This window comes from Lissotriton vulgaris, chromosome 3_1 (genome assembly GCF_964263255.1).
Source record: "Lissotriton vulgaris chromosome 3_1, aLisVul1.2, whole genome shotgun sequence".
NCBI classification, from domain to species: Eukaryota; Metazoa; Chordata; class Amphibia; order Caudata; family Salamandridae; genus Lissotriton; species Lissotriton vulgaris.
The window spans coordinates 954,209,556-955,362,988 of NC_141689.1; the positions used below are offsets into that span (position 1 = coordinate 954,209,556).

The 1,153,433-nt window shown below is 44.7% G+C and overlaps 3 protein-coding genes across 4 annotated transcripts in view; 2 read left to right on the forward strand and 1 right to left on the reverse strand.

Annotated features, from left to right (window-relative positions):
• Positions 1-18,322: 18,322 nt before the first annotated feature.
• On the reverse strand, positions 18,323-121,188 carry IDNK (IDNK gluconokinase). 2 transcript variants are annotated; one of them, XM_086961319.1, is made up of 5 exons: positions 121,060-121,188; positions 84,092-84,122; positions 74,515-74,601; positions 70,283-70,326; positions 18,323-21,559 (listed from the first exon to the last, which is right to left on the reverse strand). In XM_086961319.1, the coding sequence occupies exons 1-5, from the start codon at positions 121,095-121,097 to the stop codon at positions 21,205-21,207; spliced, it is 555 nt and encodes a 184-aa protein (XP_086817445.1). In that variant the 5' UTR covers positions 121,098-121,188; the 3' UTR covers positions 18,323-21,204. The 2 variants fall into 2 exon arrangements, with proteins under 2 accessions (XP_086817445.1, XP_086817444.1); XM_086961318.1 differs by having other exon boundaries at positions 20,982-21,559; positions 121,056-121,168.
• Positions 121,189-259,779: 138,591 nt separating this feature from the next.
• Positions 259,780-932,496, forward strand: FRMD3 (FERM domain containing 3). Its single transcript, XM_086961321.1, has 14 exons — positions 259,780-260,174; positions 575,611-575,715; positions 691,734-691,776; positions 715,702-715,780; positions 795,083-795,180; positions 809,538-809,661; positions 822,362-822,449; positions 847,768-847,856; positions 859,080-859,143; positions 873,323-873,411; positions 874,973-875,047; positions 884,917-884,985; positions 887,996-888,117; positions 928,285-932,496. Exons 1-14 carry the CDS (start codon positions 260,031-260,033, stop codon positions 928,875-928,877), a joined length of 1,782 nt encoding a protein of 593 aa, XP_086817447.1. The 5' UTR covers positions 259,780-260,030; the 3' UTR covers positions 928,878-932,496.
• Positions 932,497-1,130,649: 198,153 nt separating this feature from the next.
• Positions 1,130,650-1,153,433, forward strand: part of LOC147727266 (uncharacterized) — a 734,797-nt gene continuing 712,013 nt past the window's right edge. The window contains exons 1-3 of the mRNA XM_086961322.1: positions 1,130,650-1,130,769; positions 1,143,871-1,146,563; positions 1,150,043-1,150,095. Coding sequence (XP_086817448.1) covers positions 1,143,871-1,146,563; positions 1,150,043-1,150,095 — 2,746 coding nt within the window. The 5' untranslated portion in view covers positions 1,130,650-1,130,769. The remainder of the gene's footprint in view (positions 1,130,770-1,143,870; positions 1,146,564-1,150,042; positions 1,150,096-1,153,433) is intronic.

Genomic DNA, 1,153,433 nt, shown 5'->3' on the forward strand with positions numbered 1-1,153,433 from the left:
CACTTTTCAGAACTGTTGCTTTCCCCATGGGTCCCTTGGCAGATCCTGTTGCGGTTGTTACCATGCGCTGATGGCGGGGTTGGGTAGGGTTTTCTTTGGTTCGTAGTGTTTTGAGGGTGGGGTTTTTCTTTTTGGGTTTATAGGCTTGTTTGGAAAAGCAGATGACGGACAGTGGATCATCCGGACCAGCTTCGACATCCTTCTGAGCCCCCATTGAATTTCGCCGCCCGACCCCAGGGTTGTGGGCTGAATGGCTGTGTAAGAGACTTACGGCGGGGGGACGGAGGGTTGTGTCTCATTGATTTTGCTTGTGCTATAATGCTGGTCGATTATGTAACGATTTATTGATTCCTGCAATAAAAATATATTAAAAAAAAAAAAAAAAATCAAGCTGGCAGAGATCATCTCCTGTATCACTCGCTTAAAGGTTGGGAAAGCGCAGGTTCCAGATGGCTTAAACCGAGCTTTCCACAAGACTTTTTTGTTTTGTCCACAGTTGGCACCCCCTTTTCTCCCCGTTTAGTTGTATTGTAGATGTGGGCCATTTATCACCTACCATGTGGGACTCAGTGATTTCAGTGATCCATAAGCCAGGGAAGGATCTGGCAAAACTCTACCAACCGTCCTAGTTGCCTTTCTGAAAGTTGATGCCAAACTAGTTATGAGGGTCCGGGCTGGATGGCTTAACCCGTATATATGCAGGAACTGGTAGACCCTGATCAGGTGGGCCACATTCCAGAGAGCAACTGCAGCGACAACACCAAACGCATCCTACACCTTATTGATAAGGCCTCCCGCTCTGGTAGGCCTTCACTACTGGATTTTCTTGATGCTGAGAAGGCGTTTAATAGAGTACACTGGCCCTTCCTGCTATCTAAATAAGAAAAATTCGGTCTGGGTCCCTGTTTTTGCAGATGGATATGGAGCGGTTATATCTGCCCCCAATCCCAGTTTTATGGTCTTCTTTCATGACCCTTTCGGATTCTCTAGGACATGAGACAGGGATGTCTGTTATTGTACCTCCTTTTTGCTCAATATAGAGAGCCCTTAGCTGAAAAAATCTGAGTGAATCAGCAGATTGTTGGGATCACTATGGGAGGGCAGGATCACAAATGTTCCCTCCATGCTGAAGATGTTTAGGTCTCCTTATAGCATGGGTACTCACAAACTTTCTCTCGGGGGCCAACATTACAGCGTGGTTTGTGGCTGAGAGCCGTACCAGTAGAGGTGGGTTGGGGGGGGGGGGGCTAAAGTAAAAAAAAAAATCAAACCTGTTTCAAAACAGACAATGCTGTATTTAAAAAGCAGATGTAACTACAAAAAGCACATTTTGAGAACACATTTTTTATAGCAGACAATAGCAATCTTAAGAGGCATTGCATAGCTTCATACACACTTTGACCTCAATTCCATCACAGTCTGTCTCTTGCTCTCTCAGTCAGTCAGTCTCTCTCAGTCAGTCTCAGTCAGTCAGTCTCAGTCAGCCAGTCTTAGTCAGCCAGTCACAGTCTCTATCTCTCTCGGTAAGTCTCTCACTGTCAGTCTCTCTCTCTCTCTGTCAGTCTCTCTCTCAGTCCGTCTCTCTCTCTATCAGTCTCTCTCTGTCAGCCTGTTTCTCTCTCTGGCAGCCAGTCTCTCTCACAGTCAGTCAGTTCTCTCTCTCAGTCAGTCTCTCCTCGTCAGTCAGTCAGTCAGTCTCTATATTTGTCAGTCTTTCTCTCTGTCAGTCAGTGTCTCACTCTCTCTGTCAGTCAATGCCTCTCTCTGTCAGTGTCTGTCTCTCTCTTTCTGTCAGTCAGTCTCTCTCCCTCTCTGTCCGTCAGTCACTATCTCTCTCTCTCTGTCAGTGTCTCTCTCTGTTAGTCAGTCATTCTGTCAGTCTCTCTCTCTTTGTCAGTCTCTCTACCTCAGTCAGTCACTCTACTTCAGTCAGTCACTCTGTCAGTCTCTCTCTCTGTCAGATTCTCTGTCAGTATCTCTCTCTTTGTCAGTCTCTCTACCTCAGTCAGTCTCTCTACTTCAGTCAGTCACTCTGTCAGTCTCTCTCTCTGTCAGATTCTCTGTCAGTATCTCTCTCTTTGTCAGTCTCTCTACCTCAGTCAGTCTCTCTACTTCAGTCAGTCTCTCTACCTCAATCAGTCAGTTTCTCTGTCAGTCAGTCTCTCTCTGTCAGCCAGTTTCTCTCTCAGTCAGTCAGTCTCTTTCAATCTCTCTCTCTCTGTCAGTCTCTCTCAGTCAGTCTCTCTGTCTCGCTCTGTCAGTCAGTCTGTATCTCAGTTAGTCTCTCTCTCTACTCTCTCTCTCCACTCTCTCGCTCCACTCTTTCCTCTCTCACTACTCTCTCTCTCTCTCCACTCTCTTGCCCTCTCCACTTTTTCTCTCTCCACTCTCACCTCTCTCTACTCTCCACTCTCTATTAGCTCCACTTTCTCTCTCCACTCTGTTTCTCTGGGGGGCATGGGTACGGGACCTCAATCCAGTGGCGTAGCTAGGGGGTGCGGTGGGGGCGGTCCGCCCCAGGCGGCACTATTTTGAGGGCGGCGCCCGCGGCACTGGCACGTTGCTGTGGCCTTTATTATTTATTTGAGGACACTACTGTCAGTGAGTGTCCTCAAATAAATGATAAAGGCCGACCGCAACGGGCCACTGCCGCGGTCGCCTTTTGAAGTGCGAGCGCTGCACAGCAACGCGTCACGTGACTTCGTGCTGCTGCCTGATGTGTAATGTGAGTGCGAGTGAGGAGGAAGTTGTGGGAGCAATGAGCGCGCCTCACACCGCAGGAATCATTTTAAAAAATATGTTCCTGCGACCAACCCCAAGGATCGCAGCGGGCTCACGGCCCAGGACACACCGGTATTCAGCTTTGCAGCTGAACCTGAAATTAATCATGCCCGGGCAGCATGGTTTGACCCGGGAGTCAGTGGGGCTACGAGGAGGCCGGGCCTGCCAAATTGCTGCTCGCCTACAGTGAGGTTATTGTATCTCTCCCTCTGCAAGTTTTTTAAATTAAAGATGTGCTTGCCTTTTAAACTAGCAGCACCTAGTATCTTCAGCTGCCTGCTCTAGATGTAGTATTGCAGTCACTCACAGCCAGTGCCTGACTCCATTCGGACCTCATGCCAAGTTAGCTGAATATTTTTAAACACTTTTTATTTATTTTAATTGTGAGGTCAGATGTAACACTAATAATTGTGTTGATTATCGTATATGACAGTAATATACACTTTTGTCAATCACGTCCTTGCAAAGATATGAAAGAAACACATCCCTATCTTCCAGGCGGGTCAGAAATACATGATTTGAAGCATTGTCTTTAATGGAGCCTGTCTTAAACTTTAACCACTTCTTAGCGCTTATAGGTGAACAAACAAAAAAGGTGTTAGAAAACTCTATATGCTCAGCTCAGATGATTCATGGTCCCTTACTTAAACCCATAGCATGTTATCAATTTATCTTGGTTAACCCCTTTTTACCAATCTCTCCACAGCAATACACACGTCCACGTTCCTATTAAATTCTACAATTATTGGCAGTGCGCCACAATACTCCACAGTTGTATTATGCCACAATGTTAATATCAGCAAGGGATTTTTGCCTATGCCTCCAAATTTCAAATTAAACACTGAATGGTTAAGGATAAACAAAACTTTATTCGTTTACCCTGACATTGATTTATGTCTTTTGATTATCACTCGGTTGTAGAAAAATGTTTTTTCTTACACAAACAAAACAAAGATCGCCTTCAACTTCATGTCTGGCCATATACAGTTTGAAGAACAGTTTGTGCATATATACAGTGCAAAAAATCAACAGTAAACATGTAAAAAAATACATCAATAATGGATGCGTGGTTGTGACATGGACAAATAAGTCATGGACATTGTGAACAAAATAAATTATGAACAATGAAACAATCACAATCAACAATACACAACTTGGGAGAAAGAGAAGAATTTTTCAAAAATGAAATCCCAAGACCTGAGATAGAATGAATCATTACAGTTCAGGAAAAATTGCCCATTTCTGCACCAGTAACGTTAGCATAATTGTCTGAGAAGGAAAAAATGCCGACGCGTTTCGAATCCCGTTCCATGGTTTACAGGATTCTCATCAGGGCGGTTTGATTCGGGTCCATGGGAACTTGTATTGTTCTTGCCCAAGGTTGCTCTTGTTTTAAGGGTTCGTCTATGCCGTGGAATTTGAACTTTGCTTCTCTTGGTCCAGCGGCTAGTGTGCCGTTGCCCGGGAATATATCTGTATGTTGACCTGGTTACATCTTTGTGAACGATTCTGCCGGGGCGGGAAATTTTCTCCGGTGTTTTTTTTAATTTTTTTTATTTTTTTATTTTCAGTGGCAGAGGCATACAAAATACAAGGATGAAAAAAACATTTTAAATAATGACAAACATTCACATAATTGCTGATACATTATTAACAAAACCAAGTAAGAAATAGATGAAAAAGAAGAGAAAATAAACCGGTGAGACATAGAAAACATAAAATATCTCTTTTTACAGATGTGGTCGTTATTAGATTAAATCCAGTTATCAATAGGAGACCATAATTTCCTAGCAAATATCTTCTTTCTGTGTCCTTTCAATTTATACACTGCTTTATCCATTCTATAAACATTTAACAACTTTCCCAACCATTGCTCGAATGATGGTGGATCAGCATCTAACCATCTTGAGGTAATACAAAAACGGTAAATGGACATTCCAATAAAAAGAAAATGTTCTTGATCAGCAGATAAGCACTCGGATGGAACATATAAGCCAAAAATAATCACAGATGGACATAGCTTGATATTAGTATTAAGCAAATTAGTCAAAAACTTTTCTATCCTATTTATATATACAGTTAGTTTAGAACAGCTAAAAAACATATGACATGAGTCTGCTGCTAAAGTACCGCAACGACTACAATTGATACCTTTCGTAGCTTTCCATTTGGCCAGTTTTGCCGGTGTATAGTAAAGATCTAGAGATGCCATGTAATGTTGACTTTTAAGAGAGCTGTTGATTAATGTTTTATTGCTAATCTCAAACGCCCTTGCCAGATCTATCCCTTCTATACACAGTTTCCTTTCCCATTTCTGGGCTTGTTGGTCGAGATCATCATGCAGCCTGTTGACCATTAGTTGGTAAATTGTACCAATGCGACTATCCCTCCTGCCACTCTCCATAACAACATTGGTCTCCATTGCGTCACTATATAAGAGGTTTTTTTTTTCCAGAAAACTACGAATTTGTAAGTATTTAAAAAATTCGTTTCTGGAGAGACCGAATATATCTTGAAGTTCGGAAAAGGACATTAAAGCCCCATTTTGGTACAGTTGCCCAATTGAATGAATCTGTCCCAGACGGAATCGATTCGTGGGGATATCTTGAGAAATACCAGATAATGAAATATTGCAACAGATAGGTGTATAAAAATTATATTTTGAGGTTATCCGTAAAGCTTTATTAATTTGTCTCCAAACCAAAAAAGCAGAGAGAAGAACCTTAAATTTTGTTTTTTTGTAATAACTCGGCTCCATAAAGATCAATAAACATTGGCGCACAGGAGCACCCATAAGCATTTCAAAAATAGATGGTGACATAAAGGTTTCGTTGACATGATCATGAAATAATAAAACCTTAATTGTTTTAAGAGTTATAGCCCAATAGTACATTCTAAAGTTCGGAAATCCCAACCCACCACGCCCTTGCGGTAAGGTGCACCATTTTAGAGATCTTCTTGAGCGGCGATACCCCCATAAAAATCTGGACAGCATCCTATCTATTTTATTAAAAAGGGACATAGAGAAAAATAGGGGAATGGTGCGAAAAAAATAGAGAAATTTTGGAAAAATCAACATCTTAATGACATTGGTCCGTCCAAATAAAGATAAATGTAGATTATTTATCCTTTCTAAGGTTCTGTTAGTGGATATGAGTAAAGGATCCAGATTTAGTCCAACAATGTCATCTATTTTAGATGATATAGTTACACCAAGGTATGTAGCAGTATCATTTAGTAGAATATCAGTGGGTATACCAGTTTTAGAATGTACAATTTGGGGTTTTGAGATATTTAATTTGTATCCAGAAAATTTACCAAATTCACTAGCAATTTCTATTATTTTAGGTAAGGCGGAAGAAGAATCAGAGGTTACAATGGCCACATTGTCTGCGTATGCTAAGACTTTGTGGTCTATCTCATGGAGTCGGACAGGTGGAATACCAGGTTCTATAATTAATCTATTCAAATAGGGTTCTAGATAAAGTGCAAATAAAAGTGGAGAGCAGGGGCACCCTTGCCTGGTCCCCCTGGTAATTGAAAATGGACTAGAGATATCCGTGCCTAATCTTATTACACCCTTTGCATTAGAATAAAGTGACTGTATAGCTTTAATAAATTGTGGTGGAAAACCCTTCCATTTTAGTACAGACCAAAGGAACCCCCAGCCTACTCTATCAACCGCTTTTTCAGCATCGAGTAGGATAACTCAGACTGGGGATTCCTTTGCTTGAGCCCAGTCCAGCAGTGCAATAACACGTTTAACGTGATCTGTTGTGTCCCTGTATTTAATAAACCCGTGTTGAATATTAGAAACCAAACCCGGCATAACATCGTTTAGTCTATTTGCAAGAATTTTAGAATAAATCTTACTATCAGCTGTAATCAGGGAGATGGGACGATACGAGCCTAATTCCTTTGGATCCTTGTTCTTTTTGACAAAAACAACTATAGTAGCTGTGGACCAGGAATCAGGAGCTTTGTCTTGAAATGCTACATTAAAAATTTTAAGCAACTCTGGTTTCAGCAAAAGTCTAAATGTCCGATAAAATTCAAGAGGAATCTGATCGGGCCCCATAGCTTTACCAGCTGCAAGACTCGTAATAGCCCTTTCAATCTCTTCCCAGCTTATTGACCTAGCAAATAAATCTATATCATCTGTGCACAAAGAAAGTTGGTTAATGTTTTGTAAATAATCTGTGGGATTTAGAGTCTTGTCAGTTTCATTGTTAAAGTCATTATACAGCATCTTGTAGAAGCCCTGAAATGCCTCTAGTATTCCTTCCCTACTTTCGTGAAGGACCCCATTTGTATCTTTAACACATTGTATTTCGTTAAAAGAGGATTTTTGTCGTAAGCGCTGTGCTAGAATTTTTCCCGTACGTTCGCTAAATTCGTAACGTTCCGCTTTATATTGTTTAAATTTTGCAGCTACTTCTTCGGCAATATGTGTACGAAGACCTGATCGTTCAATGGTTAATCGTGTTTGTACATCCTCTATATTAGCATTGTTTTTACATGCGGTAGATAATTCCAGCTCGACCTGCCTTATCTTGTTTAACCTGTCCCTGAGATCTGTTTGGTTTTTTTTCCTCTTATAGTTTGCAAAACTGATTGTCTCGCCCCGTACAATAGATTTGAAAGAGTCCCAGACTACTTGTGGAGAGGCAGTATCGTTATTTATTAGAAAGTAATCTTTAATAATATTAACCATAAATTGAAGGTATTCTTCATCTAATAATAAATTTCTTTGAAATGACCAGGATCTAGTGGAGTTTTGGCAATCAGTAGAAAATAGCATCTCAGCAATTATAGGATTATGATCTGAAATGACTTGTGGTAATATCTCAATACGAATTTTCTCCAAAAAAACTGAGGATACAAAAAAATAGTCTAAACGGACAAATTTTTGATAAGGAGTAGAAAAGTATATCCGGGGTCATTATAATGAAATTTATTCCAGACATCAGTTAACCCATTACTTAGTACCAGGTCTCTAAGTGCTTTATAAGTTTTAACCTTTCGACCCGTATATCTCTTCTCTGATTTAATACTCCAGTCGGCTGACATATGTATATTTAAGTCTCCACAGACTATAATCGGTTGTGGCCAGGTGGATAGCTCTGTATTCATAGTGTTAAACAGTTCGGCATCATCCAGATTGGGACCGTAAACACAACATAAGGTAAATTTGCAGCTTCCAATTTTTAGCTCAGCCAGTCCCCATCTGCCCCATTTATCAGAGAGTGCTTTTAAACATTCCCCTACTCCCTTTCGCATGCAGATTGCAACGCCTCTTTTGATACCCATTTGCTTAGATGTAATCAAAACTTCCAATCCCAAATTATTCAGAAGAAAACGTTTATCCCATGAAATGTGAGTTTCCTGTATACATAGCAGATCAATATTCAGCACTTGGAGCATTGTTCGGAACATAGCAATCTTCTTTAGATCATTAAGACCATTGATATTAATAGTACATATTTTCACCTTTTTATACATATCAAAAGTGATAGAAAAAAATTATCGACCATCATCACAAGTATTTGCTCTTCAATGTTATCATTTAAATACCTTATATTCATCCCTGTGTTGAACACCTCTGCCTTACACCCCCACCACCAAGCCTTGCCCTTGCCCACCCCCACCCTTATTCCCAGAACCCCTCCCCCCACCCTCCCCACTATATGAGGCACAGGAACTTTCAGTTCCTGAAGCGTATGGATGCTGTGTCCCTAACCCGTGGCGTCCTAACTAGAGAAAAAAAATTAAATGAAAAAAAAGAAGAAGAAAAGCGAGAGAAGGAGAAAGTTCAGAAAAGAAAAAAGGAGAGTATAGAGATAGAGAAACATAATGGTCCTGCATTCAAATAATTATTAAACAGTATAATTATTATACTCAAGTTCTAGATTTATCATACTATACATCGAAGTTCTTCTTGTTTATTCAAAGAGATTCCAAGTACTCCTTAGCTTTGATTATAGAAATAAAGTATTTTGTTTGGCCCTTGTATATAGTCTTTAGTTTTGCAGGACCTTGAAGAAATACTGCTACTTCTTTCTTCTGAAAATCAGGAATTAGTTGCTTCAGTTGCCATCGTTGAGCCACAGTAGCTTGGCAGTAGTCTGGTCGCACAAAGAACTGACAACCTAGACCATCCGCTTTCTTATCTGGTCTGGCGTTTACAAATATCACTTCGCGGGCAAGGAATTTTTTTGGAGGCAAGATGGCTGCCGTGGGGAAGGCTGTGTAGGCAGCTAGCTCCCTCGCTCCTGGCGTTCTATCGTTCCATCGTCAGAGAAGGAGAAATTTAGCTATTCTATGAGCCTAAATGTGCGAAAGCCGGCTATGGGGTTCTCGTGTCGATGTTATGGACAATTACAGCTAAACGGGCTCATCTCACCTGGTGACGGTGACCGCGGAACACGTTGGCAAGTATCGGCCAGCTGCTGCTACTATCGCTGCTGTGGAAGCCGCCCGGGCTGGGCTGGTCGGAGAGACGGAAAACGGAGCAGCGCGGAACCTGAAAGGTGTTTTTTCCATTTCCTGACCGGAGGGTTGGATCCGAAGCTCCGCGCTGGCAGAGAGGGAGAGAGGCGTCGACCATTTTCGAGTAGATCCTAGCAGCGGGGAAAGCGTCCAATAACTGATTTTGATTTCCCCGGAGTTTGGCCTGGGCAGGTCAGACAGAGCCACAGAGCCACGGTGACAAAACGTATCAAAAACGGAGAAGAAATAACCACATCGCGTTATTCCAGCATATAGTAGTAACAATTTGCTACAAACTATCCTTGCGTCAGGCGGAGCTTACGAATGTTGCTAAACTTCTTTGAGTTCAATCGGCGGTCTCCGCTGTGGCGTGCTACACTTTGCTTGTGCTGGGCACAGAGCAGCGTTTTTCCCGGCAGAGGTGGCTCACGGAAGAAAAAGAGGACGCCACTTCCACTTTCATTGCCACACGCAGCAACAGAAAAACCGGCCCTGGGTCTGATTTAAACAACGTGGAGCAAGAGAACGAGGAGACCGAGATGGCAGAGGCAACACCACTGATCCCTGGTAAAACCATCACCAAACAGGGTAAGAACTCTAATAAGGGGGCTGCTGTTAAATCTAATGAAATACCCGGCATAAAAAGCTCTGCGCTACAAACTTTACCAGATTTATTTGAAAAGCATGCTGCAAAAAAGAAAATAACTGATGATGATAATCAAAGCACTGATATAACCGCAGCACAATCTGCTAATCAACCATCTGCAAGTGGTGATAATCAGAATAACTCTAATAATCCCTCTACTCAGACACCCACTCTGATACCGACCGACTCTTTGAGGAAGGGTATTATGGGATTTGCAGTTCCAGCTCCAGGTGGAGCTATCACCAATAGAGCATGCTCTCTTCCATCGCTGGTATTTTTATCAAATGAAGCGCCAAGCGAATCACGAAATGTAAAAGAAACTACAGTGCAGCAACATAATCAAGAGCTCCCTGAAAATTTTTATTCACTATCAGAACTCTCATCCGATGAAGCGAATAAAGACTGGGCAGACTTTAGTGGTGAGAGCCTATCTTCTGAGGGTGAGATTAGTATGAGTCCTGATAATACTAATGCGGCAACTATTATAAAAAAGAAGCGGAGGAAGAAGAGATCTTCTCGCACAATGAGCCAAGAGGCTGCTTCTAATTCACCAAATAACACGAATCCCCTATCTTCTAATCTAATATCCACCGCTTCTGCTGCCAATGGTATTCCGGGGTCTAGTCATAACGTTATACCTGATCCTAGTCTACAGCAAGAGAACAACGAAGAGATTACACTGAAAACAATATTTGATACCATGATGTGTCATAGAGCAGAGAGCAAGGCCGAGAATCAACGCACGCAAATGACATGTGCCAAAGTCAAAAACGCAGTACGACGTGCAATCAAATTATGCTCAGAGACTGCTGATAGGGTCACTGAAGCAGAGGCCAGGATATCTGTACTAGAAGAAGAATGTATGGCTCAAAGACAAGAAGTGGGAGATTTCAAAGTACAAAAGGATGACCTATCTGACAAACTAGCTAGTTTGGAAAATCAGGCCTGTAGAAGCAACTTGCGTTTTTTGGGGATCCCTGAAAATAAAGAAGGAGGGGACCCGAGGAAGTTTATCATTAATTTACTAAACGATGCTTTTCCTGAAATTACTGATTGGGATTGGGCTCGGGAAATACAACGAGCACATAGATTCCCTTTCACAACAAGGAAACCACGACAAGGTCAGGAAAACTATCCTAGGGCCATTCTGGTGTCATTCAACAATTTTCTCCGGTGTTTAATTGATTTTTGTACTTGGGTTCGTGGAACTCTGCGCTTAGCACCACTCGTCAGTCTCACTCCAGCACAGCACACTCTGGTTGTAGGTGTGCCGTGCTGGAGTGAGACTGACGAGTGGTGCTAAGCGCAGAGTTCCACGAACCCAAGTACAGAAATCAATGATACACCGGAGAAAATTTCCCGCCCCGGCATAATCGTTCACAAAGATGTAACCAGGTCAACATACAGATATATTCCCGGGCAACGGCACACTAGCCGCTGGACCAAGAGAAGCAAAGTTCAAATTCCACGGCATAGACGAACCCTTAAAACAAGAGCAACCTTGGGCAAGAACAATACAAGTTCCCATGGACCCGAATCAAACCGCCCTGATGAGAATCCTGTAAACCATGGAACGGGATTCGAAACGCGTCGGCATTTTTTCCTTCTCAGACAATTATGCTAACGTTACTGGTGCAGAAATGGGCAATTTTTCCTGAACTGTAATGATTCATTCTATCTCAGGTCTTGGGATTTCATTTTTGAAAAATTCTTCTCTTTCTCCCAAGTTATGTATTGTTGATTGTGATTGTTTCATTGTTCATAATTTATTTTGTTCACAATGTCCATGACTTATTTGTCCATGTCACAACCACGCATCCATTATTGATGTATTTTTTTACATGTTTACTGTTGATTTTTTGCACTGTATATATGCACAAACTGTTCTTCAAACTGTATATGGCCAGACATGAAGTTGAAGGCGATCTTTGTTTTGTTTGTGTAAGAAAAAACATTTTTCTACAACCGAGTGATAATCAAAAGACATAAATCAATGTCAGGGTAAACTAATAAAGTTTTGTTTATCCTTAACCATTCAGTGTTTAATTCGAAATTTGGAGGCATAGGCAAAAATCCCTTGCTTATACAATTGTGGCCCTGCCTACCCTCCTTCCCACTGGGCCCAGCCACCCCTGTTTTTTGAACAATGTTAATATCAGCCCTTGGCTAACAAACAGTTACTGGTATATATTCACTTCCTCTTTACCTCAAATGTCCATCGGCATGGTAAACACCTCACCTCCCGGGTAAACTTTCTGCAAAACCGTCTAGACAGATTTGAAGAGTAGACAGTAATGAACACTGTATTGCTGAGCTTGAAAATGGCATGGTTGAGCAACCCAAAACCCTGCAACAGATTGAGAAGCAAGAAGGAGCCTTAGAAGCTGATTAGGATTGCGGAATGTCAGAAGACCTTTAAAGACCTGAAAAGAGCACTATATGATGCCCCTGAATGTGGTTCGTCCTTACATGATGCCAAATAAAGGAGTTTGAACAGTCCTGGCTCAAATTGACATTAAGGGCAGAGTTTGTCCAGTGCCTTTCATTAGCCATAGGCTATTTTCTAGGAACCAGAATTAGGTGACAATTCAACAAGACTGCTTTGGATACAGAAGTCATTAACCACCACTCCTTACGCACCACCACCAGGAATCTATTTCTTTACTATCTGGTTACACTCATCTGTAGTGACTGAATTAATCAATAAAATATCATAGTGTAAACAAATGCATTTCCTACCGATTACTTTAACTTGGATTTATCTTTAAACATACAGTGTGCCTTTATTTGATATGCTGTTACCTGAAGGTGAAGACAATCGAAACTTGGGACAGAATAAACATATTTTGTTCTTCCAGCTTTGTTTTAAACTCCTTCGCCGCGGAGCGGGGGGGGGGGAGGGGGGTTGGGGCCCGCGCGGTGCCCCGGTACTCATGACGAGCTGAGCTCGTTATGACTCCGCCCACTTAATGGAACACCCCGCACAGGAGGGGAATTATCCCTGTGTGGGCGTTCCACAGCAGTTATGACGAGCTCCGCTCCACTGTGCCTCATGACGAGCTGAGTTAGTCATAAGCGCCGAAGGAGTTAACTTACTGCCCCTCAAAACCCTCTTCTCTCTCATCCGGCCTGGTACTGCCCAGACAGTAGAACTCAAGTTATTCTAGTGATCAGGTGCATTGGACTCACCTGTAGTATCCTGAAGGTGCTGCCAGGGGAATTGTGGTCAAACCCAGTGTTCTGGACCGGTCTGCAGACATTACTGAGGCCATGGACATGGCAGATAGGGGACAAGGGTCGTGCACAAGCTGTGATGTTATGAGTGAGATGTCACAAACAGGGTAGGTAGAACTGATGTAAGTTTTGGGTTTCCTTCTGCTTTTCCTTCAGCGGCGTAGCTAGGTGGGAGCAGTCCGTCCCAGGTGTCACTATTTTGGGGACGGGGCTGTCTAGACCTGGACTGTGTCATGTTTGTGCATGTAATTTGCATGATCGCTGTAACTATTAGCGGCGATATCGCCGTCCTTTTTCCCCAGCACCCCCAAGGGGGGCGGCAATCTGAAGGATAGCCCCGTGCGCCACAAACTCTAGCTACGCCTCTGCCTCAATCCCAGCCCTTCTTCATAAACTACACCTCTTTGGGAACACTTCCGTCTTTAAAATCATTGTTCAGAAATCCCAGATACTTAACTTTTCCACCCCGGCTAACAACCACCTCACTGTTTCCTATTACCTGGATTTCATGTTGTGCTCGCAGTATCTAAAAAAGCGGAACGCAACTTTAAAACTCTGATAGCAACAGCCAGCTCCGACCTACAGGCTTGGTGCAGCGGGAGGGCCACTCCTGGCTGGGTCTTCTGGCGGCCATAAAAATTACCCTCTTACTCAAATTTCTTAATGTCATGTAGACCCTCCCAGTTCAAACTCATCCCCTTCTTCTTTTCCAAATTACAATGCATTATGGGGTCTTTCCTTTCACATGAGAGGACAAGACACCTCGTAAAGGCCAGAACTGAGCCTAACTCCTGCAGGCAGGATGGCAGTCTTCCCATGTCACACCCTACCACTTATTATCTTGCCAGCCAGTTGCGCTACATGCTGCAGTGGCACAGGCCTGCCTCGGAGAAACATTGGTCCTTCATAGATTAGGCAATCACAGGGATGCACATACAGAAGGTCCCATGGTTCGCAAAATGTTATAATGCGTGTTTTTTAATGCTAATTATTTATGTCTCACTAAAGTTGCAGGATTCTGCCAGGTTTCTTTAAGGAGACTTGGAATGTGGCAGAGATGTGTGTTGCAATGAGAGCATAGGGGTTCTGGGAGCTGGCTGAGTGGGAAGTCATGCTCAACATATCTCAAGAATATGACCAGTTTTACCCTTTACCCTTGTGGTTTGGTGGTTCTTCACAACATAATTTTGGCGACGAGTTGTCTGCCAGCTCATTGTGAAGAGGTTGTACCGTGAACTTCTAAAAACAGAAGCACTAGGGAGCTAACAAAGTCGACGAAAAAGAAAGCGTAGCCTATTGGTCAGGTGACTTTGAATTCGGATGTTGGGGGCTCAGTGAAGAAAGACACCCGAGTCAGACAAGGCACTGTATATGCATTAGTCCCTGCAGGCGAATTACAGAGCTTTCACCATTATTATGCGACCTGACTAAGAGAGACGGTAAGTCCTGCATGGCGCAGCATCAGCAAGTGGCAGCAGTCAACATTTAACTATACCCAGCATCTATTTGGCATTGACAGAGTAGTGATGCAGTATATTCAGACTGCTAGTGGCAAGTTAGAACCATATTACTCAAGCATGTGAAGGCAGAAGCTCACAGCTACCCTAGATCCCTAGCTTATAGCCTCTTCGCCCTCCCCAACACTTTCACATACCCCCTCCATTCTCCTAGAGGCAAGGCTATAACTTTAGCAGGCAGGTACTCAATGACCACTGGGGTATGGACAATGTGCCAGAACATATCAACTGGCTATGTGAACTGTGAGACACTGGGCATGGAGAAGATCTCCTCCAGTGTAAACTACCAGCAGGGACAATTCGAGAAGCAATTGAGCCCGTGCTACCCTTTCTACAGATAAATACAGACAGAAAAACATTTATTTTCCTCTCGGTTTTCATTTTTAAATGAGGGTAAAAACGGAAATTGTTTTTTTTTTTAGTGATTCTAAATGCTGTCACTCATGACTGTCAGTCCAATAGCTGTGCAGATTGATAGGTAAGAGGGTTAAAAAAAATAAAAGAATTTTAGTAAAGAGCCTTAAACAGAAGTACATAATTATAACATTGATATTAAAATTTGAATGTTTTCTTACAAGTGCATGACTTATCATCTGAGTGTGTTTCCATCACTGAAACCTGTTAAGGCATAAGTGCAAATTTTTTTGGTTAAATCAATGTAGAAACATACTAGTTCCAGCTTCATCTTTTTAGAAATCCCAAAATAAATATGGATAAATACAGATAAAATTATCAAAAAATAAATATGGATAAATACAGACAAAACTATCCAAAAATAAATATGGAAAAATGCAGACAGAAATGTCAAAAAAATATATACCATAAAACCAGGAGTTCTATGTATGAGTGAGTTTCACTGGTACTACAGTGGAGATGTATATAGAATAGGTAGTCTAGCAAACAAGGTAGCACTTGCAAACACAAGTTAACACTCAGGGCCAAATTACGGTGCAGTCGTAATCTGCTGTTCAGATTCCCTTCCCACTTAGCCATTTCAATGAGCTCAGGCTAAAGGGAATCCGACTCGGATTTCCTAATGGCTTCCGATGCGCTCAGAGAGCCCTCCCCTGCTGGTGACGGAACCACTCCGTCATCAGCCGCGGTCGCTCTGTGCTGTGCGTTCCATTGAGCGGGCGGGGCCGTGACGGAACCGCAACCGTCATGAGCACAGCACGACCGCGGCTGGTGACGGAGCGGTTCCGTCACCAGCATGGGCGCGCCATGCGGCCCCCCGCCCCCTTAGCACTGCGGCAGAATAGTGAAGGGGTTAAAGCCCGTCTGCCATCTGGAAACCCTGCAGTAATCCCCCAGCCAGCTCTCTTCAGCCGAGGGAATCCAATGACAGTTTCCCCACTGCCTTTTTGTGCTGGCCTTTCCGGCACAGAAAGGCATTAGGAAAAAGCTTTGGGGAACCCAGCAGGGCCCCCATGGGTGTAAGACTGCCATCAAGGCTGCCAAATGGCGGTCTAGGTGGCACCTATGGTGCCGTCCTGTTGACCCCCTCACCCGGTGGCAGGCACCTTTGGGTGCCTGCCATGGGGTGCAGAAAGGAACTGCACCCAAGCTCTTTGCTAAGAGACAATGCATTCTTTTCGGAATGCATGCTCTCATAGCAAAGTAAAGGATTGCAACAAACCAATTCCTCGGCTGGAACCGACAACTGGAGATCGTTCGGTTCCAGAAGAATGTTAGACGGACTTGAGTCCATCCAGCATCGTAATCTCCCCCTGAGGGCCCGATTACAATGCGGTTTGAAAATCTTTCCAACCAGATTTGTTTGGGAATGGTTTCTGACCCACTTGGAACGGGAGAGTCCGACCGACTGATTACGATGCATCCAGATACGATTTGGTCAGACTCCCATTGACTTCAATAGGAGCCTATGTTCCGACCGAATGAATAAGCTTCCATTGAAGAAAGGGGTGGCTGGGTATTATTGGGCAGCCTGTGGTGGGCACCCCCTGGTGCCCGCCACACTGTGCATGGCTGGTAAGGGGGGGCCATGGGTACTTCCACAGGCCCAATTGGGAAGGCTCCGGGTGCAGGAGGGCCCGCTATGGGCCCCCAAAGTCTGATTCTGGCACCTATTTCGAGTCTGATGAATCCAGCATCATAATCAGTCGTTCAGAAATGCGTCCTGTAGAGACGTACTAGTCTGCTTCGTGCGGCTTGGTCATTTCGAATGCTGTCTGGTTCGGATTATGATATTCCTAACTCCTAACTAGCATCGTAATTGGTCAGTCGGAAACCTTTCTGATTCAGTCGGAAAGAAACGTTCTCGATCCGATTCGGATGGAGCAAAGGCTGTTAGGAGCATCGTAATGGGCCCCTAGGGGATTCATGCAGGCAAAATGAGGTAAACGTATAGCTCAAAGTTTGTGAAAGTAATGGAGAATTTATGTTAATTGTTGTATTTCATTGATTGTACATCTTCTACATGCTCCATCCATCATCTCCTTAGGTTTGCTATTTTTGCCCTATGTTGGCAGGGTATGCTCAGACGTGGGTCCCTTGCTCACTTTGCCACAGGATTCAAGCTAGCCTGGCTGATGAGGGGTGTTAAACCGAAAACATTCCCAGGATGCTTGTTTCCGGTCCAGGGCAGACCTGGCTTGGCAGTTTGGGCTGGACTGTTCTCTTGAGGCACAGGGTCAAGACTGATTTGCATACAGCTGGGTCTGAACTGGGGTGGTGAAGTGAGCTAAACAACAATGATGTATTCAACCCAGATCTGTGTCTGGGGGTGTGTGTCTGAAAAGTTTCAGTTCTCCGTCCATCATCTCCTTGTGTTTGCTATGTTTGCCCTACGTTGGCAGGGTATGCCCAGACGTGGGTTCCTTGGTCACTTTGCCACTGGATTCAAGCTAGCCTGGCTGTTGAGGGGACTTACCCCGAAACCGGTCCCAGAATGCTGGTTTCCGGTCCAGGGAAGACCTGGCTTGGCAGTTCGGGCTGGAATGTTCTCATGAGGCACAGGGTCAGAACTGATTTGCATATGGCTAGTCTGAACTGGGGTGGTGAAGTGAGCTAAAGAATGATGATGGATTTAATCCAGATCTGTGACTGGGGGTGAGTGCATGAAAAGTTTCAGTGCTCCGGCCATCATCTCCTTGTGTTTGCTATGTTTGCCCTAAGTTGGCAGGGTATGCCCAGACGTGGGTTCCTTGGTCACTTTGCCACTGGATTCAAGCTAGCCAGGCTGATGAGGGGATTTACCCCGAAACCGGTCCCATGATGCTTGTTTCCTGTCCAGGGAAGACCTGGCTTGGCAGTTCGGGCTGGAATGTTCTCATGAGGCACAGGGTCAGAACTGATTTGCATATGGCTAGTCTGAACTGGGGTGGTGAAGTGAGCTAAAGAATGATGATGGATTTAATCCAGATCTGTGACTGGGGGTGAGTGTCTGAAAAGTTTCAGTGCTCCGGCTATCATCTCCTTCTGTTTGTCATCTTCGACATATACATGAAATATATTGTTTTATATTTGTTAATTGATTAGAGGTGGCAATTTTTTGCAATCTACTATACTGATTTCAAGTTTGTGTATGCATATGTCCTTGTCTGATGTCATTCATTTTATTTGAGATTTTATAGTCAAATGGAATAAAGTGGACCTAATGTCACTCTAAGGAAGCAATTGTGTATCGCGAAACATATATTGGACAAAAATTCTTAATATTTAGATTACATATTCATTTATTTGCCTCAGTCTTGTCTTTGGACTTTGGTTGTAAAATAAAACTGTACATTCCAGAAACAGATTTCAGAACCATAATGTAGTTCATTCTATGTTAAGACTATTTATAGAGAGCTCATCTCATCCAGGTACGTACCCAGGCACTAGCTAAGAGAGAAGTCTAGGTAAAGAGTCATGTTTTCAGTTTCTTGCTGAATTCAAGGACTGAGGAGGCAGCTCCGATGTGCAGGGGAGGCTTTTCCAGGGCTTGGGTGCAAGGAACGATATGCCGGCTGCCAGCTGAGATTCTGCAGATGCGGGGGATGTGAGTGAGCAGGAGGCCAGCCGAACATACGTTTCTGGCCAGGGTGTGGAAATTGATGTGGCTGTTGAGGTAAGAGGGACTCAGATTATGCAAGGCTTTGTACGTATGGGTGAGGAGCTTGAGAAGTTTGCCTTTGTGGGCCAGGGGAGTCAGTGGAGTTCTTCCAGGTATGAGATGTATGAACGAGGAGAGAGCTTGAGTGAGAATCTGGGCACTCAAGTTTTGTATAATCTGAAGTCTTCTGGTCAGTGATACCATAGTCCAGTTTGGTGGTGATGATGGCCTGGGTGACTGGTGTCTGTGTAGATTGGGAGCCATTTTTAAGATGTTTGTGAAGATCTTTTGGGTGTAAAAACAGGATAATGTGACCATGTTGACTCGGTTGGTCATTCAGAGTTAGTTGTCCAACACCGTGTCCAGATTCTTGGCTTGATAGACAGGGCAGCGTATTGGTCCAAGATCTACTGTTCACCAGGTAGAGTTCCATAGGGAAATGTTCTTGCTGAAGAGTTCCACTTCTGTTTTGTTTAGGTTGCGTTTCAAATCGGTTTTCATCCAGCTTGTGACTTTGGACATGGAAGAGGTGAAGTTAGGCCGGGTGTTGGATGTTTCGTCAGAGGGAAAACATGCTCTAGGTGTCATTTGCATAAGTGATGATGTTTATTCCCTGGAATCGAAGGTTGTTGGTGCATGGTACCATATAGGTGTGGAACAGTGTGAAGTCGAGAGCCGATCCTTCAGGAACTCCACAGATGTGGTTGGCGGCAGTTAAGGTGTAGGATACCAGGTTGACCAAGTGGGTGCGTCCGGTGATGAAGGAGCAGATCCACTTGAGTGCAGACCCTCGTATGCTGGTATTAAATGAGGATGGGGTGGGAAACGGTGTTGAAGGCAGCAGATAGGTAGAGTAGGATGAAGGCTGCGGTGCTTCCTCTGTCCATGATCAGTCAGAAGTAGTCTGAGGTGGGTATGAGGGCAGCCTCAGTGCTGGGGTTGGGCCTGAATCTGAATTAGATGGGGTCGAGGAGGTGGTGGTTATTCAGGTGGTCAGCCACTAGTTTATTGATGACTTTATCCAGGGCTTTGGCAGGGTATGGCAGCAAGGAGATCAGTCGATAGTTAAGTCCGCATTTTGATGGTCTGCTGAAGGTTTATTCAGAAGGTGGAGTTAGGAAGAAGTTCCAAGCAGCCGAGAAGGTGGCTGTGTTGATGGTGTTGTTGAATATCAGGGTCTAGGCTGTGTAGATGGGGTCCAATCCTTCAGCAAAGATGAAATGTGGGTAGGGATCCAATGAAGCTTGTGAGTGAATGGAACACATGGTCGCTGCAGTTTCGGTTTTAGTGTTGATAGGCCAGGAGCTCATGATAGTGTCCAGGGGATTCATTTCATCAGACAGGAGTGCTGTGATGGTGGATGCGACCAGCTTGGGGTCTAAATTGTTGTAGATGTTGCTGATCTTGTGACTGAATAGTGGGATAGCTGGGCACTGAGATACTGATATAGGGTGATACTCGCAGAGCTGGGAGCGAGTGAAATCCTTAACTGTGGCAATTTTATTAGTGTTGTTCGAACTGCTCTAGATGCGTTCAGACAGTCCTGGCCTTTTCTTACTTAGATGGTGTCATTACTCTGCTTGCTGGTCTTCCAGGTTCACATCTAAACTTACTGAAGAGCCATTGTACATCACCACTAGACCCTACAAGGATCTAAATAAGTTTAATCACATCCCCATGACCCTAACCGAACTACTTTGACACCCTCAATAGGCTTCCATCATCTTTAGTCACACTATTCAATGGCAAGACAGTAACTAACAGTAAATTATTATACCTGTCTAGAAATAAAAAATTGCCATCTCAGATGGCCTGCACATCACATGTAGCCTTGATGTCCCCTGGCTATGATTTAAAAGGAGGAAACGGGAAAAGATCAGAAAACAAATCTTCTCAAGCTACACACTGAAATGTGAAATAACTTCCTGACAAGAGCAGATTTTTTCCTTCTCTGAGCATTTGGATAAAAATGTGGATAAACACCTCTCCAAGGAACATAAAATAGGAAGGTCCCAGCTCTTCGGTGGAAGTGCTCATATCCTACTAGTAGTTGATCATGAATTTCTGTCCTGAAAATCAACAAAGCTGATCTGCTTACCACATAGGTTTGCGCTATAGAAATGCAAGCACTTCTATACTTTCAAGTGACTGGTCTATTACATTTGTTCCTGTCTGCAAGCACACCCCACACACCTAACCGCAGTAAACCCATGCAGGCATATCACCAACTGATAACTTGCAAAGATGGGCCAAAGCCGAATACAAGTACAATGTTTTACTTGATGAGAAGTGCCCAACTGAGATGGTGGGCAACTAGGAATGTCACAATCCTGATGTTTTTTTTAAAATTAATTAAAAAGTATTGAAAATGACATTTAATATCAATAAAAATTCAAATATAGCGTGAAATAAAAATCAAAGCACTTATGGTAAAACAATTTGTCAAAGTACAGTTATTTGTTTGAAGACTTATTTGAATTAATCTATTGTTTTAAGTTTAATGTCCTCTCAATATGGCTAGCTATGTCTGACACATTTGTTTCTATATCAATAGTAATAAAGTATTCCGGATAGGATGGGGGCTCAAGGCTGTCCAGCTGGGATTGTAACAAGATAGTAGGCATGAAATGTCCTCTTCTCTCCTCCAGACGTTTGTGAAGAACTTCTCTGGAACCATCTAAGTGGACATAAAGTGCCTCTTCTACTGTGAGCCCTTTAGTTCTATCCGGCAGGCTACTTTCAGAGAGAGTATCGCAGTCTCCTTGTCGTAATATATTTCTATATGTTTTCTTTAGAGCTGAACAAGCCAGAATGATGTTTTGGCCAGCAGATTCCTCTCTGTTAAAGAAAAAAATTGAACACATCATTTACTATTACTGTCAATATACAATGGTGTTTTCTTTTTTCTTTTTTTCTTTGGCTTATTTGAAGTAATTAGTTCATTGTTTCATACATTGTACCTAAAATAAGTTCATAATTTAACTGAGCGCTACTTTCTTTCAAACTATTTTAATATATTTTCAGCTTACAAAAGGATATTAGACCTGTCTTATTTGATATTTTCATATAGCCTCCCTAAGGCTTCCTAGACTCTCGTGCCCTGCCATAAACCTGTAGGGCAACATAATATAACCGTGCCAATTCCTTAGGATATCTCTCATAATACAAAGGAAATAAAGTTATAAAGAAATGTAGCTCACATGGCACTTGAACCTGAGGATATGAGGGTAATAAAATGCAGTTTCCTTCATGAAACATGTATGCTCGGCTAGACATAACAATAGTAGTGCTTCTGCATCACTATACCAGATTAGGTTCTATGTGCCAGCTTCCTCTGAAACTGGTGTGTCCAAGTTGCCCACAGTCTGCTACCCTCTGCTGCTTGTCTACCTGCTGCCCTATGTTTGTGCCCTCTCTGCTCGCGTCTTGCTCTGTTTTGCCTTATCTTGTTGTTTTCTGCCCTCCGTTTTGCCTTTTTGCTGCTTGTTTTTCTGCCCTCTGTTTGGCCCTCTTCTGCTCTGTTTTACCTTTTCTGCTCGTTTTACACCCTCTGTTTTGCCTTTTCTTCACATTTTTCTGCCCTCTGTGTTGCCTCTTTCTGATTTTTTCTGGCTTTTAGACTGGGACCTGGCACCCCAACGCCCAGCGGTGACAGTGACGTGCTCTAAACTGCTGATCAAAATTGAAGCAAAGAACTCTTGAAGAAGTGCTGTCAGGTGTCTACAAACTAATGTTATTTTCTTCAAAAGTACCATCAAATGCCCTTTAGGTGGGACTGTCTTCCCAAAAATGAACTTGGCTAATACCCCAAGCTACAATCATATGTGAAGTGGTGTAATATTAAAAAGTCATTGTATTCCCGGACTGTGCCATCATATACTTGCAAGGTTCAGGCACATCCTTAGAATCATTAATTGTGTGAGAAAAAGTAAGATTTTATGACCCATCACTAATGTCATACATGAGTTCTCTAGTATTTAACATGAGGTAGTTGCTGGTGTTGGTTTTATGGTTGTGTAGCTCATCCCATAGGGCACTTGTAATAGAAGTCAGTATTGGGCAATTTTAAGAGGCTCTGGGAAGGCTGGTATGCGGTTTCCACTTAGAAAAGATAGGACTGCGTACCTGGACAACAGGACATCTGAATGCAGGGACTGAGTCTTCCACACCATCAGAGACTGTTGGCCTAATTCGTAGCTAGCTCACAGTGCCTCACCCATGCCCCTAAACTACCCAGGGTGAAAGGTGATTTTTCAACCTCGAACATGACCCTCTGAACCCCAGGAGAATCGTTGAAGCAGATCTTACCCCTTTTGTTGAATACTTACGCATGCCAAGATAAACACAAGGAAGATACTAATGAAAGTTTTCAATACATTTATTGAATCAATCATAATCGTGCACAGAAAGAATGAGCTGCAATTATTAGGCAGATGAAACAAAGCAATGTAATCAGCATTACGAACATGGTGACCAGAATTAACAATCCAACCATGGCAGAGCTATTCTACATAGATGTATTTTGGTGTATTTCTATCTAATCCATCCTCTAATCTAAGAACATAGTAGGGGTACCATCTGCCTGATCTCTTGCCTGAGACCCCATACTTGAGTTGGGAATCCCCCTCTGTAGAATCAGCATGGAAGATCAGCATTAGCAGAGTTGCATATTGAAAAACAGCATTTGTCCAAGGACTGTTGTGGCTGGAATGTTCCTCTGACCTCTAGGAGGGCAGTGCAGTGTTTATATGATAAAAAGCCTACTGTGTTAGACATGCAGCCCTGATGTAATAATGCGTCTGAGTGAACAATCGTAAGCACTAGGATCTCTTATACTGTTCCTAGCTTTGAACGAACAAGAGCACAGATAATTCAGCATGAAATACTTCCCAGAAACCGGCAACATGTGGCACATACAGTGTCTTTCGCAGAAGTATATCATGCAAGCAAATATAGCAAACAATCTAACTAAAACGAAGTCTACTAATATGTTTAAAATATTAAACTAAAGGGAGAACCAAAGTGGGCCCAAGAGGACATCATAATACTCTCCCCTTGGCCATCAAAAGCCTCAGCTTCTACACAGAAATAGTCTAAAAATAAAGCATATAAACATTTTCACAAACCAAGCATACTAAAAATGTCAAAAAAATATGCCAATTTAAAAGGTTACATAAGAAGATAAAAACAATATCAATAATTTAAAACTAATGGCCGAATTAAAATTCAGAAGACACCCAAAATGTAGTTCATGTTAAACTAATCAAAAATGGATTGTTCATCCACAGACCATATTTCCAGAATGGCCGCATTTATGAGAGCCAGTAAACAAACGAGGTCAGCACCTTCAGCCGATGTTGAAGGTGTATTATCTTGCAGTGCACCCGCATTTGGAGAGCCAGGATCCATGTTGGAAGGAGAAGGTTCAAAGAAGGCTTCCAGAAGCAATGGTAAGTCCATGGGACAACTTTAAAAATCTGTCTTTATGGTACGCATCAAAAGGTTGATGTCCATACATTGTACCAATTGCCTTTGAAAGGCAGCTATCCAGTGCACACTCGAAAGGGCACCACAGACAATGAAATACAGGCTGCACGCAGGTAAACCACATTGGTTAAAAGGTAAGGGACCAGCCACTATTTAGTTTCCGAAGCACAGAAACCCCAAAACTGTATCATGTGTTCACAACACATTTTGACGTGCGGTAGATCCATCCCAGTTCGGCCTGACATGGAACACCTATTGTGGCTTAGCAAAAATACCACAAATTAGGAATAACACAAGGGGTATGCCTGCAAACATTTTGAAAATATTGAGAGCCTTATTTATGTCAACTGTCGCATCGCTGCATGAAAACAGTGATGCAACAGTTTTCACTGTGCCCTCTTTGCTACATGATGGATGCGTCATATTTACTGTATGACGCATCATGACGCTTGGAATGACAGATACATTAGTATTACTGATTTAGGCGCAACACTGACACATTGTTGGAGTTGTGTTGGAAGCGTGACACAACTCCAGCAATGGAGGGCTATGAATATAGCACTGCGTCATATTGACCCATTGGCGTCCTAGAAGTGGCACGCTGAAATCTTATAGATTTCAATGCACCACTTCTACAAGGCTTTTTGCGGGGTAGCACCCATTCTGCATACATTATACCTGGCGCAGGTATAATGTGGCGCAAGGGTTTGCAAAGTTACACAGCTGCCTTGATGTGTCACTTTGTGAATAGGGGGCAACATTGCACACTTTTTATGTTGTCGGTATGTCACAAAAGTGACACAATGGGGACGCAAAAGTGTTGCAAGGACTCATAAATAAGGCCCTGAGTGCTGTTTAAGCGGGACCCTATTGATTCAAAGAAATGCTCCACACACCAGTGTTGTTGGAAGCATTAAATATGCATTGCACAAGTTCACCAAAATGGTGAAGAAATGTGCTTAGTAGCGATTTTATTTCTGAAGATGACATAGCTACTTTAAGTTAAAGGTCTCTTGGGAAGATATTAGTACCACGTCCTTTTGAAACATTAAAGTATTTAGTCTGCTCAGCTTGTCAAAATTAACCTTCTAGGTTGGAAGGCCATAAGTCAGTCGCCATAACACTGTGCATTGGAGAGAACAGTACAGATTTCAACATGTAAATCTTAGAGAGACTGAAACTATATATGGGACACCTGCTTGCATCCCACAGCAACTTTGATCGTTCAACATCAAAAAACTTCAGTTTGAAAGTAAACTAATGACTGGACAAATCGAAGAAGCTGGCATCCCCTTAAAGTAATACGCTACATTAGCTTTCGAAATGTTACATGCTCCAAAAAAGTGTCACATCTTAACAAATGAGTGACTGGCCGAGCAAAGAGTTGCATTCATTTCAACTTAGAAAGACTTCTCATTTCCCACTGACAAATTTGTAATCGAAAGGTAAAGACCACATTTTGTAGACAAAGCTCTCTCCTAAAGACTCATATCTACCTATTGGGAAATGTTTCATACAGTATTTAAAATTGAGAGTGAGATCACGCCATGTATTCACCACACAACTGATGAGGTTTCTGCTGCTGTGAAGGGCAGATATTCTAATTTTTCTATGTTTCACATTGTATATGTAGTGTCTTTTTTAGCCATTAATTGTTGCCTTCGTGTTAGATTAAACAGCAAAAATAGGTCTGTGGTCACCTCACCTATTCCGACCTTAAATATATAAGGAATCTGCAATGTTTCTGTAGGACTGAAAATGTCATACGGTACCTTATCCCAAACAATTCCATCATGTACTGGATAGGCAGAAATGTTCACAAGGGACAAGTCTCTCCGCACTTTGTGTGAGGATGAATGAGGTTATAGTACCCCCACTACCAGTTTTGCAGCAGAGTGTTCTGGGAGATAATGTCCACTTATTAATGGGAGTCAGAAATCTAACACAGAGAAGCAAGAAAAGTAATTAGATGGCAATCCAAAAGGAACAGCATGGTGGAATTAGATAAACGTGCTTCAACCAGATGAGGAAAGCACATACATCATGTAATGAAGTGTCAGAAGAAAAGTCATCTGCATCCACAAAATAACTGGAAGCAGTTTGTGGAAAAACAGGAGTGGCAATGGACAGAAGAGTACCGGTAGACATCTCCAAGAGTGGCTCATCATAAGGAACTATGGGGCATATTATCAAGGCAGACAAAATGAAATTATTGCTGCTTTTGCAGCGATAATTTTAGGTGATAGTGAGCGGTTTGGGGCCCGCTTTGCATGTCAGCCATATTTATCGCTAATGACATGCAAAGTGGGCGTACCCAACCAGTTAGCGACTGAAAGCAGTCGCTAACGGCGCTATCGCCTATTAGCAAGGCAGGCGTACCGATCAAAAAATTCACGCTAAGCGCAAATATCGCTCAAAACTAATGCCTGCTCAGACCAGTTCTTAACCTGTATATCCAATGGGAGGTGGATATTCAGGTTATTTATTCATTTATTTATTTATTATAAAGGTTTTATATAGCATTGGCTAAACCCAGAGGTATCAGAGCGCTTTAAATGAGCATCAGATCGTAGTTACAGGTTACATCGTTACAAAGGTTACACAGTTATTAGAATATGGCAACATAGTTACTTGTAAGGTCAAGATAAACAATTAGCACAAATACGAAAGGGGAAAAGCAAGCAAGGGGAAAGATTCAGGGGAGGGGGGAAGGAGATGGGTAAGTAGATAGGTAATGAAGGCGGGAAAGAGGAGGGGAGTGTGAAGGACAACGCAAGGAAAGAGCAGGGGAAGGGCGACGGGGACACAAACTGGTAAACGAGTCAAAGCAACGTCCAAAGTCCAGTAAGCTGTGTATCACTTCCCTATCTCTGTTGCGGGAGGCTCCCTTTACGCAGTGGACTCTCTCAGAGGGGTCTCTGAGACTCCAAGGCCTACATACTGGATCCTTCCTCAAAAAGGGGAGAGGGAGTGCTTTGGCAAGGGGTGCCAAACCATACCTCAGCTGTAAGTGGCTCCCTTGGCGCAGTGGACTCTCTCAGTGGGTACGCTGAGACTCCAGAGTATAAATATTGGATCTTTCCCCAACAAGGGGAGAAGGAGTGCTTAGTCAAAGGGCACAAAGGACAGGGGCTAGGCAGACTAGCAGGCAAGGTGAGAGATTCAGGGGAGAGAAGATAGGAGCTAGGGAGGTAGACAAAGGGAGAAAGAGTACTAAATGGGAACAAATTTAATTAATGAGTTATTATAAAGGGCTGGCTAGACCCGATGGAATCAGAGCGCTTTACATGAGGGACAGTAATGTTGCAAATTACATCAGTTAAAAGTTACATAGGTATCAACAAAAGCATTTAAAGAACATTGGGGAACAAGGTGAATGGAGCAGGAAGGGTAAGGGGATAGGGTAAAGGGGTAGGAGGAAGACAGGACGTAGAGACAAGGGGAAAATAGTTACAAAAGATACCAGAAAAAACTTTTTAGGAGCATAGAAGAAAAGGAAAATGGGGGGAGGAATGGAAAGGGGTGAGGGCAAAAGGGGTAGTGCATAGATACTACGGAGAGATGAAGGGAAAGTTTTTCCAAGGTCCGGCTGGGTAGGTGACCGCCGAGGGGGAATCCTCGGTCCATTTCCTCTTCAGCTTCAGGTAGGTCCACCGGGCATCGGTCAAATGGCTAGGTCTCAACAGAAAAACAATTAAAGGGGAATAGGGCGAGAAGAAGGGAGCGTAGAGGGGGAAGGGCTGGGGTGAAAGGGTAGGAGGGGGAAACAACAGAAACGAAGGAAAGTCTGCCCAAAATCTGCCGGGTAGGTGACGGTGGAGGGGGAATCCACAAACCATCTCCTCTTCAGCTAACAGGTAGCCCCACTGGACATCAGACAAATAGCAGGGTCTCTACGGTCGAGGGAAGGTTCAGAGTACATATCCAGGAGGGAAAGCATGATTAAGGTCAGGTGAGGGATGTGGTTAAGCTCAGGACGCTGACCAGTTCTATTGTCTGGAAGCGTTGGAGCATCATGGTGAGACTGACTGAGGCTGCCAACTTGAGGTCAGGCAGGGGGGTTGGGACCTTTGTGTTAAGTTCAGTCGGTGCCCAAAATTCCCAAAGCATAGGGGGTGTAATCTATGCCGTGAAGCGGCAGGAGGGGGCAGGGCCAGAGTCCGCATTTCCTTCAGAGGGGGTGAGTGGCAGGTCTGGCGTGGCGTCTCCAGAGTCATTCTGCAATAATCAGGGAGCCCTCCCGTTCTGCAGCCCCATCGAGCATACAAGCTCCTCGCGTACATAATTACATCAAAGAAAAGGCACAGTAGCACATAAGGCGAGAACTCTATTCTGCACCAACCTCATAAGCCTAAATCTAGTAGACCACAACTCCTAAACATTACTTGCATTAGGAAATAGACTTAAACTTAGTAACATAACCTGCAGTAGGGAATAGATCAAACCTAGACCACAGTACAAAACATAAGACAGTAGATAAAACCTAGTAAGCATAAAAGAACATCTATAAGCATAAATCAAGGTGCATAAATCACACTACAAACATTACATTTCCTAGCGCCTATAAAAAGTACACAAGGGCCTTGCACCCTAAAAACCTAATAGTCCCTTGGGCCAACTGGCTATCTATAAGGGGCTCAAATGCCCTCTGTCCAAAATGTCAGGGCACGCTGCCAATGCAGCGACGGTCACAGGGGCGCACTTGGCGCAAACCTAAACGTGGCAGCTGCCCACTACTAACTGGGCAGCTGGGAATCTTCAATGAAGGGGCTTAATGTTGCAGCTGGCACTAAGTGCTGCACAGCTGTGCAGGCCAAGGTTGGGATGGGCAAAAGAGTGCATCTCACTCCTGGAGTAAAAAGACATGCCCCCTGAAATAAAGAAGAACCTAAACGTTGCAGCTGCCCACTACTTGCTGGGCAGCTGTGAAAGTGAAAATGCAGCATGGGCTCTCACTGGCCCTCAGGACAAATGTGTCCCCCTTTATTGGAGCCACTCGGGGCTCAGTAAATCATTATTAAAACGCTGGAGCCAAATGCGCCCAGGCTCGCAAGTCTTTCTCGACCGGGTCCTGCGCCTCCCAGGTGGCCCCCGCTTCAGAAATCTCAACACCCATGTGGCAGGGAAGCGCATGGTGAAGCCCAGGGACGCTCGAACCGAGATTCGAATCAGGGGCCCGGTAGGGTCACAGGCTAAAGAGTGTCTACCACAGGGCACACTTGCAGCTCGCGGCCCCCCTCTCCCGTATCAGCTCAGCTCTCCCACCAGCCAAGGCAACATGCCCTCAGTCTATACACTCTGCCAGCAGCGGGGGCCCGGTGGGGGGTGAAGCCTCAATGGTCAGCTGGGGCTCTACCTAAAGTCAATGTCGGGCTAGCGAAGCAGCCGCTGTGAAGCTGGGACCTCTGTCTCGGGCAGGATCGTAAATGGCAGACAGACCCCCACTCACCGGTGACTCGGATGTCCAATGCGGCGCACCCCAGGATGACTGCAGCTGTGGCGGGTGACAACTCCTGCGCCGGGACAGACAGTCCACTGGTCTGGCTGCTCTCTTGTGCCCCGTGAAGTGGTGCTAGCAGGCCCAAGGCCTAGCGACCTCCAGAGCATGGGCCCGGCCAGAGCAGGGAGGGAGACAACATGGCGGGTGATCTATAGGCCTGCAGCACTCCCCAGGAGGAATGCAGCTGTGCTGGGCGCCAACTCCTGCACCTGGTCAGACAGTCCACTAGTCCGGCTGCTCTCTTGTGCCCCGTAAAGTGGTTCTAGCAGGTCTCAGGCCTAGCGACCTCCAGAGCGCGGGCCCGGCCGGAGCAGGGAAGGAGACAAAATGGCGGGTGATTCGCAAGACCCCAGCAAAGCAGTCACTGCATCCCGCACCTCTACAGAAGCTCTCCAGCTGAGGGCTGTTTCAATCCCTCTGGGCAGCACTCATACCGTGCACTGGCTCGGGGGCTCGTCCGTGCATCATGGGGAACTCCAGGGTCCGTCCAGGAGCGCTGCCACAGCCCCCACCATTACCGCTTCAGGGCCCTTGCGGTCCGGCCAGGTATCGGGTCATAGAGCGCTGAGGCGGCTGCCAGCAGCCTCCGCACCGGCGCCGGAGGAAGCGCGACTAAAGTCCGGTCCCCGTATGGCTATTTGGGGGCCAAGGATGGGGCATAAACAAGGCCATGAAGCGGCCTCAAAAGTGGCCTCTCCAGTTAGAACAGCACGTAGAAAAGGCACAAATTAAACTGATATTATCCAGAATGCGCCAGCGCACGTAACCATGCCATTCCGAGAATAGATTTACAAAAGGGGGTGGTGATGAACAGAGTGTCTGAATTAAGCAGACCACTCTTACCCAGTCCAAAGATCAGGGCTTGATCCATCACCGTTTTTTAGCTCACTGCACCATCCCAGCTCAGAACTTGGCTATATGCAAATTAGTCTGACCCTGGCCCAGTGCATCATGGGAACAGGGCAGACCAAACTACCAAGCCACTTCTTATACTGGGAAGGAAACAAGCTACCGGGGACCGGTTTCTGGCATTTCAGCCGTCTTCGGCCCGGCTTGCTTGAATCCTGATGGTGCAATGAGCAAGGGTCTCACATCTGAGAATACCCTTCCACGCTTATGGTGGACAAAAATGATTTACAAAAGGGGGTGGTGATGAACAGAGTGTCTGAATTAAGCAGACCACTCTTACCCAGTCCAAAGATTAGGGCTTGATCCATCACCGTTTTATAGCTCACTGCACCATCCCAGCTCAGAACTTGGCTATATGCAAATTAGTCTGACCGTGGCCCAGTGCATCATGGGAACAGGGCAGACCAAACTACCAAGCCACTTCTTATACTGGGAAGGAAACAAGCTACTGGGGACTGGTTTCTGGCATTTCAGCCGTCTTCGGCCCGGCTTTCTTGAATCCTGATGGTGCAATGAGCAAGGGTCTCACATCTGAGAATACCCTTCCACGCTTATGGTGGACAAAAATGATTTACAAATCGTTTTTGGCCACTATAGGTGTGGCAGGGTATACTCAGACATGAGTCCCTTTCTCACTGCTCCATCAGGATTCAAGCAAGCCGGGCCGAAGACGGCTGAAATGCCAGAAACCGGTCCCCGGTAGCTTGTCTCCTTTCTGGTGAAGAATTGGCTTGGTAGTTTAGTCTGCCCTGTTCCCATGATGCACTGGGCCAGGGACAGACTGATTTGCATATAGCCAGGTTCTGAGCTGGGATGGGGCAGTGAGATAAATAACGGTGATGGATCAAGCCCTGATCTTTAGACTGGGTAAGAGTGGTCTGCTTAATTCAGACACTCTGTTCATCACCACCCCCTTTTCTGAATCGTTTTTGGCCACTATAGGTGTGGCAGGGTATACTCAGACATGAGTCCCTTTCTCACTGCTCCATCAGGATTCAAGCAAGCCGGGCCGAAGCCGGCTGAAATGCCAGAAACCGGTCCCCGGTAGCTTGTCTCCTTTCTGGTGAAGAATTGGCTTGGTAGTTTAGTCTGCCCTGTTCCCATGATGCACTGGGCCAGGGACAGACTGATTTGCATATAGCCAGGTTCTGAGCTGGGATGGGGCAGTGAGATAAATAACGGTGATGGATCAAGCCCTGATCTTTGGACTGGGTAAGAGTGGTCTGCTTAATTCAGACACTCTGTTCATCACCACCCCCTTTTCTGAATCGTTTTTGGCCACTATAGGTGTGGCAGGGTATACTCAGACATGAGTCCCTTTCTCACTGCTCCATCAGGATTCAAGCAAGCCGGGCCGAAGACGGCTGAAATGCCAGAAACCGGTCCCCGGTAGCTTGTCTCCTTTCTGGTGAAGAATTGGCTTGGTAGTTTAGTCTGCCCTGTTCCCATGATGCACTGGGCCAGGGACAGACTGATTTGCATATAGCCAGGTTCTGAGCTGGGATGGGGCAGTGAGATAAATAACGGTGATGGATCAAGCCCTGATCTTTGGACTGGGTAAGAGTGGTCTGCTTAATTCAGACACTCTGTTCATCACCACCCCCTTTTCTGAATCGATTCCGAGAATAGAAACACTGTCTACTGCGAACAACTCCGTAGCAACGCGTCTGCTGCTGACACCCAAGCAAGCAGCCTACGGAACACCAACAGCTTATTACTAGCTCCCAGGAAAATGAAAAACTGCAGCCATGGGTTTGGTGCGCTTGACGGACCCTTCCTGGGGCTCTAGAGACTGCTCTGGTGGTGTGCCACTACTACTATCACTGGTTTTCCAGCGATATTCACGCATTTCGCCGCTATCGCCGGATATTTTATCGCATTGGAGATGAACGTTGCTAATAGCACGTTATCTCTGCGATAAAATCTGGCGATGCTTGGCGATAAAAAAAATTTCGCTAAGCTTCTTTAGTGATAAATATCGCTAGTTGTTGATAATATGCCCCCTATGTTGTTAGAAATAGCAGAAGCATGTTGTATACTCTCATCCGATGTATTATTTGTGCGTGTATTTGTAGTAGTAACTGGAATTAACAAAACGTTATTCTTCCCAGCCGAGGAGAACAACATTGGTGTTGGTGAAAACCTGTCGCGGGAGTTCCTGTAGGGTAGTGAGAGGCGTTAGGGAGCTACCAATGTATTGTTGTGGCATACTGTGTAGTAATGGCCAAATAATGTACCTTTTCTTGAACAATTGAGACAAGTTGTCTGTCTTTACAACCAGCAAGCGGTGGCAAGATCACTTTTCTTGTACCTTGAATATCGAGGTCTGAGACAGGAGAGAGATAAGAAGGACGAAACTCCTTCCTCAGCAATCTTTTCTACAGCCAGAAGACGCTGATCGATCCGTCACTCTGTCAGGGGCGGGCTTTTTGGTAGGGTCATTAGACCATTTGTCCTGGAAGTCTTCTAATTCCTGTAACACAGTGAAATGTTCATTTATATCAAAAGGTGCATCTGCTGCCACTGCGCCAGGACAGTCAAGATTTGGAACATACTTCTGTATCCCAAATTAGACCTCATACGAGGAGCCACCCAAATATCGTCTAGGCAGATTTAAGGCTCTCTGGACTACATACAAGTGAAAGACCCAACTACGACTTGAAACTAATACTCTTAAGGATTGCTTTAAGTCATTGTTTTTCCTTTCCACATTCGAATATCCCTTGAATGATACGATGAGGAGTAAAACACAGCTAAGCCCAGGGTTTCCATAGCATCCCTGTAAGCCTTAGAGGCAAAAGCAGGGCCCTGCTCTGAGTGCAATGCTGCTACTGCTTATGTGCTGATGAAGACTTGCACATTTTTAATAACAGTTTGAGCGTCAGCCAATCGTTGTGGCCACACCCTAGGAATCTGGATCAAGAACCTACTGGAAGTATAATACATTTAAACGCACCACCTGACTTCAGGGGGTGCAATGGTCAAGATAAATTCATTGGAGAGGATTGCTAGAAATCAATGTGCAATAGTACAGCTTTTTATTTGTTGGCAGATGTCACAACTAAGGAAATACAGTTTTGTGTGTTTGTACAGATCATGCCATCAATAGCGTTTTTGCAATAGTGATACTGTAGCCGCCACACTAGTGGGGACAGATGCTAAACCCTCATGTGCTGCTATACTTAATTCTAGCCGGCGGTCTTGGTTGGGAATCACACAATCACCCACCCCAGGAATGTGAGCAAAAGGAATGTTTTGGGCACTCAAATGGTAAGAATATTTTGCTAGATATTTTTTAGGTAAAGAGATGCCGTTGCACGAAGCGTTAATGGCAGCCAGTATTTCTGCATCCTGCCTTGTATAAGAATGAGTATTGCAGCAACAGTAGCAGTCTTAACTGCAGATTTGGCAGCTTCATCTGCCATAGAATTCCCTGCAAAAACACAGTTGATGGACAGAATGCAGAACAATGTCTTACATTCACCCCAGTACAAAGATCTGGGCCTAAATCCATCGTTTTTTTGCACTCCACACCACCCTAGGTCAGACACTGGCTATATGCAAATCAGCCTTGACCCTGTGCCTCATGGGAACAGTCCAGGCTGAACTACCAAGCCATGTCTTTCCTAGACCGGAATCAAGCATCCAAGGACCGGTTTCTGGCTATCAGCCTTCTTCAGCCTGGATAGCTTGACTCCAGTGATGTGGAGAGCCTGGGACTCACATCTGAGCATACCCAGCCCACTCGGGGTGAAAATTGCAAAAACACAGTTGATGGACAGAATGCAGAACAATGTCTTACATTCACCCCGGTACAAAGATCTGGGCCTAAATCCATCGTTTTTTTGCACTCCACACCACCCTAGGTCAGACACTGGCTATATGCAAATCAGCCTTGACCCTGTGCCTCATGGGAACAGTCCAGGCTGAACTACCAAGCCATGTCTTTCCTAGACCGGAATCAAGCATCCAAGGACCGGTTTCTGGCTATCAGCCTTCTTCAGCCTGGATAGCTTGACTCCAGTGATGTGGAGAGCCTGGGACTCGCGTCTGAGCATACCCAGCCCACTCGGGGTGAAAATTGCAAAAACACAGTTGATAGACAGAATGCAGAACAATGTCTTACATTCACCCCAGTACAAAGATCTGGGCCTAAATCCATCGTTTTTTTGCACTCCACACCACCCTAGGTCAGACACTGGCTATATGCAAATCAGCCTTGACCCTGTGCCTCATGGGAACAGTCCAGGCTGACCTACCAAGCCATGTCTTTCCTAGACCGGAATCAAGCATCCAAGGGCCGGTTTCTGGCTATCAGCCTTCTTCAGCCTGGATAGCTTGACTCCAGTGATGTGGAGAGCCTGGGACTCACGTCTGAGCATACCCAGCCCACTCGGGGTGAAAATTGCAAAAACACAGTTGATGGACAGAATGCAGAACAATGTCTTACATTCACCCCAGTACAAAGATCTGGGCCTAAATCCATCGTTTTTTTGCACTCCACACCACCCTAGGTCAGACACTGGCTATATGCAAATCAGCCTTGACCCTGTGCCTCATGGGAACAGTCCAGGCTGAACTACCAAGCCATGTCTTTCCTAGACCGGAATCAAGCATCCAAGGACGGGAAAGATATGGCTGTGTAGTTCGGACTGGACTGTTCCCATGGGGCACAGGGTCAGAGCTGATTTGCATAAAGCCATTATCTGACCCAGGGTGGTGTGGAGTGCAAAAAACGATGGATTTAGGCCCAGATCCTTGTACTGGGGTGAATGTAAGACATTGATCTACATTCTGTCCATCAAATTGTTTTTTGTAATTTTCTCCCTGAGTGTACTGGGGTAGCTCAGACGTGGGTCCTAGAGCCTCCACACCACTGGAGTCAAGCTAGCCGGGCTGATGAGAGGTGTTACCTCGAAACCGGTCCGGTCCTCGGATGCTTGATTCTGATCTGGGAAAGATATGGCTGTGTAGTTCGGACTGGACTGTTCCCATGGGGCACAGGGTCAGAGCTGATTTGCATAAAGCCATTATCTGACCCAGGGTGGTGTGGAGTGCAAAAAACGATGGATTTAGGCCCAGATCCTTGTACTGGGGTGAATGTAAGACATTGATCTACATTCTGTCCATCAAATTGTTTTTTGTAATTTTCTCCCTGAGTGTACTGGGGTAGCTCAGACGTGGGTCCCAGAGCCTCCACACCACTGGAGTCAAGCTAGCCGGGCTGATGAGAGGTGTTACCTCGAAACCGGTCCGGTCCTCGGATGCTTGATTCCGGTCTGGGAAAGATATGGCTGTGTAGTTCGGACTGGACTGTTCCCATGGGGCACAGGGTCAGAGCTGATTTGCATAAAGCCATTATCTGACCCAGGGTGGTGTGGAGTGCAAAAAACGATGGATTTAGGCCCAGATCCTTGTACTGGGGAGAATGTAAGACATTGATCTACATTCTGTCCATCAAATTGTTTTTTGTAATTTTCTCCCATAGAATTCCCTGCAACATAAGGATGGTGCAATATGAGCCGGAAGGCAAGGTCACCAGCGTTTTTAGCTTATGTACTTGAATTTGCTGCAGTTTTCTGAATCTTAGCTTGCTTGTTTTAACTTGCTTTTAAGAGTTTTACCTTACCCACTTGCATTTTCCTTCTCCTGCCAGTCCCCGTTCCACCGCAACTTGGTGCTGATTTGAGTGGAGGGACGTGGCTCCGCCCTCATTCTCCTCACTTCTGCTACCAGGGGCAGTTTTAAACTGCATGTGTGCCCCGCCGGGCAGCGGGCGCACTGCCGGAGTGCCAAAGGCTAGCCCGTCCATAGCCGGATCACAGCCAGCACCAGCCATGCTGCTCGTTTGCCCAATAATGAGGTAATTCAATGGTCTAAATTTGATGTCTTGGCCCTTAATGATAAAATCTGCCCCAAGTCGCATGGTTGTAACCTGGCAACAGATGCGCTTTCCATCTCGTACACTGATTGCATTTGAGTGTTGGGAAACATGGCAGATCACCCAGGTTTAATGGATGCTAAAAGGGAGCAGAGTGAGCCGGTTGAACAGATTAGGGCATGCCAAATAAACTGTAGATCCTTACCAAAGCATGCAGAGGATTTATGGTTACTACTAGAAGAAAAAGAGCATGAGGTCATGTTCTTAACAGAAACAGGGCTGAAGGATGATACCCTAGCAGCAGTGGCATTAGCTATCCCATCTGGATTTAAAATATGCTGCGCAAACAAGGAGGTAGATAAAAGAGGTGGGGCGGTAGCGATCATTTTAAAGGATTCTTGGGACAAAGCTTCCTCAGCGCTATCGAGTATGGACATGATTGAGGGCCTAAACTTTTGTATCAAGACTACCCCTACAACCTCCTTTGCAGGTCTGTTGGTATATAGACCTCCAGATTGCCTACCGAATATACACCTGGAACTTTGCAATTACATTGCCAGAAATCTCTTTTGTTCTCTAATTTCACTGCATTAGGGGGGCTCTAATTTGCATGTAAACGATCCCACCTGTGTTCAAGCAATGCAGGTGGTTTGCTCGCTCGACGGTGCTAATTTGCCCCAACATGTTAAACTTCCTACTCACAAAGCAGGGCATACCCTTGATCTGATATTTTCCAATATCCCGTCTCTTAAAACGGAAGATCCGACTCAGTTGACTTGGTCTGACCATTGTCTAATTCCTTTTCCCCTTAGTCTGACAAAATCCAATCTGCCGGAAAGTTCTCGATACTGGAAGAAGTTGATGGCTGAGTGCTAAGGCCCAGTTTTGGTAGCCAGCCAACAGCCACTATCAATGGATCCTAATGTAGATACTTTGGCCTTACATAATTGGATTGCCACTGCTGTAGAGTCTACGGCCCCAGCCAGAGTCACTAAGTCTATGAGGAAATCGCCCTCAGCCCCATGGTTCTCAGAGTCGCTTGGGACCATGAAGAGCAGGTGCAAGCGCCTGGAGCGACAGTGGAGGGCGGACTATGATACTATTGCTAAAATGATATAGAAGAAATTTTTGAAAGAAATGTATAAATTGATGAAGGAGGCTAGGAGAGATTACATAGCCAAGAGTATTGATAACACCAATAAACCAGGCAAGGTCATTTTAAAGGTGGTCAATTCATTCCTTAAACCCCGCAAACTGGTGATTGACACCCAGCCTCTGTGGCACTGTGTGAGAGAATCTCAGAATTTTTTGATAACAACATTTGTAAGGTCTACAAATCCTTTTCAGCTGTAAATGAAATGGTCGAATCAGACATGGTTAAGGAAAGCACCCATGCCTCTCTTCTCTGAATTTACTCCTATCTCTCTGAAGGAGGCACTGGCTGTGATCCAGAATCGCAAGTCAGGCTCGCCGGAGGACCCTTGTCCTCCTAAACTGTGGAAAGAGTTGGCACATTCCACCATCTATGTGTTGTCCAAAATATGTAATACTTCCCTTACCTCCGGCATCTTCCCTGACTTTTGGAAGTACTCTACTCTCCTTCCCCTTCAGAAGAAACCTAATGTTGATTCGGGGGAACTGAATAATTACAGACCTATTTCTCTGCTGCCAGCACTAGCAAAAATGCTACAAAAGGTAGTGTAATGACAGTTGGCCAATTTTATTGAGAGCCACAGTATCCTGCACGACACCCAATCCGGTTTCCATGCTGGCTTTAGCTCAGAGACAGTGCTATTAGAGGTGGCGGATTCAGTAAATATGGTATTGGATTCAGGGGCATCAGCTATGCTGGTGCTCCTGGATCTTTCAGCTGCATTTGATACGGTAGACCACTCAATATTGGTTCAACGTCTTCTGGACATTGGGGTTAAGGGTACACCCCTGGCTTGGCTGAAGTCTTTCCTCCATGAGTGTACACAAAGGGTGGCTTGACAACCGCATCAGTCCAACCCCAAGCACTTATGGTGCGGGGTGCCGCAGGGGTCAGCCCTAAGCCCGTTGATGTTCAACATATATCTGGCCCCATTATTCTCTTTAATAGCCAACTGGGACGTGAAGGCAAATTCCTACGCCGACGACACCCAGTTGGTTTTTCCTTTTAATAATCAGTCCGAAGATTCTTTTAAGAGCTTTAAGGGCTGTTTAAAAGATATTGCATGCTGGATGAACAACAAAAAAGTTAGGCTGAACGCAGATCAAACGCAAGTGATGTTTTTCTGTAAAAACCAGCCCACTGCAGCAGACCTTTTGGTGGCCGCTGGTAATGGGTTCACCACCTGCTCCAGCTAGCAGTGCCAAAATGTGGGTGTAACATGGCAGGTTCATTTATCCTTTTTGGCCCAAATTCAGCAGGTAACAGCTGCCCATTTCGGCAGCTTGAGAAATTTGCAAAAATGTATACATCTGCTGCCAGAAAACTGCTGTTGGATCGTAGTCCATGCCACAGTAACTTCCCGCCTGGACTATGCAAACTGACTCTATTTAGGCCTAGAGGCTTACCTTGTTAAGAAACCTCAAATGGTTCAAAATGCGGCTGCGAGATTAATCAGACGTGTCCCATTTAGGCAGCATATCTCTCCGCATATTAGGGAACTACATTGGCTCCCGGTAGCCAACAGAATCAAATTTAAGGCCCTAATCCTACCTTTTTGGGCAATCCATGGAACGTGCCCCAGCTATCTGAAACGGAGGCTAGGTGACTACATGCAGACTCGCTCACTCAGGCCCAATTCCCAGAAACTGCTTTGCACCCCACGAGTTAAGAAAGCCTGGTTGGGTGGTAGATCTTACATGCTCGGGCGTCCAGGTTATGGAACTCCCTTCCTAATGCCTTGCGCCAGATTGCTTTTGAAACGCACTTCAGGAAGGCAGCAAAAACATGGCTTTTTAACCTAAATTAATCTCCGGTGATCCTTGGTCGCTGCATGCCACTTGTTGCTATAGCACTGGAATACCTCTTTGGAGGTAGCTATTCGCACTCTATAAATGGCTGTATTATTATTATTATATATGTATGACATGATCCAGTGGCAAACTATCTTTAAGTGTTGCCATCTTTCCCCAAAGCAGTTTATGCCTTACAGTATTCCCTTTTGAGTCTCTAAATCCATTTAGGTGCCAATAGTGTACGTTTTCATTAACTGACTGGACACAGTAATATGAATTACACACAATTAAGTGTGGGGATTCAGGACCTGTATTCTCTAGTGCCAGAATCAATGCTTTCAGTTGGGCCAGTTCAGCCAGTTGTGCAGGGCAGTCCCCCAAGGACTGTGTCCATGTTTTTCGAAAATAGAATGTACCATACACCATTATTATTATTCTGTGGTGCATGTTGCAGAGTACTGGTGTTTCGTTCCTATAGCAGACTGGGCTGAACCATCAGCTTAGATGATGTATTTGTATTGATCAAGAGGCAAAATGTTACTATGCATGGGGTATTCATTTTCGTATTGAAGAAATTCTTGTATCTGCAATGTTGGGTCAAAAACATATTCTATATCAGTAGCCGCCAGGGAAGTGGCCCATTGTATCCATCTAAAATGTAAGGCTTTCAAGTTTGCAACACTATCTTTGTAACAGCCTCGAAGGCTGGGTTGGGATTAACAACAATTATTTGTTTCCCTTGGGCAAGTGTTTTTTCCCTTCATGACAGCCACCTGAACAACAGTAAGTATTTTTCAGTGGAAAATGCATTTCTGCGTTAGAATATAAATGCAATTTATATGCAATCGGCACTGTCTCACCTTCATTGAATGTGACATATGTGAAGCCAAAGGCACCCGCAAATATATGGATTACTAATTTTTTTTTTCATGTGTGCGTAAGTGCTTTGAAGCAAGCATGTCAGTCTGTAAGGACATGAGAATTTCTGTATTTTATGATGTCCAATGATTGTTGGAGAAATCAGGACAAATTAAATCGTACATGTGTTTTATGCGCTGTAGGTTCTGCCAAAGTTAAAGAATTCTAACAAGGATTGTAATTTTTATATATATTTGGTGGCTGTAAAAGGGCACCCTTCTCGAGAAAGTGTGGTGCCAGGCTTTTACCCTCATTTGATAACTTTTGTCTCAAAAATAGGACACTGGGAAAAGAAATCTTGGAGTTCTTAAAACCAAACTTGTAGCCATAATGAGCAAATCCCATTACTATGTGATCTACTCAGGCCAAGTGTGTGTTTAAATAATTGTCTGTCAGATATATGTCTTAGACATAGGACAATGCTTCTGTGTTAACACTATGTAGAATTGATGTTACTCTGGCAGAAAACGGTCCAGGACTGGTCCTATACCCTTGATGGAGTCAACAAAAGCGACGTTGAGAGCCAAGTGCTGAGAAGACTGTCACATCTCTGCTTTCAGGCGCTATATTAAAATATTTTATTGGAAGAGTTAATTCAATCATCAAGCGATTTATATATTAAAGCAATATTCCATGATAAAAGACGAAGTTAAAGGTTTTGAAAAAACAAACAAACCAAAATATAATAAAGCCAGCAAAAGATCTTATGTTGCATTGCATCCCCACTCTCCTATTAATTCATTGATCTAGTAAACTTTACTCAAGGAAGTGGGAGGGAGCCTCCCTCTATCCCCCCCAACTGTCCCAATGCCCCCCATAATCTCAGAAAAGTTATATGTGATCTTGACCTTAACTCATATTGATAGTTAAGTCCTGGATTTTTAACATTTATGACCGCCATTGTTGGAAAGTCAGGATTGCTTCAGAATGCCAATTTTGAAGAAGTATTGATCTTGCAAATAATACAATAATAAACTTTCATTTCTTCTGCAAGGGTTCTATTTTGACATCGAGAAAGTACTCCAAAATTGCTTTTTGCGCATCTATTAATTGTTCCATCTCTAATGTGTAAAAGCAATATTCCTGAATCCATACCCAAAATTGATTTAATTTAGAACATCCCCAGAAAATATGGGTGCCCCTCCACTGAACACCTAAAACATTGTCCTGGTATCTGGGAATTATTTTTATTGAAGAAAGATGAGGTTGTGTAAAATTGCATTTGTCAGAAATCCACCCCCTGCATTGGTGAAAAATTAAACTCATTTATCTTATTTCAGGCCTCTACTGAGATCTCGAGCCCTTCTTTAGACTGCAACTTATCTCAAGCCTTCTTAAACACCTCATTAGCCTTTTTTTGTCTGAGGATGGAAACCTAACAGCTCATGGACCTCTAGGTTCTCGTTTCTATCAAGTCTTCAACTAGATTCAGACTTGTCAAAATTCTACTAAGGCCCAGATCCCTCAGAAAATATCCTATCTTAATAAAAGACCAGTGCAGCATTATTTTGAAATGCCCAATAGAGGGCTCAACTTTAGTCCAGTCCTTCCAGATATCTTAATTAAGTAAGTCCACGATATTTTGATACCCACTGCTTTCCCATCTAGAAATGAGGTTCTTATTTAGTAGGGGTCGATCCCCACTACAAATGTCTGCCAAGTAGGTAATAATGGGGATATTGGAATGTTTAACCAGTTGTTTTAAGGACCACTGCAGAGTGTTATATCTAACCTGCATGACTTGATTAAAAGCACTTAGGGGCATATTTGCAAGGGCTTTATCTCCGCTTTTTTGGCTTACAAAGCCAAAAAAGCGGAGATAAAACCAGCACCCTATTTACAAGAGGGTGCTAACATGCATAATCGCATGTTAGCACCCTATTTCACAACGCCTCCCTTTGCATCTCTAATGAGATGCAAAGTGGGCATTACTGGGCGTACCCCAGATGGACTACCTTGTAAATATCGCTGATGTTTACATTGCGATATTTACAAGGCAGCCCACATGATTTTAGCACACATTAGATTTTGGCGAAATCTGCCATTTTTGCCAAAAGTTAACGTCTGCTAAAATCCTGACTTAGTCATCCCTAACATAGTGGGTGGATTATGCTGATACAACCCTGTGGGTCGTATCAGCAAGGTTATCGACCCTTTGCAGGGAACATCGCTGGAAAACCAGCGATGTTCCCTGCAAAAACGGAGATAACCTCGCTATCTCTGGAATTTTTATCGCCCTGGAGTGACGCGTTGCTAATTACGCGCTACCAGGGTGATAAATACCAGAGATAGCCTGCGATTATATAATTATCGCTAAGCACGGCCAGCGATGATTATCGCTGGCCGTTGTTAATATGCCCCTTAGTAGTTGTGTGTCGCATGTTTCCTGTTGCATGCTGCAATTGCGACACAACTACGTGATAAATATGACCCTAGACATCAAACTCATTAAGAGGACTAACGCCACCCAAAGTGAGGAAAAGTAAGTCTCAAAGTGATCAGACAGAATCTCTGTAGGAAACTGAGAAGTCACCCCAATCCTACAAAAACAAAGGGTTTTATATATAATTTATGCATAACAATTAGCGAACACTGCAAATTCAGCATGGTATAATCATGGTTAGATCGCATTAGTAAATCAAAAAAAGCTTTCTATTAATTAAATAACGTTAACCCTAACCCTTTCTTAAGGAAAGAGAATTATTCCACTTGCTTCCTCAGCAACTGCATCACAGAGATTTACAACATAATATGAACTCTTCTCAAACAACAGATAATGGAATTATGTTCTTCTGCATGCCGGCAGTGGGATTTCTAACGGAAACCCTTCAAAATGAGTTCAAAATCAGCTACACAATGAAAAGTTTAATTCATAATACATGCTTTCTAATACAATTATCCTTTTGTGTCATAGTACTCTGTGCTCCATATAAACTGAAGCAGAGAAGCCTTGCAGCAGGTGACTGATTGGGAGGTTGGAAATGAGTTGGAGCCAGAAGAACAGAACACCAGAAACTGCATTCATTTTAAATAAAATGTCTCACATAAAAATGAGGCATATCTACTCTACACTATTAATCACACTTCTAAGTAAAATAATCAAATTGTTTTAAGTACGTCATTAGTTTATTGGTTTTGACCATACACATCATTAAAATCACTAATTTACACAAATAATTTTTCACCCTAAATTGCACATCTTAAAAAGAAAAATGTATACAACCTCCCCCTCTGATTTATATTTTGATAATTATTATAACCCCGTACCTGCTGAGGTTTCACCTCACCCTCCTCAGAGCTGAACCCTTTTTTGGCTATTTGGGGAGTTCATTCTTAGGCCTCCATAACTATTTTCCCCACATAAGGTATCCATGCCAAATTTGTGTCCTTTTTTTAACAGCTTCCTAGTGATTCTAAAGTTACCCAGGGTTTGTGGATTTCCTTGGATGGGGCTGAGAAAAATGGGGGGGGGGGAGAATTAGGAAAAAAGTGCTCCACAAACAAGAGTCTTTCTTCCTAAAATATGGCACCAATGAAAGGTTCTTTTCTTAAAAATTAGTGTATCAAGTCCCCGCAGATCTATCATAGTTCGACAATATTAAATGGTTGTTTCAGTTCTTAAGCAAACATCTTTCTAATTCTGTTAATTTCTCTTTTCATCAGAGCTGAATATTCAAAAGGTCTCCATTTCAATTTTTCAGGGTGGCTCTTCAATTTCAGTCTCATGATCAGAGCTACTTGCAAAATGGTATTGCCACTAGCTCATTCAGAGATAATCATCCTGAATTTCACTTGCTTCGTCTTCTTCCAATACTGTGGCTAAAAACACAAATTCAGACGAGACATATTTTTGATTTGGATCTCTCTTTCTGGTTGATCTTTTAGCAACTGGTGATTCACTTCCACTAGTTTCTGAATTCAACTCTCCCTCAATGTCTCGTACTGGTTCACAATGTTTGCATTTTTAAGTCTCTTTCTTGGGATTTTTTCAACCTTTTCTTTTTTTTATAACATCCTTTCTTTCTTTATCTACTTCAAGATCTCGACTTGAGCCCAATCCTTAACTCTGACTTGAACTCAAACTTGCACTTCGATCAATTTCATCTCCATCTGCTTTTTCCACACTGACTATCTGTCTTCCATGAGGAGTTCTTTTCGCTTTATGTTCAGCTTTCAACTTGTCACCATCCTGATCAGAGACTACTACTTCTTGCTGCCACTTGTGCTTTGCTTTCTTGCACTGCAACAGCCTTTCAAACTGAACACTCTATAATTATACTTTAGATGTTTCAGGTTCTTCATCTGAACTCTCGCTCACCTGAAACTTTTGCTCCTATTTTTTACTTTATCTTCACTAGTTCCTAATATAGCTTGGGTGACACGGAAAGGTATCACTACCTATAGTGATTCATGCCCTAAAGGTATACATAACAGGGAAGGTACAGGGAGTGGAGTCCTCATCTTGGAGGACAGGCTTCAAATTGATACTGTGCTGGACAAGGCCATATCGCTAAGGTAAGGTATAGGAAGATATTGAACAACGGCCTGGACGCTCTGCGTTCCCTGAGAAATAAGCGGCTGACCTGATGGAGGATGAGGAATGGGGTGAGGCATCGTAGGGCACCAGAGTCATAGCAATAAGAGCTGTGTTTAGACTGGTCTTGCTCCGTATCTTGCACAGGTCCTACTACACTACAACACTGCTACCTAAGATAGGGAGGGTGACCGCCTATCAATGCGTGAGGGGCTATGGGCAAGAGGGCACATTTCTGCATATTCTGTGGGCATGCCCAGTTATCAGAACCATTTGGGAGAAGGTGGCGAGATTAATGTCAAGGGTTGTGGCAATTGAGTTCCCGAAGGATGCCAAGTGGCTTTTTCTAAACATACATGGGTAGAGTGACTGGCCTAAATATAAGAGGTTATGGCAAAAGTGGGGGGTTGGGTGGCTAAAGGGAATGTGGCATGGTTGTGGGGCACACTGACCCCTCCTAGGATTCATGAATGGGAGAAAGACAAGGACTGGAGCCAGCAGGCCGAAAGAGTGTTGTACCAGAGTAGGGGTGGTCCCAAAAAATGGGAAAAGGTGTGGGGCATCTGGAGTGAACACAGGGACACCTATGAGAATGCATGATGCATTGGGGTCAGGGTGCTGGGGATCCATGGTATGTTATGTACTCTGTGTTAATTTGACAACATGCTTTGTTTCTGTATACAATTCTAATGTACTCCAATGTATTCACTGCACTGCATTTTTATGGCTGTGTTCAAAATAAAAAGTTGCTTTTTAAATATCTTCACCAGTTCAAGAAATGTTTTCACTCCCTCTGGATTCATGCTACAAACTTGAGCTTTACTTTGACATTGATTTTGTGCAGAGTGTATACTTTGTACATTTGCCTCATCCACTGTTTCAACTCCTCTTACTCTCTCTATGTAGGCAGAGTGGTCCACTGAGGCAGACCAGCACACTTGACTGCATTATTTGTCATCAAAATTACTTGGAAATGCCCTTTACTTCTTTTGTCAAGACCGCCTCTACGCACATGTTTTTGAATTACCACCCAGTCGCCAGCATTCGGCCTACAGCAGGGTGTCTTTATAGTTCTCTGTTGTCACATTAACCTGGTGAGAGACAGATTTCACCATATCAGCCAGACCTTTGCAAAAATGCAGCACAATGTCACCAGTTATTGAAACTAGTGCAACTGAGAGTACATGTGCAAGTTTCATTGCCCTAACTATCACTATCTCGTGAGGAGATAAATCAGCCTCTCTGTCTGGGGTACTTCTCATTTTCATCAAAACAAGAGGACGAGCATTAGATCATCTGAGATCAGCTGAAGCACAAATATTGGCCTGTTTATTCTTGGGCATGCTATTTATACGCTCCACTGTGCCTGAGGATTGTGGTCGGTAGCTACAATGAAACCTCTGCTTGATCTCAAAAACAGTACAGATTACCTGTAGCACTTCATTTTTGAAGTGTGCACCACAATCAGTCTACAAGGAAGTTGAGAGGTCAAATCTAGGTATCAACTCCCTCAAAAACAATTTGGCAACTGTAAGGCTATCCGCTCTCCTTGTGGAAATGCTTCCCCCTATTTGGAGAATAGGCAGGTAATTACCAAGATATATTCAAGCCATTACAATGTGGCATCTCAATAAAGTCCGCCTGCAATCTCAAACAAGAATTTGCAATGCAATAGGTCTCGCATTAATTAAGTTTGAGCTATTGGCATTGCTAAATATTGCAACACCAATTGCAACAAAAGTCTATAAATTGTAGGCCCAAAAAATATGTATTTGTTTTGGTAGCATGCTGCGCTTTAGATTAATATGTTTAAAAGTAAAGTGTGCCATTCTGCGATTGCTGCAATAGTTAACTGTGGATGCGTTAACAATTGATGTGTGCGCTGGTGGTGTGTGTGCCTCTAGAAATTGTGCACTGATGCCTGGTGGTGTGTGTGCCTAGTGGAAGTGTGCATTGCTGGCTGGTGGTGTGTGTGCCTGGTAGAAGCGTGCACTGACAGCTAGTGGTGTGTGTGCCTGGTGAAAGCGTGCACTGACGGCTGGTGGTGTGTGCCTGGTGAAAGCATGCACTGACGGCTGGTGGTGTGTGTGTGCCTGGTGAAATCGTGCACTGATGGCTGGTGGTGTGTGTGTGTGCCTGGTGAAAGTGTGCATTGACATCTGGTGGTGTGTGCCTGGTGGAAGCGTGCACTGACGGCTGGTGGTGTTTGTGTCTGGTGAAAGTGTGCACTGATGACTGGTGTCTGTGTCTGGTGAAAGTGTGCACTGATAGTTGTCAGGTCCCGGTCCAATTCAGGCAAGCCAGTCACACTAAAATGGTCATACAAATGGCGCAAGATACCAAGTTCCACACTCTCTTTATGGAGTTGGCGACAGAGAGTGGCTCAGTGCCATTCTAGTTTGATGCCGTAATTCACTTCCTGCTTGTGCCGCTAGAGAAAAGGTTAGCGCTCTAGTTTATTCTTTTCAGCCGCCATTTTGTGCGCTCGCGTTTTACACGCGGCGCACTTCAACTGAAGATTTCCATGTGATACGACGTGCTCCTGCGAGCGCGTAGTTAAAACGTTCCTTGTGGTACCCGAGTTTTTGGATATTTCCCGAGTTCCCGTCAGTATATCAGCTCTGAGTTCCGTTGGTTCTTGTGAGCCCTTGTTAGCGCAAATTCCAGAGTGAGTTCTTTGAAGTCCTGGGTCCTACGTTATGCGTTTAGCGCATTTAGAGCGGAATCCAAGTTTCTGTCAGCATTTCCAGTAGGCGCTATCCAGTACCCGTTAGCTGCATTCTGAAACGGGTAAGGCAACTTCTTTCAGCTATCTGCAAACTCGGCTTAAGAACATTTGTGGCAAAGACTTGAACTGTACTCAGTATTGCGTATTTCCAGCAAACCCTCCAGCAGACTGTGGAGATATTTCTGAGTTCGTTTTGATTCCTGCAAGGACACATAGAGACACATAGAGACTGTCAGCAGCTAGTATATTGGGGTATTTTCAATATATGCATATGTTAAATACAGCTATATACCACCTTTATGAAATTCTCATCCTTGCACATTTCTTCTGAGCAGTACCAGCCAAAGACTAAACTGAATACTAGATTGTGGATATAATATACATTCATTCATGTCATTAAGAGAGAGGCAAAATTCCACACAGAAAAAGGTATGGTAAGGAATTGGGAAATTGTGATAAGGTATCATTCTAGTGTATGGGAACTGTATTAATCCTCTGCTAAATGTTCTAGGTGTCACTCTCCAGAATAGGCGAGAACAAAGACACTCGTGTGGCAGTCTCTCTTGTTTTTCTTCCACTTCCCCTTTCCCCCTCATTCCTGGATTTAGAGTATTCTGGGTCCAGGGGTGTATGGGAGTTGGGAAAATATCTTCTGAAGCTAGCCCCAACCTTCAAGCCGTCTGCTCCTACGGAATCACAAGAATTCCGGTACACTTCTTGACAAATTGAAAGCCCGAAATTACCTTCCGTCTGGGCACGATGGTTGAAGGTTTTGATGTCAAGGCGTTGGCATCCATTCTGGAAGGGTTACAGAAGCAATTAAGTGACACTCAGGAAGAAGTTAGGAAATCCAATCAGGAAGCCAGTTATTTAAGACAAAGAATAGACGAGTTGTCTGTTAGTCCAAGTCCTAATTTTGGGGGATTGAAGTCTCCAACATTTTTCCCTTCACCCTCTTCTACGGCATTGACCACGCAAGTAGTGCATGCTATGTCTCCTACAATTCCCCTAGCCCCTCCAGAAAGGTTTCAGGGAGATCCTCATAAGGCCCAGATCTTTTTGACTCAGTGTTCTTTGCACTTTCTTTGTAAACCTATTTTGTTTAAGGAGGATCAGTCTAAGGTGGCGTTCGTGTTGTCTTACCTGAGTGGTGACGCTGCTGCTTGGTCCATGCCCTTGGTCTCCTCTAATGATCCGGTGCTATATAAATTTGAGGATTTTAAGAGAGAATTTTTACGCATTTATGATCGAAGGACTATCTCACAGACTACAGACTACGAACTATTGGATTTGAGACAAGGCAATAAGGAGTTGGTTGCATATCTGGCGCAGTATAATAAGTTGATTGTGGAAACTAATTGGCCTACGGAAAAGAGAGCAGCAATTTTTTACAGAGGGCTAAAGGATGAACTTAAGGATGGCCTAGCTCAAATTCCAAAGAGGCCCACTGATGTTTCTGAGCTCATCGATCTTGTGCTTCAGATAGATCAGCGACAATCTGAAAGACGTAGTGAGAAATGCAAGGACGTCAAACCTTTCCCGCCTCGCTTTGACCGGGTTCGTTCCGAGCCTTCCAGGAACAGCGAGGGAAACTTAAGTGAAGAACCAATGCAAACTGGCACAGTGCAAGGTCCTCTTACCAAGGAGGAGAGAGAAAAGCGGCGTTTGGGCAAACTCTGTATGTACTGCGGTCAGTCTGGCCATTTTTTAAAAGAGTGCCTGAAGAGACCAAAGTCCAATCCATGGGTAAAAGATCAGCTCCAAAAGTAGACGGAGTTGCTCTGGTGGGAGCCGCTCAAGAGACAACTCCCAACTCTCAATTTTTGGCCAATACCTTACAATCTGCAGCTCCTCATTTGATTTTATCATGTAAAATTTTGTTTGGAGAGGCTAGATTAGAAGACGTTTCTGTGATGGTGGACTCTGGCGCTACAGGGAATTTTTGTGATATCCAGTTCGCCAGGTCCCTGGGAATCCAGTTTGAAAAGAAGGTCAAAGCGGAACCAGTTCGTGTGGTGGATGGCACCAATTTATCCTCTGGTCCCATCATCTTTGATACCGAAGTCATAACTGTGCTAGGTCCCGGAGAACATCGGAGTTATATAAATTTCAATTTGATTGATGCTCCGCAGTTTCAATTTATTTTGGGATTGCCTTGACTCACGGAGCATAATCCACAAATTGATTGGGCAAAACAGGCTGTGGAAATGAACTCTGAATTCTGTGCTGAACATTGCTTCAATTCTTAGTCACACGTTCCACAGTCAACTTTGTCCTCTAGTTTGGCCGATCAAATTCAGATGATTTGTATGGTGGAAGTTCTAGAAGTTCCCGAGGAATATCAAGATTTAAAAGAGGTGTTTAATGAGAAGGTAGCAAAGAAATTGCATCCTCACCGGGAATATGATTGTAAGATCGAACTTGAGCCAGGAGCCTCTTTGCCCTGTAGCAGGATCTATGCCTTATCTGAACCAGAGAACCAGCATTTGAAGGAATACATCGAGCAAAGCCTTGCGTGTGGATTTATTCGACCTTCGCAGTCTCCAGTCTCTTCCCCTCTCTTCTTTATTCCAAAGAAGGATGGATCCTTAAGAACTTGCATAGATTACCAAGCTCTAAATCTGGTCACCAAGAAGAACCTCTATCCGTTACCACTCAACTCTGAGCTCCTCGATCAAGTCAAGGATGCTAGCATCTATACCATGCTGGACTTGAGGGGGGTCTATCATTTGGTGCGCATGGTCGAAGGGGAGAAGTGGAAGACAGCCTTTCAGACGCGGCTGGGGTTATTTGAATATCAAGTGATGCCTTTTGGCTTATGCAATGCCTCCGCCGCGTTCCAACATTTTGTGAATGACGTCCTCAGGGAGTTCCTTGATTGTTTTGCAGTTGTCTATATTGACGACATTCTCATTTTTTCCAACAGCCTAGAGGAACATATGAAGCATGTTCGAGTCATTTTGGAGCGTTTGTTGGAACACCATTTGTATGTGAAATTGGAAAAATGTGTTTTTCATTCTTCTAGAGTGGAATTTTCGGGGTTCATACTCTCCCCTGAAGGAGTTTCTATGGACGACACCAAGCTGCAGGCGATCAAATCATGGCCAGCTCCTAGATCAATAAAAGAGATTCAAAGTTTCTTGGGCTTCGCCAATTTTTACAGGCGGTTCATCCAGAATTTTTCTGAAAAGGTGAGCCCAATCACCCGTTTATTGAAGAAGAATGAGCGGTTTGTTTGGGGAACAGAAACTGAAGAGGGCTTTAAATTGTTAAAAGAGACTTTTGTCTCGGCTCCAGTTCTGCAACATCCAGATTTGAGGGAACCTTTTTTCATTGAAGCAGACACGTCCAATTGGCCATTGGAGGGATTCTTTCACAGCGTCAGAAGGATACTGGGCAGCTACATCCTGTAGCCTATTACTCTCGAAAGTTGTCTCTGGCAGAAATCAATTACTCCATTGCAGATAAGGAACTTTTGGCTGTAATAGATGGCTTTCAGGTTTGGAGGCACTATTTGTTTGGAGCTAAACATGTGATCACAGTTTTTACTGACCATCGCAACTTGCAATTTTTAAGGTCTGCCAGAACACACACTCCTCGTCAATTGAGGTGGTCTCTTTTCTTTGCGGATTATGATTTTGTTTTGACCTACAAACCTGGAACTGCAAACGGAAAAACAGATGCTCTTTCTCATTTAGAACTTGGTGGTGAGGTTGAGGACAAGGTGGAAGGTCACATTATTCCACTGGAAAAGGTTGTGGCAACAGTCATAGAAGATGATTTGGGAAATCGAATCAGAGAAGAGTTCCTAACAGAAGAATTTGCAGATTGGACAAAGGAAGGTCCAGATCGAGAAGTTAAAGATGGAAAACCATTCTTTCAAGGAAAGCGGTTTGTTCCAAGTGAGGACTTAAGGAAGGAGGTGATTCGTCTGTTACATGATCATCCGTTGGCTGGTCATAAGGGAGCGGTTAAGACCTTAAATTTGGTTAAGAGGAATTTTTTCTGGCCGGGTATGGACACTCAGGTGAGGCAGCACGTCGCCACTTGTGAACAGTGTGTTAAGGGCAAAAGTTTAAGGCAGTCCCCACAAGGTCTACTTATGCCCCTTCCTGTAGCTCCATCCCCTTGGCACACCATTTCCATGGACTTTATTGTTGATTAACCATCTAGTCAGGGTTACTCTGTAATTTGGGTGGTGGTGGATCAGTTCACTAAGATGAGTCATTTCATCCCTCTGAAAACCCAACCAACTGCTGCTCAATTGGCCACATTGTTTGTTCAACACATTGTCAGACTTCATGGGATTCCTGGGGTGGGCATTTCCGATCGAGGACCACAATTTGTTTCTCGATTTTGGAAAGCTTTCCCAAGAGGTTTAGGGGTAGATTCTCGCCTGTCCACTAGCTATCATCCAGAATCTGATGGACAGACGGAAAGGGCAAATCAGGATTTGGAGCAATACCTCCGCATGTATCTCATGGATCAGGAAGGGGAATGGCCTTCTTATCTGAGTATGGCGAGTTTGCTTATAACAATTCAATCCATTCAGCCACAGGTTTTTACCCTTTCTTCTTGAACACAGGTCGTCATCCAAATATGTCAGCTGGAAGGGTGGATGTAGATGTCCCAGCTGCAGAAGAAGTGATTCAGAATTTGCAATTTCTTGCAGTTTCTTACAATCTCTCTAAAGCAAAATCAGAGCATAAAAAGCAGGCAGACAAGAAATGCAGAGTGAGTCCGATATTTGAGCCTGGGGATTTGGTTTGAATTTCTACTCGGCACATGAGATTGAGTGGAAATCGAAAGTTTCAGCCGAGATTTGTGGGCCCATATCCAGATGAGAGAATGGTAAACCCAGTTAGTGTCAAGATTGTGCTCCCAAAGTCAATGAGGATTCATCCCACTTTTCATGTCTCACTGATCAAACGAAATCCACCAAATCTCAGGAGAGAACTTCCTCCAGTACCAGTTCAAGTTCAATCAGCTGAAGAATTTGAGGTGAAAAGAATTTTGGACTCAAAATGGAGAAAGAACTGTTTGTATTATTTAGTGGACTGAAAGGTTACGGTCCAGAGGACCGATCTTGGGATCCTAGCAGAAACATACATGCCCCAAGATTGATATCAGAATTCCATAAGACCCATCCCCAGAAATCTAGGGAGGGGGTTTTGGTGGGGTGTACTGTCAGGTCCCGGTCCAATTCAGGCAAGCCAGTCACACTAAAACGGTCATACAAATGGCGCAAGATACCAAGTTCCACACTCTCTTTATGGAGTTGGCGACAGAGAGTGGCTCAGTGCCATTCTAGTTTGATGCCTTAATTCACTTCCTGCTTGTGCCGCTAGAGAAAAGGTTAGCGCTCTAGTTTATTCTTTTCAGCCGCCATTTCGTGCGCTCGCGTTTTACACGCGGCGCACTTCAACTGAAGATTTCCATGTGATACGACGTGCTCCTGCGAGCTCGTAGTTAAAACGTTCCTTGTGGTATCAGAGTTTTTGGATATTTCCCGAGTTCCAGTCAGTATTTCATCTCTGAGTTCCGTTGGTTCTCGAGAGCCCTTGTTAGTGCAAATTCCAGAGTGAGTTCTTTGTAGTCCTGGGTTCTACGATATGTGTTTAGCGCATTTAGTGCGGAATCCAAGTTTCTGTCAGCATTTCCCGTAGGCGCTATCCAGTACACGTTAGCTGCATTCTGAAACGGGTAAGGCAACTTCTTTCAGCTATCTGCAAACTCGGCTTAAGAACATTTGTGGCAAAGACTTGAACTGTACTCAGTATTGCGTATTTCCAGCAAACCCTCCGAAGACTGTGGAGATATTTCTGAGTTCATTTTGATTCCTGCAAGGACACAGAGACTGTCAGCAGCTAGTATATTGGGGTATTTTCAATATATGCATATGTTAAATACAGCTATATACCACCTTTATGAAATTCTCATCCTTGCATATTTCTTCTGAGCAGTACCAGCCAAAGACTAAACTGAATACTAGATTGTGGATATAATATACAGTCATTAAGAGAGAGGCAAAATTCCACACAGAAAAAGGTATGGTAAGGAATTGGGAAATTGTGATGAGGTATCATTCTAGTGTATGGGAACTGTATTAATCCTCTGCTAAATGTTCCAGGTGTCACTCTCCAGAATAGTCGAGAACGAAGACACTCGTGTGGCAGTCTCTCTTGTTTTTTCTTCCACTTCCCCTTTCCCCCTCATTCCTGGATTTAGAGTATTCTGGGTCCAGGGGTGTATGGGAGTTGGGAAAATATCTTCTGAAGCTAGCCCCAACCTTCAAGCTGTCTGCTCCTACGGAATCACAGGAATTCAGGTATACTTCTTGACAATGGTGTGATTGTGTGTGTGTGGTTGTGTGTGTGATTGTGTGTGTGGTTGAGGTTGTGTGTGTGTGTGGTTGTGTGTGTGGTTGTGGCTGTGTGTGTGGTTGTGGTTGTGTGTGTGCTTGCGTGTGTGTGTGGTTGTGGGTGTGGTTGTGGCTTGGTGTGTGGTTGTGGGTGTGTGGGTGTGTGCTTGTGTGTGTGCGCTTGTGTGTGTGGTTGGGTGTGTGTGTGTGGTTGTGTGTATTTATGTGTGTATGGCTGTGTGTGTGTAGTTGTATGTGTGGTTTTGAGTGTGGCTGTGCGTGTGGGTGGGTGTAGTTGTGTGTGTGTGTGTGTAGTTGTGTGTGTGTGGTTGTTATTGTGGTTGTGTGTGGTTGTGTGTGTGGTTGTGTTTGTATGTGTGTGTGGTTGTGTGTGTATAAGGTTGTGTGTGTGTGATTGTGTGTGTGGATGTATGTGTGATTGTGTTTGTGGTTGTGTGTGGTTTTGTGTGTGTGGTTGTGTGTGTGGTTGTGTGTGTGTGGTTGTGTCTATTTGTGTGTGTGTGGTTGGGTGTGTTTGTATGTGTGGTTGTGGTTGGGTGCGGTTTTGTGTGTGTGGTTGTGTGAGTGTGCGGTTATGCATGTGGTTGTGTGGTTATGCATGTGGTTGTGTGTGTGGGTGTGTGTTTAGTTGTGTGTATGGTTGTGTGTGTGGTTGTGTTTGTGGTTGTATTTGTGGTTGTGTGTGTTGTTGTGGTTTTCTGTGGTTGTGTGTGTGTGGTTGTGTGTGTGGTTATGAGTGTGGGTGTATGTGTGGTTGTGGGCGTGTGTGTGGTTGTCTGTGTGTGGTTGTGTGTTGTGTGTGTGTTTGAGAAGTTTGAAGTTGAAAGCATTTATTGAGCGCGCTAACACCAATTGGTTTCATGGCGCTATGACTAGACCTAGAAAGGAAAGGAGGGTGAAAAGTTGAGAAAGAGCTACGAACAGTTATTGCAGAGGAAAAGCTAAGGAAAAGAGATGGGTTTTATGGGCTTTACGGAAATCCATGTAACTTGGCAGTGACCGGATGGTGAAAGGAAGGGCGTTCCAGAAGCTGGGGGCAAGGATGGAGAAGCGTAGGCCACCATGTTTTTTCCTCGTAAAGTGAGGAACCACCAAGAGAACTTGGGTTGAGGAGCGGAGGCTCCTGTTGGGGAGATAGGCCCGGATTTTGGAATTGACAAACCCAGGGGCAGTGCCTGCAAGGGCCATGAAAGTAAGGCAGCCCAGCTTGAAGAGGGAACAATGGGAAATGGGGAGCCAGTGGAGGGATTTAAGAAGGGGGGTTACGCGATGATACTTAGGGAATCTATAGATGAGGCATACCGCCTGATTCTGAATGAGTTGGAGGCGACTGAGCTCATACGCTGGAATCCCTACATAAAGGCTATTGCCGTAGTTAAGGCGGGAGACAATCATGGCCATGATGATGAGTTTGAGGGCATCAACGGAAAAAAGAAACGGGAAATTTTGCGGATGATGCGGAGGGACAAAAAACAGGCCAAAACAACGGCGCTAATCTGAGGGCGCATTGTTAGGTCTTGGCTAATTAGGATACCCAAGGTTTTGTCTTTGGTGGAAGGTGAGGGAGGAAGACCAAGGGCCGGGGGCCAGAAAGCAGGGGACCAAGGGCTGGGGAGGCTATCGGTGAGTATCAGTTCTGTTTTGTCCGGATTTAATTCTGGTTGTGTGTGTAGTTGTCTGTGTGCGGTTGTGTGTGTGGTTGTTTGTGTGGTTGTGTGTGTGCTTGTGTGTGTGTTTGTGTGTGGTTTTGTGTGTGGTTTTGTGGTTGTGTGTGTGGTTATGTGTGGTTGTGTGTGTGGCTGTGTGTGGTTGTTGTATGTGTGGTTATGTGTGTGGTTGTGTGTGTGGTTATGTGTTTGTGTGGTTGTATGTCTGCTTGTGTGTGTGGTTGTGTATGGGTGTGTGCGTGTGTGGTTGTCTGTGTGTGGTTGTGTGTGTGTGGTTATGTGTGTGTGTGGTTGTGTGTGTGTGTGGTTGTGTGTGTGGGCGTGTGTGTGGTTGTGTGTGTGTGTGTGTGTGGTTGTATGTGTGGTTGTGTACTTGGACACCCTGCCAAGGTTTTCAGAGTCAGCAAGGAGTTCCTGCAGCGACAAGCCTTGGGCATCACTACTGGCTTGGTAGAAATGTTTGGAAGGACTCTTACGGTGTTGTCCAAATCGTGACATTTTGGGCAGGAAGTGAGGTTTTGAGTTCCTTCTTTGAAACACGATGAAAGATTACAGTAAGTGGTGTTGTTATTTTTCTAGCCACACAGTAGGTATGTGCTCAGATGTTGGCAGTTAGTGGGAAGCTGAAGTCAATGCCCTCATTGTTTTCTATTAAGCAGGGTTAAATGTGTGCCTGCCTGGCTGGCGCTGAACCCAGGGCATTGCGTACTGGCGCAAAGAGTGCCAAGTGATGGTGCTTACGATCGTGGGTTTGCCCAAGGGATCAGGCTTGACGTGGGAGTCACTTGGCAGAGGGTTATTCAATGCTGCACCTTGTCCGAGATGCATGTGATGCAGGGGTCTTTGGTGAGTTTGTGTGGGTATTCACTGATTGACTCCCCCCTAGGTGGAAAGTAAGCGCATACCGGGACCTGTAGTTTTCCTTGTTTCGAGTATTAACCCCCGCAGTCTCCGTGTTCAGACTGCTATCGGCTCGATACGAGATGCTTAGTTGAAGGCGAGTTTGCCTGCAAAAGACAGTACGGTGCATTCCGGGACTCAGAGTTTTCTCTTTTCCCATTTATAAGTATGAATCAGACAATACCTGTGTGCAGAACGCTGGTGGTTGTAAGACACGTATGTTTCAATGTAAACCCCTGCGTATCGCAGTTTGTGAATTCAACCACACAGGTGCATCGATGGACTGGAGATGGCGCTCCGCTGGTATGGAGCCATCAAGTATTGGTGTGAATAGGTGACCCGATGGCTCCATATCAGCAGACTCCCGTCTCCAGTGCAGTGTTCCAACAACAAACTGCACCATGGGAATTGTAGTCCTCACTCACTGCCAACTTTCCCTCTCGAAGTAAGAGCAAGGCAGGGCGGCCTAGGGTGCGTAACAAGAACACTTCGAGAGAGTTTTGTTCAGGGGGAGCCGCTTGTGACACCTTGAATGCCATTCCATCGCAACTACTCAAAAGCACCTAATGCTCTCGAGCTCTCACGCACTCCTCGGTTGTTAGAATAACTCCAAACCTGGCCAATATGGGCACCCCCACTTCTCTCTCTGCCCAACAGCCGGGAAGCCCCACCATCCCCCTCTAACCCTGAAAACCTTGGCACCGGGACGGGGAGCCCTTTGCTTTAAGGGGCCTATGCCAGTGAAGAATTGCGCCTGTGGCGAGGAGAGAGGCCTGTAGCCAGCGGAGCCGAAGTCGGTAGCTGAGGGGGTGAGGGCATTTCCACGTCCCCTCTTCTCCACTCCAGGTGAGGACAGAGGCTAGAAACACATAGGCAGCCGCGGCAACTCTTCCTTTCACCGAGGAGGCCTGGGGATTCCTTCCATGGAGGAACACCACCGTCCTGATAGCTTTCAGGGGGGCATTCCCACTGAAGCCATGGGGGGGGAATGGTGGTGGGGAAGACCCCCATAGAAATCAATGGAGCGGAACAACTGATTGGAAAGGTATTGAAGTCTGTGGAAGGGTTGAGGCTGTTGGCTTGGGGTGGAAGTAAAAAAAAACAAGTTGAGCTGCAAGTAAACTGGTGCAGGTGTCAAGAGCTCCAATGCCTTCGGGTCGATTTCGCGTTATATAAATGTGCACGCGCTGGGCTGAGACTTGCTGACTCCTGGCAAAAGTGGTCTTTGTTCATGCATGCGTGGAGACTCTTAGAGCGGAGCCTAGGCTGAAGTGGCAGAGGAAAGACAGATAAAGCTGACGGTTTGTAACATTTGTAAATCAGTAAATATGTTTAACATAAACAGAAAGCTCTTAGTGACAACAATTTGAATACTTTTAAAAGGCTATTAGGAGATACAATTGTAGAATAATTAGGCCAGGCATTGCATGCTGCATATAATTGAAGATCTGCCTCGGTCCATGAAAAACATGCAGAGCAAAAAAAAACCAAGAAGAGCTGCTGCGATCATTAATTGAAACCCATAAACCCACGAGGACCGCCAGGAGCTGCAAATTATCCAATGCTGCAATGTTTATGAAAGTTAGCAAACAGCGCGTTTAGTAGGGGGATTTAAGCGTTACTGAAGTCCATTGTTACGGAGCCACAAGACGTGCAGCTGAGTGGTGCTAATGACTCTGAAAGACAGATGGTTGCGCGTACTAATGACCCCTGAAAGACAGATGGCTGCGCGCGTGCACTCAATCTTCAGCCCCGCAAAACCCTCTGGTGGCATTTTTAAAAGCCACTTACTAAATGTCTCGAAGAGACAGCTTGCGCTGTCTCAAGCGAGACCTAACAATGGGCCTTAAGATTTGCCAGCGGGATTCATAGCTGTAACAGTTTTCTTGCCCTGATTATATAAATGGCATGTCAAACAACAGCCACACACATATTCACCAACATGTTGAAATTCCCAATATTTTTTTAAAGATCCTCACCAAAACTATCTCTCTATGAGTTTGATTATGCAAGTAATTACACATGGGCTACAATATTGAATCTGACAAGACATACTTTTTTACTGAATTTACATACAAATTCTGATCATTCTTTTTATAGCCTAATTTCTCCCACTTTCTTTTCTCTTTTTGAGGAGCATCTTCTTGAAGATGTCTTAGTTTACTCAAAGATGTCTGCATTTAATACATAAAGAAACAATTGACATTATTTATATCAGTGGTAAAATCATAACTGTCAATATTCTGAACAGTTGACTCTTCTTGTAAAATACTGTATCTTGCCATCTGATCTTTATATCTATTTCCCATTGTGCCATGTCTTTGCCAGCTTTATCGGCTATGTACCTAATAATGGCCACTCTTTTGCCTTCTGAATTGCATCCCAAACATCCAATATATTCATGCAATTATTTATAGGAGCTCCCAAGGATGTAGTAAATTTAATTTCTGCTGCCATAATTGTGAACACCAAACCATACTGGCTATCTATATAGATTGTCACTTTCAACTTTTCTGTTAAGCAGCAACCTCTTGTCAAGACAATTACTTCCGGCACTTGCGCTATTAACTTGTTTGGTAGGGAGGAAGCTTCAAGTGTTTATCGGATAGAACATACTGCATAGACAGATTTTAATCCCCCTACTCGTCATTTACAGAGGAACCATCAACAAACCATGTCAGATCAGTCAATTCCAATGGATTTTCTTTTAGGTCTGCTCTTGGTTTTGTAAATAATCCAGTCACTTATATACAATCATGCACCAACTCATGATCAGTTTCATCGTCCCTGTCTTCACAATTATTGTCTGGAATTGGAGGCAGTGTTGCTGGATTTAGGACATTGTATCTTCAAATTGAAATGTTCTCTGCTGCAAGAGTGCAAGAGAGTACCATATCAACCCACAGTTCATATTGTGCTGTGTTTTGTCCTTGTCAAAAGGATCTCAACTGAAAGAAGGACATTGGCAATTAAGGTATAGCCTATCAAAATTCCTTCGCTTTGTTGAATTGCCAAGCCAATTGGAGCACCCAATTTCAGACAACCAGGAAGACTTATAACTACTGGATCCAAGGTATGCAACAAGGTGCTTTAGTCCTCCATGTTTTTGAGTGAAGATTGAAAGTGCACATCCATCTTTTTCATGACAAAATAGAAAAAACATAATTATAATTAGACATCCTGATTGCAGGCATATGACGCAAACACTCCTTTAACTTATTAAATTCATCAAGACACTCGTCATCAAATATTAGAGGATCCTATACATCACAGCAGATAAACCTTGCTAAATGTTTTGCAATAAAGGAAACATTTGGAATCTATGGATGACAGTTCCCAACAATTCCAAGAAACATCCAAACCTCCCTCTGAGTGATTGGTGGACTCAATTTCAGAATTGCAGCTACACTCTCTGTAGAGACTTTCCTCACATCCTTTTCAATATGGTGTCCAAGAGAAAGGACTTCTCTTTTACAATACTGCATTTTAGTTGGGGAGACATTGACAATTTTTGCCAAATGGTTCAACAAAGCAATTGTATTTGGCTTACAGTCTTCATTCACCTTGGATGGAATTAGCAAATCACCAGTATATGGAGCAAGGAATGATTACCATGGCAGTTTTAAACTCCGAAAATATTTTTCGGTATTTGTGAAAAAATTGAAAGACTTTTAGAATACCATTGTGGGATTCTACACCACACAAGTAGTTTATTCAAAAATTGGAATGCAAAGTGGAACTGTGAGTCCTCCTATAATGAAATTGAAAAGAATGATTGGCATAAGTCAATTACTTGAACATTCTGCTTCAGATAAAATATGAAACAATATGACTGTTTGATTTGGAACCACTAGACAACAAGTAACAACATTTTGTTCTCTTTTGGAGATCCTGTACAATTTTTCATTTGCCCTTCGGCTTTTTAATTCCCATCGCCAGAGATTTGCAAGGACTACCAAGCATTTCTCTGAGAATTCCCTGCTCGACCATTTTCTCAATCATTGGTTTCATTACTTGTTCCACCTCTTTTATAAAGTTGGAACTATTGCAACTGGTTTAAACTTTGTCACTGTTTTTGCTCTTGTAATTAATTCAATTTCTTTACCAGTATAATCCCATACTTCTTCTGTGACAGAATGTCTTAAATATAGTGGTAGGTCTACTTTTCTCAAAGCTGGGTACAGTTCAACACACACATCTTCTGAACTGATTTTAAAAACTGAATCCTCATCATGTGTTTCAATTACAACACTTTTTAGTGTACAATAGATCACACAATTCCTTTTTACAAAGGAGATCCCTTCCAAGTAAATTTACGGGACCAAAATCACACAATATAAATGTATGTTTATTCTTAATCTGAACAATTTTAACTGGAATATCTGCTGTAACATGACTTACACTTTGTTTATTGCTGATCCCTACAACTTGGACTTCTCTTCCTGAGAGGGGTAGGCGTGGGTCTTCAACAGAACAAACTGTAGAAAGGGTAGCCCCTGTATCAATCTGGAAATGAAACAGGATAGCCACTGATTTCTCTGTCAACGTGTGGGCCACTCAGATCTACCTCTAAAAATCCTCCAAGCAAATATCTTCCAACTCCCTCAGGCACCATCATTGTGAACTACTTCCTGCCATCTCATCATCCAAAATAATATCACTTTGCGGATACCCTGGATTTCATGCATTTTATTTCTCATGTTCTGCTGTATTACCGGATGGCTGGCATAGCCATTCAAAATGACTCCTGATTCTGCATATTCTGTACTGCATTCTGTATATACAGTGTCAAAAGAGGAGGGAGACAGCAGATGTCCGTGTAGGTACACGGAGGGGAGCCGCGGGCGTTGAAAGAAACGCCGCGTGAAGTCACCCCAAGCTGTCGTTTCCGAAGGGGCACAATCTTGTCCCTTAGGAAGTTCCCTTTTTCTACACACCCCTACCAAAGTGGGTAGTGTGGTACTGACTGAATTTTTCCGTCTTTTGACACTGTATATATATTTTTCACACTTAGAGCCTCACGGGAGGGTGCGCCTTAGCGCGCGCACACCACCGGAGGACTTTTGATATAGGTCCTGAAGAAAGCTGAGCTATAGGCAATAAAAACAGCTGAAACATGTCAACCAAATTTTACCTTTGATTTAGGATTCCGGTTCCTTAATTAAGAACCTGGGGAGTCCGCTCACTCTGTTTTTAACCAATGCGGACTGGCCATTATTACATTTTTTTTCTAAAGGCACAACCTTAGCATTTTTTAATTGTTAAAACACATTTGCACTATCACAGTTAGTCACCTCCTAATTTGGGCACTGTTGCACCCACCACATCCTGCTCCGCTGTAACCAGGCGTCGTAGCACGCTGGGGAGGCATTCGGTCACCCCAGCGGGGACCCGATGATGAAGCATGTCACCAACTAGTGGTGAGTGAGGGTCCTTCTAAGAATTAAGGTTCTTTCCCTCCACCCACTAGAGGGTGACCAGCAAGCGCCCAGACTTTCTTCTAGTTGAAGATAGTCGCTCGGGCTCACTTAGGGACTGTGAGACAGCCCCGCTGTGTACACCACACGCGTGTGAGCATTGATCACGCGTGCGGCACACAGCGGAGCTTTACTTCATAAACCTTCGAACTATCACGTTTGTCACTTTTCATTTGCACCTCAGTCACTCCTTTGTTGTTTACAATACATATAACCGGGGTACAGGAGTGTCTACGCCCTACCTCTCTTGTTGATATTGAATATTATTATTCAAAGGAACATATGAAAACCAGCTGACACGTGTTTCGTCGCCAAAGGGAGTTATCCCGTGACTTCGTAAGGGCTTAAGTAAAGTGGTAACAGTCTGAGTTCGAATGCTCTGCCGGTGATAATTCCAACCCGCCTGGTGACGATGTTTCAGAAATGAGATAGACAAATGTCTGAAATCCTGTGATGTAATCTTCGTATGAACTAGTCGCCAGTGATAATTCCAACCCGGCCACTAACGTTCCGATTGAGGTAAAAAATTCCAAGAAATATAACAGGTATCGTAACACTCCAGCGGTTACGCTGAGGTCGTTCCTGAATTTATCATGGAGTGCACACGCACTGTTAGTGGAGTGCAGTGTGCCCCTAATGTCAAGGAGAGTCGTCCGTGTCTACAAGCAGGTGCACTGTCGGTATGTGCAGAGTGATTTCTGGGTCTCGGGATATATTACTTTTCGGTATCTGTTGAATTTGATACGAATTCACCTGAATCCTGACAGGATTTTGTCTACATTCCCTCTTCCTCTTACGCTGTATCCTTTTTCAACACTTCAACATTTACATTCATCCCATCTCCTTTACCTCTTTCCATTACCAAATGTATTTCATTAATTCCATCCTGCACACAATTCATATGATAGCCCATTTGATTTTGCAACCCTCTCTCAAACTGTTTTGTCTGAGGCGTTGTCTTCTCCATTAGCTTCTTTTGCTTCATCTTAAAGTAGCCACTACTATTTTTACCCAACATTAATATCTCATCAATGCCCTTACCTGCCAGGGCAACTCACTCTATTGAATATAAGTATTATTCTCTGGCCTCAATCTGTTCACGAAGGCAGAAACAAAACCACCAACTCAATCTTTCTCTGTATTTTCAACTCCGATTTGTTTCCTATAAACATGCATCAACCTTCCATAATAGAAATGCACTGATTCCTTGGGTTCCTGTGTCATTTTTAAAATCTTCTCCCAATTTATAACCCTTTCAAGAACTCGTTTTTTCAAATATTCAATGACAGCCTTATATTTGCTATATCCGTAGAGGTCGCATTATAAGTCTAAATGGTTCCTGTGTTGACCATACAGTAACAACCTTACATTCTAACCATGTCTCCAGGAACTACTCTCAAACAACATATGCAAATCAATCCATAATATTTGGGAAATAAGTGTAAATCTATTCATTTCCTCATACCACTTTGCTGGGTCTTCTCACAACTTTGAAAAATTTGGTGCAAATGCATACAAATCCACCCTTGTCTATGGAACATGCACTTCACCTAAAGGGAACTCTATCACTGAAACTCTCCCTACTTCTGAAACACTTGAAATATTTCTTGCCTTTCCATCAATCCTTTTTATTTTATTTTGACTGTTCCCTTCAATCATTTCTTTTGAATTTTCTTCAAAGCATTCCAATCTCTCATTTTGTCAATTAAATCTACAATATGAGCCCTTAAAGTAATTAAGCCCATTTATTTGATCTCATAATGTGTCAAATCTGTTTTAAATTTTGTTTCACGTTTTCCATTTTGCTAATGTCAACTTCTAGCTCATTGGCTAAATCCTCCAATTTATCATGCACTTCATTAGCACATCTAGCTGCTTCTTTTATCAAAGACCTCGCTTCACCAGCACTGTTATTTAATAGTCTGTTTAAATCCAAATTCTCTTGTAACATTTGACCAAATTCTTTTTTTATTTATTTCCAATACAAATTTGTTTAGGAGGGGGTTCTTCTACCATTGTTCTCACAGGAGTAATCTGTGTCTTACCCTCAAGAACCCCACATCCACTTGTACTAGGCATTGCTATTGTGTTTGTAACATCTGTCTGGGATCTTGGTACAACTCCAGTAGCAGCTTGTACTATGTATCTCATCCAGCACCCTTATTAACCCCTACAGCAGTATGGGTTGCCTCCATTGATCTAACATTATATGGACGAGGTCTAGAATTCAACAGCTCACTTATGAATTGATCATCTTCATTATCGGACTCCAAACCCCTTTTTTCATTTTCTTTTCATCCTGCTCTTTTCCAATAACTATTGCAGGAAAGTTCTTTAAGAATTCAAACAGGTCTACTCTTCAACCTGTCTCTTGACAATCTAATTTACTTTCTAGCCAACTCTTGAATAACTTCTTTATAGACCCATCTTTCTTTTCTCTCTCCTTTTCGGTCAACACAAGATCACATTTTATGAACGCCTCAAACTGTTTATGTATTGGGTACTCGCCTCATATCATACATGGTTTCTCTTACAAAATATAGCTTTTTAATATGGAAGGTGCCCTCTAATGGAAACTGTAAAGCCTCATCATTTGCTGTATATTTATTCCAGTCAGAGATCCAGGTGCATGTGTAATACCTGACCTCCTTCATCTTTTCATATGCTGGCGTTCCTTCACTTGGCAATTTCAGATCGTCCCTAGGTATATCATCCTTAGAATACACCACACATGATTTCCAACTAACTGAACTCAAAATAATCTCACTATTACAATAAACGCTATAAATCATTTTAGTGAAGATAAGCCAATAACGGCGCGGCTCTGTCAAAGGTCAACCTATCACAGCTTTGTGGTGATGTCTCATCAATCCCAGTGCGGCACTCTGGCTGAGCAAACAATCATAGCCCTACTTCTTCGTGAACAGCAAATACAATTACAGAACCTCATTAAACTACTTAAAATTAATAAACCCCTAGTCTGTTTACCCTTGAAAGGAAATAAAGTCATGAGACTGATTAGGAGGTGGGTGATTAATTCAACCCATACATAAACCCCTGTTTACGCATGGATTTGGAATGGTGAATTGTTAGGTATTTAATGTATCTGATAAATTTCAGATGCATTAAATAACTCAACCTTCATTAAATTTTGGCAGGTCAAACCAGCCGAAATTTAACTGGGGAACCCCAGATGGTATTTACTGTATCATGCGGATTTTGGACTGGAGAACTTAACACCAAAACCTGCATGTTTTTTCCCCAACAACTTGTAATAGGTAATAGTTATTACACTCAATAAATAACGTACCCCGTGGTATCATTATTCACCAAGTGAAATAAATACCACCTATACTCGTAATCAGGGCCAGTATTAAAGAGTAAAACAATTCAATCACAAAAAATTGAATCTCAAATAAAACAATACATAAAAAACTCTTGCCAGGCAATCACTGTTCAGCAGAAATGTACTTCTGAATCAATGTACTCTACCATGTGCACTCAGGGTAAGCACAATGACTCAAATTAAAGTTTCAAACCTGAAAAGGAAAATCGTTAATGCAGAGTCCCTACAGATGCGTATGCGGTGTCTTTCTCTACACACCATAATACATAACTTTAATAAATATCTCGGATTTACGACAAATCCGATAATCAACTTAATTCGATCTGACAATGAAATCCTTCAAATGAGATTACAAATATTAATATTACATCAACACAACAGTAATCAATCCACAAATAGAACTCATGTTCATCATTACATATCCAAACAACTCAACACAAAAATCCATCATCATAAACCCCTAGTCCAAGACACATTCACAAACTCAATTTCTGCCTATGCATACTCAAGAATTCATTCAGTAATGCACAGCCAATACAGCTATTCCCTTTTCAGGAGGATCCAATACCGGATAGTTGGTAAATTAAAAAAAAAAAATGATCTAAGCATTAAAGGGTCAGAAACTACAAAAACCTTTTTGGGACCACTTAAAAGGTGTTGCTCTTACGCTACCCATCCTCTGCTACCATAATTTGTGGGAGCCAAACGCCAATGATTTTCTGAACCCCAATATCTTGCACAACCCAATTTGAATCTTAGGCAGTTCAGCTTAAGGATCTCCTGTTGGTCTAGTGGCAAGAGACTTCCCTCCCCATTTATAATTTAATTTAGCAGAATAGAACTGAAAAGGAAACTGGGATGACTCAATAACTGAGCTTTAGATTGAAATTAAATTTTAAAGTTTTAATACAAATTTGTTTACTTCAGGAGGCCACTGCCGGAATTTTGGGAGGATTCGGATTGATGCCAGCCAGGTTTACTTTTATTAATGGAGACTACATTGCGCTGTGTATAGCCTGCAATGCCAAATTTGCAGTCCTTTGCCGGGGTGGGACACGGTCCCCCAAAATTCATCTGTGCAGCCCTCAGTTAAAAAAATGGTACATAAATCTCGGGACACTAATCATAGGGTGCCTCACGTATTCGATAATGTGATTTAACCTGACTCAAAGGACATACGACCCCACAATCCACCGCGTGTCCACCCTATATAATAGTACTGGAGAATGTTCCTGCGCTCCGGCAGGCACAGTATGAATTTCATGCATCTTTAGTAAATAAAGTTTCGCACTGGCTGAAGAGAAACTCTTAACTGGCAAAGTGACCTCTCCAGGGAAATGATTTCCACAAGAATAGTTAACTGGGTGTGTCTAACCGCAGCTTCATCCAGTTTCCTTGGCAGCAGGATTTAGCCAATGTGAAGCATAACTTCTATGGTTTGGGCCACCTACCAAATGTGGTTGGGGCAACTGATTGCACACACATTGCCTTAGTGCCACCACACGACAGAGAACAGGTGTACCGGGATCAAAAGAACTTCTATTCAATCAACGTGCAAGCTGTCTGCTTACAAAATGTGTACATCGCAAGCATCTGTGCCTGTTTCCCCGGCTCTGTCCAGGATTCCTTTGTATTATGGAACAGCCCCATACCCCTGCAAATGTCTCAACTGGGACCTGAGAGGGCCAGTACAAACGTTCATAATATTGTTTGGGGTATTGCTAGTTGCATGATCTGGAGTTGTGTTACAGAATTTTGGGCCTTTTTTGTCTTCCATGTAAGAGAATCAGCTTATCCCAACCAACTATGGTTGTTGGCACCGCTGAGGAATCCAACAATGCCAAGGGGAGGTCTGCTTCAATTAGGCCCATGGACAGATGCAGCATCCAGGGCAGCGGACTTTCGGGCTCCTAAAGGCCAGATTTTGAGGTCTGGACAAAAGTGGTTTAGCCTTCCCTTAGTCATCCACTAAGATGTACCACATCACCATGGCCTGCTGTATGCTTCACAAAATCGCCATGCGACGGAACATCCCTTACATCGCAGAGGATGGAGACCATGTGGTAGTGGAGCCAAATCATGCTAAACTCCATTCACATTGGAAAATTCCTCATTGTGTGCAAAGTGTATGCAGCTGTTGATGTATCTCAACATTGTAGGACATACTTCTTGTGGCACACCACTGAAACTTGGTTGTGACATTCCACCAGATACTAGAACAGTGGTGTATAATGATTTTGTGTCTACTTTATGTAGTGCTGCCATGGTTTTATCTCTTGGTGTTAATGATGTGTGCTTCCTTGCGTAAGGCGGAAGGTTTGACTCCAGCTGGTGACATGAATCAATGAAAATGTGCCTATTCTATCAAGTGGTTTTGGACATATCCCCATCTTCCATGTTGGCAAGGTCAGGAACTGAAAATGTGAAAACTGCCCCGACTGACCAGATGTACCAGGCTCCTCAAGACTGGCTCCTAAAGCAAATTAGAAGTACAGTTGTATGTTATGAAGAACTATCCAACGCAAATCAGGATTTGTGCTTGGCAGTCTTCCAAAGTAACACAAATTTGCACTACTCATTGCTTTACATTACTTTGCCTCAAGGCTATATTCTTTGGGTAATGCATGCAACCACACATTGGTTTTGACACAAATCCCCTTCGACAACCAACTGCAGACAGGGTTCTGCGCCAAGCTTCTATGTTTTGTTGAGGCAGGTACCACAAAGAGAAATGGCTCTCCAACATTGCAAGCATGGTGCATTGTAGAGCACACATACAAAGCAAGAAAAGTATCGTTTTTGTACAATAAGGGCCCCTTTACAGTATGAAAACAATTTCTTAGAGAACACACACACCCCTGCACTTTGACGCAAGGGTTTGTGTATTGGCGCATGGCAGCTGAAAGTGCACCAGTTCAGGGAGAGAAGACAACAGCACCACATCTTAGTACACATAGCACTGTTCTGCTCTCTGAAATCCACAAGTTTTATTTCCTGGAGTGAATTAAATGAACAAATGGTGGTCTATGAGAACTAGTCGTTGCAACCTGAAATAATTGTTACCTACCCTCCCAGTGCAACTTCTGAACCTGTGCAATTGTAAAGTCATGTCTAGTTTAGAGACTCAAGTTATGAAACAGTAACTGTAGGTTACAATGTATGCACCTTGTATTCGTAGAATACATTTCTTTTATACAACAAAAATCCATCGATTCCATTCTCAAAAGGTAAATTTGATTATAAACTTAAGTTTACAAACAAATATGACTTTTCTATGCCAGCCAGGAAACCACAAAGACATTCCTGGCAGGCAAAAGCCCATTTACACGGACAGAAACTTCTGCCACAAGTGTGGAGATCTTCGCAGACATAAAAATCCACTAAAGGGAAAAAGGGCATTTCAAGGCATGGCTTAAAGTTTATTATGAACACCCATGAACATGGACGTTGATGATTATTTTTAAATATGAGAGTAGCTAGAAAAAAAAAATACCGCCCACTTTGAATCATGTCCTAAATACCTCCAAGCGAGTGGACGAGGCAAGTGAACCCAGCAGTCTTCAGACAGATTGCTCCCCTAGATGGAATTTTAAAATGCTTACATTTCCTTCCTTCTCCGCATCCTTACTTCAGTCTTTCGTCCATCTTTCTTTGTCTTTCCATCTTGCTTTTATTCTTACTTTCCATCCTTTCTGTATTTTTCCACCCATCCATTCAACTTTGTCTTTTCCTTCAGTGCACCCATCCATCAGGGGCGGCTTTAGGCATGTGCAAGCTGTGCACCTGCACAGGGCGACCAAACCACAGGGGCCACCACACCAATATATATCCTTAATATAATAATCCTCTGAGGATGGATACATATTTGAGTGGCGGCCCCTGGCAGGGATTTGGCGGCCCCTGGCAGGGATTTGGCGGCCTCCGGCTCTGTTCCACTTTCAAACACCCTGACCCACCCTCTTCACTGGCCTCCGCGCTCCGCCCTGACCGGACCCCCTTTCCGGGGCCCCATACCTACGCTCCATGCCCAGGGCCACCATGAGCCTAGAGCCGCCCCTGCATCCATCCTTCCTTCCTTCTCTCATCTTTCTTTTTATCTAGCTCGCCTCTTCATTCTTGTCTTTTGCCTTCTTTCCTTTTCATTCACCTTCCATCCATCCTTCTCATCCCTTATCTCCCCATCGAGCCAATCTTACTTATTTTTTTCTTCTCCTATCCATCATTCATTTTTCTTTCGATTGTTTCTCCATCCGTCATTCTCTCCATCGTCCCTTTTCTCCATACCGCCCCTCATCATACTCTATATACATACTCCTCTCCATCCATCTCTGTAGTTATCCATCTACTTCATCCTTCTGGCCACCCCACCCTCCCCTCCAATACAACAGTTCGTATGTATGAGATTTTTGAAGACCAAAGTCCCCGCTGAAAATCAAAGGAAGCATAAAAAAAGTAAATGCTCCATGTTACACAAAACTGTCAAGGTGACGCTCACCCCACGCAAAGCGCTCTCTGCAATGAGGCACTCCTGCTAGGTAGAATGTAAATAAAAGTTAGGAATTACCCGTTCCTAATGGAAACCGCAGAGAACCCTACGCCAGGCACAGCTTTCCACGCTGCCTCCAATCGGAATTGATGAACTACAAAAAGTAGCCATTCTGCACCCTCACATACAAGTAAACCTGCGGTGCAGATTTCTTTCTTTTTTCATGAATAGGGCCCAATGTTATTATATTTTTATTATATCTAAAATTGCAGAAAATGTACTTAAGTTTAATTTCACCCACATTATTGTTAGTTGGTCTTGGTATCATTTTAAATTGCAATCTAACAGCACTCCCTCCATAGGTACACAATTCTCACCCCTTTATGCAATGGTTACTTACCTCATTATCAGGTCATGTAAAAAACAAAGCCATGGAATCCGATCCTATATAAAGAGAATCACAACAGATATTTCAGTAAGTCTTCAACAATATGTGGACATGTACTTCATTGCATTACATTAAAGAACAGCTGCACAGAAGTAGTTTTCTTAATTTTTCAAGGTGCTCTAATTATACATTTTTCAACAGTTTTCTCAAGGAACAAAGCAATCATATCATGAAAACCGTGGAAACTAACGACCCAGTGCAGAGACAACAAAAAATGACAAAGGAAGGAAAACACACAAGATTTAGGGGCACCCCCCCCCCCACAGAAAGGGCTTGTGCCTTTGGGCCATATGCATGAACACATTTTACCATAGACATAGAATGAGCAAAACCCTTTGATGCATCTGGCCCTTTATCTTTGGCGTATCTATCTTCTATACTACTATTATAAAGAGAGAACTTGCACCTTTGGGCAAGGTAATCTCGGGAACCACAGCGCCAATCTACACACCCAAGACATCTTAGAAAACCTCAGGGCAAGCAGAAGGACATAGGCTACATAAAAATAAAAATAAAACGTTGTTTAAAATATTAATAAATTAAAAAATGTAGTCCCTTGCAACTAGCGCCGGCCGCGACGTCTGCGTGAGTGGAGGAGCGGCGTTCACCAGAACCAGGAAGAGCAGACGACATGAGCGACGTCTGTGTGAGGGGAGGAGCGGCGTTCACCAGAACCAGGAAGAGCGGAGGACAACAGCGCCGGTAGGAGCTGTGGAGCGGCGAGAACCGGAGGAGCAGTGGCAGCGCGGGGAGGAGCGGCGGGAAGCGGAGGAGCAGTGAGAGGTACGTGGCTGGAGATGTTGCTGGAGTCCGGGCGGGAGGCGGGAGGCGGGCCGGGGGGGGGGGGGGGGGTGGGGGAGGGGGGGGGGAGGGAGGGAGTCGGCGGGTGCACCGCTCAACATGCTGCCCCAGCCACCTTCTGCCCCGGGGTAAAAATGCAGCCCCCAGCCCCCTTCTGCTCCAGGCAACGCTGGGGCGGGCTGCTAGTTCTTTAATAAGTGCAAAGTTCAAAATGCATTTAGTGGTCTTCCTCAGAGGCCACAGTTGTCCTTAAAGTAACCCTGGGCGTAGTTCGCGAAGTAGCGCTACGCGTAGCTACGCAAAGTGCACTTCACACTACGGGAGGTACGCGAACTGCGTAGTGCGCAGTTCGCGATGATTGCATAGTGCTGGATGCTTGTCCACACTGTGCAATCATTGAAAACGGCACCTTGCACAGTGCAAGCGGTCATTTTCTGCCGCTCGAGTAGATTTTTACTCGAGCTGCAGCTTTCTCAACGCGGACTGGTAGTTTCTCATCGCGAGCGGTCGCGAGTATATGCGACCACTCGCAATGAGAAACCTGACCTCCCCGCGCTGAGAATCTCGCCAGGAAGTTTATTTTCCACGCTCGCGATCGCCAACTTGATGTTGCTTATCACGAATGAGGAAAATGTCTTGCCGGGGTGTCATTTTGCTCGCTCGCGGTCGTCAACTTGACATTGAGGACCGCGAGCAAGAATAAATGACTGCTAGGCTTGTTCGCACTGTGCTACCTACAAATCGCGTAGTGCGAAGTAGCGCAAACGTCGCAAACTACGCGAGCGTAGTGTAGTTGTCCGCCCAGGGTTTGGCTGTTATCGGTACTGCTGTTAAATCCGTCAGCTAGTACTTCCGCTTCACCTGTCCAGAATTAGGGGTAGCGAAGGTTGACTTCACCAAATCAGCGAAGCTACCATTACCCACCTGGCACAATTTCATGAAAAACTGTTGAAGAAAAATCCCACAAAAAAGTAGGCTTAGTGGAAGGAAAAATACCTGCAAGACCTACTTTTTGGGAGGGAATTTTCAAACCAAAAACAAACTGCACTGGATTTTTTGGCTGGAAAAGAAAATCACCGACGTGAAGTTTTACAAAGATGGCACGAATGTGAAGATACTAAATATGTCACAATACCAAGACTTCAGTGGTGAAAAATAAAATGTCGAACATCCGGTTCATAACTAGAACCCAGACTTAGAGTATAAAGAATAACATCATGTAGTGAACAATAGAAACCCCCTGGGATTCTGGCTGAGTTCCAAACTACAGCTCAATCACCACACCCGATCACTTGCAGACAACACCATCCTCCCCTTCCAGTCAATAATTCGGAGCAACAGAGAAGCAAAGGCTCAGAACAACGAGTCAAGCCCGCGATGCATTAAGCAAACAGAGAAAGCAGACGGCATCATTACCATCATCTTCTTGAAGCTGGTGTCTTTTAAATCGGATATAACCTGAGGCAGGACAGGGATAATTCTGAAGTAAACTTAAAATACCATAAAAATAACGCCAGATTAAGTTGCAGTATAGTTTTGTTTTCTTATTAAGGTTTGTGGTGCATGGATAAAACTCCAAGTGACAGCTGGCAATTTTTTCCCTCTCAAAAATGCGTATTCATGACAACATGAGATTAAAACATTACCAGTCTACCAGCTCTATTCCCCCAGCACTCCAGATTACATATTTTTGCTTTCTTCAAATAGCACTATCATCTTGAGTTCATACAGACAAGTGCAACCTCGTACATTAATCATGTTTAACAAAAAAATAAAAAAAATGTCTTCTCTGCACCCAAGCTGTTCTTTTTATCTGCGTCACAGATGGTAACTTTGATAGCATATGTAATGTATTGCACCTATTACTCATAACTACACACCAGTCTAGTTAAGTTTATAGTCTGGGAGAACGTTTCCTTTTTTTTTAATACTGCAGTTGACGACATTTATATATTATTGTGTGGGGTGTTGCTGCTATAGTAATAGTACTATGAATTAGTGTCGTCACACAGGTGTCAAAGATAACTTTATTATGGCCAGACCTTTTGCCCGCTCTTTCTACAATATGCCATATGTACATTATGGGATGGATCACGAAGCCGTCCAGGGTTTATTTATGTATTTATATCTTTGAAAGCAATGCACAATAGTTCCATTTATTTGTTTTTCCTGAAACTGCACTGTCTACAGCGCATACATTAATTGCTAAATTCCAATCTGAGTACCTAAATACAGAGTCTCCTGGAAATTTCCGTTATGTGAGTTAGTTTATTCTTGTTGTGGCACTTTAGGAAATTATGACTCTTCTGGTAAACACTGCACCAACACAATTTTTCCCATGTAAATTGCGGAAGGTCAAAAAAGCGAGTATTTAATGAGCGATAAATGCCCGGTAAATAAAATGACATGCAGATTTCGGTGCAGAAAACATCAAAATCAGTCTATTGCGCCCCATTTTTTGGTAAAACTAGCAATAGTTTATAGTTTTCACACCAGAGAAATTCTAAACACCTCGATGTTGGACTTTATCATTATGCTAAAATGACTGCACAGGACACGAGGCATTCATCATTGAGGCCTTATGGTTTAAGTGGAGTGGAGTGGCTCACTGGTTAGAGCAGGCAGACCCTGAAGCAGAGGTCAGACCCGGGACCAGGGTTCAATTCCCGACGCGGCAGGGTCTTGAACTCAAATGTCCATGGACTCAATAATTCTCGCTTCGGTGCCTGACCTAATCATGGGTTCACACTCTGCAACTCTGGGCATTAAGCTTGCTTAATCTCCACAACGGGCCCCCGCGGCGGGATGCCTGGCTTTCACCTTGGGGATGCCCTGTAGGGGCTATCTCACAGGGAAAAGCCAGGACGGGTTCCCAAGGCAAGTGCGGAGATACCCCTTCGGGGGTCGAATCTGGCGCTATATAAGAATATAATAATAATAATAATAATAATACGCTGCAGACTGCACAACTGGGAAAGAGAGAAAGGGTTGCTATTCTACGTTTCTGAGCGGTGTTGTTCTCAGCGCGCACATTCACTTGGAGATTTTCCAACTTAATGTATGGGCTGCATGAAGATGGCGTAAATTAACATCACCCCAACTGTAATTATAGCGAGGCCACTGCGATGAGCTGAAAGTCAAACATTCCAGTTTTTAAGAAAGTACTTACTTGATTCAGCTATAATTCTAGTTCAGTCAAACATACTAAGGGGCCGGTGACCCTCAGAATCTGGGTCTATATTACATATAAAATTCCATAACGATTCTGTCGGGAATGACAATAATTCGAGCCCAGGCACTGGAATGAGGCAATAAAAACGAAAATGAAAAGTGAAACAAAAATGATCAGACACCCAATAACATTTTAAGAACGATCTGGTTACCTGGTCATCAAGTGGAATTCCTTTTGCCATTTTCGCTTTGTTCTCGTCAGGGTGATAATCGTCTGCATCATAGAATTTCCATCCCAACTTAGAAAAAAAAGCAAAACACATACAACATTGGATATTCTATTAGCTAATAAGTGATACAATACTTAAAGCGGATAAAAATGCTATTTACCACAAAGAAATATCCTCTTAGGAAGCACATTTTGAGATAGTCTCATGTTGCACACTCAAAGACAGTCTCTGGATGATGAGGTCACTTCATGGGAGTGGACTGTGGAGAGTTGTATTAACAATAAACCTCCCAGAAGATATATTTTGAAGAAACAACGCGAGAGACTGGTGATTTGCGTTGTCATCTGTATAGCTCTTTAAATTTGTATTTTATTTACAGCAACTTTTGGGAGACCATCCGAATCGGGAAGGTTTCATTGCTATACTAAATCTCACAGTTTTTTCACAAAATATATGAGGACTGTCAAATCATAAACTCAACAGTAAGTGAAGGGGTGCTTAATCACTGCTTATACATTAAATCTCCAGAGAAGTCACTCAATGCAAAAACAAATTTCAGCAACTGTCTATCACTTGCAATAAACACGGAAATAAACTTGAATGATGCATAAAATCAACTGAAATGTTTATTTAGCAGTTTGTTCAAAAGAAGGACTACTGGTGGTCTTAGGTATGTCCCTCACTTGGCTACAATGGGTACAATTAATTGGATATAACTAGTGATATTGTTCTAAAAGATTAAAAATACTGCAATGATACCTAGAAATAAAATTCAGTAAAGTGCATGTAAAAACGTTTTTGTCACTATATTGAAAAGTTTCACCAACCTCCAAGGTAATAACACCAAATAATATACTGCACAATAGGAATAGCGAATCAAGCGCAGCTTATTACTTTTCTAAATAATACTGAAGTTGAATCAGAAGCACATACATTAAAAATTACTTTAAACTGTAGCAGTGGTACCTGTAAGAACATATGCCAAGTTACAGGATAGTGCCAAAATACATGAAATACAAAGATGAAGAGAAAAGGAATACACAGAAAATATAAAAAACACAGACTAGTTTTCATATACATGCTCTCAATTCAATTGATTTGTTCGATCAACACATACAATTATAAGTGTAACATTGAAATCAAATAAACATAGAATAAAAACCCAATAGATACAATAAAATCCTAAAATCTGAGAATATTAATATACAAAGACAATTTTTGATTTTAGGTGCCGAAAAGACAGAAAGAATCTAGCAATAGCAAATGTCATTTAACTACATGTATCAGTTTTGTATATTCTAAGAGCAATTGAGTACTGCATAATCCCCATGTTCTGACATAATAGCAATCAACAAATCAGGGAATTGTGAAGTGTGCTACTCACCCGTGAGGGTCTCAAGGTGCTTGGGAGGGGGGGTACAGCACCGGCTCAGTCCAAGAGCCAGGTCTTGAGGCTCTTCCTGAAGGTGTGCAGAGTGGGGGGCACGTCTGATGTTGATAGGGAGCTCATTCCAGGTCTTTGCCGTGATGTAGTAGAATGCTCTTCCTCCCATTGTGGCTCTGCGGATGCATGAGCTTTCGGCAAGGCGGAGGTCGGCGGATCGGAGGATACGTGGTAGGAGATTCTTTCATTGAGATACTGGGGTCTGGTGTTGTGGCGGCACTTGTAGGCATGGGTGAGTATTTCGAAGATTACTCTCTTCTTGAAGGGGAGAAAGTGGAGGGCTCATGGGTGTTGGGTGATGTGTTCATGTCGAGGGATGCAGAGGACGAGTCTGGCTGCTGGGTTCTGAATGGTCTGGAGTTTGTTGTGGGGCAGTGATTTTTGACTTCGACTAGAGGGCATTTCCTTGGTCCAGTCTGCTGGTTATGAGTGCGAGGGTGACGGTCCTTCTCGATTCGGGGAGGATCCATTTGAAGGTCTTGCGAAGGATATGGACGGTGTTGAAACAGGTGGAGGCGACAGCGTTGATCTGTCGGTTCATAATGAGGGAGGAGTGGAGTATGACTCTGAGGTTGCGAGCGTGGTCCGTGGAGGGACTGCTGAGGGCGGTGAGCCACCAGGTGTTGTCCCATACAGAGAGGGAGGGTCCTGAGGACGAGGACTTCTGTCTTCTCAGAGTTAAGCTTCAGGCAGCTGCTGCTCATCCAGGATGCAACATCCTTCATTCCATCCTGGAAGCTGAGTCTGGTAGTGTGGGGGTCCTTGGTGCGGGAGAGGATGAGATAGGCGTGTGGTTGGCCTAGAATACTATTCTGAGTCCATGCTGCCTGACAATGGCGGCGAAGGGGGCCACGCTTATGTTGAAGAGCGTGGGGCTAAGCGACGATCCCTCAGTTGATCTCCCTGGGTCCGCAGTTGATCTCTGTGGGTTCGGAGAGAAAGGGCGCGAGTCTGATTCTTTGGGTTCTGGAGGTGAGGAAGGAGCGGAGCTAGTCAAGGGTGGCTCCATGTATGCCGGCGTCGTGGATTCTGGGGGAGAGAGTGGGGTGGGAGACGGTGTTGAAGGCTGTAGAGAGGTCAAGCAGGATCAGGGCCGCAGTGTGACATTGGTTGAGGAGTGTGTGGATGTCGTCTGTGGCGGCGAGTAGGGCGGTCTTGGTGCTGTCGTTGCTGCAGAATCTGGATTGGGAGGGGTCGAGGATGGAGTTCTCTTCAATGAAGTTCGTTAGTTGGGCGTTGACTATCTTCTCAGTGACTTTGGTCCTGAAAGGGAGGAGAGAGATGGGTCAGTAGTTCTTGAGGTCCAGATCTGCTGAGGGCTTCTTGAGAAGGGGCTTGACTTCTGTGCGTTTCCAGTCATTGGGGAATGTGCCTGCTTCGAAGGTGGCGTTGATGATGCGTTGTAGCTCCGGTGCTATGGTAGGCTTTGTGGAAGATGTGCGGAGTGGTAGGGGTCCATAGGGGCTCCTGAGTGAATGCTTTTCATCGTTGAAGCGGTGTCTTCAGTGGTGCCTGCAGTCCAGGAGGAGATGGTGGGCTGGCTGTCGTTTCTGGGGGGAGGAAAGGGTTTGGTGTCCGGGGTCTGGTCGTTGAAGTTGTCATAGAGTCGAGAGATCTTATCTTCAGGTGGAAGTAGGAGCCGACTTTGTTGCAGGGGTCCTGGGTGGGTGTGACGTCCGTGGCTTTTCCTGGAGGATGCTAAAGAGTTCCTTGGAGTCGCTGGCATTGGCTTGGATTTTGTTTCGGATGAAGGTCCTTTTGCAGGATCTGATGAGTTGGTGGTATTCCGTTAAGGCGTTCTTGTAGTTGGTACGGTCTTCCGAGAATTTGCTGTTTCTCCATAGCTTTTCGAGACATTCGCAGGTGTCTGGATTTTTGGAGGTCAGCGGTGAACCACATGCCTTCCTGGGGCGCTGCCTGTCGGGGTTACGGAGGGGGGTGAGCTTGGCTGCGCAGTTGGTGATGCATCTGTGAAGTTCTTTGGCTGTGTAGTTGGTATTGGTCGAGGTGGGTTGGGGATCATGGATGAGGGTGGAGTTGAGGTGCTCCTCAGGGACCTTGTTCCAGTGCCTTCGCGGAGGGGGTGGTGTAAGTTTGGGGCAATGGCTTTGTCGAAAGAGAAGTGTACGCAGTGGTGGTCTGTCCAAGGTGGTTGCGTGATGTGGCTGAAGTGGATGTTGTTACCTCCTGTGAAGGAGGAGTCGAGGGTGTGTCCTGCCTTGTGAGTGGGGGTGGTGATGAGCTTTTTCATTCCGAGGTTGGCGAGGTTGTCCAGGAGGGTAGCGGAGTTGGGATCGCTGAGATTGTTGAGGTAGAAGTTGAGGTCTCCGATGAGTATATATTCCATGGAGGCAATGGCGTGGGGTGTGATGAGGTCGGCAATGGTAGCGGTGAACATGGTTCGAAGTCTGGGGTTCTGTATGTGAGGGAGCTGTGTAAGGTCGTTATGGGGCTGGTCTGGATCCGAAAATGGAGGTGTTTGGTGGTGGATGGGGAGTCGCTCGTGCTGGAAGTGGTGAGTCGGAGGGAGCTCTTGTGTGCGATGGCGAGTTCTCCTCTTGGGCAGTTGTGGCGGTCCTTCCTCAGGATCTTATATCTATTGGGGATAGTGATGGCGATGTCGGGGCAGAGGTGGAGTTGGTCCAGATTTTTGTGAAGGAGGCTACGTCTGGCGAGATGGTGTCGAGGAGGTCCCTGATCTCTACAGCATGTCTGTGCAGGGAGTGCACGTTGATGAGGATGCACCTAAGGGCATCAGGGGTGCTGCGGTCCGGCGTGAGTGTGGCAGTCGTGGGGATGTTGAGGATGGTGAAGGATTGTCGGCAGTGTTGGCAGGACAACTGGCCCTGGGTAGCATGTGGCGTAGACAGCACAATCCATCACCTTCTTGGTTTTATATAAGAATGGCAAAAGAAGAATACATTAACCTCAGTCTCAACCAACATTACATGAGGGACACGATTTAGACCTCAATTTTGTGTTGGATCATTTATGGCTGTAATCAGCTAAAAAGAGAATCCCGAGTCTAACTTTCAAGTACAACAAATTAGCTTGTGAATTGTTAAGAATACCCAGAAACGTTTCAAATTTCAAAACATATTTGTAGTTTAAAAAGAAGTCATTTAGCCCGTATACTGGTGTATCTGAGCACCACAGTCTAATCACAAACTCCTAGTATTGTATTTTTACAGTTTTGACACTGACAGTTAATAGCATATCAGGGTTGACCCAATATTGTTTTAGCCCCAAACATTCAAATCATGTCTGAACAAATTTCAGCCATGGAATATCAGATGCTTTGTTCATCTTTGAAACATCTAGTAGGGCTTTCCAATATGGCTCTAGTGCCTCAGCCTCAGTAGACCAGATGTTAAAACGGTAAATAAGAGGTCTAAGGTTGGCAATATGGGTTATCATTTTGAGTTCTAGGTCGATATGAAACAGTATTGCGATGGCACTCTGATTTATTGAATCTATTTTTAGCATTATCCAAGCGACATAGTACAATGGCCCGTTTCTCAGAACCATAAAGGGCTCTCTAAACTCTGCCATGTATAAATGTGGAGTTGGTTTTTAATTCATGTTGAAACAGTGTTTTGATGTTTTTAAAGTTCAGGAAAAACGTTGCATGGAAATGATGCATTTACTTCAAGCAAGTTACAAGACAAAAGCAATGCATTATCTCTTTTCGCACTGTATGATGGGAAATCAGAGCAATAATATTTAGAATGTTACAGAGAAAAAGATAAAATTCACTCGGTGTTCTTAACAATAAAAACAGACAAAAATGAAAAGTGACATATATACACACACACGCCAAACACGCATGGTATTACTATTGAAAATCTTCCCTTCAAGGTGAAATGTGGATTTTAAATATTGCACAATGGTGAGTATGAAGGACCCTTGAATTTTAGGCAACTTAGATTTATATATTTCTCTCAATTGAATCTATGGTATCCCCAAAGAGTGAAATATGGGCACTTAACTGCCTGATGTTTTAATTAAAATCCAATATGTGTGTGAGATTAAGTAAAAGGGACATTTGTTCGTTAAATTGATTATGTGCATGTAAAACTTCCATATATCAACTATGCAGCACAACACCTCTCCCCAGATCATGGAAACCCTGCAGTCTGACAATGATTGACGACCTGCTTAATCCTTTCCTTCACTTAGAGGTAGGTTGTTCGACCTTGCAGTGCTTTAAATGGGAAGGTACTGCCCGGTACTGAGTGCCTGCACTTCTTTAATTTGAATGAGAGAGTATCTGCACTTCTCAGCACTGCTGCAATACATTTAATGGGAGAGTACTGACACTTCTCAGGAACAAACAGGTACTCTAAATAGTGAGTACCTGCCCTTCCATATTTCCATCTGAAGAACTGCCTCCTTAGTGAGGCACTGCCTCGATTAAAATTAAAATGGTAGCTGCCGTACTAGAATGACCTCTTGTCAAGTGCTATTTAATCATCGCTTATGGATTGATTAAGCAATTCACAGTATCTTTGCAAAATAAAACCACTTTGAGCTTTTAAATTCATAAAGTCAAATTTTTATAACTGTAACTAACTAACTCTGAATTTCACCAGATGTCCAGAAATTAAGTTACACATAAAGTCCAATTGTTACGGACAAGGAATGTCCAAGCTCTTTCTAATTTAATAAGATGAATTTAAAATGTTAACTAGTTTCTTTTTGTAAGAATATGTAATACATTTATCAAATGTAATTTAATAATACATGTCTGAACTACTGACGAAATTTGAGTTACATGTCTATGAATTCATTAATTCCTGAAAACAAATCAGTTAATAAACGACACACTTTTAAATGGTACAGTCATTCAATAATCTAAAACACAATCTTTAACCTTCTCTCATTCATGATCTGAGCTAGAGTGTCCATGCACCTTGAGTTTCTCATGTCTGCACCAAAATTAAATGTTTGTCTGCTATCTCTTGGACGGTGAAAGTCAGATAGATATCTTCTTTGTAATCATCTATTTCATGCAGAGGTGCTCCTTGTCTGAAACCACACTAATCCAATCTCTGATGAAACTTTCTAGACGGATGGGTTTTCCAGCAGCTATGGGCCATATGGTTTAAAAATTAACTCAATCAGGACCTGAATAAGAAAAGTGCCTTTATTACATATGCAAGTAGGGTGCAATAGCACTTGCAATTTGATAACAGAAGTTGGCTATACCAGCCTCTGTTAGCGTCAACTAATTCAAGCACTGCTTTTCTTTGAAAAGCCGAATTTGTACATAGATGTAAACATGTATGTCCTGACAATAGTCGTACATGAAGAATGTGCTTATGCCAGCACGTCAGACAGAACAAAACAATGTAAGCATGTAAAAGACACTTTGATACCATGTTCAAGGGAATTCACTTGAAGATGAAAGACTCTGCGAGCCTGCATGATGAGACAGTAAGTAAATCCTGGCGCCAGTGACTGCGCAAAATTCTGAACCTGTTGCTTGCAATCAATCCAGATGTTTAAGAGGAGAATCTCGCTTTGGACATGGAAATTAACAGACATACCAATGAGCAATGTAAACAACAAGGAGATTTTCAACTTCAACCAGGGAAATTGGGCGCACACCCGTGTGTCCGCACGGTAGAGAGCACTGTAAAGTGGTAGGTATAGGCAAAAGGGCGAGCGGTAATCTCACAAAACCGACATAAAGGATATCAATACATGTCACTATAGATTCACTCAACCACTCGTACACTCTATAGACTCACAAATTCACTCTGGTATTGAACATGTCACAATTACACAGAGTCACTATAAGCATGACCACTTTTTCACTTTGGCAAGTCACCAACATTTGGCATTCACAATAAGAACCTCTTGCAAATGCACCTTTTTATGTTTTCCGTCCAGCCCTGAAGATCCGCAGTAGGTTCCCTGCGATGAAACACGTGTTGGCATTAACAAAGGAACAATAAACCAATTATTTACACCAAGAACTGAACATTTCTCTTTCTTTTTCGGAACTCTTGTACCTGAACCTGGATTAACTGATCCTCATAAAGTCACTCCGAAAGTGTGGATGTATACTTACTGATCATCATTTGCTATAAAAATGTCATTACTGTAACGTTTCACATACTTGTATAGTGCAGGGGCATTGTTGTTCTATTGATACCAATGAGCAATGCTCGGTTTGTAGAACAGAGGGGGGGGGGGGGCAGTTTTGTCGGCTCTCCATATCAGGAGGTCAGTTTTATTACTATTACTGTCGAACAGAATCCCACATTTATGCTACAGGCAGAGGACAGACAGAGGAAAAGCAAAGGTCATGATGAAAGAGAAAGCCTTTAAGTATTGGAGACCTTTCAGGAATGCAATAAGTAATTCAAAGGAGGCATCTGGAGCTGGAAACACACAAATACATCTCATCTGGAGACGAACAGCTCTTCACTAAGAACTGGTTTATGAAATGAATGTATTGGCCATTGTACATGCGGCCTGAAATGAGAGGGATCCCTGATGGTCGATGTTCGAAAGCGTGACAATTGCCTTGGGGATAGGAACGTTTCAACATAGAAATGGTCTCTTGACTTGGATTCACAACCAAAGCCAAGCTCTTCAATAGTTTGCCTTTGTCCAGTTATGAGCTGCAGGTAAATTTTTAAAAAAGTCAGCACGGCTGCATGGCTTCTCTCAGCCAGCGCCAGCAAATCCTAGTTGATAGCCGAAAGGTTGCCTTCAGTCTTGTGAATTCAAAACAGCATCACTAGATACTGATAAAGAAAGGTCAGGATGGCTTTCAAGCAGAAGGACAACTAGATTTTCCATCACCATATACATTATAGTGAGTGGATAATGAGTCTATTATTTGAAAGGGCTTGAGGTCACTTTCTATTTTTAAGATGGGAGGCAACATTCCCTGTTAAAGAGAATACAGCCATCTAACATCTCCATAATCTTTAATAGCACACCACGTTTTAAGTGGTGGAACCAAGCTGCGGCAATAATGCTGTAATCTTTGCATTTGCTTCATATGTTAATTTATAGAAATTGCACCGTTAAAATTGACAGAGCGTAGTGTGTGCAACTTAGAATGTGGATATAAAGTTCATTATTTCACAGAAATTTGGAAAATGGCATCTAATCTCCCAAAAGTTACTTTAAATGTCACGCCACTCTCAGACATTGGATATTTAAGTAAACATGAAAGCATCATGTGAGTGCACGAAAGGGAGTGAGGTGGAAACATTGGTGATCTATTCAGTCGGAAATGAGGGTCAGGTGTAAACGAGGCTCACCTGCCTCCCCACATCCACACCAAGTATGATGCTGCTTGTTTCCTTCCCAGTATAAGAATTGGCTTGGTAGTTTGGTTTGCCCTGTTCCCATCATGCACTGGGACAGGAACAGACTAATTTGCATGTAGCCAGGTTCTGAGCTGGGATGGTGCAGTGAGCTAAAAAACGGTGATGGATCAAGCCCTGATCTCTTGACTGGGTAAGAGTATTCTGCTGCATTCAGAAACTCTGTCCATCACCACCCCCTTTTTTCAAAATCGATTTTGTCCACACTAAGTGTGGGAGGGTATACTCAGACGTGAGTCCCTTGCTCATTGCACCATCAGGATTCAAGCAAGCCGGGCCGACGACGGCTGAAATGCCAGAAACCGGTCCCCGGAAGCTTGTTTCCTTCCCAGTATAAGAATTGGCTTGGTCTTTTGGTTTGCCCTGTTCCCATCATGCACTGGGACAGGAACAGACTAGTTTACATGTAGCCAGGTTCTGAGCTGAGATGGTGCAGTGAGCTAAAAAACGGTGATGGATCAAGCCCTGATCTCTTGACTGGGTAAGAGTATTCTGCATCATTCAGAAACTCTGTCCATCACCACCCCCTTTTCCAAAATTGATGCTGCTGTCTGAACATTTCTGCTTCATTGCTTCCTGCGGAAAATAAGAAGACACTAAAGAATGGGGAATGTTCAACAACTCACCTCTGTTTCTAAATTACTGACAACGGTGAAGAGGTACAGAAAAAAACAGATTCCCCAAGTCTCGCATCTACCCATCTCTAAAGATACAAAATGTTTGCCAAAACTTGCAAAGAATTCTATTAAATATCGTATCACTGTACCTTACTCGCCAGAAATGTGCCCACGGTGCTTCTGTAAAGAAAAGATAGAAGCAGAATATTACATGAGAAATGCTCAGTAGGTTTCTCTTTGTTAAAATTGCCATCTTCTGCCACTACCAGTTTACAATACAAAGTCACCATATCTACAACTGCACATGTTTTGAGTGGGCTTTTGTAGACTACAAAACACACCTGACCGAGGCCTGTAGTGCATTGTGTGACATGTCTTGCACATGAATATTCTATTCCTCTTTTGTTTCACGCACAAACGAAGGGACACTGGACTTCAGCAATGGTTCAACCCAGCACTGCTCCCCCAGCCTGCTGCAGTACCCGCTCCAGCTGTATCCCCAAAAGCAACAACCCCTGTACTGCAGGCGTGCCCCCCTCCCTTCCACCAGTGGCCCCTGGGTTACAGCCATCAGTGTCCTCAGCCAGAGTGCCCCTAGGCTGCAGCAGTGACGCTCATAGGCAGTGGCCTCCAGGATGCAGCAGTTACTCTTCCCATCCAGCACAGGGATCCTAGGATGCTAGTGCCTAGATACATTTGTTCCTCAGCTGTTTGTCCAAAAGCACTAGCTCCTGTTCTGCCAGTGGCAGTGGTGCAGCAAAGCTCCCCCCCCTTTTGGGATGCAGCCGTGTCCTCGCCTTGGGTGGTCCTATTCTGCAACAGAAACCTCCCCCCCCCCATAGTCCCCTACATTGCAGTAGTCCGTGTTCCCAATCCAGCACCGATCCCCTAGGCTGCTAGTGCCTAGATCCTCTTGGTTTTCAGCTGTATCCCTGCAAGCGCTATCCCCTGTGCTGCCGGAGCCCGTGCGGCAGCTCTGCCCCACCAAAGCTTCAAAAGGCCTCTTATCAACAGTGGCCACCCCTTGGCTACAAAACCGTGCTCGCAGGGCGAGATCTCGCATGCCACAAGAACCCAGACAGTTACTGCCCGGCCAGAGTCTGCTGGCACTTATCAGAGCGTGGGCTGCACAGTCTGCATCTTCCCGGCTTAAAGTTTCTGCGATGTGCCTGTGCGCTGCTCTCGTCTCCCCAGTGCATAGGTCCAGGCGTGCCCATTAACTCTAGTGAGCACTGTGCGCTCCGTGCAGCCCGGACCGGCGCCAAGGCAGGGACCCCATGACCACCGGGCGAACCTGGGCTTCGAGGCAGGGGCGGGGGCCGAGAGGAGCGGCAGATCAAATTATTACAATCCATCTTATCCAGCAGAGGCGGCAGGGCTCGGGGGGCTGCCGGGGGTGCAAGGGCAGGACGACCATCGGCAGATGGATTTGCATACAGTGGATGTGTGAGGCTCCGCTGCTGGTGTGGGTGGGAGGGACACGCGTCCTGTGTGCTCCCACAACACACTCCCCTCGCGTGTGCCAGAGAGCAGCCAGCACGTCCCCTCTCCACTCAGCGCTGCACCTGCTCCCAGAGGGTGGCGTGGGCGCTAATGCCAAGTATTTCCAGCAGGACTGGTGTCCTTTCGAGTACGAAAACGGGAAGTGTGCGTGCACGGGCGAAGCAGAGCGGCCAGCCACACCTGTCTCTTTTTGGAAAGGACCTGGGCGCGTGTCCTCCATAAGTAGTCAGTACTCTGCAGACGGCACAGCAGTGCTCCGCTTTTGCTGCCCGTACAGAGCAGCGTGTGGCTTGACGGTACTGGCGGGTGTGAGCCGCGTCGTTTTCTGAGCAGTGCTGTCCTGCGGGGATTGTTCACATGCTGAACACTTGAGGGCAGGGGGCGGATGTTAAGTCAAGCTGTGTGGCGACACCCAAGCCTTGGAAGTGCAGGCCGGCTTTGGGCACCCGTCACCCACCCCACCTGTGCTGGCTGCTGCCTGCCGCCCTAAAGATGCGTCCAACTCCAAGGCTGTCTGCGGAGCCCAACACGAGGCGAGTTGGGGTCGTATTTGGTCTTACGAAGGGGTTCGGGACACAGAGGGCGCCGGTGCAAGCCTAGACCTGCCCGCCAGGGGGGCACCGAGCCAACCTCGCTCACAAGCCACGACATTCTCCCTTTAGAGGAGACATTCCCATTTAGCAACCAAAGCGCGATAAATGGAAAATTCGAAGAGCAGGTACTCATTATTTAGAGTGCCAGTTTGCTCCAGAGAAGTGCTGGTACTGTCTCATGAAATGCATTGCAGGAGTGCTGCGAAGTGCAAGTGCTTTACCTCTTCAGTTAAATAAGTATCTGCCCATCAAAGCATTCAGCGGCTCTCTGACGCGAAAAAACCACCGCGAACGCAAAGGTGTTCACATGTGATCTCCAAGTCAGTATCCCCTCTGAAGATAGTTAATGCCCCTCCAGGGGGCACTTGAGCGAATGCTGTTACCTTAGCCTCCATCACAGAAAAGCAAGCTACATTAGTTCATACTAACGCGACGTAAACTTAATCAAGCGGCTCAGAATATTCCAGACTCTGCGAACAGAAGTGCCACCTTCTTGGGCGAGACGATAATTCAGCGTAAGGAAAACCCGCACATCGAGCTGCATTACCAGGTAAAAGAGGATACAGGAGACAACGCGTCGACCTGCAGTTCACCCACTACCGTGCAGAGTGAAGCAATAGTTCTACGCTGTCGCTGGGCATCTACTAATTTCACAAAGGCACTCCACTCTCTCGGAAGATGGTTATTCTTCGATTACTTCGACAGGCATTGATTTGAAAGAGTTACCAGCAAAGACAAGTAACCAGGTCTGCCGCGGCCGGTCCTGCAGGAAGGGGCACGGCGCATGCGTAAACCCAAAACCTTCCATGGGGCACGGCGCATGCGCAAGCAGCGGGAGGTATAGCTAGCAGCTCAGCTTCCGAGGAGGACAGCAGCTGGCCACTGCGAGCGCGTTCTCGAGCGCGTGGCCGGCGCAAATCGCCTTGCGCGCGGCGAGTGCTGTCCTCCTCGGAAGCTGAGCCGCTAACAATAGATCTCTGGCGAGAGCGAGCTTTGCTCGCTTCTAGCCGAGACCTAAAAAATGAGATTTGAAGTGTCACAAATGCAAGGCAGGGAATATCGACAAACAAATATGGAATTGACGACCTCTAATGCATAATCAATACAAATATCACATGCAAGAGAACTTTTGTGGTTTATAGCTAAAAATGCCCGTGCAACATGAGTAGGGCTCCCGGTTTTATGGTGTTTAATTTTTTTTAATTTTCGTCTGCATCGGTCTATATTTCTTTTTGGGCCTGTTTTTTGGTATTTTTCCATTTTTATTTTGTGTTTGGAGAATACATTTAGTAGTATAATGGTATTTTTCCTCATTCGTTTAACGGAAAAATAAGCACTCATACTTTGATGCCCATTGTATTTTAACAAATTAAGTAGTCTAATATAACAAAACACTATTGCCACAGGTCAATATTAGCATTATATCTCAATATATGTTAACATATCCCTGTATTTAGGAATATCTCATCCTTTCTGTTAACTCTCCATGCGCTCTATCTGTTGGCCTGGAATTCAAGAAGGACAGCATGGACAGTCACTCACACGATGCACAATTTTCTGTACAAATCAGTAAAAACTAAACACTGGGAGCTTTAAACATGATGTATAGCTTTGGCACTACAGAAACGCATACTGGAACATTTATGTACATTGAGATACGTTATCCTATAGCACAACACTACCAATTAAGACACAGTGGAGACCTTTTATCCCCGACTTTGGCTAAATCCATGTTAATGTACAAATGCATATACATACCACAACAGTTATATATTGAGATACATACATTCTCATATATAGCACAGATTTTTGTTCCCCATAAATATGAAGATAAATACATACAGACATATATATGCTTATGTGTATGTATAATGTCTTGGTCATACTATTGCTGAATGTTGCTGTTTTTGTGAGTATTATAATCTGGTTGGGAAGAACCAACTCTTGACTTGACTTCTTGAAGCTGTGATGATTATTAATGGATCTAATTTTTTGGTGGTAACAAATTCCATAGGCTAGCTGCTTGAAAGTGAAAGATGTCCCACCCATGTTTTCTTTTTCTTATATGTTGGTGTTTTGAGATAAGGTGCCAGTATAGAGCATAGTTTTCTTTGTTGGATGCATTTTGTGATTTTGATCTTGATTAAAAGTGGATATTTGTCAAGTATTGCTTTCTGGATGATACAAAGCAGCTTGATGGAGGATCTTCTGGCAACTAGTGGTTAGCTTTGGGCCCTTAAGGGGGGGGAGATATGGGCGTGTGGCTCTACATGTACTAGTCGGTTGGTAGCAGGGCTCTGAATTATCTGCAATCTTCTCATGGTTGATAAAGGTGATATTTCCCATTAGTGTGCTGGTTTTTATAGGACAAGTGATATGCTTGCTTGGACCTTGCAAAGGAATCCTATGCGTGGGAAGATGATTTACAGTGCTTTCATGGTAAGAAAGTTTGATCTAGGTAGCTTATACACTTGGACATTCATAGTCAGCATGGAGTTCAAGAGAATTCCAAGGTTTCTTACCCTCTTGGATATTTTTTATGGTGATCCTAGATCACCAGGCTATACACACAGAGGCAAAAACAACAGTTGATGGGACAGAATGCAAATCAATGTCATACATTCACCCCAGTACAGAGATCTGGGCCTAAATCCATCGTTTTTGTACTCCACACCACCCCAGTTCAGACATGGCCATATGCAAATCAGCCTTGACCCTGTGCCTCATGGGTCTGATATGCATATGGCCATGTCTGAACTGGGGAGGTGTGGAGTGCAAAAAAAACGATGGCTTTAGACCCAGATCTCTGTACTGGGGTGAATGTATGACATTGTTCTGCATTCTGTCCATCAACTGTTGTTTTTGCATTTATACACACAGAGGGCCATACGTTTTCCCACTTGCCACAGGTTAGTATTTCAGTTTTCAATGTGTCCAATTTGAGTTGTCTACATGCCATTCACTGGTCAATGGCCCGGAGGCAACTGAAGATTTTGAAGTTGCCAATGTCCGTGGGGCTTTCCAAATTAAGAGGGACCTGCATGTTGAATGCGTATTTATAGCAGGTGAACTAAATTCTTTTGGATCAATTTAGGTAAAGATTTTATGTTGAAAAGCAGTGGTGACAAGATTGAGTATTGGAGGACACCTACCTTTATGCTGTAGGATTTTGATGTGAAAGAAGGAGTATCGATCACATTTGCTCTGTTTTGTTGGTAAGAAGAGCTCCAATTGCGAGAAGTTCTCTCTATACCCTTTTCCTTGAGTCTTTTGACTAGAGTGTCATAATCCACTGTGTTGCAGCAGCTGAAATGTCAGAGAAGTAGTCCATCTGCCCAATTCCTGACTTTTGCATCTTTGAAGTTGTCCAAGATGGCAATTAGGACTGATTCAGTGCCTCTTCCTGGACAGAATACAATTTGGAAAGTAGGGAGTTTTCTTCAATTAATTGTGACATTTGGGTGAAGGGTGCTCTTTCTAGAAGTTTGCCTGGTCTGTTTGCTATAGATCTGCCATCACAAAGGTCTAAGGGTCAATGTTTGATTTATTTCACAGCAGGTGGATGCTCTATTCTATTCTGGTGTTTTTGTTTAGCACATAGCTACCCAACCTGGCCTCCCAGCACGAACGACAACAAACCTGCCATCTTGCCAGATGAACTTCAAAATAATAACAAGTGATTAAAAAAGATGCGTCTTCAGGAGTTTTCTGAAGCTGGATTCGGAATAATTCACTCAGAGGACAGCAGGGAGTTTGCTCCAAAGTTTAGGGACAAGATAAGCTACGGAGCAACAGCTGCATCTTGTCTTGTTAATCTTAGGCACTATCAGCAGCCTTGGATTCCTGGATGGTAGAGACCTGGGAATTTAAGGATTGAGTAGTTGCTGAACAATGAGTGGACCTTTCCTGCGCATGCAATTACCTTAAAATTAATTATTTTCTGCACCGGAAGCCAGTGCAGAGCTGCTAAAGCTGGAGCAGCCGATTGGTGTTGTTTTTTTTTTCAAGAATCCGAGCTGGCCATTCTGGACTTGTAGTCATTTTATAAAATGCTTGGAACTTCCTATATAGAGGGAGTTTCCTTAATCTAGACAGGAGTTAATCAGTCCCTGCACAACCACTCTCCTATAAGAAGTTGGTAGCCAATGTAGCAGTTTTCTTAAGAGTTCTCAAAATTCCAAAACAGGTCAAGGCAAGATTCCCGCCCTGAGTTTCCATAGGAGGGTTATCATCAACCTAAAAACCTAAGCTTTTGGCTGCTTGGGAGAGCTACGGAAGCTCCTCAAGGTAGTCTAGCCATGAAAGTTCCGTCCAACTTGAAAGGTTGTTACTTCCGTCTTCTCCGTCTTTTCGACACTGAGTTTTAGGCTACTAATGGATATGGAATGGGTAACCTGATTTAGAAGGAGTTGAGTTGATTGTATGTTTGCCCTGCTTCTGGCATAAGTGCTATGATGATCTGCATGCCATCTGCATAGGACAAGTGCGAGGCTGTGTGCTCGCACAATCTCCACCAGGGGAAGAACGTATAAATAGTGTAAGGCTCAGGGAGCAGCCCTGTGTGATCCCGCATTTCAAGGGGTGGTAGGTTGAAAAAAAGGCTTCTTCACAGACCTGGAAGCTCCCATTTTCCAAGAAGGCTGCTAGACATTTTACTGCTGTCCTCAGAGGCTACTAGCAGGGCGGTCTTAGTGCTGCTGCCTCGTCAAAAGCCTGTTTGGGCGGGATGGAGAATAGTGTGAGTTTCCAAAAGCTGGAAAGGTGTTTCCTCAATTGTTTTTTTAGTACTTTGCTAGCTACAGGGAGTAAGGAGATTGGTCTATAGTTTTCTGTCAGGAGAGCATTGGGTGTGGGCTTTTTCAGTAAGGGTTTAACAATAGCATGTGTCCACGCAGGGGGGACATTGCCAATGTCCAGTGAGTGATTAACATGTCCGTAAGAACAGACAGACGTGTATTGCCACCTCTTTCAGACTATCAGGGGGTTCCAGATTAAGCGGCAATCCCGATATTATTGACTTTAGAGTTTATTCAGTGACTTCATTGGTTAAGGCAGGAAACCAGGTTAGTTTGGCTAAGGTCAATGACCCTACTTGTGGGATTAGACTGGGGTCAGGGACTTTTGGCTGTTAAGGAGTTGTTGATCAGTACTCAAGTTGTTTGAAGAATATTTTGAAGATGTGTGGGATACAAGAGTCAGAGGTGCATTCCATTGGTCTGCTCTCTTCGACAAGATCCAGAAATTCCATTCGTGATTTCCGCTGGAGGGATTTCTTGCAAAAGAGTTAGTGCTGTTGTTTTGTGTTAAGTATGAATCCAATGTGTCTGTTTTGGTTGCATAATGAGTTGCCAGTTAGTGACAATTCCCAATGAAATGGGATGGGTCCCTTCGGTGCATTTGGAACTGAAAAATTCTGTGAGTATTTAGGCAAAATCTTTATTGGGGCATTTTGTGTTGTAGATTCTGCTTGACTAGTATTTTGTTTAGCTTTTTAGATTTTAGGCTTATACATTCTGTTATGTTTTTGAAGGCATATCTTGTCTTGAGGGTTGTTTTTTTTAGCCAGGTGCTTTGAAGCTTTGTGATTTGTTGTTTTATATTTTGTCAATCTTCATTAATCTCAGAGGATTTTTATCTTTTGCTGTGTTTTGCTGTGTTTAGATGTTTTCTTTCGGATTACAATATCAAGAGCTTCACAGAACCATCCGTAGAGTTTGTCAACAGAGTTTATTGTGTCAAGATCTGTATTAGAAGTGAGCTGGGTTTATAGGTCCTCCATTTCAGCATGTCCCGAGGTCGATTTGTAGTTGCAGGCAGAGTTTAGTTAGGGCGAGTTGTGCGGTCTTGTGTTGGATGACAACCAGGTGGTGATCTGATAATGTGACTGGAGTTACCCTTTGGAACATGACTAGATTAGCAAATATGACATCTAAAGCATATTATAGAAGGTGAGTAGGTTTGGGAGTGAGCTGTTGTAGGTTGAGTGTGTCTAGGTCAGGGAGTATTGTTCTGGAGTGGGGCATACTAGATTTTGAAACCTTATGTTAATGTCACCAAGGATACATAGGTTTGAGTATTTGGTAAACAGGGTTGAAAGTTTCTACAAAGGTGTCTGAGAAGGTTACATTGCTAGGTGGGGGTCTGTAAACAAGAAGAAAGTTAAAGGAAAAGTTTAGGATAAGGTTGCATCTGACAAGGAAGGCCGCATAACTTTGTATGGTGCCACAACTTCGCCAATATGCCTTTTAGATTGATCTCCTGGAAGCAGACATAGCTCTTCTTACAGAACGGGGCACAGAGCTAATAATATAATTCGTGCCAATTGGATCTACTGAAAAACAGGCTATTTTCCCTTCTTTTCCCAGAGCTCTCTTCACAGGATGTTTTCTTTTTTTTTAACGTTTATAGGGAACATAAATAAAAATAAGCAAATATCGGACCGCTCCCTCAATCGCCCCTAAATCGAATGAGAACGCTAAATAAAAGCAATATGAAAGAACTTGAAAGAAACTATTAAACTGTTGACCCACATTCACAAATAGACCCCACCACATCCGCAGTATCTCTTTTAATGACAATAGCTTGGAGTCCTTAGAGAGTAGGAGCAGTGTACTCCTAGGTACGAGGAATGGTGGAATGTGACAATTCTCTCCACTCAGCAATTTAAACGTAGCAGTACAAACACAGGCCCCATACTGGAATGAAAACTTTAGTAAGGTCTCAAGGGACTAAAGAGAAATCAAGCTAAAAAGTTCCCAGATGCCCCCTAGATGGTTAATAAGCAACAGTACTTTAGTAGCTGAAAAGGACAAACAAGGAGACCTCCCGCCCCGATATAAATGCAAAGGAACCAATGTGTAAGACAACAAAAGCTACAGATCTACCAATTGAAGAGAAGAGGCAGAGAAAGATTTTTTGGTAAGTGAAGTGCAAAATTCAAATAATTTGCTTTCAAGGAATCACGTGAAATTTCAGCAAACGTACTCAAAATGAAAATCCGTCATTTTATGGTACATTTTAGTCCAAAATGCGTCCTTTACACAATTTTTGACACAAGCACACATTTTTCACTAAAAATAGTGCAAAAACAAAAGCAATGTGAATAGCTACTCATGTCCTATTGTTGTTTTTGTGCAGTACATTTTTTTACCGAAAATGTTTTTCTTTAAACTTTCTTTTTTGCAATTTTCTTGGCAAACTTCACATTTGGAAACAGTTGTATCACATCGACCACCCCATACAATAAGCAAGACATTCCCCGGTCCGAGGTTAATGAACTATTATGGGCGTCCACTGAGGCGCCTATCAGACCCCCAATCAGCAAAAGCATTTACCATTATGAATCACGTTATTGTTTTTTATAACTTGTAAACAAACCCCACCCACACCCCGCAAACCCCCCTCCCCCCACCGGGTCCACCCAACCAAGGTCCAGTTATCAAACATTGAATCTGGGGCTTCTTCCCGTCTCTCCCCCTGTCTAGGAGACTCAGTTTACAGATAATGGTTTGTTCAAGGTGAACTTTTACAGTAAATAGCAGGAAATTACATGAAGTGGTGTAAGTAGAGTGTAATACGAAATTATTGCAGCATAATTAAAATATTGTCCCGGCCAACTTTGTCTGAAGTGGAACCTTTTTCTTTTACTTTATCCAATCAAGGATAATCAATGAAGCAACTCTCATCCCAGATCCGTTTCAGGTCCCTCTCCCTAGCAGCTACCCAGCACATCCGTCGGTTGAACAGGAGGCTGCTCCTTCTCCCCTCTGGCGGCTAAGACCTGGAACACCCTCCTCCTACACTTCAGAGCAACTCTGTCTCTCCAACAGTTCAGGAAGGACCCCAAGAACTGAATGTTCAACCAATAGGGAAGAGCGTGGAATACCACAGCAGGACCCCACAGCACTTCAAGACCCTCACGGGTGAAGCAGCCACGCAATACAAATCCTGAACGATTGATTGATCCCACACAGCAGCATTGATGCTATTGCATGTAAAGATTTGGGTGAAAGAAAGGATGTGGCCTTGTGGCATGGGGGGGGGGGACACTATCAAAATATTATGTTTTGTTATAGATCAATCAGCACTTAAATTAACTCCACAATATGGACTGCAGCATATCCTCACAGTAAATATCTGTGAAGCAAACAATAGTAAATCTTTCCTATGCATACTTACCTTGGCGATATGTTGGTAGTCGATATTCTGGAGCAAATAAATATGCAGTTTGATGTTCGTGACCTCGATATTTTGCCATACAACCAATTTTTCATTATAATTTTTCTTTATTAGTTTAACATGTGTGGAAATAAATACAATCCAATTTGTTTCACAGAACTTTATTGCGCTTTTAAAAAAATCTGTTTATTGCAGTGTTTTCAATTAGAAACACTATACAGGTGTAAATTACACGTTAAACAGGTATATATTGCAAATAATCAACTAAATAAGAAAAAAAGTTTATAATCAATACAAACTTTCTTGGTGATGTAGAGCCACATATGGGTCGTGAACCTAGGGGATACAAGATAAAATCATGTTCCATGAGAATAGTCCCATATGGAATATTCATCAATCATTTGCTACTGGTGGCGTAACTGGCGTGGAACTATCGGGATTCTCGAACATAAACACAATCTAATTTCATAAAGCTGCAATGGGATATTTAGGATATGGTGTTCTTTGAAATGTATGCAATACCGTGCTCACACTCAGCGCCCAAAGTGTGACATCTTTGCGCCATGCGCAGAAGGGATGGGGAGTAAGTGATGCCCAGTGCATTGCAATGCACCTTAAAGCTAGGACCAAAGTCAGGTCAAGAAATGTATTGCCAGTTTTGTTTCCTGTTTAGGTCTTCAGGACACACCCAATAAACATGCTACTGGATTATGCAATTATGCAATGTCGTCCTGTTAAGTAATTCGTTAAGAGAGCCTGTGATGCACTTCCAAAGGATTTGTGCCACTGAGCACACCATGTGAAAAAATTAAGCATCCACTGCATTAGATCTAGGGCAGGGTAGGTCAGCAGTACCCGTAATAGGATTCAGTCATTTTGGTGTCATATACATGTACTGTGCAAGTAGTTAAACTAGGTGTGCATTTAAACATTATGTTGCAAGAAACCGAGCATGTATAATTCAAAACCTTGCCCCAGCCCCTATCAGTAAAGGGCTTATTTAAGCTCAACTCCCATTCACCCCCTCCCCCCCCCGCCCCTCCAAGTCTTAGTAATGGAAACTCAATCATCACCAACAATTATTTGAGTAGCCAGGTGATGGAATTTTGAATGTTTCCCATTGTGAAGCGCAGTTGAAGTAATTTATGCGTAGGATGTTCGACAAGACCCAACGTTTGTTAAAAAAACTAAAATGGGGGGGGGGGGGGGAATTCAGTAAATGCATGGCATGTAGAACCAAGTCAGAGACCAACTGAGTCAAGAGGATGACTCAGCCATTCGCAAACAAATCACCCACAAACAGGAGTCCTAACTCCATCCATCCAGAAAAAATAGAAGCAGAATGATCCCTGATCAGTCTGGCAAACCAATCAATAGTATTGTAGGAGCATACAAAGGGGTCAGTCTGGTAATACGGGTAAGTCCAGTCCAGCCTCTTCAAAGCAGCGGACAAAATAATATTGATTGCAGGTGCCTTCTGCGGAGGGTCAACAAGGCAAGCAATCAACTCCCCTGTTCAGCCAAGACTCCAGCAGCCCTAGCTTATGCAAACAATCCCTACTGAACTCAATTGGGAAGCAATTCCACTTGTTCAGCAATATAATAGAGCTCAAAGTTCAGACACCCCAAGACCCCCCATAGCAGGTGTAACTGAAGGAACTTAAGGGACACTCTGTGTCACTTGGAGGACCAAATGAAGTCTTGGATCAAGACCTTCAGTCAATGGAGCCACGCAGCTGGTATCCACAGAGGTAAGTAACTAAAGTAAAGCAACAGTCACTTTAAGCAAAGTGATTCTACCCAAGATGGATAGCTGTAAGCCCTCCTAGAATTCCATACATAACTTTAAGTGGCCAGATATGGCAAACAGTAGGGGAGAAAAACAGTATCCCTGCCCAGTGTCAAGGTAAGCACGATATGAAGAGGAAATGATGGCCTGGGAGAAGAGTAAGTGTACCCAGCGAACCGGCCTCAGGATATTCCACTAAGGGAGTCTCCTGTAAAACCCTAAGGAGACACCTGATGTTCAGATTAGTATTCTGCATGGGAATAAAGCCATTCTGATCATGGTGGATAAGAGTTGTCATATAAGGTTGAAGTTGAAAGGCAAGAACCTTACGGACGATTTTATAATCCAGCGCAGTCATGGAAAGATGCCTATAAAAATGCTTATCCATGAGGTCACCCTGTTTCTTGGGGAGGAGTATAACCAGGGATTCTACACTGTGAAGGGGAGAAAGCCTTTCTCCCAGGTCTATTTATAGATATTAAAGAGGCGAGGATCAAAAGGTTAGCATTTTCTTCAAGCAGTTTAGACCCAGCTTTTTAACCTTAATGGAGAGCATCCACTGCTTGACAGATTTCCCCTGCCATAATGGGAGCCCCAAGGGCAAATATCTTATACCTCGACAAGATTGGCAAATCCCATACACCCAAATATCCCATCACTTCCTCATTTGAGGGCATATCCGGTAATCGGTAAAGCTCCTGATAGTAATTAAGGAAAAGCAAGTTAATGGCATTTTGATCTTGGACTCCAGTCAGAGGAGCAGTTCTGAACTGGGCAATAAGTTCACTTCTAGTCTCTTCTTTGACCAACCAAGTCAAAAGACGTCTAGATCTATCAGCTTCAAAGTGAACACAACTCTTGTCCAAACAACACACACACTCACACTTAACCAAGGTCAAGTATTTTGCCGTAAGCGCCAGCAGTTCTTGTTTTCTAGTGGTGGATGTGGAAGCTGACCTTTCTAAGAGAAGTAGTCAAGAGTCCAGCTCCCACAGATCCCTACTCAACTTGCATCTTTCTCCTACCACTGCTGCAAAGAAATGGCCCCTTACCACCACTTTTAAGGCATCCCACTCACCAAGAACAGCCAAAGCTGAGCCCGCATTAAGGTGGTAATAGGTCGTGATAACAATCCCAAGGGACTTGCACAAAACTGGATCCTCAAAAGTCGAGCTCTGAAGGCTCCACTTGGGGATCATGAACATTATCAGGGTGTTCTGATCGGATACTGTCCTTTCCAGGTACTCCACTCAATGAACCTGTGAGGCGATCCCCAGGAGCACACAAATCTGCCTAGACGTGCATGAAGATCATGCACAGGTGAGTAAAAAGTCGAGTCCCAAAGGGTATTTTGCAAGTACATTCGGGTGTCAACCAGTCCCAATTTATAAGCTATTTCACAGCCCCACTGACCCCTATGCTATCCTAATCTAGAGGGAGGGAAGACCATTCCAAATCCACATCTGGAACGTAGTTAGTGTCACCTCACATCCACAACAGGATCTGTGGCCACTGCTGTAGTTGGATTGGAATACGATTGTGCAAGGCAAATTGGTCTGTGTTGGGAGCATAAAGACTGATAAGGGCTATGTCAGTACCATCTAATCTGCTATGTATTAGTAATATCTGCTGTGACTTTTATTATCTTTATAGAATGTAACACAAGAGAACCCCGGCCTGACCCAACTTAAGGAGCCATTTGAAAATAGGTGTCCCCTACAAATGTGAAAGATAATATCCACCCTATATGCTTGCGATAAGTACATATTTTGTAACGCTTAGTTGTGTTTCCCTTGCCCCCCACATTCCAAGTCAGGAAAGAAAATCTACTTAATTCAGTCTTCAGTGAAAAGCATAGAGTGTTAGTGTCATTTTAACGAGGAACTGTACTGGTTCTCCATGTGCGTTATGCAGAATTATTTGCACAAGAAGCCTGCATTCTAGTTCCAAAACAAACAATGCACTAGAGAAAATTCCTGACCTTAGACTCACCAAGAAAAACAAGAACATATGAACCTGACAGTGGAGCCTTCTAATTAACAGCACCTGACCAGTTATCCCTCCATTAATAGAATCCCCTCTATACTAGCCAGAGTCTGTGTGCACACTGAATTGCACCCACCGTCACAATGCTTGTTCCCTCAGGAACCTAACAATTTGATAACACAAGCACAAGTGCACCACACAACAAAAGTTGTCAACAAGTACAAAATATAAATTCCAAATTCAGTCACAATGTTCTTCAGTTTTTTTCTCTTTTTATTCCATTTGCAGTAAATAAAAGTGGAGTCAAACTTATGTGACACTACACACAGTACAGCCGTCGTGTTTCGTCCCGGTACAGGACTTCTTCAGGTCTGTTAAGTACGAACAAACAGATAGATATACCTATAAAATTCCATTAAAAAAGGACACATAAACTTACAACACCTATACCTATAAAACATCCTATACATAATTAAGACTGGGCTAGCTTATCCAACCCATAAAAGTTTCAAGATAGATTTACAAAGGTACACATTGTCAACAGCAAGACAGACCGACATTCTTGTGAACATTCATGAATTATCCCATTACAAATTAGGAGGCAAAACATGAGAACCCAATATTGGCCAAAATATTATCAATGCGAAACCAGCCTCGACGAGAAAGACAGATAAAAGAAAAGGATTACGAGAAAAGAAGATGTAAATCTCTAGTATCCTCTAGGACAGGACGATGGATCAAGTTCCATGAATTTCCCTGCACATTAGATCACCAAATCCTACACTCACAGCCCCAGCCCTGAGGAAGACCTTCCTAGAAATCCTCCAGTTCCCCAGCACGAAGGTCGAAACGCGTCAGCACCACTACTACTCACCTTTATATTCACGTGACTCAGAATATCAGTCCCAAGAATTTGAGATTGAACAAAGGATCTAACAAGTTTAGCAAAGAAAAGATGGTCTAAACTCCAAATGGTTCTTGAATGTCATTCACTCCGTCAGAAGCGGTCGCTCCCCTCGGCCCTTGATCTCTCCTGAGTATCGTTGTGCTGCTCTGCTGCCCTGAATTGTACTGTGCCTGCACTGCTCGCATTGCCTCACTGTATTATCCTGCACTTGTGTAAATTGCTCGCATTGCCTCACTGTATTATCCTGCATTTGGGTATATTAGCCGCTTTGCCTTGCCTAGCGCTCGCACTGCCAGATAGATTAAAATACTTCTGCCTCATTGTGATAGTGCCTCTCTGCCCACAGCGTTATTTCTAGTGTTGCCCGAACCGGTTCCGGTTTCGCTTCTGCAGCCATTTTGTTGTTTGTTGTGCCTCGGAGCGCGTCCTCTCCACCCCGCTCCCGCCTCCCAGCTGCTCCTCCCTCCCCCTCCCCCCTCCACTATCTACATATGACAGATGCTTTTGCGCGCAGCGTTCACGCGCAGCGGTCGCGCCCCATGCGCGCCGAAGGTGCGCCAAAGGTAAGCCCGTCTACGCCCGTCCGCGCCTGGCCCGCGCCCAGCGCCAGACCCCCTGGCCCCCGCAATACCCATCCCACTCGCATTACTTACGACGCCGCAACCCTCTCTGCACTCAACCCCGGCCGACTCCCAAACTGCTACCAAGCCGCCCCTAGACACACCCATGGACCCTTCACCTGCCACTCCTGCAAGTTCGACTGCGTCAAGACCCACACCAAATCCACTAACTCAAAACAGAGCTCCGACAACAAGCACCTGAAGTGCATCCTGCACAACACCCGCTCGGTCCACAGACACTCCATTGAACTGTGGAACCTACTCGACACCACATCGCCGGACATCGCCTTCCTTACAGAAACATGGATGAACGCCTCATCAGCGCCCGACATCGCCAAAGCCATCCCGGACGGCTACAAGATCATTCGAAAGGACCGCATCAACCAAACGGGAGGAGGCATAGCCATCGTCCATAAGAACACCATCTGCATCACAACCAGCTCCGACGATAACCTCACTACTGCCGAACATCTTCACTTCCAGATCCACACCAACCCCAAGACCACACTCAGAGGCACCCTCATCTACAGACCTCCAGGACCCCGCACACAATTCAGCGAAGACATCACTGACTTCATCAGCCCACATGCGCTCCCCTCCGAGAACTACATACTACTGGGAGACCTCAACTTCCATCTGGAAAAGATTAACAACTACAACACCACCACCCTTCTAGACAACCTGGCCAATCTCGGACTCAAACAACTTATTGACACCCCCACCCACCTTGCCGGACACACGCTCGACCCAATCTTCACCTCCAGCAAACACATCTCCTTCGACCACACCACAACTCTCCATTGGACGGACCACAGCTGCGTACACTTCAACTACAAAAAGACCATGACCCACAACCCCCCACAACCTATCCCCCGAAGAAATTGGAACAAAATCACCACCGCCCAGCTCTCCTCTTCGCTTCATCTAAACCCTCCTGCCAAATCATCGGACCCAAACCAAGCAGCCACCAACCTCACACAATGGATCACCCTCGGCGCCGACGAACTAGCACCCTTGAAAAACCATCAAATCAAGCAAGGCAGCAAAAAAGCCCCCTGGTTCAACGATGACCTTAAGAAATCCAAGAAGCTCTGCCGCACCCTCGAGAAATCCTGGAGGAAAAACCCAACCACTGACAACCTAGCCATCTTCAAGAACGCAATTCGCAAACACCACCAACTGATCCGATCCACCAAGAAATCAGCACTCAAAGAACGACTTGACAACAACGCCCAAAACAGCAAGGAACTATTCAACATCGTAAAAGATTTTACCAACCCCACCGCCGGCACCAATGACATCACTCCCTCCCAAGAACTCTGCGACTCATTATCCTCATTCTTCCACAACAAAATTGCCGACATACATAACAGCTTTGAAAACCAATCAGAAAACCAGTCAACTCCACCCACCCCCGAACCAAAACCGCCCTCTATTGTCCTTTGTGACTGGAACCCAATCACTACTGAAGACACCATCCGCCTGATGAACTCCATCCATTCAGGATCACCAACCGACCCATGCCCCCACCACATCTTCAACAAAGCAGACTCCATCATCGCACCCCATCTCCGCGATGTCATCAACTGTTCCTTCAACTCCGCTACCTTCCCGGAAATCTGGAAACATGCCGAACTCAGCGCCCTTCTGAAGAAACCCACAGCGGACCCCTCTGAACTTAAGAACTACCGCCCCATCTCACTCCTCCCATTCCCTGCCAAAGTCATCGAGAAAGCCGTCAACAATCAGCTCGCCGCCTTCCTTGAATGCAACAAATCCCTCGACCCCTCACAGTCCGGCTTCCGAGCCAAACACAGCACCGAAACCGCCCTCATCGCAGCTACAGACGACATCCGAACGCTTCTGGACAACGGAGAAACAGTTGCCCTCATCCTACTTGACCTCTCCGCCGCCTTCGACACTGTCTGTCATAACACCCTTATACAACGCCTCAGCAACATCGGAATACAAGGAAAAGCCTTGGACTGGATCATCTCATTCCTCGCCGGAAGAACCCAGAGAGTCCGCCTCCCCCCATTCCAATCAAAGGCCACCGAAGTCATCTGCGGCATACCACAAGGATCATCACTTAGCCCCACCCTCTTCAACGTTTACATGAGTCCCCTCGCATCCATCGCGCGACAACACAACCTCAACATCAACATCATCTCCTACGCAGACGACACCCAGCTGATCCTCTCCCTCACCAAAGTCCCAAACACCGCCAAAACCAATCTACACGAAGGAATGAAAGAAGTAGCTGAATGGATGAAAAACAGCTGTTTAAAACTGAACTCGGACAAAACGGAAGTCCTCATCTTAGGATCATCACCCTCTGCCTGGGACGACTCATGGTGGCCACCGGCCCTGGGTACAGCACCCACACCTACAGATCACGCACGTAACCTGGGCTTTATCCTCGACTCCTCCCTCTCGATGGACAGACAAGTCAACGCCGTCTCATCTTCATGCTTCAACATCCTACGCATGCTCAAAAAAATCTTCAGTTGGATCCCCACCGAAACAAGAAAGACAGTCACCCACGCACTGGTCACAAGCCGACTGGATTACGGAAATACCCTTTACGCTGGAACCACAGCCAAACTACAGAAAAAACTCCAACGCATCCAAAACGTCTCAGCCAGACTCATACTGGACATCCCCCGTCAAGCTCACATCTCCAGCCACCTGAAAGACCTCCACTGGCTCCCTGTCAACAAGAGAATAACGTTCCGTCTCCTCACCCACGCACACAAGGCCATCTACGACCTAGGACCCGAATACCTCAACACACGATTATCCTTCTACACCCCCACCTGCCAATTACGATCATCCAACCAAGCCCTCGCCGCAATTCCGCGCGTCCATACATCCACCCTGGGGGGACGATCCTTCTCCTACTTAGCAGCCAAAACCTGGAATTCTCTCCCCACTCACCTCCGCCTTACACAGAACCACCTCTCCTTCAGAAAGCAGCTAAAAACCTGGTTATTCGATAAATAAAGCAACCCCCCCCCCCCTCAAGCGCCTTGAAACCCTCTGGGTGAGTATTGCGCTATACAAATCTTTGAACTTGAACTATTCTGAGCACAGTCTTTTATCGTAGGGCCACTCAATGAAAGTCTATTGAGGATAATTTGAGCCCTATGTATCCCGATATAGATATGAGAATATCAGTAGGATTACTACAAATCAGGATTCTTTGAATGTTTATGTATAGAAAATGTACAGTGTGCTGTTTTTTTAAATATTTGTCCTTTACTTACAGTAAAAAGGTTAATTGTAAGTGTATGTATACAAATTATATGGAGAATATAGTACTAAAAGAATAAATAATTTGATTTTCTAAGAATGAAGTAAAATCTTTTTGAAAAAGTATATTGGAAAGTGATCAATTATGTTGTGTTGATTTTTGTCGGAAAGATATAAACTAGAGGTGCAGTCTATCTACCTTATATGTTTAAATAATTACAAATTACAGTTTTCATTCATTGAAAGTGACGTAGGTAAAATAAGAATACCCGCGCCTTCAGTAAAATTGAGAATTGATAGTCCCAGGGGTAGCCATTTATTGCTACTTAATGATCCCCGACGGGGCAGAGTTTTTCAAAAGTACCCACTTTTTCAAATTTCTGTTGCGTTTTTATCATATAATTTACATTTATCTACAATACATAGCAAAGCTGTAGTAAGGTCCATAATGAGAACAGCGCTACAGGAAGAAAAGATACCCTAAGGGACTAAACAGGCTGTGAGGCAGAGAAGAGTGAAGGGATAGCGAGTTCCAAAAGACCAACAACAGTAGATGACACCCAATGTGTGCAGATTTAGGCGTAGGAGAGTTAAGATGATGCCCAAGATGAGAAAGCTAGAGTTATCCTGCATAATTGGTAAATCACCCTTGCTCCAACGATCAAGGCAATAAATAAATAAGTACTCTAAATACCCACCACTGAATATTGTGTGGTCAAACACATCCAAAGGCAGACGGGTCCTAGGCTTCCTTGCCAAAGGCTGTTTCCCGTCCGATGATTATCTATGGTGAAAGATAATATCCACCCTATATGCTTGAGATAAGTACATATTTTGTAAAGCTTAGTTGTGTTTCCCTTTCCCCCCACATTCCAAGTCAGGAAAGAAAATCTACTTCATTCAGTCTTCAGTGTAAAGCATTGAGTGTTAGTGTCATTTTAACTAGGAACTGTACTGGTTTTCCATGTGCCTTATGCATAATTATTTCCACAAGAAGCCTGCATTACAGTTCCCAAACAAACAATGCACCAGAGAAAATACCGGACCTTAGACTCACCAAGCAAAACTTTGACTCCCCCACCCCAGCACCGATTCACATCGGTGAGCCTACCAAGCCATGCTATGGAATGCAAAAACTTCATTATAACCCACTGCACTAAACACATACAGAAGGGAATTAGAAGGATCTCAATCTTCATGAATCAATAGCAGTGCCCCGTCCACTACCCCTAACGAACTGTAAACTTTTCTTCTTGAAAACACTGGAGGTCCCAATTATATATTAAAGAAACATTTTGCCGGTACTTTTATTCAATTAAACTCACATGTGACCCCCTCCCCCCCCCAAGCCTCAGCAGAGGTAAACAATGACATTCAACAGAGCCCTGTGAAGCAGATAAAATAAAACAGCAACACCTGCAGAATAGGAGGCAAAAGGATGGATTGATTATTAGATAATATATTATGAAAAATAGGATACTGGTTGGGGCGCTGGGGATGGTGAGGGAGGGTAAAACACTACTGAAGCATCAACCACCATCCTTTTCAGGGTGAGGTGTGAGCAAACCCCAAATTAACCTGTGCCCAACCCTCTGGTGGACCAGTTAGGTTTAACTTAACAGCAATATGTAAAGTATTTATGCAGCACTTTAAACAGTAATAAAGTGAGAACACAACAGAAGAAAGACCATAACGACAAAAATCCAATCAGCAGAACCGGAGATATGCAGTTTTAGGGATTTAAGTGAAAATAGCACTAAAAAGCCCAAAGCGCCACTCTCAGTTATCTGGTCATGCGAGACTAACAGAAAGTCACAAGTTCAGGCCAACCTCGATGGAGCACTGGTTGGATACAGGGACAAGGTTAGTCTTGCTAAAAAGTTACCTTCTCGGTTCAGCACAAAGAGTTCTGTTCGCGGTGGAGGGGCTGCGAGGAGCAGGAAAGATTTGTGGACTGTCTTCAATGTAGTGCGAAGAACAGGCCTGGCATCACAGATGGGCATTGCAGTAGCTCGAAGATCCTGTTACTGTCACGAACAGTCATGCCGGTGCATCACAGTGGCGCTTCCCAAGAGCCGTCGATGCTGTACCGTGAGGGGTCGGGCTGACGGAGCTTAGCGTTGGTGGGCTATGCGAGTGACAAGGTTTCGGTGCAAACGGGCCAGTTCGCGAAGAGCCCAAAAATTTAAATTCAGCCTCTCTGAGGCCACACCAAGGATCCAGGACCTGTTGGCACCACTTGGTGGTCAGGGGCTTCACCAGCGGATTCTGGGTGCCGGATCAGGTACCTGGGAGCCTGTTATGTCCCTGTTGCTCTGAACAGGAGGTCAACAGACTAGCTCTTGCAGTCACTTTGGGAGTCTTGGGTTCAGGTGTAGGTTCAAACCCCTCTGACTCAGGCAGGAGGGTAGCATGGCAGCAGTCCAGCAAGGCAGCAGTCCAGCAGGGCAGCAGTCCAGTAAAGTGACAGCCCTTTCAGCAGCACAGTAGTCCTTTTTCCTGGCACAGTCTCTGTAAGGACCAGTTGTTGCCTGGAGGTCATCGATTGTTGCTGGTCATCCTGCGAGGAAGACAATGTTTTGTTCAATGAGTCTCATAAGACATTAAAGCTAGACAAATCCTTGGTACCTCACAGCAGGTCCCAGAATACCAGTCAGTAGGAGCATGTATTTAGCAATATGAGCAGACTTTGAAATCAGTAACACTGCAGAATGAGAGGAATGCCGTTATAACACAAGGCGCAGTAGGCAAACCTTTCATGCATTCCACAGGTCTCTCTGCAGCTATCAATCTAAGGCACCGAAAGAGAGGGAAGTACGGGTAGTCCCAGAACACTACACCACGAACAGCCTCTGCCCTCCTTGAGCCCTCCCAGTGTGGTTTATCAACGTTGCCTCAGTTTCCCAAGAGTGGCAATCCCTCCATGAACCATCACAGCTCCCAAATTCGACCTCCACAAGGCTATTTCAGTGTAGTCACGGAGCATTCAATGGAACAAGCACGCCAAAGCGTCCACTCCACCAGAGACACTTCATTCAATATCTCAATGAGTTCCGAGTCAAGCAAGGCAGGATGCAGACAGCCACCAAATTGTCAGGCAGATCACTTAGTGTTCCGTTAGGGAGCACTCCCAATGCTTCTTGTCACCAGTGCGTCAGGCTAGGCCAGTTGCTCCTACCAATATCCATGCCAGGGCTCCAGTTCTTCACAGCACTTTCCAACAACACAACAACTGCATCTGCAAGAAGGCCTCAGTGATTCCAGCTTAGGATTACCAGCAAGCACACACTTTGTACTCCCCTCCCCCTGCTCATTGCCGGGGGCCAGGAATTCACAATCCTGCAAAACAGTCCACCAACAGTGCTTAAGGGCCATACCCCCAAATCTGTGTGTCCACTAAAGGGATGTCGTAGCACTACCCAAAACAGACACAAATAGTGCCAAGCCTCCTGGGCCCCATCCAGCAGCAAACCATATTTAATCGAAATGTGCGCAGATGTCCAGTGGGTCCAGCAGCCCATGCAATAAAGCCTTCCTGTGGGCCGTGCCAGTTTTCTTACTTGGTTGGCAGCACCTCCGAGGCTAGCTCCTGCCCCGTACAAGAGCTGTGACCCTGCACTCATCAGCTATCCAGTGTGCCAATCACTTCCGATCTTCAGAGGCCCCCTGTACCAAACATTCTCCCTCAAGAGTCCTCGAGGGATCACCCTGCCGAGGTGCCTGCCACCATCTACTTTTTAGCGGCAACGCTCCAAATTCGGGTTTAATGCAGTGAAATTGCCCCAGGCACGTGATGGCCACACTCATCGGCACTGAAGTGCGTGCGCCTGGTTCTGTGTCCACACTGATCATGGGGGGTGCTAGGAAGGAACCTCCTGTCAAGATCCACCAAAGGTGTTGAAAGCCCAGGAGAGCTAGTACCTCTTAATCCATGAGCGGTGCTGCTCACCAACTTTGTTATACATCTCATAATAAACATGTGGTGTGTTAGAGCAGGAAAAAAACCTACACCACAGCAACTCTTTATAACTTAATTGTAAACAACACCAAACTGAATTTGTTCTGATCTGATGTCTACCAATATCATGCTATGGTGCTGTTGAGCTGATTTATAAAGCTGATTCTCACGTATATTGTATGGGTTCTCTATGTCGATCACCATTTCTTGTATTCTTCTTAGTGTCGGTTTCATAATGAACTCATTGGTGATAGGTTCTAGGTGTGGCATCTCTGTTACTTCATTTGTGCAATGTTTGCAGCGTACCGTCTGGCTGGAGGGGTGGGGGTTTCTTCCTATCCATGGAAAGCATTCATGTGTCCTGGACTCGATAGCCGCCATAATGTCCCAGTCGAAGGTAGCTACCTGTGTGCTACAAGGGCAGCAATTTCAGCTGGAGCTCATCTTTTCAGGCCCATCAACTAGATCTCAATATATGCTGCCACAATAGCCTTCCAATACATGACAATTCAACATTAGGCCAATACTAAGGCCAAGTCCACAAACCTACAAATTGTCTTCCGCGTCTTATTTGAATGTATGTGGCCTACCAGGCATGCCAACGGTGTGGCTTCCACTTGTTTGCCTGATATTTCTCTCGTATGCAACACCACACCAATTGTGCTATTACAGGACATCCAAATGCCATATGGTAAAAATGAAATAAATAAAAAGTAAAAATAGATCCGCTATAATTTTATTGCACCAGGGACAGCAATCTGATGCACCTAAGCACATTTGACTATCGATACTAAGGAGAGATACATTTGGTGTAATAAGTGGATTGTTTAAACGTAAAGAATGCATTTCTTGACAGCACTTTATTATATTCTAGGGATTTTGTCCATCCAGCTTCAGAGAGCTCTCCTACAAGTTTCAGCTCCTATTTCACCTTTATCTGAATACAATGAATGTGCATTGCATTTGTATAATATTGTCATAGCACATCTCCTTTGACAGTGTCTTAAAGTACGCAGAGTATTTCTGATTTAGTTGTTCATTGGATTCTTCAAGCCAATTCAATATAATTGCTCTCATCGCTGCTTTGTATGTCATGAACTGACTTGTTGCTAAGCCCTATGTCTCGCATTGATTCATATGTGCAAAGTCGCACTCTTGTAGGCCAGCTTCTGACCATGGGGGTTTATGCTATGTGAGTTATTTGTCGTAACTTTGAGAAGCATCACAGTGGTATTTATGGGGAGTGTGCTGCAGTCATGCACAGGAATTTTAAGAACTACTGCCAACAATATCTGGCTGTGCACATCACCGTAGAGTAGGGCTTTGCAATTTTTATATCCACCAGGAACACCTCACAGAGTGCACAGTGTGGGGCTTCAGCTATTAATTCCTCCTCTTCTGCACCTGCATCTGCACTCAGCCATCCCACTGACCATTGCAGCCGAGCAGCAAAATAGTAGACTGCAAAGTTTAGGGCCCAAGTCCCTCATTATCTAGAGGTCTTTTAAAGCCCTACCCTTTTCCTTCCCTGTCCCCTAAGTGGCCTTGAAAGAAAAGTCTTCTCGTTGACTATAATGGTGAGTGCAACATAAAGGTAGAAGAGATGGTATAATTTTTGGAATGGGAATCCTGCTTCAGGGGGTAGAGGGACAACTTGCACCAAAATAGTATTGTCTGTCTGATTGCGGACACTGCTCTGCCCAAATTGCCACCAGCAACTTACCCTCTCAACGTTATATTGGAGTCCCTAAATATTTGAATGTTTACACTGCTCATGAAAGTGGGTTGTCTGCCCGCAATAGTTGCACAGTTTCACTTCTGCGCCTAAAGGTGAAAAGGCAAGTTTTCCATAAATTAAAGCTTAACCCAAAGGCGTGTCCAAAATCAGGAAGTACGCTTGTTTTTCTATTAGGCTGTGTGTTGATTCATGCAGGTATAATAAAGCATCATCCGTGAACAGACAGAACGTGACATGAGTTTGTTACTCGAAAGCCCAATTCCTGGCTCCTCTGTCGGAGCAGAAAGCCCAATGGTTCAATAAAAATCATCAACAGAGTGGGTGACAAAGGGCATTCTTGTGCCTCTACCAATAGTTCACTGTTCCGAGATCACCCTGGCCAGGGGGCAAAGCATACAGAAGTCGTCTCCATTTCAGGAGCCCGCCCCCATACCCATCATCCTAAGAAACTCAAAAAGGTAGGGCCAGAGTCACCTATCACATGCCTTCTCCATGTCTAGAGAGGTAACTGTCAGTAATGGACCTGTTTCAGAGTCTCAGTGAGGATTGGAAAAGTCTTCTCAAATTCATAGGAGTGCTTTGCCTTGGAATAAAACTACTTTGTAGGGTATTGTCTCAGCCATCCAGTATATTCTTCCTTTGCTTGGGTAATACCACGACCATTGCCTCTCTAGTGGACTGTGATGGGAAGTCTTCGTTGTGAATTGTGAGAATACTTAGGGTTAAACTTGTTTTGTAAAACTCCGGTGGTAATCAGTCTTCCTCAGATGTTTTGCTTCTGAACAACTGTTCTATCACCACTTGACAGAACCCCTTTCAAAGGGACGCAGGGCACATAGGGGATACTCAGCCAACAGTGGGAGTGGAGGCTGTTTACTCCTGATATCCCAGGCCTGACCTTTGATGGATCCTGAGCATCTGGGCCAAGTACCCCTTCTGCACTTGACTCTCATTGGTCGCTGTGGTAGAGGAGTGAAGGCTCCTTCAGGAGGAGGTGGGGTGCAGACACAAGTCAGGGGACACCACTCATGTCAAAGGGCACACAGTTCGAACAATAATTAAAAGTCCAGCCATATACTTGCTTTTATACAAACAAAAGAAGTACACATGCACAGGTATATGACATTCAGAAGCAACAACACAATCTTCCTTGAGGTCAGCGCTCTAGTAGTGGTTAGGCAAATCCCCGAACCATCCTCCTTCGTGTACCATATTTGGAGTGATTCCCCATTCGCTGGTGGCTACATCCAGGGAATGCACACTATAAGGACAAACGCAAAAGTTCCCCTTCAGGATTTTAGTAAAAAGTGTCTATGGTGCTGCAGCCCTGTTAGTAGAGAGTTCCCCGGGGCCCAACCTGCCCAATTCATGTCTTACCTGCTCTTGCAGCACCAAGGAGTTTGGTAGAGTAGCAGGTGCCCTCGGGGCAAGCACTCATGAGTCCTGCTCAGTTTAGAGAAGTCGGGCTGCGTGCAGCACCCGGCAGTGCAGTCTATCTCTCCTGAATGGTGCTACCATTCAATTGCTCTTAGCTCGCAAAGACATAGTATGTTGGCTTTGCTTGGTAGGTAAATCCTTTCTTTGCTCCCAACTGGAGCCCAGTGAGGGCTCAATGTCATCCACAGCAGCCCTCAGGTCAGTCAGGTGCCGTTCCCTCGCAATGAGGGACCAACCCATTGAACGTAGTCTCAGTCTCTCCTTTGGTAATGACCCAAATCCTTTAGCATGTTGGTATCAGCAGTCCCTCCTGGCATATGGGGTTCCTGCGGTACTTGGAAAACAAAAGTGCAGACTTTTCCTGGGGCAAAGGTCTACTCTGACGATCACGGGTTCTAGCGATGCAGCAGTGGTAACTACCGGTGGCCCTCTTTACCATATGGGGTCACGACAGCACAGCAGTATGAGTTTGCCCAGACCCGCATGGCACGTCACTCTCATCTCAGTCTCCAGCAGTCCTCTCCTGGCATATGGGGGTCACAGTGCCAACATGGCACATGGGCAACGACCCGATCAGTGCACAGCCTCACACCTCACTCTGAATACTCTTGCAGGGCTCCCCACTGGACCTCACTCCCTCCAACACTCTTCTCTTCCTCAGAGAGCACACTGGTCTTGGCAAGCAGGCGGAAGCTGGGGCTTCAGGTTCCAGCCCGGCGATCTTGGTGCCCTTGGTGATGTCCCCTTACAGTATGAAGACTAGCAAGCCTTTGGTCCCGGTCCTGGTCACAGGCAAAAGTCTTGTAGAGCTTCCCCTTGTCACACAGCCTGTGTCTGCTTGGCAGATAACACGTTTTGGGGTCTCAACCACCCTTTCTAATATATTATTTCTAGACACCAAAATGTAATTTCGGGTCTGAATCTTTGAAGTTTTATGTTGGAGTTCTGCTTCTTTTAAAGTGGACACTTCTCCTTTACTTCTTACCTTGTGAAAGACCATTTGTCACAGCAGGCAACACTCTGAAGCAGATTGTCCCACAACAGAATTCATGGGAGTGACCAGAGATCACATCTGGGTGTCAGCCAGAGAGATATGTGTATCAAAAGGTTAATCCCAGACCCCTAACCCTACTCTTTATGGATTCCCCTTTCAGCCCCATCTCCTTTCCTGAGAAGTGTTCATGCCCCTTCCTTGTGATCTATCCCTGAATCAAAGAGCACACTTTTGACGTTAACACGAGTGTCTTCCTTTTCCCTCCAGTGTGTGTCCCACCCAGCTCTTAGGAATGCAGCAATACACAAATCTGTCTGGGGGTCGGGGGGATTCCTCTCCTCCACATGTCTTCAACAGGCAGGCGTGGGCTTCCCAAAATGGAACCCAGGGTCCTCTATGTATCGTACCATTGAAGGCACACTTACTCTGTCTACATTTACAGCATACTTACTGTACAGCATTAGTACCTCCATGCATTCAGTCGGCATGCACTGTTCAGTATTGAAGCTTTTCTATATTTAACCATTTATAAACACACACACTAACAATGTACGCGCTGCACAGCAATTTACACTTCATGTATTGTACTTCATGCAAGCACACATACACCCAGCACATGCTCTCATTGAGCAAGCACTGCAAAGCACTGAATCTCATTTCAGGTATTCCTTATAGGCAAACATACACCCGGTACACGCACTAACCACACACATACTGCACCGTACTGCTCTATAACTGTACTGTAGCATTCCCACGCACACATACAACCAGCGCTGTCACTTCTCCCACGCTGTGCATCACTTGACATCTACCTGATGTAGGCTATGGGTTGGGTTAAGCACAGAGCAGCAGAACTTTAAAAAGTGAGTGAGCCTGTAGGCCTCATTCCAGTGATACAAGGAAAAAAAGGTTCTGTTTACTACGACCGATCACTACACAATATACTGCCACGCTCATGCACTTTACTACTAGTGAAGGCAGTAGCCTTCCACCACTAAGAAGATGGCGTTTTGGGCATTCCTCCCAGTCAAACAAGACCTCATTCGGTGAGACAGGCCTATGTCATGGCGCCACCGCATGATCCGGGTTTGCCTATGGCAAAATCCGCATAAGTACGCATCTCTTATCATACAGTGGACTTTTCCCTCCCAATAACACTTATTTTATTTAGAATCAGAGGTTCTTTTACCGTGGCTCATTGTTCATGTGTGATGCGTTGCGTTGGTATGGCATGGATATATTCTGTGAGCCGCCCTGTGACCTAGATCAGGAGAAAGGTGTATTGCTCCTTGTAGTGTTGTGTATTTCCTACTGATCCAGAGGATCTGTGGGTTTGTGGACAAAATAAACTTTGGGTGAGGTGCTTAGACTGATTCCATGCACCCCTGCTGTATGTGTTGTCCTTGAGTCTAGCTAGCTCACAGTGCCCCCATAGGCACCCCCTAACCGGGAGTGTATGGTTTCTGGCAACTACTGAACTGGATACCCCTGACCCCTAGGGATCGTAGTAACAGATCTAGAACCCCTGTGCCCAATCACTTGTGTACCCTTGTTCTTAGAGAAATATACAGAGAAAACACACAGGGACGTTTTTAACCCTTGCGACGCTGTGCGGGAGGCTAGTGGGTGAGCACGGTGCTGCGGTGATCATAACAGCGTGGTTTCATCATGGCCCCACCCGTTCATTAATTCGCCCGCACAGGCGGAGAATTAATGCCTCGTGGGAGGAGCGGCAGCCGCATGACAGAACCACGCCGTCATGAGCACACGTGGCTCATGAAGGCGTGGTTCCTTCATAAGCACGGAACGGGTTAATATATTTATTGAACCAACGTTATTCTTGCGTATAAGACATGTGCTGTGATAATCAGTAGACAGAAGCATATGAAAGTGATTACGAGCATCAAAAGAGTAAATAGCAGATATAGTTCTACAATGGTGCTAAAACAGTGTATATATGCAGGCCTATAAAACAAGGTGGTAATCAGGCGTATTTCTACTTTGTACTCCCTACTTGATGTGCCTCTAAAGTGTATGTAGGTGTACAGCCAAGAATCTCTGCCCCCCCCCCCCCCCCCCCAACTGGATGATCCAACCCCATTACCGGGCAGGAAAGAATGTAGAACCCGTCTTGGTCACTAGCTGGACACCCCTTACTGAGATGTTAGGCAGCTGCTTGGCAAAGCCTCGGCATACAGGAACCCCTTGATGTCAGCTGAAGTGTCTCTTCTGCTAACCCCTGGAAATGCTTCTTTATTTATATAAAAAAAAAAGCATCCTTGCGATGTATATGCAGAATAGGGATGTTATGGGTATGCAGATAGCCCTGTCGCCCCGAGAATTAAGATAGAACGACATTTGTACAGTGTGCATAAAGGCCTTGTACTCAGTGTTCGGGGCATCATGATAATGTTGCGCAAAGCCAGATGTGTAAGCAAAGCAGTTTCAGAAAAACCAATCCAATATGGTTATGCACACAAGTATGTACTAAAGATCACAGTAAAAATGTTATTGTGCAGAAAGAGGAAAACTTACGAAAATGTGCAGCATTGCTACGTGAGCCTAACCCAGGCAAATAACAGTAGTATTTAACAAGGGTCACATTAATCGTAGTTTGAGAGTTAACGGTTTTATACAAAGTCACTGTATCTTGTACGTACAGGTATCCTAGAGGAATCTGCGCTCACAAGCCAAGCCAGTAGTCCTCCAGCCCCGCCCTCCCTGGCACACACATCAGAAGTGATATTCAGTGTCCTGTATTTGCCCTTGGCCTCAATTAGTTGGTATACTGCCCACTCGTCGGTCAGAGCTTCTTTTGATGTGTCTTGTGCTGTCTTCTGCAGCAGTGATTTCTTTCTCCAGTGTGTCAGAATCAGAATTAAGTTTATTGTGCAATTAATTAAAATCTTTACAATAACATAGCGACTGCTGCTGAAATGTAAACAAAAACATTTGACTCCTAAAAAAATGTAACCATGTCATCATCCGGTTGCAGTAACTGCAGACAAACACTGACATTTAGAAAAATAAAAAAGAATGGCCATTAACATTTAAGCGCAGTAAAATTGTCAACAAACTGGCCTTTGACAATGTTTGTGTTGAGACCCCACGGGGAAGCTATAGTTTGATAGTCAGCTATTTGGCATGGAGAGAAAATTAGTTCGAGGGCGCTTGACTATGGCTTTGCATGAAATGCCGGTTTTAAAGTGCTTCTAAAAGGTGGGGTACGCAGAGCACATGGATGTTGGCAGCTGGATTCTCCATTACACTGGAAATAACTTTGTAAACCACATCTGAGACTAAAAAAGGCAATGGCTTCCAGGCGGGCAGATGAGTGTGTGCCTGGGTGTGTTTGTTAAAGTGCTTCTAATTAAAGAGCTCCTTTAAATGCAACTTATAGTGTCTCGTACAACTTTATACAGTGCTATGGATGTCCAGCTAAAGAGGTCTAGCCAACTTGAATAAATGGCCGTGCCACTAGTAAAAATTTTGGCTTGGATATTCCAGTCATGCAAAGATCAACTTTAGCTGCTATTCATCTAGGGCTGGCATAATAAACTGCAGCTGATGCTCAAGTGAGCACCGCTACAAACGCAGCCAACTGATGCTCAGCTGAAATAAATATGTGAAAATACTTCATATTGGACTGCTGCTCACCGGTGCGCCATTAGCTGGGCAACTAGCTAGTGCTCTACAAGAAGCAGTATGCTAAAGTGCTTCCTGTAAGAGTGCTCCTTGAGGTGCAAATAGTAAAAATGCCCCAGTTTACTCTGTTGGGTGAAATAGTGCACACCTATAACCCTTGCCAATTTTGAATAGCAGTACAAAAGGGGGTGGTAATGGACGGAGCATCTGAACCAATCAAACACTCATACCCAGTCAAAAGATCTGGGTTTAATCCATCACCGTTCTTTAGCCCACTCTGCCACCCCAGTTCAGACATGGCTATATGCAAATCAGTCTGACCCTGTGCCTCATGCTCATGGGAACAGTCCAGCCCGAAGTGCCAAGCCAGGCCTTCCCTGGACCGGAAACAAGCTTCCGAGGACCGGTTTCTGGCATTTCAGCCGTCTTCAGCCCGGCTTGCTTGAATCTAGTGGCAAAGTGAGCAAGGGACTCACGTCTGAGCATACCCTGCCACACTTATGGCGGCCAAAAGCGGTACAAAAGGGGGTGGTAATGGACGGAGCATCTGAACCAATCAAACACTCACACCCAGTCAAAAGATCTGGGTTTAATCCATCACCGTTCTTTAGCCCACTCTGCCACCCCAGTTCAGACATGGCTATATGCAAATCAGTCTGACCCTGTGCCTCATGGGAACAGTCCAGCCCGAACTGCCAAGCCATGCCTTCCCTGGACCGGAAACAAGCTTCCGAGGACCGGTTTCTGGCATTCCAGCCGTCTTCAGCCCGGCTTGCTTGAATCCAGTGGCAAAGTGAGCAAGGGACTCACGTCTGAGCATACCCTGCCACACTTATGGCGGCCAAAAGCGGTACAAAAGGGGGTGGTAATGGACAGAGCATCTGAACCAATCAAAACTCACACCCAGTCAAAAGATCTGGCTGGACTGTTCCCACGAGGCACAGGGTCAGACTGATTTGCATATAGCCATGTCTGAACTGGGGTGGCAGAGTGGGCTAAAGAACGGTGATGGATTAAACCCAGATCTTTTGACTGGGTGTGAGTGTTTGATTGGTTCAGATGCTCCGTCCATCACCACCCCCTTTTATACCAATTTTGAATAGCAGGCCTAATTACCAGGTTACTGTAAAATACGATGGGAGCCAACCCATTGCCCCCCCCCCCTATTCATCAAGAAGCAAAACAGTACTGGGGTAGACAGAGCCCTTTGGTGCCCATGGGCTCTGCCGCCTCATGAAGGGCTGGGAGCAGCACTTTAAGAAACTTTCAAAATGGACTGGTAACTGGGTCAAATCCCCCTTTAACAAAATTTCTTTCATAGCTTTGTTATTGGTCTGGATATTTAGGGACCTCAAGATGGGTCGTAACCAGTAACATTGCCCCCCGTAACCAGGCCCCCGACGCATTTTCGACCAAATGTCTATCTGTTGCCACTGCCATAACCACATTTTAAACTTACTGAAAGTGGTCCTATTTTCAGTGCTCTGTAGCAAGATGGATCATACTGTCTAGATCTGTATCATAAGGCAGGGAAAATACTATTGTATTTAGAACACACATGACCAACTATACACAATAGATGAGCCATAAAAAAAAATCAATCTACTTTATTATTGACTTGACTTCGTTAAAAAAAAAATAAAGGAAGCGCATAATATACAAAATGAAAAGATACATTCACATATATATCAGATAACAATCACATCTCCATACAGTCACACATGCACAACAATATCATTACATAGTGCTTCCAATTACTTAGTCTTATGTTTCTCAAAGCAGGGTGACAATTGTCCAAGATCATAAATGAACAATAACTCTCAAAGTTAATTTGGAAATGATCATAGATCATAGATTCAATGTGGCTTGAATTGTTGATTGACCTTCATGGAATATACACGCGTTTCGGCGAAAAGGGCGCCTACATTAGGAAAGCCACATACAGGACTGCAAAAAACAAAATGCAGAAAATAGAAATTGCTCTGTGGACGCCAAAAACAGGAAATACACTGGCACAGTGACTCAAAATGATCACTTATTAATGGTTAGTCGGCAGTAGATAAATGGATATGGAAAAAAGCTTGATATCCATCATGGATTCTCCAAAGATTCAAATGGACAATTTGAATTTTTGGAGGATCTGCGACGGATGTTAAGCAATCTTCGTATCCATCTATCAACTGCTCGCTATCCATTAAAAAGTGGTCCTTTTGATGGCCAGTCTCGCATAGGTGAGGGGACACCACCTGAAGTTTCCACTTTCTGCTGAAAAGAGCTGAGGATCTAGTGAAGGAGCCTAGAAACCTGCCAGCCAAGAGCCAGAAATAGTGTTCCTCGCCCTGCAGAAGGAGAGGCTGTCCAGGGCGAGTGCCCAATGCTTCCAAAGTCTAAGCACTGGCAATCTCTCTGGGTAGCATTACAACCCCTGATTTTTTGCCCACTTTGCCACTCTAGAGGAAAGCCTACCTTATGCAATTCAGTACTGACCCTGCTCCTCGCGGATATAGTTCATCCCGAACTGCCAGGCAAGGCCCCCTCCAAATGGGAACACAAGCAACCCCAGACTGGTTGCAGATTTATTAGGCCTCTTCAGTGAGCTATTGCTTAGACCCTGTTGCACAGTGGACAAGAAAATAAACCTGGAATGATCCATGCTACAAAGATATTCCAGTTTCTCTCGCAGTTGTGGCGTGAACTGTACCACTAATGCACCACAGAGAAGATTCCTGTCTTGCCCGGCAGTCTGACAATTTGCATGCAATATTAGTATTGCCACTACCAGTGCAGAAAGCCAAAGCTGAGTTACCATCATGGCCCTGTTTAATTTTCAGATGAGCACAACAGAGTATTTAATAATTCAATATATATTAAAAGTGAATAGAACCTGCTGCCAAAGCAATTCTTCTCCCATGTGGGTGGCCACGAATAGTCTTAGGCCGCAAATGCTACAGAGACTTCATTGTTAAGAAACTTGGCTGGGAGCCTCCAACTGCTATGTTTGAATCACAGGTCTGCAGCCAAACATGAGGGCTGTCAGTGCCAAATATTGGTGTGACTGCACAGACCTGCCTAGGGAGTCTGCTCTACAAACCTTGACCGGAACAAGAGTACGGTTATGCAAGGAAATAACGTATCACCTGAACTGCAAAACAATCAAGAGTGGGGAAATGCGGGGCTTAGCCTGCATATGTGGACAGACTGACGCATGGAGGCAATTTCATCACACTGCATTTGTTGGACTCGTAACATACCAAGGCCATCGATGCTTAAGGTATCCTTAGGGATGTTTAGACATGACTTGAGAAAATTACAGTTACATTAAGCCCATTGCAATGTTGCTGTGCTTCATGAGTTTTTCAAGGGACATCAGCAAATCTGCTCTGAGAAGTGTTAGATCCAAGGGCGATTACAAAATACCATTCTTTACGACTGCCTCCTTTCTACCATTTCCTTTGGCCTATGACCCATACAAGGATTGATACCAATGGTTGAATAAACTGCATTCACATTTTAGTTGTCAGTCCAATGGAACAGATTGTCCTCTGGCTAATCTCAGCCACTCATCAGCCCCCAGGTTTAAGACTCAGGCAGCAAACACCAGAAGTCCTGTAGGAAGTATTGAAGGGTGAACTATTCCCCCTATTTTTCTTGGATGTCCTGGCAACTTCCTAATCACACATTATGGGTTCTCACAAGTAAATGGGCTACGTGGTTACGATTATAGCAGAGGTTCTGTTACACATATACTCATTTTTTGGGTGGGGAATTTTGTGTTAGACACCAAATATCGGCACCTTGAGGCTTGCAATATATCACCCTTATTTTGTTTTCATTTGTAGTTGCTCTAGCATTTCACTTTATCTCCCAATTTAAAAAGGATGGAACGTTGGATCATTCAATCAATGCCACTGGATTTATAAATATTATCTTTTTCGCCACACATTGGCTAAAGTACGGCAGGCTTTTTGATGATTCCGAAAATACATCTCATCAATTCGTCCAACACTGAAGTAGGAGACAGAAGCACTTGCAATGCATTCCTGAAACAATGTTTTCAGACAGTCCAAGCGTTTCTGCCTATCAAAAACATTGCCAATAGAAACATACTTGCCATACAACTGAACTCTGCTGGGTTTTGCTTGAGAGAACAACTGACGTTTACACATAAGACACTGTGGTGACTCCTGATAACCTAGAGACTTACATCTAGAGGTCTATTGGGAGTACCGGGCAACTAGCCTCCATAACAATAGAAACTCCTCCTCCAGTCTCATCACTGTTAAGTACACATCGAACCAGAAAATACGAAAACACTGTCCTAACAGAGGATGATGTTCTGAGAAACTGCAAATTTGCTACAGGGATTGTACAAAGACTCAACATGATGACTGATTCGCCTTTCTAAAAATTATGAGTGTTGAGTTCAGAAAGCTATATGGCGTTACTCACCAGAGCGTAATGTGTCAAATGAAACTTTTATAATTATTACACCCAACATAAGGAAATTCTTGCACAGGATTACAACAAGTTAATATATTTTCTTGAATCGCCGTAAATATGTATTTGAAATCTCTTTTACATATACGAGAGAGAGCTACCAGCCCCTACTGGTAACCAGGAAATACTAATTAGCTGCATTTTGGACTGAAAGCATTATATTGACAGAGTCCAATGCCGATTTGGACTAAAAGCACAACACTGACAGATGCCATCTGAACTTCCCACACTAAGTCTCTCAATACTTCCAAACAGAAGCTAAAAGGGGACGTCTTCCAGGAAGTATCCTAAGACTTTAAGCCAGTGCCACATTTCTCAGCAGTTGGCTCCTCCAAAAAGAAACTATACACGTAACATAAGCAGTGCGTAATTTGGGCCTGTGGTTTCTGGTGCTCAGCACTGGCACTTAATTCTCATCACTAGAACTTATGACAGTCCACCTATACATATTAAAATGAATAAAACATGCAGCCCACACCATTCTTATAGCTTTGGGTGGCCTGGAATAGTCTGACATGTCACACTTAGGAAATGTGATGAAAATTGTGTTATACTGTAATTTGCAGCATTGGGAGGGGCAATGGGTGGTGCAAGGTACAGTGGCCACCTGATAAAGAGACTGTCACTTACTTTTTTACTTTTTTTTAACAAAACAAGCACTTGATGTAAGTTAGCACTATTTCAGTCTTTCGTTCTTAGTCAAATTCACATTATCACCCTGAAATACTTCTACCAGTCACCTCAGACAGGCTACTTGAAATCTCTACAAGCCACCTAAACACAACTCGGATGTTTTGCACTGGTCACCGAAGCAATAAGCAGTTTGAAGTCTTCATATCCAATTGGATAGGACTAAGTAAATGGGATTTTTTTATACAGTGCATATAGTGAGCCGTAATAAGCAGCATTCATAGTGAGGCGTAATTCCCTAAGCTACCACCCAGAGGCTTGTCCTGGATAGCTTTGAGTCTTAGAAAGGCCAGGAATACTTTTCACTGTTCCCAGTTCATAAAATATGTTTCAGAGTTGGGAAACAATTCTGCATACTGCTCAACAGCCAAAATACAATTCGGTTAGAGGCATACATTATACTAACGGTCAATATAGAGCGAAGAAAGTCTCCCTTCAGCGCTTTAAAGCACTGCGCGGGATATATGTGCTAGATTCAGACCACTCTGTTTTATAAACCTGTGCATCAATGAATATACGTCCAAATGCTCACACAGTCCTTGGCAGCTACGTAGACCGCAAAAACAATGTTAGGTGAAAGTGGCTTTTGCGAAATAGACAACGGTCCCTAGATAAACGAAAGCAGACTGAAGTCCCCTAACTCCAGAAAGGCCACACAACAAAAAAAATAGATTGAAAAAATGTAATGGCAATTTACATGCTGGGCAATATATTTACTTCAAATATTTTGATCAACTTAAATGCATAGTCCTGTATTTTCAAATGAGTCGAACCTTTCGAAACTAATTACAACGAAAAATAACTCGGCTACATTGCAATGTAATCCCTTCTTTATCCATTTTTTTCTTGCGTGAAGAAAGAGAAAAACAACGACAATAAACTGCGGTTTAGATCTACTGTGGGGTTTGGTGTGACTGGTCATGGGAACAAAAAATGATTTACCAGCACCTAGTAGCCTGTGCCAACTGCCTAGACGAAACAGAAGGCAGAACAATGCAGCTGTGTTCAGCCTCTTTTGTACTAGTTCTAGAAACAAGTTCTGCCATTTTGCAGACTTTGACCCCAGAAGGAACATTGTATCCCCGTAAACAACAGAGCACTAAACGAAACACACAAATGCACCACCATTCGCTGACGCCAAATGCCGGTTTAAAAGAACTGTAGGCTGGGAAAGGCTTACGATACAAAATACAGCATGAGGTGTTAAAGAACACACCGCTCCATTTCGTTCGGTGCCAGCCAGCTTCACACAGACTGTGAGCATTGGTATCAATTATCAAATGGAAATGCAAAGCGCTTACACTTAATAACGTGTTACACGTATACCTACTTCCCCGAGCCGCTGACTCCCATAATAACAACAAGCATGCTGCCTGCAGCGAATGACAACACGGAAGTGCTCTTTCAGACCAGCGCTGGCGAGACATCACTTTTCGATCCCGCCCATCTTCTTCCTCCCATTGGCCGTAATTTCACGCCCCTGAAGGGCGGGGCTTGTTTATTTATTTATGCATTTTTAAATAGCGCGGACTTTACCCAAAGGCGTCAGAGCGCTTCACAATAGGAACAGAACTGATACATGAGGAAAAAATTACACTTGAACAGATTACAAAAGCAAACGTTAAGTTACATAAGGTAAAGTGACAATTGTGAGCAAACAAAATACATGAGGTAGCAAAAAGTGCACAGGAGTACAAAGTGACAAGCGTGCAGGTTACAAGAGAAAACAAATTACAATTAGAGGTATAATAGTGCGATATATGCTAGACACTCAGGCACAGGAATTTGCTGTGATGTGAATAGCAATGCAATATTCCTCCATTTGCCGTGCAAAGGTGGGTGTGCACCTGCTCCACACAGCCCTAGGCAAACAATTGCCCTGTAAGAGGGGAACAAAAAACGTTCTGTATGCCGTGAAATGGATATATTCCCTCATGTGTGGAAATGAGAGCTGATAGACTCCTTCTGTGGTCAACAGGGCCTGCCCTTCTGGAAGTGTTTTTAACAGCGAGGCTAAGATCACCCGCATTGCTGCTAAAGGCTTCTTTGATTTGAAGCCACTGTTTCTGTTTGTGGCCGAGAGCGAAACGCTATTGGTGTGTGCAGGAAGCGCATCATGACGGGTCGTGTGGGCACGATTCCGTGTATGACCATGAACACATGCTAACATGATCATATTATGCTAACAGGATCATATTGGTCTCATGAATTTGCTATAAGCCCACGTTAGGACATGCCTGCTGGGGAAAGCAAAATGGCACAATGAGGATGAGCTAAATCTTTGGTTACCAACGAAGTGAAAGGAGAGAAAGCACTTTGCGCCACATCACAGCGGCCAGCCACACTAGGGTTGTGCTAGAGTCAGAAGTGGTGTTTGCAATGGGAAGAATGTTTAAACTCGACCCAGCATGATGCGAGTGTCTTTAATTCTGTAAGTATATTTGCATTATGGGAACAGATTTCTTATGTCGTTGTGTGCTGTTTAGTTATGGTGAACATGCGATCATTCCGGTGCTTTAAAGCACTTTTAAGATCCTGCAACTTTCCTGTTGCTTATATGGGTGGGGTCTAGGACTCTTAGTTCTGGGGCTCCAACAGCGCGCACGAAACGGTGACTGGAGGGATGGATACGGTCAAGTTGTGCAACGGTGCGAGCGGCAAGCCCTGTATATTATTAGTAAGCCCACAATGCAGCTGCCACGAGCAGGATGCGGTTTAAATTTGTATTAAAGCCTCTAGCTAGCAGACCACAAAACAGATGTTCAGGGGCCTGAGGTGATTTGGGCAATACGTACAAATTAAAATTATTGTAATGGCAAGAGGTTTTCACAATTTGTGTCCAGGGCGCGGCCCTGTTCTGCCTGACCTGCAAACAATGGAAGTATCTGCATCGGAGTTAATGGAACGCACATTTCCAGGGGCGAGTTGTAACATGTAAGTTATATAGTCTGAAACTGATCGAGTGTCAGAAGCGAATGGTCAAGAATTCATGGAAAGAGCACCAAGAGGCGTTTTTAAACTACCGAAACAGCACCACATATGACTGGTGTTTTGCCAAGGAAGCTCACCACGGGGATCACGTTAAATGAGAGTGTTCGCTGCAGGTTTTATCATTATCCAGATGAACCCGGCAGGCGCAGGACAGCCTCTTACAGAGAAGGAATTGATTAGCGCACATATGTTTAAACTTTGATAGTTAGTTTAGATCCTGAACACCATGCGCTCTGGCAGGAGTCACAGCCACTGCGTACATGGTCGGCGAACTAGTCATCCTGAGGGGGGCATTCTTTCAATTGCTTATGGTCCGCTTTCATTCATTTATTTATTTAGGCGTTGTTATATAGCGCAGACTTTACCCGAAGGCGTGAGAGCGCTTCACAATAGGAACAGTAAATGACAGGAAAAAAAAAAAAAAAAAAAAAAAAACTGATAAAAGCAGATGTTAAGTTCAGGAGGTAAAAGTGACAATGGTGAACATAGGCACTTGTGCAAGTAGCAATGGTAAACAACATTTAGAAGTAGCAAACAGTGTTACAAGTGGACAGTGACGTGGGCAAGTTACAAAGAGTACCAGCACTGTAAGAGTCCAGATGTCTGTGGCTGTCCCTTGTCCTACCCAACTAACGGGCATATCCAGCGGAACAAGGAAAAGTGAACTTTCAAGTACAGAATGAGGAAGAGTTAAGTAATCAGACTTCAGGCGAGCAAAGACAACTTCTGAGAGAACCAGAAAGCGAATTTCTGAGTGTTAAATTTCAAGCTGGGGTAATCATAAATGCTTTGAACCCCTGAAGTTGACAGTACCCCTATGATTTTGGGCAGGCGAAGGGAGTGCAGGTTAAGAGCTCCCAAACACGCAATGGGGATAGGTCGATTGTTGCAATTTGTCTAACCACGGCAGTCGCTTGGGGAAGTAGTTGAAGCCATAGGCTCTTTGACCACCATGCCACTTTTGGATTGGGTGGGGCAACGGATCCAGGCAAAAGTTGATGGAAGAGAGAAGCCTGGGGGTCTCTAGACATGCACTCCTACAGGAAGAACTGGAGGGTATCATGCAGGAGGACGTGGTAGCAGTGGGCAACAGGTTAAGAGCGGGCGAGTTTGCAATGGTCACTATCCGGCTTAAGCATCTGAATAAGGGGCTTAAATTAAAGGGTTACAACGGCAATGGTGGGTTCAAGGTGAAAGGTGCCCCTGTAATAGATCCCGAATGTGATGTGCGGGGATAAGTAACGCCACTAGGTAAACAAATACATGAGGTAGCTAACAGCGCATTCAGAAGGGAAAAGTGACAAGGGGCAGGTTACAAGAGAAACAAAGTACAGTTGGAGGCGAAATACCGTGGCAAATGTTCCACAGGGACTTAAGAGAGGCTTCCCTGATGACGCCCTAATTACACGTGCCGCACCATCTGCGGGCTATAGAATTGTTGCCTTGTAAGAATGCTCTTAGGTTGGGTACACTTGTCTGGACTGGGGGTGAACATATCCCTCCTGGATGTACAAGTGGTACGAAACAGCGAGATGAAGTAGCTAGGTGGGTGGGGGGCTCTGTCATCGACGGGGGCCTCCTCCAGAGCTGTGGCGGAGTCACAGGGCGATCTGGAAGCAGATGGACAGTAGGGGTACCTCTGCGGCAGAAGGATACAGTCTAAATACCTCTGCCTGGCACAGTAAGGGTGCCTGAGCCAAGAACCTGGAGCCGAGGGGGTTCCAGGAAACAGCGTCAGCGCCCCGTTAGTCCTTTGGGCGGTCGGGGGGCCTGAACCGACCGGGGGTGTGCCTCATCGCTCCGCCCTGACAGGGGGGGCGGGAGTAGAACGAAATAAAGTGATAATTTACTGCACCGTCAGAGCATCGACTCGCCGTGCAAGATGGCTCCTTAGGCATGCGGGTCAGCGAGGGGCTGCCGCATTGGATCGCCTGTAAGATGACCCACCTTATCAGATACTTGTACGAAATAAACCTGCACCACTGCTTTCCCACAAATATGTCTCCAGAGTTTCCTTGGTATGTAAGTGTTAACGTGCGCATTGTGGAGCGAGCGCTGGCGGTGTGGGCACTATGCCGCTGGCCGCGCGACACAGAGGGGAGCATGGGCGAGACAGCGTCTTAGTACCACACGTCGCGCGAGAGGAGCCTACAGCGCACCAACCCCCCCTCCTTGCTAACAGCCAATGGGAGGGCGCTCCTAGGCGGGGGGGCATTCCCGGGGGGTTTTAAAGCAGGCCCAGCACGTTGCTCGGTCTTTCCTGCCGCGTCGGTGCCTTGGGCTGCTCTGCGCTGTTCCCACCCTAACCCTGACCCAGTGGCAGAGCGGAGGGCGAAAGTTGTGAACTTTTAATGGTCATGTTTTGTGTTGCAGGCGGAGTCACAGGGCGATCTGGAAGCAGATGGACAGTAGGGGTACCTCTGCGGCAGAAGGATACAGTCTAAATACCTCTGCCTGGCACAGTAAGGGTGCCTGAGCCAAGAACCTGGAGCCGAGGGGGTTCCAGGAAACAGCGTCGGCGCCCCGTTAGTCCTTCGGGCGGTCGGGGGGCCTGAACCGACCGGGGGTGTGCCTCATCGCTCCGCCCTGACAGGGGGGGCGGGAGTAGAACGAAATAAAGTGATAATTTACTGCACCGTCAGAGCATCGACTCGCCGTGCAAGATGGCTCCTTAGGCATGCGGGTCAGCGAGGGGCTGCCGCATTGGATCGCCTGTAAGATGACCCACCTTATCAGATACTTGTTGTACGAAATAAACCTGCACCACTGCTTTCCCACAAATATGTCTCATGAGTTTCCTTGGTATGTAAGTGTTAACGTGCGCATTGTGGAGCGAGCGCTGGCGGTGTGGGCACTAAGACCAGCGCTGGCGAGACATCACTTTTCGATCCCGCCCATCTTCTTCCTCCCATTGGCCGTAATTTCACGCCCCTGAAGGGCGGGGCTTGTTTATTTATTTATTCATTTTTAAATAGCGCTGACTTTACCCAAAGGCGTCAGAGCGCTTCACAATAGGAACAGAACTGATACATGAGGAGAAAATTACACTTGAACAGATTACAAAAGCAAACGTTAAGTTACATAAGGTAAAGTGACAATTGTGAGCAAACAAAATACATGAGGTAGCAAAAAGTGCACAGGAGTACAAAGTGACAAGTGTGCAGGTTACAAGAGAAAACAAAATACAATTAGAGGTATAATAGTGCGATATATGCTAGACACTCAGGCACAGGAATAAACGTTACGTAGGCAATGGTGGCATTTGTGCAAGTATCAAAGGCAAACAAAATGTGAGAGGTAGCAAACCGTGTGTTACAGGGGAAAAGTGGTGTGTGCATGTTACAAAAGAGTACAGACACAAGTACAAGGATAATACTGAAATAAATGACAAACACTCCAACCACAAGAACACACTGGGAAGGCACTTCCATAATCATGGAGAGTCGAATTTTCAGTAATGGGAGGTCTTCCTTCAGATAATAGAGAGGACGTGAATTACTTTTGGAGGTGTCTTTGGAGAAGGAGAACTTTGAGGTCCCTTTTGAAGGCCTGGGAGGAGGTGGTGGTCCGGAGCTGAGGTGGAAGTGAGTTCCAGATTCTCACCACGTTGCCTGAAAAGGATTGGGCCATCGTTCTTTCATTCTTGAAAGTGGGAGGTTCAAGAAGTAGATTTTCCGCATTACGTGATGGTCTAGAGCACGGGTACTCATAGTACGTCAGCGGCCCGGCAAGCCTTCCCTGGCGGCCCGCGGACCTTGCAGACATGTAGCCGTGTTTAAAAAATTTTTTTTTTACAGTGTCAGCAAACACCCCTGTGGCAGCGCGACTCAGACCGCTGCTCTGTGGGGGCCGGGCGATTCCCTTGGTAGTCAGAGTGGGGCTGCAGGGGGGCTAAGAGGTGACAAAGCCTCATTAACATACGAATGGTCTTTTGAAGACCTGTGAAGTGCTCCGGTGAGGCTGTGTTTGTGTGTGTGCCTGCCCAGAAGCTGTCTCAGCCCGGGCACACACGGGCAAGGTGGAGGGCGAGAGACAGGGAGGGAGAGGGAGGGAAGGAGAGTGAGGGAGAGTGATGGCAGGAGAGTGAGGGCAGGAGAGTGAGGGCAGGAGAGTGAGGGGGAGGGAGAGTGAGTGCGAGGAAGGGCGAGGAGAGTGAGGGTGAGGGAGAGTGAGGGAGGAAGAGTGAGGGAGGGAGAGTGAAGGAGGGAGAGTGAGGGAAGGAGAGAGTGAGGGAAGGAGAGAGTGAGAGAGTGAGGAGAGAGTGAGAGAGTGAGGGAAGGAGAGAGTAAGGAGAGAGGGAGGGAGAGTGAGGGAGGGAGAGGGAAGGAGGGAAGGAGAGAGTGAGGGAAGGAGAGAGCGAGGGAAGGAGAGTGAAGGAGGGAGAGTGAGGGAAGGAGGGAGAGTGAGGGAAGGAGGGAGAGTGAGGGAAGGAGAGAGTGAGGGAAGGAGAGAGTGAGGGAAGGAGAGAGTGAGGGAGAGTGAGGGAAGGAGGGAGAGGGAAGGAGGGAGAGGGAAGTAGGGAGAGGGAAGTAGGGAGAGGGAAGGAGGGAGTGGGAAGGAGGGAGCGAGGGAAGGAGAGCGAGGGAGGGAGAGGGAGGGAGGGAGAGTGAGGGAAGGAGAGAGTGAGGCAAGGAGAGAGTGAGGGAAGGAGAGAGTGAGGGCGAGGAGAGAGGGAGGGCGAGGGGAGAGGGAGGGCGAGGGGAGAGGGAGGGTGTAGTATTGAGTCCACTCAATATTTAGTAGAAAAGTAGGTTTATTTGAAGAAAGCACAGGAGCAAGGTAGGGTACAACCTACACAGGACTTCTTCCCAGCAACTGTAACACACAGAAGCTAGGAAAGGAATCCTGTGACATAAAGGAATACTTAAGGCAGAACAATTCTAAGTACAAATTAAAGGGGCAACACGACACATCTTCTTCCTTTAGAAAAACAAAAAAACAAAAAGAATTAACAAACAAAATCTCGTAACCATATGGGTTTGGAACAAACACGTTTCTTACCAATAACAGGATTCTCAAAACAATTGGGATCTTTAACAATAGTGTTGTTGTTGCTACGATTGGAAGAAACGCAATCATTAGCATGGTGAAGATCATTGACACTGTCAGAAGAACCAAAAAAATCCTTACTAGAAACATCTGGCACAACTTCACTATTAATACTGTCATCAGTAGAGATGCCAATAGGAACAGATGTAATTTCAGAAGGAGCAGAAATATTTTCAGAAAAGAGAAAACCACCATGATCCTCTTTTTGAACAATAGGAGGACTTAGCGAGGAGTTGGGTAAAATTGTAGGATTCACAGTGCAAGAATTTTTATTCCCTTTGTAGATAGCAATTCTCTTTAAATTCCATACTTTACCATCACTTAAAAGGACAGCATTGCGTAGAACTTTCTTAATCATTAAAGGTTTAGAAAATTGAGAATCACCTTTGCGAACCTTCCATGGTTTCTTAACTTTAACCAGCATTCCAGCTTCAACTTTTGTGGAACCTGAAGCAAATTTATTGTCAAACTCCTTCTTGTATTGGAGATGTTTCCCAACAATATTGTTTTTAACCTCATTCATGCAGATATCCAAACAGTCTTTTTTATGCAACCAATTAGGATTATATTTAGTCCTAGCGACACGGCCTCTCATAATTTCAAAAGGTGACATCTTTAAAGCATCATGAATATTGGTTCTATAGGACCAAACAGCTTTGTGAACACCAACTTCCCAATTATCTCCTTTCATAATAGCAAGTTGAATAGCATTTTTCAGGACTTTGTTGAATCTCTCGCATAATCCATTACCACTTGGGTTATATAATGAAGTGGTTTTATGGATTATACCTGTCCTGTCAAAATAAGATTTAGTAAGTTTGGACACGAACTGGACACCATTGTCACTGATAATTTGTGTAGGGAGACCTTCCTCCATAAAAACTCTATCAATAAACTCTAAGACTGTGGCTGAGTCGACTCTGTTCACAATGGTAATACAGGGCCACCTTGAAAAAATATCAATGATAGAAATCACAAATTTCTGACAAACACCGATAGGTCCCATAATATCCATAGCAACGGTATGCCAAGGACCATCAGGAACTATAGGTACACACATGTCTGGTTTCAAAGTATTGAGAACTTTATCTGAGTTGGAACAAACAACACATTCACGTACCATTCTTTCAGACATGACATCAATACCTGGCCACCAGTACCATTGTTTGATATTTTGCTTGGTTTTAACAATACCACAATGATCCTTGTGGCATAATCCTAAAATGGAGTCTCTCAACGTTACAGGGGGAACAGCCTTATCTCCCCGAAAAATAGTGTTTTCAAAAACAGTAAGTTCATTCCTGACCTCCCAGAATGGTTTAAGGTCAGAAGATAATTTACTTTTTTCTATCCACCCATTGCGAATAAAAGAAATAACAGAGACCAGGACATTGTCCTTAACATACTCTTCAGTCCAAACTTTTTTCTCAATGCAAAAAGGATTATCATCATGAATGAGGGCAATTTGAAAGGAATCCCATTCATTAACCTCACATTCTTGCAAGTCTGAGGGCATGCGTGCAAGAAAATCAGCAATAACATTGTTTTTGCCTGGAAAATATACAATTTTGATTACAAAATATTGTAAGCGCATAGTCATCCTAGCAATTCTAGCAGTGGCATTGTAAAGGCCTTCAGTGGAGAGGAGTTTGGTAAGGGGTTTATGATCAGTTCTGACTACACAGCTTTTGCCCCATACAAAACTCCGAAAATGTTCTAAGGACCAGACAACTGCAAGAGTTTCCTTTTCAATGACAGAGAATTTGCTTTCAGGAACTGAAAGAGCCCTGGACGCAAAAGCGACAATGTGTTCTTTCCCAGAATTGTCAATTTGTGACAGGACGCTCCCCAAACCTTTATTACTGGCATCGACCGTAATGACAGAATCAAGGTCTAAGTCAAAAGGGGACAACACTGGGGCATTGATGATGTCAGATTTAATACTATTAAATTCATTCTCACAAAGAGCGGACCACTCAAACTTGACCTTACTTTTCAAAAGTTGTCTGATATTGAAAACTTTACTAGAAAATCCTTTAACAAATTTAGAGTAGAATTCTACCATACCGAGGAATGATCGGACATCATCCTTTCTGGTCGGAGAGGGTGCTTCCTTAATGGCGTCAACAAGTTTGGGTTTAGTTGAGACACCATCAGAACATAGAACATGACCTAAGTAAGTTACGGATTTGACTCCAAAATGACATTTGGAAAACTCAATGGTTAACCCTTTACCATCCAGGATATTAAGAACCTCTTCAAGAATAGAGTTGTGTTCTGATTCATCCTTACCATAAACTAAAATATCGTCCTGGAAAAATTTAATTTTGGGATGTTTGCCAAATAATTGGTGCATGATACGTTGGAAAATGGCAGCAGCAGAGGCCAAACCGAATGGCATCCTCTTAAATTGAAAACAACCCATCGGGGTGATGAATGCAGTGAGATGCCTGCTGTCATGATCCAAGGAAATCTGATGGTATGCGGCAGAAAGATCCAATGTAGAAAATATGGTAGCACCTTGAACGGAAGACAACATTTCAGAGATCTTGGGTAACGGAAATTTGTCAATAACAATGTTCTCATTTAAATGGCGAAGGTCAACACATAGCCTAATATTGCCATTCGCACGTCTGGCGATAACAACTGGAGAAATCCATTCGGAGGATTCTATAGCCTCAATGATGTCCTCCTTAACCAACTTGTCTAATTCTTTTTCAACATCATTGCGAACTAAGATAGGTATGTTTCTAGCTTTAAAAATTCTAGGTTTAGCGTCACTTTTCAAAATAATACGATGGGAAAATCCTTGTAGATTACCAATTTTACCGCTAAAAACTTTTGGAAACTTTTTAAACATGGAATCTCCAATTTTTTCACCGTCATCAATTATTAAAACAGGTTCGGGACTATTGGGATTAAGAATAATGTCTAAATTAAATTGATCTCTCCATCCAAGGACAGAAGGACCACGTTTAGAAACATAGAGTTTCCCTAAGGAATTTCTATCTTTAAATCTGAATTTTAAGGGTTTGAAACCGACAATTTCAATCTTTTCTCCTAAATACCCCTCAGGAGAAATATCAGAAGCATAAAAATCATTACCTAAGTGCTGTGCAAAGTCAGAATTCCACACTTTTTCATTAACAATAGTGTACGGGGAACCAGAATCTGCATAAATGTTGATGGGAACCCCACCGATTCTCATATCACACATAGGTTTTTTAAGAACATTTCCTTTGAAGGAATCATTAATGTTGAAGATAAAAACTTTCTCAAGAGGTTTCTGAACACATTCATCTTCCATAGAGCAATGTGAAACTTTTTTAATACATTCGTCTTCTACAGAACAATGTAAAACCTTTCTAACTAAATTTTCTTCACCACTAGAATCAGAAGAATCATAAATCACCTTTACTTTCTTACTTTTAGACCTGTGGCAAGCTCTGGAATAATGACCAATTAACCCACAATTGGAACATTTTTCCTTAATGGCAGGACACATTTTAAAGTTAGCTAAATGTGAACTACTGCCACACCTGAAACATTTGAGGTTGTCCGGATTTTTATCCGTTTTATTAACCTCACCAGACTTAGGTTTATTTTGGAACTTCTGTTTGTAACCAGATTTACTTTGAACTCTAGAAACAGTATGTTCCGAAACAACGTTAGGGTCTGGGGAAACTTTTTCCTTAATCTTAATAGCTTTGGCGCTGCGACCAGAAAGTTCAGCTTTCCTAACAATAGCTAAAACATCTTTAAGGTCAGAGTCGCCATTAATCCAAAGTCTATCTTGTATTGATGGGTCTGATGCATGCATTACGACCTGATCCCTTATGAATTGTTCTTGAAGGTGATCAAACTTACAGTCATCAGCAATCTTTTTCAATTCAGAAATATAAACGTCTATAGTTTCTCCAGGTTGTTGTTTCCTGCGGAAAAATTTATATCTGGTAATACCAATGCACACTTTAGGGGAAAAATGATTATCAAAATCGATTAGAATATCATCAAAGACATTAGAATCTCCACCACCTGTACACTTTGACATTTCCTCATATACTTTTAAACCCCCAGCACCAAGAGAATGTAAAAAGAATTTTTTTTTCCTTTCAGGTTTCATCTTTGCTTCTTCATCGATGGTATCAATAAAGTTTAGAAAATATGCCTTCCATTGAAGCCACTTCATGCAGGGTTCTGAACCAGATGGCCAAAATGCTTGAGGAGATTGTATTGTAAAATTTTGAGTAGCCATGAGGAAGTCACAAGGTCAGAAATGAAGTTGAAAAAAAAATAACCTTACTTGGGAAATGAGAAAGTAATTGGATGAAATGGTACAGTGAAGATGCTGAAAAACGCTGATGGAAACCGCTTTGTTCTGCCTTTGAACGAAGAAACGCTGTGAAATAATATTAAGACGAAGGAGAGGTGTAGCGTTGAAAACGTTGCCGTGGAAACGCTGGTAAACGAAGGAGAGGTGTAGCGTTGAAGACGTTGCCGTGGAAACGCTGGTAAACGAATACTCAAAATGGCCGCCGGCGTCCTACGTCAGCGCGTAACGTGCGTCTGACGCGAGGGAATGACGAGCTTGTTACAGCCAGAGAGTCAAGTAATGGAAGCGCTCGAGAATGCAGGCGCTCGAGAAAGAAGACGCTCGAGGTTGAAAACGCTCGTTCAAGTAGGCTTCTTTTGAACTCTCCTTTTTAAAAGATGCACTCTTCTCAAAACTAATTTTTAGAGAAATTGACCCTGCGCAGCGCTTGCAGTAATTTCAAGAGTAAAAGCGCATTCAGGAAACGGGGTCAAAGTTAAAAAGAGGTTACTCACATGATGTTGTGGAGTAAAAGCAGTTGGAAGAGGCAGAAAGGAACCAGTCAAATATCAGCAGTAGAGGCAGAATTCTTGATGAAAAGGGTTTCCAAAATGCAGGAGAATTGTCAGAGGTGGTAAAAATTGAAGATAGGATAAAAATTATTTTAAAAAATTTTTTCCTTGTAAATATGAAAAAAAACGTTAAAGTTGATTAAGTCAAAATCATCAGGGTTCATGGGTTCCTGGTGCTTCCTGGACCTCGTCGCCAAAATTGTAGTATTGAGTCCACTCAATATTTAGTAGAAAAGTAGGTTTATTTGAAGAAAGCACAGGAGCAAGGTAGGGTACAACCTACACAGGACTTCTTCCCAGCAACTGTAACACACAGAAGCTAGGAAAGGAATCCTGTGACATAAAGGAATACTTAAGGCAGAACAATTCTAAGTACAAATTAAAGGGGCAACACGACAGAGGGCGAGGAGAGAGGGAGGGCGAGGGAGAGGGAGGGAAGGAGAGAGGGAGGGAAGGAGAGAGGGAGGGAAGGAGAGAGGGAGGGAAGGAAAGAGCGAGGGAAGGAGAGAGCGAGGGAAGGAGGGAGAGGGAGGGAGAGAGTGAGGGAAGGAGAGAGTGAAGGAGAGTGAGGGAAGGAGAATGAGGGAGGGAGAGGGAAGGAGAGTGAGGGAGCCTGCCAAGAGTGAGGGAGCCTGCTAAGAGTGAGGGAACCCACTAAGAGTGAGGGAACCCGCTAAGAGTGATGGAGCCCGCTAAGATTGAGGGAGCCCGCTAAGAGTGAGGGAGCCCGCTAAGAGTGAGGGAGCCCGCTAAGAGTGAGGGAGGGAGACAGAGTGAGGGAGGGAGTGAGACAGAGGGAGAGAGGGAGTGAGACACAGTCAGAGTGAGGGAGACAGATGGAGACAGAGAGACAGAGGGAGAGGGAGGGAGAGAGAGGGAGGGAGAGAGAGTGAGGGAGAGAGAGAAAGAACGAGAGAGAGAGAGAGAGAGAGATGTGTGTATGCCGGGTCTGGTGGCTCAGTGGACGAAGGCGTCCGCTGCAGGGACCTGTGATCAACCTCATGGTCACAGTTTTTTTGTTGTTGCTCTAGCCCCGCCCCTTCCCCCACTGACCCCGCCCCCACCGGTGCGGCCCTCGGACATAAACCTCACTGTAAATTTGGCCCCCGAGAAAAAGTTTGTGAGCACCCATGGTCTAGAGCCTCCAGAGAGTTTCAGTTTATTCGCCAGGTAGCGAGGAGAGGAGGAGTGCAAGGCTTTGTGGGTGATACAAGCAGTCTTGTAGATAGCTCTAGCCTCGATGGGAAGCCAGCAGAGGGTGGATAACATCGGTGTGATGTGGTCTCTTCTTTTGGCCCCATTAATGAAACGAGCTGCTGAATGGAGAATAGATTTAAGGGGTGACAAGTGGGATTTGGGGAGGCCAGTAAGAAGAGAATTGCAGTAGTCTATTCTGGAGAGGACCAGCGATTGCACCAGGGTTATAAGGTCCTGCTCTGGGAAGAAGCGACTGATTCCCCAAAGAAGGCGCAGTTGGTATCGTGCAGACCTTGCAATGGAATTGATGTGGGAGATTAGATTGAGTTTTTTGTCGATTATGACACCAAGGGATTTTGCGCTGTCGACAAAGATGGGTTTATTGTTAAGTAGATTCATCTGATCCATCCATGATTGCACCGGGGGAGGAGAGAGTGAGGAGGAGAAGAGGAGGACTTCAGTTTTGGAGGGATTCAGAATCAGTTGATGAGTTGACATCCAGTTTTGAATGAAGTCGAGAGTAGAGCTTAGGAGAGAGAGATCGTGAGTGGAGACAACCTTAAGGTAGATTTGAGTGTCGTCTGCATAGAGATAATAGTGGATCCCGGATTTACTTAGGAGATTTCCCAGTGGTTCTAAATAGAGATTTAACAATGTGGGTGCAAGTATAGAGCCTTGAGGAACACCTTGACCTACCGCCACAGGAGATGAAAGACTGTTCGCTATTTTGATCATTTGGGATCTATCAGAGAGGAAGGAAGCAAACCATTTAAGCACAGTGCCCTCCATGCCCATTCTCTGTTGAAGAATGTTGAGGAGGGTGTTGTGATTGACAGTGTCAAAGGCTGCAGAAAGGTCAAGGAGAATTTGAAGACAGGAGCCCCCCGAGTCGAGTATCCTCAGCGGGTCATCAACCACTTGCAGCAGGGCTGTTTCAGTGCTGCAGTTTGGAGTCATGCACCTGTTAGATTGCTAAGGAGAACGTACGTTGTGCGCCTCTTATTCATGAACACCGCGCAATGATGTACTGCTAGTTAGTATGCTGCCAACTCTCAATATGTTTGGAGAACATTGTTACAATTTTGCTTGCATATTTTGTTCACTTCCTTTCTTCTCTGATACACACGTATCTACTGCGCCTATTGTGGATTTGTATTCATTTATTTAATACAGTTTTATATAGCGTGAACAAACTTTACCCAAAAGTGCAGGGCGCTTTACAAAAGAACCAGGTAAGTTGCAAAAGGTACACAAAATAGACTACACATGCTAACAAGTTACATATATACAGTTACAACGCTAACAAGCTGGATGCTTCTACCAAAATCTCACTGCATTATGCAATCTTAATTCAAAGACCTAAGGGTTCATATGCAGCAAGCAAGACAGTGAGATTTGGATATTTCTAGTAATCTTATTAACGATTTCATGAAACATTTCAACATAAGAATTGTGAGTAGGGTTGCGGCCTGGCCTGTTTTCTAGTGCCATCATCGTTAATGTCCCGGCGGTACAAAAAAATCTGCCAAAAAAAACGTAAATCCAGTATTTGTAGCCCTTATCTGTACTTATTTCAAACATCACATATACATAGTAAACAACTTTCCTGAAGCTGAGTTAACGCCCTTGACTAATATTTAAAGTAGAAAAAGGTAGAAAAGGCATGTCGCAAATGAATACATTCGATTTTGTTAAAAGTCCTATTTAGTATCAAGTCCAGGCCTTTTCAAGCTCTTAAAATAACAGCAAATAGTTTGTCGGATTTTACTATGTGCCTCTGTTATATATACTTGTTAAGCTATTGACCCCCGCCTCTTTTATTTTCATTTTTTTTAGTTCCTATTATACTGCAATTTCCATTGTATAGGTACAGGTATTATTATAATAGAATATTGTACATTTCATTTTACCTCATTGGTGCTCTTTTTTGTTTGATCTATTACCTTATTATAATTTCAATAAAATTATTTGAACACAAAAAATCACAACAAATGACCAGTATTTATCTCTTGGAAAGGTGGCAAACCAATTTGTAAGCCATACACCAAATTATATACCAATTCCTTAGATCTACATTTTTAAAGTTATATATTGTTCTAAATGTCAGCCAACACTTGTTTTGCCCTATACGATGATGCCCAAGCCAAGGTATTTTTCAAGGCTAAGATACTGTTCAGTTTTCGAAAAGGAACTCAATGTGGTTATGAAGAACAAAAAGTTAAAAAAAATACCTTGACCAGGATCGTCTGTGCTTGGAGGTTTAAGAAAAAATACATTGGTCCATAGAACAATATGTACTAGTAGCGTATCTGTAATATGATCTCTTAGTCAGGCCGAGAAGCAACTTGAGGTAGATTGGAATCCGGGTCCCTGAACTGGGGACTAAGTCTCAGAGGAATTGAGTCGTGGAGGCATCCGTCCTATAATCAGGTATGGCATGCAGTGCAGGGCACCATGAAGAACCATGAAGAACACCAATGTGTAGTGTCAGTTGGGGTCACAATATTCTGACAGCGAACCCTCTGGTCTAAGACCCAGGTTCAGATCCACGAAAACTGCAACAAAAATTAGGGTCTTTTATATTAGGGGCTCTCTCTCTGCCTCTCTGCCCCTGCACACAGTCTCAGTGGAATGAGGGGATGATCTCATCTGTCCACTTAAACACCTCTTGACACTTTTTTGAGGATGTAGGCTTTGGTGCCTTCTAATATGTAATTCCTCCTGCAAAAAAACATATTTTGCTATAAGCCAATCCCTCATCCAGATTCACGGACCCTCTTGAGGTTCTGCAGAATGCACATTGGTAGAAGGGAAAATATTCCCTTGTTCAGTAGGGTTTGTTTATATTTCAAATTGGATCCCAAAATTCTCGTCCAATCAAGGTCTGTCAACTATCTGTGAAATTGTAGTCAAGATATTGTTACATCCTGTGAGTTGGGCTTATGTCTATTGTTATTTTATGTTTTTTACGTCAACAATTGTATGTACTACAATTATGTACACATCATGCAATTGACATGTGTTCTATATGTTTTTTTCTTCTCCCTCCTCATTTCCTCTGTATTGCTTCTCATTATGAAAAAAATATTAAAGCTTCTTGAACACAAAAAAAGATATTATAGTATTTATGTATTCTTACCACCTCTAGGATGGGTGCGGATGGTGTGGTGAGTGGTTGGGGGAGAGTCGTCTTAGCATTTAGCTTATGTAGGAAGTGCTTTCATGGTGTACTTGATGTCCACTAAGGTATAGTTACTGTGTTATGGGATCCAGCGCTTAGTAGTTTGAGGAGTGAAAGGAAGTGTGAGGGATAGACATGCAATTTATGGTTTGAGATATGCTGGCAGAATTACTTAGCTCTGGTGGTCTCGCTTAATTATTTGTGGTTATAAGAGAGAAGCTGGCTCTGTTGCTGCATTAAGGTCAACCACATTCCTATCTTGTGAGGATAGACAGGTATTGGGGGGAGGGAAGACTACATCAACGATCTGCCCCTGATGGACTGTGATACATTTCTGCTATGTGATCATCATGGTAGGAACATGTGTGAAGGTCAGAGTATATAGCTAATGGGTCCTTCAGTAATCGGTGAATGAGTATCCATATTGTCAACAATACAGTCTGTCCACCGAATTTAAATGTGGGCGGACCTTAGGGTTAATCATGGAGGAGACTACTCCGTTTCCGCCGTTTCCTCCTATCACCCTGCAGAATGAGGGCCGACATGTCATTCCGTTCCCCTAATTTAGATTGGCAGAATGACAGGTCAGTTTTCACTGCCCTGTCTCAGCCAGGAAAACCCTGGCTGTAAGGGACAGTGAAAACTGCTAAATGTTTCCCTCACCATGTGATGGTAGCATTGCATTTTTTATATTAAAAAAAAGAACTCCCGTTTTGGGATTTTCTTTTTGAAACAAAACAGAAACATGTTTGATACAGGGCTCCGTCCCGTTGATGGAACATTGTACCAAACAGACACATACATTGACAGGAACCGCCATGATGGCGGTTCCTGCCAATGCTTTATAAATGACCGCCATCTTGGCTGTCATTTATAAATCTGGTGGGAGTCCCTCCACCAGGGTGGCAGAGTAATTTACTTCATCAGGCCGTCTCACAGAAGGGGGCCCCTGAATCTGATAGCTGGTAGAGGGAGCTGGGGAAACACAGCAATTTGTGATATAACAGACAAAAACTCTCTGCCCAAAACTATTTCATAAGGTGCTAACAAGTCAACATAGTATAAAATATGGTCCTAACAGCCAGGGACATTTCCATGTCATCCATACTAATATAATAAAGAGAGAGCCCAAACATTTGAGGTGGGTAATCTCAGGAACCACAGCACCAATCACAACACCCAATACAGCGTTGGAAAGGGCAGTTGCAGCAGAAGGACACAGGCTATGCAGACGCCCACCATATACATTTAAAAGGTAAAAGAACCGTGCCAGCAAAGTAGTCCCTTGTGGGCGTGTCTGAGTTGTGCTGTGGGCGTGTGCTGGGGGCGTGACAAACACGGGGCGTGTGGTACGTTCTGCCCTTCATGCCATGTCTCATATCGTGTGCTATTACCACCCTGCTCCCTTTAAATACCTCTGTACCCCATAATCATAACCCACCCTTACTCCTTAAAATACCCCAACACCCTTATACACTAACCCATCTTATCCCTATAAATATACCCTGTACCCCAAAACCCAAACCTATCCCTAAACCCTAAAAATACCCCTGGGCCCCAAAACCCAAACCTAGCCCAAAACCCTATAAATACCCCTGTACCTCAAAACCCAAACCTACCCCTGAACCCTAAAAATACCCCTGTACCCCAAAACCCAAACCTAGCCCTGAACCCTAAAATACCACTGTACCCCAAAACCCAAACCTACCCCTGAACCCTAAAATACCCCTGTACCCCAAAACCCAAACCTAGCCCTGAACCCTTAAAATACCCCTGTACCCCAAAACCCATACCTACCCTGAACCCTAAAAATACCACTGTACCCCAAACCTAGCCCTGAACCCTAAAATACCCCTGTACCCCAAACCCCAAACCTAGCCCTGAACCCTACAAATACCCCTGTACCCCAAAACCCAAACCTAGCCCTGAACCCTTAAAATACCCCTGTACCCCAAAACCCAAACCTAGCCCTGAACCCTAAAAATACCCCTGTACCCCAAAACCCATACCTATCCTTAACCCTAAAACTACCCCTGTACCCCATAACCCAAAACTATATCTGAATTCTGAACCCTTAAAATACCCAAACACCCCAAAAACATATACCTCAGTACCCCAAAACAAATACCCTTATACCCATACTTACCTTATCCAAACATTAAAAAAAACATGCTTTTACCATTCATGCATTTACAACGAATTTCGTTGTAAATGTATGCGTGGTAAAAGCATATAAAATGTAATGCCATGCGTTATAATGGCATTGCGTAGTCATGGTACTTTCGTAATGAAAGTATGCGGAGTGATGGTATGCGGAAAGAAAGTTGCTGAATATTGGGTGTTTCCCTCCCCCGGTAAGTACATTGGTGGCACGGCAGCCCACATCTCCAGCAACATACTCATATTTTTTCACCACCCATTTGAAAAATGCACAGGTCTCTCTCATTGATGGCCAGCACCGAAACACTTTTAGACACACCTCCCGCCACAAGTTCTAGAATTGCGAACTTTAGAGCTGGGGAGCTACGTTTGAATCTCGGCATCAGCTTAACATCCTGTGATTCCAGGCAAATTGCTTTGTCTCCCCGTGCCTACCACAAATGAATGTGTTCTTCTGTAATGAAAAATTGTGCTCATGCCATGTTGTCAAGTTCGCGCTTTATAATATTGCAAGGAAAAATAAAGTAGGGAAACTCGAGTTCACACACTACTGAACGCGCACTCTTAAGTGATTCAGCAGTGCACTGTGAATCGGAGCTTTTCACAGGCCAGTCACAGATAAGAAATGCTATCAAAACGAAATCCTACAAAACAATATACTACTGGCCGGCAGCAATTCATACCCGGACAACGTCGGTACGGGCTGCTAGTGATACATATAATTTGGTAGAAAAATATTTAATATTTATTTTTATTTTTCAATTAGCCAGGTAAAAAAAGATAAAAAAGTGAACATTACAATAATCACTAAATATCATGTCTCACACGCACACATACTCTCAAACAGACACACAACCACATCCTCAGACAAACTCAGACAGACCATCAGATCATAGTTCAATGGATCAAAATAGGTGAATACAGGATACTAGTAGATACTAACAAAGTTCTACCCCGGTACATAAACAATACAGATTTTGACATAGCAAAAATGATACACATTCAAAGAACAGGAAATCCTAAGATGCTCATATAGTACAATGTGCAAGTTCTACTCCAGGAGGGAGATAGAAGAACGGGAGACCCGGGGGTTCCGACGCGGGTTTTGGTGTCAAACCCGAATCTGGGTCACACCTTCATCAGGACAAAAACAGGGTGGTGCGGGACTCATGAACACTGATATCTGAGAATCACGGCCAGTACAGAATGGCAAATGGCAGAAGAGGCATGGAGAGCACAGGAATAGCGAATATCCCGCTCTAGATCATGGGGATTAGTCTTGTTCAAAGATCAAAAAGTCACATTCGAGGCAGGGGTTCGGCGGAAAGGGAGTCTTGGGTTCCAAGGATGCAGCTGGCAAATATGTGATAATGATGTGTTACAAACATGCGTAATGAAATCATGGGAACAAGGCCACTGGCGGTACAGGGGTCCTAACAAACATCGCCGCAACAGATAGGAACACAACGATGCTGAATGACCTCTTAAGCGCAGCTCCAGGCGTAACCTCGCCCGCTGGTGCGAGCCTTCCGCCGACAGCCGGAAAAAGTAATTTACTTCATCACCCTTGTGGAACAACGGGCCGTCTGCCAATATATAAATTAGACTCTTAGATAGAATCAACCACTGTCCAGCAGATCATTTTATAGTATGCATACTTTGTAGTGTGTGTTGTTACTGTAAAGTGGTTAGTTGCAGTGGTCTGGACTAGACACTGGGCTGACATTAGCGCTGGTGGCACCCAGTGCGACAATAGTTTTTAGCACCCCACCCCTCCCCCCATGACCTCCTTCTCCATGAATTCCCTCACTTACACTTTCCAACAATTCACCTATATCCCTCCATACCTCTCTCTGGCAAAAATGTCATTCTTATAGTGCTACTCATAGTTCACTCACGCAGTTCTGTGATCTGCATGCACACGTTCTCTGCAGCAGGCATATTAATCTTCTTCTCTACTTTATGATTAGCCAAAACTGCTACTAGACAGAATTTTGATCTCTCACCAGTAGGAACATTAATTTTCAGTTATCTTGACATTGTTATTGCTGCCTGAAAACCGCTGAACAGACAAGGAGTTCATATGCTTAAAATCCAAGTTATTTTTAAACACAGCAGCCTCCACCAAAGTCAGCTCCAGATGCGGCTGCACCAGTTGCACAGCCCTAAAGCCGGCCCAGGTTAGACATTTGCTGATAGGGCCATCCCAACATTGTTCCATCTCATTTCTGTCTGTGCTAAAATGGGATTAATGTTCATCAGGTAGCTTGTCTTGGTTAGAATCAGCTATGAGACCCATGGGTGTTTAATAGAGCAACAGGCCATCAACCACATATGTCAGACAAAAAGCTGTGCTCATTTTATGTTTCTGGAGATGTATGCTCTCTTCTGGGAAGCCCAAGTATTGGGAGCGGGGAGTTGATAGGTTACTGAAGATAACATGGTCTGCCATTATGAAGACAAAAATCACCCTCCCTGGCCTTCCATGTCAGAGGAACTCTAGATGGGTGTGGGGGAAGGATGGATGACACCAGATTCTACGGATAGAGCCACAGACATGCATTATTCTCAACTCTTGCTAAAAACAAGAACACAGCGGAGGCCACAAATATGTTCTGTATATAAACTTGTGCCAAACATTTGTTAAAGAGATACATAGTTGAAGCAACAGACAAGCAAACCTACTGGTACATAGCTAGACTGCAAACACGCACACAACTCAGCTCAGGCCACATGTGCACAGCTCCGGCTACAGACATGCTAAGTGCTCATGCTATGCATTTATTTGATACTGTAACAAAATCATTACAAGAAATTCTCTTTACAGCCACAGAACAGGGTACATGTGCAATTATCAGTTAAGGTGGGAACGTACAGAGGGGTTACTTACTACATTTGATTGGTGGTGGATGTTCAACATTGGCATAACAGTATTGATATTTTCATATATACGGTGCCATATGTAGGGGGTAATTTAAGATTTTTGTGGGTTGTTAGCCCTGCTGTAAATTGGTGGGTAGAGCTGATGGCCTCGTCAGCACTAGTGGGCTGGTAGGTCACCTGCCATACAATAAATTACCCCTTAGAGGAGAAGTAAAGTAAGGATGTGGTTTATTATTGAGATTCTTGTAATATGAGATGTTCCTTAAGATGGTACTTAGGTCGAGCTCAACATAACCAGGCCTCCTGGATTTTCTGAACAAGCAACTGGTCACAGATATCTGTGCAGCTCAAACTGCACACTTGTGCCGGTCAGCTGCATGGTGCATGGCATAGGCATAGCTGGAGCTCAAGTGTACAGATAAGGTCAAAGATTAGTGCATAGCATAAAGTGATGAATATGAATATGCGCCTACTGTAGATCTATTTGATATGCTCAAAGCTGTGACTACTGTTGGAGGAAAAATCTGAGAAAGAAAAACCAAGACACAATTGACAAAGTAATACCAGTTTACTTAAATATTGCAGGGGATACCAGTCACCTCCGTGGAGATGCAATCTGATGTCCGAAGTACTGCCCACAGGCAGCAAAATATATAGGTAGAAACAACAAACCACATTGGAAAGTACAACGTCAATGGCATATCGACCTCCCGTGATGAAAAACAGGAACCCACCGTGTGGGTGTAGGTCCTCGGAATATAAGCATACAAAAGCGATTGTTCATGTAAACACACAACGTGTGGTCAATCTTGCTAACATGCTAGCTGGGTCAAGCTATCTTATCTTTATGCATGGTTTCTTTTGCAAAGCTACCTGACCTTTAGGATTGGAAGTGTGGATTCTACATAGTGCGCACAAGTGCATCAGTATATTCTAAGGCAGAATGAGACATCTGGTGTCTCATTCTATGTACATGTTCACAGGCAGGGGTGTAAGAAACAGCAGCGCTGATAGAGAGGAAGCAGGCACTAATGTGATTGGTGTATCTTGGCTCATTTTTCTAGCAGATGAAGATTGTGGTGACCTATTTTGTGACCTATTTGGAATGATGGTTCATCTGCACTAAACACCAAATGTTCTGTGAAGTTTCCTGAAACTGAAGGGGAATGTAACCTATTTCGTGCAGCAGCTCAGCTTAACTAACCACAAGATGTTCTGTTCGAGTTTCCTATCACTAAACCGTGATATGACCTGTCTAAATCTGCTGAACCCACTGCTTTTCACCATGCATTTTTGTCACTTATTACATAGGATTAAAACTATCTCTAACCTGAAAGGTCCGCATGGGGGTCTGGGCTCTTATATCTGTGTGGGTCTCAAAGAGATGCATCACATTCTTCCCTCTATCACTACTTACATGTATGTGCACAACTCAACTGAGGGACCTACACTACTGTAGCTAAAGTGTCAGATATGTTCACAGCTCCAGATGTAAACACTGCTGGAGTTACACACACTTCTCAGGCTACATGTAGGAAGATGGAGTATAATGTGGTGATGCTGGTTAGGCTTTACCATGCAATACTCTCACAGACCCCAAAGGTGGTCCTTGGATTCGCACTAATAAATCCTAAGCTCATTCATGGTAGTGTGGCAATCAGCAGTAAGGCTTTATGAGAGGAAGATGTGTTAAGCATTTCAGAGTACCAATATGGACGCTAAGTAATTGACACAGCTTGACAGAAATCCAAAACCAATTAATAAAAATAAAGTGTATTTTTATCTTAATTTATGCAGCAAAACAAACGTGATCAGATACATATAACCGGAATTATGGATTTTAGAAGAAAACATAAACCACAACCATTCAGTACTGCAGAACTTTTGTATTGTGGTCAATGGGAAAAAGTGGTAGTGACAATCGGTCACTTGCAGGTCAAGTTGCGTGGAACCAAAAGGAGGGTAAAGGTGATGTGGATCCCAGGACCAAACCACAACAGTCAGTTCAATTTTACCTGGCCCATGGAGCTCAGGTGCAGAGTTGTCCTGGCTGTCCCTGGTGCTGAATGGGAGCTGCAGGAGAGCTGGTTCTTACCACTGAGCAAAATGTTAAAACACAACAACAAGGCCACTGCTGATGTCGGATGAAAATCACATACAGTTCCCTCTAGCTGCAGGGTCGAGTGAATGGGTCAGTTGCTGAACTAGCGACCAACTTGGCAGCGATAAGTACAGTAGATGGTTACTTTGAGGTTCGGTTGTCCCGGGGAACACAGTAACAGACTGAAACTTTATGGAAGGCAGGACTAGAGTTCCTACAATGTACTAGATCATCTGGATTTCGGTAATCCTTCAGAGGGTCAGTTGGACCCCGATTATTTTGATCCAGAACAATGTTTTACCTGCAGTTTGCAGGGGAATAGTACCACGAGACCAGTGGAGTCTGCAAAGGCAGGGAGGAAATTAAAGGAAGCCTTAAAAATGGTCCAGAGAAACAAAGACTTAATTGGTGTTTGCCGCCATGAGTATAAAAAAGCTCTGGCTGCTTGCAAAAGTGAAATTAAAGCCAGGGTGTGGCGGGACCTGTTGGAGGCAAGTACCCTGGGGAACAGCTCTAAATTCTGGGGTATAATTAATCAACCATTGTTTGAGAACTCTCGGGGCGGCGATGTAACAACTAACTTAACGGAAGATCAATGGGTTTCCCATTTTAAGGATATTTTCAGTGTCTCACAGGACATGGACCTGTCTCAGCCCACAATTATTGGTAACGTGCCACTAATATTTGAGCTAGCCGTGGTGGAAACGGGTATCTCAGGTTTTACATGCAATAAAGCCCCCGGGCCGGATGGCATTCCCCCGGACCTGTATAAATCTAATTCCAGCCTGTGGGGCCCGGTTCTGCAAGCAGTAATTAATTCAGTGGCCAGGTCTGGGTGCCCAGAATCCTGGGGAGTTTCTACGATCGTCCCAGTTTTTAAGAAGGGAGATCGCAACTGCACTACATGCTAAAGACCGATCTCTCTTCTGGATTCTGTGGTGAAAGTGGTAGGTGGGGTAATTTTGGAAAGACTCTCAGTGTGGGCTAAAAAAAATAAGAAAGGAGGCTGTGGGAAAACCCACAGTTTGGGGAATGCACAGCTACAAGACAAAATGTCTAAATCAAAGTTATCAGGAGAAGTGAGTGCACTACTGGAGTGTAGGCGCATCCCTGTGGTGGGCACACTTATTCTGGTTCTGTTGTGTGGGTGACACAATAGATTCATGAAGGTTTCAATAAAAAAGTTCCAATGGTGAAGTTGTGAAATTTATTGAAAGTTTTTCATTTCATTTCGACTTCATAGGTTTACTTTATCATTTCAGATATAATCATAAGGTAATCGATTCATTCAACGTTAAATTGGCTCCGATGCATTTCGGACTAACCAAGTCCTTTTTCAAGGAGCACTGCAACAGAAGATATGAAATGACCCGGATAAATAAGGTGGAGTACCTTGCATAAGTAAAAAACATAAGTGAATCGATAGTACAACCGCATGCTGCCCTCTGAGATCTCTTAGTGAGAAAACGTGATAATACCGAAATTTATGTGCAGTGAGTAAATAGGTAGAAATGGGAGGTGAAAAGAGTGGAAAAAACGGGTGAAATTGAAAAACGGGTGAAATGAAAAGAATGAGGGTCGGTGCTAGAACGGGAACAACTGAACGGTGTGGGATGACAGAGGCTAGAAGTAAAAGAAGCTAAGGGGGAAAGTGACTACAGTAACGAAGGTCATGAACAAATCCTCGGGACGCGAGGCTTACTTGCAATTTTGCGCGATAAACGTGCAGGCTGAAAATGGAAAAATCAAAAGAATCGCATTAGCTCCATGCGGGGTTAACGAAACAGGCTTAAAGACCCGGTGAAAACCGGAGTGCGACTTACAGTGGCGGGTGTTAGCGCTTCTCGTGTGGTTAGCGGGTTCAGCAGTCAGGAACTACGCGGAACCAACGCGAAGTTCACGGATTCAAAGGGAAAGTGAATGAAAAGGATGAAGGACTAACGAAAGAAAGTGAAATGGCGCGGCCATATTGGAACGGGGACAAATGAGTGTTGGACATAAGGAAAAGTGAAAGGATGAAGTAAAGCAACATCAGGCATGCATTCAAATACAATCAGCAAAAGCAGAGAGTATGACATCAATACTGTGCCACAAGGGCATCATAAATAGCAGCTGAGTTCAGTCCGGTCATTAAGACCCCACGGTTTCTGTGCTTGAAGTCTATGGATCCAAGTGGTTTCCCTCTGTAGGAGAAACTTATTGTTGTCTCTTCCTTCAATTTTCGGAACAGTCTCTAGGACCATATATTTCAATTGGGCCACGTTGTGATTTGCTTCATTGAAGTGGGTAGCTACGTTGACTTGATGTTCTTAGTACGGATGTTGGATTTGTGTTAATTTAACCTGAGCTTGATTTTCCTGCTAGTTTTGCCTACATAAATTGTGCCGCAAGGGCACTTGAGAAGGTAAATGAGGTTAGAAGAGTCGCAGGTGGCATCTACGTTTAGCTTGATGTTGTGGCCTCTCATGGGATGGTTAATGCTGTTGCCTTTAATGATATTGTTGCAGTTGTTGCAATGGTGGCAAGGACGTGTGCCGGTGTGTTTAACGGAGGTGGTGCTGAGATTGGTTCCAGATAAGATTTCTTTGATGTTTCTCGGTCGAGTATACGCAAAAATGGGAGGTTCTTTAAATAAGTTCCCAAAGTCAGGTTCAGAAGCCAAAATGCGCCAATGTTTCAGTATGATGCTTTTATAGCTGTTACTTGCCGTGGAGTATTTAGATACTAGGACCATCCTCTGTTGATCTGTTTTCTGATTGCTCCGCAGAGCCTCATTTCGGGGGGTGGCAGTGGTCCTCTAAATGGCTTCCTTCAATAGTTCTTTGGGATATCCTCTTGTTTGGAATCTAGATGCCATCATTTTGATCTGGTTCAATCTGGTGTCTGGATCAGAGACGATCCGGGTGACTCTCAACATCTGGCTGTATGGTAAATGTTTTTTGAGGGAGTGCCGATGGAAGCTACTATAAAGTAGTGTGTTATTCCGATCGGTTGGTTTTCGGAATAGATCAGTCTGGATTCCCTGAGGGGTGTTTTTTACCAAAACGTCTAGAAATGCGATCTCTTGATTATCGATGTTCCACGTGAACTCTATGCGGTCGTCTTTAGAGTTGAGGTCCATTAAAGCAAGTTCCAAGCTTTCTTGTGAGTTCTTCCAGATGAAGAATAAATCATCGATATACCGTACGTATAAGATGAGGTTGTCAGTCCAAATTTGATTTCCATAGATGTAGTGGGATTCAAAGTTGCCCATATACAGATTAGCATAGGTGGGGGCCGCACAATTTCCCATGGCCATCCCGGACATTTGTAAGTACCATTTTTGCTCGTGTGCAAAATAACTATGGTATAAGGTGTAAATCATAAGTTCTAGAATGAATGCTTTCAGAGGGTCGTCAATATCTGATTGTAATAGGGCTTGTTCCACTGCAGCAATCCCACCCTCATGTGGGATGGAAGTGTAGAGACTTTTGACGTCTGCTGTGCACAATATTAAGTTGTCATTCTCATTGATTTGTAAGGAAGATAGTCTGTTGATGAACTCCGTGGTATCTTTGATGTAACTGGAAAGGTTTGAAACCATGGGTTGTAAATAACGGTCAATGAATTTGCCCGTAGGTTCATGAATTGAACCTCTGGTCGAGACGATAGGTCGAAACGGAGGATCCATAAGATTCTTATGGATCTTGGGTAACAAGGTGATGGTAGGGCTTCTGGGATGTTCCACAGTCAGGTATTTTTTCGTTTTGTCATCAATGATGTCATCAGATGTTGCTTTGTTGATGATTTTCAACAGTTCCGTTTTAAATTCACTCGTAGGGTTACCTTCGAGAGGTAGGTAGACGTTAGGATCCGAAATGTGTTCAGTGATGCGTTGGTCATATAGTTGCGTGTTTAAAATGACGAGGGCTCCCCCCTTGTCTGCTTTCACGCATTTGATAGATGGATTTCTGGCAATGTTCTTTAAAGTGTCTAGATCTTTGTTGGTAATGGTTTTGTGAATTTTCTTACGGTAGTTAATTTTAGCTATATCCTGTTTCACCAAGGTCTCGAAAGTATCGATGCTCTTATGGCTTGCTGGTGGTATGAAAGTGCTCGGTGGTCTTAAACCCAAAAGATGGGCTGGTTTGGGATCTTTGGGAGGTTCTAATACGATTTCAAAGAAATGTTTTAACCTTAGCTTCCTTGTGAGTTTGAAAGTGCTAACTTCCAGTTCCAGTAAGTTGGTGTTGCTGGTGGGTACAAATGACATTCCTTTCTGGAGAATCTTGGTTTCATGGTTGGTTAAAGTGGTATCAGAAATGTTAATTACTAACGATTCCTCTTTTTCGGTTTGGTTTTCAATGGTTGTTGCATGGCTTCGGTGTCTTTGTCCTGCCCTTTTGCCCCGTCTGGGTCGTCGGTTCTGTCTGGGCTTACCTCTAAAAAAGGCTCCGTGGTTGTTGGGTCAATCCTGATGGTTTGAGGTGTTTCATTGGATGAGGTTGGTGCTCCGGCTGGAGTTTTTTTAGGTGGGCGGTTGGAGGTGTCGCTTCCAGAAGAAGAAGTATCAGTATTTGGGTTAAATGGTTTATTCCTGCGACGTTGAGCGTAAACGTCTGCCCACGTGTACACCTCACCTAGTTTGTAATCCAAGGTGTCCCGGCGGAATTTTCGGATTTTGCGATCGTTGATGTCCTTAGTGTGTCTGTCTAGTTGCTTATTAATATCCTCCAGAGTGGCGGTGAGTTCTTCAGGTGAAATGGAGTCTTTGAGTTCATTTTCAATGATGGAAATTTCTTGGGATAATTCCACTAGAATTCCAGACAATTCCTCAACGATAAGTAGTATGAGGTCCAAACTGCATTTGTTGAGGATTGCATTCCATCTCTCAACAAACGCTTTGGAATTTTTGCATAGGGACGGTTTCAAGGCAATCCGTAAGCCACGGGGAATGCGGAGGACTTTATCAAAGTTATACCAATATCAGTATACTAGTAGTGAGAAATGCTCAAGGGCAATAGGTTCATTTTTTCCTCTACAATTTTTACTGGTGTTACATTATACAAATCAAATATGGAAAAGCATTGTTGACATATACAAAAAACATTGAAGTTCAATATAGACTGTCCCTGTCTATTTTCAAAACAATACTAAACAAACACAAGATTGTAATCATCTGCATTTAACTACAATAACATGTAATCATGTAATCCTTAGTTTCATAAGTCCCAATGCATTTCGGGTTACGAAAACCCTTCGTCAGGGGAATAGGTTTTCATAAATATGGAGATCTTCACAGTCAATGTCGCCACTGAAATCTAAAACACAACAACATGCAGTAAGATTACTGCTAAGCATGTAGGATTTGCACCCCAACTTGTGCAATGAAAGGAAAAGTGTAGGCGTGTGTCCCAAGAAATAGATGCATGCAATTACTGAGAGGTATGTAGTCTAGAAAGTAAGAAGTGCAACGGTAAAGAACCCGAACCAGTAAAGTAAGGCAGTTGTGCCTTGCCTGTACATTCCAATATGCGCTGGCCGCAACGGGGAATCAGTAGCTGTACCCAGCTGAGTAATGGGCAATATCTAAATGAAAATCGAGACGAAAGGAAAAACACTGCTAAATAGAAAGATCTTGCTAATGTGCTGGTCCCATGAGAAAATGCGGGATATCATTCTGAGGCTTACCGGAAAAGAATCCGGAAGGAGTACGAGTCGTAATTCTAGTGGACACTCCAAGAGAGGGTACTGCAGCTAACCGGAGGGAAACCGGAAAATGTTCCTGAGATAGTTTCGGAAACCGGGACTCGGGGCTGTAAGAGTGAACAAGGGCAGACGCGTGATTAATGTCCTCCGTGTGGTCATAAGTAACCAAAGACCGAAGTCTGAAGGAAAATAGTATTAACGTACCCGGAAGGTAAAAGGACAGTATCCAGAGATATTCTCACTCCGTGAACCGCGTTGTTCTTGGATATTTCCCAGATTACTATGCGCGAAGGGGGAGTGTGCTTTAGCTGTGGGTCGAAGGGGTCGGCATCTAGCGAAAATAATTTGGGTGTCTGGTTTATGAGGAATTTTCCAGTTTGTGTGTCTATTGTGCCTCTCTCTACAGCTTTTGTGACTAAAGAGGTTAATAGAGCAATCAATTCTTCTGTTGGGTCTTTATCCAGTACCAAGTAGGTGTCTGTGTCGGATAGGTGTGTTTCCACACTCATGTTGTAAAATGTCGTGTCTAGTATGACTAGGGCTCCGCCCTTGTCCGCTGGTTGAAAAGTAATCGACTTGTCTTTTTGTAGAGATCTCAGAATTTTGTGTTCTTTTTTCGTCAAATTGGAGTAAGAGGGTTTAGTGTATTGAATCATTTCCAAGTCTTTCTTTACCAAAAGTTCAAAGGTGTCAAGTGATTTATGGGTGATGGGAGCCATAAATTTGCTTTTGGGACGAAATTTCCGTGATTCATCGCTGTGCTCTTCAAGGTTGGGCAAAGTTGAAAAGAACCATCTGAGGCGTAATTTGCGCATGAATTTGAACAGTGCTGTCTCAGTTTCTAGTTCACTCGATGAGTATGTGGGAACAAAAGAGATGCCTTTCTCTAATATTCTCAATTCAACTGGATTGAGAGTTCTGTGAGAAATGTTCATCACTAGGGATTCGGTTTCTTGACAGTCCTCTGTGGTCTTCCTGTGTCGGGGACTTTTTTTGTTTTGTCCCCTTCGGGTGCGGGTTCTGTTTGCGATGTTGTTTTGTCTGGGGGTCCCTTGGTTAGTGGACCAGCCTCTAAAAAAGATTGTTGTTTGCTTGATGTAGATGCCTCTCCTTCTGTAGTCATGACCTGAGGTGTGGTGGAAGTTGGTTTAGGGCGTTGAACTGTTAGATCTTGATCCGGTACCAGACTTTCCTCAGAAGAATTGGTGTTTGGTTTTTTAAAGAAACGTTTTTGGGCGTAAGTTTCCGCCCATGAGTAGACCTCGTCTAGTTTATAGTCTATGGTGTCCCTTCGGAACTTCCTGATCTTAAGTTTGTGCACCTCTTTCGCATGTTTGTCCAAATTGGTGTTAATATTTTCCAATACTTTGTCCCAATCCTCGGTGTCCATTTTTTGTGAGAGATCATCCTTAAGTTTGTTGATATCTTGCGTCAAGTCAGCAAGTATAGTGGAAATTTCTTCTATAATAAGAAGTATCAAGTCGAGTGAACATTTGTTCAATATAGCGTACCAGCGTGACATGAAGTCTTTGTTAAATTTGAATAGCATAGGTTTTAAGGCAATTCGTAGACCTCTTGGGATTCGTTTAACTTTGTGGTACTCAATTAGAGTGGTGGCGTGGAGGCGCTGGTTTATTTCTTTCTTCAATAAGTATTCAAGTTGTTTTAGTTGTTGTGAAATGTTTCCTGTGGAGGCACCAAAATCACGTGCTTCTTTTATGAGTGAGTATATTGACTCCGCTTCATCCGTGGTATATGTTTTTGTAGTGACTTTGTTAGTGGTAATGTCTGCTATATCTTTCCAAGACATGTTTAATGTTTGTTTTGGGTGCAACCCTGCGAGTGAGAGGGTCAAGTATGAGGTCAATACTACGGGGGTGCAGGTGCACACCTATGTTGTGAACAGTTATCTGTAAGATTCTAGGTTTAAGGTAGGTTGTTTTATGAGTATGTAAGGAAGGTGCGTGCTATTCCCTGGTTGGAAAACGACCCTAGTTTCCCATGTCAAAACATCAAAGTGCTGATGGCAAATTCTCTGCCCTCTGCTGCCGTGGAACACACTGTCACCTCCAATCCCCAATCGACGATCATTATGAGATGTTATGTTTTGTATAACCGATTATGCACAGTTCAGTATTGTACAGGATTTGCACCTGTTTTGGCTGTTTAATCACCTCCTAGGGATCTCGTGCTTGGGTACCCCTCCTCTATCCCTCAATTTTTTTCTCACACACACTTCTATTATTTAGACTTCCGTAATGTTCATTTACATTCCCTTTACCCTCTGATATTCCTCTTGACCCACAACATGGGACCCTTTTCTCTTTCTTTTTCTATTTAATGATTACCTCCTTCATACTCTCCACCTACTCGAACTACATAGCACCCCAGTCCGTTTTCCACATCGTTCTCAACATTAGGGTTATTTTCGCTAGATGCCGACCCCTTCGCCCCACAGCTAAAGCACACTCCCCCTTCACGCATAGTAATCTGGGAAATATCCAAGAACAACGCGGTTCACGGAGTGAGAATATCTCTGGATACTGTCCTTTTACCTTCCGGGTACGTTAATACTATTTTCCTTCAGACTTCGGTCTTTGGTTACTTATGACCACACGGAGGACATTAATCACGCGTCTGCCCTTGTTCACTCTTACAGCCCCGAGTCCCGGTTTCCGAAACTATCTCAGGAACATTTTCCGGTTTCCCTCCGGTTAGCTGCAGTACCCTCTCTTGGAGTGTCCACTAGAATTACGACTCGCATTCCTTCCGGATTCTTTTCCGGTAAGCCTGAGAATAATATCCCGCATTTTCTCATGGGACCAGCACATTAGCAAGATCTTTCTATTTAGCAGTGTTTTTCCTTTCGTCTCGATTTTCATTTAGATATTGCCCATTACTCAGCTGGGTACAGCTACTGATTCCCCGTTGCGGCCAGCGCATATTGGAATGTACAGGCAAGGCACAACTGCCTTACTTTACTGGTTCGGGTTCTTTACCTTTGCACTTCTTACTTTCTAGACTACATACCTCTCAGTAATTGCATGCATCTATTTCTTGGGACACACGCCTACACTTTTCCTTTCATTGCACAAGTTGGGGTGCAAATCCTACATGCTTAGCAGTAATCTTACTGCATGTTGTTGTGTTTTAGTCAGTGGTGACATTGACTGTGAAGATCTCCATATTTATGAAAACCTATTCCCCTTACGAAGGGTTTTCGTAACCCGAAATGCATTGGGACTTATGAAACTAAGGATTACATGTTATTGTAGTTAAATGCAGATGATTACAATCTTGTGTTTGTTTAGTATTGTTTTGAAAATAGACAGGGACAGTCTATATTGAACTTCAATGTTTTTTGTATATGTCAACAATGCTTTTCCATATTTGATTTGTATAATGTAACACCAGTAAAAATTGTAGATGAAAAAATGAACCTATTGCCCTTGAGCATTTCTCACTACTAGTATACTGATATTGGTATAACTTTGATCTAGACATTTTGTCTTGTAGCTGTGCATTCCCCAAACTGTGGGTTTTCCCACAGCCTCCTTTGATGTTTTGACATGGGAAACTAGGGTCGTTTTCCAACCAGGGAATAGCACGCACCTTCCTTACATACTCATAAAACAACCTACCTTAAACCTAGAATCTTACAGATAACTGTTCACAACATAGGTGTGCACCTGCACCCCCGTAATATTGACCTAAAAAAAATAAGATCATGGCAGATATACAGTATGGCTTCCGCTCTGGTCACTCCACTCTAGCCCAGTGCTTAAACCTTTACCTTATTACAGGAAAGTACATGATGGTGCGCCAGGGTACAATCTACATGGCCTTCATGGACCTCTCCTCAGCCTTTGAGTGTGTTAACCGGGGGAAGATGTGGAGGGACATGAGGGCCATTGGGGTAGAGGATAACCTGGTTAACTTTTTGGAAGATCTACACTGTAATACTATGGCGAATATCAGATATGCCCAGGACCTCCAGGTATCCAGCAAATTTAACATCAAGAGAGGGGTGCGCCAGGGATGCATCCTGGCCCCCTTTCTCTTTAATCTGTACATTAATGACCTGGAGAAATATCTTTTTAACACAGAGACTGATTTCCCCGGCGTAGGGAAACGGGGTTTTCCCGTTTTGCTTTACGCCGATGACGCTGTTCTCATTGCAAGAACAGCTAGGGGTTTACAGATTCTATTAGAGGCTTTTCAGCGTTTCATGTCAGAGTGGGACCTGAACATCAACAATGCTAAATCTTTTATCATGCAGGTCGGCACCCGTCCCAAGACCCAGTACCCTTTTAGAGCTGGTAATGCAAAGGTCCCAATAACTCGATCCTTTTGTTATCTGGGGGTGTTGTTTGACGACACCCTCAAATGGGGCCCTCTCCTCCAGAGAAAAAGAGGGGAGGTTACCAGGGCGAATACTGCCGTTTTTAATTTTGCCTCTAAAATGGGCAAGCGGCCAGTGGCGGCATTGTTGAAACTGTATCAGGCCAAAAGTGTAGCGATAGCCAGCTACGGCAGCGAAATTTGGGGTTATGTCGCTTTGGGTGCACTGCAAATAGTGGAGAATGCTTTTTTAAAACGTTTATTAGGGGTGCCTAACAGTGCTTCAAATGTGGTGGTACATGAGGAACTGGGAGTGCAAGTTTTAAGTGATATATTGGCTCTACGTCCCATACTTTTTTGACTAAACTGCTGGTTAAATAATGAGTTATTTCTTACCCATCAGATTCTTTCTGAAATAATGAGTCTAGATCATAGATTACGCATCCCGTGGTTAAGGTACATAAAAAATTGTGAGGAGCTGGGGCGGCCGTATCTTTTTTACAAACCTGACCGGATCATTAAACAAGATGTTGCCTTTACAAATAATTATTTTCTTCTAGTAAGGTCTATGAGTAGAGAAGACCAAGAATTAGGCAAACAGAGTGTCCGCAGTCATTTACTGTTAAAAACTGTTACGGGCATTGAGCCCTATCTCACGTTCCCCATCTCTACTCAGGAACGTTTTCTATTGACAAGATTCCGGATAGACTTTTTACATTCGTTATTAGCAGTACCAAAAGGTAGCCACAGAGGCCAAGTGTTAGCACTCTGCGGCTGCTACAACAAGTCTCCACAGGATCTGCTTCACTTCATGTTTTTCTGTAATTTTTATGTGGGACCACGTCGATATTTTTTATTTCCTCTTTTAAAAAAATTGAAATTCTCCCAAGTCTGCCCAGCTCTCTTTTATCTACAGCTGCTTCACCCTGAATATATTTTATTTGTGATAGGATTTTTAAACGCCGTTTTTAGGATTAGAAGTAGTCTGCTCGATTGAATTGATCATGTATGACGCATTTGTTTTAAAAAAAATAATGTATCTGTTGTGTGTACCGTGTAGAATCCTGTACAGTTTATTAATTTGCATAAATTATACAGAGTCTTGTCGGGAGGATCTTCATGCTTGGTATACTCTTGTTAAACTGTTTTAATATGTTTTAACTATGTATCTTTTATGGTTTTAAAACTTAAAATCGAATAAAGTGTATTGAAATTGAAACAGTGGAGTCTACAAGTGCTTCAGGCTCTCACAGGGATCCCTCTGTCTTGGGGAACTGAATTGGGGAGCATTACCACAGGCACAAGGTATCCATCTTTTGGTTGTTGCAAGTCCTGTTGTAACAGACACAGGCTTCTTCTTTGTCCCCTTCGATGCAAGTTGATTCAGAACTGAGATTTTGGAATCAGCGATAGCCCTTTAATCCTAGCTTTAGGAGAGTTAGGGGTGTGTTTGTGTTTGAATGACCTATAGGCTATGGACTGTATATCACATATAGTGTTCTTTAATGGTAAAGGCTACTATAGGAACATATAAGCTTCCACATACAGGTCCACACCTTTAATATAATGCACTCTGCCTCCTGGGATTTGGGAGGCCTTCCTTAGGGTTGACTGGCATATATTAAAAAAAGTGCATTGCCTTTGCTGCACATGGTCAGGGAAAAGCCGAGTTCGAGCAGCATACATTATCCCTGCAGTCTGCAATTGCAGGCCAGCTGTCAGGAGTTTACTTGGATCATTCAGGGTAACACAATCAGTCCTACAAGCACTGGGGACCCATTTACCATCCATACCCTGGGTACCACTGCTACCATATACAAGGGACTTGTAACATGGGTAAAGTCCTTGTCAATTGGGGTTGCCAATTTACACGTAACAGTTTAGAGCAAGAACACTGGCACTGGGATCTGCTTAGCAGGCTCCAGTGCACATACAGAGTCATAACTATCGATATTGGAACAAAAAGTGTGTGTGTGTGGGGGGGGGGTGATTATACAGAAAGGGCAATTTTCTACACTATATACATCAAGGCTTTATGAGGTACATACAAGTTCATACATGTGCACATATCAGGCTGCAGATATACACACTGCTCAGGCTACATACACAAATGCAGTTTGGGCTACATTTATTTGTACAGCTCAGGCTAAAGACATGCTCACTGCCCAGGCAACAGAAATGAACAACTCTTAGACTATAGATGTTCACAGCATGGGTTACAGACATGAACAGTACCTGCCCAGTGACTGAGAGATGCATTCCTAAAGACATGTAATACCCCATATGAATGCAAGCCTCACTACTGAAGAAGTGCATATGTTGTCTGAAGGGTTAAGCAATCTGAAACAAGGCATGAACTTGTAAATCCATGTCAGCCACAAGACTACCCTGCACTCACTCTCAACACTCACTTAGTTAGTGTTAGTGTCATGGGATGGGAGTAAAATTCCTGAAGATGGTATCATGTCTCAGTGCTCAGTGAAGTGTATTGAATAACTCAAATAGGATCTCTGCATACAACTGAATGTTCCCTTAGTCGAGGAGCTTTGATACAAAGGCATGTATAAAACAATCCATGTTGGAGGCCACAAATGCTGGTGGACTCATGACTTGGTTTCACCTTAGATATTGAGTTGCCTTCTTTAATCTACATGGTATGGTATAGTATTTATGGAGCACTAACTAACCTTGAAGAGGCAGGGAATGTGGTGCCACGACGGTGGAGACCGTCTGGTGGTGCAGTGTGTCACCCCTTTCAACTGATACACTGACAACGAGCTGTTAGTTGTACTTGACTGTGTTATCGATCAAAAACTCTGGGATATTAATGGGGGGGTCCCAGAGAACATTGCGGGCGCAACAGAAGCACTCTTTCCCATGCTAAACCCATCAAATCCGGAGCCTCTCTTTCTCTTGCTGACTGTAGGAAGGTGATCTCCTGAAGCGAAAGAGTAAACTATCTCAAAAGAATCACTTACTTTTTGAAAGTTAACTCCCAAAGATTCCTACTCCATACATAACCCGAAAACGTCACTTTCAAAAAAGCAGAAGACCAGAAACACTAGCCCAGATGTACTAAAATTTTGCATTGCAGTTGTGCCACTTTTATGGCACAGCCCGATGCAATGCTAATTTTGGTATTACAAAGCCACACAAAGCCCAAAGTGCAAGGCCTTGCATGGCGTTTTAAAATAAATAAATAATGTGTGCATTACCTTGAGTCAAGTAGGTATTACACGAGTGGAGATTGGGCGTTTCAATGCATCCACCCATGTATTTTGTTTCATGCATTCACCCAGGTATTTTGATGCATACCCATATTTGCAAAGACTTGTAAACATGAGTTTGCACCAGAATGGTGAATACCCGAGCCTGGTGTAACAAGGAAATATATCTTTATTTCTCCTCATTACTTCTTCTTTGCATGTATACTCCATTCTACTCTGCCCAACGACAAAAACTTTGGGGCATATTATCGAGTGGGTTTATCTCCGCTTTTTTGGCTTTAAAAGCCAAGAAAGCGGAGATAAAATTATCTCCCTATTACCTAGCTGTCGCTAACACCAGTTAGCGACAGCTAGTAGGAGATAGCGACCATCTTGGGCCCCACTTTGCATGTCAGTGATATTTATCACTAATGACATGCAAAGTGGGCGTGCCAAGATGTTAGCGACTGGAAACAGTCGCTAACATCGCTATCTCCTATTACCAACTTTTGGAGATATTTGCGCTAAGCACGAAAATCTCCAAAAGCTAACACCTGCCCTGAGCAGTTCTTAGCCATGTTATCCAATGGGAGGTGGATAACATGGCTAAGAGCATTAGCTCGGTAATGCATGAATATCGCTGACTTTTCAGCGATATTCATGCATTGCGGCGATTTTTATCGCATTTGCAATAAACCTTGGTAATACCAAGGTTTATTTGCGGTAAAAATCGCCGCAGCTCAGCTGTAAATTTTTCCCGCTAACCAAGCAATAGCGATAATTATCTCTATTGCTTGGTAATATGCCCCTAAATCCTTCATTTGCCAGATGCTTTGTCACCCTCTTTTCCATCCTTAAAATCTAAACACCCAAGAACAAAAAAATGCAGATGCTGCTACCTTAGTGGAAAGTTATATTATGAATCCTATCCATGTTTTTTTTTCCATTCTTTTATGAATGGGCAACGCTCCAGTGAGTTTCATGGCATGGTTCCTATTCTTAAAAAAACTAAAATGCATACAAATAAAGAGGATCCTAGTCTGACATTAGTCCTACTATGCTATATATAATAGAGGGTTGTTTATTATCAGGGTACTGATGGTCCTATGGGAAATACACCCTAACTTGGTCCAATGTATCTGTGGCACTGTGCTTGCAAGGTAGAGAGAACCACCCCTCTCCCTGTAGTGTGGCCTGGGCCACCAAATCGAGCAAAAGGTTTTCCCAGCACACACTCAAAAACATAAAATAGTCAATGTTGACAGGTGTGTCTGCTTCCTTTATTTTTCTTGTGATCTTAGTTCCACCATTCTCAGCCAACATGTGTTTCATCACTTATCCGGCATCAAATCCAGCGACTTCTTCAGGGCTGCAAGTGCAGACTGTTGTGCTTTGCTTCCAGTGTTAATTCTGACCCGTAGGCTATCAGTATAGCTGCTTCTCTAGTGTTTAAACACTAGTTGTGTCCGTGTTCACTGCTTCTGCACAGATTACTACAAAGATCCTCTGTCTCCTTATTCCTGTGCAATCGTTCATCAGTCATTGTAGTCATGGTGTCTAGGGGAGGCAGAGGATCTAAACATGGGCCGGGGCTACTTGTGCAGACCTTGTCAGTGCACTCCCACTGACAGCTTCACTTGGTATGTAAAAGCTGTTTGTCAAGCCACAAATCCATGTTTTACTAGACTTCACTTATCTCTGAGACAGGCTGTAGCTATGTCATAAAGCATGGTGCTTTGAGCAAAAAAGGTGAGTGTTCCTCTTTGGAGTTCAATAAGTTACTCATGTACTTGCAGGCCCCTGTGCCAAGTACTACATAGAGTATGCCATCCATAAATCAACTGACATACAAAGCAGAGAGCCTCCTTCTCACTCACTCACAGAGCAGCAAAGGAACTTATACGTTCACTCACATACTCAGAAACTTCTTATGTATGCACCTGTATCGAAAGCAGTTGCACAAACACATACCTCTCTGTTTCCTAACATATGCACTGAGGTATTCATCAGGCCCTTACATACACATTTTGAGATCCATTGAGGTACCAAAACAGACAGTCACATACCAGTACATTTACTTAAACTTCTGATGGCATTGCTATAGATGGACTCCTACACTCACTGAGATACGTCGTCAAGCAGAGGTACAATCATGTCATCCATCTAGACAAATAGTCCTTTGAACATGGACAAGGCCTACTAGTGCAGACATTGTGCAGTTTCACTGCAAACCTCACTTTGCATGTAAAAGCTGTTGGGCAAGTATTAAAACCACATTTAATTACACATAACTCACCTCTGAGATACGTTGTAGGTATGCCATAAAGCATGGTGCTTGGTGCTTAAAAGATTCTGATGTGTCTTTTTGACTTTTAGTAAGTTAACCGTGCATTTGCATACCATTATGCCAAGCACTACATAGAGTATACCACCCATAATGTAATGGACATACATGTTTCCAAAGCATTGAGCCTCTCGCTCACACAGGTACAGAGCAACCAAGGGACTTATAGATTCGCTCACATACTGAGAAACTGCTTATGTATGCAGCTGTATCAAAAGTAGTTGCACAGACAACTAGATACACATGTATTCACTAATACAGACTCTGAGGTATTCGTCAGGCCACTTATATACACATTACCAGAGCCACAGAGGTACTAACAAAGAGAGTCACACACCCGCACATTTAATAAAACATCTCATGTCTCTAGTATAGGTGGACTCCTACGCTCACTGAGATATATAGGCAAGTAGTGATACAACCTCATCATCCATCCAGACAAATAGTCCTTTAAACATGGGTCAGGCCTACAAATGCAGATCCTGTCTGTGCACCTTCACAGTCAGCTTCACTTGGCATGTAAAAACCATTTAGCAAGTCTTAAATCCACATTTTGGTATACATAACTCACCTCTGACATATGCTGTTGGTATGCATGAAGCACAGTGCTTTGTGGTTAAAAGATTGAGGGATGTTCTTCCTACTTTTTGTAAGTTACTAATGCAGTTGCTGACCTCTATTGCAAGCACTGCAAAGAGTGTACCACAAATACTACAACTGACATACATGTTCAAAAAGTCATAGACACTCTTTCTCACCCAGTCAGATAGTGTAACAGAGACATACATATTCACTCACATACTGAGATACATATTAGGCATGCACCAGTATCTAAGGTAGTTGCAGACACACCTACATAGCTCTCTATTCTGTAACACAGAGATTGAGGTATTCACAGCCCCTTACACACACATTTAAAGAAACATATAGTTACTAAAAGAGACAGTCATATACCAACACAGTTACTAAAACATCTCATGGATCTGCTACAGGTGGATTCCTACACTCACTCCCATATGTAGGCAAGCGCTGACCGAACCTAGTTACCCTTCCAGACAAGTAGTTGTTTAAACATGGATAGATACTCAGGAACTGACTAATGCATATGGTAGTATGCCCTGTGACAGAGTAATGCATACTGTGCCACACAGAAAGATACAGAGACATAAACCTGAAAATTAATAGAGTAATGTTGCATATAGTATAGTATGAGAACCATTTATGTTGGTAGTAAACTGCCTAAAATATGCAATGTGATTGTTGATAATAAAAAGGTAAATGTACTTTTTTTTTTTCTTTCCGGACATCAATTCCTAGCATAAATACAGGCAGTTCCTATGCCATCTAAAAGCGAGAGTAAAAGGAAACAAGTATACCATCTAGTCAGAACTGAGAAACAAATGGAGCAAAATGCAGAATAAGTGGAGAAAAAAGTGGAGAAAGGGAAAAGAGCTGCTGGTAAGAGAACAAAGACAGTTCTTAAAATAGTATGTAGACACTTGGAGAATCAGAGAAATCAAGTAAATAAAAAGCAAAGTTTGAGGTCATCTAAGAAAGGAGAAAAAGTCCATAATATCCAAACTAAACAAACATACAAAAAAGTGCAGAATTTAAGCAGAAGCAATTTAAGGAAATTAGAGTTAGAATGTTCCGTAGTGGAGTAATTTAGAATCTAATAACAAATATGAAGACGTATAAAAGAAGGGGAGAAGCAGTCCGAAATAAGCATAGGCATAACCAATAGGTCTTGCCTTTGGGACCTTATAAGTGTTTAGCCATTAAACAGTTGATGTTGTTGCAACAAGGATATTGATCTGGATAACTAAACACTTATAAGGTCCCACAGGTGAGACCTATTGGCTATGCCAATGCATGTTGAAATTAAGCCTTGGGGACCATTTTGTTACAATGTTAATGAGATTTCTTAAGTAACCATAAAGTAAAAATATTAAATGAAAGCAAAATTAGGAATTAAAAAACAGTAGGTCTGTAAGTTAATAAAGAGACGACTTTGGTAGCTAAACAGTGTAAATCTGCTACTTGATACCACATTTAGGTAAGGGACACCGTTTTAGCCTTCTAGCCATGTATGCATAACATTACTGCCACATTCTTGCAAGCATGTGCTGTTTGGTTGTGAGGGAAGCCTTTCGAGAATCTTGAGACCGAAGTGTCCGTTATGACAAAGGTTAGGGGGAATGAGGAGAAAGCCTTCAGAAATAGGCAGCAAACCCCTTCGCTGAGTTTCACAAGCTCCGGCTTTCACTGTAGAAATGGCTGACGTCACAGCACTTCCTAGCCAATGAATGCGGTCTCACTATGATAGAATTCCGATGAAAACTACAAGGCACATCTCTGTTCTGTGCTGCACTGAATTGCAGCTAAAGTGCTTAAAAAGAACCCCTCTGTACAGTGAGAAGGCAGTATTTACATGCGAAGCCAAGCAGTATGGGAGGGGCTTGAAAGCTACAGAGGGGAGGGTTAGAAATATGTGCATGCATATCTGCATGAAAGCAAAGACTACACAAAGAGCCGGCAAGAAAGTGAAAGCAACAGTGACCGTGAGCAGGCAAATGTAAGCAGGCGTGCGTAGCCACACTAATTACAAACAGATGGCCCCTGCACGCCACTGCTCGCTGCTGCAAGGTGGATGCCGCCACACACACGAGTGTGAGGAACAGTGCAGACTGATTTCTAAAGGTCATCTCTTAAAACAGCGCATGCGCGCTGCACTAGGCTCAACCTAAAAAGGAATGTGTTAAGGTTGTAGTTGATAAGGTCATTGTTCTCAAAAGGAAGCTACTTTTTTTGATTCCAAACAGAATGAAGACACTGAAAAAATAGTGTTGAGTATGAGGAGAAAAAAAACAAAAAGAAAAGACGTGAATAGAACTAACTTTTGCAATAATAATAATAATAATAATAATAATAATAATCTTTATTCGGCAGTCTATACAGCGATAAAAAGAGACAGTTTTAAAAAGATTAAAAAACAGCAAATCAAATTCACATGTTTACTACACTATGGTCATATATACAGGTTTACATAAAATCCAACAAAACAGCTAAAACAATAAAAGTAAAGGTGAAGAGCCGCAAGCAGTAATTGACAGCCTAAAGGCAATGCATAAATGGACCGCATTAAGCAGCAAGAGTACATTACATTTGTAGCAGCAGGACAATGTGCAAACACGGAAGGGAAGGTAGCCGTTTATCACCTCTAGTGCACCTCAACATTAGGTAAAAGCTGTAAAAACAATAAGGCAACATGGACCTGTCTAAAACCCAGTTCTTTTAAAAGACCTTTGAGAAACACTCTTCTAGGATGCGAGAAATATTTACAAAAGAAGATAAAATGGAGGGTATCCTGAGGAGAACTTGAGTCACAGCCACAGGCCCCTCTATCTTCTGTATGTAAAACAAAACCAGAGGGGGAAGCCAATAGATGATGAACTTGATTAAATATAAAATGAGTAATACAAAAATCTATCGCACATCTGTTAAAACAGATAAGTAGGACTCTTTTGCAGTTTTCAGTGGTGCATCAATACAATACTTCTAGTACTGATCATTTCTTTAATGAAGAAACATACTTCCAAGAGAACACATTAGTGCATGCAGCTGACCAATCTGGATGATGCTATGAGATGAAAGATGGTTCTCCTATTCCACAAGAGGTGATGGTACCTAGAAATGCAGAGGAAGTCATAGCTAAAGAGGCACAGAGAAGACGTAGACAGACCCCGGTATATAAATGGAACTGTAGCAGTGTTTGCAGTGTTCGGCAGGAATCAATTGATATAATGAGAGCTTTCTTACATCAATTTCTCTGCAAATGTCTTAAACAAAAAATTGAAAGTTTGCATGGATTAGAACCATGCAAACTAAGAAAGTATACTAATTTACAAGGTCATTCACTAGCATGTCTATAGAAAAAAAGGGTGCAGAAGCACCTTTCATCACTTTATAATATTACCGGTTCACCAATCTGAAATGTGAATACTAGTTAGGTGGCTTTACGATGTTAAAGCTCCTGCCCTATGTTTAGGAGAAATTAATAGAGCTCTTTTGCATAGTACAGTTGCAGAGGTACAAAAAGTTTGTTGTTATGTTCAGTTTTGTTTCTTTGTTCTAGAAGAGGAGTGTAGGGAAAATGAGAATTTGGTATCTGCAGGTGTAGCAGAACAGGATACAGGTATTACTGTTGATAACTTTCAAGAAGAGATTAGAAAGTCTAACGCAGTGTGTTCAGAGAAACGAAACTGTGTTTGTATATGTTGTTGACACACTCAGTATCTGATCAGGTAGCCCCGGTGCTTACCCACATTTGCAACACGATGTTCCAGACAGGAGATTACCCTAAAGTCTGGAAGAAAGTCATCGTGAAGCCCCTTTTAAAAAAATCAACACTAAACCCAGCAGAGTTAAAAAGCTATCGACCCATTGCCTCACTTCCTTATCCCTCTAAGGTATTTGAGAAGGCAATTAATTTACAACTCTCTAGCTTTATTGATGATAACAACCTACTAGATGAGACCCAATTTGGGTTTAGAAAGGGTCATGGCACCGAGACCGCCTTGATAAAAGCAACTGAAGAAGAATGAATAATTCTAGACCAAGGCGGTACAGCAATCCTGATACTCTTAGATCTATCGGCTGCATTCGACACGGTCGATCATAACATCTTGATCGACCGTGTCGATGCCATGGGCATCCAAGGCAAAGCAAAGACTCTTCTGGCATCTTTTCTATCAGACAGAGAACAGTCTGTGAAAATGGGTAGCTATTATTTGCCCAATTTCACCTTACCTTGTGGAGTTCCTCAAGGCTCCTCGCTAAGTCCGACGCTTTTTAATATCTATGTATCGGACTTAGCGAGGGTGATCAAGTCATTCGGCATAGGAATAACATCATACGCCGATGACACTCAATTAGTCCTGGCTATTCATAGGAACGGAGCTGCAGTGGCCGCCAACTTTCAGGAAGGAATGAGAGCTATTTGCACTTGGATGGACCAGAACTGCCTAAAATTAAACTCTGACAAGACGGAGGTCATGCTCTTTGGTGATCTGACCCCGTCTTGGTCACCAGTTTGGTGGCCAGCAGAGCTGGGAGATCCTCCTCACCCTGTGCAAAAAGTTAGGAACCTTTTATACTTTGAGAATGGTAAAAAAGCTTCTTCCTTTTCTTCCTCCAAACTCAGGTAAAACCCTAATGTCTACACTAGTCCTCTCAAAGATTGATTATTGTAACGGACTATGGCTGAATGCACAGGAACAAGTCATGAATAAATTACAATTAGTGCAAAATGCTGCAGCAAGAATTTTAACTGGCACACCCAAATTCTCATCCATATCGCCCATCATTCGCCAACTTCATTGGCTACCAGTGAGAAGCCGTACAAAGTTCAAGGCCTTGTGCATCATTTATAAAACACTGAACAATACCGGACCGGACTTTTTAAAAAAATCCATCACTCCCTACAAACCCAAGCTTTCCTTACGCTCTGAGGCATCCCAGCTACTTTACATTCCACGCACTAAGAAAGCAACATGGGGCGATAAACGCTTCACAATTGCTGCTTCCAAATTGTGGAATGAGCTTCCTCTTAATATTAGATCAAGCTCTTCCCTACTTATATTTCGGAAGCACATTAAAACGTGGCTTTTCAACCAGTAAGTTATGTAGGAGCTCTCTGCAATCTTAACGAACTCTAGCGCCGAGACACCGGAAGGTATTTGTGCGCTTTAGAAATTTTATAAATAAATAAATAAATAAATAAATTACAAAACTCAAACTCGCTATGTTATTGTGTCTTTGAAAACTGAAGAAGACAACAGAAATAATTGGTGAGTATTTGCAGCTTATTTATTTGTAGAGGAAAGCTTTGATTTTTCCACATGACAAATTATATGTATTTACTGTTACAATAAGTTGGAGGACAATAAAATGCCAGCTAGAGCAGTCCTCAACACGTTATTATCAGTATCAATCCCCCGAAGAACTACAACATTTAAATGTTCATGAATCAATTCTAACAGAGTGCATATATTCATTCCAAGCTATAGTTCGTAGGGAGCCAAAGACAGGGAAGTTGCCTCCAACAGATTTACATAAAGGTCTTAACAGTAGAGTTGTGTACTTGCCATTAGATCTCAAGCAGGATATTGACACCATAGGGGTAGGGTGTGATATAGAAGAAGAAGCAATTATTATTGTAGTCAATGGTGTCTCTCCTACGAGCAACAAAATATGGCAAGAGGAAGATGACACATCAACAACAAGAGGCCAGATTGCAAAAGTGGATCAATCAAGATCAGAAGAAATTTATGAACACTATAGTAGATTATTGGTGATGATATGGATCTTTTCAAATGAAAACACAGAAGAAGCTCCCTTGAATGTGTGAGAGAAGAGTTTAGACACTTTCTGTTTTCAACATCTGTTTCCTACTGGAGTAGGTGTAAGATATGATGACCTTCCTGTTCATAAACGAGCAGCTGAGTACAGATCAACTAGGTTATATTGAGAAGATCCTAGATTTCGCCAGTGTATCCTCTATTTAATTCATCTACTATTTGAGAGCGACTTGCCAAACCTATCTTATACAGTAAACCATATTCTCAAGGCCTGGAATACAACATGGTTAATTTGTTGCCGTGCCAACGTGGTGCCAATGAATATTGATATCATTGTCATGGCGAGCGGAAATGCCTGTTGAGAAACCTAGGAGCAACCAACTTGGTTTCAAACACTCAGATGTGCTGAGTATGCATGGGATGACCTGCTTCAATTCTTGCCTGAAGCAAACGCAAACATAAAATACATCAATTTAAAGACACCAGGAGAACTTTGCTCACTGGACCCTGCAAACATTTGCATAAATGTTAACCACAGGATTCAAGTGATAATGGCTTTCATCTGATATACAACAAATCCTCCTCTAGCCCAAGTAACAGATTTCTTTTTGCACAAAGAGTACCAAGCTAGAGGTGCTCAACATATTCACATGCTGTTATGGGTAAAAGATGCCCCGAAATTTGGAAAGGACACTGATGAGTCTGTCTTGTCTTTCATACAACAGTATGTGCCATGCACCATCTCAAGGTGCAGACAAGGCCTTGAGACAACAAGTTCTACTATTTCAAACTCATCGATGTGAGAAGTACTGTTGTCAAAAATACAGATGCAAATGAAAATTTTACCTGAGATATCGTTTTGGATTTCCATGACCTGTCATCTCAGAATGAAGAGTCAACAGCTTTTTGTCTGGTCAGACATACCGCGACACGGAAATCACCCAAAAATACATATAACCTGAAAAGAACTGACTGTTCTAAGTATATTAATGACTACAACCCTGCGATTCTGAAGATGTGGAATGCAAATATGGATCTACAATTTGTTGCAGACAACTCCATCGCTGTTGCTCATATATAACAAAGTCAGAAAAGACAGAGATGAAAGAGGTGTGTGAGGAGATTTCTGCAGAAAAGATTATTTCAAAGAAATTGTACAGTTTCAGTTTGAAAATGCTTTCCCACAGAGAAATAGGATCCTATAAATGCTCGGACAGGTTGAGCTTGGCTAGTTTGTTCCCCAAGTCAAGAGCAATTGTGTGGGCAAGCCTGTACCTTGCAAGCAGTAGAAATAGAGTATTAAAAACTTTCCCAGAAATAGAGTACCGTGCAGAAATTGATCCCAAAAGTAGAGAAATTCTGAAAACTATCATGCTGGATACATAGTAACCAAGAAGGAGTCCTCATCTTCAAAACATGTGATTCCATTTAGTACTTTAACCTGATACATATAGAAGTAATCTAACGGAAAACATAGAAGAAGGAAGATGTGCAGTACTTGAATGTAATGGTTGCTTGATGAGACACAATAAAGGTAATATAATTAACCCCCGAAAGCTTAGTTGCCAAACCCCAAAGAAAAGAGAGCATTTCTAGTTGGCACTTCTGCAGTTGTTCAAGCCATGGCATGCTGAATCAGATTTACTTGGACACTATGACTGTTATGAAGACCCTTTCAACGTTGTGAAAGACAGCATTGAGTGTTCAGTCTTTCCAACCTACTTGTAAATGTTGAAAGATGAGATTGAATAGGAAGAAATAATCGCTGCTGAGATAGCCAAGAAGAGTTCACAAAGCAGCTGAGGTTCTACACCAGGAAGTCGAGATCCTCTTGGAGAACCAATTGTTCAAAATGAAGCGGCTATAGCTATGAATGAGGTGGAGACTGCAATGCAGCAAACAAGAGAAGAAACCATGGATTTCAAACACTTAGTAGAGCAACTGAACAATGATGAACAAGCATTGGCATAGCCAATAGGTCTTGCTTTTGGGACCTTATAAGTATTTAGTTATGCAGCACAATATCCTTGGTTCAACAACATCAACTGTTGCATGGCTAAACACTTATAAAGTCCTGAAGGCATTCGCGCACCCGCGGCTACACTCTCTCCTGAAGGTAGGAAAGCATCTGCATCTCCGCCTGCCTTTAAACCTTTTTCGCAATGAGTAACAACAAAGCACTGGGCTCAGGGGCGTAACTAAGGACCCCGCAGTTCCCGCAGAGTAGGTAGAGGGAAGGGGGCAGGCTTACCCATACTGGAGGGGGCTCCCTCAGCCCCTACTGATGGGCGTTTGAGGGGACTCTTCAGTTTACCTTGCCGGACGGGGGGCGGGTTGGGGGCTCACATTTTGTTACTCCACTGCTGTGCAGTTCAAAGGAAGCATTCTCTTTGAACTTCTACAGATGGCAGAGCGAAGATCTCGCCCCACATTAAGGTGACCAGATTTTCTAAATTATAAACTGGGACAGGCAAGAGACACGGAAGTAGGACTACAAAATGGCAGTATTACCATAGCGCGGGAAGTATTAGCACATCGCTACAGTAATAACACTCACCAAAGTAGGACAGATGTAACACGCAGCTCCAGAGACATCGCTGTGTTAAATTAAATCTAAAAGTCAACAGATCCACCTCAAAAGTAAAAACATTGGCATTTTCTTTGTAATCACAAAGTAAAAAAGAATGTGATCCGCAAACACAAAGTGTGGATTGTGATTTTAGGCCACAGTAGATGCTGAGACTTTGAACAGAACAATAACATATGTGTAAAGATACACTAAAAAGGCCCAGGTCACAATACTTTAACGAGCGTTGACAAAGGCAGCATCTGTGCTGGCAGAGTGATGCTAGCAGCTCAACCACAAGTTTATATTGTGGTAAACATTTTGGGGTGCCCGGAGCGGCACTGGCAGTAAACACCTGGGAGTGCCTTTGGAAATCTGGGACGTCAGGTGACCTCACCCTAGAGTCCGGGCAGAGCAGGACAGTGAGGGCGTGGCCGTCAGAATTGCGTGGCGGACAAAGGAGCCGCAGATTCCCAACATTGCATTTTCACTTATATTTGTGAAAGGTAGAAGATCGCTGTGTGCATGAGACCCAGGAATACATAAAAAAGTCATGTTTTCCAAATTGAGTAAAATAAATAGAAAGCCTGCCCACAAATGCACTAATTTACTGCAAAGTAGGAAGTGGCGTCCTGATGTAAGCCACTATAAAATGACACTAGGGCTCCTGCCCCTTTAAGAACTTTAGAAGCCTACACTGCTCGTCATGCCCAGCAGGGAGTTATTTGTTTTGAAACATAGGGTAGACCTGGAATGTGGGGGGTGTGGATTTTAGGAATTTGGAGAGAATACCCATGTTGGTGACCTAGGGTTGCAAACAAAGACCAATTCCTTCTGCCAATATTCAGCTTGATGCTTGCTGCTGAAAACAACTCTTAGTTTTCTACATTTATGTATATGTCAGGTACCCCAACATCCTCATTCATGAAAGAATGCTCAGCTTTTTGAAATATTTAATAAAACCAGTACTCACATGCATCTGGTTCCGGCAGCCACACAACTCGTTCTGGTGTTGTGGGCTGCTAATCAGCTGCTGTAGGGGAGGAGGGAAGGGGGGAAAGTTGGAGCCCGGCACAGCGGCTCATTACTATAGCTGGAAGAGGCTTTTGCCGGTGAAGACGCAGGAGTAGCATCAAATGGTCAGGCTGTTTAAGGCAGATGGCGGCTGCGTGAGTTCACATGCACATGCACGCAAGCTTTAGGCCAGTGGGTAGCACTTTGAAAAGCCCCTTTCTAAAAGTCGAGCAACAGCGCATATGCTGTTCTAGGCTCAACCTAAAAATAAATGTACAACAAAGTTAACGATAAAATAGAGCATGGATTTCTCTACAAGAGGAAGCAGTGTGATTGTACAAAACAATATTACTATACATCAGTGGTCAAGCTGGCACTGGAAAAGGCTTCCTAATTACAGTTCTCACTGGCTATCTACAGATGACTACATCATCAAATTTCTCATGTGCAGTAACAGTACCAACAGGATTAGCTGCATATTATATTAAAGGTATTACTTTAAATTGTCTACTAATGCTACCTGTTGAACATGAAAATGAACTAGAATACCAGAAATTATCTGGTGAAACTTGCCATGAGGTATCAAGAGTATTGAAGAAACTAAAACTTTTAATCATTAATAAGGTCAGCATGGTATCAAACTTAATGATTGCTGTTGTACACTTAAGAATGCAGAAGATTTTAAAAACAAACTACAATGTGCTCTTTGGAGGAAAGCATATAATTGTATTTGGTGACCTACTGCAACTCACCCCATAAAAGGATAACCTGTTTTTACAACACTTGTGCATAATTAAACAAGAAATTCTCTGGGGAGTATTGGCAATGTAAATATGTGGTTACACTTTGAATACAAGGAAATAGTGAAAAATATGCATCAAATGTCTGATTTAAATTAAATAGATATACTAAAGGACATTAGAATAGGAGTTCTGACAAGAGAGGGGAAACATGTTTTGGAAACTTGCCTTATCATGAAACTATTTTCATCTAATATTACAGCAGCTGAGCTAATGTTCAATTTCATTGAAAAACAGAAGTCTGTAGTTTGTTTAATGTCAACACTTCAAAAGTGCTCCAACTTTAATGAACAATTACTACACCTGGAGAAAGAAGATATTTCGGAAATTACAGCTATTGATGAAATTGAACATCAGGGAGTCACAATACTACTCACAGATAAACTGCAAACAAACTTTGATGCTTTGAAGAAGTCTGTATCCCAAACTGCAGGATTAGAAAAGCGATTGCGCATGAGCAAAAATGTTTGAGTAATTTTGCACAGTAATTTAAATGTTGAGGAAGGGTTAGTAAATGGTGCAATGGGTAAAGTAATTGATTTTATTAATTTTCCTAATAGAGATGAGGTTGGATACTTGGCCATAAAATTTAATCAGATTGATAGTGTGAAGCAGATTGGTTGTTCTGGTGTGCGTTTTTTGCTAGTGAAAGACTTATATGTGCAGTGCCAACAGTTTCCACTCTCTCTAGTGTATGCTGTAACTGTGCATAAATCACAAGGTTTGAGTGTAGATGCAGCTTTTGTTAATGTTGGAAGTACTGTATTTAAAGAAGGAATGTAATATGTAGTATTGTCACAGGTTAGAACATTGTCTGATTTGTGTTTGCATGGGCATTAATTTGTTAATCATCAAAATCCCTCAAACTGTGTAAGAGAGTACAATCGATTAAGAAGTGTATATGCTCCTCATTTAGGCCAATGCCCTACTTATGAGAAACTGATAATCTGTCCAAAGCAAAAGATTTCAAAAGAGTGTACAGATGCTGAAGAAAAGAAAGGACACAAGGACAATCTAGAAGCTGTTAAGAAGAGAAAACCAGAAAATGAAAGAGATATTGTAAGGTACCAGTTGGAAAACAATTCAGGTGTCAACTGCTATGCAAATATTGTTCTTAATGTACTGTTTCATTTACCACATCTAGCCAACCAAATTCAACAAATACCAGATAAGAGATTGTATTCTACATTTTATTACTTGCTCCAACGTTTACTTACTGACAGAATTGTGATTCATTTTCCTTCAGGTATTCAAGATCTTTCAGATGTATGTAGTGGATCAGTAATGTTTACTCTCAACAGGCAACAAGACGCACAAAAATTTATAATGGTTATGTTTGGAGTTTTAAAAGATTGTGATTATTTATCTACCTCTCAAATCAATTCTGAGCGCGTTCTCTATTTAAAATTACCAGATTCCAAAACTGTGACTTTTGACAAATTGTTGAAGAATGGTAACCAAAATATGACCTACCCAAACTGCAGATCAGATGCTATGTCTACATTAATTCTAACAAGAACTGGAAAATTCCTTATAGTAATGCTACAATAATGCAGAGCAGATGGTTCCCAATTGGAAACTTGAATTACAAACTTCAAAGCTGGACAAATATCAATTTCGGGAAGTACTTTTACTACTTCAGCTATCATCTTACATGAAGGAATTAATACAATCTCAGGACACTACACTACACTGTCTATTTAAAGAGTGAAACTGGATGGACGGAATGCAATGACATCAACGTAGAATTCAAACTACTAAAATCTTATGTTTTCTTTCTTCAACCAAAGTTCTAAAGAAGGATTGTGGATAAAAAAGTCGTAAACAATGTTTTTTCAATATGGTTCATCAGTTTTTTTTAGGAATTATTCAGCTTATTGGGGGATAATGTCTTTAAGAATTTCTTCAACATCAACAGTCCTTTTACCCTCCACAAAGAAGTTGATACCACATCTAAATACCACACTGTATTAATTAAAGTCTGAAACTGAATGAACATAATCCAATAACAGCATCCTTAAGTTTAAAGAAAAACTGCCTTTGTAACTAAAAAATGACCCCTTTAGTTTAATCAATCAAACTTCTAGGTACTATTTGTGCAAAAAACCGACAGTATGGGATTTTGTCTATATGGATCATCGGCATTTTAAACATAGTGTGGCCTACCAGGGGTGCTGTTTTCAAGAGGATATCCAAAATTGAAGAGTGCTTTATATTTATTTGTAATATTGTATCAGATATAATAATGTAAGAAGTATTTTTAACATAGTTTTGTTTAGATTACTGTTGTTACTCCACAAAGAGAAACTGATTAACTAATTGTGTATTTGTAGTGATATACTGTGCAGCTTAATGTTTTTCTTCTAAAATCCATCCAGTGTTTTCCCCCCACTGTTCAAGGATGATGCTTTATACAGACAACCATTGAATGGTAAAGGTATATGAAAGCTGAGAACAGTAAGAAATGGAAAACATTATTAGGGACATAAGCCCACATTCACAACCTAGTATAAACCATAAAAACAAGTGAACTACAGCTCTCAAACAACATGTAGCAGGTAAATTGGCCTATGATCTTAGAACACCCTGCAGTCCTACTTTCTATAACTAATAAGATGGTCAAAAGCAATGGAGATATCTCTCCTTAACCATCAAACGCTAAAAGACATCACACAATTGCACTCCTCGTTATTTGCATACATTCACACCCATTTCCAAAGACCCAGCAAAGCCAGAACGAGAGATACAGACCGTAAACACCATTTGTATAACACTAAGTGTAGAAGCGCCTGTGGAGCTCTTAGTGAGGCAATTAAGTCGGGAGATGTGGCCAGAGTGCGATCTGCTAGGACCACTCATAAGAAGGTTACTGTGGTTGTCAAAAAATCCTGGGACGAGGAAAGGTGGTTGGAATTGAAATGTGTATGTGGTAGTAAACATTCACAACAATTCTGGACCTTGGTAAAATGGGGTAGGGGAGGAATGGCACCACCCCCAGAAAACAATGTCGACCCTAGAAAGTAGGTGTCCACTTTTCCCCCCCAATATGTTAGTGATGATGCAGATGTAGATGATCAATGATTGCTAATGATACATCGTTTCACCAAGGACAAGGTATTTGATGAGGCAGATGTTAGATCTGCCTTTAATGTTCTGACAAGAGGGCGAGCACCTGGGCTAGATTGTGTTCCTGCTGATATTTTCCTGCAGGACAGACCCAATTTGTCCCAATACATACTCTTACTAGCAAATGCTACTGCACATGGTGCTCCTATCCCAGATACATGGAAGGGGGCAAGTCCATGCCTCCAAATTACAGGCCAATAAGCCTCATAGATTGTATACAAAAGGTGGTAACTCGGCTTGTGTTGGCCAAAGTTCATGCATGGATGGATGAACACTCCATCATTAGTCACCTTCAGGTGGGATTCCGGGCCTGTATAAGTGCAATTGATCAGGTCTTCCGTTTTGCAGACGGTAGTCCTCGGCCAGGGCAGCATGTTTGCTGCCTTTGTCGGTTTGCAATTAGCTTTTGACCTGGTCACACGGCCCAAATTATGGGAGGCATTGAAAGAATTGGGGATGCCACAGGACTTACGCTGCCTCATTGCCCGCCTCCAAGAGGGAATTTTGCACAGATACGATGGGGGGGGGGGGGGGGGGGGGTGCAGGGTAATAATACAGATCCTTTCCCGGTATGTAAGGGCGTTCGCCAGGGATGTGTGCTAGCTCCCACATTATTTTCCCTTTTTATAAAAGCTGTGGCAACATTTCACACTACTATTCAAACCAATGCTCCTATTCTAGCTGGTAGAAAGATCCCGATTTTAATGTTTGCAGATGACACTTTAATTATTTCTAAAACCCCAAGTGGTCTGCAACATGCATTGCGACGGTACGAAGAATTCTGTTGTAATCAAGGCTTAAAAATTAATGCTGACTAGACCAAGTTTATGGCTTTCAACAAACATAGATCCATGATGGGCAAAATAATAATGGATGGTCTTCCTCTTGAGCAGCTTTTAAAAAAAATTATTTTAATTAATTTTTCAACACACACACCCACCTTTACATGGCGGATGTTCAATGGAAGGCACAAACCGAAATACATTGCTTGAGTATTCAGTAAACACAGTTGAGACAACATCAATATCTGTAGTCTACGTCATCTTACATTACATCCAGTTCATCTTACTTATCAAGGTCTTCCTCAATATATGCATTTGATGTCATCCCATGTCGCAATGACTCCTCAACCTAGTGCCTCCCGCATGTAAATGTAAATGTAAATGTGTTGTATTTGTATAGCGCGGACAGTAACCCGTAAGCATCCCGGCGCTTGTACTCCTACCACAAGGGAACCCCTCCTGGCTTTTCCTTGTGAGGTGTCCACTCCTGGGCATCCCATGGTGAAACCAGGCATCCCTTGTGTATCGGGGGCCGTTGTGGAGACTAAGCAAGCTATTGCCCAGAGTTGCAGCGTGGGGCCCATGCTTAGATTTGGCACTGAGGCGAGAATATCCGGTCAGAAGAATTTAAGCCCGATCCCGTCGAGGCAGGAATCGAACCCTGGTCCCTGGCCAGCGCTCTGCATCAAGGTCTGCCGCTCTAACCATTGAGCCACACTTCTCCACTGTTCCCGCCCTGCCCTCCCCCTTCCCCTTAACACGCCCCACCGGTGTGCTCCAAACAACATAAACAAGGATAACTAAATGTCTCTCTGTGCTAGGGAATGTAGGTCCCTGATCTCACTTCAGCCATACTCCCAGTTCTGTCCCAGCTCCAACTCTACCATGGACTATTCACACCTATCTATGTGTTTTGCGGTTCAACAGCACCCTGAAAACCCTCCAGTGAGCCTGCGTCCGAATCCGCCTCTTGATACGTCAACAGCGCCTACCTGTCTGTCCATTACCCCGCACTGGACCTCCATCACGTCCTCCCAATACGTTCCGAGCTGCGGGCAACTCCACATCATATGTTGGAAACCTGCCACTCTCGTGTTGCACCTGGGACAACATGCTGTGTCTACGTGAAAATATTTAGCTATCTGCTCTGGGGTTAAGTAGGCCCGATGTACAACGTAGAAAATAATGAGCTGAAACCTGGCATTCCGCGTACCTTTCCATGCCCTTTCCATTATTTTGGTCCACGCCGTCTCAGAAATATCCTTTCCCAAGTCCGCTTCCCATTTTTTGCGCAGCTGCGTCAGTGGCTGCAGCCACTCCTCCACCATTCACCTGTAAAGACATGTCACTTCTTTCACCGTCCCCGCTGCCATTACAACATATTGACACATCAAGGACGTCTGTGGCTCCAGTAGCCCCGTTCCCCAGTATTTCTGAATCACAGCCAGCAGAGCTGCATGTAACAAAAAGCCACCCCTAGGCAGGCCATATCTAGCCTGCAGTGCCTGGAAAGGCAGGAGGACCCCCTCCTCATACAAGTCCCCAATCATCTGTAGTCATAAATCTTCAAACTCCACCAACGCAGACCAGTTCCCCTGTGTGGGAAGGCCGTGCACATGCTGAGGTGAATCTTCGGCGCATACGGGCGTGGTACGCCACACCTGCGTGTGTATCCGTTCCAGCTTGCCCTGAGCGTTTTCTCTTCACTCATCAAGGAATCAACTTGCAATCTTAGTCCAAGTACCACAAATGAGAGAACATACCTCGGCAGCCATCTGTCCTCTGGTCCATCCGGCCCCCTAAATTCCCTAGCCACTGCCTGCGTAAGCCACTGCAGCTGAGCCGCCAAATAATACCCTTCAAAGTCCGGGACCGCCCATCCTCCTGCGCCCCTAGGCCTCATCATCGTGGTCAGGGCCACCCGTTGCCTACTATTTCCCCACAAAAAAACCCCACCATGGACTGCAGTGCCCTAAACACCAAGCCCGGGATTCCGACCGGCAGAGTCCTGAAGTGATATAAAAGTCTAGGCAGTGCTACCATCTTCGGCAGCGCCACTCAACCCGCAACCAAGAGCAGCAGAGTGCTCCAAAACGCCATAATCCCCTTGATCCCTCGCACCGCTCTATTCACATTGTCCTCTAATAGGTCCGCCTGTTCATGGTAGATGTTAGTGCCCAAGTATTGTAGGCAACTAGGTTCCCATCTCGGCCTCTCCAGTCCTGCGGGAGCTACCATTGTCGTGCACGCCGAGAAAAGGCAAGTCTTCTCCCAGTTCACAATAACCCTGACACCTCCCCAAACGTCCGCAACAGCTCCATCACACCCGTGCCTACCTCATCGGGTTCGGCCAGAAACAGTAATAGGTCATCCACGTAAAGCGATATATAGTGTACTTCCCCACAGACCTCTATCCCAGCATAATACTTCCCCGTCCTGGCCTTGAGGTTCCGTGACAATCATAATGGTGTTTCCGACTCGTTCGAATATGGACGAGTTTGGTATCTATGAACCGCAAATGACGAGTTTAGTGGGTGTACGCGTTTTCGCTACGCTGGCCTGAACCGTTCGTGTTATTCGTGGGTTTCCCCATCTGAACCCACGGGTTCCATTTTAGATACGGCATCCATTTTGTCTCTTGCCCTCAAGTAGCCAGCGAACGGACACTGTCCGCTTCGTGACCCTGGGATTCCCAAGCTCTTGCGGAAGACACGTGTTCCTTTGAGGGTGCCTTTATGATGAGGGGGATGACACTGCAAAGGCAGATGGCCCCGCCCGAGGCTCATCTTGCCATGCCGGTCTATTGTTTCAGCCGTGCATGCATTAGGCACGAATCCTTTGATCCTGCAACCGTGTTTCCGATATTGCCACACCACACTCTTTTTCAATCTATTGTCTATCCTTGTCTTCCTTGCACCTGTTTCTGTCTCTTTTCTTAACTCGTTTACAGCCAGAATGGAATGTACTTAATGGTGGGATAACGTACTTTTACAGTTGGGAACCGGCGATGCTACTGTAATTATGTTTCGGGCTCCTGAATACATGAAAGCAACCCTTTTGAAGTTTACTGTGGGAACTGAGTTGTAACCTTTTGTTCGCCATGTTGTGCTATGACTAAAATATGTATAAAAGGAGCGATCCACTGTTGCAATTCGAAGCAGTCTCCCAGAACCTACACGTAGTGTACTTCTTGTGACTTCTGTATCCCTGCAGTAAATAAACGCTGATCTTTGATGCCGAAGGAAGTGTCCCGTGTCTCTGTGATTTGTACGCCGGAACAGGTAACCCACGAAGGTTTCAGGTGTTGTCCCCTGGCACCGCTGGGCCTTAGAATAGCCCAGTCCTTCAGTTGGCGCCCAACGTAGGGCGACATCAGCGGTACCGGTCCAAAGCCCGACGATCGCGAGGAACTTTGTGTGAAATCTCCGAGGGAAGGTGCACCCGCTTCATCGATCCTGTTGTCGAAATAAGTGGTCCGAAGACTTTTCCCGCAAAGATTCCTGTCTCCTGACGGCTGCGACGGACTGATGCCCTGACTGTCGACCTGTTTTGGCGCCTGGCGTAGTCCTTTGTACGGCGAGACGATAGACGGGCCTTCCTGGTGACGCCATTGCTTTTTCAGTTAAGTATTTGTGGGTCGCTCCCAGAGTCCTTGGTTGTTGTTGAAACTTGGTTGTTTGCATGGTTCCATTGCATTTGTGATTCTTAGTTGTTGGTTCTTAGTTATTGGGTTTTATTTGACGGTTGCAATTGCCAAAAACCGAGGGTCTTGCATTTTTGCGCGGACATCGTAATTCGATAGCCCTTGAAGTTTGTAAACTCGGTTAGTGTGCACGATGCCTGGCCGTAGTACTTTGTTTGGTTTCCTTAAATGTTGCGGTGCGGATTCCCGATTGGAGGACTCATGTCCGATACCTCCAGTTGGAACTCTGATCTATGAGCTCTATAGTCACCATGGAGTGGGTCCTATCGTATATAATGATTATTGGATCCGCTATACTAAGGACAATGGTGTCCTTAGTTGGCCACCTCATGGTTTTTCGAAACTGCAATTTTGGACAATCTTGAGGCAAAATTGTTTAAAAAGAAATCTAGGCCGGCCATGTTTGATTCCTTTCGGTTATGGCGAAAAGAGGCCAAGCAGAAAGAAATTAAACAGATTAAGAAAAATAAGAGAGAAGGTATCATTACGGTTATGCGAAATGCAGAGCAGTTTCAGCGAGACAAAGAAGAGAAGGAAAAGGAAGTTTTTGCTAGACTGCAACATATGGCGGTGGATAAGTGCTATCCTGTTTTACCATCGAGTTCTGATAAGAAGGGAGAAGAAGCGGTAGAGGACCCTTTGTTGTCCTATCTACTGAAATCACCACCTCCGTACGCACAGGATACTACAGCCCCTGTGGTTCCTCCTGTCCCTCAACCTGTTGTTCCGGCAGCTGCTGGTCAGCCTGCCGTTGGTCCTGTTCTTCCGAATCCTCTTGTTCCTCAAGTTGTACCTCCTCCCTTACCTGCCCTTCTTCCTACTGCTCCACTGCCTATACCTTCTCAGTCTATTGTTCCTGCTACTTCTGCTCTCTTGGCTACTCCTACTGCTCCTACGTTCAACCCTCATGTTGTTGCCCCTGTACTTCTCTCCTCTTCTCCTTCTGTCCGTAGTCGCATACCTAATGCTGTTGCTACTCTTTACTCTCCATTTGGACCGATCCTTGGGTCCGATGTTTCTGATGTCCCTCAAAGACGAAGTCAAATTCCTGGTGGTAGGGAGAGTGATACGTTAGTGAAAATGACGCGTAAATGGATTAGGCATCCTGCCAAGTACACACCGCGCATAGTTTTTGAGACGTTCTCTCAATTTAATGAGCCCACCCAAAGATTTGTGTTTGAGGAAATGTGTAAATCCTTACGAGAGGAGTGGGATAATGATGAGGTAGATAATGTACCGCCCGAAATGACTGAACTCCAGAATCAGTTTTCGAACGGTTTGATTGTGGGTAGTAATGTTCGACGTGCTTTAGAGCGTCTCCTATCCTTCCGATCTACAATAGAAACTCGAGCATTGTTTAACGACTCCACTGAGGAGTGGATGGCACAACCTGGTCAGTATCCCATGCGAGAAGTTCCCCCAGTCTGGATGCCAGGTAATGCTGCTGCCGTTCCTCCAATTTTGCCACTTTTCCAGAGAGTTTGGATACACCTCCCATGGAAGCGGTCGGAAGTTTTGCAGGTGAAGCAAACTTTGCCTGACCCCCGCAAAAATCCGGCAGGTTATTATAAGGAATTATCTCAATTAGTGGATGCTACTATCATGAACCTTGCCGATATTGATATGTTGTTCGGTAATGTAGTACCTCAACCAATTTGGGCAAAAATCCGTCAAGAGAATCCCGTAGCCGAGTTAGGCGGTGATTGGGCTGCTCTTGCGGCGGCCGACGGACGACAAATTGGCGGGGCTAAGCCTGAACAGCTCATTACTGATCTGCCCCAGAGGATTATTGCACTTATGAAGACACTTATGCCGGCAATGAGAGTTAATTGGGATAAACTGTCTGCGTGCAAGCAGAAGAAGGACGAGAGTGTCTCTGATTTCTTTACCAGATTTGAGGAGGCATTCATCGATCACAGTGGTCAGGATATGAGCACTGAGGGAGGTCAGCGATTGTTTGTAGATAAATTTGTATCAAATTTGTTGCCTGAACTCAGCAAAAAATGGAAAAATTCCGAAAGTTCGTGGGCTGTTTCTACCTCTGCTCAAATATTAGCTATAGCTCAATATTATGAAAACAGAGAAAAGGAAGAAAATGATCGTGCAGATAAGAAAACGAAGGATCTTAAGACTAAGGTTCTGTTGCAACAAGCGTATCCTCCGCGCTCGAATCAAAATGACTCACAGCAGCAGAATAGATCGCAATCACAGTCTTCTAGGACTCAGTCGCGTACTGACTCCTCTACACCGAGATCTATGCTTGGGTATAATCAATGCGCATACTGTAGAGGTGAGGGCCATTTGAAGTTTAATTGTCCAGTTTTGCGTGACCGAAACAATGGTGTTTCGGCTCGAGGAGGTCGTAGTGGTTCTCAACAGGCTTCACGTGGTAGAGGTCGCGGTGTTACTCAAAATCAGAATGAGCGTTCTACCACTTCATCAGACTCGAACAATTGCTTTGATCAGCGCAATTCATCATCGGGTAGATCTGCGCAGTATCATGTAGACGACTATTACGTCGAGCATGATATCGATGCTGACGGTAATTACTAGGACAGCCACAGACAAAGAGAGGGAGTAGTATCAGTTCCGGTTGATCAGAGAGGGCCTTACGTCGCAGTTGCCACATCGGGCGTAGTTGAGCCTTTTCTGTTGGACACTGGTGCAGCGAAAAGTTCCATCATGCATTCGAAACTCCCTGGCGCACCTTTGTCTGGCTTAACGAATGTTTCCGTTGGATTCTCTGGCGCCCCCGTTAGCAATCCGGTCTCTAGCCCTTTGCCCCTTACAATTGGGCCTCGTGAGCTAGAAGCTCCCTTGATTTTAACTACTGGTTGTGGTGAGAATCTTTTGGGTCTGGACTTGTTGAAACGGTTGTATGCGACTCTGTACTGTTCTCCTGCGGGAGTGGAGCTTACATTGGGTCAGAGAGTGATCTCTCCTATGTATTTGTCAACTGATAAGCTTCCACCGGAATTGAGTTCTCTTCCTGAGTCTTTGTGGGCAACAGGTCCCAATGACGTGGGCCTGCTGGACATATCACCTTATGTTGTCCAATTGAAATCGAATGTGCGATTACCACGTATTCCCCAGTATCGTATCTCTCTTGACGGTGAACGAGCACTGTTAGCGATCATTTATGACTTGATCAAGAAGGATGTTATCGAGGAAACTCGGGGAAATGTGTGTAATAGTCCTGTGTTACCTATTTTGAAATGAACTGATCCATCTAAGCCTCCTGTGTACCGTTTTGTCATTGATTTAAGGAGGTAAATAAAATTGTGATTCCACAATTTCCTGTGGTGCCTGACATTACGGCTTTACTGACTCTGATTCCAGCCTCTGCCTCTTGGTTCTCGGTAATCGATCTGAAGAATGCTTTCTTTAGCATTCCGATTGCTGAGGAAAGCAGAGATTTATTCGGTTTCTCATTAGGTGGTCGCAGCTTCAGGTTTAAACGCGCTCCTCAGGGCTACTGTGAGAGTCCATCGATCTACAGCCAAGCTCTGAAGAGTCAACTTGATGCGTTTGTGTTACCGGCTGGTGCGGCCTTGATTCAGTACGTTGATGACTTGTTAGTGGCTGCTGACACTAAAGAGATTTGCAAAGCTGCTACAGTATCGCTGTTACAGCATCTCTGTGACTTACATCACAAGGTAACAATCAAACTACGATGGAGGAGGACCTAGGGGAAGTTTATAGACCACGCTCTGGAAACAATCCCCAGAGAACATATAGAAAACATAAGATCCCAGAGGGTCTAAAGGGAGAATGCCCAAGAGTATAAATAAGTACCCCAAAACACACGTACCACTCAGTCAATGCAACACAGGAAATTCTCAAAGGATGAGGAAATAACCCATCAGTCACCATTCGGATCCGCCCTTCATCATTTGGGATTTTATCCGAACCACCCATCTGAGAAAAACAGTGTCACACTCAGAGGTCAACCCGGTGGTTAGAGGGTTCCTCAGAGGGTATGAACACGAACAGTGTGGTTTACCACTCGGTGGTAGTGAGTGGACAAGTACATGGGACTGGGGTGTGCAGTGCAGAGAAAAGTGAGTGAAAAAGAAAAAAACAAGAAAAAGAGTGTATTTAAAATTGGTTTAGAATAGGCACAAGATAATATTTATTCAGTAAGTGCCTTCAGCACCAAGATTAAAATAATGTGCAACCTAAAGCAGTCTGATTATGTAGACTGCCTAAGGTAGGGATGGTCAACATGTTTCTGCAATACTCGGACTGCTACGTCCTTGCATTCATCAGGACCAAAGACTGAATAGTTAAAGCTACTGCACAACGTGAAAAGAATAAAAAGTGATGTGAAAAAGTAACACAAGGAAATATAAAACAAGTGCTTACAGTCACCTGAATATTCCGAGTGCCCTTACGATCATTATCGGTCACTGTGGAAAGAGAAAGTGGATAAGGGGTATGGATATAACTGTCAATAACTCAAGGGCTTTAAAGATAAGTCCATAGTCTATGGATCTAATTCAGGGTCACACTGTAGAACATGATCCCAAAGCTCTTATTAAATGGAGCCAGTGGTTGTACTCTTGGGAAAAGATTTCATATGCCCAAAGAAACCATGTAGTCCTTACCTGATCTGTAAGGTAGAACAGCCTCACCCCACCTGGCAGCGGCTCAGGGGAAAATGAAGCACCGCTCTAAAAAACATGCACAGCCACATGTTAATTACAGTATGCATAAAACAAACAGAACACCTCTCTGCGCCAGTTGCCGGTTAACAAATGGAACTTGCATCTCTAATAATAAGTGCTCGTATTACTGGTATTTGTGCTCCTCTCATCGTCTACCAAAAAAGAACTCACTTGCATCTATAGAGATTATGCCAGAAAAGAACAACCAAGCGGTAAGTGGGGGTGCTGGGAGGTTCGAGGTAGTAGTGGGTTCGCCTTACCTTTCCGTCGGTACTCCAGGGCCGGCGTCCTGGCCGACTGGGAAGGTACCGAACGGAAGGCGCGGAGCTTGTTATAACCAGCGCTGCTATTGGTCGCGTCATCACGTGATACGCGTGGCCGCGCGATCTGATTGGTTCAGAACGACTTGTCAGAGACGCGCTCATTGGCTCAGCCGTCGTGAACCGGCCAATAGTTGCAGACAGGCCACGAGGGAGATAGCAGCGCTGGTTATAACAAGCTCCGCGCCTTCCGTTCGGTACCTCCCCAGTCGGCCAGGACGCCGGCCCCGGAGTACCGACGGAAAGGTAAGGCGAACCCACTACTACCTCGAACCTCCCAGCACCCCCACTTACCGCTTGGTTGTTCTTTTCTGGCATAATCTCTATAGATGCAAGTGAGTTCTTTTTTGGTAGACGATGAGAGGAGCACGAATACCAGTAATACGAGCACTTATTATTAGAGATGCAAGTTCCATTTGTTAACCGGCAACTGGCGCAGAGAGGTGTTCTGTTTGTTTTATGCATACTGTAATTAACATGTGGCTGTGCATGTTTTTTAGAGCGGTGCTTCATTTTCCCCTGAGCCGCTGCCAGGTGGGGTGAGGCTGGTCTACCTTACAGATCAGGTAAGGACTACATGGTTTCTTTGGGCATATGAAATCTTTTCCCAAGAGTACAACCACTGGCTCCATATAATAAGAGCTTTGGGATCATGTTCTACAGTGTGACCCTGAATTAGATCCATAGACTATGGACTTATCTTTAAAGCCCTTGAGTTATTGACAGTTATACCCATACCCCTTATCCACTTTCTCTTTCCACAGTGACCGATAATGATCGTAAGGGCACTCGGAATATTCAGGTGACTGTAAGCACTTGTTTTATATTTCCTTGTGTTACTTTTTCACGTCACTTTTTATTCTTTTCACGTTGTGCAGTAGCTTTAACTATTCAGTCTTTGGTCCTGATGAATGCAAGGACGTAGCAGTCCGAGTATTGCAGAAACATGTTGACCATCCCTACCTTAGGCAGTCTACATAATCAGACTGCTTTAGGTTGCACATTATTTTAATCTTGGTGCTGAAGGCACTCACTGAATAAATATTATCTTGTGCCTATTCTAAACCAATTTTAAATACACTCTTTTTTCTTGGTTTTTTCTTTTTCACTCACTTTTCTCTGCACTGCACACCCCAGTCCCATGTACTTGTCCACTCACTACCACCAAGTGGTAAACCACACTGTTCGTGTTCATACCCTCTGAGGAACCCTCTAACCACCAGGTTGACCTCTGAGTGTGACACTGTTTTTCTCAGACGGGTGGTTCGGATAAAATCCCAAATGATGAAGGGCGGATCCGAATGGTGACTGATGGGTTATTTCCTCATCCTTTGAGAATTTCCTGTGTTGCATTGACTGAGTGATACGGGTGTTTTGGGGTACTTCTTTATACTCTTGGGCATTCTCCCTTTAGACCCTCTGGGATCTTATGTTTTCTATATTTACATCACAAGGTGTCACCTTCTAAGCTGCAATATTGTTGTCAAGAAGTAACCTATCTAGGTCACTTATTGTCAAAGGAGGGAAGAAGGTTGACCCCAGAGAGAATTGCAGCGATCGCTCGAATGACTGTGCCAACAACTCAGAGAGATGTGCGTGCCTTTCTAGGTATCACGTCATACTGCAGGCAATGGATTCCAAATTTTTCATTGCTAGCGAAGCCATTGGTAGCCCTCACGTGCAAGGATATTCCAACTCCCTTGCCATGGACTGAAGAGTGTCAGAGAAGTTTTTCTGAATTGCGTGATGCATTGTGTTCGGCCCCTGTGTTAGGTACTCCTGACTACAGCAAGCCGTTTACACTATACGTTCACGAGAGAGAGGGTTGTGCGTTTAGTGTTTTGACGCAACAATTTGGCGGTAAGCAGCGTCCATGTGCATATTTTTCCTCGACCTTGGACCCAGTAGCTAGAGCATTGCCGAGTTGTCTAAGAGCGACAGCGGCAGCTGCGGTGTCCATCCGGCAATCTGCAGGACTGGTCATGGATAATATGCTTACGGTGATGGTTCCGCATGCAGTTGACACTCTCTTAAATCGTACAAAAACTCAACACTTGACGAGCGCAAGGTTTTCCGGTTACGAGTTGACGCTTTTGGCAAGTCATATACAAATAAAGCGTTGTAATGTACTGAACCCGGCGACGTTGTTGCCAACTAATATGGAATCAGATGATGTACCACCACATGATTGCTATTTACGAACTGAGGAAGAAACGAAGGGTCGTGTTGACCTAAAAAACACTCCATTAGCAGATCCTGATGGTACTTTGTACGTTGATGGTTCGTGTTTCAAGTTGCCGAATGGTGATGTGACGACTACGTATGCTGTGGTGATGTTGAGTACGGTAGTGGAAACTGCCAGATTGAGCCAGAATTCCGCGCAAGCAGCAGAGTTGATTGCGTTGACGAGAGCGTGTGTTTTGTCTAAGGGAAAGCGAGTGAATGTGTTTACAGATAGTCAATATGCATTTGGCGTTGCACATAGCTTTGGTCGTCTGTGGAGAGAAAGAGGATTTATGACATCGCATGGCACGAAGATCCAACACGGACAGCTCGTGAACGATCTTTTGGACGCACTTACATTGCCTAAGCAGATGGCAATCATTAAATGCAGAGCGCACCGAAAGGTTACGGATGATGTTGGTCGTGGTAACGCGTTTGCGGATGAGATTGCTAAGGAGACAGCTAAGAATCTTGCAACCCGAATGTACGTTACGAGTTCAGTGAGGTGGCCGGCGGAGACTGGTATGTGTGAGGACACTGTTGAGAGTGTGAAAGCGATTCAGAATGAGGCCACCGAAACTGAAAAGACTAAGTGGAAAGAAAGCAGGGAAAGTTAGATGCGCATGGATGTTGGATTGATTTGTCGGAATGTCAGAGGTGGATGTTACCGGATGCATATGTGCTAGCCGTAGTGACTATGGCTCACGGCTTGTCACATATTAGCGCGAAAGGTATATGTAAGTTGCTGTCCCCTGTATGGAAGAATGATGGTATCGCTAAGTGTGCTGAGGGAGTGGTTAAGAATTGTATGGTATGTATGATGTATAATCCTGGCAAGGGCACCCCTACTCCACCTGGACATTTTGCTCCTCCTACATGTCCCTTTGAGGTTACCCAATTGGACTTCATCCATATGGAGAGATGCAATAACCTGAAGTACGTTTTAGTTGTGGTTTGCGCGTTCTCCAGATGGATTGAGGCTTATCCTCTTAAAGATAATACTGCCCTGTCCACAGCGAAAGTCCTACTGAAGGAATACTTTCCTCGGTACGGAATGCCACGGATTGTATGGTCGGATAACGGAAGTGAGTTTGTGGGGAGTGTGATGAAGAGTGTGTGTAAGGGCCTTGGAATTCGACAAAAATTCCATAGTGCCAATCATCCCCAGTCAGCGGGTTTAGTTGAAGGGTACAATGGTACTCTGAAACTGAAACTTGCTAAGATTCAAGCCACAACTGGTTTGTCATGGCCTGATGCCTTGCCTCTAGCTCTCTTGTCGACCAGGGCGACTGTGCACTCTCGAGTAGGGCTTAGCCCATATGAGATTGTGTTCGGCCGTCCTGCGAACATTTGGGGAGTCCCGAGGCCTAAGGCATTTGATAGTCTCGAATACCCAATGTTGATTGATTATCTTCATGATCTGACTGCTAAACTGAGGTTAATTCATCAACAGGTTTTTGAAGCTCTACCGGCACAGACTGAGGGTCCTGGACATCAGCTCCAACCGGGTGACTGGGTTGTCACCCGCAACTTTGGAAGAAAGCGTAACTTGGAGCCGAGATTTGTGGGTCCCTTCCAAGTCCTGCTGGCTACAAGGACTGCAGTTCGGTTGGAAGGCAGAAAGAATTGGGTGCATGCCACCCACACCAAGAAAGTTCCGATCCCTTTGCCAGCAGATTCTTGTTGAAAATTTATTTTTATTGTTGCATCATACGGACCATCAGTAAAAGCATTACGTCTTCACGGGGGGGCGTCAACATTCCGCACCCCCCGTTTATGCGCAACTTTTTGAACACATCAATACACGGTAGTTATCATGGCATAATCAATTCGTGTTTTGTCTTTTCACCCCGAACCCCCCCCCCAACTTCCATGTAATTACCCCCGGGGAACTGAGAGACCTCTATTTGAGGCCCCCCTTCCCGCCCTCCGCCCCCCCCCCCTCCCCCCAAGCAGCTCGTCCCCTTTACCTCCACTCTACCACCAAATCCCCGTGTCCTCCTCACTCCTCAAGGCATGTGTCGTGAACGTACGTCGTCTCCCCACCCCAGTCCCTCCAGGTTCAACAGGTTCAGACCATTCACACATGAGACCACCCCCGTGATCAATATCGCCCCCCGTATTCCCCCCCCCCTGCGGTTCACCCCCCTACTCGAGTCCGTGATAGTGCCGCCACAGGGCCCAGATTTTGCTAAATTTTCTCGGGCACCCCCTCGCTTTATACGTAACCCTTTCAGCCACCATGTACATGTCTAGGCCTCGCCTCCAGTCATCCACATTGGGCCTTCCTGGCGCCCCCCACATTCTCGCTATATCTCTTTTGGCTACTACCAACGCCAACAACAGAAAGATGAGTGAGTGCCGCGTGATATCCACCTCAGTTGACATGCCCAGGAGTGCCAGCCTGGGGTCCCTAGGAATGTCCACCTCCATTACCGCTGACAATTCAGTGAAGACCTCATTCCAGTATTCCTGGACCACGGAACAACCCCAAATAATGTGGAAAAAATCACCCAGTGGATGTTGGCATCTTAGGCAGGAGGCATTAGTAGCCCTCCCCATCCGGAAGAGTCTTGCCCTGTCAAAGTAGGCCCGGTGTAGAACCTTGAACTGGATGAGGCGAAGCCTCGACTTTATGGCCACTTCTCGAGGGTGCATGAGGATGAGTTCCCAGTCCAGGTTTTCTAGTGTGCCTACATCACCCTCCCATCTCTCCCTCAGAGCCTGTAGGTCCCCCAACATATTGTTTGTCAGTGTTTTGTATGTCATGGACACCGCCCCTCTGTGTATCTGTTCCTGGAGCAGGCGTCCCTCAAGTGGTGCATATTGGGGAATGTCAGTAAGGGAGATGTTTTGTGCCCCCCACGCGTGCCGTAATTGCAAGTATCTGAAGTATTGGGTGTTATGAAGGCCAAAATCCTTCTGTAGCGCCTGAAAGGTCTTTAGCTCCCCCCTCGCTATGACATCCCCGATCGTAGAGATGCCAATGTCATCCCACTTTTTAAATCCCCGTAGTTTGTGCAGTTCGGGGAGCCAGCTACACGACCACAGGGGGGTTTGACGGGTGGGTCTTTTCTGCCATCCCATTTTTACCGTGGCTCTACGCCATGCTGTCAGGGTAATTCTAGTCGCCGGGAGAAGCCTACGTCCTCCCTTCCCTCCGTAGAGGAAGTGGAGCACCGTCTTAGCGCCCCATTTGGATTTTTCCAGTGCATAGGTTGGGTGATCTGCAGGGGCATGTATCCACTCGTTAATTGGGGCCAGGTGTTCAGCACAGTAGTACGCCTCCAAGTTAGGTAGCGAGATTCCCCCGCTGTACTGGTGACGCTGCAGGGTCGTGAGTGCCACTCGGGGTTGCTTCCCCAGCCACAAGAAGGAGCGGAGGTCAGCGTGGATTTTCGGTATAGTTGGAGTTGGCAGAGGGTAATATTCGTTTTGGAGAGCGTATAAGAACTTTGGCAAGACGATCATTTTATACAGGGCGGCCCTGCCCAGGATGGTGAGTGGAAGCTGTCTCCACCTATCCATCTCCGACTTCGCTGCCACCAGAACCCTGTCTATGTTATCAGTATATGATCGACGTGCATCTCGGGTGATAAAGACCCCCAGATACCGGAAGCCTTCTGTGGTGTGTAGGGGGTGTTCGGGCAGGCACTCCCCCCTAGGGGCCCCTTGCGGGTCATACATGACCGATTTGTGCCAGTTAATGGTATGTCCAGCCACTGCCCCGAAGTCCCCCAACTCCTTGAATAGCGCAGGGATAGTCCTAGCCGGGTCCGTGATATACAATAGAACGTCGTCAGCGTAAAGGGAGATCTTCTCCTGTTCCGCGGCCGACTCCCCCCAGTGAAACCCCACCACATCTCGGTTATGCCGAATGCGGATCGCCAGGATCTCAATCGTGAGGGTGAAAAGGAGCGGGGAGAGCGGGCACCCCTGCCGTGTCCCCCGCTCTATCGCAAGCTCTCTGGAGAGCCTTCCATTGACCCGCACCTTTGCCCTGGGGTTCGAATATAGCAGCTTCACCCAGCCTAAAAACTTGGGCCCTATCCCAAAGCGTTCGAGGGTGCCCATCAGGAAGGGCCAATGCACCGCGTCGAACGCTTTCTCTGCGTCCAGGGAGAGGAACCAGTGGGGTTCATCCCTGTCACAAACTTCCTGGAGCCAATTGTGAGTACGCCGTAGGTTGAGTTTGGTGGCCCTGTCCGGGAGAAACCCAGATTGGTCTGGGTGCACTAGATCTGTAATGACCTGTCGCAAGCGTCGCGCCAAAATGGTGGCCAACAGTTTGGTCTCGATATTAAGGAGAGAGATCGGACGATAGGAGGAGCACTCCTCCCTGGGTTTATCCTCCTTGTAAATCGGGACTATGGTGGCTAGGGTCAAATCTGGCGGGAGCCGCCCGGCGTCAAACGCCTCGACAAACAATCCCTTCAGGTGGCGGGAGAGGAGGTCCCCCGTCCGTTTGAAAAACTCCGCCGGGAAACCGTTTGGGCCCGGCGCCTTTCCGGGCTTCAATAGCGCTAACGCCTCCGAGATTTCGTCGAGGGATAAGTCGGCCTCCAGGGCCTCGCTATCTTCGGGGGTCAACTGTGGGACCTCCATATCTCCCAGGAACGCCTGCACTACCTCCGCGTCCCCGAGGTCTCTAGCCCTATAAAAGTCTTCGAAGTAGGCCGCGAAGGCCTCCGCTATGGAGTCATCCGTGGACGCCCGCGCGCCCCCGGGGAGTCCGATCCCGTCCACCCACCTGGCCGCCCTCTCCCGCCTACTCAGCCAGGCCATAAGTTTCCCTGATTTGTCGCCCACATCGTAGAGACGGTGGAGGGCGGCCAGTGCCTGTGTGCGTGCCTCATTCGTGGTCAATTCCTTGTAAAGTTTTTGGGCATCTAGCAGTTTCCTAAGGTCTACCTCCCTCTTTGACCTGTGGTATTCGGCCTCCAGAGTCAGTATGTTCGCCTCCTCAGTTGCTATAGCCTCATCACGTTTCCTCCTAGCCTCACCCACCCTGGATTGGAATCGATCCCTCAGGACTGTTTTCATGGCCTCCCACAGTGTAACCCTAGACTGTACCGAGCCCTCATTCTCCGCCACAAACACTCGAATATCTGCTCTGATACCCCCCAGAATCTCAGGGGTCTGTATGTCCCATGCCGACATATGCCAGTGAGGCCGTCCTCTCCCCCCACCTCGTCCTATGTGTGCGAACAGTGGGGAGTGATCCGATATGCCCCTCGCCCTATACTCGGCCAGGTCCTCCAATGATAGTTCCTGCCTCGAGGTGAAGATATAATCCAATCTTGAAAAGACTTTGTGTGCCCCGGAGAAAAAAGAATATTCGGCCTGCGCGGGGTGGAGCCACCTCCAGACATCAGTGAGGCCAAGCGTGTTCATCTGGCGTGCAAGTGCCGTGTCTGCTGTTACTGTGTGGGTGTTGCTCGACCTATCTCGTGCCGTACACATCACATCATTGAAATCCCCCCCTATGATTTGCACCGTGTCAGCCGTGTCCAGTAGTATGTTGGTGACCTCCTGCATTGTGCGTGCCTGAAGCTTGGGTGGGGCATAAACCGACAGCAGCGTGTACCCGCGTCTCCTCCAGGTCCCCTGCACCCCTGCAAATGTCCCCTGTGGATCCAACCATGTGCGCGTTACAGTGAAAGGGGTCGTTTTTCTAATGAGTATGGCCGTGCCCCGTGAGTCCATGGTGTACCCTGCATGTGCTAGAACTACGTATTGGCCCCGTGCCAGGAAAGCGCATCTGTTCCCTCTCAAATGTGTTTCCTGAAGGAAGATAATGTCTGGCGCTGCTCGTTTAATGTAGGCCGTGACCAGGCCCCTCTTAATTTTGGAGCCCAGGCCGTTCACGTTCCACGTGAGCGCCTTCACCCCGGGGCCGTCTCGGGCCGATTCAGTTAGTGTACCTGCCATTGTGCTGCTCGGTGATCATCCAAGGCCGGGCCCCGGGGCCCGGATGGTAGTAAGTGTGGCCCTCCCCGACTCCGCTGCTTGGTGTAGTGCTGTTCCCCCCCCCCCTTCAACAAACCAACACCCCAACATGAGGCAATAACAGTTCCAACAAACCCCCCCCACCCCCACCCCACCTCCCTCCCCTTCCAGCTGCGCCCCAACATGGGGCCATACTATCAATGGGAGCAGGTCAGTCGCCCTCCCGCACATCCCTCCCCAACTCAAACAACAGTCAGAGCGAACTCTGAGGAAGAAAGAGTAAAGTACTTGAGGGGTTTCGTGCCAACTTGCGTGCTCCTAATGCGCCGAGTTGCCATCTCCATCGAGTCTCACATTAGCAATGTTCATGAGTGGGAGTCCTGTGTATCCGTTGACGGGCCTTGCCCCGACAGTTCCAGTTCCATGTGTCGGATCTCCTTGACCAGCGGATGTAAAGATTCTTGCAAAAGTTCCATGTCCTCAGCTCCGGACGAAGGGCCCTCCGAATCCTCCATGTCGTCCCCTTCCGATCTAGCGCCCCTCCGGGGTGCGTTAGCTCTCGCAGCTGTTGTCGGGTCGGGGGACTCCGACCCGCCAGCCCTCCTGTTCTCCGCTCCTCTGGTTCTATACGGAGTCACCGCGGTCTTGTTTTGGGTCCTCCTGGAGCGCAGTCTCTGGGGCCTGGGTAGTTCCCACCGTGGCTTGTTGCGGGCTGTTTTGTCCATTTCCTCTCGGCTGGCCACATCCCTACTGTTCAGGATGGGGCGCTCCTCCAGCCACTGCCATGCTTCCTCCGGATGAGCGAAAAAGAGCGCCTTGTCCTTGTAAATCACTTTCAGCTTGGCGGGGAACAGGAGCATGTACCTGATTTGGAGGGATCTCAACTTTGCCTTGACCGCGTCGTATGAGCGGCGTTGCTTCGATACCTCTTGGCTATAGTCAGGGAAGATCATGATCGTAGCATTCTCCAGGCGGATCTCTCCCAGAACTCTGGCTTCTCGCAGGATCAGGTCTCTATCTGCAAAGTTCAAAAAACGGGCGATGGCTGGCCGGGGTCGGGCCCCCTCCGGAGGTTTAGCCAAGAGCGCCCTGTGCGCCCGTTCGATAATGAAGCAGGGGGAAAATGGCGCCGTCGGGAAGGTGGTCTTGAGCCAGTTCATCAGGAAGGCCGCCATGTCTTTGCCCTCGATTCCTTCTCTGAACCCCACAAAATGGAGGTTGTTGCGCCTGGACCTGTTTTCCGCATCGTCCACCTTCCATTGAAGGTTACGGTGGGAAGCCTGGAGTTCCGCCACGTCTCTCCTGAGTGCGGTGATCGCCTCGCCATCCTCCTTCAGCCTTTCCTCCGCAGTGGTCACCCTTTCAGATAGGTTTCGGAAGTCCTGGCGGAGCAGAGTCACCTCCGCACCAACCTCGCCGATCTTTGTTTCCAGCGCCGAACGCGACGCTTGTATGTCCGTCCTGGACGCCTGGATGGCCTCCAGCAGTACAGTCATGTCGGGGCGGGAGCCCGGTGGTTCGGCCATCGCCCTCGGGCTGCAAAGTTGTCCATGGGCCCCTGCTTCAGCGCCCTGGAGGCCATTTCCTTCTTCCCCATGTTCCCCACGCGGACAGGGGGGGGAACAGCGAGACCCGATCCGTGGGTCCCGAGGGGGGCAGGCGGGGAGCAGACGTTGGGTGGCCCGCCCCGCTCTCAGCACCGGTAGATGTAGATCGGGGAGGTGCTCCGGCCGGGGTGGTCTGGACGTGTCCGGATGTCTTGCCGCTCCCTCGATGTGTCTCTCCCGTCCGACCCCTAGCTCTCCACTGTGTCCCGGCGGGGCGGGATCCCGCCGCTGCACTCACCGCCCGTCACCATCTTGGCCCAACGGCTCTCCCGGCCAAATGTCCAACGCGGGTCCGGAATGTCTCCCCGGCTCAGCGTTCCAGGTGCGGATCAGTCAGAGGGTGGCACTGCACGGTCTGTCCCTCGGTCTGGCCGCCGCCAGTCGAGCGGTGAGTCAGCATTCTCGCCGTCCTCCGCACCTCGCCGCCGCCATCATGGATACCCGCTCCGCGGCGTAGCCTCTCCGCACTCAAAAATCCGAGAAAGCCCACACAACCACCCGGATCACTAGCACACTGTGAAACGGAGAGGTTTTCCTGCAGGGTGGTGTGGTTTTCAGGCTTGATGGCAAGGATTAAAGTCGGATTTTGGGGCAACTCGGCCGGAGCTCCGGCGAGGCACGTCTAGTCAGCCATGCCGTTGGCCACGCCCCCCCTTGCCAGCAGATTCTTGGGTGAGGACTGGGATTGCCGCAACGGAAACAGAGACCCCAATACGTTTTGTGCCGTTTAGTGATGCTCAACCTGTAGGAGACACTTCATTGCAGCCAGATACATTTGTTGAATCGTCAGCGTTGGAGAATTTGAGGCCTGAACTGTCACCTGATCAATTGAACACTGTTTCGCAATCTGACCAATTATTTGAAGAACAGACTCGCCCTGGAAGAAGCAGATATTTTCTTCGTTCTCGTGACAAAGACTAATAAAAAGTCCCTTTTTGTTTTTCCTTTTGAATTCACATTACCCCTTACTGTTGCCACGAACATTATGAACAATTGCATCCTCTATTAATTTTTGAGTTCCTTTTCACGTGTGTTCCTCTTTTTCCACAGTTAGGAGATTTGCATTAAAATTGAATGTTTTGATTAAAGAAAACCTTACATCCGGGTTGACCGTAGGGCCGTGCGGGTACTTCCTTCTGTTTAGCAGGTTTCTGACACTAGGTCGGTTACTTTTGTCGATTCCTGGGAACTCCTGGGAATTGATAATCGCTACACAGAACGAAGTGCGTCAAGAACGTTATGGACGGTTTTTTAGAGGATGGAATTCTCAAAGTTGTCGGAAGTAGAGAGGATGTCGGGTCAAAGATCGAAACTCCATAGGATTGTACGTACAAAATGCTTTCTGTTTCAGGTATTCCTGCTGTTTCTGACTGTTTCTATGCTATTGGTGGGTGGAGTGTATTTTGGAATACAGTCGTTATTGCCTTCTGCTTCACCTACTTCTTCTTCTGAACCGAAATCTATTCCCACTATTTCTCCACATTCCTTTCATCCTCTGCCCCAACATGAACAGGTTAGACGTGCGGAATTCATGAACAACTCCTTTGTCCAGCTCCTACATCAGCATCAGTTAGTGATGAATACTACTAACTGTTGGGTGTGTGGGTTAATGCCACATACCATGGATAGGGGTATTCCGTATTTGGTTCTTCCTTACAGCTCCCAGGGGTCAGCTCGAGCATTCCAAACTATGTTCCGTAGCGCACTAGATTCTTAGCCCCATCGAGAGCCACGCTCTGCAGACCTTGGTCCTGGCCCGTACCACAAGCCTTTGGCAAGAGCAATTGTTGATTAAGATAGAGATATTTTTGATGCATCGCTTATTCCAGAGGAAGAGGTGCGATCATACAAGGATCTGAGTGAGGCTGAGTATAGCATGTCAGTGGGTGATAGACAGCTTAAAAGCTTGTCTCCGATCTGGGTCGTACCCCATCTCGGTAATTTCTGCTTGGAAGGCCTTGGCCGAAATCCGCGAGCTCAACTTGGGAAGAGTGCTTGCACTGAAACGTATGTTTTACCAATGCTCTCTTCCCCTGTTTTCCTGACTGCCAAGGGTACATACTTCGTATGTTACGATCGCGCATATACATGGTTTCCCCGTGACTTCTCGGGCACCTGTTATATTGCGAATCTGTTGCCACCGACTTTCACAGTTGCCTCGGACTATCACAAGTCTAGAGTTGTGAGAGGCGTTATTAGCAAAGAGGACACTGCCGGTCAAGAAGCAGGAGACTTCTTTAAGGGTTTCCTGCCGTTTTGGGGACCTATGGTTAATAGTAGGAACCTGAGATAGTTGACTCGTGTAGTCGAATCGACTGCTAACATAACTGCAAGTGCTCTTGGTAATCTGACAGCAGAGCTTCAGGTGGATAGGCTTATGACGTTGCAGAACCGTATGGTTTTAGACGTTGTTCTTGCAGATAGAGGTGGTGTGTGCAAGGTGATCCATTCGAGTTGCTGTATTTTCATCCCTGATAACGCTCCAACTGTATATCAAGCCATCTAGAAGTTGCATAAAATCTCCGAGTCCATACACGTGGACGTGGGTGATTGGATGCTACTAGGATAGTTTTGGGGCCTAATGTCGACGTGGGATTGGAAGATTCTGATGATCATCGGGGTTGTTGTAGCGTTTCTGTTCACATGTTGTCTTTGTGTGCAGTGTGGTCCTGCCTTATGTGGCCTTTGTGCTACGACGTGTATAAGACGGCCATCTGTTACCAAGGAAGCATTGATGAATAGAATAATGCTGCAGCAACATCTGAATGATTTGATGAATATCGAGATCGATTCTGATATCAACTAGTGCATGAGGGCAAAAGGAGCGTCTGAGGTTCCGTGACAATCATAATGGTGTTTCCGACTCGTTCGAATATGGACGAGTTTGGTATCTATGAACCGCAAATGACGAGTTTAGTGGGTGTACGCGTTTTCGCTACGCTGGTCTGAACCGTTCGTCTTATTTGTGGGTTTCCCCATCTGAACCCACGGGTTCCATTTTAAGGAATCAACTTGCAATCTTAGTCCAAGTACCACAAATGTGAGAATATACCTCGGCAGCCATCTGTCCTCTGGTCCATCCGGCCCCCTAAATTCCCTAGCCACTGCCTGCGTAAGCCACTGCAGCTGAGCCGCCAAATAATACCCTTCAAAGTCCGGGACCGCCCATCCTCCTGCGCCCCTAGGCCTCATCATCGTGGTCAGGGCCACCCGTTGCCTACTATTTCCCCACAAAAAAACCCCACCATGGACTGCAGTGCCCTAAACACCAAGCCCGGGATTCCGACCGGCAGAGTCCTGAAGTGATATAAAAGTCTAGGCAGTGCTACCATCTTCGGCAGCGCCACTCAACCCGCAACCAAGAGCAGCAGAGTGCTCCAAAACGCCATAATCCCCTTGATCCCTCGCACCGCTCTATTCACATTGTCCTCTAATAGGTCCGCCTGTTCATGGTAGATGTTAGTGCCCAAGTATTGTAGGCAACTAGGTTCCCATCTCGGCCTCTCCAGTCCTGCGGGAGCTACCATTGTCGTGCACGCCGAGAAAAGGCAAGTCTTCTCCCAGTTCACAATAACCCTGACACCTCCCCAAACGTCCGCAACAGCTCCATCACACCCGTGCCTACCTCATCGGGTTCGGCCAGAAACAGTAATAGGTCATCCACGTAAAGCGATATATAGTGTACTTCCCCACAGACCTCTATCCCAGCATAATACTTCCCCGTCCTGGCCTTGAGGTTCCGTGACAATCATAATGGTGTTTCCGACTCGTTCGAATATGGACGAGTTTGGTATCTATGAACCGCAAATGACGAGTTTAGTGGGTGTACGCGTTTTCGCTACGCTGGCCTGAACCGTTCGTGTTATTCGTGGGTTTCCCCATCTGAACCCACGGGTTCCATTTTAGATACGGCATCCATTTTGTCTCTTGCCCTCAAGTAGCCAGCGAACGGACACTGTCCGCTTCATGACCCTGGGATTCCCAAGCTCTTGCAGAAGACACGTGTTCCTTTGAGGGTGTCTTTATGATGAGGGGATGACACTGCAAAGGCAGATGGCCCCACCCGAGGCTCATCTTGCCATGCCGGTCTATTGTTTCAGCCGTGCATGCATTAGGCACGAATCCTTTGATCCTGCAACCGTGTTTCCGATATTGCCCCCCCCCCCACACTCTTTTTCAATCTGTTGTCTATCCTTGTCTTCCTTGCACCTGTTTCTGTCTCTTTTCTTAACTCGTTTACAGCCAGAATGGAATGTACTTAATGGTGGGATAACGTACTTTTACAGTTGGGAACCGGCGATGCTACTGTAATTATGTTTCGGGCTCCTGAATACATGAAAGCAACCCTTTTGAAGTTTACTGTGGGAACTGAGTTGTAACCTTTTGTTCGCCATGTTGTGCTATGACTAAAATATGTATAAAAGGAGCGATCCACTGTTGCAATTCGAAGCAGTCTCCCAGAACCTACACGTAGTGTACTTCTTGTGACTTCTGTATCCCTGCAGTAAATAAACGCTGATCTTTGATGCCGAAGGAAGTGTCCCGTGTCTCTGTGATTTGTACGCCGGAACAGGTAACCCATGAAGGTTTCAGGTGTTGTCCCCTGGCACCGCTGGGCCTTAGAATAGCCCAGTCCTTCAGCCTGCATCGCCAGTGGCTCAATTGCCAATGCAAACAAAAGTGGAGACAGCAGGCAACCCTGTTGTGTTCGTCGTCCCACTGAACAGGGCTCTGATACCGTCCCCCCTGTCCGCACCCGGGCCGTCGCCAAATCATACAAGATGCAGGTCCATCTCACAAACGATTCACCCAGTCCCACTTTGCTCATTACCTGAAAAAGAAATGGCCATTCCAGGCTTTCCCCTTGAGCAGCTAGACACATTTGTTTACCTAGGCATTAAACTGCAGAAGAATATGAGGTGGAAATTGCACATCGATGCTATGGCGTTCAAACATCGACAGCTAGCGGTTGTCCTACGAAAGGAATTGAAGACCTCTTTGACAAAACCACTCACCCCGGTCCTTCAAATCTACAATAGAAAAGTGATGAGCTCGGCCTTCTATGGTGCTGAGCTTTCGGGGCTGGAGGACACGATACAGTTAACAATTGCTGTTAACAAGTTCCTGCATGCAATAATTACTCAATCACAAAGCACACCGTCGGTCCCTTTACGGATGGATCTGGGCAGGAATGCTATTGCAGTCTATGCCAGGCTTCTGCCCATCCTCTACTGGTGTAGGATATGGACTACTCCGGAACTGTCTGTGTATGCTGAGGGCCTAAGGGACATCATTAATATGGATCAATTCGTCAAATTTAGTTGGCTGCGCAAGCTAAGGGGCCTTATCAGCAAACTGGGCCTTGCACATCTGTGGGACAGTCCCTCCACCACCCACTTTCCCTTGAAAAACATACTAAAAGAAATGTATTGGGAGAGGAATGCATGTGAAGAGTGCAGGCACCACGATCTCTCTTCACTTACAGGGCTCCACTAAGTCAAACCAAATCCTAAGCTCGAGCCCTATTGGGACAATCTTACAAAGCCCCTAGATTGGAAATTGTATTTCCAATTTAGAACAGGAACTCTACCATTAAAGAGCTTTACAGTTAAATGGTCCACCTCAACCACTAACAAATGCATGATATGCACAGATCAAGTAGAAAACTTGGCACACGTGCTATTTGTCTGCCCTGCATATTCCGGACCACGTAAGGTCTGATTGGTGCAAATATGCAGGAATATGGGCACCAGATCGTGCAGTACAGCCCCTCGAATCCTCTGCATGGACCCATCGCCAAGGTACGCCATCCCAAAGGCAAGATTGTTAAAGTGGATGTGGTGTATCCGCTCGCAAAAAATTGTTATACGGAAAATGAAATTGTAAACGCATCCGATCACAATCGAGCTTTCGGATTAAAAGTTATGTGTGGACTTTGAAAAACCCTTAAATGATCCCCTGAAATGAATTGCGATTATTTTAAAATCTATTTTTATAAGTTAATTTAAATTGAGAATTTCATGGATTGGTATTAATTGACATCTCTGACCCCTATTTTACACTATTTTGCACAAATCGATTTTATTCTAGTTATTAAGTTTTTATCTGTTTTTTACCTTTTTATCTGTAACACTTTTGCGACAAAACGTCGAATAAAGCATTCCTTGACTGACTGACTGAAAATAATATTGTTACTATATCGTAATACAATGTTACAGTATAAGCAATGTGTATTTTCATTTTTCTGTAATTTTGAAGATTAAATACTTACATATCTTAATGTTCTTTTTCTTTTTCCATAGTGACTGCAGTTGAACGTTGTTAGCTGTCTCTAATCACTTTTTATACCACCAACATATCGGCCAAATATAGCCATAGAGAGCGTTGTTAACCCCGTCGATGCTGATGACGAGCTCAGCTCGTCATCAGCCATGGTGGACGTGTGCGGATGACGAGCTGAGCTCGTCATGTAACGCGGCTTTTGGAAAAAAGCTGCGTAGCGCAAAAATAACCCCCGCACGCATGTGGTTAAACATGAAATGCTCTTGTCATCACTTCTTATTCGTTTGTTTTGCCCAATTTTGTAAATAAAACTTTCAGTGTAATAGAGAAGCTTTACAGTCAGTCACACAACAACTCAATCAGGCATTCAGTCACTTATTCATGCAGGCATTTACACAACCAGCCAATTATCCACAAAGCCTGACATATACCTTCTATTTCACTCATAGAGTTGATCACAACCCCACTCATTTACTCAAACAGCCACTGACATACCCATTCACTTACTCATACTCCATTCACGCACCTTCTCACTCTCAGTCACATACACAGTCAGTCTCACACACACTCACTCACTCATATACCCACTGATATGCCCACTCACTCACCAATGCAGCCAGTCAGTCTAACAGCCACTTACTGACTGATTGAGTCACTCACATATCCACTGCCAGACCCAAATAGCCACTTATACAGCTACTCACTCACCCATACAGCCAGTCACACTACCACTCACTCACCTATACAACCACTCACTTAGGTACTCGCTCACCCATACAGCTACTCACACAACTATTATGTCACCCATACAACTACTCACACAGCCATTTACTCTCTTCTACAGCTGCTCAAACACCCACTCACTCATTCAGCCACTCACACACCCTCTCACATACCTGTACATCAACTCATGCGTACACTCTCTTACCCATACAGCCACTGACACACCCACTCACTTACCCACACAGTCACTCACACAGCCACTCACTCACCCATACAGTCAGCAACACACACACTTAATCACCCATACATCACCGATACACTCACTCACTCACCCCTACAGCCACTAACACAACCATTCCATGACACTTACAACCACTCACTCTACCATATGGCTGCTCACACACCCACTCACTCACTCACTCAGACAACCACTCACACATGCTCTTATACAGCCTATCCTGTATCCACTCTCTCACCCATACAGCCACTGACACAACCACTTACTCAACTGTGCAGTTACCCACACACCTATACAGTTACTCACATACCTACTCACTCACCCTTACATTCACTAGCAAACACTCACTCACCCATACAGCCACTGACAAATCAATTTCTTCACCCATACTCCACTTATGTACCCTGTCACTCATTAAAAGAGCCACTCATAAATCCACGCACTCACCCATATAGCTCCTCATATTCTCACTCATACACACAGGCACTAACACTGCCACTCACTCACACAGCCACTTACTCAGCCATACAGACACTCCCACAACTACTCACTCTCCCATACAACCACAACCACTCACATAGCCACTTACTCACCCACACAACCACTCACACTAGTACTCACTCCTACAACCACTCACACAGGCACTCACTCACCCATATAACCACTCATACAACCATTCACTCATCCATATAGCTACTCACAGACCTACTACTCACTCTCACATATGGCCATTCACACACCCACCCACTTGCTCAAACAAACAGCCACTCACACAGGTATTAACTCACTCATACAGCCACTCATGCACCCTTTCAATCACTCATACAAGCATTCACACACTCATTTACTCACTCATACAGCCAATCACACATCTACTCCCTCACCTGCATATTGTTACTCATACATCCACTCACTCACCCATATAGCTCCTTACACACCCAGGTACTCACTCACCTATACAGTTACTCACACACCCACCCACTCACAACTTTTCTGGGTTATGATGTAGTATCTGGCCATACCCCTTTCCCTGCCCAAATTATTTTTCTTGACCTCATCTACCATTTATCAATCATTCCTAATGTTCCTTTTTGAAAAAATTGCATTCCAGCCCATTGATTACACTTTATCTGGCCTGAGCTGGAAATTACAGCTTGAGGCAGAGAGTACGGCCCTAGCTGGAGGGCACGGTCCAGGTGCGGGGAGTACAGTCTTTGTGCAGAGATTCTGGCCTGACTGTGGATGTAAAGTTTAGAGTTGTAAGTGATTTCTGTGAATACCAAAACTTGTAAGTGCCTTCTGTGAATACCAGAGTAGAAAGTTTAGGATATTGTCTCAGATTAGTTCTGTAAATTGGTCCCACAGCCACTAACTCACCCATACAGCCACTCACACAGGTACTTACTCATCCACACAGCCATCATACAATCATTCACTCATCCATACAGCCCCTTAGGGAACCACTCACTATTCCATACGGCGATTCACCCAACCACTCACTCAATGAAACAGCCACTCATGCACCATCTCACTCACTCATACACTCACTCATTCAACCACTCACTCACACACTCACTCACTCATCCATACAGTTACTTACACATCCTCTCACTCACCCATACAGATAGTTTATCTTTTTTAACTATAAAAGGAGGTTCTGACAAGAACCATTTTTGCTTCTTTTTGTGGAACTTGTTGTTGTTTTTTTCCAACATCTTTTATTTTTGATCAAACATAATGTCAATGAGGGGGAGGGTGAATAATTGTAACCAGAAACTAAAAAACAGTGCAAAAACTCAGATAAATTATAGCATTAAACACAGGGGAGCAGGATTGGGACACATAAGGGCCCACTCAGCCACAATGTAAAAAAAAAAAAACGCGGTCAAGCTTCACCACAAAGGTATTGCAGTACCATGCAATCTTCCTTGGGAAGCTTGCACTGTACAGTGATGTAATGGGTGTGACTCTTCAGTGCTGGTACTGCTGGAGTTCTGCGGTAATCATGTTATGTTATGTTATGTTAGGGGTTTTTATATAGCGTTCGGATCACCTGGGGGCATCTCAGTGCTTCACCTAGCAAAAACCTTGAGGACATGAGGTGGAACCATGAAGACAGATGTGGTTTAGAACAAAAAAGTTTTTAAGAGCTTCCTGAAAGTCAGATAGGAGGTACATTTTTGCAAGGATAAGGGGAGCTGATTCCAGTATTTGGGGGCGACATAGGAAAATACTCTGCCACCGGTACGAACGAGACGAATATGTGGGATCTTCAATAGAGCTAGGGAGTTGGACCTAAGGTTGCAACCCGAGATCTGAGGGAGAAGCAACTTTTTGAAGGTATTTGGGGCCCCTGCCTTCCGAAGCTTTAAACGTCAGACAGCAGATCTTAAAGAAGGAACGTTTTTTTATTGGCAGCCAGTGCAGATTCTTCAATAGGACGTGTGATGGGGAACCCGGAGGACAATTTAGTGTCATCATGGCGGCCGTGTTCTGAATGACTTTTAATCTGGCCAGTAGAGTCTCACCCACTTCTGCCAGTAGGGCATTGCCGTAATCGTGACGGCTGACTACCAGTGCCTGGACCACGGGTCTGCGATGGCTCTCTTGAAGTCATGAAGATTTCTCTTGAAATCATGAAGATTTTTAAAAAAACAATAAAACCAAATGTGAGTTGGGTGTTCAGAGGGGAATTGGAGTGAAATTTACTAAAAAATAAAACTTTAAAATGACGTTATAGGCAGGCATGATTTTTATCATGTTCCCTTACATTAAAAGAAAATTAAATCCATAGAAAAAATTAAAGGTCAAAGTGATGTTATAGTTAGGTGCTAAAATAAGATAAAAACTAATGTTTAAAAACAAAATTGAAATTCACCATGATATGTTAAATTACATCATTGATGACATCACTGATAACACCACACTGTGTACTGTGGGGACATGGCTGAAAACAAATCATACTGATATATTACTTTACATTAAAAAAAAACTTCACTGACATAAGCATAACTTGAACCAGTGTGATGCACTGCTTATGACCACACATATTACGTCACTGATGCAACCGTGGAGGATCCACGGGCCAGAAGATCTAAAAATAAGATCTGATCGACTGCCACCACATCAATAATGATGTGGCAGCAGCCATCTAAGGCCTCAGTCTTTTGGCCTGGAAAAAAGTTAAAACCTACCCTGCCCCCACTTACCAAGCATTTTTTTTTTTTTTATATTGTAGTGCACATTTGCGGTGGATCCGCAGAGGTGTGGTAAACATTTTTTTTCAAGCAGGCTTTCAAAAAACACCGCCCGCCCAGGGTGGGCCAGGGCACTTGGGTGGTGCAATCAATTTTAGAGGGGAGGGCACATGCAGCCCCCCCTTCCTGAGCCTCCCTGAGGCCCCGGTAATCCCATCACCAGGGGCCGACAGTAAATTAAAGGAGATTGGAGTGCCCAGGCTCCCTCCTTGAGCCTCCCTGAGGCCCTGGAACTCCACCCCCAGAGCATGAATCTAAATTAAAGGGAGTGGCTTGCAGCCCCCCTCCCTGAGCATCCAAAGGCCCTGGGGACCACCACCTCTGGGGCCGAAAATACTTAAAAGGGAAGGGGGCATGCAGCCCCCCTCCCCAATCATCAAAAGATCCTGGGGAACCCATCCTCAGGACGCTCTTTTAAAAGGTGAGGGTGGTGTGCAGCTCCTTCCCCAAAACTCAAAAGGTCCAGGGGAACCCCATCCCAAGGGGACGGCTCTATTGTTATGTCCTGTGAAACCACCCCCAGAACACAGTTTCCCTGACTGCGCGAGCTGCAAAAATTGTTCCAGCTGGTGGGAGCAAACAATTTTTTCCCTGCCCCCGTTTTTGCAGGTAGGGAAACAGAGACTGCTTCTGCCTGTTGCGAGTAGAGAACAAAATCAGCATCTGCTGGGCAGGAGAGAATCCAGCTCCTGCTGCACCTTGTGGCCCCAACAAAAACTGACGTGTGGGTCTCGCTGGTAGGCACTGGAGCATATACCTTAGGACTCGGGTGATGGGGTCCTAAGGGCCACTGTTGGCTCAGGAAGGAGGGGCAAACACCCTCCTACCCTTTAAATAATGGTCAGCCTCAGGGTGTTGGCTCGAGTTTTTACCCGGGGAATGGGGTCCTAGGGCCAGCGTTGGATAAAGGAGGGGGGCCCTCGCCCCCCACCCGTTTAAATAAAGTAAGGCCACAGGGGATAGGGTTTCCTGGCTCTCGATTGGCTCAGTGAGGGGGGGGGGGGGGTTTACATGCCCCCTCTCCAATATTTGTTTTAAAAAAAGGAAAACATTTTCAGGCTTTATCGGCACCCAGGCTGGGTGCTGACAGGGGAGCTGACAGGGCTTTTGGAGCTCTCCCCACAGCCCTCAACAAAAAATAAAGATGTTTGTTCCAGGTGGGTGCCGGGACAGCCCACATATGAATTTTTAAAGAATGAATAATTGAGCGCCAGAGACTCTAATTTATTTTTCATTGCTCCTTGCAGGGAGTGCCCCATATTGCCTTGAGAGGGCTTTTAAAACATAGTTTGTTGAGCCTGGTGGTGTCCTTAGTAGGGGCTGGGGGATCACCAAGCACTTTTTTTAATGTTGTGTGGTGGTCGCAGGGAGAGCAGCAGAACCCCCGCAACATTAAGAAACTACGGGGCAGATTTATGTCGGACTTGCGCCACCGTTTTGCCACGCAACGGCGGAGTAAACGTGGCGCATCCCTGTGACCCATTTACAACGTGACGCATCTTGGCAGATGCATCATGTTGTAAAGCTCTGCACCACATGTGGGCGTTCCGGCGCAAGGTAGGCGTTCCGGGGCAGGTGCGCCTCACAAAAGTGGCTGAGTCAAATCTACAAGATTTCACTCAGTCACTTTTAGGCCAATACTGCATTAAAACCCTGCGCCTGCTTGAAGCAGGCGTAAGGCTTGACGCAGCATTGGACAGATAGGGCACCTCCGAGCCTTGCTGGTGCTGTGTCGCGCTTGCGACGCAACTCCAGCAATGCGCCACCTTTACGGCACAGATGCGTCACGCATCTGTGCCGTTTTTGCCCCATGGTGCGCCGCATTGTAAATGCGGCGCACCATGGGTGGCGGAGCAGCGGCGCACAATAACTGGCGCATCCCTGGGGATGCGCCAGTTATTGTAAATCTGCCCCAACATTTGCAATCCAATTGGTCTCGCATTTACGCGAGTTTGAGCTATTCACATTACAAATAACAATGCATTTTTTTTGTTTTTGTTTATAAAAGGCATTGTTGTTTACAATGCCAAAAGATTAAACTCGTGTAAATGCGAGACCTATTGCATTGCAAATGATTGTTTTCAATGCATCCTCGCGCCTACAATTAATGAATGGAACCATTATGTGATAACATTTAGCGTGAAATGCCGGATTTGCTTTTCGCTTAATTATGCATAATACGCTAAAGAAAATTACGCAAATTCTGCATACCCATAGTTATATTCCCTCAACTGACCCAGGAATGATACAAAAGTCTAAGAAAGCACAGATATGGAGCTGTATTTACAAGCTCCTCGTATTAAATATGATATTCACCCTCTTTATCTAGCTGCTTCCTCTTATCTCCACCCCTACCCAAGCCCCCCACTTGCACTACAATGCTTGTATGTTTATTTCTCATTGTTTTTTGTAAAGTGATTTAACGACGGTCTGCATATAAATGAGTAAATAAGTAAATACCAAACTTCTGCCTTTTCTAAGCGCTGTACATAACAGGTGTTGCAATGGAAGCAGGATACATAGATTGATGGATACAGTTTTAAAGTCATCCAAAACTGAAAGTTATTAATGTGCATCTGGTGCAAGAAACGTGTTCACTTTAGTTAGTGTTTAAAGGTTTAATTTAAAGTCTAAATACGGTAGGGATAATGCAGCCTTTTATCCTTCCAGGGCTGATACAAGAAGTACGGTTGAGCTAGTAATAACGCTTACATTTCAAGCGTCTGCGCACACTCCAGTTTCTGACGCGCCGAATTAGTCATTAATCTGCTAATCCAACAGAAAACACATGCCAAGACATGCCAAGACAGAGCGAGAAATTGTGCATGGTTCGATTTTCAGTGTGCAAATTGAAGGATTATGAAGTGCCACCCCCATTGACTCTCTTGGTAGGGTGTGCCTGCGGTGCCGTGCCGCAGCTCGTCGGCAGAGTGGTGACTGAGCCTGTTCAGGTCCTTGAGCTGCGGCCCGCTGCCGCATCTCCGCCTTACTCAAAGTCCGTTGTCTGGAGGTCAGCCTGGGCGTGCGGCTGGCTGTGGTTGAAGAGCTCAGCAAAGAGCTTGTCGTGGGCCACCTCCAGGGTGGGCAACCCCGACATTGCGTCTTTGTATGAGCTGAAGTCGATGGCAGTGGCTGCAGTCAGCTCGGCCACGGTGCCCCCGCTGCGCTCCTAGTACTCCTCTGTTTAAAATTAATAAAAACAAGCAGGGTGGGGGGCGGGAGTGAAATGCACCCAACAGAACAGGTGGCCTCCAAACGCCTATGATCATGAGCAGCAAACAAACAGACTGCACTGAAAGCAGATCGCGCTGAAAGTGAATTCAAAGAGTGCTTACCGACTTTTAAAGGACACCGTGTAACGCCGTTAGTAAAAAATCCAGTACATATGGGCCATCAGAGAAGGAGACAGGGCGGTAACAAAGAAGCCTCTTTTTCAATGGGAAGCCAGCAGTTAGCATAAACGCTGACGCCAGCCAATTGGAATGATGGTCGGGGATTCAAGTCCCCTTCTGAAATTTACCTGATCACTATAAGTCTCGCAGAGCGAAGAGTGCTTGCGCGCTCCAACGCTAGGTCTGCAAGACCTAAAAACAGTTAAGTCTCCTTGGTCATTAAATCCATGCCTGAGGAGAGATTACCTTATTTTTTTAGTGCATTCCTGGCTGGACCTCTGTGCTCTTCAGCTGTAGTGCAGAGCTGCACTTTGTAGCTTGAGAAATTCCAAAAATAACATTCAAAGACAATGTATAGCATTATTAAACATTTTAATTACAATCAGCTTTATTGAAATGTGTGAATTGATTAAATATACTTCATTATAATTATTGGACATTTTGTGACATGGATAATACATATGCTTTATAAATGTTAATATGCTGACCTCTCTATAAAAAACAATGGGCCCACTTTTTAGGTCTCTACTATGCAGCGCGCATGCGCTGAATAGCAGGTCCTTTAACTGTCGCTCTGGTCATATTCAAGCAAAACTCTTGCTTGTGACGGCATCCACCTTGTGGGAGCGAGCAGGGGCGCACCTTGAAAATGAGCGCGCACCACTCCCGGGCTCACCTCCTGCTCCCACTCTCTCTCACGCAGATGAGCAGAACAAAAGCAATTCTAAAACAGAGCTGTTTTTTCAATGCTCATCTCTGCCTCTGAAACCGACCTGGGTTTGCATTGTATAGTTTCTTAATGTTTCCACATCAGAAACATGTCAGAAAGGTTTCACTCTTGTTTCACCAAATATTTTATTTCATTACTGACAGAAGGTTCATAACTTGAACTAATTCTGTTGGGACTCTACTGTTCCCTGAAATCACCTAGATTCTGAGTTTTGTGACTGCATGCATTTAACGTTTTGTCTTGTGACCACCACCACGCCCAACACCACTACCACGTCCACCACCACATCACCATGTCCACCACCACCACCCCATCCACCACCATGTCCACCACCACCACCATGTCCACCACCACGACACCCACCACCATGTCCACCACTACGCCCACCACCACATCCACCACCACATCCACCACCATCATGTCCACATGTCCACCACCACCACCATGTCCACCACCATGTCCACCACCACATCCACCACCATGTCCACCACCATGTTCACTACATCCACCACCACCATGTCCACCACCCCCACGTTCACCACCACCACATCCACCACATCCACCACCAGTACGTCCACCACCACATCCACCACCACCACGTCCACTGCCAACACCACCACCACCACGTCCACTACCACCACATTCACCACATCCACAACCACCACGTCCACAACCACCACCACATTCACCACTACCACGTCCTCCTCCACAATGTCCACCACCACGTCCACCACCACCATGTCCACCACCACATCCACCACGTCCATCACCACCATATCCACCACATCCACCACATCCACCACCACATCCACCACCAACACCACCACCATGTCCACCACCATGCCCACCACATCTACCACCATGTCCACCACCACTACATACACCACCACCACGTCCACCACCATCAGCTCCACCACCACCACCATGTCCACCACCACATCCACCACCATGTCCACCCCCATGTCCACTACATCCACCACCACCATGTCCACCACCACCACCACGTTCACCACCACCACGTCCACCACCAGTACATCCACCACCACATCATTAGTTTTTGGGATCTGCCTTTAATGATTCTTTTTGATAGGCGCCTTGATGCCTCCGGGCAAAGTTGCGCTATATAAGTTTTTATTCATTTCATTTCATCCATCACCACCACATCCACCACGTCCACCGCCAACACCACCGCCACATCCACCACCACCACGTCCCCTACCACCACGTCCACCACCTCCACCACCACATTCACCACCACCACGTCCACCACCACCATGTCCACCACAACATCCACCACCATGTCCACCACCACCACGTCCACCACCACCACGTCCACCACCACCATGTCCACCACCACCACGTTCACCACCAACACCACCACGACGTCACCATGTCCACCACCACCACAACATCCACCACCATGTCCACCACCACCACCATGTCCACCACCATGACACCCACCACCACGTCCACCACCACCACGTCCACCACCACATCCACCACCACGTCCACAACCATCATGTCCACATGCCCACCACCACCACATCCACCACCACCATGTCCACCACATCCATCACCACCACGTCCACCAAGTCCACCACCACCATGTCCACCACCACCACTATGTCCACCACCACCACCACGTCCACCACCACCACATCCTCCACAACCACCGCCAACACCACCACCACCACCACCACTTTCACCCCCACCATGGCCACCACGTCCACCACTACCACATCCACCACATCCACCACGTCCTCCACGTCCACCACCACCATGTCCACCACCACCACATCCACCACCACCATGTCCACCACCACCACCATGTCCATAACCACCACCACGTCCACCACCACCACCACATCCACCACCACCACATCCACCATCACCACCACGTCCACCACCATGTCCACCACCACGTCCACCACCACATTCACCAGCACCACATCCACCACCACCCCGTCCTCCACCACCATGTCCACCACCACCACCACGTCCACCACCACCACGTCCACCACAACGTCCACCACCACCACCCATGACAGGTAAAGTGTCACTGGAGGGCAGGGGTAATAGGAGTGTCAACTCTGGCTGTACATGGGACATCTAAGGATGCATTGGGTGTGAGAAGATGGTAATAGTATTACAACAGACCCAAGATACATTTTGAAGAGGCGTAATGTCACAGGGGCTCCTGTAAGAGCACTCGCAGCATCATTACCTGACAGTGACATACCTGCAGGAGCCACTCACTCAAAACAAGCATTGGCATAGCCAATAAGTCTCACCTTTGGGACCTTATAAGGATATTGTGCTGGATAACTAAACACCTATAAGGTCCCAAAGGCGAGACCTATTGGCTATGCCAATGCTTGTTATAGTTTGGTGTTCTGTCCATTGACAAAGTCAGTAGCTCTGCCTTACTTAAAATGGCACTCTTATATTCAGCCATGCTTGCCCTGCGCCCAATGCCTGCTGTGCATGGTTTATCTGCAGCGGGGGTTGGGCAACAATGGGGGTTGGGTGCAAGGCTCGGCCCATGGCCAACACAACACATCACATGGCTGAAGGCCCTGTACAGTGAAGAGTTGGATGCAGGGCCTGGTTGCAGGCTAGGGCCTACAGACATCCCCACGATTGGCACTGCTATAGGTTGTGCATGTCATGCAGTTGCCTGACCATGAGGGGTTAAATGCAGGACCTGGCATTCCGCTGTGCACGGCATGGGGCTTGCTACCTGCAGGGTGTTGGATTCAGGGTCTTGCTGCATGACAGGGTTTGCGGCCTACCCAACGTTGACCACAGCTGAAGGCTGTAGGCATCGTGGGGTTGGCTGCCTTCGAGGGTTTGGACACAGGGTCTAGCCACAGGCTAAGCCCTGTGGCCAACCCCATGCTGTGCACAGTCAAAGATCATGTGCAGCGTGAGGTTGGTATTACATATGGTATGTAATAAAATATTATTTTACGTTAAAAAAAACTAGAAATTCACAAAAAAGAACGAAATGTTAAAGTGACGATATTGTTAGGTATAGTAATAATATTTTAATTTGCATTAGAAAAAATATTACAAATTCACTAGAAAAAGCAAAGGTTACAGGAATGTTATATTCAGATGAAAATGTCAGTTGAAACATACCATTTTAAATTTACAAAACCACTGAAATTCACCAGTTATATTAATCTCAAGTAACAATAACTCGTGCCCTAAAGTAACTATACCTTGTGTCCACCCCATACACTGCTACTTACCCTACCTTTTACATCACTTCTGACATGTTCTATGACTTCATTGATAACACTACCACAACACTTGAAATTACATAATTGATGTGAAAACTACATGACGAAAATTGCAACTGTTTGGTTAGGACATGATTCAAGACCACAGGGAGACTTTTGTTCCTGCCACGAGCTACATTCACTGCTTTCGTGCTTTATGGGCTCTACAGTCAGTTGAGCCTCCCAAAGAACGACTACATCGAAGGTTAATCTTTTTTTCAAAACAAGGAAAGTACTCACCTGGTAACACTATGCACGTCAATAATGACATGTTGCATCCTTGCTTATTCATTACTGATCAAGACAGCTCTGTGACCTCACCACAACCCTGACCTTTGGCACTCGTCATCAGTGCTGATCCTGGACATATATATTTTGCTATCTGATGCAATATGGACCCGAGTTTTAATATAAAAATATATCAGATCTTGGGAATGAGTGTTCATTTTTCATTGTGACTCACTGAAATGCCTTCTGCCTTAGGTTAACCATTGTCTATAATTCATGCACATTTTCTTACCATTAGACCAGCTCAGAGGCTCCTGTGAAAATGTCCTTTCCAACAAATCTAAGGAGAAAGCCATGCATTACAATGTAATAATATAACATATATGGTTCACGACCTGACTTGTCTGAAGACAGCAAAATAAATTACTCCAACCCCACTTCTCATTGAAAATTGAAATCACAAGGTCATGGGCAGGACTTCTTAAATATTCATTTTCACCTGTGCTGCTGAGCTGTTGCGAGCCAAAGAGTGGTGCCCTTGAAAGTGCAGTGCCTGGATAATTTAGCACTGGATACCCCCCACCCACACATCCCCTGGTGATGCTCTTGCTAAAGAAAATCGCCGACACCCGAACTCTGGAAAACAGGCACTTTTAGTCAACATGACAACAGCAGTACCAATCTTAATCCTGATGCGTTTCGGCTTTGAGATAAGCCTTGATCACAGATTTTATGGTGCAGTGTGATCACGTGCTCCTTGAAAGGCTGACTTCTGGGTAGTTATGTAGTGTTAGTGGCTAACATCTCCCAGAATGCACAGTGGACAGCTGGAGAAATATGTACTTTGTTTACACGTACAGTTTTCGTTCTCAGTTCTGTATAATTCAAAAAGCGCTGCTGTCACAGTTGAAATGAATACATTGCCAATGTGGTTTTGTTTATAATTTGTCCATGCTGCCACAATTATTTTCATATTTTCTGCAGCGCTGCCATCCACAAATCCGCAAGAGGAGGTGTAAATACCCCTCTCGTGTCCCTTTCACTAATCCACTTTGCACATTTACTTTGGGATAAATACCTTTCTTTCTCTCGTGGGGGAGGCAGGTCATGCCCCCACTCTGTCTTCAGAACACAAAATACCTCCGTGTAAAGGGGTGTCCCAATCCTGTCAGGGAGCCTGTTGTATAATCTATATGAAACTTTCCCCCAAAAAAGCTAAATATTTTCAGCTTCTTCCTGGAAAGTTTTGGGGTGATCCGTGGAGCTGGGGGCTGAGAAAAAAATTGGTGTCCTTAAATGCAAAATCCCCATTCATTTTCCATAAACTTTAGGCAGAGTTACAGCAAAAACAGCTGAACGGAATTATACCGAATTTGGCAGGAAGTTAGATCTTGGTCCGCAGATTGTGTTTTTTATTATTTGGTGCAAATCTGTTCAGTAGATTTTTTTAAATAAAGGTACAAAAATATTTGTATATCTGGATGGTTGAGTCTGCAAGAGTCCCTTTGGCCCAGGGAGTTTCTTTTCCCTTGGGCTAATTTGCTCCCAGGGGTATTAGACTCCAACCCGGGCGAACGCTCTGGTTGGCTGCCACCAACATGAGAAAAATGCTGCTGCAGTCATAACAGGACTTGGGGACTTAGTCTCCTGTCCTGAAGTTTACAAAAAAAATAACATAAGGTGGCAGTTAAGGTGTGCGGAAATTAAGGTGTATTATATGGTGTGGCTGTGTAATACACTTATCAACTCCTTTAGGTCCAGGAAGTTTCATCAGTAAAACCCTCAGCTCAACCCTAGGTGGCTGTGACGCTGAGCAGCAAGGCTTACACAGAGAAACAAGTGTTAAGCATTTAAACAGCACCACAACAATTGAAGAAGAAATCGACATGACACTCAGAAAATCCAACACCAATTTATAAAAATAGGCTATTTTTTTATAAGAATTTAGGGCCCGATGTAGGTAGCCCTTTACCGATCCGAATCGGCCGAAAATACCGATTTTCGGCCGTTTCCGATCGGTAAAGGGCTACCGAGATGTAGGGGCACATTTTCGGTAATTTTACCGAATCGGTATCATTACCGAATCGGTATATTTACCGATTCGGTAATATGTACCGAATCGGTAAAATAATTACCGATTCGGTAATATTTACCGATTCGTTAAAATTACCGAAAAAGCAATGTAGGTAGAAAACTTACCTTTGGCACATGGCTTACAGAATCGGTATTTTACCATGGAATACAAATCCATGGTAAAATACCGATTCCTGTGTACATGCACATCTGTGCATGTACACATGTGCCATGTGACAAACAGACATGCCCTTAGGGCATGTCTGTGTGCCACATTGCACACATGCCCGTTTTGGGGGTGCTAGAGGGTGTCAAAGTGACACCCCCTGCACCCTTGTGAATTCTTTAATTACCGATTCGGTAAATACCGAATCGGTAATGCCTAATCATTCCTATGGGTTTCAAAGCCCATAGGAATAAATGGGCATTACCGATTCGGTATTTACCGAATCGGTAATTAAAGAATTGTTAAGGATTCGGTAACGAATCCAGATGTTGGGACCTACATCCCATTTACCGATTTTGAAATACCGAATCGGTAAGATTCGGTATTTCTAAATCGGTAAATGGGATTTACCTACATCGGGCCCCTAGACACTAGAACTAAAAAGATCCACCAGAGGGAGATATAGATCTGAAAAACAATAATAAATCCATGCAATTCACACAATCCTTGGGAAAGTCAACGAATTGGACACTTGTTCAAGGAAAGCTTAGGTAAGTGTCAATGCGGTCGGTTGGGAGTACTTGGGGTTGCTGCCTCTGGCAGGGAGCTATTCAGGGGGACCAGCAAGATCAACAGTTCACTTCACAGAAGAAGCAGTCTTTCAGCAGTTACAGGTACTTTGTCCATGTTGCAATGGATTCCTATGGAGTGGTCCTGATGCAAGGGATGAAGGATGATGAAGATGTTCTAAAGGATGTCCCACAAAGTCCTCTCCAGTCAGGCCAAAGTCCAGTCACCACTGGACTACCAGTCTCAAGTTGTCATGGTAAGAGGCCAATCTTTCCTGAGTTGATAGCTTGCCTTCTGAGGGTCCCAGCAGCTTTCTGACAGCACTCCCAGGCTCAGGAACTCGGGTGCAACTCTGTGCTTTGGGTCTTGGTCCTCGGTGCTGCATGGTGGCAGTGGTAGCAGCTTTAAGACTTTGAGCTACCAATTGGCCCCAGAAGGCTTCTCCAGCTGTTATGTCCCTGTGTAGAGAACAGGAGCCCAATCAGATGGCACTTGGGGTTCTCTTGGGTCGATTGGGCTCTGGAGACAGTTTCTCCTTGAGCAGGACACATCAGTCACATTCCCTCTATACGCTAGCCACCAGGTGCAGTCCTCACCAGGGCAGCCTCTCTTCACTAGTCCCGTGGTACAACAGGGCAGTCCTTCTTCGTCCCTTCTTCTGAGTCGGTGGAGATCTAAGTTCTGTGTGCCAGGGGTGTCCTATTTATCTACAGAAAATGCCCTCAGGGTAGGATGCTGTTGGTAGCCAATAGACTACCAGGTTTCTTCCCTCCTAATGACCACTTCCTGGGAAGTGTGGTATCTGACTATCCCAGGATGCACCATTATGCCCACTCCCAAGATGGTGAGACCGCTTTCTCAATGCTCGGAGCTCCTTAGTCCACCTCCAGAGGTGCGGCTACCAAAGGGCTACATGCCCTTCGAAAAATAGATTTGACAACTGGGTTTCCCTTTTGTGACCCAGTGCCCGCCTGTCTGCCTAAACAATAGAGAGCCCCTCTCCCAAGTGTTACCAATTGCCCTTCAAAAGATGACTTCTTTGAAACTTGCCTTTTGGGCTAACACCTGCGTGGCTTCCTGCAGGAGGAAGGTAACCCCTCTCCCCCCATGTAGGCCCCTATTGAGTCTTTTCCTGAGAGTCATTAGCACGTCTCCCCATGAGAGCAGAAAGCTGTTTGTAGGACAAGCATCGTGTACATTAGTAAATGGGCACTCAGGCACTGGAAACCTTGGCCAACAAAGGTTCTAAAGTTGCAATTTGCCCACCGTTGATATTAAATTTGATTTAGCCATTAAATCAGATTTAATGCACTGATTCTTTTGATACGAAACAGTACAAACATTAGCAGTCCCATTCAGAAGTTAACAGAGCAGGGGTGCTGCTTTCAACTCTGTATTAGCCAATGGGGGTACTAGCCTTTCCTCATTAAAATGTATAACTTAGGGTTTTTACTGCTGGAACATGTAAAATACATGTTTCATTTTTTAATACACAGCACCCTGCCTTTGGGCTCATTGGCCTGCCATATGGGTAACTTACATACATTTAAAAGGGAAGTTTGGGCTTTGCCCATACTTTAAATGGCAAAGTTGGGTCAGTAGTTTTAAACTCCTCTTCCAGTCTGCAGTGGCACACTAGGATCAGGGTTTTACCTCGTCCCACTCACCAGAGCAACACAAATTCTGCAGTCCCTGGGAGACACTCTAACTTACAGGCCCAGGGTACCCCTGATACCAAATACTAGGGACTTCCAAGAAAGTTGGGCTATGTAATTTGGAGAAAAGCCATTTAAACAGACACCATTTTAAAAGTCAGAGTGCATGTGCTGAGTCCTGTTTAGCGGGGCTCAGGGCATTTTAGAGCCATTACCTTGTAGTCAAAATGGGAGGGGAAAAGTCAGGGTAAACTGCAAAAAGCCTGTTTCCTTACAGTAGCAATACCATGTCCCCCCTAGGCCCCATGGGGGTGGTGGGGGTGGGGGGGAGATCCAGAGTGTCCCCATGGGGGCATAATTTAAAAAAGCCACGATCCAGTAGAACTCCCTTAGAATCACAGCAAAAACAAAAAACAAAATGGCCACCGCCAATTTAATATTTATATATGGCATCAGTAGGGCCCCCCTCTCCAGCCCATTTAGGGCCCCAGGGACCCCATACCTGAGGCTTGGTATATTTAAGGGGAGGAGGGGTATAAGGCCCACTTCCCTGAGCCGATTTTAGCCCTGGGTGCCCTAAGTATTTTGTAAGAGCCATTTTCGGTTCCTGGGACTTCATCCCGGGGCTTAAAGTTCTTTTAAGAGGCCCTCCTCTCCCTTTTTTTTGGTTAGGCCCCGGGTGATTGGATCCTCTGGCTTAATATGGCTCAGGTATGGAGACTGTGCGTACCTCTAGCCCTATTTTATTATATTTGGCCCAAGGGATGGGGTCCCCGGGGCCTAACAAGGGTCATGGAGGGAATACATGCTCCCTCTCCTAAGAATATGGACCTGGGTGATTAGGTCCCCTGGACTTAAGACGGCTTTGGGAGGGGCACTGAATACCCCCCTCCCCTGTTTAATTGTATTTGGACCTGGGGGTAAGGTTCCTCATGTTCCTCAAGCCCTTTAATTTTTCGGGAAGGAGGCCACATGCAACCCCCCTCCACTATTTATTGGACCTGGCCCTGGGGGATGGGGTCCCCAGGGTCAAGTATGGGTCAGCAAGGGGACTGCATGCCCCTATACCCTTAATATATATGTTTTGGCACCAGGGGATAGGGTCCCCGGGTCCGAAGGCCAACCCTCTGCTGTCGATGCCAAAAGCTGTGCACAGGGTAGGGTTGGAAGCCTGCTGAAAGTTTGGCTACAGGGCCTAGCAGCAGGCCTAGCCCTGTGGCTAACCCCGCACTGCACATGGCCAAAAGCTGTGCATAGTGTGGGGTTGACTACCTGCGGGGAGTTGGAAACAGGTCCTGGCCACAAGGCATGCTCTGTGGCTAACCTTACACCACTCTTGACGATAGGCCGTTGGCTGCCTCCAGGTAGCAGTCTTCATGCAGTTGGATAAAGGGCCTTGCTGCATGCTATGCCCTGCAGCCAACCCCATGTCGCGGGTGATGAAAGGCCATGCACAGTATGGGGTTGGCTCCCTGAAGGGGGGTTGGCTGCTTGAAGGGGGTTGACTGTCTTTGGGTGGCTGTTGCCAACCCACTGCTGTACGCAGCCGTAGGCTGTGTTCAGCATGGGATCGGCAACCTGTGGGGTGTTTACTGCAGGCCCTGACCTCAACCCCCCACAGCGCATGGTGAGGGCTATGTGCGGGGATGGGTTGGATTTACGTATGGTAATTAAATATTATTTATGTTTAAAAACCTTAGAAATTAACTGAACAAAACAATGTTAAAGTAACGTTATAGCTAGGTGTGGTAAGATCTGTTTTTGTAAAAAAGAATAAAACCTTAGAAATTCACTGAAAAAAACAAAGATTAAAGTAACGTTATAGGTAAGTGATCATGCCAGTGAGAACATTATCGTTTTGAACAAAAAAAACACAGAAATTAATCAGTTATGGTAACAGAGCTAACTTTAACTAGCATCTCCGCCATTCACTGCTGATGACCACACATATTACATCACTCATTACATGTTTTATGACATCACTTTCCAGTGCACTTTGGTACTGGGAAATAATTGATGCTGAGAATGATAATGCCAGACAGCTATCTTTAACAAGGGTAGACTTACAGCCTGATTCATGAAGTGAAATTGCTCCCGCAATCGCTGCGAAATCGCAAATGCGGGCGCAATTTCCGTTATCGGCATTCAACAACAAAATAGCGAATTCGCAAACACATATTTGCGAAATCGCTAATATATATTCGCAGAATCCCAGCCGCTGAGCATTAGCGATTCCGAAATAGCGACACACCACGGATTCTGCGATAATAATAGCGAAATCGCAAAATAATCGCTATCGGAATTCAAGAAAAATCGCAATTAGCGAAAAACCCAAAAATCGCTATTTGCACCGCGCAAAATAAGGACAACTCAAAGCAGGTGGTAACCATGAAAGCCATGGAAAAAAAACTTTCAAAAAACCGTTGTCCTATCACCAACAGGTACTGGCCTGACCAATCACACATAAGGACCATCAGCAGCAGCAGCATTAGGAGTCCCACAATGCCAGGAATGTACATGGTGGTGAGGCGTCGCAGGCTACAGCGATTAGCACGGAGGAGACGCAGGATCCAGGACAGGATATTCCGCCAGCGGGTCACCTTGCTGGGCCAAACCAGAGAGCAGATATATGCTAAATACAGGCTGAATGGGGAAATGATAATGCAGCTAATACAGGACCTTGACCCCCTGATGCAGCACCCAACAAGCCGTACCAATGCTGTGCCTACACATGTGCAGGTATTGTGTAGCCTGCACCTCCTGGCCTCCGGAAGTTTCCAGGGGTAGTAGCGGCTGCTGGGGGAATATCCCAGCCCACCATGTCACGCTGCCTCCACACTTTTGTTGACGCCATGCTCACCCAGCTACACCGTCACATCAAATTCCCCGCCAGCCAACAGGAATTGGACATGACAAAGCTACAATTCTACAATGTAGCCCATTTTCCACATGTGCTCGGATGTATAGACTGTACCCACGTCGCCATCTGCCCACCAGCTGGCATGGAGTATATGTTCCGCAATAGAAAGTGCTACCACTCCCTCAACATCCAGATGGTCTGCAATGCCAAGACACACATCACTGACATCGTCGCACGGTACCCAGGGAGTACCCATGACTCCTTCATTTTCCGGCACAGCGGACTCCACACACGACTGGTCAGGGGAGAGTTTGGGGAAGGACACCTACTTGGTAAGTACACTTTGATTGAAAAGTCACATTGCAAAGATGTAACAGCGCAGCACAGGCAATCACCATCTGCTCCTCTCATTCAGGTGACAGTGGCTACGCCCTCCGTGAATACCTCCTGACCCCATACCTCAACCCTGCTACACCCCAGCAACGGCGCTACAATATTACACACATACGGACAAGGAATTGCATAGAAAGGACATTTGGCCTGCTCAAGAGCAGGTTCCGCATACTGCACAAGACAGGTGGGGCCATGTATTACAGTCCTGAAAAGTGCTGCCGCATAGTGGCTGTCTGCGCAATACTACATAACATTGCAACCAAGCGCCGGATACCTGTTGACATCTCTGGCAGTGAATCTGAGGGGGACAACCGGCCACCTGCACATGCGCGCCATGCACAAGGGGAGAACCCAGCAGAAGGGCACAGACGTCGCAACCACATCACAGTGAACAGTTTCTAGTACAACCACTTCCATCACCCCACAAATCAACAATGCATGCAAAATGTAATGATGACACAACGCTAATGTGTGTAGGAAAATAAATGTATTTGTTAAATTCACAAAATGAAATATAAGGTTCTGTCCAAATAGCAAAATAAATGTACTTGTTAAATTCACAAAATGAAATATAAGGTTCTGTCCAAATAGCAAAATAAATGTACTTGTTAAATTCACAAAATGAAATATAAGGTTCTGTCCAAATAGCAAAATAAATGTACTTGTTAAATTCACAAAATGAAATATAAGGTTCTGTCCAAATAGCAAAATAAATGTACTTTTTAAATTCACAAAATGAAATATAAGGTTCTGTCAAAATTAGTCCAACAAACAGTTTTACGCCATACTGCTGTGCATGGCAGGCTTGACCTCAGCCTGTGCCATTGGTGAAGTACAGTTCTCTAGGTGTGCCTAGTGCGTGTTCCTCCATAGCGCCTCTGAGGGGCTTCCTCCTCCGGGGCTTCAGGCAATGGGGGGGTCCTGGTGCTGCGGGTGGGTAGTGGGGCCTGTGAGGCAGATTGTGAGCTCAGGCTGGACGCCCCCTCACTCGCATCATCACCCCCCACAACAGATGGAATAGGTGGAGGGTGAGGGGCCACGACGGCCGTGGTGAGGGTCTCCAGCACCCTCGTCATGTCCTCACAGCACTGGATGATAGCGTGCTGCTGGGTCAGACTGCGCCGCCCCAAAAGAGATGTCGCATTTGCCGACACATAGCTCGCCCTGCTGTAAGTGCCAAGCTGGGTCAATAGTTGGCGGTGGTGCCGGCGTTGCCCACTGCGCACTCTCAACATGGCACGGGTGTTGGCCTCCACGGCTGCAGCAATGCGGGCCATTCCATCTCCCACACCGGCCAGGTCGGCACTCATGCCTTCAATGTGGCCAGCAACAGATGCCACGTTGCGGCCAATATTGTGTAGTTGGAGCTGAATAGCTCCCTGCTGCTGAGCCTGGCGCTGGTGAATGCGCAGCATCCGTCTCTCGATGCTGAGCCGCGCCAGTCCATCAGCATTGGCCCGCCTGGTAGCTGCTGTGGAGCGCTGGCGTGACCTGCCACGCCTGCCCTGCTGGCCTGATTGTGAGGCTGGCCGCTGAGTGGACAGTGGCGCAGCCCCGGATGTTGAGGCGACAGCTGCTGGGGGTAAGGCCGCCGGTGTTGCAGGTGAGCTAGTCGCAGGGGGTGTGCCTGCTGGTGTGGCAGTAGCAGTTGATGCAGGGGGCACTGGAGTGACTGCCCTGGCTGCGGCTCTGGGAGGAGCAGCGGTGGCAGGAGGCACAATGGGGGCTGCCATGCCAGCGGATGTGGGCGCTGCACCAGTTGCAGGGGGGACGCTGCTGGTGGCAGTTGCTGCTGGTGCAGATGCAGCGGCAGGGGCTGGTGCCTGGGTAGGTGTTGGCACCTCCGGGACGCCCTCATCGATCTCCAGCCTGTCACTGTCACTGGTATCGCCACCTGTGGGGGTAAGTGGTGGACCATTAGTTGCATGCATCTGGCAGACGTGCAGTTGCTACATGCATGCTGGGTGACATTCCCTGAATGGCAGTGGCTTTGTGTGCATTGGGACCTGACTGGCTGCATTGTGGTACTACAACATTGTGGCCAGACTACATCTCCCACAATGCTTCAGGACATTCCTTGATGTGCAACTATGGCATGCCTATGGGACATTGGGGGAGCCTATTTGGTCATGGACATCCATAGGGGGCAGGGTCGCAGTCGCATGCCACTTACCTTGGGTGTCTTGTGTGGGGCAGGATGAGTCCAGTGTAGTGAAACCCACACAGGCCTCCCTCTCCAGGGTGTTCTCAACCTGGTCCTCCATGGCGGTGTTTGGTGGTACCGTTGGTCCTCCTCCTCCTGTGCCCGAGGACTCCCCAAGGCGCGCCGCCACCTTCTCCTTGGCACGGCCTCGGAGGTCGTACCACCGCTTTTTGAGTTCTTCCAGGGACCTGGCCGCCACTCCCACCGAGTTCACTGCTGAGGCTATCCCCTGCCATATGCGCCGCTTCTCCATTTCTGGGACCCTCCGTGAATTAGCGCCAAACAGTTGGTCGTGGTTGGCCACAACCCCCTCGATTAGGTGTTCCAGCTCCTGCTCAGAGAATTTGAGTTTTCTCTTTCTCCCAGACGAGCTGCTGGTCCCAGGTGCAGCTTCCTCAGCCATGGTATGGGTTGTGGATCTGTGGATCTGTTTACTTGCCAAGATGTGCTGCAGCTCTCCAATGTGCTCCCTCTCTCTGTGCCTCAATGTGCAAAATGGTGGTGGGAACCGGCAGCTTCCTGGTTGTGATGTCATCACTGGGCTCGAAATGCGACTTCCCGTTTTCCCGATCTCGCGAGTTTGCGATCTCGCAAATAGCGATATCGCAAATAGCGATATCGCTATTTGCGAGATCGCAGTCCAGGCGCGGGTAGGCGGAAATAGCGATTAATCTGCGATTAATCGCAATTTCAATCGGATCGCTATCGGATTTTGCGATCGCGTGCGAATCGCTTTTTTTAATCGCAATTATTCATGAATTCGGATTTGCGATTTCTGAATAGCGAATCGCTATTTTTCGCTATTTCAGAATCGCAAATGCCGATTTTCATGAATATGGCGGTTGGTCCCACTCCCTCTTCTAGAAGATGTGTGGCTAAAATCTCTAAACTGGTATCTGAATTAGTTAAACCAGCTTCCCTGAAGTGTATCCGCTTTTTCACACTGCATAGACTGTATTGGTTACCAAACAAATTGGCAAAAATCACAAAACAAGCAGGAGCATGCCCAAAGTGCACCCTAGAGGGGGCAGATGTCCAGCCTCTCTTTAGTACATGCCCAAACCGTGTGGGTTCTCAAACAGCAGGTCGAGTTAAATAATACCTTAAACTCGTAATCCTCTTTGCCACTGGCCCTGTACTTAGGGGGATAGTAAATAGAACAGAGGAACAACTGCTCTTCTATTTGATTCTGCTAGCGCGCAGAGATATGTAACAAGCATTGGAAATGCAATAGGTCTCGCATTAGAAAAGTTGGAGTTATTGGTCTTGTAAATGACATATTTTATTTATTTGTTGGTTTTTAAAATTGCTAAATTGATGGCTTTGTCATTTACAATGCCAATAGTTATAACTTTCGCGAATGTGACACCTATAGCATTTGGAATGCAACATGTTTTGTATTTACGTGACTTAGATGGCAGCTCTGGTCGTTAGGCCACATCTCTAGAGAGCAGGAGAGTGCAGCAGGGGAGAGAAGCACAGCAATGCAATAGGTCTCGCATTAGGAAAGTTTGAGCTATTGGTATTGTAAAGGACACATTTTTTATTTATGTGCTTGTTTTGAAAATAGCGAATTAATAGCTTTGTTATTTACAATGCCAATAGTTTTATCTTTCGCAAATGTGACACCTATTGTAACACAATATGTGTTGTGAGGGTGAGTGAGGGTGAGGGTGAGGGGTTGAGGGTGACTGAGGGTGAGGGGTTGAGGGTGAGTGAGGGTGAGGGGTTGAGGGTGAGTGAGGGTGAGTGAGGGTGAGGGGTTGAGGGGGAGGGGTCGAGGGTGAGGGGTTGAGGGTGAGGGAGGGTGAGGGGTTGAGGGTGAGTGAGGGTGAGGGGTTGAGGGTGAGTCAGGGTGAGGGGTTGAGGGTGAGTGAGGGTGAGTAAGGGTGAGGGGTTGAGGGTGAGTGAGGGTGAGGGTGAGTGAGGGTGAGGCTGAGGGGTTGAGGGTGAGTGAGGGTGAGTGAGAGTGAGGGTGAGTGAGGGGTTGAGGGTGAGGGGTTGAAGGTGAGTGAGGGTGAGGGGTTGAGGGTGAGTGAGGGTGAGGGGTTGAGGGTGAGTGAGGGTGAGGGTGAGTGAGGGTGAGGGTGAGTGAGGGTGAGGCGTTGAGGGTGGGTGAGGGTGAGTGAGGGTGAGTGAGGGTGAGTGAGGGTGAGTGAGGGCGAGTGAGGGTGAGTGAGGGTGAGTGAGGGTGAGGGTGAGTGAGGGTGAGGGGTTGAGGGTGAGTGAGGGTGAGGGTGAGGGGTTGAGGGTGAGTGAGGGTGAGGGGTTGAGGGTGAGTGAGGGTGAGGGTGAGTGAGGGTGAGTGAGGGTGAGGGGTTGAGGGTGAGTGAGGGTGAGGGGTTGAGGGTGAGTGAGGGTGAGGGTGAGTGAGGGTGAGGGGTTGAGGGTGAGGGGTTGAGGGTGAGTGAGGGTGAGGGGTTGAGGGTGAGTGAGGGTGAGGGGTTGAGGGTGAGTGAGGGTGAGGGTGAGGGTGAGTGAGGGTGAGGGGTTGAGGGTGAGTGAGGGTGAGGGTGAGTGAGGGTGAGGGGTTGAGGGTGAGTGAGGGTGAGGGTGAGTGAGGGTGAGTGAGGGTGAGGGTGAGTGAGGGGTTGAGGGTGAGGGGTTGAGGGTGAGTGAGGGTGAGGGGTTGAGGGTGAGTGAGGGTGAGGGGTTGAGGGTGAGTGAGGGTGAGGGTGGGTGAGGGTGAGTGAGGGTGAGGGGTTGAGGGTGAGTGAGGGTGAGGGGTTGAGGGTGAGTGAGGGTGAGGGTGAGTGAGGGTGAGGGTGAGTGAGGGTGAGGGGTTGAGGGTGAGGGGTTGAGGGTGAGTGAGGGTGAGTGAGGGTGAGTGAGGGTGAGGGGTTGAGGGTGAGGGGTTGAGGGTGAGTGAGGGTGAGTGAGGGTGAGGGGTTGAGGGTGAGTGAGGGTGAGGGGTTGAGGGTGAGTGAGGGTGAGGGGTTGAGGGTGAGTGAGGGTGAGGGTGAGTGAGGGTGAGTGAGGGTGAGGGGTTGAGGGTGAGTGAGAGTGAGGGTGAGTGAGGGGTTGAGGGTGAGGGGTTGAGGGTGAGTGAGGGTGAGGGTGAGGGGTTGAGGGTGAGTGAGGGTGAGGGGTTGAGGGTGAGAGGGTGAGGGTGAGGGTGGGTGAGGGTGAGTGAGGGTGAGGGGTTGAGGGTGAGTGAGGGTGAGTGAGGTTGAGGGGTTGAGGGTGAGTGAGGGTGAGGGTGAGTGAGGGTGAGTGAGGGTGAGGGGTTGAGGGTGAGGGGTTGAGGGTGAGTGAGGGTGAGGGTGAGGGGTTGAGGGTGAGTGAGGGTGAGGGGTTGAGGGTGAGTGAGGGTGAGGGTGAGGGTACATGCTTTTCACTTTCTTCAAAGGTTGTCCGTGCATCAAGGGTAGTTGACTGAACTTTAAGTATAATAATTGTACGTACTCTTCGGTGGCATTGAGCTCACACCCTCGAATGGTCTTCGATAGTATTGTTTCCTGTAGAATTCTAATTCCTGCTTATAAAGCGCATGTCTCGGTCAGTATCAGCAAAGTGGTATGTGCATGTGAAAGTCGGAGAGTTGGAGGCGGTTAAGGAAATGCAGAACATTCTGCAAAAGTAATGGGAAACCATTTTTATCTTGAAACTGTTTTTAACCGACAGTCTTTTATTCCTAATCATAGATGAGTGGGAGTAATACAGGGACTGGAGCAGCAGCGCCTCAGTTTGGATTGGTGTGGCAGGCAGGAGAAAGGCAGGAGAAAGTCAGGAGAGGGAGGAGAGGGAGGAGGGGGAACTGCTTGCGAAATGAAATTAAAAGCGGCCGGGCGGGAAATGCTCTCGGTAGCATTCGTTTGAAGTGTGAAGCAGGGGGCGGGAGCAGCCTTTGATGTGCGGATAATTAGGGGAGGAGCAGCCAGGAGATCCAAGCTGGGGAACAGATGGCTGGCGATTTGGTGCTGTGCACGCGCATTTTAGGTCAATGCGCTTGCGCATTGACCTAAAAGCCACGGGCACAGCACCAAATCGCCACAGTTAGGTAAGCTTTGTTTAAAGCCCTATAGTCTCGCAAGCTCGATGCGCATGCCCATCGAATAGCGAGACCTAAAAAGTGGATATCTCTGGAGGCTCCATGTGGAGCACTTTGGCTTAAGGAAGTGAACCAGGTCTCGCAGCAGGAAGTTGATCAGAGAAGACCTACAACTTTCTAGGCGAAACTTTTGACTCCGGAAGGGCCCCTATCCAATGATTACACCACTGATGCACTGATGGTGGTAACATCCGTTCAGTAATACATATGTCAATCTGGCCGGGCATTTCCATTTAGATTACATTATTTAGCCACAGGTAGTATATGATTAATTGACAATCTGTGTAATGCAGTTCAGGTAATCTGTCGCCCCGGCTCTTGGAATGCACACTGCTTATGACTAAGCTTATATGTGTGTTAGTGAGGGGGCGCCTGGCTTTATTCAGTAGGACCACCCTAGTGTTAAGCTGCCCAGCTGCCCTGACTAGCGAGGAGACGTCAATGCACAAGGGGAGAGAGCTCTTCGCTAGTTAAGATGTGTATGCACCCTGGTACTGACTTCTCGCGGGAGTTACAAGATCGTGAACGTGAAGTACGGTGTGAAATCAGCTCCTTCTTCCAAAGGTAACGTTTTACTGCATTCACATTATGTCCGTTTCTCGGTGTTTGCTTGGTCGCTTTGAAGCTAAAGAGATGAATATTTGCTTACGCACTCATGCCGAGCCATGATTGATGGGGTTGCACATTGGACAATATTTTGTCTTCCCTTTTCTAGCGCCTCTTGTCATTGAGGTTGGTGGTATCAGTCACCAATGGGGCTTGACTCTTCTTTACCAATTGCAGCATATTGTTCGATACTCGAAGTGTTAAAAAGCTGCCTTTAGTTTTTTTTTATTATTCTGCACTTATGTGGGGAACGATTCAAGCTATGAAGTGTGACATAATTTACGCATCTTCGCGTTAACTACCATGCATCCCTATTCCCCCCGCATTGTCTCGCCCTCTGCAGAGGAGTCCGCTCATCTCAACGCCCTGTCAGAGTGCTGCTAGGCCATTTCCTTGCTCTTCCCCAATGAAATGACCTGTCAGTGAGGTAATCTAAATATTTAAGTTGAGTTGTCCAGGCAACTGTCAACACATGCGACCTTCTCTCTGTCAGTTCCGGGTGGTTGTCGTGGTAACAGGGAGCTCTGACAGTCCCATCACCCCACCCCAGCTCCATTGAAGAATTATTGTAACAAATACCTTTGGCCGTGTTCTGTCTGCCTTTTCATTTCCAGCTGCTGACAGACTCTTGAAAAGACAGGAGATGGTTACACTCTGTGATATATAGAAAATAAAATGGTTACTTTCTGTGATATATAGAAAATATTGTGTTATTATAACGGATTGTAGTTGAATAATCTACTGACAAGATATCGACATTGTTGGTTTGGGGCACAAGCAATACCAATCTTATTATTATATAATGTAAAATCTCCAATTCCGGGAAAATCTGTAGTTATCGCAGGCCTTCTGCACTTTGTTATTACATGTTTTGCTTAAAAAAGTATCATGGACCAATATCCCTTGTCATGTGATATGTGTACAGGCATTCACCCAGGAGATCCCTTACCATATGCAGACAGAGTTATTTTATGACTTCAGAACTTTGAGGTATCTCAAGCTATCCTTCCCATTTTTTGTTGATAACATTATATTGGTTTTAATAAAAGGGGCACAGAAAAAAACAGACACATTGAGGTCCCCCCCACAGGGGACTACCAGGAGTAATTCACAACAATCCCAATTTTCCATCCTTCCCTTCTCCCTAGCCTCAGACTTGCCACCCATTTAGTCAGTAATATTCCCACCATATTACCCAGATTCTAGAGGGTTTCTTAGGGCATCAGATTGCCATACAAATTGGTTTTTCTAATTTAGCACCTCGGTCAATACTTACCCTCCACTCCCACAGTGGAGGGGCATTGGGCGCCTTCCACTATTTGGCCACATCCATTTTCGCTGGCAGCATTCCCAATCCCACCAACATTCTATTGCCTCTCTAGCCCCCCAGCTCTTCTAGAATACCAACCAGGGGGACCTTGGGAGATGCCTCTATCTCCTGACCCAGGACCTCCAAGGGTGTCCCAAAGATGCAAACCCAATACAGTTGAATGATTGAACATCCCCATACCATGTGAAAAAAATCTCCCACTTCCTGCTTATATCTGGTACACGTGGGTTCAGAGAGTCTCTGGGCTATCCACAGGCTTTGGAGTGTGAAAATTAAGTTGAATGAAGCTCAAACGGGCTGATATGGCCAGGGTGCGAGTTGATACATGCTTCCACCACTCCGCTTCTTCGAAGGGGCCAAGCCATTCCCCCTATGTGCCCTAAGGTTCAGTAAAGTACATGGAGAGAGATTAACTATGGGCCTATATATCTGAGAGATGCCTCCCTCATTCAACAGGCCTATTAATATTCTTACCTACAGTGGATTGTATTCTGGTGGCATGATGAGTGCCTGCTGGTGCCTCACCAGTGCATGTCTAAGCTGAAGATAGTGGTAGAACTGGGATTTATGGAGAGAGAATTCAGTTTGGAGCGTAAGTAAAGATTTCATGTGGTCCTCCTCCCAAACATCTCCCAGTCTCTACACCTCTATCCGTCCTATCCCTTAATCCCTTAGTGGTGAGCTACTGGGTCCAGCCATGTCCTGTCTAAAGGGAGGTTTCCAGTGTCACACAGCAAACCCACCCTGACCATCGCAATGCTGACCTCCAGGCCTGTAATGCTTCCTTGGGAATCTCTGGAAGCGCCTAGGCGGTCGGTGTTCCATATAGTATGACAAGAATATTGTCCAGGCCATTAGGACGTTTTCTGCCAAAAAGGCAGGATCCAACATATATCCAGTTGTTCCCCTCAACATGTGTCCAGCCCAATAACAGAGACAGACGTCATCCCTGGTCAGGCCTCAGTTGAACGTGGACCAAACACATTTACCAAAGGATATTCTAGGGAGTTTGTTGGCCGATAAGAATTTACGGGCCTTAGAGGTGATAGCTACAAACCAGCCATTTGGGATGTGCACTATCCTTCTTAAGTATGGGATGGAATATCTTATTTCTCATAACCATTGTCACATTAGTATCCTTCCTTAACCTCTTGATAAGAGCCCCCTTGTGGCAGATATGCTAAAAATAAGTGGAATCTATACCTTCAAAATAATGAGCAGATTGTATTGTTTGACAATCACATTTAAGAGAGATTAAGCTGTTTAATTGAAATCAGTACCAAAGCTGTCTTTATAGAATGTGATAAAGTGCAGATGTGGTGTGGTGTGGTGTTCATTATGACCCTGAACACACAAGTCATTCAAGATCCACAGAAAGAACACTACACCACTTCTTTTTGAGGACTGGACAGGAACAACATTCACCATTAAGTAAGTACTTGGAGGGCAGGAGTAGGAACAAGTTCCCCTTTAAATTTGAGGGTCCATTCATAAACAAGCATATGGGAGACCTATTGGCAATGTATTTAAGCCATGTTGTACACCAGTGAGGCTGCTGTTCCGCATGGCCAAAAGTTAATGGGGTGGAGTGGAGTGGGGTGGAGTGAAGTGGGGTAGATTGCAGTGGGGTATTTTAGGTCCAGGTAGGTTGAAGCAGAGATGAGTGAGTTAGATTGTGGTAGACTTGAGAGGGGTAGATTGGGGTAGAGTGCAGAGGGGTAGAAAAGGGTAGACTGTGGTGGGGTAGATTGAGATAGAGTGGAGTGGCATAGAGTGGGATAGATCGGGGTAGACTGTAATGGGGTAGACTGGAGTGGAGTAGATTGGGGTTGATTGGAGTGGAGCAGGTTAGATTGGAGAGGGGTAGACTGATGTTGATTGGAGTGGAGTGAGGTAGATTGTAGTTTAATGGGGTAGATTGGGTTAGAGTGGGATAGATTGGGATATATTGGAGTGGGGTGGAGTGGAGTGAAGTGGAGTGCAATGGAGTGCAGTGGGGTAGATTGGGATAGATTGGAGTGTGATTAATTGGAATGGGGGTGTGTGTGTTAGAGTGGAGTGTGTTAGATTATAGTGGCATAGACAGGGGTGGAGTGGGGTGCTACAGGGTAGATTGGAGTTGATTGTGATAGATTTGAGTGGAGTGGGGCAGACTGAGGTATATTGGAACGGAGTGGGATAGAATGGGATAGACTGGGCAAATTGGAGTGAGTGGGGTGGAATGGAATGGAGTGGGGTGGGGTGGAGTGGAGTAGGGTAGGTTGGAAAAAGGAAGGTTGAGGAGGGTTAGATTTGAGTGGGGTAGATTAGAGTGGGGGAGCATGTTAGATTGGAGTGGGGTAGATTGGGGTGAAGTGGGTAGATTGGAGCAGACTGGAGTGGAGTTGGGTAGATTGGAATGGAGTGATGTAGATTGGGGTACATCGAAGTGGAGTGTGTTAGATTAGAGTTGGATACATTGAGGTAGATTGGAGTTGAATTAGGTAGATTGGAGTGGAATGATGTAGATTGGGGTGGAGTGGGCTGGAGTTGTGTAGAGAGGAGTGGAGTGGGGTAGACTGGAGTGGAGTAGGATAGATTGGAGATGGGTGTGTAGTTTGGGGTAGATTAGTGTGGAGTGGGGTAGATTAGGGTAGACTGGAGTAGATTTGGGTAGATTGGGGCAGACTGGTGGAATAGGGGTAGATCAGTGTGAATTGGGTAGATTAGAGGGACGTGGAGTACATTTGGGTGGAGCTGGGTAGATTGGAGTAAAATGTGGTAGATTTGAGTGGAGTGGGGTAGATTGAGATATATTGGAGTGGAGTGGGGGTAGACTGGAGTGGGATAGAGTGGGGTAGATTGGGGTAGATTGAGTGGAGTGGGGTGGAGTGGAATGGAGTGGGGTGGAGTAGAGTGGGGTGGGGTAGGTTGGAGTGGGGTTATATTGGAGAGGATTAGATTGGAGTGGAGTAGATTGGAGTGGGGGAGCATGTTAGATTAGAGTGGGTCAGATTGGTCTGGGCTAGATTGGGGTGAAGTGGGGTGGAGTAGGTAGATTGGAGTGCAGTGGTGTAGATTGGGTTAGACTGGAGTGTTGTGCGGTAGATTGGGGAAGATTAGAGTGGGATACAGTGGGGTAGATTGGAGTGGAATGAGGTGGATTGGGGTAGATTGGAGAGGATTGGGTTAGATTAGAGCGCAGGAGTAGGAACAAGTTACCATAGAAATAGAGGATCTATTTATAAACAAGCATATGCGAGACCTATTGGTAATGTGTTTTAGCCATGTTCTACACCAGAGAGGCTTGTGTTCAGCATGACTAAGGTTAATGGGGTGGGGTAGATTGGGGTAGATTAGAGTGGGGTACCTTGGGTTTTGGTAGATTGCAGCAGATTGGAGTGTGGTAGATTGGGGTACAGTGGGGTGTTTTGGGGTAGAGTGGGGTAGACTGGAGTGGAGTAGATTGAAGTAGAGTGGGGTAGAAAGGACTGGATTCGATTGGGAAGATTGTAGTGGAGTGGAGTGGGATATACTGGAGTGGGGTAGATTGGAGTGGAGTTGAGTGGGGTAGATTGGAGCAAAGTAGGTTGGGGTAAAGTGCAGTTGGGTGGATTAGGGTAGAGTGTGGTGGGGTAGATTGAGATAGAGTGGAGTGGTTTAGAGTGAGGTAAACATGGGGTAGAGTGGGGTGGATTGGGGTAGAGGGAAATGGGGTAGACTGGAGTGGAGTAGATTGTGGTAGATTGTATGGATTGGCGTAGGTTAGATTACAGAGAGGTAGATTGGGGTGGACTGGTGTGGAGTGAGGTCGATATGGGTTTAATAGGGTAGATTGGGGTGGAGTGGGGTAGATTGGGGTAAATTGGATTGGAGTGGGGTAGAGTGGAGTGCAATGGGCTGCTGTGGGGTAGATTGGAGAGGTATATATTGGAGTGGGGTAGATTGGAGAGGGATAGATAAGAGTGAGTAGTGTGTTAGAGTGGAGTCTGTTAGATTATAGTGGGGTAGACTGGGGTGGAGTGGGGTTGAGTGAGGTAGATTGGAGTAGATTGTGGTAGATTTGAGCGGAGTGGGGTAGATTGAGGTACATTGGAGTGGAACAGATTGGAGTGGAGTGGAATGGGATACAGTGGGGTAGACTAGGTAGATTGAAGTTGAACGAGGTAGAGTGAAATGGAGTGGGGTGGGTTGGATTGGAATAGAGTGATATAGATTGAGGTACATTGGAGTAGAGTGCAGTAGATTAGAGTGGGATACATTGAGGTAGGTTGGAGTGGAATGAGATAGATTGGCGTGGAGAGGTAGATTGGAGTGGCATGGATTGGTGTAGAGTGGAGTGGGCGGGGTTGATTTGAGTTGAGTGTGAAAGATTGGAGAGGAGGGGCATAGTTTGGGGTAGATTGGAGTGGAGGGGGTAAAATGGAGTTGATTAGGGTAGGGTAGATTGGGGTAAACGGAAGTGCTGAATTCCAAAACAAATTAAGGCAACAACAAACAAACCGATAGGACTGCAGTTAAAAGCCAAAGGTATAGCATGGAAGTGGAAATGAAGGACAGATTCTGTGTGCAATTATGATAAAGCAGATTAGATAATTGTGTGTGTTGTGGTTAGAAAAAGGCATTTTACCATTTGATGCAGGTTTCCAACAAATTGGTCCAACCTTTTGTCAATTTATTGTCTGATTAGTCGACTGGGAAACAAAAACAGATTCAACAACAATATACATTTCAACATCTACATGGAAGACAAAAAATATGCCTTCACTTATTTGGGCATATACATTAGTAGCCACTGGAAATAAAGAGCGTAGAGCTTTACCACAAAGGTGTGTGCCCAGCACTATAAGAAGGAGTAATGAAGCATTTGGGAAGCAGCCAGAAGAAACCAATGAGAAGTGAGCAGGGGCTCTTAATGAGAATCTCCCGGGAATAGTCCCGATAGGAATGGTCTCACCTGAAGCTACTGAACACTGGATAGGAAATTTCAAAATATAGGAGTCATGGGGGCCTTCTAGAGGGTGTACGCCATGCCAGACATATTTGAGGGCAGCTGGCACGACTGGAATGAAATCTATCTTATAAGGTAGGAAAAACCTTTCATGCGAAAAATATTGAAGAAAAGGTTTTCTTAATTCACATTTTGTTTTGAGAGATTCATCAAGAGGAATTACATTAAGAATTAATAGCATGACATATCAAACCAGTCGTAAAGTTAGCACTTATTTCAGACAGATAGAACAAAAAGAGAACATAGATCCATCAATTAAAAAGACATTAGACAAATGTGCTGAACTAATTCAACATATCAAATTAAGACAATTGGAAAAATATGTTAATCCCCAAAAGACAAAGAAAGCTAGGGAAAGTAAGTAATGGAAAGTAAGAGAGTAGAAGAACACGAGAAAGACTGTAAAGGATTTACATATCTTTACCAAATAAGGAGAGACCAGAAGGAGCTGAATGATCAGGATTATTGTGATGCATCCATAGCATGAGTAATAAGGGAACACATCTTCTGAAGAAAAGATTTTTCATAGGATTTATTCCTAGGTTGCTTGCAGAGTGCAGGATCCTCTTGTTGCTTCCAGAGTGCAGGATCCTCTTGTTGCTTCCAGAGTGCAGGGTCCTCTTGTTGCTTCCAGAATGCAGGATCCTCTTGTTGCTTCCAGAGTGCAGGATCCTCTTGTTGCTTCCAGAGTGCAGGGTCCTCTTGTTGCTTCCAGAGTGCAGGATCCTCTTGTTGCTCCCAGAGTGCAGGATCCTCTTGTTGCTTCCAGAGTGCAGGATCCTCTTGTTGTTTCCAGAGTGCAGGATCCTCTTGTTGCTTCCAGAGTGCAGGATCCTCTTGTTGTTTCCAGAGTGCAGGATCCTCTTGTTGCTTCCAGAGTGCAGGATGCTCTTGTTGTTTCCAGAGTGCAGGATCCTCTTGTTTCTTTCCAGAGTGCAGGATCCTCTTGTTGTTTCCAGAGTGCAGGATCCACTTGTTGCTTTCAGAGTGCAGGATCCTCTTGTTGTTTCCAGAGTGCAGGATCTACTTGTTGCTTCCAGAGTGCAGGATCCTCTTGTTGCTTCCAGAGTGCAGGATCCTCTTGTTGTTTCCAGAGTGCAGGATCCACTTGTTGTTTCCAGAGTGCAGGATCCACTTGTTGTTTCCAGAGCGCAGGATCCTCTTGTTGCTTCCAGAGTGCAGGGTGCTCTTTCTCTCTGACTGTGGGTGAAATCCCGACTGAAGACAGGGTTGAAAGCATGTTTTGGGTGAGATGAGCTATGAAAGATTCAACCTGGAGATATTTGTGGTTTTTAGGTATTTTGCTGTAGGTAAAGAAGAGACAGTCAGGTTTCAATGGCATCCATAGACTTGAGGCAGGTGGCTTGTTAACAAGTGATTTTTGGGTCTACTTGAATATTGTTCATGGACTGCTTGATGGATGCTTCCATGTTAACAATTATTTCCCCGGGCAACTCAATGTAACGAATGAAGAGCCAGTAAAAGGAGATAATCTTAAGCAACTTCTTATGGTGTGTGTATAACGAGGAGGAGCTGGGAACTAAAGATTGTTTGCTATCTTGTCTTCATTTGAGTGAAGGAGTTACCAAGTAAAGGAACTACTTAACAATAGTGTTGTTAAAAGCATGTTTGAAATCCCAGGGCTGTGCTAAAAAGTGGTTGTGATCTGTTTTTGAAAATGCAGAGAGTGGCTGTTTGTCACGATATCAAAGTCCACAATCATATTGCATCCACTACATTGACTTGCACTACATTATAGAGTAAGTGTATAGTTACTATTCTAAACTCCATTTATACTTACATTGTGAGGTAAGTGTAAATAAAATTAGCAGTAACTGTGTACTTCCCTTACAATGTAGAGGTAGGTCACGTAGTGGATGCATTTTACTGCCATGCAATACCCTGCATGCAACACAGTGACATACCACTGCCAAGAGTAATAACAGTAAAATATACAAAATAAAGTGATAAATGGAATGCTTGAATTAATCTCAGCTACTGGTAATTACTCAGGGCTGCCTCCCAGTCAATTGTTTTTTTGCACACCTCAGTTTGGACCCATTCCACCCCAAACTGTGAGGCCAGATCCTCCCTGAACTGGAATGCAAGCAACTCGGGATGGAGTTTGCCTTAGTTAGGGCTCATCAGCATAGGGCCCTCTCCCTAAGACACTTAAGGGCCTCAGGGGCCCAACCTGCCAAGGCTGATATTTTGGAAAAGGGTAATCCGCCCCCCTCCTTAAGGCCCTTCTGGCCATCCCCTTACAGTGAAGTAAGAGAATGGCCAGAGAGTAGAAGGTTATCTGGTGAAAAAAAGGGCTTTTTCGATGGTGGCTTCTGAGTTATCTGTTGTCAATAACATGGTGATGTGTGTCGAATTGTTCTTCCTTCTAGAGAGTCTTAGAGGGGATATCATCAAGTTTGCGCATCGTGGCCACTTAGGTATATTAAAGGCCTATCAACTTATTAAGTTGTATTATTAGTGGCCTTCCTTTGAAGCTCAGGTTAAGTTTTGGTTAGAATCATGTGCTGAATGTCTCAATCTAACAAACGGTGGAAGTAGATGGATACTCCACTTCACCCTGTCCCTTTTCCAGACAAACCTTGGTGCAAGGTTGGTTTGGATTTTTCAGGTCCTTATGATATTTTGCCCGGTAACATCAGATTTCTTATTTTATTGATTGATTATCATTCAAAATGGTCATACTATATGTTTTGTGATGCACGTAACACCAACAATGCGATTACGTTTTTGAAGAGGGTGTTTGTTTGCTACTGAAGATTCACCCTCCGTGGCAGTGACGGACAATGGCACAAACTTTGTGTCTCACAAAATCTGCACATTTTTAGTAGCTACCGATGTAAAACATTTCAAAGTTGCCTTGTATTGCTCATCTTCCAATGGGTTGGTTGAGAGGTCAAATAGATTAGTGAAGGAGGGGATACAGACAGCTCTGTATTCATGCCAGGATGTTCAAGAATTTGTTGATGCCAAAGTGTGGTCGTATATTATTTCACTGCACTGCACAACTGGTATCCGGCTGGACTATTTTTTTTATCTCTGACAAACCAGCCAAAATAGCTAAAGTGGAAAGCTTTCCAAGGGTCATCTCAGATAATAATGCTTTAGAAGTTGAATTTTTATTGATCAGTGTTACTAGGGTTCAGAGGCCTTGGACCTTTGAAAGAAAACTTTTGGGTGATCAATTATATCGTGATCATATGGCTAAGTGGATTGTAGAATTTTTTGATACTAATAGAGGCTCAGCCTCTGAAATTATAGTCTGAGATACTTTTAAAGCGGGGGTTCGAAGAGAGACCCTGAGCTTCTCCATCTCCCCACAGAAAGCTCAGCAGAAGGAAATTGGGAAATGGTTTGAGCAGTTAAGAATGGCGGAGCTTGAACTCATGGGGAAAGTAAGTAAGGAGCATAATATCGAGGAGTGTCAACAGGCAATTGCAATTATTAAATCTAAAATACATCGACATTTCGCTTCAGAGGTGGCAGCTAAATATGTACAGTATAGGACTGAATTATATGAATTTGGGGAAAATACCGGGCGGGTCCTGGCAAAACACCTACGACAACGAGAGGTGACAAATCGAATTGGTAAAATTAGAGATCACCTACACCAAATTCAAGTTTCTCCAATAGAAGTATTAAATGTATTTTAAAATTGTTATAAATAGTTGTATACTGAGGGAGTGTCTCCACCAGGGGAATCTCCAGCAGACTTCTTGAAGGATCTAGAAACGATGAAGGTCACATATGCACAAAATGAAATCCTTGCATCCCTGATTACTTGGGAAGAACTGGAGACTGCCTTAACTTCCTTGGCCCTTGGCAAGACTACCGGCCCGACAGCATTCCCCTAGAGTTTTATAGGGCATTTTCGAAGTCTTTGCAACAAGAGATGCTGCAAATCTTCCAGCTAGCCCAAAGTGGACACGCCCTCAGTTCATGGCAGAAGACAACTATAGAAAAGGGGAAGCCTGACCTGACTCCAGCATCGTATCGACCCATATCACTTATAAACTGTGATAGTCAAAACTACTCTAAAATACTTGCAACCAGGATGGGTAAGGTCATCATTCCTCTTATCACGCCGCCAACACGGGTTCATCCCCGGCAGGGACACGACAGATCATGTTCGCCAGGTTATATCCCTCCTTAACTGGGCTCAGGTCACGTAATCACTGCTGGGGGTAGTCCTGCTGGACTCTGAGAAAGCGTTCAACAGGGTCTCCTGGCGGTATCTGTGGTCTGTCATGCAGTGGAAGGGAATATGTGGAGGATTTATCCAGGTGATTAAGGCATTAAATCTTTCACCAAAAGCCATAATCCACATATCAGGGAAGGACTCAAAGGAGTTCAATATTAGTAGAGGTACGAGGCAGGGGTGCCCGTGTTCTCCTCTGCTCTTCGCACTCTAAATTGACCGCTTTTAATAAAAATTTGAGCTGGACATTAATATCAAGGCAGTGAAGGTCAATGATATTGACTATAGAGCATTGGCGTACGCAGACGACATCGCAGTGCTTACTGCAGATGTTGTCTCGGCAATGCCAGAGGTAAAGATCTTAGCTGAACAGTTTGGCACCCTATCAGGATATAAGTTAAATATGGAGAAAACACAGATTCTCTGCTCTGGAACTGCTCGATCTGAAGGTCTCTTGGTCACTCAAGAGGCAACATACCTGGGGGTTAAGATCACAGCTGCCGCAGATAAAATCCCTGATCTGAATGTTATTCCAATAATGGACAATGTGAGTAAAAAACTGTAAAGGCTAGACCATCTACATCTTTCTTTATGTTGTCGAAGTAATGTTATTAAAATGTCGGTCCTCCGAAAGTTCTTATACATTTTTAGAACGGTTCCTTTAGAATTTTCCTCGTCCTCCTTAGTAAGAATTGATAGGATATGTCAGAGAATTTTATGGGGGTACTGTAAACCAAGAAGGGTGGCCAAATAGATGACCCTTCCGAAACAGCGGAGGGCAGGGCAATTCCCAGTTTTTTTCTCTACTACTGGACATCTATTTTACAACACATGGGTATCCTATTAGTCGGGGATAAGGCTGACATTCCAGAGGAAGCCAGACTGACAATATAAGTACCCTGACCAGGAAGCTAAGGGCTGCCTGGTCGGGATACTTGAACCCAGTTATTATAAAAAGACTAAATTCAAAATATTGAAAGCGGCTTACAGAGTATGGAGACTGGTACGGCGGAAATTGAAGATTTCAAATCTGAATGCATATACTCCACTCTCCCCTCTGGGTCAACTTCCACCAATTTTTCAGGACCAAGTTACTTTTAGATGGGGAGAAAAGGAATTAGCTCCCTGGGTGACCTGTGTAGGGAAGGCCAGCTCTTTTCATTTACGAATCTGCAGGAAAAGTTTGGGGTGGATAAAAGAGGCTTTTTTAAATATCTGCAGATACGGAGCTTTCTTGGTGGAAATGAGTATAGGATAGATCTGATATCATAAAGGATACCCTTGGTGGAGATAGTGAAGAGTAAGCCCCAGATTGGGAAGATCTACAAATTTTAACTCAAGCTTCCCCAGATGATATCGATACCCAGAATGCAAAATGGGAAAATAGGCTAGGAAGGGAGCAATTTATATTGAGGACTCACTGGAATTGTCAAACCAGGTGTTAATCAATGGGAGTCTCAGGAGCCAGCATTTTATGTAGGTTTTTGATTTGTATTACACCCCAGCAAAGGTAGCTAAATGGGATGGAGGGAGAGGAAGAAAATGCAATAGATACAGCCTATATGCTGCTGACACCCTACACATGTTTTATTATTGCCCCAAAATGGATATCTTTTTGCAGGACCTTGAGACTTTCCTAACTGAGGTTTTAGGGTTCTCTGTATCAATTACCCCAGCTCTTTTTATTTTGGGGTTATTAAATAGCACAGAGTCAAATAAAAGAGCTAGGACAGAAATAGGCTTCTTGTTCATTGCACTGGCTATTGCTCGCTCATGTGTTACTTCTCAATGGATAAGCACTGACCCTCCCACTTTCTCTAACTGGCGGTCTAGAATGCTGGCTATCTATAATATAGAATCTTCAGTATGCAAGTTAAGGGGCCCGAAGAAAAAGGGAGTTAGGGCAAAGAATTTGGGCCCCAATTAGAAGCGAGGTTAATTAATAGTTGTCATCCGAACAAAGGGGGTCATTATGATGACGGGCGGACTTTGTCTGCCCGCCATCCTGCCGGTATGCGGGACCGCCCGCCATAAGGGTGGGGGTCCCGGGGGTGGTATTAGGATGTGCCTGCCACAGTGGCGGGCATATCCTGCATGTAAGGCATTGTGGTGGGTGGTGCTCTCAGCACCGCCAGCCACAATGCTTAAAAAACACTTTTACATTTGCATAATCAAAGCGGCAGGCACCGTGCGGTGCCTGCCGCTTTGATTATGCAAATGCAGTGGGGTACTACAGGTACCCCCGTGTGCACCCCCCTACTCTCCTTCACTCTGGGGGCCCGCACGGGGCCCCCAGAGTGAAGTCCGCCTGCCTTTCCGTGGCGGCATTGCCGCCACGGTAAGGCATTGCCTAAAGCACTATAGACACCGCCACCATATTATTCCTTTTCCGCCCCGGCCGCAAGGCGACCGGGGCGGAAAAGTGGCGGACGGTGTTTTACTCCGCTGCGGTCCCCCCCGCCATTGTAATATGGCGGGGAAGGGGGATTTAGGGAAGGAGGTCGGATGGATTGCCCCCGCCAGGCTGGCAGTGGCTACCGCCAGCCTGGCGGGGGCAATCTGCCCGACATCCTAATGGGCCCCTATGTGTTGGAGGGCTGGCAGTTTGGACAACCAAGCTAGGTGGCAGGAAGGTACTACGTAACTAAGTCTTGTAACCTGTGGTGACTGCCTGTTGAGATTTTTACTAATGAAGTCTGTAATTACCAACCTATTTATTGCACATGTACTTTTCCTCTATCGGTTTTAACCTATGAGGTGATCCGAGCTGTGACTTTTTGTATATTTTCAATGAATTCTGTATTTATCTCTCCTCTCTCCATATACTTGATGTGCTATGTATTATGTAGGAACAAAATATCATGACATGTATTAATTAACTTTTTTTGACTTTTGCAAATGAAAAAATCAATACAAATATATATTTTTTAAACAAAATGGTTATACCATATGTTTTGTGATGCACATAACACCAACAATGCCGTTAAGATTTTGAAGAGGGTGTTTGCTACTGAAGGTTTGCCCTATGTGATAGTGACAGACAATGGCACACACTTTGTGTCACACAAAATGTGCACATTTTTAGCAGCTAACGATGTAAAACATTTCAAAGTTGCCTTGTATTCCCAATCTTCTGAGGGGAAGGAAAGTACACATTGATTTATGTCCTGAATGGTTGCAGAACTGACATCGTGTTGAGAGCGCAAGTAGAGATGGTAAACGTGTTTCTTCCCAAGTGATGCAGAAGCAGCATGCCATGAAGGTGAGGTTGGATGCTGGCAAAAGTTTTAAGAATGTGGATCCTGAAATAAAGATTGGGGGCCTCATTTATGAGAAATGACGCATCGCTGCGTGAAAGCAGAGATGCGTCACTTCTCAGCGCACACTCCTTGCGACATTCCTGAAGCGTCATATTTAATGTATGACGCATCATGTCGCAAGGAGTTGCAGATACGTCAGTATTTCTGACGTATCTGTAAGCGCAAAAGTGACGCATTGCTGGAGTGTGTCATAAAAGTGACGCAACTCCAGAAATGCGTCCTTTCACATGGGGCAAGCCCCATGTGAAAGGGCCTGCGTCAGTCTTATGCCTGCTGTGAGGCAGGCGCAGGATTTTGACGCAACGGTGTCCTAAAAGTGACGCAGTGAAATCTCATAGATTTCACTGCGTCACTTCTACGACCCTTCCTTGCGTCAATACGCCCCCCTTGCATACATTATACCTGGCGCAGGTATAATGTGGCGCAGGGGTTTACAAAGTGACACATCTACCTAGATGCGTCACTTTGTAAATATGACGCAACAAGGCGCATTTTTTACGCCACTGGTGCGTCACAAAAAGTGACGCACCGGCGGCGTAAAAGTGACGCAAGGGCTCATAAATGAGGCCCCGGGTCCCTATCAAATGTCCTAAAAAAGTATCCAAAGGTTTGTCAGGTTTTCCTCTCCAGTACACGTGACAAATGTGAGCAAAGGGTCAGCACTTCTTGGGAACAAGGGCTGGTGGAACAAAAGGTTGCTTGTGCATCTTTCTGACATTCAGGTGAGCTCATTGAAGAAGTTGAAAAAATTGGAGGTTGAACAGCGTGATTGGTCCAGTTGGTTTCAGGATTCATCTTCAGATGCTTCAGTGTGCATAAGTGAGGATGGCTCTGTGGACATCACTTGTTCACAGCACGTCACACCGCCGATTGGTGATGACTCTGCTTCCTGCTATGAAGGGATGTGCTCAAGAGGTCCATGGATCTCACTCAGCCAATGTTGGTGTAGGTTGTCGTTAAAGAAAAATGCCTTGTAGGCTTGATGACTATGTTTTGGGATAAATTGCTAAACTACAGCTGTATATGAAGTTTTGCCTTGCAGCTTTTACCAGTTTTTGTTGTTAAGCTCGCTTGCATTTTATGTTTGCAAAAGGAGGTAGAAGTTGTAATATGAGGGCATCCCAGCGTCCTTCTATAGTGTACGGATGATCTGTGTATATGTATGCCTTGTATTTATTTGAATAGTATTCCACAATCGGAAGCTCGAACAATGAGTGTGAGGACTCGGTAAACATTTGTTTCGTTGCTGGAGTCCTTGGCATGCATCGGGAGCTCTCGTTCGTGGGTGTCTGCATTGGGGTAAATTAACTCAAGAAACCTTACTTTTGTGGAGTCCTCTTCAATTTCACAAGCCCCAAGGGATTCAGTCCACAGGGCCTTAACACTTTAGCCGCGGCTGTTTTTTGTGGCAGTGTGGTGGTTCCGCGGAGTCGGCGGGGCCGCGTCGGCCGTTGGACGTTCGCAGCACCAGCGAGGTAGTGCTCATGATGGTCGACGGCAGCAGTTAAAGGGTTAAATGATTTGGAGAGGGGAGCTGAGAGCCCCCTACCCAAAAAATTAATGTTGCCACAGGGGATGTGGTCCACAGGCCTGTAAAAGGCCTACAAGTCGAAATACGGCATACAACCGGGCCCTTGCCCACTCCAAAAGTTCTTTTTGAAAAAAGAGCAGTTTTCATTTTTAGGAAATAAAATTCAATACTCACATTTGCAAATACCGCATACAGACATGTTCTGCTTAAAATACCCTGATATTACAATCATAGGCCATTAATGCTCACCATAACACCAAGGGTACCTGTAATGTGCCAAAAAGCCCATCATTTTACCAGGGTGACCACTGTGTAAACATTGGGCCCAACATGACCAGGATGCTCAGCATGTATCAGTCATGGCCTTTATTAGCATATGAGGGTATATGAGGGTAGCCACCATAATGCAGGGCATGGCTTAAAGTAGGCCTCTCATTATCCTTATATGGCAATGTGGGTTGCCAGTATACCACAACTATACCAAGAATGCCCACAATTTGTCAGGGATGACTATTAGTATGCCATTACCAATGTTATGCCATGAATGGGAACAATGGTGCTAGAAATTAACCCCTTAAGATTGGAGGTAGCGAATACTTTCGGTGATCCTTGAAACTAGGCATAGCTTCCAGGGAGCAGCACTGTTTCATAGAGAAGGACTCAATGTTTCACATGTACAGGCACAAATGCATACACACACAGAATAATGCATATGAGGCTCTTAACCCCTTGCATGCTGATTATGGCCCCCAGCCGTCATGCACTACGGTGCTCGTGTGCTGATGACGGCTGGGGGCCGTCATAAACCCGCCCACTCGCGATTCTGCCGTACAGGCGCAGAATCGCGGCCGCATGGAAGGGGTTAATTGTCTCAGCTCTGGTTTCAAACCCTGCTCACTTCAGCTCTTGGGCTAAGCAGTGCTGCAATCTTTAATATACACAGACCCTCTAAATAAGATACTAGGCTCAGCTTCACCTACTAGAGCTACTTCAAGGGTACTTGTGAGCTACCAATAGCTAATGAGCTACTCGTTGGATGGCCCTGTAATAGATGGTAAAAAATGCAAACCTTTCCAGCTCTGTAGAGGGACCAGACAGGGATGCCCTCTTTTCCCAGTTATTTTCTGTTCATAATAAGCCTTTTGAAACCTGTCTCAAGGGTGATAAAGCCACTGAAGGCATCTTATTCAGATCGGATGCATATACAGGGCCATATTTATGGCCAAGTCATGCAGTGCAGCACAGCAAGTCACCTTGCTGCGCTGCGTCACAGGGAAAGGGCAGGAATATGATGTATATATGATAATATGATGCATCCCTGCCTTTTCATCTGTTCTGGCGCCCTTTTGACTTCCTAGCAACAACGTAGGCACTCTTCCACCATGGTGCAAAGGCACCTGGATTGTAAGCAGGATTGTTTTGTCCAGGAACGGGCACATTCCTGCACAAAAACAATTCTCAGAGTCTTTTTCCTCTTTCTATGTGTGCTGCAGAATGGCAAATGTAACCACTCTTGCCTTAACCGCATATGTCCAGTCTAGTTGCTGGCTGGCTGGCAAAATCAGAGAGAGGAAGGTTCAGGAGAGGATGAAACGCTGTGAGGTAAGTGGGGTTTTGTGGGGGTGGTGGGTAGTTTGTATGGGTTGGGGGTAGTTTTGAGGGAGGGGGCGTTGGGGCCGTTTTCAGGGCTGGGGGGTCAGGAGTTTTAGGGCTCAGGGCAGTTTTAAGGTGGAGGGGCATTTAGGGTGGGGCAGAGAGGAGGTGGGGTTGGGTTAAATGGGTGGGGGCTGGTTTTAGGGCTCTGGGAGAGGGTATGAGGTCGGAGTCATTTTTAGGGGGGTTTTAGGGCTCAGGGCAGGAGACAGGAAAGGGGTAGTTTTTTCAGGCCAAGGGGGCAGGTGTAGGGTGGAAGTGGGGGTACGTTTTATGGGTGGGGTTGGTTTTAGGGCTCAGGGAGGGGGGCTAGGGTCAGAGGGCGCCGTTTTTGTTACAGGGTCGTTTTTGCAGCATAATCGGCCGAATACTGGCCTGAGGCAAGAGCTCGCGCCACCTCCAACCCCCCCCCCCCCAGTGGGAGGGGGGGTGGTGTCCGAGCACTTTGCCAGTGCTGGTTGTAGTTCCCAGTCCGGCCCTGAAGAGAGTATAAAAGAAACAAGATTAATAAAAATATAGTCCTATGGCCATATTGCATGCATTATATTTTATGCACACTACACCATAGTGGGTAAACGTGATATATTTTTCTCGCTATCATGGTGGGCTCTTCTAGTGATATCATAGAAAATACCATAAACAAAACAAACACATAAATAATTCACAAACTACACATAAGCAACATACATGTTAAACGCCTCGTTGAGGCATCATGAGTCCAAACGGGGGAGGAGGGACACCTGTAGTCACCCTCTGTTTTTAAGAAAAATGCAAATGTAGATCGTGTCAGGGAAAAGGACCAAACAGCATGTGGTAACGGTCTAGTGTGCCGAGTGGGCGGAGACCGGAACCGGAAGGGCGGCCATGTTAGTTAGCGGCCGGCTCCTGACACCGTGAGAGCGTTCCCCGGCGCTCCGAGAAATAAACCAGAACTTGTAAAAGAAAACCTGGCTCATGTGTTGTCATTGGGAGTAAAGGAGCACTTCTATAAATGGCTACGAGGCGGGACAACAGCAACGACGAGGACCCACGAACAACGCACAGCCGAAATGGGAAAAGAAATTAAATAAAAACGAAAGTATCTCGGAGCGTGGCAGAGGGCGCGAGCCACAAGGGGGCACAGAACACAGTACAGAGGCCAAAAGGACACCGCGTAGAGCGGGGAAACACCGAGCTGGGCACAAACGGAGCTGGTGAGTGTAAAACAAACACAAAGGGAGGAACAGGCCCAATAATAGGGAGCACGCGCAAGACGCAATCGAGGCACACGCTGCAAGGAGTCACAGCACGGGGCAAACAACACACAAAGCGCCCGAGGGTGTGGAGAATACAGCCATAACGCAATCCCCACAGGAAAAGGAGGGAAGTACATAAAAACCGCGCAGAAAGGGGTGAGCACCGCGTACAGCCATAACGCAATCCCCACAGTAAGGCGGGAAAGCACAAAAATAACAAGAGGAGGGGACCCAGGCCGGAGAAAAAAAAAAAGAACGAAGTAAAGAAGAATAAGAAGCAAACCTGGAGCCCGAAGGGGCAGCAGGCGGTAACGACGACAGCCAGGACCAGGAGAGTAGTACAGGAGAGACGCAAGCACCAGGCAGCCCGCCCAACGGTAACGGTCAAGCCCAGACTGATCAGAGGGGCAACGAAAAGATGGCCACACCCTCCACATCACTCACCAGCATGGTGCCTTTCCTGCCAAAAAGAGGAGAACCAACGATGCCGTGGGAGGACTGGAAGAGGTACTTCCTAAATTACTTGGCGGCACAGAATACTCCAGCCCAAGGAGGAAGAAAATTCTCCTGCACAATTTAGGGCCGGAATGTATAAGAGTCTACGACAACATAGTGAAGATAACAAGGAATGCGACGGACACAGATGTGTTCCAACATGCGATAGAAGACCTAGATGCGCACTATAGACCAGTGGTGTGTGTCGCCATAGACCGATGCAATTTCTTCCAGAGGAAGCAGGAGAGTGGAGAGACCATAGACGAATACATCGCAGCGTTACAAAAATTGGCCTTAAGCTGCAAGTTCGGTGCCCTACATGATGAACTAGTGAGAGATCAAATCATCATGCATACGTCCAACACAGCAGTGCAAGAAAAGTTGTGGGTAAATGGCGATGCGCCCCTCAAGGAAGTATGGGCCTTGGTGAAGAAAGCGGAGTTATCCAAGAGGTGCGCGGAAGTGGCCAGGAAGGACGCAGGGAGCAAACAGACAGTATGCAGAGTGATGGTGAACAACAAAGGGGACAAATCCAAACAATCGGGACAACCCAGAAGCCAATACGTAAAGAGAAGCCAGCAGAACAGGAGCACCACAGAGGACAAGTGGAGAAAGGAGAACAAGTTGCTACAGGTGTGGTAGCACCTCAAATGTGGGCAATGACAAAGTGTGTCCAGCATTCAGAGCGAATTGTGCATTCTGTGGCATATTCGGCCATTACGAAAAAGTCTGTAGGCGGAAACCAAAAGGAGCAGCAGTCAAGTACATCGACCAGGGCAGCCCTGACGAAGAAGAGGCGCATGGAGGAGAAGAGTACCTCGAAGAAGTTCTATACATAGCGGACCAAGTGTTGGAGGTGGACTGCAAAGGTTCCAGCAAACCGGTACTCAATATGAACATAGGGGGAGTGATGATCGACATAGTAGCAGACTGAGGATCTCCCATCACGATAGTTCAAAGAAAGGTATGGGAAGAAAAATTCCTAGAAGTAATAAGGGAGGTGCTACATCCCATGGATTTGAGACCAGTCACCTACACAGGGCAAAGGATACCTATGCTGTGATATTGTCCTTTGTTGTTTGAATTCAAAGGACGCCAAGCCAACTGTAAGCTGTATGTGTCGGAAAAGGGGCCTTCGGTGCTCGGATGGAAAGACCAAGGTGCCCTAGGTATTCAACTCAATCCGGGAGGAGTGGAGAAGGTGATGCTGACGGACACGGAACGAGGATACGAGGGAGAAGAATGGAAGAGAGAGTATCCCGAAGTGTTCAGCGGGCAGATAGGAAAATTAACAAAGTTCACGCGCATGATACACTTGAAGTAAGGAGCTAAACCCGTGAGCCACAAGGCATACCGCTCCGATGCCGGGAAGCAGTACAAGAGGAACTAGAAAGGTTGGAGAAAGGAGGCATAATAAAGGCCATTGAAAGTGCGGAATGGCTATCGCCCTTGGTGGTGGCACAAAAACCCAATGGGAAGGTGAAGTTGTGCGTGGACCTCAGAGAGCTCAACAAGAACATATTGATTGACAAATTTCCCCTTCCACGCATAAACGAGATGCTTATGAAAACCAAAGGAATAAAGTGGTTTTCGACAGTGGACCTGTCCTCGGCATACAATCAAGTAGCACTACATCCCACATCCAACCACCTCACATCCTTCATAACACCGTTCGGATGTTACAAATTCGTGAGGATGCCGTTTGGACTAGCATCAGCGGCGGCAGTATTTCAAAAACTGATGTACAAACTGTACCAAAAGGTGGAAGGAGTACAGTACTTCCAGGACGATATACTCGTAATGGGGAGGTCAAAACCTGAGCACAATGACAAGCTACATGCAGTACTGATGATAATAAAGAACAACGGACTCACTGCTGAATGGGCAAAGTGTAAGTTTGGGGTATCTTCAGTGACATACCTAGGACATGAAATAAGTGAGCAAGGAATCGAACCAAAGAAAGCCAACTTGGAGGCGATAAAAGACGCACTGGCCCCCTTTATTTATTTAGTTATTTATTTCCAAAGTTTTGTATAGCGCGGACAAGATCCTTGCAGATATCAGAGCGCTTTACATACATATGAAAGGAGAGTTCAGGCAAGACAAATTAATAAGGCAAATCTACAAGGGGGAGGCAAACGGCAAACAGAAAATGCACTGTTAACGTTCAGGTGAATTTAGCCATGAGGATAGCTTTGATTTCTTTTTTGAAGGAGGCAGTGGATGAGATGAGTCTCGTTTCTGGCGGGAGGGCGTTCCAGATCCTGGGGGCCATCCCTGAGAAGGGACGTTTGTAGTTTTTTTCTTCTTAAATTTTTGTGGTTTCAAGAGGAGAGTTTCTGTGCTTCTTGTGGTTCTTGAGCCTCCTGAGATTGTCAATTTTTGAGCAATGTAGCTGGGCCAGCTGTAGTGTAAGGCTTTGTGAGTGATGCATGTGATTTTCAGGTGTATTCTGGCTTCGAGCTGTAGCCAATTCAGAGATTATAAGTCTGGAGAGATATGGGAGCGTTTTTTTGATCTGGTTATGAGCCTAGCTGCAGCATTGATGGAGGCTCTTAATGGTGCGGTTGTTGATAGTGGGAGGCCACAGAGGGCGGTATTTCCATAGTCAATCCGAGGGATTACTAGTGCTTGAACAGCAGTTCTAAAGTCGTTGGCTGGGAGGAAGGGTTTCAGCTTTCTCAGAGTATTGATTTGGAAATTAGCTCCCTTGGTTGCATTGCTAATATGTCGTTGCATATTGAGATTGGAGTCGAGGGTGATGCCTAAGGATTTGGCTGAGTCCACAATGATAGGTTGGACGTTGAAGGCAGTGAGGTGTTTTAGCCAGTCCTGGGCGAAGGGGATTTTGGCGGGGGTGCTATTAGGAGGAATTCTGTTTTTAGGGCATTAAGTTTGAGATGGTTCTCTGCCAGCCATGATTGTGTGTCTTTAAGTGTTGAGAAGTTTGAGGTCTTCAGGGGATTGTAGTTTTAGGTAGAGTTGGGCATCATCCGCATACATGTGGAATTGCGCATTAGAGTCATGAAGCAGTGCGGTGGCAGTGGCTCCATGACTAGGTTGAACAAAGTCGGTGATAGGGAGGAACCTTGAGGGACATGGAATTCTACAGCAAGTTCATCCCACACTTTGCTACAAAAACACATCACCTACGTCAACTACTGAAGGAGAGAAATGGGTTCAAGTGGGACAAGGAAGAACAAGAAGAGTTTGAGGCCTTGAAAAAGGAGATGAGCGAGGCCATACCCCTCAAAGGTTTCGACAAGTTAGCAGAATCCATACTCACCACTGACGCCAGCGACAGAGGCCTGGGGGCGGTATTGATGCAAAAATCAGGCAATGGGGATGTCTCTACAGTCTGCTTTGCGTCCAGATCCCTGGCCCCAAACGAAGAAAAGTTTAGTGTGATTGAAAAAGAGATGTTGGCCGTAGTGTGGGTGATGGAACGCTTCAAGCAATTCCTGTGGGGGGCCAAGTTCTTGATGCGCACGGACCACAAACCTTTGATAAAAGTACTAACCTCGAATGGACATGCGCATGCTACTTCGCGGATAGCGAAGATGACACTAAGACTCTTGAACTACGTATACGAGGTGGAACACATACCAGGACCCAGGAATAGAGTCACAGACTTCTTAAGCAGAGCGGCAGCTAAGGAGAGAGCGGACGAACAGGAACCCCCCGGATGGGAAGGATACATGGTGGCGACCATGCAGGACCTGGAACAGGTCATCAGTGAACAAGAATGGGCGGAAGCATACAGACAGGATGATACCCTGGAAGCAATAAAAGGGAATGTGACTCATGGGTGGCCGGAGAAGAGACATCTAGACAACCAGATGAGGAAGTACTGGGAGGTGAGAGAAGAACTGTCGATAGGGGAGAACCCCACTTTCTTGATGTGGGGAGACAAGGTCATTCCTACCCAAAAGTTGGTGGAGCACCTGTTGGCGATTTTGCATGAAGGACACCAAGGGATCAAGAAAACCAAAGCGCTGGCAAGGCAGGCATACTGGTGGCCAGCGATTGACGCCCAGGTGGAGAAATATGTGAGGATGTGTGAATCGTGTTCCAGGGCGGACAAATCTCAAACATTGATAAGGCCCCAATTGGGCAAGTTTCCTGTGCCCAGCAGCCCGTGGGAAATGGTATTTATTGACATTATAGGGCCCATCTTGAACATTGAAGGTGTACAGAAATACGCCATAGTGATGGTGGACAGATATTCAAAGTGGCCGGAGGTGGAAGTAAAAGAAACGGTAGAAACGGAAGCGATGCTGTCATTCCTTAATGCGAAATTTGTGAAGGAAGGGATCCCCAATGTGATAACCTGCGACAATGGCCCGCAGTTCGTATCAACCCAATGGGAGGCGTTCATGGCCAGGAATGGGATAGAGGTGAAGCACACTCCCATCTACCACCCGGCAGGAAATGGACTGGCCGAACGGTTCAACAGAGTTATAATGGAAACCATCCAAGCAGCGATCAGTGCAGGCCAAGATTGGGAAAAGGAACTACCCAAGATGCTGTGGGCATACCGCATCACTCCGGGAAGCACCGGATACAGCCCATTCAAAGTGTTTAGGGAAAGAGAACCGTTCACAAAGGACAACTTAGCGTGAAAACACATGGTAGTACAAAGCAAGTGGTCCCCTGTTGTGGTAAAGAGGAACCTGGAAAGAGCACAGGAAGTATACACAGAACACTACAACGAAAGGCGTAATGTGCAAGAAGTGACATTGGAGAAAGGAGACTGGGTGAGAGTGAAGGTGGCAACGTTAAAAAGGAAGGGAGAAAGTAAGTTCACGCCACCCCTCAAAGTCATTGAACCTTATGCCCAGTCAGCACTGTTAAGCGATGGCAAAGTATGGTCACAAGACAGGAAGGCTAAATGTAACAAAATCCTGAAATGAAAGACAGAAACAGAAGGAGGAATGGACCTTGAAGAGGAAGAGCAAGGTCATGGAAGTGGAAGAAGGAAGGAAGAGCAAAGAGAGGAAAGTGAGAACGGCAACATCTGGGATGGAGAGGACAAAGGAACAAGAGAAGTGACGACTCAGAAGGAAAGTGGGAAGGAACTGGACAAGGATAAACGAGAATTGGAGAAAGGAAGTAATAGCGAGAGCTATGGGCAGTACACCGCTCATAGATCCAATGGAGATGTGAGTGAGACGGAAGCAGTGAGAACGAGAGCCGGCAGAGTCGTAAGAGTTCCTAAAAAGTACGATGACTTTACCATGAGCATCAAGTAAGACTATTCCTTATAAATGTGTACATATTGTTGTGATGCTAAAGGGGGGAGATATGTGGTAACGGTCTAGTGTGTCGAGTGGGCGGACACCGGAACCGGAAGGGCGGCCATGTTAGTTAGCGGCCGGCTCCTGACACGGTGAGAGCGTTCCCCGGCGCTCCGAGAAATAAACCAGAACTTCTATATAGCACTGGGGAACCCCCGGTACTCACTTCCTCAAGGCTGTTCCCTCGCTCTAGGGAAAACACACCCGCCCGGGACTCCGAAGACGCCGGCGGACGTGACCGGCCTGGAATATCATTCCTAGGACGGGGCAGGTATCAGAGTCTTCATGTCAGCAAATGCTAGAGCGTTGACTGTGGCAAAATGGCAGCTCTCTATGGAGCAGCTTCCTTTTGTACGTGTTCACAGTCTTGGGTTCACGTCTCCAGGACAGTATCGCTGAAAAAAAAACTAATGGGCAGATAGAGGTCGAGAAATAAGTTGGGAAAAAATGTTTAAAGATGATGAAAATTGATAAACTAGAAAAACCTTAATGGTTTCTCTTACCAAGGAAAGAAAAGTAGAAAAAATGTATATATGCATACAGCAAATCCGCAACTGCAGGTTAAGGATACTAATAGGTATCAGAAAAAATATTCTGTAATTTAATCAAAAGCAGCACTACCCGTGAGCTAAAAGTGGGGGTGTCCATGTAAAAAAGAGGCATTCCTTACAACGTGGTATCTCAAACATTAGATTTCTAACAAGAAGCAGATTATTCACTAATTTTATTAAAGATTCTGTCATAGTTCTACGTTCAAAAGTCGGTACACTTTGACAGTTTAGTCATCTTTTCCTACACCATAGGAAAAATCTACTATCAGCAAAATGCCAGACATGTATTTGTTTTAGATTTCAATATGTTACTTTGCTTTGTTGACCATTATGGTCAGGGGAAACAGCTCTGCAGTCTTGATGCTGAAACTTTTTCACACCTTATTTATAAAATGATTGATAATATCCGAACAGGGAAGGATGCTCTGGAATTACATCGAGAATGCAGAACAAATGGATCTTGTGGGATGATTTTTAAATTCTTTGATGCTGGGGCTGTTTTAGATTCATGAAGTGGAGTATGTTGATGATTCTTGTGTATTAATTGTGACACTAAGTTATGTTTCTATTAATTCCTATGCTGCACTGTGACGAACAGGTTGTTTTAATTCTGTATAGAAAGCTAGAATGTACACAAGAGTTGTGGAATATCTATTTTTTTTATTTTTGTGCTTTTAATGGTTCGCAGTGGTTTTAATTAACTGAACACGTATTGTTTTACCTACTTACTTCAAATGGTGCCAAGATTTTGATGCAAAATCTAAAAAATCTCCAATGTTGACAGGTGTGGTAGCTACTCAACCTTAACTTTCTCTTAACGCCTAGGCCATAACCTCATAGACATTTGTGAAGGACAAAACTATCCCAGTGTCCAAGGTTGCAATACATTTCTATCAATTGTCTATTTTGTCCTGGTCTTTGGGTGTTTCTATTCATGTTATTGAGATATCATTACAGAGTCTAAGGCTTTCTTCTGTGACCCAAACAAAAAATATATTTTATTGACCCAGATTCTTAATTATTCTTAGTAATATGGTTAATATCTTCTTTCTTACTTTCACATAATCTTCTTATCCACAACTTCAATTATCATAGGAACCTACTAGACAGTAAATATCCTGTCTGATGCAAGACATATTGTGGCTTACCCATGAATACAGGTTGATCTTGTCAGTCTCATTTGCCTGCCTCCTATTCGTGTCCCAGCTTCTCATCCTTATGTTTGTCCTTCTCAAGAAGCATTACCTCTTTACCATGTGTGTTTTGCCTGGTGTCTGTACTTCATGTGTGGGGACAACTGTTTTTTCTTTTTGTGCAAGCTCTCACAGATAGTGCATGTGTTTTCCAGTTATCTCCCATGTGTACTTCTCTCCCTCTTATGCTACTTCCTGTCTCTGTGTGCTTCTCCCTGCCCCTTCCCATTGCACTGGCCGGTGTGCTTCTCTGTGTTGAATCCACCTTCTCGTATTCCCCTGTGTTGTGTCCATGTCCCCATGTATTCCCCATGTTGCTTTCGAGTCTTTTGCCCTCCCCGTACCCGTGTTGCTTCCATGTCCCCCACCCTCCTTCATGTTGCTTCTTTGTTCCCTGCATTCCCCATTGCTGCTTCCATGCCTCCCACCATCCCCATGTTTCTTCCGACCCCGTTTCTTCTGTTCCCATCACTCTGCTCCGCTCACCTACTATAAAAGAATTTAAAAAAAAAAACCTTTTGCTCATTTTGATTTGTTTTTAGTTACCAATCTGACTTGGATAGGTAACTAAAACAAAAAAAGAGGGCAGCGTCCTTTTGTAAGTGCATGCATAAGTGATACACCTGCCTAAAACAAGAAGTTGGCAGCTGTGTATAAGTTCTTTTATTTTTACTTTACTTTTGAGAATGGTATGACACGTGACTAAAACTCATTAGCAAAGTCAATAAGTCACAGAGGTGAGACTTGTTGGCTTTGACAATGCTTGTTTGTTCCTGCTTTCCATGCTGTGAAGAATTTTAACTTCATAAATCTAAAACCAGAAAAGGAAAATAGTAACTTACCCAGGAGTCACTTTGTATCCTGCTCCTTCATTAAGCAAACTTTAGAAATTATATATTGGTGCTTCCGATTCACTCTTGCATGTAATCACAATGTCCCCCCTTTCTGTCATCTGTTTACTTCCTTGCTTGCGATTCTCATCAGGAATTAATCACTACTTAAAAGACATGTCCTTTGTGTCATCTATTTACAGTCTCCATCTGTACATTTTCCTAAGTACAGGGAATCATTATTAAGGTTCCTTTTATCTATAGATCTCGGCCTACTCATTACTCTTGTCCTCTTTATGAGTGGTCATTCAATTCCGATCGGAATGGTAAAAGCAATTACTGTCCTCTTCAAAATTGTTAGTTCCCCAGTGTTTCCCTGAATCTGTTTATTTCACACAGTGACTTTGGCTGTTGAAATCACCAGAAATCGCTGTGTGAAAATCCTGGGGGAAAATGAGGAATTACCCAGGGAATTGTATATGGAAATATTGATTCCCTGGGTAATTCCTCATTTCTAAGAGGACTATTTTGTATTGGCCTAGTTTTTCCCACCCTCGAAATCCAGGCCATTTTACAGGCCACTCATAGCAAGGTTCAAAATGTAGTACTTTAAATGAAGCACATTATCCTCATCACATAAATGGAAGTACCATTTATGAGATGTTTAATATATTAATTGAATTTATATAAAGTGGTTATCATTGTTGTCATACATTCTTAATAAACAGTAATAAGTCTCCCACTTTAGTAAAATTACTGATTTCACCAATGTATACATGTTCACATTATACTATGTATTATAAATACCACTTCAAGTTCTTGTATTTATTTATACTCTTTGGATTTAAAAGTTTCAAGTAAATTGGTTCAATATGTCTCTCTTTGATTAAACAGACGTTTGTTATCTCCTTTATTAATTTTTGGGACTTGTCCCAAAATTTGTAATTATATTTGTGTTATGACATGCCTTTCTCCATTACATATCTAGACACTGGTGATTTCCGATTGTGTAAATGTATATTTGTTCGATGTTCATTTCACCTTACTTTGGCTTTCTGTAAAGTTTACCCTGCATAAAACAGTCCCCAATAGCTTTGATGCTATGTGTTTCAATGGTGGTATCACAAGAGTAAAATCTTTGTAATTTTTTTTTGGTACGCAGGTGCACTCCAACATCTTCTTTAACTTTGCTGTTATGGTTAATAAAATATGAATAAGTGTATGTTCGATGCTGTTGCGAGCTGAATCTCCTCTGAATATTTGACATCTTTGTTTTTTCAGCTTGTAATGACATAATTTTTAAGGTTTGCTGGGAAAACATTATTCAAATAGTTATGACTATTGATCATCTATCATTGCTGTTTAACTACCTTCTTGATCTTGTAATAAACTGTTGACTAATGTGTAAATAAAGTAACAGTACATTTCAATCTGCGCTTTTCTCTTGAATATGCCAATCCAGTCTTTCTGCATTATTTTCATTTTGTTTATTTTAAAATGTTTTGTTAGTTGAATCTGGATGATAAAAATTAATGTTGTTCTTTAAATATGTGTAGATCTGATATATTCTATTCAATCTAATTGACTGTAATTGATATTGATGTTGTAGGTAAAAACTCTTGTTAAGTCAATAATTGTTTTATCCATAGGTTTTGTACGCAGTCTTGTGGCCAGTTTGGTTCCTTGCTTAACTGCTATTATATTTAGGAATTTGATATCTGTTTCCCCAATGTTTCATATGAATTTGATTGTGTTGTTTCTTTTATTCATAAATCTGTGAAAATTCTAAGACTTCCTCTGGCACCTTCGTATGTACCAAACATAGCTTCAAGGTTTCTTTTCCATCTTTGTAAATGTGAAATTGCTGTTTCAGTGCTCATCAAATACTTGCATTCAAAGTAGTACAGAAATGTGTTGACATACGATGGGGCTACATTGGAGCCCATAGTAGTTCCAGTAATTTAGGCATAAAACTCATTAATTCTGACATTATTGTTCTAACGATAACCTTCATCATTTGCAATACAAGCTACTAGCTTTTCACCTATGTCTTCATTTTTTATATCAAACACCACTGAATTGCTTCAGAACTCTCTTCCTGTGCTATGGACGTGTACTGACTAACTACGCCGCTTGTGAATAAGATTTCCTCTTCATTATGAGTTTCAATCTGATGGGGTGCTCCACTTAACTCCAGATGATTTATGAACAGCACATTCACTGAACAATCTATCTCTCCACACACATCAACACCATCCTATCATAGGCATCCTCCACATTCAGTTCAGAACCCCATGCCATGGGAATCTCAGCTAGTGTATACAGCCAGATGTGTAGCCTGACCTGCCTACTGAGGTCTATCATTCATGTGGTTGGAGAACTCCATTAGCAGGGATTGCCACACACTTAAGAGGTTTGTTTGGTTAGTCTTTCTCTTGGCGTCTCTCAGTGTTGTACAGCGACAGTGCGCGCAGTGATAGAATGAGTACTGAAGTACAACCAGGTGTTACTTTTTCTGCAAAAGTGGAATTGCGGGTGTTTTCAGGCGTGCCAATCAATCAATCAGTCAATCAGAGTACTTGTAAAGTGCGCTACTTGCCCGTGAGGGTCTCAAGGCGCTGGGGGTTGCTGCTACTGTTCGAAAAAACAAGGTCTTGCGGAGTCTTCTGAAAGCAAGTAGGTCTTGGGTCTGCCGTATGTGGGTAGGGAGGGTGTTCCAGGTCTTGTTGGCGAGGTAGGAGAAGGATCTGCTGCCAGAGGTCGTACGTTGGATGTGGGGGAGCGTGGCTGGCAGAGCGGAGCTGGCGGGTGGGGGTGTGGAAGTTGAGTCTGCTGTTCAGGTAGGCTGGTCCGGTGTTGTGGAGTGCTTTGTGTGCGTGGGTGAGGATCTTGAAAGTGAGCCTCTTGTCGGCGGGGAGCCAGTGTAGGTTCCTCAGGTGGGGGGTGATGTGGCTGCGGCAGGGTATGTTGACGATCAGTCTGGCGGAGGCGTTTTGGATGCATTGTAGTCATTGTAGGTGTTTGGCCGTAGTCCAGTCTGCTCCTGACGAGGGTATGTGTCACCGTTCTTCTTGTTTCGGTCGGGATCCACTTGTAGATCTGCGGTGCATGCAGAGGTGTTGTAGCAGAAGGAGGAGACGGCGTTGACCTGTTTAGACATGGAGAGGGAGGAGTAGAGGATGAATCCTAGATTGCGTGCATGGTCGGTGGGTGTTGGTGCTGTTCCCATTGTGGTCGGCCACCAGGAGTTGTCCCAGGCTGAGGGGGTGGGTCCGAGGATGAGGACCTCCGTCTTGTCCGAGTTCAGCTTCAGGTGGCTGCTCCTCATCCAGTCAGCGACGGCCTTCATTTCCTTGTGGAGGTGTGTGGGTTCTTGGTGAGGGAGAGGATGAGCTGGGTGTCGTCGGCATAGGAGATGATGTTGAGGTTGTGATGGCGTGCCACTTGTGCGAGGGGGGCCATGTAGACATTGAACAGCGTCGGGCTGAGGGATAAACCCTGGGGGACGCCGCAGATTATGTTGGTGGCTTCGGATCGGAAGGGTGGGAGGCAGACTCTCTGGGTTCTGCCTGAGAGGAAGGACGTGGTACAGTCAAGGGCCTTCTCTTGGATTCCGGCTTGTAGTAAGCATGTCTTTAGAGTGCGATGGCATACTGTATCGAAGGCGGCAGATAGGTCCAGGAGGATGAGGGCTGATGTTTTGCTGTTGTCTAGTTGGTGCCTGATATTGTCTGTGGAAGTGATGAGGGCTGTCTCGTGCTGTTGTTGCATCTGAATCCGGACTGGGATGGGTCTAGGATGTTGTTGTCTTCCAGGTGGCGGGCCATTTGCATGTTGACGATTTTCTCAATGACCTTTGTCGGGAACGGGAGCAGGGAGATGGGTCGGAAGTTCTTGAGGTCCTTGGGGTCCTCTTAGGGCTTCTTGAGGAGGGCGTTGATTTCAGTGTGCTTCCAGCTTTCCGGAAATGTCGCTGTTTCGAAGGAGATGTTGATGACCTTCTGTAGTTGGGGTGCGATGGCTGCGTCTGCTTTGTTGAATACGTGGTGCGGGCACGGGTCTGACGGAGATCCTTAGTCGATGGAGTTCATGACCTTGCGTGTCTCGTCGTCGTTGACGTTGGACCAGGAGGTCATGCGGTTGGTGCTGGTGGTGTTCACAGGGGAGGTGGTGTCTGGTGTAGTCGGGCGGTCGTGGTGTTGAAGCTGTTGTGGATGTCAGTGATATTGCGGTGGAAGAAGATGGCTAGTGAGTTGCACAGTTCTTGTGAGGGCGGGATGTCGTTGGTGTTGGCGCTGGGGTTGGAGAGTTCCTTTACGATGCTCAAAAGCTCTTTGCTGTCGAGTGCGTTGTTGTCCAGGTGGTTTTTGAAGGAGGATCTCTTGGCTAGTCTGATGAGGTGGTGATGTCTGCGTGTGGCGTCCTTGTGGGCTGCGTGGTTGTCCGGTGTTCGTTCGTGGAGCCATGTTTTCATCAGTTTCCGGCATGCGCGTTCGAGGTCTGGAGCTCGTTGGTGAACCAGGTTGCTCTCTTGCTGGCGTGGTTGTTGGAGATTTTCTTGAGCGGGGCGAGGGTGTTGGTGCTGTCGTTGATCCACTGTCTGAGGTTGCAGGCTGCAGCATCTGGGTTGGTGGGATTGGTGAGAGGGTTCTTGGCGAGGGTAGTGATCAGCCGGTTGATGGTGACTGTGCTTCAGCAGCGATGAGGCAGCTGTTGGGTGTGGTGGTGTGTGGTTGGTTTCTTGAAGGTGAAATGGATGCAGCGGTAGTCGGTCCAGTGGAGTTCGATGGTGTGGTTGAAGGTGACGTGGGAGCTTGTGGAAAAGATGGGGTCCTGCGTGTGGCCGGCGGCGTGGGTGTGGTGACGAGTTGTCTGAGGCCGAAATTGGAGAGGTTGTCTATCAGGGTGGTGGAGTTGGCATTGTTGTTGTTCTCGAGGTGGAAGTTCAGGTCCCCCAGGAGGATGCAGTCCATGGAGGTGAGTGCGTGGGTGCTGGCGAGGTCGGCGATGAAGTCGCTGAACTGAGCCCGGGATCCGGGGGGCCTGTAGATGAGTGTTCCTCTGAGTGTAGTGTAGGGGTCGGTGTGGATCCGGAAGTGCAGGTGTTCGGCGGTGTTGAGGGTGTCGTCTGTGTGAGTGGCGACCTTGAGGGTGGACTTGTGGACGATGGCTATTCCTCCTCTCACTCCGTTGGTGCGATCCCTGCGGGTGATCTTGTAGCCGTCCGGGATGGCTATGGCGATTTCGGGCGCCGAGGAGTCGTTCCACCAGGTCTCGGTCAGGAAAGCGACGTCTGAGGCGGAGGTGTCAAGCAAATCCCAGAGCTCGGCGGCGTGTTTGCGTGCGAAGCGGGTGTTGAGGAGTATGCACCGGAGGTGGTTGGGTCCGGTACTTGGAGGTTTGGTGGTTCTGTCGCAGGTGAAGCTGCAGGTGTGGCATGAGAAGTGTCCGTGGATCCGTTTCAGGGCAGCCTGGAAGCAGGTGTGGTTTCGGTCGGCATTGAATGCGTGGAGGGTGCTGGTGTCGTATTGGAGTCTGGTAGCGTGGCGGTTGCCGGGTCCAGGGGTTCTGGCGCTGGGCGCGGTCCAGCCGTGGATGGGCGCAGACGGGCTTGCCTCTGGCATGCCCGCTGCGCGCGACCGCATAGCGGCCACCATTTAAGGCGGGGAGGGAGGGAGGAGCAGCTGGGAGGCGGGAGTGGGGCGGCGAGAGGGCAGGGTCGCATGGGTCAGCGGTGGGAACGGGTGCAGGAACAAGAAGGGGGGTGGGATGGGTACGAGATGGGCAAAAACTCAATAATACTGTACAACAGGCAACAACAGGCAGCAAATACAGGGGGAAAGAAGACACACCAAAAATACGATATTGTACCAAATGTCACAGCGGCGATCAGGGCAATCAGGGCACAGAAGGATCGAGCTCACACTCAGAGCAGCGGCAGGCTGACAAACCGGTGGAGCGGTTCGGCAGTAGGGGGTGACCTGCCTGCAAGCAGGGTAAGGGGTCACACCTACTGTCCAGCAGCGGCCCCCATTTAAGGCGGGGAGGGAGGGAGGAGCAGCTGGGAGGAAGGAGCGGGGCGGGGAGGAGGCAAGGCCGCAGGGGCCATCGGCGGTAACGGGTATTGTCCCAAATGGCGCAGCGGCGATCAGGGCAATCAGGGCACAGAAGGATCGAGCTCGCGCCCAGAGAGGCGGCGGGCTGAGGAACCGGTGGAGCTGTTCGGCAGTAGGGGGGTGACCTGGCCTGCAAGCATGGTCACGGGTCACTCATACTGTCCAGCAACGGCCGCCATTTAAGGCGGGGAGGGAGGGAGGAGCAGCTGGGAGGGGGGAGCGGGCGGCGAAGGGACGGGCTGCAGGGGGCAGCAGCGGGAACGGGTGCAGGAACAAGAAGGGGGTGGGGGTACGAGATGGGAAGGAACTCAACAATACTGTGTTACAGGCAACAACAGGCAGCAAATACAGGGGGAAAGAAGACACACCAAAAATACGATATTGTCCCAAATGTCACAGCGGCGATCAGGGCAATCAGGGCACAGCAGGATCGAGCTCGCACTCAGAGCAGCGGCGGGCTGACGAACCGTTGGAGCGGTTCGGCAGTAGGGGGTGACCTGGCCTGCAAGCAGGGTCAGGGGTCACTCCTACTGTCCAGCAGCGGCCGCCATTTAAGGCGGGGAATGAGGGAGGAGCAGCAGGGAGGTGGGAGCGGGACGGCGAGGGGGCGGGCCGCAGGGGGCGGTGGCAGGAACGGGTGCAGGAACAAGAAGGGGGGTGGGGGTAGTAGATAGGCAGGAACTCAACAATACTGTGTTACAGGCAACAACAGGCAGCAAATACTGGGAGAAAGAAAACACACCAAAAATACGATATTGTCCCAAATGTCACAGCGGCGATCAGGGCAATCAGGGCACAAAAGGATCGAGCTCACACTCAGAGCAGCGGCAGGCTGACGAACCGGTGGAGCGGTTCGGCAGTAGGCGGTGACCTGGCCTGCAAGCCTGAAACTGAAACTGAAACTGAAACTGAGGTGACTTTGAAGGAATTATCCACAAACATTTAGAGCACTACTTTCACACATATCTGCACTTCCAAAACACATTTATGTAAACTAGGTCTATAGTGGAGTGCATGCATGTTGAGGAAAGAAAGCCTTAATTTAAAAATGTATTTTGAACATGGATTAAAAAGAAAAACAAAAGATTTGTATGTAATATCACAAGCAGACCAGCACTGTGGACCCAAGGGGTTTTTGCAGAGTGTAGAATCAACTCTCGTAATGTTATTGGAGCAGTCTCCCTGTTAACATAATTACATAGTCACCTACGCCTGTCACTTTAGTGAATCAGTTAAAAAGGCGTACCTGTAGGCTGTTCATAGAGTCCTCTCAGGCGGGTAGGATCAAAGGTTTGCGTTTTTTTGTGAATCGCTTCCCATGTGCTTACTATGCTCGCAGCTACAGCTTCTGTCAGGAACAGTCGGAGGTGGGACCGCGGGGCGTTCCCTCTCCGTCAGACTCACCATCCTGACGCAGCCACAACAAGCAGCAGCATCCCCCCCTCTCCATCCTCCCCCCTCTGTCGCGGCTCTGCCTGTGCTTCCATCCCCATTCTCCTGGCAGTCTCCCGCCGGTGTGACTGTCAGATGGCTTCCCAGAGCACAGCCCCGCACTGAGGAGGAAAGGAGCAATGTGTCCGCATTCCGGCCGGGCTCAGCCCTGCTTTCTCCTCTGAACCGACGGCTTCTCGCTGCCTGCTCGCCGCGCCCTGGATTATTTTGTTTGTTCTTCCATTCTGAGTGGGTTGTATGTTTTCCTGTGAGTGCACCAAGGAGAAAGGGGCTACCATGAAAATGATCCGTTTTCGGAGCTCCAGCATCAAGTCCTTAAACCTGGAAATGAAATGCACCGTCCGGCTGCTGGACGACTCCGAGATCGCGTGCAACATCCAGGTAAGGAGCAGGGATGGGACCGGGCTGAAAATGCAACAATGTGGGGCCAGGAGCGAAGCACGCATGCTAAGAGCAGCATGCATGAGTATGAGATGGAAACAACAACAAAACAACCATGCCTGCTGCTGCGGAGGAGGGCTGCTGGCATGCACGCGCGCGCACAACAAGCCACCACCAGCGGGGACTGTGCCTGGCAGGAGCAGGTTGTGTTTCCGATTCGTTGACTGCGCCCCAGTGTGTTCGCTGGCCCTCGAGAGCGTGCCATACGCTCGCATCCCATGAGGAGGTTATTGCTTTGCATTTTCTGTCAAGGGGTGGGGGTTTGACTGCCGGGGGGTTTGCATTCATCATTGTTGAAAAGTTTTACATAGGTGAAGCGGCCAAGGCGCATTTAGGCAAGATACGAGCCACACAGGAGCACCTTGTGTGCTTGTAGGAGGATGGTGAATGGTTGCAAGAAGCGCAAGCATGCCTGAGGCTTGGGGGCTTGCGCTGTTTACAAAAAATGGACTGGTTGAAGTGTGATGCAGAACGCAAGGCGTGCCTACGCATGGCTTGCGTTGACACATTGACCCTCCAGTCGTCAAGCTGTTGGTTGGGAGTGGTGTCAGTTTTAAATCGTGTTTGAAGTGCCGCGTGTGCTGGTTTCCGAGGGGAATGCATTGCCATTTCCAAGTGGTGTGAAGGAAGCGGTTCTGGAGAGAGTTGCTGTCCAGCTAGGTGTTTTTTTTCTTGCGAGAGTGCCTTACTGAGGTGCCGCTGTGTGCAGATCGCAGCCCTCCCCTCAGTGCAGCCTGGCTTGATGGCTCCGGTTGTGAGCTGGACAGCGCCAGTGTTTGTTTCACCGCACCTGCCCCACTGGTGCTTGCTTATACCGAGGCACCGCCGCATGTCTCAGTTGTTTGCAGATCGCCTGTTCCTGTCAGCGCACTTTGTGATGTAGCACCCCTTGCCCTCAGCGCGCTGTTTACCAGGTCACACACTTCTCCACTGGCAGCCTTTGACAGTAAGAGCCAGTGTTTGATGGACTGTAGTGCGAGGAAGAACATGCTCCCAGGATTGCTGCTTGATTTACAAAACACAGCAACAATCAGGGTTCAGTGGCCCCCCTCAGCCTCTTCGCCCAGGGACGCTGCACCTGCTGCCCCAAAAGAAGCCACGCTCATGCTAAGAATCACCCCACCTTTAACCTCAGTCAGTACATGTCACAGCCAGTGAAAACGCGCAAACTGCTTGCACACCACGCGCACCATTGACAATGGTGCGCCCAACTCTTCAATGGGGCCTTTTGTTTCAAGGCGCAGCGAAATGTCCATCTCACCAGAGACTGATATATGCAGGTCAGAGGGAGGGGCGGTCACCCCCGGGTCCCGTCACACTCTCAACTGCCCAGTGGGAGAGTGAAGTGTGACAGAGTGCCAAGAGCATATCCTATGCACAGGGAGCTAGAACGCGTGACGCTGGCGCATTGTGCTGTGCAGGGGACAGCTTGTCTCGTGCCTTAGGGGTTGTGACCTGTTCTTTGCTGCTGTCACCAGAGATGCCGCCACTCTAGACAAGCTTCACGGCAGGAAGTGAAACTTGAGGACCGAGAAATGTTACCTGTAGGCAGCGAGCGGCTTGGCATTCACTCCGCACCTGGCCTGTCACCGGCGCCCTGGGACACCGGGACTCCTGGCAGGAGTCTCAGTTCGAGGGCCCGACCCACATTTCAAGCCTATTTTAGTCAAAGGAGGGCTGCTACACTGCTCTGGCCCCGGGACACATTTATTTTTAAAACCCTGCAATGTTCCCGTTTGTTGTCAAATAAAGATTCATGCAGCAATTTGCTTTCGCCAGTCAGGTGAAAGTAGCCTCGAAAGCACCAAAGCTCAAAAGTAAGGCATGAAAGCTTGCTTCACCAGAACAGTCAGTGCACGCCTCGAGCTCGGTGACACCTGATCTTGCCAGGTGCGTCTGCGAGTTTGAAACCTAAAGAGGCATTGTCCAGTCGGCCACTGGAATTATGCGATTCTGCGGCAGCTGCGTTTCTCGCATACTTATGGATTTGACACATTTGCTCACGACCAATCATCTGCTGCGTAATCTGCAGTTTTTAACCAAAAGAAAATACGTGTTTTGCTCAAATGGATCAAAAGTAACAAAAAGTCGAAGACTTGCTTTTGCATGCAGTGGAAGGCTTTTTGAAGAGCTTAATTGATCTTTTTTAGTTGCTCATTTCTGTATTTGGTTGTTAAACTGGTACTAATGAGGTGACATTTTTGCTTAGACGGCATTACCATATGCAAACATTAAAAAAGAATGAAGTAATAATATCAAAATATGTGCCACATTATGTCGCACAATTTGCCTTTTCGCACAGGTATAATTTAGTTAACCCTACCACATAATTTGGTGATGTTCTGCTGCATAATTCCAGTGGGCCTGGATATGACTCTTTAGTCGATGTCAGGGTGGCAAGTGGCAATTAAACCAGTGGTGCAACTAGAGTTAAAATTCGGGGGGGGGGGGGGGATAATAAAAATATCACGGGGGGGGGCTATTCTTCCAGCAATTGGCAGAGTGGAGATGCTTGGGCTCTTAGAAGGGGTGAAAAAACAACAAAGTCTCGTTAACAAGTAAATGGTCTTTTAAAGACCCGTGAAGTACTCGGGTGAGTCTGCAATAAGATGGACGCCAGACCAGCCAGCCTACAGAAGTTCAAAAACTGTCAGAGTGTGTGTGCCCCGGAAGCTGTCTCAGCCCGGGCTGACACAAAGGAAGGGGAAGCTGAAGACCTTTGAGCCCTACGGGCGTTGCATGCCTGAATAAAAGAAAACACACGTATGTATAGCTGTGCTTCTGGAAGCTCTAGTGGTATCGCCATGCACTGGAATTGCAGTGTATGCACTAGAATCATGCATACAGCGTTGCACTGTATGTGCGACCTTTGCACACTACTTGAGTGCAGCTTTGTTTTTGGTAAATAGACAAAATCACTGTCCAACTGCTGACATATCGTTGTTGAGTACAATCTCCACGCTGGCAAGCCGTGTTTGGCCAGGCCAGAGTACATATAAACATAAAAATAGAACAAACCCCTCTTTCCAACTTGTCTGACAGCAGCCAAGTCACTATGCTTTAAAATGTTCTTACGCTCTAACTCCATTAACAAACGTTGGACCAGGTAAATATTTCAGAAGGTCATGCAGAACATTTCTACTATTTATATAAAAAGAGTAAAGAGAGAAGCTGACCTTGCAGCTCCAACGGTTGGCATCATTGCAGATAGTTGGGGTAAAATGTGGAGAACAGGTCGCTTCTGGTAGAGCTCTGCGTTCAGCGCTGCCTCCCCATTTATGAATGTGTAAGACCTATGTGTAGAAGCACTATTCCACCCCAAAAGTTTATTTTTAACAGCTGTTGCCATTGCAAGACTACTAAAGGTGTTCGCTGTCAGCTTGTAAGTTTTGTCTGGAGTGTTGCGCAATCAGTGGTTTGGAAATGTCTCCTCCTCTGTGGGAACTAGGTCTGTGCACATCTGACCAGACAGGGTGTTGTTGAGCTTGATGGGGGCGGTTCAGGAGAGGTGTCCACTGTACCAGACTGCGGGACGGCCTCAGAGACTTGAGTCTGCTCTGCTTTAAGGGCTCGCCGAGCAAGGGATGCATATAATGGCTGTCCTGGGCTCAATTTTGGAAAAGGTGATGGACAGAGTTTCTGAATGATGCAGAATACTCCTACCCAGTCAAGAGATCAGGACTAAGCTGCATATAGCCAGGTTCTGAAGCTGGGATGGTGCAGTGAGCTAAAAAACGGTGATGGATCAAGCCCTGATCTCTTGACTGGGTAGGAGTATTCTGCATCATTCAGAAACTCTGTTCATCACCTTTTCCAAAATTGATTTTATCCACACTATGTGTGGGAGGGTATACTCAGACGTGAGTCCCTAGCTCATTGCACCATCAGGATTCAAGCAAGCCGGGCCGACGAGGCTGAAATGCCAGAAACCGGTCCCCGGTAGCTTGTCTCCTTCCCAGTAGAAGAATTGGCTTGGTAGTTTGGTTTGCCCTGTTCCCATCATGCACTGGGACAGGAACAGACTAATTTGCATATAGCCAGGTTCTGAAGCTGGGATGGTGCAGTGAGCTAAAAAACGGTGATGGATCAAGCCCTGATCTCTTGACTGGGTAGGAGTATTCTGCATCATTCAGAAACTCTGTTCATCACCTTTTCCAAAATTGATTTTATCCACACTATGTGTGGGAGGGTATACTCAGACGTGAGTCCCTAGCTCATTGCACCATCAGGATTCAAGCAAGCTGGGCCGACGAGGCTGAAATGCCAGAAACCGGTCCCCGGTAGCTTGTCTCCTTCCCAGTAGAAGAATTGGCTTGGTAGTTTGGTTTGCCCTGTTCCCATCATGCACTGGGACAGGAACAGACTAATTTGCATATAGCCAGGTTCTGAAGCTGGGATGGTGCAGTGAGCTAAAAAACGGTGATGGATCAAGCCCTGATCTCTTGACTGGGTAGGAGTATTCTGCATCATTCAGAAACTCTGTTCATCACCTTTTCCAAAATTGATTTTATCCACACTATGTGTGGGAGGGTATACTCAGACGTGAGTCCCTAGCTCATTGCACCATCAGGATTCAAGCAAGCCGGGCCGACGAGGCTGAAATGCCAGAAACCGGTCCCCGGTAGCTTGTCTCCTTCCCAGTAGAAGAATTGGCTTGGTAGTTTGGTTTGCCCTGTTCCCATCATGCACTGGGACAGGAACAGACTAATTTGCATATAGCCAGGTTCTGAAGCTGGGATGGTGCAGTGAGCTAAAAAACGGTGATGGATCAAGCCCTGATCTCTTGACTGGGTAGGAGTATTCTGCATCATTCAGAAACTCTGTTCATCACCTTTTCCAAAATTGATTTTATCCACACTATGTGTGGGAGGGTATACTCAGACGTGAGTCCCTAGCTCATTGCACCATCAGGATTCAAGCAAGCCGGGCCGACGAGGCTGAAATGCCAGAAACCGGTCCCCGGTAGCTTGTCTCCTTCCCAGTAGAAGAATTGGCTTGGTAGTTTGGTTTGCCCTGTTCCCATCATGCACTGGGACAGGAACAGACTAATTTGCATATAGCCAGGTTCTGAAGCTGGGATGGTGCAGTGAGCTAAAAAACGGTGATGGATCAAGCCCTGATCTCTTGACTGGGTAGGAGTATTCTGCATCATTCAGAAACTCTGTTCATCACCTTTTCCAAAATTGATTTTATCCACACTATGTGTGGGAGGGTATACTCAGACGTGAGTCCCTAGCTCATTGCACCATCAGGATTCAAGCAAGCCGGGCCGACGAGGCTGAAATGCCAGAAACCGGTCCCCGGTAGCTTGTCTCCTTCCCAGTAGAAGAATTGGCTTGGTAGTTTGGTTTGCCCTGTTCCCATCATGCACTGGGACAGGAACAGACTAATTTGCATATAGCCAGGTTCTGAAGCTGGGATGGTGCAGTGAGCTAAAAAACGGTGATGGATCAAGCCCTGATCTCTTGACTGGGTAGGAGTATTCTGCATCATTCAGAAACTCTGTTCATCACCTTTTCCAAAATTGATTTTATCCACACTATGTGTGGGAGGGTATACTCAGACGTGAGTCCCTAGCTCATTGCACCATCAGGATTCAAGCAAGCCGGGCCGACGAGGCTGAAATGCCAGAAACCGGTCCCCGGTAGCTTGTCTCCTTCCCAGTAGAAGAATTGGCTTGGTAGTTTGGTTTGCCCTGTTCCCATCATGCACTGGGACAGGAACAGACTAATTTGCATATAGCCAGGTTCTGAAGCTGGGATGGTGCAGTGAGCTAAAAAACGGTGATGGATCAAGCCCTGATCTCTTGACTGGGTAGGAGTATTCTGCATCATTCAGAAACTCTGTTCATCACCTTTTCCAAAATTGTCCTGGGCTCAATGCCAGTCCTTGACTGATTGAGAAGTGTCTTGAAATTGAATTGCATGCTGAGCATCAATATTCTCCAGACATTATGGAGCCATATTAATGTGGGAAGGCTCGAGAAAACCTGCACGGAACATTGACTGTACATTGACAATCGTTTCTTGAACACTGTGTGCTTTGAATCTTAAAAATCAAGAGGTACAGGGAAAACGTTTGAGGAGGACTCGCTTAAGTGCTGGAGTCCGCCATTGCACTTTTTCACATCCCATTGCTGCGCTAGAGTTGGCACATTGTAACTTTGGGGATTTAGTAGCTGGTAATTGTGGGGCAGTGTGGCCAATGTTGTTCCTGTGATGGTCTTTGGCCAAGGCTCCCAATGCCTGACTCTCTTAATTTTTTGTTCAGATTAAATGTAGTACCGTTCTGGTTGCGGTGATTCTGTCAGGCTTTCCACATGTGCTATTTCTGTGATAGGACAGACCACCCTTTGGCCATATTTCAGTTGGGTCTATTGCAAAGGAGTTACGGACTGTCAGCCTCCTGCGGATATTGAGGTAGATTTTAGTCCAGTTGACAATTAAATGGGCCAATGCAGATTAGGAGAGTGAAATACATCATATAGTGTGCACAGGAATTGATTCTGCTCTTTCCACTACAAATCTGGCAGAGGTAAGGCTTGGAATATGAGCCATACATGAAAATGTGCTCTGACAGGGAAAAAAAAAGTGATTGATGGAAATGATGATTCAGCCTTGACCAGTGGTAATTACGCTGGGCTGCATTCCAATCCATTTTCTTTTTAGCACATTTGTGTCATCATAAAGGAGGGGGCAACCATAAGAACCATAGAGAATCAAGGTGCACCACCCCAATGTGGCCAATTGTGTTTGGGGTTGCCTTTGTCAGTGACTTCATCTATTAGCTTGGGATGGACTGCTCCTGCACAGGGGGCGCACAGCAGAAGAGTACAATCCAGGGACTGTCTGGAAATGTAATTCAGGTAAATCTAATGAGTGTTCAGAAGTAGACAGGGCTGTTCTTTACTTTTTCATTTTGAAGCATCCTATGTGAAGGTACATGTTTGCACCATTAGCCCCATGCATACAAGCCACAGCACTAGCCCCTTGGCTGATGTTGTATGTGCGTGGAGGAATCAGACTTCCATTCTACATCAGGCGGTGTCACAGCTGCACAGTCATTTTATCTTCAGTAGGTACATGACTAAGATCCACAGAAATGCACCACCATTTTTGCTGACAAATGATCAGAGTTTGTTTTCTTAACTGGTATAGTGGCAACATAAGGTAGGGACTTAACAGTAGGGGTATATCCGAACTGACCAAAGCCATTGGCCAGATTTGACTTTATTGACTGCCTGAAATGCGTTTACAAAAATGTGATGTAGAGATGATTAGGTGATGAGTAGTCGAAACGTTTCAGCACTCTGTCCATCATCTTGTTGTGTTTGCTATGTTTACCCTAAGTGGCCAAGGGCATACCCAGACAAGGGTGTCTTGCTTTCTATGCCAATGGATTCAAGCTAGCTTGGCTGATGAAGGGTGATACCCAGAAACTGGACCCAGGAGGATTGTTTTAGGTCCAGGAAGGACCTGGCCTGGCAGTGTGGCTGGACTGTTCTCAGGAGGAGCAGGGTCAAGACTGATTAGCATATGAGTGGGTCCAAATTTGGGTGGCATAGTTAGCAAAAGAACAATGGATTAAACCCAGATCGCTGGTTGAAAAATGGCAGCACTCCGTCTAACTTCTTGTTGTGTTTGCGAGATTATTGGCTCCCCATAAAAAACACATTGTTTTGTAATCTTGCCTGAGGAATCCAGAATAATATTGAAGAATGATTCCTCTAAACAACTTTAGATCTTCCTATCTGCTCACTGCCCTACTTGAGATATCAGAGCTTCCTTTTAGAGGTTGAGCCCATCCCGAAAAGATATTACCAGCATGAGATAAGAACCTATGAAGAAGCATGCCACAAAATGCTTGTGAGGGTCCTCTTATAGAAGAAAAGGGATTCCTTTTGTATCTGAGATCCTGTAAATGGGTCTCCAGAGGGTGCGCTATACTGTTTGTGTTGTGATAAATTTGGGAGAATGTTATAGTGGACTGTTTGCTCTCTTTCCCCTCGTGGTGTAAAATAATATGGTCCATAGAAATGCACTATCAGCCTTTGGTAACAGAAGAATTGAGAAAACTTTCCTTCAGGTCCCGGGGCAGACAGTGATTTCTCTGTGTTGATCCTACTATGACTTTGCACTCTAATTGCAATTGGATAGCCAGAACTCCATTTTCATCTCTGGCCTGACAACACAGCTGTCATGCGATCTGTTGTTATCAGTTCTTTAAAATATACATTGACTCCTTTTTTGCTCTGCCCAGAGGTGTATTAGTGCCTGCTGTTGTCTGTTTGATGCATCACTCCACAGCCTATAGAGGGCTTGCATTGGGATGTATGAGGGGCTATTTTGCATTTGAAATTACCCTGAAACATCCTACAGTAAATTTGTCATTACATCGAGACTTTTTCCATAGAAAGCATTTTTGTTGAGTTTTGTTCACGAAGGAGACTATTAAATGTTATTGTCAAGACTCAAAGTTCAGGCCAGATGTACTGGCCTTGCCAGTGCTTGTTATTTCTGGATTTCCAAGGTAGCACAGTGAAGGTTTCAATACCTTTTCTACTATCTGAGTTTAGCTTTGGATCTTAGATACAGTACGACACATTAAACACACTGTTAGACTTGGTATCCTTGGCGCGGTTTCCCCTGCACTTTTGCCTCTACCTCCTGCCTTTTTGACTGTGTGCTGGATTTTGTTTTTGCTGGCTTAGATGTTTTGGGCATTTTGCCACTGCTGATCAGTTTCAAAGTGCAAGTGCTCCCTGGGTAAATTGTAATTATGATTGGTCTTCCATCATTGGCATATTTGATTTACTGGTAAGTCCTTAGTAAAGTGCACTCTGTGTGTCAAGGGCCTTTAAATCAAATAGTACTAGTGGGCTTGCAGCACTGGTTGTGCCCCCTCACCCAAGTAGCCCTGTAAAATGTGCCTGAGACCTGCCACTGCAGTGTCTGTGTGCGCAGTCTTAGGCTGGCATGTCGACCTGGCAAGTGCACCCACTTGCCAGGTACTAACCTTCCATTTTCTTACATATAAGGCACCACAAAGGTAGGCCCAAGGTACCCCCATGGGCAGGGTGCAGTGTATGTGAAAGGTAGGACATGTACTGGTGTATTTTAAATGTCGTGATAGTGAAATACTGTAAATTTAGTTTTTCACTGTTGAAAGGGTGTCTGTCCCATAAGCCATCATTGGAACTGCACTGTAACATTCTACATGTGTAACTTTCCATTCGGGCAAGATAGAGAAATGGGGCATAAGCTCTCTGAACTCAGAATTTAATAACACACCTCTTAGTGAAGGTGGTTTTTACATTGTGTGTTTGAAAATGCCAATTTGTTGAAAGTGAGCATTTTCTTGTTCAGCCATCCTGTGTGGGTTCTCCTTGCTTGGGTTTTCACCATTTGGTTTTGGAGTGACAAGAGCAGGGGCTGTGCATTCACTCTAGGCAGTCACAAGGGGGGGGGGTGAGGTGTGTCCTGCCTTTCCAGGGTGACTCATAGCCAGGCCGAATAGACCTTTCTGCATTTAGAATTGTTGGAGGAGTTTCTCCACCTCCTGTAGTGAAGCTGGATCAGGCAGGACAGAACTGGTTTTACTGAGCTCAGAGGCTCTTGCAACAAAGACTACAATGAAAACATGATTTATAAATATTAGACCTAAAACCCCAGAACCTTTGATTACTTCTGGAATCAAGAGGTACCTCTGCCAAGGAAGAAGAGCTGAAGTGCTGTGAGGAGGAGACTGCCCCTTTGCTGTGTGTTGCTTTGCTGGGTTGGCCTGCAGTTGCTGCTTCTGCCAAGGAGAGGACAAAGACTGGAACTTTACTGTGAACTTGCGCATGAAGAATGTCCAAGGGATTGTGTGTGCTTGTGTCCTGTTCTGAAGTCTCAGGGACACAAAGACTTCACCACCAGCTTCCTTGAACTCCAATGCTGGAAATTCTGACCTGTGAGGAGGTGCCTGTTCCAGTTCTCGTGCCTCTGGAGGTTGTTCCTGCTGCTGGAAGCTGAAAAAGCTTGAAGAAATAAAGAAATCAGATGAATCGCCCTTTCAGCGCTTGTTTTACTGATGCAGCACCACCAAGCTGAAAAGTCTGCCGTACGCTGAGTCATGTGTACCAATCTCCAAAGTCCGAAATCACGACACCGACTCAGATGCAGGCCCTGCTGTGTGGCTGAAAAAAAGGACGCAGCCGGGGATCGTGGCCGCAGAAACTGATGCAGCGCCTGTTTGCCCCGCGGCTTAGACCGCCGCCGCATCCCAGATTTCCAAGCATTGTACCTGTGCGACTAGTTTTCCGATGCACCACCCGCAGACCAGAACTGTGTTGAAATCGATGCTCACTTCCCCCTACAGTCCGGATTTGATGCATCACTTCTCCTGCGTGCAGCTTAACTGTCGCATTGCCTCCCCAAGGACTCAGGAACTGATGTATCGTTGTGTTTCTTGATGCTAACCCATCTCTGCTGCTGTTGAGCCCTGTGGATTTGGACGCATTTGCGGTACTTTGTGTAAATTTCACGCATCCAAAGTTTTCTATGGACAGAAGTGCTTGAAACCTTTTAAAAGTCATATTTTGAATTGTGTTTGTTGGAGTTTTGTTGCTTTGGTCTTGTTTTGTATAGATAAAGATACTTTATTTTTCAAAACTTGTATGGGGTCCATTTGTAGTATTTTCATTGTGTTACAGTGTGTTTGGGTGCAAATACTTTACACATTGCCTTTGGGATAAGCCTGTCTGCTTGTGCCAAGCTACCAAGGGGATGAGCAGGGGTTATCTAAAGTGTGTAACTCTCTTATCCTGACTAGAAGTAAGGGTCCCTACTTGGACAAGGGTGCATACCTCTGCCAACTAGAGACCACCATTTCTAACACACACACAGTAACATCAATATCAAGCAAGAACTATATCCTCATTAAAAGAACAGGTCTTTGTTTTATGTAGTAAAAGTAAGGCCCTTAAGGCATAACAAAACTAAAAAGTCATATGACTGTCTGTCAGTGGCGTAACACAGGCCCCTGCAGCCCCCGCGGTGTGGGGGGGCCCCAGCGCTCCAGGGGCCCACTCACTCAGCGGAGCCAGCAAGCAAGCCTTGCCCTCTTCAAGTCTTCATGAATATGGTGCCTACTGCCTCCCCATAAATTAAACGACCATGCGCACGCCCTGCTGGCCTCATAATTACTTAAATGGTTGGTGCGCCCGCTCGGGCCCGGCCGGGCCTCTGAGGCTCTTCAAAATTAAATGGTACGTGCGCAGTTGTCTCCAAGGCTGCGCACAAGGGCTTCAGGGTGGGGCCAGTATAAAGTGGGGCTGGTGACCAATCAATGCCATTGTCCTGCGCATTGCTAGCACAATTACAAGTGCGTGTGACTGAGGCATCATTTCCAGGACCGTGAAGTGAAACTTCAAACAAACAACGGCTATTTCATCATGAAGCACCACAAGTGGGGTGAGCGTGATTGGTTCTATAGTTATGTCAGAGATAGCCTTACCCACCTTCCCCTAAATGTTCTGCACCTGTGGGCACAGCAATATCAAGTACATTTGCATGCAGGTACTTGTAGCACATAAAAATGAAAGGACTGCAGTAAAAAAAATGCAAAGAAAATCCTGGACTGGGCGGACTGCTCGCAAATGGATTTGGGAGACCAAGGTACTCTGTCGGATAGGCTTTGCCTTGAGATGCTGTTATTCTACTCCTTTGTGAGCCTCTGGTGTCATACTGATATTTCCACAGGAGCCAAATGACTGTTGAGTTAAGGCTTCTTGCGATTCTGTTACTGACCTTTTGTTGCTTGTGGGGTTATGTCCTGTGCAAATCCGGCCAGACCTTAAACACTGTTTATAACTGTGATATAGATAAAACCTCGGATTAAACTGCATTATATCAGGGTGTGATTCATGCTTATCGAATAAAAACGGGAACAAACTATTCATCAAGTGAACAATATCTAAAATGCTATTGAAATTTACTGTGCGCTTTCATTATGAATGACAGCATACGTCATGTTTCTGCGAATGACTGAGTGCAGGCTGCCTTCAAGGGAGTCCTGGAGTCTTCTCTGTTATATGTCTCTGGCCTTTCAGGGTGACTTCTGGTAACATGCATGTTTTGTGTCTGCATTGCAAATCAAAATATTGGACAGTATGAGCTGCTTATGCGTGGAAGACTGCTGAATGAACTTCCGGGGTCATTAGTGGGAAAAGATGCTTTCCATGTAGAGCTGTTTGAACTGCTTGATGAAGAACTTTTGTTCACACTATACAGTCATCATCTTGGCCGATGGCCAAATCACTGTTTTTAAAAGAAATGTAAACCACACAGCCCTGGGCCACGCTGGCCTATCACACCTTTATAGAAAGACACAAAGATGTAGGTAGGTTTATTGCCAAACCGACTTGCTGCAGTAATTTATAATAGCAACATGGATTTCTTCAGGGCACCGTTTCATATGCAAATTTCTCAGCCGCGCTGATAGCCTGGGATGAAGCATCAGGGACACATTTATAAACAAGGTGTTGCAGATTTTCATTATTGTCAACATATGGAAAATGTGTTCAAATTAAAATTTCACCTCTGTGCTTTGAATGAGTACTAAAATATAACTGGAGAAAAGTACTATTGTTTTAAAATTGTTTTTTTTGAGTTTCTGTAATTTACCACTACTTTTTATGATTGGGTTATACACTATGAAATCAGTTAAATCAAGAAAGTTTGAAGTATAAGCAATTGGGCTCCCCAGTGTTGTTTTGTGTTTTTGTAGCATTATACACTCATAATACAAGAAACATATATGGCTGCGTTGCCTTGCACAAAATTATAACCGGCGTTGCGTGCTGCTGCAATTTGCCGCTGTTAGTTTTTACTTACTTCAACAGGGTGTGCTGTGCACAGTTTGAGCAGCACGTGTGTAGTAGATGTCGCCAATCTATGAACACTTAAGGGCACGCTGGATGACAACAGGAGTCGCTGAGATAATATGTACCTTTATAACCAGAGGCAGTAAAGTACAGGAAGTCACTTTGGGAGACTCTAGTAAGACTCCGCAATCCATTGAAGGATGGCATTTAATGTGGTGAGAACAGTGGGCCTCTACATGCAGACATTCAGGCCAGCGAGCATTCCAGAGTAAGATGGGGTAACACAGGCAAGGTGGTACCATGATAGGCGGAGCAGAGAGAGGGAGGGGGCGAGAGGGAGAGAGACGGGGGCAAGAGGGAGAGAGAGGGTGGGGGAGAGCGAATTAGGGGGAGAGATAGGAGGAAGGGGAGAGAGAGATGGGGTAGAGAGATAGAGAGAGAGATTAGACATGTTGATCTCTGGGACATATGTAGGGTAATGCCGTGGACGAACATGAAAGATACAGTATCTGTACAACCAGGGTAGCCCCAACGAGTGCAGGTAGGTGGGAAAAAGAGAGCATATTCAAGGCATGACTAGAGAACGCAAGCAGCACAAACCATGGGCCTGAGGCAGGATAACACCCAAAGCCTAGGCATGCTGTGACCAAAAAAGAGGGCACCCACTCTGCCTATTCCCAGCCGCGGTCGGTAGGGGAGTACCTGCCGGGGCGGTGACGTGGGGAGGGGGAGGGGCAGGGTGGGGGTTAGTAATGTATGGATAATGGAGGTTTGCAGGTAAGTAAACATTTAAATAAATCAAACGAATTTCGTTGAGCGCACTGCATTGCATTTGGGGATGCTGTGCGCACAACAAAATTTGTTTCATTTATTTAAATGTTTACTTACCTGCAAACCTCCATTATCCATACATTACTAACCCCCACCCTGCCCCTCCCCCTCCCCACATCACCGCCCCGGCAGGTACTCCCCTACCGACCGCGGCTGCCTATTCCTTACATTTGAAAATTACTTTTACTGCTGTAGTGTGAGAATGCAATTCATGAAAAGGAATATAAAGTAGGATTGCCAAAAGAAAAATATCAGCCATGTGTTGTTTAAAGACACTGAAAGACCTCATCTTGACACTAAATAGGGTTATGAATAAAAACCCTAATCATAAGACTGGAAGTTTGTTGCAGGATCAGCACATGATTTATTTCCTCCCCCCCAACCCTCCTTTAATTCTTCAGGCAAGCTCACTGTGCTCCCTTGCCACTTTGCTCTCCCACAGAACGTTTACAGCTCACCACTTTCAAATGTCACCAGCCACCACTGATTGTCTGTTGAGTTTTTATGGAATTGCAGGTTTGGGTTGCCTTTCAACGTTTCATGTTATTGTCCATTAATGTAAATTCTAATGTAGACCCTTCATAGTTATTCTTCCGCCATTGGTAGTTCCTGAGACAATCGGACCGCTCCTTGGCATTGTTCTGATTGCTGCCTCAGTTAAATAATCTGCTTTTAACATTGTTGTTACAAATGGCGTAGCTTATATGTTAAGAAGGTTTTCCACTTTCTCATTAGAACTTTGAGAAAGACAATAGAGAGGCATTTCATTTAAATGTTGGAGGTTTCAAATAAAAATATGCCCGATTTTTGGGCGGTGGGGCAAAGTGGTGGGCTGGGCTGCCGGGGGGGGGGGGGCTCCATGTGTTTTACAGGGGCCCCCCCTCAAGTTTTGTTATGCCACTGCTGTCTGTGGTTGAGTTATGGAGCCAAATGTGTTTATTTATGTGTTTGATTTTGTAAATCGCTAGCTTATGAGAGGATTCTACTGTGTAGCACAGTTGAATTTGAAGATGAATGTTCAGATGCTGCCAACCAGTCATAGTAGCTAAAACCCCATCAACAGCGTATTTATCTCTTGGAGTCAAGGCAGGTTTTTGCAATGCCGAAGATTGAGCAGCAATAAGCGTGTTCCTGTTCTATTTTGATCAGGGTATGGGGTGTATTTCTGGTGGTTTTCATGCGCAGGGGTGAATACCTTTGTGAGGGGCCTTGCCTTGTGCTTTTATTAAATAGTGACAGGCCCTTTTTTTGATGGGTGCGGGCTCACTTAGGCAGTCAGAACATCACCTACTGAAAGAGGGGAGTTAATGAGTTTAGCCTAATAATGGTGAGGACCGTGGTGATTTCACATTCTAATGAATTTGTAATTACACAAAGCACCGCTTAAGTAATGGATCTGAAAATATTTAAAGGTTAAGCGACAGTTTAAAGACTTCATTAAGCTGTGTAGGTGCAGCTGCTGTAGGCAAAACCATGAAGAACCAAGAGGGAGTGTCTCAGCAAAAACAAGCTTCCTAGCAGCATAGTTAATGTTTCCAAAGCCGTGTACATTGGGCCCTACATCACACTCATTAAAACCACCTGTAGTCTGTCAACAGAGGGATCTCTAGAAGTTGTATTTAGGAGGGCGTATGCAATGGGCCACAGATGAAACTGGTGCGGCCACCCACAAATGGTGCATGTACATGTGTGCTCATATTGGAATCTAGATACGGAGACTACAGAACGGGTAACCATCTAATATGGTATAATTTTGCCAATGAGGGGTTCTAGCAACACCAAACACCACAAGGCCAACAGCTGTGTGCTTTGTAAATGTCACTAGAATCCCGAGATGACAATATAGGACCATGTTATACCCCTTATGTATTTTTTTATATTACATGTTTATTATCAGGTTGTAAGGTAGAAAAAGCTGTTTTCATCAAAGTGCAGCTAACAGTGGGCACGGATTGGAATTAGAGTGTTTAGGCTTCTGTTTACCGGTCTTGAATAATTTCTTAATACAAAAATAGGCAATGGCGATAGTCAGTGGATTGGGCGATTCTGTGGATGTAGCTTTTACGATAAAATTATGAATTTACTGTATTTGCCACATAAATTGCTACATTTGCAGATTTCCCCAAAAGGTTGTTTCTACATTAGATAAATAAAAATATTGACAGAAAATGTGCTACATAATTAGAATTATTTCTGTATAACTTAGATAAACTTGCCTCATAACGTTTTGCTCCATGCCACACAACCCTAGTAACACTGACAATGTTAAAGTTCCTCAAAGTGGGTTGTCATTATGATGATGAAGTCCATATTTCACAAGCAATTGTGAAATATTTGCCATATTTACAGTTCCCTGTGAAATAGGCTTTCTATACCACTGCATTTTGCGCAGGAAAAGCACCAACATATGTAATATATCTATATATATCACAAATAAATTAATGTTTAAACATTCTAAGCACAACATGTAGGCTTGACTATTGCCTCAGCCAATCACCGCTTTGACATGTTAATATGAGCGGCAAGGTGTGGTATCTTTTTTCCCTGGGTGCCGCCTGGCAGAGGGCTATATTTAACAGCTTTGATGGTGGAGCTCAAGGGGTGCTAGGACTAATGGAGCTGGAGCACCAGCTGAACCAGGCAGAGAAGCCAGAGTCTGTAAATGGTGCAGCAGGGAGTAGACGAAAGAAAGGATGGAGAGATGAGCTAGACACAAGAATAAGAGAGCAATATTGTGAAAAATTATGAACAGGAAAGTAAGGGAACCAAGAGAGAGAGAGAGAGAATTAGAACAAGAGTGAGAAGGAGTGACAAAGAGTATGCTAGAAGGTGAGGGAGAGAACAATATAGAGGACGCAATCACACCCTTAACCTCTTCGCCGCTAATGACAAGGGTAACTCGTCATGGACTTTCCATTGATTTCAATGGAAATTGAAGCAGCAGAGTAATTGTACCTTAGCACTAAAGGGGTTAAGGCTAAAAAGACTGTCCGCCAAAGACTCTAAACAATGGCAGTACGAAAGCCTTAACATCGAAAAGCATAAATTGTGACTAGCGGACCAAAAGTGGAGAACCTCACCTTCCCTTGGATCCCCCAAGCATCTGAGATCACTGAGGAACTCATATTACAAAAGCATTAGAAACTTGAAAGCTAATTTCTTCAGAAACCAACTAGATCAAGCTAGGAACCAACCCAAAAAACTATTTGAGCTCGCTAAACTTCACTTAAATGGCCTTCCATACCCATCGCCAGCTGGATCCAGTCAGCTACCAAATGGCGAAGAATTTGACTCCTTCTTCCTTAAGATGATGGAAAATATTCGATCTGAGTTGCAGATGGCATTGGAGCACCGCCCTCTCTCACCTCACTCTAGACCTCCCATTCCCGGTTTGCCATACCATCATGTCTACTGGAGCACATCCTCAAAAATAACACCTCATGGAGCTCTTTCAAAACTGTTGAAGAAAACAACATTCTCAAAATTCTAGCAGACCGGAAACCTCCAAATCACTTCAGTGACCCTCTACCCTCCAACTTCTTCAATGAGATCAAAAAATCGTTACTCCCTCTTTGGTCCAAGATCGTTATTGCCTCTTTACTTCAAGGCACAATCCCTGATTGCCTCCCATCTGGGCAGCTCACCCCATCCTAAAAAAATAGCGGCTGATCACATGGACCTAAATAACCTTCGCCCCATCTCCAATATTCCAATCCTGTCAAAGCTCCTTGAAAAATGTGAACATGTACAACTATGTAACCATATTGATCAATTCTGTCTGCTTGACCCATTGCAATCCGACTTCCGTCTGGGGCACAGCCCCAAATCGGTACTTTCACCTATAGTGGACGATGCGCTGAAATTGTCGGATCAAAGTGAATCATGTCTCCTTATCCTCATTGACCTATCTTTAGTATTTGATACGGGTAAGCATGACTACCTACTTGACTTACTGGAACAGAAGTAGTGTTCTACTCACCGAAAAAGCACTTCATGCCTCGTCAGGGGTAGTAAGCGCTATATAAATGCAATTACAATACAATACAACACTATACAATAGGATGGGGCTCTCAGGGACCGTCCTAAGCTGGTTCACCTTGCTTCTCTAAAACAGAAATCAAAAAATCAAGGAAAGTCAGTATCTATCTAAATCCACGCCTGTCACCTTAGGGGTCCCATTGGGTTCCTCAATCTCACCCACTGTCTTTAACCTGTTCATTGAGGCGCTAACAGTAATTCTGAACACTTCCAACATTCACTATCACATGTATGCCAATGACACACAATTACACCTGAAAGTCTCCTCCGCTAAAGACATCAAAAGCCCTCAATTTAACCATACAAAATCCCAAAATTGGCTGACATGCAACCACCTCAAACTAAACCCTCTGAAAACTGAATTCCTCCTAATCGACCCAGCCAAACAATCACCTGTTGTTAATGAATGGATGAAGCAACTAACAGCCTTTAACTGCTTGCCTCAGGTCATTGACTCCGCGAGATCACTGGGAATAACTCTCAACAAGAACCTTAACATGCAGAAGCACATTAGTGTTGCCACCAAAGGAGCGAACCTCCAAATGAACATCTTAAGAAAATTAAAACCCTTCCGACCCTCCAAGGACTTTATCTTTGATGTTGAAGCCCTAATGATTCTCGGGTTGGACTATGAAAGTGCTACCCTAAGTGGTTTATAAAGGAAACAGCTGGTAGGGTTTGAGAGAGCTTCAGATATGTTGGGCGCTCTACCTAGAGTTAACGTTACACTCAGTAGAGAAACGGTATCTAAGGCGTGGTGCGTAAAGAGCGAACGGGAAAACCCTAAACCGTTCCAAGAAAATCAGAAAGACTTTCGCAAACTATAAGCAGCAATGCTCTCGCAACCACAATACAGTGTAAAGCAAAAAAACAGTAATAACAATCAGGTAGCAAACAACAGCAGATCTTTGTGTTCTTTTTCTTTTTCAAAAGACGTATTTTATTGGATCCACATTCAGCCGACACGTGTTTCGTCGTGTCCAAAAGTGGAGTCAACACGACTCTTCAGGGCTGGTAGATAGACCCAGGCATCTAAGGGTCGATGCGAAACGTGCGTGATGTTGGTAGATGGACCCTGTATATAGGTTGATGGGTGTTCAATATCTTTTACATCAAGAGAACCCTAGTTCCGGGTTTGGAGCGATAAGTGAGACTGCTCGACACGTGTTTCGTCGTGTCCAAAAGTGGAGTCAACACGACTCTTCAGGGCTGATAAAATAAAAACAACATGTGTATAGTACATTTCACTTATATCACATCTTGTACACCGTTCAGTGACAAAGAAGTGCATGGTTGTGAAAGTGAGTTTTCATCCCCGGGTTGTTATGTGACTAGTGTCCGTCTTTGTGAATAAAAACCATGCACATCTATAATTCCATTATAGTGATGGTGGTGCATAGCATTCGTGAGGAAAAATTATATTTTTGATTTTTTATTAATTAATTTAATTGAATTGAATTAATTTAATTAAAAGGAATCGCGTGAACCTGTTTACTCATGCTCACGACGACCCCACACTTAAAAAAGGGATCAGGGTGCAACAGTGTTTATTGCTCAATTTGATAAACACAACAGTGAGTGTTAGGTGATCTAGTATTTTAGTGGGTCTAAAAAAAGGATCATAAGCCTCATGCAAGTCAGATGCAACTGCTAATGTCAATTGTCGTGTACCTGGTAGATAGACCCAGGCATCTAAGGGTCGATGCGAAACGTGCGTGATGTTGGTAGATGGATCTGTATATCACAAAGGTAAAAAACGGGAGAACACTAAGAGTGGGCACGTGATTGTAATTGCAGGGTGCCATGCAACGTATCGCTAACTGTGGCTTACCCTGTATATAGGTTGACGGGTGTTCAATATCTTTTACATCAAGAGAACCCTAGTTCCGGGTTTGGAGCGATAAGTGAGACTGCTCAGCTATCGGTTGAAGCCCAATATGGCTCGTCAGTACCAAAATGAGACTGCATGGAAAAAAGATTTAAAGCTATAAGTGAAGCGGGAGTTGAAAAGAATTGGTAATGACAGTTAGTTGACTTTATATATAGTGTGATCAAACGCTGATTCGTAGTGTACATACCTAGACACGTGTGAGTGTCTGACTGTACCGGGAGGGGATCCACATTTAAGGTTTAGAACTGGTTTTGAGTTCGGTATCTCTGTAGGTATAACGAACTAAATGGACAAATGACAAAACAAAAACAGAAGAGGGAGTGAGAAGTCTCCAAGGGTATAAGGCTATGCATCTGCGAAGGCAAGTTCACAGAATACCGTGGTCTTACCTGTGGCTCGGTATCCCTCCTCTGTGTATTCCCGGTCGCCGTGTTCCAAGGACGGACACGTGACCGGAAACCGGAAATGCTTATATAGTATTATTGCACTGACAACTAGAATGTGTCATACGGTTCATTTGTTCAACCGTAATCCACCATGTTAGGTGTGGAAAAGTACATGGTTGCCAGTCATTCGTGGGGCATGATCGGGTAGAGGCGGATTCACCTTCCCGTGTCCGAATAACTGGAATTTAAGGATAAAATTAGGCAGTAGGCAGAATCGCCTGTTTGCACAGAGTGATTGTTCACGAATTGTCTAGATTATGAGAGACTACTCTCGTAATGGTAGGATTGTTACTTGATAGTAGGCTATCTGTGTTCAAATAGTTCTTAGGCAGAAAAATTGTAAACATAAATGCTCCTTGCAGCGCAAATTTAGTGCTGGAGCGTGGGCTGATTTCTCATGCAGGTGGTTACCGCTGAGTACGTTCGGGATTCCCGTTATGTGCACCCCAAAGTGATCATAAAACTGTGAGGTGTGACTGGTGACATGACATCCTTAATACAGAAAACCGCAATTATTCTTATGAAACAATGTGCAGCGTCATGTCTTGATGGTAGAAATTAAGATACAGTTTCGCACTTACTATGTTGTTACATAACGAATAAGAAAAAAATGCCGCATAGTAATCAAACACATTAAAGTCACAAGGTGCAGCAATACTCAAGCATACTGAGATGGTATTATGACTCCCACTATAGATCAATTGTATGTACATTCCCCAAACCAAGATCGTCCATACAGTTCTAATTTCAGTCTCAACGATTTCATACGTGTAAACTAAATCTGTTCAGGCAAAACATACAAGTAGTTCTTGTATATATAGACTTTTTAGATCGGTGGGTGTTTAGTTCCCCAAAAAGAATTGGAGTTCTGGGTCATAGTTCAGCCCGTGTTCCACGCATTGCAGACGCATGATCCACATAGCCTCCCTACGTTTCAGTGTAAGTTCTCTATTGCCCCCCCTAATGTTTGGAGGGATTATATCTATTCCGAAGAAGCGTACCTTCACTTCATCCTCAAGTGGTTGACATGCTGCAATGTGCAGCGCAACCGGGTATCTAGGGTCTCTTCTTTGAATAGCCCTCATGTGTTCTGCTAGTCTCTCTTTGAGGGGTCTAATGGTGCTGCCCACATACATTTTGTTGCATTGACATTCAATGATGTAGACCACGTATCTGGTTAAACATGTGATGTTATGTCTGATTTTATATGTGACACCATCATGCCCTGTGAACGTCTTCGTACCATGTTTACCCCAACCACACAAAGAGCAGAAGCCACATTTGTAGAAACCTAAGCTACGTGTGGTAAGCCAGTCTGGGGCTGTAGTGTTGTGTGGGACTGTGGGACTAAGTTTGTTTCTCAGAGTACATCCCTTTTTATATGTAATGGCTGGTCTCTCTGGTAGCCATTCTCTCAGGGCTGAATCATCTGTTAACAATTTCCAATGTCTGTTAAAACGTTTGGAGATAGTGTGGTGCAAAGCATTAAACTCAGTAATGAGTCTGACTTTTTGGGTGGAGGATTCAGTTTCGGTACGCTTCTTTAAACAATCTGGTCTTAAGGTGCGTCGAACCCTTTTCTCTGCAGATTTTAGAGTTTTAAGGGGGTAGCCCCTATTTAAAAATCTGTTTTCCATGTTGGTTAGACAGTTGTCAAATTCTTTTGGATCGCTACAATTGCGTCTGGCTCTCAGGTATTCACCATAAGGTATCGCCTGTATCTGGTGTGTAGGGTGAGAGCTGCAAGCATGGAGAATAGAGTTACAGGAAGTGGGTTTCCTGTAAAGTCTACTGTGTAGTTCATTTTCTTTCACGTAAAACTCCAAATCTAGGAATTCCATCTTTTCTTTACTGTATTGCATGGTGAATTGTATACCCCATGTGTTATCGTTCAGATGTTTAAAAAAGGTAGACAGCGAGTCTATTGTACCAGACCAAAGTAGAAAACAATCATCAATATATCGACCGCAATACAAAATCGAGTCGATATATGTTGAACCTTTGGGGCCCCAGATTAGATCGGATTCGAGAGCCCCCATGAACAATTTAGCAAAGGAAGGGGAAAATTTCGAACCCATTGCTACCCCCTTCGTCTGGCGAAACCATTTACGGTCAAAGATAAAACAGTTATTGTCCAAAATTATTTCCATCATGCGTAATAACATCTTTGTGTGAGCCCACAGCGAAGCTGGTCGATTGGAAAGTGTTTTCTCCATTGCTTGCATCCCCAATTTGGGATTGATGGTGGTGTACAGAGACACCACATCCATTGTAACTATAATAGTTCCTGGTTGCCAATCAATATCTGACATTATTCCTAGGATGTGTTTGGAGTCTTGGATGTATGAAGGTAAATTTTTGACCAAGGGGCCTATAAATAGGTCAACATAATCCGCTAGTCTCTCTGTAGGGCCCCCAATTCCCGAGACTATCGGTCTGCCTGGTGGGAATGGTAAATTTTTATGTATTTTGGGCAGTGTGTACAACCATGGAAAGGTTGGTCTAAAAACCTTTAAATATAGGTATTCGTCGTCATCCAAAAGGCCAGATTGTTTCCAGTCAAGTAGCGATTTGTTGATTAGGATTGTTAAAGGACCCATAGGGTTGTAGGAAAGTTGTTCATAACATGAATTGTCACTGAGATGTGTAAGTATCTCGTTGTTGTAATCCACGAGATTCATAACAACCACATTGCCCCCCTTATCAGCCTCCCTAATAATGATATTAGGGTTATCGCTAAGAATAGAGAGTGCAAGACGTTCCCCTTTAGTCAGATTATCCTTGTATTTAAATTTGTCATTCAAGTTCTTAATGTTCAATTTGTTTATATCTTCCAGGACATGCATATGAAAATTATCTATAGAATTACCCCCAGATAGAGTTGGGGTCCACCTAGATTTAATTTTCAGGCCACTGGCTATTCCATAATCTGTTTCAATGTCTAGTTCTTCTAGAAGCCTCTCCATATCATAGGGACTTTCTCCTCTATCTGTTAAAGAAAGAAGCAGATGAGTTGCTTGAACATCTTTAATAGTCAAAACCTCTTTGTCAAAAACAGTGGGAGAGGGTCCAGAATGATTAGTAACATTAGATTGACCAGCAAAATATTTCTTCAACTTAAGATTTCGTATAAATTTGAAAATGTCAATTTTGCTCTGACAGATAACAGTACTAAAGCCGGTCCTGGAGGGGAGAGCAGCCCCATAATGGCCATTTTGCTGGTGCTGAAGGTCAACAGGACTATCTCTGCCCAGCTGGATGTCTCAGCAGACACAGTGAGGTACAAAAGGAAAGAGAGACAAGAGAGAGAGAATACGAGAGAGAGCGAGAGAGAGAGAGAGGATGAATGAACTGAAAAAAAGATAGAGGAAGGGATCGGGCTAGTTTAAACATTGCTGCCCGGGCTGCTTTTAGCTCCCAGTTCTGCCCTGTGGGAGAGTGACAGAGAAGAAGGGTGCGGCAGGAGGATGTCTGTCAGAGAAATAGTGAGCAGGTATAAAAGATAGAAGTAAAATAGAGATAAGGTATGTATGTGAGAGAGAGGACACGAAATAGAAAGAATGAGAGACTGAGAGATAGGAGTATGAGAGCATATAGCGTGTGCGGTTGTGGCAGTGCGGCAGCAAATGAAAATATAGGGATACAGGCGGTCCGCCACACAACCAGAGCAAGAGGCCCTCATTCAGAGGTGGGGAGAAAGGGGGTGGAGCGGGAAAATGTCCAGTAAGTGGCTACCAGCCACGATTTCAGCTCACCACCAATTACACATTTGTGTGATGGCAGTACTGTCACGCCTTCAAGTAATTACCACAAACATATTCGGATGAGGATGCTGAAGTTGCTGTAGCTAACAAGCTTACTGCCTCTATTTCCTCAACATCCTGTAATCGGAGCGGTAGTGACTACCGGCGGTAATGCTATTACTGCCACAACCATTATTGTTGTATTTACCAGCGGCTTCTTAATCAGACCCAAACAACTCTACTCTTGAATACATCAAGATCCAGTGTAATTTCAAGCTCTCCACTAGTTTTTTTTAATGAATGTACAAATGTCACATCGCAAAGTCTATCATAGACATGTGTTTCTAAATGCTGCTCCTGTAATGTGCTTTAAAATCAGACAAGATGTCTCTTTCCAGTTGGAAGCCTGGTGACATTTTCTGAGACCACATTTGACATTGAGTGACATGGCGGCTGGAGTAACAGATGAAGGGACAGACCCATGCAAGCGAGGGATTGTACTAAATATTATTACCCACAATGACATTTGATTCCCAATCCAGGATTTAGCTAGTTAATCCTCTTGGGAAATGCATGTCGAATCTCCTCAAAATCTTGCCAGCGGTATTGCCGCTCCAAACTTCTTCTCTGTAGCAGGTCAAAGGTTCCTTAAGGACTGTTGATTCGGCATGCTGTTTATCTACAGAAAAGAAAGTGCTTCAGCGTAACAGGGTTGACAGGTAGCATCAGTAAACAGGAGGACTGTGCAGTTTTACGAGAGGATCGGTGCCAAAGCAGTCATTTTAATGCAACTGGCCTTTTCATTTTAATCTCACAGCAGATGTTCTGGGGATATTTTCGAGAGATTTTAGACAGAAGAGAGCAACAGATTATTTTATTTGTAGTGCGCTGAGCGGCTGGTGCTAAATTGGATGGTTTGTTAAGCAGTTTTCCCTCCACGGGCTACGCAAAAGGGCACGTGGCCTCGGGCGTGATGACGCAGAGAGAAGGAATGGCAGCGTTTCCAGCCGTACCTGCGCCATCTCCGAGTCAGTCGGTTTAAATGTTCAGAGACATTTTCATTCACTTCGTCAAAACCGTAAAACATTCATAAAGGAGCTTTATACGATACATCGTAGCGGCTTTTATACGATCGCAGCGGCTTTGATTGCTGTAGCTAGAAGTGTCAGGCAAAAAAGGGAGAGAAAATAGGATGAGTGCTGGGAAGGGTTCCTTCAAGTGCTTGCAGGGGTCTAACTTGAACTTCTCTGGAGGAGGATTCGTGCTTCCAGCCAAAGTGTGTGCTTTAATAGCTGAACCTCCATTCTGCTTTGTAATATTTGTTAATAACCCCATGGTAGGTTTGGTGTGGAATGGGATCCAAATATTGTGTGACAAATGACAGGAGGACCACGGCTGCATACATTTGTTCTTGAACGGAAGCGCCCCTTGCCAATCACAGTTTTACTGCTCTTTGCAACCGCCAGCTGAAACACTCCATCAGCAAGTGTCAGAGTCTGGCCACCCTTCAGAGACCACAACATGCAGTTGTGTGGCCACTGGAATACAGGAAGTGCTCATTACTAAACTGGCAGAAGCCTGACACCGGTATGCTATTGTTGGACATTTTTTAAAGGAAATAATTTAAATAAATGTCTGGCTGCCTATGAGGTCATTTGGATCACCACTACATTTAATGGAAAACCAAGTCAATTCACATTTTGGTATTGCATCACTATAAAAATGCTGTTATTGTAGCCTTCAGATTTTAACTATGTTCACAATGTGATATGTAGACCTGTGGATGGACCTTGGACTTTGGCTGCGACAAATCATTTAATTTATTTTGGGTTGCTGACTGCAATGAAACTTATATGACAGGAGTCAGCATAGTGTGTTTATACTGAGCAAGCTGCTTCTAACAGCTTGCCATTCGCTGCTCGGGGTAGCTTGACAAGCCAACTGATGCATTTTAGAAGCTTCGGTGTTTTGCCGATGAGTGGTTTCTGCTGAACTGTCCGCAAGTGGGTCCTGTGGCTCTGCTAATGGCAGCCATTAGTCGTGATGGTTTGAAGCATCTACCCTATAGCACAGATGTACATTAGCGGAGTCCTTCCTGTTCAATACAGGGTGACTGGAAGAGATGATAAAGGCTGCAAGCATCACCTGTTTAAATTTACATGTACCTTCCTCCTGCAGTGTGTGTAGTGCTTTTTTCGATCTACTGGAGGATGGCTTCTAGTCCAAGGGAATTTCTGGATCATCTTTAAGAGCGGTGCAAGACTTTGATGTATTACTTCATGACCTGTGCAAGTCTTTGAAGAAATCTTAGATGACACCAGCACAATGGCACCTTATTCTGAAACTATGTGGACAGACCAAGTTCCTATTCTTTTGGTCAATTCATGTACCAACTCCATTTTGGTTCTAAATGGAAACACAGGAACTTTATTTATCGGTAAGCGCAAGTCAAATTCCATAAAATTGCTGCCCTGAACAGACAGAAAAATTCGAAATTGAAGAGAACTTGTGCCCCCCCCCCCCGGTATACTCCTGTGTAACAGTTTTCTACCATATATGCCTGAGAGAAATCATCATGCAGTTCTCTTTCCTCAATGTTCCTTAAGCGCTCTAAATGCAAAATATTGTTTAGTGGCAGGTTAGGCTTCTCAGCACCTATGGATACAGAATTGACTTACATTGGTTTGCCATGTTATCTAAGATGCTCTGATTGCAAGAACGGTGATATATGTGCTTTCTTCAATGGAAGGACTCCAGAGGGGCCTTTCAGATAAACCGTTTTAGTCTGTCTCCATGTTTCTCTGCTGACCTGCATTGTTTAAAGTTACCTTATTAACAACAAGTCTCCTTGATAGCTGTAGATGTGAGTGGGCTCTTTTGTTTGCACCAGTATTCCTGCTTGACAGTAGTGGCTCGTGATAGGAGTGCCGCGTGGCAGTGGGGCGGGGTGGAGGAGGAGCTGGGTGGGGTGTAGTAAACTATGGAATATGGCCCAACGGAGGTAAGTAAACAAATAAATAAATCAAACTAATTTCGTTGCACGCACTGCATCACATTTGGCAATGCAGCTCACGCAATTAAATTTGTTTATTTATTTATTTGTTTACTTACCTCTGGTAGGCCGTATGCCGTAGTTTACTACCCCCCACCCTGCTTCTTCCCAGCCCCGCCCACAGCATTCCCTCCACGAACCGCTACTGCTGCTTGATGAGTATTATAGAGACACTGCCAAGAGAAAGTCTTGCATTCAAGAACTTGTATCCATGGAGGGTGCAGGATCAGAATGTCGTAGTCAGAATAAAATCTGACATAAATATATTTTGCTAAAATATCTCACAATTGGAGTTAGTAAGAGAAATTCTTCATTCAATAGACGGATATTTAGGACAATATACTTATGTCAGACTAAATTTTTGACTTTGATCTTATGGCATAACCTTCATGGTGGTAGATAACATGTGGAGGTGTGCACACTCTATATTTCTTCCTCTCCCTCTTGGTCACTCTCTCAACCTCGTCTTTGCTCCGTGAGGGTGTGTTCATGTCCGGTCTATCACACATCTCTTGTACGTAGTGCTTAATTTGAGCAGGTGGTTTCCGGTGTTAAGCACCGATACCTAAATGTCATCACCGGCACCTATGATAGTCTGCCACATGGTAGCATTGGTGGTCTAATTTGGAGATGAGCACAAACACAGTGGTTTATTAATCCAATATACATTAAAAATGACTACATCTGCCACCTAAGCCATTCTTCTAACACTGGGGGCTTGGAATATTCTGAATTGTCACTCTGTAGGGGTGTGATGATTACTAGTTGTGTTTGTACTGTCATTGGCAACACTCGCAAGAGGCAATGGGTGCTGCAAGCTGCAGTGGCCTCCTGGCGAGGGGCCTGGCTCTTATTGTTTAATAAATTAAGCACTGCTTGTACATGTTCTAGTCCAGTACCCCTTTGAGTAGGCTCCATGACTGGATGGCCGCTTTGCCATTCGCTTAGTCAAGTCCTGGCAGAAATCCATTTGCTTGCAAAAAGGCTTTGTGACATGCAGGCCAAATCACAACAGTGGATCGCTGATGACTTTCAGTTTCAAACAGATGCTTACCCAACACATGCAACAATGAAACTCGTAGGTAGGACAAAGGAAGCTTTTAAAGAAGAAGGATTTATTTTAGCTATTGTCTTGGACACAGAAAAAATGCTAAGATTGTGACAGCCATTGACAAGACTGTAGGTCGATGTTAAAATGTTCTTGTTTTTAAAGTAAAGAAGAAGGAGGGGCAGATGTATCTAGTGATCTTGTGAGGAAGTGCCCTTTCTGGCATTAGTGGAGAGCCCTGTGTCTCTCATGGTGAACATTTCTAAGCTGGAGCTGCAAACACTGGAGTAGTCAGTCCTCACTCATGGTCACTAAAAAGAAAGAGTGATAAGTGAGAAGGAAAATATAAGTTTTGATAACTGAATTAAATTTTTTTAAAAACACTTCTCATGCCAAGAGTTATTTGGGATTGTCCAGCATTAGAATTATACTGGAGAGATATCTGGAAGACACTATCTGTTGGAGAGGTGGGAGATGTAACAGGCTTTGCAGTTCTCTTATATGATTCTGTGCAATATCTGGTGTTTACCCACAGCTACTGCTCTAGCGGTGGCCAAAATGAAGATATTGCAGTTATGGAATATTACGTGCCTGTTGACAGTTGAGGACTAGGAGTTGGGGTGGTGGTTTGGGGGGGTGAGGAAAGTGGCGTTAGGAGGAGTGTGGCAAAAGAGAAAAGAGAAGAAGGGTGAGGAAGGAATGGTAGAGGGGAGATTGAGAAGAAAATTGAAAAGAAGAGATAGGTAGAAGGGAAGGAAGGTCTAACTAGTAATTGGTAGATTGACTAGCAGCGGTACAGAATATATGTGACAACATGGCGATGTAATGACTGTCCTTGGACTTTTAGATATTGTGATTAATAAGTTCTAGCATTCTGTTTTTTCTTAAAATAAGGTCTGTCATGAATGTACCCATTCAACTCCCACTTTTACTGTATGTTGGAAAATGGCCCTCTCTGCAGAGCCAGCCCCAAACATTTTGCCTTCCTTCTCTTATTATGCTGAATTTGTTTTTGTTGGCTCTATTACTCTGAGCACGTTACCACTGCTATCCAGTGCTAAATTGCATGTGCTCTCTCCTCTAAACATGGTAACATTGGCTCATACCCAAATGGCATATTTAATTTACCTATAAGTTCCTAGCAAAGTGCACTATATGTGCCCAGAGCCTGTTAAAAAAACGCTACTATTTGGCCTGCAGTACATGTTGTTCCACGTACTTACATAGCCCTCTAACCCTGTCTCAGGCCTGCTATTTCAGAAGCTGAGTGTGCAGTTGTCACTGCCATGTCGACCTGACAAAAGAAACCTCTTGCCAGGCCCAAACCTTCCCTTCTTCTATATATAAGTCAACCTTAAAGTTGGCCATAGACAACCAAGAGGGCAGGGTGCACAGTATTTAAAAGTCAGGACATGTACTTTAAAGTTTTAAATGTCCTGGTAGTGAAAAGCACTCAAACTCATTTTTCACTACTGCAAGGCCTATCTCTCCCATAGGATAATGTTGAGATTACCTTATTCCATTTTAAAAGTGTAATTCCAAACTGGGAAGAGATAGACTTTTCAAGTTTGGTGTCTCTGGACTCACTATTCAAAATCACAACTTATGGCGGATTTGGATTTTAAATGGCAGTTCTGAAAATGCCACCTTTATTACGAAATGAGCATTTTCCTACTTTAGCCATTTTGTGCCTGCTGTCTGTCACATGTCTGAGGTGGATGACAGCTGGGCTTTGTGCATTCCCTCTAGACAGTCACACACAACAGGAGCTTAGGTGTGAATGATGGGCCATCCACATCCTAATGAGCCATCCTGGGCAGGATGGTAGGGAGGAGCTGGACATAACCTCACACTTACAACTCAATAGGCTGTGTCATGTTCAATCACAAAGGGCTGCATACCCCCCTGTAGGGAGTCTGGATAAAGGTCAGAAAGGGAGGACCTCTCTGCACTTCAAAGACCTGTCTTAGAAGTATCCCCAATTTCAAATGCACAACTGGGTATAAGTACTGGTCCTCTGACACCACCACATCAGTCCACTTTTGGACCTGTGAAGGCTCTGCCAGGAAAAGTGACTGCTGTGCTTCTGAAAGACTGCCATTCTGCGGAACTGCTGCTTTGCTGTATTCCTGTTTTGCTGTACTGCCATCCTACCTGCTGTTCCCCTGCATCTCTTGAACCAAGAGTGACTGCAAGGGTTTGCTGGCTTGCCTCCAGATTGAAGTCTCATGGACATAAAAGACTTCCAACTTACCTGCTTCTTCACCTGGACTCCACCATTTGTGAGTCTGCCCTGCAAAGCAGTGGCACCTCAATTCTGGACCCTTAAATTGAGGCCTAAGGTGCTTCTTCAGCCACCCCATGCATCCTCATCAGATCCAGCGCATCTTTGCTGTTGCAGAGACCAGAACCGGCGCATCTTCACATTTGCGTGGATCAGCATTGTCACATCATCTGCTATAAGAGCAGAACCGACGCATCACATTCAGGTATTTCCCTCTATTGCAGGATCGGAATGAACCCATCGCCTTGGCTGCACCCCGCATCTTCCTCTACGACAATACAAAACAGGATCAAGGTACTTTTGTTCAGCGGGCCCAAGTGGTTCCCTGTATTTGTCCCGTGCCTCATCGCGGTCGGCCTTAAGTTTTGACTTTGCCCCGGTCCAGCATTACCAGATATCCCAAATAGGCGCTTATTGCTTGTAAGCTCTATTTTACATTTTATTCTTTAAAAATTCATGTCTTAAATTCTACATATTGGATTTTTTTCGTTTTGGTCTTGTTTTATTTTTTAAATTAAGTTCTATTTTTCTAACCTAGTGTGTATTATTTCTGTGTGATATTTTCACTTTTTTACTGTTGGAAATGTTGCACAAATTATTTACACATTAGCTCGTAAGTTAAGCCTGACTGCTCTGTGCCAAGCTACCAGGGTTTGAGCACAGGTTAATTTAGGGTGTGTTTGTGACTTACCCTGACTAGGATTGTGGTTCCTGCTTGGACAGTGTGCATACCTTTGGCTAAGTAGTAACCCAATTTCTAACACTGTATCTTTGTTTTTTTAAAAATTTCAATAAAACTATAATATACAAATGTAACCCCTTCACTGTGGGGGTAATTCCCCCACGGTGTGGGGGGGGGGGGGGCGCGGAGGGTGAGCACAGCACCGCGGTGCTCGTGACGAGACCAGCTTGTCATGAGTCACAGTGGAGCTGTGCTCATGACGAGCTGGTCTCGTCATGACTCCGCCCACTGATTAATTCGCCCGCACAGGCGGGGAATCAATTGCGCATGAGCGGAGCACAGCTGTGATGACGAGACTAGCTCGTCATGAGCACAGCTCCACTGTGACTCATGACAAGCTGGTCTCGTCATGAGCACTGAAGGTGATAACAGAGTAGATATCAAAAAAAGAATGCTAACAAAAGTTAAAAGTTGTTGTTCAAAGTGGATTATTAGTGGAGCATGAGTCACCATCAGCGCTTGATCAGCTACACCACAAAACAGCTCTAAGCCTGCTGTTAGTGAAATATGTAAAAAAACCTCAACTGTTTCTTTCTTAAATGAGTATGCTTCCCGGAAGTTATAGTAGCAAGATTCCAATCTATCATGGTTCTCCTTTACTTCTGATAAAAAGATAAGATTACATATTTTGGAGAAACTCAGATGTACCTCTGTAGGGTTTTTTGTAGTTTGTCTGTCTCTCTGTTCTCTAACACCTTCATATTTCTTATGGGGATACAAATAATATTAGTGTATATAGGAACGGGGAGTAAGTAGTGTAGTACCTCTCACAGCTCACATTTGTGAAATCATTTTGACTGCCAGGATATGCTTATGGTCCAGACACCCCCACTAGGTCCACACTGTATGCAGAACATGAAGCTCCACCCATTAGTACTGGCTGATCTTGTGTGCGACCATTAATGCCCGCTGAGTGCTTTCGCCAGTTCCTCCCAATCACTAGCTCTGCATTGAGGGGGTGAAAATATGTGGGCAGGTGAAGAGAAAGAATCTAGCATGAAATTAAAGGGGCAACGAAATAGTAACCATTGATGCACGGAGTTCCAGACTCAAACCCCATAAACAGTGTGCACAGCATTTCAAAATGTGCAGACTTGTGAAACGTTCTGAGCAGTGCAATGCTGCTCGAGGATTTATATTGATTATGTGACAAGGAAAACATTCTTGATGACTAAGCATGGGTGTTTCCTGAAGGTCCTACACTTTGCCTGACAGGGATATGAGCCCCTATGCCTAATATGTAAAAGAATAAGTGCTGGGGCCAAAGGTTTGCTCAGAAGCTGGCAGTCAGCACAATGGAATGTCAGGGTGCTGAATACAAAGACAGCGCAGTCTTGTTTCCACCTCATGCCTCTTTAATCAACCACCAGACACTCCCTGCCCCTTTATCTCACTCTTGCAGGTTCCTGCTTTCTACCTTTCTCACCGTGTTTCCGTCTTTCTTTTCCTCCTTTTTCCCCACTTGTCTGTTTTGTACTCTCTTGTTCTGGCTGTAAATCTGATGAGAAACCGTAAGTGCTGGCTTAAACGAAGCACTGAGCCTATTGAACGAACTGCTCCTATCTGTGCACCGAAAATTTTGGGGCAGTGTCCACAATTTAGCATGCTCCCCTCTATTTGGGAGTCAAACAGAGAGCGGGCTCAGGACAAATGGGGTAAAGGACTCCTAGCTCATGGTGAAGACATCCTGAGTCATTGTCGGGGATACACTAGTATGCCCTTGCTTCATGCCATCATTTTACAAACACAACTACTCCCTCTCTGTACGAACTCATCCAGGTCACATTGGCTTTATCACTCCTCCCCTTCCTGTTTCTTCTATTCCGTCTCACTTTTTACTTTAACAGACCTGTCCATGTCATCTGACCGTCTTTTCTCTTCTATAGTCTATGAGCCTGTTCATGCCTGTCTGTCAATCAGCTGGCCTGCTCTAAGCCCAGGCTTTTTCCATTCTTTTGCTAAAACCCTCCCCTGTGCCAACCCTCAATCCAGCTTTAACCCTGCATGCTTTCTACTTTTCCCACAGGTTTCCTGCGACAATAACAAATGCAACAACATTGATCCCCCGCCGTGCCCTGCTTGCTGTTATACGATCTGATATCAAGGCTAGGAATATCGAGATATACTATTATCATGGACAGAATCTCGAGGACAAAATAACAAAAGTAAGTGTATAAAGAGTTAGTATAAATTTACTATTCTTAACTCCATATCTATGTACTATGAAAATAGAGAGGTATCATCAAGGTACATAGATGTGGAGTTAGGTATAGAACATCTATACTTGCTTCCCCTGGCTAGAGTGATCGACCTCGAAGCTGGGGAACTGGGTTCGAGTCTCGGCAGGATGCTTAACATCCTGTGATACAGGGCAAATCACGTAATCTCCCTGCGCCTAACAAAATAAATGTCTCTGTCTGTAACGCAACTGGTGCTCATCTAAGATACCTTTGGGTCGAGTTCGCATTATATTAAAAATAAAATCTTGTTCTTCGATATTGTGTTCCTACCTCGATATTAAGGGGACACGCTCCTGCTTGCAACTGACTTGCGCCTTCTTTGACACCACCTTGCATGGGAGGGAGAAAAGCATCGCTGATGTATGAGGAAATGCCACTTGTGTGGTTCTGCACTTGCCCAGAAACTTGATAAAGTGTCACCGTCCTGGCTATCACACCCGCCTCTATCAACATTCCCCCAGGTGGAGAGTGTGGCACCCACTCTACCATTGTGGACTGCCTTGGGAGAGTTCACCTCAATTAGGGCCAGACTGGGAGCAGCAACCAGCCCTGGCAAGTTGCATTACGATCGGCACTGGGAGCGGGGGTGGGGGTAGGAACCGCAAAGCACCACTCCCGCTTTTCTTACAGAGGACTGATATTGCAGCACTGCTTCAAAACCGGCACCCTGTAAGAAAAGCGGCCTCCTGTGGCCACAAAACCGGCACTCACCCTTCCAGCCCTCCGGGGAAATGCCAGGTGCCCGCTACGCCCAGTCCTGCCCTGACCTCAATAAAGAAAATCTTATTGAATTCCCTTTTAAATTCCTCATCCCGCACACTCTACCTACGAATGCAAAGTGCTGTACTCTTTTGCATTCTTCTGTCATATGCCTCTCCATTTCCTAAAAGAGCTACGAATTGATATGACAAGATGAGCTTCTGAAAGAATAAAATGTCTTTTGATGCAAAAGATTCCTTTTAACTAGCTGCGAATTATTTCAGCCTCATAAATAATAGGTTACCTCGCAGGCACCGGAACTCAATAATTCATCCGCACCCAGGCATGACCACAGCACACAGGCGCGCGCTCAGTGGAGTCAGAGGGGGAGAGTTACTGCGCGCTGTAGTGATTAGGAAATGTAGACGCGCTCATGGTGGATATTTTAGAGCTGGCATAGCCTGACCTGTTTGGGTAGCATGCTATCCTTGCCTGTAGACTGCGGTCTGATGTTTTCTTAATCAACCCAATGTCATAGCGGTGCGAACTCACAATAGTCACTTGACTTCTCAGCAGTGTTACATAGACGGGCTGACAGCCAGAGGGTTCGTAGACGGGCTGACAGCCAGAGGGTTCGTAGACGGGCTGACAGCCAGAGGGTTTGTCTACTTTGTGTGGCCTGCAATTGTTGTTCCCTGTACCTAATTTTTTAAATAATAAATGCCAGGGCCCTGATCAGGAGGCCACTGCAGCTTGCACCCGCCATTGCCCCGTCATCGCTGCCAAGCGTTACCAAAACAATTAAGGAAGACCTTCCTTGCCTGCAAGTGCGAACGTTCAGAATATTCCAGGACCCAAAGCTAAACTAATGGCTGTGGAGGCAGATATTAAGATTTTTCATGTTTATTGTCAGGGAAATCTTAAATATTTTGGGGGCCCTGGGCCAAATACATTTTAGGAGTCCCTGTTAGGCACAGCTTTGAATTTATGATCCAATTTCAGATGCTCTCTTTGGCCAGGTCATTGACACAGAATAGTCAGACTGGTCCAAATTCTAAATGTGCTTCCATCTAATACTCAGGGATTTTTTTTTTACCTGTAACAATTTTATGGCAAGCACATTACCACCACGCTTAGGTTTTCTTTTTTGGGACATTGGTTTGCAATATTAAATTAAATAATAATCCATCAAACTAGCATGCCTAAAGAACCTCGCAAAACAATTATACCAAGTGGTATCTAAACTTGCAGGGCAGGGAACAACAACCCCTATCATCACCACTCAGAAACTCTGTAACTCTCTAGCAACATATTTCCAATAGAAAGTATGCACCATTTACAATAACTTCGCAACTACCAAGTCCTTTCCCATATCCTCAGCGGATCTTAGTGATCCTAGCACACCCACCGCTCAAATAAAATATACCACCCCATCTGCTCTCCAAACCCCGACCTTTGACGAATTCATTTCAGTCCCCTTGACACCATCTCACAATCAAAATCAGGATCCCCCGAGGATCCTTGTCCCCCCGCTATCCTGAAACTCAACTCGGACATTATTGGAGCCAATATGGCTACCATAATCAACTCAATGTTCAAAACTGGGATTTATCCTGCCATATGGAAAAAGTCAGTCATCAATCCCCTCATCAAAAAAGCCAACCTAAATCCAGCTGACACAGCTAGCTATAGACCCATTGTATCTCTGCCCCTCCCAGCAAAAATTGCTGAGAAAATGATGAACATCCAACTAGCTCAGTTCATCGAGCAACATCACTTACTTGATGACACTCAATACGGTTTCAGAAAGGGACACGGCACAGAAACCGCCCTCATCAAAGCTTCGCATGAGATCAGAAAAATAATGGATACTGGAGGAGCTGCGGTCCTCGTCTTGCTCGACCTCTCAGCAGCATTTGACACGGTCGATCATGCAACTCTGATCGACCGTGTCACTGCCTTAGGAATCGGCCACATGGCCAGGGCCCTGGTATCATCATTCCTAGCCAATCGTTCACAATCTGTTACGCTAGGCACCTTCACATCGCCCCCATTTTCCTTCCCATGCGGGGTGCCCCAAGGATCCTCGCAAAGTCCGACTCTATTCAACATCTATGTGTCGGACTTGACGAGGGTCAGCAAATCCTTTAATCTGGGCCTTACCTCCTACGCTGACGACACCCAACTTGTGTTAGCTATACACAATGATGGTGCTAGGGTTGCAGCCAACTTTCAGAAAGGAATGCTTGCCATAAGCTCTCGGATGGCTGACAACTCCCTGAGGCTGAACTCTAGTAAGACAGAAGTCATGATCTTTGGTAATCTCACTCCGGCCTGGTCAACTCTTTGGTGGCCAGCTGATCTGGGAACCCCCCTTCCCCAGTTACTAAAGTTAGAAATCTAGGAGTTATCTTCGACACCAAACTTTCCTTCACTTACCATGCAAATTCGGTAGTCTCATCCGCATTTCATACTATCAAAATCATAAAGAAGCTTCTTCCATACCTCCCAGCCTCAGCCGCCAAAACATTGATCAGTACACTCGTTATGTCCAAAGTGGACTACTACAATGGACTCTTTCTCAATGAACAAGAAAAAGTGCTCAATAAACTCCAGCTAATGCAAAATGCGGTAGCTAGACTCCTGGCAGGCACCCCCAATTTTAAACCCATCTCCAAAGCAGTGCGCCAACTCCACTGACTACCAATCAGAAGCAGAGCCAAGTTCAAGGTGCTCTGCATTGCTTACAAAGCCATGCACACTATTGGTCCAAATTTTCTCAAGCAGTCTCTCTGTCCCTCCACTCCCTCCATTCCCCCCAGACAACTCTGCTCATCCAACACTAGTCTTCTCATTGTCCCTCGTACAAAAAAAGCCTCCTGGGGTGACAGATCGTTCCTACATGCCACCACCAAACTTTGGAACAGGCTTCCCTCCAACATCAAGACCAGCCCTCCATGTTTGCTTTCAGGAAACAGATAAAGACCTGGCTCTTTCATCAATGATCCATCTTGTTCCCTCTGCTCTTGTCAGTCTGCAGCGCTGAGACACCTTTGGGTATTTGTGCGCTTTATAAAATGTATAAATAAATAAATAAATAAATAAGACCTTTTGACGTTGCCAATGTTTGATACCTAATAAAAAATGAGGAAAATCTGCAATATTCAGGAGGCGTAATGCACGTACGATTCTCCAGTTTCTCTTCATTATTCAAGTGAAAATCACTGCATGACCCATATTCAAACAACATCCCCGTGTGCAGGAAAAGGGAGTAAAATTATTTTGCTTCAAATGTTTGCATCTGAAGTATCAGAAAAGAAAATGCAAGTCTGGTTTGTCCCATTTCTTATTCTGTGATTGGCGAAACTGCAAAATCAATGTTTGGCATTGTTGCTAGTTTTAAATATCCAGTGGCGGGTGGTGACCCTCAAAACTGGCGGGCTATTGGGGGGAGGGATGGACCGAGAGACAAACCCAGTGGTGGGGGAACAGATAATTTAAAAAGATATACTTACCCTTGTTCTGCTCTCTGTGTGTTTTTCATTCTTCTGGCACCAGCACTAGCCAGGGCACCTCATGGAGCCTCAGGCAACCCCTTTCTTCAAATCGCAACGCTGCTGTCATGCTGCAGATGAGAAGCATGAGAGCAACTCCAGGATTGACTGGTGCGGGCTGCTTTGATGCTTCAGCAGGCACAGGAGCCGTGTCTGCTCTCCATCCAGCTATCTGAAACAGCTAGGTGAAGAGGTTTACACTGCACATGTCAGGCTTGCTGTCGCAAGATGGCAGGCCAAAGTGGCTTGCTCAGTGTAAACTGGTGGAGTGAGCAGCACTTCCCTGCTGCTAGTAGCAGCAATCTCCCCCCACAAACACTGATTGAGCTGAGAACAGTGAAAAATAGAACCGTAATTCTTTTTAATTTTTTTCTATTTTTTCACTTTTGCTGTACTGGCAGCAGGGGAACAACACTACTCAAACCTAACAGGTGGTGAGGGGTGCAGAAAATGACGTAAGTTTGTTCACCATACTATAAACCTTGGTGTGGGTGCAGCAAAATGTGTCCAGTGTGCCCACGGTATTAAACACGAGCTGTAAGTGTGTAGTACAGAGTGATGTTATATAATGTTACCCCTTTCCACAGCGTGTGTAATCAATCAATCAATCAATCAGGATTTTGTAAAGCGCACTACTCACTCGTTAGGATCTTATGGCACTGTTGGGGTCATTCAAAGAGCCAGGGCTTGAGGTCTTTCCTGAATTGGTCCAGTGTCCGGCTTCGCCTGAGGTGGAGGGGTAGCTATGTTCCTGTAGAAGCGTGGGACGGTGGCTAGGGAGAGGTCGGCTGATCCTAAATTTCTCTAGGGTGCGTGGAAGGAGAGGCGGTTGTTGAGGTATTGAGGTCTGATGTGGCGGGCCTTTAAGGCATGCGTGAGCAGCTTGAAAGTTATCCTTCATTCGATGGGGAGGCAGTGGAGGTCGCAGAGGTGTTGGGTGATGTGGATGTGCCTTGGGATGTCGAGGATTAGTCTGGCTGCGGAGTTCTGGATGGTCTGGAGGTTGCTGAGGAGTTTCTTGTTGATTCCGGTGTAGAGGGAATTGCCATAGTCCAATCTGCTGCTGATGACCGTTTTCCTAGAGTCGGTGGGTATTCATTTGAAAGTTTTATGTAGTTTGCGGAGGGTGCTGAAGAATGCGGAGAAGACGTTGAACTGGCAATTCATTGTGAGGAATGGGCCCAGTATGATGCCGAGGTTGCGTGCATGCTCATCACTTTGCCTGATCCCTTAGACATAGATAACAACTTTTCAGAGGGTCAATTAGGGTCGTTTTCAGTAAAATGCCTCCCTGTTCCTATGTTTAGGCTGCAAATGAACGTGTTACAAGGTGGCAGAAAAAGGGTGCACATTTTAAGAGAATAATTTGAGCAAAATGATAGCCGAATTCACCATTAAGTAGCATTATGTGAGATGCTGTAATTTATTCAATTGAGAACACATAAGATCAACATGAATACAGTGTATTGTAAATATGGTGACCATCTGTGAATGCATCTGCTGTTTCCATTGCTATTGGTAATATTTTGTTTGAAAATTGCAGTAAAGCTCTGCATCTGTCTTACATTCCCAATTTTAGGTACACTTATTCATACAAAGATTAAACATTTGTGGAAGTATGGTTCATTCAAAACGTTACTATCTCTGGTATTTTTTGCCAAATATGCAGAAGTGGTCTAAGTGTAAAATAAGTCAAATATTTCAACCTGGCATGTGTCAATTAACAAACTCTTAATTAACATTTGTTTAAAATGTAGGCTGCAGTACGTTCCCAGCATCAGTGCACCAGGTTAGGGATATTTGGTAGAGTCATTTTTGCCGCCCTTTCGGTCTTTGATCGTCAGCTTGACCTGTAAATTGATACTTGATACTTGGGTGCAATGTTTGTTAAGACTTAAAACATGTTGTGTTAGTGTCTTTGCTTTGTAGTGCATCTGTCTGATGCCTTGGTGTGTAAGGATGTTGTACATGGTTGCTCACACAGCATGCAACATTGACACAAAAAGCTGTGTGTTCAAAAGAGGTTTAATACACCTATACATTTAAAAGGTGCGGTGAAAAAAGAGGTTTGGTCATCACGCCGTTGAGGTTAGTCTAATTGTAGTTGCCAGAAAGCCTTCAGGCACTATAAGAGTAGCTGTTGACTTAAGACGGTATACAGACAAGCTTACTAATAATCAGAGGAACGATTACGTTTCTCAGGGACGCAAGGATTCTTACTGCTCTTATCTATCATTGACGTGTTACCGGAACAGACTGTTTATGCTTTCTTGGGGAGGAACTTTGTTTTTCCTGAGTGGGTGTATCTGGGTGACAATAAGCCATTTCGCCTGGTACCTCAGGCGTGGTATTTCAAAGTTGCACTATTTATTAGCTGTTACCTCAGGCATATGTTTCCGTTTCGCCTACCTCTAACATCTCGGAAACTCAAATCCCAGGACCATTGACCTAGTGACGTCATAGGAAGTGACATTAAAGTAGATTGCAATGTGGTGCAGCCCCTTCTATAACACTCCCCATTATGGAATCTGGCATCATTAAAGCACTTGTTACGACATGAAGACCCAAAAGAATATGCACAACGGAATCATATGCTGATGAGTATGGAAGTGAGCCATTTAACAGTAGGAGGGTGGGATAAAGGGGCGTTGGGAAAGGTTATTGTGTTCCAGGCCAGATTAGTTTATTACAGAGTCGTCAAACAGCTAGAGAGACGCAAAATTGATGAAAATGGCCATAATTGAATGTATATAAACTGTTCGACTATTGCAAATGTACTGGGAATAGTATATGTCACAGAATGTAAACTTATAAGAGAAACAAATAAATATGTTGACGACTCCTGTAACCTACAACAATATCAAGCTGGATTGTAACGATTACATGAATAAAACCAATAAAATTATGTAAAAAAAAACAAATTAAAGTAGATTCGAATATCGACTCCAATTGTAGAAATGATAGTACAAATATCAGTATTTGAAGGAAGATAACATGCGCATACACTCAGTTGAACAAAGGCTTTTTAACATTTAATCGCTTTAGTCCAATTGGTTTTATTGCAGCTGTAGCCTTTATCCGTGGTAAATAAGGCCTCTGTTGCTTAATGCTCGTTGATATTTATTATCAAATACATCATATTAAGATGCATAGTGGGTACTTAAGTAAACCCCTTAAAAAGTGAGTGAACAGTGGCATGCGTCCTGGGTTGGTCATTTCCATTGGACCCCACCCATCTGTGCTCGAGACTACAGGTTACAGATGTACTGACTACCTGCAATGTACCAAGTGATATTGGAGTTCATTTTGGATTCATAACATCGCCAAATCAAACAGAGGGACCAGGTACCAAGTTTAACCACCACTAAATTGGTGCTAATTACATTTTGAGTAATTATATACAATATCAAGCACATTTTGCGGCTTGTGTGCTTTTGTTTCTCTCATTATACATCACTGGTGTGACTGTACCGTGAAAAGAAATTCGAGTGCTCTGTCCTGTCCATGGTCCTCAAAGCGCGGCAGGAATCAGGTACTAATTGTATGTATAAAATCTACATCCACACCTATAATCTACCGACAATAAAATCAAGTACAGAATGGCATCTCAAAACCTTTTTTCCGGCAGTCACTGTTTCTGAGGAGAGGCCCTGCATTTTGTACATCAAAACTATGCATATTAATATCTAGTTACATGACTCAAATAGTTCAGTGCTGTATATAGATAAATGCATCACATTTTACTTTACACTATTTAATTCATAAGTAAAAGAGAGACCTTATTATTCATGATAATACATCTGAATGCATATTCACAAGCTCGTAAAAACCCTTGAGAAATGACCACACAAAAAACTAAAAGCAAATGACCTTTGCAAATTAAAAAGAAAGGTCACATCTTCCCTCTCATCTAATAATTGCTGCACGTGGTAATTTTTATTATACTGTGTTTCGCTACATTTACTTGTTAGACTTAGCTTTGACCTTCCAAAATTATGCTTTTCAGTTTCATAGAAAGAATTATTTCTATAATCCTTTTTGTTCATGGTATCACACCTCATTTTAGCTAGGGAATCACTTTCAGACCCTATAATTTACAGTGCCACAGGGTGTATCTTATATATACCCAGGCCCACTGGAATTATGAAGCAGGGAAAGACCACATTTTGTGGCAGGCTTGACTAAATTATGTGGCAAGTAAATGAAAATAACTGGGCATAAGGCGGCACAGTTTGTGATAGTATTATTACATTATTTTGTAATTTTTACTTATGGTAATACTGGTAAACAGTTCACATCATTAGTATCTGTTTAACGACCAAATGCAGCGATAAGCAACTGAAAGATGACTAGTCAACCTTTGCAAATGGCCTTCCACGGTGCAGGAGCACATGATGCTAAGTTTTAGTAACTTTTGATCCATTTGGGCTAGGAACAAATTTTGTTGTTGTTAAAATTTGAAGATTGTGCAGCAGACGATGAATTTTGTGGCCAATGCAGTAGATTCATAATTATGCAAAAAAAACACAATTCCAGTGGCCCTGTATCTACCCTATGTAATATAATATGTGTGCATATCACAAGTCACAAAATATATAATGGATATATTGTATTTTACATAGCTGTTGTGATGACTGGTTTTACAATCAACATTGGCACTTCAGTCAATCTCATGACCCTCTCCTGCCTGATTGACCAAGCAAAATTTAGCTCCTGCCCACTCTACATGGGGTTCATTGACTTTCAAGCGGCCTTCGACAATGTGAACAGATCAAAGGTATGGCAGAAGTTGTCCAGACTTAATATTCCACCTGACCTCTTAAGAGCCATACAACTTCTACATCAAGATACATGGGTCAGGTTTAAGATCGGGGACGGCTCGAGATTATCACGCCCAATTCCGACAACAAAAGGCTTAAAGCAGGGTTGTGTTCTGGCCCCGATACTTTTTAACCTATTTTTATCTGACCTTCCTGACGCCCTAAATAAGGTTAATTCTCACGCCCCTAAAGTGGCTGATCTGCTGCTGTCAAACCTTTTGTATGCTGATGACGTGGTCTCCTCAGCAAAACAAAGATTGGAATGCAAAGGCTCCTGGATGCGACCTCTGAATACGCAATCAAGAACGAGCTCCAAATCAACAATAAGAAGACGAAAATGTTGGCAGTCCGTCCGGGGAAAGCAAAAAAACTGTCTTGGAATTTGAACAAGGAAAGTGTTGTGGAATCACACAGCCATAAGTATCTGGGAGTTATTTTCAACAACAACGATAAATATAAATCCCATTTAGAAGAACAAAAAAGGAAGGGTGCTGCACTTGCCTTTGCAATTGGTTCAATTCAGAAGAAACTACAAGGCCCAACTTTCGCACCAACTATACAGGTTGCACAGGCAAAAATCATCCCTACTCTAACCTATGGTAGCGAAGTCCTAAAAGGTCTGGAAAGCGGCCAATTGGACAAAATTATTACAAAAATATATAGATCAGTATTTAAGCTACCACCCCAAACATCACCCGCACAAATAAGGTTGGAACTGGGAATTTGCCATCAACCACTTGCCAGGGCTATGACTTTTCTTGTGTGTTGTCACAAACTGAGGTCGTCAAAGGAAGGCAGCCTAGGACATTTCTTGTGGGCCACCCTTCAATCGAATTCATGGCGAGCAGGCCATGGTTACTGGTTAAAAGGGCTAACAACCCTATGCCTAAAGGATCTCTGGGGCATGTATGTAACTCAGAAGGAATTCAAAAGGCTGGCGAAAATAAGCACCAAACAGCTTTCAATAGTCGAAGATAAGGCGCGCCTAGCTAAAAGAAGTCATGGGTGTCTGACTCTGCAATCGTATTCCTTGTTGATCCCACAGCAGTATCTAACCGTATCCTTCAATGCACAAACAAAATTAAGCTTTTTAAAATTGAGACTGGGAGTTCTTAACTTGTTGGTTCATTTGCCAAAATGGAAAAGAGAGCAAGGACGAGACTCATGCCGACTTTGCTGGGAATATAAGGAAGACATAATACATATCATTTGTCTTTGCCCCAAGCTGCTGACTGAAAGACGGGCCCTCTTCAAGCACCTATGGAATACAAAAATGATTAGAACATGTAGGGCAGCAGTCCTAGCTTGCTTCGATCCGAGGAACACTAAATTAAACTGTGCCCTTGTCAGATTTATGGATCACGCAGCAAAAAAACTTTGTGAGGGGCCCACAGTCTGTGGTCACTCGTTGGCAGAATGACCTGGCAGGCTTCACCAGTCCCATATCTGACATTACTTAACCATATTGAATATTACTTATTCACTCTTTTAAATGAACTTTTAAACGTAGTTCAAATGACACTTTTTGATACCTTCTAAATCCTGTACTTGCAATGGTTTTTTAAATCACGCAATAAAGTTATTTGATACTTATTTGATACTCATAGCTGTTGTGATGAGCCATCCGTATCGCAGCCAACCAAAGGGCCCAGCTTTTAAAGCTCGGTAAGATGGAGATAAGATTATACCATGGCACGGTTTTTGAGAACCATGCGTCCCATGGGTGCATAACATGGCCACAAACCAGAAGACTAAGGTTTATTGAATTTTAAATAGATGTAGATTTACAAAATGTCATAAAAACACTTGGGCATAATTAATATATTTGGAGTGTTTGTCGACCTCAGCTGATTTGTAACTCAACACTCTGAGAATCCCACCTGTTCACCCCAACAGTAGCTTTTATAGAATTATCTTGAGACATGGTGCACCATAAAAATAACCACCATAGTGAAAACCAATTGGTCTGGCATTGACTGCCAGCCTGATGGCTTTGCCAATACTTGTTTTGTTTTTCTATGTTTTTTCACAAAACAATTTGGGGGAGCTGCGGACCCTTCCCAATATATACATTTAAAAAAAATAAACGAAACCAATTTTTGATCAAAAAAGAAAACTGACGTAGTAGACTCGGGTATGGAGGGAACTACTTTGTGTGTGTATGTGGTCCTTGTGAAAGAGCAGAATACCGTCATTCACAGTGAAGTTAGCCAATGACTGAAATGGGCTGACCTACTGTCCCATGCTGTAGTGGGTGGAAGAAATATGTCTTCAGAGAACAACTGATTGTGCTGTAGTCTTGAGGTCCTGTACAGGTTGGCTGATGTTTCAAAATAATCTAATTAGTAATCCTGGACTCGTTGCTATGCTGGTGTTATTGGATTGGAGGCTATGACTATTTTTAGTATAATGCCTAACAATTTGAGCTTTCTATTATCACAGAATTACAGCCCAGAATGTTATGTATAGCTCTCACAGAGCGCCACGACTGTGAGAACAAAATTCTTAATACTCATGTTTACCACTGTGACATAGCACCAGTGCAAAACAAAAGTCGTTTCCAACTGTTGCTACATCATAAAGGAATTACTGACTGCTTTAACTGGGCTCCCTAAGAGCCTGTCCGTGGCAAACAGGCTCTAGAACAGATTTGGGAGGGTGCAATCTTCGTTTCATCGGAGGTGCAGAGAAAATAGAGAGACGGACGTTCTCAATAAAAGGATTTATTGAACAGTCTTCTTTCTCATGCAAGTAAAGTAACTGCGATAATCGTAATACTGGCTGCAAAGTATAATGCGTACAGCAAGAAGAGTATCATAAAATAATACTGTAAAAGTATTGTATGGTTTCTAAACCATAGATAAATACATACATAAATAACAAAGGCTAAAAGTACTCAACTGGTGCTTCTAAAATACGCCTACCCCAATGTACCTAACCTAAGTCTAGTACGAGGGAAGAAGTAAGTGTTGTTTGGCATAGGTTTAGTTTCTTTGCCAAGAATCTATCCAAGATTTCTTTTTAGGGTCTAATCGGCTCCATACCTTGGTTCTAGAATGAAGGAGGTCTGGTATCTCTGTCTCGGGACTCGATCTCCCAACACCCCGTGAGGGGAGCTTGGAAACACTGGAGCTGGATTCTGGCCGAGAGAAATGCAGCCTCTCGATCAGTGCGTCAGCTGGAGGGTCGGCTTCCTTCGGCACTTACTGTAGCAAGCTGCATTGGGCAAGTAGATAGTTGAGCTGCTCCGAACTACCGTGTCTTTGCTAGAGCAAGTGTAGGCATATTTGTACCTTGATGGTGCCTAGGTTGACGTAAAGTCGGGCATATTAACATCATCAAAGAACCCCAAGGGAATGGTAGTTCTTTGAAAACTCCATGGATTCTTGGACAAATCAATATTCAAGCAAGGGGATGTCTCTGACGGCTTAAGCCGATTTTTCCAAGAAATCGTTGTGCCTTTTTGGAACGGGTGGAATTAGCCATGTCTGTATTTGGACAGCAGGGGCTATGTCTAAATATGGTTATGATTTCTATGCCTATATAAGGGCAATGTAAATTGTACCTATATAAGGGAATGAATCTGTAAATTTTGCTCGGATCCTAAAACGCCATACAAGAAGGGGAGGGGCTTTACATTTGGCACAGCTAGGAGAGGCCAGAAAACAAAGCTATAAACTTAAAATTTGATATGGTGAATGTCCAACTTGAAAAAAAGTAGAATATGTAGTAGCCTTAGTTAGTAATACAAACCTCGATCAAATGTAGCTGATGTCTCAGAGGACATGAGACCAAATTGCCGGCATCAGCACCTCAATGTATGTAGCGCTGTAGTTGAGCCAGCAAAGTATTCATTGTCAAAGAGGGGTCGACAAAAATGTTTTAGGTCAAGGTTTTGATTAAAACATAGTTAGGTATCAGCATCATGATCAAAATTATGCTTGGAACTACTGCTCTAAGACTTAACCAGTTTAGTTTTCTTTCGGGTTGACTTCTTCACCCATTCTCAGCGCCGGTACCACAGACACTATCCCATTTAAAAAAAGTCTCCTCTAAAGTGTTCACAGAGATGAAGGTCTGAGAAAGAAGAACATGTTCAGAGGGTTTACATGGGTCATACAAGCAATGAACTTCACAATGCGCAAGCCATCAAGTAAAATGTTTAGCTAAGAACATTTTTTGGTTTTAACCTGAAGGTTTGATGTTCATGCTCCAATAGAAGCAGCGTGAACATTTAGGACATTGAATTCTGGCTTATAAGCACACAATGTGTCAATGGCTACATCTTAATAACATTGTGCAGATTTCTTTGCTAGCATTTTAAGATAGTGGTGTTCCTGTTGGCTTCTGAGGATGAGAGCAGGTGTATCTTTCGCAGACAGATTGTGTTTTCACATTGTGGGGAAGGCGAGTTAGTAGAGCAATTGTCAGTCGCTCAGCACTTGCATACCTGATGGAAAGGCCCATGGTCAAATAGATTTTAAAACTAAAGGAATGTAAGGTGTGCAGGTAACTCACCACTGCAATTGGACTGCTGATCATTTCCACATTACTGCTACACTGCAGGGAGGACTTCTGACATTGTGGAAGGCGCTGTCAGGGAAATAAAAAGAGGGCAGCAGACTGAAGAGCAGGAGTACCTGGGACTCGGAACCAAAGGAGGTGTGCTTCCATGTTGCTTAACCCTTCAATGAACGCCTGCTACTGACACCCCCAAGCCCCATAAGGAGAGCAGAAAAAAATGCGACATCCGTGTTCTCTGCCACAGAGAACACAAAATAAAACACCAGGGGCTGTATCATCAGGGGCGGCTAGTGACATTTGAAAGTGGTGGGGCGTAAACTAATTTGCATATTGCACCGCAGCGAGCGAGCGCAGCAAGCGAGCCGGAACCACCTTGCATCGATCCATACATCATTCATGCATCCACCCATCCAGCCACCCACCCACCCATCCTGCATCAATACATCATTCATTCATGCATCCACCCATCCACCCATCCATCCATCCATCCATCCTGCATCCATCATTCATTCATGCATCCACCCATCCATCCACCCACCCATCCATCCTGCATCCATCCTGCATTCATCATTCATTCATGCATCCACCCACCCATCCATCCTGCATCCATCTTTCATTCATGCATCCACCCACCCATCCATCCTGCATCCATCATTCATTCATGCATTCACCCATCCATCCATCCATCCATCCATCCACCCATCCATCCATCATCCATCCTGCATCCATTCATGCATCCATCCATCCATCCATCCATCCTGCATCCATCATTCATTCATGCATCCACCCATCCATCCACCCACCCATCCATCCTGCATCCATCCTGCATTCATCATTCATTCATGCATCCACCCACCCATCCATCCTGCATCCATCTTTCATTCATGCATCCACCCACCCATCCATTCTGCATCCATAATTCATTCATGCATTCACCCATCCATCCATCCACCCATCCATCCTGCATCCATCATTCATTCATGCATCCACCCATCCATCCACCCACCCATCCATCCTGCATCCATCATTCATTCATGCATCCACCCATCCATCCTGCATCCATCATTCATTCATGCATCCACCCACCCATCCATCCTGCATCCATCCTGCATCCATCATTCATTCATGCATCCACCCATCCATCCATCCATCCACCCATCCATCAATTCTGCATCCATCCTGCATCCGTCGATTCTGGCGCTATATAAGAAATATAATATTAATAATAATAATAATAATTTATGCATCCACCCATCCATCCATCCTGCATCCATTATTCATTCATGCATCCACCCATCCATCCTTCCACCCATCCACCCATCCATCCATCCATCCTGCATCCATCATTCATTCATGCACCCATCCATCCATCCATCCACCCATCCATCCTGCATCCATCCTGCATCCATCATTCATTCATGCATCCACCCATCCATCCACTCATCCATCCTGCATCCATCATTCATAAAGGGGTGGGGATCGTGGGGAATAAACATTGCATGTAACACTGACAAACACAAATGTTGCAGAAGGGCAGCAAAACGAGTGTAAATGAGGGTAGAAGGGCAGCAAAACGAGTGTAAATGAGGGCAGAAGGGCCAGCAAAACGAGTGTAAATGAGGGCAGAAGGGCCAGCAAAACGAGTCATTAGCAGTTAGTTGGCCGACAAAGCTACACTCATTTGTAGCAGCGTGCCAAAAACCGCCATTCCAAGCGCGTGCATAACGACGTTACTTCCTATAGTGTTTTTATATTGAGTTAATCAGGTATTTACTTTTCTATCACCACATTTCATAAGCAAACCTGTGCTGCCTAACTGGCGATTGCTACTGCGGCATAATTTAATAAATAAAAATCACTCTGCATCTATATTTCTCAAGGTCGGATTTCACTTTCCGTGTACACTACACTACTACAGTGAACCTGTTTAGTAAACAATGTTCCTTCATAGCACTCTGATCATACCTGAGCTGGTGTGAACGCCGGGTCTCCCTGGCCGAGCGGTTCCTTCGGGACTTGACTGTTGCAGTGTCGCCCTCTCAAGTATTCCTTCCTGGGTCCGGTCAGGTCAGGTCTGAGGTCAAGTCTTCCATCAAACGAACCCCATAAACAAACAGAGGTCGCAGTACGAGGGAGGGAGAGAGCTCTGGCCCTCCAGACAGGGGGTTATGTACCCGGGCTAGGTATTGACCAGCCAATCCTGGCGCTGTATGGTGCCCCCCCAGCCAGGATTGGCTGGGGGGTCACCATAACTGCTCGCCCAGTCGCCCTGTACAACCCCGGGGGCTGCCACCCGCCCCCATGTCCTCTCTCTAAAGGGAAAATCAGAGGGGAAACAATCTGCGCATGCGCGGGCATGTAGGTGCCCAAAAGTCGACATGCGCAGCTTTAGCAGGCCCATCAGGCCCCCACCCCCCCTGCGCACTCCGGGAAAGTCGGGTGTCTCCCGGATTCCCGGCCGGCAGGTAGCGCGATTTTTTTAAAAATTTGTATGTGGTTTAGTGGCGACGCGGTGGGTCCATGGGGCTTAGTGGGGCTACGCCCCTACGCCCCAATGGACGCACCGCGCCTATGTATCATACATACCGCACATTTTCCTAAGGTGCTCCCCCTGCAAACAAGGAAAATGCACAGTATTAGGATGAATGCGTTTCCCCCTGGCATCCGCAAACTCGGGCTGCCATGGGGGCAGCGCATTCATGTGAAAAATGGAGCGGCTGCTTTGAAGCCGCTCTGTGTTTCATAGTGCAGGCGGAGATTCCCTTGCAGGGGGGGTGCAGTTAGTGACTGTGCCCGCCTTCAAGGTGATGGCGGGGGTCCATGGGACCCCCTTTCCCCCCCTCCAGTGGGCTGCTGTTAGGGACCACATGACACTGCGTCGCCTTTTAGGTGGCACACTATCAGTGCGCCCCCTTACAGCATCTTTGCCTCTGCGCCCCCATCTGTAATACAGCACGGGCGCAGAGGCAAAGAGATTCCCTCATTTGCATGTGGCCACACCCCCATGCAAATGAGGCAACACCCTCTCATTATAGCGGTAGTGCTTTATATGCGCCATCGGTATTACAGATTGGGATTCACAAACGTCTGCTGCCCCTTGTACCCCAGGGGCACGAATCGGGATGGCAAACACCCATTTCAACCCCGGGGCACTTCTGTAATATGGTCCCAAGTGGGGAAATCATCTCTTGAATAGTATCTTGACCCTATAAAGCGCTCTATACATCTAACCTAAGGTTTTGACTGTATCCATCTTCGGGTTGTCTCTTGGGTAGGATTTTGCATACATCTTCCTATTGCCAAGGCCACTATTTTAATAGGATCCTAATGTTCTTACACTAGTATCATCCCAGTCCGGTACAGTGACTTGATTTGAATAGTTTATGTCTGCTTGGAGTTCTTATTTGTTTTTAACGATTCATCATTTGTACATATGCATCTTTTGATTTTAGCCAGCATCTTGTCTCTAGGTTCCTTGAAGGTGTGTTGCCTGTATGTACTGCCAATATTTAGGTCTCAACAGTAGCAACAGGGGATGAGTTGTTGAAGTACTCTGTGTTGGGTATATGGATTGTGGGTCGAATTATAGTCTCTTATCTGTCTGCCAGGGGCAGTGGTGAAAGCGTGTTGCCTCGGGGAGAAAGATTTATTTGGTACCCTAGGAGTGGCTGGGTGTTCTTCAGATAGTTAGTTGGAGGTTGTTGCACAGTGTCGGAGGAAACATCTGGGTATTCAGTTCTTTTCTGGAGCTGACGATTGATGAGTAGTAACCGGTGTTCTGTAGAGATTCTTCTGATGCCAGGGTCTTGGAAAAATTATCTTCTATCACCTCTCCCAAATGTGATCATGATGGACCAGGTCAACTGGTTGTCCAGATGAGACTGTTTCTATGAGTTTTTCTATTTATATACTCAAATCTTGTAGCACGGTACTGAATACATGTTCAATAATGCTGTTGCACCAAATATTTTTGTCTAAACTGGATATCTGGTCTAAAAGGATTTTTTTCCCAATCTGTTAAAATCTGAAGTCAAATTCTTAGGAGATTCACTGAGCCTCTCCTGCTTGAGAAACCGGTATGCTCGAGGCTGGGAATCATAGGGGAACTGATTGGAATTAGCCAGGAGCGCGGGCACCATGAGCAGATGCCAGGCTGCCTCTCCAGTGGCTGGCGCTGTGCAGTGCGGCCGCACTTGGATGGAGCCGCGAAGGCAGGCGCGACGCTACCAGTGCCTTCCAGGGCCTGTCTGACAAAACAATTATTTTGCACATATGCTCTGATCCCCAGGGTACAGGGTGGTTGCGTGGATTTTACAGTTTTAAAGGCTGCGAGGTTTCAAAGTGGAACATTAATTCCCGAATGTAAAGCCAAGAGTGTTTACCAGATGCCTCCAAAGATGTTATGTACAAAAGCAGCAAGGTGTTTGGACACGTCATAGTTTGCAGGATGGAAGGGAGCACGAGCAAAGTTCTGTTGTGTTGAAATTGCTATATTTTGTAAAAAAGAAACATGCCAATGCACTTATTGAAATATATTTAGGTAAGAAAAACACTTAAATATAATCTTTCAACATGATTTATATGGATCAAAGGAAAATTATTAACTGAGTGTTTATGGTCAGACTTCATTCAAACATGCAGTGCCGTAAAGTTTGCAACAGAAAGTCCACATTAGGAGAGGGACCGCTCCTGACGTGTGTATTGCGAAAAAGGCCACTTTACTGTGCGGGGAATGAGATTTTGATATCAATTTATGATTATGATCAATTTAATAATTTATCTCATTCGTCACTTTCGGATCGAGTTTTATCTGTCATTGAGGAAAGGACCACCCCCACATTGGTTAGACAAACCCCATTAACTGACGCCACTCTGAAGAACCACTTACAACTGATGAAGTTTCAAAAGTTTATATAAAGATTAATTTGAATACGATACAATCCACTCAGGATATAATCTCAAAAGAATACAAAATACAAAATCGATTAATATATCCGTTGCTTAAGCTTCGGTGTGAAGTGGTTCCTTCTGCGTCATCTGCAGTAAGATAAAAAAATATCATCAAGTTAATCTGTCCCTACTCTATGCTATGTGACAATCCTACTTCGCAAGTTTCTTCCCTAAAAAGGTGTCAGTAGTTTGACTTCCAAAGAAGTTCAAACTCTCTTAGCCTCTAAAGGAATCTTAAGTTTCAGAAGCAGTACCCTATCTGCCTACCCATCCGCTCTCTAAGGGTCCTCGGCCTACTGCTCCCTTGCGCTATGATGTCTCAGCGCATCTGCTCAAGGCATTTACCCTTGCCTTTGCTCTGAGCAATTCGTCTCGCTGTTCCTAATCTCCCAAAATTGCTACCTCCTCCCCGGGGTGCTGTCCCTAAAATACACAATCACAGTGTGGGTGGAACGCCCCTTGACGCCCACCACGGACTTTCCCCGATGATGTCAACTTCCTGCTTCTTCCATTGGTCCACTCCTTACGTCGTCCGTTAAGTTGACCCTTCTCCTTTGGATGTCATCTTCATCATTTCATCGTCGACATTTATCGATTCTTTCAGATCATGTAACATATGAAACTTAGACAAGGCCTTAACTCTATGTCTCTTAACTTGACCCTGCTAGGTCCTGTGAATGGTCTTGTCAAAACATATTCTAGATTCAAAGTGTCTCTCCTCACGTTCGAGCAATAAGCTCCGTCCGGCATTGTCACCTTAAATCTAACAAGTGCTAGACTTCTCGGCTCTCACGTCCACATCAAGCTATTTACGACCTTCACAAGACCACTAAATTACATTTCATGTGACTATGCTCCTTCGAGCTCTTGACCAGTTAGGTTACATACACAAATGACCTAAACTCTTCTAGCATTCCTACAAAAGCCCTCTACACAGTATAACCTTTGGCATACATTTATATATATTCGTACTTTAGCCCTAGTTATACTTAAACATTCTACGTCAAATATATACTACATAGAATATGACTGTATAGAATATAACCTATACATTTCCCTTGGTTACATCTTTATGTGAGTTCTCTTATACATTTATCCACGTTTCTCCACGTTTACACCTTTCCACGTTATCTCTCGCCGCTTCTCCCAATGTAAAGTTACACATTTAAAGTTATACACGTACACGAATTCTACTGTGCACGTTCTATATTTCCTAAGCATTTCTACACATTTCTATATTTACCCATCAGTATACGGATCGTCTAAATCTAATGCATTTCATCGTATGAATACATTTACATTTCCTATACCATGTTATCACATTCATTGGCCTTTATACTATAATCGCCAACTTTACATTACGATATGCATTTCGTTCCTACGTTTATAACATATACGTCCAGATATGGTTACTATATACTTTTCGTTCAAATTGCGCTCTCTCAGTTCCCCCCTTTGATGACTTTTAGGAGTCATCACTAAAGCAATTTGAACACGTCCCTTATATAGAACTAGTTACATCAGTTCCTCTTTTTATCGATTCAAGTGTTCTCAAACTTTTATACTGTTGATCTTGTAGAACAGCTAGTCTCCTTTCTTGGTCTCTTATTGATCTTTGTAACTGGTTCGACCTATACCATTTATACAATTTTATTAATCCTAATAATGTAATTATACAAATCACTACTATTAATACAGGCTTTAAAATGTACCAAACTATACCTTTGCCTATATTAGCAAACCAACTTCCAACTTTTCCCACTCCATTTCCTACTTTTTCCCAAACATTTACTTTTGATAAATCTTCAATTTCTTGATGAATCTGTGTAATGTTCTGTATGACTTTCTCAAGTGGTTTCGAATTATCAGGAATATAAGTACAACATTCCTGAACTTTCAAAGCCTTACAAACTCCGCCTTCTTTTGCTAATATTACATCTAAAGCAAGTCTGTTCTGTAAGACCATTGCTCTAATCGACTGCATTTCACCTTCTACTAACATTAATGATCTTGCAGTGCTGGCAGACAATCTATCCACGACTGTCGCTAACCTTCTAATCTTAACATCGTTAAGAATCAAACCTAACAATGGAAACATTGCTCCAAATACATCTCCTACTACTTCTGCATCTCCTACTTCCCTTTTCGTTCTCCTCGAAGCCTTTCCTTCTATCATTGCTAAATCCCTTGCATGATATATTTTGGGGAAGACAATTGCCAAGTAACACGAACCATACCAATTGTCTGGAAGTTTTACATAGGCATTTCTCCCACATACAAAATACACATTCGGAATAGCTTGCATCCCTTTCATAAAATCCTTCGTGTAGTACTCCAGTCTAAAAGAGTGCTCGCAACTAACTTCACCTACAAATTCGCTCTCATAATACGTTTTGCTTCGAGTTAAACATAACTTTCCTTTCTGCGTTCTATCCAATGCTATTGGACCATTGCTACCTTTCTTTTTATGTGCCTTCTCTTCTTCTGTCCAGTCTATTTTCCATTGTCCTGACATTTTTAGAATCTTCTGCCGTCTGCATCGATCATCTACTTGTGCTATAAACCTTTTCTCTACTTCCGATACTTTGCAAGTCAGATTATTTCTACGTGCATATGATGTATCTAATGTATCCCAAGGAAGAAAGAATTTAGCTAGTCTGTCTTCCTTTTTGTAGTAGTCCCACTTATTCATTTGCTTATAATTCGGAACTTCAGGCAGTACCGAATCATAATTTGAAAAGTAGTACTCAACCCTTCTCTACCATAAAAAATACTAAGCAGTAAACTACATGTGATCCCATAAGTCAATGGGAGATGGTGATATCTAATGCCCTCGTCTACAGAAGCCGGCAATTGCATACAAACGTAGCAATCTTTGGCCTCCATGGCATCGATATATTCATACAATAATTTGGCATATGCATTTGACCTAAAGTTTCCTTGTGACTCGTCTATGTGTAATCTACGAGCTTCATCTGCAAGTAACGCCTTTTCACGTGTAACAGTGCTCTCCTCCTTCTTCCCCACAAGAGCAGGTTTCAATGTCGTTACAATTTTTACATTTGCTATTCTTTTATCATTCTCATGTCCTGTCATGTAAGATATCGTTACTACTATGATTATGAGAAATAGCACTATTGCTATAAGTGTACCTACTATACATCTAGCTTTTCTGTTTGGGTTGCCGTTCTCCATGTTATCAAAACAGCGTACTTCGTTCTCTAGCAAAAGTTCTCTTTCCAGTCTTTGGTTGCTTGTTTGCTTTCACAGTCTTTTAAAGTGCTTTTTATCAACAGGTATCTTTTCACCACAATGTCTTTTTCTCTTTTCAGCAGCAGACAACCCTAGCCCTTCTCCGTCCTCTAAATGTAATCCCTAATTTTATTCTTCTTTCCACTCGGCGCTAGGTTATCTTCTTCTTCATAACATATGTACAAAAGTCTTTTATGCATCAACAATTATTGTCGGACCTGCAGCTTTCACAACAATAATTAACAGTTCAAAACGAATAACTTTTTCTTCTTCTTCGGTCATTTGCTGACCAGCTGTTGGAAACTGTAATCTTTTTAATACTAAATCTTGAATTTTACTTAAACGTGGGGGTCGGGGAAGTGTGAAAGTCAGTAACCCCTCAGTCTCAAGCCCAGGCGCCAACATCCATATCTCCACTGTCACGACTGGATCGAGAGTGGTTACTTTCACACTCTTCACTCTCCCAGATTTCTGTCCCCAATACATCTGCTAGATAAGTCCACTCTGGGGTGGCGTACCTTCTGCAGGGCACACGTACCCTCCTTGATCTTCGTGGACTCTCTGTTCCTGAATCTGTCGTCTCGTCCTCCTGATCCGATTCTTCAGCGATCGGGGCAAGAGTTCTTTCCTTCTTCCTTTCCGAACTTGGCCTTTTCCTTCTCTCCGGCCAACTGGCTTCTTCACTCCTTGTCTTTCCGTTCCTTGTTCCGGGAACTGTCTCTTGGTCACTCTCAGTTTGCCCGATATCTGAGTCGGATTCCCAATTACTTTCTTCTCCTGAGGCAACTTCGGTCCCACTCGTGTCCTGACCTTCGTCACCCTGTTCCGACACAGTTTCAGCTTCTTCGATCACCTCCACAGCTTGGCTTTCCCCCTCTATGGCTTCTCCGCTTCCCGCCGGATTCTCATCCGAGAGAGGAGCTGTGTCTTCTGGAGGTGTTGGCACTCTTCGGGTGTGTGAGGCATGTATCCAGTTTGGCAGACCTCCACACTTCACTGCAGTATTCGTTACAAGTATGACTTGAAACGGTCCTCGCCAACGCACGTCTAAGCAGTTCTTCCTGACATGTTTCTTCACCAGGACCCAGTCTCCTGGACTCAGGTCATGGCACAAGTCTCGTATCGATGGAACCTCTGCAGCCTGGACCTGGAGGGACACAGAATTAACGGCATCAGATAGTCCCTTGCAGTAGTCCAAGATCAAATCGTCTGTGATGTTCACTAGCGCTGCAGTCGGAACCGATGGCAATCTCATAGCTCTCCCCATTAGCACTTCATGTGGAGAGAGGCCTGTTCTTCTATCAGGTGTGCTACGTATGCTCATAAGAACTACTGGAAGTGCGTCTGGCCAACTCAGGGATGTCGATGAACAAACTTTAGCCAGTCTGGACTTGATAGTACTGTTAATTTGCTCTACGATCCCTGAAGCTTCTGGTCGATAGCTGCAGTGTAGCTTCTGATCGATATTTAAAGCTGAACACAGCATCTTCACCACTTCGCTATTGAAATGAGTTCCTCTGTCCGATTCCAAGGAGGATGGCACCCCAAACCTCGGTATCAACTCTCTAAGTAACAATTTTGCTACTGTAAGTGTATCGCACCTACGTGTAGGGTAAGCCTCAACCCATCTAGAAAATATACAAACAATCACTAGCACGTATCTGAGTCTGTTGCATGGAGGCATTTCTATGAAGTCAATCTGCATCCTATTGAAAGGCCCCCCAGACCTTCCTATGTGACTCAAGGTAACTGGTGTTCTCTTCCCCACATTTAGTTGCTGACAGATTGTACATCGCTGACACACTGCTTCTGCCGCTACTCTAAATTTAGGGTTAAACCATGTTTGTCTGAATACTCTCACCATAGCATCTCTTCCTATATGTGCTGATCCATGCAATTTCCTTGCCATTGGACTAATTAGGTCATTTGGTAAAACTGCCCTTCCATCGGCAGACACCCAGAAATTCATTTCACTCTTTTCGCACCCAGCTGTTTCCCAGCCCTTTTTCTCATCATCTGGTGCATTTTCCTGTACTGCTCTCAGTTCATCCCATGTATCCACCGTGTCTAACAACATAGTCAATTCAGTCTTTTCCTGGATTCCCCCCACTTTTGCATCAGTGTGAGAATATCCCTGCTCTGCGCAATATCGTGCTACCTCATCGGCATATTTATTTCCTAGTGATACAAAATCCGTGTTTTTCGTGTGTGCTACACATTTGACCACAGCTATGGCCAAAGGTCTTTGCAAAGCTTCTAACAGAAGTTTCACGAATTCTCCATTCCTAATAGGAGAACCCGAGGAGGTCATGTAACCTCTTTGAGACCACAACTGCCCGTAATCATGAACTACGCCAAATCCATACTGACTATCGGTGTATATAGTGACTCGAAGTCTATCGCCTGCTAAGCAAGCACGAGTCAAAGCCACAATTTCAGCTACCTGTGCGGAGTGTACTCCTTCCAGGCAAGCGGCTTCTATAACTCTGGTAATCGTGCATACTGCATAAGCTGCTCTCAGCTGACCGACATCGTTTCTTACGCATGAACCATCAACGAAGAAAATTTCGTCTGGGTCTGTCAATGGCTCATCTACGATATCAGGTCTCGGTTTGGTACATAGTTCAGTCACATCAAGGCAATCATGTTCTGTACAATTTTCGTCTTCTACTTCATTCGGAAGTGGCATCAAGGTTGCAGGATTCAAGACAGAGCATCTCTTTAGGGTCACATTCTCGGCAGCCAGTATGACCTGCTCGTAGCGTGTGAGCCTGCTGTTCGTCAGATGCTGAGTCTTCGTCCTTGTCATTAACAGTTCTACAGAATGTGGTACATACACTTCTAACGGATGACCCATAACTACACTTTCAGATCTTTCAATGCTGACACCCGTTGCAGCTACGGATTTGAGACATCCGGGCAACGCTGCGGCTACTGGATCTAATGTAGCCGAAAAGTACGCCACTGGCCTGCGCGCGTCTCCATGGACCTGTGCTAATACCGCTAAAGCGCATCCCTCTCTTTCGCAGCAGTAAAGCAAAAAAGGTTTTTTATAATCTGGCATTCCTAAAGCCGGGGCACGACATAGGTCCTCCCTCAGCTGCAAAAACGCCATCAAACAATCTTTGTCCCATGGTACCGGATCACTTACTCCTTTGTGCGTCAGTTGTAATAGCGGTTTTGCCTTCAGTGAGAAGTTTGCTATCCACTGTCGACAATAACCGACCATGCCTAGAAACATCCTGACTTCTCTTTGTGTCGTAGGCGCATTCATTTTCATGATCGCCTCTATTCTGTCTGGAGACACCTTCCGCTTTCCCTTTTCAATCCTATGGCCCAAGTATTGCACCTCAGTCTTACAATATTGCAACTTACTTGGAGACACCTTGTGTCCGTTCTCAGCCAAGTGATTTAACAAGGTGATGGTGTCTTCCTTGCAAGCTTCCTCAGTTTCTGACGCAACTAGGAGGTCGTCTATGTACTGGACCAGAACTGAATTCTTGGGCAGTACTAGACTCTCAAGATTCCGTTTCAATAACTGGTTAAAGATCGATGGGCTCTCTGTATACCCCTGAGGGATACGACACCATGTTAGGACGCGATCTTCCAGCTTGAAAGCGAAAAGATATTGGCTCTCTTCATCTAACGGTATCGAAAAGAAAGCCTGACACAAATCTATCACTGTGAACCATTCAGCTTGGAACGGTATCTGAAACAATATGACTGATGGATTCGGTACCACTGGACAACATGAAACAACAATGTTATTAATCTTTCGAAGATCCTGCACTATTCTGTATTTTCCACTAGGTTTCTGCAAACCCATGATCGGGGAGTTACATGGACTTCCCACGATCTCCTTCAGTATTCCCTGCTTAATCATGGATTCGATCACAGGTTTGATCCCTGCAATCGTCTCTGGCGTTAGCTTATACTGTGGTGTTCTTGGATACTCAGCATGGGGTCTAACCAAGATTTTTACCGGGTCTACTCCTTTGATCAATCCAATTTCTTCCCCAGTAAAATCCCATACCTCAGCTGAGACCTTCTCTCTCAAATCTTGCGGAAGCTCCTCCACTGTTAAAGTAGGATAAAGTTCCACACATTCCCTTGAGTTTACGACTTTGAAATCTGCGTCCTCATCATTGGTCTGCACTTCTACCCCCTCCGGTGTGCAATGTATCGTGCAATTCAGTTTGCACAGCAAATCTCTCCCTAATAAGCACACAGGACTAGAATCGCAGATCACGAACTGATGTTCGTCACTGTAATTTCCTATCCTTACCGACACTGGTTCGGTCAAGGGATTTGTCATCCTTTTGTTCGCAACTCCTACCACCTGTACCGTTTCTCCTGACATTGGCAGACCTGGGACTACCGCAGATCTCAACGTAGATCGAGTGGCCCCTGTATCCACCAAAAAGGTTGTAGGACATCCCGCTATTTCAGCCTCTACGTATGGTCCTCTCTGATCTACTTCCAAGGCGGCTCCTAGAGTACAGTCTTCGTCCCTACTCGCCCGCTGCCCTGTAAGAGGATCAACGTAGTAACATTCCTCTCCTCCTACGAACAATGGCATCTGTCTGTAGGTTTTCCCTCCGTTCGTGATGCGAGGTGGTTGAGGAAACGGGGCCCGAGGAGTCTGAGTCCCCCCTTTGACAAACCTGCCCTTCGGGACTGTGGCTCCCTTAACCACGTTGTTCTGAACCTCTTCCTCCTCCCGCTCGAATTCCCCTGACTCAACATTGTAAGGACATTCGCGTCGCCAGTGTCCCACCTCATTACACTGATGGCATCTCGTCGTCTTTTTCAGTGTCGCGATATCCATTCTCGGCCTCGGTCTTTCTTCCTCGTCTCTGCTCTGATTATTCTGCTTCTTTGCCTGTGTTCCTGTTCCCTGCTGCCGCGGTTTGTCCTTTCCAGCAGCTTGCATTTGCACTAGCATTAACTTTTCTTTAAGCTTCTTCGCTTTAGAGTCTATCTCGTCACTACAATACCTTGCATACCTCAGAATCTCGTCTAAAGGTTTGTTCTGCCAACAGATCAGATGCTGTTGGATCATTAGGCATATTTCTGGTCTTAATCCGAGGACAAACTTTGAAACAAACTGTCCTATGTCCTTGGGATCCATCACATCTAACCCGCTGTATTGCTTGAATGCTTTCAGCAATCTCTCGTAAAACTCATGCACTGTCTCTTTTGGCTCTTGGGTAGTCCGATCTATCTTTACCCAATCTATGTCTTGTACCGGCACTTTCTCTTTTAGCCATGTTATTACTCTCTCGTACTTTTCCATGACTCTATCAGATGGACCATTCGTCCGGGTATCTCTTGATGGCTCACGAGTGGGCCATTCAACACTAAGCTTGCACGCCGTCCATAGGTCTCCGGGTACTACGATATCGAACAGTGTGTTCAAATCGACCCACAGTACCTTTGAAATCTTCACGAATCTCTCTACCTGCTTATACCACTCGACAGGATTATCTCTAAGCTTTGGGAAGGAATTGGTGAATGCCGCCAAATCCCCCCTAGTCCAAGGCACATGAACGTAACTTCCGTTCGCGATTTCTCGCAAAGGGAAAGCTTCCATTCGCATCAAGTCTGTGTCCTGGGAACCCTCAAGTACACTCCGTCTAACGGAGCCCTTTCTGGACCATCTTTCCTCCCATCTATCTAGATCTCTCCATATTCTGATACTTACGATCAATTCCCTTATGTGTACTTTCAACGCGATCGTTCTGCGGTCATCCAAATCCTGATCTGTGCAAGTTAGCCTGTGATTACTCTGTAAAGCCTTAGTTCGTGATAGGTCTACCATGTACCTGTTTGCTAGATTAGATAAGTTCTCATGAACTGACCTCGCTCTTCGAGTAATATCTTTGGATAGAAACAGTATCTCATCTGGTGTGTATGAGTTTAATCTCTCTAATGCCACTGTACCATCAATCAATTCATCCAGATCTGCCTTCAAACTCATCACATCCAGCCGTTTCGCTTTTATTTCGGCTTTCAGCGTTTCAGTTCTATGTTCTTCTCTCATATCCCTCTCACCTCCACTATGCGCCCTTCGCCTAAGCACAGGTGAGTTATGAGGAGTCTTCCTTCCATCTCTTCGTTCCCACCCTTCTAGATCCCAAGCCTTTCCATCGTCCCGTGGGGTGTGGTGGAATAACGCTCCGTCCCCCAACCCTACATTCCGATTTCTAAGCTCGGTTTCTCCAGATGTGAGATAGGATCCACCATTCGGTTCTAACCCACTGCTTGTTGTCTGGTGTCGCTTAATAAACGATAGGATCCGTCACGACCCTCCATGTTCCCGTGATCTCTTTCGCGATCACCGGAAGGATGGCGAGACGTTTCGCGACTCTCTACGTTTTCGTGACTCCGACCACTATCTCCGGATGTATGTCGAGACCCTTCGCGGCTCTCCATATTTCCGTGACTCCAATGTCTCGCATGCTCACCTTGGGCATGGTGTGTGCACCTGAAGGTATTCTGGTACTCCTGTGTCCTACGTTCCCCTTCGCTGAAGGTGACGCGAGGCACTCCGCCACACCCTGCTCTTCTGTCTTCACACTTTAGCCTATTGCTGTTATCAGTAGGATAAGTATCTCTTCTGCTCTCTTGGCTTCCTCCCTCCCACTCGGGGCTGCTTTCGCCAGCTCCACAATGAGAGAGAACCCTGTTATCCTGCTCTCTCCACTCAGATCCCGTTTCTAAACTTTTATTCCGAGCCTCTTCGGCCGCATCCCATTCTCTCAGGTATTCCCTTAATTCCTTATGGGTTTTTGGTTTTGGTCCCCTTAAGTCCATTGGTCCTCTTCGACCTCCTTGTTCTACCCTGGGACCTGCTGCGGAATCAAATGGGGTGCTCCGACTTATTGGTGCTCGTATCTGCCTGTGGGAATTCATCGTGGCATTCCTATTCTCCTCTTCTGCTCTTTCATTGTCCCATCGTGCCTGTTCCTCCTGCTGGACCCCTTCTGGGTTATAGATTGACACAATAGGGCCTATGGTGACCGGGACCTGCAAAGCGTCCGGCATTTGGTATGACCTAGCGCATTGCGTCTCCGGCACCTTCTGGACCACAAATCTTCCCACCACTCTCTGTTCGGGACTAGCTTGGGGTATTTCTACGGTCTTAGTAGCGTCCCACTCTGATACCGGGATCGACTTATACTCTCCCCACCTAGTTCCGTCTATTTGCGGTAATATGGGACTCGCAAGTTCACCGCTATATGGAGGTGGTCTGTCTGTTAACAACCTGTCTATTAGATCCTCCTCCGACTCACTTTCCTCATCTTCCTGTTCTAGAGGTTTCCTTTCTCCCGTAGCCTCTATCATGGTGAACAGTTTGTCCGCTTCTATCTTTTGTACCCTCCATTTCTTAGCTTCCTCGTCCCATTTAGCATCCTGCACTGCTTTTACCGATCTTCTCACTCTTTCTTGTCGCCTCTTTACGCCTCTTTCGTGTGCTGTTCTAAACCACACACCAAGAGCTTCAAATTGTGTTGGCCTCGGTAGAGGTCTCATTGAAAGCATTGTCGCCTTCAGTTGATTCAATACTTCTAATTTAAACGTTCCAAATCTTGGAAACGCTAGTTCTTTTTGCCCTTCTGTTAACCTATGCCACTCGGATATCCACAGTATTGAGTGTAAGCCTACATTTACTGCCATATGATATGCTGGTGTGCCTTCTGGTGGAGCTTCTTCTCCGGTATATAAATTTCTCCTTTTCTTTTTAAAGATTTTTCCTAAACCCTTAAAGCACTTCATTTTGATAACGTACGATATTTCTTGCTTATTTGCGTCTTGATAACAACCACCAATCCCTGTGCAACTCTCGTTAATCAGCCTATCCCAGTACGGTTCTATGCTGACGTCACTTATCTCTTCTTCAGCAGCTTCTCTCGTTTTTCAACTCGTCTCACGATTTCACATGCGTTTTCATTCATACATTGAAAAATGATTACTTCCGTCCAAGCGATCACTTTTCTCTGACTGTACGGCCACAGTCTACTGTAATTGCTACCTCAACTGGCACAGCGTCTTTCCTCTTACGGTCGGACACTTGCCTTAACTGATAGGTTACTTACACGCAGTAAACGTACGACCAGCGTCCGCTACTCATTCACTCACACATACGCTCCCCCTATCATCGGTCTGTCGGGAAATCAATGGTACCTCATGACCCCCTTTCAATGGTAGACAAATTACTCTAGGTGTTCGATACACCCGAACCACTTAAGTCCTCTGGACATAAGATTTCATCCAGTTGCGCGCGCTCACAACTTTCCCTCAATCGCACTACAGGCATTCAACTCCGCTTGATATTACAACACAGGAACAACATAAAACACCGCAATCTTACAACGCATGACCCTTATACTCACTCTCGACCGATTCTGCTACTTTTCTCTCGACGCACCATCAGCACCGTCTTCGGCTGCAATTCTTCTTCTGGTCGACGATGACTAGGGACCTTGGGGTAAACTAACCTGGCCTAGGTCGTCTTCCTCAAGAAGATAACCATCATACTCTGCTACCAACTGCGGGGAATGAGATTTTGATATCAATTTATGATTATGATCAATTTAATAATTTATCTCATTCGTCACTTTCGGATCGAGTTTTATCTGTCATTGAGGAAAGGACCACCCCCACATTGGTTAGACAAACCCCATTAACTGACGCCACTCTGAAGAACCACTTACAACTGATGAAGTTTCAAAAGTTTATATAAAGATTAATTTGAATACGATACAATCCACTCAGGATATAATCTCAAAAGAATACAAAATACAAAATCGATTAATATATCCGTTGCTTAAGCTTCGGTGTGAAGTGGTTCCTTCTGCGTCATCTGCAGTAAGATAAAAAAATATCATCAAGTTAATCTGTCCCTACTCTATGCTATGTGACAATCCTACTTCGCAAGTTTCTTCCCTAAAAAGGTGTCAGTAGTTTGACTTCCAAAGAAGTTCAAACTCTCTTAGCCTCTAAAGGAATCTTAAGTTTCAGAAGCAGTACCCTATCTGCCTACCCATCCGCTCTCTAAGGGTCCTCGGCCTACTGCTCCCTTGCGCTATGATGTCTCAGCGCATCTGCTCAAGGCATTTACCCTTGCCTTTGCTCTGAGCAATTCGTCTCGCTGTTCCTAATCTCCCAAAATTGCTACCTCCTCCCCGGGGTGCTGTCCCTAAAATACACAATCACAGTGTGGGTGGAACGCCCCTTGACGCCCACCACGGACTTTCCCCGATGATGTCAACTTCCTGCTTCTTCCATTGGTCCACTCCTTACGTCGTCCGTTAAGTTGACCCTTCTCCTTTGGATGTCATCTTCATCATTTCATCGTCGACATTTATCGATTCTTTCAGATCATGTAACATATGAAACTTAGACAAGGCCTTAACTCTATGTCTCTTAACTTGACCCTGCTAGGTCCTGTGAATGGTCTTGTCAAAACATATTCTAGATTCAAAGTGTCTCTCCTCACGTTCGAGCAATAAGCTCCGTCCGGCATTGTCACCTTAAATCTAACAAGTGCTAGACTTCTCGGCTCTCACGTCCACATCAAGCTATTTACGACCTTCACAAGACCACTAAATTACATTTCATGTGACTATGCTCCTTCGAGCTCTTGACCAGTTAGGTTACATACACAAATGACCTAAACTCTTCTAGCATTCCTACAAAAGCCCTCTACACAGTATAACCTTTGGCATACATTTATATATATTCGTACTTTAGCCCTAGTTATACTTAAACATTCTACGTCAAATATATACTACATAGAATATGACTGTATAGAATATAACCTATACATTTCCCTTGGTTACATCTTTATGTGAGTTCTCTTATACATTTATCCACGTTTCTCCACGTTTACACCTTTCCACGTTATCTCTCGCCGCTTCTCCCAATGTAAAGTTACACATTTAAAGTTATACACGTACACGAATTCTACTGTGCACGTTCTATATTTCCTAAGCATTTCTACACATTTCTATATTTACCCATCAGTATACGGATCGTCTAAATCTAATGCATTTCATCGTATGAATACATTTACATTTCCTATACCATGTTATCACATTCATTGGCCTTTATACTATAATCGCCAACTTTACATTACGATATGCATTTCGTTCCTACGTTTATAACATATACGTCCAGATATGGTTACTATATACTTTTCGTTCAAATTGCGCTCTCTCAACTGCAAGCATGCAGAGCTCACAAATGCTGGCAACCTAGCCACGGACACGGAGCCTAAATAACGCTAAGTAGTGTTCTAACAATCTGTTTCGAACCCGTCCGACACCAGATCTGCTAACTCACACTGTACCACCGTTTGACACACGATATCGGCCCCCTTCACCCGGTCACCCGGTCAAAAGCGAATATCACACGGTGACAGGGAAAAAAGAGATGAAAAACACTGTAAACAGTGTATATTCAGGTCGTTTTGGGATGCTTTGAAGTGCCGACATCCATTAAGGTGTGTAAAAACACCCAGGACATCAGCACCAGCCTCAGAAAGCTTTTATTCCCATCTTTTTTGGGAGTAGGGGGCTTGATTGAAGTCGGGTGGGGGCACAAGGCCCTGCCCCTCCATGACCCTGCCCCCTCCTCACACGTTGAGATCTTTGTTTTAGTTAGCAGGTATGCCACACCCTTAAATAATACCAATTTTTAAGGCTCTACAACTCCCCCTCCCCAAATAACGTTGCTCACTTTCACGCAATTAGGTAAAAATTCCTGTTTCTCCTTCAGTTTCTTCACCTGCCTGCACTTTTCTCAGGCAGCCTTGTCTCCCGGCTTCTAAGAGGTCTTCTCTATACTTCTCTCTTCCTAACCTTCCAATCTCTATCCTCCTTATTCTAATCTCTCTCTTTCCACCTGCTCCCAGCGACCATCCAAAACAACGCAGCTCTTCTTTTGTTACCAAAGGCAGTTCCACACTGTTGCCCACAGTGGGATTTGGGCTCAACATTGCGTTGACGTGTTATGAAATAGAAATAGTATATTATGAATGTAAAGAAGTTTAGCATGTCCAAGAATGAATTGTATGAGAACAAATAGAATATTTCCAATTATGAATACAAAAGTAACATGGGATTATAATGAAACTATCGGCAAGGTTTTTTGGTGCCTTTATATTCCTTAATGGTGCATAGAGTCTGGGCTTTAATTATAAGCTATTTGTTTATATGTATATCTTTTCAGGTCTTGCCTGAGAAAGCGTATGCACGGTCGCATGTAAGGCATTTTGTTTACCTACAAGGGGGGGGGGGGGGGGGTGTTAAAGCCATTGCTTACTATGTGTTGGTTTCATTGTCAGTCTGCTGGCTCCTGTTTGGTCACCACGTGCTGGCTTCACTTTCTGTATGTGTGTTCGTCACTGGTGCTCTGACCAAGTACTGCTTCCTGTTTTTTCGGCGTGTCCTTCCACTGCTTCTAGTTTGTGTCCCAGCCTATAGCCAGGCCCTGCGCCCAACCTCCAAACCACCACCCCCTCGGGCAGACAACCAACTGCTGCAAACGGCCAGGGTTCCCTGCCCCGATTGCGCTGTCTCCAGGTGTGGAGAAGTCCACACACATAAGAGTAGGGAGTGAGGAGTGGTAACACTCTGCAGTTTCTGAATACCTAAAGGTAGTAAACTTACACAAAAGTTTAAGTTTACTTTTGTGAATCAGACTCTTCATGTCTTGGATGCCATACCACGAAATATATTAGAATTACAGATCGGCACATTCTGTGATCAACGTTAGAAGAGAATGTACCTAGTAATGTACAATTTCAGTGCTAAATCAAGTTGGTGCAGTGTACTTTAACAATCAGTATGTGGATAAGGCCAGTGACAAAAGCGAGAAGTGTTGGGAGGGAGGGCGAGGGGTGAGAGAAAAGTAGACCAAAAATTGTTTATGTGTGTGTAAAAGGCCGCTTTATTAGGAAACAGGTGCACATTACAAAATACAACCTCGGCAAACGCCTTACAAAACTAAACCTCACTAAATAAATAAATAAATAACTAACCAAACGGGCCCCCAAACCCCCACCCCTACATATTTGGGCCCTCCCCACAATACATCAATACACATTAACATCATTATACATTACGTCATGAGAAAACATTACATCATCAATCAACATTACGTCATATATATAAAACATACGTCATCAATAAACTTTATTCATCAAACCACAACTGAATTAACATTTGTCATGTCCCCCGTAATCATCGATCCTGCCTGACCCTGCACTCCTGCAGAATACCCCTTTTAAAACTGAACGGTCAAACCATGACCAACCTGCCCCGGCCCCAGTCCAAGAAAATTCTAACGAAATTACAACCAAACAATCAACCTGAAACCGAACTGATACACCACGACCCCGCACAGCACCTGCTCCTAGCGACAAATACAAATCCAAGAAACAACCCCTGCACACCGGTAACCCATAAAACAGCCTTTCGAAAAAGAAAAATTATCACAAAAAGTGAGAAAAAACGAGGGAGCGAGGGGTAAGAAAATACTACAGAAAACAGGGAGGGAGGGTGGGACAAAAAGTTAAAGCACCTAGCCACCAGGTCACCAAACCTAAAATGGTGGCGGTTAGCGGGAACGGTGGAATTTATACTTGGGCTGGCTGGTCCTACTAGACCAGCCCAAAACTAGAACATTCTGGCAACTTCTGGAAATAACCCCTCGCAGCCCTCCCAAACCGCCCGGGGGAGGAGACCTCCCTTCGGTCGGCTCCCTCCCCCAAGCCCCCCTTGGGAGGGAGGGCGAGGGGTGAGAGAAAAGTAGACCAAAAATTGTTTATCTGTGTGTAAAAGGCCGCTTTATTAGGAAACAGGTGCACATTACAAAATACAACCTCGGCAAACGCCTTACAAAACTAAACCTCACTAAATAAATAAATAACTAACCAAACGGGCCCCCAAACCCCCACCCCTACATATTTGGGCCCTCCCCACAATACATCAATACACATTAACATCATTATACATTACGTCATGAGAAAACATTACATCATCAATCAACATTACGTCATATATATAAAACATACGTCATCAATAAACTTTATTCATCAAACCACAACTGAATTAACATTTGTCATGTCCCCCGTAATCATCGATCCTGCCTGACCCTGCACTCCTGCAGAATACCCCTTTTAAAACTGAACGGTCAAACCATGACCAACCTGCCCCGGCCCCAGTCCAAGAAAATTCTAACGAAATTACAACCAAACAATCAACCTGAAACCGAACTGATACACCACAACCCCGCCACCCAGAAAGGCAGGCAAGTGGGGGGGGGGTGAACACACGGAGCCTTCCTTTCTGCCCCCCAACCGCGTAGCGAACGGAAAGATAATGGGAATCAACGCTGCATGGCCAAAGCCCGTGCTAACACCTCACGAAGCTCTAAAAGGTAAAGGTCCATACCCACACGTGACAAATGTACTCCGTCATCTCGGAAAAACTCTACCGATTCAAATTTTATGTCCCTGTGCGATATCCTACTGAAACCGAGGCCCCTGCAGCAACGAGACACCTCCGAATTCACCTTCTTCCTCGCCCGATCCACAGCCCTGGGGTTCACAGCCCCTCTCCATGTCCTACGCGGTATCAACTCTGTCCAAAACACATGGCACCCAGACCAGAGTTCCTTAATGAGGCCTAAATCCCGTTTCATAGCCCACAGTAAGACAACCCCTTTCGTGGCACAAAGATCATTTTCACCCAAATGAATGACCAAAATATCCGGGCATAAACCGCCCACCATGTTACTGTTTAAACAAGGGATTAACTCTCTCCAGAGCATCCCACCTTTACCCTTCCATACAATATTAAACATACGATCATTAAATCCGAGTTGTTCTCCAAAGTAGCTCCGTGCCGCCTGGACTCTGGCCCATTTAACGAAGGAATGCCCCACTATCCAGACCGTGACCACTGGCGATCGAGGTCCAGCAACGGATCCTGAAAGAGAAAACACAATTAGAACACATGTCTAGGCTGAGAACGCCTGCGCGTCTTCTGCCGGGCTCCGCACATAGCGCCTGAAACAATTAGAAGACCAGCGCCCCAACCTCATAATATCCATCTCCGTCCAACCTCTGTGAAAGGCCTCCGTGGCTGCACCTATACGAAAAGAATGAGTACCATATAAACTACTATCAAGCCCAATGTGTTGCAGGGCTTTACGGAGAACCATCCGTAACTGATAAGATGTGACAGGTAAACCATTAATGTGTTGGAATACGAGAGCTTCATCCCCGCCCCCGCATAATGAACGCCAGCGCCGCGCCAGCAATAAAGGGCAAGTGAGCTTTGGGACGCGCGCTTGTAACCAAACCCCCTTACCTTTACCCGTTTGATCAGTTTTGGAGCTGGATAACCAGACATGAACACCTTCGTCATAACAAAAAACATCCCTCCAGTGTAAACCACCCTTATGCTTGGTCCCCAACAACTCTGAGACCCTAAAAGCTCCAAAAAACATAAACGCCATGAGCATGGAAAAAACACACGCCTCAAAATCATCTGAACATACCAAAGGTAAGACTGTAATTAACCTAGCCAGTATTTGCCAGGATAATGGAGCCCGAGATCGAACAACATGACCCTGTTCCCTGGCCCATCCCTCAAGCATTCTCCTGCCTATTTCCCCCGCCGACGGGGTGTAACCCCATAATAACTGTCCCATAAAAGCAATACCCGCTAGTTTCCCCGCTATGGTCACTTTAGTGAGGCCCTTATCCATGAGGTCTAGTATAAAATTAACAACATCCTCTGACCGCTGCGACAGATCCTCCCGTCTGACAGCTCCAGAAGCCAAGAATTCCCTCCAGGCCAAGGAATAGGCAGTACGTGTGGACACAGATAAAGAACCTACCACCAATTGTACGACACTACTTCTCCTACACGCCACAGATGAGTCGGCATCCGAGTCGGGGATCTGTCTGCCTCCCTCGCCAGTCCACGGAATCTCCCCCACTGTGAACGAGACAAAGCATCCGCAATGTCATTGTCCACGCCAGGAATGTGTAAAGCACGAAAATGAATGTCGTGTTTCAAACAACCCAGAACGAAAACTCTCATCAGTTTCAAAACCTGTTCGTCTCTGGCAGACTGTCGGTTCACAATCTCCACAACAGCCATGTTATCCACACGAAACAAAACCTTCTTGTGTGCCAATTCCTCCCCCCACAGTGTCAAGGCCACCAAAAGAGGGAACAATTCCAAGAAAGTGATGCTGCGACCACCATTCAACCATTCATCCGGCCAACGTTCCGCGCACCATCTGCCGTTCCAGAAAAGGCCAAAACCATCACTGCCAGCCGCGTCAGAAAACATCTGTACGTCCCACTGGAAATCCACGTCTCTGACCAAGGGAACACCATTGAAAGAGGTCAAAAAGAACTTCCACATTCTCAAATCCTCCTTTACACCGGCAGACAGGCGCACACGATGATGAGGCAAGTGGTGTCCTGCTAAAGCCCTACCTAGTCTCCTACAAAAAGTCCTACCTGCTCTCACCACCCTACAAGCGAAATTCAAATGACCCAATAGCACTTGAATCTCCTTTACCAAAACTTTCTTTTTGGCCAACATTGTCTCTAGCAGTTGCACCATGTTGCTCCTTTTATCCTCAGGCAAGCGAGCAGACATGAGTACAGAATCAATTTCGATACCCAAGAAGGAAAGGACCGTACTGGGGCTCACTGTCTTTTCCGGAGCTAAAGGAACTCCTAGATCCTCCATGAGCCCATGGAATGTGTCCAGAGCTGCCTGGCACTCCGCGGAGCCCGGGGATCCAACAAAGAAAAAGTCGTCAAGGTAATGTGTCACCAGGGAATGACCAGTCTGATTTGAAAAATACCACTGTAAGAAAGTGCTAAAACATTCAAACAGCGCACATGAGATTGAGCAGCCCATAGGTAGAGCTTTGTCCACATACCATTGACCACCGAATTGGATACCAAGAAGGCACCAATCGTCAGGGTGTACCGGCAACAGGCGGAAGGCAGATTTTATGTCACACTTGGCCATTTCAGCGGCTGCACCCGCTGACACAACTAGTGACATGGCCACATCCACAGAAGAGTATGATACCGACACATCCTCCGGGGCAATAACATCGTTAACTGAGGATCCTTCCGGCCATGAGAGATGTTGAATGAGTCTGAACTGACCTGCCTCTTTCTTAGGAACGACACCAACTGGAGAGACAATCAAATTGAGTAACGGCCAATCTGTGAACGGGCCAGCCATCCTACCCTCCTGAACCTCCTTAGTAAGTTTGTTTTGGACAACTGCGGCATGTTCCAAAGCCGATTTCAAATTGGCCGACCATCTCCGTTCCCTGGACCCTAGGTAACCCAGTCGGAAACCAAACTGAAAACCATCTAATAACTTCATTTTTGCAGACTCGTCGTCATAACCCTGTAAGGCAATCCGTAGCCTGTCCAATTTAACCGGAGTACGAGCCTTTGGCCCCAGAACCCTTAGTACCTCTGGATCCCCGACCCCTTGAGTTGGAAGTACCTGAACCTGACTGTTTCCCCTGGTGGCTGCCCGAAGGCTCGTTGTCCCAACATTTTGATAACGGGTGTTTCCTCCCGCAGCCTGAACACTCATGCCTGAATTTACAGTATTCCCTAATACAGGAACCCCTATTGAATTCCCAACAGAAACCTGACTCTGAGTGAGTGTTAGAGTTGGACCCCACCCCTCCCCGGGTGGGCTTCCCCTGAAAGGGCCGGTACACTAGAGGTAACCCACTGGCCGTGAACACAGTCTTCCCCCCAGCTGATGACCCCATTGTGTGTTGCCATAAATCATTATCAAGTTCACCCCATTTCGCCTCAGGGTCCCACGCCATCCTGGCCCTAAATTCCTCGTCGTATTGAGACCAGGCAAAACCACCCCCGGTGATCTGAGCTTTACGAATCACATCCATGTACTTAAACAGGGAAACGCTGCGCTCAGGGAACTTTTCACAGTACACACTGGCATAAATCAAAAACGCAGCTGTCCAATTTTCAATATTTAAAGGGACCTTCGGGCGTTTGGCCAACTCAAATTCTTCCTCTTTAGAGCCCTCCTTAGACCGGACTTCTCGATGGAGAAGCTTAAGGAGCTCCACATACTCACCATTCCAAATTCTTTCTTTAGTACTAAGCATCAAGTGGGCACCCAGAGGCTTCGTCACCCCCATGTATGGCAATTTTTTGATTTTCAACTCTTTACTAGCCACTGGCTCTTTAACAGTGCTGGAAGCACCAGCTATAACACCACTGTCCAATTTGTCTGAAACTTTGCTGGAAGCACCAGCCATAACACCACTGTCCACTGTCACTGTAACGTTGCTGGAAGCACCAGCCATAACTTTGTCTGTAACGTTGCTGGAAGCACCAGCTATAACACCACTGTCCCCTTGTTGAAGAACTGTGCTGGAAGCACCAGCTATAGCACCACTGTCCCCATGTTGATGAACTTTGCTGGAAGCACCAGCTATAACACCACTGTCCCCTTGTTGTGTAACTTTGCTGGAAGCACCAGCTATACCACAGTCCCCTTTATTGTGTAAAAACAGATCGTCAGTACCCACTGCAGTGTCTTTGACATAACGACCTTTAACCAAACGGCCATCCGTAATGACCACATCAAGTTCACCACCGGTACCCACTGACACCATAACAGGTTTGGCCTGTGGGACCGTTTGCTCACCTTGTAACAGAGAGACAGCTCTCGATGGCTCCGCCCGTGGCGCCGAGGACAATGCATCCGGTCTCCGAGGTGCCCTACCCGATGGGCCGCGCTCTCTTCTCCCCTGCAGTTGCCTCTGGACCACTGGAGCCTGTAAAACACTATGAGAGGAATGAGAGGGCACCCCCCCTCAAGATCCCGCAGTTCACCTTCTTCGGGACTCTCCTCGTCATAGTCCAACACCACTGAGTCCACACTAGTATGCATCATATCACCACAGGTCTTACCTAACCCGGTATCAACCACTGTACATTTCAAAGATTTCGAAACTCCAGGTGGGGGAGCAGACTGTACACGCCTGTACCTCCCTGGGCGCTGACTCTGTTGCTCCATAGCCGCCGGCAAGGCCTGCCACCTATACCTGCTACTCGTTGGGGCCAGCGGGATCACGCCAGACCCTCGTGTGCTGGCCGCGTCGGGTTCCCTCGGTGGAACAGAGAGGGCCGCGCTAGGCACTCTCCTCACTTCCCCTTGGCGAAAATGGACTGGACTGCGCCCTGCCAAGTCTGGAACGCCGCGCCTAACCTCGTCCTGAAAAGAAAAAGTTTGGACTGGTGTGCTAGGGTTCCTACCATCCACAGACCAACCATACACATTCTCCCTTCGAGTCGAATCAACAACCCTCCTCTGACCTCTCTCCAAGGAACGGCCTCGCGCGTCATGCCTCAATGGAACCACCGGAATCGGGGAACCACCTACCACCTCCTCGTCGTCACTATGATCCAAATTATCAGGTGCCGAAAAGGAAGCGCGACTAACAGCTCTAGGGGCTGAGTCCTGGCCTACGAAATCCCTCTGAAAAGTACGGTGTGCCAGGCCCGCCGCGCCAAAATGCTCCCAGCCTGGAGAACCACACATGAAAAACGGACCCCCAGAGGCCCCAGATAAGTGCGGAGCTGTACTCCTGGGTCCTTGCATAGGCCCGCCACTCACCTGACCAAAACCTCTATCGGGGCCTAACAACGTGCCCTGGAAGCTAAACCCTGCCGCATTCATGGCCCCAGGAGCCGGAAAACCACCCATACCCATTCCGGCCGTGCCAACAACCGCAGGACCCACACCAAAAACAGTCTGACGATTCTGTAACCCCGATTGAAAGGGGCCACCCCTCAAACATGGAACACCCCTACCTTCAGCTCGAAAACCTGCACCCTGATCCAAACCAGTAATCGCACCACCAAACGAAACATTGACGCCCATTTGGGCCCATTCACCCTCACCTCGAGAGCCACCGCCCCCAGAAACCACTTCGCCAGCCGCCGATCCCGGGGTAGAAAACAATAACGGACTCCCCACATTGCCTCCAAAATCAACCGCTCCCGCGTCAGCCTCTTGAGCCACAACCTGTACACCAGATGATAAAACAGTCCTGGATCCCACCAATCCCCCCTCATGGCCCTCCCCAACTCGAACATTGAGCGGAATACGACCTAAAGGAGTTAACCATCGTTGACCATCGTCAGGGGCGAACTGAGTTTCACCAACAACCAAACTGTCCTCCTGGGCCCCAAGTGCAACCTGGTCCCGGTCGGAGTCCTGCAACACAAATTGCACCGAGCTCCTACGACCTCTGCGCACGGGAACACCGTCCGCAGACTGTCCCCGCCGCTCAAAAAGCGGATCCGAGGCGGAGCGTTTTTTGCTACCTCCCCGTCCACTCTTGCCCCCTTTCTTCGACCCCTGCCCCCGTCCCGCCTTTAACGGAAAGTCTCCGGTACCAGAAGCAACGAGAAGCTGAAGCGGCGGGACTTGTGAATGAACACCCGTCCCCCCACTTAACATGCCCGGGGCCTCCGGAGCCTCCGAAGCACCGGGCTCCCCCCGAGTCGACCTTTGTGGGACCGGCTTCCTAGACCGGGAGCGGCCCCTCTCGCTTACCTGACTCGGCCGTCTCCTCTTCGGCGACGAACACGCCATTACTGCGGCCACTACACCGGCAGAGGCCTGGCGGTGAGGCCTATCCTGACCACCTCCCGCGAGCAAGTCCAAACGACCGGCATCAGCCAATAAGCGCATCGCCTCAAGAACTCGTGCGTCTTCCATTACTAAGCTCGAAGTAATATCGCTACAGGCAAAGAATGAAAAAGAAACGCACACACACAAGATACTCTCACAAAAAGTTAAAGCACCTAGCCACCAGGTCACCAAACCTAAAATGGTGGCGGTTAGCGGGAACGGTGGAATTTATACTTGGGCTGGCTGGTCCTACTAGACCAGCCCAAAACTAGAACATTCTGGCAACTTCTGGAAATAACCCCTCGCAGCCCTCCCAAACCGCCCGGGGGAGGAGACCTCCCTTCGGTCGGCTCCCTCCCCCAAGCCCCCCTTGGCTTTAGGGAAGTGCAGGGTAACGTGACAAGAAGTTTGGCCCACTGCAAAAGTTATCAGTGGCCAGATAGAATAGTGTACTGTACTTAAGTGAGTCCTGCCCTCCAAGTAGTGCCCTACCAGTCATTGACCCTTCAAGTTGTCCTAAAGGCGCCCAAACAGCCTAAAACAGAAATTTAGGACTTAGAAACATTTTCACCAAAAAGTGACCCGAGAACCAACGGAAGATCGGGACCTACCTGCGTGCTGATGCACCCAAGGTACACAGTTTGTCCTGACTCCACGTAGCTCCAGCTACATTCCTCTCCACAGCAGCAAATCCTGTTCAGCAGATCCTCTTCGGAAGGGTAACCAGCCTCGTGAAGCCCTCAGCCTGCAACTTCGTCCAATTGGAGAGTTTCAACTTCCAAATAAGTGACAAAATCTGAATATAGAAATCTTTACTGCATCCAGAGCCTCCCTGATGACTATGCCTCCTCCTCAGACACTGCTGACTGCCTTGCCCCTCTGAACTTTACCTTCTCAGACATTTAGCTTTGAACTTTCTTCTAAGTAAGCCAAATCCCGGCCTAATCCAACTTGTGTATCTGCACCGCGCTCCATTGTGGGTGGCCATAACTTTAGATTTTTCCCCGGTCTTGCGCAGATAGATGTCAGTGAACGGTGTTTAGATCTTTTAGGCACTATTTTTCACAAAAACCTTAATAATTCATAACTTGTTGTTTCGTTGTTTTCGTCTCATTTTTATTTATTAAAACGTTCTCTGTTTTTCTAAATTGGTGTGGGATTATTTTGTATTGTGTTTTCACTTAATTACTGTTTGAGTGGTGCATAAATACTTTGTACATTGCCTCTAAATTAAGCCTGACTGCTTTTGTGCCAATCTACCACAGGGATAAGCACAGGTTAATTTTGTGACTTTGACAGGGACAGCGATTGAGGTTGTTGCTTGAGAAGCGTCTTCATCCACCCACCACCCCAGTGGAGAAATCCAATTTCCAACAGTATTGTTGTGGAAAATGGTGGATGTACACGTTTATGTATGTGTTTTATTCATTGTTTTTCTGTATTCCTTCCACTTGTGTGGGGGGGGGGCTTTGTCTTGCAGCTTTGTCATTGTTTTTGGAATTCTTTACCAGCTTTGTGGATGATGCAAAGTTTTTGTGCAAAAATGAGAACCTCTTTGCACAATAAAGCTATGTTAGAGAAAACGGAAAGAACCTCCTCTCTTGACCGAGTATTCTCTCACAAAGTAAAGTTGGAAAAAGTTGGAAAAATTGGTAAACTTTGTAACCGATATGAAGTGTGAAGTACCAACGTGCCTGAAATTCCCACACACAATGCTTAACTTGTAAAAAAAGAAAAAAAAAAAAAGGAAGTTAAAGCAGGGACACAAAGTTTTGCTAGGGAGCCGGCGGCATACGCTCCCTGTGTCGAGGCTGCAGATTACCCAGGCTGCCTGATCCTCATTCGAACACATGCTTGTATCATACACCACCTTCTCTTTCCTGTCTCTTTATCTTATTCTTGCAGGTTATTTTTCATATACGCTTTCTGCTTTTATCACTATTTTCCTCATTTTCTCTTCCTCATACTCAGTCCTCTTTCTTCCTTTATCTCTCTTCTTATCCTCCTTTCTCTCATTCCTTTTCTTCATTTATCTCTCTTCTCGTCCTTCTTCTTTGCACCTTATTGCTTTTTTCTTTCTTGCTGTGTGTCCCCAAGAACGGTTGCCTTTGCTATATTGATGAAATGCAATAAGAACAATTGATGGACAGATTGCAGAACAATGTCATACATTCACCCCAGTACAGAGATCTGGGCCTAAATCGATCATTCTTTTGCTCACCATGCCATTCAAGTTTGAACAAAGCCATATGCAAATCAGTCTTGATCCTGTGCCCAATTGGAACAGTCCAGCCCGAACTGCCAGGCCAGGTCCACCCTGGACTGGAACCAAGCATCCTAGGACCGGTTTGGGGGTTTCAACCCTCTTCAGCCAGGATAGCTTGACTCTTGTGGCATGGAGAGTTTGGGACCCACGTCTAGGCATACCCGTCCCACTCGGGGTGACAAATGCAAAAAGAACAACTGATGGGCAGAATGCAGAACAATGCCATACATTCACCCCTGGAAAAGAGATCTGGGCCTAAATTGTTCGTTCGTTCTTTTGCTCACCATGCCATTCCAGTTTGAACACAGCCATATGCAAATCAGTCTTGACTCTGTACCCAATGGGAACAGCCAAGCCTGAACTGCCAGGCCAGGTCCTCCCTGGACTGGAACCAAGTTTCCTAGGAACGGTTTCAGGGTTTCACCCCTCATCAGCCAGGATAGCTTGACTCCAGTGGCAGCATTTTGTAAAATTTAAAGGCTACTTCAAGTATTGAATTGTATTGTAATTCCATTTATATAGCACTTACTACCCCTGACGAGGTGTTGAAGCATTTTTTTCGGCGAGTAGCACGCTGCTCCGGAACACAAAAGGATTAGTGGTGAATAAGTATAGTGAAATATGAAATTAATTTCAGCTGTGGATATCATTCTATTATTTGGATTGAGAAGGATAGGGGATGGCTATAAGATGGAACTGTTTGCATTTATAGAGTGCTTGCTACCCCTGATGAGGTGTTGAAGCGCTCTCTTTTCAATGAGTAGCCCGCTACTACGGAACCAAAAAATGATTAGTGGTGAATTAGTCTAGGGAAATATTAAATTAGTTTGAGTTGTGGACATGTTAGTCTGTTATTTGGATGGTAAAAGGATAGTGGAGGGATAGAAGAGGGAAGAGTTTGCATTTATATATTGCGCTTGCTACATAACCGGATTGTAGCTCTAAACTGCTGACCCAACTATTCCCCTCATGCCTAAAACACATGCATATTTTGGCCATAGGTCATTTTAACATTCATTTTGAAAATTCTGGTGATCCCACAGCTAAACACTTGGTGAAAGATATGCAGATACTGTAGCTAAAACAATGGACAAAAGTCCAACACATTTTGCTGGTCACACACTTGACTTGCTGTTCTCCAATGTAGGCCCCATTAATACCCCCGAGGTTGCACCACTGACCTGGGCAGATCAGTCCCTAATTTCCTTTTCCTTTAGGTTGCTCACGAACCTCACCTGCCCGACTGTACCCTCTTCAACAACAAAAAGGGTGTGGAAGCTCATCACCCCAGACTCATTCGCCTCTCACTTCCCCCCAAATGGTCAAAATACTCTAAAGACACCTTCCATTCGGACAGAGGCTAAAGTTCTAATGCACTGGATGTGTGTGCCCCCAAGCTAAGAAACAGACCAAATAAGGAAACACCTTCATAAAAATGGTATTCACCAAAACTTAATCTACTAAAATGGAAATGTAAAGCACTAGAACACAAGTGAAGATTGTCTAAAGAAAGTAGTAATAAGCAGCTCTATAAAGGAGAATTGAAAACCTACCACAATTCCCTCAAAAGGCTAAGAGAAACTACTACGTAAAACGCATAGAGGACAACATCAACTCATCAAAAAGGCTTTACAGAATAGTGAAAGAACTTTGCAAGCTGACTAGTATGTCCCAAACAATGACTCACGCAATAGATAACTGTGGGATAATCAGAAATGTCTTCGTCGATAACATTTATAAAATTGACTCCTCTTTTAAAAACCAATCATTCATCGATGAGTCAGATCGGGACACCACGGCCCCCCACCAAAAGCACATGCTCACTTAAGCAACCTGACTTCCTTTTCAGAGGAGCAAGCAGCAAAAGCCATGACTGAGATCAAGTTGGGATCCCCACTCCACCCATGCCCCCACTTAATTTTTTCTCGACTTACAATGGTCTGTATGCTACCCACATTTTTAACTAGTCCGTGGAATCGGCAGTCTTCCTGGACATCTGGAAAGAAACCATTGTATTTCCACTTTTATAAAAAGCCGGCATGGAAGTCCACAACCACGCAAACTACCGACCAATCTCCCAACTCCAAAGTCTTGGAGAGATTTGTCAACAACTGGTTGATTTCTTAGAAATCAGTGATCTCCTGGATCCATCTCAGACTGGCATTAGAGCCTCAAATAGCACAGAAGCCACACTTCTCGCAGTATTGGACATCATTAGATCCTTAGTAGATCAAGGCAAGGCTGCCTCCCTGATCCTTTTGGACTTGTCGGCAGCGTTCAATACCGTATCTCATGACCTTTTACTGAACATATTACATGAAAAGGGGCTTCACTTGGAATCCCTCCAATGGTTCAGCTCCTTTCTACGTAATAGAACATAGAGAGTCCATATGGGACCATTTTACTTCAGCTCAAAAAACATCAACTATGGTGTCCCGCAGGGAGCCTCTCTTAGCCCCACCCTTTTTAATGCCTACGTCTACTCTCTGGCCAAAATTGGCAGGAAATGGGGCTTTAACATTTATTTATTTATTTATTTATTGTTGGTTTTATGAAGCACGACAGCTACCCGCAAGGGTTTCCCGGTGCTATAGAGGCAAAAAGCACCTAAGCACAGGTAAAGATAGTTCATTGGTTAAAGAGCCAGGTTTTGACTGCTCGACGGAAACGAGCATGGCATTTCTCCACACGGATGTCCAAAGGGAGCGAGTTCCAGAGTCTGGGCCCTAAATTGGCAAAAGAGCTCCCACCAACTCTGGAAAGTCTGTACTTAGGAACAGAAAATACATTTTGCGTGGAAGAGCGGAGAGAGCGCAAAGGAGTATAGGTCTTAACAAGAGCCTGTAAGTACGAAGGGGCAACCCCAGCCTTGATCTTGTGCAAGTAGCTCAATGCCTTGAACTTCACGCGGCTCTCGACTCTGAGCCAGTGGAGCTCGCGAAGGCATTTAGAGATATGGTCGGTTTTCCGGCAACTGCAAGAAGAAGTGCGGCGACATTTTGGACCAATTGTAGACCCCAGGTACAGTATGTTACCGTAATCCAACCTGGAGTTCACCAAGGCGTTCACGACGGATTTCCGGGTATCAAGTGGCAGCATCCAAAAGATTTTTCTCAGCCAACGCAGGATGGTAAAACAGGTAGCTTCTACCTTATTAGCTTGACTTTTCATGGATAAGCCATTATCAATAAGCACACCTAAATTGGGCACATGCTCTGACGGGGAATGAAGTGATCCCATCCCAGCTGGCCAATGCCTGGAGCTCCAGAGATCAGGTTTATTCCCAAGGACCAAAACCTCGGTCTTGCCACCATTAAGCTTGAGTAGATTGAGGTTCATCCATTCAGATATTTCACTGAGGCCGGCCTGCAAAGGGGTGATCAAAGCTGGGTCCACTTGGGAAAGAGAGAAGACGATTTGAGAAGCATCAGCGTAGGTGTACAGTGTCGGAACGTTGCACAATGAATGCCAGAGGGGTAACATAAAGATTAAAAAGAAGGGGACTAAGGAACGAACCCTTGGGCACACCATAAGGTGAAGAATAAGTTTTAGATGTGGAAGAGATCGAGAAAATTTGAAAAGTCCGGTCCGTCAGGAAAGATGTAAGCCAATCCAGGGCCTTTCCACCGATACCAATGGTCGCAAGAGATCTAAGAAGTATATCATGGGACACAGTGTCGAATGCTGCACTGAGATCAAGTAATATCAGTGCAACTGTGTCACCACTATCTAACAGAAAGCGAAGGTTTTCTGTGAACCAAGGAGAGTTGTCTCTGTGGAAAATCCAGGACGAAAACCGGACTCCGAGGAGTGTAACAAATTATTAGTAGCCACAAACTGGGACAAGGGCTGGTGAATGTTCCGTTCTAGAATTTTGGAGAAAGCTGGCAACAGAGAAATAGGGCGGAAATTGGAAAGAACCTTAGGATCTGCAGTAGGCTTTTTCAGCAGAGGGGTAACCATGGCATGCTTTCAACAGCCAGGGACCACAGCAGTGGTGAGTGACTGGTTAAGTATAGTGCAAATCATAGAGAGGTGCGGGGTATATAATAAGCGCAAAATAGGGACAGGCAGAGGATCACTAGGAGAGCCCGATTTGACTTTACACAAAATTTCACGAAGGGTAGAGGGGTGAAGATCAGGCCAGGACGTAAGTGAGGCAGAAGAGGGTGTCAAAGAAAGGGTAGAATCCTCAAGGTTGCGGGATGCGGTGACAGTGATCTTACTCTCTCTTTGGGTGGTAATATCCTGATATATGTTATCAATTTTAGAGATGAAAAACTGAGCAAGTTCATCACACTTGCTATTCGACAAAGGCTGAAGCTTGGCTGTGGTCTCAGAGCCAGCAAGATTTTTAACTATGTTAAAAAGTACTTTAGATTTGTTAACTGCTTCAGATATTACTTGAGAGGCAAAGTTAGCTCTAGTCAAGGCGCAGGCTTTGTGATAGCGTTTCAGCTCATTTTTGTACATCAGTCCTGCCGGCATGGAGTAATCCAGATGTGTTCCAGTTTTTTACATCGAGATTTATCTCTTTTTAAGGTCTCATTATACCAGGGGGCAGGTGTTTTGTGAAGTTTCACCTTCTTAGAGACAGAGTCTGTCAGAAACAGCAACTTGGATGACAGAACACTGCCTAAAAATTGAATGCTGAGTACTTGTAGCTTGCACCTTGGTTTCTTACTCTTAGTCTGCCGGGTTATATGATCACTATCATACCAGGACACTGCTTTCCAGAGCCGTGATATCCCTCGGGATGATTGATGCGCTCAACAAATATAAATACATTGCTACCACTGATGAAGTGTTGAGGTGCTTTTTGTATAGCGGAGAAGGTGTTGGGTGTTCTAGGATTACTTTTTTCGGAAAATTAGTGAAGTAGCACAGCTAATAACAATATTTGAACTTTATCATGGTACTAGCAGCCTGCCCGACCTTGTCCGGGTGCTTTCAGGCTTCCCCCTACCCCCGCCTGCCCCGACATTGCCCAGCAGCCCGTGCCCCGGCCCGCCCCGTCCCTCGCCTGCCGCCTGGCCTGACCCTCACCTGGAGGTGTTAGTCCCCATCCCCCTCCTGCCCCGACCCCCGCCTGCCCCGACATTGCCTTTAGTAACTCCCCGTCCCCCGCCTGGGCCGACACCCGCCTGCTTACCTCATACTTCACTTCTGAGTGCAGGTCCTCATCGCTCTGCTCCTCACCGCCTGGCCGCCGCCGCTCCTCCCCCGCGCCATGTCCGCCTCTCCGCTGGTCTCTCACCGCCGCTGGCCTGTCCGCTGCAGCTCAGGAGACCGCTCCTCCCCTGCGCCATGTCCGCCGGTCCTCTGACGCCGCTCCGACACCGCTCCGACGCCGCTCCTCGACGTGAGCACGCACGCACTTTGGGGGGGGGACTACTTTTTTTTTAATGCATTTTTTTAAATAAGGTGTTTTTTTAAAGTTTATATAGCCTATAACCATCTACACACCCTGCCGATTTCTACGGTGTATCGGGTGTGTAGATTGGCGTAGTGGTTCCCGCGTTTTCTTGCCTCAAAGCCTGCAAGCTTCTCCTTTATTATAGTAGTATAGATAACTACTGATTTACACTGTGAAATGGGGGTAGCTTTCCAAAGGATTTGTTTTTAGAAATTAACTGGCACACCCAGAACTTTCACGTTTTCTTTGTCAGGCACGCATAATCACCCAATCCTGGTTTTCCCTCTTTGTGTTCTGCTGCAAGTACTTTTCTTATTTTAAGTGCAGTGTGGCTGGCAAGGCTCGTGGATGGTGGGGTGGGTGGGGGAACAGCAGGGGTGGAGGGGTGCAGGGCACAATATAAAATGTAAAATAAAATACACTTACCTTATCGCCGGTTCCCGTGTTTCCGCCCCTGCTCTCAGACTCCAGGAGGCACAGACAGGCTCCCCTGACCAATCACAATGCTGCAATACAGCGTTGTGATTGGTCTGAGCGCCGTGGTTCGGCGCTCAGCCAGGGACTGGGGGCCTGTAATGCAGCCTGCATGGAGCACAGGAAAAGTGTGTATTAATGATTTGGACGGCCCAAGATGGTCAGCCAAACAGTCATTGCACTCTTACAGGGCACAAGTCCTAAAAACATAAGTGGGGGGACTAACCTAGTTAATCAGTATGCAAGTGACATCATGGTGCGTGACATCACGGCATGTGACATCACCGTGTGTGACATCACAAGAAGTATCAAGAGATCTTAAGCCCTCACATACATGTTTACCAGGTCTGTCATGAGTACATTGGAGCACATTTTGAGCAAACATGCAAACCCTCCTGATTATGGGAGAAGACTCACACTTTTGTAAGCTACACATAAAACAACGTTGCCTTTTGTCAGCGTAAACTTCCTCTACCCATAGTGCCTTACCAGAAAAAATTGTGATATTTAGATTATTACATTGCCTCCTCAGGGGACGTAGGCTCTATATAAATGCTATTTATTTAGTGTAAATACTGGGAAAGACCAACACATCTGACATTCTTACAGTGCTTGCATATCTCCTAAACAGAGCTTGAACAAGATGAAAAGCCTCCTCTCTTAAGTATGTGTGAAGTGCTAACAAGGTGTGAGCCTTTGTTTCCCCTCTGCCGCATTTGCATCTAGGTGTGAGGCTCCTGACTGCTGCCAGCCAGGAGACTCGTAGAGAAGGAGACCTGATGACCCCTCAGATTCGGCCTTTGTCATGGTCCCAGCAGGAGTCTGCATTAAGAAAGCCCCGGTCCGCCTCCACGTTGTTGCGGATCGAAAGCAGACAACAATGTGCAGGAGCTGCTGATTGTGTCCCAGTGTTTGCAAATTACACTGGAACAAATACAGCATATTTTTCAGTGGGGCCCAACTTCTTGGCAGGTTGAACAGCGTCCACTCTGTGAAAATAGTGGGTGGATGCTTTCCACCCGCGCGTACCCCATACTCGTGCCCTGCACTCTTAGGACGGTCTTACCACTCTTCCCCTACTCTGCAACCCCACTCCGTCATGCACAGCTGCCGCAGCAGGAGGACAAAATAAAATGATAACAACATTACGCTATTATCGTTTTATTTTTCTCTTTTTTTACTGCTTCAAGGCAGTGGGGCGACGTTCCTCCACCTAAGCGGTGGAGCCGCCAGTGTATAAGTGCAAGACTACAAGTCACAGAATGTAGCTAAATACATAGAACCGGGATACCTGCTCAGGTGAGTTAAGGCCTAACTTGAGATCGACGAATATATACAATTTGGTAATACATTTGGCCAGTATCATACTTTTCAGGGGGTAGAAATAAGCTAATTATCTATAGACTGCTGCTATCATTTTCAGTTTGCAGATGTTCTAGGAACTATGTCAGGACTAAGTAGCAAACTATTGAGTTTTTGTTGAGTCGCTGATTCAGCATTGCATGCTCATTTGGAAATTGTAGGCATGACATTGGGCTGGTTTCTTACTAGATTGAAAACAGACTCTTCCCCAATTGACCTGCTTCACTACTGACAGGGAAAAAATAGCACAACGGTTTATACAGTGGATTATCTGCTATGACATAGGTCACGTGACTTGGAAGACGTTTTCATAATATTGGGTACTAAGACATACAACGGGGATCCTGGCCTGAAGCCCTCCTGTTTTTTATGAAGGCAAACATGTCTGTCGCCATGGGAAGTCAGCTCCAACTCAGACGCCATTAATGGGAAGATGTTTGGGCAAGGACGCAGTGTGAGGTGCGTAGGAGATAATTTACAGCACGTGACTTCTCCTGGAATTTGGCCTAATCCTGTTAGGGCCCAAAAAGCTGTTGGCCATCTTGCCATCCTAGAACACATTTTTGTACATTATCAATAGGGATTTTCCACCGTGGGCGTTGTTGAACTTTGGGGTGATGAGGGTGGTATAGGGTAGAAGAAAGGGAGAAAGTGGGGATGAAGTGCAGCCACATGTGGCAAGGACCGAGGTAAAGATACAAGCATGAGTGCCAGAAACATAATTCAAATGGCAATAAGACAACTCGGAGACAAACTTTGTGTTTTTGTTAAACCGTTAACAAAAAAGAGTACACACAGTATGTTAGCTAACAGGTGAATTGCAGTCTAAAGGCTTCCAAACTTTTTAAGATGATAAAATGACGGGGTTGGCCTTTTTTAAATTATAATCCTGTCCACCTCCTCTCCCTCCCCCCATGTGAAGAGCCAGGTGCTTCTCGGAACAGAGATGTAAACAACAGATCTGAGCACATTCTATTTTTTGCAAGGAGGGAGTGAAATATGATTCTCAAGAACGTCCATTTTTATAAATTTTCTATTTTTATTTTACAAAAATAGATCATCCTATTTGTATCAAAGATAAAGAATCCTCACATTTTCCCTTGTGGAATATTGCGCATGTATGTTTTTTTAGGTATCGAGCAGGCTTTAAATGAAAATTGCATCCGAGGGCTGAAATTTAAGAGGGGCATTTGATTTTGAACCTGAGAGGCGCCTGGGAATGAAACATGAATGCAAAGAGCCAGTTTGCAGCCTGCATCCGGCATCGCGGCGCCAGCGTTGCTCGGTGACTCATTAGCCTCTGCGCCAAAGTCAGCATGAGAGCAGCCATTTTAGAGATGGCCTGCTGTGTGCCAGACCAGAAGGTGCCTCTCACTGCGCGTCCGCCTTGGACTTCCATCATCCGGTGTCTATCAGTGGATAAATAATCCTCAAGGTAGGGGAATTTCCCACTGGTCTTATATAATTATAGTACAACAAGATCAACGAAAAGGAGTGCCAGTATGTTAACTTCAGGCTAAAATGTTGAAATGGAGAAAACTCTGGGATATTTCAGAAAAATATATGAATATATGCTTGGCGGTGGGTTGGAGCCTGGCGCAAAAGCAGGTAGACAAATAGGAGTTTTGCTACCCTTGGTAGGATGGACTGCCCCAGTGAGGGATGTACATGCTAATTTGTGTATAGGAATGCCAGAGAGATGATTGTGTCTCCATGGTGGTTTGCACAGTGTTCCCCACCTGGGCGGGGGATAAGTGTACCTTACCTTGTGTATCAGGTCTTCTGTGGTGGTAAGAGATTGTCCATGAACCTCACATGATAGCGGCGGTAAGAGATTAGGACACTCCCCTTGCAATGTACATTTTGTGGAAAACGGTAAAGACCATGTATGATCATGAAATGAAACCAAACTCAGCATTAGTTCGTAACTTTAATTTAATTTAATTTAATAGCGATTTCTAAAGCGCCTGGTGACCCAAGGGCATCCCCGCGCTATATGATTTGTGATCCTGTTGAGGGGGAAGAGAGGGAGGGGAGAGCGACAAGGGGACTTTATTTAGGGAACAGATGAGTCTTTAGTTTCTTGCGGAATGCCAGGTAGTTGGGTTCAAGTCTGAGGGAGTGGGGAAGAGCGTTCCATCCCTTAGCTGCTTGAACGGAAAATTGCCGTCCTCCTGTACGGGTTCTTTTAAATCTAGGGGTGCTAGCTAGGTTCTCATTCTGGGATCGTAGGGATCTGGTTGCTGTGTAGGGGGTAATCATTTTGCTGAGAATCGCCGGACCAGATCCGTTGAACAGCTTGTGTGTCGTGCACATCGCTTTGAATTGCACCCTTTGGCGCACGGGGAGCCAGTGCAGAGCTTTGAGGGCCGGCTTGGCGGACGTACTAGAAGGGGTGTTAGTAAGCATGCGTGCCGCCGCATTCTGTGTCCGCTGGAGTTTCGTTAGGGTGGCCTCAGGGGCTCCCAGATAAACCAGGTTGCTGTAGTCCAGGCGGGACAGTACTAGTCCCTGGATGAGTAGCTTCCTGGAAGTAGGTGGCAGTAAGGGCAGGATTTTACGGGTCGTGCGCATGAGCCCGAAACAGGTGCCCGAGGTTTTGGTTGCTTGTGTTTTCATAGTGAGTTCTGGTTCGAGCCACACCCCGAGTGTCTTGATTTCGCGTTTCGGGGGGGGAATTTCCCCGAACACATCGGGCCAGAGTGCTGGGGGGATGGTCGTCCATTGTTTTCCTAGTAGCATCACCTCCGTCTTTGTCCCATTAAGTTTTAATGAAGAGTTATTCATCCAGTTGTGAATTCCTGTGAGGCAGTTGGTCAGGTTTTTAGTAGGCAAAGAGAAGCTAGAATAAGCAAACAAGAAAACATTTTAATCAAGACCCATTAACATAATTCTAGAGCGTGCACTCCAAGCCGGTGCGCAGCTGAGAAGGTAATAATGACCCAGGAAGGTTGCAGAAGATTTTGGAGCTTGAATCCCTGCAGTGGCAGATGAGAACACTCAAGAGATGCATTGTGGTGTCTGCTGATGGGTCAATAGCTGAGGCCACTGCTCTGAAAGAGATGGACGCGTAAAGGGGAGGCAGAAGCGGCCGCGGCCCATGCAGGTAAGAGCGGCGGGCGGTGGGGCTGGGTGAGGCCAGGTGGGGGGAGGGATTTTGACAGACGATGACAAGGAAAAAATAATTATTTATTTAATTTTCCCTTGTGGTCGGTCTATCGAATCCCCCCCAACCCGGCCCCACCGCCTCACTGCTCTTAGCTAAACGGGCCGCTCCTTTGCACAGGGGCCGTGCAAGAGATGTCCAGGTGAGCAGACTAGTTATTGAAGGGTGGATGAGTTCAGCTAGGGCACTGAAGCAGACTAGATTCACTGATAAAGGGCAAAATAAAACAAAACAGTCTGTATTTTACGTTCAGAGTACATTGAAGTGTTTGGCAGTCTCTGGGATCTGGCAATCTTCTCGAAGGCGATGGTCCAGCCCTGTGGGTAAAAATGGAAGGGTTTTGTCTCAGAGTTCTTCTAGATATAAAAGAAGAGATAGATAGATAGATAGATGGATAGATAGAAAGATAGATAGATAGATAGATAGATAGATAGATAGATAGATAGATAGATAGATAGATAGATAGACAGACAGATAGATAGATAGATAGAAAAGTCTTACTCTCTGAAGATCTGCAGCTGGACTTGTTCTGAGTCTGCCAGACTACAATAACGCTTGCTGTAAGGGAACAACAGCATGTTCCAGCCTTGCAAGCCGAAGCAGGCTGTAACAGCAGTCCTAGTGCAGACTGGGAATACGAGGTTGGCTTTCTTGACTATAAAAGAGCAAACAGGATCACAGCTTCTTCCGTGGAAAAACAATACATCTAATCCTGGCAGTAGGACTCTCTATGCCATCCAGTAACCAGGGTGACTGCCATCCTGGACAGCGAATCCTGAAGAGCTGCTCAGACCATTGTTCACCAAGCTCATCACTGATAGAACCTTCCACTGGATAGATTTTTCTGCTGACATCACATGGCCACCTGACATCAGGAACCATTAAGAGGAATGTACACTGTCTAATTTCCTCCTTGTTGATGTCTTTTTCAGGCGATGCCTACACTGGATCTTCCTCAAACTGTAGACTCAACGCGGCCATATACACCCAGGTTACCGTACTACTGAGGCATGTCCTCCTGGATGGTGACTGAACCACACTGGAGTACTTCCAAACCCTCTCTGGTTTGTGAAACAGCCCAGGGCTCCTGCCAGTGTGTGCTGCCTGTGCCAGGGAGGGATGGAGATCTGGCTTCTTGACTAGCCCTTTGATTGGGGAGACTTTCACTATAACAGGGAACCTGTCCAGCATTAGAGAGTGAAAATGAAAGGCTCAAACCCAAGTGACTCGTAAAGTTCAGGGTTCTCAGAATTCAGAGGGGACTGCTAATGTAGCTAGGAAAAGTGCATGTGGATGGAGCTCAGATGTATGGGGGGAGACCTGTATTCACAAATGTGAACCCCCCAAAATGTACCTATTTGGTTCTCCCTCTGTTTACTAAATCGAAGACAGTTTTAAACCTCCGTTTTATGAGGCAATATGTCCCCCTGTTAAGGCCCCTCACAAACATCAGAATAAAAACAGTTCATTACATAATGGGGCCCACTTAATAATTGAGTTTGAGATCAATTAAAAATTAAAGGGTTTTATTAATAAAAAAAATTATAATTGGTACAGAGTGAATGCCGTCAATGCTCTCATATGCAAAGTTATTCAGGGCATTTAAAAAACAGAAACATATTTTAAGTCACAACGGGCAGCAAAATCATAAGAAATTGGGCGGCAGCACAGGCAGCTTAGTAAAGCTCACGAAAATCCCTGGCTCACCCCTGAAATTAAGGGGTTCTTATACACAATTATTGCGTAGAAAATTGAAAAACTGCTAAATCATTGTGGTGTGAGCAAAAGTGTCATTTTTTGAGCAAATCAGAACACAAGAATAATACATGTCATTAGCATAGCACTTAAGCACCAACCCATTTCTAAAAACGTATTCAACAACCTCAGTAATAATGTCATCCGGATATTTTTGTACAAATATGAAACTTTCAGCAAAAGAATAGACTAGTAATTGCAGAGGAAGGCTGCGGAGGAGACCTTGAGAAACAATACAAGTCATAGAAAACAGGGGAGAATTAATTAAAAGCAATACGTAATAACAGTGAAAATAAACTACTACACATCATCTTGACTTTTCTGTGGGGACCCTGTAAGGAGAAGTGCACAGAGGGGGAAACAGGAGTGAGTGACAGAGATGACATCCATTGTGTTCAAAATGGAGATTTATAATGACATGTCGCCAAACTAAAACACATTAATAGCTTTATTTCTATATATCATATACATTTTTTTAATTGGTACTATATTATTTCAGCCTATATATATATATATCTAAGTAAAATTGAATATTATACATTATTACTAATGTACAAAAATATAAGCTTAGAAATAATCTCACACAGGGAAGAAAAGAAGCTTCTCTTTCAGATGGTAAGGTGCCTTCTATACTGTTCCTGGGACCATGTCTAGAAAAAAACATAATTCGGGAAAAAAATAACACAGACCAGGAGAAGGAGCTGTAGACTTGTTCTTATCCAAGGTTGGACTCATTTGCCCAAATTTGCAGCCTGGACATGCATGTGACATTCAGTGGTCTGGAGCCATGGTCTTTACCCCCTCACTTACTTCTGAGTATATCTGCACCACCGCCATCTGATGGATGATTATACAACTCTGAAGCCTTTTTTTATTGAACCTTTGTTGCATTGCATTTTCTGTTAGTCCAATAAAAATCTGGAGGGTTTGGGTTGCCTTTTAAAACTGAGATGGACACTACGGTGGCCCACTACAGTGACCCCAGGGCAGTGGCGTAGCTACACCTTCGACAGCCCGTGTCAGCTCCTATGTTTGCCACCAACGGTGGGTCAGGGGGAGGACACTGCCCCCAAAATTCGTGCCGCCTGGGGTGGCCCGCCCCCCGGAACCCCTTGCTACGCCACTGTCCAAGGCTAAGGCAGCGGGGGTCTTTTGCTACATACATAACCCATTGCAAAGAGACTTTTGTGCTCCTGAGGTGCTATCCGTCAATGTCGCTCCCCCTACATGTGCCAACAATTAGAGCTCGGTCACCGGCTGTCCTGCCTTTGTCTTCAATTAGCAAAAAAATAGATCGTCCTCTAGTTTTTTAGTGGATTTAGCACTCATTTGGGAGTAACACACAAGCTTCCATAGCAACAGCTGTTGCCCAGCAACCTCGAATTGCCATGTTATATGCTATAGAAGCTGCAGTTATAGGTTTCTCGCACCCACCCCTTCTTTACATCTTTTATTTTTTACATAAACCGGATACCAGCTAATTTCTAGCATTTAGTGTTGATAAAAAAAATCTGAAAGTTTGGCCTTTAACATAGCAAAACTGGAAATAGTATCTTATATCCTAACCGAAACCAAATACATGGCTTGTAGCCTTTCCTTACATAAAAGAAATACTTATTTTGCCGCGTTATACTGGTATGCTTGCTTTAAGCGCCAGGTAATGCTGTCAACCTAGCAAAGACAGACTCTCCAAAGGGGACATGTACATTTTGACAGGTTGTACAAATATGCCTAGAATTCTTAAACAGATTTAGGTCTGGAAAATACATCACTCAACCTGAAAGGGATGACATTTGGGGCCACTGAAGTGCTAATTAAGGACAGAGCTAAAAATAAGGAACTGGGGCATCCTATACTCGAAATAAATAGGAAGCCTTCGGTCGAATAGAACCTTGCGGTACAATTTATTATGCTTAAAGCTCATCTTCTGCCTCACTACAGTGAAAGAAGGGAGATGGAAAATCGCTTTTCCTAGAGCGGGACTGATGCAGCTGAATCCGACGTGGGAGAATGGCTGAACATTAGAAGGCAAATGGGTATCGCTGCTTGCTGGAGACATGAAACACTTAAGTATTATTGCTGTCGGCTGGTCAGGGAGTTAACAGTGATTAATATCATCTGCCGATGGCATTAATCACTGCTAATAGCTGCCCTCAGAAATGGATGGAAGCTGAAAGCAAGGGTGTAAAATGAGTGTAAAGTCAAATAACAACTGTTAATGCCTGATAGTATGTGGGACATACAGGGAAGAACTTCATTTGTCGAGTCTTTAACTTCAATCAGTGAAGTTCATCAGTTATCAGTAAGTGCACTGTAGGTGAAGCACTATAAATGACTGAGGGCATGCTCTCCGTTTGCTTTTCTGTGGCAAGGGAAGCCGGACCTTTTCAGACACTTCAAACGTGTAGGACAGAACCTTCTTGTGAAGCAGTGTAAACACAGGAGACAGGCCAGGTGCATCACACAGTCCTAATTAAAAAGAAAAAAGAAACAGTCAGTTACAATGTTAAGAATATAGTGATATATATGAGATAAAATGCTCTTAAATGTACATGGTAAGGATAATGCAAATCACCAAGCAGTGTCATTATTACAAATTAAGGGGCATATTTATGACATTGCATTCCTGGCTTTTTCCCTGCGTTGGCGCCGTTTTGGCTGCCTTGCCCCAACGCAGGCACCCTTTCACCAACGAAGCCACCCTTGCACCATGGGACAAGCGTGCCTGTGTTGCATGCAGGATTGTGTTTGTGCAGGAAGGGGCACCTTCCTGCATAAAAGCAATCCTGAAAGGCATGTTCCTCTTTCTATGTGTGTTGCGTTCAGCAGCACACATAGAAAGAGGAAGTAACAAGAAGAAATACAGATATTTCTCCTCTTTACACCTGTCCTGGGAAGCTGTATCTTTCGGTGCTTTCCCAGGTTTACCAGGTCTGGCACATCTGAGAATGTGTCAAAAACCAGGGGAGTTGCATGGGAACACCCAAGCAACGTCAATGGAGCGCCTCCCTAATGAAGAGTAAGGCAACGCAGCGAGTTCCACTGTGTTACTTTATTCGAGATTTATGAAGCCACTCATGCCCACGCCAGGTGGCCTTGCATGGCTTCATAAATCTCATTTCTGAGTTGCGACTCTCTTGCACGATGTTGCGTGGTGCAAGAGTGACGCAACAGGGCTCATAGATATGCCCTTTAGACTTGAGATTGGACTTTTCAATATCAACACCAACAACATCATGGCTTACTATTATCTAGGATAGAATATCGTGGCACAAAGTATCAAAAGGTAAATGCATACAGGGAAATATAAAGATTTACTATTCCTGATTACTCATCTGTGTACCATGAAGATTTATGTACCGCATAGGTACATATATGTGGAATAAGGTATAGGAAAACCTAGACGTACTTACCTACCGAAAATTTATTTTTGAAAATCTGTCCTCAATATTCTGTCCCATCTATACTGTTGATTCTATATTAAGGGGGCACACCAGTCTTGGAAACCTGAGGTAACTTGCATTTTCCTCATGGGTGCACTTTATTCCTTATAACTTGGTTCATCGTATACTCTAGAGTTGAATAACATGTAAAAAAATTGTCTGATCTACAAAGCTATTTACAAGAGTAAACATAGGTTTAATCGCGGAAAATGGCTTCATTAACCGCTGTCAGGAACTCACAGAAGGATTCCTGACAGACATAAATTATTTTATTACTGCGTATTTCTCCACTACAAGTGTGGTTTGAATCTTCTGCAGTATTTATTTGCCATGAAAGTTTGTGAATGCCCACAATGTTGTATGTTATTGGTATGCACAAATTCCAATCTGAGTCTTTCCCACTTTGAAAGCAGTCTAAGTTTTGCTGCAACAACGGGCTTGTGTAACTCCCATTCCAAGAAATAAAGAGGTACTGCTCTCCTTCAAACTTGGATGAGGTGTAGAAGGAGAGCTTTTTACAAGAAAAAAGCAATTTGTCCCAGTTTACTGTTCGACAGCTCACTTGACCACAGGTGAAAGCCCTGCAGCCTTTATGTTCGGAATAGCCATGGCGACCAAGCTACCTCAATGGACAAACAGAAGATTAAGTATTGAGGAAGAAACTTGTATAAAGGAATTGGATTGTAAAAGGAAAATGAAGGCCTATGTAGACAAGCACCGACATGGAAAAGACGAGAGGAGGTCGAGTGCTTATCCACCAATCTAAAAATCGAAATTCTGATTCTCCCTTTGATGCTGAGCCATTTCCAGTTGTGAAAAGGAAAGGGCACAAGGTGGCTGCCCAACGTCCTAGGAAGTCCATTATGAGCGATTCCGACATGCATCTTATCGCTCGTCAGGCACTGATATGTTATGTTATATTTCATTTGTACAGCGCACAGCTACTAAAAGTGTCCAGGCGCTAACTCACAAAAGTCCAATTAATCACACTCCGAATCAATCTTAAAAGAGCAGCGTTTTTAGTTGTTTTTTAAAAAGCAGTGGGTCAGAGACACTCCTCAGAGCCAGCGGTAACTGATTCCAGGCCAAACCAGCGTTGCGGGCGAAAGAATTTCCGCCCAGCCTCTGGCGATTGAACCGGGGGTTCTGCATAAGCAACTGATCCGAAGACCGCAGGTGCCGCAATGGTTTATAAAAGGCACATCTCTTCTGTAAATAACTAGGAATGAGCCCATACAGCGCGCGCTGAAAAATGGATAGCATTTTAAATTTAAAACGAGACTCCACAGGCAGCCAATGCAGGGTGTGTACGTGGATATGAACACTCTGATTAGAAGGCAGTCCCAATAGCAGTCTAGCGGCCACGTTTTGGACCACTTGTAATTTCTCCTAGTCAGATAAGCAGGAGTATCCACCAGGAGAACGTTGGCGTAGTCCAGGCGGGATAAGATCAATGCCCGAACCACGGTCTCCTTAGAACTGACTGGCAGAAGAGGAAGAAATTTCTTCAAGGTTTTCAGGGTCCCGAAGCATGTCCCGGTCAGATTTTTTATCTGGAATGAGAACTTCAGATCTTCATCAAACCTCATCACCTGCCAGCCGATGAAACACCTCGGCAAGACAATGCTGCACGGCCTCAACCGAGTCCTCTCCCCTCTTCCAGGAGTACAGGAGTTGTGTGTCATCAGTGTAGGCCATCACCTTAGCCCCCAAGGACTCCGCAAGGTAAACCAGCGGAGTCATGTAGATGTTAAACAGAAGAGGGCTAAGGGATGACCCCTGCGGAACGCCAGTAGACAAATGCAATGGCGCAGACGCACAGGGAGGCAGCCACACCTGCTGAGATCTGCCCTCCAAGAAAGATTGAATCCAACTCAAAGCTGAGCCCGAGATGCCGATTGCCATTAGGCGATCCAGAAGAAGCGAATGGGGCACCGTATCAAATGCCGCCTAGAGATCGAGCATGACCAAAGCGACTCTCCCGCCGGCATCCAGGCACTCACGGATCGCCTCTGTGACATCCAACAGTAGCAGGCCAGCCACCTCAACAAAGTTGGTAAGCTGAGATGTCACGACCTTCTCGCAGACTTTGGCTAAACTTGGCAAAAGCGAGATAGGCCGAATTTCAGAATTCTGAGTGACGTAGTTAGCTCCACCGGACTGAAACCCGAAAAGATGCTACCCCGTCACTATCCTGTTGCTCAGTCGAAGCAGGCATTATTAGCTTGGGCCCATCCAAAAAAGATTGTTGTATACAGGCTTTTTTTTCCTGAAAAAAATTAGCCAATGTAGTACACCAGGCAACAGAGGATGGTATCACCGCCGCCTGTGCCTTGGGAGCCACAAAACTCTGTACAATGGCAAATAATTATTTGGAATTATTATTAGCCCTCTCAATACGAGCTGAAAAATAACAGCCCTTAGCCAAGCCAATAGATGAATAATAAAGCTTCTGTTTAGCTCTAAGTGCCTGTTTGGCTAGTGGACAATCGCCACTAGAGCGCCAGGCTCTAGTGGCGCTCAATGTCAATATATCAATGTAGAAACTGTCTGAAAGGACAATTGAAAACCCCATGACTGTTGTGGACACTTCTACTGCCTGTCCCCAGTTTCTGAAAACAAGCTTGGGACATGTGATCAGAGCACCACAAATTCTCATCAAAGAACTTTGATTGTATATATAATTGGAAAAAAAATGTTTTGCACTGGGATTGCGCTCATGAAAGTCAAGGATGCAAAGGCCTCTACCCAGCATCACAGCTGATTTTCCACAGTAGATTTGGGAAGAGGCACACCTGTCCCGCCTTGAAGACGCTCATGATTGTTTTTGGGCTAATGAATGAGTCACTGATTTTGAGCATCAACTAGTTCGAGCGACCATGCAAAGGCCGCCCTCTACCCAGCATCACAGCTGATTTTCCACTGTAGATTTGGGAAGAGGCACACCTGTCCAGCCTCGAAGACGCTCATGATTGTTTTTGGGCTAATGAATGAGTCACTGAATTTGAGCATCAACTAGTTCGAGTGACCATGTGTGTGTTGCTATGCAATCGCCCTGAAGGGCGCAGGGGTCCCTTGAGTGACCTGTGTAAGGCTGTGCCTGTAACTATTTTACAATGGCGCCAGCAAGCTGCCAGCGCCGTTGTAAAATAGTTACAAAGTTAGCTTGCACAGGAAGCACTTAGATAAAATAAAGCAGCACCTGCTTCGTTTTATCTAGTGGTTCCTGTGCAAGCTAACTTTGTAACTATTTTACAACGGCGCTGGCAGCTTGCTGGCGCCATTGTAAAATAGTTGCATGAGTGGGGGTTCAACTTTTGAACCCGTTACGCTCGCGGATTTTTTTTTGCGGATTTTGCGGGAAATCCGCAAAATTCGCGGATTGCGGATTTCCCAAAAATCCGCAAAATCCGCGAGCGTAACGGATTTCCCGCTCATGCTTAGTCCAATAGAGGAACAAAAGTGTCCTTGTTCCTCTAGTCATCTCAGAACCACAGAGTTCAAATTCTACAGCAGTGTGATCCAAGTGCTTGGTGTGATGCAAGTGAGTTTTGAAGTACACTGGAAGAGTTGGGTGGGTCTCAATCCTTCAATTGCCAAATATGCTACAGGGCAGGATTAAGGTACATCGACAGGACAGAGGTAACTGGTCCATAGTATCAGTACTGTAATATGAGATAGTATCATAGTGTAATGTTAAGTTTCTGTGGCGTAGCTGTGTGTGGGTCCAAGTATTAGTACAGGATTGCTGAGAGTCAGCATCTTGTTGCATAATCATAACTTATTGTGTGTTCTAGAACAGGGAGTGTAGGGATTTTTCTGGGCCAGTACTGATGTGCATTGTCAGGCCTGTGTGTTCCCTGGACTGGAATAACGGTGGTGCTGCATGTTTTTTTTTAACCTTACTTGCAGTGAACAGATGTAGATGAAATCAAACATGAAAAGTAGAAGTTACTCCTGGACAGAATTGGGGTGCATTGCTAGAGTCCACGTGGAGGGGGGGGGGGGCTGCTGCAGGGCAGGTTTGAGGTGCATCTCTTAAGTTATTGTGTCTGTTTCAGTGCTGGAATAGTATATTGTACTCCTGGATATGATTGGGGTGCTATGGAAGAGCTGTATGCTCTTTCCAGTAATGGAACAACTAATGTAATTTAGTATTACGCATGTGGATCCTAGTAACGAATATTAGTATGCGTTGCACAGCAGGAGTGAGGTGCAGTGGCATAGTTGCTGCTGTGTCTGAGACAAAAGGTAGTTTCAAAGTGCTTTGTATTCCAGGTCAGGTTATTTGACAGGACTGTCTGATCCCAGTACTAGGACTGTGAACCACAGATGTGAATCATGTCGCAAATCTGTAATTTGCGTGAGAGGTACATCCATCTGGTATGGACTAAATAGGGTGATCTAGTTGTGGTAGTTTTGCCGCATTCGGCGATTTGCTACAAAAGAGCTGACCACAGTTAAATAGTGGTAGTTCTAAATTAACTGCCTTCAGCCAATCAGAGTAAGTTTAACATGGCATCCTATTCTGATTGGCTGAAATGGAGATCAATCAGATTTCTGAAAGAATTGGAATTTGATTGACCACCCTTTCACCCATTTAAAATATGTCTCTGCATTAAACCTTATACTGATTGGCTGCTGGTAGTCAGAATTGATGTCGGCAGTGCATATCTTTCTGGTCCACATTTTGGAGTCCAGAGGTGCAGGTAGCTGAAACTCAGACAGACTTTGGACTGGATATCCGACTGCATTTTTTTGTTTTACTGCAGAGCAAGCATATTATTTAACCCAATTTCTCTCTGCAGACACATTTTTACAAAGCGGATTTCTCATTCCCATTTTGGTGTTTTATTTCGCCTATTCCTAATTTGGAGGTTACCACCAAATGGCATGTTCTGGGCCCGCAAAAACTTGCGACAGCCCTGTGTTTAATAGGGGGGAATTGGGGTTGCAAATAGGGATCGGATTCAACTCTTCACTGATATTGACAATTATTTTTGTACATTTGACAAAGTGCATTCATAGGAGACACAAACAAATGCAAAATACAGTGTTAATCACCACTATAGATCTCATACATGAGGTACCCTCCCTGCTACAGTGAGATATTTTATAAAAAAGAGGCACAACGTATTCTTCCTAATGCCAATACAGGAGCAATTGGGCATGTAGAATGTCTCACCATATCTCCCACTGCTATCTCACCTGCCCAAGAGACCTAAAGATGCCGGACTGTAGCCTGAGCCTAGCCTCCCGTGGGCGTCAACGGTCTTGGCACACCAAACAAGATCCAGAGATCAACGAGAGCTAACATATGATAAGGGACACTTAAAATATGTGGCAGTGTAGGATTTTGTTATTCAGTAAGGTTGGCAGAATTATGAGATAAGGTTAAAGCCAAATGTTCTGGCAGATTATAACATTAGAGGTAAATGATGCTGCCCATTTTGTGTCGCTATTATATAGCTGCTATGAAATCTTAACATGCATAGGGATTGATCCAAAGCAGGCACCTTAGAAAATACAGCCTTTCTTGAGAAAGAAAACTATGTGGTCAAATATTTCCACCCACAGTTCATGATTTTGTCCTGCATTGAAGCACGTCAACACCATTTAAGTAATACTGTCTGCTCTACCTCCCACAGGAAATTTGTTAGTTTAAAGCATAAACTAGTGTACTCAGTTGAACGTATACACACACACACACACTCATACACACACTAAAAGTTTGATTATCCAATCTATGGGCCTGATTTAGATTGCTGTCCGCCGAAATATAAATCCCATATTATCCTATGGGATTTTTATTCCAGCAGACGGGATATCCGTCACCGTTGTGATGAAATCTAAATGAGGCCCTATGTTTTAAAAACTTTCTCCTTAAGTTCATTGCCTAATGCATTCAATGATCACATCACAGAACTGTTGTGTTCCCTCAAGAAAGAACCCAGCACAACAAAATGTATACTGATTCTTCTATTATATAAAATATTCAAACAATCAGTTGCCCAAGCATCAGTTGCCCGAGCATTGAAGGCACGAGATTCGTAAGATCAGCATGCATTCCTCACAATTGGCGTCAAGGCTCTGTTCCTTTAAGAATGCATCATCTTTGGGACATAATAGTTACCGTTCTCAGTACAGCTCACTCTTTCCCTACTCACTACCTGGTTTTTCTTCAACAGTATCCGCCAAGCATCATTCTTCTACCCATATTTCCCCATTTCTAGCCATACCCTCAAGTACTCTGAGCCCACTGATGAGTGGTTAGCAGTTCTTTAAAAGATTTGTAAATGAAATAATAAATAAAAAGGGATTCAAAATGTTTTAGATTTTTCTAAATTCTTAGTGCTTCCTGGTAATGCTTTACTGACATTGTGATGTAAATAAGAAATTTAATCAATAGGAAAATACAAAGCATTAGTTCAACATTTCTTCATCCTTGTTTCACTTATATCTAAATATGTGAAGTTTTTATTTCCTGCTATAAACAAAAGCTAACATGCACTAAGAATATTAACAATGTCTGGGCAAAATACTGAACTCATTCATGCCTGAATATAATACTCAGTGGGTCACGGATAAGTAGATAATCATTGAACAGTGTACTGAGATGCAGTGCATTCCATTTGCAGCAATTGGTGTTTATTACATAGAAACCTTTTCCATTGAAATCTGCAGACTACATAATGGATTGTGGATTATACAGTACATTCTTCAAATTCTTAATTCTGTAGAAAACAATTCTCACAAAGAATTGCATAAAACACACCAAATGGGATGGGAGGCATGCATGCAGTTTGTCTAACCACTGGCAATCGCTCGGGGTAGCATTGATTTGAATATGGCTGGGTCTAATCTGAGGTGGCAGGGTAGTCAAAATCAGTGGTGTAATAATAGCTCCCACAGTGCGGCGGGGACAAGCTTCAGCGGGGGCCCTCAGCACAGTATCCTGGCCTGAGCGCTCCTGAGTGAGTCCGGAGGTGGGCCCTCCCTGTACTTTGCAGGTGGGTCCGCAAGTTTTGTTACGCCTCTGGGCAAAAAAACGAAGGGTTGAAATGCTACCCCAGAGCAATTTTCAGGGCTAGATTAAATGTAAGCATTTCTCTCATCACCTTTTGTGTGTTTGAAATAATATAGGCCAATTTACTTTCAAGATATCCTATCAAACACGGGTCCGAAAAGACTCCAAGAACCTTACGCAACAGAGCATTCCCTGGTCTAACTAGAGGTACAAACCCCTATGAAAGCGTTACTGTACAAAACAGTACCATTCAACGGCATACAGATTACCTGGAAGCATATCCGGCCTCACATCTCACAAGTGCACCCCATCTTTATTGTATGAGCAACTGTATCAGGCATTTGCTACCTTTGTTTCCTGAAACGTTTCTTCATTTTGACGTTCAGTGTCGTTCTGGAGTCCCATACTACTTCCTTCCTTGAAATCATAGCAAATCTGGCCTCACTATTTGAATCACCGCATAGACCGTGAGTATGTGGTTACATCGTATTTTACCACAGGGAGTAAATCGTAAAAATCCTGTAGGGCCGTAGGAGATAAGGTTCTGGATAACAATGTCTTGTGCTACCTCTTCTCTGAATAATCTTTCTAAAGCAACGAAGGGGCATATTATCAATGGCCAGCTATAATTATCGCTGGCCGTGCTCAGCAATACATTTTTTATCGCAGGCTATCTCTGGAATTTATCGTCCTGGTAGCGCGTTATTAACAGCACGTTTCTCCAAGGCGATAACAATTCTACAGATAGCAAGGTTATCGCCGTTTTGCAGGGAACATCGCTGGTTTTCCAGCGATGTTCCCTGCAAAACGGCGATAACTTTGCTGATACGACCCTGTGGTCGTATCCGCATAATCCACCCCCTATGTCAAATATAGGTAAGTCAGGATTTTAGCAGACGTTAGATTTTGGCGAAACATCTGTTTTCGACAAAATCTAACGTATGCTAAAATCCTGTGGGTTTCCTTGTCAATATCGCGATGTGAACATCAGCAATATTTGCAAGGTAGTCCATCCGGGATATGCCCAGTGATGCCCACTTTGCATCTCATTAGAGATGCAAAGGGAGGCGTTGGGAAAAAGGGTGCTAAAATGCGATTATGCATGTTTGCACCCTCTTGTAAACAGGGCGATAGTTTTATCTCCGCTTTTTTGGCTTTTTAAGCCAAAAAAACAGAGATCAAGCCCTTTTAAATATGCCCCCTAATCGCTTAGTTTACTCTAAAATCGACTTCGCGTGAGGACCACTACGACTAATAACTATGGCTTGTGTTACTTCTAAATTTTTATTTTGCTATTTACCATGTGATAATGTTTAAATCTTCTTAGAATGTATAGCTAACTTGCACCTTTGAGTAATCGCATGATTCCTCTTGTTTATCATTTGGTTCCCTTCATCTCACAATAAAAATATTAGGATGGAGGTACCATTATTGTTTTTGTATTAAAATGATTAAGAGTATTCCATTTTGAGGTGTCAACAAACCTGTCTTACTAAGGGGTTTGGAATGCCTAGACAGCACAAGAGGATAGGAAGCTGGCCACGAGCTGGCCACGAGCCACCAGCTTTACAAGAGGATAGGAAGCTGGCCACGAGCTGGCCACGAGCCACCAGCTTTACATCAAAACTCAATGTTTCCAAGTTGGCACCTGTCAGAAACCATATACAAGTCAACAACGATGAGGGAAATACTCGGTATGCACTGGTGAGATATTTAGTGGTAATTCAATGGAATCTTTCTTAGTTGTGACGCTCCACTTCCTAAGGTCCACCGTTAAGACCAATGACATAACAACAAGAAAAATTAAAATGGAAGGAGCTCCTTCCATTCTACCTGTCAGAGACCAGTTAGAAAACCACTTGTAAATACTTACATTATGATCAGATTACAGCCCTTTTAATTGGTTAGCACTAGTTCTAAAGACCTTTGCTGTGTCATGTTATTTCTCAGAGTTAAATTTCAACAGATTACAATTCGTGGCGTGCAGTTTATTGTTTTTTTGAGATAATAATGCACAGTTCATCCATCCTGATTTCATTGCCAAAATGAATACTAAAAGCAAAGATATTCAGTGCTATGTCTTGTAATGCCGAGTTATTGTACACCCGGAAGGCCCCCTCTTGAGTGTAGTGAGGCGGTATAACAGCTTGCACCGCCTCAGTGTTGGTGTCTGTGTCTGAAGCCATGATGTGTACAAGTTAAACCCCTTCAGCCCACCAGTGACCCTTTCCAGTAACCCGCCTTTCAGCATGAGAGCAGATGGAAGTGTGAAGTGATGCACACTGACTGCATGATGGCTGCCCTTGGCAAGTATAGCGAGTCAGCTCTACAGTTTGCCGTGGTTTCATCACACATCATGCAGTAGTCCCTGCATGTTTTGTACATGATTGCCGGATTGCCCCTCTAATAGTAATATTGAGGATATATATATATATATATATATATATATATATATATATATATATATATATATATATATATATATATATATATATATATATTTTTTTTTTTTTTATTTAAAAAAAGACCTTTCCTTTGGTACTTCGATGAAGAAAAGCAGAACGGACTCCACTTGACTGTGTGCTTCAATTCTTTTTTATTTGGTGCAAGTTACCGCCACAACGCGTTTTGGGCTACACAGAGCCCTTGGTCACATGACTTGCTCAACATTTTTTCAGTTTTTAAAGTGACACCGTGCAAAGTAAGTGATAAAGCTCGAAAACAAACTTTACATGTAATTTTCGAAATTCAACATAGCACTTATCATGGTATTTAGTACACATTTATAGTTGTTCTAATGCAATAATGTCATTCATAAATATTCATAAAAATTCCCTCTTTTATAAATATAATAAAAACTGATTAAAAAGAGAATACATAACTTGGCAACATAATTTGATCGGACTGCTCCATTTGCTACCTGCTTAAATGCACATTTAACCATATGATTGTCAATACCTATGAAACATTGTCTGATATTCAATAAGCTAAAACAATACCTGTATAAAAACATATTGTTAAACTCACACCAAATAAAGGTTATATCATATTGTAATGTTCATATTCAAACTTCAATCTCAAAATAAAGCAGTTTTGCCTGTGTGTTCCCTTTTTCTGTGGCCAATTTGGAACTATTTTTGGGCCCAAACCCTTTTTCCTGTATTTGGGTACCAAGGTACAGTACATGATATGTGCAAAATGAGTCTATACAAAGTGCACAAGGAGCAAATAAATAAATAACTTTCATTTTTTATTAACCATAAAGTGTCACTGGGCCTAGTGCACTATTCATTTTAACAGTATACCATGAGCCCATGGAATTACTGCTAACAACAGATTTATTTACTGGGGGTAAAAGAGACAGACCAAAACTTACTTTATATATTTACAAATTTCTATTTTTTGCAATAGATTGTTATCACAGCCATGTATATAGATCCTCAGTTGTATTTAATCTGTGCCGGCTCTTGCTGTCTAGCTCCAAGATATATTTTGTCTCCAGTCTCCTGAGTAGTGCGTCCCTATTTCATCCTCATCTCAAGGGGGGAAGATTATCAATTACAAAATACTTCAACTGATTAAAATTTTTATTATGTATTTCGTTGAAGTGCTGAGCTACCGGATAGGAACTATCATTGTTGGTAATCTCTCGTAAATGTTGCAGTACCCTCTTATGGACTTGGAGATGGGTGCTACCAACATATCTTAGTCCGCACGTACATTCGAGTACATAAACTGCAAATTCAGATTTGAAGGTTAGCAGTTTGTTGATAGTCCTGGGCTTGTCATTAAACGGTACCTGGAATGAAGTCTTATTCTCTCCATATTTACATGCTTTGTGGGTTGTACACCGCACAAAGCCTTTACGTTTCGTGGGCCAGTTGGTATTAACTGAAACTTCAGGACTACTTCTAACTAAGTGGTCACTAGTACTGCATGCTTTTCGGTAAGTGATGACAGGAGAAGCTGGCATTTTATTCCCTATTACTGGGTCACTCCTTACTAAATGCCAGTTCTTTTTGATTATTTTCACTAGGCTATTCCTTTGTTTGTTGTACGTCAGGATTAGCCTGGGACTGATTGACAGGTTGTCTTGTCTTGCAGAGTGTTTTATTTTACTACGTGAAGGTTTAAAAAGTAAATCCTTTCTAGACATAGCTGTAGTACGTGCAATGGCTTGATCTATGATCTTATGGCCATAGCCTCTTGCAAGAAATTCCAATTTGCATTCTTGTTGTGCAATTTTTAAATCTTCCTACTTGCTACATAACCTACGAATGCGCAACATTTCACCATACGGTATACTTTGTATTGTATGTTGCGGACGGAAACTACTAGAATGTAAAATTGTGTTCCCTGCCGTAGGTTTGCGATGTATCCGTGTTTGCAGTCTGTTCTCATGCACATATACTTCTACATCCAAAAAACATATACTTTTTGCACTTTTATCAAATGTGAGTTGCAAATTCAAATCATTGTTATTGAGTTCACAGATAAAATTCTCAGCACTTGTGTCTCCCCCCCATATTAAAAACAGGTCATCAATAAAGCGAACCCACATAATCACATTTTCTGTCCAATATTTACTGTGTTGTATTTTAACAACCTTCTCCTCCCACCATCCCATATGGAGACAGGCGTAGCTGGGCAAAAAACGTGCGCCCATCGCTACGCCTCTCTCCTGGTGGTATATCTGCTGTTGGAACATGAAGAAGTTGTTGTTTAGACAGAAGTCGGTCAGATCTATCAGTATATTATTATGTGCATGGAGTTCAATGGGCCTTGTGCCCAAGAAATAATCTATCGCTTTAAGCCCATCCCTATGATGAATTGAGGTGTATAAGTTAGACACATCCATTGGTATCAAGATATAGTCATCTTCCCATTGGAAGTCATGCACCTGTCTTAAAAAATCTGTGGTGTCCTGTACATATGACGGTAAAGTCTTCACGTGTTCTTGTAGAAACATGTCTATAAATATTGATACATTTTCCAATAAACTGTCCTTCGCAGAAATTATTGGTCTGTATATATCCAAACAAAAAGTTACTCCTTCCGGACTTCTTAGACTCATGGAGAGTGGCGCACCCGCCAGCGGAGTATACTGGCTGAGGAAATTCAACTGGAAATGTCCATAAATACGCGCGCTCTCAGGAGTTTAGTTTTTCCTGAGAGCGAGCGTATTTATGGACATTTCAAGTTGAATATATCTATCTATCTATCTATCTATCTATCTATCTATCTATCTATCTATCTATCTATCTATCTCTCTATCTATCTATCTATCTATCTATCTATCTATCTATCTATCTATATATCTATATATATATCTATATATATATATATATCCCAACGTAACTTTTGGCAAAACCATAAGCCTCTTTCTACAGTGGGCAGCACGGCCACTCCCTAGTATTCCAACAACAATCCAGTCTCTTGAGTAATAAAAACTCACCGGTGCCGTGGCCTCAATTCAAACAGATGGGTGTTTATTTACAGCAACGGTTATTTTTATATATATATATATATATATATATATATATATATATATATATATATATATATATATATATATATATATATATATACTTTTTTTTTTTTTAAAGGGAAGCTGGCATTTAGCAGACAAGTTTAAATTCCTATTAGGATATTGACCACTCCTAAATGGTAGTTAGGGGCTTTGTCTACTCTGACACTCTGTAACATCTCATGCTTGTGTACAACACTGTTTTCCACTGCAAGTTTGATTCATTGCGTTCAGCCTCACACATTTCACTCACCACCTCCCATACAGGTAGCTACATCCTTGGACTTCGAAAAGGAACCAGGAGCCAATGCAAATAGAAGCGCTTTATGGCTGAGGGGGACAAGCATGATTTTAATTGTTAGAGTACAATAAAATACTGTACAACGGTTCGCCAAAGGCCACAGACCACAATCAGAAACTTAATGAAGTGAAGTGTTTAACACCTTGCCTGCGCCGAACGTTCAGCTCCAGTGCTGAACGTTCGAAAAACGGGTGGGGCACCGTCAGCCAACCGACGTTCGCAGCACTACCAAGGTAGTGCACGTGACGGCCGTTGGCCGAAGGCAGCAGCCAAGGGGTTAAGGACCTGTTAGCCAAACTGGTCAAGAGTGAGCTTTTAAGACTGGTTAAGGTTAGCCGCAGTCTGCGCCCAGAGAAGAGAGCATTTCTGGTCTATTGGATTGTTTCTCAAGAAAAATGTCAGAAAAATGCTTGTAGCTTATTACTTCTAATAGCCAATTTTGGTGAAAGATGTGTCAAAGAAGAACTAAAATGTACGCCTTGTATATTATGTGGTGGAAAAAGATAATCCTAAATGAGAGCAGGCCAAGAGCCAATGAGCAGAAGTTCCTTTGGGTGTCTGCGGTGGTGGTGTGCAGGAATAATGCTTGCGGTAAATATGTGTGATGCTTACATTCCGTGACAGGTGGTACCCTGGGGAGATAGCAAATCAAAATGAATGAAGCAGCATGGGCTTATTTGAGCAGAGAGAGCTGTGGGTTTTCGCTGGCTGGTGTCACACAGCCTGGGTGGAGAAGCGCTCTCCTGTAGGAGATTTGAGAGCTTGGCAGCAAAGAGGTGAAGATGCACCAACAAAAACCCACTCTCCCATCACCCCAGAGAAGATGATAAGTATATCCAAAGGGTTCCTTGACAGCTTCAAAAAATGAAGAACCTTCTCTCTATCACAGTGTTTTGTTAGAAGTATAGGGGTGAAGCTGCAGAAGAACATAGGAGTAGTAGCGGGGGCTTCAGACGCTATTGTTACGCCACTGACACACGCATTCGCACACACAGAAGATTACACAAAAAACTACTTAGAACCTAAACATGTAGGCATTCTACATTTAAAGTGTAATTTTGCCTCATTGCATAGTTAATATTAGCTGCAAGTCTAAATTTTGATACTATTGAAGTGTATGGGATAAGGTTATGTGCCCGGTGGGTTCCTGGCACATTGCTGTCAAAATAACTTAGCATACAACATCAATAAATCCTATGCTCCTATAAGGTGAATTAGGCAAGTGGTCTTAGGGCGCCGGTGCCAAATTACAACAAAAGGCCTGAGAAATTGCTGTTTGTCGATGCATGAGTGGTGTGCCGACAGGCAAATACCATTGTCCCAGGAGTGCTGAAAACCACTGCACAATTTCCACACATCAAGTTCATAGTCCCAAGGATTTTTGTGCTAATTCATGGCAGTTTTATCTGGTCACCGACAGACATGCCTACAAGAAGAATGACAGGTTAATTCATGATAAACTATAAAGAGTTAATTGTGTTCCTACAGTAAATCATTTGTCTTCTCAGAAAGTCTTATTCTCTCATTTAGAAAAACTGTCTATCAGAACCTTAGTATTCATGCTAGACATCACAGGCAGTCATATTTTAATTAAAGTGGGAAGACGAAAGCTATTATAAATGTAAATCTACCCCCAAAAGAGATTTAATCATTGGGGCTTCTGTGATGTTTTATTATATCAATTTTGTTGGATTGAAAATATTTAATGAATGTGCATACATTAAATGAAAATGGTGCAAGCGCCCATTAACTCACTAAGCATATATTAAAAGAAAAGGGCAAGGAAGTGCAACGCTTTTCCTACATTCTGCCTGTAAAAGTCAAGGCAGGTAGCAAATGATCCTTGTGAGCTTAATCCACCATCTGGTACTTGGAAATGCCCAGAAATTACCTGATTTAAAAAGCATACCCACCCGATGAGTAATTGTCAATTATAGTAGGACCTTTTCTTGCAGTGCTTGCGCATTCTATGGAAAGTAATCTTAGGAATTACCGAGGTCCACCGTACCAGAGAAGTGCCTGTGATGCTCTTTTGTCCTAATTTCCTTGCTCCTCCTCCTTTTCTGTACCTTCGACTACATGGTTATGTCCATGTTCCAAAAGGCGACCCAGAAGTGACGGTGGAAGTCTGGAAAATTCTTAAATCCAGAAAGTTCCCCACCACATTGTTGTTCCCTCTCTATAGCATGGACAGGACCCTCCTTTAGCTGAAAGTGAAACCTTCAGTCGTTCATGTGGGGGCTGGCAAGGATTGGTCGGTTTAGAAGGGGAGCGGGGGAAGGTCTGGATAAAAATGGCGCCTTAACCCGCATCTAAATAGGGGCACTCTCAGCACCTATTCCCTTTCAACCTCATAACCGACCTGGTCCTTTTGCTACCCTCACTAAAGGACCTTGAGGTTGGGGAACGCGGTTCGAGTCTCGGCAGGGACGCTCATCATTCTGTGCTTCTGGGCAAATCACTTAATCTGCACCTGCCCAATAAAATAAATGTGTCCGTCTGTAATGCAACTGGTGCTCATGTAAAGTGCTCTGATACCTTTGGTTGGAGTTCGCGCTATAAAAAACAAATAAAACAAAAAACAAAAAAAACATAGCGACCTGCGCCTACCATTCTCAACAAGAGACACTCCTCATATCATGCCTGTTGCGAACACTGCTTTGTAAGCCTTTATCTCGGTGTCACACCTACCAATCGGAAGAGTATTTAGAAAGGCTACAAAGCCTGTGAAGTGGCTGCAAGACACAGACTTGGCACTCTGTCAAACACCGGAAATAGATTTCACTGGGCACCTGGATCTGTCATTAGAAACTGTGCTGTAAAACCAACAGCCGATCTGGCTTCGAGCACTGATGTGCACCCTTATAATACATCATTTTTGAAAGATGCAGACTTCTAGCGTTTCAGTCCATTACAATTATATTATTCTAGTACTCTATGTGAAGATTAAATCATTAACCACGTTTTTTTAGATGTTATCAAGATGTGCCCCACGTGAATATTTCATGATTACTATTACATCACAGTTATTCACTAGGCTGGTGCCAGTATTCACATCACTCCATTGAACATGCATTTATTGTCAGAGTAGGACAGGCTGCTGTCCACCAAATTGCAATATTGAATATTGGATCCACCTAAAAAAAATTAAAAACACACAGTCTGCCCGTAAACGTATAGTGTTCGCCAAGCAAGTTATATGTCTACTGGACTGTTATTTTTTTTTTTTTAATCTAGGTCTGGTCATGTTAAAGAAAATTAAATCATCGTGCAAGCATTGTGTAGTAAATAACTCGTAGCTGATCCAGGTAAAGTTGACAGAGTTCTTTAATAGGATATTAGGAAGTAACAAGAGCAGACTGTTCTCCACGAAGGCAACCAGTAACTGCAGTGGAACAGAACACTTAAAACACAAGCAAACACAGAACATAATGAAGAAGTACAGTCTGAATGAAGTAAGTGCATTCTGAAAACACTAGAGTGCATACTTATGTACTACACATCTTGTTCCTTTCTATTGTTACAATAAATTGATATGAAATGTTTTTGTGAATAAAAGAGAAAAAAAAACAATTAACATAAAGAACTCATTGACAAATGAAATCTTGAAGATAAGTTGGTGGTCTGCGATTCCTTGGAGTACGATCGCTGCATAAACCACCAGTAGGCAAATTAGGTATTTGTAAGGCATGATTGTCAGAAATGGGAGCATTTCTTCCACCCACAATGCGTGATTCACCCATCAGAACAAGAGGAACAGACTCAACGGGTGAATGGGCTAGAAGATAGCCACTATTACTGAGAGGAGAAGAAGCTACATCCCTGACATTCCTGTCAGGAATCCCAACACCTCTTTTATATAGCGCAACTCTCATGAAATTCCAACACTCACCGTTGTTGAGAATCACACAATGATCAAGAACTTTCTTGACCGTAAAAGGACCTTTAAACTTTGACAAACCTCTTTGTACCCTTCTACTCTTAATCTTAACAAGATCACCTACCAAAAAGGGAGATGCACCTTTCTTTGGAGAAAGTAAGATCGGGGTTTTGGTTTGCAAAGTAACAACTTGTTTCATCCAAGCTGGTACTAATTTTAAACCAGGAGCTCGTCCTCTCATAAGTTGGAAAGGAGAAAGCTGACCATCAAACGAAGGAGTAGTGCGATGCGCCCATAACATCTCATTAACCATTTTGCGCACAATGGATCCATTGGCAGAGGCCATTTGTATAATCCCTTTTACAACTTTGTTAGCTCTCTCACATATGCCATTACCTTGAGGATTGTACAGAGAAGTGCGATGATGAGAAACACCGGAACTCTTTAGAAAAGTTTGCATCTCTTTAGAAGTAAGTTGTGTGCCATTATCTGTAAAGATGACTGAAGGGATGCCTTCATATTTAAAGAGGTTGCCTAAGAATTTAAGAAATTAATGGTACTTTCAGTAGTGACATCGTTGGTGAACTCTACAAGCAACCACTTGCAAAAGATATCAACAACAACAATAGCAAACCTGTCCTTTTCATTGAATTCCCCCATAGAACCGATTAAATCAAGGCAGATCGTGTGTCATGATGAACCTTGGTTTGTTATATGTACATCTTTTGACTTAGGTCCCACTTTGAGTCTTTTCTCACCTTCCTTACAAATGGAGCAGTTCTCCACCCACTCCACAACTTGAGAATCCATTCCTGGTCACCAGAAATTGTTCTTAAGTCGACGTGTGAGAGTTTGACCCAAGTGCCCCTCATGTTCTAAGGCCAAAAGTTTACATCTGATACCAAATGGAGGTATACATTTTTCATCTTTAACTAAAATGAAATTGTTGATAAGAGCAAGATCATCAAGAACTTTGATAAAAGGTCTAACTGACAACAAGACACAACTTTCTCTCCTAGAACCAAGCCTAAGAAGTTTGATCACTTCTTGGAGGGTTTCATCAGCATTCATTTCACGTTCCCAGTCACTCGCTTCAAAAGCACCCTCACCTACAAATAGGGCATCCTCTATGGAAGCAACAGCGATATCATCAGCCTCATGAGAAACAAGTTAATCAGGAATAGTGCGCCAATCTAAAGACATCATAGATAAATAATCAGCCTGTACATTCTTCCACCCCTGGATATATTCAATTGAGTATTGAAACTCTTGTTGTTTAGAAGCAAGCTTGACCAATCTAGCTGAACGTTTGCCAGAACCTCCAGGGGAGAGAATTTTCAGAGGTGGTTTATGATCTGATCTTAGAGTGAATTTCATGTCCGAAAAATAAGTTCTGAAATACACCCCTGCCCAAGAAGCGGCTAATGCTTCTCTTTCAATAACTGAATAATTTTTTTTCAGCATCAGAGTCCGCGAGGCAAAAGCCACAGTATGTTCAGACCGATTTTTGATTTGAGAAAGCATAGCTCCAAGGCCAGTAGAACTAGCATCCACTGTCTGAACAGATTTGTTGTGTACATCAAAAAGTGTTAACACTTTTGCATTACAAATTTCTTTTTTGATGTTCTCGAAACATTCCTGATGTTGATTACTTCATGAAAAACATTCCCCCGTTTAAGTAAAGATCTCATACATGCTGTCTTATCTGATTTTTTGTTTTACAAATTTCGAGTAATACTCGATCAGACCCATAAATGAACGTAGTTGGTCTTTGTCTTTAGGTTGAGGTGCAGAATGAATAGCTTGACATAAATCCCTTTTTGTTTTCACTCCTGAAGAACTAATAGTGTAACCCAAATAATCAATCTGATGCACTAAGAATTAAAATATTTCTCTATGTAGAGTGAGTCCAGCTAAAGACAGTTTGTCCAAAACTATTTTCAAAGTGGTGTTGTGTTGTTCAACTGCCCATAAACTAAAATATCGTCCTGAAAGTAAACAGTATTACCCACACCCTCAAAAATGTTTGACACCACTCTCTGAAAAACACTGGCCCCAGAATTGAGACCAAAAGGAAGGTGCATGAATTGAAATGTACCATAATGTGTGATGAAAGCTGTTAAGTGTTTAGATTCCTGGTGTAAGTTGATTTGGTGATAGGCACTTCTAAGATCTAGCTTAGAGAATACTTTAGCACCTTTCAAAGTGGTAACTAGTTCTGAAATATTGGGCAAGGGAAACATGTCTGAAACCACACCCTGATTTAAAGACCTTGGATCAACACAGAAACTGAGTTTTCCGTCCGACTTCTTTATGACCACAATGGGAGAAACCCATGGTGAAGCCTTACAGGTTCTATGACTCCAGAAGCTAACATGTCCTGAATGAGCCCTTTAACGTCTTCTTTGATGACAATGGGAATCCGTCTAACTTTGTGTTGGACTGGGATAGAACCTTTTTTTTTAAATGATTTTGTGAGAATAGCCTTTGAGTAGGCCTAACCCTTCTCTAAATACACTTTTAGCATCAGCAAGAATAGTATCTAAGTATGCATCCTCAATGATCATAACCTGAAGGTTAGAGCGGGGATTGACAATAATGCTTAGGTCATATTGGTGAACCCAACCAAGGATGGCAGGTCCAGATACTGACACATAAACATTTCCTTGTATACGTTTGTGAGAGAATATGATATCTGCTTCAAAATAACCTAAAATATCTATAGATTCTCCTTGGTACCCACCAGGTGAGATGTCTTTCGGAAGAAGTGGTCCGATACCCCATGTCTTTATGAACAAATCATTAGGAATTATGGTGTACCTTGACCCTGTGTCAACTATTAAATAAATGTCTTGACCATTGACCGTACAAAAGCTTTTGGTCTATTCTTACGTTTGTCTACTTCTAAATCAGATAAGAAATTTGACTCAACCACCAATATTTTGTCATTCTCATTAACAATATGTGAAGAATTTTGTACATAAGCCACACTACACCGTGGTTTACTCTTACAGACTCTGGCATAGTGGGCTATGCGACCACACTTAAGACACTTCTGTTTAACTGCAAAACTACATTTTGAATCAGAAGAGTGCACAGTACTCCCACACCTATTGCACATTTTGACATTAAGTGGTTTTTGAAATGGTAATACCTTTTACAGGCACAGCTGTCTTAACCACTTTTGTGTTCTTGACTGTTGCGACCTCACTCTGATCATCATCATTATCAATTTGATCCATAGACCCTTGTACAGAAACTTCGTTGACATCACTAGAAGAAGACCTTTTCTCAAGCTCTTTCATACATCTTTCAGACTGTTCTACTATTTTGGCTAATTCAATTGCAGTTTGTAAGTTTGGGTTTTTAGCTGCCCAGAGACATTCTTGAATCTTTTTGTTGTTACATTTAACTATGAGTGGGTCCCTGATAAGTTTGTCAGTCATATTTCCAAATTTACATTTGACCGACATTTCCCGGAGTCTTGAAACAAAATCATCAATAGATTTGCCAGACTTTTGACTCTTTGTATAAAATTTATACCTATTCATGACCAAGTTTTCTTCTTTTGAATATCTAACTTCTAGTCGAGATATTGCCTCCTTGTACTCATCTGGAAGCGCTTGGCCATTAGCTTGAAGAGCTTGAGGAAGAAAACGAAACACTTGTTGACCTTCTTACCCTAACGAACTCAACAATAATGCTTTTTTCCTTTTTTCTGAATATTCTTGTGCGTTGAGAGCATCGAGGTCATTCTCAAACATTGGAAACCAATCTTCCCAAGATATGCTTGGTTGGCCAGGGTGGGCAAGAAATGTTGGAGGCAATACAACTGAGCAACTTTGCGAGCAATTTTGTGAAGCCATGACACTTCAAAACTAAAGTAATAAACAAAGAATATTCTTAAGTACAAATGAATAAACACAATCACTGAAGCATATTTTTTTTAATTAATAAGATTACTTGACGCAAAGCGTTGAAATTGCTCAAAGTATTAAAAATGAAGGGCGTGCCCCCAATTTCCAAGAGAAAATCGTGCCCCAACTTTCCAGCAGTACCAGAAACGTTGATAATGAAGAAGCACTGTGGCGTGTGTATCGCCAACAAGAAAAGCAGTGTTCTTGGACACACTACAGGCGTGTGTATGGCCAATGCAATCATTCAACTGATTCCTTAAAACGGAGGAATGAAAACCTGAGACGCACTGGTTACCGCGTACGCTGGAAGCCGTGGAGTTGTCACAGCAACAGTAAACACAACAAAATGGCCACTGCGTCATGCGTGATGACGTTCGCAACGTGAAGACGAAGGTTCATCTGTTGGAGTTGACGTGTCTCCAGAGAATGCAAAGGCAGAGTGTCACGAAAACTTTGCTGACACCCCAGGACAAACTATGATGTCATCAGTCAAACAGCAGCAAGCGAGTAGGAACAATCGTTGCTGCATCCAACGGTCGTTGCTGCGCTCAACGGTGATTGAAAGCCAGATGGTGAGCTGCGTGAAAAGCTGAGGGTGTTAATATCGAGTCCGCCCAAACAAACTCATGCCAATTAAAGTTGCTGTGCGCTACTGTACACTGCCTGCTGAAAATATTGCGAGGCTTAAGCGTTAGTAGCAACTACGCATTACATGCTGCTGCTTGTCTAAAATGTGCCACAGAGACAGCTGTAAAGTCTAGAAGGTGGAGGGATCTCACTTTGAGACGGAAAGTTCAATTTCTGCTTATCGGGTCCAAGTGTGAAGATATGAAGCGGCAGGAATTCTTTTGTCCGCTCTTTTCACCAAAACAGCTGAAGTACTTGAAAGAGCTGCACCATACAAACTATATAACCTCTACCTCACCTTATCGATTGATAAGGATCGTGATATAAGCTAGCCCTTTCTCACCTTTTATTGCTAATTGCACATGTGTTTGGGAATATATATAGTTAGACACCCTTTATAGCCATAGTTTGTGTTATCTTATATCTGTTTGTCCTATATTGATACTGTACTGTCAATGTGTAACCTTCCTCGATGTTAAGCGCTCTGATACCCGCGGGTCTTGTTCGTGCTATACAAAACTCTATAATAAATAAATAAATAAATAAAATAAATAAATAAAGATTGTTGTAAATAACTCGTTGCTGATCCAGGTAAAGTTGACAGAGTTCCTTACTAGGATATTAGGAAGTACCAAGAGCGGACTGTTCTCCACGGAGGCAACCAGTAACTGCCGTGGAACAGAACACTTACTAAAACAGAAGCAAACACAGAACATAATGAAGAAGTACATTCTGAATGAAGTAAGTGCATTCTGCAAACACTAGTGCGCATACTTATGTACTACACATTGCTGTGCCCTTGGAAATCATACTAACTTTTCGGAGAGAAATGCGGATTGGTAGGGGAACTAGTGCCCAGATGCATCAAGCATTTTTGGAGTCGCAAACGGTGCGATTCCTTAAAATCGGCAGTTTGCGACTCCAAAAATGCTTTTTGATATGCATCATTAGTTTTTGGTCAAATTCGCTAATTTTGCTAATTTCTTAAATGCGATAGCATTTAAGGAATCGCAATTTTGCGATTCCTTAAATGGAATGCATCATTGTGAAAAAATTAGCGAATTTCAAAATTGCAAGTGCAAATTACCACGAGTTTGAACCTCGTGGTAATTTGCAAAATTGTTTAAAAAAGCACTAAAATGCATTTTTTAAACTGTTAAGTTACAGACACACATGTCCTTAGGACATGTGTGTATGTAACTTACATGTAAAAGTGCATTTCATGGGTGCAGGGGGGGTCCTTTGGACCCCCCTCTCCATCCTTGAAATGCTTTGTTGAATTCCGATTTTCAAATTGCGAATTCGCAATTCCCATTCATTCCTATGGGCATTTCAGCCCATAGGAATGAATGAGAATTGCGAATTCGCTATTTGAAACTCGCTATTTTACTGCGATTCGGTAAAAATTGCGATTTTTACCGAATGACAAAAAAAAAGCGAAAAAAATTATGCATACCATTTTGAGATTCCTAATTTGCGATTCGATAATTTTCGCAAATTAGGAATCCCAAAACAGTACTTTGATGCATCTGGGCATAGGTGTCAGAAAACACAATATTTTGTAAAATAACCAACATTTTTGAGGAATTTCAAAACAGGGGCAGAGAGGGTGTGTGAGCATTTTTGTCTGTTTGTATGTAAAGATGCTTGGTGAAATCCAACAGACACCTCACCATACCAGACTGTGAGCACCTGTACCCAACTATTTATCTGAAAATACAATTATAAGGGGGTCTAACACCCCAAACACCCTCCCTCCCGCTGGAGCTACGCCCCTGGCTTTGAAACGTAATATTAACGCCTGTTGGCGACCTCTGTTGATCACACTCTATGGGTGATACTTACTATTTGTCATATTTCACACTGTTGATGTAATCACTAACGGAAATCACACATGGCATTGTATTGCTAGCACCCTTAAATGTTCAAGTTCAGAAAGCTTACATTCAACATACTATGCTGCCTTGTAACGCCTGTTTCCAAGAAGTAAGTAATTAAATGAGCTATTCGGTTTCAGTTTCATTCCTTTGTTAAGTTAGGGCTTTTAATATTTTGAATAAAAGAAAACACCAGAAGTAGCTTTATGCAGTGTCAAGAGTTTTGGCTCCCTGGAAAAACTATATTTCGGGGGCCCCTGTACAGAACAAATTTCAATTTTATTATCCATGTAATGCTCACATGATGCCAAACAAGACTAAACTGTATGTTACATTTTAACACTGTCACACAAATATAGCTGACATATGTCTTGTGTAGCTTGCCAAAAATCCTTAGGTTGAACCTGGGTCGTTAGAGAGAGTCAGGGGTGGACGTGGGCACAGAGAGACTGAGGTTCAGATAGAGAAATAGAACAGACAGAGGTCAAGCACAGAGGAAGTTCCGTATCCAAGGGGGCCTTTGAAGGCTGTGGGCCCTGGGCAGTTGCCCACTTTTCCCATGTCTTAAAACGTTCCTGGCTTCATATTTAAGTGAGTAAGCACATGCACAAGATCTACAAAACAACCAGTACACAACACATTTGAAATTCATCCACAAAAACACAGTAAGGAAACAACACAACGCAACACAAACAGTTCTGCAACCACGTCACAAACCAAGGAATAATAGAAAACAACATTCAAAGCACACCACAACAGCAACCTACGACAAACAGCAATGAGACACCAAAAAAGACCAAGCACAACATCACGAGAGTTCTGTGTTCTTGTTGTAAACATTTTCTACAATGTAGATATAGTACTTTGAAGAAACACTTCATAAATAATAATAGACTAAATGAAATAAGAGTTTTATTTATTGTACTATTACAAAGTGTGCTTATAGACATTTTAGTCAGAGACAGAATTCGGTACTGTTTTCATCAAATACATACATTATATGGATGTAGTCACATTCCTATTTATAAACCGCCTCTGGCTTGACTATAAAGTAGATATTTTTCATTTCACATGAGGGATATTATAGGGGTGCGTCGTCACTTTCTGTGATGTCACTGCATATGCTAATTACACCCCCACACTATGGGGTATATTTACAAGAAGGCAGTGCTTAATTTGTAAAATATTAAATGCCAGGGCTCTGATCAGGAGGCTACTGCAGCTTGCACCACCCTTCGCCCCTGTCATCGCTGCCAAAACGTCTACTAACCAACTCTCTCGCATGTAAATGCGACAGTTCAGATTATTCCAGGTCCCCACAGCTAAAGGAATTGCAGGGGAGGTAGGTATTAGTTATTTTTTTTAACATATATTGTTTTCCTAAACAACTGATAAACCGCTCATCTCTAAATTACATGAGCAGCGCCGCCTTGTGGCAGACTGCCCTAAGTGTAGTGTTGACAGTTAGGTGCTGGTGCCGAGCACTGGACACTAATTAAGTGCTGGTGCTCAGCACCTGAAAGCTCCGGCTCAAATTAAGCAGTGCAAGGAGGTTTGCATCAAGTTTGCATCATGCAACATGGTACACGGGAGACGCAAGCCCTAAGTAAGATTTAGGCCCTGAGTGGCTTCATATATGTGGAGTAATGTAATGCAGCGCAGATCACTGCATTGCGCTACTCTTCCCTGGTAAGGCATTCTATGAGCATTGCATCAGTCTTCTCATGCAACTCCCATGGTTTTTGATGCATTCCCAGAATTAGCAGAAGTGCCAAACCTGGGAATGCGTCATAAAGTTACGTCTTCACAGGGGAGGAGTTACGAGGAGATATATACCTATTTATCCTTGTTTCTTCCTCTCTCTAAGTTATTCTGCAGTATGCAGCACACATAGAAACAGGAATATGCCACCCAGGATTGTTTTTGTGCAAGAAGGTGCCCCTTCCTGCACAAAAACAATCCTGCATGCAACAGAGGCACCCTTGCACCAGGATGCTTGTGTCATGAAGTTACGTCTTCACAGGGGAGGCATAATGAGGAGAAATATCTATTTTTCTTGTTGTTTCTTCCTCTTTCTATGTGTGATGCATTCTGAAGCACAGATAGAGAGAGGAATGTGTCACCCAGGATTGTTTTTATGCAGGAAGGTGCTCCTTTCCTGCACAAAAACAATCCTTCATGCAACGCAGGCACCCTTGCACCATGGAGCATGCGTGCCTGTTTTGTTGCTAGGCAGCCCATTGTGGGCCAGTGCAAGGAAAATGACAGGAATGCAACGTACTGCCTTAAATATGGCGCATTCTTGCTCTTTCCTTGTCACGCAGTGCAGCGCAGCAAGGTGACTTGCTGCACTGCACTGTTGGACTTTTTCATAAATAGGCCCCTGTTTTATTTATAGGACTTGTGTCCTGATTTTACAGGTTAGTGTTTGGTCTGCGTGCTTTTCTGATCCCCTTTCAGTCTTCACGCGTGTATTATCAGGAATGTCAGGCAGATTGTGGCGTCTGCATTGCAATCGAGAGAATCCGTTCGGCTTTCCAAAGGACGGTGAGGCCTTACACCTTGCGCCTTGATGCCCTTGGACTAAGTTGCGCTGTATAAGTCTCCCCTCACTCACTCACTCACTCACACTGAAGCAAACAAAGTGAAAATCAAGAGCAGTAAACTTTATAGATCGGAAGACAGTAATTTCTGGCCCTGGTGTTACTCTTATCACAACTGTTGTTAATCACATGCTGGAGCCCTGTAACATATGTCGCAGGTAGAGGATGTGGTGTAAAGGCCAGAGCTAGGGAAAAATGTTAGCGTCTCTTAGGCTAAACAATCTATGGTTGCGGGCATATCCAGGCCCTAAATCAGATTGAATGGGTCAGCGCCCTGGGCGGAAAGAAAATTTGTTGTTTGTTGGTTTGGGGGGTGGGGGGTGTAAGGAGGGGGCATTGTGGTGTGACGGCAGGAGGTGTGCGGAAGATGACAGGAGGGCAGGGAGTTGATAGGGTGCTAATAATGACCCTGAGGTACATTAAGGGCTGATTACAATGTCTTTAACAGGACCCAATTGAGACCCAGAGGGATAGAGAGCTGCTGTTTGCATATCATTAAGTCAGGCAATTCCCTGATGCACCCTGCGAAATGTTTCCACCCTGGGTATGAGCCCAGCTCACCCATGCCCAAGGCCGGCCCTGGGCATATCACTTAATCTCCCTGTACCTACAAACAAAATGAATGTTTTGTTGTGCAATGTAACTCGTGCTCATGTAAAACACTCTAATACATTTGGGTTGGGTTTGCACTACATAAAACTGCAGGTTTTGTTTGGTAGCCATGGTGGACTGGGAGCTAAAAGCAGTCCTGCAAAATGAGTTCATACCAGCCATATGTGATACAGAGTTAATGTAGTGGTTGAGCCCCATAGTCTCCGGAAGTATTTTTATTTTTTTTCTTGTTGCCATTCTTTTTTTTTTAACTTCAAAAGAATTTTATTATTATAAAGAAGCAAATGAATATACAAAATACATGAAAAAGTTATACAATTGATAATAGATAAAAAGCAATCAGAAGCTGGAATTCAAAAATGAGTCGTAGCAAGGATATCAATAAACAAAAGTAGCCTGCCAAAAACTGAGAAATGAATGAAGTAAAATAAAGTAAGTGGTTTAGGCAGAGTCTACAATCAAGAGTATCACTATCAGCTGGTATGATCAGGGGAGGAGAGGAAAGGAAAAAAGAAAGAAGAGAGAAAAGAGAAAAGAGGGAAAAGATGGGAAAAGGAAAGAGGACAGAGAAGGAGGAGAAGAAAGGAGGAGAGAAGGATTTCCACTGAACCCACCCGACAAACAAGACGCCATTCATCCAGACAAATCGAAGGGATATTGTTCAATCAACCCCTTTGCTGACAAATCCATATAGTTATCCAGAGCATTCCAAACTCCACTAGCAATAGATGGAGAAAGGTGAGCACTTCGCAAGAAGGAAACCCAAGCCCACCAAGTATGATAAGAAACAGAGGAAAAGGATTTCCATTCCATAAGAATTACTTTCACTGCAATAGTCAATAGGAGATCCAACAGCTGTAAATCCATGGGATCTAAGGGGCGAGGGACTGGGGCAGCTAATGGACCTAAAAGAATTAATGGGAAAGAGAGTTGGAACTTAATATCAAAGATGAGCATTAGGTGTTTGTGAATGAGGTCCCAAAAGGGTTGGAGGAGGGAGCATTCAAAAAACATATGCGGAAAGTCACCTGTTAACAAGCCACAGCTCCAACATAGGTTATCCTCTTTGAGATTGAGTGAATGTAAACGAACAGGAGTCCAATGAAGGAGGTTGACGGAAAAAAAGTAGATTGCATTAACGATGGGGCGATCTTATTGCGAAGAGAAAGTTTACCAATCATCTGCCAGGTGTCTGAAGAAATATGGTCAGTTACACCATGATCAAAATGGTGCAAGCATTTTTGTTGAGCAACCGTATGAGTAGGTAATGAAACGGTTGATAAAAATTTATAGATTTTAGAGGCTACATGACCAGATTTAGTCCATATTTGAAAGAGAGTAATCGTAGGGGAATTAGGATGAAGATGCACCTTAGCAAGAGCTACTTTGATTTTAAGAAAAGTATACAAATCCAAATTAGTTAAAGAATGTTGTTGAGCTAAGGATGAGAAAGGAAGTGGCTCATTATTAGAACCATAAAGATGTTTTACAAGCGAGATCCCCTTAGTAGCCCAATAAGACATCAGAGAAGGATCAATATTAATTTTAATTTTAGAATTCCGCCAAATAGACGACCACCTAGATTTGTGAAGTGGAATCGCCACTTTCTTGTCTACCTTCCGTACCGCAGCAAGAGTATCAAGAATAATAGAGCGGGAGAACAGGATAGACAAGGTAGACGCAGTGCAAAAGGAGGCAGTCGGTAATGGAGAAGCCAATTCCTGCTCTATTAACAACCAGGAAGGAACATGAATAGGGGGAGCAGAGAACCATAGAGCACCTTGAGACGCCAAAAAGGCAGTTTGGTTTTTTTCCCAATCAGGAAGATTGCATCCTCCCATATCATAAGGCTTCCGCAAGAATTTATAGGCAATCCTAGCCCGTTTCTCATTCCATAAAAATTTAGAGGTCAGAACATCAATTTCATGAAAGAAGGAATCCGATAATTTTACTGGGAGCATAGAGGATACAAAATTAATAATAGGTGTGATCATCATTTTGAGGGTCTGACGGCGACCCCACCTGGAAATGTGTTTAGGAGACCAAGTATCCAAAAGACGCCGTACTTTAAGAATAGTCTGGGTTTCATTATAGGCAATTGTAGCATATAAGGTAGAGCAAAAGTAGATACCCAAATATTTTAACTGCTTAGACTGCCATTTGAAACCAGCAGAGCCCATATGTGTAGAAAAACAGTAGGCATTCAAGGGGAACATTTCAGTCTTATCCTTATTTAAGGTGTATCCTGAAACCTTCGAAAAAAGGGAAATCGTATCCGAGATAGCAGGGATAGCCAAGGCAATATCATCTGAGAAAATAAGGACATCATCCGCGTACGCAGAAGTTTTAATACGATGAGGACCAAAAGCAAAACCTTTAATGTCTGGGTGTATCTCAATCAATCTGAGGAGAGGGTCAATGGATAATAAAAACAAAAGTGGAGATAAAGGACAACCCTGTCTGGTGCCCTGGCGAAGATTAAAAAAGGACGACGTAGCACCATTGACTCTTATGTTAGCTCTAGGTTGAGAATATAGGGACATTACCATATTAATGAAGGAGTCACCAAGATTATGTGCACCCAAGACAGCACGAAGAAAAGGCCAAGAGACCTTGTCAAAGGCCTTTTCAGCATCAAGGGCCAAGGCCGCGGCAGGGAGATGAGAACGTTTAGCTGATCCGAGAATATGGCAAAATGTACGTATATTATCACGCACAAGACGGCCTTTTACAAAACCTGTTTGAGAGGGATGAACCAGTTTAGGAATAAAGGATTCTAATCTCTTGGCTAAGATTTTAGCAAAAATTTTAGCCTCCCATGTTAAGAAGGGAAATAGGACGGAAGTTTTTGGGCTTTGAATGATCTTTTCCCTCTTTTGGAATCACTACAATGGTAGCCTTAGCCGCCGTGCCAGAAACAGATCCATCCTTAATAAAAGCGTCAAAGACAGATTGAAGCTTGGGAACAATCACGGGAAGAAAGGTTTTATAGAACAGAATAGGGTAACCATCAGGCCCTGGAGCTTTCCCAGAGCGAGTGGCTTTAATTGCGGCAATAATTTCTTCATGAGTAATCGGACCATTTAAAAAATTGCTATCTTCCACGGGTACCGACTTCACCGGAACAGATTTCAAGAAGTCCTGACACTGCTCAAAAGAGGCCTGATTAGAAGGGGTATATAAGTTATTGTAGAACTCACGAAAGACTTCAAGAATTTCCCCAGTCTGAAATTTTTTAGAACCAAGATGATCATTAATAGAAGAGATTTGAGAAGACTTAAAGGAGGAATCCTGAAATTTTAATGTGGCCGCGAGAATCTTCCCAGCTCGATTTTTTAACAATAGTCTTTTGGATTTTTGAGCCTGAACCCCAATATGGGCTCTTTTGGTAACTATAGTTAGTATCATATTTGTACTTTAATTGCTTGATTGCCTGTAGACAAGATTTATCCCTAGAGTGTCTAAAGGTAGATTCCAGACTTTTTATTTCAGTCGCTAGATCTGTAAGTTCTTTTTTAATAGCAGCATTCCTTTTTGACATACATTTATTAACCTGGCCACGGAAGGTACATTTAAACGAATCCCAGAGGACAATTGGGGAAGAGACCGAGCCTTCATTCTCAAGGAAAAAGGTTTCGATATCCGTAGAAAACTCATCAATCTGGGCATCATCATACAAAATTTCTTTATTTAGTCTCCAGGAACGAACTCTTGATTTCGGAGCAAAGGACAACAATGTAAAAGTGACCGCGGCATGATCAGAAATAAAAATAGGATGAATAAGCGGAGAGGAGGAAGCCGAAACCAGAGAGGAGTGAACCAATAAATAATCAATACGAGAAAAGGTAGAATGAGGTGAAGAAAAGAAGGAAAAATCACTACCAGTGGGGTTGTGAAGACGCCATACATCCTGAAGATGAGTTAGGGAACACATGTTAAGCATTTGTTTATGAGATTTTGGAGGGCGAAATGGAAAAGCTGAATTCCTATCTAGAATGGGATCCATTGGTAAGTTAAAATCTCCACCAACAATAAGATTCCCAGAATGAGGTGTGTCATTCAATTTTTTGGTAACCGTTTTCCAAAAGGACGGATCATCCTTGTTAGGGGCGTAAATATTCATGACATAAAGATCAGTATTGCCATCAGACAACTTAGTTGTCTAATATGCGCCCAATCTCACTCCTCCCTGCGCTAGGCAAAATCACTGAGCAACTAGTTCATGAGGAATTAAAGAATTTTGTGGAAAATCATCGTATCCTGCACCCACAGCAATCTGGCTTCCGCTCCGGCCACTCCACAGAGACCGCTTTGATTGAGTTGTCAGACACTATCAAGTTCTTGCAGGATGAGGGCAGGCAGGCCGTCCTCATCCTGCTCGACTTAACCGCGGCCTTCGACACCATCTCACATGCTATTCTAATCAACAGGATGCGTGAGATCGGTGTCTCGGGCTCCGCGCTTGCTTGGATAACCTCATTCCTGTCCAATCGCTCTCAAACGGTCTCCTTGGGCCCCTTTCTTTCCGGTGAACGATCCATCATCTCAGGGGTACCTCAGGGTTCCATCCTGAGCCCCCTCTTTTTCAATGTATATATGGCCCCCCTTCTTACGTTGATCGAGTCACATGGGATCCTCGTGACATCCTACGCTGACGACACCCAGCTTGTCGTCACTATCGATAAAAGACTCCCGGATGCTGCCATCAGATTCCAAAACTGTCTGTCAGAAGTCTTTTCTTGGCTTAACCTGCATCATTTAAAATGCAACAGCGCCAAAACAGAAATAATTCCCCTAGGTAAAGGCACATTATTTTCCCCCAAAGACTGGTGGCCTCATAACTCCGAAGCACCACCAAGCGCGGTTGCTTCAGCCCGCAACTTGGGCGTTCAATTTGACGCTTCGCTCAGCTTCGATGAACATGTGCGTATTACCGCAGGGCGTTGTTTCAGTCTGATCAGGCAATTAAAGAAATTTTTTAATTTTCTGCCTATCACAGCCAGGAAATCAGTCGCGGTGGCACTTATCCTCTCCCGGCTGGATTATTGTAACGGCCTCCTAGCAGGCATCAAGAAGTCCTCTCTGAAAAAGCTGCAGAGTGTCCAACATGCAGCAGCCAGGCTTGTTTTGAAACTCCCCCGTAGGTCCTCAGCCTCTGCAGCCCTCAACACCCTCCATTGGCTGCCCCTCCATAAGAGAATCTTATTCAAGCTCTTAGTCACGGTATTTAAAGCTAACAGGGGCTTGGGTCCATCCTACCTGACCAAACGCTTTCTGCGTTACACTCCAACCCGCTGTTTGAGGTCATCTGGCGCCAATTTCATTTCTGAACCCCATATAAAACTAAAATCCAAGGGTGGAAAGACCTTCTCTTTTCTGGCGGCTAAGGCATGGAACCGTCTCCCTCCCAACCTTAGGCACGCCCCCTCAGAAAGCCTATTTAGGAAATCTCTGAAAACCTGGATCTATTCTCAGCCCGACTCCTCAGTTCTCGCAGCCATTTGAGCCATGCCCCCCTAGACGACCTTCTGTATGCTCAGCGCCAAGATGCTCCCTCAGGAGCGAAAGTTAGTGCTCTACAAATGCCAATAAATATCAAAATATCAAGTTAATAACCAACGACCCTCAGTATCATGATCAGAAGAGAGTATGGATAAGCCTGAATTTTTAGAAATTAAAGTAATGACCCCATTTCTTTTGCCACAAGCATCGGAACAAACAACATCTGAAACCCATTCCTTCTTCAGGAATAGCGCCCCTCTGGTAGATACCTTAGTTTCCTGAAAAAGGACTAGATCTGAAGAGAGAGATTTGCAATAATCTAAGATTTTGGATCTTTTCACTGGATGATTTAAACCCTTAACATTAAGGGACAACACATTCAAACCCGGCATTAACATACATAGAAAAAGATAACATAGGCCCTAAATGGAAAATAAAAAACAACCAGCACGAATACAAGTGTCCAGATAACAAACATTAACATCGGAGAGGAAGAATCCATGGGTGAAATCCGAAAGAAGGAGAGAGAGAAGAGAGGAGAAAGAAGAAGAAGGAGAGGAACCAGCAGGGGAGGTCTGAAAAAGACCAACTTCATACTAGGGGGAACGTGGGAAGGCGAGCAAGGGGACCGTCAGGAGGAGTAAGTTCAGTCGATATCAACAGCCCCAATACAGTACATAACTGGTTAGACTTAATGAGGAGAAAGAAACATCTGAAATACGGACTAATACCATTAGAGTATTGCAAAAACAATTCATCATGTGAGTCTATAAAGTCAGCAAGCATATATCAAGTTAATACACAGGTAGCATATAAAGTATACCATAGAAAAGTGGAATAGGTAGAAGAGAGAAAGACACCTAACAGAGTAAATGCAATAGCAAGTTGTATATGTCATATTATAAATAAAGAAAGCACCAAAAACATCATAAAAGTAAACGAAGATTAAATAAAACAAAGTCGAGGCAATCATGATAAATATCAGGACAGAATAAGTAGAAGAAAAAATGCTTCCCAAGAGCACTATAGAGTGCAGTATATAGAAAATAAAGGAGACACAATAGAGAGAGGCACCAACCAGCTATTGAGTAGAACAATCAATGACGCACCAAACTGGATCAAATATAAGAAACCACTATATCATGAAGATGAATATGCAAGAATTAAAGATAAGCAATTAATTAAGTACCCTTAAATATATAGAACTTGTTATAAGTAATTTGATTTGAAAATACAGGAACATATCAAATATATATTAATGAAAGGTAGGAGAACAGGAGACTGGAATGTGCAGAATAAATAGAATAACTTAGATCTAGGGTAGAGAGGCAATTGATAATACTAGGTAAGGAAGCAATCAATGAAACTTATCATAAGCTAGATATATAAATAACTTATACAATAATGAGAATTGAGCATTAGCTATATAGGCGTACTTAATAAGCATCTATGAAACAGTTTATATAACCAATCTATAATACAATGCATTTAGTAATCGATGATGTAAACACTGAAGAGGAAACAACATGAGAGAAATGTCAGGTGAAATGACCATATAAAGAACCAACAATAAAAGTGACAATAATTAGAGTCAAAGGAAAGAGAAGATCAAAAGAGGGACATAAGACCAAGACTCACACATAAAAGAGAAGGAAATAAAAGAAGCTAAAAAATGAGATACTAGAAGAACCGAAAGCTGACACGGGCAGAGAACAAGCAGAAGGAAAGAAAAAAGATAGGTAAGCACTATAAAAACAAACAGGATTAAGGGCAACATAAAAAAAAAGGAATACCACCAAAAGGTTAGAAGATATATAAAAGAGGTATACCGAAGAAAGTGGTAGAGTACATCATATAGATAGAAAGCGCGTAGAGAAGGAAGAGAAGAAGACAAACCGTACAACTTTAAGTAACAACACCACACACAAGGTAATAAAAGAACACCAACAACAGTGAGAAATAAAAGCACTACACAGAACTAAAAGAGATAAACTTAATAGACCTGAAAAAGAGACAACTCATTGCAGATATCAAACCAAACCAAAAAAACTCCAGTGGCAACACCAATATATCAACAACAGAGGAACATAAAACCACCATACAGATCATAAGAGACAGCTAAGTCAACAGATCTGAAACCAAAAGAGAAAGCAGAGGAGGTATAAGTATACACTTCAAGTGCCAGAAGCATCAGGATCAAGCGAAGTTGCCATTTGAAGCTCCATCTGCAGTTCCATCTGATTGTCTAAGAAAGAGATTAGGTCTGCGGGTTCATCAAAAATTCTGGAGCGACCTTTGAAGGTAATACGAAATTTCGATGGACCAGAAAAGGAAAAGGGGATGTTCATCTCAGAAAGACGTTTCCGAAGATTAAGAAAGCCCTTCCTCCTTATCACTGTATCCCTGGCGAAGTCCTGAGAGATTGAAATTCGATGACCTTCCCAGTTAACAGCTTTAACCTTCCTCATGTGGGCAAGAATCTGCTCCGTGTGTTGGTGACGCAGTGGTTTAAAAATTATCGCTCTTGGCTGTGTGGCAGATTTAGAACGAAAGGTAGGGACACGATGAGCCCTTTCTAATTCAAAGTCTCTCTGGAAGGAGATTTGTAGAGTAGAAGGAATCCAGTGGTATAAAAAGTCAATCACAGAAGAGGATGATTTCTCTGCATCTTCCGGCAGACCAAAAATGCGCAGATTAGATCTGCGATTACGATCCTCCTGCTCCATGAGATCCCTTCGCAATGCCGCCATTGAGCGCTCCATTTGGGAAAGAGATCTAGATTGCTTCTGCATATTATCCTCTGCACCACTAATACGTGTTTCTGTGGCCGAAACACGAATAGAGAGAGCCTTAAAGTCATTTCTGATAGCAGACACCTCCACTTGCAGTAAATCTGTGTTAGTCTTTGTTGACTGCGCAATATCATGAACCTCATTGAGTCTCGTTAAGATTGCATCAAGAGTGGCATTGGTGTCCGATTGAGAAGACTCAGGCGTGGGAGACAGTGATTTGAGTCTTTTAAGAGAGGTACCGGGATCTTTAGCATCCTTAGTAGTTGATGACCGGCCCATATTTGCAGCCATGGAACACCAGCCACAGAGAAAAATGTAAAGCCACGTGAGGTATAATAGAGGCAGGCAAAAAAGGTCAAGGGGAGAGTATTTCCCACAAAAAGTAAAGGAATAGAGCGCACTGAAAGCAAGCAGGCAGAATAAACAAAAAGGGCGGACTTATACAACAAAATACATGTTCCCTATATTAGTGATTGCACTATAAGATTCCTTGTGCATTTGCCACATCGGGACATAAGCGTGTCACAGACCTTACTGTCCACCAGCAAATACTGATGGCTGATCCCAGCCCCCTAGCTGCTGCAGGTCTAATCTCCAATGACCCTGCAGGGCAGCTGCACCTCCCTAAAGGTTGGTTGCATCAATACTTGTGCTAGCTGGTCTCAATATTGCATTCATCCATCCCATTGATGCCGGTGGTGCAGTCCTCAATACCTATGTAAGATTGACAATAACTCATCAGATTTTACCTCACAGGTTAGACACTTGGATGCTCAGGCAGGAATGGTATTCCATTAAAAGGCCTCTCAAGAGAAATGCTTCTTGATGAGTCCAACAAGCTGAAGCAGTTTAGGAAAGCTATTGCACACCATGCAACCTGTGAGTTTCTGGTGGCAAACAATGATAATGTTTCATTTCTAGAAAATATATACCAGGTGAGGCAATTGCAACTCAACCCAGGGGAAGTCCAAGAACAAATTAACTTTAGCAATCTATTTACTTTATGTGGCTATTTATTTTTTATTTGTAACCTTTTGGTTACTGTAGAGCAAGAGGGAGATAGGAGCAATGTCCAATCAGAAGAAAACGATGTAACAGAAAACACTTCCGGTCTGTTAGTGTGGGTGTCTGTAGTTAATGTTCTGCGATCACTGGTAGCTTAACATAGGACCCCGCAGCCACCGTAGTGCTCGAGGGCCTCAAGTTCCAGGGGCCCCCTCATCAAAGTATTCTAACCTAGGAGTTCATGATTAAGTCCGGAGTCCCCCCCTTGTAACTTGCGGGGGGCGGGCCCTCACGTTTCGTTACGCCACGCCACTGACAAACTCTACCACTGAGGGTCCCAAAGGTCAGTGTAAAAAGTGAGTCTGCATAGTTGATTATTCTGGATTTTACTGTAGGGTCTGGATCTTAGGCAGTGGCTGAGGACATCCTACATCTCTGGCCTTGTAGTTCCAGTGGCCTGCCTCCGTGTTTTGCCCACTGACATTTCCATGCTGGATCAGATAAGCAGCTGATGAGCGGATGTTTCTGGCTAGAGTGTAGTTTAGTGCTAGGTTTTGTATATATTTTGTGGACGAAGCAGAGAACTTTGCATGTGATTCTAGTTTCAATGGGGAGTGTTTTGGGAAGGCTAGTGTAGATGACACTGCTTTAGCATAGTTGCACATGATGTGGGCTCTGGTCAGTTTGATACAATGGTTGATTTGGAATAAAGGGAATATTTTGCGGATCAATGAAAGTATATCCATCCTCACTCCATTCAGTTCGGAGCGTAGCAGCTCACGTGCTAATATAATTTTTACTTTTAGCACAAGCCACACCTTGTGTTTTTTCTCAATCGTAATCCAATGTGTCAGCATCTCATTGGGCATAATGTTTTTTTTAAATAATTTGCAGGGTTCTTCTTCTCTCATTTGTAGACCAGAGAGTTTCTTCAGAAAGCTGGTGCCCATAGGCTCACATCATCAGTCGATATGTACATAACAACCTGCAACATGAGTTCCGGGTCCAGATTTATAAAAAATTCACACAACTAAAATTGCTGCGCTGCGTTTCATTAAAAGGAGAGAGCAGAACGGCACCATATTAATAAGATACAGCGCTATATTTCTTTCTACTTGCACTAGCGCACTTTAGACTGCCATGTGCATGGGTATGTATGTTCCGTACGGAATGTTATTTTTATTGGAAAAGGATCCTTCCAGTACAAAACTATCCTTTAGCAATTTTCCTGCTTTGTAAGTTTGCAGTACAATACACCACTAATGCTACCAGGAAAAACAAGGGCAAGTGTAAATATTCCTCCTCATTACGTCGGCCTTGAGGATGAGCAAAGTTTTGCCACAAATCCACATGTACGAATGTTTGTAGATAGGTAATTGTGTCAAACCTATAGGGGTTGAAAGGGAATGACCATGTACCACCCGTCTAATGCCTCTTGACGTAAAGTAATACAAAGCAGCCCAAAGAGTAATACTTTAAGAACCTCGACAAAGCAAATCCTGGTTTGCATTGGATAGTAAATATCCCAGCATTACACTTTGCATCGGGTTTGCATAATAAAAGTAACACCAACCTGGTGCAAAGTGTTAGTAAATCTGGGCACGAATGTTGGGAGGTCGCAATCCACAGTACAGCCTTGGGAGTATGGAACTTTCCCTCTGCAGCCTTGAGAACAGTGCTGAAACTTGCACAATCAGCATTGAACTGAACAGGGCTGGTTTTAATAGCACTGAACAGGACTTGCTTTAGGGTGGTGTGCAACCGATGTGTTTGCATCTGATGCTGACCTTGGTGGGTGCTGTGTTTAGAATTAATTTATGGGTTTACAGCACCTGCTGTAGAGTTTCCTGTGTGTTCAGAAGATTTCAGGCAACAATAAAAAAAGTCAAAAGAACTCGGGTGATTAATGTTCCTGCTGGAGAGAGATCCAGTTTTGACTTTTGACAATTTGACTCATTATAATACAATGCAGATCACAGAACTTTATGTTATGTGGACAGCTCAGTGGGTTACTCCTTTTGTCACAGAGATCCTATTGTTACTGGCAGTTCATAAGTTACAGTCCTATTATAGCACAGTGAGGTATGACCTGTCATCAAAGAGCTGCATGCAAACTGAATAGTATAGGTTAAGACCTTTTGTTTTTTCCCCAGTCTTTCAGTATCTATTCCTAATGTTGCTTAAAAGTGTACATTTGGGTAGAAATACATTCTTTTTTTTTTGATAATCAATTTTATTAAGCATTTTAAAACAGCAAAGAAATTTCATTAGCAGCAGCTCACAAATCAACAGGTACAATGAGTTAAGGTCAGCAGTACTTAGAGGTAGGGTCAATCCATTCCAGTCCGACATTACCGTTTGCGTAATAGTAACAACAACTTTGAAGACAGTGTGTGTATTTGGGTGCAAGGCGGGATCATGTTGAACCACTTCCCCCATATTTTAGGGAACAGTTCCGGAGAGCCCCGGGATTCGAATAGGGCCTCTTCCTGGGCCCCGCACCAATCCACCCCCCTTCTCCATCCCCCCACCGTGGTGCTGCAGTTCGTGACCAGTGTCGTGCTTTGTCTCTTTTGGCCACGGCCACCGCCGTTCCCAACAGACGTTTATCCATTCTGGTGCCGTCCAGGCCATCAAAGATCCCCAGCAGCATTCCCAGCGGGTCATGAGGGATCTCCCAGCCCAGGACCTGTGAAAGCTCCCGCTCCACTCCTCTCCAAAACCTCTCAAGCCCCGGACAAAGCCACACCATGTGATAGAAGTCGGCTGGGGAATGTCTACATCTTGGGCAATCAGGAGAGGGCCTCAATCGGGCTTGGAAAAGCCTCTCTGGGGTGAGGTAGGACGTGTGTAAATAGTACGTCTGCACCAGATGCAGCTTGGAGGATGTGGTCAGGGTGCGTGGGGCCATCAAGGCGTCCCTCCAATCAGTCTCCTCTAGGGGTCCCACCCATCCTATTGTTCACAAGGGCGCGGTAAATTCGGTATTACCCCCCCTACCCAGATCCCCCATCATCACTTGGGCTTCTAGTGGGCTGAACTCTGGAAGGGGGGTTGGCGCAGGGAGGTGTGCGTGGATGGCATGGCGCAGCTGCAGATATCTAAAATGCTGGGCTTGGGGAAGGGTGTGGCGCTGCTGCAGGTCAGCAAAGGCTCGAATGTGATTCCCCACCCATACATCTCCGAGTACCGACACTCCGATGAGGTCCCAACGCCGGAAGCCGCTTGGGGACGATACCTCCCAGAGCCAGTTTCCCTGCCAGAGTGGCGTCTGGCGGGTAATTTTGCGATCCCACCCTGTGTGGTGCAGAGCGGCGCGCTAGGCCAACAAGACCGCCCTCGTAATTGGGGCTATGGTTTGTGGGATCGGGGAGCCATAGAGGAGTGCTTGAATCTGCGAGAAGTTCATTTCTTCCAGTTCCACCCGGTACGCTGTGTCAGACCAGCCGCCCGCGTACCAGTCGTGGACCACAATCAGTTTAGTGGCAAGGTAATAGAGATAGAGGTGAGTCACCCCTAGGCCGCCGTCGAAGAGGGAGATGTGGCTGTGGGCGAGGGAGATCCGTGGTCTACCGCTGCCCCAGTGGAACAAGGATAAGGTTCCGTCGAGCTCTCGGAGCCAAGCACGGGAAAGGGGGATGGAGATGTTTTGTAAAGTGTAGAGGAAGCTGGGGAGGACCATCATTTTAAACAGTGCAGTCCGTCCCAAGGGGTTGAGGGGGAGGGATTGCCATTTCTTCAGGTCCGATCGCATTCGGGCTGCCAGGGGCGTGATGTTCAGCGCCCATTCCAATTCCGGCAGAAGAGTCACCCATATCCCCAGGTATTTAACTGAGTGGCGTCTAAGGGGGATGGTCGACGGCCAGTCGAAACATTCCCGGGAGGGGTGCAGCGGGACCAGGGTAGATTTGGCTGCATTAAGTCGAAGGCCAGAGACTTTCTCAAAATTGAGAAGGATCTGCAGAGCTCTAGGGCCTGAGGTCACCGGGTCCGCCAAGTACAGGAGCACGTCGTGGGCGTAGAGGGCAATCTTGTCTTTGTGACTTCCATTCCAGGCCCACCCTTGGACAACTGGGTCTCGCCGGATGAGCGTCGCCAGGGGCCCTATCGCTAGCGCAAACAGGAGTGGGGATAGGGGACACCCCTGGCGCGTGCCTCTGCATATCGGAAATGCCTCCGACAGTGACAAATTGATCAGCACCTGGGCTCTAGGATTCGCATAGAGAATCCCAATGTACAGGCGGAATTGTGGGCCAAATCCCATCTCCTCCAGCACATCCCGCAGATACGCCCAGCCCACCGTATCGAAGGCTTTCTCAAAATCGAGAAAGAGGAGGGCTAAGTATGGGGGCAGGCGGGCGCGATGGGCCAGGGCCAAGTGGAGGCGGCAGATACAGTGGCAGGTGCCTCTGGCCGGCATGAAGCCACATTGGTCCAGGAGGACCAGATCCTGTAAAAGGGGTTTAAGCCTCTGGGCCAGAATCGTGGCGAAGAGCTTGATCTCAGTATTAATAAGAGAGATAGGACGGAAGTCTGCATAGTTCGCAGAGGGCGGGTGAGTCTTGGGGATGACTACTATCGTGGCCAAGTCAAATTCGGGGGGGAAGGAGCCCTGATCCACCACGTGGAGGAAAAGACCCAGCAGTTGGGGGGCCAGGGTATCCCGGAAGGCCGCGTAGAATTCCTGCGGGAACCCGTTTGGACCGGGCGTCTTGCCGGGGTTCAGAAGGGGGATAGCCTCCAGGACTTCGTCTAGTGTGAAATGCTTTTCCAAAGCCTCTGCATCTGCCGGGGTAAGAGCGGGGAGATGTACACCGGCTCCGTCCAAGAGGTTAGTTAGAAGGGTGTCTGCCGGTCTCACCGCATAGAGGCGGGTGTAAAATTCAGCAAAAGTGCCAGAAATGGCCTCGGAGGTTACTTGGAGGGTGCCATATGGTGAGCGGATCTCCGTAATAATGAGGTGGATCTTGGGGTAGGAGACCAGGTTATGGAGGAGTTTACCGTTTTTGTCACCCCAGCCATAGATCCACGCCACCGACGACCGCCACAGCTGCTGGGCCGAGTCAAGTGAGATTTGACGGAGCTCTTCTCGGATCAACTCCAACTGCCGGGTGGGATCCCCTCGATCAACGGCGGTTTGTTTGGCTTCCAGCCGGGCCATTTGGGACTCCAACTCCGTAAGCCGGGCCAGCCGGTCCGCTCGTTTGGCGTGGACAAGCCCCCTCGCCACCCCGCGAATCACCTCCTTGCCGGCCTCCCAAAGAGTCCCCGGCGATGGAACCGAGCCCTCGTTGGCAGTGAAATAGTGGGTTAGCTCCTGTCCTAGCACGTCCACTAGTGCCTGGTCTTGTAGGAACCACGCATTGAGGCGCCATACCGCTCGCGGCCCCACCGGAGCGAAGCCGGGTCGGAGGGAGACGGGGGAGTGGTCAGACAGTCCCCTAGGTAAGATGTTCACTCCCGAGACCAAATGGCAGTCCGTGGCGGGGAGCAGGAGGAGATAAATGCGGGAATGGGTATGATGGGAGGCCGAGGTATGAGTGTACTGTGTCGTGCGGGGGTTCCAGACTCGCCAAATATCACAAAGTCCTAGAGCCGCGCCCAGCTCGATAGGGCCACCGCAGAAGAGACTCGGGTCGCAGAAGAGGGACCGGTCGTGTCTTGCCCCGGCTGCATCATGGCGTTGAAGTCGCCGCCAACAATCGTAAGGCCGAGTGGAAAGGAGGAGAAGATCTGTGTGAGGCACTGGAGCGTTGGGGACAAGAGGGTGGGCGGGACGTACAGATTCAGGATGTTCAGGGGACATCCCTCCACCAAATCTGAGATTGCCACATATCGCCCCTGTGGGTCAGTGTAGGCTTTAACAAGGGTAAAGGGGAGTCTCTTCCGAAGCAAGACCGCCACCCCTCAGGACCCGCGTTGGAACCCAGAGTGCCAGACCATCGCAAACCCGTATCGGGCCAGGAAGTTACATTGTGTCCCTTAAAGGTGGGTCTCCTGGTAAAGTAGCACGTCCGCGGAGTGCCGATGTGCTGCTCAAAGAAACGCAGTGCGCTTGAAGCGATCAAGAAGACCGTTAACGTTCCAGGAGAGCACGTGGAGGGGTCTAACCAGAGTGTATGCCATTGGAGGAGGGGGGGCGTGGGAGATCATGGGAACAACAGGAGGCACACCTCGGGGGGGGGAGGACCCAGTACGCCGTTCCAGAACAGAGGTGGGCATTCGGAGTGGGCCAGCAGGGGACGGGCACCAGGGGTCCAGGTGGAGGACGAGGGGAAGGGGGCGGCCGCCTGCGGCCCGCTCCCATGGTAGCCCGCCGAAACCCAGGGTAGTAAGAGCATCAGAGGGCAGGAGGTGTGTGTCGGAGGGGGATGTACCCACCACATACTGTCAATAGGAGGAGCTGCAGCCAGCTGTCCGAGGGCAGCAACGACTGAGGCAGAGAAGCGGCCGAACAACGCAAAACCAGAAAGCGGCCCGTAGGCGGCTAAAAACAATAAACCAGTGGGAGACAACAGCCCCCCCCCCCTGCCCGGTACCCCCATAACTCCCCCCACCCTACACTTCAGAACAGGAAGCATCTGTCGCCCTAAGTTAAAAACACCCAAAGAAAAAACCCCTGTTAGGGGACTAACACTAAACTTAAACGGTTAGTTGGGAGCAGTAGCACTAGTCTGGAGTCAAACAAAGGAGGACCCCCTTCCGTATTTCCGGATAAATGCCAGCAGCTATAAACAGCGAAGCTTCAAGGAAAAGAACATTACAGGAAAGTTGCAGCAGTTTCATAAGGGACAGAAGGATGAAGTAGCAGAAGGAAGAGAGAAATACATTCTTATTAGTTAAGCCAACCCCTACCAGTGCCTTAAACAAATGAAATGCATTTGAGAGAGTGACTATGGAGAGATAAGGGGCTCTGGTGGAGGGTGCTAGTGATGGAGTACGTGGAGAAGGAGGTCGCTGGCAGAGCTACCAAAAATATTTTCACACTAGGTGACATTTGTGCTAAAGCGGGCCCTGTTACTGAAAGAATGGTTTTTTGGGTAATCACCACTCGTTTGCTTAAAACAATAAGAATTGGATTTTTGCACAGCTGACACTGATGAAAACATTGATTAAATTATATGTTTTCTGTTATAGTAAGAAAGGATGTGACAAACATAAAAAAACATAAAAGAAAGAAATCTAACATAGAAGTGAAAACTGAACAAAATCTGTCTTGTAAAAGACTCCAGTCGAAATTCTTCTGAATGTGCAGGTCTCAACAAGCAATAATTGTAACAAGGAATTTTATTGGAAGGCATATTTGTTGCCGTAAAGCGCATTTGAAATTTGGCTCTGTAGAGTGACATGTTGAAAATGTTAAAGAAGTTTCGCAGCTTTTGAATTTCAAACTATAGATTCATAAGTTTGTCCTCATTTCACTGTAAATCTACAAAGTCTGTAATGATAAAAAAAACGCCTTTAAAAGTTTCATTTGGAATCCCGAGACGTGTCTGTGGCAGGAGGTGAAACCTTGAGTGGTTTCTGTGGCACATTGCATAAAAATCCCAGAGCGTTAATCTGCTTTTTGCCTATTGCATTTAATTTCATTGTCCTGTGACTGTTAGCTGATCATTTATTTTTTTACACCAGTTTTTATTAAACAGTAGCTGGTCACAACTTCGAACATTAAAATACTTGAATTATACCGTTATGCAGACATGACAGTAAACATTTTCTGTAGCACCTTTACATTAATACATGATGAGTTATTATAGTAACTGTGAATTTGGATCATCTTGGGAAGGAAGGACAGGAGGCTCACATATATACCCACAATATGCATTCCATTTGTTCCAGATAGCAATCAATTTTTAGGGCAGCCTCTTGCAACGTATTCAGTTTTTTCCCTGGTCATGCACCAGTCCATATTTGCCTTCCAGGCTTTAATCTCGGTGGTATTGCTGCCCCCCATAGTCGTACAATATTTATTTTTGCTATCATTTGACCCAGGGTTGCCCATAGCTTATCTTTATTATTGAGATCTGTGGGTTCCCACACATTTAAGAGACACCTCTTTGCTTCAGATCTAATCACTGTTTCCAATACTTCGCTCATACAGTCATGCACCTTCTTCCAATATTTCTGGATATACCCACACTCCCATATAATGTGCATAAATGAGCCCTCTATGCCACACCGTCTCTTACATTGTCCGTCAAGTGCCTTGCCCATCTGCGCCAATCTGGGTCCGGATACATATACTCTGTGCAAAATTTTTAGTTGGACAAAGCGTAGTCTGGATTAAATCGCCACTTCCCGTGGGGAGGCTACTGCCTCCTGCCACTCCTGTTCATCCAGCTCCAATCCATCCCTCTCCCATTGCTCCCGCAGTGTAAGATGATCAATTCTTAACTAAGGGTGGGCAGAACTACGATTCATTCTGCAGTTACAGGAAACTCAGTGAGATTCCACAAAGTTCTGCACACAGGTGGAATTAGGCACGTTGCGCTGCTCATGCTGATTTTAGCGCCAGGAGCACATCCCGTGCTGATAAATCAGTGTAAACAGTACCACATGGCGCTGCTTATCGAGTTGATTTTGCTGCAGCTCGAGTAGATTTTCTACTCGAGCTGCAGCTTTCTAGCGGAAGCGACCGGCCGCAACTGCTCATGTTGCGGAAATCTCGCTGAGTATGCTCCGTTCGACTGAAAATCATACTAGGGGATGTCAAATCTTGCTTGCACTCACTAACTTACCATTGGTGAGCCGCAAGCGAAAAAAACCTCCACCACGTAGTGGCTCGCGGAAATTTGGCCGTAACTCTGCCTACTCCTCCAGCAGAGACTAGAAAAAATGGTTAGGGGTTCTGCCCACCTCACCCTCCCGTACCTGAGCAGGAGACATCCAAAGATGAAAAAGTAGAAACAAATGGTACTGAAGGGATCAATGCACTTTTAATTATCAAACAAGAAACAATAAATTGTCTTGTGATTTGCGAATTATACGCTGCGTAAGTATATATTAATTCATATACACATATATGAGCGAACAGCCAGAGAGGCACACTGTAAACAAATAACACAGTCTATATACAACACATCACATGTACATTATATACAAATACACAAAACACTATACAATAGCAAAAACACTTCTCTGTACCCTTGAGACAAAAAATTATATATATACACACCAATTTACATATGTACCTCCTCTTAATTTAGGGTGGAGTACACAACAAAATGGTAGTCACAAAAACAAAGCACCAGGGGGTTAACTTATCAACCCAGCCTACATTTGTGTTGGTGCACCTAGGAAAAAATCCAATCTTCCTTAAATTTTTACAGGGGACTCCGTTCAAAGCATAAGGTGTCGACGCAGTCGTGGTCGCGTTTCAGCCAGATGATATAGGCTTCATCAGGACATGGGTACTCTATTCTAAACCTCGGGCTGGTATCGCCGGCCCCCCCCACAACCACCCTAGTGGGTGGGGTAGGAACCACCGTCTCAGCTCTATTCCCGTAGACTCTTTATATCTTCACAGTGTCCGCCCAGATAGAGAATAATATCTGAAGTGGCTCCAGTCTCACAGTCTTCCTTCAACATCCAAACAAGGTCGGCGGCACGTTAACTGAGTGCTCGCTACAACGCCTCTCCAGCCAAACCACCAGAGCGGAATTTATCACCCACCCCTATTCTTAACTCATCTGTAGTTGTATGGATCTGTTATTTACGTAACTGTGACTCATATATAGTACTTTATGGTTCATCAGCAGAGCACCCAGATAGCCAGCCAAGGCAGTCGCTTTTGTCTGCCAGAGGGCCACATCCAGGAAATATTCAGACTGGAAAGTATGCTTGGAAAATGAAACAACTACACATAGGGTTCTATAACCTGTGCTATCACCAGCTCTGTAGAATCTGCGGAAGCAGGTCAGAGTGGTCCACAGAAGTCATCAGTTTTTACTTTGTTTCTTTATGCTAAAATCAATTGCATTTTGGCAGACCGACAAGGGAACAGGAACAATTATTGCACTGGGTGCATTTCATACAAAAAATCAAAGCACTTAACTGTAACAATGCAGTGCTATTTTTATATTCAAGTGTACAGCATTAATACACACTTCTATAAATTGCGTTAATCAGAAGAAAGCAACAAATTACTATTTTTTTGGCTTGCAAAATAATTTATTTTCAATATTTGGTATCAAAAACTTGCACACGATTGGGTTAGTTTATAGCGTGATTATGATTCTTTCTGTGGATGTACGCATTATATAGTATGCACATATTATGTTATTTAATCTTGTTATCACTCACGCCTCACTCCCAAAGGAGTATCTCTATCTCGGTGATGGGCACCGCAGGTTGGCAGGAAAGATCACCAGAGAATTAGGGAGAAACTTGAAAGAGCCACCGCTTTTAATGGCTTTTTGAATTTAGCATGGTCCTCACATAACCGAATAGACACAGGAAGTTTATTCCAGAAAAATGGTACCAGATAAGACAATGATCAACCTCCAAATCTAGCCTTGTAGATGCAAGGTATTTTAAGATAAAAACTTGCTGGAAGATCTTAAGGCCCGAGAGTGCAGATACAGGGAAAGCTTGGAGTGCAGAAAAGCTGGCAAGACTTTATGCAAATTGTAATGAGCTTCAATAGCCCTATGCAGTAGCAACGCTTAGGAAGGATTAATGGCACCAGGAAATGATGATTAATAACAACTCTGTGCATTAATGAATATTAAGAGAATTTAGAGTCCCAGACAGTCATGACCATGAGTGGGGTGTGTAGATTAAGGGGAAAGACAATGGCTCCCGTTGGAACAATACAGACAACTTTTTGATAAGAATAATGCACAATGGCAATATGGGGGGTGGTTTGGATGTCAAAAAAAGAAACTGTCTACACATTGAATCAGTATGATATTTCATTGCATGATTTTTATAGACATAAAGAAAAAGGTATATTTCAAAATATACCCAATATATACATACACAATTTTGACAAGTGTTTGTATGTCCCATTGAAAATACCAAAGAACATAAGCGACACAAATAACATCTGTAGTGACATATTTAAAAAAAGGAAGGTTTCTATTATAGGTGTGTTTCATCAAGTAGAGGCGACTGTGTAGTCAATGCAATATAACAACAACAATTTGAAAAGTGGACAAATTTTGTCTGCAGTCTGCCTCTTTCAACTGTCGACGGCGTTTCGACCCTCAAGGATGTGGGGTCTCCTCAGGACTGAACAATGTAGGGACACCTGAAGGGGGCTGGCTTTGTTTATGTGTGATCAGTGGTGGCACCAGGATATTTTAGTGCAGGAAAAAAACTCGCAGCCCATCCCAACCTAAAAAAAAATGGATTTTTTGATCACACTTGATGTTCATGAAGATGAGAGGAAACATTGAAAAGCTCAGAACTACAGTCGTTCAAAAACAACATTTGTGCTTTTCGCATCCCAATCGAGATTATGCTGTAGTCCAGGACTTTAAACAGCCTTCCTTCTTTTTTTTATTTCTGCCAGTGGCTGCGAACACCAAGGGAGATTTAAACTATTAAATAGGCATTAAGCAATAGACCTTTGAGTATTTTTGCATATGTAAACTTATTGGTTTTGCAATACTTTTTGACAATGCTTTAAAGTAACAGCAAAAAAAAAAAATGATTGCTGTATTGGCGATGTAAAATAACACAGGCAAAAGTAAAAAATAAAAATGGTGTGATGATTCATACACTTGAATGATGCTATGGCTGCCCCAGCATCACCACGCTTATGCGATCATCATGCATGTTTTAATTTATCATTCCAAGATGGGGGATTTTCCATCTTGGAGGAGTAAATTTAGCAAGCCATAAAAAGGGTGGCAATGCTTTTTAGGTCTCGCCTGAACCAGGGCACATGCGCTGCTCAGCGAGGCTTCTAATAAGGAATTTTAACTCGGAGCACACGCTCATGCGTGTGCTTTTTTTTTTTGCTCAAACGCTATTGGCCTTTGCATGCGTCTTTCTAAGAAAGACAGCATGCAATTGGCCAAAGGTGGGTGCAAGCCCGCCTTCTCTCTACCCTGGCCTAGGGCGCTCAGGAGCGAGCAGCAGCGCGGCCGGGTGCCAGCTGCATAGCTGACATTCCTTGTAGTGCGCGCGCACCATGCTTGTTTGGACTTGTGGAACATTGTGCCTTCATTTACCCGCAGCCCCCTAGATTTCAGTTGCTTTTTGGGGACAACCAATTTTGAAACCTGTTCCTCCGTGCCATTGGCTTGGTTGGTGTGGCAGGCCGCCACATCAGCTATCACGTCATCCTGCTGCTACATGACATTCCGAGGCTTCCTATCTCAGCAAACCATTGCACCATACCATATTAACCCTCGAGTGAGGGGAGGGTGATTCTTGCTTAAGGCCCTTCGGTGGCTTGTGGACTAATAAATATTTTGCGACGTCCTGCAAGCAACTGTAAACCTGAGGCTTCTTAATTATTTTTTCGTGGTATGATTTAAAGAAGGATTTTATTTAAAGTTGTGCAAGCAAGAACAGGTTTTTTATTCGTAACTTTGAATCAGGATGGTTTCCCTATGCATAATATAAACGTTTTACTAAAGTCCAGAACGTGAGGACTAACCTATAACATGCAAGTGTTTTTGTTTTAGTCAATAGTGACAGCAGTTTAAGAACTGCAACCAAAAGTCAATTTAAGAAAAACCACTACTAGCAGTCGTGACACCTGCTCTTGGCATCCGGCCTGGAGCCCATACTTGGGAAATCCTGTGAGTACCCGCTGACTGGGGCTGCTTTTAAGGGCGGATGGCGGAAGCATCTTCGTCCATCCAGACAAGGAAGCAGCTTAGAGTCCACCTGATTTTCTTAGAGTCACACAGGGCACAAGTCCTAAAACAAGCATTTGCCATGCAATAGGTCTCGCATTTGCGCGACTTTGAGCAATTGACATTGCAAATAACAATGCCTTTTATTTTTGTTTTCGTATTTAAAACATAAATAAAAGGCATTGTCATTTACAATGCCAATAGCTTAAACTTGTGTAAATGCAAGACCGATTGCATTGCAAATGCTTGTTTTTGTTAGGAAGGAATGGCCTGGCAGTAAATTGCCGATGCTGAGCCTTCCAAAAACTTACACTATTGTGAGGGCAGCTTTGGAGCTGGCGGAGTGGAAGAGTGGAAGAGGCAGCAGTAAATGATGCTGTGTGGGTGGGGAGGTCAGGGAAGCAATGGAAGAGCCAGGGAGAGTGAGGAGGTCTAAAAAATAAAACTGAAAAAAATCCAGTGGGGCAAGCAAGGGACAACCCTTGTGATGAGAGAGGAGTAACATAGGAAACACAGGTATGGAGATTTGAGGGAGAAACATCATACTAAGGAAAACATATGCGCCCCCACAGGGTGGGGAAATAAAAAGAATAAATACTTTCCTGAAAGTAAACATTCATACAAGTCACCCAATGAAAAGGATGGTAAAGCGGTAATGCTCCTGTGTGGGGTGATGGGCGAGGACAAACACAAGAAGAGGAAGGGAAACCATCAAATAAAAGGCAGGCAAACAAAATTGCAAAGAAATCCAATCAATGATAAGCAATGAGCTGACTCAAAGCCCATTGTAAGTATTGGTATTGTCCGCAATAGTTCTTCAACAAAGGAACATCAGTGACCTGCATGGTCTTGGCCCTTTGATTTTCATTACATACTGGTGCAATATTGGTGGTTGTTAGTGCATACAGGCATTAATGTTCATTCCTGTCTGGATCATAAATTGATGGACCTTACTGTCAGGGATCCTTGATACTGATTTATGCTTGGGGCTCATAATACTTGGTTTCATTGATGATTGTTATTGCCCAAGACAAATCAGGCTCATTACAGCCTGGGGGTGGTGTTACTTTTTGAATGCCTGGGGCCACTGACACTTGTCTCTGCCTGGGGCCATTGATGTACATTAACGTTTGATGCCAACATAAATACTTGTTAGTGCTTGGAGCCAATGATGCCCATTACTGCCTGGAGATTGAGATTCATTACTACTTGGAGGAATTGAGGCTTACTACTGCCTATTGTCATTAATGTATCTGTTCACTGAGGCTCTTGAGTGCATTTGGGCATTGGGCTCCATTACTGACTGGGGTTATTGATGCTCAATACTGGCTAGGGCCATTTATTTTATTACTGCCAGGTGGTTTATAGACAAAACCCCCTTTCCTAGGGCTAGTATACAGTATGTACTGTCACACTATAGGTAGACTGTCATTAACTCTGGTCCATGTGATACCGCTTCCTCATGCACCACCCCTCATGTGGGGCTCCACCCCCTCACACCACCACATATTGTGTCTTAGCACAATACATTTTAACCATTTTGTCCTCTAAAGAATTGAGATTTTGATAAAAACTAATCCCTGAAAATTCACAAAACACTTTTGTTAAATTTTATATAAGGTTGGCCCATGGGGCAAGTGCAAAATCTTATAGAAAGACATGACGTTTACCAGTTAAGATAGTAATGTAACCTTAACACCCACACTCATCCTGAATCTTTATAACCTCAGACATTGGTTACAGCCACAACACCACATTACATCTTCAAAGATATAACTTATGATATTCCTGTTGTTGATACATAGAGGAAATAACATTTTTAGACGGAAGAGAAGTGGAACACCACTATATAATACCAAAACCATAGAGTGTCTTCTTATACGCTGTGGTTAATGTATGATGACACATAAAACCATACAAACAAAATGAGGGAACATTTCTTTCAGGCCACATATTTTTAGCAAAGAAAGCTTGACACACAAAGAGGTGATTGTGGAATTGCTGACCCACTTCTTATATCACTCCACGAACTTAGTTAATCATTTGGACACAGATGTACTATAATTTTGATGGGATGCTTGCGTGACAAAATGGCTCTTCACTGTGGCATGCAAAATCTAATTTGTGGCCAAAGTTGATACAAATGCAGTGCTAAAATTGTTTTACATCACACGGCACAAATCCCCCTCTTTGTACAAGAATGTTTTGCATAAATCGTCTTGGCTTACAATGCCACACTTTTACATATCAAATCAGGGAAAGAAAAACTGTCAGTGTCTTACCAAAAGGAAGAAAAAATCATAACGAGGTATTTCTTCATCGGTTTTCCATATAGTTTGCTTTCTCTCAAAAGTCTATCAACATTTTAATGGGATTGTAGTTGATTCTTAAATAGTGTTTTGCCTCTGATGTTGCTCAAAGAGGCTGCTGTGCATAACAAGCCATAGTTATCACTGACATGTTCCTTTTCATTGACTTTGAAGTGGAGATATCCGTAGTTAAAACACAGGGCCACTACAAGCTTTGATGGGAGTGTTACTTGTATAGTAACATGTTGTGTAGTGAACAGAAAATGTAAGATCATACGCACACTTTAGCCATGTACTCTCAAAGTCCTTCCAAATGTAGGACCTGATAGAGCCATTCATATATAAATACTGCAATTTGTTTAAGTCATGGGGAATGTTTCTCAAAACTTCATTCCCACAGAGTTTCTTTGGCAATACGTGATTTGTTCCTTCGGAAATAACAATAAAAACACATAACAATGATTATATTTCATTAATTAAACAGTAACCTTACCAAACCACGTCCAATAGATAATTTGATTCTAACATCTAAAAGTTGGTGAGTGTAATGCAAGAACTATATTAGAATGAGCATACAAACAAATTATAGTTTGTTACTGTACATAAAAGCCATCACTCCTATGCTAAGGAAAAATAATATATTATATATCACACAAAATATAAAACTCCCTAAAAGTGAGGAACACCACTAAACATCGCCAACTGTATTAACATCTTCCCAAAAAACAGAAATTATCATGGACAGGAAAGAAACACCAGTATACCAACACAGTATAAAAAACTTGCCACCTTAAAATGCGAATCGATAGTATAGTCACAACATCATGTCCATTATAATGAAACATATCGTAATCAATCATCTAAATAAAAAAGAATACATAACCAATCTAAATCAAAGTGACCTACTCATAAAATGTAATTAAGTACTGGTATGTGTATGCATGGATATATGCTTAACTATATTCTACAAAGCAATAATCCTCCTTAACAATATTGCCATCCTGCAGTATTGCACCTATTGCCAAAGAAAAACCCTGTTATAATAAAAAACATATTTCCTAATATCGAGTGGAAGGGATGTAAACTGCTCAAAACTCAAATGTAGCACCAAAATTATTCAGGTCACGCATCCTTACTGTTAGAGCTGTCTGCCTTAGGGTGGTCTTCCCCCAAACTTTTTGCCTTACTCTTCCATTTTTGCTGATCTTTTTTTGTTTTTCTTGGGGCTCTGTGCCCTGCTGCTAACCAGTGCTAACGTCTGTATATTCTTTCCTTTAAACAGAGTGAAATTGGCTAACACCCAATCGGCACATTCAATTCTAAGTCCCTAGTAATGTGTGTACCAGGGCCTGTAAATGAAATGCTACTAGTTGGCCTGCATCACTGATTGTGCCACTCAACTACATAAACCTTTAAACATGTCTCAGCCTGCCACTGCAGCCTGTGTTTGCAGTTGTAAACTGCCATTTCAACTTGGTAAAATAAACCTTTTGCCAAACCAAACCTTTCTTTTTAATACATGTAATTCTATTTTACTAAATTGGTGTTGGATTTTTCTTGTGTTGTGTTTTCACTCTATTAATGTGTGAAGTGATCATAAATACTTTACACATTGCCTCTTAAGTTAAGTCTGACTGCTTTGTGTCAAACTACCAGAGGGTTAATCACAGGTTAATTTGGGGTTTGCTTGTGACTTCACCCTGACAGAAACTGTGGATGTTGCGTGAGTAGGGTTTCACACCCCTCAACCAGAAACTCAGTTTCCTACACTCACTAATAAGGCTCCTGATGATTCCCCACATGAGTTTCCCTCGTTAATTGACATTTTTTAATAGCACCATCTAAAATGTATTTGAAATCTTGCTGCTAATGATATCAGATGCCATACCACATTCAATATCAAAGTTCCTATTAGAGCCATCTTGCTGTTGCCAGTCTATCATTGATCACTATCACCTTAAGCCAGAAGAAAATCTAATAGGAAAACCATACTTTATCCTAATTAGCTTAGTCACTCCTGCTCAAATTTAAGTGTTTATGATTTCATTTGTAACTTAGAATCAAGTATTAGCCCTAACCATGTAGTTCAAAGAGCCCGTGATGGTGTTACGTCATATCTGGTACACCAATCATCTCGTGAAATGCTCAAACAGCGCTGTTGCCATGTTGTAGTGTGTTTCTAAGCATATCATTCAGGCTAAACACCATTCTATATTAAAACATATTTGACTAAACCAAACTTGCTCAAAGTCATATGCATATGATTTCATTTATAACTCTAAATCAATATTTGGACTCCAACATATAGTCCCACCAAGCTCTTGGGACACTATATCATATTCAATACAAAATATCAAGTGAAATACGAAATTGGAGTGGTTGATTATGAACTGATGGCAATAGATCAAATATTCAACATCTACAACAGTAATATTGAAATTGTAGGTTGATGGGATATCAGTCCCTTAAGCAGCAATAAGGTGCCCAGTTAGCACACATGAGTGATTAAACACCCCATACAAATTATATCAGATGCTTAATACTAGCAAGTGCACAATATTATCAGATTCTCAAATTTGAGCCTGTTCAGTTAGTACGGATCATAAACCTGAGAGATATCATTACCCTAAGAGAAAGTATAATTTGTGATCCACATTTCATACAATTAATGCAGACAAGTTTAAGAACATCAGATGCTCCCATCCAAATCTATACACATATTATAAATCATCAACCTTAGTAGAAGTAGTGTAATTCACAGTCCACATTTGCTTCTAACTTTTCAGCCTCAGGTCTCTTAATCTATAACGTTTTTGTTCTCCTTAACCTTTAAGTCAAACAGTATACATTCTTCACAGTGGAATCTTACCTAGACGTCCCTTGTATTACAAGCATTCTCCTTCCAATGGTTAGCAAAGGAGACCTGAGATCATGATTTCTGATTGCTCATGTATGTTCTTTCCTGATTTAGAGAATTAAATATATTTGTGATTATTACAAAGTTTGATGCACATATTCAAATGTGTTATAAATATGAAGAAGTTGGAATGTATGTTACTTGTTGTTCTCTTAATTTTTTTCTCAATTGTGCAGATCATAAGCTACGTTCTGACCCCCACCCCAAAAATTAACCTGGGCAACATTTTAATTATATTGGAGAAATTAAATGGTGACAAAAAAAATTGGATCTGCAACAGGAGACACATCACATTGCTGATGTGTGCGTTCACAGAATACATCACATAATTATTTTTTTAATACAAGATTCATTGCCCCTTTGTTTCACAAATTCAATCTGAGTTGAGGTAATATTCCCTTGGAAGGGCAAGCATTGTGTTCTGAGTGATGTGTGCCATTTCACAATTTTATTACTGAACAGTTTACATCAACCACACTCCAGTCGTTTAGCCTCGACTCTGGTCGGACAACTTTCAACTTCCATTTCGAGAAATAAAACTTTAATATGTCCAGGCTGCAGTAGGGAACATAAGGGAGGCCCGTATGGATAACTCTTGTATAGACATTTCCTTCTAGGACAAAATATCTGCTATGAATGTATTTCAATTATTGTTATGTTATGGGAATTTCTATAGTGCACAAGTCACCAGGCAGGGTATCCTGACACTCAAACAGGAGCAGGATGGGCTGAGGTAATGTCAGGGCTACGTGAGGTGTCAGATCTTCAGTTTCTTGTGGAATTCAGGGACTGAGGAGGAGGCTCGGATGTGCAGGAACAAGTCATTCCAGGCTTTAGGAGTTAGGTAGGAGAAGATCCGTCCACCATATCTGGTTTTGCTCATGCAAGGATGTGTGCTAGTAGGAATCCGGCTGAGTGGAGGAGTCTGGTAGGTTTGTGAAAGTTTATGCAGTTCTTGATGTACATGAGGCCAGTGTTGTCTTTGGCATTGTATATGTGCATGAGGAGTTTGTGGATTGGGAGCCCGTGGAGCTTTTTGAAGTGTGAGGTCGGAGGTTGAGTGTCAGCCTGGTTGTTGTGTTTTCTATGGTGTCAAGCCTTCCGGTTAGTTGAGTGTTGATTCCAGCATAGAGTGTGGTTCTGCGAGTATTGGTGAGGAGCCATTTGAAGATCTTCAAGTGCATAGAAACTTGAGTTTGTGGAAGCAGGAGAGAGAGACTGTGTTCAGTTGGCCTATCATGGTGAGTTGGTTGTCAGTTACTATTCCAACAGCGGTGGCTCCTTCGCAATGGCGGAGGAGCGTCACCCCCTCCTGCCTGCCAGCAGCCCAAAAAAAGCCAAATAAAACGATAATAAATCTGTGCCTATTATCGTTTCATTTTTCTCCGTAGCATTGTGGGTAGGGGGTGGGGCCATGAAGGCAGAGGGGGAGTGGTAGGTGCACTGTTGTCTCCGGCTGGCCAAACTGAAATGTGCACTGAAGCTGTCTCCAAACCGAGCTAAGTTGCCGGGTTGGAGAACGCAGGCACAGGCTCACAGTCTACCTGGGAACGCAAATTCAGAACACTCCAGACAATCCTGACACTGCTCCCAGCATGAGAGTAGCATCAGGATTGGGTGCAGGGGATTCTGGGAACCCGTGCCAGCACTGCATGGAGCCAGAGAGGAGCGTCGGAGGGGTAGGTAAGTTCTTTTCTTTTTGTTTGGTTGGTTGTCCGTCATCCCTGGTCCACCCTCCTCCTGTGGGTTGCTGGGAGGGTTATGGCCTGACTTTGACAGCCACTAGGTGGAGCCCCAGAGCCAGGTGTCTTTTCCAAAAAGGACTACTTCCGTAGTGTCTGATTTCCGCTTGAGGCAGTCATTTTTCATCCTTTGGGCACTTCGTTCATGCAGGTGGAGAAATTGGCCTGGGAATGTGGCATCTTAACAGAGAGGGATATCATGAGTTGGGTATCGTCAGCACAGGATAAGATGTTGATTCAATGGGTACGGTTGATGCAGGTTAGTATGATCATGTAGGCTGTGATTAGAGTGGGGGATATATTCAGATATATCTTGAGTAGAATTTTTGCAAGTAGTTCACATATGTGGTACTTAACAGAATAAGCTAGTGGAAACATTAAACAGGATGGGGAACCTCAGCAGTGACAGTCATGCATGGCTAGCAGGGTCATTGATGAACTGGAGGTAGATTTGCTATATTACCAGGTATCTTACCACTTTCCAGTACTGATCTCGGATTTTTCCCATTTAAATATTGCTGAAATTCAATTAAATTCCGCATTTGCCCAGTTACTTTTTCCGTGAAAGGTTAGGATATTGAACAAATTGCATTACAATACTTCACTCTTAGTTCATATTTAAATTAAGAACTGAACTGTCCTGAAATATATAAGCATGTGAAATTGATTTGTCTGACCCAGGGCATAGTTATTGCAAATGTTACCTTGTGAGCAGATTTGTTTGGACATGATTTTTGGGGAGAGGATGTTGCCTAATGGCTAGTGCAGTCGACCTCGAAGCTGGGGAACCGGGTTCGAGTCTTGGCAGACACGCTCAACATCCTGTGATTCTGGGCAATTCGCTTAATCTCCCCTTGCCTAACAAAAAAATGAATGTGTCCATCTACAACACAACTGGTGTTCATGTAAATTGCTCTGATACCTTTGGGTCGAGTTTGCATTACATAAAACTCTGGAGGAAAAAAAGCCTCGATTCTGGGTGCTAAAATGACCAATGGAATATGATGTGGTAATTATTCATGTATATTTATGCCTTTTTTGTGCCTTTATTAGGAACGCACACTTGTCATAAAAAAAACATAAAATAATTGTGTTGCATACTGGGATAAATGGCGTACCCGTTTAGCAAATCACAATTGCTTCTGTAAGTAGCGTCTGCTGGCAGCCTTGCTTGTTTATGTCCTTCACAGGCACTGGAATTCGGAGACTGCCCTCTAGAAATGTAAAATGTCACTTCTGCATGAACAAAGCACGCTGTATTTGGATCACATTAGCATTTACGCACTGAGGCAGCATACAGATCTAAATGCATATTGTCCGCAAGGAATTCCTCAAGATGATAAAGAGTGTTTACATGAGTAGGAGTAAATATTAATGCCAGCTCTAATGCGACTTCTGTAGCTTTATGAAGCAGACAGAGAAGGGGCTCATCAGATGAAGTGAATGCTGCCTCATTACTGCGCATGCTCGGACGCACGTGCGCACACACGCAAGTTATTAACCTTGCACATTCAAGTTACTAGGTTGCTCACAAAGCAGTTTTGTGAAATCACCCCTGAGGCTGTTTTTCTTGAGGATACATATGCACGAATGAAAACTACAGATGTACAAAGTGCAGTAGGGCCAACTTTAGCGCTGGGGGCATCAGGTGCAACAATGATTGTTGGCACCTCACAATGGCCGCCTTACACCCGCATTCCCTCACTACCCTCCTAAGTGCCACTCAAGGCTCCATAACCACGCTCTCTCGCATGCATTTCTGCTTGCGGCACCTTGATGGCAGGTAATAGCTCACTTTTCTATATTAGGATTTTAGTTTATAAACTGCAAGTAATAGAAGTATTTCTATGATAAAAACAGTAACTCACTGAACTATTTATATTATATGCACTTCTGTGGTCTGCATGGTACACGTGCTTCGAAGCAGGATCATTAACCCCCTGCTGTACTTTATGATGAGACAAAACTTCCACTAGACAAAACTCCATCTCTCTCCAGGAGGTCCATTCATCACCAGAGCCATCTTGATATTTTTATTGTTACCGGAAAATTGCTGGAGGCAAGGAACACTGCAGCAGGTTTTTTTAACTCCATAATAGATTTTTTTAAATGGTGGCCCCCTCCCCCAAATTCAGTGCCCATTGCAGTGGCACTGGTCACACCGCCCTAGAGCCGGCCCTGCTTTGCACCATGCAAAGTACAGAAGTTTTATAGTCCCGAGGTGGCTGAAAACTTGTCCCGGTCTCTAGGCCATGTCTTGAATTGTGGTTAATCCAGAAATGTGCAAGGCGGGATAGTGCTAGGATCTTGCTATAGTATTTTGCAGCGGCGTAACGCAGATCCTTACAGCCTCTGCGGCGCTAGGGGGCCCTCAACCCTTCAAGGGGGAAGATTCCACCCCAAGGCCAAATAATATCTAACGAATATAGGAGACTCTGGGGCCCCTCTTCACATTCTGCCCTGAGGCGCCATCATTTATGTTACGCCACTGCAGATTTGGGACTTTGGGTAGAGCAGACGCGTCTACTAGTGAGGGTCACAATCTGTGGGACTGATTCACAAAGGTGCAAGTACACGTTTGTGTAAGTTTACTATGTTTTAGGTATTCACAAGTTACAAGTTTAATTTTACAAACAGAAATTTTCTGACTGCAGAGACTCCGCATTCATGGTGGAGAATCCGCACATAAAAAGATAGACCTATCTTCTCTTTTTTATGTAAGGAGTTCTTCACCCAGACTGCAGAGTCTCAAAGTCGCAAAATTACTAACAGTAAAATTAAACTTGTAGTCTGTGGATACCAAATAAATAGTAAATGTACTCAAAAGTGTAAGTATATATTTGGGCGAATCAGGTCCTATGTCTGCAAACAATTATGTAGTGGTATGTTTCCAATTATGAAATCATCATCCAAGATACAATGCAGTGCAGTAGTTATGCCTGGAAATTGCAAGAGTGCAAGCAGGTATGCTTCTGAGAAAAATATTTCAGGTGTTCTGAAGTGTTTAAGTTGGGCATTTCAGATGAAACAGTGTAATGTGACAAGGGGTGCCCAAAAGAAGAATACCATAGGTGCCATAAATAGTAGGACATCTCAGCACTGACTGATTGGCTGTTTTTTCTGCTTCTGAGAGGATTTATGTTGTAATGTCCTATTCTCTTCTTGTTTTTACTAATGTAATCCCTCGTTTTATCCCTTTGTTGATCAGCTGACATCAAACTAAGTTTCTGGCTTTCAAAAACATGGGGCCATCTTGATTTTTAGGTCTCTCCTAGGCAGTGTATGTGCTGTTTCTTCGAGTCATTTTGTTTACTATCAGTGGGCTTACAGCCCGCCCATTGCCGACCATTGGTTGACTTCATTGTCACTCTCATATGCCTGCTTCTATGTGGTCAGTGCATGACAGCTTCACTTCCTTTTCATCTGCTGAACACTCATATGGAGCATGGCCCAAGAACTTATGCTCTTCCACTGCTTCTCTTGCAGAGGCTGCTTTTTACTTTAGCTTTAAACAGTCCTCGTGTGCCTGATTCTGTATAATCAGGGCGTACTGGCTTGTTTTTTTGCAGCGCCTAATCAACCAGAAGGTATGGGAATGCTTTACATTAGCGCCAGTAACATAACACAAGGACACATTATTATTTATATATTTGTTGGAGGCACCGGGAGATTACGTGATTTGCCCAGAATCACAGGATGTTGAGCTGATGCTGCGACTGTATGTTGTAGTCTGCTGTTACTGCTTTGATATTGCAATGTGCACAAGATGCCATGATCTACTGCATCATATTCCCAAATTCATATCTACGTACTGAAATCTGCATTCAATACTGGTGTTCTCTGGTTGTGAATTTTGTTTGTAAGAATCATTTATAAAATCTGTACTTCTCCTCAACTCCTAAACATTTCCACATTATGCCTCATAAGAACACATGTCAATGAAATTTTGACAAATTCATGGGGCTGTACGTGCTTTGATTTGGCACGGCTTGTATTGCACTTTTTTTATTTTTATGGAAGGTGCTATTGTTTGCAGCCACCAGTGGATTGGTTTGCAGAGTTGGTCATCAAGGACATCACAACTGTGCAAGATTTTTTTTTTTAATTTGTTGCTTTCTGAAGATAGAGTTTGTACTGAATTAAGCCGGCAGTGGTAGCCTCTAAACATACAACTGGTGTGCTTGAAGAATGACTAGGCCCTGGATGAAAAGGCTAAAGTCGGTTTTTAGAGGCATTGTCCTCTGATGTTTAGTGAACAAAAGATAATATTACATTATCTGTTAACGCTTTAGGATTCTGGGTGCTTTTTGTCACTGTGGGTGGGGTCAATGGAGATCCGTCAATCATTGTATTTTTGGGTAATGAGTCATACTGGTTAAAGGGAAAAGTAAAATATGCTCAATCCTTTTAGGGAACTCTGTATTCTTCCATAGGTATTTGTATGACAAGAGATTGTTTTTGTTTTGCAGACACAAACCCCTGCTTCGAAACACTTCTACCCAGAGAGGTAAAGAAGTCATTGGTATCGTAGAACCTATGTTCTCCCAAACGTACGGCAGCCAATGTGCCACTGAGTAAATGTTGACCCTTCAGCTAGGTCTTCCACCCCACGCTATGATTACACCCTGTCTCTTGCAGCCCTTTTTACGTTTGTAAGTTAGATTGCCCTAAAATTCTTACTGCAAGGCAGTTCCATGCATGTATCACTGTAGCCTTAAAGCCCACTGTAGTGGGCAATACCACCCATTTAAGGCCCAGCAGTAGATGAGGGCTTTTAACAAGGTAGTGGGCCTTTAATGGCTGGTATAGCACAGCTACGGCGGGCTATAAGGCTATTAGAACATTCTGCCACTAGAGGGCAGAGTGTTCTAACAAATAATACAAAGGCCTCACGGAGCATCCGCTGTGAACGACAACATTGGGATGTTGAAGCGCGGGGGTTCTACAGCCATTAGAGGCCCGGAGCACTCCATTGTTTTCAATGGGGCTCCCAGCATTCCAAATGTTCTAGTTTTATAGAGATTAATTTCCTTATGATACTCCACTGCCTCTGATGAACCTCGGCTCTTGTCCCCTGTTTCTGCTACCAGGGCTCCGTTTGTATGGTCTTAACTGTGCTGCAGTGATCAAACCATTTAAATGTAACTGAGGGACATTCCTTCTAAACTCCATGTTATAGTCATAGTCAATACAGATTTAAGTCTTTGCATTTTCAATAACAAGATCTCTAATGCAGACATATTGCATTTTTATGGTTGTGCCAAGTTGCGAAGGTTTACTTTGCCAACTTTGCAATAGTTTGTGGAAATCTTGCACCCTTGCAAAAATTGCAGTTTTTGGTTTGCCAAATGTATGTAAAAGTTGTGTCTTTTGCTGCAATTTATGTTGCATAAATTCTTATGTATCCTTAACACTAACAGAATATTCCTAATAAGTTGTCCTTTGCAAAAACAGTGTTCCTCTCCTGCACAATACCAACATGTAAACTTGCACAGAAAAAAGTCTGCAAACATTTTCCAGCTTGTGAGAGAAAATGATCTTGCTTTGAGGTGAAAATGATCTCACGAGGCTCAGATACATTTGCAAGAATGAAAGTAAATGAGGACATTTTTCAAACTTCTTTAAGGGCAAAAATCAAGAAGTTGTCAAAAATGTGGGGATGAAAAGACAACTTGCACAGATTTGGCCTTTAGTATTGGACCCAATACTCTAGTTCGTTTGTCGTAAGTGATTTATAGAGTGGTAAAACAGATTCATTTTTGTGTTGTCTCTCTTCCCTACCACACCTTGCCTATCGACACTGCTTTGTGACACTGATGTAAATCCTCGATGCAGTAAAAAATAACTCTTTCCCCAATACAAAACTTCACATGAGGTGAGTTCGTTGAGCTATGTAACTTTACGCCTATAGTAAGGAAAGTTGGGTGTGTTCTGGATGCGCAGAGGGGACGGTGATCTTGATTTTCTGAACCCAGGGCTTTAAGTGGGATGTAAAAACTAGGGGGAGCCTCTTAAAGGGGCCTGGCCAATGTAATAAGGGTACGGCTTAAAAACTGTTAAAAAGCTGTGCTTAGCATCGTACGCCGCCCGATTGGGATTTTGCTGTTTTTGTCACTGCATCCAGATATATAATACAATTGGCTTTGGCAATGGTTGTTAGGTGGAAGAGATAAATAAGCAACAACTATGGCTTCGTTGTATATAACGTTGAAAATGCTTCAGTTCTGAAATTATGAGACAGTGAAAGTCACAATATCGAGTGTCTTTGTTTTTTCATCAGAGGTAGTGAAGGGTGACCTGTCTCATCACCAGCTTCTTAGAACCCGGCCCACTTAAGCCGTGTCTGACCGTGCTTCACAACATCACAATAAAATGTCCTTGAAGAGGGCTGCACCCTTTAGGAAGGCATCAATATTGTGCTTTTCTCAATTCCCAGTTCTTGCCCTCAAACTAAGCCATAAGGGCATACACATCTCATCGCCCCTAATGATGAATGCAAAAGGAGTTAACTAAATATGGTAACATTTTGCAGAAACAGACTAGTGGAAGATAGTTCGAAAGGGACCCAGGAAATCCTCTATAAATGTGCAAAACTGAGCATCACATCCAAACCATGTGAAAGAAGGAAGTAATGACTGAATCTGCACAACCCGTTAAGACCTCAAGACTACAGTTAGCTTTCATTAGTGTCAGGGACGATAATTGGATTGTTGCCCTCCTTCTTGAGCGTATTTAACATCCAGCAGCTCATAAAGGAGTCCTACACTAATTAAAATTTAAATGCAAGTTGGTCAGATTTGTGAACTTGCCCAGTACCAGCCTTGATTATTTATGTCACAATCAATTACATTTCACAGTTGACCCTGAATCTCCTTTCATAAGCAATTTTCTATCCCTGTACTCAGAAAAAAGTGAAAAGTCCCTACGCTATCCGTTGGGATGGGCAATTCGTTGGCTCTCCCAGCGCACGCGCACAACCAAGCACGTAAGTGTGGGGCTTCCGTCCTTGCTTCGCAAAGTCACCTAAAGCATCACTGGAAATGTGCAAAATATAAACTTTGGGAGAAGCCTGAATGCAGTATCCCCAGCCCATGCTGAGATCTGGCCATTCTGTACTTGAAATAAATAAAGGAAACTTTGGCGTTATAAGCCACAAGCTATTTGCCTCGAGTACCTTCTGCTGCGAAGACAGCCGTTGGGGATGTTATAAAACAGGAAGAAGCAAAAAGTAATCAACCTGGAGTTGATTCACAAAAGTCTTTATCCGTACAGGAAGTTGTACTATGGGAATTAATTTTTACATTTTCTTACATGCCTTTGTCATTTGGCCCTGAAACATTTAACTTCCTTTTTAGTAAAGAGCATAGTTCTGTATTTGTGTATGAATATTCCCTGAATATTCCCATTTTAGATGTTTTAAGGCTAGTTCTTTACTATAGTACGTTCTCATGTACTCTTAAATGTATTTGTAAATCAGAGCCTATGATTTGGATGTTTCAGCCAAAACAGCCCAAACAAACACATTCTTGGGCAAATATATGTATTAATTTAGCCCTAAAAATTAAATTGCAGAGTTTGTCATACACATCTAAATAATTTGAAACATTCAGGTGTATGACAGAAGCATCCAATACACAGGGTAGGAGGGTCTCAGGGAAATTTAAGGACCAGCCCAGGTTAGAATCCCCTAATATCTAACATGATCAACCAAAATAAACCTGGGGGTCTACTATTGAGTAAACTTTATACTCTGAAATGATAAGACTTATGCCCAATGATTAGGTGCGAGGTAAAATACCTTTCAGTCTTCAGAAATTGTTCATAGTCCAACACACATAACCACCAGTAACAGTAGGTGTGATCCAATGTCCAGAGATGGATTCCCATCAAATTCTTGTTAATGATCAATATTATCATCTGGTAATCCAAAGGTAGGGATGGTGCGTCTCTAGATCATTGAGACAGTGTCCGTACCCTCCATGAGAGACAGGGTTACGACCCCCAATTACTCGTGGACCATATGTATGACCATTAAATGGGAACAAGTGCAGTGCAAAAAAACATAGTGAAAGTGAGACTAAAAGTAGAATAGAGGACAAATAGCGAGAAAACTTTAATAGCTATTGGTCTCTTTCTGATTAAAACCAAGAACAGCGCAAAAAAGCAGTTTCACCAAATAGCTGCATAAGGGCCCTTATGCAGCTATTTTGTGAAACTGCTTTTTGGGGGTCGTAAACCTGTCTCTCATGGGACAGATGATAATATTGATCATTAACAAGACTTTGATGGGAATCCATCTCTGGACATTGGGTCACACCTACTGTTACTGGTGGTTATGTGTGTTGGACTATGAGCAATTTCTGAAGACTGAAAGGTATTTTACCTCGCACCTAATCATTGGGCATAAGTCTTATCATTTCAGAGTATAAAGTTTACTCAATAGTAGACCCCCAGGTTTATTTTGGTTGATCACGTATGACAGAAGCACGCATGGCTGAACCACGTTTAATTTTTATTGTAAATGCATGTTTGCTGAAGGGATATCTGTGGTAAATTCCCACTACCCTGAAGCCCCCGCCCCGCCCTAAGCCATAAAATCCTATCCCGCTCCCTTGGCCCACCCTACCCTGAGCCCTAAAACTGACCCTGCCCTGCTCTTAAAACTTCCCCTTCCCCTCGCCCTGATGCCTAAAACCCTGCCCCCTATCAAAAACTACCACGACCCCAGCTCCGCCGCTCCGAGGCCTAAAATGTACCCAGCATTGCCCTTAAAATGACCCATACCCTTTCCCCCACCCTGAGGCCTAAAACCCTGCCCGCCTTTAAAAAAATTACCCCTCCCCCACTCTGAGCCCTAAAACCAACCCCCATCCCTCAAACCTCCGCCCTAAAATCCTGCCCTTTTTAAAAAAGACTACCCAGACCCCGACCCCACGCCCTGAACCCTGAAACTGACCCCCACCCCTAAAAACTACACCCCAAACCTGGACCCAGCCCTTAAAGCTACCCCTCGCCCTGAGCCCTAAAACCCTGCCCACCTTTAAAAAGACTACACTGACCCCCTCGCCCTAAAATCAACCCCTACCCCTAAAAATAACCCCCCCCCAAAAAAAAACCCGGCCCCATCCCAACTTACCTGTCCACGTCTGGAGCTTCCTATTCTAATACCTCCTATTCCTCTCCCCACCCATCCTGACACTAGACCGCTGTCTACCATAACCACGCATATCAAAACAGGTACTATTTATTGACACAAAGTATAGATACAGCCTAAAATCTTGAAAAGAGATCAGAGGGGATGATAACAGTGCTTAAATGCAGGTTTTCTCAATACAACACTTCTTAATCACAGACTTAATTACTGCTTAATAACTACAACACTGCTTCACACTACATTTTTAAGGTATTTAAAAAGTATATGGATGCTTCAAAAACTGGCAATGTGAGCTGCAGATAGGCCCATCTAGAAGGCATAAATACAGCACTAATATTTCCATACACAACATGCAAGAGTAATCACTGCTCACAAGCACCCTTAAAAGAAATACAGTGGCACCTACCATGTTAACTGTAGACCATCTTTAGTTACTTCAGTGAGCAGAATAGGAGTGCATACACTGTGGAACGTGTTGTGATTTTTAATTGTGTTTTTAAGGGAAGAAGTATTTCCTCTTTGGAAAACAAACAACCCATTTCCCCTTCTTTCTCAAGCACCGGTGGTAGTGTGTTTGGTGGTGCCTAAAGCATTATTCTTTGACATCAGGGCTTGCACCGAGGAATGGACTGGCTGTAGCAGGCATGAGGCGTTTTCCCGGTGGGCCGGAAGGGTGGGGGCCGTTTTTTGACCCATGGGGTCTGGTTTTGCAGCAATGGTGCAATATCGGTCCCCTGTAGTAAAGCAGCAGTGGTGATTGCCACTTGTCCCCCCACACCCACGCCGAGCTGGCACTTCTCTAAATAGCATCTTACCTTACCCCTCCCCCCCGGGCTTTATAGCAGAATTGCCAGGGTTGGTTTCTATTCCAAGTCCGGCTGTCATTGCACCAAAGTTTCTCCACTGGATGTGCAGGTGTTTTGGCAGGAGCGCAGCTGGGTGCCACATAAACATATGGTAAACAAAGGTGGTGGTGAGGAGTCTATTATCTTTTTTGTGGTTCGCAAAAGGCAACCAGACGGTCTTCATTGGGCTAGCTTCCCACACTCCATGGGTTTATCAGGTCCTAAAGGCATTACACTGTTAATGGATACACCCACTTCTCCTGAGTATAACACCAGGGCTTTAAGTGGAACGAAAAAACGAGGGGGTGTCACTCAGAGGGGCGTGGTTGATGGAATTAGAGGTGTAGCTTAAGATACGCAAGCTAAAAATCTGTGCTTAGTATAGTGTGCCGCCCAACTGGTATTTTGCTTCTTCTGTCTTTGTTTACACATATATGATACAACAAGTAATGTTACATCTACAAGAAGACAGGGCTATTGGCTTTGCCAATGGTTGTTAGTTGCGTAAGATAAATAAGCAACATATCAACCTTCATTGTGTGGAATATTGAAAATGCTTCAGTTCTGAAATGATGAGACTGTAAGAGAACTATAGCGCGTCTCTTTGAAGTTACATCACAGGAAGTGAAGGGTGGTACTGCTGCAGAGTTAAGACTGCATTTTCACCCTGAGGGCAAAAATGGAGAGCACAATAGGAACCAGTCTTAGGACCTGCTTTTTAGAACTCTCGGAGCTGAGCACTGGCAGGACCTGGCCCACATAAAGCCCTGTGTAACACCATCACTACGGCAGCAGCTAGTGACCAATTCTAAAAAAAAAACAACGACATAGGCTTTGGATGTTTTAAGAGAACTCCTATACTAGGTAACAGACAGATTGTGACCCAAGGCCCCCTGAGGTGCACTCCAATTCCTGGGTCCTGGCGTCAGTCCTGGAGAGGTACTGCTCCTTTGCGTACAGTTTCTAGATGAGTATGCAGCCCCATTTGCACACCAAACAATTTCAAATGATGCTTTTTGAGCTGCCTTGTGCCTGGGTATGGATAACATATTTCTCTAGGGTTAGTTAGCATGAAGTGTACTGTGATGTCCAAGGGCTAAAATATAGCATTTGGATTCCCTGCTTAGAATGAGTGTAAAACATTGATGGACGAATTTTAAATGTTAGAAGGGTTGGGTGGCTTGGACATATGGCCAAGGATATACCGGGAGACTTGGTCATTGTCAATTTTAAGAGTACCAGGGAGATCCCATTTTTAAGAAGTTGGCAACCACAAATTGGTGACGGTTGCATAGTAACATGGGAACTATCTGATTTTTACCCCAAAGTACGATCCATACCACATGTGAGAACTAGGACAAACAGTACACTACTCCAGGGTCCTGCCAGCTTGCTTAATATTCAATAGTTGATAACTTATGGCAGATATGCTTCACTGTCTCCACTCGATGAAAATGATTGACATAGTGTTGTTAGAAATGTATCTACGCCAGGGGTTGACAGGGGTAACATGCTAGATGTGAAAGGTCTAGTGGCCTTGCCACCTTCCCATAGCCCAGGGTCTATTGTTGACTCCAACTTGTAACCCCCTGTAGCTAACATATTCTCCATTTCATCGACCAAATCAACCAACCCGACTACGATCATAAATGAACATTTGCCGGCCATGTCATATACTAAGGTTGCAGGCTGAAATATAGCGGGGCTGGAGTCCAGACTGTGTATACCCGATTGGGTGGAATTTATAGATAATGGTAATGTCTGGTCCTTTCAGGAAACATGGGCGGCTGCACCTGTATTTCGTGCGGGCTTCCTAAATTTTTATAAACCAGCAATAATAGGTTATAGAGGGCACCCAGTAGGTGGTTTGACAACATGGGTCCGCCAGCATGAAGGCGTAACGATTGAGAAAATTACAATAGATAGCCCAGATGTACCGATTATTAGGATTCGGTCGACCAAGGGTCTTAACATTTTGCCTGTCAACATTTATGCTAGGGGTCTCCAGGGTGGGAAAGTCTCCCCAACCTTAATACTTTTGGATGACTTCCTTTCTAAAGTATCGGATGAGGGGTATAAGGTTGTGGTGGGGGATCTCAACACTTGCTTCGAGTCATTGGGTAATGAGGACGGCATACTTACTGAGGCAGACGATATGTCGTGGGGAATTCCCCAATTAGAATTGTTACCCATAAGATAGTGGTCACAATCTGCCATGTACATTAAAGGAATGTGCCTAAACCTAGGGTTAAGGGCAGCAAATGGCAGGGTGAAATCTGACAGGATGGGCAGGCAAAACTTCAACAACGGCAGACACAGTAGCCGTATTGATCACATTTTGATCGACGTGCAGCCGTGGTCTGCCGTTGTTGATATGGAAGTTATGGCTAGACCAGAAAGCGATCACGACCCGCTAGTGTTGGCCCTACTGGATTACAGTTTCCTGGGGGCCCCGTGTGATGACTCTAATGCTGTTCAAGCTCAGGTTCTTTTAAAAAACGATTTGAGAAAGGTTCGGTGGCCCAAGGTCGCTGTTGACAAAGTAGCCAGAACAGACATAAGACTCCTAGTTTCTCACACACTGGAAGTATTAAAGAATTGTGGGTCACAGGACTTGATTAACGCTAAAATTCTCAGTGTACATAGCGAGCTGTTTCAGGAGCTTAAAAAGTTGTTCACTAAGAACATTTCTAATCGGGGTAGGAAAAGCACACCGAGAATTGCTACCTGGTATGATGATAAGTGTAGGCAGTCCCAAGGAGAATTGTTTTTAGCAATTAAATCAAAAGCTCACGGTTTAATTCAAATCTGTAGAGCTGCTTACAAAGAAGCAAAAAAAATGCAAAAACAAAATGGGATGAAGAACGCTGGAAGGTCCTGACAGAGGCGTGTGGTGGTAGAAATATGCAACAGTTCTGGCACCTCCTTAAATGGGGTAAATGCCTAGATGATCGGTCAAGTTCCTCTTTTGTGGACCAACAGCAATGGGTAAGCTTTTTTGAAAAACAGTTTAGGATAAATAATGATGCCGTGGTAGTTTTACCCCTCCCAATTTCTGATGAACCGCTTATTTTTACCCACTCAGAGGTAAAGAATATTATGAAATCCATTCCGAGTGGGAAAGTACCAGGCCCTGATTGTATTCCTGCTGACCTTTTTCTGCAGGAGCAGGACCTCTGGGTGCCTTATATTACTATTCTGGCTAATGCCCTAGCATCTGGTGAGCAGGTCCCTGATTCTTGGTTCGGGGCAGAAATTTTACTAATTTATAAGAAGGGCGATCGATCTGTCCCGTCCAACTATTGGCTGATCAGCCTAATAGATGAGGTGCAAAAAATAACTGCCCGACTAGTATTGGGACGTATCCAGTTATGGATTACTGAATTTGATATTCTGACACCACTGCAGGCGGGATACCGTAGCCACGTGGGCACCCTTGACCAAGCATTCCGGTTTGTGTTGCTTTACTGGAAGACAGTTTTTATTGGGGGGGGGGGGCAAATTATATGCGGCCTTCGTGGACCTTAGGTCCGCATTTGACCTTGTCCCGAGGGCAAAGCTGTGGGAATGCCTACTGAAATTGGGTATGCCAGCTGAACTGGTGAGGCTTTTGGTGAATCTTCATGCCCAAACATTCGCACAAGTACGCTGGGGCAAGCCTGGTGAGGTCACTGATAGATTTGCAGTTGCAAAAGATGTTAGACAAGGGTGCGTATTGGCCCCCACTCTTTTTTCCTTATTTATTAACGGGGTCATAAACTACTTTTCTAATCACCCTACAGACGCCCCTACCCTGGCGGGAATGAAAACACCTTTGCTCATGTTCGCGGACGACACGCTGTTAATATCGAAGACGAGACAGGGTCTACAGTTGGCCCTGTCTAGGTTTGAATTGTTTTCTCGCGAGAATGAGCTAGAGGTCAATGTATCCAAAACCAAGTTTATGGTTTTACGAGGGAAGAACCCTATCTCAGCCAGGGTAACAATGGGTGGAACCACCCTTGAACAGACCTCGCTATTTACATACCTCGGCGTAACTTTTAGTGAGAAACTTAGCTGGATCCCGCAGATTGATCTTCTTGCCCTAACACATGCTCAAATTGGTGGAGCCCTACTTAAAGAACATAAAAGCTCCTATACAAGGCCTATGTCTCCACTTATGAAGATCTATGGCTCAAAAATGTTACCTTCAGTGCTGTATGGTGCAAAGCTATGGGGCTTTAGCAATCTGGACCCCTTAAAAGTGGCCCAAAACAAATTTCTTAGGGCGGCTGTAGGTCTACCGCAATCCACACCACGTATTCCCCTTCTTTATGATTTAGGGTGCCAACCAGTGGAGGATACAGCAAGATATAGACCCTTGGCGTTCTGGCGGCGCTTGTGGATTACGCCAGACCTTTCGCTTTATGCGAAAGCGTGTCTGGAAGTTAAGGATCTTCAGGGCTCCCACAAGATAGGCTGGTTGAGAGATCTAAGAACCACCCTATGTGACATGGGGTTGGGGGAACTATGGTCTAATCCGGACACAGCTACTTTTCCCCCCAAAAAAAGTGTTGAGAAACTTGTATTGGGAGTGGATAGTATGTCAAAGGCATTCCCTATTGACAGACGGTTCTCTTAGGGCATCCTTTGTGCTAGTGAAGGATGCCTGCCAGCTTGAAAATTATTGGGATGTTAATACTAGGCCTATGGACCGCAAGTTATTCCACCAACTTAGAGTAGGGTCACTTCCGCTTAGGGGCCTAACCAGGTCCTGGGGCTATGGTGGGTCTGGTCACTGCCCACTGTGTTTAGGGTTGGGTGAAACAGTTGATCACTTTCTTTTTGTCTGCCCTTTGTACCACGTACCAAGACAAAAGTGGTTACGCCTAGTATGTAGAACACTGCGCACACGTTCAGCCAGTAGAATTTTAAAAACTGATACATCGTGTAAATGGGGTTGCGAAATTCCTGGGCTGGGCTTGGATCCTACGGGCAAGGCTGATCAAGTGTCTTTCGACTGCCCCGTAAACTGCTAGTTAGAACAGTAGTCTGTTGTCCCATTGAATGATATGGTTTTTTTTATATTGTGTAAATGAAGTCTTGTCGTTCGTGACTTAATACTGTTCTTAGCTTGTTCTTAAATATATATTAATTTATTGTTATAACACATAGCTCACATTCTTTTATCTGTAACTTTGATATATTATTGGTTGTGTAGCATGTTTTTTATGATGAAATATCGAATAAAGACTTCTTTGACTTGACTTGACTTGAGTGTAAAATGGTGGATTTTAGTTTCTAGAGAAAACATCTTTAACTCTAAATGTGTTCAACGTGACACTATCATACTGGTTGATATAAAGCTACATGTCAACCTTTCTGTTGCCATACACTTTTTGTAATTGTTTGGATGAAAATATGCATGCTACATAATGCTATGGTTAAATGTTCAAACCTATGAAAAACAATAAACAGCATTAAAAAAAATCTCTAACCCTGATATGGTGTGCACTGCTCGGATATCGAATGTTCATAACCCAATTGGTTTTCTGCCGTTCAGGTGGCCGCACTCATCCTAGTGTGCATGGAAGAATGGATAAGTCAAAATTAAAGTTTTTTGTATTTTATATCAAATTGCAATAACCGTGGAGAGAGTTCAAATCTTACAATACTTTTAAATTTGAAACACAAGTTATCACTGGAGCTGGCAGTAACAACTTTTATGTTTATATTTTATGTTTATTTCCTTCTATTGCGCTTGTTGCATAAGTTAATTGCTTTTGAGTGTTCTAGAGAACGATATGCATGGTATAGGCATGTTACAAATCAAGCTTAATATTATTATTATTATTATATTAAAATACAATCTCTGTATAAAAGTCAATTTCTAATTTCCTTACTACAGGCAGCTTGTAGCACATCTACTTTCCTGTTACAAAGAAATGACACACCTGCTAAACTGTTATAAATTATCATAGTTGAGTGCTAGCCTAGCAATGCCTGCTGCCAGCATTCAAGAGGAAAGGCCAGGTCAGGGAGCATAATTAAAGGTGTAGTGTAAACAACAAAAACTAAACCTGGATTTTCTTTCTTCTGCTCTATTTTTCTAAATGAATAGCAGAAAGGAGATACTTTTCAATCAATCAGGATTTGTAGAGCGTGGCTAATCACCTGTGAGGGTATCCGTGTGCTGAGAGCACTGCTGTGGGGATGGATCAGTGGAACAGCAAGGTCTTGATTTCCTTCCTGAATTCCAGCTGAGGGTGAGGTGGGAGGTCATTTCAGGACTTCGCGGCTAGGTAAGAGAAGGAGTTATCTCCACTGTTGCTACAGCAGAGGCAGTCTGTATAAGCAAGGAGGAGCAAGGCGGAGCGCAGGTGTCTGGATTGAAGATGGAAATTCAGGCGATGGTTGGTGTTGATGGTCCTAGGTTGTGAAGAGCATTGAAGGAGTGAATCGACATCTTGACCTGACATCTTTTCTTGAATGGGGGAGCCAGTGGAGCTTCTTGAGGTGGAGGGTGATGTGGGTCCACTTAGGGAGGTCAAGGATGAGTCTGGCCACTAATTCTGAATGGTCAACGATCTCTTGAGAAGGTGCAAGGAAATTTCATTATAGTGTACATTACTGTAGTATAGTCGGTTGGTGACGAGGGCTTGGGTGACAGTCCTTCTGGTGTTTAGGGGGAGCTACCTGAAGACTTTAGGGAGCATGCAAAGGGAGAGGAAGCAGGCTTGAGAGCAGTGGTAGCTCGCACAGGTAACTCTGTGGAGCGGTGAGGCGGTGAGGGGCGGGTTGTGGGGTAGTGGAGTTCGGCATTCAACAGGAAAAGTGAAAGTAAAGAAATAGATAAATAAAAGCACTTACCTTGCGCTCGCCACATCGCCGACTCAGCGATCTGCCGAGCGCAAGGTAAGTGGTTTTATTTATTTATTTATTTACTTTACTCTTTCCTGTTGTAAGTCGAACTCCACTACCCCCACCCGCCCCGCTCCGTCCCTGCCCTACCTCACCACCCCACAGCGTTACCTGTGCAAGCCGCAACTGCTCAAGAGACTGCGTTGATCTAATTTTTCATGGTGACCTTATTGTCCAGGATGATGGCAAGGTTTTGGACTTGGTCAGTCGGAGTGGGTGAGGGTCCTAGTTCAGGAGGCCACAGGAGTCTTCCCACGGGGAGGTGTTGTTCCGGAAGATCAGTACTTCAGTCTTGTCCATGTTGAGTTTTAAGAATATGTTTATTTTTTGCAGCCTTTACATAATTATAGGAAAAAGAGAATCTGTGTATAGGTTTCTACGCATTCTGAGCTAGAGCTTTTAAAATATGGCATACTTTAAACAGATTTTTTTTTCAACAAATATCTTACTGCCTTTTGGTGTGTTTAAATTTACACTACAGATTCTTCATGCCTGCAAACATCCTATATCTTTCATGTGAAAGACCAACACACTTCATATGAAAGACCACAATTCATGGAAAGGTTGATGGCGTAACCGAGGAATAAAGGACCCCCAAAGTAATTTATAAGGATATTGCAAGTCACCACAGAACTCTATGACCTTCAGCCTCGTTCCTCTATAAGATCATGGAAGTCTTCAGTGTCTGACTGAGCATTTTGCCTTTCTCATTTTGTCAGAAAAAACCTGGTGAGATGGAAATACAGAAAAGTGTCTTCAATGGGGAGGAAAGCTGCACATTGCTGAGTAACAGCGAATCTTATATATTTTTCTCAGTAAGTTTCATTAAGTACTGAGTGCTGGAATTTCAACCACATTACAGGACTGCCTCTATTGAGAACCTTAAATACGTGTAAACGTGCCACAACTCTATTGTTGCAATCTATTTAGGAAAATATATGATAAAAGTCTGTATTTACAATTGCTTCATACCTTATTTAACTGGAACATTAATCTGGATTCCTGACTTATTCATGGAACTTAGTCCCAAAAAAAGAATTGAAATATGTATTTTGATTTGTGTTTTTGCTGTATGTATACTTCTCCACAGTTCTAATCTAGCACATTTTTAAAATTAAATTACTAGCAATGATCTGTCTGAACTCATGGAATCACAGAACATGCAACACGATAACAGTTCAAGCAGCTCCCATAAGCAGCCAACTGGCATAAAAATTCCAGTGCACCTACTGATCAAAGAGGATTCAGCTCTTCAGGCATTTCTTGATCTTTCAGGAGCACCGGATAGTATTGACCATGGCAGTACTCCTGCATGTCCTGTCTACTTGAATAGGTTGAGTGGTCCGTGCCAAGGTTAGGTCAGATATCCATTTTCATAGATCTTGGATATAAATGTCTTGTTTGGTGCCCTGGTTAAAACTGATCACCATGCGCGTTCAAAAATTCTAAAACCCATCTATTTAAAGCTTTTCATAGCCTCTTGCAAACCCTACATTTATTCCTAATTCGAGGAGAATAATCTCTAGCAAGATGCCCCATGTTTGTCATTTTGTATGAAATTCAAAACAGAGCATTTTGTCAAAATGTTAGGTACAGAAACTAGTCCTACTTAATAGTAAATTATGTGCAATGAGTATTAGAATAAAAATGCCTCTTTCAGCGTGAAAGTAGATAGTCCTAGTAGGGGTGGGGGCAAACACTTCAGGCACAAGGGGATACTAGTCTGTTGCAGTCTGCTGGTATTGGGAGTCTGACCATCTTACATGACTCTGTTGCAGTGTTGGAATCTCTCTAGTCTCAGTCACACTATTGCTTAAAAAGTATTTTTTCAGAAATATCAACAAATAACAGTATCAACAAAGATACTGTCCATCAACGATTGCCTACACGGAAACACCTCAGACTTTTTGGTAGCTATGCCTCATTCCTGTATTCTCTGCATGTGGTTAATTCACTGGAAATCTGGGATTTAGGATCGTGCAACTTCCTAACTCCTTTTCTGTCTCTTTCAAATGCATCCGGTTCTTCTGCTTTTGAGCAGGCATCTTTTGCTACAGTCCGCATGCCTCTTTAATTTTCTTTGTTCATTATTGTCCAATGGCATATCTTGTTTCAGCCTCTTTATCACTTCTGGAGATGCTCCAGGAATGTGGGGACAGGCAACAGGAGTAGATTAACCTACATTACTCTGAGATCTTCAGCCCAATCAATGCAAAATGAGGGTTCTAGAACCACATCAAACCTCCTTCCTGATTTCATCCAAGTTGGTCGTAGCACTTCAGAGCCACACTGCCACAAATTAAAATTTACTTTCTGGGTTATGGCTTTTCTAAATTGTCAAATGCCTGTCAGATAGGTTGAGCAATCAAGGGCAACATTTACAAAGTTGTAGGGTTCTCATAAACTCTGAATCAAAAGATTTCTGGGATCCTTAAATGGGTTTGGAAAATCATACCGTATTGGTATTTAGAAGGGTTGTGTTTAGAACGTCCCATTCAAAAACTGATTCCTTATGGTATGTAACCAACGCTTCGAGGGAGGTGGTATCCCATCCGCAAATGGTAAGCGGTCTCTTCCCCTTTGTGAATGTTGGAAAAAACTTTCTTTTCGGAGTAGGCAGTGGTCCATAGGACCAGTGCTTACTCATGGAAATAAAATTGTGAAATTTAAATGTTTTTTTTAAACACATTCTGTTTTCCTTTAACACCTTCCATGCTGGTGACGGAACCGCTCTGTCACCAGCCTCGGTCGCGCTGTGCTGGTGATGGAGCGGTTCCGTTACGGCAGGCTCAGCGCGCCTGCGCGGCGCTGATTTCACGCCTGCGCTAAGCGTTCCATTGAGCGGGCGGGGCCGTGATGGAACCGCTCCGTCACAAGCACAGCGCGCCCGAGGCTCATGACGGAGCGGTTCCGTTACGAGCATGGGAGCGCCACGTGGCCACCCACCCCTCAGGGCCGCAGCGGATTTACCGCCGCGGCCAAGGAAACAAGCTACATTTAAAAAAAAAATTGTGGTCTGCTGACATACCTCATTTATAATAATGTGGTAGGTTAAATTGCGACCCACTACTATTCGGTGTTTGTGAACCAATTTATCAGTACAAAGGTCGATTCGCACATCATGCATTCGATTGAAGTTGGCTCACAAATCACACAATTACAGGCACTAATAAAAACTGCAAAAAAGGGACCAGTTTCAAAAGGTACGTCTTCAAACATTTTTGTAAATCAGCAAAAGCAATTAAATGCAAAATTCATGTGGCAATTTTTCCGTTAAAATGAACACCGTGATTAAATGGAGGTATGGTTTGCTTGCTGAAGAGAACACAAATTTATTTTTCTACAGCCGGCTAACATAGCACTTTGTTGAGGTGTAGGAGCTTGCTGTGCTGTGTTCGGTCCTCCTAGGTGATGAGGTGTTTTTGGTCATTGATATTACATTATGAGAAATAGAAATCTAGATAGATAGAAAGACAGATAGATAGATAAATAGATATATGTAGATAGACAGATAGGTAGGCAGATAGATAGATAAATAGACACAGATAGATAGATAGATAGATAGATAGATAGATAGATAGATAGATAGATAGATAGATAGATAGATAGATAGATAGATAGATAGATAGATAGATAGATAGATAGATAGATAGATAGATAGATATTGTACCAACAAGGTTTAACAGTATAAAATACATGGAAAGAGTTCTGGTGGTTCTCACTATTTGTAATTTATGTGATAACCATGGCTGGTGAAATACCCTCTAGAATGTAGAATGGTTTCAAATGAATCATGTTGTGGTTGCTGAGATACTGGCACCTTACAGTAATGTGGTAAATAAACAATTTCCCTGGAAGGATATTGAACTAAGTGAATGAGCAACATAGCAGGAGATACTAACAAGGAAATGCCCTCTTGATGGCCTCAGTGTTAATCCATTTACTAATGATTACAGTCCCAATTAGAAAAGCTGCCAGTAATACCAGACATTCTGAAATTGCAAGATAGTGTACAGTCAGTTTGAAAAATACACATATGAACATTGAAACAAGTAAGTAGAGAAAGGAAACATACTATGCTGGTAGTGTCAAATGCATAGCAACAGCATGGCTTGTTTTCTTGTAATTATACACACTGATTTTACGAGCATTACAGACTGAGCATGTTAACAACTAAAACACATAGCCTATAAATTATGTATGCATGTATGTGGTATTTCTATAGCGCAAATCTAGCCAAAAGGCAGTCGAGCGCTGTTCAAGGTCACAGGCAAGCATAAAGTAAGAGGCAATAGAGGTGGGTTGAGGACAGATGATGCATTGCAATGTAGTGTTCTTTAAAGTGGTGAGTCTTCAACTCTTTCCTAAATTGGAGAAGTGTTGGGGTGATACTGATGGATTTGGGGATGTTGTTACAGATCCTGGAAGCATAGTTGGAAAAGTTTTCAGTCTTGTTTTTTCTTTTTTACACTTCTTAGTCTGTAGTCTGCTAATTTCCTGGCTACGGGCATGTCGGGATCCACCAGAGATGGTGAGCTTGTCTGCAAGGTAAATAGGGGTCTGGCCGCAAAAGGTTTGTAAATAATGCAGCTGGTTTTGATGATGTTGCGGGCTAGCAAGAGGTGCAAGTGGTGTTTCATCAGAATGGGGATAATCTGATCATGTTTCTTCAGGCCCAGGAGGATGAGATGTGCTGCAGCACGTAGGATACCCTTAGGGGGTGCCAGCGTGGCGGCGGGGAGGCAGTCATGTAGGGCATTACCACCATCTAGGTGCAACAGTATGAGGGCTTGAACAGCTATTCTGAAGTTGCTTTCTGGGGATTGATTTGACTTTCTTTAGATGAGAGAGTTGGTACGAAGCCATCTTAGTATTTTTGGCAATGTGTTCCTTGACGGTGAGGTTGGTGAATCCAAGTGACTTGGCATTCTATGAAAGTTGGGGCTCGAAGCTGTCAACGTTTATGTCATTGAGCAAGATTTGTACTGTATCTTGTTTATTGTTCTTGCCAAATAACATAACTCAAAGTTAATAAATTGCCAAAGGAAAGCTGTGGATATTTCCGAATGGCTAATATTGAACCATCAATCGATCACATTTAACTTGAATCAGTCACCCAAAAGGACAAGAATGTACACTAAGGCAAGAGGTAGCAGGAGAAAACTAAGTGGTAACACTTAAATAGTTTTAATTACATTATTTCGAGATAACATATTCAGAATAAAAAAGGATGAAACATATGTCATTCAAAATAAAATATCAAGAAATGTCACTGTTTTCTAAAGATACCAAAGAATGCATGCCTTCCTCTAAAGAAAACCCATTCATTAGAGCTCACTGATATAAGGTTTTTTGGAGTGACTAAATACTAACAAATCTAGATTTCTTGTTATCCACATTTTAATTTAGTTGCATACGACTTTAAAATGAGGATGGTTTTGCAAGGGAGAGCCAATAAAGAAAATAATATTGAAAGACCATAAGTGTTTTTAAGAAAAGTTACGTGCAAAAAATACTTCACTAACTAAAGATTTATTAAAATCAAACAATTCATAATACATAACATTAAAAGAAAAATTGAATTTTATCCATTACTCTTGTGTGTATTTTGTTTCAAATATATTTTGCAACATGTATGAGATAGCTAAAAATGTGTTAACACGGTTTTTTTCTGTCCTCGTGTTAGATTTTACACAATTATTCCAGGTCACACAAAGTATCACTGGGAATTTTAGGTCATTCAATGTATCGCTGTGAATTATCCTTGTTCAAAATGGCAATCCGCTGAGAGAACTTGCTGGCTGACAAGATGGCTTTAAGTCAACTCTCTTGGCAAATGATTGATGTGGTTCAGCTGGTCGCCTGAGAATCCTCACAGAAAAAAGGACTCAGGAGCAGGAATTGTTAACACTGTGGCTTTCATCAACATAAAAAAGATGCCCCCTTCCGACACAAAACTCTGAGAAAAGAAAGAAAAATATGTATAAAAATGATTACGCCAAAATAAGTGTCTGTGGCAGGGTTGCTGCACACGGATAATTTTGTAGTTTCATCATGATAAGACTCTACTACAGAGAGCACAGTGTGGTGGCAGGAACAGGGACGAATGACAGGAACTAGGACAAAAATGAATAGAAATGCCGGATGGGACTGAAGTGGCAGCATCAGGGAGAGAACAAAGAAACTTGGGGTCTAGCTACGTGTTTCCTTGTAGGTGACAAGAACATCATGGTGAGTTTAAGAGGAGAGAAGTGGGGCGTGTGTAATAGATTCTTCCCACTTCAGCAAATAGTAACTTTAAAAAAAATATACATTCAAAATAATTTCTGTGCGAATCAATTTTGACAAATAAAATAAAACTAAACAGTTTGATTTGAAAATGTTTTACACCACATGACTGAATAAGTCGAGGTCGTTTAGTAAACATGGTTTATGCCTACAAAGAAAGGTCTGTTTGGCAATGTACAGTGCCTATTATAAAAATAAAAAAAATCTTCTGTCTGTATGAACCATGTAAGAATGACTCCACCACGAGTAACAAAATTCGATTTAAAAAAGAAAAGATGTGTTTGATCACTCCATTTGCATGCAGACCTCCCTCTTGGGGTTTATGGTCCTCCCCATTGTTGGTTTGATTCCAATGGTCAGCTAAGCCTTGGTCTCCTAGATGCGTCCTTATTCATTTTCTTGCCCGCCTCAGAATGGTTGAGTTTTTCTTTTGACCTTGTCAACCTTTGCTTTTCTCTTACTGCATTTATGGTCTTCAGTACTAGTATTATGTTTTTGGTGATGAGTTGAAATATTTGATCTTGCCTCAATTTTGTAATTCTTTAGTTCTCCTTTTAATTCTGTTGTCATCCTCCCTTGCAAGCAGCCAAAAGCTCCTTCTACTAACCCTGATTAATTATTCTTTAGCTGAAATCATTCCCTTTTATAGGCCTTAGATCCAGACAGGTTTAGGCTTCTCTTTCTCCCTTCTTATCTATTACTGCACCTTTCCCTCCCCACCTGCAATTGCCTTACCTTTTATTTATTACTATTATTTTTTTACCTTTCTGCGCTATTGATGGGCATCCATCATAAAATGTATTTTCTCCATTTTAAGATGGCCATCTTCAAGTGCGCGTGCACAAGCCCACATGGCAGGCACCTCTGAATGCTTTGTTTTATTATAACAAGCATATTCAAAGCATTTGTTAAAATAACATAAATGCATTCAAAGGTGGCTTTTGTGGATGCAAGCACGTTCTTGGCTGCCATCTTTGAATGGGTTTCTTAAAATAATATAAATGATTTCAAATATGGCCTCGATGGATTAGCGTGCATATACTGCAGCCATCATTTGTGGCGGCTATGGCATCACTTGAAAAAACATATTTTGGGTGCTTCTTCTCCTTTTAATGAAATTCAGTATCTTGCAATCCCATGAACACAATTTTAAGGAAGCAACACAAGACATAGGTGCCTCTTTAAGTCTTTCGTATGTGTTTAGTGGAGCTTATGCACTAGTGTTTCACCCAACTAAAAAACACTCACTAATCAAGCAATGAAAAGAAATCCTGTTGGGTGGAAATTTGATGCAAAATTGTGGACTAGTCTTGGTGAAAAATCTATGTAGGTTTACATTTTACCAAAGATGCTCAATTAGCAAAAAATAAACATCAATCAAAAGCACTTACAAATGTGAACAAAGCAGGTGTTCTAGTTGGAGCTGCACTTCTGTAAATTCTCCAAAGTCCTGAAATTCTTTATTGGAGTAAAGGTATTGTGTTGACTTAAGGGGTCTCAATCACATCTGTTCTTGCTGTCAGGGCAATGCTGAGTGTTTACTCGCCACTCTTCTCCTGCTCTGAATGCAGAGCAGATGGTTCCAACTCTTAATCGCTTCAGCATATTCAAGGCGCAAAATCATCTAAATCCTTTACCTAATTTTACCTACCATTTCTCAAGAGCAGTTGATGGCTACTGCTTAAATGTTGACTCTTCTGGAGAAATAAATAACAGGTATTAAAATGGGTTTCTTTTGGCTTGTAACCTGTATAAAATACTGACAACCAAGGAGCAATAAAAAGAAAAAAGAACAAAAGAAACACATTTTAATACCTGTTATACTTTCTTGACTTACTGTGGCTACAGCTGTCATACCCCTATACAAGATGTGTGCTGGGGCTGTTGTTTTTTTGTACTGAAAGTGTGGCATAGGCTGCACACGTTTGGGAAGGCTAGTGGTCCTCCCCACCTTACAGCACCATCAGATAATTATTTGCTGAAACACAGATAGTGGGTGACATCACCCTTGTAGTGCCATTTCCCTAATAGCATACCGCTGTCCATTCGTAAGTGTCTTTCTATTAAGTGACTAAATAAATATTAAGAAATTCTTCCTTGAAAATTTGTGACATAGAATTTATTAAATTTCCATGTGTATTGTTGAATGTAATTTTAAAGCAAGGGACCACTTGTTACTCGATAAACTGAGTGCATAACTAATCATTCTAACTTTTAATTACTTGGGAACATTGTCAGCCGACAAATCACTTACAAGCTCCTCCCTTCTTCTTGCCATTTTTTGTAGCGGAAGTATAAAACAGTATTGGTTAGCCAAATAGATTTTAGTATTGAGACCTATTGGCGTCACTGTGATTGTCTCTTTTTCTTGTCACTTGGTGTCCATTCTATTTTTTTCCCTTATTTACTCTTGTTCTCCCTTTCTCTTCTTCCCAGATGCATCATACATATTGCCACAGGAATCAAACATATTAGTTTTTAAAAGTTACGACCAGTGAAGAAAGGGTTTGATCCGTGGCCGTAGCGGCAATTTCCTGGGAGGATGGAAGGGTGGCAGCCAGTTTTACAGTGGTGGGGACCAGTCTTGTTACTGGGGGCCAGTTTTTCAGTGGTGCTAGATAATCGGCCCCCACTAACAAAAGCAGCAGTGTTTCACCCCCTCCATCCCCCAGCCCTCCTAGGTGCTGCTCAGTCAAATTTGCCAGGGCTGCTTTGGGGTACCCAGGTTTGGGTTTTGGTAAGATCCTCTCTGCACAATGCCAAACAAGCCAGCCAATTCCAAGTATAGTGAATGCATAACATTTTCACTTTACCCTCTTACACCTAGATATAGGGAAGCTCTAACTTACCTAATCGTCTTCCCTAATAGAATCCCAAACTAATGCCTTCTTGGTGGCTATGTAACCTCTGCCACGAGGCTTCTTTAGGTGCCAGTGACCCGCCAATTTATTACATTATATCTTGTGTCAAAGCTCAAAATCCTGAGCAGACATTCTCTCGTTTTGTAAATAGTGTTAAGATAGCTCCAATAACTATTGAATGCAGCAACAATAGAGGGCTCATTAATATTGTGAATTTTCTCTGTTAGTTTGTGCAAAGCCCTTCCTACAGCCTATTTAGCAGGGCTGCTTGAGAACAGGTACATCCAGGGCATTTGTGATAAATATAAGGATTCATTATATGCAGAATGGGCGGACCCACCATGTTCCTCGTCTCATTTCTCAATGTTTTCATTGGTATTGAGGACTGAGAGGTGCCTTTCGTGTTTTTATACAAGCAAGAGCCCATTGCTCATTGGACAGTTTTTTTCACAGAATCCTCCCACTCCAGGCATATGATGTTCTAACACTGGACCTACTGATAAGTTTTCTTGAAACCTGAGCTACATGGGCACAATTATTTTCTTTTGTGAGTGTCTCAAAGTGGTCATGGTGGAGGGCCTGAGCCTCTTCTCTATCAATAATCTTGTGATAAATGTTTAATGTATAATGCACAGTGATTTGTTTCCTTCATGCATTTTAGGAGTTTAGTCCATGGCGGCGCAATTCGTGGACCAGTCTTCTTTCTATGTTTCTTAAAATGTGTGAAAAGACACTCTATCAATGCCTGTTGGTTTTGCCAAGTCTTACCAAACCAACCTAGTGCCTGTTGAAGCTGCATCAGAATGTGTTATAACCAAGACCAGGCGCAACTAATAAGCCTGCCTCCACGGGATATACTAAAGCATCTCAAGCATTAGTAGGATGTTTCTTCATCCAGATCACTTGAATTGTGGATTACCTAAAACCCATAAACAGAGCTTTGTTTAGTGCAAATGAGATATTTGCAGAACAGTATTCGAATCATGGTAATGCTACCATTTTACCCATTATCAGAAAATGTTATTAAATGGAGCCAAGTAGTGACAGTGCTTCCTCCCTGTAAGAAACTGGGTTATAGGTTGAGGGGCTTGCAGCCCCACTCAGGCAAAAACCACAATCCTTGTCAGGGTGAACTACTAAAGTCACTAAATCAACCTGTGCTTAATCCACTGTTGGCTTGGTACAAAGCAGTCAGGCTTCATTTACAGGCAATTTCCAAAGTATTTATACAGCACATAAACAGTAATGAAGTGAAAAAACAACTCACAAAAAATCCCAAACCAAGTTAGCAAACTAGAGTACATTTTAATAAATAAAATGATAGCAGAAAGACATGAATCCAATAAGTAGATCCGGAGATATTCAATTTTAAAAATAAAAGTAAACATAGCGCCTAAAAGCACAAAGTACCACTCATGGTCATCTAGTCGTGCTGGCCCAAGGGCAAGTCAAAAGTTCAGGCTTAAGGCGATGGAGCGTGGGTTGGATACAGGGACCAGGTTTGTCCCGCTGAAAGAATTAGCTTCTGTAAGTCCAGCTTGAAGCAATCCGTTTGCAGTGAAGTAGGCTGCGAGGAGCGGTGAAAGCATCGCAGATGGTCATGGCTGCAGCTTTAAGAGCCGGTCAGACTTTGCAAACGGTCATTGCCGAAGCTTTGTGCTGGCGGTCATCACAAGCTGTCATTGCTGTAGCGGGAAGAGCCTGTCGGGCATCGTGGATGGTCGTTGCTTGAGCTTCGTATTGGCAGTCACCATAGGCTTTCGTTGCTCTAGCACGAACCGCCGGTCAGGTGTCGTGGACAGCTGTTGTTGGAGCTTCACATTGGCGGTCAGGTTGTTGTTGCTGTAGCACAGAGTGCTGATCTGGCATTGATGGTCGTTACTGTAGCTCGAAGAGCAGGTCTCCACGGAACTTTGCATTGATGGTTGTCACGGGTAGCGGAGTCTCGCTGCTGAGGGGCCTATTTGCAGTTCTGAAGAGCCCAAACCTCAGGATTTAATCTTTTCTTTTTGGGAGGAGCTCATACTGATACCAGCCAAGGGTTCAGGGCCAGGGTGCACCTCTTAGGCATCAGGAACTTACTCCAGCAGATGCCAGCAGGGCTCAGGCAGGTCAGATTGCAGGTAGAGGCAGGTCAAGTTGCATCAGGTCAGCTGGGCAGTTGAAGGGAGGCCTCTGGAGTGTCTTATGTCCCTACAGCACAAACAGGTGGTCAGCCAACCAACCCGATGGAGTCACTCAGATTCGCAAGGTCCACTATTCCTTCTCAGACAGCAAGATAGTCCTCAAGCAGCAAGACAGTCCTTTGGAAGCAAGGCAGCACTGGTTAAGTTCCTTCTGTAATGTCCACAGGCCCAGGTGTGTTCTGAAGAGTGGCAGTGGGGATCCAATATTTATACTCTGTGCCAATCTTTGTGTGGGGGACTTCCAGTGCCATCCCCACATATGATTCTGGAAAGTGTTTCCCCTTTCCCTGCCATGGCTCTAAACTGTCTGTGGTGACAAAATACAGGGCAGGCCCGGTGTCAGATTCCTTTGTGTATGCAGGAGGCAAAGCCCTTTGGAATGTACGTGGGATTGGGTACAGCCCCATCCAGTCATACTGCCAGGATGGACCAGCCTGTCCACACCTAAGCCTCCTTTGTGTTACTGTCTGAAAACAATACAGACACCCAAAGTGAAGAGCCAGCCATAGTCATATGACCCAGGACTTTTTGCGGAAGGCACAAATGGTTAGGACAAGAAAATGCCACCTTTCTAAAAGTGATATTTTCAGAATTCTAACTTAAAATATGACTATACAATTAAAGAGAATTTTAAATTACAATTTATTTGAGTGTAAACAGCATTTCTCTAACTGCTCTCAATCCATACATGTCGCTTACTAAATGTAATAAGGTAACCCAGTGTTAGTCAATTGGAGAGATAGACCTTACAACAGTAAAAAGCAACATCATATTCCACAACAAGGAAAACTTAAGTACGCATGTCTGACGTTTTTAAATACAGTGCACCCTACCCTATGAACACTTAGGTCCTACCCTATGGGTAACTTATAAGTATGAAAAAGGTAGGTTTAGGCCTGGCAAAAGGTTTATTTTGCCAGGCCGAAATGGCAGTTTAAAGCTGTACTACAAGCTGCAGTGGCAGGCCTGATGTATGTTTTTAAAAGGCTACTTTAGTGGGTGACACAATGATTGCTGCTACCCACTAGTAGCATTTAATTGCCAGACCTGTGATAAGATGAATGCTTAGTGACCAAGAATTATAGTTTTGGCTGCATATGGAGAAAATGTCACTTTTTGGAACCTAAAGAATGGAAATGGAGAAACTAAGTAGGATGACCATTTACTAAAAAGGTAAGGTGAGCTGGAACAGGTGTGAGGCATGATAGAGTCCAGAATAAGTGACTGACTGGTGAACAGAGTTGGGCCAGCAGATAATGCAGAGTTCTGTAGAGAGGGCTTAGCCTGGTGACTCGGATATAAAAGCAGCACCGCATGTCATGGTTCTGTCAGATGGAATGAATGATCTCGCCAGTATGTAAGCCTCTGCTATATTGCTATCATGCACTGACATCATGAGTAAGAAATGAAGACTTAAAAGAATAGAGAAAGGAGCAGGAGAATTATATAGATATGTTACTACTGAAAAGTATAGAAAGAAGAAGTATTGTGCAGCTACTTTGTGTAGAAGAATGAGGGATGGTTGGTGCTCTGTCACCTCTTCACTGCAGGAATTATGAAGAATAGCCATGTTCAGAACCTACTTGATGCCTTGGTGTGAATGGAGAGCCTGTGTATCCCATTCCTTCAAATCAAGACAAATATATGAACTTTGGTAGCTCATTGCGGTAAATTTTAGTGGACTAGAAAAATATGTGTGCATGAGACCAAAATGGAGAGTGGCGCAGCAAATCCCTGCAAAGATTGTAGCACTGGTGTGCACAAGAGAAAGTGCAGGTATCAATGGAGACTCCTAGCATGGGGCGTAACCTCCACAAAGGTTTTTATGTGACACCCCCTTCATTTAAAAAAAACATCATCACCCCAAATTACATTTTTTAACAGCTATTCTATAAAACTAGCAGCTCCAAACATATTTGACGATTCAGATAGTGCTGCCATGTTCAGTTATGCCTTTTAAATTTTTTTTTATCAAATACATGACTGCCAGCACATTATAGACAGCCTGCTATCCCGATAGTGTTAAAGTATTCACACTTTGATCCTTTATCTGAAATGGGGGAGAGCCTTTGAGGGGTATTTTGAGCCCTTTCCCCTTTGATACCTACTCCTAACCAGAACATGATTGACAGAAGATATTACTGATGGCCCATTAGAGTGGCTTACTGCAGCTCTGGGTTTTTTCGTTGAAAGAGAGCACAGTTTTCAGCATGATACTCCTCTTGGGCAGTGCCTGAAGTCCCAAGGCAATCCTTTTCCATTAGCAGAGAGGTTTAATAGTGGACTGGTAGGATCAAGTATAGAAAAAACTGGTAAGACAGTAGTCAATAAAGTGGTCAATGGGCATGTTATGAGCACGAGAAGACCAGAGAAGGAAAAAAAGACAGGAAACTGGAGAATTTGTGCAGAGCATGCGATGCTAGACCCTAATTAAAGAATTGATGTGCTCTTCAATGGGGGACATACGGGAGAGAATAATGCATTACTTTAATAATTAGTGATCATTAGTAATCTGTAAGCAGTATGTTAGAACAATAAATCAACTTTTGCTCAACCCTCAAGTATTAATTTGGTTCCTACGCCACATCCCCCGGGATATGGTACTTGAATGGAAGGAAGGCAGACTTCAGCTCTGTCCAGGGACATTGACTTGTGGAGGGGAGGAGCAGATGATTGAACAACCAACTTGTGCATGCCTGCCATTGGTCAGCGAATCACCGCTGTGTGAGTTTGGGGCAAGGCATTCTTTCCTCTCTGAAGCTCAATAAGATTTCCATCTACATATACCTTTTACTTGATTGAAAAAAGGGGTGCTGGGTTGACGATGTTGAATCTGATAGAACCTACAACTATCTGCAAGATGTTTCTCGAAGGCTGAGTCATTTTAAATCATCAGACGGAAAGTTAGGCTCAGCTTTGTGCAAAGTGGTTTGGGTTTATTGGGCTTTGGAGGTGCTGGAGATATGCAAATACTAATTTGAGATTTGGAATCTGTAGTCCAGTGCGCCGTTATGCTTTGCAGGATCAGGTGAAGAAAATCTGACCAGGTTGGTAGAAAGTTAACTGGCCGCTAGGCCTACCAGGGACCGACCAGGGGTAGGGCAAGGAATGGAAACAAGTTAGAAGACTGGATACACTCGGCAGAGAAGGGGGTGCCAGAGCACATTTTTGTAGAAGTGAAGGTGATCTTTTAAATGGCAGGGGCTATTAGAGCGTGAAGTATGGGCTAATTTGCAATTGAGGGATTTACACCTATATGTAAAGATGAGTGTCCGAAACTGTAGGTTTGTTTTTCCGGATATATTTTATTAGACCACGTGGGGTCTCTATGCAATATCCTGCTGTCCATGTTTCAAAGATCTTGTACGTTTGTGCACCGTATTTACTGCAATAAGTGCTCCAGGGACATTTTAAGGATTTTGAGGGCTCTGGGCCACACACATTTTGGGTCTGTTTGGAACAGCTTTAAGTTTATGATCCAATTTCAACTCTTTCATACCCTCTATGGCAATGTCACTGACAGTGCACTGGCACACTTGTCCAAATTCTAAATGTGTTTACTTCACAGGGATAGTGGTGTGTGTTTTCAATATTGTAACACAGCAGCAGCAGCTCACTAATATTACTGAAAATAATCTGTGACTCATTTCTCTTTTTTTTATCAATCAATCAATCCTTTCTTTATTCATCCTTCCAAAGACAGGTCATAACAGGACACACTCTCATTTCTCATATGTGGATCTGTTTTGATCTAAAAGAAACTTTGTATTTGGATGTTGAATGAAACAAACACACAATTCTCGGCACATTGTCTGTAATACTCTCACACATCACCCACATTAAAAATAAGTAAAAGTAAAATGGTATTTAAACCAATCTATTTAGGAATTACCAAGGGCCATAAGGGCAAGGCTCTGTGCAGAACAGAGCTGGATCTATCAGGTGAGCCCTGAAAGGCAGGGGTCCTGGGCCAGAGCCCTTGCCTTAGTTAAAACGCCTCTGATGTGCTACTCCATGCTTATGACACGGCACCTGCAAGGCAGAGCCACTTATGAAATAATTTCAAAACTGATTCGTTTATTTTGGAAACACTCCTCGTTCCGTAATCAACTCGTGCATATTTGACCAAATCTGCAGATTTTGTGGAGAACCACACATTAAATGGTGCGCTGACTTTGGGCAGGTTCTGTATATGAAAAGAATTTTCTCCAAATCCATTAGCTTATTCCTTGTGGTTTTTTTACATTTATAAAATAGGAATTACTGATGAATCTTTGTTTGAAACTCTCTCTCTCTCTCTCTCTCTCTCTCTCTCTCTCTCTCTCTCTCTCTTGTTTCCTCTATCCCAAGTTAGACCCAGATAATGAGCTGAGTGGAGCAGAGTTCACATGTGCTCTCAATCATGAGTTGGCTCTTGTTCCCACACAAGGGTCTTCTGGGTACCGGAACAACTAACCTGATTTTACAGGCCAACAATGCAGCCAATAAAATTGCCTTGGAAAGGGACTTTATTGCAGTCCAAACCTCTCCCTCAGACCCTCATTTTTCTCACATACAAGGCACATAGGTGCTTACAATGCACACCCCTAATAGTCAACCTTCCCCAGTGCTTAATTTGAGCCTGTTGTTTCTGGTGCTTGGCACAACAACATAATTCTTAGATCCAGTGCTTGTGATAGTCTTCCACATGAGGACATGCAACTGTGGTCACTGGGAATCTAGGCACATACAAAAACAGTAAATCAAAAGTAAAAACCAATGCTTTAGTCGTACTTAAATAGTACCTGATGTTATGTGGTACTCGGGAGGAGGAAGAAACACCTGGTCGTTCTCTACTGGAAAGGATCCAAACATCTGTGAAGGGGTGTTCACTGGACACACAGAAGTCAAGAGTTGAGATTGTTGTTTCAAAAGTTCTTTATTAGATTTCCATTACTCCAATTTTGCCCTTGTCTTTAAATGATGCCAACATGTGTTTCGTCTGTTGCTAACATTGTACCAGCAGACTTCATCAGGGCAAGTTCCATGTATACATGGCTGATATGCATTTAGAATTTGTAGATAGACCAAGAATATAAATTCCACCCTGGTACTCTTGAGTTATCCCATTGACTTGTGAGGAGAATGGGACTCTATGTATAATTTAGTATCATGTGATCTGTCGATGAGAAATCCCGTAATGTAATGGGCGTCTTGGCTTTCAGGAGAACGCCAAGATAACCGCTTACTCTGTGGGACTTCTGGTCAACATTCTAAATGCATATCAGCCACATATATATCAAACTAGCTCTGATGAGTCTACTGGTACAGTGTCAACACAGATAAAACATGTGTTGGCATCATTTAAAGACAAGGGCAAAATTGGAGTAATGGATATCTAATAAAGAACTGTGGAAACCACAACCTCGACTCTTAACTTCTCCATAGTCTGCCACATGGCTGCGCTATCTGCCAAATTAGGTATGAGCACAACAGCTGTTTATTAATTTAATATGCATTGACAACCACTAATACTTGCTGCCCAAGCCTTTCTTACAGTTTTGGGGGCCTGGAATAGTCTGAATGTTCACACTTGTAGAAGTGTGCTAGTAGTTGTGTTGGTACTTTAATTGGCACATCTGGCAGGGGGAATGGATGGTGTATGTATGTATGTGTCTTGTAAAGCGCACTGCTGCCCTGAGGCGTCGTGGCGCTGTAGACCGCTGGGGAACCCGTCCTGGCTATCCCTGTGAGATGGTCCCTGTTGGGTATCTCCAAGTTGAAACTAGGCATCCCCGGCGAATGTGGGGGGCCGTTGTAGAGATGAGGCAAGCTAATGCCCAGAGTTGCCGAGTGTGATCCCTGGTTAGAGTAGACACCGAGGCGAGAATTATCGAGTCCACTGACCCTGGTCCACGACCCTGCCGCGTCAGGAATTGAACCCTGGTCCCGGGCCGTTCTCTGCTTCCGGGTCTGCCGCCTCTAACCAGTGAGCCACACCACTCCACATGGTGCAAGCTGTCATGTCCTCATGAGGAGGGCCCTGGCACTTATTGTGTTACAAATTAACCACTCCTTCCCTACTTCCCTTGTCCGCCCAACTCACCCCCCTTCTTTCAAGTCCAAGCTTCCAACACCCCTTGCAGATTTTAACACCCGCATAGAACAGGTCGTAAATGTTGTCCTTGAACCATAGCGAATGGGAATGCGGTGCAGAACACTGCTTCGTACAGTTGGGTCGCCACAGTCATTCCCCCTTCAATGGGGTTTAAGTCTTAATATGAGTAAATATTTGTGAAAATAACAGTTGGAAACGGTAATTCTGGCCACCTGGAATTGACTGACATATATACTACGAAATTGTAGAGTAGATACTAACAGATTTCCCCAAAGCGAATATCTCATGACTGGCCCTTGAAATCAAGTCAGTGTGCGCACTTCCCTCCATTTTAGGTAATGTTTGTGTTTGCTTGGAGTGGACAGAGTTCTCTGGCCGCCCACTCCAGAGTTGCATTGTGGGTGCCCTGCAACGTTACACTGTCACTTGAGCACTCTAGGATGAAACATGGAGAAAAAAAAACATAAAAAACAGCGCAAACATAAAACGCTACCCTAGCACGTTGGCCTAAAGCAGATTGTTTCTTTCTCTGGAAATCGGTTGGAGTAAGAGTTGTTTTTCTTCTTTCCAATGAGTGCTGCCTCAAGAGTTTTACCCATTTCCATGACAACCGTAAGTTTTGAATATCTGCCCAATGCAACGGAAGTCGTGCCAGTGTTTCATTCATTGTGCAGCCTGCAGTATCCACGCGCATCACCATCCGGCGGAAGTATGCAGCACGGCCGACATTAATTGAGCAGCTGTATCATCAGAGGGTGGCCCCAGCTGAAGAGCCACATTGCGGCTTCTCTGTCTCTACGTCATCTTATAGAGATACGCCATGAATGTGTATACAACACTTGGAAAGATTCTGCTTGTGTTTTAATTATTCATCTTTTCATAAAACAGCAAAATAAGCCAAAAAAGACATTATAGTAATTTAGTAAATGACGATTTCCACACTTTTAGTAAGAGACCGTCTGATTTTTATGTGAAACATATGCGGGCAAATATGTTGATTTTTTTATTTTTCCTGGATACATAGGAGTTAGGTACGTCAGATAAAGCAAAGCCATGTGCCCCCTGAGACCCATAAAGGATGTAGTCATAGTCTGATATATGTTAAACCGCGTACACCCACGAATGGGTAATCATCTTAAGTTTCACAGGCCAAGGATACCACTCAATCCAAAAGCAGTGTTTTTCAAATTGTGTGATTGTCTCCAGAAGTAGCAGCCAGAGAAAGGGAGAAGAGAGTTGATTAAAGGTACTGACCATATTTAATGCCGTATCTCTTTTGAAACCTAGTTTTCCAATCATATGGGCTACGAAAATCAGAATTTTTTAGCCACCTCAAGACTTCAGATCATGCATATTTCTCACTAATTAATGGTCAATGCCCTTTGCTCAGGTCTTTAATAGTGGTTCATGAGCTCATATGGGCTCATTAACTCTTGTTAATTGTCCTTCTCACTACTATGTACCCAGCTCAAAAGTTAAAGTAGTTAATGGCGAGAAGAGCAATTAAGAGCTTTGAAATCTTGACTGTGGGTGGGCAGTAAAGCTATGAGTAAGCCACCCTGATCTCACCCAGCAAAGGTTAATACAGAAACCCATTACCTGTCTGGTCATGTCCCTCCCACTGAACCTAGGCAGCTGGTAATCAACAGTACTTTGTGCCAGCATTCTGGGTATTCTGATTAACAGAGGCTATTTCAATATTCCTTTGCTAGAATCCGTGTCTTCAATGTCCTATATGGACTGCTGCCAAGCATGACAGATGTTTTGAGGAGCAGGTTCTGAGGGAAAGTTGCACAGCTCCTGAGGGAGCACCTAGACTTATCATCTGTATACCTGCCAAAGGAGCCCCTGAGACCAGCATTTTTGTACAGCTTTAAACTAGGGAAGAGATTTATAGGCCAAAGTGTGAGAGAAAAGAAATGGCTGCAGAAGAAAAGGCAAGAGGATTGGCCTGTGGCTGTGAGGAAACCTCAAGGGGAAAATATGTTTCTGATCTTATTGAGGAGAGCTTGCGAATTTATCAGACATTATAGCTCAAGGAAAGTTCAAGGGACAGGATTGGGATGGAACCAACAGTTCTCACAGCGCCTCGAGACCCTCAATGGTGAAGCAGCCGTGCTCTACAAATCCTGATTGATGGATTCTTGCCTGAGTCAATGGACATCTGAATGCAGAAGTGAAGAAACATGAGTGAACGTTTCTGCTGAAGAGGGGTAGGCTAGCTTGTTTGTCTATGCTATCTTAAACTCATAAATGCAGTCTCCAAGCAGATGTATATCATGGACTGTCATTACCATTGTGTTCATTATAGGAATATGTTGCATGTGTGGTGCTCTTATGCAGAGAGGTACTGTGATAGCCTTGCCTGCTACCGCTCTCATCTTGTGAAGTTGGTCTCCATGACTACTGGAGACCAGTGTGCCAGCTCACCAGGTGCATTTTACCATTCATCTTTCTTTCTAATGTCCTATCATCTCATCAGGAAGAGAGCATTGCACTTAAAGATAGCAGGGTGGACTTTAAGACTAAGGTTTCATCATCTTTATATCAATCAGGTGGTCTGAATTATATGAGGTGATTCTTGCCATAGAAAGTTGATAGTTGCTACATATGGAGTAACGAGTGTGAGTACATGCAGAAGGGTTATTTGGTGAGTGCTTTGGGAGTGCATTTGATTAGAAACTGGTAAACCTTTGGTGAGGAGTATCACCATGGATATTTGAACTGCCCCTTTCAGACTGTGCAAGGCACCAGATCCGATGCCACTGATGATGCTTGTTGTCAGCTTGGACGCTGATGGGTTTGTTAGTTTCTTGTTTGTTTGTTAGTTTGCTTGCCGAAGCTTATTGTGTGCATAGAATGTCCAAAAGGAAGGATGAGTATGTGTGATGGAGTACCTTATGATGGGGTGTTAGCAGAGTATAGAGAGCATAGAATGCCCTAAGATAAGGTGAATGCAGTCATGTGTGTTGTGCTGAGTGCCTTAATAGTGGCTGAGTGGAGAAGTTTGAATGAATGAATGAATGGATATTAGATTTATAAAGCGCTAATTTAGCCCAAGGGTGTCAAGTATAGAAAGTATGGAGGGTCCGGTGATAGGGGAGTGGAGTGGTGTTGAAAGTATGGATTTCCCTATAGGGTATGGATTTCCCTATAGGGTAAGAGCAGTGGTATATTGCATGTAATGTTCTATGATTGATAGATTGCTAGTATGAGTGTTTGCGTGCGAGTCCTGAGGCGGAAGCCGGGACTGTAGATGGTAACTTTGCGACTGCTGCCCTGTTTTACCATATTTTGTCTGTCCTAGTAACTTTAATACCTTGCTCGTTTTTTTAAAAATCTGGTTGCTGATTTCAAAGACTTGCTGCTAAATTGAATTATTTGATGCCAATAGCATTTTAAAGCTCATTTGCACTCACCGGAGACAGCTCCCCTCGTGGGTACCGCCATATTGGGTGACGAGCCGGCCGAGCAGTCTAGTGCTCCGCCCCTCCCGCCCTTTCCTCCATAAAACCCCAGAATACAAACACTCAGTACTGATTGCTAGTGTGAGTGTTTGCGTGCGAGTCCTGAGGCGGAAGCCGGGACTGTAGATGGTAACTTTGCGACTGCTGCCCTGTTTTACCATATTTTGTCTGTCCTAGTAATTTTAATACCTTGCTCGTTTTTAAAAAAATCTGGTTGCTGATTTCAAAGACTTGCTGCTAAATTGAATTATTTGATGCCAATAGCATTTTAAAGCTCATTTGCACTCACCGGAGACAGCTCCCCTCATGGGTACCGCCATATTGGGTGAGGAGCCGGCCGAGCAGTCTAGTACTCCGCCCCTCCCGCCCTTTCCTCCATAAAACCCCAGAATACAAACACTCAGTACTGATTGCTAGTGTGAGTGTTTGCGTGCGAGTCCTGAGGCGGAAGCCGGGACTGTAGATGGTAACTTTGCGACTGCTGCCCTGTTTTTCCATATTTTGTCTGTCCTAGTAATTTTAATACCTTGCTCGTTTTTAAAAAAATCTGGTTGCTGATTTCAAAGACTTGCTGCTAAATTGAATTATTTGATGCCAATAGCACTTTAAAGCTCATTTACACTCACCGGAGACAGCTCCCCCCGTGGGTACCGCCATATTGGGTGAGGAGCCGGCCAAGCAGTCTAGTGCTCCGCCCCTCCCGCCCTTTCCTCCATAAAACCCCAGAATACAAACACTCAGTACTGATTGCTAGTGTGAGTGTTTGTGTGCGAGTCCTGAGGCGGAAGCCGGGACTGTAGATGGTAACTTTGCGACTGCTGCCCTATTTTACCATATTTTGTCTGTCCTAGTAATTTTAATACCTTGCTCGGTTTAAAAAAAATCTGGTTTCTGATTTCAAAGACTTGCTGCTAAAATGAATTATTTGATGCCAATAGCACTTTAAAGCTCATTTGCACTCACCGGAGACAGCTCCCCTCGTGGGTACCGCCATATTGGGTGACGAGCCGGCCGAGCAGTCTAGTGCTCCGCCCCTCCCGCCCTTTCCTCCATAAAACCCCAGAATACAAACACTCAGTACTGATTGCTAGTGTGAGTGTTTGCGTGCGAGTCCTGAGGCGGAAGCCGGGACTATAGATGGTAACTTTGCGACTGCTGCCCTGTTTTACCATATTTTGTCTGTCCTAGTAATTTTAATACCTTGCTCGTTTTTTAAAAAATCTGGTTGCTGATTTCAAAGACTTTCTGCTAAATTGAATTATTTGATGCCAATAGCACTTTAAAGCTCATTTGTACTCACCAGAGACAGCTCCCCTCGTGGGTACAGCCATATTGGGTGAGGAGCCGGCCGAGCAGTCTAGTGCTCCGCCCCTCCCGCCCTTTCCTCCATAAAATGGCTCCCCTTACTAGGAAGCGCAGCGGGCGCGCCAAAGGCGAGCCCGTCTGCGCCCGTCCGCGACAGTACGGGACCAGGGGCCATAACCCCTGATCAAACTGGGACCTTGATATGTTGGAGCGCTCAACAACTCCATGACCTATGTCCTGACTGTGCCAAAGCCTGTCTCCATAGCCTGAACGTAGAAGACACCATCAGCTGTAAGGTATGTCAGTACAACTGTCAGACTAGATCTCCTGCTAGGGCTGAGGACAGGGCTGAACATACTAAGCTTACGTGTGGGCTACTTAACACCAGATCCATGAAGAAACATAGTCTTGATATTTATGATCTGCTTTCTGATATGCAACTCGATCTATTGTTTCTCACGGAGACGTGGCTTGACTCCAACTCAGAGCCATACATAGTTGCCTCTCTTCCTGCCGACTACACTCTGGCTCATATGAATAGACCGCTAGGTAGAGGTGGGGGGATAGGGATAATATCTAAACAGCCATTGAGCTGTCAAATAGAACCTCTAGCGATCGCTGATAGCGAGATAGGAGCCTTCTCCATTAAGGTTAACACAGGGAATACGGTGAATGGCTTATTGATATATCGCCCACCTGGCCCCTCTACCCAGTTTATCACCAGCCTGACTGAAGGCATTACGGATACAGCCCTGCGTAGGGATACGTTTCTGCTTTTGGGTGATCTTAACATCAATCTTGACAATCTAGCAGACAAAGGTATTACTGATTTCTACCAGCAACTTCAATCCCTCCAATTATCTATTGGATCTAGAGCCCCTACCCATCTTAAGGGTCATTTGCTGGACCCCATCTTTGCCAACTGGGCAGGTGTAGAAGTCCAGCCTCCAGTTCCTCTCCCCTGGTCCGACCACTTTTTAGTACCTTTTATAATAACTATTCCTGCCGGCAAAGGCCAAAAATTTCCCAACACTAAATATCTGAGTCGCAAATGGACTGCGTTCTCTAAGGCTGGGTTTGATTCTGCCCTCACCAACGGTGGTAGCCCAGGAGGGAAGGATGTTGCCATAGCATCCGATATACTTGATGAGCGTATTACCAAAGCCTTGGACAGCATAGCCCCTCTGTGCCATAAGAAACCCGGGAGTAGACTTCTTAAATCTGCCCCCTGGTTTAATGCTGAACTTCGCCTAGCCAAAACTAAATGCAAGCAATTAGAAAGGCAATGGAGGGTGGCCTACCTCGATCAAGCTAAATTGAGATACATAGGCAAACGCAGAGAATATCACAATCTAATTAGGCGTGCCAAAACGAACTATTTCTAAGGTAGGATTGGAGAAGCTCATAACTCCACTAAGGAGCTTTTCAAAATCTATAAAGAAATTTCTTTATGTAGCTCATCTGTTGATCCTTCCTTGGTCTCAATGGAATCCTGTAACCGCATTGCCACCTACTTCTTTGATAAAGTGGCCACTATCTATTCCACCTTCACTGGGGGACAGGAGAAGGTATTAGAGTTCAGTGAAAACACATCATTAGATGAGGGCGTAAATAGGCTAGGCAAATTTGTCACCCCACCATCTAAAGAGCTTCAGCAAATCTGCCGCTCGGTTAAGTCTGGCTCCCCCCGTGATCCGGCCTCACTGAAACTCCTTGGAGGGAGTATGGAAGCTCTGGAGCCCTACATTAGGGATGTTCTGGATCTATCTTTTAAGACCGGCACCGTACCTAAAAAATGAAAGCAAGCGATTGTGCTCCCGCTCCAAAAAAAACCTAATCTCAGTTGGGATAGGCTAGACAATCTTTGGCCTATCTCCCTTCTTCCCTATATGGCCAAAGTGGCAGAGAAGGTGGCCAATCTCCAACTTATGACTTTTGTGGAAGAAGCCAACCTTCTCCATCCGACCCAGTTTGGATTTCGCACACGTCATTCTACGGAGTCTGCGATGCTCCTGGCAACCGAGACCATTAGGCAAGGAGTAGATGAGGGGCATACCATGGCTCTCATCTTACTCGACCTAAGTGCCGCATTTGACACAGTAGCACACTCCACCTTGCTACAGTGTCTTAACAATGGCGGAGTAAACGGGGTGGCACTCAGTTGGATGCAATCCTTCCTGACTGAGAGGGGCTTTCAGGTTAGACAGGGAGAACACTACTCTCGTGTGTTCAATCTCGATCAAGGGGTGCCCCAGGGCACTGCCCTCAGCCCCACCCTGTTTAACCTTTACGCCTCCCCTGTTGCCACCATTGTGGAAGGATATGGCATCCAACTGGTATCGTACGCTGACGACACACAGCTGGTCATCTCTCTGTCACTGGCACCCGAAACCGTGGCACTCAACTTCAGTGCTTGCATGCAGGAGCTTGCCTCCTGGATGTCTAACAACTGCCTGAAGTTGAATGGGTCCAAAACGGAAGTGCTCGTGATAGGGGGGGGGTCGTCTGTGTGGTCTTCAGCATGGTGGCCTGACTGTCTGGGCTCAACCCCCGTGCCGGGTCAACAGGCGAAAAATCTTGGGGTTCTTTTCGACTCTGATCTGTCTTTTTCTCCCCAGGTAAATCGGGTGGTTGGAATGTGTTTCGAGATACTTAAGAGCCTACGAAAGGTCCTCGACCTATTGCCGGTTGGTGCCAGACAAACTCTTGTGCATGCCTTGGTAACATCAAGACTCGATTACGCCAACCTATTATATCTGGGCATTACGGCCAAAAGTCTCAACCGTCTCCAAGTATTGCAAAATGCCACAGCCCGGCTGGTGCTGAGGCTCCCTAGGAGAGCACCCTCTTAAGCCGCCTTGAGGTCCCTTCACTGGCTTCCGATCCGTGAAAGGATTACCTTCAAGGCGTTATGCATGTGCCATCGCATCTTTGGAGGTAGAGCACCCGGTCCTCTGAACAGCCTCATTACCCCCTATAGGCCAGAGCGGATGCTTCGTTCCTCCGGCATGGGTCTGGCTGTTGTCCCCAAAATCCGTAAAGCTCGGATGGGGGGCAGATCTTTCAGGCTCCTTGCAGCCAAGAATTGGAACCTACTACCCACTGAATTGCGCCTCGAACCCTCTGAGACCAAATTTCGTAAAGCCCTTAAAACCCATCTCTTCCGTCTAGCACTGCTGTAATATCCCGACCCTCTCACTGGCTTTATTTCTTCAGCGCGGGGACACGCCGGAGCGCGTAACCATGCGCTTTATAAAATTCCTAAATAAATAAATAAATATGACAGGGAGGAGTGCAATGATTTAAAGTGCATGGAATATGCTATGAGATGGTGAGTACAAAAGAGTGGAAAACATGGAGTGCCAAGGATAGGGTAGTTGCAAATGTGTTAGAGTGTCCCTTGAGAACATGAGTGCAGTGGTATAATGTGTGGAATGGCCCATTTCAGCAATGAGAGCAGTGATGTATGTTACACAGCGTGTCATTTGATAGGTTGGCTGCAGTGGTATGTTGTATGGAAAGCCATACTACAGGGAGACGATCCGTGTAAATGACCCTTCATCTTCCACCGGGTGAGGGCTAGTTCTTGTTTTAGGCAGTGTGTTTGGTTCCTGGCTGAAGTGTTTGCTAGCCTTATTAAAGTCTAAATTGGCAGACGCGTGTCTCCAACTACAAAACAATGGGGAAAAAAACCTAAGGTCCATATTTACCAATATATCCTGCAACACAGCAGCCACCTTGCTGCGCTGCGTGAAATGGAGAGGGCAGAAATGCATCGTATTTAACATGGTACGATCCATGCCTGCACTCTGCCTGTGCTGGTGCACAAACTGCTACCTAGCGCCAACGCAGGCATCCTTGCATCACAGTGCAAAGGTGCCTGCATTGTAGGCAGGATTGTTTGTGTGCAGGAAAGAAGACCTTCCTGCACAAAACAATCCTCAGAGGCATTTTTCTCCTTCTACGTGTGCTACAGAATGCAGCACTCTTAGAAAGAGGAAATAATGAGGAAAAATAAAGATATTTCTCTTCACTGTGCCTCTGGCGGATTCCCAGGTCTACCAGTGCTGCTAAATCTGGTAATGTGTCACAATGCATGGATGGGAAACCTATGCTCTATCTATGGCACACCTCCCGTCTTCAGAGTAATGCGGGGCAGCGATCTGCACTGCCTTGCATTACTCTACATTTATCAAGCATGGCTTGGTAATTCTCATTTAGGTTCTGCATCAACCTTGCATCCACTTGTGTGGCACAAGGGTGACACAAAACCTTGAAAAATATGGACCTAAATGCCGTAGATTACTGCCTCCAAGAGATGGTCAAATGACAGTGGGGTTGCAGCTAAAAACCTGGATTTTCCAATACTGTGTACAAAGCGCAGTTAGACATAAATGTACTAACGACCAGTAATTATCATAACCTTGCAGTATGCCAACCATGGTAGTCCCCAAAGACTGCCCTCCATCAGGAGGAACAGGTTAACTGTTGGAATGCTGGCCTTAGTGCTACCCAGTTTCAGTTCAGTGAACGGTGGCATACTGTCCATTGCTATGTCTGAAGGCACTGCGAGTTTAGCACCTGCTTTTGGGTAGTGACCATTTGTTTCAGGTAATATTGGTTGTTGATTGTGTTGCTGTTCAACTTTATGATATTTACCACACAGGATAATACCGTACAAGTCCCGATTACAAGATGGCCTGATTTATATACGTGGATACCATGTAGATGGAAATAATGTTTACAGACAGCATCCCTGCACATACATTCGACTGGCAGTGTCAGGAGCATTTGTTTCTGGAATGGGGAACAACAGGCAGACATGGTAATTCCATGGACAAATGCGCTTTCATTTACCACTTGCTATGAGCAGGCGGTAACTGAAACCATGGGGACCGGTGTGGTGTGCGGCGACAGGAGAGGGCGGGGAGGTTATCAAGGACTAGCAGAGGCTATGGCTGGTGTGGGAAGAGTGCTGTGTCCACTGTGCCATGGAAGGGCTCGGTTGGAGGCTAGGGCTGAGGCCGACCTGCACCTCCACCCTCAGTATAATGTGATTTTAGGGTCTGGCATAGTTGGATCCCATGTTCTCATACCAAGGAAATTTAGGGGCAGGAACACTGGCCAGTTATAATTGGACGAAACACTTTGCCCAAATAGTGGCGTAACAATAGTCCCAGCAGCACCGCGGTGAGAGGGGGAGGCCCGAGTTCGAGGGGGTCCGCTATGGCACTGTACACAGGCGGCGGCTGAGACCTCCTGACTGGATCTGGGGTGTGTGGGCTCCCTCCATGTACTCTGCAAGGGGGCCCACATGGTTTGCTACGCCACTGTGCCCAATTTATAAACGAGACAATAGGATTACACCGAAGGGATGTTACCACTAATCTAAAAATACTTGGATGAAGTCTTTTTCTGTGGTAACACAGATCCCAGAGGTTTATGGATTCATCTCCATACTGCAACTGCTGGTCCAGAGGTGCATTGTGCTCACCAAAGCATGGCCTACTTTTCAGAATGGAAGAAACAGTCTACAGAGGGGGCAACAGATGGACACATTAACATCAAGCATATCACAATGAAAGATCAGGGAACAAACTTCATGCAAATGTGCTGCAGTCGCGTCTACCCACAGCTCCATAAACTATCAATTTTTTAATGAAAATTCATTAAGGTTTAGAATTAAGGACGCTTTGCTCTTGCGATCGCTCTTTTATCAACACTCTATTCATTGCAGCTCCACAGAATTGTTCTCCCACCAGTAGCTTTTGGCAGCAGATTATAGGTTTGCAGAACTGCTGCCTACCTTTTGAAGGCGCCTTCAATGCATCTCACGCCGCCGCCTCCATTGATTCCAGCAGGGGGTTTATAATTACAGATTACTTGATCCCAATACATTGTTGCCTGGCTTAAACAGTTGAGTTAATATGTTTGCAAGCTGTATGATATTTTAGAACACAAAGTCTAACAATTCCATTTGTTATCAACATTTTCGTGAAATGTACAAATTACTTTCAAGTGTAATAGACTAGAGTGGTGCGTGACAGGGTATGTTTCAGTTTTTGAGAATGACAAAAGATGTGGTAATATAGGGATGCTTACTTAATGAGTGATTGACTTCTGTATTACATTCTTTGTTGACTACATTCTTGGTATGCCACATGCTTGGGTTTCTTGTCCCTTCTCTGTGTTCAATGCAAATAGGGGCATGCATCCAGAAGGCTAGGTCCCAGTCAGAAGTTAGTGAAATGAACAATCCATTGTTTAATTGACCGACTTCTGGATCACAAGATACCTGGCCATGCCCTCCTCTTGCGCCTACACCTCCTGAACCTTTCGGTATAAGGTTCTGTTAGGGGCCCCATTTCGTAATAACAACAAAGAAGGGTACGCAGTTCCCAAGGGAAGGGTTACTCTGAGTAACTAAACTGAAGGGGGGGAAGGAGAGATGAACCCAGATGACAAATTAAGAAGGAACACAGGAAAGGGGGATGGGGATCCTCCCTTTTGGGACTTAAAACCCTCACACACCCAGCAAGCTAGGTGTCATGCTTCATCATATGGGTTTTTGCTCCTCGTCAAGCTGGCGTTGCAATGCCTGACGGGCACCCAGATGGGGCTCTTTGTCGGAGATCTTCTGTCCCTGCCAATCGGTGCGTGGGGGTATGAGGGCCTAGTGTAAGAGGGTGTAGATGTGTGTGAGTGATAGTGATAAAGATTAAAAAAGGTTAGGCAATCCACTAAGTAGTTTATTAGTGTGGCAGTCTACCTTATTAAAAGAAATATGGTGAGGTATACTTCCTGGTTCAATGATCCAGGGGAGCATACTTTACCAAGTGGTCAATTAGTGGTTGGTCGACATGTTTCATGCAGTAGTTCTTAGGGATACAGTGCAATTCATCAGGACCTATAATGTTTTTGGAATACTATCTACACAGAGTGGACGGCGTTACATTTACCTACTTCACACGGGGTTGGTAGGCTGTGGGTCCTACCGCTTCTTAGTGAAACCTGGGAAGGAAATAAAAATATAATGCAGTTTTAGCAAGGGTCTGTTTGAGCAACAAGGTGAAAGTATCACAACCCATAGTTCAGCAGCACACTCAGAGAAACATACCTAAGGGGGTGGGGGGGGAGGCGTGGCGGGCCGGGGGATAGTGTGTTTTAGTGAGTAGTTCACTCTATTAAAATTACTCTCAACTCAGTATGTTGTGTGATTTATCCAATATATTCTGTAGCATACTCCCTTATGTCACACCTTAACATTGCTAATCAGCTACTTTTCACGCCAATTTTAATAGAGTGAACTACTCACTAAAACACACTCTGGATTTGTCAGTGGATTTAGCTGCGTGAAGTCTAGATAGTAAAATGATATATAAAAAGTAAAACCTAGACTGAAATATGGCCAGAGGCCCCTCAAATTTGTGGTATATGGTAATCATAGTAGATGTATAGCACAAAGATGTGTACTAAAAAATACACTGAGATATACCTCCCATCGGAAATGAGTTATCTGGTAACCATAGTGATGATCCAGGTTTATCTTTTTAGATCTGAATAATGTCATAAAAATGAGTATTTCCTTTTTACCTTGAATCAGCTATTCTAGCAGCAAGAGCATGCAAGCTTGAATCTGACTTACTTGACAAAGGTGTGATCATCCAAAGCAATGCAGGGGTAGGCTACTGATTGCATGGATGGCATTTTTGGTAGACAGCGGATTAATGTTCTCATCTTGGGGCGGCGAACTACTTGCCGATTTAGGCAGGGCTTTAACCCTTTCGCCGCGGGGCTAATTCCCCTGCAGTGCGGGGGAGGGGGGCACCGCGGTGCTGGTGACGAGCTCAGCTCGTCAAGTCTCCGCCCACTCAATGGAACGCCCCGCACAGGAGTGGAATTAGCCCCGCGAGGGCATTCCACGGCCGTTATGATGAGCTCAACTCGTCATGAGCACAGCTCCACTGTGCCTCATGACGAGCTGAGCTTGTCATGAGCGTCAAAAAGGTTAAGTGGATTGATAAAACTGGGGGGGGGGGTCTCTCAAAGAGGCTTGGCCGGTGTAATTAAGAGTGTGACTTAAAAACATATAGGGTCAAAATCTGTGCTTAGCATAGTGTGCTGACTTGTATTTTGCTGTTTCTGTCAATGCATTCAGATATATGATACAAGAAGTAACATAAATAAGCGTACGGAGTGAGTAGCATGATTCTCATATGCTGACAAATATGACTGCTTGGCGTAAGATAAATAAGCAGCAACTATAAGTTGTTGTTTATAATATTGAAAAAGATTCCACTTAAAGCCCTGGTAACACCACAACGATGTTGCTGAGAAGGGAAATCCAGAGAGAAAATTATTCTCTTTAAAGGATTTATCTTCCCCTAAAAGCTCACCTGGGATGACATCATGCTCTAACTTCTCCACTAGTGAGATGTGAGCAGTGTGAGCATGTGCGCATCAATGTGCCTGCTGTCACTGCATTCCAGAAAAAACAGACCACCTGTGACAGGGCACAAAACAGTGCCCAACAGGGACCCGTTTCGAGGGCCCCTTTTAAAAACTGCCTGCGCTCAGCACCGACAAGACCCGACTCACTTAAAGCCCTGGATTTGGAGCCACATGTATATCTACTTCATTTGCGAGTGCTTAATTGCGACTTTTTGCTACTCGCAATTAGGAAGTTGCAAAATGTAATGTACTAATGTGTCTCGGACACATTTAGCGATTCCTAATGGAGTTGCAATCAACCTACCTCATCAATATTCACTTTGCGACCCATTGGGAACCACTAAAAACACAAGGATGGTGGCCTACTGGGGACAGCAGACCACCATGGTTTTGTTTGCTTTAAATAATGCATTTTTTTATTGCAGCCTGTTTTCCTTCAAGGAAAGCAGGATGCGTTTCAAAAAGAAAAATTTTACTTTTCAGTTTCATTTTTTAGGAGTAGGCAGTGGTCCGTGGAACCACAGCCTACTCTTAAAAAACGTTCTCAGAAGCATTCACAAAGGGGAAGTTGTTTGCGACTGGCTTACCACGAACTTAAAGTAGGCGGTAAACTGTGACTGTTTTACGAGCCCATTCCGGTTACAAAACATTCATACATACCCTGCAACTCGCTATTAGGAAAAGATGCCCTTGACATACTGCTTCCTAAAAGCGACTCGCAAACCCTATTTTGGGAGTCAGTAATAGGTTACTGACTCGTTAAATAGGGCTAGTACATGTCAAAAGGATATTAAGCGGTCGTTAACGGCCCCATTCTCCATCTGCGACCTCCAAAACCATTTGTACATTTGGCTTCATTGCCTTTCAAAAGCACTTTATTTGTGAATATTTTTTACAGGTAACAACAAGCTATGAGACCCACAACTAGCAAAGGACACTAGATACATAGACATGCTTCCAATTAATATAATACCAGAGCTAACCACTATAATGGCAAGTTCTGAAATCTGAGTAAAATTGAATCTGAATGTTTTGACTATAAACGATACATCAAAAAAGAGTGACAGTTCTGAAAAGAGCTTTTCCACTCTGCTGAGCATAGACTTCTGATTTCAATATTAAAATGACAGCGAAAAAGAGGAAATTTATCTTTTTTTTCATTCGACTTATAATGTCAGGGAAGAATTCAGATAAGATGCTGTCTGTGCTGCAGTTTTTTTTGTCTCTAACCTTCCTCACATAAGAAATACATTTAGCATGTTACCTAATGAGTTTTTGGAATGGGCACTTCCACCCGTAGGTTCCATATCTTTTAACCTACAAGATAAAGATGTGGCAAGAAACATGAGGCGACAATTACAGTGGTGGAGCGAAAAGCCAAGCAGCCATATTTGTCAGCATATGAGAATCATGCTACTCCGTAGAAGGTGAAATCAATACAATCTGTTCATATCAATCTCATACCTTCAAGAGTTAAAGTGAAGTTCGAAGTCGCTGAGATCAATTTTTCCCTTTTTAGCTCCCTGATCTGAATGTTGGCATCTGAATGTTGATCACTTTGGTGGCATGATCTAAAAAAGTTGGGGCCAGATGTAGGTAAATTCAATTTAGCGAGTCCTTAATAGCGATTTTTACCGAATCGCTATTAAGGACATACTAAATTGAATGTAGGTAGGAATCGCAAAAACATTGCGTTTCCTTAATATTCCTTAATTGCGAATTTCAAATTGAGATTCGCAATCAAGGAATACCATCCCATTGATTCCTATGGGCCAAGAGACCCATAGGAATGAATATGATTTGCGCCTGCAATTTGCGAGTAACCAAGAGGCACTCGCAAAGTGCGGGCGCAATTTCAAGGGTGCAGGGTTCCAAAAGGACACCCTGTTGCACCCCTGAAATGTGCATGTGTGCACATGTGGCACACATACATGCCCTAAGGGCAGGAATGTGTGCCACATGGCACTTTTAAAAAAACAAAAAGGTGCTTTTTTAAAGGAATTTGCTAATTACCACCATCTTCAAGTTGGTGGTAATTAGCGATTCCTTAAGGCTAAAGTGCACTTTCTTTTATGCTGTTTAAATTGCATTTAAGGAATCGCAATTTGCGATTCCTTAAATGCAATCTCAAAATATGGAATCTCAATTTTTGCGATTCCTTATTCTGCGATTAAGTTTAATCTTACCTACATTGCTTAAAGCCAAATTGCGATCGCAAATGCTGAAATTCTTTGAATTTCGGCTTTTGCAATCGCTATTTGGTTTCCTACATCTTAGTCTCTAATTGATTTTGGCTTAGTAAGGATGCTGCTTTATGGGTTGTTCATTAGATGCCCTCTTGCTTAGTTCTAGATGTCTAATATACAATTTGCATCATTTTGCAGGAGATTTCATCTGACTTTCCTTCTTTTCCTCTTTATACTTCCCTGCATACCACAAAGGTGACCATAGAGCACAAGAAAGCAACACTCAGGTGGAACTCACGTGGGTGCCAGGAGACACAAATATCCTGCCTGATACTGTGATGCCTTCAGTTTCTTCTAAACCATCTTGTTTACTGGTCGGCTGACTTGCAGTTTCAAAGCCAAACTCTATGGCGGAGTCAACCCTGTCCCCTACTGGGTCCTTATTAAATTTAGATTTAGAAAGTAGTCTAGCATGTGGAGAGAATAGAGAGCATCCCAACACGAAAAGTCGCACATGTGGAAATGAAACCTCAAGGACCAAATCCAAGAACCAACAACCAGTACTTTGAATAGAACTAATATGTTTATTGTGAAGACTCTAAAAGCCAACAGTTACAACAAGATGCGTGGAAATGGAATTCACTTTGCTCAAAGCTAGTATTCGACCAGTACCAGTAAAGAAGCAAGATGGAATGATGCTCTTTAATAATATAAGAGATAAATACATGTACTTAAAATAACACTAGCTAGAGCATGACCAGGAGAATCATTTTACATTTACAGAAGAGCTGCTAAACAGTGGTGGCTCACCTGCTAACTTAGAGTTCTCCTGCATTCTTCTGGGAAATTGACATCTAAAAGTTTCCTGTTGACATGGCAAGAGCACTTTCAGTAAAACTGTCAATGCTATCCTGAGCGTGATCTTATAGCGGCCCTCTCAATATTGTTTTTACTCCACATAAAGAAATCCCCAAAGCAGTGGTTTGTTTAAGTGAAGCAAAATAGCAATGGCCCTGAACTGCTGGATAGTTTCTCCCAACGCAAGAGTGGAAGGTGATCATTGCTGATGTTTCCGGCGCAGGTTTAGCTAGCATGCCACCAATGGCAGACCCAGGCAGGGAAAATCTTTGTCCGAAGGTGGCCTTCCAATATTCTAAAACCAGCAAGCTTGTGGCAGACCAGTAGTTGCCTGAGGATTGTCCACGGTGTAGCTGACTGAGGCTTTCATATCATGACCTCAACAGTTCTCCCATATCTAAACCAGATGGGGGAACCATAGTGGGATACAATAGGACATTCAGTAATTATTGGGGGATGTCCCACCTCCATCCTAATCTAAATAGCCCACAAAGTCTAGTTGGGTCAGTTATGGGTTTGAAGGAGCAAGGGAACCGTTGCGAATTGTCAGGTCTCCAGCTCTGCCAAACTGATGGTTCTCTGGCCTCCTTTAGAGGTGGGGAACCAGTGGACTGTCACCTGGCGGAGCTGTTGGAAACCATTATCCAGCAGCATATCCGGCACCAGGATGCTGACTAATGTTAGTAGCTCCATTTTGCATCCGGCAGGTATTCAAACGTTCATATTTACTGACCTGGTAAGCGATGTGAGGCTTGGAGGACAACAGCAGTAAAAACAAAACAGTATCTTCAACGCACAGCAAGAAGACTCCTTGCACGTGAGGGTCATTTGTTTTTTGTTGTTTATTTTTTAGGTTCACAGAAACAAAGCCCTTGTTTGGCGGTCTGTTTCGCTGAAACCCAATGAAACCCTGAGCAGATTGGATGAAATGATTGCTTGACCAGCATTGCGTCTTTGCTAAAAAGTGGTCTCAATGTATCACAGGTAGCATTTTTGTCAAAAATGCCCTGCTGTGTTAGTAACAACTCACAATACGTCGGGCTACTACGGAACGAGCGCTGGTGGTGTCCTTAGTCTAAATGACCACTATGGGGCTTATTTATGAGAGGCTTGCCCCACCAGAGCGTCACTTTTTTTCACACTCTGGCAGCGCAAGCCTCTCAATCATATCTATGAGGCGACGCAAAGCCACTCTGCATGTCTTTGCATTGGGTTCTCAATCATTTAGTCAAATCTGTTTATTGAATAAGTTCGCTCAATGATTGTTAAAATTACAGTTTACACCAGAAAACAAAATGGACGCATAGGCGTGTGTTTCTCAAAAGAAAAATTGGAATGCAAAACATTTTTTGCAAATCCTATCATGCCACTTTCACATTATCTAGGTTGGAATAAGCACAAACACCTTAGCACAGGTGCATGAATGTAAACTACATGTTGGTGTCTGTCTACATCATTATGATTATGCTATACAATTGCATAGGGACCCTAGCTAATGAACGTATGCTGTCATGGTACTGAAGGGAAGCAATTACGTTTAAAAGCACATTCTACTTGTTTTGCATACTAAGTGCACACATCACACTTTGGGGACATTTCCGGCGCAAAGCTCGAATCGCTGCCTCGTAAATCACATTTCCTCTCTTCATGAATGCAACTATGTGTACACAAATGTTTGTATATAGAAATGGAAAGCTATGCTTTGGCGGACTCAAAGAAGACAATGCTGCCATGTTTTTAAATCGTTTTTCCAATCAGAGCACAACAGGGCTAGCTTTAGCATTGGTGAAGCCTGGTGCGACAATGTTTTTTGGCACCTCCCACCCCTCTTGACCTGTTCCCCGGATTCCCTCACTACTAGCTGGCAAAAGTGCCCCTCATCTCTCCATAGCAGCTCTCTCACATATATTTCATTTGTTTGAAAGCACTGGTAAAGGCTGGCTTCGCTAATCCACTCAGCTATCCACATATAGGGGCCGATTATGATTGCGGTTTTTCCGCATCCTTGGGGCCGGCGGAAGCCACCGCCGGCCCCGAGGATGCGGAAAAACCGCAGCGGACTGACCAAGGACCCACCGCCACATTAGGATGGCTGGTGGGTCCTGGTTTCCGTCCGCAGCTTTTCCACTGCGGTCGGCTTACAACAACGGCGGAAAAGCTCTGATATGGTGACGGTGTCTCTCAGACACCGTCCGCCATATCAGGATGGGATTTTAAAAGTGCTTTTCCGCGGCGGGTTTTCCGCCGTGGAAAAGCATACGGATCTTCACCTAGGGGGCCCGTTGCGGGCCCCCTAGGTGAAGGGGGGGTGGGGGTGCTCATGGGGGTATGGTACCCCCCTGCATTTGCATGCAGAAAGCGGCAGGCACCGCGCGGTGCCTGCCTCTTTCTGCATGCAAATGCAATGCGTGCATTTTTAACATTGCCGCGGGTGCAGCTTGAAGCTGCACCCGCGGCAATGTTAAAAATAGAGGATGTGACCGCCAGGGTGGCGGTCACATCCTAATTGCACAGGAGGGGACTCCGCAGCCCATGCGGAGGTCCCCTCCTCCTCAATGATCGCGGACGGACGCAAGTCCGTCCGCGATCATAATCGGCCCCATAATACAGAACTGTTCTTTGCAGCAGGCATATTAACCCTCTGCGCTTCTTTTTGACTAGACAAAACTGCCACTAGCCAAATTATCTCTCTCTCTCTCTCTAGCAAGAACATGAATCGCAGTAGTTATCCGACATTTTATTGCTGCTTTTGAATTCTAAGTTATTGCTAAACACTGCGCCCCCCCCTGAGTCAGTACCCCCTTCCAGGTCAGCGCCCAGTGCGGCCACACTGGTCACACCGCATGTAAAGCCAGTCCTGCAGCACAACATCTTGGCCCTAGAGACAAATTTGCTCTGAGGAACGCAGGTCAGGAACAGGGTTACACTGGTAAGGATTTCATTACCCACTTCCAAAACATAGCAAGGCTTTTCGAAAATGTGCTACTGACTTTTTCAGCCAGTGCAATATACACTTCTGTTGACACACTGAACGACAGATTTTTGCTCCTCTCTTGCTAGTGGTGTCATGCAAAGTGATCAACCTCCCCCCCCCCACCCCCACCCCCCCCGGAGAATGCAAAGAAGTGACCTAGAGTTTCCAGAGCTCACGACTGAATGGGAACTACCTGACGAGTTAGAGTGCACCCTGAAGAGTTGGTCCCACCCCAGCACCATAAGGGCTGCAGGGGCATCCTCTGTCACTCCAAGGAGGTGTGTGTTTCCTAGCCTTTAGTTTCAGGCAAAGGACAGAGACTAAGGGTAGTATCACAGTGACACCAGTAAGTTTAGTGGGTTGTAGGTCCTTTTATCAGTGATGTATGTGTGTATATGTGTGTATTAACTAGTGGAATTTGCCACTGGGTAGTTAAGTTAGGATTGTGTTTCCATAGGAAAAGCATTTTTGTTTTCCTAAAAACTGTGGCACAGTTTGACTATTCTTCACAATACTTTCCCAAACAAATATTCTTCCACCTCAGCTCCTAACTGGAAAGTTTCGAGGTGATCCGTAAGTGGGGGCTGCGGAAAAGGGGGATCCCAAAACACATTTTTCCCATTCATTTTTCTATAGGAAAATTAGACACAGTTACAGAACAAAACTGCTGAATAGATTTGCACCAAATTGGGCAGAAAGCTAGATCTTGGTCCAGAAGGTGTGTGCTTTTTGTGATTTGGAGGATATCCGTTGAGTAGTTTTCGTGAAAATAAGACTCGAAAATGTTGTATTTAATTACTTCTAGGTATTCACTTACTACATGCGAAATTTAATGACTGCGCACTACCTATACTTATGTGTGCAGAGTTCTCTGTTCCGACTGCTTAGTCTTCTGGTGCGGAAAGCTCCACACAAATAAGTAGATGGCGTGCAGAGTCGTAAATCTCTGATCGAATTTTGTGAATACCTAAAAGTACTAAGTCAGGCCTAAATGTGTGCACTTTAAAATATACAGACACAAGTTTGAAGTCACTATTTCTTATAAATTTGCATTTAGAATAAATAGTGTACACCAAACAAGGCCCTAATGCAATATAACTTCAACTCCACTTCCAACCTCTGTACTGTAGAGCCATGCTGGTATCTCTCTAGGCTCCTCCAACAGCACACTACCACATCCACCACAGCACTACTGCCTCGGACATCCTGCATTTCCATCCCAAAGTACAGCACTCCTTTCGCCCAGTAATGCACGGCTACTCCCACCTGTGAGCTATCACCCTACACTTACACGTTACCATCCCACCTCCACTGCACTATCACCCTCAGCACCTCCCTTGCACCCCCAGCACTGCAATCCAGCCGCGGGCCGTGCAGGTAAGAGCGGTGGGGCAGAGTTGGGGGTGAGTCGATAGACAAACACGAGGGAAAAATAAATAGATAATTAATTTTCCCTCTCAGTCGTATGTCGAAATCTCCCCCAACCCGGCCCCACCGCCCCACCGCTCTTACCTGCACGAGCCGCAACTGCTCCAATGAAACCCCATAGGACTGATTTCCCCCAATGCACTCCCGTTCTAGAGCACCACACTAAAACCCTGTAGAAATGGCCACTCTGCACTCCCAGAAACACAGCGTCATATTCAGTAAGCCCAATATTTTTACAACAAAAAAGCCAGACCTATTGACTTTGTTAAATTTTGAACGTGTAGTGGAATGTAGATAGGTGCCCCGTATAGCTTGTTTGTGCAAGTGTGTGCGATGCCGTACATGGGGAGGCTGTTGAGTACCACCCCCATTACAAGTTTTTCCATGGCATCATTATTTCTATAATCGTGTTTGAAATGCTCCTTCTGCAATAATAACTATCTCTGTGAAATACTCTGTTGCTCCTGGGAGCTGCCCTCTACCTTTCTCAAACATTTAATTCCTAAAATAAAAAAATGAAAGGCTTGTTTCTTCCTGTTAATCCTGACAAGGCTGAAAGAGTAATCAAAATATGTCACAGCAGCTTCATGGTGCTGCAGTGTCCTCTTGTAGATAGCATGCAAGAATCCGATAAGGTTTCCACCTCCTGGCACATCAAAAGCATGAGGAAGGGCTAATCGTGCCCGTGCATGGCACAATGCCCGCAGCCCACCCTTCACATAACATTTGATGTGAGGAGAGAGCCTGAGCGGAGACCTCCAGCCATGCACCCATCATGCATAGCGTTCTGCCTGCCAACATCAGGTGCCCTGAAGCCCCTGTTGTGAGGAGTATTTTCAGACCGCCTTTCAAATCTTTCATGGAACAACAAGCATGAAACTAGTAGTGGGAAACTGTGGTATTATATATCATTCTAGCGTGCGTTCCCTTTTCAGGGTCCATATTCCACCAATCATAGAAACCAGAAATAGCTGTGCAGCCCACTTGTTTGCGTCTGTGCAGTGCGACGGCCATACAGCTAGCCCTTTATTTGCTTGTGCATACCATGTGTGACCAGGCCAGTGCTTACTCAAACATCTGCTTTTCTACAATAATGGAGGAGGCACTGGAGTAGATAGTGGGGGGTCGGGAGTCGTGTCTGTCGACTACCACCATGTCCAGAGAAAAAGTCATCCATTGGCAGCCACCCCCCCTTCCCCCACCCTGGAAAAAGTCGTCTGTCGGCTGCCACCCCGCTCTTACCTGCACCTGGGCAGCAAACTTAGGGGCCGCTCCGGGTGGCAGTAAGTCTAGCTACACCACTGGGAGGATGTGTAATTGCAGAGTTAGGGCAAGCTTCATCAGCTTTGCTCTTGTCCAAATTGTGAGTTAGGGGGGCATTTACAGGTTGGCCGAAGTGGGACATTGGCTGTAAATCTCTCCATTACTTCATTTACAAGTTTGAGAACCACTGCGTTACTGACTGCAGAACGTGCATCCTTGTAGCTCACATAAATCCTTAGCCTTATCTGTCTAGAGGCTGCTGGCTACATGGCATGGCAAAGCCAGCTCTAAGTAGTAGAGGCCTTGTAATGCTTTGCTTCAATGCATGGTAGATCTAGGTAGGAAAAATAAGCAATGAATCCTTAGGTTTGGCAGGGAAACCCCTCTTGTGTCAGAATCACGGTTATTCTGTTTCACAAACACAACCACTTGCTTTGGAGAGTTGATTTTGTGAAGTAAAATCCATGTCAAGCAGGCCACCATGTAATGGTGGCTCACCCACATTGCCTTTTCATCAACAAATACTCTTGCCAAATCAACTGGCAAGTGTCTGCTTCACCAATGGTGGCAGTGCCGTCTCCTCCCAAATGGCCATACTGTCAGCCAGCCAGGGGCTGTCTGAGGCCCCCAGTCTAATTCCTAGATATAAGCAACGTAGAGGTGTTTAAAGCAAGCAAGGACCGAGCCAGGCTCAAGGTGAATGCCTCACTCCGGTTCCTCCCTTGTACCATGGGGATTGGGCTCCAAAATAGAACTGAACCAAGCACCAGAGATCACGTTTCACCCTTCTTATTGCTGTTTTTGGGAGACGAAAACCCCTAGATTTATGATAGCTGAGAGATGAGCACATACAATCTAAAAAGGTTCTTTTCAGCTGTGTGGGCCTGTGGCAGAACATTCATTCCTGTGTATGATCACTCAATACTCTGCAGGAAGCCAGACTGCTCTTTGTTGTGCTAATGGATGTAATTGCTGCCATCCCTCCCCCTCTCTACTGTTAGTTCAGTTAGAGAAAGACAGTAACATTAGCATACAATTAGGTTCCTTCCCTAATACTTATTTTTGTATTTTTTCCCCAAAAAGATGTTTTTAACATTTTATACATACATATCGTGCAGATTGAAATAAAATATGATACTTGTATCTATTGAACGCAGTTTACTAATTAGGCCATGAAACTATTGAACGCATAGCAGTGAGCTTTGGTGGTGAAAGGGAGCAAGAAGGAGATGTTCGTCCAGTTCCTGAATGTGTGTGAAACCTGAGTTCAAATTTGGGCTTCCCCACTTGACCGCACTCTGTGCTCCTGCACAAATCCCTTCACTTCACTGTGCCTCGTTTTTGATTCTCAAACATGAGACCATCCCGAAACAATACAGTTCAGGATATGTACTATGTGGAAGCCTAACTTATGTGAGATTTAATACACAATGATGTTGCTCTATAGATAGGTCACTGCAGAGTTTTCATATACATTATGCTTATGGGTCTTTGTTTTATTTACCTACCACAATATGGAAATATTATCATAACTATTTTATCTACAAGTGCTTCACTATTAAAATATTGAGGAAAATATAAAATTAAAATTAAAATCAAATAAAAACTAAAAATAATATTAGTTATAACAATAGACCAAAAAATTAGCGTCAATTACAGCAAGACTTGAAATTCTGAGTTTATACAAAACAACTTTAAATCTCAATATGTTACCTTCCTTATAAATGTATAACCTTTCTATGTAGTTATGCATTTATATATTTATTACTGTACTCCTATTGAGAAGAAAATAAATACACAAATGTAATAAAAAAAATTAAAAAACCTTTGACTCTCTCCAATGCACTATTCTATCTCACCCTATACCTCTCTCAATATATCCTCTACCTCAACTCCCTGACTCATCCCAAATCTCATTCTACTACTACGACATCCAAAATAACCCTTTCTAGACTCTTCCCTCCTCTATCCCTCCTTGGCTCTGTCGTAAATATTTAATTTACCGTCTTAATTTCTATGCAGGTAAGTACTTAATCAATAATAACTCAATCGGAAAGAAAAAAACAGAGTCCGTGGTGTTAGAGTTCTTAGGGGTTTTATTCCTTAAAAAGGAATCGTTCCGAAACTGGATATCATGTTCCTGCAACCACAAGGGGTTCAGGAAGGGATAGAGCAATATTTTATTGACAATACATAGCTTATATACTTAAATCACATCATAGAAACCAATATAGTAGGCGTAACAGCTGAGAGAAGACAAGATAACAGCATCCACGTGGTAGTGATACGTAATTAGAAGGCGTGAACTAGGCGTGAACATAGAGGTGTGTGCTAGAAACGTCACAGGTAGGTGTCATAAGTGGGTGGCACAAAACAGAAATGTTGCAATGTCAGCAGAAATCGGAGGCTTGGATGCGCGCGCAGCTGCATGACGTGTGATTGACGTGAAACTGGAGGGTGCAGGGGACTTGACATTTACACTAGCGGAAAGAGACAGAAGTCTGGCATGTCAGATCAACTCGTACTTCTATCATATCTGATATCTGATGTTTGGGAACCATATTATCTGAACGGAAAAGGTCTCTGGGGCAGAAGCTATTCTATACTGACTGTGAGTGCGTGTATAAGCGCCTAAGTGTCTGCATGAGAAGCGTGGGGGCATGGGCCTTCCATGGGAGCATGGTAACAGAGGCTATGAATTACTTGAACGGAGACAGTGAGGCCGGCCCTTCTGCTCTGCAGCTGGGGGAATGTTTACTTAAACTAGTAGGCAGGAATGTATTTTCGAGGAGCGGAACAGATAATTCGAAGGTTGTAGTCAGTCTTGGCAGGCAGCAGGCTGAGCTAAACGCGGTGGGCCGCGCTGGAAGTAAGTCAGAGTTCACGGGTACAGAGACAGCCTGGGCTGAGGCTTTCAGAGTCGGAAGCCAGAAAAGGCTCGATGGCAGAAATTCAGGGCCTACTTTGCCAGAGCTGAAAAACGTGTGAAGTACACTACAAAAAGACGTTGGCATAGTATACTTAGGAACGGACTATTCAACCCATTCAGGGTGGGTCTGAAAGAGGACATGTTAACGTTGGACGCAAATGTATTTGCGTCTTCATAGCTGACACAGGAGGGAAGTTACATGCACTTTAAGCTAGTACATGGAGACGGTGGGGTACACGATAGGGAACACAACTTGACCATAAAATTTATATTTCCTCATTCCCTCCTTGTTCCCTACGGACCCTTCATGATATATCGATCCTCATGAATCGATCAGTTTGTTCTTGTAACATCATTTGCTCTTCTTTCCTTCTTTGACGTTGTGAGAGAAAACTGGAATGTTCAATGCATGACGTGGCACAAAGTCCACAAATCGCTGGCCCACACTGTAGGCACAGGCAGCAACTGAATACTAGGACTAGGCCAATGCCTAGGAAGGATAGGATCTTCCATCCCCAAGCGGTTAACGTTGTCCAGAACCAACCGGACCAAGTCCAGGTGCCTGGATTCTGATGTATCAGATTGGCAATTTTATGAAGACGTGTAATAGCTTTGTATACGGATGGCGCGTTTTCTGGAATGAAAACACAGCAACTTGACCCGATGACCTTACAGGCTCCACCTCTATCTGCCAAGATGACGTCAATAACAAGACGATTCTGAAGGACAACAACCCGCATGGCGGACTGCTCTTCGGTCAAGTTACCTAGGGCGGAGGCAGTTTCATTCACTACTGCTTCAAGTGTTCTAGTTAATCTGCGTATTAGTTTACTATTTTGGACGGGGCCTAAAAAGAAAAAGAATCCTTTATTAAAATCGGTGTATTGTTCCCATGCCGTTTCTGTGTAGTCGACAAGCGGGAGATCTCTTCGGAGTCTATTCTTTACTAGATTTGTATTTCTGTGATAATCAGGAGGGGCTAGAAAAACAGGTGGCAGAAGGAATGCAATATAACAGGTACCATCCCAATCTGGAGGTAAACGTATGTATGCGGTATGACCACAAACAAAATAGGAATGACGGGTAGCTCTAAAGGACGATTTACCTTGATCACTGAATTCGACCACGGTAGTACATTTACTATGACCTAAGTGTACTGAACCTTTCTTACTAACACATAATTCACCAGTGACTGGTAATACTGACATAGCGGGCAGAACTGGTGAAGCTTCGGATTCAACAGTAAGAATCATAAGGTTAATTGTGTAATTACCTAATCCATATACTTCATTTTCTAGATCAGTTCCTATTCTAGTGGGGAGTCCCTTCTTATCAGGGTAACAGACATTAAGCAGAACTAAGTTCAAGTTTCCCCAAACCCAGCTCCCTTTGAAAACAGCAATATCAGGATCTAAGGAATTAATTATTTTAAACCATGCACCACAGGAGCCATTGTGAGTGAACGGGTACGGAAAGAGGGGCAGAGCTCCCTTGTATTTCTGGTAGGGAGGGAGTCGGCCACATATCCAGCAGTTTGTAGCATTATTAGTCTGATGGGAATGATGTAACATACTAATGAATGTGTTGTTGCGCAGCGCGAGTCTGTAAGAAAGTTCATGTGGAGGTAACTCACTAAAAGAATGTTCAGCAGAAACATTGTAAGCAGATTGTTCACGCTTGAAAATAGGGTAATAGATAGGAAGCAGTATACTTGCAACAATAATCAGGAGACTTAGAAAAAACATAATTAATAATGTCACTATACAGTGACTACGCAGTGATTTGCAATATGTACGTTTCTTGAGTTGTCTCTCTCTCTCTCTATCTCGATCTAGGGAGTACATGTCAGAAACTATTTAACCGATTCACCTAGGGGAGGACTTAAACAATTAAACTGTCTGACTTGCTAGATCGGAGTTTTAATTTATACTCCTCTTGGGGAGTTTTCTCTCGTTCGGAAACTTTAAAGTCACTAGGCTCAATACAGTCTTTGGAAGGGGTGGACGAGTCTGGGTCTGGTTTCAGTTCGTTGCATTGTTTAATATGACTCGTGTGTATCCACCCCTTTCTGCCTTCCACCTTTACTGCGGTCCTCGTAGTAAGAAGGACGGTCTTCGGCGCTTTCCAGCGGGGCTCCAGCGGACTTTTCCTGTCGAAGTTCCTAATCAAGACCAGGTCCCCAGGACGGACATCATGCGGCTTTACATCAGTGTTGTCAGGGAAGGCTGCGGCAACCTGTGAACGACATGATTGGAGTGCAGACATCAAGGAGGCAAGGTAATCTGTCAACATGTTACAATCAACATCAGTAATTTTCTTAGGAATGGGCGTCCCCCACATATTCGGTGGTCTACCAAAGACCACTTCGTACGGGGATAGTCCTGATCTCGAGTGGGCAACCATTCTCATGTAGAACAGTGCAACTGGCAGGGCGACTATCCAGTCGACCCCTTTCTCTTGACATATTTTAGCAAGGCGGGTCTTTAGCGTCTGATTATGCCTCTCTACAAGGCCTGCGGCTTCGGGATGTCGGACATAATGGAATTTCCACTGATATCCTAGCAGCAAGGAAACTTGTTTCATTAATTCGGATGAGAATGGCTGTCCGTTATCTGAGTACACGACACGAGGCAAGCCGTACCGTGGGAAGAATTCTCGAACCAGCTGCTTGGCAGTGGTCGGAGCAGTGTAATCTGGGACTGGATATGCTTCGGTCCAACGGGAAAGTGCACAAACAATTACGAGGACATATTTGAATCCTCGACAACGGTCCATCTGGATATAATCCATCTGGAGGACTTCAAAAGGGTGATCGGGAGGATGAAATCCACCTTGCTCTACAGGGACGCTTTTACCTGGATTGAACTGACAACAGATCATGCAAGTACGCACTTTCTGTTTTGCTGCTGCTCGTAAGTGTTTATTGCTCCAAAGATTTTGTAAACTGTCTAACATCGCTTTCTCTCCTAGATGTGCTGGACTATGTGCTGTATTGATTATGACTTGAACCATAGAGTCAGGGAGAAACCATGTAGATTTTCCCTTCGTCATCCAACCTTGATCTGTCTGGATCCCTCCTAGTTCAGTCCATTTCTTTATTTCATCTGGGGTAGCATGTGTCTGAATATCGATTACATCTAGTGTGGGATCCCTGACTGTCATACAATTTGTCGGTACTATTGTCTTTGTCACGTCAGTTGTCTGAGTGTGAGTCAATGCTGTATGTTTTGCTGTCTGGTCTGCCAGGTCGTTACCCTGGGAAACAGAATCTGTAACTTTAGTATGTGCTTTACACTTCATGACAGATATGCCTGAAGGCAGATGTATTGCTTCTAGCAGTGCTTGAATGAGGGGACCGTGTTGAATCTTGGCACCATGAGAGGTCAAAAAACCTCGTTCTTGCCATAACATTCCGAAGTCGTGTACAACTCCGAACGCATAACGGGAATCAGTGTATATGTTAACATTTCTGTTTTTGGCTAGTATACAGGCTCGGGTCAGAGCAATAAGCTCTGCCGCTTGAGCAGACAGTGTGTCAATACGATGTGTTTCTTTAACTTCGGTTTCAGTGGTCACTGCATACGCGGCCACTAATTCTCCTGTACTTGTTCTCATACATGAACCATCCACATAAAGTGTCAGGTCTGGATTTGTCAGTGGAACATCTGTTAAGTCTCGTCGAGGTTTTGTTACTGCATTAATGATCTCTATACAATCATGCGGGGCTGGATCTGTCATAATTGAAGGTAACAGTGTTGCGGGGTTCAGAATGCTGCAGCGTCTGATTTCTATGTGTGGCTGGAATAGCGTTAATTCATAACCTGTCAGTCGTGCTATAGTTAAGTGCTGAGTCTGGGTTCTGTTTAAAAGAACCTCTACAGAATGTGGAACTTGTACTGTTAATTGATGGCCTAAAACAATTGAGTCGCTCTGTCTGATTGCTAATGCTGTTGCTGCTACTGACTTTAAGCACGCAGGGAGTGCCTGGGCTACTGAATCCAATGTACTTGAAAAATAAGCGCAAGGCTTATGTGAACCTGCTTGGTCTTGAGTGAGGACAGACAGTGCTGTACCATCACGTTCTGTAACAAAAAGTGTAAACGGTTTACTGTAACAAGGTGTCGCTAAAACTGGTGCTTGGCATAATGCTTTCTTTAATTCCTCAAAGGCTTGTGTGTGTTCCTGAGTCCAAGGGAGGACAGTCGAAGTCGCTGCCTCCTGTGTTGTTAACTGAATGAGTGGTTTAGCTAGAAATGCATATTGAGGAATCCATTGTCTGCAGTACGAGGTGAGACCTATGAAGGCCCGCACTTCCTTTTGTGTCTGGGGTTGTGGCATATTTACAATTAACTGAATGCGATCAGGAGTGAGCTGTCTCCCCACTTTGGACAGCAAGTGACCCAAGTACACAATTTGCTGAACACAGAATTGTAGCTTCGAAGGAGACACCTTGTGTCCCTTGTCGCCCAGAAAATGTAATACTGTCAGTGATGCTTGTTCACATTCGGGCTCACTTCGTGCGGTGATCAGCAGATCATCGACGTATTGCAGTAAAGCGGTGTTAACTGGCATTTGAATACAATCTAGTTGTCTTTTCAGTGCTTGACTATAGATGCTGGGGCTTTCTGTGAATCCTTGAGGTGCGCGGGAAAATTTGAAACTTCGTCCATTTAAACTGAATCCGAAGAGGTATTGGCTCTCTGGATCAATGGGTACACTGAAGAAGGCGTTCTTGAGATCAATTACAGTAAAGAACGTTGCTTCAGAATCAATAGCAGTCAATAAGGATGAGATGTCGGGAACCACAGGATACTGTGGAACAATGCATTTATTCAGTTCTCGCAGATCAATCACCAGCCGATATACTGGCGGTGCATTGGGATCAGTACGTTTAAGAATCGGAATGATGGGTGAATTACAGATATTGGAGTCGGTCTCTACGACCACTCCTTGGGCAATGAGCTCTTCAATGATTTCCAGTAAAGCCACTACAGCATCGGGTGGTAACTTGTATTGTCTGATTCGGGGTAAAACAACTCCTGGCTTGAGTGTAACACGGTATGGTGTGATATGCATACAACCTACATCAGTTGGGCCTTTTGCCCACAAGTGATCTGGTACATTTTTCAATCTGACATCAAACTCTCGTAATACATAATGACCCTTGAAATCCCGCAGAAAGAGTCTAACTCCCTCCGGGGAACAACATATTATAGCTCCTAGAGCCTTCAATGTCTTTATTCCTAACAGATTTTCTGGACATGATTTCGTAAGTAACAAGTCTGTAACACGTGATAACGGACCCACAGCCAGGGGGACGGGTTCTGATACCTCATTTACGATGGGCTGTCCTGAAAAACCAAGGGAAACATTCTGTGAGCCTGAGAGGGGTGCCCCTGGGACTTCGTCATGGCTTATTGTGGTGCGGCTTGCCCCTGTGTCAATTAAAAACTTTCTGTCTTTTCCCAATACTTGACTGTGTACATAAGGACCTTCTTGATCTACAGGAATTTCAATAAGAGGCAATCCCAACTCCCTCTCTAGGCTGTTTCATGCGTATCGTTGGTAATCGGGGTAAGCAGATTGGGCATACTGGTACATCTGTTGGGAAACTTGTTGAGTCGCGGCAATGGGCTGTGGCTGTGATACCGCTACTGTCTGTGCCGTATGAGATGAAGCATGCATAGGCTGCGTATTCTGCATGGGCTGTACGTTCTGTGAGGTCTGTTGCTGGGCCTGGTCTTGTCTCGGTGGATGCGGTCTCTCTTTAGTTTTACCTGTTGCTATGTTATGTTTCAGAACTGGACATTCATGTACGTAGTGACCTGGCTGCTTGCAATAGTTGCATGTCCCTTTAACGGGAGCTGCGGTGTGACCTGTCTGGGTCGTACCCTTTCTTTGGCCGTCGGCTGGAACTGATTGGGCTACTAACATTTTCATTTTCGTGTCTTTCATACGTTTCTGTTCATGATCTTGTTCTTCTCTAATTCTGTTCTGATGGTATTGTAACATTTGTAACATCTGGGATGGCGTGTTTGCTTGCCATGTACTTTCAACCTTGTATACACGGTTTTTAACTGCTAACAGGGAATTCTCGACTAACTTAGATACAAAAAGATGCGGGTACGACTCGCTACTTGGTTTAAGACCACTATTAATAATAAAACATTTCTCGAATCTTGAATAGAAGTCACTAGTATCTTCATCTGGCTTCTGTTTACATGCTAAGATTGCGTCCCAGTCTTCCTTTCTAGTCGTCAATAATCTTGGCAGAACCTGTACTATCAAACCTGGTAATGCTTTAGTTTTCTCCCCAAGGCCTACCCCTGGGATACGTTTGTTCTCTTCGTCTTCTATTTGTCCCTATTCGGGCGCCAAAATGTCGTAAATATTTAATTTACCGTCTTAATTTCTATGCAGGTAAGTACTTAATCAATAATAACTCAATCGGAAAGAAAAAAACTGAGTCCGTGGTGTTAGAGTTCTTAGGGGTTTTATTCCTTAAAAAGGAATCGTTCCGGAACTGGATATCATGTTCCTGCAACCACAAGGGGTTCAGGAAGGGATAGAGCAATATTTTATTGACAATACATAGCTTATATACTTAAATCACATCATAGAAACCAATATAGTAGGCGTAACAGCTGAGAGAAGACAAGATAACAGCATCCACGTGGTAGTGATACGTAATTAGAAGGCGTGAACTAGGCGTGAACATAGAGGTGTGTGCTAGAAACGTCACAGGTAGGTGTCATAAGTGGGTGGCACAAAACAGAAATGTTGCAATGTCAGCAGAAATCGGAGGCTTGGATGCGCGCGCAGCTGCATGACGTGTGATTGACGTGAAACTGGAGGGTGCAGGGGACTTGACATTTACACTAGCGGAAAGAGACAGAAGTCTGGCATGTCAGATCAACTCGTACTTCTATCATATCTGATATCTGATGTTTGGGAACCATATTATCTGAACGGAAAAGGTCTCTGGGGCAGAAGCTATTCTATACTGACTGTGAGTGCGTGTATAAGCGCCTAAGTGTCTGCATGAGAAGCGTGGGGGCATGGGCCTTCCATGGGAGCATGGTAACAGAGGCTATGAATTACTTGAACGGAGACAGTGAGGCCGGCCCTTCTGCTCTGCAGCTGGGGGAATGTTTACTTAAACTGGTAGGCAGGAATGTATTTTCGAGGAGCGGAACAGATAATTCGAAGGTTGTAGTCAGTCTTGGCAGGCAGCAGGCTGAGCTAAACGCGGTGGGCCGCGCTGGAAGTAAGTCAGAGTTCACGGGTACAGAGACAGCCTGGGCTGAGGCTTTCAGAGTCGGAAGCCAGAAAAGGCTCGATGGCAGAAATTCAGGGCCTACTTTGCCAGAGCTGAAAAACGTGTGAAGTACACTACAAAAAGACGTTGGCATAGTATACTTAGGAACGGACTATTCAACCCATTTAGGGTGGGTCTGAAAGAGGACATGTTAACGTTGGACGCAAATGTATTTGCGTCTTCATAGCTGACACAGGAGGGAAGTTACATGCACTTTAAGCTAGTACATGGAGACGGTGGGGTACACGATAGGGAACACAACTTGACCATAAAATTTATATTTCCTCAGCTCACCCAAACCTCATTTTACTACTATGATCTCCCTAATCCCTTTCTAGAGACTCTTCCCTCCTCCATCTCTCCTTTTACTCATCCCAAACCTCATCTTACTACTATGATCTCCCAACTAACACTTTCTAAACTCTTCTCTCTTGTATCCCTCCATTATCCTATTTAATCCAACAGACGTGCATGTCCACCACTCAAATTGAGTTGGCCTAACGGCTAGGGTGGTCGAACTCGAATCTGGGGAACCGGGTTCGAGACTCGGCAATGATGCTGAACATCATGTGATTCTGGGCAAATCACTTCATCTCTCTGTGCCTAACAAAAATGAATGTGTCCTCATGTAACGCAACTGGTGCTATGTAAAGCTCTCTGATACCCGATACCGAGTCAAGTTTGTGCTATATAAAACTCAGTAAAAAAAACAAAAAATAATATTTCTCTATACTAATCCTTTTTGGGTTCCGAGTAGCGTGCTACTCGCCAAAAGCCCATAGATGCCTTGTCAGTTGTAGTAAGCGCTATTTTATATTTAATTACAATTACACTATTTGTAGTCATTTATACAATGCACGTGACAAACTGACATCTCTTGGGTCACTTATGGCAATATTGTCAGAGCACTGGAGATTTTAAAACTTTGATGCTTAAACCTATTACCTTTAACTGACGTCAATGCAGCCCTATGATATAACGCAATAAAAGTGAAACACAAGAAATTACCTATTTCTAATCTGAAAGAGTCTTCATCCTATGTTTACATGACATTTTCTGTATCATTTACAGTCTGAATCATATGATGGTTTGGCTAGCGCTTTGGCTCTTAGGGCCAGTCTAGACTCTTGCTTGGTTCTGGCTTGACTATCTCCATGAATTTGCAGGCTTGACCCCCTCTAAAGCAATGCTAGCAAAGTTTCTAACAAGTGTCACTGATCCTGCACTTGCTTTGTTGTAAATGTAAATGTAAGGATCTTCCTCTAAAGGAAAACATGAAAAATAATGTGGAGGCTACGGAGACTGACTCTGCACAGCACGTCCGCACGCAGCACTGAAGTGAAATCATATCAAATGAGTTTTTGCAAGGGAGTGGCAGTACATGGTAAAATTTGCCTACATTGGAGACCATGTGACTAAAATATATTGGCTTCTCCCTTTTTTTCTCTGGTTTCATGTATTAATTAACTTCTTTATACGGTTCTGGCTCTGATATTGCCTTCAGAATGCTTTTAAGTGCTTAACAGCAAGGATAGCAGTGGTAGTATCCCATTGTGTTGCATTAAACATACCCAACGAGAGAGGTGCACAAACATTTGGATCAGCACAATGCTGTAGTAGTACTGACAAACATGCTTTTCACTGATGTAAATGCCATTTTTAATGCAACAAGCTCAATTGGCGCTTCACCTGGGTGACAAATGGGCTGGTGCTCAACTTTCAATCCCATTACTGATTGGTACCGTCCCTCGCAAAGTAAAGCGGCGCTGCACCCTGGACTCCATGTTTGCGACCGCTTTTCAGCCAAATTCAAAGCAGCGCCTGTCTCCAAGACTACCTCTAAAGATGTTGTTGGTTTAGTGGTGGGTGACAACCTTTATGAGCCCCCCCTCTCTTGTGGAGCTCCCTGGAGTATCCCTCCTCTTCCGGACTAGATGACGATACCCATATTCTGTGCCCCTTAACTGTACAGCTCTTGGCAGATCTGTATCTAGGTTTGCAGCTATAAGTACATTTCTCCTGGGCATCTACAACGGTATGTTGCTTTTTTGCTATATTTGCTCTAAATTTATCACCCACCCGCACATAGACTGAACGTATAATTGGGATAAAGTCAGTGGGTTTCCTCAGAAATCATCTTTATTGTCTGCCACCTGTGCCCTTATGTGATGCCCCCCCTCCATTTGTTGGTCCTGGCCTTTGAAGGTCACAAAGGTGGGGAACTGTCACTGCAGTTTCTCGAGACAGGAGCTCGCTTTGCTGTGCAGGCCTCTGGCTTGTGCTCAAGAGCTGTTACTGCAATGACCTGCCTCATAAACCTTAAAAGTTGGATCAGGCGGGAATACCTGGCAATGACCTCATAGCTCAATGCTGTGTATGTTATGTTACATGAATTTGTAGAGCGCACAAACCACCCATGAGGGTATCCAGGCGCTGAGTAGGGCAGACCTGAGTGTGGGGGAGGAGATCATGCCTGTTCTGTCTGGAAGAGCCATGTCATGAGGTTCTTTTGGAAGTCCATGAGGAAGGGGGAGGTTCTGAGGTGTTTCTGTAACTTGTTCCAGGTCTTGGCTGTGAGGCATGAGAAGGAGTGGCCTCCGGTTCTGGTCTTCTTGGTGTGAGGGAGGTGTGCTCTTGTCTGGGAAGCCGATTCTGAGGTGTGGGAGGGAAGTGCAGCTCATTGGGGTCTGTCTCTGAGGAAGGAGGGAATCCTTTTGAGAGCTGATCTGCAGATGCCCAAGTGCTGAAGCTTCCTGATAAGTTACTTGTGAGAGACCGTAACAACAGTTGCAGAGAGGTTGAGGAGGATGAGCGCATCCGTTTATCCTCGTTTGAGTATGCTTCTGATGTCATCAGTGGTTGCAATGTCTCTGTGCTGTGGTTGGTGTGAAAGCCTGATTGAAAGCTGTCTAGGAGTTGATGGAGTTCTAGGCGGTCTGCAAGTTGAGTATTGATAGCTTTCTCAATTACTTTAGCTGGAAAAGGCAAAAGCAATATGGGTCTGTAGCTGATGAGGATGTTGGGATCCACTGTTTGTTTGTTCAATACCGCATTGACTCCTGCATTTTTCTCGCAAGATGGGAAGGTGACGTGGTTATGGACATGTTGATGATAGCGTGAGTGCGGGGGAGATGATGGTTCTTCCAAGGTTGTATATGAAGTGGAGGCATGGGTCTGAGGGGGCTCCTGAGCGGATGACATTCTTTAGGGTGGTGGCTTCTTTTTTGAGACAGGCTGTTTGCCGATGAAGGAGGTGTCCAGCTGGTCGGGGAGTTTGTATCAGTATGCTGTGGGTCGAATGTGTTGTAGATCTTGGCAATCTTTTATTCAAAGAAGTTTGAGAGGTCGTTGCAGAGTGCTTAAGATGGGATGATGCCTTTGTTGGCAGCTGTGGGATTGGAGAACTCCTTGATGATGGTGAAGAGTTCCTTGCCAATGTTGGAGCTGGCTTTGAGTCAGAGAGTTAGCATGTGTACAATGCTTCAGATAGGCAGGTACTTATCGATCAGTACTAGGTGCCTGCACTTCTTCAATTTGAAAGGGAGAGTATCTGCACTTTTCAGGACTGCTGCAACACTTATAATGGGAGGGTGCCAGCAATTCTTTAGGATCAAAAGAGGTACTGCAAATAGTAAGTACCAGCACTTCTATATTTCCCTTTAAAGTACTCTGTCTACACATATGTCGGTGGGCAAAGCAAACTGCTAGTTTCACATGCACTAAACCAGGGGTGGGCAAAGCGAATTGCTAGTCATTGACATACTAAGCCAGCGTTATGCAGATCTCACTTCTGCCTTAAATCTTCGGATATCATTCTTGTCCGCAAAATGCATCGGTGCTGGGAAGCGCTGTCCCTCCACAAACCATCTTGGCATCCCTGGAAGCAGCACAGAGCAGATACACCAGTTTCACCTTTTGTTTGTGACTGATTTTGGAATGTATGAAATTTCCCAGTACGTTTGTTGATTGATGCACTCAGAGCCTCAGTAGAAAATCAATAGTGCATTGGAATAGCACCAAGAAGGCTGCTCTAATGGAGCTCGAGTGATGTAGGCGGCGGAGTCCAAGAACACAAGCGTTAATGGCTGACGAAGGCCGCTCTGAGGAGCGTGCTGCGATAAGTGCACGCCCCCGGTTGTGTTGCTTTTTCCTCTGCCTGTCTTGATTGAGAGTTAGTGGTTCTCGTCAGGCAAATGAGCCAGGCTAATTGACCGAGTCAGAGAAAGCATCCCCATGGCAGATCAATGGCAAACCAATTATGTGGGACATTATCTTACTTTACTTTCTAATAATCAGCAGTTGTCGTGCATGGTAATTGTTCCTTCAGCAAAAAAAAAAGGATAAACCCATGCATTTTTGTAACAATGGAGATCTGTTCTATTTGTATTTAATCAGCCAGGTCAAAAATTATATGGATATAAAAAACGTCCATTTAATTTCCTGCAGGTGGAAAGAAATTCTTTGATATCAATTTTCCAGCACTCATGATGCTAGTATGAGGTTGGTTTCGCAAAGAGGTTCTGGGACGATTGCAGGCCCCCTTCATTTCATGTATGTAGACAAGCAGTACCATACACTGTGAATAGAGGTGGGTGAGCTTTTAAAAGCCTGGCTCTGGCTCAGCTCGATGTCCTGTTGGAACCTCGAGGACATAACAAGCCCAGCCTGAAGGTAGGTTTTCCCTGCCACCCTACCTCTACCCAGAATGTGACATTACATCCAGCAGGGGCGGCCTTAGGCATATGCAAGCTGTGCACCTGCACAGGGCCACCAAATCCCAGGGGCCACTACGCCAATATATATCCTTAATATAATAATCCTCTGAGGATGGATACATATTTGCGTGGTGGCCCCTGGCAGGGATTTGGTGGCCTCCGGCTCTGTTCCACTTCCAAACACCCTGACCCCCCCTCTTCACTGGCCTCCGCGCTCCGCCCCTACCAGACCCCCTCTTCCGGGGCCCCCTACCTACGCTCCCTACCCAGGGCCACCATGAGCCTAGAGCCACCCCTGCATCCAGAGCTGCCGACTTCGTAACTGAGGAACTAGATTCGAGTCTCATTGTCGGCTCAGGATACTGTGATTCTGGATAAATCACTTAATCTCTCCGTGCCTTCAAATAATTAATGTGATCTAGTGTTATGTAACTGGTACTCTCAGCACAGTGCTATTATGTGATGCATTAATGTCGAAGCTGCCACTTGTCAAAACACCTGAATTTCGGAGTGGTCTTGTCACATTTTATGTGATGTTTGTTATATGATTTACATAGCTAACATTTTTCGGGCTCGACTCGTGAATGGGCTCTAAGATCCAAACCAGACCCTTGGCTCAGCTCTGGCTCGGCTCTCCCAGTGAATTTAAAAGCTCACCCCCTCTGACTGTGAAACTATATGGAGCCATGTTAAAATCTGTACTAGCGGCAATGCTGACCCCCTCGCTTGACTACACTCACTTCGAAGTTCAGTTATGGCATTAGAGATATCAAACAGATGCGGATTGCATCCTGGGGTTTATGGCTCATGTACTTAAATACATTGTAAAAAGTAATAAATGAGAGAGATTCACAAATGAATGAGAAAAGAACAATCTCAATCTAAGGAAAGCATCAACATGTTCAATAACCACGGTCTGCACCCCACTCTCAAACAACGATTTTTGTTTTATGGGGTATAAGGCCATACTCTCCAAGATGAATGTTATGACATCAAAGGTAAACTGGAGACAAAAGTCTTGTAAAATGTTAAATATATATGTCCATCTTATTGCTCTATCAGGTCTACAGATCCAACGTGCCCCACAATGGTGGAAATGTCTCCTCTCTTGTTCTCTTAGAGTTAATCCTTAATCAATTGAGGAGTGTGAAACCTCAGTTGAGATATGCTGGCCCATATTATACAAATGTGAAGTGTGTGCTAGAAGGCGTGGTTACTGAGGACCAACCTTCATATAAGTCACAGCAGCAGAAGGTCTTGCTCCACATCAGTAGGAGTTGGCATTTCAAATGGTTACTGCTACTCCTGGGGCATGCTCCACTCAAATGATGTGATTCCACTCCCTCTGCCAGTTATAAATGCCATCTTGGCATTGTGGAGACAGTGGTGGAAGGCCACACACTCCAGTGAAAAGTGAACCATGAGTTTGATGGTTTTCATTTCAGTAGTGTATGTGTGTGTGTACCAGCAGGCTTCAGCAAATCCTCTGGGGTGTGACAGTATCCTATGGACCCACACCACTCCCAACTACAAAGCCATCAAACCCATTTTTGAAGCAAACCACACTGACCCTGTGTTGGAACCTAAAGTTGTCAGGTCACCTAGGGTAGCCTGGCCTAGGGTAAGACAATCAATAAACAGAGGCACATGTGTAAAGGTTGCCAACCACCCAGCAGTAACTCAAAGCAATTCCACTCAAAAATGACGCTACACCAACGTTTTGGAAAAATATGGCTTACTTTATAAAAATAGGTTTGTTCTTCTTTATCCCTTCTTCACCAGTATTTCTCCTTAATCAGTTTCAGTTCAAATAATGTATTACATTTTACAACTCCATCTTATCCTGCTCAGTACATTTACATCAAGGTACAATACCAGTCTCACCCCACCTTTCTAACAGTTTATGCAGCCAGAGAAAGATGTCAGTGATTACCCTAGAAATACATATGCACCTGTAACTACTATAAGGACCTTACACTTTTCCCCTACAGAAGGTACTTCTAGCAATACTTTGACAATTGGTACTACCCCCAGATCATGGTTCAGTGGCTGCTCTCCTCTGGACCTGAAACCAAATAGGATTACTTCAGCATGTCAGTTATTACCTTCCAGGACTCAGTGAGGGGAGCGAACGGTGTATCTGGGGTAGTTTTAAGAGAACAAGGACTGAATTTCCCCACACAAAGAGACCTTCTGTGAGGAACCACTCCTCAGTCCCTTGAGGCGATATATCTCTGGTATTCAGTTTTCCCCCACCACACACTCCTTACTTCACAGTTGAGACTGTAAGGCCAAAGTCTCCGTTAGCTGAGCTAAAAGGGGGACCACGTCAGAAGTCCCAGCCGGTAACTGCTGGCCACTCGATCTGCTTCCTCCCGCCCAACCAGCCACTCGCTCTTAGCGCTGGCACGGGGGGAAATTGGGGAAAGGATCTCACTTTGTGCAGGAAACTGCTGCGTGCTTCCCCGCCTGACCAGCCACTCGATTTCAGAGCTGGCGCAGGGCGAAGGGCTCACCACAACTGACGAGAGACGGTTCGATCTCCTGCTTCCTCTTTCCCGGCCGGCTCCGCCTCACGAAGACAGTCGGCTCAACCAGGCATGCGCGGGGGTGTAGTGTCTCCACACCCGAGCCCGCTCTCTTCCGACGGCTCTTCTTCTTCCGCTCCGCCCACTCCGGGACCAGTGGCTGTCGCACCAGAGCTGCGCCGCTCAGAGGGACGATTGCCTCCGCTAAAGCCTCTGCCCTTCTCACTCCGATTCAGGGAAGGCTGAAATCGCCTCTCCTGCTCATTCACGCTACTTCCGAACTCCGCCCTTACTGCAGAGTCCCTGCCTTCCTCTCCCTCGATGAGCCGCTATCCTCACCAGTAGCCTGACACCACAGGTATGAGGGGAAGACTCCGCTTGGGTGAATGTCAGAGGGGAATTGAAGGCAAGTGCGTCCTTAGTTGATTTAAGGAGCCAAACGAGGGGGTCACAATAACCGAACCTACAGCATTAACCCTTCTCTCTTCTTGGCCAAACTCTGTCAGAGTCTCACTGAGGCTTCCCAACTGGACAATAGGCTGTACTCCTCAGCACTACAGCTATCCTCAACCACTCATAACCCTTACTTCTAGGCTAGGGCTGATGAGGCGCCCAGGGTCTCCAGGAATCCCACGCAGCGGGGTCAAGTCAAGTAACCACAAGGAAGGATGGGTGGTAAATCAATAAGGAAGCGTCCCTAACTTGGGAGGTCAACCCTTTGGCTATCCTATCCCCCACCTTATGCTACAGCCTGCCCTCCAGCTGACTCTCTCTGGCAAGACAAAATGGCTGCCCAGCATTCCGCCTTATATAGGCTGACCCACAGAGGTCCAGAAGGGACCAGAAGGTTCTGGAATGCCCTATTCTATCCTATGGGACAGACCTCAGGTGTGACAGTTGTGGCAGTTTGTGGAACTGGGAGAATTCCAGTCATGAAAGGCACCTAGACCTGAGGTGAAAAACTAGGAGGGTAAAAGAGCACCTATCCCCCAGGCCAACACCATAAAAACCTAGTGGACACAAAAAGATACAAAGGTATGAGGGGCAAAAAGGGGAAAAAAATTAATAATAAATAGTAGGGGCTACGCACAAGGCCAGACAGGTCTAACACCCTGCCTGCTCGTTGCTCATTTCAGAAAATTAGTTTCAGGATTGGACATGAATCTCGATTCACCAAAATACCAAGGGTAGTGGAAATGACATTGCGGAAGATGATATCTTATGACCTTTTACCTTTAATCACAGGAAGTGATGTCACATGACCTTGATCCTGAGGTCATCACAATAATTGATATCACTGAAGCCAGTTTATAATTCAAAGAAAAAAAAATATTGATAAATCACAGTAAGATTCCCCCAAAAAGAGATTTGAAAATGATAATGGTTATGCCTACTGATAAAAATCATATGGGGCCAGATGTACGACCTACAAAATAGCGGCTCGCAAATTGCGACTCATTTGCGACTCGCACTTTGCAAGGCGCTATATGGCATTTACAACAGTGTGTTTAACACTGTTTGCGATTCCCAATGGGGTCGCAAATTGCGAGGCTCATGAATATTAATATGCCTCTCGCAATTTGTGAGGTCATTGGGAATGACAGGCCCTCCCAGGGATGGTGGCCTGGTGGGCTCAGCAGACCACCATATCTGGGACTGCTTTTAAATAAAGTAGTTATTTTTTTAAATGGAGCCCGTTTTCCTTAAAGAAAAACGGCATGCATTTATAAAAAAAAAAAAGAAACGTTTTTGTTTCATATTTTACGGGCAGGTAGTGGTCTCTGTGACCTCTGCCTACCCTTAAAAAGTATTTTTAGAGACAGCCACAAGGTGGAAGGGGTCTCCTGGTGAACCCTTCGAAATTGCGTCTGCTTTACCATCCTCTTGAAGAGGGTGGTAATTTGCGAGTGTTTTGCGACTGCAATTGGGGTCACAAAACATTCATACATTGCCTTGCGGACACTATTAGGAAGGGAACACCCCCTTCCTAATAGCGACTCGCAAGTCCTAAATAGCAAGTCACAAAAAAATTGCGACTCGCTATTTAGGAATTGGACATGGTCCTGGTCCATTTTGCATGCACAAAGGGGTCGCAAAACAATTTGCTCATGCAATTTAGGGTAGTGCATCTGGCTCATGTACCATATATTGAATATTAACAATTTTTATTGTCTTTATTTAATCTTTATCCTTTTTAACAAGTTTTGATTCATGATAACTTGTAAGGACCTATCACACTTGTGAACCATAGGGGTGACTGTTTAATTTAAACACATTTGGTGACAACTTTACCTTTTCATCCTTCTCATGTAAAGAAAAATGTCCTAAATAAAAACACCAATATAAGCACATATGGAGGGGCTCTAGGTTAGCTCTCTTCATCGGTCTATGCAATTGCCACTCACATTTTCTTTCCACCTACTGCAGCCAATAGCATAGAGCAATGGGGCAGCCCACTTCTTACACTGTCTGCCTTGCTCTGTGAGTGGCAACATTTTACCTGAGGCCACTTGTACATCTGCCTATCAAGACCTGCGCTTCAGTGCAGGGGATGGTGGAACAATAATTTACCTTTCAAATGCTTTCTTTCCTCTTGTATTTTTTAGTCATCCTTGTGTGTTTAAACTTTATCTTCAGGTTAGTGTAATTCAGAGCCACTAGTTTCTTTTCTTTTCACCAATAAGAATCATATTTTCCTGTAATATGCATCAACATTAAAAATGTTTTTATCTGTTTTGAGTACACTTGCCTGCTAGGAAGAGCATAAAAGGTTTGAATAAAACTTTATTCAAAAGTCTTTTTTAATTGAAAAATGTTATTAAAAAGCATACAGCGTGTTTTTTTTTTTTTAGTTTTTGTGGTATATCCTTGAATAATCAAAAATAAAAATGAACATCTCACCAGCTTGGCAAGGCTACACCTATTGGCTTTGCCATTGCTTGCTTTTCATATAGTCACAATAATGAAGCATGGCAACAAGTTTAAAAAATGTGTATTTTTTCATTTGTTTCTTATTAGGGTGAATTTAAAACTATGCTGCACTGAGTAGCACGTTTATATTACATCACAGAAAGTGTAATGTACAACTGGTCTCTGATGAAAGTAAGCGGCAGTCACTAGGACACGTTTTTTTCTATTCTTAATACTACCTTTGTCGCTTCTGAGGTCAGGGGTAACAAAGGCAGTGTTTGGGCTGCGAGAGGAAAGCCAGGGGTCACAGCTTCCAACCTTGGTGACCCCTAAACAATGCCCATTGGGTGGGAGAATGGGCTTGCCCTGACAGAGACCATGGTGCTACTGGCAACATTTCCTAGATGTACAGGGGTGAAGTTAGCCTGAAGAGAGGAACTAGAATTGGAGTTTTTGCAAAAGAGTTGTAAGAAACTAACCTGAGGAGGAGTACACTTGTAAATTCTCCCAGGATTTAGGGCAGGCACTTAGGGACTCGCAGGGTGTCAGGCATAGGCCAATAGCAGGGTCCTGCCCAGGTCCAGGTTCAGTTGCCACTAGTGAGCTGGCAGTTGCACGAAAGGCCTCTTGAAGCTTGCTGTCTCCATGTAGCTTGAACGGGCAGTCAACCCTATGATGCTTGGAGTCCATTTGTTTGTCCCGCATACAAGAGGGAGTAGATCCAGTCTTTCAGGGCTCCTCTCATGCCACAAACAGCAGGTCCAGTCCTCTTCTCTTCATAGGTGCCTGGAGATGCCACAATTATGTCTGGCAAATGCTACTCGGTGGTAATTATAACCAATGGGGTAAAAGTTTCCAAGCTGACCATAATGACTTTGGGCAATTTCAAGTTTTGTGAAAGTCTTCGCCCACACTAAATGTGGGCTCTGGAGAATGCGGGAATGTATTAATTTCTTTATTCTGAGTTTTTAAGATGAAAACAGGGTCATATTTCATGAATGTATTTTCTAGGAATATTGGTTAAACTTTGTGGCAGAATTTATGTAGATTTAAAGATGAGGCATTTTTCTACTGAACGCCAGAGTAATTGGTGTAAATACCTAGCTACAGAAGCATTTGTTTTTTCAAATTGAAGACAGATTTCATTGTGGCATTTTGGATTTTTTGCTATTGAGGGTACTGAATTGTGCTAGTCAAATCTGAATCGTACAAAGCATCAGCCACTCTTACTTATTCTATGATTAAGTGATAACAAATTAAATAAACAGCCTGGCTCTCGTAGCTGAAAAGAGTAGGTCTTGGTAATTTGGGTGAGATTCAGAACCCAGGCACATACTCAGGGCCCTAACTATAGAGACTGGAATAGGACATTCACTCACAATGGATGCCAAAAGGGAAGCATCCCATTGATTTATTTTGGTATAAATGCATAGAATTTCAGACATGGATGGATTGTTGTATATTAGGATTCATCCAAGAGCTCACAGCCTTCATAGTGGGGGTGAGAACCATAACCGGGGTGCCAGAGTCATCTGTTAAGATTATCAGAGTTGGAATGCCATCCACACTGTGATATGTTATTGCATTGTACTGTTTTAGCAGTGAGACTAGAGGTTGAACGTAAAGATTAAAAAGTAATGGTGATCCTGAGTGACAACCAAAAAAGGGCTCTATTGATGGGAAGGACATAGTTGTAACTGTTGAGTCCTTTTAGAGATTAAGAATTTTAGTCATTTATGAGCAATTTCTTTAATGGATGCATTCTCTGGACATTGAGGTAGTATATTTTGGTCCATGGTATCTACAGCAGCGGATAGGTTCAGATGCATCACTATTCCTGGGCTCTGCTGTTAGCTATCATCCTGAGGTAATCTATGGCCGAGGTGATCTTTGGTTCAGTACCAATCCCTGGACTGGAGCCTGCTCGGCTGACCTCTAATAAATTGTTATTTTCAACTGGCCCGATTCAGGAAGGTAATGTGAGTCAAAAGTCTAGCATATCGAAAGTCGTAAAGTTAAACTTTCATCTCACTTTACCTTTGTGAATCGGGCCCAACATGTTTTGAGTTGAACAGAAAGATGAGAGGCAATGCAATCTTTAGAGACTTTTCAATGTTCAATGATATTCCATTCAGTGTTTTTCCGTGTAAGGAGCAAAAAATGTTCTTTTCCTTCCTTCAAAAACAAGCAGGCACAGCCAACGCGTTTCACCCTACAAGGGCTTCTTCAGGGCAATGTATTGTGTTATCACTATATTGAAATCGTAAACGGAAACACCAGCACTCTGAGGCACTTTGACTGCTACTTCGTCTTTCAGGGATTAGTTGTTGATCATGTATACATAGTGGTAACCTTCAACTGTTGAGTTGTAGTTGAATCAATTGTCACCACCCATACAGCTCCAAACGTTTAAATTCCTGTTATGGCTGAAGTGTTCGTATCAGGTCAGTCCCAAGTTACAGAAGTTATGACTGGGTGGTGCAGTTTGTTGTGCCTTGCTGCCTTTCTTTGCCTTTAATATTTTGAGTTGAGAGGGGACTTTTCTAATAGTTCAGTCTTGTATGACAAAAAACAGAGATAGGCTTGTAGTTGGCCGGATAATCTTGATTAAGAGTAGGTTTCTATGGTTAATATGGGCAAACAAGGGCTTACTTAAAGGTATACATAAACTCTCCTTTTGCTGGAGATGTATTAATAATATGAACAATCACTGTGGGAGTGGTGTGGCTAAACATTTTCTATCTCGCCGCATGGCAAACATCTAGCTCAGAGCCTGGGGGTGTGCTAGGCATCAAATTATGATGTCTTCTTCCTGCATGGCGTGACGGCTGTAAAACCGTACTTTTGAATTGATATTGGTTTAAATTTTGTTTTAGTTTCCTCTGCCATCTTAGAGAGGTCAGAGGGACATTATTCCTAATTTTGCTTGCTTTTTTTGTACAAGAAAGTAGTTTAGGTGTACATTTTCGAAGGAGTGACATTGTTATTTACTGATTTTGGGTTGCTCAAATGTTCTAAAACTTTCCTTTTCATAACATACACTATTAGCCTACTCTTTACCATTCTAGGGTGTTACGTGTCTCATTTGGTGCAAATTGTGCACCAATAATGTAAGAACCCTGCACACTGGCATATTAGTGGTCTTAAGTCTTATTCTGCGGAGCACCTGTCATACTACATGTTTGTCACACCACTAGTCACACATGGGAGCTCCCATGGACAATAATGTTGCTCCTAATTCAGCTTTCAATGCACGTCTAGCTGGGGTTACTTTACACAGTCTGGTTAATATCCTGCCTCTGTACAGCATTTGCAGGGGCGGTCAATGCAGGTAAGCGCGGTGGGGAGGTGGGGTAGGTGCGGGTAGGATATGGGGAAGTTGACAGAAAACAAAATAAGGAAAATGTAAAAAATATTTAAATCCTTTTCCGTCGTCTGTCTACTCCCCCCACCCCTCCCGCCCTGCAGCACAGCCCCACCACGCTTACCTGCACGGACCGCGGCTGAGCATTTGGACCTGAAATATATTTCTTTAGGAGTTTTGTAAGTTCAACACATACCCCTCTCTAGTCTCTCCTGAGGAATCCCATTACTGGCTCACCTCTAGTAAGTGGCTATGAATAAAAACCTGATACTCACATTTGCCAGCAGCAACAAATACTTTCCAGTAGTACATGGACACTACTATCCAGTGGAAGGATTGTGCCCAGTGCAGCAGAGGGCAGCTGCAGTGGTACAGAGTGGCAGTGGTGTTTTCCAGAAGCAACATCACAGGGTGCATGACGGTGATGCAGCGGATCTTTGTACTTCTGGATTGCACATTCCTTTGAAAATGAAGAGGTGTCACTGCTCTCAGGGCGGTTACACCTAGCCACTCAAAGCACTTCTTAAGAGGAATAAACTTCAAAGGGAGGTTTTGAGAGGCATCCACAAGAGAAGCTTTCTGACTCATCGGTGCAATCTCGGGTCCCTTTAATGCTCGACGTGCATCTTTTGACGTGCTTGTTTATGAAGTTTGCAGGATGCTTCTTACTAAATTGAACCCACTTCAAAGGGAGAACGAGCAAGGGATGGCTTTTTAAGGAAAGTAAACAGCAGAGCAAGCAAACAGGGCACCTTCAGGTTTTCTTTTTTCTCGACTTAAAAATATAATTGCAGATGGATTTGTGAGGTTCAAAGAACTGATAGCTTGGAAGGCGAGAGAAGGGTTTATTTAATGCTCTGAAGCAGCGTTTTTAGCTGATGGAATGGGAAATTGGCTCCAGAAATAGGGTCAGGAAATTATATTGTATTGTATTTGCATTTGTGAGGGGCTGAAGCATGTTGGTGGACCAGTAGCACAGCTCTCCCTCCATAGGCTGTGTTTGGATGGGTTTGTAGTGTGGCCTAAGTAGGAAGTATGAGATTGGTGATCCAATTACCTCTAGTACCCCCAGCTTCTTATTCCTCACTGAAACAAGGATCAACGAATTATTACATCCACCAATAGACTTTCTCATTCAATTCATTCCATCATTTACCTTGGTCAGGTAAAGAAAACTGGAGGAAAGCAATTATACGCCGAGAATTAAATGTCTAAAAAATGATCAATTTGCATCATTCCAATGTCCTTCAGAGGAAATTAAAACGATTGACCCACTCCCAGCTAATCTGTGTGTTATCTACCACCTGCTGGGTAACAACATAACATTTGTGGAGCAGCTCATCAAGTTCCTTACCTAATTGTCCTTTTGCATAACTTCTTCCTCAGAGGCTTAATTTACTTTATGGGGAACTAAGGGTTTTGAGGTATTGCAGTCCCTTCATTTTTATTAACTGAACCTGTACAAAAGTGTTTCGACTCCCACCCACTCTAATCGCTCCATTCCAGACCTTCTAATTGCTACATAAATGACGCTTAAGGCCAAGCCACAGATCTATGTTGCTTAGAACAGACAAATTCATTTTCCGCTTCTGTCTTCTTTTCTCTAAAGCCAACTAAATGACCCAGTGTGTCAGAAATCTTCCTAATAATGATCCTGCCTCCATTCTGATATGTTAGCTTTATCCCTAGGAATATATACTTACACAACAAGAAATCTTTAGGCTTGAGAGCCATTCCTCGTAAACCTTTTGAAAAATCACTGACACAGCATCATTGAAAAAACTCAGAAGAACAATGTCAATGAATCAGGACAATTATACAGAAAATACCTGAAGGAAGAAGGGAGAATTCTTAGAGCTATTGAGCAAAGATGGTGCAATAACCCTTCCTCTGTGACATTAGTGAAATTGAAGACTCAGAGATAGAAATGCAAATTACAGTTTTAGGAAGTAGAGTGTGCCTTTATTATCTACTGGCTGTCGCCAGTAGGTAGTTATAGTTAGGACCTATTTTCCATAGTAAATCCACAACATTCTATTTGGAATAACTTTGGCGCTGGTTGACGAATCTTCGTGAACTTTTCAAAACTGGTCCGCTCCTATACTAAAAGTCTCGGGGTGATTCATGAAGTGGGGGCCGAGAAAAAGGGGGAGTCCCAAAACGTGTTTTCCCCATGCAATTTTCCATTGGAACCGTTCATCGCAGCTACAGCCCGGACTGCTGAATGGAATTACACCAAATTTGGCAAAGAGGTAATGCTTGGTTCAAACTTGTGCCTTTTGCTTAAATGGTGTAAATCTGTTCAGTAGTTCCTGAGAAAATCACATTTAAAAGTACATATATATATCTATGGCCGCGGTGGATCCACGCATCCTGAGCGCATCCTAAGCGCACTGTGCCGATCACGCACTGAATGCTAATTGGCTGTCAAGTGGTTGTCAACATACGAACCAGGAAGTGTTGGCAGCCATTTTGTGCCTCGGTAGAAGCGAGGATCTAGAAATTAGTGGAAAAGTGTTCAAAAAGTATAAAGGGGGCAGGTTAGAAATATTTTGACCCTCTAGACCTGCTTAGGGGGTCCCAAAAGGACCCCTAGGGCCCAAAAATATATTTATTTTTTGGGGAAAAAATGGAGAAATGTGCGCTGGGTGCATGGATCCGCCGTAAAAAAAATAAAAACAAAGCGCGGGCTCCTGTGCTTGTTTAAAAATTAGCTACCTGGGAGGGCCAAATCCCCTGGTCTAAAATATTACATTTGATGGGGGTTCAGAGGGACCCTGAAGCCCGGGGACCGCCATTCCTCGGTGCTACAAAATAAATGGGTGAGGGAGCTCAAAGGTCCTTCTAAGCCCCGGGGATTACCACCCGCCGGGTCTTTTTATATTTTGAGAGGGGGCCGCGTGGTCCCCATTCTGGAGCAGTCGAAAGCCTTGGGGAACACCACCCCCAAGGAGCGGCTCCTGCTGTGTCTTTGGGTGCCTACCTCCAGGACACTGCTGTTTGCTATGGCAGGGCGGGAGTCGAGGTTCCCACTCTGTCATAGCAAACTTGAGGGCATATTAACAAGTGCCATTTCTCCGCAATTGTTTTTAAAAAGCCCAAAATGCTGTGAAAATGTAAGCATGTTTAATATGAGAGGTGGATTTATTTGTTAAGTCCACAGTCTTATATCAACAAGCTTGTCACTTGCGAACATGAATTTTTGCTGTATTTCTCACGATATTGGGGGCATATTTACAAGAACAGCCTTAAAATTATATTCGCTTTAGCATTAGGAAAGTGCAGTTAAAGCGGCCATAATGGGCTTCATAATAGACTTTTGAGAATTCGTGAGAATTCCAATAGAAGCCCAGGTTTACACCAGAACATTTTAACGCTGTTGTTGTAAATATGGCCATTACAGACTCCTAATTTGACTGTAAAAAAAAATATCACCTACTACAAATTTTTATTCTTCCTCCGGATCCCAGCCCATGGGCGTATATTCAACGTTGGGGACTGTGGGTGGAGTCCCAATGTCCCAACGGTGCCAGTCAGCTACCTGCGTCCATCGGAAGCCACCATTACTTTTTCACACGGGACCTGCTAATATGCAGCTCCCCGTGGGGAAATGCATTCTGCTTTGCATTGTAAAAGAGAGAGTAGGATTTCGTGTTCTCTCTTTCAAAATGCAAACCAACTTTGCTATGGCAGGGCGGGAGCCTCGACTCTCATCTTGCCATAGCAAACAGCAGTGTTGAAAAACATCTTCCGGTAAGACAACAAAGGATTTTGAAGTCCATTATCGCCATTTTAGCTGTAGTTAACTGCCGCTAAAGCAGCGATAATTTTAACGCCGTCCTTGTAAATATGCCCCTAAGTTTTGGAATGTCGACAATCCTGTCTCCCATTTAAATAGGCACGAAGTATTTAGTGAAATGCACACTGTGAATCGTGAAGCAACAATGTCTGATTGTGATCGATAAAGAATTGTCCGTTGTTGAGTACAGAGTAGGCAAATTGTACATGGGGTTTTGGAACGTCAGTGACTATTCCTCAAGCCCTCTCTTGAGGTTAATTCGGAGAGTTGTGTACTTCTTTGACTCGTAATGTACATAGTGTTCTGTTGCCTCAGTGTGCTTTCCGCTCTGTCATATAGAGGATCCTGGGTAAATATAATGGCTTCTGTACAGCCAGTACCTTTCAACCCTACCCCCAAACTGCTTACTGCCTGGTACCATAGTAACAGTTCATGGAACACTTAACTGAGCACACAGGTCACAAGTTCACCACACAATGTTGCTAATCCAAACAGCAAGTGTGCTGAACTTTTTAAAGTTTTCCATAGGAACCGTTAATCGCAGCTACAGACTCTGGTTAAGAGCTGGTAAAGTGTGAGCCTCAGTATTATACTTCTAGTTATAAACATCATTTCTACTTTTGATTTTTAAATCGTCTCTAAGCATATGATTATCACACTAAATAATAGTGAAATGTTGTTAGAAAAAGAGTACGTATACACTCAGTTTTCTTTTTTTAACGCCTTAACCGTGGCGGAAATGGCGCCGTGGTGCGGGCGTTCGGAAGGGTAGGCACGGCTGCGATGGTCAACGGTCATTCGCAGCACCAGGGAGGGAGTGCTCCCGTCGGCAGTTGGCCAACGGGAGCACGGAACGGGTTAATTAACTTTTATTAAAACAAAAATAAATAAATAGAAACATAACTTTAACATAACAGTATAATGAACAAAATGTGAGATGGACTCCAACGGTAGGAGCGTAGGTAACCTGCAGAACAAAAATGAAAATAAGTCTTTAAAATTAGATTGATGTGATTGAATGAGGTGAGAGATTACATCTTTGCGAAAGGCAAGATTGTTTTTTCTCACATGCACACTCAGGGTAGTGCACCATACCTCTCCCACAGAATCACCCTCAACAGGTGTCTGTAGGGCAGTGCTGCTTGTTGGCGTAGGCCTATCTTTTGGTATAGATGGCATTTAAAATGAGACAGAGATGTGACTGAATGAGGTCAAAGGTCACAAATGAACATAACCCTTGGCAACATTGCTTATTCACACGTGTGCAGTGTGCCTGATACATCCCACCCCTCTCATAGGCCCGCACTGTAGAGGTGTCTGTAGGGAAATGCCTCCTGGGTGAGTTCTACAGTATGGTCCAGCAGGTCTTTAAAATGATTCAGAGATGAGACATAATTAGGGGAGAGATCACACCATTATGCAGGACAATATTATTTATTTGCAGCACGTTTAATTGGAGGCATTGTGTATCTAGGCCGCTCTGCTTACCTTTTGCAAACACTGTTTTTAGCAGAGCTCACAACTTCAATTCTGCTTTGGTTCTATCCTGCAGACTGTATTAAATTCATCCTTGATTTATTTATCTGCAGAGTGGACAGCAACGTTCATGACTTGAAAAGAGAAAGAGAAACAACGTGAGAGAGAGGTAGAGAGTGAAAGAGAGAAATAAGGACATTAAAAGTGTGAGAGAGAGAAAGTGATAGATGGAGCAGGAGAGGCAGTGTTGATACTGGAGAAAATCTTCATAGCTCACCTTTTTGCCTCCGGTGTGTGTCCAAGCACGTGCCGGTTCATAGTGCATCCTCAAGTTTAGTGATCTGAAAAATAGTATAGAGTTAGTAATAGCAGAGTACATACAACTGCACACATATATTTCTGCATTATGCCTTTGTCCACTCAGGATACTGTATTACATCAACTTCCACTGCAAGGAGGTGTATGTGGGCTCTTTGTCTCCCAGAGTACTATACCCATGCATCCCACTGCATAGCGGTGAGTTCTCATTACTGCGAACCCAGACTGTTGCACCCCATTGATTCCTGGTGACAGGAGGTGAGTGTCCTTTCTTGCGCACCCAGACTGTTGCAACCTATCCACCCCCACTGCCCGGAGCTAATTGTACATTCATACGCAGTTAAGTTGGTGCACACTATCCACTCTCTCTGCCCACAGGTGACTTCTCGTTGCTTCGGAAACAAGCTCCTTTGCTCACCTTGTGCCATTGGCGTGATTCAAAGAGGGTCCACCACGTGTCGGAACAGCCTTCTTATGCGTTGTTACGATGGCCACGCATCATCGCAGAATCCTCAAACGTTGAGCTTTGGAGGTGTTGGGGGGGAACACCAATTTGTGAAACACAACCTGTTAGATAAAAAGGAAGATAAGATTATGCGTCATTTGTTTATCAAAGAAGATAGGAAGTGAAAGAGTAACTGAAAAGAATATTCACAGCTCACCTTTCTGTCACTGGTGTGTCTTCCACCACGTGCCGGGACATAGTGCACCATGAAGCTCTACATCTAAAAGATAGCAAAGGAAATATGTTATGATTGGTAATTGCCACTGGAGTAGAATAACATCACCCTTTCACACACCTTCCCTCCTGCATTAAAAATACAACTATTTGTACAGTTCCAACTTGTTTAATGGGCTTCGATTTATGAAGAATTAGTAGAGTAGTAATATAGGAGCACTACATATGAAATAATACACAGAAGATTCTATCGTAAAGGGTTCATGAGTTGTGGTGCACTGAGGTAGGGGTGGTTTGTGTGGAGTCTGTGAGGATGCGTGGTCCAGGTAGACCGCACTGGTAAGAATGTGTTTTGACTACTGAATTTTGCCTTAATAGGGCCACGTGGCAATTATTTATGGTGTTATGAGTTCGTGGTACGTCTGGTGTTTAGCGTGTGCTCATCCTGCGATGATGCGTGGTCTGAACGGGCTGCACTCAAATCATTGACTGTTGCATACTGGACTGCATGAACTTTGAGGGGGGAAAAAACTAGCATCGATGGTTATCAATTGCTCTGCAAACTAGGTCTACTGATTGCTCCCCATAACAAATTAAACAATTGCACTTCACGCAGTGCATTCTAACTTTCCCAAATTGGGGACGTATGTCTGGTGGCGATGTTGAAGGTGATGCCCCAGAGGAACTTTGTATTGCCAGTGGTGGAGGTACATTTTGGCGCAGTTTTCTACATTCTATTTAAACATAGTTCATAGGATGCAGGATTTGAAGGTGCTTGCGCATACTAGCAGTGCCACAGGAGTATTTTTTGTCTCTGCCTTAAATAAATTGAGGCTGAATTCAATGCTGTCTGTAGTCTAGATTCAAAGCTGAATTCAAGTTGTGAACCCTACTATCCGCAGTGTACATCGAAGGCAGTAGTCAGCTCAGTTTTAGAAGAATGCTTTTTTCACTTATTTTAACAAAATCTGAATACATACAGTATAATTGTCTCTGCATTAAGTAAATCAAGGCTGAATTCCTTACTGTCTGTAGTGTAGATGTAAAGTTGAATTCAAGTTGGAAACTCTGCTGTCCGCAGTGTAGATTTTAGGCAATAGTCGACACAAACATCAAGGAATACTTTTTGTCACATCCTTTATCAAAATCTGAGGACATAGAGTACAATTTTATGGCATGACACGGAGGCCAATATTATGCAATCTCCTTTTATTGCCAGCTAACACAGCAGCAATAATTATGAAGAATTTAGAACACTGTGAACATTCTGAAGATCTCTATGTAACTCAGCACCAGGCAGCCATCTTCCTTCTTTTGTTGCTGCTGCTCACAAGATAAGTAAAACTTTTTCTCTCTCTTACAAATAATTATTAATGATACCTTTTTATGTGTTTATATATATCTTGCTGTTGCTGATAACTATCTAAACTTATTAATGCACTGTGTACAGTATTTACCTTGCTGCACTTGTAGGGACTTATTACATGCGTGTTTCTACACCATTTAATCTTGGTGCTTGAGGTTTGTTGTTTCAGAACGGTCACACTAATCCCTTAATTAGCTACTCTTTTATAAGTAACACATTCTAAATTAATTTCCCCATTTTCTCTCCTATTCTGGCCGCTCGTACACAAACGATTCTCCAGATTTGAAAGACGCACTGGGGCCTCGAGTGCTTTCTAGCGCGGCCCCTCACGCTTGGAGCTGCTGACCCTCATGGAGTGCTCCGTTGGTTAACACACAATTGGAGATGCACCGGGGCCTCGAGATTTCTCTCGCGGCCCCTCGGCTTGGAAATACCAGAGACTTGCGAAATGCTTGCCACACGGGGTGGTGCAGGGCCCCATCACATTGATTTTTAGCGCGTTGCGATCACTTCTTGCCACGTACCGCATATTGAGACTTCACGCCTTACCTCATTAGCGCTACGCTTCGCTTCCTTCTGACAAAAAGACCATGCTGCTTGACATTGTCGGTCCGCTTACAAAAATCTTTGAGATGGCCGAGTCAGCCTATTTAAGCGACAGCAAAGTCGACCCCAAAGAACTGAGGGCTGGACTCAGAGAGCTGTCTGCCTTCTTGGAAACGCAAACACAGCCCTATCCAATGAAAGAAGAAAGAGCATTCTTTTAAAATTAGACCCAAAATTAATTGAGCTCGCAAATAAGGAAGGAGGAGCTTCCTCTCAAGGGCAACTTTTTGGGGATAACTTCATCAAAGAAATGGCCAAATTTGTGGGAATTTTCAGTTCCATTCAAAAATTGCAAAAGGAAATCAGAAAAGTTTTTAACGACCGTGTTTTTGGAAGGCCCGGGCGAACGAGGGGTCGGTTTCCTGGCCGAGGTATGGCTTCCTCCAGACCCTTCAATACACGGGGAAATAGATCCTTCCACCCCTACTATGGCAACTCCAACTTCTATCCCCAAAGACAGAGAGGAGGTCGCTTCAGGAACAACCAAGGTGATAGAAGACAAAGAGGTTTCTCAACAGGTATGTCACCCCAAAGACCCTTTACTTTTCCCCATAAAGGTGGGAGGCAGACTAGCCCAATTCTCTGGAAACTGAGAAATTGTGACACAAGACCCCTGGGTCCTACAAACAGTCAAAGGGTACCATATAGAATTCATGGACATTCCCTTTCAAAACAAAATCCCAAGGGAAATCACTTTATCCCAAAGAACACTCAGATCTTGTAACAAAAGAGGTACAAGAGTTACTGGCCAAAGGGGCCATCAAAGAAGCAAGTCACCTCAAAGGTGGATTTATCAGCAACATATTTCTCGTAGAGAAAAAGAACAAAGAGATGAGACCTGTCATAAATTTAAAAGATTTGAACGAATGGGTAGTTTACCGTCACTTCAAAATGGAGGGCATTTATCTCCTAAGGGACATCCTAAGAAAATGGGACTGGCTAACAAGACTAGACCTCAAAGATGCCTACCTTACTACCCCCATTTGGCCTCCTGATCAAAAATACCTTCGCTTTACCTGGCAAGGCAAGACATGGGAATTCTCAAGTCTCCCCTTCGGTCTCTCTTCAGCACCCTAGTGCTTCACAAAAGTACTCAGACCGATAGCAGCATGGCTAAGGGCAAGGGGGGTGAGACTAATTATCTACCTAGACGCCATCCTCCTGATGGGCCAATCAAAGGAAATTGTATCCCTTCATACTCAATGGGCAATAGAAATTCTGGAAAAATTGGGTTTTGTGATAAACCTAAAAAAGTCTTGCCTCATCCCAGCACAAGACACTCAATTATTAGGTTTCGTGGGAGACACCGTTCACACGGAACTTCACCTTCCCAGAGACAACTTAAAAAAGCTAAGAAAGGAAATAAGGAAAATCCTTTCAGCAAAAAACATCTCTCTGAAAGAATTGGCGAAAATCCTAGGCCTCTTATCTTCCACTATCCAAGCCATATTCCCGTGCCCCCTTTACTATCGCGCCCTTCAGAGAATGAAAAGAAGATGTCTGTATATAAATCATTCATTATCCCAAACCCTATCCTTAGATCAAGAATCAAGGGAAGAATTGGAATGGTGGCTCAAGAATGCTTAGGCATGGAACGGGAGAGCGATCTTCGGGGAGGAACCCGATCTGGTGATAGACTCAGACGCGAGCTTAAAGGGTTGGGGCACAAGGTGCGGACAGGCCTCGACAGGGGGACGTTGGTCGGAAGAGGAGAAGAACATGCACATCAACTGCTTGGAACTCCTAGCGGGCTCCTTCGCAGTCCGGAGTTTCACTCAAGAAAGGATGAAATGTTGTGTGCTGCTTCGCATGAACAACATCTCAGCGGTCCAATATGCATCAAAGATGGGGGGCCCACACTCGAAAGACCTAGCGGACTTAGCAAAGGAATCTTGGAGTTACTGTTTAAACAGAGGGATTTCAGTTGTAGCTCAACACATACCTGGTCTCAGCAATGGAGTAGCCGACTGGTTCTCCAGGAATTTCAGAGATTCCAGCAATTGGAAGTTAGACAGAAAAATATTCCTCTACATCAATCACCTTTGGGATCTGTTTGCAGACAGGCTGAATACCCAACGGACTCATTTTTTCTGTTGGAAGCCGGACCCTCAAGCTGCTGGCGTGGATGCCTTCCCACAGAATTGGAGGGGTCTGACACCATATGCCTTCCCGCCATTTGTCATGCTACCCAGATTCCTCCTACATACCCGGAGATTCAGAGAGACAGTAGTAGTGGTCACCCCACTTTGGAGATCTCAGGCATGGTTCCCTGTAATTTTAGAAATGTCAATAGACTTTCCCCTATTATTCCCTCAATTCAAGAACCTACTCTTGGGCCCTGAAGGAGAAATTCATCCCCTGATAGAAGAAGGGTCCCTTGCACTGATGGCTTGGAGGATTTCCGGAGACAATGGGAAATCCCTGGCCTTTTGACAAACGCTTTCAGACTCATTTCTGAATCATGGGCCTATGGTACAAGAAAAGTTTATAGACTGGCATGGAATAAATGGATTTGCTGGTGTCTTCTACGGGATATCAATCCCGTTTCAACTGATGTAGTCCATTTAGCAAACTACCTTACAGAATTATTTGATTCTGAATTGTTTTATAGGACAGTTAACATCTATAGATCAGCTATTTTTGCTGGTCACTCCTTATTAGATGGATTACCTGTAGGTCAAAACACGTTAACAAGAAAAATTATGAGAAGCATTAGGGTTCTTAAACCCCCGGTCCCTAAATACACCTCCCTTTGGGATGTTAAACTAATCCTTCAAGTCTTAGACAACTGGGGTGATAATCATCTTTTGTCACTTAAAAAACTCTCTTATAAACTCACAACCCTTTTATGTCTAGTTTTCTTTAGGCGTACATCTGATATTAGAGCTTTAGATATTAACAGAAAGGCCTATCAGCCAGAAGGAGTTTGTTTCTACCTTAAAAGAAGAACTAAGACTTTTTCCTCCACTATTTTTTACCCCTACTTTCATGGTAATTCTAATTTGTGTGTGGTTCAATGTTTGAAAGAATATGAGAGGAGGACCCTTATTTTAAGGAACGACGTAGTGCAACTTATTGTATCTCACAGATGTCCACACAAAGCTTCTTCCCCTACTTTAGCTAGATGGGTAAAAGACGTTATGGCTGAAGGAGGTGTGGATACCTCTGTTTTTGGAGCTCATTCCCTTAGAGGAGCCTCGGCCTCGAAAGCCTTTACCTTGGGTGGGAGCTTGCAAGACATATTAAGGGCAGCAGACTGGTCTAATGAGAGCATGTTCAAGAGTTGCTATTTTAAACCTATGTCTAATGTGATTGACAATGTTTTGAATGCACTTTAAACCTGCATAATATTGGCCTCCGTGTCATGCCATAAAATGTAGATTTTCCACAGCCTACGGAAAATAAAATCTGGATTTTATTAAAGACACGGAGGCTAAGATTATCCCACCATTTATACCCGCCCGGGTAAACTAATGTTTTATCTATTCTTTCTTTCAGAGTGACAATTTTGTCTGCGCATTTAACCTTTCTTCTCATGGATGTTTTTTAAAGGGAATTTCTTAGAATTAAAGTTTTGCTTCGTTCGCAGCGCCAATAAAAGGAGGAAGATGGCTGCCTGGTGCTGAGTTACATAGAGATCTTCAGAATGTTCACAGTGTTCTAAATTCTTCATAATTGTTGCTGCTGTGTGAGCTGGCAATAAAAGGAGATTGCATAATCTTAGCCTCCGTGTCTTTAATAAAATCCAGATTTTCTTTTCAGTCTCTGTCTTAAATAATTCAAGACTGAATTCAATGCTGTCTGTAATGTAGATGCAAAACCGATTTCAAGTTGCAAACCCTGCTGTCCGCAGTGTACATGGAAGGCAGTAGTCAGCACGGTTATAGAAGAATGCTTTTTTTCACTTATTTTAACGAAATCTGAATACATACAGTGTAATTGTCTCTGCATTAAGTACATCAAGGCTTAATTCCCTACTGTCTGTAGTGTAGATGCAAAGCTGAATTCAAGTTGTAAACCCTGCTGTCCGCAGTGTAGATCTTAGGCAGTAGTCAACACAAACATCATGGAATGCTTTATGTCACATCCTTTAACAAAATCTGAGGACATAGAGTACAATTGTCTCTGCCTTAAATAAATCAAGACTGAATTCAATGCTGTGTGTAGTGTAGATGCAAAACTGATTTCATGTTGTAAACTCTGCTGTCCGCAGTGTAGATCGAAGGCAGTAGTCAGTACAGACATTGAGGAATGTTTTTTGTTGCATCCTTTAAAAAATTTGAGGACTTAGGGCTATATGTAGGTAATCTCATTTTACCGATTCCTAAATACTGAATTTTACTGATTCGGTATTTAGGAATCGGTAAATATGTTGTAGGTAATAATTCAGTAAAATTCACAGATTCTGTAATATTTCTTATTACCAAATTGGTAATACCAATTTGGTAATAAGAAATACCTTCCCATTCATTCCTATGGGCCCGGAGGTCCATAAGAATTAATGGCAAGCCATTCACTATTACCGATTCGGTATTTACCGAATCAGTCATAGCGGGAGCATATTCAAGGGTGGCAGGGTGTCACATTGACACCCTGTTGCACCCCTGAATCATGCATGTGTGCACATGTTGCGCCCATATGCCACATGGCACCTTGAAAAAGGTGCATTATTGCATTTTTAAAGGTATCGGTATTTACCACCAAAATAACGAATCCTTAAAGCAAAAATGCACTCACTTGAGGGCTACCTACATAGGTAATATGGATTCAGTAATTTACCGATTCTTTAAAATAAGGAATCAGTAAATTACTGTATCCTTATTTCCTGACTCCTATATTGGTAAGGGCTAAATACCGGTTGTTAATGGGAAAATCAACGATTTTCGTCTGTTACCGACCGGTATTTAGCTACCTACATCTGGCCCTTAGAGTACAATTGTTTCTGCCTTAAATAAATCAAGGGTGAATTTCATGCTGTCCGTAGTGTAGATCCAAAGCTGAATTCAAGTTGTGAACCCTGCTGTCCGCATTGTAGATCGAATGCAGTAGTCAGCACAGATATCGCTGAAGAATTTTTGGCACTTATTTTAACAAAATCTGAGGACTTAGAATACAATTGTCTCTGCCTTACATAAATCAAGGCTAACTTCAATGCTGTCCATAGTGTAGATCCAAAGTTAAATTCAAGTGGTGAACCCTATTGTCCGCAGTGTAGACCGAAGGCAGTAGTCAATACAGACATAAGTCTGCGGTGCTGTGGCACTGAGTTCGCAATGGGCCTGTATCGAGGAGGCACATGGGCATGGTGACAGCCACGTGGCAGAGTGAGGACCTTCGCTGTGGCAGAGTCTTTTCTCTTTGCAGAAGTGAACCACGCCCAAGGCGTAGTCTAATTATGTATACTCTTATGTTGGAGTTGCATACGTTGGACCAGCCCACTCCACTTCTGCTTCAAGGGGTGGGACAACACAGCTACATGACCAAGATATTTCCCAGAGTCTGAGATAATCTGGTTGTGCCCACTGTGCAGTACACTACACGGATCAATAGTATATCTACACACGGAAAAGTTTTTGGTTTGTATAGTGAGTTGTGTGTAGCATTTCACAGGTAGTCTTGGCATTGTGTAAATTATTGTTGATGTGCGTGTTTCCTCCCTTATACATAGTTAGTTGCCACGTATCTGAACATTGAGCTAGTGTGCTGTTGAGGGAATATAATATTTTGGGAAGGTCCGTTGTTCTGTTTTGCGGAGGGGTGGTTGTAGTGGTGGTGGCGCTGAGTGTTGTCATTTTGTTGTGTGTTGGAAGTGCATAATTATTACTTCTATTACATATTCGTCTTTGAATATGGGTGTGAGTTGGATGTAATTCACGCAGTACATAGTCGACGTCCTTACACTAGTTAAATGTTGATATTAATTTGTTAGTGGTAAATGGAACTATCACCTCTTTTTTTAGGTTGCATTGTAGATTTGGTTTGTTGTTGAAAGTATGGGGAAGTGGTGTTTTTTTTGTTTTTTTCTATGGGAACGCCTAGTTTGTATATTATTAATGTTAGTTGTGGTTCTGGTTTGTAGCGATTTTCTTGGAGGAAGGAATCAATTGAAGAGAGGTAATATTTGTCGTTTTTACTAGGTTGAGAACGGGATGCTAAAAAAGATAGAAAAAAACAGATATTCTTAATGAACATTACCATTAGGAATTATTATTTAAAAACCCTTTGAAATTTACTGAAAAAACCATAGGTTTCAGGAAGGTTAAAGTTAGGAATTATCATTTAAAAAACCTTAGAAATTCACTGAAAAAAACCATAGGTTTCAGGGGTGTTATAATTATCTGGACATTTCACTCATACAAAACCATCAAAATTCCTCTGTTATAGTTAGTTGTACTAACTGTGACTCTTGCGCTCACAATCCACTGGTGATGATGTCACATATTACATCATTCATGACATGGTCAGTGACATCACTGATGACATCACTGATGACATCTCAAATGACATCACTGATGACATCAATGATGACAACATTCACGTGACAATCCGATACACCTCATCATACACTAGTATAACCTTTCATCACTCACTGTAAAATACAGAATACCATATTTGAATCCATTGACACAGCAATACAAGTATCTAAAAGCCCACTCAGTGATTTCTAGATCTACACACATCTAATTAATTACCTATAGATTCACTCATACATGTTGTCAATGATCACTAGAACACTATCAAATATACTTATACACCTATAATGACATTCAACACCAGCACACATCCTATTCAGTTATGTAGTCATCCTACTCACTTTTGAAAACAATGTATCATATTTACATTTACTCAGCTACACACTTATACAAATAGCACTTCATTTATTCATATAGATAGTAACTCATACTTAGTGTGTTATGAAATCACTATTGCAAGTATACATTTCTCTATACAGTCACTCATGCAATCAATGAGTCTTACGTATACCTATTTATATAAAACTGTCACATACACTGCCTTTTATTTTTCTACTTTGTTGGACATGTACCATTTAGAAATATATTTGCTCATCATCTCACCCATAAAGATATTCATTCACCCAAACAACTATTATAACATGTAGTCTTAACGTCATATACCTACTAAATTAACTAATCCCCCACCGAACCACACACACATTCACTCTCCCATACAAATAGTCAGTTAACTAATCAGTAACTAATATAGACTTTCACGTAGCTAGTAACCAACTGGTGCAGCAGTTTACACAACAACTGACAAAGTAAGACAGATATTCACACAGTTTAGTAACTATCAAATATATTTAGTGAGACACTATAAATTAGTCAAGTAAACAGTCAATCAAATTGCTACTAAATCCTCCATCAAGATAGGTATATATCCACTGATTCTTAAAAGGAGATTACTATATATATAATACATATTTAAATAACAAACCAAACCACATTCACTGGATGATGTCATCAGTGATGTCATTTGAGATGTCATCAGTGATGCCATCAATGATGTAATATGTGACATCATCACCAGTGGATTGCGGGCGCGAGAGTTACAGTTAGTACAACTAACTATAACAGAGGAATTTCAATGGTTTTGTATGAGTGAAATGTCCAGCTGACTATAACACCTCTGAATCCTATGATATTTTCAGAGAATCAGAATTAAGACTGAGTAAAAGATTGCCCTAAAAGCGTTATGAGATTGTAAATTATAAAGGAAAATGTGTGCCTCTACTTTAAGGATAAGGTGGAAATTTTAAAACTCTATGTAATGCCCCCTGTAGTAGTCCAGGAATGCCATAACACCCTCTAGAAATTAAGATCATTAGTCATTTTCACAAGAGTGACTCACTCAGAAGTGATCAACATATTTGCCAAAACAAATCATAGATATACTTTCCTTAAACATAAACAGATGTCAAAGAGTTAAAGTCTTCAGTAACATCTTACCTGATGAACCTTATCAGCTCTAGCCTGGCACAACGTTCAGTCGTGGACTATTGAAAAGTAGTTCATGTCTCATTCTTATTGAAAAAAGCACAAGAATAGCCACTGACTATCTTAATAATTTTGCCCAATGTCAAACCTGCCCTTTCCTATGACAGTCCTGGGAAGCGCCAGTACACGTGTCAATCTTGCTTTTGACCCCTTAGCAGTACAGGAACAGCAGTTCTAAAACTAACTGGTGATGCACTTCATCTTGTAATCAAAGGTAACTCATTCTGGTGGATTAGTCAGCATCCTTTGCACGGTTAATAACTCCACTTTCTTAAGAGTAGAACCGGCGGAGGGGAACAGTTCTCAACTGGCGCTCGTCCTACGCTGAGAACCACTGTTAACATGTAAAACTGGCTAACCTTCTTTACAACTCCTCTGCACTCTGACAAGATGTTGTATTCACTGTCTGGCTCTTTTAAATCTTTACATGGAGGCACTTGCCTCCTCCCTCAATCGATCTAGCTTTGCAGCCCACTTTTATTCTGATGACTCTCATCACACACACATACTTACACATACACATAAATCCACACATATACACTCTCTCACACATAAACACACTCTCACCCCTAAGCACACACACAACACACATTTAAATGCATTTTATACTTACCTCAGATGCCATGGAAGGGCATATTCCAGCTTATTGTACTCCATTTTTTATTACCCTATTATTTAATAATATATCTTATTTATTCACTATTAGTGTTCCAAAATTGACAGAAAATAAAGAGCTTGGAACCCCAGCTTCCCCTGTGTTTCTGGCACTGAATTTGCCACCTCTGGGGCCAGTGGTGGCAATGGCAGTGCTATGTGTAGCAAAGGGCAAGCCAGGGCTCGCAGCTGCAATGCCTGGCGACCCCTAAATCACGCCCATGACGACTTTCAACCCTGATTGACCATTTCCATGCAAAAAGCCACATATATTGCTGTTCAAGTTCTGGCTGATATCCAGTTATAAATGACAATACAGTGTTTACACAGAATATTGGATACAAAAATATTGTGTGATAAAATGTTGTGTCAAGAATATCAAAGACAACAATTTTGTGAAGATAAGTTTCTATAGGAAAAAAAGTATCACTATATATATATTGTCAAGGTACATAGCTATGGAGTTAAGTATAGTAAATCTATAGTTACCTATTTATACTTACCTTCTTGATATTTTGGTCCTCAATATTTTTGACATGATATTCTGTCCACATGATATTTGTGTTTCCGATATTCTGTCAGGGATCTGACGATACATCCCCTCAAACTGAACCCATTAAAGATGAGTTCCTCCTGATATCACTCCAGACTGCCCACACCTGGCTCAACTCATGCTTTGTGGTGAACTGCAGTGGCTCCATTGTGGCATGCATAGACAAAAAGTGTCATTATAAATGAGAACCAAGAGGAATTATGTGCGTAAACCTGATTTTGAAAAAATTGCAGATTGCGCTCATTTAAGGTTTTGCAGTATAGCCAATCAATCAATCAGGGGGTTTATAGAGCGCGATACTCACCTGTGAGGGTCTAAAGGCGCTGGAGAGGCGGCAGCTCCTACTCAGTCAAAAAACGGGGTCTTCAGGTCCTTCCTGAAGGCGTGCAGTTTGGGGGAGCATCTGATGCTGATAGGCAGCTCTTTCCAGGTCTTGGCTGCGATGTAGGAGAAGGCCCTTCCTCCTGCTCTGCTTCTGCGGATGCGGGGGATCTCTGCTAGGGCGAGGTCAGCGGATCGGAGATTCCTTTTGGGTGCGTGGAAGCAGACTCTGTCTTTGAGGGATTTGGGTACGATGTGGAGGGATTTGTAGGTGTAGGTGAGAAGCTTGAAGGTTATTCTCTTCTCAACCGGGAGCCAGTGTAGGTCGCGGAGGTGTTGCGTCATGTTTTTGTGCCGAGGAGTCCCGAGCACGAGTCTGGCTGCTGCGTACTGGATGGTTTGGAGCTTGTGTAGGAGGCTCTTGTTAATGCTGGCGTAGAGTGGGTTTCCGTAAACCACTATGTTTCAGGCAGAAAATAAATACGGAAGAACATTGAAACCTTGATTGGAGAAGATTTGGACTACTTAGTTTGATTTACTGAATAGTGACATTTGCCAAAAAGACTTGTGCTATAACTTCAGAGTGAATTAATAATAGTGTGCTCGGAGGGTATTGGTTTAGTTTGTTTCTGCACCTGCTGGACTTGTGGATGTTGGATACACATCCACCCTCTTAATGCACCGTATGTGATATATTCTATAAATATACCCTGATAGTTTGTTGTAGAGCGCCCATTAGACTGTTGGTATCCATTCTGTCAATTATGTTTCAGGTGTGTGTGTGACGTGATAAAATCATTGCACACCACTCAAGTACCTCACGGAAAATTCTGGAGGTATTTGCAATGGCAAAATGTGCACTAAAAGGTGGCAATATATAGAAACATCTAATAGAAGTGTAACAATTCATGCAGTTTATTATTCATGAAAATTAAAGTCTAAATGTCAGTCAGGAACTTCTATTTCACATTATATTTTGCATTGCATTCTTCTTGCTATTCGACATAGGAAGATGATAGTTTGTTATAAATTATTCAACTAATTTTCATTGCATCGTAGATAGGTTGCCTTTATGTTCTGCACATCATTATAATATCACCTTATACATTTCCTTAGTTCCACAGTTGACATGTGTTATCTAGATAAAACCATCTGATCAGGGCTCTGAGTAATTTAATTCGTACTTCAGGTATCTGAATTATAAAATGAACGTCAAGGATTGAATTAGGAGATTTGCAATGTGTAATACTGGAAACGTGACTCTGGCAATTAATGAAATCGGCCTTATAGAGGTGTATAATATCAACTGCAATCAGAACGTACAGACACATAATATGTAGAGAATACATCGATTTGAAGTTATATTTTACTATTGAGGCACACCAAAAAGTTTGTTGCTGTTAGCTCTCCTTCTCCTACCCCTCGACCTCCACAGGTAATGAGGATCATTAGCCTAGAAGGAGGTTGCACTATAGTTGCTGGCACACACAGAATCCCTAAGGATCAATTTGAGACCTATTTTGCAGAGTATAAAGATACACCATGGAGCTATTTTCACTCACAGTCAGATTTAGTACTTGGAAGAACAGCATCCACTGCATTAAATAGGACAAAATGTACCCCGTGAGGCTGGTGTTTTCTAAGAAATGCGAGCACATTTATGTTTAATGATCCCAACATAGCATGTGATGAAGTAGTTTCAGGAAATATGGATCATTTGCTCTGTATGTTTTTCAACCACCTGCAAACAAACCAACAGAACTAAAATTAGAGGCCTATAAAGATAGAAATAATGGAAAGAGGCTAGAGCTGCGCGAACAGGTTTAACAGGTGTAGCCTCTTTTTCACTAACCCTCTCCGCTACCTTTGTATGAGGTGCTTTGTATGTATGTGGGCATGTGGTGCAACCTCCTTAGCAGCAGACAACATTTTCCCATGAAAGGGCTTTTGTAAGCAGGTGCAAGGGTACAACCCACCTGTTACCACCCACTTGAGATCACTAACTACATGGATGCCTGGTTGGAAAATTAAGGCATGATAGCTGGCTAAGTGGCATAGAATAGAATACATGTATTATGCGTGATTAATAGAAAATCGTTGCATACGCGTATCGTCATACAAATTCATATACACAACACAAAGCAAGGTTTTAAAAAGGGATAGAAAACCACCATAAAGTGTAAGCTGCTTGAGATAAAACTTTGAGCTTTCAGTCAATTAGTTAGAATCTGTGGCGGCAATTTTTAGAGAAAAGATCTACAAGGGGTCGTCTTATAATTTCGTGGAGATGCCGTGAAAAGCATTAAACACATAATCAAAAGGAAGAAAAGTTTTTTCTCGTAAATTTACGCCCAGTTCTCAGGAAAGAGGTTGACACAGCCTTGTTTTAGCCCTTTAGTGGTGTTCATATGGCTGGAGAAGTGCGCCCCTGCTCCCAGCTTGATTTTGACCCAAGTGTCCGTGTGTAATAAGATTAACGGATTTAAGAGGACTGGAGCAATGTCCTATCTTTTCAGCTTCTAACATAGTCTTGCTCGATCGACATGATCAAACGCTAAGCTATAGTCGATGAAGCATAACAAACACAATTACTTAGCTTCCTGTACTGCATCAATCAGTAATGATGAGGCCATGGTATTGGTGGTTGTTCCCAATTGATAGCTAGCTACAGGCTAATAGGGACTGTGGAAGGACCCACCCTTGTGCACATTGGGTCAGGTCTCAGCTACACCCTATACCCCAGAGTTGTTAGCCTTACAAGTGGTGAATCGCCACTTAAGATACCAGTCCTGTTTGACTCCTTTATCTTTGCCACTTCCAGTACATGTGAAGCGGCATAAATGGTACGGGCCCAGGAGAGGCAAGGTTATCAACCAAGAGAGCCTGGTGTCATGCTTTCGGCTGACTTCAACATGAGAGCGCTTATTGGAAAGAGGAATGCAACTTATTTTCTCCAAGGATCCTTCTTGTGCCACATGTCGTTTGAAATGGTTATCTCGTTCTCCAGATGCACAAAACATTTGTCTTTCTCTCCTGGGACATCAAGTTAGCTGCATGAACAAAGATTCCGGTTCTGCACCATGGATGTTAAACGCAGCCCCGGAGCTGCAGCGTCTCTCTTCCTCACAGTGGAGCTGCTCACTGCATTACCATCCATCATAAGTCCTTAAAGCGTGTTTCATCTCATGCATCTCATGCATTTGTTTGTTTTCAATGGGAAGTAAACGTTTCTGGAGAGTTTCAGGTGGATAAAATAATTCAATTTAAACTACCCAGGTACATCATTTACTGTGTATTAAAATGTTGAAGATGCAAAGATTTAATTCACTTTGTGTGTTTGGGTAAAATTCCTGGGTAATACAATTATCAAACTTTGCTAATATGGATACATGTAAATAAAACTAGCATTACAAAAGAAAAACATGTAAATGAAATGGAAAGGAAGCCAGGAACCAAATGTGTGAGAGTTTTAAATGGAAGCCGGAAAAGTAAATAAAGGCCACCTTCTTTTTGTCTTGTTACTTTCCGTGTTACCAGGGATGGTTATAGCATGACTACTTAGCTAATAAAATACCATTAGCCTACACGACTCATATTTGTTTCCGTATTTACAAAATTGTATAGGTCTTAGAAACTGCAAAAGTGCTGTTTGTAAGATTATTTAAAGCATGTTTTAAATGAGTGACACATTGCTGATTTATAGCTTCTCACGTACTAAATGTCTATGCACCCTTCTCCTCAACCCACCTTACCCCCTCAATACTGTCAGCAATACTGTTCCCCCCAAAATCTGCAGCATAACATGAGCCTACAGTTCTTTTCTGTGATCAGGTAACGAGTGGACATGCCATTTCTCATAAGCAAAAACATGCATACATAAATGAGACCCAAATTCAAACCATGACATGGGTGCATGTTTGCACACACAGAAATGCAGAATTCAAGACAATCTCTGACACACTGTATCATACAAACACAATATTTAAAAAACAAACAGAAGCAACCACACACAGATACTCGTCCATACATGCATATACACAAAAAAAACGTGCTTTACAGTCTCGCATATTGTAATACACGCATACATAGACATAAAAGACAGACATACACGTTAGGCACACATATTTACACAAAAACACCTAGATATACTGTATAACACAAAGTACATACAGAACCACTATATAATTCATAGAGACAAGTTACATGAAGAACTGTTCCCACAGCTGCAGAGGAGCAATGGCTGAGTGGCTATACCATGGGCGAGAGGTGCACCCCCTTCCCTGGAGCTGCACGGCCTCTCTTCCCCGCTTCATGTTCAAGGCTCAGTCACTGTGCGCATTCACCGCGTGGCTTCCCTTTGCGTTTCTGTTTTCGCATTTGTAAGTGCAGAAAAAGTGAAGATTACAACTAAAAAAATCAACAGGCACATTTACTATTTCCACCGGGGTATCACTTTTGCCCCAATGCAAGCAAGGAAAATGGAATCCCACCCTAAGTTGGGTAGGAAAATAAAACCACAGTTGGGACGCTGAGGACCTCTCAAACTCCTGAGCCTCACTGCTACCGCATTTGCTGCACTCTTGGTAGCTGTTGTGTTGGGGGCCTAGGCCCACATGCTGAATGAATGGACGACACAGGACACCAGTTAGATAGTATAACTATGGCCCCGAGCACGTGCGCTCGGCCCCTTTTATTAGCAGCGTCACCTGACCCAGTGATGTCTGTGGTGGGTGGAAGCACAGTGTGAGGTCACATGAAAAACAACTAGACTGTGTCCTTGCAGGACACTACAGTAGCCATGTGCCCGAGCGATTGCCAAAATGTGTAGCTAAGCGCGGCTCCAGTGCTTTTGCATACACAGGGTTCAAGACTACAATGAAGTAAGATGCCGGGGCCTTGTGTAGGGGAGGACACATCATAATAGCAAGCATTGGCAAATCCAATAGGTCTCGCGTATGCGAGATCTATTGACTTTGTCAGTGTTTTTTTCTATCCATGTTGTACAGCAGCACGACTGCTGTGCAGCATAGTTGAAAGGAAAAAGGGAAAAAACTGCAATGACGCAGCCAGCATTGAAAGTATCATCGTTTTAAAATTCACATTCAACCATGCAGCACAGCCGCTGTGCTGCTGTACAACATGGCTAAAAATCACTGACAAAGCCAATAGATCTCTAATAGGCAAGACCTATTGGCTTTGACGATGCTTGTTTGAAAAGGAGACTCAAAGGTTCATCCACTTTGAGAATCCCAGCAAGCAATAAACCCACCAGAGGCAGCCAATCGCAGAGTAAAATGAGTTCATTTTGCTGGACTCTCTCATATACATGACTGCACGACCTTCCTCGACCTTGAAGATTTGGGCAACTATAAGTCTGCTTTTCAGATGCATAAATTGTGCCTCTCATTAAAGCTACATACGCAGTTAATTAGTATACTGCTCCTCCGTGACTGGGGCTACTTACGCCCTATAAATGTTTGATCTTCTCGCATCATTACCTGTTTGCATTTTGTAATATGATGAGCGTTTGCACCAAATGCCCCTTAATTAATTGCAAAGGATGTTCTGTGACCCGAAAGTTGTGATCGTGCTCTGCAAGTCTAGCCTGGCGCGCGCATCTCTGGCGTGGTATCTGCCCCTGCAGCGGTCGAGATGAAGGAATGTGCAGCGCTTTAACTTCAGATCCGAAGAGTCATGAGGCAGAATAGCAGAAATATTGACTTTAAGATTTATAGTCGGAATGAATTGGATGTCTCCTTTGACACTGCGCTATGGGATCGTTTATGGTCTCGACTCTTCAAAGTTTCTGTTGCTGCACGCATTACCCAATCCTTACTTTTTATTTATCACAGAGTTGTTATTACCCCGGTTACTATTCATAAATTTTCTCCAACATCTTCTCCTTTGTGTTGGTCCTGTTCCACAGTTCCTGGTACTCTACAACACCAACTTTACTATTGTTCCCCAGTTTTGTCTTTCTGGACTAATGTTTGGAATATATGCATGAAAATGTTATCTTTTTCTTCACAATTGTCCTTTATACACATATTCTTAGGTTCCTTAGCTGATGATATTGATATTATTACACCTTCTTCTGCTAAACTGTTAGATCTTTTTATTGCTCTTGCATTTAAAGTTGTTTTATCGTGTTGGAAAGATAATTCGAAACTCTCGGTTCACACTTGGTGGAATTATATTTGTGACGAACATAGAATTTCTATTGCCTCTTCTACCTCTGTTCCTTTGAAAATTACATCTGACTTATTATGGCTTCCCTTTACTTCATACCTCTCTTCCAATCCTCCCCCCTTACCGCGTGCTTCTCATCCCTCATGATCCCTCCATTTCTCTTCCTTTTTCTTCTTTCATCTTTCTCCTCTCTCCTCTTTTCCTGTCTTCTGCTTTCTCCCTTTTCCTCTCTCCTTTCTGATCCTTTCCTCTCTCCTTTCTATCTGTCCATACCTTTCTCTTTTTTCTTCCTCTCTATATAAATTACTGTAGATTGATGTCTTTCATTATTATTACACTCATATGTACTTTTTCCTAATTTTTCATGACATATTTCTTGTATCACCCTTTAATGCCTAATAAAAATTTCTTAAACAAAAAAAAAAAAAAAGATTTATAGTCGGCTCAGGAATTATGTTAACGCCACTGACCAGGATCGGCGTGGCTTTATTGTAGGTGACGCAGTTAACCTTTGCCTGGATACACTCAGGGGCATATTTATAAGTGTATGCATCGCATTTGCATCACTCAGTGTGATGCACGTGCGATGCAAACCTTGAAATGCAAATTTTTAAGCCATGCAAGGCTACTTTGTGTGGTCCTGGGTGGCTTGATAAATCAAGAGTAACGCAACGCAGATCGCTACATTGCGCTACTCTGCCCCAGGAAGGCATTCAATGGGTGTTTGCGTAGGTGTCCCCACTCAACTCCCATGCCTTCCTGGTAATGCGCCAAAATACTACGCCTTCCCACGGGAGGCATAACGAGGACAAATATCTTTATTTTTTTTAGTTACTTCCGCTTTCTATGTGTGCATTCTGCAGCACACAAGAAAGAGGAATATGCTTCAGGATTGTTTTAGTGTTGGAGGGTCACCTTTCCTGCACAAAAAACAGTCCTGCATGCAACACAGGCACCCTTGCACCATGGTGCAAGGATGCCTGCCTCCGTTGGCGCTAGACAGCCCATTGTGCGCAAGCGCTGGGGAAGAGGCAGGGACTGGCCTTATTGTCTTAAATATGGTTCATTCCTGCCCTTTCCTTATAAAGCAGGGTGGTTTGCCGTGCTGCATTACTTTTTAATAAATAGGCTCCATGATGATTTAAAGTGCAGCCAGATGTTCCCAATTTCCATTTTGGTGTGATGCCATCTTGGGGCACTAGGGGAAAGCTATTGGAGTCTATCTTTCAAGAAATGGAGACAGAGTTGTCAGAGATTTACCAGACATTTCTTGCAATCCATTGGATACCTTTATGCTACCAAAATGGAGAAATGTGCTTCCGTTGAAATGCATGGAGACTGAAGCCTCCATTCTACGCAGTGGAGAAATATTAATCCACTTTGTATTAATGAGTCTCTACCATGCTGGAGAGGAAATCTGAGCATTCAGTAATCTAGGGGATTCCTGGTGGGAAGTGTCGGTTTGAGCAGGCAACGCGGGTATGTGAAACTGCTGTTAAAGAAGGGGTGTGGGGCAATTGAAGGAGTGGCTACAGGCAGTTCAAGAAACCCTTTGCCTGTGTATAATTCAGTTGGTGCTATAAATGCACCTGCTTCTCCCGTTTATCCCAATCAGCGCCTCCTAATCCAATTGTCCTATATTCATCACCTCTACCCTCTTTTCCAACACTTGCCAGCACCCCATTTGATACTTTCCCTCACATCTTCTACCCCCTTCCCAAGATTTATGGAATTACTGCATATCACCTGGGCACAACCTTTCCAGTCCTGAGTTTTCCTTATCCCAATCATTGTTTTAGAGGTGTCAGTCCAATATGTTCATTTGAATGAAGCGAGACTACAACTCCCAGAATGCACCGATTTATTAATTGAGAGCCCAAGACTGAAAGTAAGATGTCCCTGTGATTTGGAACCATCTAGTACCCTTGCATATGCCCCCATGGTTCTCACCGAGCAGTGCAGGCATCGAGGAGTGACCAGCAAGGCTTGGTCCTTGTCGCTATTCTCATTCCAGGACCCAGGTTAACAGAATCTTCCTTGCTGCGTCCTAGGCAGTTTACCAGCACAGGATCCATTGTATCAAGCACCACAGAGGTGCCCGCACACATGTTTTGTGGGTGCTGCCATACTGAGCTACTGTGGAATATTTGGGGGAGGTAATTGGGAAGCTTGAGGCTCCTATTTCCTCTGCCGGTAATTGTGGCTCCAAACGTCTCACATTAATACAGAACAGTGTCTCATCAGGGAGAAAAGAAGCACTCTGTCTCTCCCTGCACAAGGTTCCCATGAGATAGCCCTAGTAATGAAAATAATTCTTCTTTCACAACTCTTGTATAAGCAACTTATGTAGATCTATGAGTGTTCCCTGTATATGCAAAGTCTGTAGGACTGTCTATAACTTAACACTCATAACGAAGGTGTGTGTATCACACAATATAAACTGATTTATTATTGGTATTAAATATTGGGTTGCAAATACTGAACAACTGAGTAGGGCCCAAATTACCAACTTTAGAGTAATGCAAGTTTGAGATAAAACCTTCACAATATTGTTGTACAAGTTACAAGCCGCTTTTTGTAGAGAATGTTTAACTGACTGAGTTATGTATTAGGATTTGAGCGTATGGTATGCATAGTATACAGGTATGTCTGGAACAACTGAATTAGCACACTCAGCTACCTTGCGATGATACATACCTGTGACCTACGCTTTGCACATAGGGCTCTTCAGCAAGAGGGTTAAGCCTTTAAGATGTTTTCTGATGATTCAAACCTGAATCCAAGCTTCTCCTGCTGTGCTGCATGTTTGTGAAGCTTGGCAAGCACTCTTTCTCCATTATACATCGATCAAAACGTTTGGCATTAAGAATGCTTGTTTTTATGTAGTGTCTGAAGAGCTTGCTTGTGTTCCCCATCTGAGACTTGTGACCCAAAGAGAGTGTGTTCTTGTCGCATTCGACTGTGGGGTTAAACACCTTGAAATGCAAAAATGCTGATTCTGACCAGGCTCATGATACCTATTTGCAGTCGTGACCAGACATCCATGGGCGTCCGCAGAAATATTTCCTGGGGGGGCTAACCTGGCAAATGAAGGGGCATGGCTAATGCTAATCAATAGGGGCAGGGCAGACAATCAGGGTCGGGTAATGTTCAGGCCAAGCTGAGAAAAAAGTGGTGAATTCTGCATTTAAAACTGGACAACAATTAGAGCACACATGAAATCTAAAATTACCCCCCTGGACCATTAAACTCATACATTCCCTGATCCCTAAAATTAGCCCCCTGGCACACCAACGCCCATAACCCATACCGCCCTGACCCCTAAAGTTGTCCCCCTGGCATCCCAAAACCCATACCCGCCCTGAACCCTAAAATTACCACCCTGTTATCCCAAAACCCATACCCACCATGAACCCTAAAATTATCCCCCTGGCACCCCAAAACCCATACCCACCAGCAACCCTAAAATTACCTCTGCCCCTCAAAAACTCATACCTGCCCTGCACCCTAAAATTACCCCCCTGGTACCTCAAAACCCATACCCACCCTGAACCCTAAAATCATCCCACTGCAACCCCTCTTTTAATCGATTTTTATTGGGCCTCTCATCCTCCCATCTGGCTTTGAGTTTGTCCAGGTCTTTTTGTTGCTTCCTTTGGCCATTCCATTCTATGGGAGCCTTACATATAGCTACAAGAGTTCCTATTATTCAAGCATGAGACACCCATTTTATCAGCCTCCTAAGAATGAAATCCTGAGGCAACCATGCTGAGAATAATTAAAGTGTCTTACCTGTTACACGTAGGCAGGGCCACTCGAATTATGTGGCAGGGGATGACTAAATTATGGGTCAGGTTTGACTAAAGATTGCATCAGGAAAAGGTATATTATCTGGCATGATACTGCACATTTTGTGAGTATTATTTAATTATTTTGACTTCTTTACACTTGTTACCACTGGCTGGGCATAGAATGCACCTTATTGGTACCAGTTTAACACCAAACTACAGAAATAAGCAACAGAAAGGTAGCCAATCAACCTTTGGAAAGGATCTTCCGCTGTGCGCCAGCACATGTTGCTGCTTCTTTGGTAGGTTTTGAGCTAGAATATGTATATTTTTTAATCTGCAGATTATTTAGCAGATAATGGATTATTTGGCAAATCAACAAATATGAGAAAAACACAGCATCGGTACAATTGCATAATTCCAGTAGCCCGACCCATAGGCCCCTGCAGAAGGAATCATTCTATCATTTGAAACCATCAACATACATATGAATGTTGTATGAATTAATGTAACAGTGCATAGAATGTACTTTCATTTAGTCAATGACAAGATAAAACTTTTCTTTTGTTAACTTTTCCTATTATTTTTGCATGTGATGCTGCAAGTTTTTAACAGCCTCAAACCGGGAAGAAAATATAGCATACCCCGAGTGAATCTGTATTCTAATTGTGTAAACATTTGTACTCACTTTTCTGGGAAAAGGAAAATCCTTTGCAATACGTTTGTTACATCACTGTTTTCAGCTCCTAGGAACCTTGGCGATGGGAGCCTGCCGCCTCTTTAGCGATGTTCATTTGTTTATCTAAGCAGCTACTATCCCTGCAGAATTTCTTACCACTCCTCAGGCCTGAAACTAACGTATGTCATTGGTATTAATATTTAAATAAACAATGAGGTACAGCCCACAAGACTTCATATCCCCGTGAAACATTAGAGTGAAAAACGTTTTTTCAGTACGTAATGGCCTGGGGTCGGCCAGGGTATTTCTTGTGTGGGCCTGGCTCACCTGGCCCACCCTCTAGAACCGGGCCTGGTGGGAAGTATGCTTTAGCACCTCAAACTGGCCATTGTCATTCTGTATGTGATAATCAGCCACAGACAGAATGACAATGGGCGGAAGGGACTGCGAGGAGGAGTGCGAGGCGCCCAATCAGGGAGTTGAGGCCTCTGGGATGGAACAGCTCTGCTCCCTGCAGGGCCCAGAATTACGGACAAAAGGCGTCTGTAAAAGCAGGTGCATCTGCAGTGAGGGCAAGGAGGGGCGCTCCAGGGGGGGGGGGGGGGCAAGCGCCCCTCCTTGCCCAACCAGTGGACGCCCATGCAGACATCCCTGCATTGTAGTTCGAGACAGTTTCGAGTGAAAAATTACAAAAATGTATATGTTATCTGCAATTTCGAAGTTGATAAAAATGCTCATTGCCCCATACCAACCACCTTCCCCAAAATATTCCGAGCACGAGTGGCAAGGAATTCAATCCAAGAAACTGAAGAGAAACCTTGCAATAAAAAATGTAAATGTGCAATAAAATTATTTTATCCTGTTTTCAACATTAAATTCAGTTGACATGTTTAAACATCTGGGAAATATTTCGCCAAATGTATTGCTAGTCAAACACAGTGCGATGAAAATACATGCCCGTCATGTCAGAAGCATCACTCCACAGTTCCTATGGTGCATTTTCTTGTGTATTTTTGTTGTGGGCCTGAATTAACGTGGCCCTGGCCGTACAGGAGATTTAGCCTTTATCAAGCGTTTGCACAGAATGTACTGTACTGTACTGTGAATTTGTATCACTTACTACTGGTAATTAAGCCTACGTGGCAGGGCCGGCTTTAGCTTTGGGGGCTCCCGGTGCGACAATGTTTGTTGGCACTCCCCAAAGACCTCCTTCTCCACTGATTACCTCACTACCACTCTTTAACAGATCCCCATATCTCACCATAACCACTCTCTCTCACATGCATTTCTTTTGTTTTATAGTCCCACTGAAACCAATGTAAGGTGTCAGAGCACTTTACATCACATACACATTACACAGAGGCAATGACTCATAAGTGTGTAAATCAGGGTATAGCTTACATCAGACAGAGGACTACAAGGTGTAGGAGTCACAAGTCTTCCCTAGTGGTAGACAGTATATTTGAGAGTGCTTGGTCTGGAGAAGCACAAACTCAGAATTCAAAACATAACACCATTGTTGTGGGTTGGCTTTACTCAGAGGCGGCTCCTCCGTGTGGGCGGAGGAGTGTCGCCCAACAGCTTTCTCGTAGTGCGAGAAGCAGAAACATAAGTTGGTATTATAAATACCATTTTATATTTCTGCTTCTCGCACTGCGAGAAAGCAGAATGGTTTGGCTGGGGCGGGCGGGTGGGCTGTGCTGCTCTAGGGCAGGTGGAGGAGTGGCTTACCCACTCTGAGGGTGCTGACTGGTTTGTCGGCCCAAGGGTTGACCAAATCAGTTATATGTGCTCTGCCTTTTGTCGATGTGGGCTGCATGCAGCCTACATAGAGAAAATGGCCTCCCCATAGACGTGTATGTGGTCAGCCTCCCCACGAATCACACGGCTGCCATTGCAGCATTGTGATTGGCTTAAGGGAGGAGTGGGATGCTGCCTGCTACCTGTGAGGAGCAGAGAAGCAGAGACGACGCGCACCAGACTGGGCCGGCGAAGGTAAGTTAATGTTTTCTTTTTTTAATTAAACCTCCCGCGCAAGCCCCTCCCTCCTGTGTGACCCCCTCCATGCGACACCCTACCCGCGCGACCTCCTGACCTCCACCCGCGAGTCATGCCAGCTGCGACTGGCTTTACTAATAAGAATTGATTTCTACCCAAGTGAACCTTTTTTTACAACATTAGGATAATGAAAGACTGGGGGAATAATCATAACACTTTAATCATTACCATGCAGTTTGCATGCAACTCTTTGATGACACTTAATAACTAACTGTTTTATATTAGGATTTAAACTTATAACTGTAAGTAACTTAAAGGGGCTCTCCGAAGAAGGAGTTATGCACTTACCTATTTACATTATATGCACTTTGTGATCTGCATGGTACATGTGCTTTGCAGCAGGCATTTCAAACTCTTGCACTACTTTGTGATGAGTCATAACTTCCACTAGACAAAACTCTCTGGAGCAGATCCATCAATCACCAGTTATCTTGTCATTTTTATTGTTGCTCGAACATTGCTGGAGGCAAGGAACACTGCAGCAGGTGCTCTTAAAACCATATTGTACTTGAAAAAACAGCACCCCTCTTCCCTAAAGTGGCAATGATCGCACTGCCCTAGAGCCCGTTGTGCCTGGATGGGTAGTACACAACTCCGGGTGGGTAGCACACAACTCGGTGGAGGCCAGAGTTAGTTGCTAGTGCTGATTGTAAGTATTTTGGTGAGTTGTTCATTAAGCCGCACTACTAGAGATTGCTGTACTGATTAGTTGCATCTCTGTTTATAGTCTAGAAGAAGTTATCTATTATTGTCAATCGATGCAGCTGGATAAGTTATAGATAAGTTCACAATCTCGGTAGTTTCTTGGTAATGTGGTGGTCAGTGGGGAGCATGGAGGCAGGTACCTGTAGCCCACCATAAACTATTGTCCCAATGTGTTGTTATCAAATGGGCATGGTGGTATGAATGCTGTAGGATACATCTATGTCTTTTGGGTCATGCTTATTCATGCTGGGTCATTAAAACTACAAGGAAGAGTTCAGTAACCTGTAGCCGAGAACGTTGAAAATTATAGGACCGAGGAGATATGGGCGGTCAATAGATGTAGGCTCAAGCCATTGACAGCAGCAATGTTTCTATAAGCTGCAAATTCCACCCCAAAAGAGACAAAGTCAGGGTTTGGTGATGGCGGCGCAGTCCCATTTCGTAACCCAGGTTTTTGTTGAATTGTTGCCATTTGCTGATTCATAAGAACTACAACATTCTCAGGGTCAACCTGAGGGGACTTTATTGACAAAACACAATCTGACCTTCTCAGACAAATAGTACAAGAATGAGTGGATTGGAGGCTTTGTGAAGTGGTCTCAGAGTGAGCGAATGCGCCATCACCATGGCTCCTGTAGAGTGGAGAGAGCGTATAGCGTGCATCATACGTAAGCGTACGGACTCTAGCTACCATTGTGCTTGCAGTGTTTGCAACACAAACGGCTAACACCTCACCCCCCCTGGCAAACCTAGAAGGACTTCCACTGGGCATTTAAACACCCAAAGCACCGAGCTTTAGGAACTGATATGGTTTCTACCTCATTCTCTGTCACTTCTGGAAAATTATTTTCTGTAAGTAATGTCATATATTACCCCAGGGGTGGGCCGGTAATTGCCTGAGTCGCGGTAGCTGTTCTACAATCCCTGTTGGTTGGTAGGACAGAAGTAATTAATTTATATTGACAAAATAATGGAGCCAGAGGCTGTTTGCAAAAGTACCAGGGGGTCGCTTCCGTTTGACTGCAAACCTCGACCTTTCTGATGAAATCTATTCTGCCCGGCAATATTTCGCTTGTCAGATAATTAAAAACAATTGTAAATTATTTGTGTGCCTATTGTAACGCAAGCTCAGTAAGCTGGGGGTTGGGAAGGGATGTGATTGCCTATTGTCATTTATTTCTGTCAGTTGCTCTCCCTCATAGCAGCACAGTGCATGCTTTTAAAGTATGGTCTTCGTTGGTATTGTTTACTCTATTGTTTCAATAGTTTCAATCATTCTTATAGTGTTTATTTGTTATTTTATTGGGGTATTTATGAAGCAAATCTATCCCCAAAGGGAAGAGAAGCATGGAAACATGGTACAAACCAGAGATGTGAAGATCGAGACATGCAGGGGGGTGTACAAAGAGAACTCGAAACAAGAAAGTGAGAGGAAGATACTAGGAGCACAGAAATTCCATATGTACAAAATGTTTGGAGTTATAAAAACTGATTAACTCTAGCCACCATTTATATCAGTCCCCCTCTGTGATGGTATCTACACCCTCTGAACCAAGCACATTGAAAGCTTTTTTCCTCTTTACAAAAACTAAGCACCTTAGACATGAACTGCAAGTAACCAAATAACAGGTGTGGCGGACTTGACATAATGTACCCTTTCAAACACAATGGCACAGTTTGAAATGTAGGGACCCCACAATAATGGCCCTTTCTTCATCGCTAAAGAGCCTCTTATTTGCCTCATATTTGTAAGCAAGGTGAAGGACATGAGTGTAAAGTGCAGAAAGGATACATGACCCTTGCAGTATTGTTCACTTCATGTTGTGACAATTGGATTCAGGATGCAAGACACTAGGGGTAGGAAGAGCGGTGCCAGGGCTATCAAAGAACCACCCAGGGGCAAAGGTTGATACCCCTTGCTATCTTTAAATGCTGTTTTTGACCTCAGTTGGCCTTGTTGGGCTCATCTTGTAAATGCAGAATTCCTGTTCCTCTTCTAACCTTGTGTCTCTCCAAAATTTAAGCTCCAGTTGCATTATATTTTATCACCTCCCAGTTGCTATTGTACTACCCCACATTGGACTTCTTTCAGGATAGTGGGTCAAACCATTAGGGTCTTCAAAGAGAGAAGTTGGGAAAAAGATGTAACACTTAATGGATGAGCAAGACACACGCCCAGTCTGTGGGCCAGTGCAAACGCATATTTATTTTATATTAATTACTTGCTGAATAATATAGATTACCCATGTATTACCCAGAGTTCATCAGTTTATCATCCCTGTATCTTTCCCATTTTTTGTAAGATTTGTCCCATTCTTCCTGCTCAACATTGCTTTTGTACTCATGTATGATGTTTAGGGTTATAAGAGAGAGCCACCCTTTCAAACTATCATTTAGCTATAAGTCACAATGGTCTCTCATTTGTTGATTTCTCTAGCTGATCCAGCAGGGTGTACCTAGTCCTATTCGGTAGTGGCCAATTTGGTTCAATCTCTTCTGGGCTAGGCTAGGTTCCTGTCTGAATTTCTGACAACAGTAATGATTCAATGATTTTCTTGACTATTAAGAAAGGCAATGTCAGTATGCACTAACCTTGTACGCTGACTCGATCGGATGTATTGCACTCTCTCACACTTCACCACAACCACTACTGACCACACACAGGATAATTTGCGACACAGAAAGTCGAAGCGTGGAAATTGAAATGGGGTAAGAGAAAAAACAGAGACCTGGTTATCACTATTTCTCTTGTCAACCTGCTTGGTATGGATGTCTACAGATTGATATAGGCAAATGCACCTTTAGAATATATTTGTCTTAAAAACTCTCCCTGTCTTTCATATAAAGCTGACATCCCTGAAACTGACATAAAGTTATAATTGACTGCTAAAAGGCTGATTAAAATCCCTTTTACTTGGCAAGATATCTACCGCTAACTTCATACATATGCATTTCTGACGTTATAATAATAATAATTATAATCCATATTTGTAAAGCGCAAACATATCACCCCTTAAGGTTTCAAAGGCGCTGGGAGCCATTGTGGAGATTAAGTGAGCTATTGCCCAGAGTCACACAGTGCTGAGCTGAGCTGCAGCCGGCAATCGCACCGTGAGCCCAACGATCCGAGTGAGCTGCTCTGGCTGCTGCACCACACCTCTCCCTTCCCATGTTAATTAGTTTAGATCCTGATCTTGTCTTTGGTGTAACTGACACATAATTTACACTCGTTAGTACTCTGTGATTCCTACTCTGAATGGCACATGTATCGTTTGCAGACAATTCACTTGTACCCACCTTTGATACTCATATAATAATCACTCATGATTTGGTGATATAATCCTTTCTATTCCTTTACAAAATAATTCAAGTTCAAAAGACTCTAAATAGTTCCCAAAGTCTTGACTACAAACCTAATTTTACTAATAGTTTAACGTTTGCTTGATCCCAAACAACTTCTCTGTATAATCGAATACTTCTTCAGCACTTTTAGGAAGATATTGTCCCGCCACAAAAAAACGCAATCCAGAAAGCAAGGGTCCTGGCTAAAGCAACATAGCTACTCGATTGCCTAACAAGGATGCTAAGAAACCCGAGGGAAGTTATACCAGATATTCCAAGATGGTTGCTGCCATCTCTATCTCCCGTAAGAGGTCGGATGCTCCTGGGAACAGTCGTTCCTATTGGGGCAGTGTCGAACTTCAGTCTACATGAGTGAGGACCTGGAGCACTGCATACCCATGCTCTCTGAATATCCATCAGTCAGCCCTGCCTCCTGAAGATAGCAAGGCAAACACTGATATGCATCTCCATTCTTGTCCTTATCTAGGAAGCATATAATAGTGCAAAAAATATTTGCACTCTAGCCCTAGAATGCAAATATTTTTTGCACTAATGTGTACTTCTCTGCTGAGATTATCCAACTAATATGTCTAGTGTCCATATGATGAGATGAACATCAACCGGCTGATCTCTGCTCTTCAGGCACTCATCTTTGGAAGTGTTCTTGTTTGCGACACAGCCGAGGTGAGGAAGACATACTCTACACATTTTTTCAAATGAACACACTCAAATGTAATATTCCTGTAGACCTTTATTGTAATGTAGTTTGTTGAGGCTGTGTTGTGTGAGTGAAGATGTGGTAAGATGTGTTTTAATGTATCAGGAAAAATAATTACCAGATTTTAGTTACAACTAAGCATAAGCCTTCAACTGCACAGTACTTCTACTTTTATTTCTTTAATATACTTCTTGGAGCAAGCAACATTTTAAATATATATTTTTTTGCTCCTCATTGAAAGGCACTCTATTAGCGCCACTTACCTATTTTAAAACAACCATAAAATGGAAAAACACTGGATCTGGCGGCATGGATGCAACTTCTGAATGTACGTCATACTTATGCTGGCCAGAATAGCACCATATCACACATGAGGGGTTGCAGTGGGTAACACTACTTTCTGCCCAATAAAGAGGAACCCGGTAGACATTATACAGTAACAAGCATTTGCAATGCAGTCGGTCTCACCTTTGGGACCTTATATGTATTTAGCTATGCAGCACATTAGCCTAGGTGCTGAAACATCTACGGTTATTTGACATGGAGGGAAAGTAAGTACCAAACTGCGTAACACGCCAGATATGGGAACACATGGAGAGAAATATTGCCTTCCAGTGGAAAATGGTATAGTCCAAAGCTCCTTTTTTAATATAAAATCAGGGCCTTTGGTGGTCATATCACTTAAAATACAAGATTTGAAAAAAACATTATTGTCTATGGTTGCTCGTGGAAGACAATTTCTATGGACTGGAATCTAGAGAATGCTAAAGAGATTCTGGTATTTTACTGACCTCTACTGATCGTTTTCTGTCAAGACAGTTAAATAGAGGCACTTGAACAGAAAAAAGTCCCTAAGCGGAAGCAGACAAGTCCTAGGGCTGATCTCTAGAGCCCACAAAGTACATATACATATAAGTGTATAATAAAGTATATACAAGAGGTCTCGAATGCTCGACCTAAAAAAGGGCAGGACTGAATGGTTCTGCATTTTCAAGAGCCTGGAGTATGTCTTAGCTGGGATCACTTTTAGGATAGTGTTCTAGTTATTCAAGTGTGTCAATTCTACTATATGTATCAAAGCTACATTGGGAGGTATCTATAGGCGTGGAAGGAGCCCATGTAGTCGGTGAAAGTGAATAATCACATTTTGAGTGATTATGTTTCCTTGCGGTCATGGGAGCAGTTACTTACAATTTGCATATGTTTTGTTCAGGCTTGGCTGGCAATCCCATTCTTAATCCAGATGAGTTTTGTTAGGTTTTCAAGGTACATGCAAAGGATTTCTAACCTTTAGTTAGAATCTATGACCACAATATGCCGGCTTTGAAGACTTCACACCTTCTGACTATTAATTAAAGACTGCAGTTTAAGACCTTCTTTGCAGTAAACAAGGGCCTGGATGGCCACAGTCAAGACTACCTCTGCAAGGTTTTCCTGCTTCACAACTAATCATTTATTTGGGTTTGGTTTCCGCAGCCTCGGCTTCAATCATTGATATCAGGTACCCTAAATCTGGAGATAGAACACAAGCTCATCTCTCTGCTGCTCTTCCCCCTCTTCACTCATGACATAAAACAACTTTGGAAAATTTCAAAGAGCATTTAAGACAACCCTTAAACTCATCCTACAGCTAGGTCACAGTCTAAATCTCCTGATGCTCTAAACATCCTCACCTACGCTAAGGACATATAAATTCCTTGGCGCACTACTGTCCTCTGGCTGATCAGGTGCCTGAGGCCGGCAACCTCCATTGGCTTACAGTCCGTGCATGCACGACTGGGGCATTGATTTCTCCATTAGCAGCAAGGCTTACACAGCATGAATGAGTCATACCACTTCATCACCTGAAACCATTTGTCTATCCTTTATGTTCTTTCACTGTGTGTTTCCAGGAAGCTTTGGAGGGTTTGAAAGGCAGAGTACAGCTCTTCTAGGAATTTAAGATCCATGTCAACCTCAGAATAGGCTTACCATTACAGAATGCCACGTACGAGTAGGAAATTTGTCACACCGGTGTATTTGTCACACCGGTGTTTACCGACAACAATTTTTCATTAGCTACATTAAAAAAACAGCATTTCCGTTATCATGGCCTGAATTGACTCATCATAACACCTTTTACAAAAACGTAAGAAACTTGAAAACAGTATTTTGGAAATCATTTCAGACTGCCTCCGCCTATGCGGTGAGGCAGGTCGAAGGCAATAGCTTAAATTTGCTATTTTATTCACACCACGAAGGGGGCATCATGGAATGCCTGATCAGAGCTGAACACCAGCAACTTGGATTTACATCAGTACGAAAATGTGCACTTGCACTTTTATGATGATGGTGACACCTACCAACATGTGTGTGGGAGCAGCAGTGGATGAGGGGTTAATGCTTTTTATTTATATGTATGGTGTTTATTGTTTTATCGCTTTCTTTGAACATTTGATGCATAAAGGACGAGAGTTTCCTTCAATATCAGTATTTTCTTTGTCACTTCCTCGTGTATGCAATGGAGTGTGGTGAATGTAGTATTTTGACACATTGGAGTGGCTCTGGCAGTGAGGGTGTTCAGTATTACCCTCATGTGAGTCATATCAAGGTGCATTTTTGAGCACCCAGTTTTTCCAGTGTTTGCTAATCTTAAAGATTAATAAGAACATTTGCTAGAAAACTTGAAAAATTGATTGTCATCTCTGAGCTTGCCACTCCAATAGTCTTCATAACAGGAAACGCACTGCACTGCGGAAAATGACTTCACGTTGAAGAAATACTATTCCCAAAGAAGGCGTGCGCTGTATCTCATATCCTAAGGATCAATGTAAGATGCATGAAAGGAAATACTCTCTGCAGAGCAGTGCCATTGATTTTCCTTGACTGATCTTTGAGCATCTCTGCATCTACTGCTGGGGGAATTAACTGTGTTATCTGTACTTTCTTCTCGGCTAAGGTCCTCATCACGTTATTTTTGTGGTGCTGCTTAAATGTGACTGAATCTATAGGTATATCATTGCTTCCAAGACTTTACCATCAAGCAGTCATGGCCTCCCTGTGTTTTGAGCAGTAACTGAGGGTGTAAGTGTTGCCTTCTCTGTCTTACTGGCATGCAGTGTTCCTCTGTGTGGCACGAGGCTGACTGTCACCATTAACAACATATTCAACAGGGCATTTCCGAACTGTTTCTTCACGCAGGATGTGTACATTAAACCAAACAACTCAACATTGAAGTCCTGCATGCAACAGGAATGTTTGTCTTAAATAATAAGCTGGAATAAGGGCATTATTTTACACTTGTCTGTGTGCTTCAAAGAAGATACTGAATGAAAGAAGAGCAAAGGCCGGGAAGGAAAAGCGGGCCATGAGTGGACTGTGGCTAATGTGCCTTCGAGGGCTCCAGGACATACACGCATTGGGGAGAAGGAGTAAGGAGGGTGAGGAAGCAGAGACCATATGCCCCCTCCTCTTCCCCTTTGCTTTTGCAGGTAGCCGTACTTTGACGTGGAAAACCCTGTGTACAAGGTTGGCCAAGGTCCTTTTTAAAGGAACCAATACCGGGAGAAGGGTGTGAGCCCCTTCCAAAGCCTAAATGCAGAGACTGAAGTCAGCGGTCACTTGCCAACCACAAACACGAAAAGGAAAGAGTTGCCGTAACAGTGGTCTTTAGGATGCCTTATGGCTGGGACACTGGGGGCAATGGAGAGAGCCAGAGGGAATAGTCACAGTTCAGACATGGACCTAGGCACTGCCAGAATGGGCCTCGGATGTCACACATCGGTAGCAAGGGAAACCTAGAAGCTGCTGCGCACAACCAGAGGGGCATTGACACCTAGCGCTTGGACAGGAACCTCTGTTGGATGGTGCTGTCAAAGATGATTTACGGTGGCACCAAATTGGCTTAAGGCAGGGGATTAATTATTTATTATTGTATGATTGATTTATGACATTCTTGAATGATTTGCTGCGAATATCAATGATCGATTGCCGTCATGATGATTTATGATCAACTCATGATTTATGACTAAATGTTAATAAACTGCGACCTTTACCTCCATCCAGGGTCACTGACTCTTATTGATAGAAGTGCAGGTGGAGGGGAGGGTTGAGCGAAGGCTCGCTAGGATCAAGTAGGGTGTCAGGGCGGGTTTACCAATTATTCACAGAATCTCCCCTCTCTTCGTGGGTGAGCGACTTTGAGAGACATTTTAAGGTGGGAGCAGCATTCACTTATAAAGTGGTGAGCGACAAGCTCTGCTTTCTTACTTGGCTTTTTCATGGGGGTGCAGCTTTGAACAAAGTTTTCATCTTTCAGTAAACTTTTTTGGAGGTGTGTTTTGTCCAACTCCACTTCTCCCTTCAACAAGTGTGATTTTTTCATAAAGTTATCATTTTGTGAAATGTCTTCGATGAGATCTGTAGTGAGCGCACCATACTTGTATGACCTGCTCCTTTACCTTACTATTGTTGAGCAATATCATGTCAATATGTCTGCCTGCTATGTAGAAATCTCCCTGGAATAACACATGTGAATTATGACATGCGCATTCTGCACTGTTACTGTATACACATACTTTAATTCAGTGTTCAATGCCATCATCTTCCTGTCACACATATTGCAACACACAATGCTGCAGTCTTCCATATCCATTACTCACACACACTAATAAGTGCTGCACAATTGCCACATGTATCACAATGGCAGTAATAATCACCTTCATACACTCCCTGTGCACTCTACACTATGTGCACAATAAATAACACATGATGATCTACTGTCTCAAATATCACACTTTATACACACTCCAAATTTCATTTCTATATTTTAAAGATACATTCATGTAATTTACATCGCTCTTCTAAGGTTGTTTATTAAGTGCACCTCACTGTTTCTAGTGGATCCTTTCTGTTGACAACCCTTTCCTCTCACTCTTGCTCTTTAAAAACATATTACCTTTTGCCCTAAATTAATATTAATCATGTTTATTAGCGAGTTGCTGGAGTATGAAGATGATCAACACTGATTTGCTTGGATAAGTGGTTTTCAACCTTTTGACTTTCGTGAATCCCCACTGTTAGACTTGGCATCTTTTGGCGTGGTTTCTCTAGTCTTTTTGCTCTGGGCCTCTTATTTTTGACTGTGTGCTGAACTTCATTTTTGCTGGTTTTAGGACTCTGGGCACTTTAACACTGCTGACCATTGCTAAAGTGCATGTACTCTGTGTCTAAAATATAATGGTATTTGTTTTCTCCATGATTGACATATTTGATTTAGTACAGTGTGTGCCCAGGGCCAGTAAATCAAATACTGCTAGTGGGCCTGCAGCACCGATTGTGCCACCCACATGAGTAGCCCTTCAAGCCTTTCTTGGGCCTGCCACTGCAAAGCCTGTGTGTGGAGTTGTAAACTGCCTTTTCGACCTGGCAATTTCACCTACTTGCCTGGCCCAAACCTTCCCTTTTCTTACATATAGATCATCCCTAAGGTAGGCCCTAGGTAGCCCCCTGGGCAGTGTGCAGTGGATTTAAAAGGCAGGACATGTACTTGTGAGTTTTACATGCTCTAGTAGTGTAAAACTCCTAAATTCGATTTTGACTACAGCAAGGCCTATCTTTCCCATTGGTCAGCACTGGAACAGCCTTGTAACACTTTACAAGTATATCCTCCAAATGGGAACAGATAGAAAATTTGAGTTTGGTGTCTCTGGACTCACAATTTAAAAACACACCTTTAAGTGAAGTTGGTTTTTAAATTGCAGGTCCTGAAAAATGACACTTTTAGAAAGTTGGCATTTTCCTAAATAAATAGTCTGTGCCTCAGCCTTTCCTTAGATTCGCTTCTGGGTTGGATGACAGTTTGGCGTTGTGAATTCACTCTAAACAATTACACACAAAGGGAGCTGAGGTTTGCCATCCATATCCTGATAGCCTATTGCCAGGCTGATGAGCCTTCCTGGGCTGAAGTGGTGGGAGGAGCTGACACTTATACCTGAATAGGGCTGTGCCTGTCCCCACACAAAGAGCTGCATACCTCCCTGTAGTGTGACTGCAGCCAGGGGCAGGAAGGGCAAGGTCGTGTGCACTACAAAGACCTTTCTTTGAAGTCTCCTTACTTCAAAGGCTGACATGGATATAAGTAATGGACCTCTGACACCATATACTCCGGACACTTCTGGACTGGGGACATCGTGCTAGGAAGAAGAGCTGTTGTGCTGCCAGGAGAGAATGCTACTTTGCTGTTTGCTTTGCTGTGTTGGCCTGCTGCCTACTGCTTCTTGCCTGGGAGTGAGAGGACTGGATTTTATTTTTTGCATCATACTTTACAAATGTTCTTCAAGGGCTTGACTGAGCTTGCATCCTGTTGCTGAAGTCTCGGGGACAAGAAAGACTCCACCTGCATCTTGCTTACAGCAGCGATTCGTCGATTTTGCAAGGATGCGCCCGAGGATGGCTCCTCTGCTCTGAGTCCTATTCTGCCAAGTGGTGCCAAATAAAGCCCTGGGCTCTTGGAGGTTAATTTGGTGCTTCACCCAAGAAAACAACACATCAACTCCAAGTGTCAGTTTGGAACGGGCGCCAAGAAAACAACACATCAACTCCAAGTGTCAGTTTGGAACGGGCGCATCCTTGCAAAATTGACGCATCGCTGCTTCTTGCACCGATGCTTTCTCGCTGAGTGTGTGACGCATCAAGCTTGACTTTCAAAGTAGCCTAAACTTTGCTGCTGCACTGCTGAAGAAACACTGCTGTGTAAATCTCGAGCACTGCTTCACTGAAGTCTGTGATGCACCACTCTGACTTCGACGCAGCCCCAAACCTGTGTGGTTTTCAACCAATGCAGCACTAGCAGCCCATGGTATACACCTGTTACAATGCAACTTTTACAACTACCTACTAATACAACGCAACTTTTACAACGCATACCATTACAACGCATTGCGCTGGGGGGCGCTCTAGGATAGGGAATAAGTATAATTTACTATCCAACACCTTCCCTAGTGTCCACGGGGACTGGAGTTGGAATAGTAAATTATACTTACCACTATCCAGCACCTCTAAGCGCTATGCGTTGTAATGGTATGCGTTGTAATGGTCGCGTTGTAATGGTAGGTAGTTGTAATGGTATGTGTTGTAACGTGGTACATCCGCAGCCCATGGGTTTGACATTGACGCATCACCGACACCTTCTGGAACAGAGGTCTCATACAAGCAATCATCGCATTATCCCTCTGCGCAACGCATCATGCCTGAGCAGCAAAGCTTCAATAACCCTGCACCTGCTTGAGCAGAAAAGCTTCAATGACCCTGCACCGCTATAAGGAGTCGAGGCATCACCTGCATCCGCAACAACTCACTTCCTCTGCGCCACACATCAGTTTTGGTGCCCATGATAGTTTAAGGGGAACTGCGTGATTCCTGTATCCAGTCCACACTCCATCACGGTCAGACTGAAATTTTAGAATTGTCCCAGTCAGATGTGACCAGACAACCCCAGTTAGAGCTATGCACTTCTAAGCACTGCATTTTGATTTAGTCTTTAAAATTCATATCTTGACTTGTGTATGTTGTTTTTTGTCATTTTGGCCTTATTTTACTCCGATAAATATTGGCTATTTTTCTAAACTGGTGTGGTGAACTTTTGTGGTGTTTTCACAGTGTTACTGTGTGTGTGAACAAATACTTTACACATATCCTCTTCAGTTTAGCCTGACTGTTCTGTACCAAGCTACCAGAAAGTGAGCACAGGTAAACGTTTAGTGTGGGTCCCAATTTGGACCGGGTGCATACCTCTGCCAACTAGAGACCCCATTTTTAACACCCACATGATCATTATTGGAATCAAGGGACCCCCATTGAATCATTATTGGAATTCAGGGACCCTATTTGAGTCATTGTTCAAAGCTGGGGAGGATCAGGGCTTAAGACAATTTGATCATTTTAACTGCAAAACAATACATTAAAATAAGCAAACAAGCATTCATCCAACAAACATACAAATGACGCAATATTTTATTTAATTCATAATCTAAATCTGACTTTTAAGAGAAAGGTTGGAGCTTTTCTAAATTCAATTGAAGCCACTCATTGTCCATACTCTTTGATGCACTTGCACTGCTCCCATGAATCAATCTGAGGATATCAACTTAATTTTTAGCCTCCAATTTAAGATTCTTTCACATTTACAGAATGTTTTTAAATTCTCAATTTTACATTTTGCTTCTTTATTTACATACACTTTATTAATATGTCAATATCATTTAATTTTTAGAACAGTCTCAGACCCCCTGAGTATACATCACAGACCACAAGGGGTTCCCGGACCACAGTCTTAACTTCTGGCGTAGATGATTTCTGTAACAATACTAGCATTATCTGCCCCTTAGCTGCACATTAAGACTCTGAGCATGACAGTGGGGTGTCTTTTTACAATTAGAAGTTTAATAGGCTTCTTTGCAGGAATAACCTTAACAGTGCTTTTGGTATGTTGACCTAAAGACACACAACATAACATACGATTGCCGGCATGGCTTGGATTGTTGAAATCTGAATTATGAGAGACTACTCTGTTGGCTAACATGAATCTCACTGACCCTTTTGTGTGGGCTCAGTAACTTAGTTTTCCTACATCCTAACAGTCCTTTTTACTAGGGCTGGTGTTAGGATTTTTTCCACGCTGCAAAAGGGGTCATTTACCCCCTCACTTTCCAACATAAAACACAACCTGTTGTTTGTAGAAGGTAATCTGATGCATCAGTGCTTAATTTGAGCCAGTGGTTTCCGGTGTTCTGCACCTGCACTTAATAGTCAACAACGGGACATATGGCAACCAACCACATTTTTGCACAGTTTTTCTAATTTTGTGATGAACAAAACAACAGTTGTTTAATAATTCTATATACATTAACATGACTAATACCTGCCACCCGAAGCTATGAGAATAGTTTGGGTGACAGGTATGTCATTTTAATGTATAAAAAGACTGAATTGTTATTAGTAGTGCTGACTTTGGCAATCAGTGGTGCAATCTGCAGTGGTCTCCTGACAAGGGCCCTGGCACTTATGTTTTTTTACAAATTAAGTACTGACTTTAATTGCACATTTGCTGGCTGCCTTGTCTCGCGTTGTCTTATCACTTGCTCTGCTTTTGGTTTTGCAATTTCTTTCAAACAAGCACTTGCTTTGTCATGTCTAGGCACCGCTCCAAAATCTGTGCATTATGCACTGCACCTCTTTCGACATCTAACACAGCGTCCCCTTACACCACTGGCTCGCGACAAACCACATGTGCTTTTGAAAACTCCTCAAAACCCGTCGGTTTCTGTTGCCTCACCTTTCAATGATATTCAGTGCATTCTGTCAGCGCCATGAAAACCTCTGCGTGAACCGGTTTATGCAAATAGTACATATACTTATAAACGTGTGAAAGGAGTGGCACATGAAGAAACTGGACATTGATGATTTATGCAGGAGAAATTGACAAGCAAGAAGCAAAAATGATACTAGCTAGCCTCATTCATTTTCTATCCGTCATATGCTGACCCATGTTAATATTGTATCAAATGTTCTCGTAACAGTTTTCTGTGGCGGACACTATGAAACAAAGATACTGTTTCCCCTGACATTTTGAAATGTTATGTTTTCTTAATCCAAAGGTTATACTTCTATTCCTAGCATAGTACATTAAGCAATAGAGTCATGACATCAGCGGTGACCGCTGTCCAAGGCTCTGAACATCTTTAGCACTGTACCTGCCACTTTAACCACTGGCCTGCTCCCTCAGTGCTACGTTTCCTTACGCATTCTAGAGCCTAGAAATGAAATGGCCACATAGAAGCACATTCTGTGTCAATCTCACTGAAAAGTGTACCAAAACGCGCAGTGAAGACCCTGGCTTCCCAAAATCTTTCACAGCCCGTTCTGGTCTGCATGATACTAATTTCTGGACTCAGTGGTGGCTGGCATGGCTCGCGGGTGGGTAGGGTGGCGGGCACAAGGGATTTTGGGGGTCATGCAGAGGGATAGGGGGGTTGCAAATGTGGGAGGGCACCGTGTCTCTGCTCCTGCTCTCCTGGAACTCGAGGAACAGGAAGCAGGCCCCACTAACCAATCACAACGCGGCAACCCTGGCTGAGCGTCCTGGTTGGACGCTCAGCCAGGGAAGAGGGACTTGGGCATGTTCTCCATGCAGGCTGTAATGCTCCCCACCCATCTGAACGTCCAAAAAGCAGCACAAAGCCTGCAGTCTGCAAAGTCTTCTTCTCGTACTGCTTGAAAGCAGTGGGGCAGGAGCAGCCACTGGCTGGACTGACCGTGACATTTTCTATAACACACAAATTGCAGTATCCTTTTCCCCTGGACCTACTCCATTAGTTCTATCTCCCATTTCCAGTCCCATCTCAGAGACATCAGTATTTCTCATAAAATCAGTAGCAACATCCTACCCATACCGAGTTTTAGTGCACCAATTCACTAGTGAGACACTACAACAAGACCATGTCAGAAATATGAAATGACTTTGTCCCACAAAGGCTAACAAGCCAAAACCTAAAAATAGTATTAATAATTTTAAAAAAACTCGGCACCTTGGTACACCACTTACTACCAATCGGTTCTGTCAAAAACATAAACGTAGTTTGCAAACAATAGTTTTTGAAGCCAAATCCAATTTCTTTTGAGCAGAAATTGGATGAGTTCTGTGTGCACCTCACCTCTCTACTTACCACCTTTCAATGGCTACACAGGAGGAAAATCTGTAAAGCACTTTGATACTCGCAAGGGTCAGGATCACGCAATAAAAAACTATTTAAATACATAAATAAAATAGATAAAGTATAAGGTATAAGGATATTGTGTCAATCAAGCTAAAACATTGAAAATACGATTGAAGTGAAAATTCAGGGACTGCATTAACGGTAAAGCAATGGTAGGAAACACTCCGGGAAGCCTAATAATAAAAACACTAATAATAGGAGTATTATTAATAATAATGTGAAAAGTCATTGAGCAATTGTCACTTTTGTATAAACTTTCGAGCAAAACCTCACAGATCTGTCACATTTTGGATTCGCACAGCTTTCTTTTTCCACTAATAGAAATACTATATGTAAAAGAATTTCATCAATCAGATGTTTGTTTAGTTTGCAAGTCTTTGTTGAGAGGTTGTGAAAGAGTGATTGTAACCAACCTGTGCTTAATTTGAGCTGCTGGTTGCAGGTGTGGCCCCCTAGCAATCATTGTTGAGGACCATGACGTATTTTTTATCATCAGACTTTCAACCAGAGCAAGAGAGACAAAGGCAGAAAAGACAGAGAGAAGGCAGAAGAGGGATGTAGGAAAACAGTGATAAAGGGGGAAAGAAGAAAAATGTAAAAACCTGAAAGAGTGAGATAAAGAAGCAAGGAGTGCAGAGAGTTGGATGAAAGAGGCATGAGGTGGAATTAAGAATATTCAGCCTTGGTATTGCACAGGCTAAACATTCAGCATCACCAATAGCGGGCTTCTGGGAATAACTTTGCATCACAGCACCAAATCTGCTAAAAAATTGAGCATGTCAACTAACTGTAAGGTTTTGGTTATTACAAGATCTGTGGAACTGCCATTCAAGGCATATTAGACTGCAGAAGTTAAACAATAGCATTTATTGTTATCACCGCACTACTGTTCTTTTAGAATAGAAATTCATCCTAAATTATCAAAAAACTGTGAAAAGGAAAGGTCGGACTCCATGTAATGAAGATTGTTGGTAACTAATCCATGCATTATTGCACCACTTACTTAAGAATATGTTAATTTATGAGATAGCTTAGCAGTATAGCACAGACTATAACCAAACAAATTTATCAGTACTGGAGTTGTATCAACCTTAACATAGTGCTCTCTTTTTTTCTTGAGGTTTGTATTATATTGCTATTTTAGAGTGCAATAGTGTAAAATGCCCGTTCCACCAGTTCATAGCTTTGGCTGGTAAACTGTGCAAATGTGCACACTTTTGTGATTATTCTGAATTGGTTAATATGGAGTTGTTTTATATTCAGGTTTCACTTTTCAGTTTTCTCTCTTAGTGACTGATCCATAAATTTGATGGGTGGTACTCTGTCCGTCCGGTTTCTGGAGCCCTGATGGACTATCGTCCACGGTTTTCCGCTCTTTATGGCCGACATTATTTCTCCGCCATCGACGATAGTGTGCGATCTTCCTTCTAAATGCCGGCCTCCTGGCAGCCTGGTTTTTCAATAAAACAGGGAGGCGAGGGTGATATAGCTTTTCTTTTATTAAAAGTTGCCCTTGATAGTTTATAAGTGCCCCACTCATAAAGAGCTATCCTCCTCACGGCCTGGCTCCCCCGCCTCATCCAGATTCTTCTCCCATTGCCCTTGGCCTTTCCTGTGAGGCCAGGAAGTTCCAGTTGGTCAGCAGCTAGACTACTAACCTGCATGATGTTCGCCTTTTTATGGATGACATTACACCATTCGCCAAATTGATCTCTGTACCTTGACAGGAACCACCACTATGGTGGTTCCGGCAAAGGTACACAAGATTTGGTGGACAGGCGCCATCAGTTTTGATGGCCATCCACCAAACTTTAACAAAGTTTTTGATTTTCAAAAACAATCTCCCATAGTGGGGAGCTGGTTATTGGAAAAAAACGAATGGTCTCCACATTGATGGTCAGTATATGTTCCACACTTAGTTTTACCAGGCAATGCCGGGAAGCGAAAAAAGAACATCACACTGTCCACCCTAATTTAGGGCGGGCAGTGGAATGCCCTATCTCTGACAGTCCCTACTCAGTCAGGCCGTCGAAGGAAGCTTTTCTGTAGATGGGGCCCATGAGCGGGTAGACCATCAATTTGCCAGACTGGCTTCTCTTTCACATTGGTGATGGAGTACCCTGTCTGCAAACTATAAATCAGCCCCTTAGTCTGCTTGGAGCACTTGATTTTCTTTTTCTATTCTTGTGTCCGGGGCTGCCATAGGCGTGCAATATGTGTAGTCATGAGGTGTGTCCTATATTCTATCAATGCTGCATGGTTGAATATGCACCTCAGTATCATAGTACTAAAAACTACAGCAACAAGGTTGCTCCGGTGCAGGTGGTGTCTACACTGGTGCTTGCAGAGCCTTTAAAGTTTAGCTTCAGTATTGAGTTACATCCCATACTCCCAAAAATGAAATATTACCATACCAATATAGGGTCCCTTGTTCATGTCACCCTAAGAGAAAACAAACTGTAATCTCATCTTTTTTTATCCTACAATTGCCCTTCCTTTTTGCTGTCTGTCTAAACTTCAAACCACCCACCATAATCGGTTATAATTCATATATTTATTGCAGTTGTTTGAGTAATGACCACATAAAATAGACACGCGTGATGCACTAATATATGCATGAATTTATATAATTGTCTTTTGGGTGAGCACGGTTTGTCTCGCCGCCACTATATTCCCTAACGCACTGCAGAAAGTCAGAGCAACTGTCCCCTCAGGCTTCTTGAGTGGCCAGCTGGCATTAATGCTGGAAAGAGGTATGCAGCACAAGGAGCAAGGGGCCTACCACTACTTGCAAGCGGCACTAAAACTTAGTAGGAACTATTCTGAGACTGTCCCTAAATCAAGCGATAGATTACTTTTTTCACTTTATGGTGAAAAATATTTTGTTGAAATGAACAGTATCAATGTAGAGCCTCGAGCCTTCTGTTTCAAACCGCATCTACATTGTATTTAAAAATGCTTTGACTCATAGACAAGAATGAATTTGCAATTAACTTTCTGATACAAAGCGTGTTGGGTGACATTGATTTCGATTTTATTGGTGAAATTTCAAATGCATCTATAAATTTCATTTTACTCTCTCCTTTTATGTCAGGTTTTGCATTTATTTCTAAATCTATTTTTTGCTAAAAATAAATGTGAGTGAAATCCAAATTTCAAATTGAAATTTGTAGTTATTTTCTAAATTCATACAAATTGGTGATCCACCACGTGGTTTGCTATCAATAATACAGTTATCATAGCGTTGTTCCAAAGTTGTACCTAAGCCCAAAAATATAGCAAACTGAAATATTTGTCTTCTCATTCCAGCATTTTAGACATATTTTTCACTAAGCATTATTAATTTATTTATTAATGCTTATTTTAGCATGCTTGTGTACATTTTTTTTTCAGCCTTAGAAAATTATGCCAACATGTGAAACTGATTCAGTGTCTGAATTAAGCAGACCACTCTTACCCAGTCCAAAGATCAGGGCTTGATCCATCACCGTTTTTTAGCTCACTGCACCATCCCAGCTCAGAAATTGGCTATATGCAAATTAGTCTGACCCTGGCCCAGTGCATCATGGGAACAGGGCAGACCAAACTACCAAGCCAATTCTTATACTGGGAAGGAAACAAGCTACATGTGAAACTGAACACTGAAATGGAGAATTACCAAAATAACTTTCTAGCAAATGTGTAGCACGTCATGCTTTCTTGATTTGATGACACTACTCTTACACAGTTTTTCAACTGGCCAGCACATCTGTTTTCCTTATGCTTATGAATGATTGTGTTTACCCAGCTTGTTGCTTTGACCTCCGCTGAAGTCACTCGCAGCGCGTCTGTCTGCTGCTTGATCACATTAATGGACTGGAGGCCTGAGCCCTAAGCTGCAGGGTGCAGGGACTCATTAAAATGAAGTGATTAGAAAGTAAATCCATAGAAGCGGGTCAATCCAATGACAGCTCTCGCTGCTTGTGAGCAGGCCGCTCTCTGTGGCAGATGCCAGCACAACTTTTCCCACTGCCTCGGAGGCAGGCTGGTCACATGCTGCTCATTGGTACTTCTGTTTGCCTGTTGTCTGGAAATTAGTACATTCTGATCAAATATCGCAGACAGTTTTATCTTTTGTCTACATGCAGATTTCTTTTCTACGTAGATAGCATGCCTTTCAAAGGGCCGAGTTCCTCCCTACTAAATTACTGTGGAACTCACGGCAGACGGTCCTTCATTGCCTGCTGAGAAGCGTAAAGGGGGGCAACAATTCATTTAAACGCATCGCTGCGGCGGTTATTTTTCCCCTACACGGCTTTTTTCTAAAAGCCCCGTAAGATGACGAGCTCAGCTCGTCATCCGCACACGCCCCCCGTGGCTGATGACGAGCTGAGCTCGTCATCATCATCGAAGGGGTTAAACAGGATCATAATTTACAAGAAACCATGACTCAGAAGAATTAGAGACCCTGGACTCCAAGTTAGTGGGGTTTATTACAAAGCCAAAAACAACTGGATATACAAGCACCTCATTACGAGGTTGTAGAAATAAATGAAAACTAATACAAATCTAAACCTACGGGCTAACTTTATACGATGAATCATGAACAGAATGACAATCTCCAAAAACAGAACGCAGGCAATGATTGCCCCCACGTCGAGTTTGGTCTTCATTTGCGGAGTATGAATAAATAGCATTAGTCTGTCCCTACATTACCACTATCGTGACATCCCTACTTAGCATTTCCAAGGCAAGGTCAGGAAAAAGGTGTCAGCACGTGAAGACTTCCTAAGAAGTACACTCACGTTGCATGGGTCAAGTAGCCAAAGCTGCAGAGCTCATTCTAAGATGCTCCTTCTCTCCCCGTCGATCTCCTGACCCCTTCGCCTGACTCCACCCCGGGACACTATCCCTAATACCAAACACAAAAACATAAAGCACGCCCCCAGATCACCTCATCTCACTAGACAACTCCCATAGGTGATATTCCATGTGGTGTCGGTGCTCCCAGCTCCTGGCACGATGACCTTGATTTCCAGGCCTCCCTCAATGAGAAAGAACACCGGCTCCCAATTATAAGCTTTCTTCAACAAAATGTGTTGCATCCTCCTGAGCCTAACTCTCCTAAACAAAAGACGTTATTGTAACTAACAAAGAAGTCTTTCTCCTCGTGCAACAGAAATGTGAGACCAGAACAGATTTAACATGCACACGAAGTTTCACTAAAACCCTCACTACTGATCCCCGCCAGGGAAAATACATTTCAGGCCTACAGAAATTGGCCAACATAAGAGTGAAACACATAGGCCTTTTGAATACACATAAGTGAACATTTAATGTAGGCCTTTATATCTTAGTTCATTACAGAAGCACATCAAATTCATGTCGACTGCAAGCAACTTATGAAAATCTACATGTCACATGCAAATTAGTCACGCCTATGTGCAACTTTGATATTGCGCACGTTCAAATCATACACATCACATCACATATAAGCAATTTCGTTAGGCAAATGAAATCAAATACTATGAATTGCAATATCCTAATGAATTCTATCTTATCTCTTTACATGGCACGACACCTTTCCTACCACTTACACTTTCATGTGTTATTTCAAAACACATTCTAATGGTCAAATGTTAATACAACAAAAAAATATATGCGGGTGCAGACTATCCGTGATTATGATGCACCCCTACAAATTTCAGAACAACATTGCGCTTCATCACCTTTATCCATTATGCACATTTAACAAGCTATTACAGTAAAACAAGTGAACTAAATATAATGGTGGCATAGAGGGTGGAATGTAGGTGCTCTTGCTCTTCGAATGTGTCAACGCATTTTAGCTTTCATGGGTGGCAAATTCCATGTAGTCGAGCAAATTGCACAAAACCTTTTAAAATACCTCGGTGTAAAGAAAGCCTTACAGATTTGTATGGCTACTTGAAAGAAATGTATTTGCTTACTGTGGTTTTTAGGTTTCGACTTTTGGCGAGGGGCGAAGCCCCTCCCAGTCGAAATCTTTTGTTTTTAGTAGTGAGGTTAGGACAGCCTCTGTTTCCAATTGGCTAGCTCCATAAATGGAGGCTAGCCATTGGGAGGCAGAGGCTGTCAATCGCGCTTTCTCACGAAAACGCGATTCGGGGGCGTTTCTGGTGCTTTTTTTAAGCCCCGCCCCTTTGTCCCGGGCCGCGCTGCGATTGGCTGCCGGCCCGGGACACCCCCGTGACGTCATTCCCGGGCCGCGCTGTGATTGGCTGCCGGCCCGGGACACCCCCGTGACGTCAGCCAATCAGAGCGCGGCCCGGGACCTGACTTGTATTTTTTCGTCGCCTGAATACATTCGGGTTTGAAAAGGCGCCGTTCAGATGTTTCCTCGCTCAGTCCACAGGCTGACCTTCCGAAACTGGCGCTGAGGCAGAAATAACCCTTCCTGCTTTATTGAAGATATGAATTCAAGGCAGACTCCTTAGCTGGGCGTATGCAGAGGAAACCACAGCACAGGGAGATGTACCATGAGCGGGAGATGGCTTACTTCTGGGTATCACTGACCCGCTCTGCACATTTTAGAGCGGGTCAGTGATACCCAATGCACAAACGATAACCCCTGAACTGGTGTATCCTGTCCACCAGCCAGCAAGTGCGGTGACTGATTACAGACTACAAAGTTAACCGGAAGAACTAGTCCTGCCACCACTGGCCCCATTATGTGCCCCACGACTGTCAGTTGTCTGCCACCAACCATTAACTGGGGCATGCCCTGGGCATGAAGACCGCGGTCACCTGTGATGACAGTAGGACTACTTTGGGTAGATCTGTACAGTCGAGAACTCTGTGCGGAAGCAACATACTGAATGTTTAAAGCGTCTCTTACCCACGGGTCCTTTGCAGAGGAACACTTCCCGCCTCGCCCAACAATGTGAAATGAGACTCGGCGCTACGTGCTAATAGCTCCAAAGGCTGTCACCTGTAAGCTGGCCTTGACAGCGCCTTCATTTGTTTGAGACCGGCATGCTTTAATCACAGTGGCTCCCAAGCGGAAAAGTGATACAAAGGTCTGTTTTCTGTAGAAAGGGAAAGTTTATCACGGTCGTAGTTGAGCGTGCCATCTAGATTCTAAACCAGGACCGGCTGTGTTTGCCGAGTCCATTTGCTGCAAAGTACTGCTCATTTTCAGTATTCAGTGCCTTTTCTGGCAGCACCTAAATCGGAATATTTATTTTTCCTACATATCCCCCCTTCTGTGTAATCGCTGGTTTGAATTAAACTCGAGGCACGTAGACCAGTGTGGTTCTTAACTCGTGGGGATTTTGTGCACATCTTAAAGCTGTTCTGTGTGCAGTGTAAAATAATATCGCACGTTATGTTTTCCAGCAGCCTGCTATGTGTTGTCTAGTTTTATAGCTTGCTCCGTTTGTGTTATTTTATGGCTAGTTTTGTGCAGAAGGTACTGAGTTTGAAGTGTAAATGTGATAACCTTCTGGCCGGGTCTACATCGAGCAGTGGTTCATATCCCCCCTGAGAACTACGTGTTAATTAGTAGCATACAACACATAGCAAGCCGTTTGTGTTTGTCCGCACTATGTGTGTTGCCTTCGCAATAGAGCAGTGGGGCTCTTGGGTCCGTTTTTCAAGGAGGGAACTTGGACGACCCCAGTGATTCGAACAGGTTTTTTTGCTGTACATTTCTTTGCACAATCGACGGGAGGGGGGGCTCCATCAGTCATACGCTCTGAAAGCTGGTTCTTTTCTGCTTATTTTAACTCGATTTTTTTTACTGCCATCACCAGAGACCGCGAATAATGTTTTTTGTCTCGTACTTCTCCCGCTCAAACTGCAAATGTAAGTATGATCGACGGCGACATGAAAGCGGGAAGGGAAACGGCCGTAGGAGATAATGTTTAACTTCAATATTTTTTTTTTGTTTTTAATTGTTTGATTATGGAACATGAGCAATGCGCACAAAACACACAATCTGAAAGCTAAATAAGTTGCTGTCTGTGTCAGGGGGCTCCCTAATGAATATGCCATCCCTGCGTCAGGGGGTGCAATTAAATGAAATTCGCCTGCACTGGAGTTAACAAATCGGAGTGTAGCAGTTGCTCAATAAATTATGTGTGATAATTTAGGATGTACTTCTTGCTACATGTGCCTGTGACAGCTTTAGACTAATTGCAACCCGGGATGGCATGCGCCTTCTAGAAGTGTTTTGTTTATCTGAGCGCTGCCACTGAGCCCAGGACTCCCCGGCTGCTCTTTCTCCTTCACATCCGATTCATCATGATCAGCCAGTTTGTTAAATGACTGCCCTTCCCCGACATAAATCATCTCCAAAAAAGAGAAAAATATATATTTATACGCATCCTTTGGCTCTGAGGAGATTTCACCTGGCTCTGCTTGCAGGAGATAAGCACTTCCATCTTCAGAGATTTATTGTGCTTTGATGGGCCACAGACCCAGGCATCATTAGCTGCTTAAGCAGATTCCCACTCCTTCATTTTGTGTGGATTGATTAAAAATGGCGGCTCCGCTGTCCCACGGGGACGTCCCCTGCAGTCCTAGGCTGAAGTGTGGGATGTCAGTTATTGCTTTATATTGGCTTCGGTGAGGGCAGGTTAGCAGTGTTTTTACAAGCAGGCCCTGTCAGGCCTAGACTACCCACACATCTTATTTATATTTTTTAAGACAGTCCTTTGTCACCCCTCAGCCCGATGGCCATACTTTTAAGTGGCGGTAACCCGTCCAATATTAGTTAAAAGGAAACTAAATCAGCGATATGATCATTTATCAAGACAGGAGCAGAAGGAGGACCTCGAGCAGGCTGCTCGGTACACAACCACAGTTTTAGAGAGCTGAGATCAGAACATAAGGTAACAAATGCTGTGCAGTTTGACACAGTGTTACCTAAACAGTTACCTGCGTTTTTAGTCCTCTGTGTTGCTTCCTGTGGTCTTGACAATTTTCTACTGTGTGTGTGTGTGTGTGTGTGACTGCTCCTGGGTGTGTGTGTGTGTGTGTGACTGCTCCTGGGTGTGTGTGTGTGTGACTGCTCCTGGGTGTGTGTGTGTGACTGCTCCTGGGTGTGTGTGTGTCACTGCTCCTGGGTGTGTGTGACTGCTCCTGGGTGTGTGTGACTGCTCCTGGGTGTGTGTGTGTGTGTGACTGCTCCTGGGTGTGTGTGTGTGTGTGACTGCTCCTGGGTGTGTGTGTGTGTGACTTCTCCTGGGTGTGTGTGTGTATGTGACTGCTCCTGAGTGTGTGTGTGTGTGTGTATGTGACTGCTCCAGAGTGTGTGTGTGTATATGTGACTGCTCCAGTGTGTGTGTATATGTGACTGCTCCAGTGTGTGTGTGTGTGTGTGTGTGTGACTGCTCAAGTGTGTGTGTGGGTGACTGCTCCAGTGTGTGTGTGTGTGGGGGGGCTCTGGGTGTGTGGGTCTGGGTGCGTGTGTGGTAGTAATTGCTGTCTGCTGAGCTCGTCCGTAGGGTACAATAGTTCTCACATTAGCGAGATATTAAGCTATTGGCAATGTAAATGACAATGCCATTTATTTATCAGTTTTCAAAACCAACACATAAATACAAATTTTGTCATTTGCAATGCCAATAGCTCTAACTTCTCCAAAGGCGAAACCGTTGCATTGGAAATGCTTGTTACTATTTATTGTCTGATTAATTCAGACAAGCACATATAGAACATACACAATAACATGCTTTGGAAGAGAAATAAGAGTTTGCCTAAAAAAAATAAAAAAATAAAAAAATAACAAAAATGTGCTGCTGAATAAACATGGCAGCCATATGCTAGCAATACCATTTTTCCAGTGGAGCATTATCAATTTCATATAAATTTAATAGAAAAGTATGTGGTTCTCCTCACAAGCAGGTTTACTTAGTGCATGCTGATTTTTTTTTTAAGTTTCAATGCACATTTCCAATTCCAATTTTTAGTTTCCAATTCATAGTAAAATATGATTCTTATTGTGTCAAAATAAAGGTAACATTCTCTTTGAATTACTATAACCTGAAGGCAAAGTTAAAGCCAGAAAGATGACTAAAATGGTAAACAATGTTAAAGAATGAAAAGAAATGATGCATTGGTAAAGCGAAGTATTGGCCCATATGCCCTGACACCGTAGTCCACTTCTCTTTTTCACTCACACTGCAAGAGAGCGAGTGGCCGAATTCAGCTGACCCGCTGCTCCATACTGTAAGCTCCGGTCAATCAATCAATCAATCAATCAATCAATCAATCAATCAATCAATCAATCAATCAATCAGGGGTATTGTAAGTGTGCTACTCACCGGTGAGGGTCTCAAGGCACTGGGGGGGGGCACATTTGTTTTAACCAAAAAGCCAGGTCGTGAGAGTCTTTCTGAAGGTGTTCAGGGAGGGGGCGGGGCGCGTCTGATGTCAGAGGTAGCTCGTTCCAGGTCTTGGCTGCGATGTTAGAGAAGGATCTTCTGCCTGCTTTGGCTCTGTGGTTGCGCAGGGTTTCGGCCAGTGCGAGGTTGGAAGATTGGAGATTTTGTTTGGGTACGTGGAAGTTGATTCTGTTATTGAGGTATTTGGGTCCGTTGTTGTGTAGGCATTTGTAGGCGTGTGTGAGGATTTTGAAGGTGACCCTTTTCTCCAGGGAGAGCCAGTGGAATCTTCGTAGGTGTTAGCTGACGCGTTCTTGCCGGGGGTGTGGTGTTCTGTATGGTCGGGAGTTTGCGGAGTAGGGACTTGTTGATGCTGGGGTAGAGTGCATTGCCGTAGTCCAGTCTGCTGGTGATGAGTTTGTGGCTGACTGTCTTCCTTGACTCAGGGAGATCCATTTGAAGGTCTTGTGAAGTATATGGAGGGTGTTGCAGCAGCTGGATGTGACGGCGTTGACCTGTCGGTTCGTGGTGAGTGAGGAGTCGAGTATGATGCCCAGGTACTTGGCGTGATCTGGAGGGTGGGCGGACTTTCAAATGCGGTCGGCCACCAGGCGTTGTACCATGCTGAAGGAGTGGTTCCAATGATGAGGACTTCTGTCTTCTTGGCATTGAGTTTCAGACAGCTGTTGGTCATCCAGTCTGCAATGTCTTGCATTCCTTTCTGGAAGTTGAGATTGGCGGTGGTGGGGTCTCAGGAGGGGGAGAGGGAGAGGATGAGCTGGGTGTCGTCAGCGTAGGATACAATGTTGATGCCGTATTGTCAGACGATGGCTTTGAGGGGGGCCATTTAGATGTTGAAGAAGGTCAGGCTCATGGATGACCCCTGTGGGACAGGTGATTTTCATAGGATTGGAGAGGAAGGGTTGTAGTCTGATTCTTTCTGGCTTCTTCCGGTGAGGAAAAATCGGATCCAGTCCAGGGCTGTTCGTTGTATGCCGGAGTCATGTAGTCTGGCGACTAGTGTGCAGTGAGAGACAGTGTCGAAAGCCCCTCACAGGTCGAGTAGGATGAGGGCTGTGGAGTGGCCTTGGCCCAGGAGGATGCAAATGTCGTCAGTGGCAGCAAGTAGGGCGGTCTCAGAGCTGTGGTTGCTTTGGAATCTGGATTGGGACGGGTCGAGAATGGCGTTCTCTTCGATGAATCATGTCAGTTCCCTGTTGACCGTTTTCTCTGCGACTTTGGCTGCGAAGGGGAGGAGCGAGATGGGCGAGTAGTTTTTTAGGTCAGTGGGGTCCGCTGTGGGCTTTTTGAGCAGGGGCCTGACTTCTGCACGCTTCCAGTCATCTAGGAAGGTGCCTGTTTTGAAGGTGGTGTTGATGGTGCATTGCAGTTCGGGTGTAATGACGGGCGCAGCTCTGTGGTAGATGTGAAGGGGGCAGGGGTCAGTGGGGGCCTCCGAGTTGATGCTTTTCATGGTTGAGGCGGTGTCTTCACTCGTGATCGGTGTCCCGTTAGAGATGGTGGGTTGGCTGCTGTCCTTGGGGGGCGGGTGGGCAGCTGTGGCATCAGAAGGTTGGTTGATGAAGTTGCCGTAAAGGGTTTTGATCTTGTGGTGGATGTGGGTTCCAAGCTTGTCGCAGAGGTCTTGGGGCGGCGTGATGTCTGTGGCTTTGCTGCGCGGGTTGGTGAATTCCTGATTGATGCTGGAGAGTTCCTTGGCGTTGGTGGAGTTGGCGAGGATTTTGTTGTGGATGAAGTTGCTCTTGGTGGTTCTAATTTGGTTGTGATAGTCCGTCATGGCGTCCTTGTAGGTGGAGTAGTTTTTGGTTGTCTTGGTGTTTCTCAAGTCTTCAGGTGCGCCTGGCTTCTTCGAGAGTGGTGGTGAACCAGGCGGCTGTCATGGGGAGGTGTTTGTCAATCAATCAATCAATCAGTGACACTTATAGAGCGCGCTACATACCCGTAGGGTCTCAAGGCGCTGGGGGGGGGGGGGGGGGGTGCCGCTACTGCTCGAACAGCCAGGTCTTCAGCTTCTTCCTGAAGGAGAGGTGGTCTTGGGTCAGGCGCAGGTCGGGAGGGAGGGAGTTCCAGGTCTTGGCGGCCAGGTAGGAGAAGGACCTTCCTCCTGTAGTCGCTCTTCGGATGCGGGGGACGGCGGCGAGGGCGTGGTTGGCTGATCGGAGGTGGCGTTTGGGAGCGTAGAAGTTGACTCGGCTGTTGAGGTAGCTCGGGCCTTGGTCGTGTAGGGCTTTGTGTGCGTGGGTGAGGAGGCGGAAGGTGATTCTCTTGTTGACGGGGAGCCAGTGAAGGTCTCTCAGATGTCCGGAGATGTGGCTGGTTCGTGGGATGTCGAGGATGAGTCTGGCTGAGGCGTTTTGGATCCGCTGGAGTCTCTTCTGGAGCTTGGCGGTGGTACCGGCGTAGAGGGCGTTGCCGTAGTCCAGTCGGCTGGTGACGAGGGCCTGGGTGACGGTCTTCCTGGTCTCTGTGGGGATCCACCAGAAGATCTTCCGTAGCATGCGTAGGATGTTGAAGCACGCCGAGGAGACGTTGTTGACTTGCCTGGTCATGGAGAGGGAGGAGTCCAGGATGAAGCCCAGGTTTCGTGCATGGTCTGTCGGTTTGGGTGCGGTGCCCAGGGCGGGAGGCCACCAGGAGTCGTCCCAGGCGGAGGGTGAGGAGCCCAGGATGAGGACCTCCGTCTTGTCCGAGTTCAGTTTCAGGCGGCTGGTCGTCATCCACTCGGCTACCTCTTTCATCCCTTCGTGCAGGTTGGCTCTGGCGGCGGCGGGGTCGTTGGTCAGGGAGAGGATCAGCTGGGTGTCGTCGGCGTAGGAGATTATGCTGAGGTTGTGTTTGCGTACGATGGCCGCGAGGGGGCTCATGTAGACGTTGAAGAGGGTGGGGCTCAGAGATGATCCTTGGGGGACGCCGCAGATGACTTCGGAGGCCTCTGACTTGTACGGTGGTAGGCGGACTCTCTGTGTTCTTCCGTCGAGGAAGGAGATGATCCATTCCAGCGCCTTGTCCTGGATTCCGATGTTGCTGAGGCGCCGTACTAGGGTGCGGTGGCAGACCGTGTCGAATGCCGCGGAGAGGTCTAGGAGGATGAGGGCCGCTGTTTCTCCATTGTCCATCAGGGCTCGGATGTCATCGGTGGCGGCGATGAGGGCGGTCTCGGTGCTGTGTTTGGCTCGGAAGCCGGACTGTGAGGGGTCGAGGGATCCGTTCGTCTTGAGGAAGGCGGCCATCTGCTTGTTGACGGTCTTCTCGATGACTTTGGCTGGAAACGGGAGAAGCGAGATGGGGCGGTAATTCTTGAGGTCGGTGGGGTCCGCTGTTGGTTTCTTGAGTAGAGCGCTGAGTTCGGCGTGTTTCCAGCTCTCGGGGTTGCGTAGAGGGACAAGCTTGTCTGCGCAGTTGGAGAGCCAAGTGTGGAGTTCTCTGGCTGCGCTGTTTGCGACGGGTATCCAGGTATGGCTGTCTCGTGAGGGTGGAGTTAAGTTGCTCGTCGGTGACTTTGCTCCAGTTCCTTCGTGGTGGTGTGTGGTTGGTTTGGGTGCCTTGAGTTTGTCGACGTTGAAGTGTATGCAGTGGTGGTCGGTCCTTGGTGGTTGCGTTGTGTGCCTGAAGTGGACGCTGTTTACTGTAGCGAAGATGGGGTCGAGGGTGTGTCATGCTCGGTGGGTCGGTGTGGTGATGAGTTGTTTGAGTCTGACGTTGGCGATGGTGTCACGAAAGGTGGTGGGAGTTGGGGTTGTTAGGGTTGTCGAGGTGGAAGTTCAGGTCTCCAATGAGTATGTAGTTCGTTGATGCGATGGCGTGGGGTGCGATGAAGTCGGTGATGGTGGTGGCGAAGGGTGTCCGGGCCCTGAAACTCTGTAGACATGGGTTCCTCGGAGTGTGACTTTGGAGTGATCTGGATCTGGAAGTGCAGGTGTTTGGCGGAGGGGAAAGTGTCACTGGAGGTAGTGAGGCAGAGGGTGTTCTTGTGGGCGATGGTGAGGCCTCCTCCCGGGTGGTTGGGGCGGTCCTTCCTCTGGATCGTGTATCCCTTCAGAGTGGCAATGTTGATGTCGGGTGCGGAGGAGGCATTGGTCCAAGTATCTGTGAAGAAGGAGATGTCGGGCGAGAGGAAGTCTAATAGGTTCCAGATTTCCATGGCGTGCTTGTGTACAGAGCATACATTGAGGAGGATGCATCTTAGGGTGTCGCAGTTGTTGGCGTCGGTGGTGTTGCAGCCGGGATTGTGGTGAGGGTCAGGCGGCAGTGGAGGCAGGATAAATGGCCGTGGTTCTTGTTCGGCGAGGCCTGTTGGCAGTCTCTGAGTCTTCCGGGGTTGAGTGCGAGGAGGGTGGTTGTGTCTTAGCGATGGATGTTCGGAGATCCAGGGTCCCTGGTGCTGGTCGCGGTCAGGTGGCGGACGGGCGCAGACGGGCTTGTCTTAGGTGCGCCTCCGGCATGCCAGCAGTGCGCGCTGTGCGTGTCCACTGCACATGTCCACGCAGCGGCTGCCATTAAGTAGGGGGAGGGGCGTGCAGCTGGAAGGCAGGAGCGGGGCGGGAACGGCAGGATAAAACAAGCAGTGGCGGTAAACAGAACAAAAGGTATGGGCACAAGCATACAAGAAGGGCACAAGTGGGCAGTAAAGGAGAAAAAACCAAGGCACAAGATACACACAGAATTTAAAACAAGCATTTACAATGCAATGGTTTTGCCTTTGTTAAAGTTAGAGCTATTGGCATTGCTCTTGACACTCTGAAGCTCCACTCTGAAGCTCCACTCTGAAGCTCCACTCTGAAGCTCCACTCTGAAGCTCCACTCTGCACTCTGAAGCTCCACTCTGCACTCTGAAGCTCCACTCTGCACTCTGAAGCTGCACTCTGAAGCTCCACTCTGAAGCTCCACTCTGCACTCTGAAGCTGCACTCTGAAGCTCCACTCTGAAGCTCCACTCTGAAGCTCCACTCTGAAGCTCCACTCTGAAGCTCCACTCTGAAGCTCCACTCTACACTCTGACGCTCCACTCTGAAGCTCCACTCTGCACTCTGAATCTGCACTCTGAAGCTCCACTCTGCACTCTGAAGCTCCACTCTGAATCTGCACTCTGAAGCTCCACTCTGCACTCTGAAGCTCCACTCTGAATCTGCACTCTGAAGCTCCACTCTGCACTCTGAAGCTCCACTCTGAATCTGCACTCTGAAGCTCCACTCTGAAGCTCCACTCTGAAGCTCCACTCTGAAGCTCCACTCTGAAGCTCCACTCTGATGCTCCACTCTGATGCTCCACTCTGAAGCTCCACTCTGAAGCTCCACTCTGAAGCTCCACTCTGAAGCTCCACTCTGAAGCTCCACTCTGAAGCTCCACTCTGAAGCTCCACTCTGAAGCTCCACTCTGCACTCTGAAGCTCCACTCTGAATCTGCACTCTGAAGCTCCACTCTGCACTCTGAAGCTCCACTCTGAATCTGCACTCTGAAGCTCCACTCTGCACTCTGAAGCTCCACTCTGAATCTGCACTCTGAAGCTCCACTCTGCACTCTGAAGCTCCACTCTGAATCTGCACTCTGATGCTCCACTCTGAATCTGCACTCTGAAGCTCCACTCTGCACTCTGAATCTGCACTCTGCAGCTCCACTCTGAATCTGCAGCTCCACTCTGCACTCTGAAGCTCCACTCTGAATCTCCACTCTGAATCTGCACTCTGAAGCTCCACTCTGAATCTGCACTCTGAAGCTCCACTCTGCACTCTGAAGCTCCACTCTGAATCTGCACTCTGAAGCTCCACTCTGAATCTGCACTCTGAAGCTCCACTCTGCACTCTGAAGCTCCACTCTGAATCTGCACTCTGAAGCTCCACTCTGCACTCTGAAGCTCCACTCTGAATCTGCACTCTGAAGCTGCACTCTGAAGCTGCACTCTGAAGCTCCACTCTGAAGCTCCACTCTGAAGCTCCACTCTGAAGCTCCACTCTGAAGCTCCACTCTGCACTCTGAAGCTCCACTCTGCACTCTGAAGCTCCACTCTCCAGCTCCACTCTGAAGCTCCACTCTGAAGCTCCACTCTGAAGCTCCACTCTGAAGCTCCACTCTGAAGCTCCACTCTGAATCTGCAGCTCCACTCTGAATCTGCAGCTCCACTCTGAATCTGCAGCTCCACTCTGCACTCTGAAGCTCCACTCTGAAGCTCCACTCTGAAGCTCCACTCTGAAGCTCCACTCTGAAGCTCCACTCTGAAGCTCCACTCTGCACTCTGAAGCTCCACTCTGAAGCTCCACTCTGAAGCTCCACTCTGCACTCTGAAGCTCCACTCTGCACTCTGAAGCTCCACTCTGCACTCTGAAGCTCCACTCTGAAGCTCCACTCTGCACTCTGAAGCTCCACTCTGAAGCTCCACTCTGCACTCTGAAGCTCCACTCTGAAGCTCCACTCTGCACTCTGAAGCTCCACTCTGCACTCTGAAGCTCCACTCTGAAGCTCCACTCTGAAGCTCCACTCTGAAGCTCCACTCTGAAGCTCCACTCTGCACTCTGAAGCTCCACTCTGAAGCTCCACTCTGGCTGAACATAACAGTCTGCAGTTTCACACGTTACATTTGTGTTAGCTGCATTACGTCATAATTTATTGTCAAAGGCTGGTTCAAATATGTTCTTTCAATGTTTCAAGCTGTTTTCAAGCGTTCACGCTTTATTACAAATCACAAAAAGATGTTAATATTTCACTTCTGTTCTTGGATTTTCGTCACAATATAAAACTCTGAATATAATCTTCACAAAAGTTATTTACAAAAGTTTAAGCTATTGCCATTACAAATTAAATACATTATTTAACAATTAATTGAACAAAAAAAATAAAAGCCATTGTTATTTGTAATATCAATACATCTAAATCACGTAAATAAAAAACATGTTGCATTACAAATGCTATAGGTGTCACATTTGCGAAAGTTATAACTATTGGCATTGTAAATGACAAAGCTATTAATTTAGCTTTTTTAACAAACACATAAATAAATAAAAATGCCATTTATAAGACCAATAGCTCAAACTTTCCTGATGCGAGACCTATTGCATTTCCAATGCTTGTTTTTGTTTCACTTTTACTTGCGGCGTTACACAGTGTCCTTGATAAGTCGGTAAGCACTATGTTTTTTGAGTCAGTCGATTTTGATTGACCGCCAGTCCTCAGCTAGTCATAAATCCATCATTTAGAGGCCAACCCTTCATTTGCAAATAGCCGTGCTATTCGAAGGTTTCTGACTACACAGTTAATCAAGTACTAAGGCATCTTTTCTTGACCTGGACTTTTCAGCGCTCAATATGGGGGAGTGTCACAGTGATCATCAATTGCCAGTGGCGCTTCTGTTTATTGAATGTGGCAGAGCAGCCCCGTCTGTGCTCTCCACGAAATAACTGAGCTGTCTGGAAGACTCAAGTAACCAAAATAGTCGCTGCTAACATTTTTTGTTTGCACAGGTCGTTATTTCATATCCGGACTGGGCCGACACGGCTGTTCAATCTTCTGAGGTCGATAAACTGAGTGCTGGTAATGTGCTGCTAATGTGTGCAGTTATTTTCCAACACTTAGAAAGGGACGAATTTGAGATTTTAGGTTCACAGATGCCAAGAAGGTTCAACGTGGAGGCATAATCGTAAGGTAGGTTCAACAACATTTTGCAGCCCACGCCCATCTGTCAGTCACGTTCAGCAATCATAGACACATTATACCCTGTGCGGCTCATCTGTGCGGTACACTGGTCATGCTTTCAGAATAAACAAGCATTTGCAATGCAGTAGGTCTCGCATTTGCTGGGTCTGAGCTCTTGGCATTGTAAATGACAATGCCTTTGTTTTGTTTTTTTAAATCTAAATAAAAGACATTGTAATTTACAATGCTAATAGCTTAACCTCTCGCAAATGCAGGACCTATTGCACTAAATGCTTGTCTTGTTTGCTCGCGGGCGCTGCGGGGGAGGGGCATTGCTGCTTAGTGCGATAAGTTTCACTTCCTGCTAGTTCACCGTTTCGGCATGTCGAGGGTCCGTGAGTGGAGCCGGATATGGAGGTAAGTGCGCCTGGTAAGACCGCAGCCAAGCCAAGGGTCACTCCGCCTAATGCATATTTGCTATTATCACAGCCCTTCCCTCAAAATACACTTGCTTGAATCACTGTGCCAGCGATGGCTTTGTGCCGATACTAAGGATGTCTGTTGTTCTGCTGCTCTGTGAACGTTCCCATGAGGGGTCATGGGTTATCAGCCGTTTACAAGTCACAGACTCCCATGGCTGGAAGCTTATGACCCAGCTTTACTTTAATATTCATGGCAGCCCTGGCAGCTTCTTTTCCCCTCCCTACCTCCTTTCGCTTTTCTTCTTGGTTCCGACAACTTCCGTTTTGTTTGTGTGAGTGGTAAGGGGGCGGAGGGCTTGGTTGAGGGCAAGTGTCTGTTACGGAGCTCTCGCCACGAAGCTCCGCCCCCTCCCCGGCTCCACTCCTCAAACGGTGATTTCAGATCTGTATGCAATATTAACAAAGCAACGCATGGCCGCCCGTGCTTTCCTCGTACTCACTAGTGTTAAGAGGCGGTGGCTTCCGAGTTTCGAACAGCACTTCGCGCTGCAGGAGGTCATTGACAGTCACTAGTCAGCCCACTACCGAGCAGACTGACCCGGACCCAGCCCAGTCCATCCAGGGCTTTCAGTGGCATTCATCACAGTGTCTCACCGGAAGGCGGGCATCAGAGAGAAGCGGGAGGGGGCGGGAAAGGGGGAGGAGAGAGCTGACGACGGCCGGCCGGAGCAGAAGACGGGCACCAGGAAACAAGCGGGAGGGGGAGCAAGGGAGGTGCCGGCAATGCCGGAACAGAATCGGGGGCGTTCCCGGCGTCGCGTGACGTCGGCAAAAGCCAAAGAATGTCGGGAACGCCCCCGTGTCTGGTCCGGCATTGACGGACAGGCCCCTCATCCAATGGCTAGGCTCCATTTATGGAGCCAGCCAATGAATGACGAGGGCCGACCCAAAGCCACACTACAGTTCTCATCAGGTTTTCGCCTGCGCGAAAAAGATGCGCAGAGCGCATCTTTTTGGCGAGGCAAAACCTAAAAAGAGCAGAGGCACGAGAACAGTCACTGGCACAGAGCGGTCTCGAACCCTACCAGAGTGGGGCTCATGATCTGTATGTGGCGCAGCAGAGCACAGCCGAGCTGCTGTGGTGAGAGCAGGCCTCAGATCGTGGGTCAGAGGTCTTGCTCGCGCTCCCCTACAGAGGCCGCCATTAAGTAGGGGGAGGGGCTTGCAGCTGGGAGGAGGGAGAGGGAGCGGGGGCGGGACCGGCGGGGAAAAAACTAGCAGTGGCGGTAAACAGAACAAAACAAATGGGCACAACCATACAAGAAGGGCACAAGTGGGCATTGAAGAAGAAAACCGAGGCACAAGATACACACAGAATTTTAAAAAAGAGCAGAGGCACGAGAACAGTCACTGCCACAGAGCGGTCTCGAACCCTACCAGGGTGGGGCTCACGATCGGTATGCGGTGCAGCAGAGCACAGCGGAGCGGCTGAGGTGAGCGCAGGCCTCAGACCGTGGTTCAGAGGTCTTGCTCGCGCTCCCCCGCAATGACCACCATTAAGTAGGGGGAGTGGTGTGCAACTGGGAGGCAGGAGTGGGAGCGGAAACGGAAGGAAAAAAATGAGCAGTGGCGGTAAACAGAACAAGCATTTGCAATGCAATAGGTCTCGCATTATCAAAGTTTGAGCTATTGGTCTTGTAAATGACACATTTGTTATTTATGTGTTGGTTTTGAAAATAGCGAAATGAATAGCTTTGTCATTTACAATGCCAATACTTTTATCTTTTCCAATCATTTGTAATGCAACATGTTTTTTATTTACGTGACTTAGATGTATTGATATTACAAATAACAATAGCTTTTAATTCTTTTAAATAATTAATACTTAAATAAAGGTTATTGTAAATTATAATGGCAATAGCTTAAACTTTTGTGAAGATTATGTTCAGTGTATTTTTTTGTGACGAAAATCCAAGAACAGAAGTGAAATACTAACATCCTTTTGTGACATTTGTATTAAAGCTTGAAACATTGAGAGAACATATTTGTACCAGTTGTGTTGAACGGTTGCACAGATTGATTCTGTGGTGATGCCATAGCTAGAGTGAGGGCGATAGATAGCTAGAGTGAGGGCGATAGATAGCTAGAGTCAGGGCGATAGATAGCTAGAGTGAGGGCGATAGATAGCTAGAGTGAGGGCGACAGATAGCTAGAGTGAGGGTAATAGAGTGCGAGGGCGATAGAGTGCGAGGGCGATAGAGAGCGAGGGCGATAGAGAGTGAGGGCGATAGAGAGTGAGGGCGATAGAGAGCGAGGGCGAGTGAGGGCGATAGATAGAGTCAGGGCGATAGATAGAGTCAGGGCGATAGATAGAGTCAGGGCGATAGATAGATAGAGTCAGGGCGATAGATAGATAGAGTCAGGTCAAAGATGTGCATACTTTTATACTTTTGAATGCCCTTCATGAGGGGCAGTCCCTAAAATCGACCTACATTGTTAATTAATTTTTCTTCTTATCCCACTCTAGACATTTCAATAGAGTGTATCTCCGAGATAAACAGAGCTGCTAATTAACTATGCACTGCCAAGTGTTTGGAATGGATCGTATCATCCCAAACAACATGAATCTGGCCTGAGTACCCCATTGGTAAATGTGGGCAAGTTATTTATTTTGGATGGTCAAAGTAGAACACCGGCAGCTCTGTGGGATTGTACAAAAACGTTTCAACACCACGAACGAAAGAGGTTGGTTAAGAGCGATGTTTGAAGCTCAGTATAGTGCAAAATGAAAATGCAGTAATATGTAAAGCAACCACTAACACTATCTGCTAAACGCACAAATCATGGAGGCTGGAGAACATGAGCTACCAGCAACGAAATAACATTAGTTGAAAAAAGTAGCAAAAGTACGTTTAATTTGAAAAAGGGGTCGGACACTAGTATTTTACAAAAAAGTAAACAATTGTGACAAATAGCGATCCAACAGTCTTTTTCACCACTATTCAAATGTCACACTGCACCAGTACGTCTATGTCAAAGTGCAACTGTTAACTTTGACAGAAGTGGAGCAGTGCTTGCTCCGTCGAACAAGTCAGTGGGTGTAGGAAGACCTTTAATCTGAGTGGAGAGAAGAGTTCCCCGGAGTCCTTGCACACCCGTCAGGGTTGCAGAGAGGAAGTAAACGGAGGAAAGCAAAAAAAAAAAGTGTTAGGAGGCCTATGATTGGAGCATTGTGAATGTAGCAACAAATTCACAGGCAACATTTAGAATTCAGATGTACTTATTAGTTGCGGTGCTCGCGCTCGTTCCGCTATTGAAACTGTTCTCTTTAAATTTGGCCGGTTCAGTAGTGCCAGGTTGGAGACAGCAGGGTTTAGCTAGTGCTGCAGATAATGTGAGTTAGTCACAGGTAGAATTACAACAGTGTTTCGGACAGGTGTGAAAGGCTGGTTTCTGTATAGGAAGAAGGCAGGGAGGGAGAGCAGCTATAAGTAGAGACCCGGGCGATGAGAGTGAGCCATGGTTTAATCCAGTAACGATCGTAAAAAAAAAAAAGTCTTCGGAGAGGGGGTAGTGGGAGGAGAAGTAGCGGCAAATGATGACCTGCAACTTGGGAGGCATTCCATTGAAGTCTGGTGCTGCGTGGCGGGCGGGGGAGGGGGAGCAGGCATATGTGTTGGTTAAGAGCCATGTTTGAAGCTCAGTATAGTACAAAATGAAAATGCGGTAACAGAATATGTAAAGCAACCACAAACACTGTCTGCTAAAGGCACAACCCATGGAGGCTGGAGAATATGAGCTAGCAGCAACGAAATTACATTAGTTGAAAAAGTAGCAAAAGTATTACGTTTAATTAGAAAAGGGGGTTGTACACTAGTATTTTACAAAAAAGTAAACAATTGTGACAAATAGCGATCCAACAGTCTTTTTCACCATTATTCAAATGTCACGCTGCACCAGTACGTCTATGTCAAAGTGCAACTGTTAACTTTGACAGAAGTGGAGCAGTGCTTGCTTCGTCGAACAAGTCGGTGGGTGTAGGAAGACCTTTAATCTGAGTGGAGAGAAGAGTTCCCCGGCGTCCTTGCACACCCGTCAGGGTTGCAGAGAGGAAGTAAACGGAGGAAAGCAAAAAGAAACTAGTATTGCGCTTTGTGTGTTAATTAACCAGTGGGTGTGTTTGCATACTTGGGTGTGGTGATGGGTGAGTGAGTAAATTGCTGCTGGTGTGTTTGTCGTACTGTGTGCGCATTAGTTTGTGCTGCTGGTAATGTGTGTGGGGAAGGGGCATAGAAGCGAGGGGCGCGACCACTTGCTCCAGCAGATAACTGGAAGTCGTTCAGGGAAAGATTTGCTTACAAACCCAGACTGGGAGATCGTATTTTGGGGGACATTAAACAATACATGTGATCCTCCCCCTGACTTGTTCTGGAAGACAGTGAGAAATGGCTAAATCGGTAGATGTACTGAGAAATGCCAGCCAGTGTTATTTATGGAGAAATCACAAGGAGCTGTCAGGCAGTCTCAGATCCGCTGCAACCAACCCAGGGCAAAGAAATGTCCGGCTGTGACAGGTCTGAAACAATCATGTCGTGTAAAGTAACATCGAGCAGTGCCGAGTTCAGACACCACAAACCCGGGAGCTTCGCAAGGATGCCCTCAAGCATCAAAAGTGCATTTTGGTTCACTGAACGGAGGAGAGAGAAGGGACCCATGTACGGTTATTAAAAACAAGACTTCTTTAAAAACAAGCTGCCTGTGGGAGGGAGGCTGATGATGTGCTGACGGCCAGAAATGAGAAGCGGCCGTGAAGCAGGGGGCGGGGCAGCGGATCCCTTTGATGTAGCTCACGGCCTGGCGGTCGTTAAAGTGCAAGCAATTAGGGGGGAGGAGAAGTGAGGCCAGCGCACACTGTGCACGCTGGGGAAGCCTGTGGGAGGGAGGCTGATGGTTTTGATGTGGAGAGCATCAGGAAAGCTAAACCAGCAGGCGGATGGGAGCGCGTTCACGAGACCGCATGCACTTGTGGAAATCCGCCGGCTGGTTTAGCTTTCCTGATGCAACACTAAAATTCTCCCCTATCCATTCCTGCGGAATGGGATAGGCTCGACCTAACAAAAAGTATGAGCACAAGCATACAAGAAGGGCACAAGTGGGCTGTGAAGGAGAAAAAAACCAAGGCACAATATACACAGAATTTTAAAAAAGAGCAGATGCACGAGAACAGTCACCGGCACAGAGCGGTCTTGAACCCTACCAGGGTGGGGCTCACGATCGGTACGGGGCGCAGCAGAGCAAAGCAGAGCTGCTGTGGTGAGAGCAGGCCTCAGATCGTGTGTCAGAGGTATTGCTTGTGCTCCCCTGCAGAGGCCACCATTAAGTAGGAGGAGGGGCATGCAGCTGGGAGGCGGGGACGGGAACGGTGGGAAAAAATAAGTGATGGCACTAAACAAAACAAACAATATGGGCACAAGAATACAAGAAGGCCACAAGTGGGTAGTGAAGGAGAAAAAAACCAAGGCACAAGATACACATAGAATTTAAAAAAAGAGCAGAGGCACGAGAACAGTCACCGGCACAGAGCAGTCTCGAACTCTACCAGGGTGGGGCTCACGATCGGTATGCGGTGCAGCAGAGCACAGCGGAGGTGCTGAGGTGACAGCAGGCCCCAGACCGTGGGTCAGAGGTCTTGCTCCAGAAAAATGACAGGCAAACAGACCAATAGATAAACTGGTCTGACCCAAAGCCCTTAATGTATTTATAAATAAAGGTAATAAAGACTGCGGGGCACCCTAGGACACCCCTTAGGGTAAGGATCGAGTTCCGTGTCTCCTTAATGTCTTCGTCCTCAGTCTCAATTGAGCTTGTTTTTACTCTTACAATGCTTTATGCATCTTTGTTTTTAATTGTGTGTGTGTTACAAGTAGAAGTAATTGAGATCTAATAAGCAATAGAGCCTCGCACTGACCGAATTCTTCTATTGCTTTTACATTTCTTTAGGTCGCCTGATTATAGTAGGACCTTTTGGCCTGCCCTTTACTGACCCACTGGATGAGGTTGTAATTTCTTTTTCATATTTCACACTGTGTAGTACGTAACACTTAGGTCCTGAAGAATTGCCATGACAGCAAGAAACATGTTGACCTGACTTGAGGGTTGCAGATAATTTACTGTGAGCTTTTCCCAGTTCATATCTCCCCTCCCACCCTTTTAATCAAGGGAGTCTACCACCTTAATAAAGTATATTGTGGATTGACTCATCTTTTTTAACTCACCTTCACCTCACGACTACACTTTCCCTTGCCCTCTCACACGCATGCACCATATGGCTGGAACAAAAGATCTCCGATAAAGTGCCCCGTTACGGGTGCCCGTCAGACATTGCAGCGCCAGTCTGACGAGGAGCAGAACCCATATGATGAAGCATGACACCTAGCTCGCTGGGTGTGTGGGGGTTTTAGTTCCAAAAAGGGAATCCCCCCTTTTTTCCTTCTTCTACATTGCACACTCACCCTGTCCTTGCATTCCTATTGGGGAACTTTGTACCCTTTTTGTGTTACTAGTTGGTTGGACTTGCACACTGGACCCCGTTAAAGATAGTCCAATACGGTTCGACCCTTTGTTGACACAATAATGTGGTTGGACTACCACAGTTACTGAGCATTCAACACAGCTGTCATGGGTTACAAATTCAAATGATGCGGAGGAAGCAATACAGCTGCCATTAAAAGTATACTGCTCCATATATATCACATTAAAGGCTGGGGGTAGCAGAAGTAGGACTAGTAGTTGATTGCTTTGGCACTTTACCATGAACATGTGCCCAAGCTAACAGTTTTCTGAGCATTATTTTGGATTACACCCTGGCTTCTGCGTCCAAGAGTAAAACCTTCTGATGGTTACTAGGTACTCTTGGAACATTGATACAAGAAGAGAACCACTCCACTATTCTGGGATGACAGAGCAATAGAGAACAGAATTATTAGGTGGAGTAAGTATAGGTGCCCAAAGCCTACGTTTCAATTTATATACTGTTGCTTAAATTAAATCCAATAGCCATTCAGCACTGCAAGAATGGTTGCATTGATAGATCCTCTTGAGATGACTGGATCGGGGCATACAAACTTTTAGACAGTTTCCCGAATTGTTGAAGCTACCAATCCATTTTGAAAGCAATAGGTAGCCTGGGTCCACTGTCGGTCCAGGAGGGCTGGTATCATTCTGAATTTTGGTGATATCCACAAAACAAAAAATACATCCAATGAATTTAAATTAAACTCATTTACATAATCAGGGGTTATTCTGAAATTCTGGCATAAATCTGGTCCTCCAGGACACGTCCTATTTTATAAAGAAAAAGGACCTCAGATGAGTGTCACAACAGATACCTATGCACATTAGCTATCTTTCTTTCCTCTAAGTCATGAAAATGTTTTCTGCTATTTTCCCGTATTATAAGAGTAATATTTTTTCCAAATAGTGGTCTGACTTATCATTTTTGCTTCAGATTTAGTCTTCTTTGAAAGTTCAAGCGCCTTGAAGCAAAAGGCCTGTTGAGAGCAAATACATTTAATAGTGTGCGGCATTTTTAATACATTTTGTCTTTACTTCCTTTTTGATGCACAAAATATGAGAACTTCCATTGATGGTTCTGTTTAAGTTGGAGGGGGAAAAGACTGAAAGTCACACCAGAGGTCAATATTGCCCAACATTCCTGCTATAGATCAGAAAATAACTAGTATAGAAGTGGAGGCACAAACTGACGGACTAGGGTTATGTTATGTTATCTAGTACTTGAATTGTGTGCAACTGCTACTAGCGTGGCATCGTGCACCGTCGCTTTCTATTTGTCCTCAGTGATTACAGGTGTACCTGGATGTGTGGTTGTTGAAATGTGTAGGTAGATGCAGTCTGACCTATGTTGGAAGTTTTAGTTGAGATGTGTGAGGTTGTGACGTGGTATTGTCATCTTGAGGTGTATGTGAAGCTGCCCATACACACGCTGATGTTTAAAATGTGAGAAAGATAGCTGTTGCTTCATACAGTTATATAATACCTGAAAAAAGCTGTTTGGGTGAACTACCTGATGAAGACTGGCTGGATGCACTGTCCTCGCCATGAGAGGTGGCCATCCCAATGGGGCTTCGCCTAGTACAGCTGAAAATTCTTCATCGTATATATTTTGATGCCACACTGCTGCACCGACTGGGTAGGCGACCCAACGCTCGCTGCCTCCAACACTGCAACCAGATGGGAACATTCCTACACATCCAATGGGACTGCCCCGGCATACACCAATACTGGATGGACGTGACCCGACAGCTAACTAGGACATGTGACAAGCCCATTCTCCCGACGCCCACACAATGTCTTCTCAACATTTGGGATGCAACAGACCTCATACAAGCTGAACAATCATGGGTAACAATGGGGTGGAGCATAGCGAAGTGAAACATAGCTCAAAAGTGGGGTCTACTTACCCTCCCGCTGCTGAGAGACTGGGCAAAAGATATGGATCATGCCATGATCGCCGAAAAAACAGTTTATAAAGATAGGGGATGTCCACGCAAGTGGGATCACAAGTGGGGGCGCTGGAATAAATATAGGGGGGGAGATATGTATCTCTCCGACAGTTGAACTAAGAAGGGAAAGACTCCTGGTGTTGCAAGAAGAAGTAGGTGATAGCACGGCACATAGGGTGGGCGATCAGAATTAAGTTAACATGGGTGTAGTCTCCTGACCAGAGAACATAAACTTGACCATCGGTGGATAGTCCTGTAATTGTTAGTATGTGCTGCCCCGGATCTCTGCTGATTAATATTGTGAAGATAGTGTTGTAATCTCTTGAACATCTTAACTTAAGATGTCGATGTAATGTCTTTATTGCTGCTCTGGTATTCTAATAAAAATAGTTTTTAAAAAAAGAAAAAAAGCTGTTGCGTTGGAAAAATTAATCAAATTGTTTTACACTGTTGGTCACTAGTTTCATGTTTGTTGGGTGTTTTCTTGGAGTAGTTTAGGTATCACTTAAGCCTCAAACATTCACAGAGATTTGTTTTTGCAGCGTTCTTAAGGACAAGGTGTTCCTTTAGTTTCCTTAACTAAGTGGGAAAATGGTCTCACATCTTACTGGCTTGGACTGGGAGAGAGAGAGTGCCCTCCTATTCCGGAGTGTTTTCAAAGCAAGGCAATTTTAGCTGAAACCGTATGTTGGATTGCAGGTTACATCTTTGAAAGTAGATCTAGATATTTAATTTTATAAATAATAATCCACATTGGTTCGATTCCATACAGTGCTCTGTGTATTATGCATAGACTTTTGAATGTGATCCGTCAAGTCATTGAGAGCCAGTGCAAAGTTTTAAGAGCTGGGGTAATGCGAGACCATGGGATTTGGGTGATAGGAGCATGGCTTCTGAATTTTGCATCTATTGTCATTTGTTTAGGAGAGATTTCTATGATATTATACTATTGACCATTCAGGTATTCCAGCTGAGAGAGCACAAGTGTGACTCTGGCTTGAACTGGCAGCGGCCAGAGCAATCGTAGGTCTTCCTAGGTTCTGCTCGGTCGGTCCAACTCTGCGAGCCTTGCATTGGTTACCTGTTAGGCAGCGGATCCACTTTAAAGTACTGTGCATTTCTTTCAAGATTCTGAAGGGCCTATCGCCTCCCTTACTGCGCCAACTTTTGTGCCCTTATATCCTGGGCCGCACTTTGCGCTCGCTGGACCAAGAATTAGCGGTAGCCCCTCGGTTCAAACTCAGTCGGGCGGGGGGTCGCTCTTTTAGGGTGCGGGCAGCCGCACTTTGGAACGCTCTCCCCTTGAAACTCCGGACCCTTGGCGACTTGCTTTCTTTCCGCAAGGCCGCTAAAACTCATCTATTTTCTGAGTTATGTTAAAACCCCAATCCCCCTATTTTTAATATTATTTTCTGTTTTCCTGTTGTGTTGTGTTCGCCACCTTGTCGGTGCGCCGGGACGCTCCTTCGCTGGAGCAGCCGTGCGCAATACAAATAGCACTAACATAACATAACATAACATAACTGTGTGGGGGCAACCTAAGTAGAAACAAAGCCATCGCAATATTCTGAGCATGTTTGTTGAACATTTCACTACCGCATCTGTGGTTCCAGAGTAAGCTCTGCATCTAGTATGACTTTTAGGCTTTTTGTTGTGTTTGCTTTTTGTGGGCACTTCCAATAGGTCGTCTACAAACCAGAGTGAGATCTCTTGTTCCTCTACGGATTTTAGTTTGGTTTAAGGTCTTTGGCAGTCATCCATCCTTTCCCTGCAATGAGGCATAGTCCCAATTTAGTTTTAGTGTTGTAACTGAGGTTCTTGAATTTGACGATAATCTGTTTGTAATCAGCAATGTTGTAGCAAGATAGACCAAAGGACTGGATCAGTCCACACATTGTGCTGAGATAGCTGTTGAAAAGAAGAGGACTTCTGTTTTAGACCAGTGAAATGTCTGTATTCAAGTGGTACGGTTTTGAAGAGAACGATGGCAGAGAGATGACGTGGCTCTTGATTGGATACAAAGGAGGCAATCAAGCCCATGCTTTTTCTTGGATGCCACGTTTTCGTTGGTCTGGTCAGTACTGTAGGAACAAGGCAGCTGCTTCATTACTATTCACCTGTGTTCCTATTCCTTTCATTGTAGAGACTATAATTGATTATGTTTCTTTGAATGGACAGAAGCCGGTCTGTACATCTGAAAGGGTGTATTTTTTCCTCATAGATTTCCCACATTTTTATGTAAGCTGTCTCTTCAATTAGTGTAGTGAAGTAGCATCTGTTTGGTATTGGTCTATAGTATGCAGGTTTAGTTGCATCCAGACCAGGTTTTGTCTGCAGCAGTTTAATAGGTGAGCATTTGAGCTCTTTAGGTACCCATAATCAGTCAGGTACGATAATAATTTGTGTGGCTTTTTAAAATAGCCAATGGGCATGGGTCCAAGCTTTTTACTGTTTGATACTAGTTTCTTAAACGATTGGTGTAAAAATAGGGAGGAAATACTATAATTTTTCTTACAGTTATTTGGGTATGCACTACTGGGCTGTGTTGTAGGTTGTTTCTTGATTCTTTTTAGCTGAGGAGAGTGTGTAACTTTTTGGCTTTTGAGGTCTTGCCTTAGAGCACATGTACTGTCGCTTGTAGAACATTTTGCTTACTTACAGGAAGCTTAGAGCCCACCCATTTCTTAATATTGTTTGGCTTCATCATCACTCTCATTTGCTTGCCTCTGTTTGGTCGATCTGTGCCAGCTTGATTTACTCTTCTTGTCTTTTTTTTTGCATATTTTATATAGCGCGAACTCGACCCGAAGGTATTGGAGCGCTTTACATGAGCACCGTATTTTACATTACACATTCAGGCACGGGGAGATTACGTGATTGGCCCAGAATCACAGGATGTGGACGCGACCTTGAGGCTCGAACCCTGGTTTCCAGCACCAGCGTCAGGCATTTACAGCCTGATTCATGTACGGGCCGTTTTGCGTGTCCCTAATAGCGAATCATAGCGATTCGCTATTGAGGACACGCAAAACGGCATTCATGTAGGAATTGCTACTTAAATAGCGATTCCTACATGTTCTTTATTTGCGAGTAGCAATTTGCTACTCGCAAATACTCCCCATTCATTCCTATGGGCCAAGAGGCCCATTGGAATGAATGGGGATTTGCGAGTAGCAATTTGCTACTCGCAACTGAGATAGCGATTTTAAGGGTGACAGGGGTGTCCAAAGGACGCCCTGTAGCACCCCTAAAATGCACTTTTGGACAGGTGTTGCGCACACACATGTCCAAAGGACATGTGTGTGTGCTACATGCAACTTTGAAAAATGCTTTTAAAAGCATTTTTCTGAGTTTTTGCTATTTACCGACAGGTCTGACCTGTCGGTAAATAGCGGCCCCAAAAGTCCAAATTCGCTATTTTGTTGTGTGTCATGAATAGCATTTAAGGAATCTCTATTAGAGATTCCTTAAATGCCATTCCACGCAAATATGCGAATTCTTAAATAGCGATTTTTGCATTTGGTATCATGAATACCAAATGCAAAAATTGCGCTCGCAAAGGGCCAGATTCTGAGAATCTGGCCCTTTGCGAGTGCAATTTAGCTACATGAATCAGGCTGTTAGAGATTAGCCCAAGTACTGCTTCCTTGCTCAGTGTCCTTTCACTGTTCGCACTTTCGAGCCTACTTTATTCTTACTGACGAGCCACTCCATAAAAGCGCATTATGCTTGTCCCCTCATGCACTCCTCTCGCTGTCTTTGGTGTTGTTTACCTCATCCTGTGCTCCTCTCACCATCTGCAGTGTTGCTTGCTCCCTCCTGCCCTCCTTCCACTGTTCTTCGTTTTCCTTGCCTCCTTCCCCCATCCACTTGCTGTCCTTTGTGTTGCTTGAATACCACTCTTGTTGTTGGCCCCACCCCTCCTGCCTTGTGTTGCTTGCCTTGTTCCCCTGCATTATGTTACTTGCCCCATCCTCCAGGACCCCACCTGTGTTGTAATGCTTGACCCATCTCACCACTCCCACCTTCTGCATTGTTTTGTTTACCCAGTTCCCCTCCCTCGTGTGTCTTGCCCTGTCCCTCCTGCCTTGTGTTGCTTGCTCCATACGTCTCCCACATGGTGGTGATTGACCTCTTCACCAGACATAAAAGCCAGCATCGTCTGCATCATAGTGCTTTATTTTCTTACTTTAAGCCATGCTGAATAATAGCCATGCAGCTGTACAACATGGCTAAGAAACATTGACAAAGCCAATAGCTTTTGCATAAGCAAGAGCTATTGGCCTTGCAATGCTTGCTTGTATGAGTGGTCAGATCATTACAGAGAGTTTGAGAAGGAACCAATTAATTGCAGCAGACTTTAGAGTCTTGATTTTGAAGACTCGCTTTGCATGACATGATGCAAAGGCAAGGCAGGGGGTGTCATTTTTTCCAAATGGTTGTTTTATAGATACGGAGTAGATAAATGTTGCTGTTTTGGTGTAGCTTTCCCCCCATTTAAGTTGAAGAAGGCTGTTAGTGGCTTTTAGCGTTGTGAGCTCCTTGGTGAATCATTTTGCTGACCTTGTATGAGTTGATTGTATCTGTTTTTACCAAACATCTAAAGGTTTCGGAAGCAGGTTTGGTTGATGTAACTAGAGTTTTCAAGGTGTCAAATGTCAGCTTTTTCCATGCGTGCTGTGGAGTTCTTGGATAAAGTTGCCATTTGGAATTTCAATGTTCGGGACTTATGGCGGTAAAAGGGTTGTCAAGATGGTCACTCCATCGTGTGGCTGAGGATTGGATCTCATAATATAGGCAGTATTGCAGAATATTCCGTCAAGAGTTTGTGTCGTACAGTGCATTAGACAATGCACCTTACCTGGGGAACCCTGCTGGTATCCGAAGAAGGCTGGAGATAGTAGTCAGCACTAAAATGCCCACGATGGCCAGGGATCAAAATCTAGACTTAAAAAAGAAGAAAATGTTTTCCACTAACAGTTTACAGTCCTAAGTACACACTGTTAATGGAAAACAGAACCGCAAGCCTGGCATGACCCGCATTTTAACAGCACCCTTTTAAATCCTGTGCACAGTTGTTTCTAGAAACATATAATTGAAAACTACAAGGAAACCCCTCCGCTAATTTCTTACCAGCCTATTACATTCACATGGAGAGAAAAAGATATGGAAGGCAGGGAGGGCCATTCATTGGATCACATGAGAATAGAATGTGGGGGGGGGGGGGGGGGGTGCCTTTGTCCAATGGATGGCTCTCAAAGCCATTTTATTTAGCTATGCAGAGTCAGCAAGGGCCGTCTTCTCTGTGTTTGGCTAATAACGTAACATACAATGGAAGAGATGTCTTTAATGTATACACTTTCTACTTTTTGTCTCTTTATACATGCGCGCAATCGGTTGTTGCTATGGAAACAGAGGCAAAGCACGCACCATCACTTCACCACCCTAAGCATGCAATAGAGGCAGTCTCATAACGCACCTTAACCCTGTTTCCTTGGTAACGGAAGCCTATGCCTTGTGAATGTATATGTTCATGCTACACAGTCATTATACCAGAGCCGGGGACCTGTGAGGCCTGGAAGCCGCCAGGCACTTGCAGCGGATTCTCTTGGGTGACATACTCGGCTGCACCTTACCTAGAGTTTTATACATTCACGCAAACAAGTTGAAGGCCGGCCCCACTACTACCAGTTTCACAATGGCGTCTTCTGGCAGACTCTACAAGATACCAAACAGCTGAGCGAGTAACGGCTGAGCAGAGTTCAGCTGAGGTCAGGTGCTGGATGAAGGACATGCAGAAGGCGTTCCTTCCGGCTGTGGAAGTCAATCTTAATTGCCCGTGTAATCATTCGCCAGATCGATAAGAGAAGCAGAGAATCAAAGTGAAATATGTCCACGTGCGAGGTGCGTGAAAGGGGCGCGCTGCGCTCGCCGAGGCAGGGAGCTCGCGCTGCCCCGCGGGAGGGTGGCGAAGACGACTTAATGAATTCAGGAGCCGGCGCCAACTGACAGCAGCGTTCGGAGACCCTTGAATAATGACGCTTTAAGAGACTGTAAGGTGTCAGGGCTTCTTTGTCACTTTCAGCAGGGGCTCCGCGCCTTGAGGCGCGCGGGAGAAAGCAATTGTTTCCCCGCAGAAAGAGACACCGCCCGGAAGCTTTCCAACAAGGGGGAGTGAAAACCTTTCTGTGTACATATGTACACTAGTGATCAACAGGCTTGCTGTTAGTACAGATTTCCTATAAGGCGATAAAAAAGGCAAGCGATAGATACATGTACAATGCTTTTGTAATTAGCACAACATGGCCAATTGGCAGGCTGTGTAGAACGTAGGTTAACAGTGTGGAATGTTTACATGTACAGTCAGGGCACGTTCTTCATATTAGCCGTCGTTATTGTCTGATTAATCAAGGGCGAGTGTTAGACACGCGCACCAAGGGAAACCCTTGCCTTCGCTCACAGCTCTTTTCTCGTGGGAGGGGGAAAGGTCGAAAGGAGACACCCGCACAAGAGGCAAATCAGGATGTAGTTGTCAATAGTGCAGCAGGTGCAGTTACACTACGACTGATGGGTCTGAGTGGCCCACAACTCCCCTCTTATTCTTTTTTGTTGTTTTATATAGTGCGAACTCGACTCAAAGGTACCAGAGCGCTTTACATGCAGCACCAGTTGCATTACACAAGGGCATAGTCATTTTTGTTAGGCACAGGGAGATTAAGTGATTTTCCCAGAATCGCAGGATGTTGAGCGTCCCTGTCGAGACTCGAACCGTTTCCCCAGCTTAGGCAGTACTCAATGTTTGGACTGAGGATCCATTAGCCTTGCTCACCTTAGGGTCCATGCCATCCTTGCTACGCCACTTCTGAAATTTGCAGAGTACTCTGTCTTGTAGTTGGCTGTTTCTCTGCTGCTTGTTTGAGTACAAGTTATGATTGTGCTGGTGGAGGTGCGGACATGGTTTGATTTCTTTTATTTGAAAGTACGCCTCGGCTGTGCGGCACTGGTGTTAAGGGCATTATGCGTGTAAATTGCAGCGATGCTGTGGCTGGAGAGCATGTCAGCGGCCTCACTGGAGCTCCCTGATAGTAGATTCAGGTTCCTCTCAGATAGTCGTAATTGACTTATAAATTGGTGCCAGACATTGGTTTCTTCCCCCCCCCCCCCCCCCCCCCCAGCATCTTCTGGTTTGCAAATTCACCCCTTACGAAAGCTTCCATTCCTCCTTGTGCCACCCAACTCTATTAATCCATGCTTGACACCCACCCTGTTTTTCAGGTCTCGGCCAACGTAGGCTGCGCTTGCGCAGTCTCGCCAGCGAGATCTTATGTCGCTTAGTGTGGGGCTTGAACCAGCCCCTCTTCTCCATTGGCTGGCTTCCTAAACGGAGGCCAGCCATTGGAGAAGAGGGGCGTCTGTCAGTTTAAGCCCCGCCATTTTGGGATTTGGGGGCGTGTTTTTTCATGTTCTTTCTCTCCTCTACCCATTGGCTGGAATTTTACATTCCAGCCAATGGGAAGAGGAGAGAAAGAAAAACATGCCCCCGAATCCGAAAATCACTGGTCGTTTCTACAAGGTATTTCTGCTTCACCTCAGAGAAACATGGTGGTGTTCGACTGCCCTCCTGACGGCTTGTTGTTTAAAGAAATCAGGAGTCTCCCGAATCGGGTCTGTTGGCATGCATGCAAATGCATAATGGCTGGGTAATGTAGTTCATATTATTATTAACAGCAGTGAGACTGAAGTAAAGAAAGTACATTATAATTTTAACCTCCGTGCCCTTAATAGAATGAAACATTTTCTTCACAATAGTTTTTCGTTTAATATATATCCTTTGTCTATCTTTGAAAAAAAAGTTCTCCTTCCCATTGAGTGTACTCCTTTGTAGTCTTTCTTTCACTTCTATTCACTTGAGTGCGGGAACGTTCGTAGCGCGACTACGTCACCGGACGCAGGACGTCCATTCGCCCTCTAGCACTACGTGCTGCCCTTTTTGTGTCTCTGTCATTGCAGCCGGCGTGAACGTCCGTACTTCCGGTTAGCGTGTGGTGCAACCAATGAGCAGGATCATGCTTGGGTCATCTTTGAGGCACGTTCCTGTGTATCGTGAAGTCGAAACCAGGCACGATTTGCCTTCCGTCCGTACTCAGCCATGCTCGCAGCCTCGCTAGTCCGTCGCTGCGCTTTAAGCGGGGCAGTAGGTGGCCTGCTCCAGGGTCGCCAGCTGGCTCAGCCTAGTCTAACCCCAGGTGAGAGCCGGTGCTTCATATGTCCTTGAAAGAAGTGGCATTCAAGGGCAACCTGCGGCCTATCCCATGGAAGCGAGATACCCGCTAAGTATGATACGAGGGCATGGGAAAGAATTGATCCCTAGCTGAAGCAGGATAGAATCTTTGGATTCTGGGAAGAGGATCAGTGAGTGTTAGTAGCCTGCTGAGGGATTGCAAGGTGCTCTGGACAAGTGTGGGATAACTGGGTTTTCACTTCAGGCATAATGTTAGCTTGTTGGGTCGCTGTCGGGGTGTTCCTCATCGCTGGGAAGCAGGGTGATGTTCCTGAGTATGAGTAAAGTGGTATAAAAGGTGGTGGTGATGGACGGAGCATCTGAACCAATCAAACACTCACACCCAGTCAACAGATCTGGGTTTAATCCATCACCGTTCTTTAGCTCACTCTGCCACCCCAGTTCAGGCATGGCCATATGCAAATCAGTCTGACCCTGTGCCTCATGGGAACAGTCCAGCCCGAACTGCCAAGCCATGCCTTCCCTGGACCGAAAACAAGCTTCCAAGGACCGGTTTCTGGCATTTCAGCCGTCTTCAGCCCGGCTTGCTTGATCCAGTGGCAAAGTGAGCAAGGGACTCACGTCTGAGCATACCCTGCCAACTTATGGCGAACAAAGTGGTACAAAAAGGGGTCGTGATGGACGGAGCATCTGAACCAATCAAACACTCACACCCAGTCAACAGATCTGGGTTTAATCCATCACCGATCTTTAGCCCACTCTGCAACCCCAGTTCAGACATGGCCATATGCAAATCAGTCTGACCCTGTGCCTCATGGGAACAGTCCAGCCCAAACTGCCAAGCCATGCCTTCCCTGGACCGGAAACAAGCTTCCGAGGACTGGTTTCTGGCATTTCAGCCGTCTTCAGCCCGGCTTGCTTGATCCAGTGGCAAAGTGAGCAAGGGACTCACGTCTGAGCATACCCTGCCAACTTATTGCGAACAAAGTGGTACAACAGGGGGTGGTGATGGACGGAGCATCTGAACCAATCAAACACTCACACCCAGTCAACAGATCTGGGTTTAATCCATCACCGTTCTTTAGCCCACTCTGCCACCCCAGTTCAGACACGGCCATATGCAAATCAGTCTGACCCTGTGCCTCATGGGAACAGTCCAGCCTGAACTGCCAAGCCATGCCTTCCCTGGACCGGAAACAAGCTTCCGAGGACCGGTTTCTGGCATTTCAGCCGTCTTCAGCCCGGCTTGCTTGATCCAGTGGCAAAGTGAGCAAGAGACTCACGTCTGAGCATACCCTGCCAACTTATGGCGAACAAAGTGGAACAAAAGTGGGTGGTGATGGACGGAGCATCTGAACCAATCAAACACTCACACCCAGTCAACAGATTTGGGTTTAATCCATCACCGTTCTTTAGCCCACTCTGCCACCCCAGTTCAGACATGGCTATATGCAAATCAGTCTGACCCTGTGCCTCATGGGAACAGTTTAGCCCTGAGTATGAGTAGTCATTGGGGGAATTGTTGATAGTTGTCAATCTGTTCTTTGTGGTAGGTTTGCGAGGCGGGTTTGAAGGGGTCGCTGCACATGATGGGTTAGCCACTGCTCTTAATTCGGGAAAGCCTTTGTCTCAGGTGCATCCCCAAAGGTTCGTGGTAGTCAGAAAGGTGGTGGTGGTGGTAATTGTAGAAGGATTGGTGGAGTTTGGTCTTTGCATGGGTCTACTCTTTACGGTGGTGGAAGAGGGCAGTGGGTGTTCTCAGCTCAATGGGTCAGGATAGAAGGAGCGACTGTCTGGGTGCTTGTCACTGAGCAGTTTTACTGGGGTACTAGTATAGACTCGCTGCCCGAGTGTGGATCTGCCGGAACTTGCTATAAAGTAGACGTACATGTCTTGGGTGTAGGTCAGCGAGATCGCATAGCACCGGGTATGGTGTTATTGGGCTTCACGAGTGTGGATCGTAGGGGGTAGATATCACAGGCGGTTTTTGTGAGGGCAGAAGATGGGCGAGAGGTTTTTGTTGCTCACTACAAGCCGAAACAAATCATCTGCTAACAGAATGTGCTCACTGAGAGGAGTGTGCACTGGACTGGACTAGATGTGTTGAGTAGGTTGAAGGCACCGTGAGGGTTTTGAAATGTGCCATGTATTCTCAGGATGCATGGATGCCATAACTTTAGGTTCACTGGAGTTTTCTGTCAGTGCACTCTGACACGTTGGAGTGTGTAGTTGAGGTCATAGGTGTCTAGGATCAAAGAAAGGGACTGTGTGTTATGAAGGCGTCTAGCATTGTTATGGGCTCTTGCAAGATGTCATATGGTTCCTAATGTTGGGAGACGTTATTAGAAAATTCCAAAAATGTTTTAAAATTGTGCTCAAGAGTACTCTTTTGGGTTACAATGTTATAAGTACAGAGGGCAGTGTTTTAAATGCCCACAGTTTGATGCAGCCAGGTACATTCATGAGTAGAATTCGGTGCCGATTGCAGAATGTATCAGCATACTTAATTCATGGGTTAATGAATCGTATACAGTTGTGATGTTTTTTTTAAAATGTTTTATATGTAACCTAGGAATGGTTTAGAGAACTCAAAGGGGAAACATGTGGATGTGCCTAGTTTGGTTTTTGCACTCTAACATTTTTTGTGGTAGTAAGACTAGATGGGATTAGTAAATGGCCAAAACCATTAGTAACTATATTACTTGATCTAATCACGTTGCCAAGTATTTTAGGTTACCATGCGTGCAGTAACCTCTGTCCGTGGTATTCTCTCTCCATGGTGTCCCACAGTACTGGCACTCTCAGGTTCGTAGCTGAGTGACTCACCTTTAGCATTCCATTTACTCATGCGTTCAGAGCAGTAGTAAGAGTGTCATTTATTAGTACCATTAGGCTGGCTCTGTCTGTGTGTGTGTGTGGCTCTGTGTGTGTGTGGTTCTGTCTGTGTGTGTGTGGTTCTGTCTGTGTGTGTGGGGCTCTGTCCGTGTGTGGGGCTCTGTCCGTGTGTGTGGCGCTGTCTGTGTGTGTGTGTGGCTCTGTCTGTGTGAGTGTGTGGCTCTGTCTGTGTGTGTGTGTGGCTCTATCTGTGTGTATGTGGCTCTGTCTGTGTGTGTGTCTCTGTCTGTGTGTGTGTGTGTGTCTCTGTGTGTGTGTGTGTGGCTCTGTCTGTGTGTGTGTGGCTCTGTGTGTGTGTGGCTCTGTCTGTGTGCGTGTCTCTGTGTGCGTGTAGCTATGTGTGTGTGGCTCTGTGTGTGGCTCTGTATGTGGGTGCAAATGCAATAGGTCTCGAATTTGCGAGAGATTAAGCTATTGGTATTGTAAATGACAAAGCCATTTATTTACATGTTTTAAAAACAAAAATAATGTCATGAGCAATGCTAATAGCTCTAACTTTAACAAAGACGAGACCATTGCATTGTAAATGCTTGTTCTTTATCCACCCACAATTTTGCTTTGCAACTGGTGCTCTGATCCCTTCCTCTGTGCTCCCATCTATACCCCAGACCTCCTTGGTCCTCTTCGCACACTCCTTGTTTCCATAAAGCTGTATGATAGTCCTAAGGCTGCTCACCCACACTACCACAAACAGAGCACTTTGGGTTTGCATTGAGCCCTGTACACTTCTGGGGGAATTTCTGGACTCTGTGCACAGTATAACTACCTAGTAATATACCATATACAGAGCCAGCTTCATACATTGTAGTGTGTGTAACACAACTGGTGCTCATGTCAAGTGCTTTGATACTTTCTAGTCAAGTTCACGCTACATAACCTCCCCAAAAAAGCCCACAATTGTCTTCCATTACCCTGCTTACCCTTGCACTGAAATGCAACTTTCAAATTTCCCAGTCTCCCTATTCTGATCCGTTTGTTGTATTCTCCTTATTTGATTCTATCCGCGGTCAACTCATCCCCTTTTCTTCTCTCTAGAGTTTTGATGAAATCTAAAGTGGTTGAAAGGAGACACAGTAGCACCAAATCTAAACAAATACATTTCTTAATATTCAATGACTTATGTGGTTAAAGGTATGAATACGAAAAATACTTAAATACACAGCTGACACAACGAAGAAGCTTTGAAAAAGCCAATAGGTCTGTCCATGGGAAAATTCCTTTTTTTCTTTCAAACGTCTGCAATAAGCATTACAAATGTAAAAGTAGTAAAAAAGTAAAAATGCATAATGCTTGGGTTTGTATGCTTGTAAACAAAAATAAGTAAAACATAACGTAAGACACCCATGGGCATTCAAAAGATACTTGATGCCTTTGTGGCCTTCTGCCAGGATAGAGGGCTCGAAATCAATGCCACAAAGACCAAATATATGGTGTTGAACCCAAGCCCTAAACAGCGCCCGAACCCCTTGTTAGGAGCAACGAGACTGGAAAGAGTTGCCACGTTCGAATATCTCGGCGTGACACTCAATGAAAACATGACCTGGGAGACCCACCAAACTAGGGCTAACCTCAAACTAGTGCAAATCACTGGGGGCATCACACGAATGATGACCGGTTCGACCTACCGCCCACTGGGGGCCCTAATCCAGATATATAAGGCACAGGCAAGGGGGGCGATCTTGTACGGGGCTGAATTGTGGGGCCATATTCCCTGTCGGAATTTGTCTCGTACAGAAAACAGGTTTTTACGACAAATTACCGCACTCCCCCCTAGCACCCCGCTCCTCCCTTTGAGGCTTGATTTAGGGCTACGGCCACTTGTCGACGAGATAAGTCTAAGACCCATAGCCTTTTGGCGCAGGCTATGGTGCGGCGACGATCTCATCGACTACAGGGAGGAATTGGTCGAACTACTAAAACATCCCAAGGCGCTCAGTATTCCCTGGGTCCAAAACATCCAGTTGGTTTGCACAGATATGGGGCTCCCTGAGCTGTGGACTGAACCAGCTACCACAGCACCAAGAATCCCGAAGAGAGCACTTGCGAAGTTGTTCCACGAGCACAAAAGGGTTAGGGTTATAGCCACCCAGACAGAGGGGTCCCTCTCCTCCTTATTCCTGCAAACTAAGGATCTCTACATATTTGAGAAAGCCCTTGATCCTGTATACCCCATATTCACCAGGAAGGTATTTCTCCAGTGGAGGTACGGCACTCTGCCTTTACGGTCCTTTACTAGCACCTGGGCGCAAACTACTTCGACCAAGTTCTGTCCTCTTTGCGTTGACAAAGAGGAAAATGACTTGCACGTGATTTTTTTCTGCCCAGCATATAAGACAGCTAGAAAGCACTGGCTGCTGCCATTGATCAGGAATTTGGGTGGCAGGGAATACGCACCGATGTACAGAATTTTAAAAAGCGATGTTTCTGGCCCAACTGTCTTTGCACTTTCCAAATTCCTAACGAATGTCTGGCACACGCGTAGTCGTCTTATAAAAAATACTGGGTAAACTGGAGAATTCCTCTTTTTTAACAATCACCTGTAAAGTCTGGTTTTTTATGAACAGTATGTATTGATGTTTTATAACTGTGACAGATTTATTTCATTTTATGTATGTGTATCTTTTATGACCAAATGGTCGAAATAAAGATTAAATAAATAAAAATAATAGGAAAGGAAAGTGGAAATGAACGCAGGCATGAAGTGGACCAGTTTGTAGGCAGGTGTACTTGTGTACAAGTAAAACACATAACTATGGGTTACTCCTCACTCTAGGAACTCAAACTTGTGCTGGAATTAGGTGTGGAAGTACAGGCTGGAATCGGTGATCTCTCTCTCAATAAGGGTCATTCTCAGATTGTTTAGTATGCTGTCTTGAAACACTGAACTGCACATGGTCTTAAGATACCAGTTTCATTCAAGAGTCAGCAAGAAATGTAACTTAGAGTATCTGCACTGTTTTTTAAGCCCATGCTGCCACTGTGTCATTTTCCTTTCAGTAAACAGCGCTTTAAGCTTTCTTTTGTAAAGAAATGTTTCTTTGTGCCCAAGACATTCCTGAAAAGACAGAGCTTTTTTTTTGTAAATGATGTACTCCTATCATTCGCTCACTTGCATTTCTGAAGTGTGTAACTTTGATCTGAATGAAATCTGTCAGGAGTGAGTCACCTTCCCCAAGCTAATTGTCAACGTGATTTCTTTTCAGAGGGAAACCAAGGGGCAGTTTCTCCTGGACCACATCTGTAACCATTACAGCTTGCTGGAGAAGGACTATTTTGGTATTCGATATGTGGACCCAGAGAAGCAGAGGGTAAGTATCTGATATCTAATCAATTCTCTTAAGTAACATTATATTGTTCTGGCTTACATAATAGATGGACAAACAGTGAGGTGAGCTATTTGTCCTCCAAATGAACTAGTGAAAATGTCTTTACAGTCTTGCAAAAGATACCATGTAATTTAGTCCCATGTAATCTATAACAGGACGTGTCGTGTCATCAACCAATGCTGAAACTAATAAATTTCTTGCCCTCAAAAGCAATGTCATGGAGGGAGGTGTTTCTACTGGGATAATCGTTTATAGTCCTTTTCTGTCCCAGGCAGAATATAGTGGTATGTCTAGGCACCATTTTGCACACAGTGATGTGATCCTGCCACAAAGTGTTGGTACCCAATGCGTGTAGGAGGAGGCACATTTTATGTCCTATTTGTAGGCTAGATTACCTGACACCCTCGTGATGCTGTGCAAGCCATTTAGCATGGAAAGTCTCAAGGCTTGGAGTCCTTGGTTTCTCAAGGTAATTTGGAACACACTCTCAATTCACCCTGCAGACATTTTTTTATTTTTATTTAAGATATTTATTAAGGGTAGTGTGGCCCCAAAGAGCAGTGCGTCAATATAGTAAACGAAATGAAAAGTAAAAATACCTAATAAAATAGGAAGGCACACACATAATTACATTTTATATTAAAAAATAACTTAGAGTACAGGGAGAGACTCCCCAGGATATGACACAAAATTTAAAATATTATACCAAAGTTGGACATTCAAGTCTAAACAGGCAGTGGCATAGCAAATAGGTCTCTTTTTTGGGATCTTTTTAGTGTTTTGCTAGAGCTATTGGCTTCGACAATGTGTTAAAGGTAAGTTTTAGAGCAGTGTAGCTGCTGTCTAGAATGCTCGAGGCATTACAAAGGGCATGGTTTGTATGCGCCTATGGCAGCATCAATCTGAATTTCAACAACAATGAGATCCTAATTCACTGGGTATACCGATTTGACAAAACTCAGCCCACCTCTCTGTTGATCGATGGGGTTTAGTGGAAGTTGTAGTACAAAGGGGCGATATTAGGTGAGGGTGTAATAAAATGCACAATACCATCATGGGGAAATCTGTGATCGTTGGATAGATTTAATACCGGTTTTAAGTAGAAAAATAAACAAACAAGAATTGGCAATGTTTCTACAAATTGAGGCGTGGGCTGGCATGTAATTGTGCCCTGAAGGAATCCGGGAGTATGCGATAAGGATAATAAACCTTTTAGAACAAGCTTTGAAGTTCCTAGTATGTGTCCCTACCAGGGGGAGGGATGGCGGACACAGATATTTTAAGAGGGAAGCAAGGATTTGTAAAGACTAAAAAGTACAATTAGAAAACATTGTTCCAGACAAAGCGAAAGTGAGTGAGCAAAATAAAACATTGTTAATAGTTGGCGAGAGTGAAAGGCTCCTGGCTGACAAAGCAAAGCTATGGCTAAAAATGAATTCTGCTTTCGTTTGTGGAAGAATGCTGGGAAAGTAGCTGGGCTACTGACAATCATGCATGGCTTCCGCTACAGTACACGGCTGCCGGCTGCAGTGTTGCTGGGCTACTGCGAATTGCAGAAGATGACTGGCCTCTTGAAAGGATATTGTTAATCATTTTATTTATTTATTTTTATTTATAAAGTTTTATATAGCGCGAACAAGATTCTGAAGGATATCAGAGCCCTTTTTTAAAGGAAGGAAGGACATAAATCAAATATTGACAACAAGTAAGAATACACAACAGGAATAATTCCATAAATCCCAGATAAATAATCGCATTATTCCCAGACAAATGAATCAAGGAGAGTAGTGCAATAAATGAGTATGTAGCAGGTTATAAAAAGGGGTACACAATGCGGAAAAGAAGAGTATAGATCCACTATCGACATCAAGTAGGAATACACAACAGGAATACACACGTTTCCCAGACTAGTGAATCAAGGAGAGTAATAAGATAAACAGGAATATAACGGGTTACAAAGGGGGACACACAATTCGGTAAAGAAAAGCAGCATCACATGAAGGTACAATGGTTGTAGGAACAATGATTTCGAGGAAGTGATCCTAGCCCAGGTTAAGGTAAAAATTTGTTTATTAATGAACAGTAAAAATACCTAATAAAATAGGAAGGCACATGCATAATTACATTTTATATTAAAAAATAACTTAGAGTACAGGGAGAGACTCCCCAGGATATGACACAACATTTTAAATATTATACCAAAGTTGGACATTCAAGTCTTACCAGGCAATGGCATAGCAAATAGGTCTCTTTTTTGGGATCTTTTATGTGTTTTGCTAGAGCTATTGGCTTTGAGAATGTGTTAAAGGTAAGTTTTAGAGCAGAGTAGTTGCTGTCTAGAATGCTCGACGCAGTACAAAGGGCATGGTTTTTATGCGCCTGTGGCAGCATCAATCTGAATTTCAACAACAATGAGATCCTAATTCACTGGGGATACCGATTTGACAAAATTCAGCCCACCTCTCTGTTGATCGACGGGGTTTAGTGGAAGTCGTAGTACAAAGGGGCGATTTTAGGTGAGGGTGTAATAAAATGCACAATACCATCATGGGGAAATCTGTGATCATTGGATAGATTTAATACCGGTTTTAAGTAGAAAAATAAACAAACAAGAATTGGCAATGTTTCTACAAATTGAGGCGTGGGTCGGCATGTAATTGTGCCCTGAAGGAATCCGGGAGTATGCGATAAGGATTATAAACCTTTTAGAACAAGCTTTGAAGTTCCTAGTATGTGTCCCTACCAGGGGGGAGGGATGGTGGACACAGATATTTTAAGAGGGAAGCAAGGATTTGTAAAGACTAAAAAGTACAATTAGAAAACATTGTTCCAGACAAAGCGAAAGTGAGTGAGCAAAATAAAACATTGTTAATAGTTGGCCAGAGTGAAAGGCTCCTGGCTGACAAAGCAAAGCTATGGCTAAAAATGAATTCTGCTTTCGTTTGTGGAAGAATGCTGGGAAAGTAGCTGGGCTACTGACAATCATGCATGGCTTCCGCTACAGTACACGGCTGCCGGCTGCAGTGTTGCTGGGCTACTGCGAATTGCAGAAGATGACTGGCCTCTTGAAAGGATATTGTTAATCATTTTATTTATTTATTTTTATTTATAAAGTTTTATATAGCGCGAACAAGATTCTGAAGGATATCAGAGCCCTTTTTTAAAGGAAGGAAGGAAGGAAGGACATAAATCAAATATTGGCAACAAGTAAGACTACACAACAGGAATAATTCCATAAATCCCAGATAAATAATCGCATTATTCCCAGACAAATGAATCAAGGAGAGTAGTGCAATAAATGAGTATGTAGCAGGTTATAAAAAGGGGTACACAATGCGGAAAAGAAGAGTATAGATCCACTATCGACATCAAGTAGGAATACACAACAGGAATACACACGTTTACCAAACAAGTGAATCAAGGAGAGTAATAAGATAAACAGGAATATAACGGGTTACAAAGGGGGACACACAATTCGGTAAAGAAAAGCAGCATCACATGAAGGTACAATGGTTGTAGGAACAATGATTTCGAGGAAGTGATCCTAGCCCAAGTTAAGGTAAAAATTTGTTTATTAGGAATCTTTTGGCTTCCAGTTTAAAAGCAGTCGTTAAAGTTATTCTGCGCATTTCCGGTGGAAGAGAGTTCCATATCCTTGGGGCAGCGCCGGAGAAGGCTCGGAGACCGGTTCTCTTTTGTCTAAGGTTGGGTGGTTTCAGGAGAGTGATAGCTCTTCTTGAGGTTTTCCCACCGCAGGATAATTCAAGCTTTTGTGCTAGGTACCTGGGAGTTTTGAAATGCAGGGCTTTTTGCGCCAGAACAGCAATCTTTAACTGAATACGAGCTTCGTAGGGCAACCATTTAATAGATTTTAGGATTGGGGATGTGTGCTCATTTCATTTGGTACCTGTGAACAGTTTGGCCGCAGCGTTCAGTGATGCCCTTAGGGCAGCCAGGGTGTATTTGTGAAGGCCACAGAGCGTAGCACTGCCGTGGTCCAGCCTCTGAAGGACCAGTATCATGCAATGATGCTGGGGCTAGTGACGTGATGCTTATGATGTTAAAGGGCTAGTGATTACAGAATTATGAGTGCGCCAGTGAAATCCTTTTGCCGATGTTGCCTGGTTAATGGCGTTAATGCTAAGTTAACAATAGCGGAATGCTTCTGGAGACAGTGGATGCTGCTGGTTTACTGATGATGAAGTCAGTCTCTCTGCAATAGTGGAAGTCTGTTGTTGTTAGTAAAATGTTGCTGTCAAAGTTGCTGGGTTACTGGTAATAAATCAATATTGAAAGCCTCTCACCTGGGGGTTTTGCCGGGCTACTGGCGATCAGATAAACCTCCAGCGAAAGGCAAAGTATTCTGCCATCGGAGCAGTTGCTGAGCTGCTGTGGTAGTGCAAGTCAGCTGACATTGGTTCAGGCTTGCACATGCTTCTTCTAACCTTCTGTTGTCACGTTGTGAAGCAACTGCCCTAAAAATCCTCTCCCCCTCCCTGAATATAATGAACTATTCACCAATTGACTCAGCTGGTTTGCATGGGACAAGAGCCAGAAAGCTTAAAAATAGCAGTCTCAATGTGAGCATGGCTGAATCATCAACAAGAAGCCATATAGAAATATACACCTGCATTCCAATCTAACACATGCGCATCACCTGCAAAAGTAATTTTAACACAAAAAGGTCCACCCTGAGCACACGTTAATAATTATTTCACAGTCCAATAATTATTTTCAACTCTTGCAGTGTCGCTCCAAAATTCGATAGGTTTATTGATGGTATATCCACAGCTTGATGAAGTATGATGTCACAAACAACAGCCAACACATGTTTCGTCGTGCGGAGTTACCCACAAATGACTTCTTCAGGGCTATAAACACCCCCAATTTTTTTATACAATTACTAGAGTAATCAGAAGCGTAAAAATAGAAGTATAAAGGCCAACACCCGTAGATAGAAGCCAGCTGTATCCTTCACCAGAAGAGAAAAAGAGAAAATATCAGTGAATATAAAAAGGGAGAGCTAAACCAGTGTCACACCATTGATTTAAGTGAGAAGTAAAAGTGTAGTGTAGTTCCTATTTTCCCTATAGGCCCTGAGCATTGGAATAACATAAACAGCAGTGTAGATGTAGAAGTGCGGTCTTCTCGGTCTCTACTGACTATGTTAGACTTAATTGGGTTTGTACCAACTAGCTCAGAGGTCACTGGAAACTTTCTTGACTGAATAGGAAGTGATCAGCTTCCCTGGCTCAGACAAGAAGGGATTCAGTTTTCCAACAACCGCATAAACATGACAACTTTGCTCCTCAGAATGAGAGTCAATCTCTAGAGTCGTGTGAAACATTAGACAGCTATTTCACTCAGTCAGTTGTGCAAGAATTACTTTCACCAGTATGCAGAGAATAGAGAGACGGGCGTTTTCAATAAAATGTATTATTTATTGAACAGTCTTTCTTCTCATGCAAGAGAAATGAATTGCCACAATTGCAAGACTTGTTATTATAAAAAGTGCGTACAGTAAAAGGAGTATTGTGAAATAATACTGTAAAAGCATTGATATGGTTTCTTAGCCATATGATAGTTAAAATGAGTAAAATATATACATTCATATATACATTTGGCTAACGTCCTCAACTGGTGCTTCTAACTACGCCTACCCCGGTGTACCTGACCTAAGCCTAATACTTGGGAGGGAGTAAGTAAGTAGCAATTTAAGTTAAGTTGGTTTTGCCAAGGATTTGCTTCAAGAATTCTCTCTAAGGGTTTAGTCAGCACCGTACCTCTGGAATAGAATGTTGGAGGTCTGGTATCTCCTCTCAGGACTCGATATTCCAGTTACCCGCAAGGGCAGGCTGGAAACGCCGGAGCTGGATTTTCTCGGCAGGAGAAAAGACAGCGTCTCACTCAGCGCGTCAAGGAGGAGGAGGGGCAGTGTCCGTGGGCTTCTCGCATCTGCTGGGCTCTGCAAGGGACAGATGTTCTGCTCCTGTATTCACCACCACCATCGCATTTGCTTAAGGCAACGTTGGTATTATTTATACCTGAAAGGTTCCTTGTTTGACGTACGTTTTTGGACATAAGACGTCAATAAAGATGTCACTAACAACTGGTCGTTCTTACAGTGCTCGTTAGAGTTCTATTACTAATCAAAACAAAGCAATCGGGGCTTTCCCAGGTTGCTGGGGGTTTTATCTGTTGAAAGAACTCGGAGTGTTATCTAGGAATCTAAGGAAGTGGCTTCTGCTGTGTCATGTACTTTAATGAGCTGCAGAGACGAGTTACTGAAATATGGCTCTGATCGTTTATGCCATTATAGGGATATCTATTGATTATAGCGTATAGGGGCAAAAGGTCACAATATTGATTGGGGTCCTAGATAGAACACGACACCCACTCCACGAATTTAAGTCCATCAAATTACTAAAAACTAAAGCAATAAGATGCGCGTGTAATACTTCCCACCCCAAAATACATATTGCATTTGAAATGGAGTATATGAAATACATGAGAGTATAGGTACTGTACGTTATTAAGCATAGAAATCATTAAAAAATTATTGCATATGTAATCAGTTGAACGATTTTGCGAAAAATTACACATGAAATGTCTCTTAATACAGAAAAGAAGGGCGAGACTATTTCATCACATATAAATACAATTGCTGTAAAATGTGCTAGAGGCCGAGGTAAAGTTTTCTGTCTCTATGTGAAGTAGTGTGGCTCACTGGTTAGAGGTGGCAGACCCGAGAGCAGAGGACGGCCCGGGACCAGGGTTCGATTCCCGGCGCGGCAGGTTTCTGGACCAGGGTCAGCGGACTCGATAATTCTCTCGCCTCGGTGCCCACTCTGATCAGTGATCACACTCGGCAACTCTGGGCATTAGCTTGCCTCATCTTCACTAACGGCCCCACCAGACCGCCGGGGATGCCTGGTCTCACCCTGGAGATACCCATTAAGGGACCATCTCTCAGGGAAGCCAGGAAGGGTTTCGCAGCGGTCGAAGCGCCTTGGGACCCTCCGGGTAAGTAGTGCGCTATATAAATGCCTATACATTTACATTTACATTTTTACATTCTCTAGATATACTAAAAATAGAAGTTCTGTTCTTTATGAATAGTTCTACTTTAAGCAAAAGTATTTGTGCCAGAAAAAGGTAAATATTTTAAAAAATGTTCAATTCAAAAAAAAAAATTCTCATGGTGAACGGGGGAATAAGTTCCAAACGCTTTTCAGTAGTTTTTGTTGATCAAAACTGAAGGCCAAATTCAGAGTTCATGGGAACGCTGTGCGCCAGAATGTTTTTTCCAAAAATCATTGTTGCTGTTCAGGGGAGAACATCATATCAGACAGGCTCTTAAAGAATAGGTCTACATATTCAGGTGACAGTTCGACCAAGTTCGATAATGCTGTAACTTGGCAGGTGGGAGAATGATTGCTATCATCGATGTTTGGATCAGCAATGCTCACAGAAGGCCATACCTGGGTGATGTTGCTTTCATGTACCGCTTCACTGCCGCCACCTAGTCGTAGCGCAGGAGTCTCAATGAATGCCGTCATCAGGATTGGTAGCCGCTGGGGACAACATGATGCATGAGCCGTTACAGGACTTAGCAAAGTATCGATATCCATTGGTACTGCTGATGGTAGTGCAAGACAGGTGTCTAACACGCATTCTTCTCCGCATAGCATACATCGAAGCACAGGTAAGATGCAGGTCTGCCATATAGGTCTGAATGAAAGAAACCAGGTCATGTTCAGATCTCTCAGCCGGGCCAATCCAAGGACTCTAGTTATGCGGTCCCGGTAGCGTACTGCTAGGATCGTTTCTTCCATCCTTGCCGGAGTCATGTCTGTGTTTTGGCTTGCCATATCGGAGCAGGAGGGTCAAAAATAAAATGCCTGCTACAAGTCCCAAAATTAGGGGTATGCCGCCAAAGACTGAATGGACAAAATTGGGAATAATTCCCAGAATTGCTTTGAATGGTGTTAACAGTCCCGAAAAAATTGTCTTAAATACGTTTGAGATACCTACGGCATCCGACATATTTTGAATTTGGCTAAGCATTTCTGTGAAATGCACGGGGCAATTTGTTGATAAAAGGTCATGTATCTCTGATGTTGTCCTTGCAACTTGGAGATCATACGTCTCTTTCGATGACGTGATGGGCACTGTTGTCTGTAAAAGCAGAGACTTCATTCTGCTTAAAGTATCAATTTGTATAGAAGAGACATTCAAAGGAGGCCAAATCGGGGTCTCGGAATCTCCAGGGCCGTTTGGAAACAATGCTTGCATACAGCAATTGACCATGGAAGTTACGCTTACGAGATATGCTTTCCCTAGCATCAAGCCACAACAGCTGTGATCCGTTATTAGAATGTAACTCCCGTTAGAAAGTTGCTTAAAGAAAGGCTCTATCTGCGTTGCAGGTGTGACATGCTGGTGGCATGAAAGGTTGTTTGAAGTCCCTTCACAGGCCCCATGTAAATTAATACCCTGGCACAAAAGTATACCGCTTAGTGAATGTTTGCAATTTTCACCACTAAGAAATACATTTTTGTTGTTGTCACTGGAGCATGTGTGTGTATATGGTAATTTCCATGATGACTTAATGTGCCCTTTACCCAATCGTTCATACTGGCCAGTCGGTATATACTCAAGGCAATTTTTAAAGCGGAAAGTTGTTATCGGAATTGTGATAATCCCGTGTATTATCCATTCAATGACAGGTCTTTCTGACATTGTCAATGGTAATCTCTCAAGTTTTTCGATGCTCAGGATTGTATAGTCTGCTCCTTTCTGTGCCAAGCTGATTTGTTTATCAGTAAGGTTAAAGATGGAAAACAATGACGTTGTGTTGATTAAACACCATGGCATATAGCCTGAACGAAGATTTTGCAGCGTCCAGCCTAGCTGTACAATAGAACGTATTTGCGACTGGCCATGTTGTAACATTAGCAAGTCTTTATCTATTATATCGATGGCAGACGATACAATACTGTCCAGTGAATATATTCTGGAGGACAGAGTCATTAACCCATTGTCCACAACAGAAAGTGATTTTTCCAAATTAATACGATCAACTTCTCGTATTTTTTCTGCTGTTTCAATTTGTGTTACTTTCCATGCCTCATATACACTTGCCGCTATGAAACGTTTCTGACGCTGTTTGCGTGGTCCCATAATGATATTGCGCAAATCAGCACCATCTTTAAGTAAAGATAAGTGTTGCTTAATTTCTGCCAGTGTGGATGATTCTAGCCATTCAAGGCACAATTTCCCTACACTGTATGTTGTTATTATCCCTGGATGTTGTCTCTGGGAGTATCTTGGGTCTAGTCTGGTCATTGTTAACCCCTGTGTTTTGTTCAGGAATCTATCTTGACAGTTATTCGTGTCAGTAGGCCAGATTAACCACTTTTTCCAATCAGGATGTGTTCTGTTTAGATGTAAAATTTTTGATACGTCTATTTCAATATCTGTGGTTGCATTATCAGGTATTGGCTTTGGAATAGACGGATTGTTAAGGTCTTTAATCTTAGCTAGGCCAAGACAGGTTGTTTGGTGAATTGTGTCATTTAAGAACATTAATTGTTCTGGGATCATGCAGGCTCAAAATAATGCTTCTAGGCCTTGTACCTGCCATTCTTTTGTACCCCAGATGGTTTTTGTTTCAATGTTGTTTTTCCAGAAATCAAACCCAAAATGCTTCTGAATATATTAATTTAGTATTTGTCAGTATGGTTTTCATCCCTGTTTTATCCAACAGTTTATAATAAAATGTTTCTGCATTACTCGTGTTAAACCCTGAGAAGTATTGGAATTTCTCATAGAATGTTTTTGAACTGCTTTTAGGTGGAGTAGCACAATTTTCCCATTGGTTATATTTAAAAACATTTCTAGGTTGAGCAGATTAATGTAAGTAATGGTCTCCGTAATGTGAGAAACAGTACATTTGTTCATAACTAGATGAACCTTGTAAATAATCATGTTCTGTAAATTTTGCTGACAGCACTAAATCTGACATCATATTATTTATACTTTCAAAATCCCAATCATCAGAGAATGTACTTGGTTTTACAAAGTCACTTAATGAAACCTTGAACTGGTGAGGATATTTCAAGATTTCGACCGGGCCATATACTTCATAGTCAGTCTTGTCCCACACTACCCCGCCGGGTATTGGAATGGCTGTGACATTTACTGATGATAGTCCTCTTTTCTTCACGTGGGATGATTTGTGTGGTTTTAGAACTAAGTTGATGTTCTGACTTGCTGTGTCCATTGAACTGTATTTTCCCTCAATGAATTTTCCCAAACAAAGTACCACGATGAGCCACAGCAGGAGGAAAAATACACCTAACCCAAACCAAAATTCTAACCATGGAGAAATAAGATAGGTTTCTTTGATTTGATGAAAGAGTTCTGTTGCTTTTTCTTTGAAAGTCTTTGTTTCTGGTGTCACTTCAGGGTCGCTTTGATCTTCAGAAAAGTTATCGAAATTGATGAAGTAACCAGAGGCAGTTCTGTCAATTGTTGGAATTGTTTTCTCCATTTGTCTTTCATTAGCACATTCTGATGCCACATCATTGTAGACTGGTGTTTCATGACGAACTGTTTCAATCTGTGTTTCAAGAGGCACGAGTTCCATGGCATTATTGCATAGTCCCTCTCTGTGCACTGCAGGTTTATCAAATGTGATTAGTCTTTCAGTTTGAACCTCTTGGATTGTTGCAAATTTGGGTATTCTGTTATTTCTTGGGAGTCCACTTGGCCTACTGTTGATTATAGGCCACATGCGTGTGGTTTTACCAGGTCGATTGATACAACTCGGTTCTCCTTTTTACCAGCAAGGGGCGGTAGTACTACTGATCTTGTTCCGTTGATCGCTAAGACAGGTACTGCTTTTCTGTAAGAAGGCCCAAATTCCTTCTTCACCGCTATTTTCTCTCTGACCAGATCCCCAATCTTTGGAATCCAGACAGGTCTTGCTGGGACTGGTGGTGTGTCTTCAGTGGTAGTTGGCTGTTGCTTTATTTTTATGTTGCTTAAGGATTTTCTTGTTTCATTCAGGTCCTGTAAAATAGCCAAACGATCTTTGATGTCAAAGTCTTTATTCTTATCTTTTGCCACTGAAGCCTGACTATCAAGATCCTGAACATGCATTCTAGTTCCGAACAATAGTTCGTACGGGCTGAAACCTTTTAGAGAATTTCTTGGCAGGTTGTTAAGACTACGTTGGACACTTATTAAATGTTTGACCCACCCATCACCCGAACCTAATACCCTCGCTGTTATAGATTGCTTTATGTCTCGGTTTTTTCTTTCCACTACACTGTTCCCCTCAGGGTGGAATGGACAAGAGAATCGCAACCCAATGCCCATACTGGCCATGGCCTCCTTATAAGCTCGAGAGCTGAAAGCAGGACCCTGGTCAGAATGAAACATGGCAATTGCGTATGTGCCGATAAAGGATCGCACATCTTTTATAACAGTTTTGGCGTCAGCCGAGCGCTGGGGCCACATTTTTAAAGTGAATGTAGTCTTAGACAATTAATAGGACGCTGGATTGCATATAGACAGCATTACCCTGTCCATAAAAGGTATTCGGGCAACAGGCTGGACCGGTTCACTACTGCGATCTCTGCTGCAGTTTTGACAGTTTTCTGCAAATATTTGATGTTGCACGCTCATCCCCGGCCACCAGTACTCTGATTGTAATTCAGTCAGAGATTCTTTGATCTTTTTGTGTCTCGGACCCAATCCCATGTGTGCGTCAGCTATTAAAAAGATTCTCTGATTTGTGTTTGAAATTACCCTATCCCCCACTCCAGGGATTCGAGCAAAAGGAACGGAGTTTGCATCAATTACGTATGCATAATTGAGTGGATAGTTCACGGGTAGTGCTGCACAGTCGCCTTTTAAGGACGTTTTTACTGCCAGCATGGTTTCCCCGTCTATATATTTTTCTGAACGCTTTTTTGTGGCTACGGAAGCCGGTTTAGTTGCTTCCGCTGTGGCTGTATTAGCCAATGAATTCCCTGCAACGTGAACGCCATCACGTTGATGACTCAGAGTGTGTATCACGTGAGTCTTTTGTAGTTCTTTCTGTAAAAGAACTACTTGCTTCCAAAGCATTTTATGCTTGATTGTGGCACCTGTGTCATCTGTGTAATCATTTTGAACACAGCTCTGCAACTCATTATTGTAAGAATGGACGCAAAAATGCGAATCGCACACGATTAGTGTCGGGAATTCACGTTCTGCATTTTCAAGCACCATCTTTAAAGATCTGATTTCAGCGCGCTGAGCCGAACATTTTCTTAGTGATTCAGTTTTTGTTATTTTCGGTGTGAATTTACCGCAGAGCCAGCGACCTTTAACAATCGCGCAGGCTGCATCGTAGGATTTATTTTCTACGTTGTAATGCTGTACAAATCTGTCTGTATATATGATACATTCATATTGTTCTAGAGGCAGAATTTCAATTGGCAGAGGACATTCAAATTCATATTGTAAAAATTCCTGTGTCTTTAGGTTAGGATCGAATTCATATACTACGTCTGTTGCAGCAAGAGAATGAACCCATTGGATCCATCTTGGATGCAGAGCTTTAGCATTTGGAATGCTCGCTTTTGTTACCGCTTCTAGGGCAGGTATAGGTGTAATGATTATTATTCGTTTACCTTGTGCTAGGGCCCTTTCTTTTGCTACAGCAGTCTGAACCGCAGTTAGAGTTTTTTCCGTTGAACAGAATTTTATTTCAGCTTTTGTGTACAAATGTGATTTGTATGCTATTGGTATCGTTTCTCCCTCATTAGAGGTCAGGTACGTGAATCCGCATCTTCCTGGGATGACTCGGATTACAAGGTTGCGTGTATTGTCACGTGTTTCTAATTTTGTTTTTGCTAACATGTCTGTTTGCAATGATCTAAACATTTCTGTGTGTTTTTGAGTCCAGTTGATTGGTTTAAAATCAGGTTTAATTAGTTCGTAGAGAGGTTTAACCCTTTCCGCATAATTTAGAATGTAAGTTCTTTCGAAATTCAGGAAGCCTAGAATCGATTGTAAGTTTTTCAGCGTTTTTGGTGCTTGGAGTACAGCGCACTTCTCTAAGAAGTTGTCCGCTAGGCTTTTCTCTTCACTTGATAATTTGTATCCTAAAAATAATACTGTCAGATGGGCAATTCTTGACTTTTTAAAGTTGAATTTGTAACCCTCTGCTGCGAACCCAAGTATTATGGTGTTCACTCTTTTCAAGTGAGTCTCCAAGTCGTCGTCTGTGAGATAGATGTCATCAACATAAGATAATGCCTCATCATCATATATTTGCAGTAACTCTGTTACTCTGGCTGAAAATAGTCCTGGGCTGTTCTTGAATCCCTGTGGGAGCCTACAGAAATTTTTCTGTTACCCCATTATTGAGAAAGCGGTCAAGTATCTGCTTTCTGGTGCAATATTTTGACAAAAGAAACCATTAGATATGTCTAATGTCATTTTATATTTTTTGCGAGCTATGTTATTCATTAGTGCAGCACTATGCGAATTTTGTACTGCATATGTTTTGCAACATGAGTTAAGGTGTCTGTAGTCCAAGACTAGACGATATGAATCGTCCGGTGTGGAGACAGGAAACAAAGGATTGTTCATTTGAGAGGTGCATGTTTCAATCACCCCCTGGTATTCAAGTTGATCTAAAATCTCCCTGACCTGTTTTTTAGCTTCTTGCTTAATTGGATACTGCCTTTGTGCAGTCGGTTGACTTTTTAACTGGATTTTGTGAGGAGGAGAGTCCTCATCCCATCCTACATGATTCTTATATAATGCTGGTGCCTGGGCTACTGCCCATTTCCTTGCATATATATATTTAGTGTGAATCGGAATGTGATTTGAGAAGGCAAGCATAATCATTTCTTCGCCACGAGGGCACTCCCTGACAAACTCCGGGGGCCAATCTTTCTCAGCTAACAGGATGTCATAGCCTTTTGAGAGGTTATCCCAAAATAGACCCCTTATTTTCCTAATCTTATCACCCTCTATGGGCAGTGTTATTTCGCATATCTTATGAAGTTCGCTAACTCTGGTGTCGGCAGTTTCTACTTGAATGTATTCATTCGTGTCCACTGTCTCCAGATGACTCATCAGGATCTTGCAAGCTATGGTGATTTCTGCTGCACTGTCTAGCATTGTCTGTGCCCACTCCCCGTTTTTCAGCTGTGTCCTCAGTATTCTCGGCATGTTCGGTTACTCTAATACTGGCTACCTTCTTTCTTGGAAATTGTAATTTTTTACTTTGAGCAGGTTCCTTGTCTTTGGACTTGGTGTGCTCTCCTGGGTCTGACCGTCCTCTTCTTTCCGATTTCTGCGAAAAAGATTGAGAGGGACGTGTATCAATACTTTGATATCTATCAGGCTTCTTCAAGTTATCCCTGTTTCTAAGGTTATATCTTTTCTCAGAGTGCTCCCTCTGGGGAGACTGGTGTTCTCGAGTCAGAGTTCTTTCCATCCGTCGAGGAGACCTTCCTCTGGACTGGAAAACTTTTTCTTTGGGAGTGGATTGCTTATTTCCATCCCAGCTCTTTTTAGGAGTGTTTAAATTATTTTTAATAAATCATTTTTCAGGATTTTCGAGTAGTTGGGGTTTTACTGGTTTCCCACCCAAGTTATCTCTACCTAATTCTTCATAGCATTTTTCTATAATTCTGGCAAGCTCAATTGGTTGATCTGTTATATCTGTTTCCTTCAACTTCTGGCGGATCGCCACAGATGCTGCTTCTCCTTTTATATTGGCTAGTAATATAGCCGAGACCTGCTTGAAGTCTTTCAGCAATTTCATACCAAGAGTTAAAGCAGGTTCTGGACCGTATTCATTCTGAATCTGTTTTAGCACATCTGGTATTACCGCCATTGACGGAACACCATGTGTTTTTGTGTAAATGGAAGCAAAGACTGTACCCCAAGTGTCACAGTCCTCCACGTGTGGTGCGACCCGCATTGGAAGGCAGATGGTCAGAATTCTGTGTTTCTCAATAGGGGTAGTATTCGGAAATACTGACTCTATTTGAGTAATTTTCTGCGCTAACCAGAAAGGAATTTGTTCCCGTTTTATGGGTGTTTTACCAAGACATGATTGTATGTTCTGTGGTGTAATTTTATTTGTGTTCCCCTGATGAGGGGTCAGCTGTGGAACATTAACAGCTGTTTGGACTGTTGCAGTCCGCATTACATATTGGTCTAATTGTCTATGTATTTTAATTAATGTTTTTAGCTGTGCTAAAAGTTCTTCTTTTGACATTTTTGCAATGTCCGGATGTGGTGTGTAGCAGGCTAGAACCAGCCACGTTGCTCCTGGTCTACCTAGTGGACCAAGCCTGGTAATATGATCATTGTGTTTTAGGGCGCCTTTAAACAAGAGCAGATGCTCTTGGTATTTTAATGGGATTTCAATCTCCTCGAAAGGAGCGTACTCATCCGGTGGATCCTCTATTTTGTAATAGTGGAACTCGTGTGTTGTAGCATTTGCCGCTGGAAATTTTATCCAAGAATAGAATACCTCTGTCTGCCGATATTCATGTGCCTCTATCACGAAGACGACTGTGCCACCTTGTGTGGTCAGTCCGTTTTCTATAAGTTTTAACGTTATAGTTTTTCTTAAGTTGACCGGGATGATTATTGCACCCGGTTCATTAATCCCTGTAACATCGGGACCCTGCTGAGTCGCATTAACTGAGGCTTCAGCGGTTCCGTTGTCTTCTACTGACATTGTATAAATGAAAGTTTTGCAGAGCAGGTCTCCAAGGAGACAAAGATTAGGTGCACAATATTTTGGAACACTGTATCCTTCAACGTTGAATAAACCAGAAGCTTTACATAGGAATCTCTTCCTACTAAGTTCGGGCGGATTTCAACCTTTCACCCACTCCAGACGTCTATTGGAGTATTTACGGAAGAAAGGGTCTGTGTGAAAAAGCACGACTGAGTTACTCTAACGTCTTGCGTTAGTTTTATCGCCTTACCAAACGTTGGGCGCCATGTAGTGTAGTTCCTATTTTCCCTATAGGCCCTGCGCATTGGAATAACATAAACAGCAGTGTAGACGTAGAAGTGCGGTCTTCTCGGTCTCTACTGACTATGTTAGACTTAATTGGGTTTGTACCAACTAGCTCAGAGGTCACTGGAAACTTTCTTGACTGAATAGGAAGTGATCAGCTTCCCTGGCTCAGACAAGAAGGGATTCAGTTTTCCAACAACCGCATAAACATGACAACTTTGCTCCTCAGAATAAGAGTCAATCTCTAGAGTCGTGTGAAACATTAGACAGCTATTTCACTCAGTCAGTTGTGCAACAATTACTTTCACCAGTATGCAGAGAATAGAGAGACGGGCGTTTTCAATAAAAGGTATTATTTATTGAACAGTCTTTCTTCTCATGCAAGAGAAATGAATTGCCACAATTGCAAGACTTGTTATTATAAAAAGTGCGTACAGTAAAAGGAGTATTGCGAAATAATACTGTAAAAGCATTGATATGGTTTCTTAGCCATATGATAGTTAAAATGAGTAAAATATATACATTCATATATACATTTGGCTAACGTCCTCAACTGGTGCTTCTAACTACGCCTACCCCGGTGTACCTGACTAAGCCTAATACTTGGGAGGGAGTAAGTAAGTAGCAATTTAAGTTAAGTTGGTTTTGCCAAGGATTTGCTTCAAGAATTCTCTCTAAGGGTTTAGTCAGCACCGTACCTCTGGAATAGAATGTTGGAGGTCTGGTATCTCCTCTCAGGACTCGATATTCCAGTTACCAGCAAGGGCAGGCTGGAAACGCCGGAGCTGGATTTTCTCGGCAGGAGAAAAGACAGCGTCTCTCTCAGCGCGTCAAGGAGGAGGAGGGGCAGCGTCCGTGGGCTTCTCGCATCTGCTGGGCTCTGCAAGGGACAGCTGTTCTGCTCCTGTATTCACCATCGCATGCTTAAGGCAACGTTGGTATTATTTATACCTGAAAGGTGCCTTGTTTGACCTAAGTTTTTGGACATAAGACGTCAATAAAGATGTCACTAAGAACTGGTCGTTCTTAAAGTGCTCGTTAGAGTTCTATTACTAATCAAAACAAAGCAAGCGGGGCTTTCCCAGGTTGCTGGGTGTTTTATCTGTTGAAAGAACTCGGAGTGTTATCTAGGAATCTAAGGAAGTGTCATGTACTTTAATGAGCTGCAGAGACGAGTTACTGAAATATGGCTCTGATCGTTTAGGCCATTATAGGGATATCTATTGATTATAGCCGTATAGGGGCATAAGGTCACAATATTGATCGGGGTACTAGATAGAACACGACAAAAGTACCAAGAAAGCCACAGTTCCATGACCGAAGATTGATGAAAGAAAAGAGTAACACCCTTATCCTTCAAGGAATCATAATAACCTGAGAGTTTCTTTTCATTAATCCCGACCAGCAAGTCCAAGTTCAACACAACAGTCTAAAGAAAACCTATGGGTATAAACACAACCCATTATCTGTTTCCTGAAACCAGTAAAAATAAAACGATAAGTAGAAAAAAGTGTGAAACAGAAGGCATATTCTGACTTACAGGATCAATCAATGAAAGTAAGCATCTGGTAGGTATTCCAAGGATAGCTTTTAGCGCTTCACGTATCATGTGCTCCACACGCTATAATAAAGAGTAAATAATAATACCACTCAGAGTTGTACGATAATACTCAGGAGCATAAAGCAAACGAAACGCTAGGTATTACTAAATACCATGATTAATCAATAGCCTCACCTATATGTATCCGGTGTAGTCGCATATAAATCTAGAGAGTGGTGCATCAGAATCAAACCGTTAAAACAAGAGTACTGGGCAGAGTTTTATATATTCATGTAAGCCAGACAGTGCTAATGCAACAGTTAGAAGGCTGCAAAATATCAGTGCCAGTGTGAGCGGGGCTGAGAAAAGCAGCGGCTTAAGCCAGAGCCAGTCATTGAACGCAGCAGACCACCGTGAACGATTTCCATTTGGGTGCCTTCTCTCGGACTGGCCGCGCTCTCACATGGAGGACCTTTAAAGCCATTAGCAAAACACAGGCATGTGTACACTAATCAATGTGCGCCTGTCCCCACTGATATTTGCATGCTATTCGAAAATCACATGACCAGTTTCATCATTTGTTTTGTGGGGATTTTCTTCTTTAATTATGCAGGCAATATTTAGCAGAGCTATAAACGGCCCCAGCGGCTGGCCGGAGCTGGCCATTGTGCCACTGTGAACAAACCCTGTCACAGGCGATGGAACAGAACAATGACACTGCAAATAACAAGTTGTGAGGGGTGGGAGGTGTTGTTCGGGAAGGCACAGGGAGATTAGGAGAACTGGGTCTGGAAGCAGTTCCATGCACCCGTGCGTGACTAGTAGAGGGCGGAAAGAAAAAGTAGTAAACTGAAACAAAACATATGGCCACTAGTGAAAGGATCCATGTAGCAGGGGCAGTGGCAAGGGCGGTAACAAAACATTCACAAACTGGGACAAATGTACTCTTTTCACCAATGAAAGCAATGGGATTTGTAAAGGTAGGCCAAGAAACCAGTAAAAAAGTGGTGGCCATGTTCAAAGGCCACAGAGGGGTTACAGCCTGTCTCGCAGAGCAGCTCATGCACACTGACTGTAGGCTCAACCTAAAAAGTAAGTTATAACTGTTCAACAAAAAGATAAAATGTCAAGAGACAGATGGATGTAAATGAAGGAGAATTCTGCATACATTGCACTGCATAAGAACCGTTGTATCTCTTACAAAGGTGGTTCATCCTTCATCCACAATTCTTCTCTTATCTTGTCATGTGCACATTTCAATTCAAATGGATCCCTTACTCTTTCCTCCGTTGCCCCTCCAAATTTACAGCTAGCCACCAATTTCCTGAGGATAGTTACAAAATGACTAAACTTTTGCTTTCTCTCTTAACCCAAAATAATACCTCTTTGTGATGGTGCTAACTTGTGGCCGATACTGATGATCCTGTTGCAGTATACACATTCCATATTCATTTTGCGACCTCTGACCCGCAGCACATGCTCAGGTCCATTTTCTAGTACCTCTTGGCCCACATCACCTAGACAGTGGAGTAAAAAAGATTGTTTGTGTTCTTCACTTAAATATGTGCTGTGTACCCTTGCATAATTCACAAAAATCATCTTCTAGTTTTGCCATTGAACTCTAATTTCTCCAGGACTACTTAAGAAGAACAGAGGTGGAGTAACTTTCTGCATCTCGATTTACTATTAATCTAGGTTAATTTACCACCAATATGTTATTGTCTAGAAACAGTATTAATAATTGCACAGACAACTCCCAATGTTATCCTTAAATGTGTTAAATGTGTTAATTGCAGTTATATCTAGTGTTCTCCCACAAAGAAATACTACACAAAGCAATACCTAAAGATGTTCTAATCACCGTCCGTGACCAGCACTTAGTCCAAAAGAAGTATCAGTCATACAGTCTGGAAATGATCACAATCTGTCAAGACAACAGTTTGTATGATGTGCTAATTATGACCTGTAAACATAAATACCCAAACCCACAGAAGGTAGCGTCACCGAGATAGGTCTGAAATCAATGCTCATGAATAAAAAGCCCCCCAAACACTTAAGATGGCTGATGTGTTTCATCACGCATTCTATCAGGTTGATTTCTTAAGGCGATTGGGCTTGTAGCCGATGTTCCTCCCGCAACCAAACAGGCTATTTTGGTGGGAGATAGAGCTTGTTTTCCAGGATACCCTCCTCTTTTAATGGTCATTGGATCTTTCAGCAACGTAACAGCCAATCTGAAATGCAGTTGCATTTCAGCAGGTGCTGGACTTCACACACACCAGGTGCCCGACTTCTCACATCCTTGAAAACTCTCCAGCCAGTCTTTTCTGCCTCTCAGCCGAGCAGTAGCACACAGTGGTGTCACCTCGCAACCTCTTCTGATTTTACCTCCTTATCAAAATTATGCGGTCAGTGCAGCTTCCACTGGGTAGTTTTCTCCAGGGTACATATGTTGAGGTGACTCCAAGGGCTTGATCCCGTACTTGTCGCCAAATTATTTGGTGTTTACGACATGTAAAAAACAATGTAGACCCAAAATACATGCTTCAAGTGGAGTTTATTTCACCCTATTCATGCAACATTCCAGCAGGTCAACTGACCACGCTTGAATGCTCACAGTGTACTTTAACCTCTTATAGAACCCAATTATGTCATCCCACACAGACTGCTGCAGAGTGCCCAACATCTGCAATAATCCTAGCCCACCTGATGACATTTGTAGACTAATTGCTGCTACCCTGGATGCCTAGAGCATGCAGTGTGGCCCTGGGCATGGAGTCCTGCCACCTGCAGACCTAGCTTGGACAGCCCCTGTGACCCACAACTGAGGTTGGGCCTTGTGGCCTGTGGCAGGTGCAAGAAAGTGCTGCACCCAGGCCCACTGGACTATGAGCTGAGGAGGTGCACAATGGATGGCTGCTGGCTCCGATGTTAACGCTGGCTGATGGGATTGAAAAAGTGCGGGTGTGCCCTCTATCAGCGGCATGTGGTGAGGCCCCTTTTCTCCACTCTACTTCTGTCATATAATGCAGTGAAGAGTGCTCTGGCTGTGCCCAATGATCTGCTTCCTGTGAGGGCATTCAGTCGGAGCCGGACAGCCCTGACATCCGACCCGGTACATGGGATCGATGAGGCACAGCCTGCTGTGTGGGCTTTGATGAGTGTGGACTTACTGAGCTGCTGTCTTTGCTGGTGATGCACACCAGAGCTGTGGCCAGTGGTGTGGCTTGAGGTGGGAACTCCTTTCACTTCCTTCAGTCAGCCATATCAACATTTCTTTGGGATGGAAAGCAACCTAGAGTTGCTTTTTGGAACTGTGTACTACCCCCATATAAAGGAGGATGTGGATTAGCAGTCAATAAACTTTATCATTGGGCTTGCCAACTCATACCGATTAATGATTGGTTATTTGCTGATCATACCTACCTGACTATCTGCTCGGAACTGGAGCGCATAATATGCATTGTAAACTTAATTTGGTACGCAACCCGACAATATGCTAGAATCTTCCCTCGGCTATTAGAACAGCATTTTAATATTGGTGTTCTGCTCTCAAGTTGATTGTGTGGGAGGGAGTCCTGACAGCCAAAGCCCCATGCCATTTTGTCATTGCACCTGGCATAAACACACTGTCAATTTGTCAGGATTATGTCCAAGAGATCTCACATGGATTTTAAAGCTCATGGATGTCTGGACCGGGGATCACAGTCTTTCATTTGCCTCCTTAAGTGACACCTGTAATCTTCACAAGAACCATTTTTACAGTTAACTTGAACTACCTCAGGCTCTGGAGACAGATGCGCCCAATCTTGTTGCTTTATCTGAGTGTAGCCCATTGAATCCCAGGCTCATGATTGCACAACGTGGCAGCAAGGGTATCTCGACTATCTACGCTACATTGGTCAACAACACCCCAGCTCCCCTTTCTCAATTCAGAAACAGATGGACGCAGGAATCCAGCCCCTGGATGATGCTGATTGTGCCAAGGCAAAGATGGCCTTCGGAATCCTAGCATTGTTCATACATCTGAGCTTTATACAATTAAAGCATTTTCACCGGATGTATTACAGAATGAAGCCGGGATTTGACCCTAACTGTTTACAATGTAAAGGGTCCTTAGGCACCTTCTACCAGATGATATGGACCTGCCGGTCATACAGCCTTACTGGGCCTGGGTGCATGATATTCTGATCCAGATTGTAAATATGCCTGTTGCACCTGATCCTAAAATGGCTCTCCTGTGTCTCATGGATGAGAAGGGTGGAAGTCATGTCACAAGATTATTTCTTGCGCTGACTTTACTGAGAGCCAAGTGGGACATTGAACTCCACTGGCAATTGACACGGCCCCTCCAATCAAAGAATAAACTGACAACATGGACTATTACTCACAGGCTGAAGAGCATGTACAGAACTCAAAGTGTTGTGCCCAGAAACTCCATAAGACTTAGGACTAATAGTGGGACTTTCAACATTGATGGACCATTAACTGCACTTATTTATTGGAATTGGGAGGTTTTTAACTTATTTCTGATTTGATTGTATCCTGGTAATTACTGTACGTTGTCTGGAACTAAAAATTTGTAAAAACATTTTTTTTCCAAAAGCCGGGAAAGAAGAATGGCATTCTCACCATCCAGTCGAGAACGATGTAATCCGTCACTTCTAAGCAAAGGGGGGGGGATACAGTAGACATAGCAGTGCCGCGAATAACCACACCTGAAACTGACGCAATCTGCTAGTTCTAGCTAAACACTTTGATCACTCTCATCATTTGATTGATACTTGACACAAACTCGCACTTCCTCATTTAGTGAAGCCCATTTCACACTTGTCTTGGAAAAATGTAATTGTGAAAGGCCATTTGGAAAATGATCTCTCTATGAGTCCCACGGCTGTGCCACAGTTAAACCAATGTTATTTTTCTTTTTCATATTCTTAGTCCCTGACAAGTTTAGTAGCAAGTTGCACTGGTATAGCATATTTAGTAGTAGTCTGTCAAGACAGATCCTGACTATATTACAAAACAGTCAGGATGCACTAACTACCTATGGTGGCAACAGTCTCCTTCTATTTTTTGTACTTCCCTACCAAGCAACACCCAGTGAGGGCCCAGTGGTTTTGGACTGCAGCATCACACACTTTCTCTTGGGATAGAGTATGATCCAGGAATCTAGAGATGGTGAATATAGTGATGGCGATAATTCCCATTAGTTACTGCTATGAAAAGAAACTTCTGGATTCAGAAATCCTTAAATTCGAACCATTTCTATAGAAATGTTAATAAAGAACCCAATTTGATGACATTCTAGAAGAAATGTATGTTTTATAAGTAGCTTAATCACTGTTGAATCCTATCTCATGAAATCCTGATCTGAGATGATTTGCCGGGGAGTAGCTTCAGGTCGAGAATTGTGGGGTGTTACACCTCCCTAATACATATATTTTCAGATAAATAGTTGGGTACAGGTCCTTTCAGTCGGGTTTGGGGAGGTGTCTGAAAAAAAAAATTCCTTGATTTTTGATTTAATTGGTTTATTTGACTCACAGAATAATGTTTATCGATATCACAAATAAATCAATTTTGGTCTCTGCCCTGACTAAAAATTTATTGAGTTTTCAACAAAATTGATGGAAGAATAGTAATTAATAAATGCAAGGTCCGAAAGAATTGATTCAATGGTCCTGTTTTCTAAAAGTATTTGAAACTTTAAATAGACCGCTAGAACATTCTGTTGATGAATATACAGAGGGGCAGATTCTAGCTGCTAATAAGGACCCAACCCCTCCAAATACATGATTATTATATCTTATGGCACTTGTAATAAGGCAGACAAGAGTAGTCTGGAACGACACTGCTTAAATGTTTTCCCTTTTCGTTGCCAGCTTCCCCATCTACTCTAAACCACCGCACAATCTTTTATCTTATTTCTGGTTGTTTTTGTTTCTATAATTGGGGAAAAACGCTTATGACAGTCAGTGGAGACAACAATGAGCCAGCAATAGCAGTGTTACAGCTGTTGTCGATCAAACATATACATTATGGGAGAGTAGTGGTGAAGCAACGTTGCCAGAGCCCGAATGCAACCCAGCAAACTGTGATCAATCACAGACACACACACGCGCAGGCACACACAGATATTTCAGTTGCAATCTCGTAGGACCCCGCAAAGCCTTTCCTATAATATACATATAGGTCATTTGAATTGCTAATAGTCAGGAAAATCTCTCTGAGGACTTTGGTGTTTGCCGCATCGATAAGGTCTGTTTTCCACTATATGTAAATCCTACATTCTTTCACGTTCATTTCACTTGAGCTTGAGCTTCTTGAATATTAATAGATTTGCAGCCTTTTTCCAAAGCCACATTCTTCCAATTAGCGCACACAGACACAAACATGTTTCAAGATGGAAATGCCATTTTTGATCGTTCTTCGTTAAAATGAAGGCGACGTTTCCATATAAAATGAAAATGTATTTTCTAGGTTGAAATTACTCAATCAAGTTTTGTTCCTAATGCATTAAAAAAAGGTGATGGCAATCCGCAAGCCATTTTTTGTTCATAACACATTAAAAATGAATTTATATGGGTACTTTTATTGTGTAGAATACTGTCATAGGCGCGGTTTGCTTCGTAGCTTTCTGACTGTTAGCCCTGGCGGATTTATTTGTTCTGCTTAATCATGTTTTTCTCTTTCACCTCTTACCTCTTCTCCTCTGTAAGTTTCCTTTGAAGTTTCAGAGTACCTTTCTATAATTATTTTTTTTTGCAGTTTGAAAGTACTTGGTATTGTATTTTTAGAAATACATGTTTTCTTCTGTAATGCTTTCTACTCAGGAGTTGTTCTTCAGAGCATTTTTTGGGGGTTTGAGTTGTGTATTTAAGTTGTAAAATAAATAAACATAGAGAGAGGTCAACCTGGCAGTGATGAGCACATTCAAAAAGAGTTCTTGGTATACAAGTGATGCAACTGATCCCATATTCCTTGGTACTGAACCTACCCTTTGAATCCTGTTCATACAAGTTACCATACCTTTTGTGCCTATAGATTGCATACCTTTCTAGTTATAATGCAGGCACTGTATACATTATAGTCCTTTTGGACCTGGATTATTCTCATAAATTCAGCCGGAACAACTTCTGTATATAAATTATTGACGTCATATGCAACCTGTACACCATTCCCTTTGTTTGTATCACAGTATCGTCTGATTGCCTTTTCTCTTAAATTAATAAAAGAATTTGACTCAAAAAAGAGGCTTTGACTTGACACAGCGGGTAGTGATACATTTAGGAAATTAATCCCGTAGTTGAGAGTCCCAAACATGAGAGCTGACCATGATGTGGAACACTGGAATAAATGTATGAACCATGTAAACGAGATGGGCCCCCATCTCTGCCTGAAACTGAAAGTACAACTCTTCAGCAGGACCTCTAGAAGATATTTCAGAGATTCTTTGTGAACAATGAAAGCATTACCTACAGCCTGGCTAGCCAGACTTTCATAGATCATAGACCTTTGCAAGAAAACAGAGGTAAAGTCATCCAATTCAAGGGCGCTTGTAAAATCAGGGCTTTAAGTGGGATGAAAATCTGGGGGGGGGGGGGAAGTCTCCGAAAGGGGCGAGCCAAACCTGTTAAAGGGGCATGGCCAACACAATTTTGGGGTGTGGCCTAAATCATGAGAACTAGAAATGTGTGCTTCAGAAATTTTCCCTGAGAAAGGTGGCAACCCTAACTGAAAAGCTGCAGATCAACTACCAAAGTTTACTCAGCAAAAACGCATAATGCACACTTTTTATTTAACAACCTAAGACCCGTGCAGAACGCAGCCTGGCAAGAGACACAAAATAGCATGTTTAAAAGAATATTGGCAGTGTATCCTGGACTCTAGTGCATGAAGGGAAATGGCCCTTCGTGCTGCTATTTGAACTGCAAAATAAGGTAGCAATCAGTGTTCAGTGGGCTCCTCAGATCACTGGATCCTAGTGTCCCTGCACCCGCTGAGCCAATGGAAGCTATGGCCCTTTTTCATTAGGTTTCGCTGGGGGGCGGAGCCGTTAGGCTCCTCCTCCAGAGAAATCTATTGAGTATAGTAAGCACTATGGAACACGCCCCCCGTCCCATTGGCTAGCTCCATAAATGGAGCCTAGCCATTGGACGAGGGGCCTGTCCATCAATGCCGGACCAGACACGGGGGCGTTCCCGAGATTCTTTGGCTTTGGCGACGTCACGCGACGCCGGGAACGCCCCCGAGTCTGGTCCGGCCGGGCCGTGCTTGCTGCTGTCCTGCCTTGTGTCCCTCCTCCCGCCGTCCCCACGTTTCCCGCCTCCCTCCCGACGTCCGTGTCCTTTCCCGCCCCCCTCGTCCTCTCCCGCCCGCCCCCCTCGTCCTCTCCGAGGTTTCTCCGAGGTTTCTTCAGCCGGCCGGCCGGCCGGCCAATCCTAGCGCGGCCGGCCGGAAGTGCCCGCCCCCCCGCCGCCCAGGGGAAGAAGGAAGACGGCGGCCCACAAGAAGTATGGCGGCCCACGCGGGGCTCCCGTGGCCTGCCTGGAGGGAGCCCCGGAAGAAGCGGAGGACGTTGCCGGGTTTCATGTAGTCAGTGAGGCGCTGCTCTGTTCCCCACCAGAGGCTGGGGGTCGGAGACGCTGCGGCGCCTGCACTGCATCACCGGGAGCGCTTCGGACCGTGCCGCCACCGCCTCCTGCCCCGCACAGGGGCGGGGATGTTTCACTGTATCCCGCTCTGGCGGTGCAACCGTCACGTCGAGACCATCGACAAGCGGCACTGCTCGCTGCTGGCCGTGCCCGAGGATACCTATCGCTACAGCCGCAGCCTGGAGGAGCTGCTCCTGGACGCCAACCAGCTGTGGGAGCTGCCCAAGGTGAGGGGGTGGGGAGGGCCTGCGTGCCGGGGTCAGTCACCTGGGGAGGCCTGCCTGCAGGTCGCTGGCCAGGTGAGGACGGTGATGCTGAGCTAGGGGGCAGCACTCTGACTGAAGCTGGGCATGCGAGAGGCCAACAGGCGGAGTATTCGACTTCCTATTTTAAAACCAAGAAGTGACGCGCATTTTTCTGCAGATAACGCACACTTTTGTCATAATCCGGACCTTTTTTTGGCTATACATAACATTCTAGTAGTTTGCCTATCAAATGTTACCCCCATCTGCAGGGCCTGACCTCCAGCGTGATGTTAATTAAGGGAACCTTGATTGTGTCTCCAGGCTTAATTGAATAAAGGCGTTTCGCTTCTACCCGGTCCTTGCACTGACTGTCGATTTTTAATACCTTTTGTGCCTCCTTTCTGTATCTTGCGCATTTATCGCATTGTGTTCTGATTTTTAAGTCAACAGGACTAAAAACACACTGGGACTTGCAGATTCATACCTGCGCTATGTGGAAAGTGAAACTACATGTCCCAGCATGCCGAGTTCTGTAGACTGGAAAGAAGACTGACAAAGAGCCACTCTCAGGCATTGGCCTGTTAATAGCCATGAGAATGATGCAAATATGTTGTTCAACTCTCAGTCGGTACATGAGTTTTAGACGAGGTAATACAAGTCATTTTGAATTTTCCTTTTTTAAGTTCCTAAATAAGCGACGGCTGTGTTATGTAGTCACTTTTGCTACCTTGATAAGAATGTACGAAAATATAAGAATATGCCTTTTACCCTTTGTATCATAACGCCGGATATAGATTTTGCTAATAGCAGTACGCACTAGACTCATTACTGTGTCATTGGGCACACGGGGAACACCTTCGTGTCAACAAAGTGATTGCAATATCACTGTAAAGCACAAAGCATCTATTCTGGAGAAAATATGAAATCTGAAGAAATGCAAATACTTAATTATTGTACACTAAATTGTGCACCAACATTATTGGTAATTCATTACTTGCATGGTCACTAAACCAACAAAAGGGTCAGTGCCTAGAGTGCTCCGTAGATTCCACTGCAGGGCTTTCCCTGAGTAAGAACCTTAAATACTACTTTACCAGCACTATATATGCATAGCTCCGAGAGATGTACCATTCGGCTACCACTGTACAGATACTTTCTGTATTTTTGCATCTCTATGTGGATGCAAACGCACTCTTGCTGATGTGTCTGCGCCCAAGCAGTCTTGGGATGGTCAATTAGATGACTTTGAAAGGGTAATGCCTTATGGTATAGAACTGGGCAAACTGCAATACCCATTGACCGCTTGAATCCATTGCACTTCCCAGCCCACCTGTGGCGATTGTTGATGCACACCTATTGGAGATGCTTGGAGCACAACACTCTAGTGCTGAATTTGCAAACTTTTAAATACAGGGCCCAAAGTTTTTCCTAGCTCACGCCACGATTGCTGCAGAATTCCGGGGTTGCTGAACACCTAAGACTGCTTAGTCTTGGTACCATCTCATGCCTCTTCTTTCAGTCCTTTTATCATACTCCTACTAATTCCTTTTTAGTCCATGCTTTCTTTCTCTATTACTGTTTTCCTCTATTTTGTTTTCGCTTCCTTTTTCAGGGGTGTGGAATTTTATAATATATCCACCTGCCCGTGGACCGCAATTTGCCAGAAAACTACAGATACTGTAAAAAAAAAAAAAACATCCGCTTGCCCCTGCTGGTGCCAAGTAGTGAGGTGACAAACTATGGCAGCATCCTCAATATATCAAAGCTTTGATAGCCTCACTGACTATGCAGTAGATCCAGAGTACTATTCCTTTGAGTCTGTTCACACTAACTTCTACGTTGAAGGGTTTTCACCAACTCCTCTTTACTCTTCTCCCACAATAAAAAAGGTTGAAAGTTTACTCCCGTAGAGAGGAGGAGTAAAAAAATAAATTCACAGGTTGGGGCGGGGAGGGTGTAAAGGGGATGTAGAAAGGATGAATTTGCATTCGCACAGCAGATTTCCGCATCAGCAAATATAAGATAACATAGCATGTTTATACACCTGTATTTCTTGATGGGGCACTTTCACCCTGGGGTCTCTTGGCTTATTGTTTCCCAATCAATGGCACTCATGTTATCAATCTTGTAAAGAAAGGCTGAGCCTATCTCTTAGGATTAAAATCTTGGACCATGTATATTTGCTCATGTGAAAAAGAAATACTTATAAGTTTGCTAGGAGTATGGTTTCCAAGCATACTTTGATAAAAGTTTTTAAATTTTTGAAAGCTATACATTGGCCAGAATGCAAGGGCATATATGTGCGGCTGGCTGTGTGTGCGGCTGGCTGTGTGTGTGTGTGTGCGGCTGGCTGTGTGTGTGTGTGTGTGCGGCTGGCTGTGTGTGTGTGTGTGCGGCTGGCTGTGTGTGTGTGTGTGTGTGTGCGGCTGGCTGTGTGTGTGCGGCTGGCTGTGTGTGTGCGGCTGGCTGTGTGTGTGCGGCTGGCTGTGTGTGTGCGGCTGGCTGTGTGTGTGCAGCTGGCTGTGTGTGTGCAGCTGGCTGTGTGTGTGCAGCTGGCTGTGTGTGTGTGTGTGTGTGTGCAGCTGTGTGTGTGTGTGTGTGTGCAGCTGTGTGTGTGTGTGTGTGTGCAGCTGTGTGTGTGTGTGTGTGTGCAGCTGTGTGTGTGTGTGTGCGGCTGGCTGTGTGTGTGTGTGTGTGTGTGTGTGTGTGCACGCGGCTGGCTGTGTGTGTGTGCGCGTGGCTGGCTGTGTGTGTGTGCGCGCGGCTGGCTGTGTGTGTGTGCGCGCGGCTGGCTGTGTGTGTGTGCGCGCGGCTGGCTGTGTGTGTGTGCGCGCGGCTGGCTGTGTGTGTGTGTGCGCGGCTGGCTCTGTGTGTGTGCGCGGCTGGCTCTGTGAGTGTGTGTGCGTGCGCGCGGCTGGCTCTGTGTGTGTGTGTGTGACTCTGTGTGTATCTGTGGGTGCAAATGCAATAGGTCTCACATTTGCGAGAGATTAAGCTATTGCCATTGTATATGACAATGCCATTTATTTATCCGTTTCCAAAACCAACACATAAATACAAATGTTGTCATTTACAATGCCAATAGCTCTAACTTTTCCAAAGGCGAAACCATTGCATTGTAAATGCTTGTTTCACAAGTGCTGGGAGCGAGGCAGACGTGGAGAAAAAGGTGGTAAAGACTGCAGGGGATAAATGTCTGCAGCATGGCAGCTTTTTAAAGTGACTGTGAAAGAAAGCGTTATATGTTTTGACTGGTGCCAAAACTGTTGCGTTTTCAAATATTGTCCCTTTTTTAGCTGTCTGTTTCCATCATGGAGGTCTCTTTTATTATGGCACACATCCTATTTTCTGTCCCAATTTGACCCTATCCATCCTCTAATCTCATCCTCCAAAAATTACTGACAAAGCCTTTGATGTAATTAATTGAAGGCTAATGTTAGGTTTAGGCTTAAAAAGGGCCTAAACATACACTCGGTTTCTCCGTGTCTGTTTAAAAAAAAATCACTTTTAATATATGCCTCGCAGTTGCTTGATGTAAAGTGATGGTCTTAGGTAAATACTACTCAAGGTTAAATAAATACACTTTTTTAATTTTGAAGGCAGTGTATCCTATTCAGACATGATGTTTGTTGCAAGGTTTACAATCATGTTCAGATCCTGACCACAGCAGACACCCAGTACACATCATCCCTAGAGGATACGAAGACATGCACGCAGGATGTGGTCTCAAGGCTAGATAGTCAACCTTGGAGCTGGGAAACCAAGGTTCGAACCTCGGGTCGACTACGCATCCTGTGATTCTGGGCAAGTCACTTAATCTCCCCGTGCCTGCCAAAACAAGCATTTGCAATGCAATAGGTCTCGCATTTACGCGAGTTAGTTAAAGCTATTGACATCGTAAATGATAATGCCTTTTATTTTTATTTTCGTTTTTAAAACATAAATAAAAGGCATATTAATTTACAATGCTAATAGCTTAAAGTCGCGTAATTGCGAGACCTATTGCATTGCAAATGCTGATCCTCTCACTCACCAAAGACCCTAACACCGCCAAAAACAACGTACACGAAGGAATGAAAGAAGTTGCCGAGTGGATGAAGCACAGCCGTCTGAAACTTAACTCAGACAAAACTGAAGTCCTCATCTTAGGCACCTCCCCCTCCGCCTGGGATGACTCTTGGTGGCCAGAGGCCCTTGGAAAAGCACCCATCCCGACGGACCACGCACGGAACCTGGGCGTCATTCTGGACTCCTCACTCTCGATGACCAGACAAGTCAACGCCGTCTCATCATCTTGCTTCAACATTCTTCGCATGCTCAAAAAAACATTTCGCTGGATCCCCACCGAAACTAGAAAAACGGTCACCCACGCACTGGTCACGAGCCGCCTGGACTATGGAAACACCCTATACGCCGGTACCTCCGCAAAACTCCAGAAAAAACTCCAACGCATCCAGAACGCTTCAGCCAGGCTCATACTAGACATCCCGCGTAAAGAACACATCTCTGGTCACCTGAAAAACCTCCACTGGCTCCCCGTAAATAAGAGGATTACTTTCCGCCTCTTAACCCACGCACACAAAGCACTTTACGAACTTGGACCCGAATGCCTCAACACACGACTGTCCTTCTACACCCCCTCCCGTCAGCTACGATCCTCCAACCAAGCCCTTGCCACTGTACCTCGCATCAACAAAGCCACCATGGGAGGTAGATCCTTCTCCTACCTGGCAGCTAAAACCTGGAACTCTCTTCCCACTCACCTCCGCCTTACTCAGAACCACCTAGCATTCAGAAAGCAACTTAAAACTTGGATATTCGACAAGTAACTCCCCCCCCCCCCTTCCTCAAGTGCCTTGAGACCCTATGGGTATGTAGCGCGCTATATAAATCTTGACTTGACTTGACTTGACTTGACAGGAATGCGGGGGAGCTGCTCACGTTACCTTAAACGCTTAGCCATCCAGCCTCAAGGTGACTGCAAGTTTTTGACTCAGTGGCGGTCACAGCACAGGCCTGGCATACATTGCTGCAGAAGCAGGCTGGGTCTTTCCTGTACTCTCCAGAGATGCAGCTTCAGTAGTGTCGATGGTTTCCACTGGGGCAGGCTGCGGGCGCTAGGCGGGCACTGCAGCCTGTGGGTATTGTCAAAATGGGTGATTTTTTAAAGGATTGTACACTGGCTAGCTGGGAGGCTCTGAAACTCCTGTAAAAACAACCGGCAGGCACAGCGTGGTTTCATTTTTTTAGGGCTATGCACACCTGGCACGCCCTCCTGGGCGAGGATTTGTTGGAACCACAAGCCATGGGGTCACTCACCTCCCTCATCAAAGTTGATGAACCCCTCAAATTGATCACTAAATTCCACACCAGCATGCAGGAAACCCGTTGGTCCGAAGTCCTAAGGGTCCGACTTGACTGGCAGCGCGATTTGGGTGCTCCATTAAACGATAAAGAGTGGCACTATTGCTGCTCCAGCACCAGGTCAGTCTCTCTTAATGGGAGGCATAGACTCATCAATTTTAAATATTTACATAGAGCTTACTGTACTCCTGAGCGTCAGTTCCCCTGCGGGTTAGCAGAGAACTCCAATTGTCACAGATGCGGGGCAGAGGGGGCGGGATTCTGGCATCTTGCTTGGCAATGTTCTGGTATTCAATTATTCTGGAGCAGAGTGTTTCAGGAGCTAGGGACCATCATTAGCGCAGATCTAGAGCCGGACCGGACCCTAAGATGGAATTACTGGGGTGGGACCTAATTGTTGACAAGACAATGTGGCCTTTACTGGCCATCTCCTGGCAAAGCGGCAGTGGCATTTAGATAGGCAGGTGGCCCGCTACCATCGATAAAGGAATGGCACGCCGATATGTTATACTGTAACACATGCTGATGTATATAATCAGCTGCTCCCTTTCCGAAGCCGACCAAAGAGCTGCTGGGTTCCGTACCAAACATATCTCCTAAATAAATCTGCTAGTGTACATCCAGACTCTCAGAATATCACTATTGAGGCTGTACCCCAGGAGACAGGTGTATAGGAGAGTATGCTCGTTGAATGGTCATTGAGCCAAGTTTCCGTGAGGAACGCGATGTCAATGGATTCACTAAAGATAGAGTCAGAGATTTCAATGGCATGTCCTACGGCATATCGATAGTTAATAAGCATGCAGGCGAGTGGTTTGGGGTTATTTTGGGGGGGGAGCAGGAGGGGATGGAGGTGAGTTGTGGAGGGGTTCTGGGGGAGGCGGGAATTGAGGGAATTCTGTTGGTCCCTAGAACGACAGGGATGTTGGAGTGGAGGGGAGGTGGGTTGTTGGCTAAAGTATTAGGATGGTAGGAATTGCATAGGTCGGAGAGGTCGGATGGGGAGAGGTGGCTCGAGGTGCGGCGAGACCTAGACATATGCTTGAGGAGGATGGCAGTATTCGAATGATGACGATGATAGTTGGCAGGGATTTTACGGTTTGGGTGAGAAATTTGCACGTGTGAGTCGGGTTCCAGAGCTGAGGGATTTAAAATCTTCTCTCAGTCGAGAGAGAACATTCGTCAATAAAGAGAGATTGCTTTCAATATTGTGGAAGGTCAGGCTTATGGGGGAGAGGGGGAGAGGGGGATCTCTGAAGGGGAGGAAGAGGGTGAGAGGGAATGCGTGGTGTGTCCTTGTAGAAAGGGGTCAATTGTGTGAAGGGTGTGTGAAGTCCAGGGTGGTGGAATGAGTAGAGTTATGGCTGTTAGGCATGGGTGCTGGCATGATGGAGGACACAAGATTGGAGAGCTCAGGGGATGTGGATAGTGTCAATATGAGGGCATAAAGAGTATGAAGAAAGATTGCGTAGGGGATTAGGGGTGATGATAAATTTGGGTGTTGTGATGGTGGGTTAGGAGAGGGTGAAGGTGGGGCAGGGGGTGGAACGTAGGATATCCAGGGTGGAGGGTTAGGGATTCAGGCTGTGACGTCCAGGCGGGTGGAAAGGGGTTGGTTGAGAGGGGGTGTGCAGTGGGGAGGTCATCAAGAGGGAGGATCATTGGAGGGAGAGAATGTTTGGGTGACAGGGGTTGGGAGATGTCATTGGCTGTAGAGATGACAGGAGGGTGGGTAAGCGGTTGGGTATACAGAGGATTAGGGATAGTTTTGTTTAGGTGGTGAGATAAGGTGCTGAAGTGGAGCTCAAAGATGGTGAGGTGTGATTCAGCGTCTTGTATGGGGATGTTACCTGTTTTGAAGATGGAGATATCGATTTCACCTGGAAAGATTGGGGAGGGAGTAGTGGATAATTTAAAACCATTGGGAATTTTGATTGAGTGAGTGACTGGGAGCTGACGTAGGGAAATGCTTTTCCATTTGGAGGGGCGTTTGGAATAGAAGATGTAGTTGGTTTTCATGGGGGATGAGAGGCTGAGGTAGTTATCCACAAAAAGCGTTTCAGTGTTACAAATGAGTAGTTTATGTTTGAAGTTTTTCTTATCGTGTTTAGACAGATTGGGGGAGTAGAGGCTGGTCCAAGAGTTTGGGCCATGTTTGAAGAGAGTATAGTCTTGGGGGATGTGTGCTTGATTTAAGGGTGGCATGGTGGGAAGGGGCTGAGAAGTGGCGAGTTAGAGGAGGTTGTGAGGGCACTTAGGGGTACGGTAGAGAGAATGACTCGTTGGGGGGGGGGTGGGATGGATGCCAAGACGGAGATCCACAGCTTGTGCGCTTCTACCAAGTGTTCCTCCTCGGCTGTAATTTTGACCACCAACTTGAGAATAAGAGAGTACAAGTAGTAATATGGTCTACACAGGAGTTTAAGATAAAATTGTCTTGGCGGTCTGGAAAGGAACAATTATACTTAAAGATCGAGAGTGGAAATAACGGTGCTAAGTTCTTGCCATATTAGTCTGGTAGGGGATATAACTTAGCGGGGGTCAATAGGCTGATGAGTTCAACAGCAAGGTCTATGAACCTAAGAAATAAACTGGTACCCACATGGCAGAAATCTTTTTTTTTAATTGTCTTTGTTTGAAATGAGTTTTCATTTAATCTCTCCAGAAATCCCAAGGATGTATAGCAGGACGTAGGTAAGAAAACAGCAGTCAGTAGTCAGGCAAGCAGGAGAGTAAGTTACTCAGGGACTCAGGACGGGAGCAGAATGAGGTCTGCTCTGCGATCATTACTTACCGAAATATGTTTGACGTTCACAGGATCTAAAAGTAGAACAACTAAGGCAAATTGACACACAATTACCTGGTGTTTGTCAGATTAAAACTGAAAGATGATGATAAAAGACGATTCACACTGAATCTCGTACATTTGTGTGGCTGGCATGCCACTTGTCATTTTATGTGGAGGACACAACAGCATCAAAAAAATGATCTGACAGACAAACAGATGATAGACTGTGCAATTCCGTTAGTTCTGAGGAAAGCATGAGAGCAGCACCAGTTGGATCTCAGAGCCAGATGGATTTCTGGATGGGCCTGAAGAAGTGTTGTCTCTCAAGATGGCATCCCAAAGTGGTAATCAATGAACACCGTGCACATAGATGTAATCCTCATCCTCCCCAAGTTCCGGGAGCTGCTTGTGTGTTTGGGTCACTAATAGGAAAAAACAGGCAAAGCCAACAGGTCTCGCTTTTGGGACATATTTGTTTTGCCAATTCCTTTTGACTATGCTGTGCCAAAAGGAGGTGAAGACTTGATAACATGACTGCTACTGGAGGCTTTATGATTTTGTAGGTGCACACACACTAATGATGATGTATCCATGCATTCCAATGCAGGTGCCATTTTTTAAAATTTATTGATCTGAGATATATTTATATATACTCATACACACATATGACGGTGGGGGCATAACAACAATAAAGGGTGGGGGGCAGCATACGAATGAGAGGGAGCAACCTAGGGAGAAGAGGGACACAAGGGAGACAGCAACACAGTGGAGACAGGGGAAACACAAGGGAGAGAGCTGGACAACACATGCACTCTTGTGTAGTGTCTTACCAAAAAGAAAATGTAGTTCTCTAAAAGTAAAAGGACAATAATCAATTAATCAAGAGGATGGTAAAGAGGCTATGTTCCGGGAGAGGAACAAACAGACGAGCGAACAAGATGGACAATAAAAGCCATCAAAAAACAAGCAAGAATGAGAGTAACAATAAAGCCAAACAATGACAGATAATGGGTGGGCTTCAAGCCCAAGTAAATTCATGATAAGCCTACAAAAGGTCCATCATGGCCAGACAGCTTGCGCTGCAAGACCATCCAAAGGAAAATGACTCATGCTAAATAAAAAGCTGCTAACGGTGCTTAGGTCATAATGAGCCCTCTCCTGGAGTGGGGAAAAACCATCCTACACTCACCTCCTTTTTTCAGTAAAAGGGGGTGGATAAAAGTGGTCTAATGAAGAGTAGTGCCATGCAGGAGTGTTGCTATACTGGAATTTAGAAGTTTTACTGGGTTCTGGGCTGGAATAGTAGTAGCCATCACTCCTTACAATAGTGTAACACCTCCCACCTCTTAGGGCAGGATGGAAAAGATGGGTGATTTTTGAAACAAATGTTATATTTTAATGGTGTTCAAGATATTTATTTATAAGCAAGTTCGAAAGCACTGCTGAAATACAAAGATATGGCATAATTAATAAAATCAAATTACTGCCCCAACCTTTTTTTGCTTGGATATACAAAACAGCAAGGAGGGACACTTTAAGAAGCCAATATACAGACAGGGCTGAGAAGTTTCATAGATATGAATAGCTTTTTAGAAAGAAAAGTTAACTATGGCTCATTATGGCTAAGATTCTGGAAGAAAAGGATGTGCCATTAGCTTCGAACAAGAGTGACTTACCTAGAATAAGCTAGAAAAATGCAGTGTTTACCAAATGCCGGAGAATTACTGCGCACAGAGAAAAAAAATCTTTAAGGCCACAGAAGTCTGTAGGAGATGTAACCTTATTCATGTGTAAAACAAACAGAAACAAACGCATGTGATCCTACACAAAACTCTTATTTTCTTATATTGTCTTTAAAGGTGAAATGACCCCGAGTTTGGGGGAATAATTTTATGGCAAACCCAGGTAAACAGAGCTATAAGTGATGTTTGCCATCACCAAGGAATACATTCTTCACATTCTGCCTAAAGAGGAGAGTATACAGTTATTTTCCGCCACATCAGCTCACCAGATGGGTCACGGATCACCACGTATTTCCTTGTACAGCAAACCCAGCAGATCAAATCTAAATGATAAAAACTGCAGGCCCTCAGAAGTCCAGATGGGAGAGTGGGATTCCGGAAATCACAATCAAAAATTCATTATTAAGAAAAAATCCTACTTTGAAAGTAAATAAATGTAATATTAAATAAACATGTTGATGCAGCAGTTGATGACAATAACTCCTAAGACGCTGAGATGGTCTCAAACTCGAATATTAAAGAGGATGCAAATATTAGAGCCTTTCCATTTTAATACTTCTTTTAAGCTGCAGTATGTTAAAAACAAGTAAATGGTCTTTTAAAGACCTGTGAAGTACTCGGGAGCGGCTGCAAAGAGACGGTCTCCAGCCCAGCAAGCTGTCTCAGGCCGGGCTGATACACGGGGGGGGTAGGGGGGGGGAATAGGGTTGAAGCCGCGCGCCTGATGCGGTTCATGTAAAAAAAAAAAAGGAATCCAAGCCATCCAAAAAGTGCACTATACAGACGACTTGCGCCTTAGTCCACTATTGGCATTGTTTTCGGGGAGGGGAGAAAATTGATGTTTCTCAATTTCGGTTTAAAAATGTATCACTTTAAAAAACATACTACTCAATATACTGCTAATCTGTCCCACTAAGGTGAAACGGTTCTGGAGGTTAATTGAATACACTTTTTTTTTAATTCTGAAGAGATGTTTACACTTTTGCTGCAGGAGGTCTTTTAAATGAATGTGATCCTAAAGTTAAGGCGTGCTCTTAGTTACTTACTTTAATTAACCGTTAAAAAAATGATTGCCTGTTTAGCTCAGTTAAGTAAACAGCAGTCAAGTGCTGCTGATGACCGCAGCATGTGAAGGTCAGAAGGGGCACTTGCGGCTGCCGGGCCGTACTTTATAAAAGTATCGCTGGATAATGATTGATTCGTCTTACCTTACATAGGTCATATCACACTCAGCCCCTACAGCACGCTTCCTCTTCGGTGCCATTCTCCGCCGCCTCTGTGTCCGCCTGCTCCAAATTTGTAGGCCTCTGGTGCAGCCGCGGCTCCACTAACTGTGGGGCCTTGGGGAGCCTCGAGCTGGTGATGTCTCGCGGTCGCAGCTATCACGGCACAACCAGTCACTCCAACAAGGACTCTTCTGCTGAGCAACGGCAAATGAAAATCGGGAGTGAGAGTGCACAACTGCAAACCCGATGGGAATGGCACGCAGTACTAAAATGCACGTGCGTGTTCACCCCTACCTCGAGGTAGGCGTGGCTACAGGATTTTGTCAGTCCAATCAGTGTCGGATTGGGAAAGCCTAGAATGCAAAGGGCTGCTTCCTAACAAGGCAGACGTGAGTCATACATACGGAGTCAACAAAGCCCATAGTCGAGCGCTCGTTTGCAGGAGACACGTTACGCGGACCTTTATTGCGATGTAAAAATTAAAAATAAAAACCGGCCCTAGTAAAATGGTAGAGTGTGGTGTACCACCAAGTATTAAGCACGATGAGCGAGGATCCGCAAGCTTTAGCATCCTGGGGCTACAAGAGCAGAGTGACTCCTACTGCAACAAGCACCGCCTCTCCCCTACCTGCTCCACCGCCGAGGAAACAGGATACTGAATCCCGCCCCTCCAGGACTCCATGACCGGCCTCGTGGTTGCCAAGGCAATATTTCTAAAAATATTGTCGTGCTACCGTAAGGCAGGTCATGGAGTCCTCGAGAGGAGGGATCCAGAGCAGACAAATCTGCTAAACAGGAGCTTTTTCCAATGGCAGGCCTCCGTTTCCAGAGGCCTGCCAATGGAAAAAGGGGGCGTGGTTTCACGCAGTACTGAAATCCCCCTGTTCACAATAAGTCTTTGCCTGCAGCAGGGCCATGCCCTGCAATGCAGGCTTCGACCTAAAAATGAATGTGTCCTTGTGTAACGTAACTGGGGCTCATGTAAAGCGCTCTGATACCTTCGGGTCGAGTTTGCGCTATATAAATCTGCAAATAAAATAAAAGCAAGGTGGGGGTGATCCCAGAGAAGTTTACCCAGCAAGGTACCTTAAAATCCTATATTTACCTAACATTTTGTGCAATTGCTGTCAGTAGCACACGTGCGTCTGTGTGCTGTATGGAGGCGTTTTGGCACACTCAAAGTTTACCACCATTATTTGAGCAATTGCCGTGTTAGGAAACAAACAAATACATCACATGCTGACAATGAATGGCCACACACGTCTCTCCTCCATGCCACATAGAACAGTGCTTTAAATGGAAAAAAAAGTGCAGATACTCACCAAAAATAAACAGTGGATTGGGGGTGGAGTTTGGGGTGGGGCAAGGGGCAGGGCTACGTTTTTCACCTTTCTAAGCTTTGTATGCAAATAATATGCATGATTTGTAAAAATGTCTAACCATTTACTTAGTATTTATCAATCAGCACTTAATATTAACCAAATTAACCTCTTTTTATCAACCTTATAATAAAATATTGAGAAAAAAACTGCAAGTTTCCTAATATTTGCCTTGTAGTTTGCATGCATATCCTTTTTTTTTTATTTAAAAGTTTTTATTAAAAAATATAAAAGAGGTGGATTATACATTTGGCAACTCTTATATACAGTACAGTGTGTTATACGCTTCGCCTTAATCTTTCCCAAGGGAGGGAGAGAAAGAGAGAGAGAGAAGAAAGAAGAGGAGGGGAGGGGGGGGCGTTTTGGTCCCGAGTCTTTTTACTGGGCTCTCTTCAGCTGTGCATCCAGTGGCTCCCACATGCCTTCTTTTGAGTTGTGCTCCTTTGAGAATTTTCCTGTGATGTTGTCTGCCCCTCTTAGGAAGGTGACCCAGTTCATCCATGTTTTAAAGCTTGCTTTGGTGGTGTTTTTCCAGTTCGTCAGGATTATTTTTAGGGCAGCTGTGAGAAGTAGGTCTAGTAGGTCTCTCTCTTCTCTGCTGTTTAGGCTCGCGGTCACGTGCTCTGTTGCCAGGCTTACAAAGCTGATTGTTAGGTCTGCGTTAAAAGTTTCGTTCAGGAATGTGTTGATCTGCATCCAAAACGTCTTGACCTTCACGCATTTGAAGATGAGGTGCTCCAGAGTCCCCTCCTCTGTCTGGCAGTTCCAGCAGTTGCCAGACTCTGTGATGCCGATTTTGTGGAGCCTTGATGGAGTCCAGTAGGCCCTGTGGAGGAGCCAGAATTTTGTCTGCGCTAGTTGTGGGGTTACTTTGTTTGTTGTTGCTGAGCACCACATTTTGCAGCGTTCTTTGTCATTTAACTGCCTGCCTAGGAGTTGTTCCCATGTATTTGTTGTTTTCTTGTTCAGTGACGACGTGGAGGGGCTGAGGAACCTGTATAACAGCAAACAGACACCCCCAAAGAACTAACCCAATACTGAAACACACCAGGGAGGCTCTGATGAAAATAGACAGGCGTATGGCACAGAAACTGAAAGGCACGACCTGGGAATCGATCGGTTCAACACAAAAATAACCTATCAAGGGGCAACAGTGCACAATGATACATGGATCGAGAAAGGAATTAGCCTTCCAAACCAGCTAGAAAGTAAACAACTACCACTAACTTTCCAAAACCTGCAGCAACTACACGAACTCCCCAACCGAGAACTCTACAATTTCCTTAAAATAAAGACAGCCATAACCAAAGCAAACCTACGCAGGGAAGAACCCACCGTTTGCATGCATATCCTTGATGCAGAATCATGAACCACTGAACTATATGACAAAGTTTTTAACTTGTGGTCTGCAGGTAACACAATGATCACTGCAGCACAAAGAGTAACCAACAGACCTCTCTATATAAAACCAGAAATCTGTGATCTGCATGTTTCATGCTGTGCGTTACAGCAGGCACATTGATCCTCTATGCAATTTTATGTTCAGTCAAACCTTTGATTAGAAGAATGCACACACATATTTCCAGCAAGCGCATTAACCGCCAAAGTTATTAAAGTGCCATTATACCCGGAAATGTACTGGATACACAAAGATCTCTGTACAAGTAATATTTCGAAATGCCGCATGTTGTGATGAGTTAGGCAAGGCAGAATAAAGTTATTATCCCATTTGTCTTGTTGTCAAATTCTTTGGGTCAGAGTTTAAAAAAAAAGTACGTTCAGACTTTGCTCTTTGCGACAGCACCATATTCTGCTTCCAACCCTTGACCTTTACCTGATTAATAAAGCTAGAGTTGGCCGCATGAGAAGGTATTTTTAAAGAGCATTTGCCTAGAGGTGTGTGAGCCACTTACAGGTCGAGCCAGGCTTCAACCAGACGCTGGGCTCTGGATCAACTCAAGGCTAAGCTCAAAACGAGCCAAAATTTCATGTGGCTTCTGCCTGCTGCACTCGTGGTACCCTTATGCACAAAGTTAATCACAAAACATTAACATCTGACGTAAAAAGGAGAGATAAATAGATACCTATTTAGTGGCTGATATGTACAAAGTGAAACAAGAAAACCTTGGATTTATCCCGGCTTCTCCACTCAACCAAACTCTGTGATCTTAGGCAAATATTGTATTTTACAAAGTCCCCTTTTCTTAATTATTCCTTAATGTTGTATAATGAGACCTATCAATGTCAAAGCTGCACCATGTTAAAGAAATTACTTTTTTTATTTTGAAGATACTTTATACTATTTTAAGAGATGTTTGTTGTATGATTTGCATTGGAAACATTTCAGGGCTTGGCTGATTGAAGGTCTCCTAGAGCCCATCAAGACCCTTGGCTCGGCTGTCCTTGTACAATTCTTGGCTCCCCCACCACTACATTTGTCTTCTGAATGGTAAAAATGCTGGGTCATTTGTTCACATAGCTGCCATTTTCCTAAAGAGATCCAAGCCCCTTCCTCAAGAGTGAGCATGTGAAGGATGGGGCCTGCTTCCAAAGAGAACTGTGACAAATATAAATTCAGTAGTCCATTTTGGAGCATATGTTCCTAAACAGATGGGTAGATTATGGCAAAAAAGTGGTGAAATAATGTCAGCTCATTTATGATGGGCACACTCTAATGAAATGGCATCATTCTGGATGCAAATACATTAACAGATCAAAGCACTGAGCAACCCAATCAAAACTACGTAGCATAAGTTATAATGATCTGTTTTAACCTCATCGCTGCGGATTATATTTTCCTCTTGTGCTGGGCCCCAATGATAATGGGTGTGGTCGTGACGGAACCATTCCGTCATCAGCGCAGCTCAACCGTGACTGATGACGGAATGGTTCCGTCACCAGCATCGAAGGGGTTAAGATGGGCTTGAAAGGGACCTTGTAAATTAATTTACCATTTTCAACAGTGCAAAATATAGCATCCTTCTGCAGCTCCGATGAATTATGCGTGCCCCCCCAAATACCCGTTGTCCCCAAGTAACGTGCTTCCAAAAATATGATGCTGAGGGAAATAATTGGGATCATTATATTCTGTGTTACGATAAATATCCACCTCCTCCTGTATACTGCACTGAAATACTGTGCGTGTACTAGCAGTAATTCCCAACGTGCTAATGCATTATTGAATAGTACCTCTCAGAATACCATTGCTTTGGAATTTGACAATAGGCCAGATGTACTAATATTCCATTTGCAAAAAGTGGCCACAAATTTCTCACTTACTTTTTTGTGAATGAAATTAGATTTTGCAAATTGATGCAGGTACCTAAAGGTCAGTTCAAACAATTATGAATTGCAAGCGGTCATGGAACAACCTGCCTATCTAATATTCATTAGGCAGGCTCCAATTTGCGACTAACTAATTGGCTACCCCACCCTTCCTTTGTTTGCATTAAAAACAGAAAACATTTTCTAAGCAGCCCATGATCTTTGAAGGTACCGGTGCTGCTTTAAAAAAATCATTTGAGGAATACTTCAGGGGGAGCAGGGAGTGGTCCACTGGACCATTGCCTGCTCCCTTTGAGTCTGCCACCTCAATTTCCAAAGGGGAATCAGTTACCACTTCCTTTCAAGAGTTCATAACTGGTCAATGTTTTGTGACTGGAATTGTATTTGCAAACCACTGACCTAGTCAAACCCGAATTGCAATTTGGAAGGAACACCGGTCCCAAATTGTAATATGATATGGTTTGCAGAACGTATTTTACGAGCCATGTTAGCATGGTAAAATGGGTTTTGCACATTCGAAATGGCCCTTTTGCTGTTGCACACTCAGTAAATGTGTGCATCACAGGATTTGCAACTGCAAAAGAGTTTAGTAGATCTGGGCCATTGTTCCTTAAAATATTGTACCCTAACCTTACATGCAGGATTTTACACCACAGCATTTGGCCACAGAATATTTGACAGCAGGAGAAAGCCCTCATCCAAAATGCAAGCAACTGTCTGACACTTCCAACACACATCTCAACACACATTCTCTGCTACCCAAGAGCATTTAAGCTGAAAGAGAAGGAAGGACATTTATGGAAAGATTCTACCTGTTTGTTTTATCTATATGGACACAGAAAAGGTGGGCAATGTCTGGTTGGTCAGAAAATGGTGTGATATTCCTCCCTTTTGCTGTCAGGTCTGTAAGCCACACTCAAATTAATGTTCGTAATACCGAACTACAGGCAGAACTCTTCTCTATGCACCAAGAGTCCCTCAGACATGTATGAAACTTAATACCAAAAGTCAATAAAAACTCTCTTAACTCTCCAGAGTAGTTTAGAGTGTTCTTCCTTTCTGAAGAACATTCAACTCTGCTCTTTATAATACACAGGGTCACTCAGTGCTTTCTTTAACACCAACTCCCAATCAAAGTTCATTGTCCCTAAATGATGGTGTTGGAAGGGGTGGTGGGCTCTGTAGGGTGATGACAAAACGCATGATTCACTAACTCAGTACAGAAGCAAAACTGCATACATCTGACTGATTCAACTTTTCCATGACACTTACAACAAGGGCCTATGGGAGCTAATCCATTGACCATCTATCCCTGCATATTAATGTCATATCAAAAGATGTCACAGCTAGCTAAAGCTGTCTATGGCAGACCTAAAAATGTAAAGGATTGGGTCTAATGACTTAGGCAGGCCCAGGTTATGACCAAGCAGCTCAAAACCTTTCTCTTTATTAAACAAGACTAACTCTTAAGCTGTTGTATCATGAGGCACTATCCTTTTCTCAGGGCTTGGACGCCCCAGGTCAGCAGTCGCGCTTAATAAAACTCCTTTTCATTTCATTTCATTAGCCTGCAAATACGTACTAAGTTTGGTTGAGGTTAATACTCCTTTAGTTAGAGGAGGGGACTTTAATGTCCTTCTCGAACCCCAACAGGGCCGTTCCAACTATAGCCACCATATTGTAGCTCCGAGATCCCGACGAGCCATGAAAAACATGATGCACGAGCTTGGCCTAATTGACGCCTGGAGGGTCAAGAAGGGGAATGGGCCGGGCTTTACATATTTTAGCAAAAAGCATGGTCATGCCTCTAGACTAGACTATGTTCTCGTAGATAGATTATGTCTCGACAGATTAGTAGAGATAGAAATATTGCCAAGTATATTATCTGACCATGCCCCTGTGATGTTTATTCTTTCAAAAGGGGTGGCTACTAGAGCGACCACTCCCAGGTGGACTTTAAAACGCACAGCCCTAAAGGACCCAGATATGGTCACCATGGTTTCTACATCTACTATCAATTATTTCTCTGCTAATTGGGGGTCAGTGCCAACTGAAATAGTATGGGACACGTATAAGGCCTATATTCGAGGCCAGTTCCACAGCCTGATCTGTTCTAATAACATGGAACAGAAACTGAAGTTTAACATTTTAGAAGACAAAATCTCTAGTATGGAGAGTTTAAGGCAAAAATCACATGTGGATAACTTACCACAGATCCTGGCATACCTAGAATGCCTCCGAACTGAATATCGAGGGTTGCTGGACCAGAAGGTCAAAGCACAGTGGGCCTCATACTCTATGGAAAACTATGAGTACGGAGAAAAAGCAGGGGCAATCCTGGCCAGTAAGATCAGGGCAGACCGGGTGAGAAATAATATCAACAAATTAATTATCGATGATCAGGGCACTGTGTCCTGCAAACAAGAGGACATGGAAGAATGCCTCCTTACCATGTTCTCTGAATTATACAAGGGAGAACAGTCTCCAAGTGCTACAAATGCCCTTCGGTGGCTGGAGAGCAAGGCCCTACCTAAATTGACTGATGAAGGGCGCGAGATCTTGAATGGACCATTTACGAATGAAGAAGTTAGTCTTCACATAAAAAAGATCAAAAATAACAAAGCAGCCGGCCCTGATGCCCTCCCTGGCGAGGTATATAAAGTACTTCAGCACGCTTTACTTCCAAGACTCTGTGAACTTTTTAACTACGTATATAGCCTGGAGGGTAGGGTACCACCATCTTGGAAGGAGTCTACAATTGTCCTTATATTAAAACTAGGGAAGGGCCCTCTTAAGGCAGACTCTTTTCGGCCAATCTCCCTGTTAAATGCGGACTATAAGATCTTTACCAGTATCTTGGTGGGGAGATTGGCCAAATTGGTTCCCCATCTCATTAATTCCGACCAAAAGGGCTTTATGCCTGGTAGGCACATCCATGAGTTGACTTCGCAGCTGATTGGCAGCATTGATTTGGCAGTGGCACGGTCGGAGACCCTGGCAGTGGCTGCATACGATGCCGCGAAGGCCTTCAACCATGTCAACTGGGGTTATCTATGGGATGTTCTGAACGTTATGGGGTTTGGGACAATCTTCCCTCATGTACTGAGAGGCTGCTATGAAGGTGCTTCGGCTAACATTTTGTTGAACGGTCTATTGACATCTCGCTTCAACATCAGTAGGGGGACAAGGCAGGGGTGTCCTATTTCGCCCCTCCTGTTCAATCTCTATATTGAGCCCATGGCACAAGCGTTGAGGTTGGACGATCGGATAACACAGTTCAAAGTGGATGATTACAGCTGTAAGCTCGCCTTATACGCAGACGATCTGATGGTCTACACAAGCAATCCGGCTGAGGTATTCCCCAGAGTAGAGGAGATAATGTCTGATTTTGGTCAGCACTCAGGCTACCTTATCAACACTTTAAAAACTGAAACAATGTGATGGGGGATTAACAACTGGCAAGGAGTTCAAAGTAGTCAGTTTAGATATCTGGGCATATTAATAACTCCTGACCTAATCAATATACCCCAGATTAATATAAAGAGGGTGGCCAAGGATATTGATCAGCTGTTTCTGAGATGGCAGAACCTTCCTCTGATGATATATGGCGAGTCAATGTGGTTAAAATGGTGATTTTGCCCAAGTTAACATACCTTTTTAATACGATACCCTTGGCTTTTCCAGATAAAATGCTTGGTAGAATTCAGGGAAAAATTGGAAGTTTCATCTGGGCCAATAAGAACTCCAGGCTATCGTGGAAGAAACTGAAAAGAAGACTGTTAAAGGGGGGTCTTGCTCTTCCAGATGTCCTGGGGTATGCTCTTGCTTTCCAGCAAAAAAACATCCGCAGACTCCTCTCTAACCCAGACGACTCCAACTGGGGAAAGATCTTAGGGATCATGGCTCGTCAGGAAGGGGAAGGGCCCGTTATTTTGTATAAGTTTGGGGCTCCAAAGTTCTATAAAAAGGTACGTCTTAAGGTTCTGAAACTGGCACTTTTAGTTTGGACTAGAGTAAAGGCAAGATGGGGGATAAAATATTATTCTGACTTAGCCTCAATTTGGGAATCCCCTGGTTTACCAATGTGCCTTAAAGATTGTCTTTCTATTCCTATCAGGAGGGCAGGAATAACAGTGTTGTCTGACATGGTAACATCGGAAGGGGTTCTTCCATGGGAGGTGCTGAGGTTGCGGATTGGAGACTCCTTCTCCAGATTCAAATACATACAACTTTGCTCCTGGGTCTCTGTAGAGAAGGTCAATATTTGCGGTAATTGGGACATTGAATCTGCCCTTTTAACACCGGGGTACAGGAAAAAAGAAGTGGGTTATTGGTACAGAAGTATGCTTGAGGTTGAAGAAGGGCATACACCATCGTTGCATACTGTTTGGAATTCATCTCCCTTAGAGGTTGCTTCAAGCACATTATACGAAACAACTCTCCAATATCTCTACAGATTCGTTAGATCTGCCTCTCTCAAGAAAAAACATTTCTTTGCCTTGAATAGGCTGTATTACATCCCCAAAAAGATAGCCAAGTTTGCCTCATCGCCACGCTGTTGCCCTAGATATGGCTCACTAGAGGCCTGCGATATCCATATATTCTATGAATGTCCCAGCCTAGACCTTTTCTGGGCCAATGTAGAGAGAGCTTTGGAGGGCATCTATAAGGTTAAAATTAATTTGAACACAGTTAGAATTTCTTTTGGGTTTGACACAGATCTTGTTTGTAGGTTTAGGGAGACACAGGTGGCTTTTTTTTAACCTTGTCCTCGTTGCTCGTAGAGAGATTTGCAAGATCTGGAAAGACCCGAGCCCCCCCTCTACGAGAATTGGCTTAGAGCTGTATTGAGAATTGCATGTTTGGAAGTTGGTATGACACAAAATGTAAATAGTACGGTGTGGGAACCCCTGATAGAGTGGGGAAAAGAAATGAGGCTGGTCTAAAGCCCTAGGGTCTTATGATTACACCGCACCCTGAACAAATGGGCAGGCCGGGCCGGCCTAAGGCATAAGCAACAACTTCAGTCTGAGGCGCCCAGGACAGAATTAGGGCTGTCAGTGTTTATTTGTGTTTGCCAACGGTGAAATGAGGACCCCAAAAAAAAAGAAGTAAGTGAGTGAGCCAGTAATAACATTAAGGGAAGTCCTTTCTGCTGTATTACCATCACGGACTACAAAAATGGAGATTAACAGGTCACCGCAGAAGTCTCTGGACACTTTCTCTGGCCGTAAAAACATGCCTAGGATCAGTCTGAAAATTCCACAGAGATGCACATCAATATCAGTCAATCTCAAGGGATTATCACCCCTGGTGACACAAGTGAAGTTTTCATAATAGTGCAAAGCAGAAAACAAATATTTGAATCTGGTTGCTGGACTTTTTTTCCACTATGCAAATTAATGGCAAGAACATCATAGGGGGCTAAGGCCCTGAATATGAGTATAGGTTGTATTTTTTGCGCATGATAAATAACAATACTGATGGGTACGTTATTTATTGAGTGCAATAAAAAGCACCTAATACGAGTTATTGGGCAATAACATGCAGATTTTGGTGTTTAAATCACCAAATTCTGTATGATTTTCCCACGTTAAAGTTCGGCAGATTTGACCTGTTAAAATGTATTGAAGGTTGAGTTTTTTAACGAATCTGATAATTATTGGATGTGTTAAATACCCAAGAACTCATAATTCCAACCTGTGTATAAACAGGGGTTATACATGGTTCAGTCTGAACTGCCCAACTTGTAATCAGGCCCTTAATGTCTTATTTTCCCATCCTAGAATATTAGACAGCTGGGGTCTAATGTAGACCTCAACAAATGACCGAAAACCCTTGGTTTTCTACAAATAGGTTTAACTATTTGGGGAAGATTTATCAATGACTTGCAGATGTTCAAAGTCACATAAAATTAAGCAAATGGCGCAGAGTGTTAATAAACTGTTGACCCCCCAGCGTAAAAATGTATTTGTGCTGGAAAGCAGCCTGTAAATGAACACAAATAGTGCTTTACATATTGGCTACCACCAATGGTTTTTGACACAAAGCCATATTTTCTAACAATGCTAGAGAGAACTTTGTGCCTAAAAATAATGCCCCCCCGAAGCAGGCGTTGGAGAAATTCCAATGTATGAAAAGTTTTAAACTTTTCTGGGCATTGTATCTTGTAATGAAGGATACCCTTCCAGTACAAAACCTATGCTGAACATCACACATACATCTTTGCACTATGGTGCAAAAGTGTGTGCATGGCGCTAGTTAGCCTAATAGTGTGCCAGAGGTGGGGAAGAGAGCAGCAGCACCATATCTTAATAGAGACTGCTTTGTTTTGCTCTCTACCGCGACGTAATGCAGCAACCTCGGTTGTTGCTCTGTATTGCACCAGAAACTGGTAAGAGTGCTCCATAGAGTTTCAAACTGTACATTCAGGTAACTTTCAGATGGGTAGTGTAAGGGATGACCGTCCTGTTTAACATTGCCAATATTGCACGCTCCCAGCTGTCCCACTGCCATTACGTTGAAGCTTCTGTCATCCAATTTAAATCACCCACACAATCACACTGATTTATGTACAGCACCATGCAATGCATCTTCTGCAATAGCATCATTCTCTGTAAATCATGCTGCTAGCATTTCTCCAAAGGGTTTCAAGACATCAAATAAATAAAATAAATAAAACATTTAAACATACGAGGATGTAAATTGAAAGAATGTGGACTTTTCAAGCCCAAAATGCAAATAACAATTGTATGTAAGCATAAAAATAATTCACCATGATTGCCAGTAATGAATTAGACCTCATTATGATAGGACAAATACACTATTTGTGGATTGGCAAATGTCAATTTCAGCTTGAAAAATATTTTTAAAGAAAAAAATAATACATGACAGTCAAGTTATCCTTCTCTGGTTCATACAAAGTATAATTTGTTCAATTTTTGATCCAGCTTTTAATATGTGTTCTCATTGAAAAGCAGTAGTTGTCATTTGTTTTATATTTGTGGGGGTTGGTAAACCTTGTTCATCTTCACCTTTAACCTTAATCTTGAAGTTATTAACGTAACACATCATAAGAATATAAAATCTTCATTTTTCACTTTGGTTATTGTTAGAATGACCATCCTTTACATGATATTTCCCCAGATGTTTTGCATTCTTTTGTTGAACCCGTTTTTATAGTTCATAGGAGTCTATGCACTTTACTCCTGGTAACCATTGCAAAGTGCTTGTGCCCTCCCTTTTAAACGGGTAAAATTGACATATTGTATATGACAATACCTGTACCTAGGGTCTGTAATGACATGCTGCTAATGGGCTGCAGGACTAATTGTGCCACCCACTAAAGTAGCACTGTAAAACATGCCTCCAGGCCTGCCCCTGCCGACTGGGTGTGCAGTTTTAAAACTGTCATTTCGACCTGGCAAAAAAAGCCTTTTGCCAGGTCTAAACCGTCCTTTTTGATGCTTTTAAGTCACCCCTAAGATATGCCCTAAATGCTAAGATGGCAGGGTGCATGGCATTTAAAAAGTAGGGTATATATATTCACATATTACAAGCTCCAACCCAATACAATTAAAAAATGCAGAGGGTCTAATGAGGGTGAAAACATACTATCCTTCAAAAAAACACTGGTAATGTAATGACCTCCTTCACCCGCACGGCTTGGCTAGACATATAGATTTTGAACATAATACACGATGTAATGTGCCCTGGCTTCGCATTACTGCTCCCAGTTGACCAAAAACTGGCCGTCCAGAAACAATATCCGGTATACTCATAGACTTTAGCAGACACTATCCAGCCACAGCTGTTTCCATGAGGATAGGACCAAGCATAGCTTATGGAGAAGCCTTTCTGATGTGCTCTGCATAGAAAGACAAAGAGCTGGACTGCCTGAGTAGGAGAGGAGCTATCATGACATAGAGGACAAGAGCAAGGCCGAGCTGGCTACAGCTCTTAGTACGTAACTAGAGATTACAAAGGACACATTATTTCCGTAAAGTAGCAACATTTTTGATAACACTCCAATGTTATTTTGATGCCAGCACCTTACTATATAAGCTCTATAAAGTCTGTAAACTAAGACATCCAGAAACTGTAAGAATGCACTTTGTATGACTCGCACTTTAGTCCTAGTACTGCAATATTAGTCCTTTCCTCTATTCTATTGATTGCAGTAACAATATTTTCATCCACTTTTATTGGTCAGCACTTTAGCACTGTTATAGTATTGATTTCTATAGGCATGGAAACCATGAGTTCCTTTTTTAGGTCTCGGCTTCAGACATCGCACATGCATTGTCTTGATAAGAGACCTTTTGTATTTACTTTATGGACTTCAGCCTGCCCATAGGCATCCCATTTGCTGACCCCATTGTTGCTATTAAATTCTTTATCCCCATTTGTCCATTCTATGCATATGTCATGCCTCTTCATCTGTTTAGCTGTCCTCAAGAGCAGGGACCAATTGCTTCTATTAATCCACAGGTCCCATCAAAGCAACTGCTCTATGGACTACTTTTTGAATTAATTTTTAGCACTTTACAAGAATGCTTGCTCCTATTGCCATTTCTCTGTGCATTTAAAAAACAAGCAAAATATCAGACACTGTTTCCCGGGGGCCATTTACTTTTCTTTCTCTGAAGGAAGGTCTAGTCCATTTTTTACTTCCCAGCTATAGTGCTTCCCTGTTATTTAAGATATTCTACTAAGTGGAAAAGTACGACGATATGTCTAGAGATAAACGTGCACATTTCTGTGACCATCTTGAAAGAGTTTTCTCTCACCACAGAAGGAAGGAGAGCCCTCAGTAACACAATGCATGCTTTTTAATGACACTCAGGGGCAAACTGAGCGGTAAAGAACTGCAGGGAAAGCACATCCTTTATAATTAAAATACTCTCCTAGGTTAATTATTGACAATCATTTTTTATCAAATTGATTTCCCTTGTTCCATATTGCATTTTTAATAACAAGAAAAATATCTATTACGCTTCTTGCCCTTCCAATAGGAAGGCAAACGCATCCATATACATATCACGGTCATGCCTACTTTTTCAGGCTGTGTTTCTGTGATCTGTCAGCATCCGTCCAGAATTCCGAATAATGTTTTTGGCCTTCCTTGTCAGTCGTCACCCTGCCTACACACAGTTCTTTCTTTGTAGAATATGACAAGCCCCTTTTTTTGCCCCATGCCACCCTAATGTAAATTCGGTCCCCTTAGTTCGATGTTTTTCTCTTTCCACCGGGAATGTGCCTTTCCTTGTTTTTATCTCTATGGGGCATCAGCTGAACGGTGTCAGAGCTGTGATGCTCTTAAGGAGAGGAGGGCAGGTCGAAGACAAATCCTGCAAAGTTTTTTTTCTGGTTTATTTATTTATCCTGGGATGTTGCAATGCTGACATCATTTGAGTCGCGTTGGAAGTAGTTGTTTTGCAGCAACGGACAGGCAGACCATGATGTGACAGAGATAGTGATTGCTTTCCTATAACAAAGGTGCTAGTCCAATGCAAAGGGTTTATACATTTTGCTTCTTGCCATACGCCTTCAGGTGATTTATTTATTTTTATTTTTTAATTTGGTGTTGGTCCGGGAGTACCGTATTGAATGATTGAAGTATGATTAAAGCACAATACTGGTGATGGCAATATTACCGCATAGCACGTTTCTCACTGTACACCATGCCTTTTAATGCCTCTTTGTTAAAATAAAGACAAATAAAAAAGCTGTGAGCCAGTGAATGTTCAGAAGTATGAGAGGCAGCAACTTCCCGCACATGTAATCTTTGTTGGAATCTTGTCAGTTTGGTGAAACCCCTAAAGCTGAAGGATTGCAGGTTTTTTAAATTCCACTGTGGATCTGGCGAACCATATTCGTTTTCTGTTCATGGGTTGTGTTTTTTTGTTCTTTCTCCTTGAGCTGTCATGAAATCAAAGAAATACTGCATATACCATTTCCCTGCAAGGAAGACTGTTAATAGCGATGTACTGTTTAGCCACAGTGACAATTGTATTTTAACTGTGTTTTTATTGTTTAACTTTAATGGCATATGGTCGAAATAAAGTATTTTTTTGTAAATGTTTGGGGTCATTAGTTGGCCCCAAATGCAGAATGACATTCCGGATTTTGTGCTTTGCTTACTTTTAACCTTTTTTACTTTGCCTACTTACAATTGAAGACCTATTCATTACCGACGTAATAGGTCTTACATAACACTACATTTTTATTATTGTGATTACCTGGTCTACCTGTATCTGGTTTCGCTACCTGCTGCCACCTTCTGTAGTAAGCCTCGACTGCTTGGCTTTGCTGCCTTGGAGATTGAATTATACTATGGAGCAACTCAGTTAGCCTGTTGGAGTCAAGTAGTATTGGAGGCCGAGGGATCCCAGTGTGAAATAATAGTACTCACCTCACTGCTCCAGCACCCTGAAAACACCCCTTACACCTTGGCTGCAGCCCCTACTTCACAAAATACATTTACACATATGTTGGAAACAAACACAAAACACTAACCCTTTTGTGGTGAACTATTTCACTGTAATTGTTTTGTAAAACCTATATAGTAAAGTAAATATTTATTTATATAATATTTCTATATTTACTTCTTTTCCTTGGCGTGTGAAACTACATTTGCTGTGTATTGCATTACAAAACATAAATGTCAGTCTAATCCATGGCACTGTGCAGACTAAGCTTCTGTAACACTTTCTGACTAAAAGTATGAATTGTTTTCACCCATCTTTAGTTTATCCACTTTTTATGTAGCCATGAGCCTTAGAAAAAGAAGTGCATTGCCATGAAATATATCCCTGCACCAACGGACAAACTGAAAACCTAATTCTGAAGCCCAGACTCCAATTCCCTTCTCGTCTTGCCTTCCAGCAACTGAAATGCTTCAACGTCTTGCCCGTCTTAACCTGAGAAACCCATAGCCAGAGTCAATGTGCTATAGGTTTCTAGGGTTAGACGTATTGCTGTCATCCTCCCATCACATTTTGTGTATTTGATGTAACAACCTAAGAGGCCCAGGATATGCCCAGATGTCGGTCCCTTCACTGTGCCACTGGAACCAAGCCACACCTAAATGAAGAGCCCAATCAGGGCGGAACCGGTCTTGGGTTACTTGTGTTTCAGTTCAGAGTGGACCTGGCTTGGCAGTTTGAGCTGGACTGATCCTACTAGAGGAGGACTAAGACTGATTTGCTGGGTCTATCTGAAATGGCATGGGGGGCTACAGAACGATAGAATGGAATGCTACCCCGAGCCATTGCCTATGGTTAGCATCCTCCCATCAGATAGTGTGTGTTTAATGTGCATGCAGGCAAATATTGAGATTTGTTTTATGAACATGGAGTATTAGTCCACATAATGCTCCTTAGTAGGTCATTTAGCCTCAATGTCACTCTTGTATTGCATCATCTATGTTCTCGGATGCAGATGGAGTGGTTGGGTGACACAGTTTGGATCTGTGGACTATCGTTGACATGTGCCCAGTCTCTTCTCTGTGGTGACCCCTACTTTGGATAAATGTATCAGAGAGTGGGGTCCATGACTTTTCAAATTTGGTCACCATGTAGTTGGGTTGGTGAGTGAGAGTTGGGAGTTGGGAGTGGAGAAGTGTGGCTCAATGGTTAGAGCAGCAGACCCTGATGCAGAGGCCTGGCCCGGGACTAGGGTTCAATTCCCTGCCTCGGCGGGTCTAGGGCGCAAAATTCCACGGACCTGATAATTCTCGTCTCGGTGCCTATTCCAATCATAGAGTCCCACTCTGCAACTCTGGGCAATAGCTTGCTTAATCTCCACAACGGCCCCCACAACGCTAAGGATGCCTGGCCTCCACATTGGTGGACACCCCACAGGGAAAGCCAGGATGGGCTCCACAGCGGTATTCATACAAGCGCCTTGAGACCCTTGCGGGTGAGTAGTGCGCTATACAAGTATCAATTTACATTTACATTACATTACATTTACAGTTTAACATCTATTTAACTTGTTTACTGTCTGTAACAGGGGATCACTGGATCCTGTGCATGAGAATGAACGGTATTGTCTTGAACCACTGTGAAATACATCCAGTTCCATCTAACAAATCACTGTCTCAAAAAAACACAACAAGACATGTACCAATCACCGCAAAACTAGACTAACGATATAACAAACCCAGTGAGCCAACAGGTTGAATGACTCTCACATTAAATGTCTGCCATGAGCATGCTGTGACGTGCTGATGTTCCTTCCCCGATTCTCTTGTTGTTCACTGTGTGCATGCTCCCCCTTAAGCCTGGCTATTGAGTTACAAATCCCTAACTTCCAGACATAGGCAGATGACATCCATAACCATAACCTTCAAGGATGGCTCTTACATCTGGCCCAATAAAACAGAATATCCAGAACAGTATACGTCTGGCTGGAGCTTCGTTTGCATGAATGGAATTCAACTAGAGGTACTGCTTTGTAATGCCAGAAATAGTAAATCCCTGCCTTTTACAGGGGCCATTTTCCAGGGAAATCCTCATTTCATGCAGAAGGGACAAACAGTTATCCTTTGTCCTACACAGTGATTAATGCCATCAACTCCCACCCATATTTACATATGGTGGTGCTTCCACTGCTTGAGATCAACCACAGCATGGAGCTGACCATGTATTATTATACTTCGATGACTGTAACGTCCTATTCATAGGCTTAAATCAAACAAACAACTGCAAGCAGGGGTACACTAGAATTGCACTGATTCCTGACCTCCCCTTGTGAAATACCTGAACAGTTAGGGCCATATTTATGACCCAGTTTGCATCATTCTTGCACTACACAAGGTGGTGCAAGAGCCATGCAAACCTAAAGCCATAGTTTTGAAGCCATGCAAAGTCCCTTTGTGTGGCTTTGAATTGCTTCACAAATATGGAGTAATGCACCGCAGCGCATTGCATTACTCTGCACAAGGTAGGCGTTCTATGGGTGTTGTGTCAGTGTTTCCACGCAACTCCCATGGTTTTTGACATATTCGCAGATTTACTAAACCTGGTTAACCTGGGAATGCACCAAAAAGATACTCCTCCCCAGGTGAGGCGTAATTAGCAGAAATATCTTTATTAGTACCCCTTCCTGTACAAAAACAATCCTGCCTACAACACAGGCACCTGTGCACCATGGGGCAAGGGTGCCTGCGTTGACGCTAGTCTGCCAAAATGGCGCCAGCCCAAGGGGAAAAGACAGGAATGTGCCATGTTGGATAAATACAGTGCATTCCTGCCCTTTCCCTGTGATGCAAGGCAGGGCAGCAAGGTGACTTACTGCGCTTCCCTGCCCCACATGGGTCATAAATATGGTCCTAACTGACTCCAGATTGCACTTTGGCATGACCCAGTCTTCTGATTCTATTGACTCCTGCCTCCATCGACCTATAACTTAAGATTCAAAACTCCACTAACCAATGATTACATTATCCAATAAATCTTGAGCCTACTTTCCTGAGGAATATGACGCTTCATCCACTGGTATCTGCGATTGTAAAGAGATTCTGAAATCTAACCTCTCTGGGATGTTGACTTCTCATTAGATACACATACACAAAGAGTAAGGAATAATTCAATAAACAGACTCCCACATATAACATCACACACTTAATGACTGATGAAACCATATAGGAAAATAGATTTCACTATTTTAGGACACAATGCCCTCAGCCACGATTCATGGCATGCTTCATCATAGGGAATGTCTCAACACTTAATTGTACGATTAATTGTACGGCAGTGGCGTTAACAAATATGCTCCGCTCTAAATGATAATGCAGGGATTCAGAATCATGTGGTTAAAACTGTTTGAAAGGAAACCCAATGAATATGATTTAATGATGGTGTTAGTTACACAAGATTTAAAAACAAACAAGAAAACATTAAAATAATTAGCATGTTTTTAATTTGCCTATTCGTTCTAAGTTATTAAAGGATGTGTTTATGATGCCCTATAGAGATACGTTTACTTAGTCTTAGAGATAACTGTGAGTATTTAAGCTTGTGTTACTAACACCATAATTCGACTATAGAATGATTAACTAAGTAGCCTACACAGGATAAGGATGATTAAGTCCTGAATTCATAACTATATAAATCAAGCCAAATGCTGTCTTGTAGGTTCATTTTAGATAATTGGCTCAAATTTAAGCCCCGGTGACTGCCAAACAAAACATTGCCCATCAAATATTCTAAACAGAATTAGTTCAAAGGTACATTTCAGTAAATCCCGGCTCACCCTCCAGGCCTCCCATGGGCTCCACATAAAGATTCAACAATATAAGAGATAGTAATGAGTATTTGGGTTCACCACACATTGAAAGGGTTACAACCTCCCTCCAAACTATTATGGACACTGTTTCCAGTCCTGTACATTCATGAGGTAACCAAATGCATTAGGGGTGTTGTAGTCTTGCATTGTTTCTATAGAACTGCTTATATTAACACACCTGAAAAGAATGACTTGTAGGTGTAAAGTTCAGAACTGGGGACAGTGTCTTTAATGACTCAGAGTGAGGCGGTGACCCTAAAGCATTGTGGTATGTTAAAGGTGGCTGATTTCATTCAAACTTACTGACTTTGCTTAATCAAGAAATATAAATAATAACCCAGGGAGGACATAATTGCCACATTTCCCATGCATGCTGACCAAGTAGTTGCTGGTCTCACAGGGTTGACTGTGTCAAATGGCACTAAGAAATGAAAACAGAAAACAGTCAACAGCAGCACAAGAATATTATTTATTACCAGCCAAAGAGTCATCGCTTTCAAATGTCCCAAAGAACAAAGCAAACTAATAGTGACACAGAACTTTATAATTAGATTAAAGTTTCTGTAATTAGATGGTGATTAACATTTCATTTATTTCTTATTTTAAAGTTTCTGTAATTAGAGGGTGAATGACATTTCATTTATTTCTTATTTTAAAGTAAAATGGAAAATGGATTTTATAGTTAAATGTACACAGATGTTTTTGTTTTTAGAAAATAAAATATTGATCTGTCATAAGGGAAATGGAAACAAATCTTTGTAAGAAACATTGCTAGTAGTTAGCACGGCATTACATTTGAGTTTACCATTTCTTTGACACATTTAGCCGGTATGGACTAGCTGGAACATCCCACTTTTGTAACAAATATTATGGCAATCATTTTATGTACTGCTGCAAAATCAAACTTTCTTGCACAATTGGATGACATAGTTAAAGGGTGCCAGGATGGAATTTATTATTCTGCATTTTTATATTCGAAAATGAATTCCAACTATTTGGTCTTTTATTCTCATGCGCTATTAAATCGATTTCTATACATTGATAATCTGCTCACTTCTTATCCGTACAGGTATGGTTAGATTGAATCTTATATTTACGGAAAGGAGTTACGTTTTTTTTTAGCCAGTCCAAAAAACCATCTCCAATCAAATCACTTATATGGAACAACCTACATGAATATATTTCTACCTGCTAACTGCAAATGTCCTTTCCATTTAATTGTGTTACTCAGTGCTACATTTGTAGTCCCATTTATGTTATTATAATTTTTGTTTTATTTTAGGCTTCTTCAACTGTTTTCACTTCTCTGTTATCATACACTTATTTATCATATGTATTACATCATTTTTACTAAAAAATGTTACTGATATTTTTGGTATATTTCAATGTTCATGTACTTTTAAAAAATCAATAAAATCATTTGGAAATTAAAAAAAGAAAACTCCATGGGTAGTTCCATGGGAACGCCCATTCCCCATCCATCGAATACCCCTTTATACAAAGTAATGCAAAGCAGCACATAGCACACATTTGCATTACTTTGCAATTCCATCCCACACAAATCCTCGTATGAGATGTCACGTTCTGCTACCCCTGACATTTTGGTGAATCAACGTGTATGCTGCTATTTTTCCCTTGTGCCAGTCTCAGACATTGTTAAATAGCATAAATGATGTATATTTTTATATATTGTACATCTGAATCTGCCAAATGCTGGGCTTCTCCCTGAGGGGGTCTTTGAGGGACTGACAATGACTGTTACAACACATTTGTCAATAATGAAAGCTTTACAAAACAGCCTTCTTTGTTGTACATCCTAAATTATGGTTTTATTTTATTTTTCTTTATTTTGTTTTTGCTTTGGGGGAAACCCTCTCTACATGCATGTTCACCATGAATTACAAAAATGTTCCTGTTCTCTGGCTCTCTGATTCCAAGTCTTTGCTGTGTTGGCAGCATTCACTCTTGTGTGCCATCATTGTATTCATTAACTATTAATAGACTTGATGTGCATTGCTAGTTCATGACAATTCTCTAGGACGTTTGAGCTCTGCCAGCAGCCTCCTCTGTCTCAAGCACCTTATCATTGCCAACTTACCTCTTTACTATCCTACATTTACTTGTGTGTTTTTTACCATAGTACATGCCTTGTTTTTTCTTGTTTTACTTGGGTATGTTTGCTCCTTTTTAGTCCTCACTTACAAACAGAATTTAACTGTCTGTTGTCTAAAATATATTGTGGACTCGGTCAACACTTACACACTTACGCACATTGCTTAAAATAGGTTGCCTTATTTGGCAATCTTATTTGTTTGCTTCTTTCTTTCTCTTGTGTTTGTCCCTTCTGCGGAGTATTGTTTCTGTACCATTTATTTGACTTGATGTCTTGTTATCTTCTACTGCTTACATTCAGAGGACCACTTTTCTCATTCTTTTTCAGCAGTGTGAGTGAACCATGTGATTTGTTGGTCTATTCCTTGCGTACTGCTACATCACAGCGATTTCCCCGTTTTCTCAGTATGGTGCCACCACCCAGCTTGTCCTTTGTTTCTGCAGTCTCTATCCATCCCACTCGTTTTGTCTCTGCTTTTTTATTTTACAACCAGGACTGGGGAGGCCTTTTATTCCACCATGACTTTCCTAATGGGGTGACAACAAATATTGTTATCCTGAGCACTCTGTGAACCGTTTTCAAACAATTAATGTAGAGTACTGGTGGGTGCCCTCGTCGTCGCACGTAGCCTACACGTGCCTTTAAGAATCAAACGTGTATTGAGGTTAGAGACACTAGCCTCTAGACTGGGCTCTCCAATGATCACGAAAACTAAGTTTTCTCATTCAAGTTCATTCAAGTTTATTCAATTCATAACATTTTTAACTCGAATTTGTTATTTTGTTTTTGTTATTCTTTCTTGCCAACATAATGAAATTCTTATGCTGTGTTGTCAATCAATGCATAAATCCACGTTTTTTGAAAATACCCAATGCATTTCGGGTCAAGCAACAAACGTGACCCTTCGTCAGGGGTCTATGGAAAAGAAATCAAACAGGACCAAATTAGTCACCCTTCACATAAAGGAACTGCTAAACTATAAGGCGTAGCGTCACTCTCACAGCACGTTGTGAGGAAGAATGAAACTGGAAAAGTGAAAAAGTCGTGATCCACAGTAAGACTAAGTGCCCCAAATGAAAAGTTTATCACGCATACCATAAAGTTTACACAAACTGAGCAGAAGTGTGCTCCACCTCGGTGCTATAAAGGAATAATAACGCTGGCTTCTCTCTAAAGGTGCAAGCGTACAAAACACAAAAAACTTCAGGAAACGAACGTTAAATGACTTACAAGCTCTCCGGAGCGTTCACGCTTCCATGGATTCCGCAAGTTACCACAGACTAACTACACAAGTGCTAATAGGATAGAGAATGTATCACGTGACCGCGATCACAACCAATGGCGTTGCGGGACCGTGGTCACGTGAAGCGGGTGCTTTAGCTTCAAAACAAAGATACGCTCGTCAGTAATCTCGGCATTAACACTCGGCAAGCGCCTGCTACCTTATGGATGACACTGCGGCTAAGTTGACAACCTATCATTAAACACAGGAAACGGAAAGATAGGAGCTTAAGTAAAGCAAAACCTAAACATAAATAGAAAGCAAAACCTGAACATACATGGAACACAAATAAAATTACTACGTGCGTAATGCAAACAGTTGAATATACTGTGTGACTGAGTTATAAACCATGACACTTATTCAGGGTAACAGGATATGGAACAAGTCAATGGACCCAATCAATGAGTCATAAGACCCATGCATGTTCAATGCGATCATTCAAACCCATGGGATGGGAAGAATTAAGTTTTTTAATCCAGTGAAACTCCGCTTTTAGTCTTTGTTTCATGGGATCCATGTCAGGACGCTGATGGATAACCTCAATCACCATAAATTTTAACTGTGATATTTGATGATTCATCTCTTTCCAATGGCATGCTATTGCTGATTTGAGATTGTTAAGTCTGATGTTGCTTTTGTGTTCCGTGATGCGGACCTTCAGTTTGCGTTCAGTTTGCCCGATGTATACCTTGCCACATGGGCACTTGATCAGATATATACAATTTGCAGTGTCACAATTACCGGAATGCTCTAATTCAATAGGGACCCCTTTGGTGGGATGCATCAAGATGTTACCACAGATGACATTATTGCAATGAATGCAATTAAAACATTTAGACATTCCTTTCCAGGTTTTCTTCTCTTTCCTTGAAGTGTTGAGCACTTCTTTCAGATTTTTCGACCTTTGATATGCGAAAGTAATGCGTTCATTGTATAAATCTTTCAGATCTGGTTCAGATTGTACCAAATACCAATGTTTATTGATGATTCTTTTGATTTTCTCTGAGTCTGATGAATATTTGAGTACACATACGGTTTTTTGAATGGTTGGTTTGATTCTAGGTGTCAGCAAGTCAATCCTCTGTATTTTATCAACTTTAGCCATCGCTTGTATTAGGATATCATCAGGATACCCTCTCAGTTTATATTTTACAGTTTGTTGCGAAATTGATTCTTTTGCTTGTTCTCCGTCAGATGTTATTCTCTTCAATCGTGTGTATTGCGAGAAGGGCAAATGTTTTTTCAATGGCTCAGGGTGGAAACTTTGAAAGAGCAAACTTGAGTTTCTATATGGAGTCCTTGGATATGGTGTGCGTGAATTTGATCCTTTAGTTTTGACCATTGAGCATTTTGATGTTGTCTTCCAGTTTTACTCTTGATCCGCACCAGATCAAGAAAATATCATCGATGAATCTCTTAAACATGGTTAAACCTTCAGTCCATGTTTGATTAGCAAGTATATGATCCCTTTCAAATTTTTGCATACAAATATTAGCATATGAGGGGGCCCCCCCAAAGCCCATCGATGTTCCGTTAGATTGATTAAAGAATTTCCCATCCCATTCGAAATAGCTATGATATAGTGCGTACTGCATTAGTTCCAAAATCAAAATTCTCTGGTGTTCTTCAAGTTCACTATGCAGTAAGCTCCATTCTAGTGCCTCAATGCCCTCTTTATGTGGGATAGAAGAATACAATGCAACGACGTCAATCGTGCATAGCCAATACGTTTCACTGGATGTCAATTTCACACTGTTTAACATGTTCAAGAAAGATGTAGTGTCCTTGATGTATGTTTCGCTTTTCTGAACAAGCGGTTGTAAGAATTTGTCCACAAATTTGCCAATGGGTTCCGAGATAGATCCACAGGCCGAGACGATGGGTCTAAATGGTGGTCTAATGGGGTCCTTATGAATCTTAGGCAACATGTAAAGCTGCGGTCTCCTGGGGTATTTTAAATGAAAGAAAGCATGTGTCTTCTGGCTTATCCACTTCACTTCATGGTCAAAGCGTGATCTACAATCTGGTATAGGATTTTTTGATACTCTGCTGTAGGATCTGAGGTTAATGGTAAATAGATTTCCTGATTTTGAACATGATTATTAACACTTGACGTGTAGAACTCCGTGTCCATTACTATCAGGGCACCGCCCTTGTCGGCTTTTTGAAAGGTTAACTCTTTGTCATTACCGAGGTTTTTAAGTGTGTTCCATTCTTTGGCGTTTAAATTAGGCCTTTTCGGTTTGCTGAAAGAAATTTTTTGGATGTCAGACATGACTGATCTTTCGAATGCTTCCAGGGTTTTGTGCGTAGTTGGAGCACAGAAAGTGCTCGGTGGTTTAAAGTCTTGATCCCAAGTTGGGGTGAGGTCAGTTTGAGTTGTGTCCTTAAAGAAATACCTTAATTTTAGATTCCTGAAGAATTTAAATAGTGAAATTTCCGTTTCTCCAGCATTAGACCTGTACGTAGGAACAAAAGTGGTCCCTTTGTTTAATACTGCCAGCTGCATGGGAGTTAGTGGTTTCTCAGAGATGTTGATCACTAAGTTGTTTTCTGTACTTGACTCCATGTTCGCTTTGCGATTTCCTCGGCTGTTTCTTTTCCTCTTGCCCTTCTTGTTGTGATATGATAGGCGGAGCGTTTGCTGCTGGACGTATATCTAAAAAAGTCGGTTGTTGAACATTTGTTTGACTGGTTGATGGTACCACTGTTTGTTTGCTGGTTTTTGTTAAAGGTGGTCTGTTCTGCGCGATATCTGTATCGGATACTACGCTTTCTTGTGAGGATGTGGTTGCTGATTGTTTTTGTTGAGGTTGTGGTTGCCATTTCCTTTTATTGTATATTTCAGCCCAAGAATACACCTCTTCTAATTTATAGTCTAAAGTATCGCGGCGATACTTCCGGATTTTCCTTTCGTTCACCTCTTTTGCGTATCGGTCCAGTTTTGAGTTAACCTCTTCCAATAGTTTGTCTAAATCAGGAATTTTGTTTAGTTCCTCTTTCAGAGTCTTGATCTCTTCTTCTATTTCCAACAACACTTTCGACAATTCCTCCACTATCAGCAGGATCAGGTCAAGGGAGCACTTATTCAATATTTGATACCATTTTTCCAAAAATTTCCTATTGTTGGAGCAGAGCATTGGCTTGAGCGCTATCCTGAGTCCCATAGATTACAACTCTCCGATAAGCCGTCATGGAGCTTTGACCAAAAACCCAGATTGTGTGAGAGAACAGAAGCGTCCATGACTGGCACTGGTGATGTAGGGACAGGTGCAGTCATGGGGCTCTCTAGCAACAAAGCCAGTCTCTTCTCTGCCATCAGGTTTGGACGAATGATGAGGCATATGCCTGAAGGGCAAAGAATCTTGCGTAATGGACTTTCCAGGACAGTGAGCAGTCACCCTGCATCTTCTTCTAGTCACAACTTTGAAAGGTTCAGCTTAAAAAGGTGCATCAGATTTGTGTTTTCTCTATTATCACACCGATACTTGTTCACCTTTAGTGAAAGTAATGTTTTTGGCACATAGACCGCGTGTAAGCATATACTTTCATCTTTTGCTTATGGTCAAGTCGGATGAAGTTCACCATCTGTTTATGATCTTCTGTTGGCCCATAGTGGTAACTTGGTTGTCATGACTCTCCCGAACATCAGGGTGGCAGAACTTCCACCTGTCGTTGAATGAGGAGTCGACCAGTAAGCTGTAAGTGTGCTCATAAGGTGTCTGACAATGCCATTTGCTTGTGGCCAAAGAAGTGTCCATATATGATGCTTCACATTTATTTTATTTATTTGTGTATTTTATAAAGCGCACAGCTACCCCAACGAGGTGTTCCGGCGCTACATTGAGATGCTTAAGAAAGTCTCTGAATTCTCAACTGTTGAACAGTGGGGCATTATCAGACTTTAGAACTGAAGGAGCACCCCATGTTGCAAAACTGCCATCTAACCTCTCGATGACTCTTTCTTGAGTGGTAGATGAGAGATCTTCTACCATTGGAAAAAAGGAGTATTCATCGATACCACCAACAGGTGATGTGCATTGTCAAGAGGACGAAAGAAATCAACAACAAGTCTCTCAAGTCTCTCCCATATATGTTTTGGGCAAATCAGACATATTTAAGGCATGTAGAGTGGTTTTGGGAGATTAGCAATTGCACAAATGACTGGCCTTAAACTCTCATCCAACTCTCTTGTCAAGATAAGGAAACCAAAATCAAAATATTCCATAATGACCTTCATGGCCCACTTCAATTACTTGTTGTCACCGACTCTCCGACATGAAAGTTCTTCTACCACCTCTTAAGACAATACCTTTTGAGTCACAGACAGTTCATCTTTCACATTCTTGAACATTTGATATGCGTTGTCACACTAAGAGGTCAAGTGTGCTGTTTACAGGATTGATGTGCAATAATGTATTTTAGCATTAACAGGTCACTATCTTTGCAGCAATTACCTGTTCTAACGAAATAGTGGCAGGAGTATTGGACCTTACAATGAAGTTAATGTAGGTTTTGGCCGCTTTGGAAGAGGTACCAGGGCACTTTACTAATACTCTTGGAAAGTAGTCAGTAGGGTTTTGATCTTTCCCTGGCAGGTGCACGATAGTGCACTCATATTCCAATAGTCACCAACCTCAACAGTTAATTCTAGGAGGCATCATGGCTTTTGGGCTGCCAGAGATGGAAAGCAATGCATGATAATCCGTTACAAGAGTGAAAGATTTTCCATATAGGAATACGTGGAAATGTTCACAAGCCCACACAACTGCTAAGCTTTCTTTCTTTGGTTGGGAATAGTCGTGTTCAGTTTGTGACAAACATCTGCTTGCATTTGCCACAATAGGCCTTTGAGGCCTCCTGGACTCGCTCCTGCACGGTCGCTCCCCTCGCTCCCTCGAACCTGGAAGCAGCGCTGGTATCGTTAACTGCTCATTTTTACTCCACATAGCGCTGCTAGCATTGACTGAATTCTGCGCTCGTGCACTGAACCATCTGCTGCTGGCTGCTGCACATACGATATTACATTGCGCTTCTGCACGCATTTAGATTGTGCAATTACATGCGAGCTGCCTGGCATTTATTTTGATAGCGCTTCTGGCCGGTCCCACCAGTGGTGTTTATTTTTGTGGCAATAGCTCAGGCTTAACTTGGACTGTGCCCCGGTTTCGTTTCCACCATCTTGTTGTTGTTTTCAGCTCTCCTGGCCCGCCTCTACCTCCCCGAGACCGCCTCCCAGCGGCCCCTCCCACGCTCCGCCCCCTCCACCATCCATTTATGGCCAATGCCCCCACGCGCAGCGTCCACGCGCTACGGCCGCGCCGAAGGTGCGCCAAAGGTAAGCCCGTCTACGCCGTCCGCGCCTGGACCGCGCCCAGTGCCAGGCCCCCTGGTCCCCTTAATGCCCACCCCTCCCGCATTACTTACGATGCCTCCACCCTCCTAGCCCTTAACCCTGGCCGCTCCCCCATCTGCATCCAAGCCGCTCCTGGACACACCCATGGGCCCTTTTCCTGCTACTCTTGCAAGTTCGACGGCACCAAGAACAACTCCTCATCCACGAACACACAACAGATATCCGATCCCACCCACCTACAATGCTTCCTGCTCAACACCCGCTCGGTCCACAGACACGCCATTGACCTCTGGAATCTACTCGACACCATCTCTCCAGACGTCGCCTTCCTAACAGAAACATGGATGAATGCCTCCTCAGCCCCAGACATCACCATCGCCATCCCGGAAGGCTATAAGATCATTCGCAAGGACCGTACCGGCCACACTGGAGGAGGCATCGCTATCGTCCATAAGAAATCCATCCGCATCTCAACCAGCTCAGACGTCAATCTCGCCAACTCTGAACACCTTCACTTCCAGATCCACATCGACCCCAAGACCACACTCAGAGGCACCATCCTTTACAGGCCACCAGGACCCCGCGCACAATTTAGATATCACGGACTTCATCACTCCACACGCGCTCCCCTCCGAAGACTACATCCTTTTAGGAGACCTCAACTTTCACCTTGAAAAGAATAACGACCGCAACACCACCACCCTTTTGGACAACCTCGCAAACCTCGGACTCAAACAACTTGTCACTACCCCCACCCACATCGCAGGTCACACACTCGACCCTATCTTCACCTCCAGCAAGCATGTTTCCTTCAGCCACACCACAGCTCTCCTTTGGACTGACCACAGCTGCGTTCACTTCACCTACAACAAGCCCACATCCAACAACCACCCCCAACCCACTCTGCAAAGAAACTGGAACAAAATCACCATCGACCAGATCTCCTCATCGCTTCTTCAAAAGCCCCCCGCCCACTCCTCAAACCCAGACCAAGCAGCCACCAACCTCACCCAATGGTTATCCAACAACGCCGACATCCTAGCACCACTGAAAAAACGACAAATCAAACTAGGCAGCAAGAAGGCCTCCTGGTTCAACGATGATCTTAAGAAATCCAAGAAACTTTGTCGCTCCCTCGAGAAGGCCTGGAAAAAAGACTCAACCACCAGCACCAAGGACGCCTTCAAAAACGCCACCCGCATACACCACCAACTGATCCGAAATGCCAAGAAAGCAGCCTTCAAGGACCGTCTAGATAACAACGCCCACAACAGCAAGGAATTATTCAACATCGTCAAGGAATTTACCAACCCTTCAGCCAACTCCAACGACATCACCCCCTCTCAAGCCCTCTGCGACTCCCTAGCCTCATTCTTCCACAACAAAATTGCAGACATCCACAACAGCTTTGACAACCAACCCGAAGACCAACCCACCCAATCCCCTGCAGGACCCCCACCCCCCCTGAACATCCTCAATGACTGGAAGCCAATCTCCACTGAGGACACCATCCGTCTGATGAACTCTATCCACTCAGGATCCCCCTCAGACCCTTGCCCTCACCACATCTTTAACAAAGCAGACTCCATTATTGCACCGCACCTCCGAGACGTCATCAACTGCTCCCTCAACTCCGCAACCTTCCCGGAAAGCTGGAAACATGCCGAACTCAGCGCCCTCCTGAAGAAACCCACAGCTGACCCCACCGAACTCAAAAACTATCGCCCTATCTCACTCCTTCCATTCCCGGCCAAAGTCATCGAGAAAGCTGTCAACAACCAGCTCGCCGCATTCCTCGAAACCAACAAATCCCTCGACTCCTCACAGTCCGGCTTCCGAGCCAAGCACAGCACCGAAACCGCCCTCATCACAGCAACAGACGACATTCGAACTCTACTGGACAATGGAGATACAGTCGCCCTCATCCTCCTCGACCTCTCCGCAGCCTTCGACACTGTCTGCCATAGCACCCTTCTACAGCGCCTCAAAAACATCGGAATCCAAGGAAAAGCACTGGAATGGATCACCTCCTTCCTCTCCGGAAGAACCCAGAGAGTCCGCCTTTCACCATTCAAGTCAGAGGCCACTGAAGTCATCTGCGGCGTACCTCAAGGGTCCTCACTCAGCCCCACCCTCTTCAACGTTTACATGAGCCCCCTCGCGGCCATCGCACGCCAACATAACCTCAACATCATCTCCTACGCCGACGACACTCAACTGATCCTATCACTCACCAGAGACCCTAACACGGCCAAAACCAACCTACACGAAGGAATGAAAGAAGTAGCCGAATGGATGAAGCACAGCCGTCTGAAACTGAACTCAGACAAAACAGAAGTCCTCATCTTAGGTACCTCCCCCTCCGCCTGGGACGACTCTTGGTGGCCAGAGGCCCTTGGAAAAGCACCCATCCCGACGGACCACGCACGGAACCTGGGCGTCATCCTGGATTCCTCACTCTCGATGATCAGACAAGTCAACGCCGTTTCTTCATCTTGCTTCAACATTCTTCGCATGCTCAAAAAAACATTTCGCTGGATCCCTACCGAAACTAGAAAAACAGTCACCCACGCTCTGGTCACGAGCCGACTGGACTACGGAAACACCCTCTACGCCGGCACCACCGCAAAACTCCAGAAAAAACTACAACGCATCCAGAACGCCTCAGCCAGGCTCATATTAGACATCCTGCGTAAAGAACACATCTCTGATCACCTGAAAAACCTCCACTGGCTCCCCGTCAATAAGAGGATCACTTTCCGGCTCCTAACCCACGCACACAAAGCACTCTACGAAATCGGACCCGAATGCCTCAACACACGACTATCCTTCTACACCCCCTCCCGCCAGCTACGATCCTCCAACCAAGCCCTTGCCACTGTACCTCGCATCAACAAAACCACCATGGGAGGTAGATCCTTCTCCTACCTAGCAGCTAAAACTTGGAACTCACTTCCCACTCACCTTCGCCTTACTCAGAACCACCTAGCATTCAGAAAGCAACTCAAAACGTGGATATTCGACAAGTAACTCCCCACCCTTCTACAAGCGCCTTGAGACCCTCTGGGTATGTAGCGCGCTATATAAATCTTTTGACTTGACTTGACTTGACTTGAGTATTTGGGTGTCTACTGTGGAGGCAAGGCTCACCCCCAACCCGACTAGGCATGCATCGACAACAACCTCTGTATGGAGCTTTTGTTCAAAGTAGGCCATTTCAGTGGCATTCTCAATTGCAAGCTTGATTTTCTTAAAACTTTGTTCACATTCATGTGACCTGTAAAATGAAGCATTTCTTAAGGGAGCACTTACTGTGGCAAAAGTCACATTGTGGGGATTGGTGTTTGACATGCTTGTACTTTAGCTGGGTCCGGCATCATGTCCCCATCAGAAAAGATATGGCCAAAGAATTAGAGTTTTGTTTTGTGGAAACTCACATTACTCTTCATTCAAAGTTAAATCTGCATTGGCAAGTAAATGACACGCTTGTTTAAGAGCTTTATCATGTTCTTTTTCTGTAGCAGCTAAAATCAATATGCCATTACTATAATTGAAGGCATTCATGACAGGCTGCATGATAGGTTGAATGACACCTTGAAAAGGTTTGACATCTAATGATACACCAAAACCTAAGCATTTGTATCTGAACAAACCAATATGGGTAGAAAAGGTGGTAATGTACCTGCATTTTACTTCGAGTTCCAATTGCTGATACCCTTTGTTCGGTTCAAGGCAAGAAAAGACCCTGGCACCATTTAGCTGAGCGATCATGTCCACAATGTGTGGACCAGGATGTTATTCTCGTTTAATTGCCTTGTTGGCACATATCAACATGGATACGTACAGCTCTTTCACTGTCCTTTTTGGGTACTACCACTATGGGCAATACCCACAGAGTTGGACCAGTAGATGGCTCAATGATATCATGCTTTAGTAATGTCTCAAGCTCTTTCGCAACAGCTTCTTGTAGATCAAATGCAATTTGTCTATTGTTTGAGCGACAGGATGAATATCCTCATTGATATGGAGTTGCACTTTCATGGTCTTAAGTTTCAACCACCCCATGAAACAATGACGGGAATTGACTTACTATTTCATGATGAGCATTCATGTTGTAGTACACAGATATCAAACCCATATCAGCAACAATATTGAAACTGAATAAACAGGAACTTTAAACATTACCTTGAAGTAAATGAATGGGTGCTTTTACTTTTGTTCTTTTGTGTTTCATGTTTGCTACACATGAACCTTGACTCTTTAATGGCATTGATGCAGCATATGTATACACTTTAGTCTACAATAGTGTGAGCGGGGCACAGCAGACAGTTCATGATATTTCTACTCAGGAATGACGTTTATCGATGCACCACTGTCAATAATAAAAGGTATTGACCAACCGTTTACTTTTAGTGTAATTTTTGGACAATGTTTAAATGATTTTTGTGATTTTACTTGACTTTTCTTTAACTCATTTTATTCTCTGCATGTGGCCAGTCAGACATGCTCACGTTTTTCTGAGGTAAACATCAACATAACACATCCGTCTTCCTCACTGTTGCTTAACAATGAAACTGAAGAACTCTTGGACGAAGATTTATTTGCAGATCGGCTTTGTTTAGTGTTGAATTGCCTCATCAGATGTTGCTGCTTGGCCTTGTGGGCATGCGTAGAATGGTGTGTCTGGAAAATGTGTGCATCCATTTTGTTTTCTCGTGGTGACGCATTAGCTTGTCCTTCGCCTTGCCAACCATTATAAAATGGTTCTCCTCCCCACAGCCTTTGCATACTTGTCCAATGGCGGGACATTTACCTTCAGTTGGAAACAAAAATTCACATCTAAAGCACAGGTTTTTTTTCTACAGAGACATCCTTTTGTGTCCTTCAGCTTTGTGTTTCTGCTCACTATTCATGTTCGTGACTGACACATTCTGGGCATCTTTGACATCCATGTCAGCATCTTGTAGATCAGCACGTTTCTCAGCTCTGGCAGCAATGAGAACTCACTCGTGACTAAGGGTTTCCCTCAGCATTCATCATCTGAATGAATATGACCAACACCTGCTGATAACTCGGAGACATATATCTTCTTCATCATTGAATTAATTGAACTTACAGTGTTTAATGAGCATATCAAGTCTCTCAACAAATTTGCAGATTGTTTTACCAGCTTTCTGTCATTCTTGACTGAAAATATATCTTTCATAATTGACATTCAGCATTGGCTTGAACTTGAGATTTAATGCGTCTTTGATTTGACGGTATGCGACTTTGTCAGTTTGCGGAAATTTATTGATTACCTCTTTTACTCCTTCACCGGCAACATTTTGTAGATATTTGTCAATCTTTTTGTGTATTTGTTTCTTCTAATGCATCAATGGAAACATCAAACATTTCTATCCAGGCAATCCATCTGTCACCAATGTTCTGCTTCTTAGTAGTGTCGAATGGAGGAGGTGGGTTTTCAGGAAGGTGGCGGCTGTTTAATCAGTTGTGGAACTTACTGACATTGAGATTCTATGTTGCTTACCTGGACACCATGCATACCATCAAAGGTTCTTGTGATGTACTTGCTTCAGGTTCATTATGGCCAATCTGACTGGGTAGAGCCTCCTTTTGCGTGGTCATCGGAGCTTTTCAACTCTTGAAGGACTTTTGAGTCGTGCAGAACACACCTGACACCATCTGTGGTGTCCACTTCCGGGATCTACAGCTCCGTATTCATAACCCCAGGTATTCTACTTGGGTCATGGTGTCAACAGCGGTGGCATAATAACTCTCTTTACTCAACTTTTGGTAAGTACCACAATGTTCAACCTGGTTTTCACTGTCTTTAGCGCTTCTCTATATTTGGCTATTTTCCCTGCTAGTGCTCTCTCACCCTTTTCTGTCACTACTTCTAGCGCTTCTCTGTACCCGATGAACAGAAAATACCGAAGCACTCTGAGAAGTTCAGTAATCATATAGCGTGAATAATAAATGAGTATTTCAATATCGGAGTTGCGTAGGCTTGGACTTATTCTTTTTACGGTTAATCACATTTCTTCCATCTGAGACATAAAATCCATCACACAAAGGCAGCCGAAACATGTTTTGTCATCTAGACTAGACTTTTGTTAGCTTCCTTACTCTCTTTTGATTTTTTCTCCATCAATGTAATGCTTGTTTGTTGCTTTGTCTCGACTCCTTGCATATTTGTTATCAGTCCCAGCCTGGGCTGTACCTTGTTTTCCATTATGCTATATAGTTTCTTCCAGGCTACTACTAAAGCCAGGTTCTTTGCTAAAGCCATGATACCTTCAGATTACAAAAATGGTCACATCTGTTGTTCCATCTTTTGCTTTATCTACTGCAAAATCCTACACAACCACTGCCCAAACACTCTCTAATTCTCTTTTTACCATATTTGCCATAATACACAACACTACTTGCATCACTTTCCCAGGTGGCCATTCCAACAACCTATGTTGCCCACTGTACCTGACCTCTATCTCCTCACACCCACTCACCCCAAAAGAATTGTGGTTACAGTTCAGGTGCTGCTACCTCTGATGTCCTCTTTACTCTCCTGCTCATCGCCGTCCTCTATGCTCAGAAATCAAAGCTTATCATCAACCTGCTTCTACCATCTCTGCTCCACTCCATTCATGCTCCTTATGTCTAGGGTAACCTGCGTCACCCATAAGGCTTCTCATTCACTATCTTTATAACTTGTCCTATTTTCCACAAAGAAGTCAAACTAACAAAACCCTCCCCCCAAATCACTTCATTTACCCAAGGTATTCCTATTTCCTCAACTATATTCTAGCAGTCCCTCGCATTCCCTTTTCTATCTATTAATGTTGTCTGTTCATGACAATGGAAGGCATAGCCCTCTGCCAGTGACGGTGGTAAGTGTTGTCAGGGTCTTGTTTTTAACTACATTTCAGCAGTGCAACATAAACGCTATGCAAGAAACCAGGTTGGCATGACATGCAAAATCGCACTTTCTTGTTCAAAGGGTAATAGCATTTTACTCACAGAAATCACACAGGACACATAATGGGAAATTTCCAAGCTATAATCAAGAATCAATGATGGTCCCTAATAAAAAATGCTACCTCCCTGTTGTGGAAATGACACTTCTATTCTGCAAAGCAATTATTTTATAGGTAGTGGGTGCATGCAAGGAGTCAGCCCCTTGAATTAGGAACACCACCAGTGATCTCTATTTAGTTCTTGTGACATTTTGGAAAGTTGGCATGGAAAGCCCTGGGCTGTGTGTATTATGAGATAAACGCTACTTATGTGGCATATTCCAACAATGACATAAACAGGAGGAGGCAGCTAGAGTTTCCACGGCCCGAGATATTGCTTTCAAAATCTCCTCAGAAAATGTCATTTGAGATTACAGAAAGAGCAAAGACATGCCCCGTATCCTCTCAAGGAGACTTTCTATGGCAAAAATAAAACTGCTGTAAATATAACACCAGCTATACATCATGAAATAGTGTGACCCCCATATATTTGTTGTGTTATAGCTGTGATACTCAAAGTAAGGCCTGGGGGCCGCTTGTGGACCTCCTGACGTCTACATGCAGCCCCATGAGCAGCCGCAGCACTGGGCTGCTGTTTACTCGACTCAGTACTAACATAAAGAAATAAAAATATATACAGAAACCATTACTTAAAGGCTAAATGCAGTGTAAACAAAAACAAAGTAACCAGGCCCTTAATTTTAGGAACACCTTTATTTTTAAAGACAGCAAACATGTCAAAATATGATAGTATTTTCAAAATTCAAAAAGTGTATTTCATTGACCTGTAGAGCCATTTCACCTTAGTAAATCAAATTATAGCAGTGTTTTCAGAAGTATTTTTTTAACATGATGGTTTTCAAACATGAATTTAGAAACGTTCATGCTCCCCAACTACCTTGACATCAATGCCATTAGTGCTTACATCCACAGGAGATGGTTTTGTACAGCACGCATCCTGAAGTCATGTATTTCGAGATCTTTTTATATTTGTTATTGAAGAAAAAGTAGGGAAATTGAAATAAAACAATTGCCTGTGGTCAAACAATTTGATCAAGTGGAGAAGCCGGGAATCATCCCAGGTTTTCCCATTCCACATTGCGCAATGTAGTTCATCCAGTAGATATACATGCTTTGTTTCCCCTACACCCACTTTACAATTGCCTCCCCCACTTGCATCAGTGCGGCCTTTGGTCACACCAAAGACCCAACTTTGCGGCCCTCGGGAAAATATTTGTGAGTACCCAAGTGTTAGAGTCTCTTAAGGGACTCATACTATCACAGATACTGAAGGTTCTTCCTAATGAGAGAATACTATCTCCATCTAGATTGAAAATGCTATCCTACTTCTTAATAAGAGACAATACTAATATATTTTGGACAACAGACAGTTAAATGCTTTTTGTAAGTGAGGCCTAAAATTGAGCAAATATACTCAAGTAAAATAAGCAGGAACAAGGCATTCACTACGGTAAAAAAAACACGCACAAGCAAAAAAAAGTGTTAACTTTTTGCAAAAGTCATCTGAAACTACATTTATTCCCTCTCCTATGTGTAACCCATGTAAGGGTAATGACTTTATTACTCAAGTAGTGACTAGCGCCCCAGGGTGTAATGCTGGTTGACATTCTGCTTACAGACTCATAGAGGTTTGCCCAAATCACCCTCCACAACTTGGCTAAGAACATCACCTTTTATAACACTGTAGCGAGGAGGAATGAATATCTCAATATTAACCAATGATACAATTAATTACCCTATACCAGGCCCATCGTTCCCTTTCATTTTCTAATACATTAACAACCACATACAACTCAAATTTCCTGGTTAGGATAGTTCTTCATTGTGCTAATTTCATTATAATGAGACAAACTAGTATTTAGATAACAAACAGCAAAACAAAATAAGAAACACATGAGTTCATACATACACCAGCCCTTTTGGCATCACGGTTAGTTTGACAGAGCTTTATGTAGTACTATATTGCTTACCAAGTAGGGGTTTCATCTCACAAGCTTTTCACTGAAATTTTTCTGATCTATTTTCCTGATTGGCAGAGGTTTGTGAAAAAACAAAGCTGAACTTGTATATGTCCACATTTTTTTAACTAAAAATATATACTCCTACTAGAATGGTAGACAAGATTCAATTATATGCACATCCACAGATGATAGATCAATACACTTATGTGAAAACAAGCTAACTTTAATATCAGCCTTGTGCCTATATACTGTTGTTTAAGCCTCATTACTAACTTTCTTTTTTTGTTTAACCCTCTTACCTGCCAATCCACACAGCTATGGGCATGTCAGTCATGAGTGACAGCAGTTATAATCACTAAAAAAAAGGTACCTAATATCCGTTTTTGACCTCATTAAAAATAAATACAGACAGAAAATAAATGTTTTTCTATCTGTATTTATGAGAGCACTGCCCTGAGATAAACAATGCTTTGGGGGGAACCCACAGGATTCACAACAGTGAACTGAGGAATTGGAGGAACTCTTATCAATGGATGTGGGTGCCGAGGTTGTCCATAGATCGGACAAGGTCCGCTCGCATCGTGCGCATCTCGAGACACACTTGTAGCAAGATGCGAGCGGACATGTCAGGTTGACCCTCGACCATCCAACTCAAGTCCCCTGGCACAGCCACAGGAGGAACAACACCGGGAGGGGTCGGGGGGGACAGAAGGGATGTGGTGCCTCAGGTCCGGAGCTGATGTGTTCGGCTTGGCGGCTACGAGGAGGCGGCAGGTTTCAGGGGATCGAGCTGGAGCCCCCGATGGCATGGGGGACTCTAGAGGTAGGGAGGCAGATGGCAGGCCCAGATTGAATGTTGGCCTGCCCTGGGGACACCTCTTTGTGAGTCACTGGTGATGAGTGTGTGGGTGAGTGGCTCTCCACCACATCATGGTCTGAAGTGTCGGTCCATCCCCCCCTACAATGTCCACAGCCTCCACCCAGGACGTAGTACGCGAGCTGTGTTCTTCCTCATCCTGGGTGGGCGCAACCCCCTGGCCTGCAGATGTTGAGGTCCCCTCCTCCTCCTCTTCTTCATCGATGGTGGTAAGAGGGTGTAGCCGCCAGCGAACTGATGTCCTCCTGCTCCGGACTTGTTCCTGCGTTTCTTCTGTCTAACCAATTGTGCCTGCAGAAGTGTAAGCAAAATCCTGATGTGGTGGTTGTTTCATGCAGGACGATACACATACATAGATGAGCCAAGGTCAGATTTTGTTCTCCTCTGATCACACTCTACAGTTGTCAGGGGCCGATTTACAACTTCTGGCGCATCTCTGCTAATCAGCAGAGGTGTGCCAGAAGAGTTGCGACGCATATGCCCACCCGTGCGCCACCCCTGATGCGCCGCATTTACAATGCAGCACACCGTGACGCTTGGGTGGGCAGATGCGTGATGCATCCCCGGTGGAATAGCGGCGCTTTGCTGGAGTGGCGTGGCAAGTGCGACCCCGCTCCAGCAAGGCTCGGGGGTGCACAATCGCTACCATGCTGCGTCAATCCTTACGCCTGCTTCAAGCAGGCACAGAGTTTTGACGCAGCATGGCCCTAAAAGTGACTGAGTGAAATCTTTTAGGAGGCGTTCCTGCACCGGATGCGTCACGTTGTAATTACCCAGCAGCATGACGCTTTGTTTGCTCCGCTGCTGCGTCACAAAAGTCACCTAATGGCGGTGTAAAAGAGGCGCAAGTGCCTTGTAAATCTGCCCCTCAGTCTTTATGAACTTAATGGGGGTTGGGAGCACACTTCTTCACAGTCCCAGCACTGTTCGCCCCTTTGTATCCTGGTAAATGCAGTACACAGTTCAAACTTACCTCAAATTCATCAGGGGTTGCTGGAAATGCTACCAAGTTCCTCTCAGGTCACAGTACCACTCACAGGCACACAGCAACCCCGGATTATTTTTCTTTGCTCTCTAAAACTGCTGCTCTCTACTGATGAAGGGCTCAATCCAGAACCACGTGTCTAGAGATATACAGCAATGTCTGCACCAACTTTGGTGAAAAATTCCAGATAATTTTTTTTTGATAATCAACTTTATTGGCATTTCAAAAACAGCAAGGAAAATTCATTGGTGGCAGCTCAGCAATTATTAGACACAGGTAAAAACATTCAGCAGTGTACATAGAAGGGTGAGCAATGTTCCAGTCCGACAGCACAAACGTTTCGATGGAGCAAGACACAGAACAAATATCAACGCTCATGGTGGTAGTAGGTTAAACCATTTCCCCCAAATTTTGGTAAATTGTTCTGGCGCACCCCGGGATTCGCAAAGGGCCTCCTCCTGGACCCCGCACCAGTCCACCCCCCTCCTCCAGCCCTTCACCATTGGAGCTGAGTTTCGGAGCCAATGACAAGCAATATCTCGCTTGGACACGGCCACCGCCGTGCCCAGCAGGCGCTTGTCCGGTCTATTGTCATCAAGGCCATCAAAAACCCCTAGGAGCCGCCGAAGTGGATCATTTGGGACCTCCCAACCCAAGGCCTGTGTTAACTCCCATTCCACTTCCCTCCAGAACCTCTCCAGTCCCGGGCATGTCCACACCATGTGGAAAAAATCAGCCGGGGAACAGTCTGGGGCGGCTCTCAAGTGGGCCCGAAAGAGCCTCTCTGGGGTGAGGTAGGACGTGTGTAGGTAATATATCTGTACCAGCCTCAACTTGGAGGACGTCATCAGGGTGGGTGGGGCCATCAAGGCGTCTCTCCAATCGGCCTCCTCCAGGGGTCCCACCCATCCCTCCCATCAGGCACGCAAGCGATCAAGGGACGCAGGGCTGTTATTGATTAGGGCACGATAGATTCGGGACACTCACCCCCCCTCCCCAGGTCTCCCATCATCACCTGGGCTTCTAATGGGTTAAATTCTGGGAGGGTAGTTGGTGCGGGGAGGTGCGCATGGAGGGCGTGTCGCAGCTGGAGTTAACGGAAATGTTGGGTATGTGAGAGGGTGTGGCGTTGCTGTAGTTTGGCAAAGGCTCAGACGTGATCTCCCACCCATATATCTCCAAGCACCGAAACTCCAATGAGGTCCCAGCATCAGAACCCGTCCAGGGACGATACGTCTCGGAGCCAGTTCCCATGCCAGAGTGGTGTTTGGCGGGTAAGTGTACGGTCCCATCCCGTGTGGCGTAGGGAGGCTCGCCAGATCGACAACCGCTCTGGTAATGGGGGCCAAGGATTGCGGAATCGGGCAGCCATAGAGGAGGGCTTGAATCCGTGGGAAGTCCGTCTCTGCCAATTCCACCCGATATGCCGGGTCGGACCAGCCGCCCGCATACCAGTCGTGGATAACTATTAGTTTGGTGGCGAGATAGTAGAGCTAGAGATGAGTCACCCCTAGGCCTCCGTCATAGGGCGGAATGCGTCAGTGTGCGAGTGAAATCCGCGGCCGCCCGCCGCCCCAGAGGAACCTGGACAGGGATCCATCCAGCTCTCGAAACCAGGTGCGGGGGAGTGGGATGGAGGTGTTCTGCAGGGTGTAAAGAAAACGGGGAAGAATCATCATTTTGAAAAGTGCGCTCCGCCCGAGGGGGTTGAGGGGAAGGGAGTGCAATTTCTTTAAGTCCGATCTCATTCGGGTCACCAGGTGCGCGATATTCAGGGCCCATTCCAACTCCGGCAGGAGATTCACCCATATCCCCAGATATTTGACCGAGTTGTGGCGGATGGGAATAGATGACTGCCAGTCGAAACAATCCCGGGAGATGTGTAGTGGGACCAGGGTGGACTTGGCTGCGTTGCGCCTGAGGCCGGAGACCCGCTCAAAGTCCTGGAGGAGGTGCAGGCATCTAGGGCCTGAGTTTGCCGGATCTGCCAAATACAGAAGCACATCGTCAGCATAGAGGGCGATCTTATCTACGTGACTCTCATTCCAGGCCCACCCCTGGATGAGGCGATCTTGCCGGATGAGCGTCGCCAGGGGCTCCATCGCTAGCGTGAAAAGGAGTGGAGACAGGGGGCACCCCTGGCGTGTCCCTCTACGAACCGGGAACGCCTGCGAGAGCGATCCATTGACTAGTACTCAGGCCCTGGGATTCGCATAAAGGACCCCAATATAGCTGCGGAACCGCCGGCCAAACCCCATTATCCGTAGCACGTCCTGCAGGTACTCCCAGCCCATTGTATCAAAAGCCTTCTCGAAGTCGAGAAAGAGGAGGGTTAGATAGGGAGACAAGCGGGATCGATGGGCCAAGGCCAGATGAAGGCGGCGGATACAGTGCCGGGTTCCCATGGCCGGCATGAAGCCACATTGGTCCGGGAGGACCAGGTCCTGTAGGAAGGGCTTAAGTCTTTGGGCCAGTATTGTGGAGAAGAGCTTAATTTCAGTATTAATGAGTGAGATAGGGCGGAAGTTCGCACATTCCAGTGAGGGCGGGTGGGACTTAGGAATGACCACAATCGTGGCCAGGTCCGACTCAGGGGGGAAGGCGCCTTTCTTCTATACCATGGTGGTAGAGATGTAACAGCTCGGGTGCCAGAGTATCTCTAAAGGCCACATAGAATTCTTGGGGGAATCCGTCTGGGCCCGGAGTTTTGCCCCGATTCAGGAGGGGGATGGCCTCCAAGATCTCCTCCTGCGAGAAGGCCGCTCCAAGGATTCTGCATCTTCTGGAGCAAGGGAGGACATCTGCACGCCAGCACCATCCAGGAGGGTGGCCAACAGCGCCTCCGGAGGGCGCACCGCTTAGAGATGAGTATAAAAATCTGTGAAGGTTTCCGCAATGCCTTCAGACGTCGTCCGGAGGGTACCGTCCGGCGCACCGATCTCTGGAATGACGCCATGGACATTAGGGTAGGTCACCAGGTTGTGAAGGAGTTTACCGTTTTTATCACCCCACCCATAGATCCGCGCTACCGACGATCGCCACAGCTGCTGGCCCGAGTCGAGCGAGACCTGGCGAATCTCCTCCCGGAGCAGTGCTAACTGTCGGGTGGGGTCCCCTCGACCTCTCGCGGCCTGCTCAACCTCGAGCCGTGCCACTCGGGACTCCAAGTCTACGAACCGGGCCAGCCGATCTGCTCGCTTGCCATGGACCTGTCCCCTCACCCCCCCAGGGAACACGGCCTTGCCAGCCTCCCATAGGGTCCCCGGCGACGGGACCGAGCCCTCATTGGTGGCAAAATAATGGGCGAGTTCCTGTCCCAGCTCCTCCACTAGGGCCTGGTGTTGCAAGAACCAGGCATTGAGGCGCCATACTGCACGTGGCCCCCCTGGGGCAAAGCCCATGCGGAGGGAGACCGTGGAGTGGTCCGACAGCCCCCTTGGTAAAATAGTCACACCAGCGATCAGGTGGCAGTCCAAGGCCGGGAGTAGGAGAAGGTCTATGCGGTAATGGGTGCGGTGAGAGGCTGAGTTATGAGTGTATTGTGTCTTACGGGGTTCCATACCCGCCAGGCATCACAGAGCCCTATTGAGGATGCCCAGCTCGAGAGGGCCGCCACGGTAGAGGAGCGGGTCATCGAAGGAGGGCCAGACGTGTCTCGTTCCGGCTGCATCACTGCGTTGAAATCACCGCCCACCAGTGTGAGGCCGGGCGGGAGCTCGGAAAGGATATGTGTAAGGGAGCGCAGCGTCTGGGATAGAAGGTCGGATGGGACATAGACATTCAGGATGTTCAGGGGGCAACCTTCCACCGTGCCCGAGATCGCATCATATCTCCTCTGTGGATCGGTGTAGGCTTTGGTCAGGGTGAAGGGGAGGCCCCTTCGGAGCAGAATCGCTGCTCCCCGGGACCCGCGCTGGAAGCCGGAGTGCCAGACCATCGCGAACCCGTAACGAGCTAGGAAGTGACATTGGGTGCCTAGGAGGTGGGTCTCCTGGAGAAGGAGTACATACGCTGAGAGGCGTTGCACCGCTCAGAGGACCGCTGCGCGGTTGATGCGGTCGAGAAGACCATTCACGTTCCAGGAGAGAACCTGGAGGGGCCTAATCAGAGAGTAAGCCATTGTGGGGATGGAGGAGTGGGTCGGCGCAGGGGTTGCAGGGGAGCGTGCCGCAGGGGTAGGACTCATCACACCGTCCCGGGGTTAGAGCACAAGGAGTACAGCGCAGGTCTACAGGGTCCAGGCATCTGAGGCATCGGGGAGTCCGGAGGAAGGAGGGGGTGGCAGTCCAGTGACTATTCCTGTGGTGGTCCAAAAGGGACCCAGAGGTACTAGAGTGTCTGTGTGTCGTGAGTGCATGCCAGACAGAGTGCGCCCACCCCAGAATAGTAACAGAAATAGCTGCTGTCGGCCGCTCGTGAGCGATCACCAATTTAGCTAAAGAGCACCAATTTGAGAAACAGCCCGTAGGCAGTTAGAACCATGAACCATAGAGGAGACAACGACATCCTTTTCCCAACTCCCCCAACACCTCCCACCCTACACTTCGAAACAGGAAGCATCTGTCACCCGGGAAAGAAAAACAATCCCCTAAAAAAAAACAGACCCCTCAGTAGAGGACGGAAACTAACTGAAACGATTAGTTGGGAGCAGTGGCACTAGTCCAGTGACAAAGAAGGGAGGACCCCCTTCCGTATGGTCGGATGAAGTACAACAGCCATAAACATTAAAGGTCAGCTAGCCAATCAAATACATTGACAGTGATCTGCGCGGTCACCAAGAGCCATAGGATACGCGTGCGAATGGTAAAGAAGGATATGGACAGAGAAAGAGAAGGGAGCAAGGAAGGAGAGCGAAGGGAGATGGAGGAGAGAGGCAGGTGGGAAGAACAGCATGAGAGTGCAGATCTCGGGTGCGATCCTCGTTAGGTCGCTCGCCCTCCAGGTGTCAGGCCAGACCCGAGAGAACGTTTCCGGCATTCCGGCCACTCAGGGTGACCGTGGGCAGAGAGATATCACAAATCCAGGTTCAGGCCTCCGCCTCTTGTGAAGAGTCCCGGATCACCAGGCTGCCGGACAAATCCGAGTCCGATCCAGATTTGCGCAGGTCCATGCTAGGGATCAAGGGCTCACCCACGGCGGTGTCGGTGGAGGGCCCCGCCGCCGGGGGAGCGCCCCGATCCGGGGAGGAGGAGGAGATGGTCACCGCCCAGTCCCTTCAGGCGAGTTCGAGGCATATTGGCGTCGGCGGCCCCGTCTGGGGGACCCGGTCCGGCACCGCCGCGGCTTGGGCTCCTCGCGGCCAGAGCGGACGTCAGGTCCCCGGGAAGGGGAAGGCATCCGGGTCGGTCTAAGGGGCCTCTCCTCCGTGAGCCAGGTCCAGGCGGCCTGTGGGGTATCAAAAAAGAAGGATTTATCCTAGAAGAGGACCTTGAGCCGTGCGGGGAACAGGAGACCGTATCGCAAGCCCAGCGCCCGAAGCTTCTGTTTAACTTCATCATAAGATTTCCTTTGGGACTGGACTTCCCTCGAATAGTCTGGGAAGATCATGATCGTGGAGTTCTAGAATTTCAGGGGGCCCAAGTCTCTGGCCGCACCCAGGATGGCGTCAAAGTTTCTCCGCCAGCATCATCCAGGAGCGGAACCAGGATTCCAAGCCACCGGGCCCTTCTCCACCCCTCCGGAAATCCAAAGAGGCGGAGGTTGTTCCGTCGGGCACGATTTTCCGCATCTTCCGCCGGGTTTGAAGGCGGGCCACTTGGGTCTTGAGGGTGGCCAGGTCATCCTCTGTCGAGGATATACGGACTCTGCTTCAGAGATGCGCGCCGTGGCATTCCTGAGATCCTGCCGGATGAGGGCGACATCAACCCGTACTCCCCAATCTTGGTCTCCACCGACGCCTTGGAGGCGCTGATAGCTTGGAGGATGGTTGATAAGTCCCCCCCCTCCGCCCCGGAGGGAAGGGGGGGTCCTGCACCGGGGCCAGGGTCCGTCCTGGTGAATTGGTCCATACGCAGTTGAGCGGAGGGAACCGAGGGCTGTGTGTTTTTCCCCCTGACCATGGCTCCTCAGGGACTGCCCCCGGCACAATGTTTCAGGGCGTTGGGCTCAGTCCAGTCGTGAGAAGGCAGGACAGGGGCCGGGCGGCTCCCCCACCAGTCCATAGGCCGCACTCTCCAGAGGGCAGCTAGCAATACGGCCAGGGGAGACGGAGTGGACAGCAACTCAGGGAGGGACTTCAATCGGGAGTAGATGAGGGGGCCCAGGGGCACACAGCTTCCCAGCGCAGGGTGTCTGAGGATCGCAGGGATGGCCAGACCAGGCCGTGCGGTAGAGGGTCCCAGACCAGTTCTCCCAGGATGGGGCAGCACAGCGGGCAATCCCGGTGACAAGCGCAGTGCGGGGGATGCAGGGACAGGTGGTCTCCCAGCCCCCACAACAGTTCAGGGGTGAGACCACCAGGGGCACTGACCCCTTCCCTGCCCCCTTCTCACCTCAATCTCCTTGTGGCTAGGGCAGCCGAGTAGGTCCACAGGGTGCGCTCCGGTGCAGAAGTCAGCTTTGCAGGGCAGTCAGGAGTGCCCAGAAGCAGCAAGGGCCAGGCAGGGCGCCACTTCGGTGGGTCGGGGGGAGGGTGCGTCCCCCGACCCCGATGCAGTCCGTTGTATTGCGGGGGGCAGGAGCAGCCAATCCCAAGCACCCCCTCCACCCAAGTCCGGGCGCTCCACCGCAGGGGACAGCTTCAGTCAGGGGGGACGGCTCTCCCGATCAGCGCCTCCGCCGGGGCACCAAGAAGGGACCAGCCTCCGGGCCTGGCACCGGGTCGCGGATCTCCACCCCCCACAGGAGGACACCAAAGCCAGGCGCCCCAGGCGCAGGTAGCAGCTCCTTCGCGTGTAGATGCCCTACTGCGGTCTCAGGCTGCTGCGGGCCTCATGCGGCATCCCAGGACCGCCCTCAAAGTGGTGGCAGTCCCAGGGCTTCAGGCAGATCCTCCCGGGGCCTGCTTCCACTCCGCCAGGCCCCGGGATCAGCAGGAGTCTTCGCTTCGCTTTATCAGGCACATGCAGGGCACCCCGAAACTGCAAGTGGGGCCGGCCGCCTCACCGACTGTCCAGGGCTCAATGTGAGGGATGGCCAGGGGTCCGGAGCACACAGCTTCGGGCGCGGTTCGGGGTCACTGCGGCCCTCATCTGGGGGGCCGCCATTTTGTCGGGCGCACGGTCCGGAGAGACAGAGGAAGCAGAAGCGGTGTCCGGCCTCACGCAGGGGTCCAAACGGCACCGGAAGATGCTGCGGAAGCAGGTGAGTGCCTGGGCGGCGGCAGAGGTCTCCAGTGGTGGCTGCTGGCGTGGGTAAAGGACGGATGACGGTTGGGGTTCCGGAGCGCACTTAAAGTGCGACCGCCATCTTGACGTCCTTGGCCACGCCCCCAAAAACTCCAGATAATTTTGAAGTAAGTTTGAACTGTGTACTGCATTTACCAAGATGCAAAGGGTCAAACTTTGCTGGGACTGTGAGGCAGTGTGCTCCCGACCCCCATTCTGTTTATGAACTTACATTACATGTATGTTCACTGTCATATACTGAATTGAGTTTGACATGGACATCTCATGTGTATTATTGTGGCTTACGCAACTGTATTGGCCAAACCTCAACCTTGGCATTCTTGAGATCTGTGTGTCCTGTCACTGCTACATGTGCCAGTTCAAAAATCAGTCCACCAAAGGAGAACATGAAGAGTCCAGATTTAATAGAATTTGGCCATTGATATGGATTTGCAGCTATTTAACGTCTGGACAAGTGTCATCTGCTTTGTAGCATTATATGGGACAAGCCGAATGTGGGTCACACATCCACATAGGGTCTGGACTACTCCTCTAGCTACATTGTGAGTCTTGCCTTTTGCCGTCCCCACACATCATCGGACAATCCAGTGCCACTTATTGGCTTTGTTGACTTTAAAGGTAGTTCAGTACACCAGTGAACAGTGGTGGTTGGTTGTGACAGCTACCTGTACATGTAAAATGTAATAGAGGCCACTGAGAGTGAGACGTCTGTCAGTGGACACACCTTGCAAATTTAGGAAAACTTAAGAGTGATGCAAGGATCTCAAAGTCTGTCTTGACTCCATGGCACATGATGATCTGTCTCAATTTGAACCCAACTCTACAGGTGCAATGCAAATCCCATCCAATACCCTATGGCCTGCCATGCGCACACTGGACAGTCCCTGTACCATAGTCATCCAATGCCCACATCAGTTATGATTTACTTGGTTCAATGGTAGTGGTGCTGGCAGAGCAGAATTCAATATGAGTGTGGCTCATTTACCCAGTTGTCATGAAGAAACTACAACTCCCAAAATGCACTCTGCTCTGTACAGTCCATATGCCACAGTGTGCTGTTTTAATCTTGATGACTGCTGCTTGGACACGGAATTGGTGAATGGAGGCATGGGATACACAATGGTACAGCACTCTTTCCCTCACATCATACTCCCAGACACATATTGCATATGATGCACTTACTAGGTCCCTGCTGCTCATGCTCTCCAGCTGAGCATGGAGGGTTGGCCAAGCTGCTCACAGGACCTTCCAGTACAGTGGGGAGAGGCAAGGACGATGCACATGGTGCTGGGAAGACAGGCCAGCCAGCTCCGTAGCCTTGTGACGGGCCTAGCGCTTGAGGTCCTCCCAGCGCTTGCGGCATGCCCTAGCACTCCTGGTGGACACTCCCACTGTACTGCAGCGCTCGGCGATGTTGGTCCATAGCCTTGCCCGGGCTGCAGTGCTCAGCTGGTGCTCAGGGTCCCCATATAGCTGAGGAAATTTCTCCAGCACCCCCTCCACCAAGATGTCAAATTCCCTTTCTGAGAAAGGGGGTGCTCTCTCCTCATACTCCTCAGCCATTATGGGGAAATAAGTTTGATGAGAGCAGCAGGATGCCTGAGGATCTGATCAGTGATAGAGGTTGACTCAGAATGAACACAAAATGGCTGCCAACTACTTCCTGTGATGTATTTCCTGTCTCCCACTTCCTGTATAACATTGCCTGTATGAAATGATGTGTTCCAGTTTATTTTCGGAATTTGCGGCCCGAAAACGTAGTTTCCGTGACACCGGTACTTACGATTTTGGGCCGTAACCTCAGAAAATGACCCGCAACACATTATATCATACAGGAGATGTTATACAGGAAGTGGGAGACAGGAAATACATCACAGGAAGTAGTTGGCAGCCATTTTGTATTCATCCTGGTCCATCCACAATCAGTAATCAAATCCACTGCCATCTTGCTGTTCTGTTGTAGGAAAAAGTGAAATGACAGTGCAGGTGTGAATCATGAATATGTAACAAAAGGGGGGACAGACCATTACATGAGATTTCTGCACAGACGGGGACTACAAGATTTCACTCAGTCACTTTAATGGCCATGCTGCGTCAGAACCCTGCGCCTGCTTGTAGAAGGCGTAAGGATTGACGCAGCATTTTTAGGCATAGGGTCACAGCTAGCCTTGCTGGAGCTGAGTTGCGCTTGTGACGCAACTCCAGCAGTGCTTCACCTTTATGGCAGCAGATGTGTCACGCTTCTGTCTATACTTGCCCCATGGCGCGCCGCATTGTAAATGCGGCGCATCAATGATGGCGCTAGGGGTGTCTGCTGTGATGCACAATAACTGGGGCATCCCTGCTGATATGCAGGGATGCACCAGTTATTGTAAATCTGCCCGATGGTGCCTGATTTCCCATGACATCATTACTCACATTCTGGGCCCATCATTTGTGGGGGAGTCAAATCTGTTGAGGTCACAGGCCTGAGTATGCAACCTTTTGTGATTTGGTGACCCATCCTTATGAGGTCCAGGTATGTCTCTCAGGACATGTATTGTTTGTCATCAGCGTGAATAGTTGGTTTTAGGGATGTCCACTCCACTGATCGCTCACATGGGCACATTACCTGAGGCACACTCCACCTTTTGACTACTTTCAGCGGCTGTGATTTGCATGCAGTTAGTGTGGCTTGCAAAGTCGTCTCAGGGTGGGATTTATTGACACTGTCATGTCTATCCAAGTTTCATCATTGACAACAGACAGCAAACCACATGTTGTCCGTGACACTACAGGTTGCTCATGTGAAAAACGTGGCAATGAGCTGATCACGGACTTGCATGCCCTGACGTCGGTCATGTGCAATGGCCCGATTTCTCACATTCAGAGCTAGCCGAGGTTCCAGAGGCATGTGTAAGCCATGCGTTAAAGCAATGTTGTGCAAAACACAACAGGCTAATATGATCTTGCACACGACTTCTGGGGAGTACAAAAGCACATCCCCTGTACGGTCGAGACATCTGAATCGCGACTTCAACACACCAAAGGTGCGCTCTATGATAACTCGAGGATGTATGTGTGCCCTATTGTACCTATGCTGAGGTACAGTGTTTGCACGTTTGTAAGGGGTGAGGAGATGTGGGGAGAGTGCATACCCAGCGTCACCTGAGGAGGGAAGAAAGGGCAGTTGTTAACATTTCCCTCTTTGACTTGCACAGAACATGATCTATACGTTCATACACGCAGTGTCTGTTGGGCCATGATTCTTATTGTACAATGGTTAAAATTGGGGGGCATTCAGACATTTCAATGACACATATCACTAATTTTTAGTGCTTGGTACTTACCCAGTAGCCACATGCTGCCAAATTCTCCAGCAGCCATACGCCGGGCAAGAGGTGACACGCGGTATATGATGCTGTCATGGGTACTGCCTGGGAACACTGCATGCACATTGATGAACCTCCCACTGGCATCACAGACAGCTTGCACATTGATGGAATACCATCTGTGTTTTTTTCAGAAGATGTGTGCAATGTGGCGGGTTGCTGAAGGGCCACGTGGGTGCAATCAATTGCACCCAGCACACGTGGAAATTGTTCAAGGGGATACAAATCTCTTGCTGGCGTTTGTCTCATGGCCAGTGTATGTGGCATTTGTATGTAGTTGGGGGCTCTAGCAGTGATGCATCTAAGTACCTGATGCAGGAACCGCGACTGGTTCGCCCTGGAAATGCCCACATGGTCACCGGAGACCCTTTGGAAGGACCCAGTGGCAAAGAAGTGGAGAGCAGAAAGGATATTGAGATATGCTGGTATTGCATGTGAGCAGCAGGTCACAGACTCAAGTTCCTGCTCCCACTGACATACCATATCCAAGATGACTTCTGGAGGGAAACGGTACCTGGTCCTTACATCCTGGATGGACATTCAAATCTGCTCTCCTCCTCCTCCTCAAGTAGTTTTGCCGCATGGCAAGGGACAGTGCTACAAACACATTCAGTGACATCCTGAAAGGGTTTGTCTGTTTCTGCTCTGCATTCATACATGCTGCAGGGCTGGGATTGGCTGCAGTGTGTCAGCTGATCCATGGTGGGGGATGGTAGGCACTTGGACAGGTGTTTACCCTTGGCTAAAATGACCAACTGCCAAAATTTGTATCTTCCGGCCCGGAATCATATTTTCCGGCCCGGAATCGTAAATTACGGCACAATCCCGGAAATTGCGGCCCTGAATTGTAAATTCCACCGTAGAGCCGTAAATTCGTGCCCGGTGGCGGAAATTACGGCCCGGATGTGGACGTAAAGTTAGTAGTCATAACTCTGTTCTGTGAATACCGAAAGCAGTAAGTTTCATTCTGTGAATACCGAAAGTAGTACATTCATTCTGTGAATGCCAGAAGTAGTAAGTGCATTCTGTGAATACCAAATGGTAGTAAGTTTAGGATTTAGTCTTAAGTTCATTCTGTGAATCAGGCCCATAGATATTACATAAATAAACAGTTAGAATCCACTCCTTGGAAATGAGGGTGTTACCTCCGCGGTGGGGAACACCTTTATGTTTTTAGGTCCCCTCACACACCAACAGGCCCCTTTGTGTCATGCTTCATCATCGGGGCCATCGTACCCCTCTAAATTAGGTGGACAGTGGTTGAACAACTCCCATCAGAGCAAGGACTCTTCGAGAAAGAGCAGAGATGGGTTTTCAGACTGGGAACCAATGTCACAGGTTTAAATGACAACATTCCGTGGGGTCAGATAACATAGAATGGAATTCTGTTGGCAGACCCTTCTAAGGTGGCGTACAGACCATATTCAGCTAATAAGAGAGGTTCATGAAAGTTGTCTGCTCCTTCCCCTCTTAAACAGATACCTGGCGGTCTCCCAATCGCCCCAAATAATAAATATTCACATCTCCTGGTGAAAATGGGTTCTCTATCCCGTTACATTGGATAAAGATCAATCAGAATCATAATTTATTTGGGCCGTTTACAGTGTTTTCGTGTGACATAAAATCATGGGTCTATTTCCAAACCAACGCAATACTCATCTGGGTGACAATGTGCTCTCTAGCCCGTTACATAGGATAACGCGCGATCAATGACAATCTGGATTGAGGATTATGTGGGTTCCCCTACAAGCATTATGCATGTTACAGTGGTGCACGTGACAAAGTATCATTGGTTTGCTTCCAAAACCAAATTCCTACGCAATACAGCGCTTGCGCATTACGGGTTAACAATGACACCCGTACGAGGGCATGCGCAACAAGAAAACCCTGACTCATAACAACGCATGTGCAGAAGGAGGAACCATACCGCATGCGCGAAGGAAAGACACGAGTACTTCATGACCGTGGGAACCGACAATGCCCATATATGTTCCTAAGGATACAACAATCATGTATTTAACTAACCAAAACCGACAATGACCATACATGACCATAAGGAAACATGAGTCATGCAATTAACCAATTAACTCCGACCCGGGGAAGGGTATAAAACCCTTTCTCAAGATTACTTCTGGCATTATCACCGGAGCCACGGAGGGATCAATCGGGAGGTATTTCCTCGTAGAAATCGTGAGTAGTGGGGCCATACAACTGTAAGCACTGCCACCACGATAAATTTTGTAGGTAAAATCAGAACCTGAATATGCCCTTTTCCCCTCAAACAGGTGCTATTTAGCACACCAGATCCTGACGCATTGGCTCATGAGGTTTATCCACAAACTCCAAAACAGTATGTTGCAAATATGTATTGACATGATTTCAATGTTCTTTTTTCCTCCTCACTTTGTAGGGATATAAACACAATCTTTATCCTTTCCCTATTTACCAACAAGGGTGTTACGACCACATGATGTTTTTTAACACCAGACCAGAAAACTTCCTCATCAAGTGTGTGTACTTTATGTTGTGTGTCATTGTGTCTAGTGTGTTCTTTTTTTGATAATGAAAAACTTCTTCTTCACTATAAGCACTATAATACGGCTATAGTTTGTCACCTGTAACCGTTGGACATTTTACCATTGGAGTTGGAAAGAGAGACCACCAGAAACATTTTTTTGTCTACTTTCCTTTACAGGTTGATTGAAAGACAACGTTCTTTTCTTTTTTTGATAGGCACATAACCGGCACTATTAAAATTTCTTCCTCACTTTTATTAGGAATTTCTAGTATCAGTTAGAGAAACGTGAGTGTGGTGGGGATTTGTGCACCCCGTCCTGAAGAAGGTGCTTTGGGCACCGAAACATGTCGACTTACACAAAAAGGAGATAACGCACATTGTCAGCGTAGAGACCTCCTATCCTCTTTTTAACAGCAGCAGCCCGGGGGCTTATTAAATAATTTTTAGTCGCCCCACGAGCCAGGTTCTTTTTAACTTTCACCATTCCCCAAACCCCACTATACACTCACATCTACATAAAAAACCCCCACCTATACCAACATCACACATAGCCTTATATAAGTGCTCCTGCGTCTTCGTAGGTTGCAGCACGCCGTACCCCGTAGAGGGGTACGATGGCCCGATGATGAAGCATGACACCAAGGGGCCTGTTGGTGTTTGAGGGGGACCTAAAAACATAAAGGTGTTCCCCACCGCGGAGGTAACACCCTCATTTCCAAGGAGTGGATTCTAACTGTTTATTTATGTATGCCGAGGGAGAATGAATCCATTCTAATCTCTCTCTCCCCCCTTTGTTTGTTAAGTATACCATAGATATTACAAGCATATAATAATCACATGTATAAATACATATTCCAAAACTATTGAGGAAGGAACGATTGGCCTTACATTTACTTGAATGTAAGGCTACCATGTACAGGGTGTGCTACAGACCTACTAGTAGCATTTGATTAACAGGCCCTGGGCACACTCACTGCACTTTACTAGGGACTTACCAGTAAATGAAATATGCCAATAATGGACAACCAATCATAATTGCAATTTACACAGGGAGCACTTGCACTTTAACACTGATCAGCAGTGGCAAAGTGCCCAAAGTATCTAAGCCAGCAAAAACTAAATCCAGCACACAGTCAAAAATGCAGGAGGTAGAGGCAAATAGTCTGGGGAAACCACTCCAAGGATGCCAAGTCTAACACCAGGTGAGAGGAATACCATGTTTAACCCCTTCCATGCGTCAGACGGCCCCCGGCTGTCCGACGTCACAGTGGGCGTGTGCGCAGGGCAGCCGGGGGCCGTCCGAACCCCGCCCACTCAATAAATCACCAGCACCGCGGCAGAATTTGTGCCGCGGTCAAAGTCTTAAATAGATTTGAGCCTGGAGTTGTACTGTTTCTTGTCCAGCTGCATGGCTAAAGTTAAAATAAAAGGAAATACAGATGTGAATAATTGTTTATTGTACCACCACTGAGCACCTTATGTTAAAATGTTGATGTTGATGTGTTTGTCAATCAGGGTAGTGTATACCAAATGGGACACCAGTTGTATAAGATTCCCCTTTGGTAAAGTGGAAGCACTGTGTTCATATGGAGAGAGTAATGTGGGCAAAGTTCGAGTTTGTGTAGCGGCATACATATTATGATAAGTACCACTGGAGTTTTCTAAAGGTTTTATGTCGACGTAACCTCGACCCATTGCTGAGCGAGTGAGACCCTATCTCTTGTTTAACCAATAGCACTAATAAGTAAGCATGGGCGGAAAATCCGTTTCGCTCGCGGATTTTGCGGATTTTCGGTAAATTCGCAATCCGCGAGATTCGCGAATCTCCCGCAAAATCCGCAAATCCGCGAGCAGCTGATTTTGCTCGCACTGCTCGCACTGTTCGCGTGAGTTCGCGGCTTCCCAGTACAACTTCGCGCCCCGCGAATAAGTGCAAAATTGCAGAAATGCGATCTTAGCAAAACTGAAACTACTTACCAGGTTCAAAAGTTCAGGCTCATCATTAGTAGCCATTTCCTGTAGTGCTTCCTGAGGGGCCCCTCCAGAGTTCAGTTGCCAGTTGCAACTATTATGTGACCCTGCTCTGAACCTCAGAATAGTTACACATATGCCACAAAGGTCCTGAATTACAGCTAAGGGAGACAAGCAGGAGCCAGGCTGGAGGTTCAAATCCATTAATCAGCCCCTAATTCATTATTGTCAGTTGGGGCAGGGCAGGTGTTGTAACTAATTTTGCAACAATGAAAGCACTTAGCAAGTTCAAAAGATCACTAATCAGGAAGCACTAAGGAAGCAGGTGCCAGCTAAAAAAATATTCTGTGACACATTAATCAGCCCCAAATTAATTCAGGTCACTTGAGGCAGGGAAGGTGTGCTTGCGTTGCCACAATAATGTACACTGACTGGACAACCAGAGGGTGCTGTGATGAAACAGAGGGTGGCATGGGTGGGCCAGAGGGTGGCATGAGTAGTCAGAGAGTGGCAGTGGTGACAGAGAGTGGCAGTGATGAAGAAGAGTGTCCCAAACAGGCTGGACACGTAGAAACAACAAGTTCGCGAAACTTGCGACCCGACAGGTAAGTTCGCAATTTGCGACATTGTACAAAACCCTCGCGAACTGGCAGAAACGCGCGCAAACACACAAAAAAAAATCCGCAAATTCGCGAGAATTCGCGGATTTTGCGGATTGCGAGTTCGCAAATCCGCAAAATTCGCGAACGCGAGATTCGCAAAATTCGCCCATGCTTACTAATAAGAAATAAAACAGGAAGGTTAATATCTGGCGCTAAGAGAACTACATTGTATAAGCTGGGATTATTTGTAGTAATGATAAGGGAAAGGAACCGCTGCACAGGTCATATCACTAACATATTGCGCAATGGGCCATATCACAAGCATATTGCACTTCTGACTTTGGAAGGGGAATCAATGTGATAGGCATTGTCCCATAAATTACAACCTTTTAGAACTCCAGCCTTTCCTCTTTGTCTACTTCTGAGGTGTTTATGACTGTTGCCTGTAATATCCAGGTAGAACATTCATCTATCAGCTCACCTATGGGCCTAAGAATGATTGTCAAGCTACCCCTATTCCACCGTTCTTTGCTTGTGAATTTATATACGCATAGCACAGACTATACACAGCACCTGGTTCTCTACACTTATGCTCAGGTTGCTTTCAAATCGATTCTACCTTTGATTAAGAGCAGCCAATTCACTATTTTGTTTCAAACCCAACCCCCTTCCATCTCATTTTCATCCAACCATAATCTCATATAAAGTTCTTACTATACATTGAGCCCCTTCTCAGACTACCACTCTCAGAGGTTTGGCGCTTGTTGTACACTACGGCACCCTCTTGCAACTTACTAAAGACATACTTCTTGGATATCTGAGAATCTGGGGCTAGATGTTGGTAAATAGGTTTTACCGATTCTAAAATACCGAATTTTACCGATTCGGTATTTTAGAATCGGTAAATCCTATGTAGGTAATTATTCGGTGCTTCCTATATTTCATTTACCGATTCGGTAAATACTGAATCGGTAAATACCGATTCGTTATTTACCGAATTGGTAAATGTGCCCCATACATAGGAAAAGTCTATTACCGGTCGGTAACGGACGATTTCGGCCGTTACCGACCGGTAATAGCCTACCTACATCTAGCCCTTGGTTCCTTCAGCAAAAAACAGGCCTGCAAAAGCCAATATAGTTACTTGGGTTGGTTTAATTTTAGCTTATCTGTTATTAAACCCGCACTTAAGGCAGGGCAGCAGAATTATCATTCCGACTTAGAATGGCAGGATGAGTTATTTTCACTATTACAAGAAATAAAATAAGTACACAAGTCAAAGAATCAGTATTATTCAAACAACATCTCTTTATTCTCAACAAATAGAAGAAACTATAGTTACGCTCCTTCTAGGATCCTGACCAAACGGCAATATAAGCACTTCTTTAACCATTAAGGTTATGTTTTTAGTGAAGATAAGAATGAGTGATATATTGATCTATTCCCGGACCAGAAAAAGCACAAGAACATTTTTGGAACTGTTGGCAAACTCATAATCATTTTTATAAACTATGGGTTGCCTTGATACTGCTTTCACTATTATTTGCCCTAGAAGGGCAAGCTTAGAGTCAGGTTCAGAAACTAGCTAGGATCAAGATTTGGCAGGAGGAATCAGCCTTCTTCCAGAAAGCTGTTTATGATTTAGTAAATTGTAAATTGATACTTGTATAGCGCACTACTCACCCGCAAGGGTCTCAAGGCGCTTGTACGAATACCGCTGTTGAACCCATCCTGGCTTTCCCTGTGAGGCGTCCACTCCTGGGCACCCCCAAGGTGGAGGCCAGGCATCCTTAGCGTTGTGGGCACCGTTGTGGAGATTAAGCAAGCTATTGCCGAGAGTTGCAGAGTGGGACTCCATGATTGGAATAGGCACCGAGGCGAGAACTATCAGGTCCGTGGAATGTTGAGCCCAAGACCCGCCGAGGCGGGGAATTGAACCCTGGTCCCGGGCTAGACCTCTGCATCAGGGTCTGCCGCTCTAACCTTTGAGCCACACATTTTGTGAAAGTGAACAGCAACCTCAGCGCATGATTAGGTAGTATTGGGCTCTGCATGTCAAAGGGCAGGTTGAGGCTACGGCCAAGGTGATGGCTTGGAACAAGAGCTGCGGGCCTTATTTTGGAAAGGATGGCCATCCTTCATTGACTCTTTTCTGTACCTTTGAATTGCTTGAAGCCTTCTGTAACTTCTTGTAGAAGAATGTGACAGTGTTCTCTGTGGTAGTAGCCACTGCTTAATTTGTAAAAAATAGAATTGCCAGGGCCCTCTTTAGGAGGTTGCTTCCGCTTGCACCGCCCATTGCTGCTGTCAGCACTGCCAATAACAGGAACAATACAACTACTAACCGTCACACACCTACAAGTGTGACAATTTTGACTATTCCAGACCCCCAAAGCTCTAAGAATTGCTTTGGCAGCATGTTTTAGTCATTTTTAAAGCGCATTGAATTAATAAACAAATGTTGTTGTACTTGTCTCTAAATGAGACAAAGAGCACCACCATGCAGCAGAGTCTCATAAGTGCCGGTGTTGACAATAAAGTGCCGAGCTGAGCACCAGAAACCACTTGCTCAAATTAAGCACTGGTAGTAGCTGAGCTGCATAATTTATATCGATGTGTATGGTTAGAAGAGTTTGATCATTTGAAAGATTGTCCAAGTTACGCTATGTTCCTGTGTTTTTGAAAAAAGTTAGCCCTAATATATATATATATATATATATATATATATATATATATATATATATATATATATATATATATATATATATATATATGAGGATGTGCAAAGAGTATATTTTTTATTACCAATGTTGTGGGGGACAAAAACATCACAAGATGTGAAGGCTTAAGCTGTTCAGAATGCCCGCCACTCCCTCAACAATGGTGATAAATAGCATATTACACAATTCGGATCTGCATATATGCATAAATGCAAAGAAGCCCAGCTTAACACCTGGGCTTCTAGGAGAATTCACAAGGGCATATTATCAAGCACATTATCGCCGTTATAGCGGCAGTTTCCTACTGATAAAAGCGGCAATAATGTATTGCCCTTTCTTGATAATATGGCCCGAGTGTCTGAATGTGAGTTGGTGATACGTTGGAGTATAGGCTGCTGACTGATGGTCCCTGATGTCCTCCTGTTAGTGTCTGGGAGTATGCCAAGGATCTTTCGAACCCTTACAGGGACACTGAAGGGCCAGCTAGTATGTTTGATAGCCAAGGGCCACAAACAGTTAAATGAAGGTCTCTCATCTGGAGATGACTGACTACAAGTTTATGACACTCTCTCAGGACCCAAAGGAAGTCTGAGGAGGTCTCTAAGGACCAATCGGTTGTGCAACACTCTGAAAATTAGTCTTTAAAGTCTGTTAAGATTCGACCTCTTCAATGGGCCTAAAAATATTCCATTTGTCAGTCTATTTGTCAGGAGCTTTTCCTGATTATACCTGTTGTGCAAACGCTTTGAACAACACCAGGACATTTTACCTAATTGTGAGACTCGCGCCCCATCGGGCAAAGCTGACGTGTCAGTTACAGATACAATCGGACTTCCTTAAACATCACGTGACAGGGCTACTTTCCTTTCCGCAGTGCCAGTAAATTGTGCAACCTCTTTCTCCTAAGCCCTGTACACCTCATTTTGCGTATGCAGACTATCTGGGCGAGTCATGCATTATACATACAGGGAAAGTGGTGTTCTGAAGAGCAGTTTGGGAACAGAAGAACCATTTGCTCACGGCGCCACCGAGGCTGCATTAGACAAATGGCGTGCTTTTATAGGGAAACAAGCTGGAGCAGAGAGGACACCCGAGGACATGCTGAAATTAAACTTGTAACTTAATTCTCTTAGCCAATGCAGGGAATGGTTTGCGTTTGCTTCATCCAAATCTATACTAAATCTGCAGCAACTTGCTGCTTGACATGAAATATTTGTTTCAGCTATAAAGGTTGGATTGTTTTTTTAACTTCTCTAGACATAACCCTTGAGTAAAAAAAGTATTCTCCGTGTTATACTATCATAAGCTCAATTACCTGTCTCTCGTCCGTCTTTCTTGTCACAGTCCTTTAAACTCTGTGGGCCTCATTTATGAGGTTTTGCTGTAGGGAAGCGCAGCACTGCAAAAGAAAAGGGCAGGATTGCGTTGCATCTATAAGATACGGCGCAATCCTGTCCTTTTCCCCTGCACCGGCGCACAATGGGTTGCCTGCGCCAACTCAGGCACCTTTGCAAAATGGTGCAAGGGTGCCTGCGTTGCAGGGTTGATTAGTTTTGTACAGGAAGGGAAACCTTTCTGTACAAAACAATCACAAGAGGCTTTTCCTCTTTCTATGTGTGCTGCCTCCCTTACGCCTCCTGGGGAGGCGTAAGCTTTTGGCACTGCCTCAGATTTACGATTTCTCATAAATCTGGGGCAGTGTCAAAAGACCATGGATCTTGCTGGGAACGCCCCCAGCAACACCCATTGCATGCCCCTTTAACGCAGAACACTGCATTAAAGGGACTGATATTTATCAGGCGGCATTAAGCCAAAAAAGGTGACTTAGTGCTGCCTGATAAATATCACAAAGGCTTCTGCGCCACGGAACGTCACAAAAAGGGACGTTCCCGATGGCGCAAGGGGACTAATAATGAGGCCCTGTGTATCACATCCTTTGAAGGGAGACAGACAACTGCTAGGCAATAAGACAACAGAAACTGAATCTTCAATCCATATGGCGGAGGGCCCGATTCACAGAACTAACTTAAGACAAAATCCTAAACTTACTACCATTTTGGTATTCACAGAAGGCACTTACTCATTTTGGTATTCACAGAAGGCACTTACTCATTTCGGTATTCACAGAAGTTAGGAGTCCTAACTTTAGGATTCCTAAATGACTTCTGTGATTATGGAAAGTCTTAAAGTTAGGGTTTTTCTCAGTTTAAGAGTAGTAAAGTTAGAAAGTCCTAACTTTGGGACTCCTAAACTGAGAAAAATCCTAACTTTAAGACTTTCGGTATTCACAGAAGGCATTTAGGAGTTTTAAAGTTAGGAGACCTCACTTTACTACTACTTTATGTATTTACTTTATGGAAATACATACAATTACGAGCAAGAGCTGCATGCTGATTGGTTGTCAATACTCCAAAACAGGAAATGTTGGCAGCCATCTTGTTTGTCGCGAGAGCCGAGTCACAAGAAAACAGTAAAACAAAGTTGAGAAATAAGGAAAGGGGGCAAGGTAGAAACATTCTGACCCTATAGTCTTGGTCAGGGGGGCGGTACATGGATCTTTAGGCTCAATTTTTATTTAAAAAAAAAAAAATGGCGGGGTACTCGTGCAGTACTTGTACGCGGTGGAAAAGGTGAAAAAAAACTAGAAGTCCGTTTTGTTTATTAGGTCCCGGGGGGTGGGGGGGCAAATTACGGGGGCAATTTTTAGAGCTATATTTCTATGACAGTATGTAAAACTTTCCGTTTTTTTTTCCTGCATCAGTTGTACTCTCTACGCATGCGCAGCCTTGTTTGCAAGTGCACGTTTTTTAGGTTTTGCCTGGCGTAAACGATGCGAAAGCATCGTTTCGCTAGGCGAAAACCTATTGTATATAGTGTAGGGGGCATGGTCTGTCCCCAGTCTCCCATTGGCTAGCTCCATAAATGGAGGCTAGCCATTGGGAGACGGCTCTGTCCGTCAATCCCGGACCAGATTCGGGGGCGTTCCCGAGAATTTTTGGCTTTTGGCGACGTCAGTCTCGGGAACGCCCCCGAATCTGGTCCGGCATTGAAGGCACACGCCTTCCTGCACAGGCCGTGCTTTGAACGGGTGCGCAACAAGATGTTGTCGACGCCGAGACTCAACCCTGGCCCCCCAGCTCCATAATGTCCGTGTTCCCGTTCCTTCCCGCACCCCCCCACCCCCGCTGTCCGTGTCTCCGGCCGTCTGTCCCACCTCATTTACATTAGAACATCTTCAGTTCTGCTCTTTAATAACCAGCTCCCGCAACAACTCCCCGTGCCAAGTCCTCGCACACACTCTTTACATAAAACGATATTCTGCTGCCATTGGAATTTCGTGTCTTTAAGGGATGCCTTCGTGGTGTTGTGCTTTTTTGCTTCCGAGGCGAGCACTGTTGGATGTAACTGAAATCGTTACATTACCGTCTATTCTTTCCGTTCGCTGGAGGATTTTAACTCCCTTTAGCTGACAAGCATGCCTTTCATTGAATAGCAGAGGCATTCAAGTTTGTTACGCATCGAGCCCCGGGGGAAGCAGGGCAGATGCAGGGGAGAGGGAAATGGAAGGCAGCCTCTGCTTGCACGAAATGTGGTTTTCAGCGCAGAGCGTTAGGTTCCCGCCCCCCCTCCCGCTGTCTGTTGCCCCCGTCCCGATGTCTGTTGCCCCCCCTCCGCTGTCTGTTGCCCCCCTCCTGTTGTCTGTTGCCCCCCTCCCGCTGTCTGTTGCCCCCCTCCAGCTGTCCGTTGCCCCGCCTCCCGCTTTCCGTTGCCCCCTCCCGCTGTCCATTGCCCCCCCTCCCGCTGTCCGTTCCCGCCTCCCCCTCCCGCTGTCCGTGTTCAAATATAATTTTAGGCAAAGCTCTGAAGTTAGGCCGGTTCAGTCGCCAACAGCTAATCCAGCCCTGTCCTCGATTTATTTTTTTCTCCACCTTCACGTCATTGGTCTACTTTTGTCATACTAAACTACAAGTCCCAGCGTGCTAAGCGGTTTGGTGAGCAACGCATTCTTCTCGAGTTACAAATCATGCTCTCTGAATGTTCTGATGCTTATACTAGTATTAAAGATGTTTTTTCAGGCAGTACCTTGACCCGGTGTTGCACTTTCTGTTTTTAGATCGGTGGCCGCGGGGCGGGTCACAGACAAAGCACACGGTAGCACATCTGCACTCATCCTGAAAGCCAGAATTATCACCAATATCGGGAACAAAACTGGAGAAGATGAGGCATTACGATAGAGCTATTGAGAACTGTGGAGCCAGCCAGGCTTGAGTCTCGGCGACGGCTCTACAGCCCGTGATTCTGGGCACATCATTTAATTTCCCCGTTACCTTTAAAACAAACACTGGCCTTGTGTAGGCACATGCACAGAGCGCTCTAATACAGCGGAGTTCGCGCTATATAAAACTGACAAAATACAAATAAATGGAGAACTGAGAGGAGGGTTTTCTGGCTCCCGTGAGTGTGTACAAGTAGCACCTCAGGGGCGGGAAGGGGTCGAGAGCCAGCTGAGAGGGCCTGGGGCGCAGGAGGGAGGGGGAGTGAAGTTTGACAAGCTGCGGCTCCAGCTGAGATGCATACACTTCAGGGAGGGGGGGCAGCAGGCGGGGAGGCGCCCCACAGACGCCCACCCCCAGCACCACTGCAATCCGCGATCCCTCACACTGGGGAGCAGCCCTGCTCTGGGTAATGTGAGCCACAGGGAAACCAATCATGAGGCGAGGGACCGCGTGTGATCTTCGGCAGCCCGTCACTCACTCTTCCCTTTCACCACACTCTCCTTCTCTCACTGACTCTCTCTCTTCTGCTCATACTCTCATCCCGTCACTCACTCTTCCCTTTCACCACACTCTCCTTCTCTCACTGACTCTCTCTCTTCTGCTCATACTCTCATCCCGTCACTCACTCTTCCCTTTCACCACACTCTCCTTCTCTCACTGACTCTCTTCTGCTCATACTCTCATCCCGTCACTCACTCTTCCCTTTCACCACACTCTCCTTCTCTCACTGCCTCTCTCTCTTCTGCTCATACTCTCATCCCGTCACTCACTCTTCCCTTTCACCACACTCTCCTTCTCTCACTGCCTCTCTCTCTTCTGCTCATACTCTCATCCCGTCACTCACTCTTCCCTTTCACCACACTCTCCTTCTCTCACTGCCTCTCTCTCTTCTGCTCATACTCTCATCCCGTCACTCACTCTTCCCTTTCACCACACTCTCCTTCTCTCACTGACTCTCTCTCTTCTGCTCATACTCTCATCCCGTCACTCACTCTTCCCTTTCACCACACTCTCCTTCTCTCACAGCCTCTCTCTCTTCTGCTCATACTCTCATCCCGTCACTCACTCTTCCCTTTTACCACACTCTCCTTCTCTCACTGCCTCTCTTTCTTCTGCTCATACTCTCTTCTCGTCACTCACTCTCCCTTCACCACACTGTTAACTCTCTCCAATGCACCACTCTCTCTCACCCTAATTTGTTTTTCCTTCTTGGCTCTATCTCTATTCATTATCCCTCCCCGACTCCTCCTGATTCTATAGAGCACTTTTCAAAATTTTTTGTAACCATCGTCCATTTGCGTGAGATTACGCTATTGGCATTGTAAATGACAATGCCATTAATTTATCTGTTTTTAAAACCAACACATAAATAAAAGATTTGTCATTGACAATGCCAATAGCTCTAACTTTGTCAAAGGCAAAACAATTGCATTGTAAATGCTTTTTAGGTTTTGCCTGGCGAAAGATGCGCTCTGCGCATCTTTTTCGCGCAGGCGAAAACCTAATGATTATAGTAGGGGAGACAGGAACGGTCCCCGTCTTCCATTGGCTAGCTCCATAAATGGAGGCTAGCCATTGGAAGACGGGCCTGTCCGTCAATGCCAGACCAGATTCGGGGGCGTTCCCGAGAATTTTTGGCTTTTGGCTACGTCACGCTACGTCAGCCGAAAGCCAATTCAAGGGAACGCCCTCGAATCTGGTCCGCCATTGACGGCACCTGCCTTCCTGCTCGGGCCGTGAGAAGGAGCCCGCAGCCGCCGCCCTGTCTTCGGCGAGGCCCCGGAGAGGAGGAGCCTCGCCCGACGCCAACCGGAGGAGAGCCAGCGGAACACTGGAGAGACCGGTGAGTCCCCTCCCGCTGTCATGGCGCCCCAGTGTCTGTCCGATGGTGTGCTTCTGCCAAGCTTCAGAGGAAGTGCAGGTGAGTCGCTTTGTTTTATTTGGGGCTAGGGGAGGCTCCCTCCCGCTACCCGTGTGTCCGTTCCCGCCCCCGTACCCCCCCTACCGCTCCCCGTGTGGCCGTTCCTGCCCCGCACCCCCCTCCCGCTCTCCGTGTGTCCGTTGTTCTTTTTACCTTTGGCTGCAATCATCAGTTCTTCAAAAAAAGCGCAATCGATTTGCAGGGAGAGGATGCGCTCTGAGTGAGCCCTTTTAAACCATTGGCTTTCATGTTTTTCACAGTTTGCCCTTGCTTTAATGGGCTGTTTATCAAGGCATCAATGCCATTTCGTGGATGTTTACATTATCCTGTTTAGGTCTGGGTAATGGGGTTTCAAGCAGTCCCTTTGATGTGATATTAGGTGACACTGCAACATTTAATTTGCTAATATACTTTCTGATTTACTTTTTGTTTTTTACGTAGTGTTTGGATTCCTTAGACTATCATAAAGAGCTAGTACTAATCATCCTCGTATGCTCATTTATTTTACTTCGTAGTCATGGTAACCTGCTGCTGGATTTAGTTTTTTTTGTTCACAAATAAATATTTGCAAGCACATGCTTTTTTTTAAAGATCCAATTGAATTACTGGCCCTCTGTCACAAGTACCTACTGTTCAATATTTTATGCGGCAGGTCTTTTAACCACTTACGGTATCTTTAGACTTCTTTTCAAAGCACTCTTCTTTGAGAGTCTATTTTTGTCTTTGCTAATGCTGTCTGCGCATCAAAGAGGCCCTTTTTATAACTGATAAGGAAAACAACATTATTAATGAACCATCCTTGTTTTACATGACAAGTTTAAACAGTATGCAGCATTCGGCAAAAAGGTCTGTTTTATTAAACCTGCCAATGCTCTGTTGACCTCACTGTCTATGCTACTTCCATTGATAACTCATCCGGGCGTCCGAGCAGTGTTCCAGTAATCATTTAATAATACATAATAGACTAACTATGGGGTACACTTGTGAGGCATGGCAACCATGAAGCACGCAGATGAACAAGATCGAGTGAGAAAGAGATTGTGAAAATGTTGGCATTATTATAGTAAAACATATATAAAAAGGCAGTTTAAGCAGATAAATGTATCTATCGATCTCTCTCCCTCCCTGCATATCCCCCCCCCCCCAGCACGTCAGGCAGGGGGTTCGGCGCCCAGCAGCACACAGCTTAAGCCCCGCAACCAACCCCCTCCTTTTTTTTTCTCTCTTCAGCCTTGTGGCTCTAACTAACGCAATTCTGCAAGGGGCCACACTTCGGGTGGATCTGCAGGTCACCGAAGTGGCAGAAAATCAATATAAGCAGCCTGTCCCCTCCCTGCCCTTTCCCAGCCTGTCCTCTCCCAGGCTGTCCACTTCCAGCCTGCCCTTTCCCAGCCTGTCCTCTCCCAGCCTTTCCACTTCCAGCCTGCCCTCTCCCAGCCTGCCCTCTCCCAACCTGCCCTCTCCCAGACTGTCCCCTCCCTGCCCTCTCCCAGCCTGCCCTCTCCCAGCCTGTCCCCTCCCTGCCCTCTCCCAGCCTGCCCTCTCCCAGCCTGTCCCCTCCCTGCCCTCTCCTAGCCTGTCCTCTCCCTGCCTGTTGTCGTGTCCCGGCGGCAGCAGGCAGCAGGCAGCAGCGTGCACTGCGTCCCCGAAGTAACAGCCCTAAAGCAAGCAAGAAGTACGCCCCCCTCCCACCAATCCCTGTTAGGTAGTGAAAACTGTCGAAACTGGGGTGCAGACAGCCCCTCTCACCTTTCGGCCTGGTACCACTGCACCAGCCGCACTACTTCCCTACTGACCGTTCTCCACTTCAGCCCCGTCTAAATTACAATTCATGCTTGTGACCCTTTTGCCTGCTTGTGCTTGTTTTCATGACCATGTTGCCTGCTTGTGCCTCCGTGTGCCCCTGTTGCCTGCTTGTGCCTCCGTGTGCCCCTGTTGCCTGCTTGTGCCTCCGTGTGCCCCTGTCGCCTGCTTGTGCCTCAGTTTTCGTGCCCCTGTTGCCTGCTTGTGCCTCAATTTTCGTGCCCCTGTTGCCTGCTTGTGCCTCTGTGTGCCCCTGTTGCCTGCTTGTGCCTCCGTGTGCCCCTGTTGCCTGCGTGTGCCTCCGTGTGCCCCTGTTGCCTGCTTGTACCTCCGTGTGCCCCTGTTGCCTGCTTGTGCCTCCGTGTGCCCCTGTTGCCTGCTTGTGCCTCTGTGTGCCCCTGTTGCCTGCTTGTGCCTCTGTGTGCCCCTGTTGCCTGCTTGTGCCTCCGTGTGCCCCTGTTGCCTGCTTGTGCCTCCGTTTTCGTGCCCCTGTTGCCTGCTTGTGCCTCCATGTGCCCCTGTTGCCTGCTTGTGCCTCCGTGTGCCCCTGCTGCCTGCTTGTGCCTCCGTGTGCCCCTGTTGCCTGCTTGTGCCTCCGTGTGCTCCTGTTGCCTGCTTGTGCCTCCGTGTGCCCCTGTTGCCTGCTTGTGCCTCCGTGTGCCCCCGTTGCCTGCTTGTGCCTCCGTGTGCCCCTGTTGCCTGCTTGTGCCTCCGTGTGCCCCTGTTGCCTGCTTGTGCCTCCGTGTGCCCCTGTTGCCTGCTTGTGCCTCCGTGTGCCCCTGTTGCCTGCTTGTGCTGTGTGGGTGTGTGTGGAGGGCTCTGTGTGGCTGTGTGTGTGGGAAGCTTTGTGTGGCTGTGTGTGTAGGAAGCTTTGTGTGGCTGTGTGTGTGGGGGGCTTTGTGTGGCTGTGTGTGTGAGGGGCTCTGTGTGGCTGTGTGTGTGGGGGGCTCTGTGTGGGTGTGTGAGTGGGGGGGCTCTGTGTGTGTTTGTGTGTGTCATTTGCGAGAGATAAAGCTAGTGGCATTGTAAATGACAATGCCATTTATTTATGTTAAAAAAAACATAAATAAAAATAATGTCAAGAGCAATGCCAATAGCTCTAACTTTAACAAAGGCAAAACCATTGCATTGTAAATGCTTGTTTCTTTTTCTTCAAGTTCGCCAAGCAAACCTCTCCTGATTTTAGGTATTAAATTTGCCGCTTTCTTTTCCCGGGTAATGTGTGTCATCCAGTGCTATACATTTGTAATATATTAATAAACATATTGTATGTATATTTATTTGAAATGTAGTGTTGAGGCGCCAAACATTGATTACATACTCCATCCAACCCCCATTTTAGTAGTTTTCCTCCGTTATTTGTATTAAACCTGTTACTTTCATTTTACCCTGTGCATATTTTCTCTGTGATCGATGAGATTTCATGCCACATATACCACGGTGTTTGTCCTTGGCCTCCGACCTTATCTGACTTGGGCACACGTATACCTAGAAACTAAATTGAAGGACGTAAGGCACAGGCATTACAACACGTGTTGGTCAACAAAAAAACATTATTAAGATTATGCATTTATCATGTGTGGTAAATGCATACTAGTTGTAAAAGCATGCATGGAAAAGTGATATGCGTGCTAATGGGTTTGTGGTGACGATCATGCGTGCTTATGAACCGGCTCTGGGCGTCTAGGGTACCAGGCGGAGGGGCACGCAGCTGCACTCATACAATATAGAAGTAATATAGGATTTTTAAAACTTAAAAAAAAATATTCCATAATTATCCTAGATTAAGTCTTCTGTTAGTATGTTCATTAAATACATGAATATATACGTTTTTAAACAATTAAAAACATTCGCGCCTTTTTTATACGGGGCACCATACATGCCGTCACACGGAAGCTTTGATGCGACGTGTAACGTTAAAGGGTATTCGTAGCGTATGCTGAGAATGATTAGCAGTACAAACTATGGTGTGATCACTCTCTCACTGTCAAATCAGAGCACATGGCGCGCTATGAGAATGGTTAGAAGTGGTCACTCATTGACGATCCAATTCAGGTGTGTGGCTTATCCACAGTATCATAACGTTATTTTTTAATCTGGTTAAGTTTGAGGTTTGCATGAAATACTATGCTATAGGCAGATATGGATGTTTAGGGAGCGGTTATCTGCATGAAGCTTGGTAATTACCATTTACATATAGGTGTCTGAGGGAGGGAAAAGAGGTCTATGTGAATGGCGAGGATTGCACAATAGTTCCAGATCACTCTTAAATTGTAGACACATACAATTGCATGGCTCTTGTATACAAGATGCGCCTAATTTGGACTGAGTTTTGAAAGGTAGTCCGACACCTGCTATCATAACAACGTTCAGTTTACTGGAAACGGGAGTTATTTAGTTTGAAATAATGGAGATTGTTGTGCAATGTTAGCAGGCATCGCTTACATGATTACGGTAACTGAGCGTGTGGTTTGATTAAAAAAAAGTTGTGTTAACTCCTCTGCATGGGAAGCTGGATGTTTCCATCTGGCTGTCGATTTCGACCTTGAAAGCAGAGTCAACCAAATGAGTCGTATAAGAGTGCTATTGTCTCAAAAAGAGGCCGCTCTTATATCTGGTACAGAAACATTTGTCCTTCATGTAGCAAGCACCCGCACAGAAGTGCATGATTTATTAAATACAGACGTGCTCTTGAATTTTGGGGAGTTGATTTAGAGTATCTTTTATGAGTCCTTGGCTACGGGGTTACCTTACTCTTTTTAAGTTAGAAGCAATGGCCTTGTGACTTCTGTAGAAAGTATATTTGGTGTCTTTTCGGGATTTTTTCATTCGATTTTTTCCAGCATCTTTGGTGGATTGCGCTTAATACTCGCATTAGTTGCCGGTGTGCTTTTATTAATTTGTTTACATAAATATGGATGCACATCCTGCAGCAGATGATAATATCTCCTGGCTGTTGTTGTTTCGCAACCGAATGACTAGTTATTACGGAGTGCTGCCTTTGGCTACATTGAGTGCAGCTTATGGATTATCGTTTCAATTTTCCTTTTTCACATGCGTTCAACCTGTGTTCCATTGCCTGAGCTGTGATTTTGACTGGGCCCTGGATTTGTGTCTCTGCAGTACGGTGTCTCCCAACGCTGATTATGACCAGCTGATGAGCCCCTTACTGGTTCATGACGTGCTCTGTTCTGGCGGCGGGATAATGACCTTAGCAGCGACACATGGAATAATGGGACGTTGGAATGTTTTTGCAGCAGCGCTTGAGTTCTTGGCACGCAGTTACATTGAAGATGACCCGAGTTTTCCTCTGATGGTGATAGAGGCGCCGGTCGTTGAGGAACATGTATGTTCATTCCCACTATTGAATTGGATGGCTGAAATGTTTTCAGATGAGAACAATGACTTCCTGTTGAAGGTTGTTGCTACATACTGTGCTTACACGCTGTTGGATTAAGACTCTTTGATTTTTCTACGTATTCTTTATTATTTAGTTACTGCTTTCTATCAAAGAGCGAATAACTTTTTTTTGGAAATGTGAACTTGACTCTACTTTTTAGGCTTGGACTCTCCGGTCCTCATTCGCCCACATTTATATCACGTGCTTTGATCAAGAAAGGGTGCCGTGGGGCTGAGCGTTGCACTCACACCCTGTTAAGTTAGCATGGGTTTATTAGAAGATTACACACTATTTTTGCTTTCCTGCTCTGCTTTGCACATGACACATACTTGTGATATTGTTTAGCAAGTATTTTGCTTTATATGAGAATAATTTGGTATGCTAGATTTGTAAACTGCCTCGCTAGTTTTGTGTGTATAGTGAGAGCACGGAACATCAAGGTTATCTTGAATACTGCGTCTGTTATTCAGAATGATCCTCGCACGTTCGAGCCATAATACATATGGAGCTGTGGCCACCTCTGATACTTGCGCATTTCATAATCCATTGTGGAGGCAAAGTTACACACAGTTGGAGAACATTCGTACCTTGACAGTTTGTGGAGCACTGAATGTGATCCACTACTGCTGAGCACCAGAGGTATGGGTCTGCCCATGTAATCCTATGAGACTTTCTGTAGTTATAAACTAATCTAGGTAGGGAGGGTGAAATGTAGGTATATTTTAAATTTGTTTACCTTTAGCATTATAGGATGCTTTTTCCGTTTGTATTTCATAGAATAGTAACAATACTGACAACCTTGTTTCTGATAATATGTTTGGTTGTATTTTCTAAGGTACTGTGCATGAGATTGTGGCGTTAGAAATAAACATTTCAAAGTTGCACGTGTCTTTATTTACATCTTGTTTTTGACTGGTGTAAGAATATATTGAAAGAGTGTTTTTGTTATCCACTTTACTTCATGTAATCTAAGTCGCATGTTCTGGGTTGACTAGTCATTGGTGTTTTTGCTCTAGGTAGAAGAACCAATGAGTCACTTATTGCAAGTTTGGTAGGGTGTTTGTGTACTAAGGTGGGTTTTGGTACACCGTAATTCACTGAGGTCCTAAGTCTTTATGCACAGTTCTGTGTATGAGCAGAATTCCTGGAACAGTAGTTACAACAAAAAGGCTCGATAAAGGGCTTGCACTTTGAATATGAATATAAAATAGAAGAATAGTTGATAATCACAGCTAAGGAATGCAGCAATTAGATGTGTGTATGTTGGAAAGGTTGGAGAGACGCAAACTACCCACTGCATTGTCAGTGAAGTGGATGTTTGGATTTCCAGGTCATTACACAGATAGGGTGTTGGATTCCGCAGTGGGAGCAAGCGAAACTAGTACCACAACTAAGGAAGAAAGCTAGTGCATAAATTACACACAGTTGGGCAGATTTACAAGGTCGTGGGAAAAATTATGCAAAGGTGGCGCAAGGGGCTTGTAAACCTATCAATCAATCAATCAATCAAAGCATTTATATAGCGCACTACTCACCCGGAGGGTCTCAAGGCGCTAGGGGAGGGGTGGTCCGCTACTGCTCGAACAGCCAGGTCTTGAGCTGCTTCCTGAAGGCAAGGTGGTCCTGGGTCAGGCGGAGGTGGGTCGGGAGGGAGTTCCAAGTCTTGGCGGCCAGGTAGGAGAAGGACCTTCCTCCTGTGGTGGCTCTTCGGATGCGGGGGACGGCGGCGAGGGCGTGGCTGGTCGATCGAAGCTGGCGTGTGGGAGCGTAGAAGTTGAGGCGGCTGTTGAGGTATCCTGGGCCTTGGTTGTGTAGGGCTTTGTGTGCGTGGGTGAGGAGACGGAAGGTGATTCTCTTGTTGACCGGGAGCCAGTGCAGATCTCCCAGGTGTCCGGAGATGTGGCTGCGACGGGGGATGTCCAGGATGAGTCGTGCTGAGGCGTTCTGAATCCGCTGGAGTCTCTTCTGGAGTTTGGCGGTGGTTCCGGCGTAGAGGGAGTTGCCGTAGTCCAGACGGCTGGTGACGAGGGCCTGGGTGACCGTCTTCCTGGTCTCGGTGGGGATCCACCGGAAGATCTTACGTAGCATGCGCAGGATGTTGAAGCACGACGAGGAGACGGCGTTGACTTGTCTGGTCATGGAGAGGGAGGAGTCCAGGATGAAGCCCAGGTTGCATGCGTGGTCTGTTGGTTTGGGTGCGCTGCCCAGGGCGGGGGGCCACCAGGAGCGTCCCAGGCGGAGGGTGAAGATCCCAGGATGAGGACTTCCGTCTTGTCTGAGTTCAGTTTCAGGCGGCTGTTCGTCATCCACTTGGCTACATCTGTCATCCCTTCGTGTAGGTTGGCTCTGGCGGTGGCGGGGTCGTTGGTGAGGGAGAGGATCAGCTGGGTGTCGTTGGCGTAGGAGATGATGTTGAGGTTGTGTTGGCGTGCGATGGCTGCGAGGGGGCTCATGTAGACGTTGAAGAGGGTTGGGCTGAGCGAGGAGCCTTGAGGAACGCCGCAGATGACTTTGGTGGCTTCTGATCTGAACGGGGGGAGGCGGACTCTCTGTGTCCTTCCGGCGAGGAACGAGATGATCCATTCCAGTGCCTTCTCCTGGATTCCGACGTTGCTGAGGCGCCGCACTAGGGTACGGTGGCAGACAGTGTCGAAGGCCGCGGAGAGGTCTAGGAGGATGAGGGCCGCTGTTTCTCCGTTGTCGAGCAGGGCTCGGATGTCATCGGTGGCTGCGATCAGGGCGGTCTCGGTGCTGTGGTTGGCCCGGAAGCCAGACTGCGATAGGTCGAGGGATCCGTTCGTCTCGAGGAAGGCGGCCAGCTGCTTGTTGACGGTCTTCTCGATGACTTTTGCAGGAAACTGGAGCAGCGAGATGGGGAGGTAGTTCTTGAGGTCAGTGGGGTCGGCTGATGGCTTCTTTAGTAGAGCGCTGAGTTCGGCGTACTTCCAGCTCTTCGGGAAGGTAGCGGTGTCGAAGGAGGTGTTGATGATGTCCCGCAGGTGGGGTGCGATGACAGCGTCGGCCTTGTTGAAGACATGGTGAGGGCAGGGGTCGGTCGGAGATCCAGAGTGGATGGAGTTCATTGTGCGGTTGGTGTCTTCGGTGCTGATCGGGGTCCAGGTGTGGAGGGTGGTGGTGGGGGGCGGTGGTTCAGTTGTGGCGTGCGTCGGTTGAGTGCTGAAGCTGTTGTGTATGTCCGCGATCTTGTTGTGGAAGTAGGAGGCGAGGGAGTTGCAGAAGTCTTGCGAAGGGGTGATGTCGTTGTTTCCGGCGTTGGGGTTGGAGAGCTCTTTAACGATGTTGAAGAGTTCCTTGCTGTTGTGTGCGTTGTTGTCCAGTCGTTCCTTGAATGCAGTTTTCTTGGTGGCGTGGATCAGTTGGTGGTGTTTTGGGGTGGCGAGCTTGAGGGCAGTCATGTTGTTCGGTGTTGGGTCTCTGCGCCAGGCTTTCTCGAGTGCTCGGCAGTTCTTCTTGGAGCTCTTGAGTTCGTCGGTGAACCATGTGGCTTTCTTGCTGCTGGGTCTGCTAGGCGGGGTCTTCAGAGGGGCGAGGTCATCTGCGCAGTTGCTGATCCACTTCGCGAGGTTGGTGGCCGCCTGGCTTGGGTTCATTGCGCTGGTGGGAGGGTTCATGCTCAGGGAAGTCGCGAGCTGGTCGGCTGTGATCTTGTTCCAGCTTCTGCGTGCAACCTGTTGCTGGTGGTGGTGGATCATGGTCCTTCTGAAGCTGAAGTGGGCGCAGCTGTGGTCCGTCCAGTGGAGTCCGGTGGCGTGGCTGAAGGGGATGTCCTTGCTGGATGAGAACACGGGTCGAGTGTGTGTCCGGCGTAGTGGGTGGGGGTGGTCACCAGCTGCTTGAGACCGAGGTTGGCGAGGTTGTCCAGCAGGGTGGTGGTGTTGCGGTCGTTGTTGTTCTCCTGGTGGCAGTTGAGGTCCCCGAGGAGGATGTAGTCAGCGGAGAGGAGGGCGTGCGGGCTGATGAAGTCGGCGATGTCTTCACTGAATTGTGTGCGTGGTCCCGGGGGTCTGTAGATGAGGGTGCCTCTGAGGGTGGTCTTGGGGTTGATGTGGATCTGGAAGTGCAGGTGTTCGGCGGGTGTGAGGGTGTCGTCGGTGTTGGTCGTGATGCGGATGGTGTTCCTGTGGATGATGGCGATGCCTCCTCCTGTCTGGTTGACGCGGTCCCTCCGGATGATCTTGTAGCCGTCCGGGATGGCGATGGCGATGTCGGGTGCTGAGGAGGCGTTCATCCAGGTTTCCGTGAGGAAGGGGACGTCTGGGGCTGTGGTGTCGAGCAGGTTCCAGAGCTCGACGGCGTGTCTGTGGATGGAGCCGACCGCGCAGAAAATAGAAAAGCCCCGAAACGCGTCGGACTTTCAGAAACTGTTTGGAGGAAGGAGGGAGGAGATGAGGCTGCTGGGTGCTAACTTTTAAGCCGGATGGCTGAATGCCGTGGTGAAGCTCTTCTACAAGCGCTTTGCTTTTCTATTTTCTGCGCGGTCGGCTCCTACCGTGAGGAGAGGCTCCACTTCATTTTGGTGTGAGGAAACGCTGCGCCAGTGAAGGCTGAGGTGAGATGACAACATCTCCATTTCCAGCGCGACATTCTGTTTTAATTTGCAACCTCGGAACCCACCCACCGCTACCTACCAAAGGATGTAACTTAAAGACTTAATAAATTGCACAAAATCACGCCGCCTACTTAAGGAAAGAATCCATGTCACCTTTAAAGAACTACAGTAACCAGCCTGCCTGGGGACCTGCTCTTCAGAAACCACACCCACTTAGGGTGTAACTGGTTCAAATAAACCGAATTTGAATCATTGAAGGTGAATAAGGTGTGAGCTGGTGCTTTGTCCATGAGGAGGGGGCGTTTCCAGCCCCGAAACGCGTCGGACTTTCAGAAACTGTTTGGAGGAAGGAGGGAGGAGATGAGGCTGCTGGGTGCTAACTTTTAAGCCGGATGGCTGAATGCCGTGGTGAAGCTCTTCTACAAGCGCTGGGGCGCTTTGCTTTTCTATTTTCTGCGCGGTCGGCTCCTACCGTGAGGAGAGGCTCCACTTCATTTTGGTGTGAGGAAACGCTGCGCCAGTGAAGGCTGAGGTGAGATGACAACATCTCCATTTCCAGCGCGACATTCTGTTTTAATTTGCAACCTCGGAACCCACCCACCGCTACCTACCAAAGGATGTAACTTAAAGACTTAATAAATTGCACAAAATCACGCCGCCTACTTAAGGAAAGAATCCATGTCACCTTTAAAGAACTACAGTAACCAGCCTGCATGGGGACCTGCTCTTCAGAAACCACACCCACTTAGGGTGTAACTGGTTCAAATAAACCGAATTTGAATCATTGAAGGTGAATAAGGTGTGAGCTGGTGCTTTGTCCATGAGGAGGGGGCGTTTCCAGCCCCGAAACGTGTCGGACTTTCAGAAACTGTTTGGAGGAAGGAGGGAGGAGATGAGGCTGCTGGGTGCTAACTTTTAAGCCGGATGGCTGAATGCCGTGGTGAAGCTCTTCTACAAGCGCTGGGGCGCTTTGCTTTTCTATTTTCTGCGCGGTCGGCTCCTACCGTGAGGAGAGGCTCCACTTCATTTTGGTGTGAGGAAACGCTGCGCCAGTGAAGGCTGAGGTGAGATGACAACATCTCCATTTCCAGCACGACATTCTGTTTTAATTTGCAACCTCGGAACCCACCCACTGCTACCTACCAAAGGATGTAACTTAAAGACTTAATAAATTGCACAAAATCACGCCGCCTACTTAAAGAAAGAATCCATGTCACCTTTAAAGAACTACAGTAACCAGCCTGCCTGGGGACCTGCTCTTCAGAAACCACACCCACTTAGGGTGTAACTGGTTCAAATAAACCGAATTTGAATCATTGAAGGTGAATAAGGTGTGAGCTGGTGCTTTGTCCATGAGGAGGGGGCGTTTCCAGCCCCGAAACGCGTCGGACTTTCAGAAACTGTTTGGAGGAAGGAGGGAGGAGATGAGGCTGCTGGGTGCTAACTTTTAAGCCGGATGGCTGAATGCCGTGGTGAAGCTCTTCTACAAGCGCTGGGGCGCTTTGCTTTTCTACATATATATATATATATATATATATATATATATATATATATATATATATATATATATCCAAACAATCCTGCAAAAGTCAGCACGCTCTCAGGAAAATGAAGAAACCAGCAAATCAAGTGATGTCAGTGTTGTCTAATTCGCAACGCGTTTCGCCATACAAAATGGCTTGATCATGTGAATTTTACTACAACCAATCACCATATTTGTATTGAAGCAGAAAATAAACATGAAAATAGGACTCCACATTCGTGTTCGTAGTAAGATGATAGCCGTGCATAAAATTATTTTCATAATGTTACCAATTTGTCAGTATAAAGCAAATGCTCACCAGAAAACATATATACACAAATTGTTATCGTATTCCTTTTACATATTATCGTAATTCATAATGGATTCTGCCCCGCACATCCTAAATCATCTACATATCCAGTACTTATGTCATACTGAAGGAGAATGTGAATTTTACAAATCTTGTATATTCGCAATGAATAAATGCAGTGATGTATGTAAAGAAAGAAAAGAAAGTAACTAATCTGATCGTACTTCACTAGCGCTGACACGGGGCTCACGTGATCACCAGATACCCAGTCACGTAACACCATCATAGTCCTACGCATAATGCAGGTGTATGGTGTTGTGCAATAAAGTTTTATCCCAGTAAGCTGCGAGACTGACAGGAAATGTACTCCTTCAATCTCAAAACATAAGTGTGCAACAAACTTCTGACTTCATCACCAAGGATCAGTGTCCAAGTAATGAACACCCACGGTGACATGCACCCCACACTCATAGGCAAGTGCCACTATTGTAAAATCCCTAATGCACTGTTAATCACATGAACTGAGGCAAATAACTGTGACAGTATATGGCACGTGCCTGATATCACTGATAATGCTTCTCCTGTGCAGTTTGAAACTCATTACCTGAGGCATGGTAAAAACCCCAATACACGGTAGTGATCTACAATGATCCATAAAGGAGTCCAAAGTTCACGTTATTGCCCGTGATGGTTACATGGCTAAAATAAGTGCAGACCCGTCCTGGTGCTTGTGAGTGAAGAAGAAGAAAAGGGTGGGGGGGGGGAGCTCCCAGAACAAGTGAATGTAAGTGACTTGGGCCCCTCTCTTTTCTCCTGGAAAAAGAAAAGAAATATAACAGAGAATTAACAACAGGCTAGCACTAACCTATAGTGCAATTTATTTTAGAGCTCATAGCATATTCATGAAAAAAATAGGGCACAGGACTATACAAAAGTTACATGAGGACATGGAATTATGAGGAACATATTACACACCAGACATTATTCTTTCAGATGAACTGATAATTCCTCTTCTTGATTAAGGCCCCCCCGGAGCCCTAGTTTGAAAGTCTATGATCATCCTCAATGCTCTCTGTCTCAATCTGAGGACCCTATTACCTCCCCTTAGATTTTTGGCAACATACTCTAGGATAATATAACTAAGATCCTTAGTGTCGGAGAAGTGATTCCCCCTTAATTTGACGCGCCAAGGGGTATTTAAGGTCATAATTTTTAATGGCCCGTGTATTCTCCGTAATTCTTTTCACATAAAGCCCCACAACACACTAACTTGTGCTTCGGCCTGACGTAAAATCAGTCCAGGTGGGAAGACCCTTCCGGACTTACCCGAAGCACTAGGAGACCATAGCAATAGCAAAGGATCATCATATGCAGACCAATGAACCTATTCTAACATGAAAATATTTTTTTAAATTTTCTTTCTGTTCCTTTTTTGTCCTAGAAACCCAATACAATATAATGTGATTTGCTATTTAAAACAGCGAAAAGGCACATTACTGCTAATGAGGGTGATGTCCTTCCCTCGCTCCCCTTGAACCTGCTGAACTAATGATATCTATGCCCCTGCATAAATTGTCCCAGTGACGCTAATTTGCACCTCAGACTTCTTGGCAAAGTTACCAAGGGTCCGATTACGAGCTCACTCGAAAAGCCCTACGTACGATTCTGATCCTGAGGTCTTTCCAAGCGAATCGCGCTGTGCGTGTCCAACTTAATGAGTACGATGCAGCCATATGCTGACAGACTCAGTTCGCTCAGACTCCCATTGAACTCTATGGCAGTCTGTGTACCGACGCATACACTGGCTCCCATAGCAAAAAGCGGTGGGTGGGGAAAAGCATACAGCCCATGTTGCCTGCCGCACTGTGTATGCATGGAATGGGGGGACCCATGAGCACCCTCCCGTGGCTGATTCGAAGGGCTCTGGGTAAAGGGGGGCCTGCTACGACCGAAGTCCGATTCCGACAGCCGTTTCATCACACTGAGACCAAGGAGATACAGATGACAGAATGGTGTGTCGTACTTGCTCGGTCAGTATCCGGCTCAATTGCACTGCACGATTCGTCTGCGAACAAGTCCGTCGGACAGGATTGGGTTCCAGAAACAATTTGGTCAACCTAGACGAGAACTTCGCCTCATATTTGGACGTTCGGAGCGGGTGACGACTCGGTCCGAAACAAAGGCCCCGATTCGGGTTTGCACGTTCCAGTACCCGTCTGGAGGCCTCCCTAACAAGATCGTAATGTGGCCCTAAATGTTGAAATGAGTCACTATGTTACTCCAATTTTTCGAAATCAACTATTACACAGTTGTACAAATATGAATAACTGATTTTGTTTACCGGTGCAGGAAAACAGAAGCATCCACTAGAGAAAGGCACTGCACAAAATAACATATCATGAGAGTACATATTGTGGATTTGGGTCATGTAAATGACTTTGTGTGAATGATATTTGATTTCTTTGCCTAAGACAAGCTGGATATGTTTGACTTTATGAGCGGTATATGGTGCAGTACTTGCTGCCCTTTTATAGCGCCATGGTGTACTTTTTCCATTGCTGCCAGTGATATTTAAATAAATTATGTTTTGAAGAATATGTGTTTAGAGCTATGTTAACACCTTTCACCACCATATTCTGTGGAGACAATGACACCTTCAATTGTGCTAGATAGAAGAACCACAGCATAAACGAGCAACACGTGGGAAGTTTATGTATTCTCTGCCCGGTGTTTGCACTATCTGTGCGAGCTGAGCTTTTTCTCCCAGGAAGGAATTGGAGTCCGTGGAAAACCGGAGAATTCACTTTCTCTTCCGTTGACGTCAATGCCTTTCTTTAGCGATAAAACAGGAACAACAAAAAAATTATTAATCTTTACCTTTGCTTCTTTGGGCTCAGACTTATGAATTGTGTGAAAACAACAAGTACTTCAGTCAATTGAAAGTGTATGAAACCTATTAAATTGATCATATTTCTGGATTGCAAGTGCCTCATTAGCTGCCCCTTCACAAACGCCCTTTGCACAGGACTCCCAATTAGAAGAGGTGAGAAGTGTATTTAAACTGATAATTACCAAGGTGATAAACGCTGCACCTTCTGATTTTCCCTTGAATAAGTTATGCAGGTTTGTTAAAAGGGGAAAAGGCACAGTAAATACCAAGAGATGCAGATTTTGGGGCCGAAAGATTCAAAATCCCCATGTCATGCTCTATTTTTGAGAGCACCCCTTGTCATAGGTGCTACTTACCGCACAACATATTGCCACCCACTTGGTGCAGGCTTTTACTGAGTGCGATAAATAGCACACCACCCTTCAGGCCTCTCAAAATGGAGGCCTAAGTCTTCCAGCAACATGAGTATTTGCTCCTGCGCCAGCTGTAGTAGTAAAGCATGATGCTGTTCGAAAGCCATTGGACGCAGACATCTTAGTGTAAGCTTCCTGTGTTGCACTGACTATCGCATTAACCACTCCTCTCCTTTCCTTTCACAGCACTGGCTGGAACCCAACAAATCTATCGCCAAGCAAATGAAGTGTAAGTGTTGAAATCCCTGCGTCTAATGTGCTTGAAATGCTCCCAGATGTTCTGTTTAGTGTTATGTGTATGAAGTTTGAAGCTGCCGATGAGACGCGCCATGTCTACTGAAGCTGGACCATCAGGCGCGGCTTCACAGATGGGCGCGCGCTCAGCAGCAGGCGGCAGGCCCCATCACTTGCATTGATTTCAAATTATGATGGCTTGACTTGCTTACTTTACTGTGAGTGATGGAACGTGTTGAGTATTGTGAAACATTCACTAAGCCATAGCAATCAATCACTCCCTTTGCAGAAGAGAGAGAGCTATTTTGTAAAAAAAAATGTGTTCATTTGTTTAGCTGTGTGCTGGTTTTTCTAATATTTCAAGTGGGTAATCTTCATGAATGAGCCCATCAAAAATAATGCAACATTCCGTGTGGTTTTGCAGCTACATTGATGCAAAACCAGAATATATTCTTGTTTTACACTATCTGTCACACTTGAATCTCTAGGGATATCCCTTCCAGGATGTACTGAGCCTCACACACCGAGGTGGCAGGCTTCAGCATTGGGTCATGCTCCACGTTGGGTGGGAGATGTAATACGCAATGGGCCCCTCAGAGAGGGCTCTTTGATAAAGTTTAGCCCTTGTGGGAATGTGGTGGTAGACAGGGTATAAGGGGGATAGTAATTCTAAAAGTGGCAACAGATAAACCTGAAAGGACACTTTGTATTATTGGGCTTTATCTGTGACAAGATTAGAAGCTAATGTGGACCAATACAACATATGTTCTTTGTTTGTCCAGTTGGACGTCAACATGTTTCACCCGTCTCTGACCAAAAGGCCCAATCCCGTTTCCTTAGAACCTAGAGTTAGAACCATAATCTGCTCTTATGTAGATATTATCTGAGGTGCATAGGTGTAGCTTAGGTATAACTAGTGTGTAACATAATCCCTTCTATAAATGTGAAGGAAGTATCTGGTTTGGCCCTGATTTAGAAGCTCACGTGTTAGTTGTAAATGATGGGGAACCCTATACATAGTTTGTCAGGGTCCCCATGGACGACACGAGCCTGGTGATGGACTTCTCTTCATAGCTGGCTCAGGAGGCAATCAGAAGCAGCGTGCTGCACCTTGGGATGTTTAAATAAAGCAATACATTCATATCGCAAACATCTATGTATTGTATAAATAAACACACTGTGGTTGCTTCGGTTTGAGACAGATGTAAGTTTTGCTGTGAAATTGTACTGATGTGCATCCTTTCAGGCCTGTGACATGCTCTTTCTCCCACACTATCTTTTGTTTGAACAGTAGTTTAGGCTTTGAGCACAAGATAAAAATCCACAAATATCTACACATATAAATCTCTTTGCTATCTTGCTTATTATCGCTCCTCTGTTATCTCGCCTTCACTGTGACATACATTTCTTGGTTTCAACCCGCAGGGACGGTTTTGAATGCCCAGCAATCCCCAAAGAAAATCATTCACATCAGTACTGTTTGTGGGTTTTCCCGTATTATGTGATCAGTATTTCACAGGGACATTACATTTTAAAAAGGCACCGTATTTGTGGTAAAAATTCCCTAAATACAACATATGTTGCCCAACATTCCCAAGAAGAAGTATGTGTGCGACAACAATCCCTGAAGAGAGAACACATGCACCCACCTTTGTCAAGATCTAGCCAAAGTGTGATCAACAATCTCCAAAGCCACCACTTGTGTGCCCAAAGGTATTGTTTGCCTACCAATCCCAGATACAGCAACTATGCCCCCGAAAGATGGCGCTATGTACCCAGATATCATCAGGGCCATTACAGTGCACCAGCATTCCACGGGAACAGTGTATCTGTGTCACCATCGCCTAGAGTTAGTGCATGTGCGCCCAACCTTTCCCAAAATCTTAACACCCATCACCACAAAACAACAGTGCCTGGTCATTTCCAGATCCACACTGGTACCAAGAGGTAACAGGGTACCCCCAGAGTGAGGAGGTTATCACAAGGTACTCAGATTTGAAAGATGAATGATATCGAATCAATGTGCTTAGGACATTATCCTTTGACCATGCCAGTGGGTTTCCATAAAAAGGGTATTAGCCCTCACCTCTTACCAGTGACATGCTTCATAGTTGGGTTTCTCCTTTCTACAAACATACTTTAGTTCATAGCTGGCTCCTTGAGTAACTCCTGGCAGTGTTAGAGATGTGTGTGCTTTTAAGATATACACAGGAACAGAGTAAATATTTCTACTTTTGTAGTGATGTATGCTTTTATCCACTAACCCTCATGGTAAGTGTGGGTTTATATTATGATTGGACTTCAGCGCAATACTACTGTACATATGGTGGCTACAATTTATAATTTTATCCCTAAACCCTTAATCGTGTAGGTGAAAACAGTGTACTCATGGTGTTGTGTGATGCACCTGCCTAGTGTTGTGCCAACATGTTTGTCTCCGCTATCAAACCTTACAGTCGGTTAGGGGCATTCTACAGGAATGATCCCAACCATATTCCTTTCCCTAAGTAATGCCCTTTGTGAGATGCCTGTAGTGTCATCAGGTGAAGAGAAGGGCAAAATTACTGTAAGTCAAGGTGATTGTGATGTGAACTGGTCATTTGATCAGTTGTCGCTTATGTTTCAGGCACCTAATGTGCCTTGATGGAACTTCCTCCTGTACTGCGCCAAGAAAAGCACAGGCTACGCCACTGGGAAGTCAGTCTGCTCAATACACTTGCTTGGATTCTCCATTACATGGCTGCTTTGCAAAACAGGACATTGATTTAAATTCGTAGCAATTCTTTAGCACAATCTAGGCACTAAGGCATTCCCAGTGTGCAAACAAAACCAGACAGATAGCGAGTAAGAAGAAATAGGTCATATATTCAAACCAGAGCTCGAAGTGGCCAGCTCAAGCTTCATTAATTTGGTCAAAACAGTTCCTATACTTTTTATTAAAAAAACAACCGTTCCTGAATGGTTGAAATCCCACTGGTTGAAAGGAGAGGGTCTCCTTAAGTGTGAGTGAGAGAAGGAAGGCGGCTGAAGAAGAAACAAAACTCCTCTCTAGAGCGCCCACCACCAGAAAGAAATGTAAATGTGTACAATTGTTAATCATCAAATCTAAAGCCTGCTTGGGAGCTAGTAAAGGATTTAAGTGCACCACCTCGAATTCAAACCTGTGATCACCTGGTTACACCCACAGACATCTGAAGTGATCGCATTAATCAACCGAGCTTTCTTTAACAGAAAAATGAGTTTCCCTCAAATAAATGTAAGTTGTATTTATTTTTTATTTAAGGTGTGTGCATTATATTTTATACGCAATTACCTGCAGGTGAAAATGCCAACAAAGTAGCTAGAGAGCATTTTGTTCTTTTTAAGCTTGTCTCTGACCCCCACCACACTCGCTGGCCCCATCTCAACTGTATTCAGAATTACAGTTCCCATACTTTTCATTATGCATTTAGACCGCTGATTCAAACACATAGTAAGGAGGAAGAGGCAGCAAGAAGAGAGACATAAAAAGCCTAAAAATCCAATAACAGTAAAATTAGTTAAAACATTTAACAAATGTTTTCTGAAGGCATATGCGCTTACTGAGAGATTTTTCCACACTCCACCCTATGCCACTTCTTTCCCCTCTGTCTAACTTGGGCTTTTATTTCTTCCTGGTCCATTCCATATCTACCCTAGTACATGCTCCTCATCGTCCTTTCATGAACGCTAATTCACCCAAAAAATAATGGTAGCAAAAGTGAGAGCATCCACTCTTTGTCCCTTGGTGACATCACAGGTTTGACTCCATGCCCACCCTTTACCCTCCAACACACATCTAATTACTGCTGAGTGACTGAGGGAAGAGCAAGAGTGGAAGCTACATGACTCTTGAAACCATGTTTACTTACTGTTCCTGCTTCCGCTTTCATGACCCTTAGGACCAGAGGAAGCAGGGACAGTGCAGAGGACCAAAGGGCAGGCTACGGGTAGCAGCTGTTAGTACAGGCTGCCCCAATCTTTTAATTCACGTCATACCATTGGCAAATCCATTTTTCGAAGGTTTCCAGCTGTGCCCTATCATGGATGTCATATAGGGGTAGCTAATACGTCCCACCTTCCAAGATACCATTTTATGAGGGAGAGTCACATCTTGTCTAGGAGTTTGGAGAAAAGGAGGTCCTACTAAACATGGTGTAGGCTTTTATTATTAGCTTCACTCTGCAGAAACCCTGTAGGAAAAAAGACACTTAAATACTTTTGTTGACAAGACCAGTATCTGTCCTGTCAGTCGCAGCAACCCTCGCCCATCTTCTGACCTGATCCCAGAGCTGTTGGGCTGCCAGGATGCCCCTCTTTTTCCACTGCAGTGGCCTGACCTGCAGACTCAAACCCCATTGGACAGTTTTCTAGGGTCTCTCTAGCCAAGTTATGTGTGTGGTGTAGGGATGACTGATGACTAAGAGGCGACCTTTGCTCTTTCACACCGGGCGATCAGCCTCTCACATTCTGCAACAGTATGAGATATAGCTTATTTATTTATTGTCTCAGCTAACAGCCATACAGTGTCCTATGTAAGCAGATATTAAAAACAGCATTAATTAAACAGTAGAATCAGAGACCATTTCATCTTTTAGACATTAAAAGCATTTGTATTAAGGGCCACTGCTTGAGCACACGACTTGTTGTCTGCCAAGCAGACTAGACGTGTGCTGACACAGGTAAACAATAGAGGCCGCACCGCTCCGGTGGCATAAAGTCAACGCCTCTTTGGAACTTGAACCCCATAAAATATATTAAACATGGGGACCAGGTTCATTTTAGAAGTTGCAATTGTTTTTGTGCCAAATAGCATAAACCACAAAGAGGGTTGGGCATTCCACAAGGTATCCTTTCCGTGAAACACGCAAGCCGGGGAGCTGGGTGATCCGGGACATGTGCTGAAAGTACACAAAAACATGGTGGTCATGGCTTGAAGCAAAGGGCAGTTAGGAAGAAGAGTGAAAGAGGTCTTGAAATGAGACAAAAGTGACGTTCTAAAAGTACCAGGGTGTCAATGTGGAAGTGGTCTGATTCTGTACGACCAGATCACCCAAAACATTGAAGAGGAAGAAATTAAGGTACAGCAGGGGCAGGGTTGGACTGAGGCAGACAATACGACGGGTTCTACTCATTAGACTATCAGACAGCTAAAGATGTGGCCCACATTTGCAACCAGGAGGAGTTTTGAACGTGTAAAGGCACGCATGCATTTGTGCTTAATGCAGGTATTGTTTATGGTAATTGGCGTAAAGGCCTGAGCTGCCGATTATGGAGCCGGTGGGAACAAGATTCGAGTTGCGGCAGCCACGTCAACATCCTGTGATTCTTGGGAAATCACTTCTTCTCCCTGTGCCTACAATTCAGCGCCTTGAGACCCTCACGGGTGATTTGCTGCGCTTTACAAATTCTGGATTATTATATCAGAGTAAACATCTGTAGCAAGGATTGGCATATTCAATAGGTTTCGCCTTTGGGACCTTATAAGTGTTTAGCCAATCAGCACATTATCCTGGGTGCTACAACACCTACATTTACTTAACGTGCCACTGGTGACATGTCAAGGCTATGCTCAACAAGCTCAACATTAGGTGTCTGGTTGTGCTGTAGGAAGATGCTTATATTTAGAGACTTGGCCTCATTGCTCTCTAGTTCAATCAACTAGTCTTGGTTTCTTACACAAAGATACCTTTTATTATCTTCCGCTTGATGCTTTCTTCTTTAAAATGTGCTTTCATTAAAGGTAGAAATAATTAACGAGTTGGAGTGCCTGCACATATTTGTATCAAAGAATGGCTGAAAATGCATTTTATTCTCCCGATGTCGTTATAGTGATTACTACGGTGGCAGCTATAACAAGCAGAAAGAGGGAGGAGGGAGGGGTGTTGATGTTAATTCAAGTTGGGTAGGAGATGGTGCGGCAGGGGTGGGGGGCTGTCAAGAAGAAACAGCTGGGGGAAACCAATGCAAGCGACAAGCAGCAACAGCAGTGGTGATTTAGGGACTGCAGAAGTATATAAACAACATGAACATGCCTTGTAAAAGATGCATAATTTTAAAAGGATAGGGCCTCTGGAAAACATGAACCAGTGCTGCAGGTATTCACCAAATGTATTACAAAGCCATGTTAACCAGTTCCTATGGGATATTAATGGTCTTTTAAAGACCTGTGAAATACTCTGGCAAGACTGATATAAGAAGCAAGACACTGCCCAAGGAGTCCACAACAACTCAAGGACTGTGTGTGAGTTTCTTGGAATCTGCATCAGCCGGGGCTGAGGCACATGGGGGTGAGGTGTTGAAGAACTGGGCTTTTAGAACCCAGCGGTGCCAGGGGCACGCCCGAAGTCTTCGGATTCACCTGTCTTGGTTTACAGAGACACGGAATACTTCTGGGTGGCGTCAGAGACCAAGTTTATTAGCTGGGGCCATTAACAGTGATCCTAGAAATACAGCATGGGGATGTTTCAGGAGACTGCTCAAATTCGTAGAGCAAGACATCTCCTTTTATACACAATATTCACATTTACAAGCATACACTCCCACTGCGCAAAAATTTAACCAATCGGGTACATTCCCAAACAAAGTATCACATGACGAAAAGCTCAGTTTGCAACATCCCAACCCAAAGTTAATCATTGGGAATGTCCCAAATCCAATCTCCACAAGCAGGACAAACCCATAATTGAAAAGCACAATGCATGTAATAAAGAACATAGAAAAGGAAACAATGACTGATAGTGAGCAATATTAGGCATGTGTAAGGAGACTAAAAGTTAACGATGTCCTGAACAGTGATTGGCAATCTCAGACAATGATCAAACCAGGGAAATTGGCTCGGTAGGGTCAGTTTCAGGTGAAGGAATCAGATCCTTGCAATTCACCTCGAAGTCAAGAAAGACCCTGTTAATGTATACCAATATGTGAAGGCCAGGCCGCTTCGTTCATTCGACCACACTCGTTGACCTGCGTGATGGCAAGACAAAATGGAGGCTTAAACAAAATGGAACCCATGTTCGAAACAAAATCTCCAAATACATGGTGAATTCGCTAGCTAACGTGACAAATTCACTACACATTAACCGCATTCGCTAAATACGGTCCGACATCATCAAAATCGTGACGGAACCATAACCTTATGTAACAAGGCCCGTTTTCACAGAACCACAGTGTGGGGGGGATGCTAAAGCCTGCTGTGGGCACGTCATACTCCCTAAATGGCAGAAAGATTCCAGACTGCCAGAGACTGGAGCAGTGGGTGTCATGGAATTGCAGGCTTTGTTTTGAAAGGAGTCTGCTTCAATCTATGACCTAATCTATTAACAGGCCAGGAAAGAACTTATTGTGGGTACAAGCTGCATTTGTTTTTAAAGACACAAACTAATAAAATACATTACCATTAAACACAGGCTAAAACACCTCCACTATGCTATGACACTATTTCCAAAAATTGAAAGTCAGATGCAATAGCGAACGCACGAACTGCAGTTGCTGAACGTGATTATGCCTTTTATTGTTGTTTGTTTAAAAGGGATAATTGCGTTGAGAAACCTTTCTCCTAAAGCACTTAAAAAATGAACACGGTCTTCATTTCCGCTGGCAAATCTGACTCGTCATAGGGTTTGGTACATGCTGCATTTGTGTTTTTTAAAGGCATAAAGTAATAAAATACATTTCCATTAAACAAAGGATAAAACCCGCCATCCGAGCTATGACATTATTTCCAAAAATTGAAAGTCAGATGCAATAGCAAACACAGGAACTGCTGTTTCTGAACGTGATTATGCTTACACTGACATCTATGCCCATCAGGAGAGAGGCTGTGGCGTAACTTCCAGAGCTGCTGTATTTGGAACTAGGGAATCGGGTTTGAGTCTTGGCATCATGATAATTGCATGAACTGTGTGTTTAAAAACTGAAAATGCCACTGCACATAACAAGCTGATTAAGGAGGGTTGTGTGAGCAGTGTCCTGCAAAACAAAAGAAAGGTGCAGCCTCTTTACTTAAAGAAAAGATAAAGCACGGCATGCCGCACTGGAAGTTCTCTGTGTGAATGTAAAAAAAAAAGTTCATAAGACAGGACGTACAATAGCACAAGTGGAAGAGGTCAAGTCCTGTGAGAGATCCACGGGAGACAACAATTGAGGAAAACAGGTGGGACAAGCAGGAACCATTATCCAATTAGAAGCAACGTTTTTAAAGGACACTGACAAAAGCCAGTCAAAAGCTGGAGGCGGGCTGTAAGCCCATAGACTGAGAAAAACATGTCGAGAGACAGCATATGCGTTGCCTTGGCTCGACCTAAAACCCAGCCCACACACCATCAAACAGTAACACTGCCAAAAAACCAGCCCACACACTATGCTTTAAGACCAGCCCATCTGGCACTCCCTGTGGGGAGCAGAAGGGCAGAAAGCAGACAATTGAAAGGCACTTTTCTCCTAGAAGTGGTCCCATCTTTAATTGCACAGACAGTGAAACTATTCAATGAGCCAAAATAAAATAAGTCTGTAGAGAGACTGTGGATTCTGGCATTTTCCTTTATATTTGTTCATATTGCAAATTTGCCAATTAGAGACCGAATTGTAGGTGGCACAAAAGGCTTGTACATGCAAAATCCTCTAATGAAATAAGGGATCTGGGATTTGTAAAAAAGAATCAAATTGGACCAGCAGCCGAGTTGTTCAAAGAATGGATCAAGGGGTAATAGAGTTCTAGCAGAAGTGAAGTGACTGTTCAGGGAAGCATGGGAGACCATTGGCACAGAACAAGAAAAAAGGTAGACTCCCAATGAACCCAGGAAACAATGTGCAAGGCATGCATTGTGTGAAGTGCCAGGGAGAATGAATGAGAAATGCCCGTGGTTAGGTAGAGGTGCAAGGGTTGTGGTAAAACCAATCATCTCATGAGTCAATACCATTCTAATCCATGACAGAGGAGGCCAGTCATGGAAATAAGTGGGTGAGGCACAGCAGGCCTCACACAAGGCGAACGTGTGGCTGGGACGCAGTTAAAGGATGATCTACAGACGAGCCAGTTAACCACTATCTATCTGTCTCCATTATACACCTCAGTGCTGTCCTGTGCAATGAAGTATCTGAATAATGAAGGAGATATTCTGTAACACTGTATGAGCATGAATACATTACAAAATGTGTGCTTTCCTTTCATTAAATCCAGAATTAGAAAGTCAAAATATGTCTATAAGACTCAATGGGCCTTTCGATGGCTTGACTTGTTCTTTGGCTCATAGGGCCGAGCCAGACCCAATTGCTCAGCTCTAGTTCAGCTTTCCCTGGGATTTTCTTGGCTTGCCTACCTCCACAGCTCATGCCGGAATTGAATACCAGAAGTGAAGGCGCAAAAGAATGTGACCAAGTTCCGAGCATGGCCTTGGAAACAGCAGAGATGTGCTGCCATTTGGTTTGACCACAGACAATACAAGCCTGAAGAAATGTGAAAAGTTGCTTGTGACGCATAACAACACAAGGGTTTTTTTGTCACTACTTCACTGTTGAAATATTGACTGGGAAAAATATCGAATCCACACTATTAGCTAGCACTATATCATTTACTATACTTAATTCACATCTACTTACCCCGACAATTTGATGGTAGTTGCTATTGTGGGTCGGATATTTATGCAGGTCCTTATTATGACCACAGTGTAGTGGTGTTGCACCACAGGATCCTGAGATGAGTGGGGCAAGGTAACTTTAAATAGGGAAGCAGCAGCATCAGAGGTTATATCAATCTGTGATTGTTGACAAGGATACCAGCAGCTTTTACACACAAGACAATATCAGTGTGAACCGTGAGTCTCAATGTTGTACATAATCATAATTTTAGTTTAGACAGTAGTGTTTGATGGAGCAATATGCTTGCCAGAAAATTTGAAACTACTAAAAGATTCCCTGATATAACCTGTAAAACTAAAAAAAAGTAGGATGTTCCAGGATTTCTAATAAACCCACTTTTAAATGAATGTACCACTTTAATCAATCAATCAATCAAAGGACTTGTATAGCGCGCTACTTACACGTGAGGGTCTCAAGGCACTGAGGGAGGGGGGGTGGCGCCGTTACTGCTCTAAAAGCCAGGTCTTGAGGCGTTTTCTGAAGGCGAGTAGGTCTTCAGTCTGATGTAGGTGGATAGGTAGGGTGTTCCAGGTTTTGGCGGCGAGGTGGGAGAAGGATCTGCCACCGGAGGTAGTATGCTGGATGCGGGGGATGGTGGCGAGGGTGAGGCTGGCGGGAGGGTGTGTGGAAGCTGAGTCTGCTGTTCAGGTAGGCTGGTCCGGCGTTGTGGAGTGCTTTGTGTGCGTGGGTGAGGAGTTTGAGGTAATCCTCTTTTCGACGGGGAGCCAGTGGAGGTCTCACAGGTGGGTGGTGATGTGGCAACGGCGGGGTACGTTGACGATCAGTCGGGCGGAGGCGTTTTGGATTCGCTGGAGACGATGCAGGTGTTTGGCTGGGATTCCGGCGTACAGTGCGTTGCCGTAGTACAGCCTGCTGCTTACGAGGGCCTGTGCTACCGTTCTTCTTGTCTCGGTCGGGATCCATTTGTAGATTCTGCGGAGTGTGCGGAGGGTGTTGTAGCAGGAGGAGGATACGGCGTTGACCTGTTTGGACATGGAGAGGGTGGAGTCGAGGATGAATCCTAGGTTGCGTGCGTGGTCGGTTGGCGTTGGTGCTGTTCCCAAGGTGGTCAGCCACCAGGAGGCATCCCGGGCTGAGGGGGTGGGTCCGAGGATGAGGACCTCCGTCTTGTCCGAGTTCAGTTTCAGACGGCTGCTCCTCATCCAGTCGGCGATGGCCTTCATCCCGTCGTGGATGTTGGATTTGGCAGAGTGCGGGTCCTTGGTGAGGGAGAGGATGAGCTGAGTGTCGTCGGCGTAGGAGATGATGGTGAGGTTGTGGTGTCAGGCCACTTGAGCGAGGGGGGCCATGTAGATGTTGAACAGCGTCGTACTGGGGGAGGAGCCCTGGGGGACGCCGCAGATGATGTCGGTGGCTTCGGATCGGAAGGGCGGGAGGCGGACGCTCTGGGATCTGCCGGAGAGGAAGGATGTGGTCCAGTCAAGGGCCTTCTCTTGGATTCCGTCTTCCTGGAGGCGGGTCTTTAGTGTACGATGGCAGACCGCGTCGAAGGCGGCCGATAGGTCCAGGAGGATGAGGGCAGATGTTTCCCCGTTGTCTAGTTGGCGCCTGATGTCGTCTGTGGCTGCTATGAGGGCTGTCTCGGTGCTGTGGTTTCGTCTGAATCCGGATTGGGATGGGTCCATGATGTTGTTTTCTTCCAGGTGACGGGTCAGCTGCAGGTTTACGATTTTCTCGATGATCTTCACCGGGAACGGGAGCAGGGAGATGGGCCGGAAGTTCTTGAGGTCCTTGGGGTCCGCCTTGGGTTTCTTGAGGAGGGCGTTGATTTCGGCATGCTTCAAGCTTTCCGGGAATGTCGCATTTTCGAAGGAGACGTTGATGACCCTCCGTAGTTGAGGTGCGAAGGTTGCGCCAGCCATGTTAAATATGTGGTGTGGGCACGGGTCTGTCGGTGATCCTGAGTGGATGGAGTTCATGACTTTGCGCGTCTCGTCGTCAGAGACTTTGGACCAGGAAGTCAAATGGTTGGTGCTGATGGTGCGCGCGGGAGGGGTGGGGTCTGGTGCGGTCGGGTCGGTCGCGGTGTTGAAGCTGTCATGGATGTCAGCGATCTTGCGATGGAAGAAGTTGGCGGGGGAATCGCACAGTTCCTGTGAGGGAGGGATGTCGTAGGCGTTGGCGCTGGGGTTGGAGAGTTCTTTCACGATGCGGAAGAGCTCTTTGCTGTCGTGTGCGTTGTTGTCTAGGCGGTCTGTGAAGGAGGATCTCTTGGCTTGTCTGATGAGGTGGTGGTGTCTGCGGGTGGCGTCCTTGTGGGCTGCCTGGGTGTCCGGTGTGCGGGCGTGGGGCCAGATCTTCTCCCGTTTCCGGCATGTGCGCTTGGAGGTCAGAAGCTCGTTGGTGAACCAGGAGGCTCTCTTGCTGGCGTTGTTGTTGGGGGTTTCTTCAGAGGGGCGAGGGTGTTGGCACAGTCGTCGATACACTGTCTGAGGTTGCGGGCTGCGATGTCAGGGTTGTTGAGCTCGGTGGGAGGGTTCACGGCGAGAGTGGAGGTCAGCTGGTCTTCGGTTATTTTGCTCTATTCTAGAAAATTGTTCCTTCTATGGTCATAAGAATCAGATAAACAATATACGTCTAATAATTTAAGAGTGGTGACAGACTTAATTGACAATGTTTACTTTACCATAGTTTTTATTTACATTTAATGTAATTTTTCATTTCATTTTTTTCATTTTTTACATAAAAAGTCATAAATCATCATAGATACATTTAACAAACTTATATTTTTCTAAGAAACAGCGTTTCAGGACCTTTTTTCTCTTGTGGATCAAGAAATATCAGGGGACCTAAAAAGAATTTATGTACAAAAGAGAAAAAAAATATATCTCTGTCACCAACCCTTCTCATAATAGTTTACAAACACAAACACATCTAAAAAAATGACATTGTTTAAATCTAGCATGGCTACTCCTCACATGACCAATGGTTGCACAAAAACACTATGCACTAAGGCCAATTGCTCTGATAAAAGGTTCATTCTATACTGATGTGGATGGGCGGTGATTTCTTTTTAGGTCCCCTGATATTTCTTGATCCACAAGAGAAAAAAGGTCCTGAGGAAGGTGGTTCATCCACCGAAACGCGCGTCGACCTATCATGTGCGGGGGTCTCGAACTCTTTTGAGACCCTAGAATTAGACAAATTGTGTACTTGTCAATCAACATCTAGTTTCTCCCTTTTTTTCCCTTTTGGTAGTGTGATTGTGGTATGCATGTATGTATGGTAGTGAATTGATTTGAGTTTCCAATATCAGGTGGCTGTTTCAAAATTAATTGTGTATTATCATTTTGTATAAACTTTTCTATCACTAATGTGTTATAATGCTATGTTTTCTTAGAAAAATATAAGTTTGTTAAATGTATCTATGATGAATTATGACTTTTTATGTAAAAAATGAAAAAAATGAAATGAAAAATTACATTAAATGTAAATAAAAACTATGGTAAAGTAAACATTGTCAATTAAGTCTGTCACCACTCTTAAATTATTAGACGTATATTGTTTATCTGATTCTTATGACCATAGAAGGAACAATTTTCTAGAATAAATCTCTCTTTTTCCCCTCTGTTCCTTGGTCGCAACTTATCTTTTTGAGGGGGTCCCATTTTTCATGCTGTAGCTTCGGTTATTTTGCTCCAGTATCGGCGAGGTAGCTGTTGGGTGCAGTGGTGCGTGGTGGGTTTTCTGAAGGTGAAGTGGATGCAGCGGTGGTCTGTCCAGTGGGGTTCAGTCGTGTGGTTGAAGGCAACGTGGGTGCTAGTCGAGAAGACGGCGTCCAGTGTGTGGCCGGTGGCGTGGGTGGGTGTGGTCACGAGTTGTCTGAGGCCGAGGTTGGCGAGGTTGTCGATCAGCGTGGCGGAGTTGACGTTGTTGTTGTTCTTGAGGTGGAAGTTCAGATCCCTGAGGAGATGTAGTCCGTGGAGGCGAGGGCGTGGGTGCTGGCGAGGTCGGCAATGGAGTAGCTGAACGAATTTTGTTGCGTGCACTGCATCACCAAATGCGATGCAGTGCGCGCAACTAAATTCGTTTTATTTATTTATATGTTTACTTACCTGTAAAACTCCATAATCCATACATTACTACACCCCGGTATACACCTGTTACAACGCAACTTTTACAACTACCTACTATTACAACGCAACTTTTACAACGCATACCATTACAACGCATTGCACTGGGGGGCGCTCTAGGATAGGGAATAAGTATAATTTACTATCCAACACCTTCCCTAGTGTCCACGGGGACTGGAGTTGGAATAGTAAATTATACTTACCACTATCCAGCACCTCTAAGCGCTATGCGTTGTAATGGTATGCGTTGTAATGGTCGCGTTGTAATGGTAGGTAGTTGTAATGGTATGCGTTGTAACGTGGTACATCCCTACACCCCACCCTGCCCCTCCCAGCGTTAGAAGTGGGCGGGGACGGAAGGGCACGGCGTGCCCCTACTTCTTAAAATTATGTTAGTCCGTTCCCCTACTTCTTAGTTTTGAAAGAGCGTACCGGGGACTGTAAAATTGCCATACTTTAAAAGTACACCTTTTTTTTCACGCATGAGTGGTGCAACACGAATATTCAGAAGGCCTCTGCACTGCGCCCGACCTCCTCCCCTTCCCCGCTGGGTCTAATGGGCCTGCAAAGTGAGACTGAAAGGGCCATCAGTGTAGCATAGTGCGAAAACGGCTACTCTGATGGCCCTGCGTCTGCTGTGAGCCCGTGATCACACCTCATTTGTGAGGACGCTGCCACCAAATTTACATGCCAATTTAAAGCTGCTATTAGTTGGGTTTTGTGGCAGTAATATTCACAGTGTTTACCTGCGGAAGCAACGTTCATCAATGCCTACCAGACTGTTTCCCGGCAATCTCGGCCCGGAGGTGCACCGGGGCCGTTCTCGCGCCACTTCTAGTTCTGTTGACATACAGGCCCCGGTGTAACACACACCATTCCAAAGATGTTTGAGAAACCCAAGGGCAAGAGTGGTTTTGCACCCATAACCAAACGAGTAAGCTCATATTTGGAAGCAGTATTTACACCACCTCCTGACCCATGTGCACATGATTTGGCAGATTTAATAATTGCATGTACTAACAGATTCGCCCCCCTGCAAAGCCCCATTGATAATGACGCCATCTGTGCAGACAAATCTTTTCCAACTCAAGCAATGACAGCCCTGGCGTTTGACCCCAGTATTTAGGAGTCTGTTAGTGATTTAAGAAAATATTCCAATGTTCTGAAGTCTGATTGGTGACCTTATGGGGATGATTAAGGGCAGGAGCAGTGATGGGGCAGGAGAGGCGACAGGGCAGGAGAGGAGACGTGAAAGGAGAGGCAATAGGGCAGGAGAGGTGACCGGGCACAAGAAGTGACGGGCAGGTGACATGACAGGCAGGTGATGTGACGGGCAGGTGAGGTGATGGGCAGGTGAGGTGACGGGGCAGGAGAGGTGACGGGGCTTTTCTGAATCGGGGCTTGAGCTAGAGCAGTAACCGGGTGTGAGCGGTGAAAGGACAGCAGCGGTGAAAGGACAGGAGCAGTGAACGGGGCAGGAGCAGTGAACGGGGCAGGAGCAGTGAACGGGGATGGAGCAGTGAACGGGGCAGCAGAAATGAACGGGGCAGGAGCAGTGAACGGGGCAAGAGCAGTAAACGGGGCAGGAGCAGTGATAGGGCAGGAGCAGTGATAGGGCAGGAGCAGTGATAGGGCAGGAACAGTGATAGGGCAGGAGCAGCGACTGGGCAGGAGAAGCGACAGGGCAGGAGAGGAGACGTGGAAGGAGAGGCAACAGGGCAGGAGAGGTGACCGTGCACAAGAAGTGATGGGCATGTGACATGACGGGCAGGTGAGGTGACGGGGCAGGAGAGGTGACGGGGCAGGAGAGGTGACGGGGCAGGAGAGGTGACGGGGCAGGAGAGGTGATGGGGCAGGAGCAGTGAACAGGACAGGAGCAGTGAACGGGGCAGGAGCAGTGAACGGGGCAGGAGCGGTGAGCGGGGCAGGAGCGGTGAGCGGGGCAGGAGCGGTGAGCGGGGCAGGAGCGGTGAACAGGGCAGGAGAGGTGACTGGGCATGAGCTAGAGCAGTAACCGGGTGTGAGAGGTGAAAGGACAGCAGCGGTGAAAGGACAGGAGAAGTGAACAAGGCAGGAGCAGTGAACGGGACAGGAGCAGTGAACGGGGCAGGAGCAGTGAACGGGGCAGCAGAAATGAACGGGGCAGCAGAAATGAACGGGGCAGGAGCAGTGAACGGGGCAGGAGTAGTAAACGGGGCAGGAGCAGTAAACGGGGCAGGAGCAGTGAACGGGGCAGGAGCAGTGAACGGGGCAGGAGCAGTGAACGGGGCAGGAGCAGTGAACGGGGCAGGAGCAGTGAACGGGGCAGGAGCAGTGAAAGGGCAGGAGCAGCGACAGGGCAGGAGAAGCGACAGGGCAGGAGAAGTGACAGGGCAGGAGAAGTGACAGGGCAGGAGAGGAGACGTGGAAGGAGAGGCAACAGGGCAGGAGAGGTGACCGGGCACAAGAAGTGACGGGCAGGTGACATGACAGGCAGGTGATGGAATGGGCAGGAGAGGTGACTGGGCAGGAGAGGTGACGGGACAGGAGAGGTAACGGGGCAGGAGAGGTGACGGGGCAGGAGAGGTGACGGGGCAGGAGAGGTGACGGGGCAGGAGAGGTGACGGGGCAGGAGAGGTGACGGGGCAGGAGCAGTGAACAGGACAGGAGCAGTGAACAGGATAGGAGCGGTGAACGGGGCAGGAGCGGTGAACGGGGCAGGAGCGGTGAACGGGGCAGGAGCGGTGAGCGGGGCAGGAGCGATGAGCGGGGCAGGAGCAGTGATGGGGCAGGAGCAGTGATGGGGCAGGAGAGGCGACGTGGAAGGAGAGGCAACGGGGCAGGAGAGGTGACCGGGCACAAGAAGTGACAGGCAGGTGACATGACAGGCAGGTGACGTGACGGGGCAGGAGAGGTGACGGGGCAGGAGAGGTGACGGGGCAGGAGAGGTGACGGGGCAGGAGAGGTGACGGGGCAGGAGAGGTGACGGGCAGGAGAGGTGACGGGGCAGGAGCAGTGAACAGGACAGGAGCAGTGAACAGGACAGGAGCAGTGAACAGGACAGGAGCAGTGAACGGGACAGGAGCGGTGAGCGGGGCAGGAGCGGTGAGCGGGGCAGGAGCGGTGAGCGGGGCAGGAGCCGTGAGCGGTGAGTGGGGCAGGAGCGGTGAACAGGGCAGGAGCGGTGAACAGGGCAGGAGAAGTGACGGGCCAGGAGAAGGGAGGGGTTGGGGGAATTGACGAAGCAGGAGTGTTGATCGAGCATGAGCAGGAGTACTGACTGGACAGGAGCAGTGAAAGGGCAGGAGTAGGCGTTTCCCAGGGCGACTGGAAGGGTAGGGGGCCAGTTTAGTTTGGGGGGACCGGTTTTGTACAAGTGCAGGAGTTTTAAAAACACTGCAAAGTTATTTGTATATTCAGCAGGTTTCGGTCAACAATACAAGTGCCAAGATAACTTTGGTGATCAATGTACCTGCTGGAGGGAGATGGGAGCATGTTTTGTCTAGTGGCTATTTTACTCATCTAAGGTAGTGCAGAGGGGTAATATGCCTGCTGCAAAGAACATGTACCATGCATATCAAAGAGCAATATGTTATGTGTATAGTTCAGTGGGTACTGCTTTGTGTTCACTTCCCCAATGAAAGGACACTTGAATACATATGGCCTGGCAGTTCGGGCTGGACTGTTCACATTGGGCGCAGGATCAAGACTGATTTGCATATGGCTGGGTCCAAACTGGAATGGCATGGTGAGCAAAAAACGATGGATTTAAGCCCCGATCTCTGAACTGGGGTGAATGTATGACCTTGTTCTGCATTCTGTCCATCAATTGTTCTTTTTGCATTTGTCACCCCGAGTGGGACAGGTATGCTCAGACATGAGTCCTGTGCTCTCCATGCCAATGGAATCAAGCTATCCTGGCTGATGAGGGCTGAAATCCCGAAACCGGTCCTAGGATGCTTGTTTCCAGTCCAGGGAGGACCTGGCCTGGCAGTTCGGGCTACACTGTTCTCATTGGGCACAGGATCAAGACTGATTTGCATATGGCTGGGTCCAAACTGGAATCGCATGTGAGCAAATAAACAATGGATTTAGGCCCATCTCTCTGCACTGGGGTGAATGTATGATATTGCTCTGCATTCTGTCCACCAGTTGTTCTTTTTACTATATTATGATTGAGCAGCTAGCTGGCTGACATGAATATGAAGGAGCCTTTGTGGGTTTCCGTGAGTCTAGATTCTCCTGAAGAGTCCCTTTCTCTTCTGAGCCCTGCTTAACACATGTGTATAGGAGGAGCCCTGCATTCATGACCTCAATGTTTGAGACAAAAAATAATCATGGATTTCTGAACAATGAGAGTAAAAGCATTAAGGTAACATGTTGTTCCTGCTTATATTTCACATGCTTTACATAAACCTGTATTCCCTATGAGTGTTTGCTTTTTCCTGAATTAAACCTCAAATAAACATATCCATTCTTTTAATTAAATAACGTTATAAGCTGTAACTGGTCAGTGAAATGCTAAACGTACTAAAAATTGGTATGTTTAGCTATTTCTAGCCACACCCCTGACTCCGCCCACTGATTCAATCTTCGGTTGTTCCCGCCCCCTGATTCTCCACCCACAGTTCCCCTACTTTTTTTTCCCCACTTCGACCACTGGCCCCTCCCCACGTCACCGTCCTGCAGGTCATTCCACTACCGACCCCGGCTGGTCCGAGATGATATAGTTTGCAAAAAAAATTTGGCTTGCAAAGCTACCCTGAGTAATTACCAATGCCTTGAATTAAATTATTCATTCCAACACATCACTAACTAAAAACAAGCATTTACATTGCAATGGTCTCGGCATCATTAAAGGTAGAGCTATTGGCATTGCTTATGACATTTTTCTTTTTGTTAAATCATAAATAAATAGCATTGTCATTTACATTGCCAATAGTTTAATCGTTAAATAAATGGCATTGTCATTTACAATGCCAATAGCTTAATTGCTCGCATGTGCATGACCTATTGCATTTACACCCACACAGAGCCGCACTACTGAATGCTGTGTTGGGCAGCAGAAAAATCTGAATGACAATAACAGACCAATGGATGAAGAAGGCTGGCTGAAAGCCCCCTTTAAGTATACTACACAATTTAGAAAAATGAAAAGGCCTTGACTAATACCAGACCTAAAAAGTCGATGCCATTTTACACTTCAGTTTGTGGGGCACTGCTAATGGTAAAGGTATGAGACTGAATTTACACATGTGAGATACAAGAAAGGTTGCAGCCCATTCTTTTATTCCAGTGATGAATCAGAAATACTGGATGTGGAAAAAGTACAGTCACGGAACACAAAAGAACCTAAATACTAAATGCAAGGAGCAAGTCAGTGAATAAACAGAATCGAACTAAATTACCTTGAACTATTTGTATCCACTCCACAGGCACATTTGGAGTTAATTAATGACTGAATCAGAAGGTGTAGTAAACAGTCAAGTTACCCCTCTAGAGTACGAGAAAATGTTGCGTTGTCAGTTTTAAAAACACAATTAAACTGACTGAACTATTCCTTTTCCCAGAAGCGGCGAAACTGTAACAGCGTTACGTCACAAAAACAGCCACAAATACCTCGAAGAAGTAGCACAAATACGACAGGGCAGACGAATATCTCTGAATCAAATTAAAAACGCTCAAGCTCCAGGTTCACTGGGTTACGGAGGCTAACTCAAACAGGGGTGTCCAGGGGGTCCTCGTAGGCTGCTGGCTAAGTTGCCTCTGATAGGGGCTGAAATAAGCCAACAATGCCGCCAGTGTGAATTTCTAGTCACAGCGTTCGGCCGTGCGGGCTGGTTTGCTTTATTTTTAGCCGGCCCTGGGCGCTGCAATAAGCTTGTAGCGGAGTTTGGCTGTGTAGTAAAGCACAATAAATACGTCATGCTGCTCAAGAAATATGGGTGTGTTGACGAATGATTACAAAGCGAATTTTTTTTCCGGTGTCCAGCAGGTGCCTTTCTATAAAAGGCCACAAGAGCGAGTGAGCAAGTCGGATGAAATAGTGACTTTGGAAATGTAAATGTTTGTAGAACTGGAAACTCGGGGTTAGCTTTCTGCACACCTAAATTATGACGTGAACAGAAAAAAAGAGTTACAACTCGGCACAAGAGGTGCAAATGTGACTAAATCCGAATAGTTTCCCTTTACAAACGTAATGTTCGGTAAACGGTCATTAATGAGTCCGAAAAATCCCGGGTTATAGACGTCAGTACCGGGAAATCCGGCTAATTATATATGTGTCCTGTTTTATTTCCAGAGAGTTTTGAAACAGTATTCACTATAGTATATATATAAAGCTTCTGCATCGATCCCTCTCTCAGATGGTGGCGGCAGGGCTCTTTAAAAACGGTGTGACGGGTGCAGGTGCTGGGGTACACCAGAGAAACGCAGACCTCAAGTCTCACACATTAAGAGTGACACTCGAGTATTTGGAGTGTGGGTTCAGCTCTCAATCCCACCGGGTTCACTGCAACACATGCTCAGAATGGTTCGACCCCACATTTTAAACGCATCGGGATTCTGCAGTGCAGCTCCCGGGTGCTCTACGCGATGGAAACAATCCCACCCCAGGGGAGACGTCCAGCAGGGCTCTTTATTCATGCCCTCTGGATACCTCAATGTGCTGCTCCACTGCTTGTGGAAGCAATGCGTTTACTTTTTGGAAGTTTGTGTCGTTTTTTTCAAATGTGCTATCTTTTCTCTGATGTTTTTTCCATGTTGCCATTGGTGTCGCAGTCTGAAGTGATGCGCATTAGCTCGGACTAATACAAGTTTTCTAAACTTGAAGTCTCTCTGGCTCGTCCTATTGCGCAGGGTCGGTGGTGAGCATGCTGCACCCCCAAGCAGGCCATTTACCTTCCAGGGGTGATAATACATTATAAACGTGCATTTAATGCTCTTGTGTTATTTACCACACAAGCTCCCATGTTAGAACATTAGTCTCCTTCACTCGTTTCTGTTAACGAGTGGACTTCTGTGGACTGCGATCACTGCTAATGTCTAGTCCTACCTCTATGATTATGGTCTGTCCCAGATTTTCATTTTGGGAATCTCTGCGCTGTTGGTCACGCCCGTGGAAGCCCGGGCACATCTAGTCAGGTGGGTACATACACGGAGGTGGAACTTGAAGATACAACTTCCAATTCAGCACAACAGGTATATAAAATACAACTTACCAAAAGTCTCTGGGGTTTTTTTCTCTTCCGAAACTGAATGTCCCTAGCTTTTACGTTCTAGTGTTGCATGGTGCACCCAACATGCTTCAGTGATACTGAGAACGGAGCCGCTGCACCTTCATGGCTTCTTAGCCTGCATAAGCTGTGCTGCTGTGTAATCACACCGTAGTGCCGGACGCTTCAAGTGGAAGGCACCAATGGCTGTTATTTCCTCCTGTGGACGCTACTATTACCCAATGGCGCTGGGAATGGCAGAGGCTAAGGATGTAAGACCTTGAGGGATTTTTCGAATATGCCTCCCGCTGCGATTGGCTGCAGTGACATGGAGAGCCCAAGGAGGTTTCGGAGGTGGGGATTGCTATATTGACTCTTACGGTAGAAACGCAGCAGCCTTGTAATCTCCTTCAAAGAGAAGGGAGCTGTACTATACGGAAGCAATAATTCCGCACTCTGGCCCTTTCCTAATCGTGCGCCCCAGCGAGGATACGCTGACCCGGGTTCAGTGCGAGCCAGGAGTGGGCTAGGAAACACCGCAGACACTGGTGGTGAAGGAGAAAAGAAAAGTGAATTAAAACAAGAAATTCGGCACAATCAGAGAGCATCTTGCTCCGGTCCATGCAACTGTGCCCTGCCTACCTCTGGGGAGCTTACCCGAGTCAGACTCCACACGACTTTCGGGCTGCAAAGCTGTAGGGAGGCGTCCTCATTTGATCCTGCTTGAGCCGCAGAAAAAAAAAATGGCTGCCAAAGCTCCGAAAATTTCCGGATTCGGGGCGTGTTTTTGCCATTGGCGAAAGAAGGCAAAAAAACACACCCCCGAATCCGAAAGAGACGGGGCTTTATTGGAGTGATGCCTGTCTCCTCCAATGGCTGGCCTCCGTTTAGGAAGCTAGCCAATGGAGGAGAGAGGCGGGTTCAAGCCCCTTTACTGAAACTGACTCAAAATCATTAAATGTCCTCCCGGAGACTGCGCAAGCGCAGCCTTCGGTCCTCGACCTAACTATGTAAAGAATCCCTAACAAAAGTACAATAGTCAATAAGCATCCAGACAAGACCTGCCCTACACGTCACATATCACACTGATTGTGTAGCACTTATTTTTATTTTATTTTACAGAGTTTTATATAGCGTGAACTTGACATGAAACGGGTATCAAAGAGCTTCACATAGCACCAGTTTCATAACACAAGAACACATTTGTTTTAAACAAAAAATGTGTTAGGTTGTGTAGGTCGAGCGTCCAAAGTGGGCAATGTACTGGCAAGCCCGGTGTGCTGCGATCTACTACCATGCTTCTCCTTGTTGCCAATTTCTTTGTGGCAGGGTTTTAAAAAATACATGTATTAGTTGAGGCCCAGATTTTGTGTCGGGATTGCACCACTTTTTTGGCACAACCCCATTACCAAATCTCGCGCTTAAGTGTACTCATGATATAACTGATAAACATATGTGTGATGTCTTAATATCTTATGTCACTTCTTGCGATGTCACTTCCAGTGAGGTAACTTCCTGTGATGTCACGTGCAATGACACGTGTCATGACTTCATGCGCTGTGATGGCATACGTCATGATTTTACTTGCATACTGCCTAACCTGGTTAGCCCCCCCCCCCACTTCTTTTTTTGGGACTTGTGCCCTGATTATGATGATTCGATGCTCATTCAATAATTGGATTGTCTGCTAAATAATCACAAGAGTGCAAATGCGTGATTGGCTTTGTAAGAAATAGAACGTGAAAGGTATGCGACACCAGCAAGAGACAGACAGTGTGGCATATATTTGACCAGCTTCAGGGACACAGGCGAACCATGTGCCATATTGTGCCTCAGTGGTACTGGCAGATGAAAGGGAGACTTGTGTCTGACTTTTCTCAGGACTGCTAGTCTATCAGGGAGGCCTGGCTTGTGACAGGCGGCCCACGGCCAAGTTGCCTCTCAGAAGTGAAGGCTGGACTTGTCACCATCTCTGTCACAACCCACCGCAGCCTTTTAGATGAGCATGCCTAACTTAACTCTGTCCTTCAGGTCCCAGTATGAATCGGACTCAGGCTGTCCTGTTTTGCCAAACATGGGGCAACCGGTGTAATGAGACACATTTTAAATTATTTCATTTTTATAGATTTTTGATTTAGGTGTCTTGCTCAGAACTTCACACTCAGCAAACATAATAGAGGATGAAAAATGAAAAAGAGGAACATTTATATTTGAACAGTATTTGCTGTGATTTTGATTTTAATGTAAGTTATTTATGTTGCCTTTTGAAAAATAAAAATTGTTGCATATAATCGATTCCGCCATGCGACCGATGGCTTTAATATGGAAACCCTCAAATTGTTACGAAAATTAAAAAATGAGTTTCTTCCAAATAACCAAACACACCCTTCAGATCCCATGATTATCGTATGCCTCCATTTTGAATTATCAACATTCCCATGATAATTATACATGAAGCATTTGCACTTCACAATTGTACACGAAGGAGCCTGCATGAGTGTCCATTTGTAATTTAATTTGTATACACCGAAATTCTACTCTTTACCTCTGCCTTGCTTTTTTTATTATAAATTGGCACATTTTGCAAAGCTTTATCATCAGTTCATTCAGAACTGTGAGGTCCTCCATGAGCGGCCATCTTTAATCTCCCCTGAATTTAATGAATTTTTCTCTTAACCGCTCTTCTTACACTTTTTTGGTAAAGGTCTTGATTTTGAAATGAGGAGCAGTAAATACAAATTGTGAAGTGGAAAATCATGTATAAAACGGATTATTTTTTTATTAATATGCAGATTAAGTTTACGCTTTGACCAATCCAAGTCATGCAATTTCTTTTAATTTAACGCACGCCTCAGACTGCAGCTGTCGAATACCCACAGGCTGTTCTGTGACACTGTTGACCGGCTCTCATGCATTGTCATCAAAGCCATGTTTCTGCTGCTACTGATCTCACGCTTTTTCTTTATAACGTTTCAGCTCATCCACCATATACCATGTGCTTTAGAGTGAAATTCTACCCGCATGAACCAATGAAGATAAAAGAAGAGCTCACCAGGTATTTCTTCTCTGTCTGTGTGTTTGATGTACACTCGCCACAAAGCGGGGTAGGGTGTGTGTGACGGGACCATCAGCGGACTATGGTGATTTCTCCACAGCTTAAAGTGACCAGAGCACACTCTTGTAGGTAGTGTAAATGTAAACCGACGTTGTGAAAGCCTTGACCCTCGTTCCTCCTTAGAATCACATACATTTGCTTGGTGCTTGACAATTAATAGAGTTATGGCCAGAGGCTCCCAGTTTTCACAATTCCAGTGATCCAGGTCTTTACATTTGGTGCCACCAAATAAATATCATAATACATTAATACCTCATTGCTTTAGCAGGAGCCCTTTCAAGTTGCATTAAACTACTAGTGTAATGGAGAAACCTTACTTTTAAGAAAACTAATAAACTTGATAAATAAATGACCTGTAGTATTTGTTCAACAATGAAATAATGCCTGCCTCTCAAATCACCTTCGCCAACACATGTATTCTGATTTATAGTTTTTAAATATGTTGTGGTGTACAGAGGGAATAAATATCTAGCTGCAACAGAAATAAAATTCCTTCTGAATATAAATCATTTTCATGTTTCCTGCTACCCATGCTTAGTGTGCAAGCATTAAGTGCAATTACTACATTACAAACTACTTTTATGTTCATATTTGCTTCATTGTGGTTGGTACCGCCTCTTCTCCTCACTGCAGACTAACCTTTTGCAAACTGACTTTCACCAGGGATGTTTTATACATATCCAATGTGACACCAATGTTAGGGCCTTTTATTGGATATCGAAAAACATTAAAACACTATTTTAAGAAAAAGTGTAAGATTTGTATTGTTAGATATTACAACCCTTTCCATAGGATTTGATATCCCATTTACCATGCCAATGTGAACTGGATGCAATCTATTATTCATCTCAAAGTTTTCAAAACTTCATGTTTAAAACCAAATGCTTTCTTTTGGAACAAGTAATTGCATAAGCAATACATAATATATCAAACCAACATCAATAACCCTCATTATACAGAGAAAGTTGTTAACAACATAAAAGGCACTTTACACCATTACAATTCATTAGCTATAATTATTTTTGTAAAATGCAATGTTGTATTATACAAATGTTAGACTATCTGCAGACCATATTTGATATTAAAACATTTGAGTGTTGGGAGTTGGGAAACAGACAATAATGTAGGATATAGATCCTCTGCTACAACATTCTATTGTTTTCTTCTCTCTTTCTCCATGTTTAACGTTGAACATTTTACACTCAGAGGGTGGAATGTATTAATAGCATTGAAGAACTTCAGCAGCAGGCAAAACCAATTGATAAAGGCCCCTTCCTACTTTTATTCCCATTCCTGCTGCTCGAGTCTGTAACCCGCGGAGAGTGTTTTTTTTTAAAATAAAACTGCTACATCACTCAGACATAGGCTGCAATGCTATCATAATCTATTTCAAACTGTTGACAATTTACAGATGAACTGTCACTAACCTGGTTATTCCTCAGGATTGAATGCAGGTTGCGTTTATTCACTCTGTCCCTAACAAAACTCGACTGGGAATCCTATTTGATGATTCCACAAACAGAGTCTAAAGGGGAAGGAGATAGAGAACAGCAGCAGTTCTTCTATGGCGGTTTAAACATCATCCTATAGTTATCTTTCCTGTGAAAAGAGGTAGAAAGAAAATAAAATATATCATTCCTTCTCATAAACTACAATTCTATTATATGACTTACTTCCTTACCTTTCTTAATGACCTCCTATTCACAACTATCTTTTCTCTCTACAAAATGAAATTGCTGTGGCTGAAAATTATTAAGCTATGTGCTTACTTGCTAAGAAGGAAAATCTGTAATCTTTTGTACTTTGTGCGCATTATCTTCTTTATCAGAGTCAGTTACAAATAATATTAATGGCACTAAGATGTCCATTCGTAAAAGCAAACATCACTGTTACTCACAGTCTAAGGATCAGAAATGTCTTTGCATAAGCACATGTAAACAATTTCCTAGCATGAGTTTTAAAATTCGTATGCAATATACATTCAAAGAAAAATGATTGAAAATGTTGTTAAGATCACAGAATCTGCAGCAAATAGCTATTCTGGAACCAGCAAATTGCTGCTTCCCTGGGAGAAATCAAACTCCTGGAGTCAGTCTATGAACGCTATGACTCGGACCAGAAGACGATTGAGAGGTGTAATTTACAGCTTCTCTCCTCCTTAAAAGCCTTTATCAACTTCTCGCAAGACCAGTGATGTTGTCTACTTTTACTTAGTGTCTGATATAGATCTTGGTGAATGGGTTACTCTGCACAATAGTACCCTGTACGCCAAAAAATAAATCCCATAGGATATATCCAGATTTATATTTCGGCAGATGGGATATCTGTCACCGTTGTGATGGAGTAACCCATCCACCAAGATCTAAATCAGGCCCTAAGATTCCTTTTTGGTATCCTTTGCTGCATTCATCACTGCCTGCCTGTCCTGACTGCAACTTCTACTGTACCTTAATATGTAATCTCCAACTTTCTTCCAGGCATTTAAATATAATACCTCATATCTCATTACTCGATTCTTGACATAAACTTTGCCATATAGAACTGAATTTTCCTTTTTCGGGGTCTCCTACCCCATCCTCGGGTGATGAAGCCTCGCCTAGCTCTGCACCATCACCTCCTATGCCGGCCAAAGTGGTCTGGAATCTTGGACTGAAATTTGATAATCATCTGTCCATTAAACCTCAGGTAGAAAGTGTGGTCGCATCCTGCTTTAGTCTTCTGCTGCTCTTCAGGATTTTTTTGTTTTTGGTCCCGGTCATGATTACCTCACTTCTGGACTATGCTTATGCACTATATTTGGGTCTTCCTTTATACTAACTTAAGAGACTCCATCTGGTGCAGAATGGTGCAACAAGGCTCTTGTGCAACATCCTGAGAAACATCTCTGTTAGGGCCCACCTTAAGTAGCTGCACTGGTTGCCTGTTCGAGAAGCAGTGAGGTTTAATGGGCTGGTGCTAGCACACAGTGCTTTTTATGGCCTTGGACCCTCTTATCTAATCAAGAAACTTTCCTACTATAAGCCATGTAGAGCCTTACGCTCCTCCCACGCATTTCTGATGATACGCCAAAAACGAAGAGGAAGAGATGGGGTGGCTCCTCTTTCTCAGCTCTGGCCGCAACTGAGTGGAATTCTCTTCCGCTACATCTTCGCGTCATAAACGACATTGACTCCTTTAAATGTCACTTAAAAACCTGACTATTTAAGGTAGCTTGCTAAACTGATTTTACTGTGAGAATTTGGGCCATCTAATCCATGAACTCCGGGACACTCAATGGAGTAGCTGAGCGCTTTAAACTTAAACCTAGAACTTATTTACACAAAAAAGGCAAGACCTTCTTCCAGATATTTATGCGCAACTCATAATTAGCTCTTTTAACTAACAATTTCTTAACTTCTGTAAAGTAAGAAGAGAATTAAAAAATGATGTTCATCCTCAAAGAACAATACATAAAATAATGGATGGGATGCTTGAATTAACTTTAGCCACTGGTAACTATTTGAAGCCACATCCGACTCCATCCTTTTTATGCTCACCACACCACTTCGAACTAGAACCTGCAAAATGCAGATCATCCTTGGTACTGCTCCAAAGGAACAGTCCAGTCCAAACTGCCAAGTTCTCTCCGAACCAGAACACAAGCAACCCAGGACTAATTTTGGCCTCTTCAGTTGGGTGCAGCTTGGTTCCAGTGGCATTGTGAGCACAAGAGCTACGTCTGGTCAAACCCCGTCACACTTACGGCATCACAATGAACAATTTCAAAAAAGTCCTTGATGAAAAGCTTGAATTAACCTTACCACTAGTAATGACTTGGGATGCATTCCAGACCATCATTTTTCCCCACCATGGCCCCTCAGGTTAGACCCTGCCATATGCAAATCAGCCTTCTCAAATAGGAACATTCCAGCCTGAACTTCCAAGCCAGGTCCTCTACAAGCCTGAACACATGCAAGGCAAGACTGGTTTCTGCCTGTTTGATCCTCTTCAGTCAGGTACAGCTATGGTGCAGTGGCAGTGTGAGCATGAGACCCATGTCTGGGCATACGCTTTGCACTTAGAGCACCACATTGACCAATGCAAAAGTGATGGAATGCTTGAATTAATCTCAGCCAGTAGTGATTACTCGGGCCACTTCCCGGTCTCGTCCTCAACAACATTATTTCTGTTGGTACACATGGGGGTGCTTCCTGTTGCTGACTTGGAAGAAAAGGCATGTCATGGCAGTGTTCCTATCTGAATTTAGCAACAGGCAATTCTCGTAACTAAATACAATCAGATCTAGGTAGCACTCCCAGACAGAGTTGCTTTGTTTAACTATGTGCTATGCTAAGGGGTATACTATATATTACATTTATATTTTTGCAAGAAGCCTGATCCCAACACCTGACGTTCACAAATCAATAATAGTGTTTAGTGTTAGCAGGTAGGTTCTGCCCAAGTATAATTTAGCCCAAATTGTAGTAAGAAACTTTGTACGTCTGCGCTCCATGGAAACTGTAGTGCATGCTTGAAGAACAATAATTCTCTTAACTCTCGTCTTGTATGTTTGCCTGCAGCAGGATTTGTCTCCTATTTTGCAAGCACCTAACCTCTAACTCATACTTCTGTATATCCAGAAGGTTTGCTCATGGCAGCCTAGATTTGTTTTCCAGGAAGTTGTTATGGGGTTCTATTAGCTGAACATTATCGCCAAAGGATATTTCTTTCTCTTACATTTATTATTGTTTTACAAAGAGCAAAGCTATCCTATATGGGTTACCAAAACATATTAAACAAAAGATGCAAATCTAAATAACTGTGTACAAAAATACAAGGTCATAAATGTGTTTGATGTCACTCAAGATGTCACTAAGCAATGTGGTCAACTTTTCTACATGAAGTGAGAAGGAACATAGACGAGGTTTGGATGATAAATGAGATCTACACCTAAAATTAAAACGCACGAGGTAATATCTATTTGCTCTTTCCAAAGGCAGGTACAAATAAAGGAAAATAATTTATAACATTACGGGATGTAAGGCAGAAAGTAAAGCGAGAGGAGATACTGCCTGCTTTTCATATTCCTGAGTTCAGATGGCTCTCAATGAGCTTGTTTTCTGATGGTCTCTTGTGTTCCCAACTGAACTATACGCCTAGCACCTTACATCAAGCCTCCTATCAATATACGGGCAGACATCAGCCTCTGTTGTACCCGACGTTTGCTGTCATGTATTCTCTTTCAGCTGTGCTGATTGTTATTTGAATCATTAAAACCTGCCAGGAGCTCAACCCAAACGTTTTTGACCATCATTCACTTTGCCACATACAGCGACTTCCGCACACCTGTGAACAAAGCTCCTGTATCCTGGAAATTGAAGCTTGAAACCTAAAGAGCCTCTGAAAGTAGCCTTTTCTCATGTCCACACCCCCATCCCTCAGATGTGATCCTGCTCAAGGGTCAAAGTGCACTCTCTATTGTCCATCCCACACTCTGTTTCCCAGAAAATCCAGTGTTGCAGATATTCTAACCAATCAGCTGACTTCTGACTCTGTCCATGCATCCTGCATACTAACCACACTCAGCAGCCAGTCACACACAGCTGAAGGACCTCTTACGTGACCCATCTGATGCACACATCTCATGATACTTGAGATGCTCGGTTTTGTGGCATTGAAGGCAAGATAAATTTACACCTGATTCTCTGTGCATCAATTCTTTAGACATGTTCAGGTAAATAACTATAAACCTTCAAGACATTAACTACACTGATCCACAACAGTGAATTATTTCCGGTCTCTACCTAAATGTAGCTTATGTTGTTCATCTTGTTGTTTATTTACAATGATCTCTTTTTATTGGAAGTAAGCAAGACAAGTCATCTATAAAATGTGGTCGAGTTGGCTAGCTAGTATCTAAAACCAACATGCTTGGGTGAGATGGAGTGATAAACCACACTGAGGTTTTGGGGACCTCTCATATCTCATCTACCAGACAGTATTAGGCCATAGAATAAGTAACAATGTACCCAGTTCAACGTTTTTGAAATCACGTTGAGAGCTGAAAACTAAAGCCATATCTCGTTGATAGTTCAAAATGTTTCCTTTGGAGACTCACAATAAGTATGTGGTTTTCACTCGTTAGACAAGGGTACCTAATGTCCTGACAGTTCAATAAATTACTGCATTTGTCAATTAAATATGGCATAAGCAATCACTACAGCTAGCGAATCCATACTTCACTTTGCCAGTGCTTTTTTCTTATTTTTAAAAACTTTTTTAGTCATCTTAGTGAGTTTAAACTATGCCTTCAGGCAATTCAGCAGCAATAGGTCAATAGTACATTTAATTTTCCTTGCGCAAGTGAGAACACTATGTTACTGAGATGTGTATTAAAAATGCATGGTTTCCATGCCGACTTTAAATATATCTGCCTGCTAGGAACCACCTGCATTTTCCATTAAAATTGCATGCAATAGTCAATCTATTTTTACATTGAAACTGTTCATTGCAAACGTTTAGCTGCCACGCTTTGGGGGTGCAATGCAATGCTTTCTTCTTTTTTCGTTTTTCAACACGTGCTTGCAATAAAATATAAAAAGAAATGTAACCATTGCGCCAGCATGTCAAGCTCAAACCCATTGGCTTGGCCAAGGCGTGTTTGCGTATTACAGCTCATACATTGCTTATACATCTACATTACTGCTCATCCTTCATGCTGCTCGTTTAGGGTGAGTAGGTTGTTCACTCACGTCAACTGTACAACTCTCCTTTCCTACACGCAGGCCCCATCATTTCACATATGAACATATGTAGACGCAGGAAGGGTCTGACAGTGCAAGGGATGCTCGGTTAATGTAACCTGCGTGCACACAGCACTTTGTCATGCAGTGTACCACATTAAAGTGACAGAGCAATGACAGCAGGCCCTCAGAATCCAACCCGCCTTGGTGTGTGTGTCCATTACTCTCAGTGGGCCATGAAGGGTTAATCTAGAGATGTGTGACTGATTTGATTTCTGCCCATAATAAAAGGGTGTAAACTGTATGAAGGACACGTGCTCGTGCTCTGCATGAGTGCTGTTGTACAGGAGTTTACAGTGAAAGCAGCATGCACGTTTGTCCCATGTGCCTTGTGCCATCTTCTGGCGCAGACTTACTCCAGGGCCTAACAGACCCAGGAGAAGGGAGGCGAGGGAAATCACAAAAACATGCAAATCCCTTTGTGAGTGAGTGCTCAGCGCTCGCCTAGGCTTTCCACCATCTTCTCCCTTTCCACTGGTATAAACTATGAGCGAGACTTGGGTTGACATTTAGCACATGTAAATTGTAAAATAAGTTTGGAAATGTGACCCGAAGAATTTAGTTGTAATGGTAACCACGATGCAATGATAATTTATTCTCTTACTTGGTAGAAATAAAACATGGGTAAGGGCCAAATATAGCAAGATTTGCCCATGAAGGATGTGTTGTAAATATCTACCGCAAACAAACATATAGGAGTCTTATAAGTGCCTGAGAAGCTAAACCCAAATTTAGTCTGCAATTTAGTGCTATATTTGCGCTGTCAAATTTGTTATCTCTGGCCTCCTAGTTTCCCTAAACACACAGACACACCTTGTAAGAAACCACTTCTACCCTTAACGTATTTCAAATTTTTTTTTTAGCTTTTGAGCTCTTTTGGCTCTCGAAGCTTGTTAAGCACACCTCATGTATACTGGTTTCAAAGTGGCACTCCCTTCTCCAGATCAGCCCTTGTCATGGAACTTAGACGGGCCAGCGAATGATCACTTTGAGATGTGAGATTTTAATAAATAGTGTACTGTGAGATGACTGTTCATGTACAAAGCCACTTTGTCTGGTTATATATGTATTTAGCTGCCAAGCTGGGTCGTATGCAACTTTGTCTCCATATAGCATCACGTTGCCTCCTCTGATTTTTGCCAACCATCACATGAGCTGTTTTTTGCCAACGAAGAAGATGTGGGCCTTTTTGGCCATGAGTGATTTTGAACATAATTTACATTCCCAATATTTATTATCTCTTGGTTTGTGATAAGTACTGACTTTAAGTACAGAAGCCTTATGGTTTTGGGAATACATTCTGAAATCTAACAACAATGGATTATCATTTTATATGGAAATGAATTCGTGAGAAGTTGACATTTTAAATGTATTTCTCGGCACTGAGTGATGTACACTAACTCCTGGTAGTGTTCAGATAGTAAACCTAGGTAAAGACCACAGATGATCGACCTGCCTTCATGTCTCAATAGTATTTCAACCACAGGGGGGCGGGTGATGAGAGGTAAGGCTGTTTGACTTCTTCTAGTGCATGTAGAGTAGGTGGAGTTCCCTTAGTACACTACAGAATGTGCTTCACCTACTGGCTCCATTAACTTTGGTATCGTTTGTCCCTATTTGTCTTCTCGGTGAAGTGGGAGAATCTGGTCTATGGCAACATCTTGCTCCCTTAGGGACAGCTCTACCTTCTTTGTTCAGACAGATAAAAACAATGAGAGCTCCCTGGCTTTTGGATAACTCTCATTGGCGTGCACCATATTGTGGAAAAGGGGGGATGTGGGATCCGGCAGGGGCAAATGTTGTTTTCAGGATGACTTAGAGAAAATAAAGATCTTGGCCCCTTACAATGCCATTGTAGACACTCTTACCCTTGTACAGGCTATAAGGAGAGAAGACAAAGATATAATCACTGGAGTGCTGTAGCAAAACAACTAGATCTCTCCTGACATCCGCCTCAGTCACTACTGTAATCACAATAAATGCAAAAAGAACAGATGATGGACAGAAGGGTCTAGTTTACACTCAGCCATCTAATCCCAGGATACTTGTTTCAGGTCCAGGGAGGACCTGGCCTGGCAGTTTCAATGGGAAGCAATGTCAAGACTGATTTACATATGACTGGGTCTAAACTGTAATGGTATAGCAAGCAAAAAAAACGACGGATTTAACCCAGATCTGGGACTGGGGGTGAAAGCTTGATTTGTTTAGCATTCCATCTATCATCTGCTCTTTTTGCAGTAAACAGAACATGCACCCAGGGCCAGGAAGGCAAACCTCCTGATTGACTTTCAAACTCAGTGGGGCCTCTGGTCTGCTGTGGATCCTGGAACCTACTGTATGATTCCTGCCTGCGTTGCTTGAGTTGACTGGTAGTGGAATGGCGCTGGAGACAGAGGGATCTGCAGTCTGCTGTAGATGACTCCTCTTGCATGGCTCTGTGGAGGCTAGGAATGTCTTAGTGACTAGCTGACCAGCATGTGATGACACACAGAAGATGTGTTCAAGAGAACTGGACCTGTAAAAATTAGTCCTAAAGACATTGGAATATCATTGAGTGGTCTTGTTACCAAGAGAGAAATGTTTACCTTTTTCTGACCACCGCTGGATTCCTGAGGGGACCTTTTAGCACTGTCTGAGAAAACATGAACTGCACAAATTGGGACAATGTGTTGTCAATCTTAGAGGAAATCTAAGTCTGTAAAACTAGTTCAGTTCGAGCAGCACAAACTATTGACTACATCTGTGGAAATGAGCCTTTTTAGGGGCTCACTGATGCAGGGGTTCACCCTTATCTGTCCACTGGTCCTTAAACCAACAAAATAGAGATTGGCATGGACTCTGGAATATCAAATAACAAGTTTATTAATCACTCATGAGTGGGACTACATCAATACAACACCCTCAGGCACTGTATGAGGTAGTAAAAGGAATACAGAAACCAAGGGTCTTTTATACCCTGTTTGTTGCACAGTAAGCATGGAGACTCAAATAGAAGGTACAGGCCTACAAAGGAATAGATACTGACTAACATGGACAGGTAGAAACCACTTTGTCAGCAGAGTGGGAGGGGAGATAGAACTGCTTGCATCAGTTAAAATAGCCTGACAGTTACATTCTAAAACAGGTACATTCTAGCAGCTGCAGGCCTTTCTGAGCTCATACATTGCTCTGGCTCAATAATGAAGGAGTTAACTACTGTTGATGACTCAAGCAGAATAGAAAGGCAATAAACAGTGAAGACAGCAGAATCACATGGCTTAACAAAATGGATGCCACAACTTAATATGGCTTCAGCTTATGCTAACAGCAATTTCTGCGATTTCCACACATCAAAGCAGCATTGACTGTAGCATCTATGAAAGTCCCTCCTGGAAGCCTGAAAAACAAGATCTGACCAAGGGAAGACAGAAAGAATATCTTAATCTTGCATTACACACCAGTCATTGACAAATTAGTTGACTGTAGTTTTTGACTTAAGATTTTTTTTTCATTGAGGGCCCTCATTCCGTGTATTTGGACCTGTGGAAGTCTGCTTGGACCCAGACTTCATCTTTGCTCATTTGAACTAAGATTTCCTCCATCTCAAACAGCCTGTGCAAAGTTAACATTTCTGACTGTCTGTGGTTCCTAACTTTGTCCAATTGTGTGCCCTCTCTGCCCAGCTTCCCCTACACCCTGCTACAGGTGCACAAGATGACTATCACTCTTCTAGGATTTCTACCGTGTTCCATTGATTTCTACGAGTTCGATATCCACTATGATTTCAGATGGGAATGTTTGACCTTATTTTATAACCTTTTTTCTGACTTAACCCAGCATTTTATTCTCATGTTTATGGTATTTAGTTACATTTTTGAATCTTTCTTCTTAAAACTTCTTCTGGTCGTGAAAGGTATTTCTATTGCCGAAGAAATGTCTTGTAATTCCGCCATACTAGCAATGGGGACCCAGCCGACACCTATAGGGGAAAGAGTGGTTAATCCTTGAGCGTCCCTAGTCAAATTGTGTGGGAGGTCAGTCTTAGTTCAAACCAAGACCGTGGTCTCTCTCACGTAGACGAGAACGAGAAATGTCCCAGTCCAGTTCACTTATTCTGGAAACTGTAGGTGCATTTTGTGCCTATCCCAAAGATTGCAGGCAGCATGCCTTTGTAGTCTGGTTTATTTACGTATAGTGCAAAACAAATGCTAAAACTCAGCTGCACAGTACAAAACAAACAAACACAACTAATAATATAAGCTCCCTGCAAAAGAAACATATTAAACAGGGTCATGATGGGTGTGAACTTTTCCTCACATTTTTAGGCAGGGCGATTCACATTTTGCACCCGCTTCTTTCAACTATCTTCCTCTGATTTTGTTAAAACGCCATCTGGGGATTGCCAGTTTTTTATTCTTTACTGGAGTCCAGAAGTCCTTTTGGTTGGTGATGCACAAAAGTATGTGTGAGGGAGTTTAGCATTTTTGTGAGACCCACGTTGGAACGAATGCCTTTCATTAACTCTATTTTAACTTGATTTCCCGGAGACACAGACTGTATAATATCGGAATATATTTATTAATTCCTTCCGCCCTTTTTGCCCAGAGACACATAATCGAGATGAATGCGGGCTTTGCTTGCTGGGCTCTGTTACATTTTCCAGCACCCGCTGTAATTCGATGTTCAGAGGAAATCTCCTCAGTCTAATGGATACAAATAAATCCCACGGATAACCCACGATTATCTTCTGAAGAATGAGACAGCAGGCTGAAAAGCAATAAAATTATATATGATGATGGATTTTTTCCAGAAGCCCACCCCGTGCATTAGCTAGCCTGCAATCCATATTTCTGATAGTTATTGATTTATATCGGAGGCTGCCATGATCAGTGGCATTGGCGACCCATCTTTGCACAGCAGAATTTGAAAGTGGGATTGTTCTTTTGCTCCTATCTTGCATTCACCTTTTTGTGAGTAAACCCCAAACAGTGACAGTGATCAGAGTGATTTTCATTCCCCCTCAGTGGTTTGTTGCCCGAGCTCTTCATCACCAGGCAGGATTGGTGTCCTGAATTTCGGGATGCCAAGTGAAGTGTGATAAAGTAACAGTTTGCCATCCCGTGACCTGGCAATGGCGTAATGTTTGATGCTTACGGGGGCAATGTAGGTCCCCTACCGGAAATACAGTGGATGGGCTGATGTACTGCCCTGCTGAATGACTGCCATTCCACCTGAGACTTCCAGGCGCTTAACTGATGCATGGGAAAACAGGGCAAGTCCCTTCACCCACTTTTGAGGTGTTCTGTGTGTGCGCCATTCATTGGAAACATATTTTACTCTATACTTTTTTTAAGGGGTCAACCTTCTTCAGCCATCGGTTTCTTTTTCTCCAAAATATGCAGCCATTGGTTTGAGACATTGCTGACATATTCGCGCACTTTCCAGTGGTGGTGGAGCAGCCCCGTGTCTGTTGCCAAGCACTCCCTCCTAAACAGAGTCCTGGACATCACCACTCAGCACCTGTTCTCCAGCCATGCTTACATCAAGGGCCTACCAAGGTGCAACCAATGCTTGTCTTTATTAGGTACAAATTCTCCCTCTTGAGGTACACCCTAGACTATGTGTGGGATCAGCAGCTGGCCCTGCCAGAACATTTTCCCTAGCAGAAACAGTTGGTGGGAGGGTGATCACTTTCAGCTGTATGCGCAGTTGAAGCTGCTCAGGAAAGTAAAGCTCTGTGAATGACGAGAGCTGCAAAAGCGGCATCAAGGTGAGCTCATATATGAGTGACTTCCTATGGACTTTTACCACGACTCCTACAACCTGGTGAATGGCAAACAGGCCCATGCCAAATCCCGTAGAGTGGGGCAGATTATAGCGTGCTGCAGGATCTCTCTGACGAAGGAAGCATTGTGTGGAGTACATCATCAACCAATACAGAGAGTTCACGATCTGGAGCAGCTGCACCTGCTGCATCTTCTTCACTAAGACACACTGGTTAAAATCCATGTGTGGATAGTGCCAGTTACACCCTCAGAGGACCCAGTATCTCCTTCAGGTGTGGAACATAGGCCCCCGCAGCCCCTGTGGTGCAGGGGGGACACAAGCTCCAGGGTCCCCCTCAGCACAGTACCCTGACCTGAGAGCTCCTAGTAGAGCCCGGCAGGTGGACCCTCCATGTACCTTGCAGGGGGCTCCCTCAAGTTTCGTTACACCATTGATCTCCTTTGCTGTACCTTCTGACCCTTGTGCTTTCGTGAATGTGCCGGTGACAATCAACTACTCTTAACAAATAAATTGGAGAAGGCTCAGATCCAAAACATAGTTTGAAGCACTCTATCTCAGGGCTGCAACTCTTTGGGTAAAAAGTACATAGTTGGCCTTGTATAAAACATTTGAGCAATGGTTAGTCCAGACTGGGGCATTCAGGAACCAGTCTGCCCCCTATTGTAGGTGAGGGGTCATTGTATTTGATTTTGGCTGTTGTGTGTGGCTGTCACTTGCACAATTCAGTTTTTTTGGCTCCTAAAAAGGTGAGCACCATTTCGGCATGGTGACTCCCTACAAAAGAAGAGAAAGAGGCCATGTGTACAAGCTGTCAGCGGACCCGGTGGTCACTGGACTTGTGTGACAGGAGATCATTCATGGTCTGTGGAGTCACATAAGGTCCCTCATCAGATCCAGCAGGGGACAGATGGATGGAGATTTCCTCACCTGGAGTAGTATGCCGTTCGAGTCTATGTGGGGCAGTGTCTCAGTATGATGGGTAACTTCTAGAGCACCCAAGCATTCATCATGAGCCTGGTGTAGAGATCACGCAGTACCAGGACCAGACCTGGAATCTGGTCATCGCCTGCTGCACAGCCTCTGGCAGCATCCATCGCAAGGTGCCAGGTGGTTAGGACGACCAGAGCCAGCAAGTACGCCTTGGTTTTCTGTCCAGTCCCAGGCAGAGGGAGTGTTAGAAAAAAAGTGGGTCTTCTGGTCATGGAATATCTTGAGCTTTGCTTTGAACAGCAATGAGTATTGCAGATGCATCTTGTGAAGACGAAATTTGAACCCTAGGAAGGAGGCCTGTTGGCTCTGCACCATCAAGGTGTTGTCTAAAAAACCCTGCACTTTCTGATTGTTAGTTTCATGGGGGCTGCCTGCTGAACTCAGGGAAAATTGAGTCTGTGTTCTTGTAATGAAGGACCGTGGTCACCACAGTTCTCTACAGCTAGTCCATCGGGGACCTCCGAGCCGGCACTCAATGGGCTAGCTCTGAGGAGAAGAAAGGGGTGAGGTGCTGTGTGGGTGTGAACATTTTGGTTCTAGGAAGTGCACTAAGTCCAATCCCTCAGCTCCCTCAGTCAGGGCCACCACTCTGATATTATTCTGGTGGGCTCGCCCTACCACATTATCCGCCCTACCCTTGAGGAAGTGCAGCCGGTCTAAGACCTACCTGGATGTGAATATCGTTTTTTACAAACTACCTGTGTGTGCTGCTAGCCTGTAGATAAAGAGTAAGGACGTGGGAAAACCCAATATACCCTTGGAGGCTTGGGCAGTTCAAACAGTGTTAAGTCAGGGTGCCTACAAGGGATTTTGTTTAGGAAAAATATGATTTATAATTATTTATACTGAAATTGTTAGTTGGTTCAGTCTAATCAGATCTCAAACAGAAGCTTCACAAATTTACACATTTTACAAATTTAAATAACTAACACCTCGCTCTCTGGAAGAATCCCCAAATGTCTGCCTTCTCCTGTCTGTCCAATAGCAAACAGGAGTAACTCTTAGAGGTGCACTGACTGGCTGTTTTCAAGTACTGTACACCTAATTCTCAAAATAATTTGCTGTGAATTGCTCTGACAGTACCCCTGGCTTAGTCCTTAATACCAGGAGTAAGCAAGCACTACTACTCTAGCCTGTCTTTTGAAATTCAGGTGTAAGGTAGAAGTTATGCAAGAGAAAGTCGCAGCTCTAGCAGTTTCTTTGTGAATCTGAGGCTCATTATTTAGCAGTTTCCTAAATTAAGATGTGAACATTCAATTAAATACATTATGGTGCTTTCTAGTTTTCTTTTTGTCTCCAAAGTTTATGGGCAAATATGAAATCTAAATCACAAGATAAAATGCTCTGGAAGGAGGGGTTGGGGGCCTAAAACTAGCACTAACCAGGCAAGAAACTGCCAATACTTCAACACCATTGTAAATTAAATTAAAAATACTTTACTGCAAGGGCGAACTTTAACAGAAGCAGACTCTGCCTGGAGTGTTGTGAATGACCTTGTGCTACTGTCAATTACTTTGTGCTCTGTGTGTTCAGACAGTGCAGGGATGAAAGGTCAAAAGTGATACAAATAAGCAACAGACAGCCTGCAGTGATTTTAGGACTTGATTAAGAATCTTTTTCTATGGGCTCTATGGATGACTACTTGTGTGCCTTGGTCCTGTTTAAATTACCACCAGCCGCGGCACGTGCAAGTATGAGTGATGGGGTTGGGTTTGGGGGCGACTCGACATACGAAAACGAGAGAAAATTAAATAAATAATACATTCTCCCTCATTGTCGTCTGTCGAAAAGCCACCATCCAGCCCCACCACCCCACCGCTCTTGCCTGCATGGGCCGCGGCGGATTACTACCGTATTTCCAAGCCTGGTACACAAAGAATTTTCTAGGAGTTATATTCTACTCAAGACTTATAATTACTTTCCAGGTGTAAGACATGCTTACTTCAGAAAAGCTTTGTGGATCAGTTCAGCAAAGACGCATGTCATACTTGTGGGAATTCCTTAGTATGTCACACTCTGCAGTAATGCACAGCACAGAAATGCTTTGTGGCTCAGGCCTGAACGTTTAGAACAGTCCCTGGACTGTAACCCAAAACATGTCTCTGGTGGGTTCAGAGTGGCCAGGAGCAGGTCCCCACTGCCATGAATCTTGACAAATATTGTTAAACCCAATCCCAGCAAGTCTTTCTCAGCCTCCGACTCCTGCATGTTAATACTCTTTCATTGGAGAAGTGGTCTTAACTCTTTTAATGCAGTGCCCCCACGCAATATAAATCCCCCCCGCCCCCAGAAAGGCAAACATATTTTTTCATAATCATTATTTAATAAAACTGTCAGCTATGATAATTTTTAAGAATTCAAACCTTGCAGTTGTGTTCAGTTATCCCTTTTAAAAATGCCATCAAATACATGATTGCTAACATGCTAGTGGCAGGCTGGTTTTATTAAAGTGTAAAAGTAGTCATCGTGAGATCCTTTAACAGTAATTGAGGAGGAGTATTTTGAGTATTTTTTGGTACCTCTATCATTTCACTACTCACGTCTAGTGAGGACCTGAGTGAAAAAAATGACATAACTTGACCCAATACAGAGTAACTACCATTTTCACTCAAAATAGGTGCTGTTGTAAGCACAGTGTTTGTCTCTGTTCCCTCTAGGCCAGAACCGATTCAGCCTCCCCCTATTTTAAGATCTCTGCATTGAGATACCTCCCACCTTTTTGGTTTTGCGCTAAGCCCCGAAACTTAATCTCCTTGTACATGCCTATCTTGATCTATGCGGATACAGGTCTTCTGTCTACACTAGTCACTAGTACTTCTGTTTCACCTTAACAGTTAGATTTTGTATTGAATCTTCTACCTTTTGTCTCAGGCTCATAGTTAGAAACAGTGATGGGTTCTGTTTTGTGTGTGTATTTATGTAAGAATACAGTGATGGTCCATTACATACTGTATTGCAAATATTTCGTGGCCTGCAATAATATTGTTTGTTGTCGTCCACGATCAGAAGCTGAGTGGGAGGTAGAAGTTTAAGAGAGGAACCAGATGCATAGGAGGCAGGGGGCTTGAATAATGATATGAAGCTACTGTTATTGAGAATAATATTATTATTATTATCATTATTATTATTAGTAGTAGTACTAGTAGTAATAGTTGTAGTAGTAATAGTTTATACAAACGTGGTTGATCAAAAACCATAATAAAATATTCAAGAAGGACACCCCTATTTAAGTGTTGACATTTCTAATGACTAACTTGAATGGTTCCTGTCCACTTTCGGTAAATGAGAATACATCAGTAGCAGGGACCAGAGAAAGGTTGTTAAAATGTAACCCCATATTAAAAATATTTGATTTGCTTGCTTTCTTTCATATTTAAAATCAAAAATAATAACATGTACTATAGAATATGTCACATTCCAGTGGAGAGTTGCTAACAATTCAAAGGACTTGATATTAGATAGCGAAAGGACTTCTAAGGGAGAGAGAAGATACTGAGATCTGTGATGTGAGTGCTTCTGTTGGGACATAGTGGAAAAGGGTCATCAAGAGGTGGAGGGAGGGAAGTGCTATGTGCTGCCCTAAAGATAGGATAAGGATGACAAAGTTTGTCCCGTGATTAACGAATAGAAAGCCAGCCTGGCAGCAGTGGTGGGAGGTGTATGTGTGCCTGGGGAGGTTAAGGATTATGCAAGTAGCAGAACTGATTGTTTTGTTATTGGCTTAGATGGAATACATATATATCACTGGAGAGGAGGGGGAGAATACCGGTCCGGTATACACTCTCCCCAAACTAACCGTTGTCAAATCACAGTACACTATTCCGAGGAGATTCAGCCCCAGAGAAATTATCCCTAGCTTTGATGAAGTACAGCAATAGACTGACTGGGAGGCTGCTCTGTTAGTCAACACCGCTCATGGACAGGGTGATAATTAGGGATTTCAAAGTGTAGAAAGGAGGGTGCTCATGAATCTTTCAGATGTTCATGTGTTGCAACACGGTAGCGGTATCAGTTGCGGTGGTGGACTATACCAGTCGCGTATGGGACTATAGCACACCCAGATTCCTATCGTAAGGTGAGATTGGGAGTACATCAATTGGAATAGAGGTTCTTAAAATCAAGAGAGCAGAAAGCGAATCCAAGAATTGTGGCGTAAGTACGATGGTGCAGTAACAATGCAACTGGTGAAATATACCATGGTTGGAAAGCAAATGTAATTGTGATACTATTCATCTAAAGGTTTTAAACTTTCTTCACCCTTTATGTAAAAAAAAAATCAAGAAGTTTGTTGGCTTTTTGTCATAGTTACAACTCTATCACAGGCTCTCTAAGTGCATGCCTCCGAAGAAAATGTTATAATAACGTATACTTACGCATTTCTTAAAATAGCATATGGATTTGTAACTTGTCATTTTAGCATTTAGAACTGCACGAAATTGTGTGAGTAAATTGCCCACTGGTTTTGTCGTGACACTGATAGGTGATTATGTCTGGTTTATGACGCGCTTGCGGTTCTATAACACAGCACCCTAGAGTTAAATTAGCAGATGTGAACCATGCACCTGAGTTTGATTAAAAATGAACATCTGGGTGAGAGAATAGAAAAGAACCCCAGCACACCAGCAATGCGAGGATTTTTCAATTAAATATCTATGATGCTAGTGCTGAGTGATAACATCATGGTCATTAACAGCCTGAAGGTCTTGTAGTTAAGGATACATGCGTCGTTAAGTAAGATTATTTTAATTGTTTGAGTAGCGTCGTGGGCATATTTTTACAGTGAAGTTTCAGATTTTTATATTTTTTTATTGTTTCTTTCGGAGAATTCATATTAATGAAATGTTTGAGGTAATTATCTCTTTTTCTAATAAAACAATATCTTTCATCTTTCCTTTTTGTACAATTGTATTTTAAGTTTCGACCATATGGAAAAACAAAATGCCAAAATCATGACAAAAATAATAAAATAACACAGTATTTCAAGATAAAAACAGAAACTGCCATAAAATTACAACAGCTCGCAGGCTGGCCACATAAAAAACCCATTCTACATTAAATTGGTGCCGAAGGACGATCTTTAAATCTAATCGGCAGCTCGTGGCGAGCTCGGTGAAGAAGAAATTCAACATACATTTGATTATCCATTCTTTTTCTGCCATATATGCCAAAGAGAGCGCACAGTTTCCATACTTCTCCATTATTTTTTTCAGTATTGCTATTATTATTGCTGTTAATTTCCCCAACGCATGATTATTCCAGAGTGTAGGCTGTCAAAGGGAAATAAGGGGAGCGTCAGGTGTCTGACAGGCATAGGCTAAACATATTCTAGCTCCTAATTACATGTGAGAAATAGGAGTTGCAACCCTTGTGTAAGGGGGCATATGGCCTTCTTCACCAAGTCACCCAAAAAGAACGCTAGTGGATCCATTTCTAATTCAAAACCAGTAATTTCTTTTCTGTATGATAGGATTTCCTTCCAAAAGGATTCCGCATGTGGGCAGAACCAGGACTTGTACAACATTGCGTTTGATTCAGCTCATCCTATCCAACATGGCAGAATTATAACACATGGCCTTTCAGCAGATGGGGTTCAGGTATCATCGGGGTCAATATTCTGTAGGCTATATTGTTTCTGGGTTTGATCTGGTGTCGTCTGTACACATGACATGCCTTGGTATAGAGATTCTTTTAGAATGCGGGGAAGGCTCAAGAGGGGAGAGCAGAGACCATTGCGGAGCTGGCTTGCAGCTCCCTCCTGGAGTTGCCAAATTACTTGAAGAGAATAAATACATTACTCTCATGTGCCTAGTTAGTCCTGGACAACATCTTGGTATTTGGGGAAAGTATAGAAGAACATGACGAAGTTTTGCAGGGGGTGTTAAGAACCTTACATGATTATGAATTAACCATTTAGCCTGACAAGTGCAGTATTGGCGTGAGAAGTGTTGAATGGTCACTGGCTGGACGAGTGTGGAGTGGCGCCCAAGTTGAAGCTGGTGAGGACAATAGAAGCACCATCTCTGCAGAATAAGGACCATGTGCATTCGTTCTTAGGGCTGGCAGATTATTACTCACGTTTTGTTCCAGTGTTTGTGGACAAAACAGAATGAATGCAGAAGTTGATGGAAAATAATGTCAATTTTCAGTGGGATGAAGCATGTTAGAGTTTGTGGAACTGAAGGAGTGTATTGCAAGTACTCCAGCCATAAACCCATTGGCACACAGGACAAATGTATAATTTGCACGGAGGAGAGCATGTGGATTTGGGGGCAGTATTGATGCAATACAGGTATAGGGGAGAGTCAACTATTGCTTATGCCTCGTGACCTTTGAGGGGAGCTAAATTGATGCATTCCACTATTGAGATGGAAGGATTGGCGTACTGGTGGAGCATGTGCCATTTCTGCAAATTCCTATGGGGAGTGGATTTTGTGATTTGAACGGATCATCGACCATTGGTGGATGTTTTTCACCAATAACTGCACTTGTCAGGTTTTGTCTAGAATAACCAGGTGGGTGTTGGAATTGATGGAGTTTACTTTCAGGGCGGAATATGTCTCTTCGAATGAAAAATGTGGTGGCCAATTGTTTTGATTACCTGTTCATAGCATGGATAAAATAATTAAAGGTAATGAGGAGTGATTAATAGCAAATGTGTGTACACTCACCGAGGACCGAATACCACATGATGAGTGGGTCAAAGCAGTAAAGGAGGATATTATATTGAAAAAGATGAAGGAGTATTTGACAAGGGGCTGGCCAGCGAAGGGAAGAGCATCTGATGGAGCAGTCATTCAGAAATGTTAGTACTGAATTGTCAGTCATTATTATTATTATTAAGTTTTATTGTTCAATTACTTAAAATCGTTACAATGTACTGTCATTATTAAAAAGAACCAAGTTAAAATCCTGTGTATGTTATTACAAACTGGTAGAACATAATACCTTAAAATTAGTGTCAACACTGGCTGTGAAGTGCAAATGCATTAGACTTAAAGGAACATTTTGTCAAAGTCTCTCTTGCTTGTTAGTTGAATGGTTTCTTTCTGTAACTCTATATTCTGCATCAAGGCTGCTCGGATTAATTCTATAAATTTCCCCAGCCGCGCTACTGTTAGAACTGTTATAGCAGATAAACACAAGTCAGAGACTTCACTGCATCGTACAAGGCTATGGGCTCTGCAGATTGGATGAACTAGTCGGTGCCTCTCACTGGCTAACTTAGGGCAACAGCACAGCAGATGGAGCCAGGATTTACAATGGTAATTACAAAGTCGACATGTGACTAAATTGTCCTGCCTGGCCAGGCTTGGTTAAAGTCCACAATGGGCAGTGCAAGAAGTTTCATGTAAGTGATTTTTGTCCGGGCTGGGACTGACAGCGCTGCTCGAAATAATGCTGTGGTTTACCCACTATATAGGAGGTGGCCAGTGCTAGGAGATTGGATTGATGGTGTAAGCTGTCCAGATCTCTTTCATAGGATATTTTCTTGGCTTGTCTATTCAGTGATCTTTTCCATGCATTAACTGGGATGTTTGGATTGTGCACATTTTGCACATCTATTTCCAACAATTTTGTGGCTGCTGTCAACTGCACCTGCCATGGGGATCCACCTTCTTCAAAAATTGATTATATTTGCGTTTTTAAAGATGTTGCTGGAGCTCGCAAGGTGCTAATGTAATATTTTACTGTGTCCCCTAAGCAGGTAATGTCTGGACGGGTAAGTCCCAGCTCCAACCTTACTCTAGCTTTCCTGGCCTGTCGAGGGATGCCTAGTACCTTCTTGTATACAGAGATTTGGTGGCTCGTAAGGAATTTAGTAAAGGCCCCAGGAAAGACTAGGTGGCCGTAATTGAGGGAGAGCACTACTTTTGCTTTTAAGACTTTCAAATAGGTTCTACAGTTGGGCTGTGTAGTCTTTGATTGAGATTTCTCAGGCTACAGATAATGCTGGACCCCTTGCTTCTCGAATATTTGAAATGGGCTGAGGGTTTGTCCCCTTCCTATATCCTGAGACCCAAATAATTATAGCTTTTGCAAGTTCTGATTTGCAACTCTCCTAGGCGCCATAGAGTTGTTTTCTTTTGATGGTACTTCCCAAAGATTATTATCCTGGTCTTCTCCTGACTCACCAGGAGATTGTTCTTTTGATTAAATCTGTGCAGCCCTTCAAAGGCTTTCTGTAGGCCTGTCCTAGTGTGATCCATAATAACAATGTTCATCAGCATATTGGAGGGTTTGGAGCCTCACATTCCCCAGCCTTGGTGTTAGTAGATTTGCCCCCACCAGGGCTTTCCCCAGATCGGCTGTATAGATATTAAAGAGTAAAGGGGCCAGAACGCACCCTTGTTTAAGGCCATTGTTGGTTGGAACCTTAGTTGTTATGGACGTTTGGCTAGTTTTGATGCCTACCCAGGTCCCCTCATGCAGGGCAATTATTGCCTTTAAAAGCTTTTGTGGTATGCCCCAGTTGCTAACTTTTTCCCATAGCTTTCCACGGTGAACTCAGTCAAAAGCTGCTCTGTAATCTACAAAACAGCAAAACAACGGTAGTTGTGATGTCTGGTTCGCACTTTATGACAAGTGTCCCAGTGCTAGAATGTTGTCTATGGTGGAGCGTTGGGGCCTAAAACCAGATTGGAAGAAAGGAAGGATGTTATGATCTTTTGCCCAGGTTTCTAGTTCCTTCAACAGTAATCTGTCATATGCTTTTGCTTCTATATCTAATAGAGCGATCAGCCAATAATTCTCAGATTTCGTGCGGTCCCCTTATTTGTGAATCGGAATGAGTATTGAGCCTTTCCACGAGGATGGAACTGTAGCAATGGCAAACGCATACTTAAAAAGTGGTGTTAACTTATCCGTGGGAGGCTTTAAGCACTGCTGCAGGTACTCCATAGGTACCAGGGGCCCCATCTGACCTCATTTTTTTAATCAGATTGGTAATCTCGACCTTGGTAATAACAGGTAATTTGTCCTTATTATGAGGTACTGGGGTACTTTGTTGTATTTGGATATCAGTCGTATTCTGCTGTGTTGTATACAGATGCTTTGCGTGTTTGACCCACTCGGCGGCTGCCACCCCGTTTTCCTTGCTTTGGCTGATGTGGCTCTTTTGTTTAATGTATCTCCAGAGTTGTATGTGACCATTTTCTCTGAGAAGATTATACATTTTCAGCCACTCTGCCTCGATTTTCTTTGATTGTAATTCCCATATTTTCTTCCTGTGTTCCCTATGAAGCACTTTTATTTCCGATATATGGGAATTTGTGGCTCCTATTCTTCTTGCCTTCAAGGCCTTTGAGAGGTTCCGCTTAGTTTGTGCTAGGGCCCTTGGTTTTAATTGTGATGACTGGCATTGTGAATAGGAGTCCTGTGCTTTAGGGCTCCTAGTAACTTGTCAGAGAACGTTTTTTAGTTCATCAAGGAGTTCTTTCCAGAGCTCCAATGGGGATGCAATACTTCTGTCTGTTAGACTTGACTCTTTGTATATGATCCACTCCAAGAGCTTTGGGCCTATATTTGTGGTCCATTTTATTCTACTCAAGACTTCTTGGTGCTCTTCTCCAGTTGAAGCTCCCAATATTTCCAATTTGTTTGCAGGTTTCCCATTTAGCTCAAGAGATACCCTCAGAGGTCTATGGTCACTCTCGTCCCTGTTTCCCACTTCAAAGTTGTTGAAGTAGGTAAGCAGTTTATCCAAAATAAAGATGTAATCAATTGTTGACTTGTCCCTGAAGGTGGGAAGAGGATGCCAGAGAGGGTCCATAGCTTTTTTGATGGTGTGGACGGAAACCATATTTTGCGTGAAAAGGAGCCACTGCAGAGGAGCCGATCCTAAATTGTTTGGAGGTTCCCCTGTTGCGTGCCCCAACTCCCTGGTGTTCATGTCCCCAACGATAATTGGAAAATGTGAAGCATATTTATTTATTAGGTGGTCCCTTTCTCTTGTCAATGTTTTTAGTACTTTCTTTTTTTGCTGAGTTGCGGGGTTGACGTAGCAGTTGATTAACAAAAGTCGGATTAAGATGTTATTATTTTTGAATCCTCCGATCAGTACTGCTTGCAAGTTTGAAATGTGTGTTATTACTGATGTTACCTCTATTTTATGAGCATGATTAATGAAAATTGAGAGCCCACCAGATGCTCTACCAAAGATGTTACGTTTTATAGCTGCAGCGTGACATTCATAAAAACCTGGGATAATTAGGGGTTCAGTGGCCCACATCTCTTGTAGACAGAGAATGTCATTTGCTTGAAGATATATATGTGCTGCGTTACAGGTAAGTGTAAAAAACATGGTATAATATTGACAAAATACTAGGGAGAGAATGCAAGAAGGAACCACAAAAACCAATAAATTATAAAAAACTGTATATCATTTAATAAGTATACAAATATTCTTATTAAAAACAATTAGTAAAAACATAAATTCAAATGAGTTATATAAAAAACAAACATACAATTTTCATACAATACATAAAAATTATATAGAAAGGTATTATGACAGTGGCAATCAATATTGTTCGACGCGCGTTTCGGCGTTATGGAGAACGCCTTCCTCAGGAGCCACAAATAAAATCTAAGTACAAATCATTAGGACGGTGTATCAAAGATAGTATTTTCTTTCTCTTTTTATGTTTATGTCCAGTTGATTAAGTCTTGGCACACTATCGCTAGTTGCTCTTAATGGAATAACACCATCTAGATAGATCGTTACTGTATCTTTTATCCGAAAGGTCGACTTTCATATGATTTCTCAACAAAACTCGAATCTAAATCGATAGGTCAGATACTTGGTGTATTGCTAATACCATGGAGCGACCATACTTGTTGGCGTCCTAGAGCTGCAATTGTTTATATCTCCTTATAAACCGGATTACTAGCCTTGTAGAGGGAAGCAAAAAGAGAGAGTTTGTTGTTAACTTTTTCGGTTCCGTCAATGCAAAGCAGCTAATGCCTGCCAGTGTGTTTGTGGCCGTGGGAGAGTGTATCGCCACGCCGTGTTGGCAACTCAAAAAAATGGAATTCCGTCCTGTGTATAGCAACCCGCGGGAGCCGCAAAAGATGGCTGCTGGCGTCCCGCAGCTGTTGGGAAAGATATGCGTTACAGGTAAGCAATGTTTTTAGCCCTGCGACGTTCCAGGATATGATGGACAAATCTGTATTGTTTCCCGGTGTTCTATCCTTATTCAAGTGACAAGCAGCATTTATTATATTAGAAGTGCCGTCGTGGGGGCTGGCCTCCACTGCCTTGCCTGACGCTCTGCTTTTGCCCACTGTAGTGGACTGACCTTTGATCAATTGAGCTTGTTATCCTATAGGCATTATAAGATCTTGAATCCCCGGCTGAGCTTTTCCCTGGTAGTTTACTTGCTGTCGCCCTTAACACCGCGTATACCTACTTCGTTGGCAATGATACTATTAATACTTGTGGGTATTTCTCTGGTATGGGGAAAGCTATGTCAATGCCCCAATCGGCCATTTGTGCTATTTCTTCTACTGTGAGCCCCACCTGGGTATGGCGACACAGCCCTATTGATGTTGATTCCCCGTGAGAGTCACTAGAAAGGCTCAGGAATTTAACCCACTCTAAGTCGCTTGAGTGTATTTCAGTGAGAGACAGAATATGCTTAAATAGTCTGAGTATGTTGCCCATATTAAGGATATCATGTTGGCCTTTAATGACATATCTAGAGGTAAGAATCACCTCGTGCGTGGTTTTACTGACTTTGTTTACTTTGGGCTTGGTACTTAAATCCATCTGTAAGATACTTAAGTTGCAATTTGGGCCCGGGTCCCGTTGGCGTGGTTCTGGCCGGTGGGGCGGGCTTTGGTTTGACTGATCAACTTGTTCACCTAATCTCTGAGAGCCTATTGATATAAGTCCATGAGTTGTATTGTCCCCAGTATTGGGACCTTGTTTCCTGTTTGAACATACTAGACTGCTTTGCTCTACCTTCTTGATGTTTAGTATATTAGATAATTGTGCTTTTATTGCCGAGCCTGATGGGCTATGCAAGACCCCCGTGTGGGGAATTGGCTGTGCAGGGCTATCAGCCTCCTTCTTGGTTGATGCTGTGGATATTGAGTTGCTTGGAACAATTTTTTTGTGAAGATCGGATCGAGTTGTATTTTGTCTTTGTTAATTTGTGGATTTTGAATATAAGTTGGTAATCGAAAGGCGAGTTTTTTTGATACCATGGCCTTTTTCTGTTGTTTCTTTAATTTTGTCTTTGCCCTTCTGGTGAGAGGATCTTCCTTCCTTTTCTGGATGGAGGTGTTGCCCTCCAGGTGCCTCCCTGAGTTTAAGATTCGAGGGCTGGAATTACAAATGGGTGAATTGGTGAAAGGTTTGGTAGATACTAAAAGTCCTTGTGTCTCAGGCTTTGTTAGTAGGTTACCCGTGTTGATTCCAGCTGCATTACCCAGCGGACTGTTCATGTTTGAGGTAGGAGAGATGTTACTCTTATTCATCTGGCCCTTTGTACATCATTTTTCTAACTTTTAATGAACCAACCAAACCTTTTAAAATTTCTGGAAGTGTTGCCCATGTATCTATGAGAGCTGCACACGAGGAGGTGCATGTCTGGCTATTCTGGTTATCACTGCGCATGTTCTCTATGAAGGCCACCTTATTGCTCAGTTCCACTAGTAGTTGAGCGATGGTGGATAGAAGGTCGATTTGCAACTCCATTTTGTTTGATTGCCAGAGCAATGTCCTGACCATAGTATGAACTGTTTCACCAGAAGAAGTTGCTTCTGGGTCATTAATGAAACTGCCATCATAAGGACTGTGTTTTTGATTTCTTTGTGTGGGGGAAAGGGAACTCCAGAATCCATTGACCATTCTAAAGAGTTTTGGAGTAAGCTCCAATGTACTTTCTATCTTTGATTCCAAATTTTGGAGAAATAACGTGATAGATATCCCAGGTTTTGCAACCGCTCGTACTCTCCTGTCTTAGATGGACCAAATCCTGAGGATACAGGTAGTGGTTACTGAACAGGGGACTGCAGGTTAGGTTGTTGCTGACAGTGTACTTGAGCTGACACTACCTGCTCATGGATTCTTCGAGTTAGTGGAGTGATGCCACTCTGTGGGTCACTTGTGTGTCTATGTTTCTTTTCGGTGGGACTACACCGCCCGAGTAAGATTGAGACCAACGTCTTTCGATGTTTAAACTTCCCAAGTTTGTACTTTGTATTTTTGTTACTGGGAGCTTGTTGCTCGGAAGGCTCCCTGTAATGTGGTTCATTTCGTTACTGGACTTGGCTTTTCATAGTTGGTCTGTCTGCGCAGGGACGCTCTCATCATTGGAAGGACGTTTATATAAAAATTGAGTTATAAGATCTGCCGATGGAGATTTTACAAAAAGACTTTTTGTCAGGGACTATGTTCCGCACACTCCTTAGTATTCTGGGTGATGCTTTAGTCAGGGGAACAGACTTTGCGAGGACATTTTTCCGATGCTGAGTGATTTTTCTTCTTATTTTTTTGTCATTCTTCGCTGAGGGTGCTCAGTTCTCAGTGACTGTATGATATCACCGATATATTAGACTTGAACTGGCTCCTTATTGTTTAGAATTTAATTAAGTCTAAGAGCAACAAACCACTAGTAAACGAGCGCAACTATGGTATGCAAATCTTAAAGGTGCTCCCGGCTCCAACAGACCGCCAAGCTGCGCGATGAACAAGATAATAAGCTCCTTATATGGTGAGAAACTCTTTGTACTGCTCCTGGATCCCCCCGTGCACAAACAGGAAGACAATAACGCAGGCTCAACTACTGCAGGCTGTTGACTTTTAGAGTAGAGCCTGCAAGATATGCTACGTACCACCAACAGCAAAATTAGGCTTGAAGCCAGCTAGAAGATGCTGCTACAAAGATTGTGGTATTAATAAGTAAACCACGCCTTGGATTTCCTGAGGCAAGTGCGGTATTCGCGGCTCCTTTCAAGTGCCGCACAACAGGGAGATACAACTTGGCTCTGACTCGAGGGTCAGTGATCTCAACAGGCGTGGAGGTGCTCGCTGCTCCCGCTGAACGCTGAGGGGGGAGAAAAGGCGTGCTCGTTACTCGCGGTTCCCGCAGCTCCTCACCTCCGCTTGTCGTTCCCGCAGCTGCTCTCCACCGCCGCGGTTCTCACGGCTCCCGCAGCTGCCTCCTTCCACTCCTTCACTCTTTCACTGAACGCAGCCGTGCGCATGTGGGACAGACAAACAATAGACCCAATACGCTTGGTATTTTCTTAATTCTTATCCGGAGGTTTCACAGCTCCAGTGGCACAGCAGTCACTTTGCCTCTCCCTCTGCTGCTCAGACCAGATGTGCCCAGGCGCGGTTCGTCCATTGAGGCGTGGGGGCGTAGCCCCCCTGCCCCACGCCGCCCGCAGCTCCCTCATGACAATCATGTCAATGAATCAACATGACATCAGACCGCCGGGCGGGCGTCATGTTGATTCATTGACATGATTGTACAGACGGCAACACAAGTACGCATGCGTGGGGACGGAGGGTGAATTTTTACCCGTGCCCACGCATGCGCACTTGTGTTTTGGCGGCGTTGCGCATGCCCATCAGGAGCCCTAATGGGCGTGCTGCGGGCGAGAGGGTACCTGTGCCCCTGGCGCTAGGATTGGCTAGGGGCGCTTTGAGCCTGTGACGTGTGCGGGACTGGCAGCAAGGTAAGAGTGTGTGTTTTTCGGTGTTCCAGTAAACTAGCTTGCCCAAATGACTTGAGATAGTTCAGTGTGTTAAAGCATCTGCTGCAGAAATGTGTGCGTCTATTCCAGGTCACCCGTTTATTTCACGGCATGGGGTTTTGGAAATGTAAAAATTCTCAGAATTTCTTTTTTGATAGTTGCAACAACAGCCTTCCACAGATTTCATTTTATAAACATTTTCCAGAAAATGAGTTAACAACTGTCACCACAAATATAATCTACTCTTTGAACTAAGGTTATAAAATTTCAAAATGTTAACAAACGGTAGAGGCGGAATAGCATGATATATGCATTTATTATTGCATGCATGTTGGTGTATGTTTGTATGTGAATTTGTATAGTACATACCTAGGGCTTACAGGATGGCAAATACATGGGCGGTAGAAGGTTTCCAGCATGAAAAGGTAGGGGTGATGTAATATGTAAACTGGCACATCCTTCAACATCGATCCTAAAGGCTTGTTAGAGTCCATAATTTATTTTTATATGGTCATAAAAATACATGAATGATGGATGGATGCAGGGTGGGTGCATTAATGATTGTTAGGTGGATGGGTGCATGGATGGATGCATGCATGATTGGTGGATGGATGCATGATGGGTGGATGGATGCATGAATGATGGATGCAGGATGGATGGGTGGGTGGATGGGTGGATGCATTAATGAATGATGTATGGCTGCAGGATGGGTGGATGGATGGGTGGATGCATGCATGATGGGTGGATGCATGATGGATGGATGGATGCATGAATGATGTATGGATGGATGTATGGATGGATGCATGGATGCATGAATGATGTATGGATGGATGCATGGATGCATGCATGATGGGTGGATGATGGATGGATGGGTGGATGGATGGATGGGTGGGTGCATGAATGAATGATGTATGTGAGGAAAAAGAAATTTTACATGGCCAATGTGTCCCCTGCGTGTACCCCACGTTTAGTGTATGTGCATGTCATCCATGTATTTTCCCGCTATGGCCTGCAATAATAATGCCTCTACATTTCCGTCCTACATTAGGATGTCAGTTACCAAGTCTTCCATGAAAGAAACGTTAATATTGCATTGAGGCACATGTTGTCCATGTTTTTGCACTGTGCACGTTTAAAATCGAAATGAACCCATTTTGTGGCTCAGCCTGAGCCAGGACCCGAAATTGAATTTTCATGCCTCCAGACACTCTGAAAGCTGCAGCTACGTATCCCTGACCTCTCGCATACTTTTGGCTCAGCCGAGAGGGGCCCAGCCCGGGGTGCCAAGACAGTATTTTGCACACAGTTATCTGCTTGCTCCACAGAATCACATTCCTGCCTAGTGAAGAAGGTAAACAGAACCCGTCTGCAAAGATAGGGCCTAGCCTTTCTGTATCCGTTTAAGTGATTTGCAGAGCTCGCATCCATAGAAAGCCCAAAGCCCCCACGCAATGAACGAAGAAATATATGCCCACACTGGCTCTTGGTGATGAGCAACCTTTGCTTGAGCGACCTTTACTTCAGATAATACATCCTCCAAACCTAAGATATCAGATAATACCAGACGTGCAGGTCGTCCTGACACTGAAGGCCTCTCTACTAGACCGAAAGTCAGCTCCCCCCAGCTTCCCCCAGTTACACGTCAATTGCACGTCATGACCAAGTTGCGCACACAAGTAGGGCAAAGGTTTCAGCTGGCCATGCAGACCCCCTCCATGTATCCACCCACCTATGACACACCTATGACTCCTCAAGTGAACGCCCACATGCTCTTATCTCTTTCTTTCTCTTGCTCTGCCTGGAGCGCTCCTCCTTCTCTATGCAATTTAATGTATAAATATTGTACTCTGTGAATAAAGTTTAGAAGACCCTTCCTGAACCTTAGTGGTGATGGAACCCGATTCTCCCTTAACTCGAGTTACTGAAATAAAGCCCTTTTGAATCGGACACCACGGACTCTGCCTCTCATTATATGCATGACCCTTTGTTTAAGTATAGAAATTATGACAGGGTAATACTTTATTTACCACATAAATCTGGCGCCCGAATAGGGACAAATCCCCTTCCCCACGCGCCGGCGATGTAGGTCCAGCCCTTGCCCCCTTCTACAGCCGTGACGGACTTCAAAGTGTACACGCCAGCGGGACTTCCTGCTTACTCCCTCAGGCCCACGGAGGAGACGGACTGCGACCAGGCATCCACACGAGGCGGTGAGGATCGCGGAACATCCCAACCAGAGCCTAACCCGTGAGAGAGCAAGGTCCGAGGTTTCCGAAGGCCCACCTGTTCCGAGGCGCATGCGCAGTATCAAGTTTCCGAGGCCTTCAAGTTCTGCTTCTCGGTGAGTACCACTAGTGGGAACGCATAAAGTTCAAGACGGGTTCATTTATTTGAGCTCGGTAAAGACGTGTCCGTTCACACGAGCACGGTAAAGACGGGTCCATTTTGGTGGGCACGGTAAAGACGTGTCTCTTTCTGAGACCGGTATGGTTGTACTGTATTCCAGTGCATAAAGTTAACTGTTTTCAAGTACATGTTTTACTCCATGTATCAGGTTAGACTGTATCTGTTTTAGTGTTTTAGTGTTGTAGTGTGAATGATTGTTTCAGTCAGTCTATTTTGTGTGTATTGTATTTTCATTACGTTGGTTTTCAACATGCCACTGTTTTCGAAATTACGTCAGATAGGGACCAGGAAAGGCATATTAGAAGAGCCAGTTAACATCCCGCCTAGAGACACACCTGGTCATTACATGTATAATAAGCACGGGCTAGATGCCGTATTGTATTTAGAACTATGGGTAGATTACACAAAGGATTTAGAGGAAAAGTACAGATGGCCTGCCTCAGGAACATGGGATTCTGAATGCATTATGAGAGTAGAGGAAGCGCTATGGAAAAGGAAATCAAGACCCTCACAGAAAGATGCCATTGAGATATGGCGCAAAGAGTCACATAGGAGATCAGAGAAAGAATTCCACCAAGCAGAGAGAAGTAAACAAGCAGCGGAAAAAGCCAAAGAAAAAGAACTGCGGGAGGAGGGGGAACGGGTCAAGGCAGAACAGGCTGATAGAGAAAGAAATGCCGTCGTTACTGGTATTTATCCCGTCCTCTCAGAAGAACTAGCTAGAGTGACCCCCTCAGAAACACCCCGTAGGTCGCGAACGCCACCACCTGTACCCTTTAGAGTACGTAGAAAGAAGCCGACAGCATCAGAGGCTTTTATTTCCTCCTATCTAGAAGAGCCCGCACCGGACTACGTAAACGCAGATTTCCCTCTGCCCCCATCAGCGGATCAGCTCCAACAGTTCCAGCAGACCGTGAAAGACGACGTAGGGCTAGGGGCCGTAGGGGGAGGGCGAACGCCACCAACGCCATCAACGCCATCAACGCCATATAAGTTTACTGTAGATGTAGCAATCTCACGCTGTATTTACGATCCAGTACCAGGAAAGGGCTCAATGCTCGTGATTTCACTAAGATTAAGACAAGCCGTCGACTATTTGGTCACACTACCTGACATGAAAGAACACCTAGATAAAATATACCGTTTCATCAGGACGGGGAAGGGACCCGAGAGTATAGAACAGGCCATGGAACACAGAAAGGTGGGGGTTAAGAACTACATCCTACGTTTTATGATTAACTGCCTGATCAGGGAACAAGACCAAGGAGACGGAGATGTACAGCCTGGTTTGATAGAATGGAGTGATAACATAGATGCCGGTAGGCATGATAAACAGGGACAGACAGATAGCATGACGATGAAAATACAAAAGGAAATATTAGCAATACACAGAGTAGGGTCTGACGAGAAGGGTGAGTCATCATCGGAAGAGTCAGACGAAGCAAAAGACAAAATGAATTATGTAGGTAAAGCAAGACAGTTTGACAGGCCCAAGTGCCTCGATTACCGTAAACAGGGACAGGCTATAAAAGATAGATATTCCCTTGAAAATCTGTTCCAAGCTACTGAAAAAGCCCTGAAACGACGGATAGAGAGCGAGCGATCTCACACCCCACACGAAAAGGAATTGGCCCGGTCAGCCACCCAGTGGGTGTCCAATTCCAATATATATAGTAATGATATAGTGGCCCAAACTTTCTTGAGCCTTCCGCCAAACGAACAGCGTTAGGCCGGTATTTACATGGTCCAACATTTGATAACGTTGTATGAAAGTCAATATTCTGATCCCGGTCACTTGTATAAATTACTGGACGACATACTTCTAGAAAGATGGACAGGCCTGGGTACTGACTTAATTAATGTTATCCTGGATCAACGACATAAGTACCTGAATTCTCTGACCACATGCATGCTTCCCGCCCCACACCACGACAGAAAGCACCTATACATAGACAGACAGAACCCCCTACGAGAGGTACATCCCGTAAAAAATGCAACCGGTGAGCTTCAACGAGTGTATGTTTACACTCCCTTGACGAAATTAGAAATACTGGAAATGAAAAAGATGCTGCCCTGCCATGATAAAGACCCGGGGGGGTTTCACCGAGAATTAAAAGACATTCTCCGCATTGGAGATTACACTTACGCTGACATTCTGAAACTATTGAAAGTACTGTTGCCTGCAGGTATTTATGAAAAGCTTAAGGAAAAAGACTGGGAGGTGGGAGAGAAAAAGTTGGACAGAATTGGAAACAGAGGATAAAGCCAGACTTCCGGGGGTTGGTCTTGGGGACAAAGCTAGAGAACTACCTGAACTCCTAATACAGGTTTTGCCGAGACTATTGATTACTAGAAAGGAAGACTGGGATGCTATTTCAGCCTGTAAACAGAAACAAGACGAGGACACAAGTGATTTCTATTCTAGATTCGAGAAATGCTTTGCAATTAATAGTGGCCTTAAGCCCAGTAGCGAGTCATATCCTCATCTTTTCGTGAGCAAATTAGTAGAGAATTCCCTACCCCAGATCAAGAATAGAGTACTGAAGGTTGAGAGTACTTGGCAAGCAAACAGCCCTTCACAAATGTTGCAAATGCTACAATATCACCAGAACAGGATTAGAGAAGAGCAGGATCAGGAAAAGAGACGCATGAAAGAGACAAAAATGAAAAGTGCAGGTTGCCCAAACGGTACCGGCAAACACGAACAAAAATGGCACGATACCTGTTAAGGGGAACTGTAATTATTGCAAACAACCAGGTCACTTTGTAAAAGATTGTGCTGTCCTGAAACACAATATAGCTACAGGCAAGACAAAAGAATGACCACACCCTCCTAGGCAGAATAGCACCCCACAGAACACACAAGAGACAGTAGCGAATTTTCCACCCCCACCACCGCCTGTTCATGCCACTCAACAAATGTATCAGTACACACAGTCAGACTATCCAGAATATCAAGCATTCTCATGAAACAGCCTTGAGAGGGAAGTTGGCTTGCCCCTTATTGAGGTTCCCGTAGATCAAGAGGGTCCCTATGTACATAGTCGTGTATTGGGAAAAGACAGAAAGTTTCTGATTGACACAGGGGCACCCCTCTCGGGCTCACAGAATGTTTCCCTGGGATTTTCAGGAAAGCCTATTGTTAATGAAGTATCGAAACCAGTCTCCCTAGGAGTTGGTCCATTGTCACGTACCACAGACTTGCTACTTACTAAATCATGTCCATAAAACTTACTTGGTATAAAGACATTAAAAGAACTAGGAGCAGTTATCTGTTGTTCTCCGGAAGGAGTACGATTGTTCTTACGTGATTTTAAGGGACATTATGTGTTGAAAGAATTTGACCACAGACTCCAGAATGTACCACAGCACCTATGGGCACAAGGTCCGACTGACGTAGGTTACATGGACATAACACCACACCGTGCCACTCTCAAAGCAGGAGTAGTACTACCACGTATACGACAATACAAGTTACCACCTGATGCCGTAGTGGCCTTATTGAAAATTGTTGACGAACTCATTGCACAAGGGGTGGTAGTGGAGACTGACTCGAATGTATGTAATTCACCTGTCATTCCTATCCTTAAACGAACAGACCCTAATGCACCACCAGTTTACAGACTAGTTGTTGACCTTCGAGAATTGAATAAATGTGTAGTACCTCAATACCCAGTGGTCCCAGACATTTCTTCATTACTGACTGCTATTGATTCTGAGGCAACGTTCTTTACAGTCATTGACTTGAAGAATGCTTTCTTTAGTGTTCCAATTCATCCAGATAGCCAGTATCTTTTCGGATTCAGTTTAAATGGACGCAGCTTTAAATTTACGAGAGCTCCTCAAGGTTTTACAGAGAGTCCTAGCATTTACAGTCAAGCATTAAAAAGACAGCTGGACAGTATTAACATGCCTACCAACACTGCACTGCTCCAGTACGTAGACGACATCCTAATTACAGCACGATCAGAACCAGACTGCGAAAATGCATCACTGACAGTTTTACACTTTCTGGCAGACAAGGGGCACAAAGTGTCCCCTTCGAAGTTACAATTCTGTGCACAGCAAGTGGTGTACCTTGGACACTTGCTGTCCAAGAGGGGTAGACAGCTGACACAAGAACGTATTCAGTTAATTGCTAACCTTTCACAGCCCAAGACACAAAAGGAAGTACGGGCCTTCATTGGCCTCACTTCATACTGCAGACAATGGATTCCCCAGTATGCCTATCTAGCCAAACCACTCATACAGTTGACAACACAGGAGGCAGCGTCTTCGACTGTCCTCCCTTGGACACAAGAACATACCTTGGCATTTGAAGAATTAAAAAGTGCCTTATGTCAAGCGCCAGTTTTAGCGACTCCTAGTTACAGCAAACCTTTTATGCTTTTCGTGACTGAACGAGATGGAACAGCACTATCTGTCCTCACACAAGATCAAGCAGGAAAACACAAGCCTTGTGCTTATTTTTCTAGTACACTGGATCCAGTGGCCCAGGCTCTGCCTGGGTGCCTGAAATCAGTTGCAGCAACAGCCCTAGCCATAAGACAAAGTGACTCCATAGTGCTGGGACATCCCCTGATAGTACAGGTACCACATGCAGTGGAAGTTCTCTTGAACAGGACACAGACACAACACTTGACTGTAGCGAGACTGACAGGATATGAACTGACGTTATTTCAACCACACATAGAGATCAGACGATGTAACATTCTTAACCCTGCTACACTTTTGCCCTCAAGTACAGTAAACACTGCACCACATGACTGTGTGGAAGTAATGAATACAGTGACGAAACCAAGACAAGACCTGACAGATATTACACTGCCAGACCCTGACCTGACACTTTATGTAGATGGATCATGCATGAGAACAAGTTCGGGAGAGTTAGTGGCAGCATATGCCGTGACCACTGCTACTGAAGTCATAGAGACACAAAGAATAGACACACTGTCAGCACAAGCAGCAGAGCTCATCGCTCTGACACAAGCCTGCATAAGAGCTAAGAACTTGAAAGTGAACATTTATACAGATTCACAATATACATTCGGCGTAGTTCATGACTTCGGAGTGTTATGGAGGGAGAGAGGTTTCTTGACCTCTCATGGGGCCAAAATTCAGCACGGTCCGCTTATTCAGGCTCTGTTAGAAGCAATACATTCACCTACAGCCATAGCTATCCTGAAATGCAAAGCACACACCAAAGTTACAGATACCATTTCCCAGGGTAATGACCTGGCAGACCGAACTGCTAAACTTACAGCCCAGACACCAACAGACATGACAAAGACAGAGGTACCATTACTGACAAAAAGTATGACAGTCAGGGATCCTTCACAAGATGTACTCGACATACAGACACATGCCACTTCAGATGAAATAAAGAAATGGACTGAACAAGGAGGGGTCCAGACTGACCAAGGTTGGATGACTAAAGGCAAAGCCACATGGTTTCTTCCAGACTCCATGGTACAAGTAATCATAAACACAGCACATAGTCCAGCACACTTGGGAGAGAAGGCAATGTTAGACAGCTTACAGAATATCTGGTTTAACAAGCACCTGCGTGCAGCAGCGAAACAAAAAGTACGTACCTGTATGATCTGTTGCCAGTTCAATCCAGGTAAAGGCATTCCGGTGGAACAAGGCGGATTTCATCCTCCTGACCATCCTTTTGAGGTCCTCCAGATGGATTATATCCAAATGGACAGATGTAGAGGTTACAAGTATGTCTTGGTAGTTGTGTGTGCACTATCTAGATGGACAGAAGCGTATCCAGTCCCAGATTATACTGCTGTGACAACAGCCAGGCAATTGGTGCGTGAATTCTTCCCTAGATACGGATTGCCCCGTGTCGTGTACTCAGACAATGGTCAGCCTTTTTCTTCTGAATTAATGAAACAAGTGTCCCTTCTGTTAGGATATCAGTGGAGGTTTCATTGTGTACGACACCCTGAAGCAGCAGGCCTTGTTGAAAGGCATAATCAGACAATAAAGACGAAATTAGCAAAGATCTGTGCAGAAAAAGGCGTGGATTGGATGGTAGCCTTGCCGGTTGCCCTCTTTTACATGCGTATGGTAGCCCATTCCAGAACAGGCCTATATCCGTATGAAGTGGTTTATGGTAGACCGCCGAATATGTGGGGTACACCTATGCCTAAGAAAATAACTGATGTTGACAGTAACATGCTGACAGATTACCTGGCTTCCTTGATGTCTGCACTACTCTCTTGTCGTTCACAGGTTGCCGCCGCCTTCCCTGACAACACCCAGGTCAAGGAGCACGCCATAATCCCTGGTGATTTCGTCTTCGTGCGGAATTTTGATCGATCAAGCCCCCTTGAGCCGCGCTGGAAGACACCGAAATTAGTTTTACTGACCACGAGGACAGCCATCAAGGTCGAAGGAAGAAAAGGATGGCTTCATGCCCATCATTGTAAAAAGTACTTTGGAGATTCTGGAACTTTGATAAAGACAAAAGAGAGTACAGACTTTGAGCCCCCTTTGCTAGAAAAGACTCCGCAGCAAGAGTACAGGTCCAAGTTACGATCTAGAAAGTCAGACAGCGTTTAATTGTTTAAGTCCACTAGGTGGTGAATCGGTTAGACAGGTTCCTGACATGTATAAGATCGTAGACCAGAATAGTAAAAAGAGCAAAATGAAAGAAAAATACTGCAAGATATTACGCAGTAGATGTATAGTAACTCTGATTTTCCTGTCTCTTCTGTGCATCACTATAATATGTATCAGCTTGACACTACATGTTTTCTTTCCTCCTATTGCCTCACATATGCACTTTTCCATAAATGACACCGTAGAGCATACATTTAGTGATCTGCCACCCCATGAACTGTCATATCGACTAGCCCTGCGCAACAATACTTTTTTTCGAATGTTGCACCGTTCTCATCAGACCAGCAATGCGACAGATTGCTGGGTATGTGGCCAACTTCCACCTTATCAAAAGACGAAGGGAGTACTGCCCTTCTTCCCTTTTCCGTTCTCGCACAATGGTTCGTGCGGAGCATGGTTTGCCTTAATGTCATCACTAGACAGAACGTCCATAGTTTACCAGGGTGACTGGATATGGGGTAATTTGAATAAAGTAATGAATGAGGCATGTTTTCCAGACGATGACGGACTTCCCCAAAGGAAGGGAACCGATCTAGAAAATGAAGAGTATGCGCAAGGAAATGCTTCCCTTAGCTTTATGATTCTGAATGTTCAGCCCAAGCAAAATGCAGGTCCACGGTCTATTACAGTCCTACCAGCAAAAGGTGATTTGTGCGTTAGAAAGAAAGGATCAGTACATATGGGACACAGCGAGTGTAATGCTGTAGTCGAGTTTAATGATAAAGGAAAGTCTTCTTTCAAAGCATCCCGCCATACCTATTTCATTTGCGGTCAGACAGCCTATGTACATCTGCCCTTAGACTGGGGTGGGACATGTTATATAGCGTTACTGCTGCCACCCGTCTTTCTAGCCCATCCCATTATCATCGAGATTCACGACTAGAGCATGTTAGACACCGGAGAGAGACCGATTCCTCCGTGATTGATCAGACTGAAACAGCCTGGGAGCAATATACAGATTTCAATAGAGGATTCTTTTTCTTCATAGGTCCCGTCCAAAACAGTAAACTCATACGCAGGTTAACAAGAACTCTGGAAGCAGTAGTGAACGAGACTGCATCTGCCCTGGCGAACTTGACCCAGGAGCAGTCTGCCATGCGACTTGTTGTTCTTCAGAACCGCCTTGTTCTTGACGTCATCCTGGCAGATAGGGGCGGGGCTTGTAGAGTGATCGGCTCCAGTTGTTGCGTTTTCATACCAAATAACGCGCCATCTGTGTACGCAGCAATAACAAGGCTCCACAAAATTGCTCATGATATACATCAATACCCAGGCACATGGACTTGGTCCAGTTGGCTCTGGAGTGTAATATCGGCATGGGGATGGAAAGTGTTGTCGTTCCTAGGAATGATACTGCTTATGATATTCGGCTGCTGTCTCTGTCTGCAGTGTGGCCCAGCGATTTGCGGCCTGTGTGCCACTGCCTGTGTCCCACATCCACGTATACAAAAGATAAAAGATGAACAAATGATGCTGTATGATCAGATATACGGTCTCATGAATATAGATATGTCCTGAAGGGTACAGTAGGGGACAAGGAGGGAATGAGGAAAAAGAAATTTTACATGGCCAATGTGTCCCCTGCGTGTACCCCACGTTTAGTGTATGTGCATGTCATCCATGTATTTTCCCTCTATGGCCTGCAATAATAATGCCTCTACATTTCCGTCCTACATTAGGATGTCAGTTACCAAGTCTTCCATGAAAGAAACGTTAATATTGCTTTGAGGCACATGTTGTCCATGTTTTTGCACTGTGCACGTTTAAAATCGAGATGAACCCATTTTGTGGCTCAGCCTGAGCCAGGACCCGAAATTGAATTTTCATGCCTCCAGACACTCTGAAAGCTGCAGCTACGTATCCCTGACCTCTCGCATACTTTTGGCTCAGCCGAGAGGGGCCCAGCCTGGGGTGCCAAGACAGTATTTTGCACACTATCATCTGCTTGCTCCACAGAGTCACATTCCTGCCTAGTGAAGAAGGTAAACAGAACCCGTCTGCAAAGATAGGGCCTAGCCTTTCTGTATCCGTTTAAGTGATTTGCAGAGCTCGCATCCATAGAAAGCCCAAAGCCCCCACGCAATGAACGAAGAAATATATGCCCACACTGGCTCTTGGTGATGAGCAACCTTTGCTTGAGCGAACTTTACTTCAGATAATACATCCTCCAAACCTAAGATATCAGATAATACCAGGCGTGCAGGTCGTCCTGACACTGAAGGCCTCTCTACTAGACCGAAAGTCAGCTCCCCCCAGCTTCCCCCAGTTACACGTCAATTGCACGTCATGACCAAGTTGCGCACACAAGTAGGGCAAAGGTTTCAGCTGGCCATGCAGACCCCCACCATGTATCCACCCACCTATGACACACCTATGACTCCTCAAGTGAACGCCCACATGCTCTTATCTCTTTCTTTCTCTTGCTCTGCCTGGAGCGCTCCTCCTTCTCTATGCAATTTAATGTATAAATATTGTACTCTGTGAATAAAGTTTAGAAGACCCTTCCTGAACCTTAGTGGTGATGGAAGCCGATTCTCCCTTAACTCGAGTTACTGAAATAAAGCCCTTTTGAATCGGACACCACGGACTCTGCCTCTCATTATATGCATGACCCTTTGTTTAAGTATAGAAATTATGACAGGGTAATACTTTATTTACCACATGTATGGATGCAGGATGGGTGGGTGGATGGATGGGTGGATGCATGAATGATGTATGGATGGATGCATGCATGATGGGTGGATGCATGATGGATGGATGGGTGGATGGATGGATGGGTGCATGAATGAATGATGTATGGATGCAGGATGGTTGGGTGGATGGATGGGTGGATGCATGAATGATGTATGGATGGATGCATGCATGATGGATGGATGGGTGGATGCATGAATGAATGATATATGGATGCAGGGTGGGTGGGTGGATGGATGGGTGGATGCATGAATGATGTATTAATGGATGCATGGATGCATGCATGATGTGTGGATGCATGATGGATGGATGGGTGGATGGGTGGGTGCATGCATGATGGATGGATGGGTGAATGGATGGATTGATGGATGCATGAATGATGTATGGCTGGATGCTTGCATGATGGGTGGATGCATGATGGATGGATGGGTGGATGGATGGATGGATGGATGGGTGGGTGCATGAATGAATGATGTATGGATGCAGGATGGGTGGGTGGATGGATTGGTGGATGCATGAATGATGTATGGATGGATGCATGCATGATGGGTGGATCCATGGTGGATGGATGGGTGGATGGATGGATGGGTGGGTGCATGAATGAATGATGTATGGATGCAGGATGGTTGGGTGGATGGAAGGGTGGATGCATGAATGATGTATGGATGCATGGATGCATGATGGGCGGATGCATGATTGATGGATGGGTGGATGCATGAATGAATGATGTATGCAGGGTGGGTGGGTGGATGCATGGATGCATGCATGATGGGTGGATGCATGGTGGATAGGTGGGTGCATGAATGAATGATGTATGGATGCAGGATGGGTGGGTGGATGTATGGGTGGATGTATGAATGATGTATGGATGCATGCATGCATGATGGGTGGATGCATGATGGATGAATGGGTGGATGCATGAATGAATGATGTATGGATGCAGGGTGGGTGGGTGGATAGATGGGTGGATGCATGAATGATGTATGGATGGATGCAAGGTGGTTCGGGCTTGCTAGCTGCGCTCGATCGCTGCGGTGCAATATGCAAATTAGTTTACGCCTCACCACTTTCAAATGTCACCAGCCGCCCCTGGATGTGCCCCCTCCGAGGACTACCTCCAAACTTCCTCGTGCTTCTCTGGGGCACTCGAAAACATGGCAATACAGCTTCTACGGTGCAGAGGGGGGTCTCGGGAGCAATAGTCCACTGCGCTCTGCCCCCCTGCTTCAGGAAAGGGGTTGGTAGCCGCTGTGGTGGCGCTTCACCACAGGATGATGTAAGTGAAGACAATGGCGCTGTAGCGCAGAGCGGGGCTCCGCTTCCCTTTTTTCGTCTCCACCGCAATCAACGCACTGTGGTCTCTCAGTCCACCCCGATCCGACCCGATCGGCTGACCAGTACAGGGACAAGCAGCCCAGACAGGAGCCGTAGCCACCACCACCGCTACTGCTACAGGCTACAGCTCGCTACAGCTCACGTCCTCGGTCTGCAGATCGCCAACTCGCCGAACCCGCCAAACTCGTGCTTGCTTCCTGTCCGGATTCTTTTGTATTGTCAGTCATATGTGAGGTGATACTCAGAGGTGAGCTATTGATTGTACCAGAAGCGTGAAGGGGTAACATCTTGAGGTTGACGCACAAAGGACATACTGGCAATAAAGGAGTGTGTGTCGTGTGCTTTGAGTAACAATTCACAGAGGACGTTGGTGACAAAATCGATGCTGTCTGGAGGAAAACTGGTCTTGACATTTCTGGTCCATACAGAGTGCTGGGTTTGTGCTCCATATTTGCCTTGGTAGCCATAGATTATTTTTCAAGGTAGCCGGAGGTTAATTTTACAGATCATGTGACTACTCAAGATGGAAAAAAAATGTGGGAAAAATTATGGGATAGAGATGGGATACCAAAGCACGTGGTAACTGACAACGGCATACAGTTTGCCTCCCAAAAGATGAAGGACATTTTGAGAATGTATGGCATTTAGCATGTTAGATCATCAGTTTATTATCCCCAGAGCAGTGGGCTTGTTGAGAACTGGAATAGGACTTTAAAAGAGGGCTTACAATTGGCATTGGTTTGTTGCAACCAGTGGAGGGTTTCAGTGAAGAAGTTGGTGTGGGCATATTGCACAACACCCAGCAGCTTTGCCAAAGAGAAGGCACCTTAGAGGTTATGCGAGGAAGGAAATTAAGTTATGATTTCCAAAGGGGTGGAAAGGAAAAACTGGGTGGAAAAGGTTACTGGGCTTAAAAACAAGTTTGGTGTAGAAGAATGGGTCCATGCGTGTAAAGGGTTAATAATGGACAAAGGTTTGGTAAAGGTTTCGGAACATTTACAAATGAAGAAGTTGTATCCCTGTACAGTGTTGTTAAGTGTGATGGCAATGTGTGGAACTGCTAGAAAGTGGTGAAAATTGCTGCCTGTTGAAGGAAGAGGTAAAAGGCAGGTAAGAAGTCCAACTGGAAAAAGAGAACATGCAAGGGTAATGTGATCCATCTCATGAGATGGTGCAAATTGAATGAGAGCCAGCTCATAAAAGGATTAAACGGAGGACAGTCTGGCATGGGGATTATGTGATGGGATGAACTACATTTTGTTGAATAAAAAGAGGGTTATATTCACATAAGGAGAATTCAAGAAATGTATAATTTGATTCAAGCAATGTATAAGTTGATTTTATTTTCTTTCTTTTTCTTCTTTTAGTTTCCTCTTTTGGAAAGGTCACATTGAGTCTTTGTGACAGCAAAATTGCTTTTTTAAATGTACAAATCCCAAAAAGCCATTTAGTAACACATTTCCAAATCGCAATTTGGATTTCAAGCAAAATGCAGAATCGTTTTTTGGAAGGGACGTGTAAGGTTGTTAATTTTACATTTTATTAATATTTTACTACCATTTGGAAACAGGGAGGGGTACCAAAGTGACTCCATCCTCATTGTGAATTTCGACTCGGAGCAGGAACATAAGTTCAAATTAGAGAACACTGTGGCATGTTTTCTCTGATCCAGTGGTACTAGTATCTTTAAGTGGGCATCTTGTTATGTGATTCAAGGCACAGAATTTGATACATGTCCATATCACCCTTGGATATGGACATGGATAAAAAATACATGGTGCAGTTGCTAGGGACTGATATAGTGGTGGATTCAACTGTTAGTGAGATATTCATCTACGTACTCTTTTAGATGTTTAAACTCTTTTCTTTTAATGTTTTCTAACCTCTATTTGGCCTTTTTCTGCTTGTTTCAATCCCTCTTTCTGCCATTTCCTTCCTCCTGGCATTTCCCTCCTCCTGTCACCCAGTGCCCATCCCTTCCCACAGGACCTACTTAATGGAGGTCGCAGTGCAACCCCATTGAGCAAATCCTCTTGCCAGCTCCCCGAGACAATTCTCCTCCCCAGCTTGCCCACAGTCCACTACACTCTGCTGCTTGTCTTCCTGAAGCCCTGTTTGTGCCTCCTCTAACCATGTCTTACTCTGTTTTGCCTTTTTCTACCTGTTTTTCTGCTCTCTGTGTTGCCTTTCCTGCTTGTTTCTCTGTCTCTTGCTGTGTCTTTTCTGCTTGTTTTTCTGCTCTCTGTTTTGCCTATTCTGCTCCCTTTTCTGCTCTCTATTTTGCCTTTTCTGCTTGTTTTTCTGCCCTTTGTTTTGCCCTCTTCTGCTCTGGTTTGCCTTTTCTGGTCATTACCTGCCCTCTATTTGGCCTTTTTTTGCTAGTTATTTCCCTCTCTCCACCGTTTCCCTCCTCCAGCCATTTCTCTCTTCCAGTCGTTTCCCTCCTCCTGCCACCTAGTGCCCCGCCCCCCCCCCCCCCTCAGAACCTACTTAATGAAGGAGGGAGCTTGGCCGCATCGCTGGCACGCCAAAGGCAAGCCCATCTGCACTCGTCTGTGCCTGGAACGTGCCCAATCAATCAATGCATTTCTAAGCACGCTACATACCCGTGAGGGTCTCAAGGCACTGGGAGGGAGGAGGGCGGGGGGGGGGGGGGGAGGGAGGTTGCTACTGATCAAAGGGCCAGGTCTTGAGAAGTCTTCTGAAGGCCAGCAGGTCCTGGGTCTGTCGTAGGTTGGTAGGGAGAGTGTTCCATGTCTTGGCGGCGAGGTAGGAGAAGGAGCTGCCGCCGGCGGTGGTTTTCCGGATACGAGGAACTGTGGCGAGGGCAAGGTTGGCAAAGCGGAGGCTGCGGGTGGGGGTGTAGAAGCTGAGTCGGTCATTGAGGTAAATAAATGTAAAATGTACATGTATTTATATAGCGCAAATCACTGACCGAGGTCGGTATCTAAGCGCTTGCTTAGGGAACCCGTCCTGGTATTCCCCTGTGAGATAACCCCAGTAGGGTATCCACAAGGTGAAAGCCAGGCATCCCGCCGTGAGGGGCCGTTGTGGAGATTAAGCAAGCTATTGCCCAGAGTCGCAGAGTGTGAACCCGTGAGTCGAGAAGGCACCAGAGCGAGAATTATCGAGTCCGTGGAATTTTTGAGCCCAAGACCCGCCGAGGTGGGGAATTGAACCCTGGTCCAGGGCCGATCTCAGCTTCCGGGTCTGCCGCCTCTAACCCCTGAGCCACACTTCTCCAGCGTATGCTGGTCCGGCGTTGTGAAGAGCTTTGTGTGCGTGGATGAGAAGTTTGAAGGTGATCCTCTTGTTGACGGGGAGCCAGTGCAGGTCTCTCAGGTGGGGTGTGATGTGGCTGCGTCGGGGGACGTCGAGGATTAGTCGTGCTGAGGCGTTCTGGATTCGTTGTAGTCGTCTCAGGAGCTTGGTTGTTGTTCCTGAGTAGAGTGCGTTCCCGTAGTTGAGTCTACTGGTGATGATGGCCTGGGTGACGGTTTTTCTCGTGTCAGGGGGGCCCAGCGCCAGAACTCGTGGCCCTCTTGCTTACCCACCGCTACACCACCAAGGGGCTCTTAGCCCTGGACACCGAAGCAACTTCTGCTGCACTTCCTCCCCGTGATCAACCAAAGGACCTTCTACCTGTCACTATTGATGCTTCTCCTGCAACACAGGTCCACCAGCCCACTCTGGATCACTCACCACTTCCTCCCAGAAGAGCACCAACAACCTGGAACCACTCCAATGCAACCTGTTCAACCCCCATTCCCTCTGCAGGCATGTCATGGAAATCTATGACACCATCACTACCCTCTCCCCTGGCATAGCATTCATCACCAAAACACGGCTCAACCCCTCCTCGTACCCTGACATCAGCACCGCAACACCCTACGGTTACACAATGATACACTGAGACGGACTACTAAATATGGCGGGGGCAACACCATCATCTTCAAGGAAACCATCTGATGCATCATCACTAACAAGGACCCAACACCCCTCATGGAATTCCACAATTTCCAAATACAGACCGGCGCCAAGACCACAATAAGAGGCACCCTCGAATGCAGACCCCCTGAACCCCAACCAACTTTATGCGATGCCATCTCCAACCTCATTGTTCCCCTAGCAATCGACTCCTACCACTACGTCCTACTCAACTACCTCAATTTCTACATTGATGACCTCAATGACCTCAACTTCACTACCCTCATGGAGAACCTGAACAATGTCTGCCTCACCTAAATGGTTACAGAACCCATGCACAAAGCCAGACACACACTCAACTCCATTTTCACCTCCAGTGACAGAATCCAATTCAGCCACATGACAGAACTCACCTGGATTGACCACTCCATCATTCACTTCACCATCTCTGATGCTCAGCACACCATCCCTTAGCATCCCAGACCCTCCCACCGCAGCTGGGCCATGGTAACAAAGACACAGTGGACACAGTCCCTCAGCGCAACCCAACCCAACCCAAAGCTTCATCAGACCTTAAACAAGCCATCCAGAACTTCTTGGCATGGTTCACCAAAAGCGCAACAGAGCTGCCTGATGAAACCAGCAAAAACCAACAAAACCTAGAAACAAGACAGCTGGTATACCCCAGAGGTCAGAATCACAAGCTCAAGTATTACCAAATTGTGAAAGAATGGCTCACCGCAAAGAACCAGTCCGACAGAGCATCTCACAAAGCAGCCCTCAGCAACTACCACCAGAGCATTTATTTTTTATTTATTTATTTATTTATGCGTTTTTATATAGTGCGGACTTTACCTGAAGGTGTCAGAGTGCTTCACAATAGGATCAGAACTGATACATGAGAACATTACAAGTGAGCAAAATACAAAAGCAAACGTTACATTAAATGAAGCAAAAATGACAATCGTGAGCCAACAAAATACAAGAGGTAGCAAACGGTGCATTAAAAAAGTGACAATCGTGAGCCAACAAAATACAAGAGGTTGCAAACGGTGCATTACAGGAGGAATAAGTGACGTGTGCAGGTTACAAATGCATACAAAGTAAACATAGAGGTATAATACTGCAATATATGGAGGACACTCAAGCACAAGAACAAAGGTTACGTAGGCACTGGTGGCACTTGTGCAGGTATCGAAAACCAACAAATGTAAGAGGTAGAAAACAGTGTGTTACAAGAGAAAGTGACGGGTGCATGTTACACACGGGTACCAAACACAGGTAGAAGGATAATGCTGCAATAAATGGCAGACTCTCAAACCACAAGAACACACTGGGAAGACACTTCCATAGTCATATAAAGTAGATTTTTCTATAATGGAAGGGCTTCCTTCAGATAATAGAAAGGGCATGGATTACATTTGGAAGCCAAGAGAGCAGCCATTACAGCCAGCATTGATACAGTTGCCAACCACATGAAAGAACTCTTCAAAATAGTCAAGGAATTTTCCAACCCAACAGCCACAGAGAACACAATCCACCCCTCTAAAGAACTCTGCAACACCCTCTTGGACTACTTCCAAAGCAAGTTGCCACCATATACAATAATGTAGACCCCAACCCACAGCACCAACCTCAACAGCCTCGACCAACAAGCACACTGCAGCTCACCACTTGATCCATGCTCACCACTCAGACCACCAAAGCCATCATGTCATCCATTCACTGCAGTCACCCATCGACCCCTGCCCCCACCGTCTTTTCAACTTCTGATCAGACACTATCGGCACGGAACTCACCAGCATCATCAACACCTCCATCACCACAGCAGCCTTCCTGGACAGATGGAAACATGCAGAGGTCAGACCCCTGCTAAAGAAACCCTCCACCGACCCCAGCGAACTAAAAAATTATCGGCTCATCTCCTTGCCCCCCCACCCGGCCAAAGTACTCGAGAAGGCCATCAGCAAGAAGTTTACTGAATACCTGGAACAAAACCACCTACTTGATGCCTCCCAATCAGGATTCTGTGCCACCCACAGCACTGATTACTGCCACAGACGGCATCAAAACCCTCCTTGATTGCAGAGAGACTGCGGCCCTTATCCTTCTCGACCTCTCTACTGCTTCAACACTGTTTCCCACCACACCCTCTACAACACAGGCATTCAGCAAAATGCCCTCAAGTGGATCACCTCTTTCCTCACAGGATGCACACAGAGCATGCGGCTGTCTCCCTACACCTCCGAACATCTTATGCGGCGTACCCCAAGGATCATCCCTCAGCCCTACCTTGTTTAGCACCTACATCACCTCTCTTGCAGCCTTCATAAGATCCTATGGCCTCAACATAATTTCCTACTCAGATGACACTCAACTCACCCTCTTGATCACTGAAGACCCCTCCACCACCAGAATCAACTTCTGTGACACCAGGACCAATGTAGCCAACTGGATAAGAGCGAAAAAGAGAAAGGTGTTCCCTGGGTTCTTGATTACAATAGGGAACTAAATCATTCACTCATCACAACCTATTCTTATTCAGCCTATTCATCCATAATATGCTGTAGTGGAACCACAAAGACAGGAACTATTTCATGTGCAAAAACATCAACATTTTATTATAAAAACAGATATTCCTTAAAAAGGTGTTTGATACATTATAAAACATGAATTCATAAAGTTAAAAACAATATCAGTCTACTCAATGATGTCTAAGTTTCAATGTTTTTTTTGGTCAGATCTATGGGTACAAGAATACACAGATCAGCATACTATTGAGGACATCAATTGCAATAGCACATAATTATAAAATGTACAAAAACAATACATCCCCTGCGGGGTAGTCGACGCGTTTCGGTGGTTTGTGGCAATATGCCCCACCTTCCTCAGGACAGTTTTGATGTACCCATCTATCTTTAAAAATATCCCTTTCTGCTTAGGATATTTGATTGAAGAAGAACTTCTAGGCGGCTAGTTATAGTCTCGCTCTTCTATATTTAAACAGGCATTTTGCATTATTCGCAGTATATATTCTTTTCCCAATTGTTCTGGCAGTTTATGTTCAATTCTGCCCTTAGTTAGGATAATCGGATCTTTACGTCGGTGTAGGCTTCTCTGTGGTGGTCCCAGTATTTTTAGATATTTTAAGATATTGTTTAATCTGTTTATCTTGTGGTGTTGCCGGTATGATAGGTTCCAGTTCACCGTTTTTCTAAAAAGGTTTTTTCAGTTTCACCTTCTAGAGTTGGATCTGCGTTCCAGAAATGGTTGGGCCCTTGATACTTCCGCGATGCTAAGGGCTTCCTTCAATTGTCCTTCTTAGCTCGGGGCTCGTATTGCCGGTTTTTTGCCTCCTCCACCGATGTATTTCCAAATCCCGATTATCGAAGATAAGAGACAACTGCCTTAAAAGCAACTCTGACAAAACAGGAGTACTGATCTTCAGTAAGAACCCAACCATATGGGACCACAGCTGGTGGTCAGCAGAACTCCGACAAACACCTGCACCTACAGACCATGCCCGCCACATAGGCATCATCCTTAACAGTGAACTGTCCATGAAATGACAAGTCAGCACTGTCGCCTCCTCCTGCTTCCACATCCTTCGCATGCTCCGCAGAATCATCAGACTGATGCCAGTCAACACCAGAAAGACCGGCACTCAGGCCCTCTTCACCAACTGCCTTGACTACGGCAACGCTCTCTATGCCGGCATCTCCACCCAGCTCCTCAAAAGACTCCAGACCATTCAGAATGCTACAGCCAGACTCCTCCTGGACCTCCCAAAATGGATCCCCACATCAGAAACCTCCACTGGCTCTCCATCCAGAAGAAATGCCAGCTCAAGATCCTTATGCACATCTACAAAGCTCTGCACGATCAAGGACCAGCCTACATCAACCAACGACTGAACTTCCGCCTACCTACAAGAAAACTGTGCTGCTCCTTGCTAGCCCTTGTGCAACCCGCTGTATCAATCACAGCCACAGCGGGGGCTGCTCCTTCTCCTTCTCTTACATCACCACCCTTCCATCTTCAAACAGCACCCTCCCTGGCAGACTTCAGGAAGTAACTCAAGAGCAGGCTCTTCGATTGAGACGTCACACCCACAGCGCCCAGATACCTCTAGTGTTGCACTATACAAATGCTAATTGATTGAAAAACATAATTGAGAAGTTAGAGAGCCTCATCAGTTTCCGATCAAAATCAGGTTTATGCTTAATAAACCATGAAATGCCAATGCTGACTGAAATTGAGAAACATGAAAGTTATCAAAACATATGGGTTCTGAATGCTCTCCAAAAAAAGGTCATTTTGAAACGAGATTGTAGTTCTTGGCAATTATGGAGGTCAATGACACTCACCCCTCATATGATACTGGCCCCTGCAAAATTGCGGTTATTCCTGACATCTTTGTCATCCTTTTCCCACAGATTCTAAGCCACAAGAGAATTGTGGATCTACTTTTAAGGGGCAAGATGGAAAAATTAAATTAATTTCTCAGGATTCTTCGAGGGCAGGTGAACAGTAGTGGCTGCTGTCAATGAAAAATGTCGAGTCAGTGAACGCGGGGGAGAATAACAAACACAAATAAACGAGAACCTACCCTTCACCCCTCGTCTTGAGCTCTTCTGCTTCTCTGCTCCTGTCCCGGAAGTCCATGGACTAGTGCCCAGCCTCCTAGATTCCCCAACACCAATCAGATGTGGGTCTCGTGCTGGTAATACCATTGCCCAGCATGACAGAAGCACCAGGATTGGTCAGAGTGGGCTGGTGTGGTGCTCACTCAGCCTGTTTTCCACCTGACTGTGCAACACAGCTCAGGTTGGAGAAATCTAAGTGCACATGTCAGTTTGGCTGTACTAAGACAGCTTGCCAAATCAACATGTGAATTTGCAGTGCCCACCACTCTTCCTCCCTGCTTCTGTTTGTCAGGATGGCCACACACTCAAGAATCAGCTCAGTGACAACGATAAAAATAAAAATTATACTAACCTTGTTTTATCATGATTTTATTTTTCATGTTTACATCTGCTGGTTCTCAGCAGTGGGGTGATGCTCCTCCGCCCTAATGGAGGAGCCACTGCTGCAGGTGAACCTCAAAAGGAAGAGTTGAGCTTTACTTGAATACCACAAAATTAATAGAATGTTGCACGAGTGCTACTTCAGAAATCGAGGTTGTGCTGTAAAATTAATTATGTATCCAATCCTTGGGCAGAACCCCTCCCCATTAATCCTGTGGGAAGTCAGGCTCATCCACTTTACTTGCTGGCTCAGTACATTTCAAGGAATTATTTAAGCCCCCTACCCCCCCCCCCCCACACACTTTCACCACTATTGTGTGAACATGAAAATACCTCACTCAACACCGCAGGAGGGAGAAATGGAAGTCAGTGGGTGCATTGATGTACAGTGCCTGCATTCCTTTAATCTGTATATTAAACTGTTTGCTTAAGGAGAAGCAAATCAGTGTTTTGCAAGAACGATTATTTGCTCAATTATTTGATAATTCTTCTGTTAGTACAAAAAGCAAAGTAAGCCTTTCAACGAAAATAAATGTTGCTGTTTGCAAATAAAATGAATGCTTTTTTGTGCACAGCTTCACTTTTGCTCTGTCATTTCTCCCACTTGCTAAACATATAATTTCATAATAGGTTTTTTTGCATGAAATTCCCCAAGTGTGAAGTTTCCATATAATTCCACAAACATTGCAGAAACAAAGTTTTACAATTTTTTAAATACTAACTAAAATTCCTCAGAGCTCAGCTCTTCTCACAATGGAGTAGGTTGCATCCGTTTAGATTATTCATGAAACTGTATCACCAAAACAAATATGTTGCTTAAATCTGCTGGAAGGGAAAAACTGGTGAAATGTTATGGTGCTGTCTAACAAGACACATTTACACCTGTTTTTCTAATGCTAAGTGTCAATATGGTAAACATTACATAAAAAATGCATGTCTACGTTTATCAAGAAAGAACAACTGTTTAAATCTTTTTCTTTTCAGTTCAGAATATGCATACATTTGTTAATATTTATCGTGTACCTGCCTCTTTAGATTTAACAAAACTAGTGCGATTGGCTCATTTCCCTTAAACACCATTTGCAACTGGATCTTTTAGGTGTAATCTACAAGTGCTGAAAGTGTGAAAAATACACCTGCACATGCACTTGCTTGGGAATACCCACTACAGAACACCTTAAGCTGGTGTTCGCCATGATTGCCTAGAATGCTCCTGACATCTGATACATTTGAGTAAATTAAGCAGATACATTTCAAAGACAGACATCTGCATTTACACCTCTGTACTGTGTAAGTTACACCATTTTATAGGCAGAAATTTTCACCTGCAAGTAGATTTTTTTCTTATTTCAGGACTAAGGTCTGTCAAATCAAGTGGGTTGAGGTTCCCAGGGATAGTGAAGGTACTTTATAGGACACTGTGTCTATTTTGTTTTTGGAGTATATGTTCATGTGTCATATATATAATGTGTTGTGATATGTAAATATATATATTGGTTTTGTGTTCACTTCACAAACCTTATTGTTATTGCATAGAGTCTATTTGTATGTGTACATATATGTGTTTAAATTGTTCACACCAACTTATAATTATTTACTAAAAAATAATATCATGAAATAGAACACAAAAGATTTTTTCTTTTTTGGTTTAGATATAAGTAAAAATACATTTTCATTAATTGTTAGTCTCATTTTAAAAGAGAAATAGAATTGATTGAAGGATTTTATTCTTTGTTTAAATCAAATAGTGACAGAACCGCTGTTTCCTTAAAGAAGGGTCAGCAGCCCATTCAACTGAAGGGTTTCTGCAAGGGTTCCTAGTCTTATCTTTCTTAGCTCTTCCAGAACATCAAGACAGCCCGCGGGGACAACGCACGAGGTGTATTTTGTGTAAAGATACAACTGGATAACAGAACAGACATTAGCAAGACTGTGAAGGTCCACATCATTTCAAGTAATAGGGAAAAACGAGGCAAAAAATAGGATAATAGATAAAGAATTTGAAATATCTATTGAAAACAACTACATCCATAAAATCAATTGGTACAAAAATTGACAGTTTCTTACTGGAAGGAAGGTTTATATCCCATCTTGAGAAAGTTTTGAGCTTGAACCTCTTGAGATCCAACAGATCATGACCCTTAAGCCACCGCCAAAGTGATGCTGTTAAATTGTGCTTGAAGTGCAAAGGGGAAGCAAGCTCTTTGCCTAAATTGTTGAAAGCCACGCTTGAATGCAACACTGCATCTCGATGAGGGGGACACAATTGTTCTGGCTTCAGAGGGTCCAATAACCTTGCAATCCCTGCCAAGAAGAGTTCGAACTTGAATGCAGATCAGGTAATAGCTTTATCTTTGCCACAAGAATATTGACCTCCTGGCTCGAAAGACCCACGGGGGACAGGGCTGCTTGAGTGAAAAAACGTCCGATAAAATAATAATATTGCGGAATCCATTACTGAATACTAATTGGGTGGCAGGTGCTTCTGTATGGCCACACCTCAATCTATATATTGGTACATGCTTGAAAGTTCAAAGAAGGAAAATGCAGTTTTCCTAAATTTAATTCTGGTACAGTTCTTCCGGTCGGGTTCTACCAAACTCAGTTCTCTTTGTTTAGGGTTTCCGGTGGTTAGCACACCTTCTGGTTCCATGATCTTTACAATTGCTCAGTACTCTGGATTCCTGAAGGAGGTGCCTCTCTTGCCAATAGAAGTTGGTCTAATCTGTCTCCCACAGTCCTGGAATCAAGTTCTTCAGCAGACAGTCAAGACGCAGGGAAAAATACAGGAGTGGCTGCGCTGGATCCGAAGTGATGGGTGTGGACGGGATACAAAAATAAGCACAGCCACACAGACAAAATAAGAAATAATAAATATAAAACTTTACTTACCTGCTGCTGCGGTCGCTGCATTGCGCCTCTCCCGATCCTTGACTCCAGGGCGGATGCACACTGTACAGGCTCCCAAATACCAATCCTGGTGCTGCTTTCATGCTGGGAATACTGTTCCCAGCATGAGAGAAGTGCTAGGATTGTTCTGAGTGGCCTGGTTTGCCGCTCAGACAGTGCCTGGGATCCTGTAGCTTTACTCCACCTAGCTGTACAACACAGCCTGGTGGAGAACTTCTAAGTTTACATGACAGTTTGGCTGGCCTAAGACAGCTGGCCCAACCATCATGCGCACTTAGTGGTGCAAATCTCCCCTCCTCCCCACTGTTGTCCTAAATTGCATGACCCCGCCCTATGATGTGGTTGCCGGCAGCCTCCAGGTAAGAAGAAAAATAAAATGATTATAAAATTGGTTTATTATCATATTATTTTACATATGTTTAAATCTGCTGCCATCTAGTGGGGTGATGCTCCTTCGCCATAACGGAGTAGCCACCCCTGAAAACATATTTGTCCAATGTTCCGCTGTCAGGCTCAGTAAATGATCTTGCAGTAGGCAGGCAGACAATCTTCTACCTTCTTCTGAGTGTAAACTGGCTCTGGAGTTTCAGGCAACCAGCCATAACTTTACAGGGGAACTAGCGTTTCTTGTGTAGGCGATCTTAGTCCTATCCTAAAAAACTTTGAACTGCCCAGTGGTCCCTAGAGGCACAAATATCCTTCCATAAATCTTTGAAGCTAAATAAAAAAAGAAAAGCTTTGTGGCAAAAGAACTTTCCCTTCCTCATCAACTAACTTAGCATGTGTATTTCTTGTATTTGTAAAGTGCAAGTTCACCCAGAAGGGTATCTTGGTGCTGAATACCTGATATTTATTATTACCCAACTCAATGGTACTCATTGTATCGACCTCAGAAGGATGAAAGGCTGTGTTGACACACTGGGATTTAAAAAAACTGTGACCATGAGGTCAAACACAGTCCCCTACAGTGGACGCATCAGTCCACTAAGCTACCAGACCCAGCTTATCTCCAACCACAATCAAGCTAGATCAGCTCAACGCACATCAAATACCTGCTGGTACTCTTCAATAATGTCCTGTGGGGGTGAGGAGCAAGAGAATGCTGAAAAACCTCTCTAGAAAAGAGGTAGGTGTGAGCTGGGTTATTCTCTAACAAAGGTGCTGTCGGTGAGGGTAGTACAACTCCTCCTTTTGTGGTAATGCCCTTTTAAGCGTGTGCTAGTAGACAAGTTTTTAAGATATAGTGAAAAGGATTAGCATCATCCAGTCACAAATATTTCATTTAGAAACAAAAAAAGGCACAGGCACAAAACCCCAAGAAAGTTGCAAACCTAAAATGGGTAATGTAAACCTAACTGTATGTTTCAGTTTTGAATTCCCACTTACTTGGTAACTCTGTATTTTTAATAATTATAATTTTTGCTTCATTTTACAGCCAAACTAATGATGATGTTACATTTTTTTCATCCAGTCGGCGTTCTGCTGCACAGTTGTCAGATTTCGGTGCATCCTCTAAGCTGCCTGACTTGTACAAAACGGTGTGCATGATTTATCCAGTTTGACATTTTCTATAAATGTCCTTTCTGTGACTAGACAGGCTGTCATCTACTATTACTAATGATTTGCAAGGGACCATGGTATTTTGAGCAGCTTTCGTGACTCTTTCAAATAGTCTATTAATCAGTTATTTTATCACACTTTAATTGATGTGCAATGGCTAAATTCCCAAACAGTTTACCGACATATATAATTTCAGAAACTCTGTTTTGAAATCTCCTATGAATCAAGTCTTTGAAATAGCCATGCAGAATGCATTTGCTATCACAATATCCGAAACGTATCTATGTATCTTGACAATCCACAAGAGCATCTGGACTAAACATGTCAGTAAAGCGGACAACCATGTACGTATGCACCACGGTCCCAGACCATCAAACAACACTCTCTCTCTCTCTCTCTCTCTCTCTCTCTCTCTCTCTCTCTCTCTCTCTCTCTTTCTCTCTCTCTCTCTCTATCTCTCTCTCTCTTCTCTCTCTCTCTCTCTCTCTTCTCTCTCTCTCTCTCTCTCTCTCTCTCTCTCTCTCTCTCTCTCTCTCTCTCTCTCTCTCTCTCTTTCTCTCCCTCTCTTTCTCTCCCTCCCTCTCTCTTAGCATTTTTCTTTTGTGTTGATAAAGTTTTACATAGCGAGAAAATGTCTCAAGAGGCTGTCAGAGCGCTTTAAATTGCACTGTTTTGAAAACTTTAGAACATTGGGGTAATATACATACATTCGATATTCGCCAGTCACTACAAAAGAGATAGACAGTGGTATATAAGATAACATATGAGGGTAAAAGTCACCTATGAATTAAAGTCTTAAGATGTGAGTATGTTCATTAGAAGCATTTTTACTTCTTTTTTGAAGGAGGACAAGGAAGAGATTCTGCATACATCTGGAGGTAAAGAGTTTTAAATCTTCAGTGCTATACCTAAGAATGCTCTGCTACCAGTTCTCTTTTTGTGGAACGATTGTGGTTTCAGTAGTAGTGAATTCGTACTTCGCGATTGTCTTCATCCTCCCGACCGCTCTAGCTTTTGTGCTAAGTAACTGGGGGTATTGCTATGCAGGACTTTATGAGTAATGCAGGTGATCTTTTGTTGGATTCTTGTCTTCTAGGGTAGCCAGTTCAGATCTTTCAAGGTTGGAGAAATGTGGTTATATCTTTTTGTCCCAGAGACCAGTCTGGCCACAGCGGGAAGAGATGCCTCAGCGGGGCCATCTTGTATTTGGGTAGCCCGCATAGAGTGGAGCTTCCATAGCCCAATCTTGGTAGCACTAGGTCTTGTACTGCCATTTGTAAGTCCGTCTGTGGGAGGAAGGGTTTAAGTTTCCTAAAGTTGCTCATCTGATGATTAGCTCCCTTGGTGCCATTACTGATATGTGCCTGCATATTTAAGTGTTTGTCTAATGTTATTCCCAAGGATTTAGCGTAGTCAATGATGTGGGGAGCACAGTCAAAGAAAGTTGGATGCTTCAGCCACAGGTCTATTTGGTTGTGTGATTGGGGGGAGATGAGGAGGAATTCAGTTTTTTGGGTGTTAAGCATGAGGTGGTTGTCAGTGAGCCAGCTTTGAGTATTATGTAGAATAGTGTTGAGGAAGATGAAGTCTTCTAGGGAGGAGATTTTCATGTACAGTTGTGTGTGATTCACATATAGGTGATATAGAATGTTTGCAGAGTTCAGCGCGTTTGCCAGGGGTTCCTGGAGTAGATGAAAAAGAATGGGTGATAGTGCTGAGCCCTGTGGAACCCCTAATGTGACCATGGAGGGTTGAGAAAGTGATTGCTTCATCTTGCTTCTTTTGATTCTGTTATTTAGGAAGGAATTAAACCATTGTAGCACGGGGTCAGATAGGCCCATCCTTCTTTCCAGTAGGGACAATAAGTTGTCATGCTTAACCGTGTCGAAAGCGGAGGATAAATCAAGAAGTAGCAAAAGACATGATTCGTTATGGTCTAACATTTTTAATATGTCATCCATTATGTCGGTGAGAGCTGATTCAGTGCTGTGACCATGACGGAAGCCGGATTGTTGTTTGTCTAGGAGGTTGTAGTTCTCAATGTGGTTGCATAATTGAATTTGTACACATTTTTCCAGCAGTTTCGCTAAAGTGGGGATGTTGGATATAGGGCGGTACCTGTTGAGTTCTGGGGGGAGGGAGTTGACTTTCTTTAGTATGGGTGTGACCTGCCCAACCTATAAGACAGTCTGGTATGGTGCCTTGACTAAGAGAGGTGTTTACAATCTTTGACCATAAGGGTAGTATAGAGGTTTTTATCATTTTGAATAATGAAGGAGGTAAGGGATCAGAGAAGTGATTGGAGGGGTTAATCACTAAAAGAGTGTTATAGATTTTGTGTTCAGGGATGGGAGGGACGGTGTGCCAAGAAGCATTTTTTTTGGGAATTTCCATCTGTATACTGAATTGGCCCTTGATGTGCGAGTAAAGTGTAGACTCATTAGCAGTAGTCTGTGGAAGGGCATTCTTAGATAGAATGTCGAAGTCAATGGTTTATGTCTTTTCTAGGAAGAAATTGGCAAGCTTATCGCAGTTATTTGCGATGTTAATGCAGAGATATTCACAGGAAGATAAAGAGACAATGTCTTCTTGATTTACTGTGATTGTGGTTCGATAAATGCAGGCTAACCCGCCACCAGGTTTCACGGTTCTGTCTAGGTGGATTATGTTATAACTAGGCGGGACAGTAGGTCTAGAATGGGAGAGGAGAAACTATTTAGCCATGTTTCTGTAAGGATGATCATGTCAAGATCATTCGAGAGGATGAGATCGTAAATGTCGGGAGCGTGTTTGCTAGCTGATCTGCAATTAATGAGTGCACATTTCACTTCGCTAGTTGAATGGGTGAGAGCAGTCTGCACTATGCATGACATATAACAGTATATATACATACAGGTGCATGTAGCATTCAGGTAACATATTGTGTGGAGCGCACTGGGCATACAATAAAGCAATAATCATTAATATTAGAGATCTATACTAGCACATAAAACTGACAAATTAAAAACCTTGAATTTTAAAAGCCTTCTTTAAATAACAATAAGAATCTTTCTTTGGAGCATTCATATTTCTTTGCCTCATTTCTTAGTGGGGAAGTGTAATAGTGTATTTGCCACATCTCAGGGCCACCCTTGATGTGCAATACATGGGGGTTCTGTACTTTTAATGTAACACTTTATCAAAAGACCAATCAATTCATGTTTTAATTGCCTTACCTTGGTCATAGATTTATCATTTCAGTCTGATGTGGCGGTTGAGATTCTGGGAAAGCATTGAAAATCAGGGGGCTTTTATATGCTGTGATATTCCACACAAAAAGTACACACATGCTTAGACATATCGCAGAGTTTCTTCTGACTTTGGGCTCAGTTAATATTACTGAAGAATATGAGGGAGAAAGAAACTGGCATTTCCCCTACGCCCAGGAGTGTCTTGTGGAGATATGTTGGCAGCACATTGCTGTAGCATCTGGATGCAGGACAATAAGTGCATGTGATGATATGGTTTACAAAAACATCTTTTGCAATAACGCTTTTTTCCCTTAAAATGTTAGACAAAAATTAGCCGAATATATTAAAGCACATGAAATGGACTATGTACATATAAACATAAAATAGGGGATTTACCCAAAATTAAAACAAAATCAATATGCATGCAAATCTATCTATCTATCTATCTATCTATCTATCTATCTATCTATCTATCTATCTATCTATCTATCTATCTATCTATCTATCTATCTATCTATCTATCTATCTATCTATCTATCTATCTATCTAGCTCTATCAGGCATATCCTCTCCTTGTCATCTGAGGAAACATCACAGCCAGCTCCTGAAAAAGGTAGTATTTTCAATCTGTTTTATTTATTTATTATGCATGTGGGGCAATGTAAGATGTTTCAGTCTGTTCCCAGACATTTAAAAAAAATATATCTTTACCCTTCATAACCATGTTAGAAATAGAAAATGTACTGCTTCTGATTAAATAAACATGTAAGAAAACAGTACTACCATGTTTAAAGAAGCTACTCAAGACAGTTAACATTGTGGATAAACCATTGTAAACAACTTATAGAATTATAGATGGGTAAGTGAATTTTGGTGATGTTTTTCTTTGAAGCGCTCTGAGCGACATCAAATGGACAACAAGAGCGTAAAGGTGAGAAGGCCAGCCCCTGTGATCAACCACTAATGGGGCATCCAACTACCCCACGCTGCGCACTGCCATGCATTAGCCATGTGCCCAACTCACTGCAAGTGGCCTACTCCCACTGCCCCTTCTACAGGCCCTACATTGTCAGCTTTCTGCCCTGATCCATCCTGTCTAAACTCCATTGTCAGCTTGCTGCCTCTTCCCCTCGGCCTGCCCTCAGTGGTCTGTGCGTTGCCTCTGCCCCTACTGCATGTCCTCCTAGGTCTATGTGCTACCCATGTCACTCCTGCCTGACCTTCATGGTCTGTTGTTCTGCCCATGCCTGCGCCTGCCCTCAATGGTGTGTGTACTGCCCTTGCCCCCTACTGCCAGCCTCCCTGGTCTCTTGTGCTGTTGCTGCACTTCCCTACTCAACTCTGAGGTCATCTATCTGCCTTTGGCCCCCAGGCCTGTCCTCCATGGTCTGTGTGCTGTCACTGCCTCATGCCACCTGCTCTCCATGGTCTGTTATACCACCACTGCCCCTCACCTGCTTCCCTATCCCCCAGACCTGTCCTCTGTGGTGCATGTGCTGCCCCTGCTCCCTCCTACCTGCCCTCCGTGGTCCATTGTGCTGCCCATAAGAACATTCAGAGGCCAGGGACCTGGACAGGTACATGGGTGGAATTCCATTGTGATGACTGTGGGAGCACAGAAGGATCCCTCTGTGGGCTCCTAAATAGAAAGCCTACAACATCTGAAGGGACCATAAAAGCAGTATGAATGAGTGTATGTACATGTGTATGTATGTGAAGGATTTTGTTTTTAACGGAAACATGGACTCGCCCGGACTGTGAAGTCGACTCGGTGTGGCCTGTCCAACCGGTTATACATTTTGTCACAAGCCTAGACACAGTGGGAGGGGGGGGGGTATTGGGGTTATTTATAAGAACTCCTGGGATCTGGTTACCATTGATATTGATGAGATTGAAGGAATAGAACTTTTAGGATTCGCCATTAAAAATGTCAATGCGTATGTGCTAACAGGGATTATATGCTGTAGGCCCCCTAGGGTCTTCACAGGTCTGCAACAGCAGCTACTACTGGAGACCTTCACGAACTTGGTTGCTGTTCATCAGAGAGTGGTTATACTAGGGGATTTTAACCTTTGGATGAATGGTCCCCTTAATTCAGGTTATCTTAATATTCTCCAGTTGTGCGAGGGCCTTGGCCTTTTTCAGCAGGTGGCTGAAGCAACCCATAAGGGAGGCCATATACTTGATTTGATTTTTTCTGAAGAGCATCTTCTTACTATCACAGAACTCTTACCTTTGGTTTGGTCAGACCATTTTCTAATTAAATTTGCAGTGGACATGGTCAAAAAGAACCTTCGAATGAGTGGGGTTAGAAAGAATTATGTTGGTCGTCACTGGAAGGGGCTCTTACGCAAGCGAGGCTCAGTCCCGCTGTTTGCGGTAGATAACTGTTTTTCAGCTACCCATTCAGTAGGCGAGAACTATTCCGCTCTTTGCGTAAAGATCACAGCAGATTTGGATGCGGTGGCCCCGATGAAAAAGCACAGAACCAGAGGTAGGCCCTCGGAGCCTTGGTTCAATGACATTTTAAAAACCATGAAATTGGAGTGTTAGCAGGCAGAGAAAAAAATGGAGAAGGGACTACGCTGATTTGGATAAACAAACATGGAAATCCAAGATTGTGTGTTATAAAAAGGAGATAATCAGGGTTAAGGCAGAATACTTTTCAAATATGATCCTTAATGCCCCCAATGCTTCTAAAAGTATTTTTAATATTCTAAAGAATCTTACCAACCCGGAATGTACAAAAAAGCAGATACCTCCCTCCCAGGAATTGTGTAACCACCTAGCTAACTTTTTTCATCTTAAGATCAAAGCTATTATTGACGAGTTAGAGGAGGGGAATGAACATTTGATGCCTGTCACCTCTGACTCTGTGGGCAGTGGCAATATGGAGAAAGAGGTGAAGAACATTCTTATCGACCATCTAGATATTAATAGTGAAAATGCTTTAACCGGGTTGGGCCTCTGACCATGGAGGAATTCTGTAAAGTAACAAAGGGCATTTCATCTGGCTCTCCCTTAGATCCCGTCCCTTATAAAATCTGGAAGACCTTTGAGACAGAGCTGTTTCCTATGCTTAGGCGAATTTGTAATCAGTCCCTTAATAGCGGTGTAGTGCTGCTGCAGTGGAAACAAGCTTTGGTAACTCCCCTGCTTAAAAAGGCCTCTTTGGATCCAGAATGTCCCAAAAACTATAGGCCGATCTCCCTTCTACCCTTTCCGGCCAAGATTACGGAGAAAGTGGTCAGTAGGACCCTCTCCAATTATCTGGAGCAGCACAAATTGCTGGAGGAAGCTCAGTTCGTCTTTCGGCCTGCCCATGGTACAGAGTCGGCCCTGGTTACCGTGATGGATGAACTTCGGTCGCGGGCAGACAAGAATCAGGCAGCGCTTCTTATCCTGCTTGACCTGTCTGCCACGTTTGACACGGTTAACCATGGAACTCTGCTGAGCAGGCTGGAGAAGGTGGGGGTGAAGGGTCACACCTTGCAATGGTTCCACTCTTTCCTAACGGGTCAAACGCAGGCGGTGTCTCTTCCTCCATATCGGTCTGAACAGATTAACATCACTCATGGGGTACCTCAGGGCTCGGCTATTAGCCCGATACTCTTCAACATTTGTATGAAACCTTTGATTGCGGTTGTTAAAGAGCATAGGATTAACATCACAAACTATGCCGATGACACACAGCTCATCTTCTCACTGGAGGGTGAACAATCTACCTCTATTGAAGAGTTTCACTTCTGCTTGCGTAACACGGCTCAGTGGCTGAAAGATAACTCATTACAATTCAATGCCGGTAAGACGGAGGTTCTCTTCTGTTCTGTTGACAGAATTCCCTCAGCGCTACCTAGTAACATTTGGCCTAGTGACATGTCAAATGCAGTGAGACCAGTGGAGAAGGTTCGCAACTTGGGCATTATGTTTAACAACAAGTTGACCATGGAGGCTCAGGTCACTAGAACGGTAGGAAGCTGCTTGGTGATCATTAGGTCACTACGTAAATTTCTTCCTTTACTACCTCCTCAAGCGCGGGCACTAGTTGTACAGAGTACAGTCTTGAGCAGACTGGACTATTGTAATGCCCTTTTGCTTGAATCTCCCAAGTCCCTTTTGGAAAGACTTTTGAGAATTCAGTCTACCGCAGCTAAACTTGCTTTGGGCTGGCCGAAGCGGTTCTCGTCCTCCAGGGCCCACGCAGAACTACACTGGCTTCCGGTGGGACAGAGAATTAAGTTCAAGTCCCTCTGTCTCGTATTTAAAGCTCTGCATGGGATGGGCCTGGTTGTGCTACAGAGGAAATTTGAGTGGTATGTTCCAGCCAGAAACCTTTGTTCTACCTCAGCTAGATTGGTTAAGGTAGCTAGGTTTAGGAAAGTCAGAACTAGTGGCAGAACTTTTACGGTTGCTGCGGCCAGACTGTGGAACGGACTTCCTTTGGAATTAAGACAGATCAGTGATCTTCTGCCCTTTAGAAGAAGGTTAAAAACTCTGCTATTTCCTAAAGTTTAGCTGCTATACTGTTCTGTACTAGTTGCTTGTGCCTCTCTGCTGTCTGTCTTTTGCCGTTTACTCCGAGCTTCTCAGCGCCAGGATGCCGTCAGGTGATAGTGTGCTTTATAAATGAAATAAATCAAATAAATAAATAAATAATAAATAACATCACCCTCCACTCAGTTGGGTATAGACATACAGCAAGATAGGGTGAAATAAAATACCAGATCCAGGTCCTGAAGAAAGCCATGGATCTCATAGGATACTGTTGAAATGGCTGGAAGATATCCACATGTGGGATTTAGGAGTAATAAATGTCCCCAACACCTCCATGCTCAACATTTTTTTATATTTCCATACAATGCAGCAATACAAATAATTTTGGGCCTTCTATAGAGAACTTTAAACAGTTGTGTTAGTTCCCAAAACAACTACAAAAGGTAATTACACCTCCACTCTAAGTTCTCCAGAACATTTGGGAGTCCATTGGTCCTCTACAAATATTAGACTGAAGTGGAACAAACTTGATGATGTAGCATGCCACCTAGGTTGGTGGGTGAGGGTTTGCCTCAATTCTTGAATGAAACCCACACCTTATGATCAAAAGTATTCATAGAACTCTTTATGAATCCAAATGGGTATTCCTAAATCTAAATTGTGTTTTATAATTTTGTAGTGACCTTGGACTGCCCATTTCTCTGATTACGCTCTTTGTTTATAGTTGAGATCTTTTATAACCAAGCCTCAAAATGACTCTCTAGACAAAGACACTAGGAAATGGGATAGAATAGCGTGGGCACACTGTTTGATGGATCCAGATGGCAGGCTCATTCCCACCATCTGTACACCATTGGTGGAGATGCCACTAAGGCATGCAGTTTTAGGGATTTCTCATCTAGGTGTATAAATGTTACCAAAGTTCTGAGTGGGCCTCATCAGCCTAGTTCAGACTAGGAGTAAAATTCACCCCTGTTTCTCTATCCTTCATCCAATAAAGGGCGTGTGGCACACAGGATGACTGTCTTTGGTCCTCTGGAGAGGGAACCATACAGTTCATGAACTTTACCCCAAAATGTGGGTTATTTTAGAAGGGACACAATGCATATCACATTACATACTGTCATCCACAGCTGAGGCAACACAAAGCAGCCTTTTCTGTTATACTCTGGTTGTGCCCCCTTCTCTCAATTGGAAACAAAACAGCTCCACAACATAAAACAAGTATTTTTAAATTACACATTCACCCCTTGGGGTATCTTTGCACATCTAACTGATGGTTATTGTTACCCCATCAGAGTGTTGGACCTCGAGGGGGTGAAAGTCTAAACCTGTGATCATGGGACCATCACAGAACCCTGTAGTGAATGTCTAAGCTCACTGAGCTACTATGTAATGTGCTGTGGCCTTCTTTGTTATGTTATGTACATTTTTAGAGCGCGGCTAATCACCCTTGAGGCTACACAGGGGCTGAGTAGGGCAGGCCTGACGGGGGGAGAGGAAATCATGCCTGTTTCATCTGGAAGAGCCATATCTTGTGGTTCCTCCGGAAATCCATGAGGGAGGGGGACAGAATGTGGTGTTTCAGGAGGTCTTTCCTGGTCTTGGCTGCAAGGTATGAGGATGAGCAACCTCTGCTTCTGGTCTTCTTGATGCAATGGAGGTGTGCTCTTACCTGGGATGCAGATCGAAGGTGTCTGGTGGGTTTGTAGAAGTTGAGGCGATGGTTGAGGTGAGTTGAACCAGTGTTGTGGAGAGCTCGGTAGGCATGGGTGAGTAGCTTGAACCTGGACTGGAAACCAGTGGAGATTGTTGAGTTGTGGAGAGATATGGTTAACTTGCGGGATGTTCAGGTTGAGTCTAGCAGCTGAATTCTGGGTGGTTTAGAGTTGATATAGGACATGGGCTGGGATTCTGATGTAGAGGGCATTTCAGTGATCAAGTCTACTTGTGATAAGAGCCTGGATGACTGTTAGTATGGTGTTCAATGGGATCCACTTGGTCCCTTAGATCCTGTGGGACTGGTCAGCTAGTGATTCCAAAGATAAAGAAGGCAAAAATGGGTGGTTGTTCGTTCCGCATTCTGGCAGCACAGAACTGGAATAAACTTCCTTTATCACTCAGGCTAGAAAGTTCGGAACCTAAATTTAGGAAACTGCTTAAAACATATCTGTTCACTGCCTAGTCTCGATCTGCTGGCTAACCGCTCCTCTGCTCTCCCTCTCACTCAGCGAGGGGACACGCCGAGAGGGCGTAACCAGGCGCTTTACAAATTTTCTTATTATTAAAATCTTGTGCAGCATTTTCAGGATGTGAAAGCATGACGAGGAGATGCAATTGATCTGTCTGATCCTGGAGAGGTCTGTACCTAGGATATTCCAAAGGTTTTTGGCATGGTCCGCAGTCGTGGGCGAGGGGCCATGTTTGAAGTGTCACCCAGAGGGCCAGGGGGAGTGGTTGTTGCCAAAGATAAGGACTTTGGTTCTGTCTGTGTTGATCTGGAGGCAGTTGTTTTTCATCTTTAATAACACTTTGGATGGATGCGAGGGCATCAAGATCATCTGAATATGTACCTTTTTCAGATTAGCTGTACGTAGCTAATAAACGTGATACACATTTGTTATAATATACAAAATATAAATACCTTCAGCTTTATCTGAACCTAATGAGATCTATCTATTTTGATGTTTTTTTCTATATATTCTGAATATTTGGTGATACCCAGCATCCTGGACATGTATGAACCGATTCGCAAATATTTTATTGTGACATACTCTTGTAGTAATCCTGAATTCCAGGAGAAAGCATAGAGAAGAATAAGTCACACTTACTCAGACCCTCGTCTTCATGAATCATTCTCATACTGTTTTTAACCCATGATAAATGTGCATAAAATGTTCAGAAATGTAATTTCTTCTTTTGGTATGCCCACTGAAGGCACACATTTTTGTGCAGCTCGATTAGTAACAAGATAAAAGAATATAGACCATGCATTTTTCTTTCATTAGCATTATTTCTTACTGGTGACAGAGAGCTAACATTCTTTAAAAAAAAGACCCTGATTGCTTTATTTAATAAAACATGCAGTGTTATAGATAAAAACCTTTCTGAGAGTTTTGCATCAGTGTGAGTTGCCTATAAGGGGCATACTTTCGTTTTCTATTCTTATATGAATAGTTAAAGTAGTACTTCACCTACTCATGCCTTTGTGAATTACCACTTAGGCACTGATAATCAGTGGGTCGGTGTTTTCCGATCCATGTGCAAGCCCCTACTAGCACATGGGTTGGAATTCTGAGTTGAATGGTATTTATTGTACCCATTAATTACCAGGGCATTGAATACCTCACATTTTGTTACATGTTTACTTGGGGAAACAGTATGGTATTTACCGTAACTTGGAAAAAATGAAATAGGTGTTATTTATAGCACTCAATAAATTCTGAAGCCTGCATTGTATTCGCTGTGATGAATAGCACCTACTTCTCCATCATATTTAGATTCAGGGCCTCAGTGTAAATAATTAGAAGGACAGCATCAGAGAAAAATTTAAGCTGTGATGGAGAAAAGCTGACAACACTTAAGGGCCCTTCATCATTGAGTGTCAGTTTGACACAAATTAGATAAACACATTTTGACAGCTCCCACATAAGTGGAGGCTCAGTTATGACTGTGTTGCAGGGATTCTGCTCTGGAACAGAACTATGTTTGGGACCATGGAATATCAGCATGTAGGAACTAAGTCATCATACCTCAGTGCCCATGAGCCCAAGTCCAACTTGCTATAGTGCCTCACTTGCCCTACTAACCATACCAAAGAAACAAGTGTATAGGCACCTCCAGGACACAGCACCCTCGACCCTCTCAGGGATCACGGTAGCAAGGCTCACCCTTTTTCTCGTACTTGCTCACAATAAAGTAACAGAGAGATACGAAAAAAGTTTAGAATATTTATTCGAACTATTGTGCTCTGAAAAGCAGTATACACATCACATTTAACAAAAAAATGCAATAAAAATACTGTTTACATGGTCGATAATCCATATACCATGAAGAGTGTTATCATTTTATAAGACAGAGTAACCTAACCCTCCCCTGAGAGTAAATCTAAATGATTGTATGAAAGATATCATGGATTATCGGCAGACCACGTACATAAACATACCCTGATGAACGCTCTACATTTCAGCAGACGCAGTGCTCTTGCCTCAGACTTCTCGTTCCATGTGTCTGTATGTGGCTCACGTACTTATCTGTATGAGAGGACATGTGTGCACATAAACAACAGCTGCATTATTGTGTTATGTGTAGGTGCTAGTGCCTGGCCAGAAAGACTAACAAGTGACGTTGGTTGATCTTGCTGGTGGTGCTCAGACTAAATCCCAGGAAATGAATGGAATGCCAAAAATATGTAGGTTCCATGTGAAAATACAATTTGGCACAAAAGCAAACAGGTCCAGCTAGTCCAACACAGGGAAAACTGTAATGGGCCATGCAGGAAACACATGACAACTACTGACTGTGGTTTCCTTTGTTGTCCTCTGCGAGGTACATCTAAAATATACTACATTTTGGTATCAGATTCGATATACTACGAACAACACCCGCTTTGTCTGGTATATTGCCAGGCATGTGTCCCTGATGTCCTCCTTCTAGTTGTCCTACACGCTATGCAAACCCTGAAGTTTCTTTGGAAAGGAAAGGTTGAGACCAATATGGAGTAGTGTTGCAAGCACAAATGAGAATTTCCCAAAATGTCTTGATTACCTTAGCTTGGTCGCCATCTTGTCCCTCTGTCCCATCTAAATAAAGGGAGAACCCTCACCAAGGAAAAAAAAGAGTTGTTTTCCAGGTGTATGGCAGTCATGCTCACCCAAGATAACTTAGTGAGTTGGACGATGGCTGCTGACACCTGGAGTGATCTGTATATCACAAGACTGAATTCAGACAAAAGTCCTTAATACGTGACTGGTGGTCCTAGGACTGCCAGACTAGTGGGGGTGTAGTGGCGGTGGTCCATACACCATTGCACCGGCGGTCCGACCGCTGTATTATAAGTTTGGCGGTCATTTGACCGCTTGAACCACCAGGAAACTGCTCTCCCTGGTACTGACACAGCAGTCAGGGGCTCAGAATATGCTGGCGGTGCTCCGGCGACAACAGCATGAATATTTTGAGTTTCCTGACCACCAGTCTTACATGGCAGTCATCACCGCCATGTAAAAGCTGGCAGTGGGGAAACATCATAGGCAGTACCTGCATGATATGGACTGCTGCAGTCCATGCCATGCAGGTACTGGTGTGCATGCTCATCAGGGCGGCACATATTGTGACCTCCATATGCATCCATATGGCAGGAGGCATAAGGAGTCCCCTTTGTTTTCTCACCGCCACGTGTGGTGATGAGGAAACTAGAAATATGCTTGGCGTGGCCACAGCAGCCCTACCAAGCATATTGCAGCCTCAATACCACCGCGCCACGACAGGGTTCTCTGATCCCTGGCGGATGCGGTGGTCCCAGGGTGGCCTGACTGCCCTGGTTGTAATGGGGTGGTCAGAAGATGACCACCACTGCGCTCCAGTGAGTCTGGCAGACTGTGGACCGCCAGTCTTGTAATAAAGCCCTAGAACGTGTTGCAACTAGATCATCTGAATACAAGCAGGATTACCGCACCTTTAGGCTTTGTAACACCCCTTTCTTCCCTGCTACTCAGCTGAGGAACACCAATAATTGGAAAAGGAACATAAAACAAATTAATTGAGGGGTTTTATTGATGTAACTCTTGTGAAGTAAGAATGTATTTTGCTGTGTGGTTATAGCCAATCTGCATATATTGTGACACATTGCTTCAGTAGTGTAATGTAACACAGATGGTTGCACATTCAATAAGACCAGTTTGCTTTTTGGCAGCTGATTTATAATTGAGCTCATACAAATATTTTAATTGACATTTTTAGAACATTTCACAGTAAGTTGAATCCTACCGTATTTATATTTAATTTGACATTTACTCAAGATCAGTTGAACATTTCTGTTAGAGTATTGGACTTATTTAGAGTTTGATGTCCCTAAACGCTCTGATGTCCCCAAATGCTTGGTTGAATGATGTTAACCTCTATTTTGCCCCATAGGGAAGCTCAGTGGCTTTAGCAGAAGGCACAGAGATCTTCGCCGACCTGGCAGAGATGGAGTACATCTCGCCAAACTCTAGGAGCCATATTATCAAGAACGGGCGATAACGTTTTTGCCGCTTTAGCGGCAGGAAACTGCAGCTAAAGCTGCGATACGGGGCTTGATAATATGCCCTGGAGAATTCCAATAGAAGCCCAGGTTCTGGTGGGAAGGACATTGAACCTGGGCTTTTATTGGACTTCTCTAGGGCATATAATCAAGCCCCTTATCGCTGCTTTAGCGGCAGTTTCCAGACGCTAAGGGGGCGATTATGTTACGTCTGTTCTTCATAATATGGCCCTGAGTGCCAAGGTAAGCTGCGGAAACTACATAGAGCCACTGAGTTCTGCTAATGGCGTCACTGTTAAATCACCTTGCAAGTTAGAGTCAACACAGTGATTTTAAACATAATAAGCTGTGACCTTTATATATTTTAGCATTCAATGCAACCTTTATTTAAATAATAATAATAATAATAATAATATGCCTGGTATATTGCTAATATTTTTTTTGCCAAATTGGTTATACATGGGTTAGTATCTAACAATTAAAATTTTCAGAAACTGCACAAAAACCTTTTAACCGTAAAAATGTTCTCCTTGTTTTTTGCAAAGTTGTGCAGAATTATATATTTGCCATGGCAATGACTGTGAATGTGAGATTGAAAAAGACAATAAAGAAATGGTTCTAAACAACACAAAGTTATGTGAAATGTTTACGTGTTTTCAGCAAACCAAGCGATTCATTTTTATTCATTTTGATTCATTTTGACACCTTTCTTTTTAATAAACCCAAATTACTGGAATTCATTATAAGCAATCAGCCCAACTTATAAGTATTTACATTAACTATCACATTTTAATAGACATTGGATTTTTTTCAAATGTTACAGATGCTAATACCTTTTGTACGGAGATTTTACAGCATGGAGTATTACTTTCTTTTCAAAGAAAAGCCCTATTGTTCAAAAAGAAAAAGAAAACAGCTCTTCAGATGTAAATTCTGGAGCAAGAAATGTTTTTCTCCTGAGCCACTTGTTGTGCCTCATTAAAAACAGTGAGTAAAATTGGGGCTAAAATGTCTGCATAGGTTTTATAAAATTAAGCAGGGAGACCATCGGGCCCAGGGGCTGTGCTGGACTTTAGCTGTTCTATCAAGTCATGGATTTCATCAGTGGTGAAATCCTGATCCAACAATGCATGCTGAACATTACTCAACCAGCTCAAGAGGTGGCTACCTGGAGGTGATTTCTCCAGGTAAGGGGCCACCTCCACTGGCTCCCGCCGCTGGCTGGTATACAGGGCCGAACTGGCCGTAGCATTCCCCCGGTGGGGAGGCCGGTTTGGGGCCGCTGGGGTCCATTTTTGTTACAGGGCCGTTTTTGCTGCAAAATCGGCGGCACCGCCAACCCCCCCCCCCCCGCCCAGGGGGGCCGGCCGGTTTTGGTTCACAGTCCGGCCCTGCGTGGTATAAAGTGTGCAGTAGAAGTCAGCGAAGGTTCTTAGAATAGAAGTTGTATTAGTATGCGGCTGGGCATGTTCGCCCTAAATACTTATCACATCATTTGTCGCCCATGAGCATTTAGTAGTTGTAGCAAGGGTCTACCACGGTCTTTCACCCTCACTGTAGGCACATATGACAGCATATTTCTGTGATACCGATTCTTATTTTAATGGTGTTTTAATGTTCATCTGTGGGACTGATGGAAAAATAAAGATGCGTGCACAAGCAGGTTGCTCCTTGCTAGTATGTAATGTCTACAGAGGTGGACAGAATATGCTTTGAAGAGGGGTCTCCAATGGGTAGCTCGGGAGCTAGCTATTAGTAGCTTGCTAGTACCCTAGGAAGTAGCTCATTGGAGTGCAGTCTTGTACAGTACTTAATGCAGATTGTATTCACTTGGCATAATTGATAGAAAACTATATATTTTAATATGATGTTGTTTGGAAACAAAATTAGTGAAATTCCAAAACGAATTTAAAATGCTCTTTGAATGATAACTCATCGAGTTGGGGAGATTTGTAGCTTGCTGTATTTCATTTGTGCTAGTGGGCACTTAGCATTTGGGCTTGATAAGGCTTTTCCTGACATTATTGTTGTTTGAGTCGGGTGGTTGGTATTCTGCTGCCATATTGCCGCTCGGAGCTGCTAGGAGGCAGAACTTTCCTGTGTTTTTCCCCACCTGTGGAAGGAGGCTGTGGGGTCCAGTAAGGCAGAGACATCGGCGGACGGCGCAGCAGCGGGACTGCGAGTCCTAGGAATCGAAGCGGCTCCTCACACGCCGCACCTGGAGACTCTTCCCGGCTGGCCACGCCCCCCACCGACAGCGGCTATAGAACTACGCCCACAGACGCGTATCGCGGGACGCGTGCGGGCGGCTGCCGGGCTAAGCCCGGGCAAAGGGCGGGCCGTTTTAGGCCGTTAGAGGACGGTAAAGACCGGACCGGGCCACCCCTCTGACGCCTCGCCCTTTCCGTATTATATTTCTGGTTGGTTCCTGTCCTGGAGGCGGCTGTCATAAAATGGCCAGTAGAGAATCCAGAAGCAAGGCTGCTCATATAGTTTCAGGTACTATGGACACATTTCTTTCTAAGGCCAATTCCGTGGTCAATAAGGGTCTCAATGTATTAGAAAAACAAACTGAGGAGGGTGCAGATAACTTGTCCTTGGCTTCTCCGGGCTCATCAATCAACGCCAGCACACCTCTATTGCTTAATGCTACCCATTTGTCTCTTATGGATAGCATCGACCAGACTATAGAGTCAGTCCTACAACAACTAAGGACACCATCAACTTCGCACAGGGACAGAGACTCATTACGCTTGTCTGGGGTTGTGGAGCTCTCTCCAAACGTCGAGTTGGTACAGTCTGAGGCACAGAAGGAGGCCCCTGTAGTAGTAACAACAGAACACAAGAGTAGTAGAGGCGACCTTGTGTCCAAAAGGAAGAGGTCAAGGATGCCAAAAGGTGCTAAAAGGGCTAAAGTTGATCTAATAATGCCCACTCATGGTGATAATGTAGATAATGTGGCCTCTCCTGGTGCATCACCGACGAGAAATGAGATTGGAAACGTCTAGTACTCCACCTGCCTCATCCTTACCTGTGCATACTGGGCCTTTCATCTTTGGCGGGGTTACCTCCAATACCGCAGAGCTTCTTATTAGCTCACTTACAGATATCTTTAAAAGTCTCTTGAATCCCCTGTCAGTCAAATTGGACTCAATAGAGGCCAGACTGACAGCCATAGAAAAACTGAGTACTAATAATGGTGTTGTTTCTGGGTTAGGAGTAAATTCACAAAGGGCTCCAGGGTCTAGCGCTGGGACTATTCATTCATCTTCTGCCATAACCCCTCAGGCTCCAAATCCATCATTAGCCCAGTCAGGGGAATCCTCCAACAATAGCGCAGTACCCGTCCCCCATTGTGCACCATTAGTAGCCCAAAGGACGAGGCCCCCGGTACCTGCTCCTAGGAGATCAAAACAATCTGCTCCACCAAATCAATCCAGCCGGGAGAGACCAACTAATGGGGCAACTAACTGTCCTAACCAGCCGATTAGTCCTAACACCAGGCGTAAGGCAGTAAATTTGCCCCCTGAGGCAGCAGCCTACACCGTGATCCTGATGGGGTACCAGAGCTTACCGGTGGCGTAATGGAACCGCAGGATTCCCTACGTAACAAGGTAATCAGCTGGTTAAATATCCATAGGCCACTCCCACCTAATCTAAAAGGAGATGTTCTTATGGTCAGAAGGGTCCCATGGGTTGGGTTCACCTCTAAGAAATGTGCGGGAGACTGTATAATTGTTAGCTTTAAGAGCCCACAGGTTGCCCCCTACATTTGCAATTGGCTTGGCAGCGTAGGCAATACCTCTATCGAATTGGTCCCCCTCTCATACTTCTATCCAAATGCACGCAATCCAACTATGAGGAGGGACAATGGCTGGACTAGAGTGGGCTTTGCAGTGGATGGGTCACGATACAGGCCCAAGCATAATGTTTTCCCTGCTTATGGTAACTATGTGCATCCAAACAGATTTTCCTGCCTTGATCATGTCGATTGACCACAAAAGGGTGCGTCCCCACAGGTATATCAAAATATTGTTAATGAATATGCAAGTTCGGGGATGGCGAGAGCTGCTTGTGAGATTACCACCCGGAAACTGGAACCTCCTTTAAGGAGTAGTCTAACTCTTGATAGCCCCAGGGGCCAAGTAGCTACTTTACCTCAGAGTACACCGGGTACTAATTTAACATCTATAGCCGTGTGTGCTCCGATTCCAATACTAGCTGCCCTAACTGTCCCGGAAACTGTCGATCCACTTAAGGATATTGCAATGGAAACATCTGACGGGGCAGGATTAGGGGCTTGTATTCAATGTTTGAAGGTCCTCTCATGGAACGTGGCGGGGATTGTAAATAAGGTACACACATCTGATTGGGATCTCCTAATAGGAGGCAGTGATGTCTGCCTCTTCCAGGAGACGTGGCCTAGGGAATCCCTGAGTAGAACGGGTTATGAAATTTTTGAAATCCTGGCCAGGTGGAGTGGCAAGGGGAGGCCTTCGGGTGGTCTGGCGATTTGGGTAGCTAGTCACATTGGATGCTATGCGGAAAATATACCTACGTTTTCGCAGGACATCCAGTGTGTGCTGCTCAGGTGGCCTGGCCCAACAACTCTGGCAATTATTAATGTATATTCTCGCCCAGTTGCTGTGGCCATGGAAACACCCACTCTTGAAGACCTATCATCCTTTTTGGGCCAATTGTCAAGTGACTATAAGATAGTGATGGGTGGGGATTTCAACTGCCACTTCGAACCCTTAGAATGACTAAAGGAGGGCGCCCTCACTACTGAGGATGATTTTTGGGGAGTTCCACCATGCTTATCCCCCCACCCCAAATCCTGGTCCCCGCTCGCAGTACAAATCACGTCCCTTACTTTAAACTTCGTAATAAGGGCCTGTAACGGACGCACTCCGTCCGACAGCCCATCACTGTGTACCTTTAACAGGAAGGACCATGAGTCGAGGCTAGATTACATTTTTATAGATATTGGCATGCGGCACAAAGTCCAGGACTTCAGGGTGGTTCCTAGAACGGATAGTGACCATAATGCGCTCCTACTGGAGATGCAACACCCCGCACCTGTCACTGGGTCGTCAGCTTCTATCTCTAGCCCCGACCCTGGGAACTTGGTTTTCACTTCAAACAGGCGCCGAGTTAAATGGGTGAAGCTGTTAAATGCGGAAGGTAGCATGAATAAAATATATGAAATAGCACTCCCCAGGTTTAAAGAAGTGGATGAACTAATTGAACAATCGAGTCCCACAGACTATAACAAGAAATTAGTCCAAATTCACGCTGAACTAGTGGGAGGTCTTGCAGAGGTCTTCTATCCAGTGGTAGCAACATGCAGAAAAAAGACTCGAACCCCATCCTGGTACAACTCCCAATGTAAGAAGATTAAGACTGAGCTAATTGCTACAATTAAAGCAGGCTCAAATAAGGTTAAGGTTGCTGGACTAAGGAGGGACTACAAAGCGGCTATGGCAACGGCAAGGTCGAAGTGGGACTGGAACCGATGGCACGAACTTTCTAATGCTTTAGAAGTAAAAGACTCTAAGAAATTTTGGTCCCTGGAAAATACTGGAACAGGAGAAGCCAAAGCAGCAGTGGTACCCAATATTGCCTCCTCTGTCTGGGAGGCCCACTTTGGCACATTATATCAAGACACCACCCCATTAGCCAACGATGTGGCCCTTGAGGACTCTTCGACTTCCGTAGCTGGCCTGGAATTCACCCTTGGTGAGGTGGTCAGTGCAATAGACAGATTGGCGATGGGGAAGGCCCCGGGTCTAGACAGATTACCTGGTGATCTCTTTAGACACCATCCTGAGATCTGGGGCCCTTACCTCCTTATTCTTTTTAATGCCATCTTAGGTGGTATGGAGATCCCCTGTACTTGGCTGGGGGCAGAGATTGTGCCTATATATAAGAAGGGTTCTCCTCTGCTCCCAGCCAACTACAGGCCGATCAGTCTTATAGACGTCCCCCAAAAGCTATTCGCTCGCCTTCTCCTGAACCACCTTTTAGATTGGGTAGAGGCCAATGAAATTCTGAGTCCCCTCCAGGCTGGCGTCAGGAAAAACACGTCCACCATGGACCAGATTTTCCGCCTCGTCCTGCTGTACTGGAAAATGGTGAGGATTGAGGGGGAGAGGCTGTACATGGTGTTCGTGGACCTGAAGTCAGCCTTTGACCTGGTCCCACGCAAGAAACTGTGGGAGGTCCTGAAGAAGCTGGGGGTACCCGCCCAATTATTAAATGCCATAATTAGGCTCCACGACAATAATTATGCGCAGGTCAGGTGCGGGAGGGATGGTGCCCTGTCATCAAGGTTCCCTGTTCATAGGGGGGTGAGGCAGGGTTGCGTCTTGGCGCAGACTCTGTTTTGCCTTTTTATCAACAGTGTTATATCCCACCTTGACAATGTTAGGGACAATGACGCCCCGTGTCTGGCAGGCAGGAGGGTGCCGGCTATCATGTTCGCCGACAACACCCTCCTGCTTTCCAAATCCCCGATGGGGATTCAAAGGATTTTGGATGGATTTGGTCTTTTCTGTAGACAGCATGGTCTAGAGACCAACACAGAAAAGACCGAATTCATGATATTTAATCCACCCAAAAAAGCCAGATCTAACCCTACCTTGGGTACAGCCAGCCTTGAGAGGGTAACAACTTTTCTGTACTTGGGGGTAACGCTACATGAAAACTTATCCTGGGACCCCCAGATAGTAAGATCTCGGCTTAAGTTGTCCCAGCTGTCGGGCGCAATTTTGAAGGTTGTAAACACCTCAACCTTCAAGCCCATCTGTCCGGCAGTTGAAACGTATAAAACCCAAGCCAAGGCGGCTGCAACCTATGGGAGTGAATTATGGGGGTATAAAGCAGGCCAAGATCTAGCAAGAGTGGAAAATAATTTCCTCAGACGCCTCTTGGCCCTTCCTCGAGGCACACCGCTCCTGCCTTTAAGACTAGACATGGGCCTCCCTCCTATTGCTGAGGAGCTAGAGTCAAAGCCACTGAGGTTCTGGCATAGGCTTTGGTCTACCAATGAACTTGTTCATTATAGGTAAGACCTTATTCATGTCATGAACCTGAACCAACGTGATAGAATCCCCTGGCTTGCTTTTGTAAAAAAAAGAACTGTACTCCTTGAATTTGTCCGAGTTATGGGAGGATCCTGAACAAGGCTGCCGAAGTTTTTCCCGTAAAACTCTGGTCCAAACTCATAAGGAAAAAAGATTAGCACTGCTGTTGTCTGCACGAAACAGCGGCACTCTAACTGATCGTTTCCTGGAATCCAAAAATTCCTATGTATTTGAAACTTTTATGGATTTTATCTTTCCAATTTTGTCGAGAAAATTGTTTATACAATGGAGGCTAGGCACTCTGCCCATTAAAACCTTCACTTGTAAATGGTTAAAGGGTAACGACAAAATGTGTCCATGCTGTAACACTTTTGAGGAAGATGAAACTCACATAATGTTTGTCTGTCCTGCCTATATAATAAACCCAGGAAATATTGGCTGGCGCCGCTCTGCAGAAATCTGTGATTCAGGAACTATCTGCATGCGTACAGAGTACTGAAAACCAGTACTCTGTCCCATATTGTGTTGCTACATTTTTAATGGCTATGTGGCAGATAAGGAAAAAAAAAATCTTCTAATGTGTGGACAATGCTATGAACTGTTTTTAATCCCTTTTATGCCTTGACTATTCGGGAAATTAATTGTATGAATTGTATGAAATGTGTTTACAATAGTTAAGCTTATTTTACTGTGTCTTTGTACTGTATCTTTTATGGTCTAAATGACCGAAATAAAGAATTTTTGGATTGGATTGGATTGTATTCACTTGGTATAATTGATAGAAAACTATATATTTTAATATGATGTTGTTTGGAAACAAAATTAGTGAAATTCCAAAACGAATTTAAAATGCTCTTTGAATGATAACTCATCGAGTTGGGGAGATTTGTAGCTTGCTGTATTTCATTTGTGCTAGTGGGCACTTAGCATTTGGGCTTGATAAGGCTTTTCCTGACATTATTGTTGTTTGAGTCGGGTGGTTGGTATTCTGCTACCATATTTAATATTAAATATCATCCAGAAAAAATATTCTGTCCAGGAACACAGACTACCAATTAACACAACACCTATTTATATGCAATACTGTGACACACATATGAGTGACCCCTGCTAGTAAAGCTGCAATGTGTGCACACTATTGTAATTTTCTCTAATGTGCTCACTACTGCAACAGTTGTGAAAGTTGTGAAAGTTATCAGTTGCTCACGACTATTTTCCTGTTCAGAAGTAGCTATTTTAGAAAATATAGGAGACTCTTAGCAGGCCTATAGAGAAAGTGGGTTTGTTTTAGCGAGTCTCTACACTGTGTGTGCATACTCTGCTGATTGGTTCATTCTGAAGGTAGTTTATGCACAATGTAGGTTGTCTTCTATTGGAAGAAAAATAAAGTACATCGTCCAGTACGTTTAAAGAGAGAGTATTTTATTGTTTTTTATAGTCCAAAGACAAAATATATCCCTTAGCCTGCAATCATCATAAACATATCTAATTTGGCATAGAGCCCATATTACAAAAAGAGAAAAGGGGAAATCAGTTGCAAAAATAAAAGCAAAACCTCCTTTTTATATGGTCCAAAGAGATCATGGGACTTCCACATGAAATGGAACAAAGATTCCTCATCACATTCTTGTTTGTAGACCCTATAATGATACATGACCTTTTAGTTCTGTTTTATGCTGGTTATGTAAAACCATCTTTGCCTAGAAATAGAGAGTATAGTAAGTTTCACCATCAATTAGTTTGTCAGATATTCAAGACTCAAGATTTCTGGTGCATATGTAATACACTGTTCTTTGTGAAAATCACTTGTGATATTGTTAGTATTAGCTTCATCCCCAATAATTAGTAATTGTATGAACATGTAGCGTGGTTTAGAGACCACTATACCACTGTTCGGATCTACTGTGCGAGATGCAGTCCCTTCTTCTGAGGTTGGCTGCTAGTCACTTTGCTGTGGCTTGGACCGGTGGCAGTCTATACAGAGCAGAGTTTCAGAGATTCAAGAACAGCTAACTGTAGTAGTAAAGTCTAGAGCAAACAAGAGCTAGGTGGAAATCTGAAAACATATTTTAATTAGAAGCTTCAGGGTGTTAGATAAAGTATGTGTTCTGTCAGTGCCTCTTGACACAGATGCCATCCCAGATTGGCCGTCATGTCGGCTTGTTGTGGTGGGGAATTCTCGAGGAATGAGGAGGTAAGGTCATGTAACTACCCAAATCCTATGTACGTGAACTCAGATGAATAGGTAATTCGAAGCTGCAGGAGTCTAGTATTTACCTCTGTTTCATGGTGTTGTTGGCAGCTTTGTTAGAATGACATCTGCTGGTGATGAGTTTCCCAGCAGGGTTAGGTGCCACCCACCACATTCATTGGATTAACTTAAGTGGGATGTGTGCCACAATGGTGTGCGCTTCATTCTGAATACCCAAGTGTTTGTGTGCTGGTCTTTGTTGTTGTTGGCTGTCTTGGGGGCTCATTATGATGGCGGGCGGACATCAGTCCGCCAGCCATCATAGCGGTGCTATGATCACCCGCCAAACGTGCAGCGGCCCCACCAGCCCAATTTGGATGTGCCAGCCAGTATGGCAGGTGCATCCTGGCCTTTTAACATTGCGGACGGTGCTGCTGGCTGCAGCACGGTCCGCAATGTTAAAATGCCACAATGTGCATTTCCATGCACAACGTGGCAGGCAGCTTGCGGTGCCTGCCACCTTGTGCATGGAAATGTACGGGCGTACCATGGGTACCCCCCAGTGCACCTATACCCTCCCTCCACACAGAGGGGGCCTGCAACAGGCCCCCAATCCCACCAGCCTTTCCATGGCGGCATCGCCACCACGGAAAGGCCTCTCCCAGGACACATCCTATTATGGTGGACTGTGCCTGCTAGGCACCGCCACCAGTTAGTGGCCCTTTTCCGTTCGCCAGGCAATCGGTGCGATTGCTATAGGCGGAAATGCAGCAGATAGACTATTCGTCCTCCGCAATACCCACCACCATCCTAATATGGCAGTGGGTAAATTTCAATGTGATGGCGGAAGGCCCGCCATCACCGGCCCGGCGTTCCTTCCGCTATCATAATGAGCCACCTGGTTATTAGAATTACGTGTTGGTAGTGTGAATCCTAGCACTAATGTAAACTGACTGTGGGATCCCCAACATCTGTTACTGAAATCAGGGAATGAATGCTTTGTAGTCATACTTTTCTCTGCAGAGGAGCATATTGTATGTGCTCCTTTGGGTCTGCTTATCTTTTTATACAAGTTTTGTGCTGTTCACCAGTGGGGCATTTTGATGTCAAATTTGTGCCCATAGTATAGACTAGTCAATGGCACAGAGCAAACAAAGGATGGTAGGTATTATTAAGAGAAAAGGTATATTTTAAGTTTGGGCCTCTCTGCATAGTGCTGATGACGTGGACACATTTTACATGCATCATTCTGTTTTCTTTCTTGCGTTGTAGGTATCTTTTGTATCTGCAAATTAAAAGAGATATCTTCCACGGTCGCCTCCTTTGCTCTTTTGCTGATGCTGCCTTCCTGGGTGCCTGTATTGTGCAAGGTAAGAAAAGTGGCTTGCCTACAAGATAAGGCAGCTAAATATTTAATTTATTTCACAAGCAAACATACATGTAAGAATTGTTTCAAAAAAGATTTATTCTAACTCAACATCACTGCCGGTAGGAAATCAATAATTGTCCCAATAATATGTTGGAGTATGTTTTTACTATTGTGATCACACATTACACCTTGTTGGTATGACCATAAAGGGAGAATATGCAGCACTCATTTGATTTGAAAAATAAATACAATTGTTTCATTTATTTTGTGAATTTTTGTCAATATTTCTTGCTTGATCTATTTTTCTTCCCTTCTGAGTTGTCTTTCTTTTTCCTCACTTGGTTCTCTTCAATCTATATTGAGCTGTGCCATACTCCGTCTCTCCTGCCTATTTCCACAAGGTGTTTATTTCTGCTTCATGGCTTCTCTACTCTGGCTTCCATGTCCAAGTTCTTTTTCATTTCCTAACTATCGTTTTTAAATGCATTCATGTTCTAGTAAAAACAACCTTATCTCTCTCTTCGCTTCCTTCTTTGTATGTTCTCCGACATAATTTTCATTCTGCTTCTCAATTCTTATGAGCCACCCTCTCCCCCCTCCCCTACCACCACAGCCAGTCCGTCATGTTTTCAGTATTTTTTTCCCACTTGGAATACATTCCTTATCCCTATCTGCTCTATTCCTAGCCTGCAGGTTTTCCATCTGCTACTGAAGGCTCACCCCCTACCACTGCTGCTCGAGGGTGATTTTCTGTTCATACCTTCCAATCTTATGTTGCTTTCTTTGTGATCCCATTGTATTCGTTTTCGGTTTCGTGTTTTGGCGAAAGAACTACACACATTTAGTGCAGTGACATTAAATGAAGAGGATTTCACTCAAACTTAGATCAAAACATGTTATCTAGTAAGGCATATATTTCTCAGAAGCAACATAGTTGAGTGTGATGTTTAAAATGAACTGAGAATCATCTGGGGATATTGTAGAAGGGCGAGGATTAAGGTCAGGTGTGAAAATGGATAACGCAATGCTCGTGTCTCTGCAGACAGTTGATTCACTTCCAAAACCATAGTATTTTGGCCTTGCTCCTCTTCACTTCTCTTCTTTTCTTCAGCTGAGTCACTGTTATTTGTAAGTACAATCTAATAATGACTGACTCCTTTGCATTGGTAATTTCTAACTCCTGCAAATGCCCACATGGAGAACATTGAAAAGTGTATTTGGACACCTTACCCAGTGTTCAATTAGTACGTGAAATGGGATCCCACCAGTCAATGGTCTCTGACCTTATGAAACGCTCATTAATGTGTAATCTCGTCTTTATTCATAGGTCCCCACTGCAAATCAGATTACCAATATATCGGCTTTTACACTTACCAGAGTAATTTGTAGACCAACGGCTAAAACTGTCAGCCGATGTTAGACCTGCCATCCTTAGCGTGGGATACCCCTAACTTTTGGGCTTCAAACTTCCTGTTTGCTGGCTTTAGGAATCTGCACACATTACCACTGCTAGTCAGCTAAAGTGCTTGTGCTCTCTCTCTAAAACATGGTAGAATTGGCTTATACCCAATTGGCATGTTTAATTTACTTGTAAAATTAAATGCTACAAGTGGACCTGCATAAAGGGTTGTGCCACAAACTGAAGAAGCACTGAAGACATTATTACTAGGGCTCCCGGTTTTATGGTATTTATTTTTTTCACATTTCTGTCTGTATTTATCCATATTTTTTTTGGGTTCATTTTACCTGTATTTATCCACATTTATTTTTGACACAAGAAAAAAAGACGCTAAAGCTAGTATTTTTTCTCATTTATTTAAGTTGACATGCACACTTGCAATAGGTTGTTATAGCTGTGTTTGAGTGTGAGTGAGAGAAGGACAGTGTGTGTGTGTGTGTGGGGGGGGGGGGTGTTGACCTGTGGCATCAGCAAATATGTGCAGCACTATTAGCAGCAGCCGCTCAATTCTCGTGTCAATAATGCATGGTGCGAGGAGAGCACGAGCCCGCGGTCAGTAAGCGCCTCCGATGCAGGTGCCCAAAACGCTCCCGGAAGTCTCCAAGCATCCATCCGCTGCTAGAGGCTGAAGGGAGGTATGAAAAAAAAAGCAAAATAACTATTTTTTCCACTTTTGCCCACACACAGCTGATGCAGCACCTCTTATCATCCAACTGCACTCTTCCCCAGAGTCTTAAAAAAAAGACGGCAAAAGTGAAAGCATGGGTGCTTGCACGGCGTGCATTAAGTTGAAGGAATCATCCCCAAAGAGCAGCGACCTGGATTCTATCTGGGTGCCTCGGCCCCTTTCCTATTAGATGTTCGCCTTCTCCTTTATCAGGAGTAATACATTATGGGTGTCATTGCCTGGTGGGCTCTGGGCCAATAAGATCTTCCACCGCCACATCATCATTTACAGATGTTGGGGTGCCTGACACTTGACAAATGAATCATCATAAGGTGGAGTCCTTGATGCAGAATCCAGACTTCTGAAATGAGTTGGGCAGCATCCAGGGTGAAGCTGGGGACTAGGTAGGTGATGCGGTAGTGGGGTGTATTAGCTGGGCTGGGGGTCTTCTGCTGCCACTTTCTTTGAATCTATAAGTCAGATCCTTGCTGGCACTGTGTTAAAAGGGCATCCAAGGTAGAGGGATAAATACTTCCGTTTGCCCAGTCCTGCGTCTATAACAATCACCAACGAAAGGCATTCTGGAATGTTGCTTTGTCTGATGATGTCAGCTGGGTTTTTTGAAATTGTGACATCACTAACTGGATGGACCGTTCAAAGTGAGACTAACTATGTCACCCTGAAATTAACGCAGTCACCCTGAAATCAACTGAGGTGCCCTAACTGACAAGACAGCTCACACACTTAGCTGCCCTGGGTGAATTTAATGTGTGTGAGTGTTGCAGGTAAAAGCAACTGAATAGACATCACAAGGAATTAAAACTCTGCACAACAGCGCTGGCATCTTTTTTAGACACTTAGGGGCCGATTAGGATTGCGGTGATTCCGGATCCTCCGGGCCGGCGGAAGGCACTGCCGGCCCGGAGGATGCGGAATCACCGCAGCAGTGCCTTCAAAGACCCCCCGCCAGATTAGGATGGCTGGGGGGGTCATCTGCGGACGGGAAAACCGTCCGCTGCTTTTCGGCCACGGTCGCCTTCCGACCGTGGTAGAAAAGTTCTAATATGGTGGCAGTGTCTATCAGACACCGCCAGCCATATTAGGATGGGGCTTTTACGCCGTGGAAAAGCATGTGGCCTTTTGAGTTTGGGGACCCGTTGCTGGACCCCAGGGTGTCAGGGAGTGCACATGGGGGGTACCTATGGTACACCCCTGCATTTACATTAACAAAGCGGCAGGCACCCCGCGGTGCCTGCCGCTTTGTGCATGTAAATGCAATACATGCATTTTTAACCTTGCGGCGGGTGCTGCTTCAAGCAGCACCCGCCGCAAGGTTAAAGATACGGGATGCGACCACCAGGGTGGCGGTCACATCCTAATTCAAACGGAGGGACCGCCGCTGCCCCTGCGGACGGTCCCTCCACCTCGGGGTTGGCGGACGGACGCAGGTCCGTCCGCCATCCTAATGGGCTCCTTAGTTGTAATCATCAAACCTACCCACAGTTAATGCCCATTTAATCCATGGCCTCTCTGGAGAGACTGCCGAGGGAGTGCCCTCATAGGGCAAACTGTAAATGTGAATGTGTGGTAAATAGGGCGGAGAGGTGCAAAGCTCGGCAGAGGGGTGGAAGTTGTGAATACATCCAGAGGACAGCAGGCTCTACCTATATGCACAGAGTCACTGATAAACTTGTTGGTGAGTGGGCACGATTTATCATAGGGCAAAAAGTGACACATCATAGGGGCACTAAGGCATACTGGCAAGGCCCTCATTCATAGATGGCTTGGCTCACTGCATGTTTTACACACATCCACTCACGCGGTGTGTCCAACTCCATAAGTGCATAATGTGCAAGCAACAGAAACCAGCTAATAAAACGGCTTATTGGCTGCGCCCCACCAATAAGATTAATTATTTTTTAAATCATGTAAATATATCCAATCTAGGTAAAAGCCCTTAAACCTAGTAAAGTACAGTGTGAAACACATATTTGGAGAAAACCTTTTAATGTTTTGTATTACACTCAGTTCTGTTGCAGGTGAGAAGTCCCAAAGATGCGGTTTAGCTGGAGGTGTGGGGTTTTCCATTCATTATGTACAGGCGCTTGCATATGAAAGGAGGCAGTGCAGGCAGAGGATGGACATCGGCTGCTTGCACTGCTCCAGCCATTATCTTGTGTGAACTACCGCTGTGAGGGGTGCTGGAGTGTCTCTGCAGACACGCCGCTCCCAGTTCTCCCGTCTCTAGAGCACTTTCAGGGCAGCAGTTCCCGTTTCATTTGGCCGCCCCTGTGCACCTCTGACTTGGATCTTAAAGAGGAGCACAGAGGCAGGAGGAGCATTTGTTTTGTTAGTATTTTCCCATTTTTGTATATAAATACAGACAAAAACAAAAAAGTTTTCTGTCTGTATTTATATGTAAAAATCGGTTTCAACGGAAAACCGGGAGCCTTAATCATAAAGCAACAACATCGGCAAAATATTTACGCAACATGCATCAAATGGCAACAATAGCATAGCAACAGTCGTAAAGTTCCCTCCTATACTGAAATGATAAAAGATTAAATCTTGATAAAAATAAATACATTTTGAAAAATTATCATATCATAGCAGCACCATATACTTAATATCGCCAATTAAAGAGACAAAAAGGCTTGAAGCTTTAAAATCACTATAATAGGAAAACAAATTAAATGCAAAGCCGAACATACTCTGACAAAAGTTAAAATATATTCATAAACCCCCTAAAAAAGTTAAAAAGTTGTATGCATACTGTTTCATTTTTTGGACAAAACAGCAATTCTCGAGAAGACAAAACATTTTTAATGCCATTCTTAATAAACATTGGTCGAAGCCACTTAAAACGAAATTAAATCAAATCAAATCCCCGTCAAACATAGTGAAAAATTGATCATACGTAAGCCCACCTTGATCATAGGCCAGAACTGACACAGCATCCCCAACCTATCCAACAGGAATAGAACCCCAAACAGAACTCCCACAATCAACTGTCTATTGCTAGTATACAAATTGTACCCCACCTGTGTAGGTGGCATATGAACCACCCTGCAATAGTAACAATCAGTTCATGCTTCAACATGCAAACTCAATTGCATACCATATGCTACACTAGTGGGGATGGTACTGTAATTCCACCATGAACAGTTCAGTAAGGGCCCAAAAGGTGTGTACAGCTATCAAAAATCCTCATATATATTAAAGATCTCACCAAGGAGCTGGTTTGTATATCTATGATGCCTCCACAATGCAGTCTACAGGCCGCATTGCAATGTGCAGGCAGTGGTGTCAAGACAACAGGTCCCCCGCCCCCTGGTTACACAGTAGATTTAAGTATGAGTATGTAACAGAGACTAGCCTGGCAACGTATCAGTTATTAATGTTTTTGGCACAATTTCTGTAGCAGCATATTATGTGTCAGGGACTAAACTGTCCATGGGAAGAGCTGGAAACGCATCTCAAGTGACTGCGAGATGGCAATGCCTTAGCAGAGGGAATTTGGCCCAGTTTTGTCTCCTGTGGCTCTGATCTTTGTAGGGAGCTTGAGGAATAAAGGAGTTCATTTTCAATTCAAATTTAAAATACAGTGCCACCTATTTGGCTTCATAGTAAAGCTCCAAGTCGAGAACTCTGGTTAAACATGTATTTCTAACAAATTTAAAGTCAGCATAATACAAATCAATCTCAAGAACATCGCATAACAATACAAAATTATTAAAGGACTTCTAGCTCTATGAACAGTTAATTCTCAATAGTAAGTAGCCAATCAGAACCTCAGTAACAATGGTACAGAACAAAAAAACCACAGCAGTATAAGAGGACTGAAAAGTTTCATCTCCCTGGCTATGATGCGAGGAGATTTATGAATCTTCAATTAAACCACTCTATAAATGCTAAACTAGGCTTTGATTAAATCTATAATGCAAAGAAAAATGTCAGCATGAAACTTCAGTAGAAGTTTGATATCAAAAATTCACATAGCATAAAGCCATACAACTAAAATAAAGTATAGGAGTGTAAGGCACCAAGATCTAAACCTCTGCTTTCCTAAGAAGTCTCAGGATAGTGTGCAGTCACAAGCATTACCTAGTTATACTCTCATAGACTCTCATAAATTATTGTCATGACCCAATTAGAGACTACCTTCAAACAACACTTTCTTTAACTTGACACAATCACAATTCCTTCTTCTTTAGAAGCATGTCTCTAGATGACCTTGATTTTATGCCTTCAATCCACACAGATAGTAAGCCTTCCTACTGATCATATTTTCTTTCACCCATGACTCCATTCTTTCTACCATATCCGTTTCACACAAAGCAGCCTTCTTTCCGTTCCTTAGATCATCGTACCAGGCATCTTGAAAGGGGAGAAAAACACTCCATTCAAGAGAACATTCACAGAAATGGTTAAACATTGCGAAACCCAAAAGCTTAAGGCCTTTGGTCAAGGTAACTGATGAAGAACTTCAATACACATTATAACTGAATAAATGCTAACACATGAATAATCGTGTTATAAAAGTAAATATATTTCTCATGTATACATATTCCATATATAGTAGAAGCAAAATATTTTCTTATAAGTACATATAAGCTATGACTTATTATTACTAAAACGAAGTTTTAAATGTCGCTATTACAGAGCACGTGTACTTCGAATGTGACTTTAAGAGCAATTTTCTTTTGTAGGTTGCATTATATCTAGGGCTCCCGGTTTTATGGTATTTATTTTTTCTACATTTCCGTCTGTATTTATCTATATTTATTTTTTACTTATTTTTTCTGTATTTATCCATTTTTATTTTGAGTTTTCTGTATAAATGAAGCTGCTATGGGTATTTTTCCACATTTATTTTACTGATAAATATATATTCGCATTTGAATGTCCAAAAGGTTTCAGCAGTATTCAGTGCAATAGTTTTATCTGAAAACACTTGCATTGTAGACTAGCTTAAATAACTGTAGATCTGCATTTAATTCAGCTTAATTAGGAAATCTGTTGTCTTTTTTTATCTCCCTTACCTTACAATCTGTACACCTATTGACCTGGCACTCATGATTGACAGTAGAAAAAATACATTAAGAGAAGAGCTATTTTCCATATTTATCTGTATTTAAAAATAAATACAGACAGTGAAATAAATAGTTTTCTGTCTGTATTTATCTGTAAACATCAGTAAAAACGGAAAACTGGGAGCCCTAATTATATCTCATGAATTCATAAGGCCATAAAATATGTGGTCTAATTGTTAATAATAAGTATAGGGTCAATTTTATGCTGCTCCAGCAGCAACTGACACCTGCATGGTGTCATCCTCCTGGATTGTGACTCAGGATGCATCATGTTTGCCACCATCTGTTGGCCTCCTTCAGAGCTGACCCCTCCAGGAATGACATGAGGAACCAGCACCTAAACAGCTTTTGACTTCCAGCCGGTGAGCTGAAATTTTGTCCCAGATTTCCAGCCACTCCCGGACCTCATCCGGGCATTCAAACAAATTTGCTTTTCCCTGAGAAATGACTTTAAGCTTTGAAGGATACAACAACATATATTTCATGTTTAGAGCTTGCAGTTTTTGGTTTACATCAAGGAAAAATTAATCTGTTCCTGTACTTTCCTAGAATAATCAGGATATGTGACTATTGTATTATGTCAAATGCAGGCATTTCCTGTTCTCTGTCAGTTCTCAGTGTTCTGTAGTTTAAAATTTAGAGGGGCACATGGCAGAGGAAGTGGTACCAAAGCCAAATGAGCCTTCTCCACAAACACATCTAAAAGTCCCTGTGGCTGGAGCTGTTCCCTCACCCATCATTCCAGGAATACCTCTGCTGAGGAACCCTCTACCTTCCCCGTGAATCCCAACAATGCAATATTTTTTTATCTATAGCAGCCTTTTACATCTTCCATTTTGAATTCCAACTCCTGTGTAACAGTATTCATCTTGGCTATTTATTGCTTCAGACCTGAAACATCCCCCTGTAGACTCTCAAAGTTGCTCTCCACCCTCGTCACCTTGTCAGCCACCTTCCGCAGGTCGGCCTGAAGTAAGTTGACATGTATAGAGACAGTCCCAATTTTATGTTCAAGTGCCGTCCAGCATCCTTGAATAGCTGCCAGTAATTAAGCTTGTGAAGGTTCACTCTCGTGCTCCAGGGACACACTGCCGGAATACCGAAGCACTCTGTCTGGTGATCCTCTGTGATGGTTGCCTAGGTGTAGTGTACTGAGTGAATGGTGTTGCTGGAGAGCGACCTTTCAGGCTTTTCTTTCCCAGTAGCATATGGTCAATAAGCACCTCCTCCTCAGCCTTCCAAAATGCTGTGGGCCACCAGGATCTAAAAAAGAGGGAGCTCAATGAAATCCCATGCATCTCCCCCAGCAGCAATATGGGACCCACCTTGCCACAGACCAGCCAGTTCATTACCACACGAGCTGTGACATGAGCCAAAGAAGGAACAAGGAAATGGCCAGCCGAGGTATAGGGAGGCAGGAGGCCCAGCCACCCAGGTTATTCATCCATTGATGCACAGGAGGCTCCACCAACATCACTGCTCCAACCATGCTTCAGGTTATCACTTTTCCCACTTCGACTGAGTCTTTAAAGTGCTAGGTGTCCCAGGAGCCCACCCTAGGTCAATGTTAGATACTACCAATGTGGGAAGAGGGTGATGCAGAACCTTCCTGGATTGTGTGTGGTGCAGCAAGGCCAAAAACACCAATCTTCGCTGTGTCCACTATACCGGAGTGCCCTCTACCAGTGTCCACCAAACCAGGCCCTGCAAGGTCAAGGGCACAGTTCACATGCACCAGAGCAAGTCCCTTGTGGGCTCCCTATGACCACAGCAGAAGGCCAAGTTACCTCCAATGCTCTGGGGTCCCCGCTCCTGCTATCTTGAGACCCTCCCTGCAGTAGTCCCAGCCTCCCCGTCCTCTGCTGTGGGTTCACCATCAAATACCCCGGTCCACAGGCTGCAGATCTCCCCTTACTGGCCTTCCAGTGTGGCCACAGGACGACCAAAGTGGCAGCACTCTGATTGGATTGGCACCTGCAGCTAGAAATCTCTTGATGACAAGCCCACCATGGGCCAGCAACATGCCCTGCTCTGTGAGAGTAGCCTTGCTGCCTTCGTTCACTGAGGGCCTGGGAATCCTTCAAGATGGTGAAGGCCGCATTCGGCCCCAACCAGGCAGAGGTTCCCACCAGCTCAGTGCACAGCACACAACCCTTAAGGTCATGTCACTGCCATCCAGGGAGCTACCTCCTGGGCAATAGAATGTGCCTTCTACCGCACACTACCTATTTGCCTTCTACCGCACATGACCCATGACATATTCACGCCTTCCGCATGGCAGCATTCACTGGGCCAACAGCTCCTGTCCCTCAGCAGGGGGCTGATCTGCCAACCCGCTATGGGTACCTATGTTTTAAAGTCCCTGGCCTCCTCACTGCTGACAGATGCTGAATCTGGTGACTTCAGCCCACAAAGTCCGTCTAGGCCACACCAGGTATCAGTATGGTGTGCCCAGAGCCGCCTGCCCTCAACAACGATCTTTGCTCCCACTTTGGCTTTTCAGCAGCCTGCATCTGTTAGGCGCCCCAAAGTGCTAGTGTAAATGTGCCAAAGCTGTTTACAAGCAGCAGGGTGGCTGGATTACTCGGAATCAAGGAGGTTGGGATAGGATCCTCCAAAAACTACAACCTATCAGCGATCTTGCCAGACTAAGCCACCTATCTAAACTATAAACTTAGCTATAAACAAACTATAAACAAAAGCTTTATCCTCCAAAATTATATGAAAGGATTCTCCAAGAAACCTTTCCTGACATGCCTGCCAGAATGATCTATTTCTCCTTAGCAAGTTCTCTATCAACCTAAAAACCTCCTATATTAAACCCATAATAAATAATCAGGCACTTTATCAGCCCAACTCAGCTACTTACAGACCTATAAGAAATGAACGTTTGCATGCAAAAACTCATTGAAAAGCAGCCTTATTCCAGATCTCCCGCTTCATGGGACAGAACAAACTCTTTTCATATAGATAAATAAGATTCAGACTATGAAGGAGCATTACACGACTAAGCATCAGTACTAATCATACTCTGGGATGACCTCAATCACACCATGGATTCTAATAAATTACCATCCCTAATCCTACTTCCCTTATTTTAAGCATTAGACTTTGTGGACCACCATCAACTGATGAAAAGACTAAATGCTACAAGAATCCACGTTACTGATTTGGATAGATTGATACTTCACTGACAGCCTGAATGGTACAATTTTATCTACTCTACTATTCTATGTTTGCCAATCTGGGAAGTCAACAATCTCCCCTCTCCGATTTAATTAATATCTTTCTCCACTTCCTGACCTCGTCAACTATGTAATTCTTACTTACTTTAACTCTGGAGGAAACAGCATTATAAAACGAGAAAAAAACCTCAAATGCCTATTGGTAATAGACTAGCGGATGATACATTTGCAGCTTAAACTTAAGTCGTCGTCCTGGCTTGATTATGCAGAATGTCTCTGCATCAGACTTCCTAAAAAACCAAATAGGTAAGTTACAGTGAACCCAGAAAGTGGCAGCTAGACAAATCCGGAATTTGAACAGATGGAATAATATTACCCTGACATTATAATTCTACACTGGTTAAGAAGCAAGAAGAATCTCTTGAACCACACACTGGGAAATCCATATAACAGGTCACTTACAGTCAATGTTTAAACTGCACAATCAAAAAAGAAACCCAGTACCAAAATGTCTTTACTCTTTTAATTCACCTTTTTTTAAAGTTTGCCTTGTTGGGATCTCCTTCTCTGTTGAGACATACAAGCTCTGGAACACAGTATCAAAGAGACTAAGGACCATCAACAACCTTCTAGAATTCAGAAAAGCAAAAAATATCTTGATCTTCCCAATATCAAGATTCAACTGCTTCTCAAACTGCAAGTCACTCTAGCTTGCGTGGTTGTAAGTCACAAAATAATCCTACTAAAGTATTTTGTACAACGTATTAAGTACCACAATGTCTTGCAGAAGGTGGGAAACAGCCACTACAATGCGGCTGTTTCCACAAATGCACTAACCACGTATGCTTTACAACGCATGCGTGGTTACCACTATAACCTTTACCACGCATTCCTTTACTACGAAATACGTAGTAAAGGAATGTGAGTTAAAGGTTGAATAAAAAAGGGGGCTTGGGGGGTGCTGGGGCCGTCTCCCCCCCAAAAACAAACCAAACGAGCTGGTTTTAAACCAAAAAAGAAAACTTACCTAAAAAACGCTCTTCTGTGCCTCTTGTCATTCATGGAAAGAGCCTCCCTAACGACGTGATTACGTAGGTGGTCTACGTACTGCATCTAAAATAGAGAAAGGACCACTTAAAACAGAGTAGGAAGAAGGAGAATTCCGTCCATAGAAAATGTAAGTATATTTTTTCATTATAATAATTTATTAGGTTAGGCTTAGTTAAAAATATATATATATAGATTTGAAGTAAATAATCAGCCATGCAGTCAGTTTTCCATGAAAATGCCAATATCATGCATTGGTAAACAACGAAAATCTGTGTAAAGGTATGTGTTGGAAAGGCATTTTCATGTTAAACCATATTCGTGGTAATGGCATTCCGTTGCAATGCATGCTTGGAAAAGGCATGCATTTCAACGGAATGCGTTGTAACATCATACAACCGCAGAAGGTAAGTTACTGTTTTTAACTCGAAATTAAGGTAATCTGAAAAAGAAAAAAAAGAAAAAAAAAGAAATATATATATATATATATATATATGTATATATATATATATATAGATAGATATTTATATATATATATAGATTTGGAGTTAACAATACTAAATATATACTTAGTTTTTTATACATACCTATTTACCTTCTTACTTTTCTAATATTGGGGTAGATATTTTGGATCCAATATTTTTGTTTATTGTGTTTATGCACAGCATACAAAACTATTGCTCACATTCCTTTCCCATACCCCCCACATGTTAGATGTTGTTATATAGTGCCTCATATATGCAGCAGGGTTGAGTAAATTATGCAGCATAATGCGGCACATTATTTAATAGATTCCCTTTTTATTTCATCATTTTCAAACTTGGTAACACTGTCTGGGCATTGGTTGCGCCTCATTAGTAATATTTTAATATCCAAATAGAACAATAAGCAACAAAAAGGTGACGAGTCGAGCTTTGCAAAGGGCCTTTCACTGTGAGCAACACGTGTTGCTGCATTTTTAGCACCTTTTAAACGTTTGAGCTAGAAACATTATTTTTTTGTTAAAATCTTCAGATTAGGCAGAAGATGGTGGCTTATGTGGCAAATGCGACAAATCCATAAATATGTGAAAATCACCGCAGCAGCACAATTGCCTAATTCCAGTTGCCCTGCTTAAATGCAACAAACACCCTCTTCCAACGATACACAACAGATAGAGTAGCTATTTAGTCGACCAACCGGAAGGCAAGTCTTTGGGGCCTTCTAAAGATGTAGAAAGGTGATACAGAATTACCTCCATACAATATTACAATACAATATAGTGTTCAAACATGCCCTTCAAAATGTTATGCACTGATATACCTTTGTATGGAGTGCTGCATTAGCATTTGATATTGCTGAACTTTTCTAGCTCGCTCTTCTCATTCACAGAATTGTAAGAAAAAATCTGAAATTTACTACTATTTGATTATGCCTACATTTGGAGTCAAAGCCCCACTTTTTAGGAAGTCTCAAAGATTTCCTCGAGCACAGAAAATGTACAACAATCGCAAGATTACCCACATGTGCAACTGATTCTGCATATGCAAATGAAACTCCATGCGGAAATGTGAAACATTATGCACTTGCAGCACTGAGGCTCTCATCAAACTAACTAAGCCTCAACTTGTCCTCACAATTGTCCCAAGCTGTCAGGTCCCTAAACGGGTTTAGGTTTTTGAAATGAGTAAGTATGAACATGGATGTGAAGACAATTCCAGCAGAATCTCCACCGGATTTAGGAAAAAAAAGTGGCTAAACATGTTCCAGTGCTTCTCCTTCAGCCAAGTGTTAGTCCAAACCCCATACAGTGAGCTACACATGCTTACAATGCAGTGGAGAGTAATGTGTGAGATGTAGAATACAGAGAATTGAATACAAATGTGCTATGCTTGTCTCTTATTTCTTTTAAACGCTGTATTTACAGATTTTTAGTACTCAGTGCATATGGGCACATGCATCATTCATACATTTTGCATTTCCTAATTTGCGAAACATACCGAATCGCAAATTAGGAATTGCAAAATGGTATGCATCATTTTTTTGGCTTTTCATTTGGGATTCGGTAAAAATCGCAATTTTTACCGAATTCCAAATAAATAGCAAATTCCTAAGTGCATTTTCGCAATTTCCATTGATTCCCATGGGCCAAAAGGCCCATAGGAGTCAATGGGAAGGCATTTCCAAATTCGCAATTTGTTGATGCATTCCAAGGGTGCAGGGGGGGGTCCAAAGGACCCCCCCCCCCGCACCCCTGAAATGCATTTGAAAGTGTATGTTTCACACACACATGTCCTAAGGACATGTGTGTCTGTAACATGACAGTGTAAAAAATGATTTTTTTTTCTTTTTTAAACATTTTCGCAAATTACCACGAGGGTCAACCTCGTGTTAATTTGCACTTCCAATTTCAGAATTCGCATTTTTTTTAAAATTGATGCATTGCATTTAAGGAATCGCACAAATGCGATTCCTTAAATGCATTCGCATTTTTTGGAAATGCAAAAAAATGCGAATTCTGAAAAATAGTTTGATGCATTCCAAAAACGTATTTAGGAAGTGCAAACGGCCGAATTTACCGATTCGCACCGTTTGCACTTCCTAAATAGGTTGATGCATGTGCCCAATAATCTTTTGACTCATACACGGTCATAGACATATTGATTCTCTACCACCTTGGTCTTCCATTTTTTTTCCCTCCCATTCCCAATCATCCTCCATATGTCGTCCCTCTCGGAAATGTCCAGCTCCTCACATAAGATACTAGAGGCACCCAATAAGTAATATGAGATGAGATAAACAAATAATGACTATGGTCCATTAATGCTTTAATACAGCAATATGTGCCAAACGAGTTGGGTATGGGTTTACGCTAGTAAGTCACCATCTGTAACGCATATTGTTTTTTTTCTAATATTTTGGTTACAGCTGAGATTGGTGATTTTGATCCTGATGAACATCCCGAGAATTACATCAGCGAATTCAAGATTTTTCCAAAACAGTCACAAAAGCTGGAAAAGAAAATAGCAGAAATACACAAAAACGACGTCAGGTAATTAAATGTGGGACAGGTGTTAGGGCAACAGTGCAGCAAGGGCGTCCTTGTGTTTCCAGCGCATTCATAAGCTCCATACACGTGCTGATGGAATAACCTATGGGATGAAAAGTTCAGCCTACAAAAACTGGGATAATACTATCCCTAAGAGGAGGAATGTCCAGTCTGTGAATTACAGGAGCAAAGATTGACAATGATAAATGAGTTGTTCCATGTTTCTTTTGTGATTTATGCAATGTCCGTATAGTGTTTTAATTTTTGAGTGTATTATCATGTTTATATGAAAATTGTGTAAGAAGATGAGCTCAGAGATGTCTTTTGTGATGTTCTAAAGCCACGAAGACCATCGTTGGAACCCTGCGCATTATTCATTGTCAGATCTCAGAACTGTATAAAGAATACAGAATATAGTTAGGGCATTATTTCGAGTTTGGCTGAGGGGACACCTGCCAAAAAGTAGTGGATGTCCTTTTAGCCTTACCTATGCCATTAACAGCGATCTTTGTTTAATATGGTGGTCAGGATATCTGCCACTGTTCGCCGGATGCCATTTATACAGCTGACACTAAATTCTACCTACATTTGTTTCCAATCTCCTCTAGCTAGGGAAAATCTGGAAAAAGGGCATATTTTACATATGCATTGATTCACAAGTGGAATTTGGCGTGTGGAAAATGAGATTTGCATGTGCAAACTAATTTGCGCACGTGCATATTACTCTCCAAAAATGTTGCTCTGTGAGGCGTATAATGGGTGTAGCAAATATAGATTCTACCACAATCCATCATTCATAGAAATATGCTAATAACTGTGGGCCTGGTGCACCTTTGGTTTCTCTATCACTGCTTTGGTGATGTGAATGGTTCCTGCAGGAGAAGGCACAATGGATGTATGGGGGATAAATACTCCCTTTCTGCATTGAAGACGATTATTTACCGGTCTATGTGCTAAATAAGAAGTGCATTACTGATTTACATTCTCATCCCTAATTTGGGGAAGAAAATATAGATCTAAGGATGGACATGACCTGGTCCTTTTAGGTCATTACCTGTCAGCAAACCTTTTACCTCTTCTCTATCCCTCCACTAACCTTCTCAATCCAAATAACTGACTAACATATCCACCACTCAATTTACTTTTGTTTTTCACTATACTAATTCACCACTAATCCTTTATGGGTTCCGGAGCAGCGTGTTACTCGCCGAAAATGCGCCTCGTCAGGGGCAGTAAGCGCTATATAAATGTAATTACAATACAATACCATACAATACAATGGGTGACATGAGTTGACATCAACAAGTCAGCATGACCATACCCTTTGGTTCGTGGGACCTAAGGCATAACACAACAGCAAGCACACCTGCTGATTTAATATGCAGAAAGGGGCAGAGCTAGAATGAGAGTGCAGTATCTGTTCCCACTACTTAGCCCTACCAGTAGTCACAGATCACCTTTGTGAATCGGGCTTTGTGGCAAACGAAAACTTGGGGGACATTTGCGCTGGGTATTTTGTCCCCCTGCAAATTTGCCACCTATGTTTTCTCAGACAATGTATTTCATCGCTGTTCGTATAAAAATCACATAATGGCCCAGTTTACGGCACCCATGAATGAGACTGTGCATTTCAATGAATATTTCTTTTATCTGCCTTGGATGTTGTAAACAAAACTGTAAATGGTCCTCTGTCTGAAAGAGGTTGCAGTTGCTGTCACTGCAAACCTGCCTAAACAACCAGGCAGTGTGCTTGAATGTGATGTCTTTGTGTTTGACAAGCAAAAGGAGTTAGCTGAGAAATGATGCTTCAGGCGACAGGGAGGTCTCCTAGAGAGAAGGTGAAGCCTCACTGGGCTAATCTGCACCAACACATACTTTCATCGGTTTTCAGGTCAGATCTTTGTGTTTCTGTTTTGAGTGGAGCGAGTATGCGACCTGACAGCAGACTTTAAAACCTGCTCGCTCTTCAAATAGACTCTAAAAACGCGACTCTCCTGCTACTGTGAATATAAGGGTATATTAGCAAGAACCTCGTTAAAATTATCGCTGTTTTAGCGGCAGGAAAGTGCCGCTAAAACGGCGATATGGGGCTTGCTAATATGCGTTATAGAATTCCAATAGAAGCCCAGGTTTGATGTCCTGCCCATCGAACCTGGGCTTCTATTGGAATTCTATAACGCATATTAGCAAGCTCATTATCGCCGTTTTAGTGTCAGTTTCCTGTCGCTAAAATGGCGATAATTTTAACGAGGTTCTTGCTAATATGCCCCACAGTCCCTTAAAAGCACATGGCAAGAAGTGATGTTATGGACTATTTGCTAGATATGATAAGAGCGCAAACCAAAACTCATGCCCCTGCCCTCCTCATGACCCTACATGTGACATCACTGATGACATCTCAAATAACATCACTCATGAAATAGGTGATGATGTCACATATGGCGTGCTAAATATATAAGCAATAAAAAAATGCAGTGTCAGTAAATAAATCAACGTAACCAAATCAATTCCATATACAAAATCTAGATTTCAATGCACAATTCTGCTATTAGAACGTTAATAGCAGTCACTGTGCACACCGTCCTAAACCTGTAATACCCATAATAACCACTTGGACCAGAGATTTATTTTGCAGACACTGATTCACTGTTTAAGGCCAAATTCGCGATTGTTGAGAAAAAACATATGCATTGAAGGCTTCCTCCAGCCAATTTTATATGTGAAGTAATTCAGATTTCATTGACATTTTTCACTTTATTTGATCCTTAATTTGCATTATTTTGTGTACAAAATTGCTGTCTGAATTTTCTTGAAAACACAAAAGGATCGTCAACTGTACTGGGCTGCTTCACTTAATTCAAATGTGGAGAAAATTCATCCAGCCTAGAGTGCTGTATAGGCAACATTTTTCCTACGGGATTTAACAAATGGAACATTCGGATAGGTTTCTAGAAAGTGTACCAAGTTATTGAAAATTAAGAAATGCATTTCTTCAGAGGAGTACAATGTAACCATATGTATGTAACATGCGTAGCAAAAATAGAAAGAGATAAAGAGAGAGAGATGTTATCAAAGATGTCATTTGAGATGTCATCAGTGATTTTATCAATGTTGTCATTTTATATGTCATGGGTGATGTCATAGGTCAAGTCATATCCAGTGTATGATGGGGGTGCGTGCTGTGTTTAGCTTACTGAAGCAGTAATTTCAGGGGGGTTTAGATTTTGTTCTGTAATTTTCCAACACACATAGCACTGAGTCAAGAATAGACATTTTCCTGCTTAATGGAGATATATTTCCTAAAGGGTTTGATGGAGGAATAGGAATCAGCGATGTATCAGATCATGTTCCTATCTACGTCGTATTAGACATACAAATAACTGTTGTGGAAACAAAAACTTGGCGAATGAACACTGTGAAGCACAAGCTACCAGAGGGTAAAAAACTGAAACTGCAGGGCCACCTCAAAGAATACATGGACCACATTGAAATGATGAATATTAATAGCACAACTCATGTTGGTGGCAGCAAATTCATTTTCAGGTGAATCCAGATAGAATCTATGGCTGAGCTACACAAAAAAAGAAAGCAAAAAAGGAAGGAAAGAGATGTGCTTACACCAGTCAGGCTCTCAATGAAGAAAAACCTTCAATTGAATACAATACAAATACAATAGTTTTCACCATAGCTGAGAAGCCCTTACCCCATACTAAAGGAATGATCTTCAATCAAGCAGAAATAGCAAGTCGATTACCGGTGCTGCAACTGAAGCAGAGAGAGGCTCAAAAAGACATCCCTGTGATTTATACAATTTAGAGGCATTACTGCTTTCACACCCGGTGGACAATATGTAGGAATCTGCGTCTTTCTACATAAAGCTACATACCTGCAGGGCATCCAATAAAATCACTCAAGGAGAAAATGTCATGTCAAACCTGGAGTTTCAACGACTACCTCAAGACCTACAGAATGAGTTAGATCAGATATCTGATATGGAAGTTGTGCTCGCCATCAAGCTTATGTAAACACGTAAAGCAACAGGAGAGGACATCTTCACCATTGAATTTTATAAATGGATGAATGGTGTAACTACCACACTAATAGTGAAAGTCTGCTGGGGGGGGGAGTTGAAGGAGTAACTATCCAACCTGAATTTAACAGAGCTCACATCTCCCTGATACCAAAACCAAGAAGGAACAGCCTCGGTTGCACCAATTATACACCATTATCGCTGCATCATTAGGACAAGAAAATATTGAAAATAATCATGGTCTTGAAACTAAATAAGGTTATAACCTTACTGAGACACAATAAACAAGTGGGGTGCTTGCCCAACCATTCTTTATGGAATCACATGCGAACACCAATATATCTGCTATGGAGTGCAACACAGGATAAGAATAAGAATGTGGCCCTATAACTGGATGCTGAGAAAGCATTTGACTGGGTAGATCTACCTTTTTCTGAGCTCTGAAAAGGATCAGATTGGTCAACACATTCATATTAATGATCCAACTACTGCATCAGAAATCACTCATGACTGTCTCACATCCGAAGATATCAGCATCGGGAGAGGCACCAGAAAAGGTTGTCCTTTTTTGACTCTACTTTTCCTGTTATTACTGGAACCCCTAGCAACAAAGGTCCTCTACAGTGATAGAGGGGATCCACACAGTGGTAGGTGAACTTTAAGTAATGCTGCACACAGATGATATCTTACATCAGTTAACCGGATAAGTCAGTACCAGCGATAATGAGGCTGAATTTTCCACATTTTTGTGGTATAAAATAAACTGCTCCAAATGTGAGGCCACATCAATAACTGTTTTATCTGGTCTGCCATTTAAATCTAACCCCCCAAAAACTAAAATACCTAGTCATTATGGTCGGCTGAGAATTACACGGTAGGGCAAATGATAACATGATGAGTTTAACCAATTAATTGAAAGGGGAATGTATTAAATGGGGAAAACTACACCTCTACCTGTGGGTAGGGTCCAAACTCTAAAAATGGTGTTGGTGACATGATTCAGTTATGTTTTTGGACTGTTATGAATCAAGAACTTCCTCTCTGAAAACAATGGACTAACTGATAAAAAGCTACATTTGGAGTTCTGCCACATCAAAGATTGCAATGTTGAAACTTTATGCTAATACCATTTGAAGGTGACTGAGATCACCCACATACCAGGGTTATACTATAAAGCACATTACCTCTCCTAAATGGTGTCTCACTTAAGCCCAAACCTGAAAACATTAGACTGAATTATTTTGGAAATGTTTCTCCAAAAAAGGAGCATCATCCACCTCTGTTCCATTCTGGAGAATTTAGGGGTGAGCCGTCAAATTGGAGCCAAAAAGGGGAGGTCCCAAAATACGTTTTCCTCATTCATTTTTCCATAGGAAAAATTAGACACAGCTAAAGCCAAAACGTCTGAAGGGAAATGCATCAAATTTGGGAGACAGTTAGAGTGTGGTCCAGAAAGCGTCCATTTTCTGATGTGGTGTAAATCTCCTCCATAGTTTTGTAGAAATTGAGGCTGCAAAATAGTTGTATATGTATCACACAGCATAGGATCTGCCGATCCAGCAGATCAAAAGATTTGATGTGATTGGCTGGCCTCTTATCACCAAAGAGGTGGCAACAGCCGTCTAAGGACTCAAGGACTCAGTCCCCTGTCCTGAAACAAAGTAAACAAAAACATATAGAGGGCTATATACTCAGTCCCTGTATGCGTGGTAGGCATCTCTTTGGGACTCTGGCACCAAAAATAGCATTTTTTTAATAGGTGCCATGAATCTGCGGATTTGATGTGCAGATAAAAAAAATGGAGGTCTCCTGCCTTTTTTTAAAATTATGGTTCTGCACGTGAGCAGCTCCCCTCTCCGAGTTTTCTTGAGGTCCCAGGAACCCCATCCCTGGGGCTAGTAGTTTACATTTTTATAATGGGGAGGGAGCATGCCGCCCCCTTTCCCGAGTCTCTGAGAGGCTCCAAGGACTCCATTCCATGGAGCCAGGCTATTATTTTGGGGAGGTGGATCTGCATGCCCACCATCCCCGAAGATTGACCACAAGGCCCCTATTCCCGGGGCTCGATCACAGTGTCCCAAGGACCCCATCTCCTGGGAGTATTTGTAAATCTGTTCAGATTTTTCAAGAAATTAAGGCTAAAAAATGATTGTATATATTTCACACCGCACTGGATCCGCAGATCTGACAGATCACAAAAGTCAGTCTCCTGTCCTTAAACAAAGTACAACAGAAATATATAGGGGAGTAGGGCAGGGATACCCTGCCACCTAGGCCTAGAGGGTGGCCCCAAAGGGACCCCCTGGGTCAAAAAGCAGCACTTTTTTAAACCAGTGCTATGAATTCACGGAGGATCTTTTGAGGTGCTGCTGAAAGAAAAAACGTACAGCAGTCTCCCATCTTTTTTAAAGCCTTCCCGGGTAGGCAAGGACCAGGAAGTGGCAGCACATAGACTATTTATAGGACAGGGGCATGCTGCCCCCCTCCTTCAGCCTTAAGGAGGCCCCCATGGCTAGTATTTCTATAATGCAGAGGGGGCGCGCCGTTCTCTCGCCGAGCCTCGGAGAGGCACCGGTGACCCCATCCCCCGGGCTATTGTTTCTTTTGGGGAGTGGACGTGCATGGCCCCCCTCCCCGAAAATATCTGCTCCATGGACTTTATCCCCTAGAGCTCAATCACAGTGTCCCGAGGGCCCTCATCCCCAGGGCACTGCAGTTACCTGCCTGGAAGTGTGCGGGCATATCCTGCCCACATTCTCCTGGGCAGGAAACACAACTTTACTCCCATCGCTATCCATGAAGAAGCAAGGTTATTGAGCCAGCACCCATCAACACCACAATGGGTTCTGATTGGGGATCCGGCTTTGGCCACTGAAGCATTGGGCTCCTCCGTGGCCCCCAACGAATAGAAGGCAAGTGAGTGTCACAGGTTGGCACCGAGGCACCCACTACAAAATAAAAAGTGGTCTGATCCCGCCAGGGGAGCCGGCAGGGACCACGGGGGCCTGGGACTCTCCCAGCATCTCCGATAAATAGAAGACATATGGGTGCCCTGGGCGGGCACTGGGGCACTGACTACAAAATAAAAAGTGGGCAGCTCCCACCAGAGAAGCCAGCAGGGGGAGAGGGGGGTCTTGGGGCTGGGCGTATGGTCCCCAACTAATAGAAGGCATATGCCATAACAATAATGATAATAATGACAATAATAATAGTAATAATAATAATAATAATAATAATAATATTAATAATAATAGTAATGAAGTGATTTGCAAAACGCATAGTAAACTTCTAATGAAGTGTTCCAGCGCTGAGGAATATCGCCTAAAAATAGGTCCAAGCGACTAGCCACAAACAGTCCCAATTGGATCGATCTAAATAACCAGGTTTTTAGGTTTTTACAACATGATAGTTCCGTTTTTTCCTGTCTGAGAGAAAGGGGAAGAGAATTCCACATCTTGAATGCCAAGAGACTAAAAGAGCAGCCTCTGTTGCTCACTCTTTTTACAGCAGGATTGCTACCAGATAAGCTCCTGTTGGTCTTAAATTCCTTCTTGAAGAATAGGGCGTAACCAGAGAATGCAGATAACAAGAGCCTTTGTTGTTAATAATTCGATAACAGTGACACATTGCTTTAAAAAAAAGAGCCTTTCCCTTACATGCAGCCAATGCAGTTTAGCAAGACCAGGGCCTGAATCGATCTCCTTGGAAGATTCAGAAGTAAGCAAGCTGCCGTATTCTGTACATGCTGGAGTCTCATCATTCAAGACTGTGAGACTCCCAGATACAAGACAGTACAGTAATCCAGCCTGGATGTGACTCAGGCCTGGACCACTGTCTTTCTAGCAGCCTCTGGAAGAAGTTCAAGAATCTTTTTTTAGAATTTTTAAGATTCCAAAGCATTTTCCAGCCAGAGCTGTGATCTGGCTATCACACTAGAGCTTTGCATCAAACCAGATGACAAGATTCTAGACTTTTGACTTATGGACTGGTAACTGCCCTAACTAATCAGCCACCGGCAGGCAGGCTCTGGGTGGGCATTGGCACACCTACTTTGAGAAGAAAAATGTTGGCTACCATGGCACCAGGTGTGGGTGCTATCTGGGGAGCTAGCCTGGGCCGCTGGGGCTCCTCATGCTGCCCCCCATGATTAAAGATGCTGTGGGTGCCCCGGGTGGGAACCGGAGCTCCAGTTAAAAAATAAAAAAAATAAAAGGAATAAAAATGAGTGAAAGGAGCTGCTCATTTATTATTCACTACCCTTGCAAGGAGCAATAAATAATGCCCTATGGTTTATGAAAGATATATTTTTCTTTCTGGTGGTGCCCCTAGAAGGGGCAGGCCCCCCAAGCCATATTTATAATGGTTGAGGGACAGAAGTGTGAGCAGCAGACCCCCAGCAACATTAGAAAAACACTGTAAGCCTCCTAGGTCATTAAATCCACAACCCAGAGGAGAGCTTACCACATTTTTTACAGCACTTCAAGCTAGAGCTGTATGATCTTCATCTAGAGTGCACGTCTTCTTGTCACCTTGCGGAAGGTTCTAGGGTAGCATTTTGTGGCCTCAATTATTTTTTTAAATGGACTCAACGACATGTTAATTTTTTTTTTCAGTAAGGCTTTATTAAAAAAATTATGGCAATCACCTTTATTAAATATTGCAATTTGTGAATTTATCAAATATACCCTTTGGTATAGCTATCAGAGACTTTTTTGACGAAGTCAATAGGTCGGCCTAATATATGTTGATGTGCTACCCCTTGATAAAACCATTATGCCTGCTTTTGATCTTTTGGTGTTTTGATCCTTTATCTAAGTCAGTAGGACTGCTTTACTATACATGACACCCTTTTTAGGTCTGCAATACTTTAAATGACACTCTTTGTATTGTTACATTACATGGTCAGCCACGCATGCCTGTGAGAGGCTGGGTGCACTCAACCTCATACCACGTATGGCCAATGGCTGTGCTTAGTGGAGGGTTTAGGACCAGAAAAGGGGTTAGGTTCATGGCTGAAGCCCATGTGCAGTGTGGGGTTTTGTGCCAGTGGGTGGGGGGGGGGGTTAGGCCCAGGGCCAGGACAATGGACATTTTGGTTTATGTTAGACCTGGCACCATTGGCGTGGGTCTCCCTTCCATTTTTGCTGCTGCCTCGTGTATTTTTGCTGGTGTTGGATGGTTTGGGCACTGTGCCACTGCTATCCAGTGCCACAGTGCAAGTGCTCCCTATTGTAAATTGATGTATTAATCAGTGGTTCCATGTTTGGCTATTTGGTTTACTTGTCAGACCCTAGTCTAGTGCACTGAGTGTGCCCAGGGCGTGTAAATCCAAATGCTGCTGGTGGGCCTGCAGCACTTGATGTGCCACACACAGAAGCAACCTTGTAAAATGTGTCTAAGGTCTGCCATTGCAGAGCCTGTGTGCAGTCTGGAACTGTCACACTGACTGGGCAAGTGCACCCACTTGCCAGTCCCTAAACCTTCCCTTTTCTTCATATCAGTCACCCATATGGTAGGCCCAAGGGCAGGGTGCATTGTAAGTATAAGGTAGGACAAGCCCTGATGTGTGTGGCATGTCCTAATAGTGAATTTCAGCCATTTTCGTTTTTCACTATTGCAAGGCTACCTGTTCTCACTAGGCCAGAATGAGCTGTTAGATCATTATATGTTTATAATCCTAACTGACTCAGAGAACATGGTAGAAATTCGAGTTTAGTATGCCTGGACTCAGAATGATAAAATGCATCTTTTAGTGAAGTTGGTTTTGACATTCTGTGTTTGCAAATACCACTTTTAGAAAGTAGGTATTCGCTTGTCTAACCTTTCAAGCCTGCCTCTGCTAGGTTGTGTATTCCTTTGTCTGGTTTTGTGAGTGACAGGGCTGGGGGATTCCAAGAGACAGGATGAGTCAGCCCAAGTGGTGAATAGAGAGATCTGCATCTAGATGGGAGGGAGGAGTTGCACCTGAACCTTGAATAGGGCTGTGGCTGCCTTCCTCAATGCTGGCTCCACCTCCTGGTGGGCGGCTGATGTCTCTGCCCTGCACACTGAAAGAAGAGAAGGAGTCCTGTCAACAAAGTGCTCCAGGATTGTACTTGCCTTCCACAATGCTGGCTCCACCACCTGTGGGGCGTCTGATGTTTCTGCCCTCCACTGTGAAAGGGAAGGAGAAGTCTGGTAAACAGAGTGCTTCAGAACTGGTTTGGACTGGGCACAGGCCCCTCTCCCCTCAGAGAACAAATGATTTTGGGGTATAAATATTGGGACCCTGATCCCAAGAAATTAGATCACTTTGGACTACAAGAAAACACCTTTACTGAGGAGAGGAACCTGAAGAAACTGAGGAGAGACTATTCCCAAGCTGAAGTGCTGCTTGTGGGATTGGCCTGCTGGGGTTGACTTACTGCCAAAGGAAGTAGAAAGGAACTTTGTGTACTTTACTTTCAACTTGTGAAGGATCTCCGAGGGCTTGGAAAAGAGCTTGCTTCCTGCTGAAGTCTCAGGGACAGCAGACTTCAACCCCCAGCTTCCCAGAGTTATTTTGGAAGTGCCTTTTGCTGTTTTGGGCCTTCTGAGGAACTGCGTGTCGCAAGGAGCTGGAAGCGCGACTCACCGAGAAGAAGCGTGCCGCCGTCGCTGTGCATGTTGTCACAACTGCGAATGAGGGTGTCGCCACTGGAACTGTTGCAATGCACCACATCGAGAGAAGCGTGCCGCAAAGAAGAGGAAGTGTGTCGCCGTCGCTGATGCTGCCGTCGCAACTCTGAAGGAGGGTGTCGCTGCTGTAGCTGTCGCATTGCACCGCATCGAGAGAAGAGTCTCGCAACGAGGTCGGAGCGTGTCACCGTCGCTGTGCCTGCTGTCCCAACTCCAAGGGAGGGTGATCCCGCTGGAACTGTTGCACTGCAAAGCATCTAAGAAAAGCGCCTCACATCCCGAGAAGCGCGCCGCTCTCTGAGCTGCTGCTGTCGCATCTCGGATGTTGTCGCTGTAGTTGTCGCATTGAGCGGAAGCTTCACGCATCGTGGGAGAAGAGTGTCGCAGTTGGAGCTATTGCTGTGGCATCGCTGAATCAGGGTGTCGCCGCTGCAGTCCACGCATCGAACTGAGAACTTCTCGCATCCGCGGAGAAGCGTGCCGCATCTGGAAGATCTTCACGTCTTTATTTCTTTGTACTAGAACTTTGCCGCATTTCCCTCGCTGCGACATTGCTTGTCATGGAAGCTCAACGCAACCTAAGGTACATTGACGCAAAGTGTTGCATCTTAAGAACTGAACTTAACCAAGCTAAATCTACCATCTTAAAGCAACAGTATTGTGTATTTTTGTTGTTTATGGTCTTGTGGTAACTCTATATAAAGTATACTTATTTTTATATAAAACCTTGTGTAGTGTCCATCTGTAGTGTCACAAATGCTTTACACACTGCCTCTGAGATAAGCCTGTCTGCTCGTGCCACGCTACCAAGGGGGTGAGCAGGGGTTATTTTAGGAGTGTAATCCCCTTATCCTGACTAGAGGCAAGGGTCCCTATTTGTCACAGGTACCTACCTGTGCCAACTAGAGACCCCCAAATCTAACAGTTTAGGTAAAAAAAATCATAGAAATATGCTAAAAAAAGGAAAGGTTGAAGTGACATTATAGTTAAGAATAATAAAAATATGTTACTTTATAATAAAAAAACTGATTGAAAAAAAGTTTAAAGTGACGTTGTAGTTAGGTGAAAATCTCAGTTAAAAACATATACATTTTTAAATGAACAAAATAACAAAAATTTGTCAGTTATAATACCTATAACTCATGCCCTCACCATGCAAAGCTAATTACCTCCCATATTACATCACTTGCAACATGTTTTACGACATCATTGATAACACCCTGCAGCATCTGAAATGACAACATTGATGACAACTCTGTGCATGGCGGGGTGCAAGTTATAGTTACTTTAGAGCACAAGTAATAGGTACTTGAGATGATTCATAACTGGTCAATTTAAGTGGTATGTTTTAACTGGCATTTTCACCAAACTTTAACGTTCCTTTAAGCAATGGGGTATAGTGTTAGAGTGTAACTGCTGTCTTAATTTAATCTGTCATTACGAAGAGCACTTTGAAAGTAAAAGAGGGAATTTATAGAAGCAAAGTAGGTGATTAAGCAGGCTTTGTATGGTGCAGGGAGTGGTAGAGAAGACAGGAAGAGGGGACAGTTGATCAGTCATAATCCTATTAGCAACTTTCCTGAATCTGTTTATAAAAGCTTCCATGATCATCTCCAAACAATCTATTCAGTAGTTTGGCTTATCTAAATTATTCTGCATTAGCTGGAGTTGAGTTAGTCTAGATGATTGAGGGAGATGGTAGGAGGGGGTCAGGTGCACATAATCTTTTAAGTCTGAAGATGGCGTGTGTACCAACATAATAGATGCAGTGCACTTTGAGCACCCTGCTTATAAAGCTTTCTATGTGATAAGCTAACCTTGCAGTTCAGGAAGAAAGCCCTCCACTTCCATTATCTGATTTTGATGACTTTTCCTTAGTTTTGGTTGATGCACTACCTTCTCTTATGGCTTGAGGTTTGAAGTAAAAAATGTGGGAGCTTAGCTATCCTCTGTATGAATTATATGTCTCCCGTATGTCATTGACTCAACAGATCAACTCTCCTTTTCTCATTCCAGGGGTCAGAGCACAGCTGTGGCTGAGTTTAACCTACTTTTGAAAGCACAATCTTTGGAAACCTATGGTGTAGATCCTCATCCATGCAAGGTAGCATGCCTTTTCTTTGTCTTCTCTTTATATTTATTTGAGATAACCGCTGACATATTTGTTGTTCATACTCCTGATTGGGTTGCTTGAGACAATCTTGTTCCTGATTAAACCACATGTATGGAGACCCCACCCTTTTGCAGTCTATCACTTCACAAAAACCAAACAAAAAAGTTAGATGACCTCTATGTCCCTGGTCTTAGTCCCAGCACTTATATCACCAAATATGCCCAATTACAAGGAACAGGAACACAAAACAGGAGATGACATCTATAATTCCACCCACCATTAGATGGATATTATGGTTGTATGTGATTCCATAGGAAAATAATTTCATGGAATACCATTACTGAGAAACACTTTCACTTAAACAGTTTAATGGAAGTTTTCAGAATGAATGGTATTTACCATTTCATAGAAACAAATTAACTGAATGTCTTTTGTTTAATTGGCTTTTGGATGCTTAATTTTTAAATTGCAAATGCAAACGCTGCAAGTCTTACTTTCAGAAACATTTTTGTCAGAGGAATTTATTTCAGTGCTTTACTTTAGGGGACATTACTTCAGATTTATATTTTTTATATTGTCAAATAATTACTTTGGGTGCTTTAAATTTGCTACCCCTTGCTAACCCTGCACACCATTCATCCTTGACCCTCTTTCAGCCCCTAAACAACTTCCATCCTTGCCTTCTAAAAACCTTGCACCATGCCTAAACTACACCCATCCCTGACTCCTAAACTCTACCGATCCCTAGCTCTGAAAGTCATTTCTACACCTATATTCCACCAATCCCTGGATGCTAAAACTCCTCATCGTGCATAACTACTCTCATCCTTTAACCTTAAACTCCACCCAATCTAGAACCCTAAAATCCATTGTCTACCTCCAAATTCCACGTATCCTTGAACCCTAAAAATCCTTCTTCACTACTTCTAAACATTACCCATTCCTGAACTCTAAAAACTCCTTATGCTTAAATTACCCCCAGGTCCCTTATGTCCTTGTCCCATTCATTACAAAGTGGAGATGACCATCTCCCGACAGAAAAAAACCAAGAGGAAAGCTGGGACCCTAATACTGCCCCTCCCACCAGAAGTACATAAGCAGTACTTACCCCGCATCCCTCCTGTTCTTTTTCCTGTCCGTCGACACAATGGATGGTGTGCTGGTGCTGCTCATACTGGGCTGGAGTGGTAGTGCTTCTCTTCTCCCCTCGCCCGGCTGCCTGGCTGTGCGGGCGTGGGGTTTCCGTGGGCTTTCTCCTGGCCTGCTGGGCTAGCTGGGACTCTGTCCCTATTGGAGCCGGTGTCCTGCTTGACATCCTGGCCCTTTGTGGCTGGGGCTTGGTCTCCCGAGTTTCTTCCGGGTCGCGTGCTCCTCTTCCCGAGCCTGGCCGATTAGAGGTGCATTGCTTGCTGTGTTCCTGCCGGTCTCCTGGTATCCTGGCCGTTGGGGGGGCCCTTGTTCCTGAGGTTGCCCCCCCTCTGGGTGAGACCCGCTTGCCGTTTTTTTTTGTTTCCTTCTTGCCAAAAGAAAAATATGTGGTAACGAGCACTGGGGTAGTACGTTCGTTTTCGGTTTTTCTCAGGGTGACACTGAAGTTGAGCTGCCGCCTGTTCCTGCTGTTCCTGGTGGCGGTGGGGGCCTTGTTGTACTGTAGGCCCGCTCCTTTTTCTTCTGGATGTATTGTGGTGTGGGGTACCGAGCGCTGGAGTAACGCATTTGTTTCCTGCCACAGGGTAGCTGCCTGTTCCTCTTTTCCCGGTGGCGGTGGGGACCTTGTTGTGCTGTTTACCCCCACTGCCACCGGGAACAGTTGGCTGTTTTCTTTGTCGGCGCGCCTGGTGCGTGATTCTGCGGGCGGGGCTGCTCATCTCCTCACGGGTGGCCTGCTGCGGTCTCTGTGCTCCACGCTGCTCCAGGTGTCTGCTGCCCTGGTCGAGTGCGCCTTGGTTGGGGGCGGTGCTTCCAGTGTGGGCGCGTTCTGCTACCGGACCTCCTCACGGGGAGCGTACTGTCGGGGCACGGAGCACCAGGTGCGTGATTCTGGGCATTCTGCCAGTCACGGGTGTCCTGCTGTAGTAACCATACCCCGCACTGGTTACGGAGTGCATTGCCCTGGTCGTGTGCACCTTGGCTTGGGGATGTGCTTCCTGTGTGTGCGGTCTACCGGCTCCTCTCGGGGAGCATTCTGTCTGGGCTGCTCTCCTCCTCACGGGTTGCCTCCTGCGGCATCCGTGCTCTCGCACTACTCCCGGTGTGCGATGCCCTGTTTGTGAGCGCCTTGGATGGAGGCAGTGCTACCTGTGTGTGCGCTGTGGTGGGTGCTTGTGTGTGCCTGCAGTTGCTCTCTGGGGCACTCTGGACACCACCCCTGCCCCCGCCTGCGGAGCATGGATCTCTGGCTGGTGCTGGTCAGTCAGGCACTGGGGTTCTGGGTTTGGTGCTCGTCGTCGGCGCAGGTTCCTATGTCCTCTCGATTGGTCTGCGTAGTTGGGGTTTCTGTTGCTAGCCTGCGGCCTTGCCACCTGCACGATCCTGCTCTCATCTGTTCTCTGAGGTTATGCTTGCCGCGGGGCTTCTCCCTTTGGGTCGCTACTTCGGGTGGTGCCCCTGCTCCTGGCCATGCGTGCTCTTGTGTTTTTTCTTTTCAGGCACTGTTGGGGGGTTCTCCTCTCCTTTTAGTTCATTTGCTGCTTCACTGTGCTGTTGGCATTCGCTCTTTCTGTTTGATGGCCTGCCTCAGATTGGCTTGGGTTCCTGTTGCCACTGTAGTGGTTGGTCCCTTTTTCGCTGGCTCTGGCTGTGCTTGCTCCTGGGATTCCCTGTGTTGTTGGGGTCTCCCTGCCTGCTTGCTTCCGCCTTCCCCTCTGCTGCTCTTGTGTCGGGGTCGCCTCTCGCTTCCTCGGCAGCGGTCTGTTGCGGTGTGCTTCCGTCCCCCCCCCCCCCCAACTTCGGGCACCTCCGTGGCTCCCTGCCCCCAGCTGGTGGTGAGTCGGTGTTCCTGCTCCTTGGACGGCTGCGTGGGGGGGGGTCCTGTTGGCTCCCCTGGATTGCTGTCCCTCTGCGTCCCGGCTTCTCGGGGTGTCGCGGGTGCGGTTGTCGTGGCCTGGCCTTGGTTGTGCGGAGTCATCTCCTTTTCCAGCTGGCTTGGGTGCGGCTCTTCTGTTCTCCTTTGCTCCAGCCTGAGGCTTCAGGTGTTTGTCCTGGGGCCTTCTGTGTGCTCGGGTTGCTTCTGGGGTCTGGCTGCTTCTGTTCTTGTTTGCTCCTGCCCTCGTTCTCCCTGTGCTTGGCTTTGGCTTGCTTCGGGTGTTTCCTGGCCGCCGCTCTTGGTTCTGCCGAGGTTTCTGCCTGGTCTGTTCCTGGTTGGGGCCTCCTGGGGGTTCCTGGTGGAGGCTTCTCTAGCTGGCGTGGTTGGGCGCCTGCTCTTCTTTTCCTTGGCGCCTCCCCCCGGGTTGTGTTTCCGGTGGTGGTTCGCCTTTTGGTCCCTGGGGTTCGTGCTTCTGCTGTTTGGGCTTGGCTGTCTTTTGCTGCTGCTGTGTCCTTGGAGTGGTGCATGTTTCCCCTCTTCTTCCCTGGGAGGTTCTGGTCTCGTCTGGTTCCCGTGGTGGGTGCCTGGCTGGGTGTCTCCTGGGGCTTTTTCACTACTACCTGTTGGTCTCCGTTTTGGGGCTCTGCATCCTTGCCTGGGTTCTCTGTTTCTGTCCTGGTGAGGTGCTCTGCAGTTGTGGCTGCATCCTGGTGGGTCCTTCGGGCCCCTCTCCTGCTGGCGGTTCTCTTCTCTTGTTTTGCCTGTGTTGGGGCCTGTGTGGGGTCCTGTGGCTGTGGGTCTGACGGCTTCATGCTGGTTCGGGTTGGCCTCGGGCTGTGCCTCCTGGGCTTTCTGGCCATGCTGTCACTTTTCGGCCTGCTCTAGGGAGTGTTTTGCTGGCCGTTTCCTGGTTCTTTTCTGGTTCTGGTGTCCTGGGCTTTGCTTCCCCGGGCTGTTTTTCCGGGTGTGGGTCTGTTTGGGCACTCCCCCCCTTCTCTGGTTGGGGTGCAGTTGTGTGGTGCTGTTGCCGCTGTGGGGTCCTCCCTCCTGACTGTGAGTTGTCTTGGATTTTCGTGCGACTTCGCCCTCTGCCTTATCTGCTTCCTCCGGCTTCAACTTTCTTTTCAGGCCTTCTGTGTGGTCCAGCGGTGGTGTGCTGGGGTATCCCTGTTCCTCCCTGCCCTGTGCTTTGGCCTGGGCGCTGGGTGGGCTCCTTCCGTGGTTTGGTTGGTCCTGCGGGTCCCCCTGCGTGGTCAGGTAGCTTGGCTCTGTTTCTGGCTTCCTGGTTCCTTTGGCGTCGATTGCCCTAGTTTGTGCTGTTTTCTTGGCTCCTCTCCGGCTTTGCTGGGGTCAGGCTTTGTGGGCTTTTGGTCTGGGTTCTGTGCGCCCTGGGGCCGTTTCTTTTTTCTGCTGCTCCTGCCCTTGCTGCTTGCTTGGCCTGTGTGTGGGGTGCCTGTTCGTCCTCTGCCGTGTTGGCACCTGTTTTTTCTGCCCTCTGTGCCTGGTTTGGGGGCTGCTGGGAGTTCCTGGTTGCCCTGGACTCCCGTGTTGCCTTGTTTTCCCTCACTTTTGGGATTAGGGGTTTTCTGGGGGTTGTGGCCGGTGGCTCTGTCCCCGCCCTTGTTGGACTTGTTGGTTGTTGGTTTCCGGTCTTGTTGGCCTCTCCTTGGTTGGTCGGCTTTTGGCTGATTCATTCAGGGGGAATCTCTGGCCTGTGGTCTTTGGGTTGGCCTCCTCTTCCCCTGCTGTTCTGGGTTTGGTGGCCTTCCTGGTTTGGTTGGTGGCCTCCTTCCCTGTAGGGTTTTTGGCCTCCTGGGGTTTTTGTGTCTCTTTCCCCTTCCCTGTCTCTTCTGTTTGTTTGGAGTCTTCCTCCTGTTCGGCTCCTGGGCTCTTGCTGCTTCCTGGGCATCCTCAGTGAGTTTTTGGTGGGATTTCTCCTCTGGATTCTCTGGGGCCGGGTCTTTCGGTTTGGTGGGGTGGGCCAGTTTCTGGCCTGTGCTTTCCTCCTTCCTTGCTTGGTCTTGGTGCTTGTGCCTGCGCTCTGTTGGCCGTTTCTTTCTATGGCCTTCTTTAGGTCTGTCTCGGTTTGCTCTGTGTCTGTGTGGCTGCCGGTTCCTGTGTGCCTTCCCGGTGGTTCTGGGCTTGGCGGCCTTGTCCGGTGGGTTGCTCCGCCATGTACTTTGGGTCTTGGTTCCGGTTTCTCTGGTTGGTGGCCTCCTTGTTGGCGTCCTGGCCTTCTTTGGTCTCCGGTCCTTGTTTGGTCCCTGGTGTCCTGTTCTGGGTTGCGGGCCGGTTGTTTCCTGTGGTGCCCCTTTACCTCCTCCTGGGTGCTCCCTTGGGTTGCTGCTTTTGTTGTGGTTTCCTGGGTGTGCTTGTTTGTGCGGAAGGCCGTTTTTCTGCTTTGGTATTCTCCACTTTGTAATAAATGGGCCGAGGACATAAGGGACCTGGGGAAAATACTCTATTACTTACCGGTAATCTTCATTACTCCGGGTCCCGTTGTCCTCGTCCCATTCATACGCCCCTCCCTCCCTCCCTAACGGCCGGCCTTCCTGTCTGGGCTTGGTTGTACATGAGGCATGCTGGGTAAGTTCTGTTTATGTACTCTCGATGGGAGGGGCAGTATTAGGGTCCCAGCATTCCTCTTGTTTTTTCTGTCGGGAGATGGTCATCTCCGCTTTGTAATGAATGGGACGAGGGCAACGGGACCAGGAGTAATGAAGATTACCGGTAAGTAATAGAGCATTCTTCTCAACCTTGAACCCATAAAATCCCTCACCACCTGTAAACTTCACCCATCCCAGAAACCTAAAGACACCCTCACCACCCCTAATATTCCCTCATCACTGAACCCTAAATACCCCTCATCACCCTAAACACCACCCATCGGTGAGCCCTAAAAACCCTTTCCAGATTTAAATTCCACCCATTGCTGTAACCCAAAACTATTCTGCCCTTTAATGTCACTCTTCCCTGCCCTCTAAAACAACTCACTTCCCCTAAGCTCTACCCATTCCTGAAGCCTAAAAGCCTCAGTTTTCGTTTTTCTATTAATTCACATACATCAGGTTATGATCTATAGAATAATCTTACCTAGCATTTCCTCCTTTGTTTCCTGTTGGGACAAGATGCAAGAGTAGACATGGTTGCTGGGCTGCTATCTCAGATCCATTTGTGTATAGGTATCTCTCCCTGCCAGGCTTTGGGAGTACCTTTATGCTGCCATGGAGCAAAGAGACTATGGGGAGGTTAGGCATGGATCCCCTCCTCCAAAAGAGCATGTTGTTAGTACAAGCTGCCGTATACAACCTGGATTAGTTGTGGATGGCAAGATAATTTTTTTGTTTTGAGGACAGAGCAGATATAAGCAGAGAAAAAAGAAAATATCCCTTTACCAAAAGGAGTTTTGTCAGATGAAGATTATTATCTGCAATGCAGGGCAGCGGCTATATTAGTGCTTCTTGCTCCTAGGGATTAGCGCATGTGCAAGGAAGCAGTGTTCTGTTTTAATCAGAATCTTGGGGCTTAGCACTTGTATGAGTGACGAGAGCTGACCATGCATGCCCCTACTTTATTATTGCTTTTAACATTCACTTTACAGAGAGGGGTGAGTTGTTGTTTTACAATGTATGGGGAAGGAGAGATGAGTGTCCTTGTTATTCTTGGCAAGCGTTTATAACTTGCTATCAGTATTAGATTATTGGCTGTGATTTTGAGAGAATGGTCAATTCTGGCCAGCATACCCAGAAGGGGAAACATCATGTTCCTTCCCTTTCCTCTTCCGGTTCTTCAGCTTCTGGATCAATTCCTTTTAAAAGGTCCAATGGTGGGGATATGGAGGAACAAAAGATAAAAAATGATAATCTTGGAGACAGTAGTCTCCAGCCTCCATATATGAGAAGAGAGGGTGAGAGAGAGGTGCCTCAGATCATGGGTCTATGTACTACGAGGTTTAGGCATCAGAATTATTGAATGAGACGATGAAGGAAAATATGTTTTTAAAGATTAAATGCCAGACAAGTTGAACCACATCCAACAGAATACTGGGTTTCCTGTGGAGGAACTTACTGGTCTCCCCAAGGATACTGTATCATGTCATTTAGAAGCCACAAAGTGGTAGATTTACCAGTATGTTATGAATATAGTGCTTAATGATTGGAAAGATCCAGATCGTATTACGATTAATGGGAAATTATCCAGATGATATTCATGTAGACTTGGTGGGTCACAAGTATTGTAGGCAGATCCTCCATGACAGGAAGGAGATGCTTTAGACAAAACAGTTGATGCAGGGATTAAGAAGGTACTTTCTGGTTCACCCGTGGCTCTGTGTACATGGGCTCTGGAGCTTATACAGCTCAAACTTTAAGGAACTCTTAAAAGCAGCCAAGGAGGGTGAATAGTGGGAATATAAATTAGAGAATATTAAGAAACAAGAGGAGTGTCTCTCCAATATCTCTTTTGATGCCATAAGGGCTTGGTCGTGGTGGAAAGACGTAATCCGTTTTTGAAAGACTGGAACACTGCTTCATCCCCAAATATCAGCTGCTTTGAGAATTCTTTTTGAGGGAGTAAAACTAGTTGGGCTGCCCTGAAAGACAGGCTTCAGAAATTTTTCAAAGAAAAGAAAAACATTCCTCTTCTTTTAGATCACAGCAGTTTAAAACGTCAGGATTTTTTAAGCACAAATTTTCACTCAGACAACCTTATAGAAGACAGCAGAATTTTAACAACGCAAAGTTTCAGCCAAAAGGGTTTTAGCAAAAATACCATAAAACACACAACCAAGAGTTTTCTAAAAAGCAGTGCTCAGGACTGTGTTGAGTGCCAGAAAAGCAATGGACAGGAATCACAGGTCAGTGGCAGGATCCCTGATTTCCTGGAATGTTGGGTAAAATCTACTCAAACAAATGGGTTCTATGCATTTTGAAGAAGAGCTATCAAATAGAATTTATATCCCCTCCTGCCAACTCACGGATCATTCCCACCTAAATGCAAACATCCCAGATGAAACAACAATCATTGGAAGAAGAAATTAAAACATTGCTGTTAAAGAAAGCCATTGTTCCTATGCCGGAGAAGGCAAAAGAGACAGGAATGTACTCAAATGTCTTTCTGGTACAGAAGGTAAATGGAGGTAACCACATGCTGATTTGAAAGCTTATGATGGTAAAGAATAAACCTTTCAAATTGGAGACCTTACAATGTATAACTCCTTTAATTGCGTGGAATCATCGCCTGGCAATACTCAATCTGAAGGATGCATAACTGCATATCATGATGGTGAAATTTTACAAGAAGTCCATGAAGGTTTGTATGAACACGATACGCTTGAACTCCAGTGCCCGTTCATTCTATTTGGTGCTCTCTCCGAAGGTCTTCACGAAAGTGGTAGCTCCTATCAGTGCATAGCTACACCTTCAAGGAGTGTCGATGTTACCATGTCTAGACGACTGGATGCTCCAGTCTCCATCACAACACCAGATAAGGCATCAAATCGACTTGACCATTACTGTGCTTCTTAATCAACAGAGCCTAGTGTCACTTGACTCTTCCATGGACCTAATTTTCATTGGGGCAAGATTAAACACTAAGTGGGAAAAAAGTGTTTCTTTACAATGGAAGGAGTTCAATGTCTTCAAAGACTCCTGTTTGTACTGTTATTGGAGAAGGAAGCACCAGCGAGGAGTGGCTCGAGATACAAGGGCACATAGCAGACTCAATGTTTACGATGCAGTGGGAGAGACTTTACCACAGACCTCTCATGTGGCACCTGTGCTCAAACTGGCTCCCTTCACTGTAGAGTCTGAAACACAGGACTCTGATCACTAAAGATATCAGGAAACTCTATAGGGGTGGATGATATTGTATAATCACCTGAAGGGGATACCTATGCACCCAAAACTGTCAGTGGTTCTTACAATGGATGCCAGTGCAATAGACTAGGGTCTGATGATGGAGAATATCACTTATTAAGGAAAATGGTCCTTGATGAACTCATTGAGATCTTCAAACTGGAGGGAGCTGAGAGCAATTCAGAGTTCTGCTTCATTTTAAGAGTTTCCATTTCCTTTTTAATGTGAGGATGAGGACAGACAATTTTGGTATAAGTGGTCTGTATCAACCATCAAGGCAGCATAACTTGGATTTACTTAAGCAAAGTGGAATGTTAGCTGAGTCTGTGGGCAGAGGCAAATCTCCTCTCAATAACAGCAGTGCACATCAGGGGTTTGGTGAATGTGGAAGCAGATCAACTGAGCCGAGTGTTTGATTCCTCTCAGAATATTAAAATATCAAGGGGATGTCTGGAACAGCATACATATATCTCTTTGTTCCCAGGATAAATACTTAACTGCCAAGATTTTATACAAGGTATTCAGAAGATGGCATAGAAAGTAGACGCTGTGCTGATAAAGTCACCAAGGAAACTGTTTGCTTCCTTTCGTCAGTTTCTTTTGATTAAGCATGGGCGAATTTTGCGAATTTCGCGTTCGCGAATTTTGCGGATTTGCAAACTCGCAATCCGCAAAATCCGCGAATTCTCGCGAATTTGCAGATTTTTTTTGTGTGTGTTCGCGCGGGTTTCTGCCAGTTCGCGAGGGTTTTGTACAATTTCGCAAACTCGAACTTACCTGCCGGGTCGCAAGTTTTGCGAACTTGTTGTTTCTACGTGTCCAGCCACTCTTCTTCATCACTGCCACTCTCTGTCACCACTGCCACTCTCTGACTACTCATGCCACCCTCTGGCCCACCCATGCCACCCTCTGTTTCATCACAGCACCCTCTGGTTGTCCAGTGTACATTATTGTGGCAAAGCAAAGCACACCTTCCCTGCCTCAAGTGACCTGAATTAATTTGGGGCTGATTAATGTGTCACAGAATATTTTTTTAGCTGGCACCTGCTTCCTTAGTGCTTCCTGATTAGTGATCTTTTGCACTTGCTAAGTGCTTTCATTGTTGCAAAATTAGTTACAACACCTGCCCTGCCCCAACTGACAATAATGAATTAGGGGCTGATTAATGTGTCACTGGATTTGAACTTCCAGCCTGGCTCCTGCTTGTCTCCCTTAGCTGTAATTCAGGACCTTTGTGGCATATGTGTAACTATTCTGAGGGTCAGAGCAGGGTCACATAATAGTTGCAAGTAGGCAACTGAACTCTGGAGGGCCCCCTCAGGAAGCACTACAGGAAATGGCTACTAATGATGAGCTTGAACTTTTGAACCTGGTAAGTAGTTTCAGTTTTGCTAAGATCGTATTTCTGCAATTTAGCGCTTATTCGCGGGGCGCGAAGTTGAACTGGGAAGCCGCGAACTCACGCGAACAGTGCGAGCAAGCCATAAAATCCGCTGCTCGCGGATTTGCGGATTTTGTGGGAAATTCGCGAATCTCGCGGATTGCGAATTTACCGAAAATCCGCAAAACCCGCGAGCGGAACGGATTTTCCGCCCATACTTACTTTTGATTCATAAGATATTGTGGAAGATCATGCAGCAGAAAGCCCTTGTGATTGGAATGGTGCCTTTTTGACCTTTCAGAACTTGGTTTCCATTTCTCAGTCAGTTGGCACTGCTTTTGCCTTGAATTCTACCTACGCTATTGTCTCGTTTTAACCCCAACCATCTACTTCACAAGGATCTCACCCTGTTGTCTGGAAGATGAGAGATTGACTTTTTTAAGGCAGGGGCTACCGTCTCATTTGGTAAAAGTAATTGACAATTCTAGAAAGTCAATTACTTTGAAGTCCTTCTTTAGGCACTAGAATCCTTGGTACTGTCAACAGAGTCTATCTTCTACTTCTTGTTCAAAGTCATCTATTATGTAAATGTTAGTTGATAGCTTTAGCCGCTTCGATGCGGCGCACATTTCCCCGCTGTGCAGGCGAATTCTACGCGTGCGCAAAACGGACAGACCCTGGCCGTCGGACACACACGTCCACTGTGACGTCAGACGGCTGGGGGCTGTCCGACGGATGGAAGGGGTTAAGAAGAATTTGGCTTTATCCACCTTAAAAGTTTTCTTTCTGGTGGAAGTCACTTCTGCCCGCAGTTTGGGGGAACTCTCAGTTGTGCTTTATTAGCCACTCTTTTGAGATGTTTGGATGATGTAGTAATTTTGAAGCTTGATTCTGCATTTCATCCCAACATTTTTTCAAAAGTTCACTCTCCTCAGGAAACCATTTTTCCTAGTTGTTTCCATCTCCTTCTGCTGATGAAGAATGTTTGTTGAGTTTATTGGATGCTAAGCATGTTTTATCTATTTATCTCAATAAATCAAATGCATTCAAGGAAGATGAATCTGGTATGTATAAGTATTGGTCTTTCTGATCAAGGTAGAAAGGCAACCTAAAGGACCTTTGAGTCAGTGTTTAAAAAAGAGTATTACAACGGATTATTTGAATTAGGAGTAGACTATTCCATATGGCATTAAGGGCAGCTCAACCAGATCTGTATTCACTTCTTGGGCTGAATTACAAGGGGTGTCATTGGAAGAGATTTGTAGAGCTGGGACAAGGGCCTCAGATCACACATTCATAAAACATCTTAGGCGTTTGCGTGTTGCAAAATGAACAGAGAAAAACGTTGGTGTATGGGTATGGCAATCTCCCATAATGTGATTAGTTACAGTCTGATTCAGTATGATAGTTTGTTAATTGTTTTACTAAGGAAAGATTAAAATCCACTGGATTTGGTATCCCATTGTTCTAGTGATTGTATCTGCATTAAAGGACTGTGACTGCTTTGGTGTACCTCATAGAAGTAAAGACTGGAACGAGGATGAGGTATGTAGAGGTAAACGACTGATTAATTACTGGGAATATTCTTTGCTTTAAATACAACTCGTCCTTGGCCCAGTCATTAGTATGGTTCCGGTTTTTGATGAGGCTTTGAATTTCAAGATGCACTGGGGTAGGTTGTTTTAGATGCACTACCGAGCTGAGGGTAGGTGGAGTTATAGATGCAATTTCCTGTTGTGTTTCCTGCTTTTTGTGCCTTGTAATTGGGCATATTTCTAGGATGAGGTTGAGTAGGACTAGGAGTAATGAAGATTACTGATAAGTAATTATTCCATTCATCAAAAGTTATGTGTCTTTTCATTGAAATAGCATTATTGCCCCTAAGGGTGTATCTGGTTGTGTTCGAAAGGGAAACATGCAACACTATTTGGGACTACCTCTGCTTCCAAGTACAATTTAATATTCTGAACAGCCATACTTAAGTTGTTAATTAGGTGTTATTATCTACACCTACAGGCAGTAGCAGCTATTAATTACACAAAATTATAGAGCACAGTTGCAGGTGATGGTCATAAGGAGGTGGGGTAGTTAATAGTTTCGATTGCGCCACAGTTAAGGGCAGTAAAGTTATTGTTACCCCAGCACCAAAAAAGTAGAGCAACAGGAGCAGAAATGAAGGGAGGGCAAATTCAGCACACCAGTTGCCGCTGTGAGGACCAGCTTCTCGGTACCACTGTACAGCTCCCCATTTCTTTCACTAGATTAGGGGTGGAGCATGCACTGGGCAGCAAAGGAAGAGTGGCTTTAAAGGTACCAGTACAGGGATAGGATAGGATTTGTAAAGGTATCAAGGTGCTGGGCAGACATAGGCAGAGGAAAGAGAGCGCGACAGCAGATTAAGGGGAATAACCAATTTTTCAAGAGTTTCTTAAAGGCAGAGGGAGAGCTTGCATTGGTAATGGCAAAGGGAAGAAAGTTCCAGAGTTTGGCGACCACAACGGAGAAGGAGCAGCCGCCCATCTGGACCTGCTAAATCTGGGCGAGACCAGTTTGTTCTGTGTGGACGATCTCAAGGTCCTTCCTGGAATATACCATTGAAACAAAGATTTGAGCTGAGATGAGCCTTTGATGTGCATGGCCTTGTATACTGTGCTTAAGACTTTGAATGAGATACGCTCCTTGATGGGGAGCCAGTGTAAAGTACAGATTCCTTTTCTGGCAGACTGATGTTTGGGAATTTTAATAATCAGTCTTGCTGTTGCATTCTGTACCACCTGGAGCTTATTCAGTGAAGCAGTGGTGATATTGAGGTAGAGGGTGTTACAGTAATCAAGACGAAAGGTAATCAGTGCAATGATAGTTGACCCATGTAGTTCAGAAGGAATGAGTGGAAGCACCTTTCTGAGAGTTCTTAAAATATAGAAACAAGTACCAACTGTACGGTTGACTTGGGTGTCGAAAGTCAGCCCCTCATCAAAGATGACCCGCAGATTTTTTGCTATTTTTACCAGGGTTCGAAGCCTGCATTCAGTAGGCCACCATGCATATAACCAGGGAGGGAGAGGTAGAGGGGGAGAGAGTCAGAGAGAGAGAGAGAGAGAGAGAGAGGCGTAGCATGGGTTTTGGTGGCGGAGGTCTCTCCTCGCTCTTACCTTCTGTGTCAATGCAGCAGTCCCCCCATTCCCCCGGCTCTTCAATCGACCCCGATTGAAAAACTGAGTAATCTCACCAGCAGCTCCCGGGCCGGCAAACGTAGTGCCCGGCATGGGTGGCCAAAGCCACTGGAGAGAGAGAGAGTCTAGTCTTATCCAAACCAGTTAAGGACCTTCAAAGAGACAGGAAATTCTAGCTACAGTATGCTTTCTTTATTTTTGTCTGAGTAACTTTACGTTCCCTCACATGTTGCTCGCAGGCTGTCCTGAGCCATCAGGCATTTGTAGGTTGAAAAGGTTCTTTTTTACAATACTTCCCTTGGTAGTCTGTGAAAATTTATTCATATATATTTTCAGTATGAAAATATTACACAGAATGCTTTGGGGCTAGCTGGTTGCAGCTTTTTCCAAAACTAAGGGCCTAAACGATTTGAATGCATACAGTTTATAAGGTTCGCATTTGTGGCCGTAGAATCCATGGCAGGAGTGAAAAGGAGACAATGTAGAATTCTCCTGCTTCTTTATGGACTAATAACTCAATAATTAGGAGAGGTTAAAGCAGAGCAAAAAGGGGTTTACAGGGGCATGGTGTTAGATGGTGATCATACAAATTGTACCACACACTCAAAAAGTCGACATTTTGTAACAACACATACAATTCTTAAAAGTGCTCCCCATAATAAAAACGTATGGAAAATTACTCCCGCAAAACGTGGGCCTTGTGATTTTATAGGGTGGCAGAAAAAACTCTCATATTTCATTAGGGTAATGAAGATGGCACACCCCTCATGGAAAGCATTTTCCTGTGTGGAAAAAATGGCTTTTGCATTGACTATAGACATTAAGAGGGCTAGGTGTAGGTGTTGCATAAACGTCACACATTGAGGGACAGATTTAGTAATATTTTACACAACACAACTTGCTGCGTTGTTTTGCGTGAAAGGGAGAGAGAAGAAATTTGCCCATTTCTGCTAAGATATTGAGCACTTCTGCTCTTTATCGCTGGCTTACTTTGTGCTGCCTAGCGCCTCAGCAGGCACCCTTGTGCCATGCTGCAAGGGTGCCTGTATGACAGGCAGATTCTTTTTTTTGCGAAGGAAGGTTTACCTTCATGAACAAAAACAATCCAAAGAGTCAGTTTCCTTGCAGAATGCATTACACATAGAATAGGAAGTAAAAACAAGCACTGGCGTTGCCAATAGGTCTCGCAGTAGGAAAGTTGGAGCTATTGGTTTTGTGAGTGGCGTTGCGTGTGTGAGTGGCGTTGCGTGTGTGAGTGGCGTTGCGTGTGTGAGTGGCGTTGCGTGTGTGAGTGGCGTTGCGTGTGTGAGTGGCGTTGCGTGTGTGAGTGGCGTAGTGTGTGTGAGTGGCGTAGTGTGTGTGAGTGGCGTAGTGTGTGTGAGTGGCGTTGCGTGTGTGAGTGGCGTTGCGTGTGTGAGTGGCGTTGCGTGTGTGAGTGGCGTTGCGTGGGTGAGTGGCGTTGCGTGGGTGAGTTGTGTTGCGTGTGTGAGTGGTGTTGCTTGGGTGAGTGGCGTTGCGTGGATGAGTGGCGTTGCGTGGATGAGTGGGGTTGCGTGGATGAGTATGAGTGGGGTTGCGTGGATGAGTGGCGTTGCGTGTGTGAGTGGTGTTGCTTGGGTGAGTGGCGTTGCGTGGTTGAGTGTGGTGTTGCGTGGATGATAGTGGGCTTGCGTGGGTGTGAGTGGCGTTGTGTGTCTGTAAGTGTTGCTGTGTGGGTGAAAGTGGCACAGAGCCTTGATGTGACATTTCAGGTGCAGAGCATGAGATTGATGCAAGGAGCAGGCATGGGAAACAAAACCTTCCTGATGTGAGAGACGATAACGGGTGCATATGCATAGGAGGAGAATACAGGTATATGGCATGTGAAGATATCAGGTGGAAAGATTGGGTAGGGAAGATAATAGGTTCAGGGCTTGCAAGGCATGAGTAGAGTAAAGCATGACAAAATGGTGCAAGGCATGAAAAGAAACTAATGCCAGGTGTGGAAATTGAGGAGTAAAAATAACGATAGGCATGAGATGCCCAGCAAGAGAATATAAAATGTGTGCCAAATTCAGGTGGCATGGGTAGGTAATGTAGTTCAAGCAACTGTGATATAAGTGACATCACAGGCTTTGGTGTGCAAGGCTAGCGAAGGGCCGTCACTGATGTAAGGCTTAGGAAGAGAACATAAAACGTCGAAAACAAGGACAGCGAAGAAGATAGCTGTCTGACCATAGCTGATCCGAAAGTAGCCTTGTTTGCTATGATTACAAGTGCAAAGAATGTCCCGAGAAGGTAGGGAGTGCAAGGCATGATACAGGAAATTATGTGTGCCTTAAACCATGGTAATGTAAGCAAACTGATACAAGTTGATCGGCCGGGAAGCGGCCAGGAAACACAAGTACGGCCGGCCACATAATTAGGGGAGGAGAAGCCGCACAGCACACGCTGGGAGAAGCCCTTTGATGTGCTGTGCGGCCGTGATGCGCGCTCTGTGCTGGGGGAGGGAGGAGGGCCATTAGGAACAGGAACAGATGGCCATGAAAGTGTATGGGCCAAATGCGCGTGCCTGTACGTGCACTCGAAGAAAACGCCATGGAAAAAAGCGGTGGTTTGACTATCCGATGGAGCACATGAATTCTCCCCCATTTCCCATTGCTTCATTGTTTTGTTTCAAATATTTACGCACAAACAAGAACCAAAAAAAAAAACGAGGTCATTGAAACCAAAGCGGTCATTCGTCTGCAGGTGATCAGATGACTCAAGGGATCTGTTTTTCATTTGTGGCTCTTTTTGACTGTTATTCAAAGAGACTGGCTCTTTCTGTGCAGTTGGCTCGGCGCTTCGTACATCTGCAGTTCAGAACAAGAACAAGTCGGGTTGGGGCGGGAGAGTGAGAGAGTGGGAGGGAAGAGCTGGAAAAGCCCAGGCTCGGCAGTGCAGCATGGCTGTGATTGCGTGGAGAGAGAGGGGAGGTGCTGGTGTGGGAGGGGGAGGCTGTGATTGCGTGGAGAGAGAGGGGAGGTGCTGGTGTGGGAGGGGGGAGGTGCTGGTGTGGGAGGGGGAGGCTGTGATTGCGTGGAAAGAGAGGGGAGGTGCTGGTGTGGGAGGGGGAGGCTGTGATTGCGTGGAGAGAAAGGGGAGGTGCTGGTGTGGGAGGAGTGCTGCTAGGGGAGGAGAAGCCTGATGCCGGATGGGGGCGGGAGAGGCTGGGCTTGCATGCGATGCGCGTGCATGTTCACGTGAACTTCATGAAAACCGCGGGGCTGAAAGCCCTTTGGTTTGAAGATGTTTTCGCCACATGAATTCTCGCTACGCTCGATGCGCTTGCGCACATCGATAGGTCGCGAGACCTAAAAAAGAGAAATAAAGATATTCATTCTCATATACGTCTGTCAAGTAGGCACACTGGTTTAGTGCATACCCAGGTTCACCATTTTTTAGGTCTCACCTGGCATCAGCAGCGCACATGCGCCGCCCTAGCCATGCGAGGGCCTTTTGAAATCAATACAGTTTCAGAAGATACTTTAATCCCGCCCCTATTTTCAATTGGCATGCGTCATCATTTATGTTAAACACTGGTGCGTGATTTAAAACCGGGTTTTGGGGTTATCGCCTTGTCCACTTTTAGGACAGCCCATCAGGACAGGATTGTTTGCTTCACGCCTGTCGTGAAGCAAATTCTTATCTATAGGGGAGTTTTTTATTAGCTCTACCAGCCCTCTTATCCCGCCCCTGTCTTTCCCATGCTGCATTTGCAGAGCGTGTCGACCGAGCTCCAGTTACACAGTTACCTCAGCACCTTCCTGCAGCTCAAGAGGAGTGCGGTGAGTCTCAGAATCCCCCTGGCCCCCACCTTCCCGTCCTCTTGTGCCTACTGTCCGCTCCCTAATGCGTGTGCCACGTTACCCTGCTCTGCCCAGGTTCTTGCTTGTTGTACCCTTTCCTTTCTGTTTAATGGTGTCCTGTGGTTTCTCCTATCTCTCTTGCATATCTCTTCCTTGTTCATTTCTTTCCACCATCCCTCTGTTTCATTTCACTCTCTTCCAGTATCTTCCCTTCATATCTTTCTCCTACAACACCCCCTTGCCCCCACCCTCTTGCAGCCTTCCCTGTTCTTCTGAGCGCCCCCAGCCAGGCTCCCACCCCTGCCAGCGCCCCCACCGCCAGGTTCCTACCACCCACACCCCTCCCTCAGGCTCCCCCCACCAGTCACAGGGCGTTCTGTGCTGCTTGTTACATTGTAGGGCACCAGCACTGCTTTTAACACACTTCTGCTAAAATAACAATCATCACTGCCACTTGGGACCACCACTCTGTGCCATCTGCAAGGAGGCCTAGGACTGCCAGAGCGCGGATTATGAACACCTTCATGCCCCACTGGCGGGCACTCTGGGACGCTTGCCCCGTCTTCAGCATCAGAGCTTTGGAATTTGCCCAGAAACCAAACTTATTTTCTCTTAATAATATTAATGTGAATAACGTGATTTACCTGCTGCGCTGCAAAGCATTTCTACCATTTCCAAGCACTGTCAATAGGTTACATATTTAATACACTTTAAAAATCCATAATAACAGTGTCAGAAAGGTACCAGGGTACTCCAATAGTGAGCCGTCACGGTGGAGGAACAGCGTCTTCCTTACGGTATTACGAAAACTTAAGGTTAAGTGAAGGTGATACCTCACTATTGGAGTACCCTGGTACCTTTCTGACACTGGAGCGGCTGGTATGACTAACTTGGCTGACTCTGGTGCACACAACTAGTGTCCAAAAGTGGAGTGGCAGCGTATGAGTGCAGCCCTGATGAAACTGCTTAAGTTGTTATAGCAGTGAAACCTGTCAGCACTGGCATTAGGTAATGGTATGCATGAATAGCTACCAGCCTTTTTAACACAAACAGCATATAATCACCTCCCTATAAATAAAGTTGGTTAAGGGACCTTTATGCTGTGTTTTTATGCACTTGTTTATGTTATGTATTTGTCACTAGCAGATATTTCTGCTTTCCACTGTTTGTCACAATTTTTGTTGTTTGTTTTGGACACTTCTTTCCTTTCTTCTTATTTTCTTTGAGAAGCAAGTGACTACCGATGATGAGACAGGGGCTTGTCTGGAAATTACATACCAGTTACCCCGTTGGTGGTGTTTCCGTGAGGCGTCACTTGTTTCTCACACATTTTTTCTATTAAGAATTAGGTCCAACACTATTGTGTGGACTTTTGCGACCAACTCATTTGGGTTACAATATTTGTTGTTCTGTGGGACTGTCGGGAGAACAGGTTTGTCTTTTAACGTGGGCGGAGTACAGTGCATCATCTCCTTGTAAATTGTATAAGAGAGTGATAGGTAGCAGTATATATTGACTGCCCCTTCTTTAGAGTCACTGATATGCTTTGACGCCTTTGGACTGGGTCTTTTGTTGTATTACAGGTTTTGAGTGGAGGGCGACCCTTTCCTTTCTCCCTCTGAGCTCCTATTAAGAGTCTGATTGTGCTTTACTCAGAACATTCTAGCTTCATTCTGGAGGGTTTATCCTGCTTGTTTGTTCTGGGTGTATAGGCGGGGCATTCCACTGTAGTAGAGCTGTTACGTGTGATGGCAGCAGGTTCTGTCCTCCTCAGGGTGTTCTAGATTGCACTGGTACGGGGTTCCCTTCCAGAAAAGCTCTGGTAAACGGAGTCACTGTGCACCATGTGCATTGACCTATACGACGAGGGCAGAGACTGTGTTTCTAGGATTTTTCTAAGGTGCTCAGGTAGAGAGTGCACTCCAGAGGGTTCTAGATTAAGCTAGCACCTTGGCTGGGATGATTAGTCACTGGTGATATCATTGCATTCCTTGTGCCATTCTCGTGGCTGTTGGCAGGGAAGGCCTTTCTCAGAGAGTTCTAGTTGTCTGACCTACTCAGAGAGTTCTAGGTGCATGACTGCCTCAGAGAGACCGAGATGCATTTTGTATTTGTATTTTGGATTTATAGAGCGCCTTATCTCCCAGGGGTCTCTAAGCGCTTATCAGCGGATGCACCTGGAACACACAGGGGGGCCACTAAAGCGTACCCCATGCTTCCTGAAACAAAACGGTTTTCTGCTTTTTACTGAATGGTAGTAAACTCGTTTCCTTGCGCAAGCTCGCTGGTAAGTAGTTCCAGACTATGGTCATTGTATTGGAAAACGCTCGCCCTCCAAGAGTAGATAGCTTGAACCTGGGACAAGTCAGAAATGCGGCATCTGCCGATCGTAGGGTCCTACTGGGAGCATAAGGAACTAAACGCTCCCCAATATATTTTGGGGCTTGCCCGTACAGGGCTTTATGCGTACTGCAGAGGCCCTTGAACTGAGCCCGTTGCCTGATTGGAAGCCAATGGAGCTCAGGAAGGAGTGGGGTGGCATGTGTCCTTCTGGGTTTACTAAAAATTAATCTGGCTGCGTCGTTCATAACAGTTTGTAATCTAGCCAGCAGTTGTTGAGGAAGACTGGCATACAAGGAGTTTCCATAATCCAACCGCGCCAGAATCAAAGCTGACACCGCCCGTCTGAGCATGTCCAAGGTCAGGAGAGGGGATAATTTACGCAATTGTCTCAGTAAACCCACACAAGTGCCAACAACCGCTGAGACCTGGGTAGACATAGTGAGTTTGGCATCTATGTATAGACCGAGACTTTTCACGGCCACTGCTGGTTCCGGGGAAGGCCCTAGTTCAGTATGTATTGCGACTTATATAGCGCACGTATCACCCGAAGGCATCAAGGCGCTTGCCTTGGGAACCCGTCCTGGTTTTTTCCCTGTGAGATAACCCCTACTGGGCATCCCCAAGGTGAAAGCCAGGCATCCCGCAGCGGGTGGGCCGCCGTAGTGGAGATTAAGTAAGCTATTGCCCAGAGTTGCAGCGTGGGACCCCATGATTAGAGTAGGCACCGAGGCGAGAATTATCGAGTCCGTGGACATTTTTGGGCTCAGGACCCTGCCGCGTCAGAAATTAAACCCTGGTCCCGGGCCAGACCTCTGCATCAGGGTCTGCCGCTCTAATCAGTGAGCCACACTCCTCCAGAGGAGGTCGTTCCACGGACTGGATGCCGTCATAATCGCCAGCACCTCAGTCTTGTCCGTATTTATTTTCAGCGCGTTGGCCGTCATCCAATTGACAGTAAATTTTAAAATATTTTGCAGTCTCAGATGTGCTGTAGGTGAGTTGTCAATTTGAATAATAATCTGGGTGTCGTCGGGATAATTGTAAATCCGGCAATCCATCTGATTTAATGACCTCCCCACAGAGTTCTAAATGCATGACCTCCCCACGGAGTTCTAGATGCATGACCCCCCCCCACAGAGTTCTAGATGTGTGACCTCTCCATAGAATTCTTGATGCACTACCTCCCCACTGAGTTCTAGATGTATGACCTCCTCAGCGATTTCTAGATGCATAACCTCCCCACAAAGTTCTAGATGCGTGACTTCCCCACAGAGTTCTAGATGCATGACTTTCCCATAGAGTTCTAGATGTATGACCTCCCCACAGAGTTCTAGATGCATGACCTCCTCAGAGATTTCTAGATGCATAACCTCCCCACAGAGTTCTAGATGCATGACTTCCCCACAGAGTTCTAGATGCATGACTTTCCCATAGAGTTCTAGATGTATGACCTCCCCACAGAGTTCTAGATGCATGACCTCCCCACACAGTTCTAGATACATGCTAGATACATGACCTCCCCACATAGTTCTAGATGTATGACTTCCCCACAGAGTTCTAGATTGTACGACCTCCCTTGTAGTTGTAGATGCATGACCTCCCCACAGAGTTCTAGATGGGTGACGTCCCCAGAGAGTTCTAGATGCACGACCTCTCCCCTGAATTCTAGATGCGTGACCTTCCCACAGAGTTCTAGATGCATCATTGTCTCAAAGAGTTCTGTATGTCTGACCCCTTTGGGCAGTTCTAGATGCATGACACCCTCAGAGAATTCTAGATAAGTGACCTTCTCATAGAGTTCTAGATGCATGTCGTCCCCACAGCGTTCTTGATATCCGACCTCCTCAGAGAGTTGTAGATGCGTGACCTCCTCAGAGAGTTCTTGATCTCTGACCTCTTTGGAGAGTTCTAGATGTTGGACCCCTTTGGACAGTTCTAGATGTCCGACTTTCGCTGGGAGTTCCAGGTGTCTGCCCTCCTCAGAGTGAGACTTTTCGAAAGTGTGCTGGGGGGGGGGGGGGCTTACTTTCAACAGTCATAATTCTCATTGTGCTCTAAATGTGGTGCTGTAGTTGGGGGTCTACACACACTTTAGAATGTTTTAGAGTAGGGAACATCATCCATAATACATTCCAGGGCTCGAAAAACAGTTTGCCTGGTCACAGAACACAGTGCAACCACTCACACCATAGGTCCCACAGACCCTCAGGGACAGTAAGCACCCTGCGAAGGACGGTGTTTGCCATTCAGTCTGAATTTCCGAACTACACGTCAAGGTTACGCACCCACCACACCTAGAACAACGCTCCATTGAGGAGTCCATGCACTCAAAGCCCGCGCCCTCACGTGTGTGGGGGTGCAGGTGACAGTGCCAGAGAACAACTTACTCTACGCAGGCCCTTTCCCGGCCACTGCCGTGAGGAGCAGTTGGCCCTGCCGGCCCTGTGCTGTACCGTGCCAGGGACAGGGTGTAACGCGGGCCCCAGGTGTGCACAGGGGCCCAACTCCTCAGGGGGTCTTCAAGTCAACCAAAGGCCAATAAATAGCTATGCGAGACTCAGGCCTTTCTCGTCACGTTCGGGGAAAGGGGGGCATCATTTTGCGTTCCGCCGCTGGCCAGGGGGCTCTGAAGGGCTTGCTCTGCAAGTACAGGACTCTTCCGGTGCCGCTGGCACCCAGTCCTCGCTCCAGACTGCACCAGGTCGCAGGTATACCCTCTCAAGTACATGTGTGTGTGCCCCGTTACCCTTCTCTGCCCAGGTCCTTGCTTTCTGTGCCCTTCCCTTCGGTTTAACGGTGTCCTGTGGTTTCTCCTGTCCCTCTTCCCTATTTCTTCCTTGTTCATTTCTTTTCTCCATCCCTCCGTTTCATTTCACTCTCATCCGCCATCTTCTCTTCATATCTTTCTCCTACACCACCTCCCTCGCCCCACCCTCTTGCAGCCTTCCCTGTTCTTCTGAGCGCCCCCAGCCAGGCTCCCACCCCCGCCCGCCTCCCCCCCGCCATATTCACACCACCCCCACCCCTCCCTCAGGCTCCCCTCCACCAGTCACAGGGCGGTCTGTGTTGCTTGTTACCTTGTAGGTCAGCAGCGCTGCCTTTCACACACTTCTGCTAAAATAAAAATCATCAATGCCACTTGGAACCACCACTCGTGCCATCTGCAATGAGTCCCAGGACTGCCAGAGCGCAGATTATGAACACCTTCATGCCCCACTGGCGGGCACTGTGGGACACTTGCCCCGTTTTCAGCATCAGAGCTCTCCAACGTGCCCAGAAACCAAACTTTTCTTTTGACTCTTTAGCAGGGCCCTTTTATGGCTGAAAAACGTTCTGGTGTTTTTTTGTCAAATTCACAGCAATCGTGCAACCTTTCAAGGAAAACTGTAACGGTTTATAGAAAAAATAACTGCTGGAGGCAGAGACTGCTGATGTAAGACAGACGTGCATTCAATGCACTATATTACCAGTAAAATGTACAAACACAGCTTTATTAAATCTCACCAGAGTCTGACCAGAGACATCTACAGAACAGGTGATCCATCTCACAGTACACGCTATTAAAACGTAACTTGGTGTGTGAGAAGAAAACCACAGAAAAACAACATCATGGAACAAGCATCGGCATTCGCCAATAGGTCTCACCTTTGGAACCTGATAAGTGTTTAGCCATGCAACAGTTGCACCAAGGACATTTTGCTGGATAACTGAACACTTGTAAGAAGGGCTTTAAGTGGGAAAAAAACGGGGGTGCTCTAAAAGGGGCATGGCAAATTTCTTAAAGGGGTGTGGCCTATCCCAGTAGGGGCGTGGTCTAAATCAAGATAGTGTGCTTAAGAAAATCATGAAGTCGCATCCAGCAAAATATAAGCACCGTACAATATAACCATCACTATAAGATGTACTAATATGCCATAACTAATATTGTGGCCAATTACGAATGCACTGATATTATAAAACACAGGTGCGGGTAATGTCACAAGAAGGATGTAAAATACTTACATATATCACAATAAAATACAGCAGCAAATTATAATGGCGCAGCGTCCTTTGAGTGCGCACATACATTCTACTGCACATACATTACTGCCACGCACCTCACACCCTAACCCTGTAGAGGGCGCTTCTTTTTCACAATTGATATTTTCACCAAACTCAACACCACTGCAAACATCTACAGGGTCCTTAAATTTCCCTACCATGCCCGGGCGTCGCTCGTAGTCAGTATTTAAAAGCAACCGCTCTCCTCATATCCGCTTATACCAGTTGTCTAGGGCTTGCATGGAGTTCCCGCCGTTCGGGAGGTGACTGCAGAGTACATGGGACAGTTAACTGTGCGGACTCGGGGGGGACTGGGGAACCAGTGGCGCTCAATATTTGCCTTTATTTCCCTTCGGAGGGCTGTTCAATCTTTTCTACGCATATGCAGTGCTTTCTATGAGGGTGCTTTACCACCGCATATATAAATCAATAAACAGAACAAGTCAGCATTGGCTGTGAGAGTGTTTTGAAAAAGATGAATGGTGCTTTGCAGCGGAATGAGAAAGCTGCGGGAAGGGGATTAAAAAAACGGCCATTAAAATACTCACGTTGCAGGCTTGCAAGCTGGGCGGGCAAGTCTTGTGTGGCTTCAGAAGGATCCTGGCTGAGGCAGCTCTGTTGCGGAGGCAGGGTCACGACGGTGCTGGTAGGGCTGGGGAGGCGTCACAAGTTTCCTTTTCACTGCTGCTGGATTCTGTTGTAGACCCTCTTCCCTTGCTTGCTTTAAGGCAGAGCAGAGTCACACTGGTTGCTGGAGGAATCTTGCTGCAGGCCATAAAAGCAGGGTTGTGCCAGTTCTAACCAGCTGTTGTTGTGCCGGTGGCTAGCACGATGACGTAGGTGGCGCTGCGTGTTCAAAGAGAATGGAAATCCTAAGAGAAAGTGTCTGTCTTCAAAGGAAAGTAGTAGGAAGGGGCTACAATGATATTACTCGTTAAGCACTGTGCGAAAATGCTCACCCGAAACCCCAAGCAAAAAACGGGACCTCTGGTCAACCTACCTTTGACCTTTGAGGCCCGAAAATAGAGCCCCCTAAAGACCCGTTTCGAGGCCCCCCCGCCCCCCCCCCAAAAAAATGGGGGTGCTCAGACCCCCACAAACCTCCCCACTTAAAGCCTTGCTTTTAAGGTCCCAAAGGCGAGACCTATTGGCTATGCCAATGCTTGTTTTAAATCTGTGTTTGCATCAGATTGCGTGGGTGGATGCGCAGGAATGCCCATGCTGCTCTCTTGTAACGACTATCCAATGCAAATCAACACTGCATGGCTTACTAAATGCCAAAATGACGGTAACCAACTGGAATTCTGTGAGCGAGGAAAACCTGGACAAACATAGGTTAAATTCTACTAACTTAGATGTTCTCTTTTTTGTAAATGACTCAATTTAATCTTTCAAATCTTTACCATATTAGGGATTTTTCGTGACTGCTGCACATTTGATGTCCATGTTTCTTCTGGCCCCTTTGCTGAGAGTACCACATATCATTGCAGGGTTAGGTGGACACACACGCACTTCATGCTGACCGCTCATCAGCTGCACAGGGCAAGGCTTTCTTTATGTAATAATGACACCCTGAGCAGAGAACAAAATCGTGTTTTGTAGATGTGAAGAGATAACTCTGCAAAATCAATCTCATTCAAATGTTTTTTTTTACTTTTAAGGATTCAACGGGAACCACAACATTTTTAGGATTCACTGCCACAGGTTTTGTAGTCTTCCAGGGAAATAAAAGAATTCATTTGTTGAAATGGTGAGTGGTACTCTGCAATGTTCATTTACCTTTTTAATTGGTCACAAACTTTTAAACTATTGTATAAGTAGATGTAAATGCTGTAAATTTTGCATATAGGTTTAGCAAAACGTTTCGTCACACAGGGGTTACATTTTTTCAAAGATTAAAATATTTTAATTGTGAATTAAGTATAACATAAAAACAGCACACATACATGAAACAGGTTTATTCAATGATACTCTGTCTCCTTTATATATATCCCTTTTGGAAAACCCAAGCCAGGCAAGGTGACCTCAAGCATGCGTTTCATAACTCTTTGAAAAAGAGTGCCAGTGCCCCTGTGCATGAGCTGCCATGTTGCCTTGGCTCCAGAAGCCCCCGAAGGCTCACTGCATGATTATCAATTCTTAAAACGCTATTTAGAGAAATAATTCAACACTCTGGCGCGGTTCTTTCTTCACTGCAAAAGGTTTGGTTCAGCTTCAGACTAAGAGGGGATTTTACCAGGCATGGGGTTCTTCCCCAGGAGCGACCCTTGCAGGTAAGAGCGGTGGGTCCGGGTTGAGGGGGATTCGACTGACAACCACAAGGGCAAATTGAATAAATAATTAATATTCCCTCATCGTCGTCTGTGGAAATCACCCCCAACCCGGGCCCACCTCTCCTACCTGTATGGGCCGCTCCTGTTCTGCCCGATACTATCTGACTTCACCAAGTGCAAGGTTTGTAGGACGTAGTACCTGGCTAATGAGCCTCACAGAATTTCCCTCTTGTATGTATGTATGTATGTATTGTGTTCTTATATAGCGCTGCTATCACCCTACGGTATCTTGGCGCTCAGGCAAGAATTAACGATCATCCTACAGAGTGGAGAAGTGTGGCTCAGGGGTTAGAGGCAGCAGACCCGGAAGCTGAGATCAGTCCTGGACCAGGGTTCAACTCCCCGCCTCGGCGGGTCTTGGGCTCAAAAATTCCTCGGACTCGATAATTCTCGTTCCGGTGCCTACTCGACTCATGGGTTCACACTCTGCGACTCTGGGCAATAGCTTGCATAATCTCCACTACGGCCCCTCGCGGCGGGATGCCTGGCTTTCACCTTGTGGATACCCTGCTGGGGTTATCTCACAGGGGAATTCCAGGACGGGTTCCCAAGGCAAGCGCCTTGATGCCTGCGGGTGATACGTGCGCTATATAAATTGCAATACATTTACATTTACATTTACATTCCAGATTAGAGAAGATGAACTAGCCCCTAGGGAATAGTAAGGTCTTCAACTCCTTGAATTTCAACAGGCAGATAGCTACCCTAAGGCCCTGTGGCAGCCCTTTCCATAATTGTCCAGCGGCCACACTGAAAGCCCTGCCCCCCATTCTGGACAGTTTGAATCTGGGGACTAGGCCAGTGTTAGCAGACCGTAATTGTCTGGGGGGCTCGTACCAATTGATTTTATCCTGCAATGGTAAAGGTCCCTGTCCATGAACCCCCCTAAAGACGATGCATAGTGATTTAAAGCTGACCCGTTCTTTAATTGGTAACCAGTGAAGGTCTCTCAGTGCCAAGGATAATGAGGAGCTCCATGGTCTGTTAAGAGCCACCTTAGCTTCCGCCGACTGCACCCTTTGGAGCCCTTGAAAGATGTACTGAGGGGCACCCAGGCACAGGGCATTGCAGTAATCCAACCTGCTCAACACTAAGCTCCTCACTACCAAGGCTCGAGAGGCGACTGGTAGTAGCGGGAGGATCTTTCTCAGCATTCAAATTAGTTTAAAGCCAACTTGGATGGTTTTGTTGGCCTGTAACAGCATTTGAAGATTGGCATCCATTTGCACTCCCAGATTGCGCACGGTGTTGGTCAGATTCAGAGAGTCTTCTTCTGGGGTAAGCCTAAATTCTGTCATGAGGTGCTTTAAGATTTTTGCAGCTGAGCAGTACATCACCTCCGTTTTCCCTCCATTCAATTGGAGCGAGTTAGCCCTGAGCCAGCCCGCCGTTTTCCGCATGGACTCCTGGAAGGACTCTACTGAGGTCTCCTGCTTGCCCTCCAAGGAGAAAATCAATTGAGTATCATCCGCGAAATTTATAACGCTGATACCAAAGGATATGATGATGGACGATAGGGGTTTCAGGTACACGTTAAATAAAATGGGACTAACTGAGGACCCCTGTGGGACCCCGTGCGGGACGGGAGAAGCTTCTGATGCAAACTGGCTTAAGGTCACCGTCTGTTGGCGGTCTTGGAGGTACGACTGTAGCCACTCAAGGGCTCTTCCTCTCACTCTGTTGTTCCACAATCTTTGTAGCAGCACGGCATGACTCACAGTGTCGAAGGCCACCGACATATCTAAAAGGACAAGAATCGACGCGTCTCCTCTGTCGGCGCGCAGTCGAAGGTTGTCCATCACTGTGGTCAATGCCGTTTCCGTCCCGTGTGCTGGTCGGAACCCAAATTTGAATGCATCCAGCAACCGATTATCCTCTAGATACTTAGAAAGGGTTCTACTAACTGTCTTTTCCAAGATCTTTATTGGGAAAGGGAGGAGGGAAATCGGCCTGAAGCTGGCAGGTAATGTGGGATCCATCGACGGATTCTTTTAGCAGCGGAAAAACCATCACTTGCTTCCACGCAGCTGGCACTATACCTTCTTCCAGGGACTGATTGCAGATACTAAGAAGCTGTGGAAACAGTATTTTTCCAAATTGTTTCCAATATCTGTGGGGAATAGGATCAGCCAGGGATCCTGCAGTAAGACTAAGATCCAAATTAGCAAAGGAATCCTCTGTAAATAATTGGAACGAGGTTAATAAAGAGTTAGCATTTAACTCGATACTTGGCTCCTTCTGTTCAGTGTCTGGAGGCTGGGTATTATGGGGGACTAAGTTCCCGACAATATTATGAATTTTCTCCTAAAAATAGCCTGAGATGTCATCGCAGAGCTGTTGTGAAGCAATTGTCTTGTTGCATTGGCTGGGGGGCAAGGTGATGTCCTTATAAATCTTAAAAAGAGTTTTGGTACTATTCGTGGAGTTCAGGATATTGGTGGCATAAAAATTGGCTTTTGTTTTAGCAATTGCTGTTTTATATTGGAGTTGGGCTAGCTTAAAAAGGTTTCTATCTACATCTTCGTACTGTCTCCTCCAGCTCCTTTCTGCCTTTCTACGAAGGCGGCGGAGTTCTTTTAACTCCGCATTAAACCAGGGGGCTGGATTCTTGTCCTTATTTTTAATTTTGCACCTTGGGAGTAGGCGATCTAGATTCCTAACCATGGTGCTGCAGTACTTTTGATAGCTCTTCTCCACCAAGTCAGTAGAGGTCAGATGATCGTTTTCCTCAATCAGGGCTTGCGCCGTGTCACTATCCAGTTTAGCCATCCTCCTATCCAGTCTGTATGTGCTTACGGCCCTTTCTCCTTCCTGTTGAGCCCCTACCCTAGTTGTGAAAAGGACCAGATGGTGATCAGTCCACGTTTGGGGTAGAATATCTTGTACCAATGTTTCATCCACGCTAGCGAATACTAAATCTAGTGTGTGTGCCCCCCTTGAGTGCTCTGATGTATCAGCTGTTGCAAATTCAAATTCGCACACGTCAGTTGTAAATCTCTCAGATGCTTCGCCAGATTTCCAGTCTCCCAGAGATTAAAGTCCCCCAGTATAATTACTCTTGTGTGAGACAGAGCAAAATTCGTAATGCTCTCATATAGGCTCTGGTAATTTGTACATTGTCCCGGGGGCCTATAACACACTATGCCTGAGAGTAAGTTCCCCTTAGTCCTTGTAAAGTGAATCCCATCAATTCAATTCCACTAATTTCATCCAGCGCTAGGGGAACGCAGTTCCATTCCTCCTTAAAGATCACCCCCACACCTCCCCCTCTGTCAATCTGGGGCTATGCCATGACTTATAACCAGGTGGGCATGCTAAACCTAATTCAACTGCAGAATTATCGTTAGCCCAAGTCTCCGTTAAAAACAACATATCGAGTTCCGAGAAGATATCTCAAGGTGGTCTTTAATGAGTGACCTACAGTCGATTAAACCGCAGTTTAAATGCCTGCCTTTACCTGTTGTCATGTTCATCTGCGTAATCTTCCGATTATCTATAGCCAGCAACTCCTCGCGGGAATATAAAAGCCGCTGTTGGGGAGATGAGGTGCCTTGGGTGTAGGAATTTTGAGCGTTTAGGGCAGCAGGACCGGAACTAGGCGCGGCCAGGTCGCGGACGGGCCCAGACGGGCTTGCCTCTGGCGCGCCCTCTGCGCGCGTCCGCTGCGTGCGTCCGCTGCGCGTCTCCATTGGCTGTTTTGTAAAGACAGTCTAGTGCAGCTGGTCAGCAACTAGACTGTCAACCAAGATGGCTGCCCCAAAATGTCCACTCTATGTCCCTGTGATCGGGGTGAAGGTCCGCTAAGCAGCGTGTGCTTTTAACATTTTTAAGGTGCAAGTAAGTGGCGTTTTCAGAATTAAAAGCAAAATCCCTAAAAACAGTTTTAATTTATATTCTGCTATCGCAAACCCTGTGCTATTACAGCCCGACTTTTAAAATATTTTGCAGGCTTTGTTGGTCCGAGCACAGCAACAATTCAATTCTCACAATCAAGCACTCAGATAAACTGTGCCTTCTCTATCTAATGTGCTGCGTGTCTGCAAAAGCCGGATTAAATAGGCAGTCTAGTGCAGCTGGTCAGCATCTACACTGTCAACCAAGATGGCTGCCCCAAAATGTCCACTCTATGTCCCTGAGATCGGGGTGAAGGTCTGCTAAGCAGCGTGTGCTTTTAACATTTTTAAGGTGCAAGTAAGTGGCGTTTTCAGAATTAAAAGCAAAATCCCTAAAAACAGGTTTAATTAAAATTCTGCTATCGCAAACCCTGTGCTATTCACAGCGCGACTTTTAAAATATTTTGCAGGCTTTGTTGGTCCAAGCACAGCAACAATTCAATTCTCACAATCAAGCACTCAGATAAACCGTGCCTTCTCTATCTAATGTCTTGTGATTTGGGATTCATTCCCAGTATTGTGTCGGTCTAGTTGATACTTTCAGTAGAGTCAGGACATAGGTCCATCACCGGTGACTTTCTCCTCCACATAGAGTTTGGTAATATAATCCACAAGGAAGTGAAGTTTAGGGGAGGTGGTGAGTATAAGGTTGGTGGCATTAGTATCTGTCTCCAGTCAGCGTTGGATGTGGATTACAAATCGGCCTGGGCACGCTAAAAAAAAGTGGCCCACATTTGCATATTGCCTTTCTGCAAAGAACTGCTTCGGCAAACTTTTATTTAAAAAAAGGGGGAGGGTGTGTTAAAAAAATGCACAGATTAGTTTACACTGGTGAAACACACTTGAAAACAAGTGAGCCCCTTTTTGCTCAGGCCCCCTGCCCCCGCCCAATATGCATATATTGATGGGCCGGCCCAGCAAGAGAAAGGAAGTGACACCTCTGCCCTTTGAGAAAAGGGAGGTAATAGATGCCCATCTACCTCCAGAAAGGCCACTTAGGCACCCACTGGGCTGCTGGTGGCATCGAACAACACAGAATCCGCCATAATCGGCCCCCCAAAGCTGGAATTCTGATACTGCCCCTCGGGCAATGCCCGAGTGCCCGCTTTACCAATCCAGCGCTGTCTCCAGGCCACCCTTCGTCCTCCCTCATTGGAATCGTAACCGGCAAAGTCTTCATCTTACTTACACCATAGTTGATTGATTACATTTACCCATTAATTTTCATAGCGGTCAAGCCATAGGCAGGCAGAGCTCAGATGTTTCAGGTGGCCCGTTAGAATTACCATAGATACTCTGTTTATGATGTACAGTAGTTTAAAGGCTTTCAATACCGTCACAGGGATTCATCAGTCTGCCAAACAATCATTCTCCAAGGCTGCAGCATGCCTCCTCTTCACTAATGGTTGTATGTCACAGTATTGAATACATAATGCGGTCCTACAAAACATATTGACTCCGGTGTATTTACTCCCACAACATTGTGAAGACAAGTATATGTAGGTGTGGATAGATATAGGGACTAATTATAAGGTTGGTGGTGGGAGAGTGGGCTGCCAAGCCAACGCCGTGCTCCCACACAGCAGACCTCACCGCTGCCTGCCTGCCAGATTGCGATTCATTTTGTGGTCTGGAGGGCGGGCAACGCAGTAGTCCTGTGGTGGGGCAGTACAAAGGCTCATAAGTGAGCTTTAGAACTGCACCGCTGTGAGACCTCCATTGCACGTTCCTGCACAGCATGGACTGTGCAGTCCATGCCATGCAGGAAGAGGCGTGCATGCACACAGGGGAGCACAACATGTGCAAGTCTGCAGAATGGCAGCAACTCAAGTCAAACCAGCGAGGTCTTAAAACAACTAAACACTAATGGGAGCAGACTTATCTGTATCCCATGCAGAAGGTTCCATGTTGTGGTGTTGTCTGGCAGTCCATTTCCTTGTAGCCAGTCTCTCAGTTTCCGACCTTGATGACACTTGTGAGTATTGAGCTGTAGTATCATCAATAGGAGAAGTTGTCTCCATCACTTCTTTTTCTTTGTCCATTTGAGGAAGGGTGTTCATAGCTGGGTGTTCATAGCTGATGAGTCAAGGTCCTCTGGAAAGCGATCCAGGTTCTAATTCCTTGTTTTTGCCACTGATTGGCAGTAGCACTGTTGGGGGCTCTAACCGGCCATACCCAATGCCTTATTTATGAAGCTGTGGATGCATAGCCAAGGATTCTTTCCATTTTAAACTGGTTTCTTGTGACAGGTCAGCAGACATGTAGATTTTGTGAGGACCATAGAGAAGGGGACTCTTTTTTGTTGAGCAGCATGGATCAGTTGACAGGCCTGGTGATGGTGTAGGAAGCATGCTATAACTGACCAGGGTAAGTCAGATTTTCACTGAAATCTTGCGTGGATTCTCTGTGCCCCCTTAAGATCCAGCAGGGCATCAGAAGGTTGATTGTTCATTTCTGATGAAAAGGTTGCTAAGAAGGACGACATGTCTCCAGATTCAAGGCCCTCCGAAATACCAGAAAAATGGACATTGTTCCAGCGTCTCCTGTATTTCATGTGCACCATTGGGTTCTGCAGATGTCACATGTCCCATTGTAGGTCTGGACCATCATTAAGACACTTGAGGTTTCTCTCTAAGGCATGCATGATCCAGTCAATTATACCCAACTTGGATCTAAGACAGCTAGAGCTGCTCTTGTGGACTCAATTTGTGCAGCTATTTTCTTGGTGACTGTTCATTCTGAGTCAATCCCAACTTTGGAAGTATTCTTGTGTAGCAATGTGTACAGGGCGACCTCTGCCATCTTATCTGAGTCACAGTTTGGCCTCCCGGCCAATGCTTCTGAAAAAAGAATTTGGTGTAAATATATGGATTTTAACATGTGGCAAGACCTCAGACCAATAAAGGGTCACAGCATGTGTAAAAGAGCCATACCTCTGAGCAGTACAGAGTCCAGTAAAACACACTGAAGTCAGTGGTAAGACAGGAGTCACGCCATACCCATGGGCTGGCAAGAAGGAAGTGAGTTGGCACAGAGCCCTGCAACGTGTCTTACAATGTGTTTCAAGAATGTCTGTGAGCCAGCCAGTTTTGTGAGTATACTTGCATAGCATCAGACTACCAGTAGTCATTTCAGCCCGATGAGGCCTAAATTAACTCTTTCAACTGATGTTTCTGGTTGTCCAGCCGTGCAATAAAATGTCTCCATATGTTTCCACATGTTAGTATGTTTCCTTCTACTAAGATTAAGAATTAGTATGTTTCCTTCTACTAAGATTAAGAATGTCCATATGTCCACCAGGTGATGAATCTAGTTGACCATTTATCTAATATGTCTTTCATTTTGGTGAGGGTAAGTTTGTTGTTGTGATCAAAGGACTCTCTAAGATTTTCAGTGAACCAAATGCCTAGGTATTTTATTTTGTCTGGGGCTCATTTAAGACCATAATCCACAATGACTGAGCTATTGCAGTGGATGTTATGGGCTAGGACCTCTGTTTTATCTCTAGAAAGGGTTCAACCTGTGATTTGGGCATAGTTATTGATGGGTGACATGATGTTAGGTAAAGGCATCTGCTTGAGTTGTGAAAAGAAGGATGTCATATGTATAAGCTGCCACCTTTTGTGGGCCTGCAGAAAATGGAATACCAGGAATACAGGGGCTCCCACTAATTTTTATAAGCAGTGGATTCATGGTTAGTAGAAAGGGGGCAGCCTTGTTTGGTTCCTTATTGTAGGTTGAATGTGTTAGCTAATGTACCGCTAATATTTATTTTGTCTTTGTGGTTTTTGTATTGGACAAAGGATCATTTAAAAAAGATTAGGACCTACATTAAATGCACTAAGGGTGCCTTGTAGCAAAGACCACAAGACCTTGTCAAAGGCCTCTTCCACATCTAGTGTGACTGTACAGGTGGGTTGGTTGAGAAGGTGGGTTTCCTCAATGACATGACTGAAAAGACTAATATTGTCTACCCCTACTATGTCTGTCTTCTAAGTCTGTGAGACTTCTTTCCAGTCGGGCAAGTTTTGCAGTGGTGGTTGCCAGAGTCTTGGATGAACTCTGTTTGTGATCTTCCAGTAGGTTTATGGGGGACTCTGCTTCTGTTACTCTTCCCCCAGAAAAAAAAATATATTTTTAAATAGATGCAAGGTCATTCTGTGTGGAATTTGTGCTAGCCTTTGTAGCTTAGGCAAGAACATGTTGTGTATCAAGTTTCTGCATGATTAGGTCCAGAGTAGGGCTAGCGTCTAGTGTCAATTTAATTGGAGAGTCATGAATGAGGGGATCCTGTTTGGATCACTTTTATGCTGGTTTAGTGTCTTAAGACCCCCCTTGCAGAACATAGTATTTTGTTCTCCGAGGTCCGACAGGATGGGTTTATTTGGTGCGTATTGAACCCCCAACCTTTGGTGATGAAGCATGGCTTATTGGTGAGTGAAGGTTCACCCTGGTGGTGTCCGCGACCATGAGAGTGCCAAATCTCTAAGTATGCGTAGTGGTCTGTGTGAGGTAGTAGGGATCATTCTGTCTTATTGGGTCATCTTCAGAGGCCTCATGATACAGATAATATAGAAAGAAAGCGGAGAGTGGTATTAGCCCAGAAGTAGAAGTATGAACCTTGGTTAGGGGAGAGAAAGTCTACTGTGCCGGGTGACCATCAGCAGATAGGCAGGCCTTTTGCAAAAGCGAGCACCAGAATTATTAGTCATGTATCTTTGGTTGCGTTTGCGTCGATGTCAAGAGTAGTAAGCACCCACCTTAAATGTAGAGGCTGCACAGACCTCCAAGATATACAGGACAGTTTTACAGAGAGATGTGTCCCAGCTGTGGCTATTTTAAGATCAGGCACAGCCTATGTGCTCCACTAGGCTGACAGCGCATGAATCAGGAGGCAGGATGAAGCATCCACCCTAAGAGGCAAATGGTTTTCAGGTGTGTAGAGGCTGCAGGGGGCATCAGGATGCATCGAATGGCCAGCTGAGGGAGCTGTGTCTTAGCTGAAGCCATTTTGAGAGCAGGTATGGCCTCTGTGCACCATTACGGCGCTATGCAGAGGGAGGATGACAGCATGGAAGTTCAGCGTGGGTGCTCATTAGAGCAAGGCGAATGGCTTATCAGTTGCTCATCTGTATCAGGGCTTTGATACTGTCGTCGTTGGAGCAGATTTACCCCTCTAAACGGTAGGATAAGCCGTGAAGGTGTGCGAATGCGGCGGTGCATTGAGGCTAGGTGGCCATCTTCCCACATGGCAGTTACGCCCCCCACACTACTCTTAATTACAGAATGGTACCTGATATGGTGTCTGGTACCCGAGAGCTGCTCCAACTTACCAACAAACATTGGTAACCTGAAGTAGTCCATTGACTTAGGAAGCTGTTTAGAAGTGGATGGCAATAGAAATCTGGGAATTTCATCCAGAAATGGTACACTAGGGAGGAATTCCTCATGTGGCGGGTCTTCCGCTGTACTGACTCTACGCTGGAGACTTGTTCTGTGCTTGATCCTCCACCATATTTAGCATTTCCTCCAGAAACCAAAAGATTTCTCCTAATCCATGTTAGCAAGGAAACACCCTCGCATACATTATTGCACATCCTGCACAGTGAGGTTCTTTATGCCACTGCTACCACCGACTTCCTTCACTAGAGTAGTAAGGAGCCATGGGATCTAGCACAAGCAAGAAACATGCCCCGCTCCCTTGCTGTGGAGTAACAGTCAGACGTAAATGGAGTATAGTGGGCCAATCACACTCCTTTACTCATGTGCTACTGCATTATAAAAGGAACTCATTTTAATAGCGTATTATTAATATTTTATTTCAATATTCTCTGATCAAAATAATTGACATTCAAAGTGGAAAAAATCAAAAAAATAGAGCTCCTGGTGATGAACATCAAGTCATTTGTATGGGTCTACTGCTGTGGTAGACCCCAGTGGTTAGATATAACCACTTTCTGTATCCTGGAAATATATTTCCATCCAGCAGAATCATTTAGAATAACTCGCATTTTTGTTTATGGGGATTCATTAGCTCCGGTGTCTTCATTTTCATCTGCTCTTTTAGGGGTAGACTGCTGTATGGGCACGTGTATTTATTACAAGACACTTAAAAATAGATTGCTTTGCAAAGCAGTCACAGGCACTGTCTGATTATTTTCAGGGAACTTCCACCACCCACCAGAGTGTTGCTGGTTATAAAACTCAATAACTCTTCACCCTTCATCCACGTTATGTTACTGTTGATCTCAGCGCCAAGAAACCAATCGGTGATAGTGCACTTAACAAATGCTTTAGTAACATAACATAACATAACATAACATAACATAACATAACATAACATAACATAACATAACATAACATAACATACCATAAAAGTTATGTTAGTACTTTCTTTCCATTGCAAAGTATTTTCTGCACTGTTTGCCACAACTTTCAGGATGGATCCTTGAGATCGCGGGTTGTTGCTGTACATTTAAAAGCTCAGACGGGTTGCATGCATTGCACTTCCACATGTCCTACAGCTGCGTTTTGAGTGCATTGCATTTGCCTGTGCAGGATGATGCCACTTCCTTGAGGCCCATCAGTATTGTCCCATTGAAGCATGCATCGAAAGCTTGTTGCTTTGCCAGGCTAATGGCTCTGATGGGGCTAGATCGTATCCATCTGCAGTCAGCCTACATAAAGTGCTTCAGAATTCATACTTGGACTATATTTAGGATTCTAACACCGTTATTATCTTTCTAGGTCGGACGTCTGCAAACTGAAGTATGAAGGGAAGACGTTTTACGTTATTGGGACACAGAAAGAGGTCAGATCATTTTGCTTTTTTTTTTGTACTTTTGGGAGTGAGTTCAGACCAGTTTTAAGAGTTCAGCTATTATACCTTCCTGTCTTCAGATATCTTGCTTTAGGAAAGTCCTGATGAAAATCAGATTTTCTAAGTGTTTTGTTTTGTGTATCCGATTCCTGCTACACGTTCATGTGTAGATGTTGCCATCTGCCTACTCTGGCGAAAAATGATAGCCTCACAAAAGTATAGTTAAACTATAGTTTAACCTACATCTGACCGTTCCCCTCTGCCCATTGTTGTTGTTCAATGTCGAAGGAACATTTGTTCATGTGGTTGATTGAAATGTTAATGAAAGGGACAGGAATACTGTCATGATATACCAGGTTGAAGTTGAGACAGTGGTCGCAGGCTTTGGTGAGATTGGCCCGGTCTAGCCCGGTGCGATCTCTCGAGCCGTTGGATGATCGAACACACACAAAACAAATGAAGTCAGAAATGTAAAGTTGATAGCGTAATCATGACTGAAAGCATGCCCGGTGCCAATCTAGGCGGCTTGTGATGCATGAAATTGTGGAAATAGCATGGGGTGCAAACTACAGATTAATGACATTGAAAGTTAGCCTCATGGCGGACCAAGCAAAAATACACAAAAGTCATGCATACCTGTTTCATTAGGGGGGGGACATGGCCATTTTACAGGATACTGCGGTATAATGTGATTTATCCTGTTAGGGATCTATCCCGTGTTTATTTCTGGCATTTGTTCCATCGCATGCATTAAAAGGTCTTAAAGGTCGCTTGTGCTCCAAACTTTTTATTACACCAACTTCTTCTAATCTTTTTTCAAACTTTGTTATTCTTCATAGCATGTAAAGTAACTTGATAGAGAGAGTAACTCCAAAAAGATATTGTTCCACCTCCATGAAAGTTACCTCAAAATGTTGGAATTCAACATTTCTCATAAACATAAAAATCAAGAGGCCTTAGATATTGAGTATTCTCATAATTAGAACACAAAATGTAGCGGCATATTAGCAAAAACATTGTTAAAATTAGTGCAGTTTTAGAGGCAGGAAACTGCTGCTAAAACGGCGACAATGGGCTTGCTAATATGCTATTTAGAATTCGAATAGAAGCCCAGGTTAGATGGGTTAGCCCAGGTTTTTGAAATACCTGCACATTCTTGAGCCTCTCATTCGAACCCCGATCCCCCGCGCACACGATTAGGTGGTGACGCTCTGGGAGAAAGGATCGCAGCCGCCATATTGAGCGGAGGAAAGGGTTGCGGTCCAGCTGTTGGCCGCCTCCCGCCCTCCCAGGATACTTAAACAGCTTGAGAGCGCAGCGCGCTGACTCAATTTGTGTCTCTCCCCTGAGGCGGAAGTCGGGGGCTAACCTGCCATCACTTGTTTTAAAACTTTAATTTATCGTTATTTTGCGCCTTGAATTACTGTTTGTCTTTTTAAAATACCTGCACATTCTTGAGCCTCTCATTAGAACCCCGATCCCCGGCGCACACGATTAGGTGGTGACACTCTGGGAGAAAGGGTTGCAGCCGCCATATTGAGCGGATGAAAGGGTTTCGGTCCAGCTGTTGGCCGCCTCCCACCATCCTCACGACCGGACATAAGGACCATGATATCCCGTCCGCGCAGCGGGCGGGCGGGCGCAGCAGGCGCGCCGGCGGAGCGCCGATGCGCCCGTCCGCACCGGGACCGGGCCCAGGGCCATGCCCCCTGGTCGAACGCAGGCCTGGATCCCCTACTCCAAAGCTAAGCTATTGTAATATCGACCACGCCCAGCTAGTAATTGCTCAAAGCATGATCCGGAGTCTATCCCTTTAATGACTATCAGCAGTTGCCCTCACTGTAAATCCTCGCTACCTTTTCTCACAAACACTGTAATTACCAGTAAAAAGAGTGCCGAAACAAACCTAAATATATCCATAGCACTTATCAATGCTCGATCGTTAGGTAGACATAGACAGGACATATCAGACATCATTATGGACAGGAAATTAGACATATTATTTGTCACAGAGACATGGATAGCGCCTCAGATCCAGATTTAGTGGTTGCAGTTCCCCCTGGATATAAAGTCTATCGACATGATAGACAAAGAAAGAAGGGTGGTGGGTTGGCAATAATTGCCCGCAACACTTTTACGGTGACGTTGTCTCCTATACTCCACCAACTTGTGAAGCAATTCTTTTTGCCATTATGTTGACACCCTCGCACAGCTTTAAAGGAGTTCTCCTGTATAGACCGCCAGGAGCGCGTGCAGAATTTATCTCTAATTTAAAGTTAATGCTTGAATCACTAGCAACAGAGGACTGCTTTACGGTCTTAGGTGACTTTAATTTCCACCTAGATAAACAAGACAATAATGAAACACAAGCATTACTGTCTGATATGGAAACCCTAGGACTTCCCCATTTGGTTACCTCATCCACACACGAGGCCGGTTATACTCTGGATGGCATTTTTTCCACCTTAAGGGGATCCACTTACAAGACATCCTCCCGCTCCCCTGGTCTGACCACCATGCCATTCTTTGTGACATTTCCATCAATGATGCCCCATTAGGCAGACCGACCGATCCCTGTCGCGCCCCTTTCAAAGCTTGGAACGACCTAAATAATGCAGACTTTAGAGAACTACTGGATAGCACCTGCCCTATTATCTCAGTAGACCCAAATATAGCCATGAATCAATACTCAGATTGGTTAGGCAATGCCATAAAAGCACTGGTACCATACAAAACCATATCTAGAAATAGGACAGCCCCCTCTGCACCATGGTTCTCGGAAGAGCTCAGAATACAAAAACAAATCTGTAGGAATCGTGAGAGGATTTGGCACAGATCCTACGACGTAGAAAGTAAATCTCGCTACGGAGACACTTGCCGACTACAAAAAAATGATTACAGAGGCAAAAAGGAAGTACTTTAGCGACCAAATAGATAATGCGAAGAACTCAAATAAACAACTCTATGACGTAGTGAAGCAACTAGTGGGGAAAACCCCTGACCTGGCCCCTCCTCCTTCCCAATCTTTTTGCGACGCGCTGGCCAATTTCTTTTATACAAAGGTTAATGATATTTATTTAGCCTTGTCTTCCAAGGATAAACCATCACACACTCCACCTGTACCATACCCTCCGCCTGCTCCCTAACCCAATTTAAAGAAATAACAGAGCAACAAACAATGGACATCATTAATATCATAAAAACAGGATCAGCCCTGGACCCATGTCCACCCAAAAATTTTCCACCTGTCACGGACATACTAACACGTGTAATCACGCAAATATGTAATGCCATCTTTAAATCAGGGATCCACCCCAATGCCTTGAAAAACACCCTTTTAAAGCCACATCTAAAAAATACGCATCTGGCCAAAGACGAATTAAAAAACTATAGACCAATAGCCAGCCTTCCTTTTTTGGCTAAGGTGGTAGAGAAAGCTATGAATCATCAGCTGTCTGAATACATCGAGGAACATCGCCGGCTGGACAACACCCAGTTTGGGTTCCGTAAATTTTACGGCACTGAAACGGCCCTCATTAAAGCCGCCGATGACATTAGAGTCATCAGAGACCAGGGGGGAACAGCAGTGCTTGTACTGCTGGACCTCTGCGCAGCTTTCGACACTGTCGATCACTCCATCTTGATCGTGTCGGAAAGATGGGCATCGAACTGGGAGCAAAGAACTTACTTGCCTCTTTTTTATCTGGCAGGACTCAGGCAGTTACACTAGGGCCATTTCAATCGGCCGAGCTGTCTCTACTGTGTGGGGTTCCCCAAGGCTCATCCCTAAGTCCGACACTCTTAACATCTATGTGTCGGACCTAGCAAGAGTTATCAAACAATATGGGATGGGCCTTACCTCCTACGCTGATGACACCCAGTTAGTCCTCGCCATTAATAACGACGGAGAAGAGGTGACTGAGCGCTTCCAGGAAGTCATGCTGGCAATTGGAGATTGGATGTCCTCTAGCTGCCTTAAACCTAACTCCGAGAAGACCGAGGTTGTCATCTTTGGGAAACTTTCCCCACGCTGGTTATCCGTCTGATGGCCTTCATCTTTTGGAACTCTGCCTAACCCTGACCCAAAGGTTAGGAATTTAGAAGTTGTTTTTGATGAACATCTTAACTTCTCCGCTCATGCCAATCAAATAGCGGCAACAGCTTTTCATAAGCTAAAACTCATTAAAAAAAATCATCATGTTCCTACCTGACAGTGCAGGCAAAACTCTGGTAAGCACACTTGTACCATCATCACTCGACTACTGCAATGGCTTGTTTGCCAATGCACAAACTCGGGTTGTTAACAAAATGCAATCGGTACAAAATGCTGTGGCAAGACTGCTTTCCAGAACCCCCAAATTTAAACCAATCGCTCAACTATTCAGAATCTGCACTGGTTAACGATTAAAAATCAAATAAAATTCAAAACACTCTGCCTTGTATTCAAAGCATTGCATAATCTAGGTCCGCAGTTTCTTAGGAACCAGTTTACACTATACCATCCTCTAAGGCAACTGAGATCCGTGACTCTGCACCAATTAACTGTTCCCCGCACAAAAACAGTCTCCTGGGGTGACAGACGGTTCCCAGTTACGGCAGCCCGACTTTGGAATTCCCTCCCTCTGTCGATTAGGTTAAGTCACTCTCTTTTCTCTTTTCGTAAAAGTTTAAAGACCTGGCTGTTTAACCAGTAACCCTCAGGAACCAACATCAGGAGAGCCATGATCTGAGTTTTCAGTGCCAAGACGCCCAAGGGCATTCGTTCGCGCTCTACAAATCTCAAAAATAAATAAATAAATAAATGTGCAGGACATCTAACATGGGCTTCTATTGAAATTCTATAACGCATATTAGCAAGCCCATTATCGCCGTTATAGCTGCAGTTTCCTGCCGCTAAAACTGCGATAATTTTAACGAGGTTCTTGCTAATATGCCCCATAGTTCTCTACTATAATCCACTATATCAACTGACAGTTCAAATGCGCCCACCAATCGCCTATTGATTGCACTAAGTGAGTTGCTCCTTAAATACACGTTTTTTAGCTGTAGGCAACATTCTTCTCATACTAGTACATTTCTTAAACTTTGTATCCTAAACAATAAATATTTGGCATCAAACAGGAACCGTCAACGAATTTCTGATGTCAAACATTACGAATGAGGGGTTCTCACTGTTCGATCATAATCCCATGTCATCTTCTCATTCAGGAGCCGGACCGCCTCATCGTAAATTTCGTTACCTCCCCCTAATAAAGGCCCAGAAGGAAAGGAGCAGAGCCAGGTGTAGAAGATAGAAAAACAGGATAAGAGATGTTTGTGGGTCGTAAATGGGCAAGGCTACCGACTTCGGCCGCCTAATCATGATCAGGCCAACGAGCACGAGAACCAGTATAGCAGGACTGGCCTCAGGCAGAGGAGGCAGCTTTTGCCGAGTCATGCGGCCACAGCGTTTCTGACTTAAGGTGCACGTGTCATTAACAGGGTGAATCGCCGGCTAAGCCTACGTGTCCTTTAAGCGAAATGAATTGATCAGAGGTCACTGTTTGTTCATTGACTATGTGAGGGCAAGAATACAAGATGGATGCCATATTCTAAAATAGATGCCATCGGTGTACCGGAAATGTGCTCATAACAAGAGTGCTCTTGCTCGTAGCATAGCGAAAACACCAGGATATACTATATGGATCATTTACGGTTCACTGGTACCGAAATTTTGGGTTTACGACGATGTCGAAAACACGGGTTCGAATCGTCACGGAACCTCAGCTCCTCATTGAATGGGAACTTTATGTCCAGGCCAAGGTTACACTGCATAATCCCTTTCCCTCACTGAGGCCCAACCTGTTTGGCCTCTAGGTAGTGTCCACAAGTGGTTCCTGAAGGAGGCCGTTGACCAGGATAGGTCATGGCACTTCATGCCGATTCTGGCTCATTTTTCACAACAGGCTATAGCAAGACACGTTACTACCTTCGGGTCTAGGTGGATTACCCCTGTTAGGAGCAGGTATCGCTGTCCATTTGTCTGTGGTCAAACCCACTATAAAGTTACAGTGATGGCTAAGGAATGGGACTCACCTTCTAACTTGCATCTCAGCTGAAGATGCCATTAGGACCCACCATCAATAACCTCATCATAGGTGTCACTCACTGCATTGCGGACGCTTTCAATTTGGTTAGGGGGGACTTCGACTTTCCAATGACTTTATGGCTGCCAGCTAATATCACTTCTAAAAAGAGAACCACTGGTGTGTTCACCATGAACTTCTGGGTCTGTTTGAGAGAGAGACTGGTGCACATGGGCTGTCCTTATGGGACTAACCGCTTAACTGCAGGCCTCTAGAAAGAACTAGCAGTGGATGTGTCTGCAATTTTGGTGCAGGGCCCCGTTTCCCTTCTACTAATGTCTACATTTTTCAGAAACCATGACAAGTTCACCTATTATGCTTCCTATAAATGGGAAAAAAGATGTCTCCTCTCTGGATCACTTCTCAGGAACCAAGTCCTAAGAGGTTCTCAGTGAGTGATAGGCAAAATATAGCAAAGTCTATGTCAAAAATAAAATGGTTTCCTATCTGGGGAGTAGGTGACCACCTCGCTTGAGGTCTTTACAGATGCTGGCTCCATGCCTGAACTTCTTTCTCACGTACAAATCATTCATTTCAGGCTTGCTAGTCTAATTAGTTAAATATAAGTAAAACAAACTACAACACCCAGAATGCATCAGGCTATCACACAGAAGTCATGGACTGGATACAGTGTCCTTAATGAGTTGGTGGTATGTAGTCACCCTACCTCGCAGCAGGTTGATGCTACAGCTTGACCTATTATGGTATATGTCCTTCAAGGAGAATCCTAAAGCTACCATGCCAGCAATTTCTGAAAACAAACTTGAGCATGGCACCACAGCAGACCCAGTTGTACCGTTGACTTCTAATTGTTCTGCTGCCAGAACCTGTCCTATTTGCTTCTATATGAGGTGGCATTATGTCACTGTGGGGGGAATAACCTTAATTAGAACCATTTGCTCCACAGCTCACCTAGCAATGTTTCTTAGACTTTTGCTTCATTTATCAGTTGAAACAATGAAAAAACATTTGCAATTGTGCTTAGATTTGACCGTCATGTGCAAACAGTTTATTATTGTAATGGGTTTTCTGTAGTCAGGAGCCTTGGCAGGCAGTGCAGTGTATGGAGAGCACGAAATAAAATAACAAATGTTGTTTAGTTGCGAAAATGTGCTCTTTATGAAGAAACCAAACGCTCGGATCCAAACCATCGTCTGCAGTTAATAAACAACAACGACAAAGTCAGTAGGTGTGGCTTCTGTATAATACAGGATCTCCAAAGCACAAAAAGCATATGGCATGCACACAGACCTACATATATAAAGTCACCCATTTACAAAAAGGCCAACGGACATAAAGCCTCCTCTGCACACAGACAGACATAGGGGCCTAAAAACACTCTTTAAACTCAGACCAACGTAAACACAAACAGCAAAAGACACAGGGGGCCTCATTTATGAGGCCATGCGTCACTTTTACGCGGCCAGTGCGTCACTTTTTTGTGACGCACCAGCAGCATAAAAAATGTGCCTTGTTGCACCATATTTACAAAGTGACGCATCTAGGTAGATGCGTCACTTTGTAAATCCCGGCGCCACATTATACCTGCGCCGGGTATAATGTATGCAAGGGGAGCGTATTGACTCAAGGAAGGGTCGAAGAAGTGACGCAGTGAAATCTATGAGATTTCACTGCGTCACTTTTAAGACGCTGTTGCGTCAAAATCTTGCGCCTGCCTCACAGCAGGCGTAAGACTGACGCAGGCCCTTTCACATGGGGCTTGCCCCATGTGAAAGGGCGCATTGCTGGAGTTGCGTCACTTTTGTGACACACTCCAGCAATGCGTCACTTTTGCGCCTACAGATACGTCAGAAATACTGACGTATCTGTAACTCCTTGCGACATGATGCATCATACTGTAAATGTGACGCATCATTGGTGTCGCAAGGAGGGCGCAATGAAAAGTGATGCATCGCTGTTTTCACGCAGCGATGCGTCACTTTTCATAAATGAGGCCAGGGTGTGGTACAGCCTGGGGGGGGGGGGGTGCGGGGGGGTGAGGAGTGTAGTTCGGGGGGGGCAGGGGGAGGTTCGGGGAGGGAGCCAAGGTGAACTACATCGTAGGGTATTGTTATGTAGTCAGCAGTCTAGTAGTTGGGTGGGTGGAGCTAGCTGGGGTGGAAGGGAAGAGGAGGGGTATAGACAGGATGGGGTTAGTTAGAGTAGGGACAGGGACCGACTAAGAGGCAGACAATAAAGCTCTGTGTAATAAGTATTCATCTAGTCTGTCATTATTGAGTCGAGGACACGACAACTGGCGACGAGGGTGGGATGGTGCAGTCAGCCACCCACAGGACCCCAAGAAGAAGCGTCCCTGTCCCAGGCAGCGTGAAGAAAGAAAAACGCTGTTGAGCCACGTGTGGCTGAAGTAAGTCCGCCGCCCAGAACGAGGCCAGCGGTTATTGCCCCTGCTCCGCGATCTGTCAGTCGCATAGAGCCCCGTGGGAGAACACGCCATTGAGTGCTGGGCATTTCAAAGCGGTGCGCTGGTTCGCGCCAAAACCGCGACTCACCCCCAAGGCGTGCAAATCGGCACGCGGTTCATGAAGAGATGTCGGGTGCCCACCCCGACTCCGTTGACTGCTCCGGTGACCAGGGAGCGTCTGAGGTGCTGCCCGGGACTCGAGGAAGAGTCCCGAAGAAAGAGCGCTGTTGCGCGCCAAGAAAGAAAACGGAAGACGGAAAAGCTCACCCCCGATGCGTGAGGAATGGCACGCATGTGACGGAGCGTAATCGAGATCCTGCCTGATCGTTCCCATGTCCCAGAACGCAGGAGGAAATGAAGAAACGTTGCTGCCTGCAAGCGACTGACTGCTGGTGAGTGTCGATTGAAGCCCTGTGAGCCTGCTGAGTGAGCACAGTCGAACCTCGTGGGAAATGAGAGTTGCAAGTGAGCGGCCATCTTTGAGTCAGGCAGCCTAGAGGGTCACCCCTGTGAAATCAATGAGCTGCCATGGAGTCAGGCATCAGCAAGTATCAAGCACTAGCCAATGTAAAAGCATGAAAGACTAAACAAGCATGAGTCAAGACAACTAGGAAGGAACAAACAAGCATTTGTCGATACAAGTGGAAAGTGGCGAACAAACGCTGGCCACTGAGAGAGTGAGGGAATAAACAAACACGAGCAAAGACAAATAACATTGACTGAAGTCGGCTGTGATTGACCAATCAAAGTACCTGCGAGCGAGAAGCGACAGGACAATCAGAGTCAGAAAAAGGGGTGGGAGGCACGTGATACCACAATGGTGACCCCAGATGTATCCCCACAGCGAAATGAAGTCAAGCCCATCATTGCAGGAGTGTCGCATCTGCGGGCCCCGGAACCTTTAACACTGACCACAGGAGGGAGCATGGGCCCCAAGTGGCAAGAGTGGCTTGAAGATTTCGAAGACTACATTGAAGGATCCAAGGTAACCATTGACAAAGAAAAATTGATTGCCCTCCGCAACTTTGCAGGTCGAGAAATAAGCAAGATAATTAAAGACCTCCCCCCTGCAGATGCTGGAACTTATGACAAGGTACGTGAGGCGTTGAACAAAAAATTCCTTCATAAAAGAAATGCGGACTATGAACGTCATGCGTTTCATCAAGCACGCCAAGGAAAGGAGGAGGCGATGCGTGCGTTCATCACCCGACTGCAGCGGCTATCAAGACACTGTGAATTCGATACCTTTTCAACCGATGCCGCCATAAAGTCACAAATTATAGACGGATGCCACTCGGAAACCCTCAGGAGGCGGCTGCTGAGAAAACCCCATGAATTAGACGACATTGAAGAAATGACTCGCATCTATGATCAGGCTGAGGAACATGCCACCAATATTGAGACGGGACGCAATGTAAGTCATGAACAAGTGCGCCGCGTCCAAGCCAAAGGCAGCAGCCGAAGGAACTCGAAGGAAAAGCAATGGAGACCCAGACCGTCATCTCGTCAAATGCATCCAGAGCACAGGAGGCGAGAACGTGGGCGGAGAGAAAGGAGGCCAGAAAGGACGAAAAGATGCTACAGGTGTGGATATGACTATCGTCATGCGGACACCTGCCCTGCCATGGGTCAGCGATGTAGGAAATGTGGGCGAACGAACCACTTCAAAGCGATGTGTGGGGACTATCACAAGGAGACGAGAAACGAAATGATTTGGTCATCTCGCTCTGACACCAGAAAACATCACATAAGGGCTGTCCAAGGAAAGTCTACATTGTCCTCAGGCTCGTCACACTCCAGCCGAGAGTCACGCAGATCTCGATGGGAGCGCAGATCACCATCCCGGGACTCCAGATCATCGTCCAAAGACTCTGAATATACAGTAGAATATGTAAACATGATCGGGGACCCTGACTAACTCAAGAAATATCCACGCTTGGATATAAAAGTAGGGAATCATGACACTAAATTTGTACTGGACAGCGGAGCTTCGCTGAATTATATCCCAGTCACAGAATACGAGAGAATGAATCCTAAGCCCACATTGACTTATGCACCAGTCCGAGTTTTCACTTGGATTTTACAAGAAGCCGATCCTTTACTTGGGAAAATTCCTGACAACACGGACACACGACACCATCTCCATACCAGCGGTCATACATGTCATCAAAGGCCCGGAAGCCGACTGCTTACTCAGCCTACCAACTGCAGAACGACCAAGACATCGTCAATAAGTTTCCCAGGCTGTTTCAAGGTCTAGGGAAAATGAAGGGATGTCAAATACATTTACATATCAATGAACAGACCAGGCCTGTGGCACAGCACCCTCGACGTGTACCATTTCATCTCCAGAAAGCTGTTGAAGATGAACTTCAAGACCTTCTGTCTGCAGACATCATCGAACGGACGGATGGTCCAACCCCCGTGGGTATCGCCGGTGGTCATTGTACCAAAGAAGGGCACCACCAGCAAGGTGAGACTGTGCGTAGACATGCGCCTACCTAACACGGCGATAGAAAGGGAGCGTTACCCTGGGCCACATCTAAGCGACATGATTTCTGCATTAAACGGAGCAAGAGTGTTCTCGAAGCTGGATTTAAACAAAGGCTATCACCAGCTGGAGTTGGACGTCAAGTCCTGTTACATTACGACATTTGCAACTCACTTAGGACTCTTCAGATACAAGAGACTGAGTTTTGGAGTCTCATCAGCCGCGGAAATTTTTCAAGAGGCAATCCGGCAAATCATTCAGCACATCCCAAACACTCTAAACTACAGTGACGATATCCTTTTATATGGCTCCGATGTCCGTGAGCATGATATAGCACTGGATCGCGTCTGTCACGCCCTACTGGATGCAAACCTGACATTAAATAAAGATAAGTGCGAGTTTCACCAGTCCACTTTAAAATTCTTTGGCCATATTTTTTCAGGTGCAAGAATGAAACCTGATCCGGACAAGATAGCGACTCTGAACAACACCAAGAACCCACAGGATTTCAGTGAGCTGAGATCATTCCTAGGGATGGCCAGCTACTGTGCCCGTTACATCAGGGACTATGCGACCACAGCCATCCTCTTCGCATCCTCACCAAACAAGGCCAACCATTTGACTGGACACCCCAGTGTGAACAAGCAATCAGAGAGATCAAGCGTGCAGTGGAATCAGCTGACAACCTCTCATATTTCAATCCTCGACGAAAGACCGAAATCACTGTGGATGCCAGCCCTGTGGGGTTGGGGGCCATTTTGGCACAGTATGACAATGACTCTGACCAGAGACGCATTGTTGCCTGTGCCAGTCGCAGTTTGTCTGATCCTGAAAAGGCATATTCACAACCTGAGAAGGAGAGTCTTGCGGTGGTTTGGGCATGTGAACATTTTCATGTCTTTGTTTACGGCAAGCACTTTACTCTGATCACAGATCATCAGCCGCTGGTCACCATCTATGGCAAACCCCGATCTAAAATGCCCCCGAGGATTGAGAGATGGGGCCTGAGACTGCAAGAATATACTTTCACCATTGTCCACAAACCCGGGAAAGAGGAGAACCCGGCTTACTACTTGTCAGGGCATCCTCATGCATCGTCGGACTCCAACCCCTCCATTGCCGAGGAGTACATCCATTTCGTGGCTGACCAAGCATTGCCACCGGCCATTCCCATGGACGTCATTCAAGAGGTCACCGCGCAAGACGTCGTCTTGCAGAAAGTACTTCGTCGGATTCAGACCAACCGGTGGAGACATGATTCTCAAGAGGAAGACAATAATCCGGCTGTAAAGCAGGAAATGCAAGCATTCCGACATGTCTACGACGAACTGTCTGTTACCACAGATGGAGTAATACTGCGTGGTCAATGGATCGTGGTTCCTAGCCAACTACGGCAAGGCGTCATCAACCTTGCCCATGAAGGCCACAGAGGAGTAGTATCAACAAAGCGAGCCCTCCGAGAACGCGTGTGGTTTCCCCTCCTCGACCAGATGGTAGAGACTACCCTGAAAGACTGTCATCTATGCCAACTAACCAACAAAGGTGATTCACCGGCTCCATTACAAATGACCACCCTGCCCAGTGGAGTATGGCAAGAACTTGCCATAGACTTCTATGGACCACTACAATCCGGGAAATATGTGGCAGCCATAATTGATGAGTACTCGCGATTTCCCATCGCACAATTTGTGTCGTCCACAAGTGCCTCTAGCACTCTCAAAGTGCTAGATGAAGTGTTTGCAACATGGGGTGTCCCCAGAGAGGTGAAAACGGACAATGGACCCCCATTCAATGGACACGAGTTCAGTGCCTTTGCAAAGCACCTGAATTTCACTCACAGAAAGATTACGCCTCTCTGGCCACAAGCGAATGGCACCATTGAATGGTTTATGGCTACGCTCAAAAAGACATTCCAGCAAGCCACTGCTGAAAAGAAAGACTTGCAAGTGGCCCTCAATGAGGTCCTCCGAGCCTATAGGACAACCCCTCATTCAACCACCGGAAAGTGCCCTGCAACACTGATGCTGGGGCGCCCCATGAGAAATCGCATCCCGACCTGGGAAGGAGCCCCACTTCGCAGTCATCAAGAGATAATTGCGACTGGTAAATGCAACAAAGACAAAATGAAATCATATGCCGATGCCAAAAGGAGAGCAAGGTCACCATCCGTGCATGAAGGAGATTACGTTATTGTCAAACAAGACCAGCAAAGAAAGACTGACTGTTGGTTCCGAGATGAACCTCTGCTGGTTACCCAACAGAAGGGCACCATGCTAACTGCGGAATCTGATCAACGACGAGTTACCAGGAATGTATCGCATTTTAAGAAATGTCCTCGGGACATGAAAGGACCTCTGTTGAACGTGACTGAACTGCTTACACCTGAAGAGCCTGACCAAGTTAACCAAGAGAATAGGGGTCAGCTAAGTGAACCCCTGATCGATGACACTACTGGAGCCATGTCTATGCGACCCCGCCGAGATATCCAGCTACCAAAGAGAGTCATTGAAGAAATATGAGTAGCACGCTGTTTTGCTATTTTGTTAAGAAAGGGGGAGATGTTATGTAGTCAGCAGTCTAGTAGTTGGGTGGGTGGAGCTAGCTGGGGTGGAAGGGAAGAGGAGGGGTATAGACAGGATGGGGTTAGTTAGAGTAGGGACAGGGACCGACTAAGAAGCAGACAATAAAGCTCCTGGTAATAAGTATTCATCTAGTCTGTCATTATTGAGTCGAGGACACGACAGGTATTGAGGGGGAGAGCAAAAGGACAGAGCCGGACTTGGGACCCTGGCAGTTTTCTCAGACCAGCCCCTGGATAAGCACTGCGTTGACCTGGGAGGCTGGAAACGCTTGTTGTTACTGGGGCTGATATTGCAACACTGCTGCAAAACAGGCATCCAGTAACATCAGCCCCCACCGCTCCAAAACCGGCCCCACTCTTCCAGCCTCCTGGGGAAACACACGACGCCTGGTGCGGCCAGTTCGGCCCTTCAAAAGGTGATAAACAGCAGGTCAACATGAGGTGATGGCCACCTTGGAAGCATCTGGTTATTGGCCCAGAATAAGAATTCACCAAGTCTGACATGTTTTTCTTTCTGAAAATCTTTTATGTTCTTTATTTCTTTTCAGAAAAAAGCTATGTTAGCATTCCATACCTCGACACCTGCAGCCTGTAAGCATCTTTGGAAATGTGGGGTGGAAAACCAGGCCTTTTACAAGTAAGTCAGACATAAGAATGAAAACACGAGCTGTGAGTAACTGGAAAGGAGTGTCTGCTGTGAGTCACTGGAAAGGAGTGTCTGCTGTGAGTCACTGGAAAGGGGTGTCTGCTGTGAGTCACTGGAAAGGGGTATCTGCTGTGAGTCACTGGAAAGGGGTGTCTGCTGTGAGTCACTGGAAAGGGGTATCTGCTGTGAGTCACTGGAAAGGGGTATCTACTGTGAGTCACTGGAAAGGGGTATCTGCTGTGAGTAACTGGAAAGGGGTGTCTGCTGTGAGTCACTGGAAAAGGGTATCTGCTGTGAGTCACTGGAAAGGGGTGTCTGCTGTGAGTCACTGGGAAGGGGTATCTGCTGTGAGTCACTAGAAAGGGGTATCTGCTGTGAGTCACTGGAAAGGGGTATCTGCTGTGAGTCACTGGAAAGGGGTATCTGCTGTGAGTCACTGGAAAGGGGTCTCTGCTGTGAGTCACTGGAAAGGAGTGTCTGCTGTGAGTCACTGGAAAGGGGTATCTGATGTGACAGTGCGAAGGATGTAGTCCTCCATTGTACCGTGCTGCCCAGTGCGTCCAATAGGCTTGTGTGTGGCCAAGTGTGAGAATCCTACCTGCCCTCATGGTTATGGTGCTGGCCAAGTAATGACAACCAGAGTTTGCAGTGTATGGTTTAATGCTGTCGGTGGAGTAGTTCCTTCGTTATAGCCTGTATAGACATTGCGGACCTCTGAATTATCTGGCTTCTGCCGCTGTTCACTGATGGACAGAAAAAGAGTAACAATAATAAAATCATGTTTTCGAATGTAGACCTCCATATAATGTAATCCCGAGCAGAACTTTGAAGGGGGTTTTCTTATTTTTCGAATAATTTATATACAAGTCATAGTCTTGATAGCTGTGACAAAATGCTACATAACACGGTCCTGGAGGGCAGAAAAAACACCATCTTTAGATCAATAGGCACAGGCAGTGGACTGCTGCTGCCACCATGTAGAGGTGGTATGTGGGGAGTGGGGGTGCCCTGAACAATACAACAAAAGTTGGGGCCGTGGTGGGAATATTTCGGAGGGGAATAAAGCATAAATGGTGTAACTTCTCAAACTCTTTGAGAAGTTCTTAGTGTCGGGTACCATCGACTTATTTCTGTACAATGTTCATTTTTCTATACTCTTCAAGCCTACACAATCACTAGTCCGCTCTTAGGGTTGTGCTAGTCATGACATTAAATAAAATATGCTTATAAAGAAAGTGGCTTGTTATGTCGTGTCACGTGGGGTATTGCTCTTACCAATAAGGAATACCACATGAATGGTAGGGACTGCTGGGCACCTCAACACCAAAGATGATTGACTTTGGGTAGTGAAGCTGTCTGTCAAGTGCCTTCTCAGGTAATTTGTGCCCCTGACGATGTACCATGTTGATTGTCATTCGTTACATTGCCTTTTAATGGGCCATATATATGCCTCATTGCGTTCCCTAGAAACAGAATAGAAAATGAGAAGTTGCCATGATACGGTTCGGATTCACTTTGCAGCAGATGAGGCTTTTATTCTGTTTTTCTGCAGGTATGCAAAATCCAGTCAAATCAAGACCATGTCAAGCAGCAATATCTTCTTCAAAGGCAGCCGGTTCCGATACAGGTAGGTTCCATTTGCTTTCATTCTATCCAGTGACAGTGTGAGATTTACTTCAAAGGAGACTGTGTGTGAGTTTTCCTGTGATAAACTAGCTCTTTCAGGTTTTCTGCTGAAAATGTGGGGTGGAATTGAAGCTGCCTATATATATATTACAAGTAGATGAAAGTGACCTCCGTCAGGGACCTGCTCTCTCCCCTCGTAGCTCCGGTCTGCCATGCTGTGCCTCTGCCAGGCAGGTAGCGGTTCGAGCCCAGGTTGCCTCCTGTGATTCTCATTTTCCTTCCCCACATTGTACCCCGATTGCCTGTTTGTCTTTGTATTGCTTGTTGCACCTATTTCTTGTGTCATTACTGTTTTGCTTTTACTGTGCCCTACTGTTCATTCGTGCCATTTTGCCGGTTCTTCCAGCTCGTTTTCCCGCTCCTGCCTCCAGCAGCTGCTGCCCCCGTGGCCCCTCTCCTCTGCTGTTCCCCCATAAAATGCCGGCCCCTCTGCGGCCGCGCCGCTTATGCGCCAAAGGCAAACCTCTATACCCGTCCGCGACCCAACCGCAACCAGGAACCCTGGACCTCCGCACAGCCAACGCTACGACCCAGCGGCACTCCACAAACTCAACTCAGGTGGCAACAACAACTGTAGGCTAGCGTCACCCGCCGACACCCACGGACCCTTCAGCTGTCACTGCTGCTGGCACACCGAAAATATTCTGGCAGTTGTAGCTGGACTCACTCAATGACCTATACTTTTCTAATTAGGTTGACATCTGAACTATACAAATGGTCGTTCTTCTATTGGACTCGCAGGTGCTAAACTGTACCGCCTTTACTTCTCGTCTATACCATTTTTTTTCTTTTTTCATATTATTATTTCTGTAAAATGGAAATGCCTAATAAAAATGTACAAAAATAAATACATCAAAAAGCCTTTTCAATGGAAAATGCTACCTAACTATAACAACGCAGGTGCTGTTGCCACATATGAGATTCAGAAATCCGACCCTGGGATGTGCATCTCCTGAAAAACATTTCCTATAGGAAAATTAGATGCACTGCAGCTCTGCTTGGCCAAATAACGCTGCACATGGCCTTTGGCTGCACAAAGAGGAGGCAGGCTGATCGCAGCAGATTTGGTGGAGCTCCTGGACAGGCACTGTGGCCAAGTCCTGCTGCGCAACTGCATGTGACCTCTGGAGTTGGCCGCCTATGGCTGGTTTGCTGCAGGGACTGACTTAAGGATAGGCATCCACAGTGGGCTAGGCACAGGACCTGGCTGTAGGAACCACTACAGTAGAGTACTAGAAGACTCACAAATCACCCTCAGCCTAACATTAGTATGACCTGTGTGCTGTCAGAATGTATCGTAGAACATTCCCCCCTTCTGTAGTAGGGGACCTCTGTGTATAGTCATAATCTAGTGAATAGTCCCGCCCATGTGCGTGGACCCCGGCAATCAAAAATAATCTCTTAATTTGTCAAATCATGCAGAAACTGCAAAGACACTTAAGAGAGAATTTAAAGACAAATAATGCAGCCTATATCCACAGGCTACACTGTCCAGTACTTCAACTAGAAATTCCACCAAATAACACCACACACAGCACAGCCTGCCCAGTTTCTACCATAGAGAAACTTGCCTCCACCAGTAAAAGACTCTGGAATGATAGAGAAGAAGGCATGGACAGACAAGCCCCATAGGCTGCCATTATGTGGCTTAAAATAGGATACTGTGCCTTTAAGAGAACTTTCCAGAACTTCTGCCAGTATCCCAGAATGCATAGCAGGTCCCTCTACTTTCAGTTCTTTTTTCCGGCTCCTGCTTACAGGACCCTGGCATTGAGCTCTCCCTTGTCTCAAGGGTTTATTGGATATTTTGGCACTTTTGTGTTTTAAAAGTGTGTCAGTTTACTTTCTTGGTGTTCTCTTTCTCTTTTGTGTGCTGGTTCAGGCGTTTTAGGGCTCTAAAATGCCTGGTCTTTTTGATAAGTGTCCAGCATGTGGGAGGAAGAAGGCCAAGAGTGATCCACACGATGTCTGCATCGTCTGCCTCCCTGAAGATCATGTCCCTGAGGATTGTGTCATCTGCCAGCAGTTCACTGCTCGGACTCTGAGGGACAGGATGAAGATTAGGCTCTCAGGCCTTGAGGAGAGACGTCTGCAGGCTGCAGGTGGGTCTGGGCAGGCTGGGAAGGTTCCCTCTGCCTCTGCTGAGGCCTCTGGGGGGGCTCCCCAGAGGCAGGAAGTCCAGCAAACGGTCCCGGTCTCCGTCGATTGCATCGACGACGACGTCGAGTGGGATGACGGCGGTGTGTTCCCCTTCTCCCCGGGGCTCCGGGTCAAGACGGCGTGACGGCTCGACGTCGAAGGGCCCGGAGAGGTCGCCGTCGAAGCCACCATCGACATCATCGTCATCATTGACGTCGGAGTCTTCCTATCGACGTCGTAGACGAAGTGACAAGCATCGGCGCTCGCCGTCGATCGCCGTCGAAGCACAGGTCGACGTTGAGGGGCTCCTCGATGTCGAGGGCATCAAGACGGCGGCATCGACGCTCGTCGTCGAGGACGGAAAGTTCAACGTCGCGGAGGCGGCGTACGACGTCACGGAGGAAGAGGTCGACGTCGCGGGGACGGCGTTCGACGTCGAGGAAGAGGAGGTCGACGTCGCAGAGGCGGCGTTCGACGCCGGAGTCGCGGAGGCGACGTTCGACGCCGGAAAAGCGACGCTTAGCGTCGAGAAGGAAGAGGTCGGCGTCTAGGAGTCGTTCTGCCTCTCCAAAACGGCGCAAGAAGGATTCTGGTCCCAGAAGTCAGACTGCTTCTAGTGGAGGACGCAAGAGGAAGTGATCACCTGCTGATGGGGCTGGATCTCACCCCCCTTCGCCTAAGGAGTTGCCGGGCTCGGGGTACTCAGAGGTGTACACGCCATCTCGGCCTAGGTCGCCACCTCCGCCTGTACCTAAGGAGGATCCTCCCCCCAACCCTCCGCTTCCATCAGGCGACACTCCGCCTCCAGTTCCTCCGCATGGGCCTGCCCCTCGGTCGGTGGTCCCTCCGCCGAGGTCCACTTCATTGCCTTCTCTGCCTGTACCTCCTAAGGGGACCCCAAAACCTAAACCCCGAGAGGAACCAAGGAAGTCCCCACCACTGAAACCGGTGGAGCGGCCACGGGCTGGCAGGTCTCGCTCTCGCTCTGGGAGGAGGGAGAGATCGCGACACAGATCGTCCACGCGGTCGAGACGCCGCCATAGGAGGCGCGACTCTCGCTCTCGCACAAGGTCCTCTGGTACCAGGGACTATTCTCCGACCTTGTCGGTGTCACCAGACACGAGGGTGTCCCCGATTGATGACCTGGTGGCGTTCCATGATGTCCTTTTAAGGGGCGCTGCGAAGTTGGGCATCTCCTTGACGGTGCCTACCTCTAAGACTTCAGTCATTTTTGAGACATTGCATCAGAAACACCTGTCTCGTCCACTCCTGCCTCTGGTGCCGGGCCTGGAGGAACCGGCTATGGCCCTTTTTCTCACCCCTGCGGTGACGAAGACGGCTCCATCAAGGTTGCTGAAGAAGTACCGGGCTCCCGATTCGGACCCGGCCTTTCTGAGGGCGGAACCCCCTCCGGACTCTGTAATTGTGACGGCGGCCCGCAAACAACATGCCACCACCCCGTCATCCACGGTTCCCCCGGATAAGGAGTCCAGATTGATGGATTCGGCAGGGAGGAAAGTGTGTGGAACATCGGCTACCTCCATGAAGGCTGCGAGTGCCACGGCGCTGTTGGGCCGCTACGACCGCGCACTCTGGGACTCCCTCGAGCAGTTTGCGGAGCACTTACCTCGCGAGAAGCGCAAGGACTTCCAAGAAGTGCTGAATGAAGGGATGCTGGTGGCGAACCAGATTATCAGCGCTGCAGCGGACTCTTCCCTGTTGGCAGCTCATGGGTTTTGCCATGGGGTTAACCAACGACGTCACGCCTGGCTCCGTCTTACGTCCCTGAAACCGGACGCACAGCAGAGGGTAGCCAACCTGCCATTCTCCGGCGAGACCCTCTTCGGGAAGCATGCGGACGATGAGATGGCCCGCATGAAGGCGGAGGCCGAGACGCTCACGGCTGTGGGCCTGGAGAAGCCTAAAGATACGAAGAAGTTGTACCGCCCGTTCCAACGGCGGTTCGGTGGGCAAGGCAGAGGACGCGGCCAGGCTTCGGGACAGTCGCAACATCAACAACAGTTCCGTAAGCCGTTCCAGAAGCGCCAGAAGGGCAGAGGAGGCCAACAGTCGGCTCCGGCGCCCAAGGGCCAGGCTGGGTCTAGGCCCTAGGAACCTACTTTCCCCGGATCTGTTACCCACTCCGGTAGGGGGAAGCATTAAATTTTTGCTGGCAGAGTGGAGAAAAATTACTCAGGACAAGTGGGTGCTGAATATTGTTTGCAATGGTTACAGTCTTCGGTTCACGAGCCAGCCTCCGGCGATCACTCCGGTCAGCTCGCAGTTTCAGCTGCGCGAGCTCCAGGCGGAGGCCGATATCCTGTTAAGGAAACGGGCGATAGAAGACGTGCCTCTGTCCCAGAGAGGAAGAGGCCTGTACTCCCGGTTCTTCCTGGTTCGCAAGAAGGACAAGAACGAGTTCAGGCCCATTCTGGACTTGCGACAGGCAAACAAATGGATTCGCAGGGAAAAGTTTTGCATGCTGTCGTTGCATCAGATTTATCCTCAGTTGCAACAGGGAGACTGGCTATGTGCTATAGACCTACAGGATGCTTACTTCCATGTGCCAATTGCACACAAACACAGGAAGTTCCTGCGGTTCCAAGTCAGCGCCAATCATTATCAATACACAGTACTCCCATTCGGACTGAAGTCTGCGCCGAGAACATTCTCGAAGTGCATGGCGGTGGTAGCAGCACACCTGAGGAAGAACAAGGTGTTTGTCTACCCGTATCTGGACGATTGGTTGATCAAGGCATCCTCCTTCTCGGAAGCTCGAGCACACTTCCAGAAGACGTGCGTTCTCTTGAACAAGCTGGGGTTGCACATCAACATGGCCAAGTCTGTCCCGACTCCGGTCCAATGCATACAGTACTTGGGAGCCTCCATCAACACGCTGTCAGCAAGCGTGTCTCCTTCGGAAGAGCGACGATTATCTCTCCTTCGGAAGGCTCAGGCTCTTATGACAACTTTATCTACAACAGTGAGGACGGTGTCTTCTCTACTGGGATTGATGGCCTCTTGTATCTTCCTGACGCCACAAGCACGGCTGCACATGAGACCGCTGCAGGAGTGCTTGGAAGACCAGTGGGATCAGAGGACAGGATCTTGGGACGACAAGATACGACTGTCTCTGCATGCTCTTCAGTCTCTGAAGTAGTGGTGTTCGGCGGAGAATCTCCTGAGAGGGGTTCCCTTCCACAAGGACATTCCCTCGCAGACTGCCGTGACGGATGCTTCTCTCCTGGGATGGGGAACGCATCCGGGAACCTACAGATTCAAGGAACGTGGTCACCAATGGAGGCCACGTATCACATCAATTTCCTGGAACTCCGAGCTGTTCACTTGGCACTGAAGGCCTTTCTTCCGTCCTTCCAGACCAACTCCCTGCTTGTACAGACGGACAATACCACCACGATGTACTACCTCTACAAGCAGGGGGGCTCGAGATCACGCACTCTGTCACAGGAGGCGCAGGCGATCTGGCACTGGCTCCTAGCCAGAGGACTGACGATAACGGCTACCCATCTGCCAGGTGTGCAGAATGTTCAGGCAGACGCACTGAGCAGGCTGGTTCAGGAAAACCACAAATGGGTCATAAACGAGTACTAGGAGAAGTCTTCGCAAGGTGGGGAACTCCAGACGTAGATTTGTTCGCCACCGCCGAAAACAGCAAGTGCAGAGACTTCGCCTCCAGGTACTACCAGCAGGGGTCGCTGGGGAATGCGTTATGGATCGACTGGACGAACAGCTTTCTGTACGCCTTTCCTCCCATTCCCCTGATTCCGGCGGTGCTCATCAAGCTGGCCCGGTCCAGGGCCCTAACATTGCCCCGGAGTGGCCCAGGCAGTGGTGGTTCACGGACCTGCTTCACCGGTCTCTCCTTCCTCACATTCGGCTGCCGTGCAGGCCGGACCTTCTCACGAAGTTCGGGGGACGGATGTTACACCCCAACCTCTCGTCTTTGAGTTTGGCGGCATGGCTCCTGAGATAGTGCAATATGGCCATCTGAATCTGCCTGAGGATTGCATGGACATACTGAAGGAGTCTAAGAGGCCTTCCACTCGAACTTCATATGCTTACAAGTGGAAGAGGTTTTGTATCTGGTGCCAGTCTAAGAACCATGACCCTACGACCTGTAAGGAAGATGTTATCCTTCCTTACCTTTTACATTTGGCGCAGTCAGGCCTTAATGTTCATTCCATTAAGGTTCATCTAGCTGCATTGACTGCCTACAGGAAATGCCCTTCACAGACTTCCTTTTTCCAGATCCCTGTGATCAAAGATTTTCTGGAAGGATTGAAGAAAGTATTACCTCCTGTCAGGCTTCCTTCGCCTTCATGGGAATTGAATGTGGTGCTGTCCAGATTGATGAAGGAGCCTTTTGAACCTATTCATAAGGCTTCGTTGCAGCACCTGTCCTGGAAGGCGGCGTTCCTCGTGGCCATTACATCGGCCCGCAGGGTGAGTGAAATTCAGGCGTTGTGTTGTACTGAACCTTATACTGTATTTCATGCTGCTAAGGTTGTTATGCGTACTCACCCTAAATTTCTTCCCAAGGTTATTTCTGATTTTCATGTCAACCAGACCATAACTTTGCCTACGTTTTTTCAGAAACCTTCATCTCCAGCGGAAAGGTCTCTCCATTCCCTGGATGTTAGGAGGGTGTTGAAATTTTATCTGGATAAAACCAAAGATATTCGTAGGTCTGACCAATTGTTCATTAATTATGGATCAGTCAGGACGGGTCTTGCTACCTCTAAGCAGTCCATTTCTAGGTGGATTGTGTCCTGCATACAATTATGTTACCAAAAGGCTAATAAGACCTTAGGAGGTAAGCCTAAGGCTCATTCCACCCGGGGCAAAGCTGCCACGACGGCTTTGCTCCGTAACGTGCCGATTGCTGAAATCTGCAAGGCAGCCACTTGGAAGTCAGTTCATACCTTTGCTAAGCATTACTGCCTGGACACTGACGCCAGGGCAGACGCTCAGGTTGGGCAGGCTTCGCTGCGGAACTTGTTCGCACAATAGTGGCGTTATTTTCTTTCTCCATCGCCGCTTTGGTGTGGGGATGGGCTTGCCATTCTATTCACTAGATTATGACTATACACAGAGATCCCCTACTACAGAAGGAGTAGTTTCTGTCCTGTAACTCCAGTTCTGTAGTAGGGGTATCTCTGTTATAGTCATAAGCGCCCGCCCTCCTCCCCGGTGGAGATATTTCTTCATGTAAGGAATGCGACAGGTCTGGCGTGCTTCGCCTTCAAAAAGAACTGAAAGTAGAGGGACCTGCTATGCATTCTGGGATACTGGGAGAAGTTCTGGAAAGTTCTCTTAAAGGCACAGTATCCTATTTTAAGCCACATAATGGCAGCCTATGGGGCTTGTCTGTCCATGCCTTCTTCTCTATCATTCCAGAGTCTTTTACTGGTGGAGGCAAGTTTCTCTATGGTAGAAACTGGGCAGGCTGTGCTGTGTGTGGGTTGTTATTTGGTGGAATTTCTAGTTGAAGTACTGGACAGTGTAGCCTGTGGATATAGGCTGCATTATTTGTCTTTAAATTCTCTCTTAAGTGTCTTTGCAGTTTGTGCATGATTTGACAATTTAAGAGATTATTTTTGATTGCCGGGGTCCACGCACATGGGCGGGACTATTCACTAGATTATGACTATAACAGAGATACCCCTACTACAGACCTGGAGTTACAGGACAGAAACTACTCCTTCATTCAGAGGCACAACCCCCCTGCTCCTGCCCCGCATCAGGTATTACTGGGGTAACAAGAGCTGGAAGATGACACACAAGAGCAGTGAATGTACCTTCCTTCACTATTCTTACCTACTTCCTTGTTAATCTCTGAAAGCTATACTTTTGGTTATTCCCTTTTCTCTACTGTACCAGTACTCTGAATCTGCTGACAAGCACCATGTGTTTAGAAAATTACTACTGAAAAAAACACAGCAAAGACAACGACTTATGTAGTGGTTATGCAATAAAAGCCCATTTATAGAAGCATGACCACACGCTCTAGAGGACAGGTGTGCAGTGCCAGACAAGGCACTTATGTCCTTTTTCTGGTATGGAGCTTTAAAAAGTATAGTTATCTTTTCTGTGGAATGTTAACAAAAGTCTTTGGAGAGTATCTTATTTTGGTGGAACGCTGAGTACAGGATAGGTATCCGCTACCATAGCCTAAGGGCCTGATTACGAGTTTGCCGAACCCGTAGTGGCCACCCCTGGACCGCCTTACTGGTTGTCCTACACCCGTATTACGATTATGGCGGTGGGAGCGCCACAACCATGGGGGATTATGGATCCTGTGGCTGTGGCACAGCGCCAGAAGCCTTAATATACTTTGTGGGGCCACTTTGCCACTGCCAAGCATATTAGAGGTTTCCTGACCGCCTCACTTTCAATGGTGGTGAGCCTGCCATTAAAATTGCGGTGGTGAGGGACTTTAAGGGGCCCTAATGGCCCCCTGTGGCATCAGGGCCATGGGATGCAAGCACTGGGGCACATGGTGTACCCCCTGTCTGCATGCACCCCCTTTCCTGCACGGCATGGACTTTACAGCCCATGCAGTGCATGAGCGGGCTTTTACGTACCCAATGTGGTGCCTTTTTCATAAGCACTGCTGTGGGAACGGCAAAGGACCACCTGCAAGACCAGGAGATAACTCCTAATCTGGCGGGTGGTCTGACTACGGGTTTGGTGGTCCTGGAGTGAGGCGCTAGCGTGACAGCCCGCTCCAGGACCGCCAAACTCATACTCGGGCCCTAAGTGTTGTTCTGGCCCGAAATTTTAATTTTAAACTGTGTAGAATGTGTACTCATTAAGATGGACAAATACATATATCTCACAAGACGGCAATTAAGTTCTATGCTCGCTGCTGATATCAGAAGTGTGGCTCAGTGGTTAGAGGCGGCAGACCCGGAAGCTGGGATCGACCGTGGACCAGGGTTCGATTCCCCGCCTCAGCGGGTCTCGGGCTCAAAATTCCACGGCCTCGATAATTCTCGCTCCGGTGCCTACTCGACTCACGGGGTCTCACTCTGCAACTCTGGGCAATAGCTTGCTTAATCTCCACTACGGCCCCTCGCGGCGGAATGCCTGGCTTTCACCCTGTGGACACCCTGCCGGGGCCTCTCACAGGGGAATACCAGGACGGGTTCCCTAAGCAAGCGCCAGGATGCCCTTTGGGTGACAGGTTGCGCTATATAAGTACACCTACATTTACATTTACATTTACATATCTATGAGTGATATGCGAGACAAGCGAGAACTCCTGCGAAGTCATCCTAGCATTTCAGAAATCCAAGTTCAATAAACTGAGTGTCATTGGACTGGTTAAAATTTACATTTGTTATTAACAGTCATTAGCAATGGCAAATGAAGGACTATGAAAAATGACTTTCCGTTATTGCAGTAGAACTTACCAGGAGGAAGATGCAGTTGTAAGAATTCGCTGTTGAAACACTTGCATTAAACATTTGTTTGCAGTTCTCCTGCTATCTTTCTGAACCGTCCATTTGTTTACACACAGGTTAGTCATCTTTATCAGCAATATTAATGCACCCCCCATTGTGCGCTCTCTTTATTGAGCACTTTCCATCCCACTCTCCCAGAAACAAAGCTGCTAACAACATTGATAGTCTTCCTGTTTTGTTTTAGTGGACGGGTCGCCAAAGAAGTGGTTGAAGCAAGTTCCAAGATCCAGCGGGAGCCCCCAGAAGTGCACAGGTAGAATGGGGGGAACACGTTTAAGGCATCCTATTTGTTGTTCCTAAAGCATGTTTCCAAAAAGGGAGGAGTTGAATTTGAATAATGAGCACCCCTACAAAATGCTCATTCCCGATGTTGCTAAAGACCAGACAAATTCTACACTAAACTGCACCTTTCATTTTAAAATAAATGAAAAGAGCAGCTCAAAGCAGTTGTTGAATGCTTAGATTGTTACAGAAGAAATAAGGCTAACCAGATTACGCTTTGAAACAAACCAGGAGTTGTGTGTGAATATTAAGGTGATTTGAATGGAAAAATAGCTTGCCCCAACTTACACCTATTTCCTTAACAGTCACATTCGACCAGGGGTTCATATATCCCTGTGCTACAAACGACTGTAATAAAAGATGTCTGCATACAGAAACTGTACTGTTTTCATTTTAGGTATGTCCTAGATACAGCATTAAAGGTACAATCATACTCATATAATCAAAAAGTCATTAAAAATACAAAATGAATGGCTATATCCACAGATGCCAACACAAGAAGATGATGGACGGAGCGTGAAACTTTTCAGACACTCACCCCCAGTCACAGATCTGGGTTGAATCCATCATCGATCTTTAGCTCACTTCACCACCCCAATTCAGACCCAGATGATTTTTGGGTCAGCCCTGTTCATCAATTGTTCCAGTCACCAGCCATTCACATGTTACTTCAACCTACTACAACTCACAGCATGAGGCAATTGGTGATCCAACTTCAAGGATTGTCTCACTTGTACCATGAGTGACAGCATTTTTCCTGCTCGCATTTGCACATCACCTAAAAAGAAGTGCTCTTCAGTGTCAGTGAATTATATGCAATTGTTAATTTCTTTTAAATTGAAAATTTGTATGGCAGTGGTAAGGCCACCAAGTTTAGGAAGTGGCATATTTCCGTTCTTTTCTACATTTAATTTTAATTTAATTGTTCCACATGCTTGCAATAAAAAATATAGGCATCCGACATCTTGCCTAGGCCAGACCTGATTGTTCCTGGTATTAAATATACCATTTAGTCAGTTGCGTATGTTCCAGCAAAGAGGACACTTGGAATTCTACTTTCCCCATATATAGAATTGTTCCTGGAATATTAGTGACAAGATAGAGCATATTAGTCATAATGAATACTTCCCAGGAGTTGAAGTAAAGGAGTTCACTCCAGTTCTAATCCAATAACCCAGTTCTTCCAAATATCATCCTTCCGTTCCCTAAAGCTGGTAATGGGTGCTTTATGTTTACAATCTAACATTTTATGTTATTGCATTTTATTGATGTATTTTTATAGCGCTGAAGTTGCCAGCTGGGCAGCAGAGCACTTTATGCAGCGCACTGATCTCCATCGGTGGCTGAAACTACAAACATGATTTTTCTCAAGAGTACATTCTTACATGGAATGGGGTAATCTGCAGATTTTTAAATTAAATATGCAAACATGATGCAGGGATATACATGAAACATAAACTTTAACATACAGAACTATACATGCAACTTGCTAAACCAGATTCTAGGGGTAAATGATGGGCAAGGCCAAACGGAGTGGCAGACAGATGCTGATCAGAGGTTTGCCTTACAGAATACTGAAGAAAAAAAATTCTTTCAAAGCTGCTTTTCTTCTCTTTAACCCTTGGCATTATAGACTATGGCGGTGCTTAATTTGAGCCCATAATTTCCGGTACTCAGCACCAGCACTTAATTGTCAACACAGCCGCTAGTAACAGTGTGCTACATGGTGGCGCTGTCTGAGATGACCACAACAGTCAAATATTAATTCTATATATATTAAAAATGACTATTACCTGCCGCCCAAGCCATTCTTATAGCTTTGGGTGCCTGGAATAGTCTGAGCTGCCACATTTGTAGGCTTGTGATGGTTAGTAGTTGTTTTGTTACTATCATTGGCAGCATGGCATGGGCAATGTGTGGTGTAAGTTGCAGAAGCCCAGGCACTTATTTGTTTACTAATTAAGCACTGGTATGTTATTACTAAGAGGTAGAATCTTGAGGAAAGAAAAGAATTATGAGGAGAAAAACAGAACAACTTTTTTCTTAAAGACTGGACATGTGCAAAGTCTGGCCTGCTGTCTTGTATGATACATTTGCATGTGCCAATAGGCTCAGGGGCTGCATTCATGCTGAACATGTCTGTAGTTTCTGAGCGGTTCAGTTCTGCGACATCTTGGAATGGTAGCCTTTGCACTCTCATTGCAGCACAACACATACAGCCTTATTCATGAAGGCTAAATCGGCTCGCAAAGGGCCGGATTCTGAGAATCCGGCCCTTTGCGAGTGCGATTTTTGCTTTTGGGATTCAGCATCCCAAAAGCAAAAATCGCTAATTGCGATGTCGCAAATGTGCAAGGAAATGACATTTAAGGAATCTCTATTTGAGATTCCTTAAATGCTATTCAACATCCTATTTCAATTTGCGATTTCGCTATTTCTAGGCGCAATTTACCGCGAGGTCAGACCTCGCGGTAAATTGCGAAAACTCAGAAAAATGCATTTAAATGCATTTTTCTGAGTTGCACGTTACACACACACATGTCCAAAGGACATGTGTGTGTGCAACACCTGTGTTATTTTCCATGCAGGGGTGCTACAGGGTGTCCTTTGGACACCCCTGGCACCCTTGTACTCGCAATCTCATTTGCGATTAGCTAATTGCTAATCGCAAATGAGGAATGACTCCCCATGCATTCCTATGGGCCTTTTGGCCCATAGGAATGCATGGGGAGTTATTCCTTATTTGCGATTAGCAATTAGCTAATCGCAAATAAGGAATCAGTGGGAATCGCAATTACTATTGCGATTCCCACATGAATACCGTTTTGCGAGTCTCAAATAGCGATTCCTTATGATTCGCTATTTGAGCCTCGCAAAACGGCCCGTACATGAATCAGGCTGATAACCCGGTGTGAAAGTGGGCGGGGCAGCAGTTTCTTTCTGTGTTTGATGCGATGTTTTATTTTATAAATTACTTGCAGATCGCTGATATCACAAGGTCGCAGCTCGTACTCGTTGAATAAACAGCTGATAATCAATATGGAACCACTGCAGCCCCTTCTGCCATCCCCTTGTGAAGAGGACGAGACTCCGTTGGATGAAAGTAAGATTGGCGTGGGGTGCCACCATTACTTAATTCATGCTGTTTTATCATTTCCCAGTACACATGATGACTTAACGATAAACTGCGCAAGGGTGTTAGAGTCTGCCATAAATAAGTTAAAAATGAACGTGGTCAGGTGTTCTTCCTAAGCTTCAAAACTATTTTTCGCAAATACCTTTATAAAATAGCACCATGCAATGAGTGAATTATATTAAGACAACACTGAAAACTTTGGGCAGTATTACAAGGAATGAGATCAAAGAAGTCACAAATAAAAACAGATGCTTGCCATAGCTAGTTCACTGGAGCGCCTAAGGAACAACAGCCAAGAGAGTGCATGGATGCAAACAAGCAATTGGCAATGCCCGACCTATTGGTCTTGTCAACTTGAATGTCTTTTAGGTATGCTGTCTATCAGCACATCAGCTGTTTAGCATGGCTGAAAGTTTGTGAAAGCCCAGAATCAAGGGATGCCGAGCCGACGCCGAGTCTCTTCGCCCTCATGTTGAGTTTATTGTCCTGCCCCTCCGAACACAAAAAAAGTGCTATGATGTGGCCTGCGCTGGCTGAATCATAGTGCTTTTTTTTCAGTGACTTTCAGTCTTGCTTAGCAGCAGATGTGCTGCAGACAACATGGGCAAAAGACATTCACATTGACAAGGCCAATATCTTGAGCATTGCTGAGATCTATTGTCTTTGTCAATGCTTGCTAGTGTTGACGGGGTCTTGCTGAACAAATGTGTAAGTGATACTGAGAAATAGTTGAGGATGTGGCGGGGTGGCCAAAGATGCTGACAGGGGAACCAAATTCCGATCTTGGAGTTGGCTGAACAATTTGTGATTCTGGGCAAATCACTTACGCTTCCCCCTGTCTATGATTATGAATGTGTGATTGTGTGATATAACTGGTGAGCACTTAAAGTGTTCCAATTGCATTGGCTGGTGTTAGCACTGTGGCAAGATGGAGGATGGAACAAGCGCTCCAATTCCATCAAACCATTCAAAAAAACTAAAATAAATAAAAGCAGCAGCGACGAGGAAGGTAGTGGGGGTACGGGTCAAGTAGGGACACAGGAGGGTATGGGGAGATAGGCAAGCAATGATAGGAGAGGGCGCAGGAAGTACTCCAATGCCATCGGCTTGTATTCCGACTATGGCAAAATGGAGGGCTGAGCAAGCACTCCAATACCATCGGATCATGCAAAAAAAATCAACTAGTGCTGTTCATGTTTTAACAACTTCTAAAGAAATGCATTAGTTTATGTACATAGGCATGACTTTTAGTGGTATATGTGTATGTGTACAGAGGAGATGGCCTGTCAGGTCCGGCCATCGCACAGGTTTGAACAAGGATTCAATAAATGCCCCAGTTCAAAAGAGCCCTTATTATGTAAAACAGCAGGGACTAGGCAGGTTACGAAGCACTGGAAGAAATTCCAAGATGGCCACAACCAGGAAGGGTCAGTTTACTAGAGTATCCCCACTTCCACAGTGGCACCCATCCAAATGTCCCAGAACGTTGCCTCTGGAATCTCGCACTTCACCTGAGATTTCAGAGGAATAGGCAGCAGTCTTCAGACCGGCGCGAAAGACAGGGTAGAGTGTGACACGGTTACTGTCGTATTAGTTTCATCGTGCCGAGTGAAATTGCTGGTCAGAGTGTTCCTGTGAGGTCTTCATTCAAAGTAAGACTGTTCTTGTTGTGTTTGTTCGAGATTGCGCAAAGCGTGTCACTGATTTTAGGAGTATGCGCATTTAGGAGTAAAGAGCGTTAAGTGTGTGTTTCTTGTGAGGCAACAAGATTACGCATGCGTGTTAAATTAAGGATAAGGCGTCTACAAAGTGATGCATTGTGAGACAACAGTGTGTTCACATGCTCAAGCGAAGAGAGTATTAGTTGTATTCTGAATTTCTCAGAAGTTGTGCATGCGTGAGAAATCAGTGCAAGGAAACTGTTGACGATAGTATAGCGTCATACACAATTTCGAAGTAAATGTTTATTCATTATTGTAGACATTTATATTAATTTTAGTAGTAGAAACTTACCTTAAAAAAGGAACCTAAGTATCCACGAGTAGGAGTTGAATCTCAGTTGTACTAAAGAAAAGAAACACAAAAGAAAAGATTCATTAGCAGTTATAAGAAATTACTAATGAGTCTTGAAGTAAACAACAAACATATTAGAAGACACAAGAATTAAACTACTGGTAGGGAGAAAGAGATATAAATAAATATATCGAATTCAAGAAGTATACCCGAGGTTTTTATGCTCATTGTTTATTGCAGAATTAAGGCACACCAGAAATGTTTAGCTGGCATAATGCAAGCATGTATTAGAAGGGAAGCAAAGGCCAAGTGAAAACTAAGTAGGTAACAAAGAAGGAGGGAGAAGGAGATGCAAGCTATAGCGAATATCAGGGTAATGTTTTTCTATCATATGTGTTACTGTTTCACCAAGTGAATTAGATAGAAGACAGTGAGCAGAACGAGAGTACGAAGAAGGAGGAAAACTTGGTGAAGACTTAGCAGTCCATTCTCTCTGTCCCCAACCCCTTTCCCCCATGAGGGTTTCTTGTCGTGCAAGTTATTTCTTAGCGGCGGGAGAGTCTTGGGAGGGCACTGCGACCTGACGTCCCTCTACTCCGTTGCAAGTGGGCCAAAAGGCTAGTCCTGACACAGCCTGAAAACACAGAAAAAATAGCTCAGCATACCGGTAGCAGTGTAAGGAGACATGTACTTGGTCCATGCACTATGAGAGGGCCAAACACAAGAAGAGGGCATTGTGCCTGCAAGCCATGACGAATGGCATCAAAGAAAATGAGTGCAACGCTGAGGTTTACCAATGGTAGGAGATGCGTAGTCTGTAATCCCACAGATACAACATAACACGTCTCTTCGAGACAGCGCATACGATGTCTAGCCGAAACCTAACAAACACTTTACTCTAATCCTTCCCATGTTAAAAAAAACACTTGTTTGTCCTCCAAAAGTAGTTACGAGAATTTATTTTGATGAACATATCAAGTTCAATCTATTTTTAAGAGATCATATAATGAGTGTTGCCATCTGCATTGATGGCAAAATCTTTTTTGACACAGTGAAGTGTTACCTAGAACCACGTTGGCCAAAAATCATTCTAACATAATTGCTATCTGTGCCATCATCATCATCAACACTCTTCTGAGGCCTCATCCCAAATTCCTTTAACCACATATGCTTGCGTCGCTGCTGAATAAATGCTCCCTTGTACCAACTCTCCTGCCTAACTACCACTGACGCTACTATAGGATCCTAACTTCTCTTTCCAGGTAGTACCATTGACACACAGCTGTATCTGCATTTCAAGAGGGTTCATGAAGCTTTGACTGCAGTGCCCTATCGCTGGACGTCTACTAAAGATATGCATGGGGAGGACGCCCTTAATCTATGCAAGTGTTAAACTGAGGCCTTGACCCAAGAACCTGCTGGTTCTTGACCTTCCCTCTATCACCTTTAACATTACTCAAAGAATCTTGTATGGCTCCCGTCCACGAATTTTGCAGGGACTCTGTACCCTTTATGTCCTCACCCGTACCCTCCGCTCAGCGGATTTATCCCTTGCCGGCACAATCAAAATTCGGAGAAGTAGAGCTGGTGGCCGCTCCTTCAGGTACCTAGCCCCGAAGCTATGGAATTCGATCCCCCTAAAGGCTCGGGCCACCACGAACCACATGCTCTTCAGAAAACAGATTAAAACCTGGCTGTTCTCCTCTATCTAGCTTTCTCTCACTGGCTGCGTTCTGCATTTCCTGTTATGTCCATAAGCGCTGGGGCGCCCCGTTGCTGGGGTAGCCATGCGCTATATAAGCAAAATTAACATAACATAACAACCCATTAGCTTCAAAAAGTGCCCCAAAATACAGTAGCATATCTGAATTACAGAATGAGCATCCAGTATATGGTCAGGTCTCACCTGGCCCTCAGTCTCATCCACTATAATTTTAAAATACTCTGTTTCACGTATAAAAGTTTGCCAAGAATGATTCTTCTCCCCATTCACTCTCCTTTATCCTCCCTTAAGACTGCCTCTTGATCCTTTTTAACATTTCCATCTCTGGCGTTGTATTAAATGGATTTTTAGTAACTCTTAGAATGTTGCCTCTCCTGACATCACTACATTCCATGTGTGTTAGTTGTCTTTGTGCTCCTGCTGTAGGGGTGTACTGACTGAGTCAGATCGAGATGTAGTGAATTGGAATGATAGGACTGAGTGAATCAGTGATACTAAGAGACTCTGTGAGAATGAGTGTGTCAAAGTGAGAATGAGTGAGACTGTGTGAGTCAATGAGGCTGAGTGGGACTTAGTGAGTCAAAGTAAGTAAAAGTGAGTGCAAGCAGGGCCGGCGCTTGGGTAGTACGAACGGTGCGACCTCACCAGGCATTGACTTTGGGTGGGGGCATCATGTTTGCAAATATATTATAGCTTGAAAAGTACCTGCTGCCATGTTCCTGGCCTAAGACATTTTCAGGTAACAATAAAAATGTCAAGATAACTCCATTGATTAATGTTCTTCCTAGAGAGAGATCAGAGGTTTATCTAATGGACGTTTTGACTCATAGTAAGGTAGCACAGTGGTCAGTGGTTTAATATGCCTGCTGCACAGAACGTGTGCAATGCAGATCACAAATTGCTTATAATGTGAATTGGTCAGCGAGCTACTGCTTCTGTCTGAGAGATCCTTTTGTTACTTGCAGTTTATAAGTTAAAATGCTAACATAGAACAGTGAGCTATTAAACTAGTCTGTCTACCGGTATAGATGGCATGCGACTCTCATATCTTGTAGTCCTCTGCCTTGCGTAAAATTTCCTATACACTGATTTACAAACCTGTGGTTGATTGTCTATCTATAGTTTGTGTGATGTAAAGTGGCAACAAACATTGTCACACTGGGTGCCCCCAGCGCTGACGTCGTCCCTGAGTGCAAGCGCAAATGGGAATAGGTGAATTAGACTGAGTGAGAATGATTGAGAGAGTAAGACTGAGTGCAAGCGAATGTGAGTGAACCCCCTCTGAAACCCCTAAGAAAAAGCCAGGCTCGCTCAATGGAAAAAAATCCAGTGATTACGCCCTACCAATTTTAAAGTTCACCAGCCCCCACTGGTACCTGCCTCTTTGATTCCACTTCTAATTTTGAATAACATAATTGAAATTTGGCTATGACATATTACATATGAATAAGAAATATTTTTGTTATCTTTCTTTTCAACATTAAATACTTAATATTATCATTGGTATTTCTTCCTATATAGACCACTGTTTCAGTTAGTTATGCTCTCTTTTTGTCAGTGCATACCAGGTAATCGATCATCCCTAGTGGATTATGTTTGCTGTAGATGTCCTGCTCCTACAAATCAAGCTAAGGATACCAACCTAACTTTTAGCCTCCAAATTCAAATTGATTCCCATTTACATAGCATTTAAAACATTTTTGTTTTACATTTTGTATATATTTAGATACCAGAGATAGCTAGAGAATCTCTTGTGTGTCTATGTGGAAATAAGCGATGATTAGTGCAGGTAAGCACAGTAGGGTGGGAGTCGACAGGCGACGGAATAGGGAAAAGTAAATAAATAAATAATTCCTATTCTTTTGACATCCCCCTGTCCCACCCCACCGTGCTTACCTGCACGGACCACTGCTGGTGGAAATACATTTCACAAAGATTTATTTTGGGTAGACTACAACAACAAAACTCAACTCAGAAGCTAGTTTCACTTGCTACATGACCACCAGTTCAGAATCAAACCAAACCTGCAAAATACCATGGCAAGTCGTCCAATGATAGCAATAGCGAGTTTCTTATATAGCACTTCTGCTGTTTGTGAGTGCTATAAATGACAGATATTATTATTTTCAATATATGGTACTTAATTTACCCACGTCAGAAGGATGGAAGGCTGAGTCTACTTTCTTGGGATTCAGACTCTTGCCCATCAGATTGTCCCATTTGTAAGCAGGATGCATCAAACTCGCGAGGTCATCCTGCTGGCTCCATTTCAAGGACCATGAGTGGTAATGACGCGTTCTTGCACCTTAATGCCTCAATGTACAACACTGTGTCATTCTCGGCTAGATTCGAACTATATAAGCAGCAGTAATACTTTCATGTGAGGCAGAGATGTCCACCATAGATCCAAGAGGGCTGAGTCCATGCCATATTTCGAATGTATGTACATTTGATTTCATTTAACGTATTAATCATTAAATACAAACGCCCACCTGCAGAAGCATCTTGGCGCTAGTGAACCATCCTGTCCAGGAGCAGCCAAAAGAAATGTCAGGCAAGCCAGACAAAATGACGACGATAAAGAAGTCAGGAAAGGCCCATATGACATAAGTATATGTACAATTAATATACATTGTTCTTTTTCACTGAAGTTAGTTAGAAGTTCCGAACATCTAGCATGGATTCGGAACTCAGGGATCTATATCTGACCCCCGTTATTTAAATACGTATCTTGCTTAAGTTTCAGGCATTCTCTGTTTGGTTATTGAGCAAACCTTCTTGGACAGGAAGTAAGTTGATTGATGTGAATCTAGTTTGTGATACCATCTCTCAATTGTACTCCAAAATCAATCCTTTCCCTTTGTCTTCTCTCACCGCTTTGCTGCGGAGCACGTGATTTCTACGGGGCCTTACAGGGATGCACTCATTTTATTCTTATTTTTGTTCGTGCTAATTTTAACCATTTCTCATATGATTGTACGTGTTACCTTTGCCCTATGATAGTTACAGTACTGAACCGAATACACTTGCATGTGTTGGAGCCCTCTCTGTGGTGAGTCACTGCACGCAGCTGCTTTGTGCTGAGGTCTGTCTGCTTTTACACCTCTTTTGCTTGCAGTGGGTCTTTCCACGCTTAGATCCCTTGATCCGATTCTTTTCCAGCTTAAAGCCTGTTTAATTGGAGAAAGCCTAGCGTGAAAGGATGCTGGGGATTATGTGACTGATATAAATAGGGGGCAGGATGCTATTTTTGGAAGGATATCACAGTGACCCCTTCTTCCGTTGTTGCCGCCATGCTTGTGTTGGCTGGGTTTGAAGGCTAATTATTGAGTCATTCAATGGAACTTGCCTGTGCCCTTTATATAACCAGAGACAATGACTGTGCCCGAAGCCGCGCAGTCACTGAGCGATATCAGCGGCTCGAAAGGCAGTGGAACAACAAAGCGCCAACACTATGAAGTGCCTAATGAAGATTCAGACCCGGAAGAGCATTCGTCTGTGCATGGTGAACCACTCTGACCGCCAAGTGTGCGTCCGCTTGCTGAGGCTTGGACCAAGGGTGACGGCAAGAGGTGCTGGTGAAGTTGGGTGTTACTTGGTGTTGCCATAGTTAGGATTAGAGAGTATATCTGGACGTTAGCCCAGTTTGCCATTTGAGCGATTGTGCATTTATTTTAACTTTACCAGGTTGACAGTTAGCTTGTGGGTGTGCAGCCTTTCAGTACTCATTGTGTTTGAATTTCTCGATGAAGGAAAGAGACAGGATTGTGTAGTATCTTCTGCTGGTATGAATAATTATATGGCATATGACCCTTCCATATACAGTTTAAAATGCTTCATTCAGACTGACAAGTACTTATGTTGGTGTGTTTTTAGATATGGTACATAAATGGTACATAAAGTAGACTAGAAGCATTAAAAAAGCGACATTCATTCTTACATGTTATTGTATTAGTAGTCAGCATCTACCCTTCACGCCCCAAACAGTAGAAATTGGACACCCGTGAATTTTGACAATTTATTTCTCCTGAACCCAGTCTCTGAATACTGCGGCAAATGTGCTATTTATTGCAAACATGTGAATTCTCCCTTTGCTTATGATTCTCAGAATACCTACAGGTTTATAAAGGAAGGCTACTATGCCTCGTGGCTGGAGGGAAAAGGTGTTTCATGAGGGACAGTCTATCTTTCCCAGAATGCCATGCGGTGGGACCTCACGGGTATTTCCTGCCCTCTAGGGAAGCGCCTGCATTGTGGCAGCAGGGGACTTCTGGGAAGACGCGAGCCCCCGAATATGCTTAATATTCCTTTTGTAATACTCGGTTTTCATTTTCTGATCCCTAACTCTACCTTAAAATAACGACGCATTGTTCGAGGGCCTTCTGAATAAAACATCAGCATTCCTCTATAAAGTAGGTCACGGTCTTCAAAGTAAAGAGTGTCTGAGAGGAAATTCAGCAACAGTAAGAGCCCTTGAAATGGTGTTTTATTCCATGGTGACTGGAATGTACCACTAATATGTCAGAAGCTTATATAAGCAATATAAAAATACTAACAGGTAAACTTTTAGTTCAGAGTTCAGTGAACTATTATGCTAGGTAAATTTGACTCCACCAAGTTTCAGTTTCTTATTACCAATGTCAACATTTTCAGAAATCTACGACAGATTACGTTGCTGCTCGTGGCATTTGTTACAATTAAGAACGAGAAGCTCTTTAGTGATGTCTGCTTTAGCCCTGCCCTTCAAAGGCATCATGCATCACCGCATTCACAAAGCACGTGGATAAGTGCAAGCATTGTTGCACAAGTCGACTTGCACCAAATGAATAGTGCTAAAACATTTTCTGAAACGCATTTTCGTGTTGGATTGTGGATATGCACTGAGCAGCACCAGTGCCAGCTCCTCCCTTGTTCCCAAAGGAATGCATTGGCATTGGGCGCCTACATACTGGCCACTTCTTTGCGCCAGACCCAACGGGTGCAAGTGCATGTACAAGTGACACAGGCATAACGCATGCAGGCCCTTGCAGCCCTTGTGGCACAAGTGGCCCACATTCAGTGTAAACCTTATGGCTATCTCTGAGATATGGGAGTCTGGTGGTGGGCCCTCGTTGCTTTCTGAGTCCTAGGGCGTTTTGCTACTGAAAAGTGATGTGGTTGTGATTCCTGGTTCTGTGTGCAGTGCAGCTCCACCACAAGCATCAAGCTCTTAGACTAAACATTTAAGAGCATGATGAAAGTCAGTAACTCAGTGTGGTTGCTGTCCCCCTGTTCAGTGCCAAGGTAGGGCATGTTGTCTTTCACCAGGAGTACTGGTCTTTTACTGAAAATAGGGTGATATCATACGTTGTGGAAATACTGAGACACAGTTTTCCTTCCATTTACGGAGGGACAACCATTGGCTTCTAAGTGGTTCATTTAGTGATGAAGAACAGAGATTCTAGTATTCTACGTTCTCCACAGTGCAGCATCGCACATTTCCTGACCTCAAGGTGCTCTCAGGGGGCTCGGTTTGCATACTGACATGTGTATGTTGTGGCTGTCCACATGCGAGGCTGTGCAGGAAGGTGGCAGGAGAAGGGATAGGTCTTGTGACTTTTTGTCATGCTCAAGGGTGTTTACTGCTTTATGTTTCTTTGCCACATGGAAGGTGCTCTGTGGGAGCGGTGGAGGGATGTGTAAAGTTTTGCAACTTTCCACCTAACCTGTGTGAGTGTGATCTGTTGGTCATGTTTTTAAGGCGTGCTGTGGGTTTGATGAGATTTTGTTGACAGTTCATTTAGGCTGTTCTACTGTGTTTTTGTATGGATTCAGTATTTTATCATTTTGTAACCTATGCAGTGCTTAGTGCTACCTTATGCTACTTCAAAATGCTGCTTGTAGTAGAACATGTAAAAAGGTGATATAAGAAAAAGGGATCAATAAAGTTTGTTCTGTCCCTCAGCTCCCCTTTCAGCAGTAAATGGGATTGCTTAGGGGCATATAAACAGTCAGAATTAAGCATCAGGAAAAAACAGGGCGATCAAATCCTTTCCAAAATTAAAATAAAGCAGCAGTAGACTTTCCCCACAACAGACGTGCACCGTTTGAGTCTCATAATAGGCAACAGCACAAGCCATGAAAGGTACTTCACTATGCCTACCCTTGATCGTGCGAATGCCTGAGGCTTGACCGTGCCACGTTCGATGAGGCTGTGTTGAGCCTAGGAGTGGGTGTGAAGGGTCATGGAGTTAGCCCTCCCGCTATCATTCTGGCCACCCACAAAACGCAGGTTCTATAGATGGTCTAGTTGGATGGGGGTCAGAAGAGCGTTTTTATGGGCCCTATGAGTTAGATCACTGAGTAGACATGACTGCTGTCTCAGGGACTTGCTAGAATGTACATGGAATGGAATGGAATTGAACCACATGGAATGGAAATGACTGTTCTGGAGACAGGACCTGCTTGCAGGAGAAAGTATCACTTTTTTTCCTGCAACATTCTTGAAACGGTTAGACAACATATTAGACTGACTAACCGGGTCTTGTGCATACATGGTTCTTCTTGTGGCAATCTCAGCTACATATTGTTTGTCATCCCAAGACACATCCTTTTATAAGAATTTGATTTGGGATTGGTTTATGTCCTTATCTTCTTAAGGGCCTATTCAGATTGATCTTGCCTTTGGATCAAGAAATGGAGTAGAAAAAGCAATCCAGTTGGTTTCTAAAGAACAAAACCGTCCACTCTAATCTGGAAGAAATAAATTATGAAGTTGAAACAGGAGGAGATTCATACACAACTCCCCACAGCATAAACATCCTTACACAGATGGTGTCTATCTGACTTTGTCAATCTTTACTAAGATGATGGGACCCATCTGGTTCCCATCGACTTGCATACCTGCACAGGTGTGTATGCACGTTTGCCCAGGCACTATAAGCAAGACTACGCTTTGGCAGGTATGGAGTGACACAACTATGGGCCTAATTATGAGTTTGGCTGTCGGAGGACCGCTAAACTCATGGTGGCGCAGAGGTGGCGGTCCGACAACTGCTACACTTGGGGTCGGACCACCGGATTACAACTTGGGTGGTCAACAGCCAGGCACCGCAGCAACTGTCAGGGATCAGAGATCCCTGGCGGTGGTGCAGCAGTCAGAGGGCGACAATATGCTTGGTGGTGACCTCCGGCACTGCCAAGTGTACTACGATTTTCATCTCCACCAGCAGTCTCATGGAGGTTCTTACTACATGAAACCTCTTGTGGTGAGGAAAGAAAGGGGGCCCTAAAGAGCCCCCTCTTGGTCCTGTGCATGGGAGTGCATGCAGGCGGGCACATGTTGTGCCCCCCCTTGCATGCATGCACCCCATTTCTGCACGACATGGACTGCACAGTCCATGCCATGCAGGAACATGCACTGGCGGTCCCGGGGTGGTGCAGTTTAAGGCTCACATATGAGCCTTTAAACTGCACCGCCGTGGAACCGCCACACTGCCTTACCGCCAGACCAAGAAAATACTTCTAATCTGGCAGGCGGGCAACAGTGTGGCGGCCCACTCCCACACCACCAAACTTGTAATTGGGCCCTATGTGTGCATCTAATTCCAGCTGTCCACATCCATCCAGCTCCCCAGGGATTGCTATGGTTCCGGACTGGCTAATCTGGTCGTGCCTATCTGCACTTCTGAATCTGATTTCCTTACTGTCAAGAAGTGCACCCAAGGTACATTTGACAGGGATGTGTGTAAGGTGGGAGTGCTTCCAATTGCTGTGTTTTATAAACCACAGCTGTAGCAGGAGAGTGTTCTTATTATTGTTTGGAACCACATCTGACCATCTTGATGCACTCTTTTGACTATATCTGATTAGCTACTGCTGTCTACAGTTTCATATAGCTGCATCTTTCCAATGATTCAAAGTGGAATTCTGTAGACACATACACTGCAGCATCTTCTCATTCAGCTTGTACAATTTCTATTGCACTCTTTTCTTGTAAGTTGCAGAGGAACTCATGAAATTAATTGAAATTGCACCAATATTATTCATATTATTTATGTCATTGGGGATATTTGAAATATGTATGCACAACAAGATGATACGTTTAAGGTGGTTATAGAATGTGGAACTTTGGTTAAACAGGATTAGCAGTGGTACTCTGACCCCTTTGTGCATCCGTTTAAGTGTGCCATGAGAGAATGGGGCATTCGCCCCAAGTGAGGATTGCTGGTTGCTAAGGGACAGCAATCCAGAGTTGAATCTAATACACTCAAGTGCTCCTTCATGATTCTTCTGATTTTGCACCTCTCTGAGCTCTTGTGTTATTTAGCTACAATGACAGATTCAGAGCCATTTGATTGGAGAATATCCCTAGAACTCATGCAAGACTGCAAGTTCTTTCCATAGCGACAAACCCAAGGTGTTCCAGAAGGTAACGAAAGTAGTAGCCGTGTGCTATACAAATGACCTATAGAATTGTCAGTAGGTAACAGTGAATATTAGTGATGTTTTTCACTGAGGGGTTCTGAATTACATCAAATAGATAACAAGAATGAAGCTCGATGATGTCCCTGAAAACCCATAGGTGAAAAACCTCCCTGTTGTTCACTTTTTAACCATCTACAATGTTATTTTATTTATGACTCCAAATCACTGGCCCTGCTTTCAACAGCACCACATGAGCTGAGGTGTAATGGAGGAGGCACAGATAACATAGCCTCACCTCGCCCTACTAACTTTCTAAAAAAAACAATACCTGGCCATCTCCCACCCCCACCATACTTTGCATTTACCTCGCCCAACCCATCTCTAAATTGAAAAGACAATCTGGTATTCTGCCACGCATACCACCCTCTCTTTAACTCCTGTGCTCAAATATTAAACAAATATTTGTCCTCCTTCCACCCCATCCCCACCACTTTCTGTGCCTTCCCTCCAATCCTCACTGCAAAGCTACTCTTCCTGCCCTCACAGTCAAAGCTGAGATCTAGTGCTGCGCTGATAGGCGTAACTGCATTCTGTGAGAGCCACTGGTCAAGCTGTAAGAAGTGCTGTTGTTGGTGAAGGCTATGCTCCACCCAAGGTTTGCTGCCTTCCTCAGGTTTGTGGAGACCCGGGAGAGGTGGAAGAAGCCGGGTGAGACCGCCAGCTCCTTTTCAGTTTCCACACAGTCTGTACAGACTCAGATAAGGGCGTTGCGGGGGTCAACGAGGGCAGTGAGCACTTCTCGTGGTGATTTAACAACATTCAGAAACTTTTGCTTACCACTATTGGTATGTTGTACAGTGAGTAATCTGATATTGAGCCACGTATTCACACTAAAGGCTCTCTATGAGAGCTATACATAACAATGCAATTCACAAAAACAATAAATACTTGGCACTAGGCTGCCGCTTTCACTTCTATGTGGCACATTTTCGTTTCCTTAATGTAGTGTGCTTAGAAGGAAAAGTGTACAGGACGGTATTGATACTACTCCTATTCATGAAATACATTTACATATCCTGGGAGTTACAGCTTTATTACCTTGTGCGATAAACTAACTATCTGGAAGAATATCACTGAAGGCGTGCAAGGTTATTTTCATCATTGTTTTATGAAATACTTACTACTGATATTAAATATGCACAATCTTTGGGAGAATGGCATTGTCAAGCTAAACATCCTTCTTTAGATCACATCAGTGGTTCCCCTTGCATTTTTTCCATTGCTGGATACAACCACTAATCCAAAATGGCAGGCTTCCCTGGTGGGCTGGGCTCTGACAAATATTTTTCAAAACAGGCACTACTAAGGGCCTCCTGCTGATTGACATGATAAGCACCTCTTTTCTAACAATAGCTTACCCACCACTCCAGATCAAGTTGGCTAAAATACTTTAAAGACTAATAATATGTTTGGTGGATCAATGAAAAAGGTTATACAATTGAAAGAGAATTTGGAGAAAACTGTAATTTTGATTCGTAAAGTTCTGCTTATTGTTGGAAGAGCAGCTTGACGATAGTCATTTGCTTAGCTTTCCACATTTGCCTCTGCTGTTGAAGTACCATAAAAAATAACATAAGGAGCTATACCTACCAATAGCCCCAATACGAATTTACCAAATAACCAGTCAGTTGGCAGAGAAGAAAGTTCAACCGTTTATTATGCAAAATACTCTATAGAGGAGCCTCTCCACCCCTTACCCATCAGGTGCACGGAGAAGACTGCTGGCTTAAATTCAAAACAGCACAAATATACTTTCAGCACAGTACATGGAGTCACCGTAGATGGAAAAACACTTCTTGGCTCTTGGGCCTTGGCTCTTGGGCCTTGAGGAAGGACCATATATGGCACACATGATTAGTTCAAAGCTCTGCTTAGTTTTTATTGGGGAGGTCAGGAGGGGTGACTCCCTTTCGTCCCAGTGCCCGGGAGTGCAGGCAGGGTGCCTTCAGGAATGCGCTTATCACACCCAAAGCCAGATGCGACCTTGAGCCCCAGGACAGAGGAAGAATTGTGTGCATTCAGCTGCTCTCAGTAACTCAACTGAATTGGGGTCTGACAATTATTGGAGAGTAACACGTGATCACTGCTCGGGCCTGGCACAGGCAGAGAAAAGATGGCGTCTGTATGGTTCTCAGCCTACTCGATGTAAACAGAACACACGAACAGCATATACCCTTATCAACTAGCTAAAACAGATATAGTTTAGGCATTATGCATATAAAACTTAAAGAATATATAGATACATCATGCTAATACAATATATATAGAGCTAATACTGCTAATATAGGGGAAATTGGATTTTTATCCCTCAGAACTGCCCTTTTAGCATGATGTAGCTAACTAAAAGGGAACTCAGTCTTCAAAAATCCCTTCATCAATCTGCATGATATCCTTTATTTCCTGCTGAACTAATTGAGCTTTTACTGCTGTTGGGGAAGGACTAGTCACGGAAGAGGCAAGCTTAGCAGCACAGAAAGAGCAACACGCAGGCCCACAATGTATGCAGAGACAGCATGTGAATATGATACCAGCTATACCTGCTAGTACCATCAACATTTTCCATCCCCAGGTGGTCTACAGACCCCAAAACCAACCAGATAAGGGCCAGGTACCAGTATCTGCGTTCACTTCAAAGGCCAAATGGTGTAATTTTTGAATGGCCAGATGAACAGAGGGGGCGGAGTCAGGGATATATACACAACAGGAGCTGCCAATCACGCGGCATGCTCCTCCTCGGTCGGCCAGGATGACATCTAAAACTATTCGATTCTGAAGCGAGACGAGTCTCGTCGCTTGAAGCTCTACGGTTAGATTGGTCAATATACCTGCAGTGGTATTGATCACCCTTTCGACTACTCTAGACAGACGCCTCACTTCCTTACTAGTAATGATGGGACCCCAAATAGGAAACACCCCCTTCGCAATGTCAATAAAATGCTGCTCAGGAGTATCTGTCTGATCTATGTCGATGGTATCAATCTCTCTCTTATCTCTGACAAGTGGCAGACTCCGTTTATCTAATCGATGATCCTTATGATAATTAGAGGGGGCTATGTATACTGAAGGATACAAAAAGGACAAATAACAACGGCCAGCCCAACCACGGGGAAGCCATGTACATGCATTTTCTCCAAAGACGAAATATACATTAGGGGGAGTCACCAAATGGAGGACTACTGAAGGTGCGCAGCCGATAGGTATAATTACATTGACTTTCTCCTACTGAAATGTATCCTGCTCCCTGAACACAGTACTGTTTAACATGGGCACTGGGATTGCTTTGTCATCTGTAACATTTCGTTCCTGAAATTGCTGAAAATACTTGGTAAAATTACACTCTTCAAAGTTGAGTATTTCATTTTTCAACCAGGTAACATTTTCATGTTCGGTATATAAATTCATACAGGCATTTGGATCTAATGACCCTTCCCCTTCATTTTCCTGCGGGTCAAAACCTTGATGTACTTCTATGTATGCTAGGATCATCTCATAGTCTTTTTCTGAATATCGTTTAGTATCTACAGTATAATGCATGTACATCATAGATACCAACTTAAACCAAGCTTCACAACTTCCTAAATATGATAATGGCAGGGAGATAAATAGATCATGTTTGTTCATTACAGAGTGCAGAAGGCCGCAAACCCAACAGTTTGCTGTATTCGTAGCACTATGGGTTTGATGAAGCATTTCAACAAATACATTTTTAGTATAAGTCTAATGGTGCCTTTCTTTATGCGGGGCTTAAGTATAAAATAGATGTTCTGGAGGCGGGGTAGTTGTTCCCAAGACAATATGCATAGGATGACGAAATTCCAAATATACAAACACTCTCATTAATATTATTAACAAAATCGCTATTGTGACCACAAAGGCTACTTTGACACGCATAGTCCAACTAGAAAAAATAGGCATATATGTAGGGTAATAACAGGGTGCAAGAGGGCGTTCCTCTTCGGGAACAAAACAGGCAAAAGGGTACATGCTAGCTAAAAGTCCAAAACTAAACTCGGGCAATGCAGTCCAACCTGCCAGAGGGTTCTTCTTTCCTGTGTCCGTCTAGAGCCTCACAGGCAGGCTCCTATCGTTCATCACAAAGAAAACCAAAATAGATCCTCGCGTTGTAGTCAGGTCTTCACACAACTCTTGAAGAAAACACAACCTGGGCCCCTTTTTCAGGAATTTCAGTCTTTCTTTCTGAACAGAGCGAACAAAATGTTCCAGGCTCTCAGCATGTTCCGTCCAGTGTCTCACTCAGTACCCCAGGAAGGTTTCTGACAAACCCTATTACTCAAGTCTTTCCCTATCTCCTTCCATCTTCATCTGGGGTACCGTGTTGTTTTCTGGGCCGCAGATTGTATCGAACATGGCAAGGCATTTCCTGATCAGAGAACAAAACAGAGGAGGGTACATACGTTGCAACAGGATCATGAACCTTTCGTTCAACTGTAGGGGCAACATAATCTGGGGCAATTACTGGTGCAGATGATGAAGCCCCTTCCGAGCCCACTGCTCCTTTTCCTTGCCCGTCTCCAACTTCCAGGGCATCAGAAAAATGGAGAAAGCGAGGGGCTCGTTCGCTCTCCTGGGTCAAAATTCCTTCCTAGTTCCGCTGATCATAAGGAAGCGGGAGAGGCAACTTTTTAAAGTGGGAGACATGCATCCAATGTCTCTTGCCATCCACCTTCACCGCCGTCCGCGTGGCCAAAAGAATCCGGTGAGGCTTGGACCACCAAGGGTCCAAGCTGGATTTTCTCTGATAGTTGCGGACCTGGACCCACTGTCCTGGCTCCAAACGATGTCCGGGACCCTCCGGCAGAGGCTGCAAAACTGCTTATACCTGTTGATGAATGGAATGGAGATCTTTAGTCAAAGCACACAGATAATCTGTCATCATAGGATAATCAATATCACGAAACGTTCTGGGTCTCGGGACACCCCAAACATTGGCTGGTCATCCAAAGACGACCTCATACGGTGACAAGCCAGACCGGTAATGTGGGGTAACTCGTAAAGACATTAATGCTAATGGTAGGACATCGGGCAACTTCAGCCCAGTACCCTCTTGAATTTTGGCCAGTTTCAATTTCAGTATTCCATTACACTTCTCAACCAGTCCAAAAGACTGGGGGTGTCGTGCAGCATGAAACTTCTGCTTAATTTGCAACCCATTACAAACATGACTGATAAGATCTGCATTAAAGTGTCCCCCGTTATCTGTCCAGTTCACCCGAGGTAATCCATAATGTGGGAAGAACTCCTTTATCAAAGCTTTTGCTGTTGCCAGAGCAGTGTTTTCTTTGGTTGGGTAGGCCTCCACCCATTTACTAAAGGCTCAAACCATGACCAGGACATACTTTAGATTATTCACACGCTCCAGTTGGATATAATCCATTTGGAGCACCTCAAAAGGCAAAGATGGTGGTGCAAAGTTCCCACTGAGAACAGGTTCCCTGCCTCCAGAATTGTGTCGCAAACAAACCATGCAATATTGAACCAAATGGGCAGCAGTCTTTGGGATATTAGGATTATTCCACACAGGATCCAGAAGTGCACAAATGCCTTTTGCCCCGATGTGTGCTGAACCATGTGCCATAGTTACTACAGCATTAACCAATGCATTGGGCAACAACCATCTCTGTTTTTCCGTCAAATCAACCCAACAATCGTTTTAATCTAATCTCCCCTCTTCCTTTTCCCAGTGAGCCAGTTCAGCAGGAGTAGCTTCTTTCTGTATCTCTCGGACACTCTCCATAGTGTTGTCAAACATCTCTGTTTCCGCAACCCACCTAGCAGAGGTAGTTACAAACATCGAAGATATTTTGGATTTGGCAGTTTCCTTTACTACCTGATCGGCAAAAGCATTTCCTCACCTACTGCATCTACTACTGCCTTATGTGCACTGCATTTAACTACAGCCTCCTTTTCTGGTAATGTCAATGCTGTTAGTAATTGTAAAATCAAAGGGCCATGTTGTATTCTTTGACCATGGGAAGTGAGAAAACCCCTCTATGAGCCATGCCAAAGGCGTATTGGCTATCTGTGTAAATGGTTACTCTCAATCTTTCACTCAACTCACAGGCCCGCAGCAATGCCACTAACTCAGCTGCCTGTGCTGACTGATATGGTACTTCTAGAAGCCTCAACTACAGTGCGGAGGGCCGTAAACGCATATGCAGCTGTTGTCGTGCCATCTGGTAACTTGAAACAAGAGTCATCCACATACAATTCCCCTTGGGGGTCAGATAGAGGAATGTCTGTGAGATCTACCCGTCCCTTTGTCTCTTCTTCAGTCTGAAATATACAATCATGTACGACATTATTTTTCTCGTCCGAAGGGAGGGGTAGTAACTTTGAAGGATTCAAAGTGGCACACCGCTTAATTGTAATATGGGGAGCAAACAAAGTCAATTCGTATCCAGTAAGACCTGCACTCGTAAGGTGCTGGGTCTTCGTTTTGTTCAATAATGTATCCAAAGCGTGCGGTACCATCACTGTGAGGTCAGTATTCAGAACGAACCCTTCCAACTGTCGAATGGCCACTGCGACTGCAGCAACAGCCCTTAAACAGCTAGGAAGTGCTCCAGCGACGTTATCCAACACCACCGAGAAATAAGCACAAGGTCTTGGCTTACCACCAAATCCTTGTGTTAACACAGAAAGTGAACAACCGTCCACCTCGTGTACCTAAAGCACAAAAGGTTTTCGGTAGTCAGGAGTACCCAAGACGGGTGCAGAACAAAGCGCAGATTTTAAAGAGTCAAAAGCTTCCTGGCATTCATCAGTCCAGGGATAGAGGTTCATGTACATCTTTAATGGTTAAGTACAAGAGAGTTTTAATCAGAAGAGAAAAATTAGGAATTTATTGGCGACAGTAAGAGGTTATACCAAGAAATGCACAAACATCACGCTGAGTAACCCTGAGCGTAGTGTGCGTAGTGGGGCTACGCGAAGCTACGCAAAGTGGGCGAGAAACTACGCCCACCTGCGCACTTCGCGTAGCCCCACTACGCGCCGCATGCCCCCCTACCCTACATACCTAATTTAATCAAATGGGCAAAGAAAAATAAATAAAATGCACTTACCTTGTCTGCGGCGTCCCGGGGCTCCCTCTGCTCGTTCACGGCGCCGTCTGCTAACCAATGCGCATGTTAGAGATGGTAGTTACACGTTCAGGGGTTAGCCTCCTCCCCTCTTTCGACAGTAGATGACCAAGATAAGTCACCTCCTGTCAACAATATTGGAATTTGGAGATGGGTACCTTATTACCAGTGGCTGCCAAGTGAGACAACAATTTAACAGTGGCTTCCTTGCAACCTTCCTCAGTATCAGAAGCCACCAACATATTGTCTACATCCTGGAGGAGCACATTACCAGGGGGCAGGGTCAAATCATCCAATACTGCTTTCAAAGCCTGACTATAAATGCTAGGAGACTCAGTGTACCCCTGGGGAGCGCAATAAAACCGGAAGCTGCGCCCAGATAAGGAGAAGCCAAAAATATGACGGCTATCAGGATGGATCGGAATGCTAAAGAAAGCATTCTTTAGATCGATAACTGAGAAATACTTGACAGTGGGAGGAATAATAGTGAGAATAGTAGTGATGTCAGAAACTACAGGGTACTGCAACATCCCTATTTTATTAATTTCTCGCAGGTCAATTACAAAACGGTAAGTATCAACATGCTCAGGATTATTTCCAACAGGGGCCTTTTTCAAAATCGGCAATATAGGACTATTACATACATTGGCAGCCGTTTCTTCCACTACCCCCTTATCAATCAGGTCCTGGATAATAGCGAGCAGAGCCCTTTCACCAGCCGGTGAAATTTTGTTCTGAGGTATACGTGGTAAACGAACATTTGGTTTCAGAGTAATAGAAACAGGCGAAATCTTCAATAGACCAACATCCGTATACCCGGTCGCCCACAGGGTCGATGGGATAGCAGCGAGCTCCGGAGGAAGGGATTCATTTTTAGCGAAGCATTGCAGTGTATGTTTACCAGGAGATTGTATGGTCAAATAAACACCATCAGGGGAACAATGAATCTTTGCAAGCAGTTTCTTTAGCAAATCCAACCCTAATAGATTTTCTCCGCAATGCGAAGTTAACAAAAACGGAGAGTCCACTTTGACCGGACCAATTGTAAACGGGATATGTTTAGAAATGGGGCTCACCACCGGGATTCCAGAAAATCCCACCGAAACATTATTCTGCCCGGAAAGATCAGCCCCTGGGACCAGCAATAGAGCTATTAATCGCACCCGTATCAACTAGAAAGACCCCATCAATCGCCCTCTCACATAAGGCCCTTGCTGATCAACGGGTACTGACACCTGGCCCCCACTCTGTTGTGGCTGTGCTATGTGTAAACATATCCATCAGCCCACTCAATCACACAATCTTCATTGTAATACTGCCTTCCTCTCGGATTATCAAAGTAATTATTTTCTGACTCACCGTGCGTTGCTTCTTCTCTTCGCATATCACTTCGATCCACACCACCTCGGCCTCTCCCTCTCCCTCTTACTACCCCATTCTGAGCCAGCAACAATGGACACTGAGCTCGCCAATGCCCTTCCTGTTTACTGTAAGCACATTGGTTTATTCCCAAAGCAACAGCTGGTCCTCCGCCTCGTCCTGTTCCTGCCCCCTCGGGATGGACCCACTACTGCCTCTGTCTCTGCCTCATCCCCTGATAACTTGCTGTAGCAATACTTGTGTCTTAAGATCTTTTGCTTTCTTTTCTGACTTATCCTTGCTCTCATTTTCCCTATGTTCATAATACTGAGCCATACTCAGTATAACCGAAGGTGTGGAAGTGGTCCAAGTACTCTCAGCAGCTTGTAGCTGCACGGAGATCTTGGGTAACAGATTTGTCACAAAACGATTAACAAATAATCGTATACCACCTTCCACTGACAAGTCCTGTCCATTAAAGTCAATAAACACACCTTCAAATCTGGTGAATAAATCCAAAACACTCTTGCCCTTTTTCTGCTTACATGCTGTCAATTTGTCCCAATCCACCTTATGGGGAGGAATTAAGAAATGCATGTAGGTAATAATCCGACCTGGCAAAGCCAATATTTCAGATTTAGGTTTATTTCCAGGCTTTCGGTCCTTGTCCCATTCTTTAATCTGATCCCAAGTCCCTCCCAACTCTGTGGCATGCACCTGATGCCACAAATCAACAGGGACTAGTAAACCAAAAAATAACTCTATGTCAGCCAGGGTCATAACAGCCGAAGAGGCAGCCTCAGCGAGCTCTTTATAGTAAGCAGTAGGATTTTTACGGGGGTCGAGAAGTTGTGACTTCAGGGAAAGGACCTCACTCCTTTTCCAAGAGGATATAGACCCATTGCTCCTGAAATCGTGCCTCCACCCGAGCTCTAGTTACTTGACCCTGATCATTTCTTAATTCTGGTATTTCGGGATGATAAATAGGATGAACGTCCCGCATAGGATGCTGGGAATCCCAATTTGGACATTTCAAGTGCAGCCGCCCTCGATATTTCACTAAAGACTCGACGTTTTTGTACACATCTTCCAATCCTAGTTCAAACTTATGAACCCAGTCCAGAATATCATACATCACTTGAGGGGCTCTTCCGTCCGGGAAAAACTGTTCCCATAAGGAAATAAGAAGGGTAGCCATACGCTCCAGAGCGTGTTGCTACATAACAGGCTCATAATCTGCAAAAGTACTCCATATATAGTTATAGTATACACGGCATTCCACATCCATTGGGACGCCTGATCCACAACCATCTGTTTCTCTTCTAGCCCTACTGCTGCTCGAGTATACAACCATTGTGCGCCAAGATTCCCCGGAACACGAGAGGTAGTTGGGTCAGCTAGGGTGGGGGGCCGTGCTCGAAGACTGAGAAGCCCAGGCTGGAGTTGGGGAAGACAAAACAACTGTGGACATGGTTGGAGAGGACAACGCATTAGGCATTAAAGTAGCCGATCCAAATGTTGAGGGAGATAAAACAGAAGAAGTTCCCAAAGGGACAGAGGAAGAGGATACAACGGGTGCCGAAGCCATTGGAGCCGAGGCTGGCGTCAAAGGGACCGCAGGATATATGCGTTTGGGGGCATAAGGGGGAGGTGGACGCACATCTAATAAATCCTCTATTTCATCCTCTGGCTCAGTCCTAGTTACATAGCTTTCATCCACCTGCAACCTGAATTGTCTAGTTGTGCAATCAATATTTTTCTCAGTCTGATCTTTATCATAAGCTATAGCTTTCTGTGTAATCGTCTGACCTCCTTTCATCTTACATAACTTCTCCTCCCTAATGCGTCTATGCTTTGCTTCTTTTTGCCACATATTTAAAGAATCAAACATTGCCTGTCAACTACGTTTGGAAAATAATCGATCCTGCAAGAAATGTATCTTTTTCTCATCAAAAGACCCGGTTAAGGGCCATTGCAGTTCCACATTGTCTTTAGTCTATTTATGCCATAGCACATTAAACAAAATAGGTGAAATACCATGTTTAACATACATAACATAGCTCAGGCTACCCCCTGGCGGGGCAGGCTGACTTTCATCCAATCGTGTGCCTTTTCAGCGGCAACAACATCCAAAACATAATTTACTAATACACGGCATCCTTATTCACTGACAGTTCAATCTCATTCAGAAAAACGATCTTTCACACATGGGCATGTTCATACATTCCCAACATTCCATTCATCATACAAAATCAAAAGTACAGACAAGACAATACATACATAAGTGCATTCAAAAAGAAAGTTCAAAACGACATGTCTTTTCCAAAACAGATGAACGGAGCCCGTCGATTCCCCTTCATGGAGAACTAATCAATTCAGACTTCTAGACCAACAGATACCAAAATCAGGCAGTCCAGAGACTACCAAGAGACCATCGGACAGGGATTAACCACAGACCGTCCTACAGACCATCCCGCAATCCTCCTGGTTCACCCTCAGGACTATTCTGACCATGCCCGCTGCCTTAGCTTAGCTTCTGATGTGTCCCAAAGGCTACCTAGGTACAACCACAGGCTTTTCTGAGAGCAGTCCGGCCGGGTGCGCACCACACAAGCCACACCAAGGCGTCCGATCGGTGTCTCTATTATTCACCAAACAAGTCTGTGGAGCATCTGCCCGTGCAGCCACAATGCTGCCACGTCAGACCCCAAAAGTTCTCCGCGGTACACCGACCACCAAATCCAATACTGTTTACTGCTTCAAAGCACTGCTCAACAGCGCGTTCCCAAAAACACCGATAACAATTCACTCACCTGGTGCACGCAGGTACTATTGCGTATTCTCTACTAGCAACTCCTGAAGACCAACACGGTCAGCTCCTGGGTTACGCCCGTAGGACTCCGGCGAAGGGTCACTAGCAGCTGGGGCTCCCTGATCACGAGAGCGGAGTAAGTCAGAATCTCTGGTCAGTCCACCCACTCGACCAGGGCTCCCCTTTCTTTGTCCTTTCTACCCCGTTACGGGAGGACGACCCCACCAGAGTCGCCAACTGAAGTACCATAAAAAATAACATAAGGAGCTATACCTACCAATAGCCCCAATACCAATTTACCAAATAACCAGTCAGTTGGCACCGAAGAAAGTTCAATCGTTTATTATGCAAAATACTCTATAGAGGAGCATCTCCAACCCTCACCCATCAGGTGCGTGGAGAAGACTGCTGGCTTACATTCAAAACAGCACAAATATACTTTCAGCACAGTACATGAAGTCATTGTAGATGGAAAAACACTACTTGGCTCTTGGGCCTCGAGGAAGGACCATATATGGCCTACATGATTAGTTCAAAGCTCTGCTTAGTTATTATTGGGGAGATCAGGAGGGGTGACTCCCTTTCGTCCCGGTGCCCATGAGTGCAGGCACGGCGCCTTCAGGAATGCTCTTATCACACCCAAAGTCAGATGCGATCTTGAGTCCCAGGACAGAGGAAGAATTGTGTGCATTCAGCTGCTCTCAGTAACTCAACTGAATTGGGGCCTGACAACTATTGGAGAGTAAGTAAACAGGATAAGAGAGGTTGAAGTATCAAAAAAGTTAAAAGGTTTATGTGTCTGAATTTAGTGCCACCGGTAATGGATGGTTAATTCAGAACTTAATCAGTCAACATGTTTCAGCCTTAAGGGTGGTTTAAATTTACCTAGGCATTCGTCAGGACGGAAATAAACCCCGGCGGTATGGACTCTCTAATCGTCCACCCTGACCTGGGGACGTGAATGTGAAAAATTAATAAAAAAGTGATAAAGTGCATCAAAAAGGGTGGAAAAGCGGGATGCTCATTCTAAAAATACTCCTAGTTATGGAGTGTATCAGCACTTTAAAATATGGCGCTAACTGCACCATGGGTCTCGGGAGGGGGGTTGGAGCGTCCCTGGCACATCGCCCTCAGCACTCGCAACCCGCTTATACACCTGGTATTTCCTCAAACCGGACCCCGAAGAGGAGTATTTTTGGAATGAGCAACCCGCTCTTCCACCCTTTTTGATGCACTTTATCACTTTCACATGCACTAAATTCAGACACATAAACCTTTTAACTGTGTCCTAGGGATCATCCATTAAACCTTTTTGTAGATACCCTTTAGACACTTTTTACCTTTAATTTACCTTACAACACGCCCATCTCACACAACCAGCTCCGCAGTCTTCTGGCGTCGCAGCACATCGAAGAGGCACTCGGCCTCTTCGATGGGGCCCAATGATTTTTTTTTTGTTTTTTTGTAAATATCTTTTTATTGCAGCAAAATCAGGAATGCATACAGTATATTCGAGCCATTCCCCATGGCGCTCAATTGAAGCGCCACTCCCCCACCCCCGTATCACACAGCCATTCAGCTCACACCCCGGAGGTTGAGCGGCAATATCATGGGGAAAAAACTGCGCTGGAGTATTCTGTATTGGTCCATAACTACCAGGTGGTTGGGAAATGGCAGAGCTGCTTTTCGGTCCTAACGCTCCCTCTTCCGTGCCCCAAGTCCAGTTGAACCAAGAGTCACTTTTTACCCCTACTGAACATCCACCCCCCCTCCCCCCTCAACACTCCCATCCCTGCCTACCCCTCTACCCTCGCCCAGAACCACACACAACCGCCCCCCTGCCCCCGCCCAGTCCCCCCACCCCCCCAGGCGTGCCAGGGTACCAACTAACCGAGTTCTCAACCCTCCCAACTAGACCAGATCCGAAGCAGAGCACCAGGATTTATCAGCAACTATTCGTAAATCATCACATTGGAATGCAAATAAGGGAGCAGCAGAGTGGGCCTAAGCCTTCCCCCCGTCAGGCGGGCGCACCGCCGGAGCCGGACTATGCACTGGGGTGTCCTCCTCTTCCATGTCCAGGAGCGTGAGATCTAGGACCAGCCCCTCCCACGCCCTGGCCCTCTCCAGTGCCATGTCATTGCCTACCCTGAGCGCGGCCTGCAGGCGAAGCTCACCTCACACCGAGCCCATTTATGCAGCTCAGCCTTCCAGCGCTCCACTGTGGGGCCCCTGGTCGCCTTTCATAGGGACGTAATGGCCCGTTTCGCCAGGAGGAGCCCCAAATCCAGAAACTTGCTAGTAACCTTGTTTTTTGATGTGTGTGGGAACCAGTGTAGTATGCAGTGTGCCATGGTGAGTTGCAGGTCCCTCTCCGTTACCTCCCTCAGAACCTCCACTACTTCCATCCAAAAGGACCCCAGCTCAGGACAGGACCAGAACATGTGTTGGAAATTGGCGAGATCCACCGGGCAACGCGGGCAGGACGCCGAGTGGGTCGGGAAGTATTTATGTAGTTTGTCAGGGGTCAGGTAGGCCCTATGTAAGACATAAAAGTGCACCAGCTGGAACCTCGCGTTGCGCGTCCTGTTCCGGGCCCCTTCCAGTATGCCATTCCATGCCTCCTCGGGGATCTCAGTCGCCAAGTCAGCCTCCCATTTCGCCTTCAAGGCCAGCAGTGGAGCGACGGATTCCGAGACCATGCGTCGATAGAGGCACGTGACAGCCTTGACCGTCCCCGCCATCATCACAACGTACTGGCAGCCCAGGGACAGCGGTGGCTCCGACCTGCTCGCCCTCCAGTGTTTGCGGATCGCCGCCGTTAATGCCGCGTGAAGGAGGAAGTCCCCACCCGCCAGCTCAAAGCGGTCCTTCAGGAGGTCGAAAGGCAACATCGCCCCGTTTTCGTACAGGTCGCCCATGGATGACAGCCCTTGCTGGTCCCAACCGTCCAGCCCGCGCCACGAGCCCCCGTGCGGAAGTGCCCCGCAGAGTTTAAGTGGGATCTCAGGTGCGTATGGAACCGTAATACCGCTCCTTCGGCGATATCTGTTCCAGCATTTTCGGGCCGTCGCAAACTCCTGAGTAAGGTGGAAATCCCCCATCGGAAGTCCCAGGACAATCCGGGACAACACCTGGACCGGGCCCGCCGGCTCTCCTGATCCGTCCTCCCCTTTCCTGCCCCTTGCCACCCACTGTGTTAGCCATTGCAGTTGCGCCGCCAGGTAGTAGAGCTCGTAGTCCGGCACTGCTAGTCCTCCATCCGCCCGAGGGCGAAGAAGTGTGGCATGTGCTACCCTGCGTCTGCCCGCCCCCCACAGAAAGCCGATGACCATCGATCTCAGCCGCCGAAAGTAGCTCGCCGGGATCCAGATCGGGAGGGTCCCGAAGAAGTAAAGCAGCCGAGGTAAGGTCACCATCTTGAGTAGCGCCACCCTCCCCATGAGTGACAATGGGAGCGTGCTCCAAAAGTCAAAGTTCCCTTTAGTGTGCCTGATCGCCGATCCGATATTTCCCTCAAGGATATCGGCCCTGTCATGGAAGATCGAGGTGCCAAGGTATCGCAGGCTCCTCTCTTCCCACGTCACGCCCTCCGTAGTTTGTGGGCACGCTCTCTGTGGGCGGGCTGGGAATAGGTGGGACTTCGCCCAGTTCACTCGGAGGCCCGAAACTCTGCTCAGCGATTGCAGGAGAGTCTTAGCTCCACGCAGGGAGTCCGCCGAGTTCGCCAGGAACATCAGCAGATCATCTGGGTATAATGCGATGTGGTGTACCTGGCCATAGACGTCCAGGCCCTGATACGCCTGGCCCATCCGGGCCCGCGCTGCAAGGGGTTCGACGGCCAGGGCAAACAGCAGGGGGGAGAGAGGGCATCCCTGGCGGGTGCCCCTGCCCACCCTGCACATCTCAGAGATAACCCTCCCAGTTCTGACTCTCGCTGTCGCGTTCTGGTAGAGCAGCATCGTCCAATTTATGAAGCCTTCGGCGAGGCCCATCGTTCGCAGAACATGGAAGAGATAAGGCCATTCCAGGCTGTCAAAGGCCTTCTCCATATCGACAGCAAACACCACTGCCTCGTCGCCGTCGTAGGTGTCAGCCTCCAGTACATGCAGGAGTCGCCGCACATTAAGCACCGTATTGCGGGCCGGGATGAAGCCCGACTGGTCCGCGTGGACCAGCATGGGCATGTGGGGGAGCAATTGCGTCGCCAAGATCTTGCTTAAGATCTTGTAGTCCAGGTTAAGCATGGACAGTGGGCGGTACGCTGTTCTGTCCCACGGGTGCTTGCCCGGCTTCAGCAGGGGGACGATCAGCGCCTCCCTCGTGGTCGCAGGGAGACAACCCAGCCGCCTCGACTCGTTGTACAGCCACGTCAGCCGGGGCGCAAGGAGATCCGCGTAGGTGAGATAGAATTCCGTAGGGAATCCGTCGGTGCCCGGCGTCTTATTCCTCGCCATGCTCTTGATGGCGACCCGCACCTCTCTCTCCTCGATCTTGTCCCCAAGCCGCTTCGCCTCCTCCTCCCCCAGTTCCGGCAGGTCAAGACCCTCCAAAAAGGACTGGAACTCCTCCAGCGAAGGGAGGACCCTGCTGCGGTAGAGTTCCGTGTAGTAGTCGTAGAACAACGCGTTGATCCCCTGTTGATCAAAGCGCGCCGCCCCCGCGTGGTCCCTGAGCTCAAGGATGACCAAGCTCCGACGGGCCGGGTTGGCCAGCCAGGCCAGAAGAGCTCCCAACTTGTTGCGTTCCGAGTGCGCTCGCGTGAGGTAGGCCTTGTAGTCAAAGCACCGGAGGCGCTCCACCGTCGCCGCCACCGCCTCTCGCGCCCCCAGCAGGGCCTCGTGGGTGTCCGGCCGTTCAGGCCTTGCCCTCTCCAGCCCCCGCAGGGTCTCGTCCTCTTTCTCAATTTCCTCCAGTAACGTTCTCCGCACCCCCGATGACGTCGCAATGCACTGGCCCCGTAGCATAGATTTGACGGCGTCCCATTCCGTCGCAGCCGAGCCCGCCGTACCCGCGTTCACCTGGAAGTACGCTTCGATACCCGAGGCAATTGTGGTACGGAAGAGCTGATCGTCTAGTGCCTCATGGCGGAGTTTCCAAGCCGGGATCCTTGGGCGGATTTGCGACCAGCGCATCCGCACGAGAAGCGGGTTATGGTCAGAGATCGAGCGCGTGAGATACTCACTGTGGCACACTTCTGCGTGCATATCCTGGGAGCACAGGAAGGCGTCAATGCGGACGTGCAACTCATGGAGAGCGGAGAAGAACGAGTAGTCCCTGTCCGACGGGTGGTTAGCCCTCCAGGAGTCGACCAGTCCCCACTGGCGTTGCCAGGCGGAGCGCGCGAGTGCAAGTCTACCAGCTGGTGCATTCGGTAGGGGGGGTGAGATCTGTCCAGGGCAACGTCAGCCACACTGTTAAAGTCGCCACCCAGGAGCAAGGGCTCCACTAAGAACTGGGCCAGTTTATTGGACAGTAGAGAGAGAAATGCAGGTTGGTCCACATTCGGGGCGTACAAGCAACCCAGGTTAAGGTCCCTCCCATCCAGCTTGCCTCGCACCATTATGTATCTCCCCTCTGGGTCAATTACCTGTTGTGTACACTGGAAGGGTACCCCCGCCCGTATCCAGATGGCCACCCCCCTAGCATAAGCAGAGTAGCCAGTGTGATAGACCTGCCCCCTCCAGCGTCGCTGCAGTGCCTTCCCTTCCTTAGCTAGCAGATGCGTTTCCTGAAGGAAGGCGATGTGTATGCCCCGCCTGACCAGAGAGGAGTGGATCTTGTGCCGCCTATGCATCGAGTGCATCCCCCTTACGTTCCATGTGAGACATTTGTAGCATAAGTCGGATCCCATGGTAGAGTCCACGTGTCCTATCCACCCTCTCAGCAACCCCCCCAGCACGCCCAGGCCCCCCCCTCGTCCCCCCCCCAACTTGCGTAATCAAACTACCCCAACTCCCACACCCCCGGACAGACAACCAACGTGGAAACCCCATCCAAACTCAAGTGTCAAAAGCGTGTCACTACAGAATAGGGCTGGAGTGGCAGTGATGCCGGCTCCAGACAGGCCCGAAGCCCCCCGCCCCCGCCCCACCTCCCGCAACAACACTCGGGAGAGGTCCCCGACTCTCCCCTCCCCCAAGATCTCAGTGATAAGTCCCGGGGGGTATCCGCACCTCACTGCATAGCGTCCGGAAGCGGCCCCCCTCCGTACCCGTACCCCAGTACCTTACTTATGTGGCCAGTGTCCCACGATCCAACTCAGTCAAGGATACCATCTGCTGTTTGGGGAGTCACCACCGGCAGGTCTGTCTCTGATAGCTCGTGCCCACTGCTGGAGCCAGGGCTGGGAGCACTGGCCTTCGACTGCTCCGATGCGCTACTGGAGGGGCTGGCGCCTCCCTGGCTGATGGCCGCCACTGCCTGCACCGCCTTGGCTCGTTCCTGCTGCCATCCCGATGGGGAGCCAGATTGTCGTGTCGGCGTCGTTTCCGTGGAGCGTCTCCTGGGTGGGGTCTGCGGCGTGGGATCCGTGCCCGGCTCCCCCCTGGCGTCCAACCAGCTCCAAGCCTCCTGCGGTGTTAGGAAAAAGTGGGTGCGCTCCCCAGCGACCACCCGCAGCCGCGCCGGGAACAGCATAGCGTAGGGCAGCTGCAGCGATCTCAGTTTCCGCTTGACCGCCAGGAAGGAGGCCCGTTGTTTCTGCACATCCCTGGTGAAGTCCGGGAAGACCATGACCCTGCTGTTGTCAATTCTCAGGCCCGGGATGTCCCTCACCCTCCGCAGTATATGGTCTCTGTCTCTGAAGTGCAGGAGACGCAGTACAATCGGGCGTGGTGGCCCCCCCGGCTTGGGAGGACGCGCAGGGACTCTGTGTGCACGTTCAATGGCAAAGAACGACGACAGTCCTTCTGGGGCCACCTCAGACCGCAGCCAGCCCTCCAGGTAGGCGACCGCGTCCCGCCCCTCCACTTTTTCGGGGACCCCCACGAGGCGGAGGTTATTGCGCCGAGAGCGCCCTTCACTGTCCTCAGCTCGGAGCTCCAGCACTCGTACCTTCTGCGCCATTTCTGCCAGTGTTGTCTTTAGCTCCGCTACGTCCCCAGGCAGACTTTTCAGGGTGACCTCCGAGGTCGCCACCCGCTCCTTTAGCTTCCTATGGTCATCCTTCAGTAGGGTCAGGTCCGATCCGATGGTGTCTATGCGCTTTTCTAGAGCTTCCCGCGACGCCACAATCGCCTGCATGATGTCCCCCAGGGAAGGGTCCCGCGGGTGGGTCGAGCTCCCCGCCCCCGGCGGGTCGTCTTCTACGAGGTGCCCCGGGTCATCCAGCTTCAGGGCCTCGAAGCCCTTCTTCCTGCCACCTCGTACCATGCTGGCGGGCAGCTAGCTTCGTGTGCACCCACGGCGGCCGCCGGCGCTCCCGCTCTCTGCACCAGTTCCACTTCAGGCCCTCTGCTCACGCGTATCTCTGGGCCCGCGCCACGCGGATTCTAGTTTGAGAAGCTGCCCAAGGGCCAGGTCCCGCTCCACCAGGGTCGTGGGGCACCAGCGCTCCGGGTCTGGTCGCCTGGTCGCCTGGTGAGGCCCCCACGTTCGGAAGTCTCAGGCAGAGTTCACGCCTGCGAGCACCAGTCCCGATGCGGTGCGCTGTTCTCGGGCGTCCCCGGCCAGGTAGGCGCCCCTTCTCGCCTTCAGATTCGGTGCCTCGTGGGGGCGGGTAGCCAGCACCTCCTCCCCTGCTCTCCTCGCTGTCGCCGCTCGAGCGCCACCAGCCCACCGGCGGCGCGGGCACCTCAGCGCTTTCACCACCAGGAGGGCGGGCCCAGTGCTCCACAAGGTCCCAGGGGCTCCGCAAACGGCCGCCAAGGCAGTCACCGGCTCTCGGGCGGCGCCATCTTAGGGTCAGGCAGGCCGGCCGTCCCTCGTCCTCCGGTCCCGCTTGCGAAGGTGCCAACCAGTACCCCTCACCTCTGCCGGCTCTCAGGGGGTCCCAGCCGGCAAACGGCCAGCCACCACAGCGTCACAGGGCTCCACGTCACCTCCCGGGCTCCGTCGCCAGTCGCTTCAGACCGGGACGGTGGCCGCCATTTTGGGCGCTCACTTCCCCGGGTGCCTCGCTCTCCGGGGAAAGTTCAGTGGGGGCAGTTACAGGGGCCCCCAGTCCTCCGGATTCCCCCTGCGTGCTCCTGATGCCCTCCTGGGCACTTTTGTGGGTTCGGGGTTCGAGTCGGGCGCAGGATATGTGGTGGTGCGAGGCGGGCGCGGAGGAGCTCCGGAGTCCCGCTTCCACCTACATCGGTGCCTTAGCCACGCCCCGATGGGGCCCAATGATGAAGCATGACACTGACTAGGTCGGTGTGTGAGGGCTTTCTTCTCCACCCAAATAGGGTGTGAGTTCCACTAGTTGTTTCGCTCCATCTATGTGGCTTTTTTGATACTTCAACCTCTCTTATCTTGTTTACTTGCATTAAACCGGGGATCAAGAGAGTGTTCCTGAGTTTCCCTGTCTCTCCCTTTGCTATTTTGTAACTATTGGAGAGTAACACGTGATCACTGCTCGGGCCTGGGACAGGCAGAGAAAAGATGGCGTCTGTATGGTTCTCGGCCTACTCAATGTAAACAGAACACACGAACAGCATATACCCTTATCAACTAGCTAAAACAGATATAGGTTAGGCATTATGCATGTAAAACGTAAAGAATATATAGACACATCATGCTAACACAATCTATATACATATGGCTAATACTGATAATATAGGGGGAATTGGATTTTTATCCCTCATACTTACATTTCAACATCACAGCAGGCAATCTGCTGATGATCAAACCCAGGTGTTTCAAAGAGCCAATGCATAACTTGAACCCCAGACAACTGCCGGTCTCCACAGTATCAGTTGTCAGAGGAAGCATCTCCGACTTGTTTGTGTTGGTGCTCAAAGGAGAGATAATCCCAAATCTGGAAGTTTTATCCATCATTAGGACATGGTTTTCCTGTAGCTTGACAATGTATAAAGTGATATTTCTGCATTTAGATTTATGATTACCTTGTCTAGTGGAAAATGCGTTCCCTTTTCCACAGAATTCGGTCAAATTTAGCGAGCAAGTGTTCTAATTACAAGATTAAACAACAATGGGGAAAGAGGGGCAACCTGTAATTATGTGATTATATCAGTGTTCACTCTGGACGTGGGATTCGGAAACAACGAAGAGAGCAAAGAAAAGAAAGATTACCCTATTTGCACATATTAAAAATCTAAAAAGGGAATGACTTTTTAACTATTAGTTGCCTTCTCAACATCAAACATCACTGACACCATGTGAATATCAGGGTTAAATTGGTCAAGTATTGAAAATAGCCTGTCTGAATTATTGGTAGTAATCCCTTTGGGATGAAGCCAAACTGACCTACATATGAGGGGTGATGATCTATTTGACAACTATCTTATCATACATGTTTATTAGTGAAAAGGGATAGTAGGGTGCAGACTTCATTCAATTTATGTGGATTTATGTGATTTTAGTAAAAAGTAATCAGTTCTCCCCCTGTAGTGCATGGAGGTTTTCACTTTGATATAGCGTAGTTCTATATTGACTGTCAACAAATCAGAGAAGGCCTCATAGAAGTCTGCTCTCATTCCATTTCTTCCCTCAACCACCGAGCCATAGAAGCTCAGTGTCAGTTCCCTATAGGAAGTCGGTTTATTTAAAGTCTATTTGACATTAACCCTTGCAAGAGTGATCTACGCAAGGTATTTACTAATCTGATAAAGCAGTGTGCCTCAGTGTTTGAACTATACATTTGTGAGGTAGAGTGCAAAAGTACACTCTGTGTTGAGATTTTTAACTCTTAAAGAATTAGTGATCCTCCTTATTGCCAAGTAAGTTTCTGGAACCCCTTTAAGCTTTCTCGACCCTGGTTTATGGTCTACGAGGGTACTTCTTTTCCGTATACCTTCTGACAGCTGTTTGCCCCCAGTGTCTCTGGCCTCCTTATCCGCTGCAGCCATGTACTCATTCTTTTGCCACTAATTTTGCCTGATTTCCCCTTGACGATATTTTACTACCAGCTTTGGAAAATGTATAATCCCTCCTGATATAGACATTACAGATACACTGATTAACCGCTTTATCATCAACGGCTTCAATGATAATATCTCTGATCGTAACATTGTTGTCAAGGAAGTATTTGTTAAGTTAGTTCCCTTAAATGCCTATAGTTGGCGTTTTGTTCAGGTTTCAGAACTTGCAATGTGTGAAGGGGTTATCATTTGAGAAAAGTCATTAGTTGATCCTTCTTGAAAGATTCGAAATATTGGTTTGTGCATGAACAGGGGAATTGAGTTCCTTATTTTGTGTGACTTGAAAACATGGAAGATTTTTTTTTAAAATCTACATCTGGATCAGCATTTCACAGGAAGTAGCTTTTCCTTGGGTGGTGAATTTTTGTTCCCGATATCATGGAACCCATAGTGAATGGATTTAGGACATTTTTATAGCTCCTACAGTTAGCCAACTAAAGGCCTCATTATGATGTCGGTCGGAGTTGCCTCCGACCAACATCTCTGCGGGTGCGGAACCAACCGACCTCCAGTAGGTGGTCCCGAAATGGTGCGGTCGCAAACTCCCATTTCTCTATGGGAGCTTGTGCGGTGGCCAGAAACTGGCCGCAGCACAAGCTCGCGTAGAGAAATGGGAGTTACTGTGAATTCCTGCCACATGGTGCAGAAATTTACAGGTGCCCACCGGCTCACACCGTAGGCCCAGGGGGGAAGGGGGCCCTGCTAGGGCCCCCCAAAGTCGCTTTCTGACAGGCTTTCCATGTTGGAAAGACCGTCATGGAAAGCCTGTCAGAAACTGACATTATAATCCTAGCGGCGAAAACGCGGTCCTAAAAGGATTATGTGTGGTTTCCGACTGACTGACGGGCTCCTTGAGCTTGTCGGAAACAAGTTAGATTGACCAGGCGTTTTCAGCTATGACCACTGAAATATGGCGGTTGGAGTTCAAACCAAGGATGTCGGTCGGTAGGGCTCCGATGAGTGGTCGGAGACTTAAAGACCGACATCCAAATCAGTCCCATAGACTCATATGAGCTGACCTTTTATGTTGGAAATATATCACTACTACGATGAGTCTTGTCACTGTTTATAGTGTTGCCTTCAGAAGAGGCAGGTGCAGCTTTGGGATACTTATAAGCTGAACATTTCTGTAGCTCTAATACAATGTTGATAAAACAAGTCATAGCACAACTGTTTCGAAGTTTCAACTGGCGCTGTGAAGACTTTGTTATTACATTCATGATCTATTGTTATTTATGAGAAAACAAGGGATTTCATGCTTTGAATATCATAGGTTTGCAATCAAGTCTATTAAGTGAGTCAAACCATGACTCCATTGGGATTGAGTTCTGTGTTGAGGCCATGAGTAGGATTTTGGGGGCTTATTTATGATAGCCCTGCTCCACTTTTCCACCACGTGAAGTGGTACATGAGTGATGCAAGGCTCTCAATCCGATTTATGAAGCCAAACAAAGCCAGCCTGCATGACTTTGAGTGGCCTCATAAATCATGGGTAACGCAATGCAGTGCAGCTTAAATCACAGCATCGCGTTACTCTGCGCTCAGGAGGCCTTCTGTGGTACATTGGAGTGGGCTTCCCAGCGCAACACCTATGGAATTTGACGCTGCCAAAGATTTACACAATCATGTAAACCTGGAGAAGTGCCAAATCCGTAGGCCTCCCGAAGTGAGGTGTAATGAGGAGCAATATGATTGTTTCTCCTTGTTTTTTTCCTCTTTCTATGTCTTCTGTATTATGTAGCATATATAGAAAGAGGAAAACGTCTCTTGGGATTGTTTTGTGCAGGAAGTTGCCCCTTCCTGCACAAAAACATTCCTGCATGCAATGGGGGCACCCTTAGTGCCAGGCTGCTGAAACGGCACCCGCACAGGGATAACGGACAGAATGCACCATATTGCTTAAAATATTGTGCACTCCTGCCATTTCACTTTGGAATATGACTGAGTTTTAGAAAGAGAAGGGAAATCCAGAAAGAAAATGACTCTTAAAGGATTTCCCTTCCCCCACCACGCTCACCTGGCATGACGTCATGCTGTAACTTCTCTACTACTGAGAAGTGAGCAGTGTGAGCAGAGCACATCCATATGCCTGCTGTCTCGAAACAGGTCTCTATCAGGCCTTGTTTTGCGCCCTGGCACTTTTTTCCGGACTGCAGTGACAGCAAACAGCTGTCACTGCAGTCTGGGAAAAAAACGGACTGCCTGTGTCAGGGCTCAAAACGTAGCCCGATAGAGACCCGTTTCGAGGCCCCCTGAAAAAAAATGCCGGTGCTCAGACCACTTGAGACCCGGTTCACTTAAAGCCCTGACTGGCATGGCATGGTGCCCAAAAACAGAGGACAGCACAGGGGGCTGGACACGAGATGCTACACCCCGTGACTAACGCGCCTGAAAGGTTAAAAACCACCCCAGGCAGTGCTCATGAGGTTGTTAACTATTTATAACTGTCAGCCGTTACGATAGGCCGCCACAGGCAGCAAGACGACTACAGAAGTGCATCCGTTTGGGAGCCCTACCTGCACTCCCTCGGGGTGCCACTTTAGAAACACCTTATTTCTTTCCCTCACGTGATTAAGATCATGCTTCGAGGGCTTCACAAATAAATATTTTTCTGTATTAAATTAGATATAGAGGTTTATTGACCTTTTCTCCAAATAATCCATAATACATACAGGTTCTCATTTTATTTTTATTAAAACGAAATGCGTCTTTCGGAGCAGCGTTATTTGTTCTTCGCATTCACAGTGGGCCAGTTATTCAGAAAATTCATAGCCGTTTAAATATTATATTGATACCTAGGAACTTTAAGTACAGAATCTGTACATATCAAGAACGTATATTTGGCTGCTCTTCATGTGTCCGTCACTGATATCTTGATTATTGTTTAACTGCCATCGACACGTCAATTACCATTGACATCCAGGGAGGCACTGTGGAATTGCTATGGGGTTTTTATGCTTTATTTTAGTGATGTATGAGACTTCACTTAGTGATGTGAGGTTCATGTTGCAGTTTTACATTTTTTTGTTAAAAAACGTACAGCTACAGTTGTAGCCTGGGAATCGGTTTCTATAGCAAAAGAAAATGGAAAAGCCATATGGAAGACGAAAAAATATAGTTTAGATCTGAGGTCCGGGAGATACTGCACCGGTGCACAAAAATCCGTTCAAAAGGTCATGTAATTAAAAAGTATCAAATGTTACAAATTGCGCAGTGATCAGGAAAACAAAGTGAATTAAAATACAATGTTGCATTGATAGAAATAAGCAAATACATAGGTTAAAACACAAATTTTTGTTGGTAACAGTACAGGCACACATATGTGTAAAACATTTTCATTACTATTGGGGGTTGGTGACGGCTACATCTCACAGGATAATCACAATCCTTGCCAGGGTGAACCCTTAAAGTTATTAAATTAACCTCTGGGTAGCTATGGCGTAGAGCCGATAAGCTCAATTTAGGGCGATGTGTAAGAACTAGGTGCCATTTGAGGCCAACAGCAAGGAAACCTCACTGGACACACTAAGTGGATTTGTCCTGATGAAAGCCTAGAAATCAAAAAGTTTCAAAGCCCTAATTCAAAAAGTGACTGTGCATTTATCTAAAAAAAAAAAGCTATCTCCTCTGACAAATCTGAAATTGTACCTGCTGCAATGAAACTGCTAGTTGGATACATGTTGCAGGGTGGTCCTGCTAAGGTCCTTCAGCTTTTGATGTTTTTGCTTCGGGAAGTTTCTAAGCCTCAAAACAGAAAGGAACTTTGTTTATTGTTTGTAGATGTTGGAGACTGTCAGGGGAATAAATCAGAGATTCAATCCAATGCAGAGGAACTGTCAGTTGAATGCTTTTCGTGCTAGGTCCCTTTGGCTCTGGAGCTCTACAGCAAAAGTTAAAAAAAGTTTCCAAACTTTTTCGTGGTGCCCAAGTAACCACAGGAGTACACTTCTGAACGGGGCACCTACAGACTTTCAGGATGCTAGGAAAAGGCCACCAGCAAACCCCTTTCCAAGATTCAGTTGCCACTAGTCAGCTGAGAATAGTAGAAAAAAAGCCTCTTGCACCTTTTTTTGTCCCTCTAGTCACACAGGAGGTCAGTACATTTGCCCATGGTGGACACAGTTTTGTCTTTCAGAGAGCCACTTAGGTCACAGACAGCAAGTTTGGTCCTCGTGCCATATATATGTCTGGCCCCAGCTAGTGAGTTAGGGATACTCCTGGGCACTCCCTAACCAATGGGATACAAGTCCCCAGGGGCAATCCTACCCAACTTTTCAGTAGTTCCTATTGGCCACACTGCAAACAGGCCCAAAATGCCATGCGCTAATGGATTTTTAAAAGGGTGAAAGTCTTCTCCCACACTAAATTTGGGCTCTGAGGGTTGTGGATATGTTGAGCAGTCAGTATGGTAAGCACTAGTTTACTCCCACAGCTAACATTAAAATCCAGTTTTAAGCAGGCAGTGTGCCCAAAATAAAATGACAATCAGATGTCAGTCCTGTCCCGGAAGCTGTACGTCATCGGAGGCAGGGAGGACGGCATACTACTTAAAGACCCTTAACTGTATAAAAGAAGTGGTCCAGACACATTGTGGTCTTCGGAAAATGTCCAAGTACTTGCAATTTTCAGCACAATTTGAAGACCAAAACTAATACATCTGGATACGAAGCATCACATTATCATTGTGATGTGCGAGACCAGAACCAATTAAATACGGTGGCCATCCCATTTACAGCACATACATTTCTTTTGATTGTTACCTAACAGGTTGTTTTTATTCAGTTTCACCGGGAACCAGCAACAGTGCAAATGATAAGGCTGACTTGTTGCTTTTTAAACTAAAACTTGACTTCTAGTCTCCATGTAAAGACTATAGAAAACCGTCCTGAAGAAGGTGTTACATCGAAAAATCACCAAAACGCTGCGTCGACTATTTGGTTTTTCTGTATATGAAATGTATATTGTTTTTTAAAATTGCGGAGGCTAATCCCTCTTTTTTATACTAAAACCTGATGTTTTTTATGTACTTCTTTCTTTTTTGTTGAATTGTTTGCACCCTTTTTGAGCTCTACTGACGTACTTTGATTAGTATTGTAGCCAAGAGGCGTGTTATGCTGTTAAGTAATAACCACATTAGTGTGAATAGTGACATTGTGTATGGTTAGGAGGGACTGTTTTTGTTTTGTTATTCTTCACCCTGTCCCAATTGGATTTAAGGGTATCTCCCTTTGTTTTTGTGCTTCAGCAATCAGACAGTGGTTCGCAGGTATTCTCCTGGCATCCTGTTCTCTTCTTTTCAAGTGCACCAAAGTATTACATGTGGCTTAAAAGACCTGTCAGGCAAGAGTTGACACAGTGGTGTTAGCAGAATGCCTTCAAGCTCCTATCTTGCTTGGTCTTTTGAGTTCAGAGGAGTTATCTCGGAACATCCAGGTTAGCCTATTTCATTCTCTGGGGTGGAATTTCACACCTCTTACCAGGCTGAGCACAGGTTAGGTGTTGTTCCGAGCTAATGCAAATTAGTCTTCAGGAACTTCAGGGAGGGAAAATGTAACCTTTTAAAAGTTACTTTTCTCAAATATATATATAAAAATCTGACTTCACCATTGAGTTGGATCTTTAATAATTAATAAATAGTTGTTTAATTATTTTTCTAGGTGGTCCCGTTCCTGAAATACAGTGTTAGTATTTTTATCTGTACTGTGTGAAAATAGCTTTTAGGTCCTTGTGACTGTAGTCCTGTGGTAATATTATTTTTCTACCTGTCCCACTATTAAATACTATGAAGCCTACCTCGTGAGCTGCAAGGCATACATACAAGTAATAATATCTTAAAGGGTGGTCTGTAGTGTTATTTTGAGAGGTCAGACTGCAGTTTTCACTGCAGCACCTGACTACACAGGGTAATCCTGTAGCCATGTCTGCACTGCCTCAGTAGTGGATGACACAGTAGGTTCTACTGTCTTCCATTTAGGACCTGGGTGTAATTTCAGAACCATATGCCAGGGACATACATGCAAGGTATGTGTGCAATCAAGAATAAGCCAGTAAAAACATATTTAGAGGATGAGCTCAGGCACATTAATCCAGGTTAGCAGGGGATAAAGTGCACAGAGTTCTATAGCCATCAAATAATATGGTCCAGAAAAAGGTGAAATATCTGGGTTCACCACACAGAAAAGGCACATTCCCTAAAATAGTCCTTTCACATGTGGCAAGGCTACTGCTGGGTGTTGACAATCTTCCTCTAGATGTAATGATTTTTTGATGAAAAGGTAAGAATTCTGGTGAATTTAATGTTATGACCTATTGGGCAAACTGTTAAAAGTGTTAAAAGACCCGCAGAAATTGTGCTACTGTGCTAACATATTTTCATTTTTTTTGTAATGCCATGATTTGGTGGTAGGACTAACCTAGTCAATAGCCAGGATACAATGGCATGCCATTGTGAAAAGGTGAAGTACAAACAGTACACATGCAGGCTCTGCTATAAATTATTGAAATGAAAGGCATCCATAAATCCATATTCCTGGGATAATATTAAAAAAAATTCTCTTGTATTTTTATTTTCAGGTATTCTGCTAATCCAGCAGGAAGAGAGCTCAGCTCCAGTGCCAGCTAATTCTCCAGTCAAGGAGTCGGTGGTGATGTTGGACCTTAAAAATGAAGAAGAAAAGATTGCAGAAGAACCCCTAACCATTTCAGAACTGGTCTATAACCCCAGTGCTAGCCTCCTGCCTACCCCTGTTGATGAGGGCATAGACATGCTATTTGAAAGTTCCACCCGCGGAGAAGTGGCAAGAGATGATACAGACTCCTTTGAGGAGTTGGAAGTAGATGAACATGCATTTTTGATCGCAGAAGAAGAAGAGATGAAGGAAGCGAGAAGAGCCCTGACCTGGAGCTGTGACATTTTGTTGGGAAACATGCAAGTGAATGCTTTTGTGAGGAGCTTTTCAAGGCTCGTCGTTGTGGCACTGTTGCTGGTGCTAGTGGTCTTCCCACTGCTTCTACTGCTACTAGAATCAGGCATTAATGTCTCCTTCCTTCATGAAATCCGCCAAACCCCAGAATTTGAACAGTTCCACAATGAGTACTACTGTCCCCTGAGGCAGTGGCTGGCTTGCAAATTCAGCTTCATCTTCGAAATGATGGGCAACTCGTAAAGAATCAGTTCAACACTGCTGAGGGCTTTATCCAAAACGGGTGAATTTTTACACTCATACCAGGTTCCGAAAAGGCCTACCAGGCAACCAGAAGGTTCTTCGCGGTACAGTACTTTTTGTGATTCATACATAAAAGCCTTCAAACTCATCGACTGACAATTAAACACCCATTTTTCCATTGATCAGCTCACTCCAAAATGAACTGTACATAAGCAAGCAGGTGAATTTTCTAAAGTTTTGGCTTCGCTCTACTATAAGCCGTAGAGGCGGTAAATAGGTCGCCATTTTGTCTTGTGTTAAAAGTAGGTTTGATTTAACATTACATTCACAGGACTCTGAATTTCAACTTCAAATCTTTTGAGAGGGCACCTTGGAACGTCAATCAAGTTTGAAAAAGAAATGTGTGATCTTAACCACTGCCTATACAAGCAAGTTTATGCTGGTGTTTTTTTTTTACTATTGTATTTGTTCAAAAGTTTTTGGTAAATTTTTTGGGAAAAAATGAAAATTCTTAAATTATTTCAATGTATAGATTGAGTAAGATAATAAATGCACAAGGGCATGCCAGGATTTTTTAACCTGTTTTTTAAACTTTTGGTGAAACATTCAGTTTGTAATACCAATATACGAGGTGACTTTCTGCTTTGGTAGCTTGTCAGGTTTGCATATTGCGGGAGAGATTACAGGTCAGGATGCAATTATCCTTTAACTGGGCACAAAGGCATGGAACTTACTGCAAGCACCAATTGTTCTCATTCAGCCTACATATCAGCCAGTGCTGCCGGAAGTCTGCAGAAGAAGACAGGAGTATGCTTTGAAAGAAGTTGTCTTCAACCTGTATATATTTACTGTACATATAATGTAAAGATGAAAAGGAGAAAGACACACGTTACAGTAGCTGATCGTGTTCCTAGAGTAGCAAGTATTGACTGGCACTTGTATGTGCTTGGGGTCACGTGGCCTGGTAGGTAGTTTGTCTGTTGTATTCTTAAAAATGTAATGATGTTTCTCTGAAAAAAACGGTTCAATATGTACTAAGGTCTCAGCATCTTTCTGTGTGCATGTTTTTTTTGTTGGTGTTCACTAGAGCAGGAAATAAACACAGAGGCCTAATCACCTCTAATTACCTTTTCACATTTTTAAGCTGTGGCAAGTTTGCAACACGGATACAACATACATAGAAAATGGCGTCGGATCAAAAGCACAAGGCCCGTGTACCCTCATTTCCATCCCTGTCGCAAAACGGCAGATCCTTTTAATCTTCAGAGCTAAAAGGTACAAAAATGTTCTGCAACAATTTTATTGGCCTTTTATCGTCAGGTAAATAGATATAAAATAAAACCTGCACACCTTAACATAAAAATAAATGCAAGTGAAATGGTGGAAAAGGCACTCTTAGGTTATGAAAGCTCAATGGGTTAATGCAATCAGTACAGGTGTGTGTGTGTGTGTGACCAGACAGTCAGAGATCTGAATCCTTGTTGGTGCACTGGAAAACAGTGATGATCTGTATTTATATTGCTGCCAGGTCCCAGCTTGTGAATGAAAGCAGTCTGAATTTGCAAGTCATTAGTTTAAAATTAAGTTACATACACTATATCACAGTCGGTGGCAAAATGTGCTATGAGATTTAGGGCCGGATTTAGATTTTGGCGCATGGATTCCTCAGTCACAAAGTTGACAGATAACCTGCCCGCTGAGATATGAATCCCATTATATCCTACGGGATTTATATTCCACGGAGATCTTACTGTTGTGACAGAGTAACCCGTCTGCCAAGATATAACCCAGGCCCTTAGTATTGAAGGCTATAACACGTGTTTTCAAAATACATAATTTAATGATACACAATCAGACTGTACCCAGTGCAAACTTTATTTTATAGATTTCCATTAGGGAGGCATTACAGAACTCATCTAATAACCCTCTTACATTACCTCTGCAAAAGAATAAATCTTTCTCACTAGGAAGGCTCAAATGACTGCATCAATTAGAGCCACATAATGGCTCCCAAGTAGTCCTTGGATTTTCTGATTAACCAATTGCACACATTTGCATTTCTTTCAGGCAGCAGGCACCCTCGCGCAAAAGGCTGTTTCCTTCTTTCGCTGCCTGTCTATCCCTTGGCTTCCAAGTACAGAAGATCGGGTCTTGTCCCTTCCCCTACATTTCAGCCAGCGGCACCTTAGAGTCAGTATTAACTGTCCAGGAACAGTTGTTTTAAATCAAAAAGTAGGGGAACTATTTTCGTGCATTTAATCAAGATTTTTAACGTTGTTCCCGATAGGTACAGACCATTTCAGCCTCTGTCCGATGCAATATTATTGTACAGAGTTTTTGTTTGGTACATTGTGCTCTGTTTCCATGTCATATTCACCATTCTTTAAATCGTGATTAGTGATATTGATTAATCCCTGATACTCAATGAAAATCACTGCAGTGATCTAACCGCGCATATAGGATTTAAGGAAAGGATTACAATGATGTGCCACGTGGCAGAATTATTAGAAATTGCCATGGGGTGGCTCTTATCATGAACAAATCCTAAATACATACATTTGAACGAAGCTCTTAAGGCAGAGGTTACCCAACTTGGGAGAGTTGTTTTCACCTTTATGATTTCCAGGGTGTTGGTTGGCAGTCTCAGAACGCCTCACAGTATGAATTATTGCACTTTTGTAGGTTTTAGAAGAGTTTACCGCTGACATTTATCCAGACCCTTGTTACAAAATAAGTGGGTATTTTGTGGGCATGCCGGATAGCCTTTCTTTAAGAAACAAATTTCATTGCAGTCAAACATTTAACACAGGTAGATGTGGAAGGGGTGGATGGTTAAAGTACCTTACCCTCTGCTAGAATGATTTGAATGTCATGTCCCAATAAAGTGGCTAGTTGATGGGGGCTTGTTCAGTGATCATGTTTTTACCAGCTCATGGATGGTGGCTCTGTGCTGCTTCTGAGCATAGTCTCATTATTTGTGTCCCCTCCTCTGGGCCTGTGCAGAAGACTGTCCATCTTGGCTGGCTTTCAGGAACTGCCTCAGTGCAGCTAAAACATTGTAGATTCTCAGGGGTGCAGGAGGATGGAATCCTCTAGGAGAGGGACGTAGGGCGTTGTCCCAACTCGACCGCTCCACCCTCGATGGCCTTGTTGCGTCTACTGCGGTGTAACAGGGTGCTTGCATGATATATCTCTTGAGTGCTGCTGTCTGAACAGTGCAATCAATGGCTACAGGCTTTATTGATGAGCCTGTCGTGCTACTGTTTAAACAACAAATGCTCCATTAACTTACACACGTTTTATATACGAAGCACAGAATCAGGTATTGCATATTTGAGTTAGCAGATCATCTAGCTCTCACATCATAGCATATAGTGTAAAAGGTGCATGCCCTTTTCACAAGGAGCACCATGGAGTGCAGAGATTCACCCGTGCAGATGGAGTGCCGAGATCCTTTTGCATGAAGCGGGCGCTGGCCATTGTGCCACGCTAGGCTAGTGCATTTGCATGTTCATCTCCAGTTCAAAAGGATACAAACACAGATTTACTCTCCATGGCCCTTGATGTCACTATGCCTGTCTATACAGGTGCCAGTCAGGCATAAAGTAAGTATTAGAACAGTCAGCTGCCCTTTCCTATCAAACACTGGTCTTCATAACTACACAGTACACGAAGTGAACACTGTGTTCACCAGAATATCCACAGCCACTGAAGCAGTACAGCAACTTCATTCCACATACTCTGTCCACACGTATGGCAGAATTACGAGTCTGATGTTCCGAAGACCATAAGACCCATGGTGGCGCAGCAGTGGCGGTCCAACCACCCTATTACAACTTGGGCAGACCATGATTGAACCGCCAGCTCTGCCAAGGAACCACTGTTCCCTGGTGGTGGCGCGGTGGTCCGAGGCTATTTAATATGCAGGTGGTGCCGCTGCGGCACTGCCATGCATAATACCAGTTTCAGGACCTCCAGCGGTTTCATGGAGGTCTTTCCTCCTTGTAAAGGCTGGCGGTGCTGAAACAAAGCCCCTCCCCTTGGGGATACATTCAGGGGGCACAACGTCGCCCCTGTGTGTATGTACTCAGGTTCCTGCGTGGCATGACGTTTGAGTCCATGCTGAGCAGGAACCCCGTGTGGCGTTCCCATTGCAGTGCCTCTTTCAAAGGCACCGCCAACTCTGACAGGGGCACCCCAGCAGGACCGCCACAGAGTCTGCCTGCCAGACCACAGAATTGGTTGTGATATGGCACCGGGGTGGCAGCAACCTTTGGCGGAGGAGAGGCATGGTGGTTCGTGCCACGGCTCCACCAAAAGTGGTAATTAGACCCTTAGGGTCCACTTACCCTAAGGGATCTTACACATGAACAAGGCAGGTCCGGTTTAGAACTGAAACCAGATCATTCATATGCAAGGTTCTCTGTTGAGGCATGAACAAGGTCACTAACACATACACCAGTTGAAAAAGCACTATGGAAGCAAGAACATTTAGAACAGAGTAAAACATAGGGCTCAGTTGAATGAGAGCCAGGCACAGTGGGACATGGATCAGAGAGTGGGGGTGGGGGGGGGTTCACAGAACAACAGAGGACACAGAAGATGTCCAAAGGACTGGGGACTACAATTGGAAAGTGATTGGGTTATGGAAGTGTGCTGGACAGAGTGAAGGGTCCATAGGCACTTGGCACGGACAGAGGGGAAAGAAACATGGCAGAAAATAAGACTGGGGTTTAGAAACACATTGCGTAGGGATATTTGTGGAGTACAGAAGCACAAGGGATAGTGTGAGTGTCTAGAAAAGCACATAACGGCTGAGAGAGGTTACAATGAGCATAGACTGAGAGGCACAGATGGAGAGAGGGAGTAGTGTAGCAAGAAACCAGAGGGCCCAATTCACAGAGGTTAGGTGGTGCGTGAAAACAACATTTCCAATAATAAATGCTGCACCCCGAGTCACATGTGTAATGTTAGGATTGGAAAGTACACCAACAAAGACGGTAAAGTCACCATTATGCATTATCGTATTTTCCGTCTCCACAAGATCGTATGGTAAGGATTATGAATTGGATAGAAGAATGCCTTAGCAGTTACCCTGGAAAATGCATGGTAAACCATCAAACCCATATAAGTGTGTGTGCGCATGCACAAATATTTGTCATGGCCATTTCCACCCTGTATTCATTGTGGGATTGGGAAACAGCACACAAACACCTCCAAATTTCCTGGGTATGTAGAGAAAGGAGTTTCTCCTTTGGAGACGATAGAATCATTACATCTATATGGAAATTTACATTTTCTCAGAAAAGTAACAAGTGATAAGTGGACGTGTTTGATTTAATCTTAACCACTACAATTGCTTTGCTGACCGTTTCATTGTGAGTGAGGAAAAAGGTGTTTGCATATGGCTGACTGTCCATAATGGCACAGTGAGCAAATACAGATGTAAAGGAATGCTGCTTTGAGCAGGTGCCAGCGGTTAAGAATAATTAAAGCATGCCCACCCACCACGTTGGTCTGTGATTAGCCCCAGGTGCCAGGGATCTGATTGGGCACAGTACCAGTAAAGCGATACACCACGGTGACTCGTATTTTGGTTCCATGATATGGCTGAACATGACTGAAGTATGTGTGGCATTTCTTGTGTTTTCAATCGCAGGGATTTGTCCTGGGATTTGGATTAATGGCCCATTTTTTATGGTCGGTGGCTGAATGATTTGCATATGGTTGGTCTCTGACCGCAGTTGCAAAGTGAGTAAAAACAATGGGAAGTTTCTCAGATCAATCCCCAGTACTTAAGAATAATTCAAGCATTATGTCCACCACTTTTTGTGTGTGTAAGCCATCAATTCTGTCCTAGGTGTTTGACAGCCTGTGTGACATAGTACAGAAGTGGGAGTGCAGTACTCTTGGGAATCTGCAACTGTTATAGATTTCCAGGAGTACTACTGAGATGTGGTAAATCTACTCCATATTTAGGAGTAGATTTCCAGCTTTTGGAAAAGTGCAGCAGCTCACCGGCCCAAGCTGAAGACAAACACATGTGATTGGTGTGGGATGGATCACTGTAGTGCATGGGGTATTCAGGTTCAGGCAAGTAATGCAAACCATCCACGAAAGCATACTCATAGTATTGAAATGTAATCCATTCCACTTCCTAGCCAACTATAGATGACACTATAGCAAATCACCTTGAAGCATCCAAGTGTAGCTCGTTGGCCCCTTACGAGAACCATTAACCATTAAGAGAGGACAGGGAGTGAAAACAGAGGAAGGAGTGGCAGCAGGTAAAAGGAGACTGACAGTGAGGAGGGGTATAGCCCCCAGGTGATAAGGGTACAGAAGGGCAGGGAAATGGGACAGAGGGAGATGCTCAGGGCACAGTCGGTGAAACAAGGTACAGAAATATGGGCAGAGTGTGAAGGCGATTTAAACTCTTATATCTGTGAGCAAGGTGGGTTAAAGACCCCCAGGGCATAGCATGCGAGAAGGGGTTTGGAGTGGGATTAGAGGGGTTCACGAGGGAAAAATACAATGGACTAGAAGAAGGCAGTGTAGAGTGAGGAAGTGTGCCCAGATACAGAAGAGAGTGAGGATACAATAAACATGACTGAGCGTTAGAAGGGTAAAAAGGGAGAGTGGAGATTAAGTAAGAACGACAATAACAGATAGGAAGGGGTGAGGTGAAAAGGCGATGGAGGGCAAGAGATATAAGTAGACGATAGAGCAAGAGGTATAAGAAGGGTCAGGGCCAGGATGTCCTCCCAGGTGATAATGTTCTCTACAAATCTGCAGAACATAACATAAGAAAGAATAAAGAAATTTGATTTTACATGGTATAAGACCCACTGTAGAGTGGGTGCAAGGGAGAAACTGATGGGCACAACAGGAACGCAAGGCACAAAGGAATACTGCAGTATTTCTGCATTCCAGAATTACTGACCCTGTGCTATTAGTACTTCCAAGTGTAGAACCACCTCATCTGCATTCCTGCACAACCCAAAATAAGGTCCTACCATGCTTCTTTGGAGATTTTTCTCCCCATTATAAGTATGTTCTACAGATTTTATTACAGATAGAAAAATATAAATAGACTGTTAACATCCAAGAACTAAGAAGTAAACAACAAGGCAACGTTTCAGTGTGGAAAGTAGTATTGATGACAGAATGATTGCCACACCCTGGCAGATATAGGTACAGAACTCTTGACCACAAACCATTATGGTTGAAAAAGCAATTCTAGATGATTCTGGGTCATTACATTTGCTAGATAATTTTCAACACAATTTACTGATTTCACCAAAATGTTGTGCTGCATAATTTGCATTTTTGAGGCATCATTATAATAACCTTGCTGCATAATTTTGTATTTTTTTATTGCCCAGCTCATTGAAGCATTAATTTAAATACAACTTGTTGAAGAATTATTTTAAAGTTTTACCTGGTTTTTCAAACAAGATTAAAGCTCATATTCTTTCAAAAGAAAGGTATTTTCCTTTTCTACTATACAGCATCTAGTTCAGTTTCAGTGTAAGTCAGAAAGAAAATGAGTAGGCTTTGCTACTTCATACATTCACAAATTTCTTTCTGAATCAGCCCCCAAAATGGTCAATCCCCTAGTAGTAAATGTGAAAAGAGGGCACATTCCTTTCTATTTGTATGAATTGTGTATGAATATTCTGTGAATATTCCCATCTTATTAGCATTTTAGACGTTTTGGGGCCAATTCACAAAGGCATCTAAGAGTATGAAAAGTAGTACTACATGAGCAGTACTTCATATACTCAAAAAATCTTTTAGGAATATTTTTTAATGCATTTTTTGGAAATAGTACATTTCAAGTGCTGGAATCCATTACTGTCAGGCACAATAACCCTGGGGCAGAATGTATGTGATGTAAAATAGGAGACTTGGAACAAATATTACAAATACCTTACATTATACTTTCACTGTATTAATGTATCTGGCAATGATGGATTCCAAAACTTAAAATGCACAGTTACATTTCGTCAAGTTCAAACAAAGTATCCATATATGTCAATGAGGAGCACAGGAGCAGCCTTGCAAGATGAATAGTATCCTACCTCAACAAAAATAGAGCAAGGAACTCTTGCCACTTTTGATTTATGTTTTCATACTGAAAAGTATATCAGTGTCCAATCCACATAACATTGATAATTTCTTCGAGTAATCTGCATGGAAGGTGGGCTACTAAACTGATGCAGATCATATTTTAGGATATAATGGAAAACCTACAATAGAAGTTGATGAATGGTAATTGCCATTCATTTAGTCAAGAGATTCAATGGAACACATGAAAGTTGTAAATTTCTAAGGGAACAGAGGTCTGGTTAAAAATTGCAAATTAGGAGATGTCTTTGTCAGAAAAGGAGGTGTGATCTATTGGGATGGAGGTGGTGTGGTGTATGGAGGAGTTCAGTGTAGGTGTAGCATGTTGGAGGGTGCCAACTGATGACGGCATATGGGCTACTGAGGGAAGGGTGACGTCTATAGAGTGAGAGCAGCCCTCTAGTGAGGAAGATTAGTGGCAAAGTGGTTTGAGCATCTTTAAATTTAAAATTGAAATTGAATCTTCCATCCACAGTTGATTCGACCCTAGCTCCAGTTGGAGGTTTTTAAATTCTTTTTCAGACAAATTGAAGATTGTGTCATTTAATTTGCTCTATCATTAACATGTACACTTAAAATGTTAATTTTAGTTTATTTTAGTATTAGACATCCAAAACTGCAAGAAATGTAACAACCACACAATCTAGGACACACATAAGCAATCATTAGAAAATACTGCAGGATAGTAGCATATTATGACCCCTTATGAATGCAAGATACTATATTGTTTATGAAGCCCTCGTGCATGGGAAGGCTTGAGCTCATAGTTGTGAAAGTTTTGCAATTATTATGATAACATTTCTTGGAACATTCCTGGTTAAGAAAACAAACTCACTTCGACCTTCTAGTTCATTCTGTATTTGTTTGCAAAAGCAAACAGTGTGTACACAATCAGAAATTGTTGTTTTCTTCAGTACTGAATAGAATTGAAAGAAAATTTGTGAATAGTATTGTGTATTTACGTTTGTGCTTGACATGTACTGTAATATGTATTTAGACTTTTTTGTAGCTGGTCTAATATTTGTAAAAGCAGCTCCAGAAGAAACAACATGATAATGTTTATGTAAATGGTTTAAAATGTCCCTTTTACGAGCCTTATAATATTTGTATAGTAAATTAAAAACTTTGTATGTCTACATTCAAAATGTTTTGTATGTTACTATTCTTGAAAGGTCCTAATTAAACATAAACTTAAAGTAACCACTTTTTTGCATCAAATGTTTCTTTTCACTTTGCTGCATTTGCTGTTTCTATACAAAGTGGGACTAATTCACTGCTATCCCCCAATTTATCAAAATAATCTTGAATTAGTGCAGAGAGGGAGAATCACGGAATAATGACGTTGAGACTATGATCGAAATTCTATGACATCAGGTTTCCGGCAGAATGAACACTTTTTTACACCTCCTAAGTGCTGAGACGTCACCCCCTCTCCATGCTGATCCCTTTTGTTTACACAAAAGCTTTCATAAGTTTTTTGTACAAAAGGAATCCATGTCAAACTTACATCCTTTATCCTCTATACAGGGGATTGTAAAGGTGTGTTCTGTTTGTGGATTCCCTTGAAGGGAAGAGAGAAAATACCCAAATGTTGTAATTTCTTTTAAATAATCGAGCCAATAAGTACTGTGCAATAAAGTGCATGTTTCTTTTGTAATGGCATCAACAAAATATTTCGTGGAACAGGCAGGGTTGTAAAACATCAATTCTTTACACCATATATCTTGCAATTTTCTAAATGGTATAAATATTTCTTATTTATCAGTTTGCACAGCCTTGCAGTTTGTGGCAGAAAAGAGGTAAAACATCTGTGAGTCAACATTGAGAGTTGTATATTTCTGAAAATTAGCCAAAATTCCGAATTTAGCAAGGTGTCATCTGTAATTCTACTCATAGTTTTCCCCAAGAAGCTAATCGTTGTAATGAAAAGTCAGTTAAAGTAAGTATGACAATGTTTTCGTCTGTAGTTTTTTACCTTGATGCTCGAAGTCCAAAAGTAACATACTGAGATTTACAGTGCCATGAGGCAGGCGTAAGATATTGACGCAGTAGCGTCCTAAAAGTGGCACACTGAAATCTTACAGATTTCAATGCACACTTCTACAAGGCTTTTTGCAGGGGAACGCCCACCCTGCATACATTATACTTGACAGAGGTATAATGTAGCGCAGGGGCTAACAAAGTGATCAATCTGTCTAGATGCAACACTTTGTAAATAGGGCGCAAAATGGCAAATTTTTATGCCGTTGGTGCCTCATGAAAAGTCATGCACCAATGCCATAAAAGTAATGCAAGGCCTCACAAATAAGGCCCAAGATATCTAGAGCCATGCCCCGATGGCAGCTTATAATTATTTTTCATTGTGTATTAACCATGCATGGTTAAATCTAATGACTGAATGAGGAGTATGAGGGAAAGCTAATTTTTTTTCAAATGTGCAGAAGAAGTTGAGTTTAGCAATGCTAGTTATTAGTTTGACTCAGAATTTTGGAATATCCACAATGTCAAGTAATTTAGAGGGCATTTTGCAAAAGGTTACTACAAGTGGGGGTGCAGCAGGCAATGAAGTCTAGTAGGCTGTAAATAATATCAAAAAATCCTTTATTTCAAATTGTTATTTCATATGGAAGTTCTTTAGTAAGATACGCTCAGCCAACGCGTTTCATTCCCTTAAGAGGAACTTCGTCAGGGCTTATAGAGTCATCAAGTGATATACAAAAGTGCAGAGGCCCATTGACGATTTCCTCCAGTGTACTGGTAACCCTTGGAGTTTTTACAGGCATAATAAAGCCTGCATGTTGAGAACCACAAAGACACCCTTCCGGTCAGACTCCAAACTACTGTGTAGTTGACAAAAGAAATCTGATGTGGGTCAAAAGTGGTAGTAGATAAATGTTGAATAGGATCAGGCTCAGTGCTGACCCCTGAGGTACCCCATGTTCTTCTAATTATTTGCACTTTGATTGGAAAGGGGGAGGGAGAGAGACTGGGTCATGTCTGACAGGTAGGATTTGATCCACTCCAGTGGTAGTCCTACTATACCAATCTCCTGCAGTCTTCTAATCAATATTTGTTGGTTTACAGTTTCAAACGGGGATGATAGATCTAGTAAAAGCAGCACTGCTGTTTGACCACTGTCAACCATCGTCCTTAGATTGTCTAAAACCAGTATCAAAGCTGATTCTGTCCAGTGGACTGGTATAAAACTGGTTTGTTCATTTTCTAGGCCACTGTGATCCTTCAAATTATTTCGCAATTTTTTGCTAACACATTTTTCACAGATTCTAAGAATCCAAGATAGGAAAGTTGCAAAATTGGTCGATATTTGCTAGAATCATTTAGGCCTGCTATCAGCTTCTTTGGCAGTAGGGTAACTAGGGCTTTCTTCCACACATGTGGTACTTCTGTTGACATGGATTGATTGCAGAGCTTTACTAAGTTTGGATATAATTCATCTGCCCTTTCCTTCCACATACTTGGTGGAATTAGATCAAGTAAGGACCCTGTTGAGGTAGTCATGGCCAGTGTTTTAAACTCCCCCTCTCCCATAGTTCTTATATTTTCTAATCATGTACTGATCACATCTACTTGGGATCTGCTAGGACTACCCACAGTTGTGGGTAGATCCTCCACCAATGTTTTTTTACTTAGTGTCACATTTTGTTTAGTGCATTCTGGATGCGCGAGGACTCTCACTATACTGAATATGTTCCTTGTTTTATTTGTACCTTCTATGATTGCTTTTGTATATACTTATTCAGTGCATGTTTTAGTACTATTTTATCCTGTTCTAAAAATGCCTTTCACCATTGCCTCTGCAATTTCTTACAATTTGATTTAAATTCTTTCAAGGTTTCCATAAAGCAAGGTGCTGATGGCATATGTCGCTGTGTTAGATTTTGTATTGGTATCATCTTATCTAGGTGCCTTTGATAGAGTCCTGAACGCAACCAAAATTCACATCCACTGTTGTATCATTTTGATAAGAATTATCAATGTAAATAATTCTATTCCCTTGGACTTCCTTAATTTATACCAGACCATTCCTTGGATTTTATTCTTACATATTTTTTCTTTCCTTGCCATCATGAGTTCCTGTATTTCAAAGGCTACTAACACATGACCAGCCCAGCTTAATGGAATTAGATCTTCTACCATTCTGTGATCTGCAGGTGCGAAAATCAAATCAAATCATCAACCTTGGTATGTAGGCCCATTTACCTGCTGGCCTAGGAGTTCTCTACACTGGGTGAGTGGTCTATCCTCTGCCCATATATTGAAATTCCTAAGCATAAAGAGATTGGAATTAGTGACAGGTTAGTGATCAGTTCTAGAAATGGGCGAATACAGTCATTAGAATTACAATAGTAGACAAAGTTCTACTATTCTTTGTTCTCAAATTTCTCCTAATAGCAACAGCACCCAACTTGTGTGGCTATGTCAATCACCTGTGACAGGAAAGGCCCCCCAAATGCAATGGGAAGACATTTACATGTTTCCTTGTAATTTCAATCTTACTGGCTATGTGTGAAACTCCGGTATTTGGGCACAGAGCTGTCTGGCATCCATGTAAACCTGCCAGCCTTAGACAATTCTGAAAACTAGACAGACGTGGGAGTCCAGTTTGGTGTGGCTTACGTCGATCTTGCCACTGATTTTCACCCAGAATGGCCTGAAACAACAAATGTTGGTTACAATTAGAGAAGTTTTCACATTTCTGAGAGGGAAAGGTCCAGAATCAATGGGGGATTATCAAAAGTACTACCAGCCAGCATTCCCACACTTCTCCAGATGAAGACAGTGTCTCACGTGTGTGGCAGTGCGAATCACCACTGCAACAGTAAGGCCTCCAAATGCTAGGTGGAGATATAAAAAATTATACATCTATACATCACCTGTGTGGCTAGGCCTTTTATACCTGATAGGGACAGATGGAAAATTTGACCATATGAAGTCAATGTATTACCATTGTGGCTGCCTCATGATTACTGGGCTGGTCCGCTGTTATTTCAGGCTATTGGTCCACCCAGACAGGGGGTACCATTTTCATCAGTAGTATGGAAATGTATTTGGGTACGACTTTTTCATTCTTTGTATGTTGTTTGGTTTTCTATCACATAAACATATAGAACATTATTTTTTTTTCACCCATACTATAACATTTGAAGTGTCATCTGGGTAAAAAAACATTCACTGATCTATGCAGGGGCATGTTACCCCAGACCTCGCTGAGTCCCTTCTTTTGTAGGTTTTACTGATTTCCGACTGCCCCAGAGCCTAAATAATTCAGCCAAATGCTACATAAAGTCACTATTGACTGCACAGTGGTGCAATGTCAGACCTTCATTTCCCATACACAAAAACATACATACATGCCAGATGTAAGTTTTGTTGGGAGAAGAATGAGATGGATGAATCATCTAAAATTTCTCTTTAACTGGCAAAATGAGACTTAAAGTACAGATACCAAATTTCCACAAGTGGTTTACGCATGACATTTTCTTTCTTCACTGATGTATGTTGTTTTATTATTTTGACAATCTGGTACAAGTTGTATAGGAAGCAAGACACTCACCCACATAGTCTGGTATGTTTCATGATCGGGTTCTTTCATCAATCACTGGGTAACTTCGTTTTGTTGTATTGTCTAGCCTTTTTAAAGAGCATAAGTGCCTTGAGGACAGAGAATTTACTGATGGACCTATATGTGTGACTGGAGAGGTGTGTGTTTGTAGTATGGCCTATATGAGTAGTGTTGAGTGTAGTGATCTGTGTGTCACTCCTCCTTTGACCATCTAGCTTCTATGTACATGAGATCCTTATGAAAACAAGTCTAGGCTATTCCTTGAGTATCTCTTCATATCTCTAAGACAGTTCTAAGCTGGAGGACACCCAATTCATTGTTATAGATGAAAGCACAGTAGTTTTCACTATGTTTCCACAAAGTCTATATTTGTTATCTTGTTTCTTAGAAACACTCAACACATTTTGTTCCATTAAGAATAACTGGAAATAAACAATTTGAACATAAAAAAGTGTAATTTTTGTAAAGAATACAAATGAACACACTTATTGGTATTCAATAAAGGCTGATTACTAAGATTGTCATCAGTGATGTCACTGACCATGTTATGAATTATGTAATATGTGACATCATTAGCAGTGGATTGCGGGTGTGCGAGTTATAGTTGATACAAACAACTATAACTGGGGAATTTCAATGGTTTTATACGAGTGAAATGTCTAGCTAACTATAACACCCCTAAAACCTATGGTTTTTTCAGTGAATTTCAAAGGTTTTTTAAATGCTAATTCCTAACTATAACTTGTCTGAAACTTATGTTTTTTCAGTGAATTTCAAAGGTTTTTTAAATGCTAATTCCTAACTATAACTTGTCTGAAACCTATGTTTTTTCAGTGAATTTCAAAGGTTTTTTAAATGCTAATTCCTAACTATAATATGTCTGAAACCTATGGTTTTTTCAGTGAATTTCAAAGGTTTTGTAAATGACAATTTTTCAATTTATTAATTATTATTTCTTTTTTTATACTGATTTTCTACATTTTTTAAAACAATTTATTTTTAGATATTTTATTTTTTAAATTGCATCATAATTACATTACAAAATATACTTTCTCAGAATGAATTACTTTAGTTTAAATACTTTGCAAATAGGCAATAGTCTTCTAATTACAGTAGTTACAGTTGTTGTAATGCGCAACACAATTTTAGTCACAATGCAACATTGAGGTCAATGTGAATTTCTAGTTAAATGCAATTAGTTACTTTTTTGATTACTTTTCTAACTACAGGACTGGATCCTAGATTCAGTCCTGGGACATCTCCTGTAAACAGTTGAGTACAATCGTTTTGGTTACAGTAGTGATTTTTAAGGAATATTATTGTATTTTAAAAGTTGACACTTAGAAACTTTTTCACATAGATTCACCAATTTTATCCTATTGGAGGAAATTCACTTAGCAGGTAAGTAGTGTTAACGTTACTTTTTCTTACTCAGTGGTGGCTCCTGGATCCAGCAAGGGTGCATCTCCTGTAAACAGTTGAAAGAATGCGTTTGAGTCATACAGGTAATTTTTAAGGAATATTTTTAGTTTATGAAAATAGACACTTAGAAACTTTTCTGGTGAAAACCAGATAATGGATTCGTATGGAAGGAATTACAAGTTACTGGTAAGTATGGTTAGAATTAATTTTCAGGATCAGTACTGGGCTCAAAGATGCAGCACTGAGGTCTCTCCTGATAACAGGTGATAAATCGGAATTCGTTGTTCGGCTGACTTTAGGTGAATATTTTAAAGTTCCAAAACTCCAAAAGAATTTCCAAGTGAAACCACTCAATGTTACCCTATGGAAGGAAATTCACTTAGCAGGTAAGTACTGTTACCATTACTTTTTCTTACTCACTGGATCCAGGACTGGTGCATCTCCTGTAAACAGTTGAAAGAATGTGTTTAAGTCATACAGGCGATTTTTTAGCAATATTTGTAGTTTTTGAAAATAGACACTTGGAAACTTTTCTGGTGAAAACTAGACAATGGATTCCTATTGAAGAAAATACAAGTTACTAGTAAGTATGGTTACAATTACTTTTCAGGGTTAGTGCTGGGCTAAAAGAAGCGATACAGAAAAGTGAGTGGTGATGAACAGAGTGTCTGAATTAAGCAGACCACTCTTACCCAGTCCAAAGATCAGGGCTTGATCCATCACCGTTATTTATCTCACTGCCCCATCCCAGCTCAGAACCTGGCTATATGCAAATTAGTCTGTCCCTGGCCCCGTGCATCATGGGAACAGGGCAGACCAAACTACCAAGCCAATTCTTCACCAGCTAAAAGAAGCAGCACTGAGGTCACTCCTGAGAACAGGTGAGTAAATCAGAATTCGTAGTTCAGCTGATTTTAGAGGAATACTGTTATATCCTACATGATTTTATAACATGTATTCTAGCCCTGCTGCCTCTAGCTGCTCAGTTAGAGTGTGTCTTGGTTTTAGAATGTTGGTGTGCCTGTGATGCGTGGAATGCCTGGGTGACTGAGTGGGTGAATGTGGTGGTTGGAGATGGGCTGAGCAGCTAGGGAGGCTGCTCCTGGTGGGGCTAGTACCACACTAGGCTGGCTGGAGAACAGAGATGTTGTTACCTTAACTGAAGACTGAATAAACATGTCTAGAATACATCCTGGCTCCTGGTGTCTTTTCATCTAGGACACAACATAATTTTAAAATTATGTTGTGTCCTAGATGAAAAGACACCAGGAGCCAGGATGTATTCTAGACTTGTTTGTACACCTTACAAAAACACACTAGTACACGCCGGTGAGCGACCTTATCACTTTCCCTGTAAAAACAAAACAGCACAAACCAAAAAGCAAGACATTTCACTCACATACCGAGATATCACATTACAATAAAATTCCCATGACACATTGCAGTGTAAACTGTAATGTTGTGATTAAAAACCAACACCCAATTGTGCCTAACAAAGCAAACTGTAAATACTCATAGTTCTAGTACAGGCATAACATGTGTTTCCAAAAGCTTACAGATGAAACCTATGCAGCTAATTGACACCCAGAGTCTTCGTGTCATATGGTATGTGACATACTTGAAATGAAAAAAAAAACATTTCCTTCGACATACTTGAAAGGAACGATCATCACAACCTATGCTGCTAATTGACACACCGAGTCTTCGTGTCATATGTTATGTGACATACTTGAAACGAAATATGAGCTGAAATTACAAAGACATAAAGAAAAATATTCCTCGTTGTTCCCCAACTTCATTCCGCCGCTTGGTAGCTGATAATAAAGTGTCTCGTAGATACACTTCTTCCTCCCTAACCTTGTTCAAACTTTATTGAGACCAAGCGCCGTGGTTGGGACATAGAAAGAAAGGATCTCCAAAATGGCGGCACGCTCATTTCGCAGCCCCTGGTGGCTCACGGTGCGGCAACGCTGCGGAGACATGCTGCCGTGCTGACGTTTCAGAAGCTCTCTCAGCAAAAGTCAGTGACGAGTATTATGACGCGTCCCCTTCGCCGAATCCTCCTACAAGATTCGACTGCTTCATCACACCAAGCAGGCAGAGGAGAGGAAAGGAGCTCCTCACCAACGGAAATACTGGCCCCAACTCAGCCGTTTGCCTCCACACCAATACAGGTACATTTAAGTCACTGGAACACTAAAGCGCTTTTTTACAAACTTTAAAATGCTCATCTTCCGCTGAGAAACACAAAGCCTTTCCCTTCTATAATTAAAACAGCCGCTGGAGGAAATTGTTTTTCACGGATTTAAAATAATTAAGCAGCAACTTCCTCAATGTGGCACATCTTTCTTCAGGCTTGATGTATTTCCCATATCAGCGCAGCCACTTGATGCAGGCTAAGATGACTACTAAAGCTTAGAAACAGATCGACTTTTGAAAATAAAACCTCACAGTCAAAGTGGTTTTGAAAGCTTTTGGAATCACTTCAGCTGAGAATAAACACAATAAAATCAAACTTTCTCTGTGCAGCAATTTCACGCAGTAGACTCTTGCTTCATCAACATAATATGTGTTGTCGCTGCAAGCTGTTAGGAGACTAGATCTTAGTAACAACACATCTCAAATAGTTCCATGACTTAGTAGAGCACTGTGATCGTAATACCACCATCTGGTCCATTTTTGAAAGTACATCCCAAAGAATTGTTCCTTGAACATTTTACAGTCACATCAAATAAAAAAAACACTCTTCACACTTTAGTGTGATGTGGCTGGTACACCTACATCTGGTTGTAGAGAGGCTACCCATCCAACTCACAGTCAATCTTGTACTTTACCAAGATGAGGCTGTAGATGAACTACTCAACCAACTCACTATTCATTGCTGTGGCTGGACCTCCCAACATCGGTTGTAGTTGCGCTACACCACCAGCTCACAGTTGCAGATGTAGCCCAGGCTGAAGTGTTAGTTGGTGGTGACACTGCTTGTTGGGGCTGTCCATAGGAAGGACACTGGTGGGGCTGGCGCTGGCTTGCCTGGAAATTCCATCTCTTTTTTTCTTGAAGTTGCTTGTTGGATCTCTTGGTTACTCTCTTTGTTCCTTAGTTTCATAGTTACTTCTTTGCTTAGCTGTACCAAGAGTCACTGGGGTTCAAGACTGTCCTCGTCGCCAAAATTATGTTGTGTCCTAGATGAAAAGACACCAGTGGCCTCATTTATGAAAAGTGATGCATCGCTGCGTGAAAACAGCGATGCGTCATTTTTCACTGCGCACTCCTTGCAACACCAATGATGCGTCATATTTAATGTATGACGCATCATGTCGCAAGGACTTACAGATACGTCAGTATTTCTGACGCATCTGTAAGCGCAAAAGTGACGCATTGCAGGAGTGTGTCACAAAAGTGACGCAACTCCAGCAATGCGTCCTTTCACATGGGGAAAGCCCCATGTGAAAGGGCTTGCGTCAGTTTTACGCCTGCTGTGAGGCAGGCGCAAGATTTTGACGCAAAAGCATCCTAAAAGTGACGCAGTGAAATCTCATAGATTTCACTGCGTCACTATTACGAGGCTTTTTGCGGGGGAACGCCCCCTCTGCATACATTATACCTGACGCAGGTATAATGTGGCGCAGGGGTTTAAAAAGTGACGCATCTACCTAGATGCGTCACTTTTTAAATTTGGCGCAACAAGGCGCATTTTGTACGCCGCTGGTGCGTCACAAAAATTGACGCACCGGCGGCGCAGAACTGACGCAAGGCCTCATAAATAAGGACCCAGGAGCCAGGATGTATTCTAGACTTGTTTATTCAGTCTTCAGTAAAGGTAACAAAATCTCTGTACTCCAGGCAGCCTAGTGTGGTACCACCCACACCAGGAAAAGCCTCCCTAGCTGCTCAGCCCATCTCCAACTGCCACAGTCACCCAGGCATTCCACGCATCACAGGCACACCAACATTCTAAAACTAAGACACACTCTGGCTGAGCAGCTAGAGGCAGCAGGGCTAGAATACATGTTATAAAATCATGTAGGATATAACAAATACTTGTACGTTTCAAAAATCAACACTTAGAAACTTTTCTGCTGAAAACCACACAATGGATTCCTATGGAAGGAAATACAAGTTACTGTAAGTACGCTTAGAATTACTTTTCAGGGTCAGTGCTGGGCTAAAAGATGCAGCACTGGGTTCTTTCCTGATAACAGGCGAGTAAATCGGAATTCATAGTTCAGCTGATTTTAGAGGAATATTTGTACAATGGTGAAGGAAGGGGGCCGGGCCTGAGGTGATATGTGTGCAAACATGCCCTGTGGCGCATTTTAAGTTGTGTGATTAAGTGCCCTTGAATCCTGAGGTCCCCTCAGGGCCAACTAGCCCACCAGGTACCTCCAGTATGCTCCAGGAGGCTGCGTTGCAGAGAGGTGTTCAGAGGCCAGGCCCCTTTTTACAACACTCTGCAATGCCGCTCCGTGGCGCTTACTGGAGGTAGCTGGTGGGCTACTTGGCCCCCAGGGACCCTCAGTATTGACAAGGAATTAATTCCCCAACTTGAACCGCGCTACAGGGCGTGTTTTCACACATGTGAACTCAGGCCCCGCCCCCTCCCTTCACCACTGTGCAAATGCACCCCGTGGCATGTTTTAAGTTGGGGGATTAACTCCCCTTGAATACTGAGGGTCCCTGGGGTGCAACTAGCCCCTCCAGTAAGCGCCACAGAACTGCGTTGCAGAGAGGTGTAAAAATGGGCGTGGCCTCAGAGCACCTCTCTGCAACGCAGCTCCCTGGCACATACTGGAGGTACCTGGTGGACTAGTTGGCCCCCAGGGACTCCCAGTATTCAAGGGAAATTTGTTCCCCCTCTGCAAAAGTGCCAGGGGGCGCGTTTGCAGAGTGGTGCAATAAGGGGGCATGGCCTCCGGCCCGATCCTGTTTTAATATTTGTTTTTTGTGAAGGGGGGCTGTGTAGCCCCTGGGGACCCCATACCCCTGGGCCTCACCCCCAAATTCAAATTAAAAAAAATATTTACGGGAAGAGGTCCGCTTGGTTCCCCTCCCATGGCCAATTCCGGGCCCCGGGTACCCATCACGCAGGGCATGGCCACATTTGTTTGATATTTTTATGGAGGGAGCTGCATAGCCCCCCCTCTTCAGGCCACTTAAGGCCCCGGGGACCACATCCTCGGCCAGCCATTTAAAAAAATATATATTTTTCATGGGGGTGGGGGGCCGCGTGGCGCCAATCCCCCTATGGTACCGCCGGCTTCTCGCCTCCTGCGGGAGCCGGTGTTGCTTTTCCATATGGGGAGCAGCTAACATGCTGCTCCCAATATGGAAAAGCAATCTGCTTTGCTTCATTGAAGTGAGAGCAGGTTTCCCTGCTCTCGCGTCAATGAAGCAAAGCAGGTTGCAATGACAGGGTGGGAGCCGTGAGGCTCCCACCCTGCCATTGCAAACAGCAGTGTCCCTATGTGGGCACCTCAGGACACTGCAGGAGCTGGCCCTGGGGGGTGGCGGTCCCCAGGGCCTGTACAAGGCTCCAGGAGGGGGGCCACGCAGCCTCCTTCCACATTTGTTTGAAGCCCTGGGGGTGGCGATCCCCGGGGCTGGGGGCCTCAGTGTCCCCCAAACCCAATTTTTTGTAGCCCCGGGGGTGGCAGCCCCCGGGGGGGCCAGAGAGCCCCCTCAACCACATTGAATAAGCCCCAGGGGTGGCGGTCCCAGAGGCTGGGGGGGCCTGAGAGCTCGCTCACCCAAATTGAATAAGCCCCGGGGGTGGTGGTACCCGGTGCTGGGGGCTGCTTTGGGCCCCCCCATAACAATTAAAACATTGCCCCTGGGATTTGGCCCACTCGGGGCTAAATAGCAACAAATTCTTGTTTTGGCCCTAGGGGTCCTTGTGGGACCCCCTGGGCAGGCCTAGGGGGTCAGGGTGTGTCTACCCTGCCCCCTTTTCGCATTTTGCGGCGTTTGTTTTTGGTTTCTTGAGCCTCGGTTCTACTGAGGCACAAGATGGATGCCAACACTTCCTGATTTCAACAGTTGTCAGTCAATTAGCATTCAGCTCATGCATGGCAGGATGCTTGTAGGCTGCGCTTAGGGTACGCAGACTTTCAGCGGATCCTCTGCGCCCATAGATATAATTATATATGTACTTTTAAATGTCATTTTCTCAGGAACTGCTGAACAGATTTACACCAAATAAGCAAAAGGAACAAGCCTGAACCAAGGACTACATCTTTGCCAAATTTGGTGTTATTCCGTTCAGCCGTTCGGGCTGTAGCCTTGTCTATGGGAAATTGCATGGGGAAAACACATTTTGGGACCCCCCTATATATATATATAATGAAATTCAATGTCTCCCCAACCTCCTGACGGCGATGGAGAGACACACGAGCTCCACTTCCTGTGATTTTAAGTTATTTTTTATTTTTCATTTCTGTATGCAGTGCTCCCGCAACCTGTCATTACGCGTTTCGGCCAGCTTAGATGTAAAGTATATATATTCAGTCCACAAGGTTGTGCTTAAGGATTCGCCGCACAAGCAGGAGTTACTGCACTCAACCCCACAGGAGGAAAAGTAACAGCATGCCTCCAAGCCTTCAAACTCTGCCATACGTCTTTCAAGCTGAATAAAAGCTCTTGATCACTGGCTCAAATGAATGTCGAAAACAGGTAAGTTAGGAACACCATTTATTCAATTTAAAGTCCCGCGCAAATCGGCGTTTAATTGGGCATTGTGAATGTCGTAGTCCTCTAATATGCCTGTTGATTTTAATAAGTTCCTCTATGCCTGTGCACTGTTTCCGCAAACACAGTACAAATGTAAAACGTGGTTGGGTAAAAGGCCTCAGCGGCACCACTGGTTACTTCCCCAAATCTCCCCTATGGCTCAGGCCCCCGGCCTTCCTCAACGTTGCCCATAAAGTTACGAGCACTCCGGATCCACTGAACCACGGCGGAGCAAATCCACGACCAGGCTGGCTGCTAAACATTCAGTCCACAAGGTTGCCCTTAAGGATTCGCTGCACAAGCGGGGGTCATTGCACTCAATGCCACAGGAGGAAAAGTTACAGCATGCTGCCAAGCCTTCAAACTCTGCCATACGCGTTTTGAGCTGAATAAAAGCTCTTGATGACTGGCTCAAATGAATGTCAAAAACAGGTAATTTTGGAACACCATTTATTCAATTTAAAGTTCTGCCCAAATGGGCGTTTCATTGAGCATTGTGGATGTCGTAGTCCTCTAATATGCCTGCTGACTTTAATAAGTTCCTCAATGCCTGTGCACACAGTTCAAATGTAAAACCCGGTTGCGTAAAAGGCCTCAGCGGCACCAGTGGTTACTTCCCAAAATATCCACTGTGGCTCAGGCCCTCTGCCTTCCTCAAAGTTGCCCATAAAGTTACGAGGACTCTGGATCCGCCGAACCACGGCGGGGCAAATCCGCGACCAGGTGACTATATTATATATTGCAGAAAAGGCGTCTGCAGCTGGAGGGGCAGAAGATGAAATAGGGTTTCCCCATCCGGCTTCTGTGGTGGAGATCGGTGATGTGATGGTGGCATCGTATCTTCTAACAGGCGACAAAGATAGACTGGATCTGGATAAGGATAAAGAAAAGGAGCCTACTGACTGCTTCTTTTCTGTCTCTGAAGGGACAGAATGGTCCGAAGATGACTGGAGCTCATTACCAGGGGATAGCAATCTGGACTCAGATCCCGAGGACAGGGATTTCGATCCCCCCACAACAACTAAGAAATCCAACTCTCAGTCAGAAGGTTGAGGCAGAAAAGATCTGAAATGGGATTATTCATCTGCTACCCCACTCTCTGGTACACCCCCATCGGAATCTGCCACAACCGCCCCCATGTTGGAGATAATACTTCAGGCCATCCTTTCTCACAGGGAAGAAACGCGTCAGGAAAGTCGCAAGGCTCAGGCCGCTATGAGAAAGATGCAAGGGGTCGTAAGGAAGCTCTCCAAAGCATGTATAAATGTAGGAGACAGGGAGATGAACCTCGAGGAAAGAATAGTAGCGACTGAAGCAGAAACAGCCACCGCCTCCACTCAAGTGGAGGCTCAAAGCACGCAAATTAAGCATATCCAGTGGAAGCTGGAAGAATTTGAAAACAGACAGAGGAGAAATAACCTCAGGGTGTTGGGGGTTCCAGAGGGGGTGGAAGGGTCAGATACTAGAGTCAAAAATTATGGATCTGTTTAAATCTGCCTTTCCAGAGTTGCTCGAGTGGAACTGGTCAGCCGAAATTCAAAGGGCACACCGCACCCCGTTTAAGATACGAGCTTCAACAAGTGAGGGGGTTAACCTACGGGCAATCTTAGTATTCCTAGGGAACTTCCTCCTGCGGCAGGCCATTTCAGAGAAGGCCAGACCTGAAACAAGGAGATCAATCGGGGGGTCTCATTTTTTGTCTGCCCTACTTCTGCCACACAACGGTAGAGAAACACTGGAGAATGAGGCAGTTCATTAGACCATTTCAAGAGAAGAATATCCAGATCTACCTTATTAATCCAGCACAATTTAAGGTGATTCACGATGGACAGACCCGATATTTTGTGTCCGAGATAAAAGCCAAAGAGTATCTGAATGCTGTGAGTAATCATAGGTAATAATCTCTACTGTTGGACTTGCAGGATGTGTGGTCTAAGGTTTCGTGGGGTGATGGGGCTGTTCTTGTTCTTGGTATGTTTCACTTGTTAGGATGGGGGGTAATGTTAAACAAGCATTTGCAATGCAATAGGTCTCGCATTAGGAAAGTTTGAGCTATTGGTCTTGTAAATGACAAATATTTTATTTATGTGTTGGTTTTAAAAATTGTGAAATTAATAGCTTTGTCATTTACAATGCCAATACATTTGTAATGCAACATGTTTTGTATTTACGTGACTTAGATGTATTGATATTACAAATAACAATGGCTTTTAATTTTTTTAAAATAATTAATACTTAAATAACAGTTATTGTAATTTATAATGGCAATAGCTTAAACTTTAGTAAATACCTTTTGTGAACATTATGGTCAGTGTATTTTATTGTGACGAAAATCCAAGAACAGAAGTGAAATATTAACATCTTTTTTGAGACATTTGTAATAAAGCTTGAAACATTAAGAGAACATATTTGAACCAGTTGTTGTTGAATAGTTGCAAAGATTGATGCTGTGGTGGTGCTGAGTGATGTTGTGGTGCCGACGAGTGATGTTGTGGTGGCGACGAGTGATAATGTGGCGTTCAGTGATGCTGTAGTAGCGCATAGTGATGTTGTGATGCCCCTGAGTGATGTTGTGGTGCCCCTGAGTGATGCTGTGGTGGTGGGATAGATAGATAGACTGAGGGAGATAGATAGCTAGAGGGAGGGCGAAAGATAGAGTGAGGGCGATAGATAGATAGATAGATAGATAGATAGATAGATAGATAGATAGATAGATAGATAGATAGATAAATAGAGTGAGGGTGATAGATAGATAGAATGGTGGCGATAGATAGAGTGAGGGCGATAGATACACAGATAGAGTGAGTGCGATAGATCGAGTGAGGAAGATAAACAGATAGATAGAATGAGGGCGATAGAGTGAGGGCGGTAGAGTGATGTAAACCTTGAACCACTCATTCTCTTGTAATAAGCTAGTCATCCAGTTTGCCAAGTCATTCCTCTACACCCCAATGCATAGAGGCTTGTTCCTCCTCCCGACCACAAACTCCAATAGGTAACTTCATGATGGTGTACTTTGTACCAGAGGTTCTATTTGACATGAGTGCACATGTTGGGTAGCAACTGCTCTTTTTTCTATGCACCCTCCGTTTTGTGCAATAAACAGATCTGGATAACATTTCTACTCTAGTATGCGCAATATCTTTTATTAACAATAGACAGTTTGTAAAAAAATAAAAAAGGCCACTTAAATGACACACCCCCTGGCTACAGTTAGAAACACCTTTCTTGCAAACCTGGGTCGAGAAAAAACATAAACTGAGCATTGAACCACTAGTCAACATTATTGAAGGTCCAATAACATGACGCCGAGTAGACAGTGTCTGTCTGGGTTAACTTTACAAGCAAGCATGAGGTGAGGTAAGAGAAAAACAACTGAAAGGGAAATCAATAAAACATGTCTTTTGTTTCAGAACATATTACCAATAAATTGCCAAATTGATAGAACAACACAACAGGTATGAAAACCTGATTCGTCTGACAGCAATAAAAAAAACTCATTAAAATGGAGCTTGGTATACAGCTGCCCGAAAAATACTTTCAGGTGGGGGCGTTAAATATTAGACTACAGAAAATGAATTCCAACTAAATGTTCGCGCCCTTATGAAGATGAAAGGCGTGGAAGCCCTTGAGACACTCTCCTAAGTGTTACGTTCAAATAATGAGCAGTTCCTCCTTATCTGCAACGTAACTGGAGAATGTGAAGTGACTCAATACCGTGAAACCCACCTCTGAGAATAAATGAGCATACGGGTGGTATTGAAAACAAAGTGAAAGGTAAAATAGTGCACGTATGAGGGACAGAGGTACAGGAGAGCGTGTGTTTGTGAGTAAGGGGTTTTCCGAGATAGAATAATTACTGCTGAATGTCCCTTCTTTCAGGACACTTCAGAGCGTAGCCTCTTTCTTCCACAGTTTGGTGCTTGACAATTTGGCTGGACTTCAAGATAAGCTACCTCCCTCGGTTCGGCATGCGGTGATGCCCTCTACAGTGAGATAAGTTGCAAATGATCATCCTGCTGCATTGCTACAGGGGAGCTCTGACTGCGAGTGAGGAGATAGACATGACTTGTGTATGCCTTAATTGACTGAGCCCAAGAAGTCACCGGGAGTCCCCGCCTGAATCTTGTCTATTGGCATGTATGCCTAGGGTGCTTCTGAAAACATCCTAACTAGGCTGCAAACCTTCCTCGGACACGCTCATAGAGCAAAATCGTTGCTTCTGTTAGTTGATGTACAAACCCTTCAAAGTTGCAGAACCTCCGCCCCCATGCATAGTAGCAGGCAAAACAGACCAGCGAGCTCTAAGAAGCAAATTGCAGAAGAGACAAGAAAAATAAGTTCTAGGTAACAGGACACTTTGTTGTGTGAACACGCCTGTCCTCCCGCACCACGAACACAAATGATCGAGTAAAGCAGCTCTGTGACACGTCACGCAGCTCCCTGTGAGTGCTAGGCCGTGGGGTGCCACCCTAGCGCTATAGCCACAAAGGAACTAATGTGGGAAGGGGGGGGGGCAAGCAAAGGACTGACTGAAAATGTGGAGGGGGGAGTGAAAGACGAAGGAGAGTGGGAGACTGGTGGGAGAAAGGGGTGACATGTTAAAGCAACAGGCAGATGGCCTTAAAGGTGGACTCAGTCAGAAAGAGAAGGATATAGTGTGTGACAGGCTGATGGAGGGTCGGGGTTCACTTGAAGCAGGAATAAAGAATACAGGCAGGGAGGAGGGGGTACTATCTGAATTTAATGGGTGAATCCCTGAAAGCGGGGTGAGATTATTTATATGACGAGAATGAGGGTGCAAGGTGCGACGGGCTGAGAGCGGGAGAGAGATTACATGCTGGGAGTGCGGATGACCCTGAGAAACGGCAATTAGAGCATGCCAGGCTGAGAAAGGGGTAGAGTTTACAACCTCTGAGAGGACGAAGATGTGGTGTGAAAAATAGAGTGGGCGTGAATAGCGGTATCAAGCTGAGAAGGAGGGGTGAGATGCTAACACATGGGCAAATAGGATGATCCACAAATAAAGGACACGGGGTGGGCATGCTGAACCCGAGAGAAGGAGGAAAGCGGTGACAGAACGAGAGGGGTTTCGAAAAAAGTTAAGAAACACTGAGAATGGCGAAGGGTGACAGGCAAAGAAGAGTAGAGGAAACTGGAAATGAAATAAGCATTGGCGTGAAAGGCACACGGCCGCACGGCAGTAAATAAAATAAGCACTGGCGCCGCGCGGCAATAAAATACAAGCTCTTGCATTGCTGTGGGGGGACGGGGTGGGAGCCCATTGGCGGGAGAGCAGCAGCCTTTGATGTGCGAGCGAGTGGGAGGGAACACCATATGGTGTGTGATTAAGAAGTGAGCTCACGCGCGCTGGGGAAGCGTCGCACTTGAGTAACTCACATGCATTGTGGACAATCCTATCTGGTTTCAAGAGCTGTTTTGTCCACTATACTCTCGCAGAACAACGCATGCGCGTTGGTTCAGCGAGACCTAAAAATGTTGGGATTAGTTTAGGAATGACCCAGGCCGCTATTGCTCCATACATCGCATACACAGACCTAAGTCTGAGCGCTTCATGAGGGTGGCGGGTGCAGGGGTGGAAGGGGTGATGAAGGATGGGGGCAGAGGGGGCTGAGGGGGTGGCTGGGGGTGGGAAGAAAGGGGAGGTAAAATCTAAAAAATGAAAAATACCTGGTGTTATTTGGTGTTTTACGGTATAGGGCTTTCTATAGTGGTACAGTTGTTTTGGCTGATACAAAAGGGAGGTGACAACCCAAAAGGGATAAATGGGGAAACTTAAGATTTGTTCAGTTAATATTGGGGGCTTAAACGATCAGAGGAAGAGACAAAGGCTGGACCACTTTGTTTGCACAAACTTTATAGATGTGTTATGCTCACAGGAAACCTATCTACCCTGGGGAAAAAAAAACATCTGTTAAGTATAAGAGGCTTCGATTTTCTGGCCTGTTCCTCACAGACGTCTACAGTTAGAGGGGTGGCAGTTCTAGCTAAATCCACGTTGGGAGTGGCAAAGCACCACAGGGCAGATACTTTAGGGAGGTGGGCACTGGTTGAGCTGGATGTTGGATATACAATTTGTGTGATCTATGGCTCTAATCAGGATGATCCTGAGGTATTTGATTTTTTGGAAGTCGAACTAACGAATTGGCCCAGACCTATTATAGTGTGCGGAGATTACTCCGCTGACTTTATGAATAAGGGTCCTTATGTAGGGCGAAAGCCTAGGGTATTTTGAGCTCTGAGCTCTTTATTAAGTCACACAGGCTAGAAGATGTTTGGTGAAATAAAGAACCTAATATCCCGGGGTTTACATATTTTTCATGTCCATTTCAGAAATATACTAAATTGGACTACTTTTGGTATCTGCAACAGAATTGAAGAAGTTTAGTATCAATAAGCCACCGAAAATGATGAATGATCATAGCCCATTAATTCTGCAATATGATTTCACAATTTTTAATAAAAAACATTCAAGATGGACTTTTGAGAGGAAGCTATTAGCGGACACTATATATGTGGAACATTTAAGTAAATGGGCCCAAGAATATTATGATGCGAACCGTTTTAGTGAGTCCCGGAATAATGTCTGGGATGCATTCTAGTCAGCTTTGAGAGATGAAACAATCAGCTTCTCAGTTAGGCTCAGGAAGGAGGCTAGGCTATAACATTAGGGACTGACTGGCCAGCTAGCAGCAGCAGAAGAGCAACATATGAGGGATATTGGGCAGGGGAAGGAGGTGCTGGGGGAGCCAGCAGAGGATTCTTACTATCAAAGCAGAGCTACATAAGTGGATAGCTCAGAAGGCTGCCGGTGAATACCAGACCCATAGGGATAAGCTCTATGAGACGGGAGAACAGGCGGGTCAATTATTGGCACTTCGAGTTAGGCATGGAAGCACCAAGAATATAATCTCAAATATTCGGGAAGGTAACCAGAATTATTCTGAACCAAATTAAATTCTGAAAGTTTACAACACCGGATCCGCTGAACCGCAGCGGGGCAAATCCGCAACCAGGCTGGCCGCTAAACATTCAGTCCACACGGTTGCCCTTAAGGATTATATATATATATATATATATATATATATATATATATATATATATATATATATATCAAAAAGCAAAGCGTCCCTGCGCTGTAGAAGGGCTCACCACATCATTCCCCACCATCCGGCTCTATCAGCAGCACCCGGCAATCTCACTGCTGTTCTCCTTTGTTTAGCATGAGTCCGACGCGTTTCGGGGCTGTGAACACCCCTTCTTCATGGACAAAAACCGTATTTGAAAAACAACAGGTGAAGAAGTCATGCCTCATGCTTTTGTCCATGAAGAAGGGGTGTTCACAGCCCCGAAACGCGTCGGACTCATGCTAAACAAAGGAGAACAGCAGTGAGATTGCCGGGTGCTGCTGATAGAGCCGGATGGTGGGGAATGATGTGGTGAGCCCTTCTACAGCGCAGGGACGCTTTGCTTTTTGACATTATTTGCGGTCTGTCCTAGACCGAAGAAGGAGCTCCGCATCACACACATTGGAAAGCACCACGTGTGTGATGACTGCGGCGGAATGACCCCATTCTGCCGATCGGCGCCTCATCCCAAGAAAATGATGCAATCTCAGGAAACTTTCTCCACACCTACTCAAGGTTGACAAATAAAGACACACTCGCATGCTGACATGAAACCTACTCAAGGGATATTACTGTTCTTCACCTGTGGGACTCCAACTACCAGGATTCCTGGCAGACGTCATCTAGTGAGCCACACCCACTCAGGGCGGCACTTTCAAATAAAAACCGTATTTGAAAAACAACAGGTGAAGAAGTCATGCCTCATGCTTTTGTCCATGAAGAAGGGGTGTTCACAGCCCCGAAACGCGTCGGACTCATGCTAAACAAAGGAGAACAGCAGTGAGATTGCCGGGTGCTGCTGATAGAGCCGGATGGTGGGGAATGATGTGGTGAGCCCTTCTACAGCGCAGGGACGCTTTGCTTTTTGACATTATTTGCGGTCTGTCCTAGACCGAAGAAGGAGCTCCGCATCACACGCATTGGAAAGCACCACGTGTGTGATGACTGCGGCGGAATGACCCCATTCTGCCGATCGGCGCCTCATCCCAAGAAAATGATGCAATCTCAGGAAACTTTCTCCACACCTACTCAAGGTTGACAAATAAAGACACACTCGCATGCTGACATGAAACCTACTCAAGGGATATTACTGTTCTTCACCTGTGGGACTCCAACTACCAGGATTCCTGGCAGACGTCATCTAGTGAGCCACACCCACTCAGGGCGGCACTTTCAAATAAAAACCGTATTTGAAAAACAACAGGTGAAGAAGTCATGCCTCATGCTTTTGTCCATGAAGAAGGGGTGTTCACAGCCCCGAAAAGCGTCGGACTCATGCTAAACAAAGGAGAACAGCAGTGAGATTGCCGGGTGCTGCTGATAGAGCCGGATGGTGGGGAATGATGTGGTGAGCCCTTCTACAGCGCAGGGACACTTTGCTTTTTGACATTATTTGCGGTCTGTCCTAGACCGAAGAAGGAGCTCCGCATCACACGCATTGGAAAGCACCACGTGTGTGATGACTGCGGCGGAATGACCCCATTCTGCCGATCGGCGCCTCATCCCAAGAAAATGATGCAATCTCAGGAAACTTTCTCCACACCTACTCAAGGTTGACAAATAAAGACACACTCGCATGCTGACATGAAACCTACTCAAGGGATATTACTGTTCTTCACCTGTGGGACTCCAACTACCAGGATTCCTGGCAGACGTCATCTAGTGAGCCACACCCACTCAGGGCGGCACTTTCAAATAAAAACCGTATTTGAAAAACAACAGGTGAAGAAGTCATGCCTCATGCTTTTGTCCATGAAGAAGGGGTGTTCACAGCCCCGAAACGCGTCGGACTCATGCTTAACAAAGGAGAACAGCAGTGAGATTGCCGGGTGCTGCTGATAGAGCCGGATGGTGGGGAATGATGTGGTGAGCCCTTCTACAGCGCAGGGACGCTTTGCTTTTTGACATTATTTGCGGTCTGTCCTAGACCGAAGAAGGAGCTCCGCATCACACGCATTGGAAAGCACCACGTGTGTGATGACTGCGGCGGAATGACCCCATTCTGCCGATCGGCGCCTCATCCCAAGAAAATGATGCAATCTCAGGAAACTTTCTCCACACCTACTCAAGGTTGACAAATAAAGACACACTCGCATGCTGACATGAAACCTACTCAAGGGATATTACTGTTCTTCACCTGTGGGACTCCAACTACCAGGATTCCTGGCAGACGTCATCTAGTGAGCCACACCCACTCAGGGCGGCACTTTCAAATAAAAACCGTATTTGAAAAACAACAGGTGAAGAAGTCATGCCTCATGCTTTTGTCCATGAAGAAGGGGTGTTCACAGCCCCGAAACGCGTCGGACTCATGCTAAACAAAGGAGAACAGCAGTGAGATTGCCGGGTGCTGCTGATAGAGCCGGATGGTGGGGAATGATGTGGTGAGCCCTTCTACAGCGCAGGGACGCTTTGCTTTTTGACATTATTTGCGGTCTGTCCTAGACCGAAGAAGGAGCTCCGCATCACACGCATTGGAAAGCACCACGTGTGTGATGACTGCGGCGGAATGACCCCATTCTGCCGATCGGCGCCTCATCCCAAGAAAATGATGCAATCTCAGGAAACTTTCTCCACACCTACTCAAGGTTGACAAATAAAGACACACTCGCATGCTGACATGAAACCTACTCAAGGGATATTACTGTTCTTCACCTGTGGGACTCCAACTACCAGGATTCCTGGCAGACGTCATCTAGTGAGCCACACCCACTCAGGGCGGCACTTTCAAATAAAAACCGTATTTGAAAAACAACAGGTGAAGAAGTCATGCCTCATGCTTTTGTCCATGAAGAAGGGGTGTTCACAGCCCCGAAACGCGTCAGACTCATGCTAAACAAAGGAGAACAGCAGTGAGATTGCCGGGTGCTGCTGATAGAGCCGGATGGTGGGGAATGATGTGGTGAGCCCTTCTACAGCGCAGGGACGCTTTGCTTTTTGATATATATATATATATATATATATATATATATATATATATATATATATATATATATATATATATATATATATATATATATATATGTATGTATGTATGTATATATATATATATATATATATATGTATATATACACACAATGAAACTCCCAAGTGCAATCGTGCACAGACAGGAACACAGACTCCATATATAGCTGATGCCAGATTTTCTTTATTTAAGCAGTGAATAGAAAACGTTGCTATCTCTGACGCGTTTTGGACACAAGACGGTGTCCTTGATCACATGACAAACGGGTAACATAAACGGAAATTTAAAGGCACAATATTGGCGCTTCCAATGACGTAATGAGGCACTGCTAAGCATAGAAAAGATACTATGTGTATTTGTATCATACTCCCAGAACACATCCTTGTTCTTATAGGCATCATGCATATTGAAGCATACCTATCTATGTACACATGCATATCTGAGCATTATACAACATATTTTATATATATATATATATATATATATATATATATATATATATCAAAAAAGTCTCTCCCATATACCAATTTAATGGTACATCAAAGTCCAATTGACTAATAGGTCCACATAAGTATAGAAAAAGGCTACTTTGTTATATAAGCAAGGTGTGATTGATTTAAGGAAGTATACATCCACATTGTGGGTCACGATTTTGCAAGTGAAGAGCCCACAAAGGAGGCAAATATAAATGTATTGTGCTTCATAATAAATATGGTTGTAAGTGTAATATTTAAGCAACAATCACCTTAGTAAAACGTGTCTCACTATGGACACAATGATCAGCTTATTGCGTAATCAATATGTGTGCTCAATACATATCCTATGGGCATGTCTGTGTCTGTCTTTCATTGACATACTGGAAGAAACCAAACACAAAGTTTACATAATGACAGTCAAAGCATTAGAGTACCATTATATCAACTCTTTTTCAAGTGTCTAAAATTGTTAAAGTCATATAATTTTGGCATTCTGTAGTAAAAAAAGAGGGTGACATTCACCAAAGGGCATTCCTCTGGTTATTAACTGGTTCATTGCAAGTCGGGTTTCCATGTATATAAAGAGTTGTTTCTACACAGAGACACCATTTACACTAACTGCTGTGAGATGTGAATCACATAGGTCAATAAGTGAAGATAAAGCCTACCATGTTGGACTTGCCTAAGTTGAATTTTAACGTTCTCATCCATCTTATGCTGTGGGAAATAAAAAATCAGTACGCACTATGGGCCAGATGTAGGTAGCCAAATACTGGTCGGTAACGGCCGAAAATACCGATTTGGTAAATAAAAGTCGGTAAATTACCGATTCGGAATTTACCGAATTCTTATTTACCGAATTGGTAAATAAGAAATGGTAAAAAATTACTTTTGAGATGTAGGAAACCTCAAAAATACAGAATTTCATGAAATTCGGTATTTAAGAGTTGGTATTTACCATGGAGTGAAAGCAGGTGGTAACCAGGTGCAGGCTATAATAAAGCCCCCAAAATGCAACAGTTTGACCAGAATGGCGGCATTCTACGTCATTGCAAGGTGGCTACGGCTACAGAGGGTCTGGAGAAGGGAGGAGCTAGTCTACAGGCAGAGGATTACGCTCTTCCAACTCACTGAGCCAGAGATATTGCACAGGTACAGGCTACACCCCCAAACCATCCTTGACTTGATCAGGGACCTGCACCCACTCCTGGAGCACCCAACACCAAGGGCGCACGCCATCCCACCCCATGTGCATGTGCTGTATAGCCTACACCTGCTTGCATCTGGGAGTTACCAGAGTGTGATTGCTGCGGTAGGTAGTGTGTCCCAGAGCTGCCTGTCCCATTTCTTCAGGAAGTTCCTGGAGGCCATGATGCAGAGAATGCATCATTACATTAGCTTCCCTGACACATATGCGGAACTGGTGAAGACCAAAACAGATTTTTATCAACTGGCATACTTCCTTCACGTCATAGGCTGTGTAGATGGCACCCAAATCCCAATCTGCCCACCTGCAGACACAGAATACATTTACAGGAACCGGAAGTCAATACACTCAATCAATGTACAGGTGATATGCAACGCTGGCAATATCATAACAGACATTGTGGCCAAATTCCCTGGGAGCACCCACGACTCCAACATCTTCCAGAACAGTGGGATCTACACCCGCCTTGCTGCTGGAGATTTTGGGGAAGGATACCTGCTAGGTAAATAACTGTGACACACCCTGATAGTTATTGCAGATGAATGTATTATGAGCATGTAACTCATGGCAATCTCTTTTCCACCTAGGTGATAGCGCTTATGCTGTGCTGTTCTTTGTGCTCACCCCCTACCTTAATCCATCTACCAGGAGTGAGAGGCGTTACAATGTGGCCCACAGAGCAACACGCAGCGTTGTAGAACGCATATTTGGACTTCTAAAAAGCAGGTTCCGTTGCCTCCACAAAAGCCGGGGTGCACAGCAGTACACTCCTATCATCTGCTGTAAGATCAAGCCCTATGCAGCAGGAGCAGCACAAGCCACAGATGGGAGACTGAGACGGGCAGAGATCGCATGCAGCTATTTCTAAGTAAGTAAGGAGATACAGCTAGGCTTGGTATTTGAATGACGTAGTTTAATGGGCACTAGGCAATTTACTGATAGAACACCATGCTACTTCAATGTCTGAATACCCCACTGGGTGGTCGCAGGTTCCCTCACCGTGACATGTCCTGTGGGTTGTGGGCATCATGATTGTTTGTGCCCACGCACAACAGTGCGGGATGCATGAGGCTGGGTGGCAACGGTGGCAGAGCCTGGGTCAACAGATTGGCGCCTGATGCTTCTTTGAATGTCAGGAATACGAGTGCTACAGCTGCTCCTGCTGGTGGAGTCTTCAGTGTCCCCAACACCTGTGTCCTCAACAGTGGCTGCCTGGTTCGTAAGTAGTAGTTCCATGGCAGAGGTTACTCTCCCACCCCCCTAGAAAAATCCATGCAGCAGTGCACAATGCCATCTTGCATGGCGACAGAGCGCCAACATAGCAGGGAGGTTGCTGTGGCAAGCCAGTTCGTGGCCTTGGTGTGTTACCGCATGCACTGTCGATCTGTGTTGGTCAGAATCTAGTTTCTCACAGAGAGCAATAATGCACTGCGACATGTCCCTCATTCCCTCTGCCATGGACTTCATGCTCTCGGCCATGGAGCCAATCCCCCGGCCAATGTGGCCCATCCTGGTATTCAAGTTGTGCACCTGTCTCTGCACTGCTAATATTCCCTTTGCTTGCAGGCACTGGACTTTGATCATAGTGGCCTCCAGACCACAGAAGACACCCTCTACATCCTGAGCATCGCCTCTCTCCCATACCCTTCGGCATCTGGCACCGGTACGCACACCTCCAGATGCGGTCTGCTGCCCAGCGTTGTGTGCCTCAAGTGGATCTGTTTGTGTGTCACCCTCCCCATCATCCTCATCGGACGTCTCCAGAATCCTGAGAGGGGGCACATCATGCCGCCTTGGCCTTACCAGTTCAAGTGTCACTGAAGTTGGTGTGGGGGAGAGTGCTGGTAGTTCCAACTGTTGTGAGCCAAACAGCAGAGGTAGCAGAGGCTGTGGTGTGGTGGGTCGCTCTGGTGTTGTTGCTGCCTGCGCTGTGGGTGTGGGTGGCTGAACAGTGCTTTGCCCTGTACTTGTGGCTGCGTCTTCACTCCTCTCCGTTTCCGGTGCCCTCTCCTCCCTTTCCTGCGTTGTACTGTGCAATGACTCTCCTGTGGACAGATATGAACATTGGCTCAGTGATGATGTACACCTGTGTGTCATTATTAAATCACGTTCCTGTCACACAATTGGATAGTCCTCAACTGCTTCTGGATGTAGTGTGTGGCATGCCTTGCTGATTTCTGTGATGAATGTATTGATGTATGTTTCTATGACTACATCTCCCATGATGCATTGCAGGTAAATCCTAAAATCCGTACTGGAGTGTGAAACACAACCACATTGGGGAAGGGGGACAGGGAAGGGGGTGGGGATTGATGTCCACACAGCTTACCTTGTTTTTTTACAGCTCTGGCTGAGCTGTCAACATCCCCTATCCCATGGACACTCTCTGGCTCCAGGGTGGACTCCAAAATCAGCTCCAGGTTTGTCAGTGCAGGTGCATGGTTCCTTCCTCTACCTGTGGCACCGGCTTCTTTTTTCTGGGCTGCAAGCTTTTTTTTGGTTATGATCCGAAGATCATACCACCGTTTTTTCAGGTCATCAACTTCTTTGGTTGTGACCCCGATGGCATTTACCTTGGACTGGATCCCCAGCCAGGTGTTCCCTTAAACAGACTCTGCAACATGCAGAGACTGCTTGCCAAAGAGCTGGGAGTGGTGTCTCACTACCTCCTCCACCAGCATCTGCAGTTCAGCTGTGCTGAATTTAAGTTTCCTTTTGCGCTCAGCTCCATCCTTCTGGGCATCCTGGGACTCCATTGTGCAGCTCAGCTCAGCTCTGGGCAGCCTGTTCCTCAGTGTCTCATTGTGTTCAGTTGCTCTGCACCTGCATGGGTGTGGCCACTTCCTGGTAGTGGGGTGGGGTAGATGCATTTGATTGGTTGGTTCCTCTGTTGCTTTGTTGTGGGGTGTGGTGAGTGTTCCGGACTGGTTGACAGGCTCATTTGGGTGTATTTTGTATTTCCGAATCGGTTTTTAGCGATTCAGTAAATACCGAATCAGTAATTCTCATTCATTCCTACGGGCCTGGAGGCCCATAGGGTGTAATGGATGTTACCGAATCGGTATTTACTGAATTGGTAAATACCGAATCGGTAAATACCGATTCGAACTATCCAAATTTGACCGAATCAGTATTTTTTACCAAATTTTACCTACATCCCATTTTCCGAATCTAAAATACGGTATTTTAGAGTCAGTAAAATGGGATTACCGACATCTGGCCCCAAATGTCTAATAAATAATGAACAAAACAACAAGGCTTACTCCTATAGCTGTTTTTTTGCAATTTGAGAAAAGGCTCTTTTCTTATCGCTGCTATTGGGCACAAAATACAGAAGGGAGAAGCTTTGTTAAGGTGGTTTATATACATATTGTAATTGAGGTAAGGAGACAATTATTTTGACCATTCTCATTCACAAAAAAATAAAAAAATATCGAATAAAATGCACTACAAGAGAGCACTAAGGCAATCAAACAATCAATCAATCAGGGGATTTTAAGTGCAGTCTCACCCGTGAGGGTCTCAAGGCCCTGGCGGAGGGAGGGGGGCAGCTCTGGTCAATCGAAGAGCCAGGTCTTGAGGGTGTTCCTAAAGATGTGCAGGGTGGGGGCGCATCTGATATCGATTGGGAGCTCATTCCAGGTCTTGGCCGCGATGTAGGAGAAGGCTCTTCCACCCATTCTAGCTCTGAGGATGTGCGGGGGTTCGGGGAGGGCGGTGGATCAGAGGTATTTCTTGTGTATGTGGAAGGAGAGTTTATCGTTGAGATATTGGGGTCCTGTGTTGTGGACGCATTTGTAGGCGTGAGTGAGTATCTTGAAAGTTACTCTCCTCTCGACGGGGAGCCAGTGGAGGTTTCGCAGGTGTTGGGTGATGTGTTTGTGTCGAGCCATGCCAAGGACAAGTCTGGCTGCGCTGTTCTGTATGGTCTTGAGTTTGCTCACTTACTCAGGCACTCATTTTAGGCAGCGTCTCTATGGGTATAAAGTGGCATTATTTTGACGGATGCAGTTTTTGGTTGCCATATATATAATGTTGATCATATATGTCAATAAATTGAAATGATAGTAAAAGGTGACTATCAGGCTCGGCCATATTAGAAGTACCTAGATATGATTGTAGAATGGTTTCAGCCATAATACACAAAAGTATTAATCTCAAAATTCATATCTATAGTAAATTCAGTCCTAGAGGTATTTTTACATGGTTTGGGAAATATTTGCATCTTCATGTCTCTGTCTCGTTCTGAGTCCTGGCTAATATAGTGTGGGTGGCCAAGTGAACCTTTACAAACACCTCCCCATGGCAGCCTGCTTAAGGTTGGGAAGACTTGTTTTTCTTGTGCCTTTAGGCAGTAGCATGCTCACTATGACTGGGAGAAGCCCTCCATGCCAAAATCCAATTGACAATTACCAAATTCCAATTTCTCCTACTCCTTAGGAGGCAATTCCGATTCTGGAGCGGAGTCCGTCCAACATCGTTTGCGAAATGGGAATGAACGAACTCCTGTCATTGGTCCCAACCAAGGAAGTAGGATGCAATCGAACACTGTTCGGTCGCACTCCTATTCTTTACCATGGGAGCTTGCATTCCAAACTGAATGCATGCTCTCGTGGTAAAGAGCTGGGGTATAGTTTATCCCTGCACCCGGTGGCAGGCATCTCAAGGTACCTGCCACTGGGGGCAATTTGGTGGCCTTGCACCCAGGGGGTCCCTGCTGGGGGCCCCAAAAGTAGGATTCCCACAGCCTTTTTGTGTCGAAAAGGCAGGCACCGAAAGGCTGTGGGAATCCTCCATCGTAATCCCTCGGCCGGAAAGAGCTGCTTGAGGGATTGATGGAGGATTTCCAAATTGCAGCATGGCTCTCCGAGCCCGTCGCAAGCCATTCAGAAATTCAGTTTGGATTCCTTTCTGACCGACCCCTTCAAAATGGGTCAGTCGGAAAGGAATCCAAACAGCCAATTCCGGTGCGGTCGGGTCGGCGCCGTTTTCGAATGAATCGGAAACAGCCCCTAAGTTGGGGGTGTTTGAGTATATCCTGTGACCTATTCCTCGGACAATGTGAGCATATCTACATTTGAACTCTTTAGATGCTTCTAAATTCCCATCAAAGCATTTGCACAAAGACTTATTTGGATTTTGAGAGACAGGGAACTCGATCACAGCACTATGGATATCCTGCCCACTGTATTTCTAATCTGGTGGATTGAACATCCACCACATTTTGACAGAGCATGGTAGTAGTAAACAGGCCACACTTATGACCAAAGTGTTCTCATTGTCAGATTAATTTAAAAAGTTGTGACTAAAATGTAATTTAGGAAGACAAACTGGTGTTTGCTCATTCTTTTGGTGAGAACTATTAGAAAGATTTTCCATCTTAGTTGAAACTGTTCAAAGGGCTACATAGGCAAGTCAATTTGTGGGCAGTGGAAGTAATGTTGACATGCACAGACATTTAACGCCACATACTAACTCAAACTGACTGCTCCATTTCAATCAGTTTCACAGAACTTCGGGGCATATTATCAAGGGGGTTTATCTCTGCTTTTTTGGCTTTAAAAGCCAAGAAAGCGGAGATAAAATTATCTCCCTATTACCTAGCTGTCGCTAACACCAGTTAGCGACAGCTAGTAGGAGATAGCGACCATCTTGGGCCCCGCTTTGCATGTCAGTGATATTTATCACTAATGACATGCAAAGTGGGTGTGCCAAGATGTTAGCGACTGGAAACAGTCGCTAACATCGCTATCTCCTATTACCAACTTTTGGAGATATTCGCGCTAAGCGCGAATATCTCCAAAAGCTAACACCTGCCCCTGAGCAGTTCTTAGCCATGTTATCCAATGGTAGGTGGATAACATGGCTAAGAGGATTAGCTCGGTAATGCATGAATATCGCTGACTTTTCATCGATATTCATGTATTTCGGCCGATTTTTATCACTTAGGAGATAAACTTTGATAATAGCAAGGTTCCTAAGCGATAAAAATCGCCTTAGCTGGGCGATAAAAATATCGCCGCTAAACCAACATAGCGATAATTATCGCTAGTTGTTGGTAATATGCCTCTTCATCGTTGTATGATGTAAAGAGAAGCAAGCTGGACGACACAGGCCTAGTTTGGATGGGCTTTGGGGACAGTAGTAACACATTTACTACCTCATTCCTTGCCGAATAAAAACTCTGCATCTTTGATATGGATGACTTTTCTTCTCTGTTGTATGAATGCAGTCTACATAGTGTTGATGCTTTCAGTATCCTCCACAATAGCTGAAATGGAGCCTACTCTTTCAACAGTAGTGAGACTAATGATCTCAAACAGCCTGCACCACTGATAGATCCCCTGCATCCAATCCCTTTCCTATACCCTATTCTTATCTCCTATTTATTACTGTTGGAACTGTCTTCCCACGTTGCCTTGCATGTTCAGTGACCCCCCCTTGGCTAACAATGCTATTAAATAATTTGAATAAAATAGGTAGAGAATGCAGCTACATTTCTGTTTCTGTGATCTATGCTACTGACACTCTGCTAAGATATGTAGAAATTGGTATAGTTGTGAATTTGAAAAAAAATAAAACACATGTGAAAAAAAAACGGAGTGAGATTAATGATAATGGCTAATTCAAAGTCAAACTTCCTGTGCTAGTCTGATGATAAACAACAACATACTCGTACATTGAAAACGGTTCAGGCATATAGTTCACTTGTTATAGCATGTCAGAGTTTTTGTAATGGCACCATATGGATGGAGTAGCTAGTCAGTTTTATCAATTGCATCTATGTACTTATTATAATTAATTGTACAGTTGAGTTCATTCACTTCTGCCATCTGACCCAAAACTGGCTGTCATCATGAATTGCAGTGACCATCTGTCTCAGAATTTCACAGTTGTTGGAGGTAAAATCTATCAATAAAGTAAGACTGAACAGTTTTAAACAATAATTTGGTTTTAATCAATCAATTAATTGGGAAAATCAGCCAGACTCCCAAAGAGACTCAAGTCTGAAGATCAAAGTTTTGGATTACACGCAGTAGTATATATAATGAAAAAGCCACAAAAAACATGAGTTACAAATTCCTCTATGACGCAAATAGCAAGCTGGGCAGGAAAGGAATTACCTAAACATGTAATTATTTCCAAGAATGTACCTGCCTATGTTTAGCAGAAGCCCCCTCTTGTGTTTTTTTTTTAGTTCTCAGAATAAGGGTGAAATAATAAAGAAACACGTTTTAGTTTTTCTACTTAATAATTAGGACCTGCCCCAATGGGCATGTGATAGACACATTGCCTTGTGGTCCAAGTAGTTCCTTCATTTTCCACAATGGTATGCTGACAGTTATTTGGTGACTTTAAAATCAATCCCAAGTGGGTTCACCATTAACACAAACACCGCTCCACTGGCACATATGAACCCTGCAACATCGGAGCTCCAGAGCCCTCGCTATGCCTTTGTGACGGCACTGCAGGTCCGCTGATGTGCGGCAGGGCATTCTCGCGACGAGGCATCGCCGCAATCAATTCCCAAAACACAAGGTTGCCCTTCTTGAGAATGCCACACACGCTGAAGCAGTTCACCTTCTTTATTGCAGGTTGTCAGACAAAGCGTGCTCGCATTCCGGTAAGTTGCCAAACATGTTTAGGGCAGCATTGCCCTTGCTCACTGGCTAGTCCCAAATGTCCCAGCAGCCATTTGAGGAACCGTTAAAATATAATTAGGACCCACCCCAATGGGCATGTGCTAGACATTTGCCTTGATTTTAAATTCACCAAATAACTGTCAGCGTACCATTGTGGGAAATGAAGGAACTACTTGGACCACAAGGCAATGCGTCTATCACATGCCCATTGGGGCGGGTCCTAATTATAGGATTTCCAATGAGTGACCACTTCTAACCATTCTCATAGCGCGCCTTGTGCTCTGATTTGACAGTGAGAGAGTGATCGCACCATAGTTTATCTGCTAATTATTCTCAGCATACGCTACGAATATGCTTCGAGGTTACGTGTTGCATCATAGCTTACGTATGACATCACGTACTGCGCCCCGTACGCGAAAGACGCAAATGTTTTTAATAGTTTAAAAACATATTTATGTATTTAATGAACATACTAATAGAATACATTATGTAGGATACTTATGAAAATAGTTTTTTTAAACTTTCAACAATTGTATAATACTTTTAAAAGCAATTACACAAATTGTGATGGAACGTCATACGAACTCACATCGTAAGCGTACGCAAAGCCATGAGACTTTAAAAGAAGAGATTTCATTGGTTCATAACACTTCCTATTCCAACTGTTGAAAATCCGTCCCATTTTAATCATTCTACTTTCACTTTCTAAGAAGAAGCATCTCTTCTGAGAATATTGTCAAATAGAAGGTAAATTACCATAATAATCACACGGACACAGAGATAAGAAAATGAGGATTTAATGTCCCATTGCTAGACTTGCGGCAACTTCAGTGCCCGCCTATGTTCCCAGAATGCAGTGGCCGCACGCTCTGGTAAACTAGAGCGCGTCGCCACACAAATGTTTAAGGAGCTACAAAGGAACCCCATCCCCGGGACTCAAAAAATAACATTTGGGACCGTGTGGGGAACCCCAATACCCCCCCACGGTCCCAGCCAGCTCCCGCGTCGTTCGAAAGCCGGCATTGCTTTGTCAGAGAGACCAGTTTATATGCTCCTCTCTCTAACAAAAATCAATCTGCTTTCCTACTTAAAAAAGACAGCATATTAACTTGCTGTCTCTTTCAAATAGGAAAGCGGTTTGGTGTACTAAAGTGGGAGCCGCGACGCTCCCGCCATACAAACAGCTACAAACACTGCTGTTTGCCTATAGCAAACAGCAGTGTCCCGGGGGTAGGTACCCCCACACACTGCAGAAGCCGGCCCTGGCAGGTGCCGGACCCCAGGGCCATAAAGAGCTCCAGGAGGGAGGCAGCGCAACCCCCTCCCAACATTAAAAAGCCCCGAAAGATGGTGGTCCCCGTGGCACGGACCTCCAATTTTAAATATTACTGCCCCAGGAAGGTGCCGGACCCTAGGGCCATAAAGAGCTCCAGGAGGGAGGCAGCGCAACCCCCTCCCAACATTACAAAGCCCCGAAAGTTGGTGGTCCCTGTGGCACGGACCCCCAATTTTAAATATTACTGCCCCAGGAAGGTGGCGATCCCTGGAGCATGTGGGGGGGGGGCTGTGAACCCCCCCCACATACTTAAAAATAAAACCCTTGGGGTGGCGTTCCCCAGGGCTCGGGGGACCTTTCAACCCCCATTATAGAAAAAAATTGCCCCGCCGGAGCTAATTAAGAATAAAATGGACTTCTAGTTTTTTTTTTACTTTTCCACCACGTACGAATACGATACGCATACCCTGCGGTTTGAAACAAAATGATTTAAATTTTTTTGGGTCTAAAGATCCATGTGCGACCCCCTCAGGAGGCCTAGTGGGTCAACATTTTTCAACCCTGCCCCCTTTCCTTATTTTTCAACTTTCTTTTACCGTTTTCTTGTGAGTCGCTGCTACCGAGGCACTAGATGGCCGCCAACACTTCCAGGTTTCGAGTGTTGACAGACAGTTGATACCCAATCAGCATACAGCTCGCGTTCGTAATTGAACAAATCTCCATCCGCGTGTAGAACTCTGTCTCTAGATATCACTATGATTTTACTTGTAATTTTCTCAGAAACTACTGAACGGATTTACACAATTTAACAAAAAGCACAATCTGCGTACTGAACTCTACCTCTCTGCCAAATTTGGTGTAATTCTGTTCAGCCTTACGGGCTGTAGCCCTGGCTAAAGGGCCCTATGGAACAGTGCATTGGGAAAACAAGTTTTGGGACCCCCTTTTTTCTCGGCCCCCACTTAACGAATTAGCCCCAAACTTTCAGGGAAGGATCGAAACCGAGCAGGCTATTTTCTTGGAGAAAGTTGTGAAGATTCGTCTATTGGCGCCAAAGGTATTCCAAATAGAATGTTGTGGATTTCCTATGGAAAGTAGGTCCTAACTATAACTACCTACTGGCGACTGCCAGTAGGTAATATATATATATACTCATGAAAAAGCAGGCTCATCCTGCGAAACGCGTCAAGATAAGCTGTCCAAATAAAGACGCTTTCAACTCTGAAGTGGCCCGGACAATCCTTTCTTTACCGAGGAAGCAGAGTGGTGGATTTACAGGGCCAGGCCGCCGTGTAGAATTTTGTCACCCAATTGCCCTTAGCATTGCCAAAGCACACGACATTGCTCCGACCATCCGGTCCTTCTTTTAATGCATGCCTTTCCGCTTCACCTGCTTAGTGATCTGCCTGACGCGTTTCAGGGTCGGAACCCCGTCTTCAGAGGCTGCAATAATGGCACACAGGAAACGCTTTGCTTAATTTCTGACTCATTTTAATAAACAAGCCCCCCAGTTGGCATTGGCTAAGTGCATCGTCATCTGGTGTATAGCTGGGACTTGTAGTCCGCAAAGCGCAAATTGTTTGTCTCTTTTAGTAAGTCCGAGTGCACATTAAGAATTCATGCTCGTCATAAATTACCTTCGTAGGTGGTGTCACATTAAAGCATGCTGCATCAATTGAGGAGCGCTGTGCCACAGAGTCCAAACCAGTTTAAGACTCAGGCCTCGCTTTGCTGGATGGGGCTCTTCCTCCAACAGGCGATGGTGCCTTTGGCCACGGCCAGGCCGCCGTGTAGAATTTTGTCACCCAATTGCCCTTAGCATTGCCTAAGCACACTACATTGCTCCGACCATCCGGTCCTTCTTTTCATGCATGCCTTTCCGCTTCACCGGCTTAGTGATCTGCCTGACGCGTTTCAGGGTCGGAATCCCGTCTTCAGAGGCTGCAATAATTGCACACAGGAAACGCTTTGCTTCATTTCTGACTCATTTTAATAAACAAGCCCCCCAGTGGGCGTTGGCTAAGTGCATCGTCATCTGGTGTATAGCTGGGACTTGTAGTCCGCAAAGCGCAAATTGTTTGTCTCTTTTAGTAAGTCCAAGTGCACATTAAGAATTCATGCTCGTCATAAATTACCTTCGTAGGTGGTGTCACATTAAAGCATGCTGAATCAATTGAGGAGCGCTGTGCCACAGAGTCCAAACCAGTTTAAGACTCAGGCCTCGCTTTGCTGGATGGGGCTCTTCCTCCAACAGGCGATGGTGCCTTTGGCCGCGGCCAGGCCGCCGTGTAGAATTTTGTCACCCAATTGCCCATAGCATTGCCAAAGCACACGACATTGCTCCAACCATCCGGTCCTTCTTTTCATGCATGCCTTTCCGCTTCACCTGCTTAGTGATCTGCCTGACGTGTTTCAGGGTCGGAACCCCATCTCCAGAGGCTGCAATAATGGCACACAGGAAACGCTTTGCTTCATTTCTGACTCATTTTAATAAACAAGCCCCCCAGTGGGCGTTGGCTAAGTGCATCATCATCTGGTGTATAGCTGGGACTTTGTAGTAATTAGGTCCATAGACAGTTGATTTAGTTAGATGGTTTATTGTAAGATAAGTAGATATGATGGTATAAACCAATAGGACCCCAACAGGAACATCCTGCAAGATGCTCAGCCCCAAGTCAACTGCCAGCCTAAGCCCACAGACTGCTAACATTCCACAGAGCATCATCAGAGTATCATGGCTAGAACATTCCATAGTGAAAGGGGATGGGGCAAGGATACTACATTATCCTCTCCCTTTACAACCGAACACAGAAAAGTTAAAGGGAAAAAGGAAGAACAGAGATATAATACAAGTGCGAAGAAATCTGTAACCCAGGGATGAAATAACATAACATCGCGAGAGGGAAAACAGAAATACAGAAGCTGATAAAGAGGAAAGAAGGAAAGTGAACAGATAGAATAAACCTCACCATCCTCCTCCTCCTCTAATAGTGAACAATCTTAAAGTATGTAAATTCCTGAGCTCAAATGAAACAACCAACATCTCATTAAAAAAAACTGAGAAGAGCTCACTAAACCTCAAGAAAGTACTTCAGACAAAGCAAAAAATGCCAAACTTTGTATAAAGGACACAATAGGACTACAACCCACGTGTAATAGAAATAAACCAAAAGAATGAGATTTCAAAAGTAAACCGTCTAATAGAATTGAAACAGTGAATAAGATAAAGGGAATAAGACCCATATCTTGCACTAAAAACAAAACATGGGACCAGACATGTTAAACAGGAAATAATCAAACCAAAGACTCGGGTAATGGGACTAGAAACCCACACCGAAGTGCTTCTCTCATGAGAAGACTGACGTAGCCAAGAAAAACGCCACCCCTGTGTGAAGGGACACTAATGGGACTCAAACCCTAGTGTAACATACCCCTGTCAGAAGGGACACTAATGGGACTCAAACCCTAGTGTAACATACCCCTGTCAGAAGGGACACTAATGGGACTCAAACCCTAGTGTAACATACCCCTGTCAGAAGGGACACTAATGGGACTCAAACCCTAGTGTAACATACCCCTGTCAGAAGGGACACTAATGGGACTCAAACCCTAGTGTAACGTTACTTAGGTGGGACTAACACCCCCTAACAAAAACACGAAGGTGGGACTAAAACCCCCTCTTATATAAAACTAGAGTGAGCCAGGGTAATGGGACCTAAAACACCTCTGAACACCTCTCAAAATAGGATATGGGACTGCCTAAAAAGGATAGAAAACCCAAAACCCACTCCTAAGGAAAAATGGGACCACAACCCACTCCTACACAAAGTGCGTGCCAACACAAAAAGGAAATGGGACTACAACCCACTCCTACACAACGTGCGTGTAATCACAAAAAAACTGCATATAATCCCAAAATGCATGTCATTACAAAGAGAACTGCATATAGCCCCAAAATGCATATAAGCTCAAAACAATTTCACAAAATACCACAACATAATACTTCTCAATTATAAGATGGCCAGCAAAATATAAAGGAGTAAGTTTATGCTCCGGTGAGCGATCTCTCACCCGAGGTCTCAAAAACAAAACGTCGATTTCAAGTAGGTAGAAGCTGCAATTTCTCCGAATTAAACTGAAAGTCTTCTTCTTTTTAAAAAAAAACACACTGCCAGACAGCCTCATGTCTTTCACTTCCCTTGATAAAGTCTTTAACATCCCTTGTTGAAGGATTATGTCAGAAATTACGTGCCTCTCCTTGAAGGGTAGTTGCCATGGTGATAATGGACAGTGAATGCAGCACACAAAATGGTGTCACGTATCTCACGTTGCACCGAGTGGCTCTCCGCACAGCGCTGCTCCAAAACGTGAAGAAGAAGGATTGTCATGGCGTCACAAAGTGCACAGGAGCCCAGGTAAGCTTTGCGTGTAGCTCGCGCACAATAACAAGATTTAAAATGACAGTTAATGTCTCGTGTGCATGGCGCAGATTAAAATGGTGTTACGAATGAAAAAAAACGTTGACAGTGTAGAATAAACATCTCTATTTCCTCGAGTGTCAAAATCCAGTTCTTCTTCTGGAGGCAGATCAAGTTCAAGGCATACGTTTACGGTGTAAAATAAACATTTCTTTTTCTTGAGTACCAATAAACATTTCCTTTTTCTCGAGAGTCAAAACAAATACTTTTTCTCTAGTCAGATCGAGGCACAGTTTCACACACCATTAATGCGCCAAAAATGTTTCTTGACTGAAAAGGTTTACACATTTATTTTTCGTTTCTCTGCCAATTCAAGGTTGGTCGTTAAGAGATAAAAACAGAGCTTCTGACAGATTCAAGATGTAAACAGTGGCATGAACTAACTCGAGATGTAAACATCGCTTCCGCTTGGTGAAAGCTGGAGATTAATGTCTTTTAAGGCATTTAAATGGAAAGATGAACTCCGACAAGACAAAGTTAAGCTTGCGCTCGTAGACGACCAAGAAAAATGAAAAAAAAATAATTGTTTGTAGCAGTGTACTATATGCTTTAACCGGCACAATATTTTAAAATGTCACAGGCAGGTCGCACTGAACTTTAAAGAGCCAAAACAAGGGAAAGAAAATAACGTCATGCTTACTTCAGATGGAGATGATGACCATATGTACAAGGAAACCACTCACAGCACGTTTTGGCAGAGGCTGTCCGATGTGATGGACACTGATGGGGTCCTTTTTTCTTACTGCGCTGATGTTTCTTTAGTGGCTCCTTACTCTGAAGGTGGTATCTTTCTTGGTGTATCTCTTGTCTTGTAATGTATCTTTTGGCTCTTGTTCCAATAGAGTTGATCTTCTTGTTGGCGCTAGTCATTTTCTCTTTAGTGAAGGAAGAATTTCTTGACTTATTTCTTTTGAAGACAACTTGTGGGTAATTTACTTTCGAAATTCGCTTCGCTGCTTTGCCCATTGCGTGGGAAGGTCACCTCGTCGCCATCAATATTGTAGTAATTAAGTCCATAGACAGTTGATTTAGTTAGATGGTTTATTGTAAGATAAGTAGATATGATGGTATAAACCAATAGGACCCCAACAGGAACATCCTGCAAGATGCTCAGCCCCAAGCCAACCGCCAGCCTAAGCCCACAGACTGCTAACATTCCACAGAGCATCATCAGAGTATCATGGCTAGAACATTCCATAGTGAAAGGGGATGGGGCAAGGATACTACAGACTTGTAGTCCGCAAAGCGCAAATTGTTTGTCTCTTTTAGTAAGTCCGAGTGCACATTAAGAATTCATGCTCGTCATAAATTACCTTCGTAGGTGGTGTCACATTAAAGCATGCTGCATCAATTGAGGAGCGCTGTGCCACAGAGTCCAAACCAGTTTAAGACTCAGGCCTCGCTTTGCTGGATGGGGCTCTTCCTCCAACAGGCGATGGTGCCTTTGGCCACGGCCAGGCCGCCGTGTAGAATTTTGTCACCCAATTGCCCTTAGCATTGCCAAAGCATATGGAGTGTGCCCTCTCAATGCTAAGGGCATTTTGCTTCAAACATTACTGCGCACGGCGGCCCGGCCGTGGGGAGGAGCACCTTCGGCAGCTGGTGGAAGACATCACTCACCGGCTGCCTGAGGCTACAGGTCGGAACAATTCCGAACATCGCAGCACCATGCCCCGTGCACAAATGGCGTGCATAACACTTTCAGGAACTCACTTAGAGGATTAATGCAACTCCTTAATTTCAAGAAACACGCTGGACCTTACTTAAAGGATGAATGCTGATCTGCATGGGAACTACATACCCCACAATACCCCGTTTGTCAATTGACCCATCACGTGGCCACGGGAGGCGGGGTTGTATGTTGAATAAAGCCAGCAAACAACGCAATGCATTTTGCTTCAAACATATATATATATATATATATATATACACATATATATATATATATATATATATATATATATATATATATATATATATTACCTACTGGCGGTCGCCAGTAGGTAGTTATAGTTAGGATTTTTTTCAATGTTAAATCTCAAAATTCTATTTGGAATAACTTTGGCACCGGTTGACGAATCTGCCTGAAAATTTCCTGAAAATGGCCTCGTCGAGCTCCGGTCCTTCCTTGAAAGTTTGGGGGGGATACGTCAAGCGGGGGCCGAGATAACAGGGGGGTCCCAAAACGCGCTTTCCCCATGTTAATTTCCATAGGGCGGTCGATTTCACTTTTAGCCCGAACGGCTGAATGGATTTCCAGCAAACTTGGCAAAATTGAAGGGACTGGTAGCCCGATGTGCCTTTGCTATGTCTCAAGATATGTGCTGCAGTGGATTTTGAGTAATTTAGGTTCAAAAAAATATATATATCTATAGGCGCTCTCCGGTGCGCGCACCGGAGTGCGCTCCAGGCGCGACACGCGACTTGCGCGCAGGAAGCTGATTGGCTCTTGGGTGTCTGTAAACATTCTAAACAGTCTGGAGCGGCCGCCATCTTGTGTCTCGGTAAAATCGAGACACAAGGGGTTTGAAAAAAAAAAAGGGCAAATGACCATAAGGGGGAAGAGTAGACCCCCTATGACCCCCTAGGTTTGATGTGGGGGCTAAAATAGGGTCCTGCGGGGCATTACATTTTTTTTTTTTTTTTTCGTTTTGCGCGGGGGAAGCGCATGGTACGCGCACCGGTGAAGCACGGGGAAAATCCAGGACCATATTTATGAAGGCCTTGCGCTGCCAGTTTTGCGCCGCCTGTGCGTCAATTTTTGTGACGCACCATCGGTGTAAAAAAATGCGCATTGTTACGCAATATTTAAAAAGTGACGCATCTATCTAGATGCGTCACTTTTTAAATATAGTGCAACGAGGCACATTTTTTTACACTGCTGGTGCGATGCGTCACTTTTCTGTGCGCACTCCTTATGACATTCCAGATGTGTCATATTTAATGTATGACGAATCATGTTGCAAGGAGTTACAGATACATCAGTATTTCTGACATATCTGTAAACATAAAAGTGACGCGAGGCAGGCGCAAGATTTTGACGCAACAGCATCCTAAAAGTGACGCAGAGAAATCTCATAGATTTCAGTACGTCGTTATTACCAAGCTTTTTGCGGGGGAATGCCCCCTCTGCATACATTATACCTGACGCAGATATAATGTGGCGCAGAGTTTTAAAAAGTGACCTATGTACCTAGATGCGTCACTTTTTAAAAATAGCGTCAGGTATAATGCATGCAGAGGGGGTGTTCTCCCGCAAAAAGCTTTGTAATAGCGACGCAGTGAAATCTTTGAGATTTCACTGCGTCACTTTTAGGATGCTGTTGCGTCAAAATCTTGCGCCTGCTTTACAGCAGGTGTTAGACTGAAGCAAGACCTTTCACATGGTGCTTTTTCCATGTGAAAGGACACATTACTGGAGTTGCGTCACTTTTGTGACGCACTCCAGCAATGCGTTACTTGGAATGTCATAAGGAGTGCGCACAGAAAAGTGACGCATCGCACCAGTGGTGTAAAAAAATGCGCCTCGTTGCGTTATATTTAAAAAGTGACGTATCGAGGTAGATGGGTCACTTTTTAAAATCAAGCGCCACATTATATCTGCGTCAGGTATAATGCATGCAGAGGGGGTGTTCCCCCGCAAAAAGCTTTGTAATAGCGACGCAGTGAAATCTTTGAGATTTCACTGCGTCACTTTTAGGATGCTGTTGCGTCCTTTAAATATAGTGCAACGAGGCACATTTTTTTACACTGCTGGTGCGATGCGTCACTTTTCTGTGCGCACTCCTTATGACATTCCAGATGTGTCATATTTAATGTATGACGAATCATGTTGCAAGGAGTTACAGATACGTCAGTATTTCTGACATATCTGTAAACATGAAAGTGACGCGAGGCAGGCGCAAGATTTTGACGCAACAGCATCCTAAAAGTGACGCAGAGAAATCTCATAGATTTCAGTACGTCGTTATTACCAAGCTTTTTGCGAGGGATTGCCCCCTCTGCATACATTATACCTGATGCAGATATAATGTGGCGCAGAGTTTTAAAAAGTGACCCATGTACCTAGATGCGTCACTTTTTAAAAATAGCGTCAGGTATAATGCATGCAGAGGGGGTGTTCCCCCGCAAAAAGCTTGGTAATAACGACGCAGTGCGTCACTTTTAGGATGCTGTTGCGTCAAAATCTTGCGCCTGCTTCACAGCAGACCTTTCACATGGTGCTTTTTCCATGTGAAAGGACACATTACTGGAGTTGCGCCACTTTTGTGACGCACTCCAGCAATGCGTTACTTTTGTGTTTACAGATACGTCAGAAATACTGACATATCTGTAACTCCTTGCGAATTGATTAGTCATATATTAAATATGACATATCTGGAATGTCATAAGGAGTGCGTCCAGAAAAGTGACGCATCGCTGTTTTCACGTAGCGATGCGTCACTTTTCAGAAATGAGGCCTCCAGTTTATTCACTGTGTCATAACTTTCTTTTCTAACACTCACCTTCTTTCATTCCTCCTACTTCACTTCCTTTCACCTCTCATACCTTTCTGTTCTTTCTTACTCATTCTCCTTTCAATTATCAATGCACTATATTTCACTTACTCTTCATTTTTTTAAGAATATAGCTCTTTGATGAGAATTGGAGGTAGTTCTGAAAAGAACTTTTGGTTTTCTTCTTTTAACTGAACAGGAACAAAAACAGGGAATGGAAACTGCTCAACAGGAGCAAAAAGAAAACAAAAAAATTAGGGGTGGAAAGGGCAGCGATGGTTCTTCAATGCTCGAACCATGAGCAGGACACTTTGCTCCCCATAGGTGAGGAGTTGATTGCAGTATCTGCATCTGACGACCCCATGGTTAAATGCAGGTTGTATGTTTGGCACCTGCTCCTGCGATTGCTCTCTCCCAGAAGAAGTTGCTCCTCCGGTTGATGTAGAGGCCCCATCTCTGGGAACCTCTTTTGCCAGAGCCCTGACACTTTCCCGGGCAAAATTCTGGGGGTGCCTCCTCTCCACATGTCGGATCATGGTAAAGTTCCCAAAAGAGTACTTTTTTTGGGGATTACCCCGTGACAGGACCTGTTTGCAGATCCTGCACTCCACTTTTGGTGCATTCACCTTCTTCTGGTCTGCTGGAAACTTAAAAAATTTCCATATGAAATGCTCTTTCACCTTTGGTTGAGGAGGCTCTTCATCGATGAATTCAGGCTCATCTTCACTGCTGGATGGTCTGGCAGCCATGATTAACCAAGAAATATGCAAGAGCAAAAAGGCAGGTCTTTCAGTCACAAAAGTGAAAGAAGAAGTGAAGGAAATGGGTGGGGATTTCATTCATTGTAAAAAAAAACTGTTAGCAACCAATGAAAAGTGTTATTTTAGGGTCACATGACCCGACGCGTTTACGCTGCGCGCTCCGGAGCACTTCCGGGTGCGTTTACGCAGCGCGATCGTAGGCGCTTCCGGGGCGCAAACGTGGCGCGATCGTAGGCGCTTTTGCGTGCGTTTACGCGCCGCGAACGTAGGCGCTTCCGAGGGCACTTACGGTGCGCGCCGAAGTGACGTCATCAAACTTTTACAGAAATGCATAATCATTTTCCTTATTAAAAAAAACAAATTTTATTTTTATGGTACGAAATGTTTTGCATTATTATTAACTTTTCATTCATATTTTTTTCACGAACGACAGTAGCGCTCTGGGTGCGCTTTCAGGTGAGCTCACGGAAAAGCTTACCGGAGAGCTTAGCTGAAAGCTTCCCGGAGCGCGCACCCAGAGCGCAAAAGAAAAAAATTATATAAAAAAAATGAATACTTAAAAAAAAAAAAGCAAATTGTAAAAAAAAAAAAAAAGGTTAGAAACTCGATATACAAAGGAATTAGCATTTAAAAAACCTATGAAATTCACTGAAAAAACCATAGGTTTCACACCAGTTATAGTTAGGAATTAGCATTTAAAAAACCTATCAAATTCACTGAAAAAACCATAGGTTTCACACCAGTTATAGTTAGGAATTAGCATTTAAAAAACCTTAGTTAGCTGGAAATTTTACTGATATAAAACCATTGAAATTCCCACGTTATAGTTAGATGGACTCACTATAACTTGCGCGTGCAATGCACTGCTGATGACGTCACATATTACATCACTCATGACATGGTCAGTGACATCACTCATGACATCACTGATGACATCATTCTTGTGACAGAGTGACAGACCTCCTTTCAGTGTAATGTAACCCATGAAACACATATTCAAAAATAGAAATTAACATTTTCAAAAAAATGGAGATACACATAAAAGTTACAACAACCAATTCAATAATTCCACCATCTATATACACATCCACTCATTCACCAACAGTTCTATCTAGTCACTCATACATATACTCACTCATCATATGTAGTGATACACCTATACATCCTGTTACACACCAACAGTCATCCAAAAGTTACTCTCACACATACTCACACATGCAAGTAAACTATTGAACATCCATTTATTTGCATATACAGCTAAACACACACTACCACCTTACTTCTAAGGAAACTTACACATACTTACTCTCTTAAACAATCACTTATAGAAACACATACTTATTTAAACAGGAACTCTTACAATCTCTTACTCTCACATATACTCACTTATATACATCAATATTCACATATACTAGATTAAAACATATGTAGTTACTGATAAAGACACTAGTGAGACAGTCATTCACGCAGTAACACACACATATACACACTCATCCACCCATACAGTCCTGCACATATGCTGTCTTCAAAACACATACAAAGAGAGAGTCAGTCATTCATGCATCTATGTGATAAGTAATACCCCCACCAAACCATACAAACACTCTTACTGATACTAAAAAAACATCTAATAACCCATATACCTACACATGTAGCTACTCACCAACCCATGCAGCCACTTATAAACAAAGTGAAACACTAATACATATATTTAAATATTTAAACATTACTCACTAATATATGTATTCACTAAGATACACTTAACAAGCCAGTTAACCAATCAACTTTGTTTTAAAAACCATCCATTTAGACACTTATTTAAACATTTATTCTTCCATCAACTTTTACATATACATATATAAAATATATTTATTTTTCAGAAAGACACACATTCACTGGATGGTGTCATCAGTGATGTCATGAGTGATGTCACTGACCATGTCATGAGTGATGCAATATGTGACGTCATCAGCAGTGCATTGCACGCGCAAGTTATAGTGAGTCCATCTAACTATAACGTGGGAATTTCAATGGTTTTATATCAGTAAAATTTCCAGCTAACTATAACTGGTGTGAAACCTATGGTTTTTTCAGTGAATTATATATATATATAAGAAATCCACGCACGATTTCCAACAGGTGCGGCGTCCTCCCACACCATAGAAAGGCGCAGACACGGTCCAATTTTTTATATATAGCAAAATGGCGGTCGCCAGTAGGTATATATAGTTAGGACCTAGTTTCCATAGGAAACCCGCAACATTCTATTGGGAATAACTTTGACGCCGGTGGATGAATCTTCGTGAATTTCTGGAAGAAGATGGCCCGTTCCGCTCCGCTTCTTCCCTGAAAGTCTCGGGTAGATTCGTGAAGCGGGGGCCGAGAAAAAAGTGGGGTCCCAAAACGTGTTTTCCCCATGTTATTTTCCATAGGACGATTAGACACGGCTACAGCCCGAACCGCTGAACGGAATTACACAAAACTTGGCAAAATGGTAGGGACTGGTATGCAGTACGCCCTTTTGTTTAAATGGTGTAAATCCCTCCAGTAGTTGTTGAGAAAATTGAATTTGAAATAATGTATTTATCTATGGGCGCTCACCGTACACGCACCGTACGCGTACTGTGCGCGCACCGTACGTGTACCGTGGGCGGACCTTCGCGTGCGCGAGCTGCATTCTGATTGGTTGCCAATGTCTGTCAACACTCCAAAACAGAAATTGTAGGCAGCCATCTTGTGCCTCGGTAGACTGAGGCACAGGAAAGCAGAAAAACAAACACGTAGAACTCAAAAAGGGGCAGGGTAGAATCACCCTGACCGCCTAGGCCTGCTCAGGGGGTCCCACAAGGACCCCCTGAGCGTACCGTACGTGTTCTGTACGCGCACCCCGTGATTTTTTAAACATTTTTTTTTTAAATGTTGGGCCTAGCGGGTCCTTGTGGGACCCCCTGAGCAGGCCTACGGGGTCAGGGGGTAGGCCTGCTCCCTTTGCGTGTTTTCCACCTTTGTTTCACTGCTTTCTTGTGCCTTGGTTCTACTGAAGCACAAGATGGCTTCCAACACTTTGGCAGCCATATATATATATTTTTCAGTCAAACTTGTACAGAGGTTATTAGTGCGCTTCACTTGTGCAACCACTTACGTTTCGCAAAGGTACATTTGTTTTTGGTAGGCAAGGTGAGGTTAAGCGATTTGCCTACAATCACAGGATGTTGAGGCAACGCCATGATTCGAACTTGGTTCCAGTGCTCCAAAGTCAGTAGCTCTGGTCCTTATGCCGCATGCTCTCCTCTATCTACTCATGAACTGGCCTTTTTTACTCTCTGTTGCCTGTGAGCTTTAGTACCCCCGCAGCACTCTCTCACCAGTGTCCTTGAGGCCCCAACTTGTGCTAATTTTCATCTTCCTACTCCACATGTTGTTCTTGTTCATGCCCTGCTTTTCTGGTGTTGCTGCCTTTCCCTTTCTCACTCCCGACAATCTTGGTGCCCTCCCAGACCCGCTACTGCACCCGATTAATACATAAAAATATACGTGATCACGGGCTACATCTTTTCTGTAGGCACGCATGCAATTCTTAAAGCATTCACATGCCTACAAAATGATACACGTTAATACGAATGGGATGACCCAATTAAGTCAAAAGGACCTGGGTGTCAATTGGTACAGGAAACAAGTGTTCCTAGACAGTATTTAATCTGATCAATAAATGAAAGCATTCTACTGAGTCATCATCTGCGATTCAATCCTGCAAGATAAAGAGATAAATATAAACAAGTACACACTGATTAGTTTGAGCCAAAAGCATACCTTGTTAGCTAAATGGCAATGTATTCTTGGTTAATCCAGAACACAAAATACGACTCCCAAATACATTGAAGGGAGGGATCTTTGGTTACTACCAAGTAGTGGGTGAAAAAAGTGCAGACAGTGGTGCTCATGTGAAAAGACAGAAAGGGTTGGAAGGTTAAATACAGAAATGAAGTTTTTAAATACAGATTGTGCTAAGATAAACTATCCTTAGCCATGAGGAAAGCCTGCCTGTTGGAACCGGAGGTCTCTGGTTGGCACAGGTAGGCACGTGTGACAAGCAAGGACCATCAGCTCCACGTCAGGGCAAGGGAACTACTCCTTCGAATAACCCCTACTCACCCTCTAGGTAGTGTGGCGCGAGCAGACAAGGCTAATCCTCAGGGCGATAGTAAGTTAAGCATTCATGATCACACACAGTAAAACCACTGACCCACTACAAACGGACACCAGTCATATGGTTGTATCAAAAATACGTATACTTTATATAAAAGATAGATTCAAGCAGGATTATCACAAGACCAAATAACGTTTAGCAAGTTGAGGTCACCAGATTACAAATAGGTAAACTTAGTCTTTCAATGCTCGTTGTTTCAGCAAGGTACGATGACAGGGAAATAAGAACGTGGCGGACCCTGGATCCGATATGAACTCGAGACGGAGTTCAAGTGTACCTTGCGGGGTGAAGTCCGAGGCATTTCAGGCGCGGCTACTTGTGAGGGCGGACCCTGAACGAGGCCGAGAGGTTCTCCAGAGGATCTCTCCGGCTCTGTCACCCTCGAGGAGCGAGGTGGGGAGCTAGACTGTGGGGGGATGCGGCAATCCGGGATCGATGCAGCTCACGGGGCGAGGCGCCGTTCAGGCCTGCGGGACGTACTACTTCTTAGCACGCCGGGTCGTACTCATGGATCTGTGAGGGGCGTCGAGTTCTCAGGCAGGCGGGTGCAGCACCAGGCTTCCGGTACCACGGTACAGGGAGGCCTTTCTTGAGGTGCGGCACGAGCCTTGGTATGCTGGAACGCAAAGCGAGACAGTCGGGTACGTTACGATGTACGGACCGTCCAAGGCTATGAAATGCTCTCCGTGCAGATTCCGGCTGGAGAAGATGAGAGGCACACAGCGCGCTCCGTAAGCGGTGAGGTGACAGGAGAGCAGGTGGCCCGGCACTGAAGCGGAGAGCGACTCAGGGATGAGCGGTGCTCTCTACAGCGGGGCGACCAAGCTCCGAGCTGTCACGACCTGGGAGGGGGCGAAGGCACCCGAGTCACAACTCTGGCGAGGGAATAAGAACTGAGGCCCCACAGCAGACGGGCACAAGCAGATAGAACCAAATGGTCCTGGGGTTCCGTTCAGGGGGCAAGCTCTTGATCAAGCCCTTGGAGATCGTTTCAGGCACAAGTCTACAATGTCCTCTCTGGTCCATTCCTCTCCGTTCTCAGCAAGGCACCACTGTAGGCCAGTCTAACAGGATACAGACTGGTTTCCGTCCTTCAGCTTCTCTTGGTCCTTCTAGTCCGGCAGAGGTTCGTTGTGGTCAAAACTGGATCTGATTTGTAAGGAGCGGAGCTCCTATATTTATACTGCATTTCTTTTGTCTTTGCAGGCCAGGGGGCCTGAGCCTGGTTCAACCCGGTTCTGGAGTACTTGGTTGACAGGACGCTGCCGTCTTCTTTCACGGTGCAGGGCAGAGACATCAGACGCGCCGCAGGAGGTGGAGCCAGCATTGTGGTGGTGGAGCACAACCCTATTCAGAGTCAAGGACTACTCCGCCCACCCATCCTGGTGTAAGCACTCCATTCACCACCTGGAGCACCCAACTATCCCCGGGAATCTCCCAGCCCTGTCACTCACACCAACCCAGACAGCAGATACACATCCTGGTAGAGGCGGGCTGAACAGTTAGGCGAGCACAGGCTAACTTTCTAAAAGTAGCATTTGCAAACACAGGATATTAAAATAAACCTTGCTAAAGGAAGTATTTTATTATTCTGAGTTCAGGCATACTAAACTCGACCTGCTACCGTGTTCTCTGAGCCCGCCGGGACTATAGCGTGTAATAGCTCCGACAGCTCATCTGGCCTAAGAGAACAGGTAGCCCTTCAATAGTGAAGAACGAGAAAAGGGTGGTAATTCACTACTAGGACATGCCACACTCTAGGCTTGTCCTACCTTACGCTTACAATGCACCCTGCCCGTAGGCCTACCATAGGGGTGACTGATATGAAGGTGAGGGAAGGTCCTGGGACTGGCAAGTGTGGGCACTTGCGCGGTCAGCGTGACAGTACGAGACTGTACGCGGGGTCAGCAATGGCGGACCCGAGACATATGTTACGAGGCCGCTTCTGTGGGTGGCGCAACCAGCGCTGCAGGCCCACTAGCAGCATTTGTATCTACAAGCCCCGGCACGCCTCGTGCACTTTACTGGGGACTGACAGTAAACCAAATAATCCAATCGTGGAAATCAATTACACATACACTTTACATTGGGAGCACTTGCACTGTGGCACGGATCGGCCGTGGCACAGTGCCCTGAGCATCGAACACCAGCAAAACATCTGAGGCACATCAGCAAAAAGTGGAAGGGAAACTAACGCCAAGGTGCCAGGTCTAACACGTGTCCCCTCCAGCTGAAAGGTGAGGAGAACTACCCTACCCCAGGGAGTTCCTCATCACTAAGGCGGAAAAACCTTGACAGACCGTCAGCATTGGCGTGGTCTATGCCAGGGCGGTGTTCCACCGTAAAGTCCATACTCTGTAGAGAAATGGACCACCTCAACAGTTTCGGGTTTTCATCCCTCATTTGCATCGATCATCTGAGGGGCCTGTGGTCTGTCTGAACTCGGAAGTGAGACCCAAACAAGTAGGGTCTTAGCTTCTTCAGGGCCCAGACCACAGCAAAAGCTTCTAGCTCAATCGCACTCCACTTCTGTTCCCGTGGAAGTAACCTTCGACTGATGAAGGCCACAGGGTGATCCCAGCCCTCCTCAGTCGTCTGTGAAAGGACAACCCCTATCCCATGCTCTGAAGCATCTGTCTGCATTAAGAACTCTTTGGAGAAATCATGAGCCAGGATCACGGGCGCCGTGCACATGGTCTTCTTCAGGGTGTCGATTGCTACCTGACAGGCGTCGGTCCAGATCACTTTCCGGGGCTGCTTCTTCGAAGTCAGCTCTGTCAAGGGGGCAACGATGGTGCCGTATCCCTTGACGAACCTCCAGTAGTACCCGGTGAGTCCGAGGAAGGCCCTTACCTCCGTTTGGGTCTTGGGGGCTTCCCAAGCCAGGATGGTCTGAATTTTGGGTTGAAGGGGCGCCACCTGGCCGCTCCCAACTTGGTGTCCCAAATACACCACCGAACCCTGCCCGATCTGGCACTTGCTTGCCTTGATCGTGAGGCCTGCCTTGCGCAGAGCCGGCAACACTTCCCAAAGGTGCCGCAAGTGATCCTTCCACATTCCGCTGAACACTGCGATGTCATCCAGGTAGGCAGCACTGAACGCGTCCAGTCCGACCAACACCTGGTTGACCAACCTCTGAAAGGTGGCAGGGGCGTTTTTCATCCCGAGGGGCATGACCCGGAATTGGTAGTGCCCATCTGGGGTTGAAAACGCTGACCTCTCTTTGGCCCCTACAGTTAAGGCAATCTGCCAGTACCCAGACGTTAAGTCAAACGTACTGAGGTACCGGGCAGCTCCCAACCGATCGATGAGCTCATCAGCTCTGGGGATGGGGTGCGCGTCAGTCTTCATGACCGAATTGAGTCCTCGATAGTCCACACAGAACCGGAGTTCGGGTGTGGCTCCCGGCGCCGCAGCCTTCGGGACCAAGACCACTGGGCTGGCCCAAGGACTGCTGGAGGACTCAATCACCCCAAGAGCAAACATCTTTGAGAATTCCTCCTTGATGCAGGCTCGTACCGTCTCAGTCACGCGGTAAGCCTTGTGCTTCACCGGTAAGCTGTCTCCCGTGTCCACATCATGGACGCACCAATCTGTGACACCCGGAACCAGGGAGAACAAGACAGAGAATTGCCCCAGCAGCTGGCGGCAATCACTCTGCTGCTCAGGGGTCAAGGAGGGTGAGAGGTTAACTCCAGCCACTGACCCATCTCGCTCGGAGAACACCAAGAGGTCCGGAAGAGGCTCGGTCTCCTCCTCCATTCCGTCATCGGTTGCCAAAAGCATGCCCACGTCGGACCTCTCCAAGTGGGGATTAAGGCGGTTAACATGTAAGGGTTCCTGGGAGTTTTCAAGTTCACCAGGTAGGTGACTGGACTCTTGCACTCCACAACCTCAAATGGACCCGTCCACTTATCCTGAAGTGCACAGGGTTCCACTGGGGCCAAGACCCACACCTTTTGTCCAGGCTGAAGCTCTACCAGAGTGGCATTCTGGTCGTACCACCGCTTCATCTCCTCCTGGCTGGATTCCAGGTTTGCCTCAGCAAGTTGCCTGAATCGCCTGGTCTGGTTTCGGAAGGCCAGCATGTAGCTGTATACATTCTGCGGAGGTTTCCTGGGAGATTACTCCCAGCCTTCCCTAACCAGACTCAGAGGTCCTCGTACCGGGTGACCGTACAGAAGCTCGAAGGGACTGAACCTGAGCGACTTCTGTGGCACCCCTCGGTACGCAAAAAGTAAGCATGGTAAGAGGACGTCCCACTTACGCCTCATTGGTCCTTCTAGGCCCATAATCATGCCTTTTAGGGTTCGGTTGACTCTCTCAACCAACCCGTTTCCTTGGGGGTGGGAAGGGGTGGTGAACTTGTACGTTACACCACATTCTTGACAAAGGGACTTCATATATTTCGATCTGAAATTGGTTCCCCTGTCAGACACCACCTCTAGAGGGAATCCTACTCGTGAGAAAATTCCCATCAGTGCTCGTCCCACCACGGGGGCCGTCACTGTCCTCGGAGGGATGGCTTCAGGGTACCGGGTGGCATGGTCCACCAATACCAGGATGAACCTGTTGCCCATGGCTGTCTTGGGGTCCAGAGGCCCCACAATGTCAATTCCCACTCGCTGGAATGGGGTACTGATGACTGGGAATGGTTGGAGGGGAGCCTTGTTCTTCCCTCCACACTTACCACTTGCCTGACAAGTCTGGCAAGTCCTGCACTGAGGGTCTGAGCTCCTGTGCATCTGGGGCCAGTAAAAGTGGGTGACAAGCCTGTCATAGGTCTTGTCCATCCCCAGATGTCCTGCTAAAGGTACATCGTGAGCCAAACCCAGTAGGAAGGCTCTGAACTTCTGGGGTACCACCAGCACACGGGCTGACCCAGGTTCAGCAGCCTTAGGCTATGAATACAGGAGATCGTTCTCCCAGTAGACCAAGTGTTTCCCGGGCCGAACGCCATTGGCCTGGTCTGCAGCCTGCTGACGCATACCCGCGAGAGAAGGGCACGTTTTCTGTTCCTCACAGAATTCCTCCCTGGAGGGACCCCCTTCTTGCTGCCAATGGGTCAGCTCAGGCCAGTATCCCAGTTCGGCGATCTGTTCCCCGGTAGGCTCCAGGGCATCCCCCTCGAGGTCTGCCTCCTCCTGGGCCGTGGGAACTTCGGGGACCGGCTGTCCGCGCCCCCTGTGCCTCCTTTCTAAGGCCGGTTCTTGGGCCTCTCCTTCAGGCTCCAGGACCTCTTCGACACCCCTACTGGCTGCCATGGACCGCGTGGTCACGCACGCTCAGTCGGGTAGACCCACCATCCGCAGATGAGCCGTTTTCTCTACCTTTCCCCAAGGAGAGTTCTCCAAATCGTTCCCTAGCAGACAATCTACAGGCATGGAGGTCCTCACAACAACTTGAAGAGTACCTGAGACCCCCCCTACTCAAAGGGAACCTGAGCCATCGGACACTGGCTCTCAGAATTGTCAGCATTGACAACCTTACAGTAGGCGTGCGGTACTACCTGCTCTTGAGGCACCAGGTGCTGCCTCACTGCAGTCACGTTGGCTCCTGTATCTCGAAGAGCCTCCGCCTTCTTACCGTTGATGGTTACTACCTGCCCATATTTCTTAGTGTTACTGGGTAGGTAGTTCTTGGGGACCATCTCACTGTCTCCTAGTGAGACTAGGGCCATCTGAACGGGATCCCCACCCATTGGGACGGCTACTTCCTCCCCAAAGTTAACATTAGCTAGTTGCCAGGGTGGAGCACCAGTGGGTGCGGGTTTTGCGAACAGGCGACACTTAGGGTCAGAGGCAACGTGAACCAGGTCACCACACCTAAAACAGGTGATAGGTCCTCTTTGAACAGGTTTACCTGTTGGGGCCCCGGTTGATTTCGGGGTTGGAGGAGGCTGAGAACCTTTTCCTTGGTTCCCTTGGGGATTACTTTGGGGACCTTTGTAGAATCCTTTCTGTTTCCCCTTGTCCCCCCCACTCTTCTGCTGGGGACCCTTGTGGACCCTGGTGCTGATCCAGCGGTCCGCTTCCTCAGCAAGCTTCCTCGGGTTGGACAGCTTGCTATGATCAGGTGCTGGCGTAACTCAGGAAAACAATTATCGGACAAGTGCTCACATGCCATCAAATCAAGCAGCCCTTGAAAATCATTTACCTTACTGCCCTTCACCCAACCATCCAGCGCTCTGCAGAAAAAGGTCACATACTCCACATACGTACCCCCTTGAATCTTCACACACTTTCTAAACCGCTGTCGGTACATTTCAGGCGTTAACCCAAATCGATTCATCGGGGCATCTTTCATGTGGGGATAGGAGATGGATTCTTCAGAAGGGAGATCTAGCAGGGTATCCCGCCCCTCGGTCAGGAACCGTCCCCACAACCCCGCTCCCCAGTCTTTCTCAGGGACCCGGTGGGAAGACATGGCTACCTCGTAGGCTCGGAACCACTGCCCTATGTCATCTCCCTTAAAATACTCCTTCACTACATCTTTCGGTACGTAGACCCTTGACTCTGCCTGGGCTGCCGTTGTGCTGCAACCAGGAGCTGCGTCCAAGCTCTTTCCTTCAGCTCCAATTCTTTCAGGCGTATTTCGTGCACCAGCTGGAGCCTTTTCTCTTCCATGGCCATCTGTCCTTTCAATCTGGCCATCTCCACTTCATGCGCTCTGTCTACCAGCTCTTCTGCCGACGGGCCTCCCTGCACTTCGATGAGGCTATCGGGTGGATCCACTACCACCTGATTTTTGGGCTCTCTGGACTCTTTCCAAGCTCTCAGTGCGTGATGCGCTGGGCTCGGGTTTTGCAATTTGCTTGAGAAACTCGGAACTTTTCGCATAGGGCTCTCAAGTGCTCGGCTTTGCACTTTTCCAGCCCTTCCCAGTCAACATCGTCGATTCCAGAGATAAAAGAGAGTGCTCCTGAGGGAAGTGAACCAGGCATGGTTTTGGAGATTGGAGATCTCTTGGCAAGAATGTAATCTGGTCGCGTTATTGGTCTGCTCTCACTACGTGGTGATCAGTAATTCACTGTATATGAATCATAAATGCAAATCCGAAAATCCTTTCGCTGCCACCAATGTTGGAACCGGAGGTCTCTGGTTGACACAGGTATGCACGTGTGACAAGCAAGGACCCTCAGCTCCACGTCAGGGCAAGGGAACTACTACTTCGAATAACCCCTGCTCACCCTCTAGGTAGTGTGGCGCGAGCAGACAAGGCTAATCCTCAGGGCAATAGTAATTTAAGCATTCATGATCACACACAGTAAACCCACTGACCCACCACAAACGGACACCAGTCGTATGGTTGTATCAAAAATACGTATACTTTATTTAAAAGATAGATTCAAGCAGGATTATCACAAGACCAAATAACATTTAGCAAGTTGAGGTCACCAGATTACAAATAGGCAAACTTAGTCTTTCAATGCTCGTTGTTTCAGCAAGGTACGATGACAGGGAAATAAGAACGTGGCGGACCCTGGATCCGATATGAACTCGAGACGGAGTACAAGTGTACCTTGCGGGGTGAAGTCTGAGGAATTTCAGGCACGGCTACTTGTGAGGGCGGACCCCGAACGAGGCTCCAGAGGATCTCTCCGGCTCAGTCACCCTCGAGGAGCGAGGCGGGGGAGGTAGACTGTAGAGGGTTGCGGCAATCCGGGATCGATGCAGCTCACGGGGCGAGGTGCCGTTCAGGCCTGCAGGACGTACTACTTCTTAGCACGCCGGGTTGTACTCATGGATCTGTGAGGAGCGTCGAGTTCTCGGGCGGGCGGGTGCAGCACCAGGCTTCCGGTACCATGGTAAGGGGAGGCCTTTCTTGAGGTGCGGCAGGAGCCTTGGTATGCTGAAGCGCAAAGCGAGACAGTCGGGTATGTTACGACGTACGGACCGTACAAGCTATGCAATGCTCTCCGTGCAGATTCCGGCTGGAGAAGATGAGAGGCACACAGCGCGTTCCGTAAGCGGCGAGGTGACAGGAGAGCAGGCGGCCCTGCACTGAAGCGGAGAGCGACTCAGGGATGAGCGGGGCTCGCTACGGCGGGGCGGCCGAGCTCCGAGCTGTCACGACCTGGGAGGGGGCGAAGGCACCTGAGTCACAACTCTGGCGAGGGAATAAGAACTGAGGCCCCACAGCAGATGGGCACAAGCAGATAGAACCCAAAGGTCCTGAGGTTCCGTTCAGGGGGCAAGCTCTCGATCAAGCCCTTGGAGATCGTTTCAGGCACAAGTCTACAAAGTCCTCTCTGGTCCTTTCCTCTCCGTTCTCAGCAAGGCACCACTGCAGGCCAGTCTAACAGGATACAGACTGGTTTCCGTCCTTCAGCTTCTCTTGGTCTTTCTAGTCCGGCAGAGGTTCGTCGTGGTCAAAACTGGATCTGATTTGTAAGGAGCGGAGCTCCTATATTTATACTGCGTTTCTTTTGTCTTTGCAGGCCAGGGGGCATGAGCCTGGTTCAACCCGGTTCTGGAGTACTTGGTTGACAGGACGCTGCCGTCTTCTTTCAGGGTGCAGGGCAGAGACATCAGACGCTCCGCAGGAGGTGGAGCGAGCATTGTGGTGGTGGAGCACAACCCTATTCAGAGTCAAGGACTACTCCGCCCACCCATCCTGGTGTAAGCACCCCATTCACCACCTGGAGCACCCAACTATCCCCGGGAATCTCCCAGCCCTGTCACTCACACCAACCCAGACAGAAAGATACACATCCTGGCAGAGGTGGGCTGAACATTTAGGCGAGGAAAGGCTAACTTTCTAAAAGTAGCATTTGCAAACACAGGATATTAAAATAAACCTTGCTAAAGGAAGTATTTTATTATTCTGAGTTCAGGCATACTAAACTCGACCTGCTACCGTGTTCTGTGAGCCTGCCGGGACTATAGCGTGTAATAGCTCCGACAGCTCATCTGGCCTAAGGGAACAGGTAGCCCTTCAATAGTGAAGAACGAGAAAAGGGCGGTAATTCACTACTAGGACATGCTACACTCTAGGCTTGTCCTACCTCACACTTACAATGCACCCTGCCCGTAGGCCTACCATAGGGGTGACTGATATGAAGGTGAGGGAAGGTTCTGGGACTGGCAAGTGTGGGCACTTGCGCAGTCAGCGTCACAGTACGAGACTGTGCGTGGGGTCAGCAATGGCGGACCCGAGACATATCTTACGAGGCCGCTTCTGTGGGTGGCGCAACCTGCGCTGCAGGCCCACTAGCAGCATTTGTATCTACAAGCCCCGGCACGCCTCGTGCACTTTACTGGGGACTGACAGTAAACCAAATAATCCAATTGTGAAAATCAATTACACATACACTTTACATTGGGAGCACTTGCACTGCGGCATGGATTGGCCGTGGCGCAGTGCCCTGAGCATCGAACACCAGCAAAACATCTGAGGAACATCAGCAAAAAGTGGAAGGGAAACTCACGCCAGGGTGCCAGGTCTAACACTGCCCCTAAAGTAATTTACAACATATTTATAGTCACTATTTCTTTTTTGTCACAGTGATATTTCATCTGTGAAGATCTTCAAAGGGGGGGGGGGGATCTTAGGGGTGCAGGCCCCAGAATGGGGGAGGGGGGATTGTCGTTGATGTTTTGACCCATACGCAACAGGGGTTGGTAGTCTCCTTAGCTAAGGGTCTTCCTCAGGACAGGGGAGGGGAGGGAACCTAGGGAGTAACCATGAGATTAAAACACTGATTCCACAACCATGGAGGCATTAAGATATTATCAGGTGTGGGAACTGACCTAAGTAGAAAGTGAAGAGCCCCCAGCAATACGGTGGGCAACCTGAAATGAAAGAATGCATAGGGCTTAGTGTCCGCCTACGTCAGACAACAAAAGAACCAACTAGGTTCTATCAGAGACAGCACTCACCCTTTAATGGTGTGCCATTGGATTGAAAGTCCCAATGGCGTAATCAAAACCGTCCCTATGTGGAAACAATTCCTTGGATTCAATCAAATATTCAAAATCCCAATAGGGAAAGTCCCAATCAATACGTCCATATAGTGCAGATAAATCCTAGATTAGACTAAAACGACAAATAAACACGAGCCAAAACGTTACATATACACAAACAAAAACATTGCATCATTGGTCATACAGATCTCGGAGAACACAAGGCATGCATAATACTACAATGCCGTCAAAATCAACGCACCCTCTGTGTCTAGCGGTGAGAAAGCGCTCACCATTCACCATTGTTTCATTCTGCCACTGGGACTCCATGACTGGAAGCACACAGGGCCGGTTCGCCCCACAGAGTTTAATTTAGAGAGGCACCAGAGAAGAACAACAATAACAAAAATTGCAGAAATATGATCCGACATATTCAGTCTGGCTTGGGGTGCATGGGAGGAAGTAAGTGGAAAATATTCACGCTGAGCAATGTTGGACGGTGAAAATGAGTTGATAGGAGAAAGAGGGGGTGAAAGAAACAGAGAAGAGGGGCAGGCAGGAGATGGAAGGAGATGGCAAACAAACAAAACATGAGGACACAGATAGAACTAGAGAAGCGGAAGACGGAGAAAGTGATACATTTCACCTCAAAGGGTAAAGAAGAACCTAAAAGCTGAAAGTGTGGCCACTAAGTTTTCCGTCAACATCTCAGGGCAAAATATATTTCTGTTGACTATTAGCAGTGCCTAATTTGTGAAGGAATGACTGCTGGTGCCCAGCTCTTCTCAGAAGGCCGTAACTAGTGCTAGTATATGTTGGTGCACCCAAGGGAGTAGCCAGAAAAACAAGCGCGCGCGTGCGCCTCGCGGGGCAGCAGGGGGCCGGCGCGATTCACTTGCAGGAGCGATAATTGCCAACATATGGCGGCGTTCGCTTCTGCAAGTGAATCGCCACATGTGCACTCTTTGCCTTTGAAGGCAATGGAACGCGTGCGCGTGTTTGGCTGAAAAGCCAAAGCAATCGCAAAAGGTCAATTTTGAAGAAGCAGCGCATTTGCGCTGCGTAGGCGAGACCTAAAAAGGAAAAACTCTTCATTGTAGTCTGATGTTTCTAACACTAGTGCATTTGTTATCTCTGTTTTCAAATTACTAAATGGTTGTTTCATCTCTTTAGTCCATGTTATTCGGTCTTTCTGTGTTTTAGCCTGTTTGATAGATGGAAGCAGTGGGGCTTTTAACATACTGTTATCAAAAAAGCCACTGTTGAAGGCCCGGGTTTTAGAACCCAGCGGCGTCAAGGAAAACGCCCGATGCCTTCGAGTTCCCCAGCCTTGGCAAACAGAGACACAGGATACTTCTTGATGACGTCAAAGACCAAAGTTTATTGGCTGCAACCAGGAACAGAGGTCTACGAAGCACAACACGGGTGGTTCGCTAGAGACTGCACAAATTCAATGAGCGGAGCATGGTCTTTTATGCCAAAAATCAAGCCTCAGGCAACATTCCAAATTAGCATTGGGTTCATACAAACTGACCAATAGAAATGTGACATTTTGAAAGTAGCGTATGACGACAATCCCACTTTCCGTTGTCCAGCCCACCAGAAATGACCAAGCACATTCCAATATTCTTGTTCGCTCAGGCCGGACAAACCCATCACAAAACCCTCAACCCAAATCAGTGATTATGTCGTAAAGGAAGGAGCAGAAACAGATTAGTGGCAAGATAGAAAGGTGGGAGCAGTGTACCATAAACTTCGGCATGTCCTGCTCTTTGATCTTTATCTGACCAGCTGCTTAACAAGGAACTGGCTCAACGAGGTCAGCCTCGGGCAAGGGAGTCAGTTCGGCCAGGTCATTCAGAAGTCAACTAAGGTGTACGTGTCCCAAAGACTCCTTCGGCTGCAGTCATCGGCCTATGTGAGGGCAACCACACAAAATGGCTGCCGTACACAAAATGGAACCCAAGGGTTTGAACGAAATCTCTAAATACGTAGTGTTATCATTTATCGATTAATGCGAAAACACTTGTACATACCGCACTCGTGATTTGCGGTCCGTTGACACCAAAATCGTCTATTTCTGACGACCTTTAATGAACAGGTTCGGAACACCGAACCATGGACCCTCAAACCACGGAACTACAGACCCTCCTTTTGCCCTTACATAGGCAACAGACCCAAACCCATGACAATCTGAATCTGGATCTATATTCATCAGATCATCGATGTGTTGCTGTAGCATCATCCTATTACTTAGGACCTCTCTCTGGACAGGTCTCCTTGCACACGAAGTAGCACAGAGGCCACAAATAGCAGGAGCACACTATACACAGAGACAGAACATGAAAAGGATAGCTAAGACCATTCCAATGACCATCAAAATCTTCCAACCCCACGTGGATATCAATCCCCATAACCATCCCATCAATGACCAATCTCCTTTATCCAAATGGACAGAATCGGAGATCTAATGTAGCTTGGAAATGGCCTGGAAGACTGACGGAGCGTTGTCTGGAATGAAAACACAGCAGCTCGATTGAATCAGTTTACATACTCCACCTCGATCTGCTAGTATGACATCAAGGGCAACTCTATTTTGAAGTGTCATAAGCCTATCCGACTGGAGCTCAGCAGTCAAGTTACTAAGGGCACCGGCAGTTTCGACTATGGTGGACTCAACCACTCTCGTCAACTGGCGAATATTCCTGCTATTAGCCATCGGTCCCCAGAACGGCAGAAACCCCTTAAAGAAATCTCCCAACTCTTGCCCTGCAGAGTCTTCTTGACTAAAGACACCTCTAGCAACTCTTGTCTTATGGTAATCTGCCTCAGCTGTAAAAGTGGGGGGCAACAGGAAAGAAACAAAACATGTGCCCGAAAAGTCAGGGGGTAACCATGTATATGCTTTGTCATAGCAAACAAAGTAGGTACCTTTAGCAGCTAAAAATGCTGGGGAAGACGGAGACGTAAATACGTAGGTGTCAGTACAAACGCTCCTCCGTAACTGAGCTCTCGGATTCTTGCCATTACCCTGCAGACAATAGCAACCCTGATGGGGCACTATCCAAATCGGTGGAGAACATTTTGCTCACTGGTTAACACTCAGACTAACTCCATACCCAGTAATATCCCAACCACTATATGGTTGCTTCTCATCTGTCGGAATAGTCTCAACGGAATTAGTCCCTTTAACTATGTCGACTATGCCTCTAGAAACAGCACTATTCTTCGGATTGTCCTTTGGTGAACGTTGGGGATAGACACTATGGGCATAGATAAACATCGTTCTGTAAGCCCAAATAGAACCATTTAAACTGAAGGGCAAAACCAAGTACGGAATACCTTTATCGGTCGTATGGGGCATTAGACCACAAATCCAACAGTTTGTTGTGTTCATCACTAACTGGTGTTGGTGCAAAAGTTGAATAAAGGAATTATTGGCGAATCCAATCGTCTAACTACCTCATGTTCAGGCAAAGGATGAAAAGAATGTGAAGAAATAGTAGGTGGAGGTGTAGGTTACACAGTGGGATTAAACGTCACTTTAAAAGAAAATGTCACATAACCAATTATACATACCATTAAACTCAATAGCAAAAACAAACACGGTATTATAAAACGTTTCTTTGATATGAGTTTGCATATCTTATTTCTAAAAAACATTGTCCTTGCAGGTCTCTCCAACTCGAAGAAATCCATCCTTAACTAAATATGCTGCTTGCGATGGTAGGGTGTTCTATGCTAAGGAATGCCTCTGTCAACCCAGGGCAACTCCCTTAGGCCAACGAGAACCCTCGACCTAGTGTCTCAGGCTTGCACTCCAAAGACTTAGGCACCGCGACCCTACAGCTGAACCCGGATGGCTGTTTGAAAAACAAAAATGAGTAGATCCTCGGTGGAGAGTTAACCTGCAAACAAAAAAATCATAAAAACGTTATTTCTTTTTATTTGTCCATGACTCTCGGTCGCAAATTATAGCGGCTTTTTCCAGGCAATTCTTGATCTTTAAACAAGAGTTCAGGCTCGGTAGTGTTCAATCGATTCAAAGGAGGCACAGCTTCTTGTAAAAGATCATCACTTTGTCTCTCAGAGTTCGTACCAATCAGACGAGCATCGCTGAATGGCAAAAATCGTGGAACAGTTTCGGTTTCAGAGTCTGAAAGTCCCTCCTGGACCCACTGATCATACGGTAAGGGCAACGGTGCTCGCTTACAGTGTATGCCGTGGATCCTGTTTTTCTTGCTTAATCAAGCAACACAGGGTACTCAATTTCACTAAACCTGGTTGGCCTTCGTAGCCCCAAACATTCGCTAGGCGGCCAAAAACCACCTCATATTGACTCAGACCCATTCTCGAATGCACAGTCATTCTTGTGGACAAAAGCGCTAAAGGCAAAGCATCTGGCCATTGTACACCAGTGCTTGCTTGGATTTTGGCTAACTTTAGCTTTAGAGTGCCATTATAGCACTCGACTAAACCAGGTGATTTGGGGTGATTTGCAGCATGAAACTTTTGCCGGATACCTAGTCCCTCACACACTCTCTTCATGACTTGACCCACAAATTCACTCCCATTATCACTCCAGATAATTCTCGGCATTCCAAATCTAGGGAAAAATTCTTTGATCAGGACTTTCGCTGTGGACAAGGCAGTATTGTCCTTAAGGGGATAAGCTTCTACCCATCTAGATAAGGAGCAAACAACCATTAAAACATATTTCAAGTTGTTGCATCTCTCCATGTGAATGAAATCTAGCTGCAAAGCCTTGAACGGATACGTAGGAGGAGCAAAATGACCAGCTGGTGTTAGAGTTCCCTTACCAGGATTATACATCAAGCACACCATACAATTCTTAACCAAGTTCTCTGCACATTTTGAAATTCCCGCATTCTGCCAAACCGGAGCCAACAACTTGCAAATCCCTTTCACGCTGATATGTGCCATACCATGAGCCATTGTAACAACTGGAAGCACATATGCGTCAGGCAACAACCATCTCTGATGTTCGGACAAATCAGTCCAACAACCATTCGAATCCAATCTACCCTTACTTTCTCTCCATTCATTCAACTCTTTCTCTGAAGCTTCAGCTTGAATGGATTTCATACTCTCAATCGTATCTTCACACATACTCTTCTCTGGAACCCATCTCGCCGGATTTACAACATACATTCAGCTCATCACATTCCTCGCAGTTTCTTTAGCAACTTCATCCGCAAACGCATTTCCGCGACCAACATCATCCGTAACTTTCTTATGGGCACTACATTTCACAATCGCTACTTGCAATGGCAAAGTAAGAGATGCAAGAAGTTCATTCACCAACTGCCCATGCTGGATCTTCTTTCCATGCGAAGTCAAAAACCCACGTCCACGCCACAAACGCCCAAAGCTATGAGCCACACCGAATGCATACTGGCTGTCAGTATATACATTCACTCGTTTTCCTTTCGCCAACACACATGCACTCGTTAATGCAATCAACTCCGCTGCTTGCGCTGAATTATGTGGGATACGTGCAGCTTCAACAATCGTTTGCAAAGTCGTAACAGCATATGCCGCAGTCGTATCACCATTCGGGAGCTTGAAGCACGAACCATCAACCCACAAGGTACCATCACACTCTGGAAGAGGAGTATCTCTTAAGTCTACTCTCCCTTTCGTTTCTTCTTCAGTTCTCAGAAAACAATCATGTTGTTCTTCAATATCTGTCTCAACTGAAATTGGCAACAACGTGGCTGGATTCAATGTGTTGCATCGTTTAATTTGCACATGACTCGCTAACAACGTCAACTCGTAACCCGACAACCGAGCACTAGTTAAGTGCTGTGTCTTGGTACGGTTCAACAAGGTATCCACTGCATGTGGAACCATTACCACTAACGTGTTGTCCATAACCAAACCAGCAGACTGTCGAATTGAAACAGCCGCTGCTGCTGTAGCTCTCAAGCAACTCGGCAACGCTCTAGCTACCGGATCTAAGGTCGATGAAAAGTATGCACATGGACTCTGCTTATCGCCAAACTGTTGAGTCAACACTGACAATGCACATCCCTCTCTCTCGTGAACATACAATGTGAAAGGCTTACTGTAGTCAGGAGTACCCAATACAGGAGCCGAACACAAAGCATTGCATAATTCAGAAAAGCTCTTTTGACATTTGTCAGTCCAAGGAATAGGATTTGGAGTATCCCTAACAGTAAGAGCTATCAAACGCTTCGCTAGCAAAGAAAAATTAGGGATCCACTGTCTACAATACGACGTAATACCCAAAAATGCACGTACTTCTCTCAGTGTCATAGGCACACTCATTTTTGCAATAGCTTGAATTCTTTCTGGGGTCAGTTTCCTTCCCTCCTTCGATAAGAGGTGACCTAAGTAGGTTACTTCTTGTCGACAATATTGCAACTTGGAGAGAGAAACTTTGTGATGGAAATCAGACAAGTGGCGTAACAATGACAAGGTGGCTTCCCTACAAATCTCTTCAGTATCAGCGGCAACTAACAAGTCATCAACATATTGAATAAGGGCTGCACCATCAGGAAAAACCAACAGATCAAGTTGCGTCTTCAAAGCTTGGCTATAGATCGATGGACTCTTGCAATAACCTTGAGGAGCGCGCTTAAAGCGGAAACTTCGTCCTCTTAAAGAGAATCCAAAGATGTCCCTACTTTCCATAGCAATCGGGATACTGAAGAAAGCATTCTTCAAGTCGATCACCGAAAACCATGTGGCTGTAGCCGGAATCAGAGTCAATAAGGCGGTAATATCAGGGACAACAGGAAATTGTGGAACAACAATCTGGTTCACTTCGCGAAGATCGATAACAAATCTATATACAGGAGGCTGTGAAGAATCAGTTCTCTTCAGAACAGGCAAAACAGGACTATTGCACACATTACCTCTCGTTTCCTCAATGACACCCTTTTCGATCAGATCATAAATGATCGCTAAAAGTGCTCGCTCACCATCACTAGAGATAGGGTATTGTGGAATGCGCGGTAACTTAGCATTCGCCTTCAATGTCACAACATATGGAGGAATCTCTAGTAGGCCCACATCATTCGGACCAGTAGCCCATAATGAATCAGGTAAATACGACAATTCAGGTGGAAGTCTGACTTTCGACATGTACATCGGAGAGATCACTCTCTCACCCAAGGTCGGATGTACTCCTGACGGAGAACAATACAACGTTGCATACAATCTCTTCAATAAATCCAATCCCAAAAGATTCTCATTACAACCTGTAGTCAAAAGAAGGGGTGCTTCGAACTTACGAGGTCCAACAGAAAGAGACAATGGAGCAGAAATCGGATTTGTAACGGGGGCGCCAGAAAAACCTACGGAAACATTGTCAAAGCCAGACAAAGGTGCGCCAGGGAGTTTAGAATGCATAATAGAACTCTTTGTAGCACCAGTATCTAGCATAAAAGGTTCTGACACACCTGATGCAATCACTTCAACATAGGGTCCACTCTGATATACTGGAACTGAAACAACTCCCTCTCTTTGTCCATGGCTGTATTAGCAATCATTACCATGCACTTCGTCACCTTCAACATAGTAATCATCCATATAGTACTGTGCTGTCCTACCAGACGAACCTTGCTGTTGATCAAAACTATTCATCGAGTTCTGTGGAGGCAAAGAACGCACGTTCTGTCCGCGACCTCTACCTCTAGGTGCTTGTTGAGCACCTCGACCTCTCATACCAGAAGCACCATTTGTGCGCTGTAACAAAACCGAACAACTATTTTTGAAATGACCCTCTTCTTTGCAATACGCACACTGATTAGGCCCATACGGGAAATGCTGTTGAGAAGACTCGTTCCTTTGCAAGTTTCTCGAATATTGCTGTGGTTGCTGATAATCGCGCTGATTATTAGTACGGGGTGGATAAGCTTGTTGTAGAAGAACTTTAGTCTTCAACTCCTTAGTCTTCTTATCTGCTTTCTCTAACTCATCTTTGCGCCTATTTTCATAGTACTGGGCCGTAGCTAAAATCTGTGCTGACGTGGAAATGGCCCAAGCACTCTCGTAATCCTTCAACTTAGTGCACAACTCAGGAAGAAAATTATGCACAAACTTATCGACGAACAATCTCTGGCCACCCTCAGTAGCCATATCCTGACCACTATGATCTACAAAGGTCTCTTCAAACCGCTTGAAAAAGTCAGACACAGTCTCATCTTTCTTCTGCTTACACGCAGACAACTTGTCCCAATTAACACGCACTTCAGGCATCAAAGTCTTCATATAGTTAATAATTCTACCAGGAAGTTGAGCAATTAGAGCTTCAGGCTTAGCACCTCCAACTTGTCTATCATTTGCAGCAACAATATTAACCCATGTATCACCCAATTCATTATCATCATCCGTATGTCGAATCACATTCCAGATAGGCTGTGGAACAACATTGCCAAACAACATGTCTATGTCTGCTAAATTCATGATGCACGAACCCACAGTTTGAGTGAGCTCTTTATAATAGCTCTTTATAATATCCCGCCGGATTTTTGCGCGGATCAGGTAAAGTCTGCTTAATCGCCAAAACTTCAAAACGCTTCCAAGGAACATGTACCCATACTCGCTGAAAGTGCGCAGGCGCAGCTACAATATTCAACCCAGCATCAGCCTGAACTGCTTCCTTCCACACCGGAGGAACCTCACGCATTGGATACTGACGCGCTTTTCTCCTAACTGACGAATCAGGCTCAAACAATCGCTCAGAAGGAGCATTATTAAGGTTCGACAACAACGTCGCAATCGCTCTCTCAATGTCGAGAAGACTCACAATGGTCCCTTTCGCAAACTCAGAATGCACTCAATACAATCCTTCGGGCCCTTACCTACTTCGTCAATCCATTGTTCATGGAGGAACACACACATTGTCTCAAAGACGTACCGTTGCTTCGGTGCTTTCCATTGCCGGAAAATATCCATAATACCCTCAAGATCATACTGAGAAGTATACGTAACCCATCTACGTGCCATGTGATCCAAAACTGTACGTTCATCTGTATCAGGCAACTGACTACGTGATTGTCTATGCTCGTTAACAGGAGACATACCCAATTGACCCAACAAAGGAGAAAAGAAACCAGAAACTGCAGCAGTCATTCGCTGTCTAGTAGAAGGAGAAGATGGAAGAATAAGAGAAGAGGAAACAATAGTAGAAGAATCCAAAGTCGGAACAGACGGAGCATTATAAACAGGTGTAGGAGTAGCAGACAAAGGGGGAGGCAAAGTTGGCGGCCCCTGAGGAGGCTGCGCCAAAGGAACAGTAGCCAACGGAAGAGGAGCTGGCTGTGGAGGAATTACAGGTGGCACAACAACCAGAGGTTGCACAGCCACAACTGGTGGCGGTGGTGCCGTAGCACTCTGTGCATAAGGGGGTGGCGAACTCAATAGATGAGACATTAAAGGATCTTTCGCAAGATCTTTCTGTTCTTCCTGCTCTTTAGGCGGCAAAACTGGGCGGCATCTATCTACCGCTAACTTCTTAACTCTAAGCATCTGTTCGCTCTCTTGCTTTTCCTCATTATCCCTATACGCAATAGCAGCTTGCACCATTGACATACCTCGTTCTCGTTTATTCTTCTTCGCTAATTTAATTTCTTTCTGTTTGGCTTCTTTGCGCCATATGCGGAAAGAGTCAAACATTGCCGGCCAGGCTTTCTTCTTGAACAACTTCACTTCGAGATTATCTAAAATCTCAGCTTCAAAACTACCGTAACGGGGCCACTGTAGGACAACGTCTTACTTCGTATACTTCACCCAAATCTCATTATAGCTAACAGGGCCCACACCATGCTTCACGTATAATTCATATGTAGGAGTTCCAATTGGGGGAACCGGACACGAATTCTCTAACTGGGAATCCTTAGAACAACCACAACTAAACAACTTTCCAAGTCTGCTAAGACCAGGCATCTTTGCTCACTAGTCTAGCTTCAAACAACAAGGGAAATCTAAAAATGATAGTCTCGTAAATACACGAGTCTCTTGGCTTTGGGGCCTGCAGGTACCAAATCAAAGCGATCCACTAAAGGGATACCAAAAACAAACTAAGGACTAGGAGACGCTCCACTCATACTTAACTGAAATGTCGATGGCGTCACCAGAAGACCCGTCAATCGTCTCGCTCTACAAACGTCTAAGGCTCCAAGACAGGGCGACGGTCAGGGCAGCAGTCCTTCGTAGCCGTCGGAAAGTGGAGAACCTCGCAGCAAAGACTTTCGGACCACGACGACATACAGGGGTCGATGGAGTGGTTGCCCTTCCTCCAGAATTTTCACACGCACCTCTCCACGATCTTCGGGCTTGGACCGGTACCGCTGAAGCCGAGCCCCACCCGGGCGCCAACTGAAGGACCGGGTTTTAGAACCCAGCGGCGTCAGGGAAAACGCCCGATGCCTTCGAGTTCCCCTACCTTGGCAAACAGAGACACAGGACACTTCTTGATGACGTCAAAGACCAAAGTTTATTGGCTGCAACCAGGAACAGAGGTCTACGAAGCACAACACGGGTGGTTCGCTAGAGACTGCACAAATTCAATGAGCGGAGCATGGTCTTTTATGCCAAAAATCAAGCCTCAGGCAACATTCCAAATTAGCATTGGGTTCATACAAACTGACCAATAGAAATGTGAAGTTTTGAAAGTAGCGTATGACGACAATCCCACTTTCCGTGTCCAGCCCACCAGAAATGACCAAGCACATTCCAATATTCTTGTTCGCTCAGGCCGGACAAACCCATCATAAAACCCTCAACCCAAATCAGTGATTATGTTGTAAAGGAAGGAGCAGAAACAGATTAGTGGCAAGATACAAAGGTGGGAGCAGTGTACCATAAACTTCGGCATGTCCTGCTCTTTGATCTTTATCTGACCAGCTGCTTAACAAGGAACTGGCTCAACGAGGTCAGCATCGGGCAAGGGAGTCAGTTCGGCCAGGTCATTCAGAAGTCAACTAAGGTGAACGTGTCCCAAAGACTCGTTCGGCCGCAGTCATCGGCCTATGTGAGGGCAACCATACAAAATGGCTGCCGTACACAAAATGGAACCCAAGGGTTTGAACGAAATCTCTAAATACGTAGTGTTCTCATTGATCGATTAATGCGAAAACACTCGTACATACCGCACACGTGATTTGCGGTCCGTTGACACCAAAATCGTCTATTTCCGACGACCTTTATTGAACAGGTTTGGAACACCGAACCATGGACCCTCAAACCACGGAACTACACTGTCTAATGTAATTACGTAAGTCCAGGGTCTTCTGCATTCCTTCCACAGTCTCTGGTTCTTTCATCTGTCTGATGGATGCTGCTGTTAATTGTTAGCCATATGTTACCCTTGTCTGGCCATTACATTAATAATTATTTTTAGACCTAATTAGTTAATAAAATGTACTGGCTTCCTACAATAGTAGTATATTTTTAAGCTCTGAAATATATTTGCTCACTTTTCCCCAAAAACATCCTTGCCCTCCTCTTCTATTTATGTTATTTTTTCCTTGGGCATATGGTTGGCGTTGTGGAATGAAGCAAACACAAGGACATGATGGGTGGAAGGCTGAAACCTTTCAGACACTCACACCCAGTCACAGATCTGGGTTGATCCCATCATCATTCTTAAGCTCACTTCGCAACCTCAGTTCAGACCCTGCTATATGCAAATCAGTCTTGACCCTGTATCTCATGGGAACAGTCCAGCCCAAACTGCCAAGCCAGTTCTTCCCTGAACCGGAAACAAGCATCCAGGGACTGGTTTCTGGGTAACACCCTTCATCAGCCAGGCTAGCTTGAATCCAGTGGCAAAGTGTGCAGGTGACCCACATCTGGGCTTGCCCTGCCAACTTAGGGCGAGCAAAGCAAACACAAGGAGATGATGGACGGAGCTCTGAAACTTTTCAGACACTCACCCCCAGTCACAGATCTGGGTTCAATTCATCATCATTCTTTAGCTCACTTCGCCACCTCAGTTCAGACCCAGCTATATGCAAATCAGTCTTGACCCTGTGCCTCATGGAAACAGTCCAGCCCAAACTGCTCATTCAGGTCTTTCCTGAACCAGAAACAAGCCTCCTGGGACCGGTTTCTGGGTAACACCCTTCATCAGCCTGGCTAGTTTGAATCCAGTGGCAAAGTGAGCAAGGGACCCACGTCTGGGCATACCCTGCCAACTTAGGGCGAACAAAGCACACAAAAGGAGATGATGGGCGGAGCGCTGAAACTTTTTAGACACTCACCCCCAGTCACAGATCTGGGTTGAATCCATCATCATTCTTTAGCTCACTTGGTCACCTCAGTTTAGACCCAGCTATATGCAAATCAGTCTTAACCCTGTGCCTTATGGGAACAGTCCAGCCTGAACTGCCAAGCCAGGTCTTTTCTGAACTGGAAACAAGCATCCTGGGACCGGTTTCTTGGTGTCACCCTTCATCAGCCAGGCTAGCTTAAATCCAGTGGCACAGTGAGCAAGGGACCCCCATCTGGGCATACCCTGCCAACTTGAAATGAAATGAAAAAGAAAGTTATAGAGCGCAAAACATTCACCTGAAGGTGTCAAGGCAATAGCTCATCAATCATGAATAACTGGACGGTCCAGAAACACATCAAAGATTAAACAGCAAGGTCTTCAACATCTTCCTGAAGGCCAACAGGTGAGTTTGTTATTTTAGCCTCAGTGGTAGAGAGTTCCACAATTTGGTTGTACCGACCAGAAAACTCCTTCCACCCCAGAAACATTTTTTGAACCTGGGAACAATCAGATTATGGGCATGAGATGAGCGAAGATGGCGAGCAGGAATGTATGGCGGTAGATTCTGTTTAAAAAAGGTAGGCCCTATGACTTGCGTAACCTTAAAAGCAATGCAAAGAGCCTTAAACTCGATCCGTCTCTTCACTGGCAGCCAGTGTAATTTTTTGAGTGACGATGAAACATAATTATGTCTTGGAATTTTCAGCAAGAGACGTGCAGCAGCATTTTGCACAATCTGCAAAATATAATAATATAATATAATATAATATAATATATTATATTATAATATAATATAATATAATATAATATAATATAATATAATATAATATAATCTAGTTTAAGCACTTCTTTCAAAGGTTGATGAAAAGCCCATTACAGTAATCGGCTCGAGATAGAATAAGAGCTGAGACCTAGTTTCCGCAGCTCAGCCGGAATAAATGTGAGAATCCTTCTCAGTAGTTTTAATGTGTAGAAGGAAAGGGATGTAACCTGGTTGACGTGGCTTTAGAAAGAGAGTATAGAGTCAAACGTGACTCCTAAGTTTTTCACCTTATTCGTAGGAGTCGGTAAAGGGCCCAGCTCCAAAAGCCACAGAGCAGGGGACCAAAAATTAGTATGGCCACCAAAGAGTAAGACCTTGGTCTTACTAGAGTTCAGTTTCAAGTAATTGGTGGCCATCCATTCACCGACTTGATGAAGACAGGTGTGAAACTGTGCAGCAGTGTCAGCAGGCAAGCCTGTCACAGAGACTACATTTTGGGTGTCGTCGGCATATGTAATAGCTGAGAAAACCAGGGACCTGATTAACCTAGCCAGCGGTGCAACATAGATATTAAACAGGTTTGGGCTCAATGAAGAGCCCTGTGACACTCCGCAAAGTAAGGTTAGGTGATTTGAACTCATCAAGAGCCACAAATTGCTCACAGCCAGACAAGAATGATTCAAATAAAGCGAATCCTTTCTCTTTAATAAAAATCCCCCTCGGGACTTCCAACATTTTTGATGGTTCACCGTATCAAATGCAGTAGAGAGGTCAGCAGCACAAGTGCTGCATTGCCTCCTGCATCAACTGTCTGCCTAATTGATTTGGATGCTGTGATCAGGGCCAGTTCAGTGCTATGATGCTTTCTAAAGCCAAACTGAGTAGCATCCAGGAAAGCTTACTTCTCAATATATTCGGATTTAACGCCATTCATGGCTTTTTCCACCTTCTTTGCAGGCAAAGGCAGTCTGGAGATTGGGCGGTAGTTGTTAGGATCCGCCCCATCTAAATGTGGTTTCTTCAGAAGGGGGAGAACAGATGCCAGTTTCCAACAGGTGGGGAGTATACCAGAGGTGAACAATTGGTTAAAAATAGGAGACAAATGCAAGGCAAATAGTTCTGGTAGAAGATGGAAGATTTTAGGGGGACAGGGGTCAATTGGGGATCCAGATTTAATGGACCGCAAAAGGTAAATGGTCTCCTCCATAGTCAGTGACGGGAAAGCCGATATTTCAGGGGTCACAGAAATTGAGGGGGCTGAGGAGATTTCACTAACTACCCTAGATGCGGCTAACACCTCAACTTAGGGTGAACAAAGCAAACACAAGGAGATGATGGACAGAGCCCTGAAACTTTTCAGACACTCACCCCAGTCACAGATCTGTGTTGAATCCATCATCATTCTTTAGCTCACTTCGCCACCTGAGTTGAGACCCAGCTATATGCAAATCAGTCTTGACCCTGGCCCTCATTAGCCAGACAGGAGGCACACCTGGGGATACTGTGCCTAACTTAGTAGCGGCAGTGGCAATTCCTCCCTCAGTTTTCTTTGCTAACTTCTCCTGGACCAATCTAACCGCTGCTTTATCTGTTTTGTCTTTCTCACTCTTTTCCTTTTCCTGCCTCTTCTTACAAAAGTATATTATGAGTGCCTGTACCTCTGTCCATGTTTTGTTATCTAAAGTTACTAAGTTATTCAATTTGTCCTGTAGTCCCTTCTTCACTATGTTATCACTAGGACCTTACGGCTTTGGCCATTTTTGGGGCCTTTCTCTTGACCTCTTCTGGACTTGTGCTCCCACTACTTGTTTCTATGAATGACTCTTCTTTGAACTGCACTTTGGTCTGTCTCTTTTTTGAGTGTGAGGACTGGCAGGCTCCTGGGGTCACAGTTGTGTGTGGTGTTTAGTGGCTTTGTACCATTCTGTACACTGTTTTTCTATTCGGTCTTTGTCTCCGCTGAAGACTTCAACCAGGTGTTCTACAGGGGATCCCATATCTCTTCGGCAAACCCTTAAATTGGATTAGGGAGGTTAATCTGGACAATGCATCAATATTTACTCCATAAATGGATCATCCACTTCTCTCTAACCTCCAAACCAAAACCAAAGTCTGAAGGTCAATGTTCAGGATTAAACGCAGTAGTATATTTACTGAAAAGCCACAAAAACATGAGTTACAAACTTCTTTATGATGCAAATAGCAAGCTGGGCAAATAAAATGTTACCTAAACACGTATTTTCAAGAATGTTCATGTTAATGTTTAGCAAAAGCCCACTCTTGTGGGTTTTTCATTTAGTTCTTAGAATAAGGGTGAGATAATATAGAAACACATTTTTGTTTTCTGCAGAGCGAGTGATTCTCTCTTTTTTTACGTCAATGGGCTCAACCCAGCCTATCTGACCAACATATTCTCAACACACTTGTGCTAAGGAAGAATCCACAATTGTTACACTCTGTGTTCAATGCTCAATGACAGTGCAAAAACAACTTCTACTGTAGGCCTCTCATTGTTTAACAGATAGAAAAGTGGTGGCTTTTTCTGTCTGTTCTAATCGTTGCTGTCCTGTCAAGCTTGAGTCTGCAAAGAAATATAATCTATTTTTGTGTTGACAGCGCAGCTGCACTTTGGATTGCACTCCACTGCCACTGTCTCTCAGGGACAATGGCTGCACTTGTCAAGCTGCAAAGCAACTGTCTTGCTGTACTGCGTGGCCATGTTCTTCAGAATCATTTGAAGAGGGGTGTTCATCTGATGGGACACTAACTGAAAATGTATTTCCAGATTCTGATTTGTGATCCTCTCCCTCAGTTAGAGTCTCAGTATCAGAACCAGACTCAGAGCTCCCCTCCATTATTTGACCGACATCCTAGACAACAGGAATCCAATGCTCTGTGCTTTGACAAAATCAATTAGGGCATAACATACCATGTGCTTTCAAATTAGGATTACATTTCATGGGCAAAATACAACTGACAGAAGAATTGGCACACATTTTAAATGTACCTAGGGGTGAACGGGAGGGTGCAAGTCCCCTGGGTGCAAGAAGGGGAATTCAAAATGTTACCAGAGAAAATACTCTATATTGTACGTAAGACTGCTGGTTTTCCATCTTTCACTCATTTTACAGATGAATACAGATTTAAAGTCATCAAATTTCTTTCCTGTATTTATTTTTAAATATGGATAAAAACAGAAATTATGTTGTTTTGAGTGATTGTTAATGCTGTCAGTCATGCCTGACAGGCCAATAGCTGTGCGAATAGACCTGGAAAGGAGTAAAAGAAAGGAGAGAAAGTAATCTAATGAGACTTAAACACTTTTAGATGTGCACAAGGTTGAAACTGCAATGTGCTTGTTTTCATCCGAATATATGAATTTATCATTTGATCCACTGACATTCAAGTACAAGTATACAAGTGAAAATAAAGTAGTATCAGCCTCAATATTTCACAAAACGCAAAATAGATATGGATAAACAGAGATAAAATTATCAAAAATGAAATATGGATAAGTACAGATGTCAAAAAATAAATAGCATGAAACTGGGAGCCCTAATTAAAATTGCCTCAAAGGGGGTTTGGCCCCCATCACATGGGACTGATCTCCCTACCATCCATATAAAATACTGGTTTCTCTAGTGAAGGATTCTGCTTGGTGATCACAGACCAGAAATGATTGAGAAGGAATTCTTTGTAGATGGTGCCACTGGAAAGGGGTCACTTTCCAATGGTACCCCTCTTACCTTTATTTTCAACTGAGGAGCAGTGCAAGCCCACCGTACACAGAGATGCTGAATTGAAAACAATGGCTGCTATTTTACCTTCCGTGGGGGGCAGATCAGTGAGGTGAGGTCCAAACAATCCCCCAAGGAAGAGCAAATTCTCAAAATCAAATTGGGGGTCAGTCACTATGCCCGGGGACTGACTTACACCTCAACTAAGTCATTGGAAGTAATAATGAGGTCAGTATGCTAAACTATCAATCAGTTGTGGGAGAGGCTGAAGCAGAAGAGAGTCTCCAGGGGCATAAATGGGGGAAGCCTATGGTGCAAGCAACAAACAACCCACTGCACAGGACGAGATGTTCATATCCTCCACGCTGGTAAAATAGTGCAGAGGATGCGAATAACATGTCTTCCACATTAAAGGTTTCTCATGCACTGCAGTGCCAGCACTGGATAGGATGTGGAAGGTCTCAGAAAGCATGTCTGAGGCCAACGGCTAAAATTGGAACAACACAATTAGTCAGCGGTTCTCAATCTATCCACTGCAGCACCCCGGTGTACTGTCAAAACTAGCTAGGGGCTCCACCAACAGATGTCCACCAAACACACAACAAGCCAGGCACAGCAATTTCAATCACACTGCATCATACATTAGACTTATCCCATAGTCCCTTTTCTGTTTCTAGCATGCCTGTTGTCCGTTTTCTATATTGATGGAAAGCTTGCCTCCATTGCCGTCAGTTCAGTGTCCACTCAGCGGCCCCAGCCTGCTTTTTAGGTCTCGCCTAGCGTTGCAGCGTGCATGCGCTGCCCACTCAGCGAGAGATATTGTGAGAGCGGAGATTTCAGAAGGGGGCTCAAAGCCCCGCCACTCATTTTCATTGGATGGGGTCATCGTTTATGGTAAACGGTGGCCTGCGATTGACAATGAGTCTTGTTTGTTACTGCCCTTTCTCCTTTTGGGACGGCCCTTCCGGACTGGATCATTTGCTTCACAGCTGTCGCGAAGCAATTTCTTATCTAAAGGAGGCATGTTATATAAACAAGCCGTGAAGCAAAGGATCCAGTCCAGATGGGCCATCCCAAAAGGAGACTAGGAGGTAACAAAAAACGTTCTGTCCTGCTAGCAATTCCCCAGATCTTGCATGTTCACGAGCAGAGTTAGTGAACAAAACGACGCCACCCAATTCGAGGGGCCCCTTCCCCTCCTGAAGGTTACAGTCCACGATGTTACTTGTTTTCTAACTGCGTGGGCCCTAAGGCTCTAATGCTTACAGAACTTAGTAAGTGATACATAACTGAACAATGCAATAGATCGCTTCTACTTCTCCCCCAGGCCCAGACCAGCTCCCCACTGAGCAATGAGACAATCGATTGCAGCAACTATAGCAATGCCGGACTCAGAGGCAGGCCAGCCCTCCCGCCTACAGCTGCTTCCTCGTCCCCTGTATCCTCCCTCCTCACTCTGCATCCTTGTGAGGGTCCGCCTCTCGCTGTTTCGGTTTCGTTCCTGGAGTCTGCATCTCTGCTTTCCTTCCCTCCCCAGTCAGTCCGGACTCCGGTGCAGTTCGGGGCCTTATTTCCGTACCCCTGGCTCACGTAGACCCCCGCGATCCCAATTCAAGTTCCCATCTGCCCTTACCTCTCTGGCTCCAGTGTGCCCTCCCTCCTGGGAGCATGCGCGGTGAGAAGCACTGGCACTGCAGATATGATTTCACCTGGGAGGGGGAGGAAGAGGAGGAAAATGAGCAGACCGATGGGAGGCCTAAGAGCCAGGTGAGAGGGGCTGCAGAAGGAGGGGAGGTGTGGATAGGGATGTTTTGAAGTGGGACAGAGTGGTGACTCTTTTAACCAGAGATTGGTTGGGGTCTCGCGGAAGGGTGTGGTGAGAGATACTTGTGGCAGCAAATGAACGATATTAGGGGATAATGGGGCAAGAATGGCATGAGATCTGAACTAACGGGGCTGTGAGGATGGCCGGGGTCTCAAAAATGAGAGGTGGTGAGAGGGGACAATGGAAGGGCCAACAGGTGGTGTAGGAGAGGAGAGGGAAACTGTAGTGTGACATTCAAAGGAGGGAAGAAGATCGGATGAGGTTTGACAGGCGGGGTAGATGTAAGGGCCCGGTGGGGATGGGAAGTAACAGAAGAAGCGAGAGAGTAGAGAGTTGCTAGTATGACAGGCACTCAGCGGAATTTGAGAGGAGAGACAGTGGTGATGAGGCAGATTGGATACTAAAGAGTGTAGTCTGACCCAGGGGGGATGGCGAGGGTCCGAGGGATGTCGTGCAAACGGTAAGGGGCAATTAAGGGTGTCTTTGACAGTCACATTTTCTCCCAATGAAAAATGCCCATGACCCATCGGGAAGGGTTTATGCACTCAACGTGATGCCCTGCATAGCATAGCGAGTGATCGATGCATGCCTAGCTATGGCCGTGTTTTAATCTTTTCCAAGTGGCACACATGAGATTTCTTCATTTGTACAGGCACTGCATTCTTGCCTTGGAAACTGCTTTACACATGTAGGGATGTGGAGAAGTGCTGATGGAGAGATGGATCAGATGTACGTGCACCAATGTAGCCTGTGGAGGATGAAAGGAGCGACCTATGGCCTCATTAGGATGGTGGACGGACCTGCATCCGTCCGCCACCCCAGAGGTGGAGGGACCGCCCGCAGGGGCAGCGGCGGTCCCTCCGTGCAAATTAGGATGTGACCGCCACCCTGGTGGTCACATCACATATCTGTAACCTTGCGGCGGGTGCTGCTTGAAGCAGCGCCCGCCGCAAGGTTAAAAATGCATGCTTTGCCTATGCATGCACAAAGCGGTAGGCACCGCGCGGTGCCTGCCACTTTGTGCATGCATATGCAGGGGGGTACCATAGGTACCCCCCATGTGCCCCCCCCACCCCCCAACACCCTGGGGCCTGCAACGGGCCCCCAGAAGCAAAGGTCCACATGCTTTTCCATGGCGGAGAAGCATGTTTCCTCACCCTTCGTAATTTGGCTGGCGGTGTCTTGCAGACACCGCCACCAAATTTCGGACAACATCCCGCGGATCAGCGGCGGATGGACTTGCCATCCGGCGCTGATCCCACCACCATCCATATGTGGCTGGTGGTGTTTTGGAGGTCCGCAGCAGTGAATCCGCATCCTCCGGGCCGGCGGTGGCTTCTGACGGCTCGGAGGATGCGGATTCACCGCCATCCTAATCTACTCCTTAGTTTGCAAGCATCACCATAAAATGCAGAGTATAAAATGCATCGTGTGTTTTTAGTCTCTAGAATAGTTGCTTGCCAACTTAAAAGTTAAATATAGTAAAATGCGGAACATCTTCTCTGCTTGATTAAAATTGTGTCGATTTTCCAAAAAGATGCTCTTTCCTGGTGCAAAGGTAATGCCAGATCCCCTCATAGGTTGCTAGGCCAAAATATATTTTGAATCCTTAGTAAGGCAAGTCTCTTCAACAAGTGATGTGAGCCACAGGCGTATCAGGCTTATAGAGTTGCTAGGCAACAGTAAAGCACACAATCGGGCCCAAGTCAGTAGCCAGCACAAATCACATCAGGACAATTCTTCACCATTGGCGCTGGACAAAGGAGACAAGGCGCAAAACGGTTGTGATACAGTTCAAAAGAGCCCTAGAGCATTGGAAAGGTCGTCTCCCACACCCGAACATAAAACAATGAAGGGGGGGAATACTTGGACCCTGGATTGGACCAGCTCAAACCCACGGTGTGACAAGACCAGAGTCTCTAACCAAGGTTGCAGGGCCCCTTCTCACGGAGCTACAACCGTCACACTCCTATTCCCAGAGTATAAGTCCAAAGGCAGCTGTGACATGCTAAACCGCAGGAACATCATTAAGCTGATAGAAGCCATCGGTTTGTCTAATGCTATAACCTCACAAGATATCATCTCGATTGAATTTATAGCACCAGGAAGGGGCAAACAAATGAAACCCCGAAGGCCACCTGGCGCTCGAGTGAGGTAACAAATAGGATTTTAAGCCACACTGAAACCTTTAATCAGTGGGGCATCACTATACTCCCCGGCAGGGAACTAGGATACCCGTATGTCCTACAGAAAATCCGAGCCTTTGACCACCCACGAGCTGAACAAAGAAAAGTCTACTCTGTCCTGAGGAGTGCCCGGGACAAGACTCCCGTCCCCGACTCGGAAGACCAAAAGGCAAGAGATGGCCAGCATACACAAAAAGGGGGAATGGAACAGACCTGCTCATGGTCATGGTTGGCAGGCTCACTAAATTCAACCCGGCTGCAATGCAGACAAATCAGCAGTCAAAAGGAACAAGGAGCCTGCATACTAAGAGTCTGTTCTTGGAATATCAATGGACTATCGAACAAATTGGGAGAAGAATCCATGATCGCTTACCTACGGTCATTCGAGATCATACTATTACAAGAGACATGGCTGGTAGAACCGCGGCACTTGGAAGGGTTTAAAACTCACCAGACACCTGCCATCAAAGTGAAATCATCAGGACGAGGCAGCAGAGGTCTAGCTATTTTTATATCAACAAATAATGCAATTACATCATGGGAATTCGCAACTTCTTCCTACTCTTTCCAGTCTGTGGGAATCTCCTTCAATTCCCCCCAAGGCCAGCGCAGAACCATAATCTTACTGAATGGGTACATTCGTCCAAATTCTGCGTCCAGGCAAAAAGTCTCAGAAGAACTGATAGCGACAGTGCTAAGAATTAGATCAAGGTTTCCGAATGCGGATATTGTACTTTCTGGAGATTTTAATATGTGGCTAATGTCGGACCTCCAAAAAAACGAGGTAATTAAATCACAGGAAAGTGTTTGGGCTATACCACCACAGGACCACCCTGGATGGAGCAAGGAAGACCAGAAAGGACGCCTCCTACAAGGAAACCTAGAACATCTTGGCCTCAGAGCGCTCAATGGGTGTTTCACTCCGGACAAGCCACCTGGCCTCTCATTCTTATCAAACACTGGTGCATCTCTAATCGACTATGGTTTTCTCAATCTTTCTCTCCTGAATCAAGTAATTGCCTTCGGGTTTGGCGACAGACCTGAAAGTGATCACAGGCCTCAAGAAAATATGTTTAGCACCAGAATGGTGCAATATGATGAGCCTGGAACACTAGCTTTTGAAAGCTTTACGATCAACTTAAAACTTATAAAGTGCTCAGTTAACAACCTACAGCTAGTATCAATAGAGGCAAAGCACATGGTAGAGATCCCCGGTTAGGTAATTGAAAATCAAATTGCCAATTGGTCTAGCTTTACAAGTAAGCTGTCAGCCAGATATGCAAAGCCAATAACGCATGAAAAAGCGACGGGGTCCCAATAGTCGATCTCATGGGATCCAGTAACACGATCGGCGAAAAAAGACATAAACCGGCTATGGCGGGAATTTAAAACAAAGCCAATGGACACATTAATTATAACCAAACTGAGAGGAGTTTGTAGGCACCTGAAGGCAGCAAAAAGAGAACATCGTAGAGCACGCTGGAACTCCTTCTGGGCCAAACTACATCAAGATAAAAGGTCAAACAACTCTGCGAGATTCTGGCATACTGTAAATAGTCTTGGGGGTCGTGTCCCGAAAGCTGCCTCATCAAACATACTGGAGTCCGAATGGTACTTCTTTCTGCACAGCCATTTCAAAAACTGACAAAATCACACCCTGAATCAGGTCACTGGCACAAAGAGCACCAACAATTCAACAGAGTCGAACATAATTTTAAACCGCTTTCGAACAGGGTCAACATTGGACGAGCTTTCCCAAAAAAGTACAAAAACCAAAAAGGAATCAGAGAGACAAAATCATGATAATCTCACTGAGTACAGTACAGTTTCGGAGGACCAAATCAAAAGGCAGATAAAAAAGGGTTTGGAAAGATGGGGCCCCAGGACCAGGCGGAATTTCTCCGGCTCTGTTCAAGGAGGACCCAGCTTTCTGGGCATCCAAACTAGCTCCACTTTTCACTTCCATTTTAGCAAAGAACAACATTCCACCTTCTTGGCGAGGATCGATCCTTGTTCCAATCTTTAAAGGAGGGGACAAAAAATCCCCTAGCAATTATCGGTTAGTTGCGCTCATTGATAATGTAGCCAAGTACTTTGCAGGGATTTTGCTGAATTCATTACGGGACTGGGCCGAGTAACACTCAATAATCCCGCTAAACCAAACTGGTTTTACAAGCAGAATGGGCACTATGGTTAACCTCATAACTCTCTTGTGTCTGATATATCAGGCAGAGCTTAGTACCAGATAGTTTTACAAGGGATTTATAGATTTTAGTTCAGCATTCAACAAAGTCAATAGGGACAAGTTGTGGCAGAAGCTTCTCGCTCTGAACATCACAGATGGTTTTCTAAGAGCCTTACAACTACTGCATCAGGACACATGGGTCAGGATTAAGATTGGTGACGTCTCCAGACTTTCAAGACCAATTTTCACTACAAAAGGATTGAAACAAGGATGTGTCCTGGCCCCAAACTTTTTAATTTATTTTTAGCAGATCTCCCGGAAGCCCTTAACACAGTAAATTCTCATGCTCCCTAACTAGACAGCTTACAGCTGTCAAATCTTTTATATGCAGATGACGTTGTAGTGTAGATCCTATTTTCCCTATAGGCCCTGCGCATTGGAATAACATAAACAGCAGTGTAGAAGTGCGGTCTTCCAGGTCTCTACTGACTATGCTAAACTTAATTGGGTTTGTACCAACTAGCTCAGAGGTCACTGGAAACTTTCTTGACTGAATAGGAAGTGATCAGCTTCACTGGCACAGACAAGAAGGGATTCAGTTTTCCAACAACCGCATAAACATGACAACTTTGCTCCTTAGAATAAGAGTCAATCTCTAGAGTCGTGTGAAACAATAGACAGTTATTTTACTCAGTCAGTTGTGCAGATTACTTTCACCAAGATGCAGAGAATAAGAGACGGGCGTTTTCAATAAAAGGTATTATTTATTGAACAGTCTTTCTTCTCATGCAAGAGAAATGAATTGCCACAATTGCAAGACTTGTTATTATAAAAAGTGCGTACAGTAAAAGGATTGCGAAATAATACTGTAAAAGCATTGATATGGTTTCTTAGCCATACAATGGTTAAAATGAATAAAATATATACATTCATATATACATTAGGCTAACGTACTCAACTGGTGCTTCTAACTACGCCTACCCCAGTGTACCTGACCTAAGCCTAATACTTGGGAGGGAGTAAGTAGCAGTTTAAGTTAAGTTGGTTTTGCCAAGGATTTGCTACAAGAATTCTCTCTAAGGGTTTAGTCAACACCATACCTCTGGAATAGAATGTTGGAGGTCTTGTATCTCCTTCCGGGACTCGATATCCCAGTTTACCCGCAAGGGTAGGCTGGAAACGCCGGAGCTGGATTTTCTCGGCAGGAGAAAAGACAGCGTCTCTCTCAGCGCGTCAAGGAGGAGGAGGGGCAACGTCCGTGGTCTGCTTGCATCTGCTGGGCTCTGCAAGGGACAGCTGTTCGGCTCCTGTATTCACCACACCATCGCTCTTGCTTAAGGCAACGTTGGTAATATTTATACCTGAAAGGTGCCTTGTTTGACGTATGTTTTTGGACATAAGACGTCAATAAAGATGTCACAAGAACCGGTCGTTCTTACAGTGCTCATTAGAGTTCTATTACTAATCAAAACATAGCAAGCAGGGCTTTCCCAGGTTGTTGGGGGTTTTATCTTGCTGAAGAACTCGGAGTGTAATCTAGGAATCTAAGATAGTGACGTCTGCTGTGTCATGTACTGTAATGAGCTGCAGAGGCGAGTTTCTGAAATATGGCTGAAATATGGCTCTGATCGTTTATGCCATTATAGGGGTATGAATGGATTATAGCCGTATAGGGGCATAAGGTCACAATATTGATCGGGGTCCTAGATTAGACCACGACAACGTGGTTCTCCTAAGTAGCACAAAGGTGGGCTTACAAAGACTTATGGATGCAACTGCCGCATACTCACACAAGAACAAGCTCGAGATAAATAACAAGAAAACAAAAATCTTGGCAATTCGCCCAGGAAGACCAAAAAAGTTGACATGGGTCTTAAATTCTGAAAGAATTACAGAATCCAAATGTCACAAGTATCTAGGATTATTCTTCAACAATAACAGAAGATACAAAAACCACATGGGAGAACAAAAAAAGAAAGGTACAGAGCTAGCATTTTCTCTCAGTTCCATTCACAAGGAATTATTTGGCCCAACATTCGCTCCAACACTACAGGTGGGGCAGGCAAAAGTCATCCCAACCCTAACATATGGAAGCAAGGTGCTTAAGGGATTGGACAGGGGTCAATTCAACACAATCATAGCAACATTTTTTAAAACAGTCTTCCAGCTACCATCTTCCACGTCACCAGCACAAATCAGGCTGGAACTGGGCATCTGTAAGCAAACATTGGCTAGAATGATGAACTTCCTAATGTACTGCCACAAGCTGAGGTCATCAAAAGAGGGCAGTTTAGCAGAACATCTATGGTCCGATCTGAAAACAAACAGTGGCAAGCGGGCATCAATATCTGTCAAGTGGGCTAAAAACCTTAGGCCGGAGCGATGCATGGGAATTACATGCCAGCCAAAATGCATTTAAAAGGCTAGCAAAAAAAAGCACAAAAAAGCTCTCCCCAATGGAAGACAAGGCGAGCCTTGCAAGAAGAAGCCATGGTTGGATGACCCTCATCTCATATGATCAGCTGACACCTCAGAGCTATTTAACTTGTACTTTCAATGCATGCACTAAACTCAGTTTTCTAAGATTAAGATTGGGGGTGATAAACTTGTCTTGTCACCCCTTCCCAAATGGAAAAGAGAACAAGCCCCGGAGACATGTCGATTTTGCGGCAAGCATGCGGAAGATATAATTCATGTTTTGTGCCTGTGCCTCAGCCTCCCGAAAGAAAGAAGGTTCCTCCTACGGAGGGCCTGGAATAACAAGGAAGTTAGATCATGCAGATCCGCAGTATTGTCCTGCTTCGACCCACGGAACACATATTTAAATTGCGCACTGGTGAGATTTATGGACTGCGCAGTAAAAAAACTAGGGAAGGGGAGATGCCGATCGCTACCTCAGCCAGAGGCGCAGATGCTTGGACCTCCACAGCAATGAGAATTACTGCCCTTTGTGCACCCTGAGAAAACCCGTCGGAACTGCAAAAGTACAATCGACATAAATAAAGGGCTGTGCATACAGGCTGGACACCTGTAGTCTGTAAAACACAATCCTGGCCACAATTATTCTGAAGGGATTGTCTTCAAAGGTGCAGGGCACAAAAAAGAGAGTGTGGACACATTGAGGACTGGTCATTTTTTATTACTGTTACCAGGGTCTTGCTTCTATTCAACCCAATATGTGTCAAATTTGTATCTATTCTTTTATCAATTTATTAAGTATCAAAAGTTTTTTCTTTTGTATTGTGCAAAGGTTTTTTTTTAAATCATGCAATACATTTTCTTTCTTTCCATTCTTTCTTTCTATGAAGCAAGTGCTAGAGGAGAGTCCACCAATGGAATTTCTTTAGTATTTGGTACACCCATGATTCTATATCCCGACCCCAGGGCAGAAGAGTTTCCCTTGTAATGTTTCTTACTTAACCAATGTAAGGTTTTTAGTAAACAACAGTTCAATTTTTATTTTGTTACATCCATTATTATAAAACCTTCATCAGCTTCATCCCAATTATTCTCAGGGAGAAAAATAGAAGTACTCCTGAGGCCGGGCTTACAACACCTCTACCTTAAAAGTAATATAAATGGTGGAGACAGCGGCCAATAGGCCATAGGTTGAAAAGGTTTGGGACCCACTGCAATAAGTCAACGTATGCAGTGGACTGACTCAAAGCCTACTTTAGGTATTTATTGAAGTACATTAAATAATATAGGTCTTTCAGTGATGGATGAAAAATGCGTGTAGGTAACTTTTGCCTGTTGAGCCGCATAGTAACAAGAAATTGAGGGAGGGCACACCCGAGAATCATGAGAATTACACAATCATATGCCTACCATCAAGACGGATGTGTCTTAACAAACAAAGGTCTACAAAACAAAGTGGCAAATGATTTACGCATACTTTAGTTGTAGGTGATGTGTGACAAGGTGATAGATGGAAGGTTAAGAAAAGTCCCCCATGATAAGTGGACACATGACAAGACAAGAGCGCTTCAGAGCCTGCTGATAGGAAAGGTTCTGAAGGGCAGGGTATCCTCAGACAGCAGAACAACAGAGCATGTTCACAAAACAGGCATGTTCACAGACAAGACACACTCATGTAGCGTAATACAGAGTGTGATCACATGTAATATGAGGTAGCAGATTAGCTTGATATTCTTAGAAAGAACAATGCAGAAATAGTTTATGGGGGGGACACAGATCAGCAGAACATGCTCAGACATTAGCAACAGAAATTGTTAAAAAGCTAGAAACTAATCATTAGAATAGCCTCAGATAGCTCAAAGGGCAGTAAATGAAGTTCTTACGTACGATGCAGAATGCATTGTGTTAGGTATTCGAACTATTGAATAAATGGAACTCCTGTCAACACTTAAGGGCTGACTGAATATTGTACAATTTTCTACTCAGATATAGAGTTCTGATTTTTGGTTCAGTGTGTGTTCCTTCGCTGAAGGTATCCTGTACTCATAACTAGAGCATGAATTACCAGTCAGCAGGACAGGCTCCATGAGCAGCCCTGCACAGTCCTCACTGTTCAGCAGGATGTAGCAATCAACATTACAGCCTTACTCACTGGAGGGACACTGATCAGCAGAAAATGCTCAAACTGTTTGCAAGACCTCATTCGTGGAGACACAGACTAGACAGGGCTTTGTTGGGCCTCAGACATGGTGGTTAAGGTTGTTTGCCACTGGTGTTCTGGTCTCCATCCTACTATGGGTCTGCAAGCCACTTACGTACAACTCTTTCTGCACTTTAGTTGCAGTGCAGCATGTGTGAGCGTGAGGAATCACAGTCTATTCAGGGAGGTGGCATCTGGAACAAGAGCCCAGAACTCAATAGTAAACCAACGGATACAATAGCCTAATGTTCAGCCTAGTGCTCACCTTAATGGAAAACTAAAGAACGGGGCACAGGGCCATGAACCCTGGTCGTCCAGGGTCCCCCTATATACGGTATGGAAGACAGGAACTGCTGGATCTTTGTCCGGCATTTAGCTTACCCTGTAGGCACACAATGAAGGCGGCATCTTTACATAGCTGCTCATTATGTCCTTTTAAACTTGAAAGAGCACCGCCTAATGACTCTGATAAAGGAAAGTTAAAAGCGGGACTGTTAAACTGTAGATCTCTTAGCAAACATAGTATTCAAATATATAACTTACTTGAAGACGAGGCACTTGACATCCTGTTTTTAACAGAGACCTGGCAAGGAGAACACTCTGACCCCGATATCATAGAGGCCATGCCACCTGGCTACTCTCTCTCCAGACTGGATAAGAAGGAGGGCAGGGGCGGAGGTATTGCAATTGCGATCAAAGCTCCGATGGAATGTTCTCTATCACCCCTGACGATTGACCACTGTGAAGCTGGTTTATTCACTATTATACTGGGGCCTCAACATTCCCTATCGGGTATTCTGGTATATAGACCTCCTGGCAGGCTATATGACTTCACGGCTTGCCTAGCGGAAGCCGCAGCCCACCTAGCCATAAGTAGATTTATGGTGCTAGGAGACATGAATGTCCACTTTGACGATCTCCTCGACAAAGAAGCTAAGGACATCAGGCTAGAATTACAATCTCTACAATTAGACCTAAAAAACTGTGCCCCTACTCACAGACTTGGTCATTTGTTGGACCCTATCTTCGTGAACTGGACCGGAGTGCAAGTTCAGCCACCTTTACCGATACCCTGGTCAGATCATTCCCTGATTCCGTTCCACTTACGGATATTAGAGTCTGACTCAAAAAAAGTCTGTGAACACCGTTACCAATGTCGGAAATGGAAAAACTTCTCTCAAGAAACCTTTAATAAAAGACTTGAGCTAGGAGGACCGCCAGGGGGCATGGATTGCGAAATCGCACATAGTAGACTACAGGATCGCATTTTAACTGCTTTAGAGAGCACTGCCCCTATACGTACTATGAAAAAATCTAACAACAGGAAGAAGACCTCCCTGTGGTTCACTCCTGAACTACAGGCTGCTAAATCCTCATGTAAAAAATTAGAACGTGAATGGCGCCTAAACTTCTGCCCTACAGTCAAAACTCAATACAAAAAAGCTCAAAAGGATTACTACATTAAAATACGCACCACCAAAGCCATGCATTATAAATCTCGCATTGGGGAAGCAGAGAACTCCTCTAAGGAGCTATTTAAAATTTTCAAGGACATTTCTGTGTTAACCAATGACAACACCTCCCAAACTGACTCTGTGGAAACATGTAATAAAATCGCTAACTACTTTTCTGGAAAGATAAAAGACATTTATGCCACTTTCTCTGGTAACCTGACATCTGGCCATGATTTTGTAGAAAGGGAAGGAGTTAGCTCCACAGAGATATGCTTACAATGTTTCTCGGTCCCCTCTCCAGAAATACTCAATAGCATATGTAAAAGCATCAAGTCAGGTTCCCCCCGTGATCCGGCTCCTCCTAAGGTACTAGGAGCGAGCTTGACAGTACTGGAACCATTCTTTAGACATGTGCTCCAAGTCTCCTTTGCCTCGGCCAGACTTCCGGAAGTATGGAAGAAAGCAAGTGTTCACCCTATTAAAAAGAAACCTAATGTGAGCCAAGATACCCTTGAAAACCTACGCCTCATTTCTCTGCTACCCTATCTAGCGAAGGTGGCGGAGAAAATAGCCAACAATCAGCTAGTGGCCTATCTGGAAACCAACAATCTCCTTCACAACTCTCAATCTGGCTTTCGGTCGGGTTACTCCACGGAGACTGCCCTTCTGAGAGCGACTGAAACCCTACGATTAGGAGCAGATGCGGGTCATACTATGGCACTCATTATGCTGGACCTCAGTGCCGCGTTTGACACTGTAGCACATTCCATCCTGCTACAGTGCCTAAACAAAGCCGGGGTCACTAAGTCGGCACTGGGCTGGCTGAAAGCGTTTCTTACTGACCGTAGCTTTCAGGTACAGAGGGGAACCTACTCCTCAGACAGCATAGCCTTAGAACAGGGGGTGCCTCAGGGCTCTGCCCTGAGCCCCACCTTGTTCAACTTATAACTGGCTCCTCTGGCAGATGTGGTGCAATCGTACGGTGTTGAATTAGTATCCTACGCCGACGATACCCAACTGCTCATCTCCCTATCCCAGGCTCCTACCACGGCAGCTGCCAACTTTAAAGCCTGTATGCAGGATCTAGCAGGCTGGATGAATCAACACTGCCTGAAGCTTAATGGCTCCAAAACGGAGGTATTAGTGATAGGAGGAAATGATGCAAGCTGGACAAGAGAATGGTGGCCAACTTGTCTTGGCCCTCTACCTACTCCCTGTAAGGAAGCTAAGAATTTGGGTATCTGGATCGATCCCAAACTATCTTTTGATGGCCACATTCATAAAGTGGTGGGGAAATGCTTCGGGGTACTGAAGACTCTCAATCGCACCCTGGACCTTCTACCCTTAGAGGCCAGACGAACCATGACCCAAGCCTTAGTTACTTCCCGTATAGATTACGGCAATGTGCTATTCCTAGGAACCACAGAAAAAAACATCAAGCGACTGCAGGTTCTCCAAAATACCGCAGCATGACTGGTCCTTAGACTACCCAAAAGAGCAGCTTCCAAACCAACTCTGGCTGCTCTACATTGGTTACCTATAAAAAAAAGGATCTTATTCAAAGCGCTCTTAATGTGCTATAGGATCACATCGCACAAAGCCCCTCTCTATCTGGCGGACCTAGCCCTCACCTATGAGCCTAGCAGAACACTCCGCTCTAGAGGAACTGGCCTACTTAAAATCCCTCGTGGAAAAAAAGCCAGAATGGGAGGCCGCTCTTTCAGAGTGTTAGCGGCCAACAAATGGAACTCCCTTCCAGTGAACATCAGGTTAGCGGATACTGAAACTAAGTTTAGAAAACTATTAAAGACCTATCTGTACACCCTATAGTTTTGGTCCCCGGTCACGGCTTCCTCTCTCTCCACAGCGCCGGGACACGCCGGGATGGTGTCGCCATGCGCTCTACAAACTCCTTTATTATTATTATTATTATTAAAGTACCTGAATTTCACAGCAGGTCCTAAAACTACACAATTCGATGGTTATGACATAATGAACTGTACGATACTGCATTCTAACAGTGAATTGAATAATGATGGTTTTGTCAGACCGAAATACCCAGTGATTTAGTATTTCAATATTATTTTTCGTGTACTTTGTCCCTAGTCAGGATACAAAGATAGCAATATTTATATCAAGACAATTAAATACACTGACCACAAGATAAAACAGCAAGCGAAATTTTTACTCAAACACTTTCATTTTTTTAATTTGAACCACTACAGATGCTGTCCCTAAAACACACTTAAAACATAATTGACACGTAAGCTTTGTGCAAAACTTGATACACAATTAAAATAACAAGTAAAATTGTAAATTCATATACTCATTGGCCAAGACAACTACATATACAATAATCTGATAGGTACAACAATTTGATCTTGGATCCTAAAAGATTTTGAATAGTTGGTTCACATAAGAAGGGATTGCGACGACGTTTCGACCCTGGGGACGATGCAGTGATTTAGCGCATCAAGGGCGGGTCTTCATCAGGACTGTATACATGTAGGACAGCCTGTTGTGGACCTTGCTCCGCTTGGAGTCCTGGTCTCTTTCTCAAATGTACTGCTGGTCAGCCGACTCAGACAGCGTAGATGTTCCTCATACCTCTGCAATGATTACTTATACAGGAGGCAGAGTGAAGCGATTATTTCTTGATTTACTTTTAGTTGACGCAGATCGTGTCTATAAACCTTCCGATTGCAGTAGGGGATCAGTGTATTTAATTGTCTTGATATAAATATTGCTATCTTTGTATCCTGACTAGGGACAAAGTACACGAAAAATAATATTGAAATACTAAATCACTGGGTATTTCGGTCCGACAGAACCATCATTATTCAATTTACTACCCGCCCAGGTTCTGAGGGTTATAGGGTCACCCCATTACATGTAATGGCATTCTAACAGTGAGGCATTACATCCTGCTCCACCTTCTGATAATCTCTCTCCCTCCCATTATGGTCGTGATCATGCTATAACTATTGGCAAACATCTATGGCCTCAGGCAAGATTAAGCTCATGTGATGATGTGCTCTCATTGGCTTGATGAGCAACTCAGTTTAATGTTTTGATTGTGCCTTTTGCAAATAGTCTCGAGCAAAGGTGCCAGACTTGCCAATGAGCCTCAGTCTCTAAATGCAGGTTAAGCCTGCTGGTGTACATGCTTGTTGCTTGCGGTAGTCCAGATTGTCTGGAAATGTGGGTTGCACTCCTACCGTCACAGCTAGACTCTTCACTCACAGGGGGATGGTGGCAGTGGCCTTGCTCCGGACATGTTTTGAGGGACATACATTAGAAAGTGGGTCTGAAGCAGTATCCAACTCCAGCCTTGGTAGCCCTCCTGGTCTGTTGCAGTCAAGTGCTCAGCAATGGCAGCTTGGCCTACAGATTGAGTTCCACTCAATGATGTTTTGAGGGCAGTTGTGATACCCAGGCCAATCAGGCTTCTTTACTTTGGCAGTAATATGGTTTTTCCCTTCTCAGTGGCAGTCTCTGTACTAGATTTTCTAATCTGCTGTAGACTACTGGGCTTCACTGGTATAAACCCTCTGGTACAATCTTGATATGGTTCACATTTGAATTGCACCCATAGTCCGTGGGACCATTTTAAAGCATGGGTAACTCCTGAATTACTCTCTTTGGTCATCAACTTCCTCAGGGGTCCCTCATGCCAGAAAGATTCATGCATGTCCTCTGGGACAATCTTTCTTCCTGAAGGATCAGGCAAATGTATTTCCTCTCTCAGCAGGCATGCACGGTTCTAGAGTCTTTAAGGGGACCCTCACCTCCTGGAGCAGTACATGCTGGCCTAGGTGATGTACCCTCATCCCTGGGAGACTGGCTGTCAAGCAAACACCCGCTCTGGTTGCACAGCAGCTCTTTGAATACTCAGTGAAACACCCACTTCCTTGGCCAAGAAGAATGTGGGACTGGATCAAATTGGGGTGGTTTGGACCACATTTTTATATACATTTTGTAGACAGGGGATCTGAAGGTCCCAAACTGTTTTGGGTTTATTGTATTTCAAATGTTAATTTTAGGCTGCTCTCTCCACACAACTGTTGTGAAATGTGATGTCTCTCACTGCAGGTAACAGTGGGGCTGGCTATCAGCAGGTGTATAATCAACCTGGACACAAAGACGTGTGAGTGTCAGGATTCCCAGCACAGCTCACCTCTCTTGACAGTCACAATATACCAGCATGGCTCATATTATTCCTCCCAACACTTATGAATGAGCAAACATCTTGTACCCTGACTTTTGACCATATTACATGTTGTTGGTAATAGGTAGCTGTAGCTGGTGTTCCCCTGTTTGTTTGAAAAGTCTTAATAGGTTTTACAAATGTTTAACCATGCATATACAAGGTTAGGTTTCAGGCGCAAAGGAAACATTCCGAAAATCCACTAGAATTAGCAACAAGCAACTGGCATGGATGAACTCCATGTGACCCTTCTGGAAGACAGCCCCTATCAAATTAATGCTCTGCACCTGTTCCTTGCTATAAGCAATTAGACCGCAACCTTTGTGAACATTCTGAAAACACTGTCTAGAAGACGGGCTCCCCAAATGAATCCTCTGCACCTGTTCTATGCTATAAGCAATTAGAGAGCAACCTATGTGAACATTATAAAACACCTTCTAGAAGACAGCCTCATCAAATTAATCATCTGCACCTGTTGCTTGCGATATGCAATTAGAACGCAAGCTTTGTGAACATTCTAAAGCACCTTCCAGAGGGCAGCCTCATCAAGTTAATTATCTGCCTCCGTTCCTTGTTAAAAACAATTAGAATGTGACCTTTAGGAATGTTCTAAAGCAGTCTTATTTAAAGACTGTCCACACTCCTCCCCTTCACTTAGCCTCTTCACGTGCCACTTACCTGTTTCCTGGCTTCCAGGACTCTGTCTTGCCAGCTCCCTTGTTCCTTTCAATTTGACCTCACCGCAAAGGACATCCCAGTTCAGTCTCGCACCTGGGCGGAAAAAACAAGAAGAAAAGGAGATATGCATTAACAGACTTGACTTTTCTACACGCTGAACTCAGTCCCAACATCATGCTAGCTGACAAGGTAACCAGTGCCTTTGCTCAACTTGTACATTCTGTTGGCAGGGCTCTGCCAGAAAGGACTTGGCTGAAGCTAACCCTGTCCAAATTAGCTCATGGGTTTCATGCTGGAATCATACTCACTACAGTTTCAAAACTTTGATGAAGGAACCTCTATGGACTATCTAAAAACAACTGATAACAAAACTAAAGGGTGGTTGAGATATAAAAAGCTTTCGTGAGGTGATACCTTGAAAGATTAAGCTAATAATAGACTACAGCCTTACTATTTGTTTATTTATAGACAACATATCTGACGGCGCCGTTCATCAGACTGGTGTGAATACCTTCTGTAGTGTTGCAGTTGAGTAGGACGAGCCACAGCATCTTTTTGACTCCACATTTTCTCTCCATCCCAACCCCATTTCCCCTGGGATTTGCCACCAGAGCGGTGTCTCTACACCCAGTCCTGTGCACTTAGCAGCTCCTGAGTGGTTTTTTGACAACAGTCCTAAATTTGCAGCCTTTATGAGTCAATGCTAATTATATTTCCTGTGTAAACCTCAGGAATTCCCCAATGACACTGCTAAAGTAGAGTTTGTAATCTCTTACTTGAGGGTGGGCAATTCCTTTGATAAGAAAAAAATATCTCATTTTGTACAACTATTCTGCTTTTAAGGCTACCATGACTAAGTTATTTGCCAAACATGTTTTTATCCAAGCAAGTGAGAACGAGGTATTAAACCTATGACAAGGTTCTAAGGACCTGCTGTACTATATCACTACTTTCAATTGACTGGTTGCAGAAACACACTTGTCAGAAGAGAAAAGATCATCCTTATTTTATTGTGGGTTAGAAGATGACCTTAAACATTCCCTCTCGCTTATTGCTGATCTGCCCGACAATCGTGCAGAATTTGTTGATCTTGTGGTTAAGTTAGATCATTCATCATTAGATCATCGATTGGGCGAGTGAAAGGGTGACCGATCTCGTATTGACTCCAGAGTAACTGTTCTCAAAAGTGAGAAGAAGGACTTAGACATCAAGACTTTTGATAATGAATATATGCAGATTGGAGGTATAAAGGGTCCACTATGTAATGAGGAAAAGGAATGTTGCCACAAATTAAACCTCTGTCTTTATTGTGGCAAAGCTGGTCATTTTGCTAGGGAGTGTTCTGCAAAATCAAAAAAGACTAAGGCTGTGGCTAGTGTTGAGGTTCATTAAGCACAGGGAGAACTGGAAGAGAGATCGTCTTGTAAAGAGAAGCTGTACAGATCTCACAATATTTGACCAATGTTGAAACATGAATACTGCGGCATCTGACTATCCTAGTCACAGTAATCTTTTCCCCTGTTGTATGATTATACAACTACTTCCTAAATCACTAGTGCCTAGACAATGAAGGCTAAACAACGATCAAAGCCAAACCACTAAGTATTAAACCACGACTTCCTAAACCACTAAACAAAATCCATTTACATAATTACCGAACCTTTGACTACCTTCAGAACATACCATGAGCAACTTGCTTTCTGGCTACGCTTTAGCGTACTTGCAATATTTAAGTTATTCTGCTTCACTCATTTTTAATTAACCTTCCATAGGCCTCTTTGGCAACAATCTGTGATACATTTAAAATTTGAATACCACTATACGATGTGCCAAAGGATTTACCTCCTGAATTTCTTTCGACAAGGGTGAGCCCAGGAGACACTGTTTATTATACAAATATCTGCTGGGCACTTGAGCCATGTGAGTTATCAGCGGTGTGCTGTTTTTTTTATGTTGTAGGTCTGCCCGGTCCTGTTTTTTAAATCAATGCAGAGTGCCTAACTCTGCCTGTCATTTTGGGGTAATGCTGCTATTCTTTCTCTGTGGGTAGAGATTACACTACGGGCTGCCTCTCTAAGGCCTAACTGGTCTCATGACAGACAACACAATATCCCATGCCATGCCAGCATTTCAGCCCAGAACAGTCAGTTTTCCCTCTAGAATATTCTTTATTATTAGAAATATTATTTCCCTTGCAAATACTGAATGCCTCGCAATGTTTCTGTCCATCTTTAACAGTTTTGACCGCTCAGGGCCATCTAGTGATCATTTTTTTCAATGTATCTTGATGACAGAATGCAGAAGCATCTATTAAGCTTCGTTGTTAACTAAAGTCGAGGTTTAGGCAAATCGTTGTCAAGATTTTTCGTTGTTCGACTATGTTGTTCATGTAAGTCGTGATTTAAACTTCGTTGTTAAGGATGTTTCCCCTTTTCCCCACAGCAGAGGCACATGATATCCATGCTTATTGACTATGGGGCCACAGGCAATTTCTTTGATTTGACCATAGCTGCAAAACTCGGCCTCACAAAAGTTCCCAAAGAAAAACCTGAACCTGTGCTAGCAGTAGACGGTTCAGAGTTGTTTTCTGGATTAATTTGCTTTCAGATAGACGCTCTAAATCTAGTGTGCGATAATGGACATACGGAACGACTTGTCTTTGATCTAAGAGACACTCCCTCTTTGGGATAATTTTGGCAGTATCTAGGCTAGATCACCATAATCCAAAACTCAATTGGATACACTGAACCATAACCTTGGACTTACCTTTCTGTACTACTACCTGCTACCAAGAGGCTACGGGGGTGGGAATACGTCTGCATTGCGCCTTGGTCCAAAGAACAGAAAATCTTAAACTGCCCAAAGAATACCAGAAGTTTCAAGATTTTACTGACCCCATGAAAGCCACCCAACTTCCCCCACATAGAGCTTTTCATTGCTGCATAGATCTCCTCCCGCTGGCAACTCTGCCCAATATCTTCGTAAATATCTGGACAAACTACTAGAGATAGGTTTTATACGCCACTCCACATGGCCAGTGTCTTCCACACTCTCCTTTGTACCCAAGAAGAATAGGGAGTGAGAGCTTGTGTGGATTACAGGGTGGTCAATAAGATGACTACTAAGAACCGCTATCCTCTCCCATTAATTCCGGTGCTACTTGATCAGGTCAGAAATTCCACCATTTTCACGAAACTAGATTTACAGGGCGCTTAACACATAATCCGTGTGTGAGAAGGTGATGAATGGAAAACTGCCTTTAGGACTAAGTTCAGGTTGTTTGAGTATACTGTTATATAATGCTCTGGCAGCATTTCAATATTTCATTAATGAGTTCTTGAGGGAGTTTTTGGATGTGTGTGCAATCATCTACATAGACGACATTCTGATTTACTCACACTCGGAACAAGAACATGTACAGAATGTACGCACCATCTTGCAATGCCTTAGGAAAAACGCTCTCTTTGCTAAACTAGACAAATGTTCCTTCCATGTACAGTCGGTAGAGTTTCTGGGGTATCACTTATCTAAGACAGGCATCACTATGGACCCCAAAAAGGCAGAAGCCATTACCAATTGGCCAACTCCAACAAACGTCAAAGAAATTCTCGGGTACTTGGCTTCAACAATTTCTATCATCGTTTCATCCCACACTTTTCAGATATAGTGGCACCCATAATTCAGCTGCTAAAAAAAGGGGAAATCCTCCAAACGGTCTCCAGAAGCCAATCAGCTGTTGCAACTGTTAAAAACGAAATTCACCACTGCATCCATCCTTCAGCATCCAAATCCAGTCCATCCCTATTACGTCGAAGCTGATGCTTTGCAGGTAGCCGTAGGAGGAATTTTATCTCAAAAGAACCCAAGCACTGGACACATGCATCCCATAGCCTTTTATTCCAAAACCTTTTACCACTGAGGCAAAACTATACAGTGGCAGAAAGAGAACTTCTGGCCATCAAACTGGTGTTCACTGAATGTAGACATTACCAACAGTGGGCTACACATACAGTCACAATAGTCTCAGATCATACAAAATTTACAATTGTTTACCTCAGTTCGAGCTCTCACCCCATCAAATTCGATGGTTGCATTTCTTTAGTAGGTTCGATGTCATCATCACCTATCACCCAGAGGCCAAGCAGTTGTAGCCTGATGTTTGTTAAAGCCTGGGGTATGCCCCCTCTTCCCATTCCACATCAGACTTCCCTACTATCATTCCACCGGAAAAGATAGTCACAGTCACTGAGGGTGACACTTTTATGGTGGCCCTACATGAAGAAAATAAAAAATTAATGTCAGAAGAATGGATCAAAACACCTAGCCATACTATCCCAGACAAGATGTTCCTTAATGCTCAGAAACTATAGATCCCTACTATAGAATTAAGACGTCAGGTAATTCAATGGAGTCACGACACAGCATTAGCAGGACATCCAGGTATAACAAAAACCTTGAGGAATTGTCAAAAAACCTTTTGGTTGAACAACATGCCGAAGGTTATACAACAATACGTATGTGGTTGCCCAACTTGTGCACAAAACAATAACACTCACACTGCACCTGCACACCTATTACAACCTCTGCCTATACCCCCAGTTCTTTGGCACACCATTAGTCTGGATTTTATTACTAACCTTCCAGCAAGCAATATCTTCACTACAATTTTAATGGGCATTAACATGTTATCAAAAATGGCACGTTTCATCCCCCTCAAAAAGATACCCACCACTGTAGAATTTAGTCAAATATTCATTGATCATGTTGTAAGACCACATGGTCTATCGACTAAAATCATCTCAGATTGTGGAGTTCAGTCCACAACTAAATTTTGGAGAACACTCAGTGATATTATAGGAATAAAGGTAGCCTTGTCATCTGCTTTCCACCCGCCCACCGAAGGGTACACTGAATGGGGCAACCAATCCCTTGAAACTACACTAAGATGCTTATTATCCCTGTACACAGGACAATGGGATCAGGTCTTACCCCAAGCTGAATTCACTTATAATAACTGCACCAACTCAGCTACAGGTTACACACCCTTCTTCTTTATGTCAGGACAACATCCTTTGGCCCTTGCGATTGATATATCAGGAGTTTCTACTACGCTACCTTCAGTCACAGAAAGATTAGAACAGCTGCATGAGATTCGCAAATACGCTAGGACAAGTTTAGCAAATGCCAAATTGGTTATGAAGGCACAAGCTGACAAGCATAGAAACTCAACACAATATACAACGAAGGAGATATGGTTATCAACATATCACCTACAACTAGAAGGCCCAAATAATCTACGACCACAGTTTATAGGTCCTTACGACATTATCAATAATTAATCCGGTGACCGTCAAGCTACTGCTTCCTCCTGAATACACTATCCACCTAGTGTTTCACGTTTCCCTGATCAAGCCATACCACCCCTCCAAACGAAGAGATACCCTACCCCCACCCGTTCTGAATAATGGCCAACAAGAGTATAAAGTTCACCATATCCTGGACCCTAAACTACCTCGGGGAAACTATATTACCTTATTGGTTGGAAGGGTTATGACCCTTCTGAGCATTCCCGGGAACCGACCTCGTCCGTTCATGCCCCTGTCTGGTGGGATCATTTTATGCACTCCACCCCACCAAACCATAGCCGGTAAGGCTGCCTTTGGGAGGGGTGACTGTCAGGATTCATGCCACAGCTCACCTCTCTTGACTATCAAAATATACCAGCATTACTCATATCATTCCTCCCAAAACCTATGAATGAAGAAACGTTTTGCACCCTGACTTTGGACCATATTACATGCTGTTGGTAATAGCTAGCTGCCACTGGTGTCCCTCGGTTTGTCTGAAAAGGCTTAATAGCTTTTACAAATGATTTACCATGCATATGCAAGGTCAGGTTTCAGGCATCACAGAAATAGCCAGACAATCCACCAGAATAAGCATCAAGCAACCGGCATGTATGACTTCAATGTGAACCTTTTAAAAGAGAGCCCTCATCAAATGAATCCCTTGCACCTGTTCCTTGGTATAAGCAATTAGAATGCAACCTTTGTGAACATTCTAAAACGCGTTCTAGAAGACAGTCTCATCAAATTAATCATCTGCACCTGTTCCTTGTTATGAGCAATTAGAACGGGACCTTTGTGAACATTCTAAAACACCTTCTAGAAGACAACCTCATCAAATTAGTCATCTGCATCTGTTCCTTGCTATAAGTAATTAGAAGGCGACCTTTGAGATCATTCTAAAGCACCTTCTGGAAGGCAGCCTCATCAACTTAATTATCTGCACCTGTTCCTTGTTACAAACAATTAGAATATGACATTTATGAACGTTCTAATGCAGTCTTATTTAAAGACTGTCCACACTCTTCCCCTTCGCTTAGCCTCTTCGCCTGCCACTTACCTGTTTCATGACTTCAAGGACTCTGTCTTGCCAGCTCCCTTGTTCCTTCCACTTCGACCCCACTGACGTCACCACAAAGGATGTCCCACATCAGGCTCGCACCTGGATGGAAAAACAAGAAGAAAAGGAGAGACGCATTAACAGACTTGATTTCGCTACACGCTGAGCTCAGTTGCAACATTGTGCTTGCAGACAAGATAACCAGTGTTTTTGTTCAATTTATATATTCTGTTGGTAGGGCTCTGCCTGAAAGGACTTGGATGAAGCTAACCCTGTCGAAATTAGCTCATGGGTTTCATGCTGGAATCATACTCACTACAGTTTGTAAACTTTGATGAAGGAACCTCTATGGACTATCTAAAAACAACTGATAACAAAACTAAAGGTTGGTTGAGATATAAAAAGCTTTCGTGAGGTGATACCTTGAAAGATATAGCTAATAATAGACTACAGCCTTATTATTTGTTTATTTATAGACAACATGTGAACATTATAAAACACCTTATAGAAGACAGCCTCATCAAATTAATCATCTGCACCTGTTCCTTGCGATATGCAATTAGAACGCGAGCTTTGTGAACATTCTAAAGCATCATCTAGAGGGCAGCCTCATCAAGTTAATTATCTGCACCTGTTCCTTGTTACAAACAATTAGAATGTGACCTTTATGAATGTTCTAAAGCAGTCTTATTTGAAGACTGTCCACACTCCTCCTCTTCCCTTAGCCTCTTCGCGTGCCACTTACCTGTTTCCCGGCTTCCAGGACTCTGTCTTGCGAGCTCCCTTGTTCCTTCCAATTTTACCTCACTGCAAAGGACATCCCGGTTCAGTCTCGCACCTTGGTGGAAAAAACAAGAAGAAAAGGAGAGATGTATTACCAGACTGACTTTGCTACACGCTGAACTCAGTTCCAACATCATGCTAGCATACAAGGTAACCAGTGCCTTTGTTCAACTTGTACATTCTTTTGGCAGGGCTCTGCCAGAAAGGACTTGGCTGAAGCTAACCCTGTCAAAATTAGCTCATGGGTTTCATGCTGGAATCATACTCACTACGGTTTCAAAACTTTGATGAAGGAACCACTATGGATTATCTAAAAACAACTGATAACAAAACTAAAGGTTGGTTGAGATACAAAAAGCTTTCGTGAGGTGATACCTTGAAAGATATAGCTAATAATAGACTACAGCCTTATGATTTGTTTATTTATAGACAACATATCTAATGGCACTGTTCATCAGACTGGTGTGAATACCTTCTGTAGTGTTGCAGTTGAGTGAACGAGCCACAGCATCTTTTTGACTCCACCTGTTCTCTCCATCCCAACCCCATTTCACCTGGGATTTGCCACCAGAGCAGTGTCTCCTTCTGTAAACTGAAGATAAGTCGCGAGAAGATTCAGGAACTAGCCCCCCCCCCATTGGAATCACCTGGGATCCAGGTAGGTGGCTGATGACAGTGAGTTCTCTGTACTTGGCTGTGGCCGCTGCAATAAACTCTAGATTAGTGTAGACAGAAAAAAAATGTCACTTGCAGCCGGGCAATCAGGGCAGGGGTACATGCCCATTTATCATCTAGAGCATGAGTACTCACAAACTTTCTCTCGGGGGACACATTTACAGTGTGGTGTGTGGCTGAGGGCTGCATCAGTGAGGGCGGGGTCAGAGGGGGAGGGGGTGGGGCTAAAGAAAAAAAGAATTGTGACCATGAGGTTAAACACAGGTCCGTCCCTGCAGCAGACACCTTCGTCCACTGAGCCACCAGACCCAGCATACACACATCTTTCTCTCTCTCCCTCCTTCTCTCCCTCCTTCTCTCTCTCTCCCTCTCTCTCTCTCCCTCCCTCCCTCTCCCTCTTTGTCTCCCTCCCTCTTTCTCCCTCCCTCTCCCTCCCTCTGTGTCTCCCTCCCTCCCTCTGTGTCTCCCTCCCTCTGTGTCTCCCTCCCGGTGTGTCTCCCTCATTGTCTCCCACTCTCCCTCTGTCTCCCTCCCTGTCTCCAACTCTCCCTCTGTGTCTCTCACTCACCCTTGTGTCTCCCTCCCAGGTCCCACTCTCCCTCTGTGTCTCCCTTCTAGTCTCCCACTCTCCCTCTGTGTCTCCCTCTCAGTCTCCCACTCTCCCTCTGTGACTCCCTCCCTGTCTCCCACTCTCCGTTTCCCTCCCTCTGTGTCTCTCTCCCTCCCTCCCTCTCTCCCTCCCTCCCTCCCTCTGTGTCTCCCTCCCTCCCTCTGTGTCTCCCTTCCTGTCTCCCAATCTCTGTTTCCCTCCCTCCCTCTGTGTCTCCCTCCCTGTCTCCCTCTCTCCCTCTGTGTCTCCTTCCCTGTCTCCCTTCCTCTCTCTGTGTCTCCCTCCCTACCTGTCTCCCTCCCTCTCTCTGTGTCTCCCTCCCTCCCGGTGTGTCTCCCTCCCTGTCTCCCACTCTCCCTCTGTGTCTCCCTTGCTGTCACCCACTCTCCCTCTGTGTCTCCCTCCCAGTCTCCCACTCTCCCTCTGTGTCTCCCTCCCAGTCTAACTCTGTGTCTCACTCCCAGTCTCCCTCTGTGTCTCCCACTCTCCCTCTGTGTCTCCCTCCCTGTCTCCCACTCTCCCATGTGTCTCCCTCCCTGTCTCCCACTCTCTGTTTCCCTCCCTCTGTGTCTCCCTCCCTCCCTCCCTCTGTGTCTCCCTCCGTGTCTCCCTCCCTCCCTCTGTGTCTCCCTCCTGTCTCCCACTCTCTGTTTCCCTATCTCCCTCCGTGTCTCCCTCCCTCTCTGTCTCCCTCCCTCCCTCTGTGTCACCCTCCCTGTCTCCCACTCTCTGTTTCCCTCCCTCCCTCTATGTCTCCCTCCCTCCCTGTCTCCCTCCCTCCCTCTCTGTCTCCCTCCCTCCCTCTGTGTCTCCCTCCCTCTGTGTCTCCCTCCCGGTGTGCCTCCCTCCCTGTCTCCCACTCTTCCTCTGTCTCCCTCCCTGTCTACCACTCTCCCTCTGTGTCTCCCTCTGTGTCTCCCACTCTCCCTCTGTGTCTTCCTCCCAGGTCCCACTCTCCCTCTGTGTCTCCCTTCTAGTCTCCCACTCTCCCTCTGTGTCTCCCTCCCAGTCTCCCACTCTCCCTCTGTGTCTCCCTCCCTGTCTCCCACTTTCCGTTTCCCTCCCTCTGTGTCTCCCTCCCTCCCTCCCTCTGTGTCTCCCTCTGTGTCTCCCTCCCTCCCTCTGTGTCTCCCTCCTGTCTCCCACTCTCTGTTTCCCTATCTCCCTCTGTGTCTCCCTCCCTCTCTGTCTCCTTCCCTCCCTCTGTGTCACCCTCCCTGTCTCCCACTCTCTGTTTCCCTCCCTCCCTCTATGTCTCCCTCCCTCCCTGTCTCCCTCCCTCCCTCTGTGTCTCCCTCCCTCCCTCTGTGTCTCCCCCCCTCTGTGTCTCCCTCCCGGTGTGCCTCCCTCCCTGTCTCCCACTCTCCCACTCTCCCTCTGTCTCCCTCCCTGTCTCCCACTCTCCCTCTGTTTCTCCCTCTGTGTCTCCCACTCTTCCTCTGTGTCTTCCTCCCAGGTCCCACTCTCCCTCTGTGTCTCCCTTCTAGTCTCCCACTCTCCCTCTGTGTCTCCCTCCCAGTCTCCCACTCTCCCTCTGTGTCTCCCTCCATGTCTCCCACTTTCCGTTTCCCTCCCTCTGTGTCTCCCTCCCTCCCTCCCTCCCTCTGTGTCTCCCTCCGTGTCTCCCTCCCTCCCTCTGTGTCTCCCTTCCTGTCTCAACCTCTCTGTTTCCCTCCCTCCCTCTGTGTCTCCCTCCCTGTCTCCCTCTCTCCCTCTGTGTCTCCCTCCTGTCTCCCGTCCTCTCTCAGTGTCTCCCTCCCTACCTGTCTCCCTCCCTCACTCTGTGTCTCTCTCCCTCCCTCCCCCCGGTGTGTCTCCCTCCCTGTCTCCTACTCTCCCTCTGTGTCTCCCTCGCTGTCACCCAATCTCCCTCTGTGTCTCCCTCCCAGTCTCCCACTCTTCCTCTGTGTCTCCCTCCCAGTCTCCCTCTGTGTCTCCCTCCCAGTCTCCCACTCTCCCTCTGTGTCTCCCTCCCAGTCTCCCACTCTCCCTCTGTGTCTCCCTCCCTGTCTCCCACTCTCCCCATGTGTCTCCCTCCCTGTCTCCCACTCTCTGGTTCCCTCCCTCTGTGTCTCCCTTCCTCCCTCCCTCTGTGTCTCCCTCCGTGTCTCCCTCCCTCCCTCTGTGTCACCCTCCCTCCCTCTGTGTCTCCCTCCCTGTCTCCCACTCTCTGTTTCCCTCCCTCCCTCTATGTCTCCCTCCCTCCCTGTCTCCCTCCCTACCTCTGTGTCTCCCTCCCTCCCTCTGTGTCTCCCTCCCTCTGTGTCTCCCTCCCTGTCTCCCACTCTCTGTTTCCCTCCCTCCCTCTGTCTCCCTCTGTGTCTCCCTCCCTGTCTCCCACTCTCTGTTTCCCTCCCTCTCTCTGTGTCTCCCTCCCTCCTTGTCTCCCTCCCTCTCTCTGTGTTTCCCTCCCCCCCCTTCCCGGTGTGTCTCCCACTCTCCCTTTGTGTCTCTTCCTCCCTGTCTCCCACTCTCCCTCTGTGTCTCCCTCTCAGTCTCCCACTCTCCCGCTGTGTCTCCCTCCCAGTCTCCCAGTCTCCCTCTGTGTCTCCCTCCCAGTCTCCCACTCTCCCTCTATGTCTCCCTCCCTGTCTCCCACTCTCTATTTCCCTCCCTCCCTCTGTGTCCCCCTCCCTCCCTCTGTGTCTCCCTCCTGCTCTCTCTCTGTGTCTCCCTTCTCCCTCTCTCTGTGTCTCCCTCCTGCGCTCTCTCTGTGTCAAACAGTCAGGACCAGCAGGTGAAGGGAGCGAGGAAACAAGCGAAGGAACATGGCTTTGTTGTGACACACCCTCTAACTAGACTAAGGCCTTTAAATAATGAAAGTACAGGAAAAGTAAATGAAATCAAACACCATATGATGGCAAACATAATAGATTGGGAAAGACAGGAAGAAACCAAGGGAAGAAAAGCGATGATGAAGAGGGAAAGGAAAAGAGAAGGAAAACCTGAAGTGGACGAGCTACAAGGTCACCTTACAAGGTAGCTGTAAACCCTTAAGCAGGAGAATGCTATTTTGGATGTGAAGAGAGAAGAAGCGGCAGCTAGGAGCTCAAGATCACAAGATGAAAGAGGCCTAGGTGACCCTTCCCGTCCACGGCTGGGGCTTCTTATGGCACCTTCAGAGGCCCTGGGAATCACAGCACTTGGCAAAGTACCACAGTTCTCAGCACTCAGGCCGAGAAGCTGCGGATGCAACACAAAGTCCATCTGAATTCCAATGCTTCATTCTGGATTTGTGCTCCACTGTTAAATCTAAAACTTGTAATGAGATAAAACATATCAGAAACATTGGGTTCTCACCCTTCATTTTATTAGCCACCTAAGAAGTTTGTGATTATTTGGGATCATAAATTGGTACTGAACATGTAAGGCTGGTACGTACTTAAAGCCCATACCCTCACAAAAATTATTTTTCACTGTCAGCCCAGTTCTGCTCTCTTGGAAACAGTCTGCAGCTAATAATGTCTCTGTACCTTTGTCATCAAGTTGAGCAAGTACCACCAAAATCTGTACAAAGAAGGGCTGACCAGATGCATTACATAGTGCTACCTTCAGGATCTCAAAGCCTTCTGACACTCTATCTTCCAAATTACTTTCTTAGGCTGCTTCTTGGAAGTTAGGGCTGTCAAGAGCACAAATAGTGTCCCTTAGCTGCGAAATGTATGTAGGAGCCAGTGATTCTTAAAAAGGCTCTCACTTAAATGGGGCTGGTGGGAACCTTCAAATCCAACACAGACTGTATATTGGTATTTAACACCAACTTATGCCCATGGTAGACTACAGATCACTGCCCCACATAGAACCTTGTAGTGTAGGCTTGATGTCGAGTTTCACTCCCTGTATTGGGCCAATATCAGCCTAGTTGTCTCTGCTGGTCCTTCCATGAATTGCTGAAGAAGACAATATTGTCAAGGTAAACCACACCAAACTCTTCCAGCTCTAAAAGAACAGAGTTCACCTGGTGCTGAAAAGTGGAAGGAGAATTCTTAAGCCCAAAATGCATCACCCGAAGCTGGTACAAATGCTATGGCAGAGAGAATGCAGTTCTCTCCTTGGTACTAGGTGCTAAGGTGATCTGCCAATAACAACTGATGAGATCAAAGGTACTCAAGTAGCCAGCATTACCCAGCTGGTCCACTAGCGTGTCACCTTTAGGAAAGGGGTATCCATCAATCTTCATCACTTTATTGAGTGCCCGGTAGTTCACTCAAAAGCACAAATCTGTAGATTGCTTGGCTACCAATACGACTGGACTGGCCCAAGAACTACAGGAATGATCAATCAACCCCCAAATCCAACATCTTGCCAATGTCTACCTGAAGTACTCCTGGACTCAGCCAGATATCTTGTTAACCTTTATTTTCAGTGGCAGGCTGTCCTCTCTGTTTATAACATGCCCCCAAAGAAGCATCAACCCTGAAGCAAGTGAAAAGAAATGGCAAAATGATCCCAGCACCTCTCAATACTCTTTTTGCCGCTCAAGCATTAGCTCAGGGGAAAGCAAGGCCCCATCCACAGAGCAGTCTTTCACATCATTATGCAGAAGGTCAGTAAGTTTCTCACTGTCTTCCTCAAACTTGGCTGTCATTGCCATGATACTTATTGTGTAATCTCACCAGAGACATGTGTTAAACTACCCTTGTGGCACCGCTGTCCACAAAGTAGTTTATCTCAGAATCCTTCTGTATTACCTTGCAAGGCCCACACCACTTATCTTCCAAAGCTCTTAGACAGATAGGATTCAGCACCAATACTTCCTGATGCTCTTGGTACCCAATCAGCATCCCTTTCTAGCCATATCATTCCTTCATTAGTTCTTGACTTGCCTAACGTTTTTTCTTCTCCTGGCTCACACATTGCACTATTGCTTCCTGAGGCCAATTACATAGTCCACCGCAGCCTTCTGAGATTCCTCTTAAGCTCCTTTCCTCTCTTTTATGTCTAAGTTTAGTAGGCCATGCTCTGGGTGCCTAAACAGAAGTTCAAAGGGACTTTAACCATTTTCCTTCTGTGGAATTTTTTTTGTTGGTGAGGAAAAGATATGACTTCCTCCAGAGATTCCCTGGCAGAGCTTCTATGTATTTCAAGGTGTAGTACTTGCATAGCCCGGTGCCACAAACCCTCTGCATCGTATTCCAACAGTGCATTTTAAATTATAATCTTCCTTAAAAGTAGGTGACTCCAATTAATGTAATACAGAATAGATGTCCAAAGATGTTGTACTCCAATATTTATTTTTCTTTCAGTTTATTAAGATTAATTTCATCATAGACATCAGACAACCAACACATGGTACAATAAAAAAAAACACTCTTTATCAAGGCTGTAATAAGTGTATGTACATAATCATTACATTCATAATAATAACTCCAGTAAAAAGTCATACATTGCAAAAGAACGAAATCCCCTTTTTTTTTTCTTATACTACGTATGAACTATTACCACCCATACTATTTCAAGATTAATTCAAATGTGGGGGCACACCACTTAGGTTTGGATTATGGGCTTGGCAGTCAATCAGACTGCCAAACTCGCAGTGGAGGGGCAGTGGCTGTTGGGGACCGCCGCACGGGAGGTCCAACCACCATATCACGAGTACACGGTTGGACCACCATAGCACCGCTGAAAGCGCCGGAAATCCGCGATCCTTGGCCGTGATGCGTTGATCTGACGCCCGATTGTCTCGGGAATAGGGTCATTATAGAGCCCCTCTCGAAGTTTGCTGATGAGTACTTGAAGCAGTTGGTCCAGAAAACACCAACCTACCTAAAAGACACTAGGGACCTCCTGATTCAAATCGCAGATCTAGAATTCAATCCAAACACAATGTTGCGGGTAGGTCTTGATGTAGAGGCCTTGTACACGAGCCTGCCCCAGGAAGACACGTTACAAATGTTGGAAGACCTCCTCTTTAACCAAGAATGGCCACACAAAACCCCCGCCATTTCATTTTGGAATGCTGCCGGTTAGTCTTAAAGGATAACTACTTTGAGTACAATGGTCAACTTTTCCTACAAAGCCATGGAACATCCATGGGGAGCGCTTGTGCCCCTTCGGTAGCGGGACTTTATGTAAGCCAACTTGAACAAGACTCTGTACTTAACACCACAAATCCCTATGTTTCCAGTATTATATACTGGAAACGCTATATTGACGACATTTTGTTAATTTGGGATGTCAAAGAAGATCTGATTAAATTCATGGAATGGTTGAATAAAAGAGACCGATGGCTAAAGTTCACCTTCACTTCTAGCAACCAATGTATTGACTTCCTTGACCTGACAATCTTCCATGAGAATGGGAAATTGGAGACTAAAACTTTCACAAAACCCACAGCAAAAAACAGCTTGCTCTCGTACTGTAGCTACCATCCACGACCATTGCGGGACAATCTTCCCTTTAGCCAATTCTTACGTCACAAACGTAATTGTAGTAAAGGCAGTGACTACAAAATACAAGCACGGGAATTGAGCCAGAAATTACAACTGAGGGATTATACACCTTCTGTCATCACGAAATGCATGAAAAGGGCCAGACATCAACCACGTGAATGTCTCTTGCAGACCAACAGAAAAGAACCAATAAAAGATCTGGTAACATGTGTCACCACCTACTGTCCGGCTACTTACGATGTACAGAAACTCATCAGAAAATACTGGCAGATAATTACTTCTGGAAAATTCGACTGGCCAAAGCCGAGATTTGCTAATAAGAGAACGAAAAACATCAAAGACGTTCTGGTCCATACAAGACCAAAGAGAAAACAAATCCAGTCCATCACTAGAGATGTCAGGATGGAACCTGTAGTTGGCCACTATCCATGTGGCACTTGCGGAGTATGTAAATTCACAAAACCAACTAAAACCTTACAATTGACTGATACTCTAAAATGGACCCAAAAGCAACATACTAATTGCAACTCAACACATCTAATTTACATGGTCACCTGCCCCTGCAGACGTCAATATATAGGTATGACCTGCAGAAAAATCAAGTTACGAATTGGAGAACACAGGAGCAATGTCAGAATGAAGAAAAACACCACGAAGCTCTGCACACACTTCGTGGAAGCAGGACATACCTGTGATGAGTTGAGCTGGACAGTACTAGAAATGCTACAAGACACGAACAACAACGCAGAACAAGTTCTTTTTGAAAAAGAACAAAGGTGGGTGGACCGTCTTGGCAGCCATATATCAGGGATGAATGATAATATTCCCTGGAGTCAGTTTTATTGAAAACATCTCTATTAAGAACATCTAAAACATGCACCTGAATATCAGACTTGCAAACCATTCTGATGATGGCAGGAACAACTCATCCAGTTTGGTAACTGTGATATATAAAATTGGCATCATCCCACGGATGTCTGTCACTCTTTTCCCCAATGTCTAAGTGGAGTACGATTACCATAATGTAAATATATATTGATACTCTTAAATCCACCGACAAACTCTGTTTGTCAGGAACTTAAGCTAACCATAGTAGCAGGACTGTGTCCATCCCCGCTTTTGAGTTGGTTAATATTGCACCCCTTTTAAGTAAACAACAGGTCCCTGAGCCTTTATATTTTAAAAAAATATTAATAAAGCATTTCGTTTTTTGAACTGGTGGAGGGAACCATCTTGAAGGGACTAACTTGTTTGCATTTTAGTGTCTAGACTCTTGCCTAAAGACTGGTAGGCAGAGCCCCGCCTGTAACCAGGGGCAGAGTCAGCACAGGGACTGAAAGCTGGTCCTCGTGGGTAAGAATTATATTTGAAGACGACTTTACTCGGGTAAGAAGTCCTACCTATTATATTCTAACTGAGTTGGTAAATTTTTCTAGCAAAGACCACTCCTAGCGACTCTTCACTCCTGTAGAAGCCTCTAAGAACGCCTATTAAGGTATTTTTTCTAAAATGTTGCCGCGTGTATAAATATGCACTTTATTAGAAATGGCACCCATAGAGCAGCGTAATAATTGACAACATTTTTTGAGCACGTAATTTGTAGTCTAACTACAGAAGTCTGTCACTACAGGGACCCTGCACTCTTAGCATTCCACTCCTACCCCACTAATAAGCACGAAATGCACAAGTAGCCTCCTCTCTGTGTTTAGAGACTTGAAACCTGTTTTCCCCTGCCCTCCTTCCTTCTCACTATTAATGTATCTACAATTAGGTGCATACCTTTTACTAGTAATTCTAGTCTGTGCGCTTTAAGAAAAGTATTATGCCTACTCACCGCATTTAACATACCATAATATAGTATATTGGTTTGTGTTCCCACATTATAGGTGGCTGTATAAGAAATTCCATAATAGCTATAGGAACCTACGCAAGTTGTGTAAGTACCTTCTGTGTATGTATTTTTGTCTTTTTGTCCTGACGAAAGCTCTACAGACCCGGCTGGGCTCATAGAGCTGAAACATGTTGACGCATCCATATATATATAGATATATGGTAATCTAGTTGCCCGATTACATATATATCGAATTTTTTAACAACAGTGCCAACCTTTTCATTAAAAATTCTTTTTGGTGACACACTGTTTTTATATTTTACCCTTTCCTATTATTTCTGGACACTTCTATCTGGACCAGAGGTAGCCTCGGGTGAGGCAAGCATACCGCACGTTACTTGACTACCCTATGAATATGCCATGACGCCTGACGGGGCGGATAAAAGATACACCGCATCGATTAAATCAGGCTGTCTATGAGGGTTTTCAAAGACTAACCGAAGGTTTAGTAGACACCAGTGTCCATTCCCTTTTGATTAATTCATTATCTAACTAGGGGAACTGAATGGACCTTGAATACTCTTCCCTCCTTTTTGATAGAAGAGTTGATCTGAGTGCCTCAATATACTGGCATTGCCACTGCGACACCACCTAGCATATTACAAGGTTCCTCATCATTAGCGGTCTCATGGTGGTGATCACGCCATGAGAAGGTTGGCGGTGAGGCAACTGCCCCCTTTTCCCTCAGGGCCACAGAAAGCATGCATGGTGGCACATGGTGTGCCCCACTGTCTGCATGCACCAGAGTTCTAGCATGGCATAGAGTTTACAGTACATGCCATGATGGAACACGATGTGGTGGTCCCACGGCGCTGCCTTTATAAGGCTCTCCTATGAGTCTTTGAAAGGCAGCACCATGGACCCGCTGCCACAGGGCTACCCGCCCAGATTACAACTTGTAATCCTTGTGAGCAGTCAGCTTTGGTAGTTTGGGAGCGGGGCGGTGGCGTGGCTGCCCTCTCCCATACTACCAAAGTCATAATCAGGCCCTTAATCTTTACATAAATACATCCTCACGTATCACAGCAAGCCTTTTCTATTTGTACGCGCATTTCCAAAAAACACTACTTAAGCAACAACATGTTTAAACCCTCTATAGATGTTTTTAAGGCACACAACATTTAGATTACCACATTTTATTGAATATGCCAATTATTCAATGTAATTACACTCTACTTCGTTCTTATCAATACTCAATTAGTTGTTTCCCAGTTCAGAAATAATAATACCTTGTACTTTAAATCATTTCATATATGCACATATCACAAAATATACCCTGTGGAGTCAATCCCACATTGTAGATTAACCCCTTTAAACAATGCCTTCCCACATAAACAGGTCTTAGCAACACTTTTTCCTTTTGTAGGTAATGTGAGTTCACACATATTCTACTGGTAGAACAGAACAATCCCTATCCAGATCATAATTAGTTGTATTTGAGTCTCTGTCTCAACTAATAAGCACATAGTCATGAATCCCCGTCATTATACCCACTCTTATCATTCTTATTTATGGAGTACATCAACCTCCTAATTACCCTGGTTGATTGTATTCACCACCTAATTCATGATCTCAAACACTTACTAACATTTTATTCAGTTTAAATTCTCCTACTAAAAATATTAATCTTGAATATTACTTAATTTACCGCTTTTATGTTGCTTAGTTTACATTCTGTCTCTTATCAAGACCCTAAACAATCCAAAATCCTGTTGCTCAACCTATCTAAGCACAAATTACTCTCTAGTACATGTAAAATAATTTAGTATGTCACTAAATCATCAGCTATAGATATAGATTCCAATTGATGAAAATATTTAGCTTGTCAAGTTCATTCCTCATTTCAAAGAATCAAAAATGTCCCCTCACGCGGTATCTAAGAAACACATAAATGACAAAATCAACCAGTCAAAAAATGCCAATAATATTTCAATATTCATTTTGCTTTTACCCAAGAATCATTCTACTAGTATCTACGTAACAGGAGTGCTCTGCATGTGGAGACTCCCAGAACAGGCTCTGTGAACATCGACCTCCATTCCTCCATTTTGCATTCACAGTATATGCCATTTCAAATTTCCTGCCAAACGCAGGACACCAAAAACTGGAAATAAACTGTTTACCATATGGAACTCAAATTATACAAAACTGCTGCTCTATCCAAATGTACCTGGGTTCATCACCTTATTTATTCCAAAAGGGAAGATTAATATTATTTCCAATCCAAAAAAAGCTTTATTCGACTTATTAGGTCATCAAAGCACACAATATACATATAAAACAATTACACATGATTTCCAGATTGAATTCATAAAAAATCATTATAGAATCAATGTACACTTTCTAGGATGGAATTATAAAATCTTGTCAAAAACACTATATACAATCTAAAATATTATATAAAAATGAGTTGGGGAATCAAGCAATCTTCAACCCATATACTTTGTGGCCGTCATGCATGGGACCCGTCTGGGCGTTGGCTTGACCATGAGCTCACTTTCAGAGCCCAGGCAAGAAAAACAGCCGCCACCTGTTTTGGCCTTCTAAGGTCAACACGAAAAATACTGCCCCTCCTATCTGAGAATTTAAAAAAATCCTAATCCAAGCCCTCATATTATCGAGGTTGGATTATGGAAGCGCCCTTTAACTAGGGGCCCCCACCTCGGTCATTCACAAACTACAGGTAGTCCAGAACTCAGCCGCAAGACTCCTTACTGGCACCAACCTTCATTCCTCAGCTAAACTGGCCTTAAACTCACTTCATGGGCTCCCGATGAAAGAGCGCATACATTTCAAAGCTCTCTGCATTGCACACAAAAATCTACAGGGAACTCGCCCCCCTATTTTCAATAATCTCATTAAACCGTACACCTCAACCAGAAACCTTCGCTCCATTTACCTTTCCTAGCTGAGGTCCCCAGAATCAGGAGGGCCCGCACAGGAGGGCGTTGCTTCTCCTTCAATGCATTGAGGCTTTGGAACTCTTTACCTCTTCCCATTCGCCATGAAACCAATCACCTCTCATTCCGTAGGCAACTAAAAACATGGCTCTTCCCTCAATAACTCCATCTGCTCCATACCGTATATCCAAAGAGCTGAGATACTTCTGGGTAGCCATCGCTATATAAGAGCATATTCTATTCTATTCTATTCTAGTTACTTTAAGACAAGCTATCCAGCTAAGTGGGAGGCAAATGGCTAATCCAACATGTGATACAGCGAGACAGATGTATTTAATGGGCTATTCTCTCCTTGTGGGACCGTGCTCTGATTGCCCATACCCACCCCAAGAATTTCGCCATGGCAACAATTATCGCTTCAGATGTGTTCAGATGTGTCACTTCTTAGGATTCTTTCTGCCTCCGGTGCCCTTCTTGTTCCTAGAAGTTTGCATATTGGGGACAACCAGATACGCCGCGGAGCTCTGTAGCCGTTGCATTCAAATAGTACATGGGATAAGATTCATTTCCAGACTGGCATACCATGCACAAATCATCACTAGATGTGGACCATTTGCTAGTGAAGGCTCTTTTAGGTAGTGTACCAACCCTGAACTGGAAATATAATTTTCACTTGAAGGGTTTTGTAATAATGTCACAATAACGATCTAATTCAGGTACCGATTTGCTGCATAAGAAACGGTCAGTAAGAGAGGCTGACTCACAATTCCTCTCCAGATCCGTGTGAGCCTTTTCCCAGTATTTAGCTTTCAGGATCTTCTTTGGGGGGAAGATAGCTTTCTCTGGGTCATCCCACAGCTAGCTCATACCCATACAAAATAATATGGGTCTAAGCTGACTTATCCATCTTATTTTATGTGAACTATCCACCCTGATTGCGTCTAGGAAACCAGCCGCATACTTTGCTAGGTCTGGGGTAGACCATAGTCTCTGCTGGTACAATAAAGGACGCAATTTTGCAATTTCTGCGATTGGCTTCCGCCCAAGGTCAATCAACAATGGGCGCATCGGGTTGCTCTGGGGCAACCTCGCTATATTTCTAAGGAACGTATTTTCTGAGATGGTTAATTTGGCTAGGTTCTCGTCGCCCCAAAGTTCAGCACAATATAAGGCAGAACTGATTATCTTCACACTATATATCTTCATGGCGGGGCTGATTATCTTAGTTAAAGAGGTGTTATATTCTTTTAACAATACCCCTGCCAGTTGCCTATGTTTAAATGAAGCTAGATCAACTTGATGTGATCATCTTAGCCCCTCCTGCATATGAACCCCGAGGTCTGTGAACTCCTTGACCTGATCAAGCTTGATGTTATTTAGTCTGATGCCTCTTTTAAATGCCCTATGTGGGTTAAAGGCCATCAGTTTTGTTTTGGACACGTTGACCTCCAATCCCCGTTGAGCACAACACTCTTTAAAGATTAAGAGAGCCCTCTGAAGCCCACTCAGTGTTTTAGTGTTTATTATTTCAATCAATTTATTGATTCAAATAGACTTTACCATATCACTAAAATTCTAACAAAAGACTAGAACCACGATCTTCTGTTACAAGCCATCTAGTTCCACCTCATTCTCCACCTCAAGCCATCAGATTTTCTGTTGTCTTATGTCAATCTTGAAATAAATCCTTCCTATAAAAGTCAAATCAGTCAAATATTAATGTGATGCTCTCCTTCATCACACTAAACTGCTTCTGTGTAGAACAAATTAAGAGAGTTTTATAAGATTATATGATTTATAGGATAGAGGCTATATATTGCCAGGTTTCCATTATACCATTTCCCTCCCAATCTGTCTCATGTGAGAGTAGATAAGCTTTGTTTCTGGTTGGAAACCACTGCCATAAAACATCCATACCTGGAGATGATCCTTAAGAGTGCTCTAACAACTACTTTGCGAGTTGTGCTCCTCAGAGCTACTGCCTCTGCATACCTGATGGCATGATCCACCACAACAAAGACTACTTGTTCCTGATGCTTGAGGGTGGGGGACCATCAGAATGGACAACTTACTACTGGTAGTGGCACTAGTGGTACATTGTCTTACATCCAGACGGGGAACTCAACTGACAAGTAGGAAATGCTCTAGAGCATGTCTCTGTGTATTTCTGGACAGCAGAACAAATATCCCAACTATTCTTGGTCTGTTTTAATGCCTAAGGGCATCTCTTTGGCTAGTGATAACAGGAAATATATATGAACTAGGAGAGCCATTATCACTTGCTAGCTCCTTGCTCAGGATTCACTGGTTCATTGGAAAGCAGTCCACCCTTTCAGTCAGCATAATGCTTTTCTAGCAGTTCCTTGATTACTTTTTCCTTGACTTCCGAAGTTCTACAAGTGTAGGGCACTCAACATGTACTTGGCAGAATTCCTCTCAAGTAGATCCTCTTGCAGTTATCAAACCCTACAGTTTTGGTAGATGAGAAATGGGGGAACAGTGGGTGAGGACTGGGCAAAGGCTTAACAATGTTGTTCAGACTTCGACTTTTCCTTCTTCCTACTGCACCCACTGCTTTTTTCCCATGTCTCTCCCATGATCCTATTGTTGAATTCCATTTGTCCTTATGCTACATTGAAAGCTATCCTGCATCCTATAAGTATTCTTAAATCTTACTGAACAAGTAAATTCAAGTGTGTGTGTGTGTTTTTTTAATGTTAGCCCCATCTCGTAGTGCAGGGGACCTCAAAAAGCTTTTAAGCACTACATTAAACAGGTACAGTCCCGGCCTACTACATAGCACAACATTCCAGATAGGCCAAGCGTCCTAAACTTTAAAGTTCTAGTGTTAGGTTTGGACAGTGTACCATGGGGTACAGACTCAATGGTGTTGGTGAGTGGGTACTACTAATTAGTACTGCTAGAGGTGGTAGATCAGTGGTGGGAATTGCAAACAAGTCTGACTTCTAAGAAATGAGTGGTATTTTCAGTTCCAGCTAGTTTTAAATAGTGAGAAACAGCACTTCTGACTTAGAGGAAAAATTAGGGGGAGCTCAGGGACAAATGAGATTGACAACTAGAAACACTTGGCAATAGCAAGGTTGGCCTTTAATATGATTGGCAGAATATAGATGGTACTCAATATTAAAGTCATAATATCATGGATGCCATCATATTGAAGTTTTGAATATCAATATAAATAGAAAACACAAGGTACTTATGAGCTCGCTGCTCTGTTGTTTTTGAGGTAATAGTAAATATATATTACTTTAACATAGCAGTTTGTTTCTATTATTTTTAGATTGTGCAGTTAATAATGTGTAATGTATTTTATTTTTTTAAATACAGCCCAATGTGTTTGGAAGTTTATGTTTTATTGCAATATTTCTTAAAGTTTTATTTTTAATGTTTTTTTTATTTAGATTAAATCAGTATTTATAATGATTGTAGGTTTTGTAGGAATTTTGGGCGGGTATGGGTAGTAGTTTGAATGAATGGTTTCAGATATGTTATTAAAAATCTTTAAATATTTTATTTTTTATATTTTTATATACATTTTTAAAAGTACTTACTTTCTACGTGTAAAGTTACTTCTTTTTCAAAACATTGGAATTCATTCTTGCAGCGTTTAAAAATGTTTTAAATATAAGTGAAGTCAAATAATTTTGTAATGTTATTTTGTGTTATTTTATTTATTATTTATGTTTTGGGTTATGTTTTAAATAGGTATTGGGTAATTAGTGTTTTAAAATCTCAAAATAAATTAGGCCTGTGTTATATATATTTTTTAACAACTCTTTTTATTGAAGGATCACAATATACTCGCAGCACTCCAAGCCCTGGAGGCACCGCAATCAAGTCAAGTCATCATCATGTACGATCCACAATGTATAGAACTAGAGCCCGAAACTCCCTACCCACCCCCCTACCTACCCAACCCCCAACTTAACTCCCCCCTTCTCCCAACCCTCCCTCCACACAGTATCCCCTTTGCTCCGTACAGTGTAAAATCAAAGAACACATTAAAGTTCTGTGTGCCATATCGCCCCTCGGTACCATCACTCTGGCACTGCATTGTCTCTAAGTATTGCTGGTGGTTCCAACCAAATCCCCCGGCAGTCTGCCCATCTTTTCCATATCTTGTAGTGCTTCTTGGGACAACCTCTGGCTTCGAACACGGGCCGCTCCAGTCCCATACAAAAGTCAAGGCCCTGCTTCCATACTGTCACTCTGGGAGCCAGAGGATCCTTCCAGGCTTTAGCTATGTCCCTCTTTGCAATTGTGAGACCCAGCAGCAACAAATGCCTCTTATAAGTATTGCCCCATACCCCTTCAAGGACGTGAAGAAGCCCCAATTTGGAGTTGCGTGGAAGTTCCTAACCCAGCACCTCTGACAGGCAGTCCCAGACACCCGTCCACCATCGCATCAATCTATCACAACTCCACACTGTGTGCACGAAGGTGCCAGCTGCATGGCCACATCTCAGGCATTCAGGGGAAGCTATCAGCCCAGCCTTCCACATTCTCGCCCTGGTGTAGTAGGCCCTATGGAGGTATTTGAATTGAATAAAGCGTAGGCGAACAGCAATAGCTGCTCCTCTTGGGGCCTCAAGGGATTCCCGCCAATCTTCTTCCTCTAGGTCTCCCACATCCTCCGTCCACACCTCCCGCAGATGTAGCAAGGACGACGAGCAGTGGACAACCAGGGTCTGATAGATACAGGAAATCTTTTTGTCCTCTAAATCTCTCATTAACACCTTTGCCTCTATTGGGCTAAATTCGGGTAGTGAGTCCAAGCCTTCCAATGCGGGTGCAATAGCGTGGCGAAACTGAAGGTATCTAAAAACCTGTGTCTTGGGCATGCAGAATTCCTGTCTGAGCTCCTGAAACGATTTAAGGCTCGTACCCCGCATCACGTGTCCTAAGTTCGAGATCCATTAGCGTCCCAGCCACGGAAACCCTGCATGGACACCAACATCGGGAGTTGGCCATTTCACCAGAGCGGGGTCTCTTCTGTAAGTTTACCCCACCACCTCATGCGGCACGGCGCTTGCCGCCAAACCTGAAATACCACCTGTGTAGCACACGGCAATCCATTCTTTAGTTGTGCCGAGTAGAGAATAGTGTGGATCGAGTATGGTTCCATCAAGTATCGCTCCAGAACGTACGTCGGGTCTCCCCTATCCCCGTACCACCACTCGTTCAGGATAAGGAGGTGGGACGCCTGGTAGTATGATAGAACATCTGATGTGGCCAACCCACCGCAATATGTGGATAAAAAGCAGGTACGGAGAGCGACTCGCACCGCCCCTCCCGCCCACAGAAACTGGCCCAATGCTGAGTTCACTTGCTGAAACCAACGTGGCGAGATTGAGTACGGGTGATTCTGCAGTTGGTACCGAAGTCTCGGGAGGGCGACCATTTTAAAGATCGCTGAGGTACCATATATATTGAGCGGCATGCGGGCCCATGACTTCATTTCCGATTGAACCCGGTCCCATACCGGCACTACGTTGCGTTCCCAGGAGACATCAGGCGAGAGTGTCAGAAACACTCCTAGATATTTAAGGCCTCCAACCGCTATCTGCAAGGGCGATGCCCACTGTCCCAATTCTATGTGCTCTCCCAGCGTCCAGATGGTAGATTTCCGCGCATTCAAAAACAGTCCCAACACCTCCCCAAAGATCCTCATAACCTCCAGAACTCTAGGTCTCGATTTATTGACCTCAGTGAGGAAGAACAGGACATTGTCCGCATATAGAGCAATTTTATCCGACGGCCCTGGCTCCCACTCAAAGCCTCATAGTTGAGCATCCATCCTGACCCATGCCGCGAGTGGCTCCATGGCAAGCGCGAAGAGGTAAGGCGAGAGGGGGCACCCCTTCCTGGTGCCCCACCCGATGGGGAGGTTTACCGACGTGGCACCCGCAACTCTCACCAAGGCCGTCAGGTCCGTATACAGGAGCTTCACATACGACCAAAAATTCGGCCCTAAATTAAGCCGTGGGAGTAAAGCAAATAGGTAGGTCCAACTAAGGGAATCAAAAGCTCTATCAATATCAGCTAGGAGCAGTGCTGCCGGGACCTTAGCATCACCAATCGATGCTACCACCACATGCGCACACCTAATGTTGTGCTGTGTTGCCCGGCTTGATCTGGGTGGATTAGTCCCGTTATGTACGGGAGCAGTCGATTCGCAAGTGCCTTGGCCAATATCTTGGCTTCAACATTTAACAGCGAGATTGGGCGATACGATTCATGCTTATCAGGCGGTCTAGCCGGCTTGCAGAAAACTACAATTTCTGCATGCCTCCAATCTGCGGGTAGGAGCCCACTCTCTCTCGCCGCCTCCAGGGCTTTCTTATAGTGAGGTCCTAATTGAAGATGATATTTCTTAAAGAATTCGCTTGGGAACCCATTGGGTCCCGGGGCTTTGCCCGAGTTAAGATCCCCCAAAGTCGTACCAAGTTCCTAGGCTGACAGCGGTAACTCAAGGAGGTCCCTTACATCCTCAGGCAGTGCTTAAGGTGGGAGGTCGGCAATGAATTTGTCAATATCCAGTGGGGATAGGCAGTCGCGCGGGGCTTATTGGGTCGTGTAATATCTGCCAAAGCTGTCGGCCAGAGACCCTGGGGCCAAAATCTGCGCTCCTGTGTCATCGGTGACACTCGGCAGTGTCTGCGAGTGAAATGTGGTCTGGCAGAGCCTGTGCAGCATAGTGCACGATTTATCTCCCCACTGATAGATCCTGCTCCTCGTTGCTAGCCACACATGGCGCGCCTCATCAAGTAGCAGAGACGTATAGGACTGTTGAGCGAGGAACAGTTGTTGCACCCCTTCACCATCGCTAGCCACGCCGCATACGGATTCTAGCTCTTCTACTTTCGCTGCAGCCTGAGTCAATCCCTCCCTGCGTTTCTTACAGGCTGTTGAGCACCAAGCAATGTCTACGCCACGCAACGTGGGCTTGAGGGCCTCCCAAACCGTTTGATCATCCGTCACTGATCCCAAGTTCTTGTCCCAATAGTGGGCAATGGCCTCCCCCATATGCTCCTGGTAGTCAACCTGTTGTAAGTTCCAAGCTGAGAGGCGCCATCGGAACGGCCATCTCTCTATTCCCAGAGCGAGGGTCACCGACACTGGAGAGTGATCCGACAATCCCCGGGGCAAAATGGATGCTGATTTCACTCTCCCTATCACTGCATTAGGAACGAACACATAGTCCAGTCTGGAGAAGGATTTATGCACACCGAAACATAGGTATATTCCCGGCTAAGTGCGTGGAGACAGCGCCAAGCGTCCACCCATCCCAGTCCTCGGGCCACGTCGCTCAGCTTAGTAGGTGCGTCAACCCCTGTTCCACCCCCTGGCCTGTATCTGTCCATCCGGCACTGCATGGCATCGTTCCAGTCACCCCCTATCATCGCTAAGCTCTCAGGGATTTCGGACCACACTTTATACAGCCTTTCGATCAGCGCCCATTGCAGCGGAGGGGGAGCATACACGCTACCAATCACCCACTCTTCAGCACCTATTGTACCTTTAATGAACAAGTACCTACCCTGCGGGTCAGTCCACTCCCCGGGAGCCCCGTGTAAACCCAGCGTGGTAGACCTGGCCATAACTATATCTTCTCAAGCTAAGCACTTTGGTGCCCAGTAAATGTGTCTCTTGCAGCAATAAAATATCCGCACCTTCTCGTTTCCCAAGTCTCAGCACCGCTCCTCTCTTGATCTTATCCAACATACCCCGCACATTCCAGCTCACCACCCGCATGCAGGCCCTAGACACCCAAGATTCCTGACCCTCAACCGCCATTCAGTCGCAAGTATCCAAATTGGCCATATGACGTATCCCGAGGGCAAGCCCACATCCGGATAGACAAGATCAGCAACACTGTGTATGGAAATTGACCCCCCCCCTCCCGCCCAACCTCCCCTATCCAGGATTCTGCACCCAAACTTGTGCAATCCCACTCCCCAAACTGCCTGTCCCAACCCCCAATTGCCCCCCGCCGCCCCCCTCCCCGTACCTCCCAAACATGGAAGCACCTCTCGCGGCTGGACCTCGGACCGATCTCCAACGGGAAGACCAGAGCCGCGTCCTCCAATGGATCCCCCCGTGACACCCCATAAGTACTAGGCTATCACCCCCTCCCGCTCCTCCAAACTGGGGCAAGGTCCCAGCCCCTCGTATCAGAGCACCTGAGCATCTACATATAAGACCCACAAACAATCATAGTCTGTGTCCCTTCACGGTCAAGGGGCATCCATTTGTTGTTCCGGTGTGGGGTCCTCATGGCGTGTGTTATATTTTTGGTTAATATTTTTAACACTTTTTGCACTATTTTAATTAAAATTAAGTCTTGTTTTAGTAATTTGTTTTTGATCTTTAATTTGTTTTATTTATGAGAAACCAATCAATAATTGTTTAAAACAAAAATATTACATTTTGTGAATTAAATTATTGTATGAATGTAAATGTATGTCAACTAATATTACATTCATGTTTTTTAAAATATGTATATACAGTAGCAGATTGTATTTTTTAAATATTATTTTCTCTCATTTTTTAAATCTTATATTTATTTATCTAATCTTTTCCTTTGTTTTTTTTTGTTTGTTGTTGATTAGCTTGAAGTGTGAATAGTAAGTGTGACTCCTCCAGAGTCCAACACTTTCCCCAATTTTGCTCACTATGAGTGGTAATAGTAAATATAACAGCTCTAGTGTTCAATTCTTTCCACAATTTTCTTATGTTTGGAGTGGGAATAGTAAATCCGACTCTTCCGGAGTGTAACGTTTTCCCAATTGTGTTATGTTTGAAGTGGGAGTAATATATTTGCCCTTCAACATCCAATTCTTTCCATAATGTTCTTTCGTTTGGATTGGGTATGCTATGCATGACCTTTGGAGTTGGAATGGTATATTTGACCCCCCCCACAGTCCAACGTTTTACCCTGTGTGGCTTAGCTTGGAGTGGAAATAGTAAATAAGACCCATCAAGAGTCTAATACTTTCCCCATTGTTGCTTAATTTGAAGGTAGAATAGTAAACCTCACCCCTCCAGAGTTCAACGCTTTCCCTAACTTTGTCATGTTTAGCGAGGGAATAGTAAATCTGTCTCCCCCCAAGCTTCCAATGCTTTTGTCAAAGTTGCTTAGTTTGGAGTGGTAATAGTAATATATGAACCCTCCAGAGTCGATCAATTTTACAAATTTGTATATGTTTGGAGTGCGAATGGCAAATTTATGCTCCCCCTCCCCTCTATCCTCCAGGCGTCCAGTGCGCTTTCCAATATTGCTTAGTTTGGTGTCTGAATGGTAGACCTGACCCCCTCCAGAGTCCAAACTTTTCTGAATATTGCTTAATTTGAAGTGGGATTAGTAAATCTGTCCCCTAACAGTCCAACATCTTCACAAACATTGCTCAGTTTGGAATGGGAATAGTAATTATGACCTGTCTAGGGTCCAACGCTTTTCCCAGTGTTGCCTTGCTTGGAGTGGGAATTGTATATATGACACCTCCCGAAGTCCCACTCTTACCCATTTTTTTATGTGTAGGATCAGAATAGTTGATCTACATCCCCCTTCAAATATTTGCTAATTTTTAAACACTTAACTGCATTATAATCTGTTTTATGTGTTTATGGATTTAAATAATTATTTAGTATTTTTGCCTTTTAAAAACTATTCATTTTTTAAGCTATTTAATTTATATTTTATTTTAAGATAAATTGATGTTTATAAAAATTATTTTAATTGATTTATGTTGTGTATTTTGAATATTATTGTAGGAGTTATAATATGTTTGTATTTATTTTTAATTTAATTTAAATTAGATATACTGTAGAGATAATTTGAAGATAAATTGATTTTAATTGTATAACTATATATTTTTAAAAGTAATGCAACTTTTAAAAATGTTAAAATCATTTAAATTAAAGCTACTGTTCTAAACATATATTGTATATATTATATTTAATATTTTTTGGGACAATTTTATTAGTTAATAATGTTAATTTTAAGAGTCAATCTTTATTTTAATTTTAGATAAGGTTTTAACTGTAGATATTTTTAAAGACTCAATAATTTTTTTAATTACAAGTATAGGGTGGTCAATATTATGGTTGTCTATATTTTCACATTGATATTAGTGTAGGCCAATCATTTCATTGTTAATAATAAGGAGTACTACCCCCGAACAATTAAGAGACAATGCCTGCTTAACTGCAGCTACACTATGAACACCACAGATTGGCTAAAGAATGCTCTATGCCTGTTAAATGTACATGTTCTTTCCCCCGAATATTGCCAGAAAATGTGTCATACTGATGACAGTGAGCTCTACACTTCAGCTATGACTACCAAAGCGATAAAGGCTGGCGCTTGCCAAAGGAAAGCTATCTAGAAGAAATATGGGGTTCTGTACTACTACTACTCTAAATTGTATCTTTCCTGCAAGCAAAGCAATGTAAAAGTAGCTAAATCAGGTTGTATTCTTTACAGTGTGTTGACAAATAATAGTATATCCATTTAATTGTATATTTTTCTTTTTATTGTCACAATGCTGCCACCCAGCTTTCCTGTTGTCAGTTGAGAGTTGAGTTATGTGCTTTACAAATGAATGTACCATGGCAGCTGTTTTTACAAATGTTTGTTTCCACTCTATATAAGCAGAGATGTGGCATGTTTTCTGCTGTGAAGGTTGGGGATTCAGTAGAAAAACATTTTAATAAAGGTTCCAACAACTGACCATGGTGTCCTGGGCATTACATTTTCTCCCTATGTATACTACATGTTTCAGTCAAATGTGGAAGTACTTAAAAACACTATATGATGAACTAGACTTCTACATTTTATGTGTGTAAATTGGGCGCCTGTATATGCTGAGCTCAATGCTTGGTGTCGTTTACTAAATATAGTGTTGTGCCTGGTTCCGAAAAAATGCAATGAAAGGTTTTTGTCTTGTACCACAGCAGCCTGCATTAAAATAGCTCATTGGGTGCTTACAAAAACCATTTTATGCACTAGTGCTTTACTTTAAAATCTACCCAAAACTCATAGGAGACAATCATAATTTTGGAAATTATTTTTAACTCTTAGGAATCATTGTTCTTGTTAAGAGTAATCCTTGTGCTTTGTTCTGAATGTCTATTGTGGGCATCAAGGAGAATTTGATCTGAAACGCCAGATTACTGGTAAAGTTCATACTTCCCTTTTTTGTTGCAAAGATAAAAAGGAAGCCCATCTCCGGCTACCTGACAAAGAAATATTCCAGGGAAGACTCTCTTTCTCGAGAGGCAATGGGTCCTTTGTTGCTGCAGATCATTGGGATTGCCCCATATAGATATGTTCCCCTAGACATAAAAATTGCGGAGGAATATGCTGGAACGAAAGCAACCTGTGTTTTAAATGATGCAATTGCACCAGGGGCATTGACACTGAAGATATATTTACTGCTGAATGTCTAATGTTATGGGAAATCTTTCAACGTGTGATGCCTCACATGCAGTGTGGGCCGCAGGGGAGAATGAGTCAAGTCAATACACAAAAACAGTCTCACTTGCCGCCACCCACTTACCAATGCAGCGGATTAAGGCCATTTAATAGGTGAAGAGGCCTGTATTGGCTGATAAGGAAGAAAGCTTTATGCATTTGTGAAGAACTGTGTGGCACCCAATTTTTTGTTTTATGACACCGTCACAGGTTGCAGTAAGGCTGTGTAGTGATACGCTAACCCCCTGGCACTTCTCGAGGGGGATCCACAGGGATCCCCCACAAGGGACCCAAAAAATTGCCAGGGGTACAGCAGTACTCCTGTGGGGCCCAGTGTAGCACTCTCCTGAGTCACAGTGGGAATCGAGTGCAAACTGATACACAAACCGCACCCTATTGTACCACAGGACCAGGCAAGCTTCAATAAGTGAAGCTTGCATTGTTCCGCAGTACCATATAGGTGAAGCTGGTGTGGTGGCAGGGGTTGGGTGGAGGGCCTCGCCACAGGCAAAGTCTGGGGACAAATTAAGCAACACCATGCATGGCTAAATGCTATCTGTGATGGGTTTGTCCATCTATGGGGATTGGGCACAGGGCCTAGCCATAAGACAGGCCATGGCCCAACCCCTGCTGAGCATGGCCGAAAGCTGTGCTTAGTGGGGAGCTTGGTAAAAGTAATGTTACGCTTAGGTACAGGAATAAGTTCCTACCTTCCGTTAAAAAAATACCTCAGAAATTCACAGAAAAAAACAAAGGTTAAAGTCACGTAAGTTAGTAAAACATTAAGAAAAAACCTTAAAATTAATTTAACTAGCCATGAGCGTGGTAATATGTGAGGTTGTAATCAGTGCAATTTGGGGTTATAATTAGCGCAGTAAAGTAAACTCTATCTGGTGAATTTCAGTGGTATAATTTCAAAACTTCTTTTTAAAGCCATTTTAATTTTAGTTTTTTCAGTGAATATTACCTGGCCGCCTTCACCACTGGGAAGTTATAATCAAGACCACATTTCCATAGGAAATCAATTTTTTAGTTTGCTTAGTACTCTATTGCCATTTGACGAATATTCACGAAACTTTTGAAAAAAGAGTCTTATCCACATCAGGTCGTTCCTGGAAAGTTTCAAAGTGATCCTTCAAGCAGATGCTGAGAAAAAAGGGGGGTTCCCAAACACAATTTCCTGATGCATTTTTCCACAGGAAAATTAAGACACAGCTAAAGCCAAAATGGCTAAATGGAATTGTACCAAATTTGGCAGACAGTTAACTCTTGGTCCGGAAAGCATGCTTTTTGGTGTACATCATGCAGTAGTTTTGGAGAATATAAGGTCCAAAATGTCTGCATATTTCACACCGCAGAGGATCTCTAGAGCCTACAAATCTAGAGCTATGATCTGATTGGTTGCCACCACATCAACAAAAATGTAATTGCAGCCAATTTAGCACTAAGGCCCCTGTCCTCTAAATTGGTATAAAAAAGCATACGGGGTTGGATAGGTATACCCTGCCCCACTAGGCATGGTTGGGGGTTACATACCAAAACATATATTTAAAAAAAAATTACAGTAAGGTTGCAGAGTCTCTGCTGTAAAAAAATCTTTTTTAAACGTGGCCTCCCGCCTTTTTTAAATGAAAACCTGTGATAGGCCAGATGGGCGGTGCTACATGTTTTGAATGGTGGGGGGGTGTGGCCCCCTCTCCCTAGGCCCTGGACACCCTACCCCCATGATTTATTAATTTAAAAAGGGGAATAAGGTGTGTGGACATCTCACCGGGTCATTTCAAGACTTTGGAGACCCCATCTATCAGGGTCATGTTAAATGATATAGGTGATCCAGCGCTCTGGTCCAATACTCATAACATTCATCCTCTGATGGACCTTTTCTTTCCTGCCTGAGAGGTGATGTGAGAAAACATTACATCAATCAAATTCAATTAACAGTGTAACCCATTTGGCTACACAATAAGAACTCATTGACTATAGTTAAGATTTATTACAAATTTGCAACCAGGTTGAGGTACACGAATCTTAGCACCATGTAACCCCAATCACCTAAAGAAGTTTAGGAGTACCAGTAGTAGACAAATTAGAGGTTCAGTCACAGAAATACAAAAGACCAATAGCAAGATCTGGTGCTCAGATGAGTTTCTGGTTCTCTCTTCTATACATGAGTTAAATCTAGAATTATCTATTTTAAAGTCCAAACATCAGCATTGGAAAAGCCGGGTCAAGAGTATTCTTGGGTCAGGGTAATTTTGAATTAAGCCATACTCAGCAAGAGTCAAAGGAAATTAGGCAGAGAGGTCTAAACCTCTGAAAGGCCAGGGAAAAGTGGAAGCAATCTCAGCCAGGTAAGACTCCAGTTATTTCCACCACAATCACTCAGGTGCCACCCCTCTGTTCCTGTCATCAGGGGATCCATTGTCCTATTCCATTCTCACTTTGTAAGCTGCAACATTTACGAAATGGCCTACTCTGAACATGGGAATGACATTATCATTGCTCAACCAAGCTATGGAATAAGATTGCTGGATAGGACTCTTCAGTTAACGTCATGGATCTCCATGATCGTTGGTCAAGGTCTTCTCTTCAGGTGAAGGAAATAGCCCAAATAGGGCCACCGGGTCACTCACGACTACCTCTCAGCCTTCCATACCAAGTGAAGAGTCGGTCAGACTTGAGAGAATACAAAGCAATGATCGTTTATTCAGATAAAGTCAGAGTGGAACCCAATCTGCCCAGTCTCTTAGGAGTGCTGCACCCGGGACTAAAATCGATAAGCATAAAGACACATTAAGTACATTTCATAGCTGAGCAAAACACGCCCACAGTGGAATTTTCTAAGCAGGTACAGCTTAAGCAATGGAGTACAAGGAACATGATCTCAGCACTCTTATCATTACACAGTTTCAAAAGTCCATAGGCTGTCTAGTCAGCTCCGTCACCAGACTAGTGGGAGAGGGCCTCTATCTAGCAAGAAAGGTATGCAGCAATAAGAACTGTCTATTCATTAGCTAAGCAAGGCCCAACCTTGAAGAAACAAAACTTATGAAAAGCCGTTTCTCAGAATGGCAAGGATAAGTTTCGATCATGACTCAAAATGGTGGTCAAACATAAAATGTTGCTGCGAATGCTAACTTTTACATGAATAAGTGCGTTATCAAAACAGCGAAAACTATTTTATTCTAACACAGGCTCTTTCTCTCTTGCTAGTAAAGTTTTGTACCTATTCTCAAACTAACAATGTATGTGAACGTACCTGCAATGGCAAGCAGCAATGAAAAACTGTTTTTTTTACAGAATTGAAAACAGGTCCATTAAGGGCAATTTTAGAATTTTAAATTTATGGTGCACATTTAATATGTGTGTGCACTTTCAAACACAAATTAATATAACTTGTCAGTACATTAGATACAAATTGCATGTGGCATACAGTAAAATCTTCAATACGCATGTGTAAGTATGGCTAAGAAATACATTTTAAATTAAATATAGGAGACACATTAGTGCACACATTACATAATTCCATTGTCGTTTCAAAAGTAAACCCATTCTAAGTAAATGAGCTTATTCGTCAAGTCTCCAAAGAATACCTCATTTAATATGGTCAAGGCACAGAGTATGTATAAATGTATAAATTCTCTAATTCTACAGTGATTGCACTTCAATAATGATGTCAAGTGCAACACCTTTATTTTAGTTGTCGCTAGGTCACACAGGAAACATGTGCTAAGTGCACGTATTTGTGATGTGTTCAGATTGAATCGAAATTATGCTGCTCTATAGGGAAGGGGCCATTCTTAAAATGTAGTGGAGGGGTCGTGCGGCTGTCCCCCGACTCATGGTATGGCCCAGGGACCCCATCCATTGGGCCCGGTTCAGTGACAGTGTTCCTGGGAGCCCAACCTCCGGGACACCATTGTTTCCTTGCTCGCTAGAGCACGGGCAGAGAAAAACATTTGTGCTGCATCCGATGGGAGCAGAAAGGCTCAGCAATGGAAGCTACGTCCCATACACACTCACGGAAAGTACACTCGCCTCATTCCAAGTCTCACACAACTACTACAAAAATTCATTCATTCGGGGGGCAGATGTATCAAGATTCCGTTTTGCAAATCTCAAATTGTGAACATTTGCGATCCGCAGTTTCAGATTCGCAAAACGGGATGTATGTAAATAATCTCAACATTTTTACGATTTCTTAAATGTCGCAAACAAATCGCAGAACCCTGTTTTGCGATTCCTTAATAGTAAAATTTGCACTTTAAGAAATCGCAAATCCTTAAATCTGCAATGCAGGTGCAGCTTGATGACATCACAGCCAGGAGGTGGGAGTGATTAGCTGCACCTGCTTGCCTGAGCCACACCCAGTGGCAGTTAGGAGTGTGTTTGGAGGCTGCACAGCACTGCTAGCTCTGCAATGGAGTCACAGAGGCCACAGGAGGGCATGGAGCCAGAAAAAAGATAAAGGAAGCACAAATTTTCAGAAAAGGAGCTGGAGGTGTTAATAGAAGAAATGCTTCGCAGCTATGAACTGCTTTTTGGTAAAAAAAAAAAGCCTTGAAGGTACCAGAGTAAAGGAAACGGAAGATCTTACTTGAAATACAACAAAAGGTAAATGCAGTTGGAGTCACCACACGTACCATAGATGAACTGCGAAAAAGATGGTACGACATGTGCCAGAGATCAAAAGAGATATGGCAGCCAGGTTGAAGGAGGCATAGAAGACCAGTGGAGGAACTTCAACATGAGGAGCTTGTGGAGGCCACTCTCCTGCCTGAGAGTGTTTGTGGAGTGGCTGAGATTGACAGCTCTGACCCTGCTTCCAGTACTCAAGGTAAGATGCATGGCAAAAAAGATTGAAACAGCTAGGTATTGCATGCACACAGTGTAGATTGAGGGACATTAAGTAAACATATTTGACTCTGGTCCACTCCTTAAAACACACATACAAATGCATCATGGGAGTTGTAGTATGATGAGGGATATTTTGTCAATGACAGCAATGACACACATGTTTAGATTGTGGGTTGCATTGAAGGCAAAATGAGAGTGTCAGGATTGATAGAACTCCTAATTTGAAAAATGTATTTGGTCTAAAATGCATGACAAAACACAAACTCATATGTCCCCCTTTCCATCCACAGCACAATCAAGGGCACCAGGGGACATTGCTGAGGGAGAGGACTCCCAAATTAATGTGGATTACGGCAATGAAGGGGAAAGCAGCGAGGAATGTATTACAACACCAATAGTGCGCAGGAAGGGTAGACATGTGCCCCCTCTGCCTCCTTTGGAGGATGACATGGACAACACTGGGATGCCAGAGACAATAGTCAAGACACTCAGCAACCAAGTGAGAGCAGAGGACAACAGCAACCCCAGCAAAGATCACGCACATATGAAGCCCAAAGGTCCTTGTCCAGGAGTAGTAGTGTCCATGTAGAGGAGAGCACTGTATTTGCAGGTCTGGAGCAGGACATGCTTCAAGTGCAGCGCCTGCAATATAAGGCACTGCGGTCAATTTACAGGCAGCTGAGCATTTTGAACAGAAATCAGCGTAACATAGGTGATGGGATGAAGGCCATGGCAGATGCAATTGAAAAATTGTGCACTACACTTGAGCGCACCAAAAGTGCCAGAAACAGGGCTGCGCATCGTGCCCATGCATGTATGCACAGTTATACGAAGGCTATGAATCGCCTGTGCACAGCAACAAGCAACCTCACACGGCGCAGCATCACCATGCAAATGCAGATGACTCACTGCAGCCAAGACATTGCTAAGGGGCTAGAGCAAGTCACTAATGCTGTGTAACTGTTGCAAACAGCCAACTCTGGTGGCAGCACCCTAATGGTCTCAGGAGAAAGTGAAGAGACCTCCAGCAGGAGCAGTAACACTCCTACATTACCACTAACTCAACGCCGCAGTACCAGACATGGTGCTGCTAGTAGCCACGAAATGGAGAGTACTCAGTCTGAACACCGCCCTGCACCCAGCCGCCACCGTAAGAAGTGAAGTGGTTTAGGACACTAATGTTTAAAATGGTGAAGCAACCAACCTGACGTTTTTTTCTTTACTTTACTTAACAGTGCCATGACTGTGTTGCAACATTTTATGGGTTCTGATAACAAAAATGTGTGTGAAGTGTCAATAAACACAGCACCTGTAACATACATATTTTGGTACAATACATTCATTTCTTACCTAAAAGTAGTTCCATGTGATCTCAGACCATCTCTGGGGTCCAGCCGCTGCCCCTACTCCTGCTGCTGCCCTTCCAGGGGGAGGTGTGCAATCATCATCCGATGTGTCTGAATTGCTCACTTCAATTTCAGTCCCTTTCCTCATTGCCATGTTGTGGAGCATTGCGCAGCTTGTTACTATTTTACAGCATGCCTCAGGGCTGTACTGCAGTGCCCCTCCACTTTTATGTATGCATCTGAAAAGGCTTTTCAAAATGGCAAATGTGCTTTCTATGACGCTACGCGTTGACCGGTGTGCCCTGTTGTACCTCCTCTCACTTGCATTAGCTGGATTCAGATATGGCGTTAGGGTGAAGTCTCGCACTGCGTAGGCACTGTCACCTGCATGGATGGAAATGAAAATTAAGTCAATGTTCCTCTGCCAAATGAGTAATGGATGGATGGATGGATGTGTGATATGTATTTACCTAGTAGGTATCCTTCTCCAAACTCTCCAGCACTCAGACGTCCATGTATCCCACTATGTCGGAAAATGAAAGAGTCATGTGTGCTGCCAGGGTATTTTGCCACAATGTCATTGATGATGTATTTAGCATTGCACACAATCTGGATATTCAGGGAATGGTAGCATTTCCGGTTTCTGAAGACATATTCTGTAGCTACTGGCGCTGTGATGGCGATGGGTCCCATCAATGCAGGTAATTACATGGTGGAAACGTGCAATTTGATAAAAGTCAAGTTTGGTTTCTTGTAATGCCTGTTGGGTGCTTCGAAAGAAAATGTGATGTCCTAGCCTGTTCAGCATTGCATCCAAAAAGGCATGAAAAAAGCACGAAAGAGCACTCTGTGACACCCCACCAACCTCTGCTATGACTCCTTGGAAACTCCCTGAGGCCAGAAGGTGCAGTGAGCACAATACCTGCACATGGGTGGGAATTGATTGTGTCCTGCCTGTTGGGTGTTCCAAAAATGGTTTCAGCTCATCAATGAGGTCCAAGATGGTGTGTGGGTGCAGCCTGTACTTATCATGAATGTCCTCTTCAGTCTGCTGTAACAGCGTGATGCGCAGTCTGAATATACGCTCCTGTCTCAGTCTCCTCTGTGCAAGGGCACGGATACGCAGCCTCCTGGCTATCACATATAGTCCTGCGATTGTGGAAGTTTCAGTTGCATTGTGGGTTGCTTTTTATACCTTCCACCTGGTTACCACCTGCATGCACTTGGTGGTAATTGCGATTTCTTAAATTGTGATTTTCACGATTTCGCAATTTGCTAATTTTTCATACATATCATTGCAATTTCTCAATTTCCGATATCAAGTTTGCGATTTTTGCAAACTTGGAACATCGCAAATTAAGAAATCGCAATATAATTCGCAGAATTCATGTTCTCGCAATGTAAGAAATCGCAATTCTTGCAATTTCTCATACATAGCTATTTCCTATTTTTTTTGTCGCAAACACAGTTTTCTTGCGATTCACAGTGTTTGTGACTAAAAACTTGGTTGATACATCTGCCCCTCAGATCCTACAAATGATTTCCACTCTAAATAAGACAAGATCTATTAACTTAAACAATGTTTAACTTAAATAGTTTACCTAGAGGATTCAGATACATGCAGTGTATACATATATACATATATCTATATATATCTATCTATATATAATTTTAATATTGAATTTGGGCAGGTTATTTTGCAAACAGGTGTTTTTTTCACAAGACAACTTCCTTTTCCTCGGTTAAGTTTTTGCAAATCATGCCTTTTTTTCTAAAGTGGTATTTTGAGAGCAAACAATTGAGCGGTGTTATTTCTTGCACATTACATCTTTACATTAGAAGTTACCTATGAATCTATGAAGCCGAAAAGCACAATACTAAAATGCACAATGAATGAATATTTTGAACAGCAGTTGTAATTCTACCTATGCCGTTTACACAACGTTTCCTGGCCGCTAACCTGATTCCTGTTTATAGCTGTATATTACTACCTGTCAGAATTAACAAATCAGAGGGGGACATCCTTCTCTGGCAATTTCATGAGAAAAAGGCATGAAAACTCAAAACTAAATGGAACATTTGAGGCTAGTAGCAGTTGCTGTAGGAAACGGAGCAACACTGCCCTCTAGTGACATTTCCGAAGATCGTTATAGAAAATTAAAACTGGCTTCTTTCTGCACGAGCTCTGTTTTGGTAATGAGCTCGGTCGTCTGTCTACCTAGGTGAGTGAGTGTCAAGCAGCGTGATTTACCATAACATTCTCGAAGAAGCCAGCACTGTCATCATGCTACAGCATTTTTTAAACAAGTGAGACAACTCGGTCTTAGATCAGATCAGATTACCAACCCCATCTTTTTCGGGATTTTCATTTCCACAGTATTTCTTACAAATATGCATAAAAAGCTCATAAAAGAAATGCTCTGAATGTTTTGGTTCTTGTGAGGTTCTCAACAGTTTTTGCCAATGTATATCCTTTTCAGGAACTTGTTTTTTCAAATAGTCAATCACGGTCTGATGTCCCCAACAGATGCCTTATTAGGACCAATTCTAACTGGTTCTTGTGTCGGGCATCCAACCACAACCTTACGCTCCAGCCACAAATCTCCAGGAACCACAATCTCAAATACCAAATGAAAATCTGAGAAATACGTGTGAGTTTATGTACCTAATCATACCGATTTGCTGGATCTTCTTGAAACTTTGATAACATTATGTGTAAATGCGTATAGGTCAACTTGAGTCATAGCACAAGCACCAGATCCCTCCCTCCCCTCCCCCCCAGGTAACTCTCTCAGAGGAAATGTCAAAACTGTCCCTGTTCTAACTTCTGAATCCATTGGAACTCGTCTTTCCTTACCTTCAGCCCCTTTCATTTCATTTTATTTGCTGCCCATTTCTTCCATCTTTCTCTGTATTTTTTCAAATTACTCATATCCCTGAGTTTCTCTAGTAAATCTTTAGTATGAGCTCTTAGAGTAATAACCCCATTTGTTTGATTTCATCATGTGTCAAGTGCATCTTTTTGTTTTGTTTAACTTTTTTCCTTTTACTGATGTAAATCTCTAATTTATCAGCTAATTCTTCTAATTTATTGTGTGCTTCATTTGTACATCTGGCTCCTTCTTTAATCAAATATCACATCACATCAGTATTGTAAGTTAAAAAAGTATTCAAGTTCACATTGCCCTGCAGCATCTCACCAAATCCTATATTTAAAATGGCAGTTATAATTTCTTTAGGAGGCTTCTCAACCATCACTATTCCTACAGGTGTAGCAGCTTGAATATGGGTTTCAGATTGCATATCTCTGCTCGTACCAAGTAACACTGTCAACGCTAATTCTGCTGGTTTACTCTTTGCTACTCCAGTAGAAGCTTGCACCACTGAACTATCTACCTTATCACCTGTGTCGACTCCCTCAGTGGCAGGAGTTGTATTTGTCACTCTATCTTTATATATGGCTCACTCATAAAGTTAGCGTCAGAATTATATACTTGTGTTTATTTTTTATTTGTGTATCTTTGTAATTATTGTAAGTAATTATTGCAGGGAATTTCTTAAGACATTCATCCATATCCTCGCCCCAACTTTTTTCCTGCCAATCCATTTTGCTCTCAAGTCAATGCTTAAATGAATTTTTCACCTGCTTTGTTGCTTTCGTTCTCTCTTTCTCTGTCGCCATGCAATCACATTTAGTAAGCGCCTCAAATTGTGTAGGCGTTTGCATCTGATTCATATCATATATAGTTTGTTTCAAGAAATCTAACTTTCTATCATTAAAAGTACCCTTCAAAGGAAATTTTAAAACTTCACCATGTGCAGTATAACTATTCCAATCTGAAATCCAGGTACACGTGTAGTACCCAATTCTTTCTATCATCTCGTAGGCTGGAGTTTCTTCTGTTGTTAATTTCTGACCCTCCCTGGGTAACACAGTAACCCTATGCTTCACTAAACAAAATCCTCTTATTTCTGCTAAACAGAAAAAATCAACTCAAGATCACAACAAACGAACTAGTGAACAATAACCTATCACAAAGCAGTTCTGTCAAACGTCAACCTATCACAATGCAGATTCATCAGTAACCAACCAATCAGAGCAGTGCTTTGTGATGATGTGCAGTGCTTTGTGATGATGTATCACTAATCCCAGTCCAGCTCCATTGCTGATCAACCAATCATAGGATGGTTTATCACAAAACCTCTTTAAAGCCAATAAACTAAAAAACCCTTGTCTGTTTACCCTGGAAAGGAAAGAAAAGTAAATGTTCAAGTATTATAACTCAACTGCAAAATGTGAAACTTCAGAAACAAGAACAAATCCAAAATTGAAGAATGGAAAACCAAAGAACAATTCACAATATTTTTAAATTCACACTAGACTGACTCCGCTCCAGCTGTAATCTACCCTAGTCAATGGGCTTGCTCCCGTGCACTCAAGAGCAGGCATGTCCAACACAAATAAAACACATACCCTGGAAAAGGGAAACTAATTAGTTCGGAATTCCTATCAATATGTAAGCAGTGCCTTGCTCTGTAAACCACTATTACAGACATGTAAAATCAATATATCTTGAGATCTTGGATTTCTACGAATCTGACAACCAAAACAACCAATAAACTTCAAATAATCCTTTAATGCGTTTACAAAAATACAAATATTACATCAGTACCACAGTGATCAATCCACCAACTGAACCCAAAATCATCATTGCATACACAAACAACTCACAACAGAAAAAGAAATCCATCTCACAAAACACATACACAAAATATTTTCTCCCTATTCATACTTACACTCCAAATCATTCAGGGACACACAGCTAGTCACTAATCTGGAGTATCCAGCATCGGACTTTTGGCAGAATTCCAAAACTCTCTCTTCTTCTTCAGACTGGGAATTAAAGACCAGTAAATCATGGGAATTTTTTTTAAGGGATTCCTAGCAAAGATAGGTGCTCTTACACAACCATCCTCTGCAACTGAATTTGTAAGGACCTGAACCCCAATATTTCACTGAGCCCAGCTATTTTGATCACCTCAACATTTACCTCCGGCGGCTCTGTTCCTGCACCCTTGCGATGAGAGTCACCAAAGTGCTTGACATCAGGTCCAGCAAATTAGCAGAATAAATTAAATAGTGACAGGGACCATTCAATAACTAAGTTCTAGATCAATTAAAGTTAAAACGTTGCACTACAAAAATCTCAAAATAGGTAGTATAGAGAAATGCAGTCAATGCCATGAAGGCTCAGAGTACACAGTCAGAAATCTAAATTATTCTAAGTCTTATCAGGTAATAAAATCATTAGAGGTACAAACAGAGATCCTAGAAGGGAAAAGGAAAAACTCTCTCTAACTGGACAAAATCCTATGAGGAAAAGGAAAAGTCTAAGTAATCGGACGAATCACTGACATAATATCCAAGACAAAAATATCTATGTACACAAATATCGATGTAAAAATATAGATAGTCAAAATATCTACATCCTATCTTTAAAATGTAAATGACAAAAATATTGAAAAAAATATATAGATGTAAAAAATATTGATGTCCAAAATATAGTTTTTTAATCTATAAAAAATAATGTTAAACAATTATGTTATAAAATTAACAAAAACATTTACTGAGATATAATATACATTAAAAAATATATCATAAACAAATGTAATTTAAAAAAACTTAAGCGTACATATATAAAATGTGATATATAAATGCATATTTACTTTAAAACCTATATATATAAAAACGAAAGTATGTCTGTTTGTCCTTTATGCATTACTACACCATTCATCCGATCGGCATGAAACTTTAGGAAGTTGTTGAGTACACTCCCGCGAAGGTTTCTGGCAAAACAAATAAAAAAGAAAATTGGTTAAAAGTTGTTGAGTACACTCCCGCAAAGGTTTCTGGCAAAAACAAAAGAAAAATGTGTTAAATGTTGGCCCCACGGCCCCTCAGGGCCCTCATAATCTTTCCAATAATGAACGTTTACAGTTTCCAGTGCGACTTGCTTTTGCAATGAACATCAACAAAGCACAAGGACAATCGCTGCAAGTGTGTGGACTAGTTTTGGAGAATCCGTGCTTCTCACATGGACAACTATATGTGGCCAGCACGCTTTGGAAAACCTTCTGATTTATTTGTGTACGCATCAGACGGAAAAACAAAAAATACTGTGTATCCACAAGCACTCGAATAATAAACAGAATTAAAACAACACTTTAAAATGTTTTCCATATTAAAATTAATAAGTTTCAATAAAAATGACACAATGCAAATTGAATGTTATCATAACAAGTTTCGTTAAATTTCCTTTCATCTGAGATCGCAGCAACGCGCGACGGGAAAGCTAGTAATTAATAAACTAATAAATTTAATTTGTTTTAAAATATAAAAAATATATAAAAAATTAACTATAATATATATATAAATATACACATACATTTATAATATAAAATATAATAATAAAAACATTATATTATAAAAATAAAATACTAAAATATTTATACATTTTTAAACTTACATTTGCACTCCATTGAGTGCAACAGAAAGAAAATTATTGACTAGCGTAAGGGTACAAATTTTACTATTCCCACTGCAATTACGGCAACAGTAAGAAAAGTGTTGGATAGCGTAGGGGTAAACATTACTATTCCCACTAAAGTGAGTGTAACAGTAGGGAAACTGTTGAATAGCGGAGGGGAAAAAATTACTATTCCCACACCAGAGGGTGCAACAATAGATAAAGTGTTGGATAGCGTAGGTGAAAGTATTACTATTCCCACTCCAGTGAGTGCAACAGTAGGACACGTGTTGGATAGCACAGGGTAAAATTTACTATTCCCACTCCAGAGAGTGCAACAGTAGGGAAAGTGTTGGATAGCGTAGGTGTAAAAATTACTATTCCCACTCCAGTGAGTGCAACAGTAGGGAAACTGTTGGGTGGCGGAGGGGTAAAAATTACTATTCCCACTCCAGAGAGTGCAACAGTAGGGAAAGTTGTTGGATAGCAAAGGGGAAAATGTACTATTGCCACTCCAGAGAGAGCAACAGTAGGGAAAGTGTTGGATTGTGGAGGGGTAAAAATTACTATTCCCACTCCAGTGAGTGCAACAGTAGAGAAAGTGTTGGATAGTGGAGGGGTAAAAATTACTGTTCCCACTCCAGTGAGTGCAACAGTAGGGAAAGTGTTGGATAGAGGAGGGGTAAAAATTACTATTCCCACTCCAGAGAGTGCAACAGTAGGGAAAGTGTTGGATAGCGGAGGGGTAAAAATTACTTTTCCCACTCCAGTGAGTGCAACAGTAGGGAAAGTGTTGGATAGAGTAGGTGTAAAAATTACTATTCCCACTCAGTAGAGTGCAACAGTAGGGAAAGTGTTGGATAGCGAGGGGAAAAAAATACTATTCCCACTCCAGTGAGTGCAATAGTAGGGAAAATGTTGGATAGCAAAGGGTAAAAATTACTATTCCTACTCCAGAGAGTGCAGCAGTAGGGAAAGTGTTGGATAGCGAAAGGTAAACATTACTATTCCCACTCCAGAGAGTGCAACAGTAGGGAAAGTGTTGGATAGCAGAGGATTAAAATTAATATTTCCCAAAAATTTTAATTACAATAAAAAAGAAACAAAATACCAACTACAATACAAAAAATTCGATTAACACAAAAATAAAAAACGTATAAAAAAATTTACAAAAGGTAGAAAAATATTTTAATGTTAAAAAGTACAAAAAAATAACTACAAACATTAATTTATGAAAGTAAAAAAAAACAGTTTACAAACAAATAACTATATTTAATATACATTTATTATAATCCAAAAATTATTTAATAAAGATTTTTAAATAAATTACTCCACACCATATTCCCCTATAAACGCACAAACAACTCCTACATAATTAACACAATTAACATAATTACCAATTATTTAAATATAATTAACATGCAACACATAATTAATTAATAATAAATGAATTACCTCAAACAGCACTATACAATTGAAATATAAAATAAATACTAATAAATAAAAATTATTAATGACTTTATTCAAAATAAATTACTTCCCACCCTATCCCCCTATAAACCCACACTCCACTCCTAAAAAAATAACACAATTAACATATTTATTAATTAATTACATTTGATAACCCATTAAACATTAATTATAAATACTAATAATAAATAAAAAGTATTCTTTACTTTATTATAATTAAATCACTTCCCACCCTATTCCCCTATTAACCCACAACCCACTACAGACCTAAAATACGCAAAATTTAATTAACATAAAATTAATAACTTCTAAAAATGTCACACATACATACAAAAAAACAGATATACTGATACAAAAAAATAGAACACATACTTTTAACACACATACTAAAATACACAACACTAATATAAATATCAATATTATTAACAACAATATTTTTACAAAAGATATTACTGAATTCGATATTACGGAAAACAATATTTCTTACTTGGAAGTCGATATTCTGGTCAAGGATATTCTTGCCATCGATATTATGCCACTTCGATATTCACAACTCGATATTCTGGCACTTCGATATTCACAACCAAAAGGAACAAAAGTCATCTTCTGGTCAACCCCCAACACCAGGGGATTTTGTACACATTTTACAAATAGGAAATAAGTAAAAACTGCAAATTCAGCATGGCATGATTAGTGCTAACACATTTTGGACAAATTAGGATCACGATTGTCAGTAAAATTATTTCAGCACTAACCAATTTGAAAGGTAGAGAAAAGCTTCCATTGACTAAAACAGCAACAGCAGTACAGAAATGTACAACAAAATACAAATTCTACTGAAAAAAAGACTCAAACGCTAGAGTGCTAGCATGTTTGTATTGAAGCTTCCACAGAAAGCGTCCTTCAGAAAGTTACATTAGGATCACGACGAAAAAACGTTGGGGCATATTATCAAGGGGGTTTATCTCCGCTTTTTTGGCTTTAAAAGCCAAGAAAGCGGAGATAAAATTATCTCCCTATTACCTAGCTGTCGCTAACACCAGTTAGCGACAGCTAGTAGGAGATAGCGACCATCTTGGGCCCCACTTTGCATGTCAGTGATATTTATCACTAATGACATGTAAAGTGGGCGTGCCAAGATGTTAGCAACTGAAAACAGTCGCTAACATCGCTATCTCCTATTACCAACTTTTGGAGATATTCGCGCTAAGCGCGAATATCTCCAAAAGCTAACACCTGCCCTGAGCAGTTCTTAGCCATGTTATCCAATGGGAGGTGGATAACATGGCTAAGAGCATTAGCTCGGTAATGCATGAATATCGCTGACTTTTCAGAGATATTCATGCTTTGCGGCGATTTTTATCGCATTTGCTATAAACCTTGGTAATACCAAGGTTTTTTTGCGGTAAAAATCGCCGCAGCTCAGCGGTAAATTTTTGTCTCTAACCAAGCAATAGCGATAATTATCGCTATTGCTTGGTAATATGCCCCCCAATTCTTTATTCTTGAAGGAAAATAACCAATTGCATCACAGTGACCTGTGCTCTGCGAAAACTGTCGGGAGAGCAGACTTGCAGGGGGACATTGATTGGGCGGGATAGTCGCAAATTACTTGTCACCTGAAATTGCACATTTTAGAAAAAGCTTTAACAGACTCTTATTTTCACTTCCAGATGGGCCCAACTTACATTCCTCACTTATCATAAGCAGTACTTTTGTTTGAGTCACGTTATGGCTGTGATCTACCTGGAGCCTAACAGCTTGATGCCAATGGAGTTGTGAATACCCCTATAAAGCCACAACCCCCTATAGAACTAAAATACGCAAAATGTAATCACCATAAAATTAATCTCTTCTAAAAATGTCATACATACATTAAAAAAATGGTTATACTTATACAAATAAATTAGAACACATACTTTTAACATACATACTTAGATACAGAACACTAATATAAATATCAATATTATTAACAACGATATTCTCGTCAACAATATTCTTGCAATCAATATTATGCCATTTCGATATTCACAAGTCGATATTCTAGCACTTCGATATTCACAACTCAGTCAGTCAGTCAAAATACTTTATTCGGTTCATAACAAAAACCACAAAAGTATACATGTCACAAAAAGGGGAAAAAACATTCATAGTACAATGTAATTAAGCAACAATACATTAGCCAGGGAAACAATATATCACAAAAACTTTAAAACAAGAGCAATTCATCTAGATTAAAAGCAAGAATTCATTAATTAACAAATTCCAGGGTATCATCTCAAACAAACTAATTTTTCCCTCAATCTCATGGCTATATTTCAAAAGGTAGCAACATTAAAAATTTCCCACGTGTTGGACAACAGTTGGAGATATAAAAGCGCAGGTTTCACTTGTTTAAACCCTTTGTCCTTTAGTAGCGGTACAATAAACTTTTTCCGTAACTCCTTAAAGTAACCACAAAAGAACATAAAGTGGACAGTATCCATTATTGAAAAGCCATCACAAGTACATAATTTCAAGTCTATATCCTTAGTCCACCATGGGCTCCCAGATATGAGTAGATGAATTTTATTTAATCTAAACTTTGTTAATAAATATCTATGATTGGCATTGTTAACAACTTTCAGATATAATTCTAGGTCATTATCCGATGTTACGACTAACTGGTGGGCTCTCACAGATGGCTTAGTCAACTCGGAGCCCTCTCTTTCCATCTCTCTATGTAGTTTAAAATTAGTCTTGACCCATTTTATATCTTCTTTAACCAGTTTAGATGGCTCCTCAAATAATTCTGGCCGTCCCAATGAGACTGCAATATTTCTCACATAACTTAACAATGTACTAGTCTAAGGCAATCCATCAGGATCTCATGGTTAACCTCAACCTCTGGGTTTAACCATACCGTGATCCACTTTAAGAGGGGGGCGATGGCAATTCGATCTTCTAAATAACCCACCCCACATTCTTGAAAGAGTCCCCCAGCAGTCCATCAAATGTCCAGGAGCTGGGCAGGGCCCAGGGATTCCCCTGAGCCCCAGCAGCAGCATGCCCCTGGCAGATTGAAGTTAGAAACAAGAACATTTTGGAAGTGTGTGGTAAATAGTTTCTACCTAATCAATTTTTCCGTATAATTATCATTACAAGACAGCTCATAAAAATGAGAGGCAGAGTCCGTGGTATCTGAGTCTTACGGGTTTTAATGGAAAAACCTCGAGGTTGGAGATCATGTTCCGTCACCACTAGGGTTCGGGAAGGGACAGTCAACGTTTTATTAACATTACACATTATATAAAGTAAAGTAACATAATTGAATCCAATACAGTAGGCGTAACAGGTGAACAACAGAAGATAAGAACACATGTGCGTAACAAGAGGCGTGAAAGAAGGCGTGTAATAGGCGTACACGGAGGCGTGCACTGTACATGTCAGAGAAACGTCACAAGAATCATCACATGTGGGTGGGTGCATAGAGAAAGTTGCAGGATCAGCAGAAAGTGCGGATGCGCGCGCAGCTAGCATGACGTGACATAGTCGTGTAACTGGGGAGAACTTTAACACTAGTAGAGGAGACAGAAGTCTGGGATGTCAGAACGACCTGGACCTATAACATATCTAGTATCTTATGTTTGGAGGATGTCTTATCTGGAGTAAAAGGTCTCTCGGGCAGAGGCTATTCTATACTGAATGCTAGTGCGTGCATATGTGTCTACGTGTCTACGTGCAGGGGCATGGGCCTACTATGGCAACGGGAACTGTAAATTACTTGCATGGAGACAGGAAGGCTTGCTCTTTACTCTGCAGCCGGGGAGATGTTTACCTAAATCACTAGACAGGAATGTATTTTCGAGGAGGCTGACAGATAACTTGAAGGCAAAATACGGTCTTGGCAGGCAGGCCAGGTTGAGCCAGGCACCGCTTCGCTTGGCAGGAAGTAAGGCAGAGGTCAGGGATACGCGTCCATGCTGCAGCTTTCAAAGGCAGGAGGCAGAAAGCAGAAAGGGCTCGGAGACAGAAATCAGGGCCTAGCTCGGCAGAGCCAGGAAATTCGCAAAAGTGTACCATGTAAAGACGTTGGCATGGTATGGTTAGGAACTGAATTATCGATCCATTCATGGTGGATCTGAAAGAGGACATGTTAACGTTGGACGCAAATGTATTTGCGTCTTCATATTCGGTCATGGAGGGAAATTACATGTACTTGAAGCACGTACATGGAGCCGTTGGGGTACACGTTAGGGGACACACTTGACCATAAAAATTTCAATTACCTCATTCCCTCCTTGTCCCCTACGGACCCTTCAGGATATATCAATCTTCATGAGTCCATCTATCTGTTCATATAACATCATTTGCTCATCTTTTTTCATTCGGGATTTGGAACGTGGACTTGGATGGGGAATACATGATGTGGCACACAGGCCACAAATCGCTGGCCCACATTGTAGACATAGGCAACAACTAAATACTATGAGTAGGGCTATTCCAAGGAAGGATAGGACTTTCCATCCAAAGGCTGATAACACGCTCCAGAGCCAACTGGACCAGGTCCAGGTGCCTGGATTCTGGTGTATCTGACTTGCAAACGTGTGGAGCCGAGTTATGGCTCTATATACTGACGGTGCGTTATTTGGAATGAAAACACAACAACTGGATCCGATGACTCTACAAGCCCCGCCCCTATCTGCCAGGATGACGTCAAGGACGAGACGATTTTGAAGAACGACAAGTCTCATAGCAGACTGTTCGTCGGTTAAGTTACCTAGGGCAAAAGTAGTTTCATTTATTACTGCTTCAAGGGTTCTGGTCAATCTACGTATCAGTTTACTATTTGAGACAGTTCCTAGATAAGGAAAAAATCCTTTATTGAAATCTGTGTATTGTTCCCATGTCGTTTCAGTGTAATCGACAATCGGGAGATCTCTCTTGGGTCTAACATGAATGAGATGAGAATTTCTATGGTAATCTGGTGGGGCTAGAAAAACAGGTGGCAGTAGGAATGCAATGTAACAAGTACCATCCCAGTCTGGAGGTAAACTTATATAAGCTGTATGGCCACAAATGAAATAGGAATGTCGGGAAGCTTTGAATGTAGACTTGCCCTTATCACTGAATTTAATAACTGTATTACAATCGCTGTGTCCTAGATGTACTGAACCATTCTTTCTAACGCATAGATCACCCTTCACTGGCAAAACTGATATTGAGGGTAAGTTCAAACTAGTTTCTGACTGGACATTCAAAATCATGAGGTTAAGTGTAAAATTATCTAATCCATACACTTCGTTTTCTAGATCGGTACCTGTCATTTGGGGAAGACCCTCCTTGTCAGGGAAACATGCCTTATGCATAACTGTATTCAGGTCTCCCCAAATCCAATTACCTTGGGAAACTTGGGACTTACTATCTAACGAGGACATTAATGTAAACCATGCACCACATGAACCATTATGTGTAAACGGGTAAGGAAAAAGAGGCAAGGCTCCCGTCATTTTCTGGTAGGGAGGGAGTCGGCCACATACCCAGCAATTGGTGGCATTGCTGGTCTGATGGGAATGATGTAACATACGGATGAATGAATTGTTGCGACGCGCAAGTCGATAAGAAAGTTCGTGCGGGGGCAGATCACTAAAGGTGTGGTCTGCAGTGTCATTGAAAGAAGAATGTGCTTGAATAGGAAGATATACATGTAAAACATAGCTTAGGCATATAATCGTAAGACTCAGAAAAAACATGATAATTAAAGTAACAATACATCTACTACGGAGATTCTTGCAATATTTCTGTTTCTTGATCTCCTGTCTATCTCACTCTCTATTGGGGTCTAGCTTATACATGTCAGGAACCTGTCTAACCACTTCACCCAGGGGGGGACTTAAACAATTAAACTGTCTGACTTACTAGACCTCAACTTTGATCGGTACTCCTGGAACGGAGTTTTCTCTACCAGGGGGAGTTTAGTATCAATGATTGGAATGCGGCAGTCCTGGGAATCAGATTTTGGCGGAAGTCCATAGCATTTTTTCACATGGCTCGAGTGGAGCCAGTTTTTCCTGCCCTCTAGTTTCACAGCAGTCCTTGTGGTCATTAAAACGATCTTCGGCTCCTTCCAACGGGGCTCCAGAGGGCTCGACCGTTCAAAATTACGAACATACACGTAGTCACCAGGGACGATCTTGTGTGGCTTCACCTCGGTGTTGTCTGGAAAGGCTGCTGCGACCTGTGAACGACATGATTGTAGTGCAGACATCAAGGAAGCAAGGTAATCTGTCAGCATATTACTGTCAACATCGGTTAATTTACGGGGCAGAGGCGTCCCCCACATATTCGGTGGCCGGCCAAAAACCACCTCATACGGGGATAGCCCTGTCCTAGAATGGGCTACCATTCGCATATAAAAGAGAGCAACTGGAAGGGCTACTATCCAGTCTACTCCTTTTTCTGCACAGACCTTGGCAAGACGTGTTTTCAGAGTCTGATTGTGTCTCTCTACTAATCCAGCTGCTTCGGGATGCCGAACACAGTGGAACTTCCATTGATAACCTAACAGAAGGGAAACCTACTTCATGAGCTCGGACGAGAATGGCTGTCCGTTATCTGAATACACGACACGAGGCAAACCATACCTCGGGAAAAATTCACGTACCAACTGCTTGGCAGTGGTCGGGGCAGTGTAATCTGGGACTGGATATGCTTCTGTCCATCGGGAAAGGGCACATACAACTACAAGGACATATTTGAATCCTCTACATCGGTCCATCTGGATATAATCCATCTGGAGGACTTCAAAAGGGTGATCAGGAGGATGAAATCCACCTTGCGCTACGGAAATGCCTTTGCCTGGATTGAACTGACAACAGATCATGCAGGTACGCACTTTCTGTTTTGCTGCTGCTCGTAAATGCTTATTGAACCAAAGGTTTTGAATACTGTCTAACATGGCCTTTTCTCCTAAATGTGCAGGACTATGTGCTGTATTAATGATAACTTGAACCATAGAGTCGGGGAGAAACCATGTGGCTTTTCCCTTCGTCATCCATCCCTGTTCTGTCTGGATCCCTCCTAGTTCTGTCCATTTCTTGATTTTGTCTGGGGTAGCATGTGTCTGTATGTCAATTACATCTAGGGCGGGATCCCTAACTGTCATGCAATGTGTTGGAACTACTGTCTTTGTCATATCAGTATGAGTCTGTGCTGTATGCTTGGCTGTTCGATCTGCCAGGTCGTTACCCTGGGAAATGGTGTCGGTGACTTTCGTATGGGCTTTACACTTCATGATGGCTATTGCTGTAGGCAAATGTATTGCTTCTAACAGAGCTTGAATGAGGGGACCGTGCTGTATCTTGGCCCCGTGTGAAGTTAAAAAACCTCTCTCTTGCCAAAGGACTCCGAAGTCGTGTACAACTCCGAATGCATAACGGGAATCTGTGTATATGTTAACTTTCTTGTTCTTGGCTCGAATACAGGCTTGGGTCAGAGCAATGAGCTCTGCTGCTTGGGCAGACAGGGTGTCAATACGATGTGTTTCTATGACTTCAGTTTCAGGGGTCACTGCATACGCGGCCACTAACTCTCCTGTACTTGTTCTCATACATGAACCATCCACATAAAGTGTCAGGTCTGGATCTGGTAATGCGATATCTGTCAAGTCTTGTCTGGGCTTTATTTATTTATTTATTTATTTATTTATTTCGATTTATATAGCGCTATATAACCCCGGGGTCTCTAAGCGCTTGTCCAGTAAACACCACAGGAACCAAAAGAAACACTACAGGCGATTTATAGCCCTCCCCAAGCTTTCTGGAACAGAACCGTCTTCAGCCTCTTCCGAAAGGTCAGCAAATTGGGTTCTTTGCGCAAGTCCACCGGTAGACTGTTCCAGACCCCTGGAAGGGTATTGGAGATGGCACGACCGCCCACTGTCGCCAATCTGAACCGGGGTTGCGTGAGCATAGTTGCTTCGGCAGATCTTAACACCCTGGACGGTGTGTATGGGGTCAGGCGGGTCTTGATGTAACTTGGTGCCTTACCATAAAGGGATTTATGTGCAATGCATAACCCTTTAAAAAGCACCCTCTGCCTTACTGGGAGCCAATGTAACTCACGCATGAGTGGGGACACATGCGTGCTCCTGGGTTTCTTGTGAATGAGCCTGGCGGCATCATTCATCACCATCTGCAGTTTGTCCAGGAGTTTTTGAGGTAAGCCCAAATAGAGCGAGTTACCATAATCCAGTCTTGCCAGGATCATAGCAGAGACCGCCCTTCGCAGGGTAGAATGGGACAGTAATGGCGCGATCTTCCTAAGTTGACGCAACATGCCAACACAAGTTCCTACCACCGTGGTGACCTGTTCCCGCATGGAGAGCTTGTCATCCACATAAATGCCAAGGCTTTTTACAGCCACTGCCGGCTCCGGGGGCGGTCCAAGTTCCCTCGGCCAAAATCCATCATGCCATGGGTTGCCGGCGATGGTAACAGGTAGAACTTCCGTTTTCTCCGGATTGATTTTTAAAGAATTCAGTGACATCCAGTTAGCTGTCTGCTTCAAGATGGCTTGCAGATTAGCTGGTGCCCCATCATCCATTTGGATAATGATTTGGGTGTCATCGGCGTAGTTATATACCTGACAATCCATCTGATTCAGGAGTCCAATCAGTGGTTGAAGGTATATATTAAATAACAGGGGCGACAAAGCCGACCCCTGTGGCACTCCACAAGAGATTGGTGATGCCGTGGAGAGTAATTCTCCCAACTGAACTCTTTGTATTCTCCCTTGTAAGAAAGAAGCAAACCAGGCATGGGCTGTGCCCCGGATGCCGAAGTCTCTCATCCGCGTCAACAGTTGTTTGTGACTGACGGTGTCAAACGCCGCGGAGAGGTCTAACAGCACCAGGGCGCCGGGTATCCTCTTATCTGCCCTAGTTCGGAGCTCGTCTATGATTGACAGCATGACCAGTTCCGTGCTGTGGTTTGCACGGAACCCTGATTGGTTTGGTTCCAGCAGGCCATTCCCTTCTAGATGGTCCGAGAGGGCGGCCAGAACGTGCTGTTCCAACACCTTGGCCAGGAAAGGGATCTGGGAGATAGGCCTAAAATTTTTTAGGCATTTCACATCTGCCCCAGGCTTTTTCAGCAGAGGGATCAACCTTGCTTCCTTAAAGGCATTAGGAACCTTTCCTAATGCTAGAGAGGAGTTCAAGAGATTCGATACCTCCTCTTCTATTCCTGGCATGGCCAGTTTGAAAACGTCAGGGGGACAAGGGTCTGCCTGGGAACCCGACTTCACTCTCCCGATAAGCCTGGGCAGGTCCTCCTTCATAATGGGGGGAAGAAGCTCCAGAGGTCTAGCCACCGGCTTTTTGGCCAACGTGGCCAGTGGAGGGCAAGCATGTATGGGGGTACAGGCAATTTCCGAATTAAGATCCGCAATTTTGCTGGTGAAAAAATTCTGAAATCTCTGGCAGTCCTCTAGAGTGAACTCCGGCCTCTGTTCTTTCACTTTTTTAGGTTCATTTAGGACTCGGAAAACTTCTTTTTGAGGGTTTGTCGCTGTGATGATCCTTTCTTCATAGAATTCTGCCTTCCTAGCTGTAATTGCCTGCTTATAATTCGCTAGTTCAAGCAGATAGACGCTTCTCGCCTTCGTATCATAGGCTTTACGCCAGGCTCTCTCCGTCTTGCGCACGACCCTCTTTTTCTCCCTTAGGGCGTCGTTATACCAAGGGGACCTCCGTCCTCTATTCGCTAGATTGACCCTGCGTGCTGGCGCCACATGGTCGACCGCGCTACGAAGCCTCTCCTCTAGGTTATCACAGAGGGCATCAGGATTATCAACTAACCGGGTCTGAGGATAATTTGCTGACAGATGTGCCACCATCTTATCACCATTGATGTTTTTCCATTTCCTCACCAGCCTCTGACCTACTGCTGGTTTCGATTTGAGCAGGTTCATCAAGAGGGCACCCTTCAGTAAGTAATGGTCTGACCAGACACACGGTTGTGAGGTTGTCGATCCCTGTACCGGTATTGACGACCAAACTAGGTCGAGCATGTGACCTTTCACATGTGTCGGTCCCCTTACCTGCTGAGTTAAACCTAGCGAGGACAGTACCTCGTCAATATGTCCAGCCTGCCCTTCTCTTGGGGTGAGCTCCCAGTGATAATTAAAGTCTCCCAAGATGACTAAATTATCGAACCTCGAGCGCATGTCCTGTACCAGTTTCAGAAATAAATCCGGAAACTCCGGCGAGGCCCAAGGAGGACGGTAGACTACCAGGATAGTTAGACAATCTGTCCCCAGCCTGAGTTTAACACCTAGAACCTCCGCCCCGCCTATATCCTCGGCCAGAATTGTTTCTCCGCGCAAGCGGTCACTGAAGAAGTGTTAATGACTTCCACACAGTCATGTGCCATAGGGTCTGTTGTACTTAACGGTAAAAGTGTAGCAGGATTCAGTGTGTTGCAGCGTCTGATTTCTATGTGTGGCTGGAACAATGTCAATTCATACCCTGTCAGTCGTGCTATAGTCAAGTGCTGAGTCTGTGTACGGTTTAAAAGAACTTCCACGGAATGTGGAACCTGTACTGTCAATTGGTGTCCTAATACTATGGAATCACTTTGTCTGATTGCTAGAGCTGTTGCTGCTACAGATTTCAAACAAGCAGGCAAAGCCTGGGCTGCTGGATCTAATGTACTGGAAAAATAAGCACATGGTTTGTGTGAACCTGCTTGATCTTGGGTGAGTACTGATAATGCAGTACCTTCGCGTTCTGTGACAAAAAGTGTAAAAGGCTTGCTGTAACATGGTGTCGCTAAAACTGGTGCTTGACATAAGGCTTTCTTCAAGTCGTCAAAAGCTTGTGTATGTTCCTGAGTCTAAGGGAGGACAGTCGATGACGCTGCCTCCTGGGTTGTCAACTGTATAAGGGGCTTGGCTAGATATGCGTACTGAGGGATCCATTGTCTGCAGTAAGAGGTGAGGCCTATAAAGGCCCGTACTTCTTTTTGTGTCTTGGGCTGTGGCATATGTACAATTAACTGGATGCGGTCAGGTGTAAGCTGTCTCCCCCTCTTGGACAGCAAGTGACCAAGGTACACAACTTGCTGAACACAGAATTGCAGCTTCGAAGGAGACACTTTGTGTCCCTTGTCGGCCAGAAAATATAGGACTGTCAGAGATGCTTGTTCACATTCTTGTTCACTTCGGGCGGTGATCAATAGATCATCGACATACTGAAGTAGGGCAGTGTTAGCAGGCATGTGGATACTGTCAAGTTGTCTTTTCAATGCTTGGCTATAGATACTCGGACTTTCCGTGAACCCTTGAGGTGCACGTGCAAATTTAAAGCTTCGGCCATTTAAACTGAATCCGAAAAGGTACTGGCTTTCCGGGTCAATGGGAACACTAAAGAAGGCATTCTTGAGATCTATTACAGTAAGGAACACCGCTTCAGAATCAATAGCTGTCAATAGGGATGAAATATCTGGGACCACTGGAAACTGAGGTATGATACATTTGTTAAGCTCTCTAAGGTCAATCACTAGACGATACACAGGAGGTGCATTTGGATCAGTACGTTTGAGAATCGGAATGATTGGAGAATTACAAATATTGGAGTCAGTTTCTACAACTACTCCTTGAGCAATAAGCTCGTCAATGATTTTCAATAAGGCAGCTACAGCCTCAGGTGGCAATTTGTATTGTCGGATTCTGGGCAGAACAACTCCTGGCTTGAGTGTGACACGATATGGTGTGATATGCATACAACCTACATCAGTGGGGCCTTGTGCCCATAAATGTTGTGGTACATTCTGTAATCGGGGATCAAAATCTCTCAACACATAGTGACCCTTAAAGTCACGCAAAAACAATCTCACTCCTTCCGGAGAACAACAAATTACAGCTCCTAGAGCTTTCAGCGTTTTAATACCAAGCAAGTTTTCTGGACATGACTTCGTAAGCAATAAATCTGTAGTACGTGACAATGGACCAACTGCAAGGGGAACTGGTTTTGATACTTCATTAACAATAGGTTTTCCTGAAAATCCAAGGGAAACATTCTGTGAGCCTGAGAGGGGTGCCCCTGGAACCTCGTCATGACTAATGGTAGTTCTGCTTGCCCCTGTGTCAATCAAAAATTTTCTGTCTTTTCCTAATACCTGACTATGTACATAAGGACCGTCTTGATCTACAGGAATCTCGATGAGAGGCAAACCTACTTCCCTCTCTAGGCTATTTCATGAATACTGTTGGTAATCTGGATACTCTGACTGTGCATACTGGTACATCTGCTGTGTAACGTGTTGTGTTGCGGCAATGGGCTGGGGCTGTGGTACCGCTACGGTCTGTTGCTGAACATGTTGTGGAGCAGGTTGCGGATTCTGTTGAATATTCTGTTGACCATATTCTGGCCTAGGCTGACGTGGTCTTTCTTTCGTTTTGCCTGTAGCAATATTGTGTTTCAGAACGGCACAATCACTAATAAAGTGACCTGGCTGTTTGCAATAATTGCAATTTCCTTTAACAGGACCTGTAGGACGACTAGTCTGGGTGTTTTGCATGTTACCCCTCTTCTGACCATCTGCTGGAACAGACTGGGCAACTAATACTTTCATTTTAGTGTCTTTCATGCGTCTCTGTTCATGATCGTGTTCCTCTCTGATTTTATTCTGGTGATACTGTAACATTTGTAACATTTGGGAAGGCGTATTTGCTTGCCATGTACTTTCGACTTTCAATACTCTGTTCTTAACCTGGGGTAAGGAATTCTCAACTAATTTGGTTACAAAAAGATGTGGAAACGACTCGCTACTGGTTTTCAGGCCACTATTAATAATAAAACATTTCTCGAATCTAGAATAAAAATCACTAGTGTCTTCGTCTGGTTTCTGTTTGCATGCTGAAATTGCATCCCAATCTTCCTTTTTAACTGTCAATAATCTAGGCAAGACCTGTACTAACAATCCTGGTAATGCTTTAGTTTTGTCCCCAAGACCTAAACCTGGGGTACGTCCTTTTTCTTCATCTTCCAATTCGGTCCACTTAATCTTTTTATCTCCCACCTCCCAATCCTTCTCTTTCAGTTTCTCGTAAATCCCTGCTGGCAACAATACTTTTAACATTTTAAGAATGTCGGAATATGTGTAATCACCCATCAGTAACATGTATTTTAATTCACGGTGGAACCCTGCAGGGTCTTTATCGTGACACTGTACAATTTTCTTCATTTCCAATAATTCCATTTTAGTCAAAGGAGTGTATACAAACACACGTTCAAGCGTATCATCTGGCTTCCTGATTGGATGCACTTCTCGTAAGGGATTCTGTCTGTCTAGGTGATATGGTTGTCTTACTGGGGGTGGAACTAAAACAAGACGTGGAGTCAGGAACGTACTACATTTGTGACGTTGTTCTAAAATGATATCAATTAAATCGGTACCTAGGGCTCTCCATCTTCTCAGGAGTAAGTCTTGCAATAAATTATACAGCGGACCTGGATCAGACTGTTGGTTTTCATACTGGATAATGAGATGTTGGGTCATGTATATACCAGCTAATCGCTGTTCTTCTGGAGTAAGACTTAAAAACGTTTGCACTACTAGATCATCTTTATATGTACTGTCATCCTCGGCCCATTGGACTGCTGACCGGGCTAGTTCCTGATCACGTAAGGTAGTGAGTTCATGATAACCTATTCTTTCTTTCAGGATTTTATCAGTAACTTGGAATATATGTTCAAGAGAACATTGCTCTGGTATCGGGGAAAGGTATTGTTTCTTGCTTTCTAGACGAATGGGTCTGTCAAAAGGACTACTTAAAGGATACTGTTTAGGGAGTTTCGCTCTACCTACATACGCTATCGTCTCTTGAGTCGCTGCTGGATTCTCTGGCTCTTCCTCCTCAGAGGAGTCTTTATCATCTGACTCTACTGCCCTATCGGCATCCTGTCGGGTATGTATGGCTACTATTTCTTTACGGATTTTCCTAGACATGGCATCTATACAATTCTGTCTGTCATGCTTACCATCTGCAATATTCTGACTCCATTTAGTCAATACATCCATCTCTTCTTGTACAAAACCTGGTCGATCTCGTTCTCTTATCAAACAATTAATCAAGAAACGTAATATTAACCCTTGCGTCTCAGTTTTCTGATGTGCCATGGCTTCACGAACACATTCAGGACCTTCTCCAGTCTGAATAAAATGATATATCCTGTCTAGATGGTCTGGCATTCCTGGTAGTATAACCAAATAATCTGCAACACGTCTTACACGTAACGAGGCTAACATCATGGCCCCTTGCTTGCCTGGAACGGGATCATATCTACAATCTGTAAGATATTCTTTAAGCTTTTCAGAAGGGGCCGCTTTCGGGGTATGCTGTGTAGCTAATTCTCTCATTGTCAAACGGTGTGCTTGTGGCGGGGTTCGGTAACCTCCTACGGCACCTCCCGAAGCGGAAGCTTGAGCATGACTTGACGTCATTGCGTGTGGCAAAGACACATTTAACGGGGACGACTGAGTCGTATCTGGAGCAAAAGGGTTAAGAGGACCAGAAGTAGGGGGACCAGTGGCAGCAGCAGAAGGGGAAGTGACAACAGGTGCGGGAAGTACTCCTGGACGTGGAGGGGTCGTGGCTCGATCAGCAGGAATATGCTGTGGCAGATTATTATTAGTAGGATGTACGGGTACATTGGTATATGCAGGAGCTACATCATCTAAATAGGAAGAAAGGAAAATATCTGCTGCGGTCTTATGGTGACGTACTTTAGTCGGAACCAATGGTGGTGGCAAGTTACTGGGTACTTCCGGGGTCGCCTCAGGCAGGCCCTCGGCAAGAACTGGATACATGCCTGTAATAAGTGCATTTCTTTGGCGGTCTAATTGTTCTGATCTGACCTGCTCTCCTTCTTCTAGTAACTCTTTTTCTTTGGCTTTTTCGGATTCTTCTCTACTTCTCTCTGCTTTTCTGAGTGCTTTTTCTGTTCTTCTATGTGATTCTTTACGCCACAATTCTATGGCATCTTTCTGAGATTGTCTGGCTTTCTTTTTCCATAATGCTTCTTCTACTCTCATGATGCACTCGGCATCCCATGTTCCTGAGACAGGCCATCTAAACTTTTCTTCAAGATTCTTAGTATAGTCCACCCACAGATCTAAATACAACACAGCATCTAAGCCGTGCTTGTGGTACATAAAATACCCTGGAGTGTCCCTAGGCGGGACAGGAACTGCTTCTTCGAGTATCCCTTTCCTAGTTCCTATCTGACGTAATTTCGAAAATAACGGCATTTCTATTTTGACTCGGACACTATAAACACAGCAAGGAAAAGCAAACAGTCATTCATACCACGACATGAAACACATTAAAACATTTCGAACAGATACTGTCTAGTACATAAAACACAATACTTGGAATCACGAGAAATAATGCTAGAAGGCTTGAATCACTGAATCACTAAATTACTGAATTACTAGATGCACTGCTAAACAGTACAGACCGGTCCCATAAAGAGACACGTCATACCGCGCTCACCTAAGTGAACATGTACGGACCAGGACTGCGTACCCAGACCTGTCTTGACCGGACACAAACTAATGCACCCGTCTAGATGCGTCGTTAGCAACGGTACTCACCGGGAGCAATACTTGAACTTGAACTTGAAGGCCTCGGACTGGACTGGACTTCTACTGGTACTGCTACTACGCATGCGCCTCGGCACGTCGGAACAGGTGGGCCTCTGGATACCTCGGACACTGCTACTCTCGGCTGGGCTCTGGTCGGGATCCTCCGCACTCCTCACCGCCTCGTCTGGATGTCGACCGCAGTCTCCGTCACCTCCGTAGGCCTGAGGGAGATACAGGAAAACCTGCAGATGCGCATGGGTGTCCGTCACGGCTGTGGCAGGGGGCAAGGCCTGCGATGCATCGCCGGCGCGTGGGGTGGGGGAGGGGTCCCTGTTCGGGCGCCAAATTATGTGGTAAATAGTTTTTACCTAATCAATTTTTCCGTATAATTATCATTACAAGACAGCTCATAAAAATGAGAGGCAGAGTCCGTGGTATCTGAGTCTTACGGGTTTTAATGGAAAAACTTCAAGGTTGGAGATCATGTTCCGTCACCACTAGGGTTCGGGAAGGGACAGTCAACGTTTTATTAACATTACACATTATATGTAGTAAAGTAACATAATTGAATCCAATACAGTAGGCGTAACAGGTGAACAAGAGAATATAAGAACACATGTGCGTAACAAGAGGCGTGAAAGAAGGCGTGTAATAGGCGTACACGGAGGCGTGCACTGTACATGTCAGAGAAACGTCACAAGAATCGTCACATGTGGGTGGGTGCATAGAGAAAGTTGCAGGATCAGCAGAAAGTGCGGATGCGCGCGCAGCTAGCATGACGTGACATAGTCGTGTAACTGGGGAGAACTTTAACACTAGTAGAGGAGACAGAAGTCTGGGATGTCAGAATGACCTGGACCTATAACATATCTAGTATCTTATGTTTGGAGGATGTATTATCTGGAGTAAAAGGTCTCTCGGGCAGAGGCTATTCTATACTGAATGCTAGTGCGTGCATATGTGTCTACGTGTCTACGTGCAGGGGCATGGGCCTACTATGGCAACGGGAACTGTAAATTACTTGCATGGAGACAGGAAGGCTTGCTCTTTGCTCTGCAGCCGGGGAGATGTTTACCTAAATCACTAGACAGGAATGTATTTTCGAGGAGGCTGGACAGATAACTTGAAGGCAAAATACGGTCTTGGCAGGCAGGCCAGGTTGAGCCAGGCACCGCTTCGCTTGGCAGGAAGTAAGGCAGAGGTCAGGGATACGCGTCCATGCTGCAGCTTTCAAAGGCAGGAGGCAGAAAGCAGAAAGGGCTCGGAGACAGAAAACAGGGCCTAGCTCGGCAGAGCCAGGAAAAACGCAAAGGTGTACCATGTAAAGACGTTGGCATGGTATGGTTAGGAACTGAATTATCGATCCATTCATGGTGGATCTGAAAGAGGACATGTTAACGTTGGACGCAAATGTATTTGCGTCTTCATATTTGGTCATGGAGGGAAATTACATGTACTTGAAGCACGTACATGGAGCCGTTGGGGTACACGTTAGGGGACACACTTGACCATAAAAATTTCAATTACCTCAAGGGGACACAGCCCCTTCTTATACACAGAAAAGTCTTTGAAGTCCTTTGAAGTCCTTTGAAGCAGGCAGTCTGAGAACCAGCCAGAACAGGTTACAGGGAAGTCCCTTCAGTATCAGGGACAGAGGTGACAGTCGCCCAGCTGGAGGTGGAGCCAGCTTTGTAGTTAGGCAGGCACAGCCCTTCACTATCAGCGTCCATCTCCTCCCACTTCCCTGGCAGCAGATGCTGCCTTTCATCCATGGGCTGACTCAGACAACCCCCTGGGCTCTCCAGCCCCTGTCACCCTCAAACCAGACAGTTAATCCACCAGCAGGCCCAGGAACTCTGGGCCAGGCTCACCAGCCAATCACACGCCAGCACCAACTTACACAAATATGCCAACTTCCAAAAGTAGTACTTCTAGACTAGACACAGTCATGCCGCATATATCATTTTGCAGCATTCATTCTCACGAGTTCATACATACCAAACTCGCCCCTGCACTCCCCACACATCAGGAACTGGTAAGGCAGTTTCTACCACCCCTGATCACTCAACCTGACCACACGTGACACAGGTACCAAACTCTGGGAGCAGGGAATGGGAATTAACACACTGGACACATTAAAGCTGCCACCACTGGATCCTACCACACTGGGGAATCCAGACACACACACTACACTCAGGGAACAACCACCCTCCTGAGCTAGTCATTTCTCCTCACACTCCCTCTCTTCCATCTACCCACACAGGGACAGGATTTGGGATTGGACACTGGACCCAGCAAGGGATTCCTAATCTATGGGAACCTCCCCCTCTACTGGCGTCCTGCCCTGTCACTTTCTCTCATCTGCCACTAAACATAAAGCGCAGGAACACATTTGAAAATGACACTTTGAGGAAAAAATCAAAAACAATAATCCCAAACATGTGACTATCTGAAAAAAACAATTGCAGAGTTTTGTAATGTAGCCAGTTGTCTCTATGGCACTGCGCAAACACAAGTCCAAATCCGCACCGCTGACCAACAATGTTAGAACTGGCTATTTCTGGTAGGCTAAGGCTGATCACATAAAGTGATAGTCTTCATTCCCACCGAGGAGAGGTACATGTCGGTAGTCAAGCAGTATGTTCCCTGACGAAGGACCCAGAAAGGGTCCGAAATGCATTGGAAAATAAACTGCTTAAAATGGAACCATGCATCAGTACGTGTTTTTGGTTGAGAGGTTCGGATGGCCCGCCATTACATGAGAAAATTTGGAAATTGGCAGTTACCTTGCATGATAAGGAGTTTTTGAAAAAGAGGACTATATGAAAAATGATCGCGCAGCGTAATATACAAGGATTAAATATGATATGAGAACAAGGACTATCAAAAAATATTGGAAGCATTGGCATCATTAAAAATGAGGCTGTCGCCACTGCGGTGGGGTCCAAATGATACCCTGCCATCTTTTGAGGCTAAGGCTGATACCAAAGCCAGGCAGAGACCACCATTCTAGTCAGGGCAAGGAAGTCACACGCCAAGATAACCCCTGCTCACCCCTCTGGTAGCTTGGCACAAGCAGTAAGGCTAAACTCGGAGGCAATGTGTAAAGCATTTGCGCCAGCGCACAACAGCAACAACATACTAGGCACAATGCAAAAGAGACTCCACACAAGGTTATTATAAAAATAACTTTTGTATTGTAAAAACACATCAGATAAAATCACACATATACATTGTGCCAACTGGCACGGGCAATATTCACATGGGATTATTTACAAGACAGGGCCACATGGGCCACTGTCAGATCAGATATAGTACTTCTAGAATAAGAAATAATAAACATAAAATGGTAATCACAAAGATCACAACCAGTATCCACTGGTAACAGAAACCAGGACCTTACTAGGACCACCTGTACTAAAAAGGACAACCACCTAAGAATAAAATCATTTAGGGGTATAAACCAGAACACCTTACCCATGATGCATAAACCACATTCAGAGGAGTAATAAAGAGAAACACATGATGCCTAAAACATTCAGAGGTGTTAAGAATAAAGCACATGATGCAATAGAATACATTCCGGGGTGCAGCGCAAGAAGACACATGATGATTAAACATTCATAGGTGCAGCGCATGGAAAGAAAGACACATGATGCCTAAAAACATTCAGAGGTGCCAGAACAACACAATAGCGCAAAAACACACAGTAAGCAATCACTATTAAAAACATAGGAATCACATTGCGCATAACTTACATATGCCACCACCTGTGGCAGTCCCTAGGCCAACTGGCCTTGATGGGGCAAGGATGCCCTGTGTCCAATGTCAGGGCACGCTGCCATGCAGCGCCAATCCAAAAGTACCAAAAGCCTAAACGTGGCAGCTGCCCACAAAGTGCTGGGCAGCTGGAGAACAACAAAACTGCGCCAGGGCCCTCACTGGCCCTTAGGCGCCAACTGCGCCACTGCTGGAGCCACACAGGCTCTGGGCATATCGCACATGCCCCAGACGTTGGAGCTCTTAGGCTCTAAAAACAATGCCTTTCGCAGGCAGGAGGGGGCGAGCACCGGCAATGTGCCCCGATGCCCCCTCTATCTACTATGGCCCTCGAGCCTCGCTGGGCTCGTAAATTATGTATGTCCCCTAGACCCTCCGTGGCTCTAAACACAAAAATGGCCCTCTGAGCCACCCAGGCTCTCTAGACAAGTCTGCCCCCACGTTGGAGCGGCCCTCTGCCATCGGGGACGCTCTGAAGACGGGCGCAGGGGGAGGGGGCGGGCACCGACAACGTGCCCCGGCACCACCCTCCCCTTAAAGGGCAAAGCGTGGGCCCCTCCAGGCACGTGCACCCATCCGCCTCGTTGGAGCGGCTCACTGCCACACGGGGCCGCTCTTAACATCGTGCCTCCACCGGCACCACAAAACTCCATCTGCTCCCTCACGGAGCAGCAACAGCACTGCCCCCGTCTCATCCGGCCCAGCCCTAACTTACCGGGCCTCGGGCGGGGCTTCTCCACATCGCGGGACTCCTCGGGGGCAGCAGGCGGGGCTCCTCTTCCTTCCCAGGAGCCTCGCTGGGACATCGCCGCACTACCTCTTCTTCTCTCCCGCTGCAGGGCTCCCTCGGCACACAGGGGCCCTGCTCACCGGCCGCCATGCTTCCTCTTCTCTCCGCCTCCCAGGCTGCGGGGCGGGACTTCAGGCCGGCCGCGCTGTGATTGGCCGGCCGGCCAAGCACTTCCGGGTCGCCGCGGGCAGCGAGGCGGCCCTCGCTAGGCAGGCAGGCGGGCAGACAATCAAAATATCGGCGTGGGCAGCCGAAGATAAAGTAAAAATGAATCAAATGTCCAAGGGACTCTTCCTGGCTGTCCCCCTGCCTGCTGCATTTCCTAGAGGGCTGATGGATTTTCCTGCAGAGAGCGCTTTCTGTGGACCCTTCTTGCTGTAGGGGTCTGCTCTGGGGACCTTTGGCGCCAGGGAGCGCTGTGTTGTGATCCTAGCGCTTGAGAGCGCTCCTGGCTGCATTTCGAGCATTTCGTTGCACACATTTTGCGTGAGGATTGGCGGGTGCCATCCCGCTTATTTGATTATTTACTTTGTGAGTGCCCACCTCGCTTATTTTCAACTTTACTTTATCTTCGGCTGCCCACGCCGATATTTTGATTGCCGGCCCGCCTGCCTGCTATAAACCTTGGTAATACCAAGGTTTATTTGCGGTAAAAATTGCCGCAGCTCAGCGGTAAATTTTTGTCTCTAACCAAGCAATAGCGATAATTATCGCTATTGCTTGGTAATATGCCCCCCAATTCTTTATTCTTGAAGGAAAATAACCAATTGCATCACAGTGACCTGTGCTCTGCGAAAACTGTCGGGAGAGCAGACTTGCAGGGGGACATTGATTGGGCGGGATAGTCGCAAATTACTTGTCACCTGAAATTGCACATTTTAGAAAAAGCTTTAACAGACTCTTATTTTCACTTCCAGATGGGCCCAACTTACATTCCTCACTTATCATAAGCAGTACTTTTGTTTGAGTCACGTTATGGCTGTGATCTACCTGGAGCCTAACAGCTTGATGCCAATGGAGTTGTGAATACCCCTAAAAGCCACAACCCCCTATACAACTAAAATACGCAAAATGTAATCAACATAAAATTAATCTCTTCTAAAAATGTCATACATACATTAAAAAAATGGTTATACTTATACAAATAAATTAGAACACATACTTTTAACATACATACTTAGATACAGAACACTAATATAAATATCAATATTATTAACAACGATATTCTCGTCAACAATATTCTTGCAATCAATATTATGCCATTTCGATATTCACAAGTCGATATTCTAGCACTTCGATATTCACAACTCAGTCAGTCAGTCAAAATACTTTATTCGGTTCATAACAAAAACCACAAAAGTATACATGTCACAAAAAGGGGAAAAAACATTCATAGTACAATGTAATTAACCAACAGCAACAATACATTAGCCAGGGAAAAAATATATCACAAAAACTTTAAAACAAGAGCAATTCATCTAGATTAAAAGCAAGAATTCATTAATTAACAAATTCCAGGGTATCATCTCAAACAAACTAATTTTTCCCTCAATCTCATGGCTATATTTAAAAAGGTAGCAACATTAAAAATTTCCCACGTGTTGGACAACAGTTGGAGATATAAAAGCGCAGGTTTCACTTGTTTAAACCCTTTGTCCTTTAGTAGCGGTACAATAAACTCTTTCCGTAACTCCTTAAAGTAACCACAAAAGAACATAAAGTGGACAGTATCCATTATTGAAAAGCCATCACAAGTACATAATTTCAAGTCTATATCCTTAGTCCACCATGGGCTCCCAGATATGAGTAGATGAATTTTATTTAATCTAAACTTTGTTAATAAATATCTATGATTGGCATTGTTAACAACTTTCAGATATAATTCTAGGTCATTATCCGATGTTACGACTAACTGGTGGGCTCTCACAGATGGCTTAGTCAACTCGGAGCCCTCTCTTTCCATCTCTCTATGTAGTTTAAAATTAGTCTTGACCCATTTTATATCTTCTTTAACCAGTTTAGATGGCTCCTCAAATAATTCTGGCCGTCCCAATGAGACTGCAATATTTCTCACATAACTTAACAATGTACTAGTCTAAGGCAATCCATCAGGATCTCGTGGTTAACCTCAACCTCTGGGTTTAACCATACTGTGATCCACTTTAAGAGGGGGGCGATGGCAATTCGATCTTCTAAATAACCCACCCCACATTCTTGAAAGAGTCCCCCAGCAGTCCATCAAATGTCCAGGAGCTGGGCAGGGCCCAGGGATTCCCCTGAGCCCCAGCAGCAGCATGCCCCTGGCAGATTGAAGTTAGAAACAAGAACATTTTGGAAGGGGACACAGCCCCTTCTTATACACAGAAAAGTCTTTGAAGTCCTTTGAAGCAGGCAGTGTGAGAACCAGCCAGAACTGGTTACAGGGAAGTCCCTTCAGTATCAGGGACAGAGGTGACAGTCGCCCAGCGGGAGGTGGAGCCAGCTTTATAGTTAGGCAGGCACAGCCCTTCACTATCAGGTGCCATCTCCTCCCACTTCCCTGGCAGCAGATGCTGCCTTTCATCCATGGGCTGACTCAGACAACCCCCTGGGCTCTCCAGCCCCTGTCACCCTCAAACCAGACAGTTAATCCACAAGCAGGCCCAGGAACTCTGGGCCAGGCTCACCAGCCAATCACACGCCAGCACCAACTTACACAAATATGCCAACTTCCAAAAGTAGTACTTCTAGACTAGACACAGTCATGCCGCATATATCATTTTGCAGCATTCATTCTCACGAGTTCATACATACCAAACTCGCCCCTGCACTCCCCACACATCAGGAACTGGTAAGGCAGTTTCTACCACCCCTGATCACTCAACCTGACCACACGTGACACAGGTACCAAACTCTGGGAGCGGGGAATGGGAATTAACACACTGGACACATTAAAGCTGCCACCACTGGATCCTACCACACTGGGGAATCCAGACACACACACTACACTCAGGGAACAACCACCCTCCTGAGCTAGTCATTTGTCCTCACACTCCCTCTCTTCCATCTACCCACACAGGGACAGGATTTGGGATTGGACACTGGACCCAGCAAGGGATTCCTAATCTATGGGAACCTCCCCCTCTACTGGCGTCCTGCCCTGTCACTTTCTCTCATCTGCCACTAAACATAAAGCGCAGGAACACATTTGAAAATGACACTTTGAGGAAAAAAATCAAAAACAATAATCCCAAACATGTGACTATCTGAAAAAAACAATTGCAGAGTTTTGTAATGTAGCCAGTTGTCGCTATGGCACTGCGCAAACACAAGTCCAAATCCGCACCGCTGACCAACAATGTTAGAACTGGCTATTTCTGGTAGGCTAAGGCTGATACCAAAGCCAGGCAGAGACCACCATTCTAGTCAGGGTAAGGAAGTCACACGCCAAGATAACCCCTGCTCACCCCTCTGGTAGCTTGGCACAAGCAGTAAGGCTAAACTCGGAGGCAATGTGTAAAGCATTTGCGCCAGCGCACAACAGCAACAACATACTAGGCACAGCGCAAAAGAGACTCCACACAAAGTTATTATAAAAATAACTTTTGTATTGTAAAAACACATCAGATAAAATCACACATATACATTGTGCCAACTGGCACGGGCAATATTCACATGGGATTATTTACAAGACAGGGCCACATGGGCCACTGTCAGATCAGATACAGTACTTCTAGAATAAGAAATAATAAACATAAAATGGTCATCACAAAGATCACAACCAGTATCCACTGGTAACAGAAACCAGGACCTTACTAGGACCACCTGTACTAAAAAGGACAACCACCTAAGAATAAAATCATTTAGGGGTATAAACCAGAACACCTTACCCATGATGCATAAACCACATTCAGAGGAGTAATAAAGAGAAACACATGATGCCTAAAACATTCAGAGGTGTTAAGAATAAAGCACATGATGCAATAGAATACATTCCGGGGTGCAGCGCAAGAAGACACATGATGATTAAACATTCATAGGTGCAGCGCATGGAAAGAAAGACACATGATGCCTAAAAACATTCAGAGGTGCCAGAACAACACAATAGCGCAAAAACACACAGTAAGCAATCACTATTAAAAACATAGGAATCACATTGCGCATAACTTACATATGCCACCACCTGTGGCAGTCCCTAGGCCAACTGGCCTTGATGGGGCAAGGATGCCCTGTGTCCAATGTCAGGGCACGCTGCCATGCAGCGCCAATCCAAAAGTACCAAAAGCCTAAACGTGGCAGCTGCCCACAAAGTGCTGGGCAGCTGGAGAACAACAAAACTGCGCCAGGGCCCTCACTGGCCCTTAGGCGCCAACTGCGCCACTGCTGGAGCCACACAGGCTCTGGGCATATCGCACATGCCCCAGACGTTGGAGCTCTTAGGCTCTAAAAACAATGCCTTTCGCAGGCAGGAGGGGGCGAGCACCGGCAATGTGCCCCGATGCCCCCTCTATCTACTATGGCCCTCGAGCCTCGCTGGGCTCGTAAATTATGTATGTCCCCTAGACCCTCCGTGGCTCTAAACACAAAAATGGCCCTCTGAGCCACCCAGGCTCTCTAGACAAGTCTGCCCCCACGTTGGAGCGGCCCTCTGCCATCGGGGACGCTCTGAAGACGGGCGCAGGGGGAGGGGGCGGGCACCGACAACGTGCCCCGGCACCACCCTCCCCTTAAAGGGCAAAGCGTGGGCCCCTCCAGGCACGTGCACCCATCCGCCTCGTTGGAGCGGCTCACTGCCACACGGGGCCGCTCTTAACATCGTGCCTCCACCGGCACCACAAAACTCCATCTGCTCCCTCACGGAGCAGCAACAGCACTGCCCCCGTCTCACCCGGCCCAGCCCTAACTTACCGGGCCTCGGGCGGGGCTTCTCCACATCGCGGGACTCCTCGGGGCAGCAGGCGGGGCTCCTCTTCCTTCCCAGGAGCCTCGCTGGGACATCGCCGCACTACCTCTTCTTCTCTCCCGCTGCAGGGCTCCCTCGGCACACAGGGGCCCTGCTCACCGGCCGCCATGCTTCCTCTTCTCTCCGCCTCCCAGGCTGCGGGGCGGGACTTCCGGCCGGCCGCGCTGTGATTGGCCGGCCGGCCAAGCACTTCCGGGTCGCCGCGGGCAGCGAGGCGGCCCTCGCTAGGCAGGCAGGCGGGCAGACAATCAAAATATCGGCGTGGGCAGCCGAAGATAAAGTAAAAATGAATCAAATGTCCAGGGGACTCTTCCTGGCTGTCCCCCTGCCTGCTGCATTTCCTAGAGGGCTGATGGATTTTCCTGCAGAGAGCGCTTTCTGTGGACCCTTCTTGCTGTAGGGGTCTGCTCTGGGGACCTTTGGCGCCAGGGAGCGCTGTGTTGTGATCCTAGCGCTTGAGAGCGCTCCTGGCTGCATTTCGAGCATTTCGTTGCACACATTTTGCGTGAGGATTGGCGGGTGCCATCCCGCTTATTTGATTATTTACTTTGTGAGTGCCCACCTCGCTTATTTTCAACTTTACTTTATCTTCGGCTGCCCACGCCGATATTTTGATTGCCGGCCCGCCTGCCTGCTATAAACCTTGGTAATACCAAGGTTTATTTGCGGTAAAAATCGCCGCAGCTCAGCGGTAAATTTTTGTCTCTAACCAAGCAATAGCGATAATTATCGCTATTGCTTGGTAATATGCCCCCCAATTCTTTATTCTTGAAGGAAAATAACCAATTGCATCACAGTGACCTGTGCTCTGCGAAAACTGTCGGGAGAGCAGACTTGCAGGGGGACATTGATTGGGCGGGATAGTCGCAAATTACTTGTCACCTGAAATTGCACATTTTAGAAAAAGCTTTAACAGACTCTTATTTTCACTTCCAGATGGGCCCAACTTACATTCCTCACTTATCATAAGCAGTACTTTTGTTTGAGTCACGTTATGGCTGTGATCTACCTGGAGCCTAACAGCTTGATGCCAATGGAGTTGTGAATACCCCTAAAAGCCACAACCCCCTATACAACTAAAATACGCAAAATGTAATCAACATAAAATTAATCTCTTCTAAAAATGTCATACATACATTAAAAAAATGGTTATACTTATACAAATAAATTAGAACACATACTTTTAACATACATACTTAGATACAGAACACTAATATAAATATCAATATTATTAACAACGATATTCTCGTCAACAATATTCTTGCAATCAATATTATGCCATTTCGATATTCACAAGTCGATATTCTAGCACTTCGATATTCACAACTCAGTCAGTCAGTCAAAATACTTTATTCGGTTCATAACAAAAACCACAAAAGTATACATGTCTGAAAAAGGGGAAAAAACATTCATAGTACAATGTAATTAACCAACAGCAACAATACATTAGCCAGGGAAAAAATATATCACAAAAACTTTAAAACAAGAGCAATTCATCTAGATTAAAAGCAAGAATTCATTAATTAACAAATTCCAGGGTATCATCTCAAACAAACTAATTTTTCCCTCAATCTCATGGCTATATTTAAAAAGGTAGCAACATTAAAAATTTCCCACGTGTTGGACAACAGTTGGAGATATAAAAGCGCAGGTTTCACTTGTTTAAACCCTTTGTCCTTTAGTAGCGGTACAATAAACTCTTTCCGTAACTCCTTAAAGTAACCACAAAAGAACATAAAGTGGACAGTATCCATTATTGAAAAGCCATCACAAGTACATAATTTCAAGTCTATATCCTTAGTCCACCATGGGCTCCCAGATATGAGTAGATGAATTTTATTTAATCTAAACTTTGTTAATAAATATCTATGATTGGCATTGTTAACAACTTTCAGATATAATTCTAGGTCATTATCCGATGTTACGACTAACTGGTGGGCTCTCACATATGGCTTAGTCAACTCGGAGCCCTCTCTTTCCATCTCTCTATGTAGTTTAAAATTAGTCTTGACCCATTTTATATCTTCTTTAACCAGTTTAGATGGCTCCTCAAATAATTCTGGCCGTCCCAATGAGACTGCAATATTTCTCACATAACTTAACAATGTACTAGTCTAAGGCAATCCATCAGGATCTCGTGGTTAACCTCAACCTCTGGGTTTAACCATACTGTGATCCACTTTAAGAGGGGGGCGATGGCAATTCGATCTTCTAAATAACCCACCCCACATTCTTGAAAGAGTCCCCCAGCAGTCCATCAAATGTCCAGGAGCTGGGCAGGGCCCAGGGATTCCCCTGAGCCCCAGCAGCAGCATGCCCCTGGCAGATTGAAGTTAGAAACAAGAACATTTTGGAAGGGGACACAGCCCCTTCTTATACACAGAAAAGTCTTTGAAGTCCTTTGAAGTCCTTTGAAGCAGGCAGTGTGAGAACCAGCCAGAACTGGTTACAGGGAAGTCCCTTCAGTATCAGGGACAGAGGTGACAGTCGCCCAGCGGGAGGTGGAGCCAGCTTTATAGTTAGGCAGGCACAGCCCTTCACTATCAGGTGCCATCTCCTCCCACTTCCCTGGCAGCAGATGCTGCCTTTCATCCATGGGCTGACTCAGACAACCCCCTGGGCTCTCCAGCCCCTGTCACCCTCAAACCAGACAGTTAATCCACAAGCAGGCCCAGGAACTCTGGGCCAGGCTCACCAGCCAATCACACGCCAGCACCAACTTACACAAATATGCCAACTTCCAAAAGTAGTACTTCTAGACTAGACACAGTCATGCCGCATATATCATTTTGCAGCATTCATTCTCACGAGTTCATACATACCAAACTCGCCCCTGCACTCCCCACACATCAGGAACTGGTAAGGCAGTTTCTACCACCCCTGATCACTCAACCTGACCACACGTGACACAGGTACCAAACTCTGGGAGCGGGGAATGGGAATTAACACACTGGACACATTAAAGCTGCCACCACTGGATCCTACCACACTGGGGAATCCAGACACACACACTACACTCAGGGAACAACCACCCTCCTGAGCTAGTCATTTCTCCTCACACTCCCTCTCTTCCATCTACCCACACAGGGACAGGATTTGGGATTGGACACTGGACCCAGCAAGGGATTCCTAATCTATGGGAACCTCCCCCTCTACTGGCGTCCTGCCCTGTCACTTTCTCTCATCTGCCACTAAACATAAAGCGCAGGAACACATTTGAAAATGACACTTTGAGGAAAAAAATCAAAAACAATAATCCCAAACATGTGACTATCTGAAAAAAACAATTGCAGAGTTTTGTAATGTAGCCAGTTGTCGCTATGGCACTGCGCAAACACAAGTCCAAATCCGCACCGCTGACCAACAATGTTAGAACTGGCTATTTCTGGTAGGCTAAGGCTGATACCAAAGCCAGGCAGAGACCACCATTCTAGTCAGGGCAAGGAAGTCACACGCCAAGATAACCCCTGCTCACCCCTCTGGTAGCTTGGCACAAGCAGTAAGGCTAAACTCGGAGGCAATGTGTAAAGCATTTGCGCCAGCGCACAACAGCAACAACATACTAGGCACAACGCAAAAGAGACTCCACACAAAGTTATTATAAAAATAACTTTTGTATTGTAAAAACACATCAGATAAAATCACACATATACATTGTGCCAACTGGCACGGGCAATATTCACATGGGATTATTTACAAGACAGGGCCACATGGGCCACTGTCAGATCAGATACAGTACTTCTAGAATAAGAAATAATAAACATAAAATGGTCATCACAAAGATCACAACCAGTATCCACTGGTAACAGAAACCAGGACCTTACTAGGACCACCTGTACTAAAAAGGACAACCACCTAAGAATAAAATCATTTAGGGGTATAAACCAGAACACCTTACCCATGATGCATAAACCACATTCAGAGGAGTAATAAAGAGAAACACATGATGCCTAAAACATTCAGAGGTGTTAAGAATAAAGCACATGATGCAATAGAATACATTCCGGGGTGCAGCGCAAGAAGACACATGATGATTAAACATTCATAGGTGCAGCGCATGGAAAGAAAGACACATGATGCCTAAAAACATTCAGAGGTGCCAGAACAACACAATAGCGCAAAAACACACAGTAAGCAATCACTATTAAAAACATAGGAATCACATTGCGCATAACTTACATATGCCACCACCTGTGGCAGTCCCTAGGCCAACTGGCCTTGATGGGGCAAGGATGCCCTGTGTCCAATGTCAGGGCACGCTGCCATGCAGCGCCAATCCAAAAGTACCAAAAGCCTAAACGTGGCAGCTGCCCACAAAGTGCTGGGCAGCTGGAGAACAACAAAACTGCGCCAGGGCCCTCACTGGCCCTTAGGCGCCAACTGCGCCACTGCTGGAGCCACACAGGCTCTGGGCATATCGCACATGCCCCAGACGTTGGAGCTCTTAGGCTCTAAAAACAATGCCTTTCGCAGGCAGGAGGGGGCGAGCACCGGCAATGTGCCCCGATGCCCCCTCTATCTACTATGGCCCTCGAGCCTCGCTGGGCTCGTAAATTATGTATGTCCCCTAGACCCTCCGTGGCTCTAAACACAAAAATGGCCCTCTGAGCCACCCAGGCTCTCTAGACAAGTCTGCCCCCACGTTGGAGCGGCCCTCTGCCATCGGGGACGCTCTGAAGACGGGCGCAGGGGGAGGGGGCGGGCACCGACAACGTGCCCCGGCACCACCCTCCCCTTAAAGGGCAAAGCGTGGGCCCCTCCAGGCACGTGCACCTATCCGCCTCGTTGGAGCGGCTCACTGCCACACGGGGCCGCTCTTAACATCGTGCCTCCACCGGCACCACAAAACTCCATCTGCTCCCTCACGGAGCAGCAACAGCACTGCCCCCGTCTCACCCGGCCCAGCCCTAACTTACCGGGCCTCGGGCGGGGCTTCTCCACATCGCGGGACTCCTCGGGGCAGCAGGCGGGGCTCCTCTTCCTTCCCAGGAGCCTCGCTGGGACATCGCCGCACTACCTCTTCTTCTCTCCCGCTGCAGGGCTCCCTCGGCACACAGGGGCCCTGCTCACCGGCCGCCATGCTTCCTCTTTTCTCCGCCTCCCAGGCTAGGGGGCGGGACTTCCGGCCGGCCGCGCTGTGATTGGCCGGCCGGCCAAGCACTTCCGGGTCGCCGCGGGCAGCGAGGCGGCCCTCGCTAGGCAGGCAGGCGGGCAGACAATCAAAATATCGGCGTGGGCAGCCGAAGATAAAGTAAAAATGAATCAAATGTCCAGGGGACTCTTCCTGGCTGTCCCCCTGCCTGCTGCATTTCCTAGAGGGCTGATGGATTTTCCTGCAGAGAGCGCTTTCTGTGGACCCTTCTTGCTGTAGGGGTCTGCTCTGGGGACCTTTGGCGCCAGGGAGCGCTGTGTTGTGATCCTAGCGCTTGAGAGCGCTCCTGGCTGAATTTCGAGCATTTCGTTGCACACATTTTGCGTGAGGATTGGCGGGTGCCATCCCGCTTATTTGATTATTTACTTTGTGAGTGCCCACCTCGCTTATTTTCAACTTTACTTTATCTTCGGCTGCCCACGCCGATATTTTGATTGCCTGCCCGCCTGCCTGCTATAAACCTTGGTAATACCAAGGTTTATTTGCGGTAAAAATCGCCGCAGCTCAGCGGTAAATTTTTGTCTCTAATCAAGCAATAGCGATAATTATCGCTATTGCTTGGTAATATGCCCCCCAATTCTTTATTCTTGAAGGAAAATAACCAATTGCATCACAGTGACCTGTGCTCTGCGAAAACTGTCGGGAGAGCAGACTTGCAGGGGGACATTGATTGGGCGGGATAGTCGCAAATTACTTGTCACCTGAAATTGCACATTTTAGAAAAAGCTTTAACAGACTCTTATTTTCACTTCCAGATGGGCCCAACTTACATTCCTCACTTATCATAAGCAGTACTTTTGTTTGAGTCACGTTATGGCTGTGATCTACCTGGAGCCTAACAGCTTGATGCCAATGGAGTTGTGAATACCCCTAAAAGCCACAACCCCCTATACAACTAAAATACGCAAAATGTAATCAACATAAAATTAATCTCTTCTAAAAATGTCATACATACATTAAAAAAATGGTTATACTTATACAAATAAATTAGAACACATACTTTTAACATACATACTTAGATACAGAACACTAATATAAATATCAATATTATTAACAACGATATTCTCGTCAACAATATTCTTGCAATCAATATTATGCCATTTCAATATTCACAAGTCGATATTCTAGCACTTCGATATTCACAACTCAGTCAGTCAGTCAAAATACTTTATTCGGTTCATAACAAAAACCACAAAAGTATACATGTCACAAAAAGGGGAAAAAACATTCATAGTACAATGTAATTAACCAACAGCAACAATACATTAGCCAGGGAAAAAATATATCACAAAAACTTTAAAACAAGAGCAATTCATCTAGATTAAAAGCAAGAATTCATTAATTAACAAATTCCAGGGTATCATCTCAAACAAACTAATTTTTCCCTCAATCTCATGGCTATATTTAAAAAGGTAGCAACATTAAAAATTTCCCACGTGTTGGACAACAGTTGGAGATATAAAAGCGCAGGTTTCACTTGTTTAAACCCTTTGTCCTTTAGTAGCGGTACAATAAACTCTTTCCGTAACTCCTTAAAGTAACCACAAAAGAACATAAAGTGGACAGTGTCCATTATTGAAAAGCCATCACAAGTACATAATTTCAAGTCTATATCCTTAGTCCACCATGGGCTCCCAGATATGAGTAGATGAATTTTATTTAATCTAAACTTTGTTAATAAATATCTATGATTGGCATTGTTAACAACTTTCAGATATAATTCTAGGTCATTATCCGATGTTACGACTAACTGGTGGGCTCTCACAGATGGCTTAGTCAACTCGGAGCCCTCTCTTTCCATCTCTCTATGTAGTTTAAAATTAGTCTTGACCCATTTTATATCTTCTTTAACCAGTTTAGATGGCTCCTCAAATAATTCTGGCCGTCCCAATGAGACTGCAATATTTCTCACATAACTTAACAATGTACTAGTCTAAGGCAATCCATCAGGATCTCGTGGTTAACCTCAACCTCTGGGTTTAACCATACTGTGATCCACTTTAAGAGGGGGGCGATGGCAATTCGATCTTCTAAATAACCCACCCCACATTCTTGAAAGAGTCCCCCAGCAGTCCATCAAATGTCCAGGAGCTGGGCAGGGCCCAGGGATTCCCCTGAGCCCCAGCAGCAGCATGCCCCTGGCAGATTGAAGTTAGAAACAAGAACATTTTGGAAGGGGACACAGCCCCTTCTTATACACAGAAAAGTCTTTGAAGTCCTTTGAAGTCCTTTGAAGCAGGCAGTGTGAGAACCAGCCAGAACTGGTTACAGGGAAGTCCCTTCAGTATCAGGGACAGAGGTGACAGTCGCCCAGCGGGAGGTGGAGCCAGCTTTATAGTTAGGCAGGCACAGCCCTTCACTATCAGGTGCCATCTCCTCCCACTTCCCTGGCAGCAGATGCTGCCTTTCATCCATGGGCTGACTCAGACAACCCCCTGGGCTCTCCAGCCCCTGTCACCCTCAAACCAGACAGTTAATCCACAAGCAGGCCCAGGAACTCTGGGCCAGGCTCACCAGCCAATCACACGCCAGCACCAACTTACACAAATATGCCAACTTCCAAAAGTAGTACTTCTAGACTAGACACAGTCATGCCGCATATATCATTTTGCAGCATTCATTCTCACGAGTTCATACATACCAAACTCGCCCCTGCACTCCCCACACATCAGGAACTGGTAAGGCAGTTTCTACCACCCCTGATCACTCAACCTGACCACACGTGACACAGGTACCAAACTCTGGGAGCGGGGAATGGGAATTAACACACTGGACACATTAAAGCTGCCACCACTGGATCCTACCACACTGGGGAATCCAGACACACACACTACACTCAGGGAACAACCACCCTCCTGAGCTAGTCATTTCTCCTCACACTCCCTCTCTTCCATCTACCCACACAGGGACAGGATTTGGGATTGGACACTGGACCCAGCAAGGGATTCCTAATCTATGGGAACCTCCCCCTCTACTGGCGTCCTGCCCTGTCACTTTCTCTCATCTGCCACTAAACATAAAGCGCAGGAACACATTTGAAAATGACACTTTGAGGAAAAAAATCAAAAACAATAATCCCAAACATGTGACTATCTGAAAAAAACAATTGCAGAGTTTTGTAATGTAGCCAGTTGTCGCTATGGCACTGCGCAAACACAAGTCCAAATCCGCACCGCTGACCAACAATGTTAGAACTGGCTATTTCTGGTAGGCTAAGGCTGATACCAAAGCCAGGCAGAGACCACCATTCTAGTCAGGGCAAGTAAGTCACACGCCAAGATAACCCCTGCTCACCCCTCTGGTAGCTTGGCACAAGCAGTAAGGCTAAACTCGGAGGCAATGTGTAAAGCATTTGCGCCAGCGCACAACAGCAACAACATACTAGGCACAACGCAAAAGAGACTCCACACAAAGTTATTATAAAAATAACTTTTGTATTGTAAAAACACATCAGATAAAATCACACATATACATTGTGCCAACTGGCACGGGCAATATTCACATGGGATTATTTACAAGACAGGGCCACATGAGCCACTGTCAGATCAGATACAGTACTTCTAGAATAAGAAATAATAAACATAAAATGGTCATCACAAAGATCACAACCAGTATCCACTGGTAACAGAAACCAGGACCTTACTAGGACCACCTGTACTAAAAAGGACAACCACCTAAGAATAAAATCATTTAGGGGTATAAACCAGAACACCTTACCCATGATGCATAAACCACATTCAGAGGAGTAATAAAGAGAAACACATGATGCCTAAAACATTCAGAGGTGTTAAGAATAAAGCACATGATGCAATAGAATACATTCAGGGGTGCAGCGCAAGAAGACACATGATGATTAAACATTCAGAGGTGCAGCGCATGAAAAGAAAGACACATGATGCCTAAAAACATTCAGAGGTGCCAGAACAACACAATAGCGCAAAAACACACAGTAAGCAATCACTATTAAAAACATAGGAATCACATTGCGCATAACTTACATATGACACCACCTGTGGCAGTCCCTAGGCCAACTGGCCTTGATGGGGCAAGGATGCCCTGTGTCCAATGTCAGGGCACGCTGCCATGCAGCGCCAATCCAAAAGTACCAAAAGCCTAAACGTGGCAGCTGCCCACAAAGTGCTGGGCAGCTGGAGAACAACAAAACTGCGCCAGGGCCCTCACTGGCCCTAAGGCGCCAACTGCGCCACTGCTGGAGCCACACAGGCTCTGGGCATATCGCACATGCCCCAGACGTTGGAGCTCTTAGGCTCTAAAAACAATGCCTTTCGCAGGCAGGAGGGGGCGAGCACCGGCAATGTGCCACGATGCCCCCTCTATCTACTATTGTCATATGGATACTTCGTTACATATATTGCGTTAAGTTAGCATGAGTGCATTACATGTTTAAACAGCCTTTTTTCCTTCGGCTTCAGTTTTGCACACGACACATTCTTGTTGTTGTCGCCTTCACCCTAGAAGCGGTGAGGTGGTTTATTTGAGAATAATATGTTATTTCTATGCTATCAGCTTTGCCTGGTACACTTGGTACAACTATCTGCACACTGAGAGCTGCACACTCTAAAATTAACCTAACACAAGGTTGCTGGGAGGCTTGATCCTCGCACCACATTGGACATAACACAAATAATGTTGATGCCAACATTTTGGGCTCTACGCGGGTTTAAGATAGAGTTACACGGAATGAACGTGAACACTTGGTGCTGCGCATGAAGAGAGCTGGTAGCTGTTGATGTGAACTGCTCCTACTGACATTGAGAGGTATGGGGCCGCCCTGCTAAAGCCCAAATGAGACCTTCTTAGATATAATATAATATAATATGCTAGATAGGGTGCGCGAAATATAGGTGATATAGATTTCTATAGAAATTGCATTATAACATGCTAGCACCTTTTGCTTACTATGGATTAGTGACTATGCTGCTGACTCTGATTTTTATAATCTGCATTTTGGTATTATACAAGATACTGCGTTTGAGAACTTTGCATTGAATAATAAATATTTCAAACTTGCACTTGTGTTCTTTGACTCTCAGTTTTGGTTTGAAATGATTATATAACGAAAGAGTGTTCATGTGTTCCACGACTCCTGAGGTATTCTAAAGATCATGTTCTGGTTTGTCTAAGACATGGATCATTCCATAATGATCCCTGAGACACTGTAGCTAGCTAGGTAAGGAGATTTCTGACACTGAGATGAGTTTTTGGATCATCCTAACTCACTGAGGTTCTAGATCTCTATGCACAGTTCTGTGGGAGAACGGAAACCCTGCTACATGGCGCCCAACGGATTGGTTGGCCGTATTTCATGACACTCGAGTAGTATATCATTCAGACCTTAACACCTTCATTCCCGTTTCCGGTAAACGGTGGTGTCGGAAAACCTACCTATTTTTGAGATAGGTCTTTTCAAGCTTGAATTTTTCTAAAAACGGTTTCTTTGAATTGCTACCCAGTTGTGCTACATAGTGTTCTTTGTCTTTTTTCACTTCCTGTGCTAACATGGCCGTGGACATAGCGCAGCATAGCCGCGTCGCGGTTCGCGACCACTTGCGGGGTTATAATGTACCCGTGGAGGGCTTGGCTGTGGTTCTAGTGGTGAGTGCGGAACATGCGTACCCGTACGAATTGTTTTATTCCTGGGTAACATTTCCGGCATTGGACGCTAATTCAGGTGTCTACCATTCATACACTGCCACGGATGTACCGGCAGCTTATGCTCCGTACAGGGCACTGGAAGTACCTATCGATGCTTGGCAGCACGGAGTTTGGTTTGGTGGCGTCCTACCCCATTCTTTAACGGCTCCGAGGTTAGGTCCTTTATCCATTCCGGGCACAAATTGGCCCGCTTTGGGTGGATTTACTCCTCATCCTAATCGCACCACTTGTAGTGTAGCTGACCTGCGGCGTCTTCATGAGGTCGCGGTTGGAGTGATTAGAGCGCTTGTACATTACATTGGTCGTAATATTCAAGGCGCAGCCCCCGCAGGTGCGCAGCTTCGGGCAGAACAGGCTGGTTTGAAAATCAGTCCTGTCTTGGTGAATTCCGTTATGGGCAGAAAGCCAGAGAATAAGGATGATTTTCCTTACTGGCTTGCCGAGAAATTCGACCAACTGGAGGCTGTGTTTCCTAATACGACTCCGGGTGAAAAACACCGGATTCTTACGCTTAGTTTACCGAAAGATTTAGCCCCTGAACTTGCTGACTGTGAAACATGGGGTAAGACTTTTGCAGCGGTTTACTCGAGGTGCTATGGCACCCCGTCAGTGTCAAACCTTTCTGAGGTCCTTAAACGTGTTCAGGATGATCACGGACCGGAGTCGGCGGTCGAATTGGGTATGCGCCTGAGCGGCTCATTTGAGATGGTTTGCGGTCTTATCCTTGCAAATGTCAAGGGGGATGCAGTGAACTTTCAGGTGGCCAATGCTCTGGCGTTAATTCCCGAGGCCGAGAAGCCCCGTCAGCTGGCAAGAATTATTGTGGCGGCTTATAAAATGGTTGGCCGCACTTCTAAGGGTTTGAAAGCTTTTTCTGAAAAAGAGAGGAAGCAGCCCCAGGGACAGTCTTCGGAAACGGGTGGACAACCCAAGTCCAAAAAACAAAATTGGCCTAAAAAGCAGAAGCAGGGTAAGCAACAACAACAGCAGACACAGGTTTCTGGTCCTGCACCTTCGCAGCCTGCGCAGTCAGAACGAGTTTATGATTTGCGCGATCGCGCGATGATTAAAACGCCAGAGAGATATCAGGCTTCTGACCAACGCTCTCCTCGTTCCTTTCAGGACTCATCGGCTCCGTCAACCGGTGGTGGAGGGGGCGGCAGGGGCAGGGGTGGCCAGCAAGGACGTGGCCAGCCCCGCACGCGAAGTGAAGGGGATCAGCGGGACGACTCTACGCCTAAGAGACCGCAGTTTGCCAAGAAGAAAGTCGCTGCCTTAACGGCGCATCGATATGCCCCAGATAGTGAGAACGTGGCTTTGGAATCTGACGTGGGCTCTGACCTTGCTGGACAGCGCGGCGGAGATTACCATAGTGAGAGAGGCCCTCCGTCCACTGTTGAAGGTGACAGCGACTGAGACTTTTATTGTGATTGAAACAGCAGATACACATGTTGCTCCCCCTGAAAGACTTTTTGAAATTGTCCTGTTAATTGAAGGTGACATGCAGCGAACTGTAAAAGGGGTATTTTGGGAGAATCTTTCGGATACGTATGACATTTTGCTTTCGGAGGCTGACTGGTCCCCACCTTTTGTTCTCGCAGCTCCGCGAGGGGAGGAGGTAATCCTCCCCAGCTTCGCGCACACTGTGCCGAGAGTGGAAGCGCTGCATTTTGCAGAAGAGTGGGCTCTGGCGCTTGCGCCGGCTGTGTACCGAAATCAGTGTGGCTGGGATAAATTGTCCCCTAGCCATGAGATTCCTTTACGGTCACAGCCACAGCCACAACCCCAGTATCCCATACGGCGTGAAGCTAAAGCTTCGGTCGCGGCTATCCTTGAACAATTGGAATATCAAGGTGTAATTGAAACGTGTGTGTCACCAATGAATAATCCCCTTTTTACTGTTAACAAGCCGGACGGCTCATATCGTCTGGTTTTGGATTACCGGCATTTGAACTCGCATTGCCGTAACTGTGCAGTACAGAATACTCACGGCTCTGCCCTAGTGAATAGTCTTGAGCGTAAACGGTTCAAAACCACGCTTGACATTTCCAATGGTTTTTATGCACATAGATTAGATGGTCTAAGTTCCCAATGGACCAGTTTTACGTGCGGCGGCGTACAAAAAATGTTTAAACGACTCCCAATGGGATATAAAAATAGTCCTGGAGTGTTTTCCGCCCGCATAGTCTCTCTTTTGGAGAGTTTCGATCCAGTTGCATGTTCGTATGTGGATGACATTTATCTCACAGACGACGAACTTTGGGTGCATCTGTGTCGTGTAAACAGCATAATTTGTAACTTTGCAGACATGGGTTACAAGTTTAACTTTGCAAAATCACACATTGCGGAGTACACAGTGTTGTTTCTAGGTTATGAACTTAACCATGAAGGAAAGGGATTGGCTCCTCACTTCCTGGAGAAGTGCGCGCAGTTGCGCTCTCCGACAACGCTGAAAAAATTACAGTCTTTACTAGGTTTTTTAAATTTCGGGAGGACATACATTCCGGAATATGCCCAGCGTATCAAGCCTTTATATGCCTTGGTACAACCATCTTTTTCCAAATCATGCTGGCTGCCTGAGCATTCAGCCATTCTGCAGTCTTTGCAGGCTGATTTGCTCACTTCTGACTACTTACAGACCCGTGATAACCAGACCAACCTGGTGATAAGAATTATCCCTGGGACGGTGGGTTTCACGTACCTGACTTTTAATGAGGGGGATACTGTACCTATTGCTTACAAGTCACACTTGTACACTTCGGCTGAACTGCGTTTTTCCACTGTGGAGAAAGTTTTAACGGCTGTGCAGATGGCAATTCTTAAAGAACGTGCCCTGTCGCAGGGAAAGCGCATGTTGGTTGTTACCCCGTGTCCTGCCTTGGAGGCGGTCACGAAAGCCAGTGTACCGAATTCTAAAGCTTTGCACCCTCGGTGGATTCAGTGGGCTACATCCTTGACATCTCAGGATGTCACGTTTATTTTTGACGCCACTTTACGGTCGCAGGAGTATTTACAGTATGAATTTGTTCATCCTGCTCCTTTAGCAATGCGGCCGTTGGAGGATTTCCATTGTATCATTTACACAGATGGTTCGGCGCAGGTTGCGCATGGCTCTAAACATGCCTACGTTTCCGCTTGCGCCATTGTGGTCGGTGCCATGGTGAACGATGAGTTCAAGTCCAGTGTCGTGCACACGCAAACACTAGGAGACTGCACCGCACAATTAGCAGAGCTCCGTGCTCTTATGCTCGCATTGGAGTACGCAGATCCTAGTGTGACGACTTTAATCGTAAGTGATTCTTACTACTGTGTCCAGTCGTACAATGAGAACTTGTTCTTTTGGATTCAGAATGATTTTCGTGATTCCAAGGGTAGCACAATAAAACATAAAATGATCTGGGTCCGAGTGGCGGAACTTAAAGAGAAACTGCCGCTCGTGTTTGTGATTCATACTCTCGGCCACCAGCGCGTTGGAGTCCACGCTGTTGGCAACTCGCTTGCTGATGAAGCAGCGAAGTCAGCGGTATCAAAATACTTAGTGGCAGCGGTCACGAGGTCCAAAAGCAAAATAGATGATGACATCTTAGCAGCTGTTGCTGCCACGGCGAAGGGAGGTAAATATCCTGCGGGGTTCCCTTCGAAGTACACATACCACTTAAGTCCCGATAAGGTTCCTTATGTGAAAATTCCTGAAGTTGGAGAGCGTCTAGTTCCCAACTCGGATCGCAGAGCTTCTCTGATTACAGCGGCTCATGAAGGTGTGGCGTCTGCGCATGCGGGCGTCTCAGCCACTGTATCTCAGCTACAACAGAGTTTCTGGTGGCGGGGACTGTACAAACAGACGCGCGATTATGTCCTTATGTGTGACATTTGTCAGCAGATCAAGCCTTCTACTGCTGCGCGTCCGCCTCAGACACAGTTGTACATCTCTAATAAACCACTTGGATGTGTTTATTTGGATCACTGCGGTCCTTTTTCTTCTGATACTGCGTATAAATACATCTTAGTAGCAGTTGACTCATGCACACGCTTTGTATGGGTATGGCCGCATCGAAGCGCTGATTCGCGAACTGTCATTAAGGATTTGCGTGTCTTTGTGGGAATCTTTGCTTGTGGTGCTTTCCATTCGGACCAGGGTCCGGCTTTCGCCTCTAAGGCGTATAAGGATGCTATGGTTTCGTTGGGAGTACAGGTGAAGTTTTCAAGTCCCTACAGGCCTGAGGGCAATTCTGTAGTAGAAAGAATGAACCGCGACTGAAAGCAATCTTTGACAGCCCGTGTTATAGGCACTGGTAGAAACTGGCTGACCCACCTCTATGGCGTGCAGCGTGCGCTTAATAATCTCCCTAGAAGGTCTCTGGGTGGGCGGACCCCATACGAAATGCTCTTTGGTATCAAGATGTACGTCCCTGACCTTGATGGTGCAGGCTGCCAGGCCCAGGCCGCGGCCTTTGACGTAGATGAACATTGCAATGTTTTACAGGATCTACAAAAGACCAGAGACAGTCTTGCAAAGGAACACTTGCCCTCCACGTCGGATGATGCGTTGCAGATCCCGGTAGTTGGCTGGCTACCCCAAGTTGGAGAACTGGTTCGAGAGAAGATCGATAACAAGAAAGAGTTTGGTCCCTCATATCGAGCGCCGGTTCGAGTCCTTGGAGTGAAGGGCACAAGAACAGTCATTTTACCACCACTTCCAGGTCGTAAAGAAAACAGATTTATTTCTATTGACAATGTCAAGACACAAAGGGTGGCCGATTCTTCATAGCATGACACCGGCTGTATCCTGTCCTTCCATGGTGAGGCACTCTGTGCTGGCTATTACATCTGGTGCAGATCAGGAGGTGTCCCTCGAGATGCCTGCCATATCAAGTCCTTTATTAAATACTATTCCTGTTACTAACATTGATGAAGTGACCTATGCAGATCCTGCTGATTTATCTATGTCCGATTTACATGCTCGTTTGGCTAACCAGTCCAGATTCTCTTTTGACTCTGATTCGGAACTTTCAAAGAAACCATCGACTATTGCAGAATATGCCACGTTGTTTAAAAAACATTTTTTAGTTCCACCTTGGACATACATTTGGCTGATACTATTTTCCTTTTATCTTTTTATGTCAATTGGTTTTGTGTTTTATTTTTTCCGCCTGATTGATGGCCATTATGTGAAAGAAAGAACAGGAATTCGGTACCTTAATGGAACATTGGCCCCTCTTTCCTCCTCACATTCAGCACACAGACTAAAGAGAGACTTACATTCAGTACAAATTACTGCTTGGCCTGTCCTTGATGGGATTGTGTGGGATGCGGTTAGGTTTCAGATACATGGCCCCACAGAAGTTATTAATGTTCCTAATGTGCTTAGAGTAAACATGGGAGATGTGATTAAGCAAAATATTCGTTCTGATGATTGGGATCTTCAGGCCGTAGAAGAATTGTTCTCTGATTTGAAATATTATGCGGCCTTTGATGATGAGGATTTGTATTTAGATTCTGTCAATTATGGTGATTTGTTTTGTTACCAACATTATGGAAATCATTTCTTGCACAAGACAAGTTCCAGGCGGGTTCCTGTGAATTACACTCAGTGGGAACATTGCCCTACTCCTTTACAGGGGAGCTCAAGCACGTTTCTGGGAAAATACTCTTATTTTACAGATTTTAATCAATCAAATCCTGACTCGTTTTATTTTAAAGTGAACCAGAAATTCATGCCAAAAGTTAGACTAACTGACACAAAATTGTTGTATTCAAAGTCCTTTCTAGAAAGGTTATCTGTGGATGGCTATGAGTTATGGAAGGATGCTATTGACCTTAAATCGGTTTGGGGTACCAAAGATTGGCAGGTACAAGGCACTGAGGCTTTGCATCGTGCATGTCTCATCCCGAATCACATGTTGTTTTTAAATTCGAAATGTTTCCCAAACAACATGTTTTGGATTGGCTACATCTAAAAAATTAAATACCCCTACTATCCCTGATTTGGAAGAATATTCAGGTTGGAGTAATTTCACTACATTATCCATAAGTGAGATACAAGCACTTATGCAGAATTCCTCCTTTAATATTTCCAGTTTTGATCCAGATGGGTGGCTTTTATGGCAAAGAAGCTCTGATTCTTGCCAACGTCGTTTTTTGGGTTTGTCTGAAGGTTTTACACACATCAGGCCAGATCCCAGGTTTGACACAGATCACACTGTTACAACTTATTCAGTAGGCAAATTGTGTCAGAACTGGTTACAACATTCCACTTTAGCTGCAGTTAAACTGCATCTGTCACAGTTGAATGAGAATATAGAGCTAAATGATTTTATAAAAGGCCCGACTATGGGTAGGTCTAAACGCTTTATTTATGCTGTTTACAATGAAATTTGGAAATTTTCACAAGTCGAAGCAGCTAAACGCCTGAGGGCTATTGATCAAGCCAATTTGGAAAAAGTGCTTGCAGTGGTCGATAACAGTATTAACATGCTTTCTTCCAGAATTTACACATTGGATAATATTGTTTCTTCTGTTGTTGATATTGTACATGATGAGGTGTCCACGTTATACCATGGTCAAAATCAATTGCGTTCTGTAATGCAGTTTGCCTGGACTCTACAGACAATTAAGGCTGGTCGAGTTCCCTGGACCTCATTGAACGTTTCATCCCTTTTCGCCCCTTTTAATCTTACTGAAAAACAGCGCATGCTTTCAATGCGTGATGCATCATTTTCTATGTTACATATTGAGAAGCTAGAATCCTTGCCTTTTTCTGTTGCTGAAACCACTACTGCCACATGGCTTATTCATGGTTTAATTACATTACCATTTCCTTTATATAAATTTACTAACTGTATGCGGTATATTGCTATAGGACGATATGAACCACTAGGCAATGCATTCCTACATGAGGCATGGTCATTACCATACACATACAGATGTCTGAAGGATGGGAAAGAAGTGAATCTTAATGGTGAGGAATGCACACAGTCACCTGACCATTCATTAATATGCAGACACATTCAGTTACACGGTTCTTGTAATCAGGACCGCCCAAATTTAGCATGTGTTTTAAAAGGCACGCCAGTTCCAGCAGTGGTTCCCACATTTACATTATTAGCTAATGGTAGTTATTTGCTTTTAAACAACGAATTATGTTGTGGTTTATTAATTGGTGTGGCTTATGTGGTAACTGTATCAGAGCGTGTGGTGTGCTGCAAGAATGTTCTATACCCACCCACGCATGGGTCTTTAGATGTCTCCATCTGGCCACGGATTCCAACCTTGGAAGCAAAATTCAATGGTTTAAGCAGAATAAGGGCCCTTTTGTCTCAAAAACAAGTGACCCTGAGTTCGGCCCGGGAAACTTATGTCCTTCACATAGCCAACACCCGCACAGAGGTGCAGGCGCTTTTAAATACTGATTTGCCGTTTCATTTCTGCGAGCTGGTACACCAGATTTTTAATGCTTCTTCAACGACTGGGCTGGCACATTTTTTCAAGTTAGTGAGCAGTGGCCTCGTGACTACGTTTGAAAAAGTTTTTGGTATCATTCCCACGTTTTTCCACACTATTTTTTCGAGTTTGTTTGGTGGATTACCTGTGTTGCTGGCTGTAGCCGCAGGCATTCTGTTGGTGTTTTTCTTCATAAAACATGGATGCCCATCCTGCGCAAGACGCCGTTCAACGCCTCCTGACACTGTGCCGTAATCGGATGCTCAATTACTATGGAACTTTGCCGCTTGCAGCATTAAGCACGGCCTATAGATTGTCATTTCGGTTCACCGACTTCACGTGTGTCCAACCTGTGTTTCACTGCCTGAGCTGCGAGTTCGATTGGGCCATTGATTTGTGCCTATGCTTGAGGACTGCTCCTGACGTCGATTTTGATCAGCTAATGCGTCCCGTGGTGGCTCATGAGCTGATCTGTTCTGGCGAAAGAGTTATGGCCTTGGCAGCGATAAATGGAGTTCTGGGCCAATGGGAGATCTCTGCAGCGGCGGATGCCTTTCTGACACACAGCGATCTGGTGAACCCACCGAGTTGTCCTCTGACGTTACAGGAGGATCCGATGCTGGAGGAGCACGTATGTTCTTTCCCATTGCTGAATTGGATTGCTGAACTATTTTCGGATGATGGCAGTGATTTCATACTGGAGGCTGTTGCAACTTTCTTTGCATATACTTTCCAATCATGACATGCCTGAAGGAGTGCTTTGTTGTGAAATATGACTTTCCCCTCGCTGAATTGGAGGGATGGACTGTGTTCAGCTGATGGAGAGTTCAATCACGTGATGTCGCTGAGGATAACGTCAACATGGCACATGACTTTGGATATCGGATAAGTGCCTTAATTTTTTTTCTCTTACAGACATTTGGATTGATGCGGCCTGGTCCTACATTTCATAATTTTGAGGCCTGGCGAATAACTTTTGGTTCGAAAGTTTTGTTTTTATTTTTAGACTTGAGGCCACTGTAGGCATTCGTACATATTCATTCATACATATTTTTTTAGCTTATTTTAGCTCAAGATTATTGAACTTTGCTTTCAATCTTTGTATCTGATTTAGTTTTGCCTTTTCCCTTATGTTTGACCGTGCTCGGACCAATGGGGGGGTGTCATATGGATACTTCGTTACATATATTGCGTTAAGTTAGCATGAGTGCATTACATGTTTAAACAGCCTTTTTTCCTTCGGCTTCAGTTTTGCACACGACACATACTTGTTGTTGTCGCCTTCACCCTAGAAGCGGTGAGGTGGTTTATTTGAGAATAATATGTTATTTCTATGCTATCAGCTTTGCCTGGTACACTTGGTACAACTGTCTGCACACTGAGAGCTGCACACTCTAAAATTAACCTAACACAAGGTTGCTGGGAGGCTTGATCCTCGCACCACATTAGACATAACACAAATAATGTTGATGCCAACATTTTAAGCTCTACGCGGGTTTAAGATAGAGTTACACGGAATGAACGTGAACACTTGGTGCTGCGCATGAAGAGAGCTGGTAGCTGTTGATGTGAACTGCTCCTACTGACATTGAGAGGTATGGGGCCGCCCTGCTAAAGCCCAAATGAGACCTTCTTAGATATAATATAATATAATATGCTAGATAGGGTGCGCGAAATATAGGTGATATAGATTTCTATAGAAATTGCATTATAACATGCTAGCACCTTTTGCTTACTATGGATTAGTGACTATGCTGCTGACTCTGATTTTTATAATCTGCATTTTGGTATTATACAAGATACTGCGTTTGAGAACTTTGCATTGAATAATAAATATTTCAAACTTGCACTTGTGTTCTTTGACTCTCAGTTTTGGTTTGAAATGATTATATAACGAAAGAGTGTTCATGTGTTCCACGACTCCTGAGGTATTCTAAAGATCATGTTCTGGTTTGTCTAAGACATGGATCATTCCATAATGATCCCTGAGACACTGTAGCTAGCTAGGTAAGGAGATTTCTGACACTGAGATGAGTTTTTGGATCATCCTAACTCACTGAGGTTCTAGATCTCTATGCACAGTTCTGTGGGAGAACGGAAACCCTGCTACACTATGGCCCTCGATCCTCGCTGGGCTCGTAAATTATGTATGTCCCCTAGACCCTCCGTGGCTCTAAACACAAAAATGGCCCTCTGAGCCACCCAGGCTCTCTAGACAAATCTGCCCCCACGTTGGAGCGGCCCTCTGCCATCGGGGACGCTCTGAAGATGGGCGCAGGGGGAGGGGGCGGGCACCGACAACGTGCCCCGGCACCACCCTCCCCTTAAAGGGCAAAGCGTGGGCCCCTCCAGGCCCGTGCACCCATCCGCCTCGTTGGAGCGGCTCACTGCCACACGGGGCCGCTCTTAACATCGTGCCTCCACCGGCACCACAAAACTCCATCTGCTCCCTCACGGAGCAGCAACAGCACTGCCCCCGTCTCACCCGGCCCAGCCCTAACTTACCGGGCCTCGGGCGGGGCTTCTCCACATCGCGGGACTCCTCGGGGGCAGCAGGCGGGGCTCCTCTTCCTTCCCAGGAGCCTCGCTGGGACATCGCCGCACTGCCTCTTCTTCTCTCCCGCTGCAGGGCTCCCTCGGCACACGGGGGCCCTGCTCACCGGCCGCCATGCTTCCTCTTCTCTCCGCCTCCCAGGCTGCGGGGCGGGACTTCCGGCCGGCCGCGCTGTGATTGGCCGGCCGGCCAAGCACTTCCGGGTCGTCGCGGGCAGCACGGCGGCCCTCGCTAGGCAGGCAGGCGGGCAGGCAATCAAAATATCGGCGTGGGCAGCCGAAGATAAAGTAAAAATGAATCAAATGTCCAGGGGACTCTTCCTGGCTGTCCCCCTGCCTGCTGCATTACCTAGAGGGCTGATGGATTTTCCTGCAGAGAGCGCTTTCTGTGGACCCTTCTTGCTGTGGGGGTCTGCTCTGGGGACCTTTGGCGCCTGGGAGCGCTGTGTTGTGATCCTAGCGCTTGAGAGCGCTCCTGGCTGCATTTCGAGCATTTCGTTGCACGCATTTTGCGTGAGGATTGGCGGGTGCCATCCCGCTTATTTGATTATTTACTTTGTGAGTGCCCACCTCGCTTATTTTCAACTTTACTTTATCTTCGGCTGCCCACGCCGATATTTTGATTGCCTGCCCGCCTGCCTGCCTAGCGAGGGCCGCCGCGCTGCCCGCGGCGACCCGGAAGTGCTTGGCCGGCCGGCCAATCACAGCGCGTCCGGCCGGAAGTCCCACCCCGCAGCCTGGGAGGCGGAGAGAAGAGGAAGCATGGCGGCCGGTGAGCAGGGCCCCCGTGTGCCGAGGGAGCCCTGCAGCGGGAGAGAAGAAGAGGCAGTGTGGCGATGTCCCAGCGAGGCTCCTGGGAAGGAAGAGGAGCCCCGCCTGCTGCCCCCGAGGAGTCCCGCGATGTGGAGAAGCCCCGCCCGAGGCCCGGTAAGTTAGGGCTGGGCCGGGTGAGACGGGGCAGTGCTGTTGCTGCTCTGTGAGGGAGCAGATGGAGTTTTGTGGTGCCGGTGGAGGCACGGTGTTAAGAGCGGCCCCGTGTGACAGTGGGCCGCTCCAACGAGGCGGATGGGTGCACGGGCTTGGAGGGGCCCACGCTTTGCCCTATAAGGGGAGGGTGGTGCCGGGGCACGTTGTCCGTGCCCGCCCCCTCCCCCTGCGCCCGTCTTCAGAGCGTCCCCGATGGCAGAGGGCCGCTCCAACGTGGGGGCAGACTTGTCTAGAGAGCCTGGGTGGCTCAGATGGCCATTTTTGTGTTTAGAGCCACGGAGGGTCTAGGGGACATACATAATTTACGAGCCCAGCGAGGCTCGAGGGCCATAGTAGATAGAGGGGGCATCGGGGCACATTGCCGGTGCTCGCCCCCTCCTGCCTGCGAAAGGCATTGTTTTTGGAGCCTAAGAGCTCCAACGTCTGGGGCATGTGCGATATGCCCAGAGCCTGTGTGGCTCCAGCAGTGGCGCAGTTGGCGCCTAAGGACCAGTGAGGGCCCTGGCTCAGTTTTGTTGTTCTCCAGCTGCCCAGCACTTTGTGGGCAGCTGCCACGTTTAGGCTTCTGGTACTTTTGGATTGGCGCTGCATGGCAGCATGCCCTGACATTGGACACAGGGCATCCTTGCCCCATCAAGGCCAGTTGGCCTAGGGACTGCCACAGGTGGTGGCATATGTAAGTTATGCGCAATGTGATTCCTATGTTTTTAATAGTGATTGCTTACTGTGTGTTTTTGCGCTATTGTGTTGTTCTGGCACCTCTGAATGTTTTTAGGCATCATGTGTCTTTCTTTCCATGCGCTACACCTCTGAATGTTTAGTCATCATGTGTCTTCTTGCGCTGCACCCCTGAATGTATTCTATTGCATCATGTGCTTTATTCTTAACACCTCTGAATGTGGTTTATGCATCATGGGTAAGGTGTTCTGGTTTATACCCCTAAATGATTTTATTCTTAGGTGGTTGTCCTTTTTAGTACAGGTGGTCCTAGTAAGGTCCTGGTTTCTGTTACCAGTGGATACTGGTTGTGATCTTTGTGATTACCATTTTATGTTTATTATTTCTTATTCTAGAAGTACTATATCTGATCTGACAGTGGCCCATGTGGCCCTGTCTTGTAAATAATCCCATGTGTATATTGCCTGTGCCAGTTGGCACAATGTATATGTGTGATTTTATCTGATGTGCTTTTACAATACAAAAATTATTTTTATAATAACCTTGTGTGGAGTCTCTTTTGCGGTGTGCCTAGTATGTTGTTGCTGTTGTGCGCTGGCGCAAATGCTTTACACATTGCCTCTGAGTTTAGCCTTACTGCTTGTGCCAAGCTACCAAGGGGGTGAGCAGGGGTTATCTTGGCGTGTGACTTCCTTGCCCTGACTAGAATGGTGGTCTCTGCTTGGCTTTGGCGTCAGCCTTAGTCTACCAGAAATAGCAAGTTCTAACAACGTCTATAGAGGTCAGTTCTGCCCAAGCATCTTCCCTGATCTCCCGCCTCCTCTGTTCTACTGCTCCTTTATAAGCTTTCCTTAATAATGCCACTCGTTTCCTATCAAGGGGCTTACATTTCAGAGCCTCCTTCAGTTTACGATTACAGGTTGAGCAGTTGCGATCAAACCAGCCAACGGATCCCGATTCTTTAACTTTACCATTATTTGTTAAGTCAGTCATAACCTGGCGGCAAACCATTTGGTATGCCTCCATTACCTCCCTGTCCCCTGCTTCCTTATCCATACAGATACGCATCTCCTCACCTCTACTGTGGAAAAGGTTGCCTAGGAAATCCTCGGGGATGACTTTACACCATTTAATTCTCCGGGCCTGATCTGTGGCCCGGATGTCCAGTTTGTCCCCACTATTTGATTTCATCTCGGATCTACTGAGGACTCCACTGACTCGTAAAAAGACAGGATTATGATCACTAAAGTGGGACCTTACCGGGGAGTAGTCTACAATGTTACTTCCTAGTGTTAGGCTTGTAAAGATATAATCAATAGTGGACCCGCTACCATTACCCTTAAAAGTTGGTATATTGATGTCATCCCCCATGGGCAGCATCAAACCATTTTCCGCCAAGATATATTCCAATAATGTCCCCTGTTCCGTGTGCTCAAAATGAGAATCAGCTTGCTCAAGGGGGGCGAAAAGATCATTGGGCGGGCATTTATCAGGGCATCTATGAATGTTGAAATCTCCCAACAAAATTACATAACATTCATTCTCTGACAGCTCCTTGTAGTCTGCTAAAAAGGAATGTAGCGCTATCAGGTTGCTCGTTGAAGTAGCTCTATCAAAGGAATTATAAAAATTCACAATTAACACATTGTGGGCCCCTTTACAAACGATTTTAACTACCAAACAGTAAGGAGAACCTGAATCAATCATTGTATGTTTTCCTGTAATGTTAGCTGCCACTAAGGTTACCAAACCTCCCCTTGCTCTACCTCTAGTGGTGGTGACAGCAGGGAGAAAATAGGTGGTATAGCCATCCAAAGTAAGTATGTTACTTGTGTCCCAGGTCTCTTGTAGAGCAATGATGTTGGCGGAACCTAAAAATATCCTCCAAATAGGATCATCGATTTTATTCCTGAGCCCGGCAATGTTCCAAGTTCCTACCTTAGTATATCTTCTATCTCTAAGGGAATTCCTACACTCAGGTTGGTTTGCTGGGCTAGCTGTTAAAGCCTTGCAGGTGGCAGGCTCGTGGGCAATTGGGGCTAATACCAGGTTATCTATGTCTATGGCCCTGGCCTCCAAGCCCATGTTTATCGGGGAAACTAATTTATCCTTTTTCCGCTTATCACAATCTGATATAGTAACCACCTATTGTCAATCAACCCAGTCTAGGTCAGTCAGGCACTCATACTGATTTGCCATCGGAACATTGTAGGGGTTATTTAATGAATGAGGGACCTCGGCATAATTATAATTGTAACCAGTAATCACGCCATTGGCCCTACGCCTATCTACTTGGGATCTAGGATCTTGATTATACCTGCCTCCTCTACGCTGAACTAAGTTCCACCCCTCCTCACTAGCCCTGTCCCAGCCATAGGGGTTCCATTCCCTAGGTACCTCTTGCCTCATGCCTCCTTTATGATAGGTTGGCTTTTTAACCCAACTCCATCTATTATCCTGTTGATCTTTGGGCATATAAAAATGGGACAGGGGTCTAGCCGTGACCAAAGAGCCATTATGATTACGGGGATTCCTCCTACAGATATATTCTACAACGTGTGGATCTTCAAAGGTCACTACTATACAATCACCCTGTGTTGTTTTCCGATTATGTCCTACCCATGGCGTTCTCTCAACCATTAAGATGTTACCACAAAGATTTGGTGGTAGAGGGTGGTTATTCATGAGTCAGTGACATACCTTATTTTTAAGTGCCTGAAAGGTTTCTGAATGTGAGGGGACCAGTTCTGTTACCCCCGTCAGAATGATCACATACGGACAGGCGTCTGGCGGGAGGTGAATATTGCGCCGTGTATGGTTTTTCTCGGTGGTGGCAAAGTCAGTTTGTGAGGCAGGATTTATGGGAGTTTTAGGGTTGGCTTGGACAGTAGGCTTATTTGATGTATGAGATTGAACTTGGGAACTTACTTTATTGATCACAGGGATGGGTGGATTCGGGGTCTGATTCTTTGTCATTTTCTTATTTTCTGTTACTACACTCTTAGCCGCAGGCCGGGCTTTAGTGGCTGCAGTAGTGACATTGGCGGCCCTGTTGGCGTAGCTGCTATCATGAAACCTGATGTCTTTGTGTATGTCATGAAGCACTTTTTCAATGCCATGCAGTCTGGCTTCTAAGGGTGCAAGTAAGCTTTTGATAATTTTAGTTATGGTGCAGCCTATTGGTTCCTCCTCCCCGTTAACTACCCCAGATGTATCATCCTTTGACCTGTCGACTATGGTGCTGTCCTCAAGAATATCCGCCAGGGAATCATCCAAGATAGTGTCATCAATAAAGGTCAAAGGTAAGCTGACAGTGTCTGAGCCATTTTGATCTGCCCCGCTTATCTGTCCGGTAGGCTCAGTTACAGGGTCTCTTACCTCTGCTGGGCCGCCCGTATTGTTTATATCCTCGCTAGTTTTCATAACTTGAGTAGAACGAGCTTTCTTGGCTCTAATGCACTGACAAATGATTGCTTTCGTTTAGGAATTGCCCCCTCCCTCTTCCCCCTTCTTTGTTCATCTGTACATACTGACTGGGGGGCTACCTGAGGGATTGTCTGAATTTGACCCGTGCTGGTCTCCGTAGGAATAAAAGACTCAGCCTGGGGATTGAGGGGCAATAAATCTGGTGAGCCTTGCTGACTGCCGTTTAGGTTATGAATATCAGCCAAAACTTGGACTGGGTTAGGTATATCTGAGGATTTGTCTGGGGTGCCGGCGGAGCCAATGAGACCCAACGACGATCTCTTAGCTAATGCCAGTTCGTGAGACACCCTTCTTTCCATAAGTACGATGCCCTCATTAATCAAGGAATTGGTGCGCACGATAAAATCATCTAGCGTGCCGGTAAGTTTTTTCCCTCCCGCTGCTGCCATGCTTCTGGTTTCACAACACTCCATAATCCTCGCCAGAACAAAGAGCAGGGGAGGCGGAAGCCGCAAACACTATTATAAAAGAGGGTTATATCGAAATAACAACTAGGCAAGTCAGTAAAACCCCCGCGCTAATCTAACCACTAAAACACACAAAGGGCACTAACACAATAGTTTCAGGGGATAACCGAGAGTAAAGAGCCTAGGCCCAGTCCAGTCTCTTCCGGCCTCGGATGGCCACAGACGGTCTCGCCCTTGTCCCAGGCTTCTCCCGGTGCACTCCCGCGCAGCGGTAAACTGGTCTTGCTAAATAGGGTGTGGAGAGGGCAGGGGGCGTGTCAGGCAGGGAGAGCGGACCAGGTGGTTTGAATTGGTCTCCACAGGGACTCCTGGGATCCGGAGTCCCTATTAACGCTCGCAGCCCTGCAGCAGCCTGTACCTCAGCCCTCGCGCTCCACAGGTCCTGACAGCTCCTCTTCACAATCCGCGAAGCGGGTCCGGCGAGCGGTCAACAGCAGACCCAGCAATTCAGCAGGTAACAGGGTAATGGGCAGCAGCCACAGCGCCTAACGGACACAGAAGATTCCCTCTGTAACTCCAGGTATCCCCGCCTTTCAATGTTCGAGGGCGGGGAGCGTGTCAGGCAGGGAGAGCGGACCAGGTGGTTCGAATTGGTCTCCACAGGGACTCCTGGGATACGGAGTCCCTGTTAATGCTCGCAGCCCTGCAGTAGCCTGTACCTCTGCCCTCGCACTCCACAGGTCCTGACAGCTCCTCTTCACAATCCGCGAAGCGGGACCCGCGCAGCGGGTCCGGCGAGCGGTCAACAGCAGCCCCAGCAATTCAGCAGGTAACAGGGTAATGGGCAGCAGCCACAGCGCCTAACGGACACAGAAGATTCCCGCTCTAACTCCAGGTATCCCCGCCTTTCAATGTTCGAGGGCGGGGAGCGTGTCAGGCAGGGAGAGCGGACCAGGTGGTTCGAATTGGTCTCCACAGGGACTCCTGGGATACGGAGTCCCTGTTAACGCTCGCAGCCCTGCAGTAGCCTGTACCTCTGCCCTCGCACTCCACAGGTCCTGACAGCTCCTCTTCACAATCCGCGAAGCGGGACCTGCGCAGCGGGTCCGGCGAGCGGTCAACAGCAGCCCCAGCAATTCAGCAGGTAACAGGGTAATGGGCAGCAGCCACAGCGCCTAACGGACACAGAAGATTCCCGCTCTAACTTCAGGTATCCCCGCCTTTCAATGTTCGAGGGCGGGGGCGTGTCAGGCAGGGAGAGCGGACCAGGTGGTTCGAATTGGTCTCCACAGGGACTCCTGGGATACGGAGTCCCTGTTAACGCTCGCAGCCCTGCAGCAGCCTGTACCTCAGCCCTCGCACTTCACAGATCCTGACAGCTCCTCTTCACAATCTGCGAAGCGGGACCCGCGCAGCGGGTCCGGCGAGCGGTCAACAGCAGCCCCAGCAATTCAGCAGGTAACAGGGTAATGGGTAGCAGCCACAGCGCCTAACGGACACAGAAGATTCCCGCTGTAACTCCAGGTATCCCCGCCTTTCAATGTTCAAGGGCGGGGGGCATGTCAGGCAGGGAGAGCGGACCAGGTGGTTCGAATTAGTCTCCACAGGGACTCCTGGGATACGGAGTCCCTGTTAACGCTCACAGCCCTGCAGCAGCCTGTATCTCAGCCCTCGCACTCCACAGGTCCTGACAGCTTCTATTCACAATCCGCGAAGCGGGACCCGCGCAGCAGGTCCGGCGAGCGGTCAACAGCAGCCCCAGCAATTCAGCAGGTAACAGGGTAATGGGCAGCAGCCACAGCGCCTAACGGACACAGAAGATTCACAACTCAATATTCTGTCTGTGCACCTAATCGGACAGAGTCCCCTAAGGAACAAGTCTTTTTCTTGTCAATCCCCCAACACCAGGGGATTTTGTACACATTTTACAAATAGGAAATAAGCAAAAACTGCAAAATCAGCACGGCATGAGCACATATTGGACAAATTAGAATCACGATTGACATTAAAATTATTTTAGCACTAACCAATTTGAAAGGTAGAGAAAAGCTTCCATTAGCTAAAACAGCAACAGCAGTACAGAAATGTACATCGCAATACAAATTCTTCTGAAAGAAAGACTCAAACGCTAGCAAGTCTGTATCGAAGCTTCCACAGAAAGCGTCCTTCAGAAAATTACATTAGGATCAGAACGAAAATACGTTATTCTTTATTCTTGAAGGAAAATAACCAATTGCATCACAGTGTCCTGTGCTCTGCGAAAACTGTTGGGAGAGAAGACTTGCAGGGGCCATTGATTGGGCGGGGTAGTCACAAAATACTTGTCACCTGAAATTGCAATTTTTAGAAGAAAGCTTTAACAGACTCTTATTTTCATTTCCAGCTGGGCCCAACATCAGCCATAGTCGGCAGTAGGAGTTCCTGCAGGGCGGTGACGTGGGAAGGGGGAGGGGCAAGGTGGGGGGGTAGTAATGTATGGATTACGGAGTTTAACAGGTAAGTAAACATATAAATAAATAAAACGAATTTCATTGCGCGCACTGCATCGCATTTGGTGATGCAGTGCGCGCAACGAAATTCGTTTTATGCCGACCGTGGCTGCCCAACATACATTCCTCACTTAAAGTGTCATCAGCACTATTTTGTTTGAGTCACGTTGTGGCTGTGATCTAACTGGAGCCTAACAGCTTGATACCAATGGAGTTGGAAATACAAAGACATTCAACTTATCACTTTACAAAAGCTCAGGATAAAATCTATGATTTATAGGCAGGTTTTTAATATTTCCTAGCTCTTAATGTTAGAGATGAGCATGCAATAGAAATGTCAAATTATATATGTTTATAGGCGTAATTACACTAATGACAATCATCTCTATGGCGCTTAATAATACGATAATTTTGGATGCATTAAAATGGTTGTAAGTTGGGACATGTATGTAACACAAGTATGTTTGCACCAAAAGCAGTAAGACACTGACATTTCAGCTGCATTCTGGCACCAGGCTGATTGCTTCTTTGCACACTCGCATGCATACTTTTTATAATTTACCTAGTGAAAATGGTGATCAACTAACATCAAACATTCAAACAAACTAAAATTTTATTCCAAACTGGCCCCTGGTACTTCACCACTCATACACGTGTTACAGTGCTCTTACTGGAATGCATTTTCTCTGACAAAAACACCATTTGATTATTGAGATGGTATTTTCTTTAATAAATCCTTTAGAGAATCATCACTAGGCATGCACATTCCTTATAACGTTAGGACGCATGTGCATCCCACAAAGGTCATCTTCAAATGGTGTTTTCTTTGAGACGCCACGGTTAGGTGGATACTGTGGTGTGCTCATGCTTCATGATGTCATGACATATGCACCCACAATGACGGTTTTTTTTATTTCATTTTTTCCCTCTGTCTAATTGAACTGGCATTGGCAAAGCCAATAGCTGGACACTCGTTTTAAGAGGCAAGAATGATTGACTTTGCCAATGAATGTTATGATAAATCACTCCTATAACTGGAATGAAAACAATGCTCCCCAGCAAGTACATTAACGACCAGAGTTATCTTACGACAGTTTTGTCTTGTCTCCAGACTCAGGAAAGCACGCAGCTAGGCATATAAAGATCTGTGCAGCAATGCCTTAATCCAGTAAAATATTGTAAAATGCATCATGTACCTGACAAATGCATGTATAAGGGAACTGACAGACTTTGCTCTTCAGGACCCCGTCTCTTGTGACCCTGCCTGCTTTCTGCTGCCACCTCTTGACCTTTTTGGGATCGTGGAGCTAATTCTTCCATTTCCAGTCCTGCGCTACCCCCGCCAATCACTTTGTTGACTATATCTTTACCTTTAGCCCTTTACAACGCTACTCTGCCTTCCGAGCTCCACAAATATCACATGGAGCCATACTACTACATCACAAAGAAACATTTCGTTTTGGTGAGCACACTGCCTAAAATGTTTAATACCCATGCGCCTCACAGTCATTCCTAAGTATTCATAGAAACAGAGAAGAATTCAGTGCTCATATACAAAGCACGTTGCGAGCTATTTTTATGGTTCTACATCGGTTTCACACAGACACATCTCTCTCCCTCAGTGTCCCTTTCTTTCCCTGTCTCTCTCAGTGACCCTGTCTGTCACCTTGCATCCCCTATTTGCAGTTTTGAAAAGCGCTACTCTTGACTTTTAATTCGCTTGCTGTACGTGTACGACAAGCTTTCCCTTGGAATGGAATCAGCAATAAGATTTTTTTCAAATGTTGCCGTCGTAAAGGTAGCTTTTTCAGAAACGCAGAACGTAATCGGTACACTGTAACTCTGCCATGAAAAGCAGTGAGCCTGCAGCTCCATGAATTGCTGTGCGGTTGTCATGGTCACTAAGTAAGCTTGCTCAACTTCCGGAGACATGCCCCAGGCTCCTTCATTGCTGCATGGTAGTCATACCAACACATGCAACAGTTCGTCACTTCCTGTTTCATTGCCCTGCTTCTGAGTGGCCAGGATGGTTACTATGGTCACTGTGTATGCTTTCTAACCTTCCACCGAATTGACGAGCTGGATTTTGCTTGCAGACTTTGGAACACTTTTTGTGAAGGCATAGGAACTGCTGTGATCATCACACCTGGAGTTTGTTCTGGCGCCAAAACATTGATGCACTGGGGTAACGTACGACTCCTCACATAAATATATTGTTGTCAGTAACATCGCTACGTAGTATTGCTTGCCTGATTATGCTGCTATGTTCTAGGGGCACAGCACCTGCTCGACTGCACCTGTTGCGGTGGATCACCAAACGCATTTGATGACCATCTAATAATGTTGTAATTTCAATAAATCACAAAGACACTATTGCAGATTATGCAATTTATTGGAACTCACTTAGAAGCTTTCTTTTTTTAAACACTGGTGGCGTTTTAAACGAAACTTATTCTGTTTTCTTTTGAGTAGAAAACACGAGGGATTTTATTTAAATAATATAAAAATAAAAAGCATTTTATAATTCGAGAGAGAGCAAAATATGCTGAAACATGCAGATAATAAGATGACAAAAACATGCTGCCTTCTGTAAATGGTCACAGTGGAAGAACTCACTCATTAAATAAATACATTTCCCTTTTATTGTGAATGAAACATGGCATTTGATTTTCACTGCTATGCTTTACTGTCTGCAAAATAAGTTGTGTCAAGCATATGTGCACAACCCCATTCATTACTATTATCACGACCATTAAGTCAGAGAGGACTGGATTTTTTTTCTCAGTTTTGGCAGAGTAATGGCGTGGCATTAGGAGCAGCTAACGCATTCTTGCTGCAAGACTGGGGCATGATGCAGCAAGTGACACAATTTCTGTTATTTTCTTACCCTAGAGTGCTCTCATACTTCAAACATCTGATTACCACCCTATAAATTATTTAATTGGGTCACCCCTAGAAGAGATCATCTAATTATTTGCTGTCTTTCTCCTCTCATGTTTTGAATCTGCTGTGTTGGTCCCCCCCCCCCCCCAAAAAAAAACACGTTGGGTTGTGGTTAGCATGTAAGAAGGGATTGATACACTGATATGTTGTCAAATATTGTCAACTGATGCTGCCCTTTATACCTTTAATTCTGCTGCAGTGATCTGGATTCTACATTATAATTAACAGGGTATCCATACACATGACAGTCTAATTTATGTATCTAGGCCCCAAGCTCAATGCTTAAGCATCCTTCTCAAAAACCACATTGGATCTGATAAAAACACGCTCTGTATTAGGTGTCATGATTATAGCCTTTTATTAAGCGTTGAATGAATAGGGATTAGGTATACAGTCTTTTCCAAGTTACTCAATGCCCAGGTCTCCTTTATGAACCTGGTATGACCCATCAGGAGGGACAGAAACAACTCTAATTTAGATGCCAGCATCTTATTGAATAGCCGTTCGCCTACGTTCTTAGACCCACAACCAGAAGGGTCTTCATTGGTAGTGTATATGATTGGGTGCGCATATGATTGGGATTGTTGTCACTTACATGTATTTTTGATCTTCACAAAGCCAGGATCATATTGAATATGGAAGATGAGTGGTGTAAATAGTTGTAAATAGAATGTTTCATATGGTTATTAGCCATGCCACCTGTATCAAGATTTGCAACATCTGTGTTTCTATTGATTTAAAGATGCATTCTGTCTGATCGTGAGCCTCCAAATGTTTGCTTCTTCACTCGTCAGGCATGGGAATACCTATCAAGTACTTATGCGTCTTCTGTACCGATCCTGTACTTTAAGGATATCAATTTGATTATGGTCTATTTTAAGCTGGTGTATCCTTCTTTTGAGGAACATTCTTGATTTCTAGAGGCCAGAACCCAGCTTCCAGCATAAATCTCTTTTCTGTCTACCTTTATACCCAATGTCCTCAATAGCTGAATCTGGTCATGTAAGTTGATATTGCTGTGAAAAGCACCTTGCTCCCACTACATTGGCATCTGTCGTAACTACGCACTGGATAGGGGGCTATCTTCTTTCTCAGGTGTAAAGGACGCAGGCACAAATTTAATTTAGTCTGAGAGTGAAAAACCATAAAAAAGGTTGAAGTACTATGAAGTCGGATCCCTTGACCCTAATAGATGATGCATCAGAGGTTGTAAAAGAACCAAAATACAAGTAACTAGGAACACTGTTGAGGCAATATGACCCTCAACCAATTCCAGATGGAAGCCTTGTTGGTGTTCAATCGAGGTGTCAATCTGGACTCCCGGGCCTTTATTCTTCTTTCTGATATGAATACCCACCCAGATGAGTATGGAATCCCCTTCCAATGAGCAGGAGGACAATAACTGAGATTTCGGCTAGCTAATTAGAAATCTGTTCTGCAGTCAGACTGAGCAGACACTCTGCTTGCCAACTGCTAATAATCAGGGAAGGGCATGTGTCAACTATTCATTCAAATAAAGATGTACCATAATGCCCTCTGTGTGTAACAGGCAAACCAATTGAGGCATGGCCTTGGCGAAAAGTCTAGAAGTCGGGAAATCTCTGAACTGAAAATGTCCTCCACACATGGCATACCGGAGAAAGCTCAGGTGAGGCTACTAAATAGTCACATATAGTACACACGTATGAGTCCTGCCAATCCATTGTATCATGTACAATGTAGAAGGGAGCATTGGAATACTCTGTTGTAGATTTTCCATCCTGAATTTGATATCAGGAATCCAGAGATTCAATTCCATGAGCTCTAATACTAAGATGAATGCAACCTGACAATTTCGGAACCATAAATATTCCCTAGTAGAACTCTGAGCCCGATCGTTCTTAGGGATAGATAGTATGGCATTGAGCTTAATAGAAGCATGAGCCCTGCAGGCATCACCAACCTCCTGGCTAGATCTATGGAAACTAGGGCAGCCACAAGAGTCAATATTCCCTCTGACATTTGTTTCTGGAAATTCCTGAAGACCACCAAGTCTATCCAAAGATGTAGGAAAGATGGTGCAAAGAAATCCGGAATGTAGGAAGATGACCCCTTCTGGGACATTCAGCAACGGGGTCAACACGCTGTCAGCACCTAGACTAATTTTTCTAGTTAGATGGCTGAAAGATAGCCTTTTCCTCATTAGGAAAGAACAGCTTTCGGTTGTGACCATATTATTTGGCTGAATAGGCGCCCCAATACAAACACCAAATTCCTTGGTGTTGCCAGATGTGCACGCTTATGATTCTCAAATGCTTTTCACACCATATGTCCAGCTCATGGCTAAATAACTGTAGCCCCTGAAAACACATAACAAGGAGAAGTCATGTTTGAATAGAATCTCTATGCGATTCCCCGGCCCCATATTTCACATTGCAGCTGCAGCCAAGCTTCCAGCAAATGCTGCAGTCCTGAGAGCATCAAAAGCCATGCCTGCCAAATGATCCACTTGCTGTTCCATCATTGAAAGAATCTTTGAAAATCCCTGCTCATTCTGCCTTTGAATAAAAAGGGACTGGAAATCAAGCTTCTAAGATTTAGCAACAAAGGTAGATAACACCCCAGGTCTCGTACAGGTTGGATCCTGCCTACATCTACTTCAACATTGCACCCATCTAGTCGTCAAGGGAATATTGTTGTGCTGTATCCTCTGCAAACATGGACAACCTCCCAGCCAAATTTAGAAACATGGAATCATTAGTTTCTTAATCAGCCAAAAGTAGATTTTCCCACTAGCTGGAAACATTCTAGTAATAAAATTGGACTAGGAGAGTAGTTTCTTATGGAAGTTTCCATTCCATTATTACCACATTCTTCATTGATTTGTAAAAAAGGAACCCAAAAGTCGATGGCAAATCAAAGAGATCAAACATGCCTTTTGCCTCACCATGATACACATGCACAGGGAACAAACCCCATTTTTAGGTTTCGCCTGCCGAAAGCTGCGCAAGCAGCGTTTCGCGCAGAGCGAAATCTTATGTCTTACACTGTGTGCTTTAGTTCAGCCTCTCTCTCTTCCACTGGCTAGCTCCATAAATGGAGTCTAGCCATTGGAAGAGAGATATGTCAGTCATTTCCCGAGGCAATTGGTTGGCGTTCCACCGATTCTTTCCCTCTCCGCAACGTCATGAAGACGTGGGCACTGTGGGCGTGGACTTTTTTTTTTTTTTACACCGGTTTGTGCTCATTGTTCGTCTTGTTCCCTGTCCCGCTGGCTGTTTCCTGACCACCCTCCCGCTGTCCATGTGCCTGCCCGCCCCCCCTCCCGCTGTCCGTGTGCCTGCCCGCCCCCCCTCCCACTGTCCGTGTAGCTGCCCGCCCCCTTCCGCTGTCCGTGTGCCCGCCCGCCCCCCCCCTCCCGCTGTCCTTGTGCCCGCCCGCCCCCCCTCCCGCTGTCCGTGTGCCCGCCCACCCCCCCTCCCGCTGTCCGTGTGCAAACATTAAGCAAACATTGTAGAGCACGGTGCGGTACACCACCCTTTCCAGTGAGGCACGGAGAGCAGCGTAATCAGGGGGCACAGTACGATTGGCAAACCCCAAGCGCGTGCACATAAGTCAAGCACGGAACAGCGACCCCATTAACCAACAGTGCGTGCCTGCACAGGACAGCCATACAACACCGCGCGGGAGAGGTCTGAGCCAACCGATGCCCCAACAAAACAGCACTTTCTTACCGGATACAACAAAGGAAGTACTGGTGTTTGGGCACCGGGCAACCGGCGAGGCTCTAGACGTAGAAACAAATGACGGACAACACATTGGACATAAGAGAAGCCTACTGGAGGCGGTGCATGCGATGCCCATGGCACCAGTTGGCAGTGGTGTCATGAAACTAGAGTTCAAGCGCCCCCCCCACCCAACACACACAAAGTACGCGGTGAGCGCCATGACGATCCGAGCCCGCCATCTCTGCCTCACCTACCCCCACCCTCATTATCAGTACCATACAGGAACCCACCGACTACGGGACTCATTGACCTATGATTGTGGCACACACTAACCCCATGATTGTAGAAAAAAGTGGCTTGGGCGGGCGCCCCCAATCACACACACTCTCAAAGTTAAAGTCAGGGGCTCAGAGCGCCTCGCGCTGCTTCGCGCACACACAGTCAGTCACTGATTAAAGGTCCTATGATTGATGGGCCTGCCTCTGTGCAGGCACATGATGACCCGCCCACCCCTAGAGCAGGTCTGGCATCCATCAATGGTTGTGGCCTGCAGGCCTTGCTGGCTGCAGTCCTTGCTACATTCTTGCTTGTTGTGTGTTATCTCTGGTGTCACTATAATTCATTTGCTGGAAGGACGGCACGGACCCGCACGGTGCACACACACTCACTCCATACATGTGAGCTGTACCTGCATGCCCACCCACTCCCCGCCCTCCCAGGTCACCGCTTGCTTGCAACATTAAGCCTGGAGGCATACATTAGCCAATGCCAAATTAGCCAATTTGGTGGGGGTCTCACAGGGCGTCATTTGTGCGGCGCGCAAAAACGCTACCAATGACGGCCCTGGGCAGCAGTTACGTTGGTCAGCCCCAGCGCGCTTCCCATATATACGGGGGGCTGACGTGAGCACCCTCTCTTTCGGTGCGGGCCCCGGGGCGGCAGACGCAGTGTTGGTGATGAGTGGTGGACTGGTGGTGCCTGCGCCGTGGTGACTGACAGGCAGACTGTCATCGTTGCACTGCGGGCGCACTCCACTGACTGTGAGTGACTGACGGCCCGGGCTGCTTGCTGGGGAGGAGCGGAGGTCGGGAGGAGGACTCGTCGTGAGTCCGTGTGTCACTGCTGCTGCCGGCCCAGGCAGCCCTAGCCCTTGAAGAGCACAAGGCACGGTGCGCAGAGCGTCCCTTGTTTGCCCATGGTGGAAGTAACACTGCACACCTCTGTCCCGCCAGGGATCCAGGTACAAAGATACTTTTGACCCATGTGTCGTTAATGCAAATGTCTTGCATTTCAGTTGTTTGTGTAATGGCTATATTTGGAGAAACATGGAAATGTAAAGCCCACGATTTCGCTTGGGATATACTGTGAGTTATAACACTTTCCATTCAAACAGCAGTCAGAGGGCCAATTTTCGTCCTTGCACTAGGGCTGGTGACGCTGGCTACGCACTCGGAGGACATCTCTTCCCTTGTCTGAAGAACGCTGTTATACAAATTTTGTCATTTACAATGCCAATAGCTCTAATTTTTCCAAAGGCGAAACCATTGCATTGTAAATGCTTGTTTCTTATGCGAGCCAGAAACTTCGGCAGTAATTTCTTTACCATAAAGTTGGATTGTTTCCCGTTGCACGTCTATTTCAAATTCTGAGGAAGTGACATCACAGGTACAGCTTTTGAAATTGCTTTGTAAATCAATGAATGTAACCGAGTCCTGCTGTGTGGCAACGGTTCTCCTGCAGGCAGGCCTGAGCTCCTGTGCTGCTTGGGAGAAAGTGAAAGGTATGTTGAGTGAGAGTGGGACATGCAGCATCCCCTCAGACCAACAGATGATTCCCTGGATAACTTTCTCATAGACATGATCCTTTGTACTCCAAAGTGGCACTTACTTGTCTCCCTTGAGAGCTTTATGTACCGAGTAACCTCCTGTCAGACTCATCCAGCTTCTACTTCACATTACCCTTTCTGACATCAGTAGCGCGTTGCTGTCTGATCCAGTAGTACAGGAAAAGTGTGACTCCTACATGTAGGTCCTTAAGTTGAAAATTAACATTGAGGTGTAACTTATAGAGCCCACCTGGGCACCAGGCTCCAAGTGAAACTGTCTTGCCCAGACTTCCAGATGCATCTGTCAGAGACCAACAAACAAAAAAGGAGGTTCTTGTAGCTCCCGCCTATTATGTAAACAGTGGAGGTGGAGCATGACATGGCTAGTCATGGAAAGAAAAAAGGGATTTCTGAAATGAAACCAAGAACTTCAAGCATGAGGAGCCAGGCCGGCGACCGTGATGGCCGCTTAGGCGCCCGGCTCTGTAGACCTCTCCGCCCCGCGATGATATCCTGCCCGAGATCCTATGCCTGCACCACAGTTCCGGAAAGATGAATGGTTGTACTCACCGACCGTGTGCCTCCGGAATTTCTACCTGCCGCACTGCCGGAGATCTGCCCCGTCTTTGATCGCGGCCTGAGATGGCGTCGGAGCCGGGGCTTTGAGTGAGGCGCTGAGCCGACCGCCGATGCAAAATGGCGGCCACCAGCTGCGAGGCCAGATCGATCACCTGGAGCGGGAGAATAACTTGCCTTGCTCCATCGGCAGCGATTCATCCTCGCTAATGATGCCACTGAGAGGGTCCAGACCATCACCATCTCGACTGCAGCTTTCGGAACCGGACTGCTTGCCGGTGAGATAATCGGACGTCGAGCCTGCCTCTCCCGACAACTGCGGGAGTCTCCCGAATGGTATATGGGGGTTTCCCTTGTTAACGGCGAGGTACACCTGGGGGTGTCGGTGGTTCCGACTGCTGTACCCGACCTTACAGTCTCATACGTGGCGCCATGCAATCTCCCTCCCTTTTGTTTGGAACCCGCTCCCGATCCTGCACGGGGCTGGATGCAGACCGAGCCGCAGCTCTGGACAGCAATACCCTGCATCAGGTCTCCCAAGGTGATCGTGGTCTCAGATCAGGAAGAAACGCTGGAATTGGGGTGCATTGCGATGGGATGATGCTTGGCGATCTTGTTATGGCCCTTGGCGCCCTCCGCAGTGCCCTGGATTGTGACGCACAGAACCTGGGGGACAAGCTGGACGCCATTACTGCCACCCTCAGGAAGGAGACGCCAGTCGGACCTTGGGTGAATGAAACCCTGCCCGATTTCGCATCAGTGGGACGTGCTTCCCATCAACAAGCGAGGCTCTGAGGGGCCCGACCGCTATAACTCCTGGCCGGCCAACGAAAGGTTCGCACGAAGCGGGAGGCATTGGACTTGTAACGCCGGAGGGGCCGGCAGACCACGCAGCGCCCCTGAACGAGCTGGCACGGCTCCGACAGTGGAATGAGACGGTGATTCTTCCCCATTTGCTAAGGGCCCCGTGCCCAGTCCTATCGCGTTCTTTGGTGCACGTATTGGGGTGGATTGATCCCCGCAATGACTCTCTTTTAATTGGCCGACTGTTCTTGCTACTCGGGGTGCCTGAGTCCTCCAACACGATCTTCTTTGAGGCTGACTGGCTGCTATGTGTGGGTGAGCTCGATAGGGTGGGCCAAGGTTAGGGATGGTGCCATTGTACTGGGACTGCTGACGGGCTGATGGAGGACGAGAGACTCGGAAACGTTCTGTGACTATGTAGCTTTGCGGGCGAACAAAGTATCTTATTCCCTTTTGTGAACTGGTTGTATCCGATTTCGCATTGTTTACTGTACTGAGGGTTTAGCGCGGGGCGGGGAAGGGCCGGGGGCTGGCCTGGAGGTCCTCCTCCGCTTTACTAGTGTCTATTTCTTTTCATTTCTTATGGATTAGTTCTTTTAGTGGGGTTTCTTAAAGGGCGACAGGCACACTGCTAGGGGGGGTAGGCCGTAGCCATCTACAGGAGTGCAGGGTGGGGGGTTGGGTGGGGGGATGGGCTTTTTTAGTTTTGTCCTTCTATTGTTTCCATGGCCCTTTTTTTTTTTTCCTTCTTTTCTCTTTTTCTTTTCTGGGATCTGGGTAGGGTATTTCTATATTTCCTGTTAGTTTATTCAACTGGGGAGGATGTTTCTACGATGTTCATAGGCGTGCCGGAGGAAAGTTTTAACAATGCTATGTGTATTGTTTCTTATTGATTATCCTGCTTAATGTGCACCGGCGCCGAAAAATTTCAATTACAGTGATCCTATTTGTGAATATCCTGCAATATTGCGATTCCTTACTTTCTCACTGATTGATTATACTGAACCGGATCCTGTTTTCCTTTATATCTTTTAAAAAAAAACCTTCCTTAATCCTGATATACATGTGTTATGCCTAGTGCTAATGTTATCTAGCTTTGACGAGGGGCCTGCGGGTAGCGGACTACTGTTCTTCACGAGATGTTTTATTGAATTGACTTAACCGTACTAGCGGCCAGCCATGAGGGTTGTAGGCCCATACCTGTATCTGATTAATGCAACAATAAAGGTTTACCAAAAATAAAAAAATAAAAATAAAAAAAAAAGAACTTCAAGCATTTGATTAGTGGCAGCCTGCTTCATCAAGTATGGAATGAAACAAAGAAGAATCAGATGCAGTAGTAATTTCTATTCAAATATGTAAAAGAAAGGACATTGGCTCCTGAACTCTTTGTAGAGGATTAAAATGTTTATCTAAAAGACTGAAATAAAAACCCTTTCTCTAATCTCAGCATGGAAAGAAACAAAAGTACTATTAAAAAGTACACCCGCGTTAGCTATTAGCTGATTTCGTTTACAGTTCCAAGGCTAAGTGCATATCAACAATAATCCATTCATTTTGAAACAATGGCACAGTTTGCTGGCAGCAGATAATGGTCTCTTGCCAGAAGGAAGATCCTTAGGGGCCGGGATTATTGTAAACAATCAGGGCCCAGGAATTGTTTGGATTGAGTTTGAGTCGTTTGGCTGATATTCCTTTTGAAAGCCAGCAAGGCAGTCTGAGTCTTGTGCTGTGGCCTACTTATCGCCAACCAGTTTCCTTGGAATCAGATCATCATTGGCGTACATGAACATGATTGCGATTGGATTATGTTCCCCAGGGATTTCATTTAGGTATGAAACAGCAGGAAGGGCAAAGATTAATTTTAGAGAGCGCCACTATTCATAGACTAGGGGTAGGTCCAAAGGGCTGGATGCACTCAAATTGTTCCCTTTCAGAAAGACAGAAGGGAATCCACTTAAGGAAATTAAATGTTAGTGCATGTGAGTCCGGGCTCAGAAAGACATTTGAGTGACAAAAGGTAGCTGTTGGGTTGGATGTCACTGACAGAACTTAAGTATTCGGTTGCTGCCAACCCTGCCATCTATGTCAAATGAGAAATCGTAGTATATGGTGGAAAGCCGCAATGTCTTGAAAAGGTTGTTAAAATAAAACTCTACACGATGGAAAGTCTACAAGTTTAAAAGGCCTTAAGGCAAAAAGTGCAAGTGTCATAGCAAACTAATAAGTGACAATCGACATTTCAACTGACCAGAGCATTCGCCCAAATACTCAAATAACAAATTGGAGCATGTAATGCTAACATGCATGCAATCATTGAGGGTTCTAATACATTTTCTATCAATATTAGTCAATAGAACATGAACACATGATAACAACTGTTACTTCAACGAAACTATTTAACAATCAGGAGGCAGGATCTTCTCACATTGAGAATGCAAGAAGACCATGAGACAAAAAAAAAAGAGATTGCGGAGTTAAAAACTCTTCTTAAAATCACACCACATTGCTACAGGATGCAGAAAATGTGCAAATGTATTATCTCAAATAAAAGGCCTCTGGTCCCAAGAGAATCATAATGCACACTTCAACTAATACAGTAACAAAATTCAACTCTGGTTATGTAGTAAACCACTGCACGTTGTGATGTGCATGGATAGAGAAGCATTAATATTAAAGCAACACGAAAACATAGTTATGTTTTCTCAGGTTGCATGTAAGAAAGCATTTAGAACAGGATCCATGCACAATTATGAAATCTACACTTCCAGGAGCTACAACGGTAATTTGCATAGATTTACTTTTGGGGGGGGGGGGAATTCATCAAAATATCCACATGTATGCAAGGAACTCCACAATAATAATGGTTTGTCTATGCATAGCCCTACTCTTGAGGATTGTCCCCAAACCAGACATTGACGCAAAGTAGTGCAATATGTGTACATTAAACTGCATGACTTTTCTTTACTGCTTCTCAACATGGAAAACAATTTCCCATGTTAAAATACATCTTTTTCTACACCCTGAAAATATAGATGTTTATTGGGTCATTTTCACTGTATGTGTTCTGTTGTCTAGAGCTTTTCTAGAGCCGCCAGTTTGGATTTCTTGCCCCCTGGCATTAAGGACTCAATCAACGTGCCAATCTGAATCAGGAAACCAGTTGAACTGTAATCCATAATTAACCCACTGAGCAAATTTTGGGTTTTATTTGTTTCAGGCTATGTACAGTCACATGGGACATCTAACAGGGACAATTAGTGGAACGCGAAATCCTCTTTCATAAATGAACCACACACTCAAGGGTTGCTCGAATACTTACAGTGAGACAGGGACAATTAGTGGTACACCGAATCCTCTCTCATAAATGAACCAAACACTCAAGTATTGCTCTTATACTGGATATATGTTTTACAAACCTTCCCTTACAACTAAAACACTAGTCTAGTGCACACAAATAAATTGTTACGATAATGAGTGAAAACAGTAGGACAATGAGGAACTTTATCTTTAACATAAACAATAACAAAAATGCTGTAATATTTTTACCATGAAATCTCTAGCATTGGCACCCTTATTCACTTCTTCTAAGTGCTGTACTAGTTCTAATTTTAGCACATTAATAGCAGGATATAATAAAAGTCTGTTTTGAGTTTCAAAAATGGTTCACACCCTCATACCTTCTTCCAGAAAAATAAGTTCTATTTTCAGGTCACAAAGACAGCTGTGCCTCGTGCTAAGGCACAGTCTTTAGCACTACAGACCAAGCAGTCAGTGAAGGCCACACATTTTGCAGCTTTAATTAAGGTGGGTACGCAATCCAGTCCAAGTGTCCTCCCGTCACCTGGCATGAAGTTCCCTCTGGCTTTTAGCTCCCTATAGCAAACACAAGGAGATGATGGACGGAGCGCTGAAACTTTTCACTCACCCCCAGTCCCAGATCTGGGTTGAATCCATAATCGTTCTTTAGCTCACTTTGCCTCCCCAGTTCAGACAAAGCGATATGCAAATCAGTCTTGACCTTGTGCCTCATGGGAACAGTCCAGCCTGAACTGCCAAGTCATGTCTTCCCTGGACCAGAACCAAGCTTCCTGGGACCGGTTTTGCGCTAACAGCCCTCATCATCCAGGCTAGTTTGAATCCAGTGGCAAAGTGAGCAAGGGACCCACGTCTGGGCATACCCTGCCAACTTAGGGTGAACAGAGCTGACACAAGGAGATGATGGATGGAGTGCTAAAACTTTTCAGACTCTCACCCCCAGTCACAGGTCTGGGTTGAATCCATCATCGTTCTTTAACTCACTTCGCCACCCCAGTTCAGACACAGCTATATCAGCTCCCTGTCTGGTTTTTATAGATTATGCCATCCAGGTTTTGTTGAAGAATTTCAGGATAAATATTTAACATAAAGTGTCTTAATACACTTTGAGCTATTTTAAATCTTTTAGATAATACTCCCTTCGAAAGACAACAAATCTAACACATATCAACTGTCTTGGAACTGTATTGTTTCACAATAATGATGAAACATATAAGTTACCAAAATCAATGATTAAATACTTCAAATATATTCATGTAAGCTTGATTATCATACGTACAAGAACAGACCATTATGAAAAATTATGAACATTTGATTTGATCCCTTGTATTCACTTTTGATGAATTAAATGACACGCAATTGTCATTTGCAGAGTTGGAATTAACAGAAGGAAATTTCCCACCCTAGATAGGGAAAGACTAAACATGGTATTTATGATAGGCATCCTTCTGCATTTGTAGGACTCAAGCGATGAGTGCAAATAGGGTGGAAAAAGCCTTGAAAATGACAGAGATATTGCCATGATTTTAAGTCTACCCCCCCTGGCAGTTGAAGAAAATGCTACCATTTTGTTGACACAAAACTATTATAGATATGCTGAATACCATTAGGTGCTTCTGACAGACAATGAGTTTGAGGAAGTACTATCTTAAAACTGAATAGTTATCTATGGCACCTTGGTATATTTGCTATTTTGTCTTACACATATGCATGAAATCAGGGAAGGAAAATGATTGAGAAAATGTATAGAAGAAAAAGAAAGTTATGATGCTTCATTTCCTAAACTCCCATACGCCTTTTCCACCACAAAGAATTGTTGCAATGTACTGCGATGTATAGCAGAAATGGTACATAATCTGCAAAGTTGTTAAAGGAAATAGGGATTTTTACAGCAAGGTATTTTACACATTGCAAGCTAATAGGATAATGTTCACTCATGATACAATTTTGTAGTTCTTTTGGAAAATGTTAAAAAATATTTAATGCAATTAAATGGAAGTGACCATATCAACTTATTATGACCTGAAACAATTGTTGAATAAGTCAAATATTTTCCCATAGAGTATAACAATTGCATATTAATAGAACATGTATGTTTTGACTTTCTTTGCAGATGGACCAGCCAAGGGAAATATCAAGGGATAAGCTTCAATCAGAAGATAGAAGTGATTTAGATACACCCCGCACACAAAATCTAAAATTTCTGCGGTCCAAACGTTTGGCATTCTTCACTGGTGAAAAGGCCACAAGAACACCTCGCATCAAGAACGGGAAGCAAAGCTTACTTGATGATAAGATTACCAAGGCCAAGGCGATTGAGAGCGGTAACAAACAAAAGCAAACTCCCAGGTTATGTGAACCTCAACCAATTAAAAACAAACAAGACAATGCTGTGCAGGAGGCCCCATGTTCACATTCCTCCGACCTGAAGCAAGAAACAAATCTTGAACAATCTGATACAAACAGAAGTTTTGTTGCAAATGTGGACAGTGGCATAGTAGATGACACATGTGTCCCAGAAATAGAGAAACTTAGTCATGTGATGGGGAATTCTCTGAACACTACTGAACATAAAGACAGCTTGACGATATTTGAACTTCCAAAACATAATCATGAAACAGAAAGTGGAATGCAGGAAACACCAAGGCCAAATGTGCAGGAGAAGGATGCATGTTTTTTGCTGAGAAGTTTTGTTTCAGACCTAGAGGGTGCTTCACTCGAGGATCCGTGTGTCTCAGAAAAACACAAATCTAAGGGTAGCGCAGACAAGTCTTCAGAGAGCACCAATGACCAGAAAGAAACTCCCAGGCTATCTGAAGCGCGACAAGATAACCATGAACATGATCACTATACTGAGGAATCACCCACGCCTTATTTACAAAAGTTAAAGAAAGAAACAATGTTCACCCAGCCTGAAACTGACAGAAGCGTTATGAGGAGAAGTTTTGTTTCTGATCTGGATGGTGGTTTACTTGATGATGTGGGTGTCCCAGAAGCACAGAAACTAAAGCATGTTATGGGCTGGGCGCAGAAGTTTCTCAAGAAGCGTGAATGTGAAGATGACATTGAAACAAGCTCAATAGTGTCTGAATCAGATGGGTTTGCACCAATTACTGGAGACAAAAGAACACTAAACATCAGGAAAGAAGACACCAAAAGATTGCAACCTTCAGTGCCTCACTGGTCGCAGGATTACACATCTAGCCCATCAGAAGTTTGTCTTAGCTCCTATTTGGGTAAAAACCAAAACACTAATGAAAGAGGCGTACCTTTTTATTTTTGCAAGGATAATATATTAGCCTCCGAAAAAGGGGCTCTGTATGACATCAAGGAAAAGGGATGGAAAGAGGAGGCAAACATTAACATTTCTAGGGTTGAGTCAGATTCAGAAGACAGCTTAGTACAACTTGGTGGACCCAATGGGTATGGAAATAACAGATGTACAACACATTCTTTAACTGTGGATAGGGACAATGTACACATACAGTCTATAGGCGGAGCTTTTAGTGTACATGACAAGTCAATAAGTAGAAATCAAACTCCAGCTCAGGATTATAATTATTTTTGGGTCCCACTTGATGATAACTCAGATGATGAATTTGAGTCAAGAAAGTCAAATATTACATTTAATACTGATAAACATTTTTATGGACCTTCTTCCAGCACTTTTTCCCAAAATCATGAACATTTGTCTTATTTGCCTTGTAGTACCCCTGAAAGCAGTTCTTCATCCATAACAGAGACTGGTAACATCACAAGAGAGGAGTGGAACACAAAACAAAAGTGGATGACTGGCAATATGCACCAATATAAGCATAAGGATTATCCGTCACTGTATAAGAATAGTCATTTCTTTGAAGGAAAGTTTTCTGAAAGCGAAACTAAAAAACAGTCGGAAAATAGTTCTTTTTTTGTGGAACACTACCTGAAAAAAAATGATGCTAAAACTCTTGCAGAGGACTTAATGTCCCCTCATAACTTTATAAGTAAGAGCAGTAAATCAACAACTGATTATGGAGATATGACTGACAGGACCTTCATTGTAAATAACACGAGAGAAGGAAAGGCTGGAGCAAGAGAATTCAACTTTGACAAGTACACTGATACAGACATTTACAGCAAAAAAGAACATAAGTATGTAGGCCCCGTAATATGCACGAAAGAGCCAGGCATTACAGGCCGCAGTTCATCATTGAGATTAGCAGTGATACATCATGAAGACATTTCAGACAAGGAATGTCCCATCTGTTCCAGTGCAAACCATTCGGATTCCAATTGGTGCACTGAGTGTGGTTCTATTTTAGTTGGTACTACACCTGGAACCGACAAAAGTCATAGAAACTGTTTAACAAATGGAATCATGCCTGGTGAAAAGCTGTCATCAAGGACGGACTCTGAATCCATTGAAAGCTCAGAATCCAGCTCAGAGGAAATCTTCAGACTGAAGAAGGAAACACTTGACTGCAGGAAGCTATGTTGGGACACTGATTCAGATGTTTCTTCAAATCTTGGCTCTAGCGTGATCGATAAATACTATTACTGCATGAACAAACTAAGCAGGGATGGGAAACAAGTATCTTCATTATCAAAAGAATCCACTGTATTCCCTGTAGAGAGTTATTCTAAAAGTCAACTTGTGAAAACTGCTTTGGAAGAAACCAGGATTGAAAAAGATCTGACTTTCGAAAGCGAAGCTAGTGATTGTGGAGACGAAGAAGTGCATATTTATGGTAATTCCGGAATGGAGCGCTTTCAGGCGCTTCATCCAAGATCAGCTGGAAGCCATCTTGAGAAACCTTTGGGAGAAAGCAAGATTTTCCAAGGAAAATCTGCAATAGGTAAAGATTTATTTGAAATCTGATGGATACTATGCTGACCTTAAATGCATGCTTATACACAGACTACTCCATAAATGAACCCTCTCCTTTCAAACAACAAATATTCAACAGTATATTACCTTTAGGAACCAGTTTGTTAAAGGGGAATCAGGTGTGAGGGCCTTGTTCTTTTTTAATCAAATTGGTCACTTTCTGCATTGCTCAATTTTGGAGAAAATTTCTCTTTTTATTTGTTAAATGTTTGTGGGGTTGTTTTTATGGACTAAAAGTGCAACTAGACATATGTCAGTGGAAACCCTAAGTACCTCTAACACACTGGTGGCGTTAGTCCCAGCTGCACATGACATCATCCCAGATACTACCTCTTTCCTCTTTTTGAGTAGCTCCCCCAGTGTCTTCATACACCAATGCAGAAACATTTGCCAGCAGGAAAGATGAACCATGAACATGTGTTGCATGTGACATAAAGAAAGGGGCACAATATAATTTGCAGAGTAGAGAACAGAGAATAGGCAGAAGTAATGTGATGGACAGAGTGGGTGAGCATAAATATATTTTTGTCTCTTTGATGAAAAAAATGTAATGCTTCCGTTAAAGGAACAGACACAAAAGATATCAGCCAGTGTTATGCTAGCATTTAGTGCTAGAGGTGAGCCAAGTTGCAACAAGTGTTTACTCTGTGTGATTGGACAAAGCACATAATGTTATGGACTGAGTATAACATGAATTCATAGGATACATTATAATATTGGGCTAATATTGTACTGCTTCTGCATTTGTCCTTTACCAGAGCAGTGCAAATCTAGAAGCAGTTTCCAGGGCGGGACTCTGTGAGTGTTCTCTATTGCTGGAGCTCCAAAGGTCTAGAATGATACACTGATCAGTAAAATGTAAATTGGTACTTGTATAGCGCATTACTCACCCGCAAGGGTCTCTAGGCGCTTGTACGAATACCACTGTGGAACCCATCCTGGCTTTCCCTCCTGGGCACCCCCAAGGTGGAGGCCAGGCATTCTTAGCGTTGTGGGGGCCGTTGTGGAGATTAAGCAAGCTATTGCAGAGTGGGACTCCATGATTGGAATAGGCACCGAGGCGAGAATTATCAGGTCCTTGGAATTTTTGAGCCCAAGACCCGCCAAGGCAGGGAATTGAACCCTGGTCCCGGGCTAGACCTCTGCATCAGGGTCTGCCGCTCTAATCATTGAGCCACACTTCTCCACAGTCAGTCAGTGAGGCTGCAGTCTGTACGGAGTAGGTGACTATGTTTACAGAGAGCAGCAAGTGGTTGATGAATGTGAGATGACTGTTCAATACATCAGAATATGCTTCAATACGGTATTTGTTTAGCTCTTTCTATCAGAAGCAATGGCGTATAAAACAGACTAAAGAACAGTTGTCAGAGTCACAGGAAATCCTGTAAAACTATCCAGTCTGAGCTAATCATATACATTTATTTTGCCTGTAACGCTCTTCATAAAGCCAAAAGGTGCTGTGAAATGTCCCAGTCTCCAACAAATGAGGCTACCTTATTTGTGTTGATACATGTCTATGATTCTGCACTTTTTTTAACAACTTTTTTTTATAAGCATGGAGTTAGAAAATTACATAGCCTTTATATGCGGGCTCACAGAATTACGGATTCTGGACAATTCCATATTACTTCTTTGACTCCCTACGCTTGATTAATGGCACTAGTTGTAAACCAATGTTTCTCCGTAGCCTGTGATCCTTCCATGTTCTCTTGTTTTCAGTTTCTACCCCCATTTGTTTATATCCCCCAGCGGCCACTTCTCCTGTTTTGCAATGAATTCAGAGCTGGACCTCTTGTCTTTTTGTAACAAATACTACAATTGTTCCCTCTGATTCTTCCGTTCCTCTTAATTTTCCCTATGGAGCCTCTCTTACTTGCCATCTCATACCTTTCTTTACATTTTCACTTTCCACAAGCGTCTTTCCTGATTCTTTAAAAGTCATTATACATTAAAAAAAAATCATATTACAATGACATTATTACTTATTCTTTAAGAGAAAATCTTGAATTCCTCTTCTCTTTTCAATTTCTTTCCTAAGTCAGTTCTTCCTTTCCTCTCTTTCAGTGATTTGTCCACATCTAATCCTCTACTTACCCTTCTCCCACTTCAACCCGTTTTTCTCACAACTCCAATTAAATTCCTTTTGTCTGCAATTATCTTATCTTAATTTCCTTCTTTGTTAGGCTTTCCTCTCTCCCTGTTGTCAATGGCATATAGAGTAGGTCAAGTAATCCACTTTGGTAAAATTATTTACATTGTATCGCTTTTGGTATCTAAAGACTGGTTCTAAACCAGTTAATGATTACTTGTCTAATCACACCCTTTGTACTTCCTGTGCTTGATTTCTACTTCCTGCATATGAGTTCCGCAAGGTTCTGTTCCTTTTCGTCCTCACTTTTTATGCTACTTGATTTTAGCGTCTCTTGTCATTGATATGCAGAAACTGGTCAAAACCTGCTCTGCTTTTTCCCTTTTTCATGTAACTTCAAAGGACCATTTCTTCCTTTAATTTATTAACATATGTATGTTGTTGGTTTCTCTGCACCTTGAGAATGTTCTATTCCATTTTTTTCACTTCCCCTTTCATCTTTGTGTCTGTGTATAATCTTTATCACACTTGAATCCCTTGTTAACTTTTTCTCTCATATTTATGCAATCTCTCATACTTGTAGGTAGCACCTAAAATAACTTTGTAGCCCGCAGCAGAAAGATATACTAGGCAGCCGTAGTCCGTCCAGGAAACAGTGGTGGGAAGTGCTACGCAAACAAATGATGGACGGAATGCTGAATAAATCATACATTCTCCCCCAGTCAAGAGATCTGGGTTAAGTCCATCATTCTTTTGCTCATCATGCCACCCCAGTTTAGACCAAGCCATTTGCAAATCAGTCTTGACCCTGTGCCTCATTGGAACAGTTCAGACCGAACTTCCAAGCCAGTTCCTCCATGGACCGAAACAAGCATCCTTTGACTGGTTTCTGGGTATTACCCTTCATCAGCCAGGCTAGCTTGAATCCAGTGACCCAGTGAGCAAGGGACCCACGTCTGGGCATAACCATCCAACTTAGGGTGAAAAGTGTTACTCAAACAAATGATGGATGGAATGCTGAATACATCATACATTCATCCTCAGTCAAAAGATCTGGGTTGAATCCATTGTTCTTTTGCTCACCATGCCCCCCAGTTTAGACCCAGCTTTATGCAAATCAGTCTTGGCCCTGTGCTTCATGGGAACAGTTCAGACGGAACTGCAAAGCCAGGTCCTCCCTGGACCGGAAACAAGCATCCTGGGACCGGTTTCTGAGTATTACCCTTCATCTGCCAGGCTAGCTTGAATCCAGTGGCACAGTGAGCAAGGGACCGGCGTCTGGGCATACCCATCCCACTTAGGGTGAAAAGTGCTATGCAAAGAAATTATGGACGGAATGCTGAATAAATCACGCATTCACCCCCAGTCAAGAGATCTGGGTTAAATCCATCGTTCTTTTGCTCACCATGCCACCCCAGTTTAGACCCAGCCATATGCAAATCAGTCTTGACCCTGTGCCTCATGGGAACGGTTCAGATCGAACTGTCAAGCCAGGTCCTCCCTGGACCGGAAACAAGCATCATGGGACCGGTTTCTGGGTATTACCCTTCATCAGCCAGGCTAGCTTGGATATAAGGCTTTTAAAGGTACCAGTGGTGGAGCCGCTTTAGGGGGATTTCGAGGGACGATGCAGAGGGAAAATTAAATAAATAATTAATTTATTTTCCCTCTCATCGTCCCTCGAAATGCCCTTTTACATGGCCCCACCGCTGTTATCTTTAAAACCCCATTCTAACTTTATATGCTAATAAGACGTCAGGGCCAATAACATGGGAATGGGACTTTGATGTTTTATACAGCCCGCTTCAGCAGACTGGAGGACTATTAGAACATTATGACCAATGAGGGTGGAGTCCTCAAATAGTCAGTCAGTCAATTAACCTTTATTCTGCAGCATACCATGAAAGAACATTCAATAATCAGAACCCATAAAACGGCAATGAATAAAACAAATACATCAATAAGGTGGAGAGCTTTTTTATCATCCAAAGGAAAGAACTTACCAAGATGGGGAACCATCTCGTACCTACATTATTATAAGCAGATTATGCTGCCCTCATTGCTAGGAAAGCTAATGGGTTTCAATTGATTTTATATTTACTTTTAGCATTCATGGAAGACCTGGATTTAAAAGTTAACTTTGTAAAATCTTTGATTATGACTTGTGGCCCTCGTAAATCAAAATCCCAAACCTACAATAAAGGGGGAATCACGATGGATAAATAAAATTGCTTTATTATCTTGGCATTCTGTTTAATTCAGAACTAAAATAGGAACCACGCTTAAGATACCAATCATTAGAGAGACCCATGGATGCTCTTTTTTGAGTCTTCTCTAGGCTGGGCCCAAACCTGTGAGTTGGTACAGATTTTCAAAAGCAAATGTTTATCGGTGGGGCTTTTTGGCACAAGCATCTGGAGATACAGCACTTCAGCATCACTGCACAGGTCTCTGGAGACACAGCAATTCAGCATCACTGCACAGGCATCTGGGGGTACAGCATTTCAGCATTACTGCACAGGCATCTGGAGATACAGCACTTCAGCATCACTGCACAGGTCTCTGGAGACACAGCAATTCAGCATCACTGCACAGGCATCTGGGGGTACAGCATTTCAGCATTACTGCAGAGGCATCTGGAGATACAGCACTTCAGCATCACTGCACAGGTCTCTGGAGACACAGCAATTCAGCATCACTGCACAGGCATCTGGGGATACAGCATTTCAGCATTACTACACAGGCATCCGGGGATACAGCAGTTCAGCATCATTGCACAGGCATCTGGAGATACAGCACTTCAGCATCACTGCACAGGTCTCTGGAGACACAGCAATTCAGCATCACTGCACAGGCATCCAGGGATACAACAATTCAGCATCACTGCACAGGCATCTGGGGATACACCAATTCAGCATCACTGCACAGGCATCCGGGGATACACCAATTCAGCATCACTGTACAGGCATCTGGGGATACAGCATTTCAGCATTACTGCACAGGCATCTGGGGATACAGCAATTCAGCATCACTGCACAGGCATCTGGGGATACACCAATTCAGCATCACTGCACAGGCATCCGGGGATACAACAATTCAGCATCACTGCACAGGCATCTGGGGATACAGCATTTCAGCATTACTGCACAGGCATCCGGGGATTCAGCAATTCAGCATCACTGCACAGGCATCTGGGGATTCAGCAATTCAGCATCACTGCACAGGCATCCGGGGATACAGCAATTCAGCATCACTGAACAGGCATCTGGGATACAGCAGTTCAGCATCACTGCACAGGCATCTGGGGATTCAGCAATTCAGCATCACTGCACAGGCATCTGGGGATTCAGAAATTCAGCATCACTGCACAGGCATCTGGGGATTCAGAAATTCAGCATCACTGCACAGGATGGATAGCAGTTTTATCTGTAGGCTCCTCTCAGCCCAGCAAAGTACTGCTGCCCATATCCAATCTTCTAATAAAAAAGCTTGCTGCAAAACCCAAGGAGTTAAACAATACTCCAGTCTCAGAAGCTTCTATCTGCCTTATTTGACAGTTCCTACTGTCCATTCCTGTAAGCTGCAGCGGGGCAGCAAATGTGCTGCCCCATCTATGAGGCATAAAGAGACTTCAAGAGCTGTCAAAGAGGGAGAGAGAAGTCTCCACAGTAATGCTTCTCCCTCTGCGGTGCTTTGCTTTGTTTGGCAAGGCAGAGATAAACATGGAAGCTGTGAAGATTTCACCTTGCATCGTTCCACAGTTCTGCTTTAAATACATTGCCATACCGTTTGTGCTCTGGGAGGAGGGAGGGGACATCCGGCCCTCTTTACCCAAAGATACTTCTGTCTGTCTCACTCCTCTGTACAACTCCTCATATCCTGAGGAACGAAAGAGGAGAGGGAGAGACAGAGGTTGTGGTCTAGGGACCTGTAATATTGAAGGCAGCGGGCCTATAACAGTGTTTAACGCCTACTGCCGCTCCCTTCTCTCCAATGGAGCTCTCAACATTCCACTATTCTTATTAATCGTGCCTGTTTTAACCTTCCTAATTGCTATCCATGGTTTTCTCTTCAGTGCATTATTGCTCCTCTGTTCTTTTTGACCAGCTCCCATATATGCTATCAGGTATATTTAAATTTTTAAATCTTAAAAGTGATTCATGCATGTCCGGTTGCAGAGAAAGATAAAGTATGTTAGGATTCTGTATATTTTGTGTGAGGAGACAAACCCATGTGTAAATATCATTTGAAATGGACCATATTGGATACATATATGTACCGTCATAAGATTGGAGCTTAAGTGAATTGAGTAAGAACTGTTTGTCTGTTTGTACGTCTAAAATAAGGAACTTCTCGGTCCATAAATGGATGGAATTCTTCAATCAATCTAGCCAATGGAAACTACCCTACCTTGCACAGCACTCCAGTCCAATGGTTTTTATTTTGCTTGTACTATAAAAGACAGGCGCCATCCATGTGGAAATCAGTCTTGTTTCTGCCCCAAAATGGACAATCCAGATAGACTTGGTGGGCATTAGGCACTCTGAATGGAAACACAAAAGCAAACTAAAAGAATGGCCAAGGTGCTGGGGTGTATTCCACAGATATTTTTAACTTGATTTAGATGATCATGGCCATATATAAGTAAAACCTCCCCTGACAAACAACATCTCAGGTGTTTTTGTATCTGCTAATGAGAGTTTTTCCTGTATTACTG

Coding starts and splice junctions, on each gene's coding strand:
- IDNK (XM_086961318.1), bottom strand. CDS start 121,156: ATGTCTCGCCAGCGCTGGTCTGAAAGAGCACTTCCGTGTTGTCATTCG. Junction 74,602..84,091: donor GCACATTTCTGGCGAGTAAG/GTACAGTGATAC, acceptor TTTTTTTCTAAG/TTGGGATGGAAATTCTATGA. Junction 70,327..74,514: donor GAATTCCACTTGATGACCAG/GTAACCAGATCG, acceptor CTCTTTATATAG/GATCGGATTCCATGGCTTTG.
- FRMD3 (XM_086961321.1), top strand. CDS start 260,031: ATGTTTTCCTGTGAGTGCACCAAGGAGAAAGGGGCTACCATGAAAATG. Junction 691,777..715,701: donor TATCGCCAAGCAAATGAAGT/GTAAGTGTTGAA, acceptor ATAACGTTTCAG/CTCATCCACCATATACCATG. Junction 809,662..822,361: donor ATACACAAAAACGACGTCAG/GTAATTAAATGT, acceptor TTCTCATTCCAG/GGGTCAGAGCACAGCTGTGG.